Here is a 1130722-nt window from a genome sequence, read left to right on the forward strand (position 1 = left end):
GAGATTTGTAGCTCCCTTACCCCATTTTTTTTTTTCATTTTTCATAATAGGTACTAGACTCTTTACTCTCCAGAATAAAGGTTACATTTTCTAGCTTCCCCTGCAGCCAAATGTGGTTATGTAACTAAATTCTGGTCAGTAGAATGTACACAGAAATGTTGCGTTCTACTTCTGGAAAGTTGATGTTTACGGAGATCAGATAACCAATCCCAGGTCACATAGTTAGTAACTAGATAAGCCACAATTTGAAACTGAATTATTTTCTTTTTTTAAAAGAATTTTTAATTTGTTCTTTTTAGATAAACATGACAGTAGAATGTATTTTGACATACACACATGGAATATAAAGTCCCACTTTTGTGTTGTACATGATATGAAGTTACACTGGTCATGAATTCATATATGAGCATAGGAAATTTATGTCCAATTTATTCTACTGTATTTCCCATTACCATCTCCCCTTCCCTTCCACCCACTCCACCCCGTCCAGTATGGTGAACCCGCCCCCCCCCCACCATTATGAGTCAGCATCTGCATATCAGAGAGAACAACATTTGGCTGTTGTTGTTTTTTTGTTGTTGTTTTTTGGCTCATTTCAGTTAGTATGATAGTCTCCAGTTCCATCCATTTACCAAAAAAACGCCATAATTTCATTCTTTTTTATGGCCGAGTAATATTCCATTGTGTATAGGTACCACATGTTGGAAGCTGAACTTTTTAAACTCTAATATTCATGATATTTGGCAGCCATGCTGCCTGCCCTGAACTGCCTATGATTTTGTGAGACAAATAAACTTCTAAGATTTCATTCAAATAGTGCTTTTTTGGTTCTGTGCTCCTGTATAGATAGTATTGTTTTTTCATACTAATTGTCTCAATCAATCAGTGGATCTAACAGTACAATACTGTCACGGATGCCTGTAAAATATTTTATCCTTAATATGGCCTCTTCATCCCCAAAGCATAGAACTGTTCATTAGATTCAATCATTTGTTTTCCAGAGATATGCTACCTTATATATTATATATTCATACTTATAATCTATAAATTTTGCAGTTTCTTTCTTTTTCAGTTGTCAATGGACTTTATTTTATTTATTTATATGTGGTGCTGAGAATTGAACCCAGTGCCTCATACATGCCCCCACCTTGCATTCTTTATTTACCTTGCTTTCTCTTCTGACAACATCTCTTATTATTTTATTAGTATTGTTTTCTTAGATTCTTTGTTAGGTTGTTGGTCTTTTCAGGTTTCATATCCTCAGTGTGATTATTTGAATATTTATTCAACAGGAATGTTTTAAGCATTACTATCTAAGGGCATTTGGGAGTTTTAAAAATGAGTAAGAAACAGACTTTTTCTTCTGGAAGTTCACAAGTTCCAGTGGGTGAGACATGTACACAGATAATTATAGAATGAAGCGATAAATGATTTTATAGGGAAAACACAGATTACCACTATTCCAGACCTTGTGGAAAGAAAAAAGGTAGGCAGTGAGCAGGGGAGAACAAAACTCTCCAGACAAAATAATCAGAATGTGTCAAAGTACTGAACTATGAAAATTGCTGAGACTGGAGCATGTTAGTATGCGGTAAGTTTGGACAGATGAGCAGGAGCCAGATTGCACTCATCACAAGCCATATGATGAATGGATTATCCAGAAAAGATTGGGACAGTGGGCTCTTTGTATTAAATGAAGTATGTAACCTACGGGAGACTGACCCATAGGTTAGTGTGGTTAAGGAGGGTTAGGAAAGCGCATCTGACTGGTTATGGAGAAGAGGGTGAAACAGAGGTCTCAGGTGTCTATCTTTTGTGGATAGCATCCCAGAGTAGTGGTCCAAAGATGCTCAGATAACCAGGAATTTATTCTAGAGGTAATGACAGTAATTTAGGATGTCATTTAGTACACAGGAAGTTAAGATGGCTGTCCATAAAGTGCAAAGAAATTTGGTTTTGTTTCCTTATATATAACTACCGCCCACAGCATTCTATTATGATAAATTTTTATTAATTTTTAAAATTTACATATGACAGTGGAATGCATTACAATTCATATTACACATATAGAGCACAATTTTTTTTTTATATCTCTGGTTTTATACAAAGTATATTCCCACCAATTCGTGTCTTCATACGTGTACTTTGGATAATGATGTTCATCACATTCCACCATCATTTCTAATCCCCTGCCCCCTCTCTTTCCCTCCCACCCCTCTGCCCAATCCAGAATTCATCTATTCCTCCCAAGCTCCCCCTCCCTACCCCACTATGAATCAACTTTCTTATATCAGAGAAAATATTCAGCATTTGTTTTTTTGGAATTGGCTAACTTCACTTAGCATTATCTTCTTCAATGCCAACCATTTCCTGCAAATGCCATGATTTTGTTCTCTTTTATTGATGAGTAATATTCCATTGTGTATATATGCCACATTTTTTTTATCCATTCATCTACTGAAAGGCATCTAGGTTGGCTCCACAGTTTAGCTATTGTGAATTGTGCTGCTATAAACATTGATGTGGCTGTGTGCCTGTAGTATGCTGTTTTTAAGTCCTTTGGGTATAGACCAGGAAGAGAGGGATAGCTGGGTCAAATGGTATTCTATTCCAAGTTTTCCAAGGAATCTCCATACTGCTTTCCATATTGGTTGCACCAATTTGCAGTCCCACCAGCAGTGCATGAATGTACCTTTTTCCCCACATCCTCGCCAACAATTATTGTTTATATTCTTAATAGCTGCCATTCTGACTGGAGTGAGATGAAATCTTAGAGTAGTTTTGATTTGCATTTCTCCAGTTGCTAGTGATGATGAACATTGTTTTTATATATTTGTTGATTGAGTGTATATCATCTTCTTTGGAACATATAAGAAAAGAATTGTATAGCTGGGCGTGGTGGCGCACATGTAATCCCAGTAGCTCAAGAGGCTGAGGCAGGAGGATCACAAGTTCAAAGCCAGCCTCAGCAATAGTGGGGCACTAAGCAACTAAGTGAGACCCTGTCTTTAAATAAAATACAAAAAATAGAACTGGGGATGTGGCTCAGTGGTCAAGTGCCCTCTAGTTCAATCCTCAGAACCTCCCCTCCCCGCCAAAAAAAGAATTGTGTAATGAACACTGATAGACTTATCAGGATTTCACAATGATTATTTTGCAACATGTGCATTTTCTGTCCTTTTGTCTGCCTGCCAGCAATCCTTCAACCTCACTTATTTTTAAAATAAGTTAGTGATTGGTATGCTTCACCTCCAAACACCTCAGTGTGAATATCACGAACTGTGCTTCAATATTAGTTTGATTTTTTTGTCGATGTAAAATTTATATACTCTGACATGCAAAAATTTTGGATCATTTGATGAATTTTGTCAAATGAATATACCTGTGTAATCCAAACTCCAATCAATATATAGAGCACTACCACAATTCTAGAAAGTTCCTTCAAGCTCCTTCCCAGTTTGATTCTTGCCTCCATTCCCCAGAAAAAACTACCTTAAGTTTTGCTTTCTGGCCTTTCTTCTTTGTTTGTGTAATTTCATTCTGTGCTCTGCATTGCCTCTTATATTTATATTTCTAAATATAGAATTTAGGGCTGGGGATGTGGCTCAAGTGGTAGCGTGCTTGCCTGGCATGCCTGAGGCACTGGGTTCGATTCTCAGCACCACATAAAAATAAAAAATAAAGATATTTTTAAAAAATTCAAAGGCATGCTTTCTTTAAAAAATATAGAATTTAAAGTTATTTAAAGTATATTTCAAATGCCATTTTCTCCACTTGAGTCTCTTCTGATTCTTTCTACTAGATAACATCTTTACCTCTGAGGAAATAGTTCATAAGATCTTTGTATACCTTAAACATCTTTTAGAGTGGTGAAGAAATTGTAATTCATTTGATTTGAGGGTGTAGAAAATAAGCCAAAAATTATAACCTACCATATTTAGCAAGCATGCATAAACTATTTTACCTAGCCAACTTTCAGTAAGAAATTTGAGAAGTTTGGACTAAAAATGGAAAAGTTGACTTCATTTCCACAGACGGCACACCTGGAATACATGAAAAAAAAATAGGTTCCAAGAGTGTATTCAGTTCTGAAGAACTGTTCCTACCTTCCATTGCATCATTCAGCAGAAAATCTGTGTTGCAAATTCAGCAGTCGGGTTCATGGGATGATGTAATGGAGGAATTGATTGTAACGTAGTTTTCTTCTTGATGGTACCTTTAAACATCACCAGTTTAATGTTTATTTGGAAGATATCAAGCCCAAGTAGGAAGAATTAAGAAATGAATTCTTTAAGGAATTCTTAATTAATTCATTAAGAAATGTTTATTAATTCATTAAGAAATGTGGAAAATGTGATGGACATCATTATACAAAGTACATGTATGAAGACTTGAATTGAGTGTCAACATACTTTATATACAAACAGAGATGCAAAAATTGTGGTGTGTATGTGCATAAAGAATTGTAATGCCAAAAAAAAAAAAAAAAAGAATAGTATTACCTTAGATTAGGTAGAGGGAAGTGAAAAGAGGGGAAGGCAGGGGATGTAGGGATAAGAAAGATAGTAGAATGAAACAGACATTATTACTCTATGTAGGTATGTGACTATATGACCAAGGTGATTCTACAATATGTATACTCAGAAAAATGAGAAATTATATACCATTTATATATGTATAAAAATATACAAATGCATTCTACTGTCATGTATAACTAATTAAAACAAATAAAAAATTTTAAAAAATTAGTAACTGGTTCATAGGGAAAAAAAGAAAATAATAGAGAATAACTGAGTTGCTGCTGCTTCAGATCAAGGCTTTCTTTCTTTCTTTGGTAATTAAAGACTTTGGGAGAAGAAGGTTTATCAGCTCTTCATTGGTTTGCAAGACTACCTGCTGATGTGACAGGACATTTGAACACATTTAACTGGTAACTGCAGTGGGAAATGTGCTCATGTATTTAGAGAAGTGCAGGCCTTCCCACTGAAGTGCTGTGGGAGGATCAAGCAGTCTGCGCTGATTTCCCATGGCCGAACTGCCCCATATCAACAGATCTGCCGGTGTTTAGTATCAATAGATGTTAAGTTACAACTTCAGAAAAGAAATATAGATTTTTATGTATTGGAATAACACCTAACATTTCTACGGTTGCCTGTAAGTACAAACTGAAGGTTGTGACTGCCAGGAAATGCTGAATCTCCATGGGGTTAGAGCAGGGCTACTAGTGCCACCTAAGAAGTCTTGGCCATCTGTGGCAAGATGAGCTCAGAAATCACAATTGTTTAGAATCTTGGTGGCATTTGACAAAATATGTTTATAACTATTGAATTTGGCAATAAAAATTGGGATTGCAATGTAAGTGCTTCATTTCATTTCCTAGTAATTTATTTGTACTCTTATTTCATGAAAGTTTTTGTGTCTAAAATACATTAAGGAAAAAAAAAAACAATAACAAAATGGGTACCTCATCATATAGTTCATTGAGTTAGAGTCTTTTAGAAGTGTGAGGCATGTGGAGGTGAATATTGAAGGCCAAGGATTGTCTAGAAATTCTAGCAATGTGGCTAGTCAAAATCCTGGCAATATTAGGTCCCCCAGGCTCTATGAAATATGTATTCTATAGTACAGCTAAAAATTAAAAATAAAGTGCATAACTGAGAAAAACTAACAAGGGAATATACTCCACTACTATTGTTAATTTAAATTACACATCCTTCCATCTCTGGATTTTTGATCATGTGGCCTAGTACTGCAAAATTTGGCTACTCTTTTTCTAACACAACACCATTTACCTTGCAGATACTAAAAACATTTATTGAATTCAGATGTTTTCTCATAAGAGTAAGCAGAAACAAGCTACTTAACTAAATATAGTCCTAGGAAATTAAGGTAACTTTGAAAGGTAAAAGTTATTAGCCTTATAGCTTCCCCCAAAATAATACTTGTCTTGTTCTGCTTTATTAGACCTTTGTCAATCAGAACTTATTTGCATATACTACTAAGGTACCACTTTGAATGTGTTATATTTATTAACTCCTTGGTTTGTTGTTGTTTTAACCAGTTGAAATTTCTAGTAAATTCCCTGATAAGTCCTGTGATTGTTCATAACTCTCTTCTAATACTAGAGTTACTTAAAGAAATTACCATGAACACCTGTTTTCCAAAGTAGTTGTAAATATACCATTGTAATCGTCTGGATCACACTACACTGCAGTAATTTTTTAAAAAAATTGGCCAGCATTATATAAAAGGAAAGTCATTAGTCATCTGAAAATAATAGCATTGTGTTATATTGTCAATTTTCATGTTAGATTTGCAAAATTAAAATATAATTATGGATAACAAAATAAACACATGTACTGTTCAACAGAGTGTGCCATGATGTGCTTTTGACACAAAGGAAACAATGACTTATAAAATAAGGTATTTTATGATTTGGAAGAGAAATTTTGTTCTTGGCGGTGGCATTTCAATTTTGCCAGTTTTAAAAGTGGCTATGTTGGTGGATGATATAGTAATGGAAAAATGTATACAATCCTTATGCTGAGAACATGTGCATTGTCAAAGTTTCCTCATGCAAAAAGGAAGCAGAATATAAAAAATTTTAAAAATTGAAAAAAATGAAGCAGAACCCAAATTACAAAAACCATATCTCTGAGAGGCAGACAGAGAACATTTTCTTCACTTGGTTTAGTGCTTCTACTGGGAAATTTAAGAAATTTCCCTTCTAGATTGGCTTTTAACCCCAAACACTGCTTCGGACTTTATTGACTGCTTTATTTTTATGAAATATATGGATTTTAATAAGTCTGTGGGAAATGTCCTGGGTGGTGGAATTATTTTGTATTTGTCTATTCTTTTAAGCATTGCACTACTTTTTTCATGCATTCTGTTTTGAGCTTAGTACAGCAGCAAAGTCTTGTATGTTCCATTCTGTTTTTGTTATTCCTGCCTTCCAGAGACTGTGTAGCACTGTGTTATGTTTGGGGTGAGGATTCACTGTTGACTGACTAAAAAAGATCTGAAGATATGTATAAAAATAAATTGATAGCAGAATTAGAGAATAATATGGGCATGTTTTAAAACATCTTCACATAATCAGAATATTGTGTTCTTATGTTTTTGAAGGAAGATTTTTTGGCAACAGATGGCTTCCTTGTGGACTACTTTAATGAATTCCTAAGCCTGCCAGTGAGTACATTATTATGTTCTATTGAATATATTATAAAAGGAAAATATTGTAATCACTGAATTATCTTTATAGAGTTAACCATTTGGGTTTGAGTCATATTTAGAAATTATTCTTATTGAAGAAAGCTGGAGTTCTCCTAAGCATCAAAGAGTATTCTGTATAAAATATGACAGTTGTATTTGGCATTATGTTAGGCTTTGAACAGAGATGATAAGGACAGAATATCAAAAACTCAAGAAACTCAAATGTTTTACTCCAGGCAATTATTTTCATCCTTGTGGTCAGATATGAAAGTGGAATTTACGTACAAGACAACAAGTGTTTTCTATCCATAATAAATAAGACTTGGGATACTCTTGGTGTAACATAGGTGGGTGCTGGTTATTAGAGTTTCAGTCTTAGCAGTGACCAATAAAGTTAAGTTAGAAGTGGTTTGGGAAACAAAATGAGGGTTCATAGAAAGTTTAATATTATTGTGTGGAATAGCAGTTAAAAGAAAGTTAGATAAAGAAAGGTTTTCCTTATACATTATAAAAAGCATGAATACTTTTTTCATTTAAACTCTTACCAGGGAAAATTTGGAATATAAAGAAGTTCAAAATAATTTTAAAGGGAGTGGACCATAAAATGTTAAATCTCTTAAATCAAACCACTGAGAGTATCTTTTGAGGAGAATGTACTACTCAGTCCTATCTAGTACTTTATTGCTGAGATTAGTTCTTGTATTTGGGTATGTATCTATTTATATATCCATGGCTGTTTTGTGATTTTTCCCACCCAAATCATCTGTGTTCTCTCCTGCACTTGGTTCAGCTGGATCTCTGGAACCATTATGGAAGAGTTAGAGACACCAAAGTACCTTCTCTCTTTCCAGGAACAGACTTGAGTGACACTTCAGGATTTGATAGTCTACCTTTCATCATCTTGTTACACATTATTTAAAAAAATACAATAGTGTCACAAAATTGCCAGAATTTGGTTCTTTTAGAATTTGTAAATTTTCTTTTGTGCTTTCAATCTCCACTGTTTCTCCAGCCTCTGTAATTATATATTTCTAATGCATATAATTTTGCATATTAGAATACATGTGATCAAGGTCTCTACATATATAACAAATTTTGTATTTTTATAGAATTTTAAATAGAAAAATTTCTGTAAGTCTAACTTTAGTTTCTGAACATTTAAGTTTCAAGATTTGTGATTATCCCAACTTTTTCTTGCTCCAAAAAATAAATTCCCCTGCTTAACTTTCTTTTTTTAAAAAAATCTATTTAAAATTATACAAGTAATATAACAATAATATAGAAATTTTGTCAAAAATATGAGAAAAATTCATCCATAATCCTGCCATTCAGTCAAAATAAACATTACCATTTTTGTATGTTTTCTTCCAGGCTTTGGGTGAAATAATAGAGTGTGATTTCTGTTGAACTCTGTGTAGTCATGTTTTTCATCCCTCCCCAGTAGACATTCATAAATTTGAAACCTTCATGTGTTTCAGGCTGGCCTCTTTTCTATTTCCAAATCCCCTGTTTTTACTGCCCCCTCCCCCTGTACCTTCTTTTGCACTATAGGCAATATCACACGGTCAACCTGTCAATTACCCATTCTTCACATCACAAGACAAGGGAAGGGAAAATGTCACACAGTTGCAAAAAGAATTTGGGGATAGGGAGGAGAAGGAGTGATAGATTCTTAAACCAAGTGCCTGGCAAAATTCTAGACCAGATTAGTGATGTTTAGTTTATGAGCACTTAGCTAAGAATTAGAAGCCAGCATGGGTTTACTGAGAATCAATGTGCCAAACTAATCTCTTTTTTAGGATCATTATGAACTGGTATTTTAAGGAATCATAAATTCAGTGAGTTAGGATTTCAATAAAGTGTTTTAAAAATAATAAATTGAATCATGTTACTTCCTGATCTGCTCAAAACCCTGTTTTAGAGGCTTCTCATTAACTACGAATAAAATCCAGAATCCAGTATGATTTGGTTCTTGCCATCTCTTGAGCTTTATTTCCTATCCTTTTTCCTTGGATAATTCTTTTTGAGCTTAAGTAGCCTTCTCCATGTATCTCAAATATGAATATGCCAAATATTTTCAGGGTCTTTCAGCCTGGAACACTCTTCCCTAAGGTATCTATATCACTTTCTCCCTGACTTAAATCACTTCTGTTCAGAAAGCCTTCCCTACCAATTCTAAAATAATATCCCCAACACACACACCACTTACATTGCTTTATTTGTCCCCAAAGTCCTTATCATTATCTGTGAAATTAGTTTTCAAATATTTGAACTGGTTCACTAACTATAACCAGATTGAACTCGACATTCTTTAGTATGGAATTCAAGACCCATGATAATTTGGCTCAATCTTTCTGGCTCTGCTCTAGTGTATATTATTGATGCCACTCTGCACACTGTTTTCTGCTCCTCTAACCCACCCACCCACCTTGGCCATATATTTTCTTATGCTCCATTCTTACCATGTAATTGTTAGTGATAGGAGTGAGACCAAAGTGTGTTTGAGTGTGGTCTTTCTACTCATTACTGGTGTGATCTTAGAAACATCACTCAATTCCTTTACTTATTTATCTGTAAAAACAATATACTTGCCTTTTATAAGATTATTAAGAAGTGAGGGAATGTGGAGCTGGGGTTATAGCTCAGTGGTAGAGTGGAGGCACTGGGTTCAATCCTCAGCACCACATAAAAATGAATAAAATAAATAAAGATATTGTGTCCATCTTAAAAAATATTTTTTTTTAAAAAAAGAAGTGAGGTAATGTATATTAAGGACTAGTGCTTCTCTTTTCTTTCTTTTCACTAATTAGATCATCTCTTCTTCCATTCCTGAAACCTAACAGGCAACCACTTTGGTTGGATTGGCAGATCATTGCCAATCTGGAGAATAATCTTGTGTGCCACACAAATCTGTCATCAACTTTGCCTTTTTAAAAATTATTTTTATCAGAGACTTGTGTGAAAAGTTGCAAGAGAATCAGTGTTTTTCCAGTTTAAGGTCACTCAGCTGGTAAATGACAAAGGTCCGTCTAGGACCACATGGCTCAAAACCTCTTGATTCTCCTGCTGCATTATGATGTCTACAGAACTGGCATCAGAGAAATAAAATGATCATTTGAATAACAGACTCTGGTCTCATTTTTATTCTGGTACATAGTATGAAATGAACTAAAATAAACAAAACTAATATATTTTTGGAGTACATTAATAGAAGTATAGTCAAGATCAAGAAAAACATTAGTCTGGGAGCATAGAAGGCACTCATAATAGGGTTGAATCGTGAGACCACATTTGGAATATTGTGTTCCATTCTTGGTGCCATATGTTAAGGGCTGCTCTGCCAAACCAGACTCAGGGAGACCCAGCCCATGAACACTCTGGAAACTGTGTCAGATGAGGAAGGGTTGAAAGAAGTGTGCATGTTTAACCTGGCTTAGGACTGGGTGGTTGGGGTGGGATGGAGTAGTCATCAAATATTTGAAGATCTGATTGAGGAAGAGGGATTAACATATTCTGTGACATTAGAGAATATGACCAAGGCCTCATTTATAAGGGAATCTAATTTTCAGGTTTATTTTCAAACAATGAAATAGGGCTGTCTTATGTAGGAGTAAATTCCATGTGATTAGAGGTATTTACATGAAAGTCAGGAAGTCATCTTATAGAATATTGCATAGGGGAGATTATCTATCTGTTTCTATCTATCTATCTATCTATGGTGGAAGACTGGACTTACACAACCAAAGAAATTTTGATCAATTTCTTCTCTGCTCATTTTATCTCAGGAGCTACATTGTAAATTTCTTGGGGACAAAGATATAGGTCTCTTTTTATTGTGTCTCCCAAAACTTCTTGAAGATGATTCTGTTTTTATTTCCTCATCTTCTATATAAGATCCTTGAAATAAACAAGTAAAGGATTACTCCTGCTTCCCTGGTCTCCATCCCCACCTCCCACCCAAAACCACTACAGAAATAAGCCTGAGAGTGTAGATACATATTATAGGGCCGTTCAGTCATCTAGATTTCTAAGAGTTCTTCTACATCTGTACTAACAAGCCCAAAGTCCCATAGCTGGATTTTGGCAAAAATGGACCTAGGAATCAGGCTTTCTGGCTCCTATACTATTTCTTTCCATTACAACATTGCACCCTTGGGACCACATTGTAAGATCCAGAAATCGATGGCTGGTAGCCTGCCTCCATGTTATTTTTTGATGAGGGGAATCCAGGACAGTTGCCGCTGTTATAAATGATTATGGCACTTTCCAAATCCTAGCTTTCATAACTTCATTCTGTTTGTTCTTGTGCCAAGTTCACATTCAGATATTGTTTTCATTTGGTGTCTGGGAGGTTGTTTTTTTTTTTTTTTTTTCCTGCTGTCAACTCTTTATGGACAAGTGTTTGCTTATTAAGTTTTCTTCTGTGCTATAGTGTGAAAACATTTTTTCCTTTTGGTTTTGTTTTGTGTGTTTTATGCTCAGTGACTGTTGTGGGATTGAGTTGACGAGCCCACATAGATTTAGGTTGGTCCTCTGTGGGTGGTTTCAAATGTTTGTGACATTTATGGTTTGCAGAAGCTGAAGGGGTGGCCTGGTCTATACCCTCTTTGCAAGGTATGTCATGTGTTTGCCAGACCATGCTTAGCTATGAGCTTTTGGAATTGTACCATAACTTCTTTTTTTGGACTGATTCTCCACACTTTTTTTAAATCTGTAAACTATTATAATTTCTTGCAGCTTTATGGAGGAGTTATATGCTAGATGGATTGTTAGTTGAAGGGGACTTAGAGAAACAGAAAATATAGATTTGGAGACTGAGTAGTCTGTAAGGGGGTAGAGGGCTTGGTATCCCCTTGCCAAAATTTAAATGCTCAGAGATTATTTTTTCAAGGTGTTGATGGAGCTTTGACAATTGCTTAGTTCAGTGTTTATACCTGTGGGTGTTTTGATAAACCTTGTAGCTCCAACATAAAACACGTTACCTAATGTAAATCACTTTATTAACTAAGGATATTTTCTGTACGTCTTATGTGACACATTATTCCTTTCATCTGATTGGTGAATCTCCAGTAAACAGTTTATAGCTAAACATCTAAAATGACAATAAAATTTAGATTAAAATAAGTTGTGATTGGGAACTGACTTGTTATATTCAAGTAGTCAGATGTTTTTTATTCACTGACTAGGATGCATGTTTAAAATATAGCTTTGGAGCTCAATTAGTAGAGACAGAGTTGGAGCAGAGATGAACATGTATTAAATTAACCTAGTCATTAGTTTTTAATTTAAATACTGTTCAGCTAAATAATTTGGCACCCGGTAAGTTTCAGTGGTGCTGGGCTGGCAGTTTAAGCACATTGCTAATTATTCACAGGTTTTTTTTTCCCCCTCTTCTTTTCAAAGAAATGTGGAACCAGCAATTTATTGTGGTAAAAATATTTTCATGCACTTGCTTTTTCTGTGAAAATATTTTTCGCACATGGATGACTAGTACTACAAAGTTAGCTTTCACCACCTTCAGGTCAATTCATTTTAGAACATTTGGAAAATGATACCCTTGAAATAAGAAATTAAGTAAGGAAAAGGGCAGTCTGTAACAGCTTGTGGAGGATCGAGTTTGAGGTTCAAACTGAAGATTTTTCCTGTCATATGATTAAAAACTGAGTGTTCTTAATCAGCCTAGTCAGTTTTTTGGGAAAATGTTTCCCATATCATTCATTTCTATCCCCCCTAACCTGTGTATCCTTTATGGTCACATACTTAACTAACTTTGGGAGTTTTGTAGACATGCTTGGAAATGGTAAAAACAAAGGACATGATACATGGGAGAGATTCTTTTTAAGCAGAAATAAGAATTTGAGTGATAATGAAGCACAGAGTTCTTTCTCCTGTGTACAGAACATAGACAGCAGGCACCCTCACGTAGGTGAGTACAGGTGACAGCATGAGGGAACAGATAGTTGGCTTTGGAGTTTGTCTTAACCTGAAATCTGCCTCTGTTCAGCTAAAAACTCCTCAGTAGTGCCTTGTCATTCTAAAGCAATGGTTTTTAAGCTTGGGTGTGCATTAGAATTACCCAAGAGCTTCTTAAAGCTAAGAATGCTGGGCCCCATCCCAGTTTCCAATTTTAGGGAGAAGCCCCAGAATTTGCATTTCTTATGTTTCCTAGGTGATGCTGATGCTGCTGGTCAAGGGACCTCTCTCAGAGAACCACAGTGCAGCTCCTCAATGAGCTAGTCCCCTGTCTTCCTCTCCAGGCTTGTCTCCTGGTGTTCTCCCCTCACATACTAAACTTCCACAATGTCACCTGCTTGCGGTTCACAAGAGGTGCCTGTTGTTCTGTGCTCCTGTATTTGGATGCATTGGCTCCACCTTTTGTCAAATTTCCTTCCCTCTCGTCTACTAAGGAATGTCCATTCTTTCTTCAGGACCCAACTCTAGCATCCCACTTTCTCCACACCTCTTTCTTAGTTTCAAAAGATAGCTAAATGAATCCTTATGTGCCACCACACCACTCTGCATTGCTTCAGTTGTGCTTTCTATGTTTTAAAGTGGTATTGCATTATAATGCATTACTGTGCAAATTGAACTGTTCATGCTTAGCAGAGGCAGCATGGATGATTTAAAGATTGAGAATAAGCTTGATTGTTGTGCCAATTTATGAATGTGTGTCCTGGAGAGGATGTGAGATGGAAGAGGAGAATCTGCCATTCCCTCATGGGTATCGTTCTTCCTTCCTCTTGATAGCGTAATCATCTCCTGCCAAGGGCAAGTCTAGTGTTAAACATAACATTTTTGCACAACATGAGTTTTAAACCCAAACATTCCACCTTATCTTGTTCTTAACTGAACAGAGGAAAACTGATCAATTTGAGAACAGTGTTTAAGGTAACATTATATTTTATGGGTGCTTTCAAAGATTTCAGGGGGGTAATTTTGACTAAATATGATTTCACCTTACATGCTGGCTTGGAGAGTGGGTCTTTATCTAGTGCATTTACTCATCTTTCTTCCTCTGTTAGACTGTGTGTGCTCTGAGGTATAAACCATGTCATTTTAGAGTTTTGTGGAGGATGCTCTATATTGGTTTCTTCAATATAGCAATATATCATCCATCATAGTTTATTTAACAAGGATTCAATAAATACTTATTGAATAAATGAATGAATTAAAAGAACGGTGGAGTTGGGTGATACTGCTAGAGAAGAGAAGATACAGAATCTTTTTATCATGGACAGTCATCTTGGACTGACAGAGTATCAGATGTGGAAGGCACCTGGGGATTATCCATTTGAAGTCCCTCCTCCCCTTTTATGATGTTTCAGAAAGGCAAAGTAGTTTGCCCAACATTTCTTCCATTTAATCATTCTGCTTTTTCTTCTCTGGATAGTTTCTGGTTTAGTCAAATCTTTTTTAAAGAAAAATAACTAAACCAGACATAAAATTCTAATATTGTCCTTTTGGACATATTTCCCTTTTGGAATTTGCCAAAAAAAAACAAAAAACAAAAAACACAAAACCACTACATGCTTTAGTTTTTCTCTCTAAGAATGGATATATACCTCTCCTCTTTCACCACTTACCTAGGCTCAGTATTCAGATATTTTTGTGGGCCCATATGTGTTAGTTAGCTTCCCATACTGTGACCCAAGTAAGTTCCCGATGAGAACAACTTAGAGGTGGGAAAGTTTATTTGGAGCTCACTGTTTCAGAGGTTTCAGTTCATAAATGGCTGACTCTTTTCCTCCAGACCCAAGGTGAGGCTCCACATCATGGGAGGAGGCACAGCAGAAAAAGCTGCTCAGCTCAAGGCAGCCAGGTAGCAGAGAGGAGCGGGGAGGGATCACAGAGAAGAAGCACCCTTCCAGGCATGCCACTAGTGATCCACCTCCTCCAGACATGCTCCATCTGCCTACAGTTACCACCCAGCTAGTCCATTCAAACTAGGATGGACTGATTTAGTTACAGCCCTCAATCCAATAATTTCACTTCTAAATATTCCCACATTAACACTGGAGCCTTTGGGGACACCTCATATCCAAACCATAATACTCCACCCCTGGCCCCCAGAAGCTATTGTCTATCTCACATTGCAAAATGCCTTTAGAACAACTCCAAGAGTCTCCATAGGCAATAGTTCCAGCATTACTTAAAAGTCCAAATCCAAAGTCTCATCTGAGACTCAAGGCAAACTCTTGGCTATGAGCCACTATAAAAATAAAAAGCAAGTGACATATATCCAGTATACAATGGCACAGAGTAAACATTACCTTTCCAAAGGAGAGGAATAGGAGCATACAAAAAAGGGATGGGATCAAACCAAGACTGAAACCCAGCTGGGCAAAAAAGTTCAGTAGCTCCACATCTGGTGTCTGGTGCACATGGTAAAGAGATGTGTTCTCCAAAGGGCTTGGGCAGCCCTGCCTCTGAAGCCTTTCTGGCTTCAGCACTCATGGCCTCTCTGTTTAGCTTGGCTTTCTCTGTAGCCACAGTTTTTCTCAGCAGACAGTCTACATTACTGGCACCTCTTAATTCCTGGGGTCTCCATTCTCACTTAAGTTTCACCTTCACAACTTCATGTACTGCCCTCTCAGGGGCAGCCCATAGGGATTTCAACCCTGCTACACTTTGCCTAGACTCCCAGGCCTTCCCTCGAAATCTCAATGGAAGCCTCCATGACCCCTAACTCCAGTATTCTGCATTCCTGAAGAACTAGCACCACATGGACAATGCTAAGGTCTGCTGCCAGCTTGAGTGGTAATTGGGCCCCTGGGATCATAACTGCAGCTGCCTCTGAGTGCCTGAGTGGCTGAGCACAGTGAAACAACTTCCTAGGTCCCCCGTGCAAGCAGGATGCTCCTGTGCGGTCTTATTTTACTTTTATACCCTTGAACCTGTGATGTGTATGGCCAAGGATGCCCTCAAGGCATTTTTTCCATTGTTTCTATGCAAAGTGTTTAGCATCTCTTTAGTGGCTATAATCTCTTTAACAAGCACACCATCCTTGGCCCCACTTTTACGTGCACTTTCTGGCCAAACTGCAAGTTTTAAAAATCCTTCTGTTTTCTGGTCCCAGTAAACCTGGCTAAATGAATCCATCATTATTCATGCCACTGCCTAAATGCTGTGCTGCCTTGAAATTTTCCCAACCATATTAATTGCCCATCACCTTTAGATTAAACCTCACAGAAAGTCTCAGGACATTGGAAAAAATGTAGGTCAACTTCTTTGCCAGAATGTAACACAAACAGCCTTTAGTTCAATTCCCAATATAACCCTTGTTTTCTGAAATGTCATGAACACAATTTTTATTATCTACATTCCTATGTACATTTTGGTCTTCTGAGCTCCACTAGAATCGCCCATCATGCTCCACCATTCCAACATTCTCAGGCTTCTCCAGCCTGCATCTCTGAACTTTTCCAAACTCCTCCCACAAAACATTTCCAAAGACTTCTGAACCACCAATTTAGTCACAGCAACAACGCCCCCCTTCTTAGTACCAATTTATTTTTTAGTTAGCTTTTCATCACTGTGATCAAAACACCAAGAACAACTTAGAACACCTCATATCCAAACCTTAAGAGCATATAAGTAGTAAAATCTGAATCACACATGAATCCATACTTACATAAAGTCCTGAAAATATAGGTTTTAGGTTCCTAGGCCTAGCATTTCAGGAATTTGGAATAGATCCTGAGTGAGCTGGTCTGCAGCACTCACCCTAAGGCCTAATTAAAATTCCCTCGGTTAAAACTGTTTCATAATTATCAATCCAGAGTTCTGTAGAACTTATAGAACTTGCTGATACACCATGAAAGGGTCATTTAACCTTTCTCAGCCATAGTTTTGCTTTGTATTGGACAGTTAATAATTACTACCCTAAACCTAGTTGTTACAACAGTCACTCTGTCATCTGGTGGAAGCAGTCTAGCTTCCTGGCTCATGAGCTGGCAATGAGACAGTACATCCTCCAGATTGCTACCTCAGAAAACTTACTAAAACACAAACCGTTAGTAACTGTGTTACTGCCCTACTTAGGATTTAGTCATGCCTCCTTATTTCCCAGAGGATCAAAAAAAGGGCTTTACTTCTTAAAATAGCATGCAAAGACGTTTATGATCTGGTCCTATCTACCTTATGTGCCTCAGGTCTCTTTCCTTTATTCCTTAAACTTTTCTACCTCTTGCTATTCTAGTTCTTTTCCAACTGTGTTGAACTGCTTCAAGTCACCCACACCCACCATGTTGCTTCATGCTTCTGTGCCTTTACTAGTAATCCCAAAGTAAAGGGAGGCATAGGGTTTAGAATCCAAACACTGGGAATCCTCTTAACTATCTAAGGTTATTACTTAGCACAGTGCCTGGCGTTGAGAAAGTGGTCAGGACGTGTTAGTTTTATTGTCTGTGAAGCAATGCAGTAAAGAAAGGTTCTTTGGAACCAGACAGGCTTATTTCCAAAGCGCTGATCTATCACTTCGTGGGTCTGAATCTATGGGTTATCATATCACTTAGCCATCTTGAGCATTAGTTTTCTGTAAAGACCTATCTCAGGAATGTGGAAGGACTTGGAGTGCTGTTAAGGTGTCCATCACATACCTGCACAGGGTAGATGGCCAGTGAACAGTAGATTTTTATCTCCCCTGTTATTTCTGCCACTGTATTTTAACTATTTAGTACTGCTAAGTAAGATTGGTTACTGAAGGGCTCAGAGTGCCACAGTTCCTCTAATGCTTTTTACTTGAGCATTTTTTTTTACTTGATTAGTAGAATTTTTTTCTTTATCTATTTACCTGACTAGTTGGCATTCTGTACTTTAAACCATCATAGCTTTGTGTTCTGCTACCAGATCTGAGGGTAGAAAGCAGAAAAAAGAAAGGAAAACAACAAAGGTCAAGCTGATTCACTTGTTCTGTGGATATTCGGACCTAGGAAAAAATCTTTTCCAGGTCTTTCACATTTCCTCTTCCATTTCTCTCATCCCGATGATCTGTGATGTCCCTTTACTACTGAGTTTAATTCATTTCCTTCTCAACATTTAATTCTTTTTTTTTTTTCAGTGGTAGATGAACACAGTACCGTTATTTTATTTATTTTTATGTGGTGCTAAGGATCAAACCCAGTCCTCACACATGCCAGGCAAGTGCTCTACCACTGAGCCACAACCCCAGCCCTGTTCATGAACTTTAAATTCCTTAGAAGGGAAGACAGTCAGACTTTAGAAACATGATATTATTTTACATCTCTAGATAAATGTAAACACATACACATATACATATATTTTTCTAGCTCCAATTTTCCAATGACATTTTATCATTTATTAAGGTATAACTAGTGTATCCTGCAATTCCTTAGTAAAACTTGCAAGAATTAATGCTGTACTTAGGACACTTACTGATCCATGGGGAAGAGTTTAATGTTTTCTACTATTTGGCTAACTGCATATTCTGTGGATACTCGGAACTAGAAAAAAAATGAGTAGTCAATTTATTGAAGGTACCTTAAAATAAATGAATATCATGAACAAGGGACCTGTCTCTGGATTTAGACAGCAAAATGGGACAAGACTTGACTAATGCACCAATTCACTTTTTATGGAAATAAAGAACCCAATATGTTTAATGATTTACCCAAAGTCATAGAGCTATTTATTGTCAAGTTGGCTTTCAAAGACTCATGACTATTGTATATTAACTAGCTAACTTTAAATAAAAGCTGTCAGCATTTAGTAGTTATTGAGAAAAGCTCAACAGTGTTATTCTCTTTCACTTTTTTTTTTTTTTTTTTTGGTTACAGCGAGAGGAATGGTGTTGAAATAATTTTAATGAAGAACATATTGTCCTTAATTTTCTCTTTTAGAAATGGAAGATTGTTAGCTTTCATGGCTCCTGGGGATAAAAGAGATAATGGGAGCCTTATTTCTTCTTCCTTTACTCATTCTTCCCTGCGAATCCACCCCCTTCTTAGAGGATGAGATTGCTTCATTTTTCTTTAGTTTCAAAGAATAACAAAAATAAAATGTTTATACAAAGGGAACTTCTACCACATCATACCCTGTCACTTATCTCAAGTCACTGGTAAGGAAGGACTTGGTGGATCCCCTCATCTCTAGCCAAGGGATTTCCAAGCTCCTAATGGGAGAAGGAGATGATTAAGAACACAAAACTAAGTGCACACGCATATGTATAAACACCAAATCTTCTTAAAGACAGTTTCTGGGTTTAAATTTTTAAAAAAATTTCCACACATTTATATTGCAGACATTTTCAGAGGCAATAAGATTTAATGTGGATTTTGGAGTTTTTGAAGTGATTAACGATGCTCCACAACTTCTGGAAAAGCAACTGAAAAAAATTCTACAAAGTCAGCAACCTCGAAATCCCATCTATGATGTAGTAAGGAAAGGAAAGAATGATGTTAAACCCATTCACATGAGTGTCCCCAGTGAAGATGAGACTATTAATGTCAACTACAATATTATGGTAAGAAAGCATATCTGAGTTTATATCTTGAAAGAGAAAGTGTTTGGTGAGAATAAATTATAGTTCTTTAGACCTCCCTTTCTGAAATCTAACTGTATTTATTGTTGTACATACACATAGTATTTGTTATGCACTATATCATCTGTGCATAGCTAGTGGTCAATTTAGCAATTTTGTTGCTGTTTATCAACTAAGAAGGTTAACATAATTTACTTGGAATACTTATTATCAGGTTATTTTGTGGCAATATAAATGTATATTCTTTACTATGTAGATTAGTTGCTTTGTAGGAAATGTGAGTTTATATGGAGAATTTACTTCACTTGGGTTTTAAACCAATACCATTAAGCAATTAGTAGTTAAAACTTTTGATCCTCAAGTTGCTGCAGGTGGCTTTGACCTCCCGGGTCTTAAATTCTATTAACCGCCTCTAGTTTTTGCCTTCTTAGCGTGAGGTCAAAATTCTGGGTTCTGACATGGGTTGTTCATTTACCAGGTCTGTGTCCTTCAACAACTCACTTTGATGAACCTCATTTTCACCATCTGTCATGCTTTCACTACCTAGTGCTTAGGTTTGTTCTGTGGATCAAATGACAATAATAATGAATGTTTAACAATACTATTTTTATCTGACAGAACTAGGCTAAAATAGGTCTAACACTTCAGACATAGCTCTGTTCCAGCCTTAAAGTTTTTTAATTCTTCAGTTACTAAATTGAGATATATATTCTATCTTTCCTGTTAACTTTATCAAATTAAATGCTAATATTAATACCTACATTAAGGCATTGTTTTGAAGCCAAAACGAGGAAATAAAGTCTAAATTTTTAAAAATACATATTTTTTAGTTGTAGGTGAACACAGTACCTTTATTTTATTTTTATGTTGTGCTGAGGATTGAACCCAGTGCCTCATGCGTGCTAGGCAAGTGCTCTACCACTGAGCCACAACCCCTACCCCTAAAGTCTAAATGTTATCAGTTGTTTGTTAAAAAAGATTTTTTTACTTGATGTGCCTATGATACTTATTAGCAACAATAATTACTAGTGAAGAAATAATAAACATCAATAATTACATGAAATTTAAGTGGCCAAAGCACCGCAATTAAAAGTCAGAGTCAGGGGCTGGGCCTGTAGCTCAGTCGTAGAGCACTTGCCTCACACGTGTGAGGCACTGGGTTTGAGCCTGAGCACCATGTAAAAAATAAATTAATAAACAAAGATATTGTGTGTCCATCTTTAAAACAAAAAGTCAGAGTCAAATGGGATAAAAAAGAAAAACAGCTATTTTTTGTCTACAAGAAATCAACCTTAAATATAAGACATAACTAGATTAGAAAAAAAAAGGATAGAAAAGGTATACCATAAAATTACTAATTAAAAGAAAGCGAGTGTGGTTATATTAATACTAGACAAAGTAGATTTCAGAACAAGGAATCTCGCTATGGAAGAAGAGGCGTGTGGGGCTGGTCTGTAGCTCAGTGGTAGAGCACTTGCCTCACACATGTAAGGCACTGGGTTCAATCCTCAGCACCACATGAAAATGTATAAATAAATAAAAATGTATTGTGTCCATCTACATTAAAAAATCAATTATTAAAAAAAAAGAAAAAAAGGAATGTTCCATCATGATAAAGGGGTCAATTCACAAAGAAAGCTTGGCAATCCACAATATGTATCCACCTTACAAGAGGACTTCAGAATATACAGTACAGAAGCTGACAGAACTGAAAGAGGAACCAGACAAGTCCATAGTTACAGTAGGAGATGAAAACTATGCTCTCTCAGTAATCAATAGAAAAGGTAGGAGATCTGTAAGGACATGAAGTTCTGTATGACACTGACAATCAAGACAATGTAGTTAATATTTATGAAAATTTTACCCTATAGTAGCAGGTACACATTTTTTTTAAGTACACTTGTACTATTTACCAAAATGGACCACATTCTGGGCCTCGAAACAAATTTCAACAAACTTAAAAGACTTGAAAGCATGCAAAATATGTTCTCTAACCCAGAATTAAACTATAAATTAATAACAAAAAATATCTGGAAAATCTCCATAAATATTTAAGTAATTAAACAAAACATCTCAAGGGAAATGAGAAACTGTGTTGAATTGAGTGAAAATCAAAATCCAGCATATCACAATTTGGAGGATGCAGCTAAATTAGTCTGTGGAAAGAAATTTATAGCATCAAGTATTTATAATAGAAAATACTAAACTCAAATCATGATCCACCTTCCACTATAGGATACTAGTGAAATAAAATCAAATCCAAAGTAAAGGACAAAATCAATTAAGTTGAACAGAGAAAATCAATTAAATTAAAGAGAGAAAATCAAATGAAAATGAATTCTTCTTCTTTGGGAAACAAATCAATGAAATTGATAATCATTTAGCTAAATGATAAAAAATGAAAAGACAAAAGATAAATGACTACTATCAGAAATGAAAGAAAGGATATCATTACAAACCTTATAGATGTTCAAAGAAAAATAAGAGAATTTTACAAACAACTTTACATAAACTCAATCATTTAAATTAAATGGCTATATTCTTCAAAAGACACAAATTATGAATGCTCACTCAAGGGGATGAAGATAATCTGAATAAAAGAGGGGGAGGGAGCAGGACTGGAAAAGGGAGGAACTGCAGAATGAAATTGGCTAAATTATGCTATGTGAATATACTACAGTGATTTCTGATTTTATATATGTCTATAAAGCACCAATAAAAGAATAACAAATAAATTGAAGGAAGATCAGTAGAGTAAAGGAAGGAGAATAAGGAGAAGGGAGAAGGGGAGGGAAAGAGGAAGTACTAGGACTAAAATGGAGCACATATTCCACACGTGTATGATTAAGTCAAAATGAATCCCAATATTACATATAACTACAATGCACTAATAAAAACATTTTAAAAACATATCATCTGAGTAGCCCTGTGTTAAAGGAATTGGATCTGCAGTTAAAAATCTTCCCCCAAAGAAAATTCCAGTCCTAGCAGCTGCACTGATAAATTCTATCAAACATTTAGTAATGAGTGTTGTAATGAATGAGATAATACCAAATTCATGAAAATTTCCAAAAAAAAGGAGATATCAATTTCCATTTCAATTTTATGAGGCTAACATTATTCTGATGCTATCACTAAAGAAAATTCAAGGAAAAGAAAAAAAAAAACCCCACAAACAACTGGGTATGGTGGTACTAGCCTTTAGTCCTAGTAACTTGGGAGGCCAAGGCAGGAGGATCACAAGATTGAAGCCAGCATCGGCAATTTAGGGAGAAGCTGTCTCAGAATAAAAAGAGCCGGGCATTTAGGTCAGTGGTAGTGCAACTCTGGGTTCAATACCCACTACCACAAAACAAACAAAAAAATGACAGACAAATATCTCTCATGAATGTGGACACAAAAATCCTCAAAAAAAAGGTAGGCAAATTGAATTCAGCAATGCAAGAATAAAAAAAGATAATTTTTATCATGTTTTAGAAGATATCATGGGCATAAATCTTTATTATCTTGGATTAAGCATTGTTTTGTTTTGTTTTTAGATATGATGGGGAAAGTACAAGTGACAAAAGAAAAAAATAAATGAATTGGACTTCATCAAATTTTAAAATTTTTAGCCAGGTGTGGTGGCACACAGCTGTAATCTCAGCTATTCAGGAGACTGACGAAGGAGTATTGCAAGTTTAAGGTTAACCTGGGCAACTTAGTGAAATCCTGTCTCAAAAAAAAAAAAAAAAAAAAATTAAAAGGGCTGGGGATGTAGCTCAGTGGCAGAGCACTTGTGTAGTATGTGCAAGGTCCTGGATTCAATCTCCAGTACCACCCGCTCAAAAACTTTTAAAAAAATTATGCTCTAAAAAAGATTACCAATAAAGACAACCTATACAACTGCAGAAAATATTTACAGATTACATATTTTATGAAAATTTGTATGTAGATTTTATAAAGGACTCTTACAACCTAACAATAAGAAGGGAGATTTAAAAAGACAATTTAAAAATCCGACTAGAATTTGAATGGACATTTCTTCAAAGAAGATATAAATGTCCAATGAGCACATGAAAAGATATTCAACAATCTTTAGTCATACAGAAAATGTAATCCAAACTACCAGATGTCACTTGACATCTACCAGGATGGTTATAAAAATCAATTTTATTTTTTCAAACTTTTCTTTTTGGGTCAAATAGATGCCCATATTTTGTAAAAGGTGGAAATATGCAGGTAAACAATTTTTTAGTTAATTATTAGGCAGTTTGGTTTTGGATGAACTAACTAATCTGACAACCTTATAGAATTCCTAAAGGGTTTATATTGCTCTTTATACACAGTTTGGCATTTTTGAGGGGAATTGAACTCAGGGGCACTCGACCATTGAGCTACATCCCCAGCCCTATTTTGTATTTTTTTAGAGACAGGGTCTCACTGAATTGCTAAGCGCCTTGTGTGCCTGAAGCTGGCTCTGAACTTGCAATCCTCCTGTATCAGCCTCCCAAACCACTGGAATTACAGGCGTGTGCCATAGCCCTGACTTGGCATTTTTTTTAACCCACTGAATGTACTGCTAATGAAGACTTCAGCATCCTGAAGGGTTGTCAGTTTGTAGCATCTTTGGAGTCTTCCTAACTGCAAGATCCAAATTTCTTTTAGATCTCACTGTAAGCCACAAGGCAGGCAGGCAGTAAGGTGCTATACTATTCAGGTGCTGGCTGTTTCCATAGTTTTCTTCTATTCTTTTGTTGCCCAGAAGATAGTGTTTGATGAAACCAAGTGGATGTTTTTGCTGAACAGGAGGAGACCATTGTGTGCCAAGTTTTCCATTCACGAGAGCCTAATGACTTTGTGCCAAATGTCAGCAATGTTGATTGAGCACATGTGCATTCTCATGAACATCGGATGTTCATGATGCCAGTAGCACTACCGTGGTCAATCACTTTCCTCATGGAGTTAGTAATGGTCTGTGTTGACATCTAATGCTACTGTCACAGCAAAACTAGGTTGTAGCAAATGGTCCATGAAAGCCACACAAATGCAGACACGAATATGTCACTGAGATGTGTGTTTTATTGGTGGTTTTACTTTTTGGTGGCATTTGTTGAAGTACTGACATTCTTTAGAATTGTGAAAAAAGTGAATAAAGAAAAATTAAAATCAATAGTGAGTAGGTTTTTCAGGATGAATAGCAGCTTAAAAACTCCTCAGTAATTTTGTATTGCCTTCACAACCTCAAGGTAAAATCTAAACTCTTTAATGTTAATTAAGACTATTCACAGTCAGGCCCCAGCCTGCTCCTCCAGCCTTCCTCCTTTTATCCCTCAGATTGCATCCTGTGGTCTAATATATAAACTTGTCCCCTCTTCCCTTCCACAACCTAGCTAGTCATGCTTTAGGTCAGAGAGTGCAGGACATGCTCTGTGGAAACATCTCCTGAGTTGGGTGTGTATGTGGGCACCCACAGAATCCTGCACTGTGGCACCACAATACAGCCTTGGTATCTCTAGGAAAGTGCCTGGGAGTGTTTAATATTTAACAAAAAAAAATTTTACACTACAGTGGCCTTTATTGTTTCCTTGGTGGTTCTTTTTCTGTTTCTGATAATGATGATAATTGCTGCTACTACTATTATTATTAGCAGTAGTAGTAGTAGTAGTAGTAGTAGTAGTAGTAGTACTGGGGATTGAACCCAGGGGGCACTCTGCCACTGAGCTATATCCCTACCCCTTTTTATATTATTTTGAGATAAGGTCTCGCTAAATTACTGACGCCTTGAACTTGAACTTGAGATTCTCCTGCCTTGGCCAGGTCACTAGGATTACAGATGTATGCCACCAGGCCTGGATTTGTTTATGATTATCGTAACCTATTTTATGATAGTAGAAATATTAAAATTGACTGACTTTTCTTTTTTTCTCTTTCCTCTTCCTCCTCCTCCAATAAGTTACTTAACTTTCCTGGATTCAACTAGTTAATTTATAAAATGGAGATAATAGTTGATACAGGGTTTTTGAGAGAATGAAAGAGGTACTATACACAAGAAGTTGCCTCACATTTGTGGCTCAGGGTCATTGCTCTCTCTTGTACAGAGAGGTAGGAGTGGAGTGCCTAGTGACAGCAGGAGATCAGTATTGCTCTCATGATTAGGCCTCAGTTTTCCTAAAAGGTGACTTTCTTTGACACCGTTTTTTCACTTTCTCCTAATAGTGTCTCAATCGTGAACAAGGTATTAAGTGGATCAAAAAACAAAGACTTCCAGCATTTCTAGAAAGTGATTGCTACTTTGAATACAGGTATTAGAGTTTCATATGTCTATTATTGTTCTATACCTATTTTTAAATGCCTACTTTTTCAACTACAGTCATTTTTTTCTGTGATTTCTTAGTAAAATGGTATGCCTTTGACTCCAATGGAGTTGGATCCACCTGCTATAGAATAAGAGTGAGAGACCACTGACAAAAATTGCTTAACTTTTCCAAAGAGATTTCACAGAAACATCACTTAACCAATGTACTTCAATTATACTTCTTTGATCATTATACTTTTAAAATTATCTATGGTGATAATGGTATTTATGTGTGGGTGCTTACAAATGAATGTTAGTGTGACATTAAAAAGACAGCATGTCATCCAGGCATAGTGGCGCACGCCTATAATCCCAGCAGCTCTGGAGGCTGAGATAGGAGGATCATGAGTTCAAAGCCAGTCTCAGCAAAAAGTGAGGCACTAAGCAAATCAGTGAGGCCCTATCTAAATAAAAATACAAAATTGAACTGGGGATGTGGCTCAGTGGTTGAGTACCCCTGAGTTTAATCCCTGGAACAAAAAAAAAAAAAGAAAAAGAAAAAAGAAATAAATAAAAGATAGCATGTCAATACAGGGCCAAGATTTTCCTTTATGTTCCCTGACTTTTAAACTATAAATACCTAAGCATTCTGAAATTATACTAAAATTTGACTTTTGCTTAGAACAACCATTTTTAAAATAAAATAAATTAGAATAGAAAAATATTAAGTAATGAGTGGTTTGATAAATAAGCCATTGGTTTTAGCAGAGCTTAAGAAAATCATCCTGCAGAGCTACGAGGAGAAGAATACATAAAATGAAATTTTAGGGGTTTCTTTTTCCTGAATTCTACCATATTTGAAACTTATTTCAAAATTCATGATTTCTGCATTTCAGGTTAGCCAAATTAGTCTCACAAGTAAGATGGAGCCAGTCAGGTATGACTTTCACACTTGGTTCAGATACTTCTCCTTGGATCATGAGAAAACTGCCTACTCCACCGCCTCCTCATGATGAAGAAGACAATCTCCTGGTTCTGAAAAAGTTCTACATTTCTCTTGGCGAGGTAAAAGTATTAGTAATTTTTCATGATAGAACTTCAATGAAACTTTTTGTTTCATAGGTATGTATGTCATTTGTATTACTTAAGCAGAGAAGATGATTTCAAAAGCTTTTAAAGCCAGGCTCAGTGGCACATACCTGTAATCCTAGCAATTTAGGAGCCTGAGGATCATAAGTTTGAGGTTAGCCTCAGCAACTTAATGAGACTCTATCTCAAAATGAAAAATAAAAAGACTGGGTTATATCTCAGTGGTAAAGTGCTCCTGGGTTCAATCTCCAGTACCCCTAGCCACCCCTACCCCTCCCACCAAAAAAAAAAAAAAATTAACCCCATTTAAAGCATACTTAACAATAGTTCTTGGGGATTTATGTGTACTCATTTTCTATTTATTCTTTCACTTAAAATACAGTTACATTAAGGTATCCTTTCACATCTGAAGTAACAAAAGCAAGACTAAAGAACATCTCAGTGTCACCCAGGAAGCAAGCATAACATGCATTACCCCTGATTTAATTGTTCATTCCAAAATTGTTATTTGGATTCAGTTAACTTTTGCACAAAAAGATGATGAATTGGATCTTCTCACCCCTGTACTGCTATAATTCCTTAGTAGTAAAATGCATTATTTTTTAACTGCTATGAGATAAAAATTTATCCTCCGTGATTGTAGAAATGTGGAACTGTATGAATGCATTGGAAGAGATAGAACCTAGAATCAAATGTCCTTTTGGATCATTGCAGCATTTAGCCTCTAATTTTAATCAGATCTTATTTCAGGGAATATGCTTCTGATAAACAATTCTATACAAAATCAGGAATGGTAAATATGTGCTCCATGTGCTGTTGCTTTCTTAGTGCTCATTCAGGACAGACATTGCTAATCAATTGTGGCACTTTTTCTGCTGAGCTAGGGCTTGACTCCAAATTCTTTTCAATACAGTTTTTTTTTAGACAGGCACTTCCTATTGATTAAAGATGCCAGATAAAAGGAAACCTCTTTTTTGTCTGTGTTGGAATGGATAGACTTATGGTAGTTGAACTTTTTTTCCCCATGTGTATCTTCTAGTTAATTTTATCATTGGGGCATTTCTATCAGTAATCTTTATCAAGAATGTTTAAAATTATACCAGTCCCATTATTTCTACTCGATAATGTTTAATGATGTACTAAAGGCATATTTTTCTTCTCTCTTATACTTATTTTAAGCATTTTTTTCTTAATTTATATAGTACAGAAATTTCATGAATGTCATAAAATATGGACTGATAGTTGAGGCCAATAAACTTGCAAAGGGAAGATCAATCCAGGAGACTAAGTCCTGACTCCTTTTATGTGAAATTAATCAAATATAGGAAGTAAAAATCCAAGCTAGTTTACTTTTGCTGTTTTCTGAGATTAAAAAAACTCATTTCTGTTCACTTGATTAATATTTTAACTGCATCACATAATTTTTCATAGCCTTTGAACTTTGAGGATTCATAGTTTTTTGACTCTTAAATTATTTAAATGACTATAAATATGAATTAATCTTCATGATAATTGGTAATATTTCTTTGAGCCTTTAGTTACACCATCTAAACACAATTGGCCCCTCTTAAAGGTGTCAAGTAGAATAATTAACTGATGACCAACTGATGATTTTTTTTCTCCCCTGTCCTCTACTCTCTTATCCTTTTTATGCAGTTGAAATAGCAGGGACATTGGTATATTATTCTCCCTCAATGTCTTGAGCCTCAATTTTTAGCCTCCTCTCTGTACTTAAGATACTGCTTAGAAGCATAGTAGCTCTATAAGTAAATATTGAGCAACATATAATTAATATTAAATGACCTGGTTTTAAAGAAAAGAGGGAACAAAGGTGACTTCTTAGTCTTTCAAAGCTTTCATGCACAAGGAGCCTTCCCCCCAAGACGGGCAGTGGCTATGCAGAGAGGCACTTCTCCATTTTCTCTCTTGCTTTAGTCTCATTGTGTGGCCTGACTTGTCCTGCTAATTCTGTATAATAGACAGGGGACACTGTCTTTCATTTGAGCCCTGCCTCTTCTGTGAGTGCTAGGCTAAGTGCCCACCAGCTGACAATTGAGGAAAGGAGAAATGAGAGGAATGCAGGACACTCCCTTCTCTGTTCCTGTTAAACAACTTAGATTATCTAGGAAAAAAATAGGAGATGACATTTCTGAGAGAGAGGCAGCCAGAGGAATTTTCCCAGGAAAGCTGGGATAGGAGTTTCTTACGGGCTGGGGTTCTAGAAGTTACAAATCAGCTTGGGAATTGGGCCAGCTGGCTTGGGATACACAAAGCAAAGGAGGAACTGACCAAGGAGCAATTGGAGTCAGGAATCAATCAGTCTGCAGGAAGCATCCAATCCAAGAAAAGTTGTAAAAATGGAGTTTTAGGCAAAGGGGGCAGCTAAGCTTGGAGAGGTTGCCAGTGGTGCTAAGAGTAGAGGTCTATCCCATTGAGGAGGAGCTGATAAAAACATTGAGCCAGGTCAGGCAGAATTGAGAGCATGAAATAATTGGAAAGGTTGTAAATGAGAAGAGGTAGCAAAAGATACATCAAAGGATGTAGTAAATCCAGAAAGGAGGGTTTCATGTCCAGCTTTAGTCAGCAATAGCCTGAGAGTAAGTGTGGAGGAGAATTTGATGGTATTGTGCTCATTTTTTCCCTTTGATTATGTGATATGAAAAAAAATATATGGATTGAAGTTATCCTCTTGCTTAATGCATTTTAGTACAATTTTTCTTTTTTTCATAGAGTAATTTTCCCATTACATATTGTACTTCACAAATTGAATATTATTTAATGATTTGTCCAGGTTGGCAATTGGAGAATTACTGTTAATCTTATGTTCAATTTTTCCTAGGCTTCCTTCACTCAAACAAAAGATTGGTTTACACTAGCAAAACAAAGTCAGGAAACTGTATGTACCTTTTCATTACCCTGTTGTATAACCCACAGCACAATTGAATCTCCAGCGATTTCACCCATTACTGGTAAGCAGAAAAGGACAAGATTGACTCAGAGCTTCTCTTTGTTGTTTGTTCTGGTCTTATAGGACTTGTGACTGAAGAGAAAACATTATCCACACCGCCCATGCCTCTTCTTCACTTCCTCTTGCTTCTTGAGAAGCAAGTTGGGATGGTGAAAGGGGAGGGTTTAAAAGAACCCAACTCGAATACTTATATGTTGTGTGAATTTTTTATGATTTATTCCACTTCTTGTTTTTCTCATCTATAAGATTAGACAATGATACATGCTAAATGTATAGAAAATGCCTACCCTCGTGCTTGGCACCTAATCTACAGTTGATAAATGTTTATCTTGTCTTTATTTCCTATCACAGTTCACAAGTTCTTATTATTAAGCCTTTGCAATAAAGTGGGTACAATAGTTCTGTCTTCTTAAAAGTGAAGTCATTCATAGAAATTGAGTTTCCCGTCTGTTTTTTAAGTTCAGACGATTTTTTTCCTCAAAAAGCAAATAAATTTCTACTGCTATTATAGGTACTTTTGTGGGTGATACAAACGTTCCACAAAAACAACTATAAAAAAAAGGAAACTTCTAGAAATGGAACTTATTAGCTATAATATTATTAGAGGAAAAAATCTAGATGTGATTCAGGAAAAGTGTTCAGGAATTCACTTAAACAGTTACTAACTGTAAGAGTGTATTAACTCTAAACCTTCTGAAAGGTATGTGCAACTTTAGGAGAAGATAAATCTGGATACTCTAGAATTAAATCTAGGTCTAGGTAAAGAGGAACATAAACTCCTTAATATTGGATTTATGGGTTTCTTGCTATTTCTTCAAAATGCTAAAATATAATATTGGAAAGTATAGAGAGTAAATATGAAAAACAAGGTCCATAGGAGGATGGTGAGCAGAGATGTCTGCATCATATGCTCCCTCCCACTCTATGGGATTGAGCCCAGAAACTCCTGGAAGTTTCACAAAGTCTATGATATTAGGTAGGAAAATGCAGTGTATATAGGTATTTTTTTAAATAAAAATTAAAGTGAAATATTTCTAGTGTATTGCGATTTGAAATCTAGTAACTAAGAAAATATTAATCAAGGGTGGGTACAGATGACAACAGTCACCTGGTCTGTGGCTATACTGACGATGTGAAATATAGTGCTGCCATCTGATATTCACTGATTTCTAAGAGAAAAATGGGAGCTAAATACCATGTCTTTAGAAAGAGTGTAAAAATAATCCATTTGTAAGCCTTCATAAGTGCCTTGTTCTTTTGTAACTTTAATGATAGGTTGTAAGAATGCTAGGATTTGAATCTTTTTTCTAAAATAGTGAATGTTAAAGAATTAATGATTCCAGTTCTTGTCTGATCATCTGTGGTCTCATCATCTATGGCAGCTAATTTTCCTTTGTTACACAACATGCACATATAATTATTTAATATACATCTTTCTACTTTTCTAATAGATTTGGTCTTTATGTTTGTCATTCTATATCAGTCTGAAATATTAAATTTTAAAAGCATACAATGTCTTTTTGAATATTCTCTGTGTTAGGAGTATCAAATATTTAGTCCATCTGCCTCCCTTGCCATGTTCAAGGAAGACAAGGAAGGCAACTGTTGGCAGTTTTTTCCCCTACTGGTTCCAAATGTGGCTTCAGAATCCTTCTGAAAATACTGGTCCATGTGCTCATCCCTGTGATAAAGTCATTTGCCATGCAGGCTCTATAACATCTGTGTAACAATATCAATTTTGTCTCATATCTAACTTAACCACACTTTATCATTTAATACAGAGAGTTTTATCTTTGATGATGGAGTTCACCCCAGGACCAAAAAAAGCCTCTCTAAAATCGCTGAATTTGAAGAAGAGGAGGAAGGGTCTATATCTCTAAAAGATACTCCCTCTCATGCTCTTCTGAGAGTATACCTTGAGAAGCAACGGGATGCGGCTAATGAAAAGTTGACATTGCACTTCTCAACGTGTGAAGAATTTTTAAACTTGTTTATATACTCTGTTTTAAGAGCAGCCATTCAGCAAATTACTGGCCAGCCTCTCACAGAAAGCCCAGACTATATAGATTTCGACAAAGTAGATCAAGTGTCGTTTCCTGATTATTTTTATCCTTTCTTTGGCAAGAATGTTTTAGCTGAACCAGTTCAAACTGAAAAGGAAAAAAAGTCAGAAGAGATATTAGAAAAAACAAGTTCAACGAGTGAGAGCATTGGACCTGAGAGCAGGGCTGACTGGTGTATGTCTCACAGAACTTATGACATTGGCAATAGAAAGGAGTTTGAAAGATTTAAGAAATTTATGAAGGGCACATTAGGGGAAAAGTATTTGTGGCTATGGATGGATATTGAAAGGTTGAAAGTTCTAAAGGACCCTGGAAGACATCAAAGGTACTTCTATTTTTTATTATTCAATAGTTTCAAAAACAAATTCTAGAATATTTGGGTTATTTAAGACAAGTAGAAAGACTGAAATAAATATAAAAATGTAGCTTACGCTTCTAGAGGAATGAATAATGATAAAATTTCTTTTATAATAATACTACATTTTGATTTCACAAATTTTCTGTTTTCATAGCTTTCAGGTACTAATATAAGAATGATTTGGGTTTGCATAATGTTTCATCCCATAAATTCTAGAACTATTCTAAAATTTTCTACTTAAGTTTTTATAACATTCCAATGATGTTAAATGTTTTAGACAAAAACTTATCAGTTGTTTAAGCACACTTGCATAGTAGAGCTATTCATGTCAGTTTGTAAGGGCCTGTTCCTAGCAAAACCTCTTTGGTTAATAGATTGCATGAACTTAGATCTGATTCCAAGTAGCTGGATATCTGAATGAGTCTCTCCACTGGAAAGCCTCCTGGAGATCTAATGGGGTTCAGGTTAGCTCCATATATTGTAGGTTACCAGAAGTCTAAGAATTTTAAGAGGACACTATTTTAGGAAAGTCCTTATTTTGACTGTAGTTTCCTGATCTTCTCTGAAGCAGATTATCTACAGTAGATTGCAATTCCTATTAAGATTAGACGGAGTATATGCTGAATGATAGGATTATTCTAGTTATTTTAATGTTTTAAGAGCTGAGGCACCATGATTGGTTATGGAGTGTGACCTGACTGATTATGGAGTGAAGGTCATTACACTTTTCAAGACATATCACAGAAGTTGCATGCAAGTAACCTACATAGGTTTTTCAGGATTAATACTGTTTCAATTATTGCCACAAAAAAATTACCTAAATTTTGTGGCCTAAAGCAACTAAATTTTACTTATTCTCTTATAGTTCTGGAGGTCCGAAGGCTCTGGGTGGGGGAGGGGAGATCCATTTCTTTGCCTTTTCTAATTTATAAAGGCCACCTCCATTCCTGAGTTTGTGGCCTCTTCCTCCATCTTCAAAACCATCAGCATGGCATCTTGCCCCTGACCTCTCTATTTGTCCTCACATCTTTACGACTGTCTCTCCTTCTTCCCTCTTTTAAAGGACTCTTGTCATTACATTGGGACTACCCTGATAATCCAAAATAATCTCTTTAAAGTCCTCATCTAAATACATCTGTAAAGCCTCTTTTACCATGTAAGGTAACAAATTAACAAATTCTGGGGATCAGGATGTGGACAGCTTTGCAAAACCATTCAGCCTCCCACAGATGCCCTTCTGTTATTCCCATAACTGTGAGAAATATTTGTATCACCACAAAAAATGTGTGGTATTTCTATATTGGTTTTGAGATAGTCCATTATTTGTCTGAAACACATTTGGTTAATAGAATATTGTGTCAATATGTGTGTATATGTAGGTATGTGTTTTATTTCAGACATCTTGAGAAGATGAAAAAATGCTATCTAGTGAGCAGCGGAGATTGCTACCTTTCTGCAGAAATCTTATCAAAATTTAAACTGTTAGATGGATCTCACTGGACTGAAGAACATTTAAAAAATATTCAGTCTGATGTTTTAAAACCTTTACTTCTGTATTGGTAAGAAAAATAATGTGAATTGAAGTTTTTTACTTTCACTTTTCTTAGGCTATTTTATGAGTTATGCCTTTTGTCAGATTGGCCTATAATTCATGGAAATTTAAATAACATTATTAATCTTTAACCCTCTTAAAAATACTTAACTTTTAAGTAATTGGAATATTTGGGTGACTAAATCCATAATGAGATTGGACTTAAGTTTTCTTTTAACTTTGTGAGCACATCCTTCTACACCTTACTCTTTTATGATCAGTATCCCATAAAATTGGTGTATGTGTGTGTATGTGTGTGTGTGTGTATACATAAAACTAATGTTACAGTTTTATCATCTCAGTGAACATTTTTTGAGCATTTCCTTTAGGCCAAGTGCTTGCCATGGATAAAGGATAAAACCTGTTCAACTAGGTAGGGGTCATGGTCCAGTGAGAGCAACGGACAGGTGAAATTAAATAATAGGAAATATGGTGAATGCACACCACGTGGTCCCTGCTTGCACAGAGAAGAGGGCACATTTTACTTGAGACTCAAAGGACTGGTAGCAAGGAAAAGCGAACAGACACGGTATAGATTAAAATGTGTGCTGTTTGAGGATCGGCATGGTGTACATTGTAACTGTTGGATCTGATTGTGTCATTTCTCTGCTTTAAATCTCACTGTTTTTCCCAAAGAAAAATTCAGATATTTTTAAAAATTAGCAAATCAGGAGGGGCGTGGTGGCACAAGCCAGCTGCTCTGGAGGCTAAGACAGGAGAATTGCAAGTTCAAAGCCAGCCTCAGCAATGGTGAGGTGCAGTGAGATCTTGTCTCTAAATAAAATACAAAATAGGGCTAAGGATGTGACTCAGTGATTGAGTGCCCCTGAGTTCAATCCCAGGTACCAAAAAAAAAAAAAAAATAGTAAATCAGGTAATCATGATTTGTTCCTTGTCAACTTCTCTGACATCATCTCCCACCTAAGTATTCTAGATTACGTACATGCTTTGTACTTTTCTATATGTAATGTTCTGTTCTTTTCTCCAGAAAATTTATTCTTTGATATTTTAAGACATACAGAAAGGTATGAATTATACTATAGTGGGTACATATGCACACACGATCCAACTTAATAAAACATTACCAACACGGGGAGATTTTCCTTTATTTAATTACACTTTTTGTTTTGAGATAATCGTAGATTTTTTGTTTTGAGATAATTGTATATTCACATGGAACTTTTATCCAGTTTCTCCCAATGGTAACACCTTGCATAATTATAGTACAATATCACAGTGAAGAGATTAATATTGATAGGATATGTCCATCTTTTCTACATATTACCAGTTCTACATGTACTCATTTGTGTGTGTATTTAGTTCCTTTATCACTTTGTATATCTATGCATGTGCCAGCATAATCAAGATACAGAACAGTTAGGATATCACAAGCTTTCTTTGTAGTGCCCTCTTATAACCACCCTGTACCTTCTGTCTCTCCCCTTATCCCTAACTCCTGGAAACCACTAGTAAATAAAATTATATGTAATCTTTTGCCATTAGCTTTTAAAAACTCATGCAATTGTCTTGAGCTATATCTAAGTTGTATGTATCGAGAGTTTGTTGCTTTGTATTTCTGAGTAGTACTCATACACACATACGTACACTGTAAATAGATTTCTCCCACTCACAAGAACTTGAGAATTAAGGTATGTACAAATGTACACAAGAACTTATACAATAGCAGCATCAAAAATAGTACAGTACTAGTTTCGGACTCACTGCAAAATGGCCCATATTATTGGATGAATTCATATAATGGCTAATCAAAGATTAATGCTATGTGAATGAAATGAGTGTAAAATTATAATGGTAAGGGCAGTAAGGATTTATGGAGTCAAATCAAGATACTTTAATGATACGAATCATAAAATGGAAGCACCTACATTTCCTGGCCATCAGATGTGTGATGTATTTGATAAGGCATTTCTGGATATATGCCCACTTACTGATTGACATGTGAAAGGAAGTAATTTTGGATATCTCCAAGTGTGCTAAATAAAGCTTCTGAAATGTAGGATAGAATGACCATGACCACAGAGATTACATGGGATGCTTCCTGACTCTAAGCTACTTTTGGACTGTGGATTCTCCTCCACTCTTGCTTTGTTCACACTGAGAAGATATATACCTTCTTCCTATCATAAAGGGAAGTAAGTTTCTGCCAGGTTCTGCAATATGGAATAAAAATTAGTCCTTGGGCTGTGGCATCTGAGGGAAAACCTGGTCCAAGAACCAATTAGCCACAGGCCTTGACAGCTGGAGTTAACCTCATGTACAATAGTTAACCCACAGACTGAGTACCAGAATATCCAACCAATTAAGTGTGGCCTTGACATTGTGCCAGACATTCTTCTTCCTAAGTTTCTTGCAGTAGAATTGGTCTTTTAATTATATAAATTGTTGTAAAATTAATTCCTATCTTGAAAATAGATAACTTGAATCATAACCTACTTTAGTAGCATATCTGAGCATTACAAAAAATGTTTATAATGTCTAAAAATGTTAATTCCCCATTCTACCAATTTTTTATTGGTACTATAAATACTGAACTGCTTTAAAATGATCACAGTATGTTTTTTATTTTACTAGAAGATGTTATTTAAATCTTCCTTCATCAATACATGTTTCTTTTTCTTATCAAGCAAATAATAACAGATTATTTTATGATATTTTCTTGCACCATTACCTTTTTATATGAGCAAATAGAATCATAGGCAATTGACATATAGAAAAATATTTTTTAAGGCTAGGGAGCAGAAGAATAGAAGTTATTAGAAAAGGGATATACTAAGATTGATTGTTGATTAAAGATTATTTGTAGGCTTTTGTTTTTGAGGCTTATTGTCTAATTTAATCTTAATATCTCTAATCTTAAATTTGTTTTTCCAATAAACAGGGCACCAAGATTTTGTGTTACTCATTCACCCTCAACAAAACATGCTACAGCTGAACTGAAATTCTGGCACCTCCGTCAAGAGAAACCAAGGAAAGATATTGATCCTTTTCCACAAATGGCAACCCTCTTGCCATTAAGACCTAAATCTTGCATTCCACATATAACTGAGGTCCAGGTAGGGTGTCCAGTCTATTCTTTGGTTTCTGCTGGTTACAGTTAAATATCCATGCTTGAGTGTTGTACACTGATCCTCCTAGTGGTTTTATCACATGCTTTATCAGTGTGGTGGTGAGTCCCAATGAACATGCTGCCACAGTTAGGAAATGGGAAAATCTACAATCTGTAGCCTACAAAGCAGCAAAAGTGATCGTTTTAAAATGTATGATTATGTCACTCATATGCTCAAACTCTCCATTGGCCTCCTCTCCCATTCAGAATAAAATCCAGTCTTGGTATAGCTATATAAGCCCCTGCCTTCCTGATGACCCTGTTTCCTACCCTCTTCTCCAACTTACTCTACCCTAACCACACTGGTCCCTTTTTTTTTTCTCTTTGATACAGCATGTAAAAACCTCGGGCTTTGCACCTACTGTTCTCTTTGCTTGAAGCACTTGTCTTCCAAATGTCCACATGGCCTCTCCCATCTCCTTTAGATGTCTGCTCAAATATCACTTAATCCTTGACTCTTCTGTATGCACACTTATGTAGAATACCATACACATCCATCTATCTGTGTGTGTGTCCTTCATCCTGCTTATTTTGCTTTTTTTGTGCGTATGACCATTTGATCTGTTTGTTTACTGTATTTTACCTCCTATAGAATATAAGGGATTTTTCTTTGTTACCTGTTTGTCCCTAGTGCCGGAAAACAGGGCCTGACATGTAATTACTGGTTAGTAAATATAAATTGAAAGAATGAATTATTCTTTGATATTGCAACAGCAGAATTACAGGCAGTGAGTTTCCATCATCTGAGGAAGAATAAGACAGCATAAAAAGATAAAGGGAGGGCTGGGGCTGTGACTCAGTGGTAGAGCGCTTAGCACATGTGAGGCACTGAGTTCAATCCTCAACATCACATAAAAATAAAAGTATTGGGTCTATCTGCATATATAGAAGATAAGGAGAAAATCTGAAAAGAGAAGAAAAATTAACTGACTTTAAATAGAATAAATAAATAGTCCTTTGTATTTTGGCACAGAGAAGCAATAATTATATCTTCATTTCAATAATAAGCCTAATTAATCTTAGTTGGCTTTAAAGGTATTGCAGAATGTTGACTGCCATTGACTATACACAGCCTCTTCTTTATATTCAGGATATCTTATTTTTAAAGGCAGGAAGATGTATAATGAGGTTTTGAATGTTTTACTTCTACAAATAGTGTTTTAGAGCTAGAGAGACATTACAATTCTTCTGTCCATGGAGAAATCTTAAAACATACCAATGCCTGAATCCTACTTTCAGAAATTCTGATTTAATTGATCTGGAATGCATCAGGGTCACTGAAAAATCAGGGAGTTGCTTTGGAGGGTTCTCAACCCTCCTTGAATACTAGGGCCATGGTTTAGAACCTGCCTTTTTATAAGATTCCCAGGTGATTTGTATGGGAAGCACAGCTACTGGCTGTTGGTTCTCAAGCTTTGGCACACTAAGCATCACCAAAGACCTCTTCAAACAGATTCCTGGTCTCCAACAGAGATCAGGGTTCAGTAGCTCTGGGGTGGGCCCAAGGCTTTCATTTCTAAACAGCTGCCTCTCATGAGGCTGCTCTGGGGGGACCACATTGGGAGTTAGTGTGTCTTTAGTGCACAAGTATTTGCTCATCCATTGTTTTGACTTCTTCCTGGCTTCCCTTGCATATTATGGCTATACTGTATGCCACTCCACTGATTACTCCTGCTGGTTCGCCTGTGTGACTCAGCGACCCAGTCACTAGGTGAGCACACATCTTGGAGGCAGACTTCAGGGAACATATCACTGAGAGCATACAAACATTTGCATAAACAACAACTTCAAACGGAGAGGTACTGGGGAAAGAAAAAATAAGATGTGGTTAAGGAAAGGACCTTGAATAAGTGAACACTGCCAAAGGAAGGGAGAGAGATTAGCTTGTGTGAAAAAGTGGTAGAAGCATGGATTTTCCTCTGTTGCCTTTGGCTTCCAGAGAATTAGCACCATCTGTTGTCCTGGATACTTTGTAGCTGGACAGTGCTTTCTGATCTCAGGCACTCTCCTTGGTAGAAAGCACTCATTGCCGTTTTTTTCCCATTCAAAAATTAAGATATCATTCCTATACAATAAAAGATGCCCTTTTCAGTGTATAGTTCTGTGAACCTTGACAAATGTGTACAATGTATAACCACCATCAGAGTCATGGTACAGTTTCTTCCTCCACCTTCTTCCTCAATTCTACTTGCCCTCTTGTTGATGTTCCCACCCCCGCCCACCCCTATCCCTGTTCTAGCTTCCACCCAAGCCAGCAAGCTCAAAAACTCTTAACTTGGGCTTCTCTCTGTATGATACACTATAATTTGTGTGTGCATTGTGTATGGTAAAAAGCACATGGCATGACATTATCTCTGCTATGTTTAAGTGTACAGTTTGCTGAGTCGTGGCTGTCCACCTTTGTGGAACAGAGTGCCAGGCTTTGCATCTTGCAAGTCTGGCTGTACACCCATTGGAGACAATGCCCCCTACTCTCCCTCCCCTCCTGGAAACCACATTTCTATTTTCTTTTTCTATAAATTCAATTACTTTTCTATGTTTAACTGTAAGTATCACTGAAAGCTTGGTCTTTGTTCCCATTGCTAATCTAGTAACAAAGGCACAGTTTTGGGAAAAAAGAAAAAAGGTTTTTTTGCTTTGCTAGCAAGGGAGAAACACAGGGGACTCCAGTCCCAAAGGCTGTGATTCTGCCCATCAGCAAGAACAGGGGGCTTTAAAGAGATGATTCAAAAGCTACCTTCCATGTGTTCTCTGTTGGAGTGGTAATTTACTTTTAATTGCCCTCCCCAAAGTCTGGATTACTTCCTTCCTGTGGGGATTGTGTACTCAAGGACAGATACATCTGCCTACCTGGAGAAGAAAGGTAGTCCTGTTTCCCCAGAGATTAGGGTAGGGGAGAGATTAGGGAGGAACGGAAAAAGCTACTTGTCCCTTTTAAAAATAAGTTGCAGTGGCAGAGCAGTAAGGGCTATATTTAAAGCATAAAGTGGACCACTCTTACTTAAGCCCAACTTCCTATGGGGCCTTTCTTTTATTGAGTGTTTGTTGATTAATGTCATGCTGTGTTCTGGATTACTAAAGGAGATTAGGAGCCCTGATATCTAGGAATCTATATGTAGAACATACTTAGGCAACTAATTTTGCTTCTAGAATTCTTAAAAATTATTAGTAGTTGTTAGGTATGTAGAGTATATATATATACTTTATATTTCTGGATATAAAATATCACAAATATAATCCTGTTTGGATTATATATAGTAATCTAATAGAAGTTAACACATTAGAAACATTTGTTTGTTTTTCAAATTATAAAAATAATAAAACTACTATAAATTTGGAAATAGGAGACAAATCATTTCTGATATTACCTCCTTCTATGTAATTATTATTTATTTTCTCATAGGCATCTTATGGAATTTTCATTTTAGTGCATTTCTACTTTTATATTGATTATTTCTTTTAACATCATCAATAGTCTTCTGTGTGTGTCGTCATCTTCATAGACAGTTTTTAAGTGGTACATAATGGTATGCCTATGTATACCCTATACTCAGTTGTTTCTTTTTCCTCCATTTGTACATTTAGTTATTTATATTCTAGATTTAAATTGTTAACTTTTACCATAAAGCGTGTGTGTGTGTGTGTATGTGTGTGTGTGTGTGTGTGTGTGTGTGTGTGAGAGAGAGAGAGAGAGAGAGAGAGAAAGTGAGAGAGTGTATGTGTGTGTCACTGGGGATTAAACCCAGGGGTGCTCTACCACTAAGCTACATCCTCATCCTTTTTCATTTTTTGTTTTTTTGAGACAGGGTCTTGCTAAATTGCCCAGGCAGTCCTAGAACTTGTGATCCTTCTGCCTCAGCCTCCCTAGTAACTGGGATTATAGGTGTGCACCATCTGCACCCAGCTACCATAAAGAACTTTAAGAATGGGAACAATAACCATAAAAATAAAATGTCCGAAAATGGAAGTGCTATTAAGATGCATGTTCCTTCTCCAGGGCCAAAGGGTATCTTTGTTTTATTTTCCTGCCATGCAATATCCCCCACCCCAAACATATTCAATATAGAACAAAGAAAAGTTCCTGTCAGTTGCTTCCTTCAGCAGATTCTACTTTCACAGCAGTAGAGTCAGGACATACAATTTTTTGACTATTCTTTTCTTTCCTTAAATCTAACTTGTAATGGCATTTCACTCTGTGGGTTGCATAAAACTGGGAATTGGGGAAGGAGAAAATTTCCATTTTAGTAAGAAACATGGTAGGGTGTACGGTGAAAGAAAAGTCCTCTAGTGATCAAAAGAAATTTGAGGTCTGTGTACAGAATGATGTTTTATTCTCTCCTTTTTTTCCCATTTTGCTCACTTTTGATTTTGTTCATTCTCTTACCACTTTTAGAAAGAGGACTTCAGTTTATTACAACTTCCTAAATCTGCCAAGAAATTACCTAGAGTAAAAACAGCAACTCAGAAGCCTTTGAAGAATGAATCTTTGTATCTAGTTTCTTCAAAGGATGATGGGATTGAGAAAGGGTAGGTGAAATTTTGTGTGTGTCAAGTGCTTTCATACAATGGTAAGATTTTGAAGAATTTAAAAATTAAGTAGAAACTGAAAACCAGTACATTGATTTTATGTGGGTTCTTATATTTCAGTTGATATGTATTAAAGGTTTATACTTCATATATAGACTCTAAATTAATTGTGTAATTCCACATGTTAGTAATTTTAAAGAGATGCTACCTCCAATCTCTGACCTGTCATGAGCTGTACAATAAGGACTTCCCAGAGAAGATTGCCTTCTATCCTATTCAATAATTTATATTTCTCAAATTTAAGAACTCATAAGACTTTCCAATATTGTCATTGTTTAATATAGCATATTATTTTATCAATTTAGGCTTGTTAACATACTTACCTTTTTTATTGTTCTTTATTTCCAATGGGATTATTGGTCTTTTTAAAATTTTTTTTTATTTACAAAACAGTTCCATCACAAGGATCTCTTGAACTACCATTTAATACTTACAATCACTTGCCTTCCTTCCCCTTCCTCCAGCCACTGACAACCACTAAGTTGTTCTCCAACTCTATAATTTTGTCACTTCAAGAATGTTATATAAATGGGATTGTGAAGAATGCAACCTTTGAGATTGATTTTTTTACTCTTAATTTCCTTGAGATCTATCCAAGTTGTTGCCAGTATCTACAGCATGTTTCTTTAATCGCTGTGTAATATTCCATATATTACCCTTTTTAAAAATTTGGATATATCTACACCTAAAAAATAAATATTAAAAAAAAGCAGCTTTAAAAAAATTTGGATATAATGAGTTGAATGAGTCAGAGTAATAGTTAAAGTCACTACATTTAGGAGAGAATATTTCCGTTAAAGCTGTTCCTAAATATTTTTTGGGGGGGTTCTTTTTTTGAGGCTGTTTCAAATGGAAATGTTTTCTTTTTCTTTTTTTAAAATATTTTTTGTAGTTGTAGATGGATAACAGTACCTTTAACCTTTAATTTTATTTACCTATCTTTATGTGGTGCTGAGAATCGAACCCAGGGCCTCACACATGCTAGGCAAACTCTCTACCACTGAGCCACAACCCCAGCCCCTGGAAATGTTTTCTTAATTTCATTTTTGGATTTTTCATTGATAGTCTACAGAATACAGTTTGTTTATTTATATTTTTGTATATTTATCTTGTATCCTGTGACCTTATTGAACTTATTCCAGTAGATTTTTAATGGATTTTGCACATTATCTGAAAATGAATATAGTTTTAATTTTTTTCTTTCAATCAGGATACCTGTTATTTATTTTTATTCTCTAATTGCCTTAGCTAGACCCTCCAGTACAGTGCTCAGTAGAAGAAGAACAACAGACATCCTTGCCTTGTTCCCAATTTTAGGGAAAAGCATTCAACCTTTCACTATTAAGTATGATGTTAGTTATATCTTTTTCACAGATTCTCTATCATTTTGAGGAAGTTCTTTGGTGCCATATATACCAATTGTGCACAAAATTTGTTGATCAATTGGTTCTGATCCCAATAATTTAGGTCAATGCACATATCAGAAAGCAGCAAAGTTATTCGTTTAACATCTTTTACTGACATTTCTGAATGTCTGAAGCCCCAGCTGGATACAAGATTTGCTTATACAGAAGAACCTAAGGTACGTATTTTGAGGACTGGATAATCTTCTTTCTCTCTCATTGGTCAGTATCCCTTGATGTTAGAAAATTTTTTTATTGATTCACCATATTTTTCTCTACTAAGCAACACATTTTATTTTTTCCTTGACAAAGGATTTTCATACAAAAATTCTCCTGTCCTCTATGTTTCCTTTTGTAAGTAAGTTTCATGTTTCACTTATTATAAAAACTATTTGTTCTGGTTTGGGTATGATGACACCTCAGACATAAAATAGCACCCTTTGGTATTTTTAAATTCTTAAGTGTTGATTAAATAATATTTGAAGTTAGGTTTTGGAAATATAAAAAATATTTTTAATATTTATTTTTTAGTTGTAGTTGAACACAATACCTTTATTTTATTTATTTATTTTCTTTATGTGGTGCTGAGGATTGAACCCAGGGCCTTGCGCGTGCTAGGCGAACGCTCTACTGCTGAGCCGCAACCTCAGCCCCATGGAAATATAAAAATTTTAAAAGGCAGAGTATTCCCAGAGTACAGCTACCTTTACGACATGGATTTAATGCACCTGTTCTAGATGAAGATTTCATAAGTATTATGCTTTAAGTAGAAACCTCAGAAGCCCCAATATAGTCTCAACACTTAGCTGTAATTTTGTGTAACTTTATTCTATTTTTAGCAAATAGTTCTCCTTTTTTTTTAATTAGGATTGTTTTTCCTACTAAAGTAATTATTTTTTTTTAGTTTGGAATGCTAATAGTTAAACATCATAAAACATCAAATTCTTATCTTGGAATTTGTTTGGCAGGCAGTTAAAAAGGTAGAGAGACAATACAATAGAGAGCAAGAGCCTTAATTAAACCCTAAATTTTTTCACACTCCACTTAAGATTATAAAGAAATCTGAGTTCCACAGAACAAATAACAGAGTTCATGCAAATAGCATATGCCCTCTCGTATTCTGGAGTCATTCTTGTGTTTGGAGAAATAGCTCTCCATGTTTCAAGGATGGCATTAGTGTTGCTAGCATTGTTGGCAGAGAAGCCATAAACAGCAGAGTTTTATGAGAACTTATATTGCCTTTTACACTCTGTAGGCCATGACCTATGCGGGGTGGCACTGTCCAAAGAGGGACTCCCTAAGGACAGATAATGAGCAGCACTGAGAGGCCTTGAAGATAGTTCTTTTTATATCCTCTTGTAGCTATAATAGCAGCACCTCAAGGCTAAAATAACAGTAAATAAGTAGGAGAGAATAGGCCACCAACAGAGATTTGGAAGACTTCTCAAATGCCATCACTGTGCCTGAAAAATGCGAACAACTGAGGTCGGGAAGTCACTTAAGATATCAAGTTTGAAATCAGATTGGCTTATAAAAGAATGAATTTTGCTGCTATAGTTGGCTCCATAAATGAATCTTATAACAGTCATATGCAAACAGACTGCATTAATGATATGTATAGTACAAAACAAAATAACATAGTACAGTGGGAAAATGACAGGCTGGCAGAACTTAGGAAACCCACTTGTACAATGCTATTAAACATTACAATGCTTTTGGGAGGATGATAGATTTCTGTTTTGTTATCTAGGTTAAAACCATAGCAAATATTGATGCCCTAGGAGGATACGACATGGAAAATTTGTTGCAATCTTTGTATGTAGAAAACAGAGCTGGATTTTTCTTTACTAAATTCTGCGAGGATTCAGGAAACAAGGTAGAAAAGAATTATTTAAAATTTTATAATTTTGCTCCATTTAAAAATAAGTGGAATTAAAACAATTCAGTGCTCAAGTAAATATATTTGATGGTAAAATTCCCATCTCTGGTAAGAAAGTCAATATTTTATATTTAGTAAACATTTAAACATCTCAATTATAATTCTCTTTGGTTTACTACTCTACTAAGATTACAAAGAAAAGTAAAATACAGATAGACCAAGATTGGCTTGCATTACTAACACTGGTTTATTCTCATATAATTTCATCTCAGTGTAATATATTTTAGAGTAGATCTCTATCAATCCTTTAATTTAAAAAATATATATATTTTTTAGTTGTTGATGGACCTTTATTTTATTTATTTTTATGTGGTGCTGAGTATCGAACCAGGGAGTCACACATGCTAGGCAAGCGCTCTACCACTGAGCTAAAGCCCCAGTCCTCAATCCTTTAATTTTTAATAATTCTACAAATTACAATGAGTAAAGGCAAAATTATTTCACTGGCTCAATTATTAGAATAATGTTTGGTTCTGCTATAATATACATTTGCTCCTATCAAAATACCTTCAGATTTTGGTTGCATGCCAGAAACATGTGGTTACTCTTTAACTAGAACACTTACTATTTTAATGACTAATTATGTGAGAGGCATACATGCAAAAAAATATAATGTCCCAATGACAATACCAATAAATATTTTGCATATTGCCAGTTTGTGATAAATGATTAAAACTACCATATATTGAACCTGATTTATGGTAACAGCAAGGAACTAACCAATGATTTATATTTGAAATTAGAGCTTTGTAGAGCTTTAATAATTGGTTGATCCTTGTTTATGTTCTTTTTCCATCTGCAGTTGTGGAAGAACTGTGTGTACTTTTGGTTTGACCTACAAGCTTATCATCAGCTTTTCTACCAAGAAACACTTCAGCCTTTTAAAGTATGCAAGCAAGCACAAGTAAGTAGTAAATAATGCTGGGTCCATGTGAAGCTCTAAGTACACAGAGAAATAAAAATTGTGTCCAGCCTCAAACAAGAGAAATCTGGGATTATAGGCAAAAAGGCAGCAGTTAAATTGTAGCCAGGGCATTACTTTATTTAAATGTCAGCAGAATATTGTCTTGTAATCTGATTTGTGGGTTTTCAGTTTTATCTATTTTATTTGGTTTGTTCTGTTTTCCCTTTGCTGCCAACTACTTGTTCTTCCAATAAAGAACATCTCATCCTTTTTTTCTCCCCTCTAACTTATACCTTTTTGTTTTGACTATGGGAGATTTAAAAGAAAACCCTGAGAGAGGACTTGTAATGAGTCACCAGAGTGACCAGGAGTCGCTGACCAGTGTTCTCTGAGCCTCCTTCATACCTCCACTGCTGGCTGCGCCAGGCCCCTCAGCCTCCTGGGCTTCTGTGCTACACACCCTGTGAGGCACACATTCACAGGGTGGTTTCAAGACCACCCTGAAGTCTCACAGAGAAGGAAGAACAGAAGATTCTGGAAAGGGGGACAGAGAAAATGGCTTCTTTGGCGGGGAGGCAGGAAAGGGAACAGAATTATGACTCAAGCTGACTTATCCTTTTGTTTTTTTTATTCTTGGGCTCTTCTGATCTTTTTATGAAGAGAGGTCTCTAAGCCTGGAAAACTGCTCATCACTTCTATATCTGTTGATTACTTAAGTGATTCTTTTTTTTTTTTTTTTTAGAGAGAGAGAGAATTTTTTTAATATTTATTTTTTAGTTTTCGCCGGACACAACATCTCTGTTTGTATGTGGTGCTGAGGATCGAACCGGGGCCACACGCATGCCAGGCGAGCGTGCTACTGCTTGAGCCACCTCCCCAACCCCCACTTAAGTGATTCTTATAACCCAGAATAGCCCATTCCAGAATACCTCCCCCCAAACACTACTGAGGAAACCAGCTTCATCATTTTATTCATCATTTCATAATCTTATTCAGGACATCAGATAGCACTGCTGGATGTCTGTTGTTTCTTCCGCCACCCTGACTCTGGCATGAATGACTCTGCTTTGTAAATCAGGGACAGAACTTTGTACTTTTTACTGTGAAAATAAGGGCTTCAGCTTCTACATAGCCCAGATGTCTCCTTGAAATCATGAAATTAATCTCTCTTTTACCAGTTCCATTTTCTGAGACCACACAGTTGACTGTTCTACTTGTTAATCCTTTACCTGTAATTCACTGTTTATCCTCCTCCCGCTAACCCATTGCCCCTGTCTGCTGTAGTACCATCAGTTATTTTTATTATGTTTTCACTTCTACAAAGAGTACTCCTCCAAAAATCTTCAACTGCTTAATGAAGCAGGAGGTTTTTTTCCCCCCCAGGGGAGGGGGGCAGTGGGGTGGGATGGTTAATAATAACCAGATTTCCATGCATTTGTAAAGAAGGAAATTCCTTTAAGCTTGGTATACTTATTAATTCTTAGTAGTGGTATTCAATTAGCTATAAATGATTATAAAACAGGACACAGACAGTTTAGATTATTCAGAGATGGATTATTCTGTTTTGAGATTATCAGGGCCTCTGAGGTTTTCCCCCTATGCTCTCTTTTTGGGAATTAAAGCCAAGTTGTGGGGAGAAAGGGAACAAATGAGACGTTTGGTTTTAGCAATAAACAGGGAGAAATAAAAGGAGCAAATTCATGTGAGTTTTTGATGTATTTTCTCCTTGCATCTATAGCTACTTTGTTTTATTTTATTTTTTGAAGGAGAAACAGTTGTCCAAATTGGTGTAGGTTTTAATTATCCAATGTTTCTGTGCCTCCAGATAGAGAAATTGACTGTAATGCCATAATCCTGTAGGTTTGTTTCACAGTTGGAAATATCACCCATTTCTTTATAATGGAAATATTGTATGGTTTCCTTCAAGGATATATTTACAATATGGATCTTTGCACTGATAATGCTACTAGCAGAATATAACTAGATGGCACTATGTTAAAGTTGCTGTGACTTGATTTATATAGTTTTCTTACATCTGCCAAATTGTATGCCAGGAGAGCAAGGGTGGATTCCAAGGGACTTACATGATTTTCTGTATACTATCCTGAAGTTTTATTGTCCCATGAAATATTATAGAAATATCTGTAGACAGACTAGATGGGGAGAGTTAGTAACAGTGATTTAGCATGACTAAAAAGTCCAAATGTTTGAATTACTGTGTTGGGCATACCCTGAAGTTTTCACTGCATGCCTTCAAGAGAACATAGTGCACAACTGTAAACCAATCAATTTGGTCTTAGCAAGGAGAAAGGGAATCACTTCTTTGTTTATAGATAAAATCTCTGACACTGGAAAGGCTTGTCAGGGAACCATCTACAACTTCGAAGATTTGAAAACTAGATACTAGACCTTTTGAATGTATGTGCTTGCTTCAGTGAGAGAGCATGACAATTGGAAAAAAAAAAAAAAAAAAAAACAGACCTGGGTACCACTGCTTTTTCTAACTTCTTACATCTTTATGAGTCTTTCAAACTATCCCAACAAAAATTATGCATTTATTATCTACCATTCTCCATAGCATACACATTGAGGTTTTTTAAAAATGGTAAACATGATACATTCATATTACATGTGTTTGTAAATATGTATACACACTGACACAAAAAATGTAAAAAATAAGAAATGAGAAGGAGGAAGAGAGAAGGAACAGTAAAACTTAGAGTCCAGAAGAAGGATTTTATGAGCCAGGTGCAGTGGCATACGCTTATCCCAGCGGCTCGAGAGGCTAAGACAGGAGGATCACGAGTTCAAAAGCCAGCTTCAGCAATGGGGAGGCGCTAAGCAACTCAGTGAGCCCAGTCTCTAAATAAAATTAGGCTGGGGATGTGGCTGAGTGGTTCCCTGAGTTCAATCCCTGGAACCTCCGCCCACCCACACACACACACACAAAAAAATCAGGAGGCAGTGAGTAAAAAGGCAGGTAAGAGTGTATAAGAGGATTGCTAGATAAATAAATTACACTTTTCCACAAGCTATTTAAATAAAGATATTCTATAGTAGTATGGAATTTTTGCCTTATTAGATTAGATATCAGGGTTATCTAGTGTTATTTTAAAGAATCACCTAGGTCAGAGTTATATGACATAGAAGGAAAAAAAATCACAGAACTTGGAGTTTAAAGACATGAATTTAAGCCACATTCTGCTAGTTGCTGGCTGGGTAAATTCTGTCAAGTTAATTTTAATAAGCCTTGGCTTTGTGTTTTGCAAAATGTGGGCATTAATAATATTTTACATTCTGTTTTCCTTTATTGATTTGGAAATTGCATGTTCCATTTCTGCTTTTACCCTTCCAATTTTAACACAGATTCTGAAATTACAATTTGTCTAATTGTTAGACTTCTAAAAATATCTTAATTATCATTTCAAATTATTTAGGATCTTAGAACTTTTATTCTACCATACCTTGCTCATTTTAAATATAATTTTTGTAATATATATATTATGTTCTATTTTTTTTATTTAAATGCAGTGCTGAGAATTGAACCCAGTGTCTCACACATGCTAGGCAAGCACTCTACTACTGAGCCACAACCACAGCCTATATATATATATATATATATATATATATTTTTTTTTTTTTTTTTGCATTGCTGGGGTTTAGACACAGGTTCTTATCTGTGCTAGGCAAGTGCTCTGCCCCTGACCTATATCCCAGGCCCGTGTACGATGTTTTCTATTAATTTTGTTTTATGCCCTCTAAGCAGTCATCATTTTTTTTTAGTGCTGTTAGTGCTTGTATCCAATTTATTCACAAATGTTGTTTCTTGCGGCCACTCCTTTTCACATCACACTCCTTCCTTTAGGCTTACTTTCTGAAGACTATCCTTGAGTAGTTTTTTCATTAGGGTACGTTAGTAGTAAAAAAAATACCTCAGGTTTCATTTGTCTGAGAATGTGAATTTTATTCTGATTCACGATTTAGCTGGATCTAGAATTGTAGGCTGACAGTTTCCTCTCAGCACCTGGAAGATGTTTTTCTTCTGTCTTCTGCTTCAGTTGCCATTATTGAAGAGTTTACTGTTGCTTCTTTTAAGATGCTTTTCCTCACTGTTTGCTTTCATAACCTTTTCTTTTTCTGGGGGTGGGAGTACTGGGAATTGAGCTCAGAGGCATTCAACCACTGAGCCACATCTCCATCCCTATTTTGTATTTTATTTAAAGACAGGGTCTCACTGAGTTGCTTAGCTCCTTGCTTATGCTGAGGCTGGCTTTGAACTCAAGATCCTCCTGCCTCGGCCTCCTGAGCCTCTGGGATTACAGATGTGTGTGCGCCACTGTGCTTGGCTTCTTTTGTCTTTTCTGCTTCTTTTTAGACAGGTTCTTGCTCTGCTGTCCAGGCTGCCAGACTGGCCTCAAAGTCATGGGCTCAAATAATTTTAAATTTTAAAATTTCCCCTGAGCCTCTGGAGTAGCCAGAACTGCAGGCCTGGGCCACTGCACCTGGCTCTGCTTTTACACGTTTGATTTTGGTGTTCTGTATTCCACTTCCATGTGTGTACTACAGCTATCTTTCTTGGGTTTTATTTGCTTCTAGAATCTGAAGAATCAGTCAAATTTCCAGCAGTTGTGGAAAATCCTCAGCTATTATTTATTTCTGTCTTTCTACTTCTCCATTTTCTGTGTTTTAGTGTTCCCAGTCTGATCAGGTGTTGATGATTAGAATATATCTTATCTTTCTTAACTTCCCTTTCAAGTTTTCCCATATTTTAATATGTGTTTTATATTTTAAATTGAAATAGATTAATTTCCTTTGATCTGTTTTTCAGTTTGTTTATTATTTCTCCAGCAAATTTCATTTGACTATTCAACCTACCTATTGAGTTAAATCATTTTAGGAATTATGGTTTTTTTAAATTAATAAACATTATATTCATGTTTTACAAATCTTTCTGGTGTTTTTATCTTTTGTCTTTTTTCTAATATTCTTTTTTTATTTTTATTTTTATTTTAAAGAGAGAGTGAGAGAGAGGGCGAGAGAGAGAGAGAATTTTTAATATTTATTTTTTAGTTTTCGGTGGACACAACATCTTTGTTTGTATGTGGTGCTGAGGATCGAACCCAGGCAAGCGCACTACCACTTGAGCCACATCCCCAGCCCTCATATTCTTTTTTTTTAATGTCTTCAATTATTTGAATCAGTTTTTAGAGTTGGTAGCTGGGTTTGTTATTTATTCCTCTGTAGCAGTATTATTACAAATTTCATGGCTTAGAACAACACACATTTATTGTCTCACAGTTTATGTAGGTCAGGATGCTGGGATACAGCTTTGCTGGTCCTCTGTAAGACTGTAATCAAAGTTAGACTGCTTTTTTCCACATGGAAAGGGAAAATCTGCCTCCGTGTTCACATGATTGTTAGCAACATCCAGTTCCTGGCAAGCTGCCAGACTGAGGGCCTCTGTTTCTGGCTGGCCATGAGCTAGAGGCCACCCTCAGCCCTGTGCCATGTGGCTTTCCCCATGTAGCAGCACACAACATGGCAGCTCGTTTCTCCAGGACAGCAAGCAGGAGAGTTCCTTAGCAAGACAGGCATTGCCATCTTATGGAATACAATGGTGTACATGTGATCACATATAACACCATCACCTCTGCTGTAATCTGTTGGTTAGAAGCAGGCCACACATGCCCATGCTTGGGGAGAGATCATAAAAGGGTTTGGATACCAGGAGACACTATGTTCATGGGGGCCAACTTGGAGTCTGGCTCCCACAGTATTCAATAATTCTATGATTTGTAGTTTCTTGGAAGAACTAATTCTGCTGTTTATTAGTTCTGCTGACATGGTGGATTCTTTCTTTGCGTGTTTTGTAATTTTGAATTATGAGCTCTTTAGTGGAATTTTTATCTATGGTTCTTCATCTAGGCACATTTTTAATGCTGCTTTCTTACCGTGCATCAGTGTGTAAATGTGAAAGCCAAACTCACATGAGGGGAAATGCACAGTAACACATTCTTGGGAGATTTTTTTTTTTTTAATGTAGAATCCAGGCAAAAACAAGCAAACTTCTTTTTTGCCTCCTAGGTTTGGTAAGGTTTAAAGTCGCTTGCTTTTCTGATTCTTACTATGGATGTTAAGTAAGAAAACATGCAACTGCTTTTCTCAGAGATCTCTTTTTCTAATATTTTGGCAGCCCGGATTACTTGAAAACTCTTCCTCTGTAAAATTTACAGAAATACTCGATAAAATATAACAAATAATTTTCTAAATGTATGGCTGAGATGGTAAGGGAAGCCACCAGGGGCCAGAATTAAGGAATGTATAAGCATGTACAGATAATGGGACTGCCATGGTAAACCAAGAGCCTCAGGATAGGTACCTGAGTCAAGGCCTTGGGCAGACCCTCATGAGGTAAAAATATTACACTGAGACTTCACATATGCCAAGGTCCTTGAAGGGTTATACACAAAGTGAACTGGAAAATACGTATTCCTTGTGTAAATTGAAATGTAATTTATCTTATATTCAATTTCAAAGTATGTATTTTCTACATTTCATTTTTTGTGAAACCCATAGTAAGCATATGAGATATTTTTTATTCTCATTTTGCATAGCTAAAAAGGAAATTAGATTTCTGACATGTTAACATTGCTAAGGACAAAACTTTGCTCAATCTGGAGGTAGAGAGCCCTGTTTCAGGGTGGAACTCCCCTCCTCTATGAATGTTCTTGCGTCCACCTCATAGGACTTCTGTAAGGATTTTATAAGATGGTGTAGGTGAAAGTGTTTTGTGGTATAGACCACTCTATGGGAAAATAAATAAATATTGTTTTTATGATTCTTTCAATTACCTGGATGATAGGGAAGAAAGAAAATTGGAAGTAATTACAGAAAACAGGATGGAAGAACTACAGCTCCCTCCCTAATCAATAGCTGTTCATTCAAACAATACTAGTACTTTGAGTTTCAGAATACAACTTAGATAAAAGTATACTGCATAGAATCACAACCTTTTAAGAATCTCTTTCACAATATTTAGTTGATTACCTATTAACATTCAATGAGAGACTACCAAGTAATGCCTTATGATCAGGACAAAATTCCCCAGTAGGAGAGGAGTTAAACAGTTTAAGAGCTCATTCTGTAAGGAGAGAGAATTCACTAAAATACTCCAATCATGTTTGAAATGACAACAAAAACAGACAACAGCATCTTTAGTGGAAGATGGAATAAGTTCTTCCTCTACTAACAGATAACAGTTGCTATTTTATTTTAAAAGTCATCCACCTGTTTTCAAATACCTATGGAAGTGAGGAAATTTGTTTCCTTTTTTCTCATTTTTTGAACTAAATGCTGCTCTCTCGGTCTTATTTATGCCTTGTGAAGTAACACAAAATAAATCTTTCTTTGGATGACATCTCAAACAACTAAAAAAATTATACTCTCTTATTCATATTAACAACTACAGACTAATTTTGAAATTTTGCCAGTATTTCCAACTATAGCTAGATGAAACTTTGACATTTGGAAGTCACACCCCTGACATCTACCCAGTGATTTGTCAGCTTGAAAATACTCTCTGTCCCAATGGTCTGGTTAGAGACTCTTGTTTCTATTTACACACATTCCTACAAAGAAGTGGTTTGATGGGTTCCCATTAAATAAGTCAGTTCAAGTAACTGCTCCAGGGTTTATATACTGTCAACAGTTGTATGCTTTCAACAGTTCACAAGAGAAAAAGGAAATACAAAAGCTAAGCCAATAAAGGTCAAACCTATATAAGGCAATTGTGTTTTTAGAAAGTCAGAAGATGAAATGGGATAATAATGCAGAATTCTTTCATGTATTCACTCAGCAATTATTTACTGCTGTCCTCATCCTTTCTAACCTCAGATCATCCAGTTTCCTTTTGTGTGATCTCCAACATAGTGTGGATTCAAATGATGTTCCTGTTAGGTTATGCAGTGTGGTCCTGCTTGAGGGTTCTCCAAGTATGTCAACGCATTTGTTCCCTTTGCTCCTGCTCCTGTTTCTATTACTGCAGAAATAGGAAATTAACATAAACCAGATAGCAGCTATACCAGCAATTCCAAGTACTCACTTGCTTAGCCTAAAAATGCATATTGATATTTTTATAAACATTTATCAAATATCTACTTTATGCTAGACTCTGATCTGAGCTGGGAACATGCTGGTGAACAACACACAGTTGTTGTCCCCGGAGTTCTTTCTACCAAGGCTGGAGAATGTGCTTTTTGTTACCCACTTTTCCAGAGAGTTCTAGAAAGATCAAGAAAGACACAGACCATGCAGCCCTTTTCCTATAAAATTTGCATTGTCTTATCAATATTTTCCAGTGACATGTGAGCTAACTATAGGAAACTAAAACCTTGAGTGTTATAAATTCATTTGAAAAAAAAATTGTGGCATAAGAGGGGTGGTGTTGAAGATTTGTATCTGATAATCAGCTTAGTTTCTGCTTTGTTCATTGTTATCTATTGCCTTAATTGTTTAACTCCTCTCCTACCTTAGCTTTTACAGGTCTTAAATACTTCAGGGTGGTCCTGACATTTTCATTAAAGTGCTATGAGCTAAGTGCTCCTTTTCTAGGCACTGGTGTATTTTCAGGTGCACTACAGAGCTCATTATTTCTTCCCTCAGCGACAGCTTTAAGAATCAAGCTGTATTTCCTAAAAGATGAATGGGCATAGGTGAGGGGTGAAGTTGGATGGCGATAGAGTGTGGAAAGTCATGAACTTTTTTATAGCTTCATGGTAAACTTCAGTGTCTTCCTCATTACATTGTTTCTTGAGTGCTGTGCAATTACTATTTAAGCTTTGTTACCTTATTTGTTTTTGTTACCAGAGAGATGGTGTCCCAAGTAGCAGTTAGGCTTGGATTCCTGAGCACTATGAATCACTGAGCACAGAATCAGCAGGGTTCTGCCTCGCAGCCCGTTTTGTTGTGTTTGCTAGTGAAGTGGATTCAGGAAGAACACGCACAGCAGCCAGCTTTCTGGCTTACAGTTACCCATTCATTCCTGTTCCTGTTCCTGATGTTTATAACATACCAGTGACTTGCATCCAGTCAGAAGATTCTGAACACTATAGGACTGTGGACCAGGAAAGGATCTGTAATTATTTCTGTAATTATTATCATACACAACATTTATTTAAGGTTTACTATCTGTTAGGTTCTGTGCTAATAAATTTATGTGGATACTTTTATTTAATTCTTGACAATACTAAGAGGTAGATATTGATATTACCCCCATTCTATAGATGAAGAACTGAGATTCAGAGAATCTGAATGCTTCTTAAGGCCATTCATTTAGTAATTGTTGAATGTGGAATTAGAGTTCCTACTCCAGACCTTCTACTATCAATTTCTAAGTTGTGGCTTTCTTATTATTCACTGTCTCTACAAAAAAAAAAAAAAGAATATTGTTCTCAGTTTATCATCTTGTTTAATCTTTCATCTTAGTACCTTTATGAACATAATATGTCAGATTTCACCCTTAATATTTTTCCTCACTAGACCTATGAGTCCATTAAGACTGTCTGCTTGACTGCCTTGCAGGTAGCTTATGAAAAGTGCTCTATTAATTTTTGAATAAATGAATGAACTCATGGACATGTTTATATTCAGAAACATGTTATAAATCAAATTATAGTTAATCATTATTATTTAGATATGACCACTAGCCAGATGTTTTTATTTTTTTTAAAACATCTTTGTGTAAAAATAGTTTAAGGAACCCTCATAAACCATCACCCAGCTTCATCTATTATCCATCCATATTCCATCCTTACGGAAATACTGTGTTAATAGTCCAAATTTGTTCTTTAAAAAGAGATCTTATTAAACCTCACTGGAGCAACAGTGAAATCTTCCTGTCCCCTCTTACCTCACCAAAGTTGCTTTTTGAAACATATACGATGAAATCGATGTATAACAATTTAGAACAGATAGGAGCAGTCGTTTAGACACAGAATGGCTTCATGGGTCTTTAAGATTTGTAACGAAGACATCAGTACATTTAAAGAAAGAATGTTCCTGTCAAGAAGAGGAGTTGGCTAACCAGCAGCACCCCAGAAAGGAAAGTGTGACAGAGGCCAACCTTAACTGTGCTCTGAAAGCACCAAGCTGAGATGCCTACTCATGTGAGTATCTGGTTACGTTTTAGATCTGGATAGAGAGAACAACCATAGTGATCACACAGTCAACTCCCCCTCTTCTGACTTCAGGTAACCAGCTACATGTAAACCTGTTTGTTCTTCAAGGTATGTGCCAGTTACTGTCAACATCCAGCATGATTGATGGTAGATTTTCTCATTGCAATCACTTGATCCTCTGATTTCTTCCATTGGTCTTGTGTGCTTTGTTAGCATGGATTAGCATCTCAGTGAGATATTTTTTTAAACCAAAAATGTTAATATAATCGTGAATTTCTCATTGAATTATTCCTTGTTCATTGATTTTTTAAGATATCATTTATTATTAGGGATTAAATAATTACATTAGTTTAAATACATGTCGTGCTTTTGATAAAGGATTTTTAAAAACTGAATAAATATTGATAAGATTTAAAAAATTATTTATTCCTTAGGTTGCCTTAGACTGCTTAGTAGAAATTCTTTTGTGTGTGTGCTTGTCTATTTTATTCCATTGTGTACTTAAATCAATTTTGCTTAAAATGTCTTGAGCAATGGCCCAAACCGGCCTTAAAAACCTAGTCTATTGTGTCCCTTGAGTTTATGGTTTGTTTTTGGCTTTACTTAACACGTTCTATTTTCCCCTGCTGATTTTTCATTCTGTCCAAAATGATTCAAGTTCGTTTTATTCTTTTATCCTATTGGCATTTTTTTTAGGGTCTTTTGCTTTGACTTCTTAGTAGGGTCTGAGCAATTGCCAGGAATTCTCAGTTCGATTGTCATCACGTTATCTTTTTGTGTGCAATTCCATCTTGTGTTGATCTCCGCAGTAGTTTGCCTTTCAGTATCAGGATGTTGCAATCCCTATCCCATCTTTAAGCTTCCTAATTGAAAAACTTAAGTTCTTCACATGGAAATCCATTTGTGGAGAGCTCCATCTGTAATTTATTCCCTTTCGGCATCGCTCCTCGGTAATGTTTTTGAGCTCCTAGTGGGATATGAGAAGTCATTAAAAATCATCATTTTTTCCTCCTTTTGCAGAAAAAAAAGTTTGGATTGCTTGAACTTGCTCATTATTTTCTTTTTCTGCCTCATATGAACTCAGATAATGTTCTGTGCCCACTAGAGCTGTGAATGGTTATGAAAACAGACTTTTTTTATTCTTTTTCTTTTTTTTACTGAAGGAAACATTTTGTGATTTCTGCAAGTATCCTGTATCAGGGCATTTATATTCCTTTTATAAACACCTCTAAGGACTATTTTTTGCCTTTAGCATCTTGGAACGCAGTTTCATCTGATTGTTTTATATAAATTCCAAAGATAGAGTTATTGAACTCAGTTGAGATGGTCCCACATTACTCTGCTATTTGCCTTTAAGTACATCTGTCTGCTTTTTGCTTGTTGTTATAGTGGACATCTGCTCTATTGTGCTTAAGATTATCTGTGAAGTGATTCAGGTCTCTTTGGGGTTCAGAGACTGAATCCAGACCCATTAGAACCAACTGTATTTCTCTTACTGCTTTCATGTTTCTTCTTCAAAGCTGCTCCTTGTACTTTCTCAAGAGGACAAGTTAACAAGTTTTTCCCTATTACATTCTTAACCTCTTCTGACTCACTTATCAGACTGAAATTAACTTTTGAAGCTTAGCTTTACCCTTTTCTAAATAAAGACTATTCAGAATATAAGCAGACAGATTTAAAGAAAGCATACTGGCCCTCCTTTTGTGGTTCAGAGCTTGACTCTTAACTATTAAAAGGGGTTTAACTATATCCATATTTTTAAAAATGGATGTCAGTTAAATGGAGTATGGAAGTAAACTGTTATAAATTGGCACATTGTGGTGTGAATTGGTTTATTGTGGGACGTAGCTTTCCTCCAGTAAATATTTGAATTAACTGATGTCATTTGCCTTTTCCCTACTTTACTTCTCTTTAGTGGTCATTATAGGAAAAGAAATATATTTGCCTTTTAATCAGTGGTATGATGGTAAATGTTTAACAACCAACTATCAGGAGCTGTCCTGATTTGTAGTATTTGCTGATCTCTGGGTGTAAATACTTTACAACATGGGTGATTTCAGACCCCAACATGTCACCAGATGCAGGGTTGGGAGAGTTGGAAAGGAGCACACCATTATATAGTCTCTTCACCTTAAGATACAACAGAGTAAATAACTTCAAGAGCATGGATAACAGTAAAACAGAATCATAGGAAGCAGTGAGTTTTGAGTATTCCTTATATTCATTATCTTTGTTTTTAATATAACTTCTTAAGTTGTAACTGTAATTTAACTTTGAAACTGAGTTTAACAACTAACTCACAAAATTCCAGAAAATTTACAAATCATCATAAGATGGAGGGAGAGAGGTAATGACAAGAGAAGTATCACTCTGTTCCTCTCTGTTTTTGAGCTTCTCCATGTTAGGACTGTAGACCCTAACCCTCCACCTTCAGAATTTTCTTCCATCTTTTAGAAACTGCTCATGCCCTTGCTTGTGCCACCAAAGGTGGCACATCATCTTTGTTTTAGAATTATTAGGTCTTATAGTTTGTTCACAATGAACTTGAGGAAGGAGCTGATGAAAAAGCTTTCTGTATTTCTGTAGCCAATGGATTCTTCGTTTTTTGTTTTGTTTTGTTTTGATTTTCCTTTAGAGTATATAAAGTAATGTCATGGGTTTTGTGAGATATCTATTTTTTCTTCCTCGGGGGCTGATGGATCTTCATTGATCCTACCCCATCAGTCTATCAGGCAGATCTCCGGTGCTTTCTACCCACAAGTAGAAGGAATAGCAATGGCACACAGCTTCATATTTCCTATATACTCTTGGTAGTAGGAATCTTTGTAAATTACTAGAAGAATGTGAAAGATGCATATTAAAATGCCTTCTGCTGCTGTTTATCATTATAGTTAAGTAATGAGTCCAAGAAAAAATCAACTTGCTAATGATGCAAAATGCTGAAGCAAAAATGTTTTCTCCTACTCTCTGAACTACTTTAATAAGTTGTTGAAAATCTATTATTTAAGTTATTTTTAAATTAGCATATAATAATTTTACATATGTATGGGTACAATGTGATGATTTGATATATACCTTATACAATGAATTAATCAGGACAATCAGATATCTATCACCTCATACATTTGTAATGTCTTTGTGGTGGCAACATACAAAAGAAAATCTACTTTATCCCCAATTTTAGTTAATCTGGTAATAGGATCTTCTTGATTCCTGTAAGCCAGTATCAAGGTCTCACAACACACAGGATCTGATACATCATATCCTCAGCATACTGAAGAGCTCATTTTAAGTCATAGAGTTCCAAAGTTTTACATTTCTCTTTCTTTCTTTTTTTTTTTTTTTTATTGGTTGTTAAAAACATTATAAAGCTCTTGACATATCATATTTCATACATTAGATTCAAGTTGGTTATGAACTCCCAATTTTACCCCAAATACAGATTGCAGAGTCACATCCGTTACACATCCACATTTTTACATAATGCCATATTAGTAACTGTTGTATTCTGCTACCTTTCCTATCCTCTACTATCCCCCCTCCCCTCCCCTCCCATCTTCTCCCTCTACCCCATCTACTGTAATTCATTTCTCTCCTTGTTTATTTTCCCATTCCCCTCACAACCTCTTATATGTAATTTTGTATAACAATGAGGGTCTCCCTCCATTACCATGCAATTTCCCTTTTCTCTCCCTTTCCATCCCACCTCATCTATCTGTTTAATGTTAATCTTTTCTTCCTGCTCTTCCTCCCTGCTCTATTCTTAGTTGCTCTCATTATATCAAAGAAGACATTTGGTATTTGTTTTTTAGGGATTGGCTAGCTTCACTAAGCATAATCTGCTTACATTTCTCTTTCTTACTTCCAATCCTGGCCTGGTGGTGACAGCAAAACATCATGCAATCAGTGTTACCAGGCAATCATTAGAAAGACACATACACATGATCATTAAAATAAATACATCAAAAGGAAGTATGTGAAACTGTTCCATTAACATAACTAACAGCTGAAATGTAACATAACAAATCAACACATGTGCTACAACATTTGGTATTATTCTTGACTTTGCCTTTTAAGGACACAGAAATTGTTCTTGTTTTCATTGGAACACAGATGAGTGTCAAGCTGCAGCTCATCAAATGGCCCCTACTTATGGAAAAGATGCCTTCCCAAGACTGTGCTCACCTTTGGCACAAGGAGAATACTTTGCTGGGTGCTTCTACAGCATGTGTCTACAGCATGATAATTAGAATCTTAACCCATAGCTGTCATCATTTAGTCTTTGCTACAAAGAGAAATCCAAATAACACAGACAGTAGTGGAAAATTCTTTTTCCCTCCCTCTTTGGCATTGTTAAAAATGAGAATATAGGGCTGTGGTTGTGGCTCAGTGATAGAGCACTCACCTAGCATGCATGAGGCACTGGGTTCAATCCTCAGCACCACATAAAAAACTAAATAAAATAAAGGTAATTTTAAAAAATAAGAATATGTCCAGTAAGTCCATAAATTCCCATTCTGAAGTTTGTTTGTTTAAACTTCATGATGCAATAAGAAAACATTCATTAACATGGTAAAAGTAAGCCTGTGATGCATTTTAATATGTTTGAAAGCTATTGAGATCCACTTCCACCCAAGAAGATGCTCAGTAACATACACTTTCAAAATGATTCTGAAAAGTTAATTGGTAATGCCGCAGTCTTGCATGCAAAATATCATAGGTTTGGAAAAAATAAAAGTTGGCATATGTTATATTTTAATTTGTTTGATCCATCTGTATAGTATAATGAAGTAGTATGAATAGGATATTGTCTCTAATTAATGAAGCATCTGAGATTTCCTTGTGGAGGCAAAATTAGAAACATTTTTCCCTATAATGCCAACAAACTAATATGTATTAAAAATAAATAGTATTCTCCATTCAGTTCCCTTTAGAAAGAAAATATTTATTGGAACAGTGTTGTTTTTCTGTCCCACCCCATTTTTATTATTTTTGGTCTTCATTTCTCATTCTCATTTCTTCCAATTTGTTTCTCCATTCTTTCCCCCCCCCCCTCTCCATTTCAACTCTTCCTGCTGTCATCTTTGTTTTTTGCTATTCTTGTTAGCCATCAGCTAATCTTAAGAGTTTAGCTAAAACCAGAAAATGAACTTCCAGAACTTCAAGACTGTAAAAGATTATTTTTTAGGGAGAAGCCTTGCTTTTCTTTCCCCCTATTTGATGCAGTTGCCAAGAAAGCGAGTCACAGGCACAGGTGTAGAGAGGTGCAGGGCAGGCCGCCCGTTCTGCGTTTCCTGATTACATAACCTTTGAGTGTCTCCAGGAGAGATGGAGTTCAGAGCCGTGTTGTGTGCAGTGCCAGGCAGTCTGATCACAGACAGGCAGTGCTTGTATCCTTCTCAAAAACTTTCCTGCTGGGCTGTTAATGCATCGGAGGTTAATGTTTAAATTGGAATCATGTCCGCCACAGCTGTGTATGAGTGAATCTGCTTTACTGGGAATCAGAGGGGCCAAGTGGAACATGAAGGGAGCATTTTTTTCTTCGTTGTTGTTGTCGTTATTTCTTTTTTGTCTCCGACATGAGCTACATTGTTATTTCTCTGTGGCTAGAGAGGAAGAGCTGGGTGGGCAATAAAGCAACAAATACCCAGGATATTGAAACAATGTTTTTAACCCTTAATTAGACTGTACTATTTGGGTATCATGTGATATAATTTAAATATTTCACCATAAAGTTGGTTTACATAGGCAAAAATGATTTTCATATTTATGAAGATTTTAGCTTTTAAATTTTGTTACATAATAAACACAATATGTTCATCTCTTGCATTTGTTACATGTCAATTATTCACTTACAGGTTTTTCCCTTGGTTGTTAGAAAAATATATTCATATTTTAATGCCATACATAACTGAATGTACTATGAATTTACTGTGTTGCTCTAAAGGCCTGGCAATGGAATTCTGTTTTCTCCTCCTTACCTACTTAACCCCCTTTGTCCCTTCTACCCTGGGGGAGGTAAAGAGGCATGCAGAGAGCCTCAGCACAAGACTGTAAATGTGTGTAATGTAAATTTGGCCTCTCAAGCCCCTTTCTAACACCTCTAGTTCCTGTGATTTTACAACATGGGTTAAGAATTGGGGAAGTTAAGGATGTAAGGATTTTGCTGGTTACCATAGTGGAGATTGACACTTGAAAAGAAATAAATTACTTTATCTTGAACAATGTTCTCATACACTGACTGTGAGGAAGCTACATAAATAAGTAAACAAAGTGGGGGAGCATTTATTTTTAACCAGGGAGTCTGTGAAGCTTCCAACCCAAATTCCTCATATGAGATTCTGGCTTTTGAGAACAGCTATTCAGTTCATATGATTAGAAATTAGACAAATGTAAATGTTTCTTAGCGAGGGGTCCCCTCTGCCTTTCTATCCTATATTGTCAGCTTTCAATGTGAGTCAAGGATTTCTAGGAGCCTTGTTTTAGAGAAACTTCATAATTTTATCTAAATGGTGGCAGTTAAATATAGGCAAACCATAGAATTTATTATCTAAATCCAGATGCTTTTGATAGTGAAAGTGGAACAGTTACTAATATGCCCACACAGTAGGCTTAAACCATATTGGGGACACATGACTATCCTAATTATAGCTCCTTGAATCTATGGATCGTACAGCTAAATGCTATGCACAGCCCCTGTGGCTGAACAGAGCACATTGAGTGGCGGTCAGGAAGGACAGGAGCAGACAGCAGCTTGGGAACAAAACCTGGTTGTGTGGTGTTCTTGATACTGTGCTGCTTATTTCCTTCTCCTAGTTTTATACTTGCTCTTGGTAGTTTCTGTTTGTTTCCTTGTTGAGATTAAATTTATATGCCTCGACTTTGAGGAGAAAGGAAGGAAATGTGAGGAAGAGTCAGATTGTGCTGTGATGGTGTGTTATTTATGAAAACTGGAAACACAGGAGGAAGGCTTGGGAGGTTAGGAAAAGTGATTTGTTAAACTCCTGAGTCATTGAGGGTCTATAGGATGTTGAGGAAGCTATTATAAGAAGGCAGCTAGAAGTAAAGGTTTAGAATTCAGGGGAAAATATCAAGTCCAAAGCTATATATATATTTGGGTTTTTTCCACATACAGTTGACTGTTAAGTCTTTGGGAATGGGTGACATTATTCACTCACTCACTCATTCATTCTACATTTAGGGTTATGATTCTGTCTTTATAAAGTTTCACTTTAAAAGTAGCTCAGTGATAGAGCGCTTGCCTAGCATGTGCAAGGCACTGGGTTCGATTCTCAGCACTGCATATAAATAAATTAAATAAAGGTCCATCAACAACTAAAAAAAAAAAAAAAAAGTACAGGGTCCATGGGAGCACGTAGGAGGGATAGCCAGCTAAACTTAGGAGTTTGAGGAAGCTTGAATCATTTAGGACAGGCCTGGCACAAGAGAATGTAAACTGTATAAACATGAACTGAGAAGAAAGTAGAATGCGGAACTTTAGGGAGTGCCTTCTTTTAAGGGGGATAGAGGAGAAAGGAGTCCGCAAAGGAGCCCAAGAAGAAGTGGAAATAGTAGGGTCAAGAGAAAGTGTCAGAGAACTCAGTCAAAAAGAACAGAGATAATCAGCAATGTCAAAGCAATGTATGGGCTCAAATAGGTTGGAGATTAAGGAGACAGATTATTGAACTGAGATTATGTGATTGTTAGTGATCTTGGAGATCAGTTTTACTGGCATGAAATGCAGATTGCAGTAGATTATGGAAGTATGGACATTTTTAAAGAAGAGAGGTAGTGGTAATAATTTGAGGGCAAAAGCTCAAAAGTAAGGAAATATTTAAGAATGGGAGAGTCATTTCACTCAAACAACTTTGTGGCATAAGGAAGGAAATGGAAGCAGTAGAAAGATTAAGAGAGCAAAGCACTAAGGAAATAATCCCTGCTACCCTGTTGGAAGTTCGGGAGGAATGTGGTCAGAGCATATGTGAATGGTTCAGGCTTGGAAAGGAATCTTCCTTTGAGACACAAGAAAAACACACAGACTTAGAGGAGAGATCTTGTGAGGAAAAGTTAGGGCATTCATAGTAGTGTTTTCTTTTTCCAGCGAAGTGGGAGATAAAGACTATGAATGTGACAAAGCATAAAAGTAAAGTTGAGGGCTTTAAGGAAGATGGCAACATTTAGAAAGTGGAAATGGAATTGGTCCAAAATAAGCAAAAAGCAGCAAGCTTTGCAATCTCAGCTGAGGTTTTTTGTTTTGCTTCTTTAAGTCTCCACAATGGAACCAATTTGTCATAGTTTTTACTGGGACCTTGAGGATAGAGTTGGAAAAATTAATGAATGGTTAGGTGAGCCCCTAATTGAGTCTCTGTCACAGTGGGGAGGAATTAGAGATATTCATGTGAGTGTCATTGAAATAATTGACAGTCTTCAGTTCTGATTGCATGTAAGTAAGAGAAGTTAGGTGATGTATGGTTTATTTAGAGGACAGAAAGAAGCTGTGGATTGCGCTGAAGGCAAAAAAAAAAAAAAAAACTCAGTGGGAGATCAGATAGAAAAGGAAGAAGAGTGTGATCAGAGATAGGAAATTGTGCAACTAATGTGGTAAGTGGTAAAGAGAAACTTGTTCTTAAGAAAATCATAAAGTGTGCTGGGTTGTGGCTCAGGGATAGAGCGCTCGCCTAGGACGTGTAAGGCCTGGGTTCGATCCTTAGCACCATATAAAAATAAATAAAATAAAGGTATTGTGTCCAACTACAACTAAAAAAAATCATAAAGTGGGGGCGGGGGAGGATTAAATGAACTCTAGATAGGGCAAAGGAGAAGAGGGGAGGGAGGGGAAGAGAGGGGAATAGGGATAGGAAAGACAGTGGAATGCAATGGTCATCATTACCCTAAGTACATGTATGAAGACACGAAGGATGTGACTCTACTTTGTGTACAACCAGAGATATGAAAAAATGTGCTCTATATGTGTAATATGAATTATAATGCATTCTGTTGTCATATATAACAAATTAAAATTTTAAAAAATGAATGGATAAAAAATGTGGTATATATATTCAATGAAATATTACTCAGCTTTAAAGAAGAATGAAATTATGCCATATGCTGGTAAATGGATGGAGTTGGAGAATATCTTGCTAAGCAAAATAAGCCAATCCCAAAAAACCAAAGGCCGAATGTTTGATATGTGGATGCTAATTCACAATAAAGGGTGGGGGCACTAGAGAAGAAAAAAATTACTTTAGATTTGGTAGAGGGAAGTGAAGGGAGGGGAGAGGAGGGGATTTGGGGATACAGGAAGGATAGTAGAATGAAGCAGACTTTTTTTTTTACTTTATGTATATATTATGCTTGCATGACCAATATGATTCTATAACATGTACACTCAGAAAAATGTGAAATTATACCCCATCTATGTATGATATATCAAAGTTTATAAATGCATTCTGTAATGTATAACTCATAAAAACAAATAAATAAAAAAGAAAAAGAAAATCATAAAGCAAAATTCCAGAAAGTAAAAAAGCCTAGGCAACTGGACACAACTGTGTATGGCAACTTGGTATGCAGTGTCCACAAAGGTAGGGTCATAACAGGATATGTATATACTGCGCATAGTCTCTCATGGGCCTCACGGTAGCAGTAGGTGGTAGACATAAAACAGGAGTGAAGGCAAGATGGGGAACAAAAGAGAAGGGAATAGATTTGGGTTCTACCAGAAGCTAGCAGTCATCATTTCTGTCACAATTATCCTAGTCACCATTTCCACATCTGCACAATTTTGCTCTCTTCAATGTTCCCAATTTCTTTTAAATCAAATGAGTTATTTTGACTTCAATTAAAGAAATTTATATGCAGCATGTCAAATCTTTTAAAATTATAGCTTTGAATGTAGCTGACCCAAAGACAAAGATGTTTTATTTTGCCATTTAGAGAATATTCCTGTTCAAATTTAACCTGACTTCTGAATTTTAGTTAGTGACCTGGGTTATTGAATTTCCTTTGAGATGACTTTGGAATTAATGGAGCAAATTATATATATATATATTCTAGTGCTGAGGATTGAGCCTGGGGCCTCATACATACTAGCAAACACTTCTAGTACTGAGCTACTCTTGCAGCCCAAGAGACACTTTTAAATGTTGTTAATTTGGTAATTTGAACTTTTAGTTTCCTAATGTACCTAAGTATGACATTAGTTTAATTTATGCACTTTAAAAAACTTAACAACTTAGGACATATTTAAGAATAGATTTTAATCTGTTACAATCCTATCTTGTTAGGTTTATAGTAAAGTAAGGACTAGTCAATTTTGTAAGTCAGTCTCCTAAAACCCTCCCAAAATTAGAAAAAGAAATATTTCTATATGAAGTGTGTATGTGTTGTGTGTGTATGTGAAACAACTTTAACTTTAAATATTATAAAATTGTTCAGTAAGAGTATGGTTCACTTTGGGCTACTATACCCAACTATTTCTAGAAAAGGAGGTTTTTGGTTTTCAAAGTTACAGAAACTGTAGATTATTTAACTAAACAGAACTTCTAGAATGGCTTTTAGCGTCTCTTCCCTGTATTTCACAGCACTCAAGAAGAGCTCTTCTCTGCTACTGTTCAAGCCTCATCTTTTAACCACTTTAAAAATTTTGAAAACTGTCTGTTAATTTTCCCTCTCACAAATCTCATTAATGTTATTTAAAGACCTTAAGTATTCTTTATATTCCTAGAAAATTTCAATAAATGACTGAAATTTCCTTTCTCTTATCATCTTGAAGCTCTTCAACATCTGCACTAATGACCCAGATCCTGCTTACCCATCTCCAATGTCTCTTAACTTTATTTCTCTTCAGTTGACTATAGAGATGGCCATACATTGTCATTTGCAACTACTCACCTCTAAATATTTGAACTCTGAAATTCTCCTTTTGGATCACAGTTTTGCTTTGAGTCATTAAGCTGTCATTCAACCACTTAGCAAAGGTTTGTTGAGTGCTTGTCACATGTTGAACTGTACAGTGCTCCCTTTTAACAGCCTTCCATTCCTCTACCTTATAACTTCTAGCTTCTTGATATTCTGATTTTTACTTTATGTGCTTTGCTAGTTTATTTTTTATTGATTTATCAATTTATTTGACAAAGATTAGAAACACTAAATGAATATAAGGATATATTAATAAAAATTACCAGAATTTAAACATGCACAGAAATAGAAAAAAGGAATTAAAAGTGAAGAACACAAAGAAAAATAAAACACAGGATTTAAAACCTGGAGTACTGCAGCATATTGTATGGCAGTGACATAAATTATTATCAAAGTGATTATCAAAAATCAAAAGATAATAAGTATTGGTGAATGTGGATTAATGATAACACTAAAACACTGTTTCAAATGTAAATGGCACAGTCATTATGGAAAACAGCATAGAAATTCCTGAAAAATTAGAACTAGAGCTACCATTGGATCCAGCAAATCTATGTAAGGTCAGGCAGCAGCGACCAAAAGGAGGCAGATTTTAAAAGGCCACTGAACGAGGCTTTATTGAGATTTCGCTCCCAGGCAGAACTCTTAGACTGACAGAGTGGGTCTAAGTAGAAGCGCTGGGGGATCCACGGGACTGGAATTCTTATTGGGCTTAGAGTCCCTTGGCCTACTGGAGTTGGTGATGGTGGTGGTGGTGGGAGCTGGCTAAGATCCAGGATTGGCCTGGGGACCCCGCTGATTGACAGGCGGTTCTGTCAGTGCTTGATCCGTGTTTCTTTCGCGCTCTTGTGTTGCTTGGTGCTTTGTTCCTCAGCCACCTCCACCTAACCATCTACTTCTGTGTATTTATTTGTTTATTTTAATTAATTTATTTAGTATAATTAGGTATATATGAAGGCAGAATGCATTTTTATTCATTGTACACAATTGCAGCACAACTTTTCATTTCTCTGGTTGTACACCATGTTGCATTGCATCATATGTGCAGTCATACATGTACCTAGAAGAATGATGTTCATCTCATTCCACCATCTTTCCTGCCCCCATGACCCTTTCCCACTCACTCCTCTTTGTCCAATCAAAGTTCCTCCATTTTTTTCCCATGCCCCCCTCGCCCCATGATGGATCAACATCCACTTATCAGAGAGAACATTCGGTCTTTGGTTTTATGGGATTGACTTACTTTTCTTTGCATGATATTCTCCAACTCCATCCATTTACCTGCAAATGCCATAATTTTATTCTCTCTTAATGCTGAGTAATAGTCCATTGTGTATACATACCACAGTTTCTTTATCCATTCATCTATTGAAGGGCATCCAGATTGGTTCCACGGTTTTATTTGCTTTCCTATTTTATTGTAGATCGTTTCAGTTGCTCTTTAACCAGCACCTTTAATCCTTTTTTTTTTTACTTGAACCTCACTTCATTTGACCTCTTCTAGTATTGTGTGTCTTCTCTATGGATTTGGTACAATTCAATAGTGGTTTATGGGATCTATTCTGCCAAGAACAGTTGGAGATTCACAGATGAATAAGTTATAGTCTTTTCCCTCAAGCATCTGAGCCCAGAAGAGAGGACACATAAGTACTTAATTGCAGTATAGGGTGTGGACATAGAACATATGATCTTAGGAGGAAAGCAAAAGCTTCCTAGAGGAGGAGAAATCCATGTTAGTTTTTAATTTTTTTAAAACCGGAATTTATCAAGCAGGCAAAATGTACAATAGGCTCAATATTCAAGATTGATGGAGCAATATGTATAATGATGTGGAATGGTAGACCTGCAAGATTAAAGGAAATTATAGAAAATTTGGTATTTGAGTATAAAGTTTGAAAGGCAATTCATGGAAGATAAGCATAAAAGATTGTATAGGCAGTCACTGGAGATCTCACTTGTAATATGTAGCTCTGTTGTAGCGTTTATCATACTGTATTCCACAGTGATTTTTCATCTTCATGTCACTACCAAGTGGGCTCCTTCAGGGCAGGCATTGGCCCTTATTCATTAATCTTTGCACACATAACACCTAAGCAAGCGTCTAAAACATAGTAGATACTCAGTAAATGCTTGTGTTATTAGTGTGGATTCTTTAAAACTTTTTAAAGATTTTTAAAATTCGGGCTCAGTGGCACACAACTGTAATCCCAGCTACTTGGGAGGTTGACACAAGAGGATTGCAAGCTCAAAGGGAGCCTGTGCAAAATAATATAAAAGGGTTTGGGATGTTGCTTAGAGGCAGAACACTCCTGGGTTCATTCCCTGCTATCACATATATATATTTCTGAGTTGAGTCTAGACATTGTAAGAACCTTTTTAAATATATTTTTTAGTTGTTCATGGACTTTTCTTATTTATTTATTTATTTATATGTGGTGTTGAGAATTGAACCCAGTGCCTTACACATGCTAGGCAAGCACTCTACCACTGAGCCACAACCCCAGCCCCAAATAGACATTCTTAGACACTCTATTTTTAAACCTGATGTTCAGGATACGGCATATCTAGTACATAAAAATTTTACAAATAAAATGTTATCAGATTTCTTCTCAGATATAAATATTATTGATAGACAAGACCAATGGGTAGAACAGAATAGATGTCTATGGCAGGTTGGTTAAAAGTTCTTTGTATATCTTCCCATTTACTCATATCCCCTTCCTGTACCTCCTCCAGAACGTAGGACACCACATGAAGATATTTTATGACAAAAGGGATAATTAGAAGACTCATAAAACTCTGTAGCTCAGTTAGGGAGGGCAAGAGGTCTGCTTGGTATCTAGAGTAGAAGACTAATAATAGTCAAAATTTCAGTTCTCATGTATTCTAGCCTCTTGTTTCCAAACAGGCAATTTGGAGCTGGGGCAGAATGTCTGCCTTGCATACACAAGGCCCTGGTTTGATGTCTAGTTCTACCAGCAAAAGAGCAGAGGGAGGCATTTCAAATAACTGGGGAAAGTAGAAAATGTTGTGAATATAAAGGAAAAAAAGGAGTCTTATAACCTTGACTCAATCATTATAGTACCTAGTACATCTTCAGAATTTTGTCAGCTAAGAGAAATTGGCAAATTGCTAACCACCAATGAAAAAATAGAAAAAGAAAACCCAAATTCTTTTGGGTAACACATTGCTTTGTCTTTAGTAGTCTAAAGCTTGTTTGCCTTCTCTTGCTGCTTTTTAAACGCCTTTGCTGAGGATGCTAACCACTGTGGTTTCTCCCAATGTCCTCTCATTCCTTCCCATCCTCCCTTAGTATATTTTTGCCACATATGTTGCTCCATCGGCCACTCTTGACATTGGACTGCAGCAGGAAAAGAAGAGAGACATTTACAAGAAAATACAACCACCATTTGAAGACCTCTTTGACACAGCAGAAGAGTACATCCTCCTCCTCCTTCTGGAGCCCTGGACCAAGATGATGAGGTCAGACCAAGCTACTTACAGAGAGGTATTGTGGCTCTGATAAAGGTGTGCACCTTTCCACTTTACTACACAACTAATGATAAGCAATACCGCTAACTCACAAGAGAAAAACTGAAAAAAAGAACTCACATGGGCCCCAGATATAGAGTTAAGATTTGTGTGGGTCAAAAGTTTATTTATTTATAAAAATAAAATAAAAATATTTTATGCCATTTCCCTATTGTCTCCTAACAAACATACTAAAATCTCTGTCATTTTTTGTTCCCTGTACAAATACGTCAGTAGAGAGAAATTTGAGTTCTGATTTTCTGTGAAGCAGCAAAAGATCCATGGTAACATACTAGTTAGTATATACTAATGTCCTATCTTGTTATGTCTCAGCAGTGGCCTTAATTCTGATTAAGGGAAAAAGCCTGTTTCATTTAATGCTCGATGAGTTATATGAATATTATACCCATGGAAAGTATAAATGTTTCCTATGTATTGTGAAAAGCAGGTCCTTTGACTTCAGTGCTTCTATTTTAAAGCATCCCCAGATATTTAGGTCAGAGTGTTTTGTTAGATAAAAATTTCAACACACTTGTTTTTCATTCCAAAAAAAAAAAGATTATTTTAATTTTTGGTACTTGAACATTTTCATTTTTCTTATTGGTGAGTGGAGGAATTTTCTTTAAATATTTATTTTGAATCACAAATTAAAACCATGCTTAGATATTCTTATGTTAAGTTAATCATGCATTGTATGCTTGAGGTGATTTAAGGTGGAACTCTGCTTTTTACTGCTATTCTTTATTCATATTCACTCAGCAACTTGTTAGATAGTCATGTCTTCAATCAGGAGGGGTAAGTTAGGTGATGATGGTAAAATTAATACCAAAGCACCTTGAATGGCACTATACTGGACAAGCTTGAGATTTACTAAATTCAACAACGAAAATAGATTTTCACTCCTGATTTCTCTCTTTTTTTCACTCCTGATTTTTCTCTGAAAAATTAGCATAACATCTTTTCTACTACAGAAATATATATACTAACTAGGAAAATCAGAAGATTATAAAATCTAAAAAACTTCTCTCTAATCAATTTTTAAAATCTTTACTCTATTGGGTAGAGGAAGGGTATTGTATAGGATATCCTGCAGTGGTAAAAAAGATTTGGAATATAACTAACTTCCCCAAACCCCAAATCTTCGACATTAGCAATGATACAGGACAAATTACATACTGGTTTTTATTTATATATATATTTGTAGTTGTAGATGGACAGAATACCTTTATTTTATTTGTTTGTTTTTATGTGGTTCTGAGGATCAAACCCAGTGCCTCACATGTGCTAGGCAAGCACTCTGCCACTGAGCTATAGCCCCAGCCCTACATACTATTTTTAATATATGGAAAAAATGAATCTCTTTCTTAGTCCTAGAAACTTTCTTAAATTTAGTCCAGAGAACTTCTCTAAAAGCCCAGATGACTCTTATTATGTAGACTCTTTCCTAAAAAGGATACTCAAGCAGACTACCCAAGCTTTCTATTAAATTCAGAAAGTTCTCTAGCAACTAGTTAGCCAAACCAGGTTTTCCCTGCAATAGAGACACAGTGATCTTGTTCTCCTGACTACATAGAATCGTGCTCTGAATACTGAGACCTGCTATGAAAATTAATTTAATGATTGTCTTATCTTTTGCTACAACAATAAAGCCTTTGCTCCCAGACTAATAACAATATGGAGTCCAGTCATTTCTTGTTCTCTTGTGAATTATTTGGTTCCTAAAGCTAGCAGTGTCTGCCTTCATGACTATTATCCTGTTACATTGAATATAAACTCGAAATGTGACCAACATATTTACATTGTTTGTTAGTCTACATGGGGTGTTCAAAAAGGAGGCATGATCATCAACAGCCTTATATCATTACATAAAAATGTCTGCAGTTTTTATTGCATGCATGTGAAGTGTGATTTTGCTGTAGCTAATATTTTTAACTATGTTAATCTTCCACTTTTGCCTCCAAAATAACTTGCTTTGTTGGCACTCATCCTTGTTTTTTAGCTCACTGTTTTTGGAAATTGAGCATTGTGCTCCACACTCTTTCATAATGTACATTCTGTTGATGTTACAAGCTTTGCAATTATTATTTTTTTAGGTGGAACTGGTGGAAGAAACTCGGCAGCTAGACTCTTCATGCTTCCGAAAGCTACGGGCTTTGCATAAAGAGACCCTTCACAAGAAAGACGAGGTAAGATAACTCTCTACATAGAAAAACTAGCCTTTTATCCTTGAGAGGGTTACTTTATATGTTGGTGGCTAGATCTTACCTTGAGGAGATCATGTACTGATAAAATGAGGACAGGCCACATCATTTTCCTGCTGGTTTTTTTGTTTGTTTGTTTGTTGTTTGTTTGCCTAGCACATTGCATTTTACAGGTATCACATTATATTTAACAAAAGAGCCAGAAAAACAAAGCAGATAAAGTAGAATAGGGAGACAAGCCATTTGTTTGACTTAGCTAAGACTGGAAACTTGAGCTTTTAAGCGACATTACAGTACTTTGAAGTATATTGTTTTTTTTGTTGTTTTTTTTTTTTGTATTTGCTCAACGTAAGAAATGGTAGTGTGACAGCAATAGACAAACAACAAAGAAAAAATATGAAAAGGAATTGGGGAAATTGGTTAAAAATGTCATAGAATTGACTAGGGTATTAAAGTGTTATTTTACCTTATAAATATGCAACTTTTGCATTGGCTAAATAAACCATGATAGATCCACACAATCATAAATTTAAATGTGTGCATCTACATAGAAATGATACTTAATTGACCTAGAAAAGGTCAAGGACATATTATAATATTAAAATGTATGGATCAAAAACAATGGTATGGACTGATCCTATTGATGTAAAATCATATATGCATTTCTACATGTATACATGCATACATGCAAAAAGAGATGTCTGGAAAGATATTCACCAAAATGTTAACAATAGTTTTGAGTGGTGATTTTTCACTTTCTTCTCTGTATCTACCTACAATTTTCATTCTTATACAATAAAGTTTTACAAAAACAAAAAGTTATTTTAAAATGTAAACTTTATAATAGTTGCTTTAGTAAATTAGAAGTTCTCTATTTGAGACATTACTGTTTATTATTTTTCTATGCTGAAAAATTTTATTTCTTGAGTTTAAGCAATGGAAGTCAATAATGAAAATGACAATACTGAAACAATAAAAAATCGAAATTATCTGAAGAATAACTGTACAGTTTATATATATGTGTCAACTGCCTCTGTGTGTTAAATTTCTTTATTGGCTTTCTAATAAAGCATTCCTCTGTGGTTGTTTAAATCCCTCCATCCCAATTCTCAAAGATGAAAAATTGTTTTAACAAATTTTCATCTTTGTTTGTAGGAAGAATCCCAGTTTGGCATCTTTCATGTTCTGAGTATTTTCAAACATTTTTATCTAAACATTTTATCTAAATGTTTTATCAAACATTTTTATTCAGCTCTGCATTCAGTTATGATACTTGATAACTTTTTCCTTAAAGTGCTTCTCTTAGGACAGAAAATACACTCACAAATCCTTTTGGAGACTTGTTTCATATAGGTGATAATTTGCTGTAACCAGTAGAGCCCCAAGTACTTTTTTATGTACTAAGAAAAAAAAAACAAACAAACAAACAACAAAAAACACCCCTCAAACCAAAATAAACACCTGTTGTTCCCAACAGCCAGAGTGGTTTTTGTAAACATTTTCTCATGGTTGCCTCTAGTCCTTTGATTTTTATGAAAGAAATAAAATGTCCCCAGTTCTCTTTAATAAAATTTTACACATATAAACTAAGAACAAAGAACTGTTTTGACATTGTAGAGTTCTAAGAAAGAGAGGCTCAAATTAAACAAATAGTAAGTGCCACTGCATATATGGCCCCCCAAAATTCCACCAGAAAACTTCTAGAACTCATAAATGAATTCAGCAAAGTAGCAGGATATAAAATTAACACACATAAATTAGATTTGTTCCTATATATTAGTGATGAATCTACTGAAAGAGAAATTAGGAAAACTGCCCCATTCACAATAGCCTCAAAAAAAAAAAGAAAAGAAAAAACAACTTAGGAATCAAACCTTAGAAGATGGAAAGATCTCCCATGCTCTTAGATAGGCAGAATTAGTATTGTCAAATTTACCAAAAGCATTATACAGATTTAATGCAATTCCTATTAAAATCCCAATGACATTCTTCATAGAACTAGGAAATGCAATCATGAAATTCAGTTGGAAAAATAAGGGACCTAGAAGACTGATTACTATCTTGTGAAGTATACATAAAAATCCATAAAGTTGTCACATTTTAAAGTTTTATTTTAAACTTCATGAACTAAAAATTGTTAACACTTTCCATAATCCTTCTACAGAAAGAGAGTTAATTCTTTAAATATTAGTAATTTATCTCATGGTCAAACACTTTCAATAGCACATATGAAGATAATTAATTATGTAAGTAATTATATGAAGAAGGAATTTTCGAAGAATAAGGCTGTCTCTTTGCACTTTATAGCTTGTAAACTATCCACAAAACAACAGATGTCTTAAAATTACCTAAAAATGTAACTTTTATAGGAAGGTGATTACATTAGAAGGATGCACTATTAGACAAGTATCTTTTATTGCTTTGTAACTTTTAAAAATTGTGTTATAGAAGAGTGTTTTATGTTCATGATGTATTGTTTAGAAAAAGAACCAAGTTACAACCTTCATTTTTGTTTGTTTGTTTGTTTGTGGTGCTGGGGATTGAGCCCAGGGCCTAGTGCATGCAAGGCAAGCACTGTACCAACTGAGCTGTATCCCCAGCCCACAACCTTCATTTTTAATAAACTACATGTAATATACAAAAAAGACTGGAATGATACAAAAGCATATTAATGGTGGCTATCTCTAATGTTATTACAATTGGTGATTTTTTTTCTTTTTACTCCAAAAGACATTACTTCTATACCAAGAAAGTATAATAAAATTAATATTTTAAAATAAGTGCTTTGTATATAGTGAATGTTTACTAAATATTCATATTAAGAAAAGAATGGAGTAAAAAGGAACAGAATAAGAATCTGAATCACCTAGATACTTTATCTACTTCTACCACTACTAAAAAGCCTCGGCTTAATTGTTGATTTTTCTTTCAATTTCTCCAATGAAAATTGCCAATAGTTTGTTGCATTTAAGAGATTTTTATGCAAAGTATTATGTCACTAGGGCACCACTGGTGAAACTGGAACTAGTGTTTTATCACTCTCTAATGTCTATAAAGAAACAGAATATTGGAATAATGTTCCTGAAGAATACAAGCATTTTCGTTTTAATGATCTGCTGAACAACAAACTGGAGTTTGAACATTTTCGTCAGTTTCTTGAGGCTCATTCTTCAAGGTGAGGAACCAGCACCATTTTTAAATGTATTCCTTACTTAACACATCATTTTTCTTAGCCACTGGTTTTGATTCAACATATTATAATAGTGCTAGATTTTTACCCATGTCACTAAAGACTGTTAAGCATAATTATCTGAAATTTGTATGGATTACTTTTTTGTTGGAATGCATTTTATTGTATCAAACTCCAAAATGTTATTTTAAGTGATTACACAATATTTATACTTTCAGCATTGCTTAACTTAAAACACCACTAGTACCTTCTACTTTTTCTTTTCTGCTGTTTATTTTGCATTTCTCTAGACAAGTACTTCAATTACAATTTCTGGAAAGTATTTCTTTTACATTTTTACATTTCACTAAGTTTCTTGTTTATTTTGATATCAGGGATTGAACCCAGGGGTGCTTAACCACTGAGCCACATGCCAGCCATTTTATTTTTTATTTTGAGACAGGGTTTCACTAAGTTGCTTAATGTCTTACTAAATTGCTGAGGCTAGCTTTGAACTTGTGATCCTCCTGCCTCAGCCTCCCAAACTCCTAGGATTATGGGTGTGTGCCACCATGCCCAGCTAGCTATTTAAATTACTAGACTATTTTACAATTTATTAATGGAAATAATGGGAATGGAAAAAACAAGTCTTTGGGAGTAAAAGAGAAAAGAAATTCTAAAATTAAGCAGCTTTGACAAAACTATCTTGCTGTTAGTTCCCTGAGATACAAATCTGGGACATATTAGCAAGAGTGCTTGGGTATCTCAATAAGTACAACTATATAATATATAAAGGAAACATTGTGGTTTTGAACAGAATCTTGGAAACTTATAACATTTACCTGTAATAAAATGAAGTATTGATCATATTGTTTTCTCTCAAGTTAATAGAAACTGGGTGCCAAATTTCACTCTATAGAGTTGCCCTTCATTGTGCGTGAAGTTTTTAAAATTTGGCCTTCTGTCAAATGGACATGTCGTATACAGACATTTCTCCAAATTTGAAATTGATGATCCTATTCCATCATTCGTGGAAGACCCCATCACTATTGATGAGCGGTTTTTTTTTCTGGTCCCAGTATTCCTTTTCATCACTCATTTGTTTAACCAGGATTAGGATTATAATAGTCAAGATAACTGCATAGGAAGGCAAGAGGTGACAGTGTGCTCATCAGTTCCATGGTCTAGTCCATTGTGCTCATTAGCCAAGACAGCCACTTTCTGAATCTGTCAAAACAGCAACTTGTTTAGTGTTTAGTAGAATTTAGAGAAATAAACAAGAAAGGCTCTATTTTTCTTTGTTTTCATTTTAGCATGGATCTTATGTGCTGGATAGACATTGAGCAGTTCCGAAGAATAACTTACAGTGATCTAAATCAAAGGGAGGCAAAATCTGTATACATTAAAAAGAAATACCTTAATAAAAAGTATTTCTTTGGACCCAACAGCCCAGCTACTCCATATCAGCAAAACCAGGTATCAGCATGTAAATCTGTTTTTTTATTTCAAGTATGAAAAACAGTCATTTATTTCTTTTTGCCAACAACCTGAAAGTCTGTTTTTCCTTTTGTTTTGCTTTTATGGCATATGCTAAACACTTTTGGTATCTTATTTATTTAGGTATTTACAATTCTATACATTAATGCCTTTAAAATTCATTCAAGTACATACTACAAGAATATGTTACTAAAAGTAATTTACAGGTTGAAAAGAACTTGTATTCATGTAGGTCTATATTAAGGACATTGCTCAGAAAATTAGGGATACAATTACAGCTTTATACCTATTGTACTTGAATTTCTCCTTCATTCATTCATTCATCAAATATGAGTGCCTTTGATATGCCAGACTGTGCTGGGTGCTCAGGACAAAAAGGAGAACAAGATGGACAAGTTCCCTGCATCTCTCAACATTCAAGAAGACAGCCATTGTCAACCATTAAACTAATCTCTCTTTCCTCTTAATTGTTATTATTCCAATCATAATTGATCTTTGAAAATTCTGTTTACAGTTGTCCCCAGAAACCATTTTCATTGATTAAGAACATAGGTTTGACCATTTTGTTATACCAGAGTCCTATAGATTTAGTCACAACTCATTAATAACAATAGCGTTATTAGACTTACAGCAAACACACACCTTAGATTGGGATTCAGCAATGGGTATGAATGCTCAGTGATCTAAATCAAAGGGAGGCAAAATCTATATACATTAAAAACAAATACCTTAATAAAAAGTATTTCTTTGGACCCATGTCTCAACTTTTATGCCTTTAAAATATAAAAAGTTAGGTATTATAATTTATTTAGTTTGAAGTTTGTAACTTCTTCATCACTACCTAAAGATCAAATATATACCATATGATTATGTATTTTAGAAGCTTAAAAGGATGTCTGTCCTAATGGTGCACATTTATAAATTCAGATTAATGTTAAATTTATTGAATTAAAGAAAAATGAATAGACACTCATGAATAGAGTAATCCAAACAAAGAAGCTGTAGCTTTGGAGGGGTTGGAAGAAACAAGTCTTTGGGAGTAAAAGAGAGAAGAAATTCTAAAATTAAGCAGTTTTGACAAAACTGTCTTGCTGTTAGTTCCCTGAGATACAAATCTGGGACATATTAGCAAAAGTGCTTGGGTATCTCAATAAGCACAACTATGAAATAAGTACATGGAAAACATTTGTTTTCTATTTGGTTTGTGCTATATCGTGTGAGGGTTCATGTATCTGATGCTACTGTGTGAACCTTCCATAGTACATACGACTGCATGGCTATCATAGCAGAATTTTTCCAGTGACTCTGCTTCATTTTATCATAACATTTTTTTGTTTTGTTTTGTAAGTATTTTTAGTTAAGATTGACACAATATCTTTTTTATTAATTTATTTTTATGTGGTGCTGAGAATCAAACCCAGAGCCTTACTCTTGCTAGGCAAGTGGCTTTACCACTGAGCCACAACCCAACCTCATCCCTACATTTTTAATTACTTATTTTATACTTGAGGCTGTCCAAATGATATTAAGTTTTATAAAGATCATGCCAGTCATAATATCAGTTACTTAGCACTTTGCTCTTTGATTAGCAGGGTAATCTTTTCCTTTTTTTATGTAAAAACAATATTATTATTTGATTGTTTATTATTTGATAATATTATTTATTATTAAAAAAGGACTAAGAAGTATTTCTCTTTATAATACAATATTAGTAATTTATTAGTAATTTATTAACATGACTAATCAAAGGAGAACTAAATAAAGAGGGTGAATGTTCCAGTCAGCAATCCAGAAATTTTGAGCAGTATGTAGACAGAAACAGGTAGAGGACAGATAATTTACAACAGGAAATAGCCATTAGTGGGTTGTTGAGGCCAATAATTATGCTACAGGAAAATTTGGGCCACAGAGAAATTGTTTTTGAACGGTACCACTTATGTAAGACTATTATCTGTCAAAATGGCATTTTTCTACTTCCTGTTGCCTACTTTCTTCTGAGACTTGTTAAAATGCCCTGCATGGGCTGAGGATGTGGCTCAAGTGGTAGTGCGCTTGCCTGGCATGTACAGGGTGCTGGGTTCGATCCTCAGCACCACATAAAAAGAAAATAAAGATGTTGTGTCCACCAAAAACTGAAAAAAAAAATATTAAAAATTCTCTCTCTCTCTTAAAAAAAAAAAAAAAACAACGCCCTATATAACTACCACAATTGTCATCCTGCTGTCTCCATTCAAAGTTTGTAGGAAATGGAGTATTTATTTTTCTTTTTCAAAAAAGAAATGGCTCGATTTGACTAGAATTACAAATTCAGCTTAGAAGAGAACTTAGAAAGCTAACAGATGAATGCTCTCATTTTATAATTGAAGATATTGTGTCCATGGAGGGAAAAATGCCTGTGCTTGTGATAATACAGAATAAAAATCCCACCCCTGGGGCCGGGGATGGGGCTTACTGGTACAGTGCTTGCCTAGTATGTAGAAAACCCGAGGTCCAATCCCTCAGCACTGGGGGGAAAAAAAAAAAAAAACTACCTCTGTGTTCTTCACATTTTATTTTATAGTAAGCCAAATCATACTTCTTGAACAACCACCATACAAACAACCATTCTTGGTTGACATTAAGGGAGTTGTCTGTCATTCCTTTATACATTATAGCCAGAAAACAAAAACTTTGAAAAATTGTGGTACCTGTCAAGTTTACTGCAATAGTTTGGAATGAATGAATGAATCTTAGTGTTATTTGACAAAGCACAAGTTTGTAGTTACTGTTTCATTTTTTTATTTTCTTAGATAATGCATTTAAGTGGTGGCTGGGGGAAGATTCTCCATGAGCAGCTTGATGCATCTATTCTAATTGAAATTCAGAAGCATGTCCTAAACAGGCTAGAAAATGTGTGGTTGCCATTGTTCCTTGCAAGTGAGCAGTTTGCAGCCCGTCAAAAGATTAAGGTAGGAAATTTGTATATTATTTGAATAGCAATTGACAGTACCTGTCAAAACCTCACATGCTAACCTGCTGAGCCAGCCACTGTACTTGTGTGGTTCAAAGCCTGGAGTCAGACTTCTAAGATTTTAATCTCAATACTGCCACATATTAATTGTACCACTTTTAAGTTTCACAAATTTAATTTTCTCATTTGAAAAATGGAACTAACAGGGGCTGGGGCTGTAGTTCAGTGTCAGAGTGCTTGCCTAGCATGCGTGAGGCACTATGTTTGATCCTCAGCACCACATAAAAAAAAAAAAAAAAAGCATTCTGTCCATTTACAACTACCCCCCAAAAATCTTTTTAAATAGAACTAATAATAGTAATTGCTTCATAAGGTATTTGTGAAAATGAAATAAAATTAATATGGTTAGTTTCTTAGCATGGTGCTGAGCATACAACAAACATCAAATGTTGCCTATTAATATAGTTGCTATTTAAAATTTTTTTTTAGTTGTAGATGAATACAATATCTTTATTTTATTTACTTATTTTTATGTGGTGCTAAGGCTCGAACCCAGTGCCTTATATGTGCTAGGCGAGTGCTCTACTGCTGATCCACAACCACAGTCCTATAGTTGCTATTTTTAATATTATTAAGTCCTCACACAAATGGGCAAGGATATATAGACATCACTGTAATACCATAGGGGAAAATAGTTGAGTTACAATAATTTCACACTATGGAAAACTATTCAGATTACCATATAAAATAAGATTATAAAAATGAGATGAAATATAAACTTGAGATTTCTATATGTATTGATATGAAATATGTTATTTATTGACTGAAACAAGCAGAGCAATATATGGCAAATAATTCTATTATATCTATTTCCATCTCTATATCTGTATATATACATATCTGTCTGTCTATATATTTATCTTTCCATTCAACATTCTAGCTACCTATTATGATTTGGATCTGAGGTGTCCCCCAAAAGCTCCTCTGTTAATGCAGGAATGTTGGAGGCAAAATGATTGGATTATTCAGTTACAGTTGGGTGGTAATTGTAGGCCAATGGGGCTGATCTGGAGGAGGTGGGTCACTGGAGGCATGCCCTGGAAGGGTGCATCTTCCCTGCGGCCTCTTCCCCCTCCTCTCTGCTTCTGGCTGCCTTGAGCTGAGCAGCTTCCTTCTGCCATGCCCTCCCCCCACCATGTGGGCCTCACCTTGGGCCCAGAGGAAAGGAGTCAGCCATTTGTGGACTGAAACCTCTGAAAGAGTGAGCTCCAAATAAACTCTCCCACCTCTAAGTCCTTCTCATCAGGCACTTGGTCACAGCAATGCAAAGCTAACACACTGCCTATCTTTTTACTTATACTTCTAAAAGGACCTGCCTCCTGGGAATGGGTTTGAGGAGCAAGCAGGATTTTTACTTTATAAAGTGGAGCTTTTTTTGCTTTGTTTTATTTTTATTTTATATGACCAAGTATTACTTTGATCACTTAAAACGTCATTAGCATTCCTAAAAGCAGGCAAGACTGATCTTTACAAAAATAATAGAAGGGTTGGAAAACATGTAATTTTGGACTAAAAGACATATGGCATTAATACTGATCAGGAAGAACCCGAAAAAGCTTTTCTCTGTATTGTATTCAATTTATTAAACACTTTGAGGTCTACTTATCTGAAAATGTAGACTTTCGAGCAGAGCAACTTAGGGAAAAAGCAGTACATCTGGGAGCACAAAATTTATAGTATGGAGAAAAAGAGCCAATTTGTTTCAGGCAAAAAGTTCCTGGAAATAAACTTTGGGAAAACTCAAATCTCCTTGTTCCCTTTTCTTCGGGGAAACTCCAATTCACTATACAAAGCCAAGAAAAAGGACATTTGGCTTACTAATATTATTTACCACATTTTCTCATTATGTTTACCACAGTAATTTTATCGTAACTTGTAGTCATTTCCTGACTTAGCATTCTTTGGATGGTCAGCAAAATAAACTGATTCTGGCAACCTTAAGCCAAAGACAGAAAGGAGGGGTGAGAATTTATTATCAAATGGTGCTGGTGCATCGCACAACTTAGGGAAAGAGTTAACACCCAACCTTCACAAAAAATGTAGGTGAGGACAGCCCCAGGAACCCTCAAGAGTTCTCAGATCTTTTCTCCAAAGTGTGGCTATTAAAAAGACTTGGGCCTGAGGATGTAACTCAGTGGTAGAGTACTTACTTAGCATGCACAAGGCCTTGGGGTTTAAACAGTTTAGCCCAACTGGTCCTAGTCCTTGTTTCTCTAGATCTACTCTTGGATCTATCTGCTATGGGTAGGGAGGTAGGGAGAAAGAGCACAGATTTGACAGGAGCAATTCCCAGAAAGGGAAAATATTATATAGAGACAATAATCCCAAAAAACACAGTTGTCTCTTAGTATCCATGAAGTACTATTTCCAGGACCCCCTTGGATACCAAAAATCTGCTGATGCTCAAGTCCCTCATATAAAATGATGTAGCATTTGCATATAACCCAATCCTCCAGTAGATTTTAATTCACCACTAATTACTTTTAAAACATTCTAAGGTAATGTAAATACTTTGTAAATAGTTGTCATACTGTATTGTGGGGAATAAAAAGGAAAAAGTCTATGCTTATTCAGTACATATATAATTTTTTTCTGAATATTTTCAATCTGAGGTTGGTTGAATCCATGGATGAATAACCAATGGATAGGGAAGGCTGAAGGGATCTACTGTGTTTTTCTCTGTGTTAGGAGTAACTTTTGGACTCTTCTAAAATTAATTGTTGAAAAGTACATGGTTAGGAAATAGCACAAAAATCTGAGGAGCTAAAATTATCACTCCAAACTCAGTTTTTATGTGAGCCAAAATAAAATAATCATCTGCATTTAGGGGATTGTGGTTGGGTGTAATCTCTATTTTGCAGATAAGGAAACTGTTCTGAGAATGAGTGGCTCACCTAGAAACCTGACTACAGGGCTTTTATTTCTAATTGATCCTCTTCCGCCTGAATGACTCCATCTCTTATCCAACTTGACCTTTGCCTCATTTTTTAAGCTATTAAATTGGTAAATAATCTCAAAGCTGGACATTCTGAATAAGGGGGATAAAATCGTTGGTTTTGTTTTTAGGTACAGATGAAAGACATAGCAGATGAGCTTTTACTACAGAAGCATGAAAGGAAAATCGGGATCTGGAAGGCAAGTGATCATTATATTCCTCCTCTTCTAAGTTCCACTCCGTCTAAAGTATTATTTTTCCTTCCTCTTCATGTTCAAAAACCTTCATCAAAGACACTGCTTTCTGAACCACCAACCGATTGCTGATAACTGTTCTTACTTAGCAGATGGAAGTTTGGCACAAGTGTGACTCTGCCAGAGCTCTCTTCTTAAGAATTCCTTGACCACGACCATAGAAGTGTGTCCTTTAATTATGATGTTTTATTTTGTTTTGTTTTTGCACAAGGCCCTGGGTTTGGTCCCCACACACATACTCTGTGTGTGTGTGTGTGTATTTGTATATGAACATATACATACATATATATGTATATATAAAACACATACATATATACATATATGTACACACATATATATATGTGTACATACACACACACACACATATATATATATATATACATATATTCTGATTGTGATGGATTTATTGAGACAAGCTATTCTTTCCAGCATATGGTAGTTTATTTATTTTTGAGAGTAGATTATACAAAAAGAATACTATGCAACGGGATCAGCAAGTTTAGACATTTTACATTATCCCCTTTATTTAGAATAAGTTTAGCTTTAAAAGAATTAAGATACTATCATTTCAGTGATTATTAAACCCACTCTAATGATACCTTACTAGTAATTGCCCATTTTGCGATTTATAAGCATCATGAACATAGTCGTCATCCCTTTGAGCCTACAAGTTTATGTGTATTTATTCTTCTGCAGGTCATGATAGAAGGCCACACTAGGCCCAGGTGATCTCCTGCAAACCAACAAAGATAAAAATTTAATCAAATGTTAGAGGAATGCATGTGTATGTTAGGATGCTCTTTCCTGGATTTCCTCTTGAACGGAAATAATTTTTTTAAATGTTTGATTTTTTTTTTCTGTGTTTTTAGTTGGAATACTAAATAGAATGAGCTTATATTTTATGTTATTGTGCCTTATATATTATATTATTTTCTATTTAGTTAAATTATGGGTTTTAGTTAAATTACTAAGTTTTAGTATCTTAAGAAGCAGGTCTTAAAACAGTATTTGTTGAGTGGGTTTTAAATAAACATCCCAGTCTAATCCATAGTTGTTTCTATTTATGGGGCTATAATTTTAATATGGACCAGATGGTAAGGGACTTAAGTTTTTGTCCAGAGACCATGGCATGTGCCTCACTAAAGCAGTGATAGACATCTATGCACTTTATCTGGGTTAATGGCACCACCACCCATCCAGACTGCCTGGAAATGTGTTCACCCCTCAGTTCCAACTCAGATGTCATCTTCAAGCCCTGCTCTCTAAAGGCTTCACTTTTCCATGCAGAATTAGTTATTCTTTCCTTTGTATTCCCACGGCACTTTATGTAACTCTGTTAAACATTTGTATTGATGATCATATACGATTTTTTCTCCCAAGGAATTTATTTTGTGCCTTGTCAGTGATAAATATTTTTCTTGTAATTTAATCATTAATATAATCTGTAAGTCCATCTAAAATGGTGCCTTGGGAATGATGCTTTCTTGTATGGTTGTACACGACGATCAACTCTGGGGAACTTCAATAAAATTAAAATCTATTCATCAAATTCAATAAAATCCATTTCTTATGTTTTTAATCTGAGAGGATAAAGGGAATTGAATGTGTGATTTTAAATAATCAAAATAAAAGGAGGAGACATGTTACATTTCAAAATTGTGAAGATATAAAATACATGTAGGTTAAAAATGCCCTTCAGCATTACTGAAGCACCATGGGTGCCTCTGGATTTCATGTTGCATGGTGCAAATCCTCAGCAGAGAAACTTTATTATTTTAAAAAAGTTACTTACTACTTGTTTTTATAATTATTGATTATTAATCATAATGTATTATTAAAATAATACGAAGATGTTCTGCCTAAAACCATGAGCTTTCAGGATACAATTATAGTGAAGTTCAATTAATTGATATCTTTAAAAAATTAGAAACTCTTAAGTGTTACACTGCTTTTACTTTTTAAAAGGCAGGAGAATTATGTAATAGTAAAATAAATAATGGAGTAATATCTAATCATGACATTAAGATTATCATGTTGTGTTTGAGTGCCAAACTCTTACCACCCGCCGACAGGTAGGGTTGCCAAGTTGCAGTGTTTTAACATTCTCTATGTAGCCATGTGTTCTAAGTCAACTAGTCATTTCCTTTTCCCTCTACCTTTAAAAAACATGATGCCATAAAAATATACAGGAGACAAGAGAGCGGGGGAGGGGAGTTGTCCAGTTCTATGGTATACATGACATGAATTTCAACAGCCAAAATTAAAGGAGATAAAAGTCAGTAATTTAGCCTACTTGGTGACTTTTCTACTTTTTAGAGCACAGTTAATTTTCTGTATTCTGTTTTGCACAGCCAGTGGAGAGTAAATGGATTTCTTCATGGAGTGATATTATTGCTTTTCGTAAAGCATTGTTGAATCCAGTTACTGCAAGACAGTTCCAACGTTTTGTGGCTCTAAAAGGAGATTTACTAGAAAACGGGGTGCTCTTTTGGCAAGAAGTACAAAAATATAAGGTATCGTATTGGAAGCTGAGGAAAAGCCACTTCTTTTGTGAGGAGGAAATGCATTAACATATCAAATTCCTAACTATAACTCTCTAGACAAGATTTGTATAAGATCTCAATTTTGCCATCTTCTTCATTCCCAATTTTAAATACTGAGATGCTTATTACTCGTTGTCTAGATACACTTACTATTATATCGTGAAGAGTAAGTCCTAAAATGGTAGTAATAGGTTTTTCTAAGGCATTAACATGTATTATGATCATAGAACAAGTACCTTCCTGGAGAGAGTTTTAACTGAATTTTTCTATCTTACATATGTATATATATAAGCGTGCCATACACATTTTTTCCCTTAAGATATCCATATAGCCAATACCTCTTTATAAGAATTCCTCCCAACTAAATTTATAACAATTGTAATCAGAGATTCCGCTTTATAGATAAACCACAGATGAGAAAGGTTTTTCTATTAGAAAGAAAGGCCAAATTCTTAACAAAATAAATAAGAGAATAAGGGGTTAGACACACAGATAGTTTATTTGCAGATTAAAGTGTTTAATGGAATCATATATTATATTGTCTAGACTTGAACAGAGAAATGTTGTCTAAAAATACTTAAGAGGTATCTAGCCTCTGTTTAAATGCTCCCAGGGGTGTAGGCTTATTTTCTTGTAATCAGCCTATTTTATCTCATTGTAAGAGTGGGGAATAAAAATCGAACTAGAATTCAAGAGTACAGTGTTTTCAGTTGGTCTATAATGTAAGTTTGTATTATGCAACACTAATACAGTTGCATAATATTTGTTCAATAAAATTCATGCTTTCTCCAACATACCATGAAACTTTTTTCTACCTTTTTCTGGTTTTGTACTATTCTCAGTTTAGGTTGTAACAGAAAAAAAAATTTTTTTTGAGAAGTTTTTTCACAATGTTTCCCAACAATCATACCAAAATAAAATTTTTGAGAATTAGAAAGGAGGTAGAGTTTGCTTTCCACAACAGACAATTTTTGAGCAGGGTGGGCAGAATCATCTTAAAGTGAATATGAACATGAATAAGCCCAAGACTGATAGGACAAGAAGAATGAGGTAAACCTTATAAAAAAATATTTAAAAAGAGCATGGACTCATAGAAGCCACTCTTAGTGTTGTGGCTGCCCTTAGTCTCCATTTTAGTATCTTTTCTGCAGTATGGCATGAAGGACTTAAGAGTACTCGGTGGCTATATTTTAAAATACACTATAAAATTAGAAATCACGCTATGGGAATAAATCCATTCCTCTGAGAAACATCTCTTTTGTGTCTGGAAAGGTGAGCACAGTGTGTTGGCAGGGTTTGAGTAGGTATAGGTGTAGCACAGAGGTAATGCTGGGGTGGTGGGGCAGGGAGATCTCAGCAGGAGTGGTGGCCCTTGTACTGGGTCCTGAGGGAACTTGCCGGCTGGAAGGGGCTCCACTGGGCAAAGCCTTCACTGAGCTCATCTTATGGGGCTTACTCTGCTAAACATTTATTGTCTGGCAGATATTGTCTTAATGCTTTTCATGTAATAATGAATTTATTCTTCACAAGTATCCTATGAGTTCAAGGATATTTTCACCATTTTACAGATGAGAAAACTAAAGCACACACACAAAAAGTTAAACTCCCAACATCACCAGCTAGTTAAATTATAGAGCAAGAATTTGAAACAAGTCATTCCAATGGGAAAGCCTAAGTTCTTAACCTCAAAGTAACACTGTCTCCTAGTAATGATTACGGTAATATTTAAAGAGCTGGCTGGAATAAGCTTAATCAGATGTTATTCTGTATTGTGAAAAAATCAGAAAGAACCAGATGTGCAACAAGAGGACACTGGTTACAATTATGAAACATCTCCACAACAGAATACTTTGTGTCAGTAAAAATCATGCTGTGGGAGAATCATCAATGATGGAAAAACATGTTTATATCATTGATTTATTCTAAAGTAGCTACTAGAAAACAGTATGATTTGATCTAAAATGTGTGTGTGTGTGTTTATACAGAAAAGATTAGAAGGACATTTTCATCTAACAAATATTTATTGAACCCCTACCAGGGGCCAGGTTCTATATCCTGAGGGTTCAACCATGATCAAAATAATCTCTCTTCAAACTCATGATATCAAGAGAGGTTCAGACGATGGCAGACAAAGCAATAATAAGTATGTCATTAGGGCAACAGCAGTAGGGGAAGCCCAGGATGCTAGGGAAGTAGGCAGGATGGATGTCTCTCTTGGAGTCTTGGAGAACGTACTAGAAGGAAACATACTTAACAAGACCTCTATAATAGGTGACAGTTAACTAGGCTAGTGGCATGACAGGGTGGGACAATTAGGAAAAAAATCAGGCCCAATCAAAAAATTCTTCTATATGATAAGCCCACTAGTAATGGCAAATAATGCATCCCATAATGTAACAAATGCCATTTAAATATGTTTTTTCTAAGGTGATGCTAAATTAAATAGAAATGCTAACCATTGTTACAATATAATGTTTTATATTAAGCTTTTTCACACATAACTTTTGCCAAACCATACATAAATTTTACATGACTGGTACAAGAATTTTTCTTTCATATTATGTGTAAGACAGCTAATACAATGACTGATAGGTACTGGACACTTAATAAATATTAGGTAATTTCTGACCTAGAATTAGAAGTTTTCAAACTTGTTTGTTTTCAACTGATTAGAAAACAATGTCTGGCTGGACCTAGTGGCGCACACCTGTAATCCCTGCAACTCAGGAGGAGCGCAAGTTCAAGGCCAACCTTGGCAATTTAGTGAGGCCCTAAGCAACTTAGTGAGACCTGTCTCAAAAAAATCACAAGGACTGGGGATGCAGCTCAGTGGTAGAACCCTCACTAAATTCATTCTAGTAGCAGAAAAATAAATTAAAAATAGCTTATTGAGCCCCTACCTGGGGCCAGGTTATATATCCTGAGGATTCAACCATGATCAAAATAATCTTCTCTCTCCAAACTCATGATGTCAATAGAGGTTCAGATGATGGTAGATAAGGCAATAACAAGTGTGTCATTAGCGCAACAGCAAGGGAAGCCCAGGATGTTATGGAAGTAGGTAGGATGGATGTCTTTCTTGGAGTCCTGGAGAACTTACCAGAAGGAAACATTTCAGCTAATGTCTGTGGCTGGAAAATGCTATAATTCAGACTAAGTTATCTCTTTATTAAGAAAAAGAATATCCCTTTATTTGTGACTTAAAAACTGGGTCAGTTTAAGAGATGGTATTACTTTTATGTTTTTTATGAAGAGGATAATATGATGGGGTAATTGGAACAATATACATACTAAACGATATATAATGCCATTCCTTTTCACCACCAGCAGGCCCACTTTCTTCACTAACCTTTTTAAGCCCAAGTCAATTTGGTGAAAAAGCAGCCTGGTGGGGAAAGCTATTGCATCTACCTGTAGCCTGAGTTAGATGCCCATTCTTGATATGCTGCACGGATCTTCTATATACCTCTACCATAACATACCATAACTAGCTATCCTGAATTTAAGTAACATGTTTTCACATTTCTGCAGTAGAGATTGAAACCTCCAAGGGCATGAGCTGTGTCTGGAGTCTCAGCTCTGTGTCTGGTAGGTAGCAGGCTCTCAATATATAGTCATTAAATGAGTCAAAGCAGGCATTAAAGCTGTTTCTTTGCCTGGATAAACAAGTGATCTGTATTAAATGAAATCTGTACCTATATAAGGTGCATGTATTAGTTTTAGGTTCTTCAAATCCAACAGAAAGAAAAGCTATGTTTATTTATTTATTTATTTATTTATTTAAGATAGCCTTGACATGTTCTGGTGCCCTCTTAACCTGAAGTTAAAATGAAATACCTTGCAGACATAGGTCTACGAAAGTGTTTTAGTAATGCATTAATCACATATTATTTTGTCTTTCCTTTCCTCCTCCTTGTTTAGGACTTGTGCCATTCCCATTGTGATGAGTCTGTCATCCAGAAAAAGATCACAACTATCATCAACTGCTTCATTAATTCTTACATTCCACCAGCTTTGCAAATTGACATTCCAGTAGAGCAAGCCCAGAAGATTATTGAACACAGGAAGGAGTTAGGACCATATATATTTAGAGAGGCACAGGTAAGAGATCAGGGCATGTGGCTAAGCATATTTTAAAATACATTAACAGGGCTGGGGTTCTGGCTCAGTGGTAGAGCACTTGCCTAGCATGTGCAAGGCACTGGGTTTGATTCTCAGCACTGCATATAAATAAATAAAATACAGGTCCATTGAAAACTAAAAAAAATATTTAAAATATACATTGACAATCAAGATATTCTTTTAAAGCCTTTACATTATTCATATTTGGCAAGATTTCAATCTTCTGAGTACTGGGATTTTTAAATTTAGTTTAAATTAGTTTGCCGTGCCATTTAAATATAAGAAAATAGTAAGTCACGTGCTATTTTGTTGGTGATAAGATATAGCAAATAAAACTAAATAATACGCTTTGACTTTCCGTAGTTACCATTTTTATTTCTAATTTACTAAAAAAACTCCAGCTAATTCCTCCTTCCTTTCCCACCATTCATATTTCTTTTTAAAATATCTGCTACCTCAAAAATGTGTAAAATATGTGTGTCCCAAGATTTGTATATTTTTAAAGATTGGAATATTCACATAGCTCATAAAATAAGTGAGAGGAGATTTAAGTATTCAACCAACATAAAGTACACAAACTCATGAAAGGAAAATCATGTCTGTTAACCTGCTCAAGTTACTTCTTTTTAAGATAAATAATAGAAAACATTGACTTGGTGAACATAATTTATTTGCATTTTGAAAAGCCTTTTAGTGATGTTGTTCTTAAAAAATGATTAAGAAAAATAAATTATAATAGGGGTAATAGGGAAGGCCATGTCATGAATTAAGTGATATGAAACAGAGATTTAGAGTATGATTGCCCTTGAGCATGGAAAAAGGCCATTATTCCTTAACTTTCATTTGTAAGCCAGCTGTGTTCTAAGTCCTCTAAGGGATTGAAAGTGGACTCACAATCCAAAATATGCATTAAAACAGGCAAAAATATAGAGAGGCATGATTGAGGATGTGCTAGAGAGAAATAGAGAAAACAGGGTGCCAGAATCAGAGCATCTGTTAATGAAGAGGTCTTAGAGAAAGCTTGGCCTCGCCTCGGGGTACTGACAAACCCAGACAGGACTTGCCAGTCTATTTCAAAGACCTTGAGCCTGGTGTTAGAGATCTGGAGCTAGGGACACTGGCTGGTTCTGGCACACTCTTCAGGAATTGCAGCCAGTGAGCTTTATTGGTGACCTCTGGCCTGTGACTTCTGTCTGATGTCCTAAAATGGAGTCCTAGCAATAGCTTAAATATAGAGTTTGAAGCCTCTGAAAATACAGGATCTTTATTTGGGGGCCTCATCCCTTTGAATCTGTTATTCCTTCTGTTGTTCCCAAGGAAGCTCAGAGAATGGCATACCACCTATCCCTCCCCAGGTATACAGCTAGTATCTGGTTGCCATCTTCATGTCTTCCCTCTCCTTCATTTTGTTACTCCCTCAGCTAATCCCTTCCTCAGATGTGTCCATTTGTCTCCTTGTCAGCTGTCACTCTACCTATATTTTCTTAAACTGTACCACACTTCAGATATGTAACAAGTCTCACATCAAATTACCAAAACCCCCTGCCTCTGGGCTCTCTCTAGTCCTTTCAACTCAATCTGCAAACAGAGTTATCTTTCTAAAATATGTCTGATCATGTCACCTCTCTGCTTAAAATGTTTCCGTTGTTCTCTCCACTGCCCTCAGAATGAAGTCCACATCCTCCATACCTGCCTGGCTCCATCTCTTACCGCTTCCTGCCATCTCTCCCGGGGTCTTCCTGAAATGGCTCTTACTGTCTTCTCTCCTGAGCATTGTGCTGTATCCTCTTTTCTTCCTGTATCTGTCCCTGTCAGAGCCCTTATCACACTAAACTACAAGTGACTATCCTCATGTCTGACTTTCCCATTAGGCTGTAAGCCTTTTGAGGACAAGGAATGTTTCTTTCTTACCTTTGTGGCCCAAATGCTTGGCACATTTTTTGACTTTATGAATGAACGATGTGAGACAAGATCTGGCATGACAGTGAAGAATAAGATCATATTGGAAATGACAGCAGAGTTGAGCAAAAGGACTGAGTAGTAAATAAGACTCTGCTGTTTAGCATGGCCATCAGTGTACCTGTGACGACCCCTCCTGCCCATGCCCAGTGGCTGGAAAATTTCATCATCAGCCAAGTTTTCACTGATCCTTTGATTCATACTAAAACCATTGCTCATCTACTAGCATTGAGCAGAGTAGTTCTGTAGTTATTATTTTCTTTACCCCACAATTTGGTTTTCTTTTAACCTTCTGGAGGTACAGATTCCATTTATTAATTATAGGCATTAACCTAAAATCTTAATTGCATCTTTTGGAAATATTGAGCTTTTATGACTTCTAGTAAAACATTATGTCCTAATTGGGTGAACTTACTAGAGAGCCTTCTACATGGAGATACTTTCATTTGAGAGATGGGAATGATTAAGATTTTGGAGAGAGAATGGAGAAGTAGGCACAAAAATTGGTGAACAGAGAAGAAGGAGTAATTAAATTAAAGTTCATATAGCTACTGTGATACCAGTATATTGACAAGGGGATTACCTAATTAAATGAGTGGCAGATAAATATAAATGAAATTTTCTTCAAAGCATGCATTTCATCAAATAAAATATCTCTAGATTTTATGATCACATTCCCAGGAGTCTATGGAATTCAGTCACAAAACTGTCCTTTAAAAAGGGTGAATGATTTTATAATTATGAATCACATTCATGTATGGAAAAGTGGAGCAATGAAATATGCCGATTCAGGACTGTTGACCATGAAGTATTTACTTTGTAAAAAAAATAAAAAAATCTTCTTTTCCCTTAAGAGTTGGCTTGGTGCCTAATGGGATGGTTCATTTTTCTTAGGGCATTAGGTAAAGGCCATTCCTAGCCATACGATGTTGGGCTTGATTTGATGTGGCAAGTCCTACCTTCTTGGAAGTAATGTATGCCTCTGGAACTAATGGAAAAACTTGGCATGGGAATTAGAGCAACTATTCTTATCTCTGTAAATATCACAATTAATCACTTAATGTAAAGTGTCCTTATAGAAAGCATTTGTCTAGGATACCATTCTGCTTTCTAAATGTTACTTTTCTTGCTCTCACATAAAAGAAAGATTATATCATTTAAAAGTTACTCAAGATTTATTCTTAGATCTGCAGCTTTGTTTAAGAGCTTTTCCAGAGGCAAAATGGTATTTCCTTTCTCTAAAAGAAAGAAAAGGGGGTGGGGGAGTTTCCCTTGATGAACTGAATACTTGGAATACTTGTGTAGAACAGCAGTGTGTAGCAGATCAACTAGTATATGTTTTAAAAGAAAACATAAATTTCTTATTTAAAAAGACCTAATGGATTCTTTATTAATACAATCAATTGGTTAGGGAAACATAAGAATAAAGTGACTTTTAAGTGTATTTGGTCTGTGTGTGTGTGTGTGTGTGTGTGTATTTTTTCTAAAGAAAGAATTCTCATTGGTAATAAAAAGAACATTGATGATAAGCATGTGCTGAGCTAAACTGTACTAAGAAGTCTGGAGACAATAAGTTGAAGGAAACATGGTGCATATTAAAGACAGAATAGTTAATCCATTATTATGGTGAATTAGAGTTTAAATTGATGCATTTATATAAAATTGTAATCTGAGACATACTTTGTTTTTTTACACAGATGACAATTTTTGGGGTTCTGTTTAAATTTTGGCCACAATTCTGTGAGTTTAGGAAGAATTTAACTGATGAAAAAATTATGAGTGTGTTAGAGAGAAGACAAGAATATAATAAGAAAATAAAATCCTCAAGCACAGATGACGAAAAATTGGGAAAGGTAAGACAAGACTTCTTTGGGATTGAATCGTACTTTGAAAAGGTATGTGGTATGTGTGAATTTGTAGAAGAATTTTCACTGAGGGAATATAGAGATAAGTTATGGAATACAGATTTTAGTGGCTTTTAAGTCTTTGTTCAGAGGTTTCAGATTTACTTTTGAATTCCCCAAGATTCATTTCAAATATTGCCTCTTCTATGTGAAGTCTTCCTTAACTCTCCTAGCTACGCAAATAGCTTACATCTGCTGCAGTAATGTTCCCCCTTCTCATAAAGCATGCTTTTTATTGTCCTGTAAGTTTCTGCATCTGCCATCTTTGATGGATAGAGATCCTTAAAGATAGAATCACAAGTTCAAGGCCACCCTCAGCAACTTAGCAAGACCCTGTCTCAAAATTTAAAAAAGTAAAGAGGGCTGGGGATGTAGCTTAGTGGTAAAGCAGCTCTGTGTTCAATCCCCAGTATAAAGAGAGAGAGAGAGAGAGAGAGAGAGAGAGAGAGAGAGAGAGAGAGAGAGAGCCCATCTGACTCTTCATCCATGTTTATAAGCACATATCCCTTAGCCAGCATGTTGCTTTATTATTAATAATCATCGTTTATTGAATAAATCAGGAATTCTATGTGGTGTATGTAAAATAAAGAGTGTAATATACTTTACATCACAGAATACCATTGAAAAACATGTAGAACACAGCACGTGTCATAAAGTAAATGTTAGTCACATTGATACTGTGGCAGTGGGTCTGTGCACCTCAGTCCCAGATGCTTTGAAGGATGAGGTGGAAGGATGGCTTGAGGTCAGGAATCCAAGACCAGCCTGAGCAACATAGGGAGACTCTGTTTCAAAAACAAATGTAGCAATAATTTTTCTTCTTTATTATAAAAATAATATCAAACATATCTTTCATTTTTATTCTTATCAAGTAGTTAAATGGAACACGGTAATCTGAAGAAAGTTATGATAAGAGAAAAAGAATCTCATGAAAATAACTTTCATTTAGTTTAATATCAAATACTTAAAACGAACAGTGTCAAATTTATTAACAAAAAGAGCACGTAGCTTCACTAAATAAAAATTTTAAACTTTTAAATGGCAAAAAATAAGATTAGAAGACAAATTGGGAGATAAAAGTTAAGATATAAGTTATAAAAACAAATCAGAAAAAAGGTAAATACTCTTAATAGAAATTTGGGTGAAGAGTGTTAGTATGCAATCCCCCCCCCAAAAAAAAAATTACAAATAAACAAAAGCATTCAAAGGTATTCAGCCTCCCTGTTAACCAAAGACATGAAGACTGGCACAGAAGAAAATATTGGCAATATCCACTGTTTGTTGAGCTTGTGAGAAAGAGGCATACAAACTCATCCATTATTAGAGAAGGTATAAAATGGCACATTTTTCTAAAGGATAGTTTGACAATAAATATTGTTTAAAATGTTCATTTTTTAAAAGTCAGCACATACACTTCTAGAAATTTATTCTAAAGGATATAATCATAAAAATGCATTTATAATAGCACAAAGTTGGAAATCACCTAAATTTCTAATTTATCTAAGTATATCCCTTTAATCACCTTTTGAAAATGACAGTATATGTTTTTCATTTTATCATTCAACAAACATTGAGTGCATAAGACTATTTAGTCATTGAAAATGGTGATCTAATTTATTCATTTTATCATTCAGAAAATATTTGAGGACATCCTATGTGACAGATGCTGTTCTACAAGTAAACATATTAATGGTAAATAATACAAAGGCCCAGCTTACATTCCATTTCTGTGTTTCTTTACATAGAAATGTTTTCATAAAATATTTTGCATGAAAAAGCAGATTTTAAAAGAACACATATACGGGAAAACTGGAAATCCATATGCTATAGAATGAAATTTAACCCTTATTTCTCACCCCGCACAAAACTCAACTCAAAGTGGATCAAAGGCCTAGGAATTAGATGAGAAACCCTGCACTGCTAAAAGAAAATATAGGCCCAACACTCCAACATGTCAGCTCAGGAACTGACTTCCTTAACAAGATTCCTAAAGCACAAGAAGTAAAATAAAAAATCCCTACATAGGGGCTGGGGTTGTGGCTCAGTGGCAGAGTGCTTGCCTCGCAATATGAAGCACTGGGTTCGATCCTCAGTACCACATAAAAATAAATAAAAAAAAATAAAGATATTGTGTCCATGTATAAATAAAAAAAATATTTAAAAAAAAAAAACCCTACATGGGATGACACCTTTCAACAGATGAGTGGATAAAGAAAATGTGGTATTTATACACAATGGAATATTACTCAGCCATAAAAATGAATGAGATTATGGTGTTTGCTAGTAAATGAATGGAACTGGAGACTATCATGCTAAGTGAAATAAATCAATCCCCCCAAACTAAAAGCCAAATATTGTCTCTTATACACAGATGCTAGCATACAATAAGGGAGGGAAGAATAAAAATTTATTGTATTAGACAAAGGGGATGGGAATAGGAAAGACCATACAATGAATCAGACACAACTGATATGAATACACTACTGGTTGTAACTCCACATCATGTATAACCACAAGAATGGGAATGTATGTACGTATAATGTCAAAATACATTCTACTGTCGTATATCACTAAAAAAAAAATGAAATGTAGTAGAACATTGTGTAAAATTTGGAGATACAAATTAATATTTAAGATTAATGCTTTAGTTCTTTTCCGTAATCACCTGCTATATTTGGCAAACTTAGTGTTTAGCAAACATTGTTCTGGATGATGTTTGCATTTAAAAGACATGTTCTGTCTTCTCAAAAAAAATGGGATGGCATCAAATTATAAAGCTTCTTCACCTCAAAGGAAATAATCAAGAGCATGAAGAGAGAGTCTACAGAATGGGAGAAAATCTTTGCAACTTGCTCCTAAGATAGGGCATTAATATCCAGGATATACAAAGAACTCAAAAAACTTAACACCAAAAAAGCAAGTAACCCAATCAATAAATGGGCAAATGAACTAAACAGACAGTTCTCAGATTAAGAAATCCAAACTATCAACAAATGAAAAAATGTCATACATCTCTAAGAATTGGAGAAATACAAATTTAAACTACACTGTGATTTCATCTCACTCCAGTCAGAATGGCAATGATCAAGAATACAGGTAACAACAAATGTTGGCGAGGATGTGGGGGGAAAACGTACACTCATGTATTGCTGGTCAGACTGCAAATTGGTGCAGCCTCTCTGGAAAGCAGTATAGAGAGTACTCAAAAAGCTAGGAATGGAACCCCATTTGACCCAGTTATCCCACTCCTTGAAATATATCTAAAGGAGTTAAAATCAGCATGATATATTGATACAGCCACAAAAATATTTATAGCAGCTCAATTCACAATAGCTAAGGTATGGAACCAATCTCAGTACCCTTCAATAGATGAATGGATAAAGAAAATGTGGTATATATACGCTATGGAATATTACTCAACCATAAAGAAGAATGACTTTATGACATTTGCTAGTAAATGGGTGGCTTGGGAGACTATCACACTGAGTGAAATAAGCCAATCCCCCCAAATAAAAGGTTGAATGTTTTCTCTGATATGTGGAAGCTAATCTACAATAAGCGGGGGGTGGGAGTCGGGGGAAGATATAGAAGTTCAGTAGAGTAGACAAAGGGGAATGAAGGAAAGGGAAGGGATGGGAATATATGTATATAAATATACTAAGTGAATCTCACCATTGTGTACATCTACAAGAAATTAATTAAAAAATAACTATGAGTAAATGACAGAAAGATCCGTAGAAGAGAGGAAAGGGAAGGGGAGGTACTGGGAACTGAATTAGAACAAGATATATTTCATGCTTTTAAAATTATGTCAACATATATTTTTTTTATATATGTATAACATGTATAACTAAAATGAACAAATAAACAAACACTTCTCATTAGTAATAAAATAAAAACATTGATGATCAGCATGTACTGAGCTCAACTATACTAAGAAGTCTGGAGACAGTAAGTTGAAGGAAACATGGTGTATATTAAAGACAGAATAGTTAATCCATTATTAGGGCGCTCTGGCATGACAGTGAAGCATAAGATCAAATTGGAAATGAGAGCAAAGTTGAGCAAAAGAACTCAAAACTCAAAAAAACCCTCAAAACTCAAAACTCAAAAAAAAGCAAAACTCCTTTTGTAAAAGGACTGAGTAGTAAATAAGACTCTGCTGTTTGGCATAGCTATCAGCATACCTGTGACTACCCCTCCTGCCCAGGCCCAGTGGCTGGAATTGCATAAAATTCAATCGACAAAACATAAACATTAAGATTATAGATTATATTTGTATTTCTATGCATTTTCTTTCGTGAGAAGTCTGGATGGATGTTCTTGAAAATGTTACAATGGTTTCTCTTAGATGCTAGAATTTGGGAATAGATTTTACATTCCACTTCATTATCTCATTTGTTTTAAAATATTTTATATTAGTATAAAAGAAAATTAAGATCAAAATGACTTGATGAAAACTCAGTTGTAGCATTCACCATGAAATATTTTTTCACATGATATTACAACTTCTTCACTTCAAATTCGTATTAGTATAGCATTATCCCTTTTCTGGAATAATTTAATTTAATATGATTACAGTTTGGAATCAAACAATATGGAAGTACTACAGGGTCTGCTACCAAAAGCGCCTTAGTCACTGAACCCCTCCAAGGCCTGCAAGCATATGGCCGGCAGGTAAGCAGCAAAAGAGCACAGGTCTCACTTCCTCTCCAGAGGACTGGGTGGTGGCTCCCAAACTCAGTCACTGGACAGTGCTGGGGTGTTTGAAAGTGGGGCTAAAGTTATAACACTAGGAATGATTGGAAGGGAATGTCCTTGAGTTTTTAGAGTTGAACAGTACTTTTAAGCTGATTCTGGACATGTAATCAAGGAAAATAACTTCTTGAAACACATGAAGATTTAAGTTGCAGAAGTTGAAATGACCATTTTACTGGAAAAGAGAATAAGAGAGAAAAAAACTATATGTATATATATGTTGTTATATTCTTGTGTTAAGAGATGACAGAAGAACGTTAATGCTTTGTTTCAGTTTTCTAATTTCTTGAAGCAGTCATTAAATTGGCCATTGACTAATACATTCACAACTTTTTTTGTTTATTTTTATAATTAGCACATTAATATCACTTCTCCCCAAATTTCATGAGATTATGTGCATTTTTTATTATTTTATATTGAAAGTGTTTGCATCTTAGGATAATACTGACTCAAGAAACAATCATTTTAGCACTCAGGAATGTCACATAACTTCAGTTATCTGGTTGAACTAATAGACTGAAAAGCTTTACTGTGAGAACAGAAATATTCAATTTTATGCAACCATGTGCTGAAAGAGAAATATCTAAAAGTGTACAATACCTAGAAATACATTCAGAAATATATTAGTAAATGATTAGTGTTAAACTTCAAAAACAGAGTGTAAAAAGAAAAGGGGTAAATGGCAGGGTTCCGTGGTGCACGCCTATAATCCCAGCAGCTAGGAAGGCTGGGGCAGGAGGATCACAAGTTCATAGCCAGCTTCAGCAATTTAGCGAAGCCCCTAAGCAACTCAGTGAGACCCTGTCTCTAAATAAAATTTAAAAAGGACTGGGGATGTGGTTCAGTGGTTGAGTTCAATCTGATATGGAAGGAAGGAAGGAAGGGAGGGAGGGAGGGAGGAAGGAAGGAAGGAAGGAAGGAAGGAAGGAAGGAAGGAAGGAAGGAAATGCTGATGTAGATGACCAGGTTTATAATTTTTACTCTGCCCTTATAATTCAGCATTACCTCATTGACTGAAACTCAGCACATAATCTCCTTTGAGTCTGCTTTCTTATTTGTAAAAAGAGAGAAATGAGATGATAATGTCCTAACAGATAGCTCAAGATATTTGTAGGAAATGGAAAAGCTTTTGAAACGGAAGTGGTGATATACTCCTGTAATCCCAATGGTTTGGGAGGCTGAAGCAGGAGGATTACAAGTTTAAGGCCAGCCTAAGCAATTTAGTAAAACCCTCTCTCAAAATAAAAAGGGCTAGAGATATAATTCAGAGGTAGAATGCTCATGGGTTTGATTTGTTTTTTCAATTTTTGTTCTTTCAATACTGAAAGAAAGAAAGAAGAAATACCCTTTGGAAACCAAAGTCATTTTATAAATATAAATGTATATCATAGTTATTATAGCTATTTAAAGTATCCATGTTGAATTACTCTAGCAATTTGTAAAATAATAATAACACTGCCATTTTGCAAATGTGGGTGGGTGCCTGGTATATGCATTTTTTCAGCTAGATTTTGCACATTGAAATTGTAATTAATCCAATTGCAAAAATTATCCTCTGATTCTCCCACCCGCAAAATCTTGGATCTTTTATAAGCACCTAGTATGTAAAGATTTAATTGTCAAGATATCTATAAAGCTTTTGTGACACTGATTCACTGAGCAATATTATCATCATCCTCACATCCTCCCCCTCCACACTCATCCAGGAAATTTACAGATTTAGGCGAAAATTTTTAGAATGCCCTTACTGTATCATAAACATTCTAAGAAAAGGAGTAAGATAGATTGATAATAATTTTTGATGCCCAAAATGTTTACTAAGCAAATTCAGCTTGTGAAATTTATACCCCTTAAACTTCTGATATGCATACTTTTCTTCGTATGTGTTATACTTCAATAAAAAGTTTAAATGAAGCGATATAAGTCATTTTACCCTCAATAATAGAAGTCATTTTAACTCCAGTTTACTTCCTCAGGCAAAAATTTCTAGAATTAACTTTGAAAATCATTTTTCCAGCCAACCTGGTGCTACTCAAAGTATATAGAAGCCTTAGAACAGGAAAGAGTTCTTCTTAAAATCCAAGAGGAACTGGAAAGAAAGATGCTTGCAGGTAAGTTTTTCTCTTTATTTACAAGATTATTTTGCTATTTCCTATCACAGATTAATTTTAGAGGATTTCAGCAATTACTTTTTATTTCTTTCATTTTGCACAGGTACATCATCACTAAGTAATTTATTTAGGCTTTCTGGTTCAGTCATGTCTTTGAAGAAGACTTGGTCTACCGTCAGCCTCCTGAGTGAGTTTCCAGGGCTAGTCCATCTTCAGTCCTCCTTTCTGCCTCTCAATTGGCCATTCAGAACATGGAGGCCATTCAGAACCCCCACTTCCCTGAATCCCAAGTTAGGGATGCGAGTGTGTCCTGGTGTGTTCTGTCTCTGTGTTTTCTCTCCTTGCTGAGGAGGAAAGATTAAGATATTTATTCCTACAACTTGACCTCTTTTCCAGAGGGACAGCATTGATGTCAGTGTTTGCATCCTGTTGCTGATAGGTGCAAGGTGAGTCCTAGTCTGAGAGATGGTCATTCCCACCATGTCCCTTTAGCACACACTCATATATATGTGTGCAACTGTGCACACATAAACCACACGCACACACACCACACACATCTACACATCCGTGCTCCACTGACAAATCAAGGGGTCAGAACATCTTGTCCTCCTTTTGAATGGTATTGTCTCTCCTGAGAAGTAATGCCTTTGAGAGTACTTAGTACTTATCCATCCTCTCTTCCACAGAGAACATGGATGGAAGAATGGGATATAGCACAGTTTTCCCAAAATGGGAATATAAGAAGGAACTGAAAGTAAAGACAGGGCCTTTCTCCCATAAAGATATTGCTATACAGATTACCTGTCATTGTTTTGTTTTTGTTTTGCCATGTTTTTGTTTTGAGCCCAGAGGAACTCCACCACTAGGCTATATCCCCAGTCCTTTTGTTATTATTGTTGTTGCTATTTTAAGACAGGATCTCCCTAAGTTGCTCAAGCTGGCCTTGAATTTGCCATTCTCCTGATTAACATCCCAGGTAATTGAGATAACAGTGTCCACTACTGTAACCAGCCTTATATGGTTTTGACTGGGTACTAATGTTGGGGTTTAACAAGTCCTTTACAAAGTAGTCCAATGGCAAAATGTAGTATATGTGTGACCCATAGTCACACATATACATATATGTGTGACCCATAGATAGTTGAAGAAGCCAGTTAAATTAAAGTCCCCTTCTTTTTTACCTTTTGTCCTGCAGATTAACTTTTTGGTTTTTTAAAATTCTTACTTTTTCTGGTTCTTGGGAGGGGTTGATGAGTAGGCCTAATGTTTTTAGCCTGTTCATTTTTTTTCCTATTATTATTTACCCTACCCACTGTTTCCCCCACTCCTTAGGACACCACTTTCTTGATCCTGTGACAATTCTGTATAGTTTTTGTTGTCTCTGTTCTGGATTTATATTTTCCATAATATCATTTTAAATTTATATTTTTTATAAATGCTTATGTTTTCATGAATTTATTTTTGTCTTGCAGGAATTTTTTATGTCAAAGTTAACTGACATGAGAAGCTCAAGTGACTTATTGCCTTGATGGTCTGCCATAGAGCAAGTCTAATATCCACATAAAATTTAGCTTGTTTTGCTTTTATACTTGTAAAATTACAGTTATTCTGTACACATGACATACAAGAATGTAAAATTCTCAGAAACACTACAACAAAATTACTACTATCTAGCTTAAAAGAATCAAAATGTTTTGCTTATCATAATCCTTAAAAGTATGTAATGTTTTTCTCCTCAGTTAATATTTTAACAAATATTCCTTGATTCCTTTACTATATTTAATTAGCAGATACATTCGGCAAGCCATCAGGGAACATGAATATTCCAGCAATAAATTGGCCCAAAATATAAACAAAAGAGTCTTCCCTCTTTCCTTTATAAAGAAGCTATCATTAAAGCAGTGGTTCTCACACTTTAATGTGCCTAAGATTGACATGTGACCCTGACTAGCAATTCAGGTTCCTGGGGCCACTTCCTGAGAATCTGCTTCAGTAGTGCTTGGGCAGGACTCAGAAATCTGTTTTTACCAGACGTCCCAGGTGATTCTGATGCAGTATTCCACAGAGGACTCTTTGAGATAAACTGATAGGGCAGCAAGAAAAGTACTTTAAAGGGTAAAAGCCCTCTTACTAACTGAAGCTGCATTTTTTACTCAGAGGATCCAGACATACCCCTTCCTTTACTTGTTTCTAGAGGGGAAGGGAAAGTGGGTAAAGAAATGACCTGGGAGGGTGGTTTATGGACCTTGTGACTCAGTTGCTCCAAGGACTGCGACTAGATGACCAGATTGTGAACAATGGACTTCCAGTTCTACACAGTCTTGGAAGATATTTTCAAAGTTGTAAGTGCCATTCCAAATTCTCCAAGGAGTTAAATATTTTAAGTGGGGAAAGTATCAGTAGATATACTTTAAAGATCATCTTTCCTCTAAAGCAGGGGGTTTAGGAACTCTGTAGTTTCCTATGCTCCCACAGCACCCCTAAACCCTAGAAAGCCTGTTTTGAAACTATTTTCCATTTGTTAACCTTCTTAATTCGTCTCTTCTTTTCTCAGTTTCTCTCTCTCTACTTCTCCCACCCCTGTTTTTCCTCTCCCACTCTTATCCTACCTTCTCTGTTTTTTTTTGGTTTTGTTTTTGTTTTTTGGTACTGGGAATTGAACCCAGGGGCACCTAACCAGCCACATCCCCAATCCTTTTTTAAAAATATTTTATTTAGAGACACATTATCTCTAAATTGTTGACACTGGCTTTGAAGTTGAGTTCCTCCTGCCTCAGCCTCCTGAGCTGCTGAGATTACAGGTGTGTGCCACCACGCCTGGCTAATAGAGCATTTTATGTGGTCCGTTTTTCTCTCTTAGCATATCAATTAGACTTCTTTTAAAAATTTTCTCACTGGTTGTCCCAAAGTGTGCAATACACATTACAACTAATAATAGTCCTCTTTCAAAGAAGGTTATAAGCACCAGGCATGGTGGTACATGCCTGTAATTCCAGCAACTCAGGAGGCTAAAGCAGAAGGATCCCAAATTCAAGTCCAGCCTGGGCAATTTAGTGATTCCCTGTCCCAAAATAAAACATAGAAAAGGCAAATTTTAAAAAAGAAAAATTTGAAAGAAGCCAGGAAGAAAGGGGTAGGGCAATTTAATCTACAGAGGAACAAAGATAAGAATTACATTTGACTTCTCTTCAGAAACCATGCAAGCAAGAGAGTGTGGAGTAAAATATTTTAAGTATTCAAAGAATGTAGCTTAGTGGTAGAGCACCCCTGGGGTCAGTCTTCAGTATCAACTCTTATCCCTCTGCAAAAAAAAACCAAAACAAACACTATAGTATTTCTAGGTAGTACAAGTACCTATAACAGAGTATTACCAATCCTCCTTTATCACACTTTCCAATAAACTATAATCACTGAATAGTTTATTTTCCAATAAACTATAATCACTGAATACGTTTTTATCATTATTTTGAGCAAATTTTTATCTGTTAGAGCAATTGGAAATAAGAAAAATAAAATTTATTATTTACCTTCATATTCCTTCTCTATTAATCTTCTTTATATAGATCTGAGTTTCTGACATATAGATTTTTCTTTTCTCTGAAGAATGACTTTTCATGTTTTCTTGTAGGATATGTCTACTTGAGACAAATTCCTTCCATTTTTCTTTGCCTTAGAAAGGCTTCCTTTTTAAAGATAACTTCATAGGACAAAGAATTCTGGATCAGTGTTTTTTTTTTTTTTCTTTCAACACTGAAAATATTTCACTCCACTCTCTTATCTGCATGGTTTCTGAAGAAAAGTCAAATGTAATCATGATCTTTTCTGCTGTGTGGGTTGAGCTGTCCCACTCCTTTCCTTCTGGCTTCTATCAAGATTTTCTCTTTGTCTTTGATTTTCTTAAGTTTGAATATTACATAAATAGGTGTAGATTTGGGGGCATTTATCCAGCGTGGTATTCTTCGAACGTCCTGGATCTGTTTTGTTGTCTATCATTAATGTTGGGAAATTTTGCCATTATTCTTCTAATAGTTCTTGTTTGTTTTCTTTTCCTTCTGGTATTTCCATGACAAACATTGACACCTTTTCTTATTGTGCCACAGTTCTTAAATATTCTTTTCTTTTTAATTCATCTTTCTCTTGCATATCAGTTTTGGAAGCTTCTGTTGAGCACCTAAAGCTCATGATTCTTTCCTCAAGTGAATTCGGTCTATTGATGAGTTCATCAAAGGCATTCTTCATTTATGTCATAGTGTGTGTTTTTTTATTTCTAGCATTTCCATGAGTGATTTTTTTTCGTTGGACTTCTCTGTGCTACAGTACTCATCTGTTCTTGCATATTGCCAATTTTTGAAAAAAAATTAGAACTCTTACCATATTAATCATGGTCATTTTAGATTTCCTACTCTGAGAATGTCAATACCTCTGCCATAGCTGAGTCTGGCTCTGGTGCTTGCTCTCTTCAGACTGCATTTTGCCTTTTCACATGCCTTGTCATTTTCTGTTGAAAGTAAGACATGATGTATTAGGTGAAAGGAACTGGGGTGGATTAGCCTTTAGTGTGAGGTTCATGTTCAGCTGGCCAATGATATGAACTTACTGTGTTGTTAGAGCTTGAAATTTCCTCTTTGCCCTTGTGTCTTGTTTCCTTGTTGTGTTTGGGTTTTCCTAAAGACTAAATAGTGCCTCAGCCTTGACATTCTTGAAATTGGTCCCTATTAATGTGGTAGTGAGGGAACATATTGTAGTCCCATGATTAGATCTCAGTGTTTTATGAGCCTGAGTTGGGTATTTCCCCTTCCCAGTTTGTTTGGGCTTTGATAAAACCCTCCTCTGTTGGGGTCTTGTCAGATTGTCTCCCTAGAGGGCAAGCCTTGTAAAGAACAGCACACTCGGGGTATATTTCAAAATGATGACTCTAGTCCTCTCCTACCAGAAGCAAGAGGAGATTTTTCTCTGGTCTTCTCAGGAAAACATGGTAAAACTTCTAGAGATAAAACTCAAGGAAATTTTGGGGCTCCCCTAAGTCTGGACCCTTGAGACTTTTTTTTTTTTTTTTTTTTTTTTTAACTCTCAAGCTAGTCTGCAGTAAGCCTTGAGCAATTCATCAGTTCCAGCCTCACTGTTCCTACTGAGGCTGGTTCTAGCTGCAGGCTTCTGCTCCTGATGAGCTTTCTGTCTCTCTGGTTTTAGGGGCAGCAGATTGCCCTATTACCAAAATTTTTTGATGGATGCAAGGAGAATTGTTGATTTTCAGATTGTTTAGCCCTTTTTCTTGTGAGGATGGTTGTGATGACTGACCTCCTTACATGACAGTCCAAGGCCCTCAAAGTGTCTTCAGAGCATGAGCTTATCCTCGTTTTTATCATTAGAGGGAATTTCCTTATATTAGTGTGCAGGAAGTATCATCAACTGTGGTTCCACAGGCTCTTCTCAATATTTTGTCAATTCTTCTCCTCCTCCCCTCTTTATTATTGGATGGTTACCTATTTCAGATCACCATCACCTTAGAGCTGGGCACTAATTAGTATTTCTTTCTCCTGCCTGGCCACCTTCCCCCTATCCTCAGTGTAATCTTTCTAAGATGCAAACATGATTCCCCTGTCTGAATCCTTCATTGAGATGATTGGTAAAACCTCTGTTATTGGTCAACTAGAAGTCCTTTACTTAGCATGATGCATATATAAGGCCCTTTAGGTTCAGGCTTATCCATCTCAGCACGATTATCATTTTTGCCAGATGATTATTTGTTGTTGAGGGCTGTCCTGTGCATTGTGACAGTGTCCCCGGCCTCTACACACTTTTGCTGATAGCACAGCTCCCCAGTTGTGGTAACTCAAATTTCTTTAGGTATTTTGTCAAATCAGCCTTATTTGAGAAGCACTGATTTAGCCTTCTGAACATTTTATTTTTGTTTTTTGAAATATCTGATTATAATAAAACTTTTAAATTCTAGTTTCAGAGCATATATTTTTTAAAGTGTCATACCTGCTGCCTCCATAACACCTACCAACAACAGTACTTTGTAATCACCAATGACTGATTTGTTTTAGTGAGTGTCTATATTACATCTACTTGAATAATTTCTGCTTTTTAATGTAATCACTGAAAGCATAATGCCTAATAGAGATTCCCAGCCAATGTTTGTTGAATTAATAAAACTTAAATTCCATATTCACGTTTAATGTAGCATATACTGTGTTTTAAGTAATCTTAAAAGCGCCCTTAAATCTGAATTGGGTGTGTACAACTAACTAAATAAATTCTTATTGTGCTCTATTTTTGTATTTGATGCTTCTTAATTTTATGAGTTCTCTTAAAGAAAACACAGCTCATTTTCAGAAGAGTCCTAAATTTTGAAAACACAAATTACTCTGCTGGGGTTGTAGCTCAAAGGTAGAGCACTTGCCAAGCATGTGTGAGGCAGGGGGTTTGATCTCAACACCATAAATAAGTTAATTAATTAAATTAAGGCCCTGGTCTCTTCCTAAATGAGAAATTACTTGTGTATTTTGATTTGACCTTGGATCAAAAGATGAAAAGAAAAATGGAAAAATCTGTGTTCTTTCCCTTTCCAGAGTCAGATACTTAGGGTATGTGACTAAAATTCCTGACCTGAAAATAGTTACTATTTTAGCAACGTCTTCCTTATCATTTTTACTATAAAGCTAATATACGCACCTGGGGAAAATATTCAACAGTACATGATGAAGTGAAGTGGTGATCTCCCCCTTTGCCCCATTATGATACAGGCTGCTATTCCCAACATCCCACTTTGATTCCTCTTAGTACTGTATCAGACCACAGCCCAGTTGTATTAGGGCAAAGGATAGGTGCTCAGAGACTAAAGAAAACATCAGGAGATGGTGTGCAAGAAAAAAGGTTTATTGGAAAATGCTTACAGGGAGGTCCAGTGACAACAGGATGGACAGACAGCACCTCTGTCCCTCTGGTGCTTTGCCAGAAAACAGTGCCTTCATCCCTCCTGGTATCTTTGTCCAGTAGTGACTAACTAGACAAGTAGCACCTATTGTCTCCAGAGTGTCCTCAGTTACCACAGGGAGAAGAACTTTATAAATTAGGCCACAGAAGCAGTGACATCATTAGTTTGCTTTGTTCCTTGTATGACCAGAGTTCCAAGGAACAGCTGTCCTGTCATGCATGCAAGAAAGCGGCTCCTACAAATAACCCCAGTTGCCCTAGTCGTAAAACACATGAGAAAGAAAGAGCTAGTAGTATCTCTAAAGATAGAATTTATCTGGACATTCTAACCAGGCCTGCTCTTATTATTCCCTTAACTAGGCTTAGTTCTTGGGAACAGAAAGGGGTATTTCAGGGACATAGTGTTTTATTGTTTTCCTTTTCTTCAAGATGACACATAATGGGACTGGGGCTGGGGCTCAGTGGTACAGCGCCTGCCTCGCACATGTGAGGCACTGGGTTCAATCCTCAACACCACATTAAAAAATAAACAAAGATATTGTGTCCAACTACAATTTCTAAAATAAAAGATGGCACATAATGGAATCCCACCATTAGCCATACTCATGACCACCTCACTGGAGTAAACTATCCTTTCTCAGGCTACCTCACAGGTAGGTATGGCCACCTGACCATTAAGCCAAGGGGATGTGAACACAGTGTGCAATATCCATTCAAGTCTTAAGAATGAAAATGCTTTCCAACCATTTCTCTTTTCTCTCTTCCTGTGGGAACACAGTTGTGGTGTTGGCTAGCAAGCTCCACCATAAAGATGGAGCATCTGAAGAATTATGGAACCTAAGTCTCTGAATGGCCTCAAGGACAGCTGCCTCACTCTGGACAGAGAAACAAATTTCAATCTTTTCTTTAATATTTACTTTTTAGTTATAGTGGATACAATACCTTTATTTTTATGTGGTGCTGAGGATCAAACCCATGCTAGGCAAGCAATGTATGTCTGAGCCACAACTGCAGCCTCCTAATCTTTGAGTCACTTTATTCTTATGCATTTTACTGTGCTACCATAAGAAAAACCTAAAGAATATGGCATTGATCAAGCAGTCAGTTTGTGGACATAAAGAAAGCATATAATTGCAACAAGAAAGGTGGAAACCTTTGTAATATTATGGCAAAACATTTGGTAAAACTATTACTTCTAGTAACTTAGAAGGCAGACCATGTGCCTACTGTGTCCGTGGCTCTATAAAGGAGGGATTTTAAAAAGGAGAAGGAGGAAGAAGATGAAGAAGGAGAAGGAAGAGGAAGAGGGCAGAAGAAAAAAGGAAGAAGGAAGGTTGATGAACATTGTGGGTGTGTTGCTCCTTGCAGTTTTTAGTAAGGCACCATGAGAAATACATCAGGCAAGAATGAACCAGTTTACAAAAAGAAATGTAAGAAAATACAGCTTAGCTAAGGGAGGCACATTCTCTGACTATCTTGCAGTGCAATTGATGTAAAATCTAATAATTGGGCCCTCAAAGTTGGTAAAGCCAACTGCAGCTACACCCCATAAAGCAGAGCCTTTAGTTATTAAGACTTTTCATCTGGATGGTGGCCACTGTATGAAAAAGATCAAAGTAAAGATAATGCTATTCTGGCCTATTGTCTTTAAAATAGCCACTGTTAAAATTTAACAGTTGTGTTAATCATAGAAATGAATAAATAAAAAAGGAGAGTTAGCAGGATTAAATCTATGACCAGAAGAGATTTTTGACATGGAGCTGACTGGAACTAAACTGAAAGCTTACAAAATTTTTGATGAAATAATATTCTTATCAAAACTACAAATCTGTGCTATGATTTAGATAAGAGGTGTCCCCCACAAAGCTCCTGTGTTAATGCAGGGATATTTGTAGGTGAAATGCTTAGACTGTGAGCTGTAATCTAACCAGTCCATCCTAGTTTGAAACTGAGTGGTAATTGTAGGCAGGTGGGGCATGGCTGGAGGAGGTGTTTATTAGGGTTTTCTAGAGGAACAGAATCAATAAGAAGTATGACTATACAAAGGGAATTTATTAGATTGGCTTACATGACCAGAAGCTAAATATGATCAACTAAATATTTGGCCTTTGGTGACTGAACTCAATCCCCAGCTCCTATCCCCAGAGATCAGGGAGTGGGGCTGAAAGTTTCAGTCCTCTACTCACACAGTTGGTTCCTCTGAGAATTATCATCCATTCTGAAGCTATTTAGCTCTACTGTTGGGAACAACCTTGGGGACTAAAACCAAATATTATTACTAAAGATGTTTTTATGACTTAGTTAAAGGGCTTGGGGAGCTTTGTGTCAAGAATCAGGAACAGAAACCAAATATTATGTTACAGTCCATCCTGTGGTTTCTGTCCATACCCCTTACAGTAAACATCATAAAAGTCAAAAGATATTGGCACCTTACTAGAATCCCATCCACTCATTAATTAGTCCATCATCATAACACTGAAAATTTCTCCCAGAGCAAGGCCACTCAGGTTGGCAGGCTTGCTTTCTCTCATCCAAGTACTAATGAGGCCGGACCCTGCTTAGCTTCCCAGATCAGACAAGATTCGGCACTTTCGGGGTGGTATGGCCATAGACGGCAGGCTTCCTTTCTATGTTGCAAGGTTTTAGAAGCAGGAGTGTTCTTATCAGACTGATAATAGTACCCTCTTAGGTGTCTGGTATAGTTGAGCCATGAAACAATATTTTATCTTGCCTTCAGTCTCTCTTATGGTGTTGATGTAACGTTGGATTTCCCTCATTAAGGAACCCATTCATTCACTCCTTTATTGTCAGCTAGTATTCCTCCTTTCCATTTATGTCCAAACTTTTCTACCTTTGGAAGACACATTAGTGGTATTAATCTAGCAAGTACCTCTGTACTTCAGGCAGTGATATTAATCTAGCAAGTATCTCTCCTCAGTCTCCTCCCATGCAGATAGAGTGAGGTTCCTTAGGTAAAGAAATAGTGGGTTATTTAAAACAGTACAGTTGCCCTCACTGCCAACCCCAATTTTGACAGATGAGGTGAGGTGAAGGCAAAATCTGCTTCATCATGTCCTTAAAAATTCAGACGTGAAAATTTGAAAATAGAGTTAAAATTTCTTGTTTAGGAATCATCCTTGTTTCTGGCACTTAGAGTTGCAGACCTGGTCCTATGATCACCACATCAGGTGGGAAAAAGGCTTGAGGTGATGTAGGGAAGAAAGAAAAGACATGTAATTGTTGCATGAGAAGCCTCCCCACTCAGCAATAGTTGCACAGTTATTCAGGATCCACCACACTCCCTCTTGTCTGGATCTACCTTCCCCCCCATGCCTGCTTTCTGGGGCTACCTGCTATTTTCAATAGCTCGCAGGTATGACATGTTGCACAGTGGAGTCCCCACTGTGGATTCACTCCAACAGCTCCATTCCCATGGCTGCACTTGGCATTGCCCCACTGGGATCTCTGCAGGGACTAATTCTGCAGCAAACTTCTGACTGGTCTCCCAGGATTTCCTTTGAAATTTTGGTGGAAGCCATGACCCTCTAACTCTTGAATTCTGCACTCCTGCAAAATCTTGATGTGGTCACCACAGGCTGATGCCAGCATGAGCTGCAGCTGGCCTGCTTAAACCCCAGCTATAGCCAGGGAGAGTTTTGCAGGCTGGATGCAGGGAAACAAATTCTGAAATGAGGCCAAGAAGAGTGTTTCAGGGTTCTGTGAAACAGTTCTTCCCTAAAAGTCTCTGGACCTATGATGAAAGGATTGACCTCAAAGATTTCTGAGATGCAAAGCAACTTTTTTTTCATGCTAATCTCTTAACCAAGTGATTAATCAATCACATCCTTACATGCATTTTTCTCCCTCCTTCCCCAGCCAGGTTGCAAATTTTCCAGACCTTCTTCACTCTGCTTCTTTTTGCTCCTAAGTCTCATTGTGAATCTGACTAAACATGGTCAATAATACGCATACCTTAACCTGAATGTTTTGTTGTTTTGAAATTATTTCCATAAAATAAGCCAGTCTGTCACTTTAAAAATTGTACCTTCCACAGAGACTTTGGATACGGACTCAATACAGTGAACTTCTTTGCTACCTCATAACAATGTCCTTCCCTCCAATTTCCAATTAAATCCTCCTTTCTACTGGAGATGAATTCTCTAATTTCCTCATCTCATGACTGTTTACCAGAATCACGTGTAACCTTCCACTTGGCAGAATGCTAGGCTTTTCCTGGCCTGCTCCTCCAAACTCTTCCAGCCTCCGCCGATACTTCAACTCCAAAGCCACTTCCACATTTTCAGATACTCATTATTAGCAACAGTTCCACTTCTGGGTACCAATTTTCTGTATTTGTTCATTTTCCGTTGCCAATAACACAATAATATCACAGGCCAGGCAAGTTTTAATGAAACTGGTTCATGGTTCAGAAGGCCCAAGATTGAGGAACCACATCTGATGATGCCCTTCTTGCTGGCAGAATCCTGATGTGGTACAGGGTATCATGTCCAAAAGAAAGGAAACATGTACATATGTTTTCTGGTCTCTTCATCATGAGAGCTCTACCCTGCTGACCATATCTGATCTTAATAACCTCCCAAAGGCTCTAACTCCTGAAGGTTCATACCACCTTTCCATGTTGCTGCACTAGGTATCAAGTTTCTAACACATAAACCTTGAGAGACAAACCACATCCAAACCATAATACCACGTATATCCACATAGACACTCAGGGATCAAAGGTTCCTCATCCCCTACTTTTTATCCTGCTTGTTCCCCAAACACTTGTTTCTGTAAGCCAGAACCATTCTAGCAAGTCCCACTCCTCATACCAAATCTAGGAAAGATCTGTTTCTTCTATTTCAAAATTTTTGACATCAAACATGCAGATTTTCTATAAAAAAAAAAAAATCTCCAATTCTCTGCAAAAACCAAGTGAATTTAATTCAATTTGGACACTAACTACCCAGAATTAGTTCAGACTCCACAGGTTAAGGACTTAGTCCCATAAGACTTTCCCCATTTCAGATGTCAATTGCAAGTGTCAGGTCACTTCTGACCAACTGACTAAATCAGGAGTTCCCACAACTCAATTTTCATGTGTAATTATTTGCTACAACATTTCACCAAAATTAAAGAAACATTTCTTTTAGTTTTATGGTTTTTTATAAAGGAAACAATTTAGGAAGCTAAATGGAAGGGATTCAAAAGGCAAGGAATGTGGGAAAGGGCATGGAGATGAGGTGAACACCTTCATTTGTTCACCAACCCAGAAGCTCCAGCTCCTGGTGCTTAAGTGTAACTTCTGACCAGTCCTCGACGGACTACCACACTGTGATGATCCAGCAGTAACCCCTAGGTGGTAAGGCTTGAACATAAAACAAGATTTAAAAGTGGGCAGAGGGGGGCTGGGGCTGTGGCTCAGTGGTAACGTGCTTGCCTAGCATGCGTGAGGCACTGGGTTCAATTCTCAGCACCACATACAAATAAAATAAAGGTCCATCCACAACTAAAAAACATTTTTAAAAGATGGGCAGAGGGCTGGAGTTGTGGCTCAGCGGTAGAGCACTCACCTAGCACGTGCGAGGCCCTGGGTTTGATCCTCAGCACTACCTAAAAATAAATAAAATAAAGATATTGTGTTCGATTACAACTAAAAAATAAATATTAAAAAAATGAGCAGAGACATAAATAACTACACAGTGTACAGGAGACAGACTGTAGAATTAGTTCAGTCAGGTTGATAAACAACTAAAAACCCCACTGCCACAACCCCCAATATGGAGGAGCAGTGGGGAGTGAATCAGAATCCACATGTACTATGTTACCTGAAATGTTCAATCTTAAAAACTATAATACATTGCAAATAAATAGAAAAGTGTGACTATACACAGAAAGAAAAGCAGTCAATAGAATGTGTCTGAGGAGGGCTTACTTGTTAGAATTTGCAGATAAAGACTTCAAATTTGTTATAATAAGTATATTTAACTAAAGGAAACTATATTTATATAAAGAAAAGTATGATAACAATAATCTCATTAAAGAAGTGTATCAAGGGACTGGGGCTGTAGCTCAGCGGTAGAGCACTTGCCTTGCATGTGTGAGGCACTGAGTTCGATCCTCAGTACCATATAAAAATAAATTAATAAACAAAGATATTAAAAAACAGAAGAGTATCAATAAAAAATTAAATTCTGGAGGTGAAAAGCATAATAACTGAAATGAAAAATTTACTATAGGAATCCAATAGCATATCTGAACTGGCAAAGGAAAAAAAATCAATGAACTTAAAGTTAGATTAATAGATATTAGCCAGTCCAAAGGATAGAAAGAAAAGAATAATGAAAATAACAGAGCCTCAGAGAACCATGGACACCATTAAATATACAATATATGCTTAAAAGGAGTTAGAACAAAAGAAGACGGAGGTGCCATAAAAAATATTTGAAGAAATAATGAACAAAAACATTCCCAGATCAAAGTAAAACTCTAATCAACAACCAAGAAGTTTAGAAGCAAATTGGATGCATATTTAACAACCCAAATCACTTTATGTACTTTATTATATTAATAAATGACTGCAGCCATATGATCATTTCAATGAAGAAGCATTTGAAAAAATCCAGCACCTATTCATAATAAAAATTTTCAGCAAATTAGAAATAGAAGGGAATAATCTAATAAAAGACATCAACCAAAAAAAAAAAAAAAAAGTAAAAATCATAGTCCCAGCAGCTTGGGAGGCTGAAAACAGGAGGATCACGAGTTCAAAGCCAGTCTCAACAATGGCGAGGTGCTAAGAAACCCAGTGAGACCCTGTCTATAAATAAAATACAAAATAGGGTTGGGGATGTGGTTCAGTGGTCGAGTGGCCCTGAATTCAATTCCCAGTACAAAAAATATATAAATAAATAAAAACCTATAACTCACCTTCAATAACTCAAAAGGTTCCTTGCCTTTGTTTTGGGGGGGTTTTTGTTGTTTGTTTTATGAGATCAAAAATTTAATTAAAAATTAAACAAAAATTTAAACATACAATACAGTATTGTTAACTATACACACTATGTTGTACAACAAATCCTTAGAATCTATTCATGACCATAACTGAAACTTTGTACCCATTGAACAACAATTCTATATTTCCCCCTGTTCCTAACCCCTAGCAACCACCATTCTATTTTCTGCTCCTATGAGTTTGACAATTTTGGATACCTTATAGAAGTGAGATCATACAGTCTTTGTCCTTTCTATAATTTGCTTATTTCCCTTAGAATAATAATCCATGTTGTTAAAAATGGCAGAATTTCCTTCTTTTTGAAGGATGAAGAATATTCCTATTTTAATCAGCTTTTCCACTGCTTTGACTAAAAGATATGACAAGAACAATTATTAGATGAGGAAAAGTGTATTTGGGGGGCTCATGGTTTCAGGGGTCTCAGTCTATAGACTGCTAGCTCCATGCCTTGGGGCTTGAGGTGGAATCATGGTGGAAGTTTGTGTTAGACGGAAGTGGCTCACATGATGATCAGGAAGAAGAGCCTTCACTTGCCAAATACAAAATATATACCCCAAAGTCATGCCCTCAATGCCCACCTCCTCCAGCCACACCCTACCCACCTTCAGTTACCACTCAGTTAAACCCTCTCAGGGGATTAATTTTAACAGGTTGCCTTATTAATGCTCTCATAACCCAACCATTTCTCCTCTAAATCTTCTTGCCTTGCCTCACATATGAGCTTTGGGGGGACATCTCACATCCAAACCATAACAATTCTATTGCATAAATCTGTCACATTTCTTTATCCGTTCATCTTTTGGTGGACATTTGGGTTGTTTCCATATCTTGGCTGTTGTAAATAATGCAGCAATGAACATGTAAGTATCTCTTCAAGACCCTGATTTAAATTCTTTTTTAAAAAAATATTTTTTAGTTGCCAATGGATCTTTTATTTTATTTTTATTTATTAATATGTGGTGCTGAGGATTGAACCCAGGGCCTCACACATGCTAGGAGAGTGCTCTACCACTGAGCCACAACTCCAGCCCTAATTTCAATTATTTTGAACATATACCCAGAAGTGGGATTGCTATTTTTAGTGTTTTGGGGATATTCCATATTATTTTGTATAATGACTATACCATTTTACATTCCCACCAACAGTACACAAATTTCTGGTTTCTCCACAACCTTGGCAACATATTTTATCTTTTGAAAAAATCATAATTTTTCTCATTAGGTATAAGCTGATATATAACTGTGGTTTTGATGTGCATCTCTCTGACAATGAGCACATTTTCATATACCTCTTTGTTATTTGTGTGCTTTCTTTAGCGACAGGGCCAATTAAACATTTTGCCCATTTTTAAATCATTTTTCCCCTATTTGGGTTGTAGGAGTTTCATATATATCATGGATATTAGCCTCTCATCAGTGTATGGTTTGCAAATATGTTCTCCCATTACCCTCACTGACACACTCAGAAACTTCTTAATCTTAAGTATCTCTTAATCCAATCAAGTTGGTGATTCAGATTGACCATTGCACCTACTTATCTATTCTGCTTTTCTTGCATGTGCTTTTGGTACTGTATATAGGTTGCCTTTTCATTCTTGTTGAGGTTTGGATCTTAAATGTCTCCCCAAAGGTCAGGTATTAAAAACTTGGTCCTCAGATGATGGTACTATTGGGAGATGGAGGAATCTTTAGGAGTAGGAGACTCCTGGAAGAATGTTAGAGTAACGGGGTCATGCCCTTGAAGAGGATATTGGAAACCTTGCCCCCTTTCTCTCTCTCCTTCTCTGCTTCCCAGCTTCCATGAGGTGAGCAGATTTACTCTACCATATTTTCCCCACCATGATGTTCTACCTTCTTCCAGGCCAAAATGACAAGCTATCTAGCCATGGACTGAAACTTCTGAAACCATAAGCCAAAATAAATCTTTCCTCCTGTTAAGTTCTTTATCTTGGTATTTTGTCACAGAGAAAGCTGACACATTCTTTTTTTTTTTTTTCTTCTGTTACTATACAGAAACTTTTTAGTTTGATGTAGCCCCATTGTATTAGGTTCTTGTTGTAGTTTAGATATGAGGTGTCCTTCAAAAGCTCATGTGTAAGACAATGCAAGAAAGTTCAGCAGTGAAATGATTGGGTTATGAGAACCTAAACTTAATCAGTGCATTAATCTGCTTATAGGGATTCAATGGGCTGTAACTATCCACATTATTTGATTGGATATATATATCAGCAAATCAGATTAATTTACTTCTCTATTTTGCTTTTGTTGCCTGTGCTTTGGGTGTCATACCCAAAAAAATAATTGGCAAAAAACAATGTGAAAAAGATATTCCTGAATGTTTTATCTTGAAATATTACAATTTTAGTTCTTATATTTAAATCTTTAATCTATTTTGAGTAGATTTCTAGGTGTATGACATAAGGTAGGGGTGTAATTTCCTTCTTTTGTTCATGGATATTCAGATTTCCCAACATCCTTTGTTGAAAAAACTATTCTCATTGTTCTAAGCACTCTGGTTGAAGATCAGTTGACTATATATGTGTGGATTTATATCTAGGTTTTCTGTCCTATTTCATTGTTCTGGTTTCTGACGGTATTATACACTCTAATTACTGTAACTTTGTAATATATTTTGAAGTCAAGAAGCATGATGCTTCCAGATTTGTTCTTCCTTCTCAAGATCACTTTGACTATTCTGGATCAACGATGGTTCCATATGAGTTTTAGGAAACATTATAATTGATGCCATAGAAATAAAAAGGATTGTAAGAGACTACTATGAAAAATTATACTGTTAACAAATGGAATAACCTAGAAGAAACTGATAAATTCCTAGAAACATGCAACATCACAAGATGGAATAATGAAGAAATGTAAAACCTGAATATACCAATATCAAGCAAGAAATCAAAAATTAAATTACCACCCCCCCCACACACACATAAAAACAACAAACAAACAAAAAAAACATCAGAACCTGATGGCTTCACTGGTAATTTCTATCAAAGTGTTTAAAAAAGGACTAATTCCATTTCTTCTCTAACTTTTCCCAAAAGCCCAAAGAGTAGAGAACACTTCCAAACTCATTTTCTGAGGCCACCATTACCCTGATACCAAAGATGAAAATACCACACACACAAAAAGAAAATCATACACCAATATCCTGATAAAAATAGATACAAAAATCCTCAACAAACCACTGAAAAACCAAATTAAACAGCACATAAGAAGTATCATACAGTGTATTCAAGTGGGATTTATCCCTATGATGCAAGGATAGTTCAATATTCATTAATCAATAAACATAAGCTGGGTGCAGTGGTGGAAGCCTGTAATCCCAGAGGTTTGGGAGACTGAGTCAGGAGGATTATGAGTTCAGGCCCAGCCTCAGCAAGGCCCTAAGCAACTCAGCGAGACCCTGTCTCTAAATAAAATATTTAAAAGGGCTGGGGATCTGGCTCAGTGGTTAAACACTCCTAAGTTCAATCCTCAGTACCAAAACAAACAAACAAACATGAAATGCCAAAGTAATAAAATATCACATGATAATTTCAGTACATCCAGAAAAACATTGACAAAATTCAACACCCTTTCATGATTAAAAAATAACATAGGTTTGCTCGGTTTGCTAGGTAATCCCAGCGGCTTGGGAGGCTGAGGCAGGATTGTGAGTTCAAAGCCAGCCTCAGCAAAAGCGAGGTGCTTGGCAACTCAGTGATACCCTGTCTCTAAATAAAATACAAAATAAGACAGGGGAGGTGGCTCAGTGGTCAAGTGCCCCTGAGTTCAATACCCAGTACCTGCCCCCCTGCCAAAAAGAACATAGGTTTAGGAAGAATATACTTCAACATAATAAAAATCACCCAACAACCTACAGCTAACATCATATTCAATAATGAAAAATTGAAAGTTTTTCCTTTAAGATCAGGAGTAAAACAAGAATGTTGACTCTTGTCACTTCTATTCAGCATAGTACTAGAAGTTCTAACCAGAGCAATGAGCAAGAAAAAGAAATAAAAAACTTTTAAAGAGGAAAGAAAGAAGTTAAATCATCTCTTTTTGCAGATAACATGATCTTCTATGTAGAAACCCTAACTATTACACACACAAAAATAGAGCTAATAAATGAATTCAACAAAGTTGCAAGATGCATATGAACACATAAAAACCAGTTGTACTTCTCTACAATGACAACAATCTGTCCATAAAAAAAAATCAACACAAAATTCCATTTACAATAGCATTAAAAAGAATAAAATACTTAGAACTAAACTTAGCTAAGGAGGTGAAAAACATACACATGAAAACTACACACATTGATTAAAGAAATTGGAGAAGACACAAATAAATAACAAGATACCCACATTCATGAATAGAAAAAAATTGACATCAGTAAAATGTCTATACTGTCTAAAATGTTCTACACATTCAGTGCTATTTCCTTCAAAATGCCAATGGTGTCTCTCTTTTTGTTCTTCTGTATGCAAATGTGGGACAGTAAGAATACAATCATTTTGACACCATTCCTTGATACATATAAGGGAGCCAGCAGTTTTACACACCATTGCATTAGTTTCATCAGTACAAATGTCACTAGTGAAAAAGTCAAATAATGCCCTAGTGTTATTGTGAAAATAGTTTGGACCTTGAAACCCCTTATGAAAAGGGGTCTACAGAACATTCTTTAAGAACCACTGTTCTCTAACTCACAATGGGCCAGGACAGTTTCATACCTATTCTATCTGCCTGGAAATCCCTTCTCTCTTCATTTTGCGGAGAACTCTTACCGTTTTTCAAAGGCCCAATCCAAACATCATCTTCTTGAAACTGACCCTGACCCTTCCCTCCCCCACCCAAGTTATCATCTTGCCTTTTGTCTTGCCATAGTGTTTTCTTGGCATGTACTGCTGCTACAGTACTTAGTGCTGCACTTTTTGTTTGCATATTTTATTAGATAACTCAATAATTTAATGAGGCTGGAATTTTATCATTACCTACCAGGAAATCATGACAATGGTTGTTTTGTTCTTATTGTTGTGCATGATTTTCAACTGTTTAAACAAAATAGTTCTGTCATTGGCCTACTTTGCATTATACATGGCATATTCAGTTCCTATACAATTGTAGTTCTTAGTCAGATTCTCTTATTTATTTATTATTTTCACATATATTCTACAAAGAAGAAATAATTTACCTATCCAATCCCCATGATAAATATACTGAGAGCATAGTATTTGGGGTGAAACGTTTTGTCTTTTTGTGCCCTTCTTTTTAAGTTCAAATAAAGCTTATTTACTAAAATTTTCCACTTATCATCAAAAGAAGAAAATAACTTCAATATCTTAACAATAAATTCGCTCATATGAAAAAAAAACATTTTATAACAGCGATATACTTATTTCATCTGATGATTTTAAATGGAGTGTTATCGATATAATCAATGCATTTTTCATTTTGTATACTATTCATTTTTAAGGCTTGTTGATAAAAAAGAATACTCTTAACAGATTGTGCTTTTAACTGAAGAATTTTTTTGTCTATTAAGACTATTATGGGCATGGCCCTTTTATGCCATATGTGTTTGAAATTTCCATCCTGCCAGAAATAATTTTTTTTTTCAAATCAAGAGAATTATCTCTTCTCAGAAAAATATTCTTGTACACAGAAAAGCAATCATCTCATTAACTAGAATGTGAAATGAGACAAATGACAGAACAAACAAGGAACAAACACATTGTCATACAGGAAGAATGTGCTTGCGTGCAATGCATTACTGCCGCTAAGACAAATAATTTGATGTATCAACAAAAAGTAATATACTGGGTGAGATATTTTATAGATGTGTGTGGGGGTGTATGTGTTTGAAGGATGGCTATTCTTGTTGGTAAGTGTTCATTATTTTATTTCAACCTAGGGAGAATGACTATTTTAATTCAGATATAATTCAGTAAAGACCACTGTGTAATCATTATAGCCATCAACAAACTGATTCATGTGCAATTGGTCCAAAAGTTGCAAAAGCTGTTTTCTGAGTTCTTGTTTGTACCCACCATCTTAAGATTACATCAGAATTAAAGCATGCAGGACTTGAACTGACTTCAAAGACTAAACTTAGACTTCTAGCTAGTTTAGCTTTTTTCTTTTATTGGTTCATGTTTTCCATTTGGCTCCCATATCCTGTTCTAACTTGATGCCCCTTCTAGAATTTCATTTACAAATCTTACAACTTTGGTTGGTGAAACACACTAATTAATACTGTTGTGGAGGCTGAAGATTTTAGCAATCTCATGACTTCTGCTTGGAAAAATGTCTGCTGTTTTTCCGCTCAAGTTTAGCACCATATTGAACACAGCAAATGTATCCTACATGAAACTCTAAATGCATTTAATCAAAATGCATTTAAGGAGGACTGTTTACACTGTTATCTGTTGACAATACTATTTTTTAAAAAAATATTTATTTTTTAGTTGTAGCTGGACACAATACCTTTATTTTATTTGTTTATTTTTATATGGTGCTGAGGATCGAACCCAGGGCCTTGCACATGCTAGGCAGGAGCTCTACCACTGAGCCACAACGCCAGACCCTGTTGCCAATACTATTAATCATAAAACTCAAAACTTTCAATGCAACAGAAATTTTAAAATCTACTTTCTTTTTTAAAATATGTTTTAGTTGCCAATGGATTTTTAACTTTGTTTATTCATATGTGGTTCTGAGGATCAAACCCAGGGCTTCACACATGCTAGGCAAGCGCTCTACCACTAGCCATAACCCTAGCCCTTAAAATCTACTTTCTTTTAATTAAATTTATTTTCAAGCAAAATGATAAAGTAAAAACAGGCCATTTTATGATTTCTAAAAATTCCAAGTAATGCTTAAGCAACATTCCAGCTTTTAAAAACAGGTGATTCTACAGGCTTTGTAAATTTCTTATGATGATACTAAGCAGTATTAATTTAAGGGACAAACTCCAGTTTCATAGGTTCTTGGCTTGCCTGAGAACCCTATGGAGCCCACTAAGTTCCTATCTGCTTGAGGAAGCTTTATATGTGATGCAATTTTCAATAGATTTTGGTTAGTGCATACATCACATTTTACTTGGAATTGAATAAACCTAAAATTACTTGTGTTCATTTGCCTTCCAAGCTTATAGAGATCTATATGGTACCATCTATTTTGGGTTACTTCTTAGATTAGTTTATCTGTAGGCCATCTTGTGATGCTGTTAGTAAATGTCCATTTAGTATTTCTGAGCAGCATGTCGAGACCATGCTTTTAGCAGGTTTTAAATCTTTGAAAGAATAGTAGGGTGTTCTGTAAGCACTGTACTTTGTAGATCATGAGATTACAGTTCAGTTTTTAGCTCTTAGATTTCTCCAACTCTAGATGAGTGAGAATGAGAAAAAGACAAACTACTTTTGAAACTCCAAATTCACTGAGGTGGGATAGCACTCTTGTTGAGTTGGCTAACTTGGCTACATTCATTGGCTATCTATAAAACAGGGGAAGATGGAAAGGATGTTTTGTGAATATGTGCTGTAGATTTAGCGATTTACACTGCCAATTTAAAAGCTCTATTTTTCCAGGTTCTCATATTGTCCAAATCCTCATGTATTTGAAAGCTTTATGTGTCCCTGGAGACCTCCTGATGAATGTGATTCCATCACACTTCCAAGAACCTGGAGATCCAGGATTAGCTAGTGAAAAGATAATTTATAATACATTTGCCCTGAGTTCTGATTGGCAGCATTTGTTAATATAGCCCCTGTGTTTTCTCTGATGTGTGTGTGTGCGCAAACACAAAGGAATGACAAGTTGGTTCCAAAACAACAATTTTAAAAAATACAAGAAAAAAAACCTGCCTGTGGCTTCCTTAAAACTGTTTCTCCTCAAAATTTAAAAATATATTTTTTGTCATGGCATGCTCCAAATTTTCTAACATTTAAATGAAAGTTTGTTTTGAAAAATAGAGAAATGTAATTCAGAAATGTATTCTCTGGCTTCTACTTCTAAAACACTTGTCACAGTCATCAGGGGCTTAACATTATGCCATTGGTATCCATATTCCTATTTTACTAGAGGGAATACAAAGGAAGGCCTCAAATGATAAAATGTGTTGCTTATGTTTTTTCTCACACTCTTGTGCAAAATGAATGGCAAAGTTATGATCAGAACTAATAACATCTAAATGTCCCTACTGTAGTGATGATGACGATGATGATTGTTGACATTTATTAAGCAATTTTTTCCTGATATCAGGGACTGAATCCAGAAGTGCTCTGTCACAGAGCCAACATCTCCAGCCCTTTTCATTTTTTATTTTGCAACAGCCTCTCACTAAGTTGCTGAGGCTCGCCTGGAACTTGTGATCCTCCTGCCTCAGCTTCCCTAGTCTCAGGGATTACAGGCATGTGCCACCCTGCTCAGGTATTAATACATTTTCATGTTCAAAGCTGCTTCATGTATTCCTCACAGCAACAAATAAAAACATTATTTTGCCTATGATATAACGGTGCACAAAGAGGTTAAGTAATTTGTCCATGGTTATGCTGCTACAGCTTGTATCATTAAAAAATGATGGCTTGCATCATTAATTCCTCTTCAATCCATGAAAGACCTACTCAAATTGGCATCATTTTGGAGGCCAATGGCACCAAAATGTGGTGTGAGGGAAGTTAAAATCTGAGTCTCATATAAAGCAAATTAATCTTCTCATTTTGACATCAATGATAACATTGTGTATTTCCTATAAATTAAATAGTTTACTAAGTACTAAATTCAGATCTCATACCTTTGTGGGAGGTAGGTAGAACAATCTCTTTAGAAGCCTTTGACTTTTCTTAAATGTGATGCTTGGCTTTGGCTTTAGACCTGAGTACTTGGCCTAAAGGCACACTGACTCTGAAAACATTGTTTTTTTCTCTATTAAAATACTATTTGAGCTGCCTGCACCACTACTGTCATTGCTGCCTCTGATTCCACTGCTGTCAGCCTGAGGTTGCTTGGAGGTCTTCTTTCAGAGCTGATGCAGAAGCCACTGCCGTGCCTGGAGGTCTCTTCTCTGGGCACGACCTCAGTTATCTCGGAAAGGAATTCCCACACTACCTCTGTGGTCACTGCTGCTGAACTGGAAGTGTCCTGTCAACCAACTGCCTGCTGTACCTACTGCCTTTGTTGCTGCCTCTGATTCTGCTGCTGCCAGCCTGAGATCACCTGGAGGTCTTCTTACTGCTGCCCCAGAAGAAACCACTGCCCTGGATGTAACTGAAGCCGACACTTCGCTGCTTACCCTGGATTGGCTGCCTGGTGACGCTGCCCCACAGCTGTAGTTACTGTGCTGCTGCAGCCACCACTACTGCTGACCCACTGCCTGCTGCCAGCCACCACCACCACTACTGCGCTACCACAGCCCAGAGGACTGCTTCCAAGGAGACCCCAGGTTGGTTGCACGTGGCTGCATCCATTTTGGGACACCAGCCAGGGCCTGGGGTCTGGGTGCCAGCAGGTTTACCACCACAGGAGCCTCTATCTGGGGACTCTAGCCGGGACCTATACTAAAGACAAAATAAATAATCTTGAAAATAGAATTGAACATATGGAGAAGATGGTAAGAAACCATGAAGAGAACATCCAGGAATTATGGGATAACATGAAAAGACCAAATTTAAGAGTTATTTAACTAGACGAAGGAGAAGATGAAGGTTTCTAAACCAAAGGAATGCATAATCTTTTCAATGATATAATAACAGAAAATTTCCCAGCAAATGAAACAATTAATAATGAGAAGAGAGCCTACAGATTGGGAGAAAATCTTTACCACATGCAGCTACAATTAAGCTACAATCAATCTCTAGGATATATAAAGAACTCAAAAAACTTAACACCAAAAAAACCAAATAACCCAATCAATAAATGGGCTAAAGAACTGAACAGACACTTCACAGAAAAAGAAATACAACTGATCAACAAATATATGAAAAAGTGTTCAACATCTCTAGCAATTAGAGAAATGCAAATCAAAATTACTCTAAGATTTCATCTCACTCCTGTCAGAATGGCAATCATCAAGAATACAGGCAACATTTCAGATAGCTGGGATTACAGGCCTGTACCATTGCCCAGTCCCTTTTGTTCTTAATAGGAGCTAGTGGGAAGATCTAACTAGATGAATTGTATCAGGAATCAAACAGGCATCTAAAATAGAATGTGATAAATACTGTGTGAAGTTGTTGCAGGCACATTAAGAAAGGAGAGTTGATTTATTTCAAGAGAAGGAGAATGGGGCATGTAGAGTTAATAGCATGTTCAAGTCATATGTAGAGAGAGTTAGGCATATTTTGGGAATGTAACAACTTGGTTTAGCTTAACTCAAGTAGAGACAGTTGAGATATAAGGAAGAACTAGAATGATATACTATAATAAAGGGTCTTGTCTATAATGCTAAGGAGTTTAGACTTTATTAATGGCCATAGCACAGGATAGCTAGTTATAGTTTCAAATGATCATTTTGGCCATGGTGTAAAAGATACATTGGAGAGGGAAAACCTGAAATAGGGTGTTAAAACCAAGGACTTGTCAGACAAGTCAGAATTAGGCCAGTTTCAAATGATTTTCAAGAAAAGAGTAATTAGAGATACCAGATAACTGTTACATAACACTTTGTTTTTTAGAAGGTTTTTAGATGATTCTTGCATTGACTCAACCCTTTGATGGTCACAGCATTCTATGAATAAAGAAACTTTACAAAGGATGCTACTCAGAGGCACATTAAGTAAATTGCCCAAAGTCACAAAGCTAAAAATTGATGGAGCCAAGATTTGAACCTAGGCAGCTGGATTTTTAGAATCAGTGCTTTTAAACAAAATATGGAACTACCAAACAGTCAAATCTAAGTACCCCCAAAAAATGTATTTTGAATTTAACAACCAGAAACTTAATCCTGTAGGCTGAAATGATTCCAGAGAGCTGGGGACAAAGTCAGATTGCAGTGAGTTGAGGATTGGCACATTGTACACACATCTGGTTATTTAAATGTCTTTAACAGTGATCATTAAGCTTTGTGAGAAATCTTTGAAAATCTGATGAAATATATGTGCCTTTACCCCAGAAAATATTCTTATGTACATGCATATCAAGTGTCACAAACCATTTCAGGCTATTCAAGGACCCTAAAGCTTTTTCATGACCTAGTGGTCGATGGTCCCTCTCTGTTAAGAACTCCAATATATAGGATGTGGGACTCAAAGGTTAAGAACCCAGAAGCTTTGGACACTATCTAGTTGTGGTGAGTTTGAAAAATTCTACAGTTTGAACAAACTTTTTGGATGAGATGTATTCTTGAAAAACTATGTGTACGAATACGTTTATATCAAATAATATTTCCCCGTACTACAATCAGAAAAAAAAAAAAAAGAATATAGGCAACAATAAACGTTAGTGAGGATATGATCATATCTCATTTGCACTCATATCCTATTGGCCATATGAGGATATGGTACATTGCTGCTGGGACTGCAAATTGGTGCAACCACTATGGAAAGCAGTATGGAGGTTCCTCAGAAAATTGGGAATGGAACCACCATTTGACCCAGCTATTCCACTCCTTAGTTTATATCCAAAGGACTTAAAATCAGCATACTATAGTGATGCAGCCACATCAATGTTTATAGCAGCTCAATTCACAATAGCTAGATTATGAAACCAACCTAGGTGTCCCTCAATAGATGAATGGATAAAGAAAATGTGGTATATATACTCAATGGAATACTACTCAGCTTTAAAGAAGAGTAAAATTGTGGCATTTGCTAGTAAATGGTTGGAATTGGAGAATATCATGCTAAGCGAAATAAGCCAATCCCACTAAACCAAAGGCTGAATGTTTTCTCTGATATGCGGATGCTAATTCACAAAGGTGGGGGGCACTAGAGAAGAATAATGTTAACTTAGATTAGGTAGAGGAAGTGATGGGAGGGTAAAGGAGAGGATGTGGGGATAAGAAAGATAGTGGAATGAAACAGACATTATTACTATATGTATATATATGTGACTACATGACCAATATGATTCTGCAACATGTACACTTAGAAAAATGAGAAATTATATCCCATCTATGTATGATCAAAGTACATAAATGCTTTCTATTGTCAGTATAACTAATTAAAACACTTAAAAAATTAAAAATACTATTTGATAATACAATGTTCATGGATGTATTTTTATATATAAGAATTGATTTAGCCTCTTGAATCCTCAAAGTATGGAGTAAGTAATTCAGTCTTTTAAATCTGAAAATTGTTTTGAATAACCTACAAGATTGACTTTAATAACAGATTTAACGGCTACTTAAATGGGTATGTGGGTACGTGCATGTGTGTGAACTTTGACACCTAATGTTAATGCATATGCTCTGATAGTGTTCACAGTTGATGATGATGTGAATGCTATGTAGCTTCCTCTTTATCTTTAAAAATAGTCTTATCAAGTGCTAAGATCGTCAAGATAGGCCAGGTTATACTATTGTAATAAACCCTGAAATCTAACTGACTTAAAATCACAAAGCTTTTGTTTATTTGCTGGTTTTCTTATTACAGCCTTAGTAAGTCAGTCAGCTTTCCTTTGTGGCTCTCCCTCAAGCAGTTACTCAGGGTTCTAGGCTCCTTACATCTTGGCAGGTGGCCATCTGAACAGCATGACCTCCAGGATCATGTGAAAGGAGGAGAGAGACTGAGTCAAGTGTGCGAGGTGTAAGGGGTAAGGTCGCATTTTATGGAGAGGTCAGAAATCATATATCTCATTTGCACTCACATCCTATTGGCCAGAACTCAGTTACATGGCCCTAACATAATTGCTTGGAAGGTGGGGAAATGTAGAAATGCAGGATAACTAGGATAAGAAAAATGAAATAGAGTTTGGCAAACAGCATTTTCTCTGTCACAGTTGAGGATCAACTTCTTGGAGATCAAAGTGAGGAGGCAGAAACTACAACTGGGTTGCAATTACCTAGCTTCATACAAAATGTAGAGTGTCCCTAATTCAGTACATAAATTCCTTCTTCTACCTTAAGAATGTTTAGGGCTTAGTAGCTGCTAGTTTCACACAGTCTTAGAGCTAGTAATCAAAGGAAAATGGGTTACTAAATTTACCACATATTCCAAAAGCTGAATGGTACTTGGGTACCACTTAGATTCTTGATGTTTTAGCTTTGATGTTACGAATTTACAGATTATTTTTTCTGTATCTTCAGTGCATGATAAGATTGCTAAAATTATAGGAAGCACAAAAATAAGATTTACATGTATTTCCTATCATAGAAAGAACTTGAAGTGGCAATTGTCGGACATAGCTTTGAATACCTTTATTACTCACTATATAAAAAATGAGTGTATAAGAATTTAAGGAATATTTGGGGACTTCTGGTGCTGGACATGAAGGAATAACTAGTAGCAGACCTCCCCTCCTACTGTAAATATTTGTTAAACTGAACAAAATAATCAAAGCAACTTTTTAGGCATTGAATGGTACACAGTGCATGACTACAATCCTGAGAGAAAAGAAGTTTAAAATGGGAACTTTATTTTTTCTTGGTAATAAATTTTATTTTGAATTGACACATAATTATCCATGTTTACTGATTCAATGCCATATTTTGATAAATGTATATATATTTTAGAATGTTCTAATTGGACTAATTAATATATCCATCATATCACATGCTTATCATTCTTTGTGGTGAGAGCATTTAAAGTCTACTCTTTTAGCTCTAAAAATCAGAACTTTACATTCATCTTGGGGACATTTTCCAAATCTCTTGAAGGAAATTGGAGCAGATAAATAGATTGAGGTTTTTAAGTTGCAAAGGTGCCTAGAAATTGTAGGACAGGATATACAGATAGGAAGGAGTGTCAGTAAACTGCATGAAGGTATCTTTTGGCACTTGGCCAAATCCTAGGCTGCATATGTTTTAGAAAAGATTCTGCAAGTCATATCAGAAAACAATAGCTGGAGGAGCTGAAAGCTAACCCAAGATTTTAGAATTTGTACAGCAGCACTGTGAAGACACTGGAGTTCTGATCTGCTCAGAGTGGAGATATCTTATTGAGACTTCGAAATGGTCATGCCCTGGAAGTAAGAATCATTCCATGTGTACAAGGTCTACATTCTAGAATTAAGGCAACCCTTCAATAGATCCATCCTAAGAGCCTAAAATAAGCCTTAGCTAAATAAAATTAATTCAACAGTAATTTAACTTTGTTCCAGGAAAAAAAACAAACAAAAACCCTCAACACTCTTAAGAGGAAGGTAACAAAATACAGAATTTCTCTGACAACTACATTTTTTTTTAAGTTTCTGGACATGTGAAGTAACATGAGATAAATTATATAAAATTAAGAGGAAAAAATGGTCAATTGAAAAGATTCATAGATGACCTATATTTGGGGATTAATAATGAAAATCTTTAAAATTATAAATATGTTTCAAAATTTTAAAAATTTTCCCCTTTAAACCTCCATATGAGACCACAGCCTTAGCTGGAAGACTGACTACAGTCTCATGAGAGAGCTTGACCCAGAATTATCCCGCTAACATAGCTAAGTAACATCAGATTCCTGACCCAAAGATACTGTAAAAAAATAAATATTGTTTTGAGTCACTAAATTATTTAAAAGATTGAACAAATGGCTAAAGAGATAAACAAATCACAACAAAGAAAGGGAAGCTTTAAAAAAAGAGTCAAATGAAAATTCTAAAAACTGGGGCTGGGGATGTGGCTCAAGCGGTAGCGTGCTCGCCTGGCATGCGTGCGGCCCGGGTTCGATCCTCAGCACCACATACAAACAAAGATGTTGTGTCCGCCAAAAACTAAAAAAAAAAAAAATATTTAAAAATTCTCTCTCTCTCTCTCTCTCTCTCTCTCTCTCTCAAAAAAAAAAAAAAAAAAAGAAAATTCTAAAATTTAAAAATATAGTATACAATTAAAAGAGTCCACTGGATGGCTTAACAGCAGATGAAAACACCAGAAGAAAGAGTAGTAAACTCAAAGGCAGGCTAATCAAAATTATCCAAATTAAAGCATGAAAAGAAGGTAAAAGGAGAAAAATTAGGATGGAGTTCTAGAGACCAGTGGGTCAATATAAAATGATCTAATTTGTTGAATGGAGTAGAAGTATTTTTTGGGGGGGAGGGGTAATCAGGGATTGAATCCAGGGTCACTGAACCACTGAACATGTGCACATCTCCAGCCCTATTTTGTATTTTATTTAGAGACAAGATGTCACTGAGGTGCTTAGTGCCTTGCTTTTGCTGAGGCTGGCTTTGAACTCGGAATCCTGCTACCTCAGCTTCCTGAGCTGCTGGTATTACAGGCATGTGCCTCCTCACCTGGCTAGAATAAGTATTTGAAGCTACAATAGCGGGCTTAATTTTTCAAGATTTTATGAAAGATATCCACCTACAATCCAAGAAATTCAGAGAATCCAAACCAATAAATTCTATGAAGACCATATGTAGGTACATCATAGTCCATTGCTAAGAGGCAAAGGAAAAAAAAGAAAGAAAAATCTTAAAAACATCCAGCATCCAGAGAAAAACCACATATTACATTTAAAAGTACAACAATAAGAACAATTGCTTACTTTTTATCAGAAACAATGGAAGCTAGAATGGAGTGACCTTTAAAGTGATGAAAGAAAAAAAAATTTTTCAACCTGGAATTTTATATTCAGTAAAAATATCCATCAAATTAAAGACCTTCACTTCACCTTCATCTTTTATTTTTTTTAGTTGTAGTTTGACACAATACCTTTATCTTATTTGTTTGTTTGTTTATTTATTTATTTATCTATCTATCTATCTATTATGTGGTGCTGAGGATCAAACCCAGCACCCCACACATACCAGGTGAATCTTATCCTTTGTCAGTCTAAAACTCAGGGGCCAGGGTCAGGGATTTGGCTGGTATGGTTTGCAGAGGCAGAGTTCAGGAGCTGCCCTACATAGTTAGGAGACTGATTATATAAAAGAAGACTGACAAAATAGCATAGCAGCCTCACTGTTCTAGAAGTCAGTTACAAATATGGTAAAGAGTCACGTGAGAATAAATTGTGAGGTTGGAATTGGAATTATTGGTGTCAACTTACTGTTTATAGTTTCAAATTATCTCATTACGAGCTACTTACTAATTATTCATAAGTTAAAGACATTAATTTACAATGGAGAAACAAGGCACGTGCCATTTTTTTGTTGTGGTGGTAAATCTACATAATATAAATTTGAAATTTTAATTATTTCAGTGTGTGTGTTCAGGGGCATTAAATACACCCACATAGTGCAATCATCACTACCATCTCTCTCTAAAACTTTTTCTTCTTTCCAAACTGAAACTCTGTACCCATTATAAATATTTCCCCATTCCCCTTTCTTCCAGCTCCTGGAAGCAGCTACCATTCTACTTTTCATCTTTATGAATTTTACTAATTTCAATACCTCATATGGGTAGAATCATACGGTATTTGTCTTTTGTGACTGGCTTATTTCATTTAGCATAATGTCCTCCAGGTTCATTCATATTGTGGCAGGTGGCAGAATGTTCTTTTTTAAGGCTGAAACATTTTATTTATCTATCAATGGACACTTGGATTGCTGTCATCTTTTTTTTTTTACAGAGTCAGAGAGAAGAAAGAGAATTTTTAATATTTATTTTTCAGTTTTCAGTGGACACAACATCTTTATTTTATTTTATGTGGTGCTGAGGATCGAACCCAGCGCCCCGCTCATGCCAGGTGAGCGCGCTACCATTTGAGCCACATCCCCAGCCCCTACTTTCTGCTTTTTTTTTTTTTGTTTTATAGTACCATCCTTTTGGGTGCAAATAAGTATCTCACTGTGGTTTTCATTTGCATTTCCCTAATGGTTTGTAATGTTGAACATCTTTTTGTGAGCTTATCAGTCTTTTATACATCTTCTTGGATAAAAAAATGTCTGTTTGAATTCTTCAGTTGGTTTTAATTGTGTTGTTTTCTGTTATTGTTAAGTTGTAGGAATTCTTTATACATTATTGATATTAACCTCTTCCCAGATATGTGATTTGCAAATATTTTTTCTTTCCATGACTTGCCTTTCATTCTATTGATTATGTCCTTTGATGCATAAAAGTGCTAAGTTTTGGTATAATCTAATTTCTCTATTTTTTCTTTATTTTGCCTGTGCCTTGGTGTCATGTCCAAGAAATCATTGCTGAATCCAACATAAGAAAGATTTTCTTCTAGGAGGTTTATAGTTTTTGATCTTATGCTTAAGTGTTTGATCTGTTTTGAGGGGTCTTTTGTTTGCTTTTGGGGGGGAGAATATGATCCAGCTTCAGTATTTTGTATGTGGACATCCAGTTTTCCAGACATTATTTGTAAATAATATTCATTTTTTCCATATGATGGTCTTGATGCCCTTGTTGAAAATCATTTGAACATATTTGCAGGGATTTATTTCTGGGCTCTATATTCTATTCCATTGCTCTGTATGTTTGTCTTCATTTCAATACCATACTATTTTGATTACTGTAGCTTTGTAGTAAAATTTGCAATCAGGAGGTATGAATCCTTCAACTTTGTCCTTCTTCAAGTTTGTTTTAGTTATCCAGGGACACATACCATGTTAACCAAGTAATGAGAACAATTAACACTGTGTACTTCTTGATATCATGCACCAAGAAGAACATAATTCCTGTCCCCAAACACCCTTCACATACACACACGAACACACACACACACACACACACACCAAAAAAAAAAAAAAAAACTCCACATCTTGATATATGAGATAAATCCAAACTGAAGGATATCTTACAAAGTAATTGACTTATATTATTCATAAATGTCAAGGTCATAAAACACAAAAAGAAGAATTCATCCAGATTGAAAGAAATTAGACATGGTAACTAAATGTGATGTGTGAACCTGGATTAGATCCTAGACTTAAAAGAACATTATGGTAGTATAGTCATTATGGAAAACATTATGGGGGTTCAAAAAAATTAAAAGTAGAACTATCACATGATCTAGCAATTCCACTTCTGAGTCTGTTTATAAAGGAAATTAAATAGTATGACAAAGAGATATCTGCACCACACATTCACTGCTGCATTATGCACAATAGCCAAAATATGGAATCAACTTAAATGTCCATTGAATGAATAGATAAAGAAAATGTGATACACACATGCACACACAATGAAATACTATTCAGCTTTAAAAGGAAGAAAGCCTGTCATTTTCAACAATATGGATGAACTAGAGGATAGTATGCTAAGTGAAATAAGCCAGGCCTGGAAAGACAAATACCACATGATCTCCCACATACACAGTATCTAAAAAAGTAGAAACTCATAGAAGTAGGAGTAGGTTGGTGTTAACAAGGGAGTAGGGGAGGAGAAAAAGCGGATATTTAAGTCCAGTTTCCTCTAGACAGTAGGAATTAGTTCTGGAAACTTTTTTTTTGTATAGCCTGGTGATGAATATTTTTACCACAAAAAATGTGATAAGTATATTAGGTGATGGTTTTGTTAATTAGTTTATTTAATCATTTATCAATGAATAGATATATAAAAATGTCACAAAAACATCACATATTACACCAATAATATATGCAGTTTTATGTTTTTCTGTAATTATAAAAATGAATTAAACTTTTAAAAAATACTTTACAGTTGTATGTAATTTTAATTTGTCAATTAAACCTTAATAAAGCTGGAAGGGAAAAAAAGAACATTGACAGGGGAATCCGTGAAATTTTCATGGAGTCTGTGAATTAGATGATAATATTATGTCAATGTGCATTCCCTGAATCTGGGTTCATTCTATCTACAACTTTCAAATGGTTCAAAAATGTTGGGGGGGGGGGGACGTGTGCTGGGGTTGTGGCTCAGTGGTAGAGCGCTTGCCTCTAATGTGTAAGGCACTGGGTTCAATTCTCAGCACCACATGTAAATAAAAATAAAGGTCCATCAACAACTAAAATGAATAAAATAAATAAAAAATTTTTTTAAATGTGTGTGTGCACACACAAGTATGTCTGTGTCTTCATGTATATACATCCATAAAGAATCAAAATTAAATAAGTGTGGAAAAGTGTTAACAATTGAATGTTACCCATTAAAGTTTTTTTTTTAAGACAACTCTTGAATTTTCCTGTAAACTTAAACTTTAAAAGTAAAAAGTTTCAAAAACTAGAAAAACTGTGGCTAAATATAGACATTTTCAGACAAGCAAAAGCTAAGAGACTTTTTGGCACTAGATCTGCACTGCAGGAAATATTAAGGAAGTTCCTAAGGCTGAAAAGAAATGATCCCAGATGGGAATCTGCATCTGCAGGAAGGAAGAACACTGGAAATTTTAAGATTTCTAAACTATACTTTAAGACTGGTAATTCAATATTGTGGATTAAGCATGTGTGCTTAGCTGCTCTCCCTCCAAACTCCTAAAAATTAGTTTTTAAGGCTAAAGTTATAAACCCAGAAAAATGGAGGGCATCAGTTCATTAGAGATTGCAAAAATTTTCTTGAGAATGAAATTGAGTGATAGAGTAAGCACTGAATGAGGAGCAGAGAGGAGGAAACCTCACTTCGAACAATGTATGGAAAATATTGTAGCTGAGGGAACAATATGGCTGCTCCTCTGAGACGGAAAATCCCAGCATCACCTGGATTCATTAGAAACACAGACCTCAGGCTTCACCCCCAGACTGGGTCAGAATCTTTGTGACATTGAAGTTTAAGAAGCATTCCTCTCCAGCACCTGCTAGAGTTGATCTGAGCCCCCTCTCTGCCACCTCGATGCATCCCTTCAGCCACCTCCTCCTTGATTTTCTCCCCAACTAACTGTATTTCCCTGAGAGTAGGGAACTATAATACTGTTTCCTGGTGGACTTAATTGTTTATTATCTAAATTTTTCTCTTTCCTTAAAAACATAAATCAAAATCTTTGGCTCTTAAGGTCACTCACGTACTGTAAGATTTAATTCACTGGAAATAGCAATAATATAAAAGCCCATGTTAGCATCTCAGAATTTGTGTGTGTGTGTGTGTGTCAGGGATTGAATTCAGGGGCAGTCCACCACTGAGCCACATCCCGAGTCCTATTTTGTATTCTATTTAGAGACAGGGTCTCAATGAGTTGCTTAGTGCCTTGCTTTTTGCTGAGGCTGGCTTTGAACTCGCGATTCTTCTGCCTCAGCCTCTCAAGCCACTAGGATTACAGGCATGTGCCATCTCTCCTGACCTCAAAATTTTGATGGTACCTTTGATATTTTGAAAAGCAGGCCAATTTAAAGAAAAATGTTACATAAATAATAATTAGTGCAGGGGCTGGGGATGTGGCTCAAGCGGTAGCGCGCTCATCTGGCATGTGCAGGGCGCTGGGTTCGATCCTCAGCACCACATAAAAATAAAATAAAGATGTTTTGTCCACAAAAAACTAAAAAATAAATATTGAAAAATTCTCTCTCTCTTTAAATAATAATAATAATAATAATAATAATAATAATAATGATAGCAAACATTCAAAGGTTGGAAGCCTAGTTTAGGCTGTAAGCAGCCTAAAATTCTCTCCTGGGGCTGCACCCATCTTCACTTGTTCTGAGTCAGCCTCTGAAGGCAGAGGGAAAAGCACAAGTAATTGACACCATGAGCCTAATTCTACCAATAAGAACAGTTTGTTATATTTAAGAGATGGGAAGCTTGGAGGAAAGATGAGAAAGAAGGGGTCTGTAGGACTCTGGGAACTTCTCAGGGTTTGAGACCGAACTGTGAGCATCTTTCCTCTCAAACTATCACCAAGTCAGGCTGATAGTAGCCCCAGTAAACATTTGTAGAATGAGCACCTTAGACTGAGAGCAAGTAGAGTTTTTGTATTTAAATTATTTAAAGAAATGCTAGTTGTGAGCTGATTCTTCATAAAAATGGAATGGCTTAAAAGAAATGACAGGTGCTGGGGATGTGGCTCAAGCGGTAACGCGCTCGCCTGGCATGTGCGGGGCGCTGGATTCGATCCTCAGCAGCACATAAAATAAAAATAAAGATGTTGTGTCTACCAAAAACTGAAAAATAAATATTAAAATATTCTCTCTCTCTCTCTCTCTCTCTCTCTCTCTCTCTCTCTCTCTCTCTCTCCTCTCTCTCTCTCTAAAAAAAAAAAAAGAAATGACAGGAGGGGCAAGAGGACAGGTAGGTAATCATATCCTTCAAAAGTGAAAATACAATAAAATAAAGAGAAAAACATCAAAACCGAAATATACTGATAACTCACCTCAACATAACAGCAAACAAACGGGGAAGCCAAAAGAAAATTAATGTGGTGGCTCAGGGATCTCGCTGGGGAGTTTGGCATTTAAAAGCCCCTACCCTGGGCTGGGGGCACAGCTCAGTGGATTTTACCCCAACACTGCAAACACAAAAGAACTACTTATGAAAAAGAATAATGTCAAGAATCATGAGGGGTGGTCTGAAGTTTACAGATAATGCTAAACAATTCAATTGTTTTACATATTTATTATGAAAAACAGGTGTTTCTACACATGTAACAGTAAACAGAATAATGCAGTGAACTCCCCTACACCCAGGATCCAGCTACAATAATGATCATTTTACCAGGGGTAAGCAAATTATAGACCAAAGGCCAAGTCCAGCCCCACCACCTGTTTTTGTAAATACAGTTTTACTAGAACACATCTGACTGGCTGTGGTGCACAAATAATGGAGGTGGGGAGCAGTCCTTGGATCAGCAAGCTCCTCTTTATTCAGTGATGGGGTCAATCGGTCAAACACCCGACACGGCTCATTTTCAGGGGTAAAATGGCTGCTGGCCACCAAGAGGTTCTGGGCTGTACACACAACCTTAGCAGAGCCAGGTCATAGGAGAAATCAGTTACTTTTGGTGGCCAGAGGGCAGGGCCAGGTCATGGGAGTTTGGGTGGAGGGATTATTTGGGAGGGGGCAGGAGGACAGGTAGGTAACCATATCCTTCAACATTCACACTCATTTCTTTATATTTTGCTTGTGAGTGCTTTCAAATTGTAATGGCAGGATTAAATAGTGGCAACAAGAACCTTGGTCCAGTTATTACTGGGTTCTTTATAGAAAAAGTTCATGACACCCAATTTTATTCTCCCATTATCAGTATCCCCTGATTCCTATCCGTCAGCCTACCTGCCAGAGTGGTATTATTTTGAAGCAAATAATCATCATAATGTCATTTGACTTATAAATATTTAAGCCAGTATTTCTAAACCATAATGCCATTATCACTCCTGAAAAGAGATTTAGCAATAATACCTTAATATCATCAAATAGCCAATTGGTGTTCCAATCAGTTTGTATGAGTTTTCTTGTCTTTCCTTTGTACAATGTGTTTGAATCGGAATCCAAAAAGGTACCACCATGTGATTCTTGGCACATGCCTGTAGTCTTTTTTAATCTATAGGTTTTCCCTGCAATTCTCGCTCTCTTTCTTTGTTTCTCGTAATTTATGTATTTATTTATTTCAGGAGTAACAGGTTTCCTGTACAGTATTTCAGAGTCCAGATTCTGCTGACTATACCTCTGTGGTGGTGTTTAACATGTTCCTCTGTCCCTTGTATTTCCTGTGAATTGATAGTTGGATTTCAAGGCTTTCAAGGGATTTTTAAAAGATGCTAGACCCACTGGCATTGCCTTCAGAAAGTGGTGTGAAGACAGGATTTCTCACTCCCCTTTTATCATTACTCAAAGAAGGAGTTTTTAAAGTACAAGGAATTAGGGATTCCGCCTCTTGGGCCCCTTCTTCCTCCAGGGAGAAGTCTTTTCTACTGTCCTTTAATAAAGCTTTTACTTTCCACTCTAAACTTGCCTTGGTGTGCTTCCCTGGTGTTATACTTCAGCATGGGGAAGCAAGGACTCGTCACCAGTTAAACAGTGGTAACAGATTGGAGGTTCCTCACCAAGATCTACACTGAGACCACCCATCACTCAAATGGCCCTCCAGCCTGTTACTTCTCAATCGGACTTCTTTCATGGACCACTCGATAGACCTGATTTTTAAAAAGGGGGACTCCAAAACTGCTTGCTCAACACTGTGCTCTTTCAGCTAGAAGAAGCCAGAACGGTCATCGTCCCCTTTCCTTACAGCAGTAAGGAGTTCCCAAAATTAGAGGGGGGAATGAGGCCAGATTTAAAGATAGGTAGTTAGTGTAGTTAGGTAAATCAGGTCTAATATCGAGTAAAATCCAGAATGAAGGCCATATTGAGAATGGAGTCCAGGAAAAGGGGAATTGAAAATGTCCCCAAGGCTCAGAGCCCATCCCAAGGAAATGTTAATGAAGCAGCTGTCCCTGCCCAAATTACTCCTTCAGCCCACCTGTCCCCCACCCTTTGGACCTTCCCCATGTATATTCCATCACTGCAAGATAACAAAACTAAGGACAGAAATGCAACAGGAATGAAGGAAAGCTGAAAGAAGACCTTAGCTATAAAAAAGGGAAGACCTCCCCCTTCCACGGATTCCACCTCTTGGTTCCCCTTCTTCCTCTGGGGAGAAGTCTTTTCTGCTGTCCTTTAATAAAGCTTCAACTTTCCACTCTAAAAAAAATGAAATAAAATAAAGTACAAGGAATTAAAAATCTGTTATGGTGTAGTTCTGTGTGAAACAATGCAAGAAAGTTAATAGATAAAATCTTGGGGTTATGGGCATTTTAACCTAATTGGTGCATTAATCCTCTGATAGGGATTAACTTAGTCATAGCTATAGGCAGGTAGGATATGGCTGGAGGAAGTGGTCTCTGGGGGCATGACTCTGGGGTATATATTTTGTCCCTGGAGAGCTGGGTGTCTGTCTGTCTGTCTCTCCTTCCTGGTCCAATATCCTGAGTCACTTTCCACTGCCATGATGTTCTGCCTCACCTTGTGGCCCCAAAATATGGAGTCAGCCGTCTATGGACTGATACTTCTAAAAATGTAAGCCCCAAAATAAACTTTTTCTCCTCTAATTGTTCTTTTCATGTCTTTTGGTCACAGCAGAAAAAAAAAACTGACTAAAACAAAACCAAAAATTTCTCTAAAACAGTACAACTTGCTTGTTTTATAGGAGATCTCAAACACAAGCCCTATAGACATAGCCCTATAACTCCAATTTTCTTTCCTTTTCTCTACTTCTCAGCCATCATGCCATAAGGTGATGGAAATTTAACCAATCTGTTGAAATGCACTTCCCATCTATTTAGCTTGAGGAGCCAATTCTATTTTATATCACATCTGAGTGTGTTACCACCTAGGGTTACTGGATTCATTGTCTCCATTCATTAAAGACTTAAAAAACAGGATCACAAGCAAGAAGTGGGTTTATTGCAAAAGCAAAAGAGATAGACTTCTCTGAAGGAAGGGGCCATGAGCTGGGAATCTGGTGGGAATTAGTAATCCTCCTATCAGAGGATATATGCACCAATTAAGTTAAAATGCCCATAACCCAAAGATTTTATCTCTTAACTTTCTCGCATTGTTTCACATAGAGTTACACCATAACAGGTTTTTAATTCCTTGTACTTTATTTTCTTTCTTTCTTTTTTTTTTTTTTTGAGTGGAATCTGGCCCATTCTTTTCATGACCTCTGGAATTTCCTCCTTTCCTTGTCTCCTTCCTTGTCCACTATTATTGATTGGGTGCCCCCTCTGTCCATGTGTCTATTTTAGGTTTTCTATTGGATCCTCCATTTAGGAACGTGAGTATGTAAGTGTTTGTCTGATTGGGTCCCCGCTTGTTTCCACGAGCACTTTTGTCAACCAGGAAATTGACTTCATCAGAAGACCCTCTCCAAGCTCCTTTGTTCTGACCTATCCCCAATCACCTCACTCACCATTTTGCCCTAGCTGCCTAGGCCCTCCTATATCTCTCTCAAGTGAGGTCTTCCAGGCCAGGTCAGATCTCTCCCCCATCCAACATGGATCCAGTATCATTAGTCTTTTTGCTATTTCTGGAAACAAAACAAAACAAACAAACAAAAAATAACCCAGCAATCTCATGCCAGATCTTTACAGTCTCACTTCCTCACATCAGTAGGAACTCTGCTAAGAGAAGTGGAGACCCCCCTCCAAAAGGGCACCTCATCACCACTTTCCTTCATTTCTTCACAGAATTTACCACTGTTGGAAGTTATAGGATGTATTTATTTGTTTACTCTCATGCTGAACAGAGTAAACAATGTAAGATCATAAATTCCACAAAATCAAGAAATTTATCTTTTTCTCATTTATCTCTAGTGTTAGTTATTGGTTGATGATTTAGTCATCTCACACTTATTTACTATTCCAAACCTTCTGCCTAAATTAATTGACTAATTTTAGTCCTGAACTCTAGTCGCTGATATTAAATTTCTTTACTCTGTAGCACAATTTCCAGGTACTAGAGCTAAGGGGCTGGGTTATAAAGTTCCTTACCCTGTCCCATAATGACAGGCACAGATCCAGGAACACAGTAGAGGCTCAGTAAATGTTTTTTGAATTATAGTAAGAGAGTTTAGTTTAATGCCTTGAACGTGAAGTGTAAAACATCACACATAGAATGGTTCATCCTTCATATTCTGTAATTTATAATCCAGAGAAGGCTTAAGATCAATGTGAAGGAAAGTGTATACAATAGGGGTCAAACCTACTCATTTTTCAGGTATTGATGGGCATGGTGATCCTACTCAAAAGGTTTGCTTGGGGCCCCAGATTTTAAATGTGCACTGTCAGGGCAACCTGGGTTCCTCTGATTGTGTCCTGTTTGTGCACAGTGACTGTCTACCCAGCAGAGCATCTGGAAACTAAGGATATCATGTTTATTGGGTCCAATTAGTTCACTGTGTCCATAAATTAAAATAAATGTGAGTTCAAAGTGGGATTTTGAAGTATCTACCAACAGACCCTTTTTCCCAAATCAATTAAAAAGTCATTAAGTGTTCTGTCATACACAATTTATATCTTTTGGCTTTGCTGTGTCCTCTTGGAAGTTAATGCATGGTATTTTCCCCTTCTCTTGATTTTTTTCCCCATACAGTAAACTTTGATTCTTTTGCTCTCTCTGTATTCTTAATGCAACTGTGTTTAACAAGACTCTCATTTAATGGCTTTATTTCATAAAGGCCTCTATCAGTCCAGGACATCTCTGAGTATAGTTTCTGTGATTGATGTCAACTTTATTCTGGGGAAACCGTTTTAATTACTACTGGCTTTGATATGCCCAAGGGAGTACCAGATCTCATCACTATTAGTCTGAATAAATAACCTCTTAGATTTTCTGAGCAGGACGTAGGAGGATATGTCTATCTAACTAAAAGAAACTGAAAGCTATGAAATAATCTACTGATTTGGGGGAGTGTTCTCAGTGGATGCTTGGGTGATCCTCTCAGCTATTAGGGACAACAACAGAGAACACAGTAGGGGCTCAATGAATTATTATAGGTCGATGAGTGTTGTACACTGAGGTAAGTATGTTTTTCTTGAGGTGTTCTTAGCCATAGTGTGGAAGGTCATTACTGGCATCTCACACTCTAGGTTCTAGTTCCAGTTCTGCTTTTTTTTTTTTCCTTTGAACCACTATGACCCTCAGTTCTTTTATCTAAAAAACAGCAATCCCGGCTATCTCATGGAATCATTGGACAAATTGAAAACATATGTGAATATGTTTTGCAAACTACTAGGTGATAAATAGGGCTTATAAATACAATGAAATAGCAACTTAGCTCTTGGAGGTGGCCACACCACAAGCTTCGGGGCAGTCAGGGTTTCTTCAAATACAGTTCTCCACCAGAAGCCTTGGGCTAATGCCTCAGGCGCTCAACTTCCAAAGGAGCCCAAACATCCAGAGTTCCTTGGGCCAGCAGAGGGAGGACTATTAAGCAAAATATTTTCTATTTCAAAATTCAGGGCTTCTTCAGAATTTCTCTGGAGGGTAGGGCTGGGCTTAGGGATGCCACCATCCTGAAAGGCCTTTTATTTTCAACTTGGAAAATATTGTGATGATCAACATAGCTTATTTCCAGTGCCACCTTCCTGTCCTCATGTTCTTTTCTCATTCCTTTTTGTCTCATTATTTACACACTTGCATCGTTTTTTTTTTTTAACTTCCATGCCAGTCAGGATGAGCTAAGTCTGTCTCTAGGACTGCATTAGCCTTCCATTGCTGTGACAAAATACCTGAGAAAACCACCTTAAAAGGAGGAAAGAGTTGGAAAGATTTATTTTTGCCGATGGTTACAGAGGTTTCAGTGCATGGTCACTTGACCTTGTTGCCTGTGGGCCTTGGGTGAGGCAGAACATCATGGCAGAGAACATGAGGCAGAGGGAAATACTCACCTCATGACAGCCAGGAAGCAAAAGACAGAGGGAGGAAAGGGCTGAGGTCACAATATTCCATTCAAAGGCAAATGCTCGCAATGACCTAAGTTCCTTCCCACTAGGTCCCACCTCCTAAAGGCTCCAGCATCTCCCATTAGTGCCACAGGCTGGCCACCAAGTCTTTAATACATGGCCTTCAGGGACATTTAAGATTAAAGTCTGCCGCAGTCTGGCTAGGCACGAGTTGCTGTTTGAATCTACAAGCTGTGTGGTGGCTCGTGATTTTGTGCCCAGGCAGACTGTGGCATTTGGTGGCCCGTACGGGGAGCCCCGGGACACTCGGGGGTAAGTAACGAAAAAAAGCTGCCCGTCCATAGATAGGACGGGGGCAATCTGCTCGTCCCTAGGCAGATAGGGCAAGAGGAAAAATGGCCATTTCGAGAAAATGGAGAAGATTGATACAGTATGTTTGTGTCTTGTTTTGTCTTGAAATGTTGTATTGTCTTTATGATGAAAATATGGAAGGGGTGAGAAGTAAATTACTAAGGGAAGAAGGCACCCCAGTGGAACCAAGAATAGTTAGGGCTATAGTGTTGATAAGAGCCCAGGAACTCTAGTCAGAAAGAAAAAGAAAGTTCAGAAGAAGAAGGATTATCAGAAAAAAAGTTGCAGCAAAAGATTATTACTGAATACTTTTCATTACCGGAGGGTGCGTGAATCGGTGCAGCGGCTGCCACGTGCGCAAGCCAGTCATGGCGCAGCAAGGGCTTTCCAAGCAGCGGCAGTCGGCTCTTCCCCCCCCCCCCCCCCCCCCCCCCCCGCTCAGGGGAGCGGGATGCCATTACAAGAGCCTAAATCTAGACCTGACCTGGAGGCACAGTCTCGCAGGCTCTTGCTCCCTGTGCCCAGTAGCAGTTTGAGTCCGGGACACTCTCTGGGGCCATCTGGGGCTTCCCAGGACACTGCAGGTGGAAGATGGCCCGCGACCCTGAAGTTTAATGTTTCCAAGGCCAATAACTACAATGGTTCTCCCACACCTGGAAGCTGATGAGTAATGAGCACTTATTAAGGCTTATTTCAAATGTAAAAAACCTTGAGATAATGTACTACATTGTTCAGAAGGTTGTTTTCTTAGTAGAATACTACAGGATTTTCTTTAGCCATCCGGAGTTCCTGCCTTCCTCCCAGTGCCGGTAAAGACCAAGGTGGAAGAATTTCCAGTGTTGCTGAAAACCGGAGGAGACTTCGGCTGAGAAACAGACGAGACTTCGGATCAAGCTAGTTGCCTGCAGAACTTATCTGGACTGTGATTTAAGCTAGCTGCCTGCAGAACTTACCTGGACTGTGAGTTAATCTATTGAGACACTGCTTTACCTGGACTGAGACAACAAACTGTAATCTACAACAAATTGTAACTCGGTATCTTTGCAAATGGTGTCATTGCTGATAAAATTTTTCAAAGGGATTCTTGCATGGAGCCATCAAGTGGCTTGGTATTGTGGCATTTTGTATCCTCCCCTTCTGCTTGTAGAAGATTATTTATGGTGTTTCTGTAAAAACCACTATGGTCGTTATTTAAAACAAAAGGGGGAATTGTTAGAGTCTGTAAACAAGTCTGGATGGTGCCTGGCAAAATGCCAGAGGGAGTGGTTTGTGAAGTAACGCCAGCGAGCCATTAAGTGTGGAGATTCCTTATTGGTTGACTGATGTATCGAGTTTATGCTAATTAAGATAAGGTGTGAAAAATGTATAAATACCTCTGTTGTCCTACAATAAACGGCTCCCATTCCTGCTGTATCAACGTTCACAAGTTGTTCATCACCACACCCCCACCCCCGGTTATTTTGCTGCAGCCGGACTGCGGCAAAAGTCATAACAAGAACCAAACAACCCAGGAACTTCATGGAATAACACGTGGGTAGAACCCTCCCAGCCCACGGTCCCTGGCCAGCACAGGTTAGTAGAAGCGCTTTGCTCAGCTTGGTGTCTCACACTCTGTGACATAATGTCACAGTCAATACGTCCATCCTAACAAAGGCAGGGCAAAGTGAACATGGCAAGCCACGGGGTTTGTGAAGCTTCTGCTACTGATCTCAAAGGGAGCAAGGAAACATGAACCTACTGTACTCCTGAAAGGAGAACAGAAATCTTTATCATACGGGCCTAACCATGGCCACACCTCTTATAGTACGCAAAAGGACAACACTCCAAGAACTTCTACTTGGTCTTCCCAGGATAAAGTTATAGTATGTGTCAAAGAGGAATAAGGCTTCATGGAGAAGTAAGGCTGCTCACCAGCTGATGTTCAAATAGGGAGATCATCTTTAATTATCCACTTGGGCCCCAAGAAGAGGAAGGGCAAAAAGGAGAGTCAGAGGGTGGGAAGGGACAGAGCTGGTTTCAAAGGTCAAGGAGTCGGCTATGATTTGGATGTGGTTTCTCCCCCATGGTTCATATGTGAGAAGTTTGGTCCCCAGTGGGGCAATGTTAAGAAGTAATGGATTGGGGCTGGGGTTGTGACTCAGTGGCAGAGCACTTGCCTCGTACATGTGAGGCACTGGGTTCAATCCTCAGCACCACATAAAAATGAATAAACAAAATAAAAATATTGTGTCCATGTATAAGTAAAACATATTTTTTAAAAAAAGAAGTAATGGAACTTTTGAGAGGTAGGTCCTAGCAGAAGGACACTGGAGGCGCCGCCTTCAAAAGGGAATTGATGTAGTTCTCAGAGGACCTTGGATAGTTCTTCTAAGAGCGTTGTTATGAAAGAGTGAGACTTACCCTTGAATCCATCCCTGGCTTGTTCTCTCCTCCTGTGATCTCTCCCCTCTCACTTGTGCTCCTACCATGATATTATCAACCTGTGACTCAGCCAAAGGGACCCTCACCAAGGCTGAGTGAATGCTTGTTTGTGTATTTGGGTTTTGGTACTAGAAATTCAACCCAGAGGCACTTAACCACTGAGTCACATCCCCAACCCTTTTCATTCTCCATTTTGAAACAGGGTCTTGCTAAGTTGCTGAGGTTGGCCTCAAACCTGCAATCTTCCTGCCTCAGCCACCAGAGTTGCTGGGTTACGTGCATGGGCTACCGTGCCTGGCTAAACCCTTTTTCTTCATAAAGGCCAATGCCTCAGGTATTTCACTGTAGTAAGAGAAAGTGACTAAAACAAGGATTATTTTTTTGTTATGAGAAACAATAAAAGGCAAGGAAACAGATTCTCCACTAGAGAGTCCAGAAGGAACACAACAACCCTGATGACACATTGAGCTTAATCCAGTGAGACCTGTGTGAGACATTGGAACTACAGATGTCTGAACTATTTGCATTGTTTGTAGCCAATAAATCTGTGGTAAATTTGTTATGTGACAATAGAAAACTAGCATACCTCACCTTTTTTTTAAAATATTTTTTAGTTTTTTTTTTTTTTTTTATTTACATGTGGTGCTGAGGATCGAACTCAGGGCCGTGCACATGCGAGGCGAACGCTCTACCGCTGAGCCATAACCCCAGCCCCCATACCTCACCTTTTAAAAATCACACATTTATTATTTGTTTTTTTTTCCTGAACGTAAAAGACATGATCAAATTTTGAACAAATAAAAGTATAAAAACAAAATATAAAAATAATCCACAATACAAGTTCTTGGTGTATGTCTTTTTAGTATTGTTTTCTGCATATAAATCCACAGGTACATGAATCCATGTCACAAAACTAGATCCCGCTGCATTGCTCTGCAGCCTGCCTTTTCATTGAGCAATGGCTCATGAACATTTTCCTATGACTAAAATGTTCTGTTTCAGTCACATGTGGCTTTTAGAACTTGAAATGTACTTTGTATAAATTGACACTCACTGTAAGTGAAAAATACACCCCAGATTTCAAAGACTTAGTATGCAAAAAGAAGGTAAAATATCTGGTAATTTTTTATTGGTTACATATTAAAACAACAATATTTTGGCTTGTGGCTGGAGATGTAGCTCAGTAGTAGAGTGCTTGCCTAGCATGAGGAAAGCCCTGGGTCAGAACCCCACCGCAAACAAAAAAAAAAAAAGAAGAGGATGAAGAAAAACCAATAACTATAGCTTTATTGGGTTAAATATATTAATGTTAATTTCACTTGTCTCCTCTCACTTTTTAATGTGGCTGCTAGAGAATTTCACATTACCCATATGGCTAGATTTATGTTTATATTATACAACACTGTTCTAACATGGAAGGATTTTTTTTCTTGGGGTACTGAGGATCAAGCCCAGGAGTGCTTTACCACTGAGCTATATCTTTATCCCCTTTTTATTTATTTATTTTTTAAATTTTGAGACAGGGTCTCAAGAAGTTTTTGAGGCTGGCCTCTAACATTTAATCCTCCTGCCTCAGCCTCGTGAGTTGCTAGAATCACCAGTGTACCACTGTGCCCTGCTAATTTAAGATTTTAAATGCAAAGTTTTGATAGTGAAGAACTTCTTTGGAACTTTCACCATCTCTCTGTCTTACTTAGGATGATAACTACCTTGGAGAAAACAGCTAGATTTCCTCTGCACTGTCCCCAATGTTTGTCTAAAGCTGCAGTGAACTCCATTTATATGTGGGACCATTTGCAGCTGATGATCTTTCAGCACTAGACCAGTTCAGTTCCTTCCTTTAACTGCACTATGACCTTCCTTGCCTTCCCAGGTCCATGCCAGACAGCATCAGCAACAGGTGAAGGATCTCTCTGGCACAATTACATTTCTGGGGGGGCATACAGAGCCAGCATACCTCAAGTTACCTGAAACAATATTGAACCTTTGTCAGTACCCAAAGTAGGAGATCATTTGCAGATGAATACTCACTGCCTTTGCTTTGTCAATAATAGAGTCATTGAGAAGATCCACAGTGTTGTTTTACCTACAAAAAATTTAGTTGTTTACCAACTAAAAATTCTCTTGGATTCTTAACTACATGTTGGATGCAGTCAGATTTTAAAAAGTATCTCAATCCCAAGTTTTGTGACGGTCCATATCCTCAGCTGGGTCCTCAGATCCAGCTCAGGGAAATCTTGAATATGCCTTTCAGGGTGCGGTGGGTTTTCCTGTTGAACCTTGCTGACAATTTCTTATTTATTGATCAGTGGGAAGGCAGCAAAGTTACATTATGTGGCCACATCTCTGAAACCTTAGATTTTCTTGGTGACAGTGAGTGGTAAATAGAAAATTCCTTCCCTCATCTCTTTCACTCCGTGATCTAACTTTCAACTCAGCATCCTTTTATTATTTGTTAAATTCAAAAGTACAAATAAATCATATATAAGAGAGTTAGTAGATCAACCTTGGAGATTTGTTAAATACTATAACTGCTGCCATTTTACTTCACAGAGTTTTGTTGTTGCTGCCACCATATTTTAACTTCTGAGCTCCTCACATTCTCTTAATCCACAAAAGTTTTTATTGCTCCTGCCATTGATATGATATCAGAAATACATAATATGTTGATAGGCTTGAAAGTTTTCCACTCTTTAAGAGTTTCTTACAACTTTGGTCAATTTCCTTTCTTGAGATCCTGGCTTGTAGTCTGTACACACCATACTGTGAGTGGCCGCCGCACAGACGATGCCAGGTCTTCTCAGAGGTACCTCAAGAGTAGGTGGTAATGGAGAATTCAGCACAGAAGTTTCTCTAATACCTAAACTCCCAAAGGGTATCTTTCAAATAACATGCAAGGTAACAGGTTGACCTGGTGATTATCAAGGCCAGGGTGCAAGTGGACAAAGGAAGCAAGATTGTAGCACTGTCTCCTTACCAATTAAGGGAGTCTTATCTTCCCCAACTGGATGCATCTCTGGTCAAGGATCACCTTGAAGGGAACTAATGTCTGCTATTGTGAATATTTAGTGGAAATCTCCCTGTATCTCTCACCTAGCCAACCCAGTTTATTCCCTGGGGCCGTGCAGAACAAGCCCAATCCTTCCACTGAGCCATTTTTTACTATAATGTAGATAGAGCATGGGCTTATCTACAGAGTGCCAAAGTCTTTCTCAACCTTCCTTTGTCCAAAGATATTTCTTTACACACACTATCTTTATCCTTATTTAATTTTTTCCTTTGCTTGTATATCCATCTGATCTATTTTTGTTATTGTCTGTTTTGCCTGTGGGAATGTAAGCTTCATGACTGTGGGCTCCAATGTCATCCCCCCTCCACCTGCAAAAGAGTCCCTGGAACATTATAGGGACAGGATACTCTCTGGCCTCACACTCTCAAGCATGCACAGGACCTCTACTTCATCCCACTACAAACTGCCTTCCCCTCAAAGGAGATCTTTCCCCCCATTCCTTTCAACAGAAGTTTTGTTGGCCTGGCTAAGGTTCTGTGCTCAACGGGATGTGAGACATTGTTTGACCATTCCTGGGTCATCTGCCCAACTGGAATATGATTTGGCCCTTGTAGAATCACATGGTTGGAAGGGTTGATTTCTGGAAAAACAACCAGGCTCTACTACTACTAGAAGAAGGAAAGAAGGAAAGCAGATAGACATTATCTCAATGAATCTGCACCATAAGCAAAAATATGAAGAAAAACAGAAAGGAGAAAGCAGGGGCTGGGGTTGTGGCTCAGCAGAAGAGCGTCTACCTAGCATGTGTGAAGCCCTGGGTTTGATCCCAGCACCATATAAAAATAAATAAAGGGGCTGGGACTGTAGCTCAGCAGTAGAGCACTTGCCTTGCATGTGTGAGGTACTGGGTTTTATCCTCAGCACCACATAAAAACAAATAAATAAATAAAGATATTGTACCAACTGCAATTAAAAACATTTAAAAAATAAAATGAAGGTATTGTGTCCATCTACAACTAAAAAATAAATATTAAAAAAAAGAAGAAAGGAGAAAGCCAACTTTGAAGGGTTAAGACATTTGCTAGTTAGAAGGTGGTGATCTGGGACTTAAACCTAAATCATGAACAGAATTCACAGATACCATCTCCCTCTGCTCACCCCCTCCACCAATCAATTTCTATTTAAGTGTCAACTTTGGTCACTCAGTATGGATTTACTGTGATCAGCCCGGCATTTCCCTACTCAACCACTGCTTCTAACTAACCGCTCTGCTCCATCCAGATCAGTCTCTGTGCCCTGAGTTCTGTCTTGGCCACATTCTTCCAAATAATATTGCCTTTCATTAATTCTCCACTTTTCCAGATCTCTCCATTGGTCTGAGACTCAGTTCTGCTTCCATTCCTTCCATGTCTTCTCTGAAGTTTTCGCTGATGGTTTTCACACACACAGAAATCCCAGTGAGTGCTCAGGTATACTGCTCATTCTCTGGTCAACGGAGATGGAAAGGGAGTGAGAACAAATGAACGCATGGACAAATACCATGTAAACATTTTTACATGGATATGTCACCAGAGATGAGATGTCACAGGAGAAGTTCCAAGGAGTTCCCAGATAGGCAGTTAACTTGATGCAGGACAAGTGGGGTCCTTGGGGTACAGGAAGGAAAGCAATTTCAGCACATGCCAATCAGAGCACAGACAAAAGATTTATTTAGGAAAGCAGATACATATTCAAGGGAGAATGCAGGCTGTCTAAAAAAAGAGAGACACATTTTGGGGTTTCCCAGCTCCTCTTTTTTTTTTTTTAAGAGTGAGAGAGAGAGAATTTTTAATATTTATTTCTTTAGTATTTGGCAGACACAACATCTTTGTCTGTATGTAGTGCTGAGGATCGAACCCGGGCCGCAGGCACGCCAGGCAAGCGCGCTACCGCTTGAGCCATATCCCCAGCCCCTCTCAGCTCCTTTTTTAAAGGAAACAGTGTGGGGATATATGTAGGAATGACACAGTCCTGGTGATCCTTATGATCTTTTGTCTATGCAGTCTCCATTATGTGACAACAGGCAATGCTGGGAAGACTCCTAAATAATAGGTTTGTTCTAATATCATATCTCGATTCGCTTAATCTATTTATTGGTGGGCTAATTAATAGTGTTCAAGGTAATTACCATAAGTGAATGATTTTGTGGTAACTAAGATTTATAGATTTCTCAGAAATTTGGCAGGAATAGGCTGGGGAGAAGAACTTAAGGAGTGATAGAACTGAAAAAGGAAGCAGAACTTTAAATTAAAATTGTATTTTCTTGTCCTTCTTTTTGTTTCCTCCTCCTATTTTTTCTTTCTACCTCCAGTAGACTTTTGATGAGTACACCACCCATAACCAACCCCATGATGTGGGCAAATGGATACTGGGCAAGAGCCTGCCCTAACCTGAAGCCCCCCAGGGATTCCCCTCCCCCCAGGTACAGCCACCCAATTCCCAAGTCCCATTCACTGTGCTGTTGGAATGACAGGGCCTGGGCTCTATTGCCCCTGTCACCTCAGATGGCACGTCCGGGGAGCCCTGGGTCACAGTAATGGTGAATGGCCATGAAGTCTCATTTGTGGTCTATAGTGGGGCAAGCCTTTCACTCTTGAATAAATGGCATGGATATACTTTTAAATCAAATATCCCAATTATGGGAGTCTCAGGGACCCCTAGATACTCACTGCAAATACTCCCCCCCTTTTTTTTGCATATTTGGATACCCTTCATTATCCCATTCCTTTATAGTTGTACCAAGTTGCCCATCTCCCTACTGGGTGGAGATCTCCTTCACAAATTAAAAGCCTCCATTATCATTCCCCCTTTAAAGTCCACCACCATCTTTTTAATACATTCTGGCCTGGACCTGGTCTATGCACCCCATAAGCCTTCTAAATGCCCTTTACTTGCTGGAATTAACCCACAGTCTGGGATACTTTCAACCTAAAATAGTAAGACACCATCCCTCGGTTCATATCCAACTGACAGACCCCAGCTATTATGTAATCCTCCCCCAATATCCTTTAATCCCCTTAACTCTGAAAGGTTTAAAACCCCTTATCTCCCATTTATTACAGGCCAAACACCACATACCAACCCACTCGCCTCATAACTCCCCCATTCTTGGAGTACAAAATCCAATGGTCAATTCTGGCTAGGACTCCAGAAAAATCAATGAGACAATTGTTCCCACATACCCTGTAGTGTCCAATCCCTACAGCCTTTTATCTCATATCCCAGTTTCCACCACACATTTCTCAGTTTTTTGGGGGAGCGGGGGGGAGGGGGAATGAACTCAGGAGTACTTGACCACTGAGCCACATCCCCAGCCCTGTTTTGTATTTTATTTAGAGACAGGGTCTCACTGAATTGCTTAGCACCTTGCCATTGCTGAGGCTAGCTTTGAACTTGTGATCCTCCTGTCTCAGCCTCCACACATTTCTCAGTATTAGACCTGAAAGATGCCACCTTTACCATTTCCTTCCATCCTGCCTCACACCCACTTTTTGCCTTTACCTGGACAGACTCAAACATTAACTACTTTTATCAACTCACCTGGACTGTACTCCCCCAGGGCTTCCAAGATAGCCTCCATTACTTTGGCCAGGCTCTCCAAGGAGACCTGGCCACCTAAGTTTGTCCCCTAGCCACCTAATACAGTATGTAGATGACCTTCTGCTCTGCAGTCCTTCACTAGAATATTCCACATGTCACACTAGCATTCTGCTTAACTCCCTGGCCTTCTGGGGGTACCGGGTTTCTCAATCTAAGGCCTAGCTCTGCTCCCCTGAGATACAATATTTAGGAATCCTATTAACCCCCACCTCCTGCACCATAACCTCAGAGAGACTCCAGGCTTTAAAAAACATCCCCTACTCACCACCAAAAGAGACATGCTGTCCCTCTTAGGCCTTTTTAACTATTTTTGCATCTGGATACCAAAATTCTCCCTTGTAGCCAAATTCCTCTATGAAGCTTCCAAGGGAAACCTGTCAGATCTTCTTCCATATCTCTTCTTCCATATCTTCTAGTCTACAGAATTCTCTTCTCAAATTCTCAACTCTATATTACCAAACCCCAACAAGCCTTTTTTCCTGTCACTACATTCAGAAAATGAATAAGCCTTGGGAGTTCCTTACTAAAAGGCTGAAGATACCCTGCACCCCTTGCATTCTTATCTAAATAAGTAGACTCAGTTTATCAAGGCTGGCCCCAATGCCTTGAAGTTTTAACAACCGCAGTTCTCCCAATCCCTGAGGCAAGAAAATTTGCATTGTTATCAACCCATTATTGTACTTACTATACACTCCCTCCAGGATCTTTTCAGTCATTATTTATTTTTATCTATAATGTCTCACTTCTGTCCTGACATTCTGAACTTTTTGATAAGTCCATTTTCTCAAATAATGGATCAGCATTTACCTGACTCTCCAACTGGTTCATAGATGGAAGCTCCCAGAAACAGTCCCTTTACCTTGCAGGTTATGGTATAATTCAAGGAAAAGCTACAACAGATTTCCCTTTCATTCTCACTCAGATATTAGAGTTATCTCCCTTACCTTCAGGCACCATATCCCAGCAGGCTGAGTTAGTGGCCCTCATCCAAGCTTTATCATTAGCCAGGGATAAATCCAGTCAATGTTTTTACTGATTCCAAATACACATATAATAAATATTATTCATTCTAACATCTTAATCTGGAGGGAGGGGGACTTCCTAACTCAGAAAGAACCCCCAATTCTTTTTTTTTTTTTTGATACTGGGAAGTAAACTCAGGGGCACTCAATCACTGAGCCACATCCCCAGCCCTATTTTGTATTTTATTTAAAGACAGGTTCTGAGTTTCTTAGCGCTTCACCATTGCTGAGCCTAGCTTTGAACTCACAAATCCTCCTGCCTCAGCCTCCTGAGCTGCTGGGATTACAGGCATGCACCACCATGCCCAGCAGAACCCCAATTCTTAATGCTAGCTACATAAAAGATTTGCTTGAAGCTGCACTTTGACCCCATTAGGTAGCAATCTTACACTGCAAAGAGAGTCAGATTGATAAAAATTACATTTCTTTAGAGAACCAGGAAGCAGACAGGCTTACTAAGAAAATTGCTCAGTCTAGTTTTATATTCCATGCCTACAAAACTCCAGCTTCCCCCTGATAAAACAAAGCCCTCTTGTCTTATCTCCATAATTTATTCCATCCAAACACGTGTTCTCTCCAAATATTCCTAAAGAAGTCACTAAACCTGTCTCCTTCAGACTTACAATATCTCCAGCAAATTTCCCAATCATGCACAACCTGTCTCAAGGCTAACCCCAACTGCAATGTGAGACCACCTTCATTTCCCACTCACCAAGATAGAGGAGTTCTTCCAGTCATGGACTGGCAACTTGACTTCACACACATGCCACCCTTAAGAAAGACCAAATATCTCCTGGTTTTGGTAGACATCTTTACTAGATGGGTTGAAGCCTTTCCAACTAGCAACAAGAGGGCTTCCACTGTAGCAACCTTACTTTCCAGGGAAAAAAATTCCATGCTTTGGATCCAGAGTTTACTTCCTCCATTACCCAAGAATTGGCTAAAATTTTAAATATAAAATGGAACTTCCACATTCCCTATCATCCACAGTCCTCAGGAAAAGTTGAAAGGACAAATAGGTTTGCCTGAACGAAACCTAAACCACTTGGATTGGATTAGGCTCCTCCCTTTGGCTTTCCTCCAGATGGGAGAAAAGCCCAAGAAGCCCCTAGGATCAGCCCCTTTGAACTTCTCTTAGGGCGACCCACCCCTCATTCAACCTCAATCACCTAGCAATCCTCCAGAAGCCCTGAAACCCCTGTAGGCTCACCTCAGAGCTACCCTCTGGAAGTATGCCCACACCCATCTTCCCCAGCCCCAATCTTCAGGAGCCCTCCCTCCTATTACTGAAGGAGATTTAGTTTACCTTTCCCCTTCCCAAGAAAAGTGGGCAGGCCCCTTCAAGGTCATTTTAACCACTTGCACTGCAGTAAAATTCGTAGGCCTCCCCTCCTAGATCCACCTAAGCAATATAAAACTCATTCCTGCTAGTGCATCTCATCACTCCATTCCCACAGGTCCCACCTGACTTCACATTACCTACTTTCCTGCCATTCCTGAGGAAGTTGCTGAGAGTCACACCTGAAATTCCTACTGTCCCTTTCTCAGGCCTCCTTTCAACTTTTCTTAATAGCCCTCAGAGACAAATTAAATTTATTATACTCAATCCTCCTTCATCTCTCTCCTTCTCAAGCATTAGACCTATTTAAGATCTTTGGCTTCAAGGGACATTCATTGATGAAACCCACAACTCAAATCTCTTTTCTTTTCTGTGTTTTCTGCATTTTGTCTTTAACTTCATAAACAGCCACACCAGACTGGAAACAGAGGAGACAAAAATGGCTGACTTTTAATAATGAAGAAGTTAGAGGAGTTTAGCTGAAGGAATTTCTTCTCTGAACCCTTTTAAATACTTTTCTACACGTGTAACTGGATTACTAGCTATAACTATACTGTTGATTTTATTTCTGTTCTTATTTTGCATAATTTGTTGAGCAGGATGGAGAAGATTAAACACCAGAAAACTATGATTCCATAGTTATTCATGCTTGCTATGCTCTGAAGAACCTATACTCTTGGAATCATGGAGAGTACACCCTAAATCTGAGTAGGGCACATGGTCCCCACTAAGGTCAATAGAGTCCCAACTGTATTACCTGTTGAAATTATTTTCTTGGTAACAGCAAATCAATTACTCTTCACCTTTCTTATAATCACTTTACTTACAATAATCTTTCCTCTGCCTATTATTACTTTTATATAGGAACGATTTCTTAATAATACATGGGTGGATGCCATTTTCCTGCTCACTTTCTGACTCACTGAGACCACAAAAGGAAACTCCACTTATGATGGCCTCAAGGTCCTCTCCCACTGGGGTCTCCATGCTCTATTCCAGAACACTGAAAGGAGAGATCCCCCAACTTTGCTGCTTCTCAGCTTGAAGCAGCCAGATCCAGATCTGGCGCTCCAATTCCTTTATCCTTTCAGAGTCTGGAATGAAGAATTATGGAAAATAATAATCCTACAAAGCAACTCCCAAGGAAAAGCGGAGAGACTGCTTGGGAGGAAGGAGGGGAAAGTAGCCAAGCATTGACCTTCCAGTAAATCCTTTCCTGGTAACAGTGGGCCCTGAGGGAAGGAGGCAAATACTGAATGTTAGTACTTTGACTTTCCCCCATTGCAAATTAGTCCTAAAAAGACACCCTGTAAATACTGACCAATGGCCCTGAAGGAAGGAGGCAAATATTGAAACTCTGGGAGACAATAAATTCCAGAAAAAGATACCCATCCCTCACAATCTGAACTTCTCTCTCTCCAAGTAACAATGAGTTTCTGCCTTTCATAGCTGCCCTCCTGAGTTACAAGTTTTAACCTACATAACTAGCCCCTGACTATCTGAATGGCACACCCACGAGTTACAATGATGAAACCACCCTAATTGCACCCTATAAAACCAAAATTCCCTCTGTAACAGCCGGCCCTTTTTGCATCCAGAAAATGAGTCCCCAAGGCACCCACGAAGAACAATAAATGGCTTCCCTGAATCTGTTGAGGTCTGAACTTGTCATTTTGAGCTTATACTTATGATCCTTTAGGCTCATGCAGTCTCTGTTATGTGATCAATTGATAATGCTGGGAAGACTCCTACATAATAGGTTTATTAAAACATTATATTTCTCTTTGCTTAATCTATTTATTGGTGGGCTAATAAACAGTGTTCAAGGTAATTATCATAAGTGAATGATTTTGTGGTAACTCTAAAGTTTTACAGATTTCTCAGAAATTTGGTAGGAAGAGGCTGGGGGAAAAGAACTTAAGGAGTGACAGAACTGAAAATAGTAAGCAGTCTACCTGTAGACTCTTGATGAGGTGCCTGAAAAATGTTGCTGAGGCTCAAACCCACTTCTGACTCTTATTAAGCACCTTTCTGTGTGTAGCTGGAAGTTTTCACTCCCTAGAGTGTCTGTTAATAAATTGAGGACAAAGACTCTATAACAATGGGCCACCTTGTACCTGTCCTCCTGTATAACACAGCTGAGCATAATAGGTACATAACCAAAATATGTTGAGTCAGTATCATGTGACTTTTCTGTGCCAGTTTATCTTCCACAGTGCTTGCTCAGTTGACTTAAATCATGCCTTTCAAATACAGGTCATTTCAATAATAACTAAGCCAGCACAAGTACCTGCCTCTTCTACACCACTTTCCAGGAGCTTCTAGTTGCCTGCCTTAGAAAACACTTGTTTTTTACTAACAGTCCAACATAAATGCCCCTCTCATTAAAACTTGCTCAGCTTTGTCAACTCTCCAAATTTGCTTCTGTGGTAGATAGGTGTTCGTTCTCACTGTGGGGAATTGGTATTAATCTGTTTGTGTCTGTCTTATATGTTAGGCTGTGAGTTACTGGAAGTTATCTCTTTCACCCTTTACCCAAACCAAGCGCTCAATCACATAAAGTCATAAAGCTTTGATTTGCACATGCTTAAGCAATCGTTTAGCCCGGCATAATTAGTACTGCATTTATAGGGTACATTAATTTTTTTTCACATATTAAATATCTTTGTATTCCTTCATAAGTCTATAATAACTATATGAATAAGACTGCCATTTTAAGCTTACTAGGGAAACTGTCTCAGGAGGTCAAACCCTTTGCTTCAAGGTCGCATAGTATAGATCCTAAGCGCATGGATTTCCGTAGTAAACGCCAGGAGGCTCACCGAAAGACTTTTGGACTCTTTAGGTTCCCGTCGCTGCGGCCTCTCGGCGCAGTCTCCTTCTGCGCCTGCGCACTGCGAAAAAACCGTCCATTTCTCTGTCTACCGGGAAGGACGCAGGTGTGGAGGTGCGTTCGGGTACTGTTTGAGACCCGCATTGCGGTTCTCAAGACTGCCGCCTTTCGCTCTTTGTCGGCCTGGGAGTTGAGTCGTGACTTTGAGCCTCAGCCGCGGTGAAGCCCCGGACTTTTCTCCCACGTCGCCTCTTGCACGCCCCCGTCGTAGTCTTAGGAGGGCGGCGGACAGCGGGGCTGGAAGCGGGCGGCTCCGTGGGAGCGGCGTTGGCGGGGGGTCCTCAGGAAGCCTGTGGGCTTCGGAGTGGGTAGGCCGGGCCCGGGTGCCGCTGCGTTTTCCTCCCGTCAGCGTGACCTTGTTTAGGTCATTTGACCTATCGGGCCCAGTGTTTCACTCGTTAAAGGGGCTGGGGGTTCTTCCCACCGGTCGTGTGGCTGGGGGGTCGACGTAGGGCCGCTGTTTGCTGTGTAGCCTGGTTTGAGGTTAGAGTTGGGCCGTTGAGGAAGGTCACCGTGCGGCCTTTAAGGACCCCCCTCCCCCCAGGTGTCTGGGCTGCGTGGGGAGCACGGGCCCACGAGGCAGCCTCTGCGATCCCGTCTGCGTTTTAGTGGCTTACGGTGTGATTGCAGAACACCCACCTCACTGTTTCATGGAATTGTCTCGAAAAAAAAATTTTAAATGCTGTTAGGAGTATTTGCACGTGTAATTACCACTAGAGCGCCTGCATGTCTTTGTGGTTGGGAGAGATTTAGTCGTACTTTTTGCTCAGGGTCTCTGGTTGTGCCACAATGACCACGTTTATTTGGGGTATCTGGACTGTTATGCAGGCTGAGCCACCCAACGTCCTATTGGGCTTTGTGGGAGGAGTCAGTCCACCGTTGACCTTTGTCTAAGGACTAAAATGTATCATGCATGAGAGTTCTTTAGATCTTTGTTGTTGTTGATTTTGTTTTCTTATTTTACCTATGAAGGACCCTAACTGCCATGGCTTCCGGCACTTTGGCGAAACCTCAGATGCGGGGTCTTCTGGCCAAGCGTCTGCGGTTTCATATTGTTGGAGCATTCACGGTTGCCCTGGGGGTTGCAGCTCTCTATAAGGTATGTATATTTGTTTTTTGTTTTGTGTAATATTTCAAGAGTCTTTTAAAAATGAACTCCTCTTTACGGTGCTTGCTCTCTTCCCTTCCCTGCATTTACTTCATTATGACAGGTGGTCATAATCTCCAGATGGTTTGTCCTTCATCTTTAGATGCAGCTGTGTTCTTGCCAGTATTGCCATGACAAAGAATCATGGACATAGTGACTTAAACAACAGAAGTTTATTTTTTCATGGTTCTGAAGATCAGAAATCTGTGGGAAAGGTTGATGTGTTCTGAGGCCTTTCTTCTTGCCTTATTAAATGGCTCTGTTCTCTTTCAGTCTTCACATTGTTCTCTGTATGGGCACATGACTGGATAGATTTCCTTTTATGAAGACAACAATCATTGGGTTAGGACTTACCCTAATTTAGACCTTGTTTTTACCACATTAAAGTCCTAATTTCCAAATAGGTTATATTCTGAGGTGTTGCCACTCAGGATTTCAACGCATGAATTTTGGGAGCACACAGTCCCACCCTTAAAGAGGATAAGTGTACAGAGGGGCAGGAAAGGCAGTAATTCTGTTTGACACCTTGAAGAATTGTCACAGTAACATTTTAATGCTGTGCTTGGTGGATTTTAACATTAAACCTTGTGTTTTTATCAAAGGCTGTATGTTATATTTATATAACCATAAATATCCAACTCAGTGCCTCATGCATTCGAGGCAAACGCCCTGCCACTGAGCCACAATCCCAGCCTATAATGCCTTTTTATAAAAATGTTTATGATAATACATATTTATCATTAATTGTCTGTGAGAGAATTCAGAGCTTTTGTAATTCCTCCCACTTATCATTTTTTGTTTAGTGTCTGTAATTTTTTGGCGGGGGGTACTGGGGGTTGAACTCAGGGGCACTTAACCACTGAGCCACTTAACCACTGAGCCACATCCCCAACCCTATTTTGTATTTTATTTAGAGACAGGGTCTCACTGAGTTGCTTAGTACCTCACCATTGCTGAGGCTGGCTTTGAATTTGTGATCCTCCTGTCTCATCCTCCTGAGCCTCTGGGATTACAGGCTTGCACCACCGTGCCTGGCTTAGTGTCTCTAATCGTTACTAGGCTCTGAGCCTTATTGAGGCCAGGTCTGTCATTTATTTACTTTTACTTGGCACCCCAGAGTCAGGAGCCTTACACACAAATAGTTCCTTAAAAGTATCTATTGAATAGGAGCCAGTATCTAAAATTCAGTACAATCGTATGTAACATGGAGTTTCAGGTGCATTGGAGAATCCAAAAAAATAATACAACTAATGCCTCTGTCCTTAAGAACTGAAGAGTTATGGAGAGGTTAAAAACATTTTTTAGAAGCTGTTGCAGGATAGGACATAAGTGAAAGAATGTGGTTTTAGGGCATTCTTTTTTACTTATTTATTTTTTTATGTGGTGCTGAGGATTGAACCTAGTGCCTCGTGTGTTAGGCAAGTGCTCTACAACTGAGCCATAACCCCAGTCCTTATGTGCCATTCTTTATTCAAAGAAGTGGAATTTGAGCCTTGAAAGTTAGGGAAAACTTGGAGAACAAAGAGGAAGGGAAAAACTGAACAAAAACATTAAGTGGATTCTTGCTTTGGCAAGGAGACAAGCCCCAAAAGCAAATCCTTTGCTTGGCCCTTGAGATCCCTGTTGCTTGGCACATAGTGGATACAAAATAAAGTTAGAAATATTAGAAATAAATGTTAGAAAAAGGTATAGATATATATATGAGTAAGAAAGATGGGGGACTTTTTGGCTTTGTCATCATAGTTATGATAAAAGTTCTGATCTTTATTAAAATTCTTTATGTATAGAGTCTTGTTACTTCTAACTGGTAGCCCCTAATGTTTAGTGAATTTTAAAACTTTCAACCTCCAATAGAAATACATGTATTTTTGCATTTTGATTTAGTGAACACATACATACAGGTAGAAAGTTTGTTTGTAGTACATATAACTGGAACAGTTTGCAGCAAAATTGTGTGTGCTGTACTCTTAATATTCACGCTTTCTAAATTGGTTTCAAGTACTATTGATGGGTGGTGGATAACGTGAAATAAACTCATCCAGGGGCTAAAACTAAAACCTACTTTTGATTCTAATACCTTTGCTGTTTTGCCCTTTCTGCCTTTCCATTGTCATTCCCAATCACTTTTAATACATTCCACTTGGAGCCTTTAGACCTATTTGCTGCTTTCTTCCATGGTTATTAACATGCTAGGAATATTTTTTATCTCATTGGCAAATTCCAGTTTGTCTTTCAAGGCCTTCTCAGATGCTTCCTTTTGTGGAGCAATGTGTACCCTTTTCCTTTTGAGGTTGGTTGTACTCTCCTGGGTTCTTACTCATTTCATACCAAACACAGTATTTTATGTTAAATTATATTTTCTACCTTTTCTCTGAAGAGCTGGGCTCTTGCCAGACTCATGGTCTGTCTACTGTGATGAAAAGTCAGAAGTGCTTCATAATGAAGCATTTCATTTGTATATAGTTAACTAGTAGGGTTTGTTTAGAAGGAAGGTCTCCAAAACATTGAGGAACTAAAGAATAAGATAGGATCTTTGGTTGTCTTAGTTGCTGTAATAGCCTTCATTTTCCCCTCCCCATTAGTGCTTAGTGCTTTTGAAGACTTGATGTTTTTCATTTTACAGGTTTTGGAATATGTTCACATTTTCAATCAACTTTTCTGTGTGTTACATGGATTGTTATCCAGCAATTAATTTTTGGATAAGTTAGTTGTGCTCTAAAGCTTAATTTATGGATATGAGTTAGATTTTAAGAGATAAATGAACAGCATTTACATCAAAGTGGTATTTCCCCAAGGTTTACTAATTGCTATCATAAATTAGGCTTGTTCTAAATCTTCTTGTATTGATGTAACATATAAGACCTCAGGTATGTATTATTTTATAACTTTATTAAAGTTACTCATGACCTGGAGGATCTAAATTGATAAATTTCATTTCTTTCTGAAGTCCAGATTTTTCAGAGTTAAAAGAAACTTCCCATTTGAAATATTACAGACAAAAAATTTAGATGAGGTTATAATATTATTTTGTTTAATTTCTTAGGTTTACTAACAGCTTATTATTACTTTCTCTCTGCCTTAGTATTCCAAAAAAAATTTTAATGAAAAATAATTCTCCTCTAACAAATTGTTTGTGGTTGCCTTGTATAGTATGCTAGGACTCTCCAGAGAAACAGAATCAGTAGGGTGTGTGAGTGTGTATGAAGAGATTATTGTGAGAATTGGCTCGAGAGTTAGGCTGAAAGGACCCACGAGCTGCCATCTACAAGTTGGAGATCCAGGAAAGTTGATAATGTAATCCAGTCCAAGTCTAAAGGACTGAGAAGTAGGGGAGCTAATGGTATACCTCCCAGTCCCAAGTACAAATGCCTTTCGGGCAAGCGGCCTAAGTCCCAGAGTCTGAAGGCCAGGAGCTCTGATGTCCAAAGGTAAAAGAAGATGGATGGGTTAGCTAATTTGCTCTTACTTTTGTTCTATTCAGGCCTTCAGTGGATTGGATGATGCCTGCCATGTTGGTGAGGTTGGATCTTTTCTAGTCCAATCTCTTCCCAAGATACCCTTACAGATACATCTAGAACTAAGTTTTTTTCATCTGTATTTCATATCCCTTAGCCCTGTGTCAAGCTTATGCATAAAATTAAATACCATGTAGAGTGATGGGCCCCAGTAGACTTCATTTGTGTTTCTGTAGTATTTCACTTATGTGGAATGATACTTGAATTTTTTCCTGGTTTTTATATGCAGGCTTAGATTTGAATTTGGATTGTAACCCACACATTGAAATAACACTAAGCAGTGTTTTGTGGAGAATAAAATTTTTGCCATAGGTTTGAATCCTGCTCCAGCCCCCTGCCAGTTAGTGCTTCTTCTAGACCTTGATTAGGTCTACATTGCTCTCTTGAATCTTCATTTATTTTTTTCTTTGTTTCTCCCCTTTGTATATAGAAACTACAACATTACAACAACAAAATGAAGACCCCTCCCCCTAATCCTTTTGCTGCAGTTTTAGCAGCATTAAAGCTTTCTTTTTCTCAAAGTGATCAGTGGGCATCATCTTGGGTTCATTCCTTCATTTTAAAATAAGCCAATAAACCAATTCTCACTCTTAAGAGTTTATGTTTTTTTATCAGTACATATTAATTATACAGAATATTATTCCTTGTGGCATATTAGTATAGGTAAAACCCACCTCCCTACTACCTCCCTTATCCTACTTTTTCCCATTTCCCTTCCTCATCTCTAATAGTCTCCTTTCTACTTTCAAAAGCATATGTGTTGAAGTATAAATCATTTAGAAAGTTTCCTGTGCCTTTTAGAGGCTGATGGTTACCAAATCAATTTTAGACTCCTTTGAAATTCATAATGTGGCTTTAACTGAACTAGAAAATTGTGGCACGTCTCAGCATGCAACAAATATTATGGCGATATTTAGGCTTGCTGAAGAGAAGACTGTTTATCTTTTGTCAGACATCTTTTAGCATTTTGGCTGCTATCATCCTCTGGCTCTTACCATTCTGCACTTGTTTCTCACCAAACACACATATAAATCATACATACATAACTTGCCCAGGAAAAGGTACAGTCTAGGAAGGGGGGCCCTTTTTTGCTGTTTAGTTTTCATGAAACTACTTCCTCATTCCTTGCATCTGGGTCACCTCTCCTACTCCTTATCTTATAATTGTAGGGTTCAAATCCCATGAAGTCCCAAATTTTCAATTCTTTGTAGGACATATTGGGTTAAAGAGTGAACACAAATGATATTGTAATTTACTTTAGATATTACTAATAATCCAAATAATACATTAACAGTATGTTAACTTTTTAGTTTGGTGTGGCTGAACCAAGAAAGAAGGCATATGCAGATTTCTACAGAAATTATGATTCCATGAAAGATTTTGAGGAGATGAGGCGGGCTGGAATCTTTCAGAGTGTAAAGTAATTTTGGAATATAAAGGTAATGCCATTTTTTGAAGTCTCTTTTTCAAAAACATTTGAACTGTGGTAAAATGCAAATAAAATTTGCTATCAATCATTTGTAATTGTATAGTTCAGTAATATTTAATTACTGTACATTCACATTATTGTGCAAGCAGTTTCCAGAACTCTATTCTTTTAAAACTGATACTGTCTATCCATTAAACAACTTCCCATCTTTTGCCCTGAGGCCTTGGCAACCACTATTTTACTTTCTAAGAATTTGACCACTTTAGATATTCATATAAGTAGATTCATAGAGTATTTATCTTTTGTGACTGGCTTATTTTATTTAGCATAATATTCTTGGTGTTTATTTGTGTGTAGGATGTATACTTTTTAAGGCTGAAAAATGTTCCATTGTTTGTATATACATTTTGTTTATCCATTTATCAGTAGACACTTGGGTTGCTTTCAACTTTTGGTTGTTGTGAATAACTACTACAAACATAGGTATTAAAAGTATCTCTTCAGGGTCCTCCTTTCAGTTCTTTTGGGTATGTACTCAGTTTTTAAGAAATTGCCATACTATTATCCACATTTTACATTCTCACCAGCAGTGCACAAATGTTCCAATTTCTCCACATCCTTACCAACACTTGTTAATCTTTTATTTATTTATTTAAAAAAAATTTTTTTTTAGTTATACAGGGACACAATGGCTTTGTTTTTAGTTATTTTTATGTGGTGCTGAGGATTGAACCCAGTGCCTCACATGTGCGAGGCAAGCGCTCAACCACTGAGCCACAACCCTAGCCCTACTCTTTTATTTTTTGGTAGTAATCTTCCTAATGTGGGTGAGATCTCAGTGGTTTTGATATACATTTCCTAATGATTTGCAGTGTTGAACATCATTTCATGTGCTTATCGGTCATTTGTTTATCCTTGTTGGGTATATTGGAGGTTGTAAAAATTCCACATTTTTAAATTCATATTTGAATTTGGTTATTGTTTTGGTTGAGTAGTGGGGGCTCATTATATCAGTTATGTCATTCTGGATATAACTCCTTATTAGATATGATTGATTTGTATATATTTTCTCCTATTTCACAAGTTACCTTTTCACTCTGAGGATTGCATCCTTTGCAGAGGTTTTAAATTTTGATGTCCAATTCATCTTTTTTTCTAAGCATTTTATTGTTTTAGTGCTTACATTTTCGGTCTTTGATTTTTTTTTTTTTTTTTTTTTTTTAAGGAATTGAACCCATGACCTTGCTACCTCCCAGCCCTCTTTTATCTATTTTGAGTTAATCTTTGTATATGGTGTAAATATATAACTTGTTTAGCATGTGGATGTCCTGTTAAGATTGTCTTCTCCCAATGAATAGTCTTGGCATACTTGTAGAAAATCAGTTGTCTACATATTCAAGGATTTGTTTCTGGGCTCTCTGTTGTATTCCATTGCTCTATGTGCCTGTCTTCATGTCAGTACTACACTGTTTTCATTACTATAGCTTTGTAGTTCATTTTGAAATGAGGAAATGTGAATTCCTCCCCCCCCTCCCCCCAAGATTGTTTTAGTTATTTAGAGTACTTTGAGAGTCTGACTGAATTTTGGAAGGCTTTTTCTGTTTCTGCCAAAAATGCTGTTGGCATTTTGATTGGGATTGCATTAAATCTGTAGATTGCGTTGGTTAGAACTGTCATCCTTTTTTTTTTTTTTTGGTATGGACATCTTTACAAAGTTTTGCACTCTGTGAGTATGGAATTGTTTTATTTGTATTTTTAGTTTTAAGTCTTTTATGTTTTTGGTAAAGTTTATTCCTGTTTTATTCTTTTTGATGCTATTGTAAATGGGACTATTTTCTTTAAAATGTTCATTGTTAGTGTAGAAAAACAACTGATTATTATATTCAGCAACTTTGCTGATTTTGTTTATTCTAATGAGTTTATTTTTTGTGTGGAATCCTTACTTTTCTATAGACAAGGTCTTGTTACTTTCAGGGATAATTTTCTTCTTTCAATTTTTGGATGTCTTTTCTTTTTGTTGTCTAATTTTTCTGATTAGGATTTCAGTACATATTATATTGAATAGCTTATAAAGGACACATATTTTAGCGTTCATTATTTATGTACCTAGTTTATTGTTTTTATCATTACAAGGTTCTGGATTCTATCAGACTTTTTTCTGCATCTATTAATATACTCATGTAATTTTAAAATCTTTTGTTCTGTTACTATGATGTTTCACATTTATGAATTTGTTTGACCATACCTTGCATTTTGGGAATAAACCTCTTGGCCCTCATGTATAATGCTTTCAATGTGCTATTGAGTGGTTTACTTGTGTTTCATCAGGGGTTTTTGCATCAATATTAGTGCAGTTGGCCTATAATTCTCTTGTTTTTGTCCAGCTTAAGTATTGAAGTATTTTTTTTTCCCTTGGTTTTAGAAGAGGATTGGCATTAAATGTCAAATATTTGATTTTTTTAATTGAGTTACTATATTTTTCAGCTTTTTTGTGATTATTTTTATTTTGTTCATATTGTTTTCCTGATTTTTATTTATCTGTTCTTGTTCTTCAAACTCAATGAACATACTAAGATAATTGTTTTTAAGTTTTTAGTCAGAAGTCAGTGTTTCTTTATGGTTTGTTCTTGGAGATATTGTTTCTTGGGCCATATTTCTCTGTTTCTTTGTGTGCTTTGTAATCTTTTGTGGCAATTTGGGCATTTGAACAAAACAGCTCTCTCTCACTCTGCAGATTTTGACTGCATATGGGAGAAGACTTTCACTAATCATCCCCTGGCATACAGCCTCAGAATCCTTTTCCTGAGAATGTATCTACTCAGGATTCATTTTTTGTTAAGGTTTCTGAATATTCATAATTCTTTTTTTTTTTTAAAGAGAGAGATTTTTAATATTTATTTCTTAGTTTTCGGAGGACACAACATCTTTATTTTATTTTTATGTGGTGCTGAGGATCGAACCCAGCGCCCCATGCATGCCAGGTGAGCGCACTGCCGCTTGAGCCACATCCCCAGCCCAGTTACTCTTAATTTTCCTAAAAAGTTTCAGTCCTGCTTCCTCTTGGAACCCTAGTTATTCTCTGCCTCTTATAATTTCTTGGCTTCAGTCTGTCTGCAGCTCTCATGCCAAGGCATCCACCATTGCTTTCATTTGTTTCCAACCTGATATTCTGACTGTACCACTATTCCCATCAGTGCTCCAAGTCAGGCAAGACAGAAATCCAGATGAGCCAGCATGTTGTAATAAGCAAGTTGTATTCTTTACCTTCAATCCCAGGGAGGAGCCAGGAATTGGGCAGTTTCCTTCATATAACACTGCATTGCCTGAAGAGGGGTTGGGGCAAAGTCAAGCAAAAATGTCACAAAATTTCCTATTTTGAGGGGTTTTCTTCTTGGTTAGGTGTTCATTTGGTTGCTGCAGCTTAACTTGTGTCTAGAGTTATTGCAAACCTACATATGTTTTATGAGGGGTAGGAGGGGTGTGGTCTGGAGTTTTATAGTCCAATATCTTATTATTGACATAGGAAGTTCCTTTTTATGTTCAAAATCATTTCACATATTTTGTTATTAACTGACAGGTTGGCATTAGGAAAATCATTCCTTTAGAAAGAAGTGACTTTTCAAAAAACAATGGTGTTTTTGCCTTTGTTCTTGTTATTTAAGTACTGAGAATTGAACCCAGGGATGTTCTATTCTAGCCAGCATATATTCATACATATACACATATACTTTTTTTTAGTTGTGAATGGACACAGTATCTTCATTTTATTTATTTTTATGTGGTGCTGAGGATCCATCCCACTGCCTGACCCGTGCTGGTAAATTGCAGAAGCCTGGAATCCTTGTAATCCTCCTGCCTTAGCTTCCCAAATTGCTGGGATTACAGACATGTGCCATTGAGCCTGGCTAGATAGATACCTTTTATAGTTTGTTAGAGTGTCTACAGTTGATATGCTAGTTTTTGAGGGGTAGATTCTGATTTGGTCTGTCATATCCATGTGGTCCTTATATCTCTTGTGTGAATTAAGGTTCTACATCTAAAAGTGAATTGATTGGTGTGCTCATGAAAGATCATTTACTAAATTGATCTGAAAGGATGTATTGTTAAATGTAATTTATACTATGAGCGATTTTTGCCTTATATGACTTAATTCTAGAAATGCAGATAAATGTACTAAGATGTGTAGGGATGAGCTATTGCGAGACTTGGGAAAAAGACTGGAGAAAAAAGATCCACAAAAATATTAATAGACTTATAATTCTTAACATTGCTGTTTTAACTTTGAAATTTTCAAATTTTCCACAGTGGGCATGTATCTCATAATTAGATGATATTAGGCTAATTTTTATATTTGTCAGATTATTATTTTTTTTACCCGAAGGTGATTGTTCTAAAAACCAGTAAGAACGATGATGATTTGGAACAAATGAGTTCTTTTATAACAACAGGTGTAGATATGAGAGGGAATGGGGGAGGGGTTGGACTTGAGAGGGAGGGGGAGAAAGCAGAATTTGTTAAATGAAAGCAAGAAGTAAGTGTAAGATATGTTTTGTCCAAAATGGAAAAGAGGCTAGCTAGTTAAGGTGGTCAGGCAGCTTGGTAGGAGAATGAACATAAGAGCTTAGGCAGCCTGAGGTTTCTCCTGGGGTTGAAGGTGAGCAGTGAAAATGTAGGGTCTACTAATAAGGAATAGACCTCAGTTAATCTCAAAAGGTAGTGAGGTAGTGAGTATTAGAGACAATGTTTATTATTAACTATTTTCTTTCTCTCCACAGAATTTCTTTGGATTGAGGTCCTTAGAAGTTTGTACTGACTTGTGCTCCTGAACTATTAAACATGAATATGTGGGCTAAGAAATAGTTTTTCTTGGTAAATAAACAATTAACAAATACTGTATACAATGTTTTGCTCAATTCTTATTGATAATTTGGGGCACAAAAGCATCGTAATTGGTTGGAAACTTTTAGCACTGTTTATGGACCTTATGAAGATATCTTGATTTCGGTATTTCTTGCAATTTTCATTGTTTTATACATTTTTTTAGAGATTTATTTTTTTTAAGGTGGACACAATATTTTTGTGTGGTGCTGCGGATCGAACCCAGTGCCTCACATGTACGAGGCCGAGCTATAACCCCAGCCCCGTTTTTGTACATCTTTAATTGCCCTGATGTTTCTTCTGTTTCACTGAGATACTCCCAGGTGCAGTTACCTGGTCCTGGTCTTGAAAGGGTCTCCAGGAGTCCATAGAAAATTTCTGAATTGTGAACTCTTAAAGGACAGTGATAGTTCTTCCAATAAAATCTGTGTGGGGGCCAAGGTTGTGGCTCAGTGGTAGAGCACTCGCCTAGCATGTCTGAGGCCCTGGGCTTGATCCTCGGCACTACATAAAAATAAAAGATATTTTTTAGTTCTACAACTAAAAAATAAATATTAAAGAATTCTTAGAACTTCCTGTTGTCTTTTGTTGTGATCAAAATGATACTATAGAGCACTTTGATTTATTTATTTTATCCAAAGCTAGTTTAGTGATGAATTATCATTTGAAGATAACAAAAACTGTCTTTTACCCTTTTTAACTCATGCAAAATTGAATCCCAGTGATGTAACCTGTACTAAACTCAGATGGTATTAATGAAAAACTTCATCTTAAAAACTCCTGGTTAAAAATAGATGTTTATATATGGCCTGAAATTCAAGGACACCTTTTATTTTAAACAACTTTACATAACAGTTCTTAGCAGTATGCAAAATTACCATAAAACATACAAGAATTAGTACATATTTACATTCTTAAAAATAGTTACTCTTGGGATTGACAAAACTGTCACTTTCCTAAACAAGTATATATAACAAACTGAGGAGCCATTTTTCATATACAACCTGAATTGTCCATTAACAAACAGTCTTGCTTTCCTTTAACAGTGATGTAGTGGTGACTTGTGCCTACACCTCTGTGAGAGTTCAAAGATCAGTTGGCTTTAAAATTGCATTTTCTTAGAATTTCACAATTGTAGGCAATAAGTTATAGGCCCAAGTTTGAAAGTAATAAGACAAATTTAATTAATTAGACCATGAGAAAGATACTTACTGAACATTTAAGTTATCTGGTAACTCTAGACCCTGAGTCAAACCCAATCTGAGATGCAAAATAATATTTAGCAATATCTTCATGCTTTATCAAATCACTCAGAAAAATAAACTATCTGGACTGATGTCATTGCTAGTATTAATGTTGTGTTCTTGGCTCCCCTTCCAGGACTTCCTAACATGTTATTTGTGGAACTAAAGAAACTCACCTGAGTACTTCAGGTCTGTCATTGGTAAATACAAATGATTTTTAGCTTGTCTATTTAAAACACAAACTGGAAGAACATTTTTCTAAAATGTACCCAGAGTCATAGACTGTTTTGTGAATTTCAGTAAAATGCAGACTTTGGAGGGAATACACGTAGTAGCTTTCACTAAAATAATGTTGCTGTAGTTAAGCAAATTTAACAAGTTAACCAGCAGAGTTCTAAGTTCATTTCACTTAAAGAATCAACCTTTGCAAAAAAGGGGTATTGGGCAGAGGTGGTATCTCAGTCCCCCAAAACAGATGGAATTAGGGATGAAGTTTTAACTCTGGCTCTGCATTCTAAGGCCTAACCATGTATTTTTCTGTAGAGCAGAGCATTAACAGGTCCAAATAATTGTGAAAATTTTAGCAAACGGCATTGTTTTAATCACTGTCTTCAAATGGTAAAGGAACCCCATCCCCATCTTAAAGTATCTAATTTGTTTTTAGGGAGAAAGATGCTAAGATAATTTTAGAAGTTACAATACCTGAACCACCGAAAAGTGTTGGTCTTTTGTCCACAATGAATGTTAGAGCTAATCTCTAGGTTCTTTGTTTTAAAAATAAACTGCACAAGCAAGAATCATCATCTTAGAAGGGATTCAAGGGAACCCTTTCCTTAGGGCTTTATTCTTCACCATGGTAAATTTACTAATGAAGACCTGACCAAAATGTGGGTCCACCAAATAATGGTATGTTTTAACAGTGGAAAGGGGAGGTTCCACAGCCACCACAGGGGATGGTGTTTGCATGGAAGAGCAGCTGGGGGCCAGGTGACAAGACGTCTTTGTGATATAGTCCACAAGTCTGTTGTATTGTTGCTCTGACAGTCTCTCTCGGATTCCGTCTACCTGTGTTCAAGAATAAAGATTCATTAGTTGTCAGATCTTATTATGAGACTTCCACAACAAAATTATTCTTTTTCCTTGATGCCTTTTAGGTCATCTAATAAAGCTATGTTGTCCAAAGCATTGTTTCCTTTTATTTTGCCTATGAGATGTGGCAATAACACTGTTTCAGCAATATAACAAAAGCTCTGTGTGTGAATATTAAGAGAAACTCTTTGAATAAAGCATCTGGTGTTGCATAAAGTTCCCATGTTTGAAGTTGATGATTTGATAACATTTTACCCATTAAGTATTAAAACATCTGTCATTGCTCTTTAACAAGCAGCCCAGGAACAAAGAAGAAAAAATGTCTCTCTCCCCTGTGCTTAAATTTAATCAACATTAAACGCAGCATCCCGAAATAAAAGCTCTGTTAACTTGGCTCCCTGAACCTCTTAAGATAAAACCTCTTCAGTTTGACAGAAAGTGCAGAAGAGCACCTCGTTCAAACCAGTGGCTCTGGGCAGAGCATTAAAAAAACAAATACCTTTTGAACTGTAACATTTTCTGTTTTTATAAATACTACAGTTTAAAGCCAGAGAAAACAGAAAAGCTGGGCAGAGGAAGGGGAAATTTTTATGGAAAAGAGGGAGGATGCAAAGTACATTTATGGTTCATAAAAGTCTGGCTCATCTTCAGTGGAACTGAAGAGGAGAACTGAGAGATGCTGAGTTCCGAGTTCTTATGTGAGCTATTCTGAGAAAGTGCCCATCAAAGGCAGCTGGAGCTGCAACAGCTATCTAGTGTGCTGATCAAGCACAGTGGGAAGTTTGCAGTGCAAGCCACTGATCTGAGAATTAAGTAGCTACTGACCTACTGGTTTCTACCTACTGAATGTTGGCAAGACCACACTGGAAGAATTATAAGCAGTTTAATGAGGGCTTTTTTTGTTCTCAGAGTAGTGGTAAATAATTTTATATTTCTGTATAGGACCCAGAAACAACGCAGCTGAAAGTGTCTTAAAAGCTGCAGAAAGCCAGAGAGATGGCAAAGAGAGTCAAGGGGCCTGCCAGAGGAATAAGGACATCCTAGAGTTCGTCTTATAGTTTCATGCTTGAGAAAAAAGAAAGGCTCCCAAAGATTCACTGACAGATGAAAGCTGTGCACCACCAGGCAAAAGCCAGAGCTCTGATGATATCATTTGATGGGGCCAGAATTCAGCTGGAAAGCTTTGAATACACAAAAAAGTCTTAATTGCTCCTCCTGAACAGCAGCACAGGAAAACCCGTGTTGTGAAAGGAACCTGGCCAAGGAATAAATTGACCTTCTGACTCATTTTGAGCCTCTCATAAGGGATTTCAATAATGTGCCAGGCATATTAAGCAATTATTACCCCTAAAAATGGCTGCATTTAACCAAGAAAAGCAAATGCTGATTTTAAAATATCTGAATCCTGCCATATTTGAATATACTGAATGATGTCATCTACAAATTAATTCCTTCCAAAATTCAAAGGAGCTATGATTCCTAGCCTCCAAGGCAAAAGCAATAAACCAGAAAAGCTGTTTTATATGAACAGCTTGAAATACTGCTCTTGATTTTCACTGCAAGACAGCAGGTAGGCTTCCTAACCACGCTCTATACCTGCATTATGTTGAGGGGCACTGACAGGAGTGGGGCATGTCAAAGCAGCACCCCAAAGCCCCTTTCCTCCCCTGTGGAAAATACCTTGATTTACAGTCCTTTTAATGAAGGACTCAGATTAAAGTACTCTGCAGTTGGGTTTTCTCTGGGTGAGTGGGGGAGGCTAGGGTATGGATACAGGATTAAGGGGGTAGTTACTGTCTCTTAGGAGTTGAGGTGGAGAGGTAAGGTGGAATAGATACGAAGAAAGCAGGATGTGGAGACAGGGCATATTGGATATCCACCCTCTGCCCACTGCCAGGTGCTGCTTTTGAGAGCTCTGCATGTCTAATGGCTGTTGTGCAACACTCCTGGTCTCCTCTTTACCTGTCTTCTCTTAGCCATCCCTGGATCCCAATCCTCTTTTATTCCTGCACTCTGAGGGAAAGCCAGTATTGAGCATGGTCTCCGAGCCCCAGTGCTTCCACCTCTAACTCAGTGATTCCATGGTCTCAGCCTTGGCATTTGCTAAGGGTACTGACTCCTGCTATCATCTCCATAACCCCTGAGGGAACAGGTCTGTTCCTCTCCAGCTACAATGAGTCCTCTCAGTATCCTTCACAAACAGAAATGCAAAGGAGAAGGATCACAACTGAAGACAGTTTAACGGCAAAAGATGAATCTCCAGTCTCAGTCGTTTAAGGTCTTCAGCTTTTCCTAGGCCAGCTAAGGAAAAAAGATGGTCACAGATATTAGGGTCTTGGAGGTTTCTTGTTAAGGACTAAGGACTTGAAGATAATGATACTATCCTCTGCCAAATCCTGTAGCTGGATCACTGCTGCTTTATTGTCAACTGGATCAGAAGATTTTTGGCAAATGTTAATAAAGTCAGCCTGGACATCTGACCTCTGTTTATTCCCAGAAAGTCATCAACTCAAAGCAGCAGTATAGCCCTGGTGCCAAGCCCCAGCGTAAAGCCTGACTGATTATGATCCAAGAAACTAGAGAAATCCTAAGAGTTGTTGTGGTTGGCTGCTTTCCATCTTCTCAGATAATTTTTACCCAAACAGTGGTGTGAGGGAGGCAGGCTCCCATGTCAGGAAGAAAATAATGAAAAAAAGCAATCAGGCAAGGCTTGCTGTCCTTTGCTGAGGCCACTCAGTCCTCAGGACCAGTAAGCTACAGCTTGCCACTGATCACCCCATCTTGCCATATGGGAAAAGATTCATTTCTTGGGTCAACAGTTAGGGCTGTGGATTAGGCCATCTCTGGGAGGCAGAGATGCAGAGCAATTTTCCAGTGGGTGCATCTGCTTGCGCTAAGCTGGACTTCAGGAGGCTGCAGCCACTGGTTGGGGCTCACCTCAGCCCTGACACTCAGGATGCCCCACCTGAGCATCTATTCCATATCACCCTATGTGTTCCAGGAACTGTGGGGCCAGGAAGCTGCACCATCCCCAAACCTGTGTTACTTACAGGACAGGAAATGGTTCTATCTTATTCTTGAGAATTAAAGCAGTGGGTAGGAAAGAGATGTATTTATAAAATAAATCTCTGGGGTTGGATGTTGGGGAGGGAGTTGAGGGAGGAACCTTTGGTTGCATCAGCTTGAATGGGGCCCTGCCCTCATCTTGGTTCCCTCACTTTTGCATCAGTTCTTCCTGTACCCACAGGCCTGCTGGAGCTGCTCGCAGGCTGTGTGTAGACTGGGGCTTCCTTTGTGGGTAGCTGCCAGGAATTGCTGCTGTGTTCCTCACCTTTCCTAGGCCATCCCACTCATTTTGGAGTCCCACCATACTGCACTGTCCTGTCCTGGCATGAGGCACTTGAGCCCTCTGACAATGGAGCAGGAAGGGCCTTGTTCTATTCATTTGGTGCTTCACCCCAGGCTTCCTGGGAAGGCCTCGCATGCATACTGGTGGGGTCTTCCAGTAAACCCCACTCCCCACCTTCACAATCCGTTCTGTCTCACAGCTCTCCAGGTCTCCGGCTGCCCCTCCTGAGACACATAAATGCCTGGGCACCAGTGACTGGCCTGTGTCTCAACCTGCCCAGTAGTGAGCCCATCCCCCATTTTCTGAAGTGTACCTCCACATCGCAGGCCATTCTCGGCTGCTTGAGCTGCACAGTGAGCAGGCTGCTTTGCTTGCTGTCCTGTGTGCAGTCTATCTCTGTGACGGGGAAGGCCTGTTGCTGCGTGTCCTCGCTGACACTCACTACGAAGAGTACTTCTGAGGTCAGCAGCAGGCACCCTTCATGTTCCTGGCCTGAACCTCTCACGAGAACCACATCCAAGGCCATGTGGACTTCTGGTCTGCCCAGAGACTGGAGCATTTTCCTGTTTAAAAGAGAGTGAGTGAGGCCCAGAGATGGCTTGGGAAAGGCAGTCACTTGTCAGTGTTCACTGTTTACCAAAGACTTGGGACAATCCTACACAAATCTCCCCAAGGGCAAAGTGCCCTCACCAATCTGATTATTCATGTTAGCTTGAAATGCTAATTGTCAGGTCCCTCTCCTCAGGGAATCTCGGGCCTTCTCACAGGCCCTGGCTTTTCTGCCAATGTCTGCCTCCTCCCTGAGTGGTCAGGGTGGAACAGAATTTTGCCACCAGCCCCAAACCTGGGAACAGCAGCTTTTCCCCGGTCCTCTAGGATGCTCCGCTACTACTGCCCAAGAGGCCAGTGCCCAGAATGACTGCTCTTCTTGGGCTCCCCTGGAAGCATGGCCCATTAGCTCGGGAGCAAGCCAGGAGTTATTAACATACAATGGGGATGTAAAATTGAGCAAGTGTTTCAATAAGTTACCAGACATATTTGACATGGCTGTTTGGAGCCTGGTCAGCATGTAGATCACTTGGCTGATAGCGCTGTTTGGGAAGCTGAGAAAGTCCAGCTCCGTGTAAAATACCTGTGGGGAGAGAAGCAAGGGAGTGTACTGGCTGATTTCTGGAAAACACTTCCATGCTGCAGTGATGTCATCTGCTTAGAACCATCCATAAAACGTTACAGATCCAAAATGATGTCACGTCTTGAGAAGCAAGTGTATAGGTAACCATTAGACATTACAGTGTCCTTAACCCTGGCAATCTTACATTAGCTACAAACTGAATATGACTGTGCTACAGTCCAAGCAAGGACTAGCACTTAGAGGAAGCATAACACTCCCGAGAGAAGCTCGTCATGAACAACAGCTGACAGACATGTCATTTACAATTTGTGTTAAAAAAAGTCAAGATTTCTACTTGACCTCCTTGCCTATTATAATACTTCTGTATCTGTGCTATGGCTGGTGAAATAAAAACGCAACACACACATAGATGCATATGAAGGCACATGGTTTGCCTAGATACAGCATTTAAATGCTAAGTGACTTAATCCAGCTGTTAAACACGATTCCATATACATTTATGAGCGCTCTTGGGGCCTCTGGTTTATTACATGCTCTCCCTGGTGCCAGCACCAAATGAGGGCACCCAGCAGCAGCCACACAAGCTTCCAAAGAGGCTCTCCAGAACCAAAGATGGTACAGCATGTGTGCTTTCTGAGGGCTTGTAAATATTTATAAACGAGGCATAGTCATTAGACTAAGAGTTAGTGGTTTGTAAAACCTTCAGTGTGGTAATAAAAGTTTTACAAGAGTGATGGAAACCAAGAGGCCATGTGAAGCCTGCTCCGAGATGCTCTTACATAAGGCTGAGCCCTGGGAAACATGGGAAGGGACAACGGCATTTTCAAAACCAAAAGAATTTATGAAGTACGAGTTGACTTTACTTCACAGGAATCTGCAGCAAAAGGAAGACTTAAAAAAAAAAAAAAAACCCTAACATATAAGGCCTAAGCATTTGATAAGGGAGAGTTTGACTTTTTCTACTTTCAAGTTGCAGCAATTCTTATTGTCAGCTTTCCTGTGAGGAGTGAGCGTGTCATTCAAGAGAGAGAGAGAGAGAGAGAGAGAGAGAGGAGAGAAGTGGAGAGGGAGAGGGAGGGCTGGAGCCAAGAGGGCACTGCTCGTGCCTGTGTGGTCTCAGAGGCTCTCCTGGCTGCCTCCCTGGGGCCTCTGTCCCACTCTCTCCCTTTTAGATACTAGTTTTATGCCCTGATGGGGCTGCCCGGCTCAGACCTCCTGAGTGCAGGGTGCCCAAGTACAGTGAGACCCAGGGAGTGAGGGCCAGAGGCAGGCGAGTGCTAGGTGTCTGGCCTTCATGTGGTCTGAGACATTGCTGGATGGCCCTGCTTCGTGACCAGAATGATGACAGCAATCTTAGGTAAAAATGTAATTCCAGTCACATGTTTACTAAAAGTCACTTTCAGGTGCTCTGCTGAGATCGTGGAAAATCAGCACAGAAGGAGAGGCGTGTGTGGAGAGAGGCCCTGGCATGGCCTTTCCAGGTAGAAGTAGTGTCACAGGCTGCAGGGCCCCTGCTGTCAGTTCCACGGGCCAGAGACCGGCTTGTCTGGAAGCAGAGGATGGCGTCTGCAGGTGAGAGAGCCACCCCAACCCAAAGACCGGCCCAGCCCGGCTCTGTGCAGGTTCCCCACGCCCAGCACTGGCTCTTAGATTTTTTCCTGCCTTATATCCTGCCTTTCCTTCCAGATTCCTCACGGGGGAAATAGTGGTCATTCTTTTCTCCGTTGCAGTGTGTTCTCCATATTGCTCTCGACCTCTAACTGGTTATTTTTCATTAAAATCCTTTTTATTAAGTATACTGTAAAAAAAGATTCTGAGACACAGAATCAAAGAATCTCCTCTGAAATTGCTAATGGAAATTACCAATTGGTGTTCTGGTTTATAATTTTCTTTTCTTTTTCAGCAGTGTAATCCTACTTTGTGTTAATAAGCACAGGGAGGCAAGAAAGGCCGCTACTATTTGTCTACTTTACTTTTCTCTCTTTTCCCATATGAAAGGACAGAGGACCCCAGGGAACCTGGGTGCCATGATGCAAACTCATCAGTAAGTCTCTTACCGTAGCCGGTCTGTGACACGAGCTCAGCAGCTCCTCCAATGGGCTTCGTGAACACCCCCATGATTCCTTTCCCCACACCAGAGATAACACCCTTGGCCTTGTGTCCAGCTGAAGCCTGAGCCTCGGATGTTTTCTGGAAGTTCTGCATCGGCTGATCCACTATACCAGCAATTGCACCTGAAATAACAAAAGCCCCCAGTAAGTACAGAGGCTTAAAATCCTCAGAAAATGAAAAGCTCAGTCTGGCATGTAGTTTTATTTGGATTGAAAATGAATCCCCACCCTCAATATAAAGTTCTTTACATTTATTTACCAATTATGTAAGTACACTTTGGGCTGTTTACATTAGACATTTTTTATCCTCATTGAAACACAATGTGCAGACTGGGTTTGGTCCACAGTGTCAGGATCGATTATTTCCAAGTGCTACCTATGTGTGCTCCCCCAAATAAGACAACACACGTTAACAAGAGCCAACATGAACTCTGGGGGCCGAGCCCCCAGCCATCCAGCTTCTTTCCCATGTTTCCCTGGGACCAGGGAGCCTCAGGGCTGGGGCAGGCATAGGACTGGCCCAGGCACTCAGGTCCCGGGACGTCATGGGAGAAGGGCTGGGGCCTTGGGGTTCTTATCCTCCCCAGTTGGCCTACTGTTACACATTAAACCTCTTCACCCAGAAAAAAAAAAAAAAGAAGAAGAAGAGCTAACAATTCCTCAGCAGGACAGAAAGCCTGCACAGCCTAGTAAACTTCCACTCAATCAAGAGTGGGGCAAAGCCGGGTGCGGTGGGGCACATCCCAGCGGCTCTGGAGGCTGAGATAGGAGGATATCACGAGTTCAAAGCCAGCCTCAGCCACAGAAAGACCCTGTCTCTAAATAAAAAATACAAAATAGGGCTGGGGATACGGCTCAGTGGTTGAGTGCCCCTGAGTTCAATGTCTGGTACCCCCCCCCCAAAAAAAAGAGTGGGGCAAGAAAAAAGGGCCAGCCTCATTCTGTGCCTCCACTTTTAATAATGATGATCACTTATCAATAATGCAGTATCATCAATATTATGATTTAATGATTATTTAATAAAAGTAACCATTGGTATGATCATGGTCTCTCCTTATAGCTAACCTGTCTTGAGTGCTTGAGCTTCACCTATATGAGATCATTTAATCCTAAAATCCCTTGAATCAGGCATTGTTTACCTCATTTTCCAGAAGAGGACACTGTGGCACAGAGAGGTTAAGGAGTTTTCCCAAGGTCACACAGCTGTTAAATGGTTAGGCCTGGATTTGAATCCAAGGAGTGTGAGTCACAGTCTCCTCTTAACCACCAAAATTTTCACTTATCCTGTTTATAAAACAGGCTCTTCTCTTCTCCTCTCTGCCAATCTTGGAAAAACTTCCTTCTCTCTTACTTCAACTGAGGTTTGGCTACTTACTTTTCACTTCAGAATAGCTACCAAAACCCTTCTTCACTAATTTGCTCCAACTGCTTCATGACAGGGCCACCATTTCCTTTACTGAGCTTAAAGGTTGTTACAAATGAAAGACATCCACTCGTCTGGATGTGTCTTCTTGCTCCATGGGAACAATGACCAGTCTAGGAAAGGCCTCAGGAGTCCTGACTTTTTTCAGAATGAAGAGGTGGGTTCTCTAACTCAGAAGTAAAAAATTTTTTAGAGTTCTTGATAGAATTTCCTGTTTTCAACTTAAACCTGGTAGGGTTAATGAAAACCCCCACACCCCTGGTAGAAATTTTACATATGTCAAATCCTATCACTCTAAATGTCACCAATTCAGAATCTCTTATAAATAGAGATTTCTAGACTTCAGTTAATGACCTGCTAAGTTCAAGCAATATTTCACTGAACAAAAGGCGGTTTCTCCAGGTCAAAGGTTAAGGATCTGAATGTTCATGGGCTCCAGTCCTTTAGGTCTTGAAAGGGTCATTTAAAATTCTGAATCCACAGACTAAGAATTAACTGAAGTGATAGGTCTGTTTCCCACCCTGAACTAATGCCACCCTAACCCTCTAAAGACATGTCAGGAGGTGACGGGAGCTAGCTGCTACTGGTTGGCCCAGGCCACCCTTGATCTCAGGGCTGAGCGTCCCTCACTTTGTCGGAACTGAGGAATCAGATGCTCCGCTCTCTACCTGTAAGATCCAGGGTCAGTGGCCACACAAGGTCGGGGGTAGAGACCACCAGCCCTGTAATGGAGAGGCAGGGACTTTGGGTCTTCTCCTCAAATCATTCCATGTCAGGTAAAGTGTGCAGCATCAGATTAAAGAATGCAGGTTTCATCATTTCATTATCTGATTTCTCTGAAAGGTTGTGCTTAAGATTACAAAAATGGGCAAATTATTACAAAAACACCAATAGATTAAATTAGTGCCAGATTCCTGGTAGAAATGTCTTTTCTCAAGTGTGGCTTTCATTAGGACTATTAAAATTGGATTGGGGGATACCCAGGCATGTGGTGCACACCTATAATTCCAGTGGCTCAGGAGGCTGGGGCTGAGGCAGGAGGATCGCAGGCTCCAAGTCAGCCTCAGCAACTTAGCAAGGCCCTGTCTCAAAATAAAAAAATAAAAAGGGTTGGGGATGTGGCTTAGTGCTTAAGTATTCTTGGGTTCAATCCCTAGTACCAAAGAATAAATAAATAAACAAATTGGGTTGGGGACAGATGGTTCCCTCATTTACAGTCATTCCCTTTTATGCGCTAGCCCTAACCTATGCAAGGAACCTAGAGCCCTGACCAGCTCTGGTCATCGACACAGGGTGCAAACAGGAGTTGGAGAAGGAGTCATCAGACTGCATGTCCTCAGCTCAGCACCAGAGATGGGAGAAAAGCCACCCATCACACACACTGACACCTCACTGGTCACCAGGTTCTTCTGTCTCTCTATTTAGTCTCTCACTCTGTGCTGATGAGCTGGAGAACAGAGAGACCAAGAGAAGCTAGCAGCCACTCCAGGCCTCTGCAAGCCTGCCTTGAGGGAGGCCACTTCTCTCAGGGCTGAGGCCCTCTTATTAAATCTAATCCAGCTAATTCCTACAACTGGTAAATTATTTACTATCATGTACTTAAACTCTAAGGCTTTAAGTAATGGAAACCGATCTCAAGACTTGTCTGTTGGCAACAGGCCCACGGGCCACATGGAGAGGACTGTGATGTGATGCAGGGGTGAGGAGGGTAGGATGCTCCTAGGTGGGGTGCCGGGGACTCTGAGAGCTGGGCTGGGCTGCAGGGGGAGTGGGGGCTTCTTGGGCACCTTGGCTGTAGGAGGCCCTTCTTTAAGAAGTAAGGAAACTATGAGACTCTCCTTTACTTCCTCTGTGATTGTCCCCAGCATCAGGCAATGATGCTCAGTCACTGATCTATTTTGGTGCCAGCCTTATCACACAGTGTAATCTTATGCTGGGTACTTTTTTGTCACAATAGCAGAAGTACAGGCCTAAACTGGGACACCACTCCATCCACAACTCACCAGACACAGGAGACCCACCATAGCATGGAAAACATCCCAACTCCAGGGCAGTAGTTTTTGATAGAAGAGATATGCAAACTTTGGTCTGTCACCCTGAAATTCCAATCTGTCAACCTGACTGCTGAGGAGAGACTCTGGTGGCTATACATAGCTCCTCCTTGCTCACTGGAGGGAAACTCCAGCTCCACCTGGGAGAGGCCTGTTTTGTTGGGATTCTGAGAGGAGTCCCTGAGAGTGTCTAGGAGATGGAGGGGTGCGGTTGTGGGGGTCCAGCACCATGATGAATCTATCAGGCAGCAGCCTGGCCTGGCCTGGCCTGACCTTTGGTGTTTGTAGAAGGAACAGGTCTGGAAAGGAACACAAAGTGGATGAAGACGTAGAGCTGCCAGCCTTCCACAGTGCAGGCTCCAGGGCAGAGGGTCAAGTGCAGATATTTGGGGAAACGGATTTGTTAAATGTGGGAAAGGCTGATGCCAATCCTACAGGCTACGACAGAGTTCTCTCAAAAGCCGTTGCTTTTGGAAATATTGTCATATTAATAAATTGGGTTGGGGGCAGGTGGTTACTTCATTTACAGTCTTCTCCCATTTCCCTTTCATGGTAGCCCTAACCTGTTCAAGGGACACAGAGCCCTGGCGACCTCTCTCAGACAGCTGGAAGACACTTCTTACTGGGGTTGGGCTACGTGGCTGGTCATGACATCTGGAGATTTCCTTTGATTTCAGGTGACTCACAACCTTCCACAGCATCCCCAGAAAAAACAGAGTCAAGAAATCCCCCAAACCCAGATTCATTAGTGGAAGCCATGTTTCACTTATCCTGGAAATTTTGACTGTTAAGTCTCCCTGTATCCTGGCTGTTTTCAAGCCCAGAGCCCTTCAGGGGAAGGTGGGGTGGCAGAAAAGTCCAGGTTCTTGTCCTTGCTGGAGGGTTTGATCTGGGCGGTCACCTGACTTCATTCATGCCTTGGGCTGTGAAGATCAGTAAGACACTTGAAAAAGTGCTCTGTCAACCATAAAATGTACTTTAAGTACTTTTTTTTTTTTTTTTTTTAAATTGACTGGGTCCTTAAAGTTTCTGTATTACAAAGGAAGGAAATGACCAACTAGAATTTCAATTTCCCTACCAGGAGTTTCATACTACTATATCAGGACAGCTCTAACTTCAATTAGGCATTTAATCCTATCTAGCTATTTTAAACACCATTTCTGGGGATGAATGGAATGGTGACAAATCTATATTTTTCATATATGGAGGCTTGGTTGTTCCTGTTCCTCTCCTCTCCTTCCTCTCACACTAGTAGTTCTAAGACCAGGCATTTGGAGATGAGCCAGAGGTCCTGAGATACACAGACAGAACTCTTGGAGGAGGAAAGAAAGTTGTTTTGGTCAAGCTAGAGACACCCACAATGAACTCTGAGGAGCCCAGAAATGGCAGTAGGGTGTGTGCTGGGCTGGGACCAGAGCTCCCAAGGGCTGGGGCAGGCTAGTATGGGAGTTTATGTCAGCCCCATAACTCACAGGTTTCTGGAAATTACCAGAAATGAGAAAAGACAGCATAAGCTCACGGCCATATCTCCAGCAGCATGGATAAAGACATAGGAGACACAATGACCACAGCAAAGATCAGTATTTTGTGAGCTCTACCCTGTCAGTGAGAGCCAGGTCCAAAGTGACCTTAGTAGGACAAGCTCGGGGGTCCTCAACTAGCTGATCTCTATTTCCAGACATACTTTTAGATAGTGACTGGGGCTTCATTGGGTGCGGAAGAGAGTAGAATCCTTAGGCTAAAGTTGAATCAGGAACACGCTGGAGACGGCCATGCAATGGCCACACCAGACCTCTTCTTCCTGATCATTTGAAAACTCTCGGAAGAGCTTGGATGGGGGAAGGAAGCTCTTGTGTCCAGGGTAGAGAGCACTAAAGCCTAGAATTCTTAGCATAAAAAGGTCCCCAAGTCCCAAAATAGTGACCTTGAAGCCCTAAGAAAACATCATGGTTCATTCCTCTAGTTTTAGCAACTTAATCCATTGGACTAAATGAAAGCAAGAATGCTCTTGCCATTACTCAAAGGCCTCTTTGCTGGGATACTCATTGAAACCATAACACAACACAAACAGGTGCTGTCTGTCTAGCATGGACCCTGTGTCTGTGGTTACTCCCAGCGATAGCATTACCAGCCCTAGTTTATAAAGCAGAAACCCAGGATTAGAGGTTAAGAACTTAGCTGAGGTCAAGAAGAAAGGACTTGGACACTGAAGCCTTGGGCCCAGAGTCCTGAGGGCTGTGGTCCACACTTATCAGACCAACTTCCTTAAGGGAGACCCACATCCTCTGGGTTGCTGAGTCAAGCAAGAAGATTGTCCTTTACCCAGCCTGTCCCTTGTTGTAGGTTACTAGCTTCCCTGTTTTCTTGCATTATCAAGTGACAGTGTCCTATACCATGGACTGTTATTAATTAAACAATTTCTAGTGACTTAGCCTGTACTTGTAACTTTTTACTACTTCCTCCCTCAGCCTGGGCTGGCTGCATGCAGTGGGGGGGTGGGGGGGGCTGCAGAGGGAACTGAAGACCAGGGGGAGGATGGAGCCTTTCAAGCCCCTCTTTCCCACCCTGTGCTCTGCACTGCCTTGGTCACTTTGATCTCTGAGAGCCCGCACTCCCTCAGACACGTGGGTGGCAGGTTGCCAAGCTGTACAGTTTTAAATTCTTTTGTAAGCAAATAAACAAAATATACCCTTGAAAATCCTTCAGTGCAAACTTTCAGCTTTACAGCTTCCTTTTTATAGATTTTCCAAAGCAACTTATTTTCAAACATTTGTAATGTTTTGAAACATCCATCGCAATTTTCACCTCTAACTATACCATCTGACTGCTTGAAAAACAATAATTGCTCTGAGTCAGGCAGATCTCAAAAATAAATAAATGAATAAATAAATAAGAGGAAAAGCAGGCTCCTCGCCAAAGTTCACATGACACGTGTAGACTGTGCAAGCGCTGTTCAAACAACAGCAGGCGCCCATGGTACTTGCTATAGGAGCAGTGAGTGCTTCAGAAGGGCTGTCTGTTACTGTGAAGAGCAAAGGATGATATGTTGCTGTGTTGCGTGGACGCCACTGTGCTCAGGGGGGTCCCACACAATTAACTTTTTGCTTTGGAGCACCACATGGAAGCCCAAGCTACATTTCCTACCAGAAGCAAAGGAAGGCAGAGCACAGGGGTCTGTGTGGGCCAACATCCCTGACAGGCAGGTCCTGGGAAGGCCTGTCATGACCATGTGATGGCTCTGAAAATGGGGTTCTGTTCTACATGAACACAGAGGCACTGTGGGCACCAGGACAAGTGTATTATCCTTTCTGAGCCTCAGCTTTGGCTACAGAAAGGAGGTGAACTTCACAGCCATCCCCAGGGAGGAGGCAAAGCAGCCAATCTTGGAGAACTGCACTGGATGGGAGTGGCCCAGCCCTTACCGAGCAGGCTGATGCCCAGCCGGGACAGGCCCTGTCGCAGCCCCTCGCCCAGGCTCTCAGGCAGTTGCCGCCGCCACTCCTCCTGCCGGTTGTAGTGCTCCTCATCCAGCGAGAGCCGGTCCATGTTCCGGGCCAGGCTGGTGGCCAGGTTGGTGATGGATGTGAGGGTACCTGAGGGCACAAGAGCACAGGGTTGTCCTCTTTGTCACATGCATACTGGATTCCAGAGCGGAGGCCCTGGAGGTCTGCTGTGGGGGAGTGAGAGGGGCAGTGGCAGCATTTGTGTCCTTCCTGGACATGCCCAGTGGGGAATGACACTGCTTCCTTTCTGGGCCATGTGAAGTATAAGTTTTAAGAAAACGAGGTAAGGATTAACATCTGTCCAGGAGGGCAACGGCACTCTTCAAGGGGGTTGAGTATGACAGGCTAGAGTTTGAGATCCATCCTATCACCTGATTGTCAAGACTTGGCAAAGCAGTTCTGAAGTCCCCGATGAAGCTCCGTTTTGAAGGCTAAAATTTGCCTGCTCTGATGTTAAAGGTTAAGGTTATGTTGCTGTATTTTAGATAGATTACAAAGAAATATTTTCATTTAGGAATGCAATTTATCTCCTCCTCATTACTTCAGTCTTAATAAAGGGAAACACTACAGTTTATCATTTGACATTCTGAGTAGTTACTGTGCCACAGAGAACGCAGGCAATTTTAATATCCCAAATATTAACCCAAAACAAGTGAGAGCAGTGAAGGGAGCTTCACTCTGGTTGTCCTAAGAATGGCGACTTCAGCCTCTTGCTCAAACAGTCCTAACCCCTCTAGCAAGTGTGCATATATCTCAACTAACTAACTGTAGGACAGGCTTCTAGTCTGGAGAAGACATGGCAGATGTCATTTTGCAGCCACATTTTTTCTAGTGATCTGAAAAGAAACACACATACACCAACGAACCAAATAGATTCTGCAGGAGAAAAAGAGTAAAAATACATTTAGTGAGTAAGTTTGCCTCAATTATCGCAGAAGGTCAATTTATCTGGTGTTGGTTGTCATATTTTATAATTAGAACAACAGAGATCACAGTGTCAGAAGAACTCCCCCACCCCACCAGGCTCATCTGGTGAGGGCAGCTCTGTTCCCATGCCTCCCAAAGATCCTGGGCCGGGCAGTGGTCCTCTTCACTGTCCAAGGAACTTGTTCTTATTGCTCTTGCTGTTTTCTTACCCACTACCTCGGGCCCCCGCCGCCCTCAATGGATTTGGATTCTCATATTTCAAGTTCAAATCTTCTTTTGAGGCCTTCTAGAGACTTCCGCAACCTGCCCACTCATGACAGGGTTGTGGCACTGTCTACAGTAAAATGTCTTTTATGGGGAAGAAGGCCTTTGCCCTGTTTTCTCTGCCTCCTGCTGAGAAGAAAAGGGGACTCAGATGGCTCTTGTTAGTTCCCGAGCCACTGCCAACCTGACCAAAATATCATCAAGCAAACTCACGGATAATATGAAAACACTCTCCTCTTTATGGTCAGCAGTCTGGCCTGTGTGCCCAGAAACTACTTGGGCCACAAGATGGCACTGTTTACGTATCATGCTAGAGAAAAGTTGGCTGCTTCGCCTCCAAATCGGCTTCCATGTCAAAATGCATCCATAACCTTAAGAAAGTTATGACAACTGTATCTACATTTTAAAAAAACACGATGAGGCAACACAGTGTAGGATTTCTGATGTTTAGCAGAAATCCTGAACACCTTTAATATTTCTGCATTCATCACACGGAATAACAGTTGAGCCAATCCTTGTTTTCCCAAAGGGAGGTTTAAGATTCTGAAGTTTCTGAAACATTTTCACACACTGCAGGCAAGCAGTGATCTGTTTAAAACCTAAGACATTATATATGAACTTTGTTACAAATCCAGCATTTCACTGCAAGCTAACAAACCAAACAAGCTAGAGGCGATGTGAGCACATTTACACCTTCAACGTGGTCTTCACAAAAGTAGGATAAGGAAGGAATGAGATAAAGGCATTATCACAAGGAACTGAGAGCTACCTTTGGAAATGTGCTTCACGAATGATGTTGTCCCTCGGGAAACTCCACTCACGAAAGCTCCTGGGCCTCGGGTCAGTCCCTCATATGGAAGTCTGAAAAAGTCAGCGATCCCATTCCCCACGCTCCTCACCAAGCTTGCTGGGCTGCCAAGGATCTCCAGAGACCCCACCACCCAGCCTGCAACAGACCAAAGGAAGGGGTTACTGAAACCTCGACTACCGCACTTTCAACATTTGTGAAAAAGTGGCCCATTTTCCCAGCAATTCATTTTTCACACTAGAATTGAGAGTGTAATAAGCTTCTTTGGAGCAAAATATGGGAAATAACTCATTCACTGTGAATTCATAAATGGTGAACTTTCATACTTTATAAATCAAAGTGATCCTCTGGCAGCCTCACAAATGGCTTTAATATGACTTAATTGCCTGAGCCTCCTGGACTCCCGTAAAAGGGATCCATGTGCAGGGGGCTCCCTCCAGCCGGCCTGCGCTTTGGGCTGCAGGTGCTCCCAGGCAGGGAAGTTCCTCCTGAACTGCACAGGGCAGGGGGAGAGGCCAGATGCTAAATGGGGTGCTGTAAAGGGGACACAAACTTTTGACAAGGATAGAGGAGTTATTTTTAATTTTTCCCAATCCTACCAAGTTGAGTGCTTCCCTTCAGAGCAGGATTAGAGCCAGACAAACATCTCCCCTTCAACCCCAGCTTTGGTTGTGTAAACATCAGCAACAGGGACATACTGATTAGGTTAGCAAGTGTTCCCAGTTGATGTCCCAGGGGGTAGTTTTGGATCCTGTTACCTACTTAAGCTCAGCCTGGCCATGGCTGCCTCATGGGAATGAGGCTGTGGTGCAGGTCTGGCAGAGACTGACCTTCCCCTTCTGCCTGGGGTGGGGATGCGGGACTCTGAGCCCAGAAAACTACAGGGGCAGGAGTGGGCCAAGGGCCAAGGGGAGGCGGAATCTGAAAGGCAACTTCCTCTAGGAACACATTGCCAGCCCCCCAGGCTGGTGCTGGGCCCCTTTTGTGGGAAGGGTGTGGGATTAAAGAGCCACGTGGGAGCACCCTCCCTCAACAGTAAGCCTTTGGAGGACAGCATTGTGACAGATCCTCAGTTAAGTAACAGGTCTGAGAATATCTGGAAGGTATGAGTGGTGGAAGGCTATTTGTGGACCAGAGGTACATCTCAGTAGTAACTGCTTTGGCCAGAAAAGTGCAGAAAGTACCCAAGGATATTGCTTTTAATTATTTTCATCCAAAAGCAAACATTGTTGTCCCTTGGTATCCATAAAGGGTTGGTTTTAGGTCCCCCAAAGATAACAAGATGCTCAAGTTTCTTATATAAAATGGCATAATATTCACATGTAACCTGTACACATTATCCTATAAACTTTAAATCATCTCTAGATTACTTATTATACCTAATAATAAATGTAAAAGCTATGTCAAAGAGTCATACCATATTTTATAGGAAATACTGATGAGGAAAAAGTATATACATGTTCAGTACAAGTACAATTCTTTTTTCAAATACTTTTGATTGGTAGTTGGTTGAATCTGAAGATGCAGAACGTGCAGATACAGAGGGCCCAGCTTATCTTTTGCATAGTTGTTTGGAAATTTGGTCGACAAAGGGAGTCTGTCTGGCTTCCCATGAAATTGAGACTTGGAGGTAGACAGGGACCTCAGGAAATTCTCAAGCCCACATTCTTTCTTTCGAATAGGGTTACTCATTTCAAATTACCATTTACTTATTTTTAAAAACTCTTCAAATGACTCCACAAACTTCCCTAGAAATGAGGTCAGGGTGTTTTTTACCACTGTGGCCAGGAACCTTCTCCTCCAGTCCAGTGGATGAAAGCTGACCCAAGTGAGATACAATGTGCTCGCTCCCAGGCCAGCCCTCGCCCTGCTGGCCCAATCTCTTCAAGACTTCTCTACCTGGCCAGAGGCTTGGCACCTCTGGCCATCTGTCCATATCCTACTCCTTGGATCACTGCTTGCTTTCAGATAATCCATAGATTTTTAGTGACAGAGTTTCCAACAGGCTCTAAAAACTTGGCTCTCTGTATTAGAATTTCTTGTCTTGGTATACAGTGAGATTGGGACAGCAAAAGGATTTTTAGGTGATTACAGAAACTACAAACAGAATGTTCTTGTGAAACCTCATTAAAAACAAAACGAAGAGATCACTTTTAGCACACAAGCTGCAGGGGCCATGGTTACTTGGGGCCACAGGTGGGGTTTCTCCTCCAGCTCATTAACAGATGGGTGCTTCCCGCACCTTGGCATCACCCAGTGACCACACAGAGTCTTACTCCTCCCCTGGCCTCAGATCAGAGCTCAGTAACCTACATGTCTGCTTCTCATGTTAAAAGAAAAGTTGCCTGAAAGGGTATGTTTCTGGAATGGTTTGTAAATATACCCATCTATTAAATTTGAAATGTTAACTGCTTATTTTTAAATGACTTCTTAGCAAGAGGAAAACATTTTCTTCATTGTTGTGCAAGCTCTCAAAACAACAGGTCTGGCAGGGCCTTCTCCCTGATCTTGTCGTTTTCTTTTATAAAGGAGTCTGGATAGCTCTCTTAACTCTAGGACTTTCATTGCAGGAAAATGTAATCTTACCAACATGGCTGGTTACTGGCATCTCACAGTGATAACATGGGCCTTTTATTGCTACAATCTGATACTTCTATGGGAATGCATTAACCAAGTACATGGTCACAAAGAGGGTAGGAGAGATGTTCTCTCCTTTGTCACTTTCAGAAAGTTAGACTTCTATGTTCTTTCCTGGAGAAGGCTGATGATGCCTACCTGGGATGGTGCTCTGCTTGAATTCCTGGGGCCATGAGGAGACAGACTATCAAATAAACTACTTTAGAGTGAACTTGGCTCAGGAACACAGGCTTTGATGCTGATTACCATAAAGTATTCTGACACCACATGGTTCCCAACACTCAATCTTTGGTGCACAGTACTGCCCATATAAGATTTTTGTACACATATCAAACCACTCCTTGCAGACTTTTCCAGCCAGACTGAAAAGGGAAGCCTTACCTCTCCCACTGAGCCCCTGAGAAACGGCAACCTCTGGCTTACCGGAGGCCACCTGCCTGGCACTAGAGGGTGGTCAGGATGAGCAATGGCCATTCTTCCTTTTTGGAGTTGGGTCTATAGAGGGGCTGAGACACTGACAGCCTTCTCTTTGCAATCCGTCTAGACAGGCAGCATGGCACAGAGCAGGCAGGGGGCTCTTTGTGCATCTTAGCACAGAAATCCTCTGAATTTCTCACCTCCAGGTATTCATGAATAGAAATGAAGAAAACTAATCACCAAGTACTGGATTTCTTTTAGGCCCAGGAGCAGAGGGCCTGGGCTAGTTTTCCTGGCTGCATTAACATGCTAAAAAGGGTTTTGTGACTGCATGTTGCTAAAAAGTTTTTGCTAAATTGAGTTAAATTCTACGTCATATAATAGCAAAAATATTACAGCCATTATTGCTTGAGTGTTCATTAAGTGCCAAGCCAAATGTTGGGTACTTTACATACTTTCATGTGGTCTTCACAAAAATCTTAAAACCCACTACATAGATGAGGACACTGAGACTTGGGGAGGTTCAATAACTTGCCCAAGGCCTTACATCTAAAAGCAGCAGAGTCTAGGTTTGGATGCATATTTAACTGCCCACATGTTCCACCTCTCACTGATTGCTCAACCACTACCCCAGAGCATGTCATTGTCATCACAGACCCTCATCTGCTGTGTCCTTACCTGCTCTAAAGAGGGCACCAGCAGCATAGTGCATTGCCAGGGCATGCACAAGCTGTCTCGCAGTGGTGAAGATGGGTCCTCTTTCAAACACAGAGAAGGAGAGTGGAGTGTGGTCAGAGGCTATGTATAGCTTGAGAGATGCGTGGATGCTGACAAGCAGATTCACTGGCTGGATCACCAGTCTCCGTAACTTCACTGGATTCACCAAAGCCCTGGCGTGTTGTCTCACTTGCAGAGGTAGCACCTGCTTTCCCCCAGAGAGCTGTGGGGGGTGACCAGCCAGCCTGCTGTGAGGAAGGTAAGTATCAAACAAGGTTTTGATGTAGTATACAAATGTGTCTTCCACATATAATCGGGCAGGTTTCAATTCAAAGCTGAACTCGTTGACATCCAGTGGGACACTCTTGCCCTCAGTTAAGGTGACGCGGACCTTGATAAAGCAGTTCTCCTTGTATTCTTCCAGATCTCTGCTGGAGGCAAGGAGACTCTGCCCTTTGGAACACTGAGTAGGTTCTGTTTTTTCTCCCTGGCAGATCAAGACAGCAAAGTGGAAGTTGGACTTGTTATAGAGCTGGTTGTCCAACTGCAGATCCCCACAATACACCTCCACACAGTGAAGCTGAAAGAGAGCGGCAGCAGGCTCCTCCCCCGGAAGAATGCCAGCCACAGGAGCCATGTGCAGAAAAACATTGTCCAGTGTGAGCCTCAGGAGTTCAGATGATGCTCTGTGGTGGGTGAGATCATCCGATACTGCCAGGCTCAACTGGGTGATGAACATTCTAAAGGTAATGGTCTTCTCCAGAGTTCTAGAGGAGAAAGAATAAAGGACATTAGCCCCCTTTTCTTTCTTTCATGTTTCTTTTTAAATGATAGTGTCTTATTAAACAACTCCTGATGGGACATCAGATTCTCATAAGAAACAAACAAGAACTCAACTTTCAGTACATCGTGTCTGGACAGAGCCAGCCACAGTCGAACAGTATTGGGAAATGTTCCCAATGGGATTATTACAAGTTCCTGTCATGTTTCTGTGTGTGTTTCCCTTATCAACACCAGATTTTCCTCCCAAGTCCCTCTAGTTTTTGTGCACTAATTCTCTGTCATGATGATCACAAGGCACAAAGATAAATAACTAAGACCCTTTAAGTTGAAAATGCAAGGCTAGCAGAAGAAAGTTCAACAAGAAGCCTACCTCTAACTGCCCCTGCCAGCACCCTTCCCCTGCTTGCTTTCTGGAAGGGAACCATTTGTTCTTCTGGAGGGCCCTCCAAGTGCAGCATGACCCTCTGCACTCGCCTGTTCAAGGCCATCACTCCAGTGACACAGCCCTGTCCTACAACATCTTTTCCCTAGATAATAGAAGCTTATCAGTGTGTGGTTAGTTCTCTTCTCTTAGAAAACACCTCTACCACTCACTTTTATGACCCCTTTTATACAAAGACTCCAAAGCGTTTCCTATATGCATTCTTTCCTATTCCTCTCCTTGCTTTCTCTCTAAAGCTTCCTACAGGTAGGCTTTTGTCCCCACCAATCGGACAGAACAACTCTTGTCAAGGCTTCCAGTGACCTCCATTTGGCTAAAGCAAATGATAGACTTTCAGTTGTGTGCTTATGCAAGTTGCTAATGGTATGTGACATTGTTGGTAACTCCCTCCTCCTAGACACACTTTCTTTGCATATATTTTCTCAGATCTTCTCCTTCTCTGTTTACTCCTCCTCAGTCAGCTGTGCAAATCTTTTCCCAGTTCTTTTAAAGTGATGGCGCTCAGCTCACAATCCTCTTCTCTTCCCCACCTCCGCTGACCTCCTTGGGGAGTTTATGACTAATCTCATGACTTGAAATACCACTCATATGCTGCTGCCAAGAGCTCCTCCTGAAACTCCAATCCTGTATATTTAATAGCCTATCCATATAGTGGTTTAGATGGCTGAATGATATTCAACTTGCCCTATCTGTAATCAAATTCCTGATCTTATCCCTCAACCTACATACAGTTTTTCCCATCTTAGTCAATGGTAACCACATCCTACCAGCTGTTCAGACCAAAACGTTTCGAGACATCCTGTATATTGTGGCTTGGATCTGGAATCTTGCCCCCAAATTGGTCCCCAGTATGGCAAACACTTTTGGGCAAATAAACATTATAATATTGTTTGAAATACTATAAAATGGAACTTTTAGGCAATGATTGGATCCTTAGGGCTTTGACACCATCAGTGGATTAATCCATTTGGTGGATTAGTAATTTAAATGTACTAACTAGGAGGTAATAAAATACTATAGACAGGTAGGGCCTATAAACCTACAAACAAGTTATATTTATTTTCTGTACCTCCCCATTCTAAACCTATGAGAATATAATCTCAAATGCAGGGGTTTTGGTCTTTTTATTAATTGATGATCCTTAACCCTAGAACAGCAACTGTCATCCAGAAGGCACTTAAAAATATTTGTTGAATAAATGAATCAAGTAAGTGTAAGTAGTTAATTGGACTGTTTTTATTTCTACCACCAAATATATAGGTTGTAGTTATTGTTATTAATATTTATGCTGTAAATAAAATGTCTCTAAAATTGCTGTGTAGGTTTGAAATGTGGGCTATACAATTAAAAATTCTTTTTAAAAACACTTTTGGGCAAATAAACATTCTAATATTGTTTGAAATACTATAAATTCAAATCAGCAGCATCCAAACGAATGAGTTCTTAGCCATCATGAGAAGTGCAGAACTTTTTTTTATAAAAAAGGGCTTTAAATGAAAGTGTGCAAGTTAACGTTATTACTTTACATTCTAATTTAAATTAATCTTATGATGATAAAATAAATAAATGCTATTACAGAAAGTTAAAATACAGAATTTATTAAATAACTTACAACCCCACATACATTAACAATTTTGATTATTTCTTTTTCTTTCAGTCTTATTTCAATTTTTATTTTATATATCTATATACAAATATGAAAATATGTGTATATACATAATATATGTATGTGTCTATATGTACAGATAACACATAACCAGGATATTTATATCTTTAATATTATGTTTAGCCTGCTTCACTTTTGGTTATATTATATATATATTATAATATATATTTTGATTATATTATGTATATATATATTATATATAACCAAAAGTAAAGCATTATCTAGTTCATTAAAATTCTATAACACTTATTTTTTGTGATGTACCATTTGTGGTACATTTATGTATCATCTATTTCCCTACTGATGGACATTTGTACCCTGAATATTTTGCCATTATATTTAGCAATATAATAAACAACTCTCTGTTTATCTTTCCCTACTTCTTTATTTCCTTAACACTTAAAAGTGCAATTTTTAAGACAAAGGCATTTTAAAACTCAATATATATTGCTAAAGTGCTTTCCAGGAAATGGCACCAATTTACATTTCCTCCAGACTTATGGATTATCATTGGATCACCATTGTTAATTTGATAAATAATATCTTATTTAAGCTTCTATTCCTTTGATTACTTATATTTCCTCCTCTCAGATTTAGATTTTCTGTTCATATCTTTGGCCTTTAATTAAGTTTTTGAAAGAAGGGGTTATCTTTGTATTATTCCTCTTGAAGTATATGAGTTCTTTGACTTATTTTTAAAATTTTTGGGATATTATATGGCTTGGAATCAAACCAAGGGGTGCTCAACCAGTAAGCACATTCTCAGGCCTCCCCCACACCCTTTAAAATTTTTTTTTATTTACAGACAGGGTCTTGCTAAGTTACTAAAGACCTTGCTAAGTTGCTGAGGCTAGCTTTAAACTCACGATCCTCCTGCCTCCTGGGATTACAGGCATGTGCCACCATACCTCGATTGAGTTCTTTTAAATTAGGATATCAATCCTTTGCCTATTTCATGTTTTTAAAACCTGATGGCAACACTCAGGTCAAAACTGTGGCTCTAAGAGGTATATTTATTTATTTACTTGTGTGTGTTTTAAATGGATATCCTAAACACATTGAAAGAGAAAAAAGAAACAAACTGAAATAACTCTTGAATATATTATTTTACAAACATACCTTTACTCTAATGGTTAAAAAACTAGAAGAGGGGGCTGGGGTTGTGGCTCAGTGGTAGAGCACTCATCTAGCATGTGCGAGCCCCTGGGTTTGATCCTCAGTACCAATAAAAATAAACAAATGAAATAAAGGTATTGTGTCCAACTAAAAATAAATATTAAAAAAAAAACAACTAGAAGAGGGCAATATTGAACCTTATAACTGTATGGTTGTTCTTACTATTTTTTTTTTAATTTTAATTTGTGGTATATTTACATTTGATGTAGCTCTACTTGCTAAGGCTGATTACTAAGCCGTCATGTGAACATAGAAACGTTAACTTATATTTCACACTAACAATAATGGTATAATTCTGAGACACATGTCTCAGTTTGTAAATTAGTTTGTTATACTTATCACAGAAGAACTGGAAGGAGGACCCAAGAATGATATTGCTACCTATTATAGAGGCTGAGTGGTAATTACTATCTCTAACTTATAGATTACACAAAAATTAATCCAAAGTTTTCAGAGTATATGGGGATGAGAAAGAATGGTTAAATAACAGATTTACAACTTTATAAAGGGAAAGCTTACTGTTCTATTACTAGGAAAATTATGAGGTCTACCTGTTGGTGTTGGTTAAAATAGATCCTGCTTTTCCTTCTGGGGCCACAGTGATGAAGACTGTGCTACACTGATGGAAAACATCCACATACACATAGCCAAAGCCAGTGAGGAACACAACCTGCAAAAAAGAATATTCAGAATCTGATTAAAAAGAAGTAAGAACACTACTGAAATGGCTGACTTCAAATGTCTCAAATTCTGATTCAATACCACAAACACTTCCTGGTTATATTTTTTATATTCATGTGTACAGGCAATTCAGCTGACTTAAAATGAAAACAAAAATCAATTCCAGATTTTTCAATATCCAGCTGTAAGGATCACAGAAAAAAAAAATGACGGATGATGGGGCATGAGTGTCTTCATTCTCTGCTTCTTTGGATTTGGCAAATAACCCTGTATGAGCTGGAGTGCAGCCATGGGGCCAGCTTTGTGAACACATATGAATCTCTTTGGAAAAAACCCTGAGACTCTGGACTTGAAATGCAATGTGCAAAACATTTTCAGGCACGTGAGTGTTCACTTACTACTACAGGAGTGAGTGCCCACCTTCCTTGCTGGGCACAAACAGCATCCCTTAAGACACCAACAAGACAATTCATAACCCTGCCCCCTGAAGTACTCAAATAACTTGTAGAAAGAATTTTAGATAAGTCAATTTGTTTAGAGTCAAAATGAATTTTTCTATCATGAGAAGGTGGACCTAAAAAAAGTTCTATCTCAGAAGCCAGGTACCAGGCCAGCAGAACTGATGTCCTTTCAGCATTAAATACCAATGTTGCCTAAATGGATAAATATTTGAAAACAGAACAGCACTATGTGAAAAACAACTCCAAGGACATCATGTTCACAGCCAGTATTACCTGAGGGTTGGGGCAAGAACTTCTTTGTGCTTGGGAATGTTGGTTCTGATGATTTGCAATACCAATTTAGTTCAAGACTAGGCCATTTATGAATGTTAGGACAGCAAATAAAGGAAGAAAGACTGACAATTCCTGGATGAAGGAACAAAGCTAGTGCTTGCCTGACAAGTAATGAACCTATTCTAATTCTGCACACATGAAGCAATACTGGAGAGAGTATACACAAGACCACAGACTTACACTTGGAAGCAGAAACTTAGTATGCTCTTTACCTATTTGATTCTTGAGAATTCTGTATTCTAGTTACCATATCTCTTGCCCTAAGACATAATTCTTTGCTATCTTGCTTTCTTACTTCTTTATGAATTTAAGAGAGTGTATAAGGAAAAATTATACCCTTAATCTGATTCCATTTGTCAGTTTAACATTAAAATTTTTAACAGTGAGTGTGATGTTTGGAAGCAACTTCAGGGTGACTGGGCTTCTTTCTTGACTCCCTCAGAAATCCTGCCCATATTCAGCATCCAGGGGACCTGGATGTCATGTGGAGAGCCATCCTCACGCGTGACTGGGCGACTCCTGGTTTGGGTCTGAGGCTTCTGGCTGTGTCGGAACTTTCCTGGCCCTCTCCTGATGAAAGAACCCGTCCGTGTGGGGGTGTGACTGACCACTGACCCCGGGGGCCCAATCACTGACCCTGACCTTGGAGTGCGCCCCCCCCCTCAACCTTCATTTGATGGAATTCTCCCCTGAATTTCTTGTTCCCCAATAAAAGGCTACTCCCTGGCGTGCTCACTTTCTCTCTCTCCTGCTAGCCCTGAGTAATCCTTGCTGCCCTACAGATGGTTTGAGGTTGGAGCCAGAGAGGGGAGCCGTCTCGGACCTGGTCATAGAAAAAGGTAACTGAGTCTATGTGTTTTATTTCGATCTCTGCTAGCTAACTTTTATGCCAAGAACCTCATTAATGAAACCAATGCGCAGGCCGCATGGTGGAATTGGCGCCCAACGTGGGGCTGTGAGCAAATATTTTCTATCAGACTCTGTACAAAAGGCGAATTTGGACCATATGTCTCACATTCACTTTTTAGTTCCTTAATGGTTTTAAATGGGATTACAGCATGAACTCTAACTCTCTGATCTTGCTCATTAACTTGCTCAAAAACTGGAAAAAGTTGAAAACCGCTAGTATCCTCCCCATCTTCCTGTGCTTTCTTAATACCTCGCTGGAATGGGGTAAGAAAAGTCATTGTTAATCCAGCGTACCTGTTAAATTTTGTCCTTTTAGCAGGTATTGGCCGAATTCCAATAGCCTGGGCAGGCGGTGTTAAATGCAGCCTGTTAAGATTTCTCTGTAAGTCCTGAATTTCAACGTCTGATTCTTCTCCCTCAGACTGCGATTCATGGTCAGACTCTGCGCTGTCGCCATTTTGAAATTGGGCTTCTAAGCCATGTGGCTGAGAAGAACTCTGTGCCCCTCTAGGAATCTCTTCCGGATTCTCCTCTCCAGGAAGATCCTCTACCTCTTCCGGAGGGCTTTCTAGGATTTTGGAGGTTTCTTCTCTATGATATTCGTCCCTATAATCTCCCTGTGGGCTAGCCTGGTCTTGCAAGTTTAAGGTCACATTCCTAACTTTTGGTTTGGCCCCTAGCGTCTTTGTTTTTAAATGGCTTAAGGGAAAGGGAATTAACTTAGCCTCAGGCGGATTTTCCATTTGAATAGACTTAATCGCCCTCTGCATGCCTTTTAACAGGTCTTCAGGGGGCCACAAACTTTGGCCCATATACTCAAAAAGACAAACTTCTAGAGCTGTCCAAGTTTTCTGAATACTTTCTATGCCTCCAGGTAGTTCATTAGAAAGATAAACCTTTTGTAACTTTCTTCCTAATTTCTCCCAAGTAGATAAATTTGGAGACTCTTGTTCACAAAACCAAGGACAGTATTCACCTACAATCTTTAAGAATTGTAATAACTGAGCTTTCTTTATCTGTTTTCCTTTCTGATTAATTATACTGTCTAAAATAGTCAGATACATTTCCTTATCCGTAGAAGTTGAATTTCCCATTTTAATTAATTTAACGTCTCTTTCCTTCAATAGCTCCAGGTACTTTTGTGACTCTAAATTGTCACCACTTCCTTTATCTTATCTTTATAGCGCGCTCCCACTCAATCTAGCTAATCTAGAATGCCCCCCTTGTGGGCGCCAATTCCACCATGCGGCCTGTGCATTGGTTTCATTAATGAGGTTCTTGGCATAAAAGTTAGCTAGCAGAGATCGAAATAAAACACACAGACTCAGTTACCTTTTTCTATGACCAGGTCCGAGACGGCTCCCCTCTCTGGCTCCAACCTCGAACCACCCGTAGGGCAGCAAGGATTACTCAGGGCTAGCAGGAGAGAGAGAGAGAGCGAGCACGCCAGGAAGTAGCCTTTTATTGGGGAACAAGAAATTCAGGGGAGAATTCCATCCAATGAAGGTTGAGGGGGGGCCGCACTCCAAGGTCAGGGTCAGTGATTGGGCCCCCGGGGTCAGTGGTCAGTCACACCCCCACACGGACGGGTTTTCTCATCAGGAGAGGGCCGGGAAAGTTCTGACACAGCCAGAAGCCTCAGACCCAAACCGGGAGTCGCCCAGTCACGCGTGAGGATGGCTCTCCACAATGTCATTTCTGCCTCTTCCTTTTATTCCTCCCCTACAGCCCAGGTGTTATCAGATCTTCCAGCTCTGCCAGGCTACTGTTCTAACGTAAACCTTGTCTGCCATTCATCATTCCTGGTTCCTAGAATATGCTTTCCCCCATACAAGTCCTGTGTATCTTTCACATGCAGTTTAAAGAATTCCTATTCCATGAAGCACTTCTTTAATCTTTCTATTCCCTTCCTCAGTTTGACACCTGTACCTAAGTCTAAAAGCACTTAAACCATATTTATACTTGATCATGAATTTTATTGTTTGAATATTAGTTACTTGTTTTGTGTACCTGACTCAATCACTACATTATAAACTTCTTACAGCAAAATGAGTCAATTTGTTGTATCTATATTCTCCATAGACACATTTTCCAAATGCATTGTTTTCCAAAAATACCTGTTTTAAAATATTCTGTATCCTGAATTTCCTCTATTTGTTCTAGGTAAGAAATGAACTTGACTATGATAAAACTTGAAATTAAAATGGCTCAGCTCATGAATCTAAAACAAAATGGATACTCTTTGAGAAACATTCCTAATTATATAGTCATCCTTTTTAACATCATCTTCAGGCATTTAGAGTCATCTTCAGGTATTATGAAATGAGAACATGTACTGTTCTAAGATAATAAAGACAAGGCAAGTTGATGAATTCTGTTAACTGCTAGAGAGATTCAAAAGCAAGCAAATTAGCTTAAGCTTTTAAGGTATTTCTTTCTTCTGGCCAAAAACCTGGACTCTGGAGAGAGATTTTGCTGGGTGTTCCTTGTCCCCACAATGAAAATGGATGAAACAAACTTGAATCCATGGCTTCTCTCCTTGTCTCCTTTCCCATGTGGAGCAACAACTCACAACTTGAAGCCTTTGCATAGTGCAGCTGTAGTGATTAGGAAACTAGGTACCTAAGAGAAATTAGGCATATGTACCCTGACTCCGGAAATGTAAAGGAACTCTTTGCTTTGGTTTGATGGTTTGGTTATTCAATCATTTCACTTATTCCCTGACAAACACCTAAACAGTACCTACAAAGAATCAGTTACCAGAAAAGTCATATGCTTAGGTTGCTCAAGCCTAGGTGGCAAAAAAGCCAAGTGCATAGATAAGAAGATGAGAACTGCCAGCTCCAGGGCAGAGGTGCCTGCGGTGCTTCCCCCTCTTAGGCACTGATCATATGTGCTCCACAAAAGCAATAGTTTTATGTCCCTTTTCTTCAGTGCTTATACCAATGCCTGGTCCTTGGATGATTTGACTGGATATCTCTGAAGGTGGTTCCTGAGTTATGACTTCTAGTGGCCACCCATGTCCAGTTCCCTCCTCTTAAAGCCACAAAGCTGAATTGTACTCCCTGCCCTTGCTGTTTGGTTTGGCCATGTGACTAGTTTGGCCATTGTGCTAAAGGTAGCATTGTGCGTAGAAGAACGATCTGTCTCCTGCTGCTGCAAAGACTGAATAAAGATCAGTGAGAGGCCACTACCTATTACTGAAAATAGAGTTTCACTGGACAGAACTATGCTCAATTTGTTTATATACTGCTTCTATTTAATAAAAGAGCCGAGAAGTTGCAGTAGAGACTATATGGCCTGCAAAGCTTAAAGTACTGTCCAGTTGAAAAAAAATGCCTGCAGAATCCTGATCTGATAGTTGTGGTAGACTGTTACATAATCAATGAGTTGTACATCCCAGAATCTATGCCCTTGTGTAGCCCCTTCCTATACTGACATTGAGTTTGGCTCTGACTTTCTTTGGCTAACATGACATCAACAAAAGGGAAGCTTGAAAAAGCTTGTTTACTGGAATCTGCCTTCCTGATGCCATGTAAGGAAACTGGTCTAGTCTCTTCGTGGAGGAAAGACCACGTGGTGAGAAAGCTGCCCAGAGTTTGCAGCTGAGGTTCTCTCCCAAGCCCTGCAACTCCCCTTCTAAATGCAGCTGCACATGTGATCACAGGCTCACCCTGCAGGAAACTCAGTCAACTGCCAGAATCATTGTTTTTTTAAGCCAGTAGGTTTTGGGTTGACTTGTTACAATGTTGCAGATGCAAGATGATGGAATCTTTATCAACCTGGATCCCTGAGTGACCATGTAGAACAGAGCCCCTTTATGACAGATACTGGCATGTAGCATGACAAGAAGTAAACCCAGGATTACAACAGGCAATATGACCTACTTTATATACTAATGTAGATACTTGTAAATAGAAAAATGGTTCTAGTAAAAACCAAAAATATTGTGCCCTGGATTAGTGGTCAGGCATTAAAATTAGACATTTGAAAGCTACAAAAATAGGGATTCATTTTGAAATGTCCAAGCATCTAGGTAAAGCAGTTGCCTGAGGCTACTTGAGAGGTGGATCATAAACCTAATAAATTTGTAGCTCTAGAAGATGAGGTTCAGTAGTATATGTTTGCTGCTGTTGGCTTCCAGCAATGGAATCACAAAGAGATGAGCTCAGGACAGAAATGGCCAGGTTGCAAACAGAAATGAAAGAGAATAGAGAGAGTCTAGAAATTCTAGGCCTTGCAAAGTTAGAAAGGTTTTAAACCTGCTATGGTCTGAATGTGTTCCTTCTATATTAATATATGGAAATCCTAATCTCCCCACAGATGACACTATTAGGCAGGGATCAGTGCCCTTATAAAGGGGACCCATGAAAGCCTCTCCCTTCTACTATTGTGAGGTTACAGTGAGAAGATGGCTATCTATGAACCAGAAGTGAGGCCTCATCAGATACCTCATCAATCTGCATGTACCTTGATCTTGGGCTTCCAGAACATTGAGAAAAAAATTTTGTTGTTTATAAGCTATGCAGTCTATGGTATTTTGTCATACTAGCTCAAACAGATGAAGGGAAAACCCCAAACACAACAAATAAAATCAGAAAGCCCTTGAATGTGAAGGCATTAGGACTCATCACAAACATCACACTCACTGCTAAAAATTTTAATGTTAAACTGACAAATGGAATCAGATTAAGGGTATAATTTTTTTCCATAGAAGCTCTCTTAAATTCATAAAGAGGTAAGGAAGCAAGACAGCAAAGAATCAAGTCTTAGAAAGGACAAGAGATATGGTAACTAGAATACGGAATTCTCAAGAATCAAATAGATGAGGAGTATACTGAGTTTGTGAGAGATTACTATGGTCCAATACACTCATGAACCTAGATTGATAGAGACTGATAATGTGAGGCTGAAGACAAGCTTCACATGGCCCATGAAGATCCCTCCTAGAGAGTGGATCCAGGAACCTGAACAACAGTGGTAACAGTACTCTCAGGAGTAGAAATAAGGGGCTGGGGCTGTAGCTCAGTGGTACAGTGCCTGCCTAGCACGTGTGAGACACTGGGCTCAATCTTCAGCACCGCATAAAAATAAATAAAGGTATTATGTCCATCTACAACTAAAAAAAAATTTTTTTTTAAAAGAGTAGAAATAAGGGCTGTCAAAGAAGGTTTCTTGCTTCCAGGGTATAAACCCTACTCAGAAATGTACCTGGAAAAATTTCAGAATTGCTATTGGCAAGAGGCTTACATATGTCTCATTCTTCCTGGTTTCAAATTGAAGACGTTATTACTGTTTTCCTGTGCTATGAAACAGCAGGGCAAGGTAGATCAGTTCAGATGTCTGTAGATCAAAAAGAATCATATCTAGACTGAACATCTCTCAGAAGTACTGGACTTTAAGTGTGATGTAGTGACTGCCTATAATCTTGGAAGAATAGACATTTATTTGTTCGGTATGTGGGAAAAGAATGAACTAAGTGAATAATGGTCAAGAGGATTTGTTGTTGTTGTTGTTTTTCATTATCATGAAGCAACCTAGCCAGTCCTGAACCATGTTGTCATGTTTACTTTCATCACTTTTCGCTACTAGTATATGGGGCAGGGAAGGCTCTAGGCAATATATACTAACATACTTGCTGCCTTAACCACAAAACAGACCTGGGGAGTCTCTGAGCTTTGCTATTTGAATCTGTGTTAAAGAACTCTGATCAGTAAAGCTCTCTCTTACTTAACGTGGGTATAAGAATATCATTCAAGGCCTAGGTCCTGCCTTCCTCTTAGGACATCATCTTCCAATATAATCACAAAGAAGATACACTTAAATAAAACTTGTGCTTTACTATGTACTCAGTTAAAATTTTAAAAATCATTTTTAAAATGATTTTTAAAAATTTATATCTAAGACAATAAAAAAATTATACCAACTTAATTTTTTACTTAGTAAAATTTAATTTTACTAAGTAAAAATGTTATGCAGAGATAGAAAATAAAGGGAATATGGAATATGGAAAATATTTTTAAAAGTCTATTTTCCACCTTGCTGGCATTTTCCCCCCAATAGGCTATATGTGAAGATATAGGGATAATCAAAAGGGAGTTATAAAACTCTCAGCCAAGTTAAACTTAAACAATAATAAGTTATCCTGGTTATTAAAATCTTCAGTTTTCATGAATTCTCTCTTCAACTGGGCTCCAATTCCTATGATTGGTACATCTCACTGGGCTTCTTTCCTTTGCTTCCACTTGACTCATTCTGCCCCACCTCAAAGTTTTACTTCCTTTCTTAGAAAGTCTGAGAGTTTAGCCATCTCTCTCTCTTACCTCTAGCCTTTTCTAGCTACCTTTCCACAACCAAAATTGTTCATCCACCTGGTTTTGTAAAGATCATTTCCTCCCCACGTGGAATTCTACTTAGTCTTAAAAAGGATAAAAGATGATCATTTCCTCTCCTGCTTTTGCACCTTCAAGCTTTAGTGGCATAATACATGTGCTGTGAATTGATTTGTCTAAAATGATCTGAAGATACATTAACTAGGCATTTTTCTTGTTTAGCTGAGTTTTAGCTAAAACTTTTTTTCATTAAAAACAAACAATAACGACAAAACCCAAACTCTACCTCACAAAATAATTGTGAAGGAGTAAATTAAAACTCTACTACTTACATGTCCATGGAAGTAGTTTGTAAGAGGCAAACCATGTTTGCAACTAGGCAAACCATGATATGCAAGACTGCTTGACTTCTTAGTCTTTGAAGAAAGGGAACTAGAGATTTCCACGTATGCTAAGTAATTGACATGTGGTCTGTTTTAAATGGTCTGGAAGACTGGAGAGCCTTCTCGGAGCTGGACTCCATGTTTTAGGAATCTCTTTGGTAGCAGTTATGAACACAGACTTAAGGGTAGAGACATCCTTTAAGCTGCTATTCCTAAAATCTGAGATGAACCAAAGGCCTGAAAATGAGAGAAGGTACCAATTCCAGAGACATGTCTGAGTGACTGGATGTGTGAAGGAAGGAAGAAAAAGGAAGGCACTGGGATATAGTAGGGAGAAGTCAGGTTTAGAAGCCAGGCCATCCTGGGTTTGAATCCCAGGTTGAGTTACATTGTGCAAAAATCACCTCTAGGAGTTTCAGATAGCATCAAACTTTAAAGGGATGTAACAGGGACTGATGCAAATACTTTTAGAGTTCTTGAGAAAAAACAGCAATTCAGTACTAGTTTATATCAATATTACTTAAGGCTTTTGTACTGGCTTGTGATCTGGGAAATGATCATCTTGGTTTTAGACACATTGGTGTGAGGTGCTTGAAGATCAGTGGGTAGCTGAAACACAGATTTGCAGTTTAGGAGGACACAGATTTGGAGTTTAGGAGGGATATGAGGGAGATTTTATATATATGTAGGTCTGGGAGTGATGGGTGATAGATAGTAGCTAGACCTATGAGATGAATTATATCTTCCAGAAAGGAAAAGAAGGGAGATGAATTTCTAAGATGATTAAAGTAGAAAATGTTAGATAAGGATGAAAAGAAAAAAGTTGATATTCTGGATATAATTTTTTTCTCTGTATATTTTTTGAAAAACATTTTAGAGGAACCCCATTCTGGAGAATCTGTGGAGCAGTTGTGATTCAGCCAGAACAAACTATAAGCACACAAAAGACTCTAGACCCGGGGACTAGGCAGGCTTTCAGAAATGGGTGCCAACTTGCTGCTCTCTGTTCTGGCCTGGATGTGGCGGGTGGTAAAGGGAGGTGAGAGAAGTAAGAAAGAAATCAAAATACCTTCACTACAGATTTTCTAAATCAGAACCTCACTTGGATTGACAACCTTTTATTTTTTCTATATACAAATCCCTGGATGGAGGTAGATGTATCTCTGAAAACTACCACCTGTTACTGTAAGCATCTGTGCCTGGGTTCACCTCTGTGTGATGTTTACTTGATGGCTGATCACACTTTTGAGTACTGGTTCATCAAAGAACTTAGCAAAGTACCTCATGACATTCTTACAGATAAGATACTACACATTATAGTTTAAAAGTACTTTTAGGTGTATTTTCTAAAAACTGTGGGCTAGATGATGTAGTTTGGCGTGTTACTGGCTGACTGGAGGGAAGTCTCCAGTGATCCTCCACAGTATACTGCAGGCTTTGGACTTGTCCTGCTCAACATATTTACTGATGACTTGGATGAACATGGAGAATGCTTGCTCACCACATCTATAGCTGACCTAAAGCTACCATGGATACCTAATATGTTAGATGACAGCATTTCAATTTTTTTTAACGGTAATTTCAACAAGCTGGACTAGGCCAATAGCAACAAGACTTAATTTATTGGGGATAAATGTAAAGTCCTGTCATTGAGTTCAAAAAGTCAACTATATAGCAAGTCATACGATAAAGACTTGGGGGATGTGGTTGACCACAAGTTCAATAATAACAAACAGTCTGAACTTGTTAATAAAAAGTGAACTCAATCTTCTACTTTATTAATGGAAGCACAGGGAGGTAATAGCTGGTTAGACCACATTTGGAATACTGCATGTAATTCCAGCTGCCAGATTTTTAAGAGGGAACATAACACACTGGTGTGTTCAGACAAGGGTAACTGGTGATGGGTCTGGAAATCACATTTCCTAAAGGAGTGACTCAAGGAACCAGAAATGTTTGGCCTGGATAAGGGAACACTTAGAGAAGATGTTGAAGCCTCCCTCAAAAAATTACTGTGTGGCTGTACTGAAACAACCCTAGAGGGCAAAACAAGGATGAATGAGTGGATGCTATTGAGGGAGTTTTCAGTTGGATTAGGAAGAAAGTTTCTTATAGCCAACACTGGACGAAGCCATGACTATGACAATGGGACCTTCTAAAACGTCATGCAGGCACTCTTGCACTAGGTAAAGGGGTAATTAGAAAGTGTTCTTTAACCTGTGCTTTGATGAGCTTTCAGGTAGCAGTATCTTCAGTCAGCAGGACTAGAGAGGACGGCCAGTGGTGACCTCAGTTTGGTGTAGAAAAGAAACAGCTTCGGGAGATCCATGAGCAGAGCCAGGTGCCAGCCTGATCCTGCTCAGCTATGTTACCTTGCTGATTATTCTTTAAACCTCAAACCTCTCATCGGTAAATAAACATAAACATTATTGTCCTTTACAGGATGTATTTAGTTAAGTCCTTAAAGGTAGGGATAATGCCTTATTTAAAGCAAAGGGTTTGGTACTTGATAGACCCTCAATAAAATTTTTTGAACAAATGACAGAATACGGACTGTGTGGGAGAGCACTTGAATGGCAGAGAACCATATAAACACAAACTGTCACTCTCTGACATTTCCCCTCTCAAACATAAACAATTTGAGACTAGCAGTGACCCTGACCCCACTAAATACTTCCCTTAAGAGCTAAAGATCATGAGAATTCACTTGATCCTTTTAGGATCAAGGAAATTCACCTGCAAAGGGATAATTTGGAAGGGAGGTGGTTTTCAGACTGAGCATTCTACTTTGCTCATTCTTCAGTGGCACATAAAATACTTTTCAGAAGTTCATGCCTGCATATCCTTGAAGGCATAGATGAAAAGTCCCTCACCCAGAGACATTCCCTGGCTTCTCAAACTGGCCTGTTGCGCTGTCTTATAGCACACTTATTCCCTTCCTTCATTGCTCCCATCAGAGTTTATGATAATACAACACTCCATGTGATTGGTTGCTTATTATTTACGTTTTCCACACATAAATTCCCTGGGGCAAGAGCTGTGTTTTGTTTTTGTTCAGTGCATTTTGTGTAGTCCCAGTACCAAATTTAATGCCTGGCTAATATTAGAATCTCAGTAACTATTTGTTGATTGAATGAATGAAGCAAGGTTTACAATATTTTTGTTAAGTGGAAACTTCTATTGCTTTCTTTGTACCTTGTTTTGGTTTTTCAAAGTAATGTTTCCTAACTTTTGTCAAAAATAATGTTTCTATTAGAAGTTGAAATTGCATGCACTATGATAGGATTTTAACCTATTTTGCTGATAGGATCTGTACAATTGATCAGTACAAATTTATTTCTTATGCCTTTATTTGTCAAGAACCTAGAGGTTTCTCTTCCTAAGTCAGGCTACCACCTGCTGTCACATGGTAATCAGTTGTTACTTTTGGGCCTCTGGCTGAACATCCACGAGATGTCTTCTAACCAGGTGCGAGATCCAAGGACACAACTCCCGAAAGCCCATACCAACTTTATAATCTAGATTTTGTGGCCTGCCTGTTATGAGATCTTCTTTGATAACTCTTGATACAAAGAATGCTTGTTTGTGAAATTATAAACCTTTTTGTGTATATTCTTTCATATACTGCATTTAAAATTATATGAGATTGTCTTATTTACAAAACTGAGCCCAGGGACCTATGTAGGACTAAAAAAAACCCAATGCAGTTTTTTTCCTTGAGGCATAATGGAGATCTTTTGGTGTTTTAATTGTGCTTGTTTAGGCCAGCTTTGAAACTCATATCCCTTCTCTCAGATCAAGGGCTGAGGGGAGGTTCCTAGAAGACAAACCCACCCGTCCCCAAAACTGCTCTTTCATCAGGGACAGAGTTACCTCTCTCCCTAGTGATTTATATGCCTGGGGGTATTACAGAAAGAATGTTGGTGAGGGTCTGAAACATGTCTTTCTCCAGAGGAGGAAGTGCACCATGGTCTGTAGGACATATGGCATATAGCTCCTAAAAGATTAATGGGAACCTGAGACTTTGCTGGGTCCTCTGACCATGAATGATCAGGGTGTTGGAAGGAGTGCCTCCCCTGAGCTTTGAAGTATCCCTGACTACAAAGGTGTGAGGAACTTTAGAGTGAATAGGAGTCCCCAAAATAGTTTGGCAGACATATGCCTATTGTAAAGAATTCCTGAGACACATATAAGCAAGATTTCAAAACTCTTCAAACCAATGATGGGGAATTTAGGAACCCTTGAGAAGCTTACAGTGTTCATTTTGTAAATTAACAAGACTGGGCACATCTCCAGGGGCTGCAGGGACTCCACAGATTTTCGACGTTTGTCAAATAAGCACGGCTGATGGAAAGCACACCCCTGGCTGCTATAAGTGCAGGTGTCCAGTGTGAGTGCAGTCCTGCCAGCTGCTCATTCATTCTTTTGTCTATCTTTGGCCAGATCCTTCATCTGTTTCCACGGCTACTGCTTTCCCCAGACCCCTTCTTCTTTCCCTCTCTTGGCAGATCATTCACTCCACACTTCACAAATAAACTTGAGGCACTGAGAACCAATTCAACTAATTTCCTGGCCTCATCCCTCCACATGTTTCTATCTACACCTGTGCTCATTCTCACCCCTTTGCCCCATTGGAGAAACAAGTGGTCTTTCTATTCAAGCTCAAATACTTTGCCTGTGCCTTGGACTTATGTCTCTGGGCACATTTTGCTCATATTTTCCAACCTCCTTGCTGGGCTTGTCTCCCACAGTATGTAGCATTTCCTCCCCACTGATCTCATTTTCTTATGGCCACGCTCCTTGAGAGAACAACACTCACCTGCTCTTCTAACTCCCTTGCTTCTACTTACTCCTGAACTTACAATTTCTTATCATTATCTTGATTGGCATCCTTCCGGGATTTTCCATCCTGTCACAGTTCTCCTCTGGACATTTCCTGTCACTCCACCCAGGTTCTCTTCCTGCCACTTGTCTCCTTTCCCTCCTTTCTTTTGCTGCTCTATACTTGCAGTTGGAGTTTTCCCAGGTCATACCTGGGACCCTTTTGGCCTCCTTCACCTAATCTCATTTTCTTATTCAGTTCATTCATTCAGACATTCATTTATTTCATTAATTTTTATTAAGATCTTCCTGTGTTGTCAGATACTCTACTGTGGTCTAGGAAAGAATAAAGTATGCACCTAACTGCCAGGAATCTTGATGCAGTAGGAAATCATTTAAAGAAATAAGTGCAGGGCTGGGGTTGTGGCTCAGTGGTAGAGTGTTTGCCTAGCACATGTGAGGCACTGAGTTTGATCCTCAGCACCACATAAAAATAAAATAAAAGACACTGTGTCCACCTAAAACAAACAAACAAAAAATAAATATTAAAAAAAAGATAGAAGTGCAACTAAATGCTATAGATGTTATAGGAGAATATAGAGGGGTCCAGAGGGTGAGGAAGAAGACTGCACAGAGCCTTTGGGAGAATCTTAAGAGATGAGAAAGAATGTGCCTTCAGGGCTGGGCAAGAGGAATTAAGGAATTCCAAGTAAAGAAGTAGCACATGTGGCACAGTGTTTCAGAGCATGGACTTTGGAGCCAGGAGATCTGGATGAAATCCCAGGTCCTCATCTTGAAGGAATGGGAATTAGAATGTGCTGCTTTTAGAGGTCTTATTTTCTATTTCTGCAACAAGACCTAACATGTATGGCTGCTGTAAAGTTTAGATAACAGCAAAAGTGCTTATTAGCACGATGCTTGTCACAGAGTATGTGATTATTAAATAATAACCACTATTACTATAAATATAATTATAACTTTAATATGTGTTTTATAACCATTACAGGAGGATCTACTTCATAAGACCAAATGAACTAAAATAAATGTGAAAGAACTTTAAAAAAAGTATAATGCAAAATTATTCAGTCATAAAAAGGAATGAAGTTCTTGTACATGCTAAAATATGAATGAGCTTTTAAGAAAACAAGTTAAGGGAAATAAACCACATACAGAAGGACAAATAGTTTATGATTCCCCTTAGTTATGAGGTACTTATAGCAGGCAAATTCATAGAGACAAGAAAGAAGAACAGAGGTTCTAGGAGTTGGGGAAGGAGGCATGAGGAGTTACTATTGAATGGGCACAGAGTTTGATTGAAATGATGAAAAAGTTTTAGAAATAGACAGTGATGATGCTTGTACAACATGGTAAATGTATTTAACGGTACTGAATTGCACACTTAACAAACAGTAGGTTTCAAGTACAGCAGAAAAGGAAGTAACAAATTCATGTGCTATTTTCAACAAAAAAATACCAGTAACATTCAGAGTAAGACAAACAAATCAGGACATCTTACCCACTCAGGTTTTTAAAAACTATACTTATATTTGCAGAGTTTTACTAGTATGAAAAATGTATGTTTTTAAATTGGTAAATTTTCAAAAAAGGGAATTAATTTAGGTTGGTATTTTGATCATCCTAAAATCTGGATAATGAATTTACTTCTAAATAAAGAAGTCTAATAATTGTGCCTCATTTTTGACCTGTGGTAGATTCAAGATGACTTGATTTTTTCTAGGTGCTCCCCCTGGTAAATAGTTGCATAGTAAACTTTACAGATACATATTTGTATTGAAGAATTTAAGTCTGTGGGGATATAAAAATGGATACACAAGTACCCTTACACAGAGACAAGTTTAGCATTTAGAAAGCTGCATTTAAAATAAAGAACCAATAAGGACTCAGAAAGGGAAAGTTTCCCTTGGGCCTGGGCAGGAACACATGGCTCACTGACCTGCGTCCCCTGACTGTTGATGTCAACAGCATCACTCCACTCAGTAGTTATTTCATCTGGCAACTCTACTCTCAAACAAAGGCTAGGAAGTAAGTCTTTGGTCTTGCAGTCTGGATAACTGGAAATCTGATGATAGAGCTCATGATGAACTGAACTCTCAGAAGGAATTTTTCTGCAATAAACCTCAAATTTTGGGATGTCTGAAATAAAAAAAAAAGGCATACGCAGACTTAGATATGAATGATAAAGACTTAGGGATATTAAACATAATGTTGTAAAATAAATTTCTTAAGAAGTTTACAATAATTTTATTTAAACATTCTTTAAAGAATACATGTACTACTAAATAAAAGAAAAATAAACCTCCTGAAAGAAAATTTTATTCTTTAAAGTCTGTTCTATAAAATATACCTTTAATGTTTTCCTTTATAAGCACTGCTACTGGGCATCTGTTGTGGAGAATGACTCGAGGACTAGGGTCTTCTGAGAGGGTTAAATAAGTCACTCCAAAGTGTTCTTGATATGTCAATGCTATAGCCCTAAAACAGAATCAAATCAAATGACAGAGATGGTTTAGAAAAAAGTGCAAGTTTTCTCTCCTGGTCATGTTTACTTGGATTAGCAATATTCCAAACTCTAAAATGCCTTCTCTTTTATACCTTGGGGAGATTTTTCCAGAAAAATGAAGCCATCCCTTCATTTAATAGCTGTCATACATGAACTGTATATTTACTGATTTTTAAAAGGTAACATATTTATTATAAGATATCCAAAAAATAAGAGAAATTATTTAAAAGATTAAAAACCCTAACTCTACCACTCAGCGAGAACTATAGCTAACTCTGTGCTCACCTTGTCCCCGGCTCTTTTGTCCTCTATGCATATGTACCTTAAACTTCTCAGACAAGGTACCGTCTTCTCCAAAAGTGCTCAGTGAATTCTGGTAAAGGAAGAGCTGATCTACTTTAAGGACTACTTCAGAATGTGGATGCCTGTCCATTTCCATTCTAACAGCAAGCAAACAATGTTTGTTGTCAATTTTTACAAGATGGTCAGACTTTACAGGATCTACATTTTGACCACCAGGAGCAAAGGTGTATTGATAGGAGTTAGAAAAACAGCTGCCTGAGCACAGGTTGCCCTCTGTGTTAAAGAGAGAAACTCTCCTATTGTACTACAGCCTACCAAATGATATTTTATATCAAATCAGGAAAAAGATTCTCTCTGAAGTCTGAATTACATACACTGTTAGAATTAATCACAGAAATTAGTTAATTTGCTGAATGTGGTTCTTTGTTTATGCTGATTAAAATGGGTTAAGAGCACATTAAACAATTTCCTGTTTGCCATCTATTCTATTTGCCAATGTGAGTCCTTCCCAAAGATTATATTAGTTTAAGATGCCAAAGTGAACTGTGCATTAGCATTTGGTGAAAGATATACCATCAAATATGTACTACAGAGTGAGGGAGGGAAAGAGATGAGGAGATGGGGAGATGAGCAGAAAGTACATTCCTTTTCAGAGTGAAGTTCTTAGATAAACAGGAAAGATCTTTTCTTAGACTAATTTTGAAAGAACTGGGAAAACCAATCTCAAGACAGTTCTTTTGAAAGCTATGAAAGTTAGGGGCCAGGCTAAAGTATAGTCCTTTTTAACTATTTAGATTTAATATTTATATATAAGATTAATTTATACTATAATTCTTAGAATTTAAGCTTCATTTACAAATGAAGTTTTGCTTTCAAATTTTGTCTTTTACTGTAAAAATAAGATTTGTTTTATAGACAGAAGGTTGCATACCTTTCAAAAATACTTCCTTAAATTCAACATGCTTAATATTATCCATAACCATATATAAATTAGAGTAACCCCTCTTTGCAGGGTTAAGGCTGAAAATATTTATAAACTCAGGTATGTTTGTGAACATTGTGACGGAAAAAAGGATGTGGGTGTGGAATAGGGCCTTACCACTATGGACAACTCCAGTTAAGCTGTTATCTTTTAAAATATTACTATTAAATCTTTGTATATATCAAAAAAGTTAGGATGGCTGAAGTCCAAAACTCTATAAATTCATAATCATGAGCATAAGGTACCTCCCATAAGGTCACAATATGTTTTCTTTTGTAGCTGTTACATATACCATAAATAAGTTATTCCTGACATCTGTAGAAAGGATGGATTGCATGCAAAACAACCACAAAATAGAAGTCTAGTATGAAGAAAGCATTACATGTCTCTGCCTTGATTCTGTCCTGTTATTTGCATAATTGGTAATCAGTAATTGGAGCAACTTGTGTACAGGAACAACCACAGCAGAGAGTCTTCTGTGGCTTGTGTTAATCTAAGTTCTCTCACTAGATCAATTTTTGTGAAAAATTCTATTTTGAAGTAAAATTACAATATTAGAAAAGAAAAAGCTTTCTCAACTTGACTTTCTTATATTTTAGCCTTAATTTCTCACCATTTTACAGAGGCTAAGAACTCCTAAAAGAGGGTAATCTTTTTCATTACAACATATTGCTACTATCCATGGTACAAATAATATCATTTCCTCCAATATAAGATGCATACACCCCTCAAAACATCTCATAAGCATTACACTGGGACAACCCATTATATGATCACAACATTTGAGCAACATATTTGATGTCTAGAAGTCATTAAAGATAAAATTTAGTCTTACATATATGGAGCATTGCACCTATTCTCTTTGCATCTCCAGGAACAGTGACACTGACAGGCAAAGAAGGGCATTCACATATATGTAAAATACCTGGTACAGAATCCATTTTCCCTAGAATTCCCAAGGGGCACTGCCACACTCTGTCGGGGAAACTCTTGTTTAACTAGAGCTGGCAGGCTCCAACACTGTGAGCTGTCGGCACCTGTGGCAGGAGAAAAGCCCAGCAAAATCTTTTTCTGAAGCAAGGATGTGTCCAATACTGATGGCCCAACATCAGGCATTAAATCCCAGCAAGGAAGGGAGCTGGATTTTATAGCCGGCTGCTCTCCACCTGGGCAAATGCTGAAAGTAGCACTGTCCGGAATGTGAAAATACTGGAAAAAGACAATACAGAGAGGGCACACTTACTACAACAATGCAGCCAAGTTAAGTTTTAAAAGCATAGATTCTAAGAAACCATAACCGTGTATTCAAGTTGGCAATGTGGGAATATCAGCACAAGAAAGCCCTAATGAAACAGTGAAAGCAGTGGAAGCAGGGTCTGCTTTGCTGCACATGATAGAGTTGGGGTGATTTAAAAAGATGATGCATAGTTCTTTCTCCCAGGTATTGCAAAAATCCCCATGATACTGGCGTAGAAATGTCATGTGCTGGGGAGGGAGTCCCCTTGGACAGATAGGTATGGCTACACTGAAATGGTGTGGTGTGGTGGCAGATATTAGGAAAACAGATCTGAATAACATTCAGAACAGGAAACTGGGAGTTCAGAAGACAAATTTTATGTAATGCTCATCCTGAGGGAGGAGCAAACTCTGATTGAATTTTACACTGTTTCTGGCATTAGAGTTGCTGAATTTTAGACTTCAAAAGGACCTCAAGGGATAATAATATATTTCAATAATATATAATAAATAATATATTTGAATTTCCTATTTCACAGCTAAGGAAGCTGTTTGTTTTTGTTTTGTTTTGTTTTGGTAATGGGGATTGAATCCAGGGATGCTTAACCAAATCCCCAGCCATTTTATTTTGAGATGGGGTCTTGCTAAGTTGCTTAGGGCCTTGTTAAATTGCTGAGACTGGCTTTGAATTTACAATTCTTCTGCTTGAGCCTCCTCAGCCACTGGGATTACAAGTGTAAGCCACTGCGTCCAGTAGGAAGCTGCTTTTGACTGAGCTGATGACTTATCTGTCCAATAGCACAAAGCCAGGAAGTGACACAGCCCTGCCAGAAGCCAAGTTTCCTGCTTCCAGTCTGGGTTTTCCCACTGTTCCACACTCTCTAAGAGACCAGGGATTACCATGCCTCTTGAAAAATCCTAGACCTGTCTGAAGCAGAGTCATTGTTGGAAAAGGGGACACTTCTCAGCTATAGGGGCAAATTGAGTCTTTCTCTTCTTCCAGGAAGCCAAGGCAAATGGGGAGTCCTGGGTGATGTTGATGCTGCAGATGCTGCTGGCTACAGTCATTTACTGAGCACCTATCCCTTTTATTTACATTAATTTATTTAATCCTCATAAAACCTACAAGGAATACAAAATGATGCCCATTTTAAAGTTGAGGAAATGCAGGCTGGGGCTGTGGTTCAGTGGTAGAGCACTTGTCTAGCATGTGTGAGGCACTGGATTCAATCCTCAGCACCACATAAAAATAAATAAAATAAAAGTATTGTGTCCATCTACAAATAAAAGTATTTAAAAAAAATGAGGAAATGTCATCTGGCCCAAAGTCTTGGGAAGCCCTAGAGTGAGAAGTAGGACAATTACCTAGATGAAGGCTAATTATCTTGTCAAAGCAAATGTTGTTGACCTCTATTCTTTTTTCTTAATATTTATTTTTTTAGTTGTAGTTGGACACAATACCTTTATTTTATTCATTTATTTTTATGTGGTGCTGAGGATCGAACCTAGGGTCCTGCATGTGCCAGGTGAGCGCTCTACCACTGAGCTACAACCCCAGCCCCTTGACCTCTCTTCTTAACTGGACAATAACTGGGTACTTCTGGCCACCTATTTATTTTTATCAATGAACTAGGATGAAATTGTATTGTTCCACTTTTTGTAAATACCACAATACACTGTCAACTAAAAACAAGTGTACTATTTTATCCTAATCGATCCTTCTAATACAATTTTTAGGAACAGAAAGTAAGGGGTAATAATAACTGCAAACAAAGGTAAAGAAAGATAATGCTTTTTTATATGATAGTTTCATTAACATAAAATAGCTGCATACTACTTGGCATACTCTAAGTTTTTTTTTTTTTTTTAATTTCTCCTTACTTTCTTTTTCATTGAACAAAGAGCCAAGTCAAAAACTCCTCTCAACATTCCCAGATGTATTTTCTATGTGTTTTGCCATTGAGATGTTAACATAAACAAGCTGGTACATTTTCACATTCACTCTTTGTGTGAACACAAAGCTCATTGCCCCAGATCTGTGGCTCGGTTCGGTTCTCGCCCTCCGTCCACACCAGCAACTCAAACCAGTTCCTCAGCTGCTGCAGCCTGCGGGACAGATGTGTTGTTTTTTTTTTTTTAATGCAACTCAGAGCTGGTCCTCAGGCCCACTGCTTTACCAGTGGGGGTTCATTGAACCTGTGAGAGGACCATGCTGGAACCTCTGAGCAGATGGAGTGCAGGCAGAACTAATCCAGCAGTGTCAAGATCTGTTGTTTTTTTGGATTTCTGCCCATTAATTACAGAGCAACCATGGCTTTAATTACAGCCAAATAAGTGGATTTCTCTTTACCTATATTCAGTGCTAGCCTTCTTTGCCCTAGGCTATAAAAAGTTGATCCTATTTGTTGTTAATTCATCAAAACATAGACAAAACCATTATGTTATGAATTGCTTACCTCTTTTCCAGAATGGGGTTTGGAGACAGATAACTGTGGTTTATAAAATATCTGATACGGTGTGTTATTGATTACTGTAGTCTTGTCTTCAATCTGAATAATCTGTATACCTTGCTGTACCATAGAAGAAATGCAGAACTGACACAACTGTAAGATAATCGAGGAAAGGGCAATTTTTACAACATTATAAGGCATATGATTATTCTTTTTTTTTTAAATATTTATTTCTTTTAGTTATTGGCGGACACAACATCTTTGTTTGTATGTGGTGCTGAGGATCGAACCCGGGCCGCACGCATGCCAGGCGAGCGCGCTACCGCTTGTGCCACATCCCCAGCCCCAAGTATGATTATTCTTTAAAGGTTATTTATCTATTGCTTTGCCCACGATAGTACTAGTTTACCTTTTTCCAGAGTACTTAATAGCATCCTTTCAGTCTCCAAAATGCCCTGGCCAATACAAGGCAAGAGTTGACAGCAAAGTACTTTAGCAAGCCAGTTACTTGTGCTACTGTTGTACGGTATAGACAAGAGATTTGTTTTCAGATTATTTCACAGATTACTTCATACAATATTTATAAAGCACTTATACATAAACAAATTCCTACTCATCTTACTCAACAGGATTCAATTCAGCAACCCTTCTCCTCACAAGTACCACAGCAGTGACCTCACAGAGTGCCTTTAAAAGTGACAATGAAGTGACTTTAAAAGTGACAATGAAGATGAAGGAAACAATATGACAGACCTTCATGTATTGCTATATCATGCACCCCACCTGTTTTAAGTAATTTATGAATATTAATTCACAAATTCCTACATATAGTAACAATATAGGGTGATTTCTATTATCCCCATTTTACAGAAGATGAAAGTAAGATGCAGAGGTTCAGCATTTGTCAAGGTCTGGCTGGGCTGGAACCTACATGGTCTGGCTCTGCAGTGCTGCTCCTCACCAATATGTGCACTGTTCTCCTTGCACTCCTGCATCCCATGTGGAACTGATGCTTGGAGGGATACCTGCCTAAGGATAGCTGTCCAGTAAGTGGCAATCTCAGAGCAGCAGTCCTCAGAGGGTGGCTAGAGCTTATATGGAGGATCTCCAGAAAGGGGTATTAAGTTCAAAACTAAATTTATAATAATACTGACATTATATTTTTCTTTTCACTTTACTTTCCTCATGAGCATATGGTGGAATTTCCCTGAGGCTATTATGACATACCATGTCACAACTCTGATGGCTAATGGAATATGTTTAAATTCTTGTGTTTAAAAAATTTCTCTTAATTTACAATCTGGTAAAATCTGATAGAACCCATAGAAACAAAAGGTCTTTGCGGGGGTCCCCAACAATTTTTAAGCATATAAAGGAATCCTGAGACTGAAATGTTTGAGAGTTATTACTAAGAATAATTGAACATCACTATATATTCCAATAGTTAGTTCATTCATTCATTCATTTGCAAGTATTTATTTAGCACTTGCTGTGGCTACTTTGTGAGGTGCTAGAGGTATTGGGTGTTTGCCTATATTGTGTAACATTTTTTTCCAGGTTTTGATGGCAGTTCTCAACTTACAACTATTCAACTTTGGGTGATTCATGCTTACAGCTCTTTGCCATTTACACCCATGTTACAGCACTTTGGCAGGCAGGCAGAACATAAACATATGTTGCCCAGACAACCTTGAGGAAATGGATACCAGCCTTGAACACTGAAGAAAGACCAATTTCTTGTTTCAGGGAAATTTGTTTTTTAAAAAATGACCAAAGAACCCTAACTTTTCTTAAAAGACTCTTCAAAGATGCTCAAAACAACTTCTTCCCAAAGAAAGGTCATCCTGAATTCTACTATTCTGATAAAGTACCCCTTCTCCTTCTCATTTGGGATAGCTAAAATAATGAAGATAATTTTAAGTACAGCAAGAGACTTCCACATGTCACACTAGATATTATTCGTTCATACATACAATTTAATGTGATTAGTTGCTATATTATTCATCTAATTAGTTTTCATAGACTTTAGATTTATGCTGAAAAGCACACACCATTTGTATTTATCTAAATAACTACTTAAATATTTTTGTTTGTTTGTGTGTGTGTGTATGTGTACATTCTCTAAAAACATGGGCACTAGTCAACTGTTGAAGAACTGTTGAAGTCCTTCAGTTGAAAACGTCTTATAGGAATTCCCTCTTAAAACATTGGTTCTACGGGGAAAACAGAATTGGTCCACATCATTTTGCTCAGGATGCCCTTTGCAGGAATATGACCTCTGCTCTAGGAGGCTTTGTTCTTTCACTCAATGCTTAGAATGTTAGCAACTTTACTTCCTGGTCTAAAAAAGGAGGCCAAGTACAATTTGTAGATATTTTGGAATAAGTTCATTCCCCTTCACATACTATATATAAATCAAGTGACTGCTGAGTGTTCTGAAAAGAGCAGTTATTGGATAAATTATGTGACACAACTTTTATCATTGGTAAAGGAAAAATATATTGTAAAACAGAAGTCTAAGAAATTAAGAAATAAAGTATTTTACTGCTATGTATTATTTAGAATATGTAATACCAAAAAGGGGTTAAAAAGAAAAGGTGGGTTTATATTAAATAGCTTAAGGGGATGGCACATTTGATTTGAGCCAAATCAACTCTGTCCTTACCTTCTGATGTCCTGGGAAAGCACCAAGTCTTATTTCAGCATCAATAAACCCTTCTTCGTCCAATGTCACGACTTCACCATTACCTCCATCTTTCCACTTTGGAGATGTCAGGTTATGGACTAGTTTAATTGCTACTGACTTGTGCACAGTGTTTGTATTTGCCCAATATATTCCAATCTGAAAAGCTTCCTGGAAAAATAATGCCTTAATTATAAAGTAATTTTTCTTAACTTTGGTATGTTTTTAAATCTCAATCCACAGGATCTTTTCTCATATGATATAATAGGTCCATTAAAGCAACCAAATATCATTCCACTTTTTTTTATAATGGCAACATATATTTTATCTTTGTTCCTAATGTTAATTTTGATTCACAATGAAATTCATATTTATGGACAGGAGAAACAAAACAAACTTGAGATGTGACTACCCTATAAATACCAAGTCTTAAAGACTGAAGGTTTCATCTCACTTGACAAGAGAATAACATGCAATAATAGGTCCATACAGGTCAACATTCCAATTCTATAAGGTAACAGTATTTGATTATTAAAAAAATGAAAAATGCAATTGAATAAAGATGTTTAGGGACTGGAATGCAAAAAAAAAAAAAAAAAAGAAAAAAGAAAAAGGACTCTGAAATTGTTTTCTATTAGGAAAATATTTTATTTAAGAGTTACTTTATTTTCTCAGATTTATGTCTATTTGAAATGATCTATCCTTATAAAGTTAGTTTTATAAATTAGAATACAAAATCTTCTGAAATTTTTATCTTGTGATTAGGTTTTTCTACCTGTGTCACTAATAATTCCATGTTGTTTTAATTAATAACTGGATAATCCTTCATAATTATGGACATACAATTATGGACATATAAAGGAAAAGGAGCCTGACAAAAATGGTGGTTCAGAAATCCTCCATACCTCACAGAATTCACAGAATTTAAGAACTGCAAAGATTATCAAGGGGATGGGTTAGCATATAGTACAACTCTGTATCCTTAACACACTGAGAGATCAATCTTAATACTTGTCAAATATCCCGCACACAATAGAAATGAGTATGTAATTAGTACAGGTTATCCAAATTTAATGATAACTCAACCATGAATACTGCTGATAGGGGGGGAAAAGACATCTGAAAAATCTCTGAATATCAAAGAACATTCCAGACTCCTTATGTATATATCTGTGAGGACAGTTTTCCACAATGGATTCATTCCGTTAAATCATAAATGCAACCTCAGAATAAAATCTAGTTGTTGAGAGAGAAGAATTATGTTAGTTTCAAAAGTTATAGTACCTGAAAATTAGGAGGAATAATAGTTTTGCTAGCAGGAACCTGTAGAACAATCTTCTCTCCTTCAAACAGCCAGAGGTCCCACTTGGACTGATTGATAAGCAGGGCCCAGGGCAGAAGTTCTATCAACAAAGTTCTAACATATGGCTTCCAGATCGACAGCTTCACTCGCATTGGGCTATCCCACTGACTCAGCTGTTCATTCCTGTTCCAAATACCACATCCAAGAGACTCAATGAAATATGATGACTTCAATATTCATGAAATACGTTTAAGGATTCCAGACACACAATGCTCCTGTAGGGTACCTCTTCACATCAGTCATTCAATGCTGAATTTGCAAGCAGGAAAAGCAACTTTTCATGCAATTATGTTGTATATTATGAGTAAATATATATATAAATGTACCTACTAGATGACAAAAGATCAGAATCTCACAAATACATGCAAATACATTTTTTCACACTATTTATGAGATCTTAATATTTTTGTGAACAGTCATTTCTTAATATATAAGTGTGTATAGAAAAAGATAGCTGAAGACTATTACCTGTCAGAATCCTTCTTAATATAGGGCCATGTGGGTTCGAGAGATTTTTCTGGCCCATAGAATTCATCAAGGATCTGATTAACTGTACCTCCAGGGTGTATCTTAGTGGCTATTTGTTTAATTAGGGCTGTTGAGATGGGGACAGCACAATCTGAAGGGTCATATTCTTCTCTAGAAAATGGAAAAAAAAAAGTGTTAGATTTCTAAGTGGTCTACAATTTATTAAAAAAACCCTAAAAATGTACTATGAATCATACTTTTAGGCGAGATTGAGTCCATTTTCAGTGATTTAGGAAAGTATGATAGTTTTTGGATGATTTGGGCCTTGGCCTTTCCTTCTCACTTGACCCTGCTTGGGTGAGATCTCAAGTCATGCCTTCTTCCACTACAGAAATCATGTGTCAGTTAAATTTAAACTAAATTATATTTTCTGATGACCTCTCCTGATTGGCTCTTTCTTTCTCTTGTTTTGAGTAGTAACATTTTTATTATAAGGGAATAATACACACTTGAGAATGGGAGAGTGGGCAATCATATGGAAGGAAGAAAAGAGGGCAGAGAAGAGGGTGAGAAGAGGGAGAGAGAGGAAGAGAGGACGAAAGCGGGAGAAGGGCAGGGGAGACACCCAAAAAACAAAACTCTTATTTCTAATCTTGATGAGAAAGGATGAATTTTATCTAAAACTATAGAGGAGGATAAGAGAATAAGAAAATACTAGGCAGGGTAATTTAAAATAACATTCTCCTAAGATAAAAATTCCATTCATGCTCCTCCAGCCCCCAACAGTACAAGGTTAATTTTCTACTGAATTTCTCTTAGGAATATAAAAAAATGTATTTTGCTAATACCTTGCTTGAAATGTTAGGTGATGTACAAGATCAGGTTCTATGTTTTGCAGTGGTTTTTCCTGCCCTCTTCCTGGAATAATCTGTGTTTCATTCAATCCCAGACTCCTTTTCTCCAAATGTATGATAATGGGGTCTGGAAGATGACTTCTCATGATAAAAAGAGGGCTGAACACAATCTATAAAAATAAAAGGACAGAACAACTTTCATATTTGCTTTGTTGCAGTATTCCAGCTGTTTGATGCTGAAACAAACTTGTAATAAATCTCTTCCCTGGGTCACTGTGACCTTAATTTATTTCAGAACAGGAAAGGTCAGAGTCATATACCATATTTTAGGATTGGGAAAGCACTCACCATTCGTTGTTGCACTTGAGAGTTGGGTTCTAAAGTCAAAACTGTACACCAGACATAAATAATGGAACTGTTTGAAGATGGCACCTGCACATGAGATAGCAGAGGATTCTATTAAATACTGAACTGCTTACTCATTAATCAAAATAAGACACAGATATAATATCAGTTTGGATGATAAAAAATAATTTCAAGTTAGATAAAAAGCCACCAAAAACAAAAACAACTATGCAAAAACAGACTTCATCATGGCATAAAGCAAATGCACAGTGGATCGATGGGGCCAAGTCTTTCCATAAAGAACATTTCAATTTTAAAGCTGCTTTATTTTAGATTCTCATCCCTGGATCTCATATTCTCATTCTCATACCTGGATGACAATGCTATACTCAGAGGCTTTGGATTCTAGGCACACGTCTCTTGACCAGTCTTCATCTCCTTTGGCCTTCACACACAACTCTGTCAGTTCACTGTTTTCTAATATGTACGAAGGTAATTTTTGTTTGGCTGTGAGGCAGTCAAAATGTTCTCGAACTACAGCTTGTCCATCTTGTCCAATATAATGCTGAACGACTTTTAGTTCTATGCTTTGAGACAAATAACTACAGATGATCTGTCTTCCACAGATGATAATCTAAAAAACAATTTAAAAATACAGAAGGCTTCATGAATTCAGATTTCATTACATGTAATCATTTAGATAGATATGTTTATGTTAATGAAAAACAAATGAAGTAATTAGTTTAATATAAGAAAGAAAAGAGACTTAAAGGAAAGAATTTTGTTCTGTCATGTTGAGCTGTCAATACATAAAGGAGAGACTCATAGGCAGGGTCCAGTGCCCACCCAGAAATACTGACCAGGTGTGCTCTAGAGAGAAGATGAAACCAGAGACAAATATTTGTGAAAGAAAAGCTGTGCAAATATGCATTGACAGGGGATAGTTCACTTGAAGGAGAGGGTGCAAGCTCAACTCCAGAAATTGATACTGTAGGGACAGACTCAGGGTGAGAAGTCAGAGAAGGGGCCAGATGAAAAGGGGTGAGGAAGGGTAGAGGTGAATCAGGAGAAAGTAGGTTTGCTGAAGCCATGATATAATATTAGTTTGGATGATAAAAAATAATTTCAAGTTAGATCAGAAGGTGGTGATTAATCTCATCAAATAATGTATAAGATGAAAAAAATGGGAGTTGAAAGTAAGCATTAGCTCTGGTAACTGAATGGAAAATTGTGGTCTATCTATACTTTGAAGCTGATTTCTTATAGTTTATTGTACTCTTATCCAGGAAGAGATATCTGAATACACTACTACAAATGATCTTTGACTGAGATACCCCATTATATTTTACTTTATTCAGTTTTTTTCTACATTGTAGAAGTATTTTAACTTTATAAAACACATAGAATTACCCATTAAATTCTCAGACCTAACTTTGTATCTGGACAAGAGTATAGTTTATAATGGATATTAAGAAATGTTTCTTAAATTGGTTGAAATTGAAAAGATATTGGAAAATTTACTCTTATGTAGTAAATAATTTTAGAAAGCAAATACTTCTGTAATAAGTATTCACCATGGTTATACAAACAGAACTAGTTCACAAACTACATTTCATATTTTTAATATTTTTATAGATTATAAAATAATAACTAATACATATAGTATACTAAAAGGTCTAAACATGTGATGATTAACTTTAATGTGTCAACTGGGCTATATTTTTATTTTTTAAAATATTTTTAAGTTGTAGATGGACACAATACCTTTATTTATTTTTATGTGGTGCTAAGGATGGAACCCAGTGCCTCACACAACTGGGTTATATTTTTAATCAAACATTATTCTCAATGTGTCTGTGGGGATGTTTGTAGATGACATTTACCTTTGAATTGGTAAACTGAATAAAAACAGATTGCCCTCCCAATGTGAGAACATCACCCAGTCAACTGAAGACCTAACAAACAAAAAATGCTTATAGAGAAGGAACTCATTCTGTCTTACTACTTGAGTCGGGACACTGGTCTTTTTTGGTCTTTGACCTTGAACTGTCACATTGGCTTTTCTTGGGTCTTGAAGTTGCTAGCTTTTGGACTAGCACTTTTGCCACTGGCTCTGCTGGTTCTCAGGCCTTCAGACTTAGACTGGAAAATGACCTATCAGCTCTCCAGCATACTGACTGCAGATCTTTTTACTTTTCTGTCTCTGTAATCATGTGGGCCAAGAGATAATTAATCATTCCCCCACACACTGCACATGCTATATTGGTTCTGTTTCTCTGGAGAACCTTATATAGAAAGTATTTCCCAAATTAACCTATTTATTCTATTCTCACAGCAACCTTATAAAGTAGGTGCTATTATCTCTCTCCATCTTAACAAGTAGAAAAACCACAGGCACAGAGATGTTGAATAACTTGCAAGTTGGTACCCAGAAAATCTGGCCTAGAATCTGTGTTGAAGATCACTTTTGATAGTCTGTCACTCATAAAATTAATACCTATTCATAAGAAAATTTAGATTCCCAAGGAAAGAGGGTAAAGGCTGATCACCATAACACAAATGTGGCAGATGTCATTGGGTTCCCTTTCCATAGCTGGTCCTTCTTTACTCCTGCTGTTAAAAACTGATTTGGTCTAGGTATCAAAAGATAGTCAAGCACTCAGGGGAGGTGGATATCTCCCTTGAACTTTGGAGGCTGTACTGAAATGGGTAAAAACTAATCCTGGTAAATCCATTCCCTCTTAACCAATGATTACCTTAGTGGTAAATGTGTTTTGGCTAGTAATATGAAAAGGAAAGATGGCAAAGGCTTGGAGAAGATTTTACTCCTTGAAAGAAGGGAGACAATTTGAGAAGAGAAAGTTCTCTGTTATGGAAGATATTATAAGAGGATGTACATCTTGAGATCAGAAAGGCACATCAGAGGATGGCAGAGAAGCAGATACAGTACTGAGGTGCGGAGGTCACCAATACCAAACCCACCTTCTTCCTTCTTTTGATGTGAAACAAAATGTACAAAATAGGAATAATAATAATAGGATCTACCTCATTAACTTGCTATGAAGATTAAAAAGTATATATTTGTTCAAATTTTATGAGTTTATTACATCTTTTTTAAGATAAAACATTTGGAAAACAACTATATTGCAAATAACTTGTATTCAGAATATACAAAGAACTCTTAAAATTCAATAATAAGTAACCACCTAGCCTTTTTTCTAAGTGGAAAAAAAAATCTGAGCCTTTTCACTAGAAAAGAAAAACAGGTAACAAATAATCATATGAAAATGTTCAATATTATTTGCTATCAGAGAACTGCAACTCAACACAAGATAAAATTTTGTCTCTACATACTTTTAGAATGACTGCAATCCAAAAAGAAAAATACTAACTGCTGCCTAGGATGCAGAGCAACAGAAACTCTTTTTTAAAAATATTTTTAAAAATTATTTCTTTTTAGAAATACATGACAGTAGGGTATATTTTGACATATTATACATACATGGAATACAACTTCCCATTCTTGTGGTTGTAAATGATGTGGAGTTACACAGCTGGTATATTCATAGGAAAGTTATGCCATATTCATTCTACTGTCTTTCCTATTCCTATCTCCCCTCCCTTCCCTGCATTCCTCTTGTCTAGTTCACTGAACTTCTATTCTTCCCCTCCTGCCTTTGTTGTATGTTAGCATCCACATATCAGAGAAAACAGTCAAACTTTGTGTTTGGGGAACTGGCTTATTTCTCTTAGAATAACAGACTATAGAGCCATCCATTTACCAGCAAAGGTAATAAAGTCATTCTTTTCTATGGATGAGTAACACTCCATTGTGTATGTATACATTTTTTTTTTTTTTATCTATTCAACTGTTGAAGGGCACCTAGGCTGGTTCCATAGCTTAGCAACTGTGAATTGAGCTGCTATATACATTGCATTATAAACATTGATATGGCTGCATCACTGTAGTATGCTGATTTAAAGTTCTTTGGGTATATACCAAGGAATGGGATAACTGGGTCAAACAGTGATTCCATTCCAAGTTTTCCGAGGACTCTCCATACTGCTTTCCAGAGTAGTTGCACCAATTTGCAGTCCTATCAGCAATGTATGAGTGTACCTTTTCCCCGGCATACTCATCAGCATTTATTGTTACTTATATTTTTGACAATTGCCATTCTGACTGGAGTGAGATGAAATCTCAGAGTAGTTTAAATTTGCATTTCTCTAATTGCTAGAGATGTTAAATATTTTTTCATATACTTGTTGATTATTCATATTTCTTCTTCTGTAAAGTGTCTATTCAGTTCCTTTGCCCATTTATTGACTGGGTTATTGGAAAAAGCATATTTTATAAACATAATTAGTTGATACTTTTCCCATGTCATCAAGAGTTCTCTGTGACCATCTTTTTAAATGAGCTATTGTTTACACAAATAAATATGATTATTTTTGAAGGAACTATTATTTATCCAAAAGAAACCTACTAGATTGATAGATCAAAAATGAAATGTCATTTTTGTTCTACCTTGTGCCATTTAAATACTGGGATTCAGTATTTTCTTCAATATTTATTTTCTAACTATCCATTCATTTGCATTTTCTTTAGGAGCACATGTTTAAAACCAAGCTACATTTCACTGTTATACTTCCCTTAGACATGAGAGCCATTATATCTTTTAAAACTATGTTTTCAAAATAATAAACTAAAAGTCTATGAGCCCTAAATTAGCAGGCAAGCTTTTCTTTAGCATATGCTAGGGATTACTAGACACTCAAGAAAAAGTCTTGTGATGCCATAACAACACCTAACTTTAAATAAGCATTTGAAAACTTGGAGGCAGTATTTAACTCTGTTTTTATTCTTGATATGCTAAGCCTGGCAACATGTGTGCACCACTCTTGCCTTACAACCTTTGGACCCCAGGAGATTTAGAAGAGAATTTTGCTGTCTCTCACAGAAACCACAGACTATCTGCAAGCATCTGGGTCTCACTTTGTTTAAAGACAAAGATCCTCTTGGTGGGTTTTTATAGTTTCATTTTCAACTAAAAAGCCTGTTAAATAGGCTTTCAGATTTGATAAAAAGAACATCTTTACAAGTGGCCAGGGAGGGAAGACTACTGGGATAAAGGACAATCCAAAATGGCCACTCCTCTGAGTGGTGCTCTTTCATGGTTGTGGGTTCAGGAGAGTTCTGTCTGCTCTTCTTCAAAGTGGCCAACTTATAATGCTTTTATTTTGAAAATTATGGTTAGAATTTCAAGATTAATTTATCAGTTGAAGACAGCTACTTACTTTTTTTTAATGTAGGGTTTCTCTTTAATACATATTTCCAGCTTTCACACTAATTCCCCTGTTTTACCAAAGCCACAAAGATGAGCATTGAAGATTTCCACATATGATTTTACTTAGCAGGTTTCAGAACTCTTATTAGATCAGTGCCAAGAATAGTGATGTTAAAGAATAACTCCAGAGTACCAGATGCACTGGAAAATGATATCTTATCCATGATTAAAAGTATGTGTATAAAGATGCAAATATACATACATTTGGGCTTTTAGAGTGGTGAAGGTTTATTCAATGAAGGCCTGGGAAACACAGAAGCAATGTGTACATGAGTAGTCATATAATGTATAAAGGTCCTGGGAAATTTTATATGTGGTCAATTTTGATTCAGTTGTGGGAAATGAGAGGAATATAGGAAAGGCAGAGTACAGATAACAAAACTTCAATGTTAAAAAGAGCTTTAGCCAACTCTCCATTATCCAGGGGCATATTAATGTGGTTAAGGTACATGCACTCACCTCACTAAATAAGTCTTGGTAATTAGGCAGCTGCAGTTTATTGCAAATTTCCAGGCCCAGGTGGAACAGAAGGAAAGAAGCCAAGATGTGAGGGAGGCAAATATCCATGGAGCTCTTCTGAAGCTTGATTCCTTCCTTCCTCCCTCATCTCTCCATCTGAGGAAATCCTATGTCTCTCATGTACTTTAACTAGACCTAATCTGGATGTTAAACTACCCTGACAATAAAAATTAAATCCAATTGGAAAAGACATTTAAAATTTTTGCTTGTGTGTGTGTGAGTGAGAAGGAAGAAGGAGAAGGAGAGAGGTAAAATTTTGTGAGAAGTTTTTAGAAATGTGTTTTTTAATTGACCAACTACTTTGACATTTGATTTACTGTTGCATTGTGTAATATCTGTGTAGAAACATCATATTAATTTATCCCTGAAACTTAATATAATTCCTTGAAAATACAGATCTATGCAAGAATGAGGTGCTACTGTAGGTTAACACCAAAAAGTCCAACTAGTCCATTCTCATGCCTGAGAATATATTTCATTATAATAATTTTAATTGAAGTTAACTGGACTATGAGTGAGTTGGGCACACTGTAAGTACTCTGTATACACAAACTCATTTAATGTTCACACTAACTTCCTAAGGAAGCCACAATTACTATCCTTATTTTATAGATAAAGAAACTGCTTCAAAAAAGGTGAAATGATTTCCTTAAGATCACACAGTCAGCAAGGGGATACAGATGGGTTACCTAGGATCTTAATTGCTAGGATATAACACTAAAACCATTTCTTGGCACCATTTCACTAATTAGTAAATGTTCTAGCAATCACATGGAGAAGAACTGAAGAAACTGTGGTCCCTGGATCAGCAGAATCTGCCATCACTGGGAACATGTTAGAAATACAGGCCACTCCTAAGATCTACTGGATCTGAAACTCTGGGGGAGGGATCCAGCAATCTGTGTTTTGATAAGCCCTCCAGGGATTCTTATGCGCAGCTGAGAGAGAGAAGCCTGGGCCTAGAGACAAAGAAAACATGCTAGCCCCCTTCACAGTTTGAAAGACCTGAATATAGAGGTGAGTTGTCCTTATTACAAGGTGTTGTGTCTTGGCTGTATACACCTCACAGTTCTGAACAATGCTAAAAGCTTGTGGAATGGTGAAAGGTTTTGGTAAAATTTGGGAAGAACTTTCTAACAGTTGGTAGAAATCAACAACAGAAAGGGCTGTGGATGAGGGGATGGGCTCTCATCTGAATTCTTCAAACAGAGGCTAAGTGATCATTTCTCAGACATGCTAGTGAATGAGAAGGTAGATGAGGCATTTCCAAAAGAGCACGAGTGGAGAATCTGAACCCCAGTTGTATTTGTTGAGCAGGTCTTTACTGAGTGAACACCAAGTAAGAGCACTCTAGGACTGATGGCAGTCAGGGGCACTTCCAGCTCTTTCAACTAGCTCAAAGCTCACACTAGTAGTTTGGTCTCCCATGAATCCTTCAAAAAGATCCATAAGATTCATTTATCCCATCTTTGTGTCATTTTTTTATGATATATCATCTGCTTGGGATGTTCTTTCTTAATCTAAATTCTAATATTTCCCAAGTTCTAGCTTAAGTTATATCTTTTAGTAAAACCTCTGCTTACTCTCAATTGTATACATGGCTGAATTTACATACATTTGCAATTTTAGAGCAAAGATTGTGTCACATACTTGGTGTCTTTCACTTTACTCTGTTTCACATCTTAAGAACTGTAGGTGACCAATACATACTCTGAGAAATGACATCTAATCGAGAAGAGTCTTCACACTTCTTCTCTGGACTCCTCTGCTATAGTTCTCTTTTCATTTTTGCTGGTCATACTAATGGAATATGAAGCCCTCTCTCTGATTAGGTGCAGACCAAGAATGTACATGGTTCGGGGCCTACTATTCCTCTCTCTCCAGTTGCTTCCTGCTTGTTTTTGGCACAGGGCAGCAGAAGAACTCCTGCTGCTTGATAAGAGGAGCTCCCCTTTCCAGGGCCCAGTACTGTTTCTATCATGTCCTAGTTCACATACGCTCTGGCTTGACTGCTAGAATCCAGATGCAGATGTATATGTGAAAACTCTTATGACAAATCCAGTTATTATGTGTGTGGTGAAGCCAGTTTTCAGATTTTAATACTTCCTTTTTTTTTCCTTTCTACTCTTGTCATATGCTCCAAGCTTGAAAAACATCTTTTAGAAACCACATTTTCACATCTTAGTAACACAAAAAAAGTGTCAGATACTTTTTTCCCTTCACAGTCTTAGAACTTCAAAAACAGCCAAAAGGAAGTTTTATAAAATACGTAAAAATATGTGCTGAGAGCTGAGGTTTTATATGCCAAGAGTTAGGCTGCAGTGAATTTTTACTGCAGTTAATATTAACTTCTCGAAGAGAAAAGCTTGCTGGAGACCCAGGCTTACCCTGTCACGGGACAATATCACAACACTTTCACACAGCTTCTTCTCACATGCTGCAGAACCAACTCCTGGTTATCCACTGGTGGATTATCTAGGGTCCCCACCACCCCTTCTTCACTTCCATTTCAGTAAAGGCCTTTGGCTATTTCACAGCTCATTAGCACCTCCACCAGAAGGTAGGTGGTGACAGGGAGAAGAGGTGAAACTAAAATCAGTAAATTTTACTGCTCGTTAGCAGCTCTTGTAAAAGATGTGGGACAAGGGGTTTGATACCATCATCATCATCATCATCATCATGCTCATCAACGAGCATTTATTAGGTGCCCATATGCATGGTTGTAGTAAGCCTAACCACTGTGATATTTTCATTATAAATTATTTACATTTATTTTAAGTTTCATCTCTACTACATCAAATATATGAGATGTCTAGGACATGAATACAAAGAACTTACCTGTTTTTGCACTCCATTGAGTTGTTGAACCTTGATTATGAGTGATGCAGTTCGACCCTTGTACTGAATTGTTCTAATAAACGTCCCAGCGTGGTCCACACTGAAGGGTTCTGACCAACGCCAATTGCCCCAACCTTCAATACAGATGTGCAACAGCTGGAGAGAAAAACAATAATCGTCACAATGCCAAATGTGCCAACAAAAATCTAGTCCTAAAATGAATGTCTCATTGCTGGAAAACCTTTCTATTTCTAATATCTAGCATCTGTTTTCTTTCTAACCTGCATTATTCATCCATTTCTAGCTTATTCCACCAGGCTAAGAATAGAAAATATGCCACATAGAGTCAATGTAGTTTTCCAGATCACATAGTAAAAGGCCTGTTGAATATCTGAGAAAAGACCCATTTCATTCATTTTGGAGGACAATAAGGTTTAAATATGAGATCAAAGAGCCTTGTCTTAGCTGATAGGTTTTTTTTTTTTTTGGTACTGGGCATTGAACCCAGGGACACTTTGCCATAGAGCTACATCCCAAGTCCTTTATATTTATTATTATTTTTTATTTTGAGACAGGGTCTCACTACGTTGTTTGGCTGGCCTTGAACTTGAACTCAGACTCCCATGTCACTAGGATTATAGGTTGGGTATTTACCACCATTGTCCAGCAGTTTATTCCTTCTTATAGTTAGGTAGTAATAAAAGCTAAGTTTGGTTTGTGGCATTTTATTATTATTATTATTTGGGCACTTGAGGGTAAACTTATTTTTTTCCTCTAATCTTACAGAAGAGTATAGGTTTTGTACACAAAGGATATATCAGGATCAGGGTGTTAACAGTGGGTAGAGGCCACAGGGACATTCAAGCCAATAGGAAGTCTTTTCCTCAGCAAGTCTGCCAAGGCCTACCAGATTTTTCTATGCCAAGTTTGGAGGAGATCACAAGCCTTACAAGGCTGTCATTTCTCTGATCAAATAACTTGGACGTCTTGGAATGTCATTTCTTATGGTCCTGCTATCTGTCTTCTGGAAACATCTCCTTTCTGTAGTGACATGGAATATGCTTATAGTAATCTGAGATGTGTATATAACAGGGGGTACCCAAGGAGATAGGATGTTGAAATGGAATGATAAGATGTTTGTGGAGACTCTGGTTGGCCCCAGTTATTCTGCTGTGTCTGCTGCTATTGAAGGGGCACAGAACCAGAGGAGCCAGTCCAGTGGGCCTGTAGCAGGTGCATGGCATTATTTTTTATCCTAAATTACCATTCCTTATTTTTTTATTTTGATAAAGAACAAAATAGCAATTTGAAGATTTTGTTCATTTAATATACTCTCCTTATGAGATCACAATATCAAATTAGAAATACCTTCAGTATTTTGATGTAAGAGAAAATCTTTGTTCTATTTTTTTTGCAGTATTTATTTACTGTAACTTTTACAAACCGACTCTCTTGATTCATATTTTAACTTATTCATATATTTTGCCACTTTTGGTACTATCTGGATTTCTTCTGTAGTTATTTAATTTTCCTATTTTGACCCATTAAATACAGCTAAGGAAATCAGTTTATGTGGGCATTCCAAAGTAATAATAATTATAAGTACTTCTTTAGGACATATTTATATGAAAATAACAATGTTCTATCTGTTTTTAAGTCACCCAGTATCATTGGTCATCCAACATGCGTTTTTATGGATGAGTAAGGTGGGGTCCTACCATGAACAAAGTATTTTAAAAAACATAACTTATTACCCTGTCTTTAATATATGGCCCCACTCTGGTTCTTTCCCCACACAATTGCCAGTGATTCTATGAAATCAAAAGCCTACCAGTGATGACTTCTAAAAAGGAAGGCTAATAGCTAAGAAGAAGAAGAAGGAAAAAACAAACAAACAAACAAACTAAAAACCTAGACAGCAAATACCTTCATGGGGAAATAGGGTCTTACATACTCTTTCCAACATAAAAGTACTAGAATATCTTTGATGTTTAAATATAAGTTACAGGGAAGAAAAAAGAATAGCAGTATTTGGAACCGGGTCAGTTTTTTATAGCAGCAATTGGGAATAAAGCTCAGGGCACATACAAAACTAAAAGAAACAAGAAAGTTGTTTTCTTTGGAGAGACTAGTAGCTGGAAACGACAAAAAAATAATGAGGCAAGGTACTTAAGGTCAAGTTCAGCTATATTTTTCCTGAACATTCCATAGACTCTAGAGATAGCTTTAATATACACTATGTAATTTTAATTGAGAACTGTTCACAATTGTATATGAGCTCAATGTAAGATAGCTGCTTTCTCTGTGTACCCAGCTTTTAATAACTGAATGTCACCAAGAGTATGCTGTCAGGTTTTTGCCTGGCAGCTATTTGTTCTCAGAATGTGGGAATAGATTATTTTTTTTATAGAATTATAAACTTTTGATCCATTTGGATTTAGTTCACAAAGAAAAGTTAAGTGGTAGAAAAACTTTTATAACACTTCTCATATGTATCATTAATTGAATATATGTGAAGTTTGGTCATTTGTTTAAAAAAATACCTAAATATTCAGTAGTAATTTGATGTATATAACTTATTAGGAAAGGAATTAAATTCTTAAGAGAGAAATCTGCACAAAGAATTTGAGGACGCTCAGGAGTACTACATTCCTCCTTCTCAGGGTGTAATTAACCCCATGCTTGGGAGCCTATGGCCCTGGGTTTGGGCACTGGATGGCAGTGCTCAGATACTCCCAGACATCAAGTCAGGGTGGGAGGTGGTATTCTTGCTAGACCCACTGACTCACTTTCACTGCTACAGTACTTAAAAAATCTCCATTTAATAACAAATACTCATGTATCTATTTTCATTTCTATACAGAGGGAAATGTAAAATCAGGTACAAAAATGTGAAATTTGTGTTAGACCATTTGATTTTAATGAGATCCCCCCTCCCCATTCATCCAATATATTTTCACTATGTAGGTACTGAATGGAAGGTTACTATGCTAGGCCCTACAGAGAAAATAAGAAGGAAGAGATGTGTTCTTTGTCTCACAAGGCACTTTTGATCTTACAGGGGAAATAAGACAAGGCAAATAATAAACAGGAAGCAGTGGGAGAGGAGCATAGCCCTAGAGTAGTCCAGAAGAGGGAGGGCCTGCTTCAGGGTTTTGTGACTGAGAAAGCTTCATCATTAGCTGGGTCTCACCTTACGTAGGATTTCAACCCACAAAGATGACAGCGGGCTCCTAGGCCAAAGAGACAATATGAAATATGAAAAGAAGAAACCATGCTTAGGGCAAATTCAATAGCCTTAATTGGCTGGATAAATGGAAATGTGGAAAAAAAGAGTGGGGGATAGGGTCAGATAGGTAGATCTGCCTGGTAATTCAGGAATTTGAGGGCAGTCACCGAAGCCTTCAGTTTAGTGAACAATGTACTACCACTACCAGAAGAGTAACTGCGGTATGTGGAGGAAGAAAAATTATAAAAGGATGATAGCAGTGTGGGGAAGGGGAAGGCAATAGGCTTTTTCCTCTTGCCTGGATACTGAGAAATTTTTATGTTCTCTTATCAACTTGGAAATTTTCTCTCACTTTTTATTTTATTTCATTTGTTTTTAGTTTTCTCACCTCTTTAATTTTCCATAAGGCATCAATATTATACTGTCATATATGCATATGTATGTGTATTATAAATGTATTTGCTTTTTTAAAAAAGTAAAGAGCTCTTCTTAGTCTCTTATGTCCAATATAGGCACCAAAAATGTATTTAGAAATTAAATAAAGGCCACAAGTATTTCCCAAGGAAGATCATTAAAAAAGAAAAATCCCTTCTTTCTCTCATGTCACATAGCTAACTTTCAATGCACGCCAGCTAATGAAAAGGTATCACCCATGATGAAAGGAAGACTGAACTGTTCCCTCTTTGGGTGGTAGCTGAATTTCTATTAGCAGACCTAGTAAAATATTTAACTCCTCATTTGTTCTAAGCAAGTCTTTTCTTCAGCTTTCCTTCAAACAATAACTTTACTCTTAGAATATGAAGACTTGGAGATTCTGAATAGCATGGTTCTGGGTGGGAATCAGTCACTTTAAATCATGTGTTGGCTATGCAGAGAGGGAAAGATATGGGACAATAACAGGGAAGGAGGAGAAAAGAAATGTAAGTTCACTGGGAGCACTAGACGACAGCAAGCCTTTCAAAGGTGTTGCCAGTATCTCACTAAGGCCCAGGCTGCCACCATGGTGACAGAAACACTGGCAGCAGCACCATAGCTATGGGAATACCACTTGGCTCCCCTTCAGCTCCATGTCCTATAGGTCCATTCTGCACCTGTAACCTGTGCTGCACTCTCAATGACACAGCATAGCCTGCGTTACCACACAGGGCTACCACATCCCGGTGCAGCAGGTTCTTTAGGTCTTGACCATGTAGCCAGAGGATCTTATCACCTACCCTCCAGGAGCAGCCCATCCAGGGCCGCAACCCCATTCTCTTTGATGAGGCTGAGGTAGATGCCACTGTCTTTAGAGACATGCTGCTGATCTGTCCCACCCACGATGTTGAAGCCCAGCCCTGAAAGTCCTCCCATGAGATCAATCTCTTCCTTGGTGACCAAATAATCCTCTCTTCCGTTCATGTTCTGCTGCTCGCCTGCTTCCTCCTCGGGTCAGCTGGAGCTGTGCACAGGTGAAGGTGAATCAGTCTCAGCCCGGTGTCCCAAGCACAGTCCTTTCAGTTTCCGAAGCATGCTGACCCGGCCAGGGCACAGGGAATGCAGGGAATCCTGGCTCTCACCTTCTTTTACCTCTTTTATTTCCCTTAAAGATGCACTTCCTCCACCACCTTTCCAAAAAATCTAGTTTTTTCATTCTTTTTGGTCCATTTAGCTAGTATGTAATATTTTCCACTGTGTGTGTGTGTGTGTGTGTGTGTGTGTATGTCAAATAGAACCCACAGGCCACAATTGTTGTGAGGTCCCAATGGGCTATGTTTTCTGTTTTTCAGCAGAACCCCCAGAATTACACTGGCATTTAGACTATATTCATAATTTTACTACTGAAGACCTCAGATAGGAGCATATATAGCTCAGTTCTTCTTTTTTTCCCCCTGTACAAGCTAAAACTTAGAAGTAGTCATCAGGGAGGACCACACACAGTGATGTCCAAAAGAGGAATTCCTGAATCAATATTCAGAAAAAAAATAAAAATAAGATAAAACCTTGGAAAATAGAGTACACCAAGAAAGAGAAAGAGCAAAATTAGGCAAAAGTTTTATATTACACTTTGAAATACAAATGATAAAAGTATCAAATATTTTCCATGAATTTATGTATTTCATTATTCATTTAAAAACTGTTATCGAGACTTTTTGTACCTCAATAACAGCAAATTAAAATTTGTCTTCGGACTTTTTTGTGGTATTCTTTTGCATTTTCTGGTTGTTTACCCCAAGTGATATGTAATGTCCAAAGAGAAACTAAAAATCTAAATAACTTCAAAAAATTTCCTGTTTCATTGTGTTCATCATAGAAATTTTAGGGATTATAAAAATTATCATGAAATCCAAGGGGAAATAAGCTATTGAGTATACATTCATTTATTTATATATTATAATATGCAAATATCTGGAAATGTTGTCTATATTAATACATTAAAACTTAGGTACCAAGCATTTGTTAGACTTTAAAACTCATCACTTTATGAGTCTAATGCACACTGGTCACTCAGTAAAATTAAATAAATAAATGAATAAAGCTTAATTAACATAACCAAAAGTAAGCATCCAAAAATTTTAATGGTGACATTTATATATAAAAATATCATAAAGTGAGCATTAAATTAAAATATTTAGAAAAGTTTATGTGTTCTGCATGGATATTAAATGAAACCACAAGTCAATGTGATCCCTCAGATCCACAACTCAGATATTATAATGTTGATATTAAGATATCAAGTATACCCCAAATAATAAAACAGATGAGCTTCATGAGTGAAAATTAAATTTAAATATATTTTAAAATTTTTATGCAAAATATTATCTGGAAAGCAAATTAAACAGATCAAAGTAAATTGCTTATTTCAAATGAATGAGTCTAAGTGGAACTGATAGTACATTTCACACTGCTAAGTTAGCGTAAAATTGATATATGTTGCTCATTGTGGCTTTTTCAAGGCAGTTGGATTTCAGGACATTAAGGGTATCTGAAATAATGCTAAGAACCGAGTAGAAAAATTTCTAGATGATGGCTCTTGTTTAATGTCATCATGACTCAATACTAAAACTCTTTGGACCCAACATATATCCATTCATATTTATAGAACACAATCTGCCATCTAAAAGAAAGATTAGGTAAAAATAAATAAAACAGAATTGTTTGTGAGTGGATACCTTGGATTCTTTGTTATGGTTTATTTTGGTAGAAGAAAGGAAAAAAGAAAGCAAGTTAAATATGAAAGTCTTTCCAAAGCAAATTTGCAGGAAGTGACAGACACTATCATGATGCAAGTGCTGGGCTGTTTGCTTTCCAAAGAAATATGAATATGTGTAACTTTCTCCTTCAGACTGAATTCACTGAAGGCCACAAATACTATGCAAGCAGCTTGAAGCAATCTCTTTAAAAAGGTTAACATACAAAAGACTGGAATAAAAATTGCAATGGGAGGGTAATACTTACATGAAAAATCTTAGTTTCATAGTTAGACTCATCAATTCTAAGAAAGAGTTTATCCCCAGGTGATAATATAAATATGTGTAAAGATTTATCTAGATGTGTGCTTATTCCAGAATATATTATTTGGTAGCACTAAAAATTGATTAAAAAATACAGTAAAAATAACAACATCTATCATTTATAAAAACTTTCTATGTGCTTGGCTAAGTGCTTTTTATACAATATTTTATTATTCCTTATAACAATTTTGTAGGGTAGGTACTTTTTTCCCACTTTTAAAAAAATATTTATTTTTTTAGTTTTAGGTTGTCACAACATCTTTATTTTATTCTTTTTATGTGGTGCTGAGGATAAAATCCAGTGCCTCACGCATGCCAGGTGAGCGCGCTACCACTTGATCCACATCCCCAGCCCTTTTTTTTTTTTCACTTTTAGAGATAAAAAAAAGCTAAGGTATACAGAGGCTGAGTGACATCTTCAGGGTTGCAGTGCTGGGGAGGGAAAATATGGGATTTGAACATGTACTAACTTACAGCTTCTATTCTTACTCATACTTACACTGTAGTCCTCTCAAACTACTGAAAAAATTCACAGCATGAAAAAAAAATGCTAACACTCTATTAACAGTAGATTAACTGAAAAAACTACAAAAAGATATGTACTGTCATGTATATCCAGAAAGAACAACAACAACAAGTTTGGTATGTGTAGTGTGTGAGTGTGTGTGTGTGTGTGTGTGTGTGTGTGTGTATGGGTTGTGGAGTTATATATTTAAAAAAAATTTTTTTTAGTTGTAGGTGGACACAATCTCTTTATTTCATTTTTATGTGGTGCTTAGGATCTAACCTAGTGCCTCACGTATGCTGGGTGAGCACTCTTACCACTAAGCCACAACCTCAGCCCCTTGAGTTTCCTTTTTTCATGTGTTTTGTATAATTTCCAAATTTTAGACTGAATTTAATTATTGTTTTCAGATAAAATTAATGTTAAAGTGAAAAAATCTAATAGTATATAGAGCTTGCATTTTGAGTAAGAAATTATGCATTTCTATTTTAAAACCCTATATTCAGTCTCTTGAATGAAGTTCTCCATGTGTCCTAGTCAAAGTCACTTGTACTCTTGGCACTTTGCTAAGAGGGTGACTGAATCCTTATTTTATCTCCAGAGCCTCCATAGTTCTTAGCACAGGGTCTGGTTTGCTAAATTACTTTATTATATAATCACAAGATTCTTAGAGTAGTTTAATGTGATGATGTGAGATTCCCCCCACCACCCGCCCAGGATTTTTTTTTTTTTTTTTCAGTTTAGCCAGTATTTTTTTTTTTTAATATTTATTTATTTATTTATTTATTTTTTAGTTTTCGGCAGGCACAACATCTTTGTTTGTATGTGGTGCTGAGGATCGAACCCGGGCCGCACGCATGCCAGGCGAGCACGCTACCGCTTGAGCCACATCCCCAGCCCCTTAGCCAGTATTTTTAAGGATCAAGAGCTACTAAATATTTACCATAAGCCAATTAACTGTGTAATGAATGGTGGATACAGAAAAGAATGAGACATTTTATTTGGGTTAAAAATCCTTTCAATATAGTGGGAGAAACAGATAGTTAACAACAAGAGTAAACTGCAAAATTAGAGAGTTAAAAAAAAAAGTTGTAGGAATCCAGGTTTTCTGGGGAAGTTAAAAGGCTGACCAGAAGACAGATTATACTCCAAACAAGTAACATGAAAAAAGGTTGAAATGGAATGAAAGATGACAGTACTGTTATTTCTGATAAACCAAAGTAGGCAACAACCTAACTTGCCATGTGGCTACGAGGGATAGAATGGTTCTTTCTGTACAAAATTAATGTTTCCAAAGCATATCAACTGTATTACAAACAAAGACAGTTCATAAAAGTGATAAGCTATGGCTTCAAACTAATTGTGAAAACAACTTCTGGTTTTACTTCTTGCCAATATAATTTGGAAAATTAACTTTATATTAAAAATTCATCAGCTTCCTTTCCTCTAATAGTTTTGATCATCACCCAGGTGGAGCCACTGAATATTGATCCTAGAAATGACAAAGTCAAAATAGAACAAAATTCATTGTTCTAGAAGATCAAATCTTACTCATGATCAGTCAAGAGGCCTGTGTGACTAGCTTGTTTCACTTAACATGATATTCTCCAGTTTTATCCATTTACCGGCAAATGCCATAATTTCATTCTTCTTTATGGCTGAGTAATATTCCATTGTGTATATATACCACATTTTCTTTATCAGTTCATCTGTTGTAGGGCACCTTGGTTGGTTCCACAGCTTGCTAAGTGAAATAAGCCAGTCCCCCAAAACCAAAGGCAGACTGTTATCTCTGATATGTGGATGCTAACCCACAACAAGGGAAGGGAAGATTAGTTTACTGGATTAGACAAAGGGGAATGGCGAGAAGGGAGGAGGAATCACAGGAAAGACAGTAGAATTAATTGGACACAACTTTCCTATCCTTATATATGAACACACGACCAATGAAACTCCATATCATGTACAACCACAATAATGGGATCCTAATTGGAACAGGTTATACTTGTTCTATGTATGTATAATATATCGAAAGATACTCTACTGTCATGTATATCTAGAAAGAATAACACAACAAAAAGGCCTGTGTGTAGACTGCTAGGGATACAGAGAAGGGAGGGTTAGGGAAAGGCCCTGCCTGAGGGAGTAGTAAAGAAAGAAATGCGAAGAGGCAGGGAACTCTTAGGTCAGTAACTGCTATTTCCCCTGGAACATCAATCACCAATCAACACCAGGACTGAAGTATGAAAGACAATTAAAGCAATGAAAACAGTATCCTTTGGCTGCTTGAAATAATGTTATTCATATACTGTATCTATATTCTCAAAGCTTTAAAATACTGCATTGTCATTTCATCATCTAGCTTAACTGTCACTGAATTTACATGGGCAAGTGAGGGTGTCAAATGTCACACATTTCTAGCAAACATTAAGGATTAATCTATGTCTCAGTATATCTGTAATCAATCCATTAGAATATTTTAAGCATTATTTTTCATAAATAACCGTAAGCAAAACTCTAAGTTCAAGAATTTGTTTATGGGCTTTTTGTTCGGTCTCTGCCTAAAGTTTACATACTTAGAGAAAATGAGTTAAAAAATAAGAGTAGGGTGAAGAGTAGTGACACTTTTGTTTTATATTTATCTATAAAACAATGGGATGTTTGGTGGGGCATTCTTTCTTAAAAATCATCTAAATTTAAATGATCTCAACTAGCAGGAAGTGATTTGCTTAACAATTTTCTTTTTTTGCAGAAAGATTAAATGAGCAAATGGTCTCATATATTGAGAATACTTTTAATATTTTATCCATGCCATTCTGAACATTTCCATCATAAATTATAAATGTGCACAGCAAAAGTATGAAATGATAGACAGTCTTGTTTTAAAGAAGTCATTTCAATATCATACATATTATTATTTTCACGTTTCTAAGAAGTGTGGGTTTTCCTACAGTTAAATGGTGATTGAAAAAACAACAGCAGTGATATTAATGGCTGCCTCAAGTTCAGATTGTGTGATGGTCTATTTATCCTTGATATTACCACACAGGGTTCAAAAGTGAACTTTCGAAAAACATTGATATGTATGTATACAGAAAAAGATAACTGACATTTTTAAATGAATAAATACTGCAAATAAAAACTTAGTTTTTATACAGTTGTATTAGCAGCCAGGAGATTCTGGTGCTGTGCAGACACATTCTTTTGACAGAATGATAGTCAATTTGGTCATCTTCCACTTCTTTAGTGGAAGAGTTTAGAGTACACTGGATGGAAACAATATAATTAATTTAGGTGAGCTACAAAATGGAAGCCGACAAGATAAGCAACTGCAGAAGCACTTGGACTTGGGAGAAGCATTCTGTGAGTCAAGTGGTCAGATTTTGTTTGTTTGAAACTCAATTTTGACTAAATGTAAGTATAAACAACAGAAAAACTGACCCCAAATTTTCATTAAACTTTCTTTTAAATTGTTCTCAAATGTAACTTTCATTGTTCATCAGATCTTAGTTTAATTTAGAAGACATGCCAACACATATCCTAAGAAAAGATCAAGTGGTTTTATGTGATTTAAATTTATTTTTTAGTCATTAGGGCAAATTTAGACAATTATACTCGTTATCACTAATTTTTAATTAAAGAAAAAAGAAGTCAACAGATGGATATAAAAGAAATCCAAAATTCTTAGTTATTTATTTTCACTTAACTAAACTGCCTTGCCATACTAAGAAAACATTTTTGTAAAGGTTAAGTAAAGTATTTCATGGCAACCGCTGCTTCTTAGTGCCTGTATAACAAGAAACATGAGCCAGCCAAAGTTGTGCAAGTTGGTTTTCTTTCCCAGTGAGGGAATGTGGTATCGAAGACCTTGTCCTAACTCATTTTATCCCCAAGTGTAAGTCAAGCAAGTCAAACATGAACTAATGCCTGAAGGGAAGTCCCTGACTCCAAAAGTATGGATTATTTCACATTTATCTTAAAATCTACTCTCAGAGTTCTTAAAATTCACTAACTTGGCAAGTCAGGAATTATCATGAGAAATGAAATAATTTCATAACTATGAAGTCATCCAACATTCCATGCATCTGACACTCACTGGGCTTGGCCATGTCTTGGGCATTATTCTGACCTTTAAATAATAAGTTCCTCAATATTCTGGAAATAATTAAAAAGCATGGAAATAATTAAAAAGTGCCACTGTGTAATAGTATGCCATTGTCTTTCAGTTAATGCTTTTGCTAAAACACATGGTGGTAAGTATGATTAAAGACAACCACATTAGTTATGCTGAAATCTTTACAATATTCTTAATCAGTATTTCCCATTATTTAAAAATGGCAAAATACCATGTTTTAATGGTGCAGTTGCATTTCCTTTCTCCAAGCACTCCGTATTAAAATTCACATTTAAAATTAGTTCGGTGAAGAATCTTTATGTTTAGACATCAAAAATTCACATTTGCAGAGCACTGGCTTGTGAAAAGGCTTTGAGTGTCTTGTAAAAAGCTTAAGGAATCTCCAGTATGTTTTCTCCAAAGCTATATTTCAATATCTAAAATTTATTGCCATGGGAGGGACATGGAGACCATTAGCAGCACCAGCAGTCATTCCTCTGGGTGCTTCATAACTGAAATAATCCCCAGTCCTCCACTTTCATGCAGGTTTGTAAAAAACTCCAGAAATCAGCCCTTCGACTGGATAAAGCACCCTATCACAATCCCATCTTTGTTATTTCTTGTGAAAGACTTAAAAAGATTTAAAACAGGTCATATTGCAAACAATTTTTATAAAGAAACTTTAAAATCTACAGAAAAAGAAAACTCAACGTCAAACTTCTGCCTCTAATTTAAGTAGAACAAATGTGTCTCCCAATAGAAAATGAAGAAATTACAAATATGCTCTGTGCATTAGACACTTAACGACCTAAACTGTGAGGGCCCCATTTACTTCTACTGATGACTTCAGAAGGCGCTGTGAGCTCCCTTAGAGAAAGTGAATTTCCTGGAATCCCTCATGAAACTAAAAATACTTTGAGAAAAGCAAAGGAACTGAGTCTACAGTCTACTTTTTCTGCTGTTTTGATTACTGCTTAAAACTGAAATAAAAATGCAACTGATGGTGAATGGACGGTAGTTCCGGGTACTCAAATGGAGTCAGTGTTTACAGAATATTTTGGATTAAAATCCTTGCCAGATGGTCCCAAGAAGTGTTTACCTCACTGTTGATTTTAGCTATCTTAATGTCAGCACAAAGAAAAAGAAGCTTGTTACTACCACTGGGGAGCAAAGGCATAAAATCCTTCCTCCCCAAATGGAATTGCTAGTTGCAGACAGCTATACAACAACAAGGGTGATACTGTAGACTTCTGGGAAATGATTTCCATGAGTAGGGAAAAAGACAATATGTGGCAAATTTAGTGTGCAATGACATCTACTTTAAATGCGTAATATTTAGTTATTATATTATATACTGTTCATTTATGATAAAAAATACGAATTCGGATAAAATAAACACAAAAGATTAAACAAAAGTGAGAAGTTGGACATGCATGTGGGGCTGAAAGCTGGTACCATCTGAAGTAAATTGCTAATAGCAATCTGTAGCATTTTCCTATTTTATAAGATTTTGCTAGAGGCCACAGAGAGCACCAGAAGCTGTTCTCAGAAGAGTCCAAGTGCATTGAGAGAATACAGAGGTATCCATGTTGAAGTTAGTGCCTCTTTTTGTGTACGTATATACATACTATATGATGCAAAAAATAGTGTTTGTAATTTTCTTAGTTAAAATAATTAAAATTTTAAGTCTATGTTCTTGAGAAATATTAGAAAAGGTACGAGAAATCACAACATTTATCTATTCAGTGAACATTGAGTGCTTATTGTAAGCAAGATACAGGAATAGATTTTGTAGAAACACTGTTTTATTAAAGCCTACTCCTTTTTTCCCCTTGCATTCTCAGCAAACACCCACTACAACCTCATTTACATTCACACCATCCCCATTTTTTTCCCTCCTGTCTCAGAGTAGGAGGAGTCTCTTGAGGTAAATTGTCAGTGGCCACAGATCTTCTTTGGCATCTCTGAGGATCTAGCTCTATTCTGTGGATCTGGCCTAACCTGTGACTTGCTCTGTCCAACAGAATGTGGCAGAATGTCAACATGTGAGTTCTGAGCCTAGGTGCGAGAGGCTATTTTATTCTTGTTCTCCTGGGATAATTTTACCGAGTGAAGATGCTGGACTAGCTTGCTCAAGAGGTTCTTGGAGAAGAACCAAGGCACCTGGCCAACAGCTTGCCAACTACCAAGTATGACGCCCAGGCCATCTTACACCATGCAGCCCTAACTGACCTACCACCTGACTGTAGCCTCCTGAGTAAGCCCAGGATAGACCAGCAAAAGAACCTCTTTAGTGCACCAGGATTTCTAGCCAACAGTCTTATAAACTGATAAATGGGTTTTAAGCCACTGAGTTTTGGGTGGCTTATTAAGCAGCAATAGATATGTGGCATGAACTGCTTCCTAGCCAAGATTAATCCTTCCTTCTGTGGACTGAACTCTTTCCTCTTCTCCCCTGTACGGCCTTATGCCATTAACCTTTTTTTTTTTTTTTTTTTCTGTTCTGCATCATCAATCTCTATGCTATTTATTTGTTCTCACATGAACATGCCTAAATTTCTTCCATGTAATGCCACCCCCCAACTTTGGCTCTGTAGCATTCTACAACTAATATCCAACAAAAGTTTCCTGTCCACTTTCTCACTTCCCATTCATTTCTCAACCTTAATCTGGTTTCTACCTCACTCTCTCCACTGAAAGAGCTTTCCTTAAGCCATCAATGATGTCCCAATTGTCAAATACAAAAGTCTCCTCTTTTCAGTTTTTACATCACTCAATCTCCTTATGGCATCTGACAACACTGATAATTCTATCCTATTAGCCATTTTCCTTTCTTTACTTTTAAAATACCAGTATGTGCTGGTTTTCTTACTATCTCCATTTTTCTCATACTCTTATTCTCTCTCAACACTCCCCATTCCTCAGCCTAACCTCCAAATTCTACTATTGTTCTTTATGTAGTCTTATCTCCCAAATAGCTCCAATGATCTCTGCCCATGTCTCTTTTAGTGCACTCCATATTGAGGAGGCCTGACCTACATCACTAGGACACTGAAAATGATAGAGAATGACTTCTAAGGCTGAGACATAAGAGACAATGAGGCTTCTGCCTTGTTCATATGAGACCATAGATCACTTGATCTGGAGGAAGCCAGCTGCCACATCACAAGAAAAATCAAGCAACTCTATGTAGAGATCCTTGCAGTGAGGAGCTGAGGCCTCCTACCAAGAGTCATATGAGTGTGCCATTTTGGAAGTGGATCTTCCAGCCCAGTCAAGTCTTCAGATGACTGCAGGTCTAGCTGAAGTCTTTAATGCAACTCTACTAGAGACTCTGGGTTGGAACCACTCAGTGCACAACTCCTAAAATTCCTGACTAACACAACTTTGAGGTATAAATATTTATTGATTTAGCTACTCAAGTTTCGGGGTGATTTGTTACACAATAATAGGTGACTAATACAGACTGTGATATCTGTAAATGGGGTACTATTTTTTAAATATTTTTTTTTATTTGTAGTTGGACACTATCTTTATTTTATTTTTATGTGGTGCTGAGGATCGAACCCAGGGCCTCGCACGTGCTAGGCAAGCACTCTACTGCTGAGCCACAATCCCAGCCCATAAATGGGGTACTATTAAAACAAAGATCTACAATGTAGGAAAGGCTTCAGGGAAGGAAAATGAGAAAAAAACTGAAGAGACTATTTAGTGAATAGGCTTCAAAGAGATTATTATTAGAAAACTGATGGCCTCAAAGGAGGCTGCAGTAAGAAGTAAAGAAAACATTATTGGAAATGGGTGGAAAGGGAGTCCTCCCTCTGTAGTGGCAGAAAGTTTAGCAACATATCACCTGCAGTAAATTGGAAAATAGAAAATGTGCCTAATAAACTATGTGATCTAGCTAAGGAAATTTCTTTGGTGGAGCTGATGTGCCTCGTGGCTTCTTTCTACCCGATGATTATATTAAATTCAGAGAGGGGAGATACAAGCTTAACGAAAGACTTAAATAAAAAGCACAGCTTTATTACATGGCAAAGGATACTAAAATCAAGAAATGGTTTCCAGGCAATTTAGAATGAAATCTAGGATGTGATCAGGATAGTTGGGTCTAGAGATAAGACAAAGGATGTTCTTATAAAATCCTTTGTTATGACCAGAGAGAGATCTAACCTTATGCCTGGGGGTTCTCAGATAGTCAAGGGTAATGTCCCACAGAAGTGTCAGCAGAATCTTACAGTGTAGAGAAAAGCTTATCTTGAAGAGATCTATGCGTATGATTTTGTCTAATATAGTAAACCTAGAGTCATATTGATAAAAATACAAAATGAAGAGGTCTTTGAACCTTCAAAATTCTGCCAGTGAAAAGCAGGTTGAGAAAACTACAAGGTATAAGGAAAGGCTACTTTTCATGGGAAATGAAAAGAGGCTAAACCCTAGAGCCGAAAGCCATAAGCCACAAAGAATTATTCCCTAGCAGGAGTAATATTAAGTACTAAACAAGAAAATTCCAACATTTATCTGCTTGGATTTTAGAATTTCTATAGATCAGCAAATGCTATATGTATACTATCTTCTTTGATGAACAGGAGCCTCTGGAGTGGTTATGCTACATTTGTAGCATAACAATTTGTAGATTGTTCTGAAACACCAGATAACTAACAGGGGCCTCTTCTTTTGGTACAGTCTACCTAATCCTACTGCTGCCTAGGCACTGATGACTGGCTAAGTTTATATCTCCAGGCCAGACTATTTTTTTGAGCTCCAGACTCTTACATTTAATTTATCTATTTTCCACATCTATTTGGATGTCTAGATAGAGAAAAGGGAAAAAAGCAAAGTTGGTTTATATAGAGTGGGGTTCTTTACTGCATACCTCATAAATGGTTTTCATGGAATCTTGACAATAATCTCTTAATTTTGCAGAAGAGAAAACTGAAGCTCCAAGAAATTAAGAACCTGTCCAATCTCACACAACTTGGAATGAGATGCAAGTATTTATGGCTTCAAAAATGGTTTTAAGATTATTCTATTGTGTGCTCATAACATGTATCATTCTCTGTTTTTAAAACACTCCTCAATTCCCTGCCTTGGTAAACAGCAATATTACCAACTTGTCATCTAATATTGAAGCCTCAGAGTCAAACCAGACCCTCTTCTTCCATAACCAATAATCAAAGCCTGGTGATTTTAACCTCCCAAATATCTTCCAAACACACTTCTGCCAATCTAAAACTTTTCTCAGCACCTTAAAGATGTTATTTTATATTCTTTTCATTTCTTATTGAGAGAAGTCCACAGCAATATGATTTGTGGTTTCCTTAGCTAGTGTCATTTCTCTCTGGCTGCTTTCAAAATCTTCTCTTCATCTAGTTTCTAGCAGTTTCATTATGATGGACCTGGATATGAATTTCTTTGAATTGACCCTCTCTGGAGTTTTTCTGATTTATTTTTTATTTTTTTGAGATGAGGTCTTGCTTATATTGCCCAGGCTTGCCTCGAGCTCACCATTCCCCTCCCAAATGGCCAGGATTATAGGTGTGCACCCAGCTTTTCCAGAGCTTCTTTGGTTTACAAGTTTCTACCTTTCATAAAATTTGAGAAGTTTTCTGGGATTATTTAATATTTTGCCTCATTTTTTCCCTTTTTCATTCTGGAATTGCTATTTCTCATATCTTAAACATTTTGACATTTTTCCAGAGATCCGTGGGGTTCTATTTGTTCTGTTTGAATCATTTTTCTCTTTTTTCTTTAGACTGGACAATTTCTATTGAAATTTTCAAGTTCACTGACTTTTTCCTTTCGACATGTTATATTTCTATTACTGAGTGACAAATCATCACAAATTTAGTAGCTTAAAACAACACACATTTAGTTTCTCACAGTGTCTGTGGGTCAGGGGCATAGGCATGGCTTGAGCTGGGTCCTCAGTTCAAAGTCTCATAAGATTGAAAATGCGATGTCATTTGAGCTGCATTCTTATCTTCATGCTGGAACCAGGAAGAATCGACTTATAAGCTTGTTCTAGTTTTTGGCAGAATTCATTCCTTGGAGCTATATGAAGAGAATCTCAACTTCATACTGGCTGGTGCTGGTAGACGCTTTCAGGTTCTGGAGGCTTCCCACAGCTCCCTGCCCCATGTCCCTCTTCAAAGGCCATCAAAACAGGGCATTTTACTTCTTCAGGGTCAGCAGAAGTGTATGTCTCTCTTATCATACATACAGTTCCAATCCCTCTTTTTAAGGCTTTTATCTCAATACCTTAGGTCCATTCAGGATTATCTCCCTTTTGATTAACTAAAAGTCAACTAATGAAGACATTAATTACACCTATAAAATTCCTTCACGTTGATCATTATTATCCAAAGTTCAGGTATGAAGACATGAATTGGTGTGAATATACTTTGTATAAAACCAGAGATATGAAAAATTGTGCTCTATATATGTAATGAGAATTATAATGCATTCTGCTGTCATATATAAATAAAAAAAATTCCTTCACATTTCATAGCTGCTTTAAACGGCGTGTCTGATAATGTCAACACCTGAAACATCTTGGGGTTAGCATCTATTAATTGTCTTTTCTTTGAAATTGAGTAACATTTTTTTCTTCTGACTCTAATCCATTAAGTAATTCAGAGTCATATCATAAACACTATAAATTTTAGGTTGTCGAGATTCTGGATTCTCTTGTGACTGCTTCAAAGAGCGCTAATGTTTTTGATTTACGAGGTAATTAATTTACTTAGATTCAGATGGAAAATTCTCACACCTGGGTGAGTGGCAGCTCAAATGAGTTCAGATCTTTGAGCCCTGAGTGCAAATCACCCTCATCTCATAGCCAAGGAGCTGGGCCACATTTAAACATCATGTTCTCATTTCATGACTTTCTCCTTTCAGGATTTTTTCTTCACTCTCTAGCAGCCTTGGTTGCCTGGACTTTCCCCCTAGCACCATAGGCCATGAAGATGATATGCCACCCTACACTGTCATGACTATACTTGCCAAAAAGGCAAAGGTACAAAAAATGGGGAATACACTCTGCAGGCGACTTGCTCCACATTTGGGCTCTCTTCCACAATCTTACTCCTCTTTTTTTTAGTGCTCAGAGCCCTCAGATAGAATTTATGGCTATTATTCATAAAAAATCTTTTTCTTCGGCATTTACACCAATCTATGCCTCCTTCTTTGTCTTAATTCAGACACTCTCATCTCTCTCCCTCCTAGACTATGCAGCAGTGCTCAATCTACTCTGTGTTCTCAGTGTCCTCTAGACCCTCTTCCTCCTATACCAGAAGCATCTTCCCGAAATGCAATTGTGATCCTGGCATTCCTCTTGCCCATCACATAGAAGGATACCACCTCAAAATGGACTGCCAGACTCTTCAGAACCCAACTCCTCTGAACAGTGGTGTGTTGGATTTGGCTCTTACTTGCTTGAGAAAACCAGTCATTAACTATTCAGGAATTTGTAAGCTGGTTTTAAACAATTGGTAGCTTGAAATAAGCTATGATGGGATTATTTCATCATGAAAAGGCAAAACCTACAAAATCAGGGCTTCCCACCACTACTGCCCTAAGAGCCAGGATAGCAGTATATATTTCTTCAGCATGGCATGACATGTTTTGATGCTTCATTTACACTGAAGAAATCCTGAATTTCTTTAACTATGTGACATACTGTCTGTCTTTGTGTGTGTTTGTGTGTATGTATGTCTATATTGATATATATTCTGGTTCTGCTTGGTGTGCTGGCTCCACTGTTGTCCACTGGGCCAATTTGTACTCATCTTTTAAACCCCACCTCTGTGGAAGGCTAGTTAGATCTCTCTGGGTATACAGACTATCACGGCCTCAAGTTGGCATTAAAACTGCCTAGCGTGGCCCACCTTTGCCTTTTTCCCATCTTGCAGTCCCATGCACATCCTGTACACTGCAGCCAAATTAGTCAGGTTCTCCTACCATACCATGTTGTTCCATGCCTCGGTCACTTTCACACTGTTGGTTCATTTATCTGGAATACCACACCTCTGCTCTCACTTCAGTGGCCTATCTACCTTTTATTTAAACATTAAATTTAACACCAATATCCTTTCTTATAGGAAGCGTTGATGGATTCTCATCCTCTTGTCATATTTAGGAGCATTCTTACATTCCAAGTAAGACTTTGTCTGAGTCCAGATGTAAATGATTTTACTTCCTGATTCTGTTTTTTTCCCTCCTATGGCTAGTGTTTTAATTAACCACCCAGCATTTCTCCCTCTCCTGAACTGCTGCACTGATATCCTAATAGACACTGATCATGTTGATAATGACTTTTCTGGCTCCCTCAATAGGCAGTACATTACTTAGAAGAATACATACTTAATTCACATAATGGATCATAATAAACTAAAATTTACTAATTTAGAAATGAATGGGAGGGAAGTAAGCTTTAAAATGCTGCTAGAGAGAAATCACAGGAAGGCCTGTGAGGAGACTGAGCTAGGCTCTGGACACCAGAGATCAAGATATTACCTAATATTTGTGAGGAAGCCTGTGAAGATTTTCCGACAGGGAAGAATAATAATCAAAGTATTTAGGAAAATTACTTGCAGTAGGCAAAACTGTAATTAAGAAAGAAACTCAGGGGCTAGTGTTGTAGCTCAGTGGTAGAGCACTTGCCTAGCAGTGTGAGGCTCTGGGTTCAATCCTCAGCACCACATAAAAATAAACAAACAAAATAAAGGCAGTATGTCTGTCTTTCAACTACAATTTTTTTTTTTAAAAGAATGTAACTGAGAAAAACTGCTGCAACCGTTCATATAAGAAATAATAAAAATAACCATTATTGATGTATCATTATACTTGCCACTATTTTTTGTTAACATCTCAAATTCTTGTCTTTTAGTTTGTATTTTTTTTTGGGGGGGGTACCAGGGATTGAATCCAGGGGCACTTAACCACTGAGCAACACCCCCAGCCCTTTTTTATATTTTATTTAGAGAAAGGGTCTTGCTGAGTTGCTTAGGGCCTCACTAAGTTGCTGGGGCTGGCTTTATCTTACTGCCTCAGCCTCCTGAACTGCTCGGATTATAAGTGTGTGCCACTGCACCCAACTGTATGTAATTTTTTTAGGGGTTTTAACATTTTTTTGATTTAATAATTTGTGTACACTCATTATTAAAATGTTGAAAATGTTATAAAATAGAAAAATATCACCTTAATCTACCACACAGAGGAAACCATGGATAATATTCTAACATCTCTTTCCAGTATTTTTCTGTGTATTTGCTCTGTTTTTTTTTTTTTTAATTTGTCTTAATTAGTTATACATGACAGTAGAATGCACTTATGTACTTTGATATATCATACATAGATGGGATATAATTTCTCATTTTTCTGAGTGTACATGTTGCAGAATCATATTGGTCATGTAGTCACATATATACATATAGTAACAATGTCTATTTCCTTCTACTATCTTTCCTATTCCCACATCCCCTCCCCTCCTCTCCTATCACTTCCCTCTACCTAATCTAAGGTAATGCTATTCTTCCCAAGTGTTCCCCCCCCCCCAATTGTGAATTAGCATCCGCATATTAAAGAAAACATTGGGCCTTTGGTTTTGTGGGATTGGCTTATTTCGCTTAGCATGATATTCTCCAACTCCAACCATTTACTGTCAAATGCCATAATTTCACTCTTCTTTAAAGCTGAATATTCCATTGAGTATATACACCACATTTTCTTTATCCATTCATCTATTGAGGGACACCTAGGTTGGTTCCATAGTCTAGCTATTGTGAATTTGTGCATTTGCTTTTACGTTGTGAAGATCAAACTGTATATACAGAATTTTATAGTCTGCTTTTTTGATTTATATGATAGGGCATTGTTTCCCCTTTCTAGAAATTGAAAGGTTCCATAACAGATCACTTTATAGACTTATAAGATTTTACTTATTTCCTTAAAAGTGGATATTTTGGTATTTAAAATTTTTCTACTATAAAAAATTGTGATAAACTTTTTTGTAAATAAATGAATTAGATTGAATTTTATCTTTTTATTTCTTATTTATTGCTTTTTTAGTTATACATGACAGCAGAATTCATTTTTATATAATTGTACCAGCATGGAATGTATCTTATTCCAGTTAGGACCCCATTCTTCTGGATGTACATGATGGTGGGATTCAATATGGTGTATTCATATAAGTATATAGAAAATAATTTCAGATTCATTCCATTCTCTTTCCTTTTCCTATCCCCCTACCCTTCCCTTCATTCCCCTTTGTCTAATCTACTGAATATCTATTCTTCCCTTCTACCCCATATTGTGGGTTAGCTTCCACATATCAGCGAAAAGATATATTCTATTGTTTTTTTGAAACTGGTTTATTTCATTTAGCATGATTGTCTGAGGATAGATTACTAGTAGGAGACTGACTGGGTTAAAATTTATAATCATTTTTAAATCTCTGAAACTTCTCACACAATTGCTTTCTAAAAAGGAAGTACCAAGTCCTTTTGCATATTCAGTATGTGTCAACTCATTGGCCCTTTTCAAACAAACTAACAGGTATATAGGCACATGAAAATGCTTGAAAAATGTATCAGTTCTGCTAACACAGACTTTCCTCATCCCTTAGTCTACTTTAAGTTTTTAAATTGTGATGGTGACAACAATTTATCTCTTTCCTTAGATTCATGTGCATACATGTATTACATAAATGGATTTGGAAAGAGTGGTAACTGAACAAAAATTGCAGTCTAGTTAATAAAATTGCCAAGTGACTGGAATCACCATAAGATATGCCTATACTCAAAACCTGTTGCTTTCTTTTTTAGATAGATGTCACTTTAAAATATTTTTACATTCAAAAAAAGAAAGAGAGCTTTCTGTTTATCTGCTGTTTAGACCCGGAACAGATAAAACACAAAAATATTTTACAGTTAATATGAAAAATATTGAAAATATTTTATATTTATATTAACACACACATATACATATATATTAAGAGATTTAAACTATTATCTGTCTCAGTTTCTGAAACTAATTACCAAACTTTCAAGTGAGGAATAGCATTTAGGTCAGAATGAAAAACAACTTTAAATCAAATCTTTCATCTATTGAATTTTATCAACTGAGAGACCTGAAAACAAAGATTGGCATACTTGGGCCAAATTTGGCGGCATGTGTGCCAAGAATGGTTTTTACATTTAAAAAAAATTGGGGGGGGGGGGCTGTAGATGGAAACATACCTCCATCTTATTTATTTATTTTTATATGGTGCTGAGGATCGAATCCAGTGCCTCACACATGCCAGGCTCGTGCTCTACCACTAAGCTATAACCCCAGCCCCGGTTTTTACATTTTTAAGGGCTGAAAAAAAATCAAAAGATTTCATAATGTATGAAAATAATATGAAATTAAAAATTGACTTTGTCCACAACCAACTTCCATTGGAACACAGCCACATTCATTCACTTATGCATCACCCTGTGGGTGCTTGCAGAGTTGAGTAGCTCTGTGATGGAGACTGTAAGACTTTTAAACTTAAAATATTCACTTTCTGGCTGTCTAAAGAAAATGCTTGCCAATCTCTGCTTAAAGCAATGTAGGATTTATATTTCTCTTATTATGTCTGTTTAAAGTGTTTTCCTAAGATGCTCTGCTGCTCATCAAAATTAATTCTTACCTTGTTACATTTGCATTTTTAAATTTGCTGTTTTCATCAACTTATAAAGCTGCTTTTTAATATTAATTTTGGAGAAATATTTTTATTACTTTCTATAGATGTAGCTAGAGCCTATTTCCACCTACTGGATGATTTAATTACTAAAATTAAGTCATTGGTAACTGGAATTCTGCAATTCTGGAAAATATGTGCATAATTCAGAAAGCATGTATATTTGAGGATAAAAAGCATATGTAAATCCTTACACACAAAGCAGAGACATTCCTATCCCCCACAGTTTTGTCAACCAACAGTGTTCTCTATCAGCCAGAAAAGGCTAATTGTAGCAGCCTATACACAAACCCTACTAGTTGGTGAAGGTGCCACTGTATCCAGTTTGGCTAAATTAAGCAAAGCTTCCCTCAACTCTGCTGCATACACTGCTCATATTGTGGGAAGAGATTCCATAAACTCACACTTCAGTGCTTAAGTTCAGCTCTGCACAACGCAAAGCACTTCTTTGAAGACAAACCCTTGCCTGGTTGTTTTCATTCAACCTGATCTGAAGTCTACTGAACTGGGATGTTTAAGGGCCCTTTGTGGTGGCATCTATGATTCTGTGCAGCTGAACATGGTCAATTATTCCCTAGGAAATAGTTTTGTTCTTCCTTTGTTTATTTAGGCAAGAAATTGTTGTGGGATATCCAGCATTTTAAGTGACTCTGCCTCAAAGCATGTGTTAGAAACTATAAGGAGAGTTTATGACTTCTCAATTCTAAAAGGTTTCTCAGCTTCGGGTTTCTGGAATTGGTTGTGTCCATGTTTCTTCCCACCCTTCTGGGACTTAATGTTGTTAGCAACCTCCTGTGTGGTTCTAAGATATCTTGACCTCTTTGAAACCTTTCCAGGTGTCATTGCCACTTTCTTGATCTCTGCAATATAAGCTACATTGTTTAGTGGAGTTAAGTTCTATGAACTTTAGAAATTCTCCCTGAGACTATGAATTGACTAACACCCAAGGCAGCATAAACATTCAGACACAAATGTTCCTAAAACCAAGCTTGCTGGGCAATGCAGGATATGACTAGGAGTCTGGAAAAAGGAACATTTTGCTCACTTGTGCATCTCTGACTAGCTCCAGGTGCAGTTTGAAGCTAAGTGGCTAGTTTTTCTGATCCTCAGATATAACCTCTCATTAGAACAAGCAGAAGTTGCAACTGTGAATGTAAGGAATTCCACGAAGACCCTCTGGGCCTATTAAGACTGCTGGCTTCAGAGGTTCTTAAAATACACTTACTTCAGCACACACAGTTAGTAGTTTTCTGTAAATTTAATTTTAACTGAAAGAGAATTATAGTGACTGAAGCTCATCTCAAAAATTTGAATATGGAGTATGCAGTTACAACTTCAAAAGAAAAACAAAAGTTTAACTGATACCGTCTATGTTTCCTATTTTTCATTAAAAGGTTCTTATTGTTGGGCTGGGGTTGTGGCTCAGCGATAGAGTGCTTGCTTAGCACGTGTGAGGTACTAAGTTCATTTCTCAGCACAACATATAAATAAATGAATAAATAAAGGTCCATCAACATCTAAAAAATGTATTTAAAAAAAGGTTCTTATTGTTTTTGGTAATACAACTAAGACTTTGCAAGTAATGCAGTTTTGGTAATACAGTTAAATATTTACTTGGACTAAGAATCTGGTTTCAGTCTAGCTTTAGACTTGCATAGTCTATTCTATCAGATTGCTCAGCCCTTATCTTAAACCTTAAGATTTGCTAACACATGAATCATGCTGTCCAAACCCAGGGGAATGAGACAATGCTGTGGAAATGACACCAGGTATATGGAGAATCAAGAGATATGTCTTCTTGTCTAAAAATATGTGTAATAAATAATACAAACAACAGGAATATTGTGAAAACCAGCAATAAATACAAAAGTCTTGAAAATGTGGAAAAGGGCATAAATATGAAAGATATAGTGGCTGACAGTGATTGTTCATTTTTTTCGCCCACTGACCTCTCCCCACCCAGAAACTGTATGTCTCCACAATCCCAAGTCAGCTGTTCTTGTGATCATCCTTTCCATCCTGGATCCAGTGTCCAGGGAATCCTGAAGGTCATGGAGGGCAATGCTAGTTATGCATCTTCACATGGCCATGAGCAAGGTTAAGTTTCTTCTGCTTTGGTTTCTGTTGGCTGAGGCCTGCAGTTAGCTGTGTGTACACGGGCAAACTGGCTACAGGTATGGTGTACAGTCACACATTACTGCAGCTCCTCAGAGGCTTCTTTCCTGCTACTAACAATAGTTAATTGCTGGGAATGCAATTATCATGGAAATCTTTATTAGATCTAAAAGGCTATACAAGAAGTGTAATAGGGGATTATAGATGTGTGGATTTTTCCCCCCAACTGTGTTCTTTCACTTTTGCAATCAACAGGAAAAAAATATCAAAAAGAAGCTTAATTTTGAAATAAACATGATGTCCTTTAGCTATGTTCCAAGAGGCAACCAACTTAAAAACTCTCTAACATGGACATTTCTCAAGAAGAAAAATTAGAAAAAAAAGGGCGTGTGACCACCCTGAAAATATGAGTGCACTATCATATTTTGTGACACGTTCTTGCAAGAACTTTTGTTAAAAAAGATTTATATAGTTTTAATGTCCTGTCAGATCAATTTGAATTAAATATATTTAAATAAGAAATATTACCGTATATCTACTTCTCTAAATTTTATAACAGTGTGGCAATCTGATGAATGAAACAAGAAATCAGAATCTAGCTACTGGGGGAAAAATAAAGACGTAGCCTGAGGGTATAACATATTCTGAAGCTGGCCTATAGACCAGATGGGAAACTTGTTCTCTAATCTAATGACTTTCTTTTAATCATAAGCAGACAGTTATTACTCAGAGTTTTAGAAATACATTATTCTTCAGAGTACTTCTTAGGATTTCTTTTACTCATTTAAGACCACAACTTTATATTTAATTCATCCTTGTATTATCCCTGTAGGGCACGTCTCTAATTATTCCCATCTAAAGTGACAGGAAAATGGAATTATACTATTGGAAAACAGGCATCCTTTGATATGTCTCTTCTTGATGCTCCCTTAGGCAGTCTGTCATTGTGCTCACCGAATACAGATTTTGAGCTGTCCTTAGAGAGCACAGACTGTGACTTCCATGTCTTTGTATACCCAGTGCCTAGCATGTGCCTGATACAGAGTAAGCACACAGAAAAAATCTGAATAAATGAATGAATGATAGTGCTCAACATATAATGCTTACTGTATACCAAACACTAGTCTAGTGCTTTACATATTAGCTATTTAGTCCTCACAACCCTCTGGAAGAGGTATTGTTTTTTATTTCCATTCTACGTATAAGTAAATGAAGCAGAGAAAACAGAGCAAGGTTCTGCAGAGCCAGGATGCAGACCCACATGCTTTGGCTCTAGAGTCCCATCTTTTAACCACTACAACCCTGATGCCCCATCAGTACCCTTCTCAACAGGAAAATGCTCCATTCCAGGAGAAGCCTGTACTAGGATATACTAGGCCCTACCTCTAAACATTCTGGGTTTCCATCAGATGTAGATAACCTGTGTGGTTCTTTGGGAGATTTAAACAAGGAAATAGCTGGACACAGGCACACAAATGCAAAATAAATGAATCTTCAGCCTTAACAATCGCTGTGTTTGTAAGGCTGTTTCTCAAATACCTGTGGGGATTTGTGAGAGCGCCAGCTGTACTGGTGACTGTGGAGACTCGCCAGCAGAATATTTTCGTCAGTATCCACCTGGCCAAACCGCAGTGTCTCCTGTGTGTCATTACAGATCACAAAATGGCTGAAGACCAACTCCTCTACCTCAGGGCATTTGTTCTGAAAGAAAAAGAATATGAAAACCAACGTGTATCAGATTAATTGCAAGATGTTTGGCAGCTGTCTGCCCAGTGGCCATTGTTATAACACAGAAACCCTAAGGATCTGTTGTCATTAGCTCTGGTATACAAAATATTCTATACTTCCAGGATAAGCACACAAAAAAAAAATCTTAAAGAGATCATAAATGTTCCAAGAATGTGTTTTGATTTATATTCCTACAAAATAAATCATACACACAGAAGAGTAAAAGAACAATGAGATCCCTTTTAACATTTCTCAAAATGTATTAACATACTACAAAGAGTGCTGGACTGGGTAGTGCACGTTTCTGAGAAGTATACTAGCGGCTAGAATTACCATGTCCCCAGCCCTCTAAACTCAACAATCAAGACCAATTAGCAAAGCCACAGTTTGTACCCTACAGAAAGTAAGGATCATTTAGGTAATACATCCCCAGATCCCTGAAGCGGGAGGGTGGATATGTGTGTAAATCTGTTCAGGGAGAGACATAAATAAAAGCATTACTTTCTCCGTATTGTTAAGAGGCTGAACACACAAAACAGATCAACTCCAGAGTCAGTTTAAGCCAAATTGTAGTTTTCAAGAGAAATAATGTTAGTTGAAAAAACAGTTTCCAGTACCTCAGCTAATATTCATCAGTTAATATTCTTCATTAATCTGCTAAGTTTCAGCAAATTAGTAATAATGTTCCTGTGTTGACACCTCTTTTTTGACTAAATGGGGGCTTCATCAGCTGCTTTTACAGCAATACACTGGCACAGTGATAGAGGACTTCTGTGATTATACTTTCATCATTCTGGTTAGGGTATGGTTTAAAAAACAGGAAATATTTTGGTAAACTAATAGTTTAGTTAAGTAAATTGAGAATATAAGGAAAAAATCATAATTAGCTAATCAATTTGCTGATGATGGGAGATACTATGCAACGGATGCTTCTGCAATTGGCTTCTCTCTATTTCCTGGCTGTGGCTCTAATGAACACCACAATGCCATGCTTTACTCTTCACCACTTTACTGAGGTGAGGAAGAGTCAAATGGATTGGAATTCAGAAGCACAATGATTTAAGCAACAGGGAGGTGTGAAGCCAAGGACGAATGTATCTGGAACCAGCAAGGTTGGAGACCATATCTAGAACTTCCTCAAGGAACAGTCATTTTGGGAAACAGAATTCACTCCTAGTCACGCATATTGTCCCTGCAGTAGGTGGCAGGCACTATTCCTGCAGCTGGAGAAGAGACCCCAATAAGCCTTATTCTTCTGGTGGCCCTTGAGGACTTCTAAGCTCTCTATCATCCATCTATTTTCACCAAACCCTGCTTGAGAGTCACATTAGTGACAAAAAGAATCTGGCTGAGACTAAAGTACTTTTAAGCAACCTGTTTCTACCATAATGTTCTCTGTTGTTGCTCTTGATCATTAGCTATGAGTTCAAAACTTGCCTGCCACCAGGTTTTAGACATCCAGTCTCACTCATGGGCCCTGCCCATGGCTCTCTGTCTGCAACTTGAACTACTTCCCATTTGCTGATGATGCTTGTTCAGGACACCCCAACTCTACCAGTCTTTTTTCCATTTTTCCAAAACTACCCTGGTCTCCTCTCAATTTATCCAACATATCAAACTGCTTTCTGCCTCACTGCCTTCTCTCTGCTGGGACCTCTTTGCCCCTAACTCTTGCCTGACTAACTTGCTTCTAATTTTTAGGTTCATCTTGAAAGGTCACTTCCTCAGAGGAGCCTTTTGAGATCCTCCCCTGACCAGACCAGGTTTCCTTATTTTATACCTACATGACACTCTAATTCACCTTTCAGAGCACTTGTTAATTTGCACCATCCTGGGCTCAATATTGTCTCCATAATTAGACTATGCTATAAAAGAGCTGGAACCCTATGTGTATTATTTACAACTTCAACGCTAGTACCCAGCACAATGTCTAATACATAAGTACTCAATCGACACTTAGGAAATACAAAAAATAAAGTAGATTAAATTTTTTAAGTTATATGTTCAGCATATTAGAAGACAAAAAAGTACGAATTTAAAAAACCCTTTAATTTTGCAATCAGCAATAAGGCTATTAACATTTTGGTGAATTTTCTTCAAGGAATTTTTTTCTCTTCTGAATATTCTGGTTACTATTCTAATCTATCCTATCTGATCTGATCTTATATATTTATCTACAAACCTCTAATCAAACTGGAATCATAGTGTATAATTAGTTTTGATGAGATTTTTCCATTTAGTATTATATAATCAACATAAACTGCTCTCCTTATAAACATTTTTCTCTCCTTTCCATCCAAGAGTACAAACATGAAGGAAGGGATATGATTCCAATCTCTCACTTAGTTACACATCCTGAGATTAGAATTCAGTTTTCATAATGAATTGGGATCAATCTCAACACAGAGGTTAAGTTACCAGATGGAGCTTGAGTAGAAAAAAATTGTATTACTTTCCTCATCTTTAAAAACTGACCTTTAATAAATGATGAGGGTTTTAGGAAAAAATGTAAATTAAAGAACACAAGGGGGTTGTTTACATTTTTCTAAAGAATACTCAAAGTCCTCAGGGAACTATTTCTTTACTGCTCCTTCATCTGTGGAGTTCATTATAACTACAATAAGTTTAAGCATATCTTGGAATGTTTTAAATTCTGTATTATAAAAGAGCTCATTCACATTTGCTGTGACATCATATATGCTGAGCTTGAGAATGTTCACTACGGTTTATAGTTAAAAGTTGACTTATTCATATTTAAGTTTCATGAAATTAAGCAGAGATACTGTTTTGTATAAAGGAAGATATATGAATATAATCTTGATTTTTGAGTAATCCCTTCAAATGCTATTTTGTTCAAATCTAGGAATGTGACAGAAATATAAAGCAAACTCACAATGGCATTTTGAGTCATTTAATTCAGTTTCACTAAACAGTCATCATGTATAAGACAGAGGAAAAAAGAAAGAAAAAAAGGAAGGAAGGAAAGAAGGAAGAAAGGAAGAAAGACCTACAGTCAGAGAAATCAAACTTTAAAGAAGGTTTCTGTTAATCTTGAATTCATGACCTAAAGGTAAAAGGCCAAACTGTTTCATTCTTTAACTCTCTGGTCCATCTATACTGGGTAAAAATGACTAGTCTCTGATATGAATCTGATAAAAAGTATTGTGGAGAACTCATATCACTTTTCCTACTTATTAAATTCATTTTTTCTCTGTGGCAACAATTGCACTATCTGTGAACACTATATACATAATAAAACCCAAATTTTGGAAATTAAACTTCCCTAAAAAGAGGGTAAACCACATTGAGACCATCTTAGAAAAAATGAACTTAATAAACTTCCATCAGCCCATTTCAATGTCAAACATTCTATAATTTCAAAGTAGTGCACTTTCATATTTACTTTAGAATACACAGGGTTAGAAGCATACCACATTAAAACTTGGTGGTAAGTACCCTTGACATGGGAGGAAACAAGAAAATTACAGCAACAATTACAGAAGTATATCCTCTTGTGGCTCATGTTAACATTGCCAAATCCCTGTATAAATCAGAACCAACTATTCATAGAATGTACCTGTCAGCAATATGCTACGTGACATATGGCTCTACTTAATCAAATATACAATTCCTCAAAAAAATTCAGAATATTCCTTCAAGGCACTGTGTTAGCCAGTCAGTCATTCACACTCTGATGTGGTTTAAAACATTTAAATATTTATGCACCATATTTTATTTATATGTATAGCTGTGTCTATGAGAATATTCCCTGGAAGGAAACTGATATTTCTGAAAGCCATTTTGCAGTAGTTGCTACACATGAGTCCTCTTATAATGGCTCTGATACCAAGACAAAAATATCCTGGGTTTAAATGCTGTATCAATGACTCTTTTATATTTTCTAGGTTTGTTTTTTATTAAATACATTGTTCAAAATATGACAAAATAACAGGAATTGGAGCCATGAAGGTTTTTTTCACACTGCTATTTGAACCAGCTGCAAAGATTTAGATCACACTAGCTCTTATTTTACGCATGTCCTTTGCAACAAGAAAACCATGGAATGCCCTTAAAAAAGATTTTTAAAATATAAAACAGATGTGTTATCTTCTTTTCCTTTGCTATTATAGTACCACGTTAGGTAATTAATTCCTTAGTCTTGTATAGGTCTTCATGCATATAAAGAAAAACATTAAATTTTATTTCCAGAAAATTTAATTGTCATAAAAATTCTGAAGTTATAGGACTAAAAATTCTTTTTAAAAATTACTTATTTCATAAAATTTATTTTCATGAAAATTCTTACTGCCCTAAAAATCTCCCCCCCAATTCTTTTTACTTACTCCCATAAAAATTTTTGAGTTAGAGAACTAAAGCCCCTTCCCTCACCCTTTAGTGCCTCTGTTCCTTCAAGAGAGAAGGTAGGAGGAAGGACCATTCCTTCTGGGGAGCCAGCTCCACACAAGTGTTTGTAACATACATAAAATGTGGGAAATGTCTCACTTTACATAGCAACCAAACATGATGGAGATACAATATATCTGTGAAAGCAGAAATGATTTGTTGTTAAATTGCTGAACATATTATCAGCTAAACATTCTGTGAAATTACTTCCATGCTAGTTAGACATGAACAAGTTTCCCATTTTAAATATGTAATTCAGCAAAGACATATACTTTGTCCCTATTTGATATGGATAATTTCTTATTATAGATATAAATAAATTAATGAAGTAACCAAGAGTCTCTGAGGGGTCCCCAAAATCCATTATCCAGTGCTTTATTTAGAGAGTCAATAAGCCAGAAAGATAGTAGAGGAAAAGACTAGAACTGTGCTGTGCTCACAGATGCCATCCTACTTGTCTTTTGTGTAAGAAGCTGGAATACTATGATAAGGAAGGCTCACAAAGGTTCTTCTTTCATTTTTGGTACATGGCTAAGTTGAAGCTTTAGCAAAATAAGGGCACAGAGTACTTGGAGAAAATTTCTGGGAATATGTTAATTTCCACACAGTTGTGGGACATTCGTCATAAAAATGTGGGCACGATCCCTGATGTGTGTGTAAAGAACTCATATTCTTGAAAGTTAAAAAAACAAAACAAAACAACAACAACAACAAATGCATCATTTTGCCCAAACAGAGAAGGCTCCAAATATTATGGTGCACATCAAATTCCTCACTCTCTCACATTTTTGTGTTTATCTTATAATTAGAAGTGATAACATACAGTACCTAATAAAAGATCATATGTAGCCAAACTGTAAACTGTTCTGGAATGTGCATACCTGTTGCCAAGCTTGTACTGCAGTGTTTAGAGAATGAACTACATGCTGTCCAAAGTTTATAAATATGGAGTCCACTGTCAAGGTGCAGTCAAGCAGCTTTCCCACTGCATCACTGGAAACTGCAATTTGTCCAAAGATGCTGAAAGGCTTTACTACACTTTGCATTGTAACATTTCTGCATTCTAGAAGTTTACAGTCTGCTTGAGCTGAGAACCGGATCTCCTGGCAGATAGAACCATTATTCCATTGTCGAAAATACATGTGTGGTTCTCTGAAGGAAACAATCATGTATTCTAGTTCAGATGGTATATTTTTATCAAAAATGAACGGCTGTAGGTATTGTGGTGAAGCTGTTGAGAAAGAAACAAAAAAGCCAGGAATTAAGATGAGTCAATAGTTATACAAATAAAGAAATGATGTAAAAATTACCCACTTTTTGGTTATGAATTTAGTATTTAATAAATTCAAAAATTCTCTTGAAGATATTAAAATCTTTGAATTTTGTTTCATATTTGAAAATAAAATTGTTTTGTTCAATTAGGTCTCTTAATGTATACTGTCTAAAGGTTACTTTCACTAACAGACAAAAAATTTAACTGCAGAGAACAACGAATAAAACAGAGGAGGAAACTATATACATTTTTGTATCTACCAAACAGATCTCAAAAACAAAAATAAAAACAAGACTCACAGAAAAAGCAGAAGCAGGTTCAACTTTAGTTTTGCTGAAAAGGCAAGATGCTTAACAGCAGCTATGTTTGGTTTTAATCTGATTTCCTCCCTCTTTTTCCATTACATGTCAGGAATCAAAATGTTTTAACTGACATGTAAATCAAAATGTATTAACTAAAAAAGATTTGGTACAGAATATAATGCTTTAGAAATGATTATCCAAGTAACATTAGAAAATTTATAAAAGCCACTTTTGGTATGTGGGGAAATCATCTTCCTTCTAAACTTATAGAAATGTGACTCCTTTAGACTAAATTAAGAATGGGTTCACCATTTGTAGAAGGTACTCAGGCAGTATCAAGTGCTGTTGGAATTTATTTGCCACTAATTTGATAGCTCAGGATACAGAACAAAACCAGATGTGTTTCTGTCAAAAAGATCATAATTAAATTAATTATTAATGTTAAATTAATATTAAAACCTGCTGTTTTAAAAAATTTCTTGAAAATTCTCTTAGGAAGCATGCCAAAATGTGTGTCAGCTCAATACCATTGATAACTTACAGGTGTATAAGCTGGTTTAAAAGTAGGGGGTATACTTTTTGTACCAGAGCAACTTCAGAATAACTGCCAGTACTCACTTCATACTTCCTGGAAATAAGTCAGCTGGGTCAAAATTGATGAACTGTATCTTAAGAGCACTTAAGTGAATGTTGTCCTGATGTTAAAGGAAAAAGTACCTGTGCCTAGTTGATCAAGATGATGACAGAGATGGAACTCCAGGTGAGCAAACTGGAAGGACATGCAAAGAGACGGTACAAACCACGGGGTAAAACAGGAGTCAACTCTGGTACAGGCGGCCAGGGCTGTTGGAGTTACAAGCTGATCACAAGTGCTTTGAGAACCAGATTCACTTGCAGAGCTATAGGAAATAAGTAATAGGAAAAGTTTGATAACAGATTTTCTAATATCATATAAATATAATGTTTTTCCTATATGAATTCCTAAAGTGGGCCCAAAAAATTGTAGTCAAGATATTATCATCAAATCTTCTATATATACTCACATAAATTAGTTTAAAAAATAATTAAGTTCATGTTGACTTATCGTATGTGGATTGTTGGGAGAATATTGTCAAAGGATTCCTTCAGGTCATAATGACCTAGCTCCAACCTAATTTTATTCTCCATACATTTATAAAACTTATGGACAATTTGTTCTCATATTAGTTTAAGACCAACACAATTCAAAGCATGATTCTGCTTCTCCAAAATCTATTGGGCTGGGATTGTGGCTCAGTGGTACAGCACTTGCCTAGCATGTGTGAGGCACTGGGTTTGATCCTCAGCACCACATTAAAATAAATAACTAAAATAAAAGCATTGTACCAATCTACAACTAAAAAAATTGTTTAAAAAAAACCCCTCAGTATTATCAGTGCTCTACTTCTTCATATTCCCATGAGTCAGTCAGTACTCTTTATTGAACACCCAGTGAATATTGTACTAGATAACATAAAAGTTATGACCATGTCCAAAGAATGAGGGTCTCATGGACAATATTGCATGGGTCCTCTCTTCACTTGCTCATTCTCTTGACATTATTTCATACAAGTAGGTATGACTACATGAGTATTGAAGGCATCCACAAGAGGATAGCTCCTGGTATGTGCATGGGAAGCATGAACAGACTGCATTAGTGCTAGTGGGAGTATGAGAACTGGGGATTAGAGTAAAGGAGGAGAACAAGATGCATACTGTTAATTGTGGATCAATAAATAGATGCTGCCCCTTTCCTGATCTCCATTCCTGCCTTTTCAATTGAATTTGCTCTATAGTTCTGACTTACAAATCCATGAGGAGCCTAGAGAACATCACTGTGATTTATAGTATATTTGAGAGAACTATGCCAGGAAAAACTAGGGAGATACATTCTTGGTTTTTCAAAGAATTCATAATCTAACTGGTGATACCCAATTCATAGATGTTTGCAAACATTATAAAACATCATCTGGAAATGGGAGAGTCAAAGTGCTGACAGAGTGGATACCTAAGAGGAACTTGAAATGGCATAGGATGAATCACAATGGATTCTCTGAGGTGTGAATCTTCAGATGGGTTTTGAAAATGGTTATGAAAAAGGTTGGTGAAAATGAAAGCTAGAAGCATTCCAATGTGTTTACTGAATTGTTTAACCTCAAAGTGTTTTTAGTTATATGGTGGTATTTATTGCAATGCCAGTAAATCTCCATAGCACACAAAGAAAATACAAACTCTGGGGCAATATGTTACTAACTAAATACTATACACAAAAATGCAGCTAAGATATTCTTAAAACATCTATAAGTGGGCACACTATTTAATTTAAATACATTTCTAGGACTTTATGGAATTTCAAATAAAAGATTTCCTTGGCAAGGTAAAATTAATTTTTATTTATTCAGAAACAGTAAACTGTATTAGTTGTTCACACATTTGAGCTCTTTCCCTTATACTAAAGATGTTGTAAAAAATAGGGTACAAAGTTAGTAAAAATATTATTAAAAATAGAGGCAAGAGTTCTACAGATCAGTTTTAAAACACAATTTGAGGTGTTTATCTGAAGCATTTTTCTTGCCAACTACAATTTTTGGCACCACAACATTTTCCAAGTTTATTTTTTTTATCTGTAGAGATCAGCAGATATTATAACATATTAGAAAAGGTTGTGAAAACATCATGAGTATCTGCCATAATCTTCTTTAAAACAAACTGATTAATTCTTCACTTTTTTTCTAGATTAAACACATAATCAGTATATTAGAAAGAAATTTTTAAAGTATACATAGTAACTCCTAAATAATAAAATCATACTCATGTGATCAGCAATACTCTCTTCAATCTTGAAATTCTGACTAAAATGGTTACTAGGTTAATCTATTTCAGAAATTTAGGCTTAAGACATATCAAAAATAAACATTTCTTAAACATAAAATTAACATGGAATATATAATGTGAATGTTCTTTAACTGTACTTTGAATCAGTTCATTTGTAAGTTTCTGATACTATAAATTTGATTACCACTACATGCTAAAATGTTATCTGCTTACCTTTTACATAAGAATTGAAAAGATCTCAGTGAGAAAGAACTAAATAGTCATAAATATGAGTTATGACCTTCTAGAAACTTATAGTTGCTAAATTTTTATAATTTTTTGCATTAGGTACAGTGGACTTTGACCTGATAGAGAACTCTCACAAGTGTACATTAATGAGATATACAATAGGCAGAATAGAGAAGAAAGTTTTAAAAAGTCAAAAAATTTCAGCCTATGGTATTTATATTCCAACCCTTTCCTTTTTCCAAAAAAGATTTTCAAAACAGGTCAATTTCAGGCCAAAGACTTCTAACATGGTGGGAAATGGCTCCTAGAAGCAAGACCTCTAGTAATAGAGCTCAAGATCCAGGAGTTTGTTCAACCATTGTAAGTTCAGTGCAAAATCAATTTTTTTTTCAGCAATGAAACATTCTGAATGCTGGGAGTTTTATCCACATATAACTTCAGTTTAGCTCAAGGGCACCTTATCAGCTATGCTGGTGGCCTACATTTAGATGTAGATTGAATCTACCTTAATGGCACTGTGAGGACCCAGGCATATCCCCTAAAGATTCACCCCTGTGTGCCATCTGAGATGAACCCCTACAACACAGCAGGGGTGTGACACAACTGATGAAGACCTGAGCTGTTTTCTGGATCCTCCTGTGGCATTAAGTTTTACTATACAGCATAATAGAGCATACAGGCTCAACAAAGAATGACGAGGGTGAGAGAACCTGTGTCAAAACACATGCCCTGCGATCATTTGTACTGCACTTAATGTTGGGTAGGTTATTTCATTGGGCTAAATGTTAGTTTTCCCATTTGTAAAATGAGTACAGTAACTAGACTTACTTTTTGAGATTAAATGAGACACTGCGTACTACTTAGCATAATGGCTAGCATTTAATAATAGGAAAAAAAATCCTGTTCCTTGCTGTCTAAACAAGGTACAATACTGGATAACTGTTGAAAATTATCTCAATGGGCACTGCCTCTCAACAATGGTTCACATAAACATTCTCCTGCTCACTGTATTAACACTGCTCTGTTCATCCTGGGAGAGTCACAAACAGATGACAAGACATGGGAGGAAGTGTGTGCTTGCCATAACACATGCCCTCTGGTCCTTACAGTTGTAGTTTCTCAAATGTCTTAACCCTCCCCAACATAAAAAATACACCTTTATTGAAACACTGTAAACACATGTAAAATGGGAGGGGAGTTTTCCAAAAAGATGACACATACTGATATTTTATATTGTTACTGTATCATAAAATTTATCATTTGAGCCATTTTAAAGTATGTGGTTAGTGGCATTAAACACATTAATTTTTGTGCAACCATCATCATCACCCATCTCTAGAACATTTTATTTTCCCAAACTGAAACTCTATACCCCCTTAAATAATCACTCCCCATTCTCCCTGATCTCCAGCCCTAGCAACCACTATTTTACATTCAGTCTCTATAAAATGGACTACTCAGGACCACATGTAAGTGGAATCATATGTCTTTTTTTTTCTATTTTATCCTATTTTATTAAAAAATTTCATTTGCAATCTGCTAAATTCTCTCATAACCCACTAATGGACTGTATTCTGTAGTTTGAAAATCAACTTCAAATGGGTCCTCAGGTAAAGAGTTCCTTTAAATTTAGCTAGAGAGAAGAAGAGAGAATGCACACACAAGATGTAGAAATATCTCCCAAGATTCTTAGAATAAGCAACGTGATACAGAGACATTCTTAGTATTATCAGCCTAGAACTTTAAATGAGACCTGAGGGATACCAAGTACTTCAGGGAATGTGTATCAAAGACTATGTGGCAAAGAACCAAACCCCTGCAGGATTCCTGTGTAGACTTAGGTCATTAACTAAAAGGAAGTAGTCAAGGGCCTCAAGAGTATACTTGGGGAAAAAACTGCCAAGGAAGAAAGGCAGAAATTCATGTTTAGCCCTAGGAAAGAATAAAACTTTTCTGGATATATCCTGGAGTATATTATTGTATGACTAGAAACACAGGTGTCTAAAGCAATTCCAAATGTCAAGATTTATGTCTAAATGGCTTACAACATTCAAATTTTGATTAAAATAGAAAAGTTGCCCCCCAAATTTTGGTGTATATAAAAGAGGATTTGAGTAGCCGAATAGAGGGGAAGCACCTGGAGGCCACAGTCATTTCCTCATAGAAGGTGGAGAGAGAAACTTAGGTACTTAGCAATCATTGATCTCTCTTCCATTGCCTGTATTTGTGAGGGTCAGTGCTTTTAGAAATGAAACCAGTTCCTCCTCCCATACAAAAGATGTGGGTCACTGTCTCAATGATTATGGGAGATAAGTGGACAGTGACTTCTTTTATGGGATCTTAAGAGGGTAGGAGGGGAAAGAAGAAAGTGTACATGTAAATGTGCTTAATGCTACTGAACTCGTTTCCTGCTTTTTGTCACATCCAAAGATGAAAGCACTTCAAAAAACTTACAAGATGTTCAATTTTCATCACATAAGGGAAGAACCACACACCCTAAGTCATTTCTCTTTCCAAGATGACTCCCATCATCAATCAGCATTTTTGGGGTGGTGATAGAAAGTCCTTATAAGGCATTTGCTCTCACGTTTTAAAGTTGTGGGAAGATAGCCATGCAATACAGGCAATACAGGCAATGAAATGCCAAAGACAGATCAACAGAGTGTAACATTATCATCAAGCAACTTATAATCAAGTATAACTGGATATATACATAAAAATTGTGGTTATTACTGTTATATATGGTGTATATCTATAATCTGTGTGATGTTAAGCAGCCAAAATAAGTACTTCTGAAATTGGTTATTTGGAAGTGAACGTAAAGGGGGAAACAAAGGATGTTCTGATTCATCAGAAGACACCTGATAGGAAACCCAGGGAAGTGGGCAGCATGGCTCAAAGTCTGACAGCAGGACCGTGACTCCTTCTCCCTTCTATTTTTTCTGAGAGTTAGTCACTGGGTAAGAAACTGTAAATTGCAATTAAGTCCATGTGTACTTGCTGGGCATCTTCTGTTTGCTATCTAGATCTACTTTCTACCCTTCTCCACATTCTTCTCTGTCCTTGGGAAGGACCTTTCTGCACTGCATCAACAAGCTATTTTGTCCTCTTGCTTGTCCTTAGGGTTAATCAGTGGAATGTACCCACAGATTAGAAGGCAAGAAGGCAGTGAAGTAAGTGTGTACATTTTCCTGGCTCCTTCTCAGCCAGATCTCTGTACATGGCTGTCTTTCTACCAAAAGTAGCTACAAATACCCACTCTGAGAGTTTTGGGTAAGAGCTCTTTCACTTGGCTCTTTTTAGGCCTAAAGTGAGGTAGTTTCCCAGGGTTCCTAGTCACAAGGTACTGTGCCATCCCCTGACCTCTCCATACTTGTAAAAAGAGTCAGTTTGAGCTGCCATCCTGACAGGGACTGACTGGTAAAGGGGGCTTATTGAGGTTCTACAATAGGCAGTAAGTATGACCAAAGACATCCATGATGGAATTAAAGATAAGTAATTAAAATGGATAGCCTCAGGAGGGTTCCAGAGTTTATGTCTCTTGCCCTAGTCTAGTGCACAGGAAATAGAACGGGTGGGTTCCTAGAGATCTATAGTATTGTGGAAACTAAGACTGAAGCACAACATTGACTATACTGCAAATACTATCTCCAAAGAACCAGAAATCGTTATCAACTCCTTGTTTAGTACAGTTAAGCAAACCATTAGTTAAAGATAGTGGAATGGAATGATTGACTCTTTGTCTTCAGCCTTTTGTACTGAAGGTTCCCTGTCATACTTTGAACTCATTGTAGCACCTATTTATTCTTCAAATTCTCAGCTTAGCAATCTGTTTCTCAAGGTCAAATACCATGTTTGTGATGGAGTCAGAACTTAAGCCCAGGTCTTCTAGTTTGGAATTCTGTTATATTTACCTCTATTTACATACATACAGTGAGGCTAGTACCATTGTGGCTGCAGACCTACACTGTTGGACTGTTGGAATGTCATCTCAATCATAGGCAAGAGGCTCTTTTTTAAAAAAAAAAAAAAAGAAATTCATTTTAACTTATTTTTTATGAGCATTTTCCAGTACATCCAATAGTCTGATGCACATCTTTCTCAAGCCATTGGAAATATTACTTATGAAAAGACAATCTCTGATCATAAAGTGACAAGTTTTGGTATACATTTAGATTTTTCATGTGACAGAACATACTGACAGTAACTGAAAAAGCTTCTGTCTGCATGCAATTTTTGCTTTTATTTTTGATTTTTGGTGATGAGAACTAAACCCAGGATCTTGTGTATTCAAAGCATTTCTTCTACCACTGAGCTACTATAACTTAGTCCCTTGATATTTTCTTTCTAGAAATTGGATGAAATTTTTTATCCCTTTTGAAAAATATCTTCAGAGTATTTTATTATGTTGCTTTTTAAACTAACTCTTCTAATTCAATTTCTCTAATGTCAATTTTTACCTGAGAATAGATTAACCTAAACAATTTAAAGTGAGATCAATTGAAGGGCTGGGGATGTGGTTCAGAGGTGGACCACTTGCCTATTGAGTATAAAGCCCTGGGCTCCATTCCCAGAACTGGAAAAAAAAAAAGTAAGGTAAATTGTGAAATATTAGAAAAAATCTAAAATACTGGGCAAGGACAAAAGATATGTGATCAAAAAGTCAAAATCTTGGTGAAAAGCATCCTGGATGTGGTTGTCTATATAAATTTCTGTCTCCTAAAGGTTCCACATTTCAATAGAGCTAAGCTTACCACAAAACTAATTGTTATGAATGTTTCAGATTCAGAGGAATTAACCTTGTCCAAAATGGTTCTTTCAGTGATGAAAAAAGCATTCTTCCATAATTAAAATCAAGAAATTACTTCTAACTTGATACTATTAATGTAACACAGAGTTTGAAAAATCAATGTAATTATCTATAGCTCTACTTTCTCTGAGATTTCCTCATTTCTGATGAGGTAATTCATATTTAGAAAAAGCAGTCTATCTGTCTGCTAATTCCTCGTAGGATTGGTGTTATTTTTATTGCTGCAATACTTTGGGTAAAAATCAAGATCCTACTTCTCTAATATATTTTCACCAATTGTGTATTACTAGGTAACATACTAGGAAGATAATGACTTTTAAGGAGCTCAGATGACCTTGAAATAGAATATATAGAGTATAAAGCACATCACTATCATAAACATACAAAGTAATAATCAACAAAAAAGACTCAGGTTACAGAGTGAAATGTTAAGAGGTTACTCTGGTGTGGTATGATTATAGGAGGTGTTATTTACTTTCCAAATATTCTTCAATTAACATATAATTAATTAAAATAAACACTTTAAAAAGAAAAAGCATTTTTAATTATTTATAATATAAAATAGGAATTAATACAAAATGATGTGCTATGATTATAACATGTGTATACATATGGGCAAAAGAGAAAATAATTGATTTGCAGAGTATTGGAATGGTGAATATTTTTCTCTACATTAGAGTCAGAATGTTGTGTGGGGGGAAACAAATTGTACAAAAGGAATAAAATAATGTTAAATCCAACCCAACTGCAAAATTGGAAGGTAGGACACTGAAAGCAATGAACAGTCTTGCTGTACACACAATACTATATTATTCAAGAAAACTGTTCCAATATTGTAGTTTACTTTTTTGTCTTTTATGAAAGCATGAGCAGAAAAGTTTGGTAGGGTGTGTAAATTAGAAGAGATGCTGTAGAATAGGTTGCTGAAGCCATTTTCTTTACCTTAAGTCAGTCCGTGTGTTATACAGGCAAAAAAATGGAAATGGGTATAATCCAATCCCTATCTACCACTAACCAGATGTCTATTAGGAATGAGGAAGTTCCAGAGACAATGATACAGAATACTTGAATTCTATAGCTCTTGAGATTCACTTTGGTCAAACTGACTTTATAGCTGGACAAAACTTTAGCTCTCTGAACTTGGTTAGTCAAGCTTTCCTAATGTCTGTAGGTCTGTCTTTTAAATTTCTTAAAACCATTCCAGATGGAAATATTTCCAAAATTTACGTTTTAGAAGGACAGAATCCAATTTACTTAAACCTTCCTTTTAATGCCCAGGGTTATCTCTATACATACTGATTACTATGCCATTAAAAGTCTATTGAGGTATATGTGGCTCTTTTTCTCTGTATTTTTGGCTTCAGGATGACTGGATTTATTTTTTTCAGTTTGCTTTTATGTATTTTTTCCTTATATTTAAGGAATAAATTCTTAGGAAGGGTTCACAGGGCTGTATTATTAGTTAAACAGGATTTTTAGTACAGACTGTGAAACATCAGACTTTATCTTTCTTCCTCCTGGTCCTTATCTGTAGTTCAGGCAGGTGCTAAGCAGCTGAGATACAACCAAGTGTCACTAGATAAGAAAAGATAATTTGGAGACTGTTTCCCAGCCTAATTCCACTAATGCTCTTGTCTTTTGTTGAGTTACCTTTGGTCATCAACTCCGTTTTGGCTGCTATTCAAGACAATTCTCCAAAGATCTGAGGATACCAGTTTCTTCTGGTCATTCACAAGATTGATGTCCGGCAACTGCAGTTCACAAACTTTGCTTTCAGACAGACTAAATTCTCGAAATGCAACAAAAACCTTCTGGAGTTCATCCCAGTATTCCAGACTACAAGGAACCTATGTCAGAGTAAAGAAAATTTTACAAGTTATAAATAGGAACTAAGCTTTTGTATATGTTGAAATGCAAATTAAACATTCATGGAAGTTATGATATTAAGACTTTGAAAGGAGGATAAATTTTTAAAAGACAATGGTGTTTAGAATTTTTTTTCATAGTTATCTCACTCTATTTTTTTTATTTTTAAAAGACCCACAAAAAATAGACAAATTTTTCTGAATAAAAGCAAAATAATGGTGACAAGTCCTACAAGGTGTTAAGTGTACTCTAAAGCCATGAAAATTAAAAGATAAGGCTGGAGTAGCAACATATGAATAAATTAAAAGAATAGAATGAAAAGGTAAGTACAGATGAAATATTAGTATGTAATGAAGATGTTCTTTCAAATAAGCTGGCGACAGATGGAAAATGTGGTTTAGAAACTGTCTCGTCATTTGGTGAAAACAAAATAGTCCCTACATCATTCTTTACACAAAAGTAAATTCCAAAAAGATGACAATGGTAAAAGCTAAAAAAATGAAAGCATAGAGGGAAAAATATCTGTTAGTGTTTTTGTTGTTGTTTTGTTTCTGTGTTTTCTTTTTTTCTTTTGTAATTGGGCAGTATTTCTTTGTATGCAATGAAATGCATGAATGGAGAAAAACTATGATTGATTAAAATAAAATTTAAAAAAGCTTACTGGGATAAGAGGAAATATTTAATGACAGATCAAGGAATATTTGTTCCAATGGCAGAGAGCTCTTATAAATCAATGACAAAGGGATAAGCAAGCATACAGAAGAGAGAAATGCACCTGCTAAGCTCCGTGGTCCTTAACTGTACCAAATATCTATTGTATACATAGCATCCCCCTTGGGCCCTTCTGCATCAACTTGTGGGACTTGGGGAGCAAGAAGGAACCAGTGCAAATATGATGATCATGCTGTGTACTGTGCCAAAAGCAATAAAGATCTTTTTTTCTGACCCAAGAGTCTTCTGTTTTCTGCTAGCATACATGAAATATTAACAAGATAACTTACGAGCTTGCACAAGGTAAAAACCCCAGACCCTAACAGCAATTAGTTCACAGAAGAAATATAACAGCCAGTAGACATGAAAAGGGACTCAATTAATACTCAAAAATATCAATGAAAATAATAGTGTAATATTTTTATTTATTAATTTGGCAGTTTAAGAGGACTAATAGTTTCAATTTTTGTACAGGTGTGGGAAAATTCTCCTACACAGTATTTTTGGAGGGCAATTTAGCAATACCTATTAAATGCTTATATTTTTATCTAGGAAGTATATTTCTAAGAATCTGTTTTATAGATTCCAATGCAAGGGTGTGTGTATGCATATATATGTATAAATACATATATTATGTGATTGTACATATTTACATACACAGGAGTAAATATAATATTGTGTGTATTAGAAAATTGGAAACAACTCAAATATCAATGGGGGTTAGTTTTAGATCTACAAAGTGGACTACTATACAACCATTAAAATGAGTAAGGAATATCTCTATATACAAACACAAAAGATACCCAGTATATATTACTATATTTAAGAATATTAATTTTAAAACAAAAACATGGTGTTTGATCCTATTTATCTTAAAAATAGAGAGAGGGGCTGGGTTTGTAGCTCAGGGGTAGAGTGCTTGCCTAGCATGTGTGTGGCACTGGGTTTGATCCTTAGCACCACATAAAAATAAATAATTAAAACAAAGTACTGTGTCCATCTACAACTAAAAAAATAGAGGGAGAAACAGATAGAAAGACACTTGTCTCATATGTGCTTCCTTTTAGAAGCATTCCCTAATGACTACCCTGAGCTGATCACTGCCTCTTGTGTCATCTCTATTCCTAGTCCACTCTATCACAGAGCTCCTTATACTCTGCAATTCCTGACTTACATGTTTGTCTCTTTTACTAGACTCTGAGACTCTTGAGGGTAAAAAGTCCATATGACTTTAAAATATGTTGTGAGCACTTAACACAGTTTGGAAAACATAATATCTCAAAAAAGTTTCCTGAGTGAACAGATTTCTCCTTAACCTTTTTGTCCTAAATAACCGATCTGCCCCCTCCTACCCTGGTAGTGCCAGGTATCAAACCCAGAACCTCATGCATGCTAGGCAAGTGCTCCAATACAGAGATATATCCTCAGATCCTCTTGATACTTAATCTTTCAGTGGCAATATATTTACTTCCGCTTACAATGAAGTTTCTTTTCTTTAAAAAGTGAGTGAGCATTCATATATGAAGAGATGCTAGATGGAAGAAGGGAGAACAAAACAAATATATGTAAGAGACTAACAGTACAGTAAAATAAATGCACATGTTTTGGATTTTGATAAATAACATACTCATAGTATTCTGTATTTAGCTATCATTTCTTGAAATTCTCCTTCTTGCTATCCATGGCATAATTTTCTCTTTCTCTCTCTGGGTAATTATTCCTATATTCTCTCTCAATCTAAAATCCCTGTACACTCTAGTTTCTCACTGTCTAATGTCTAAATCCTTCCCATTTATCAAGGACTAAATTAGATGCTACCTTTCTCTGGGTGTTTTTACCTCTTCAGATGGAAAAACTCTCCCCTTTCTAAATGCCAAAATTTAAAAATAGGAATCTGTTTCGTAGTTCTTATCACTATATACCTCAAATTACACTTATTTCTATACAAGGTATCTTCCCTGGTAGATATATTCCTTGAGGGAATGATTTCCATTTGGCTAAACTTTGGATTTTTATAGCACATGGGATAGCACATACAACAACTGTTCAAAAAGAGTTGCTGAATGAATAATTCATAAATGAATATATACAAACTCAGCCCATTTTTGGCACATTAAAGAATCTCTACAAAGTACAAAAGTAAAAACATGAACTTTGCAGTCAGACTTACTGGGATTCAAATCCTATCTCCATTTATAAGTTCTTGAGCAAATTAATTTTTCTAACATCAGTTCCTATCTCTCTTTAAAAAAAGGATTTTAATAGACCTACTCTCTATAAATACATATATTATATATCTTGTGTGTTTGTACATATTTACTGTACATAGGAGTTTTTGCAAAATTAAAACTGCCAGGTTAGAAAAATTACTGCACACAGTAATTTTTGCAAAAATTAAAGACCTTAAGAAATATTATCTATTATTTATCTTCCTCATGCTTGAAGAATTCTCCTGAAGGAAGCTTTATGTTATGTTGTAACTAAAATCAGGTGAGTCATAAGAGTCTTGCTTATTGTTTCCTAACAATAGGTTGTCTGAAAAAAAACAAACCTCAAACTCAAATGTTTGGAAATATTATAACCGTAGGTTCCATATGATTTTCTGCTGCATGCCTGTCAAACTAGCCTTCTATGCATACTATAATTATAATGTAAAAAATTTCATTGCTTAACTTTTCTTTAGATTTCTAGTGATCCTGCTCTTTGTTTTAAGAGACTTCTAACCAAGGATGGAAGAGATGTGGGAAGTGAGGTATGAACCTCTAATTGGCAATATAAGAATCTCAGTGGTGGGGCTGTGGCTGTGGCTCAGTGGTAGCGCACTTGCCTGGCATGTGTGAGGCACTGGGTTCAATTCTCAGCACCACATATAAATACTTAAATAAAATAAAGGTCTATCAACAACTAAAAAAATACTTTAAAAAAAGAATCTCAGTAGAAGAAGTAAATGAGTTTAGAAAAAGTAACTAATAACTAATGATTTTTCTGTAATACTGATAATGGAATGGAATGTTCAACATAATCTTTTTGTGGACAGATTACAGAGGAAAAAAGAGTTTGACCCTGGCATTGACTCCAGAAGTTCTATATTAGAATTAATATACAATAGCTAGTGAAAAGTTGCGGTCATACTGTAAAGCAGAGTAGGACCTTAAGGAAAAAGTACTATTAACTTCTGATGGTGTTGGAATTAGTCTATGACATAGGAAAATTCACACTGGAAAGTGTTATGGGAAGCCAATGAACATGGACAGTACCAACACAAATTGGGGGAAGGAGGAACTGTGGGAGCTCAAAAATGTGCAGGAAAGCTAAAGAAAAACTTTATTTAGTTCACAACTTGTATAAGGCTGACCCTATGGTTATACACTACAGTTGGACAACTCTGAAATTTCAGAAAACAATAGAAAACTAGTACAGAAATATATCCCAATACATATTAGTGTTTGTCAGGATTTTCCTTTTTGTACCCTATTTTCATTGGTTAATAAAGGGTATTAATAAATTTGCTCCAAATGAAATCCCTATTAAAAACAAATTTATACCTGAAAGTACATTTACAAGTCACACAGTTACCCTTTTTTATCCTATCATAAGAATATATACTATCTTCGGCATTTAAAAACAAATGCTAAAAACAAGTATAACAAGCATTTTAAAGGTAATTTTATTCAATCATCCATTCAAATATATATATGAGAGAGTGCCATAAATTTATAAAATTAAATAATATAGGTGATAATATTCACATTACCTTATTTTTCCATCTACAATAAAAAAAAAAAACCTCACTGGTATTCTACAAGAGATAACATTCTGGTCTGCCACTTAAATCACTGCTCTATGACTTTGGGCAACCTATTTAACGACCTAAGCCACACTTCTCTTACTTGTAAAATGAGGGTAATAAAACTTACATTTTAAAAAGTATAATTAAGGAGGACTTTAAATCTTTAGGTCTATTGTATGCCTTTAAGGGTTTTAAATAAAGAGGTGATATAGTTAAATTTACATTTTTCAAAGATTCAGAATATTGTAGAGAATGGATTTTAAAAGGTTAAGTATGGATGCAATAAGACCAATTCGGAGCTCTGAGCTAGAAATGGTAATAGCTTAGAGTATGGCTGGTGGCACTGAAGATTCTTGGGATATAAAATTAGTAAGTCTAGTTGATTGATCAGATATGAGAAGTGAGAGGAAATTATCAAGGATGCCTCCCAAATTGCATGCATGAGCAATGATGTGGACACTGATATCATTTCTGAAATGGGTAAAAGTCTGATTTGTTTCTCTAGGGAGTAGGTTTGTGGTATATGTGGGGTAAAGATGAGTTCATCTTTGGACAAGCTGAGTTGGAGGCACCAATCAGCCTTTCTAATGGAAACACTGAGTAAGAAGTTGGCTATTCTGGAGAATAGCCAGAGGGAGTTAACTGTGCTGATACACAGCTAGAGGGTGGGATCATCCAGCCTTTGCCTCTTGTTAGTGGGGCACAATGGAAAGGACAGGCATTGAGTTTAGGGTATTTATTTGCAGGACAATGTTTTATATGATGAGTTAAGAATATAAGCTCATTAAAAGATGATATGAAAACAGCAAGTTAATGGATAGGGAGAAATCAGGGAACGATACATAGGTTTACATATAGTTTAAAGAACAACTATAGTGGAAATTGTTGAGTAAGCAGGCAGTTGGCTATGACAGACTGTTATGGATGATGCAACAAATGATTTAGGAGGCAGAAAAACACTAGATGATGACAAGATCCAGGGTTTGCATGTGGGAGTGAATAGGAATGGAGGAGATCATTGAAAGATGAGAGCAAGGCAGGGTTTGTGCTGGGTCACTAACATGGATGCTGCTGGCAGTGAGATGAAGGATGGAAGCTGTGGGTCAAGGACTTTAAAGAATGAGAACCAGTGTTCTAAAAGTCAGTGGAAGGCAACAATGAAGAAGGGTGAGGATGGTATGGTTAGGCAGGACAAGTCATAAAGAAACAGGGATTTGACAGTAGGGTAGAGAGTCAAGGCAAAGTGGCACCAGTGAGCAGAGAGAACACCTTTATGTGTTAAAGAAAAGGGATGTGAGAAAATAAACAGCTCCCACACTTCATATTGCTGTGAATAGGGTCACGGGAGACACACAATTTTATTTAAGGTACTAAAGCAGAAGAAATGCTTGAAGAAGAGGAGGCTGGGGTTTAGGGAGCTCAATAACCTTAGAGTAGGTGTTCCAGAGGGCTCCATGGAAGGGTATGGAAGGTAGAAGAAGAGGGAGGTTGGTAGGACTGGAAAAGAAAGGCATTCAAATAAGTATCTAAATAAGAAGGGACACATTTTATAGTTTGGGTGCTGACTAGGAAAGTAGGAAGTGTTGGAACTGCATTCTGATTTATGAGGTGGAAGGGCAGTGGTGTGGAGGGGCAGAAGTAGCCTACTGCTACTTCTTTAAGCCTGGCTTCAATGCCATGTATTCTCAGACCAGTATCTTAAAGAACTATTTCTCCAATAAATTCATGGTACAAGGTCTAGTATATAGTATATTTTTAATAAATACCATTTAAATCAATCAATATGAGCCGAGGATGTAGTTTGGGGGTAGAACACTTGCACTGAATGGAGGAGGCCCTGGGTTCACTCCCCAGCAGTGCTCCCACCCCCCCTCCCAAAATAATAATAATGAATGAATTAAGATGGTTGCTGAAAAGATAACAATGTCACCTTATTTTATTCTAAAAAAGGTCTTTTATATATTTACTTGTTCATTCGCCCAAGTTATTTTTGCTGTCACATTCATTGTTAACAAATGTTTAGTGTCCTAATTTTCTTTTGTCTTTCTGTTACAAGTTGACATTGCTCAGATAATCTCTAGGTTAGTAGTGACATAATTAAACTAAAAATCTAATGTGGTCATATTATGCTTACAGCTTCATATGGTAGCAATTAATTTTTCACAAAGAAAATTCTGGGCTCTATTTTGTGTGATCTATTTAAAATAACTTTATTATGTGCTTTTAGGTTTGAAAGAGATGATAGGAATGATCTTTAGTTACATATCTATAACTGAGGATTTATTACTAATGCCTGTACTGAATAACTTGAAGGAAAGATGACTATTCCAAGAAAGTTTGGTTGCCAAAAAATAGTTTAAAAAGCCTGAATATCTAGTACTGAGTCATGGGAAGTGGGAACAAGTAAATTGGTTTCACTGGAAAACATTCCACATGTAACACATGGTACATTTCAAATGACTGTCAAGATTATATATTTTTTTTATTACATTTTGTTTTCCTATCCATTATTTGACAGGGCCTAAAAAATTAGCCAGCCATACATAATAAACTGTACTCTAAGCATATGTGGTCTTTGCATATGAATATATTTTAGGTTGTATATCTGCCAGTTGGTAAGAGCACATCTATTTTTGCATTTAAAATGTTATTCCACAATTTGTTTCCATTTGATGGCTAATTTGGGAGGATTTGCATGTGTGTTGGCCATTTGAAAATATTTTTGGTACAAAGGATATTTTGGCACTTAATTTGTTTTTATTACTTAGTAGTACTGCCAAGGCTATTAGCAGGGTTACAACTGGCCATCTGTCCTCATGGATGAACAGCTCTAATTTCTTTATGCAGGGGCTGCTGAAGTGAGGCGATTATCTCCTTCCCATTCAATCCCACTAAACCACCTAGGAAAATGATACAGAGAAAGTATCTTTCTTGTTGACATGTCCATAATAAAGAGATGATGGATACAGAGGAGAGATCTAACAACTGCTTCATTCTTTCAGTCTGCTTCATTCGCCCTTCCTTGGTCTTATGACCACACAAGTTAGCTGCCCATGTAGAGTTTATGAATATGAAGGCAGGCTTTCCTTTCTGGACTCAAGTTATTGAAGTTTGGCTGCAGGAGAAGTTAGTACCTTCATAATTCCTCCCATATTTCTAGATTTTGCAAAATGCCAAGTCAATAGGTGATTATAACAGAGGAAAGCACAGCTTCCATCACTGTCTGCACTTCTAGGAGTAACAATAGCAATAATCATGGCAGCTGGAAAAGGAGTAGACACTATCTTCTGAACAGCCCTTTACACTTTACAAAGATTTTTCTTATATATTATCTTAGGAAAATATTATTTCCACTTTCAGATAAGTTAACTGTGGCTCAGATAAGTTAGGTAATCTGCTCAGAATTATACATTTAGTAAGTTACACGTCTTTGGTTGTAAATACTGTTCTTCAATTATCTCTAGATTAAAGAAAATAGATGCAGGTGTGTTATTTATAATTTCCAGTTTTGGTTTCTTTAAAGTGGATTCTTAGAAAGCAAATGATATAGACTACATTTTGATTTTTGATATTTATCTCAAGTGATTCATAGTTACTTTAATCTGGAAAGCTTTTTCCTCATTAAAAGTATTTGTCTTTCAGCACTTGTGTCATCTCATTGTCTTCTGGCCTCTATGGTTTTTGAGGAGAAATCAGCTGTAAATTTTATTGCTCTCCCTCATATGTAATGAGTTACTTCTCTATTATTGCTTTCAAGTTTCTTTGTCTAGGTGTGTTTATTCTATTTGGAGGTCACTGGGTTTCTTAGTTTTATGTCTCATTAAATTTAGATGAAAGTGTTCAGTCAATATTTGTTCAAATATTCTTTATTCTCCCATTCTCTCTTCTTTTGGAACTCCAGTTATGCATATATTGGTACACTTAATGGTATACCACAGGTCTCTGATACTCTGTTCATTTCTCTTCATTCTTTTTTCTTTTTGTTCTTCAGAATAATTTCAACTGACTCATTTTCTGATTTTTTTCTTTTATCTGCTCAAATCTCCTGTTTAGTTTCCAAGTGAATTTCTATTTTGGTTATTATGCTTTTCAACTCTGGAATTTCTACTTGTTTTTTAAAATTATTATAGGTTAGGCATACTTAACCTGAAAATCCAAAACGCTCTAAAATATAAAACTTTTCGAGTGCTGACCTACTGTGGAAAATTCCACATGTAACTTCATGATGGGTTGTAGTCAAAACAGAAGCAAACACAGTGCACAAAATTATGAAAGATATTGTACACTTCTCATTACATGTATGTAAATATTTTTTTAAAAAGTCTGACATCCAAAACATTTTGGATAAGGGATATTGAGCTTGTACTTCTCTATACTGATAGTCTCTATTTGGTCAGACCACATTCCAATATCCCCCTACAGACAGCTTTCTTTAGTTCTTTGAACACATTTAACATAGCTGATTTAAAATGTTTGTTTAGCAAGTCAAACATCCGGGCTTCCTCAGGAACAGTTTCTATTGCTTGTTTTATTTCTCTACATGGGCCACATTTCCTTATTTCTTTGTATCACTCATAAGTTGTTTTTGTTGGAAATTTGATATTTTAAATTATGTAAAATTTTATGATATTAACTATGCTTAATATAAACCTTGTTTATAACTTGTTTATAAACAATGAAAATTATAAAAATCAGATTTTGATCCTTCCCCAGGGTTTATCATCATTGCCATTTGGTTTAGTTGTTGTTTGTTGATATTTATGAACTAATTTTGTAAGGTCTGATATTTATTGTTGCTATGATATTGATGTTGTTTGTCCCTGTGAAGGGTCACATAATGGGAGCTTGGTCTCCACTGTGACAACGTAGGAATTGGTAAATCTTTGAGGGGTTAGGCCTAGAGGTAGATCCTTAGGTCACTGGGGCAAGCCCTCAAAAGGGATAAAATTCTCCCTTGTGGTACACTAGTTAGTTTTCTCAAGACAAATTTTATAAATGCCTGAGCCTGGTCTCTCCCATATTGAGATGTGATCTCCTGCTCCCATGCATACTCCTTCCATTGCCATCCACCATGATGTGATGAGACGAGAGGCCCTTAATCTGAACTGAGCCAATGCTAGTGCCATGCCCTTGAAACTACAAAATCATGAACTAAATAAACCTCTTTTCTTCATAAGTGTTCCAACTTAGGTATTTGTTATAGTAATGCAAAACTGACAAATAGGTTGTATAGCCAGTGAAGTCTTCACTTCATGAGCTTAGTGGTCACTTAATGGTTAGACAGAGACCTCCTTAAAGACCTGAAACTAAAAAACCTCCAATTATTTGCTATAGGACCCTTTGAAGATATTTGGGCATATATTCAACTCTGCCTTAGACTTCATTTCCTGCCTGAACAGTCTTAAGGACAGACTAAAGATAGAGTGTAGGCCATTTTCAGGGCTTTCTTGAGCATGCACAGAGTCCTGAATATTTACATAGTCTTGTGAATGAACACATCCATCTAATTTTTCAGAAATGGATTAGAGCTTTTCAAAGCTCTTGTGGACATCTCATTACCCAGCTTTTCCTTTTAAACTTTCTGGTTAGACTATTGTTTACCCCAGCTGTTTTCTACTGCCTCAAGAAATTTTAAAATCAATTAATTTCCTCTAATTGTTTTTGACATATCCCCCAGGGGCTGGGGTATGTGTAATTTTTGTAATGTAAAGCTTCTAGTAGGTAACCTTTTAAAGTAATTGTGAAACACTTATTTTGACCATAAAGTTACATTTTATTTTAGTAGCAAAGTAAAAGTATGTATATTGTACTTTAATAATGTCAAGGTGGTAGTAAGACCAAATATATTCCCTAATGGAGTTCTAACAATGTTAGAGAAGTAGATAGGTGAAAGAGTTTTTAATTGATGATGGAGGAGAGTAAGTGAATAGCTGAAAAACAGAAAGTAAGATCTGAGCATGAATTAGACATTTCTAATGAATGAAAGAGATGGGGCAAATATGTACAAATAGGGATGAGTGAATAGCAATATATAGGCCATAACCTTAAAAAAAACAGTTTATGCAATAATTAGGGTTTTTAGTTACGAATGTATTAAGGTTTAAATGTCCTTTTAAACAAACAAAGCTTTTAAAACTTTCAAATCAGTTATTTACATTTATCAACAGGAGACAGATAGTTTCCATTTATTCTATATAATGAGTATCTGTCTGGAAACTGAGTGAAGATATTTTCTAGTAGTTAATAATCAAAAATAACATTCTGATCATAGAACCTAATTTTTGTTTCTACTTCACTGTAAAAGTCTAACATTTAATAATGAGATCAAATGTTTGAGATCAAATGAGATATAAATGTTTGCAGTCTCCAGTGTTTCTGCTTATATTTCTTTTTGTATGTATCTGCAAATTAGTTGATTTTGAATTAGAAAAACAAAAGCTTCTATACATCTTCAACTAATAGAAGTCACACCAAAAACAAAACAAAACAAAACAAAAAACCTTATAACATTGGAACCAGTTGAGAAACCACAAGTATTCAAATGCAGGAAATCATGATTTTATAACATTTTAATGTGATCTGCTCTTGGGAAACAAAGTTAACCAAACTCTATTTCTGTACAGGAAATATTTCAGTGTACAGTTGTAATACATTGTGGTGAAGGGTACAGCTGCAGATTTTTCACCTGTAATGCCCCACTGGTATTGTGGCTTACTACATTGCATCAAGACTGCCTTCCTGTCCGGAAAACCCTCTAAGTACAAACAAGCCTCTAACTCCAGATTTTATTTTCCCTTGGTATCAGAATATGGTAATTTAAGAGCCCTGAGAAATACTTCTCAGCCTTTAAAAGGAAATGTGTAACATTTTTTTATTAGGATCTATGTTTGGGTTGGTTTTTAAAAAAACTTAACATATGACCCAGTTATCTTATCAATTGATCAAGCTACCAGGTTTCAAGCAAATGCAGGTGTGTCATATGACATCCTTCAAGATTATATTTTTCTTTAAAGATAAATAATAAAAATATATCAAGACTTTCTGACTCAAAACTGCCTCAGAACAGGGCAACTTTACTATGTCAGGGTTTATTTTAACGAGACTGTAAACCCTAAATTCATACTGTGCATTGGTCTCATCCCAACTATTTAGGTATTTTACTCATTTATATCAAACGCAGTTAAATGTGCATGATATACTTTAAAAATCTACAAATAACTTGTTAACTTGTAAATGTGTGAAAGAGACTTTTCAATTATACTTTATTGAATAGATTTGTATGTGTATCACATATCATACACACATACATGTATAAGAATGTGCTTTAAGAGAGGGGGCATAGGGTAATTAATGATAGTGGAATGTGATGATCATTACTATCCAAACACACAAATAGGTGTGAATATACTATGTATACAACCAGAGATATGAAAAATTGTGCTCTATATATGTAATAAGAAGTGTAATGTGTTCTACTGTCATATATAAATAAAAATTTTTTTACGTAAAAAAGAATGTGTTTTAGTCTATTGATCATACTTAATTACTTATAAAATATTTATAAAATATTTCCATGGTAAAGACAAGATAGGAATATAATGGTCAGCAAGACACACACACATAATTCTTGACTTCATAGAACTTATAAAGTAGTAGTAAATAAATAGTCAAGGACCTGGAGTTGCCAGCACTGATTAAGAATACAATTCTTATTACACATATATACCACAACTTTATATCTCTGTTTGTATATTAAGTATGTTGACACCTAATTCGAGTCTTCATACATGTATTTTGGATAATGATGTCCATCACATTCCACTGACCTTGCTAATCCCCTGCCCCCTCCCTTTCCTTCCTACCCCTCTTCCCTATCTAGAATTCATCTATTCCTCCCATGCTCCCCCTCCCTACCCCACTATGAGTCAGCCTCCTTATATAGAGAAAACATTTGGCATTTGTTTTTTTGGGATTGGCTAACTTCATTTAGCATTATCTTCTCCAACGCCATCCATTTACATGCAAATGCCATGATTTTATTCTCTTTTAATGCTAAGTAAAATTCCATTGTGTATATATACCACTTTTTAAAAAAATCTATTCATCCACTGAAGGGCATCTATATTTTTAAAAATATGCTTTTCTCAGAAATGTACTTATTTTATACTTTTCTGATACATATGAATCTGTCTTTTTAGTCTGATAGTCTAAATCAATGTGATTTAACTATTTATCAGGGGCAGAGATCATAATCTCATAAGTCCATATTAATGCTCTTTCCTTTTACTAGATCTTCTACAGAGCTGCTGGTAAGTATGCAAGACAGACTCATGAGATTTTAACTCTGATGGAGGTACTAATGGGAAGAAAAATTATTAGTAGACATATAACAGGAAGAAGGAGAAAGAAAAAGTATGCAAGAAAAAACAGGGGGGACTGTATAATCAACTTCTGAGTAAGGAGCAGAATAGTGTAGTTTTAAAAACAGTAACCTTGTTTGGCCTCTGGTATTCTGGGAAAGTATCATAGGAAAATAAATCTTAGAATGATCAAAGTGGAATTATGTGCAATTTTCTATAGAATTAAGTCCCAAACCTGGCCCTCTTTCCCCAGACGACTCTTCTATTTTAATATTACATATGCCTTTGCCATCATCAGCTTGTTTCCATCAGTGTTCCTTGAAATCTCATATTATCTTTCAAACCTACTCTCTACACTACTTCTCAGAAAAACAAACCACCCAAATAACCCTTTCTTTTTTGGGGGGCAGGGGTACTCAACCACTGAGCTACATCCCCATCCCTATTTTGTTTTTTTTTTAGAGACAGACTCTTATTGATTTGCTTAGTTCCTCGCCATTGCTGAGGCTGGCTTTGAACTCTATCCTCCCCCAAGCTGCTGGGATTATAGGTGTGTGCCATCATGCCCAGCACAACCCTTTCTTATTCATCCAAATTAAAAGTTCTTCTGAATTTCCATAACAGACATACATGGTGCTTACAGTACTTAGTAACACTATCTTATTATCTGGGCATATCTGTACACACGGAGCTTCAGTCTGTGGATCTCCATAATTATCTGCCTCTCATCAACTGTACCCTGTGCAGAATGAGAACAATTCTCAGAGGCTATGTCTTAACTTCTTATCAGAAATATTGCATAGTTTTCTTTGTCATTATTCTACTCATTTAATAGGCTTCAGAGGCACCAAACAACTAATGATAACAGCACATAAAGTCCAGACTATAAAGAAGATACATACAGTAAGGAGGAGAATAGTGTAGTTTTACTTTAACCATGATGTTTTAGGAGACAGTATTAATACATTAAGCTAACCTTATTTTATTTCATCTTAAGCTTCCACTTAGTCATGGTCAACACCTACCAAGTAAATGTCAGGTGCTAGAAATCAAAGATAAATACCATACAAAGTCTGTTTTGAAGAAGCCCAAAGTCAGAATGGCAGCTATTATGAATACTAACAATAAATGTTGGAGAGGATGTGGGGAAAAAGTTACACCCATACACTGCTGGTGGGACTGCAAATTGGTGCAGCCAATATGGAAAGCAGTATGGAGATTTCTCAGAAAATTGGGAATGGAACCACCATTTGACCCAGCTATCCCTCTCCTTAGTCTATACCACCCAAAGGACTTAAAAACAGTATACTATAAGGACACAGCAACATCAATGTTTATAGCAGCACAATTCACAATACTTAAATTGTGGAACCAACCTAGGTGCCCTTCAGTAGATGAATGGATAAAAAAAATGTGGCATATACACACAATAGAATTTTACTCAGCATTCAAAGAGAATGAAATCATGGCATTTGCAGGTTAATGGATGGAGTTAGAGAAGATAATGCTAAGTGAAGTTAGTCAATCCCAAAAAACCAAATGCCAAATGTTTTCTCTGAGGAGGCTGACTCATAGTGGGGTAGGGAGGGGGAGTATGGGAAGAATGGACAGACTCTAGATAGGGCCGAGAGGTGGGAGGATAAAGAAGGGGGCATGGGGTTAGAAATGATGGTGGAATGTGATGGACATTATTATCCAAAGTACATGTATGAAGACACAAATTGGTGTGAATATACTTTATATACAACCAGAGTTTTGAAAAATTGTGCTCTATATGTGTAATAAGAATTATAGTGTATTCTGCTGTCATATATAAATAAAAAATTAATAAAAAAAGAAGCCCAAAGTAAATGTAAATCAGTGATGAGTGTTCAAAGGGAGGGCAATATTCCTAGTCAGATGAGAAATTGAGGATATTATAGAAAACTTTCTGGATGAAAAGTGAAGAAATGAATATGTAAAAATAACAAATTCACACATATATAAGATGCATTTGATCTTTTTAAGGATCAACTTAAGGCCTTTCCTACCTTAGAAATATTTCATCATGAATGAATACAAAATATATTTCATTTAAACTAAATGTGAGTTGTTAATTTAAAACATCCATAAAAATAATTGACAAAAGATGACAATGTGGGCTGGGGATGTAGCTCAACACCAGAGCAGTTGCTTAGTACACACAAAGCCCTGAGTTCAACTTTCAGCACAGCAAAAAATAAAACCATACATAAAAACAAAAAGACCAAAATGATAATGTAATTGGCACAAACCATTATGTACTCTCTTTAAAAATGGATAAGGTGGGGACTGGGGTTGTGGCTCAGTGGTAGAACGCTTGCTTTGCACACGTGAGGCACTGGATTTGATCCTCAGCACCACATAAAAATAAATAAAGGTATGGTGTCCATCTACAACTAAAAAAAAAAAAATGGATACGATGTACTTCAATGTAAACCCCCAAATGAAAAAATATTGGTTTTTTGTTATTATTGTGTATGTTAAATTTTGTTCATAACATATAAAGCCATATGAAATTCTGAAAAATACTTTTTCAAATATGATAAAGTACATATGAGCAAAGTGTACAGTTTTTTGAAAAAAATCATATTTATCAGTGACCACCTTAATACTGCAGCCCCAAAGTGGAATGCCAAAGGAAAAAAAAAGTAGTCAGGCACATATATGATATATTGCATTATAAAGACATGAATGTCTTTGATATTGTCATGATTCTTTTCCTATTGTCTGTCATGTTACATTTGACTGAAATAATGACTTATAGTAGTATAGTGTGAATTACTTTTAACCTTAAACTTCCTTGACCTACCAAAAGAGTAGCCATACAGTGATAGAAAACATATCTGCTTACAAACCAACTGAACATACCAAACCACAGCTTGTCCTCTTAGTTTGTTTTCGGGTTTCAGGTAGCTAAGGGAACAAAGAATGCTCTCATACATATGGATAATTCTCTAAGTCTTGCAAAATCATCTCTTAGAAAAATCTAAGAGGAGGCAAATTTCCTGGACGGGAATGACTAGCTATTTCTTCATGAATTTGCAGATAGAATTTCTGGCTGTACTGACCACCATTATTTGGTGGTGACCTATGTCCTATTAAATGGATCATCATGTAGAAAGAATGTAATGTGGAAAAGATGAGTTTTAGGAATGCGTTTTAGACAATTTAGTTAAATTCATAACATCATATGTTAAAATAAAAGCTACACACACCTAGTTTTCTGTCTAGGGGTATAAAACAGACTTTTGCAAGTAGTTTTCTTGTAAGATTCATGGAAATGAAAACAATAAAAGTGTAAAATAAAAAATTGATAAATAATATGGATAAGGATGACAACAACCCTGTCAACAACCAGAGGATGCACAGATTAATTCTTATATTTCCACAGAATAATCAGGAACTTCCTTGATTGTTACCCTCTTTCATTCCCTTCACCTGGTCCTGCCACCCAAAGGGGGGAAAATACTCTTGGAATAAGTTGCTCTTAAAAAAGTAAAAAGAGCTGGGTGTGGTGGTGCATGCCTGTAACCCCAGCTGTTTGGGAGGCTGAGACAGGAGGATCAAGAGTCCAAAGCAAGCCTCAGCAAAAAGCGAGGCACTAAGTAATTTAGTGAGACCCTGTCTCTAAATAAAGTACAAAATAGGGCTGCGGATGTGGCTCAGTGTCAGAGCGCCACCAAGTTCAATCCCTGGTACCAAAAAAAAAAAAAAAAAAAGGCAAAAAGAACCAAAAGGAAAAAATTCTCCCTAATATAACCAATTCTTAAAAGTTTAGCATGCAATTAAAGATGGCATTAATTTTAGAGACTTTCCCCCTCACTAGAAAAACAAAAATAGTTTACTTTTATTGTTACAAATATAAATATTTTGTCATGTCTTAAATAATTATACAATATTTTAAAGGTTTAAGTTCTATTTATAATTCTTGACATGTGAAAACTAAAGAGCAGCAGAATGATTTTACTCCTGGTAAAAGAATATAGGATTATAGATTCTCTACAAGGTAGAATTGGCACAGGTATGAGGAACTCAGTGCTGGTCTGTATTCACTTGAATGTAACAAACTCCCCCCCCTCCCCCAACTATTTATCCTCAACCACAGGACTAGAACCTCACTTAATAGTTTGAGTATTTAAAAGAAAAAAAATTTTTTTTGGCTAAAAGTCAAATTCAAGACTTTTTTTTTTTTTTGTATAACAACATATCTATTTCTAAATTTTGGCATGCTTTTTTCTTTGGATCCCATCCCTGACAGACATCTGTATTTTGTAACTTTTCCTACATTCTGGCTCTGAAGACACTCTGAGTTCTGGCCCAATAATCCTCTTCTGTTTGAATTCATTAGTGTGAGAACTTCAGGGCTGAAAAGGATTTTGGGAGGTCATATAGACATCAACTTTCTGTTCTGGACAAGATAAACTCCAAACCATGAAAATAAATGATGTCTAAACACTTGAAGAAAATGTTTTATAATGAAGTTTTTCATTTTATAAAAATGATATTTGGTGAACATCATGATTTTCCATAAAAATGAACTATCATGGAACATTGTAAGCCTCATTAAAGGGACATTTAACACTGAAATTGCTTTGGGACAGTAGAAGTACTAAGCTTATATGACATTAGCATCATTTCACTAGAAAAAGTACAAATGCTATTCATGTTGAATTCTCATTCAGTCTGGTTATAGTTTTACTTTATCCATTTCTCAATGAATGTTTTCTAGGTTAACTTTTCACAAAACAACTTCTCAAACCTATATAACTGGGACCACTGAGAAAATTAATTTCTTTATTGTAGTTTCCTTACCTACCAAACTGCAATAATGTATGGAATGTACAAGATTTGGGGGGAGAACAAGGCAAAAAAAAAAAAACTAGGTAAATTGTCAATCATAATTTCTGACATACAGAAATTGCTCAATAAACGCAGGTTACCTCTTTTAATGAAAAATACAATGAAGTTAATTTTGGGGGTTTGGGCAAATTCCTGACAAACCATGGTATACATCACTGGGTACTAAAACCACTGGTTAAAAGGTTGGTGGGGACTCTAAAATGATGGGTCAGACGGAAAACACCTGACCAATTTTAGCATTGTTAAAAGTGACATAAGCAGTCATATGTGTCTTTTGCTGTAATGCAAAACGATCCCTGAGAAGTATCTTTTCAAAAATTCAACTCAAACATAATAACAACTATCATGTTGCAGAAAATATGGTAGAGAGAGGAACATGTTTAAAAATATTATGAAGAGACAATGAACCCAAATTCAAAATAAGGAAAACTTTCCAGACCAAATGTTCCAATTATTTCAGCAAATAAATGGCATGGTGGGGGTAGAGAGGAGACCATTATAGCATAAAAGAGTCTTGATAAACATATCACGTGAACCTCAGTGGGATCCTGACTCAAACAACTACCTCTAATGATACAGTTTTGGGATGAAGGGAGAACTAAATTGCACTAAATTTTATGTGATAATAAAGAATCATTGTTAGGGGCTGGGTTGTGGCTCAGTGGCAGGTGCTTGCCTCACATGTGTGAGGCTCCGGGTTCAATTCTCAGCATCACATATAAATAATTAAATAAAATAAAGGTCCATCAACACTAAAAAATATTTTTTTAAAAAATAAGGAATCGTTGTTAATTTTGTAGGCTCTGACAAAAAAGTGAAATGACATCTGAAGCTTCCTTTACAAAATAATAACATCATTAACAAAAACTGGTGAAGAAGCCAGGTATGAAGTCATCTGCCTATATTCCCAGTTATATGAGAGTTTGATGCAGGAGAATCCCATATTTAAGACCGGCCTGGGCAACTTAGTGAGACCCTGTCTCAAAACAAAAAATAAAAAAGAAAGGACAGTGGGCATAGCTCAGTGGTAGAGCACTTGCCTAGCATGTGTGAGGCCCTGGGTTCAACCCCCAGTAAAACACACACACACGCACACATACATATGCACGCATGCACGCATGCACATATGGGTATTAGATGTAATAAGGTCAACTGGATATTGATAATTTCCAAGATGGGTGAGAGATTATATACAGATTATACTAATCTTTCTACTTTCATTTACTATATATTTGAAATTCTTTATGATAGAAACTTTATGAATCACATTAGAATGATAGAACTCATGTAACAGAAATCATTGTGATGAAGCCATATTTATAAACCTTAGAAAAGGCCCAATTAATATTGGATTTCTTTTCTTCAAAAAGAAAAAAGAGAGTTCATGAGTTAAAACAAACAAACAAAAATGCTATTACTAGTAGATCTGTTAAATGATACATTTTAATACACTCAAAATACATACTGAATAAATGCTTGATAGGTTCTGTAACTTAAAACTACATGATAATACCAACATTAATGTTTTGTTTATTTTATTGGTCTATGTTGATTATGTTAATATGATAGTTTATAAGGGTATTTTTATGTGCAATGGCAAGTACCTAGTGAAGATTTTCAATACAGTATATAAATTTTAGAGAGTTCAAGGAAATGCTTAGAAAGAATGTAGAGCTGTGTGTATAGGAGTTACACCTACAAAAGGATGAATTGTGGTAAAGATTTTTCAAGACCTTTTTTTATTCTGAGTATACTAAAATACACTACAAGAATCACTAAGAGTAGTTTACATCATCATTTATCTCAAAATTTCCTTATGTGCTCGAAAGTTGTAAAAAAGAGAAAAAATTCAGTAATTTGTATCTTTTTAGATACTTTATTAATGAAATACAAAGGAACTTTAAAAGTTTGCTATTTTATTCAGATATACCATGATTTAGATAAAAAGATACTGATATTGATACAGTGTTTGAAATTCAGAGTTGAAACGACTTTTATTCATGAAAGAAAAAAGAGTTGTCACAATAAAGAGTAAAAAAATAAGATTAATGAAATCATTGTTTATATTTAAGGAAAGTTTAAGGTTGACATTGCTGCAATAAAATGAAGTTTGAGCTGTGCTGAGAGTTGTGGTGATAACAAGTCCTCTGAGAATTTTAGTTACACACACACACACACACACACACACATATAGAGAGAAAGAGAGAGAGAGAGACTCAGTAGAACAACCACATCACTCATCTTTCTTCACTTTAAAAATGACCTTTGATGAATATTTTCTTAAATAGTTAAAAGAGGCTATATTGTGTATTGTACATAAGATAAGCAACTATTCCAGTCCAATATATGATAGTGGACTGGAATAGTTTTTCACAAGAAAACACACTTACCAGAATGCCTTTCAATAGTAGTCTAAAATCAAAGTATGATTTAGTTGCTTTGGCAGCATTCCGAGTATCTCAACCCAGTGACTAGCCACCATGTAGCTAATCAAGCAGTGAAAAAAATGGTTGCCATCTACAGTTTTGTATTTATTTATTAAGTCTGCTCTTTCAAAATAGTGTGATACCAAGATACAGAAAACTGTCCAACATATGCTTTTGGTTTAGATCAATTTTAAAAAATGCAAGGATATCACCAATAACTAAGAGTACAGGAAATAAACTAGAAATCAGAATATTATTTTATAATTATAAAAATTAATAAAATACATTGTAGAGTAGAATACAGAATTTGGGTGGGGGAAATGGGGAATTTCAAAAAACTTTTGTGATTGGGGAAGGGGGAAGCTGCTGCTTTGGGACAATACTAAGGACTGGCAAGATTTGAGAACCATTGATCATATGTGAAGGTGTGTTTCAAGAAAGACATCTTCAAAATGATGCCCTGAAGCACCTCAAATTCAATAAGACAGAATTGTTTATCAACCTATCCCTGTAGTTAAAAGGTAGATTCAGTAATCAGAATGCCCAAGATGGAACGCTGGCTTTGCTATTTACCCATGATGATGGTCCTGCTTCACTCTAATTTCATATTCCTGATTTTCAGAATTGTGAGAGAATAAATCTCTTAGGAAAGCTCTTCAACCTGAGTCTTAGCTTCCTTATCTGTCAAACAAGAATAATAACAGTGTGTGTGTAAAGTATACGTTTTTGTATCATGAGAATTAAGTGAGATAATTATGTAAAGCTATTAGCATAATATCTGACAGTAAATGGGGGCAAACAAGTAAAAACAAGAAAAAAACTACCTCTTTCAGTCCTAAAACCTTAGGGTAACAAGTCTGTGTTTTGTACTTATATCACTTGTCAAGCTTTGTTGGCCACTATGCAATACCACATGGATTTAGCCTAAACCCTCATAGAGGCCATGACAACCCAAGATTTTTTTCCCCCTAAACCACATCTTACCTCTCATTTCTTCTATCTCTAAGGAATGAATCTTCTCACTTAACTCTCTACTTACAGGCCCTTCTACCAACCAATCCCTCTATGTCCTAGAATCAAATGTAAACAAAATTTATAACATCTCTTCTAATTCCTAACTTTTTCCCTCCACCCTTCAGCCTGTTTTACAAATACCAAGCAACTCCTGATTTCCAGTGTTCTAGACAACATACAAACATTGATAAATAAAGGATAGAGCCTCTACTCTTGTGGAGCTTAAGAATCTATTGAGAATGTCAAACAACTGCTCAAGACACTGTTCCTGAGCACAGAATACAAGAAGGAGATGGACTCTTATAAGGGAAAGGCTCTATCATGGTGCCTGGTGACTAATACTCTCTAAGTCAACAGTGACCTCAAAGATGTCAAATTCACAGCTTGCTCCCCCCCACCCCCGGTCCACAATATATTACTTCTCAGACATGATGCTCCTGTGCACCCCAAACTTCCTGAACTTTTTACTATGCTTGAAACTTTTCACATCCCTGGCACTGTAGTCGCCTATCCCTTTCTCTCTCACCATTCCTTTGTTGATTCCTATATTAGTTTTCTAGGGCTTCCATAGCAAATTATCACACTAGGTGACTTAAACAACAGAAATTTATTCTCTCACAATTCTGGAAATCAGGAATATGAAATTAGGGTGAAGCAGGGCCATCAACCTTCTGAAGGCTCTTAAAAAAGAATCCTTCTCTGCTTCTTCCTGGTTTCTGGTGTCTCCCAGCAATCCTTAGTGTTCCTTGGATTGCAGGTGCATTCTTCTAATCTTTGCCTTTGTCTGCACATGGTCTCTTTCCCTCTTGTTTGTTTGTGTCTCTGTCTAAATTTCCCTTGTCTTGCAAGGATACTAGTCATTGGATTATAGCCTGCCCTAATCCAGTATGACCTCATCATAACTTAATTATAGCTGCAAAAACTGCATTTCCATTTAAAGTCATACTTGAAGCTTTCAGGTAGAAATGAATTTGGGGAGGACACTCTTCAACCCACCATAATTCCTAATCTACTACTTATTTACTGGATGGATGCAGTAAGCTTTCTCTCTCATCTTTGAACTCTTTACTCCCTGTATGAATTATATTTTATTTGGATGGCTTCACTTTTTACATCTATGAGTCTGTCTCCCAAAACTATTTCTTAAATAACTCTGACTCTTCTCTGCCCATAATTGTCAGCCCAGATTTCCAAACTTCTGATAGACATTTCTACTGTGATTATTCCTCTAAAACCTTAAATTATAAAAGTTCAATGCAGAACTTATTATCTCTTCCACACTCCTGACTGCTCCATTTTTTTTCCCTAACATTTCCAGTCCCCCATTAATGGTGGTGTTTTATCCACTTAGTCACTTAGAATAGACCAAAAGTGTCATTTTTAATTTTCCTCTCTCATTACTGGCTAGGTCCAGGCATTGAAATCTGTTTATTCTGCCTCCAGATGTGTCTCATACATAAATTTCCTCCTTCCTTTTCCAACTGTCATTCTTATTATTTCTGAGTAATTGCAATGTGCTCTGAACAGGTCTCCATGCATCCAATCTATAGTATCCTCTAATTCATCCTTTCCTGTGTAATTGGCCATGATTGTTGCTTAGTTTAATAACCATTTTAATCACTACCCTCACAGAATGAAATTATGAAAAATTCAAATGTCTCAGTTGATCTTACTTTAAAACTTTTTTCCCAAGCTCATATTCTACCATATTAACTTCCTTCTCTGCACTTTGATTATAACACTTGCTATAGTCTGTTGCATAACCATTGATAATGTATTTGTTTCATGAAACTTAAATTTTAAGTTTTTTGAGAAAATGCATGCATGTAAAGACACCTTGTAAACATTATTAATCATCATTATCTTTTGGTCTTCCCCTGAAGTTTGTAGTATAGAATAGAGTCTAAATAAGGAGGACAAGGATTCAAAAAATGAAAATACCCAAATGCCCCTCAATTGATGAGTGGATAGTTATAATTGGTATACCTATACAATGGAATTATTATTTGACAACAAAAATAAATATTGATCCATGACACAACATGGATAAACTGTGAAACATGCTGACAGATGCTAACCACAAAAAGGCCATTTACATGAGAAGTCCAGAATAAAGCAGATACATAGAAACAAAGTAAATTTGTGGTTGCATATGGCTAGAGGATGGGGAGATTGGAGAGTGATAACTAAAGGGTAGTAGGTTTCTTTTTGAAGTGATGAAAATGTTCTAAAATTGATTCTGGTGGTGACTGCACAACTCAATGAAATACTAAAAACTACCAAACCCTTTAAATGGGAAAACTATATGAGTTGTGTCTCAACAAAGCTACTAAAAAGGGAGCTAATAGTATAAGGGAGCCAAGATCCTTAACTTTAATGTTTAAAGATATTGCTATAAAACATTACAAAACATGTAATCAAGTTAGAATCTTTTTTCCAGATCAATGTCTTTATAAAAGAAAACAGGTAAAGATAGAATTTGTAGTTTGTAATCACAGCTCAACTCTATTCTAACATTCAAAATTTAGGGCAGAGTATGAGGCAAACTGGCATCTAGCTATGGCAAGTCCTTAACAGAGAGTAGTAATCACTAACATTTGTAGGGCTTCTACTAAGTGCTAGACACTAAGTGCTCTTTATATCCAGAAGCCATTCCTCCCAACAACTAAATGAAGTATGAGCTATTATTATCCCTAATTTACTGATGAGAAAGATAAAGAATAGAGAAGTTATGTAACTTGCCTGAGGTCACCAGCTAACCTTGAGTCTGGAGCCAGAAACTTTAGCTCCAGAAACTGTGCTCCTAAGAGCTGGGCTAATATTGCCTCTTTGTCCATTCTTCTTCTCTTCTGTTTGTTGTTCTCTTAAACAACGAAAAATCTACACTTAGTGAACAATGATTTTTTTTTTACTGTGAATCTCAGTGGGAAATATTTCTATTTGGCAGAGACTAATTCATAAAAAGATGATCATAGAACATCATTCATATTTATTATTTCATTTTATCTTTTTACATCTCAAACATTTTTAATACTGAGCAATAAACATCAAACACACTCTCATTGCTAAGCATAGTTCTTTGTTTCCAGAAAGAAATACCCTGTCCACTTTTAGATGCAAGAGTATTTAATGGGAAAGGAGAAATAAGCTAATAAAATTTCTACCACCAAATAAAGTGACAGGACAAAAATGACTTCAGTATTCTTCCAGTTTGCAAATGTTTTCCATTTACTTTAAAAGCACATCTTACTGACAGATTCCTTCCCCACCTCTTACTTTTTTGAAGGGTAAGGAATGCGAGCATTTCAAACTATTTATTTTTTTATTTCAAAAATAACATTTGTGTCTTAAGTTTTGACTACAAATTCTGCCTCAGCAGACCTTTCATTAATCTACTACAAAGTTAATTTTCTCACTGCACTGTACACTCACAATCAGGCAGGAGGAGAAGCAGGTTGCAGGGCTGGACAGCACAGCAGAGCCCTCCTCAGGGGTTAAGACTGTGCTGCCAGCAGGGAATACTGCTGTCTCCCAACATCTCTTCTTTCCTTCCTCCTCAGAAAATGAGCCCAATTTCCCTTTCAACTAGGTGATGCCATGTGACACAATTCTGGACTCTGGGATGTTGGCAACACAGAAGTACAGGGTGTGGGTTCCAAGAAATATCTTTAAAAGAGGAGATGTGCTTTTTTTTTTTTTTTTTTTTTTTTTTGGTTCTTTCCTCTTCCTATGGTTGGAGTAGGGACAAGCCAATTGAAGTTTGTGCAGCCATCTTGGACCATGAAGAAAAACCAAATGCTGGAGACAGCAGAGCAGCATGAAGTCAGAGATGACTGCACCCTCAAAGCTTTGTAGAGATCCATCCTGATCTCTACAAAGCAGTCCTGATCCATCCTGAGAGGAAATGGACTTCTATTCTGTTTAACTTACTGGTATTTTGTAATTTTTGCCTTTCATTCTGAACTGAATCCTAATTGATTAGTAGTGTTTCTGGTGTTATTGGGATTCTTCACCAATGAGTCATACTTAGCTGATAAGAATCTACAAACTTCCTGAAATTGGGTGTTAAGCCTCATGCACTTTCATGCTCTTTCCTGGGAGAAGGGTCTAGGGCAACTCATTTAACGTTGCAGATCCTCTCAGCTTCCTTGTCTCTAATAAATGGACAACAATATTCTATTGTAGGACTGGTTTCAGGCTTAGAATTTGTGTAAAGTGCCTCACAAAGTGAACAGAGCTTAGCATATCAGGCGTTCCTTATCTCCAAAATTGTATAAATGTTCTCACCATACTTCTTTTTGAGCTTAAATCTCTTATTCATTTTTTGACTCCTCTTACTCTCTCCTTAAATGATCATATTAGATGTCAAGAGCATCCATTCTTTCTCTACACATGTCCTGAAATCATTTCCTTTTCTCCATCCCAATTACTCCCTTTAGTTTAAAGCCTTTGTCATCTCTGAGACCCCTGCCATTCTCATTTTTGGTCTCTCCTTGTTCCATTCTACCTCTATCAGGTCACTAGATTTAATTTTACCCCAAATCCTGGACTGCCAATGATTTGTCAAGGCTGATCAAATGAAAAATAAACTCCATACTCTAAAGGTAGTTAGTCAAGGCAGCACAACATAGAAGGACTTAAGGATTCATACAAACCCAGGTTTGAGCGGTAGTTTCACCCCACTACAAGCTCTGGTGTGGAAATAACAGTACCTACTCCATAGGGTTACAGTAAAGATACAAGAGACATATATACACTCGGTACTCAATGAACAAGTTACCTTCTCCTTTCTTTTCATAGAAATGACAGATTAATAAACTGTGTCTGGGGCTGGGGTTGTGGCTCAGCAGTAGAGAGCTCGCCTAGCATGGGCGAGGCCCTGGATTCAATCCTCAGCATCACATGAAAATAAATACATTAAAGATACTGTATCCAACTACAACTAAAAAATAAATATCAAATAAATAAATTGTGTCTTATCACTCTCCTACTAATCCCATGCTTGTCTAACCTGGACTAGTCAAATCAGACTATTTGCCAAATCCTAAAAATGTTATATTCTGCCTTCTCTATTCAGTTCTAAAATTTTGTTCATATTGAATTTTTTCCTCTTTTTTCAATTATTTAATTTTTTTAGCTATAGGTGGATAGAATGTCTTTATTTTACTTAATGTGGTGCTGAGGCTCGAACACAGTGCCTCTCGCATGCTGGGCGAGCACTCTACCTCTGAGCCACAATCCCAGCCCCTCATATTGAAATTTTCTCATATCCTTTTCTCTATTTTATTTTTTGGAATCCTACTAATCCTTCAAGGGTCCCCTCCACAGCCATCTCTTCTGTGAAGCCTTGTCCTGATATCTCCAATCAGCTGTAAACTCTTTGTCTAAAGAGGTCCATTCTCTGTGTCTTTTCCATGGCACATCTCAGGCTATGTCTCATCTTATTTTTTGAGGTTGCTGACTACAAGCACCTTGGGACCAGAGCTAGAACCCTCTCTACCTTTATGTCTCTCTCATGGCACCTACCTGAAGGTTTTTCATCTGTATTTACTGAGTTAACCTCAAAATTCTTTAAAATGTATTCCTAGATCCTTTCTTCATATTTTTAACAACACTATGAAGACAGAATGATTAAAAGTGTATTCAGGGAATACTCTATTTTAGATTTCCCTTCTTTGGCTTCTGAATGTAAAACACTTAGTAGTTGATCCAGCACCATTACCCATCATTCAAAAGCATTTATAATTGTATCCACTGAGTACACAGGATCTTTTCCTTTCCTTTATTTCCTAAGAGTCTGGCTTGGCCTCTTATTTTCCCCAATGCCCCCCAGACTTTTTCTTCTTTTCTGCATTTCAACTCATATCTGGCTTTGAGTACCCCTCCTAAAGATGATGGATAGGAGCAAGGCCTTCTGGGACACATTAGTACAGCTGCCAGTGGGCAGGAGGTGCTTATAAAATAAAAAGCTCAGGATTCTGGGAACATATGTGCAGCTATAAGCAAACCAACCAACACAGCTGAAAAGAAACACTCAAGAATATTTCCTTTTATTCTTTTTAAGCTGTGTGTGGAAGAGGCAATTCACATTACATTGCAAATAACTCTCAGAAGGATTCTCTTTCTGTAGTGTCACCATATGCTAACATTGTAACCTTTGCCTATCAGGTCCATGTGCTTTAGAAGTACAGGAAGCTTGTAAAGTTTAAGCAGCAAAAGTCCAGTTTCTAATTTACTGAATAACATCAAGTACAACTGTCTGACCTGGAACATTGTCCACTTAATTCTGAAAATGAAAAAATTCCACACAACAATAAGATTTAATGAAGCTTTAGTTCAGTCTGTGGATAAACAGAAGATTACACGTTATCAGAAACTAAAAACAATGGAATCACCACCACACTACAGACATTAAAACATCTCATTGTAAAATCAAATTTTTAAACAGAAAATTATATGTAAAATTCTCATACCTCATCAGAACTAGGGAGTATATTTATGGAGTCTATGAAGCTGTCCATTAAAAAGGAAACACTGGCAAGAGTAGCATTGATTTTTTTTTTTTAAGTTGTAGTTGGATACAGTGCCCTCATTTTATTTATTTATTTTTATGTGGTGCTGAGGATCGAACCCAGGGCCTCGGACATGCGAGGCAAGCGCTCTACCGCTGAGCCACAATCCTAGCCCCCAAGAGTGGCATTGATTTTAAGCATACTGGGGACAAGAAATCTCATGTGTATCTTATGAACCTTGTGTGACTTAGATTTTGGGAGGACAATGAGAAGATTTAAAACATGGTATATAAAGCTTTTCTCCAGATGCAGACAGCCTTTGATGTACAATCAGAAACAACTTTGCAAATAGAAAAGCTGGAAAAACCATGGCAAAAAGGAGTCCATGTTTTTACTGAAGCAGTCCTTCTAGAAACCCTTTGTCACTGATGATCCTTTTTTAAAAACTATACACCATCCAGGGGATGGCATCCCTCTGAGAATAGAAGCACATATCATTTAGACCTTCAGAATCAGAGTGGAAAGCAATGGCTGGTGGTGTACGGTCAGTAATGACTATGAGTTTGGCCTATCCAGAGCAGTAAGAGATCTGTGCCAGAGAACAGATCCATTGGGGGTGGGTTTCTGTAAAGCTCACAGTGTTGGTAAAATGTCACTGTCTCCTATGACTATGCTTGACTGGGCCAAGAGTACCACTCCCAAAACTGGGTTAATAGGAATGTGCATTTGCCAACAGAGGTTGGACTTATCAATGTGACTTTAGGACTTTGGGAGCTATAGGGAACTTATCAGTTGCCCTAAGAAATGAGGGGGAAAAGCCTGTCTGTTGAAAAGGAAGAATAAAACAAACATGAAAAAAGTGAGAGTGGTTGAATACTCCCCTGGATCCCTGTCTTCCATTTCAGAATCCCAGCTGCACCTTGCCCTTGGCCTCAAGGACTCCCCATTGTATCTTGATAATGAACTCCCTCTTCTTTGCTTACATTAGCTTCATCGAGATTTCTGGTTACTTGCAATCTAGAAGACTACAACTGACATACTACCGCAGAGGCCACAACTGCTGAGGGAAGGTGTCTCTTAGAGCAGTCATTTTCTGTCAAAGTATTCCACTTATTAATCATATACAGAGCCAGCAATCCTCAAAATTATAATGGCACTAATGAACCATAAATATAAAAAAATGTTCCTCTTAGAAATTAGGGATTTCTTGGTCTAACACATCAGGATCCAGATTCTTTGTTCAATTGATAGGATGATGATACTGATGATAATAATCATAACAGCTATTGCTGTCTGTCACAATGATTCACTGAGCCTCTAGGAATATAAGGCAACACACTAGAAGCTTTATAAACATCATCTCTACTCCTCATAACTCTTAAAGGTAGTGAAAGTAGAAGTCTCTATGGAAAGATCTTTGACACACTGAATAACTGAGATGTCATTTGGGAAAGGCTAGCCTGCTAGAAGGCAGGTAGTAACAAGAGGGCATTTAATGTGATAGATTCACCATGATTCAAGATCTAGCTGTTAGTCTTTCAGTCTCAGAAAATTTCAGTGGTGTTCTAGCACTGACTAGACTTAGGGATGCTGACTTCATGCTAATAAAGTTTACTAGAGACTAATGCATGAACCAAATGCCAGGTTATTAATTTACCATGAGATGACTAACTGCCAAGCAGCCTGGATACTGATGCTGGCTCAACCACTGTATGATCCTCTCTCTGTAGATGGACCGTACTAACAGCCAAACTGTTAGAAGGTTGTTTAGGTGGTTACATGATTTGAATGTTAGACACAAAGACTTGACAGCTGCTACATTCATCTCCATAAAGAGGATTTAGCTACCAGGTGAACGGACACTTGGGCACCATTTCTTTGGATGCTGCCAGGAAGGCCTCTGCTAATAAATGTCTATGTGACCACTCCAGGCCTCTAGTAGACCAGTCCTCCTTCTGAAGGAAACATTCTTTCTTTAGATGTCCTAGTTCCCAGCCTGTCTTGCCTCTTTGGTAGTCCTTTTATTGATTTAAAGTAACTTTTCATATGGTGGGGATAATCATTTAATGATTCAATAGTTTATAGTAAAAGATAATTTCATTTTTATTTTTTCCACATTTCCCAATGGGTAGCTCACTCACTGTTACCTTAGTATATCCTCTACAATATTATCATCTCACTCATCTACACAAAGGGGAAAGAATATTGATTTTAGAGTCAGAAACACATATGTTTTAGAGTCAGAAAGGTTAGGGATGAAATTCCTGTTACCACACTTATAATTTTAAGATTCAAGACAGATAATTAACTTCTCTTATCCTGAGTTTCCCCCACTTGTAAAATGGGGATAATGCCCACTTGGAAGAATAAAAATTTTTGGTTCATTGTTCTTCCAATGTGATTTTACTTTGAATTTTACAATCATACTAGTGTTACTTTAAAAACTAATTTTCCTGACTTCTGAGTTAGGGTGAAAAAAAGTGAACTGGGCACAAGTGTGGTGAGTTCTTTGGCTTACTGTTCTCCTTTTCTGCCAGAAATAAACATGGGAAACAGCTTGCGTTTGTCTTTTCTTGTTACCCTTAAGAAGATTTCTTTTAAGGACTCTAGTCAAAATTTTTATATAGAAGAACTCTGCACTAAAGTTTGAATATCTTATATAGAAGTCACTCAGTTTGGGGAATTCTGACATCTTAAGGATAAACTGAATTAATTATGAAAAAGCAAATTTGATACTAAATATATAAAATTTCATAGTACTTTTTCAACTAAAAAAGGAATTCTCAAGTTTCAGAATTTATTCTTGTTTCTTTAATATTGTGTCCTTCTTGTTTCCATTGTTATTTTTATTTATACATTACACTAAGCATTTAGATATCTTCATTTGGTATGTGACAGTGGACCCAAAGGGGAATAAGAACAAGCACATGACAGATTTATATAAGAATTAAAATATCCACTGTCAATTTTCCTACAAAGGATGGATTAAAATTTATAATTGCAACATGGATACTTCCAAATGGAATACTCAACAAACAGAATACACGGCAGGATGGAGAAAGAAAAAAACCTAGTATGTGCCAGACATAGTGCCAGAAACTTCTTACACTTAGGTTCATTTAAACCACGCAATCCTCCTTTTTAGGTAGTGGCATCACTTTATACTTTTATTTTACCTTACAGATTCTAATTTTATTGACATCTAAACATATTGATAAAACATAAAATTACATGGCAAAATTATAAATTTACCACAAAATAAGCTCCTTTTGTTTTCCATGAACATTAATTTCAGGGTTTTTATTTGGAACATGTTTCCCATATTTTTCATTATAATTACCAAATAAATTCCATAATATGGGGGGTTGTTTATAAATACAACCGACAATCATGAATGATAGAATATAAATAGACAAATCTGAGACTTCTGTAGTATAACTGAACTCTTTAAGGTCCATTTTTAAATGAACTAATGGTCCTGAAGGAAAAAGTCATCCAAACTCAATTCTGCTTTTAGGACTGAGGCCAAGGAGATTAATTTATCTTCATATATAAGAACTAGCCTCTGTTTAGGGAACAAGTAGACTTGGCAGAATATTCAATGATCTCACCAACAGCCTGGGTAGCATAATAACATTAGGCTGCATGTTTATGGCAGATGATACCACTGATGAATAGCAAGCACACTGCATCCTGACATAGTTCAGTTTGGAAAATCAAAATGCATTCATTAGTCCCATAAAATAGTGATAAATAATACTTTTAAATAATATGAAATAGGAACACAGAATTCATGTATTCATTTTTCTATTCAATATATTTTATTGAGCGTAACTATACAAGATACCCTAAGGAAAATAATAACAAATCAGATATGATCCCTTCCTTTAGAGACATTAACTCTAGGAGGGATACAAGATATAGGCAAATAAAAGAAAAACTGAGGAATAAACGAGGCACAGTGGTGCACGTCTACTTGATAGGCTGAGGTAGGAGAATTGTAAGTTTAAGGCCAGCCTGGGCAATGTAATAAGACCTTTTCTCAAAATAAAAAGTAACAAGAGTTGGATATGTAGTACAGTGGTAGAGTGTCCCTGGCTTCAATCCCCAGTACCAAAAGAAAAAAAAAAGAGCAAGGAATAGAGTGATAAATAGCATAAAAATCATGACATTAAGTGCTCTAAGGTTTCAGATTTAAGGGCATCAGGTTTAGGCGTTGTCTAGGAAGGTGTTCATGAAACAGACAACTTGTTAGTCATTCTTAAAGTGCAGACAGGATTTCAATTGGCAGAGAAAGAAGGGATTCAAAGGAAGAGGAAGTGAGATGTTACAGGTTGGTTTGGGGAATGCCAAATGGGCCAGCTGAATTTGAGCAGAGATCACATCTAAGAGGCTGCAAAGCAAAGCTAGTGGAGTGGTAATGGAGGCAGTGGCTATGGAGGGCTGTCAAGAGCAGTGTAGCAGGGGGATACACTGATAATTCTTCAGGGAATTATAAAATCCATCTGTTCCTATAAGACCTCAGCAGGATAGATTAGAAGGAAGAGCGATTGAAAGTTGGAATTCCAGTTAGGAATCTCTTTTAGTGGTACAGGCATTTGTGTATAAAAAAAGGAGCAGAGAGAAGAAAATAAACATTTATTAAAGCTCACCATTTATTAAAGCTAAGGCATTTAGTTAAGAACATTAGTTATAATATTCCATTTGATATTATCTCCTCGAATAATTGTGAAAGGTAGATAACATTAACACTAGTGTTCAGTCGAGGAAATGGAGCTCTAATAGAGTTTGCCTTAAGTTACTGAATCAGTAAAAAAAAAAAAAAAAAAAAAAGCTAGGAGATGAAACTTCACATTATTTGCACTACACCCCATTGACAAAGGGCATTCCTTTCATGAGCTCACTGTAATTTCAGATATTATAGCTGTGCCTCCTGTTTAGACTTCAATAATCACATGTAGTAGGAAAATGATTCCAACAATAGACAGATCCACCTTGAAAGCTGCAATAAGGAGACTCTTCTATACCAAACAACTACAGCGACTTTCCTGCTAGACTGAGCTTTTACATGAACAATAATAGTTCATCTGTCTCTTGATTCCCAAGAGTAATTCCAGGGTATGGTACTGTATGTGCCTAAGAAAAAAAGTTGTTGAATTGAATCAAACCTGTGATTTATGCTATATATTCTGTTCTCAACAGAAGCACCAACAAAATAAAATAGTTTGCATGATTCTAAAATTGCACCTCATGGTTGTTTCCATTGATGAGACTCATTCTAAGTCCCGGGACAAACTCTGCTCCTAGTCAGGAGAATATGGGGACTGTACAAGGAGCTCATCAGCATGGTGTCAGGTCAACCTTGCCTGTTCTACTGTATTGCTTCATCCAAATTGTTGATTCTGGATCAGGCTCTTTCAATTTTTAGAAGCTATAACCCTGTCTTGCTCCCTTCCTTGCCTAGTATTCTTGTCTTTGAAATCTGTCCCATCTTGGTTCCTGATTTCTTCAACAAACTATGAAACATGGCAATCTGTTGAGACCTTCCAGGTTTCTTTCATGTAGTGCTTTCTTTTCTTATATGCCAAGTTTGCTACCTGGGCCCTTGGACTACCCCAGGTCTGGACTATTCTAGTTGGTCCACAGATATACTTATATACTTTAGATAGCCAATTTAATAGAACTGACATCATAATACTGTTAATAATTAGTTATTAACTTTTACTAATAAATGCATTAATATTTAGCCGTAAATCTGAACCTAAAAGTCAGCTGAAAAGAAGCTTTTACATGCTGCTGAAACTTTTATATATCAATATTTTCATCTTGATTGAAAATCTATAGGTATTCTGTGTTTAAAAAATCTAGTAAGAGAGGAAAACTCACAGATACTGCTATTTCATTTGGCAAATATAACCATGAACATATGATTTTGATAGGAAAACAACAAATTTGATAAATTAAGAATCAGAGAGGAGACTGTTGTCATCTTAGTCTGGATTGTTTTGCATATTTGAGTTCACTTGACAATATGAGGGCATGCTTCATTGTTATCGATTAAAAAGATGAACATCTGATCTGACTAAACATTATAATTAAGAATTTAAATAAGATTAATTAAGAATGCAAGAATACCTATATTAATTTGTATTTTGGATTTTTCTGATTTGTATCATTACTCTAATTTGTTAAGTACAGAGCAGTCATTTTAAAAAAAAATATTGGTGAGAACTTTTAAGTATTAGAGGTATGTGATTAAGAAACATAAGTGGCTTATTCTGTAATGATAGAAAAAAGATGAATATATAAGCAAATAAACAAATAAATGCATAAGATAATTTTTTTGGAGGGGGTACCAGGAATTGAACTCAGGGGCACTCAACCACTGAGCCACGTCCCCAGTCTTATTTTGTATTTTAATTGTGAGACAGGGTCTCACTGAGCACCTTGCTGTTGCTGAGGCTGGCTTTGAACTTGTGATCCTCCTGCTTCAGTCTCCTGAGCTACTGGGATTACAGAAATGTGCCACCATGCCTGGCTGCATAAGATAATTTTGAACAGCTCCAAAAGCCATGAAGAAAGTAAAGCAAGGTAATAAGATACAGAATTAAGTAGAGCAGGTGGGCTAACCAAGATATGACATTTGAGCTAGTATCTGATTAACAAAGGTTGAGAGTGGTTATATTCAAAGGTGAGGCAATGGCAAGAGAAAGGACTAAGATTATATGCTCAAGGAGAAAAAGAAGACCAGGATGGCTGGTGCACAGTGAGAAAGAGGAGACTGACCTGACTTCCACTCAGAGAGTAAGACTACAATTCTATTCAAATTATTAGAGGAAGCTTCCAGAAGGTCTTAAATTGTGACGTGATATGACCTACATTTATTTATTTATTTATTTATTTATTTATTATTAGTTACACATGACAATACAATGGTCTTGACAATTCATACATTTGAATCAAATGGAGTATAAGTTCTCATTTTTCTGATTGTACAGGTTGTAGAATCACATTGGTCATACAGTCACCTATATACATACAGCAATAATAATGTCTATTTTATTCTGCTGCCCTTCCTTTCTTCCCTTCCCCTCCCCTCCCATCATGACCTACATTTAAAAACATCACTCAAGCTGATATTTGGAAATGCACTACAAATAGTCAAGAATGGAAGTGCACACAGACTAACCAGGAAGTAATTAGGTGGAATAAGGAAAGGTCTTGGAGGTAGAACTGATACGACTTGTTGATGGTTGGATGTGCAGAGTTATGGAAAGAGAGAAATCAAAAATTACTCCCAGAGTTTGAATGGATGGATTTGAGATCCAGTAAAAGATGGAAGACTAAGGGTGAAACATATTTTAGAGAAATTCAGATCAGTAGAATATTAGCAAGTAGAATAATAATATAATATATCCACACTGACATTCACATTAAACTCAGAGAACTAACAAGCAATAAGCATTTCAAAACCATAGGGAATATGATCACTGTTTAGATAATTTTTCTTATTAGGAACAATCAGCCTAACTCAAGTCCCAAGACCATTTTCAGCTCTGGAAATGAAAATTAAAGTTATTGAATTTTGGCCATATGTGGGCATATTTTATTCCAGGGAGAAGTTCTAGAAACTCTAAGGAATCTAAACACAGCAGCTATTAAATGTGTGATGAATTAATGACACCTGCTTGTCCCCTTACAGTAAGACCCTGTAATCTTACACACATCAGAATGAAGAGAAGGATTAGGAACTCTTGAAATTCTCAAGTATTTTGAATCTGAATTACATCATTCCCTTAATTTAAAATTTCTATTGTACATTAGGTGTATGTACACAGTATAAGCATGTGTATTTCTCTATAATATTACTGAACATAAGGAATAAGTATGCTGCAAATCATTCTTAATGAATGATCAACACTTTCCTACACTTTATTTTAAAGTGAATAGTTTCTACATTACCTGTAGCACATCACCCAGGTCTGCTGTGCTAATATCTGGATCCTCTGTGGTGTTGAAAGGTACAGGAGTTATTCGTACAAGGGTGAGTACTCTGGGTTCTGGATACCTCCACAACATCATTCCTGGGCTATCTTCTGTTTCATTATAAAACAAGACTTCATAGACACCAGGGAGTTTCAAAGGTTCTGTCAAATGAAAATATAATACACTGTATGCTTTTAAAAGGGACATGATGGTTTCTTAGAATGAGAAGAAGGTTTTAAGATCAAGAGAAAAGAATAAAAAGAAACCATCTGATCATTTTTATATGGTTTGAGATAGAAAGAAATCAAGACTTCCCTTGAAAGACTGAATGAGAATGCATTATTACTGTAATGTATGTATGAATGTCCTGTACAAGTGATTTATGTGTTGTAATTTAGTAAGTATGCATTTAAACACCCACACATGCACACATACTCTCATACCTACTTACCAGCATCTTGAATGTACTGAAAGTGACCCGTCCGCAGGTCATCTGAACTGTGTTCACTTTTAAAGGCCTGAGTTTTTTCCACAGGAGATGGCATCTGAGGTACTGGTTCAGAAACTAGCACTTCAACATTTCTCTCCTCTTTAAGATATCCATTGAGTAATTCATGAAGGAGGACTAAACAATTCAAATGTTCTTGACCCCAGAAGACCTTTAAAGTGACATGAAAAATTGTGCTGACTTTAAATACAAAGAGTTCTTAAGGGCAATTAGGTACAATCATATTTAAACTAATGCAAGACAGTAATTATTTTCATTTTATAGTTATTAACAATAAACTAATTTCTAAGAAATAGTTAACTTATAGAATGAGATTCTATTAAGTAAACATAACAACAAAATCAATTATATCATCTATTGTGTGAGTAACACATCTTAAATGTTAGATCAATGATGAAATTACATTAATGTGAAGTAATGTTTATAAACTCATTTAGCCATGAGGGCAAAGAAAACTTATTATAGTACAAGAGAAGGTAATGAAGATCCTCTAGGCCAAAGTGCTAATAAAATAGTAATAATAACCTTGTGGAATAGCTTCCTGGATTTTGTCATGAGATTAAATAAACAATTCTGATTATGGGGCTCATTTCTTTGCTCTTTTATACTTCAGAGAAAAAAGAGAGAAGGAACCTGCTTAGTGGTCTTGAACTTGGAAGGCTATCCAACTTCGGTATGTAGTAACAATATGCTAATATATGGGATTCCACAGCTCCTTCCTGAGACTATATGCCAGGAGCTACAGAAGAGTTTCAGAACAAGGGGACAAAGAGAGAGAGTTTCCATGTAATGGAGAAGATGAAATTTTCTTTTTCTGCTTTTGAATAATAATATTCTGTGACAGAATACTAGTCATAGTGATTACATCAGATTTAAGGAAATTTAAAATTTCCTTAATGTTAAAATTTCTCTGAATATACTGGGTAAAATCAATATAACTATTAATTCTAAGAGACCCCTGGTCAACACAGAAAAGACAAAAGAACATACAAAATAGAAAATAATAGCCTTAGAGGATAGGAAAGGCAGCAGAACACAACAGACACGAGTATGGCAATATGTAAATCAATGGATGTGTAACTGATGTGATTCGGCAATCTGTATATGGGGTAAAAATGGGAGCTCACAACCCACTTGAATCAAAGTGTGAAATACAATATATCAAGAACTATGTAATGTTTTGAACAGCCAACAATAAAAAATTAAAAAAAAAAAAAAGAAAATAATAGCCTTATACCTTGTGGGTAAGTTTTAAATACTACACTTAGGTTCTGTTCTTTGGAATTGAGGCATCTCTGAAATGGAAGTAAGAGATACAACACTGTTTACTTTAGTTCTCATCAAAAAGAAATAGAGATGAGTGAAAAGTCAAGGTGGAGAAGAGAACACCATGTCCTGGATTTATGCTGTTAAAAACAGGCACTGACTAGAATGTAGTCATGATATACCTTGATTTTGCTCTTATTTCTGTTTTTAATGTGTAGTTATTTTGCTGCCTTGGAAAAAAGTTAGTAATGTTATTATTCTCTAGAAAGCACTACAAAACTGTATACTTCTCGCTAAATACCTGAAGATTTACAATAGACACTGAAAATCTCCAAAGTAACATAAAGCAATAAGCTACTGGGGTCTCCCAAATCTTACTCTGAGTCAGTAAAACTGGTGAAACTTGAAGCAATACAATTTTCAGATGAAATCAAGAAATTTATGTTTAATATGCCTCCATTACTGACAAATCAGCCATTTCAACCTTCTAGTATTTGAATTTTGTAAGCTTTTTGGATTCAGGCAATTTTAGAGGGCATCGAATCACATAAAGATCAGATTAACATCTATTCAAATATTACCAAGAAATAAGATGGGTACCCATACATTGTGGTATATAAGGCAAATGCATAAGAAGTTGCAATGTGACTTATAGCAAGTGTTAGTAATCAGCAATCATAATATATAAGAAATCTGTCACCAGGAATGGTTCAACTACTTTGTAGTTATAAAAGTATTTATATTTTAAAAAGTTTCACCCCAAAATTCTACTCCTAATTATATACCCAAGATAAATGAAAACACAAGTCTACACAAAATGTTAAATGCAAATGTAATATCAGCATTATTTTTAACAGCCCCAAGTAGAAAGATCCCAAATGTCCCTCTCAACTGAAGAATAAGTGGTAAAAAAAAAAAAGAAGTTCTACAATTGGCCATGGTAATGATCACACAACTCTGAGATGATACTAAGAAACCATTGAATTGCACTCCTTAAATAGGTAAATTATATGGCATGTGGTTATACCTCAATAAAACTGCCAAAAATTTTATAAGATAGCAATCTGATAATACCCTTTTCTCACCCACAAAGGCTTAAAATTTAGTGAAATAGTTAAAAAAAACAAAGGCATCTAAAAATTTATGGGGAAAAAAAGGGTCAATTCCTACTGACCTGTAGCAGACCACCTCTTAAATCGATGGATATTTTTGGTATGGACTGTTCTGGCCCTAGATTGCCACTGTGTTTACACCACTTAGCTTCTAGATTAGTGGTAGCACAAAATGGTCCTGTGAGAATCCGACTTCTTTCTCTGAGACTTGTTTTAAGGAGAAAATCATTTATGCTGAGTAGAAATGACGATCCAAGAATTATGCCTAAAAAAGAAAAAAGAAAAAAAAGAAAATGGAAAGAGGTACATCATTCTTCCTCGAACCCTCAACAAGAGTTCGGGAAAAGACTGCATATTTTTAAAGAGTGTTAATTCACCCACTGTCAGAATCTTCTTTTTCAGTTGGCTTTCCAACCACAGTTTCATGCCATTTAAATAGAATTCTAGTTATGAAGCAGGTATACCTCATTCACATTCTTAACAAAGCAATATTTGCCAAAACATTATGATTTTTTCCACAAGTGAGTATTTTAAGTTTTATGAGTAGAGACATTTTCATTAAACTGTGTAAGTTTTTCAAACAGCTATGCTAAGAATAAGAACAGCTGCTTCATTTGTCTATCATTAAAATGATGGGAAAGGGCAATTTTCTGTGATTTCTTACAGCACCAGAGTACAATATATTATTTTGCTAGGCACTCAAAGTTTTTGACTGTCCTATGCTAAAATTCAAAACAATCAAAATATATAACATGTGTTTTCTAAAAAATTTAGTTTAACCCAAACTTCACACATCATAACCACTTGAAGTTTACAAAGTCTTAAAAACAGATAGTGGCAGGTTAGATTTATGAGAAAAACTAAATGCTGTAGTTCAAAGTAAATACACCCAGAAAAGGAATACACTTCAAAATGTAGGTTTTCTTTTGAACTTAAAGTAGGAGTACGGATCAAAACCTTTTCATAAAACTAAGAGTACACTTTTAAGATATTTAGATGCAAACTTAGAGTGGTGAGTTCACTTTCCTTCCAAGGAGCTTATATTCTAAATTGTCATTGTGAATATTGAATTTCACCAGACCAAGTGTGTAATGCACAGGGCTTATTTTTCTAATGCTATTTGATCCTTAAAAAAAGATGAAAGATTAAAAAAACACCTTATGCCCACAACATACACAGTTCATAGTATTCACACTGACTTTTCAATTCCATGGACATTTGAAAACTTCATGAGTGTTGTATGTTCCTACTGTAGAAATGAGATACACAACTTTTAATTCTGCACAGAAGGCATCATACCCAAAAAAGTGTCAGCTTGAAGACTTCTGTTTAAAAACTACTGTGGAAATCAATCTCTTAAATTTTTAAACAAATCTACTGTGCTACTGACACTTTCATTTCTTCACCCAATTATCTTTATTCAAAGTTACATTTCACTTAGACTAAAGGAAAAAATCAGAAAATAAGAGAAATAGAAATAGGTTAAAAAATACTCAAGAATCAAAACCATCTTTATCGATAGGGTTCATAACTTAAGTCATAACTTCCTGAAAACTGCATTACATTTCCTGACTTCTCAACAGTAAATATCTGCTAAATGAAACACATTAATTCATCATCCAGAAATTGTTGTAACAGGATTATAAAAACAGACTTAAGCATGGTGCTTCACACCAGTCAGTAATCCCAGCTACTCAAAAGGTTGAGGCAGGAGGACTGTGAATTAAAGGTCAGCCTGAGTAACTTTGGGAGGCCCTGTCTCAAAAATAAAATAAAAAGGGCTGATGTTATAGTTTAGTGGAAATGTATACCTAGCATGCTTGAGGCCTTGGATTCACTGGCAATTAACAGTATCATGGGGTCCAGGGAAGTATAAGCTTACTCTTCTGACAGAAGATTAATATCTAGAATATATAAAGAACTCAAAAAAGTTAACACTGAAAAAAAAAATAAATCAAAATGGGCATGAACTAAACAAATATTTCTCAAAAGAATATAAACGGCCAAAAAACATGTAAAAAAGTGTTCCACATCCTTAGCAATCAGGAAAATGCAAATAAAAACTACACTCAGATTTCATCTCATTCCAGTTAGAATGGCAGTCATCAGGAATACAAATAACAATAAAAGCTGGCAAGAATGTGGGGGAAAAGGTACCTCATATATTGTTGTTGGGACTGCAAATTAGTATAATCACTTTGGAAAGCAGTATGGAGAACCCTCAAAATTTTGACCAGGAATGGAGCCACTATATGACCCAGCTATCTTGCTCTTGGTATTTATTTGTTAGAAAGAACTAAAATCAGCATACTACAGCAATACATGCATACCAATGTTCACAGAAGCACAATTCATAATAGCCAAGTTAAGGAACTAGCCCAGGTGCTGGACAACACATGAATGGATAAAGAAAATACACAATAAAGTTTTACTCAGCCCTGAAGAAGATGAAATTATGCCATTTTCAGAAAAATAGATGAAACTAGAGAACATGATGCTAAGTTAAATCAGGCTATCTCAGAAGGTCAAGGGCCAAATGTTTTCTCTTGTATGTGAAAGTGAGAAAGAGCAAGCAAGAGAGCGAGATAAAGAGCAAGAAAGCGAGAGCAACAGTGAGAAGAAATTTTAAACAAAAGGTGATCTCACAAAAATAGAAGGGACACCAACAGAATAGAGGAAGGGGACTGAGAGGGAGGGAGGAGAGGAAGGCACAGGGAAATGAAATATACCAAATTATGCTATGTGATATATGAATATACCACAATTTTTATCCTGTAGATATATATGTGTGTGTGTGTGTGTATGTATATGTGTGTGTGTGTGTGTGTTTATATATATATATATATATATATAATGTACTAATTGAAAAAATATATAGTAGTAGGAGGTATATCAGCAGAATAGAGCAAGTGGATTGGGGGAGGTGAGGGAAAAAAAGGGAGTGGGGAATGAAATTCATCAAATTATGTGCATACGGGCTGGGGATGTGGCTCAAGTGGTAACGCGCTTGCCTGGCATGCGCGGGGCGCTGGGTTCAATCCTCAGCACCACATAAAATAAAGATGTTGTGTCCTCTGAAAACATTTAAAAAATTCTCTCTCTCTCTCTCTAAAAAAAATTATGTGCATACATACACAAATATGGCATAATAAATCTCATTATTATATATAATTGTAATGTACCCATAAAATTTTTTTTAAAAGGGATGGGGATGCAGCTCAGTGGTAGAGTGCTTACTTGATATGCATGAAGCCCTGGGCTCAATCCCCAGTAATGAAGGGCAAGTTTATGGAATAGTAATTATCTATCAAAGAAAAGACAATTAACAGAAAGAGCTGATATTTATCTCTGGAAGTTTCTTTAAGAGTGAGCTCAACATTTTTTTCTGATGCACACAGGTGAGTGAGATTATCTTATCTCGCTCTACAGCAGCTTTCATTTATACAAGAATATTTGTAAGCATATGAAAAAAAATCTTACCTATGCAGACAAACATAATACACACTATATCTTACTACATTTCTACTGTGTGGAGACTACTTCAAAATACTGATATTGTATATCCAGTTTCTTAGGTTTTGTCTAGAGAACTCTAGTACTGGAATGATAAAATTTGTGTCATCATGTCTTTTATACACTCTGAAAGTTATGTATCTTTTCTCAAAAAGGAATTTAAGTAGGGTTGATGAAAGGAGCTCTTCTTAACTCCCTCAAATTATGCAAATATAAGTATTTACTGATGACATTAAGGCAAGAATGAAAAAAATCTTCAGACTTGAATTATTACAAAAACAAATACGAAATGGTGAAAGTTTTTGTGTCACTGTGTGACCTGCTAAACCCATGAACATTTCCCTGTCCTTATATGAATCCTATTTTTATTTACTTTGGGCAGAGAGAATGGGATGGCTGAAATTATCAGGAGGGAAAACATAAAGGTAGCATGTTAGCTTCATATTCCTATGATGAAATATCTGAGATAAGTAACTTATAAAGAGAAAAAGATTATTTTGGATCACAGTTTTGGAGGTTCCAGTCCATGACTGATTAGCCCCATTGTTTCGGGCAGATGGTGAGGTGACACATCATTGTGGGAACACCTCATGATCAAGAAGCAAAGAGAAAAAGCAAGAGACTTGAGTTTCAAAATTTCCTCTGAGGACATGCCCCCAATGACCTCCGATAAGGCCCCGACTCCTAAAGATTCACAGCACCCCCCAACAGTGCCAGGCTGGGGAGCAAGTCTTTAACACATGGACCTTTGGGGGGCACTTAATGTTCGAACTATGCAAGTAGAAACTGAAATCTCAGGAAAATGTGACAGAATTAGGAAGCCAATGGTTGGTCAACACTTTGGAAGTCTGAAACAACAAGAAAGTGAGCCAGACTCATCTGAGTCCTGAGAAGAGCAGGAGGATGCACAGTATGCCTGAGATAGGGACCTTGTAATTGTGTATTGTGTCAGGCATTGACCCAGCTATTGTTATGTTCCAGACTGGGAACTTGTCACATTTTATAGAATTTCATGTTTGATATTCACTGGAGTTTGGTTTGGTTCAGAGATAAGCATGAAATCTTACAATGAGGTATACTGCTACTTTGGGGAAAATGACCTTTCTTGCTTCTTAATCAACGATACTGGAGGTACTAGATGGTACCAATAATTGGAGCTCAAAGCTGAAGCTGGGTAATGTGGAAGGAGGAAACCTAATGATTGCTGTGGTACCTGAGGACAGCACTGAATTGGCACTTTTCTCTTTCATGATACTATTTAACTCACTTTTGGTTGTTTTTCTTCCACTTGCCACCCTAAGCATCCCAACTGATGGACATTTTCTAACCAATGGGGTTTTCTTTTCTTTTTTAAATATATTTTTTAGTTGTTGATGGATCTTTATTTGTTTGTATGTGGTGCTGAGAATCAAACCCAAGCGCAAGTGCCTTGCGCTTGCTATCCCTGAGCCACAACTCCAGCCCCACCAATGGGATTTTCAAGGTAATCCTTAGACTTCTATTCTTCTCTCCCTAATCTATTTCAGTGTACTTCTCTATTCTCATGGCTTTAAAGATAATTTTTTTTTTTTTTGGTGGAGTGTCCACAACCAGACCTATTTTCTTAAACAAGTGCTACTCTATGCTTCTGTGTATAAGACAATTGGACATTCTGCATCACCTTCAGCTTAATATTTATGCATGCATATATTGATTATTGAAACAAAATTCACAGATTATATAATACCTTGGGTATATAAAGAAAAAGTAAATAATTTACAATTTTCTTTTGCATCATATTCTCTCTCAAGTTCTGAGATCTCAGTAAGAACCAGGGGGAAAACAAAGAACATTTACAATACTGACGGTTGGCTGGGTATAGTGACACACACCTATAATTTCAATGACTTGGGAGGCTGAGGCAAGAGTATTGCAAGTTTAAAGCCAGCTTCACCAACTTGGGAAGGCCTTATGTCAAAAAAACAAAATTAAAAGAACTAGGGATATAGTTTAGTGGCAGAGTATCTCTGAGTTCAATACCTAGTGCTCACGTGTGCCGGTGTGCTCACACACACAGAAGATAAAAATACTGATTGCTGAGTACATGAGAACTGTTTCAGAACATGAACATTTCATTGCTTCCATATAAATTCTATTATTTTGAACCTTTTAAAATTTCACTTTATGTGCTATAAATTCTTTTATTCAATATAATTGAGTTGCTGTTCCCTTTTTCTTTCTGATCCCTTTTATTTTTTCCCCCAATAACCACCCTCAAGCTAACATTTTCTAATCATTTAGTCCTGAAGCTCAGGCCTATTTGCACTATCACAGGCTTGTTTAAACACACTGACAGAACTGAGTATTAGTATTTAACAACTAATAATGCCAGGAGGAAACAGAAAATTGGCACTGCCCAAAGACATCAAGATCTATGACCTACCGATATAAACTGCCCTGCCTGGTTCCTTTTGTCCCCTTTCTTTTCCCACGTGCCATATACCTACAAGGAAATAAGGCAGGGTTCAATTTTGAGCCTACTAGATAAATTCAACTCATCCCCATGTGTTGTCCCTGCCTGCTACACTTACTACATACCCACCTACTAGGACTGCTGCTCAAGGAGGGTACCTGAATATCTGTAGCACCACAAACAGGTTCATCTGCAAGGATAAGCTTTTCAGTTTAAAACACTGTCTTACCTCTTTTTTTGAATATTTCCTGCTACACTTCAAAAAGGCTACAGCATAGTAATAGGAAAAGATATTCAAGTGGTTTTAATCTTGGTATAAGTGATCAGTAATAAAGACTGTGGTGATCAATGAATAACAAAGTGGTTATAAATTTCACAAAGGGTCATTTATGGATGGAAGACCAACTTTATACTTTTATCATAAAAATAATCTCTGGGACTCATGACAGGGCTATTAATTCTCCTTTTTCCTTTCTCCCACTCTGAAAGCTGGCCTGTGGGACATCAGCTCTTCCTTTTTGCTTTTTTCATTAGGAAACATAACTAAATATCTTCCTTGGGATAAAATAAACCTTATTTCACTGCACACATAAACTTGGGGCCACAGACAATTCACTGGATACTTGCACATTTAAAATCTGGTATAAATGGCAAGAGAACTTGAGTTAAGGCATGTGTTGTTTTTTCCAGTGGAGTAATGCATTGTTGGACAAAAAAACATCACAAATAAAAGTTACAGAGCTATCTTACCAATGGAACATGGGGAAAGGCTGAATAATTTTGTAAGGTTCTTTCTGATAAAATGTTTATATTTGTTCTGGCTGTAGGTACACAGGCATTTGAAGTGCTATTCTTGACGTTTTCTTTACTTTTAATTGTCCCCTCTAAATTTCCAAAAATTAGAAAGAGGGAGGAAAAATAAAAAAAGAAATGATGCAAAAGTTTAAGATGTAAAATTATCATTTACCCTTTGAAAGCTTTTATACTTACTTGATTATGAATCCAGTCATTTTTTAAAACTTCAAATTTTGAAATAAATTTTAGGTTTTTACCAAGCTTCCCTTAATATCTCACATCAAACTAGAGTGTATTTCTTTCTCAAAAGCCAGTAATTTAACAGTAATACAATACTACTAATTTATGTAAAACTCTGATTTGCATGAATTTCTCCTCTAAAGTCTTTTTTTTTGTTTTTCCCCTGTCCCAGGATCCCATGTTGTATTCAGCAACTGTGTGATCAGGTCATCTTGACCAAGGACATAACCTCTTCTCTCTACCTCCTTTCATTCGGCAGAATGGTTTTCTGCTAGATATTTCCACTGGCCTCTTTCAAAAATCTGTGTTTATATTTTTAATTTCAGTTTTAGAAAACTAATGGCATATATTTAATTAAACTAAATGAGGTGTAGCAACATTGAGAAGTAACTTCAGAAACAACTAGTGTGATAAATAGAATCTTGCTTTGTTTGCATACTGACATATTTTTCATTGAGTATAAAAATCTCAAGGAACAAATAGTTTCATGACCTTTAAAATACTCCTTCAGAAGACTAATAAATGCAAACCATTTGTTTTGGAAAATATTTACAAAACGCTGCCAGCCCCACATCATCAGTACACACTAGACTCTCTAAGTAAGGCTCTTATTTTCTACATGCTGACTGAGCAAAATGCAATCTAAATCAAGCTTCTGTATATCATTAGAAAGAGTATTCAGTGACAACATGTGCTAGCAAAGCCTATCCAGGTATTTTTTTTATCCAGCTGGAAGCAATCTTAGGCTACTAGAAAATCAGCAAGCATGTGTTAGAAACATACAGAAGCTGATTTGCATAGAGATGCCTCAAAGAGGAGAAATTTTTTTTTAACTATGATCCATAAAGATGTGACCAATCCTTAAAAAATAAAATCTTTCAATTTCTAGTTCATTCAAATAAACACTCTGAAGACATAAAAATGACACTTGGGTGTTGTAACCACGAAAAAACCTCCAGCTCCCCAATCAGAATGCTTAAGTTGATCTGATAATATTCAATTCAATTTGTAATAAGCTTATACAAATATATTGTATGTTAATATAGCAAACTAAAATACAGGATATAATTGATATATAGAACAAAACATAACAGAACATGTTTCAATGGATTCTGATGTGAGCTATAAGAGAAGCCAGTGCTCTCCAACAAAGTAACTTAAAAGTCATAAAATGATAGCCAAATTGGGTGGCCCACTTACTAGTGTCTCTTTTTCAAAGTATTTAATGACTTATCCTAGGCAGGACTTCCAGTGTTCTTAGGGACTTTTACCCAGTCCTCACTGTTTAGTAAAAGCTGAGATTCCTAGTCTAATCCAGGCCTCATGTTTTGGATGTAAGAAAATGGAAAAATAACTAGAAGGCAGAAGAGGAATTGATTCATAGGGCTGTTCAGAGTATTAGATGACATAATCTGTGCAGAGAATCCTACATATTGTCAGTTTATCAGAAAAACAGAACTTGATTGGACCATGCAGTTATGTTTTTAAAAAATGCAGTCGCATATCTAACTGCATATTGGAGAGCATATAACAACCTTCTTACAGAGAAAATAACAGTAAATACATATTTGAAAAGCTTTGAGATAAATTCAGTAGCTGGCTAATTTAATTACATGAAAAAACTGCTACTAAATCAAACTTTCTTGGTCAGTGATATGGATAGAATTGGTATAAATCTAATGTTGAAAGCAAAATGACTTGCTAAGTAATTTACTACAATGGCTTAGAAAATGATCTTGATCTACATACCCAGTTTTAAAAACATGGATATAATAGAAATACCAGAAATCAGAAGTTCACTTTATTTTAGAATAACCCTGGACAGCCTGGGCATGATGGTTCACAACTGTAATCCCAGCTACTCAGGAGGTTGAGGCAGGAGGATGGCAAGTTGGAGGCAAGCCAGGGAAACTCAGCAAAACCCTGTCTCAAAATAAAAAATAGAACGGGCTGGGGATATAGCTCAGTGTAGAGCAACCCTGGGTTCAATCCATGATACGCGCCCCCACCCCAATGATCCTTGGACAAATGCTTACTCTCTCTACTTCACTCAACAAGGCAATTAACACTAGCCCAGTGGGCTTTAGCTCCTTAGGTGGCCCATGAGATAATTTTAGTATCTTGAAGAGCATTGAAATCATGAGTCTGACACTGGGCTGTGGAATGAATAAATATTTTTATCTTTAGCTACAATCGTATCAGATTGATACAGTTGGCTATCCTAAATTCAATGCATTTAGGTCTATGGAAGAAAAGGATAGAAAGTGCTCTTGATAAAGTATTGCCTTTAAGATAAGTTTTAGCTAAAAAATTTACTTTTCTATGACTTTAGCATTCAAATGTTGTGACTCTGTTGAGGGAAGAGAAAGAAGATAAAGGCCAGTATTTACTAAACACTTAATTTGTGCCAACCAATATGTAGGATTCTCTGCACAGATTATGTCATCTAATACTCTGAACAGCCCTATGAATCAATCCTGCCTTCATCTGGGAGATGAGTTACACAGTTGTTTCTGCCACAATCTACTAGCCAGTAAGTAGCAGGGCCGGGATGCAGACTGTCAGCCTCCTTCAAGTACTATGTTGCTTTATAAAAACTATGACTCTTAGTTTGCTCTTAGTAGTTTCATTTACCAAGTGGTAACAGGGTTGTAAATAAATGTTTGTTCCTGTCTACAGTTCTCTTGCACAGTCTTGCTGTGCTATGTCAATTTAGCCACAGGTCCAGGGGACCAGCTAGGGTATAAAAGAACATCTCAGATGTTTTTTCAGTCACTCATTACTGCCAGGGTTGCTTTGCCAGCAACTTTCTTAGCAAATAGCCTACTGGCTTCTGTGGATAAGAGGGCAATTTGCTGTGACCACAGGCAAAACTAAATGCTGCCACAAATGCAGGAGAGTGATAGATACAGATTTACTTCTAACCGTCTCTTTTTCCACAGTCCTGGGTTGGGGCTCTAACAATATGTGTTCATTTCACTGAATACTAACTAATAGGTGCTATCATTAGGATGTAAAGATGAGGCTACCAAGATAAAGGTCTCTAGTTCTTAATTATTATGGCTGAAACCTCTCCAAAGACATTGTACACCGTGAGATAGTCTCATGTTAATTGATAACACTTTTGTTTTCTCAAAGGCTTTTTATTCTACTGTCCAAGAACACTGTTTTAATGTCTGTATATAAAATTTATATCACTTGTTTTTTTATACAAATGCATCAAAATCTAGAGAAATGCATTGTTCTTTAAAATTCTTGAGTTAAAAGTTGGAGAAAAAAAATAAAAACACTGATTTTTTTTTCACCCTATCAGATACAGGACACACACGGGTCAATGTTATGGGATGTGATTCTAAAATATACATGACCTGAAGCCAACAGTTTTCTAGCAAAGAATTTGTAATTTGGTAACTGAAACTGATAGCAAGAAATAGGCTAATTTAGGCAGGGGAAAGATTTGAGGGTGGATTTACATGGAACATTATAATAACTGCACTGCATTACTCATTAGAAGGGAGCAGAGTCTTATGAAGATTTCATACTCCCCAAGAGAACCATATTTATACAATTAACAATTCTTTTGTTGAAAAAAAAGCTTTTCATTATTGCATGTGGATACATGTGGGCTGTGTAAAAATACAAGAGATGTGTAACACACGGTAAACAGAAAGTAATGATCTTAAACAGGCCAAATCCTTGAACTCGTCATTAATAAACGTCTCTCTACATTCAGCTACCCGGGCTGCTGGGAGCCTGTTTTCTTCAAGTACTTCAAACACTGAAATCCAGGAACATTTATTATTTTAATCCATTACAGGCAGTGCTTGATTTAACTTTATTGGTTGTGGTGGTACTAGTGGTTATAAGTGGGGGTATAGCAATGTTCTTTTACACATCATTTCAAAAGGGCTTAATTATATTTTATAGTTTGGGCCAGGAATTCTGCTTGTTTTTTGTCTAACAAGGTTCAAATGGAGTTCAGGTCAGCGATGAATCAGAAGAAAAAGTCAGAGATGGTTATCTCTGTGCAGTGAGCTCATCTCCCTGTAGAAAGGCTGGGCAGGTACATCATGTTCCCCACACCACCACAGGAGATAGCTCTGATAGCCCAAGCTTGCTGCTTAATAGAAAGTATTCATTTTCATGAAACCTTGAAATTAAAACATCAGAGATTCAACTCAGGGGTTACCTTCTATAGCTTTGGAGTTACTATCCTGACTATTTAAGAACTTCCTGCAGGAATCCAAAACAGATATAACAGGCACAAGCCCTAAAACAAAAACTGTATCAAAGAACAATAATCACTTAACAGACATTTTAAGAAATGTATAAGCCTGCTACCACAGAAGAAAAAACATGTCATAAAATTGACATAAAAGGCTGCACAAAAATAATTTGCTTAAACAAAAGAATAACTAACTGTATCATTTGCCCAAATAACAAAAATCTACTAGCTTTTTAAAAAGCCAAATACTCATAATTTTTAATCTCTTTTTTGAGGGTATGAAAACAAATCCCCCCCAAGGTAGTAGTATTTTAATATTGCTTATTACTGCCCAAAAGTCTATGTACTCATATATTGTTAACAGTTACAGCAAGAATAAAACTTGTACATTGAGATTCTTCTCCACTATATGTGATGCCTAAGAAGACAGAAGAATTACAGCAGTGCTTACATACATTTGTAGATTTTATTTTACATACTAGAAAAATAATATGGGACATTATTTTGAGAGAAAAAGTTATAATAATTTCACTGTTCTATTTATTTCCTATTCAGTGTCTAGAATCTCCTTCTACTTTTTTTTTTTAAATGTCTCAGTGGTTTATCAGAATGTACAGAAAAATATGACCATTGAAAAAAACTCAGTAAACTCCAGGTAATTTAAGGGTAAAAAAAAAAATAGGTACATGCCAGTTCATCAGTAGCAACTTTGAACCTTGTTATAAAGTAATAGGAGGGAATCTGACCAGGATTAATAGTGGTACTCAGTCCTAGGATGAGGGAGTGTCGTGTTTCACGGACTCTAGGCCATCTGTTGTGCCTGCCTACATTTTACTTCTACAAAACTATAAATGCACCTCTACCTCAGGGACTATAGAAAGGCATTAGAATTCTTCTGCTTTTCATTATCACAAGATTCAGTAACTCATTTTGTTGTCAAGATAATCCCCTTTTACTCTTTCTTTTGCGCTTGCAGGGTATGCCAAAATGACAAATAAAATCCCAGATGTTACAGACCCAATGAGGTCTCCACCTTTCCTTGAGTGTTGGATTTAGGCTACTTGGGACACGGTGTCAAAAATGACAGGACCCTGAAGCACACACCCAATATTCATTAAGGTTCATTAGTGATTTGTATAGCTGTCTACAAGCTGTACTTCCACTTCAATCCTCAGTGGTTGCTTAAAAGTTAAGTTTGTCCTATGGCTTTCACTGTCAAAGAATTCATTTCCTATTGCGTAGGCACTGAAAAGGGATGCTATTTCTTTCTAGAAGTAACAAGGGTCTTTGGGGTGTTATAAATGACTTATTATTGCAATATATTATTTTAGGTAGTCATAATCTAATTTAATGTTTTATTTCCCTTTAGGCTAACCTGAAATACCGCAGTATCCAAAGGCTATGATTATGCCTTAAGGGATTTTTCCTCAGGAGAACCAGTTAACAGAATGAAAAGCTGGAGCTCCGCTTTGTATCAATTAAGGATGGAGTTTCACTTTTCAGTACACGAAAAGAAATTTTAGGTTCTTGAATTTTAGGTTCTTACTGGTCCTGAATTCAGTGAACATGAGAAGAGACATTTTGTATACGTGAAAAATAATGTGGCTATGCTTTCTTTCTCTCCTCCTATTTATACACAAAGATAAGTACATCTGGATGACAGCAGTGGGGGTAGTCAGTTACTTAAACCATAATTCTTTGACTAGAAGGAGTTCAACTCACTGCTTTCTGCCTGGGTGAAAAGTTCTCAGCATTTCTCTGGACACAGAGGTCCCAACCTTTTCCCAATTCTGACTAAAATATCAGTCAAATTGGCCTCATGTAGGCTTTTTCCCCTTTGTGCCATCTAACTTGTTCACCTATTTTCCTCTTCCTTGTCTATGTGGGGATTGCTAATACCAGTGCTCTTAATGGGCAAGAACAAGGTAATCTCAAGTATCACGATTTCACAGTTCTCAATTGTGTACTTTTGTTTGCTGAAATCTAAAGATCATTGCCCTAATAGCACCATAATTTATTTTGACTAGGGGAGCTAAAGTGTGCAGCTCACTCCCCACCCTGCCTATGGCACAGCCAGTTCACAATTTGCAGGAATGTCATAAAATTGGTACACTATGGTTTCTCCAAAATGATATACTTCAATTGGCAAAAAAGATTGTGTTGTTTGTTCATGTGGCAGGAAGGGGTTACTAAAAGAATGAACTATGGAATGGGATGAATATTATCTGCCTTAAAATATTTCAGAATATAAAATATAATTTTTAAAAATATTTATTTTTTAGTTGTACACAATACCTTTATTTTTGTTTATTTATTTTTATGTGGTGCTGAGGATCAAACCCAGGGCCTCGCACGTGCTGGGCGAGTGCTCTACTGCTGAGCCACAACCCCAACCCTATAAAATATAATTTTTAAACGACATTCATTGTTAGTGATAATACAATCAGGATTTTCTGCATTATGCACCAACTTTTAATATAAAAGCATTAACCTACTAAAATCAGAACTTCAGGGACATTTTACCAAAGACAGTTGGGGGAATATGAGTATTCTAGCAGAAATATGAGTTTGGTTATTATAAGTCACTGCTAAATAGCATCTGTGCAGTGGAAAAAAAAGTCCCTTGAAATATCCATAGTTTAGGATTGCAAAACAGTATAAGAGGTTAAGAAGAACTGGTAGATTTTCCTTGTAAAGTGGAAAATATTTAACCCTTTCATTTTGTTTCATACGATGAAAACAGTAATTCCTTTAACCACTTTAGTGAATAACTTTTAAATATTAAGTTTTAAAATTTAGTAAATGAACATGAAAGAATGCATTTCAGCTTATTTAAATGTATTGACAATGTTTCCGGGAAAACATTTAACTTTCTCATTTCATGCTTTTATTATCCCCCTTTCCCATATATTTCTCATAAGCTTATGACAGCTTCAATTATTAAAAAATATATTCATAGGCAAACTCAAATATTTTTTGTACCTCTGACGAGTGAGGGTACATGCCTACAACACATTCCCAGTGGCGTTTCTCTAAATATTACTTAGCACATAAGATTCCTCTAGCATTACAAATCTATTTCAGCTCCTAAATTAAAATTCATCTGGAAAAGACCATTTTTCCTTGTTTATATAACATTGTCACATAAAGAGTGTTAAAAAAATATTTCACTAAAAATAGCTTGCGTAAGTTAGGGATTAGAGTAGTTTCTGCTGCTATAATTGTTCCTTTGTAGTTTTTTCCATGATGTTTTTGCACAGTGTTTTTGACTGTGTTTATTAAAGTCAGCACATCAAAAAGGATCAAAGAGAAAGTGAGTGAGAACCAAAGAAACCCCAAGTGTGTTGTCTCATTGGGGAGCTATGCAGATTTGAATAAACAAGTGCAAATTGTTGAGGTTTTAATGAAAATTTTCTACAATTATTTTATCTTAAGTCATTCTATACAATAACATCTGTACAGCAGATGGCCATACTGTACCAAGGCAATGCTCCTTTTTCTTTCTCTGTTTAATAGCACATCTGAGATGACTACTTTTGTCACTGTGCTCAATTGGGTTCAGCAAATAATTTGAAAAGTGCAGCTGCTGCAGATGGTCACAATAGTTATATAAACTGTAAAATCAAAGACACAGTTAAGTATTTCTGTATTAGATTCAAACTATAAAAATCCAACATTAACCCCACTGAGCTCAAAGATATACTATAAAAAATTTTGGTTGAATACAGAACGATGTCACTTGAAAACTACAAAAAGAAATATGACTACTGGTAGGAGATTTGTGTGTGTGCATGTGTGTGTGTGTTGGATACATTTTACCACTTAGCGATACTATACCTTAAAAATATAAATATGTTTGCTTACATTTCATACAAACTTCAAAGCATGAAATTTGAAGATATTCAACTGCACAATAAAATTGTTGTTCAAATATTAAATTATTTTATTTAAAAATATAAATAAAATTAATTTTAAAAAAATGTGTAGTAATCTCTTAATTATAATTTTCCTAGAAATCAGCCTTAAGCAATAGCTAGAACTCAATACAATCTTATTTCACTAAATTATTTTATTTATTTTGCTAACTATGCTATTTTCTTGTTTGAGCATTCTGTCACATAAGGTTGAAATGGAGAAGAATTAGATTTTGGTGTTATGGTCTCAAATTAAAATTTTTACTATTAAATGGCTAACTTCAATTTTTATTTAATTTGACACAAATAATTATTTTAGAATGTTTGCTGGATACTACTCAATAGGGTTGTATAAAATATGTCCTGGTCAAAGCCATAGTTTCTATTTCTGTGTTTAACTAGATTTAAGAACATAATTGTAAGAGGAGAAGGGCTATGTAGTTATTCTAGTACAAAGGGGAGAAAAACAAGTTACAAAAATAGACTATGGCTCAGTGAGAGAAAGATTTTAATTATATTTTAGAGACTAATGTTTACCAAGGATAGATACCATTAAGAGTGGTTAAAATATGAGTAGCAAACAAACTTAAAAGCCATGAGAATGAAAACCAAAAAGGACCTAGAATGGAATACAGTATGTTTAAATTCTTCTACTCTGTTTGAGTTCTAACCTTTTCCCACTATGATTAAGGTAAGACTGGAAAGGCGTGGGAATGGGTCCAGTGTTGTCTGGGTCACAATTTATTTGTGGATAAATTGGACATTGTAGGGTCCAGTGTTTCATAGTCTTTCATGTCCCATGAACCTAACATTTTTCATTTCTAACTTTAAAGACAATAAAAAAAAATAGGGAGCTTTTAGCTGGCTTGGTCACAAATATTTCTGGTGAGAAAGAAATAAATCATCCCTGTTTTGGACTAAAATTCATACTTCTCAACTGCAAAACATTTTATTTTTCTTTATCTTTTAAACTACTGTGCCCAAACTGGCTTTATGGAACAGACTCTAGCTGCCACTTGATTACTTTTTGTAAGCAACTAAACTGCACATAATTTAAGGATTTATTTTATCCCCTGTACTATCGCATAGCCCCCATTTTTTCATCCCTAAATATTAAAATGGAAAAAAGGATAGTTTCCTCTCACTACTTTTACTTTCAGAACAAAATTTCTGGCACTGGGCCCTGAACTTTTACAGTAGCAGTTTCTGTGATTGAAAACTGTTATTTCCCACCTGTGAGTTGCATTTTCTCTTCCTTTCCTCACATTCCTTCTGCCCACCCTTTCTGATTCAGTGTGAAAAAGCACATAACAACTTAGTCATGATAACAGAAGAGAAAAATGTAGATGTCACTGCCAGTTAACTTCTCACCTCTCCACCCCTCAATGACATTCATTTTTCAGGGTCCAGGCCTCTGTGCTCAGCTGGGCACAGAAACACAGCCTTTCCTTGCCAGGTGTTGCAGTCTGATAAAATGCCTCTGCAGCATTCCTGCAAAGCAGAACCTTGGTTTCGATTACACTTTGTGTAGCATATCTGCCACCACGGCAATTTTTCTTTATTAAATAAATTGTTACCAGTGACTTAATACAGCACATCAGAATCACCTGTAGGATTTATTGAGACAGACTACTAGGCTCCATTCCCAGAGTGGCTGATTTGGTAGGTCGGGGGCAGGGTCTGAGAATATGCATTGCCAAGAAAGTCCTGGGAGATGCTGATGGTTCCGAGATCATGCTTTGAGAACCACTTTTCTAGTGGTTCACAAAACTTGATGCTCTGTTGTCCCACCATAGCTATTTTAGGTGAAAAGAAAATAGGAATTAACAGTTTTAAAACATCTGTAGGAATGTGCCTAAAGAGGTGGATAGAACAGTTTAGTTTAGTTTAGGGCATTAAAATACCTAGGCTCGAAGGATTTGTTATAAAACTATCTCTGCAATAAGGTCACAAACCAGAAATGTTCCCTTCTCTAATGGCCTTTAAAACTTTTAACTTCTACATAATAAAAATCTTCAAAATGATGCATTTTTCAGATGTTAACAAACCATTTTGCTTGCTTTCTCTCTCTCCCTCCCCCGCTCCCATTTTCTGTGACTTACCAGGTACTTTTTGTGCTGCTTTGACACTAAGGCTGCCATTAAGACTTGATAGAGATGCCAACAGGCATGGTTTATTAGGATGGGGGACAGTTTCCATGGAGAACACAATCTGAGTAGTATGGACAGAAATTTTTTGAAAGCAGGAAATGGCTCTCCACATGTTTTCTTGAAATGAAAACTTCTGCACTCCATCACCATGTACTTTAGGTTTAGACAACTTTCCATGGTAACATTTGGAGACTGGAAGCTCATCTTTATTCACTGTAGGGTCTGAAAGAGTAGAGGTCTCTTTGCTATGTGCAAAGCCATGTGCACTTTTTATCTTCTTTAAAAAATGGTTCATCTGATCCAGTTTGGTAAAACTCAGGTTTGCTTTCAAAGGCTTTGATATATCCAAGTTGATGTCTGCTATAGAAGTGAAAAAGACATGAAAATTACTGAATTTCTCTTATTAAATACCCATTATGATGCCAGAATGTTATATTTCTTTTATTCATCACCTATTTTTTTTTCCATGTAGTTAGCTAAATAGGAACATTCGCCTTTGACCACTTATGCCTATATTCCTGATTGTCTATTCCTGCTACAGCCAGGGACGTACACCTATAGCAAGTCCCTCCATTCCATCTTTGCTCTCATACCCCAATGCAAGCTGAAGCAGGCTTTCCCTTTAGTTACTTACCTGAAACTGGCATTCCTTTTCCCAAAGAAAAAGAACTTCCCTTTATTCCCAGAAAAATGTTTGACACAAACACTGATAGTAATCAACACTGATCCAACTGACTGAAGCAGCCTCCCTTACCATTCTCTAATCAAGTTAATGCAGAAAATATTTATTTCTCTTCTGTCACCTGCTGCAAACCACAAAAGTCCCTGCAACTTTTCCTACATTCTACATTGATAAGAGTTGAAATCTCTCACCCAAGTTTATATAGGTAGATTTCTTAAAATCTATAGTGCATTTCACAGGTAACATATACCAGACACTGTCCTTGTCACTTAGTTGTCTGACATTAAAACAAACTGGCCTTATTATTTGTTTTCATTTTCTTATTTCACCTTATACCACTTTTCCTCCTGCTTTTATTATTTTTGTTTATTTGGGGGGGGGGGTTACTGGGGATTGAACTCAGAGGCACTCAACTACTGAGTGACATCCCCAGCCCTATTTTTCATTTTATTTAGAGATGGGGTCTCACTGAGTTGTTTAGTACTTTGCTTTTGCTGAGGCTGGCTTTGAACTCACAATCCTCCTGCCTCAGCCTCCTAAGTTGCTGGGATTACAAATGTGTGCTACCATGCCTGGATTTTCTGTTTTTATTATAAGACACAAGACTTTAAGTATCATGAAGACAGAGCATGTCATACATCTTGCCTTCTATGAAAAACAGAGAACAATGTTAGAAGATGATAGCAACAACAGAAAACCCAAATTAACCTAAAATAGAAAGAAGATTCAGCTGTTATGGAGCTGAAGCTGGGTGCTGTTTCTGAATTCATGACATGAAAACTTAAACCTAGGTGCCAGAAGTGCTCATCATGTAGCCAAAGAAACAAATTAGTGACTTGAAGTTGCCCAAATATCCACCTAAATCATAGTATTTCCCTGACTTCAGACTGGCATAGCATACACAGGACAGTATACAGAGGAGTTGCTAACTATTAGCTCAGCATGGACCCTCAACTCTTGCCCAATTTGTCTTCCTAGACTCAGCCCTTGAGTCACTTCCAGGAAATCTTTCTTGATCCCTGTTGCTGAGTGAGGTGCCTCTCATCACTGCTTTCAGAATATCCTGTGCATTTTTTTCTATCACTGGGCACTTATTTATATTATTGTCATAGTTATCTGCCTAAGTGTCTGTAATCGTTCAGTGAAATGTGAGCTCTTGAACATTAGAGGCTGTGCTACATCTTAGTATTCTGAGTACCTAAAATAGTTTCTTCTATTGTAATTAAATGAATGTTTAATAATGCAATGAAGGAAAAAAACCAAACAAATACAAAGGCCTGTTTTCCCTTTCTACTGAACTCTGAAGGGCTCATCAGATCAATTTATCTATTAACTACCTTTAGACCGCTATTTTCCCTTTGTTTTAGCTAATGGTGCACAATCCACCATATGACCCAAGTCAGAAATTTGACTTTTTGACTCTTCATTTCACTTCCTCGTTCCCTGGTCCCAGTCCAATCAATGAATAAGTTCTGTCAATTTTATTTCCAAAACACTGCTTGAATATAATCTCCTGTCTTTAGCATTCCAGCTACTCTTATTTTCCTCCTCTAGGCCTCTCTTTGTTCAGCTATTATAAAGCCTCCTAAATAGTTTTTCCTGTCTAAACCCATTCCCTTTAGTTCAGTCTCCAGAGTCATTTCCAAATGATTTATTTTCAATGCGATCCTGATTGGTTCACTCCTATTTAAACTCTTTACTGGTTCCTCTTCATCTAGAAAATAAAAGACCAACTTCCTTAGGAAGAGAGAAAAGGTTTTGCCTTTATTGGCAGTTATTACCTGACTTCCCCTTTAAAAGTTCCAGAAGTATTAGAATTTATAAAACCTACTTCCCCCAAACTATGTCACATCACTAGGCCTTTACTCATGTATTTAATGTACTCCCCTGCTCCCCCCACAGATTTTTTTTTTTTGCCTAACTATTAATCTTCAGGATAATCCTCAGCATTTTCTCCAAGAAGTTAATCCACAAAGTTAGGTTAAGTGCCCCTGCCCCCTCAGAGCACTATAGCACCTGCACAAGTATCTTTATAGGAGATGATCTGTCCCATCAGTTAAGAAGAACTTAAATGCAAAGATTTTCCCTCAATTCTTAACCTTAAACTCAGCTCAAATCACATTTGGTCATTTTGTATTGAAGCACTCCAGAACATTCTAATGTGGTTCTAGGTAGGCAGAATTCTAACCAGGCACTTCCTTTACAATATTCCTGCCCCCTGATTATTGAATCAAACACTAATCTATGTACTGCTGTGCAATGAAGGGATGTTATGGTTGTGATTAAAGACCCAGGTCAGATATGGAGATTATCTGGTGGACCTGATCTAATTATGTAAACCTTTAAAAGGTACATGAAGGAGGTGAGGGGGGAAATCAGAGAGAGGTAAAATATGAGAAGGGCTCCATGATATGTAATTGTTGTGAAGATGCTGGGGGTCACATGAGATGAAATGGGTGAGCTGAGGGCAATTTCTGGACAATAGCTAACAAGGAATTGGGAACTTCAGTCCTACAACCATAAGGAACTGGATTATACAATGAATCAGAATGAATTTCAAAACAGATTCTGGCCAGAAGCTTCGAGATTAGTGCCTAGTCCAAATGACATACTGATTTTGGCATTCTGAGAGACCCTGAGTATAGAACCCAGTTGAACCCACTCTGTTTCCAATAAAGATGGAAACCTGTGCCTCTACTGGAGAGAATACAGCCATAAATTCTACATAGAACAACTATTTGAGAAAAAGTAAAGGGTAACAGGTAGACTGGGGAAGAATAGATTTCCAAATACCACCAAAATGGTATTTCTCATTTATCCTCCCCTCATCCCTAGTCTGGATCAATGGTGGCTCAAAATCCTGAGGTGGGCACTATGTGCATATAGAGGAACTATGAAGGGAAAATGTTTACTTTTGACTTCAAAAACTCTCTTAATGCTTAGAGAAACTACAGGAATTTTCCAGCTTTTTTTCTTCTTTCTTTTCTTATTATTTTCAAGCCCCGGAACAGAAGAGAATATTTTTCTATTCATTTTATGAGACCATCATTACTGATAGCAAATGTAAGATAATATAAGAAAACTATACACAAATATCCCTCATGAAGAAAGATATAAAAATCCTTAAAATACCGAGGAAATCAAATACAGAAAGATATAAAACTAATAATATATCAGAGCCAAGCAAGGTTTTTCTTGGGACTACAAGATTGGTTGAACCAGTGTAACGATATTAATAGCTTAAGGGAGAGAGGAGATATCTGTTGATACAGAAAAAGATACTTGTAAAATTCAATATCCACTCATTATAAGAACTCTTGACAAACTATGAATACAGGAGCACTTCCTTAACCTGAAAGAGGTCACATATGACAAAACTACAACTAACATCATGATTATGAAAAATTGAATGCTTCCCCTATGATCTAAAAGAAGGCAAGGAGTTCCATTCCCATTGCTCATATTGAATATAATACTGAAAATCACAGCCAGTGAAATAAGGCAGCAAAAAGAAATAAAAAGCATATATACAGGAAAGGAAGAAATAAAACAATGCTTATTTGCAGATGACATCATTTTACACGTAAAAAAACTCAATAGGAATCTACAGAAATTTGGTAGAAGCTAATGAGGGACTCTGCTAAAGTTTTAACGCCAGCACACAAAACCCAACTGAATTTCTATATACTAACAATGAGCAGATGGAATAAAAAACTTAAAATCTAGCATTTATAATAGCTCTAAATAAAAGGAATATTTAAATGTAAATGTGATAAAATGCAAAGAATCTGTTGGTTAGCCAGGTGCAATGGCATACACCTATAAACCCAGCAACTCCGGAGGCTGGGACATGAAAATATCAAGTTGAAGGCCAGCTTCAGCAACTTAGTGAGACCCTGTCTCAAAATAAAAATACAAAGGGTTGGGTATGTGGCTACCAATTAAGTATCCCTGCATTAAATCCCCAGCACAAAAAGAAAGAAAGGAAGAAAGGAAGGAAGGAAGGAAAGAAGGAAGGAAGGAAGGAAGGAAGGAAGGAAAGAATCTGTATATGAAAAACTACAACATTGACAAAAAAACAATTAGGGGGTGGGGATACCTCAACAATAGAATGAATACTTAGCATAAACAAAGTCCTGCGTCCAACTAAAAACTAATAAATAAATAACAAAATTAACATAATGGACAGATGTACCATACATAAAACATGTTCATGAACTAGAAAATTCAACATAAATAAAGATATCTGTTCTGGGCATGGTGGCATACACCTGTTATCCAAGCAACTCAGGAAAAATGTTTATTAAGCATTTGTTTTGTTTCACAAATTTGAACAGTGAACTGTAATGTTAACCTTCTGTGGTGCTGGTATCTGAATGACCCTTTCTCAGACCAGTGATGTAGTAGAAGGATTACTTACTTCTTCAGGCACTTTAGTGACTTGATTTATCTTTTCTGTGGGGTCATGCCAAACTGTTCTATATGCATCAAACCTTTATTTAATCTTTGAATGATCTTAAATTTGGGATTACAAATAAAATTTCTCAATCATTTGGCAGTAAATGATGAAAGTTTTTAGAAAGTCAAAAATCCAGTATAGCTATATGTGGCCTAAGATGTTAATTTTTAATAAGAAATGAAATTATTACTTAAAACATTTAGATAATTAAACTTTTCACATCTTTTATGTATGCCTGTGTATAGTATAACCTCTGCACAAGGCCCTCCAGTAGGTCAGAGTCCTTCAGGCCTTCTCTACAGTGAGAGTACTGAGCCCGTCAAAAGGACTGGGCACGTTAGACAGGACTCTAGGCCAAGAATGGGAAAAGCAGACTTGAAAAGAGGCTATATTGTACTAGAGGGGCTTCCTTTCTAAAGTCCCCATTGAGAGACAGGAACCACACACAAGAGTGAGAAGCACCACAAATAAAATAGCACCTTTGTTGATTTATAAAATATACAACGTGTATCCTTTAATTGAAATCATGAAGTCAATGTCACACTTGGTAATTCAGCAAATTCATATTGATAATTGTAGTACCCTAGTGTCAACACATTTTCACCTCCTAGAAGTAGTCAGGTACAGAATGAATTAGTGTCTTCATTGTAAATATTTTTCAGCCTCATAATGAAAGGAAGATTACTTTTAGAAATGGGAATATTATGCCACAAAAATCTGGCATTTTTAAACATAAAAATCAAGCAATTTTAAAATTAATGAAGCAAAAGTGAAGGGTCAAATGTTTTCTCTCATATGTGGAAGGTAGAGCAAAATTAGTAACACCAAAGGGGTATGGGGGAATATCATGAAACTAGAAGGGAAATCAGTGGAGTAGGAGAAGGAGATTGAGGAGGGGGAAGCAGGGACAGGAAAAGAGAGGAACTGCAGGATGAAATTGACCATTATACTATGTACATATATGAATATACCACAGTGACTTCTACCTTTATGTATGTCAATAAAGCACCAATTAAAAAAATAAGTAAAAGGAAGACCAGAAGAACAGAGGAAGAGGAAGAGAGGGAAGAAGAAGGAGGGAGAAAGAGGAAGCACTGGGCATGGAATGAACCCCACTATTATGTATAACTATAATGTAGTAATAAAATTTTTTTAAAAAAATTGATGAAATATAGTAACCTAATCATTAAGATAAAAACATTTAAAGAAACAGGCTAACAAGTTTTTTCAACAGACACACAGTTACATAGAATAATGTTTTATAAGGAACCAGGCATAGATTGTTAATGTGAGTTTCATTCCAATTATTATCAGATCCTTGAGTTTAAAAATTTCAATTTTTTTTCATAATCCTCATTGAACTTTAATAAATGGATTTGTTTCAAAGTTTAGATTTTGGGAATATTCAGTAATAGAGAATCTCCCAGCTGAGTCATCTACTTCTCTGCCAGATCTAATTTCTCACCATTTTTGGGACATATTCTATATCTTTAAATTACCAAGTAAACTCATGTCTGTCAATTATTTTCTAATTGCCCTTCAAAACTTTCCAAACCGCTACCAGGAAATAGAATAATGGAATGCTATGGAGTTAAAAGGAGATTAGACAAATACCAATAAATTACAGTTATTTTATGCTCCCATCACCCTAGAAGGTGACTTAATAGTGAGAGGAAAAGAATCATATTGCAATAATGAAATCAGAGAGGGAATTCAAGGCCCAGACGTGATTCCCCTAAGTTTATGTTAATGCACACCTTGTGGGGGACCAAACATCAACTGGAAAAGTTTCCTGAAAACTGTTCCAGCTATTTTCTCATTTAAAATGTTCCAACTTTACTTGACCCATTAGTCATCATATTACTTACATTTATGATGTATTATGAAATCTATTACCAAAAACCTGATGGGTTCAATATGGTTTCTTATACCTAAATCATAACATTTATAAAAGAAAACTCCTTTGTTAAATGTTTCTTTCTTTGGAATTTTATTTGCAAGAGACAATTTATTTATTTTTTTTTTAGAGAAAAGTATGGCTTACTAGGAAAGCATTCGGTGCACATGTCGGTGGCTATGTACAGATACAAGAATGGTGCTGCTCTTATTCCCCACCTTAGAGAGGCAAATATAAAGCATAGAACGAATCTATAATCTAGCTTGACTCGATAGTTTATAATAACTTTAATGAAAAACATTTATATTACTAGGTCATAGTACATTTTTTTTACTCAAATTCATAGTTTTGTTACTGTATCACAATAAAGGTATTCATGATGGAGTCCTAATATTTAACTAGAAAGTTTTCAAGACAATGAGATCAACATGTTTGTGTTGAAGGGGTGATATGTAAAGACCTCAGTGGAAGCAACCTGAGTGTTTTAATTAATGGTGGTATACCAAGTGGAACTGTATATAATGTCCCATGTCCTGTGAGGAGGCTCAGATATCTGATTCAGATGGCAAGTAATTCATGGTGCTTAATACTGGGATCTGGGTATCATTACTATTAGAAGTATTACTTAGGCGCACATTTTCATGATCAAGCACTGACTTTTTTACTTCATTATTCCCCTCAAAAAACTACAATATAAAAGATATGATTATAGAGTAATTGTACTGGTTTTCTAAAATGAATGTATTGAACTGGACTTGGATAAGCTTCTCTCCTTTATCTAATAACCATAAAATGCTAAATACATTCCATGCTCCAGTAATTTGGAAACTTTTTTGGTGTCTATGTCTTTGTTTTGCTATTCTGAATGGTGGCATATACTCATCTTTAAAGACAATAGTTACAACTTTTGGAAAGAGACAAATGGTGTTTTGAGCTAAGTTTAATGAAAATGATATTAACAACCCGCTCAACAAAAAAAAAAAAAAAAAAAATGAGAGATTAAAGAGAGGCTGAAGTGAATGGAAATGAAAGAGAAAAGATTACCGAAGGAAACGCAACTTAGGCTAAACCTAATAGCACAGAATTAGGATAGGCAGAGAAAAAGGGAGCAAAGATTCAGACTAAGGGACCAACAGAATTAAAGACATAGAGATGCCAACTTACAGAGGATCCCCCTGCAAAAGATGAGACAATCTGAGCATCATTAAAAATAATGAGTTTAATACCAAACAATATAAATTAATTAGCCATCATTGGGATATGCTAGAAAATATACTTATTTTTGAAAAATGTAAAAAAGTGTAAGAATTAAGCATTTATCCTGCCTTTTCTTATGAACAATAGTACTAAGTAGCTAAATAGTGAGGAAATATTTTTCCTTAGAAAATATGGCAGCTAATATATAAAAAAGGAATGCAAAAAATAGAATATTACTATTTATAACCTTTAACGAATTCAGGCACTGAGAACCAATGGCTGCTAATATCACAAAAATAGAAATCTTCAGACATTATACAGTTCCTGATGGAATAAAGCAAAATCTCATACAAAACAGTGTTGCTTAAAAAACAAACCTGAGCCAGGTGGATCAGGAGTTCAAAGCCAGTCTCAGCAAAAGTGAGGCGCTAAGCAACTCAGTGAGACCCTGTCTCTAAATAAAATACAAAATAGGGCTGGAGATGTGGCTCAGTGGTAGAGTGCTTGCCTTGCATGTGTAAGGCACTGGGTTTGACCCTCAGCACCACATAAAAATAAGATATTGTGTCCATCTACAACACACACACACACACACACAAATGTGGCTCAGTAGTAGAGTGCCTGAGTTCAATCCCTGGTACCCCAACCCCCACAAAACAAACAAACAAAAACCCCTCAAATTAGATTAAGCCAAATGCCAATTTATATGTAGGAAATACAGAGGAGGAAAGGGGTACTAAGGGAGCGGGTAAGAAGTTTTTTGACTAGATACACTGAAAGAAGTGGGTGGTCAAGATTCATATAAGTTTGATAGGAGATGCTAATCTAGCGAGGATGGAGGAGAAGGAATTATGAAGTAAAAGGAGACTCTGAAGTTGGACTATGGAGTAATCAGGACATGTGCCTACACCTGGGAGGTAGTAAGCATAATAGAAGACCATTTCAAAGGAAAAACCAAAAGGACTTGGGATAAAGAGAAAAATTGTCAGAAGACACAATTGAAATGATGCTGCTGTCAGTTTTAAAGAAGGCTGGACACTAAGGGATGGAGAGAGGAGAGAAAAATTAATTTGATGTGAATTAACACATCATTAACAAAACATACTACTAGGCAGATGGAGAAACAGCCTTGGGGTAGGATGTAAGTCAAAACAAAAGCTAGGCCTTTGGAAGTTGTTAGCATAAAAGGGATAGCTGAGGCTGTTGTACAGTAGATGGGGTAGAGAGAGAAGATGGGAGGGGAGGGGATGGGGGATAGTAGAGGATAGGAAAGGCAGCAGAATACAACAGACACTAGTATAGCAATATGTAAAACAGTGGATGTGTAACCGATGTGATGCTGCAATCTGTATATGGGGTAAAAATGGGAGTTCATAACCCACTTGAATCAAAGTGTGAAATATGATTTGTCAAGAACTATGTAATGTTTTGAACAACTAACAATAAAAATTAAAGAAAAAAAAAAAAAAAAAGAACAGAAGGCTCAGGACTGTGTCCTTGGGAAGGAACAGTGTTAGTGAGTTAGGGAGAAAAGAGCTGAAACAAGCAGAAGTTAGGAGAACTCAGATTATTTTTTTCTTTTTAACCTAAGTTTACTCCATGTTCCTAAAAAGAGATTCCCTAATCACCCTCACTCTCTTCTGTAGAAGAAATAATTCTGACATAATTAGGCTCAACGAAGAAATAAATAAATCTAAAACATTGCTACTCACCTCACTTTACTCTGTGAGACCTGGTGCTGGCCCTTTATCTAACTTTGCCATCCTTATGACCCATGTCTGCAACTTCTAAGGTCCTACCTAAGCCAAGTAGCAGAGAGGTATGGTACCCCAGAGGTACCACAGTCAGCTAGACCTAGAAAGATTTAAGTTTCTCCATTTTATAATGAGGGAAAGTAATTAACATGACTTATTGATTCTATCATAGAAAATTTGATATTAAAATCAGGTTGTTTTCTGAATAAAATAAAAAAGTTTATTTACAAAATCATTTTGTTTAAAAGCATCTATTTTTTGGGCTGGGGATGTGGCTCAAGCGGTAACGTGCTTGCCTGGCATACGCGGGGCGCTGGGTTCAATCCTCAGCACCACATACAAATAAAGAGATGTTGTGTCCGCTGAAAAATAAATATTAAAAAAATTTCTCTCTCTCTTTTTTTTTAAAAAAAAGCATCTATTTTTCTCAGTTCTTCCAAAATACAAGTTATAGTTGAAAAACTAAAGTCAAAATAATGAAAGGATCTTTTGTATTCTAAATTATTGATCCATTCCCTATTTGACATCCTAACATCTAGTTTGCTGTTTTGTCTTGATAAATCATGGGGAAAATGAACTATGATGATATAATGCTCAAAACTGGAACCCATACAATTCAGGAAATACAAGCCAAGGTTCTTATGGCTTTATTAACTACTTTACATTTCTTAAATGTAGAAGATAGCTGGATAGTATGGCTATAAAACTGAACTAACCTAGAGGCAGGACTCCAGTGATTAAAGTATAGGCCTTAGCCCTCATTCTGGAACGAGAAAGAGGCAAAGGATTAAATATTGGGGCAACAGTAAGAGAAATAAGTTAATTAAAGTTAGCTTAAGACCTTTTCTTTCACTTTGAATCTTCCTGCCTTTAAAAAAATCACTTTTGTTCTTCATTTTCTTCCCCAGAAAATGTCAGGAGACTATTTAGCTCACCTTTTTTCAGGTATCTTAATCCCCCTGAATCAGTCACTTTTAAGATACATCCAAGTTAATCCCCATTGAGTAATGAATTTAGTAAGAACAGAACATAAAAGCAGAGTTCACCAAGAAAAGCAAAAGAATTTCAAAAATACACATTTAGGGATAAACAACATAAAACTTCCACTTTATATTCAGATAAAGAATCTATTTGAAAGATGTATTTCTGTATTTAAGAAGGTTTTTAAAATTAAAGAGGTTGGTAGAAATGTAATTGTTTAGGGTGTTCAGGAATTTTTTAAAAGGAAAAATTAAAAACATAACCTACAAAACAATAAATTAACCAATGAAATATAAGTAAAGAATATTCAAAATAGGATTATAACCAATTAAAGACAAACAGATTGTAAAACAAAAACCAAATACAACTAAAGATAAAACAAATCCAAATATAAAATAAAATTAGAAAAAATACACAGGTAATTCAATGAATAAATTAAACAGGATAAGACTAAATAAAAGTAACTGTATTAAGAGAAAAATGCATTTCAACTACAGACACTTTGTATATTAAACTAAAAGAAATGTGAAATTGCATTCATAACTTTGTATTTGATAAACCCATGTAATTAAATTATATGATAAATGGGTCATGAATTTATAATGAAACAGAAATGACTTGGGAATGTTGGTCCCAATTTGGTACTTCTGTTCCATGTTGTCATTTCAATGTCATTTTATGGTTAGAGTGACAGTGGCTCAAAATTTTCTGTGCCAAAGAACTATGAAAAACACCACCACCACCAACAAACCAAGGAGCTGAAATGTTTTTGTAAATGACCCTGAGTTAATTAGAAAAATCTGCACCCTTACCAGTTCTTTTTCTCACGTCAGCTCTCATTAAATAATAATAAAAAAAAATCTCATTTCAAAGTTAAGAAATCCTATGGTTAACAAAAATTTTAAACTGGGATCAAGTGGGCACATTCCTACATTTCTGTATGATGTCATACCAAACACTTCACAGCTGAATTTGAATTTGCAAGAGTATGAATGACTTTTCAATATAAGAAGTATCTGATCTAACACTAATTTTTTCTCTGTAGGCTTACTGTGCTGGGAACAGGTGGCCCTGCTTTCAATTATGGAGGGTTAGCATGCCAGTGTGAGGCCTGGATTAGTTCACCTTCTCACGGGGAATTTTCCTCGGTTGGGAATGGATTTATTATGGCTTCACACATGGAATAGAGCTCATGTCAGCTGAGGGCAGTGACACATCATATGATTCAAATTAACCTGCTGTGGACTGTTCCGCAGGGCTTAGATTGTGTATTAAAATGACGACATTTTAAAAACAGCTTGAAAGAAACCAGGATTTCTGAACTGCAAAGGTTCCAATTTGTTCCAACTAATCTATCACCTGCTGGAGATATTATTCTAGTGGGTTTCTGGTAGCTGCTGTTTTCCAGGTTTCTCCAAGCCACTGACCTTGCTAATGGGTACAATTGTTGCCTCTGAAGGAAAGAAGTGGGGGTTGGGGAGCTTTGAAGGAGTTTTTGATATAGATGTTGGGACCTACCATTTATTTGCCTAAGGTAATATTACATGAACAAAGGAAATAAAGGAATACTCACAAGCTCTGAAATATGTTTCCAAACACAAATGGTAGAGAACAGAATTTGTATCACTTGTTTAGCGAAAATAATCCCTAAAAAATAAAACTGAAAGGCTGATTTCCAGAACTGCTTACACTTTTTTGAAGAAAATGTAGGATGATGCAGTTATAATCAGTATTTCCTCTAACTTTCAGGGTAATCACTTTTATTGCTATTTAGGTTATAGTAAACCTAAATTCAAAAGTAAGAAAGAGTAAATGAAACTATACTGCTTTAGCAGTAAGACATTATCTGGGAATGATACTTAAATAAATATACATACAGATTAAAAATCAAATGGTAGAAAATATTCCTAAGGCTAACACTAAATGACAATTTTACATAAAAATTACATGACATTCCTTTATTATTATATGTGATTTTTACAAAATTTCCAAGGGAAGGGGACAGTATCGGGGAGTATTATAAAGCTGACGTTTGTTCTCCTAGTCTCAGCATAAATCATATTTCTCTTGCTTAAAATCTAGAAAACATAAAAATGATACACTGATATGGCAAAATGTTTTAATGTGTCTTGTTATGCAAATTAACCTTACTATTTGCTATAGATTTTTGATTTCTAAATTAAAACAGAGTAGCATTCTCACTATATAGTGAGAGAGTGCATTCTGTGGAATAACACCTACTTATCTGCTCTGACAAATTATTTACAGTAAGAAAATTTTTGTCTAAGATAGTAAATTTTGGAGCTCAAGGATGTTAGGTTAGTGTTTTAGAAGAGATCCCAAACAGTTGATCTATCTTTCAAACTAATCTTTCCTTAAATACAAAGAAAATAAAAGTACTTTTAGTTAAAATGTTTTAGACTTAGAAGAACTTAAATCACTCATTGTACATTATGTTTGATTTTTGACAATAAAAGTACCATTTTAAAAAACAACTCTTCTTTCTTTGTATCATTCTCCTTTCCTGCATCCCCAAATTTCTGGAGTTTCGTGTTCAGAAACTGTGACTGATGCTCTTGGGAAATTTTTTTTGTGTGTGTGTGTGTGTGTTTGAGATTTTAGAAAATAATTTTAATAAAAGTCACATAAAATCTTGCTACAAAAAGAATAGTCCCCAGACCAATAGCATTCACTTCATCTGGGAGCTTGTTAGAAACAGACTTTCAAGCCCTACCTTCTAGAATCATTAAATCACCATTTCCATTTTAACAAATTCCTCAGAGATGTTTCAAATGCAGATTCAAGTTTGAGATGATTGCTGTAAAATAACTATTTCAATTCAATAACTTAAACATTTGAATCTCCAAATATATTATCATCATTATTAAAAGGACATGAAATAAAATATGGTGTATATATACTTCCCAGCTGTAAAAAGTATCCTGAGAAACAGAAAAGTACAATTACTTTAAAAATCACATTTTGGCTACACAGTCAGATTAAGTGCTAAAATTAAAATGTACATATAGGCATTTTTCTTAAAATTCAATTTATTTGGATACATTTGAAAATATGGTGCTACCTACCACATGGAAACTTGCAGATTCCATTCCTTTTACAAACAAATCAATCAAATGTAAACTACAAGTGAACTTCTTAGCCAAATTGAGTGAAAGACTGCTTAAAAGCAAATGAAAACTGAAAAATAAGAAGTGATCCAAGTTTCCCTGTCTTTCCTCCATGATCTAATGATGTATTGTTCTTACACTAAACCTGTTCAGTCTTTCACACGTGAACATCTCTGAAATCAGAAAATGTCCTCCAACTGACAAAGAAAAACTGAATCAGTTTCAATGGCAGATTTTTTTTTTCTTTCTCCTTGGTGATACATAAAATGTTTTTTCTTAAAATTAATGATGGTTCAGATTCAATGAAATGTGGTACTTCACACTTCATACTTAACTGAGTGCTAGGAACCATTCCTCCAATCCATCTACTACTACGTCAGACCAAAGGCTTCTTCCAAAACTCTGAAGACACCCTTGACTGCCTTAATCAGTTTCTCATTTTCCTTCTATTCTTTAAAACCATGTTTAGATATTTATCATGAAAAAGTTCTTTATATTAGCACTGGAGATATGTGCTTAAGTAGAAGTGGGCCCCCGTGAAAGGATCAGTGCAGGTGATTTCAGGCTCTGCAGTCCAGACATCATGGCTAACTGCCTTCTCCATCTGTGTAGTTAGTACATTGACAGGCCACAAAACAGACACTCAACAAGGTCCACAAGTGGATATTTTTCTTCATCAAAATCCATGCCTTCAAAGCTGTGGCTGGAGTCTTAAGAGAATGTAACATCATTGTTTGAAATTCCTAATGAAAAAACTAATATTCCTTTGATGGCTAACATATTCTGAAGTACTATAAGCACAATGAAAGCAAAATGAAAAAACAGGAATTTATGTTAATAAATAGCTCATGCCACACTGAGAAGAATACTAATAGAAGAGAAGGAGGAACATAAGATGAAGGTATAAGAAAAAGAGGAAGACAAAGAAGGATGAGGAGAAAGAGAAGAAATATCTCTAATTATGTTAAAATTAGTGTAGGACAGATGCTCAGAACTAATGTTTGAAGTCACAAAGACCTAGGCTTCTGAATGGCTCTTCTATCACTGGTATTTTACTTCACTTTCTTAGTTTTATTCAGAAAATAGGAATAATTGCAGTACTCATTCCTGAGTCTTTATGGGAATGTAAAGCACACTTTGATATCTTTAGCTGTCTAGAACTGTTTCAAGTACTCTGTTAAGCATCTAAAGTAAGTGTACACAACTAATTGATCTATATACATGCTATCTTGGTTATGTATATCATATATCCCATCCATTCATCCATTCATTTTATTCTCTTTATATTACAGGTAATAAAACCAAGGCACAAAAGACTATAGCAATAGTCTTGTTTAAGATTACACAATTAATTAATAGCAAAAGTAAAAACAAAATATCAGTCTTTAGCTTCCAGTCAATTATTCCTTAATCAAAAAAACATTTGTCAGACTTTTTGATCTGTAGAATGTACAGCCTCAAAGACATATACTTCTGGAAAATAAATCAACTACTCATTTTTGGCAGGGAATGTCAAAATCACTAACAGATCTATATGCACATTCATATAGACACATGGAAAGAAATGCAGACCCTTTTGAATTATGAGTTTCTTACCTGGTCCATTAAGAAAGTCTTTAATTTGCAGCGTTACAAGGGAAGGTGGAATACCACTTTTGCTGTCTATTTCTCCAGGCACTGTCTGCAGCCACACGGTGTTGTAATCAAGGGCTTCAGGCAGTGTTTTCCCAGGATCTAGAGGGACAATGATAAAATTGAAAACATCAATTATATTACAGACATCTCATTATGGGGTATGAGTTTGAGTTGATAAACAGATGAAAAAATGGTTAAATAGCTACATGTATCTTTCATTGTTTCCTTTATTTATATATTACAGCCTACAAGTACTTGTACTGAACAAGATCAACTATGTCTGTACAAGATGGGATGATGAAATCTCATTTTCCAGGACAAGGCCAAAGAGAAAAACACATTCCAAATCTTATATCATCTTTGAGTGAAGCTAAGTTTCTATACTCTGCTGACTCCTAACAGTTTAATAGTTAGATTTTTAAAAGAACATGATGTTGGAAACAAATTAAAGAAAAAGGGCAACCTTGTCAGCTTAAAAAAAAAGTGCATATACATGTTCAAAGATGCAGTGGATTAGTACTACTTAGGGGTTATTTGATCTGTTTTAGAGTTTTACTGACATTACAATCACTTTTTACTACAAGGCTTTTGAAGTTAACTTCAGTAGCTTTCCCATAACCTTTTCTAATGATAAAAATTGGTCAATCTTTTACTAGTTCCAATTAGACTAAAACTTGGGGTTTTTTTGTTTGTTTTGACTTTGTTTAATGTTATGCATGTTTTTTACTTTTTTTCTGGTTGATATTATGTATTTTTTAAAAGTATATTTTGGCTATTGGTGATAGCAAACTTAATTTGCTTTTTAATGCTTGGAAATCCACAACTTTTATTGAAATAGCTCTTTAAATAAAAACGACTGCTGTATCTTGGCATACAGTATAGTAGGCTTTTAAAAAACTTCTAAATATTCACAGTTTTTCTTTAGTTTCAAGATTGTTTTACTCTCTGTGTTTTAATGGCCTCTGAATGTCAATTTTATAGGGATGTTCTTGCCATAGAGCCCATCTATTCCATTTTCAGTCTATTTGAAATGTGTTACTAAAGTGTTATTTATTTTAGCTTTTATTGGTTGGATTGCTTTCAAGAATAGCATTTACATACAGTGTACTATATTGAACATATGGTTATATAGTATTACTGTCATATGTGAACTGGGCATATAAATTCTGCCTTGGAATTTGTATTTCTTGACCTTATCATGTGATCCTTATGAAATCTGGCACATACAAACCTTTATGTGATTTCAAAGAAAATACTGAAAGCAATTGATTGTGACGTTAGATCTATGTGGTAAAGATCAAACAGTGAGCTAGTGCATTCTTCCCTTTTTATATGATCAGTGAATTTAAAACAATGAGTAGACCCATTACATAGTAAGACTATACTATTCTCTCTTTTAAATACAGTGGTCAGTTCTGGTGAATGGATAATAGAAGTCTGATGCTATAGGATCTACACTCTGTATGAGCTATGTAAACCTACCAGAATCTGAGTATCTATTCTTAAGGTCTCTCCTATCCAGATGTCACCAAAAGTAAGTGGTGTTTGCAAGATCTATATGAGGAGACATAATTTTTCATATTGAAGAGAAAACATTTGAGAAAGAAAAAGTTATCTGATCGAGAAAACATAGATGTGATATAAATAACAATAAATAATGAACAGACACGAATTAAGCTGAGGTAGAAATGTTAATAAGATATATAAAAAACTGGAAAGTAAAACTTAAGTAGAACAAATAATAAGAAATGCATATTCCAAATTATATAGAATTAAAAAAATTGTTAGACTTATTGCATTTAAAAAAAAACAGGGCAGGGGTTGTGGCTCAGTGGTAGAGTGCTCGCCTAGCATGCACGAGGCACTGGGTTCGATCCTCAGAACCACATAAATGTAAAATAAAGATATTATGTCCACCTAAAACTAAAAAATAAATATTAAAAAAATTAAAAATTAAAAAACACAACCCCAGGGCTGGGGCTGTAGCTCAGCGATGGCACATTTGCCTGACATGTGTGAGGCACTGGGTTCAATTCTCAGTACCACATATAAATAAATAAAATAAAGATCTATCAACATCTAAAAAAATTTTTAAAAAACCCCACAACCTGTTTTCTACACTTTTCTAGGGATAAGGATTCCAAGTAGCAGGACAATGTACACTATGGAAATGTAAGTACATTAACTGTTATATCCTACATCATCAACAATAAGATGCCCAAACTAGAAAACAAAAGACTGGTGTACAGTAAGTATATGGCATACAAAACTTTTGTCAAAGGATAACATGAATGAAGTAAAAAGTCAAATAACCAAAAAAAGATAAAATTGCAACATAAGTGACAGTGACAAGGAGATATCACTAATATTTAGAGTTTACATAATCCATATAAACACCAATAGAAAAATCTGTGGAGTAGGGAATAAGTAATTAAAAATGGCATATAAACATTTAGAAATTGAAACATTAAAAGATACTAGTTTTAGCCAGGTGCAGTGGTGCACACCTAGAATCCCAGTGGCTCAGGAGGCTGAGAGGCTCGTCCTCAGTGTGTGTGTGTGTGTGTGTGTGTGTGTGTGGTGTGTGTGGTGTGTGTGTGTATATATGTATATATACACACACATACACATACATATATACGTATATATATATATATATACACACACATATATGTATATATACATACACACATATATATACACACATATATACACACACATATATACACACACATATATATACACATATATATGGATAAATTCATAAATTCAAATATATAAGTAGTTTTTTGAAGCTTTTTAAAAGTTTTCATTTTTTCTTTTACTAATCCTTCTGGAGAGTACTGCTTTGTAAAAAAACAGGAAAAATCTGTTTAGCCTCACTCTTAATGGGACTTACAAATTAAAATGATAAACTCAAGTTTTCATTCATGAGATCTGATAAAAAGATTGATGCTGATATCCTATTGTGTAGAGGGCAAAGGAGGAGAAAAAGATCCTCCATGTAAGGTGGATAAGAATGTACATGCAATATTTCTGTATGATCAGGGGAATTGGTTGAGAATGACTGCTCATCAAAATTCAAAATATTCATGCCCTTGGCATCAGAAAGTTTATCTATAGAAATCTAACTTAAAAAATACTTGAGAATCATAGATTAATGTCCAAAGAAGTTGACTGTAGCATCATTGGAATATTAAAAATCTGGGGAAAATAAAATTAAGTATCCATCTATAGAGAAATGGTAAAAAAAAAATAGGACTAAGCTATGAATACTACACAGAATACTATGCTGCTGATAAAGAGAATAGAATCTCATGTACTGATATAGAAGACCTTCAAAGTACTTTCTCAGTGATTAAAAAAATAAGTAGGACAGTAGGGTTGGTAAATTTGAATATAAAAAATCCTATATGTATATAAATGTATACATAAGTGCTTCTTTTTTAAAGATGTATGGATGATCCTAACCTTATTTTGATATATAGATATATAGATATTTTGATATATAGACCTATAAGTTATTCAGCACTAAAGACAAAATAGGATTCTTTACAATCAATTTATAAAAACTAAAAGAAAGAGAAAAAGAAAATGTACACTATGGAAATGTAAGTACATTACAACTCATCAAAAAAACACTTCTCTCATCAAAGTATAAACTGGGGAATGCCAACTTCGGATTATGTGAGTGAGTTTTCCAGGTCAGTGAGGTACATTGTGTGCAGGTGCCTCTCCAATAGTAGACATTAGAGGGCCAAGCCATGTGGTGTTCCACCTAAAAATCTACCCTGGGGCACTTACAAAGGGAATGAGTTAATAAGAGATAAACCAACTGACACTAGTGGGGAGCAGAATCAGGATTAAGACTATAAAAGTCTATGAAATCTAGCCAAGAAAACCAAAATTTTAATGACTATTTCCTATGAAATATTAGGATAACTGCTTTTTTAAAAAGTATGTCTGAATTTATAAGGTTGGCAGAACAGAATAATTGAAGTTAGAAACATCCAGAAAAATATAGGTAGCATTGCTGATGAATATGATGGAACCGGTATCTCCTCTCCTGGCTTTGGTTCAAATCTCTCATTATATCTGCCTATAGTCTTGGCAATTAGTTAAAGCAGGACTAGCACAAGAGTATGTTAGAATCCTAGAGATTCCAAGTTCCAAGTTCCAAAGTCACCATTTAGTCCCTATGATCAGATGCTAAAGAAGATGACTTCTAGACTTCTTGGACTCTCCTCAATTTAACTTCCCCTTAATTCCATCTTCAGGACAAGAAAAAGAGTCATGTTCACATTTCTTGGGATCCATATACCTGGGAAAGCACCAGATCAACTAAGATTAAATGAGCTTGTAAATATAATATAAGCAAAGTGACAAAGACTAGTGTTTCATACTGGAAGCTCCTTCCAACTTTTTTATACTTCAGAAACAGTTATTTTATTCAAGAGGGAGAAGCTCTCAAAGAAGAATAAACTTTGCCTAATGTTGGATGGGCACATTTACACTGTTGTCCTGAAGCTGAGGAAAAAGATGGTCCTATCTTAGGAGGAAGAATAAGAAGGTAGGGAAATGGGTCAGAATAAATGGCAAATTTGCTCATAGCAAGGCCTTGAGTTCAATCCCCTACCCAAAAATTGATGTAACACTGAATATAAAATGATGTTGAATTACTTTTATACTGGATACTTCTAAGAAATATCCATCATAGATACAATTCTTTTATATACATATATATATATTTTTTTCTTTTTATACTATAAATAACTTTGTTCGAGATAAGTTAGAACTCACTTTTAAAAAACACTATTATGGACCAAGTTGTAACATTTCCTTTAGGTTGACCTCACCCCCCTGCCCCAAGAAAATCATGTCACAAAGAAGATCTAAAGAGAAAATTGAGAGCCTCAGTTCAGTTTCCAGATTAATCAAAGTATTGGATTTCATAGGAACTTGATCAAGATTAGATTCCTTATATTCATAGATGACTTTACTTTTCTTTAGAAAAATCTCATTTCACTGAACTGCATGGGACAAATTCCACTAAATCTGATAAAATTGTCTTTTAAAATGCTGTAAACTAAAAAAAAATTAACAACAACAACAAAATACTGTGAGCTATTATTTTTAACCCTTGGCAGACATTTGTAGAGTTAAGTATATATTTGTTTACCATTGGAACATACTAAATACAACATAATTCAGCTTAGCCAACTCAAAACAAAGCTTTGAAAATGAACTCAATTATGTTCTTTTAATTTTCTACATGTCAAAAAAATTGCTTCCCAAACTCGCATAGAACAGATGAATGGGACCATTTTTAAGCTTTATTATTATGCTGCTTATGTTCCACTATATATCCTGCCATATACATAATTTTTTTCATAAAAAGTTAAGCTTTTACTAAGTTACTAAAAAAAGTTTTTCCCTGCAGATTTCAGTGGTAGTTTCCTCATTATGAGAATGATAAAGGTTTAGCTCAGTGTTAGAGTGTTCACCTAGCTCACACAAGGCCCTGGGTTCAATCCCTAGAATTATTCTTAACCTCCCCCCCAAACTGATATATACAATGATGTTACATTACTTTTATCCTGAATACTTCTAAGAAATACCCATCATAGATATGATTCTTTTTTTTCTTTTTATAAAGAAAAAGAACTTTGAATTTAAAAAGCCAGTGCCATAAAAATCTGTTTATTTCAAAGTACAATACCTTTTATAGAAAGGACTGAAATGGAATTCTAAATGAACATCATTTCCCTCCTTACTCTCCCCTCTCTTCTCTACACGGTGACTTTCATCAATCATAGGCTTACTGTGGAATTGATAGTCTGCGTCTCTTTGTTCTTTCTCCTGACTTAATAGCACCTCTGCAAAGGAATTGGTTGAGAAATGGCAGAAACATTAGTCAGTCCAATAGGTATTTTCTCTGGCAGTTCCAGGCAAACGTTTTTGCATGGGAGATGCAAGTAACTATAGCCACAATAATATTTTGGTTCCCTTGACTCAATTTCCTTATGATACTCCTATTTTTTATATTTCTGTGGAAATGAGTGCTAACCTAAATATGAAGTACTATTGAGGAAATCCTCAAGCTATCCTCCTGCTTCTGCCTCCTGAGTAGCTGGGACTACATGGAGCATGCCACCACAACCAGCTTAACCACGTTTTCTTCAGCAATCAATAGCCTGTCACCCTATTACTGGCATTGGCCTTCCAATGTATGAATCTGATCTTGTTTCTGCTTGTAGGGTCTTGTCTAATATTGTCAACTCATGAAATGATACCATGTTTTACTTCCCAATCTTACTAATGTTGTCAGCATTACTAATGACATATAATTTAAATTGTTTTTCCCAAACTATTATTATTATTATTATTATTATAGATTCAAAATTCAGTAAATTTTGCTTTGATGCCATATTGCTTTGCACTGACTGAATTTTCTGATGGTAGCACATGATAAAAACATCACAAATTCCTCAGATGTGCAATAAAACAAATGCTTGTGTGACACTGCATTGCAAATAACTTCAAGATTTACTTCTGTCTCAATTTTATCACTTCCAGAAAGCCCAGAAGCTCTACTGTAATTTTTCTGAAATAAATAACAGATATATACATTTTTATTCACTTTTGTTGGCGAAGTCTTCAATGAACTGTTATACAGATTATAAGTGTATTTGAGTCCATCATAGCTAATGGGACTAGGCCTGTCCCAGGCTGCCACAGAACCAAGGTGGTGCCTACACCTGCTTGGGGTGACTATTTCTCTTTGGTCTGAGATACACTGCTGTAACATTTGTGACACAGCATTGAGATCTTGAGTAATTACTGGAAGGTGATATGATACTGTCCTATAGAAGAGATTTGAGAAATAATTTGTTAATGACCCAGGACTCACTGAGCACAACTTAACTTTCACAGTGCTTTCCTACATGTGAAAGTTTTAACATGGAAAAAAGTATGGGGTAATGAAAAGAACAGGGACTTGGGAGTAGTCAGATTTGTGTGTAAGACCTGATCCCTTTTACTGGGTAAATTCAGTTTCATGGAGCCCCAGTTTGTTTCCAAAGTGGGGATAATAAACTAAATTGTGAGACTGTTGAGAATTCTACATTATATAATGTATACAAAGTGTATGTATGGGACTTGTCTTGGTAGGAATTCAACAAGAGTCACCATTTTGTTTCTTCTATCCAAACTCTAAACAAAATGAGTGTGTGTGTATGTAAGGTATGTCATTAAAGTGTATAGTCTTCATGGTTTAAAAAGTTCTTTTTTTTCCTTTTATTTCCCATCTAAAATAAGAGAAAAATAATAGAAAAGGTAAAAAATTTTAAAAAAGGTTTGATTATTATAAAGTATGCCATTTTAGTCTTAAAAATTTAAAACTAAGTTTTTATTCTTAAAAATTTTGTATTTAATTAAAAAAATATTAATTACTAAGGTTTTAAATAATAGTCAACATATTTGACCTCCCTGTTAGTACTTCAGACTGAGAAGAAATTTCACTCCACTTTGGTTCTGATGATTACCAAAATTATATCCTTACCTCCTTTCCCCTTAGAAGTATTTGGCCTATATGTAAAATCAAGGAAGTAAATAATCTGCAAGCCAAAATAGTCTGTTTTCTATTTTCTAAACTAGACATGAGAGTAGTATCTGAGTATATCAACCTTTATATAAAGAAGACTCTGGAATTAGACTTGACAGTGATTTTCAAGTGAACATAGTGAGTGTGGAAGGAATTCAGTTTCACAGGCTGTACAGAGTGGAAGAAAATATCTAAAAAGGTATCAGGACAATAGGCCAGCACTTCAAGATTCCTTGCTTTTCTTTCTCTCAATTCTTAAAAAAGATGTTTGGAGATGGTCTTTTAGTTTAATCCTTTTATATCCAGATCAAAACAGACAAAGTTTCTTAAAAGAACTTGCAGAAAATTTAAAGGAAAGCATTTTGTAAGACCTATCATTCTAGACCTGGTTGCCTCTATCTATGAAATTAACGTTGTTAAAGCTTCCAAGTGAATTAGTCAGAAACCGTGACTGGCTTGGTCTTGGCTAGGCTTAGTGGCTGAAAGTACAACCCCCTGCAATAAATGAACCCACTACCAGAATAGTAACTCTCAATCCCTGGACATGTGAAAGGCAAAGCTATAAGCTGTAAGTTTTATTTGTTTTTCTATATTTCTTTTATGCTTCATAGTTTAATGGTTACCTGCTGCAACATGTGACTAAATCAGTCAGGGTCACTCCAGGTGAACTGGGCTGGCACTAAAAATCACACAGACACAGAAAGTACCTTTTTCTTGGGATTCAGTGTCAGCTCCTCTGCCCCAGCTTCCACAAGGGAGGGAAGAGAGGCAGGCATAAGAGAGAGAGAGCATGCTTATTTATTGGGGGGAAGACACTCTAGATCTAGAGTTCCACCCAAATGAAGCAAGGGATTGGGTTTTAGAGGGGTGTAGCTCCATCCCATTGGGTGATGCCCATTCCCAGAACTGTAATTCCTTGTCAAACTAAGGTGAGGTCCACTTGCTTTCGCGCTGCGAGCAGAAGCCAGTTCCACACCTCCACTGCACAAGGCTAAGGATACAGGCTCAGCTCCTGTTCATGGTGGCCCCGACAGTTACCCTTTTTTAAAAAAACAAAAATCAACCAAACAAAGAAAACTAGCCACAGAGGTAAATGTCCATGAGGTCCCTATGATATCTTATATTATTAAGAATCCTAGATCCAAAAAACACCATAACACCTCAATTCATGGAAGCAGAATTGTCTAAGAAAACAATTCTAAACTGTTCTGAATATACCTGAGCATCATCTCTTTCTGGATATCCAGACGTCTGGCTAACTTCATAATATTATTTCCTATGCTCTGCTCTTCTGTACCTTCTCTGCACCTGGTAAGATGTGATGAGGAAGGACAAGAGATTTCCTGGCTTAAAACACCTGGTCTGCAACACACAGGAACAGAGGAGATTATAGTGGCTGCTGGAATGTTTGATCATCAGTGTACATTGGCTCTAAATTGTTTAGAACCAAGGCTTCCCTATCTCATGATATTATAAAGTTGTGGTAAATATAATTTTAATGCCTATATAATACAGAGGATATACCAGGGTGTATTGTTAGGCATTTGATTATATCTTGTTTTTCACTGTCATAAGGAATGCTGGGATTAAGTACTTTTTATGTTAAAGCAATTTAAATTTATCTTCCTATAATTCCTGAAGCAGAATTATACAGTAAAAGATTATAAATATTTAAAGGTTCTTAAAATTTAAATTGTTTTTGGTCAAATTTTCTTCCTTCTTTCCTACTTCCCTCCCTCTCTCTTTCTCCTTCCTTCCTTTTTTGTAAGCATATTCTTTCTTTTTAAAAAATGTTTAGTTGTAGATGGACACAATATCTTTATTTTATTTATTTATTTTTATGTGGTGCTGAGGATCAAACCCAGTGCCTCACACATGCTAGGCAAGCGCTCTACCACTGAGCTACAGCCCCAGCCCTAAGCATATTCTTTCTACTTAATGATGCTAGTGAATACTGTGTGAAATATGAATTCAAGAAATTCCTTTTATTTTGTCCTATTCTGTGATATTCTTGATCACTTTCCTATTTGGTTGTTTTCATGTTAAATTCTAATATGGGTTTCAAATATTTTACAAAATATTAAAATTCAGTTCAATTAAAATAAAGTGTTATCCTGAAAAGACATGTAGTAACATGTTCTTTAGTTTATGTTTAGTTTAATCCTTTTATGTCCTTTTATATGTTTCTTTCTTTCTTTCTTGTTTTTAGTTGTCGATGGACCTTTATTTTATTTATTTATATGGGGTGCTGAGAATTGAATCCAGTGCCTCACACATGCTAGGCAAGTGCTTTACCACTGAGCCACAACCCAAGCCCCCAAAGGTGTTTCTTAAAAGAACTTATAGAAAATTTAAAGGAAAGCACTTTATAAGACCTATCATTCTAGATCTGTTTGGCTCTATCTAAAAAATTATTATTGTCAAAGCTTCCAAGGGAACTTAGTCAGAAGCCATGACTATGCTTAGTCTTGGCTAGGCTCAGTGGCTGAAAGTACTTTATCTATGAAAGGAAGTTGAACTTAATTCTAACCATCAACCTCTTGTCTAGTCTAAGCAAAGTCTGAATTCTGTATGAGTAAAGTCAATTCAGAGCCAGGCATGGTAGTGTACCTCTACAATCCCAGTGACTTGGGAGGGTGAAGCCAGGAGAATCATAAATTTGAGGCCAGCCTCAGCAATTTAGCAAGATCCTGTCTCAAAATAAAAAATAAAAAGGACTAGAGATTTAGTTCAGTGGTAAAGTGTCCTTGGGTTCAGTCCCCATTACCAAAAAAGTAAAAAATAAAAAATATATAAAGCCAAGTCAATGTCTTTAAATGATTCTCCCCATTTTTTTCATTCATTCTAAGCAAATTCTGATGATTAAAATAGGTATCACAAAGGCCAGGATATTAATCATATTAAAAAATGAGAGTCTATTAATTTCTCTCTTCTGCTATTATTAAATATTATATTAATAACATCATACAATAATACATTATATAATATTATATAATATTAAATATTATTATGTTAAATAATATTAAATATTATTAAATAACAGAAGTCTCAACTTACAGCTGAATAATGCTTTACATTTACAAAACATTTTGGAAATATTATCTCATTTGGAACTCAGATTAAACCATTCCAGTACAAAGACCAGATATTATTATACCCATTTGAAAGATAAGGAAACTAAAGCACTAAGAAATACATCTGCATCTGAACCAAAAAGAAAAGTCAGGGTTTCTAATGTCCTTTCCAATATCATTCTCCATATAACATTAATTCCCCCAGATGACAGGGCCATTTCTTATTTAACCTTTTCCCTGAATGAGGTACTAGAGTGCCTCTCATTTAAGAGATCTACTTACTTGCAGATGCCTGTCAAATTGAGAATTTCAATCTCACATTATTTTCTAACAACAAATGTTTCTAGCAGCTAAATTTTCAGATAAATGTCAAGTTGTGATCATTATGACGTTAAAGTCACAGGTTAATTCTAAACCTTTCCAGGGACATTAACAAAACCTTTAATTCTAAAGAGACAGGTAATTTGAGTCATAATAACTAAATGAAATCAAGATATGATTTATGAGGTGTAAAAAGCTAGCTTATGTTTTTTAAACTATTAGTTTACTCAAATGTCTTTGGCACATTTTTTGCAGTCCTATTCATAAAAGCTAAAACCGTCAATTTCTGAAACTGAAAAATTTCACATTACACAATAGTTATAAATATACTGAAATGATGTTAATTTTTCAGTTAAGTACAATTGGTATTTTGAAATAGGCTTAAATATATATAACCAATTAAAACACAACAATAATAATATTAATATTCATTGAGCCCTGTGTAGTACACTTAACCAAGAGCTTCACACACCAATTAATTCTTAAAACAATGCTAGGAGGTTGCTACTACTATTACTCCCACATTACATATAAGGGAACCAAACCAAGGATTAGAAACTAAAATAACTTATCCAAGGTCATACAGTTGTAAATAGCAGAGCTGGGATTAGAACTCAAGACTCATTATCTCCAAATCTAGAGTCTTCTTGGACTCCATTTCATGTCTGCCTCTTAAATAGACATAACATTATATCTGCAACATTTATGAAATTTTAAAATGCAGAAATACTAGAGATATTATATCTTGAATGTTACTCTCCAACAAAGAAATGTTGTCTGCTTTTTCATTATGATACAATCTAATAAACTTTAACTTCTGCATTTTAATCTAGCTGATGTTTTCATAGTTATAATCAGATAAAGAAGTTGCAAGATGAGTTATCATTTTCAACTGGTTTATTTGTTAGGTTTTAGCACACATCAACAAATCATGAGACACTGGACTGACTGTATACCAAGAAGTATGGTGGTAAGTTAAGTTCCTTCAGAAAGGTTGAAACTTTCAACTGATCAAATGGCACAGTCATTTCTTCAAAAACAAACAAAAAAGCCCTACATAAATAAGAAGAAAAATGACATTCTGAGGCTGCCTTGGGCTGCATAGTTAAGTTATGAGGAAATTTCAAATCTGGACTCCATTACCTTAAACAAAACAAATACCAATTTTTAAATATTTATAAACACAACTAATATGATTATGTTAAAAACAACTACATACATCTTTATTTAAATGAGAATTGCTAATAATACAGCTGGTACACATAAAGGTACTGGCAGAAGATCTCATTTCTGCTAGAGGCTGCTCTAGGTGGAAAGGGCATGGAAAAGAGTATTGCCATACTATTTTAATATTTTTAAAGACTTCTTAACTTATAGACATATTATTTTATTTACTTGGACTAGGTATAAAGTCATTTGAAGTAGATCATAATTAATAGTTAAAAAGAAAGACATTTAAGCTGATAATTTAGTGTTTAAATAATCTGCCAGTTTTTAAATTAAGGAAAGAAAATATTGTGCTGTATATACTTAAAGATATAGTTAGCATAACTTAGAATCAGTAAATTATGCAGATTGGGAATTATACTTTACTAATAATACTTCTGAAATAGAAATTTTTATTTTATTTCTCTTCAGCATTATAAAGTAGATGTAGTTATAGATTACATTTATCAGCTATTCTGGATAGAACTCATAGGATTTAGGTTTTATATGTATTATATATAATATACACAAAATTTAATTATACATAAATCATATATATAACAGTCACATGTGCTGGGGAAGATAGGTTAACAAGAAAGGCAATTTCACACCGCATTTCCTCCTATAAATTGATTTTATAATATATGAAAGGAAAACCCTTAGGAATGCATATAGGAAGAATACCATTGCCACCCTTTGAGTATTTGGGTATGTTCTTTGCTTAGTGGTGACAAGAGCAAAATCAAGTTAATGCTGACAACTTCCTAAAAGCAGTAATTATTCATTTATATTTAACTGAACTGTGTTCACAGATGTAAAGATATACATGTATCACTTTTGAAGGAAATCCTGTATTAAGTTTCTTGAAAACCAGGTCCTGGATAATGGATTAGAAAATATTATTTTAAAACTGCAGAATTCTTGGTGTCAGTCATAATGGAATAAATTCACTATTGCTGATCTCCCATGCTGCTTATAAGCAAAAGCCCTACCAAAAAAATATAAAAAAGCCAATAAATATTTGAGAGCTCTGAAAAGTGAGTAAGAATAACACAAATTGGGAAAGAGAGTCTAATTTGTGGATATGATCCATAGAGTAGTGAGTTTCATGTTTGCTTTGTTTTGCTTTTGCTGTTTTCTGTTATAACTCTGACTTAAGAGTAAGGTCTAAGTTGTGGTACATAGTAATGAACAAATCCCAACAGAAATCCTCTCTAGACATTAGATCCCTGTAGTTTCAAAAGGGTGTGAGGAAAACGCTGCTACTTATTCTCCTTGTTTTGCAGAGAATAATTGTGTATGTGTGTGTGTGTGTAGACAGTGATGGCCGTACAATGGTGGCAGTGAAACAGGCAAATAAGACATTAAGCAGCTATTGGAACTATTACTTCACAAGGTAAATGTAAACACACCTAAAATGACTGGAAATCTAGAAGTTTTCAACAGAGAGACAGCGGCTACAATAAATAAATAATTAAATATATATATATATATAAAATGTTAGAGCTGAAAAATCAATAAAAATCATCTAATCTGAAGAATGGGGCAGGGAGAATGAGAAAGAAAGTCTTAGAGATCAGTAAGGACAATATTAAAATTAACATTGGAGTCCCAGAAGTAGAAGAAAAAGAGAGTGATGTAAAAAAAAAAAAAAAAAGGCTTAAAACAATGGCCAAGAAGTCTCCAAATTTAATAAAAACAGAAACACTAATATACAGAGTCAAGAAGCTCAGAGAACCCAGAACACAAAACAAACAAACAAATAACTCAGAAGTCCTGCTGAAAAACAATTGCAAAAGGAAGTTCTTGATGTCAAAGGAAAATGTACCAGAGGAAAACTTGGAATTTTAGGAATGAAGGAAGAGCAATGGACATGGTAAATATCAGGAGACTACATTTTACTCCTTAAAAAAAAAAAAAAAAAAGTAGGATTACTGAGGCAAAGATCAAGCTCTTATTTGGTAGGACTTTCAATGTATGTTGATGTAATACATAGGGTAATTAGAACATAAATGGGAGCCAGGCACCGTGGCACATGCCTGTAACTCCAGCGGCTTGGGAGGCTGAGGCAGGAGGACTGTGAGTTCAAAACCTGACTTAGCAAAAGTGGGGCCCTAAGCAACTCAGTGAGACCCTGTCTCTAAATAAAAAGTACAAAATAGGGCTGGGGATGTGGCTCAATGGTCAAACGCCTTGAGTTCAATCTCTGGTAGCCCCACCCACCAACCTCCTTACCTCCCCGATCCTGGCAAAAAAAAAAAGAGACCATAAAGGGGAGATAATAAAGGAAACTATAAGATTGTCAGGCTTCTACACTTTCCTTGAAGTGATTAAAATATCAACTCTAAGTTGACTATAAAAGATTTTGCATCTATAGTGTAACCCCTGGAGCAACCATTAGACTATATTACAAAGAAATATAGTTGAAAAGTACATAAAACTAAATAGAATATTTAAGAAATCCTGCAATGCACCTAGAGCTGAATCTACTACTAATAAAAAATTCATTAAAGATCAGTCCTCTGTAACTAAGCAGCTTTCCTTAAACCATCCCATACAACTGATAACAGATTTTCTTTTTTTTAAAATAAAATTTAAAAAAAATATTTATTTTTTAGGTGTAGATGGACACAACACAATGCCTTCATTTTTATGTGCTGCTGAGGATCAAACCCAGGTCCCACCGTGTTAGGCGAGCACTCTACCGCTGAGCCACAATCCCAGCCCCGATAGCAACTTTTCTAAATTTCCTTCACAGAATAAGTTACAGTTCTTACTTAATTCATCTAAAGTATTTCACAGCACTCCATTTTATGAAGATCTATATTCTGCTAAACTTCCATCAATTATAATTATTAAATGAAGTGCGGTATCTAAAGGCACAAGGTCTTATTCATTACTGGTTTCTCAGTATCTTGCACGTTTGATAAAAGGCAGGTGTTCTAACTGAATGCATAAAAGATGATTCCCAAAGATTACCTGAATGTAGACCTGAAAGCAAGGGCTAAGAGGTTCATTATAAGGTAATGAGTCAAGTTGATTACATAAGACAGGAGGAAAAAATGTGATTTCAAAAACTAACTTAATTTCTTTGGGTCATCTTGAGATATTATACCATATTCTAACAAAGCTTAAAAGATTTTTAGTATTTGCTTTCAGAGTTTTTATTACTGTCTCCTAAATGTCAAACAAAATTAAGCCTTCATAATTTAATGCCAAAATAATTCCATCTTACTAGAATCACCCAGAGCCATGCTTCAGCAGTAGAGAATGTCAATGATAAAGTAACTCTTATCATTTTTAGGACCTAATGAATTCTAGAATAAAAATCTCTGAGATGATCAGGTCTTCTGTGCATAAATTCCTTTGTAACATTCTTGCAAAAGAACTACAGTTTTCAAGTATATATTTCTGTTCTAATAAAATTTTGAACTTTCAGAAATCAATTTCCAATGGTTTTCATTTTTATTTTCTGTCAGAGAAATCAACAATTACAAGCCACATTTTCTTTTTTTTTCTAAGAGAGAGAGAGAAAGAGAGAAAGAGAGAGAGAGAAATTTTTTAATATTTATTTTTTGGTTTTCGGCAGACACAACATCTTTGTTTGTATGTGGTGCTGAGGATCGAACCCGGGCCGCACGCATGCCAGGCGAGCGCGATACCGCTTGAGCATCACATCCCCAGCCCCAAACAAGCCACATTTTCTAAAATTACTTTGCAATCAAATAGGTTTTTTTATTGTAAAATTTCTCTTTTTTTTATCTTTTATTGGTTTTATTTTTTTTAAATACATGACAGCAGTGGAATGCATTACAATTCTTATTACACATACAAAGCACAATTTTTCATATTTCTGTATATAAAGGATATTCACACCAATTGATGCCTTTATACATGTACTTTGTTGTTGTTGTTTTGCATTAAAATTCTTTTTTTTAAATTTTTGTTGTTGGTTGTTCAAAACATTACAGTTCTTGATATATCATATTTCACACTTTGATTCAAGTGGGTTATGAACTCCCATTTTTACCCTGTATACAGATTGCAGAATCACATCAGTTACACATCCATTGATTTACATATTGCCATACTAGTGTCTGTTGTATTCTGCTGCCTTTCCTATCCTCTACTATCCGCCCCCCTCCCCTCCCCTCCCCTCCCCTCTTCTCACTCTACCCCCTCTAATGTAATTCATTTCTCCCCCTTGTGTTTTTTTTCCCTTTCCCCTCACTTCCTCTTGTATGTAATTTTGTATAACCCTGAGGGTCTCCTTCCATTTCCATGCAATTTCCCTTCTCTCTCCCTTTCCCTCCCACCTCTCATCCCTGTTTAATGTTAATCTTCTTCTCATGCTCTTTGTCCCTACTCTGTTCTTAGTTACTCTCCTTATATCAAAGAAGACATTTGGCATTTGTTTTTTTAGGGATTGGCTAGCTTCACTTAGCATAATCTGCTCTAATGCCATCCATTTCCCTGCAAATTCTATGATTTTGTCATTTTTTAATGCAGAGTAATACTCCATTGTGTATAAATGCCACATTTTTTTTATCCATTCGTCTATTGAAGGGCATCTAGGTTGGTTCCACAGTCTTTCTATTGTGAATTGTGCTGCTATGAACATCGATGTAGCAGTGTCCCTGTAGCATGCTCTTTTTAGGTCTTTAGGGAATAGACCTAGAAGGGGAATAGCTGGGTCAAATGGTGGTTCCATTCCCAGCTTTCCAAGAAATCTCCATACTGCTTTCCAAATTGGCTGCGCCAATTTGCAGTCCCACCAGCAATGTACAAGAGTACCCTTTTCCCCACATCCTCGCCAGCACTTGATGTTGTTTGACTTCATAATGGCTACCAATCTTGCTGGAGTGAGATGGTATCTTAGGGTGGTTTTGATTTGCATTTCTCTGACTGCTAGAGATGGTGAGCATTTTTTCATGTACTTGTTGATTGACTGTATGTCCTCCTCTGATAAGTGTCTGTTCAGGTCCTTGGCCCATTTGTTGATTGGGTTATTTGTTATCTTATTGTCTAATATTTTGAGTTCTTTGTATACTCTGGATATTAGGGCTCTATCTGAAGTGTGAGGAGTAAAGATTTGTTCCCAGGATGTAGGCTCCCTATTTACCTCTCTTATTGTTTCTTTTGCTGAGAAAAAAACTTTTTAGTTTGAGTAAGTCCCATTTGTTGATTCTAGTTATTAACTCTTGTGCTATGGGTGTCCTATTGAGGAATTTGGAGCCCGACCCCACAGTATGTAGATCGTAGCCAACTTTTTCTTCTATCAGACGCAGTGTCTCTGATTTGATATCAAGCTCCTTGATCCATTTTGAGTTAACTTTTGTGCATGGTGAGAGAAAGGGATTCAGTTTCATTTTGTTGCATATGGATTTCCAGTTTTCCCAGCACCATTTGTTGAAGATGCTATCCTTCCTCCATTGCATGCTTTTAGCCCCTTTATCAAATATAAGATAGTTGTAACTTTGTGGATTAGTCTCTGTGTCCTCAATTCTGTACCATTGGTCCACCCGCCTGTTTTGGTACCAGTACCATGCTGTTTTTGTTACTATTGCTCTGTAGTATAGTTTGAAGTCTGGTATCACTATACCGCCTGATTCACACTTCCTGCTTAGCATTGTTTTTGCTATTCTGGGTCTTTTATTTTTCCATATGAATTTCATGATTGCTTTATCTATTTCTACAAGAAATGCCATTGGGATTTTGATTGGCATTGCATTAAACATATAGAGAACTTTTGGTAATATCGCCATTTTGATGATGTTAGTTCTGCCTATCCATGAACAGGGTATATTTTTCCATCTTCTAAGATCTTCTTCTATTTCTCTCTTTAGGGTTCTGTAGTTTTCATTGTATAAGTCTTTCACCTCTTTTGTTAGGTTGATTCCCAAGTATTTTATTTTTTTTTTTGAGGATATTGTGAATGGAGTGGTTGTCCTCATTTCCATTTCAGAGGATTTGTCGCTGATATACAGGAATGCCTTTGATTTATGCGTGTTGATTTTATATCCTGCCACTTTGCTGAATTCATTTATTAGCTCTAATAGTTTCTTTGTAGACCCTTTTGGGTCTGCTAGGTATAGAATCATGTCACCTGCAAATAGTGATAATTTAAGTTCTTCTTTTCCTATTTTTATGCCTTTAATTTCTTTCATCTGTCTAATTGCTCTGGCCAGTGTTTCGAGAACTATGTTGAACAGAAGTGGTGAGAGAGGGCATCCCTGTCTTGTTCCAGATTTTAGAGGGAATGCCTTCAATTTTTCTCCATTCAGAATGATGCTAGCCTGAGGCTTAGCATAGATTGCTTTTACAATATTGAGGTATGTTCCTGTTATCCCTAGTTTTTCTAGAGTTTTGAACATAAAGGGATGCTATACTTTGTCGAATGCTTTTTCTGCATCTATCGAGATGATCATATGGTTCTTATTTTTAAGTCTATTGATGTGGTGAATAACATTTATTGATTTCCGTATATTGAACCAGCCTTGCATCCCAGGGATGAATCCTACTTGATCATGGTGCACAATTTTTTTGATATGTTTTTGTATCCGATTCGCCAGAATTTTATTGAGGATTTTTGCATCTAGGTTCATTAGAGATATTAGTCTGTAGTTTTCTTTCTTTGAAGTGTCTTTGTCTGGTTTAGGTATCAGGGTGATGTTGGCCTCGTAGAATGAATTTGGAAGTTCTCCCTCTGTTTCTATTTCCTGAAGTAGCTTGAAAAGTATTGGTATTAGTTCCTCTTTAAAGGTTTTGTAAAACTCTGCTTTATACCCATCCGGTCCTTGGCTTTTCTTAGTTGGTAGTCTTTTGATGGTTTCTTCTATTTCCTCAATTGATATTGGTCTGTTTAGGTTGTCTATATCCTCCTGACTCAATCTGGGCAGATCATACGACTTAAGAAATTTATCAATGCCTTCACTATCTTCTATTTTATTGGAGTATAAGGATTCAAAATAATTTCTGATTATCTTCTGTATTTCTGAAGTGTCTGTTGTGATATTGCCTTTTTCATCCCGTATGCTAGTAATTTGAGTTCTCTCTCTTCTTCTCTTCGTTAGCATGCTAAGGGTTTGTCGATTTTACTTATTTTTTCAAAGAACCAACTTTTAGTTTTGTCAATTTTTTCAATTGTTTCTTTTGTTTCGATTTCATTAATTTCAGCTCTGATTTTAATTATTTCTTGCCTTCTACTTCTTTGGCTGTTGTTTTGCTCTTCTTTTTCTAGGATTTTGAGATGAAGTATGAGATCATTTATTTGTTGGTTTTTTCTTTTTTTAAGGAATGAACTCCAAGCAATGAATTTTCCTCTTAGAACTGCTTTCAATGTGTCCCATAGATTCCGATATGTTGTGTCTGTGTTTTAATTTATCTCTAAGAATTTTTTAATTTCCTCCTTGATGTCTTCTATAACCAATTGATCATTCAGTAACCTATTGTTCATTCTCCAAGTGATGCATGATTTTTCCTTCCTTCTTTTATCATTGATTTTCAGTTTCAATCCATTATGATCAGATAAGATGCATGGTATTATCTCTACTCCTTTATATTGTCTAAGAGTTGCCCTGTGACATAATATATGATCTATTTTTGAGAAGGATCCATGTGCTGCTGAGAAAAAAGTGTAACTGCTTGATGTTGGGTGGTATATTCTATATATGTCAATTAAGTCTAGGTTATTAATTGTGTTATTGAGTTCTATAGCTTCCTTATTCAACTTTTGTTTGGAAGATATGTCCAGTTGTGAGAGAGGTGTGTTGAAGTCTCCCATGATTATTGTATGGTGGTCTATTAGACTCTTGAACTTGAGAAGAGTCTGTTTGATGAACATAGCTGCACCATTGTTTGGGGCATATATATTTATGATTGTTATGTCTTGTTGGTGTATGGTTCCCTTGAGCAGTATGTAGTGTGCCTCTTTATCCCTTTTGATTAACTTTGGCTTGAAATCTGTTTTATTTGATATGAGTATGGACACTCCTGCTTGTTTCCGAAGTCGATATGAGTGATATGATTTTTCCCAACCTTTCACCTTCAGTCTATGTATGTCTTTTCCTATCAAATGCGTGTCCTGTAGGCAGCATATTGTTGGGTCTTGTTTTGTGATCCTTTCTACTAGCCTGTGTCTCTTAATTGGTGAGTTTAAGCCATTAACATTTAGGGTTATTATTGAGATATGGGTTGTTCTTCCAGCCATATTTGTTAATTTATGTTACTAAACATGGTTTGTTTTCCTCTTTGATTATTTTCCCCCCTTTCCTGTACTACCTCCCACTGTTGGTTTTCATTGTTATTTTCCATTTCCTCTTCCTGTAATGTTTTGCCAAGGATGTTTTGAAGAGATGGTTTTCTAGCTGCAAATTCTTTTAACTTTTGTTTATCGTGGAAGATTTTAATTTCATCTTCCATCCTGAAGCTTAATTTCGCTGGATACACAATTCTTGGTTGGAACCCATTTTCTTTCAGTGTTTGAAATATGTTATTCCAGGATCTTCTAGCTTTCAGAGTCTGTGTTGAAAGATCAGCTGTTATCCTGATTGGTTTACCCCTAAATGTAATCTGCTTCCTTTCTCTTGTAGCTTTTAAAATTCTCTCCTTATTCTGTATGTTGGGCATCTTCATTATATTGTGTCTAGGTGTGGATCTCTTATGATTTTGCACATTCGGCGTCCTGTAGGCTTCTAGGATTTGGGATTCTGTCTCATTCTTCAAGTCTGGGAAGTTTTCTCATATTATTTCATTGAATAGATTGCTCATTCCTTTGGTTTGGACCTCTATACCTTCCTGTACCCCAATGACTCTTAAGTTTGTTCTCTTTATGTTATCCCATATTTCTTGGATGTTCTGCTCATGGTTTCTTAACAGTCTTGCTGAGCTGTCTATGTTCTTTTCAAGTTGAAATACTTTGTCTTCATTGTCTGATGTGCAATCAAATAGTTTTGAGCTCATAAAACAAATTTAAAAAACAGAAACAAAGAACCTAAACAGCATTTCCACAACCACATCATGTGTGTCCAAAATATTGAAAAGAATCAATTATTAGATGCATATGTGTGAGAGAATATACATATATATATATATATATATATATATATATATATATATACACACACACACACACACACACACACATATACATACACATACGCACACACATACATATACAAAATTGCTATTGCCTGGCTGTTTCTCCTTACCTTTTAGAAAAAGATTAATATTCAGAGTGAAAAGTAGAACACTGTAGAATGACATAACATGTTTCTTCTTCCATCTTTAACTTATGGTACCTTAAACAACTTCTTGACTATTCTTAAAAGGTGAGCTTCACAATGGCACTCTTTTGCCCTCCAATTAAAAGGCACTGAGGACTGCTGGACATCAGAATCAGAAACAGAGCTAGGCACTTCTGCCTTACTCTCCCCTCCCCTACCCTCCCCACCATGACCCTTAACATTATAGCCAAACATATTTCTCTCTTTCTTTTTACCAATTTAGTTATCTCAGGACTTCCAAAGACTACTGGATATGGAATGGGGCTTTTGTGGATGAGGAAAAAGTGCCACACAAAGTCCTTTTCTTTTTTGGTACTGGGGATTAAACCTAGGAGTGCTTGACCACTGAGCCACATCCCAGCCCTTTTTTATATATAGAGACAGGGTCTTGCCGAGTTGCTTAGGGCCTCACTGAGATGCTGAGGCTGGCTTTGAACCTGTGATCCTCCTGCCTCAGCCTCCCAAATTGCTGGGATTATAGGTACGTACCACTACATGGAGCGCACAAAGTCTTTTTGGATAATCAAATTGATAATGGGACTTTAATGGGTTCACGCACGTGGACCAATAGATCAGAAATTTCCCAGATTGGTTTTTGAAAAATCATTTCATTGACATTTAATAACATTTATGCATTTATAACTGTGAAGAAACAATCAGTATTCTCCTGAAACTTTCAAAGAAAGATTTCATCTTTAAAACAAGTAAAAAAAAAAAAATAACCAGATATGGTAGTGACTTATTCAACTCCCTGAGGCTAAAGCAGTATAGTTAAAATATTTTTGGAAAGGTAATGGTGGAGAGAGAAATTCCAAATTACAGCATGACAGAACTTTAGAACTTTTATAATCATCACATTTTACAGATAAGTAAACAGAAACCCAAAGAAGTCAACTACCTGGATAAGATCACTGTGCCAATTAAAGGTAGGACTAGTAATAAAATCTTGGTTTTTCTACTTTCTAGTTTAGTAGTAATCTTTATACTACATAATAAGAACAACTAAATCTGAAACAGCAAACATTTGTGAGGGCCTTCTACTCATTACTAAAGTACTCAATTCTAAGTACTTTAGAGTTATTTTAAAAAAATCCTTCATTTTCACAACTGCTTTATGAGATAGGTATACATCTTATGACAGAGTTAGAATTTGAACCCAGTTGTTTGACACTAGTAAGACAGGTGGGACCATGTAGTCACATTATGTATGCATTTAACTTTGTACAAATTTTCCAGTTAAAACTTAGGGAAGCATTTGCATTGTCTGGAGTAGGCCAATGGAGTCTGAGAGATCCGTTGATTCATATCTTGTTCTTCACTTCAGAGATTCTAGAGTTTGAGATTCCAGGCTCAGAAGTTCAACAAATCCTGGGTTTGAATTATATCTCTGTTTATTGCTAGGTCTGTGGCCTTGGGCAATAACTTAATTTCCCTTTTAGTTAGTTTCCTCATCTGCAATATGAAATATAACTTTCCTCAAAGAGTTGTTTTTAGAATGAAACAAAATAATGCATTTAAAGCACTTAGCACAGTGCCTGGCAGAGTCAGTACTAAATAAATGCTAGTCACATCTTTTTATAACCACTGTATTTTTCCTTTTTTGGCTTCCTGATCAATTTTGCCAGATCATTAAGTTCAATTTTAAGAAACATGATTATGTGCATTGATAACTCTTGGTTATGAGTGAGTACAGAATTACTGCATTTAGATCATGTAAGTGTCCAGGTAGATGACTTTTATATAAGGAATGGTATCCACAAGGATATCATGTAGTGGAAGCCCCTTTAAGGCAAGAAAGACTTTTTCCTCCCACACATATATTCCATACTAACCCTAGCTCATGATTTTCATTCTAGCTTCATCTGCTGAAATTGGGTTCTATGTTCACTTACATACAGAATCCTCCACTCCCTAGCAAAATACTTCATTATTTTTAACTTATGAAGATATAATTCAAATGATTATCTTTGGAATGAGACCTCATAAATTTGCTGTATAGAGATTTAGATAGAATATATAAACTTATGATTTAGGAGTATGTTAATAAAATGGATTAAAGCAGACCAACTCCTACAATTCAGGAAAATGGAAACAAATATATCAATGGTAGCTTTCTTCTGTTATAGTGGACCTTTGCTTGCCTCAGCTCAGTGATTATTTTCAAAGGCAGAGGATATACACAGAGTATCCTAAGGTTGGGCTTGAAGTAAACAAAACAAGGCTTCTGGGATCTGTGTATCCCTACAAATACTAGTCTGGAAGAGTCATAGCTGTTCATATCAGTCCTTTCCCCTGTTCTACTTATCTCTTCCAGGACCACAGAAGCCACCTACCTACAGATTGACTGCAGCTAAATGAATTTAATGAAGAGCTAGAAATGAAGATTTATTTTCATAATCCTGGACCCAGTTTTCACCAATGTCAAGCAGACCTTCAAACAGGTACTAGATATGTAGGCATGAGTCCTTGAGCCATATAACATGTTATACCACTCCAGTACCATCCTCATCTCCACTACTTTTTCTTTTTCTTTTTTTTTAAAGAGGGGGGGGGAGAGGGAGGGAGGGAGAATTTTTTAAATATTTATTTTTTAGTATTTGGTGGATACAACATCTCTGTTTGTATGTGGTGCTGAGGATCGAACCCAGGCCGCATGCATGCCAGGCGAGCACACTACCGCTTGAGCCACATCTCCAGCCCTCCACTACTTCTGAAATACCTATTTATTGTATTGTAGGCACCAAGGAAATGACAAGTGTATTTGAAGAAGGGAAGCAGTAATGCTGATAAATGTTTAACAAATGTATTGGCATATGAGAGCTGATTAATTGTTCATATTGATAGTGTAAATACTCCTATCATGGCTGATTTAAGCTACTAATGACTTAACAATTAATTGCCTTGCAAAGTTCCTGAAACTTTTTTTCAACAATTGGGTCTTTTAAGCCAGTATGAGCAGCCAGACCTAGCACATCACTGGAGAGAGGTCTATTAAGCAGCCTAAGGGGTAACCCTGGTCACTCTTTCCGTAGCAACTGGCCAGTTACCCCTTTGGTAAAGCAGGGGACTTGAATTAAGCATTGGCAAGAAACTAGGGTTCTTTCAATCCTACTACCTTGAGCTTTCTTGATCCCTACACTTGCTGTCTACTCTCCAGGGTCCTGCTGTATAAAATGGACATTCTAAATGCCCACAGCAAACCAGCCTGCCTTCAGATCAGACTAATTCTCCAAATGCCTCACTGCTGGTATCCATCTGCTACATGGGACTAAGACCACCTATAGCAACACAATGCCTGAACTACACCTGTGCTTTCTAGGGTTCTCTTCAAATACTAAGTCTTGGGTGACCTAACTACCTTCTAGACTTTGCCTCCAAATTTCCAATTCTACATTAACTCAGGAAAAAGCCCTCTCATTCTGCCTCACTCAAGCTCATTTCCAACAAACCTAGTTACCTCAGAGTTCATATATCTTAAATCTGAATATTTGCGCACCTTCCTAGTTTCAACGAGCTTCAGAAGTTCCATAGTTATGATACAGGATGCCCTCTGGTTATAAAATAAGTATGAATGGGATAACAGGGAACATCATTAACAAATACTTTTGTTGTAAATGTATAAACAAATCATCTTACTTTATTAATAAACTTTCTCCATAATATTTAATTTTGTGCTGGTGCAGTGAGATGATAAGATCAAAAAGAACATCCAAATGATAGACTTCGTGTGTTAAAGTATTTTCCTTCTTCATCTATACAGCTGCATTAACATGGACAGTATACCTTTGGGCCATTAATATATAAAAAAGATAAGCTTCCCCCACACTGGAAAAATTGTTGAGCATCTCTATAGCCAAGAACGACTCTCCTTTTCATTCACCTCCTAAGAAAAAGTGAACATTCATAGGCATAGCAAGAATGTTAAGGCTAAGCCTTGGTAAATTTCAAATTTAAATACGATTCAGCTGTGGGACATGCACTTTATATATTCTGTCGAGAAAAGAAGGGTGTCTGCTCTGCCAGCTGTTTTCTGTTTGATCAGTATTGAAACTACAGGAATAAAATTTATAATACAGTAGTAATTATTTAATCTCTAGTAATTTGAAGGCTCTTACCTGTACATTTGTAATCAGAGGCTACCCCTTTAAGCACAGCATCAAAAATGGATATTTCCACTCGCTGCTTTCTGTGGTGACAACTCAGAAGCAAGGAAGGCTGGGACACAATAAAGTACAAAAACGGTTCTAGTTGTAAGTCACCAGTTCCTCTTCGACCAGGCTGCCGGACAATAGTTATGCCAAGTGCCTGTCTTGCAGATGATCTCATGGATGCATGAAGACTTTCAAGAGAGAGAACCCCTATTTTTTTTCCTGAAGTTAAAGAAGTGCTACTGCTTAAGAGATCTTCTGCTGTCACCATGGAAATACATGCCTGGTTGGGCTTAGCAACATCTGAATCAACTTCTGAAAGATTTAATGAACTCTTGCCTGTTTTTTCATCTTCCTTCTGTTCTTGTGATTTTGATTTGGGCAAGGCTGTACAGGAATAGGTCATTAGTGAGATTCTACTTGCTGTAATAAATATGTCAAAAGGAATAAAATTTAGATTTTTTACAATTGATGACTGGCGTGAGGGACGGGCAATGCGGTGCTGACTAGCACCACTGTGCTGCTCTATTTGCACTATTCTAATTTTAACACTGTCACTGCCAATTCCACTGTCCTGAGCACCACTGTACCGAGATGAGGTTTCAGCCATGCCTCCATCAAATGTATCCATTTTTTTCTGTTCCTGTTTGGAGATCTGTAAGAAAAAAGAATATATTTCAAACCTGTGCATGTCAAGTGTTATTATATAAACAATGTTATACAAACAAGGATTTTAAAAAGGAACTTTTTTCATTAGACTTATTTTAAGTCTAATGAAACAGTAATCATAAAAACAAAGTAGGTAGGTAGGTGCTTTCTCAAAAAGAAATTCACCACAGAATGCTAAGGAAATACTTGAGAAAAAGCATTAAATGTGCATTCCCCTCATTAAAATAAACTTTTAAGTACCAGATTATCTTATTTAGGTTTAATACAATCTAGCAGATATTTTTAAAAACACCTCTTCAAATAATGATTTTAGTATTCTTTATAATGATTTTCCAAGTAATACATTGTTTCCAAATCATATTTAATGTTGGTTGAGATAATATTTTATGTAGACATAGATTATATTATGTTCTTTACCCTTGTTATAAAAGTATTTTATAGGTTTTTGCACAGTGAGGAATGGAGAATAAAATCAGTAATCCTAAATTATGAAAGACAGAGAAAAGTAAATAAAATTAATGCACACTATTTAAAAAGATGTTTATTTTTCTTTGTATAATAAGACTTGGCCCAAGGCTAAATGTAGGTGATCAAATAAAGTCAAAGTCAGAAAATAATTAATTAAAGCCTCTCAGGGTAGATTTTTCCTTTGTGCAATAAAGGTTATTAGTTCCCCAAGTTGTCCACGCATGAATCTGAAGAAGAAAACCAGGAACAACTTGGTGGCAGCAGAGGTTATGATCACATTGGCAGCATGACTTACCTTCCTCTTTTGTATGTCTTCCAACCATCTATTCAGTAACTAGATTTTTCACTTACTTTTTCTTTGAAGTAATATAGAATTATCAATGTAACTATGGAAAATCCAGAAGAATAAGAGAAAAAGCAAAATCCTCTTACTCCTATTTTGTCAGCAAATATAACCAATGATATTATGGAGCAAACTACTTGTAGTCTTTTTTCCTCATTTGCATAGATTCCCTCCATCTACTCTACTCTGTGGTTATGATCATACTGTAGAGACAAATTTTCAGCCTACTTTTTAACATGCTATTGTACTCTGCATAAATAGAGCTTTTAAAAGGCTGCATAATATTTTATTTAGTGTTAGGAATAATTTGTTCAAGCATTTCCATATGATTGATATTCAAGTTTCTAATTTTTGCCAACAAACATCTATGACAAACATGTAGTTGTATTTCTTTACAACAGGCTCCCAGAAATGGAATTACTATGTAAATGGCATGAATAATGTTAAAGTTACTGCTTAGGAGATCTATTAATTATCTTTCCATAAAGGCTGCACTAATTTACATTACTATTAGCAATAGAAAATTATCTCCCAAAGTACTGGATAATTATTTATCAGTTTTTAGACTCTTCCTTAATCTGGTTGGAAAAAAAGAGTATAATCTGCCCATGCTACAAGTTATTGTAAGTTGCTTGTCAAGCGCTGATGGTGGAAATATTCAAGGACTAATAAACAATTAAAGAGAATGATGCCCCTCCCCCTGCGCCGGCATAGTAGAGGGAACTGGGACCAAACACAGAGCAGGCCCAGCGGCCTGCTGAGGGGCAGAGCCGCCCCCCACCCCCCTCGCCTGCCAGGTAGGGGAAGGGTGACCACCGACAGAAAAGGCCCAGTGGCCCGCGGCGGGACAGAGCTTCCAATCACTCCTGCAAGGTAGGCGGGCCTGCGACCCACCTGCAGAAGAGGAGCAGCCGCCTGCTGAGAGGCTGAGCCGCCCCCTCCCCCTGCGCCGGCATAGTAGAGGGAACTGGGACCAAACACAGAGCAGGCCCAGCGGCCTGCTGAGGGGCAGAGCTGCCCCCCACCCCCCTCGCCTGCCAGGTAGGGGAAGGGTGACCACCGACAGAAAAGGCCCAGTGGCCCGCGGCGGGACAGAGCTTCCAATCACTCCTGCAAGGTAGGCGGGCCTGCGACCCACCTGCAGAAGAGGAGCAGCCGCCTGCTGAGAGGCTGAGCCGCCCCCTCCCCCTGCGCCGGCATAGTAGAGGGAACTGGGACCAAACACAGAGCAGGCCCAGCGGCCTGCTGAGGGGCAGAGCCGCCCCCCACCCCACGCGCCTGCCAGGTAGGGGAACTGTGACCACCGACAGAAAAGGCCCAGTGGCCCGCGGCGGGACAGAGCTTCCAATCACTCCTGCAAGGTAGGCGGGCCTGCGAACCACCGGCAGAAGAGGAGCAGCGGCCTGCTGAGAGGCAGAGCCGCCCCCTCCCCCCCGCGCCTGCAAGGTAGTTGGAACTGAGACCACCGTCAGACCTGCAACCGAGAGACAGAACAGGCCCAGTGGCCTGAGGAAGGGTAGAGCCGCCCCCCCCCCCACGCCTGCAAAGTAGGCGGACCTGCGACCCACTGGTAGTACAGCCCCAGAGGCCTGCAGAGGGGCAGTGCCGCTGCCTGCGCCTGCAAAGTAGGCAGAACTGCGACCACCGACAGAACAAGCCTAGCGGCCCGCAGAGGGACAGAGCCGCCGCCCGCGCCTGCAAGGTCGGCGGACCTGCTTCCGACTGGCAGAGCAGGCCCAGCGGCCTGCCGGCGTGGTAGGCACATTGCCCCAATTGGAGGAGGGGCAGAGTCGCCGCCCGCGCCTGCGAGGGAGACTTTGCAACTATACAAGACCAATATAAATATATAGGGGGAAAATTCAATAGCACAACAGTTTCACCAAGAAGAAAGGAAAGCGAACAGTATGAAGAGACAAGGAAAGAAAGGACCACAAGCATTGCAGGTCAACGCAACGTTAGAAGAGGTAATAGCTGCAGCTGATGGAATGTCAGATAAAGAATTCAGGATATACATGCTTCAGATGATCTGGAGTCTCAAGGAAGACATCAGACAGCAAAATCAGACAATGAAAGATCACTTCAACAATGAATTACATAAACAAATCCAAGAAGCAAAAGATCAACTATACAGGGAAATAGAGGTTATAAAAAACAAACAAACAGAAATCCTAGAAATGCAGGAAGCAATAAGCCAACTTAAAAACTCAATTGAGAATACTACCAGCAGAGTAGAACACTTAGAAGACAGAACATCAGACAATGAAGATAAAGTATTTCAACTTGAAAAGAACATAGACAGCTCAGCAAGACTGTTAAGAAACCATGAGCAGAACATCCAAGAAATATGGGATAACATCAAGAGACCAAATTTAAGAGTCACTGGGATACAGGAAGGAACAGAGTTTCAAACCAAAGGAATGAGCAATCTATTCAATGAAATAATTCGAGAAAACTTCCCAGACTTGAAGAATGAGACAGAACCCCAAATCCTAGAAGCCTACAGGACGCCGAATGTGCAAAATCATAAGAGACCCACACCTAGACACATTATAATGAAGATGCCCAACATACAGAATAAGGAGAGAATTTTAAAAGCTACAAGAGAAAGGAAGCAGATCACATTTAGGGGTAAGCCAATCAGGATAACAGCTGATCTTTCAACACAGACTCTGAAAGCTAGAAGATCCTGGAATAACATATTTCAAACACTGAAAGAAAATGGGTTCCAACCAAGAATTGTGTTTCCAGCGAAATTAAGCTTCAGGATGGAAGCTGAAATTAAAACCTTCCACGATAAACAAAAGTTAAAAGAATTTGCAGCTAGAAAACCATCTCTTCAAAACATCCTTGGCAAAACATTACAGGAAGAGGAAATGGAAAATAACAATGAAAACCAACAGTGGGAGGTAGGACACTAAAGGGGGGAAAATAATCAAAGTGGAAAACAAACCATGTTTAGTAACATAAATAAACAAATATGGCTGGAAGAACAACCCATATCTCAATAATAACCCTAAATGTTAATGGCTTAAACTCACCAATCAAGAGACACAGGCTAGTAGAATGGATCACAAAACAAGACCCAACAATATGCTGCCTACAGGACACGCATTTGATAGGAAAAGACATACATAGGCTGAAGGTGAAAGGTTGGGAAAAATCATATCACTCATATGGACTTCGGAAACAAGCAGGAGTATCCATACTCATATCAAATAAAATAGATTTTAAGCCAAAGTTAATCAAAAGGGATAAAGAGGGACACTACATACTGCTCAAGGGAACCATACACCAACAAGACATAACAATCATAAATATATATGCCCCAAACAATGGTGCAGCTATGTTCATCAAACAAACTCTTCTCAAGTTCAAGAGTCTAATAGACCACCATACAATAATCATGGGAGACTTCAACACACCTCTATCAACACTGGACAGATCTTCCAAACAAAAGTTGAATAAGGAAACTATAGAACTCAATAACACAATTAATAACCTAGACTTAATTGACATATATAGAATATACCACCCAACATCAAGCAGTTACACTTTTTTCTCAGCAGCACATGGATCCTTCTCAAAAATAGATCATATATTATGTCACAGGGAAACTCTTAGACAATACAAAGGAGTAGAGATAATACCATGCATCCTATCTGATCATAATGGAATGGAACTGAAAATCAACGATAAAAGAAGGAAGGAAAAAGAATACATCACTTGGAGAATGAACAATAGGTTACTGAATGATCAATGGGTTATAGAAGACATCAAGGAGGAAATTAAAAAATTCTTAGAGATTAATGAAAACACAGACACAACATATCGGAATCTATGGGACACATTGAAAGCAGTTCTAAGAGGAAAATTCATTGCTTGGAGTTCATTCCTTAAAAAAAGAAAAAACCAACAAATAAATGATCTCATACTTCATCTCAAAATCCTAGAAAAAGAAGAGCAAAACAACAGCCAACGAAGTAGAAGGCAAGAAATAATTAAAATCAGAGCTGAAATTAATGAAATCGAAACAAAAGAAACAATTGAAAAAATTGACAAAACTAAAAGTTGGTTCTTTGAAAAAATAAACAAAATCGACAGACCCTTAGCCATGCTAGCGAAGAGAAGAAGAGAGAGAACTCAAATCACTAACATACGGGATGAAAGAGGCAATATCACAACAGACACTTCAGAAATACAGAAGATAATCAAAAATTATTTTGAATCCTTATACTCCAATAAATTAGAAGATAGTGAAGGCATAGATAAATTTCTTAAGTCATATGATCTGCCCAGATTGAGTCAGGAGGATATAGACAACCTAAACAGACCAATATCAATTGAGGAAATAGAAGAAACCATCAAAAGACTACCAACTAAGATAAGCCCAGGACCGGATGGGTATACAGCAGAGTTTTACAAAACCTTTAAAGAGGAACTAATACCAATACTTTTCAAGCTACTTCGGGAAATAGAAAAAGAGGGAGAACTTCCAAATTCATTCTACGAGGCCAACATCACCCTGATACCTAAACCAGACAAAGACACTTCAAAGAAAGAAAACTACAGACCAATATCTCTAATGAACCTAGATGCAAAAATCCTCAATAAAATTCTGCCGAATCGGATACAAAAACATATCAAAAAAATTGTGCACCATGATCAAGTAGGATTCATCCCTGGGATGCAAGGCTGGTTCAATATACGGAAATCAATAAATGTTATTCACCACATCAATAGACTTAAAAATAAGAACCATATGATCATCTCGATAGATGCGGAAAAAGCATTCGACAAAGTACAGCATCCCTTTATGTTCAAAACTCTAGAAAAACTAGGGATAACAGGAACATACCTCAATGTTGTAAAAGCAATCTATGCTAAGCCTCAGGCTAGCATCATTCTGAATGGAGAAAAACTGAAGGCATTCCCTCTAAAATCTGGAACAAGACAGGGATGCCCTCTCTCACCACTTCTGTTCAACATAGTTCTCGAAACACTGGCCAGAGCAATTAGACAGACGAAAGAAATTAAAGGCATCAAAATAGGAAAAGAAGAACTTAAATTATCACTATTTGCAGATGACATGATTCTATACCTAGCAGACCCAAAAGGGTCTACAAAGAAACTATTAGAGCTAATAAATGAATTCAGCAAAGTGGCAGGATATAAAATCAACACGCATAAATCAAAGGCATTCCTGTATATCAGCGACAAATCCTCTGAAATGGAAATGAGGACAACCACTCCATTCACAATATCTTCAAAAAAAATAAAATACTTGGGAATCAACCTAACAAAAGAGGTGAAAGACTTATACAATGAAAACTACAGAACCCTAAAGAGAGAAATAGAAGAAGATCTTAGAAGATGGAAAAATATACCCTGTTCATGGATAGGCAGAACTAACATCATCAAAATGGCGATATTACCAAAAGTTCTCTATAGGTTTAATGCAATGCCAATCAAAATCCCAACGGCATTTCTTGTAGAAATAGAGAAAGCAATCATGTAATTCATATGGAAAAATAAAAGACCCAGAATAGCAAAAACAATGCTAAGCAGGAAATGTGAATCAGGCGGTATAGCGATACCAGACTTCAAACTATATTACAGAGCAATAGTAACAAAAACAGCATGGTACTGGTACCAAAACAGGCGGGTGGACCAATGGTACAGAATAGAGGACACAGAAACCAATCCACAAAACTACAACTATCTTATATTTGATAAAGGGGCTAAAAGCATGCAATGGAGGAAGGATAGCATCTTCAACAAATGGTGCTGGGAAAACTGGAAATCCATATGCAACAAAATGAAACTGAATCCCTTTCTCTCGCCATGCACAAAAGTTAATTCAAAATGGATCAAGGAGCTTGATATCAAATCAGAGACACGCCGTCTGATAGAAGAAAAAGTTGGCTACGATCTACATACTGTGGGGTCGGGCTCCAAATTCCTCAATAGGACACCCATAGCACAAAAGTTAATAACTAGAATCAACAAATGGGACTTACTCAAACTAAAAAGTTTTTTCTCAGCAAAAGATACAATAAGAGAGGTAAATAGAGAGCCTACACCCTGGGAACAAATCTTTACTCCTCACACTTCAGATAGAGCCCTAATATCCAGAGTATACAAAGAACTCAAAAAATTAGACAATAAGAGAACAAACAACCCAATCAACAAATGGGCCAAGGACCTGAACAGACACTTCTCAGAGGAGGACATACAATCAATCAACAAGTACATGAAAAAATGCTCACCATCTCTAGCAGTCAGAGAAATGCAAATCAAAACCACCCTAAGATACCATCTCACTCCAGCAAGATTGGCAGCCATTATGAAGTCAAACAACAACAAGTGCTGGCGAGGATGTGGGGAAAAGGGTACACTTGTACATTGCTGGTGGGACTGCAAATTGGTGCAGCCAATTTGGAAAGCAGTATGGAGATTTCTTGGAAAGCTGGGAATGGAGCCACCATTTGACCCAGCTATTGCCCTTCTCGGTCTATTCCCTAAAGACCTAAAAAGAGCATGCTACAGGGACACTGCTACATCGATGTTCATAGCAGCACAATTCACAATAGCTAGGCTGTGGAACCAACCTAGATGCCCTTCAATGGATGAATGGATAAAAAAAATGTGGCATTTATACACAATGGAGTATTACTCTGCATTAAAAAATGACAAAATCATAGAATTTACAGGGAAATGGATGGCATTAGAGCAGATTATGCTAAGTGAAGCTAGCCAATCCCTAAAAAACAAATGCCAAATGTCTTCTTTGATATAAGGAGAGTAACTAAGAACAGAGTAGGGTCGAAGAGCATGAGAAGAAGATTAACATTAAACAGGGATGAGAGGTGGGAGGGAAAGGGAGAGAGAAGGGAAAATGCATGGAAACGGAAGGAGACCCTCAGAGTTATACAAAAGTACATACAAGAGGAAGTGAGGGGAAGGGGAAAAATAATACAAGGGGGACAAACGAATGTCAGTAGAGGGGGCAGAGAGAGAAGAGGGGAGGGGAGGGGAGGGGAGGGGTGATAGTAGAGGATAGGAAAGGCAGCAGAATACAACAGACACTAGTATGGCAATATGTAAATCAATGGATGTGTAACTGATGTGATTCTGCAATCTGTATATGGGGTAAAAATGGGAGCTCATAACCCACTTGAATCAAATTGTGAAATATGATATATCAAGAACTATGTAATGTTTTGAACAGCCAACAATAAAAAATTAAAAAAAAAAATAAAGAGAATGATGCAATAGTTATTAAAACTTTTCAAATGATATTAATTGATTTCATAGTTGTTAAGGAAGACATATTGTGAAAAAAATATGCTATCTGAAACAAAACAACTTGTCCCTGGGTCTTGGAAGATACCATGTTCTTTTAAATCATTCAACTCTGCTGTACTTCTGCCTGGAGCACCCCTCTGAGTTTGCCATAGCTAGCAAAAATTTGCTTGTCCATCAAAATTAACAAAATTTGTCTGAGAATTATTTCTTTACTCTTTGTTCTCTTGATGAGATTAGTACTTCACTCATACTTCCATTATGAGTGAGGATGGGTATATTCTACTAAAATGTTCTGTGGTGTTAATAGCAGACAGGGTTACATGAATATAGTATAGGACCATATAACATTTTGGTCAATGATGAATGTATATACTATGGTGGTCCCATGAGATCACAATAAAGCTGAAAAATTCCTGTTGCCTGGTTTCTCTGTAATCCTAATGTCATGAGAGCAATGCATTACCCATGTGTTTGTGGTGATGCTGGTGTAAATAAAACTACTGCACTGCCAGTCATAGAAAAATACAGGATATCAGCTATTTGGGCAACTGAGGCAGGAGAATCACGAAACTGAGGCCAGTTGAGCAACTTAGTAAGACCCTGTCTCAAAATAAAAAGTCTGGGTATGAAGTTTAATAATAGAGTGCTGAAATATCATGTGTGAGGCCCTGGGTTCAATCCCCAGTTCCAAAAATAATAATACATATAATTACACACAGAATATAGTTGATAAGAAATTACTGGTTGTATCTTTACTATACTATACTTTTAATCATTATTTTTGCATATATTTTGACTTATAAAAGTTACTATCATATTAAGTGAAATAACTGAAACTCAGAAGGTTAAGAGTACTATGTTTTCTCTCATATGAGGAAGCTAGAGAAGAAAAAGTAAAACAAAGTGGGGGTAGAGCTCTTAAAACTCAAAGAGATATCAATGGAAGAAGGAGACCAAGAGATGGGAGGGAGAGATGGGGAAGGATGGGGGAGTGATATTGGATAAATTATACTGTTATATTATGTGCCTGTACAAATATGTAACAATAAATCCCATCAATATGTACAACTATAATGCACCAATAAAAAAATGTGGAAATAAAAATTTACTATAAACCAGCATGCCATGTTACACCTACAGCAGCCTCCTACATCTCTCTTCTTGATTGCATTGATTTTTCTTGTGCTTGAGTTTTAATCTCATGTTGTTTTGTACATCATGGCCCCCCAACACACACACGCCTAGGTGTGGAGTAGGCTCGCTAGATAGATCATCTAGGTTTGTGTAAGTACACTTTACAATGTTCATATGATTAGGAAATCGCCTAAAAGCATGTTTGTCCCACCAAGTGATGCATGACTATGTATAGGCTTTAGAGTCAGCCTGGAGATCAAGCCCAAGATGACTTTGGGAAACCTACAAACCTTTCTAAAGCTACATACTCATATCTATAAAATGAGAAATAACAATTTCTCATAGTGTTATTATGAGAATTTGACAAGGCAGTGTACGTAAAAAAAAAAAAAGGTCAGCACAGTGCCTGGCACGCAGTAAATACCTAGTACCAGGTAGCTATCATGTTTATGTCTTCTACTAGGTGAAGAACTGCTGAAAGAATGGGCCAAGTCATTCCATGGATCACTAAGGAGCAGGGCAGTACCTGGCACATTGGAAAAGATCTGTAAATATCTGATGCAATGTTTGTTTCTGATATAATATTAAATGAAAAAATACTTGGTGGCACACACTATAATCCCAGAAGTTCAGGAGGCTGAGGCAGGATGATTGCATGTTCAAAACCAGTCTCAGCAACTAAGTGAAGCCCTAAGTAACTTAGCGAGACCCTGTTACTTATAAAAATAAATAAAAAATATAAAAAGAGCTGGGGATGTGGCTTAGTGGCTAAGCTCTGCCTGGGCTCAATCTCCTGCTATCAAAAAGATTTTTAAAAATAAAATAAATTAATAAAAAATACTTCCCATCAAACTAGAGTTGACTGTTAAGATATAAGTATATATGGATGAAGATTTCCCAATACTATACTTTATAAGGTCTGTCCCAGATGTAGGGGTCTTTCCTGCTCTGTACCCTCTACTTTGTGGGCTGAACATACTTCAGACTATCCTCTTAGTCTCTGCTATGTCCTCATTCTCATATTGGGACTTTAACAGGCACCTTCCAGGTGCTACTAGTCTTTCCTACTTCTGCCTAGTAAAACAACTTTTTATAGCACTTTTCACAGTGTATTCTATCTCAGAGATTGTAAGCAACTGAAGATAAAAAAGATGCTACTAAGTATGTTTATAATTTGCCACATGTTGTTAGCAAGATACATACATCTTCTTTACTGTTATAATCCTTTGAGAGAAAGTATTCTTATCCCCATTTTAAAGCTGAGGAAATGAGGCTTGGAGAGATTAATCAACAGGTCCAAGGTGAGGCAGCTAGCAGGCTGTGGTATGTGGAAACACCATGTTAGCATCCTCAGAACACACCACACTTTTTTTTTTCACACAGAAAAGCTTAATAACTACGTGCTGACTTAACATATGAATAAGCAGTTTTAATTATAAAATTCAGTAAAGTAAAAATAAAGTCACTGGTTTTTGAGACAACAGCTCAATTTTAAAGCTTTGTTATCCCTATTATAAAAATTTCAAATATATGTCCAAATCCACTGTCAACTAGAAATTCTCAAATAACATATGAAAAAGTAATAAAATCAAGCACATGAGTCATCTAGGATTTACTGCGCATATTTTGAAGCATTACAAACTAAATATCTGTATATAGTTGAACTAAAAAATATTTTAGGTTCAGTTCAAATCAGGAATTCAAGATTCATAAATTAATTTTATTCTCTCAGGAAAGTCAACCACAATTGACTAGATGTTTTCTGCATAGAGACTTTTCTTCTAACTTATATTTATATTTAAAATTTAGTCTCTCCTGCTTTAAAATGAATTAAGTTTCCAATAGATGTTAGCATGAAAAAACAAACCACCTGTAGGGGAAGTTTTAAAGAAATTTAGTGTCCAGCATTATTATGTGTTGAGATTGCAACATTAGACTCCTGCATGCCAAGTGGTATGATCCTGAAATATAAATAATCAGCAGGGCAGGATGGCAGCTATCAGCTTGGGTCACACAGGTTATTGAACAGAAGTCAGATGGTAACTAATTTTAGTCACTCCCAAGTAGAATGGAATCTGAACCAGTGATACAGAGATGAAAGACCCTCCCATTGGAAGGAAGGGCAAAAAGGTCTAACTTTCCCAGTACCAGAAAACTAAATTCTTATAACTGGGTTAAAAACCCAGGTCCTTCCATTTTCCTAAGCTTCCAAATTATTTGTAGCACTGAAACAAGCTGAGGATTTTGAGACATCGACCAGTGTGTTACCAGTCCACTGTAGACTACTTATCTATAATATTGAGGAGTACCTAGCTCATTATTGAAAAATGTTTTACAATTAGTTATGTGTGCTGGCCCCTAAACTTGAGCATCAAATTTACCATTCCTCTGAGGAAAATGAAAAGTTCACAATGTAATCACTCTGAAAAATACTTTTGCTTTATTATCGCCTAAGGAGACAAATAAGTTGTCAAAAATAGCATTATCTGCTTGCTGTGGGTGAGTGTGGTGTGTATCTCTGGGCAGCACTGTTAAATCAGCTCTCCTGCTCTTTACCTAACTTTTTCAAAATGAACAATAAAAGTTTTCTTTAATTAGCTACTGGTGTGCATTAACATGATCATGATTAAACCATAAAAACCAACTGTACATTACTCTGCTCCCCTGTTCCATATGTTTTGAATTATTCTGTTTGAAAATGTACTTTGCGTCCCTTTTAAAAGTTCGACCTTCTGCTTTCAGAGAATTAAATGCATATTACTGTAGTGAAGAAGATAATGTTTCAGACCTCCAGGCATATATTAAACACACTGGCAGCACTTGAGACAAAATGCTTTACTTATTAGATACTTCCTATTCTAAACAGTGTCATCAAAGGCTAAAAACAAAATCCATATAAAAGCTGCACAATGCTTCCACACAGAACCTGTGCCAAAATCCCTGTACTTTCCAACTAATGAGGAAAGGATGTGTACTCTTAACATATGAATGTAAGATTTTCCAAGCATTCACTTTAGGAAACTAGGCTATTGATTCCATATGGGTTATGTTAAATGAAACTGTATTGGTAAAATAACCTTTAAGATATCTGGCATGATAACAATAATTAAACAATATTCAAAAGATTAAAACAAAAGGGGAATTTGGTTCCACAATGGCTAATTAAAATAAAATGAAAAAACACAGCATGCCATCCATCAAGATAAATTGTTATTGTTTAAGAACTTTTTAAATACTGTTAAAATATACTTTTAGATAAAATCTGAAAGAGCTGGAAAAATATTTGTGGCTTAAAAATGGATAGTTTGGTGAAGAAAAAGTAGAGGACTCTGAAATTTTATGTGGAGATAACAGCTTTAAAGCCTTGAGCACAACCAGATGGTACTTAAATTGGTGGAATTCTACAATTTCACTATCAGTGGCTTTCAATATGAGAGGGTTTTCAATAGGCAGGAAAACATGTCAAGTTGATAGTTTACTTCTTAGATCATTTCAGTGCATTTTCCCATCCTTTCGTAGCTATATATGGTACAGACACAAGCCACCATGGAGAAGGTGCTGAAAGCTGTACTAGTAGCTAGGGAACTGTAACTAATTCCTCTTTTTCATGTACTGAGATAGGTAAGTTTACTAGCTCACCCTGGAGTCTGGTTAAGACCCAGAATGTCTTAGAAGAAGTAAATAAAATCACACTCGAATAATGGGTCAATACCAAAGAATGCAATGATACCATTCCAATTACATTAATTAGATGTTCTTCAGTAGCATTTTGGAGTAGAGAAAGATAAACTTGATTGAAACCTCTTGTTGGGTCAGATCAACATTTTTTATGAGCACAATCAAAATTCAGCTATATTAAAAAAATGCTGAAAATAAATGGATGTTTAAATTTTAGAAGAAAAATGTGTGTAAAACAACCTCTTGAGAATTAACAAGGACCAAAATTGTTCTGTTTTGATGGCCAACAATGGAAGGAGATTCTGCCTCTACTCCAGTATTCTACTTCATACTATTTTTTCAAATTTCTCTCTTTTTTAAAAAAAACTTAGTATACCAAACATATGTATACCCACAGATTTTTCCACCTACTTATCAGAATTATGATTATATAACAGCAATGCTGGAGAAATACTTCCAGTGGGTAAGAATTATACTTTAATCTTGATCAATATCTTTTTCCAATTATAATATGATTTTTTCACATCTTATAAATTGTAAAAAAATTAAGTGTAAAACCACAGAATATAAGTGACAATCACATCTAAAATGAATTAAGTGTCCCATAGATGTTAGCATGAAAAAACAAACCACCTGTGGGGGAAGTTAAAGAAATACCACTGTGACATATCCTAATTTTACTACCCTTGCTGAAATGTAGTAGTGTTTCCAAATAAGTAAACATTGTATCTATCTTACAAAATCTAATACAGTTTAAAGAAAAAAAAATCAGTCACAGTATTTTAATGGCTTCACATACTGGAATTACAAAGAAGTTACACAAACTTGAAAAAATTATGTACTTCGCTGTTTAAGCATTTGCAAACATACTTATTTTTGTATCTCAGAAGTCTGTGTAGGATGGTATGGTGTGGTGGGATCGAGAAAGGTTGTCACATGCCTTTAATGGCATCTACACTGGAAGCTTTATGTAAATAGTGTAATTTAATAAAAAAAAAAGAATACATTTTTAAGTCTCAAATTTTCAATAGCATCAGTATTATAAATCATAAACCTGTATAATTCTATGGATGAATTACCATTTCAAATTAGTGATATGGGAGCTGAAATTTATCTTAATATATTAAATAAAAATGTATTAAAAAAGGGTACGCTGGCTTCATTTTAAACATCTCTTTCAGTGTCACCATTGTCATTTTTTATTTAAAAACCAAATCTGTAAAAGCTTGTATGAACTTTGGTAGTACCAATACTGAGTGCTACAAAACAACAGCTTTTTATGTTTTATTTTCTTAAACCAAATGTTATATAAGATCTCACATAATATAACTGTTCCCAGTTGGATGACCAAAAAAAAAAAGTTTTCACAATACTGCAGTGATTATGGGAAAGAGCAGAACTAATGATACCCATCACTGCTTAACAGATAGAATGCTAAAGAGTATTATAGTTTCAAGTTTTTCCTTTCATGAAGTTACTTTTCCGGCTCTTTGAAGTAAGTCTGAGGCCACTACTGCCTACTAAGTATCAGTTCAAATATTCATATTTCAAGACCAGTGCAAACTGTAATAAAAGAAACATGGCGATACTTCAGTTAACCTTGTGTTTTACTGCAGCCTGTGGCCTACAGTTCTAATTTAACTTGTAAATTTTGAAGAAGGATCAGGACTAACTATAATATTTAGATCATTATCAGTGACTGTTTTAATCATAGACAAAAAGAGAAAAACTATATGCAACAACCTACCCGCACAGGCAAAGGTAAATTCAAATCCCATCTACTGAGATTTCATTTGCAGTATTGATAGTTAGACTTTTGTGTCTGTTTGTCCCTTTATACTTATATGATCTCATAGCATAAGCTTATTTGCAGGGGTTTCTATATTCATGGAAATAAAAAAAAATCCAGGTAAAACATTGTATATAGGGTCATAATTCAGAAATAGTTCTGATTGTCTTTCCTTTTTGTTATATGTCTTCTGCATATATAATAAACAGGAATAAGTTGGTCATTTTGTGTTCAAGGAGCATACATCTAATTTGTTTACTTCTTGTAATAAATTCAGTTTTTTTAAAACAAAACTTGACACATTCTGGGAACCTTAATTAAAACAGATGCCTCTGTATCAGAAACAATAACCTGGCTTAGAAATAGCCACAATGTTAATTCTTAAAAAGTGGCTACTGTGTGTACAAGGTAACTACTCTTCTAACTGATGAAATCTAAGGTCCCGTTCCATTGATGTCAATGTGGAAACCATTTTGTCCCATGGCTGCTTAAAGAGTTTCAATAGGATTAAATCAGCTGCAAGTCCTCATTATATCAGGGTTTACAATTGTGTCTGAGTTGGAGTCTGTTTCTCATAGAATTTTACTCAGAAACTGACTTAGATTGGCTCCTTAAAGCTAGTCCGATTTTACTAGAAACAACTGTATCACATCAGCCACTCTCATAAACTTGCTTTAAGATTGAATCAGCCCTAACCCAGAAGCAGATGAAAGTTTCCTGAGCCTATGCATTCTCTATAAGAGTCATAGAGAAGGTTGCATTTAATTTTCTGCAGCAAGGTAGAAGTAGACTGTGCTTATTAACTCTTCCAGAGGGCTTCTGTCTTGCAACTATGAACTTAATTTTCTGATAAGAAAACTACAGTTTTTGTAGAAATATCTATCCATAAGATAAATTTAAAACCCCTTATTTGATTACTATGTCCCCTATATCCTCTTTTCTTGCTTCAGTTCTTTAGAAAAATTATATAGGGTTTATGGAAATGAAGCAAGAAGAAGATGCTTTTAAAACAAAAGTTTCTCCAATATTAAGTACAAGTTGAAAAATGATGAAAACAATCAAGCCTATCTATAATTAACTTTATCTAGTGGCTGATTTTCATTGCCAAATAGACTATAGTTGTTTAAGAAAATTATTGAGATGATTTTCATTACAAGATATTCTATTTGCTAAATGAACTTGGCTCAGTTAACTCTACATTCTCTTTAAAGTAAGCCCAGATCTCAGGATTCTCTATTGATTTCATTTGAAATCTATTTTACAGAACAAAGGGTCATTTGCAAACTTTACTGGTTACTCTTTAATTTGATAATGGCAGATCAAATCCAAATGGACCTAAAGTCACATCTTAATTCTTTCTGTCATATATTACCAATACCTTAAAAAGTAATGATGCAAAGAATTTGGAATGCAAATTAATCAAAGTGTTAGAAATATCTCTTTATGCCCTTAGACAATTCTTCCTTTTCCTTAGAGAGATTTTTTTTTGTCTGTTACTCCATGAAAATCATCACTATACCAAAATGATCTTCCACATAAGTACTGATCATATCAACCTCTTCCTTCAATCCTTGGAAATTTGAAGTATCATCTAAATCAGTTAAAAATTTCTAACCATAGCTCTGTTCAGTTAGCCCAATATCATCAGTAAATTTTCATATTATGACATGTTCTAGGAACCCTTACTATTCTTAGAAAGCTACCTTCTGTAGACTCAGGAAGGTAACCCACTATATACTTTAAGTTTGGATATTTCTGGTCATGTGGGACTCCTTGAATAAGAGCTTAAAAGTCAGAAAAAATTAGATTTCTTCCTCCCAGATGTCAAATATCATCTCATAAACATTGAAGCAGTAACTAAGTCTAGACATTCCTGAGAAAACTTTCTCAAAAAATGATGAATTAGAAGACACACTTTTAACAATACCTTGTATATCATTACTCATCAGAACATCTCTTGTTGTTAAAGCTAAATTCAGATCACATTCACAATAGTATTTCCAAATCAGTACCATTAAAATGGAGAGCTCTTTGCCTTTAAAAATTACTGGTATTTATTCAAATTAGTTAGAAATATTTTGTTTTTAAAATTACGTCATTTTAAAGTAACATTATTTGGTTGATAGCATTACCAAATAATATTGAGTAGTTGGGTTTCAACTCTAATTTTATTGGAATGGAATATTTCCTGAGCTTCTTGAAGAAGCTTCAAAATTAGTCAAATGTGGAATGAAATTTTATTTCACACTGTTCATTCAACAAATTATTACTGAGCATCTATATTCTAGGGACTGGCTGGGGATTATAGCAGAAACACAGGTCATACCTTCATGGAGTTTATATTGTAGGGAAAAATAACAAAAATTATATAACTCACATACCAAATGTGTTGATGGATTAGATATTGGGTATTATGAACAATAGGAGTAAGAAATGATTTGAGTGTTTTTGTCTGAGTAGCTATAAGAATGGAGAAAGATGACTTCTGAGGTTTTTGCAGGAGATTTCCAATCTATCCATGTCCCATGTCAATGCTTTTACAATTAGTCCGAACTTTGTCTGTTTTGCTGAGAACTCTAAATCTCCACAGTGATCTTTACATAAGGAGAGAACACTTACTATTCTACCCAATTCAATTATGCTGCCTTCCTAGTTTCTCCAACAAATCAAAATACTAATCAGCCAAGAACCATTCAATGAAGGGCTATGATTAGTTTTCTGGAGTTGAACCTATACCTCATTCTAGGCAAATACTTGGAGATCAGAGAAATGGAGCTAAGACTTGCATTCTTGCCAAGATCCCCAAAAATCTCAGTTGAATGAGACATAAACGACATATCTATAACATCAGCAGAACATTATAAAATGTCTTTTCCCTGAAATAACACCTCTCTACTTTAACTTTGTTTTTTTCTTCTCAAAAGATGCAAATATTAAATATACCCCCATGGTATCCATGAGTTACTTATGGTCATTCCTTCATTTCATTAATAATTCTTGGTGTTTCCTTTGTATTCTCACTGGTCCTTTACACTGTACAAAGACTCTCAATAACTAATGAATGAATGAATTAGGAAAGGAAGAAACAAACTAAATCATTTGCAAGATACATATCAGATATACAGTCATAAGTAAATATAAGAATCAGTTAAACCTAGAGCCTGCTTTCCAGGGTAGAGAGACACATTCATTTACTAAAGATGCCTTCTGAACACATCAGAACCGGGACTGAAAGTAGGCAAAATTTGGACTCATTGAAATGGCATTAAGGACTAAGGGAATCACACACACACATCAAAGAGAAGATAAAATCAAAAACATTTTAGAGAATGAGTAAGAATAAGGAAAGGAAAATGTTTCATTTGGCTCAAACAAAGACTATATTAATGGGAATAATGGAAGATGATGTTGGAAAGACAGGACAAAGCCAGACTCTAGCCAGGTCTTCCTCAAAACAAGGCTTCTTGGGCACCTCAGTCAGCATCACAAAGGGCCCTTGTTAAAACTGAGATTCTCCAGCCCCAGGCCAGAAGCATCTTACCTGAGGGTGAGATCAAAGTCTCAGAATTCTTACACACTCTATTGTGTGAAAAACACTGTTAAGGACAATGAAGAACTATAAGAACTTTTTAAAGCAAATCATAAGAAAACATCGTTTGATAAAATAAATGTGATGAAAATGTATAGATAGGAAATTGTAGGTAGTATTACTAGTTAAAAATGACAATCATGGGGACATGGAATTAGGCAATTTATAAAGCAGCAGGTCTCAGGTGAATGAGAGAAAATTTATTTGATTACTCCAGTTCAGAATCTGGTCATGACAGATCACTACCTACTGAATAATCTAACCAGTTTTCTGGGCCTCCTCTTTAATTCATCCCTCACTACTTCTCCAATGAGTTTCTCCTCTTTGGAGCTTCACACTCACCTTCTGGTCTCCACATCCTCCTCCTATTCTTGCAAAGTGGAGGGCCCTTCCTCTGAAAGGTTCACTTCCTCTGTGAAGTACTCCTTTGATCAGCCTATAGCAACTGTTTCTTACACTTATGTAGGGCACTATCTCTGTCATTTAGCATATGCTACTTTCTATTACAGTTTTATTTTAATCCTTATGCTTTGTCTCTTAGTTAGATCATAGAATTCTTAAGTCCAGACACATTCCACATCCATTTTCGCAAACTCTGCACACAAAATATATGATATATGTCTGCAGATGTCGATGATAATGGTGATTAGGTGATTAAAATGGTAATGATGATATCCTAAATCATTGATTCCCTGATCATCTGTTAAGCAGCAAAATCATATTGCATGGATAACACTCATGGGATGCTTAAAATGGGTCAGGCACTGTTTTATATGTATCACACACATCAACTCACTTAATCCTCAGAACAACTCTATATAAAGTAGGTGCATTATTATCCCCATTTTGAGATAAAGAAACTGAGGCCCAGAAATATTAAGTAACTTGCTCAAAGTCACACAGCCAGTAAACAGTAGAGTTGGAATTTGAATATTTGCAATATTACTTCAGAATTCATTTTAAAATCACAACTTACAGAGACTGTCTCCCAAAACCTTATTATTTTTCTCTTCATAGCTCTTCTTAAAACTCAATGAACTTTAAACTCTTTGTTGTTACTAATGTACGACTCTTTATTAAATGGCAAGATAAGTGACTATAGGGACTAAGTAATGTTATTTACTACTACATACCTACTGCTGGGCACTGATGCTTTACAAATGAATGAAGGGGAAAAAAAAAGGAAAAGGGAATAGGAGAGAGTACAGTAGTGAAGCAACAAATACCACTATAATATCTAAGGGAGCCACAGGGGTTTTCATATTGCTGCAGATTTCAGACAGATGGTTTCCAAAGACAGCCTTCACAAATACATGAATACATTTTGAAATGCTGAAAGGAAAAACCCATTTGCAAGGTGCTGGGACCAGGTGTCTTTATTTTAGCAAATCATTGTATTCAAGAACAGGAAGGAGAGCTTGGAGATAAAGCACTGCACTTGGGAGCTAAAGGCTGGCTGAGTTCCACGGTTTCCACTAAGTCACACCTGTCTTTGTTCATGGCTTTCCTTTTGTTGATGGCTTTCCTTTTGTTGATATGGAGTTAAAATGGAGTAATCTAGGCCAAATTCAAATTGTCATTTCAATGCAGTAGAATCATGGTTTATTGGAGTTGGAAGAGGCTCTGGAGATCATTGTTTCCAGAAAATTTCAAACTACTTTTTTGCTACAGTATCCCTTCTTTCAAAGAAAATCTTACAGAGTCGTGGGGTAGTGGTTGAGGGATGGGAGGGAAGGGAAGATGTGTAATATGTAAAACAGAGCAAGGCTGCCATGGATGACACGTCATGCTTGTGTGTGTGTGTGTGGCATTTGAGGACAACAAAGCTCATGCTTCCTTCCAATTAACCACTCATTGATAGAATTTTCAATATTATTTTTGATTAACAAGTCACAATTATATATACATTTATGTGGTATGGTATGATGTTTTGATACATATATACAATGTAGAATGATTAAGCCAAGTTGATTAACATATCCGTTACCTAATTTATCTATAATTTTTTTTAGTGAGACATCTAAAATCTATTCTTGGTTATTTTTTGCAAACATACATTATTATTAAATATAGTTGTGCAATGGATCTTAAAACATACCTTCCTGTCTATCTCCCTATCTATCTAAAACTTGCTATCTTTTAATCAACAACTTCCCATTTCCTCCCTGGCTTCCACCATCTGGTAACTCATTCTACTCCTTCTATGAGTTCAACATATTTAGCTTCTTAATATATGAGAGACTTTGGTATTAGTCTTTTTGTACCTGGCTCATTTCAGTCAGCATAATGTCCTCCAGATTCATCCATGTGTCACAGAAGACAAGACCCTCCACCTTTAAGACTGAGTAATATTCCACTGTCTATATATAACACATTTTCTTTACCCATTCATCTGCTGATGGATACTTACATTGATTTTGTACCTTTGGCTATTGTGAATAATGCCACAAAGAACATGGGCATGAAGATATCTCTTTGATATGAGTAAGATTTCACTTCCTTTGAGTATAGACCCAGAAGAGAGATTACTCAATCAAATAGTAGTTATATTTTTAGTTTTTTGAAGAATCTCCATGCCATTTTCCGTAATGGCTGTCCTAATTTATATTCCCACCAACAATGTACAAGAGTTCCCTTTGCTCTGCATCCTTGTCAACACTTATTACTCTTGATATATTTAAAATAATATTTTATTGAGATAATAATTCACATAATATATAATTCATCTATTTAGTGTATACAGATAATGAAGAAATCCCATACCCATTTGCAGTCACTTCACCTGCTAACTCAGCTCTCCCACTCCTGTGAGACCAGGTAACCATTAATATTTTTGCCTCTATGAATTCTCTTACTCTGGACAGTTCATATAAATGGAAGTATGTAATATTTATTGACTAGCTTCCTTCCTTTTGTACAAGTTTGCAGGGTTCATTCATGTTGTAACATAAACATGAACTTTATTCCTTTCTTTTCTTTTTTGCAATGCTGGGGATTGAACTCAGAGGCACTAGCCATGAGATATATCCCCAGCTCCCCACCCTTTAAAAAAAGCTTTTTATTTTGAGACAGGGCAATTCTAAATTGCCAAGGCAGGCCTCAAACTTGTCATCCTCCTGCTTCAACATTCCAAATAGCTGGGATTACAGGAGTGCACACCACACCTGGCTCACTTTTTTCTTTTTTATGGACAAGTAATACTCTGTCACGTGGATATGTTACATTTTATTTACCTGTTCATTCGGTGCTAGAAAAAGGTTACTTCCTTTTTTTTAACCTGTTACGAATAATGCTAGTATAAATTTTTATATTACAAGTTATTGTGTGGGCATGTGTTTTCCTTTCTCTTGGTTATGTATTTAGGAATCCTGGGTTATATGATACTGTATGCATAATCTTTTGAGGACCTGCCATCCATACTGTTTTCCACAATAGCTGCATTTTTTCACATTCTCATTAAGGATGCAAAGTTTCCAGTGTCTTTACCTTCTCATTGATACTTGTTACCTGTGTTTATGATCAAAGCATACTAGTAGGTATGAGGTGGAATCTCACAGTCTGCTGATTTGCATTTTCCTGATGGCTAATTACATTGAACTTTTTCCAAGTGTTTATCTGCTATTTTTATATCTTCTTTTGAAAAATATCTGCTCAGATCCTTTCCCCAATTTTTAAATTTTGTTAATCTCCAGCTAATAAAAAAGCAAAAGGGTTCATTTGTCTTTCTTTCCCTCTTGTTATGGTTTACACATGAGGTGTTGCCCAAAACCTCAAGTGTGAGACAATGCAAGAAAGTTTAGAGGTAAAACAATGAACCTTAACTTCACTGGTCTACTAATCCACTTGAATGGATTAACTGGGGTTAACTGTAGGCAAGTAGGGTGTGGCTGGAGGAGGTATATCACTGGGGGCATGCCTTTGGGGAATATATTTTGTCCCAAGAGCTGCCTTTGCTTCTTATTTGCCATGTCTAAGCTGCTTTCCTCCCCCACACCTTTTGCCACAAAGTTCTGCTTTACCTCAGCCTACTGCAATCAAGTCAGCCATCCATGGACTGAGACCTCTAAAATGGTGAGCCCCAAATAAAGTTTTCCTCCTCTAAAATTGCTCTTGTCAGGTCTTTTGGTCACAGCAGCAAAAAAGCTGACTTAAATACCTCTGAACTTTAAAAAATTATTTTATAGGGCTGGGGTTGTAGCTCAGGGGTAGAGTGCTTGTCTAGCATGTGTGACGCACTGGGTTTGATTCTCAGCACCACATAAAAATAAATAAAATAAAGGTACACTGACAACTAAAATAATATTTAAAAAATTATTTTTTAGACAAGTTGCAAACTATGGCTAAAGTAGAACTGTTGTGGATAGAGTACCTTGTGCTCATGAGTGACTGAATTTCCATGGAACAAGGAATCTTCTTCTCCAAGTGTGTTTGTACATACAGTCTTCCTCAATTAAAATGGATGTTCCAATACAATGTCTCTATTTGAAGAGGGAGATATCTCCTTCCCCATGAAAGGGTTTAATTCAAGGACTTAAGAAAAGCGGAATACATTTCTTTCTTTTGCCACCTACTTCCCATGCTCCAATCAGTTGCCAATAATTGACTTTCTACTCTGTCCATTTTTCACTCTACCCTAGATCTATATTTTCCCAAGAACTGGAGATGGTTCCGGATTCCATCTACCTTTGGTACTTTCCCTTCTCTAAGCACAGTTGAAGGCATACTGCAAACAAACACATTTTATCACTTATTGGGGCATATTTCATTTACAACAGGAGTCAAGAATTACACATTCAGGGCTGAGGTTGTAGCTCAGTAGTAGAGTGCTTGCCTAGCACAGGTAAGGCCCAGGGTTTGAGCCTTAGCACCACATAAAAACAAATAAATAAAATAAAGGTTAAATTCTTAAAGAGAAAAAAAATAATTATACAGTCAACACTTCTAAATTCTAAATTAAGGAGAATTAAACATATTTTAATGTACTTTCTTTGAATCTCAAATATTTTGCATATGCTATATTGGTTTAGAAATACAATTTATTGTATTGTCCTGATTATTATATTTTACTCAAAAAATTTTTTCTTATTTTTATCAAATGTGCTTTTCTCACGTTATATTGGTCTTTAGATTTTATTTAAAAGAGGTACTTTAGGAACTGAGGTTTTAAAACAGCTTATAAGAACTTGTTTTATAACAGAAATGTGCTTGATATCAAAGTAAAATCACAATGAAAAACCTGTTATGTTCAAGGTTTTCAAAGGGAAAAAAAGGTCACTAAAAGTGGGGAAAATATTACTGATGCTTTTGGCAATAAGACAAAATGATGAAACAGGGCTTCTGTAACAATATAAACACAGTGGGACAGTGACTCAATTAGGAGATATTTTATTTTGATGTTTAATGGAGTTCACAGAATACCAGTTGACTTTATTCTTAGGGGCATATTTCACAAATGGTAATGATGGATTTTTAGGCCTGTTTACACCTACCAGGAAAATATTGCAACCATTATTCATCTCTTCCACCTATGATTTTTACTGGCATCTTCTAGGAGTTACACTTTGGCACTTTTCTAAACATCATCAGGCCACAAACTCATTCTAAATCAAATATTTTTTATTTTTTATTTTTTTACAAACTAAACAATACAGTGCTGAAAACTATCTAACTTACAAAGACCTAAAATTGTTTCCGTTGTAAGGAATGGGCTGTTTTATAGGGGGAAATGTTCTTACCACATTAAGAGAGAAATTGTTCTTTGACCCAATAGAACTGGATTTGCCAGAGCATTAGCCCAAATCATACTGGCCATCAACTACAGATGTGACCCACTGGTGACCTTTTCTAATCCCTATACCCTGTACACCCACATTGTGGATTGTCTAGACAAGTTAAATTTACCAAAGCATACCCTTAGTAATTTCTGGAAGTATCTTCCACTTCTATCACCTGTAAGTATAGTTTTATTACATAATGCTTATATTAATCAGCTGCTGTGAGAAGCAACATAGTATTGCCTTCTCAATGAAATTAAATTCTTTGCTTATTGATATTCATTATATATGTTCATCATTTATTCATTTAGCAAATTGGCATTGAGCTCTTACTCTGCACCCAGTAATTTAAGCACTATGGGTGTAACAGTGAAAAAACAAAATTTAAAAACTGTCTTTGTGAAACCTATATTTGGAGCAGGTGGAGAGAAGCAATAGATAAGTAAATTTTATAGAATGTCATTAGATCATAAGTGGTATGAGCAAGACAAGAGCAGGGTAAAGCAGATGAGGAATTCTGAAGAAGGGTTGTGATTTTTAAACAGGATTGTCATAATAGGCTTCATGAGGAGGAGATTGAGTAAAAACTAGAGGAAAGCATCCTTGCAAAGGATATGGCAGCAATCACACCATGTATGCTCAGTGAACAAGGAGGCCATTGTAGCTGAAGCAGAGTAAGAAGTGGGGACTGTTTGTAGGAGAGGTCAGACAGTGATGGAGACACCCAATCTTAATCCTGAAAGCTGGTTCATGGCTATGACCTAAATACCTACTGAGAATAAGTTGGAGGATGTAAAGTTTATTTGGGGCTCATGGTCTCAGAGGTCTCAGCCCACAGATGGCTGACTCTATTACTCTGGACCCAAAGTGAGGCAGCACAGGGTTTAATTTCATGGAGGAAGGGCCTAGCAGAGGAAAAGTGCCTGGCTCTTGGAGGAGTCAGGAAGCAGTTGGTAGGAGAAGGGGCTACAAGGAAGATGTACCCTCTTTCAGGGCACACTCTCAGTGACCCTCCTCTAGTCATACCTCCCCCTGCCCATAGTTACCAACTAGTGAGTGCATTCAAACTAGGATGGACTGATTAGGTTACAGCTCTCATAATCCAGTAATTTCACTCTGAATATTTCTGCATTAACAGGAACTTTTTGGGGGACACCTTGTTCCAAAACCATAACAAACCGCGTTACTATAAAGACTGGCTTTTCTCTGTTTAGAAGAATGCCAAAGTGTAACTCCTAGAAGATGACAGTAAAAAACATAGTTGGAAGAGGTGAATAATTGTTGCATCCCTTTCCTGGGTAGGTGTAACCACCTTGAAGAAAGCTTTTGAGGGGAAGGTGTCCAGTTTTTGGAGGTGGAGTCTGGGTTTCTTATCAAATTTTAGTGAGGTTAGTATAAAAACAACATGAAAACTAATCTCATGTTTTGCTGAGAAGAAACTTTTTAGTTTGAGTCCATACCATTTATTGATTCTTGGTTTTAATTTTTGCGCAATAGGAGTCTTATTAAGGAACTTGGGGCCTAATCCCACATGATGATGATTAGGGCCTACTTTTTCTTCTATTAGATGCAGATTTTCTGGTTTAATTCCTAGGTCCTTGATCCACTTTGAGTTGAGTTTTGTGCATGGTGAGAGATAGGGGTTTAATTTCATTTTGTTGCATATGGATTTCCAGTTTTCCCAGCACCATTTGTTGAAGAGGCTATCTTTTCTCCAATGCATGTTTTGGAAACTCTTTGATAACTCTACCTAAAAGATGCTTGGAAGATCATGAGAATTATCAAGTGTTTCTCCAATATGCCCTTGGACACATGTACTTCAGTAAAAATTTACTGAAGAGATGGCTTCTGATCTAAGGTTTCAGCACACTTAAGTTTGGAAAGATATTTTATTCATCCTTGTAATCATAGATCCTCTGGCACATGTATAATAGGAATTTAATAAAGGTTGCTCTTCTGATTCCCTCCTCTATGAATAACTTTTCCTCAAATCCTTTATTTTTGAGTGGTACCTCCAGGTATTTTTTAGGAATACCTCACATATGCCTCATTATCCTTTCAAGCTACAGGGTGTTCATAAAAAATAGTCAAACTAATAAGCAATTTTAACGCAGTAAACCCAGAATTGTAGGCAATGCATTTCCCCTAAAGAAATAGTATGCTTGAGAAACAATAAGGCAGTATCATTCTAGAAATTCACCTGAAATGTCTTTTGGGTTAAACTTATTAATGCTTTCAGGAAGAATTTTGGCTTCCAGTTTGTGGGAATCACCTTTGGTGTTTTTACTATAACATTATCATTCTTGTAAATTCATTTTTTGTTAATGTTATAAAGAAAATTTTCAGAAAATTTTTATGAAAAAATTTTATGGTAAACACCTCTATATTTACCACTTAGATTCTCTAATGAACATTTTCTTGTCCACTAGTTTTAATAATAATCTAGGGATGACATAAGCCTCAGAAGGAAAAAAAAGGGCACTTCTATGTCACTGTTTATAATTTTAAAAGCAAAACAAAAAAAGATTATAACAATTACTTTTGAGTACTTCCTATCACTTAAGTCTCATACTTACATTGTTTTTCATTTCTACAAAATTCCTACAAGAAAACTGAGGCTTAAAGCAGGAATTAAGGAACCTGGCCAAGTGCCAGAGCAGGCACTAAATGCTAAAACTTATATATTTTTAATTACTCTCTACTGACCTTAAAAATCACATTAAAAAAAAAAGACAAAACAAATGAAGTAGGCATTACTGACTACTTATTTACCATAATTCTACTTTTCCCCATCCTGAGAGAAATCCAATTTTTCATAACACTCCCTATTTTACCTTAGTGCCTCAGGGAAAGTTATCCCTTAACCCCCAACTCCAGGATCCAGAGGAAAAAATGATCTAAGGGTAATCTTCCTTTCCTGTGACTGAGTGAACAAATCAGTCCTAAACCAGTCAGATATGGCAGGGCTGCAATCATAGGGCTTGGGTCGGAACAGGCATAAGACACAATTTGGACTAATAATTCATGGAAGAAATTTTGGGGAAGAAACTTCCCCATTCCTACAAGATAGCTTTGGAAAACAACTCTGAATACTATGAAGCAATCACAGAGCTAGGAGCTGTTATAGCCACAGAGCAACCATGAAGAAAGCAGTCTAAGGATAAAATCAACAAAGAAAAGAGAACAGAGGAGAAAGTTAAGAGAAAAGAAGTTGTATTTGATTGACACAACTCTGAATTCCCCCTACCTCTGAAATGCAAGTTTCAAGAGTCAACACACTTCCTCACTATACAATTACTCTAGGTTTTCTGATGTTACTATCACATAAGAAATATGCTAACAAAACCACCAAATATATGGAAGAAATAGATCATCCGTCCTTTTATCCTTTCCAGCTAGCTGGAGTGTGGAGCAGACAGAGCAATGTGTAGCTCTCCACTGAGCTGTAATGTTATAGTTAATATTTATCACAATGGAGAACAAAGTGCAACTTACCAAGAAAGGAACATTTTTCAGGAAATAGAATATCAGGAAAACACACACACTCTCTCTCATTCACCAAAAGAGGAGAGATCATGGTAAGCTGCCAGAGTGGGGTATGAAGTTTGTATACAATAAAAGGGAGGGCAGAGAAGAAGGGCCAACACATTTTTCTTCAGTTTAACAATGCTTCCTGAGCTGGGAATTATATTGTTTATACACTTTGCTTCCTTGAAACAATAAAGCCTAGCACAAGTGAGGGTAAAAAAGTTGTTTATACATCTTTCAATGGGATACATGCTGTAGTACAAGCTCATATTGTCCTCTTGTTCCTTATAGGAGTTATACCCAACTATACCCAAAGTAAGTTACGTGTTAAAAAAAAAAATTCTAGGTTTTACTATTTGAAATTAATATTATGTGTGTACATATAATCAACCAAATATTTAGGATTATAATAGAGCCAATGTATGAGGAATTATTTCTTATATAGAACAGATGCAATTATTAACTCCTAAATTTATCCACCTGAATTTGTCAAATCCTAAGCTTTTTCTACTGTTGTTTTTTTTTTTTTTTTTTGGTGTACATATGTGGTATCTGTGCTGAAAAATTTTAAAATTTAACTAATCATATTCCTCCAAGTAACAGTACACCACTATGCATGTGTACTGAACCTTGACAGTACACTTTGGCTTTTGTACTACTACCATACATACACATTTTACCTCCAAAATTGCCAGGTTATAAACTGCCAAATACATTGTTACTATTTTAGCTTCAGACAGCCAAATACCTTTTAAAGTGATTTAAAAACTGCAGGAGAAGGGGAAGTCCTTTTCAGTAACCAACCCCATTGTTCTGCTTTCTTTTGCACAGAGGCCTGCTTGCATCTACTATCATTTCCCTTCTGCCTAAGGGCTTCCCTTCACTTCTTATGGTTCATTTGGCTACATTATAAGGAATTCTTCCAGCTTTTATATATATGAAAAGTGTCTTTTGTTGCTTTAGTTTCATGTGGATGTAAAATTACATTTGTTTTTCTGTACTTTACAGATGATGCTCTATGTATTGTCTCCTGGCTTGCACTTTTAATAAGAAGTCTGTTATCACTCTTTTTTTCCCCTCTCAATTTTTTTAATTTTTTATTTGTTCTTTTTAGTTATCAATGACAGTAGAGTATATTATGACATATTTTTACAAACATGGAGTATATCATCCTAATTAGGATCCAAGTCTTGTGGTTGTACATCGTGTGGAGATTCATTGTGGTGTATTTATATATGTACATAGGAAATTTTGGTTAGATTCACTCTACTGTCTTTCCTATTCCCTTCCTTCCCTTCTTTCTCCTTCATGTAATCCAATGAACTTCCATTCTTCCCCTCCCCACCCTTGTTATATGTTAGCATCCACATATCAAGAGAGAACATTCAGCCTCAGTTTTTGGGGATTGGCTTATTTCACTTAGCATGGTAGTCTCTAGATCCAACCATTTATTGGCAAATGTCATAAACTCATTCTTCTTTATGGCTGTCTATATATATCACACTTTCTTTATCTTTTCATCTGTTGAAAGGCAATTAGAATAGTTCCATAGCGTAGCTACTGTGAATTGTGCTGCTCTAAACATTGATGTGGTTGTGTCATTGTAGTATGCTGTCTTTAATGCTTTAGGATATATATACTGAGGAGTGGGATAACTGGGTCAAATAGTGGTTCCATTTCCATTTTTCTGAGGAACCTCCACAGTGCTTTCCAGAGTGGTTTTGCAGTCCCATCAGCAATGTATGAATGTACCATTTTCCCCACATCCTTGCCAACATTTATTGTTGTTTATTGTTACTGCTTTGGATGTTGATTTGTTCTTCTTTTTCTATGGTTTTGAGATGTCATGTTACATTATTTACTTGTTGGATTTTTATTCTTTTAATGAAAAAGATCAATGTAATAATGAACTTTCCTTTTAGCACTGCCTTCATCATGCCCCAGAGATTTTGATATGTTATATTACTATTCTCATTTACCTCTAAATATTTTTTTTTAATTTCATCTTGATTTCTTCTGCTATTCATTTGTCATTCAATAGTGTATTATTTAGTCTCCAGGTATTATAGTGCTTTTGTTTTGTATTTTATCGATTCTAATTTCATTGCATTATGATCTGATAGGATACAAGATATTATCTCTACATTTTTTTTTGTATTGCTAAGAGTTGTTTTTTGGCCTAAGATATGGTCTATTTTAGAGAAGGATCCATGTGCTGTTAAGAAGAAAGTGTATTCAGTCATGGATGGAGGAAATACTGTATATATGTCTGTTAAGTCTAAATTATTAACTGTATTTTTTAGTTCTATAGCTTTTTTTGGGGGGGTACTGGGAATTTGAATTCAGGGGAACTCAATCACTGAGCAATATCCCCAGCCATATTTTGCATTTTATTTAGAGACAAAGTCTCACTGAGTTCCTGAGCTCCTCACTGTTGCTGAGGCTAGCTTTGAACTATCAATCCATCTGCCTCAGCCTCCCGAGTCATGGGATTAAAGTCATGGGATTTAAAGCCACTGTGACAGGAATATAGCTCATTTATTTAGTTTTTGTTTGGAGGTTCTCAGTGGTGAGAGAGGTGTGTTAAAGTAATCCAGTATTATTGTGTTGTGGTCTATTTGATTCTTGAAATTGAGAAGGATTTTTTTTAATATACATAGATGCTCCATTGTTTGGGGCATAAATATTTACAATTGTTATGTCTTGTTGATGTATAATTCTCTTTAGCAGTATGAAATGTCCTTCTTTGTCCCTTCTGATTAAGTTGGCTCAAAGTCTACTTTATCTGAGGAGAGAAACCTCTGCTTGTTTACAAGATCCATGTGAATGATATATTTTTTTTCCCATTCTTTCACCTTCAGTCTGTGAGTGTCTTTGCCTTTGAGGTGAGTCTCTTGGAGATAGCATATTGTTGAGTCTGGTAATTTTTTTTGGGGGGGGGGTCTTTATATTTAATCCAATCTGTCAGTCCATGTTTTATGATTGATAAGTTTAGGCCATTAATGTTATTATTGATATATGATTTTTATTTCGTCATTTTGACTTATTTCTGGTTTTTGATTTGAATTAGATTCTCCATTGATTCACTGTTCTTTTAGTGTAATTTTTCCCTTCCCTGGTTTTCATTTTTTATTTTTCATTTCTTCTTCATGAAATAACTTATTGAGTGAGTATATATGTAGTGCAGGCTTTGTAATTCCTGTAATATTATGGAAGGTTTTTATTTTATCATTAATTCTGAAGATGGGTATAGTATTCTTGGCTGGCATTTATTTTCTTTCAGTTTGATACATATAGTTCCAAGCCTCCTAGTTTTGAGGGTCTGGATTGAGAGATCAGCTAAGATCTGGACTGGTTTCCCTCTAAATGTTACCAATAGCTTTTCTTTGGCAGTCTTTAAAATTCTATTAAGCCTGGGCATAGTGGTGCACATCTGTAATCCCAGTGGCTCAGAAGGCTAAGGCAGGAGGATCATGAGTTCAAAGCCAGCCTCAACAAAACCAAGGTGCTAAAAAGCAACTCAGTGAGACCCCGTCTCTAAATAAAATACAAAATAGAGCTAGGGATGTGGTTCAGTGATTGAGTGCCTCTGAGTTCAATACATAGTACAAAAAAAAAAAAAAAAACAGGAAAAAAAAATCTATCACTATTCTGTATGTTAGGTATTGTCATAATAATGTGCGTCGGTATTGGTCTGTTATAATTTTGTGTATATGGGGTCCTGTAAGCCTCCCATATTTGATTATCCATTTCATTCTTTAGGTTTGGTAACCTTTCTAATATTATTTCATTGAAAAGATTGTGCATTTCTTTCACTTATGTCTCTGAGCCTTCCTCTATCCCAATAAATCTTAAATTTGGCCTTTTAAGGTTATTCCCATATTTCTTGGAAGTTCTGTTCATGGTCTTTTAACATCTTTTCTCCACTGTCAACTTTGTTTTCAAGATTATATATTTTGTGTTCATTGCCTGAAACTCTGTCTTCCAAGTGGTCTAGTGTGTTGGTGATGCTTTCAACTGAGTTTTTAATTTGGTTTATTGATTATTTCATTTCGAGGATTTGCTCATTTTAACTTTTTAGAATCTCTCTTTATGAAAGTGAACTTTCACTTCCTGTATTTTCTCTGATTTCACTATGTATACCATATACTTCACAGATCACTTTAACTATGTACATTCTAAAATCCTTCTCTAACATTTCTTCCACTACGGCATTGATGGATTCTGTTATTGTAGTATCTTGGTTTGTTTGGGGCAATTTGTTCCCTTGCTCTTTCATGTTGTTTATGTGTCTACCATCTAACAGTATGGATCTGAGGCAGTAGAGTTTCTAGCCTGTGGACTTTTAGTGTCCCTGAAGTTTTCAGTACATTACTGTATAGGGGGAAATAAATAATAACAACAACCAATGTAAACAATATACAGCATTAAACCAAATTTTTCCTACTATGACATCTACAATATTATCACAATAAACATAAGTGATATGATCAGTTATTGCCTACAACAGAAACAGTAACTTTGCAAAAGGATTTACAAATTTCAAATGGTGGACAGGGAGAGACCAGATGTGTCTGGATATGATTATGAAGGGGGAGGAGAGAAGATAGAAGTAAAAAAGGTACGGTGAAACAGAGAACAAAAGAGATTGGTTGTTAGCAGAAGAAATGAGACAGAATCAAGGGAAACAGGTAGAAAGAAAAAATATATATATAAAATGCAAAAAATTTTAAAAATTAAAAATAAAAGAATACAAAACTGAAATACACTAATCGATTATCCTAGTCCTCGAAAAATTGATCCATGAAAAATAACTGGCTTCAAAAGTGCTTGAAGTGAACAAATAAAAAAAAATATGAGGATGTATAAATGTTCATGTACCATTAAGGTCATAATAAATAAAGAAAAGGAAAAAAGAGGGAAAAAAAAAAGCAGTTGGTGGGGTTATCTGGAACATGATGCTCCACCCTCTGGATTATTGCAGTGAGATAGGCACAATTCCTGGAGGCAGGGTTTAGGCTTAAGTGTACTCCAGGCTCTTTGCTGAATACCAATTGGTCTGGAGATTTTTAAATCAGGACACCACCAGGGCTTAGTGATAATAGGTCCATGCTGGAAGACTATATCTCGGTGATCTGTCCTAGCTTCCACTGGTGTGGTGGAGGAGTCAATTCTTTGTTCCCTACATCACCTGCAGATGCCACATTTCTTAGACTATCCCCACCCTTCCAAATTCCTGGCCAAATGCATCTCCCCCCATGGATCCTGAAAGCAGCTGGATTGGAGGGGGAGGGAGATAGCCTAGTGGGATTCCATTATCAGCTATCCTTTGTAAACCTCTGTTTGATTTTTCTCCTGGTCACTTATGCACACTCTATGTCATGTAGTGTGTGTTTACTGGGCCTGCATTTCGGGTTAAACATGAGTTTGCCAGGAATCAGCTCCCTAAGCTGTCAGCCCCTGTGTTGTAGCTGGAAAATGGTTCCTTCCTTTGTCCTCCATGTGCCACCTGGAGAGATGATGTCTTCTGTCCTGCATAAGGATATTGTGCAGTGTGCCTTTCAAATTAGTCAGGCAATATCTTTGATCTTTATAGATGCTTTGTACCCAGGCACACCTCAGGCCTCCTAAAAATAGAGGTTCTTGGGCTGGTGAAGTGGCTCAAGCCTTACTGCGCTTGCCTGGCATGCGCAGGGCGTGGGGTTCGAACCTCAGCACCACATAAAAAAAATAAAATAAAGATGTTTTGTCCACCTAAAACTAAAAAATAAATATTACAAAATTCTCTCTAAAAAAAAAAAAAAATAGAGGTTCTTTTAATTCCTTTATCACTCCATTTTGTTCATTGAGGGACTGCTTTGGCTAGTAGTTCTGTCCATGCCTCAGCAGCAGCTGTACTGCTGAGAATTTCTTCCTTATTTTAGTATATCCAACCTCCTGGGCCTCCAATCTACTTTTGTTTTTTTTTTTTTTTTAAGAGAGTGTTAGAGAGAGAGAGAGAGAGAGAGAGAGAATTTTTTTTAATATTTATTTTCTAGTTTTCGGCGGACACAACTTCTTTGTTTGTATGTGGAGCTGAGGATCGAACCCGGGCCGCACGCTACCGCTTGAGCCACATCCCCAGCCCCATCCAATCTACTTTGAATGTCCAGTTTTAAATTCCAGTAAAGTCCCTCACTTTTTTTTTTTTTTTTTTTTTTTGTTCACCCACCTTGCTGAGAAGCTGCCTATGTGCTTTCTTGGTTTCATGCCACAGAGCAGCCAGAAAAGTGACCTCTTCTATTCAACCATCCCATTTATTGATTCTTGATTTTACTTCTTGAGCTTTAGGAGTCTTGTTGAGGAAGTTGCTTCCTAAGCTGATATGGTGGAGTGTTGGGCCTACATTTTCTTTTAGTAGGTGCAGGGTTTTTGGTCTAATGCCATGGTCTTTGATTCACTTTGAGTTGAGTTTTGTGCAGGGTGAGAGATACGGATTAAATTTTATTCTTTCAACATATAGGCCTTTGGAGGACACCATATTCAAACCATAGCAATACCTACCCCTGATTATCACTGCCAACCATATTTAGAAAAAAAACTGTTAAATCAAATAATAGACAACTGGAAGGAAGGCAAACTTTTAGAATAATCAGTAGACTGATCATAATCTAAAAATAATTACTGCACTTTAAACTGAAATGTGTTCACATATTACAATTCCTCTTCTCCTAATCCATTTCACACAACAGGAAACTAGCCCAGAGTCATAGATATTTGACCAGGAATCCATCATCACTGATAAAGCAAGTTTTGGGGCAGTGTTTCTCATTCTTAGTGTAGATTTATTTCCATAATATCACAATGTTCAAATTCTGATTTAGTTTAGATCACAAAAAATTCAAAGGATATTTTTTAAATGGTTCATTATAAATTGCCCCAACATATTTAAGTATACAGGTTTTCTTAAAGAAACAATTTTTAAAAATGTATAAGTTAGGGGCTGAGGTTATGGCTCAGTGGTATAGAAGTTGCCTAGCATGTGGGAAGTCCAGGATAAGATCCTCAGCGCTGCATAAAATTAAGTAAATAAAATAGAAGTATTATATCCATCTGCAACTAAAACCAATTTTTTAAATGAATAAATTAATCTATGGCAGGGAAATCCCAGCAGTGACACCTAAAAGAATATTTGAGGGGTGTCTATGAAGTTCTAAGCCTAAGTGGTTTGATTTTTTTTTTTTTTTTTTGTACCAGGGATTGAATCCAGGGGTGTTTAACCATTGAGCCCTTTTTTATATTTTATTTAGAGGCAGGGTCTCGATGAGTTGGTCAAGGCCTTGCTAAGATGCTGAGGGTGGCTTTGAACTTGTGATCCTCCAGCCTCAGACTCCCGAGCCACTGGGATTATAGTTGTGTACCACTGCGCCCAGCTAAGTCTTTGATTTTTAATGCACATAATTTTATTTAGGCCTCACAATAAGGTTAAAACATAAAAAATACTGACTAGAAAATAGGCTTGGAGAACTTAGATAGTTTGCCAACTTTTCAAAACCAGTAAATGGTAGTGCCAGAATTTTAGCCCAACTTTTTGCACTATGCTGTATTATTTCAATTAGAAGATGGTTAATAATATTAGTCATAAAAATAAAGTGAGGAATTATCACATTGAAACAAAGGCAAATTTCAACATATATGAAAGCTTCCAGATATCAATTTTAGGTTTTTAAATATGAAACTTAGTAAAGATATCTGCTTTTTTCTTCTAGATTATCACAAAATAAAAGAAATTTTTATTTAATTCCAACAGCTAAAGCATAAAGTTCTATTTTATGTAATCAAATAATACAGAGCTATTTTTAATCATCTAGATCCAGTCTAAATCCCCATATAACACTTGGAATACTGGTAACACTTGAATTTATCATTTAATTTCTTCTTGTTTATTTAATTGAGGACTGAGAATTTAGTACTAAGAGACTCCTATACATAATTATGACAAAGTCAATATTTTCCTGGATCTTTTTTCTCTAGGATTAATAATGGTTTTTTTCAGAGTGTGTTTTTTGACAGCATACCAACAAGTAAAATATATCTACTTGGTTTCACATTTACATAACCTATCATTTGGGTTCTGAGGTACTTTGTTGTCTATGATATTTTACCAGCAAACAATATATTAACATTTCATCTTTTCTTTCTGTTCCAGGTTAATAAAAGTTCATGTAACAAAAACACTAAGGATTTATTATACATAAAAGGGATCATGAGTCACTGCTTGATATATAGAGGTGCTACTCCTACCAGCTCTCCAAGTCTTTATTTATTGGCTTATTTTGTAGTATGGGGGCCAGGTGAATGGATAAGCAAATAAAAGTGTAAACAAATAAACAAACAATAAATCTTGCTTTAATTGCTCTAAATAGCTTTCAGTCTACTAAGAGGAATGATTTAGGAAACATGAATTTATTACTTATTATAGGTCTAGAACTATGCAAGTCACCAGTAATGCTGAGAAAAATGTTGCAGAGTATTTATACCCAAAGAATTTAAAATGGAGACCCTATCCTCGTGAAATACTTATAAGATGTAACACACACAGTGAGATGTATGTGTTGAGACATTTAAACATGAATCAGACATTGAACCTAGATTTTAAAAAGTTGTAGGGTAGTAAATGACCTTCTTAATGAAAAATAATTATAGACAGATATAAAGGATAAAGATATGTAAGAGTTTAAAAAAGAGCACAAGCATGGTTCAGGTATAAACTTGAGGAATCTAGAAATATAAGTGATAATTTAAGTTGACCTTGAAATCTAGATAAGATAAAAACAGCTACAGAATTTAGGAGAGGAAAATTTATTCAAACAAACAGTAGGAATAACATCATAATAGGAAAAGAGGAGGAATATTCCAGAAGCAGAAGACTGAACAAGTTTACTACCCACATTTGTGTGAGACCATTCGTGTGTGAGACCGTCAGAGTCATGAGCAGCTTGAAGCTAGACCCAACTTTGTAACTGTTGGTTGTATATCTTCAGTAATAATGGCAATCGAAAATTTCCAAACAACTCTGCCCCACTCCAAATGAAAACTACACAAACTAGGATAAAAGAAATAGGAAAGATAAACTGAAGTCTTCAGTCTCAGGCTGAGTTCTTATTCTGTTCAGTAGGCAAAGGGAAAACACTGAAAATTTCTGAATGAAGGGGTATTATAATCCTAAATTAACTTCAGGATATTTATTCTGGCTGCTGGGTGCACTAGACTAGCTTAAAAAAAGAAAACAACAACAAAAAAAGCAGAGACTTATTTAGGAGAATATTTAGTACTGCTGCATAGTAGTAAGGGCCACCTGGCTGGAAATGAGGTACTCCATAAGACAGCATTTATGTAATCATCCTTTTTGTCATAGATAATAATATCACAATTTACTGAGGACTTCTGTGTACCAAGGACTGTGCCTAACATTTTACTTTCTTGTTTATCCTCACAACAAGCCTCACAGGGATCTGTGACTCTCAAAAATGTTAAGAAAATATAAAAATTGCTACTCTTATTACCATTTTATAGATGAGGAAATTAAAGTTTAAAAGAGTTTTTAAAAATTATACAGGGACATAAATAGTTAAGTTGAAAAACCAGGATCAGAAATCAGGATTGCTAGTCTAATGAAAAAAATGGCTAGAACTTTATATACAATCTGAGTTAGAATCATGAATACAAACTGAACAAAGATATCACCTTCAGAAAATAACTTATATCTGATTATCCTTACCACTTTTTGAAAAATGGGCATATGAACTTATATTTTAGGGGATTTTAGAGAAAATGGAAAGGATGCTCATATAGTACTTACCATACTTAGCTAATAGCAAGTTTACAACGAATGACTGTCTTCACGATCATCATCTTTATTATTCTGAGTCCTCAAAGCGCTAACATTTTTAGACATTAGGCATTATGTGTTATGCTCCATCTATACTTTTTATGGAAAAATTTAATTAAACCTATTTTATGAGAACATTATTTATGAAAAGAAGAAAATGTTTTAAAGTATATAGAAAGATCATATTAAGGTCCATTTTATTAGTGTCAAAATAAAAGTTTTAGTTAGGTTTGCTAAGAAACTGATATAAAAAGTAAAACCAAAACACCCATCACAAAACAACCCCTGCCATAAAACAGAAGATGACTTTGATAATGGTTTGGCAGGTGAAAAGGTTGTTTTGGGTAGTGAAATGACTAGTATGACAAATAAATATGTCAGTAATTTTATATGAAAAGCTTTTTGTTAAAATTTTTGGTCTATTTGATCTTAGAAAAATCAATTATTTCTAAACTACTATTTGAGAATGAGATAATGCACATAACAATATAGACAGTATTTGGTAATTACCTACTGCTATCTTCTCTTCATAATCACAATTAATAACGTGATCCTTGAGAAAGTAAAGATATATAAATATATACTTCAGAAGTCTTCCTAATAATCTCATTTCTGCTAAAAATGTTACAAATAAAGCACTGACAAAAATCTGCTTTCAATTTGATAATAATCTATACACAACTTATTTTATGTTTATTGTTTTATACAGAAAGTTTATTTGCAGGCTTTTACCTAACTAATTCATTAAACTTAGCTTTTGTACCAATAAAAGGTTTTGCAACAGAAGGCACATCTCATTCTTAAAATTTTCTTTAAACTGCTCAAATAAATTCAGTTCCTGTAGAATATTGCTTAGGGGAATTTAACATGAGAATGTTAGAATGTCACCATAATTCATATCCAATTTCTCAAATCAAAGAATTTTTCTACAACCATTTTTGAAACCTAAGATATTTAGGTTGTGCTAAGAAACTGATATAGAAAGTAAAACCAAAACACTCATCACAAGACAACCACTGCCATAAAACAGAAGATGACTTTAATGATGGTTTAGCAGGTGAAAAGGTGGTTTTGGGGTGGTGAAATAACTTGTATGACAAATAAATATATCAGAATTTGTCTGTCACATTGAAAATTATATATAATCCGAGTTTGAAAATTATTCAACGTGAGAGACAAATTAAGCCTACATTTAGACTTTTTCAAAATATTATTAAGATATTTCAAATATATTTTTTTTTTAGTAAAGTAGCTTCTTAAAAGACTTGGTTTCTGGCTTAAATTATAAGAACATTTCATTTTCAAGATTAGACAATTAAATAAAAATTAATTTCTAATGTTTCTTCATTTTAAAATGATGGTGGAGACAATTTACTTTCTGAATTTCATTAGATTATATAATTAGTGAAGGTAGTCAAATTGGAGAAATCAGTCACAATAATATATGTTTCCAAATAATAAACACAATTTGTTTCCATTCAAAAATGATAAAATCAGTTTTTATCAATCTTAACATTTCTGGAAAATATTTTTTGGAGAAAGAGAAACAGGGACAGAAAGCTTAATGTTTGACAGCAACATTCTCAAAGCATGGTCCATGGACACCTTGAAGTCCCAGAGACCCCATTAAGAATGCCTTAATGTCAAAACTGATTATATAATACTAAGACATCACTTTTTTCTACCATGCTGACAATTCCATTGATGAGTGCAATAGCAATGGGGGTGCTTAGCATGAATACAGGCAGCAGAAACCAATAGGAACTATTTCTTGCTGTATCCTTCCAAACCATACATTGCAGTGTAAGTGTCATTTAAGAATGTTCTTAATAGTAAATATATATATATCAATAATATATATTATTGATTTCTGACACTTGAATAAATATTTTTAATATTCAGTGTGATAAAATGGAAAGTCCACATAAAATATTCTGCAGCATATCAAAGAATGATAGTTTGAGGAAAAGCAGATGTCAACTGAACTGAAAGTTAGACCAATTGATTTCTTTATGAAAAACCATTTTTTATTTGAGTGACTGACAAAATTATGGTTATTCTTAATCAGTATTTCACAAATATTTTCTTTAAAGCAAAGTAAGCTTGGTATTTCAAGGAAAATAATATATAATATTTGTTGCCAGTGATAAAACTCAAAATTTTAAAGCAAAAATTGTAAGATTTGAAAACTTGTATTTGCCATCATGAAGTTGACATAATTGTCCAACTTTGAGACTTTTCTGATGAGATGAGTAGTAATATGGTAGAACAGAATGGAAATTTTACCAGTTTAAAAGCTGACAGGCTGTGGTTTCATACATCGACACACTGCAGCTCTGCTTACTCACATTTAACTATAAAGACCTGCAACAGCTAAAAGGTACCTGTAATAGATAACATCAGCAGCAGAAACAGAAAACAATGTAGTGAGACAGAACAATGCCCCATTTAGGCTTAGTACAGTCAAAGTTCCTAAGTTGTATGAGATGAGTCCCTAGTCTGTTGACAAGCTTGAACCTATATAAGGAATGTAGAATGTACCCTCTAATAGTATCGCACCAACTCCCTTGCCTTGATTTACCCAAAACTTGCCTATGTATAAAAGTAAAAGTCTTGCTATGCTTGGGGCTCACACTTTGGGAATTATCCCTCTGAGGCATGGCACCACTAATAAAGTGTTGTTTCCAGATCCCGGTGCAATAGCAGTGGGGGATGCTTTAGCATGAATCCAGGCATGGCCCTCATTTCCCGCTACAGTAAAGTGTGAGTTTTAATATTATGTAATAAAATTTATCAACTTTTTATGATCTATATAACTAAGTAAGCAAATTATTTTCCAAATGATCTATGCATGATGTTATAAAATTGCATATGGGTAAAAGATCCACTGAAAGTCAGGAAAAACTAATGCATTGCAGCATAAGGGAAAAAGAAAAGTTCATCATTATGGTTTCAGATTCTATACTTTAACTAACCATTAAGAAACTACTATTGTAGTTGCATGCCTGTAACCCCAGTTACTCTGGAGGCTGAGGGTGGAAATCCCAAATTAGAGGCCAGCCTGGGGAACTCAGCAAGACCCTGTTATAAAAATAAGTCTTAAAAATAAAATAAAAAAGACTGGGGATGTACATCAGTGATGAGTTCAATATCTACTACCACAAAAAACTAAACAAAACAAAACAAACTACCATTGTTAAACAGAGTTACCATGTGATTCAGAAAGTCTAAACCTAATATATTCAAAAAAGTAAAGTAAACATGTCCACACAGAAACATGCCAGTGAATATTCTTAGCAGAAATACTCATAATAGTCCCAGGTGAAAAACCGCAAAGGTCCAACAATTAATGAAAGAATAAAAAACTGTGTTAAGTATGTATGAATTAAAGTATTATTCAGCAATAAAAATGGAATACTGATATATAGGCTAAAACAGAGGAAAATTATAAACATTATGCTAAATGGAAGAAACTAGTCAAAAAGGACCACATATTATATGATTCCATTTGCATTAAATCTTCAAAATAAGCAAACAGAGAAAATAGTATACTAGTGGTTTCCTAGGGCTGGAAGGGAAAGGGGAGTGGGGAGGTGACAGCTGAAGGGTAAAAGATTTTTTCATGGGGTGGCAAAAACATTCTAAAGTTGAGTATGGTAATGAAAATGTTCTACAATTGGTGTGGTGATGACCATACAACTGCATACAGTTAAGGGCTACAGAACTGAACACTTTAAATATGAACTTGCATATGGACTATATCTCAATAAAGCTCTTTTAAAAAAATATTCATTGTTAAATTATAGGTGGACAATATGTCTTTGTTTTACTTTATGTGGTGCTGAGGATCAAACCCAGTGCCTCATGCATGCTAGGCGAGCACTCCACCTCTGAGCCACAACCGCAGCCCTCAATAAAGCTCTTAGTATATCAAATTAATAAAGTAAATAAAAAGATACTACCAACTCTTAAGATTTATTGCATTATAAAAGAATACCCATAATTATATTGAAGGTTATTAAAAATTCTTTTCTAACTCCATATCTGTGTAATGTTATATTCTCTTCATATATGTCAATCAAAATAATATATTGTCACAGACTGAATACTGAAGCAAAATGCAGAGAAAATATCTGGCTGTCCTCCATAAAGTCAATACATTAAAGAAATCCATACAAATGTATAACAAAGCCAGTAATTGTTTTTGTTTTGGAAAATATACTTTCGTAAGAATTGTTATTTTTATATAAGAAGGGTTTGTATTGTTATTTTTCAATGAGTTAATAAATATCATGAATGGTCTATGTTTTATTATGATAAATATTGATAGCTCTACCCTACATAAGTTCTATGTGGTTCTGAATTTTTCAGATTATAAAGAAGTCCTTAAAAATTGATGAACTATTCCTTAATTTAAGAGAGATGAAGTGTAAGAAGAATTTGACCCACTATGGTTGTCACTGAAGATAGAGGAAGGGTACCAGGAGCCAAGGAATATAGGAAGCCTCTAGAAATTAGAGAAGGCAAGGAAATGGATTCTTCCCTAAGGCCTCCAGAAACAAAGCCCTCTGTCAACTTGATTTTAGTCCAGTGATACATCTGTATCACATTTCTGACCTAAAGAGATAAAAGATAATAAACTTGTGCTGTTCTAAGCCACTTAGTTTGTGGTAATTAGTCATAGCAGCAAAAGAACACTAATACAGTGCTAATGTCAATTTTCACCCACGACTGACTGAAGAAAATTTACCATAATATTAAAAAAATCAGCTTTAAGGTCTCTTACCATTTTCAAGGTTCTGAACCTAATTTTGTATTTATAATTTGCATTAGTTTTAAAGAGAACCAACTGATAAGCCCAGAAAAATTAGCTCCATTTAGGGAGAAGGCTAAAAACAATATTAGAAGAATTATCCCTGATCAGATATACCCCAATTCCACAGGTTCACAAATATCTCCTGAGATCATTGAGAGAGCAATTTCTTAGTTTTTATGTAAGAACAGCTCTATGACAAGAGAGAGATGCCTGAGAAAAGACCAGGAAGATGAGAAATTAACTTCAAAAATATTTTAGGAGACTAAAATGAATGATGGTCAAAACTCTTCTAAACTATTGTGAAGAGATCATTTAAGTAGAGGAAACATTTATGAAGCGATTACCAATAATTAGAGATAACTATAGATTGAAGAGCATTTAAATTCCTTATTCTTTTTTTTCCCAAATGGCTCAAATTTCAGAAAAGCAGAAGAGAGACATTTTTAGGTTGCTTCTAGAAAGAAACTTCACTAATTATATTGAAGAAAACAGACTTTTTATTAATTATCAACAAACGATGTATAAGAAAATGTCTTCAGTAGTATTACTTTTTCTCATCTATCTGGTTGCTACAACTCATCTCCTCAACCAAGAGGCTTTTATTTTTTGGAGCACAGCATGAATTACCACTGGAGGTCAGTCTTGGGCTTTTCCCCAGGTCATCAAAAAAAAAAAAACAATGAAAGAGGAGCAGAGGGAAGTGCAGGCCAATTAGGAAGGTCCCAATCTCTTCTTTTGCAAATGAAGAGTTTTAGATACGTGTGGCATCCTAGAGATTATGGTTGCAATCCATACTACTAATTGATTTTTAATTGTTTTGAGAGTTAAAGACATTTTAAGAAAATATTTTACTTATATATTCTAACTGAAGGAAAACAGACAAACCTGAAGAATTCTGTATGATTCATGATGACTCATGTAGGTATTCTACTCTCAACATTAGATAAATCCCAATTAAAGAACATGTTTTTACAAAATATCTAACCAGGATCATTCAAAACTGTCAAGATAATACAAAACAAGGCAAGTATGAGGAATTGTCATGATCTAGAGCCTATGGAAACACAACTAAATGTCATATGGTAACCTGGATAGAATCCTGGAACAGAAAAAGAGCAGTAGGAGAATGTCTTGAGTAAAAACTGAGGCAAGCCCAATAAGGTATGGATTTTAGTAATAATAACATATCAATGTTAGTTCATTAGTTGTGACAATGAACCATAATATTGTAAAGATGTTAATAAGAAAGGAAACTGGGTGCAGGGTATAAGGGAACTTTCTATATATTTGTATAACCTTTATGTAAATCCAAACCATTCTAAAAATTAAAACATTATGGAAAATAATAAAATACTAAAACATTTATAAAATTAAAAAAATGTAGGGCTGGGGTCATAGCTCAGTGGTAGAGCATTTGCCTTGCATGTGTGAGGCACTGGGTTCAGCTCTCAGCACTACATATAAATAAATGAAGGTCCATTGACAGCTAAAAAAAATTTTTTAAAAATTGTAAAGCAATCTATATATCAATAAAATAAAACTTTAAAAGATATGTAATAAAATAAGAAAAAAATCTGAGATTCAGGCCCTGAGGTTCAGGCACTGTATTTTTATTCCTCTGGTTTTAGTTATTAGAAATCTTTATATTTCACCATTATTTGTATTCATCTTTGAAGATTCTGATCTATATTTACCAAGCCAAAAGTTAAAAGTTTAATAGAATACACAGGTTCCTGCCCCATCTCAAACCTTCAAACCGTACTTAACATTCCTTTATAGATAGATGATCTTATATTCTATTTCACAGAGATAGAAAAAATATCATCAATGGGCATCCTCTCAACTCTCTCTTAACTAAACTCATGAATCTGTTTATATCTGATCATTTCTCTTCCATTCTGTCATACTGAAAGTATTCTGCATCCCACTGTCAACCCCTCTACCTTTTTTAGGTGAATACTATTCTCTCACTATTTTGATAATATTATATTATCAGTTTGTCCTTCTCATTCCAATAAATCTCAATCTCTCTTTCAATTTAATCCTTCTACTGACATTTCAACATGCTTGGCTTTCCATATTTAGAAATAAAACCAATAAGCAAATAAATAAATGCCTCTTGAAACTTTTAGAAGAAATTAGTCCATTCTAACATTTTTATGTACAGGCATAAAGGAAATGCTGAGACGGTCAAAAGTATAAGAACAGGTGCAACCTGGGCACCATGGCACACATCTGTAGTCTCAGCTACTCAGAAGGTTGAGGCAGAAGGATCACTTGAGCCCAGCCTGGGCAACACAGTGAGACCTCATTCAAAAAAAAAAAAAGGAGAACAAAGTGCAGTAAATACCATTCTGCAGCTTTGTAATTTTTATAACTCATGCTGTAAATTCCCATTTCATAAGCTAAGTCAGTGAACTACGTCTAACAATGCTTCTACTCAATATATTCTCAATGGCGTGTGTGTGTGTGTGTGTGTGTGTGTGTGTGTGTGTTTGAGAGAGAGAAAGAGGCAAGACTGACATGGGGCTGAAGGCAGATAGAGAATGCAACCCTGGCTTTGACAGTTATTAGTATATAACTGAGACAAGTTATAAAACTTTCAGGAAATTTAGTTTCCATATCTATACAATCTGAAAAACAGTCCCCAATTCAGAGGGCGATTATAAAGATTAAAGGAGTTATGCAAAACAGACCACTGTCTTATACACGGTGGGAACTCAATAAGGACTTTTCATTGTTACAGACTTTGAGTAGCTACTCTGACACTGATGGAAATCATAATAGCCAGTGAGCTTTTGCGTCTTCTGAAGCCATGCTACTGAGTAGTTCCTGAAAGCTAGGTTTAATGAAGTACATTTGTAAATAATAAAATTCACCATTTAAAAATGCACAGCTAGATGAGCTTTTACAAATGTACACAGTTGGGCAACCATTACAACCACCAAATATTTCCGCCACCCCTGTGTGCTTATGTATTTTTTCAAAGGTACACTAATAAATGGGTCAATCTTTAGAAAAAAATGTGGGGGGCCACCTATGGCATGTTTTCCTTTTTTGTGGGTAGTTCTCTTTAGTTATACTTAGTTATTTTAGATGACAGCAGATTAATTTTGACATAATTATAAAAGCATGGACTATATCTTGATCCAATAGAGTCTCCAGTAATTCCCCAGACCCTTTCCCTCCCTGATCTCCAGCTCCCTTTCCTCTAGATCTTTCTGCCATTTAACTATAAGTTTTTTTTTAAAGTTAATTTCTTAGAGATGTACATAACAGTGAGATCCACTGTACTACATTCATATATGTATACAGGATTGTTGTGTCAGCTTCATTTCATTCTTTCCTTTTCCCATCCCTCCTCCCTTCATTCTCCATTCTCCACTCAAGTTCTTTTTTTAAACACCGCCCCCACACACTTACTGTGGATTCGCTTCCACATATTGGAAAAAACATTCCTTTAACCAAAGTTTCTTGGGATTGGCTTATTTCACTTAGCATGATAGTCTACAGATATATTCATTTACTAGCAAATGTCATAAACTCGTTCTTTTTTATGGCTACATAATATTGTGTATATAAACCACATTTTCTTTTTCCATTCATCTGTTGAAGGGCACCTAAGTAGGCTCCATAGCTTAATTATTGTGAATTGTGCTGCTATGAACATTGATGTGGCTGTGTAACTGTAGTATGCTGATTTTAAATCCTTTGGAGTGGGTTAGATAAATGGGTAAAATGGTGGTTCCATTGCTAGTTTTTTGAGAAATCTCCATATTGCTTTCCAGAGTGGTTTTACCAATGTGTAGTCCCATCCAAAAGTATGAGTTTCCCCTCATCCTCACCAACACTTCTTGTTATTAGTATTTTTGATAATTGCCACTCTGCTGGAATGAGATGGAATCTCAGTGTAGTTTAATTTGTATTTCTCTAATGGCTAGGGATGTTGAACATTTTTTCATATATTTGTTGCACATTTGTATTTCTTTTAAGAAATGTATGTTTAGTTCCTTTGCTATGGCCTATTTTCTGAAGTCTATGACTCTTAAAAAGTTTAAGAGGAAGATTATTGGACTTAGGTTTGGTGTTTATTTTACATATGTCTATACTCTGGGAGGATTTTTAGTCATGTGCTGTGGAAAATCGTTGAGGATAAGCCAAAATTCTTGAAATAAGAAATCTAAAAAGGTATGAAATATCAGAACAGAATTATATACATTTCCATGGTTCTGATGTTAGTGTTTTAACAAGTCAATTCTTTTACATAATAGTAAGAAAAAACCCAGAAATTGCCTGTTAGAAAAAATACAAATTATCAGAGAGGAAACCAAGCAAATCATGGATCCTTAGTTATTTTGAAGAGCCACTCATGTATCCTATTTTTATTCAGAAAGAATAACAATGAATCAGTTATTAGCTATTTTCCCAGGGCTTTTCTTCTTATAAACAATAATTTTTGTGACACAAGAACATGGCATTAAAAGACAGCATTGGAAATTAGAGAAAAATTGGTGATGAAGAAGCAATTATTACAGATTCAGAATTGATGGTAAGAAAGAAGACTTTGCCCTTAGCATGGACTGGAAGAAAAAGAAACTGAAGAGAAGTAGATGGCATAGGACTGTGGAAGGCCAAGGGGAGAGAGCAGCCTTGAGAGCAAGGCCTAGGGAGCACGAGGAAGTGGCTGGACCAAAGGGACTTTTACCTGCTCTGACAAGCCAGACTGAAATATTTTTAAAATACAACTTTATCATGCTTCATAGGCAGATAAATATGGTGTTCATGTAGTTCTTTATACTTTAGATAAATGTAGAGAAGCCAAGTATAATAAACAGTAGCAGAAAGTCTAGGGACACAAATCTTTACTTTAGATAGAAATATTCATTACTTTAGAAATGTTAAAAGAACATGGCATAAGAATTGTATATTTTGTAAAAGCTAAGTAAAAAGAATTTTTTTGTAAATGAGATTCTTCATAGAAAACAGAATTTTTACCTATCAAAGAGAATATAGTAAGAGGTACCAGACATGCAAGGGACAGGCTATCAAGTGAACTAACAGTGGGGACTGAAGGAAAGAGAGAGCTAAGGAAGTGCCTAAAACCAAGTGGTTAAGTGCAGGAGGAGGAAGAGAGAAGGCAAAGAAAGCAGTGCTCAATTAGCTATGAGTTGTCTACTTTCTTCTCCAGGATATGTAATCAAAGGACTCCCACATCAGATCTTCAATGATGTGGTTCTATTCTTTGCCCATGAAAATATGGTTTATATTTTGCTTCAGTTTTATTTACTCTAAGTCATTGATTTGAAAATGAGCATGTGTTACTCCTTATGCACACCACCTCTGTAAGTAGGCTTAATAAGATGATTACTTGCTATTCAGGAATAACAATAATTACTGCAGTCAAATGAACATAACCCAGGGCAATCTCAACCTTCTCACCCTTTTATTTTGTCCATTTTGAAAGTGTTTAAGAAAATAAGATAGAATAATTGCAGCTTCTGGAAATAATGGGTTATACTACATGATATAATATTTGAATTCTTTACTGAAATAATCAGATAGTAGGTCCTCATTTATATTAAGTGGGGGAAAATATACATATGATTTTATGTTTGAAGATCACAGTCTTACAGAGGAATACTATCATTGTGTGAGTTCAGCCTAAAACGGATCTGAGCTTTAAAGCATAACTAAGTCATTCTCTAGCAAAACAAACATCAAATTCTCTTGATTGCCTCTTGATTTAAATAAAACATTTTTGGTCTACTAATCACAGCCTTCCACAATATGTACCAAACCTGTCCAACAACTATATAGTTAGTCATCAATTTCTTCAAATTCTTTTGGAGTATATGTTGCATAGACCATATCTTTTCTATTTTTAGGAAGACAAATAGGAATTCCCATGAACTAAGCAATCTATTTATTAATTCATACAGCAAGCATTTACTCAGCAGCAATTCCATTGGGTGCTCGGTATTTTCCCAGGGTTTTATCACCTCAGATTTAGAATACTGTAACAATACCTGTATCAGAGAAGATTGTGTTTGGCCTTATATAGAAAGCCAAATATTAGTGGCTTGCTTAATAATTTATGATGATTTTTCTCATATAATCTAAAGTGATGGCTGATGTGATAGTACTATTATGTCCCTTGTACATCAGTATAATTTTTCATTGCTATCTCACTGTAAGGCTTTTGTCCTGTTTGTCAACACATGGTCACAAGTGGCCAGTAATTCCCATCATTGTTATTCCAAGGAGGAGGAGGAAGAAGTAAAAAAGTTTCCCAGAAATTCACAGAATACTTCATTGACCAGAACTGTGTCAAGGGAATCAGATGAGGTCATCAAGATCCTAGGTCAATATCTTCGCCTTGCTTATTAAGTGTATTTGTCTCCTCTTTTCTAGTGTTTTTTTTTTTTTAAATACAGAATAGGTTGTCTTCCCATGACAATGTTAAAGCAGAGGAACAGGACACGGTCAATGACATTTTCAGTACTGCAATATCTAAACATTTATCCATGGGAAAGAGTTTTTTCTTCATAGTGTCTTCGTATGAAACACTGCCCTTGCCTGAGTCCTGTGACCATTTCAATCAATAACCAGGTCTGAAAGTTGAAGTACTATTGGCTAAGTATTTGTCACATGACTACCCTATAAATGGGAAGCCCTGTCAAAATCACATGAAATGGGAGAATGTTGAATACCCAAAGGAGAGTTCTGCCATTTGATGGAGAGAGGGAGAAACAATGGGAAAAGGCAGTGTCCTTACTTAGCAGTAAATAATTTTCAAGCTAACTTTATATCTGTTATAGTAAGTGGTAGAAAACTTTAGGCTGTATTTGGAAATACGGTCAAAGTGTTGTGAAAGATGCAAAGCTGCTTTCTGAGGAATATTATGGCTTTACTTTCCAGGTAACACTGAAATCTGTGAACTACAAACACCAATTATCTCCTTCTTCCACAGTAAAACAATTTCAAGCAGGGCCGGGCACACAGCAGTAAAATAATGGTTAGTAGGGCACATGTAAAAAGACTACATTTCTTGTCTTCATGTGCAGTTGGGGGTGACCACAAGGCAAAGCTTGGTGTGACCATTGGAATATGATATAAAAGATGCAAGCAATTTAAAGGCCTGTCCTTACAGGGAGCAGTGTGCTCACTACTACCCATTTCATTTCACCTTTGCTCTAAATGGCTGATTATAACATACACACAGTAAGTAATCTTGGACTAATGAAGAGACACCTTAGAAATTACTAAGTAACAAGAGGAGAGGATCCTACGTCTTTGGGAGCAGTCACCATCCAGCCTTAGACCACTGATTTAAGACTGATACATAAGAAAGAAATTTCTATCTATTTTTGAGTTTTATGACATGTAGCTAAGATAAAATGGAAAATGAGATGTTATAACCCTTATTTTCACAATAGACCTTCTTCAAACCTCCCCATTACTGATCTGATTTTTCTAAGTGTATGTGCCTGTTCTTAATAAGAAATGATACATATTGTATACTCTAGATTCCAGTTGGATAGCTATGTAGCCCAATTTATAAATTCATGTGTGTGTGTGGCATGTTTTAAGAATATATAGTAAAATTCTTTTCAGAGAATATACTTTGGGTGTAGGAGTTTTTCCAACTCTGATCTACTTAATGTTCAGAATTTTGCAGAGGTACCCCAAGTATCACTGTAACAGTAGGTCACAATCTGGTTTAATGTTAAAGGGTTCTAATTCCTCACATTCTTTCCAAAACTTATTATTTGACTTCTTGATTATAGCATCTTGGTGAGTGTAAAATGGTGTTTCCTTGTGATTTTAATTTGTATCTCCTTAAATGGCTAATAATATTGAAAAAATTTCATGGACTTATTGGTCATTTCTACACTATCTTTGGAGAAATGTTTATTCAGATCCTTTATATCATTTTTAAGTTGGGTTATTTACCTTTTTATTATTGAGTCATTAGACTTCTTTATAAATCATAGGTAGAAATCCCTTATCAGATAAATGATTTGAAAGTATTTCCTCTCATTCTGTGGGCTGTCTTTTCACTTTCCTGGTAATGTCCTTTGAGCCACATAAGTCTAAAATTTTTATGAAGTCCAATTTACCTATTCTTTTAACAGAGGGGGTGCATTCCTTGTGCTTCTAGTTTCGTATCTAAAAAGTCATTGCTTAATCCAAGATCATATTTTATTCTAAGAACTTTATAGTTTTAGCCTTTATATTTAGGTCTTTGATCAGTTTTGAGTTAGATATGGTATGAATTAGGCATCTTCCTTCTTTCTTTTACATGTGAATATCCAGGTGCCCTGGTACCACTTGCTGAAATGACTATTCTGCCATTGAGAGGTGTAGGCTACATGTACCTTGTCAAAAATCAATTAACTGTAGATGTTAGTCAAGTTAGTTCCTGGACTCTGAATTCCAGTCCAATGATCTATATTTCTACACACTATCTTAATTACCATAGCTTTGTCATTAGTTTTAACATCAAGAAGTATGAGACCTTCTTTTTCAAGACTGTTTTGGATCTCTCACGTTTCATTATGAATTTTAGAATCAACTTGTTAATTTCTACAGAGATTAGCTGGGATTCTGAGCAGTATTTTGCTGGGTTGGAGATCAATTTGTGGAGTATTGTCATGTTATTAACTTAAAGTAAGCCTTGTGGTCCACAAATGTCTTTTTATTTATCTAGATCTTTAAAACTTTCTCCTCAGATTGAGAATATAGCTCAGTGGTAGAGTACTTGCCTAGCAGGCATGAGGCCCAGCACCAAACAAACAAACAAAGAACAAACCCAAATCTTTCTCTCAATAATATTTTGCAATTTTCAGATTGTAAATTTTGCATTTCTTTTGTTAAATGTATTTCAAAGTATTTTATTTTTTGATGGTATTATAAATATAATCATTTCATTTTTAATCATGTTTTAAGTGTATAGAAGTATAATTGATTTCTATATACTAATCTTTTTTTCCTATAACCCTGCTGAGCTCACATATTTGTTGTAAATGTTTTTTAGTTATTTCTTAGGGCTTTCTATACACAAGACCATTTCATCTGTAAATACAAATAGTTTTACTCTTTCTTTCCAATTTTTTCCCTTTTATTTGCCCTTGCTAGAACTTATAGTTTAATGCTGAACAGAAGTGATCACAGAAGCATACTTGTTTCTTTCTTGGTTTCAGGGAGAAAGCATCCAGTCTTCTATCATTAAATAGCTTTCTTACAGATACCATTTATCAAGTTGAGGAAGTTCCTTTCTTCTTAGTTAAGTGTTTTTATTAAGAAAGGATACTGGATTTTATCAAATGCTTTTTTACCCTTATTAAAATGACTGTATAATTTTTGCTTTTTATTGTATTGATACTTTTTTTTACATTAATTGAGTTTTAGACGTAAAGCCAACCTTGGGTTACTAGGTAAATTCCATCTAGTCATGGTGTATAATTCTATTTATATATTATATATTGCTAGATTTAGTTTGTTAGTATTTTGTTAATGATTCTGCATCCATATTCTCCAGAGATATTGTTCTATAGTCTTCTTTCCTTATGAACACATACAGTTTCTTGAATGCCGCTTCAATCTCTTGCCAAGAGACTAGCATAACAAATAAATACCACTTCTACTATGTTACCCCATTCATTTAAGTCTTTGAACTTTGGTTCCCAACTGCCCACAATAAAATATTTACTTTGTAGTATATCTCCCATTATTTCCCAACACAGTTCCTTCACCTATGAAAGTGGACTTTTTCAATATCCTATCAAAAATCCTAATGTTTACAATTTCCATGTCTTTTTCCACATTATTTCTCTAAACCTTAACCTCTTTTTATTAACACCAAATGTAATGTCTATTCCTCTACTGCTTCTCTTCCCCAACATTCAATCTTTAATCTCATGAGTTTATTTAAGCTTATAAGAATGATTCAATCAGTTACAGAATTTAAACTAATTTTTGCATAAATGAGTAGTTGTATTTGTGTATATTCTGATCTAATCTCCATTTGTTTACTGTCTATCTTCCCTACCAAATAAATAAGCACTAGAAAATGAGAAAAGACACTTTACTACTTTTAATTGCTATCACCCTAGTGACATACTCTATCTTTCATACATAAGAACTGAATATTTATTGAGTAAATACATCGGCTTCTCTTCTCTACCTAGTCAGTTTCAACTTCTCCATGAAGTTAGGTCACTGATAAACTGGCCTAATGCCTTCTTTTTCTTCCCTGAATTCTTATAATGTTAAGCTTCCAAAGTGGGATATTTAGCACTTTACACAAACTACTCTATATTCCTTGTTATCATTCTAGTAGTCTATGCTTTATTTCCCAAATGATTATAAAATTCTAGAGGGCAGGGACCACAGTGTATTTATCTTTCATATCTCTGTTTGTCTGTAGCCCATAAATGGTAGATATTAAACATTCAATTGACACTATTGAATAAGGATAGGGTAGTCAGTTTAACAGAACCTTAGGAAAACTTACATGCATTTACTGGATTTCTGGAATTGAAGAGTGATAAACATCATTCTAGCTGAAAAAAATTCAAATTTTAATTGTCTTCTTGATATTTTCCATCTACTTTGAGGAAACCAAGATATGTTTTTGCCTGAGCACAGCCTGTTTATTAGGAGAAAATTTTAACAACTTTTAACATTTACAAGGCTTAACTTAACTAAAACTTCAATAGGTGTGAAAGTTGAAATCCTTTCCTTGAAGAGAACAGGGAGTAAATATGTAATCTCTTTCCCAGGTCTAGATTTTAAGAAATTCAAGGCATTACATCATAACCTCTCTTGTCCATTTAAGGCTCTGCTTGAATTCATATTTTATTGGAGTCTGTGTTTATTGCCTGGTTACAAGCAGACTATCCAGGTGCCTTTGAAGGGAAAAAAATACTTAGCATAGCAAAACCACAGAGAGAACACTACATGTATATTATCCAAAATTCCCATCTCCTTTCCTAAATACAGAAACATGTCACTTTTGTTCTGACTTTTCCATTTACATCTACTTCAAGATAGAGAGCACTGAGATAGATTTGAATATCAATAAACTCCTCTAAACCAATCTCCATTTCCAGCTTCTAACCCAACCTCCACCCATATATGCTCTTGGGGTATATACACTGCCTCTATTTCCCTCATCTTACCCAAAATTCTACTTCATAAAACATCTATTAATATACCACCACACATTTAAGAATCCTTTTTCCTCTTCTTCACCCTCAAGTTCCTATCTCTAACTATTTCTAGCAATCCTTAAGTGGGTCAAATGTATCTGCAAGAAGTCTTTGCTTCTAATGAAAAATTTTCCATTTCTAAAATGAAGAACAACTCCAAAGCAAATTACTTTCAGTTATAGTAGTAAGAATACACTAAAAACCTCAACTTCACCACTACTTTCTGGGCATGTTTTTAACCACAGTTCATACAAAAAAAAAAGTCTAATGTGTTTGGCTTATTTGATAACAAACTTTAAAAACATCAAATTAAACCATAGGTATAATAAATAAAATACATATAAATAAATAAATAATATATATATAAATAAATAAAATATAGGTATAATAAATCATATTTCAATAGTTTTATGTTCTGTTTTTATATTTAAGCACTATCTAAGAATGGTGGGGTATGGGCTGGGGTTGTAGCTCAGTGGTAGAGCACTTGCCTCATATGCATGTGGCAGTGAGTTTGAACCTCAGCACCACATATATAAAATAAAGGTATTGTGTCCATCTACAACTAAAAGTTTAAAAAAAAAATTTAAAAAGAATGGTGGAGTAAAAAATTTAGCAAATTTATTAATTTATATTCATTGAACACAATGGTTTCTTGACACCCTAGATTTTCTGCAACCCTTTATGTCAACTTCAAAAATCATAATTTCTGGGCTGAGGAAATAGCTCAGTTGGTAGAGTGCTTGCCTCACATGCACAAGGTCCTGGGTTCAGTCCCCAGTATCACACACACACACACACACACACACACACAAACAAACAAACAAACAAAAAAAACTGTAATTTCCTTTCATTTAGCTATGTTGTGCTAAGGGTACAGCAGGTCAAGAGAAGCAACAGTATAGAATGAAGAATGCAGAACAAAGTCTTTAGGAAAAAGGGGTTAAGGGACAGAGGTAACATTTTTATATAAGGTTCAAAGTGTGAAAATTATTAAACATTTTTTTTTTTTTTAATCCAGGGGCACTTTGCCACAGAGTTACACCCCTAGCTTTTTTTCTATTTTTGAGACAATGTCTTGCTAAATTGCTTAAGGCCTCACTAAGTTGGCGAGGCTAGATTTGAATTTGCAATCCTTCTGCCTCAGCCTCCTGAGCTGCTGGAATTACAGGTGTGTACCACCATGCCTGGTTTCTTTCATTCTTTTTCTTTTTTCCCAGTTGTAGATGGAACTTTAATTAATTTATTTATATGTGGTGCCTCGAAATTGAGCCCAGTGCCTCACAAACACTAGGAGAGTGTTCCACCACTGAGCCACAACCCAGCCTGGTTTCTTTCATTCTTTTTTTTTTTTTTAATATTTGGACACAATATCTTTATTTTGTTTGTTTATTTTTTTATGTGGTGCTGAGGATCAAATCCAGTGCTTCACATGTATGAGGCAAGCACTCTGCCACTGAGCCACAATCCTAGCCCTCTTTCATTCTTAATAAACAGAAATTAGCCTTCTCTGTGACTCATGGTAAGAATAAAAGAAATACCTTTTTTACAGTTTTTTTTCCTGGAATTTTATAGAAGATTTATTCTAAGTACAGATATAACGAAAGAAACACAAAAGAAAAAGCAAAGAAAATACTTCGAGAAGCATCTAACAAGAGTTGTTCTGTTTTATGCTGACATGCTTTGTGGTAATAATAGACTTCCAAAGAAGACCAGATCAAAATTAAAATTCTAGGCAGGCATTCAACTTCTATCATTGTGTCCTTTCTTCACTGAGTATGGGAAATAAATGACTTACCAATTATTTATTGAGGATATTCCCACAGTACTCTTACAAAGTTCACTTCCAAAAGAAGCCCTATCTCTGTAATGTATCTGAGTCAATGAAAGCTACACTAGGTTTCTTACAACACATTTTAGAAAATTCAGCAGGGTAATAAAATCATGTTTTTCTGAGGTCATTCTACAGCAATTTTGTAAAGTTGCATGACAAATAAGAGGAAAAGAGACTAAACAAATTTCAAAACTAAAGAATATCAATCCAGAATATTTTATGATCATATTGTGAATAAAGTTAAATGCAGAATAATTAGCAGAAAGAATCTAGTTTAATTATAGCTGTTCTATCGTAAAGTTGGCACAAATGCAGTAACTCTTAATTAAAATCAGGTAATAGTTACCTCTGTGGCCTTTTTTGATGGTTCCAGACCAGTCATATTTGCGACTATTAACTGATGTAAGAGTTGAACTTGAGCCACACTTAGGAAGAAGTCCAGGTTTGTGGTTATATTCACTTCTAAGGAATGGCCACATACTAAAATCTCCTGAAGGAGAGGGCAGGGAACAAAGGTTGAATACAGATAAAGAAATAAGATAGGCTTCAGATAATAATTCATCATTTTTATGCTTATTTGACTATTACTACTTTCTAAGTCTAATGGGACTTAAGTTCATATGTTAATGAGGAAAGCAAAAATGATGAGTAGTCACTTGCCATAGTTTAATGGATTAATTTTAAAATCATTTATATAGGTTTACTATATGCCAGGCCTGGGTCATTAAAAAGAATTTTTCACCTTTTCATATCCATTTGACTTGTTCATACTTCAAAACTTCTATCATTGTTTTAATATATAAGAAACAATGTAGTTCTAAAGCAGGATCTTGTACATCATTTCAAATCAACAAGTATTTACTGAAATTCTTCTAAGAACAGTCACTATAGTAGAATACTAGGATTATCACAAAAAATAAAGTTGTTCTTAAAGGACAACTTGCTCATGTGGAGGTTATAATCTAAGGGAGCAGACAGATATAAATAGGCAACTCTAGGTAGGCAATTTTAAGCAAACACTATGGTGTAAGTATTCTCCACAAGAGAATTCAAAATGTTTGTAATAGCATATGGTACTGAAGCCAAAGATAGCTAGACTAATTAATTTTACTTCTTAAAACTGTTAAACTCTTAGCAGCATTAGTTACTCATCCACTATTTAATGTTGCTGTTCTGTATAACTTGAACATTTATCGCTGAAAAACCTATTAGGAAAACAACAAAAGAGACATCCAGAAGCTTCAATTAATAGTTAAGCAAAAGTCCTGCCTCCTGTCATGAAGTCCATGTGGACAACGTTAAATGCTTGGGAATGTCCAACATGCCTTCTCCTTGTTAGCATGGATTTGAAAGGACACTATGGCTGTCCAAATACAACTGGAAAGCTTAGAATAGTTTTTAATAAAGCCATAAAGAATAGCATATCTGACATGATTATCCTTTTTTTTTTTTTTGGTTAAACAAACTTTTTCTCCGCAAATTTCCTGTATTCTCTCATTATACTTGGAATTCTTATTTTAGTCATGATGAAAAAAAGTACATTGGCTCAGAGGTTTTCTTTTTATTTTTTAATTGTCATTGTAACATTTCCCAGAAAGATGAAACGTTGTCCTAAAAATATGTTAGTTCTATTAGTAGAATATCATCCTGTGAAAATAAGCATCCTGTAATTGTAGGTTAAATGGTATAAATGCAATGGTAGAATCATTAGCTAACACCATAAAAATAAGTTCTGTTTTTACTTCTTTTATAACTATCATCTTCTGATCAGTTTGATCTTTAAAATAGTTGTACATGAGGAAACTGAGGAACTGGGAATTTAAATGAATAGCTGCAGATGACATCTTTTAACATGAAGCTGAGCTTGGACTAGAACTAGGTTTTCTGCTCTTCAACTTTGTGCCTATTTCACTTGGGAATGAGAAACTTTCTAATAATGCCTTCAAGTTAGAAGATAAGTTAATTAACATGCAATGGTATTTTATTTACAGTTTGACACATATGTAACATGGAATTCTCAGTATATAGATAGTTAGAAAGATGCTATAGAAGTTAACAGTATACAAGTTAGAGCTAGACCAACTGAGTTCATACCTTGTTATGCTTTCTACTTCTTGTGAAATTTTGCAAATTGGACACCCTCTTAAAACCTCAGTTTCCTCATCTATAAAATTCAGGTAGTAGGAGTAGATTATTAGCTACATTATCATGAGGATTAAATGAGTTATTACAAGGATAGCAATAACTGTATAGCATTAGGAAGTGCTTAGTAAATATTAGCTATGATGTTAAATCTTATTATTAATAAGCTAGTTTGATGTCACATGGGATGAAACTCGAAAATTCAAAACATATCAAGAGGATTTGCTCTATTATTTAGACTAAAATGACATCTATATTATGTCCTACCTCTGTATGTAGATTTTCTGGAGAACTTATTTTGGTGAAAATTATGGCAGGTGCTCCAGTTATTCGTACAGAAAAGTCAGTCAAAATGGGGGTCAAAATTGCTCTCCTTTCTTGATGTCGCCTTATGCTAAAAGATAAAGTAAAAAATTATTAGTTCACTTTTTTCAAGGATAATTTTCATTAAGAATTTAAACTATGAAAATAGATGACAAAATTATATTACTATTCTGAGAGTACTGCATATTTTATAGACACAGTTTTTTAATGCAATACCACAAAGACCCGTGAAAGATAGGAAAAATCTTCACTGAAAAAAAATCAGATATAATTAAGGCATTTCACATTAGTATCATCTTAAGACCATTTTTCTTATAAATAGATGCATATCATTGTTATCATCAAATAATTTTACTATTTTTGGAATTTTTTTAAAACCAGGAATTGAACCTAGGGGCACTTAACCACTGAGACACATGCCTAACACTTTTTTTATATTTTATTTAGAGACACAGTTTAAGCTGCTGAGGCTGACTCTGAACTCACAATCCTCCAGTTTCAGCCTCCTGAGCCACTGGAATTAGAGGCATGTGCCACTGCTCCCAGCTGAAATAATTTTTGATTTCCTCCTTTTAATATTTCTGACCTTCCATTTGACAACTGCCATCTTTTCCAATCTCATAGGCTCATGAGCACATCCTCTTAATCTTTGAACTCCTTTTGTTAAGCTCTAAGAACCATCTTACTTAATGAATTACTGCAGCCTTTAAAGTCCATTTAATGGCTTTTGTGTCTAAAACCAAATGTTTTCTCAAAACAACTCTGCATATAAAGTAAAAATCAGTAATAGACCCACATCACCAATGAGAAAATGAAGTTCTATACTAAAGTTATCCAATAGGAACAAAGGCTCCAGAACTGGCTTGGAGGGCAAGCTGATGTCAGACAACACACATTCTTACCTCTGATTAGTTATATAGCACAATATTTCTACTTAGCATTGAAAATTGCTAAGAATTTCAAAGGAAGCACTGATTGCATGGTAGAAGATGAAACTGGAAAACAATGCTGAGAAACCAAATTTCATGCTGTTACCTTCAAGACCATTTTTTATATCCTTAATTTTCATTCTGAAATAATATACTATGTTTATGTTTTATTGAAAGTCATACCTTAAAATTTCCTTTGAACCATATTAATATAATATTCTTTATAAAAGTTTCTTATCATTTCCTTATATTATAAAGTGATAAAGTTGAAATCAAATAATTGACATGTTATCTCATGAAAAAACATAGATAAAATCCAAGTTTATGCATATCTTCCCCCCCACCCCCTGCCAAATCAGAGGAGCCTAGAGAGTACTAACATCTTTTGTTAAATGTGCAACAGGCAGAGCTTTATGTGATGTCTGCCAAAAAAGTAAATTGGATCATCTGGTTCTGTGACACATAAGTATTAGATTTCAAGAAAGTCAATTTTAAAGAATTAAGAGATCTGGTAAGTAGAGAGTAACAGGAAGAAGTATTAAAATATGTGACTACAGAGGAAGGGTTTAGATCCTGAGAGACACTATAATTATAGCCTAATAGCTCAAATTCCATAAAATGACCAATGTGAGAAACATGTAACATCTGATGTGCTCTCATAGGGGAGTGCTAAAATATATGATGGATTAAAAATACCTTAAAATGGAAAAGATGGCAGGGAACCAAATAAAAACAAATGTTAACTAAAGTACTGATGGAAACAAAAAGTACTTGTCCACACCACATATTTTTTTATTGTTGTGTGATGAATTAAATCAGTAAAAAAGCATGAGACATGATTATAGAATAAAATTTAAATCAAGTCATGGGTATTAGAAACAAAAAGTTAAATTCTGAAATATTACAGTTCAAAATTTAAAAGAAAGAACTAAAACCTAAAGTATTAATGAGGTTGTTTGTGGAGGACCTCAGCACTCTCAGTAAACCAAGTAAATACATTTTAATAGCTATTTTGAGACAAGGCAAGAGTTTTGAAATGAACTGGTTACCTAGAACTTGGGTACCTGAAGAGCTAAGAAAATATTAATTAACCTATCTGAAAAAGGAGCAAGGGAATTTGCCTGTTTTGCCAAGACAACTTGTTGAAAACAAAACATAACAAAACAACAAAAAATTATGTATATAAAATACATAAACAAAAATAAAAAAACCATCTATCTTCCTGGAAAATAAAAAATGGGAAATTCCCCATGTGTGTTGAGTAGTTTTAATTTACACTACCTGTATGGTCCTGGAATACTCTTTTGGAGTTATTTACATAAAAGGGGCATCAGATCATTTATAATGCTATAGCATCTGTCCCAAATAGACCAAAATCTCTTTACAAAAACATGTCCTAGGCTGGGATTGTGGCTCAGTGGCATAGCACATGCCTTGCAAGTGTAAGGCACTGGGTTAAATTCTCAGTACCACGTAGAAATAAATAAATAAAATGAAGGTATTGTGTCCATCTAGAACTAAAAATATATTTAAAAAAAATCATATCCTCAATGAAAACAGAATTCTCCAGGACAAAGACCACTGAATATAAGCTTCTAATCACAGATTATTTTATATGCCAAAAAATCTTTATTAGCAAAAGAATTAGATCTCATTTTCAAATGTACTGCCAAGAACTTTTGATAAGAAAATTAGTTTATATGGATAATAAAATATACTTGTTTAAAATTTTAAATAAGGAATGAAGTAAAAAGAAAAAAAGCTACAAAAATAACTAAATATAATTTGCAGAAATGAAAATTGTTGCTATTAAAATTAAAATGCATATTAGTTGAGATAAATGGCATTTTAGATATAGCTTAAGAAAGTGTAAACTAAATAGAACTAGTAATACTTCAGGAATATACTATAAAGAATTCTTTTTGTTTTTTCTTCTTAATTATCACATAATAATTATAATATAATAATTATATTAGTTTTAAATAATTTAATAATTTAAAAAATTAAGAGAGAAGGAGAGAGAAGTATTTCATATTTAATTAGCATTACAAAATGAGAGAACAGAAAGAGAAAAAGGAACAAAGGCTAAAAGCTTTTTTATAAATGATGAAATGTAAGAATCCATAGATTGAGAAAAACACAATTATTCATGGGTTCATGAAACAGTTTATCAACCATGATAACATAAGGTATTTAAACTCACCTATATAGAAAAAAGTTTACCTACAGTATGCTATGGCACATGGTGTTAGGAAAGTTGTGGAAGAAATATTTCTCTGATTCACTCTAATATAACAATGATTTATATTGTCCACAGAAACAACAACAAAAAAGACACATTTATTTGTAGCTATCATCTAATATAGAGGATTGTATCCACAGAAACTAAACTCTTGTTAAAAAATTAACAAAACATTGACTCTCATAGGTTCTAATCAAATAACAGGAAAACGGTCCTGTGTTAACAAAAGCTTTTCAGTTAAGTTTCGGAAGGTGTATTTTGTAAGCAAAGGAAAGTATTGTTTTCCATAACTATTATTAAGCAAGAATGCTACAGGTGTATGCCACATGCGGTGATGAAAACATATTCAGAAAGACTGGCCATTTTTCCTGGGCTCAAGGTACTCTAAAATTCTGCCCAACTACCACACATTTGGTGTGTCTGTGTGCAAAATAACAAAGAAATTTAATGATACTTCAAATATTGCATATTATGAAGTAGGAAAAATGGTATCAAAGTTTTCCAAAGTATTCTACTAAAACAATAGAATGAAAAATGGTGATGACCTACTTGTGCGGCCATGCTAAAACAAAATAATTTCCTGCCATGGTATTAGAGCTGAGCTCCAAAGAGAAGTAGTAAAGCAGAAGATACTTAAGTCTTGTGATGATTACCACTGATAATCAATGAATTACAAAGGATTATTTTTAAATATGAAAAACCGTAATATTCACAAACATTTATTTTAAACCATCAGGTATCTGAAAACCTATTTGTTACATAAACCTTTTCCTAAAGATTCCTCTTATTTTGAGATTAATGAGAGTCACTAGGATAAATAATTTGAATTGTATAGTAACTTTGAACATGAAGTATTTACTTACATGTTTAAGCCTACTTAAGTGTTTTTTCAAGAGGAACACTATCCAAAGACTTCCTAATGCAATTAAAATAAAAGTCAAACTCCCTTTGACCACTCCATTTGTAATTTAGCTCTTCTCTCCCTAAAATGTGACTTCTATTGCTTTTTTCATCCTAGCCAAGCATGATCCATAAATGTACTAAAGTTGTTCCTACTCAAGGATCTTTGCTCTCCTGGAACATCTAAAGTAGAAATACTGCAGGGGAATTTGCATGTACAGCTCTTTCTTTTCATTCAGGTATTAAAAGAGGCCTTCCCTGAGCCCCAATCTAAGGAAATTTCCCAGTCAACTCTTGTCACATTATACCAATATATTATTTTCATAGAATTTATCTTTCTCTGAAATTGAGAAACATGAACTTGAGTATTCACTATGATGCCAGGGTCTTTGCTAGTGCTGGGAGAAATGGCAAAAATAGATACATAGTGCTGAATCTCATGGAGCTCAGTTTAACAGGAAAGATAACTAAGCAAAATAATCATAAAGTATAAAAAATATAATAAGGGTGGTATGGGAAGACTCAGTAAATGACCTAATCTTTTACCTTAAGGTTGTACACATACAAAACATCTTATGAACAATGGTATAATGACTATAGGTTGTAATGAGAATTATTTTAAAATATATTTAAATAAAATGCCAATATAAATTTACTTTGGCAAAATCAAATAAAATTAAAAATGAATATTCCAAAAATATGCCAAAACAAAACAAAAATAACAAACCACCAAAACCATAAAACACCAACTCTAAAAACTCATCCTCAAAAACAGGACAAAACCCAACAAATAATAAATAAAAAACTATGGTTAATGTAACTGTGATGATAACAAGTGCTAGATTTATTACAACCTCTATATGATAGTTTTATGAGTATGCCTGAATTGAAATATTAACATAACTCAATTTTACTGAGATGTCTAATGAATAATACCTCTGGTTATTCCCTCCAGTTGTTTATATTATAGCTAGAAACTCCTGCATCTAATTTTACTTGATAGAACTGATAAAGAAAACCTTCAATATAAACTTCACTGAGGAGGGAGAGACTAGAGGAAGTGCTAAATTTGTTAGGAAGAGAATATTATAGGTTGTACCTTGGAAAAAAGTAGAAATTTGCCAAGAGATGGAGGGTCAAGAGATTTCTTTTATTTCATTATAAGGCTTTTAATAACATATATTGATGTACCAGGGACACTCGTAAAATTACACGTAATAATAGATATTTGTTGTACATATGCTTTTAGGTACACTCTTGATATTATTTTCTTTGGCTACTTCTATTAAAAACAAAATGTTGCAGGAGAGAAATTAGTTATTTGAGGATTTGGTTAATTGAGTTTTAATGACTCAGGCATCTACTTGTCTCTATAACGATTACCATGCTGGAGCTGAAAGATTTCATAATAACTGAAGAATGGGCTGGGGTTGAGGGCACTTGCCTAGTATGTGTGAGGCACTGTGTGAGGCACTGGGTTTGATTCTCAACACTACATATAAATAAATAAAATACAGATCCATTGACAACTAAAAAAAATTAAAACAAATTTTAAAAAGTATTAAAAATAAGTGAAGTGGTTTTAAAAATTTTATGGTTCAGTATATTACTATGATAATTATATTTGATATAAAGATTTTTTTCTTATTTTTTGAGTACCTACAGTCTGTCAGTCACTATGCAAAGATATAAGGAAGAATGAGACCAGACAAGACAGGATCTCTTTCCATTTACTTCTCTGACATTCTTCAGATTGCAACAGAACACCTTCAATCAAGATGGAAGGAAGCAGATACCTGCTGGTTGCTGGAAGTAAAAACTGTTTGCTTCTTTTTGCTGTTATCAGGATTACTTTTTCCTTCACTGTTAGTCCCTAGGTACTTTAAACAGGAAGGGAATCTCATTCTTTCATGGAAAGTCATGGAAAGGTTTAAGCAAAGCATTATAAAATTTTATAATGTTTAGGCCATTCTAAGCATTAGCCTATGAAATATGAGAATTATACTAAGTTCTATAATTTCATTAAGTGTTAGGCTTGATAAACTAGCAAATTAATATAAGAAAAGGGATGGTTTTCAGGTTAAAGATTTAAAACAAAGAAAACTGCTTTCATTGCACATTCCATTTAGGATTTCAGGTGAATTCTGGAAAAATCTCATATTTGTTTAATTACAAATCAAAATATACAAAGGCTTCTGTCAGGTGTGAACACTTTCAAAAACTAAAGAGATCTAAAGTCACACCAAATATTCACAATCTCTCAGAAATAAGGTTAGTAGTAACATGGTTCTGGGATTTTAATGTCAACACTTAGCAACAGTTACCCACATTTAATGTTATGGTGACTATGACATATAGGACTGATTGGGGGAATCTGTCATATTCAAATTCTGCTTGATAAGCAAACATAGAAACAACAATCTTAAAAGAAATCTGTTAGGGGGAACAGCCCACAGAATATCACATGAATTTGAAACATTTGTATCAAAATATTTAAGTGAACATATATTTATCTGGTAATAAAGTTTAAAAGATAAAATTTCTAAGGATATAAACATAATCAGTGATAGGAAGAAATAGAAAAATAGTTGTTAAAAGGAAATTTTTTTTTAGTTTTTATATAACAGCAGAATGCATTACAATTCTTATTACATATATAGAGTTCAGTTTTTCTTATCTCTGGTTGTATACATAGTATACTCACACCAATTCGTGTCCTCATATGTGTACTTTGTATAATAATGATCTTCACATTCAACCATCATTAATTACCCCATGCCCCCTCCTTTTCCTTCCTACTCCTCTGCCCTATGTAGAGTTTGTCTATTCCTCCCATGCTCCCCCCTCCCTATCCCACTATGAATCAGCTTCCTTATTTCAGAGAAAACATTCGGCATTTGGTTTTTTGGGATTGGCTAACTTCACTTAGCATTATCTTCTCTAACTCCATTCATTTTCCTGCAAATGTTATGATTTGGAAAACTTTTTTAAAAAAAGATTAGCTAAGAATGAACTGTAGCATAAACTTATGGGGGCAAAGCCTAAGCAAATAAGGAAACTGAGTAAGGAAACCAGGGTTATAGACTTAGTTCTATAACTGACACCGAACAAGCCAAGGATTATCATTAAACTTAGTATTCTGTAGTGCTTTTGTTGTATAACAACTTGTGAAGGATGGCTCAGAGTTTTAAGTTTGTTAAGAGAAATCTGCACAAGGTGTGGAAGGTGTAAGGAAACAGTAGTAACCAATGTTCTATGAAGATCATCATGGTTTAAATGCAGTGAAAGGTCAATGCAGAGGTGTTGGAAGATACTAGCTTATCCTCACTTTCCTTGGCTCTGTGTGATCATGTCTTCCTCCTGACTTAACTTCAGGCCCAAACCCAGATGCAGAGGCCACTACTTCCCACTAATTTCTCTATCAGTCTCCTCATGGTCCCACTCTAACAGCGAGATGCACCTAGTTTCCCAGGTTCTTTTGAAAGCTGCAATGATTTTATCCAGATCAAGGACTTCGAGAGGCTTTTGTTGTGACTTTTCTCTGATCCTCTAAGTCCCTCTTTTAGATCCTTACTTCCCAGCTTCTTCCCCAATTGGGTAATATTTTATTCCTAAAATAAATTACTTATTATAATCCTCATAGTGCTCTGCTGTCTGGTTGAATCCTTTCAGCTTTGGAAAATTAAGATTTGGGAAGAGGATATCTATAAATTTTAGAATTTAATAATTCTCTATGCTTAATTTTTATTCCCTTGTTCCCAACATAACACACAGAAACCCATCATAATCAAAGAAAAAAATTGCATAACATACTCAGAAGAAGAGAATGAAAATCATTAAAAAAGACTACTATTTGGTACTGGTCAGGCGAGGGAGTAAATTATTCTTTACTTTGTATCTCTGTATCTTTTGAATTTTACCTAAAATACCTATTAAAAACAAATAGAATTATATTAAGGCCCTGTTTATACTTTTGTTGAGATTATGCATCAGAACTGGGCTCTATTAGATCTAAAATTTCCTGTCTTCATCTGAATAAATATCTCTCAGAAACATTTATACTCAGTGACCTGACTTGTCATGTCAGTTAATCATCCAACCATTCAAATTTTCACTGATCCACTCAAATCTTTATTTTCTATTATGTGACCAGTATGATGTTTTGTGCTTCAGTTTCTTTATGTATACTTAGGGAAAAAAATTTTTATAACTTTATTGTAAAAATTAAGTTAAACAAGGTAAAGTGATAAATATTATATAACCCTTTATGAATACCATTATGATGATGATGATGATGACGACGACGATGACGACGACGATGACGACGACATGGAGAAAAATATAGTTTTGGTATTAAAGGAATAGAACTAAAGCAATCATCATTGTAAAAGGAGTATGGTAAAGACTACACAAGATGATTTAAAGAAATCTAATTTTTTTTTAAGTTGTAGATGGATACAATACCTTTATCTTATTTATTTATTTTTATGTGGTACTAAGGATCAAATCCTGTGCCTCCCATGTGCTAGGTAAGTGCTTTACCACCGAGCTACAACCCCAGCCCCAAGAAATCTAATCTTATAAGAGAATTCATGAAAAATTAACTTTATTACAATCATAAATACCTCAGTTTTACAATATAAAGTTAAGTTTTAATGCCTAGTATCTTCTTTCTAGCAAATAATCTTACCTCTCTCTCTGATAAGAACCATGAACAGCTTGGGTAAGATGGCAGTGGCTCTCTACATATCTTAATAGCTTACATTCAGGACTAATTGTTTAAAAAATGTTCTCTGTGAATATAGCTTTTAGTTAAAGACAATGGAAACCCAGAGCTAGGAATTATTGCTGTTCCTTCTTCTCTAACTTGAACATAGCGTTATAAAGCATTTGTTACTGTTTTCCTTTTATTATTTTAAGTAGAAAGAAGAGGCTAAAAAATAAAAGAATTGACCCTAAACCCAAATGGATTTCAAGAAATAATGTGATTGTATCCTTTAGAATAAAGTGAATCTTTTCATCAAATAGCAAGGTTAAACAAACAAACAAACAACTCTAATTTGTAACAATGTAACAGTGGTAAAATTAGCAGGTTTCCCAGCAAAACCATCAGCTAAATTACAAAATTTATTTTGTTTGTAAAGAAAAGCAGAAGCACTACCAAACACTTAGGTTGGGCATGCTAAAGATCACTAACCCTACTGGCAATATCAGTAATATTTCTCAATCATTTCGTACCTGCTGGCCATATTCCACTCAAGGGCTGGATTTTGAGAATTCCTTTCACTCTCTGTAAGCACCCCTCCTGTTCCACTTTCCTTCTCTGGTTTTAGTTGGTCCCACTGTGCAGTACCAATATTGATGGACTGCAGGTCTATTTGGTATTGTCTATCTTCAATTTCAGATCCAGGATCTCGAAGAATTCCTAAGTTCAAGGCTCTTCTGTAAAGTAAGTGGAAAAAAGTAACAGATGTAATAAATATCTACATTTATTTTATTTACTAAATAGTACCATAAAACTTTTTTGTATTACTGATTAATAAACTGTTAACCACATTTATGAGATAGTTAATAGAAAATTAACATATTGTGACATCAAAAATTTATCACTTGCAATCATCTATCCTATAATAATTTCTTATGTTTCCCAGCACAATACCCTTTTGTTATGTGCTTTCATATACATGATTTCAATTACAGAGATGCTTTCACATTTTGTTATATCCACCTTAACAAAGAGTAAACAAAATTCAGAGGTTCAAAGACAGCAGAGTTACAAATTTACTCAAAATACTTTCTGATGATAATCATTTACTATTCTAAGAACTTTGATATCTTGTTAGGAAAGGTGATAGTCAGCACTTGGGGTTGAGTCTGAAATATAGTATGAAAATGATTTTAGTTTGGAGAGGCTTATCTCAAGTAGGTAGTGCTGCCAAACACAAAGGAAAAGGTAAAAGCAAATTTTCTTTGGGCAAATTCAATTTCAACTCAAATAATTTTCCCAGTTTAGGTTTCAAGTAAAATGAGACATTCACATACAAAATTCACAAGTCACACATGATAATAAGGGACCCTGAGTGACACACAGTAGCAAAAGGGTAGAGAAGATATATCCTCAAAAACTTCAAAAGATACTGTAGTGTACTAGCATACATAAAATATGAAACAATTATTTAAAAAGTAAAAAAGCATCCTCAGAATAAGCAAGGAGCTGGCTGTGGTGACTCACAGCTGGTTTCGATGACTCACACCTGTAAATCCCAGAGGCTTGGGACAGGCTGGGGAAGGCTGAGACAGGAGGATCAAGAGTTCAAAGCCAGCTTTCACAACTTAGTGAGGTGCTAAGCAACTCAGTGAGATCCTGTCTCTACATAAAATACAAAATAGGCTTTTTTTTTTTTTAAATATCTTTATTTTATTTGTATGTGGTGCTAAGAATCGAACCCAGTGCCTCACGCATGCCAGGCGAGCGCGCTACGAAATAGGACCAGGGGTGGGTTCAGTGGTTGAGTGCCCCTGAGTTCAATCCCCGTACCAAAAAATAAAAAATAAAAATAAAGAAAATAAGGCAGGAATAAGGCTTTTGTTAGAACTATGTAGATCCACAAAGAACAGAATTACTACAATTTAAAATTCAAAACAGACTGAACCCAAAAGAAGTGATAGCAAGTTGAAACAAAGATCCAAAGACAAGTTACAATACAATTCAAAGAGACAAAGAAATGTTGTAGCTAGGTTCAAAGTATATATAGGAGAGAGCAATAAAGTCTAAAAAGTTCCTGATTGGAGTTTGAGGGAAATAATAGAGAATGGGATAGAGGCATTATTTGAAGAAATACTGTTAGAGAATGCACAATTGTTGAAAAATGCCAAATCTCAGATCTAGATAACTCAATAAATCCCAAGAAGTAATGATAAGGAAGAAACTGGCAAACATATGGATAAATCTAAATAAATATCATCTTTAAATCAATAATATTAATGTGTAAACTCAAAGAAGAAAGGGCAAAAATAAAACACTGAACAATAATAATATACAAATTAGGGGATCATGTTAAGTAGTTTTCTAAGGTTGTTGTATAGTTGTGGAGAAAGGAAAAGATACTGATTTAATTTTAGATTTTTGTTAACTTTGATACATGCTAAAATAGCTATAAAACCTCTAAAATAATAAACATGGATAACTTCCAAATAAAGTAAAAATTAGAATGTAAGAAAAAAATGAAAAGTTTTGTTTGAAAATTTAAAAACACATTTTCAAATTCATCACTTATTGGTCAAAAATAATAATGAAAATTAAGTAATAAATAGCAAAATGTTATGCATTAAACGTGATGAGATACAGTTATAGGGGCACTTTGAAGAAGATTTATCATCTAAAATACTTGTTTAGGTGCTAAGAGCCAAGTATATGATGCATGGAATTTTTGGTCGAAAGGTGACGCCAGCTAGCCATTGAGATGATATGATTATGTTAAGATTTGCATTCATATGGATATTGGACTCCTGCTGTTCGCCTAGGCCGGCTATGGGACTCCTGGAGAGTTCCCATTGGTTGGGGAAGTACAGTAGGAGGGAGTTCCGGGGGAGGGGCTCTCTCTGCGGGTCAGGGAGGAGGCCGCGTGGGTGGATCGAAAATCTTCCTGGGCGCCTACCGGACATTGGCGGCAGTTTCAAAAAATAATAAAGTTTGTTCCTGCTTGAGTGGCTTGTGATTTTGTGCCCAGCCAGACTGCGGCATTTAGGAAAGTAGAAAGACTTAAAATTAGTAAGATAAATATAAAAAAGGCAACATAAGCAAAAAAAGAGGGAAGAAAATAAAAGTAGAAATTAACGAAATAAAAAAGAGATCATGAACAAGACTAAAAATAGACAAATCTCCAGCACTGAGGGGGGAAAAGAGATAAAAAGGCTAAGTAAACTGTATTTACAATAAAAAAGGAAACATAACTATGATGCTACAGAAATTAAACAGATAATAGGATGATACTAAGAAGATTTATAGAGACAAAGATTTTGTAACTTATTGTGGAAAAAAATCTCTCCTGATCATCACTGTCCCTGGAATATATTTCTTCCTTTTTCACTGTGGGATTAATATAAAGGTTATCTACTCATTTCTTCCATCACATTTCTTTGTTTCATACAGTTCTTTTTCTCTATGAAACCACACTATTTTAAAACCCTGACAGAACAAAACTGCTGGTAATATAGTAAGTGGTGGAAAGTAACATAGTACTGTTTGTCCTATTGTTGGTTTAGTGAGGACTATCAAAATTATCTTCCTCAAGGGTTCTTCCTGGAATGAGCTAATTTGCATTTTATCTTTGAATGCAAAGTTACTGAGCACTCTCTTTAAAGTTTTGTGATAGGCCTTAGGGACACTAGGGTCCTTACCCTCACAAAGTTTACAGTCTAGTGGGAAGAAGCAACTATAAAGCAGACAACAGTTTACAAGGTTGAATAGAGAATGCAATTAGAAAACCTGACCCAGACTTGGGAAGGCCAAGAAGGAGAAATGCAATGTTTAAAGGATTTCTGAAAAACTCTATCTTCTCATTTCATAAATAAACTGTATTTGAATAAAGTATCTCAAGTAGGGGAATCAACAAATTCAAAGGCATGAGAGTAGCTCATCCCAAAACCTTGAAAAGACTCTGAATGGGTAGCATGGACAGCTGCAGAGGAAGAAGTAATGAAAGGCAATGGGGACTTCAAGCCAAAGAAAAACCCATCCTTAGAGTTCAAGAAACTCTACAATGTTTAGGAGACCTGTACTAGGCCCAACCTTTGGGAATGAAGAAAGGTGGCCTAAAAGTTGGAGTTGCCTTGCAAATGGGCCATTTCACTCCTACCAAACAAGATACAGAAATTATGTAGTACTGCAGTATAGTAGTTCAGAGCAAACAGAAACTTGGGTTTCCGTCTTAATTATGAAAATTAAGTGAGAAAATATATAAATATATAATATATAAATTTTCACATCATAAAAACTTCAATAAGCATTAGGACACAATCATCCTTCTTGGATTCTCAGTCTCAGAATACAAGGTTAAATAACAGTGAAATGACTAGAAAGTGATAGGAAGAGGAACTCAGCTGAATAAAGTGCATTTTAGTATTTGCCAAAACATAAAAAAGCAGAGCAGAGCAACCAATGACCCTGAATTTAATAGGCCAAACTCAATAAATTTTACCCACATTTTCTAATTGGATTTATTTCATTAGCCTAAAAAGATTGTAATAGCATGCTGGTTAGTACTTTCTAGGCCAAGTAAAAGTTTACTGTGGAAGATTTGGGCCAATTAAAAATATACTTGCATCTTTAAAAAAACATCCTTTCTTCAATAATTTCTTAGCCTCCTGAGATATCAAAATCAGAAAATATCAATACTTCCTCTGCAGCTGCCTATTATGTAAAATTTAAATTTATCTCATAAATTTAAAAACATAAGCCATTTAGCTTGTTAGTTTTTGTTACTATTTAGATTATAAAGAGTTAGCTAACATATACACATTTCATAAGTTTGGTTTGATTTTTCCCTAATAAAAATAAATGTAGAACAGCTTTTTTTCAGAATTAGATAATTAAAATCCAACTTTTCTTTCTTAGTACATGATCCTCATGATTTATTTTCAATTCATTATAGTTTGATATATACTAGCAAGACACTGATTTACTTCATTTTCTGGAAACTAATTAAGGATTTGTTTTCAACTTGAAATAGTCACTAATTTTAAATCTTTTAAAGTATAAGCTATGCCCTTGTTTTGTTTTATGTACAAGTAAAACTGAGACCAGTTATTATTATATAGAATATTCAAAACAGTTTTCTTTTCCAATACTAAATTAAGAAAACATACTCAAAATATTTTCAAATGCTATGCATTAAATTTTATTAAGCACTATTACAACAAGACGTCTTTTTATTTACTTTTAATTCATAGTAATTGTTCAAATTAATGGGTTTCACTGTAATGTTTTCATGTGGGCATACAGCTAGATGTCTTCTGAAAGAAATATTTCATATTTTATGGTACATTAGAATTTTTAAAAGGTATAAGTAAAATTATGTTAACAGAAGATTCAAAAATATTTTTATTTTCTAATGATCAGAAATTGTCTTATAACTTTACAACTTTTAAATGCTTTTTTCCCTAAGTAAAGGAGTGGTGGGAATGAAAAACTATCAGATTGCAAATACCAAAATTGAGGTAAATTTTTTTCAAGAGAGCTTTGATTTAGTGTATTAGATTGTCATAGCACAAAAAAACAATTGCAGAATCATTAAAGAATTCTAATAGACTGACATTTTAGTAGGGAACTAATCAGAGGAAAAGAACTGTGAGGGATGCCTAATGTTAGCAATGTTTGCCTTAAAAAGAAAAACATATCTTAAAATAAAATGCCTTAAATTATTGTTTAATTTCCTAATTAAATTTTTCCTAGAAATATCTGCAGTCAAAACCAGCAATTTTTAAATTTCAAATTTTCATACTTTTAAGCTTTGAACTTTGCTCTCTCTTCTTATTACAGCCTATAAAACCTTTTAGTAATTCAAATCAGGAAAGAGGGTGAATCAAGATGCCCATAACTTCCTTCCTCTTAACACAAAAAGCTGCTTTATTGGCTAAAATGTAGGAGTTATAATTGTAATTACTTTGCCCTTCCGAAACTCTTCTCCCATACCATTTGAACCATTCAGCAGGTGGTGTGGGAGGATAAACTAAGTCTGCAATAGTTGGTCAATAATGTAATCATAGGAACCAAAGAAGACTTTAAGTGTATAACAGGAAACATAGCTTTAATGTTTTCCTTTTTAAATTGATTTAGTCTGGGTTAGGCCTTTTGTATGTTTACATAAGGAACAGCTCATGTTGAACCATTTACTGCTCATTGCTGAATAGGCATATCTCGGGAATTCACTGTAAAGAAGTAAAATTCATTCATTTATAGCTCAATTGAGATCTACAAAATGTTAAACAAGCCAGAAAATGGGAATGTGTCTTGATTAAATTAAATGTGTACATATTTATCATCAAGTCTCCATAATTTATCGTAATCTTGAAAATAAATAGGGTAGGGAATAATATGGTTGACTATCTGACTAAAACCAATGCTGTATTCCTTGAACAGTGACCCAGGGCAGGAACCTAGTCTTCAGATTGCAGAAGAATCACCTGAGGAGCTTGTTAAAAATGTTATGCTCCCAGCTCTAGAGAGTCTGATTTAGCAGGCCCGGACTGCAGCTCAGAAATATACCTTCTTTCCTTTTACTCTTATCTAGCATCCCTATAAATCCTAAAAATCCACATTGATAACATTGATAACCATATCTCTTTGACTTAGAACATTTTCTCTCTGTTATCTGAATAAGCAGGAAAAGAACCAGTAAAATCTAAAGGTATTTCATGTATAAACAGAAATTCATACTTTTCTTCCTCCTTCACTAAACTATTTAAAGGAGCATCCCTTCTGTGATGGATTTAAAGCTGATTAATACCAGAGCCAAACAATATCTATATGAAGTCAGATCTCTAGTAACATGCCAGAGGATATGTATGGCTTAATTAAATGTTTTTATAATTTAATGAATTTCATAAATGGGCAATCAGGTTTTCAGATGACAAAATTGATAAGTACAGCTAAGATGATGAATTAGAGAATTCTAATTCTGATAGTTCAAAAAATGAGCTCATCAAAATAAGATGAAATGACAGCACAAATTGCAAAATTCCATTTATGCCAACCATAGTCAACATACAGGCTATGGAACAGATGGCTAAACTTTACATTAAATCAATAGCAACAACAAAAGCTGCCTGGAAAAGTCAGATTTATGAGAAATAGAATTACCAACAGCTTTGTTAAAACTATAATTCTAGTCTTTTAATTTTTAATTAGCATAATAAACACCAAAGACATATTATGCATTTTCACAAGATTAAGAAATCTCTATTACACTAATAGTGTAATTCTTAAATACTATTCATTAGCATTCAAATATTAAGATTTAGAATGAATATCTTATTTGCATAACTTCGAATGAACTAATAAAATAATTCATTGACAACATGGCATCAGAAGGTTTTTTTGAGAATGTTATAATAATATGTTACAGGTGTATTTACAAGAAATCCTCATATATTACTAAAATGTGCGAGTATTTGCATAAATGTTTACTTCATATATACTAGACTCAGAATGCTCTTAATTAACAGTGAAGTTTTCTGTAATTCCCATGAAAGGTGATTTTGAAAGGCTAACTGTAAATTGATGTTCTTTTTCTTTAGGTTTCCATGGATGGTAATAAAATAAACACATTGAATTTATAATGTGTCCTTATTTGGGACAGTCAGACCTCCTACTTGCTCTAATGTTTCTTATAACATGTCTTCAACACACTCCTGTTTTAAGACTCTTCTATAAAACATGCCATGGCTGCAAATGAACTTTTATTTTATAAACGTGAATCACTAACACTTTATTCCAAATGTGTCAGCATGCTTTCTCATTCATATTTTTTTCATATCTTTTTTAACATTTACTCAAAATAACTGGTTTTGGTCACTCACAGACTCTATTTCCAAATCCAAGACGAGTTACACTATTTGAAAATTTCTGTAAAATTCTCCTAGTGTTTTTAACACTCTTTTACTGCCAACTAATTATTACCCAGCATCTCCCAGTACTAAAATTATGTTTAATAGAGGGCATCTTTTCAGAGATCTTAATTCAAATCAGAATTCAGAATTGGCTCTTTTCTTATTACCTCAGCTAATGATAGCTATCAAGAATAACAGTATTTAAACTCAGTATTTAAAAATGAGGTTTTAAAGGAATATTTAATGACATAAGGACAGAAGTATTCAAAGTGCTTGGAATAGACAGGAAAGGCAGGTTCTTAATTTTCTAAACTTCTAAAAAATATAAAATCTTTATAAAAAGAAAATTACAAGTGAATCAATGGGTTGTATGTAAATTAGTCCTACTTTCAGACTGCTTAGAAAATCCTTAATAGAAATTTTAAAAAGATATCTCCCTTGGGGCTAGGGATGTGGCTCAAGTGGTAACGTGCTCGCCTGGCATGCACGGGGCACTGGGTTCGATCCTCAGCACCACATAAAAAATATAATAAAGATGTTGTGTCCACCAAAAACTGAAAAATAAATATTTAAAAATTCTCTCTCTTCAAAAAAAAGATATCTTCCTTTATGTCTTATAAAATTCATCTTATTAATATGCTTTTATTTATGTCATTTAATTTTTTTTCTATTTAACTACATTCTTTCATTCCATGTAGTTCTGGTTCTACTATAAAACTTTGTAATGCAAAAAACAAATGCATATAAATGATAGCACTACTACCACTACCACTACTACTACTACTACTACTACTACTACTACTACTAAGACTGTACATTGGCTGATAATTTAATGGTTTGCAAAGTGCTCATTCATCAACCACAGGGTGCCAAAGGTACATTCCATTTGCAGATTCTTTATGTAGGAAGATGGAAAATAGCACAGTCAAAACTGGAAGCCAACCTTATGACTACAAATTCTGTCCCCTTTTCTCACCTACTTCTATACATAACAATGAGAACTAGTTTTTAAATTAAATAAATGATGATTCTTTATTAAAATGCATTTGTGTGATATGTAGTTGTTGGAAAAAACATGAGACTTCAAGTTATAGTTAATAAAGACAATACATACAAGAGTACAAGTGAGAATCAATTTAAAACAAGAAAATTGGGTAGGACAAAAAAACCCCTTTAGATTTGGTATATAGCAAAACAATTCCTTTGAAAATAATGTCGCCAGAGTTTATAATCTATAGAATTATTTCAAGCCAACAAATATTGCAAAATTGGTCAAGAGGCATGGGAATCTAAAGTCAAGTTTTTCAAATGCATGTACAATAATCAGTAAGCAATTATATGCTTATTTGTGAAAGAAAGCATTAGTTCTAAAAAAATGCACCGAGCATTCATGAAAATCTCTTTACTTATTATGTTAAAAATATAAATATCATAAAAATTATGAGAATAAAAAGAAAAGGTATCAGACTCTTCTAATTAGCAACAAGTACAGAGTCTAACACTTGATTTGAAAAACGGCATATTTTCCATACAGATAGATATATATCTAAATGTAGATTGAAGGGCATGGCACCCTTATATCAGAGGGCACATATTCATACTCAGGCACCGCAACACTGAAGTATCACTTCCAGTTGTACAGGGAAAGTATTTTTCCTTCAAAATCATTCACTCACATCTAGGTCCAAGAAGATCCTAAGCATGCAGTACCTAAACAACTGTATTAATGCAAAGCATTTGGCAAGGATGTAGAACAACAAACCTCTCATACTCAGCTATTGGGAATGTAAATCTGATACTATCCTTTTTTCAACAATAATGTGGTGATATTTAGCAGACTTGAAGTGATATATAACCTAAAATCTAGCAATTAAAATCTTAGATACATACCCTTAAATGTGTTTTCTCCAATAGAATAGCCACCAGTTGTATGCATTTAAAATTAGGTTAGTTAATATTAAATGAAGTATTAAAACTTTAGCTCTTTAGTTAAATGAATCATAGTTTAACCAAGCGTGGCTAATGGGCAGATATAAAATTTTTTACTACCACAGAAATTCAAATAGAAAGCATGTCCTAGAAAAACTATCATATATGTATACAAAGAATCTGTGAAGTTGATTCATTTTACACTGTATGTGTTACAAAAAAATTAAAAATTTTAAATGTCTATTAACAGAAGGAATGATAACCTGGCATATTTATACAAGGAAATATTAAATGTCAGTAAAAATGTATGGATACTGAATTCATGGGTCTGCATAAGGCAGCTTAAAAGGCAAGTCACAGAAAAGAGGTATGGTAGGTATAGAAAACACATTTCTTTATTCTCTATATTGTTCTAATGTAGTTGTTTCAGTAAAATTAATGGAGTTATGGTACAGTGGGATCCTGGACAATCCTGAACTTGGATGTCTTCACAACAAAAATGTGAAAAATGGTATTAAGTAATGCTGAGGGCTGTGGTGAAAATTAAAAGAGGGAATATATGCTTTGTAAATTTTAGCTATTAATGTGACATGGCCTGCTATTAGGCAGGGCTTGAAACTACAAGTTGAAAATTTTCTGGTAATTTTTAACTGCTCTAAACATCCTGAGAAGGTGGGTAATCCCAATCTCAATATCAATCTCAATCTCTCTGTTTGTGTGTTTTGTATACATCAGAAACTATAATTTCTTGGTTCTTCCAATGATATGTTACTTATTTAATTTTGTTTAAGCAACCATTAAGAGCAGAATTCTTTCACTGATTCAATCAAAATACTATAGTTATATTAACCAACTATTTACAAAACATTCAACAAGTATAACTACAACAGCCAATACAAATAGGTATTCAGTTATATTTCTGAATACTATGTGCCAGAGAAGCTGTCAATGTCCATGCATCAATTTATGTAATTCTCATATCCTATGAGAGCAGGAAATATTAATATACTACCTATGAGGTAGGAAGTATTAACATCTATGCTTGAGGAAATTTAGCTTCTTAAGTGGGCCAGTCTCTTGGCTAGTGAATGAAAACGCTGCAACACAAATCCACACAGCCTAGTACCAGAATCTGTGCTCTTAAAGTAGCTAGCATGTGCTCAGCACTCTATTTAATCCTCTGAAAATAATGCAAACCTGATTAAAAATACTCGGAGCTTCCTTAAAGAATGAAACACAAATTCCATGACAAGAAGTTCAAAGAATCCAGAATTAAATCTCAATCAATTTTCTCCACCTTTTTCTCATTATGCCCCTATTTAAAAAAATTCTCTGATATAAAAATCAAATCTCTCAAAATGTACCAGGCTTGTTTCTGCCTCTAAATGCCTCCTGCATCCTCTCTACCTGGCATATTTGCTAAAATTCATCATACTCTTCAAGGTATTATTTAATTCCAACTCTTTCAATGAGTTTTGCAATTATACCCCCAAAAGACTTCTCTCAAACTTCCCTTATCTACATCTATGATTAAGATGTGATTTATTACATGGATATGAATTAGGACACTGATTGAAAACAGCAATGTGATATCATTAAAGATACTACTGATATTATTCCGAAGATATTAATGGTAAGTGTACTTACTATTTGCGGGTCATACTAGTTACTTTCTAAGTTTTGACAATAGATTTGCTTCTTTTGAAAACCTTTCTCTATAGAATCTTAATCCTACAAGATGATATACTAAAAAAAAAACCTCTGTTAGCTGCACATGGTGTCGTACACCTATAATCACAGCATCTTGGGAGGCTGAGGCAGGCAGATTGCAAGTTCAAAGCCAGCCTCAGCAACAGTGAGGTGCTAAGCAACTCAGTGATTGACTGCCCCGTAGTTCAATCTCGGTATCCTCCCAAAAAAAGCCTCCAATGAATTTGGGATTGAACAGTATTCAGATTTCCAGCAATAATCAAATTTAAAATTGGAAGTTTAACATCATATACTAATATAGATAAGAACTTCAGATAAAATGTCCTATCCATGCATCCAGGAATTAATGAAGGTGAAAATAAATCACCATGTACTCAGGAAGTGAAACATTATTATTCCAATCCTAATATGAAGATATATCTTTTTCTTCAGGGAAAATCAGAATACAATTTCTCCTCACTATTCCCTAAAGAATGAAAACCTTTTTTAATTTACTTTAACCATTATGTCTTAACATGGCAAGAATTATGAAAATATGACAATAATAAATGTAATATCCTTATTGGTAAGAGTATATCCAAAGAACAGATTCAGTACCATACCATAAGCTACATGGTATTGATTTCAGTGATTGAAATATGAACTATTTGAACAAACTAAGTTATACTATCTATTCTGTTAATAAATTTTTACATAAGATTTAATTGATACCTGAGAAAAATATTCTTGTGTAATTTTAAAAATCAAATAAGTAATTCTACTACATAGTTAAATTTATAAATACATTAGCCTTGGAGTTTTTCTAAGGTATAATTAAAACATAAAAGTTGTAAGGATATCTGAAGCAACATGTAAGCCATAAAACAGCATAAACTTGGAAGTTTTTATAAAAAGAATATAATAAATATTTACTCTGTAGTATTTGTGTTTCTATACAATGACCCTACATTTTAGAAAAAACAGCCCTGTAACAGAAAATACTGACCAGCAAAGACAAACAGTTAAAATATTAAAATTCAATTTTTCAAAATAGGGACTCCAAACTACAGTAAAACTCCAGAGAACAATTAGATAGTTTTTAAATTTGCATTACAAAAGAAATAAAAAAATAAAAGCTTTTGTATTTCTCCAAAGGAATATGAAAGAATCTAAGTTATATAACATGGTATGTTATTTTACCTACATATTCTTCCAATTCAAAAACTTAGTTCAGAAAACGACACAAAAGTGGCAAAAAAAAAAAAAGTAGAGATATTTTATCACTAAACTTTGGACATGAAAGTGGTAAAAAAGGATATTGTTCACAATTATTGTGTGTGGGGGCACAAAAACATTCAAAATGAACTAAGGTTAATGAACTGAACTAAGGTTAATTAACTGAAAAACAATAAGATCAAACTGAGTTAAAGAGATGCTACTTTTAAAAAGACTCCCAAATTTAGCAGGTGATGAATTTTAATTCTCATTTCTTTTCACTAGAAGTGTAAAATAATCCTTAAAAAGTAACTGTTTATAGAAATAAAGATGTCCTTTTCTGTTTTAGGGTGCCTCAAAGAAGAAAAATATAGTTCCAAAGAGAGAGTGGATTGCTGTACTTACTGTAGATATATTTTCTATCAGTGATTTCTCTAACAGTATTTATTCATTGTATCATTTTTGTTTGATTATGTATCAATACTTCCTTTGCTAAATACTGAGACTGTTATTCATACTTTGTACTAATAAAATTATTCATATTAAAATATACATAATCTTATTCAATATTACCACATTTTCATTTATACATGTTGTACTTCTATGTTGCAAAATAATCCAGAAGAAATTTCAGAAAATTATTGAATCTAGTTTATTTTTGTAGACATAATTTTTCTTTTATTATTAAGAAACAATAAAACTAAATGAAGTAAAAAAGTAATGGAAATAGAAAAAAAGAAATTAGGTAAACCTAAGGAAGGCAGACATGTCACAAAGGAAAAATGAATGAATTAGAAAAGGCAAAAATCAAGAAGTAAGTGCAAGAGCAACTTTGAAATGAACAGTAAAATCAAGGGGTACCCTTTGCCCCTTCTCACTCTCCCCTTTGCCTTATCCAAAGTTAGTTCACTTATCCCATGCACCTCCCATCCCCATATGGATTAGCATCCACTTATCAGAGAAAACATTCGACTTCTGTTGTTTCAACTTCTGTTTGATATTGGCTTACTTAGCATGATATTCTCCAACTCCATCCATTTACCTACAAATGCCACAATTTTATTCTCTTTTAATACTGAGTAATATTCCATTGTGGATATGTACCACAGTTTCTTTATCCATTCATCTATTGAAGGGCATCTAGGTTGCTTCCACAGTTTAGAAATTATGAATTCTGCTACTACAAACATTGAAGTGGTTGTGTTACTGTAGTATGCTGTTTTTAAGTCTTTAGGGTATAGACCAACGAGTGGGATAGTGGGTCTAATTCTAGGTTTTCTAAGGAATCTCCATACTGCTTTCCAGATTGGTTGCACCAATTTGCAGTCCCACCAGCAATGTATGAGTGTGCCTTTTTCCCCACATCCAAGCTAACATTTATTGTTGCTTGTATTCTTGATAACTGCCATTCTGACTGGAGTGAGATGAAATTTTAGAGTAGTTTTGACTTGCATTTCGCTAATACTAGAGATGTTGAACATTTTTTCATATATTTGTTGATCAATTGTATTTATTCTTCTGAGAAGTGTCGTGATCTATTTTTTTAAAAGGTCAGTTGATGGGCATAAGTGCAGTTCAGAAGTGGAGTATGTGACTGGCATGTGCAAGGCTGTAGGTACAAACCCCAGCACCAAAACCTAAACAAAGAAATAAGGGTCACGAAACTGTTTAAAATTTAATGTGAAAAATCTCAGCTGTTTTTTTTTTCTTTTCTTTTTTGTTGTGCTGGGGATTGAAATAAGGGCCTCACACAAGCAAGGCAAGTGTTCCACCATGAATAACCCCTCACCCTGATTCTGTTTTTAAAATTTTCATTTTGAATATATTAAGCTTAGAATAAAATCATGATCATTTGGATCTTAAATATTAATATCAGGAGCTGGGGTTGTGGCTTAGTGGTAGAGCACTTTTCTAGCATGTGTGAGACACTGGGTTCGATTCTCAGCACCACATAAATAAATGAATAAAATAAAGGTCCATCAATATCTAAAAAAAATTTTTAAAAACTTAAAAAAATACATTAATATCATTAACTATGGTCTGAAAAATTCATAAAACCATGGTGACAATAAATTAACATACAAAACTGGTAAATATCTTCCTTTGAAATAAAATAATGCAGATGCTACATTAGTATACAAAAGTTATTAAAAAATCTAAAGACCTTTGGAGTGGTGTACCATGTAGAATTTTTTTTTGCATTACAATTCTTATTACACATATACAGCACAATTTTTCATATCTCTCATATCAATTTTTCACAATTTGTATATAAAGTTCCAAAATGCAATAAATTATAAATGACGATCATTAAAAAAAAAAAAAACCAGAAAAAAATCTAAAGAATTTGTTTATAATTTAAATATGCCATATATTTCTTTGCCTAGTTAAATTATGTTTAAAAAATCATTCAATGATAAAGATAATTAAGCTATGTTCTATCAAGGTAAAGAGTATTAATATATTTATCCATGTAGCTTTCCATCCAGCAAACACTTTGCAAATAGTGAGCACTTGTAAGTTATTTGAAAGTTATAAATAAATGACATGATAAAGCATGTTCATTATGTATGGAAGAATGACAACTTATTTTCTTGTAGGTAGAAACTTTTGGCAGTTGGTGCATGCCTGCAGTCTTATCCAAATTATTATAGTAATGATATATTCAGCACTGGTACTGAAAGGAAGACAAAATACAAATTCCAAAAACATCTTGACACTCACATGCAAGGAAAAGATAAAACTGGTTCTTCAAATAACAAAAATTAACACACACACACACACACACACACACACACACACACACCACACACACCTACCTACCTCAGGTTAGAGCACATACTCCTTTAGAATTACCAAACTGTAAACAACTAATGGATGAGCTAATGACATCATACAAAAAGTAAAGTTTAAATGTTCCTAAAGCAAATACAGAGGGTTAAGAAAAAATAAGTAGGAAAGAATAAAGGATCTATTTTCACATATTTTAACTGAATAATATTTTAAAAACTTAATAGCTAAAGTCTTAAAGATGCAATAGATATAAAACTATCATTTCTTTTTACTTTTAAAAAAGATTAAAATGAGTCTTTTAAAAATTAGAAAATATCCATAAATGAAAAAGAAAAACAAATGCTCACAGATGTATTATCATAGGAAACTACCTTTGATAATTTGGTGTGAAACCATTAAGTCTATTTTCCATTCTCATAGAAATATGTGAATAGATGAGATCATACTATACACACAGTTTTTAAAACCATTTTATTCACTTACCAAATACCTAAATGTTATTTCATTCCAATAAATCAGCACACATATCATCCTTAAAGACGAATGCTTAGAATTTTTTCACAGATAGTCCATTATTATATTAAACAATCCTTTATAGCTGAGTAGTTAGATTGTAATCAAGTATTTGCTATTATATACAATCAGCCATTGTTGCTCATATGTTTAAAAAAAGTTTAAGTTCATAACAGTTTAGCAATTTACTGCTTCTGAATATGTGATCTGAGAATATAACAGAGCATGTGTAATTATCAAACTGTGTTTCATTGAAGGAATATAATATTGCTACTAGAGATTAGTTGATGCTTATTACATGTAAGATTCACACACCCAGGACAACCACACTGTAAACCTAGTTTCCATCTTGAACATAATATGCTCATAGGAGACTGTGGGGAGAAAAATGCTGATTAAAAAACCAGGTCTGCATGGTAAAGTGAGGAAACCTAAAGAGCATGTGTCTCCAGTAATGTTAGTATTGGCAGTCCCTAACATTGAATCATCTCTTTCATGAGAATCACAGTTACTAGGATGATTACCCAATTTTGAGAAATAAATATTTTAATGAAAATGAGAGGTGGTTATTCAAAAGAAAACAGTAACCTTAATTACAATAATGCTGCTAGGTATAGTTAATAACCTTACACATTAAGGAAGGTTGTACTTTAATAACCTGGACCACACCAGGGTCACAATTGGTAGCAGAACACTGATCATCATATAAAAGCCACCAAACACATGAAAAGAATTACAGTACATCACACATCAAACGCTTGGGCTTGGTGCTTCCTTCCTCTAATCCTACTGGCAGGAAATGTTCTACATATCCTTTGAGGTGACCAGACACATTTAAAAGTAGTCCCTTGTTAAGAAAGCTCTCAGATAATGCAATCTTCTCTAAAAAGGAGAGCAACTTCTGTTCGGCACTACTGTACTACATTTCCATTTGCAGCACTGAAGTGGAGCCCCACTGATGAGGTACTGTAACTGCATAATGTAATTTCTTCTTCAAAGGATCAAAAAAGTATAGAACATGAATCTGGAAAAATAGGTTTTCACATTGTGTATGATAAAATATCAGGTAAATTCACCAATAATGTTATAGATTGAACTATTTTATTATAGATAAATGCAAATGCAGTTAAGCAGTATTGTTAACATATTTTAACCTATGTCACCTTATAAATCAGCTTTTCTCTTGCACAAGCTTATGGCACTAGAATAAATATTTTAAAATCTCTTCCACACATAATCATATTTTAACCTGGATGCGATTCTGGTGCACTGTTCAAAAAAAGGCTGCTAAGTTTTTGAGAACTCATATTCAAATAAAATAAATGAATTAAGTTAGAAAAACAGATTCAGATAAAAGAATAACTTTTCCAGGGGAATACTTGTTATAATATGAGCTATGATAAAAAATTAAGACATTTGATTTTACTGTTTAATTTTACAGCATGCCTAAATTAATAGCATAATTTAACACTATTTACCAGAAAGACACAATATTGCTGTATATTTCATTAATATCTCTTTTGTTACCTAACTGAACAAATGACACTACAGTTTTGTACCCTAATGCATGTCAATTCTTTTGCTAGCTTTTGGAAAATTCTTCAAGTTTAGTGGTACTATACCTCAGTTTTATCAGGTGTTCTTTAAAATCACCTGGAAATACTGAGGTTGTGTTTCACTGAACACAAGCTTCGTGAATGCTATACAGAACTTAAATGAGTAGGAATGAAAAAGACAAGTGGTCCATTGTGTGTTTGATAAGCTGACATGGGACAGAGATTCTTTTCACTGTTGTGTCAGTTTATCAAACCCATACCTGGATGACAGTCAATTCAATGACAGGAAAATAGAATACTAGAGTACAAATCATGGGTTCCTTCAGAGAAGCTATGTATTCTATAATATACCAATACTACATACATATGTAGATAACGTTTCCCCTGAGTAAATGTGGCAATAAATAAAATGAATAGAAACTGGTTTAAAAGTTCATGATATAACCCAATTTATTAAGGTTTACTCTAAAATTTAATGAATGGAGGTTTTTATCCTCCTCATATCACATTCAGAGATTTACATGAAAAAATACCATGAGTAGTGAATAAAAATTGATAGTAATAAGGTATGATCAAGTAAAGTTTAAAGAAAACAAGTTTTCACAACCTAAAAAATTGATATTGACATTTAGTTACATAAAATTTTACCTATCCTTGCAAAAGTCAGAATAGTAGTTATCTTTGGCATACTACTGGCTGGGATAGGTATGAAGGTTTCTGTGTTTCTAGGTTGTGATAATGTGGCTGCATACATATGTATAAATTCATCAAACTATATACAAATGACTAATATATTTTCCTATATATATATAACTAAAAAAAAGGAAACAAAATGAAAAAAGTGCAAGCCAGAAAAAAATTTGCTGACAATACTGAAATATTTTTACAATCAGAGTCCTATTTTTCATCACCTCTGTGAATGTGGGATACTCTTCTGGTATCTGTTTTTGCTTCAAGATCAAAGTGAGAAATTATGGGGTAAGAAAAGTGTTTCAGATTAAGGAACTGCCTGTCTTCAACACAAATGATACAAGGTCTCCAAACAGATTTTTTACAGTGTGTAAAGCAGGTAAGTCTTTACAGAGTGTAAAACAGGTAAATTGTAGTGTTTATTGTAGGATGGTAACCTCTGTGGGCACAGAATAAAATGTGAGATTAAGTTATGTAGGTGTGTTTAGGAGCTACTGTTTAACATAGGGTTTTAGAAAATAATTAACTGCTTCCATGCAAAAACTACAATATTTTTAGTAGCAGCATTTTACTTTACTAGTTGTTAGCAGGTACTTTTATATAATGTATATAGGTAATTTATTATTAATCATATATATTAAATGTATGTATAGATGCTTGCTTTATAAATTTCTTTCTAATTAGTTACTATACTGGTGGTGGGGATAAGAGGTATTTAGATGAAAATGGATACTAGTCAAAAAAGAGTAAATTGGAACTTTCTCAAAATGGAACTACCAAATCTTACCCTGTACCTTACATTTACAAATTCTCTATTTGATCTTTAAGAAATTTAAAATTCAAATAAAACAAATAAATATAAATATCAATTGTTCTATCCACCCACTCATCATCCATGCATACATTCTATTTAATCCTTTTAGGGTGATTAGTAACTTACACTATATGAATAACTATAGGCATAAACATAAAAGGTACTCTTTAGATATAATATTCAATTATTATTATTAGTGGGGCAAATGGATTTCCTCTTTTACATCAGACACTCAGAGAGCAGCACAATGTTTTAGTATTTTTTAAAGAGTTGTTTTATATGTCACCAGTTATAGTAAACAATAACTATACTCCAGATACTCTGAAAAATTTAAAAATTTTTAATTTCTTATCTTTTAAGATGTATTTTAAAGATAAACTATGCCTTCCTCTCACTTGTCTTTATGCCTAAATGTTTTTTAATTAATTTTTACAAATTTATATATGACAGCAGAATGCATTACAATTCTTATTACACATATAGAGCACATTTTTCATATCTCTGGTTGTATATTCACAGCAATTCAAGTCTTCATACATTTACTTTCGATAATAATGTCCATCACATTCCATCATCATTTCTAATCCCATGCACCCTCCCTTCCCCTCCCACCCATCTACCCTATCTAGAGTTTGTCTTTAGATAATAAATTCATATGATAATCAGGAATTGACACATTAAGATATTACATGTCCACTGTACTTTATAGAGCCCAAATGTATTTGTAAAAAGTAAAATATTTTCTATAAAAAACTGATGTGAACCCATTCTATCATTCTCTAGCTTCTTTACAATATGAATGTCTAGAGGAAAGCATTAAAAAATTAATAAAAAGGGTAAAATACATTTTTAAAACATTCCACAATTTATGACAGTAGAACTTATAGTCATTTTCAACACTGTTATTGAGGTAGCTTTTGGCAGCAAACAGAACCATATTCAAGGAAACTTACATCCTGCTACAGGAAGCCACAAAAGACACAGTTAGTTTGGTGACGGCCAAGTGTAAATCCAAAGCCTACAAGTAGATCAGTTGAGGAATATTACAAAGACTAAAACTATGCCAATACCATTTTCAAACAAAGCTTTTAGGCAAACTATGCTAAATACCTACTCCTCCAATCTCTGTGACTTGCTAAAAGGGGGTTATTTAAAACTAGCACTAAGTATTATAGGATTAGGATCACAACATTACTAGATATGAAATATACCTTGCCAAAAGCCAACACAATGGTTATTTTGAGAACATTTTTTACATATAGAGTATCAGGAAGAAATTCAAGGTTGGGAGAAGGGAGTAGAACACAATTTTGTGGGGATTTGTAGAATTTAATCTTAACCTTGTATCTGGAAACTACAGCTCAGTGTTAAAGTAGATGATAAGCCAGATTTTAGGAGAAACCATAAAAACAAAACAAAAAAGAGTCATAACTTGAGCTACATTCATCATGAATAAAGAAAGATTATTATTAACACTTCCAGAAAAAACGCTTTTCTTGTTTCTAAGTAAACATAAATTTGTTGAATTATACATACATTATTGTTAATGGTGTTATATTAATCTATGAAAGAATCCTCTTGACTATGAATTTCTATTGTGATTCAATTCTCAAATACTGAAGTATATGTGCAATAAAATTGACTTAAATCTTTTTTAAATTTTTTTTTAGTTGTAGTTGGACACCATACCTTTATTTTATTTATTTATTTTTATGTGGTGCTGAGGATCGAACCCAGCACCTTGCAACGCCAGGTAAGCACACAACCACTGAGCCACAACCCTAGCCCCTAGACACAATACCTTTTTATTTTTATTTATATGTGGTGCTGAGGATCAAACCTAGTGCCAACGCATGTGATAGGCAAGTGCTATACCACTGAGCCACAACCCCAGCCCAAGTTAATCTTAATCATGAATTTCACTGGTCTTATCAATCTAATGTTACTTAATACTGAGAACATTAAACCTTTGAAGCTTCAGATTGAGCATTATAAAATTTGCTGAGATTATATACAACAGAAGAAATGAAGATGTGAATCAAACAACTCCCACAAATGTATCCTGGATTGCCTCATGGTTCATCAAAATGTATTAATTATATCACCTTGAACAAAATAGTTGATTCCAGATTTTCAGTAAAGCATGTTTTTTAAATTCTCAGTAAATTGAGTATACCCCAAAGTAAATAAAGTCATATTTTACAGTAGTTTATTAAAAAAAAACCTTTGCTAACTTTGATAAAATAGTAAAGCTTCCATTTAGGAAACATGTATTTTTAAAATTTGCTTTAAATATTTATGTTACAGGTCATGAAGTAAATTTTTGCAATGAAAGTTACAAGTTTGTTTCTCAAAAGACCTGTTTTTCCACTCATTCTTTGATTGGTGGTGTCACATGAAGTTCACAGAGAGAAAGAGAGAGGACAACCCCTGTTGCAAAATTGTTCATAAAAAAAGCAATAAGCAGCTGGAAAACAAATTCTGTATGTATTTCTGGAAGAATTCTACCACAGAAAGTCTTCTAAGGGTGAAAAGTGAATTCGTTATTTCACAACCTTTTATAACACTTTAAAAGTGAAATGCAAGGATTAAACTGCCACAGAATAGGGTACACCTTTTGGAAGCCTCACTTATGAAAGATATTTTTAATAAGGTTGCCAAAATCACCAAGGGTTTTTCATATAATGTATGTAGAAATTTTTTAAGAGAATGAAACTGTCTAAGGGAGAAAACTGAAACCCAATACCAGATACAAGTCTATTAAGTACTGAACACAATAAAAAGGATTAGGAAATGTCTGCAAAAAAGAAATGAATGAAAAATCTAATGATTGACAAATTTTTAAAGAGCTATGGAATAAATTAGTCACAGATTAAAATCCCAGAAGGGACATCAGAAGACCCACAAATATTTATGGCATGAACAAAAAACTGCACACAGGAGTTTGCAAATGTCCAATTACAAGAAAGATATAGCTTTCTTAAGTAAAAGATGAAAGTTAAGAAGCTTCTAATTAAAAAATACTACAAAAGGAAAACAGGTTTTAGTATTTACAATTTTTTAATAAATAATTTCATATCATTCCCCATAATATTTTTTATAATCACTAGTTTATTTTTAAAATTTACTAGAGTGTGTATTAAAACCTTTTGTGAACTTCTAAACAACATGAAAGTGCAATGATGTAGGGAGTAAATGTCTAATCTTAAATGTTTTCCACATTTATATAATTCTTTAACAGTTATTTTCAGATATGTAGCTTGAACTTGACAGTTCTTAATTATATAGAGGAGTTATTAGAAACATTCATAATATATTCATTCAACTTTAATATAATTTTGGAATATGAAAAATACATGTGAACAAATAATAAAAATTAAATATTAAAGTTAACATTATCTTCAATATAAATTATAAAGCTAATTTGTGGATATAAATACTCAAGGACTATGAGGAAATAAATTAACAAAATTAATAGTTAATGTATCTCCTTTTGTTATTTTGAGATACAAATAGAATAATAAGCAATCTATGCTAAGGAAAAGAGAAGAGATTCATAAATATTTGTTTTATAATGATTTAAAAATATCTCTAATGAAATAAGAACAAAAAATACACTGACTTTATTAATCAGATAAATCTATGTTAATATTTATATCATGATTCACTGCAAAGCACATAAAAAACATGAGAAAAATCTTGATGACAAAATCATTAGCTAGGGAGCTGTTTTTGTTGTTGATGATGATGATTTAATGCTATATTAAGCATATTCTGATGAAAATCCTTTTAAAATGGTTTATATGTTTAAGTGCTTCCAAGGACTAAGGAATATGAACATTATAGGAACGTGCCACCACACCAGGCTGAAAGGGACACTACTTCTAAGTAAAATGACTATAAAGGATTTTACCAAAGGAAATAAGGTTTAAATAAGGCACTCAAGGACAGATGTGATTCTTAAGAATTTTTTTTTTAAAGTACAAATACTGTTAGTTAGCCATGGTGGTAAGAGTATAGAAAGTTCAAGGCCAACCTTGTCAACTTAGTGAGACCTTATCCCAAAATAAAAAATTAAAAAAGGCTAGGATATAGCTCAGTGGTAAAATACCCCTGGATTCAATCCACAGTGCAACAAAACAAAATAAACAAAATGTCGAACTCTAAAGAAAAAAACATTTTAAGACCTATAACTCCGTCAATGTAAGGTTTGTCAAAACAAAAAGTCCTGAAAAGTTGAACTGGAAGAAAGCTATACTTCAGGAAAGTTGAAAATGTATACATAAACTAGAGTCACAAAAAGGAGTATACCTGAGCTAAACAAAATATTTAACTTATTTAAACAAAATATTTACCACTTTAAGGAAATGGTAAGATTTGAAGTACAGGATGAGGTCAGATCAGGGAGAAAGGTGCCTGTTGAGTTAAAAGACAGGGATTTTCTGTTGTTAAAAATTAAGCACTATGACAGGTGTTGAATATAGAGTTGAAATTATCAAATAATGTTTCAGAAGGGTACTTTAAAGTTCAAACTCCTAAAATATTTGAATTCATACAGTAATGTTGAATTGTGAATCACTTGGGTTTTGCAATTCAACTTGTAACAAAGTATACATTAGCTAGAATAATTTCAACTTCTAGGCAATGAGGTTTTCAGGAAAAAAAAAGACAGGAAGCTGGGAGCAGTGACACATGCCTGTAGTTTTCGTGAATCCGAGAGACTGGGGCAGGAGGATTGCAAATTTAAGGCCAGACTGGCAACTTAAGGAGCCCCTGTTTCAAAATAAAAAAGTTCTGGGGAGGGGCTGGGTTGTAGTTCAGTGGTAGAGCGCTTGCCTTGCATGTGTGAGGCACTGGGTTCGATTGCCAGAACCACATAAACATAAATAAACCAAATAAAGATATTGTGTCCATCTACAACTAAAAAAAAGATCTGGGGATGTGGCTCAGAGGTAGAGCACCCCTGGGTTCAATTCCCAATACTGGGAAAAAAAAGGGCATAGGTAGTATAAATATTATAAATCCAGTGTAATTTTCCTGTAACAGTTACAGCATAAAATGGCTTAAAGCTTCCACTGAAATATGTTTCTACTATTCAACTGAAACAATGATTAATACTAGAGCTAGAGATGATAATATACTGGATACTATATAATGTAAACTGTCTAAAAATTATATGTAAATCATTTAGATGAGATGAACCATAACCAAATTTATTAAATTTTTAATATGCTTAAAGTACCAACATACTTAAGCACTTTAATCTTTCTTGTTCATAATCTCTATTAATTTCCTTAAATTAGCCTAAGAAAGAACACCTTTAGCATAGGTAATTTTGGAAAATCTGCCAGTATAGTCTTTTTCCATCTTTCTATTTTTGCTTGAGGTAAGAAATTGAACAATTTCTCAGGAGAAACAGTTGAATAAAAAATAAAAGGAAAACTATCAGGCCAGACTGTCTAAATAATTATGGTGTAAGTGAAGAAATAAATGAACATATCACAGAATAAGAGAATCTCAGTTTGAATTAAAAGGATACAGATGATCACGTCCAGAAGCTGGCAATTGTAAACTAGGTAGATTAGTAGACTAGGGGAAGAGCCGAAAACAACATACACCTGGACTAAACATTGCATGAAGACTAAATAAATAACATGTCACATATGTCTTGTTGTTTTCTAGTGGATCGATCAGATTTTTTTTAGAGTAATAATGTACACATGAACATAAGGTATTAATAAGCTAATAAAAGTATTTTATTATTTTACATTTCTTCAGTCATGGATTCCAAAGTAAACAACCGCTATCAAATGGAAATGTGTGGAAACTATGACGTTAAAAGGAATTCACTAAAGGGTAAACTTGTTCAGGAGTGAGAAAGCCTAGAATGTAGGAAACTCAATTATTATTATGGAATGTTCCACATTTATTATTAAAAAATTGTTTGGCATTAATTAAAAATGCATTTTTTAAGAAGCACTGATTTTATCCAACAGAAATCATAACCCCCTTTAGGCTTTCTAAGTGATTGATAAGCATCTGGTGCCTCAAAAATAGAGAGCTCACTACTTCCTGATATAGTCATTTTCACAAATAAACTCCTGATTTCCACTTGCCCAATCCCCAAACCAAATCCTCCTACAATTTTCCTTCCCTCAGTTAATTTTGTCATTCCAGTTGTTTAAGTCACACAAGTGAATTACCCTTCTTTGTCTTAAACTCCATGTGTGTTTCATCTACAAATTCTCTTGGCTCTATCACTAAACTATCTCCAGAATCTGACCATTTCTCATCATCTCCACAGTCACCACCCTGGGCCAAGCTGTCATAGTCTTCGGCAAGGATTATTGCACTAGCACAAACCCCTGCCCTTCATTGCCCCAGCCTATTATTCTTCACGTCAGCTTGAGTAATCTGCCTAAATACAAACTGGATCATATTCCTTCTGTGCTCAAACTCTCTGAGGATTTACTATTTGATGAGGAAATCACTTCTCAATAATAAAACGAATTTCATATCACACATTCAGTTAACTCAAGTAGCAAAAATATCCCTAACAAGTCTATTTTAGTGTTGAATGTCATTTATTCTTCTGAACTGCGACTTTTTTAAAAAAATATAACCTCTCTTCAAAAAATGTGTATCTTTAGTACCTGTTGATGACCTCGTCATTTATTTCTGCAAGCAGATATTCAGTAAATAACAAGAAACATTAATTAAAATCTCTTTTGTGTGTGGATGCTTCAGTTTGGATAATTTATATTCATCTATCTCCAAGTTGACTCCTTTTATCTTCTGCCTTGTCCATCTGCAGTTAAGCCTCCCCAGTGAGTCCTTACATTTCAGATACTGAATGTTTTTTTAGTTTTAGGATATTTAGAAGATAGAATTTCTATTTCTAAAATCCTCTATTTTTGACATTTTTTCTTTAAAATAATGCTACCAATTATTTCAAATGCCTGTCTACTAATTCCAATTTCTAAGTCACCAACTGGTCTTTTTCTTTGTTTCCTGATAATGAATCATTTTTCCTGCTTCTTGGATATCTTACAATTTTAAAAAACGTGTATCAAATCCCATTTATTAAAAAAAAAAAAAACATTAAGAGCTGGGTGCAGTGGTGTACACTTGTAATCTCAGCAACCCGGGAGGCTGAGGCAAGAGGATCTCGAGTTCAAAGCAAGCCTCAGCAAAAGCCAGGCGATAAGCAACTCAGAAAGACCCCATCTCTAAATAAAACACAAAATAGAGCCGGGGATGTGGCTTAATGGTTAACTTCCTCTGAGTTCAATCCATGGTACACTCCCCCCTCCAAGAAACATTAAGGACATAAAGTCATCATTATTTGTCCCATTACCACCCACAGAAGGCATACCTTTCCTGCCAAGCAGATTAGATAAAGAGTGGATAGATTTTATCCAATCAGGAACTGAGCTGGATTGTCAACTTTAGGTGTGTTCAATTCAGGTTGATTTCAAATATCTCAAGGACAAGACTTAGCTAGTGTTTATGTAGGCGTCTTCCTATATTGTGGCCCCATTCAATGGAAATATAAAACAAAGTGCAAATGTGAGTAATCTATAAAATCAAAATTTTCAAATGCCAACAGAGAAAAAAATTTAAATGCAAAAAGTTGTTAAAAGAGTATTTCACTCAATATACCTATAATACTATTATTGCAATTAACAGTGAATATATAGAATATTGAGGTATTTTAGTTTTTCTTCATACATTTTCAAATTTTGCTGTATATTTTATGCTTATAAAACACCTTAATTTTGACTAGCCACATTTTAAAGGCAGAATAGCCCCATATGGCTAGTGGATACTGTACTGGACAGTATGTCTTGAGTGTGGCTTTCTCTTTAAGGAATATAAAACTTAGAGAGATTCCATTTCTTTTTGCCAGCACACCCTCCCAGAAAATATACTGTGAAGGACTCACTGTATGTCGGAACCTCTTCATGATACAAATTGTTACTCTTGCCCACATGATTGATAAATGCCCTCTGGTTTCTCCTTCCGCAACAGAATCCCTCTACGTATACACAGAGAGTCAAATACTAGGAGAGTTGAAAAGAACACTCCACCTTCACCTGTCTAGGAAGCGAAATTCCCCTCTGCAATTAATGCCATTGGACCACTTGATATCAATCTATGACATTTTTCTAAAATGAGCTTTATTGAGACATAATTGATATCCCACAAAATTGAACCATTTAAGGTGGATTTCGTATATTCTCACTGTGCTCTTGCTATGCACAGCTCATTATATTACTAATATCTAATTCCAGAACATCTTCCTCACCCCCAAAAGAAATCCGATGCCCATTAGTAGTCACTTTCCTCTCCCTTTCAACTTCTAGAAAGTGCGATCCTACTTTCAGTTTCTATGGATTTATTTACTCTGGACATTTCATCTAAATGGACTCTAAGTGGTTTTTTAAATCATTTTTCACTTTGCACAATGATTCCAAGGTTAAGTCATGTTATGGCATAATTTAACACAATTCTGAAAGTATCTACTTGGCAATAACATCAGATCCCACAGGTTAGCATTAATCACACAAGACTGTTCCTCTTCTTTTTAGATACCAATTGAAAAGCCTCAGGTTGTGATCTGTGCTTCTCATGTACTGCTATATCCTGTTCTCCTCAGGTTTTATTAATTTACTAAAGCTGCTCATAGAACTGAAAGAAATAGCTTCTTAACATTACCTATTTATTATAAGGGATATCACAAAGGATAAGGATAACAGCCAGATGGAAGAGATGCATAGGGCAAAGTATGTTGGAAGGGCTTATATGGGTATATCACCACCCTCCAGGTACCCCTGTACTTAGAAATCCAAAAGCTCACCCAAACTCTTTCTTTTGAGGATTTTACTGAGGCTTCCTTACATAAACATAATTGATTACAACAATGGTCACTGATGAAATCTCAACTTTCAGCCCTTCTCCTTTCCCTGGAGGCAGGGGAGGGAGACTTAAAATCTCAACTCTTTGATTATACCCTGGGTCTTTCTTGTGACCAGTTGTTCCCCAGCCACCAGTCATCTTGCTAATATTCAAAAGGTAGTTTTATCACTCTGGAGATTTCAAGGGTTTTAGGAGTTATGGATCAGGAAATGGGGACAAATACCAAAGACATTTTTCATAATGTCACAGGAACCTGATGCCATAAATGTTGCATTGAAAATGGGCGTGGTGGCATACATCTGTAATCCCAGTGGCTTGGGAGGCTGAGCCAGGAGGATCTCGAGTTCAAAGCCAGCCTCAGAAACGGTGAGGTGCTTAGCAACTCAGTGAGAGTGTGTCTAAATAAAATACAAAATAGAGCTGGGAATGTGGTTCAGTGGTTGAATGCCTCTGAGTTCAATCCCTAGTACAAAAAAAAAAAAAAAAGAGAGAGAGAGAGAAAGAGAGGTTGTATTGGGTATAATCCTGAATGTGTGAAGGTAGAAAAAATACAGTATGGGTTTTTCTTATATCCCCTATAGTTTTAACTTCTCCACATTTGTTGTCTTTTTGATTACAGCCAACCTGATTGTTGTGGTTTTGATTTGGCATTTCTCTAATGACTAGTAGTGTTGAACATCTTAATATGTGCTTATTAGTCATTTTTACATTTTCATCTACATCTATTAAAATCCTTTGCCCATTTTAAAATTGGTTTCTTTTTTATCAGTGAGTTTTAAGAGTTCATTATGACAGGAGCCTCTTAACGGACATATGATTTGTAAATATTTTCACCCATTCTTTACATTTTTACTTTCTTTTTTTTTAACATAAATGTTTTTTTTAAGAGAGAGAGAGAGAGAGAGAGAGAGAGAGAGAGAGAGAGAGAATTTTTAATATTTATTTTTTAGTTTTCGGCGGACACAACATCTTTGTTTGTATGTGGTGCTGAGGATCGAACCTGGGCCGCACGCATGTCAGGCGAGCACATTACCGCTTGAGCCATATCCTCAGCCCACATTTTTACTTTCTTGACAGTGAAAATGGAATAGCCACATAAAAGTTTGGAATTTTGATAAAGTCTTCTTTAGTTTTTCCTTTGTGACTTCTGCTTTGGATGTCATGTTTAAGAAGCCATTCTCTAATCAAGATAACAAACATTTACTCCTAGTTGTTCTATAAGCATTAGGATGATGGCTCTTATATCTAATGCCTAAGCTAATTTCTGGGTATTATCTAAGATCTCTAATGCCTGAATTAATTTCTGGTTATGATGGAGAAGGTGTTTTAATATAAAACACATTTCTTCCATAAAAAGTGATATTCAGTACTACAGGAACAATTAATTGAAATGACTATTGTTCACCAGTGAATTATCTTGGTACCTTTATAAAACACCAAGAAACATTAATGTGATGGTTTATTTCTAATCTCCCAATTCTATTCACTGATCTAAATGTCTATCCTTATGCCAGTATCACGTACCTTGATTACTGTCACTTTGTCATAGTTTAAAGAAGTGTCTAGACCTCCAAATTTATCTACTTTCTATATTCATGGATCTGTCCATTCTGAATACTTCATACAATATACAGACTTTTACATCGGTCTATCGAGATTTCATTGTTAATAAATATCATAAGAGCAGTCCTAGGATGCAGGTCTTTTGGTGTTTGCATACCTGTTTAATCTGAGATACTTCTATTCTGATTACTTCATTCCAATGAGGTTTCTAGTTTTGCTTTTTTTTTTTTTTTGTACTAGGGATTGAACCTAGGAAGACTTTACAACTAAGCTACATCCTCACACCACTTTTTTTTTTTTTTTAATTTTGAGACAGAGTCCTGTTAAGTGGTTGAAACTGTCCTCGACCTTTCGACTCTCCTGTCTTAATCCAAGTCACAAGGATTATAGGTCTGTGGCATCATGCCCTAACCCTCTTTTCATGTTGATACAGTATTTCAATGAGATCTTGAAATGTTTTCATGAACTCCTATGTGAATACTTTCTATAGTTTAGTTATTATTTTTTTTGGGTGGGGGGGGGGGGGTTGGGCACTCAAGCACCCTAGCCCTATTTTGGCTCTTATTTAGAGATAAATAAGTTGCTTAGTGCCTTGACATTGCTGAGGCTGGCTTTGAACTTGAGATCCTCGTGGCTCAACCTCCCAAGACACTGGCATTTTAGGCATGTACCACCACACTGGGCTATAGATTGGTTATTTAGAAAAGACTTTGGAATGTGAACTTTCAAGGGAAAACTATTGAGTATGGCATACAATACCCAGAATTTTATGTTTGATATTCTAACATATATTTCTAACCAGGGGCTACAGCAGCATTTCAGAGTTAGTATACATGTTTAGAATTCAATTTCTTCTCAGCCAGGAGAGCAGAAGGACTCATCCAAGAAGAAATGGGCAAGATGGGATAAAAGGAAGTTATGAGAGACATTAACATTAAAGGGACTGTTTAGGAAGACCAGTAGGAAAATAGAAAAGAAGTGTCAGAGAGACAGAAAGAAAATGTAAAGGGATCATCTCACAAAATACAGACTGAATTCCAAACAAATAAGGATAAAAATTCATGTGAGAGCTTGAAAGTGTTTCACTTTGTTAATAGTAATGGGATTTTTTAATATAAAACACATTTCTTCCATAAAAAGTAAAGCTGGCTGAGTGTGGTGGTACATATCTGTAATTCCAGTGGCTAGGGAGGCTGAAACAGGAGGATCTCAAGTTCAAAGCCAGCATCAGCAACTAGCAAGGCCCTAAGCAACTTAGTGAGACCTTGTCACAAAACATCAAAAAAGGGCTGGAATGTGGATCAGTGGTTAAGCACCCCTGGAACAAAAACAAAACAAAACAACAACAACAACAAAAAAACCCTGAAAAGTAAAGCTGGACTCTGAGCTCAATTTATTCCTGCCTGAAGTGTGAAACAAACAAACAAACAAAAAACACTGGACAGAATTTCTAAACCTTAGACAATTAAAGAATTTGCACCCCAAATTTATGTTCTACTATAATTCTCTCCTTCAACTCTAAAGGAGTTAACAATGGCTCTATCACCAATTGACTAGAGACAAATTTTTTGGATACATAGTTTCCTAATCTGTAAAATACTAATGAAGATGGATCAGATAATTCCTAAGGTTTCCTTCAGTTCTGACATACTTAGATTTTATATAAGCATAACTATATAAAAACTCATTTAAGAGATGAATATTATAAGCTATACAGAAAAAATTAGCATAAGGAAAAGACCTGACATAAAAGTCAAAGGAAATATTCTCAACTCCGATATCAGAGAAACTTTAGAAATACAATTCTTCTATCAATTTAAAGTAAAACTGAATGTTACCATGTAGGTGGTACATGTATTAACAAAATTAGAATCTTTTCCTAGGAACATCTACTGGAGAACAGTAGGAATTTACATTTTTAAAAAGTCAGACCCAACATCTGAAAAACAGACCAGCAGGAAGAATAAGATACTTGTTCATCTGTATTTCTGTGACTTTTCTCACTTGGTATTATGTGTAACTGTTTATGTCTGCAGTAGTGCCAACTTCAGTACGAATCATATATTATTTTTATCATGTTGATTACATATGTTCACCAGTTTAGTTGTCTATATATGCTTGGTGTGGTTTGCAAATTCTCAGTGACAAAGTCCAGGGCATAGCATTTTCACAGAGTTTACTGTGAAATTTCTCCTTAGAAGTTTTCTTTACTGTACAGCTTTGATCCACATGACATACACAGAACTACATTTCAAATAATAGCTTACATTTAAGTTAGGAAAATGTTACACTTTGATACAACTTGACTATAGTAGGGTGCAGTAGTTCTAGAAAGGACGTCGTTTTCTTATGTGAATAGAGATTTGGTCAAATTTGAAGTCTGCTAGAATTTTCCAAGCTATACTTCTTTAGTTTTATGATGACTTGGTACTTACATTCTGTTATTCATCAACACTTCACAGAAATACTTGATTTGTCTGAATGAATTTAAAAACCCACAACTGAAGAAAATCAGAAAAACCTGGTTTTAAATATCAAAAGATCCTGAATGAAAAGTATTTCTACAGGCAGGCTACACTTAGCAAGTTTTATTGATCACTGAACTTTGCAGAAACTGTTGCAGAATAAACTTACTGGTAAATATCTTTCCTGAGGACAGATCGGCCAAGGGGATTGTCAGCCTGGGGAGCCATGGCAACAGAACCAATCTTCAAAACCACTGTGTCTTCCTTTGCTGCTTGATTGACTGCAAGAGATGGACAAATACACTGTGGGTCTGTGCATAACTATACACAAGGAGAAATGTTTGAGGGAATGGAATACAGAAACATGAAGGCAAGATCAATAGACGAAGAAAAGCAAAAGTAAAAAACAATGTTGAATCTAAAAATATTTGATGCTTTTCTTAACTATTTTTGTCAGATCCCACTTTGATTAAAATACATGAAATAACAATGAAAAAAGAAGCAACTCTACCCCAACATTAAATACATAATACATAAGTAATACTGAAGTCATAGGTTTATCTAATATCATAATCTCATAAAACTCCATCTTTCTCCTAAGAGATTTTGAGTCCTAGGTTTTTAACACTCTATTATTGTCTACAGATCTATTAAAAGAAGACCTATTAAAAGATAAAAAGTAACAAATGCTCAAAGACATTTTAATTTACACAATTAGTAATTAAAATTAAATATGAAATGCACTCTCACACACATATAGTATAGCACCTTACACTCTAAAAAGTCAGAAAATCCAAGAGAATTATGATGGCTGTAATATTGAAGATGAAAAAGAGCAACTAGTTATTTAACATGAGACGACATTTCAACTTGTTATGTTAGGCATAAATTATTTTAATTTTAATGATTTCTACTGTGCAAGTGTTTGAGAAATAGTAACATCACACCTGTTTAAAACTTCAACCTCCTAATCTCAGAAATATAAAAAAGTAAATGGATACATGAATTCTAATTCTTTGTACTGAATAAAAAATATCATTTCACCTCATCTCATGAAATTCAACACTTTTCTCACTGGATTCAATGAGTTCTCTAAGGACTATCTGGGATGGATAGGGGTTCTTGATGGACTTAGTCATTAAACTTAACTATTTTCCAACAGACAACTTCACTATAGTAGGTTTAAACATTATTTAAGTTTGTTAATGTTATATAAATTTTAAGTTTTAGAAGCAAAAATTTATTGAAACTTATAATTTCTCTGAAGGAACTATCAACTGCTGCAAACAGAATAAAAAAGGAATGACTGCAAGACTTCAGGAATATTCTGAACAGAACATGCCTTACAAAAGCATACAATCCATATTTCCCAAACTGTGGTGCCCAAGGAATGCAAAAGCAAGGAGATTATTTCCAGCTGCTTCGGCAGTACACTTGGTAAGGTCTGACTTAAATTAGTCCAAAAAAAGAAAGTTGAAATTAAGAAAATCAGAAAAAATAAGAAGAAAGATATTCAGCAAGGAAAAGAAGGAGCCAGAATAAGATGACAATAAAGGAAATGGAAGTAAGTAAAACAGTAGAGAGGTTAGGAGGTGGGAGGATAGCAAAAGGAAGAAAAAGAGATGAAACTATCATCATAAATATTAGCATGTGGATGCTACAGTCACGATAATATTTTTCAATGTCCAATGCAAAGAAAGATCAAACAAAACTACTTCTTATGCAGCTGCAGTATTTTCAAATGTCTCGCGGTCTGTCTTGATTATAGGTCCTCATACAATGAATACTGTTTACATTTCACAGATCTTGCATTTTATGCCAAGCTTATCAAATAGTTCCATGTGGGTAAAAACTTCTGATTAAGCAGCAGGCAACAATTAAATCAATAAATAGTAATCCTGGAGAATAGACCATTCCTCAAAAGTGCAATTAATGTACTTGCTAACTGTTCTTCCAGGCTACAGATACTACTTACCACATGAAGTCTGAATTGTAACAGAAACACTGCAGTAAATGAGGTACATATGGAAGAAAAATGACGTACTTGGTGTTACATACAAAGCCAGATCCAAGAACAAAATTCTGTTTCTGTTAGAGCCAAAAGTGTTCTCAGTAAATTATACTATGAAGTTATTTTATACACACACACATATATACACAAACACACACTTGCATGTACACACACATGGGAACACATCTATGTATGGGTGTACGTGTATAAAGGCATTCAATAGATATTATTCATAAATAAGATTAAAATAGGATTTTATTAAAATATTCAGCTTATCAAAACACTTCATTGATATATAAACAAAAATTAAAAATGTACTTATTCAAGACAATGCCTTGAGTCATTTTTTCAGTTACTTTATAGCTAGAAAATAAGTAAAACAAACAAGCTTCCCTTTTTTGGTTTATTTCACTTGCATTTAATAGTTGGGCCATATGAGGAAATGTTTTCTCTTAAAGCATTTTCAGTGTGAAAATAAACACCTTCTTTCTTTAACTGTATTTAAAAAAACTGAGCCTAATGAGAAACTTATCACCATAGAAGACACACTAGATCTAAAACACAGTCCTCTATTCTAAAATAAAAAGTTTAAGCTGGAAGTGAAACACCTGTAGATCTAGAATCTTGATAATAATTGCACATAATGCAAACAATATTGAGGTTGAAATCAGATTTTCAATATCACTTCTCTAAATTATTATTATGTTAAATATATTTTCATCACTAATTAAATTTCAAACATAATTTAAAAGTTTTATATTAACATACCAATAGTTCTAAATCTAAAAGATTTTATCCTTTTGTGAGACAAGAGTGTATGTACATGTATGTGTATGCATGCCGATGCATAGATGTTTAAAAGTATGTAGCAAATAAATAGAATATAAATAACTATGAAATCCTGAGCTTGCATCAGTAATCAAAAGTTTAGATAAAGGGGATATGGTTGTAGCTCAGTGATAGAGCACATGGCTAGCACATCTGAGGTACTGGGTTCAATCCTCAGTACCACATAAAAGTAAAATAAAGGTATTGTGTTCACCTACAACTGAAAAAAAAAAGTTTAAAAAAAATTTAGTTTCATGCAATTGCAGATAATGTAAGACTATTGTTTACAAGTACTCTTTTTTAAGAAATATTTTTTAGTTGTAAATGGACCTTTATTTTATTTATTTATATGAGTGCTGAGAATTGAACCCAGTGCCTCACATATGCTAGGGAAGTATTCTACCACTGAGCCACAATCCCAGCCCCATGACTACTCTTTTTAAAGTCAAACATGAAATGAAAGTGTCTGGAGATTTTAACTTTTTTTTTAAAGATTCTTAATATAAATATTAAATATAATAAAACATCTAAAGTTTCAAGAGTATTTGAAATTGTCACTGTGTAATGCCATAGCTTTATAAAGCCATAACTATTATGAGAGCTCTACAGAAAGTCATTAACAAAAAGTTTCAATTAGTTAGTGCCATGTTAGCAGTTAAGACAGAAGATTGAATAAATGTGCAATCTAGTGAACATTATGCATATTAAGGGAAAAATTAGTTTATGAATCATCTCTGGCCCAGGCTATTTATCACTATAAGCACAGATTACTCTGTGGTATTGTTGTAATAAAATGTCTGTGGAAAGTATGGTGCAGTAATGTTTAGTTACACTATCACATGTTATGACAATTTATACATACATTCTCAATTTCTTTAATTTGATAAAAATATTATTCAAACTTTCTTTCAAAACATTTCTATAATAAAATGAATAATATTCTCTTGATTCTATTTTATTAATCATTTAACTAATGATATTTATTCTAATGGCACTGCGGCTTCTTTCAAGACTTCTACAGTTACATTATAGTCTAAAGATGTGTTAAATGGAAATATCCAATCCTCCACATAGAGTATATTTAAAAAGAATTTTTTTTTCATTATTAGGAGTTAAACCCAGGATCCTACACATGCCAGGCCAATCCTTTCCATTGAGACACATCTACAGCCCTTTTTAGTTTTTATGTTAAGAGTCTTACTAAATTGCTCAGGCTGACCCCAAACTTGCCATCCTCCTGCCTCAGTCTTCTGAGACGCTGGGATTACAAGCATGAATGACAGCACACAGGGCCTTTTCTAAAAAAAAAAAAATTTCTATAATTTGAAATGGTTAAAAGTAGTGAATAGCCTATCAATTTTACATAAATGAAAAAATTTCCATTTCCATTTTCATGGATGAAATACGTGCATATGAATTAAGAGTAGCAATGGAAAGAGATGAAGTATCAAAAAATGAATAAAATATACAAATCTTTCAATATTTGGCAAGCATTTTTATATTTCTATTTTCAGGACAAGCCCATGACCATTTATAGCATTTCAGCTAAATATGAACATAGGTATAAGTGTAAATACATAAATATGTGTACAGATACACATAGAGATGCACACACAGAGACATAAACCAAAAGGTAAAGATATTTACAATACATATGCTAGAAAAAAGGCTCAATACACATAAAGGTATTATTATTAATAATGGCGAAAAGATGTAATATCTCTTCGCAATTTAAAGGCATGTACCTTTTGATCTATCCTTTTTCTAGAAATTTATTCAATAGGTATGCAAACTATAAAAAGTACCAATACTTAAATGTTGTATATATGACAAAAATATTCATATAGCAAAGGATTTATCTAAAATTACATAGAAAAATGTGAGAGATTACATATTCTAAAGATATCCACATCCCTCATCTCATATGGTCTTATTTAAGGAGACATTAGGAACTACTTAGGCATTGGAACCCTGGAATTATACAATAAAAACCTCACCACAACTGACACCAAAAAGGGGGGGGGGGAGAAAAAAAAGTTTAAAAATAACAAGGCCAAAATCCAGAATTATTTTTGCAGTTACAATTAATTTATAATTTCACTAGTTATACCAGTCCAATGAAAATTTAAAACCAACAAAAATAAAAATTATGTGATATGTAGCATTAGTTAATGATTAGAACATAATAAGTAAAAAACAAAAGACAAAATTAAATAAAACACAAAATACATAGAGGAAATAAAGTTGGTTTCTTTCCTTTACTCAAATATTCCTATTCCTATTCCTTCTGACATGTACACAATTATAACAATGAAGTACATAACCTGTTTCAATAAGCCTTGGGTAAGTATCACAGAAAAATAAAACTGGAACTATGAACTTAAAAATAAAACTATAAACTGGAAAAATAAAACTATAAACTATGAACTTCTAACCTCTGCCTCACCACGAAATGCCCAGCACAGAGGGGCACAACTGCTAGGATTGGGGTTCCATGCTTTTCCTGCTGACACTCACATGTCAGAGAATAGAATGAATTCTGCTGTATTTAAACTGCCACACAGATTGGTGGTGCCTCAAAAATATAGATTTTAAACATAGAATTATCATATGATCCAAAAATTCCTCTCTTGAGTATAAGCCTACAAGAACTGAAAACAAGGATTCCCACAGACACTTGAATCTCAGTGTTCATTAGCAGAATTACTCACATTAGCCAACGAAAAGGTAGGAATGACCCAAGTGTTCAACAGATGGATGGATAAACAAAATGTGATATATATCCATACAAAACAATATGATTTAAGCACAAAATAAATGACATTCTCATATATGCTACAAATTAGGTGAAGCCTAAAAACATTATGATAACAAGGTAGATTTAAAAAAGAAAAATGTATGATTCCATTTCTTTAAATCTCCAGATTTGGCAAAACCACAGAGACAGAAAATAGATTAGAGGTGATCGGGGACTTCGGAAGTTACTGCTTAATGAATACAGACCTTCATCTTGTGGTGGCAAAAACATTTTGGAAATGGATAGTGGTAATGATTGCCCAAAATGTAAATGTAATTCATATGATGAAATTATTCACTCAATAATGGTTAACATACATTTTATCTTATGTATATTTTAACACACACACACACACACACACACACACACCAAAAAAAAAAAAAAAGAAGGGAAAAATGGTTTACAAATCAATGGTCAAGACTTTTTATAGTTATTTACAGGCAAACTCTGCCCTGGAAGGTAACATTAATCATTATAAATAAGTTCCTTCTAAAGATGACCATGTCAGAGTGGTGACAAATACTGACATGGACGGTGCAAACAAGTTGGCCATGTAGGTATCTTGCACACATAAGCTCATTTACATGAGCTCCACAATGAAGATCTAACTGAAGCAAAAGCAGTTTATTGTGAAAATGTCTCCTCCACTGTAAAACACTGAAGATTTTAAAGAATTATTCAGTACATCACATCAACTATATAAAATACCCTAAGAAACTGAGCAAATTTTGGATATGGATGAAATGCCCACATTGAAGAATAGCCATATCTGATTCAGGAAGATTTACCAGTAAAAATACAACTGGAACCATATATTAAAAATCTCAGCCAGGCTGGGTCATGCAGAAAAATCAACTTACTGTTTTGTATTCTTGGCCCAGTTTTAAAATTAAATAAATAGATAATGAAGCATATGCATTTGGTCTATATTTCAACACATATATTTGTGAACAATATTGGTAATTTGTAGTGTGAAAAGAGTTTCTAGAAAGAAATCCTATGGAAGTAGGGGTGTAGAACAGTGGTAGACTATGTGCATAGCATATGTGAGGCCCTTCCTTAAATCCCCAGAACAAAAAAAGAATAAAAAGGAGAGAAAATATAAATTAAAACATTGCAGGACATATTATGGGAAAAAGGATTCAATTTAGAGTCAGTTAGCATGAAATTATTATTCAGAAACCAAACAAATCATAAAATTGAGGATCACTTGTAAATCATGAACATTTATATTTTTATAAAAAGTTAACACAATTAGTATGTTGCCTTACTTCCTTTTCTGTCTCTATGCCTCTCACTATTTTCTGTTTCTTTGATAGTGTTTCCATGTCTTTCTAATAACAAACCCTTACCCCAAAATATTATTTTCTTGTTTGAATAAAATTTTGAGCTTACCAGTTATTTATGTTCACCTGAAATTTATACAACTATGGAATGGAGAACATAAAATATAAACTGATAAATTTTCAGAGATCTAAAAGCTTACTAACATCTGATTGTAAACAAAATGTAAGAACTAACTCAAACTAGGAAAATGAATGCTTTATATCAACCAGAGAGACATTTATAAAAAGTAATAACCTCATCTGGGCATGGTGGCAAATGCCTGTATTCCTAGAGATTTGGGAAGCTTGAGCACAAGGATCATAGGTTCCATGCCAGCCTCAGCAAATTAGCAAGGCCTTAAGCAACTTAGGGAGATCTTGTCTCTAAATAAAAAATAAAAAAGGCTAGGTATGTGGTTCAGTGGCTAAGTACTCCTGGGTTCAATCCCCAGTACTAAATAATAACAATACCCTCAATCATTGCAAATATTATATTTAGGATTTTTATAATATAGATAATTTTTTTCTCTAAATATAAAATTTCTATAATTTTAGTTTAATGAAAAATACCTACACATACTGCAACCTGATGCTCTATTTTTTTTAATTAATGGACAATCCTAGAATCTTTTATCAAAATAATGATAAATTTTCCACTCAAAGTCATATTTACTTCTGTTTCCATGGTTAATTTTGCTCAAATTTTCAGCTACAAAATAAAAAAAATGATTTGATAACCTCAGCAAACTTTTATGTCCATGTCTCTTCTATTGTTACAAGGAAATGTTATTCAAACTTGTAAACTGTGGTCCTGAAAGAATTATCGTGTGTAAAAGAATGTATATTTTTCTTTTTTTAAACCTCTAACTTCAATGTAAACTACATTCTCTAAATATTCATTATATATTCACATAATAAAAGGTAACCACAGGAAAAAGCACAAACATCATCACCTCTGCAATGAACATGCAATATTTACTTTCCTGGCTAGCAGGTTGTCTCTTTCATCAATTGAAACTGCACAATAAAGACTCTTCATTCTTTGCCATTCATATGTTTTTACTAACTATCTGAACATATGAAAGTAACTTTATAATACTTTCACAATATAGCAAATTCAGAGAAGAGTAATTTCACATCTCAAAGTAACCAGTTTTAAGAAAAAATAACCAGTTTAACAAAAAAATAGATATAAAAAGTAGGAACTAGTACGTATTAAGAATTTATACGTGTGATATATTGAATTTTACTTTAGAATTCAGATAATTAAAGACTAAAAAGTTCTGCATATATTTGTAATTGCAAAGAATCATTTTTTAATAAATTTTAATTATTGATAATATTAGTCAGGATACCTTCACTAATTAAGATCATCTGTCCATGGTAGACAGAAAAAGAGACACAATTAGATTCTGAGAAGAAAAAGTATGAAGCCAGGGATTTCTCTTTGTTGTTCATCAAATCACTGGCCATTCACAGTCTTCCTCCTCCACCTAGTAACTACAAGAAAAAAATGAAAATGACTTCTGTTATTTTTATGGGGCATAGACTATTGCCTATTTCTCAAATATCCATTGTCACTTCTCTCTCATATTCACATTAGCTGGGTATATACTATGATTTGAAATGTATGTGTCTCTCCAAAATTCAGATGTTGTAAATTAAAAAATGATGTAAAAGATGAAGGTATTAAGAAACAGGGCCTTATAATTTAACTTATTACATTTTAATTTTTAAATTTTTCTCACAGTTTATGATAACGGCATAAAAATCTGTGGATAAGCCAAGTGTGTATATAAACTATTCTTTGAGTTTAAACACTCTTTGAAATAGGTATATTTCCTTTGATTTTGAGATGTTTGTGTATGTGTGTTTATTCTTATTTTTGTATTTCAGTTACTTTTAATTATTCTTTTTTCTATAAGATCCAATATCATAAACTTATTTTGGAGGAGGAAGAGGAAGAAGGAGGAGGAGGAGGAGGAGAAAGATCAGGAGAGGGGTAGTAGTAGTGAGAACTTTGGAACAAATTAGGTCTTGAGGGCTCCATCCTCATAAAAAAGGGCTTTGGTATATTTATCCCATTTTGCCTTCTAAATTTCTGCCACGTGAGGACCCAGCAATAAGGGACCTTCTCGAGAAATAGAGTAGCCCTCACCAGACACTGAATCAGATGGCGTTTTGATCTGGGACTTCCGGACTTCCAAACTTCCAAGCATCCAGAACTGTGAAAAGTAAATTTCTATTATATATAAATTATGTCTTTTTGTTAAAGCTTCAAGAAAGAACAAAGACAGCATACTGCCACCAAGGTAAAAACAGATTGTTATCTGAACCTTAAGTGTGGCCAATGAGGTAAATGTGGTTGTGAAATTCTTCTACATTTGTATTTTTTAAAAAGGAAGACAACCTTCTGATGAAAACACTCTGATTTATTGAGAACACAGTATGGGATTAGTGCTATAATCACCAGCTCATGTTTTCATCATTTTAAAGTAAGCTTATTAATACAACTTACTATCAAGTTAGGTACTACTGTCACTATTTTACTAATGAGGATAACAGTTTTGCTCAAGACCGTCAAAATCATAACTGGTAAAGTTGAGATTTGAACTCAATTCTGTATAACTTCAATTTTCATACCATTAAGCATTGTGCTAAAATGATTCTCAAAATCCTTCAAGTTCTCCATTTTTTAAACAATAGCATAAAGGAAACTAAATTTTTAAAAATACTCTTGTGGATGGAGACAGTGGGATTATCAATTCATTTTAGTTTAAGGCAGTAATTTCATGACACTGAGAAGCTTCACAAAGCCAGAGGGACCTTACACATTGACTAATATTTTTCCCATTATCAGTAATCAAATAGATATTTAAATAAGAATTTTTATACATTTCATCATTATTAGAAACATTATTTTGTTTTTAAGCAAAATTTTAGTTAACTTAGATGTATAGAACTCAACATTTGAATTTCACATAACAAATGACAGAAAGTATACAGCAGCCCTGGAGGAAAAAAAAATCTCATATTTCTTACTCTAGTTAACTAATGGAGGCAGATACTTAATCAGTATTCTGATATAACTTCAAAAGATACAGCTGTAGAATGACTATAATATATTTACTCTTTCTAAAATACACCAAACTGTAAAGTATAACCAGCTGCCCATGTTGAAACAAAACACAGAAAACTAATGTCTCTAGAATAAAATTATGTAAATTCAAAAAAAAAATCAGAACACAATACCTTCAATAGTTGACTTCATTTCTTCCGTTTTTGGAACAAAAATTCTGATTACACTTGTATTGATATAAATCAAAGGCAAACTGCGTGAAGTCAGCGTATGGGTCCTCATGGGCTGACCAGGAGATTTTCTTTTCTCTTTTTGGGACCTTGGTAGTTTTGCTTGAAATATACTTGTGATGGCATTAAGTAAAGGGAAACAAAGGACAACATCAAAGGCTTGGGCTGAAAGAAGAATTTCATGAAGAAAATGAGGGGAACCATCCATTAAACCTTCAGATAACTTATGAAAACTTCTTCGTTCATTTCTTGATGTTAACTTGTGGCGAACATTTTTTGTTACAGCTTTTGTGTATGTCAGAGAGAGAAATCCATGCTGCTGATGTGAACCATCTAGAAGTTTTGTAGTTGTCTGTTTCAGAAAAAGGAAACCACAATACACATTTCATTAAAAAAAAAAAAAAGGAAAGTGTTTGATAGAAGAAAATGACCTTAGTATTTTGACCTTTTTTGTAAGACCCTACAGCTCTTCATAAACATGTAACTGATCAATTCTACAGATGGGGTAAAAGCTTCTATGACTAACAGAATGACTGGCCTGAAATCAGGAATCCTCTTTTGTTTGTTTCCTGAACCAATGAATCGTTCACAGACTCCTATTTTGCAAATTATGCAACATAAATCTTGAGAATTAGTAAATTTCACAGAACTTCCAAACACCTGAGAAAGTTTTTTTATTTGTTAGAGTCCCAGGAGTGATATTAAGAGAGGAACTAAAATGGGGAGGGGAGAAAGAGAATATGTTCTGAAAAATAGAAAAAAGTGAGAAGCAACAAAGCCAAGATATTTCTGTGTCCATGTCATCCCATCATTACTAAACCTCCCTTTTTTCTACTCTATTCCTCTCATGTCGATACCTATAAACCAAATAATGAGAGGAAAAAAGAATGCAGTTATGTTATTACTCTTAATTTTGCTTTTAATCTAAACTTTACAATTAAGTGAGAAAACATTGATCTTTGTATGTATTCTCTTTTTGTACTCCAGTTAATTATTTGGTCATTAAAACAAACTTGAAAATTAATCCTTCAGGGATTGTGAAATATAATCCTTTTTTTCCCCTGAAATAACCTGTCCCTCAGAACATTTTCCATTGTTTCCAACTTTCTGTTTCTACTCCATGATTTCCCATTCTTTTGTTCTCTACACTCAAAATGAAAAAGGAGCACAGTAAAGTAAGAAAGAATACTAGTAGTTTGATCAGTCACCATGTTGCTGGCCAGCAGCAACAACAGATGATGAGGGCTGTAGTGTAGCCTCAGTGGCCATAGCAACAGCATCTATTCTAGGTGTCTAAACTGCATTTTAGGGAGAAATTACTAATCTAAAAAATTAGCAGTCATTACTAATCTAAATAATTTAACTCACAATAAATCTTTACCCATAGTAATGTTTTAATCTTGAATAAAAAGGTATTTCAATGCATGAATATTTTGATTTGGAAAAATATTTTAAACCTATTGAATATAAGCAGTCTTAATAAGTTTAAGATTGATGCGGAAAAGGTTTTTTGTTTGTTAAAATAATGCATATCTAACTCCTTAATATAATAGAAAAAAATATATAGCTGATATTGGACAAATAGAAGTATTACCTTTCATACAATACTAATATTTAATACTATTTAAGATAAAAAGTTAGAAAACATTGACAATTAAAGAAAGTCTAATAAAGGGGGCTTAATCATTAGAAATTCAGAGAACATGATCAATTTTAAAAGGAATCTTCAATTTTTTTTCTGAATACATTTAAAATTAGTAAAATTCTTTCTCATTGACACTAATGAACATTCAAAGAGAAAAATAAATCTAAACAGAACTTCCACTGACGTGAAAGCCAGATTTCAGAGGCATCTTTTTCTAGTACTATAGGGATTGCTAGAAAATTCAAAATCAATCAGAAAATATGTGCTATTATGGAAATAAACTGTTAAACATTAAGTATATAAATTAAATTATTTATATATTTTTATAATGTTAAAAATATATGACTTAAATCTTAAATAAGCTAGGAAAAAAAGGAAATAAATAGTTCACATGTGCTGAGAAATTACCTAGTAATGTCTGTAGTGATTAAATAAATTCTTAAAAGAATACACTGTTTGAAAATATGCTCCTAATATTTAAAAATTTCATGCATTTTATTCATTTTAAGAATATCACTTAAAAGAATTAGTTTGAGAACATATGCACATGTGTTGTACTGGTAGACAATGAAGGTTTTAAACTTCTAAAGTTACTGGTATGCACTCCATGGTTCATCTTCTACTCAGTCTATGACAACACAAATTTGTCCAGATTCAAGAGGGCATCAAATTAGGTAATTTGAAGTAGCAGTGAGAAGAAAACAATGGCATAAAAAAAAAAAAGTAATCTCAGCAAAGTCACAAAAGGAATGACAAAGCAGTATTGGTCAACTCTTGATCATTCGATAAGTGCACAATTTGAAAGCATTATATTTAACATCTGACTTTGATTTTCTTATGGTTGATAGTAAAAATAGTTTGTCTTCACAAACCCAGAATGACAAAAGCATTTATAATTGATTCAGAAAGATTACAGTGGAAATCCAATCTATAATTTGAAAACACTTTATAGTTCATTTAACAAAGTGAATGATACAGAGAAAAATGAAAATCAAGAGTTGACTTTATGGATAGTTCAATTCCTTCTCTGGGTTCCTGGTTAAGGGCAGTTCTGTATCAAAATTTTAAAATGATTTCTTACAGAAGGAAAGAAGCCAGAGCAATTACTGAAAGGGTCCTGCTTGCTGACGGGTCGAACCAACAAGGTGCGTCTGTTCAGCTTGTCAGTACAGGAAAGGAAGACACCTCCACATTGCCCCAAAGACCAACACTCTTCCCCAAGGCTTGAAGTGATGGACAGGAGCAAAGAAGGTTGAAAGACAAAAAGCAATAAAAGCCATAAGCAAAAAAAATCTGTAAAGATTTTAATTCTGCTCAAGTTTGCATAGGTTTAGGTTTGAGCCACAGTTAGGTAGGGACTCTGTCTGGACCATCTTCTGCAAAAGTATTGTTAATGGAAGTAAACAAAAAATAATTGCTTTTAGTCCACAATTACTTCTTTAAGTTTACGGTAAAAGACAATCCAGTATGAACTCACTTACGAAGGGAAGAGCTTATAAAAGTCAATGTAATAGTTCATTAAAGTTAAATAATAATAGGAATCCTACCTTTGCGTTTTTGATAAATTTACTAAATTGCTATAAAAGATGGTTACAAAACATGAGCAGATTAAAAGAATAAATAGTTTTAAATTTATGAGGTAATTTTGGAGGAACATGTCAAAAAGAATATACTCCGAGCTTTAATTCTTGTAACCATTAGTCCTATTGCATGAAACAAAAATAAACAATTTAAAATGTTTTCAAAAATTATAATTACTAAATGAGTCTCACCACAGATTTTTCTTTGCATTGTAGAAATATTCCTTCAAAATGTCCTGACTGCCAACCTTCCCCTTGCCTGGAAAACATAAGTTCACCTTATCTGTTCTCTTCAATTTTTCTGAGTTAAAAAATTGAGCACATATAACTATTTCAAAACTTCAAAAGTAAACAACACTACACTAAGTTGACTCTATGAATATAACAATGCAATCAATAAAACCCTTTACAAATTAGCATCACATCCTGATAATTCTGTATTTATTCTTTAACAGTAAATTATTCATTTGTTTGGTTGATTATGAATTTGAATCTCATCCACAAGCGTACATATGGTCCACAAGGGAGAAATCTATGTCTATTTTTATCAAATAGTATATCCTCAGTCCTTAGCATAGAGCTTGGCACATAACACACACTCAATAAACATTTGTATTTAAAGAATAAATAAATTACCTAAATATATAAAATTTATATACACTTAACTATAACTATAAATCAAAGATAAACTATAATAATTGTTCATCAAGAAATTATATTGCTCAAAAATTACATTGAAATATAATTTGCAAAGATCATTTTAATATAGATATATATCACTGAAGAGAAAATAATTAAACATCAAAAGCTAATTAATAATTTATTGTTAATATGATAAAAATAATTTTCACATTATTTAATAGGATAATATTATAACAGGTTCTAATATATAACCAGTGAAATATTTTACGATTTTTCAGTTGTGACAGATTTGATAATTACTGACATAAGCAAAATGATATATATAATAACAGGTAAGAATTCAAATGCTTTCAATAAAGAATTAGAAACTTTAAACAAAACAAAAGACTGCTATTAGGATATGCAGTGGATCAATACACATACAGAAAAACATGTTCCTGCAGGCAAACATAAAAAAATTGTTGAATGAATCCATATTCTGAATTCTGAAATAAATGGACTTTAATCCACTTTTCTAAAAGAAAATACTATTAAACAGAAAATACAATGTTATTTAAAATATTTTAGAAAAGCATTTGTGAGTTTTATGTGATATGAGTTCCATTTCAATAAAAAAATAAAAATTTAGAGTTGAGTTGTAAAGCCAAAAATACAAAAAGGATTTGCATTTTTACTTGGGAAAATCTAATGACAAAACTGTTTTACAGCTTTGTGGCAACTAAGTAGAAATTTACTTTTTTGCCATCATTATTTAGTATTCCAAACAAATCATATTTGCATATAATCTAACTTTTCATGAAAATTTATTAGGGAAGGAACAGTATGATTTTAGAAATATCTACCACATGTATATAAATGGTTTGTAATATAAGAAGTCTTCAAAGTGCTAGCAGATATGAGCAATTGCTCCATTCCAGTGCAGATTATATAGAGAATGAATAAAAGAATACAGCAAAAACCAGAGTCATCAAAGTATTCCAGGCATCTCTGCAAATATATAACACACTTAATAAAACTGTGTGAGATTATTAGTATAATCAGGTTATTTCATATAATATGGCTATGAGAATATTTACGAACAGATAGGTTAGCTTACAAAACAAAGTATTATTATAGCACATAAATGAATGAGTACTAAGTAAAATCAGCTTATCTGTTAAGAACCCTCACTGGGAACATGTATAGTAATTTTAAAAAATAACAAGTCAAACTAAGAAAAATTCTTAAAGTGACTTTGTTCAAAGAAAATACAGTTTTCCTATATTAATTATCATTTACCTGCTTCTATAGTGATCAATATTGAAACTCTCTATTTTACATTTCACTTTGGTATATACATCCTGCACGTCTATGGAAGCACTGAGATCTTCTAGTTCACTGACCATACAAACCTCTGTAAAAGAAGCAAACATAAATATCAGTACCTCATGTTCAATATTAACATTTTCTACTTTACATTTCACATTGGTATATGCAAACTGGACAACTTCAGAGACACTGAGACTATCCAAGTTTCAATAATTATATGCAAAATTAATATTAACACAGGCCTTACAATTAAGATAAGGCATCTATCTCAAGACAGGAGAAATTCCAATTAATGTTTGAAGTGCTAAGTCTGAGACCAGTTAATGATATTTATAATATATATTAACAATGATATAATGCATCAATATGACCAATGGTGAAACGGCCTTCTGGCAGTTAGGATAAATTTTAATACTAACAAGCAAAATGTAGGCATTACACAGTCAAAGAGAATATATGCACATAAACCTTAAATATTGACATAACTGTAAAATTAATAATAGAAATCACTTGAATTATACCTAATATTTACTTAATTATAAATGATAATAATAAAATTTAATTCTACTTTTAAAAAAAGTTCTTCATAATTGATGCTTTTAATAGAGAGAAGAAAAACAATCCTATACCTGTGCCTTTGTTTTCAGGATCTGGGGCAAAGAGCTTTATTGTAATTTTGGGGAGTACCCACTGCATCCAGAGACTAACCCGTCCACTCGATCCACCAATGTTACTAGTAGTTTGTTCCAAGGTAACAGAATCTGAGAATGGTGAATCATCACCTGCCTGAATAGAATCTCCCTGGGGTAAAGAAAAACAAACAAACAAAAAAATCTGTAACAAAAATAACTACAAACAAAATTTATAATTTTAAATTATTATTTGTAACTCTTCTACATCATGCTAATGGTAATCATATAAATATTAAGGCTAATAATGTTAAGCATATAGAGTACCTGTTTTTATAGTTACAATATATAGGCATGGTATTCCAGTTTTCTCTAAAGATACATAAGATCCAGAAGTAGTTAGGATCATATCAACAATTATTTTCTTAGAGAGTAAAGGTCTATGGAAGTACTGAGATCTACTAGTTCACTGACCATACAAACCTCTGTAAAAGAAGCAAACATAAATATCAGTACCTCATGTTCAATATTAACATTTTCTACTTTACATTTCACATTGGTATATACAAACTGGACATCTAAAGAGACACTGGCCAAATCCAGCTGTTTTGGAGAATGAAGTTTTATTAGATCACAGATACATCTACTCTTTTATTTACATGGTTGCTTTTCAGCAGAGCTCAGAAGTTGCTACAAAGATAACATGGTCCATAAAGCCTAGAATGCTTACTATTTCACCCTTTACAGTGAAAATCTATTGACCTCTTATGCAGAGTATTTATGAATGAATCTAGAACCATCATAACAAAGTCATTAGCACAGTTTAAGAAACAACAAAACATTCATCATATATTACATATTTTAGTATGAGGAGACACTAAAATTAGTAGATTGGACAACATATTTTTAAAATGTTTTAAATGATTAAACTGTAGAAGAATAAAGCATGAGCTTTTTCAATTCAATACATATATTCTCAATATTGAATATGTATCAGGTTCTAAGTTGGGTACTTACAAACTTGCCACTGAAGGCTTATTGATTTCTTTTTGGTCTTTTCAGCAGCTCTTAGAAGCTCACAAGGTGGGGTGGAAAATCCTTTTTTAATTTAAAGTTAAACTGGAGTTGAATAACTTCAGTTTCAAATGAAGAAAAAGATGGTGCTAGAGGCAGTGATCACTAACTGATATGTTTTGTTCTTTTAGGATTAGCTACACAGTATTTCGAGTTTTGAAATCCCAAACTTTGCTATTCACTTGAAACTTCAAATAAAACTTGGGAGCCCAAACCCATACACTCTGAGAAGTGATCACATATAACCTGCTTATTGCCTGTTTAAAATACATACATGTGCATGTATTTAAATTTTAGTTATATGTACACTTCATTAAATTTAGTTTGGCAGGCAATATAATTTACTAGGTTAAGAACTTCAAAAACAAGCTGTGTAATTTTAGGCCAATAATTTAATTTCTAAGAGTACATCACCTCCTTTGTAAAATGTTTTTTACAATGACACAAAATCTCTTACAGTGGTCCATCCTGCCATGGGCAGACACCCACCAGAGCTCAGGCTCTGGCACCAGACGCCCTCTTCTGACCAGCAGACCACTGCAGGAGCTCAGGAACAGCCCAGCTCTGCCCACTGAGGCATATGTGGGACCCAGGCCCAGGGTAGGTCTGGGTTTTCCACTCCTTGGGACCCAAGCTTAACCCACTTCCATCTTGGGACACTGCAGACATCATCATAACCTTCCTCACGCAGTAGCCCCTACCTTTTGACCACAGACAGGGCCTGGAAGAAGCTGAATCTGAGAGCAGACTTTCAAAAGACAGTGTAAGGCCCACCTTTCAGGCCCATCTGTATAAGACATTCCATCCAGCTTGGGGCACTTCCACTATTATCAAGAGTTACCTCAGTTATTGCCGCCACCAACTTTAAAGTGGCACACATTTGGAGACACCAGCAGCGTCTAGAAGCCCAACATCAAAGTGAGCTACAGAAATAAACAAAAATGGATGGGAATACAAATCATGTCTCAATAATAACCCTGAATGTTATTGGCCTAAACTCACCAATCAAAAGACATATACTAGGGGCTGGGTTTTGGCTCAGCTGCAGAGTGTTTGCCTAGCACATGTGAGGCACTGGGTTTGATCCTCAGCACAACGTTAAAAGAATAAATAAAATAAAGATATTGTGTCCAACTATAAATAATAAAATATTTAAAAAACACAAAAGACATAGATTAGCAGATTGGATTAAAAAAAAAAAAAGACCCAACAATATGCTCCCTCCAAGAGACTCATCTTATAGGAAAAGACATCCCCAGACTGAAGATAAAGCTTGGGAAAAATCATTTCACTCACATGGGCTGCAGAAGCAAGCAGGGGTTTCCATCCGCATATCAAATAAAGTAGACTCAAGCTAAAGTTAATCAAAAGGGATAAAGAAGGACACTACATACTGCTCAAGGGAACCATACAACAACAGACTTAACAATTATAAATATATATTCCCCAAACAATGAAGCACCTACATTCATCAAACAAACTCTTCCAAATTCAAGAGTCAAACGGACCAAAACACAATAATTTTGGGTGACTTTAACACACCTCTTTCACCACTAGATAGATCTTCCAAACAAAAGCTGAACAAAGAAACTGTAGAACTCAATAATACAATCAATAACTTAGACTAAACTGACATAGAGAGAATATTTGATCCTTCAATGAGTGAATACACTTTCTTCTCAGCAGCACATGGATCCATCTCTAAAACAGACCATATATTATGCCACAAAGAAACCCTCGGCAAATATAAAAAAGAGATAATACCCTGCATTCTCTCAGATCATAATGGAATGAAATTAGAAATCAATGATAAAATAAGAAATAAAGTCTACTCCAACAGCTGGAGACAAAATAATATGCTGCTGAATGAACAAGGGGTTACAGAAGACATCAAGGAGGAGATTAAAAAATTTTTAGAGGTGAATGAGAACACAGATACAACATATCAAAATCTCTGGGACGCTATGAAAGCAATTCTAAGAGAAAAGTTCACTGCATGGAGTTCATTCCTTAAAAGAAGAAAAAGTCAACAAATAAATGACTTAACATTACATCTAAAAAAAAAAAGTTGGTTCTTTGAAAAAATAAATAAAATCGACAGACCCTTAGCCATGCTAATAAAGAGGAGAGAGAAAACTCAGATTACTTACATACATGATAAAAAAGGAAATATCACAATAGACATTACAGAAATACAGAAGATAATCAGAAATTATTTTGAAAACTTGTACTCCAATAAAATAGAAAATATCAAAGGCATTGACAAATTTCTAGAGTCATATGATTTGCCCAAATTGAATCAGGATGATATACACAATTTAAACGATCAAGTTCAAGCAACAAAATAGAAGAAGCCATCAGAAGCCTACCAACCAAGAAAAACCCAGGGCTGGATGGATACACAGCTGAGTACTACAAGACCTTTGAAGAATAACTAATACCAATACTTTCCAATTTATTTCAAGAAATAGAAAAAGAGGGAGGACTTCCAAACTCATTCTATGAGGCCAATATCACCTGAATTCCAAAACCAGGCAAAGACACAGCAAAAAAAGAGAAAACTTCAGACCAATATCTTTAATGAATATAGATGCAAAAATTATTAATAAAATTCTGGTAAATCGAATACAAAAACATATCAAAAAGATAGTACACCATGATCAAGAGGTGTTCATTCCAGGAATGTAAGGTTGGCTCAACATATGGAAATCAATAAACGTAATCCATCAGATCAATAGACTGATAAGAACTGGAAACAAGGAAAACTACCCTCATTTTTATTAGCATCATAAATAAATACATTAATTAAATACTTGGGAATCAACAAAAGAGGTGAAAGACCTCTACAATGAAAACTACAGAACACTAGAGAAAAAAACTAAAGACCTTAGAGGATGGAAAGACCTCCCTTGTTCTTGGATAGGCAGAATTAATATTATCAAAATGGCCATATTACCAAAAAGCACTATACAGATTCAATGCAATCCCAATCATAATCCCAATGACATTCTTTATAGAAATAGAAAAAGCAGTCATGAGATTCATCTGGAAAAATAAGAGACCCAGAATAGCTAAAGCAATCCTTAGCAGAAAGAGTGAAGCAGGTGACATTACTATAGCAGACATTAAACTATCTACAGAGCAATAGTAACAAAAACAGCATGGTACTGGCACCAAAATAGACTGGTGGACCAATAGTATAGAATAGAGGACAAAGAGACTAACCCATATAATTACAGTTACCATATATTTGACAAAGGTGCCAAAAACATACTTTGGAGAAAAGATAGCCTCTGCAACAAATGGTGCTGGGAAAATTGGAAATCCATATGCAACAAAATGAAATTAAACTCCTATCTCTCACCATGCACAAAACTCAAAGAGGATCAAGCACCTAGGAATTAAGCTAGTGATACTACATCTATTAGAACAAAAAGTAGGCCCAGATCTCCATCATGTTGGATTAGCCCCAACTTCCATAATAAGAATCCTATAGTGCAAGTTTTAATATCAAGAATCAAAAGAAAGAATCAGTGAGGTGAATAGAGAACCTACTAATTGAAAACAAATTCTTACCACACACAAGTCAGATGGAGCACTAATTTCTAGAATACATAAAGAATTCAAAAATCTTAACACAAAAAATACAAATAACCAATCAATAAATGGGCCAAGGAACTGAACAGACACTTGTCAGAAGATGATATACAATCAATCAACAAATACATGAAAAAATGTTCAACATCTCTAGTAATTAGAGAAATGCAAATCAAAACTACTCTTAAGATTTCATCTCACTCTAGTCAGAATGGCAGCTATCAAGAATACAAACAACAATAAGTGTTGGCAAGGATGAGGGGGAAAACACACATTCATACATTGCTGATGGGACTGCAAATTGGTGCAGCCAATCTGGAAAGCAGTACGGAGAGTTCTTGGAAAACGTGGAATGGAACCACCATTTGACCCAGCTATCCCAGTCCTTGGTCAATGTTTATAGCAGCACAATTCACAATACCTAAATTATGGAACCAACTCTAGATGCCCTTCCATAGATGAATGAATAAAAAAATGTGGTATATATACACAATGGAATATTACTTCGCATTAGAAGAGAATAAAATCATGGCATTTGTAGGTAAATGGATGGAGCTGGAGAATATAATGCAAAGTGTAATTAGCCAATCCCAAAAAACCAAATGCTGAATGATTTCTCTGATTTAAGGATGGTGATTCATAATATGCTGCGGGGGTGGGAGGATGGAAGGATTAAATGAACTCTAGATAGGGCAAAGGGCAAAGGGGGAGGGAGTGGAAGGGAGCCCCCTCAACTCCTATAGGGGGTAGGAAAGATGGTGGAATGGTCATCATCACCTTAAGTACATGTATGAAGACACGAAGAATGTGACAACCAGAGATATGAAAAATTGTGCTCTATATGTGTAATATGAATTGTAATGTATTCTGCTGTCATATATAACAAATTAAAATTTAAAAAAATAAAAGAAGATTAAATGCAAACTTGAATGTGAATGACATATTTACATATAATAAACATTTTATAACTGGCAGCTATAATTATCAGCACCAAGCAGAACCAATTCTAAAGAAAATGGATACTCACATTCTTATGTAACTTGATATGCCTACTTCTCATTTTGTCATCTAACTTCAGATGCAGTTCTGTTTGGTATTTACATTCTTAATCTCTAATAGTTCACTGTTGCTCTGAATGTCTCAAACAAAACATCCATTTCCTATGCTAAGATAGTGTAACAAAAAAAACCCCTAAAATTTTAGAGAAATTGGGGCTGGGGTTGTAGCTCAGAGTTAGAGCGCTCGCCTAACAAGTGCAGGGCCCTGGGTTTGATCCTCAGCACCATAAATAAATTAAAAAAAAGGCATTGTGTCCAACTACAACTAAAAAAATACATTAAAATTTTTTCAGAGAAATCAATATAGTAATTATACTACTTTTATCAATAGTTTTTCAGACCAGAAGTCACTTCTAAAGTAAAATAAAATCCCATACAAAATCAAACAAAACTGTGCTCTTTACCACAAAGACACCATCCAGAAAAGGGTATGTTTTATTCCTGTATCAAGATTTTACTCTGACCTCAGTGCTTTACAACATCTTTCAATCAGAAGAAAATTCAATTTTTCCAAATCCTCAGATGGAGTCAAGACCAAATGGGGAAGACTTTCACAGAATGACATTAAGTGTTTACTGTACAAATCCTTTGGCACCAAGCACAATAAAGCATTAGAGCCTTGGGACTGACTGTGACACAAAATTATGGTTAAACCTGACTTGAAGACAGCTTTGTCACTCCTTGACCCAATTCTACCAAACAAAGAGAACAACCTGCAGTTTGTGAGGGTTTCATATAAACACTTCTTTAAAATTAGTCCTAATTTGCTACAATTGAAATTTCTAGAACTTGAGAAGCTATTAAAAAAAAATCAGATTTTTGGGTGGCTGTGTATGTAGCAACAGCTAATTAAAAGCACAAATTCTGGAAAATAATGCTTTTGTTGTTGTTGTTTAACAAAGTCAAATTAAATAAAAGACAACATAATGTAATCAGTATGCCTTTCTTTATGGATAGGTTCTTAGAGCTGAAGCATGCATAAATTAAATCCTCCCAACATTGAGAAGAACATTCTAAAAACTGTTTTAAGTAGAAGTGCTTATTTATATGATCCCTAGATAATTTATAATTTAAACTGAGTAAAATATTTTCCAGAATAGAAAACTGCAGAGAAAAAAAATCATCTCAAATCAACAAAACCTTAATTTTCAACATTACTGTATACACTTGGTAAGAATGCTAAGAAAACTGTGGCTTCAAATTTAGTAAATACTCTTGAGAAAAATCTTTTCTGTACTTCCTCATTCAGTTTCAATTTCCATTATGGATTTATAATGTTTGGTATGGCGTTGTTAAACATGTTTTTGCATTAATTTTCTGCTCTGTTACCAAATCTATAGTGAAGATGGAGCCAGAAATGGAGATGCTGAACTTTTTTCACACACCTCCTTGGGCCAAGTTCTAAAATAAACAGTTCATTTTTTTTTTAATCATTTTGTTGCAAATTGACCAAAATACTGAATTTGTTTTCCTCGGTGGATTTATCTTGATTTATCTGGAAGAACAAACACTTCAGCCATTCATCCTTGGCCTGCTTCAGAGCTCAGGAATGATCATACATTTTGGCCACATTGCTACTTTCTCTTATCAAAATTACTCCAGCATTCTTGTTCAATCACAAAATCTCCCAAAGGGCTAAACATTTCCACCACTGTTTGTACTTAAGTCAACAGAAACAAGTGGCCTTCTGAGGTCTCCACTACCTTTCTCTCACTATTTCAATGCAAGGGTTGGAAAAAATGATTAACTGCTTTTAAGCTCAGTATGTTAGTCTTTCACTCATATTTCCTACTATACCTCCACCCAAACTAAAATGCAGGATAGTACAGTGCTCATTATCAGCATGTCAGCATGAAAAAAATTACTCAGTTTAAATTATAAATTATCTAGGGATCATGTAAATAAGCACTTCTACTTAAAACAGTTTTTAGAATGTAGTTTTCAAAACTAGAATCATTTTTAGTAAGATCTCCATATTCAGGAGAATTTTAAAATAATAATTCTGACTCAAATAAGAAAAAAATACTTTCAGTAGTAAAATATTTAAAAATTTATGAGTTTTATTTATTTAAAATTTATTTTCTTTATTTCTAAATTTTTGTAGTTCTGGGGATTGAACCCATGGCCTCAAACATTCTAGGCAACTGGTCTGCCACTGAACTACATTCCCACCACCTATGCACTTTTTTGAATGCAAATTTTAATTAGAAACTTTAAAAAATCAAAACTACAATTCTGAAATGCACCCCAAATACATAATTGGCATAAATAAGCAAAATAAATATAGGGTAACATCAGATTACAATGTTATATTTATACAATAAAACTGTCTAAATTTTACAAAAAGCAAGTAGCCAATAGAGATGAAAGATAGACGCATTTTCTGATAGGAATATTTTGAAAGAGAAAAAGTATTATATACAAAACATTTTGCTGAATGGTATGTGAAGGCTACAGAATATCCTTCATTGCTTTGACCAACTTTGATATATCTTTGTTTATTCCACAGTTATGCAAGTGGTAAAGAGAATAATCTAAATGTCATGATTTTCATATTTTAAATGAAATTCCTCCATAAATATTAGAGATAAACCCATTTAAAGAAATATATTTTAAAAAGTCAATATCCAGGAAAATATTTAAAAATAATTATGAGACAGTCTTACAATAATAATTGAGTAAAGAGGTCAAATTAAATATACTATTTAAAGGATTATTTAAATAGTAATTTGAGGTAAAATATTCTGTTGGTTAAATAATTGAAAATCTGAAAACAGTTTTGCTTTAGCAGTTGATGTTAAGCAATCTCTCAGTTTCAGTTTATAATTAACTGCAAGTCAATGTATTTTAAGCAATTACAGATATTTTAAAAAATAACCATCTCATGCTAGATTTTCTTTTTAAACATAGGCTGCTAATAAATTAATTTTAATTCTTTGGTCAATAAACAATGTCAACTGAATTTTGCCAAGAAATTAAGCTTTTAAACAGTGGTAGGTTAATACATATCAATTTCTATTTTAGGTAGAATCAGTATTTTTAGCATTTACTTAGAACTTTAGATTTTTTTAAAGTTTAAAAATTATTTCTTATACCGTTGTTAGAAATAAAGAAGACATCATCACACAGTTTATATAAAGTATAGGTATAAAAGCTAAAATTTTAAAAATGGTTTGACTAAAATCACCACTACATTGGGATTTAATTTCATCAACAGAGTAAAACCATCCATAATTAATGTCCTTTCTAAATTGTCTTCACTAACACTATTGAAAACACAGAGGTTCAAAATACCATTTTATGTAGTAATAACAATTTCAAAAGAACCTATAGATTGTGAGTTTTTGTGTAAGGGAAATACACAAATATGTTGTATTTGTGTGTTTTATTTGTTTAATTGTCATAAAAAAGAATCATGAAAATGTTAGTGTTTTAATGATATTTCTATTGTTGAGCTGTTCTGTCAGTAAAGATGATATACATATAAAAATTTTTAATGAATGTAATCTATATAGTGTTTCACTTTCCCAAATACCTATCTCAACGTAAATTTTTCTTGGGGTACTGGGAACTGAACCCAGGTCCTCATGCTTGATAGGCAATCACTTGACCTCCAAGCTATATATCATCTACCCTCCCCAAACAAACTTTTTGATAACTTCACATAGCTGAGGTACAGTGGCATACTGGTAAAATTTGGTCTTTGGATCCATGACAACTGTTAAAATGGCATAAATACCTATCTGATTAACAAGATTTTTTTTTCTATCACTTTAGAATTCAGAATTGTCTCTAGAAAGCAGCTCAGTTATGGGCTAAATTTCCCAGTTCACCTTTTTTATTATATGTATACACATATTCATACCTCACTAGAAATATTATAAATTCTTCTAAGGATAAAAGATTATGTCTTTTACTTACTTTGTTTTTTAAAAAGGTGTAACATTAATAAGTGTCAAATTTAAGAAATTAAAAAAAAAAAGAAAAACAGAATAAACCCAAGAAAAAGGCAGAATCTATCTTAATATAAGTAGGGAGCAAATGTTACCCCTGAGAATTTTTAAACTCAACTCTGGGGTACATATAGGCTGATGGGCTTGATTTCATACTGCCTGATGTTTCACGAACCTTCTAGCAATGAAATAAACAGTAAAGGGGTGTAAAGCTACTGATAGCACAGAAGTAAATACATTTGACTTTGTTGAGGAACAGGCATTCAACCACTATGTAAGAACCTAATAAAGTTCTGATGAGAATTATGATGAAGAGCACCCAACACAAAATTTTATAAGACATATGGAAAAAATCTTCTATAACCAAGAGTTAAGAAAACAATAAACAGTGAAATTAGACTCTGAGGAAATTAAGATACCAGATCTGATAAAAACTATAATTAGGTTTAAAATGATAAAAAACAAATTAAAAATATAAACTTGTATACAGTTATATTCATATAAAATATTTGTAGTGGCTTACTGAACAAATATTTCTCTATATCATGTGCCATGATAAACTAAATTTATGTTAATCATTATATTAGTTGATATTATAAAATCATTTAACATATATATTCTACAGAACAATATGCTTAGAACCTACCCTGTACAGAGTTTAAAATAATGGAGGTTATCCTTTGACAATAAAGAGAATGGGTGATAAACAGTGGTAGAAAGTTTCTAAACCAAATCTAGTATAGGATTGAGATAATATAATCATGATTTGACACCTTTCTTCTGAGCCAAAGGAAATGTTCCAACCTTAGTAATTTTACTTCAAATCTATAATGTTTACCTTAAAGCTTATTTCAGATGAAAGATAGCATAAAATAAAACTAATGTGAAAATAAAATGGGCTCATTTGTTAATATGTCTTTTGCTATTTGCATAAAATTTGATTAGGCCAAAATAAAGCTGAAGTTTCCCTTCCCAATAATGATAATTATCAAGAGAGAAAATTATGTTCATCTTTACAATTATTGCCTAATAGTTTTAAATGAATTGTAAAATATATCCAACCTACACTAGAAGTTCTTATCAGGACAATTAGGCAACAAAAAGAAGAAAAAGGTATCCAAATTGGAAAGAAAAAGTAAAATTACATCTTGTGAAAGACTACATTATCTTATATGTAGAAAACTTATCTAAGGGCTCAACAAAACTAACAAAATTTTCAGAACTAATAAACTCAGCAAAGTTCCAGGAAACCAAAACAAAACACAATATTCTATTGTTTCCATGCACTATTAGTGAATTTTAAAAAAACAATTCTAGTCATAATCCCATTTGGAAGAATAAAATACTTAGAAATAAATCTAACCAAAAGAGGGAAATGTTTGTACACTGAAAATTACAAAATGTTGATAAAATAAATTAAAGATGATAGAAATAAATGGAAAAACATCTGTTCATGTATCAGAAAATTTGATATTTAGATTTCAACTTGCTGATTAATAGATACAGAGTTTCAGTGGGGAGCAATGAAAATATTATGAAAGTGGATGGATGTACAATAATGTAAAAGTATTTAATGCCACAGAATTTTATTAAAAATGTTGAAATGGTAAATGTTATGTTGTGTATTGTTACAGTTTGGATCTGGAATATCCCCCCCACCCCCCAGCCCCGCCCAAAGCCTATGTGTTAAATAAAGGCTTAGTCCCCAGCTTGGTGCTACTGGGAGGTGAAGTACTGGGAACTTGAAGAGGTGGGCCTCATGGGAGGTCTTCCAGTTATTTGGGGTGACTTAATATTGGGATCCTAGCCTCTTTCTCTTCTGCTTTCTTATTTCTAGCCATGTGGTGAGCAGTTTCACTCTGAACCTACAGCCGAAGAAAAATAGGCCAACCAATCATACACTGAAACCTCCAAAACTGAGCCAAAATAAATCTTTTCTCTTTACAAGTTGGCGGTTTCAGGTATTATTTACAGTAACAGACTAATACATGTTTGTTTTCCCACAATAAAAAAAAATTAAGACAAAAAATGCAAATTGGAAAATAAAAATCATACTTGTAAAAACAATATATTATATATGGTTAGCATCTATAATAAATACGCTCACTAGTTTTATTTGACATAAGGCCCCTGGAATGGAATTCAAATTTTTTCATTGAGCATTATTTTTCAATGAATAATATAAAATTCAGTTTCTAGGAATATAGCCGAATTGGGACTGGGAACAGGATCAAGACACTTTCCTGTGTTCCCTTCATAAAGTGTCCATTGTCCATGTAGTCTGAACTATTTCATTCTCTATGTATTCTCATCATCTTATAAGTTAAAATTTCTAAACAAGACTTAAACTAAGACTCTTTATTTATTATAACACATATGAGTTATGTATTATAATAAACCTCTTCAATCAAAGTAATTTTATTGATTATCATGAGGATATATAGTGATTACGAGAGTTTTTACATGAAAAGTATACTGTTGTAAGAGAGTAAAACAAGAAGGGAAACTTCCCAACTTATTTTTTGAAGACAGTATGATCTTTATACCAATATATGACAAAGCTATTATATGACAGAAAAGTCAAAGGCCAGTGTCATTCATGACTACAGGTACCCAAATCCTAAACAATTAGCAAACATTTCAGCAATATCCCAAAAGGAAAATATATAACAACCAAGATCGTGTTTGTTTCAGATATGCAAGCTCAGTTCATCAAGATAATTACTCACATAAACAAAGGAGACAAATCAAGTATCCATTGAATATAAATATCAAATACTGAAGAATAAATCTAGTACAAAATGAGCTAGCCCATAACAAAGGAAAGCAAAATCCTCATTAAATTAAAAAACAAAAATCAACAAAGAAATATATCTTTTTCACAAGGTACTAGAGAAATATAAACTCAGATAATGGTTGAACTAACATGTTGAAAGAAGTATCAATATTACCCCTATTTTATAGACAATGTAGCTAAGGTTAAATAATGTGATATTGAGTTGCAAAGATAAAATCTCAAGTTGTCAAATTCCACAGTCTCTACCATGGATTCCATAAATTTAGAATTGTGCTAATCTAAATTGGCCCACTCTATACCTTGGGTACCTTCAATTCACTGTTTCCATGTTCTAGTACATAAAGTGAAAATGCTGATCTAAAAGATTTCTCAGACAATCTCTTCTGACAATACAGTTGTAAACTGACAGATTAAGAGAAAGATCTTTGCTCACATGTCAAACTCTGTAAAACTACTATACCAAACTCAGAGAAAGCCAATTCTTAGGGCTAAGATAAGTGAGAGTCTATAACATCAAATAGGAAAGTAGCAGATAGCATTTAGTTCTTGCCAGGAGAAAAGAAATACCCCTTAGAGAAATTAAATTACTAATGTACTATTTTTTTTGTTTGTTTGAAAAGTTACTATGGAAACTAAACACTACTCTAATTTTCCCTTTTGGTATCCACATTTTATGCCAAAATTTTGAAATATGCTTGAACGCATTTGTTGTGTTCAGCACATATAATAAGTGCTACTATAATTTTAGACCATCCATGTTAGTAATAAGCAAATCATATGAAGATGACAGAAAAGTGCCCTTCAAAGTCAGAAAAATTGGTGTAAATAAAGCACCTAAAGACACCTAAAATATACTTTATTCAATACTGATTTTCTGACTTAGAAGAACACTTTTTTTTTCATTTCCCCCCTACTATTTTTTCCACATCTCAATTATCATTAGGTTAAAAAAAACAAACTAAAGAATATTAGTTTTGAAACAGTTTGCTAGACACAAGTCAAATAAAATGTAGAAGTCAAAATGATTTCACTAAAACTAATCAACCCATGTACCATAGTGTTCAAATCCAAATGTGGAAACAACCTACATATTCATCAAGAGACAAAGGGTTAAACTAAACATGCTATATACATATGAGTGTTAATCAGTCATAAAAATGAATGAAATTCTTAGAGTAGTTTTGATTTGCATTTCTTTAAATTGGTAGAGATGTTGAACATTTTTTCATACATTTGTTGATCAACTGTGAAATGTCTATTCAGTTCCTTAGCCCATTTATTGATTAGGTTATTTGTTTTTGAGTTCATTATATATCCTGGAGATTAATGCTCTATGTGAGGCACATATGGTAAAGATTTTTTCCTATTCTGTAGGCTCTCTCTTCATGTCATTGATTATTTCTTTTGTGGAGAAGAAGCCTGTTAGTTTGAATCCATCCCATTTATCGATTCTTGATTTTACTTCTTATGTTTTAGGGGTCTTGTTAAGGAAGTCAGATTCTAAACCAACATGGTGAAGATTTGGGCCTACTTTTCAATTATACAGAATGGCAATTATAAAGAATATAAGCAACAATAAATGCTGGTGAGAATGTGAGGAAAAAGGTATACTCATACATTGCTGGTAGAACTGAAAATTGGTGCAACCATTATAGAAAGTGGTATGGAGATTCCTCAGGAAACTTAAAATGGAACCACCATTTAACCCAGCTATCCCACTCCTCAGTTTATACCTAAATGACATAAAATCAGCAAACTACAGTGACACCATATCAATGTTTATAGCAGCTCAACTCACAAAAGCCAAACTCTGGAACCAGCCTAGATATCCTTCAAGAGATGAATGGATAAAGAAATGTGGTATATATACACAATAGAATATTACAAAGCCTTAAAGAAGAATGAAATGATGGCATTTGCTGGTAAATGGATGAAGCTGGAGAATATCATGCTAAGCGAAATAAGCCAATCCTCACAAACCAAAAGTCAAATGTTTTCTCTGACATGCAGATGCAAATTCATAATAACGGGGGTGGCTAGGGAAGAAGAGAGTTACTTTGGATTAGGCAGAGGGAAGTGAAGGGAGGGGAGGGGGTCTGAAGGTAGGAAGGACAGTAGAATGAATTACCCTACGTGCATATAGGATTACATGACCAATGTGACTGTACATCATGTGCAACCAGAAGAACCATTTATGTATGATATGTCAAAGTGCCTTCTACTGTCATGTGTAACTAATTAGAATATATACAATATATATAATGATATATAACATATATTTATAATGTATATTATAATACATTCCACACTATATTTATATATAATATATATAAAACTAATATATATAATAAATGAAATTATTTTTTTATATTAGTTACACATGACAGTACAATGATCTTGACATATCATACATTTGAATCAAATGGGGTATAATTTCTTAATGGATGAAGTTCTGATACATACTACAACATGGTGAAATCTTAAAAACATTACACTGGATGAAAAGGAACCACTGTATGGTTCCTCTTATATGAAGTAACTCGAAATGGCAAATTTATAGAAACACAAAGCAGAACAGAGGTTACCAGAGATAAGAAAAGAAGGGGCTGAGAAACTGTTCTTTGATGAGTAGAGAGCTTCTGGTAGGAATGATGGAAAAGTTCTGGAGATGCAGAGTGGTTATGGTTATACAACACTGTGAATGTACTTAATGCCACTGAACTGTACATTTAAAAATGATTATAATGGGATATTTTCAGTCATATGTATTTCACAGTTATAAAAAAAAAATCACCAGCCTGACATGGTGGTATACACCCAGCAATTTGGGAAGCTGAAGTAGTAGTATCCCAAGTATAAGGCCAGCCTCAGCAATTTAGCGAGGACCTAGGAAACTTAGCAAGATGATGTATTAAAATTTTTAAAAAATCAAAAAATAAAAAAGGATGTAGCTCAGTGGTACTCCTCCTATGAGTTCAATCTCTAGTACAAAAAAAAAAAAAAAAAAAAAGTCCAGACACAGTGGCACATGCCTATAATTCCAGCAGCTTAGAAGGCAGGAGGCTCACAAATTCAAGGTCAGTTTCAGCAACACAATAAGACCTTGTCTAACAAAAACAACAAAAAGGGCTGGGGCAGGGCTGGGATTGTGGCTCAGCAGTAGAGCGTTCCTCTAGCAAGTGCTAGGCGCTGGGTGGGATCCTCAGCAACACATTAAAAAATTAAAAAAGGGTTGGGATATATTTTAGTGGTAAAGTTCCCTGAGGTTAAAATCTCTAGTCCTACCTGCCCCCCCAAAAAAATCATCAAAAAAATTAATTAATTGTTTTGAGATCTAATATAACTTGGTATAAGGCAAAGCGATTCAAAGACTTGACATTGAATGTCAAAAAAATTTAACATTGAAACTAAGCTGAAATGAACACTTCTTGTTTATACTATAAAAATGTAAACATTCTGAATAAAACACCATGCTATTTTGTTTAAATACATGGAATTGTCATGTATATTTTCTTTGGCCCTCTAAATCTGCTCTGCATGTGCCACCATCCTCTATGATTTAAAAGGCTAATCTATATGAACAATAGAGATGCACTGCCTTTTCCTCTGGTTTTTAACTGGTTCCAGTCAAAAGGGAATATGAAAGGAAATAGGAAGGAGAGAAGAGAATGAAGTAAGGGTATTTATTTCCCGTTCTCATAATTGCTTCCTGTTGCCATTTAAGCCTATCAGTGGCAATAACATTTCAATATTAACTAGTTAGTATTATACCATATTTTGGGGTTTCTCCTCCGAGTTAACACCTTTTATTTAACGATTCAAAATTTCCCAATTTGAGAGTCTCATCCTTTTTCCAATGAATACAATAGCCAAACTTGAAATAAAATTTAGAGATAAATCCTAAGGTGTCAGAAATGTCACTAGGGTGACAAGAGGGAGTTGAGTCTATAGTAGAAAGTAGATGTGGCAAGCTTAGATAAGGTTGAGCCTGGCATTCTGAGGCTCATTCAGGGGCTGCATATATGTCCTAGAACAACAATAGGAAAGTCCTTTACATACAGCCCAGAGCCAAAAGAGCTGTCTTTTTGGCAAAAGAGGTATGAGACAATAGGCTTCATCAGGCTAAAGCAATGTCATGGATGACTTCCATATGCACAGAGCAAGATGAAAGAAGAGGTATGATGCCATTCTTAAATTACTAAAACCATAGAGTGTATTACTTGTAGTGTGGGACATCCTTTATCAATAAGGCAAGGCTTTATTGATAACAGAACCTAAAAACTGGCCTTGGTTTCGTAAATCTGGAGGGCCTTTGCAAAAGCAAAAGTAAAATTGTACTGTAGGGATAATTCCATGGTATAAGGTTCACAGAAGTCCCATAGAAAAATTATACTGTTGGAGATTAGCTCATAATAAAAAAAAATGATAATCCCTATGAGAAAATAAACCATACGGAAGAGTCAGCAGATTTCTAACAAAGGCTCAGACTCTCCAATAGCTGAAATGAAGCAAAAAATCTTAAAGGAATATAAAATAAACATTTTTAAAGGTCATAAAATAAATGCCTATAATCCCAACAGCTCAGGAGGCTGAGGCAGGATGATTGCAAATTCAAAGCCAGCCTCAGCAACTTAGTAAGTTCCTAAGTAACTTGGAGAGAACCTGTCTCAAAATAAAAAAAATAAGGAGAGATGAGGATGTGTTGCTCAGTGGTTAAACACCCTCGGATTCATTCCCTGGTATGTTACCAAAAAAAAAAAAAAAAAAAAAAAAAGTCAAGAAATAAAAGAATGAAGAGATATATCAGGACAATATGAAAATATAAAATACATGTAAGTATATTTATTAAGGACCAAAGAGTTCACAGAATTCAACAGGTATTGGTCATATAAAGAGGGTTTAATAAAGTAACTGCTGACAAATGGATGGACAGGTTAAGGGAGTGATGTTGAAGCATCCAGAAACTAGAAAGAAAAATAGAAACCCAAACCATCTTCAGGCCTAGATAGGAAAGAGGAAGAAAGAGAATTACCTAAGCCCAGTAATAACTGAAGCCACAGAGGAGGATTTCCCTAGTAGAACCTATACTCTTGGAGGACCCAGTTAGTATAAGAGGGAAATAGCACCAATGCACCATCTAATCTCCTAACTGTATCAACCACTGGCTGAAACCATGTGGGTTACTATAAGGATGGCCTTAAGTCCTAGCCTAAGCAATTCCATTTTAAAATAAACCTGCAGTCTCACAAAGCAAGCCACAGAGCCCTCCAATATGTCATCAGGCATAACCTGATAGAACAAGTCACTTTCCACCACCCTGATAAGAGTCATAGAGAAGTCACTTGAAGTCACATGTCATTTATCATAACCCTAATAAGAGCTAGAAGGGTAATATCAGGGCAGAAACCACAGACCACATGTCCTGACTCTTTAAGATGTGAGTTTTCACTAAGAAACCTGATAACAGTTGATAGGGACCAAAAGGGCGAGCAGAAGCCCAAAAATTTGGTATGAATAAGGGAGCAAGTGAACAGACATTCAGCCAGCCAGTACTGATGCACACATGCCTGAGAGCCTGATGAGGACCTGGACCGACATCCCAACTCTTCTCATCATCTGCCTGATCCTCTGCATCATCTCACGACTCTCACACTCTACAGCAGCCTCTTGAGCCTGGTGAAAAGGTGAAATCTCTTCAGCCAGCCATCAATTCTATACCAGGAGAAGTCTCTATCAGTTCCTGACCTGATGGCTGTGGTCTGAGTAAGTGTGCATCTGCTGGACTTAAGCCCTAAGACTTAAAACTTAGGCTTAGTATGCGGAGGGAATGTCTGTCATGAGCCCATCATGATTAAAAGTGTTTGCAGTGCTTAGAGTTAACTTAAAATTGTTTGCTTTGAATTAATGATGTCTATTACAGTGCCCAGCATTAAGGATTGTCAATTTCTTGATTAAGAACCATAGAGTTAAATTGTATTGAGTGATTTGAGTGAATAAAACATTGAAAAGGGCCAAAGCGTGCGGACATTCTTTATCTCTTCCCTCGACTGCATATGTCACACATTTGCCCATTGTGATGATTACAAACACTTGAAGGGAGAATGAGTAAATTCAGAAAAAGAAAAAGATTAAAGGAGATTAAAGCAAACAACTTGAAGAGAAAAACTCAGAGAGATAATGGAACAGCAAAAAGGTAGTGGCTGGTGGGTGTTAAAGACACAGAGAAAGAAAATGAGAAGTTGCAGAAATAGAAGAAGAAAGGTAATAGAGAATGTGGGAGATGTGTTGCCTCAAATGATACTAGCTGAGAATGTTCTAGAATTGATGGAAAACATCCCACAAAACCCCATGTACTAAGCAGGATAAAGAACGCATCTACATTTGGTGAACAACAACTTACTAAAAAAAGGAAGGTTAACCACTGGATCAAGTTGTAAACTTCAAATAATAAAAACACATTTGAGACTTTGGAATCAGAATGTAGAAGTTTTAGTTTCAGTTTTGCCACTTAGTAATTTCATGACTTTGAGCAAATCACTTAACCTCTATAGTCACAAATTCAACACTGGTTTGAGAATTAAAAGAGATAATGCATATAAAGTGCTTGGACTACTAAATGTTCCAAAATAGAAGGCTAATACAAACCTCCTTGACACAATTTTTCCATTTGCCCCTGAGAACAGGTAAATTCTTTTTGTTCCCACATTTTATATTGGTGTATTATAATTACACATATTCATGGGATTTGCTACATATTTGAACAAGCTCAAAACATAACAATATAATTTTGCCAATATCACTCCCCAGCATTTCCCTCCTCCTTTCCCACCTCCCTCCTTTTGATCTCTCTCCTCTACTGATTTCCTTTTGAAAAATCCAGCTTTGTTTTCCTTTTTCCTCTCTAGCTTCTGCATATGAGAGAAAACATATGACCCTTAACCTTCTGAGTTTGACTTATTTCCCTTAAGATGATGTAATCTCAGTTATTAGTAATTATAGTACAGCTACAACTAACCACAAAATACACACTGTATATTTAAATCTGTGCATAGATAATTCCGTTTATATTACAGTGTCAAAAAAAATCCTTATAATCAAAAGAGTACCACAACAATGATGACCAACAAGAGCAAAGGAATGCTAGAATTGTCCACGAATGCTATGTTCAAAGAAGCATAAAGGCTTTTGAAGGGATTCAAACAAAATATGTTTATACACTCTCCCCATAGTCTAGGTCCTATATAGTCTCATATCATTCTATGGCTTCTCCAACGAGAGAGCATTTTATTTCTGCTCAGCAGGTAACATTTAAATATACAGGCAAATTCATCAAAATCATAAAACATCTTTTTTGTAACATGTACATGGTAACAATTTTTCAGATTAGCAATAAGGTAACCTACCATGTCAGAATCCAAAATAAAAGAAATAAAAATTACAAAGATCAATAAAACATAGTTTTTAACAGCACTATAAATTAAGGAAAAAGAAATGAAAGTTTAGGCACAAATTTTGAATTTTGAGAGAATTAAAGAAGCACAGGTGGAGTCATAGATAAAGCACTCATATATCCTGTGGAAACCAATCGTTATATTTTTTGATGTCACCCTTTACTAACTAACTCTCATAGAGGTAAATTTAAACTCAGATGCATATATAGTTAATTTAATCTCCACATAAATATTTTCTTGAGAGGAAGACAAAAAAATTAAAACATTAATTATTCAAAAGACAAACATCTCCTTCTTAGATATAAGGTAAAGTTAAAACAAAGCCTTAGCATTGATTTTTATCATGATCATCTGCATAAAAATCTTCCTTTCTCTTAGGGAAAACGAAACAAGATAAATTATTTAAGATATTTCTTAGGGAACATGCTTCTCCGTGACTCCATGTTTCAAATCTATATTGTAATAGTAGTAATCACCCACGTCTTTTCTTGTCATAAGGAGATAGATACATTTTGAAAATGTTTGCTACTTCTTTATCTATACCTATCCCCATAACTTCCTGTTATCTTCAGTGAGCTATCTCACATGATTTTGTTTGTCTCTGAACTTGCAATCCTCCTGCCTCAGCCTCCCCAGCCAATGAGATTATAGCATGCACCATTTTGTCTAGTTTACATGGTTTTGCTTGAACATTAATTTATAAATGTTTGTATTGTTTCATTTTCAGTTCCTTGTCAAACAAATCAGATTGATTTGATAGCAGGTACAAAATTAACAAATCCACTAAGAACGTTTTCATCATTTATCTTTGTGACCCAATGAGAAAAAAATTTCAACATTCTAATTTCAAGTGAATTACAGTCATGCAATGCCTTTATTAAAATCAGAATTAATTTGTTTTTTGTTTGTTTTGTAGTACTGGGAAATGAATCCAGGAACTTACACATGTTAGGCAAGTGTTCTGCTACTGAGCTACTTCCCCATCCTAGAATTAATTTAAATATTGAGGAAATCCCCAACTTTTCCCCCTTTTTTTTTAATTACCTCACATTGGCAAATGAAGATACTATTCTTCTAGTCTGTTGTATTGTAAACCTACTAAAATAAAACTTATTACCAATGCCCCATCCATTTTTAAAAAAATCCATTTCAAATGTTATCTCCTGTATAAAATATCCATAAATCTCATAAAAACAATTTGACAATCATTCCTCTATAAATCTAGAATATTTATTTGTACTATATCTCACATTTTGGCCCCCATATCTTCTGCATAAGTTGTCCAACTATGTAATGCTAGAGTATACCATTCACACTACCCTGAATGAACAGCAGTCCCTATGTGTATGTATGATCAATAGCTGTAACAATTCCTGTCTCCCCTGTACCTACAATTTTTTTGAAAAATCTTTTTTATTAACTAATTTATTTTAATTAGGTATATATGACAGCAGACAGAATTTTTATTCACTATATACAATTGCAGCATTACTTTTCATTTCTCTGGTTGTACATGATGTAGCATCACATCATATGTGCAGGCATACATATACCTAGGGTAATGATGTCCATCTCATTTCACCATCTTTCCTGCCCTCATGACCTTTCCCCACCCCTCTCTCCCCTTTGCCCAATCAAAGTTCCTCTATTTTTCCCATGCTCCCCCCCCCCCTCCATTAAGGAACAGCATCCAGTTATCACAGAGAACATTAGACCTTTGGTGTTTTGGGATTGGCTTACTTTGCTTAGCATGATATTCTCCAAATCCATCGTTTACCTGCAACTGTCATAATTTTATTCTCTTTTAATGCTGAGTAATATTCCATTGTGTACATATACTACCGCTTCTCTATCCATTCATCTATTGAAGGGCATATAGGTTGCTTCCACAGTTTAACTATTGTGAGTTGAGATGCTGGAAACATTGATGTGGCTGCTTTACTACAGTATGCTGATTTGGGTATGGACTGAATAGTGAGATAGCTGGGACAAATGGTGGTTGCATTCCAATCCTCTGAAAGAGAAAGTAGGAAAACTACCCCATTCACAATAGCCTCAAAAAATAAAATGAAATAAAAAACTTGGGAATCAACTTAACAAAAGAGTTGAAAGACCTCTACAATGAAAACTACAGAACACTAAAGATAGAAATTGAAGAAGACCTTAGAAGATAGAAAAAAATCTTCCATGCTCTAGGCAAAATTAATATCGCCAAAATGGCCATACTTCCCAAAGCGTTATACAGATTCAATGAGATTCCAATTAAAATCCCACTGTCATTCCTTATAGAAATAGAAAAGGCAATCATGAAATTCATTTGGAAAAATAAGAGACTCAGAATAGCCAAAGCATTCCTTAGCAAGAAGAGTGAAGCAGGAGGCATCACTATACCAGACCTTAAACTATACTACAAAGCTATGGTAACAAAAACGGCATGGTATTGACACCAAAATAGACTTGTAGACCCATGGTACAGAACAGATGAAACAGAGACAAACCCACATAAATACACTTATCTCATATTAGACCAAAAATATACATTGAAGAAAAGATAGACTCTTCAACAAACGGTGCTGGTAAAACCATATGCAGCAAAATGAAACTAAACCCCTATCTCTCACTATGCACAAAACTCAACTCAAAGTGGATCAAGGACATAGGAATTAGTGCAGAGACCCTGTGCCTAATAGAGGAAAACATAGGCCCAAATATTCATCTCATTGGATTAGGCCCTGACTTCCTTAACAAGAATCCTAAAGCACAAGAAATAAAATCTAGAATTAATAAATTAGATGGACCTCAAACTAAAAAGCTTCTTCTCAGAAAACAAACACACAAAACAAAACAATCAAATGAGGTGAAGAGAGAGAGCCTACATTTTGGGAGCAAATTTTTGCCACATGCACATCAGATAGAACACTAATCTTTAGGATATATAAAGAACTCAAAAAATGTTAACACCAAAAACAAACAAACAAACAACCTAATCAATAAATGGGTCAGGGAACTGAACAGACACTTCTCAGAAGAAGATATACAACTGATCAACAAATATATGAAAAAATGTTCAACATCTCTAGTAATTAGAGAAAAGCAAATTAAAACTACTCTAAAATTTCATCTCACTCCAGTCAGAATGGTAGTTTTCAAGAATACAGATGACAATAAATGTTGGCAAGGATGGGGGGGAAAGGCACATTGGTACATTGCTGGTGGGACTGCAAATTGGTACAACCAATCTGGAAAGCAGCATGAAGATTCCTTAAAAATACCTCTTAAACGAGTACTTCCCAAATAGAAAGTTCCATTCATCTCTATGAACACAGTCCTTAGCAAAAGAAAAAAAAAAAACAAAAACTTGTTTAATGGAAAACTTTCCATTCTACTATTGAAATGTCTCTAAGATTCTACCAATTTCAGCTGTAACTATAGTTTATAAAAAAAAAAACAAAAAACTATACATCTTTCTTTACTTGTTACAAAGAAGTAACAATAAATTGTAACTAGCACTTTATTACTTCTTTGAATACTCTTCCAAAGAATTTTATTAAATGTATTTTGTATAGTGTTAATAGGTAGAGTATGAAAAGAGTCTAAATACATTTTGAAATTGCTGGATTCAATTAAGTTACACTCAATGCAGTACTGGGGATTGATTCCAGGGCCCTGAGTATACTAGACAAGCACACTGCCCCTGAGCTATATCCTATCCCTTTTCTTTTTTTGGTGGCGGTGGGTGGGTGGGAGTACCAGGGATTAAACTCAGGGACACTCAATCACTGAGCCACATCCCCAGCCCTATTTCTTATTTTATTTAGAGACATGGTTTCACTGAGTTGCTAAGCAACTCGCTTTTGCTGAGGCTGACTCTGAACTCATGATCCTCCTGTCTCAGCCACTGGAGCAGCTAGGATTACAGGCCCTAACCTTTTTCAAATTTTATTTTGAGACAGAATATTGTTAAGTTGATGATTTGTGCCAGGATGCCTGGCACCAGTTTTCTTTACAGCATAACTTCTCCAATGTTTTGTGTATTAATAAATAACATTAAGAATCTCCAAGAATGAATTCACTGCTTTTACTCTAGAACAGATAAACTCCATTACCTTCATAGGGACTCATGATATCTAGACTTTCTAGGAATACCTCATTTGGAAGAGGGAGGGAGAGAGGGAGGGAGGGAGAGAGGAAGGAAGGAAGGAAGGAAGGAAGGAAGGAAGTTAGTTTTCACTTGGTCAATGATTTTTACAATTCTCAATGAGCAGGAGGGAGAAATTGCTTGTGTAAGGGGTTTCCTGTATCTACTAAAAGCTTCATAGCAGGTAAAATTTGCCCTTTTGATTTTGTTTGCTATCACTGATTTGTAAGAGAAAAAAACTTTAACACTCCATTTACTTCACTGTTCATCTACTCTATATTTAGATTTGTTTCCAGAGGAATCGATGTCTTCATGCATCTAACTTCTACCTCCATCTACTATAAGACAGTATTTTCTCAGTGGGGAAGTTCAGCAGTGTAGGAGGTGTTCTGGAAGTGAATGAGGATGTTTTTGGGTCATTGCTGGCATTTCAGGGATAGGAGTTATAGAGATATAAGAGGTTCTGTTGTGCATAAAACAGTTAATCTTGCAAAATGAAGCCAGTCTCACACATAAATCACATAGGTAAAATCTGATTCATGAATATTTGTGCATAAAATCTGTTTTCAATCTGAACACAATATGTTTTCTACTTTTATATGACTTTAATATTAATAGTTGCAGAAATGCAAATACTGATATAAAAGACTGAACTACGCTTTGTTCAGAACTTTGTCAAGTTTGTCACTACTTCAGAAAATACACCACCAACAGCAATACTAGTTATGGTATTTAATATAGACTTGCAAAAGTCTATTTGTAACCATCCCATCCACAGTCATTATATGTATCTGACTATTCCATTAGGTATTCTAATATGTCACACCAACGCATTTGTATACTGAAATACACATTATTTTCCTTTATTTATATATTGTACATTTTAAACTATGTGTATATATATTTTATCACTTTTAATTTTCATTTCATGTTATGACACTTTTATTTTCAATTCAGGATAATGAAGTTCCATTATAAAATATTTGTCATATAAAAGGGGTATCAGCATGTTTGGTAAGGTTAGGGTGTTAAAAATAAAAAGAAAGGATTTTATGATTGAAGGGAAGAAGGTGAGAACACTGCACATGATAGGGTTAAAAACCATGAAACTAAAGAAAACAGTAACACCTTAGTCAAAGAAAGGTCTGGAGGCGCACAAATGGGGAAAGTGAGAGTATGACCCTCTTTTCCACTCAACTTCTAAGTTTCCATAGTCTTAAGGAAACATGCTTTCATTGTCTCAGCTTCTGCCAATTTTAGAGTTACATAGTCCTGAACTAGCCCACAGCCTACTGAAAGTGATAAAAATACTTGGACCAAAACGGAACATAACACACAGTTACTGTTACAATAGTTCCTCATGAGCCTTCTGAATCTGTCAGCTTCCACAGTGATGAGGTCACCCTCACTCCCAACTATGATATGGAACTCTATGTTATATATTACCCTTCATTTGGTAACAGAATTTTTCAAAAACACTTACCTCAGTAGTAGTTCCAATATCAGCAGATGGGCTGCATGTGCTAGCATCTGGAGGAGCTGTGCCTACACTGCTTCGAACTGGAGAACTAGGGACAGGCCCTACCACAGTATCTGAGTAGGCTGAAAATGAACTAAGATTGCCTCTCCTCTGAATCTTATTCCAAACCTTCTTCATGGTATCAATTAACTCACAGAAGAGCTGGACCTGAGCAAAAAATTAAAATTAAAAATTAAAAAAGCAAAGAAAACAAGTTCTTCAATTCCTAGTTATAAAGTCACAATCCACTAAAACGCTAACTATGAGAAAATTAACTAGTCCAAGGAAACAATCTACAAAACAAATATTTACCATTATTTACCTCTTGCTTTTTGCCTCATACTCATATTGTGATGTCTTATAATCAACTCAGCATTTCTGTGGATTAAAACCTTAATAACTTGTTAGGAAAAGTAGATTTAACATATAAAAAGTAGAACAAATTCAGGTGTCTCTTAAACAGAGAAAAGAATCAAAATAAAATAATTACTAGAAAATAACTAACATCCTTATTTCTAAAGAATTTGTCTAAATTTTCTCTTTTTTTTAAAGAGAGAGAGAGAGAGAGAATTTTTTAATATTTATTTTTCAGTTTTCGGTGGACAAAACATCTTTATTTTATTTTTTATGTGGTGCTGAGGATTGAACCCAGTGCCCAGCGCATGCCAGGCGAGCATGTTACTGCTTGAGCCACATCCCCAGCCCATAAATATTCTCTTTTTCTGAGATGTGACACTGAAACTAGGATTTCTGCTTGGCAAAATTAATTATAAAAGAATGATATAAAATTTTAAAAAAACAACATAAAATGTTACATATGGAGTTTTCTATAGATGAAGAGCCAACCCACTACTCCAGCGGTATATGTCATTACAATATTCAGAGAAAACAACTGTTTAACTTGCACATTGTTTGGCTACACTCTAAGATATATGCACAAGATTTCATAAATAAGCATTAATCATGGAATTTATATAACAACATATTGCCATATACTGTATAAAACAAGCTCAGGGAAAAAATGCAAACACAATATATAAGCAAATCCACAGCTGGATACCATATTCTGCTTGCCATCTTAAAAAAAAATGTGAACTTCTTATATTCATAAGAAGTTTCAGCCTTAGGACACATCCAGATAATGAAGCTGTCTTCTTATGTGGGCAGAACAGATGCATAAAAACACTGTTGTCAATCCTTATTTGACATAAAACAGTACTTGGGGATACAGTTTTCTCTTGCTTTTTGTGTAATGAAGTCTCCAATCTCAGGTTATAACTGTTTTTGTTTTAAAATAATGTAAATGGCTAAAGATCCTATAAAACACTTCTCAGAGAAAACTTTTAGTTCAAATTTTTTTCTTCCTTGGAATGATGAATAAGTTTCTTTGTACAATGAAACAATTTTGTTGCAAACCACATTTTTCAAAAAGGTTATTTTGATTTTTTTTAAATAAGAGAAGTGACTAATAAGGAGAATATAAAGCAAAGGAAACAAGTTATACATACTTTAAAGAACAGAGGTTTATTTACTTAAGAGAAATGATTCTTTTATTGTCACAATTTCTAATTTCTTTGACTGTGATTATTAAAAAATTGAGTATGAAAATGTTGTTTAAAGTGCCAAGCAAACAATGACATAAACCTTAAACATATTTCTACTTTCAAAGAAGAAAGTTACTAACTCAGACTTTCTTCAAAAAGTAAATGTTTAACAAAATAAATGTTCAACTCTCATTTTTCAAATTGTCCTGAAAAACTATACCAATGAAATCCACAATGAATTACCACTTTCCACCTATAGAATTAAATTAAATTCTAAAATTAAAAAGCCTAACCATTCCACATATTGATGAGGATTAAGAGCATCTGAAACTTTCCTTCTTAACTGGGGAGAGTGTAAAAACACCACAATTTGATAGTTTTGAAAAACTATTTATAAGAGTCAGCAATTCCAATTCTGAGTATTTCCACTCATAAGTGAAAGCCTACATCCACAGAAAGACATATGTACACAAATGTTCACAGCAGCATTATCTGTAATAGCCCCAAATTAGTAAGATTCTACAGTGGTAATCTGTCTACAGACAGGGCCTATGAAACAGTCATGTTGTCACCAGAGACATGCAGCCCCAGTCTATTGGTCTTCTATTCTAGTCAGCATTATCTAACCTAATTGCAGTGCTCTTGGGCCATGAGCAATCTCAGAAGCAGACAACCCATAACAATGCAGGCCTTGGTTATACCTAGTGCTACACTGGACTCCATGAGATGTGGGCTCAAGGTATGACAAGGGATTGAAGCATTAGTGTCCCAGGAATGGCATAGGAACCTCAGGTGGGTCCAGTGTGAATCTGCTAAGAGCCAAGCAGAATTCCGTGGTACCTGATTATAGGCCAGTAACTATGGATGAGATGAATGGGCCTTTCCAGTGGCCCCTGCCAGAGGCTTGTAGGATGGACTACTCTTTTTAGGTAAATCCTCAGTTTATGGTGAAAAACACACCAATGACAAATTTGGGAAAAATTGGGTTTCGACATAGTCTAGAGCTAAAATAGCACAAGTCATCAAAAGGAGACTCAGAAAACTGAACTTAAAGCACCATTTAGTGACAAAATAGTAGTAGTGACTACAGCCTCTGAGAAAAACAAGCAGTCTGCTTAGAATTTCTGGAAACACATGTAAAAAGTCAAATTATAAAGATTACAGTAAGTATGTAATCCGTCAATGCTGAGATGTTTTCACACATGCATCAAGAACTTTGTTTTGCCAATAAAACTAAGGTACAAAAAATTGACCAAATAGTAATGTTTAACAAAAAAAAAAAAAAAAAAGTTCAACTCTCATTGAAATCTCAGAGAATTTAAAACAAGAAATAATTAAAATCAGAGCTGAAATCAATGAAATAGAGACAAAAGAAACAATTTTAAAAAGTGACAACACAAAAAGTTGATTCTTTGAAAAAATAAATAAAATCAATAAACCTTAGCCATGCTAAAAAGAGAAGGAGAGAGAAAACATAAATTATTCAATCTGTGATGAAAAACGAAATATCATGATGGACACTATGAAATACAGAAGATAATTAGAAATTATTTTGAAAATTTGTTCTCCAATAAATAGAAAATATTGAAGGCATTGACAAATTTCTACAGTCATATGATTTGCCCAAACTGAATCAGGACGATATACAAAATTTAAACAGATAAATTTCAAGCAATAAAATAGAAGACACCATCAGAAACCAGCCAACCAAGAAAAGCCCAGGACTGGATAGATACACAGGTGAATTCTACAAGACCTTTAAAGAAGAAACTAATACCAATACTCCACAAATTATTTTGTGAAATAGAAAAAGAAGGAACACTTCTAAACTAATTCTATGAGGCCAATATCACCCTGATTCCAAAACCAGACAAAGACACATTAGAGAAAGAAAACTTCAGACCAATATCTCTCAATGAATATAGATGCAAAAATTCTCAATAAAATTCTGGCAAATCAAATACAAAAACAAATCAAAAAGATACTGCACCATGATCAAGTGGGGTTCATCCCAGGGATGCAAGGTTGGTTCAAAATATGGAAATCAACAAATGTAATTCATCACATCAATAGACTGATAAAAATCATATATGATCATCTCAATAGATGTACAATACATCACACATTCATGTTCAAAACATGAGAAAAACTATGGGTAACACATAAAACATTGTAAAAGCTATCTGTGCTAAGCCCCAGTCCAACATCATTCTAAAAGAAGAGAAATTGAAAGCATTCCCTCTAAAACCTGGAATAAGACAGGGATGCCCTCTTTCAACACTTCTATTTAACTTAGTTCTTGAAACACTAGCCTGAACAATTAGATAGATGAAATAGATTAAAGGGATACAGATTGAAAAAGAAGAACTCAAATTAGCACTATTTGCGGATGATATGATTCTATGGAATTTTTAGATCCAAAAAATTCCACCAGAAAACTTCTAGAACTAATAAATGAATCCAGGAAAGTAGCAGGATATAAAATCAACACCCATAAATCAAAGGCATTTCTGTATATCAGTGACAAATACTCTAAAAGAGCAAGTAGGAAAACTACTCCATTTACTATAAACTAAAAAAAAAAAAAAAAAGACTGGGAATCAACTTAATGAAACAGATGAAAGACCTCTACAATGAACATTATAGCACATGAAAGAAATAAATTAAAGAGGACCTTAGAAGATGGAAAGATCTCCCTTTTTCTTGGATAGGCAAAATTAATATTGTTAAAAAGACCATACTGGGGCTGGGGACGTGGCTCAAGCGGTAACGCGCTCGCCTGGCACGTGCGGGGCGCTGGGTTCGATCCTCAGCACCACATAAAAATAAAATAAAGATGTTGTAACCACCGAAAACTAAAAACATAAAGATTAAAAAAAAAAAATTGAAAAAAAGACCATACTACCCAAAGCACTATACAGATTTAATGCAATTCCAATCAAAATCCCAATGACATTTCTCATAGAAATAGAAAAAATAGTCATGAAATTCATCTGGAAAAATAAGAGACCCAGAATAGTCAAAGCAATCCTTAGTAAGAAGAGTGAAGCAGGTGGTATCACTATTCCAGACCTTAAACTATACTATAGAGCAATAGTAACAAAAAAGGCATGGTATTAGCAGCAAAATAGACTTCAAGAATAGAAGACACAGAGACAAACCCACATAAATACAGATATCTCATATAAGACAAAGATGCTGAAAAATTATATTGGAGAAAAGATAGCCTCTTCAACAAATGGTGCTGGAAGAACTAGAAATCCATCTGCAGCAAAATGAAATTAAGCCCCTATCTCTCACCATGCACAAAACTCAACTCAAAGTGGATCAAGGACCTAGGAATAAAACCAGAGGCCCTGTGCCTATTAGAAGAAAAGGGTTCAGTCTTTGGGGCTGGAGATGTGGCTCAAGCGGCAGTGTGCTTGCCTGGCATGCGTGCGGCCTGGGTTCGATCCTCAGCACCACATACAAACAAAGATGTTGTGTCCGCCAATAACTAAAAAATAAATATTAAAAAAAATTCTCTCTCTCTCTCTCCCTCTCTCTCTCTTTCTCTTTAAAAAAAAAAAAAAAAGAAGAAAAGGTAGGCCAAAATCTTCATCATGTTGGATTAGGCCCCGACTTCCTTAACAAAACTCTTATAGAACAAGAAATAAAATCAAGAATCAATAAATGGGATGGATCAAATTCAATAGTTTCTTCTCAGCAAAAGAAACAATCAGTGAGGTGAACAGAGAGCCTACATTTTGGGAGCAATTATTTACCACCTGCACATCAGATAGAGCACTAATCTCTAGGCTATATAAAGAATTCAAAAATCTTAACACCAAAACCACAAATAACCCAATCAATAAATGGGTCATGGAACTCAACAAACACTTCTCAGATGATGAAATACAATAAATCAACACATATATGCAAAATGTTCAACATCTCTAGCAATTAGAGAAACACAAATCAAAACTACTCTAAGATTTCATCTCACTCCAGTCAGAATGGCAGCTATCAAGAATACAAACAACAATAAGTGTTATCAAGAATGTGCGGGAAAAGGCATGTTCATACATTGCTGGTAGGACTGCAAATTGGTGCAGCCAATCTGGAAAGCAGTATGGAGAATCCTTGGAAAACTGGGAATGGAACCACCATTTGACCCAGCTATCCCACTCCTTGGCTTACACCCAAAGGACTTAAAAACAGCATACTATAGGGACACAGCCACATCAATGTTTATAGCAGCACAATTCACAATAGCTAAATTGTGGAACCAACCCAGATGTCCTTCAGTTGATGAATGGATAGGGAAACTTTGGTATATATAAACAATGGAAGATTACTCAGCATTAAAAGACAATAAATTCATGGCATTTGCAGGTAAATGGATGGTGTTAGAGAATATAATGCTAAGTGAAGAAAGCCAATCCCACAAAACCAAAGACCAAATGTTTTCTTTGATATGAGGATGCTGACTCATACTGGCAATGGAGGGGCATGGGAGGAATGGAAGAACTTTAGATAGGACAAAGGGAAGGGAGGGGAAGAGAGGGAGAATGGGGATAGGAAAGAGGGTGGAATGAGTTAGACATCAATACCCTAAGTACATTTATGAAGAAGGAATGGTAGGAAAATCCTTTGTATACAACCAGTAACTTGAAAAATTGTGCTCTATATGTGTAATATGAAATGAATTGCATTCTGCTGTCATATATAACACATTAGAATAAAGAAATAATTTAATTAAAAACAGAATACAAACAACATAAGTGGTGGCAAGAAGGTGGGGAAAAAAGGCATGCTCATACATTGTTGATGGGACCGCAAATTGGTGTAGCCAATCTGGAAAGCAGTATGGAGAATCCTTGGAATACTTAGAATGGAACCACCATTTGACCCAGCTATCCCACTCGTGGGTTTATACCCAATGGACTTAAAAAACAGCATACTATAGTGACGCTGCCACATCAATGTTTTTAGCAGCACAATTCACAATAGCTAAATTGTGGAACCAACCTAGATGCCCTTCAGTAGATGAATGGATAAAGAAACTGTTATATATATACACAATGTGATATTACTCAGCATTAAAAGAGAATAAAATTATGGCAGTAATATGGATGGAGTTGGAGAATATTATGCTAAGTGAAGTAAGCCAATCCCCCAAACTAAATGCTGAATGTTTTTTCTGATATGAGGATGCCGATTCATAATGGGGATGGGGTTCTGTGGATCATGAGAGAAAACTTTAGACAGGGCAAAGTGGAAGCAGGGGGAGAGAGGGAGCAGGGGGGTAGGATCCACAGTGGAATGAGATGGACATCATTACCCTAAGTACATGTATGTACTTCGTGTATAACCAGACATGAAAAATTGTGCTCTATATGTGTACTATGAATTTAAATGCATTCTGCTGTCCTATATGTCAAATTAGAATAAATAAATAAACAAAAATAAAGTGTACAATTTCCAAAAACAAAAAAAAGAATACTTAACAAACTTCAGAAGACTGAAAATTGATTCAGTAGTGCAACAGAAAGATGGATGCTATTTTAAAAAATTAAACTGAAATTTAAAAGTACAGTAAGTGTAACTAAAAACATGATAGAAGGCATAAGTATAAGAATACATTAAACAACAAGTGATTAGGGAATTCAAAGACACAATATTTAAAAATATATCACTGGAAGGGAGAAAATAAATAATGATGAGCAGAATCAAGAAAATGGAACTTGAAGACAGCACTGAAAGAGTAAATATTTGGGTAAAAGGGCTCAAGAGGAAATTTAAACTGTAAAAGAGGTAAAAAGCTTATTCAGAGAAAATAGAAAAATTCTGAAACCTATGGGAAGGAACAGTAACATCAAAGTCCACTGGTCAGATTTAACTCAACCAAGACTACCCTAAAGATATAGTATAGTCAAGCTCTCAGACTTGAACAATAAAGAGAAAATCCTGAAGGCATCAAGAGAATAGACACTCTTGTGTCCCAATTCACCTGACAACAGACTTCTCAGCAGAAATATTAAAGACAAGGTGAGTATGGGCTGAGATTTTTTTGTAGCACTGAAAGAAAAAATCCTACCCACCAAGAATACTGTATATCAAGCGAAGGTATCTTTAGAAATTAATAGGAGTTAAACATTTCCAGACCAAACAACCACCAAAACCAAACGAAACAAAACAAACTTGAGGGAATATATCTCCAACCAGACTGGTCCTACAAAAAATGCTAAAGGGAGTTAGTTCTTCAAACTTAGAGGAGACATTAATGTGCAAGAACAAAACATCAAAACGTATAAAACCACTGGTAAAAGTAACTATACAAAGTCAGAATGCTCTAATGTTATAAACATAGTATATAAATCATTCGTTTCTTTAATATAAAAATGAAAATGCAAAGCAATTAATATACTATGTTAAGAGAAAGGTAATACAGAAAATGTAAAGTGGGACATCAAAAATCCAAAATGTACCAAAGAACAGAGTGCAAGTTTTGTGTTATTATTAGTATATTTTCCTTTTATAGTTTTTCTTCATGATAGATATGATGTTGCAATAATTGTGAAATAGCTTATTATAATCAATGTATTTTTTTTTTTGTAAACCTCAGGGGCAAAAATGTACCATAGGCAAACCAAAAATAATGAGAAAGAATCAAAACTCATTATCAGATAAGTCATTTAACCACAAGGTAAATTGTAAGAGAAAAAAAGAAAAAAAAACTACATAAACTAAAATGCAAGGTACAAAATGGGTTGTCATAGGGACTTATAATCAATAATTTTCTCAATTGTAATTGAATTAAATTCTCCAGTGAAAATACATACAGTGATTGAATGAAAAACAACACAAAACAAAACAAAAACAAGACCCAACTATACACTGCTTATAAGAAATTCACTTCCCACCTAAGGAAATGCATAGATCAAAGGAAAAAATGGAATAAGTTATTTCACGCAAAAGATGGAATCTAAAAGAAAGCAGGAATAGTTGTATCAGATATGGAAGATATAAAATCAAAATCTGTAAAAAAAAAAAAAAAAAGAAAAGAAGGGCATAAAAAAACAAAAAACATAAAAACATGAAAAAAGACATTTAAAAATGGCATAAAAAAGGGGAACTTCAACATCCCACTTGCAGTAATGAACTACCCAGACTAAAAAACCAATAGCAGACTTAAACTGTACCCAAGACAAATGGAACTACAGATATCTACAGAAGATTCAATATTACAAAATACACATTCTTAGCTACATATAGAACCTTCACCAGGACAGATCACAAGATAAGTTTTTACAAATTAAAAAAAAAACACATTGTATATATTTCTGACGGTAATAAAACTAGAAATCAATAACAAAAACTTTGGCAACTAAAAACAAATGGAAATTAGATAACTTACTCTTCAAAAAAAAAACAATGAGGAAATCAAAATATTCCTTTAAACAAATGAAAATGAAAACAGAACAAACTAAATCCTATGGGAAACAGGAAATGCAGTGACAAAAGGGGAAAAAACTCATAGCAATCAATGCTTATATCAAAAAAGCATGAAGAGCTCAAACAAACTAAATCTGATCTTAAAGAAATAAAAAAATAAACATTAAAGAATAAATATTAAATAATAATAAATTAAGGAATAAATATTAAAGATCTGAGCAGAAACAAGTGAAATAGACTTAAAAACAATACAAAGGATCAACAAAACAGTTATTTCTTCAAACTTAACAGTACCTTTCTTACCCAGAAGTATTAAGAGAGGATTCAAATAAAGAATAACAGAGACAAAAGGGAGACATTATAACTAACACCACAGAAATACAAAGGATCATCAGAGATTATTATAAACAATCATGTGCTAACAAACTTGATAACCTAAAAGTGATGAACAAATTCCTGGACACATAAACCTTATCAAAAGTTAATCATGAAGAAATAGAAAATCTCAACAGACTAAGAAAAGAAATTGATTCAGTAATGTCTTCCACCAAAGAAAAGCACAGGATCAGATGGCTTCTTCTAAACATTCAAGGAAGAACACAAATTCTTCTCAAATTGTCCCAAAATATTATAAGAGATTCTTCCAAACTCTTTCTATGAAGTCAGCCCAACTATTATATCAAAATCAGGCAAAGACTTAAAAAAAAAAAGCTACAAGTCAATATATTTGATGAACACAAATGCTGTTGTAGTTTACATATGAGGTATCCCCCCAAAACTCATGTGTGACACAATGCAAGAAAGCTCAGAGATGAAATGAATGGATTATGAGAGATGTAACCTAATCAGTGGAGGAATGCACTAATAGATTAACTGGGTGGTAACTATAGGCATGCAGGGTGGGGCTGTAGGAAGTAGCTGATTGAAAGCATGCCTGTGGGGCATATTTTATCCCTGGCGAGCAGAGCAAAGTTCTCTCCCTCAGAGTAGCTGACATGTCCTGAGCTGATTCTCTCTACCATGCCATTATGCCATGATGTTTTCTTTCACCTCATGCCCACAATTGTGGACTCCACTGACCAGGAGTCAAAATAAACTTTTCCTCCTCTAAATTGTTGTCACTTCATTAGGGCACACCAACACAAAAGATGATGAAAACAGAAACTGGTACCCACAAGTGGGGTCATGGATGGGACTAACCCAACCACATGGTTCAGAAAACTTTGGAGCTGGTTTGTGGGAAGAATTTTGAAAAGTTGAGAGATGCAAGTTGGAAAAGTTTTAGGACATTGTTAAGTACAGATTAATGGGCAATTCTGGTGAGAGCTCAGTAAACCAGGATGACAACAGGACTATGGGTAGTGAAGATTGTTCTCATATTTCAGAGAAGAAGGAAGACTCTAGACTAGGGGCCATACATGGAACATTACTGCAAAAAAGTCATCTTCATTTTGCTCATGCCCTGAAACTGTGAGGCTGAATTTATAGGTGAAGGACTAAATCTAGCAAGCGAAATTTCACAGCAACACAGAATTCAGAGGGTAGCATGGATATTGCTGGCAGCTTTTAGCCAAGTTTTCTGCAATAATCCAGAGCAGAAAGCAAAGCAGAAATATTTGAATAACTTGGATTTGGGCCAGAAAAGTGCAAGTAAAACCAAGGCTAAGGAAGGAGATTGTAGTCACTAAAGAGATGCTGTGCACTTTACCCAGAAACAATAGGAAAGGTGGCCTGACAGGACGACACTCATCTCAGACTCAATATTGAAAAAGCAAAAATTACATGGGAAAGGAATTTTATAGGTGAAGGACTAAATGACAATGGGAATAGGATAGAGCTCTGGGGAATCCTGCTTGCACAGGGGGGCCTAGGAAGTTGTTTCACTCTGCTCAGCTGCACAGGCACTTAGAAATTGCTGCAGTCATGATTCCAAGAGACTTGGGAAACAGGGTATCACTGAGTTGCTTGGCACCTTGCTAAGCTGCTGAGGCTGGCTTTGAACTTGCAATATCCTGCTTCAGCCTCCTGAGCTGCTGGGGGAATGGGGGGCAAATTTGGTAGGTGGCACAAAGATATAGTTAGGGAGTAAAAAGTTCTGATATGCTAACATATGGCAGGGTGACCATATAGAATGATAATGTAGTTTGTATTTCAAAAAAGTAGAGGAAAGTATTTTGAATATTTTCATAATAAATAAATAACAAACATGTAAAGAGTTAGATGTATTTAATCTGATTTAAACATTACACAATATATACATGTATCAACAATCACAAGGTACACAAATGTTTAGAATTTCAAGTTTTCATGTGTTCATTTAAAAAAAAACACCTTACTTTAAATCTAAAAAAAAAAAAAAATATTGACATACATTTTTTTCCTCTAATCTATATTCACTGAGGAAAAAGATGTCATTAGACAGGAACCTAAGAAAAAGTTACAGAAATATATTCTTAAGGGAGAGAGAAGATTTAAGAGGGAGGAAAAAGCTGTAAGCATCACAATATCTGACTGTGAAGCCATAGTAACTAAGAAAACATGGTATTGGCATAAAAACTGAGATAGTCAAATGGAACAGAAAAGAATATCCAGAATTTAATTTACATGTTTACAACCAAGCTACTTTCAACAAAAGTGCTAAGAAAAATATTGGAGAAAGAACAAGTTCTTCAACAAATGGTGCTAGTAAAACTGTGTGTGTGTGTGTGTGTGTGTGCGCGCACACACGCGTGCCTGCACATGCAGAAGACTAAATCTAGTATACTACCTTGCCCATATTTATTTTGCTTGGTTTACTGGAAAGGCTGCTAGTGTTATATAATATATAATGTTGAAAGTAGAAATGCTCAGCTTTTCCAACCTCAGAGGGAAACAATCTGGTATGTTATGTGTGTATGACAAAAACTTGCTATATCACCCAGGCTAGGCTTGACTTCACCATTCTCCTGCTTCAGCCTCCTGAGTAGCTGGGACTACAGATACACATCATAATATCTAACATTAATATTCTGATTTCTGGTCTTGCACATATGTCCTTTGTAAGTTTGGGAAACTTATCTGTTGTGTGTAATATGCTGATAGTTTTTTTAAATCACAAATGGATATTAAGTTTCACAGGTTATTTCACCGCCATCTATTGAGATAATCACATGACTTTCTTCATTTTGTTAACATGGAAAAAATTATACTGAATAATTTTTAATGTTAAACCAGACTTGCATTCTTTTCTTTCCTTTTTTTTTTTTTTTTAGTTGTAGTTGGACACAACATCTTTATTTTATTTTTATGTGGTGCTGAGGATCAAACCCAGGGCCTAGTATGTACTGGGCGAGAGTTCTACGCTGAGCCACAATCTCAGCCCCCAGTCTTGCATTCTTAACATTAAATCATACTTGATTGTTATGTTCCTCTTTATACAATTATATTTTATTTAGCAATATTCATTTAGAATTTAAGAAGGATACTGATATCATATTTTCTTCTTTTTTAAAGTCCTTTCTTTTCAATATATATACCTTTATTTTATTTATTTATTTTTATGTGGTGCTGAGGATCGAACCCAGGGCCTTGCACGTGGTCTAGGCGAGCACTCTACTGCTGAATCACAACCCCAGACCCCTGACTTTTCTTAATGCAAAACGTTTTGGCATTACATTTAATTTCTTGAAAAGATACAGGCTATTCAATTTCACTGTTTCATCTTACAACAATTTTGGTATAGTTCTTTCTCAGGGAAAACTTCACAGAAACTAAGTGGTTTTATTTTTTGATATATAGTTATTTATTTTTCTTATGATAATTTTAATATCTGTAACATCTATGGGGTTAACTCCCTTTCATTACAAATATTGGTGATTTGTAATCTCTCAGTCTCTTTCAGTCTATGTAGGGAATTGTCAATTTTGTTATCTTTTTAAAAGTAACAGTTTACAGATTTAATTTTCTCTCCCTGTTTTTTTTTTTTTTTTTTAGTGGCTCTATTCAACTCTGTTAATTTCTTCATTATCTTCTTTCATTTACTTGCTATGAGTTTATCTCATTCTTGTTTTGAACCTTCTGAAGTTGAATTTTAAGTAGCTGAGGAAAGATCATTCTTCCTAATAATTGTTTAAAGTTATGTTTCTTTCTAAACAATGTTTGAACAGCATTTCCTGTTTAACTATCATTTAATCCAAACATTTTCTAATTTCCAAGTGATTTTATCTTAGCCCCTTGAATTATTTGGAAGTATATTGTTCAATATCCTGATATTTAAAGTTTTTCTAACTGGTTTATGACTGTAGTAAGAAAACACACTTCTATATGATTGTGATTCTTTTAAATATAAGATCATTCAGACCTAAAAAAATGTGTCTTCCACTATTGTTGGATACACTCTTCTATGAATGCCAATTAGATGAAGCCTGCTCACTGTATTTTCAAAATTTTTGTACTCTCAGTTATCTATTTATTTAGTTATTTTAAAAATTTTCTTTCTTGGTGTTTTATCCATTGCTGAGAGAGGTATTAATACATTTCTTACTGTGACTATAGAATTATCTATTTTTTCCTTTGATTCTGTAGATTTTTTTGTTCTATATCACTTTTTATATCTGGTAATACACTTTTTTGTTATTTTTATCTTTATTAAAAAAGTAATTTTAATAAATAAATACTTTAAAAATAAGTAAATCTAGCCTTCTTAGGTTATTTGTATAGTGTATCTTTTCATATGCACATATGTGTATTTTTACTTGTTATTTATATTTCAAAGATTCCACTTTTTGGCAGTATATATTACCATCTTTCCTTCCTCCCTTACCCATTATAAATTTGGATCAGGAACTTTCTCTATTAAGGGCCACATAGGAAACATTTCAGGATTTGTGAGCCTGAATGGTTTTAGTTTATTTTGGGTCTGCCCTTGAAGGAAACTGTGGACCCACGTCTCCTCCTCTTTTTCTTTTCAATCTTGTCCATGGGGTGAGCAGACCATCAAACCAGTAGGCAATTAGAAACCTTTTCTCTGTATAAGTTGATGAAGGGAAATTGGCTAACAGAATCTAAAGAAGTTGAATCTGTTCTTTTACATTCAACTTAGCGTTTGTAAAAAGAAAAAGAAAGAAAAACACACACACAAAGGTATATATCATATCTATATCTCATAAACCAGGTGAATTAAATCAACAGAAAATTAATGTCTCATAGTGTTGGAGAATAGAACACTAAGTCAAGATATCAGCAGGTTCATGTACCCTCTGAGACTGTGAGTAGTATCGTTCATGCAGTTGTTAGCTTCTAGTGTGTGGCAATCTTTCTTGTTCCTTAGTACACAGCTACATCATCAATTTCTGCTTCCATGTCCACATGGCACTCACTCTATGCATTTCCATATCATCTTCAGTCTATATGTTTCAGTATTTAAATTTCCCATTTTTATCAGATTAGGAATCACACTAATTATCTCATTTTAATTTCCTCTGAAACAATTGTTATCTAAATAGACCACATTCCAAAATACAAAGATCTAAGATTTCAGTGTATCTTTTTGCAGGGACACAATTCAACTCAGAAGTTTCCTTTTCTCTTAGAAAAGTTGTAAGACAACCATTAGCAGTAACATTCAAATAGTATTCTAAGAGACAGAACATTTAATAATTATTTTCTTCTATATCACTGTGAGTTATAGTAGAATGGTTAGTGGGCATTACACTGTATTATTTGTTATTCAAAAATATTAGCCAGGTGTGGAGGCACACTCTTATAGTCCCAATGACTCAGGAGGCCAGGGCAGGAGGATTTAAATTTGAGGCCAATCACGGCAATTTAGTGAGTCCCTGTCTCAAAGCAGATAAAAAGGTGGTTCAGGATGTAACTTAGTGGTAGAAGTCTCCTGGGTTCAATCTCTAATCTTGGAGAAAGTATTTACAATTGATTGTAAAAGAAATGAGTTATAATGGAGGATGAACTCTTACTTTTTATGATAGTGTTCTTTTAACATAGCTGCTTTGTCAAAAGTCTAATTACACACATTTTACAGTAAGATCTTCACCAACATAATAGCTTGTCAAATTTTTTTCCGAAGGCACACATAAACCAAACTGTATAATAAAAAGAATGAAGCAGTAAGAATTTTTAAAAAAGGAGGAGGATGGCATTAGTAAGAGAACTCTATAAAATATGGACTGACGTTAGAATTTCCTTTTTAAAAACATACTTTAAAATGGCATATAAGGCTGACAAAAACAGATTCATGAATATTAGTTTATCAGATCCAATAATGTTCTAAAAAGTGTTTTGAAAATATGAATTTAAATAGTATTTGACATCGACAGTCTGTGGAAAATATAACAGCTTATTTGAGGTTAGAAGTAAATATTAAATATATGTAACTAATCATTTGTACAAACATTGGCAGTATGAATTCATATAAAGATGTAAAACTGCATAATAAAACATGATTGTCCTGTGACAACTGAAATTTTATGGGATTAGGAATGTCTTTAAAAAGAGTAAACAGTGCTATTCTTTTCTTTTTAATAAATACTGCAAGATGAGTAGAGGTTTTGAATGAGAATGTGATTGAAATTTACATTTTATCACTTAATCACTTCAAGTCTAATAGTAAAATAGTTCTTCTATGTTTACAAATATAATGTCTGCTGGAAATGGAGAAAAAAATGCTAAGTGAAGTAAGCCAGACTCATAAAATCAAAAGTCTAATGACTTCTCTCATATATGGAAGCTAGACCAAAATAAGGGAAGGAAGGTGGTAGAGGAGGGGATATCATAAAGATATAGAATAGATCAGTGGAGTAGAAGAAGAAAAGAGTGAGGGAAGAAAGAAGGGAAAGGGGAGAAATATGGAATGAATTTAACAAAATCACGGTATATACATATTTAAATGTACCCAAAAGAATTTCACCTTTATATATGTGTAGAAAATACCAATCAAAAAATAAACAAACGAGTGAAAGGAAGATCAACAAAAAGAAGGGAAAATAGAGGGCAGGAGGAAGGGAGAGAAAGCAGGAGGTATGGGGATTGAAATCAAATTCCTTGCATGTATTATTTTGTCAAAATGAACCCAAATACTAAGTATAATTATACTGCTCTAATAAAAAAACTGAAAAGGAACAACTAAGAATGCTGGCAACATTAAAATAATTAAAATTGGTTATTGTATCAAAACAATTACATCTGGAATTGATTTCATTTGAACAGCTAAAAGGTGCATTTATGCTGCCATTATTACATTTTCAGAAGAGTTTAAATTACAAAATTTGAGAGAGCTTCAAAGCAATTTCTTAATCTAACCATGGTGATCTTGATGGACCAATTTTAAAAAAAGGGGGGTATAAGTAAAGAAAAACCCTTCAAAAAAAAATAGGTGACAATTGTTTTTAAAACATTACTTTAACACTCTTTTTATAATTGAAAAATACCAACCTGAGGATTAGAGCATTTTATCTCCAGGGACTCCAGGTCAACATGAAGACAGACAACAAATGAATGTCTGGCATCAGGTCCTGTAGCAAGTAGTTTTTGAGATGTGACAGCTAGAGTAGAGGTACAACCCATAGGTTCCACTAAGCTAAGTGTCACTTGTTTTCCAATAAGGGTATATATGCTGAAATGATGCAAGTTGATGGTCCATGGAAAAGCATCACCTGTTAAAGGAAATAGGAAGGCACACACATACAAAAATACAGTTAACTGTCACTTGATAATAAAAGTTCTACTATCTATATTTGAAATATAAAAAATTTAACACTGTATCATAAAAAGCAAATAGATCCAGATCAAAAGTGCTAAATAAGTTAAAAGCTTTAAGTTATCTTTTAAAAAATGTTTAGGAATATACTTCTATAGCAACAATTATGTATATCATTTACAATAAATGAACAGTGGAGAGTGTATTGTGTAACAGTTGGAGATGTATGCATCTGTCCTGTGCTCTAGTAGGCTGTTCTGTGTAACAGAGGTGTATGCACCACACTTTTAAAAAAATCATAGAAAATGGCATAAATTATGTGAATACAGTAATTTTTGGAATGACTAAAAATGACCATAGACTTTTCTAGGGAATGAAAGAAGAAACGATAAACAATCTACTATAGTCTTTTGGACAACCAGTATCAGAATTGTGTGGGATATTTACTTAAAACAGAGGTGTCTGGGTTCTATAATAGACCTACTTAATTATCTCTCCTACTAATACTCAGTAAACATTTCATTATTCCCTGGATGATTCAAAAGTATTAAAAGTTCCTTTTAAATAAAATGCTCTTAATAATAAAACTAACACTCAAATGTCAGTATTAAAAGCAAAATTCCTTTCCTTCTTTTATATTCTTTTACTAATTTATATAAAATTATTTCATTAATATAAATTATTCATATAAAACATCTTAGTTTTTATTATATCTACAATAAGTTACTCTGTAAAATAATTTTTAAAAGTCCAGTATAAGAAATATTTATAAACATTTATTTTTGTGATGTCAGATATTCCTGTCACTTGTATTTTGGACTACAATTCTGACAGCACTTAACATTATATAGGGTAATAGCATTTTTTAAGTAATTCAATTATTTAACTAATTTAATTATTTGAAAATAAATTGAAAACATTTATATCTAATTACAGAGGTACTCAGTAACTCACTATAATTTAGAATATATGTTATTTTAAAGAGTAATATATTTTATCCTGCCATTCCAAAAAGTATTATTAATATTTTGTCACAGTTCTTTCACATATTTCCCTCCTATGGTTGATAGTTGTGCTAACACAGAATAAGATCAGGGAATCACACTGTTCTTATAATTTTACATTCTTTATTCATTGAAGAAAAAATACCAAGTGAATTACTACAAGGATCATACTATAAATATATACTCAAGCAATCTAAATGTTCATTAGATACACTGGGATAACAGGTTCCACAGGTAGATTCTCAACAGGATGAACATTCAATATGTCCTGCTCAAATGTACTTAATAAAAGTGTAAAATAAGAATCTTTGAAATTGAAACTTTGATAACAAGAATAAATCTAGCTAAATAGTAGTTCATAATAAATTAACTAAAAACAATGTTAACTGAATAATTATATGCAGTCAACATGGTGATACTTTGCCTGTCTTAAAGATTTAAAATATTTTTCTTTGAAGAAAGAATGACAAACTTTAAATCATCTGTAATCTAAAATAGTTTTTAGACTTACATTAAATTCCATGCTATTCACAAAATAAAATCTCTGCCAAATTGGTGTCACGTTGAGAGCCACAGCCGAAGGGGCCCCAGCAAACTTTCAGACTGCCAGCTGATGATTGGCTCACAGGGGCCCCAGCAACTTCTAGCTGATTGGCTCCTCTGCGGTGATGCTCATTGAGCTGTTTCCCTGCCCTTTCAGACCAGAAGCTGCTCATTGGGGGACTTTTTTGGATCCGCCCACACGACCCAGCCAATCGGCCTCAAGAGCAGGAGGAGTGGGGGAGGTTGAGAGGCTTGTGGGAAGCCGGTGGTGGCAGTTGGGCTCTGAAGGTTTTTCCTGAGGAGCTGTTTTGTTTAGCGTGTGTGGTTCTAAAAATAAAGTTCGTTTCTTTTGACAAGTGGCTCCTGAATTGTGCCCAGCCAGACAGCGGCAGTGTCATATATTTGGAATGATTTTAGATACATGATTTTAAAACTGAGAGTGAGAAAAATACATATTTTTTTTCAAACCCTACTTTATCCAAGAAATTAAGTAGTGATTATGTTGTATGCAAGAACACTACATTTAAACTTGTTAAATTAAAAAAAAAATCCCAAATGACATGACGGTACACTATTCTCAGATATATGTTCCTGTTTCTTCTTCAGAAACAGACCAATAAATTAAAATTGGCTTTATCATACTCTCTTAAAATGAAATTTAAAAAGTATTATTTCATGTTCATTTACTTAGCATACACATTATTTTAAAAAGCACAGTATGCCAAAAATTTGTCAATTAATTGCTATGTTAAAAATTTTCAAATCAGCCAGGAGCAGAGGCACATATCTGTTATCCCAGTGGCTCAAGAGGCTGATAACCAGGAGGACTCTGATTCAAAGCCAGCCTCAGCAATTTCTTGAGGCCCTATCTCTAAATAAGATACAAAAAAAGGTCTGGGAATGTGGTTCAGTGGTTAAGTGACCCTGTGTGGAATCTTTGGTACCAAAAAAAAAAATTACAAATCACATTAAGTGCACAAGTACTACTTACACACACAAAAACAGAAACATCTAAACTTTCTATAATATAACATTGGCAGAATAACATTCTACATATTTCCTCAAATACATCCACACAACCATGACAGGCCAAAAGTATATACTATTTTGACAGTCCCATGTAGATTTTTATGACCTTCACAATGAGAATTTTTTTAAATTTGTTATATGACAGCAGAATACATTATAATTCATATTACACATACACAGCACGATTTTTCTATCTCTGGTTGTACATAAAGTAGAGTCACAACATTCATGTCTTCATACATGTACTTAGGGTAGTGATATCCATCTCATTCCACTGTATTTCCTACCCCCATTACCCCTTCCCTTGCCCACCCTCCCCTTTCTCCTATCTAGGGTTCATCTAATCCTCCCATGCCCCCACCCCAACCATATTATGAATCAGCATCCTTAAATCAGAGAAATCACTCAGCATTTGGTTTTAGGGGATTGGCTAATTTCACTTAGAATTATATTCTCCAGCTCCATCCATTTACCTACAAATGCCGTGATTTTATTTTCTTTTAATGCTGAATAATATTCCATTGTGTATATATACTACATTTTATTTATCCACTCATCTACTAAAGGGCATCTGGGTTGGTTCCACAATTTAGCTTTTGTGAATTGTGCTGCTATAAATATTGATGTGGCTTATCCTTGTAGTATGCTGTTTTTAAGTCCTTTGGGTATAGACCAAGGAGTGGGTAGCTGGCTCAAATGGTGGTGGTTCCATTCCCAGTTTTCCAAGGATTCTCCATACTGCTTTCCAGATTGGCTGTACCACTTTGCAGACCCAACAGCAATGTATGAGTGTGCCTTTTCCCCTACATCCTTGCCAACGTTTACTTTTGTTTGTATTCCTGATAGCTGCCATTCTGACTGGTGCGAGTAGTTTTGATTTGCATTTCTCTAATTGCTAGAGATGTTGGACATTTTATTTCATATATTTGTTGACCAACTGTAATTCTCCTGAGAAGTGTCTGTTCAACTCCTTAGCCCATTTATTGACTGGGTTGTTTTTTTGTTTTTGTTTTTTTGTTTGTTTGTTTGTTTTTGTTTTTTTGGTGTTACATTTTTTTGATTTTTTGAGTTCTTTAAATATCCTATATTTATAATATAGGATATATTATACAGTAAATTTAAAATTTCATAATAGCTCTATTTGATGTGCATGAGGCAAAAATTTGCTCTCAAAATGTAGGCTCTCTCTTCAAAAGAAACTCATTGTTCCTTTTGCTAAGAAGAAGCTTTTTAGTTTGAATCCATTCCACTTATTGATTCTTGATTTTATTTCTTGTACATTAGGAGTCTTGTTAAGGTAGTCAGGGCCTAAATCAATGTGATAAAGATTTGAGCCTATTTTTTCCTCCATTAGGAATGGGGTCTCTACACTAATTCCTAGGTCCTTGATCCACTATGAGTTGAGTTTTCTGCATGGTTAGACATAGGGGTTTAGTTTCAATTTGCTGCATATGGCTTTCCAATTTTCCCAGCACCATTTGTTGCAGAGTGCCGCAGTCTGGCTGGGCACAATTCAGGAGCTACTTGTCAAAAGAAACAAACTTTATTTTTAGAACACACAGCCAAACCACACAGCTCTTCAGGAAAACCTTCAGAGCCCAACTGCCACCACCAGCTTCCCACAAGCCTCTCAACCTCCCCCACTCCTCCTGCTCTTGAGGTTGATTGGCTGGGTCGCGTGGGCAGAGCCAAAAAAAAGTCCTCCAATGAGCAGCTCTGTGGTCTGAAAGGGCGGGGAAACAACCCAATGAGCATCACCGCAGAGGAGCCAATCAGTTAGCAGCTAGAAGTTTGCTGGGGCCGCTGTGAGCCAATCATCAGCTGGCAGCTGGAAGTTTGCTGGGGCCCCTTCGGTTGTGGCTCTCAACATCTCCCCCTCTCTGTTTAAACAACAAGCATGTGGCTTAGGGACCGTGCCTGCCTTAGGATACCTAGTAAGAATAGTATTAGGAGAATAAGATAAATGTATCCATAATAATGGACCTTCTTGCCAAAATACTCCTGTAGGAATATTTTTTGTTGGTAGTACAATAAATAATAAAGGCAAACTTATATCAATTCTATCCAAATGCATATTTTCCATATATGTTTCAATGAATTTTAATGCCTTTCTTGCTTCAGGCGTTAACATTCAGGGTGAATTTGGATCTGATGGACCTTTTAGGATATCAAAATAAAGGTCCCAACTCTCCTGTTGGTATGCCTAGATAAGGCCTTATCCAATTTATGTCTCCTAATAACTTTTGAAAGTCGTTAAGTGATTTGAGTTGATCTATTCGTATTTGAATTTTTGGTGGACGGACCATGGTTGAGGATAACAGAACTCCTAAATAATTAATTGGAAAATTTAATTGTACTTTATCTATTGCTATCTCTAGATTATAATTTTTTAATAAGTTTGTAAGTGTGGCATAACATTCTAGCAATGTGTTTTTATCTTTGTGTGCTAATAATACATCATCCATATAGTGAAATATTTGTACTTCAGGGTTTTGATTTCTAAGTGGCTGGATTACTTTGTTAACATAAATTTGACACATAGTTGGGCTGTTAGCCATCCCTTGAGGGAGTACTTTCCATTCATATCTCTGATCAGGACCTTCATGATTCAGTGCAGGGATAGTAAATGCAAAACGTGGACTATCCTCAGGATGAATTGGAATTAAAAAAAAAACAATCTTTAATATCTATACCTAAAACATACCAGGTTTTTGGCAAAGCAGACAATTGAGGAATCCCCAATTGAGCAGGTCCCATAATAACCATCTCATTATTAATGGCTCTTAAATCTTGCAATAATCTCCAGTTACCATATTTCTTTTTGATGGGAGTATTATGGGGAGATACAGAAGGTTGTATATGTCCTTCCGCTAATTGTTGTTTGACCAGGTCATGGGCTGCTTGTATCTTTTCTTTAGTCAGGGGCCACTGAGGAACCCATACTGGTCTTTCTGATTTCCAAGTAATTTTTATTGTCTCAGTGGCCCCTTCTGAAAATCCAACCCATGTCTGTCCGTTCCTTGATCTATTTGTATTGGTGCTGCTATACCTAGTTCTTGTTTTTCTAATCTTTTTCCTTTCCTAAAGCCTTGTCTAGCCATAATAGTGGGTGCATTTTGATTGATGTTATTTGTTAATGTCAAACCTAATTGATCTAGGACATCTCGTCCCCATAAATTTACGGGAAGATGATCCAATACATATGGCTGTATAGTTCCTTCACATCCTTCAGGATCCTTCCAATCTAATACCATTGCACTTCTATGGGGATTAGTCGCCACTCCTAGGCCTCGAAGTGTTTGAGTGGCTTGTTGTAATGGCCAATGTTTTGGCCATTCTTGACGAGAGATGATGCTAAAGTCTGCACCTGTAATCCAGTAGCCCATTAAATTCATGCTTTCTTTTCTCCAGTGTATGTTTTTGGCTCCTTTGTCTAGTATGAGATAACTGTATTTAGGTGGGTTAGTCTCTGTGTCTTCTCTTCTGTACCATTGATCTACATGTCTATTTAGGTGCCAATACCATGCCATTTTTGTTATTATAGCTCTGTACTATAGATTAAGGTCTGGTATTTTGATGCCTCTTGCTTCACTCTTCTTTTTAATAATTACTTTGGCTATGCTGGGTCTCTTATTTTTCCAAATGAATTTCAAAATTGCCTTTTCTATTTCTATAAGGAATGATATTAGAATTTTAATTGGAATCACATTGAATCTGTATAGTGCTTTGGGTAGTATGACCATTTTGACAATATTAATTTTGCCTATCCTAGAGCATATGAGATCTTTACATCTTCTAAGGTCTTCTTCAATTTCTTTCTTGAGTGTTCTGTAGGTTTCATTGTAGAGGGCTTTCACCTCTTTTGTTAATAAATCCCAAGGTATTTTACTTTTTTGAGGCTATTGTGAGTGATGTAGTTTTCCTAATTTCTCATTCAGAGGACTCATCAATGATGTACAGAAATGCATTTGATTTATGGGTGTTGATTTTCTATCCTGTTACTTTGCTGAATTCATTTATTAATTCTAGAAATTTTCTGGAGGAGGTTTTTGGATCCTCTAAGTATAGAATCACGTCATCAGCAAATAATAATAGTTTGAGTTCTTCTTTTCCTATTCATATCCCTTTACGTTCTTTAGTCTATTTGATTGGTCTGACTAGAGTTTCAAAGGGCTAAGTTGAATAGCAGTGGTGAAACAGGGCATCCCTGTCTTGTTCCAGTATTTAGAAGGAATGCATCCAATTTTTCTCGATTTAGAATGATGTTGGCCTGGGGTATAGTATAGATAGCTTTTACAATGTTGAGGTATGTTCCTACTATCCCTATTTTTTCTAGGGTTTTGAATATGAAAGAAAGGGTGCTGTATTTTGTCAAATGCTTTCTCACATCAATTGATATAATCATATGATTCTTATCTTTATGTCTATTGATGCAATGAATTATATTAATTGATTTCTGTTTGTTGAATCAATCTTGCCTCCCTAGAAGGAACTCCACTTGATCATGATACACTATTTTTTAAAATATGTTTTTGTATGCAATGAATTTTTGCATCAATGTTCATCAGGGATATTGGTCTACAGTTTTCCTTCCTTGATGCATCTCTGCCTGATTTTGGTATCAGGATGATACTAGCACCATAAAATGAGTTTGGTAGGGTTCCCTCCTTTTCTATTTCATGGAATAATTTGAGGAGTATTGGTATTAATTCTTCTTATTAGATCTTGTAAAATTCAGCTGTGAATCTGTGTGGTTTGGACTTTTTTTGGTTGAAAGGCTTTTGATGGTGTCTTTTATTTCCTTGATTGAAATTGATCTGTTTAAATTGTATATGTCCTCTTGACTCAATTAGATTTGATCATATGCTTCTAGAAATTTGTCAGTGTCTTCGAGGTTTTCTATTTTACTGGAGTATAAATTTTCTCAGTAGTTTCTAATTGTCTTCTGTATTTCAATAGTGTCTGTCATGATATTTCCCTTTTCACCATGGTTTTTAGTAATTTGAGTTTTTTTCTCTCCTTCTTTTTGTTAGGATGACTAAGGGTTTGTCAATTTTATTTATTTTTTCAAAGAACCAGCTTTTTGTTTTGTCACTTATTTGAATTCTTTTGTTTCAATTTCCTGTTTTCTGATACTTTGGGTTTCTTCCTCTTTTCCCAGGTCGTTTATTTGTTGACTTTTTCTTCTTTTAATGAATGAACTCCATGCAATGAACTTACTTCTTAGCTTTGTGTTCATAGTGTCCCATAGATTTTGATAAGTTGTATTGGAGTTCTCATTTTCCTCTAAGAATTTCTTTTTTATCTTCATCCTGATGTCTTCTGTTATCCATGTATCATTCAATAGCATATTATTTAATATCCAGGTGTTTGAGTAGCTTCTATTTTTTACTTTATCATTCATTCTAATTTCGTTCCATTATGGTCAGAGAGAATGCAGGATAGTATCTCTATTTTTTGGTATTTGCTAAGACTTGCTTTGTGGCATAACATATGGTTTATCATGGAGAAGAATCCATGTGCTAATGAGAAGGAAGTGTATTCACTCATTGATGGATGGAATATTCTATATATGTCTGTTAAGTGTAACGTACTAATTGTATTATTGAGTTCTATAGTTTGTTTAGTTTTCATTTGGAAGATGTACCCAGTGGTGACAGAGGTGTATTAAAGTCACCCAACATTATTATGTTGTGGTCTATTTGGTTCTTTTAGTTGGGAAGGGTTTCTTTGATATACATAGATGTCATATTGTTTGGGGCATATTTATTATTGTTGTCTTGTTGTCTGAATCCCTTAAGCAGTATGAAATATCCTTCTTTATCCCTTTTCACTAGCTTTGGTTTGGAGTCTACTTTATCGGATATGAGGGTGAAAACCCCTGCCTATTTATGTGGTCCACATGAGTGGTACATTTTTTCCCACCCTTTCACCTTCGGTGTCTGGGTGTCTTTTCCTATGAGATGAGTCTCTTGAAGGCAGCATAGTGTTAGGTCTTTTTGTTTTGTTTTGTTTTTTTAATCCAAGCTGTCAGTCTATGCCTCTTAATTGATGAGTTAAGGCCATTCACATTCAGGGTTATTATTGAGACATGATTTATATTCTCAAACATTTTGGTTTATTTTTGGTTTTTAACTTGACTTGGTTTCTCCTTTGATTGGCCTTTCCTTTAGTGTAATTCCTTCCTTCTCTTGGAATACTTCCTTCTCCTGGAAAATTTTGCTGACAATGCTCTGTAGCACAGGCTTTCTCACTGTAAATTCTTTCAACTTTCATTTATCATGAAAGGTTTTTATTTCTTCATCAAATCTGAAGGTTAGTTTTGCTGGATATAAGATATTGGGTTAGCAGCCATTTTCTTTCAGAGTTTGGTATATGTTGTTCCAGGATCTCTTAGCTTTGAGGGTCTGGGTTGAAAAATCTGCTGAGACACGAATTGATCTTCCCTTATGTGTAATCTGATTCCTCTCTCTTGTGGCCTTTAAGATCTATCCTCATTCTATAGGCTAGGCATTTTCATTATGATGTGCCTTGGTGTAGATCTGTTGTAATTTTGTACATTTGGTGTCCTATAAGCAATCTGTATTTTAATTTTTAATTCATTCTTCATATTTGGGAAATTTTCTGATATTATTTCATTGAAGAGATTATGCATAACTTTGGTTTGAATCTCTGTGTCTTCCTCTAATCCCAGTAAATCTTAGATTTGGTCTTTTGATACTATCCCATAATTCTTGGATGTTCTATGGAAAAATATACCCTGTTCATGGATAGGCAGAACTAACACCATCAAAATGGCGATATTACCAAAAGTTCTCTATAGGTTTAATGCAATGCCAATCAAAATCCCAACGGCATTTCTTGTAGAAATAGAGAAAGCAATCATGAAATTCATATGGAAAAATAAAAGACCCAGAATAGCAAAAGGAATTCTAAGCAGGAAGTGTGAATCAGGCGGTATAGCGATACCAGATTTCAAACTATATTACAGAGCAATAGTAACAAAAACAGCATGGTACTGGTACCAAAACAGGCAGGTGGACCAATGGTACAGAATAGAGGACACAGACACTAATCCACAAAGCTACAACTATCTTATATTTGATAAAGGAGCTAAAAGCATGCAATGGAGGAAGGATAGCATCTTCAACAAATGGTGTTGGGAAAACTGGAAATCCATATGCAACAAAATGAAACTGAATCCCCTCCTCTCGCCATGCACAAAAGTTAACTCAAAGTGGATCAAGGAGCTAGATATCAAATCAGAGACTCTGCGTCTGATAGAAGAAAAAGTTGGCTCCGATCTATATATTGTGGGGTCAGACTCCAAATTCCTTAATAGGATACCCATAGCACAAGAGTTAATAACAAGAATCAACAAATGGGACTTACTTAAACTGAAAAGTTTTTTCTCAGCAAGAGAAACAATAAGAGAGGTAAATAGGGAGCCTACATCCTGGGAACAAATATTTACTCCTCACACTTCAGATAGAGCCCTAATATCTAGAGTATACAAAGAACTCAAAAAATTAGACAATAAGATAACAAATAACCCAATCAACAAATGGGCCAAGGACCTGAACAGACACTTCTCAGAGGGGGACATACAATCAATCAATAAGTACATGAAAAAATGCTCACCATCTCTAGCAGTCAGAGAAATGCAAATCAAAACCACCCTAAGATACCATCTCACTCCAGTAAGATTGGCAGCCATTATGAAGTCAAACAACAACAAGTGCTGGTGAGGATGTGGGGAAAAGGGTACTCTTGTACATTGCTGGTGGGACTGCAAACTGGTGAGGCCAATTTGGAAAGCAGTATGGAGATTCCTGGGAAAGCTGGGAATGGAACCACCATTTGACCCAGCTATTGCCCTTCTCAGACTATTCCCTGAAGACCTTAAAAGAGCGTACTACAGGGATACTGCCACATCGATGTTCATAGCAGCACAATTCACAATTGCTAGACTGTGGAACCAACCCAGATGCCCTTCAATAGATGAATGGATAAAAAAAATGTGGCATTTATACACAATGGAGTATTACTCTGCATTAAAAAATGACAAAATCATGGAATTTGCAGGGAAATGGATGGCACTAGAGCAGATTATGCTTAGTGAAGCTAGCCAATCCCTAAAAAACAAATACCAAATGTCTTCTTTGATATAATGAGAGCAACTAAGAACAGAGCAGGGAGGAAGAGCAGGAAGAAAAGATTAACATTAAACAGAGACATGAGGTGGGAGGGAAAGGGAGAGAAAAGGGAAATTGCATGGTAATGGAGGGAGACCCTCATTGTTATACAAAATTACACATAAGAGGTTGTGAGGGGAATGGGAAAATAAACAAGGAGAGAAATGAATTACAGTAGATGGGGTAGAGAGAGAAGATGGGAGGGGAGGGGAGGGGGGATAGTAGAGGATAGGAAAGGTAGCAGAATACAACAGTTACTAATAGGGCATTATGTAAAAATGTGGATGTGTAACCGATGTGATTCTGCAATCTGTATTTGGGGTAAAAATGGGAGTTCAAACCCACTTGAATCTAATGTATGAAATATGATATGTCAAGAGCTTTGTAATGTTTTGAACAACCAATAAAAAAAAGAACTTAAAACTAATAAAAAAAAATCTTGGAAGTTCTATTCATTGATTCTTACTATATTCACTGTGTGGTCAACTTTATTTTCAATATTGTATATTTTGTCTACATTATCTGACATTCTGTCTTCCAAGTGATCTAGTCTATTGGTGATGCTTTCTATTGAGTTTTTATTTTTTTATTGTTTCATTCATTTCAAGGATTTCTGATTGTTTCTTCTTCTTCTTTTCTTTCAGAATCTCTTTCTTGAAGTAATCTTTTGCTACCTGTATTTGCTCCTTTATCTCTTTGTTGGTGTGATTGATGGTTGACTGTATTTGCTCTCTTAACTCCTTGTTGGAGTGATCAATTTTTGCCTGTATTTGCTCAGTTAGGTCCTTCTTTAATTCGTAGATCATATTAATTATGTACGTTCTGAATTCCTTCTCTGACGTTTCATCTACTGCACTGTCCATGCATTCTATTATTGTAGTATCTTGGTTTGTTTGGGACACTTTCCTCCCTTGTTTTTTATGTTTTCTATGTGTCTCCCTTTCTTGCAGTGTGGATCTGAGGTATTACAGTTTTTACCCTATAATCTCCTGCATATTACCTGTACCTCACTTTGGTGTTGGAGTTCTAGTCCCCAGTATCCAAGGATAAATGCTACTGCAACTAAAGATGGTGGTAGTATTAGCAGAGGTAACTCAAGACAGCAATGAGGGTGTCCAAAGATGGCTGCAAACACTTTGAGAGATGGGGTTGAAAGAGTGGGTTACCTATTTGGAGACACAGCTGCTTCCAGGCCCTATCTGTTGTCCCAAGGTCATGGCTACTGTGTTGGGAGGGCTAAGACAATGGCTACAAGTGTCCCAAGATGGAGGTGGGCTGGGCTTGGCTTTGGCATGGATCTGCTGGTCAGCAGGGCCATCCTGGGCCTAACCTTGACCTAGTCTCCTGTGCAGTTTCAGAGGGACAGTCCTAGGTTGGGGCCTTAGCCATGGGTCTGTAGGTCAGTGGGGCAGTCCTGGGTTCTGGCCGGGGCCTGGGCCTGGGCTTTGTCGTGGGTCTGCCTGTCAGTGGGATGGTCCTGGCCCCAATCTTAGCCCAGGCTCCTATGTGGGTTGGCGGGGAGGTTATATGCTTAAGCCTGGGCTCCAGCTGGGTCTGCTGGTTGGTGGGGTGGTCCCTACGACTAGGATTTTAATTTTATTATTATTATTATTTTTTTATTAATTTTTTTTTGAGACAGGGCCATTCTAACTGTAGTGAATTGAAATCTCAATGTAGTTTTGCTTTGTATTTCCCTGCTTGCTAGGAATGTTGAACATTTCTCATATATTTGTTGCCCATTTGTATTCTGTTCAGAAGTTTCTTTTTAGTTCTTTTGCCCATTTATTAATTGAGTTATTTAGTTTTTTGGTGTTAAGTTTTTCTGAGTTCTTTTTATATTCCACATATTAAAACCATTATCGAGGAGCAGGTGACAAAGACCTTCTCAAATTCTTTAGGCTTTCTCTTCAAGCCTTTAATTATTTCCTTTGCTGTGCAGTAGCTGTTTACCTTGATGCTATCCCACTTACTGATTCTTGATTTTATTTCTGGTGCTTTAGGGATCTTTTTAAGAAAGTTGATACCTGGGCCAATGTGCTAGAGTATTGAGCCTATGTTTTCTTCTAGCATTTGCAGAGTTACAGGTCTAATATCTAGGTCTTTGATCCACTTTGAATTGACTTTTGTATAGGGTGAAAGACAGAGGTATAGTTTCATTCTTCTACACATGGACATCCAGTTTACCCACCATCATTGGTTAAAATGGTTATCTTTTTTCCAATGTATGTTTCTGGCACCTTTGTCAAGTGTCAGATGAATATATCTCTGTGGATTTGCCTCACTCTGACTTGACTTTTAACATGGCCAATCAAAGGAGATAATGAAATGCAACCACTTTCAAGCTAAATATGAAAATCACTAGGTAACTATAAAGTACCTTTACGTGTTTATTCTGATAAGAACATTATTGCAAGTGAGGTTTTAAAAAAATCTTATTTCCCAAAAATAAACTGTAAAGGTGGATGTAATTGACAAAATTTAAAAAACACAAATCTGGGAAGTACTTATGATTTAAAAATTGATGAATTTAGGGTGTTAAGAATGAGTCTCTGCCAACACTAATTATTGTTTGTATTCATAATAGCTGCCATTCTGACTGGAGTAAGATAAAATCTTAGAAGTGGTTTTGATTTGCATTTCTCTAATTGCTAGCTATGATGAACATTTGTTGATTGAATGTATATAATTTTCTGAGAATTATCTGTTCAGATGCTTGGCTCATTTATTGACTGGGTTATAGGTACACTCATACACTGCTGGTGGGACCGCTAATTGGTGAAGTCAATATAGAAAGCAGTATGGAGATTTCTTGGAAAATTGGGAATGGAAGCACTATTTGACCCAGCTATCCCTGTCCTTGGTATCTACCCAAAGGACTTAAAAACAGCATACTATAGGGATACAGCCACATCAATGTTTATAGGAGCACAAATCCCAATAACTAAACTGTAGAACCAACCTAGATGCCCTTCAATAGATGTATGGATAAAAAAAATGTGTCATATACACACAATAGAATATTATTCAGCAATAAAGAGAATAAAATCATGGTAATTGCAGGTAAATGGATGGAGTTAGAGAAGATAATGCTAAATGAAGTTAGTCAATCCCAAAAAACCAAATGCTTTCTCTGATATAAGGAGGCTGATACATAGTGGGGTAGGGAGAGGAAGTATGGGAGGAATAGATGAACTCTAGATAGGGCAGAGGGGTTGGAGGGGAAGGCGGGGCATGGGGTTAGAAATGATGGTAGAATGTGATGGTCATTATTATCCAAAGTATGTGTATAAAGACACGAATTGGTATGAATATACTTTGTATACAACCAGAGATATGAAAAATTGTCTCTATATGTGTAATAAGAATCGTAATGCATTCTGCTGTCATATATAAATAAAAAAAAATAAAAAATAAAAAAGCAGGCACATCTGAATATTGCCAGAATACCAAATGCACAAAATAAATATATACATATCCATCAAGTACAAGACAAAAGTCTGACTACTTGTAATCTGGGAGCAAACTCTGTTAAGTTTTGGCTAACCACTAAGATAAGAAGCCACAAGGTAACACCAAAAAAGCCAGCATTTAAAATAAAGCTGAGAATAAACACAAAACTCACAGAAGCATCATTGGTCACACAAACAGAAAGAAATATATGTCAGATTTAGCAAATGGAAGTTCCTAAGTGAAGAAACAAACAAATAAACAAAACCACAATATATTTAGAGAAGAAAACCAGAATGTAGAGTTTATGTATATGCCTACACATATGAATTAAAAAATACTGAAGGGGTATAAAGAAAAGGGAATATGAGATATATGGCAGAAAAAAATCTGCAGGCAATAAAAATCATCTTTGAGTATCTACAGGTAATTGATATAGCACACACACACAAAAAAACAACAACAGTGACAACAAAAAACAAACAAAAAGCAGCTCATATAAATGTTCCATGAGACTATGGAAAAATAATTTAGAAATTAACTCATACTTTGAGGCTAGTATTACCTTGATTTAAAATCAGACAAGACTATATAAGAAAATTATAATCCTTCTATCAACAGAGATACAAAACTGCCTGGGGGAAAAATGGGCAAATATTCAGCAGCATATAAAGAGGATTACACACTATTACCAAATAGAATATATCCCACAAATACAAAATTACATTAATTAACAATTTAATAAATTATATAAAATTGGTTAATGTAATGTTCAATATTAAAAGCATAAGTACAAGAACTATTTAATTACCAATAGATTCATTAAACCATCTGGCAAAACCCAGAAAAAAGTAAAACCCAGTAAAAAGTCTCAACAAACTATGAATAGAATGAACCATTCTCAACCTGATGAAGGACATTTGTAAAAAATCCATAGTAGTATAGGTTGGAGGTTTTTTAAAAAATTTATTCTTCTTCTTATTTTTAATCAAAAGAGACAGGGTCTTGCTAAGTTGCCCAGGCTGGTCCGAGTAAGTGTTTGTACCATAACATGGAGCCTTACCATAGGCTCAGACAAATAGGGCCACTTATTCTTGGATTGTAACCTCCAAAATTGTAAAACAAAAATAAATCTTTACTCTTTGTAAAATCTGTACTCTTTGTAAGTTTATTATCTCAGGTATTTGTAATAATGAAAAACTAACACTCAAAGCTAACAGCATACTTAATGCTGAAAGACTGAATGCCTTCCCTCTAGAAGTGGAAACAAGAAAAGCTTATCTATTCTCACTGGGTTTATGTAGTGCTACACAAGAGATTCTAACAAATGTATTAAGGTAAAATCAAAACAAATTTCATACCATTCAGATGGCAAAGAAAGAAATAAGACTGTCTTTAATTACCTGTGGCATGATACAGAATATAGAAAATCCCAAAGAATTCATAATAAAAATAATTACTACTAATAAATAAGTTTATCATGATTCAAGATACAAAAAATATACGTATATCAACTCAGTATTTGTATGTATTAGGAATGAAGAATAAAAAGAAAATAATTTCATCAGACTAGCATCAAATAAATAAAATATATGGGGAAAAAACTAAACTATAAAATATCGGTGAAGACATAGTAAACAGAAACATTCTATTCTTCTAAATTCAAAATCCAAAGATTAAATAATGTTGAGAAAACAAGGTTTTCCATAATGAACTACAAAATAAATGAAATTGCTACAAATGCCTAACAAAATTTTTCTTTGAAAATTGGTAAGTGGATAGTAAAATTTTATAAAACTACAGAGGATAAAGAATAAGCAAAATAGGAGGCATGGGTCAGGAAAGATGGTGGAATTAGATGGACATCACTACCCTAGGAATATGATTGATTGCATGTATGGTGTGACATTATGTTATCTACACAATCAGAGAAATGAAAAGTTGTGCTATAATTGTGTACAATGCATCAAAATGCATTCTGCTGTCATATATACCTAGTTTAAATAAATTAACTAAAAATATGCAAAATAATTTCAAAAAAGAAGAAAATTTGATGATATTTATGATCTAATTTAAAAATTTACAGCATGATCTTGACACTAGGATAGGCATATAGATCAACGTAAAAGTAACAATATGAGAAAAAGTTGTTATTTATGGTGAACTGATTTTGAAAAAAGGTGCCAAGATAATTCAATGTGGAAAAGTATAGTTGTTAGAAAAAATAATAATGTGATAACTGAATATACAAATGCAATAAAATTAACTTAGGCCCTTACCTCAAACCATACAAAAAATTACCTCAAAGTGGATCCTAAATAGATTTAATGTAGAGCTAAAACTCTGAAAACAAAAATAATTCATAAAAGAAAATTTATAAACTAGATATTATCACATTTAAAATTTTTATGTTTCAAAAGTAACCATTAAGAAAATGAGAAGATAAGCTGCAGCCTTGAAAGTAAATCATAAATCTGAAAAGATTTGTATCAAGAATCTAAAGAATTCTTAGAACTTGAAAATAAAACAACTCAAAAATAGACAAATGATTTGCATAGACGTTTTTCTAAACATACATTAATAGTAAGTAAGTAAAAAAATAAATATTACTCATTACAAATACACAAGTTGAATCCATAATGAGATACCACTATACACCTACTAGATGGGCTAGGATACCAAGTGTTGACAAGGAAACATGGAATGACCCTAACACATTGATGATGCATAAAACCATCTGGAAAGCAGTTTGGCAGTTTCCTGAAATACTCAATGTAAATTTACCATACTGCCTAGTTATTTTCCTTCAAAGACTATTAGTGATCAATTATAACATTCACCCACACAAATACATGCACAAGTATATATATATATAACAGTATTATTCACAATAGACAAAAACTGGCAACAATGAAAGTGTGTATCGAATTTTAAACTAAGGAACAAAATATGATATAAGTATACAGTGGAATGTTCCTCAACAATAAAAAGGAATACACTACCAACACATGACACTTTGTGGGAAAGCTTCAAAAATATTACATTAGGCGAACAAAGCCAGATTGAAAAGACTATATGTTGTTTGGAATTTTCCTAGTATATTAAAATGTCCAGAAAAGGCAACTTTATGTGGACATAAATTAGATCAGTGGTTGCCTAGGTTTGGAGATAGAACCAGAGAATAAATACAAATGAGAAGAAAAGAACTTTTAGGGTGATAGAAATAGGCTGAATTTATATAGTGATTGTGGCTGCATGTCTTAATTAAAATCACCTAGCTGTACACTTATAATGTATCGATATTATATGTAAATTATTCTTCAATAAATGTAAAATTTAATTAACAAAGTATTCATTTTTTCAAAGCATTTATTTATTTTTAAAAGGGTAATAGAGAAGGAAACAGCCAAGGCCAGATTCTGAGTTTTAGCACAACTTCCGTAAAGTTACCAGAGCTGCCACCATGTCCTTCTAATCCCATCCTTTCTCTGGCACACTCCACCCATTTCATACTACTTCCAATGTTCTTCTTTGGCCTTCAGAGGTCATTGAACCCCTACTTTAGGGTAACTTAACAATATTCCTCCCATGTAACCTGGGAAAATACGATTTATAAAATGGTGAAATGGCCAGGGTTGTGGCTCAGTGGTACAGTGCTTGCCTAGCATGTGTGAGGCACTGGGTTTGATTCCTGGCACCACATAAAAACAAACAAATAAAATAAAATGGTGAAAGTCCACATTCACTAAAAAAAAAAAAAAATGAAAGAATTATTAACAGTTTTTTAACAATCCTTTTACTTTAAGATGAAAATGATTTTTTTAAATGCTAACTCTATATAAAATACTGAAAAAAGACAAGGCTAGATTTTTTTTTCAATCAGTACTTGAAAATTGTACATAATACATATTACTTTACATAATGAGTATTATGTATGTATGTGGGACTATGAATTAATTATAAAGTATTGAAAAAAAAACACTGGGAAGAAATAAAAGTAAAAGAATAGTGATCACCACAAGAGTTTTTTTTCTTCTGTATGTTTCTCATTGCCCAAATATCCTTTAATAAAAACATATTGACTTTACATTCATTAAAATAAAAAAAAAAAAACATGGAAAAAAAGGCCCAGTAGCCCGCAGAGGGGCAGAGCTGCCAACCACGCCTGCAAGGTAGGCGGGCCTGCGACCCACCGGCAGAACAGGCGCAGCGGCCTGCTGAGGGGCAGAGCCACCCCCTCCCCCTGCGCCTGCAAGGTAGACGGAACTGTGACCACCCACAGAACAGGCCCAGTGGCCTGCTGAGGGGCAGAGCTGCCAACCACGCCTGCAAGGTAGGCGGAACTGTGACCACCCACAGAACAGGCCCTGTGGCCTGCTGAGGGGCAGAGCCGCCCCCTCCCTTGCCTGCAAGGTAGGCGGACCTGCGACCACCAACAGAACAGGCCAGACCTGCAACCGAAAGACAAAACAGGACCAGCGGCCTGCGGAAGGGTAGAGCCGCCCCCTCCCCCCCGCGCCTGCAACCTAGGCGAACCTGCGACCCACCAACAGAACAGCCCCAGCGGCCTGCAGAGGGGCAGTGCCACGGCCCGCGCCTGCAAAGTAGGCAGAATTGCGACCACCGACAAAACAAGCCTAGCGGCCCGCAGAGGGGCAGAGCCCCCGCCCGCGCCTGCAAGGTAGGCAGACCTGCTATCAACCGGCAGAACAGGCCCAGTGGCCTGCCGGCGCGGTAGGCACATTGCCCCAATTGGAGGAGGGGTAGAGCCGCCGCCCGCGCCTGCGAGGCAGACTTTGCAATTATACAAGAGCAATATGAATATATAGGGGGAAAATTCAATAGCACAACAGTTTCACCAAGCAGAAAGAAACGCGAACAGTATGAAGAGACAAGGAAAGAAAGGACCACAAGCAATGCAGGTCAACTCAACTTTAGAAGAGGTAATATCTGCAGCAGATGGAATGTCAGATAAAGAATTCAGGATATACATGCTTCAGATGATCTGGAGTCTCAGGAAGACATCAGACAGCTAAATCAGACAATGAAAGATCACTTCAACAATGAATTACATAAACAAATCCAAGAAGCAAAAGATCAACTATACAGGAAGATAGAGATTATAAAAAAACAAACAGAAATCCTAGAAATGCAGGAAGCAATAAACCAACTTAAAAACTCAATTGAGAATACTACCAGCAGAGTAGAACACTTAGAAGATAGAACATCAGACAATGAAGACAAAGTATTTCAACTTGAAAAGAACATAGACAGCTCAGCAAGACTGTTAAGAAACCATGAGCAGAACATCCAAGAAATATGGGATAACATAAAGAGACCAAATTTAAGAGTCATTGGGATACAGGAAGGGATAGAGTTTCAAACCAAAGGAATGAGCAATCTATTCAATGAAATAATACAAGAAAACTTCCCAGACATGAAGAATGAGACAGAATCCAAATCCTAGAAGCCTACAGGACTCCGAATGTGCAAAATCATAAGAGATCCACACCTAGACACATTATAATGAAGATGCCCAACATACAGAATAAGGAGAGAATTTTTAAAAGCTACAAGAGAAAGGAAGCAGATTACATTTAGGGGTAAGCCAATCAGGATAACAGCTGATCTTTCAACACAGACTCTGAAAGCTATAAGATCCTGGAATAACATATTTCAAACACTGAAAGAAAATGGGTTCCAACCAAGAATTGTGTATCCAGCGAAATTAAGCTTCAAGATGGAAGATGAAATTAAAACCTTCCATGATAAACAAAAGTTAAAAGAATTTGCAGCTAGAAAACCATCTCTTCAAAACATCCTCGGCAAAACATTACAGGAAGAGGAAATGGAAAATAACAATGAAAACCAACAGTGGGAGGTAGTACAGGAAAGGGGGGGAAATAATCAAAGAGGAAAACAAACCATGTTTAGTAACATAAATAAACAAATATGGCTGGAAGAACAACCCATATCTCAATAATAACCCTAAATGTTAATGGCTTAAACTCACCAATTAAGAGACACAGGCTAGTAAAATGGATCACAAAACAAGACCCAACAATATGCTGCCTACAGGAGACACATTTGATAGGAAAAGACATACATAGGCTGAAGGTGAAAGGTTGGGAAAAATCATATCACTCATATGGACTTCGGAAACAAGCAGGAGTGTCCATACTCATATCAAATAAAAGAGATTTCAAGCCCAAGTTAATCAAAAGGGATAAAGAGGGACACTACATACTGCTCAAGGGAACCATACACCAACAAGACATAACAATCATAAATATATATGCCCCAAACAATGGTGCAGCTATGTTCATCAAACAAACTCTTCTCAAGTTCAAGAGTCTAATAGACCACCATACAATAATCATGGGAGACTTCAACACACCTCTCTCACCACTGGACAGATCTTCCAAACAAAAGTTGAATAAGGAAACTATAGAACTCAATAACACAATTAATAACCTAGACTTAATTGACATATATAGAATATACTACCCAACATCAAGCAGTTACACTTTTTACTCAGCAGCACATGGATCCTTCTCAAAAATAGATCATATATTATGTCACAGGGAAACTCTTAGACAATATAAAGGAGTAGAGATAATACCATGCATCTTATCTGATCATAATGGAATGAAACTGAATATCAACGATAAAAGAAGGAAGGAAAAATCATGCATCACTTGGAGAATGAACAATAGGTTACTGAATGATCAATGGTTTATAGAAGACATCAAGGAGGAAATTAAAAAATTCTTAGAGATAAATGAAAACAAAGACACAACATATCGGAATTTACGGGAAACATTGAAAGCAGTTCTAAGAGGAAAATTCATTGCTTGGATTTCATTCCTTAAAAAAAGAAAAAACCAACAAATAAATGATCTCATACTTCATCTCAAAATCCTAGAAAAAGAAGAGCAAAACAACAGCCAAAGAAGTAGAAGGCAAGAAATAATTAAAATCAGAGCTGAAATTAATGAAATCAAAACAAAAGAAACAATTGAAAACATTGACAAAACTAAAAGTTGGTTCTTTGAAAAAATAAATGAAATTGACAGACCCTTAGCCATGCTAACGAAGACAAGAAGAGAGAGAACTCAAATTACTAGCATACGGGATGAAAAAGGCAATATCACAACAGACACTTCAGAAATACAGAAGATAATTAGAAATTATTTTGAATCCTTATACTCCAATAAATTAGAAGATAGTGAAGGCATCGATAAATTTCTTAAGTCATATGATCTGCCCAGATTGAGTCAGGAGGATATACACAACCTAAACAGACCAATATCAATTGAGGAAATAGAAGAAACCATCAAAAGACTACCAACTAAGAAAAGCCCAGGACCGGATGGGTATACAGCAGAGTTTTCAAAACCTTTAAAGAGGAACTAATACCAATACTTTTCAAGCTACTTCAGGAAATAGAAAAAGAGGGAGAACTTCCCAAATTCATTCTATGAGGCCAACATCACCCTGATTCCTAATCCAGACAAAGACACTTCAAAGAAAGAAAACTACAGACCAATATCTCTAATGACCCTAGATGCAAAAATCCTCAATAAAATTCTGGCGAATCGGATACAAAAACATATCAAAAAAATTGTGCACCATGATCAAGTAGGATTCATCCCTGGGATGCAAGGCTGGTTCAATATACGGAAATCAATAAATGTTATTCACCACATCAATAGACTTAAAAATAAGAACCATATGATCATCTCGATAGATGCGGAAAAAGCATTCGACAAAGTACAGCATCCCTTTATGTTCAAAACAGTAGAAAAACTAGGGATAACAGGAACATACCTCAATATTGTAAAAGCAATCTATGCTAAGCCTCAGGCTAGCATCATTCTGAATGGAGAAAAACTGAAGGCATTCCCTCTAAAATCTGGAACAAGACAGGGATGCCCTCTCTCACCACTTCTGTTCAACATAGTTCTCGAAACACTGGCCAGAGCAATTAGACAGACGAAAGAAATTAAAGGTATAAAAATAGGAAAAGAAGAACTTAAATTATCACTATTTTCAGGTGACATGATTCTATACCTAGCAGACCCAAAAGGGTCTACAAAGAAACTATTAGAGCTAATAAATGAATTCAGCAAAGTGGCAGGATATAAAATCAACACGCATAAATCAAAGGCATTCCTGTATATCAGCGACAAATCCTCTGAAATGGAAATGAGGACAACCACTCCATTCACAATATCCTCAAAAAAAAAATAAAATACTTGGGAATCAACCTAACAAAAGAGGTGAAAGACTTATACAATGAAAACTACAGAACCCTAAAGAGAGAAATAGAAGAAGATCTTAGAAGATGGAAAAATATACCCTGTTCATGGATAGGCAGAACTAACATCATCAAAATGGCGATATTACCAAAAGTTCTCTATAGGTTTAATGCAATGCCAATCAAAATCCCAGCGGCATTTCTTGTAGAAATAGAGAAAGCAATCATGAAATTCATATGGAAAAATAAAAGACCCAGAATAGCAAAAACAATGTTAAGCAGGAAGTGTGAATCAGGCGGTGTAGCGATACCAGACTTCAAACTATACTACAGAGCAATAGTAACAAAAACAGCATGGTACTGGTACCAAAACAGGCGGGTGGACCAATGGTACAGAATAGAGGACACAGAAACCAATCCACAAAACTACAACTATCTTATATTTGATAAAGGGGCTAAAAGCATGCAATGGAGGAAGGATAGCATCTTCAACAAATGGTGCTGGGAAAACTGGAAATCCATATGCAACAAAATGAAACTGAATCCTTTCTCTCGCTATGCACAAAAGTTAATTCAAAATGGATCAAGGAGCTTGATATCAAATCAGAGACACGCCGTCTGATAGAAGAAAAAGTTGGCTACGATCTACATACTGTGGGGTCGGGCTCCAAATTCCTCAATAGGACACCCATAGCACAAAAGTTAATAACTAGAATCAACAAATGGGACTTACTCAAACTAAAAAGTTTTTTCTCAGCAAAAGATACAATAAGAGAGGTAAATAGAGAGCCTACATCCTGGGAACAAATCTTTACTCCTCACACTTCAGATAGAGCCCTAATATCCAGAGTATACAAAGAACTCAAAAAATTAGACAATAAGAGAACAAACAACCCAATCAACAAATGGGCCAAGGACCTGAACAGACACTTCTCAGAGGAGGACATACAATCAATCAACAAGTACATGAAAAAATGCTCACCATCTCTAGCAGTCAGAGAAATGCAAATCAAAACCACCCTAAGATAACATCTCACTCCAGTTAGATTGGCAGCCATTATGAAGTCAAACAACAACAAGTGCTGGCGAGGATGTGGGGAAAAGGGTACACTTGTACATTGCTGGTGGGACTGCAAATTGGTGCAGCCAATTTGGAAAGCAGTATGGAGATTTCTTGGAAAGCTGGCAATGGAGCCACCATTTGACCCAGCTATTCCCCTTCTCGGTCTATTCCCTAAAGACCTAAAAAGAGCATGCTACAGGGACACTGCTACATCGATGTTCATAGCAGCACAATTCACAATAGCAAGACTGTGGAACCAACCTAGATGCCCTTCAATAGACAAATGGATAAAAAAAATGTAGCATTTATACACAATGGAGTATTACTCTGCATTAAAAAATGACAAAATCATAGAATTTGCAGGGAAATGGATGGCATTAGAGCAGATTATGCTAAGTGAAGCTAGCCAATCCCTAAAAAACAAATGCCAAATGTCTTCTTTGATATAAGGAGAGTAACTAAGTACAGAGTAGGGACGAAGAGCATGAGAAGAAGATTAACATTAAACTGGGATGAGAGGTGGGAGGGAAAGGGAGAGAGAAGGGAGATTGCATGGAAATGGAAGGAGACCCTCAGGGTTATAAAAAATTTCATACAAGAGGAAGTGAACGGAAAGGGGAAAATAATACAAGGGGGAGAAATGAATGACAGTAGAGGGGGTAGAGAGAGAAGAGGGGAGGGGAGGGGAGATAGTAGAGGATAGGAAAGGCAGCAGAATACAACAGACACTAGTATGGCAATATGTAAATCAATGGATGTGTAACTGATGTGATTCTGCAATTTGTATACGGGGTAAAAATGGGAGTTCATAACCCACTTGAATCAAAGTATGAAATATGATATACCAAGAACTATGTAATGTTTTGAACAACCAACAATAAAAAATTAAAAAAAAAAAACACATTTTGCTGGGCATGGTGGCTCACTCCTGTAATATAAGCGGCTAGTGAGGCTGAGGCTGGACGAGTTCAGTTTCAAAGCCAGTCTCAGAAACTTAGCAAAACTGTAAGCAACCTAGTAAGATTCTGCCTCAGAATAAAAAATAAAAAGGGGCTGGAGATTTAGCTTAGCGGTAGAGCACCTGCCTTGCACATGTGAGGCCCTGGGTTTGATACTGAACACTACATAAAATTAAATAAATAAAGATATTGTGTCCATCTATAACTTAAAAAAAAAAAGAAATTAAATAAAATGGTTGGGAATGTGGCTCAGTGTTTAAGAACCCTTGAGTTCAATCCCTGGCACCAAACACACACACACACACACACACACACACACACACACTTTGAAGATCTTAAGGTCATGTAAACCAAATAATTGATTAGAAAAAAAAAAAAACTATCCACTTACCCTCTTTACAAAAATTACTCAACATGGATCACAGTCAAATGTAAAATAAAATGTAAAACTATATAACCTTGAAGATAATAGGAAAGTTCAGATAATACTGGGTGTGACAAAATGACACCAAAGGCATAGGACCAAAGAACTAATAAGTTGGATTTGACAAAACTTAAAAATGTCTGCTATGCAAAAGACATGTCAAAAGAGTAAAAAGACAAGTCACTAACTACGAGAAACTATTTGCAAAAGACCTCTGATAAAAGACTATTACATAAAATATACCAACATAGAACTCAAAAGGAAAACAAACAACCCTATTAAAAATGGGCCAAAGACCTTAACAGACACTTCACCAAAGAAGGTTTACAGATGGCAAATAAGCATGTCAAAAGATGCTTATTTGAGTAATTTCACATCATATGTCATTAGGGAAACACAAATTAAAACAATGACACACTATTACACACCTATTAGAAAGGCCAAAACACTGACAATACCAAATGCTGCAGATGATGTGGAACAACAGGAACTCTCATTGATCAGCACTGAGAATGTAAAATTGTACAACTACATTTTTTTTTTTTTTGAGCTCTGTAGCTTGGTTCATCTCAACAAACTCATACATGCATGAAAATCTGTTCATTTCATATACAGGTACTCTAAAGACAGTTTGATGATTTCTTACAAAACTGAACACACTCTTGGCATATGATACAGCAATTGCACTCTTGTTCAGCATAGGTGGAAACTTACTTCACACAAAAAAACTACATATAAATGTTTACCAACGTTTTATTTAGAATTGCTGTAACTTAGAACCAACCAAGAAGTCTCTCAGTAGGTGAACAGATATATAACCTTATGTACATCTAGACACTAAATGGATTATAAATCATTAAAAGAGCTTAACACTAAAAAAGCTGTTGAGCCACATAAAACACAAATTCTTAAGTATACAACACTAATTCAAAGAAGTCCATGGGAAAAGGGTATATCCTACATGATTCCAACCATATGACATATAGAAAAGGTCAACCTTTGGAGTCAAATAAAAGAAATAAAATAATTATGTACAAGGGGCTGGGATGGAAAAAGAGGCAGAGGGATGAATAAATGGAGCACAGCGGATTTTTAAGGTCATGAAAATACTATGTATAATACCACAATCGTGAAAATATGCTATTATACATTTCTTTAAATTCACAAAATGTATACCGCCTAGAATGAGACCTAAAGTGAACTATAAGTTTGGGATGACAAGGAAGTGGTAATACAGGTTCATCAGTTGTAATCAATATAATACTCTGATGGGAATATTAATAATGGAGAGGTTTTGCACCTATAGAGACAGGACATACATGGAATATCTCTATCTTCCTCTTAATTTTGCTGTGAACTTATGGCAGCATATTAAATTTGCCATGTTGACTTTTGTTTTTAAAATAAGTGTATATGGTGGATTAGTAGCTGAGGAATTGATATAGCAGCAGGAACTGATATAGTAGCGGGAATGAATATACAGTGCAAGTTTCCATTTTCAGCCTTTACCAGTTACAGGACCTATAGATAAATAAATTGTGGAGCTAGCAAATGTGTGCTACCAAGAATACTGTATGTGGCAATTCTCTCAACTATACTTAGGTAGTTTAAAAGCTTAATTTCATTTGTAATATACACATGATGGTTTCCAAGGCATTTGTATGAAAATATCCTCATTATAACAATACAATTGGAGTTCATTTCTAAGCTTTGTCCTCTGCCCAAGGAATTCTATTTACATACACAGTTTAAGAATTAAAGTCAAACAAACTGAAACTGGAAAAAAAATTGTGAAAGTATATCACCAGCTTTCAAAACAAGTGAAACTTGAGATTATGACACTATAATTGAAAGAAACAACCTAAAATGGAACTACACACACACACACACACACTCCAAATATATATATTTCAATTATATATTATATATTTCGATTATAGATGTACATATATTTCACTCCTGTGAACAAGAATTACATAAAAATAGCCTTATTTTTTTTAATACATGCTGAAACACTTTCACACCAGTTTCTATTGAAACTTACTAAATCCCAAAACGGCAAAGTTTAATTTATAAATGATCTTAATATTCTATTTCTGTCAAAATATTTTATTAAAGTCACAGGTAACTCTTTCAAAGAAGAAAAAACAAACCTCTTCTAGGCACAGTATAGAAACCCATCTGCTTAGAGGTGTTGGTTGGATATGGCAAATTACATCTGCAAGGCTAGCTGCAAGTGCTCCCTAATGAAACTCAGTATGTTGATTTTGACCCAAACACTCTAACAGATTGGATCTGGCTATAGTAGAGATCTTCTCTCTTTCCATGCAATTTAAATCAGATGACACATTTCAACAAACAGTCCCTTATTTTAACTTTAGAAGTCCATGTGAAATATATAAAAAGCATTAAATCTATAATGATTACTCTTCTGGTTCATCTTATTAATCATTTCTGTTATGCTTTTCTTTCATTTTCTAAAAGTTCTTAATTATCAGGAATTCTTTTTCAAATATTTATTGATCTTAAAACTAACACTAACTAAGTTTAATTTTTTTTTTTTTTTTTTACTCTTCCATTCTCCATTCAGACACCCAAACGTATTTACTATGGACAGCTTTAAAACTTGATGCGGACTACAAGTATACAGTGAGCTGTTCTGTGCCAGGTGCTATGCTAGATGATGGGAACAGAGCAATGAACAAGATAGATAAAGTTTTCTGTCTCTTCACCATAGTAATATAATTAGATGCTGAACAAAAACAATTTTAACGTAGGATAAGGGATGCACAGTGATAAGTAGGGTGCAATGAGAATACAGAATTGTGGAACCTGATAAATGAGAGACACTTCGCAGCCTGAAGTATGAGAAGGAAGCTTAGAGAAGAAATTAGAAAGGAGGTAGCCATGTTTGTAGTGCCCTGTGATACAACAGTTCTATGTTAGTCCAAAGAACACAGAAAAGTGTACTAGAGCTGGAGTTGGGCAATAACATGCAACAGGAGAGTGTCAGGAAGTACTGCTCAGGGGCTGGGCAGGGCCAACTCTTGCTGGTCTTGTTAAAATACATTTACCCCAAGACTGATAGTAAGCCATGAAAGGGATATCATTTTCAGACATCAAAAGTAAATTACTCTGTATGGAAAAGAGAAAAGAATATTGAAATTTCTTTGATCAGGAGATTAAAAAGGAAAAGAAAAGAGAAAGAGATCTCTTATAGCACAGTTGCTAAGTAAGGGTTCAAAAGAACAAAAATATCTAGGAGACTAATTCCCATTTTAAAATTCATTTCATACAAAGTACACCAGTACCACAGCTTACCTATAGGAGAACATCTTCAGCAAACCTACTCTACATTATGCTTTTATGTGACTCTTTTTTTTTGGTACAGGGGATTGAACTCAGGAGTACTTGAACATTGATCCCCATCCCCCCCCAGCCCAAATTTGTATTTTATTTAGAGTCAGGGTCTCACTGAGTTGCAGTGAGCTATTGAAATAAAATTCATGTCTGTTTAACTTGTCTCAAAATATTGATAAAGCTTTAAGGCAGCAATAAAAAGGTTCCATTTAATAATTTTTTTCTGGGTACATTCACAATGATAATCTTGATTAATTTTTTAAATAATTAAATTTTGTGATCCATTTTCTACTTATGTCAAACAAATAAACATCATATACCAAAATATTTCCACCCAAATAAAAGATTAGAAATACACAACCGCCGTTACGTAGAAAATTATTCTTTGTGGTCCATTTCATCATGTTTCTAAAATACTGATTTCAAAGAATTACAATTTTAATAGCATTTAGAACTCCAGAATGAGAATGATTATCCAGAAAGCCAAAAATAAAGACCAAAATAATTTCTCAGGAGGTATGAAGCAAATAAAAAAAAAAAAAAAGGAAGGAGTAAAAGTTTAACCATATGATATTCAAAAATATCAGAGTCAAGAGGGGATTGATACCGAAATTTTTAATGAACAAAGTTGTTTTCTATAGTTGAACACAAAAGAGTCATTTTCAAGTCCATTTTTGCTTAAGTACTATAAACTTCGTTTCTATTGCTTACAACTACAGAATATTAAGACTTATGTGTACCTAAGTTCCTTCCTTGCTCCCCTGGCTGTCTTATATAATCAACTTTATTTCCTGTATCAGTTCTTAATTTTCTATTCAGTCCTCAAGCCACCATCATATGACTTGTATTAATATCAGCATTCTAAAAGTATTGCAATAAGAAAAATTAGTGACCTAAAATTGTCAAGTTCTCTTGATACTTTTTAGTCCTCATCTTACTGAGCATCACTGCCACATTTACAAATGATCCAATCCTTTGTCTTCCTTAAGACTATTGCTTTGTGGGTCTTCCCCTACTTGACCTTTTATTTGTTGTCTCCAACACATATTTCTTTCCTTTTCATCCCATAAATGTTAGTGCTTTTCCTTGTTATGGTGTGGTTATGAGGTGTCCCTCAAAAGTTCCTATTAACACAAGAATATTCAGAGATAAAATGATTAGATTATGAGAGTTGTTACCTTTGATATCAGTCCCTCTCCCTCCAACCCTCCCTCTCCAACCCCATCCCTCTCTCCAGCTAACCCTGTCCTGCCATGAGCTGAGTAGCTTTCCTTTGATGGGTCCTTTCACCATGATTTGCTGCCTCATCTTGGGCCCAGAGCAATGAAATCGACCATCTATGAACTGAGACCACTGAAACCATTAGCCCCAAATAAACTTTTTCTTCTTCAAGTTGTTCTTGTCAGGTACTTTTGGTTGCAGCAATGAAAAGGCTGACTAACATACCCTTGTTATAAGTGGATCATATTTAATTTGTCACCATATAAGTGATGTTGCTCTCATCTTTTTTTCATATTTTCCTTGCTATCATTCTGTATTTGTAACAAGACCCTCTTTTGAGCTCTGGATCTGCATATGTAGCAACTCATCAGATCTATTTACCTAAATGTCCCTCAAGTATTACATAATGTGCACCATTCCACCTTATACACCAAAACTGACACTCTTCTTTTATTACTAATCATAATATTAACTAAATAACACAGTTATTCAAGCTAAGAAGCCCTGAGATGCTCCTCATATTTTCTTCTCCTTCACTACTTATAACTACTCCAGTCACCAAGTTTGGACACTAATCTGCAAACCTCTTAAATATTTCTTTGTTCTATCCAAATTTATTTCCCAGTTACCACTATACTGGATCTGACACCCATATTTTATTCTAGATAATTTTAATAGCTAGCTGCAATATCTAATTAATTTCCATAACTGCAGTTTTTCTATCTTATCCCACCCTTCCACCTGTCCCTTGTACTTATTATAAAACATTTGCTGAATAACAACAACAAAAAGATGGAGATAAAATAATAGCATCAAAGTAGCAGACTAGAAAAGGGTGGGGGATTGAGACATTTCACATCTGGTCATACATGGATTACTGAAAATATTTACCTATATTCTGAAACCAGGAAAATTACAATGAGGTGGGGGGAAGCATTAAAAGACAAAAGAAACATGTGAATAAGAAACAATATACCAGCAGATAAGACATCACAAATTTTTGTAATGTGGAAAAAGCACATATAAAGAGCAAGTAACCGAGAACATAACATGCAGGCTATAAAGGAACAATGTGCTACATGCCATTAGTCCCTTGACAGGTTCCAATATTCAAAGTACATTTGAAAGAGAATGCAAGAGATATATTGAAAGCAGGACCGCTTGAAAACTAGTAAAAAGGGAATATATACATCCTTTTCCCATCTATGCACAGATATAACAATAAAGAATAAATAAATTTATATATATATATATATATATATATATATATATATATATATGGATTATATGCTCAAATTTTTATAAACATCCTTGAAAATGAGGAAAAATAAATTTATGGCCATTCATAACAAGTTAGTATTTATAATTTTTAAGTCCTAAAGAGGATTTGAATATCTTGAAATAATCTCTTTTCCTCAGGGTAGGTTTGGCCAATGAAAATAACCATATAGCTAAAAAGTTGTTTTACTTTATGTTTCATTTTTGCTTATACACTCATCCTATATTCTCCTAAGGAGCATGAAAAATAGACTCTCTAAGTGTCTACTTGATTCTAGTCCTATCCATCTGGTATGTGATTTTTTTTTTAAGTTCAAAAAAAAACTAAGTTGTTGGTTCTAGAAGAAAAAGAGAATATAATATTTTAAGCTCTAAAGGTACAAACTTCTCTAGTTCTTAAGCCATTCATAATGTATTTGAAGAACAAGATGAAAATAAAGTAATTTATCACATGAAAAGGTCAAGGTATAGCCCTTCACACAAAGGAATAATGAGGATTTTAAATGACTGGTGAAAAGATAAACAATGGTGGGTAGTTCATATCAATCCTTTATAAAATTCATTAGACAAAAGGAGGCAAAATATTCTCATAACATCATTTAAAAGTAATCACTAAGGGTTTCTATTTATAGCAACATAGTAGACACAGTGCCCTAGATGATCTTTTCAGTAAAACACAAAAGTGATGAGTATATAATTTTATTTATATATTGCATACTATGGTTGAAATTCATATAGTTTATTTTACACACTATGTCTCTTGGAAGTTCATTAATGAATCTCCCTAAAAAGGATTTTTAAGGTCAGAGACTGAGGTAAACAAAGTAAATGACTGAGCCACTTAAAGGGTGTTAAATTGAGCATCCGTATTCACAACTAACTCCGATTTAAGATAGTCCATTTGTAGTTCTGAAACTAATGGAACATAAAGCTAGTGTACAAATAGTTATAATGTTAATGATATCATAAATGAAAAAGATTGTCCTATTTTTCTGCTTTCTATATGACTACAAGAAATCTTAACTTTGAATAAAGGAAAAATTATAATCACAACCACAACTCAGCCATAATTTATAAAAGGCTGTAGCTTGAATTTTTATTATGTAGGTGTACAGAAATCTCTAACCAAGAATTTAGTTTCAAGTGATTCTGACCTTGTAATGGTTTAACATAGCAAAAGTAAATTCACACATCCACAAAAGGAATCTATCAGGCTTTTCTTCAAAAAGATCCTATAGCAAAATTTCCAGTGAAAATAACCAAGAAAATAAAAAAAAAAACTATAAGGAAAACATAGGTAATACTAGGCACAGCAGGCAAGAGTCAGTAGATCATAACAACTTTTGCTCATGTACATATGAATAAAATAAAGTTGAAAATAGTCATAAGGAGGTTTTTCTTAAAGAATCAAAATGAAAACCCTATTTATCATAGAAAAAATTTAAATTCAATAAATAACATACTATAAAGTTCAAAGTAGAAAAACTAATTCATGGTTTTATACTTCAAAACATTATTTATGTCTGAGGAGAAAAACTGACTGGAAAAGGGCTAGAGATTACCTCAGAGCTCGGGCTATTCTTGATCTTGATTCAGGTGCTGGTACCATGTATGGGTTTACGTTATGAAAATTATTGAAAGTATACACTAAGTGCTACACATTTTTCTTTCTTAAATATTAGACTTCTATAAAAGTTTATACAAAACCCATGTACAACTTTAAGAGTAGATAAAATGAGTACAAAGAAAATTAATGAACTTGAGAAAAAGATTAATGAAACTAACCAGTCAGAATGCATCCCAGCAAGTAATGGATGTGTGTGTGTGTGTGTGTGTAATTGTAGAACTCATAAAAAGACACCAATAGTAAAAATTTAAAACACAAACACAAATTCTTAACATGGCCAGAAGGAAGGGACAAACTGGCTTCAAGGAAATGCAAAATGACAGTGGTCACTCAAGAGGCTAATGAAAAGCAGGAGTCAGAACAATAGCATCCATGAGGATGAAAACAACTATGAACAAGAAATACATGAAGAAAAATATCTTTCAAAAAGGAAATCGAAATAAAGAGTCTCAAACAAATAAATTTAAAACTATGCTCACATCAGACCTTATATAAATGGATTCTAAAGGAAGTACCTGTAGCAAAAATTAAAATATCTGAACTAGAAAGAGGAAATGGCTGTGAAAAGAAATGAATACTATGTACCTGGCATAGGGGTCATCAAGTAATAGCCTAAGATGAAATACAATCAACCATCAGATTTTGTCAAAAAAGTTTTACTGGAACACCATCATGCTGATTCATTGAGGTATTGTTTATAGCTGCTTCTGTACCACAAATTTTGAACAGTTGCAAAAGAAACTAAAAAATGAAAAATTTATTTACCTTATGATTCTTTACTGAAAAAGTTTTCTAACCCCTGAACTAGTTTTATCTGTGTGTGTGTGTGTATATGTGTGAAACTAAACAACGATATTATAATATAATACTGATAACTTAATTTAACAAATTAAAAATGTATACTAGGGGGCTGGGGTTATGTCTCAGTGGTAGAGCACTCACCTAGCACATGCGAGGCCCTGGGTTCAATCCTCAGCACCACATACAAACAAATAAATAAAGATATTGTTTCCGACTAAAACATAAATATTAAAGAAAAAAATTTTAAAAAAAGAAAAGAAAATCAGGGCTGGGACTGTGGCTCAGTAGAAGAGCATTTCCCTAGTGCAGCTGAAGGTACCACATAAAAATAAAGGCATTGTGTCCACCTAACTAAAAAAAACACTTAAAAAGAAAGAAAGAAAGAAAGAAAGAAAATCAGTGAGAAACTAAAAAAACTAAAAAACAAAAACAGTTAAAAAAATCAGTGAGAAACTAAAATGACAACCCACAGAAAGGGAGAAAATAACTGCAAATTATATACCTCAAAGTGGTCTAGTATCCAGACATTAAAAAAAAAAAAAAACTATTATAGCTTTAAAAAGCCAAATAACACAACTTGAAAATGGACAAAACTTGAACAGAAAAAAATACTTCAATAAAACGATATACAAATGACCAATCAGAACATAAAAAGATGATCAAAATCACTAGTCACTAGGAAGATACAAATCAAAACCATATGATACTACTTCACAGCACTTAGGATGGCTAGAACTAAAGCAACAAAACAGATAATTACAAATGGTGACAAAGATGTGGACAAATTAGAACCCTAATGTATAATCATAGTGATTGTAAAATGGTGCAGACAAGTTGGTCAACACTGGCAATTTCTCAAAAGCTTAATCATAAGAGTCACCATATTACCCAGCAATCCCCCAACTAGAAATATACCTAATTTCTGTAATAAGAATAATTCTATGACATCTGCATTATATTTTAAAAATCTGTTCCATGTCTAATGTTGTATTTTAATAAAAATCCAGGGACAGTTATTTTAATCTTACAAAAGTTGCAGAGTTTGAAAAAAATTAGGGAGCATTCCACAACTCACTTCGAAAGATAAATATAACCTTGATACTCTATACAACAGCTGTTGTAATATAGAATTCCTAAAATCCAAAAGAAAATAGAAAAGAATGAAGTATATCAAAGATATTAGAGAAAGGATCCTTCTATCAAGCCAAGGACTACACACAAAGAACTTAAAAAAAAAGTTGTCTTTAACTATTAGAATTCTATGATTTTTTTACGATAATGATATTCACATTGTAAAGGACCAACACTAATATGTAGCAGTAAATCCTTTTTATTTCTTATGAGAAAAATGGATTTTAATGAAAATTTCAGAAAGGAAAGAGAAATTAACAACAAAGTTGGAGTCAATAATTGCACAACCTGTCTACTCTTCAGTGAGATAGTACCTACAATAATTTGAATGACATCAGGATTCATATATTTACACCCTAATAATATGAACAAGGTGTTGACCCATTTAGCACTGTCAAAAATTTGAGCCTTGTTATTAAAATATAGAGTCACATTATTTACTTTGTGACTCAAAACTTTCTAAGGTTCACATTTTGTTTGAAATGAATATGTCAAAGTTCAAAAGGGTATATATTTTCAACATAAAACACTACAATGTAAAAAAAATCAAGAATGTACTGAGAAAAGAACCATGGTTCCAATCACTGCACAATCATCTACTTTGTAAATAAATGATTAAAGTTATATTATGCTTGATATAAATATTAATTTCACTACTCATGTATAATATATTCATTCATAACTCAAGAGGCTTTGATTAAGATCAACTCTTATAATTCTTAGTTCAGCAAACACACAAAAAAACCAACTTTCTTCAAGTTAAATTTAACAATTATATTATATTGCACAGGTACTTTAATAGACAATTAAATTTTATATATAAATATCTGACTATGACTAAAAGGTATTAATGTCAATAAATGACATCAGTCAAGAAAATCTTTCAACAAGAAGCCTGACTTACATATATACTGATGAAGTAAAAGAAACCTAAAAATATCAGTAAAAAAATATTAATCCTGGGAAGATTTTTTTTTTTTAAACATACCTTCTTCCAGAATAGGTCGTGGGATAACAAATGGAATTTCCTCAAGAGGTTCCATATATTTGTGACCAGCACTGATAATCTTAATTTGAGGCAAACAGAGGACAAGTGTTCCTGGCATGCTGGTTTGTCCATGGTACCAACTTCTTACAGTTCCAGGAATATCACCAGATACAATTGTACTTGGAGAAGGCAGGCTATCATTTGGAATGAAGACACAACAAGACTGAACTTCAAGCTAGAAAAGCAAAGCAGAATTAAAATTTTGTATCAGACCAAACATTCCTTGAAAACCTGATATCGCTATCAGAATAAATAGGCAAAGCAAAAATTAAAATGCGTCCTACATGTCTCTATTGAGTTATATTTTACTCAACAAACACTTGAAAGGCTATTATTTTCATGCTACAAACTTGATCAAAAGCACCCAGTAAATGACATGAAAATAAAACTGCCCTTCTACAATTCTTTCCAAGAAACATGATTCAGTTACATAAATGTTCTGGCAAAAAAGGTGAGAAAATTCTCTTTCTCTTGCAGTTCATTATATTCTGTTAACACCAAACAGAGAGGCAAAATTAAAACGATTTCTATATGAATTGGGCCCTAATATTTTTACTTTTCTTATAGTTTATTAACTATAAGAAAAAATGTTTAAAACATTCAACTAATAGCTCTAGACAATCATTAAAGAACACAGTTATAGGGGCTGGGACTGTGGCTCAGTGGTAGAGTGCTCACCTGGCACGTGCAAGGCACTGGGTTCAATCCTCAGCACCACGTAAAATAAATAAATAAATAGATTTTTTTTTAAAAGAATACAATTATACCACGTATTTTCTATTTTCATATACACAGATTCAAGTATATATATGTATATACAGTATATCATATTTACCATATAAAGTGGATATATAAGTCTAAAGAAGACGATTTGAAAATCACTTTCTTGATTAGTTCATTCTTAAATTATTACTTCAATTGTGATTTTATATGAAATTTTTATGCTCCCTTTCCAACCCTCACAAGGCCCTTAAGACTATGCAAGCACAAATCAAAAAATGAGTTTGAGTTCCTAATTCAGAAGCAACAGATTAAAATCTATTAGTCTTAGCTCTTACAAAGCAATAGTTGCTCAAATTTTATTAAATTGCCTCACTAGCCTAGCATATTTTCATTATTTGTTAAGCAAATACAAACTATAACACTGACTTTCTAGAAACTGTTTGGCATTCAAATGTGATACTTAAATTATGATAAGAAATACTTTTGCTTGATAAATTCTTGGATACTCTAGGAAGTCTCAAAGACACTATTTTATAAACTATAACTAAAGATAGAGTAATATTTCCCTTTCTAAGGGTTAACACACTCCTTAGTGAGAATATAATTACATGTAACAGGTTTAGAATTCGTTGATATGATAAACAATTTTGCAGCCCATAAATAAGCAAACCTATTTGTGCTTACTTCACATATATGGCCAAAGATAAACTAATGAATTCAGTGAAGAAAAAGACACTTAAAATTTTTAAATGCTTTAACATACTTCATTAATGTTAAATTGTGTGGTTTAAAATGGCATACAAATTGCATATTTTCTATTAATTCTATTAATTTCTATTAAGAAGTCAAAATATTAAGTATAAAATATTCAACAATTCATATAGATACTGATGCTATGTTGAAAATGCTCTGAACAACTTGAGGTCATTGGTTTAATTTGCTATAATTTACAAACATACACATCTGTGTCTGTAGAAACAAATTTTAATTAGCCAAATTTTTCAAAACCATAAAACATTACAAATTCCACTAAATCAAAATTCAATTTTTTTTCCATCAAATTTAAACAATCTGAACTATATAAATAAAATCAAAAGCATGCTGGCATGAGCTAAGCAAAGACTCTAAATGATAAACATTCTAAATACAATATATGTTGTCAGGATTCCCTTTATGATAACAATCAAAACATAGATATAATCCAAATTGTTCAAAATTATTATAAAGTTACATCTATGATATATACTGAAGTTATCATATAAATCTTTTTACACTTTTAAAATAACTGTTAAACTGTATGTCTAAATAGTAGTTTTAATGTAAAATCTTGAGTGATTTATAGTACTGAATATAAATCTGCAGCAGTAAATTTTACATTAATGTAAGGATCTGACAATCCAAGGGAAAGAAAATGAAGTAATCTGCCAGTAAGAAGTCCTCAAGCCGGGGGTCAGATCATGTTCATGGAAACCATCTGGTTGGGACCCTCTGAGCCACACCACACACAAATGATCTTTTAAAAAAATATCCTATTCATTAATGCATCACAGCTGCACTGAGTGTTACTTCATTTTTCCATGGCAACATCCTTTCTGTTTCAAGGATCTTGTTTCAGTTTTGGTAGCAACGTGCTCTTTTGCCAATATTGAACACATTCATGTGTTAAAGTGAAGGGATTATTACAAATTTTTGAAGTAGAATCACCTCTATTTTGATTCCTATTAGGTCAAGGGCTACATATCTGAAGTATCACATACTGAGGATAAAGTAATAAAGTAAAAACTATTTGGTATTTTTACTTTACTAAAAGAACTTGACTTAAAGTTTAAAGTTTATGTACCAGTTGAAAAGACCTATGTCATTGTGTTTCTCCTCCACCCTATATGTGAAGTTTGGAAACCAGCTTTTTCTTTTTTTCCCCCCTGATTTATGTGCTCTATAATTGGGTTGCAAACCAGTTTTTAAAAGCAGAGGATAAGTTTCAATTACAAACTTGTAATTTCAAATTACAAAAAGTTTTCTTTTTCTTACTTTTCTTTTTTCTTTCTTTCTTTTTTTTTTTTTTTCTGGTACTTTGAATTGAACCTAGGGTCTCATGAATATTGAGCACTCTACCACTGAGAAACATTGTGAACCAGTAATCAGAAAATCTTAATTAGTCACTGGCCATCATGAAAAAATACTTCATTTGTAAATGTTGCTTATGCTGTATCATATTTCCACCCTTGTAAATAACATTACTGTTTTCTATTCCCAAATAAGATATTGTTTTTTACCTAAAATCTGAAATTTTAGTGGCAATTATATTTTGCAAAATTTTTAGAAAATAAGATATTGTCTATATAAATGTATTTCACTTCAAGGAATAATTTCAAATGAGAAAAATAAACATCAGAGTTTGTAGTTCATTCATATTTTTCTTTTATTCAAAGATTTTTTTAATATCTACCATGAACTAGGGTGAAAGTCATGTATACAGAAACAAAAGACACATTGCAATTCTCAAAGAGATTAAAATAAGAGTTTTCAGTATTAATTTCCTTACAAAATTTCTCATTAGAAAGTAAGCTCTAGGTAGTCAAATTACTAGGCTATTTTGTTCTCTCTATAGTATTAGTAATTGTTCAGGTACCTAGCCTGTACTAAATATTCAAAAAATAATTGTTAAATAAGTGAACATGATTATTACAATCATCAGATATTAAAATAATTGCTTCATGCATGTTGTTCATAATTTCATTCTATAGAAGCAAGGTCTAATAAGGTAGTTAATAACACTGACTTGTCAGTCAGATGTGTTCAAAAACTCCAGATGCAGAACCTTTCACAAATCTCTATGACTTCCATTTCCTCATCTATAATTTCAGGATATCATGGCATTGCTATAAATATTTAATGTGATACATATCACCTAAACATTTTTAAAGTAAATATAGTCAATAAACAAACACTAAGCACCTATTATTTGTCATATCCAATATCCTGGCCTTCATGGATTTACAAAAGATGTTCGCAGTGCATTTAAAAATGCTGTTGATGGGCTGGGGTTATGGTTCAGTGGCAAAGCACTTGACTAGCACATGTGAGGCACTGGGTTCAATCCTCAGCATCACATAAAAATAAATAAACAAACAAATAAATAAAGGTATTGTGTCCATCTACTGCTAAACATACTTTTTAAAAAATGCTGTTGATCATCAATGTTTGTGGAGGCTTCCAAAATTACATTTATACTACAACAAGTGTATAAAACTAACCCAAATCATGTATCCTAGTTGAAAATATTTCAATGTATTATGAAAATATTTTGGGTAAGAAATCTAAGTATAGTCATCTTGAGGTCTACATTTTAAAATCCTCAAAATGAACCTTTGTTATCTTACTTTTCAGAGTGATTATTATAAATCAGTTTATGATAAAAAAAATTTTTCCCATAAAAATCTGTCAAAGGAAGACACGAAAAATTTCCTACATTTCAATTCCAGACTTCCTCCTTCTAAAAATTACCACACAATGGCTGTTACTTGTTCAATGATTATAAATAAGAATGTAAGTCTCTACAAAACTGCCAGCATTAAATGTTTAAAAAACTTGCTTTTATAATTAATATGACTAATAGTTCATCTGTCTGGCCTGAAATATCTACTCCTATTTGATGCTGAAAATAATTCAGGCAAGCAACATGATTACTTCATTACTGGTCAGGCTCCAGAAGAAATTTCCTAGGAGACAGAATTCAATTGGCCAAGCTTAACTGGTTATGGTGCTTTGCTTGAGTCACTCTGACACACGAATCAGAATAACACAAAATATGGGAAGTAGTCCCCTAAAAGAATAACAGAATTACTAGGAAGAGATCAAGGTAGATTGGAGACTACTAAACATCCAAAACAAATGAACAAATAAATACTAAAAACCCAGAAACTGCTACAGAATAGTAAGGCAATGACATGAACTTCAATGTATACGACCAAAAAATGAAACAAACGTTTAAAAAAAGAAAAACTGAGCCTGGCAAGAAGAAATAAAATATTCTTCTTTCTTTAGAATTCAAGGCCAGAACATTTTAATTTTATCAACTTCATGGCACTGCTTATTATAGGTCTGTAGAATAACTATGTAGCCTTTTGAGTTTAACAGATAGGATTTTTGCTGATGAGTAGATAGAGAATAATTGCAAAGAATGAATTAATGACAATCTATTGTTAAAAGCCATCCAAACAAAATTCACATAAAAAAGACTATCTTAAGACCACATGTATTATTATAAAATAATCCATTATAATTAAGTATGAAAGTTCCATCTTCTCTCTTAAAAACAGTTTATAGCAAATATTGCTAATATCTTTATACAAGTTTTTCGATCTTTAGTGGAAGAGAATATTCTTAGTAATTACCAACTTTGGCCCCCAAATGAACTCTGATCCCAAACACGTTCACTTGTTCAAACTTCCAACTGAAAGAATAATCCTTTGATGACTTTAAGTTATGATATTGTTTTATCTGATGACACCTTCATGTTTTTCTGTTTTACATTTTGTTTCACGAAACATCTTGGAAAATGGTCAGTATTTTTCCAAAAACTCAAGAATGTTTGAGTCTAGATTTTAATTATTTAATCAGAATCTACTTTATATCTCTTTTTTCCCCAAGAAAACAGTATATTGTGAATAAATTTAACAAAAGATGTGAAAGACCTCTACAATGAAAACTACAACACGCTACAGAAAGAAATTAAAGAAGACCTTACAAAATGGAAAGATCTACCTTGTTCTTGGATATGCAGAATTAATATTATCAAAATGACCATACCACCAAAAGCACTATACAGATTCAATGCGATCCCAATCAAAATTCCAATGACATTCCTTATAGAAATAGAAAAAGCAATCAGGAAATTCAAGTGGAAAAATAGGGGACCAAGAATAGCCAAAGCAATCCTTAGCAAGAAGAGTAAAGCTAGTGGCATCACTATTCCAGATCTCAAAACTGTTGGTATTGGCACCAAAATAGAACTGTAGACAAATGGTACAGAATAGAGGACACAGAATTTAGCCCACATAACTATAGTTATCATCTTATAGTAGACAAAGGCGCCAAAAATGATACTGGAGAAAAGATAGCCTCTTCAACAAATGGTGCTGGGAAAACTGGACATCCACAAGTAACAAAATGAAATTAAACCTCTCTCTCTCACCATGCACAAAACTCAACTCAAAGTGGATCAAGGACCTAGGAATTAAACCAGAGACCTTGCTCCTAATGGAAGAAAAAGTACGCAAAATCTCTATCATGTCGGATTAGGTCCAAAAATTATTAATAAGACTCCTATAACGCAAAACTTAAAACCAAAAATCAATAAATGGGATGAATTCAAACTAAAAAGCTTCTTTTCAGCCAAAGAAACAATCAGTGAGGTGAATAGAGAGCCTACTGAATGGGAGCAAACCTTTACCACAAGCACATCACATAGAGCACTAATCTCTAGGATTTATAAAGCACTCAAAAATCTTAACACCAAAAAAACAAACAAACAAACAAACAAACCACCGAATAACCCAATCAATAAATGGGCCAAGGAACTTAACAGACACTTCTCAGAAAAGGATATACAATCAACCAATAAACATATGAAAAAAATGTTCAACATTTCTAGTAATTAGAGAAATGCAAATTAAAACTTCTCTAAGATTTCATCTCATTCCAATCAGAATGGCAGCTAACAAGAATACAAACAAAAATAAATGTTGGCAAGGATGTAGGGGAAAAGACAAACTCATACATTGCTCGTGGGACTGCAAATTGGTGCAGCCAATCTAGAAAGCAGTATGGGGATTCCTTGGAAACTTGGAATGGAACCTCCATTTGACCCAGATATACCACTCCTTGGTCTATACCCAAAGACTTAAAAACAGCATACTACAGGGACACAGCCACATCAATGTTTACAGCACCACAATTCTCAAAAGTTTAAGTGGAACCAACCTAGATGCCCTTCAGTAGATGAATGGATAGGGAAATTTTGGTATATATACATAATGGAACATTACTCAGCATTAAAAGAGAATAAATTCATGGCATTTGCAGCTAAATGGATGAAGTTGGAGAATATAATGCTAAGTGAAGAAAGCCAATCCCCCAAAACCAAAGGCCAAATGTTTCCTTTGATATGAGGATGCTGACTCATAATGGCTATAGTTGTGTGCATGGGAGGAATGGAGGAATTTTAGATAGGGCAAAAAGGGAGGGAGGGGAGGGAGGGGAAGGGAGGAGGCAAGGGGGTAAGAATGATGGTGGAATGACTTAGACATCATTACCCTAAGTACATGTATGAAGACACGAATGGTGTGAAAGTACTTTGTGTACAGTCAGTAACTTGAAAAATTGTGCTCTTTATGTGTAATATGAAATGAATTGCATTCTGCCATTATGTATAACAAATTAGGATAAATAAATAATTTAATTAAAAAAGAGGTGTTCCACCCATGATATTTCATATCTGGGCACATGGGTTTTTTCCTGCTAGACCACAAGAACTAATGTTTATTTTGTCTCCTGAACATATAATAAGACACATAACAGAAAGCAGGAGCTGAATATACAAATTAATGAAAGGAATAATAAATGGAGAGAAAGATTACATACTGTGATGTATTATTAATCAAATTGCTTTTTTAAATAATAAGTTTATACTAGAGTGTTAAAAGATTAACATGTTCTTTATTCTTGGGTACTTCTATTTCAACAGGAATATTTTATAACTCTAATAATTATCACAAAGGACATACAGAACTTCAGAAAGCCAAGATTATATTTAGCAGCATACTACTTTCTAGAAATTTCTCATATTACATTCTACCTCCTCAGGGCTACCACTGAGAAGTGTACAAGTAATTAATTTGAAAGACACATAAGATCCAAAAGATCTGTATAGTCCCATCATAGTAAAACTTCACATATGTAAGTATCAAATATATAAATACATTGTGTATGTGTGGGTATACAAATGAATGTAGGCTAAATTTGTTTTCCAATATTTTTCTATCAAAACACTTCTACTAGAACAGAGCAGGAAAACTGTACAGAAGAAAAAAAGAAGATATGCAACTTAGAAAAGCTACATACTAAAATCAAAAGAAAGCAATTTATATATGTTTAAAAACCAAAATTAAAGAGAAAAGTTTTCTATGAAAGTGTATTAATCATCAAAAAAGTCTCTGGAAAGAGGCAAAGTATGTTTTTCCTAGTAGAATTTGTAAGTCCCAATTTAGCAAAAAATACTACTAATCTTACACACATCAAGCTTAGTGTGCTAGAAAACGCCTGAGTTATAAGGAAAAGCACCAGGGAGTGATCCAATAATATTTGAATTATTCCTTTCTGTCATGAAATATTATTTGTGTCAAGCCATAACTTACAATTTCAAATTGTACTATGATCAGATAAGCTCCCTGTTACATCATTACAGTAGAAAGATGTCCTCTTAATTTACTCATGTTTAGAACTACTAACTCATTAATTCAATATTTAAATTGTCTTGAATACTAAATACATCACAGATTACTTTTAGTAGAGAATTACTAAAATAATATATAACAAGATTTGTGAAATATGGATCAGAAATAAAAATTACTTATTTTATTGGCAATTTAACACATACAAAATATCCAAAGCACCTATAGGAGCACATAAGATTCTGGGAGGCATTGTGGAGAAACAAATAGGCAAGGTTTACTTTCTTATAAGTACAGACTGGAGCAAGCTAAGAATACAGATTGAGTTTGATCAAATTGAGAAAGAATATGTGACTGGTAGAACTGCCATGAAGTATTCTCATTTTCATCAGTAATGGGTTTCCACTGACAATAAAGATGTTAGCAAAAGAAAAACTATATGTTATTAAGCTACATGAAGCATAGGAGATCTACCTTGAAGGGATAATTATGGGTATGGGAGTGGAAGTTGAGTGATTTACAATGAAAGAGATGGTAAGGAGACAGTGTTTTATAGAAAGACTAACATTGACTATATGTGTTCAGCACCACCTTAGAGTAATATGTATTTCCGGCTTCTATAATCACAATGTAAATGAAACTGATGTTTTCACATTTATGTAGATCTTTCCTATATGTTGTCATCACTGCACTAATGGATGTTGCTGGGGAGAAGGAGATTTGAATCAACACAAGGAGTTATTAAGATATAATTAACAATAAAAGACTGCATGTGGTGTGAGACTGGTGAGACTTAGCTGATACTTGTGAAGGCATATTCCTACAAACCAAAGAGTCAGAACAACGCTACTGTGAAGAAATGACAAGGCACCTTTACTCAGACAGAGTACTCTTCTTTCAATTTTCTCATGAGCAGTCTGTTCAGAAAAAGAGAGGCTGTAAAGAACTAACCCAGGTTACTAGCTCTTGTATCAATATTATTTAAAATACACACTCTCACTGTCATTTTACAAATGGAGACATATAAAAAGCATTAGTTACAGGTGAATTTAAATGTAGCAATTAATCTGACTATATTACTGTTATGCTATAAAATGTGTCCGTATCTGTGTGCATTAGCTTTCTGTGCTGTATAACAAATCACCAAAAATATGGCAGATAAAAACAATATGCATTTATTATTCTGCAGTCTCTGTAGGTCAACAATCTGAGTATGGCTTAGATGGGGACTCAGACAGACTTTCAAAAAATTACTATTAAGTTTGCCATCCGTATTTTCTCCTAGAAGCTAACCTAGGGAAGAATACACTACAAAGCTTACCGTGTGTTGGCAGAGATAATTTCACCACATGTTTAGGATTAGTGTGAGTATAACACAGACAAAGTACTCTTAGAAAATGACTGAAATTCCATTTAAGCAATGAAGTTTTTTGTTAAAGCTCTTTTATTTTGATTAAGAGTCACATGTTGTTTGAATGCTGTATTTAATTGGAAGTAAAGGGAAAAGAAACTGAGAGCCAAGTGTATATTTTTCCTCAATAGTTACTGTCCAACATGTTTACTCTTTCTGGAATACTTCATTGCTTCCTGTAAAACCAAGATTTTTATCTGTTATTACTTCTCTCCAGCTAAAAGAACACCCTTTTCTGTAGAAATAAAGTTCTCTTTTCATGTATTTATTGCGATATGTGTGTGTTTTCTGAGATTCTTAAATTAGGGCTTGCTTGTCAAATGTAAATTTGAAATGTCAGCTTTGAGGGCTGAAAATTACTGTAACTTTTTAGGTCTTATAGTTTGCTCTCATTGCTAAGGTGGGAAAAATTTTCTTCTTTAACTTTTTGCATCTTAGGCAGAACGAAAAAACCCTAATAGTTAGTATATTATTGTTTGTTTCACATAAAATTTCATAAAGATGTCCCTAGCATTGGTCTTCCATATTGTATACAGAGGAAAGATTCTATATAAAACCTGTAATTTGCAACTGTTCAATTACTTTTATCTAATTCCTATGAGATCAGACTATCATATAATTAAATATATTTTCACCAGTTTAAGTATCATCTGGAAGGAGGATAATTTAAAAAAGATGATACACATTTCAAAGTGAAAATCAATAAGAAAATTTAGTAACAATAAAATAAAGAAATAACTAATAATTTTCATATTTAAATTTATAATTAGGTAAGAAAGCAATTAGATAACACTTTTAGGTTAATTTAATTCCAATTAATAATCTATATCAGTTATACTAAGTGTGATTTTGCACTGAGTTTTAAAATCTTTAATAATATTTAAAAAAAACAAAAACTAGAAAGAACAAAAAATTTTAAAGAAGAATCTCAAAATGTGTAAATTTTTATACGGCATATGTTTCATATAATTTTGTTGATACTAAGTAAAGTACCAACAGTTTTCAACTAAACTGTGGAAATGAGATAGTTTACATGAGTGTTACTTGTGTGACAATTTTTACCAATGTTAATAATGTAAAAAATTAAAAATACTATTACAGAAACTAGAGTCATATCATAAATTTTATTTTACCTGTAGTGTGAGACTCTTCACTGCATTCCATACTATTCCAATAAATTCTTTCATTCTTTCTTCAGGACTTCTACAGCCCTCAGATATATTAAACATGGCTTTCACAGGAACTGATAAGGGTCGGGATTCTAAGGATAAAAATGATTAATTATTTGACAGATGTATAACTTTTAATTTCACAAAACTATAAAGAAAGTATTTCAAGACTATTTCCTTGCTTAAAATATCACCTCTATATGAGATTATAAAAGTCTTGTTTGATCATTTTATCTTATAGAATTACAGTTTTTCACAATATTCAAGGTATTCGTAACTGGAAGGTGGACTTGAGTATGATGTTCTATTTATTGACTACATAGAGAATGCATTTGTGAAATTCATTAAGTTGTAACTAAATTTATTCATTTCTCAGTACGAAAATAATACTTCAATAAAAGAAAACGGACCTTCCCACATGTGAAATTTTCAGATAACAAAACCTTATCTATAGAACCAATATGATAAAGAGATTTTTAAATTAATTAATTTATTTTACAGTAGAATTAAATAATTTATTTTGACATCTTGTACACCAATGGAGCACAACTTCTCATTCCTCTGGCTATACATGGTGCAAAGTCATTCTAGTAACGTAATCATACATGTATATACGGTAATAATGTCTGTATCAAAGTAATTTTCATGTTAACAAAAAGATGAACATAGAAAGCAGATTTTGTAGTAAAATCAAATGTTATATTTTACTCTTACTAAAAATCTGCTCGGGCGGATCCAACATGGCGGCGGGCACGGAGGTATCAAGTCTATGACCTCTCCAGCTGCGCGGGCATAGGGAGTATTATATCGTCTAAATGCTGTTGGCTCAAGATCACTAGGCATTGCTGAGTTAATGTGGATCTGGGGCGAACAGTCTGGGCCTCTCAGAACACACACTGAGCCCGTAGGGGCCGAATTCAGGCTCCCATTCACCCGCATCTCGCAGACAAACTGCTCTGGCTCAGTGCTAAAGAACCCGTGGAAGTCCTGACCCGCCAGCCGCTGCCCGCGAGACTCGCCCGTCGGCCGCCCGCCAGCAGCCCCCACGACTGGGCAGCTAGCCTCTGAGGCGCAGCTCAGCAGGACCAGCGCAGGGACTCTAGGAACAGGTCGGCCGACGGAATTCCTTCCCAGCGGAATCCACTTTAGCAGGTGTGTGACTCCCACCCCCTCCAGATACAAGCAGCCAGGAAACCTCGGGAATCTCGCCGGGGGCGTGTCTGTAGGGAAGCAGAGGGGATTCCCGATCCCCAACTCCCCTTACCACAGCAGCCACACCCAAGGTCTTAGCCGCCAGTTTCCGGGGTCATGTCCACCAAAGGGGTCCGGAAAAATTAAACTGTTGGTCCCCAGATCACTGCACCACAGCACTGGGGCTTAGATGAATGACAGAGAGAGTGCTCAGTCGTTAGGGAAATAGGACACGCGGTGGGGCTGCAAGTGTTACCAGATCTTTGGGGAACTGCCTCCGGTGAACAGGACCTGGCTGGCTGGCTGGCAGGAGGAAGCGGGGGAGGGGCCAGAGAAGTGAAATGGCTCTGGACTAACAGGATTGAGAGACTCCCAGGAGCCGCCTTACAGGGATTGCTATCGGCACATAGAGGGCAGAAGCTCGGCTCGGAGGGCACAGCTCCGCCTACTGGAAGAGAAGAAAATGGATCTCTAAGACTTCAATTTTTTTTTCTTTTCTCTCTTTGTTCTTTTCTCCCCTTTTCCTTCTTTCTTTCTTTCCTGTTTCAAGTTTTTTGTTCTTTCCATTCTCCTCTAATCTATCTATCTCTCTCCTTCTTCGTTTTTAAGAGCACCTACCTTCCCCTACCCCCCAACTTTCATCCCAAGCATTACGTCTTCCATTACGTGTAACTGTCTAAATGCAAATAGGTGAATGTTTTGAGGCTGTCTATATGGCTCCTAGATACCTAGCTACTACCAACACCCTGATCCAATCACCTGTTGGTATCCCCCTTCAGGAGAGCAACCTTCTAAAGTAGCCAAGACATAGGAACCCTCATACCATCATAGCACCTAACCTACACATAAAGTTCTAAGAACAGACAACAAATCACTATATGCATACAGAATCCAGAAGCCTTTTATGAATTGAATGAACCAGCTTTAAAGTACAATAAAGCCCAACATTTCTAGGCATAGACTCTCACCACAAAGGAGAGACAACAGAGATGTACAAAACCAAAACAAATTTATAGGAGAAAGCAGAAACACAGCAGTCAAACAGAGCTGGAAAATAACGTGAACAACATGAAAAAACAAGGGAAAAAAGGATTACAAACAATGCAGGACAACTTAAATCTACAGGAGGACCTAGAGGCATCAGAAAAATGGACAGAGAAAGAACTCAAGGCATACCTAACTCAGATGGAACGGAATATTAGAGAAGAAATGAGACAGCAAGTCCAAGCAATGAAAGTATATTTTGAAAACGAATTAAACAAACAAATTCAAATGGTAAAAAATGAGCTCTACCAGGAGATAGACATTTTTAAAAAAAATCAAACAGTAATCCTAGAAATGCAGGAAACCATAAACCAAATTAAAAACTCAAACGAGAATATTACAAATAGACTAGTACAAGTAGAAGTCAGAACATAAGATAATGAAGACAAAGTTTATCAACTTGAAAAGAATATAGTCAACACAGAAAGGATGCTTAAAACTCACAAGCAATCTATCCAAGAGATATGGGATGTCATAAAAAAACCAAACTTGAGAGTCATTGGAATAGAAGAAGGTATAGAAGTTCAAACCAAAGGAATGGACAACCTATTAAATGAAATAATCCTAGAAAACTTCCCAGATATGAAAGATGGAATGGATTGCCAAATCCTGGAAGCCTACAGGACCCCAAACATTCAAAACCGTAACAGACCAACTCCAAGAGACATAATTATGAAGATATCCAACATACAGAACAAGGAGAGAAAATTAAAAGCTACGAGAGAAAGGAGGCAGATTACATTCAGGGGTAAACCAATTAGGTTAACGGCTGATTTTTCATCACAGATGTTGAAAGCGAGAAGATCCTGGAACAACGTATTTCAAACGCTGAAAAATAATGGATTCCAATCAAAAATACTGTATCCAGCAAAATTAAGCTTCAGATTTGACAATGAAATTAAAATATTTCACGATAAACAAAAGTTAAAAGAATTCACAGCCAGAAAACCAGCACTGCAAGGCATTTTGAGCAAAATACAACAAGAAGAGGAATTGAAAAATAGCACCCAAAACTAACAGTGGGAGGTATCTCAGTAAAGGGGGAGAAACATAACCGAAGAGGAAAAACTAGCCAAACTAAAATAAATAAATAAGTAAACATGACTGGAAGTACAAACCATATTTCAATAGTAACCTTAAATGTTAATGGCTTAAATTCACCAATCAAGAGACATAGGCTACTAACCTGGATTAAAAAAACAGATCCAACAATATGCTGCCTTCAGGAGACTCATATGATAGGAAAAGACATACACAGGCTGAAGGTGAATGGATGGGAAAAATCATACCACTCACATGGCCCTCGGAAGCAAGCAAGAGTAGCCATACTCATATCGAATAAAATCAACTTCAAACCTAAGTTAATCAAAAGGGATAAAGAAGGACACTATATACTGTTAAAAGGAACCATCCACCAACAAGACATAACAATTATCAATATGTATGCACCAAATAATGGTGCTGCAACGTACATAAAACAAATTCTCCTCAAGTTCAAGAGTCAAATAGACTACAACACAATAATTATGGGTGACTTCAACACAACGCTCTCTCCATTAGACAGATCCTCCAGACAAAAGCTGAATAAAGAAACTATAGAACTCAATAACACAATCAATAACCTAGACTTAACCGACATATATAGAATATATCAACCATCATCAAGTGGATACACGTTCTTCTCAGCAGCACATGGATCTTACTCAAAGACAGACCATATACTATGCCATAGGGCAACTCTTAGTAAATATAAAGGTGTGGAGATAATACCATGCACTTTATCTGATAATAATGGAATGAAACTGGAAATCAATGATAAAGAAAGGAAGGAAAAATCCTGCATCACCTGGAAAATGAACAATATGTTACTGAATGATCAATGGGTTACAGAGGACATAAAGGAGGAAATCAAAAAATTCTTAGAGATAAACGACAATACAGACACAACATACCGGAATCTATGGGGCACAATGAAAGCAGTTTTAAGAGGGAAATTCATTTCCTGGAGTTCACTCCTCAAAAAAAGAAAAAACCAACAAATAAATGAACTCACACTTCATCTCAAAACCCTAGAAAAGGAAGATCAAAACAACAGCAAATGTAGTAGAAGACAAGAAATAATTAAAATCAGAGCGGACATCAACAAAATTTAAACGAAAAAAAAACCATTGAAAAAATTGATAAAACTAAAAGTTGGTTCTTTGAAAAAATAAATAACATCGACAGACCCTTAGCCACGCTAACAAAGAGAAGAAGAGAGAGAATTCAAATCACTAACATACGGGATGAAAAAGGCAATATCACAACAGACACCACAGAAATACAGAAGATAATTAGAAAGTATTTTGAAACCCTATATTCCAATAAAATAGAAGATAGTGAAGATATCGATAAATTTCTTAAGTCATATGATCTGCCCAGATTGAGTCAGGAAGACACACACAATTTAAACAGACCAATAACAAAGGAAGAAATAGAAGAAGCCATCAAAAGACTACCAACCAAGAAAAGCCCTGGACTGAATGGGTATACAGCGGAGTTTTACAAAACCTTCAAAGAAGAATTAATACCAATACTTTTCAAGCTATTTCAAGAAATAGAAAAAGAAGGAGCTCTTCCAAATTCATTCTATGAGGCCAACATCACCCTGATCCCGAAACCAGACAAAGACACTTCAAAGAAAGAAAACTACAGACCAATATCTCTAATGAACTTAGATGCAAAAATTCTCAATAAAATCCTGGCGAATCGAATGCAAAAGCATATAAAAAAAATTGTGCACCATGATCAAGTAGGATTCATCCCTGGCATGCAAGGCTGGTTCAATATACGGAAATCAATAAATGTTATTCACCACATCAATAGACTTAAAGATAAGAACCATATGATCATCTCGATAGATGCAGAAAAAGCATTTGACAAAGTACAGCATCCCTTTATGTTCAGAACACTAGAAAAACTAGGGATAACAGGAACTTACCTCAACATTGTAAAAGCTATATATGCTAAGCCTCAGGCTAGCATCATTCTAAATGGAGAAAAACTGAAGGCATTCCCTCTAAAATCTGGAACAAGACAGGGATGCCCTCTCTCACCACTTCTGTTCAACATAGTTCTCGAAACACCGGCCAGAGCAATTAGACAGACGAAAGAAATTAAAGGCATAAAAATAGGAAAAGAAGAACTTAAATTATCACTATTTGCGGGCGATATGATTCTATACCTAGAAGATCCAAAAGGGTCTACAAAGAAACTACTAGAACTAATAAATGAATTCAGCAAAGTGGCAGGATATAAAATCAACACGCATAAATCAAAGGAATTCCTGTATATCAGCGACAAATCCTCTGAAATGGAAATGAGGACAACCACTCCATTCACAATATCCTCAAAAAAAATAAAATACTTGGGAATCAACCTAACAAAAGAGGTGAAAGATTTATACAATGAAAACTACAGAACCCTTAAGAGAGAGATAGAAGAAGATCTTAGAAGATGGAAAAATATACCCTGTTCATGGATAGGCAGAACTAACATCATCAAAATGGCGATATTACCTAAAGTTCTCTACAGGTGTAATGCAATGCCAATCAAAATCCCAACAGCATTTCTTGTAGAAATAGATAAAGCAATCATGAAATTCATATGGAAAAACAAAAGACCCAGAAGAGCAAAAGCAATTCTAAGCAGGAAGTGTGAATCTGGAGGTATAGCGATACCAGATTTCAAATTGTACTATAGAGCAATAGTAACAAAAACAGCATGGTACTGGTACCAAAACAGGCAGGTGGACCAATGGTACAGAATAGAGGACACAGAAACCAATCCACAAAATTAGAACTTTCTTATATTTGATAAAGGGGCTAAAAGCATGCAATGGAGGAAAGATAGCAGCTTCAACAAATGGTGCTGGGAAAACTGGAAATCCATATGCAACAAAATGAAACTGAATCCCTTTCTCTCGCCATGCACAAAAGTTAACTCAAAATGGATCAAAGAGCTTGATATCAAATCAGAGACTCTGCACCTGATAGAAGAAAAACTTGGCTCCGATCTACATATTGTGGGGTCGGGCTCCAAATTCCTTAATAGGATGCCCATAGCATAAGAGTTAATAACAAGAATAAACAAATGGGACCCACTTAAACTAAAAAGTTTTTTCTCAGCAAGAGAAACAATAAGAGAGGTAAATAGGGACCCTACATCATGGGAACAAATTTTTACCCCTCACACTTCAGATAGAGCCCAATATCTAAAATATAAAAAGAACTCAAAAAATTAAACAATAAGATAACAAATAACCCAATCAACAAATGGGCCAAGGACCTGAACAGACACTTCTCAGAGGGGGACATACAATCAATCAACAAGTACATGAAAAAATGCTCACCATCTCTAGCAGTCAGAGAAATGCAAATCAAAACCACCCTCAGATACCATCTCACTCCAGTAAGATTGGCAGCCAGTATGAAGTCAAACAACAACAAGTGCTGGCGAGGATGTGGGGAAAAGGGTACTCTTGTACATTGCAGGTGGGACTGCAAACTGGTGAGGCCAATTTGGAAAGCAGTATGGAGATTCCTGGGAAAGCTGGGAATGGAACCACCATTTGACCCAGCTATTGTCCTTCTCGGACTATTCCCTGAAGACCTTAAAAGAGCGTACTACAGGGATACTGCCACATCGATGTTCATAGCAGCACAATTCACAATAGCTAGACTGTGGAACCAACCTAGATGCCCTTCAATAGACGAATGGATAAAAAAAAATGTGGAAAGATGCAAAGGTTACACAATCTGAAACTCAATTGTACACCGTTTTTAATAAATAAAAGGTTTTTATTTTTATTAAAAATCAAACTACTACTTCCACCTTAAATGTCCTTTCCTCTTAGAAATGTTAACTGATTTTGCAAAATTAGATTTGGTCCTTTCTCTATTATCTGATAAAATTCAAAGAATTATGTATAACATATAATTCTTAGTGGTATAATATTAAAGAAAAATAGCAGCTAAGCAGAGTGATAATGTATAGCAATAAGTGATATTAGTTAGTGGCTGGATTTTTACAATACACTCTCATTTATGCCCAACTATTCTTATTCTTACAGTGAAAAATAATATTTTTGTACATATTTATTAATATGCCACTAGTTGAATTAGACTAAAAAAACAAACACACAAAGTCAAGAACACAGAATTAAGTAACAATATTTTTGCCTCTAAATTTCAATGAATGACTAATACAAAAATATTCCTTTATCTCTTTAGGTAGCACTCAAATCTGGTAACAATTTTTCAAAATCATCATGTCAAAAATTTCTGTTCTCATTTTGAAGGCTTGAGTAATGATGTTAGTGATTAAATGGTTAACTTTAATATTATATTAATATGAATATACTAATGGAACCAAATACTAATATTCAATACCAAACAGTTGTGTTCTTAAAATTCAAGATTTTCAAAATAATCTGTTGCAAATACAATTAAGGAAAAATGCTGGCAAGGATGTGTGTGTGTGTGTGGGGGGGTACACTCATGAATTGCTGGTGGGACTTCAAATTAATATAACCACTCTGAAGAGCTATGACCCAGCTATCCTACTCCGTGGTATTTATCCAACAGAACTAAAATCAGCATACAGTTATATAGCACATCAATATTTATATCACCACAGTTCATTAAAGCCAAGTTATGGAACCAGGCTAGGTGTTCCTCATTCTGTTTAGCTGCTATTTTTGTTTAATATTATACCATGAAGAATTATATGTTATACATAATTCTTTGAATTTTGTCAGATTATAGAGAAAGGACCAAACCTAATTTTGCAATATCAGTTAACATTTCTAAAAGGAAAGGACATTTAAGGTGTAAGTAATAGATTGATTTTGATAAAAATCAAAACTATTGTTTGATTTAAAAAAAGGTGTGCAATTGAGTTTCAAATGGAAAAAGAAAATAGATTAATAGACTAATTGATACAGAAAATATAGTGTATGTACATAATGAAGTTTTACTCCGCCATAAATTAGAATAAAGTTATACATCATTTGCTACTAAATAGATGGAAATGGAGAATATCATGCTAAGTGAAATAAGCCAGGCTCATAAAGCTGAGGATCAAAAGTCTTCTCTTTTATGCTAGAGAGAAATAAGAAATTTTAAAACAGAATCTCATTAAAATAGAATGGAGAACAGTGGAATACAGGAAAGAGATTGAGGAGTGGGAGGAAGAATGGGAAAGGTAAAAAAATTTGGTCATTTTCATTCGGTACTTGCTCTCCTTTCCCATTCCTTAAGGTTGCACCTACACAATGAAAACTTTTTCAGTTCCTAAGGTCTGTAGTAAAGGTTTCTTTCCTTAAAATTTCCTCAGTTCCAAAAACACACATTTCAGGGCACATTTCTCTTTCCATTTATAACTGAAATTTCATCACAAAGAAGTTATATCATGTGTTACTTGCAATTTTCCAAAGCACATAGCAGAGAAATGAGAATTCTTCAAAAACTGAAGATTATATTTGACTGCCTGACTACAGAAAAAATTTACCTCAATATCTTGAGCTAAACTGGAACTATTCTTATCATAATTCAGCATTTTAAACTATATTTAAATTTCTAAATTACTAGGAATATATACCAATAAAAACATACAAAAAGCTGCTAACTTCTTCTGAAAGTTCAATAAGTATCCATGGAAAATCTGAGAGAAAGATTAAAAGTGATAGGAAATCAATTAAAATCAATAAAAGGACAGGGAGTGAAGGTGATTAAACAATGTGATTTGTCTGGCCTTAAATAAAAATATCAAGAGAGAAAAAATTTTGCTCATTCCTATAATAACTACTTATGACATACTTGCTCAATGCCAGGAATCAGTTGTTAGAGTCTACAAACAAAAAAGAGAGCAAGTTACATAAGGCCTGTGACAAACATTCTAGAGGACATGGAAAAAAACCCCAAATAAACAGAAAAGATGTTAAGATTTATGAGGACAAGGAAAGAGGTAATAAGCCTGGGAATCTGGGGGAGAGAAATAGACCTATTTTAGAAAAAATGAGTATTGAAGTTTTCTTTACTGAAAAGGTAACACTTAAACTGAGACCTGGAATATGAAAAGTCCATAGCTATGAGAAGAGCAGAAACAACATAGGCAAAAAGTCCCAGGCAAGAAAAAGCATGATGAGGTCCACAAGGAGAGAGAATCTGTGTAAGCAAAAATGATAAAAGATGGAACAGAATAACGGGATAGAGGTTGTATCAGGGCTAACTCTTCAAGAGATGGTATGCAGTTTGGATTTTATATTAAGAACAATAAGAAGCAACTAACATGTTTTAAGCATTAGTGACATGATCTAATTTGAATCTGGAATAAGATGTCTCTTGCCACCATCTAAACAATGAAGTGGTAACTGAGAAAAGAGGATTAAAGAACATGGTATTACATCAGTAAGGCACCTTAGTACTATTCTCTACAAGAAATAATGTGGTTCTGACTAGGATTGCAGCATACAGACAAATAAAGAGATTCAACATATAATTTTGAAAGACAATGCACAGGAACAGAGATGCTAGGAAGGGGAATCCTGGAGTTATGCCTTGAAGCAACATGGTGACTGGTGGTGAAAGAGAGGTGTAGTTACAGATATATAAAAAGGCAGAGGTAACAAGACCTGTTAGGCTTCAGCAACATATAAGATATTAAGCAGAGATCTGTCAGAAAATAGATAGGAGACACTTTCATTTTTTTGTGTAACTCACCTGGTTTGTTATACTAGTTGCTTATTTCTATTCTCTTTTTTAAATTAAAGAGAAGGAAGAACATCAATGTGAAATAAATGTCATTTTGTATGAATGCATTGATACACTGGATTTTAAGCCAACTTGCAGAAGATCCAAAAGAGAAAAGAAAGAATAAAATCACTCCTCAAGGGCTATTAGATAAAATGTTTCACTATGCTTGAAGTTTACAGATTTCCTTTTAAAATTCAAACACTAAAAATGTGATCTTGATGTTATGAGTTGTGTTTTATAATGAACTTCCACATATATTGATACTATCACTCTAGAAAGCCCCCGGGAAATAATGGCTTTTGGATGCTGCAAGTCGGCGTGACATGGCATGTGAAATTGCATCTCATGCTGAGCCAACCAGGAAAATATATGTCATCACTATGTGACATTCAAAATTTCATCTGGAAGCTATAATCTTGTTCTGACTACTAAAACAGAGTGAAAAGACTGCACACAAAACAACTTGGTTGAATTTTTTTCTGAATTCTTGCCAGATCATATAAAACTAAAAGAGCATACTTATATCCCAAAAAATCCATATCTGAAAATCTTATAATGTACTTATTAACATCACAATGTATCTCAAGGAACTGTACAATTAATTAACATAATGATTCAAATCACATGTTATAACTCAAATTAATGAATTTCTGGGAAAATTTCTTTATAATGAAACCAATAACAGTGAAAATTAATAAATTGTGCAAATCAGAACTGAACTGTTCAAACTGCATACAACAAAAACACATCCTAATGAATTCTAGATAGGGAGAGGGGTGGGAGGGAAAAGGAGGGGGCAGGGGATTAGCATGGATGATGGAATGTGATAGACATCATCATCCAAAGTCATGTATAAAGACACTAATTGGTGTCAACATACTTTATATACAACCAGAGATATGAAAAATTGGGCTGTATACATGTAGCAAGAATTGTAATGCATTCTGCTGTCATTTTTTTTTAAATAAATTGGAGGAAATAAAAATCCTAATTCCTTTCCCCCAAATGAATAAACTGTAGGTTAAAACAAAACAAAAGTTCTTGGAGTGTAGCTCAGCGGTAAAGAGCTTGATTAACATGAATAAGGCCGTATGTTCCATCCCTAGCACAATTTGTCTTAAAGATCTCATATCTTATCTAGATTCTTTCCACCTTCCGTAGTTCATGTGTATAATATCTTCATAATTCATTTATCATCTTCCCATCAAAAATATGTGAATGTTACTGAGTCCAAATGTATCATACTTATGTTTTAAATATGCTGTGACTAATTGGAAAAGGAAAATTTAGTATATAGAAACTAAAATATTTAATTTCTGCTATCCTCTTATTTTCTGGTATTATATCTCATGCCCCTGTACTAAAGGATATATGACCCAGCCTGGGATGACACTGGGTCAATCACAGTACCTCATCTTTTTGGCCTTATTCACTGTTCAACAAAGGCACATGATCCAAGACAGCAAAATTTTCCTTGGGTACATTTTCAATAGGCAATGAACAAAATCTATTTCTCTTTTATCACAAATGATTAAGCTTGGGAGTTCAGAGGTACTACAGTCAACATACACTGTTATGCCAAGAAACGTATGTACAGTAAGAGAAAGTTTAGCCAACATGAAAAGACAAAGACCTGATAGTACAGAGTCTCTGGTAACAAGTCATCCTCCCCACCCCCCCAAAAAAATCCATCTTTGCCTTTTTGATCATTTTGCTTATGGGAATCAGTAAATAAATTCTCATCATCCACTTCCAAATACTGTTTATGTCTCTAATAATCAGAAAGTCTTTTCTAATTTAGGAATGTTTATTCCTGAGTGAAGAAATCACCTATCAATCAGAGGTCAAACCAGGCAATATGTCAGTAGTTGTACATGCCCTGCTTTAGCAACATCATTTTCTACCCTGCACAAATCCTCAAAAAGGTTTAAGCATATCACGGGGCTTATATTCCAACCTTATTTACTCAAGAACTATTCAACCTCTTTCCCCCCCCCCCCCTTTTTTTTTTAATTTGTTCTTTTTAGATACACATGGCAGTAGAGTGTATTACACATACATGGAGTACAGTTATTCTCATTAGGATCCCATGCCTGTGGTTGTACATGATGTGGAATTTTACTAGTGGTCTATACATATATGAACATAGGAAAGTCAACCTCATTCCCTTCTTAGCATCTGTTACATGGGTCTCAGTCCTCTCATTACCACATTCACTGGTCATTATTCCACTGACTCTCAGCCTAAGCCTGCAGACTTGAAGATAGTAGTACTGATCTTTTATTCTTCTGATCTTTTCTTCATTCAAGATTTCCTCAACTACCTCAGCCAATACTCTTTTAATTTTAACTTGAATTCTTGTGACCTGCAAAATGGTTCTATGAATGGTCTTGGAACAACCCAGTTCTCTTCTCTACTTGCTTGCAATTTTCAAGAGTAGTTATAGAATGTATAGGGAATACAACAGCCTGATAGGGAAGAACTGACCAGAACAAAAACTGCACACTTAAATGCTTTAGCCAGTGAGTCCCAAGAACTCAGAGTATAAAATACAGGGCAGTTACTTTCTAGGGTTTCTCAGTTGCAGTTCAGGTGGGGCATAAACCTCTGATGAGAAATGGCTTTCCTGGATAGTTTTTGGGTGCACTAAGAGTTGGGATCACAAAGAGTCCTAGGATTCTAGTGCCCCTTGCTTATCACGTGTAAGTAATTAATATAATTCATGTAACACATTTCACATGATTGTGTTCTGTCTCTTCGACAAGTTCATTGGTAACGAGTGAAGTGTAAGCCTGTTCTGAGGATGCTCCTAGAATCTGACTCCACATGTGAGGTTTTCTGTAGGTAAAATTAAACCTCCAAGTAAAACACTATAAAACAGCAGTGTCCTGCAAAAATGTGGTACACAAAACTAGATTATATATAGGACTGCTGGGCAAAATATGAGAACAGTTATTCACATTTTCTTTAAATATGAAAATCACAGTTTGGTAATATTTAATTAAGTTAACTTCTATATGTTAGAAGGCCACAGCCACACTGTTAAGTATAAATGAAGGAAGAGCAGACATTCAACAACAGGAAGGGATTAGAACAATCCTGCATTTGTTTTGTTACCAGTGGCATAATTCACATATAATCAGCATGATTAAGGAACATTCTAAATTTCATTAGGTTTTCTAAAGAAACTGTCACAATGTAGATACACAGACTGAATACAAAAGACATATAACAAATATAACAGTGATAAAAAATTATTTAAAAGAAAAGGCAATCATTTCCATTAAACTGGAATAAATAATTACCTTATATTTGGGAAGATGGAAATTTACTAGCCAGATATCAGCAAACCTTTGCAAAATGCACTGGAATGAAAATAAGGATGCTGAGTGCAGCTACTGATGACCTTTTCCCTTCTTAGATCTATGGATCTCAGTGAGGTGGCTTTTCACTAAAAAGCAATTGGTCTTGTTTGTTTTACTTTTGTTTCTTTCTTTTTTTATTGGTTTTAATTTTTAAATACATGACAGCAAAATGCATCACAATTCTTATTACACATATAGAACAATTTTTCATACCTCTGTCTGCATATAAACTGTTTGTACCAATTCATGTCTTCCATACACATACTTTGGATAATGATGTCTATCACATTCCACTATCCTTGCTAATCCCCTGCCCCCTCCCTTTCCCTCCCACCCCTCTTCCCTATCTAGAATTCATCTATTCCTCCCACATATATAAATATATAAATGATTATATATTTCTGTTTTCTTTAGATCCAGACTGGCTTGGGCCAAAATGTTTTGAAGGAGGAGGAGGAGGAGTGAAGCAGTGCCAATAGTAATCAAAGTACTTCAATAGAATAATTACTTTAAAGGGAAGTAATTTCCCAGCATTAAAATAATTTACCTTCTAAAGTTTTCTCTCTGACTACATTTAGAGGAACCTATATCCTACCTTCAAAATAAAAATGAAAATCAAAAAACTTGGACATACTAAAAAGAATCATACACAAACATATCTTCTGCTTTAGTCTTAGAGAAATGATAATGAAAAAATGGACCGAAAAGATAAGGGGAACAAGAGTTTGAAAAAAAAAAGTAAGTATCAGTCTTCATCTCAAAAACAAAGGTTCCAAGAAAAAATATCCATGCTAAAAAAAGGAGTAGTATGTTTAAGAATAAAAAACAATAAACCTAGTTTGCTTAACAAACTACTTTATTGGAATCAATCAAAAAATACTAACTACAATATACTACCTAAGACACATTAAAAAGTGTAATTATATCTATATCTCTCTATAAGCTGCTGATTTACTTAAAGAGTCCTCATAAGAACACTAGGAAAACAATGTGGTAAATACAAGTAAGCAATTGGTAGATAAAGCTATAAAGAGTTTTTTATCACCAAATAATCAAGGAAAAACTCAAAGCATTAAAGATTTCAAGTCTATGGCTACAAACACCCACACTATGTCAGTCTATGGCTGACAAATCAAAAGATTATCTGGGATCTTTAAAATTCTTAGGAAATTAACTTTTGAAAAGTGAACTACTTACAAACTTAAGCTGATTGTCCAGAATTCATGCAGAAACAACTTAAAAGGGAATTTTAAGTATCTTTTTTAAGCTCTGAAGATTGCTAATATTTTTCCCACATGAATTTTTGGTTTAGAAACAAAAATGATTTTTTTAAAAAATGGGAAATTTTCTTTTCTTATAAATGAGAAAATTTTTTTTAGATCTTCATTAAGTTCTCTGATGACATTCTGAATATTTCCAAACTGTTTTATTTTCTATGTGCATTATCAAACATACTTCATTTTATTTTGAACTTCTTTCTATTCTAAAAGGGGAAAACATTTCTAACCCTTATTTTGTCCCTGTGAGAATAAAATTAACTGCACATTTTATAAATGTCTGCTCTCATAGTTTAATATTTTCCAATGAAATTGTCTAATTAATAATAAAGGAATGGAATTTTAAGCTAAACTGTATGATTAAAGCAACTTCTAATATACATAAAACCACAAAAATGTATTTCTTCTATATTAATAATAATTCTTCATTGTAATTAGGAACATGTTTAACATTCAAAATCAAATTAAGATGGCTTGAGTATTTTTAGATGGCTTGAGTATTTTTAGATGATTAACTACTGGTGTGACTCATTTTGTTTATAATTCACAGTTCTTAAAAATTAGAAATTCAAGATATATCTCAGTGCCTCTGGAGCAACTACTACTATAGTAGCACAAATTGGTAGTCTCTCTATTTAAAATAATCCTAAAACAAAAACAAATAAACAACAAAAAAGAGATAATTCCCTTAAATGTTAAAAAAATTACACTGCCCATAACTACAATAATTTTTTTTAAATAGATTTTTAAACTTAGGCTGGGCACTCGGGTGCATGCCTATAATTCCAACAGCTTGGAAGACTGAGGCAAGAGGTTTGCAAGTCCAAAGCTAACCTCAGCAATTGAGCAGGACTCCTGTTTCAAACTAAAAATTAAAAAGGGCTGGGGATGTGGTTCAGGGATTAGATATCCCTGGGTGTAATCCCTGGTACTAATTAATTAATTAAAACTTGGAATAATATATACCATGATGAAAAATAGCAGTATAATATGTTTTGCTTTAATATACTGAATATACTCCATAAAATATATATATATATATAAAATAAAGGGCTACTTGAGAGTTTAGTTACCTAAACAATAACAAAACTGGTTAGTGATTGTATAGGCATAAACCAGTATTTAAAAAAATGTAATATGACCACTCCTACAATCTTAACCTAGTAGTGTTACCTTCTTAACCCTGTCTCAAAAGAAGTCATTCTCTCAAACATTAAACTCTGTATCTTTGCATCAGATTTTATTATCCTATTTATTTGTGACCTCACAGTATAAACTATCACATAATCATGACTTGACTTTATCTTTAATTTGCCTTTTCTCCTCTTCTTCTTCTCTATACCTACAGACATACCCAACTGTCCAAATAGTAACCTTTCATGAAAGAGCATTATATACAAACCATCCCCCTCCTCAATTCCCTAGCATCTAAAGTTCCTCTGGTCAACTGACCTCATAGTAAGAACCTATTTTTAAAAATTCATTGTTTAGTTGTCAGTGGATCTTTATTTTACTTGTGTATTTATACACAGAGCTGAGGATTGAACCCAGTATCTCACTTGTTTGAGGCAAGCACTCTACCACTGAGCCACAAGCCCGGCCCCTAAGAGCCTATTTTTATGGCCTCACTGTTTCTGAAGATTGTGTAGTGCATCACAGTTACTCACATTCTTTAAAAAGTCTTTTTAACTGTCTAATATAAATTTGTTGCTATGTTACCTACTTCTTATAATGATGCTTCTAAGTCTCCTCCATCATGAATTCCAATATGTCCACATAAGATGACTCTCAAACATTTATTTATTTGTTTGTTTATTTTTTATATTTATTTTTTAGGTAAAGATGGACACAACATAATGCCTTTATTTTTTTGTGGTGCTGAGGATCGAACCCAGGTCCCGCCCGTGCTAGGCGAGCACTCTACCGCTGAGCCACAATCCCAGCTCTCAAACATATATTTCATATTGCAAAAAATCTAAGCAACACTTCAAGCATGAAAGCATTTTTACCAGATTTGTCTTCTGATAGCCTCTTTAAAAGGAAGATTTTTTTCTCCTAATTTTATTCCAAAATTTAGTTTATTATGGTCCATTTTAAGTTACTGTGGCAAAGACTAATAAAAGACCTCTAACACATACTTTCCCCTTCTTTCTCAGAACAAATATTAGCCAGACACCTAACCTTAAAGAATACAGATTACATTCCTAGGGGATCCTTAGGTAGGTAAATATAATCATGTGACAAGCTTCTGGTCAAAAGTATGTAAACAAAAATGGGGCACAGGGAGTTTTTAAAGAAATAAGAAGTAGGCATCTTTTCTTGTTTCTGCTCACTGAAATTCACTTTATTAATAAATAAAAAAGTCATCATAGATCATAAGGCAAGCCTGACAATGGAGGCCACCCACAGTGAAATAAAAGACTACCTGGAGTCATGATTTTAGAGTACCATAATAGATTTGAGGTGTCTATTCAAACTTTCATGTGAGAGAAATAAAATTCAGTCTTGTTTAAACCACTGATATTTAGAGTTTTCAGAATTATTCAGACAAATTTAAATCAATCCTAAATTATACAGCCATATTATGAAACTATTCCTTAGACTTAAAACACTATATTTTAAAATAAGGTTAAAAAATACAGTCAAAAGATTCTACCAAATAATCAAAGCTCACTCCCAAAAGATTTTGTAAGAGGAGAAAGAAGAGTAAGAAATGCTTCACTATCCATAATGTAAACAAATTACCTGTTAACAGATTTTTCATTATCTTCCAAAACTAGATAATCTTAAGAGAGATTTTTCTATGAGCCTGAAAAAACTTTGAAACATATATTTGTTTTACTTTGATAGAAGTATCAATGACTCTGGAATATATTTAAGGACATATCAAGGGAAAAAATATCAGCTGTAAGTGTTTCATTTTTGAGGATCATCTAGGAACTTAACTGTGCACCATTAATATGATACCAATGCTCGTGATACTGGTAAGGTGTTTCTCAGGAGTATCCATCTTGTGAACTCTGATGAAAATTCTTCACTATCCTAATGCTATGGGAATGGAATGCAAATTTAGAATATACCCTTGATTTAAAAAAAAAAAAGGCACTGTGAAGGTATTACAGAGGAAACAGTAGACAAGTAAACTGGCATAGATCTGATTCTCAGGGCTGACTATGTCATTAATAAAGAATAACCATAGAAAGCCTACTACATTATGGCACTATTATTTTTTTAAAAATTCTCATTAAACAACTTTTTAACCATGAATAAATGAATTGACCTATCTCAAAGATCACTATGGCTCTGTACATTTTCCCCCCATTATTATTCTGATGCTTTATTTTGGCATGTTTCTATCACTTTGTTTTCAGGTTTGCTGATTTCTACTTCCGCGATGTCTAAAGTACTTCTAGCTTTACTGCATTATTTTTTAAATTGTGGATATTGTCTCTCTCATATCTAGAGTTGGGTCTGGGTCCTTTTGATGCCTTCCATTTCTTCCTCAATATGTCCATGTTGAATCCTTCAACATGGTTATCATACCTGTTTTACATATAAGTATTTAATGAACCTGCTAATTCTACTATGTATGTCATTTCTCTATTTCTATTGGCTAGTTTCTCTTGGCGGGAGGAGTAGTTTTCCACTTCTTTACAACTGAGATACAATTTTTTTTTAATTTTTAAATTGTCACTTAAGGAGTATCCTGCTTTTTAATATTTTCATCTCTATTACAGACATTGTTTATGCTTTCATAGAGAGAAAGTAATGATTAACAATAGGGAATTAGATTTTTTGCTTTTATTCTTTTCCTCACTGAAAAAAATCACTATTAAATTCTTATAAAAACATGAAGACATATAGTAAAGAAAGTAATTCTTAGACAACTGATACCATTTGTTAATTAATATGACTGATATGAATTTAAATATAAAATTTTTCCATGCATATGCAGGTGCATCTCAAAATTTATGAGTTTTATATAATTCTATATTTTGTATTTTCATTTACAAACATTTTCTATAATCATTAATCATCCTTAGCAATTATTTTAAGTCAATTATCAAATGTGATTTAAAGAACAGGACTAAATGGTAAGACAAGATAAAAATAAATGGTTGATATGTATACATAAAGTTATTTTCTTTAATTGTGTACATTTTTAAGTGAATAAATTATATTAGAGCAAAGATAATACATCAAAACTAACTACTTTCTAATTATTTTTTATCATCTGTACTCTTTCTTTTTTTAATTAGGTATATATGACAGCAGAATGCATTTTGACTCATTGTACATAATTGCAGCACAACTTTACATTTCTATGGTTGTACATGATGTAGTGTCCCTCCATATATGCAGTCATACTTGTATCTAGGGTAATAATGTCTATCTCATTCCACCATCTATCCCATCCCCACACCCCCTCCCCAACTCTCCCTCCCCTCCCCTTTGCCCCAAAGTTCCTCCATTTTTCCCATGTCCTCACATTATGGATCAGCATCCACTTACTAGAGAGAACATTCCGCTTTTCTTTCAATGATTCAATACTGAGTATACACATTTTAATCAATTGTAAATAAAATATCAACACAATAAAGAGATGATGGATATTGACAGGTAGAAGTCTAACTCCTCCTCTTAAACATTATGTTGGCGAGACTTTCCTCATGTACACAATCAATTTAAGGTCCTTAAGAAAGGGATCATATCTTGTTTATGCACTCAATCTCACTTAACACAGAGCCTTGCCCATCACAAACACTCAACGACTGGTACTGATTTTTTGCAATTTAAATCTTTATCAATGTGGTTGGGAATATCTGAATAATATAAAAAAAAGCTAAACATTTAAAGAAAAATATAAAATTAACTGAAGAAAGGTGGCCCATCATCATAAAAACCAGAAATTAAAGAGAAAGAACACTGACAATGCAATCATAAAGTATATTCCTTATTATACAAACGTCAATGAACCATTTTATGGAAAAATACTTGTACTTTACATTTGCATAAATGATCTATCTATTAATTTGAGATAAAAAAATAGAAAAGAATATTGTGTACACTGTATAGTGGCTTTCAAGAATTCACTTAGTCTGGCACGGTGGTGCTTGCCTGTAATCCCAGTGGTTCGGGAGGCTGAGAAAAAGAGGATCATGAGTTCAAACCCAGTCTCAGCAATATCTAGGCACTAAGCAACTCAATGAGAGCTGTCTCTAAATAAAATATGAAATACGGCTGGGGATGTGGCTCAGTGCCTAAGTGCCCTGAGTTCAATCCCTGGTACTCTCCCCACAAAAATCACTTAAATATAGAACAATACTCTTAAGAGACAATGCTCTGTGGGTGGCTTGTGTTTCTGCTTATTTTGTAAAAACAGACACTGGCTTTTCTTCCCAACTGTGTTTTCAGGATATCTGAATAGTGAACAGTCTCAGCAAACAGAGATGCCATCTGCCTTTCTGAAAAAAAGGGCAATTGTGCTTAGAGTCTTGAAAAGTAGACATAAAACCTCCCATCAGAGGAAAGGGCATGCATGCTTTCTATCATTATAAAATGTTCAGCTCCTTAAATTTAAGATTCCTCTCCAGTAACATAAACCACCATATATAGGTATAACCTGGCCCTTATTCACGTCACCCTGTAGGAACTGGGTTTAGAACACTAAGAGAAAAAAATGCTACTATTCGGATTTTTGCTAATGTACATAACAAAGTCCATTCTCTTCATCCCTAGAGTGTCATTACTTCAGCCAGCATCCATAAAATCCAGGTGGGCTAACTTGTTAAGTTTAGAAGCACAGTAAAACCAAAGACCCTTTAAAGTTCTTGACACATACCTGTTATTGTTTTTGTTTTTATAGGGCTGCTGGCATATTCAGAGGCCTGATATGACTGCTGTTTTGCCATGGGTGCACTTCCAACAGACAGTTCATCCTCCTTCCTTCTGCTAATTGGCATAACAAGAGGAACAGCTACCACAGGTTGCTGAAAGAGCCAAAAAGGGGATGGGGGTATTATTGCCTTTCTTAAGAAGGGAAGGCTAAACACTGCATCCTTGAGGACAATCCTTCACAATATGGGGTTGACAACTTAATAAAATATTTTAAATCATTTTCCCCTTGTTTCCTTCATCTCTTTCTTTGTTTCTTATATAGCAGGCGCCCCCATCCTCAGGGAATATGTTCCAAGATTCCCAGTGAATGTATGACACAGACCATAGTCCCAAACCTTGGCTCTCCATATCCATGGGTTCTACGTATATATGGTCAACCAAACATGGGTCAAAAATATTTACAGAAAAAAACTATCTCTACTGATCATGTAACACACCTTTTTTAAAATATCATATTCCTAAACAAAACATATTTACAATCATTTACATTTTTTAGGTACTATAAATAATACAGCGATGATATAAAGTATACAAAAGAATGTATGAAGGTTATATGCAAATATTACGTCATTTTATATAAGGGAAGATTTTGGTATGGGGGGTAATCCTGAAGTCAATCCCTCATGTATATTTGAGGAACAACTGTATATTTTTTTCCTATACATAAACTTATAATAAAGTTTAATTTTAAACTATGAATAATAGATACTAATAAAAATAAAATAATTACAACACATAAGATATTTAAACTTAAGCATTTTTATTTCTAGAATTTTTCATTTAATATTTTCAAATCATGGTTATTAATTCTATGTGAAAACCATAAGAGATTGCAAGTACTCAGTTAAAATAAGCAGTAATAAGAAATATGACGCTAATATGGAATGGTAAAATCAAAATCAAAAAATGGTAAAATCAAATTTCCTTGGGAAATTACAACTCCAAACAAATGGAATGTTATTGTAAAATTTATAAAATAATTATTTATGTTAATATGAACAGTCCTATTTTTAAGACACACTAAGAAATATATCTATATATATGTATACATATATATTATCTGACAATATATCTATGTGTGTGTGTGTGTGTGTATATATATATATATATATATATATATATATATATATATATATATATAAATAATCTGACAAAGGATAACCATAGCATATTTAGAAAGCAAAGAAAAATACCTACAGTTGCACAAAGCTGGAAAACATTATGATTTTATGTTGAATGCATGAGTGCTGAGCTGGACAATAAAGCAGCTGTTTCATCTTTGGTTATTGAAATAAAGTCTGATGTTATTGCTGATGACTCCCCAAATAATTTTGTCAGATTTTTGGCAAAAAGCGGGGGCATTTTTCAGTATTCTGTAGGATCAAAGATCAGTGTGGAACTGGGTGGAAAATAATCATCAAATGTTAGGTTTTAGCCATAACAGAAAAAAAATTGCAACTTGGGAAACAACAGATGATAACTGTAGGATGGCTATATCAGAGCTTGAAATACAGCTGCATCTGACAGGCATGGTCATGATGCAGTGAGTCTAGTGTTATTCTCAACATCACAAAGAATAAAGTTTACAGGTACATAAATAGAGAAATGAGGGGGAATGGCAAATTATCTTATAAGTTGCTAAATGGACTGGCAAAATGATAAGAAATTTGAAAACAGGAAAATGAAATGATTATTTATATATTTAAATATAATAACATATTCAATATTGTGTTTTATTTAATAATATACTTAATGTTTTAAATTGCAGCTGAGACTTTAGTCAAACAATACTTAAAACAAATATAAATAGGAAACAGCTTTTTAAGACCTACGTGAGGTATATTCGGCACATCACAAATTTCAATCATTTACAAGTCCTCATCTATAAAATAGGGGGGCGGGCATGTTTACTAGAAAATTACTTTATGTTCAAATAGTGACTTCATAATCCCTTAAATTCTGTCCATCATTTACATTCCTAGAGTATAACCAAGCACTATAGGAAATTATAATCAAGTTCAGGATTAAATCAGAAAATTTATGTATTATGTAGTGTGACATGGAACTCAAGCACTGCAGCTGAAAGATTAATGAAAGCCATGGTATACCCAACAACAATACCAAAATGTCTTTGGGTGACTGAAATTTTGAGTGTTTTTTTACTTACATGAAAATCAAAAACTCTTGAGAGTACTGCTCTTGTAGGTCTTGTAAATGGCTATATATAAAATACCTATAATGGTACCCAACAAAGCCTCAATAATATCCACTGAATGACTGCTAATATAGGAACTATGTATTATTCACAACATGATACAGGAAAAGAAGTTAGACAAGTGTTTCCTTCTACTGTTCAGGAAATATGGTTACACCAGTCAAAAATATCAAAAGAAGCAATATTTATATTTAGTTACTTTCTATTGCTTCACTTGGAATGATACAGCAGATTCCTCAAAATTTCTGTTGCATACTGGCCCCAGATCTGTCCTATCCTTTCTCCATCAATGTACTACCTAAAGCTTTTCAGACTTCCCTTTTTTGTAATTTATTTTTTAAAAAAATATTTATTTTTTGGTTATGGCTGGACATAATACCTTTATTTTATTTATTTATTTTTATGTGGTGCTGAGGATTGAACCCAGGGCCCTGCATGTGCTGGACAAACACTCTACTGCTAAGCCACAACCGCAGCCCCCTATAATTTATTATTATCAAAAGAGGCTTATAAAGAATCAGATAATATCCACATTCCTATTTTACTGCATTAACAATGACTATTAACATTTTATCATATTACCCCTTCCTCCAATATTCAATCATTATCATGTTATTTGTACAAGTCCTTCAAATTAGTTTTTAACATTTATTTTTAACTATACACTCACACACATATTTATTAAGGCTCATTTGGAAAATATATACAAGTGCTCTCAAACAGCATATATCCTTGAGAAATTCCTTTTGCATTAAGCATAATTTTGAGACATTATACCAAGAAATATTAGATGTTAGTAAATAAGTCATATGAACAGGACATGCTTTATCCCTACTTCTTCACAGGCATTTAGGTTATTTCCAGCTTTACACTATGAGTATGCAATGATGTCTTGTAGATGGTTCCTAAAGCTTTACCTGAATGTCTAAGAGCATACCTACATAAAGAGGTAGAATTTGAAGGTTATACGGTATGCCCATTTTCATTGGTATTAGATATTGCCCAAATGTATTTATTTTCACTGACAACTGAACTAATCATTCTGTACATTTCTACCAATATTGCATATTGGCAATCTTTTTACCCAAGAGAATTTAAAAGTAAAGAAGAATGGTCAACAGCTGAAAAATTAGAGAGATGGGTGAAGGGAACTTATTTAATACACTATTGTCCCAACTGTACATGATAAAAAATTAAAATTATAATAGTATTTTTAGAAATAACTTTTTGGTTATTGCTGAACTATGCTAAAAGAGTAATGTTGAAAGCAATCTGGCACTATAACCAACTTAAAGTAAGCTTTAAAATGCCAAATTATGTGCATACAACTACTAATTACACTTCTAAAAATATACTTAAAAAATATTTTTAGATGTAGATAGACACAATACCTTTATTGTTTATTTTTTATGTGGTGCTGAGGATCGAACCTGGTGCCTCACACATGTTAGGCAAGCACTTTACCACTGAGCCACAACCCCAGTACCTAAAAATATACTTTTTTTTAACTTTATTTCATTTATTTATATGTGGTGCTGAGGATCGAACCCAGGGCATTGCACATGTGAGGCGAGCACTCTACCAATGAGCCATAACCCCAAAATATACTTTTTAATAAAGAAGAATGCAAAGTTTTAGATATGAAGATCTTTATTCCAATATTATTTGCAACCCTGAGTGAGAAGGATAATGGATATGTACTAGCTTTCTTTAAACAAAGATATTATTTTGAACACAGAATTTAAATTTAAATTTTAAAAGTAAAAAAAATAATAAAAAGAAAAACAAAAGCCCTTGAATATGCTTAATTGTCAATTAAATGAATGTCTAATTTACTTAAATAAGCTGCCAGAACATTCAAATACATTTTAGAGGATATCTATGTTATGCTAGAAATAACTGTATCACTTAAAAAACAATCACCACCAACAACAACTACCAAAAAAAGAACAGAAAAAAAAATTACCAAGGATTTACAATGAAAACTATTCTCCAATGGTTCCTGCCACTTGTCTCACTACTCTAGTATCCACTGTCTATATTCTGTAAGAGTAAACTTTCTAAAATCAAAATGTTTATATCAGCTTTCAATATATCTTTTTATATTTTAGGATAAAGTCTCAATAAAATAGCATTATAAATAAAATTCTGAGACCGGTGGATCAGGCCCAGCGGCGTGGTACACACGTCACCCCAATTGGAATAGGGGCAGAGCAGAGCCGCCACCCGCGCCCGAAAGGTAGGCAGACCTGCGACCGACCAGCAGAACAGGCCCAGTGGCCTGCTGGCGCGACAGACACGTCACCCCATTTGGAGTAGGGGCAGAGCAGAGCCGCTGCCCGTGCCCGCAAGGTAGGCAGACCTGCGACCGACCCGTGAAACAGGCCCAGCGGCCAGCAGAAGTGTTAGGCACGTCACCCCAATTGGAGTAGGAGCAGAGCAGAGCCTTCGCCCGCGCCCGAAACAGGCCCAGCGGTCCGCAGGTGTGGTAGACAAGTCACACCAATTGGAGGAGGGGCAGACCAGAGCCGCTGCCTGCGCCTGCAAGGTAGGCAGACCTGCGACAGACCGGCGGATCAGGCCCAGCGGCCTACCGGCATGGTACACACGTCACCCCAATTGGAGTAGGGGCAGAGCAGAGCCGCCGCCCGTGCCCGCAAGGTAGGCAGACCTGCGACCGACCGGTGGAACAGGCCCAGCGGCCGGCCGGGGTGGAAGGCACGTCACCCCAATTGGAGTAGGAGCAAAGCAGAGCCTTCGCTCGCGCCCGGAACATACCCAGCGGACCGTGGGTGTGGTAGACAAGTCACACCAATTGGAGGAGGGGCAGAGCAGTGCTGCCGCCTGAACCTGCAAGGTAGGCAGACCTGCAACCGACGAGCGGATCAGGCCCGGTGGTCTGCCGGCGTGGTACACAAGTCACCCCAATTGAAGTAGGGGCAGAGCAGAGCTTTCGCCCGCGCCTGGGACAGGCCAAGCGGCCCGCCGGCACGGTAGCCACGTCACCCCAATTGGAGTAGGGGCAGAGCAGAGCTGCCTCCCGCGCCCGGAATAAGCCCAGCGACTCGCGGGCGTGGTAGACACATCACCCCAAGTGGAGTAAGGGCAGAGCAGTGCCGCCGCATGCGCCTGCAAGGTAGGCAGACCAGCGACCGACCGGCAGAACAGGCCCAGGGGTCCGCGGGCGTGGTAGACACGTCACACCAATTGGAGGAGGGGCAGAGCAGAGCCGCCGTCCGCGCCTGCAATGTAGGCAGACCGCCGCCCGACCCTGCAAGAGAGACTTTTCAACTATACAAGAGCAATATAAATATATAGGGGGGAAAATTTTTCAAAAACACAACAGTTTCACCAAGCAGAAAGAAACGCAAGCAGTATGAAAAGACAAGGAAAGAAAGGACCACAAGCAATGCAGGTCAACTCAACTTTAGAAGAGGTAACAGCTGCAGCAGATGGAATGTCAGATAAAGAATTCAGGATATACATGCTTCAGATGATCTGGAGTCTCAAGGAAGACATTAGACAGCAAAATCAGACAATGAAAGATCACTTCGACAATGAATTACACAAACAAATCCAGGAAGCAAAGATCAACTATACAGGGAGATAGAGGTTATTAAAAACAAAAAAACAGAAATCCTAGAAATGCAGGAAGCAATAAACCAAATTAAAAACTCAATTGAGAATACTACCAGCAGAGTAGATCACTTAGAAGATAGAACATCAGACAATGAAGACAAAGTATTTCAACTTGAAAAGAACATAGACAGCTCAGCAAGACTGTTAAGAAACCATAAGCAGAACATCCAAGAAATATGGGATAACATAAAGAGACCAAACTTAAGAGCCATTGGGATACAGGAAGGAATAGAGGTCCAAACCAAAGGAATGAGCAATCTATTCAATGAAATAATACGAGAAAACTTCCCAGACTTGAAGAATGAGACAGAATCCCAAATCCTAGAAGCCTACAGGACGCCGAATGTGCAAAATCATAAGAGATCCACACCTAGACACATTATAATGAAGATGCCCAACATACAGAATAAGGAGAGAATTTTAAAAGCTACAAGAGAAAGGAAGCAGATTACATTTAGGGGTAAGCCAATCAGGATAACAGCTGATCTTTCAACACAGACTCTGAAAGCTAGAAGATCCTGGAATAACATATTTCAAACACTGAAAGAAAATGGGTTCCAAACAAGAATTGTGTATCCAGCGAAATTAAGCTTCAGGATGGAAGATGAAATTAAAACCTTCCACGATAAACAAAAGTTAAAAGAATTTGCAGCTAGAAAACCATCTCTTCAAAACATCCTTAGCAAAACATTACAGGAAGAGGAAATGGAAAATAACAATGAAAACCAACAGTGGGAGGTAGTACAGGAAAGGGGGGGAAATAATCAAAGAGGAAAACAAACCATGTTTAGTTACATAAATAAACAAATATGGCTGGAAGAACAACCCATATCTCAATAATAACCCTAAATGTTAATGGCTTAAACTCACCAATTAAGAGACACAGGCTAGTAGAATGGATCACAAAACAAGACCCAACAATATGCTGCCTACAGGAGACGCATTTGATAGGAAAAGACATACATAGGCTGAAGGTGAAAGGTTGGGAAAAATCATATCACTCATATGGGCTTCGGAAACAAGCAGGAGTGTCCATACTCATATCAAATAAAATAGATTTCAAGCCCAAGTTAATCAAGAGGGATAAAGAGGGACACTACATACTGCTCAAGGGAACCATACACCAACAAGACATAACAATCATAAATAAATATGCCCCCCAAAATGGTGCAGCTATGTTCATCAAACAAACTCTTCTCAAGTTCAAGAGTCTAATAGACCACCATACAATAATCATGGGAGACTTCAACACACCTCTCTCACCACTGGACAGATCTTCCAAACAAAAGTTGAATAAGGAAACTATAGAACTCAATAACACAATTAATAACCTAGACTTAATTGACATATATAGAATATACCACCCAACATCAAGCAGTTACACTTTTTTCTCAGCAGCACATGGATCCTTCTCAAAAATAGATCATATATTATGTCACAGGGAAACTCTTAGACAATATAAAGGAGTAGAGATAATACCAAGCATCTTATCTGATCATAAGGGAATGAAACTGAAAATCAACGATAAAAGAAGGAAGGAAAAATCATGCATCACTTGGAGAATGAACAATAGGTTACTGAATGATCAATTGGTTATAGAAGACATCAAGGAGGAAATTAAAAAATTCTTAGAGATAAATGAAAACACAGACACAACATATCGGAATCTAAGGGACACATTGAAAGCAGTTCTAAGAGGAAAATTCATTGCTTGGAGTTCATTCCTTAAAAAAAGAAAAAACCAACAAATAAATGATCTCATACTTCATCTCAAAATCCTAGAAAAAGAAGAGCAAAACAACAGCCAAAGAAGTAGAAGGCAAGAAATAATTAAAATCAGAGCTGAAATTAATGAAATCGAAACAAAAGAAACAATTGAAAAAACTGACAAAACTAAAAGTTGGTTCTTTGAAAAAATAAATGAAATCGACACACCCTTAGCCATGCTAATGAAGAGAAGAAGAGAGAGAACTCAAATTACTAGCATACGGGATGAAAAAGGCAATATCACAACAGACACTTCAGAAATACAGAAGATAATCAGAAATTATTTTGAAACCTTATACTCCAATAAATTAGAAGATAGTGAAGGCATCGATAAATTTCTTAAGTCATTTGATCTGCCCAGATTGAGTCAGGAGGATATAGACAACCTAAACAGACCAATATCAATTGAGGAAATAGAAGAAACTATCAAAAGATTACCAACTAAGAAAAGCCCAGGACCGGATGGGTATACAGCAGAGTTTTCAAAACCTTTAAAGAGGAACTAATACCAATACTTTTCAAGCTACTTCAGGAAATAGAAACAGAGTGAGAACTTCCAAATTCATTCTACGAGGCCAACATCACCCTGATTCCTAAACCAGAAAAAGACACTTCAAAGAAAGAAAACTACAGACCAATATCTCTAATGAACCTAGATGCAAAAATCCTCAATAAAATTCTGGCGAATCAGATACAAAAACATATCAAAAAAATTGTGCACCATGATCAAGTAGGATTCATCCCTGGGATGCAAGGCTGGTTCAATATACGGAAATCAATAAATGTTATTCACCACATCAATAGACTTAAAAATAAGAACCATATGATCATCTCGATAGATGCGGAAAAAGCATTCGACAAAGTACAGCATCCCTTTATGTTCAAAACTCTAGAAAAACTAGGGATAACAGGAACATACCTCAATGTTGTAAAAGCAATCTATGCTAAGCCTCAGGCTAGCATCATTCTGAATGGAGAAAAAGTGAAGGCATTCCCTCTAATATCTGGAACAAGACAGGGATGCCCTCTCTCACCACTTCTGTTCAACATAGTTCTCGAAACACTGGCCAGAGCAATTAGACAGACGAAAGAAATTAAAGGCATAAAAATAGGAAAAGAAGAACTTAAATTATCACTATTTTCAGGAGACATGATTCTATACCTAGCAGACCCAAAAGGGTCTACAAAGAAATTATGAGAGCTAATAAATGAATTCAGCAAAGTGGCAGGATATAAAATCAACACGCATAAATCAAAGGCATTCCTGTATATCAGCGACAAATCCTCTGAAATGGAAATGAGGACAACCACTCCATTCACAATATCTTCAAAAAAAATAAAATACTTGGGAATCAACCTAACAAAAGAGGTGAAAGACTTATACAATGAAAACTACAGAACCCTAAAGAGAGAAATAGAAGAAGGTCTTAGAAGATGGCAAAATATACCCTGTTCATGGATAGGCAGAACTAACATCATCAAAATGGCGATATTACCAAAAGTTCTCTATAGGTTTAATGCAATGCCAATCAAAATCCCAACGGCATTTCTTGTAGAAATAGAGAAAGCAATCATGAAATTCATATGGAAAAATAAAAGACCCAGAATAGCAAAAACAATGCTAAGCAGGAAGTGTGAATCAGGCGGTATAGCAATACCAGACTTCAAACTATACTACAGAGCAATAGTAACAAAAACAGCATGGTACTGGTACCAAAACAGGCGGGTGGACCAATGGTACAGAATAGAGGACACAGAAACCAATCCACAAAACTACAACTATCTTATATTTGATAAAGGGGCTAAAAGCATGCAATGGAGGAAGGATAGCATCTTCAACAAATGGTGCTGGGAAAACTGGAAATCCATATGCAACAAAATGAAACTGAATCCCTTTCTCTCGCCATGCACAAAAGTTAACTCAAAATGGATCAAGGAACTTGATATCAAATCAGAGACTCTGCACCTGATAGAAGAAAAAGTTGGCTACGATCTACATACTGTGGGGTCGGGCTCCAAATTCCTCAATAGGACACCCATAGCACAAGAGGTAATAACTAGAATCAACAAATGGGACTTACTCAAACTAAAAAGTTTTTTCTCAGCAAAAGAAACAATAAGAGAGGTAAATAGGGAGCCTACATCCTGGGAACAAATATTTACTCCTCACACTTCAGATAGAGCCCTAATATCCAGAGTATACAAAGAACTCCAAAAATTAGACAATAAGATAACAAATAACCCAATCAACAAACGGGCCAAGGACCTGAACAGACACTTCTCAGAGGAGGACATACAATCAATCAACAAGTACATGAAAAAATGCTCATAATCTCTAGCAGTCAGAGAAATGCAAATCAAAACCACCCTAAGATACCATCTCACTCCAGTAAGATTGGCAGCCATTATGAAGTCAAACAACAACAAGTACTGGCGAGGATGTGGGGAAAACGGTACACTTGTACATTGCTGGTGGGACTGCAAATTGGTGCAGCCAATTTGGAAAGCAGTATGGAGATTTCTTGGAAAGCTGAGAATGGATTTCACCATTTGACCAAGCTATTCCCCTTCTCGGTCTATTCCCTAAAGACCTAAAAAGAGCATGCTACAGGGACACTGCTACATCGATGTTCATAGCAGCACAATTCACAATAGCATGACTGTGGAACCAACCTAGATGCCCTTCAATAGACGAAGGGATAAAAAAAATGTGGCATTTATACACAATGGAGTATTACTCTGCATTAAAAAATGACAAAATCATAGAATTTGCAGGGAAATGGATGGCATTAGAGCAGATTATGCTAAGTGAAGCTAGCCAATCCCTAAAAAACAAATGCCAAATGTCTTCTTTGATATAAGGAGAGTAACTAAGAACAGAGTAGGGACGAAGAGCATGAGAAGAAGATTAACATTAAACTGGGATGAGAGGTGGGAGGGAAAGGGAGAGAGAAGGGAAATTGCATGGAAATGGAAGGAGACCCTCAGGGTTATACAAAATTACATACAAGAGGAAGTGAGGGGAAAGGGGAAAATAATACAAGGGGGAGAAATGAATGACAGTAGAGGGGGTAGAGAGAGAAGAGGGGAGGGGAGGGCAGGGGAGGGGAGGGGGGATAGTAGAGGATAGGAAAGGTAGCAGAATACAACAGACACTAGTATGGCAATATGTAAATCAATGGATGTGTAACTGATGTGATTCTGCAATTTGTATACGGGGTAAAAATGGGAGTTCATAACCCACTTGAATCAAAGTGTGAAATATGATATATCAGGAACTATGTAATGTTTTGAACAACCAACAATAAAAAAATTAAAAAATAAATAAATAAATAAAATTCTTTAGGAATTGGCTCTCCTTTCTATCAGTCTCCACAAGAACAGTTTATTTCAATTCAGAAATAAAACTAACTCCTCCATGCCGTGATTTGCAGTTTCTTTGTCCTTGCTCTAATACTTCAGTCTGAAATAACCTTCTCTCTATGGTTTACCCCTATGATGCTAACCTTATTTTTTAATTCCTCCTATTCACATATTCTCAGTTTGTGGAAAATCATTTCTCCTTTTTTTATAATCTTGGACATGTATCTACATGGCAAATAGTAAATATGATTTTTCTATATTCCTTAATATTCTCAAATGCCATAAATACTCCTGGAGAAGAAATACTCTCAACAATAACTTCTATTTCTGTAGACTCAGTGCCTACTACAAAGTCTAGTATTCTGTAAATACTTTAAGAAAGAATGATACATGAAAAAGGATGGCAGAAATTTCAAATGAATTGGGATATTGTGAAGAAAAAATACTCTTAAAAGATGCTCCTTGAGGACCAGTGATGTAGGTCAGCAAGATAGCATGTAATTAGATTGAGCAAGGGCCTGAGTTTAATTCCTAGCAGAAAGAAAGGGAAGGAGGGAAGGAGGGAAGGAAGGAAAAGAGAGATACTCCTTGGATTGTATGTTTCAGTAAATGTTTTAATTATTACATAATTATGAAATCATGTATTTTTCTTCTACCAATGAGTACTAATTATCACAGGGAGGGTAGGTGAGGGGGGATACAAAACTACTTCAAACACAATGATAAAAATTAAAACAATGTCAATATAAAGTGCAGTACAGTATAAATATGGCCTCAAAAATTGTCAGTTCTGTCATTTAATGACCAAGTGACTGTAGGTAAATAAAGCTCAATAAAACATCAGTGTCTTCAACTTTAAAACAAGAATAATAAAATCAATTACCAGAATTACATTTAAGTATCCTGATACAAAAATTTTAAGTATTCTTGAAATTAAAATTACCTATTTCTTGCTGTGTAATTTGTATCCTTTTAAACAAAAGTATATCTGAAATATTTTGTACAAACAATCCTATTTCCAATATTAAGCATTCAATGAATATTTGTTAAAAAAAATCTAAAGAGGAAGAGGAAATGGTAACACGTTAAAAGAACCTAATATTTACTGAGCAATGTTCTGTATGAACAAACAGCTAGATACTATAAGGGAAATCTGGGCCATGAAACAGGTTGTCTAAATTTTTCTTATTAATCTGTCTGTTTAAGCAATTGTACAGAAAGCTACTTCAATATTCAAAGAAATTCTTTGTAGAGCTGAAATTGTTATGAATAAAATTAAGAAACAGAATTGTTTGAAAGAAGTAGAGCAAGGCAAAAAAAAAAAAATCCTGGCACATCCATAAAAGGAGAACTAATGAAAAGACATATATAACTATATAACTATACTAAATAATTGCAGAAACAATTTGCTCATTAAGGGATAAAGATAAAGAGATCACTCACCTGTGGCATATGTCTACTTGTTCGCTTCTGAGGTTGATAGATGAGCCATGTATATAAGATTGGGTCAATATTCACAGCAATTCCTTGTATACTACAAAGAAGTACAGCACCTAAACAAACAATATTTTAAAATTCTCATAATTCCTCATGAAAAGAAATAAGCTTGAATCAATTTAGAAGTCAGATGGCTGCAAGAAAATGATACTAAATTAGTGTTGGTAAGGACACAGTAATTCAAACCCTTACACAGCACTGTTAGTAAAGTAAAACTGAGCAATCACTTTGGAAAAATAGTATGGCATTCCCTCAAAATTAAAAAAAAAAAAAAAAAAAAAAACTTACAATATGACCCAGTAAATGCTTTCTTAGGTACAAACCAAAGAGAATGGAAAGCAAATGTGTACCAAAAACATTGTACTTAAATTTTCATAAACATAATTTATAATAGCAAAAACAATACAGATATTCATAAATTGAAGACTGCAAAAATATGGCAGATCCATAAACTGGAATATTACACATTCCAAAAAAAAATGAACTACTGACAGCCCCATGCTATAAAATGGATGAACCCTGCAAACTTTATGCTAAATAAAATAAACCAGTCACCAAACAATACGTAATGTATTATTGTACCTACATAAAATGGCAGAACAGGTTAAAGCACAGAGACAAAAAGAGACTTAGTGGTCACAAGGCCTGGCAAGTGGGAAAAGTGGAAATAATTGCTAATAGATATGTAGGCTATTTACATTTTAATTATAAGTGCTTATTAATTGTGCAAATTAATGGTTCTTTTTATGGCATTTCCATAATGCACATAATATGCTTTGATCAAATCCACATCTTTCTACTGATCTCTCTGACCCTCACTGCTTCTTCAATAGGCCTTTTTCTACTTTCATTCCATCTCTCTTCCCCCCCCTCTCCCGATTTTATAAGGGGAAACATGTGATACTTGTCTGAAAGTAGCTTATTTTGGTTAACATAATCATCTTCATTTGCATCCATTTTCCTCCAAATGATATAATTTAGTCCTTCTCTATGACTAAGTGCTATTCCATTGTGTATATATACCACATTCTATGAGTTTATGGGCATTTAGGCTGACTCCCCAACTCAGCTATTATAAATAGTTCCATGATAAACATGATGGGTATCTCTTTTGAGATGCCATTTAAGAGTAAATTGGGGACATGGTATCCACTTCTAATTATGTCACTGTACATTCATTAAAAACAAGAACATGCTCTTATGTAAATTATTCCTTTCTGAACATTTATTGTTGTTAAGATTCCTTCATGAAGGGTTTTTAAATCTTTCCTAATCAAAAGCACATTAATTTTTTTCTAAAAAAATGTCTCTCACAAAGTCTTCTAACATTCCTAGAAAGAACAAATATTTCTATTGCAAATAAGAGGAAATGCAGCACACTAAAATAAAGTATTACTCAGTCCATTTCCTTTGAAATGTATGATTTTCTTTGTTGAAATGTTTTTAGTTTTTGACACTAGTCATAGTATAGATTCAACTTTCTTTAGAAAGTCTCTGCTCCCAAATGAATAATAATCAATGTCCACAACTCCTCACAAAGAAAACCAACTGATTATCTCCTATACTCACCTACCCAGACTCTGTCTACTTCAAGCCAATAGAGTGTCAAAGCATAAAAGTATAAGCTCTAAGGTGGTAATGGTACATGAAAAGATAAAATGATTCACCAGAATCTCAACAGGGTTATCTGAATTTGGCACACTCTGGGCCTTAATTTTCTCCATTTTAAAGATAAAAGGGTCTGTAGCAGGTCAAGATAGAATAACAGGACCATATTAACTCTCCCAGATCAAACAACCAAAATATTGGGAAATAATGTTTTATATCACATAAGTTATGATAAATTCTGAAAATGGGGCCCAAAAAGACTGTGAGACCATAATATATGAAAAACAAAATAAGTGAGCCCCAAAACTGTCACATCTTACTGTAATTTTGGGAGAATTTCTAGGACATGGTACAAGAGAAGAACCTATCCAAAGTCTAGAGATATCTCCATGCTGAGAAGACAGTTGAGTTTTAGGAAACCAGGGTAGTTCAAGTTCTCATGAAAGAGAACCAAGATGTTCAGAGAACTGAAGAAATTTTCAAAGGATCTCCCTCAAGTATTTAACAAAGGGAGGAAAGAGCAACAGAAAAACAAATGGACAAGAGCCATATAAAAATTACTCATTATTATTAATCCTTACAGAAATGCAAATCAAAACCATGAGTTAGAATTTCATACCCATTAAGATAGCTTAAAAAAAAAAAAAAACAACCACAAAGAATGTAAGAAGTTAAGTGTTGGTGAGGATGTGGAAAAACAGGAATCCACACACTCTGCTGATGGGAATAGAAATGGTTCAGCTACTGTGAAAAACACTTTGGTGATGCCTCGAAAAGTTAAATATTGAAAAAACAAACAGCCCAGAAATTCCACTCCTAGATATATATCAAAAAGAACTGAAACCAGTACTCAAATATATTCATACACATGTTCATATTCACTAGTACTGTTTGTTAAAGACAAAAGGTGGGAACATTTTGAATAACCCATGGATAACAAGAAAATGACATGTATAACAACAAAACAACTACCTATATAAGACACATAAATGTTTGTTGTTAGTTATAACAGCCAAGTTCTGGAAACTAACTAGTCATCAACAGATGAGTAGATAATCAATTTGTGCTATATATAAAAAAAGGTATGGGGCTTGGGTTGTGGTTCAGTGGTAGAACACTTGCCTAGCATGTGTGAGGCACTGGATTCAATTCTCAGCACTGCATATAAATAAGTCAATAAAATAAACAACTAAAGACATAAATAAAAAAGTAATATATGTCAATAAAAAGCAATAAACAATGTACACATTTCAAAATAACATGTTGCATACAATAAATATATAAAATTACTTTTTAACAAGTACACATGGGGTTGCATCACATTTCTATTTCATATTGCAGCTATAGATTTCTAAACTAGCACTTAGCAATAATTGTATCTTCATTCAAAAAAAGAAAGGATCATGTAATATAAATTTTCAAGTGACTTGTAGAATTCAAAATAATCTTAGTCATAAAGGAAATTAGGAGGAATTACAAAAATGAAAACAATAGGCTGATGTCTTCTATCTTGACTTGTGCAGTTGCTTCCACAGATATATGCAATGTTACAGTTTGCGTATATCCTCTCCAAAGCTCTTAATCCCTACTGTAGTGGTATTTCGAAGTAGAGACTTCTGAAAAGGAGTAACTCCATCCATACAATGCAATAGCTCCATCCATACAAATGCAATAGCTCCTTATAAAAGAGCTGAAGGTTGAAGGAAGCATTCTCTTCTGGCATGTGAGGATTCACCATTTTTTCCTCTACAGAAGATGCACCAACAAGATGCCAACTTGGAAGCAGACAGCAGTCCTCAATAGACACCAATGCTTCCATCAGCTTGATTTTGGGGCTTTCAGGTTTCTAGGATATTCCAGACAAGCATTTGGGGAAGTAGAAGGAAATTCAAGAGAAGCAGCATGTGGAAGCAATTGTTTCAAAGAAGACAGTGATCAACTTTGTCAAAATGGCTGCCAGTTGGATAAAATAAGGATTGAGAACTGCCAACTGAATTATTTAGTACCTGATAACTTGGACAAAGGAGTTTCAGTGGGATAGGGGGAGCAAAAACTGGTATAGACGAGTTTAGAAACAGAAGAAGAAATGGAGACAGAGAGTATAGATAATATTTTGAGAAGGCAATATGCAAAGAGGGTAAAGAAATGTGGTAGCTGGTGAGAAGAAAGTGAGTTCCAAGGAAAGTTTTTGTTTCTTTTTTGAGATAAGAGAGAAAATACAGAATATTTACATGATCCAGCAAAGAAGGAAGTTTGGATGCCCTAAAAGTATAAGTATTGATGACTGGGGTAATATCCTGGAAGAGATGGAATAGAGTAAACAAGCTTTAGAGAGAAACATGGTTAGTTCTTCTATAGTAACAGGAAGGCAAAGTATAGCAACAGATACTGAAAAGGAAGTAACTGGTTGTGTGAAGGTGTCTTTCTAAGTCTTTTCAGAGTTACAGGAAACAAAGTCATCATCCATGAAGTGGGTTTAAAGTAGGTAGGGAAGGTAAGAATAGTGGATGATCTAAAGAGAAAATAAAATCAGAAATGGTAGTTTAGGATGGTACTTTTCAAACTTAAACGTACACAAGGACTCACCTGGGGGATCTTACTAAAATACATATTATAAATCTATAGCTCTGGTGCATATCCTTATGTATGCTTTGCCACTCCCCCAGCCACCCCCACAGATTTGCTATTTTTGAGACAGAATACCATTATGTTGAACAAGCTGGCCTGGAACCTGAAATCCTAGCAAGTAGCTATTATCTCAGGTATGTGCCACAACACCAGCCACCTTTTCTCTCAATTTTTACTGGAAGCCATTTTATAGCTCTCATGTCTTCTTTTAGTTTTATCTCTATTAACATTATCTTCCTACTTTAATGCTACACAGCAAGTATTAGATGTTTGCTATAATGAATATTTTTTTTCAAAAAAACTGATATTTTTTCTAGTTTAATGTATAATTCAATATCTACTTATTTTAAGCTCAAAGCCTAAATTTAAACACTCTGCTATACTGTAATTTGTATTTTTTTCACAGGGCTGGAGGTAACTAAGAATTGAATGAAGGAGAGCTTTAACCAATGAGCTACACCACTAGTCCTTTTTAAAACAGGGCCTCACTAAATTGCCCAGTCTGGCTTCAAAATTACTATCACACTACCTCAGTCTCAAGTTGCTGAGATTACCAGTGTGTACCACTACACCCAACTATTATTCATATTGCTTTAAAGCAACTTTGCTTGATTGTGATGGGTATATAGAGCAATGAGATCAGTCTATCACCCAAAGGTCCTGTTGTGTTGAATCAGACACAGTTTTTCTCAGCTCATATTGAAGTTATCAGCTTTCTCACAATTAAAGAGAAATCTTTTGCAATACGTGATGATTTTAAGGAAAAGACTGAATGAAAATCTCACAGAAGTGCATTATTTTTGCACAAGAAAGACATTTTACTCTGTTTTTAAAAAGGTGGGGTGGAGAATGATGAAAAAGGTTACACACTGGTTAATATTTTTAATTTTGATGAAACTGATCACATTTATTGTCCTCCAATGATGTATATTTTAAACAAATTATAAACCCCAGCACTAAAGTTTACACTGATAATGATGTTGTTTATAATGTTAGCGGAGATCTAATTGTACTAATATTTTTACTATATTATTATTGTTTTGTGACTACTCTGGTTATAAAGTTTCACGTAATACATATTGAGGGATAACTGCTTCTAAATCTACTTCCCTGAAATATTTGTTAATGTGATGAAATTATATGAAGACCCAAGAATAAACTTCTGGCTTGACCTTTCCTATAACTAAAGGGGTCATGTAACAGCATCAAAATTTGCTGAATTATTTATCTAAAGTAATCAATCTTATGAAACAATCTTCCTTCTAAGAGAAAGACATAAAAAGACGCAGTGGTAGGGAAGGGAGGCAATGTTCCACTAAGCACATTCAGGAAATGAAGACTGAGTAGTATTAAAATGAGAGGTAATAGGAAGGAATCTACCATGTGACGCAGTTATCCCACTCCTCAGTATGTATCCAAAGGAGTTAAAATAAGCATACTACAGTGACATAGCCACATCAATGTTTATACCAGCATAATTCACAACAGCTAAACTATGGGGCCAAACTAGGTACCCTTCAACAGATGAATGGATAAAGAAAATGTCACACTCACACATACTAGAGTGTTACACAGGCACAAAGAAGAATGATTTTATGACATCTGCCAGTAAATGGATGGATCTGGAGGCTATCATGCTGACTGAAAATAAGCCAATACCCCAAAACCAAAAGTCAAATGTTTTCTCTGATATGTGGAAGCTAACTTACACAAAGTGGGTATTTTAGAAGTTCAGTGGAGTAGACAAAGGAAAATGAAGGGAAGAAGGGGAAATGGGAAAAGGAAAGAGTGAATGAATGAATCTGACATTAATTTTCCTATGTACACATATAAATATACCACAGTGAATCTTATCATAGTGATATCCATAAGAAATTAATTTTTAAAAAAATAAGTAACTATGGGTAAATGGCAGAAAGATCAGTAAAGGGAAGGGAGCAAGAAATGGGAAGAGGAAAAGGGAAGGAAAGGTACTGGGGTCTAAATAAGAAAAAGAGGTGACCACGCACAGAGCAGGCCCAGCGGCCTGCTGAGGGGCAGAGCCGCCCCACACCCCCCGCGCCTGCCAGGTAGGGGAACTGTGACCACCGACAGAAAAGGCCCAGTGGCCTGCGGCGGGACAGAGCTTCCAATCACTCCTGCAAGGTAGGCGGGCCTGCGACCCACCGGCAGAAGAGGAGCAGCAGCCTGCTGAGAGGCTGAGCCGCCCCCTCCCCCTGCACCGGCAAAGTAGAGGGAACTGTGACCACGCACAGAGCAGGCCCAGCGGCCTGCTGAGGGGCAGAGCCGCCCCCACGCCCCGCGCCTGCCAGGCAGGGGAACTGTGACCACCGACAGAAAAGGCCCAGTGGCCCGCGGCGGGACAGAGCTTCCAATCACTCCTGCAAGGTAGGCGGGCCTGCGACCCACCGGCAGAAGAGGAGCAGCGGCCTGCTGAGAGGCAGAGCCGCCCCCTCCCCCTGCGCCGGCAAGTAGAAGGAACTGTGACCACGCACAGAGGGGCAGAGCTGAGGGGCAGAGCCGCCCCCCACCCCCAGCGCCTGCCAGGTAGGTGGAACGGTGACCACCGACAGAAAAGGCTCAGTGGCCCGCGGCGGGACAGAGCTTCCAATCACTCCTGCAAGGTAGGCGGGCCTGCGACCCACCGGCAGAAGAGGAGCAGCGGCCTGCTGAGAGGCTGAGCCGCCCCCTCCCCCTGCGCCGGCATAGTACAGGGAACTGTGACCAAACACAGAGCAGGCCCAGTGGCCTGCTGAGGGGCAGACCCGCTCCCCACCCCCCGCGCCTGCTAGGTAGGGGAACTGTGACCACCGACAGAAAAGGCCCAGTGGCCCGCGGCAGGACACAGCTTCCAATCACTCCTGCAAGGTAGGCGGGCCTGTGACCCACCAGCAGAAGAGGAGCAGCGGCCTGCTGAGAGGCAGAGCCGCCCCCTCCCCCTGCGCCAGCAAGGTAGAGGGAACTGTGACCAAACACAGAGCAGGCCCAGCGGCCTGCTGAGGGGCAGAGCCGCCCCACACCCCCCGCGCCTGCCAGGTAGGGGAACTGTGACCACCGACAGAAAAGGCCCAGTGGCCCGCGGCGGGACAGAGCTTCCAATCACTCCTGCAAGGTAGGCGGGCCTGCGACCCACCGGCAGAAGAGGAGCAGCGGCCTGCTGAGAGGCTGAGCCGCCCCCTCCCCCTGCGCCGGCAAGGTAGAGGGAACTGTGACCACACACAGAGCAGGCCCAGCGGCCTGCTGAGGGGCAGAGCCGCCCCCCACCCCCCGCGCCTGCCAGGTAGGGGAACTGTGAACACCGACAGAAAAGGCCCAGTGGCCCGCGGAGGGGCAGAGCTTCCAATCACTCCTGCAAGGTAGGCGGGCCTGCGACCCACCGGCAGAAGAGGAGCAGCGGCCTGCTGAGAGGCAGAGCCGCCCCCTCCCCCCCGCGCCGGCAAGGTAGACTGAACTGTGACCACCATCAGAACAGGTCAGACCTGCAACCGAGAGACAGAACAGGCCCAGTGGCCTGAGGAAGGGTAGAGCCGCCCCCCCCCCACCCGCGCCTGCAAGGTAGGCGGACCTGCGACCCACTGGCAGTACAGCCCCAGAGGCCTGCAGAGGGGCAGTGCCGCTGCCTGCGCCTGCAAAGTAGGCAGAACTGCGACCACCGACAGAACAAGCCTAGCGGCCCGCAGAGGGACAGAGCCGCCGCCCGCGCCTGCAAGGTCAGCGGACCTGCTACCGACCGGCAGAGCAGGCCCAGCGGCCTGCCGGCGTGGTAGGCACATTGCCCCAATTGGAGGAGGGGCAGAGCCGCGGCCCACGCCTCCGAGGTAGACTTTGCAACTATACAAGACCAATATAAATATATAGGGGGAAAATTCAATAGCACAACAGTTTCACCAAGTAGAAAGGAACGCGAACAGTATGAAGAGACAAGGAAAGAAAGGACCACAAGCATTGCAGGTCAACTCAACGTTAGAAGAGGTAATAGCTGCAGCAGATGGAATGTCAGATAAAGAATTCAGGATATACATGCTTCAGATGATCTGGAGTCTCAAGGAAGACATCAGACAGCAAAATCAGACAATGAAAGATCACTTCAACAATGAATTACATAAAAAAATCCAAGAAGCAAAAGATCAACTATACAGGGAAATAGAGGTTATAAAAAACAAAGAAACAGAAATCCTAGAAATGCAGGTAGCAATAAGCCAACTTAAAAACTCAATTGAGAATACTACCAGCAGAGTAGAACACTTAGAAGACAGAACATCAGACAATGAAGATAAAGTATTTCAACTTGAAAAGAACATAGACAGCTCAGCAAGACTGTTAAGAAACCATGAGCAGAACATCCAAGAAATATGGGATAATATCAAGAGACCAAATTTAAGAGTCACTGGGATACAGTAAGGGACAGAGTTTCAAACCAAAGGAATGAGCAATCTATTCAATGAAATAATACGAGAAAACTTCCCAGACTTGAAGAATGAGACAGAACCCCAAATCCTAGAAGCCTACAGGACGCTGAATGTGCAAAATCATAAGAGACCCACACCTAGACACATTATAATGAAGATGCCCAACATACAGAATAAGGAGAGAATTTTAAAAGCTACAAGAGAAAGGGAGCAGATCACATTTAGGGGTAAGCCAATCAGGATAACAGCTGATCTTTCAACACAGACTCTGAAAGCTAGAAGATCCTGGAATAACATATTTCAAACACTGAAAGAAAATGGGTTCCAACCAAGAATTGTGTTTCCAGCGAAATTAAGCTTCAGGATGGAAGATGAAATTAAAACCTTCCACGATAAACAAAAGTTAAAAGAATTTGCAGCTAGAAAACCATCTCTTCAAAACATCCTTGGCAAAACATTACAGGAAGAGGAAATGGAAAATAACAATGAAAACCAACAGTGGGAGGTAGTACAGGAAAGGGGGGGAAATAATCAAAGAGGAAAACAAACCATGTTTAGTTACATAAATAAACAAATATGGCTGGAAGAACAACCCATATCTCAATAATAACCCTAAATGTTAATGGCTTAAACTCACCAATTAAGAGACACAGGCTAGTAGAATGGATCACAAAACAAGACCCAACAATATGCTGCCTACAGGAGACGCATTTGATAGGAAAAGACATACATAGGCTGAAGGTGAAAGGTTGGGAAAAATCATATCACTCATATGGGCTTCGGAAACAAGCAGGAGTATCCATACTCATATCAAATAAAATAGATTTCAAGCCAAAGTTAATCAAAAGGGATAAAGAGGGACACTACATACTGCTCAAGGGAACCATACACCAACAAGACATAACAATCATAAATATATATGCCCCAAACAATGGTGCAGCTATGTTCATCAAACAAACTCTTCTCAAGTTCAAGAGTCTAATAGACCACCATACAATAATCATGGGAGACTTCAACACACCTCTATCACCACTGGACAGATCTTCCAAACAAAAGTTGAATAAGGAAACTATAGAACTCAATAACACAATTAATAACCTAGACTTAATTGACATATATAGAATATACCACCCAACATCAAGCAGTTACACTTTTTTCTCAGCAGCACATGGATCCTTCTCAAAAATAGATCATATATTATGTCACAGGGAAACTCTTAGACAATATAAAGGAGTAGAGATAATACCATGCATCCTATCTGATCATAATGGAATGGAACTGAAAATCAACGATAAAAGAAGGAAGGAAAAAGAATACATCACTTGGAGAATGAACAATAGGTTACTGAATGATCAATGGGTTATAGAAGACATCAAGGAGGAAATTAAAAAATTCTTAGAGATTAATGAAAACACAGACACAACATATCGGAATCTATGGGACACATTGAAAGCAGTTCTAAGAGGAAAATTCATTGCTTGGAGTTCATTCCTTAAAAAAAGAACAAAACCAACAAATAAATGATCTCATACTTCATCTCAAAATCCTAGAAAAAGAAGAGCAAAACAACAGCAAAAGAAGTAGAAGGCAAGAAATAATTAAAATCAGAGCTGAAATTAATGAAATCGAAACAAAAGAAACAATTGAAAAAATTGACAAAACTAAAAGTTGGTTCTTTGAAAAAATAAACAAAATCGACAGACCCTTAGCCATGCTAGCGAAGAGAAGAAGAGAGAGAACTCAAATCACTAACATACGGGATGAAAGAGGCAATATCACAACAGACACCTCAGAAATACAGAAGATAATCAAAAATTATTTTGAATCCTTATACTCCAATAAATTAGAAGATAGTGAAGGCATAGATAAATTTCTTAAGTCATATGATCTGCCCAGATTGAGTCAGGAGGATATAGACAACCTAAACAGACCAATATCAATTGAGGAAATAGAAGAAACCATCAAAAGACTACCAACTAAGAAAAGCCCAGGACCGGATGGGTATACAGCAGAGTTTTACAAAACCTTTAAAGAGGAACTAATACCAATACTTTTCAAGCTACTTCGGGAAATAGAAAAAGAGGGAGAACTTCCAAATTCATTCTACGAGGCCAACATCACCCTGATACCTAAACCAGACAAAGACACTTCAAAGAAAGAAAACTACAGACCAATATCTCTAATGAACCTAGATGCAAAAATCCTCAATAAAACTCTGGCCACTCGGATACAAAAACATATCAAAAAAATTGTGCACCATGATCAAGTAGGATTCATCCCTGGGATGCAAGGCTGGTTCAATATACGGAAATCAATAAATGTTATTCACCACATCAATAGACTTAAAAATAAGAACCATATGATCATCTCGATAGATGCGGAAAAAGCATTCGACAAAGTACAGCATCCCTTTATGTTCAAAACTCTAGAAAAACTAGGGATAACAGGAACATACCTCAATATTGTAAAAGCAATCTATGCTAAGCCTCAGGCTAGCATCATTCTGAATGGAGAAAAATTGAAGGCATTCCCTCTAATATCTGGAACAAGACAGGGATGCCCTCTCTCACCACTTTTGTTCAACATAGTTCTCGAAACACTGGCCAGAGCAATTAGACAGACGAAAGAAATTAAAGGCATCAAAATAGGAAAAGAAGAACTTAAATTATCACTATTTGCAGATGACATGATTCTATACCTAGCAGACCCAAAAGGGTCTACAAAGAAACTATTAGAGCTAATAAATGAATTCAGCAAAGTGGCAGGATATAAAATCAACACGCATAAATCAAAGGCATTCCTGTATATCAGCGACAAATCCTCTGAAATGGAAATGAGGACAACCACTCCATTCACAATATCTTCAAAAAAAATAAAATACTTGGGAATCAACCTAACAAAAGAGGTGAAAGACTTATACAATGAAAACTACAGAACCCTAAAGAGAGAAATAGAAGAAGATCTTAGAAGATGGAAAAATATACCCTGTTCATGGATAGGCAGAACTAACATCATCAAAATGGCGATATTACCAAAAGTTCTCTATAGGTTTAATGCAATGCCAATCAAAATCCCAGCGGCATTTCTTGTAGAAATAGAGAAAGCAATCATGAAATTCATATGGAAAAATAAAAGACCCAGAATAGCAAAAACAATGTTAAGCAGGAAGTGTGAATCAGGCGGTATAGCGATACCAGACTTCAAACTATACTACAGAGCAATAGTAACAAAAACAGCATGGTACTGGTACCAAAACAGGCGGGTGGACCAATGGTACAGAATAGAGGACACAGAAACCAATCCACAAAACTACAACTATCTTATATTTGATAAAGGGGCTAAAAGCATGCAATGGAGGAAGGATAGCATCTTCAACAAATGGTGCTGGGAAAACTGGAAATCCATATGCAACAAAATGAAACTGAATCCTTTCTCTCGCTATGCACAAAAGTTAATTCAAAATGGATCAAGGAGCTTGATATCAAATCAGAGACACGCCGTCTGATAGAAGAAAAAGTTGGCTACGATCTACATACTGTGGGGTCGGGCTCCAAATTCCTCAATAGGACACCCATAGCACAAAAGTTAATAACTAGAATCAACAAATGGGACTTACTCAAACTAAAAAGTTTTTTCTCAGCAAAAGATACAATAAGAGAGGTAAATAGAGAGCCTACATCCTGGGAACAAATCTTTACTCCTCACACTTCAGATAGAGCCCTAATATCCAGAGTATACAAAGAACTCAAAAAATTAGACAATAAGAGAACAAACAACCCAATCAACAAATGGGCCAAGGACCTGAACAGACACTTCTCAGAGGAGGACATACAATCAATCAACAAGTACATGAAAAAATGCTCACCATCTCTAGCAGTCAGAGAAATGCAAATCAAAACCACCCTAAGATAACATCTCACTCCAGTTAGATTGGCAGCCATTATGAAGTCAAACAACAACAAGTGCTGGCGAGGATGTGGGGAAAAGGGTACACTTGTACATTGCTGGTGGGACTGCAAATTGGTGCAGCCAATTTGGAAAGCAGTATGGAGATTTCTTGGAAAGCTGGCAATGGAGCCACCATTTGACCCAGCTATTCCCCTTCTCGGTCTATTCCCTAAAGACCTAAAAAGAGCATGCTACAGGGACACTGCTACATCGATGTTCATAGCAGCACAATTCACAATAGCTAGACTGTGGAACCAACCTAGATGCCCTTCAATGGATGAATGGATAAAAAAAAATGTGGCATTTATACACAATGGAGTATTACTCTGCATTAAAAAATGACAAAATCATAGAATTTACAGGGAAATGGATGGCATTAGAGCAGATTATGCTAAGTGAAGCTAGCCAATCCCTAAAAAACAAATGCCAAATGTCTTCTTTGATATAAGGAGAGTAACTAAGAACAGAGTAGGGTCGAAGAGCATGAGAAGAAGATTAACATTAAACAGGGATGAGAGGTGGGAGGGAAAGGGAGAGAGAAGGGAAAATGCATGGAAATGGAAGGAGACCCTCAGGGTTATACAAAATTTCATACAAGAGGTAGTGAGGGCAAGGGGAAAAATAATACAAGGGGGACAAACGAATGTCAGTAGAGGGGTCAGAGAGAGAAGAGGGGAGGGGAGGGGAGGGGAGGGGGGATAGTAGAGGATAGGAAAGGCAGCAGAATACAACAGACACTAGTATGGCCATATGTAAATCAATGGATGTGTAGCTGATGTGATTCTGCAATCTGTATATGGGGTAAAAATGGGAGCTCATAACCCACTTGAATCAAATTGTGAAATATGATATATCAAGAACTATGTAATGTTTTGGAACAGCCAACAATAAAAAATTAAAAAAAAATAAATAAATAAATAAGAAAAAGACATATTCCATGTTTGTTGAATTATGTTAAAATGGATTCTACTGTCACATATAACTAAAAAGAAGCAAAAAAAAAAACCAGAATATTTTCCAGGAAAACATGGTAGGTGGGTATGATCACATGAAAAGCAAAGGGAGATTAGGAGAATAGACAAAAGAGGTGGTAAGGGAGTGGAAGAACTGGGGAAGGATACTGGCCAAACTGTATTGTTCTATTGTTGAATGTACAAATATATAATGCCATATCCCACCAATACATACAACTATAATGCAGCACCATAAAAGAAAAAAAAAGAAAGAGAGGAAATATAGAAGGGTATACTTTAATCAAGAAGGACTTAATGTAGGAGGTCCTTGAGGATACTGACTTCTATATTTATCCAATATACATACTAATTTCTGTGACTTAATGTCAGGGAAGGAAGGCAATGCTCTGCTAAGCATATCGAGGAAATGAAAACTATCCATCAATCCATCCATTCATCCAAAGGGAACCATATCAAATAGCGTACCTCTCTACATACATTTATTTATGTCTCTATGAGTTGACAGAAGGAGAAGTACTAGTCTCCCCCAAGATATATATGAATAATTTTATACATCAGTCACCCATTGGTGAGAAGGACTAATCTAATAACCTGTGGAGCCAAGATGACAATTATGGATGATATTTTTCTCTAAAAGTTTTCTTAATCAAAATCAGAGTGTTTATAGTGGAATCAGAAGTACAATTCTACTATAACTCATATATGTGAGATGACGCCCCTGATGTTCTGATACCTTGTTTGCTATCTTGCTTCCACATCTTTTACTTTAAGAAAGGAATCAACAGACTGTACTGTGCATAATCGGTATGCCATCTGATTGCAAATGAAGAATGACTTTTATATTTTAAATAGAAACAAAGCAAAAGAATAACTGTAAGACTAGTTAAAATCACATGAAATTCAAGTGAACGTCTATAAATAAAGTTTTATTGGAATGTAGCAACATTCATTTATTTACTTCTTGTTTATGGCTGCTGTCCAGCTGTAACAGCTGAGTAGTTGCAACAAAGAACACAAAAGCATAAAATATTTATAATGAATATTTAATATTCATTAAAAATAAATTGTCAAATCCTACAAAAAGAAATATACACATTTTTATTGGAGGTACTATGAGAAACTAAATGCCTACCAATTCCTCAATAACATAGCTAACTGTCTACTGGACCTTCTAATAAGACTCTCGAAAGATAATTCTGAAATTCTTTTCTGGTGATACCATGTAATAGCCATGATTATTATAAGGTAGGTATTAACAATTTCATTTTATAAACGTGAAAACTGAGAATTAGTGAGAGATGGTAACTTGTTCAAGTTTCCTGTACCTAGCAATTCAACCCAACATTGTCTCCACAAAGCCTGTAAGCATAAGAATTACTGCCTTGATATAGCAGAACAGAGAATAAAAGAATTGAGAGTACTGATTTTCCTCAAAAGACAATAATTTCCCATTGTGATACAGACAATGATACAGTAATAAACACCTTCCAGAAATCAAGACCAATATCCTTCAGAGTAAGGTATACATAACCTGTCCAATAAAACCTTTTGAAAGGGGATAAAAACTAAACTTGCTTATCAAAACTGGATCTCACTGTAATCCCCTTCCTTCTGTCAGTGATGCAACTATTCTTAATTTTCCAAATTATGTAACAAATTATCTACATAACCTTTTATACTTTCCAGGAGATCATATGCAAGATAGCAAAAGTCCATGAAAAATGTATAATTAGAAATAAGCCATGTGTGGTGATGCATGCCTGTAATCCCAAGAGCTCAAGAGGCTAAGGCAGGAGGATGACAAGTTCAAAAAGCCAGCCTCAGCAACTTAGCAAGACCCTAAGCAATATGGTCAGAACTTGTCTCTAAATAAAAATAAATAAATATATAAAAAGGGTTGGGGTGTGACTCAGTGGTTAAGCACCCCTGGATTCAATCCCTGGTACCTAAATAATAATAATAATAATAATAATAATTATTATTATTATTATTATTAATGGATATGGAATAGCAACTCCAGGGAGAAAGAAGTCAAACATTGGGCTCTGGACTTTTATCCTTTCCCAGCAACATGAGTCTTGGGTGGAGAAGACAAAGAATGGGTTCTGCATTCTGGACTTTCATCTCAGTAACAATGGGTTTCAAACTTGTACAACTATTTTACTGATTTAGACTTTGAACCTGCACAACTAGTTTCCTGACTACCCAAGTCTCTAATGAGAGTAACACTAAACATTCTGCTATGAATAATTCTCATTAAAACCTGTAAACAATAGACCCCTGTTTTAACTAGTTGCCATTTTCTCCCCTGAAAATGTGCCGTTCCACCACTGTCTAATAAAGATAGCTTACTGATCCGCTGAGGTCTGCTTCCATTTCAGTTGTTTTTGCTTACAATAATAAATAATTACAGAAATTAGAAAGTCCATAAATTCTTAGTTATTAATATCTTCACATCTACAATACCGTGTTTTTGAAAGAAAAAAAATGTGGCTCCCATTTGTAGTTTAGTAAATCAAGGTTTTGGTAATGTACTGATTCCTAATATACTGGCCATACTTTTCAATTAAAACGGGCACAGTTTTTATTGCATAACTTCTATGTTAAACTGAGCATGTACTGATTTAGACTACCTCTATAGTTTAAGTTTACATTTAAATTGTTCTTTAATTTTATTACAAATACCAAGACTGACTGATATAATAAACTGTAGAAGTTTAAATTTCTTTTAAAAAGATAATTCATGCATTTTTTAAATTACATGGAGGACTCTATCTAGTATTATTGTTTACTGTTGAAAATATAAAATGTCTTCCATTACAATACCTACAGCATTTGTTCTTCCTATCCTTTATATTCATCCACATTTATTAATGTGATTTTTTTTAGAAATCATACATATCATATATTTTTCTTTAAGACAAATTAGAAAATTATACATGTTTTGTAAAGGAGAATAATATCGAGGAAAAACCTGTCAAAATATAGAAGTATAACCCAGAACCCTGGAAGAAAATTAATATTCTAACATTAATGAAAATGTTGCTTTTAAAATCAATATTATTTTATGACTTTTTGTCCAAAAAGTGTATTTAATCTTATTGGCAAAGAATTATGTTTTTAAAAATCAACTTACATGTTATGTTACAAAAGCAATTCATAAGAATTCAGTAACTACACAATTAATATTTATCAATATTAATGTCCAAAATAAATTTAAAATGAAATACTCATCTTTTAATAATATACATAATTTAAAGAAAAACAAGATAATATCTACAAGAGTGGTATGAAATATTATTCCTACACTTTAAAAGCTATCATGGTATATATGCCCAAGAATCTGAAACATTTAAATAAATTATTATCATAAGAGTCAATAACTTAAAATATCACAGAAATTTTACAAATTCAACACTAAAAAGTGTCCAAAGATCAAAATTTGCATATACTTTCTAATGACAATTGTAGATTTAGGTCCTCCTACTTTTCCCATCTTCCTTACCAGCACCTCTGTAATAATGGCAAGGTTTAGGAAGCACCACAAGGTGGTGCTAATATCATCTCATAACTAGTTGGGTAGACCAGAGTTGCTAATCAGATGTGGCCTAAAATGAGATTCTCCAACCCTCAGGGTGGATACCAACTCTAACATTCTCTAGTTCAAGAGAAAAAATAAAAAATATTCAGTTTTCAAAGATGTAATACTGGCTATAGAAAATAATTTATAATCCTCTAATATTTGGTTTACATCAACATTCTTGTCATATGGTCAGAGTACTTATAACTCTATAAATAACTGCCTTTATACTACTGTCAAATGAAATCACAAATTTACAGTCAATGAATGAACTTTCATCAAGCACAAATCAAGACTTCTTTATCAAATTCTTATGTGGGACAAGTGATAATAAAAGTCTAGTACTGTGAAAACCATACTAACACTACCAAATTCTGTTTCCATATTAACACTTTTATCAATTCTGCATACTTACTCATCTTTTGAATAGACATTTAGAAAAACTTTTAGTAATTTCCCAAAATTTGGGTTCTGAAGGGAATAAACAACCTACTTTCAAGCTGCTTTCAGTCCCTGTCATATAGACAAATGAAGAAATGAAAAGGAGGGAGGGAGAAAGGCAGGAATACGTCTGGCTCCAGAAAAACAGCAATTCATAGGAAAATATAGAGTAACAACTGGAATAAATAATCCTCATTCTACCAGTGTAGAAGATGAGTTTTACAAAAGTTCATAATGAAGTTGTACAAGGTCACACAAGCACCAACACCTCTTTTTATTGTGCATTAAAATAATGCTGTTGAGCTTGATGAGGATCACCAGTACTTACTACCTGGTAACTGTGTCAAAAAATGTGGTATAAAGCATTTTATACCAATTTGTCACCTAATCAGCACACCTACCCTAAAAGGTATTATCATATTCTCCATTACAGATAAGGAAACTGAGGAACAGAAATACTGAATGAATTTCCTAATATAACTATTAAATGATAAAGCTGGGATTCAAATTTAAGTAATATGGCTACACCTCACAGCAAATGGTGTCACTCATAAAATATTTCTTTGGGGAGTCAAATTAATGGTTGTTTATAATAGGCATTAAAAGCAAAAGGCAAAAACTTTAATTCTAACAAAAAAAATGAATAAAAATGCTAACACAGACCATGGAAACATACCTCAAGGACCTTGGAATCAAGACTGAAACAACAGTTTATTAGCCTAAAAAAGGTTTAAGTATTAAAACCATAAAACAGTAAAAAAAGCAAAAATTATCAATTACTGTTAGTTAAAGGAAACAAAATAAATATTAGAAATGGTAAAATATGAATAGTTACAAACAATAGCTAGTGTAAGATAAATATATAAACACATTGGTTAACAATAGGTTGGAAAAGTCATGAGGGAAAGGCACATTTTAAATGAATATTTTTTAATACATAGGTTTGCATAAGTGAGAAGGCAGAAAGGAAATTCTGAGCAGTTTAATAAAATGTGTAAAAATATAGATGCAAAAAACTGCAAAATTGTATTCAAAAGTTGATCCATATGACTGAATATAGTGTTTACACAGAAAAAATTAAAATAGAAAAAATTTTTAAGCTTTATTCTTTCACAGTAACCCAAAGCCTAGAGATGAATATATGTGTATGTGTGTCTATGTGTGCATGTGTGTGTTTCTTTTATAGTAATTACATTTTCTTAAAATTTTCAAAAAGCAAGAGAGAAACTAGATTTCAAATTGCATAAAGAATGAATCACAAGGAATCTAGATGAATGTGATGTATGATAGGAAATGAAGTCACACAGAAATGGAAGAACAAATGGAATAAAAAAGTTAAACAAATTACTAAGTCTACCAGCCTGCAATTCAAAAAACAATTAAAACCAATACTAGAGATTCCTAAATATTTTCATTAGTATACCTACTAAAATTATAACTTTACACTAAAATTCATTTTAAATTATTTCTTCCTTAAAATGATAAGGATATTTGTTCAGTATTTTTATTTTTTCTTCAAGAGGATAAGGAAGAACTTAATTCACAATGTTTCATGAAAAACTCCTAAGCATATAATATTTAAGTCTCAGGAAAGTGCTATTAGAAGTTACTTTACAGAAAAAGAACCATGAACCATAATCACAGAGGTATAATGACCAAATCCAAATTATACCTGGAAGTTAAGATTTCAACACAGTTTTCCAAACTTAAAAACTTCTTTTTCATGGTTAATAATTTTCATAACATTAAAAATTACTGTGTAAAACAAAATTTCTGAAAATTATCAACAGTATTACCCAAACCAGATACACTAGATATATCCCTAACCTAGACCAGTTGTTAATTCCTTTAAGCACCAAAAACTATTCTAAGCCTCAATGACATAGCAGACAAAAGAAGAGGCGGGCACACAAGAGAACAAAGTAGTAACAGGAAAAAGATGACTGGGTACCTCTAACTATTGGGTCATCATAAAGACCTGTCTATAAAACAAACATGTAAGTTGATATGTAGTTAACCAAATACAAAGCATTAAAATACCATTGAAAACAGAAGGCACATTTAGAACAGCAGACCTGTCAGGAACATATTTGTTATAATATATCCAGAACATGGTAAGTCAGGGTCAGTCATAGACAAGTTCAGAGAGTTAAGAAATTTTTAAGTTAAGAAAAGAAATTGGAAATTTTATATGCAATATGAAAAGACTTTAATATGAGAATAATTTGATTTATATTAAAAGGGAAGAAATTACTCTGGTATGTAAAGAATATAACACAGCAAATTTGGAAACAGAGACATCAATTAGACTTCAAATAATCTGGTAGGGTTCTTAGCATTTTCCCCTAACATGCGGAAAATAACAGACTCCAAAATGCAACAGTCATGGAAGTTCATCGCCTCCTTCAGGAAGCTATGCTCTATAAGAATAGGAGATAATACTCTTCCACTGATTACTTTCCAATTTCCTTTCATCCATAGGTAAACATTTCTCCTTTACTTCTATTTTTTCCTATTCTCTGCCTAGCTTAAAAATCCACTATGAGCATTACTCAAATCAGAGTTGAATTTCTTCCTAAAAAGATAAATCCTCTTGCCTGAATTAAACATTCTTAATACCTTAAAATGCTTAATTCTGGAGAGAGACAACCAAAAAGACATTTCCACAAATAAGCGTACAATTTTCTAAATAAGATTTAACCCTCCTGAGAAAAGTCAAAAGATAACCTAAACTCGAATAGGGAATTCCCACTTAAAAATCCAATTTCAATATGCTTTCTGAGTATAGACAAATTTTTATGCAGCTGAGGATAAAAAAAAAATAGATATTCCAGTTCCTACAAACGTCTGTGAGACACTAAAACTACTCACAGGAATCTGATGCAATAGAGAACTTCAATTCTCATTTATTTGTATCCTGAAACAACTGTTCTCTATTGTTTAGAAACCAAAGAATTTGAAGGTAAAAAGAGTCTGAAGTAGCAAGCTAATAATAATGATTCTCCACAGAAGCTATACATTATTAACTTTTTTTAATATATACCAGGGATTGAACCCAGAGGCACTTAACCACTGAGCCACATCCCCACCCCTTTTTATTTTTCTTTTGAGACAAGGTCTCACTAAGTGACCTAGGGCCTTGCTAAGTTGCTGAGGCTGGCTTTGAATTTGCAATTCTCTTGCCTCAGTACCCCTCACTACTTACCCAGCCACTGGGATTATAAGCATTTGCCACCATGCCCAACCATTTTCAACTATTAAAAGTGAAAACTCAGTTCTCAACTAAATGTTTCTCCAAACTATCCAAGTCTCAGAATGCAAACTGTGTTGATATTTTTATTCCCCCAAATATATACTGTGTGTAGTTACTACATATTGTAAAAATCAGTAAACAAAAATAATGAGTTGAAGTGATTTAAACCTATTTCCTCACAGAAATAAGGGTGATACAGCAGATTATATTTTTAGTCATGGATCTGCTCTTTTTAGACATCAATCATATTTAATTGTGAAAACACATTTATATAATATTACAAAAATGAAGTACTTTATAATGGAAAAATAGTGACAAAACTCACAGATAATTTTACACAATAATAGTATACTCTTAAAACTAAGGACTTTATCTTAGTTTTCTTAACTGTTTTTGCTGCTACAGATCAGTAAAAAGCCATCATGAAGGAAATGTAATACAGGTTTTATTTAAAATACATTCAGTCACTGAAAAAATAAGGTGGGGGGAAGAGAGACATAAGTCAAATAAATGAAATGTTGAGAAACAGATTCAAAAATGGCTAAGTGCTATCTTTGCTTAACACTCAATAAATGACCAAATACTGGGCATTCAGTATTGTGTTTTTTTCTTCTGTGTGTGTATGTGTGTGTTGAAAAGTCTGTCTTTAATATTACAAATATATCTCCTTCAAATGAGCACTTCACTCTATAGCTAAAGTATGCCTGCTTTTAAAATTGATAAATCAAACTCACTTAGCCTGATATTAATAATCCCTTAGTCCCTCATTATACACTGCTTCAAAATGTCAAAAGATTACAATATTGAAGTTGTTTCACTAACTTCACATATTAAATGTTTTACTACATAAGCTTCTGTCATGGAGTTCTCCTAAAATATAGTCAGTACAACTGCTTTTTAACTTTTATCAGTTACCTCTCAGGACTGATGTACATATAACCATCAAAAACAGAGTTTGTTGTTGTATTGTTTTTTGGCTTTTAAGTAAATTCATTAGAACTTAAAATCAAGAAGAAAATTGCTGAAATTATACTATTATATAATGTCCACAATTTTTAGAATTTGGCCTTTGGAATTTCTTTTTAAAAAATCTATTTATATTTCAACCACATAAGAAGTCATTTTTTTCTTTTGGGAGGTACTGGGGATTGAACTCAGGGACACTCAACCACTGAGCCACATCCCCAGCCCTATTTTGTATCTTATTTAGAGACAGAGTCTCACAGAATTGCTTAGCACCTTAATTTTGCTTAAGTTGGCTTTGAACTTTCAATTCTCCTGCATCAGCCTTCCAAGCAGCTGGGATTACAGGAAAGTGTCACCACACTTGGCTAGAAGTCATTCTTTTTTACCTGTTAAACAAAGTTCAAGTTTTTTTGGTCACAGGCATTTTTTTCTTTCAACTTTTAAAATCTGCGTCATTCTTATTAATTCTCATTTCTTAAAATAAACTCTGTGAAGCTATTTACTAACTAAGAAATCCTTGTATTACATAAGAAGGTGGCTGAGAAAAAAATAATGGAGCTCTTCAAAAAATAAACTTGTGTGTGTGTCTGTGTATGTGTGTGTTGAAAAAAGTCTATCTTCTATACTAGTTTAAGGTCTGGTGTAGTGATGCCACCTGCTTCACTGTTCCTGCTAAGAATTGCTTTAGCTATTCTTGGTCTCTTATTTTTCCAGATGAATTTCATGAAGGCCTTTTCTATTTCTATGAGGAATGTCATTGGGAATTTGATTGGAATTGCGTTAAATCTGTATAATGCTTTTGGTAGTATGATCATTTTGATAATAATAATTCTGCCTATCCAAGAGCAAGGTAGATTTTTCCATATTCTAAAGTCGTCTTTGACTTCTTTCTTTAGGGTTCTGTAATTTTCATTATAGATATCTATAACATTTCATCCAACAATAGGAAAACACATTTTTTTCTAACATGCTCATGGAACTTTCACTAAAATAGAACATAATTTTGGATACACAGCAAGTGTTAGCAAATACAAAAACGTTAATAGAATTCCTTGCATTTCATCTGATCATAATGAAATGAAATTAGAAATCAATAGCAAGAAAATATATAAATATGGAGATTGAATACACTTTTAAATACGGAGTAGGGGTAAATTTTTTAAATTCTCAGAATCAAATGAGAACAGACATACAATGAATGAAAATATCTGGGACAAAGGAAGTTATAAAAGGAAAGTTTCTATGAGTGCCTACATTAAAAAAAAAAAAATCAAAATATCCCAAATCGCCTGATGATGCATCTTAATATCTTCCAGAAGCAACAACAATCAAACTCAAAACCAGTAGAAGGAAGGATAATATTAAGATCAGAGCCAAAATTGATAAAATAGAGAATAAAAAGTACAAAGGATCAATGAAACAAATAGTTTCTTTGAAAGGGTAAAGACGATTGTGAGAACTAACTTAAAAAAAAAAAAAAAAAAAAAAGTCCAAAGTGAACTTAGAGGTAAAAAAGGAGATATCACAATAAACATCACTAAAATTGAGAGTGTCATATGGACTATTGTGAAAACTTACATTCCAATGTTACAAAATGGACATAAGGTGCCCCCCAAAAGGTGGCAAAACAAACCAGGAATATTTAGAAGTAAAATGATTAGATTATGAGAGCTGTAGCCAAATCGGTAGACTAATCCTTTTAGAAAATTTGGAAGATAATTTGAAAGAACTACTACTGGGTGGAATCTGTGGGCAGGTAGTCAGTGAGGAAATGAAATAGTTCACTGGAAGTATGTCTTTGCAGTTTGTATTTTGTCTCTGGAGTCAAGTCAGTCAGTTCCCCCTCCCCAGACTGTGCTTCCCAGCTTGCATGAGGTGAGCAGTTTTTCCTCTATCATATCCCCAACCATTATGTTCTTCCTTAACATGGGCCCAAAACAATTAGGTCAAGTGACCATGGCTGAAACTCTAAAACCAGGAGTCCAAAATGTACTTTTCTTCCTCTAAGTTTTTCTTTTCAATAAATTATAAAGTGTATGAGAAATGGATAATTTTGAAGAAACAAACTACCCAAATTAAACCAAGAAAATATAGAAAACCTAAACAGACCAATAATAATCAATGGGATTAAAGGAATAACACAAAGCCTTCCACGAAAAAAAGCCTAGGACCAGATGATTCACCACTTAATTCTACCATACCTTTAAAGAAAAATTAATGCCAACACTCCTCAAATTATTAAATTAAATGGAAAAGAGGGAACATTTCCAAACTCATTCTACAAAGCCATTTATCACCATGAAATTGGTCTATAGACACCTGATAATGACAGCTGCAAAAATTGTTAATAAAATATTAGCAAATCAAATTTAAAAACAAGTTACAAAGATTAGACCATGGTTAAAATGGTTTACATTCAGGAATGCAGGGATGGTTCAACATATGCCAATCAATAAACCTAATACACCATACAAAGTAAAACAAGAACAAAATCACACAACCATTTCAATACATAATGAGAAACCCTTTTACAAATTCCAGCACTAGGGCTGGGTCTTGGGCTCCGTGGCAGTGCACTTGCCCAGCAAGCTTGTGGTGGCTTGCGTTCAATCCTTAGCATCACACACACACACACACACACACACACACACACACACACAAAAAGCAAGCAAATATGTTAAAGGCATGCTCTCCATCTACAACTACAAAAAAATTTTTTAAAAAAATTTCAGCACCCATTCATGATAAAAACCCTGAAGAAACCTTTTACGTCAACATCATAAATGTTATAAATGACAAACCTCAAACCAATTTTATTTAATGGGTAAAACATAAAAAGCATTTCCTCTAAAATCAGGAACAAGATGAGTATTTCTCAGAACTCTTGTTCAACATAATACTAGAAATTTAAACCAGAGCAATTATGCAAAAAGAGAAAAGTGATTCCTTTGCTATCTATAAATGATATGATCCTATACTTGGAAGAACCTGAAAGTTCCACTAGAAAACTCCCGGATCTGATTAACAAATTCAGAGACACAGCAAGATACAAAATTAACATACAAAAATCATTAGCTTTTCTGTCATTAATAATCAATCTAATGAAAAGGAATGCAAAAAAAAGAAGTCTCAAACAATAATGAAAATATTTTGGAATAAACCTAACCAAAGAGGTGAAAGACCTCTACAATGAAAATTACAGAACATTGAAAAAAGAAACATAGGAAGTTCTTCAGAAATGGAAAGACCTCCCATGTTCATACATAGACAGAACTAATACTGTTAAAATGGCCATAATACCAAAAGCAATCTATAGATTCAATTCAAACTCCATGAAGATACCAATGACATTCGTCACAGAACTAGAGAAGAAAAAAGTCTTAAAATTCATAAAGGATCCAGAAAAATCAAGGCAATTCTGAGAAGAAAAAAGAAAAGAGCAATACTAGAGGCATCGGAACACCCAATTATAAATTATACTACAGAGGTATAGAAATAGCTAGGAACTGTCAAAAATATCAGGCATGAAGACACAAAGGCAAACCCACACAGATACAATCATCTGAAGCTTGACAAAGGCTCCCAAAACATATTAGATATAACATAAAACTTTTTACCAAATGGTTCTGTGAAAAATGGTTATTCATATGTAGAATAATAAAACTAGATCCTTGACTCTAACAGTACACAGGTCAGCTCAATGGATCAAAGACCTAGGAATTAAACAAGAAACATTCCAAGGGTTAGAAGAAAACATAGGGGCAAAACTCCAACACTACAAAGGCAATGACTTCGTCAACAGAACTCCTAAATCTCAGAAAATAATTCAAGAATAAGAGAAATGTTCTCAAATTTAAAAGCTTCTTTATAGCAAAGGAAATAATAGTATAAAGAGAAAGTCTACTAAACAGGAGAAAATCTTTGCTGGCTACTATTCCTCCAGAGTATTATATTTTTATATTTGGAATACATGAAGAATTCAAAAAACTTAACACCAGACATTTCCCAAAAGAAATAGTATAAATGGTCAATAAATATATTAAAAAAATGTTCAACATCTTTAGCAGTCAGGGAAATGAAACTCAAGACAAAACTGAAATTTTATTAGACCCCAGTTATAATGGCAATCATCAGGAATGTGGTTAAGGATGATGACTAGGATTCAGGGGAAAAGGAACTCTATGCACTGGTTGTGGCAATGTAAATTAGTACAACCACTAAGGAAATCAGTATGGTGGTTCCTAGAAAGACTAGGAATGAAACTACCATATGATGCAACTAAATCACTCCTTGGTATTTACACAGAAGTCTCAGTTAACATACTATAGAGATAGCATGCATTCCCACCTTTATGAGAGCACAACTCCTAAGAGCCAAGTTAGAGAACAAGCATCTACATGCCCATCAAGAGATTAATGTACTCAAAAGATATAGTGTATATACACAATGGAGTTTTATTCAGCCATGAAGTACAAAATTAAGTCAGTTGCAGAAAAATGAATGGAACTGAAGAAACACACTTTAAGTGAAATATGCAAGACTCACAAGTCAAAGGGCATGTTTTCACTCATATGTAAAAGCTAGAAAGAAAAGGGGGGTAGGAATCTCATTAAGATAGAAGGGAAACCAGCAGGGTAAAGGGAATCCATTAGGAAGATGGAGAAGGGGAATTATAAGGGGAGAAACTGGAAAGTGAAATTTTATTGTTATATGTATGTCTGAATATATGACAATGAATCCCACTATTATGTATAATTATTTTGCATCAATAATAATTTTAAAGTTGTCTTTAAAATTAACTCTTGCAGATAATGATGTTTAATGGAAGGTTTTGAAGAAAGGAATTACCTCATCAGAATTTGTGTGGGAAAAGATGAATAACTTGAAGTGGTTGATTAACTGAAAGAAAAACTAGGAAAAATCTATAGAGTTTTATTCTAAAAACTCTGTACACTGCACAATGGAATAAATAAAAATATGGATATGTTTAGATATTGATTAAATGGCAGGTCCTTATTTTATAACAGTTTCAAAACAAGAATCTATTATTCTCAGTAAATTATTAAAGGTAGGTAAAGTCTCCTTTGGAAAAGTTGAGAAGAGAATGTCACTTTTTTATATGTACCATTATCATAGTTCTTTTTCACCCTAAGAGTACTAAAATTGTTTATGATATAAAAACTTATTAAATTCCAAATTTATTAATATGAACAGAAGTGCTAAATAAAAAAAAATAATTTCAAGCTAATTTAAGATAAAGAGTTTCATATTATAATCTCCTGATTAGCTCAGTATAAGCACTTTAAGAAACTTTTCAAATGATTTAATTTTAATTGCTAATTTGTCTTTGTATATAAATTCTTAAGGTTTTTCATTAGTTTATTTTTCTTTAATTATATCTACAAACATATCAGAAATGCAGATTTTATATATTGTACTTTTGTTGCCTACCATTTATCAACATTATCAGTAACTTCTGAGAATGTTTGCCTCATAAATAATTGTAAAGTTTGTCTCCTCCTCGCCATTCCCAACTTCTCTAAGATCATACTCCAAGTTTTCTCTCAACTACAATCATATTCTCTCTCCTTGTCTGTCAAATTTTACTTTAAAAAACCTTCCCATAACACCAGTTCTCCATATTGCAGCCAAAATGATATTTTCAAAACATAGTCTGATTCTATTAACATCTTCAGAATCACTTTGTTTGGCTCGATGGATGCATCTGACTCCTCCTCGTAGTTTAAGTTTCTGCAGGGTGCTGCTCTTAACCATTCTCTCCAGCTCTCCCTGGTATTCTTGCTTCTCCTTCTAATCATCATCCTCAACATATTACTCCTCACCCTTCATTCTTTCTGAAAAGCCACCTTTATCACCTGTTAACACAACACTAAATCACTCACATCTAAACTCAAACTTCACTTCTTAAAGAACTCTTTCTATGGGCCAGGAGATGGAGCTTAATGGCTGGCATACACAAGGCCCTGGCATTGCAATAAATAAAAATAAATAAATTCAAATTATATAATCTGATAACATCTAAGAATCTTTCTACTGTGATATTTTTTACTCATGTAATTATATGACCATACCACTCATAAACTCTGAGTTATCAAATATTCAGATAACTTTTGCAATCTACTAGATCTTTACCACTGCAACAAAAACGTTAAATTAATGGCTTAAGCATTTTTGAACCATTCATATATTTTTTTAAAAACTTTTTTTTAGTTGTAGTTGGACACAACACCTTTGTTTTATTTACTTATTTTTTTAATGTGGTGCTGAGGATCAAATCCAGGGCCTCGCATGTGCTAGGAGAGCGCTCTAGTGCTGAGCCACAATCGCATTCCCTCTAAAGCATTTTTAAAAGTGTATGTTTTTAGGGGCAGGGATTGTGGCTCAGTGATAGAGCTCTCCCCTAACATGGGCAGGACCCGGGTTCAATCCTCAGCACCACATAAAAATAAATGCATTGTGTTGTGTCCATCTACACCTAAAAAATAAATATGTTTTTTAAAAGAGTATGTTTTAATAAATTAATTCCATATAAAACATAAAGCATTCAAAATACTCCCTTTTCCCCATGAAATCACAGAAAATAACAATCATTAAAATTCTGTTTCATTTTAATGGAGACAGAAAACTATGTATCCCAAATTATGGTTTTTAAAAAATTGAATTATATTTGGGTTGCTAGATAGCAAATAAAAATACAAGATACTCAGCAAAACCCAATGTAAGGTAAATATCAACTATTTTAAAATATAAACATGCCTGAAATATTGTTTGTAGCTCATCTGAAACTCATATTTACCCAGCCAGTACTTTATCTGGTACTTCTAGTAATCTAATACATATTGTTCTGCAATTTAGTTTTCTCCATTGTAGGTTCTACATTTTGTGTTAGGTATATTTACAGGAGAAACTGAATTGTACTTACAAGGAACTATTAGTCTGAATGGTAAGGTAAAGGGGGAAAAGTCTTGATATTTTCAAATATAAAAGAGTATTGAATCCCCAAAATAAACTTCTATTCTCCTTTTCTGCAGGCAAAGAGTAATGTATTTCAAGTATGAAAAATTGGTATCCATTGGTGTTTCAAGGTTTCTCAAGATAACATTCAAAGATGGACATGTGGCGGAATATTTTTCAAGATAACATTCAAATATAGACATGTGGCAGAATATTTTCATGCCAAAAGAAAGCCCCTTTAATTCAACTTCATGTGCACTTAAAAATATTTATATTAATATTTTTATATAATATTTATTAAACTTTTATCTTTAGAATTATGGAAGGAAGCATAGATAGTGAATGTTCATGAAAAAACATCTATAAATATCTAAAAATAAAGGCATTTGTTACAAGGTTCCTTAATATAAGTAATGGATAAGTAATATAATCATATATTATTTATGATTATATTACTTTTTTCATGAATATAAAATGATATGGACTAAAATGTTAATGACAAGCCAAATTCTCTCATCAAAATCACCTTATTTGACTTGTAGAATACAGAGTTGTTTTAATGGTTCCATAGGGGAAAGAGCATCATTTAATTTATGCCCATAGTGTTTAGCACTGTAAGAAAAAAACTTACTTTTGCAAGTCATCTTAAAAGTTAATTTTCATGATTGTCTTATTTAGCAATTTTGATTTCATCTACAATCAGAAATGTGATACAAAACATGGTTTAGAAATAAGAGTTCATTTTGTTAGCAACTTAAAAAAAATAAGACCATAAAGTTGATCTTTGCAGCAATTAAAGAAATCTCATGGCAGGAACCTAAGAAATGTTGTGGTTCAAGTTCCACCACTATCAAACCAACAGATTACAACAATAAAATGGCAATTGTGTAGTGTAGGTAAAAACACTCATCCAGTGAATCTAAATTTGCTGAAATGAACAGTACCAAATTATATCATATTCTATAAAATATTTGGGGGTTTGAAGATGCAGGACTGAAAGCAAAAGCAGACAGCTGACACAGATATAAGACAGTTGTTGCAGATAAGATTATGAAAGAGTAGAAGTACTTCTTCAGGATGAAGTGCTTGGGTTGGGGTTACAGACAGTTCTGAAAGTGGGCCATATAACGCAGGGAGACTAACCTGAGCTGAGCTGCCGCCCCAGGGAGAGAGTCAGGCTCTTCATAATACATTCACTGAATGGTCTGATAAGATTATGGATCAGTTATATGCTGTCATATCACCATATAAGGTGCTTTGCTTTTGAGGTGAGGTGATGTATAATTTGATGATCTGATGTGTTTGATAAGCTCAATGGTCCAATTTTCCTAACAGGAGTTTGATAAACTCATGCTTCCATATTCTTATCATTTAATTTGATAAGTTCACAGGGGATCAATTTTGTTAGCATGATTTATTTATTTACTTCTTTATACCTTATAATTGTGATATAAAGCTTAGGGTTATTCTTTTCATTAAATTCTGTATATCTAACATCTAGGAGTTATGTATTTACCTAGAAAAGTTACCAGGTCATTCTGTGACACTTGAACTCAAAATGGAGTAGCTTATAGTAAATTGCTGTTCTATAAAATGGAGTAACTCAGGGTGAGGCTCAGCCTAAAAACTGCTCTTTTATATCACATAGAATATCTCTGAGCAGGGCACAGCTTGCTCTCCAAAGAAACTCACTAGTAATCTTTAAAAAAAAAAAAAAAGCAAACCAGCAATAATTTAAATTTTAAATTAGCAGAAATTAATGTCTAATACTACCAAGTATGGACGAGGAGTCTACTGATCTGCAAAAGGAAATGTGATAGAATATTGATATTTGAGAGGAATTTGGCAACATCTAATGAGGTGAAAGATACACTTACCCTATCACTTGGCAGTTTCAATTCTAATATATAGTAAGAAAAATTCTAAAACACACAAATTACAAAAAAGGATATACTTTGTCTAGACTAATGCATAGAGACCTTTTTCATTGTTTCTTCCCTCCCTTAGTAATTTTACAATTTTGAGTTGACTTTTTTAATACAGTATTAAATAAGATGCAATTTCATTCTTCTGCACATGAATAACCAGTCTTCCCAACATAATATATGGAAGGGACTGTCCTTTTCCCAGTGTACTCTCTTGGCACATTTGGTCAAATCATGTATGGTCAAATCAATTGGCCATAAATGTAAAGATTTCTTCTGATGTTTCCATCTTATTCTACTGGTCATTGTGCCTGTTTTTGTGCCCATACCATGACCTTTCAATTACAATTGCTTTATAATCTTTGAAATCACAAAAGGATAAAACTGCCAACTTTGTTCTTTCTGATTAAGAGCATTTGTCTTTTAAGGTCTTACATTTAAGGTCTGATTATATTTGGTCTTAAGGTTTTCTGTGGTTCCATGGAAACATAACGATTTTTTTTAGTTTCTATTAAAAATTACAGGAATTTTCATAGGGATAGCTTACTTTCAGTAGTATTTAAATTTTTACATTATTAATTCTTCTATTAAAGAAAAACCACAGGATCTTGTTTTAGGCTGAGCTAATGCTTGCAGGCCCAACTATCCAGGCTAAAAATCAAAATGGGTCATTTGTGCTAAAGTTTCAAACTACCAAAATGAAACTAATCTGCTAATCTGATTTTCCCAGAAATCGGGATTACAGATACACCAGTCAAAATTCCAAAATGAGCAAGTTTCAATTTCATTGACAATCAGGATATTGCTGCCTTAATTGTGAAATTTAAAAAATGGTATCTTGACCAAAGAAGGTGCCCATCAACAGATAGATAAAGAAAATATGGCATTCATAATAGAGTTCTACTCAGACATAAAGAAGGAATGAAATTAAAGCATTTGTTGGTAAATGGATGGAGAACATCATACAAAGTAAAATCAGCCAGATTCAAATAGTCAAGGGTCACATGTTTTCTCTCATATGCTAGAGCAAAATAGCAGGGGGTGGGGGAGAGTGGGACAAATCCCATGAAAATGGAAGAGAGATCAGTGGAGTAGAGGAAGGTGATTGAGAGGGAAATCTGGAGGGACAGATAAAAATGCTGGAATGAGGGCTGGGGATGTGGCTCAAGCGGTAGCGCGCTCGCCTGGCATGCGTGCGGCCCAGGTTAGATCCTCAGCACCACATACAAACAAAGATGTTGTGTACGCCAAAAACTAAAAAATAAATATTAAAAAAAAAGTTCTCTCTCTGTCTCTCTTTTTAAAAAAAAATGCTGGAATGAATCTGACCAAACTTTATTAATTTTTTTTTAATGTAAAAAAACTGATATCCTGAAGTAATCCGACATTAAGTCATCAAGTTGTTTTTCTATTATTGCACCTCTCTGTTCACACCTTACAAGAAAATTAATGACTAATTTGTTCTCCTAAAGTTCATTGAACACTCATTCTACTTTATGGAATAAAATGTCCCTCAATTCTATAATAAAAAATAAGGCCAATTAAGATGTTTAAATTATTATAATTTTTTTTAAAAAATTTGATCCATGAACAAATTTATTTTCATTTATTTTTTTAATCTCTTTTAGAAGTATTTTTTAGTTTTCAGTATATAGGCCTCCTTCCAACTCCTAGGTTAAATTTATATTTATTATTTTTTTGCTGTTCTTACTACTATAAATGGCACTTTTTCTTAATCTCCTTTTCAGATAGTTCATTATTTGTATACAGAAATGCAGCTGGTTTTTAATATGTTGATTTTTATCCTACAACCTAAAGCACTAGCAACAAAAGCCAAAAATAGACAAATGGGATGTCATGGAATCAAAAAGCTTGTGAACAGCAATAGAAATAAGCAACAAAGTTAAGAAGCAATTCATGAAATGGGAGAAAATCTTTGCAAACCATACATCTGAAACAGCACCCCATACACAACACTCCAATAACACCAACACCACAACTTCCACAGACTAAAAACTTCCACATCTAACAATGCTGGGGATGTAGTTCAGTGTACAGCCTTTGCCTTGCATACAGGAGGCACTAGGTTTAATCCCCAGCACCACAAAAAAAAAAAAAAAATCAAACAGATAAAATAACATACAACTGAGTATAGTGAAAACTTTATAGGTAGAAGGAATAAAATGTGTTAACCATAAATGGTAAGTTATCTGCAAGTGGCAGTGAGAAGAAAAAAAAGACCAAAATATATCAACTCTTGATGCCACAGGATTCAGGTATTTCGGTCTTTCCAACTGGCTTATAGAGTATCCTAAATGTATTGATTGCCCTATCTCTATCCTCTTGCTTCTGTCTTATATTTTAATTAATCTTGAGTGTACTATGAAGCAAATTTTTGTATTTATTTGGCTACCTGCTTTATAGGGTTAATGAATCTTTTTCTACTACCTTGAAGTCCTAGACAAGAATTTTTATCTTATTTTATGGTGTCACTGATGCATAAGAATTTTGTTTACCAATTATTTTATGGAAATAATACAATATAAGATTCTATATAAAACTGTCTAGCTCCTAATCTAAAATTCCCAATATGATTCTATTATATTAACTGGAGGAAATTTGAAATAAACGAAATTTTGAACTTTCCCTGCCACCATATTTATCACTATTAGAAAATACATAAAAGTTATCAATATTTAAGAAACACATTATATCAACTCCTTCTTAATTCATGGTTTGTGAAGCTCAACATGTATTCAGACCAACAAAACCAAAATAGAAAGATTCACTACTGATATTACACCATATTATAAAACAATTAAAATATCCAGACCAAATAAGAACATTTAATAAAGCCTGGAGAATGGTCATTTGTTAAGGTATGGAGGCAGGCTGAACAGATTTACATAAGTATTAAATCCTGTAGAAGATCCCATTTCTCTCCAGCAACCACTCCCTTCTCCTCTGTGAACAGAATCTCATTTTTTTTTTCCCCCAGGAATACTCTCACATAGGGTCGTAGCTATTCATGGAAATTCTATTCCTCTGAATAGTTGTAAAAAAAACAAAATGAAAGCTAATCAATGTATGCCATTTCATTGCAATATATTACTGGGTTAAGGGGAGGCACATGGCCTAATTTGATCTAATAACAATGAATCAAAGAAAAATGTTATTATCTTAGATAGGAGTTACATACTATTCTAGTTCAAATTCCAGGATTCTAGTCAGAAATAAAATCACTATTCTTTAATAATACACTTTCAGTAATGATGAACTTTAGAATTCAAACCAAATTGGGCTGACTCATTTAATACAAATGCCATTTTACCCATTTATGTTGACTGCAATGTTTTATTACTTCTATTCTAAGATATACCAATTATGACACACTTTTTTTAAAAAAACCTCTACAAAGAAATAAGAATGGGTAAAACAAGGAAGGGGGCAGGCCTTGAACTTAATAGAAGTAAGAAAACTCAACAATTAACCTTTACACTATGAAGGGCAGTGGAATAAATTTCTTCACAGAAATTAACCACAACCCAGTACTCAATTATGGCAGTCTAAATTCACACTACCACAAATGTTTAAAAGTCATCTAACAAATAACATAATTCAAAGTGGTCTCAGTTTGGTAGTGTCTGAGATGACTGGCAGAAGCAAACACAAATTTCCTCTAAAAAATGCTAAACACCATCTAAGGCCAATAAAAACAACAAAAATAAAGTCATTTATTTTAAGATGCAATCTAATTTCAGAAATGTTATATGATAAAAAATTAGGTGTGATAAAAGATATACTTGTAAGAGAGAGATAAATATATGAAATTTAATAATTAGTATGGGAGAAGGCCTTGAAAATACTTTCCAGGTACTGCAGTATTTCATTTTAAATCTGGCTGCTGATGAAATCAGTCTCCCCATATATTTTTCAAAAATTAACCAATATGAAATAGATGGGTTTTCTCAGTTTGTTTGGTTTGTTTTTGTCAATGTTGGGATTGAGTTCAGAGCCTCACACATGCTGGGCAAATGACTGAGCTACATCCCCATCCCTGATGAATTTGTACTGTCTATTCATTCAGTCTTCTTTCTATAAATCTTAAGGATTGAATATATTGCTATGAACTTAGTTTTATTCTATTTTTTCTTCTCTTTGTGACCACAGAATTCTGACCATTGGAAAAAGTAAAGACATAGGTATTTATTTACAGAAAAGTTCAATTGTATCATATTATCTAAATGTGATTAATCAGAATTTATTCCATGAGAAAATTTTTAATTTTACAAACTCCTTTTCAACTCTTATAAGTATTATCTTCATTTGCCTCAAACTGTCATTTTCCAATTTTGAGAGAAATTACTTTTATAATCCAACCTGCTTTAAATAAAATGTAAAAAGAAATTTGGCCTTTCTCTAAATTATTTAAGTTTTTCAAATATGTATTTACTCAGTAATTAGAAAAACACATATAAAAAAAATTTTTTAACCTCTCCCAAAGCTACTTGGGAAACAAAATGTATAGTCACACATAAGATATAATTGCAGTAATCGACACCCCTATTTATCTACAGGGGTATATTCCAAGATCCCCAGTGGATATGTGAAACCTCTTGTAGTACCAAACCCTATATATTTTTACACAAACACAACTATGATAAGGTTTAATCCAAAAATCAGGCATAGTAGGGATTAATAACGATTAACAATGAAATAAACAACTAAAACAATATACTGCAATAAAAGTTATGTGAATGTGGTATTTATGGCTCTTTTGCAAAATATCTTATGGTACTATACTCACCCTTCTTGTTTGATATGATACAATGCCTACATGATAAGATAAAGTGAGATAAATGACAAAGCATTTATCATGTTTTGCAGCCATTTTGCAATTCCAGACACAAAAGCAAAATAAGAAGAATTGCTTTTTCCTTCTAACCAATTTCATAGATGTAAGATTCAGTTTAGTAACCTCAACATTTTTTTTCTTTACATGAGAGTTCAGAACGTTCACTTTCTCACTTAAATGAAATCCTTTCTGAAAGATATAAATTGTCAGCGTCACTGGTCTCACACATTAGGGCCATCATTGCTTCATGTAGGAAAGGGGGAAGGGAGGGAGGGGTTACTGGAAAAAAACAGTGCAATATCTTGACAGTCCATATGGTAACCAAGATGGATTCTAAAGGAATAATGTGTGGGCATTATAAAGAACATGGATACACTGGACAAAGGGATGATTCATGTTCAGAGTGGGATGTCACAATTCATCTTGCTACTCAAAACAGTATGCAATTTAAAGCTTATGAATCGTTTATTTCTGGAATTTTCCATTTAATATTTTTGGACTGCAGTTGACCACAGGTAACTGAAAACACAGAAAGTGAAACCATGGAAAAGTGGGGACTAGTATAATACAAACTTATTCATTCGATATACACTGCGTAACTGCTCTATATGCTAGAGATTGTGCAGTCTTTTCAAGTATAGTTATCAAAACCATAAAACAAAGAAAATTATTTACATGAATATTTTCTCAATTCTACTAAATATGGTATATAATTATTATTCTTGAGTATAAAAAGGAACCCAGTATATAGCAGCTGAGAAGAAAAAGTGATAAATAAGATATATTTATGTTTTGTTTCAATAAAGTAGTTGCAAAGATATAAATAAGCAAATCAATTATTAAGATACAATTATGGGAGCACAGAAGAATGACCTCCAAAACATATCCTAGGGAAACAAATAGATAATTTAATAAGGGAAAAAAACTGAAGAAAGAAAAAGATTATTTTTTTCAAGATTCTAAGGACCCTGCCAGGTACAGTAGTATACACCTATAATCCCAGTGGGGTTGGGAAGCCTGAGGCAGGAGGATTGAAAGTTCAAGGCCAGCCTCAGCAATGAAATGAGGCCCTAGGCAACTTAGTGAGACCCTGTCTTAAAATTAAAAAAACAAAAACAAAAACAAAAAAACCTAAAAAAGGGCTGGGAATGTAGCTTGGTGATAAAGTGTCTATGGGTTCAATCCCCAGTAGCCACCCCCCACCCTCGCCAAAAAAAAAGAAAAAATTCTATGGACACTGAAAGGAAAACATCATTTTAGTATTTGGAATGTACATATAGATATATTAAAAGTATTAGAAGAGTTCCTAGGCATTTGTATAAAGATACAACTAGGAAACTGGTTGACAATGGAAAATTGATATGCCTGTTTCCTATCAAAAGTGATCAATTTTTTCTAAGAGGAACTAATAAAAATATCTTCACTACGTGTGGGTCAATCATAGAAAACATTGTGAAGACATCTAAATGATAACTGCTCTTGAGATGCCAGATATATGTTGAATGAGAAAATTTTTAGAATGATCCATTTACATATAGATAGAATTACTCTATTAAGGTTGCTTTTAGTGATAAGTTTTATAAAACTCCATTTGAGAAACAGACTGAAGTGTCAATATATTTTAGTTTAGATGTTAACACTATGAAAAACAAAATGAAATTGGTTTGTTTTACTAAGATAATATATGAACAGCTGCAAAGGGTGAAACATTTGGACTTTATCTGCTAGACAATAGGAGTTATTAAATGGCTTCAAGTAATCAAAATCAACAGGCCAATTTACACAAATGACCAAAAGAAGGCAAAATTAGCAAGAGAATATTACAGTTATCCTAAGAAGTCTACAATAAAAGTTGAGAATCTAAAGTAGGGTAAGTGGGAATAAAAAGCAAGGGGTATTTTTAAGAGTATCTCAAAGATAGCTATTTTACCACCTGCTAACTAAGTGGACTAGTAGTAAAGGAAAGTGTATATTCAAAAACATTATTAGAGGACTGGGGATGTGGCTCAAGCGGTAGCGCACTCGCCTGGCATGCGTGCGGCCCGGGTTCGATCTTCAGAACCACATACAAACAAATATGTTGTGCCCACCGAAAACTAAAAAATAAATATTTAAAAAAAATTCTCTCTCTCTCTTTAAAAAAATGTTATTAGACATTTGATAGTAACAACACATTCTAGCTTGCATGTTTAGGACAATGAGGATGATTATTAAAAGTGTTTCAGATTTTATCTAAAAGATACATTAAATAGTTTATTCAGTGGAGGGAAAACAAGTCTAATTAAAGGCAAAATATGAAAATATAATAATTGTTTTGGAAATTATAATCTCTACAACTAGAGGTGATCCTACAAAAATGCTTACATTTTAGTAAGAAGTCTTAAAATTCCCCTCAGTCTATAAATAATCAGTTTTCTTCTTGAAAATATAAACTTCATAGAAATTCTCTGTTATTATATTTTGAAATACATGATCACAAACTCTTAGGAAATAAATTTTAAAATTAAAACCAAATAGTAGCTGAATTTGTGGCATTCAAAATTTCTTAGAAGTAGAATCCTTTTTCTTTTTTCAAACAAAATCGTACAGTGTATTTCATCAAATATATCAGAGAGAAAAAAAGCAGAGCTGCTTTGAGGGAATCTTGATGGAAACATTAGACTCTGCAAAGTTTTAAAGCAAAAGGAAAAGGAAAGAAATTTCATAGATTGCTTTGCTCCAGTGGAATAAAATCTGCACAACTAACACCAAAATTAAACTATTTATCTGTTTGACAGATTGATATAAACAACTGGACAAAATTAAGCTTATTTAAAATGCTAACATTTGATTACAGAAAATATGTAGTTGATAATAATTCAACAGTTTGAAAAAATGAAAATTATCATGAGACATTGCACAACTTTGAGTACTTTCCCATGTGCATACCACTGCTTCACTTCTAAAACTAAATTTCAAACAAAGAGTCTGATCAACTCCTAAGTTAAAAAGGATTCCTACTGCTTTTATCTTTTAGTAAAGCTACTGTCTACAAAGACCTCCCCCAGAATCACAGAGTATGAACTATAGGATTTCTCATGTCTGGTTGCTTATATCCCAGCCTGCATTCATTACTTCACCCCATTAACATTCCACACTGGGAGTCCTTTGCCAGTTTTATGAGGCGAAACCACAAAATGTCAGGTTAACAAAATCCTCACACAGCAATTTTACCTTAAAATATTGCCTGTCAAGGACTTGCTTCCAAGATATTCAATAAATCACTAGCTCTATAAAGCAGGTTGCAAGTCAAATAAATGCAAAACTTTGCATCAGAGCACAATCAAGGTTAATCAAACACAAGCTGATTATTTAGAGCTTCAAAGATGACTACCTTTTCAGGTCTAAATTATTCCGACCAAAAAAATGATGCAGGGAAGTAAGTGCAGCAGTCAGATACCTGGTAGCCTACTTAACTAAACTATTACTCCCATTTCCAATCATTTAGATACTTGAATTGAGACAGCATGATATAATTCAAAGCTTTGGGGACATGTACTTAAGTATTTCAATTCCTGGTTCTGCCACTTATTAACTATGGATCTTTGAAATGGTTAATAAATCATTTTGCAATATCTGAATCTAAGCCTGTCAAAATGAAGAAAGAATTTTTCTAGGTTAAAAAGATGTAAGAAAAAAGTACCATGTATGGTGTCTGATAATAGTAAATGTTTAATTGCTGTTAGTTTCTTCTCTTCTATCCCTTGCTCTCTAAAGAGATTATTAAGTCAAAAATTTCATCTCTCCTTCTTTAGTCATGAATTAAGCAAGTCAGGGTGAATATGAATGGGGAAAAAAGCAAAGCAAAAAGGCTACTTTGTTGTGTACACACGAGTAAATATGTGCCTGTTAAATACAGCAACCTATATAATATGAACTATCCAAACCTGTGAATCCTACCCTCTGCGTTGATCACAGTCAATGAAAGTATTTGGCTCCCTTGTGACAAGTATTAAGCCAAGCTGGATAACTGTCTTCTAAGTTAGTAACTTTAAAGTAAAATGGTAAGTGCTTAGATATGTTTATACTCTCTGGTTAACCATGCTACAGATTGTCTAAGGAAGATTTACAGAGAATTTAAACTATTTCCAGACTGTCAAAATTGACAAAAATCACAGTGAAATAATCACAGTGAATCCTTAAAACTCTATTGTACTCTGGGATGTGGAGTTAGTTGCCTGAAATCTCCCTCATTAAATAATTCATTAACTATTTATTGGGTAACATGAACCAGACAATTGGCTTCCAAGGAACTGTTATCAAGACATAGAAAGATGACTACCTTTTCAGGTCTAAATTATTCCCACCAAAAAAATATAGTGTATAGGGGGAAAGGGTGGGAAGGGTAAAGGGTAGGAAAGGCAAGGGTGCCAAACTAAATAATTGTCCAGGAAACTGATATGAGAACAGATCAGACTCACACTATTCGGAAATAGTTTCCAAAAGGAAAGCAATTCATACTCTGATTCTGTCCTATACTTTTCTGATAAAAATTATTTGTATAGGTCATTATCATAACCTTTGTGAATTAGCATTTGGTGAAGGAGATAATATATATTGAAGAGAACTATGAAGAAATTAAGACAAATATGTTCAAAAGCCATTACTGTTAGTTTTCCTTGTTCCCTCCTCTACACTAATGAGAATTATTTTACTGTGCTATGAAGCTGTTCTAATTTTTCCAAATTCCTATGTAAATGTTGACAATAAAACCAAATAGAATAAGGTACCAAAATACTGATCTAGCAATATCGAAACCTTTGCATGTTTATGCTTCCCACTTCCAGTAAAAACCACAAATATTTGACAAAGACAGTAGATTGCATTCATATTAAGTTCCCAATTGAACATTTAAATAAGTATTTATACTTTGAAGCTCATTAAAAAGAGTCGAAAAGAAGAATTATGATATTAAAATTAAACTGAAAAGCTATAACCATTTTAAAAAAATTTTTTAGCTGTAGATGAACACACAGTATCTTTATTTATTTTTATGTGTTGCTAAGGATTGAACCCAGTGCCTCACACATGCAAAGCATGTGCTCTACCACTGAGCTACAGTCCCAGCTCTATAATCATTTTTTCACATTAGACTAATATGAAAAGTGATCATGAATAATCCTCAAATTTAAAATGTACTTTTATTTTCTTGCTGTGCTCCATTCATAAATACACATATGAAATTATTACCACCTTTAGCCACAAACACAAACACAAATGATCCTACAAAGGCCATTCTCTGCCATCTAAGAAGTAACCCCAAGGTTATGTACCATTTCCTATACTCCAGCCATTCCTTGTTAGTTATATCATTGCTGCTGTATCTTTTTAAATCTAAAATTTTATTAATTATAAAACTTGGTATAATCATTAAAAGAAAAGAAATACGTCTTAAAAGGCAGTCTCATTTGAAAATTCCTGTGTTAGCTTTCTGTCACTATTACAAAAGACCTGAGAAAATTAAGTTGTAAGAAGGAAGGGTTTATTTTGGCTCATGGTTTCAGAGGTTTCAGTCCATGGATGCTTGACCATGTTGCAATGGACCTATGGCCACAAAGAATATCATGGTATGGTGTGTGTGGGAGGAGGTTACTCACCTCATGGCAGCCAAGAAGCAAAGGTGTGGGGTGTGGGGGATGTTAAGGTCCTAAAATCCTCTTCAAGGTCATGCACCCAGTGACCTAATTTCCTTCCAGTAGAAACCACCTCCTTAAATGTTCCACACCTCCCAATAGTGCCAGTGTGGCAACCAAGCACTTAAAGCACAGGCCTTTGGGGAATAAGCCAGATTCAAACTATAGCAGTCCTGCATAAAGATGACACATTAAAGTTGCCATTACATAGGAAATAAGAAATAAAACCACCAAATCAAAAGTTAATTTATATGACTTAAGCTTTACAACAGCTAGGAAAAAACATGGGAATTAAAACCATAAGTATTAAAACCTAAAGTTATTTTTCACACAGATTTGGAGTCTGAATCCATACTACTAATGGACTGCAAAAAATTTACAAGAAGACAATTTAAATTAAGGTAGTCTGAAGTTATAGTGCCACTAGATGACCAACAGAAGCTAACACATACCAGCTAAGGTAAAACTACCTCAACTTATCAGCAATAGTAAGATATCATTAATTGTACAACAATTCCTAACTTCAAATATTCTTAAATATGGAATGCTGTAAAAGTAATAATGAAATAGCAAAATTAATACTGAAATAGCTTATAGTAATTTTCAAAATTAACAAGAATAATAAAATGAAAGTATACATAGAAACAGACCAAAAGAGACTCCGAATCTCAACACATTAAGGGCTTACAAAGGAAAAATTAAAAATTCCAGCTATGGAATTTTGCTTTATTATTCATAATAAACTAAAAACACACCTTTCTTAAGGAACACTTAAAGTTAAGATGCAAAGTTTGAAAGTCCTTCTTTGCTTTTATTTATGTCAGTAAAATTATATAACTTTACAGGCTATAAAGTCTGAGGATGACAATTTCTAACACTGTTTAAAGAGATGAAACTAACTGAAAAGTTGAAGATTTTAACTGCAATTAAAAAGGAAATTTAAAACATAATGCCATTTTCTCTGAAGTCAAACATATAGAAATGTGTACACTGAATAAATACACAAATTACTGCTGCATTTTACCAAAAGATTAAAAATAACAGGTGAATTTTTGGGTGCCCTTCAACATTTTCCAGGCCCAAAGTCAAATTGCTACATCTTTGATAGATTCAAAAGAGAGTGTACTTTTACTCATGTACTAATACTTGAGTTAATTAATTACAATCTAACTAAAAAGCTCCAACAGACCTCACACAGCATTCAAAGCATAGCTTGAAATCTAACCCTTCCTGCCTTTTCTTTAAACTCGCTCTGAAGATGAAATCAATAAATTGTCAATTAATAACATACTTGCTTTGCTTTAATGACTTTTCAGTAATTTACTATTACCCATTTTTTTTTTTTTACTAATGAATAATTTTTTTTTTTACTAATGTTCTGGGATTTCAAAGAAGATACCTCTTCCATGGGAAAACTCAGCTGCAGAGTTTTCTACTGCCAATAAGAGAAACTGGCTGATGATCCTCCCACACTAAACTCTGTAGGTGTAAGCAATCAACCAGTGAAAGTTTAATTTGTTCCACTAATGGCACAGAAAACTACCTCAATTTGTTCACTAAATAAATCTGAACATTAGTATCTTGCATATGGTTAGGGCTCTGGTTGAACTAGGTTATTTATAAGCAAAAACAACAACAAAAAAAACATAGTAAGTAGTATCATTAAAATGAACATAACTAAGATCCCACTACTAGAGATGTGATGTTCCTGCCCACTCGTGCTCCAGCGCGCGCGCTCTCTCTCTCTCTCTCTCTCTCTCTCTCTCTCTCTCTCTGTCTCTATAGAGACTATACAATATTCAAATAGGAATATATTTGTGATCTGCTTACTCAGATTCTTGGCATCTTACTCTCAGGGAAAAATACCATAACTGATAAATGAATCCTATCCTCATAATTCCAAGGTCTCTCATGCTATAAAAGACAGATCCCTGTTTTCAAACACATAATTGACTTCAAGGACTGGTTCAAATGAGATATTCTTAAATTACCTCAATGAAGCCATTTCATATTTAAAAAAACAAATGTGCCAAATATGGGGAATATGATAAGTTTCACATTTCTAGTCATCTGATAAAGCAAAATGTAAATATCATTCACAGAATAAACAATTAAGAATTAAAAAGTGATGCTATAACTATATACATAGGCAATGTACATGTATACATAAATGTTCATTTGCAAATGAAAATATATGAATTCTTTTATGTGTAGGAGTGATGAGAAGAAGGTATTTTTTTCACAAAATCACTAGTGCTAATAAAATAGACAAGACCAAACAGGAACACCAATGTGGTAAACAACTAAAAGAAAGACATCTGACAAATGTCAAATGGATAAAAGCTTAGATATTAGTCCATTTTCTTATTTTTGACTCGAGTTAATTCTTATTATCTTTAATTATAGACATGTTTACCATGTATCTATTATCAAAGATATTGTTTTTAAGTCATTTATTAACTCAACAAATTTCTAACAGAACATCCATATACCTAAGAGTGAATATCAGATTTTCAGAGATAAATAAGAAATAGTCCCTGAACTTGAGCTGCTCATAATTTAATGGGAGACAATGAAAAAAATTAATTATCTTGGTTGATAAATACTTTAATAAATATATTCAATAATAGTTACAGAATGCAGAGAAGCAAATGTGAGGGACACTTATCCTGTTTTGGTAAGCGAATTCAATGAGTTAATTTTCAATGGATGTAGGCTTGACGTGAATAGAATGGAAAGAAAAAAATAAGAAAACATGGAGCTTTCTACAGTGTAAAAATCATATGTATTAATGAAAGTGGTAAGGGAGAATGGTATGACCATGAAATTTAAAATAGTCCACGTAGTGGGGGGATGGTACACCCAGGAAAATGCTACACTATATAAGGATAGAGTTGTCCTGCTAAGAAGTCTGAGCTTTTTCCAAAAATCAACAAGGGAGACATTAAAGAATATTTTTAAAAGATTGGCAAGACCATATATGTCTCACACAAAAGTTTTATAGAAAAGACTAAGAATTTGTTGCCTAGCTACTCAGGAAAATTGGAAAAGGAGGAAAAGAAAAATGTAAAACATTCCCTAAGTTAATGACTGGATTGACTGGGTTAATAATACTACCTTTCATTGTATAAAGAAAATAGGTAAATAAATTTCTTTCCAAGCCAAGCCATAATCAGTGCTATAGAGTAACGAGAAACACACTCTAAAGCTTCTCTTTATGTGGGGCGGTGCACAAGGATTATGAAGCTGCTTCAAAATCTTTTTACTCCTGGAATTTAACTTTGTGATTCACTGAGCATAGGATACAACTGCCTTTAAATATTCAAAGCATTATTCATTCTAAAGGCCACTGAATTTTTTTAATGGTGGTATCACAAGAGAGAAAGTTAAAGCACTACGCACTATTATATATCATTTTAATGTTCCAATAAAAAATACAAGGAAAAATAAAGTTAAAGCACTATGAATCAGAGGATCTGTACACCTTAGAAGTGTTCTTGGTTTCCAGCATCACTTTTACAAAAATGATGTCTTATCACTTCTCCTTCACTGCTTTTAAACAACCAAGACAAACGGTTTCATCATGTTACTCAGATATTCGGAATCAAAAAACTAATGTGCTAATCTGAAAAAAAAAAAAAAAGTAATCAGACTGGGGAGTCTGGAGCCATAGGCAAAGAAGTCAAGAAATAAGCAGAAAATTCAGTATTTTCTATAGCTGGAATGACAATCTATAGCAGGCTTGGTGCAGAGGAATATTTGGATAATCCTGCTTTCTGAAACTGAGGTCCCCTGGAAACAGCTGAAGTACATAGTTACAAAGAGACACAATCACAGTAGAAACCATTTTATTTGACACTATGAGTACTGGTACACTTTATGGAGGAGGGGGTGTCAGTTAATGTGATGCAATCACAAGAAAGAATACATATGTACTCTAAACATTTTATTTAAACATAAAACACAAATTTATATTTATTTACTAATCTTTGATAAAAGCAAAACACTTTAAATTCAAATTCTATCATACATGAACACCTATAATGAAACATCAACAATTTCTACATTCAACTTCTTTTAAAAAGGGAGGGTAATTTTCTGTTTCATAGGACTGTTGTGAGGATAAAAGAGTACCTAAAAATGCTGCCTGACACTAGGAAGCACTCAGTGAAAGCTAAAATTTTTGTTATGTGCATAGGCTTGGTTTACAAAAAGAAAAACATCTATATATTAAATTATGTGACCCTTTCTGTAAGTCCATGAGGGGCAAGTTATTATGTACCAATATTCTAATCTCCCAGGTAAGACTATTTGAGGTACAGAGAAGATAGGAAACACACACAATAAGTCATAGAGCTGAGGCTTGAACCGATTTCCATAAGAGTTATATAGTCAGTCTGTCTTTAATATGTAAGTGAAGAAAACAGAAAACTGATAAAGAGGACACAGAAAAATGTATCATATCTACCAAAAGACATTCTGAACAAAAACACCTAGGCTGAAAAGGACAAAGCAGTAAAGATCTGAAAACCTGAAAATATAACAAGGGCACATATTAAGCTGGTCAAAAACTCATTTGAGGGCTGGGGTTGTGGCTCAGAGGTACAGTGATCGACTTGCAAGTGTGAGACCCTGGGTTCGATCTTTAGCACCACATAAAAATAAATAAGTGAAATAAAGGTACTGTGTCCAACTACAACTAAAAAATATACATATTTAAAAAAATAAACCTCGTTTGAGATACAGCAAAAACTTGAAGCTACTACACATTGAGTTAAGAAATGTCTTAAGCAGATTCAGAGAATCATTTGTTGAGTATATAAAAGAAAGCAAAACCAATATACCAGAAAACATTACAATATTACAGTTGCATATTGTTTATTTACAATCAAAGTTTTCTGACAAATATATTTTTAAACATACAAAAATATCTTTTAAAAGTCGTCATAAAATTATTTAGAATAAGTGACTTTCCAGTCATCAAAGAGAAAATTCATGCTTAATGTGTGCTATTCAAAAGAAATACAAGAAACAGAGCAGTCTAGGTACTGTTTGCGAACTAGAGATAAGAGTCCTACACCACGGATAATAACCAATATGGTGGAGAGAGCCTCCTAAGATATTCATTCTCATTCTCTCAACAATTGGATAGTAGCAAGGAAAATTACTTAAATTTTGTTAATTACAAATTTGTTTTTAAAAAGAAAAAACTATAAATTTACGACAGTAGAACAATGAACAACTAAAATATAAATTAACATTAAATGTAGAATCATTCTTCTGGTGAAGAAAATAAAACTTGTGGGAACAAGAAATATTTGCTCAAAAACTGTTCCAACTACTTTATACATACAATTTTACTTAAGCCCCACAAAACCTTAAGTGATCTTTTTTTTTTCTTTTTCTTTTTTTAATGAAGAAAGTAAAAACACTGACAGAATAATTTCCTTTGGACTGAGCAGCATAGGGATTCAAACCCACATCTGGCTAACTCCAAATGCTGTATTCTTTACCATTACAAATGTTTTTTGAAAAGCAGAGATGCTAATTTTTTATTGGTTCTTTTTAGTTGTACATGATAGTAGAATCCATTTTGACATAATTATACAAGCATGGAATATATTCTTATTCTAATTCAGTTCTCCAAACTTCTTCTTCCCCTCCCCTCCTACATCCCCTATACCTTTCTCTCTACTGATCTAACATTTACCCAGTTTTCTTTCTTTTTAATTAATTTCTTGTGGATGTACATGATGGTGAGGTTCACTATGGTATATTCATATATGTACATAGGAAAGTTATGTCAAATTCAATCCACTGTCTTCCCTTTTCCCATCACTTCTCCCTTTCCTTCATTCCCCTTTGTCCAATCCACTGAATTTCTAATCCAACACTCTGTTATTGTGAGGTAGCTTACACATATCAGGGAAATATCTGATCTTTGATTTGGGGAGATAGATCATTTCATTTAACATGATAGTCTCCAGATACATCCATTCACTAGCAAATGTCATAAACTCATTCTTCTTTATGGCTAAGTAATCCTCTAGAGTATGTGTGTGTGTGAGTGAGTGATATAAACCACATTTTCTTTATCCATTCCTCTGTTGAAGGGCACCTAGGTTGGCTCCATAGCTTAGCTATTGTGAATTGAGCTGCTATAAACATTGATGTGGCTGTGTTACTATATTATACTGTTTTTAAGTCCTTTGGGTATAAATTGAGGAGTGGGGTAGCTGGGTCAAATTGGTTCCATTCCAAGTTTTCTGAGGAATCTCCATACTGCTTTCCATAGTGGCTGCAACAATTTGCAGCACCACCAAAAATGTATGAGTGTACACATTTTCCCCACATCCACACCAATATTTATTGTTGCTTATATTCTTGATAATTGTCATTTATTCTGTGAAGAAGAAATATACTGGGTTTAGTTTCTTTGCCCATTTAATGATTGAGTTATTTGGGTTTTGGTGTTAAGGTTTTTTTGAGTTGTTTGTATATCCTGGAGATTAATGCCCCAAGGAGCAGGTGTCAAGCATTTTCTCCCATTTTGTAGGCTCTCTCTTCATGTTCTTATTTCCTTAGCTGTGAAGAAGCTTTATAATTTGATACTATCCAATTTATTGATTTTTAAATTTTACTTCTTGCACTTTAGGAGTCTTGTTAACAAAGTCAGTTCCTGAGCTGATATGTTGGAGTGTTGGGCCCACATTTTCTAATAGCAGGTGCAGGTTCTCTGGTGTAATTACGACGTCTTTGATCTACCTAGAGTTTTGTACAGAGTGAGAGATAGGGGATAAATCTCATTCTAATATTTATGGATTCCCAGTTTTCAAAGTAGAGGTGAAATTTTGTGAGCAGTTCCTTAGCTCTGTGTTGAATCTTTACATTCATTATCTTGAAAATGAAAAACAAATCTTATAAAGGAGTACCATTGTTTTATAAATTTTGTATATATGAAAATGAACCTTGGGGAGGTTGCAGGAAGTCACACAGACAGTTAAAGCAGATTGGCATTTGAAAACAAATTTGCGTGATTCCAAAATCCAAACTCTCTCCCAAATCATTCTAGATCAATGAAACTGAAGAAATGATAACTTTGAGTGTAAAGCTGATGCATTAAGACCTACCTGAATTTATAAAAATAGAAAAATTTAAAAGTATTTTTAACAAAATTTTAATGGCAAGGATTTTACTATCCAAATAAGAACATATCTATACAACACCTTAGAACTTTCCTAAGAGACAAAAGTATGTTAATAAGGACATAAAAAAGACACTCACTTTAATTCTATGAAAAGCTAGCCACTTGTTGCTTATAAAGCTAGCATTATAAATTTTTAATTAATTGTTTACTGCTAAGCATCTGAAAATACTGGAAATGATTATCAAGAACAAAATAATGCACCAAATTATGCCTTTAATAATTTATTACATTAGGAATGTTCACAGGATGAATTCAACAAAATTGTTCACAATAGCACTTTTTAAATATTAGTGAGAAATGAGACAATTTCTAATATCCACCAGTAATGTATTTACCCAGCAATATTAATTATATTAATTTTAATGAAAACATACAAGAATGCTAAAATGGCATTGTATTTAAGATTGAAAAACCTATTTTGGGGATGGAAAAAACAGTTTTTAAAACACTGCTGAATGACAAAGCAGGTATAGAAAAGAATGTATGGTATGAAAGCACTTGTGTACAATTTTATATTTATCTTTAAATATAGGCATGTACGTGGCATTCTGACCCTTTTATCTAAACATTACATATGGCCACTTGATCTTGAACATTCTTTCAAATTTAGAACAGCTCCTTCTGATAAAAAAAAAAATCCACTACCTGCCACTTTATTAACACATTTCAAAATATACTTCTTTCACTACCTTTCTACCATGAAGACTATTTCTAGCATAGTATTAATGTACACATAAAGCTATTATATAAAATAAAAATTATATTTGTGATGTTAACTTTTGATAAATCTCCATAACTGTTTTCCAAGGTTCCGTTATTATATATATCTATAAAATCTTAGCTTAACTCATCTAAATATATAATCAACCTAAGCTACATCAATAGAAGAGCAGATAGAGACAGAATGAAATACTCTTCAGCCATAAAAAATAAAATCCTCTCATTTGTGACATCATGGATGAATGTGCAGGATGTTAAGTGAAATGAGCCAAGTAAAACAAAACAAAAGCAAATACCCCTTGATCTCACTCACTTGTGGAATCTAAAAAAATAAAAAATAAATGATCTACTAGAAATAAGAAAACAGAAAAGTGATTACCACATTTGGGGGAGGGCAAACAGGCAGGGGGCATGCAGGGAGGTTAGTCAACACATACAAAGTTATAATAAGATAGAAAAAATACATTGTACTGTTCTATTCTAGGTTGACTATGGCAAATAATAATGTGTTAAATATTTCACAATATCTAGAAGAGAGGATTATAAACATTATCACTGCTAACAAATGATAAATGTTTGAAGTAACATGCTAATTACTCTAACTTGATAGTTATTAAATGTATAAATATATGAAAATAACACAATGCACCCCATAAACGAGTACAATTATGTATGAATCAAAAATAAAAATAAATGTGATTGTCAATCTCATTTTAAATAAAACACTTTAAACACATAAATTTAAGAGGGAAAAAAAAAAAAAAACACTGACCAAACACTATCAATGTTGCCACCTCCAGCCACATACCTTCCTTCATTCTGATCAATATTGTCATAAACCAATTTTTGTGAGAATAGCAACTTTACTTCCATCTTTCAGAAAGTCATTCCAAAAAATAGCAATAACAATAAACAAATTCATTTGGTTTATTTCATAGAAGATTAGCTGTATGCAGTAGACAATCTACCCAACAATATTCAGTGTTTGGTATTGCAACAATTTAATAGACTAAGAAATGATAAAAGTGAGATCAAGGAATTTAAACAAAGACTCAATTCCAGAATAGCAATTCAAGAGTAACAACCTTAAAACATAAGATGCATTTCTTCCTTCCTATAACATAAACTTTTCTTAGCTATGCTGTATCACTTCATATTTCTAAAAATTCTCTTTGAATCTCCTATCAAAAAGATAATAAAATGAAAATAAACAAAAAGCACAAATAGTTGTTTTGTGCATTTGTAAGTAGCTGGGATTCAATAAGTCTTTTCTAAAGCCTGTGCTTTAGAAAAATTGCCAAAGTTTGCACACACAAAGGGCTATAAGAGACAAATATTCCACAGAACTGCAGTCTATGGAAGATATTATTTGACCCACAGAGACAAACACATTTCAGATTTCATTTAAAATTAACAAGTTGATTCTATGATTATATCTAAATAATTTTATATTTTTAGTGATGTGAGTGTAATAAACAAGTGAAACATCTAGGTCTGTGTGTTTAATCTCATACATCTTAAGTGTCTAATATCTAAACATGATCTTTTAAGCTACAAACTTCAGAGACTTACTTCAGAGGCTATAATCATTAAAAGTAATGGACAAAGCTGGTCAGCAATTAAATTGATCATGTTTCCCTGAAGGCCAAAAATCTAGTAGATGACAAGAGAGCTCAACATTTCCCACATGTAAGGAGTGAAGGCTTTCAACATTTGGATGCATGCAGGCATCTTATTTCCCAGGATTTCAAAATCCACATGTAGGCTGCTGTTCAGCTATTTTGAATGAGTAATTCAAGCAGGGCATGACTGCTTCTTGTATTAACTTGATAAAGATGTTTCACTCCAAATGCATCAACAGTTGTGTTAAGTCATCCCTTTCACAAGCTCACTGAGATTTACTTAGGCAATGCTTTAACAATCAGTACAGTTAAAAAAAAAAAAAAAAAGCTCTAATCACTCATACATTTATTTTTCTAAGACTAAAAATCAAGCTCTATTTAATAATTAACTTCAAGCCAAACCACAAAAATTAAATATAATCTAATAATCCCAATATTATTTTTTAATTTAAACATTTGTCTTAGAAAACAAAAGCAGTAATAAGTATTTCAAATATTTTATATTTTCAATCATTTTAACTTTGAAAAACTTCAGAAAAGATATTCTAACTACACTTATGTGAAAATACGAAAATATTTTAAGAGTTAAATATGTTTTGATTTTTCCCTTTAACACTATCTTACCATAAATATGTACCAAGCACTTTTCAGCAGCAATTATACAGTTTATAATTTTATAAAAATACGATCTTAACTAATAATAATTACCATTTAAAACAAAATAAGAAAACTAAAAGTATTTTAACACCAAAATAAGAATTTCTAGCTCATGTGCAACTTTTTGATTATGTAAGATTTAAATATCAATTCATCTTTGACAGACCTTTCCGAAGATCATTGATCTTCCTTTCCTCCATTCAAATTAATCTCTTCCGTTTTCATAATATATTATAAGTCGAGTTTGATCAGGGCCCTGTATTAAATACCTTTTTGTACCAACCTCTAGCAGTGTCTTCCATGCAGCTGGCAACCAATAAATAAAACTAAATCAAGTTCAATAAGACTGAAATAATGTATTACTTAAGTATGAATTTCTATACAACCTGTGCTCCTTGGGGCAATGCAAAAGAATATAAGTTCTGGAGTCAGGCTCTTGGGTTCTATTATAATAGCACAATATCTGGCACAAAGAAAGAACTAGAAAAATACTAATGTTGTTATTACTAAGGATTGAATGTCCCCTTGAAAACTTTATGTTGAAATTTAATTGCCACTTGCGTGGTAGCACAAAACTGCAATCCCAGTGACTCAGAAGTCTGAGGCAGGGGAATGTTGAAGACCAGCCTCAGCAAATTAGTGAGACTCTGGCTCAAAAGCAAAAAAATCAAAAGGGGGCTGGGGCTGTAGCTCAGTGGCAGAGTGCTTGCCTAGCACGTGTAAGGCACTGGATTTGATCCTCACACCACACAAAAATTAACAAATGAAATAATAGTCTAAAAATAAAATAAAATAGTTATCCATACACAACTCAAAAAAATAAAAATAAAAAGGAAGGAAGGAAGAAGGAACAAACCTTAATTGCCACAGTAATAATATTGAGAAATAGGACCTATAAGAGGGCTCTGCCCTCATGAATAGATTAATGCCTGATAAACAAAATGAGTTCACTACAGTTTTCTCTCAAGTATACCTGTTTTCTCCCACCCTGTGATGCCTTCCACCATGTTATGAAGTAGCAAGAAGGCCCTTCCCAGATGCACCCCCTTGTTTTAAGACTTGCCAGCCTCTTAAATAATGAGCCAAGTAAACCCCCATTGTTTATAATTTACCCAGGCTATGGTATTCTATTATAATAGAAAAAAAAACTAAAAAAGTTAAACTAGCTGTTTCTACTATTCTAAATAAATCCTGGTTCTCATTCTTTTATTTATTGTCTTACTGAAAGATACTCTTCTGTCTACCTAGCTTCCCTAAACCAGTCAGTAGGTGCTTGCTTTCCCTATTATGCCATTTCCCTTGGTCACCATTTAGTTATTTCCACCACATTTCTATTCAAAACATGTATAATTCTTTCCATTAGCATTACCATTTTTTTTTCATTGCAACATTCACCTTTTTACTCTAACTCTCTCCTCTATATTTGCTGCCTAAGTTTGTTTCAAAAGTGTAAATATGATAAAGTCTTTTGATTTTTCCCTTTAGCACTCAGTCCAAACCCTTTAAAATCACTTTCAGAGCCTCTTATAACCAAAGGGGGCTTATTTATCTCAACAGGCTGAACTCTTACCATTGTTTCTACTTACTCTAAGCTCTGCTTACACAGGAGCTGTTTAGTTTCCCCAGGTCTGACCAAGTGTTTCTCATCCAGTTCATAATGGAAGGCTCATCTTGGCCATGACATATTCCAGGAATCCTTTTCTAAGTCACAAAGACTTCAATGTAAACACATGTTATTAACTACCTTTTAAGTATCTGCTTACCTGTATGTCTCACTCAATGAATTATAACTTTATTTAAGAAGAGGTAAAAGGACTATGCTCATCCTTTTATTATAAGTAAATATGTATTAAAGACAACTATCTGATCACCTGCAAATGATCTTTTAATATACATAGTGAAAAAGAACACCAGACTAGAAGAGTTATAGTCTTACCTCAACTGCTTAACTCTGATAGCAACAGCTGACCATCTGTAAAATGTGTCCTTTATTCTTTTCTTTTGGACTAGAAATGATCTTGACAGTCTCTCCCCCTTAATATTCTTCTACACAGAATTAGCAATAATAACAAAACCTTATTTCAAGGATAACTAGCAATTAATAAGACAAACTGATTTTTAAAATGCTTTTACCCAATTATTGATAGTTTTATTTATTTCTCCTTTCCTCTTTATTTAGTGGTTGTTTATCACCCTGTCAGAGGGTTTGGGACGTGTCACACTTATCTTGTCTCAAAGATTATTCTCTAAGCTTTATTTGCCTTTTATTAACTTGTTGTTTCAGATGGTCTCACACTCATCTACAGAAATGAGTCCTCTTAAAATTTTTGACTTTCTTCTTACTGTACCTCTGTCAACTCTCATCCAGTTAGCTCAAATAAATGTTTTCTTTCTCAACCTGAATCCAAAACTAATCCTAATCCAAGCTAATAATCATGAATTATATGTCAAGCAAAAAGGAAGGAAATGGCTGGAAATAAAGATAAAAATTTAAAAAAAGATAAGCACTGTCAGTATCTGATGTGCTAGAAATGTTGACGAATACCATTGAGTGTCTCCATAAAACATCTTCATATTAACACAGTCTCCTAAAACTATTTTTAATTGAAGTAGAACAAATTTAGAAATTATTCAAGTTTACAGGTTTTTAAGTCTTCTTTTAAGGTTATTATTTCTAGAGTATTAATTCCTATCATTTTCCATTACAAGTTTACAGATGCTCTTCAACTTATGATGAAGTGATACCCCACTAACTCATCACAAGTTGAACATTACAGCTTAGCAACAAAGTACAACTAGAGAGAATCTGTGGTTTACCCTAGTGATCAATCACATTTCTTACTGAGAGCTGCAGCTGACCGTTGCTGCCCATCATCACAAGACAGCATTCTAAGAAAGAGAACCATATCCTCTGAATCATTATTGCAAGCAAAGACCAAAGTTCAAAATAAAAGTATGGTTTCTAATAAATGCATATCACTTTGTACCACCATAAAGTGTTGAACCATCACAAATCATGGGTCATAGGTAATTCAAATTCATCATGGGTTTAACAAAAAAAAGAAAAAAGAAAGAACTTTTTGAATTAGTCTTGGATTTTAATTCTAAAAATATATTTGCTTCTATATAAAAATGCATTCAAATTGTAAGAGCTATTTTTCAAGGGAACACTAGATCACAATACATGGAAGGTTTTCTCTTTTTGTATTATATCCAATGGTTGACCAATACAGTAAAATCTCAACTGTATCTCAAAAGGAAAACATTTAATTGCAACTAGAATACAAATTATAGTGGAAAATAAAGGCACATTAAACATTTCAGTCACCAGTTAGACTGAAACTGTTAAAAATTAAAGAGAAATGCAAATTATGCTATCTTAAAAATCTTATATTTTATTAAGGTACATATAATAAGACCCATAAAGAATTTTTAAACTGATAGACTGTGGCTTTCAGAGCATATATTCTTTAAGCACGAAACTATTTTTGAACATGAAACTACTTAAGTAATAGGTTATGTAAGAATCATTGTGCAAGCATGCCTTGCACCATTGTGACCTATAAATAACTTAGCTGAAAGTCAGTACTTTGTAGAAGAAATAGTTATAAACATTTATTTATGTTACCAGAAAATATCAAATACCACAGAAAAATATAACCATGAATGGGAGCTGATTCATAATTTTATTAAATGTTGGTAAATACTGCTAGAAAATAACTTTCAATGAATAAAATACATGAATATAATACATGAATATAAATATATGCACACATATATTCATATGCCCCTAATGAGAAAATTTTACAAAACTATAATTTTATTCAATATAGCTTTACTTTTGTTGTTGTTTTACAGTGCTAAAGATGGAACACAAGCATTTGCACAAGTAAGGGAAGCACTCCACCAATGAGCTATATACCCCTAGTCCTTAATGTATGTTTTTATTTCTATTTTTTCATACAAGTTGTTAATATGAACACTTCCTTATGTAATATCAAATATTTTATTGGCTAATTTCAAAGAGGGACTTCTAGGGATATATTCTGATCTATTTCATAATTTTATACAATTCGACAACAAAGATGACTTGTGATTTTCACAAATAACTGAGATAAATTTCCTTATGTTTTAAATATAAGTCTTTAAATACATCTTACATTATCCCCTTAGAATTGAGTCTTAGAACTGGGATTATAAAGAATCACAAATTTTGCTAAATTGATTTCTGGAGACTATATCAATTCATAATCCTATCACAGTTTTATAAAATTGTTTATCATACAGATTTCACAATCTTCGATTTTATCATTTATTAAATATCTGTCAATTTCATTCCTTATTATTGTCCATTTCATTGACTTCTAACAGTTTGAAATTTTTTCACTGTTCTGGTTATTTTCCCACAGTGTATTTGTATTTTTGTTATTTTATTGTTTGTCTATAACTGAGTTTCCCACAACTTTGTCTACTGTATCCTTGCAGAGATTTCCACAACATTTCAGATTTCCATATTTTATGTGAAATGAAAGCAGAAATTTAATCTAAGGAGAAACTAGAAATTCCACCTTTTTACATTCAAGGAAAGGCTTCAGATAATTTAGATAATACTTCACTTTTAATTATCACAAGAAAAATACAAGATAATATTAACTACTATATTTTAAATGTCATAACAGAATGTTAGCTCTAGGAAGTTTGGGAACCCCTCTCTCTCATGGGTATTAGAGGGGGAGAGAGAAATCCTTAATGCTTAAGCGGTGCCAAACATACAATAGGTATTCAAATATTTGCTGTATGAATTCCTTTCTCAAAGCACTCTAATAATTTAAACACAATATTTACTTAACAAAAAATAGGCTTGAACATTTTTTTATTTACTTAACAAAAAGCAAAAACAAAACCAAAAAAACCTTATTCTGCCAAGTTAAAATACTGACAAAAGGACTGGCTGAAGGGAACTTAGTATGACAAGATTTCAAAAGCCCAACTCAAATTAAGATCTATACCAGAATTATTCTACAATTAATTGTTCCTTTGAAAATGAGGAAACTCTTACTTCATCACTGCCCTCTGCCGGTGGTATTATTTCCCTTTATTTTTCCCTGCATGCCCTGAAATGTGGCTTCACAACATTACCTCAGACCTGCCTGTAACTAACCACCTGGAATTTAGAGTGGTTGTAGGAAATAAGTTCTGCTCCAGTTTAAAGCTCTGCATTGTTTACAGCATACCCTTTTGGGTTGTCTGAGTTGGATGCTTTAGGATTCTACACTTTTCAATAGCCTTTGAGCTATTTTATACAACAGTAGGTTGCAGGTTATGGACAGCAATACAAATTTTTTATTTTTTCATAATTATCTTAAATTTTTAATGTTTTCATTAATACAGTCTACTATATATAATCACTGTGACATAATCATAAATGCATAGAATAATTTGCTCCATTCACTCCTCAGTATTCCCCTACCACTGTCCTCATGATCCCTTTCTTCCACTCTACTGTATGTCCTTTTATTTTTTTAATTGGTGCATTATAATTATACATAAAAGTGAGATTCATTGTGATATATTTATACAACCACATAGAATAATTTGGTCAATTTCATTCCATAGTTCCTCCCCTTTCCTTCCTCCCTCCCCTTTAATCCCTTCCCCCACTCTACTTTTCTCCCATTTTTATGAGGTCTCCTTTTTAAAGAAAATTTGTATATCTCTCTAGATTCCACATATGAGAGAAAACATTCAACCCCTGACTGTGTCTGGCTTATTTCACTTAGCATGATCTTCTCTAGTTTCAGCCATTCACCAACAAATGAGAGTTGGCTGAGTGTAACTTCATTGTGTTTATACCACATTTTCTTTATTGATTCATCTGATGAGAGACACCTACTCTGGTTCCATAATTTGGCTACTTAAACTACACTGCTATAATCATTGGAAAGCAAGTATCACTACAGAATGCTGATTCATCTTCTTCTTTTTTTTTTTTCCCAAGAATGCTGATTCTTGACCCAAATAAATTCTGTCAGGTAGAAGTGCAGTTGACCTCCCTTCTTTACTCTTGGAAGAAACCAGTTTTCCCATTTCCAAATTTATTTTAGTATGATTTATAAATGCCTGTTTTTCCTCCCTGTGATCTGCCTATCATGTCTACCTGGTTCACTCATTAACAATGAGTTAAATAAAGCTTTTAACAATTTTCCATTTTATAGCTTTACAAGTATCATGAGTTTACCTTTAAAAAAATTGTTCCTTTTTTTTAATTTTGTAATATTTATTTATTTTTTTAGTTTTCGGTGGACACAATGTCTTTATTTTATTTTTTTTAATGTGGTGCTGAGGATCGAACCCAGCGCGCCGCACATGCCAGGCGAGCACGCTACAGTTTGAGCCACATCCCCAGCCCCAAAAATTGTTCCTTAACACACTAAAGCCACACTAATTTTTCCCCCAATTTAGAAATAAAATGATAAAAACTAAAGACCTGTAGACAACAGGCTATGCTCAAATGGCAATAAAATAAAATACATTCTTTGGACCACTCTATATTTGCTGAAAACTTATCATGTTCTAGTCATGGCTTTTGTCCTCAGAAACTCCCAGTCTCAAGGGGAAGGAATCCCATAAACAGTTACAACTGTCTGCAGTGTGATATCATCAAAGTGTCATGGCAAAATTTAGAAGGAAAGGAGGAAAGGGGAGATGGGGAGGAGGGGGAGGAGGAAGGATGAGGAGAAAGAAGGCCAAATGTCAGAAGGAAGAGAAAGTAAAACAAACAAAACACCCCCCCCCCAACATTCCCTTATATGAACAACTGACTCCTGTTACTTATTTTTAAATTACAACAATGGTGTAAGGAATGGTTCCAGTGTGTATTGTTTCAACTAAAAGGGGTACAAAAGTTGCCTGTGGAATAGAGCTTCCTCAATAGGGGACAGAACACTAGGAGAAGGGGCAGAGAGCAAAGACAATTTCATCCCCAGATTTTGTATGAAAGCCACAACAGAGCCAACTATAAAATTAGGACAGGATCACAAAGTTAGTTTTACTGAACCTTAAACACATAAGCTAGGACTTACAAAACTAAACAGTTACCTAATAGATTTATATCAGTTTCTAAAATATAAAGTGAGGTAATAATAACTTTTTGATCCATATAAAATATACTTTAGATAAAATATAAAATATAACACATTTATAGTTAAATTTACTTATAGCCCATTTTCAACCTAAATATTTCTTCTATACAATTTACTACTTACTAATGAAGCTACTACTTATTTATTTTTAATACCATTTTACTTTTACTATGCAAACAGTTTCTAAAAAAAAACCTGCCAAAATTTTGACTTTGTTCTGTAAATGAAGGAAACAACTGGTCACCCACAAGACTCAAAGGGTTTCTTTCTCTGGCTTCCTTCCAGAATCCAGGATCATTCAAAGGAACAAGTAAAGTAATTTCCTGTTTGCTATTGAAACTGTTGCTAACTCCTGGAATCATGGCTTCCAGGAGACATTTCAGTGTGGAAGAAGGATTCTGAAAGTAGTTGAAGCAATTTCTACTTATATTCAGAAATACATACCCACTGATTTATCAAACTAACTTTAAGAAAATGTAAACTGGATCAGGATATGTTGGAATATAGAGAACAAGGAAGGAAGACACTCAGATAAAAACATTAAGTGATTAGGGTACTATTTCAGACAGAATAATACTGAAATTTTGCACTATGTTTTACTGTACTTAAGAATACAGTATTTAGGGCCTGGGTTGTGGCTCAGTGGGCAGAACGCTTGCCTAGCGTGCATAAGGTACTGAGTTCGATCCCCGGAACCACATAAAAATATACAAATAAAATATTGTGTCCATGTCCAACTAAAAAATAAATAAATAAATAAAATTTTTTGAAATACAGTATTTAACTCAATCTTCACAACAATCCTAGCTTCTAGGATAAGAATATCCATTTTCCACAGATGGAAAAAAAAATCAAAAAGTCAAAAAGGTTGACTTGCTCAAAGTAAAATAGTTTACAATGAATGAAGGCAAACCCAGAATACAAACCATTCATTCACTCATTCTGCCATGGTTATTTATTTCTATGTCTTCAATATATTCACAATTACTTTACAGTAGAGACTCTAAGGTATCATTATATTTCTACAGATGAAAAACTTGAAATAAAGTATTTGCTGGATCAATGAGTGAAAAAATAATGAATAATTATACTAAATATGCACAATAAAGTATGAGAATAGCAAAGAAATGCTGAAAAAGTAGTCTTTAAACAAAGAATTTGACAATCAACTAAAACACAAAGTAGCTCCATGACTGCCAAAAGAAAAAAAAAAATATTTTTAACATACATTGGCTTTAATATATACATTTAAATACATATCTGTTTTAAATACAAAGTCCCTTAATTAATATTATAGATAGAAACTTTCATTTCTTATATTTGAAAATATTGTGCTGCTTTCATAATCATTTGTTATTTAAACTTTCTACCAAAAAAGTTATAATCAAAATGCTTGACAGATATTTCACCAAACCATTCATGATGTGTGTATATATGTGCAAACATGTACATGTATGTCTCTAAATGAAAAAACATAACAGATTTTTAATAAGTAATTAGTACAATAATAGTCCTGTGCTATCAATGCAGCAATCTCAAATGCTATATCCTGGTAACCATTATAATCCTTTAGAAATTGTTTATATTATGCCTAGAAATCACTTTGTGCATATATTCCCACAACTAGTTCATATGGTAAAGAGATCAGTAAACTTACTTTTATGCGTAACATCTTTAACATTTGCTCCCCTTTCCGTGCTTGTGATTAAATGTAACATTTTGAAATCCCAAAGTTCTGAGAAAAACATAAATCCTTGTCTCACAGCTGCTGTTTGACTCTAGAAACACATGCATTTTCTTTTCAAGCATCCACCATCAAAACTCCCAAAGGGCTTGGACTGGAGAACACCTGCATCTCTTCATTTAGTTCCAATAACAGAGTCCAAACTCCAAAATTACAAAAATAGACCCTCTGTTCAGCTGTAGTTACATTTTGCCCCTAATTCCCGTGAACAAAAATGCTAGGAGCATGAAATCATTCAGGCAAGCTCTGTCATCAAGAGGATAAGATTTTTTGCACCAGAAGCCCAATGGGAACATGATAGAAAACTGGCAACAATTACAGATAAAGTACATAGTAAAATCCTCAGGGAAGGGAGAGGAAATGTAGTAAGATAGATGGGTATAATTTTTACACATTTATGCCCAAACCACAAATGTGAATTGTCTTTAATTGCTACAAGATATAAGCATTCTTACTCATAGGTTCTGTCAAAACTACTAAAAACAAAACTTCCAAGGCAATCCATTTAATTCTACATCATGAGAATTTTTTGAAACAAAGAGGCATTTCCTATAAAGTGAAATTTGCAATGCAAAATGCTGTTTGCATTTTAAAATCTCTGTAGCAATTCATATTCTAACCAACCAACATTGAATGGTATGTGTTTGATCATAGTTTTAAAAAATATTTTTTAGTTATATATGAACACAATATCTTTATTTTGTTTATTTATTTTTATGTGGTGCTGAGGATCGAACCTAGTGCCTCTCATGTTCAAGGCAAGCGCTCTGCCACTGAGCCACCATCCCAGCCCTTTGATAGTAGTTTTAATCAAGAAAGAGAACTACTAACCAATTTAACTGAATTTCTTGAGACTAGATTATAACTTTCCCTTTCACTAAATGACTAAAAGTTCCCTATATTTGGTGACTAACATCAAATTATTTTTTATTTAGAACAACACAATAAAGTTGAAAAGAGTATACTTTAAGAATTGATGGCACTTTAAAATATATATATATATATATATTTTTTTAGTTGTCAATGGATCCTTTTTATTTATTTATATACGGTGATGAGGATCAAACCCAGGGCCTCACACATGCTAGGCAAGCGCTCTACTATTAAGCCACGACTCTAGCCCTTACCTAATGAGCACTTTTGAGGAATAAGAAGATTGGCTTAAGTTGTCATTCATTTTCAATAATATTTTAAGAAAAGCATTTGTTTTACATTATTTTAAAATAGCATCATAATCACCTAGTTCTGTTTTTTCTAATCTTATTAAGAAAATGATACTTTTGAGTTCTACGGATTAAAAGAAAAAAATAACATGTCACTTTTACAAATAACTAGTCAACCAAATATTTTTAAGTATGTCTTTGTTTTTAATGGGTAAACAAAATAAATTAGGTAAAATTTCATAGAAATAAGTATAAAAATCTTTATATACGTTCATAAGCGAATGTAGACATATAAAATATAAAAACATGCACTAAAGTAGTTCACGTGAAAAAGACCTTATGCTTTCTAGTAATGCATGAGTTCAAAACAAAACAAAAAACACTTTATGCTTTCTAGTAACACATGAGTTCAAAACAAACAGCAACTAATCTGAAGTCTTCTATACAAATCTAAGAGGTTACACTATGTGCTACATAGAAGACTGTGTTAAATTTTGGAGTATTATTTTAAGAGAGACATTTTCAAACACATAGTGGAAATAATCAGAATGGTGATCAATATATCTATGGGAAATGATTGAAGTCAATTTATGATATTTAGCCTAGACTATTTAAAGTTGCAAAGCAAAAAACAAACAAAAGAAAAACTCCAGTGGAACATCAATTGTATTGAAGACAGAAAGAAGGAAGAATTGAGCTAGGGCTAAACTGACCGCATTAAAAGGTAAACAGTGCGGTTATAATTTAAATGGTGAATAATGGAGTAGGAAATAGGGAAGAAAAATTATACTGAGTTTATTTTGAAATGAGTCACCATTCAAATATCTTTATGAAAACAGCTAAGAAGTGGCTGAAATTTGGGAGTTTGGATCTCAAAACAAAATAAATGGAAAGAGATAAATTTATAGTTGGTTGCTAAAAGCAGAAGTGCTGATTAGACCATCCTGAAAAAAAGAAGAGGATCAATACATAATCTTAGGGAAACAAGATGTCCTATATTTAAGGAACAAAAAAGAAACCCTTTGGGGGGAAATAATGAAAGAAGAACCAAAAGCAACACTGTTTTGGTGTTTAGAATTGTAAGGGGCTTAAAATTTTACCCAACCACAATTTCATGAATGCTGTAGAAGACATGACTCCTCAGTCAAAGACTGAGGACTTTATTTATATTATCACAGGAAGCAACACCAGGATCAACATATTTCTATCAACATCTTTGCCCCCAAGTTCTACATACATGACAGCATAAAGATGTGTCCAAATCGATGTGGTGAATTACAGAATATATGAACCCTGTGTTGAGGAGCCAAATGTTTTATGATGGGCAGTTAAGCATGCCTTCCTTGGCTACAGAGGTAAACAAGGACTTATCTTCCAACTGAAGAACTGTTTCCTAACACATGGAGGCCAAGATAGACTAAGGTTTGGGTATAGGAGTAAATGCTAGTGACTGAAGAGAATGAAACAAGGAGGGGAAAAAGAACTAAGAAAGATGAGATTTGTCAACTATATATAAGGTGATATATTATTTCATATCATCAGTAAAAATAAAAGAAGACCAAGAAATGGAAATTATAGTCCAGTGAACAAATAACCTAATAGTAATTAGAATTATTAACAGAGAAAGATACTAGTGGATAATTTCTCCAATGGTGGTTACATGCAGAAGGATAAGGAGGAAGACCTATGGAGGGGGGGAAGCTAACATGTATTAAGAATTTATACAGGGAACAGTGGTGCATGCCTGTAATCTCAGTAGCTGGGGAAGATGAGACAGAAGAATCATGAGTTCAAACCCAACTTCAGCAAAGCCCTAAGCAACGCTGCCTGCCTCTAAATAAAATATTAAAAAGGGCTGGGTATGTGACTCAGTGTTTAAGCACCCCTGGGTTCAGTCCTTGGTATCAAAAAAAAAAAAAAAAAGAATTTATTATTTATCTATCTAATAATTTATCCCTTGATCCTCTGTCATAAATGTTCATTCAGTTATTCATTCATTCTGCAAATGATCTCTCAAGCATTTCTTATATGTCAGGCAATGTTAAGAGGCCCTGCAGATAAAATGATAAGCAACCAGAACTCACTCTGGAACTCACTATCAAATGGTACAGACTGCATAATATTATCCTGTCATAAGAGCTATGAAAGGAAAAGTACAGTGAACTATGAAAGAACGTTAGCAGAGATACTTAATCAAATTGGACAGGAGGGGAAAAGGTAAAAGGATTTTGAGGGAACTCTTCCTTGAAGAGGTATATGTTAAGATTGAGCTGGCATTAAACAGATATAAAAAGGGAAAGGATAGTTGTAAGAATCAAAGGCAGAAAAAAAAACAGGATATATAAAAGCAGAATCACCGCCAAGAGATTAAAAAATGTGATTTGGAGCAAAGAAAGATAGGGAGTCTCTAACACTGCCTAAGCAACAAAAATAATTGCTTCTAAGTTCTTTTGATTCTAAGATGATAGTGTTTCCTAATAATTTTATATTCCTAAACAGTAGACACTCTAAATTTTATTTATACATTAATGCCATAATTAACAAAGACTTTTTGGCAATAGAACATGGTATAAATCATAAAATACAGCACATGAAGAACCAAAAGACTGTACGTAAAAGGGAAGAAAAATGTTCAGAACTTATTTAAAATATTTTATATAAATCAATTATAGTCAACAAGTGTTCCACCTATGAAGGAGAAAGGCATTTACTTCACTATTTGACTTCTAATATCTATACAAAAGTAAGCAATGTTAGTATCATTAAATGAACCTCCAGAAGAATAAACATGAATTGAGTTGGCACAGTCCCACTGGAGCCCACTGCTCCTTCACTGTAACCAGTCAGTCAAGTGCAGAAGGCAATCAAGGGGGAAAGAGGGACAAGTACAAAGGGAGTTGCTAATACTTCAAGGACAAAGCAATGTTGTGATATCATTAGATTGTGGCTATTCTGACAGTGCTTATTGTAAAGTTAGAAAGAAACTCCTCAAAGGTAAAAACTTTTTAAGACTAGGGGGTTCAATGTTTAGTAATGTGGATCCTAAGATTAATAGACAAAATGTTAAATAGCCTAAGAAGTGAGAAAATGTTATAATCTGAAGCTTCAAGTTCTATTCTCACTGGCTAGGCACATGGATAAGTCATTTAACTTCTACACCTCTATTTCTTCCTCAATAAAACTCAAATATTTGATAGGCTTTACACAATCTTGTTTTGTAAATAAATAATTTACACAAAAGTTATTTTTAAATTATAAAAGTATTTTATATTAAATTCAACTAATACCATGAATATTCTATCATATTATTCCCAAATTCCCATCAATAATGCTGTCCATTCCCACACAATCTGAAATCCCCAAAGTCTGCCTGACAGCTCCCCTGAAAATTCACTTCTATATAACATCACAACATTTACTGGTCCCCAGTTATAATCTCCTCCCCTTCTGTGTGGGAACATGCATGCACAAATTGCCTGCTGTCTTCCACTGTCATGCCAGTATCCTTGATCCTCAGAAGATAACCCTTATGATCATTAAATTCAACAAACCCCTGGGGAAAAGTTCATTAACATGTCACCTTGACATCTATCTGCTTCTGAAAAGCCAGCAAGGGTAACCTATGCTTCCCATAATTCTTGATCTAGAAGGGTTTAACTATTCAGCCCTTTAGTGGCAGAGGCGCGGGCGGGGCTGTGCACCACTGGTGGCAGAAGGCAGCAGTACTAGGAATTGAACCCAAGGGTGCTATATCCTCAGTCCTTTTTGAGACCTGGTATAACTAAGATGCTAAGGCTGGCCTGAAACTTGTGATCCTCCCTTCAGCGTCAGCAGTAGCTAGGATTACAGACCTGCACTATGGTGCCCATCTCCTTTAAAATTAAAAATCAAGAAAGACTCCCTTTTTGTCTCATTCCATAAGATGTTGCAGTCACAAAAATGAAAGAAAAGCAAATATAATCCTTGCTTACTTGCTCATTTATTCACTCTGAGCCTACTCTCTGCTGAATAATATTCTAGGCATCAGAAATACAGCAGAGATTAAAAAGAAGAAGATGGAAATTCCAGCACCAAAATAAAATTCTGACTGCACAGGAAAAAGGCAACAAGGCGAACTGTATAGTAATGTATATTACAGTAGACTATGATAACAAATAAAAAAAACTAAAGAAGAGGGGAAATAAATATCAATGTATATGTGTACTTTTGTAAGCACAGGCAAAAGACGGGGAAAAAATTAGACACTGCAGCCATGAAAGTGCTTGCTAAGAGACTAATATTTCATAGAATCTTGACAGACTATTAATAAATTATTTGAGACTTATTTATGATTTGCCTATAACATCAGTCATACACACAAAGATACACAAAAGTGTGCACACACATTCATTCTCCCTCCCTCCCCCCACACCCCACTCCTCTATAATTTATATCTTGTTGCATGGCATAAGATTAATCAAGTTCATATTAAAACTGGCTTTAAGAAAATACTATGAGCTCTCTAAACCATATCATAAATACCTAAGCTACAAATGTGTGTGGTAGTTCCAAGGTGGATGGAAAATTTAAATTTAAAACTGCCCTAAATAATATATTTTAATGTAGCTTAAGTATAAGCACTTTATAGTTTAGGATTAAAACATACTCCAAGTAATATTTTCTAAGCACCATATAATTACATTAAAATTTTACACAATATCACCAAACCAACACTAATGTTGAAGACTAGGTGAATTTTCTTACCAGCAAGAAAAATTATGTCACTTTACCCTCAATATAACAGATACTTTTCTTATACCAGTGTACTTTTAGAACCACATAAAAAGTAAAAAAATGAAAATACAACTTTATGAACCTAGGAATGCACTGAAATTGCAAATAATAATATGAATATTGTAAGGAGAAACACATTATTATTTAAATATGCTGAACTCATTATTTATTCTGTTTATACAGCAAAAAAAAAAAAAAATACAAACCCTAGCCCAACTCAAGAGTATGGCAAATTCAAATAAGATTTGTACATTCTCAGATATAAAACTTACAAATTTATGGTCTGGTCATTTTGATGCATATCTTAATAATTGGGTAACCTAAACGCAAAACCTACTAAAAACTACTATGTGGATAATTAAATAAAGAAATTTAGTAAACTGCATATTTAAGAAACATGATTAAATACACATTATCAAAAGCAGAATATTTAAGCACCAATCTCTTCTCCCCAGAATGAGGGGAGGCAAGCCACATAGCCAAATGCAATTCATTTTCTGTTTTTTGTAAATAGCATTACCTTGGAACATAATCATATCCATTCATTTCTGTCAATAGTTATTTTTGTGCCACTACAGCAGAACTTAACAGTTGAGATAAGAGACTATAAAGTACAAAAAAGCCCAAATATTAGCTATATGGCCTTTTCATAAAATATTTACCAATCTATGTCATGAAGATAGGTAAAATCTTCTATCCATAGCACAGTAGTGGTATGTGTTTTGGCCTCATCCTAACAACATTGTTTCCTTAAAATTCCATACCATTCTCAATAGGACATTCTCAGGCTGGCTTTCCAAATACTGCTTTCCACTTTCTAATGTGGATGCCATTCAGCTACAAGTGATACTGCAACAAAACTTATCTTCTCAATATTTTTTGTATTCCTGAATATGTGCATTCTTGCAATGCTTCAGTATTTGCCTTCAAGAATCATTGTCTACTTAGTTACAAATCGTTTTATACTTTCTACTTTGAACTTAGTAATGTTTAACATACTCTGTATAAGCAGCAGTACTTGTTGAATATGTTAATGGAATTATACTCTTAAGCAACTATTTGAAACCATTCACTGGCCAACTAATTCTAAAGAAAAATTCACACCCTTTACCCTAATAAGAAACCTCTATAGCAATATTTCCTATTTATAGCATCAATGACTGACTACCTTTGCTTTACTAACCACATACTGGCGAACTGAGCTCAAGGTTGATGTAGGTCTCTACCTATCATACCTTCTTTCTTTCCTAGTCTTTATTGATCTTTCTGATATCACTTATCAACACAAGAGGTATGGCTATACTAATAAGAGTTGAATAAAATGAAATTAATTCTAGATAAAGTACCAGTAGGAAAAAATGTAACTCTAAGAAGTGATATCATAACATCTGATAGACTTTGTTTTTCTATAAATATGAACCTGAGGTTAAGAGATATATATAAAGCTAAATTTTCTCATATAAAAAAATCTTTATTGTTATAAACACATTTCAATTACAAAAAATAATACAAAAATGAACTGGGGATGTGGCTCAAGCGGTAACGTGCTCACCTGGCATGCACGGGGCGCTGGGTTCAATCCTCAGCACCACATAAAAATAAAATAAAGATGTTGTGTCCACCGAAAACTGAAAAATAAATATTAAAAAATTCTCTCTCTCTTTCCCCTCCCCCCCTCTCTAAAGAAAAATAATAATACAAAAATACTTCATTTAAATTTTGGAAAAGTACAATCGCAGAGACCATCCCAATGAACACAAATTAATTCTTTTAAAAAGCACATTTTTTAAAAGCCTTTCTGGAAAAGTAAATGCAAAATGAGGGAGTAATGACAGATTTGTACTTACCAGAATTATGGCAGTAGTCCATATATTGTGGAACTTGGACTGTGAAGGCTATCAAATCTGGAGCTAAGAGAGATTCTGGCTTTCTACTCTCATTGAGCCACTTGGTGCTATGAAGGTCTTTAGTGTCAGAAGGACCCTGAAGTAAGGGAATCAACTTCTCTTTTCCACTGTCACCTGAATAGAAATATTTATTGAAAAATATTTATACAAATATTTATTGAAAGAACAAGAGCCAACAACAAATCTTATTGAGTAAAATATAGCAGTAACTTGATGATGTTTATACCAAAATATCAATTATATTTGGTAACTTTAGCTATAATTAGTTACAAGGAATTGGTCTGATAAAAGCATTTTTAACTCTTTGTAATGAATACAGAATAAGTTCAGAAAATTTTGTGAAAGAAAACAACATGAACGCATCATCTTTTAAAAAATTCAATAAATCTTTACCATAACAAACTTATCTTGAAATTTAGTTTGTGCTAAAATAATTATGCATAATTTAAAAAATAAATTATGAAATGAAACATTGGGTGAAAGCCAAAGTCAATTATTAGTCGAAATTTAAAGACAACTAGTTTTGTGTTTAATCCTACCAGAGCAACATTTTAATTTAATGTTTGTCACATTAAGTCCAAATTCCCAAAGTTTAAGCAAATATTCCTTCAAGTTTTCTCCCTCATAAACATTCTTAAACTACACAAGTATTTTCTCCTTAAATAAAAATTAATTTGGTAAAAGTCAAGAAGTATCATCCTGGCACTATTAAAATTTTTCAGTAAAGATTATTTAAAAAAATTAAAACCTCTGATTCATAGGAACAATGAGTAAATTCTTGTTTCAATAACGCTCCTTGTAAAATGCAAGGCCAATTCTCCTATACAGGCAATAAAGTTTTACACGGTCCAGCTGCACATACCTGGGGCTTTGGCACAAATTTTTATTGATCCCATGGTCCCAGAGGCACATTTGACCAATGATGTGCTGCAGTACTTCAATTCAACATTCTGGATTGAGCCCTCAAGAGTTGGCAGGGGATTCTTAGATTTCACACCTAATAAAAGAAAACTGCAAATGTACTAGCCGATTGAATTTAAATAATTTTTATACTCCTTCACCAAGGCATTTAAACTTAATTATACTTTAATTATCTACCTCAGATGTTCTTACAGTATTTGTGTTAGGTTTCAGAGTTCAATGTTTAAAAGGTGAAAGGATGCAGTTTTAAATAAAGGGGCTGAACTCTCATAACTCTACTTATGCAGTCAGCTCTTGATAAGTTGAGGATGAGAAAAAGTAAATGTACAAATATTTACTTAAAAAACAAGAAACATTTAAAAAATAATATTTGGCTTTAAAATATGCAATATGATTTTTCTTTTTAAAACAAATTTAACTTATAAATTGAGTTTCATTTTGGCAGGAGCACCGACACAGGAAACTACTGCGGTAAATAAAATGTCTTGGGCAGATGCAGTGTGAGACAGAAACAAAACAGGTCAGAAAAGTTCTTAGGTTAAAATGCAACAACTTTATAAGCAGAATGGAAGCAAAGATATTTTTACCAAGTAACCAAAAAGGTAGATATTAACATCTTTATTGAGTGCTGTTCAAGTGAAGCTAATAATTACCATTATTTAAAAAAAAAAAAAAAACAATAGTGAGAAAACTTTTGAAAGAAAGAACCTCATTTTGGTCATAAAAGATAGGTGACAATTATACAGGCAGACAAACATATAGAACATTATCCTGACCATACTAACAAACACTAAAATGATGAGAATGATGATGACCTCTAAACAATTAACATTCCCTCAAGTCTTACTATGTGTTACACATACAAACTCATTCAATTCTCAGAAAAAGAATATAATAAAATGATAATACGCATATTATCATCCTCATTTTACAGAAAAGGATACAGTGGATTAGAGGAGTTTTCTAATTTTTGCCTAAAGTACTATAGTTAGTAAGAGAAACGGCAAAGCTGTTTAACAAGGTCTAATTTATCACAGAAGACTTTTGCCTATTTTCACAAACACCCAAGAACATAATTGTCTTTTCTTCCCCATTCTACATTTTGACTTAATATACAATACTAACCATCATATTTGAGGATTCTTTGACTATACAGGAACAATTAAAAACATAAACTTTCTCTGATATATTAAAATTATTCTAAAAAAACTTTGATTTCAAACTTAAATGTACTCAGAAAGACCCATAAACTCTCCAAGAGATTATGACAGCGTATTCCTGAGAAGTAGCCCTGGAATATATGATTTAACGCACATACTAAATGATTTGCAAATGGTTATCAGCTAGTCTTGAAAAAACAGCTTCTCACATACTAACTCTAATTCTAATTAATTGACTAATTTTCATTTGTAATAATATATTTGTGCATCAACTGGTAGCTAGTTTCCAGTAGTCTAGGCCAGTGTTCTATGTAAAGTAGTACCTATCATCAAAGAAGGAATACTGAATGGAGATCTATGACAGAATTCAATGATTCTATGAAAGATATAAAATGGTATCTAAAATGCTAAGTATTTATGCATTTTTCTTAAGCATTTTTACCAGTCTTGAAATCATGACTTGAAAAACGTAATAACTCAAAAAATTAAATAATGCAATAATACTCATAGTAGTACTAGTTATCAGGACATCTAGCCTTGAGTGCCATGCAGTATGCTTAGTTCTATCTCTCTCCCTCTCTCTCTCTCTCTCTCTCTCTCTCACACACACACACACACACACACACACCCATAGGTAGCTGTTATATATATATATATATATATAATATATATATATATATATATGAATGGAGGCTTAGAGAAATATAGATTGTGCGATTTTGCCAAAGACTTGAGTCATAAAGTGTCAAGGCATAGTTCACATTTGCTCTTGTAACAAAGGATGCTGAGCTACCCTACATATTTAACATCTACTGTGAATGCAGGGAGTTATAATCAGAGGATGCTCTAATCACTATGCTAAGGATTAAAGGATACAGAGCTGAATAATATCTTCACCTCATTCAAGCCTCACAGACTCTCAATTTACAGATTTTTTTTCAAAAATATAGGAAATCTATGAGACAATCAGGAAGCTACTAAAAGATTCTCTAGAGTTACTAACAATGTTCACAACCAAAGAATTCATCAGTGTGTGCAAAAGAATATGGATATAACAAATCTTTTTTAGTGATTTTATGATACTAGTGCTTTCACAGTTTACAAACCTTAGGATTCTACTTTAAATCATGAATGAGAGGTCTTTGTTAACATCTCATGAAGACTATGTGCGTACTATTAAAAGAAGTAGCCTGATAGCTCCTCTGATGAGAATCTTGTATACCTGTATGCAAGGCATGTTGGTTTAGACTAACACTGTCAAGATTCTGAACCACTTGCAAACCATTTAGTATGTGCAAATCATCAAGTATGGATGCAAAAATTCTTAACAGAATTCTGGAAAATCACATACAAAAACATAAAAAAAGATAGTGCACCACAATCAAGTGGGATTCATCTCAGGAATGCAAGGTTAGTTCTACATATGGAAATAAATAAATATAATTCATCAAATCAATAGACTTAAAGAAAAGAATCATATGATCATCTCAACAGATGCAGAGAAAGAATTTGAGAAAATCCAGCTCTACTTCATGTTCAAATCACTAGAAAAACTAGGGATAGTAAGAATATACCTCAACATTGTAAAAGCTATCTATGTTAAACTCAAGACCAACATCATTCTAAATAAAGACAAATTGAAAGAATTTCTTCTAAAAACTAGAATAAGATAAGGATGACTTCTTTCACCACTTTTTTTAAGATGGACACAATATCTTTACTTTAATTATTTTATTTATTTTTATGTGGTGCTGAGGATCAAACCCAGTGCCTCACACATGCCAGGCAAGCAACGTATCACTGAACCACAAGCCAAGCCCCTCTTTCACCACTTTTACGCAACATCATCCTTGAAAATCTAGCGAGAGCAATTAGACAGAAGAAAGTAATTAAAGGGATACAAATAGGAAAAGAAGAACTCAAAGTATCACTATTTGTGATGACATGATTCTATATTTAGAAGACAAAAAATTTCACCAGAAATTTTCAAGAAATAATAAATGAATTCAGCAAAAGTAGTAGGATACAAAATCAACACCCATAAATCAAATGTGTTTCTATACAACAGTGATGAATCCCCTGAAAGAAAAAATATTTTAAAAACTACTCCATTCACAAGAGCCTCAAAAAAAAAAAAAAAAAAAACCCAAAATATTTGGGAATCAATATAACAAAGAGGTGAAAGATCTGTACAATGAAAACTATAGGACACTAAAGAAAAAAACTGAAGAAGACCTTATAAGATGGAAAGATGTCCCATATTCTTGGATAGGCAGAATTAACATTATCAAAATGGCCATTCTACCAAAAGTGTTATACAGATTTGATGCAATTCCTATTAAAAACCCAATGACATTCTTCATAGAATGAGAAAAAGCAATCATGAAATTCATTTGGAAAAAGAAGAGACCCAAAATAGCCAAAGCAATCCTTCACAAGAAAAGTGAAGCAGGAGGAAATCACAAGACCAGACCGTAAATTATACTACATAGCCATAGTAACAAAAAATGGCATGGTATTGGCACCAAAACAGATACTAAGACCAATGGTACAGAATAGAAGACAGAGACAAACCTAAAATGAAAACAGTTATCTCATTCCAGACAAAGGCATCAAAAACATAAATTTGAGAAAATAGCCTCTTCAACAAATGATGCTGGGAAAACTGGAAATCCATATGTAGCAAAATGAAAATAAACCCCTATCTCTCACCCTGAAAAAAAATCAACTCAAAGTAGATCAAAGATGTAGGCATTAGAACAGAGACCTGAGCCTACAAGAAGAAAAACTACACCCAAATCTCCACCAAGTCAGCTTAGAAAGTGACTTCCATAACAAGACTCCTATAGCACAGAAGTAAAATCAAGAATCAATAAATGTGATAGAATCAAACTAAACAGCTTCTTCACAGCAAAGGAAATAATCAATAACATGAAGAGAGAGCCTACAGAATGGGAGATCTTTGACACCTGCTCCCCAGGTAGAGCATTAATGTCCAGGATACACAAAGAACTAAAAAAAAAAAACTTAACACCAAAAAAACAAATAACATAATCAATAAATGGGCAAAGGAACTGAATAGACACTTCACAGAAGAAGAAATACAATTTATTGACAGATATATGAAAAAATGTTCAACATCTTTAGCAATTATAGAAAGGCAAATCAAAATAGCACTGAGATTCCATCTCACTCCAAAATGGCAATTATTAAGAATACAAGCAACAAGAAATGTTGGCAAGGATATAGGGAAAAAGGTATATTCATACATTGCTGATAGAACTGCAAGTTGGTGCAATCACTATGGAAACCAGTATGAAGATTCCTAAGAAAACTTGGAATGGAACAAATATTTGACCCAGTCATTGCACTACAAGGTTTATAACAAAGGACTTAAAATCAGCATACTACAGTGACTCAGGCACATCAATGTTTATAGCAGCTTAATTCACAATAATGGAACCAACCTAGGTGCTCTTTATCAGATGAATGGATAAAGAAACTATGGTATATATACCCAATGGAATATTATTCCGCCTTAAAGAAGAATGAAATTATGGCATATGCTGGTAAATGGATAGAACTGGAGACTATTATGTTAAACAAAATAAGCCAATCTCAAAGAATTGAACACTGAATGTTATCTCTGGTAGGTGGATGCCAATTCATAATAACTGGGGGAAGAACAAAAGTAATGTGGACTAGATAGAGGGGAGTGAAGGGAGGGGAGAAGGTATGGGGGTGGGAATGATAGTAGAATGAATCTGACATTATTACCCTATGTGCATACATGATTACATGACCTGTGTACATCATACACAACCATACAATGGGGAAGTTACACTCCATTTATGTATGATGTCTCAAAATACATTGAACTGTCATGTCTAATAATAAAAAAAATTTAAAAGAAGTCAGCTCTACATTGTTATGATCATTACATTTCTCAGATATTTTTAAAGTTGTGTTTATAATAAAACACATTATTGCATCATTTCTCTTTAAGAAAGTCTTTGTTTCTAAAGAAATTTGCTTTCAGTGCCATAGGCCCATTTTTAAAAAAAGAATAAAAATTTTAATTCCCTTCAAGTAGTTTTACATATTGAATAAGTAGTCTAGAAAAAATAATCTTGCTTTCCTTCTACTTCATTATCAAAGTGAAACTGAAAAATGCCCTAAATATAAGCATGAGAAAGGTAAGAGTGGGCCGAGTCTTACCTCTGTCCAACAATTCTGTTCAACAAGAATAATGCTCTAGGAAATTTGTGAAGGATAGCCTTCTAATAAGGAAGCAACATGGTAAAACAAAAAGAGCCAAATTTCTGAAGATAAATAAATGTGGCTTGAGATAGGAACAGGATTACTCTCCTACTTTGTAATTGGATAGCTTAAAGCAAGTCACTGTTTATCATTGTTACTTGCCAAGGCCAAAATAACTGTAGCTACTGTTTGATGCATTTAACTGAGAACTCAGTTGAATGTTATATAAAACTTAGTTCAGAAAATGGATAAAATATTTGGTAGAATCTACAGATAGCTGTGCATATATATAGCCTACAAACATCTCTAGGCTACATATGAGCCTAGATAACAATAATAATTGAAAAAAGCCTTACAAAGGGGGATGGGAAGGGCCTTAGAAACTACCCTATATATTTACACTAAGGCTGTTGTCAAAGTCCACTAGAGAAAGAGAGAATCCCAAAAGTACTACAACTGAAATGCAATTTTACAATATACTATAAATAAATTAAGTTTAAAATAATTACAAAGATTTATAATACTAAAAAATGCAAACTGCAAACTTAAATACAATACAATCCTTAACACAAAATAATGCATTGCTGTTTTTTCTCCTTCCAGTACTTTTCTGAAAAAGTACAATTCTTAACACATTCTTAGGCCTGCAGTGCTCCATTAACCCTAATTCTCTTCAAACCAACTGTCTGGCCTACCATATCTTCTAGCCTCACAGAAACCTTTCCCACTCAGTGTAAAGCCTCCATTGTTAAGTAATTAAGTTACAATTATTCCTGCAAATTAAAACTAAGAGATGAACTAATGAAAATGATCTATCTATATCACTGTAAAAATCAAAAATTAAGGAGCCAAACCTCTGTTCACTCCTTAAATTCCACCAAAAGATCATTAAGAAATTTTTTAGAGCCCTAAACCACCAAATGAAAATACAAACACAAAAGTAGAATGAGCAGCTCTTGATAAGGCAAGACCTGTCACCAAAATTTTGATAGACATTTTATGAACTAGTAACAAGTAATCTTAGCAAAACAAATAAAAGTGTCTATGAGTAATTGAACTAAGAATTAAGTAGATCTGTAATAAGACCTGGATAAATAAGAATTAAAGAAAAAAAGGCAGTTAGAACGCAAGCATGCAGATGAGGTTATAAAGATAAGGAGTGAATGAAAGCCCATCTAATGACCACAGGTCCCTTCCATGCAATATGCTTTCCCTTTATCCATGTAGTCAAACAACTACATCATATTCTTCTTGGCAAAAGACTAAAAGGCTCACTCTGGAGTGGTTGAACAAGGGACTCAAGGAATATGAGATAAAACCAAAGAAAGTGATGCTTGCTAAAATTGGGGGAAGAGCAACAAATCTATATAGAATATACTAACTAAATAATGAGATCTCTTCTTTTACTCTGCTAGAACTCAAAGTGACAACCTTATAACCTACAGGAGGGAGATTTAAAAAATTCTGGTCAGTAGTTGAAGAAAGAGGAACCAAAGACATTGATAACTGATTCACACCCCCTAAATAAGGTGCATCCAATTCTCCTTGTTGAATGACACCAGCCATTCAACAAGCTCTAAGCTCACACAGAGGATCTAATTAATTATTTAGTACACCTTTCTACAATATGAAGGACCATAAAATATTATATGCAAATTACTAATGTAACAGGAAGAGATATTCTTTAAAAACACACATAGAGAAATTGAAATAAGTAAAAAGTTCAAATAATAATAATAAAAATATCTATCCCTTGAGAATAAAGAAGATAGTGCAAAAAGAATTAGATGTTTCAAAGAATAAAAAGAAACTCTTAAAATTAAAAACATGATTTTAATTCCCCTAAAATTAAGAAAAGACTGGGAAATAAAATTGAGAAAATTTCCCATAAATAAAAAAAAATCCAAAAAGACTGAAAATGAGAATAACAATATGTGTAATCAGCATAAGCAATTTAATATCTGAAAAACAAAGGTTCTAGAAAATAAATGGAGAATACAATCAAAGAAATAGTTCAAGAATATTTCCCAAAATCAAGGAATTCAAAATTAAAAGAGCCTACTATATATCCAAAACAAATTTTAAACATACATACATAAATTCTTAATACATTTACATCAGTATTAAAAAGCTCCTTAAAGTTTCTGAAATAACAACTAAAAAACAACCAAATTCTAGACACAAAAACATACAAAAGCTAAACAATTAAAATGGCATCAAACTCAATAGTAATGTTAAAAGCAAGAAGAAAACACTGCTTTTTAAATTCTACAGGAAAGTAACTCGCAACCTAAAAATCTATACACAACCTTCAATCAATCATATATAATGCTAAACTAAAGATTTATTCAGACAGCAATAAGAACTTTCATTCACCACTGATGGGAATACAAAATGGTACAGCCATTGTGGAAGAGATTTGGTAGTTTTTTACAAAATTAAATATACTCTCACCATATGATCCAGAAACTGTGCTCTTTAGTATGTACCCAAAGAATCCAGCAATTATGCTCTTTAGTATGTACCCAAAGGAATTGAAACTTATGTCCACATAAAAACCTGCACACAGATAATTTATGGCAGCTTTATTCATAACTGACAAACATGCAAGGAACAAAGGTATTCCTCAGCAATGTGAATGGGCAAACTGTATTGGATCCAGATAATGAACTATTAGGAATAAAAAGAAATGAACTATCAATACATGAAAAGGCATAAAGGAAACCTGAATAAATATTGCCAATTTTTAAAAAAAGCCAACCTGAAAGGATGTATATAGTCTATGATTCTAAATATATGACATTCTAAAAAAGGCAAACTATGGAGATGGTAAAAGGATCAGTGACTGCCAAGGTTGGGGAGTGGGAGGAGGTTAAATATGCAGAGCACACTAAATGTTTAGGGTTATGAAAATACTCTATATACTCTAATGATGGATATAAATCATTATTAATCTGTCCAAACTCACAGAATGTACAACACTAAGAATGAATCCCAATATACACTAAAAACTTGGGTAATTATAATGTGTCAACGTAGGTTGATCAATGAAATAAATGTACTACTCTCATGGGGATGTTGAAATGGAGAAGCTATGCATGAGTTGAAAAAGGAGTATAAGGAAAATCTACATACCTTGCTCTAAATTGTACAATGAACCTACATGGTCATTTTAAAAATTAAGAAAAACAATTAACCTACTTTTGTTCCATACCACATTATGATTCCATGAATGGGAATGTGAACATTTCTGGGTATAAGAAACCAGAAAATAGGGGCTGGGATTGTGGCTCAGAAGTAGAGCGCTCGCCAGCACACGTGGGACCCGGGTTCGATCCTCGGAACCACATAAAAATAAAGGCATTGTGTTGTGTCCATCTATACCTAAAAAATAAATATTTTTTAAAAAAAAGAAAGAAAAGAAACCAGAAAACAAATGTCTTTATTTGAAAAGTGGCAAAGCCTGGTCAAAACACTGAGAAATTACACTTTCTAGATACAGTCTGACAAGAAGATTCAAGAACATGCTTTGGCTGAAAAGGAAAGAATCATTATACTGCATGTATCTTAAAGAAGAGGATTTCTGATAGTCTACCACAATGCCTCAAATATATATTCAAGTACAAATAATACCCTGATTCTTGACATTTTCATTACCAAATGCAGAAAATGGGAAAAATAAAAGTTAGCAAATCATGTCATTAATTTCTTTTCCCTCTAGCTGTCTGTAGAGCACCCTAGGGTTTCATCAAAACAAGTCTCCTTAGGGGTTTAGGTTTATTTTTCCTCCTTAAAATTGGCAATTCTTAAATTTGAAGATTTGCATTGTGTGTGAAGTTTCATTAGAAAAAAGGGTCTCTAAATATTGCTTCTTTTCTCTTTTCTCCTTCTGAGAGTTTAGAATACAGAATATCCCTCACTCTAATATCCAAATTTTTTACCTATAATTGCTATTTTACAGCACTGCATTTTGGGTAATTTCCTTCAAGTTCACTAATAGCGTCGTCATATGTATTTAACTTGCTGTTTAATCCAATTCAATAAATTCTGATCTTCCAGAGACATTAATTCTCTAGTCTTTTTTGTTATCTTGTACCTCTCATATTTTCCAACTCTATCTTTCACTTCTCTCATCATTCTAAACATAGTCATTTCATATGCTAATTCCAACGATTACATTTTCTGACATTCTAGGAGTCTAATTCCGCCATCAGGGGTTTCTGCTCACTCTAACTTTACTATTAGTAGATTATTTCCTCAAGTACTTTGTAATTTTGAATTTTGAGTTTATATTTCACAAGGCTTTATTTTTCAAGCACATTGCCAGAGTTGAGGGTATACATACCACAGCAAATATTTTTATTTACTACTGGGTACCTAGAGATGTAACCAGGCCACCCAGGATCATATTTTAACTTCTTGGCTTGATGGTCCCTGGATCATGCAGGAAATTAAAACCTGAGTGTAGACAGGAATGTGGTTACAAATTCTCCAGGAAAGTACCCTCCCCCTTCCCAATCAAGGCCAAGACAAAGAACATTCTTTATTAATTTAGGAGTGGAAAAGATTTTTAAAACAGTCTGCCTTTGAAATCATAAGCTTACAGAAATAGATCACTTTCAATTCCTCCTTTCTTGAGCCTACCTCCTTGTGTTGATTAAACCCAAGTCCATTCATTGGTTATTAAGATAGTCATAGCACATAAGGATAGCCAAAGCATCACTGTCTGATTTTTTATGGTTTTTCATTTCTTTTTTAAATTTACTATTTCTTGCTTTTTTTTTTCTTTCTAAAAGTCATGCTATGTGCTTCCCATAGTTTATAAGTGAATTTTATAGTCCCCCAATATATGATCCATAACAGATACAGAAGCAGTAAGGTTTTTTCTTTCTTTCTTTCTTTCTTTCTTATTTTAATGTAAAACACTGAAGGCTATGCACAGACAATGAATAAATTCCCCCAAATTTACTTATTCTGTTTCAGTTTTTCTTGTCTATAAAACTGCTGTGAATCACTAGCTGCCTTAAAAGTCATCATGAGCATTAACTAAAACGAACAATGCATCTGCATGTTAAGTGCTCAACAACTGTCAGTTACTATATTCATCATTGCTGTTACTATTACAACAAACAATATAATCTTTGAAGGTCAATTCACTAATATTAAGAAGTAATAATGTGCGGTTGGGAATGTGCCTTAGGGGTACAGGATAAGTTTAGCATGGACACTCTGAGTTTGAAACCCAGTGATGAGACGTGAAAAAGAAAAGCAGTGTTTCAGATAGAAATATTATCATATACTTCAGCATACCAAAGAAAACTTATACTAGTTAAATTAATAAATCATTATGTTTTTGAACACATAGTATAAAAAATAGGAAATAGGTAAAGTCAGTGATGAAAGACATTAAATTATAAAGGAATCACTATAAATCTGTTTATAAACTGATATGGCAAGGAAAACATTCCAATTATTTCATATCATTCCCCAGCCTCAAGAATTATATGCCAGGTGAAGAATGCTAATAATTGCTTATAATATATATAATATATTATAATATGCTAATATAATATGCTAATAATATGCTAATAATTGCTTATAATAACAATCACAAAATGATATAATATTAAAATATTTTTATTATGTATGAAAGTTCTTGCTGTTATAATAAATACCTCAGGCTAATTATGATCATTTAGCATTATCCCCATATATAGCAATATGGCATGAGATGCAACAATGAAGACCTCAGAAAAAACAAAGTGCCTAGTTCCTTAGTTAGGTAATTTTATAACACATAGGGAAGTGAAATACATGCAACTAGGTTCTCAGTAATAACCACTGGTAGAAACAGCTAAAGAAGGATTATTATGAAAAAGGAATATTACATTAAACTACATATTCTGACAGTAAAAAGGAAGAGGGAATGAGGAAACCATCACTCTTACACACTAAATTTTCAAAAATTAAAAATAAATGTAGATATTGAGGCAAAAATAAAAAGAGATCCTTTAAATTATTATTCATGAAGCCTAGAATCTGGTTTATATCTGATTACTAGAAACATAATGGGGGAAAATAAGATACAAACATTTTTAAAAATTATTTTTACATAGATAAGGATGCTAAATGACTTTTAAAAAGGATAATATAAAGCAAAATGAGAGACAAAACTATCTTGAAAATTAAGGAAATCTTGTACACATGTGTGCCATCACCCATGTGTGTATATGTGTTTAGAAAGTGTTGGTAAAGGGCACACCAGAATAAAAACAAATACATGTATTCATTCAACACAGGACAATACCATTCTTCTTTCCTTAATTTGATTCACATTTGCCACAAGGCACTCTCAATTATGCCACTAGGTAAAATTGCCATCCTACAATGCTAATTTCCCACCCCATGAATACTGAATTCCAACAAACTATTCTTTTACTGTAAGAACTCTGATTACTTACAGCTAAGATTCAATGTTGTCACTACCACCACTGCCCTCCAATTCCCAACAAAATCAAAGGCCTACTCCATACAACTCTGGACTATTTCTTACTAAATAGGGTAATAATGAACCTTGACTCACTCAACTTCGGAGAGATACAAGTTTTATCTAAACCTAACCATTACCAGGTATGAATAATTCATCTGTATAGAACTAACTTTGACTCAGATGTCTTTCACTACTAACTCGTTCATTGAATATTTACTATTAACTCACTATATAACAAACTCAACCAGGAGGTTTGGGGAAAACAAAAACAATTCAGGCTCTTCTCACATAAAATTCACAATTCCAGAAAAAGAGGTCATCATTAAAACAATAATTACACTGTTGGAGCTACAGCTCACTGGTAGGGCACTTGCCTAATGTGAACAAGGCCCTGGGTTTAATCCCTAGTACCAAATAATAATTTTTATTATTATTCATAAATATACCTACTTGATGTTAAGAAAAATGCCCAAAAGAGGATGTTAAGAATACTGGGAAAATACATGGAAGAAAAGTGAGAGAGAAGATTCAAATCATTTATCCACTAAGAGACCAGAATCCAGACTGCATACAAATTCCTAATGTGCAACAACAAACAACCCACTTCAAAACGTGGTAAAGGAGTTCAAAAAATACATTTTGAAGGAAAACATACATATGGTCAATAAGTGCATAAAAATATATTAGGCATCACTAATCACTAGGAAGATGCCAATCAAAACTAAAATTGGATACCACCTGAAATCCACAAGGAAGCCTACTATTTTTAAAACACAAGGATAACAAATGCTGTTCTCAAAGATATGAAGTAACTATGGAACCCTTGGCATATTTGAGAGAAATGTAAAATAGCAGTCTCTGAGAAAAAAAAATCAATTAAGAATAAAACTACCAAAAGACAGAACTCAAAACAATTAATAATCAGACTCCCATTGATCGAGCAATTACACTAGTGCATAGATACCAAAACAACTGAAAGCAGGACCTCAAAGAGACATTTATATACTCATATTCATAGCAGAATTATTCACAATAGCAAAGAAGAAAAGAAAACAAACCAAGTATCCATGAAGAGATGAGAAAAATATGACAAATGCATACAATTCTTATTCAGCCTTAAACAGGAAGGAAAATGTGACATTTACTAAAATATGAGTGAACCCTAAGGAGATTATGCTAAATGAAAGAAGGCCGTCACAAAAAGACAAATATTGTATTATTACAATTATCTGAGATATTTGGAGTAGTCAAAATTATACAGACAAAAAATAGAATACTGACTCCCAGGGACTGGAAGAGGAAGCAATGAGTAGTTACTGTTTAACAGGCATACAATTTCACATTTGCAAGGTAAAAAAGAGTTCTAGAGATAAATGGTGGTATTGGTTGCACATCCTTATAAGTACATTTAAAATTAATGAACTGTACACTTAAAATGATAAAAATTGTAAGTTTTTATGTACATTTTATAATAAAAGGGAGGGAGAATTAAAAATTTAAATAAAATTCTTTTTTTTTTTTTAAAGACAAAATATTAGCAGGTGAGGAATTAAACTAAGTTGGGAAGTTTTAAGAAAAACACCACTTAACATGTGATAACGTTTAATAACCATAAAACACTAACTGGGACCATATACACAGTTGGAACCAGCATGACAAACAGATAACCTATATGGACATATTCACTCAAAGGACCATATATTTGATAAGTCTCATTATTATGCCTTTCAAAAAGGCAATAATATTAAGTAATAATAAGTAAGTCCTGAGCATACAACACCTAGAAGGAAAAGATAGTACAGTTTGAAGTTAAATACAGCCTTCTTTAAGAGTTTCTATTTTAGATAGTAAACATAATTATTTTAAACATATGGAGAACTCAAAGACTTTAACTTACGGGAATATTTAAAGCTTCTTTGACAAATACATAAAAGCCTAAATAAAACAATTAATAGTTATTTTTTTAAATGACTGAATTCATGAACCCATAAATAAGTAAATAACAAAGAAAACGATGGGGCTGAACCTGTAACTCAGTGGAAGAGCTCTTACCTAATGTGCTGGCTGCTCAGCACTGTGGGGCTGAGGGTAAGGATTTACAAAAACAAATTCACATAAAAGGAAATCAAACAGTAAAAGGACACGATAAAAGATTAACGATAAATAAAGAAAACTAAAAATTAATGATTTGTATTCATTTGTTTATACAATCTACAATATTTTGTAGAGGCTTTTTAAAAACATGTATTAAATATTCATGAAATAATTCTGAAGAACAATACTAACTATGTGTTATTTTTAAACTTCAAATTCTTTTTTTTTTAATAATACCTTTATTTTATTTATTTTTATGTGGTGCTGAGGATCGAACTAAGTGACTTGCACGCGCTAAGCAAGCTACCTCTGAGCCACAACCCCAGCCCCTGGAGTTCAAATTCTTTACAAATTTATTTCAGTTTTGGGAATTGCTCCCAAATAAATAACTGAAAAGACGAAAACAGAAAATGCTTATGATAACATCAGCAAAAATCATGAAATATTTTAAATCTCACACAGGAGTATTATGAAACATCAATATTCCATTTTATTGAAAACCTGTTACTTGATGCTTACGTATATATACATACAAAATACACTTAGTAGGTTGGGCATGATGGTGCCTACCAATAATCCCAGCAGCTTAGGAGGCTGAAGCAGGAGGATCTTTCAAAATCAGTCTTAGCAACTTAGCAAGGCCCTAAGCAACTTAGGGATATTCTGTCCCAAATAGAAAATTACAAGGGATAGGGATGTGGCTCAGTGGCTAAGCACTTCTGGGTTCAATCCCTGGTACAAAAAGTAAAATAAAATTTAAAAAATAAAAAAAAGTATGTGTGTGTATATATGTTAGGAAATGATAAATCAAACAATGGAATATCAAATGGAATTATGATTGAAGTTGTATTAAAATAACACATGGAAAGCATTTGAAATGATATAGAAGTTGCCTGTATTGTAAAACTATATACAAAAAATAGACGATATTTGGGAAACTTGAATAAAATCATGTGACAAGTTTCATAGTATACACTAAAGATAAATAATGTCCTATAATCATCATAGGTAGAATCAGAAGGCAATAATAAATTTTACATATATAAATATGTATATATTTAGGGAATATATATATATACACACAAAAATATACATATATACATATATATATACACACACACACATACACACAAATATATATATATAAACCCCAAAAAAGTAAGCTTTTCCAATAAATAACCCAATTATAAACATAAAATGGAGAAAGATCTTAGGAATCCAACAAAATAAACTTAGAAGATATATGTAAGGGTAGGAAGACCAGGAATGAAAATCTAATCTATAAATAAAGTGAGCTCAAAATCATTAAAAAATCACTGCAGGTCATAACCCTAAAGAACAAAGGATGTTACCACTACCAAATTCAGATTAGAATATCATGTCAGGTAGGTTAGGTATGGATAAGCTAAGAAGTAATAGCATCAATACATGGCAGAATCCTTAATGATACAGACAGCTTTATTGTAATCAAAAAGACATAATTTTTTTAATGAAAGCTTTCTGAGGTAGTAATAAAATAAATAAACTAGTTCCATGTCCAGGAAGAGAAATTTGATGTACTTTTTCATATTTCTCATGTACGTAACACCAAAAAACAGACATCATAAATAACAAGAAATATAAAACTCTAAAACGTTAAGAGAAGAAATAATAAAGTTAGGGACTTCTGAACCAAAGGAATAACATTATAAGTCATGGTTTTGTTTCTGCTTCATATATCCCAGACTTGAAGTTGAAAAAAAACAGCAACTCAGAAAAGCAATGAAAGCTTGCTCTCCCTAGCCAAAGAACCAAAAGAGAAAATACTAACAATACAGAAAAGTTTTAGACAATAACTGTACTAGTCCAGCCAAATAACCACAGCAAAAACTATGGCTTCACCCCACTCCCTAAACAACAGCACAGGTCTGGTTGGGAACCTAGACTTCTACCTCCTGCATTCTCTAACAAGGACCCCAAATACCCTACTGGGTAGAATAAGAGAAGGCTAAATAGGAAGTCTAGACTAAACAAACCCAGTACTAAGGAGGTGCCCTTCCCCCTTCCAGCTTTAGAGAAAAAAAAAAAAAAGATGAGACAGAAAACATATTTCAAAAAAATAAAGGCTGAGAAGGAAGATGGCAGGCCAGCTGTGTCGCTCCTTGATACAGGTCTCACCTAGTCAGAATACTGCACCTTTGAGAGTTAGAGGACCCCTATACAGCTGCTCTCTGCAGAAATCACCAGCTCGGTGACCTTGTGCAGGGCTCCTGCTCAGCATTGGAGCAAGACACCTGGCTCCCGACAATCAAAGCCAACCAAAAATCTCGTATCCAGCAAAATTAAGCTTTAGATTTCATGATGAAATAAAAAACTTTCAGGATAAACAAAAGTTAAAAGAATTTATAGCTAAAAACTAGCACTACAAAACATCCTTGGAAAACTATTCCATGAAGAGCAAACAAAAGACAACAATGAAAATCAACAGGGGGAGATAGTACCCTAAAGGAAAAACTAATCAAATTAGAAAATAAAGTCAAGTTAAATAACAAAAATAAACAAATATGGTTGGGAATACAAACCATGTCTCAATAAAAACCGTGAATATCAAAAGACATAGGCTAGCAGATTGGATTTAAAAAAAAAAAAAAAAAGACCCAACAATATGCTGCCTCCAGGAGACGCATCTGATAGGAAAAGACATACATGGACTGGAAGTGAAAGGTTGGGGAAAATCATAAAACTTCCATGGACTGCGGAAGCAAGCAGGGGTTTCCATCCTCATATCAAATAAAGTAGACCTCAAGCCAAAGTTAATTGAAAGGAATGAAGATAGACTTTACACACTGCTCAAGGGAATCATACATCAACAAGACATAACATTCATAAATATATATGCCCCAAACAATGGAGCTGCTATGTTCATCAAATAAATTCTTCTCAAGCTCAAGAGTCAAACTGACCACAAAACAATAATCTTGGGTGACTTCAACACACCGCTATTACCACTGGATAGATATTACAAACAAAAGTTGAATAAAGAAACTACAGATATCAATAATACAAGTAATAATGTTAACTGACATATATAGAATATTTCATCCTTCAACAAGAGAATACACTTTCCTCTCAGCAGCACAAGGATCCTTCCCTAAAACAGACCATATATTATGCCACAAAGCAACTCTGAGCAAATACAAAAAAGTAGAGATACTACCCTGCATTTTACCAGATCATAATGGAATGAAAATAAAAATCAATGACAAAATAAAAAATAAAAATTACTCCAACACACAGACACTAAACAATATACTACTGAATGAACAATGGGTTGCAGAACACATCAAGGAGAAGATTTTAAAATTCTTAAAGGGAAATGAGAACACAAACACAACATATCAAAATCTCTGGGACAATATGAAAGTAGTACTTAGAAGAAAGTTCATTGCAAGGAGTTCATTCCTTAAAAGATGAAAAAGTCAACAAATAAATGACCTAACATTGCATCTTAAAGCCCGAAAAAAAGAAGAACAAATCAACACCAAAAGCAGCAGAAGGTAGGAAATAATGAAAATTAGAACTGAAATCAATGAAATTGTAATAAAGGAAACAATTGAAAAAATTTATGAAACAAAAAGTTGGTTCTTTGAAAAAATAAATCAAACTGATAAATCCTTGACCATGCTAACATGGTCATTGACCATTTCATAACATGCATGATGAAAAAGGAAATATCACAACAGAAATTATAGAAATAATTAGAAATTATTTTGAAAACTTGTACACCAATAAAATAAAAAATATCAAAGGCATCAACAAATTTCTAGAGTCACATGATTTGTCCAAATTGAATCAGGATTATATACACAATTTAAACAGATCAATTTCAAGCAACAAAATAGAAAATGCCATCAAAAGCCTACCAACAAAGCCTACCAACAAAGCCCAGGATCAGATGGATACACAGCCGAGTTCCACAAGACCTTTAAAGAAGAACCAATTCCAAACTCTTCAATTTACTTCAGGAAATGAGGCCAATATCACGCTGATTCCAAAACTAGGCACAGACATATCAAAAAAAAGAAAACTTCAGACCAATATCTCTAATGAAAAAAATGATGTAAAAATTCTCAATCAAATTCTGGCAAATTGAATACGAAAACAAATCAAAAAGATATTGCACCATGATCAAGTGGGATTCGTCCCAGGGATGCAAGGCTGGTTCAACATACAGAGATCAAATATGTAATTCATCACATCAATAGACTTAAAGATAAGAATCATATGATCATCTCAATAGATGCAGAAAAAGCATTTGACAAAATACAGCACACCTTTATGTTCAAAATACTAGAAAAATTAGGGATAACAGCAACGTCTCAATATCATAAAGGCTATCTATGCTAAACCCCAGACCAAAATCATTCTAAATCAAGAAAAATTGAAAGCATTCCCTCTAAACACTGGAAGAAGACAGGGATGCCCTCTTTCACCACTTCTGAATAATACAGTTCTTAAAATACTCGCCAGAGCAATTGGACAGATGAAAGAAATTAAAGGGATACACTAGGAAAAGAATTCAAATTGGCACTATTTTCTAATGACATGATTCTATGCCTAGAAGACCACCAGAAAAAAGCTCCACCAGAAAACTTCTAGAACTAGTAAATGAATTCAGCAAAATAGCAGGATATAAAATCAACACCCATAAATCAAAGACATTTCTGTGTATCAGTGACAAATACTCCAAAAGGGAAACGAGTAAAAGTACCCCATTTATAATAGCCTAAAAGAAACAACAACAAAAAAAAAAAATACATGAGAATAAACGTAAAAGGTAAAAGACCTCTAAAATGAAAACTACAGCACGCTAAAGAAAGAAATTTAAAAAGACCTTAGAAGATAGAAATATCTCCCTTGTTCTTGGATAGACAGAATTAATATTGTCAAAATGACCATACTACCAAAAGCACTATCAAAACTTAATGCAATTCCAATCAAAATGCCAATGACATTCCACATAGAAATAGAAAAAGCAGTCATGAAATTCATCTGGAAAAATAAGACATCCAGAATAGCTAAAGCAATCCTTAGCAAGAAGAGTGAAGCAGGTGGCATCACTATACCAGACCTTAAACTATAATACAAAGTAATAGTGACAAAAACAGCATGGTAATGGCACCAAAACAGACTGGTAGACCAATGGAACAGAATAGAGACTACCCACAAATTACAATTACAAATTATAATTATCTTATATTAAACAAAGGTGCCAAAAACATGCATTGGGACAAAAGGTAGCCTCTTTCAACAAATAGTGCTGGAAAAACTGGAAATCCATATGCAACAAAATGAAATTAAACCCCTATCTTTCACCATGCACTAAACTTAACTCAAAATGGATCAAACACCTAGGAATAAAACCAGAGACACTGCATCTAATAGAAGAAAAAGTATGCCCTAATCTCCATCATGTGGGATTAGGCCCCAACTTCCTCAATAAGACTCCTTTTGCAAAGGAATTAAAATCAAGAATCAATAAACGGGATGAATTCAAACTAAAAAGTTTCTTCTCAGCAAAAGAAACAATCTGTGAGGTGAATAGAGAGCCTACATCTTGGGATCAAATCTTTACCCCTCACATATCAGATAGAGCACTCTATCTCTAGGATATATAAAGAACTCAAAATGCTAAGCAACAATAAAACAAATAACCCAACCAATAAAATGGCCAAGGAACTGAACAGACACTTGTCAGAAGAGGATATACAATCAATCAACAAATATATGAAAAAATGTTCATCATCACTAGCAATTAGAGAAATGCAAATCAAACCACTCTAAGAAATCATGTCATCACCCTAGTCAGAATGGCAGCTATTATGAAGACCAACAACAATAAGTGTTGGTGATGTTGTGGGGGAAAAGGCACACTCATACACTGCTGGTGGGACTGCAAATTGGTGCAGCCAATGTGGAAAGCTGTATGAAGATTCCTTAGAAAACTGGGAATGAAACCACCATTTGACCCAGCTATCCTTCTCCTCAGTCTATATATACAAAGGACTTAAAAACAGCATACTACAGGGACACAACCACATCAATGTTTATTGCAGCACAATTCACAATAGTTAAACTGTGGAATCAGTCTAGATGCCCTTCAATACATGAATGGATTCAAAAAAGTGACATATGTACACAAGTGAATATTATTAGCAATAAAAGAGAAGAAAATCAGGCATTTTCAGGTAAATGGATGGAGTTAGAGAATATAATGCTAAATGAAGTTAGTCAATCCCAAAAAACCAAATGCTGAATGCTGTCTCTGATATAAGGAGGCTGATTCATAGTGGGGTAGGGAGGGAGAACGTGAGAGGAATAGAGGATTGCTAGATAAGGTACAGGGATGAGAGGGGAAGGGGCTCAGTGGTAGAGCACTTGCCTGGCATATGTGAGACACTGGTTTCAATCCTTGGCACTACATAAAAATAAAATAAAAGTATTGTGTCTGCCTGCAAATAAAAAATTACCTTAAAAAATAAATAAATGAAGGCTAAAACTCTTCCACATTTGGAAAAAAATCTAAATCCTAAGGATTAAGAATCAGAGCTGAACTGAAAAAGAATAAATGAAGAAATTCAAAGACATCATAAACTTAAAATTTAAAGGAAAAAAAATATTAAAAAGAGCAAAAGAAAAATAACAAGTTAAGAAAAAGAAACAATTTAAATGACAGCAGATATTTTATTAGAAACCATGGAGCTTAGGAAAAAGTGGCATGATAGTTTTTCAACTGCTAAAAAAAAAGGGTACCCCCCAAAATAGAAAATACCCTGCAAGTTCAAAGGAGAAAAGTAACAATTCTCAAATGAAGAAAAATTAAAGAAGTTTGTCACCAGTAAACCTACCCTAAGAGCTAAAATTAGTTCTACAAAAAAAAGATAAGGATTAAGTAATTAATGTTCTAAAATTAGGAAAGAAAAAAGGATATGATGATCAAAACTAAGGTAACTATAATAAACTATCCTTCTTTCGAGTTCTCTAAAATTGTTTCACACCAAAGTAACACACACACACACACACACACACACACACACACACAGATTTATTTCTCAATTTGCATATTGACAACTATGTAATGTTTTGAACAACCAACAATAAAAAATTTAAAAAAAAAAGAAATATTTAAAACAATTTTATTCAAAGGAGGTTAGAGGCACATAAAGGGAAGTAGGATTTCTAGACTTTACCTGAACTGGAATAATAATAATAATATTAAATATGTGAAATGTAATACCTAAAAACAATCTCTAAAAAAGCTTGAGGAAATACACTCAAAATCACTACAAGAAAACCAAAATGATATTTATCAAACAACCCACAGCAAGTCAAGAAAAACCAAAACACCCAAACAAACAAAAAAACAAAAAAACCTAGACCAAACAGTAAACAAGTACAATGGAAGACTTGAGGCCTACCATATTAATACTTTAATTAACTAAAATTGGCTTAAACAAACCAGCTAAAAATCAAGATGTGATGACTGAATAAAACTATTTTCAAACATAGTAATATAGGTGAGATGAAAGAAAAAGGATGGGAAAAAAGCATATTATACAAGTATTAATCAACAAAAAGGGGACCACAGTAACATACCACTTAATACTATCTAGGGTAGCAATAATATAAAAGATAAAGAGAAACTAACTGTTGGTAAAGACATGGAGAAATTGGAATATTCATACATTAGGACTGGGAATGAAATTTAGCAGAGTTGCTACGGAAAACAATTTGACAATTAATCAAAAAGCTAAAAACATATGCTATAGGACCATACAATTGCATGTATTCAACTTTAACACCCAAGAAACCTGAAAATGTATGTCTACACAAAGGGTTGTACAAATGTTCACAAAAACATTATTGTTAATAGCTAATAATTAGAAACAACTCAAACGTTCACTAATTTGAACTTATTTCTCATTTCTAACTAATCAATGAATTAAAAAAGTCATATAATCATACTATGGTATCTCATTAAAATATAAAGAAAAAAATGAACTACTGAAGCATACCACAACAAGGATGAAACTTAAAAAATTAGATTAAGTGAAAGAAGTCAGATAGAAGTCAGATAGTCACATATTGCAGAATTCCATTTAGAAGAAACTATATTCAGGGCTAGGGCTGTAGCACAGCAGCTAAGCAATTGCCTAGTATTCATGAGACACTGAGTTCGATCCTCAGCAGCACAAAAAACAAATAAACAAAATAAAGGCACTCTGTCTATCTACAACTACAGAAATTAAGGAAAAAAGAAATAATATTCAGAATAGGTATGTAAATCCAAGGACACACTGAAGAGACTAGTTACTGGGGGGGGGGGGGGGGTACTTTTTAAATGGGCATGGAACTTCTTTTGAGGATAACAAAAATGTTTTGAAATTAGATAATGATGACTGTGGCACAACATTATGAATGTACTAAAGGCCTCTAATTTGCATAACTCAAAATGGCTTCATGGTAAATTTTCTGTTATATAAATTTTATCTAAAAGAATACTTTTACTGCTTTAAATATTTTAAATGTATTTTACTGAAGAGAATTACACGTTTATCATACATGTGTGTGTTGCTTCTAAATATATTTATCTTGTGTAATGACTAAATTGAATTAATTATCATTAATTATTTCATATACCTATTTTTTTGTATTGAGAACACATAAAATCTACTCTGCTCAATTTTCAAAAATATGTTTTAACATATTAATCATAGTCACCACATTGTACAATTCATCTCCTAATTTATTTCTCCTATCGAACTGAAACTTTGTATACTCTGACCAACAAAGGTCTAGTCCCAGGACAACAATCCCAGCCTTTAGGAATCATCTCTTTATTCTACTTCTGCTGGGTTCAATTTTTGTTGATTCCACGTGCAAATGAGATCATATAGTATCTGTCTTTCTGTGACTGGCTTATTTCACTTACTATTATTCTCCAGGTTCATTCATGTTGTCATAAATAAGATAACTTTCTTCTATTCTGACATTAAATAGTTTCCATTGTGTGTGTGTGTGTGTGCACACATCACACATATCACATTTTCTTTATCCATTGATGGACATTTTAATACAATTTCATAATCTGGAAAATATAATGTGTCAAAATGTGTGGGACACAACTAAAGTTGTGTGGAAAAAGAAACTTATACATTAAAATGTACACATTAAAAAAAAGGTCTCAAATTAAAACCTCTACACTCTCACCTCAAAAACCTAGGAAAAGAAGAGAAAAATGAACCCAAAGCAAGCACTGAATGGGAATAGTAAAAAAGACAGCAGAAGTCAATGAAATTCACATATAAAACTTTTTCTTTTAAAAATAATTGATTAAATTGATAAACAAAAAGAAAAAGAAGCCATAAGTTAAAAATATAAGGAATGAAATATCATAAAGACCCTGCAGAATCAAAAGAGTGGTATAGGAAAAATACATTATAAACACAAATGGAAAATATGACTGCTATATACACCAAGAAGAAAAACAAAACCAAAAAGTAAATCTCCAGTTCTACATGGGAAAAAAATCTACCAAATCTTAAAAGAATTAATATTCCTTCTATGTGATATCTTTCAGGATACAGAAAAGGAGGAAATGTTTCCCATATGATTTTATAAAGCTAGAATCACTTTAATACTAAAACCAGACAATGACACTGAAAATAATAACAAATTATATACAAATATTCCTCATAAAAATATACATAAAAACAAAGTATTAGAAAGTGTAATTGAACAATAATATTAGTGTGTGTTCATCTCAAGAAGGGACAGCTGTTTCAATACTGGAAAAAAGAAATCAAAACAATCCACTATAGTAACAGGCTAAAGAAATGGAAAAACACATTGTGATAAACTGGTGCAGAACAAGCATTTTAAAAAATTCAATGTCCATTAGTGATTTAAGAAAAAAAAAAATAGGGAAACAGGAATAAACTAGAATTTCCTCAGCATGTGAAAAACCATCAACAAAACCAGGTAAAGCTTCTTTAATAGGCTGAAAGCGTTCATGTAATGTCTGGGACAAGGTCAAGGATTTCAACTCTCACTACCATTATTCACAATAATGTCAGATGTTCTAGACAATGTAGTAAGAGAAAAATGCACAGATGAAATGGGGTGTGTTGGACTGTCCCTCTCTACATTTGACAAAACTCTGTATAAATTCCAAGGAATCTAAAAATGACAAAAACAAAAACCTCCTTGATGGAATGGATATGTTTCATAAGAGCATATGAAATAAAAATAGACAAATCACTGTATGATAGCAATAGTATATGTATATAGATACTAAAATTAAAAATCCAGTATCACTTACAATCACTGAAAAGAAGCAAATACTTAAAAAATACTTAGGAAAAAAAATGCCAAAAATTATACACTATTTATATGCTGAAAAAAATAAAAACCTTAAGAAATGAAGATGAAAGAAATCAAAGATGATCTACATAAATGGAGAGACATATATTATGCATGGTTGGAAGACTCAAATAGTGAACTTTTATTTATAGACAATATTATTCAAAAATATTTAAAGTCAAGGGAACTAGAAGAGCTAAAGATAATTCCAAAAGAGAAGGCAGTCAAATCAATCAGTCCACCCAATTTCAAAACATACTATATACTCACAGTAATCAAGATGGTGTAGTATTAGTCAGGAAAACTACATAGATCAAAAGAATATACAAAAACCTGGACACACCTAGGTCTGCCAAATAATTTTTGACACATGTGGAAAAATGAAATTCAATGAGAAAGAAAACCTGTTCAAGAAATAGTGGTGGGGGCTGGGGTTATGGCTCACCGGTAGAGCGCTCGCCTCGCACATGCAAGGCTGTGGGTTAAATCCTCAGCACCACACAAAAATAAATAGATAGAAGAGAGAGAGAGAGAGAGAGAGAGAGAGAGAGAGAGAGAGAGAGAGAGAGAGAGATGAATGAATGAAAATAAAGTTAAAAATAAAGAAATAGTAATGGAACATGTGGGCATCCACACACAAAAAACGACCACCAATCTAGCTAAGAAAAAGGACAGAGAATCTTTGAGATCTAGAGCTAAGCAGATCTAGAGCTAAGCAGAGATCTTAACTACTAATAAACTATTAAAGAAGAATTCATCAAAGGAAAATATTTGGCTTCAAAAAATTATAAAACTATTCCTTTCTAAAAATACCTTGTAAAATTGTGTTAAGACAATGAGAAAGAAAGCTACTAACATAAAAAAAAAAAAATTGGAATCCATATGTTCAACAAAGGACTAGTATCTACAATGTATAAAGAGCCCTCAGAGGAATCCAAGATGGTGGGATAGAGGGAAGCTGAATTCTGTGTCATTCTGTGACCTGGGATTCAAGTAGTGGTTATACTGTTTCTCTGAGAGTTATTATAGAACCTCTGACAGCTGCTTCCCTCAGGAATCACTGCCACTGTACCCATGCAGGTCTTGAAGCCTCAACATCAGCCCAGGAAGACTGGCCACTCACCCACACAGGACCTCTGGGCGCCTGAGCAGGACCATCTGCATTAGCACTCACACAGAACTCTGGCCACCCACCTGCCCGGGAATTCCGGCTGCTGCTCTCACTCAGGACACACAGCCACTGCCCACACACCAGACCTCCAGCCACTGCTTCCATGTGGACTCCTATCTACCAATGTGGGGCTCTCCGGGTCACCTCAATCTTGGGACACCGCAACCACTGACATAGTCCCCTACATGCAATAGCCTGCAATTTGGTACACATGACAGGTTCTGGAGATAGCCATTAGCCAACACACTGCATGTTGCAGAGCAGCATCTCTGAACATGCTGCCAAATGCCACCCGACCCTATACCTCATCAGTGAAAACAGCTGCTTCCATCTTGCAACACCTTTGTCACCAACTTTAGTTGGGGCAACTCCCAGCTTGGGACACAGGCTGAAACTTAGAAGTAATGTCAAGATACCGAAATTCCCCAAATGCCCCTTCTCCCTGGCAGCCACTAACCCAGCACTGCGCTTCTGGCTCTGTGGCCAGTGGATAGCTGGCAAAACCTGATCCTGAACTGCCCAATACAAAACAGTTCTCCGCAACAAGTATGCAGCCCCCAGAGCTTAGCCCACAAGACGACCACAGAGAAAGGTTCCTCAATGGGAAGTAGAAAGAGAGGGAGGGAGTAAGATAAAGTTTAGAGACTGAATTAGAAACCAGAAATCATAAGGTCTACAGGCAATATAAGGAGATAAAACCAGACACTCATATCAAACGATTCTCTCTTCTCTCTCTCTTCTCCAAAACTCACATCCCCAAGATTTGTGAAACCAAGCACTTTTCATGAATTAGGCTACTGAGGACTGGGATGTCTTAATAGTATATTACAGTGGTACTGTGTATTCTTTTATCTCCTCCTTTTATATTTTTAATTTTTCTTAATATTTGTGTTTGTTTTCTACACTCTCTCTATTGTCTTCCCACTTGTCTCCCCAAAATTACATTCTCTCTCTTTTCCTGCTATGAACCAACTTCCTTAGATTCCATTTTCATGGCCCTGAGACCTAATAACTTTATATACTCAATTTAGACCCCCTTAAAATCTCATCCTACACCTCACCCCCAGTTCTTTGTCCACCATCAGAAACTGTACACACTTATGTAAACCTACGGCTTATATTATACATAATAATTGAACTCACCAATTCTGTATATTTAAAAAAAAAAGCGTGAATGTCTTCATAGCAGTTATCTGTATATTGTTTGTATTGGGATCTGTTAATATTGTTCTCCCGCTTAAAGGAGAAGAATATTAACAGAGACACTGAAAGCCTATAGGATAAACACTGTAATGCCTTGGATCAACAGTGCTAGAAGGTAAGACACATGAACAACACAAAAAAACAAGGGAAGACAGTTCCTCAAAAATACAAAGATACAACATTATTAGAACCCATGCCCAAAGAAGGAGTTCAGGATGTATATAATTAAAATGTTCTGCAAATTAAGGGATGATATTAGAGAGCAAATACAGGTAGCAAAAGATCATTTCAATAAAGAGCTACATAAGCAAATATAAGAAGCAAATGATTAATTCAATAAAGAGAGGATTGAAACAAAAAAACAGGAATCCTTGAAATAAAAGAAACAATAAACCAAATTAAAAACTCAATAGAAAGCACCATTAACAGATTAGATCACATGGAAGATAGGACCTAAAACAAAAAAGACAAAATGTATAATCTTGAAAAGAATGTTGAACACAGTGAAGGTGGTAAGAAACCATTAGCAGAACATTCAAGAATTATCAAATTAACATAAAAAGATCAAATTTAAGAATTATTGGGATATAGGAAGGCACAAAGTTACAAACCAAAGGAATGCACAATCTCTTCAATGAAATAATATCAGAAAATTTTTCAAAAATGAAGAATGAATTGGAAATTCAAATACAAGAGGATTGCAGGACATCAAATGTACAAAATCACAACAGATCTGCTCCAAGGCACATAATAAGGAGATAATTTTAAAACCAACAAGAGAAAGGAAGCATATTACATATATGGAGAAATCAGTTAGGATATCTGCAGATTTTTCAACTCACACCCTGACAGCTAGATGATCTTAGAACAACATATATCAAGCTATGAAAGAAAATGGTTGGCAAACAAGAATCTTACATCCAGCAAAATTAGGCTTTAGATTTGATGATGAAATAAAAACCTTCCATGATAAACAAAAGTTAAAAGAATTTACAAGAAAGCCTGTACTACAGAACATCCTTGGCAAAATATTCCATGAGGAGGAAGTAAACAAGAATGAAAATCAGCAAAGGGAGGTAGTACACTAAAGGAAAAACCAATCAAAGGAAAAACAAAGTCAAGTTAAATACCAAAACTAAACAAAAGGACCGGGAATACAAATCATGACTCAATTATAATTGTAAATGTTAAGGGCCTAAATTTACCAAACAAAAGACATAGACTGACAGATTGGACTTAAAAAAAAAAAAAAAAGACCCAACAATATGCTGCCTTCAAGAGACTCATCTCTTAGGAAAAGATGTCCACAGACTGAAGGTTAAAGGTTGGGAAAATATATACCACTCACATTGACTGCGAAAACTAGCAGGGATTTCTGTCTTCATATCAAATAAAGTAGACTTCAAGCTAAAGTTAATAAAAAGGGATAAAGCAGGACACTACATACTGCTCAAGAGAACCACTTACATCAACAAGAAATAACAATTATAAATATATATGCCCCAAACAATGAAGCACCTACATTCATCAAACTCTTTTCAAGTTTCAGAGTCAAATAGACCACAACACAATAATTCTGGGTAACTTTTAACACATCTCTTTCTCCAATGGATAGATCTTCCAAAAGCTAAACAAAGAAACTAAAGAACTCAATAATAGAATCAATAACTTAGACTTAAAAGATGTATATAGAATATTTCATCCTTCAACGAGAGAATACACTTTCTTCACAGCAGCACATGGATCTTTCTCAAAAATAGACCATATATTATGCCACAAAGCAACTCTTAGCAAATACAAAAAAGTACAGACTCTATTCTGAATTCCATCAAGTCATAATGGAATAAAATTAGAAATCAATAATAAAATAAAAAACACAGCTACTCCAACACCTGGATACTAAATGATATGCTATTAAATGAACACAATGTGTAGCAAAAAACATCAAAGAGGAGATTTTAAAATTTTTATAGGTAAAAGAGAACACTGATACAACATATCAAAATCTTTGGGACACTATGAAGGCAATACTAACAGGAAAATTCACTGCATGATGTTTATTCCTTAAAGTAAAGTCAACAAATAAATAATCTAATATTACATCTCAAAGCCCTAGAAAAAAAACAACAAATCAACACAAAAAGTAGAATACTGGAAATAAATGAGAGCTGAAATCAGTGACATACAAACAAAAGAAACAACTGCAAAAATGACAACACAAACAGTTGGATCTTTGAAAAAATAAATAAAATTGATAAACCCTTTGCCATGCTAACAATGAAAAGGAGAGAGAAAACTTAAATTAGATCTGTAATGAAAAAGGAAATATGACGATGGACACTACAGTAATACAGAAGAAAATTAGAAATAATTTTTGAAAAATTTTTAACTCCAATAAAATAGAAAATATGAAAGGCATTGACAAACTTCTAGAGTCATAAGATTTGCGCAAACCAAATCAGGGTGATGTACACAAATTAAACAGATGGATTTCAAACAATGAAATAGAAGAGTCCATCAAAAGCCTACCAACAGAGAAAAGCCCAGGACCAGATGGATACATAGCTCAGTTCTACAACACCTAAAAAGAACAACTAATCTAATATTCCTAAAATTATTTCATGAAATAGAAAGAGGGAACACTTCAAAACTCATTTTATGAGGCCAATATCACCCTAACTGCAAAAAACATACAGAGACACATCAAAGAAAGAAAACTTCAGACCAATATCTCTAATAAAACATAGATGCAAAAATTCTGAATATAATTCTGGCAAATTGAATACAAAAACATATCAAAGATAGTGCACCATGATCAACTGGGATTCATCCCAGGAATGCAAGGTTGGTTGAACATATGGAAATCAATAAATGCAATTCATCACATCAACAGACTTAAAGATAAGAATCCTATGATCAACTCAATAGATACAGAAAAAGCATTCAAAAAATATAGCACCCCTTCATGTTCAAAACACTAGAAAAACTAGGGATAACAGGAACATTTCTCTACATAGTAAAAGCGATCTATGCTAAGCCCAAGGCCAACATCATTCTAAATGGAGAAAAATTGACAGTGGAACAAGACAGGGATGGACTGTTTCACCACTTCTGTTTAACACAGTTCTTCAAACTTTAGCCAGAGCAATTATACAGACAAAAGAAATTAAAGAGTTGAGGATAGGAAAAGAAGAACTCATACTATCAGTATTTGCAATGACATAATTTTATATAGAGAGGATCCAAAAAATTCCACCATAAAACTTCTAGAACTAATAAATGAATTCAGCAAAGTAGCAAGATACAAAATCAACACCCATAAATCAAAGGCTTCTCTGAACATTAATGACAAATCCTCTGAAAGAGAAACTATGAAAATCACCCCATTTACAAGAGCCTCAAAAAAAAAAAATTAAATACAATACTTGGGAATCAACTTAACAAAAAAGGTTAAAAGACCTGTACGGTGAAAACTACAGAATGTTAAAGAAAGAAACTAAAGAAGACCTTAGAAGATGGAAAGATCTACCTCGTTCTTGGATAGGCAGAATTAATATTGTCAAAATGACTATACTACCAAAAGCACTGTACAGATTCAATGCAATTCCAATCAAACTCCCAATGACATTCCTCATAGAAATAGAAAAGACAGTCATGAAATTCATCTGAAAAAAAATAAGAGACCCAGAATAGCCAAAGCAATCCTTAGTAAGAACAATGAAGCAGTTGGCATCACTATACCACGACCTTAAACTATACTGCAGAGCAATAGTGACAAAAACAGCATGGTATTAGCACCAAAACAGACTTGTAGACCAATGGTACAGAATAGAGGACACAGAGACTAACCCACATAAATACAGTTATCTCATATTAGACAAAGTAACTAAAAACATATATTGGAGAAAAGATAGTCTCTTCAACAAATGGGGCTGGGAAAACTGGAAATCCATACGAAGCAACATGAAATTAGGCCCCTATATCTCCCCATGCACAAAACTCAACTCAAAGTGGATCAAGCACTTAGGAATTAAACCAGGGACCTTGCGTCTAATGGAAGTAAAAATAGGCCCAAATCTCCATCATGTCAGATTTAGTGCCTGACTTCCTTAATAAGACTCCTATAGCACAAGAAATAAAATGAAGAATCAATAAATGGATAGATTCAAACTCGAAATCTTCTTCTCAGCAAAAGAAAGAATCAGTGAAGTGAATAGAGGGCCTACAGCTTGGGAGCAGATATTTACCATATGCACATCAGATAAAGCACTAATCTCTAAGATATATATAGAACTCAAAGATCTTGACACCAGAAAAAGAAATAACCCAATCAATAAGTTGGCCAAGGAAATGAACAGACACTTGTCAGAAGAAGATATACAATCAATCAAAAAATATATGAAAAAATGTTCAACATCTCTAACAATTAGAGAAATGCAAATCAAAAGTACTCTAAGATTTCATCTCACTCCAGTCAGAATGGCAACTATTAAGAATACAAACAACAATCAGTGTTGGCAAGGATGTGGGGAGAAAGGCACACTCATACATTGCTGGTGGGACTACACATTGGTGCAACCACTATGGAAAGCAGTATAGAGATTCCTTGGAAAACTGGGAATGGAATCACCATTTGACCCAGCTATCCCACTCCTGGGTTTATACCCAAAACAGCATACTACAGGGACGCAGCCACATCAATGTTTATAGCAGCAAAACTTACAATAGCTAAATTGTGGAACCAATCTAGATACCCTTCAGTAGATGAATGGATAAAGAAAACATGGTATTTATACATACACAATGGAATATTACTCAGCAATAAAAGAGAATAAAATCATGGCATTTGCAGGTAAATGAATGTAGCTGCAGAGTATTATGCTAAGTGATGTAAATGAATCCCCAAAACACAAACACAAATGCTGAATGTTTTCTCTGATATGTGGATACTTATCCATAATGGGGATGGTAGGTGGTACACAGGAGGAATGGAGGAACTTTAGATAGGGCAAAGGGAGGGGAAGGGAGGAGGCATGAGGGTAAGAAAGATGGTGGAATGAGATGGACATCATTACCCCAAGTACATGTATGAAGACACGAATGGTGTGTCTCTACTTTGTATACAACCAGAGACATGAAAAATTGTGCTCTATATGTGTACTATGAATTGAAAAGCATTCTGTCATGTATAACAAATTAGAATAAATAAATATTTTTTAAAAAGATCCCTCTAAACCTTACAGTAAAAACACAGTATCATATTAAAATGGACACCCTATATGAATAATATTTCACTGAGGAAATATTCAGATAGCAAGTAACACATAAAAAATTAAATATACCATTTGTACTGCCATCGGGGAAATTCAGATGACTACAACAAGGAGATGATCGCTACAAATGCATCACAATGTTTAAAATAAACAGTAGTAATGACAATAGCAAATTATACTTTATGCTTTTAAAACTATGTCAAAATGACTCCTAATGTTATATATAACTAAGACGAACTAAAAATAAAAATAAACAAAAAGGCAATAACAAAATCAAGTGCTAGTGCATATATGAATAAATTGTAAAGTCACACACTGTTGGTTGTAATACAAAATGGTGGGGCCACTCAGAAAAACAGTTTGACAGTTTCTCTAAAAAGTAATATGTAACTACCATACAGCTCAGCAACTGCTCTCATGGGCATTAATCCCGGAGAAATGAAACACTGCGCTTACATAAAATCTTGTAAAGAAATGTTTAAAGCAGTTTTATTAATAGCAGCCCCAAACTAGGACACACACAACCTTCAACAGATAAATGATTTAAAAATAGCTGTGCTATAGCCACACCATGGAGTACTATACAACAATAAAATGAACTACTAATAAATGCAACTTGTCAAGATTTACAGAAAATTACACTGAGAGAAAAAGTCATATAGTATAAAATCCCTTCAATATGGTATATTCAGAATAGGGAAATCCACAGAGACATACAGTAGTTTAGAGGATACCAAATAATGAAAGAAAACAGGGATTCAATTACTTAAAATGTATGGATATTTTTATGTAATGGTAAAAGGTTTCAAAATTAAGAGATTTGCACACCACTATGAATACATGAAATACCAAAACACAGTAGACTTTTTTTTTTTTTTGGTCTTGTCCCTGAAACACAGGGACACTATACCACTGAGCCACATCCCAGCCCTTTGTCTTTTTGAGAAAAAGCCTCACTAAATTTCCAAGACAGACCTCGAACTTACATCCCCCTGCCTTGGCCTCCCAAGTTGCAAGGATTCCAGGCATGCACAATTGCACACTTGAATTTTACACTTTAAAATGGTTGACTATATGTTGTATGGATTTAAACCTTATACGCACACAAGAGACAGAGACAGAGAGATGCAGGGGGGTAGGGGAGAGGGACTAACTTAAGAGAGGGAGGGAGGAAAAATCAATCACAGGTTTAAAAACAAAACCTACTGGTTCAAGTATTTAAAGCCTAAAACAAAATGTAAAATATACCCATTTATTATCATTTCAATTTCCCTTTTCATTCATTTTTTGAGAGAGAGAGAGTTTTTTAATATTTATTTTTTAGTTTTCAGTGGACACAACATCTTTATTTTATTTTTATGTGGTGCTGAGGATCGAACCCAGCGCCCCACGCATGCCAGGCGAGCCCTTTTCATTCATTTGTGAAAGAATGTTGTATGTTTAAACAATAAGGAGGTGCTTCTTCTTTCCACAGGTTGTACCAGAGAAAAATAAAGGATGGACTTGTATATGTAGGTGGAACCACTGCAAATCTTTATAGCCTAATACATTTTTTAATGCTTCATGGTGTTCCTTAACCAACAACAGAGCTATCCAAAAGAGGGTTAGCACACATTCCAAACTATTTCTAAGCATATAGATATAAACTATAATTTTAGAAAACAAAAGTTTAAAACTACAAAGAAATATTACTGAGGAAGTCCTTCAAAAATATTTCCAAATCTTGAAAAGAGATTTTGGAAACTGGCATTTCCTTATCATTAACAAAGAAAAATTATAATAATTTCCCTGTGTCAACAAAAATAATTTTTCATAATCAAGTCAAAAATTTCATGGGCTACACATTACAGCGACAGTTATTACAATAATAGTCTATTAATCACCAAGACAAAAATCATTACTAAAATGTTTACAAGAATATGTTTTTCACTTCTTTATCTGGTCAAACCACTGGAAGCTAAGTCGTGTCTGTACAAAGCAATCATTTCACCTGCAGTTTTATATTTCTTTAAAGCCTCATATAAAAAGCACCTGCCTAAAGTGAGTAATGGAGTTTTATATTCATTGCACTTAGGAACAGTGTATGTAACCTATTCCGTTTTCCTCCCTTGTGGAATATATTTCAGCTTATATTGCACAACACATTACCGATGCATATAAAGACTCTCTGATCAGTCATTTGGACTGCCTTCAGCAACCTGCCTGACTTTCTTTTTCCCCTGTCCTAAATAACTTATTCAATTTAAAAAGTCAAATGAAAAAAAAAATGTTTTAATGATGGTGATCTTACTTTCTTAATAAATATATACACATTTATATGTATCGAGTTTATTTGGAATATAAATGCTGCTATATAACCCTTAAAATTTGTGCCGCTATAGTAGAAAACTAGCTGAAAATTTCATTTAGAGAAATAAAAAAGATAAGTTCATGTGATATATTTTGTGTCTGTTTTCTCTCGTGAGCAACTATAACTTAAATATTAGTGTGACCACACCAGCAACAAAGGCTAAGCTCATGTTGACCCATGAAAGGGCCTGGACATAAGGGAAACTATTATTAAAACTAGATTAATCTCACATCTGCCACAACCCCAATATATTTTTAACACACTGATAACCCAGCCATTGCCAAAACTCCCTCAAACAGAAACAAAGGCAAAATTTTAAAAGATGGTAAAATGTTGCATGCTGTTTTGTATGTCAGATAGATCTAAAAAATAAGTTAGGCCAATGAAGATTAAAGGGAATTACAGAAATAGGGAAACCATTAGGAGATTTCTTATAATTATAAATGACAACTTGGCAATTACTCTAAAATGTTATAACATCTATTCTAATGTATTAAAAAGGAATGAGATTATTTAAAACGTGTGTGTGTGTGTGTGTGTGTGTGTGTACATGCAAGACAAAAGCTCCACACTTGCAAAGTCCCTTGTAGGTACCCTCATAAGATAACCTAAGGCCAGTAGCTAGTATCAAATAACAAACAATAACTTATATCTAACCAGGCAAAGTTAACTATAGTAGGTATTGAAGAATTCAAAGAAGTATAAAATACAATATCTGCCTTCAATAGCTCAAAATTCATTAAGCAAGTAGTGAAACAACAAGCAAAAATCTAGCTAATTGACCAATGGATTACATCAAGAACACAAAATCTAGACACGTGCAAAGTCATGATCATCCAAAATCATAATCTAAAAGTAGGGGCCAACAAACATGTTTTTCTTTCTTTCTTTTTTTTTTTTTTGTAAAGGTGTGTATAGAAATTTTTGGTTTAAGAGATATAAACTCTGTTATACATTTTCAACTCTACGGCTGTAATGAGACCCTGCAAAACAGTCAAGTCTTGTGCTCTTGAACCCACTGACTGTGGGTGTAAAAATAAAGAGAAATCATGACAGGACAGTCTGGAGACCAAGAGGAATGTATCTATAAAATAATCTGACATTAAAAGTCAATTGGAGGGGATGGAGATGTGGATCAATAGTTAAAACTTTTGCATGAGCACTGGAAAAAAATGTGTGTGGGGGGAGGGTATTTGCAGTCATTTGTGGTGACACACAGTGATTCAGGAGGCTAAGGCAGGAGGATCACAAGTTCAAAGACGGCCTCAGCAATGTAGTGAGGCCCTAAGCAACACAGTGAGACTCTGTCTCAAAATAGAAAAATTAAAAGAGCTGGGGATGTGGCTCAGTGGTTAAACACCCATGGGTTCAATCATCGGTACAAAAAAAAAAAAAAGTCACGTGTATCTGAAATATAATTTCTTATTATTAGGTAAGCTGAAATAAGAGAAATTAAAATACATACATAATTTTGTCTATGCTTGCAAAAAAATCACATTTGTTCTCATTTCCAAAGTCAAGATATTTATCAAGGAATAATTGCTTATTATGAAACAAACTCCACAAAGTGGACTATAAAATTTACAGAACCAATAATAAGTTCATTCTGCTTAGTTACTGAGTTCTTACGGTGCTTAAATCACAGTAACAAATGCTTAGAAAGAAAGAAGGAACACCACAAAAATATTCAAATTCAAGCAGAAAATGGCTAAACTTTATTGAATCTTGTTAAGTAAGTACACCAGGAAAAATACTTTATATGATATGATCTTTTCAAAATAAAATACAACGACATGACATAATAGCTCTATCAGTACTGAAAAACTGAGGATTTGAGAGGTTAGGCAAATTATCCCAAGTCACACAATATAATTGAACTGGACTTGAATAAGATTTCACACTGAAGACTACATTTTTAAACACTATGTCATAAAGATTAAAAATAATTACAATATGAAATTGGGAAACAAGAAAGAAAAGCATTAAGAGAATGAGACAATAGTCATGTTCACTTAATAGCTGTTTGTATCACAAACATGAGCTCTGGTAGATAATAACAGGGCTATTATGTACTTCTTATACACCACATACATATACATGAACATGCATGAGTACATATATTATAAATATTGAAATATATGTACACATGTGCATGTACCTCTTGAGTACTCTATTATGATATACTCATAAAGCTAATGTAATATGGTCCTTTATCATGTTAGGTTTAGTGAATAAGCACATATTTGGCCTAATAGTGAAAAGTAACACTCAGCTGATTCAGGCTCTCATAGCATTGTTTATCAATTTTGAGATTTACTGACAAATGAATATTCTTACTGCTATTATGGAACAATCTTCTAAAATATAAATGTTTTACAGAAAGATTCAGTTATCTTTCAATGTCATCTTCCAACAACTCCATGAAAAAAAAAATGGGAGGGTAAGTTTTTTTAAATACAAAGACTCTGGAAATTTCTTATAAGATTTTTCATTGTGAAACCATAGTAGATTCTCATGTGCTACAAATTATGATATATCTGAAATGAAATATGCTACTTTTAAAATCTACATTAATAAAGTTTCAAGAGAAACACTAAATAATATTTGACAAAAGCAAACTCCAACATCTACAAATTAATAATTAACTCTTACAGTCAAAACATTTGCCATAAAAACTGTGCAGACTATTCAAATTTGTTTTTAATAACAGTAATTCTTAATGCAACTTGAAACATTTATAATCTCATAACTTTCAAAGAATTGTTTTATAAACTGGCTTAATTTGTGAGAAAATAGCTTATATGAATGCCAGTTGTACTTCTTTGGAAAGACAAATGTAAACCTATTTAGTGATCTGATTTTCTCTTTCATCTTGTCTCCAGTTTCTGTGTAGATTTATAATGTTCATTGTTTCCAATTTTAACAAATCACCTAATGGCAGAAAGGAAAATATGTTAACCTTGGAATTATTTGCAGTTGGTGAAATCCCTTTTGTCTGGCCCATACAGGGCCTGCAATCTGTTTTAAACACAGATTGTCTGTCTTTCGTCTGACAGCCACCAAGCTGCACAAATTACTTTCTGCCTGTTCACCTGTTTGCAGCTGCGTCTGTAAGCTAAAGATTCTGCAGTTTGACTTGAGCAACCACTTCAGGATTGATGACATGTGCTGCTGATAAAGTGAGCAATTTGAAGAAATTACTGGCTATAGTTATTGAAAGACATCTGGGCATGAGCTGAGAACTAGAAGCCTTCAATCATGTGCTTGCAACCTGCAGTGGCGGCAGTAGTGTTTGAAGTGATACCCTACTAAAGGCAGTTGGCCTTGGCACTAAATAACCAAGCAATATATGGAACGTAATCTCTCAAATGAGTAATAAAAGGTTCTTTTAGCTGTAAAAATTTAAAGTTTGGTCCTTTCATTAAAATAATCTTTAGGAAATAACATAAGGCAAAAATTAAGCTTCCCTGTTTCCATCTTTTTCTGAGTTAACTTATATATATACATATATATATATATATATATCTTATTTCCTATGTAATGAACTATGGAACACTGTTAAATCTACTGATGTAAAGAAACAGTCAACCTTCACTGAATATATACTGCATGCTCCAAACTCTGACCCTAGAAGAACTTTTTGTCCATTACCTTAGTACTCACACCAATATTAAATTGGAATTAATATTCCCTTTATCTGGTAGAAAAATTTAACTAAATCTCCAAGAAACTAATGTCACACACCACAAGGAACAAGACTTAGGTTTGGTGTATCCTGAGTGAATTCATTTAACTACACTCCCTTTCTGTCCTGTTTTGCAATTTTCTGGTTACTTGATGTGCCTTTGTTGTATGACAAACTATACATTTTGTCAGAAACATTCTATCCCTCAAGTCAGCCATTAAGAGATGTGGTTTCTAGTCCATTTTTCTGTCTCATTATACAAACCTATTCAAAATCAAACTGTCAACACGAATTGAGAAGCCTGAGTCAGTCAAAATTCACACTTCTAAGGCTACAGAAAATGCTAAAAGCTCAGACTCTTACCACATTTGCTGAAATCCAAAGATAGTAAGAGTTCAAGTAAAAATTATGTCTAAAATATTGGCAAATATACATCTCTTTTATGATAAAAAATACACTACTAATGAAGAAAAAGGAATCATGCCTACTAAAATGCTATTCAAATAAAGTCTTTTAAAAATATTTACAAGTTTGATGTTATCAATAAAAATAATAATTACAAAACTGTATAAAACATTACTGAAATATAACATAAGGAAGCATAATAAAAGAGTTCTGTAAGTATGAAGTCAAAACAAAATTATAATTTACATCAATATGAGAAAAAGAGGCAATTGTTATATATTTAGGTCTAAGTATGTGAAACACAAATTAAATGTGTTTCAAATGCAAAACTGGATATAACATTATAGGACAACATATTTTATGCTATCATTTAATTTTTCTAATATAAAAATGAATATGATCTTGGATAAGTACTGGAATTCCTTCTCTCTACTTGTAAATACTGATAAATCAGTATGGATAAAATACAAGGTAAATACCACAAAAAACTATAAGTACATCAAAAACAACTAACTACTCAGAGCACTAATTTTCATTATGCAATACCTAAAAATTCTTAATTTGTATACATATTTCAAATATATTTAAAGGTAACGCTTTTTTAAATGACTCAATTGAAATATACCTGTTAATATTAGAAACCAACTTGGTACTGAAAAAATTAAAATTAGCTGGTAGGTTAATGTAGTTCTTAGGGAAACTGACTACCAAACACAAATCAAAAAGATTTTCAAATTTAAATCTCCTATCAAGTAGCAGACATGAAGTATCTAATTTGCAAATATTAATTAGAGGATCAATTTTCCTACTGTCATAATTTTTTGTTTAGGGTGGATATGCTAAATAGATTTGTTCAATTAGTTAGAGAGGATATGTTAAAAGGAAAAAAATTGCTTTTTCAAAAGTTATTTTGACTATATGGATTTTCCATGATTTTTATGTTGGTCTTAAATATTCCATAGACTTAAAAAATATTATTCCTGGTATTTATAAATACTAGAATCTCTTTTAGAAAAATGTAAATACATTGATGAGACTACCAAAAATGCACCATCATTTCAATTTTCTAAAAATAAGAATACTTTAAAAAATAGAAAAGCCGAAGCCTTCAAGCTAAGTAGCTATATAAACTTGACTTTCACATTTCAGTATTCATAAATTGTATTCAACACAGAACGAACTCTAGTCACAAAAGAGGATATATATCATTTGTGATGATAAAGAAAACTATTTATGTAATAATATAGCAAAATATTTGTACACACAATAAAAATAGGTAAGAAATAACATCTATGTCACTATCCTCTTCCCTAATCATGAGTTCATATTTTTAATAGCAGCTTTTATTTTAAAAGACCTTGGTCATGAGAACATTCATACCACTTCATAACTTTGACAGAAAGTACGTATAAAAAGATTAGACTTTATTTGGTATAAAATCATTTGGCAGTTTTACATCTGTGCATGCAACATAAATACACCAGCTGGCATCTCAAGCACACACACATATGGACTTCAAAACAGAAACTTCCTTATTTGCAGCACTGCCAGGGTAATTTTGTATCCTCTGCATACTACAGCTATTTGTCAGGCCCCTGCAGGTGTGCACTGCACATAAACACACAGCTGTAGTCCAGCAAGCCAAGTGTTCCATCAAACACATAAAGGGAAACCTCAGCATTTGGATTAGTCATCCCCACAACAGGTCCAGGGAGAACAATATGGGTTAGTATTTTTGGAAGAAGCATGGATGGGAAATTTATGATTATACTAGTATTACCAAATAACTAGAGGATTGTGTCATTTTTAAAGTAACGCCTACTTATATTAACTTTTTGTTAGAATAGCTGGAGAAAATTAAAGTTTGTTTTCAAGTTTTAAATACACAATATGTTTTATATATAAACTAACTGCAAAACATGAAAAGGCTTTCGAATTTGTGTTTAGCTTTTGGATGCTGTCACAATCACATGTCTTGGCTGTAATATTTACAAATCAAAATTAGTATATCTTGAAACTCTTAACCAGTTCTATATTATCCTGTATGATATTTATAATTCAATGTGATATTTATATGCACTTAATGTGAACATCTAAATGCAAGCTAGTTTAGCCAAAAATTATATACTAGATAACAATTAACTATGTAGAATCACAGACTATATTGAATTATAAAAACTATAAAAATTTTTGGCTCTAAAATATGATATAATGGTACATTAGCCTAAAAACAGCTAGGGAAATACATGAAAATATAAGCACATGGTCATTTTATAATCATGTGAAAGCCTCCAATCCAATTTAATGTGATCTTATTAATATTCCTTAAAATACCTGGTAAGCACTTCAGGGAGTTGATAATTAGGACTACTTTAATTACATTTCCCCAAAAAATACTGAATCCACCTGGAAGTTGACAAAACATGAAAGATAACTTAGAAAATGAGCTTCAATGTATTATGCCTAATGTACTAAACTTCAGTGAACTTCAGGTCAAAGAGTTGGTAATCAAGAAACAGCAGTCTCTGACATCAGGGAATTCATGTTTTCTCATATCTGGAATATACAAAGGTACTTAAAAATTATGTTAGTCTAATACAAATCTCACCTTTCTACATGAAACCTAACTTTATTAAGTACTACTTTAACTGGGTCAGAAAATATCATGTAAAGGAGAAAAAGAGAAAGTAAATAAGGAGAAAAGACTGAAAGGTTTATAATTATTGAATTAAATTTCTTTAAAGTAACTATCTCAGATCTTTTTTATGGTTTTGTCTAACTCATAAATAGGAAATACTTAAATTCAACCTAAATTCTACATTACAAATATGTCCCTCAGATGTGATTCAAAGATCTTTAAGCTTCCTGATAGCTTTAAATATTTCAGGTTAGATCTGACCAGATTCTTAACCTCAGAACTTCAAGTGACACTGCCTCAAACATTTACATCATTGTTCTTTGGCTAAAAATACTGTCATCTAGAAAAATGTCAAATGATAAAGATCAAGAGAATATCTTGTTCCTTAATTTCTACAATAAAATACATTTAGAACAAATTTTAATGTTCCAGTTATTTATCACTGTGGAATTTGGTGACTTATAACAACCTATTTTTATCTCTCTTAACAGTTCATGGATTTTCTGTACTTATCCAGATGGTTCTTCTTTGGGTCTCCCTCATGAAGCTGCCATCAGATGTAGGTTGTGCCTAGAATCATCTGAAGTATAAACTGAGTTAGATACCAAAGATGATTATGTAACTCACATGTGGAATGACTGGAACAGCTGAGGGCAGGGTAGGCATCTATCTCTCCTTCCCAATGTTAGCCTTTCTATATGGTGAGTTCTGGCTTCCTCACACCAATGTGGTAGCAGAGACAAGGACTTCATACATGGTTGCTGGATCTTCCCAGAGCACATCATCAAAGTGATCCCAGCAAAACTTGCAAGGTGTCTTAAACTCTAGCTTTAGAAGTCAAAAACTAGCAATTTTACTGGCAATCTACTGATCAAAAGCCATCCCAGACAGCAGAAGGGTCTGCAGAAAGGAATAGATACTGGGAAGCCTGATGGCTATTTTTGAGGCTAGCTAACTCTCTATAACAATAAAACCATTTAAAAAAATTCTATTTTGTGGGGGCTGGGGTTGTGGCTCAGTGGTAGAGCACTCGCCTAGCACGTGTGAGGCCCTGAGTTCGATTCTCAGCACCACATAAAAATCAATCAATAAAATGAAGGTATTGTGTCCAACTACAACTAAAAAATAAATTTTAAAAAATCTATTTTTGGCTAACAATTAACCTGTTAATGATTCATTATTTTAATTCTGCAATTCTGTTACTTATTGATAATATTTATTTACACAGGTTTGACTGTAATTACAATGATACATTAACATTGTACTTTCTAGACTGTATTATAAATTTTACCAAGGTTTCAGTTGCTCTAAGCAAACAAAATAGGAAAAACAAATCTACATTTAAAACTTTAGAGACTTAAAGAAAGAATGCCTATAAATTATGAATTTGAAATCACAAAGTCTTGTGAAGTAAAAATAAATTTTAGCAGCTTATAACAAATCGATGTAATAAAATCCAAAAGGAACACATAAACAAATAGAAAAAGAAGCTTCACTTTATCACATTATTGTGTTTTAGTGACAGATTTAGGAATTATTTTTATTTCATTCTACACATTTTCTAATAATTACCATATCACACAACCCACATTTATTATAAAGTTATATGAAATGTTATAATTTTTGATAAAGGAAATATGACTAGTAACAAAAAGTGGAAACACACTAAATGTTTATCAAGAGAATAGCTAAATAAATAATGGTACTGTATACTATGGAACTGTATGCTGCTTTTTTTAATATTTATTTTTTAGTTATAGTTGGACACAATACCTTTATTTTATTTATTTATTTTTATGTGGTGCTGAGGATCGAACCCAGGACCTCACACGTGCTAGGTGAGCACTCTCCCACATAGCCACAATCCCAGCCCCTGTATGCCGCTTTTAAGAAAAGGTAATTATATTTGTAATAATATGCTAGACTAATAACCATAAATGGTATTAAGTGAAAAAAGCAAGTTCTAGAATATGCATACAATCTCACCAAAAAACTTAAAAGATAAAAAGCAAAGTCAATGCTTAAGCTCTGTATCTTTTATAAGTAAAATATAATCAAAAAATAAACAAAATTAAAAAGGTCATTCTCTTACAAAGTCAGTTAGGGAAATATATTACCATTTTACAAAATCTTTTAACTAATCTTAAAAAACAAAACAGTTTGCTAAAATTGTTAGCTCTGGTGTATTATCATATCAAATATCAAAGTGTGTAAAAATAAATGCCAATTATTAAGGATAATTATTATTAACACTGCTGATCATTTCTGACATTTATACTAATATTGTTGATAATTATTCTCCCATCAACTATAAACAAAAATGTTTATTACATAGCATATCTGCAAAGGTTGGTAACAAAGAGGGTAAGTATAAAGTAATTTGACTGATTTTATCAATTAATATGTAAAACCGTATGTTCAAATAAATAAATTAAGCATACTCAAAATGCATGATGGAATGTATATAATCGTTCAGAAGAACTTCAGGTTTATATAAAACATCAGTTCTACCCCTGAATTGCTAGGAGAGCAAGAGTCAATCATTAGTAGAAAAATCACCTAGGATGGATCTCATCTATAAAACAAGACTGTGAGAGCCTATTTTAGCATATATTCCCAAGTAATTCTTACACAGATCAAAGTTGGAAATGGTTTCTCATGTTATTTAGCTAAACCAAAAAAATGCCTTCCTTCCTCAGAAGAATTCTTTGGAGCAGAAAGAGGTGTAATTGAATGATCCTTACCAGAGAACACAGAATATGTAAAATATACTCTCATCATTGAATAGAATAAATTATTCTAGAGCAAAAACTACCAAAATAGTATATTATGTGTTTTATATATAATGCTATTCATTTTCAAAATACCCAGTTAATGTCTTAAAATGTTTTCACTATGAAATGAAAAAAAGATAAACTGGCTAATAACTATCAGCATTAATATGAAGCATCAGAAAATTTTAGACTATTCATATGAAATTAATTTCTTATGAAATTTTTATTTTACCAACATAAATTTTATTATATTCTAACATCCTTCAACCTTTTTATTCAACTAAAAACAGTGCCAAAATACAGGAGAAAAAGCTCTTGCCAAAATGGAGCCTATTTTTACCAGCCACTAGATATAGATTAACTCATCCTTCAAAACCAAGTTTAAATATCATCTTTCACCTACCTAACCTTGCTTCATGGCAACTTGTTCTCCCCTGTCCCCACTAGGCTGAACTGAGAAGTAATATAATACCAAAACTTAGAACCAGAATCTATTACTTCAAAACATATTTTATTTTGTACTTACTGACCAGAAATTATCTTTTCCTACAAAACCTACCTTACACTAACTTAGAGAAATTGATAATTAAATAAAACAACATAATAACATGACAAATTCTATAAGGGAGGTACAAGGTGTTTTAAAATTATATAAAAAGGGCACCCTAGCCTCATCTAGAAATCTAATGCCCAAGCACTAAAATAAAGTAAACCAGAGAATGGGATGATAATAGAATTACTCAGAGTACTCCAGGCAATAAGAAAGCATGACTCCCTAATCTGAGGAACAAGGTAGGACTGTCTACAGAAACTGTTACAGAAGTTTAGCAGGAGAAAAGCCTATGGGGATGAGGGGTGAGAGAGATAAAAAATGAAACAGAAGAACTAGCGGCCATATTTATTTTGTACTTACTGACCAGACATCATGTAAGGAGTTTGACATTGCTAACTAAAAATATGATCACCCAAAACTGAACACTGTAGTCAGTTGGGAAAAGAAATGCTTCCCCTAATAATTCCATATCCCTATGGGATGGCTTATTGTCCAAAAAACTTGTGTGACTTTTTTCTGTTTGACTCATGACTTTTTTGTTGTTGTTTTTCTTTGCTTGTGGTTCCAGGGAACACACTCAGGACCTCACACATCCTTGATGAGCCCTCTACCATTAAGCTAAATTTCCCATCTCAGGTCAGGATTGTTTTTTTTTTTTAATATTTATGTAGTTGTAGATGAACACACAGTATTTTTATTTATTTTTATGTGGTGCTGAGGATTGAACCCAGTGCCTCACACATGTGAGGCAAGCATTTTACCACTGAGCTAGTTCCTCAGCCCCAGGTCAGGATTTTTTATTAAATATTTCCCTATTCACATCTCATTCCTCACTGACAATGTGTTTTCATGGACTATTTTCATTTTTACGGAAATATTTTCTTTTCCTCTACCATATTCTCTTGGTCACTCGCTCTTCCATTGTAATCACAAAAAGCTTCAATTGTTACCCTTGCATTGACAAAATATTGAAATATTGACAGAATTTTAAAATTATATACTCTTATATTTTCATAGTGGTTTTTGAAGTTTTTAATCAATATTTTAGTGAGTTTTTTCACTGCTGTGACCAAAAGATTTGACAATAACAATTAGTGGAGGAAGTTTATTTAGGAACTCACTGTCTCAGTTCACAGATGGCCAACTCTCTTCCTTGGAACCCAAGGTAAGGCAGAACATTATGGTGAAAGACCATGATGGAAGAAAGCAGTTAAGGACATAGAACCAAAAGTCATGAAAGCTAGAACTTCCATCAACATGGACAAAATATAAACCCCAAAGGCACGTACCCAATGATCCACCTCCTTCAGCCACACTCTACCTGCCTAAAGAAACAACACAGTTAGTCCCTATCAAGGGATTAATGCACTGGTTAGGTTAATATTCTCAAAACCCAATCATTTCATATCTAAACTTTCTTGCATTGTCTCACACATGAGCTTTTAGGGTTTACCTCATATGTAAAACATATAAATGCAAACACTGAACATCAAGTATCTCATTTACTCCACAAGCTAAAATGTGGTTATAATAGAATTATAATAGAATAGAATGGGATGATAATAGAATTACTCAGAGTACTCCAGGCAATAAGAAAGCATGACTCCCAAATGGAATTTTTTAGGCTACCCTATATCTATCTAAGACAGTCCTATGAAATCGTAAGAGATTCAGAATATTGAACACATTACATAAGCAGAGCCTCTTTCCTTTCCATTTTGCACTGTCTTCTTTTAAAAATTCAGGCTATTTTATAGGATGAACATGAAAAGATATGATGTTTATTGCTGAGTATAGCTAGAAACATATCTTTCTAATTCATCTGTCCTATACTTCAGCAAATACCATTAAAAAGCTATGAAGTAATACCAATTCAGTTTCATATTTATGTCAGTAAGATTTCAGAAGTTCCACTGAACTGATAGTAACAAATGAATTATATGATAAAACTATCATTAAAGAAAAATCCACAAGAACTATTTTTAGACCTTACATAACACCAACATGAGATTCAGCCAATGAAAGTGGGTAGAAACAGTAGTGTTTTGAAGCATTTGCCAGTAAATGCAACAGTGATTTGCCACGAGAGGGATACACAACATATAAGACCATAGTTAATAAAATAAATCAGTTCTTGCATTATTAAAATGTGTTCAATGTGACTTACTTGGATACTACACAATCTCTGTCCCCACCTGTAGTAAATACTACTTTTTCACCTATTTTTGATGAAATCAGTAAGTGCTTATCATTGTCTTCTATTATTGAAAAAAAATAGAAGTTTATTTCCATATCACCCTCTGTTTCACAGTATATGGTTGTTGACATTTTGGTTTTGGTGCTAAGGATTGAACATAGGGCCTTGTACATGCTAGTACATACTCAATCACTGAGTTATACCCCAGCTTCACAGTATGTGATTCTAATTGTTCTATCTTATGAAAGAATTTATACCAAATATTGCATGCACTTATTTAAAGGAAAAACAAAATAACACAAAGAAAATATTTCACATGGCAATATTTCTCTGTATATAAATTATATTGAAAGGTATTTCAGTTTCATTTGTTTAATGTGGATTTGATATAATGCATTACTCAGTTAAAAGGAAAAATATTTTGCAGTAGTTCAGACTGTACATGTTGAAACTTATAAGAAATCCTTCCAATTTTATATTTAATATGTATGTAGTCTTTTGAATTATTGATTAAAATAGAAACTGGCCTCCAAAATATGTTAGGATGAAAATTCAGGATTTTGCATTTCTCTCTTCCAAACTTACCCAACATTCTGAAAAATTTGGATAAATTAATAAATACGGCAGACACATAGAATAAAAAAGATTTTTACTACTTTCTACCATATTAAAAATATTGCATATTACTCAAGCTGTGACAAAAGCAAAATATCATCATGGAATAAATTTCTGGAATATAAGAGTATAAATACAGAAGCTCACTGAAAAGTAGCCTTTACTAAATATTTGAAGAATTGATTTTATATGACAGTATAGTTCACAAAGAAGTTCTCACCTCCTAAAAGCCGGTATCTTATTTCTAGGTTACATTACTTCTTCCATAAAGTATTACTTCTTGAGTCTCCAAACCTACAATACTAAAATAGATGCTCAATTCCAACTGAAGATGATGGGGGAATAAGATGCTTTTTGTCTAGCATTGTTGATACTGATGTTTCTAGCAAATTATTACATTTTCCACCTACAATAATTGACTAATTAAAAATATGTACAAAGTGGTTGTAAGGCATTCTTGTAAGCCTGTAATTGTAAGAAATAAGAATTATAGGATGGCGCTGGGGTTGTGGCTCAGTGGTAGAGCACTTGCCTTACATGTGTGAGGCTCTGGGTTCGATTCTCAGCACCACATACAAATAAATGAATAAAGACCCATCAACAACTAAAAAAAAAAATAGGATGTGCTCAAAACACCTCATTTTTCTCTAGCACTTTCTTCCTTTCATATTCTCCATATTTTTGTCATAGGTGATTCATATATTAATTTCTTAGATATTATTACTCACAAAAATTCTGTTATTTGCATTTAATTCAGTCTCACAAGTTGGGAAAAATTCCTGAATGAGGGCTGGGGTTGTGACTCAGTTGTGGAGCACTTGCCTAGCATGCATGAGGCACTAAAGTTCAATCATTGGCACTGCCTATAAATAAATAAAACATCCATCAGCAACTTAAAAAAAATGTTTTAATTCCTAAATGACCTTATATTGAGAGACTTGTGGCAAAATTAAATAACTAGAAAATAAATACAGCCTTTTAAAGATTTATTAATGCTAGTAAATTAAACAATTCTATTAATTATATGAAGAATAAAGATTTAACCTAATCTCTAAAATGTCTTATTGTTATTTATATGTTTAAGAACATTGTCTGTTTATATGTGTGTACCAGGTATTGAACCCTGGGTACTTAACCACTGAGCCACATTCCTAACCCATTTTTTATATTTTATTTTGAGACAGGGTCTGACTGAGTTGCTAAGTGTCTAGCTAAGTTGCTAAGGCTAGCTTTGAACTCACAATCTTCCTGCCTCAGTCTCCTGAGTTGCTGGGATTATAGGTGTGCTCCACAAATTACAAAGACCTTCATAAGGTTACCTAAGTACTTGGTTAATATTTTTGTTAACTATTTTTATCTAATCTTTAAACTTTTGAAATAATAATTAGTTTTGTACATGAAATGAACAGTGTGTACAACCAATAATAATTGTATTGTTTTATTCTTGTAACAATAAATATTGGACAGAATTTCACCACACACAGTCCATGAGGAAATATTCATTTTTTGTTAGATTTCGAATGCTTATCTTGGCTGGGCATGGTGCCTATAATCTCAGGCTTGGGAGACCAAGAGTCAATTCCCAGTTTAAAAAAAAAAGAGGGCTAGGGCTGTAATTCAGTGGCAGAGCACTTGCCTTGTATGTGGGAGGCACTGAGTTTGATCCTTAGCACCACATAAAAATAAACAAATAAAATAAAGGCATGCTGTGCATCTACAACTACAAAAAAAAATTAAATAAAAAAAGAATGGTTACCTGTAAGTAGTTAAAGGTAAATATGAAGACACAAACAATAAATCTAATTGGCATGTCTCTATTAGAAAAGTGATGCTAAGCCCTTAGATATGATGAAAAGCATTTTCACAAACAAATTCAAGAATGCCAGAAATGAAACTAAAGTGACTATTCTGCTAAAAAATAAAAACAATATTAAAAGTAGCCAGCAAAACTAGGTACAGTGGTACACGCCTATAGTCCCTGCTACTCGGAAAACTGAAGTAGGAGAACCACTTGAGCACAGGAGTTAAAAACTACATTAAGCTGAACTAAGTAAGACCCTGTCTCAAAACACAAAAATAAAAAAATAATAAAAACACCAACAATTGCCATTTATAGAAAAGTCACAATACACCAGGCATTCTATATTATTTCACATTACTTCCCACTATGGGCCTATGTACTAAGTAACTACTGGTGTTCCAATTTTATAGAGGAGAAAACCAAATGCTAAAGCAGTAGAGAGATCTGACTAAATCACATGGTTGATAAATGATGAGGCTGAGGTTCATACGTGGGCACTAAGAAGACACTTCTTAAAGCTGGAACCTAATTTCCAAGAAACAATACACGTTTAAATAAGTCAAGATAACTAAAATTATTCTCAATTAGATAAGTCAATATTACGGTGGGATAGAATTCAAAAATTTTCTATGGGAAAGGAAAAATTCCTGACCCCAGGTAGTGGAAGCAGGGGAAGAACTCCACCCCACTCATTGTAGGACATCTGGGGTCTTAAAATTTCATGGTGAACTACACCAGAGAGCTGCATGGATCTGCTGCGGAACTAATTAAACCTTAAATGTTCTCAACACATTCACATGAAGAGTTTCAAATGCCTAAATAAAATTCCTACACAAATGTTTACTTCCTTTTTTTCAGACCTAAGAATGGGGCAAAAAAAATATAAAGTACTATAAGATAAAAATTAATATGGCTCTTCTAATTGGGTAAAGAACAATTACTAAAAATTAATAGAACTGATAAATTTTGAGTTACTATAGAAATAAAGTAAATCGGTCAAATAAAGTCTGACAATGGAATTGACATACATGTTGTGTTAGTCAGTTCTTTGTCTCTGTGACCAAAATCCCTAACAAGAACAACTTTGAGAAGAACAACTTTATTTTGAGCTCATCATTGCAGGGTTTCAGTCCAGGGTGGGCCAACTCCATAGCTCTGGGCCAAAGGTGAAGCAGAACATTTTGACAGAAGAAAGGGACTCACCTCATGGCAACCAAGAAGCAGAGAGAAAAGGGAAGGGGCAAAGAGAAGATGAACCCTTCTAGCACACACTTTCAGTGAAACCATCCCCTCCGGCTATGCCCCATCTTCTACAATTATTACCCAGTTCATTCAAAGTAGGAAGGACTGATTAGATTATAGCTCTCATGATCTGATCATTTTGCTCTTGAACATTCCTGCATTAACATAGGAGCTTTTTTTTGGGGGGGGGCTGCAGGGGTGCAGGAAGGGGGACTTCATACCCAACCCATACCACATGGTTTCTGTGGATATCATATTGTTTTCAATGACATAAATGAATTCTCCAAGTGAACGTAGACTATATCCAAGACAAACTAGCATTATGACAATTAAATATGAAAACTGGTAAGGAGGACTCAACTTTCTAGACCATTAGGTAAAATTATATTATCACTTTGGTTAAAACCTTCCAATGACCCATTCCCAACCCCCAATAAGAATGAAACCTAAAGTTCTAAATATGGCTTCCAGTGCTCCAGAATATGGCTCCTGCCAAACTCTCTTTTTCTCCCCACAACTCTCCATCCAAAGTGTCCTTCTTTTGTCGCTCTTTTATGCTGAGCTCTTTTCCATAAAAGGTCCTTTATAACTCTTTTGCTTGGAACACTCTTCCTCCATACCTTTGCTCTATATGAGCACAGAGACATAACTCTTTTATTCACATCAGCCATCTCCAGTACCATCCCTAGCACATAGTAAGTGTCCAAAAGTATTTACTAACCGAGTGAATGAATGCATAGAAGATGCATTTCATGCCAAAGTCCACTCTCAACTCTCATTTCTGTAGCAGCAACGTGAATGGGATCCCTTCAACAAAGAACACATTGACTGCTACTAGGAGTATGACTGGCTGACAGCTTCTTGCTCTTAGGTTCTATAGAGTTTGCCTCTCCAAGAGGAGAAGCCAACAGGCAGTATCAAAGTAATGTAGTACAAGGGTCTCTACATTCTACCAATGCAGAACTCCCCCAACAACTTTTCTCACTGTTGGATTGACAGAGACTTTAGCAAATAGGCTTCTCAATATGACCACTCTTCTGAATAATCCTGCTTCTATGAATTTTTTTTTCTTTTTTCCACTGTTGTAACTTCCTAATAAATACTTTACAATTCAACTCCATCTCCGAGTCTGCTTCCTAGGGAACCTATTCTGTACAGTTTCCCTTTCAAAAAAATACTCCTTATATCTACAAAGGGCCATTTTTAACATTACCAAGAGTATTTACTTTATATCAATCATCTTATGAGAGACAGTCACTGTCTGTCTCACACATATGTACAACCACAAAATATTAACTCTTCAATGAAACCTCTGAATACAATCATAGGCTCTTTTCTTGTGGCTTCCTTCTGAACCTCCAGCAGTACTAGTATAATTATGTGTTTATATGTCAATTTCCTATTAAAAATGCAGCTCGGTTCAATCTATACCAGCTTTACACTAATAACCCCGCTTTATAATATACCTGGCAAAAATAAGTTATTCTATAAATTTGTTGATGAAGAAATTAAAATGACAGTTTAAAACCATATCATTTTCACAAAATTTATATATATTTTATCTGTGAGGTTGAATAACTATGACCAACATGTTTAAACATTCACATGCTTTAAAAAAAAAAAAAAAACTTCATTCTTCTTAGTGATAAAATTCAATTTGTTTTGAAGAGGTGGTTATTAGTGTTAATATTGAAAGCCACTAGGCAATTTTAAGGCTTATTCATTTTGAACTTTGTAATACACTTCCTCAAAAATAACATATCAGTTATCAAGGAAAAATGAAGCACTAGTTTTTACAACTCATTAAATTTCTTTTCAACTTCATATAATCTGTCAGTTCTCAATTACAACCTCCTGGGACTAAAATAAGGCCAGGCATTCCTAATATATAAGCATAAAATAAAACTAATCCATGAAAAACATACACACGAAAAGAATAAAGTGTCTACCACAAAAGCACTTTTAAAATTATAAAATTTTAATTATGAGAATTGTTTACACCAACGGTTAAGAAATGCCACTTTTTTTTTTAATTCATCAACTTAAAATGGAGTAAGCAACATTACTCCTCTACCCACTAATCACAGAATAGGTGAACAATTTTAAAATCCAAGTATTTTAAAGGAAGGCTAAGCCTCCCATAGGAAATAAAAGTGGAAATGAGTCCAAGGAGAAAATGGCTTAGTTCCACACCCTTAAAATTGCCTACAGCAACGCATCAAAAAAATAAAATAAAATAAGCCCCCTGAGTCTACGTCAGCGGCATAGTGTTACAACTTCAGCATTGGGTCATCAGTGGCAATGGTAGGCTGATTAAGGATTGAGGTAATATATTTACTTACTGTAGTAAGGAACTATGTAATGGTACCACCAATAGTACAAAGAGTTCTTATGTGGATATAAGAAATACATCCATCTAGTTATATTTTAATATTGAAATATAAACATACAGAACAAGAGTTAAGTAAAAAAATAAAACCAAGTAAATAATATTGTAAATACTAATAGTTCAACTTACTCCAAAAAGAAAACTTTATTCAGCAATCTACTAATTATATTTTCTAACAAAAAAAAACAACACATTTTTATTGCTTCAAATACTAATAGTTCAACTTACTCCAAAGAGAAAACTTTATTCAAACAAAAAAATGCATTTTTATTGCTTCTTATTAAAATCTGATTCTAATCAAAATAGCATTCCTCTATTCTAAAAGACAAAAGCAAAACTAAAATGTTGATATGGAAAATGTTCAAGTAAATATGCCACTCTATCAATAACAAAACATTTTAAACTTGTGACATTAACAGGATAAAGATAACATTGATTTGTCTTTGGGGCTGGGGTTGTAGCTCAGGGGTAGAGTGTTTGCCTAGGTAAGGCACTGCGTTCAATCCTAAGCATCATGTAAAAATAAGTGAATAAAAATAAAGACATTGTGTCCACCTACAAGTCAAAGAAAAAATTTTTAAAAAGATAACATTGATTTGTCTTTGGATCTAAAAGGCAGCTCCATTAGTACAATAACCATATATGAATTATATTATGGATATTATTATTCAGAGCTCCCAGAACAGAATCAGGGAGAGAATAATATTACTGTATGTGTTGCCAGTGCTTTCCAGAGAGACTAGTATGCCATACTGTCCATAAATATTCACTCAATACAAAAAATAATAAATATTAGTATCAAGATCAGATTTTTTATAAGAAAAATTTATTTAAACAGAAAATAATATCAGTACCAACAGTGTTGGTTTGTAAAAATCACTTAACATATGTTTTGATAAACATTAATATTAACAATGCCCAAGAATCATAAAGTGTCCCTATCTTTGAGCCAACATTACTACTGTTAAATTTTAGCAGAAAAATAACTTTAAAAATATTAACATGCATGAAGCAAAATATTTTGTGTAATAAATATAAACTACCTAAATTCCAAGTGTCAATGAATTCCACCACACCCAAGAAAAACACTCCGTAGAATAGTAATAATTTGAAATATTTTAATGGCATATACTATATACTTGGCATATCATGTTAGATAGCATTCTCTGGGAGTATAAATGGATATCTAAATCAGACTGAAGGATTTGAAACTTCAGCTAGATCTTAAAAGAAAAGAAGCAGAAAATGGGTATGAGGGTAGGAAAAGTGTTCCCAGCAGATGCAATGACATGTGCATCACCAAGGAGGTAATAGAGACTAGGTATTTGGGCTATTACAGGTAATTTTGTAGTTCAGAACTGCTAAATAAAGGGGCTAGAGGAAGAGTTTCCAGCAACAAGTCTGAGAAAAGGGCATGTACTGACATGGAACAAGTTTCAATTTTATAATGAAGAAAAATGGGAAAACCACTGAAGGACATAATCAGAATTCCAATTTAGAAAGACCACTGAGGTTGCAGTGGAGATAATGAATTACAAAAGAACAAGAGAGGATTGAGAGATGATGGGGGAAAATACTACAACTGTTCCAGTTAGAAATAAAGGCATGGTAGCACAAAGTACAGTCCCAAAGCCAGGAAGATTTAGGAAGAAGAAACACCAGAATATGATGACCTACAAGATATTGACAAGAGAAGGTAAGTTAAAGATAATTCCAGGTTTTTTGCATAAGATAATGGGTGAATAGTGATTAGAGAATGAGTTTAGTTTCATTTTAATATAGTGTGTTTTAAATACCCTGGAACATTTGAATGAATTTTATCAGTTTCAAGGGAAAGTTCTAAGCTAGAAAGATCAATAAAGCAGTTATCCATCAATGGGGAGAGTAGCTCAAACCACATAGATTACTCCCTCTCAAGGTCAAAAATAAAAGACCAGGTAGAAGGGGCCACAAAGCAAAAAAAAGAGTTCTACATGTGTGAGTTTTATAGATTTAAACTACCAAATATGGAGCACTAAAGCTGAGTGAGGAGGCAATATGTATAGCATTATATATCATTTCTCTGTGTCAGAAAAGAGGAAGCTACAGTAAGAAAAGACAGTGGAATGAGTTACACATCATTACCCTAAGTACAAGAATGAAGCCACGAATGCTGTGAAAATACTTTGTATACAACCAGTGACTTAAAAAATTGTGCTCTATCCGTGTAATATAAAATGAATTGCCTTCTGCCGTCATATATAACAAATTAGAATAAATAAATAATTTAATTTTAAAAAAGAAGCAGGCACATAATTTAATATGAAAAGAGCCTACTTACTTGTATGTTGCTTTGGGGTTACTTCGGGGAGCACTTCTTTGAAATTCTATCCCTATAGATTTAAAAAAATCTAGTAATAATATTCAAAGACTATATGAATTTTGCTTTATAACTTAAAAAAGGAAACAAAAAAAGAACTTGAGAGAGATTTAAAATCTGAAAATTTTTTCTTCATATGCTTTTTACAAAGGGAAGGACTATAAGAGTGTTATATGGCTGCTAAAAAGAGAAATTTTAAAACAATGTTATGAAAGGAAAACATAACATAAAATGGCATATACACAAGAAGTAAAGAAACATGTAAAATTTATATATAAGGACATGGGTTAGAAGAGAACAGGAAAATTAAAAACAGTCATGTTATATTTGTGTTTTTTCTTTTATGATTTCCTTTAATATTGTCCTATGTTTTCATAATTTAAAAATGAGTGAAGGAAATAACCACTCCATACATGTCCCCATCAAATCCCACCATAATGTTTAAGTATGGATACCATAATGATTGGTTAACAATAAAATATATTCCTAATCCTAATTGTTAATGTTTATCTAGTTTTAAAATGTGCATTCCTAAAACTGATCAAGTTGTTTCCAAATATCTCAGTACTATAAGCCTTCCCACATCTCACTAAACGTGGAAAATATGAAGTAAATGACACATTTACTTGAACAATCATAAAAATGTTTAGAAAGTAAATCACTCATTTAATGAAAAAAAATTTAGAAATGTTTCCACATGTTTCTATGAAGTATTCTTTTCCCAATAAATGAACACATTCAAGATTTTATTTCTGGCTTTGTTTCAGAAAAAAAAAAAAAACCCATCTGCATAGTAGAGCACTTACAAGCACATCTCAGTCATGTAATAGTTATGTCACAGCTCATATATCAAATAAAAATCACATTCAAGGCTACACAACCTCACAGACCCAAAGTCTTCCTTTCTATTAAGCATATTCCTGAGAGAGCTCTCACTGCAACTAACCGCTAATGTCACATGACTTTTGTTAGAAAGTTAAATCCTAAAACTAAAATATCAGTTTGTAACACAGTTGTGAATGACCTAAAACCTAACTTTCCCAAGTTATAAACTATGAATACTTCCTTTTCATAGAAGCAGGTGGAGAAGTAGTTAAAAAAAAAAAATTCACTCTACCTCACCACACTGAATTTTTTTAAAAAAGTATTCTTTCATATGTCAAAGATGTAATAAAAAGCTACTTCATTTAATATTTAAAATAAACTTGCTACATTTTGTAATGCATCTCTTTTCAATTTCACATTTGTATACGTGAAAATATATTTCTCAAAGATTTAAAGTATTTTATAATGTAGCATTTTTAAAAATATATATATTTTTGGACTTTGATGGACCTTTATTTTGTTCATTTATTTACATACAGTGCTGAGAACTGAACCCAGTGCCTCACACATGCTAGGCAAGCGCTCTACCACTGAGCCACAATCCCAGCTCCTATAATCTAGCATTTTTACAAACTTCACATATTTCTATACCAACTTTATTATTACTACCTTATCAATGTTCCATTTACAATATTACTTACTCAATAAAGTAAAGAAGCAGCAGTACTGCATAGTAGGTAAGTGGTTAGCCACTGTCCAAGCATGTGGACTACTCCAGCTCTGGCACTTACTAGATCCATTACCAAGGAGAAGACTGTTAATAACTTTGTGTTCCAGTATCTCATACATACATAATGTACATAGAGGAATACAGTGATTTTTTCTCAAAACTTCTGAGAACTAAATGACTCAATAAATATCAAGCACTTAGAAAAGTGCCAGCAGATAGTAGGTATTCAATAATTAATACCATTATTAATATTTCTCTTTAAAAATATTTAAAGAAAGAATTTTAAGATATTTAAGAATATTTAAAGATCAAACTTTTATTCCACTATTATCTTATACAATAATACCTAAAATAATGTGCAAAATATATATTTTTCCTAATACACAGTAAAATAAACAAATTTAATTTTAAAAAAGTGTCCTACATACTACTGAAAATCATTTCCAATACCATCAGTGATTTATACAACAATAAAAAATATTTAATAATTACATAAAGGTCATCCTCAACGCTAAAAATTGATTAAAAAAATAAAAAACAAGGATATGGCCAGGCACAGTGGCACATGCCTGTAATCCAAGTGGCTCTGGATGCTAAGGCAGGAGGATTACAAGTTCAAAGCCAGCCTCAGCAAAAGTGAGGTGCTAAGCAACTCAATTGAGACCCTTTCTCTAAATAAAATACAAAATAGGGCTGGGGATGTGGCTCTTTGGTTGAGTGCCCCTGAACACCCACATTGTTCATTCAAAGAAAATTAGAGACATTTAAATAACCAGATGACAGCCCATGATAAATATATTACTAGGTATTACAAAAAATACACAATGCTTTCTGTAGGTAATAGGGTATTGGGAGGGCTGGGGATGTGGCTCAAGCGGTAGCGCGCTCGCCTAACATGTGTGTGGCCCGGGTTCGATCCTCAGCACCACATACAAACAAGGATGTTGTGTCCGCCGAAAATTAAAAAAAAAAAAAGGGTATTGGGAAACAAACAATGCAACACCATTCAATAATAACTGTCATCATGTTCCGCTTTAGTTTTTAAAATATTAGTTTTCTTCATTATATCAACCAAATTCCTTCTAGTTTTCATTCATTTCTCTTTTTTATAGGGTTAGACAACTATTACCTTTCATAAAATCATGAAATAATCCAGGAGGGATTTGATTATGGCTATTAAACCATCAAATACCAAGTCAGGCACTGCTGACGAATGTAATGTATCACAATCAAACCATGAAAATTTTATTATACCCATATTTTCCCATGAATAAACTAAATTTTAAGAATCTAAGCAACAAGCCTAAGGTACCACAAAAAGCAAAAGGCAAAAGTGGGGTTGAAGTGGAAAAGTCGTTATATGGAGCTAGAATTTAAACCATAGGGTCCTGATTTATGCTATAAAAAATCTGCAAACAGACAAAGGATGGTGTCCTTTTTGGTACTTCTCACCTACAACTACAGTAATGGTCTACATTTTCATTCTTCTATATTGTCCCAGCAATAACAAATCTTGATCATTTGAAAGTGTCCTGATATTTGAAAGACATAAAAGTACCATTCATAATGAAGAGCAGTAGAGAGACAGACAATGGAGTTGAACAAATCTTCATGTTTTAGCAAAACATATGCCTCCAGAACCATGAACCAGTAAGTGTCTCTTCATTATAAATTACACAGTCAGTGGTATTCTATTATAGCTGCACAAAATGCACTAAGACACACCCCTTGTAGAAAAGCTTTAACTTTTGCTCCACTACTTGAAGTAAAGCATATGGGACCTGTAATATACAGGGAGTTTTCCCAAACTGCCAGGGTCTGATTCACTGATGTTCTGACTAAACTGAAACCTAATAGTGTCTCTACTACTGTAGCATCTCAACGTCAGGTCCAGACATTCAGTGGGGACAATGCAGTATACAGAATTTTAGGCCATTGTCAAGTCCTGATGAATCATATGATGAATGACTGACCCTTGGGTTGTTGCCAAAGGCCAAGCTGTTTGTATTGCCACTTGGAAAACTAAAAAGTAGCAGATTAAAAACCAAAGATTAGGAGCCACAAACTACAGAAAAAAAAAAAAAAACATAGCTGATCAAATATCCATATTACCCATGCTGATGCTACAGCAAGGGTTCATTTTTTGATGAGACCAACTAGAACCAAGCTGCTAACTAAACCTGCACTGCTGCATCACCTAGACTGATAACACTGATGCCTGGATCCATCACTGTATCAGTCATTGCAACATGCACACCATCACAGATGGGGCAAAAAGTAAAGAAAGATGTTCTGATGCAGAGGTTGCCACTGTATGGCAGGTAAGTGACCAATAATATAAACCAGTTTATATTGTGGTAAAGAAGGCTATATTGCATAGGCCATTGCCATCCACCCCAGCCCTGTCAACTCTTATCAAACTGAAGACAAAACTTTAATCACTAGACCCCACCCCCTCTCCATTCATTATCAACTACTTCTGGCCACATCATTGTGGTTGTCAAAATTAAGCTGTTACATATTTTACCTCTTACCAGATGTCAATGGTACACCTTTTATCACGAAGAACACACAATAGCATTTGTTGAAAACTCCATTCTCCCTATCTAATCCACCATCTAATATTGTCAAGCACAGAAATTGCTTCCTGTAAATCACTTCAAAAAGAATTCTTTCTCATTTTCCTTTGGTCCACGTTACTCAATAAGGAAGTATGATCACTAAAAACAGCTCTCATGGTAACAACAGGGCCATTTTAAAATTGAATGTTAATAGATACAAGGTACTTAGAACAGTATCAGGTACACAGTAATCATGTGTTAGCAATTATAATTACTATTATTATAAATGTTTTGGTGGGATAAACATGAATTACTAGAATATAATAAACTTCCCAATTATATCTTATAATGGTTTTTATCATTTAATTAAATTAAAGGAGTAAATGGCAAACTTTGTGTCAGTTTTACCCCCAAATTAGTTTCTGTACAATGTGAAAGAAAAGGTAATATATCATTTTCAGTTACATTTTTCATAGTAACAGGCAAAATTTAAACTCTTAATGCCACACAATAAGGTAAAACATCATTGCTTCACTTTCTGAGCAAATGCTATGTAGCTAAACTATAAAATAGTCACATATATAATTAAAATTGTGCAGTAACCACACAATGTAGTAAAATAGTCAAAATTATTAACATTTTTACACACTCAAATATTACTAAAATGTCATCATTTAATTGTAAAATGTAAAAATGAACTAAACTAGTTCATATTCTTTTGTTTTTTAAAAAAGCATCTGAACCCAGTAAGTATTTTATATTTATTTCTCAATTGATTTCTTACCATATTTAGGTAGAAAAAAAAAGTCAAATGTGACCAGTGGTTAAAACACTGGACAGCAAAATTCTGATGTTAAGTATATAATTCTAAAAAATACCAAACAAATTTTCGTATCTTTCTCTCCTTTTCCTCTGGCACTCCCCTTTCCTCCTTAACCCAAATTACTCATTCATTCATTCATTCACATTAGTTACAAGCATGAGAATACATTCCTTCAAATAAGAAAAAACAATCCAAATACAACTGAAAAGTGATCCTAGGTATAGCTAACCTAAGAGTTAAGAGGAATAAGAAAGGGAGGTAAAACAGAAGATATCTACATTGCAACATAAAAGCTAGGTAGGGATAAGGTTTAAAAAAAAAAAAAAAAAAAGAAAGAACTGACAGGCAAAGAGAACAACAGAAAAAAAGCCCTAAAACAATGTGACGTTAGTGTATTTGAAGAACAGAAAACAGATTGATATAGCCTATATCTAGGAAACAAGAGTAAATATGGCACATGATATGGTTCGCCAGGGATTCACAATTTTGCTAAGGAGGTTGAAAACACAAATTAGGATTTGCCTACCTAATACTTATACAAAAACAATTTTAAGGGCTGGGGACATAGCTCAGTTGGTAGAGTACTTGCCTTGCCTTCACATGGCCCTGAGTTCAATCCCCAGCACCACAAAAAAATAAAAATAAATAAAAAATAAAAATACAGTTTATACTGAATATCTGCTTTCCTTCTGGAGTCTGGAATTTGGGTACTTGCTAGGCAAAAGTTGCTTATATGACCATCCCCCAATAAAAACTTTAGGCATCAAGTGAACTTCCCTGGGCAGAAACACTGCACAGACACCTGTATTTTTGTTGTTGAAAAAAGGAACAAACTCAAATACAACTACACAGGAGACAGTTAACATAAGGAACCACATGCACCAATTTCTCCAGACTCTTCAGCATTTTTTCTCCTTGTGACCACAACTAGAAATCCTTGCTAAATTGGTACAATAAATCTGAACCTTAAGTATTATATTAACTCGTATGAGTCCTTCTTGAGAATCCCCAAATATAAGGGCCCAAACACAAGAATATATATAGCGATTCTACTTTAACAATTTATCACATGTGACTTAAATTGCAGTATTTTCTTACCAATAAGTATTTCTCATAATTGTTAAGTGTTGACTTTGTTCACTCACTAACAGAGACAGATCTCCTAGTTCCCATTTCCTATGCCATATATGGTTGTTAAGAGGTGCAAAAAAAGAGGTGTTCATTGTTACTAGAATCTGTAAACCATTTATATTCTAAAAGTCCACCATAAGAGCAGACAAACATCTTCCAAAGTAAATACTAGTTGCTGAAGATAAAGCAGAAGAATAAATGAGATATGGCACCTGCCCTTATAGAATGTATTCTTTAAAGAAAGCTCCTCTAAGGAAATGGCATTTGAATTGGGCTCTGAAGAATAAGTAGATAAAAATTGATGAAACTGAGTGACAAAAGCACTGAGGGAAAACCCATGACAAAAAGAACCATAGTACTTTTGAGAAGTTGAAAAGCTAATAGCCATATTTTATCCTACAATTAACAGGAAGTCAGTGATGGGTAATAGTATGATCATTAACTGTATTTTTCAAAGCTCATTCTGGTCAACAGACTTGAGGGCAAAAACAAATAATAGTGTTGTTCTAGTGTGGTGTAGAAGTAAAACTGGAGGTAAAATGGATATGTAGTAAAAGTAGATGGAACATAAATTTAGCAATATTTGGTGATCGATTTACCACAGGTAATACAACTTAAAGGGAAAAAAACTGGTTATCATAATCACTTAACTCTATGTATTTTGGATAAGATACCTTAACAAAATGTTGGTAAAAATAAAAACAAGTTAACAGTGAAGATTCGAGTATAAGACCTCTTATAGCTAATATTTGATTGAATAAATTGAAAAATTACACAGAAATCACAGGAATAAATACACTAGTTTTTCATAAAATCACTACAAATGAAATATTTAAAATAGGTACCAGCACAAGGCTATATAAATGATATATAGTGAACAACATTTTTCTGGTAAATGGCCATAATGAATGCTTCCTATTTTGGGGTCATATAGACTCTGTCAAAACTACTTACCTATACCAACAAAGGACAAGGGTAGCCACAGACAATTTTTAAAGGAATAAGCATGATTGTGTTCCAATATAATTTTACTTAAAATTGCAAGTACTTAAAAGAGCAAGTACTAAGCCAGATTTGCCATCCCTTGATCTTGAGAATGATATTACAAGAAAAAGATGACACAAATGTAATAAAATCAATAATAACCTTTAAAAAGGTAAAATGGGTAATCAGTAAATACATGACTTCAAATACGTCTGGTAATATTTAGTGGGAACTACAACATTCAGAGGGCTGTAATTAAGGAAAAACCTAAAGAATCTATGAGAGTATAGAAAGGAAATTTGTGACATTAGTGTTTAATGACCTAAGATGCAAAACACAGGATGTGGACTAGTAGAAAAAAATAGGTATGCAGCAACTGAAATGTCAGTAAAGGATGGAAGCCTGGTCAACTCAAGCAGAAGTATAATCTATTAGGCTAAGCACAGAGTCACAGAAGGATTAACTGCAAAGTTAAGTAGATGCTCCTGAGTCACCTGAATATTGAATATACATTCCTTAAATTATCCCCAGGTTTATGATAGGATTGGTCCCAGAGCCTCAAGCATGGCTGAAAAAAACAGGCAGAGATCAAATGGTTCCAGCTGTAGAGTTGAATGAGGTGGGTGTGGAGTATCAAGTAAATTTTCAGAGAAAAGAAGAATTACTAAAAAGTGATTATTTCTGAAAAAAAAAGATCTAAAATGCTGGCCAAGTTAGGGAAGAGATTGTTAGCCACTTTACTCATTAGTTTTGTTTTCTAATGTACAAATATTAATCTAATGTCACATGAATTTTTAATATGTTCTCTTGATAGTCAATTAAAGTACAATAAAACATAATGAAGCGTTTTATTTTTATTTATTTATTTATGGGGGGGAGGAGAAGGAGGGAGGGAGGGAAGGAGTAGGTCTCCAACTCACAATTCTTTTGCCTCAGCATTCCCCATAACTACACATCATGCAGGCCAGTGCCTTACAGCCACTTAATTTTGTCAGAAAACCACAGAATGAAAGTTACTATAATAAAGAGAAAGAATATGTATAATCAAAAGATACACATTATATTTCCCAACCAGACTGAAAAGACCTTTGAAAACAAAGTCCAAACCTGTCACTTAGTAGATACTAAATGTCTGCTGGACTGAGTTGTCACATCATTCACAATAATAACACAAAGGAGCAAATAAGCTGTCCTTGAATAAGAAAATGATTTCTAGAGTATACCTATTAAGACTACTTCTAAAGAAAGAATAAGATAGAAAATACATGAAAACAGACTTATGAAGGCATTATTTAGCCTACAAACTTTATGGTGTGGTCAAGACATAAAGACAGAATATGTAGGAGAAGAGAGATATAGGGGTGGTCCTGAAAATGGAGCTATAGACATTGGTTAGAGAAGATTCATTGAGGTGCTTTTAGTTTTATGCTAAGAGGTTTTATCTTGAAGCCTATGACAAGCTGTATCACTTAAGATTCTCTATGATGTAAAAAAAAGAAATAGTAGCAGTAGTCAGAAGGAAAAGAGAAAGAAAAGTACTACCTTAAATCAGCTTTAAAACACATGACAACATAAAGGTAGAGGTAACTTCAAGACTAGGTGCATTCTGAGATTCACAATGTCATCAGCTTTGTAACTCCATTTCTCTCAGACTCTTCAGCTCTGTTTTACTCTATATGTGTCTTTTCCCTCAGATTTCCCACCATCCTGGTTATAAGACAATCATAACAAAATGACTGTAACAGTTGCAGACTTCTTAGGTTCACAATATATTTGCCAGGAAAAACAGCCTATTTCTCTAGAGTTCTAGAAAGGTTATTCTGATTTGCCTATGCAATATAGTTTCACACTTCATTGGTCTCAATTAGGTCTCTCAAGCAATCAAAAAAGAGGGAAAGAAAAGGGGGGAAAGTTTTAAATTACTAAAATCAATCAAGTACCATGGCTGAAATAGAGTCAGAAGTAAATTCCACCAAAATTGGATGACTGTTTCACAGAGCAAAGAAAGAAATTTTCTAAAAGCAAACCAGGGTCTATTGACAGAAGGAAATAAGAATGGATTTGCTGGGAGGCTAACCAATAATATGTTAACAACAGGCATAAAGATTAGGGATTTGGTCAAGTGGGTGTGCCCCTGAGTTGAATCCCTAGTACCCCACTTCAAAAAAAAAAGAATTTTTAGCAAGAAAGTGATTTCATTTTATTTGTGTCTGGGTCATTGATATCAGTGTGAGTAAAGAACCACAAGGAAGTATGTGTAGAGTCAAGGAAGTCAGTTGAAAATGTACAACACAACAAATTAGTAATAGAAGGGCAATTCCTCAACCTGAAAAAAGACAAGTACAAAAAAATCCTCCAGGGGTTAGGGTTGTGGATCAGTGGTAGAACACATGCCTAGCATGTGTGAGGCACTGGGTTCAATCCTCAGCACCACATAAAAATTAATAAAGATCCATCAAAAACTAAAAAAAAAAAAAAATTTAATTCCTGCAATAAACAACACACCAACCAGGCACAGTGGCACATGTCTGTAATCCAAGTGGCTCCAGAGGCTAAGGCAGAAGGATCACAAGTCACCAAGTCAGCCTCGGCAATGGTGAGGCGCTAAGCAACTTAGCGAGACCCTGTCTCTAAATAAAATACAAAATTGGGCTGGAGATGTGGCTCTGTGGTTAAGTGCCCCTGAGTTCAATCCCCATCACGCCCCCCAAAAAAAACACACCTAATGGAGAAAGGACATGTGAATTTCCTCTAAGATCAGGAACAAAACAAAGATATCCACTCCCACCATTTCCATGCAAAATTGTCCTGAAGATTCTAACCAGAGCACCTAGGCTAAAACAGAAAGAAAGAAATGGTACCCAAATAAATTATTAGTCTCTTCTACCTGACCCTACCAACATGGTTACCAAGACAATTAAAGCTCTCTAAAGGAAATAAGAAAATGCAAACACTTGAGTATTTTACAAAATGACAATTGTGGCTATATAATTTTAATAAGTTAAACAAGGGAAAAGCAGTAATAAGTAACTGGAGAGACACGTTTTTTAAAACTTTATGAAAATTGGACCACTGAAGTTTGTTTTTCAGCATTCTGTTTCTCCAGATAATGAGGTCTCTACTGAGAATTAATAGACAGCATTGAATGAATAATCACATAATATTGTATATTGACAGGGAAAGCTCAGTTTTCATGTATACATTTTCTAAACATATAATATAAGGATATCTCTAAAGTTACAGTTTAAGTGACAAGGCTAGTCCTTTTTGCATCTGCTGACTAATGGTGGATATCTAATTCCCTTAGTAACAGTGGTAGCCAGCTTCTGCTCCCAAGAAAAGGAGTCACAGGACTACACGGTGGATGATGTACACAGGTTCTATAACATGTTCTATACAGAGTAAAAGTTTTTCCAATTTTGCTGCCAGACAAGCCATAGCTATAGCTAACTCTCCCTTCTTTTATCTCACTTATCTAAAGCTAACAAGAAAGACTGCTGGAAACATTTCAGGACAAGGGCTTCAAGTTTGCCAACACTGAAAGGGACTTCTGTTCTTGGCAAAGTACGCCCTCTCCCTGTCCTCTCTCTCTCTACTGCTGTGATAGCTCTGAACATGTGGAAGATTAGAAGATATGCAAGCAGTGGGCAAGAATCCAGCCAGTTGTGTGTTTCTGTCTGTCTGTCCAAGTCAAAACAAACAAAAAATAAACACCTTCAAGACTGTATTCAGATGTCAGTAGATTTGACTGCCAAAAGCCCCTCTTATCTAGTTTTCTGATGGCAAACAAAAAGAAAAGGACCTATGCTCACCTTTCTCAGATTTTCTTCCATTCAGGAAGAAAACATTTAGAAACTCTAATCAAATATATCTCCTATTCTTATAAAAAGAACAGATAAACACACAAGGGATAATGTCATATGCTGACAGAAGCAGACACTCATGATGCACCTGCAAGTTAAGGAAAGCCAAGGATCCAGAGCTACCAAAAGGTAAGAAAAGATAAGAAAAGGTTCTCCTCCACAGGATGGACGGCTACTAACATGTCTCCAGCATCTAACCTCCGAAACTGTGAGACGATAAATTGTTACACCTGGACTGTTGTAGCTTGTTAGCAGTTCTACAAAACTAAGTCTCTTTCTTTATTGGATATAATTACCCCTGTCCATTTTGTAAAGTCATATTTGCTCTTGTAATAGCTTACACCAAAGATTCTACATCCCTGACTATAACCATGTCTATTTCTTGTTAGCTGTGTGCTCCAAGGACTGAACATGGTACATATTTTTAAAGTATAAGTAAATACAAATAAAAAAGTAAATTTTAAGTTATGAATCAATACAATAAAGTCTGCTTCAAAAGAAAAAGCAATAAAAGTTGTATTTTTGACATAAATGTAAAACATTTCTCCATTAATATCACATAATTATCAAAATTAACTTGTTAAAATACATTTTCATTATGCTGTTTATAAAATATTTTAAGACTGACAAGTCATACTAAAGGTAGCATACTGAAGATATATTCTGCTTACTTGTTCAAAGTCCAGTGAAATATTTGTACTCATAATTTATGGCAGTTTATCTCAAATCTATTTGGTACACTCAGATTGTATACGGCGTTTTCTACTATTTAAAAGTATTTTTCAATTATATCATTGATGCACTCTTATGTGAAGTAATACCAAAATACTCATTCTTGTCCCAAAGTTATCATTAGAAAAATAAATTTACAAACATTACCCAATGTTTAAGACAGAATGCAGGAGAAAATTAAGCCTTATAAACATTGTCAATGAGTAGTTAAGACTTACATAAATTTTTCATTTCTTAGTAATGATCACCTATTCTACAAATGAGCTCTCAATAATAAATATTCACATTGTGAAATATTTCACATAAGCAAACTTAAAAATTCACAAGATTTGCAAAAAGTAGTCTTTTAACCTAAATTTCAATATATAAAAAAAAAAAAGCATTACTGGTAGTTCTTCATGTAAGTCTAACTCAATTCACTGTTATTTTTAAAACAAAGATAAATTCAGAACCAATGCGTCTATCAGGCAAGAAAATTTCGTTACAGATGAAAAATATATATCTTACAACATATTAGAGGTATGTTCAGATGTTAGGGGGAAAAGTAGTTTTAAAACAGAGGAAGAGAAAAAACATATCACTATACCTCAGTCTTTTTTGTAAGTGGTTAAAGAACTATTCAACAACTCCAAAATCCCTTTTATATGCACACCTGGGAAGAATACCAAATCTGTAACTTTGCTTGGAGTTACACTGATGTGGTTTTAGACCAGATGTTTAAATGTTACAGTATGTACATTTTCTTCCTGTCTTCTAAGGCACAAGTAAAGTAAGGGGAATATTTGACTTCACTCCACAAGAGACCTATTTAATAGTTTGGCAGTTATGTAAGTTAAGGTAGCTTGGCTAAGTTAATGTTGACGACATACAGAACGACATGATCCTAATGAGTTGGAAAATATTGGCTCTCATGAGAATAGACCAGATGCTACTGAGCTGAGAAGGCTACTGTATTATTGAATTTCATTTTTATGAGGTAAAATTTATTATTCAACCATTAAGGTATCCCAAATGAAATCCTGCATAAAATAGTTTTACAGTTACTTTCAGGAAAGTGCATTTTTATTTTAACATTAAGATATCATTTAAGTAAGGATTCAAATGTCCATTTTATCACTTTTATACACCTTCTTAAATCCGTAAGTTATTTCCCTACAAGTATCAGATTAATGGAACGAGATTGTCAAAAAAATAATGAACTGACTATGGAAAAAGTGGTAGCAAGCCCTTTTTTATAGAACAAATCACATGCGACTTTGTATTTTATCTGCTGGAAAAATGACGAAAAGAATTTTCATGATTTGAATACTATCAGAAATGTAAAAGACAAAATTGCATAGTTCCATAGTCCAATATTAAAAATTTAGTTCAAACTTTAAATCTCTCCTTCATCCTTTATAATTTCTCTATTATTTTAATTAAATTTCCAATATTTGCTAAATTTTCATTAAATAAATTCTAATGGAGAACCAAATAGTAACTATTTTACACTTTTTCTGGCCTCATGTACCTAGGGAGGTTGTTTCAAACAGCAGAAATAACAAAGGCCTGTCTTCAAAAACCACTTAGTCAGTGAATAGCAGTGGAATGATATTTAAGAAAAACACTAAATTGTTCTGAGCATAAATTTCCCCATCTGTAAAACAGGATAAAATAACCTGCCAACAACAATATTACTGGTAAAAAGCCAATGAAATTTTTGCATAAGAAACATCAACCTTAAATAGGTGAGCCAACTCAGACAGTCAAGTAAGTTTTATTATATCCAGTCCCTGTGCAACTCACTACAGGAAAATGATTAGCAAACACTGTAAAGTATGTGAAAAGTAGAAGAAAGGACAAGGTTTCATATTATTGTTATCCCATCCTTTTAAGGTCTACTGATTCATTCCCCACTTTGGAATCCCTATGGAGAACTTAGAATATATACTTCATCATAGGTTTCTGTGAACCTGGTGTAAACATGTATGTTAAAGAGGCACCAATGTAGACTTTCTTTGCTAAATGCAAACAACTGGATAAAAACTTTAGCTTAATTTTTAACAAGCATTCATCAACATCACTACTTACTATCCTAATTACTTTCTTACCTTACCCTTTGAAATTACTTTGTCCTCTCATTCTCTCAGCTAAAACTCTGAACCACCTAGACACCAAGTCTGACAGGAATCATCTCAGTCTCTTAAGAAAATCAGATCCTAGAACCACTTGTATATATAAATATCCTCACATGGATGATTCCTGCCAAGTTTTTACATCTTACATAACAACAAATCAGCTCACCCAATAACACTGTATTTGGCACTCATAACAACTCTCAGCAACTATAAAGATATTACCATTTTACAGATGAGAAAATTAACTGAAACTTAAAAAACAAATTGATCTGCCTGTATTCATGTAATGTTTTGAACAACTAATAATAATAAAATAAATAAATAAATTTTTAAAAAAAGTAAATAGTTACTAAGCAAATCTTCATACTCTAGTTCATAGATCTATACTTGAAAGTGAAAATATATGTACAACCTGACAAAGAAAGACATTTACTATATTATGTATATGAAAGATACAAATCAAATTAATAAAACCAAATCTCTAACAAGAAGCAACATTAAATTTTTGTTTGTAAATTTAATATACATTTAATTTTAACTTTTGCAAGAGCTGAAAAATATCATGACTATACATTTACAGAGCATATAACTAAACATTCATACAAATGTTCTCTCCAAGTCTCTTAGATTAATTCACGCATAAAATAGAAGAAACTCATAACTGATTCTGATATTTAAGAAAAACACTAAATTGTTCTGAGCATAAATTTCCCCATCTGTAAAAGAGGATAAAATAACCTGCCAACAACAATATTACTTATTTTATGACATATTTAATAAAGTTTATCAAAGAAAACACTCCTACCTGGAGGCATTTTGTACTTTTGATGCTTGAAATTAAAACTGGTATTACATTTCTGTAACAACATTTTTAGTACAATATTTAGAAAGAGAAGACCCTGAGATACAAAGTTGTTGCACGTGCAAAGACCCAAGGAAATCAAACAAAGTATGAGTTTGATGTATAGACAAAGATCTGTTCAACACCTTCTGTTATTAAAAAGAAAAATTAGGCAAAATAGCTATTTTGTAAACATGGCAACTAATCAAGAAAATAGTGAAATGATTTTGTACCTATAAAACAAAGAAGGAAAAATTATGTTTCTGTGCTCAATATTCTCTGTATAAAATTGTAAATAGAAGACATGGGAAAAAAAACTATCAAGCTGATTTATTTCCTTTGAGTAAGAAATTTGTATTACTGCACAATTTCACACTGGTCATTCTTCACTGTATTATGTGTTAATGATCAACAAATCAACAACTATATTTTCATGGATACCAAGATTGGAGGATGAATAGTATTCATATTCATGCTGTAAAGGTACATGTATTTTACAATAACCCTGTGCCTTCCCACTGCCATATCATCTAAACAGGCATAGATAGCAATACTGCAACTTCTAGCTTGAAAGAAGGTAAAATTTGAACATCATATCCTTAATTATTTAAACAAATTCTTTTGGACTAGTAAAAATGTTATTCTTTTTGTTTCTCAGATAATTTTCATGACCTCTTAGTTTCCAAAACTCAAATACTTTAAAAAAAGTACAGAATTATATTTTTTTCTTAGTGCATTATACTTATACATAACATTTCAGCATAAACATGTAAACATAGAATATCACTTGGTCCAATTAGTTCCCTAGTACTTCCCTTTTCCCTCCCCTCCACCCTTCTGGCTTTCCTTCTATTTATGCATGGCTTTCTTTTTATTCAGTGCTTTACAGACATACATAAAGGTAAAATTCACTGTGATATGTTCATACATGTACACAGGATAATTTGGTCATTTTCATTTCACCATTGCTTCTTTGTTCCATCACTCCTCCCTCCCCATCACCTTTCCTCTATTACACTGACCTCTCTTCTGTTTTCATGGGATTCCTACGCCCCTTTTTCCGTATTTTGCTCTAGCTTCTGCATATGAGAGAAAACATTTAACCCTTAATTTTATGAGTCTGGCTTATTTCACTTAGTATAATGTTCTCTACTTCCTTGCATTTACTGGCAAATTCCATTATTTCATTCTTCTTTATGGCTGAGTAATACTTTACAGTGTCCATATATATACCACATTTTTTTTTAAAGAGAGAGAGAGAGAGAGAACGAGAGAATTCTTTAATATTTATTTTTCAGTTTTTGGTGGACACAACATCTTTATTTTATTTTTATGTGGTGCTGAGGATCGAACCCAGCAACCCGCACATGCCAGGCGAGTGTGTTACCGCTTGAGCCACATCCCCAGCCCAATATATACCACATTTTCATTATCCATTTATCTGTTGACAGGCATCAGGGCTGGTTCTATAGCTTGGTTATTGTGAACTGTACTGCTATAAACATTGATGCAGCTGTATTACTACAGTCTACTGATTTTAGTTTTTCTGGATAAATATCATGGATATAATACCTAGGTCATATGGTGGCTCCATTCCTAGACTCTTGAAAAAGTTCCATACTGCCTTCCAGTGTAGTGGTACTAATTTGCAGTACCACCCTTAATATATGAGTGATCCTTTTCCCCATATCCTCACCAACATTTATTATTATTTGTATTCATGAAAATTACCATTCTGACAGGGCATAAAATCTCAGGATAGTTTTGATTTGCATTTCCCTGATTGCCATAGATGTTGAACATTTTTTCATATAGTTGTTCTATGTTTATATTTCTTTTGAGAGAAGTCTCTTCAATTCTTTCATTTATAAATTGGGTCATTTGGTTTTGTTTGCTTGTTTTGGGTATTAAGTTTTTTGAGCTATGTATTCTGGATATTAATCCCTTGTCTGAGGAGCAAAAGACAAAGACCTTCTCCCATTCTCTAAGGCACTCTCTTCATGCTATTAAATGTTCCCTTTGCCTTGCAGAGCCTTTTAGTGTGATGCTGTCCCACTTACTAGTCCTTGGTTTCATTCTATGCTTTAGAAATCTCATTAAGGAAATTGATGCCCATGTCAATATACTGCTGTGCTGAGACTGTGTTTTCTTCTAGCAATTACAAAGTTTCTAGTTTACTTCCTTGATCTTTGATCCACTCTGAATTGACTTTTGTACAGGGTGCAAGATTCAGATCTAGGTTCATTTCTCCATATACAGACATTCAGTTTTCCCAGCACCATTTGTTACAAAGGCTATCTTTTCTCCAATGTATATTTTTGGCACTTCTGTCAAGTATCAGATGACTATTATCAATGTGGATCTGTCTCTGTGTCTATTAGTCCATTGGTCTTTAGATCTGTTTTGATGCCAGTACCATGCTGTCTTTGTAACTATATAGCTCTGTAGTAAAATCTCAGAACAGATACTATGATGTTTCCAGCATTGCTCTTCTTAATTTGGAATGCTTTGGCTACTCTGGGTCTTATTCTTCCAAATAAAATTTAGGACTGTTTTACTAGTTCTGTGAAAAATATCAATGAAATGTTGATGAAAATTGCTATTTTGATAATATTAATTATGCCTATCCAAGAGCATAGATGGGTAGAGTTCCAGCATCTGAGGTCTTGTTTAATTTCTTTCTTCAGTGTTCTATAGTTTTTATAGTAGAGATGTTTCACACCTCCTTGATTAGATTTAGTTCCACGTTTTGGGGTTTTTTGTTTTGTTTTGGTTTTTGGTTTTTTTGTTTTTGTTTTGTTTTTGTTTTTTGTTTTGTATTGTTTTGTTTTTTTGAGGATATTGTGAATGGGATAGAGTTCCCTGATTTCATTATCCAAAGATCCATTATGAGAATATAAGAAAACAATTAATTTAATATATACAGATGTTAACTCTAAAAGTCTCCTGATGAAGCTTTTTGAGGGGATCTTCTAAATACATGATCATGTCATCAGTAAACAAGAATAATTTGCGGGCTGGGGATGTGGCTCAAGCAGTAGCACGCTCACAGGGCATGCATGGGGTGCTGGATTCGATCCTCAACACCACATAAAAATAAAATAAACATATTGTGTCCACCTTAAAAAAAAACTACAAAATAAATATTCTTTAAAAAATAATAATTTGACTGATTTTCTTATTTTTTTGTATCCCTTTAGTTTCTCTTGCCTGTAGACTCCACTAGAGTTTCAAGGAATAAGTCAAATAGGACTAGTTAGAGTGAACATCCTTTTCTTATTCCTGTTTTTTGAGGAAATGCTTTTAATTTTTCTCCATTCAGTAAGAAGTTCACCTGGGGTTTGTCATATATAGCCTTAACAATGTTGGAGTAAGTGCCTACTATCCCTAGCTTGTCCAGTATTTTAAACATGAATGGGTACTAGAATTTGTCAAACACTCTTTTTTGCACCTAGTGACATAATCATGTGATTCACAGCCTTAATTCTATGTAAGTGGTGAAGTACGTTGATTTGTATATGTTGAAGCAATCTTGCATCCCTGGGATGAAACCCACTTGGTCATGGGACACTATCTTCATAATGGGTTTCCAATAATTTCATAAGAATTTCTGAATCTGTGTTCAACAGGGCTGTTGGTCTGCAGTGTTCTTGATCTGTCTCTGTCTGGTTTGGGTAGCAGGGTGATATAATGGCTTTACAGGATGAAATTTGGTAGTGTTCCATCCTTTCCTATTTCGTGGAATAATCCTAGAGGAATGGCAATGATTTTTCAACTTTATAGGTCTGGCATATAACTCTGCTGGGAATCCTTCTGTTTCTGGGCTTTTCTCTATTGGAAACTTTTTAATTGTTACTTCAATTTCATTGCTTGATATTGGTCTGTATATGTTTTCGAGATACCCATGTTTCTATTTAGGTAGGTCATATGTGTCTAGAAATTTGTAAATCTCTTCTAAGATTTCTAATTTATTGAAGTATGAATTGTTCAAAATTAGTTTCTAATGATCCTCTGAACTTCAGAGTATCCGTGGTGATTTCTTTTTTTCATGTCTAATTTTGATAATTTGATTATTATCTTTCTTTTGGTTAGAATGCCTGGGAGAGGGCTGGGATTGTGGCTCAGTGGTAGAGCGGTTGACTCACATGTGTGAGGCACTGGGTTCAATTCTTAACACCACATATAAAAAAATAAACCAAAAACTAAAATAAATACTGAAAAAAAAAGAATAATGCCTTGGAGATTAGCAATCTTGTTTATCTTTTCAAAGAAACGACTCTTTTCATTGATCCGTTGTATTATTTTATTATTTATTTAATTAGTTTCTCCTCTAATCATAAGTTTCCTATCTTCTGCTAATTTTGGAATTAGTTTGCTGTTTTTCTGGGGCACTGAAGTGTAATGTGACATTATTTGGGATCCCTCTTTGTGTTTTTAAGGAGGAATGCCCTGCTATAAAATTTCCTCTTAGAATTGCTTTCATGCTGTCTCAGAGATTTTGATACATTTTCTCTGTTCTCAGTTGTTTCTAAAAATTCTATTTTACTTTTTCCCTGATATTCTCTGTGATCCATTCCTCATTCAAAAGTGTATTCTTTATACTGAGGATATAAATAATGGTTTGTTGTACATAAATAGTTTGTTTTTAATGTTGTTTTTGATTTATTATTTTTTATAGATGTACACAACACCTTTGTTTTATTTTTATTTGCTTTCATGTGGTGCTGAGGATCGAACCCAGTAGCTTACATGTGCCAGGCAAGCACTCTACCACTGAACTATAATCCCAGCCCATGATTTCAAATTTTATTCCATTATGATTGATTGGATGTTAGGAGTTATCTCTGTTTTTAAGTATTTGCTAAAATATGTTTTATGCTCAAAAATATGGTCTCTTTCAAAAAACATCCATGCGCTGTTGAGAAGAAAGTAAATTCAGTCATGGGTGACTGAAATATTTAGTAGATGTCTATTAGGTCCGTTTGATTAATAGTACCTTTTAGTTCTAAAGAGGCTTTACTTATCTAATAACCTATCTAATGGTGAGGGCCTAGCTGAAATCATCAAGTACTATCCCATTGTAGTCTATTTGATTCTTTATATTGAAAATGGGTTGTTATATATGAACCACTGCTTAGGGTATAAATACTTATAATCATTATATCTTGTTATTGGATGATTCCTTACACAAGTATAAAGTAACCTTGTCTCCTATGATTAATTTAGGCTTTAAGTCTACTTTGTCTGATATGAGAGTAGTTACCCCACTTACTTTTGGTTTCCATTTCCATGGTATATCTGTTTTCCATTCATTAACCTTCAGTCTGTGGATTTCTTTGCCTATGACTGTCTTGTAAACATAGGTAGAATCTTGATTTTGAATCCAATCTATAGATTGTCTTTTGATTAGACATTTAATGATATTTATATTCAATGCTATTACAGAGAGATGATTTTTATTTTCTGCCATTTTGATTTATTCCTAATACTTCATTTAGATTTGACTCTCCTTTAACTAGCTTTTCTTTTAGTGAGATCCATCCCTATGCTGGTTTTCATTTTTATTTTTCATTTCTTTTGGATGAAATATTTATTTCATTGAGATGTTTTATAGTTCAGGCTTAGTATTTACAGACACTTTTAGTTTCTGCTTACCATATTTAATTCTGTTCTATGGGGTTTTTTTGTTTTTTGGGTTTTTTTAACTGTTAGTAGTAACCAATAAAAGTTGACTTCAAGCCTGGTGCAGTGTGACATGCTTATACGCAGCAACTTGGGAGGTTGAGGTAGGAATTCAAAGGCAGCCTGAGAATATTAGCAAGGCACTTAGCAACTCAGCAACACCCAGTCTCTAAATAAAATATAAAAAATATTTAAAAAAAAAAACAAAAGCTGGATATGTGGTTCAGTGGTTAAGCACCCCTGGGTTCAATCCTCGGTATTAAAAAAAAAAATAGTTGACTTCAAAATCCACTAATTAAGTGACACCTTATCATTAATAAAATGGTAAAATACCAACTCAATTATAAATGACTTTTTCTGGAAATAATGAATGTCATTAACAGCTTTGTTCTGACAGGATACTGTTATTTTGTTGGCAGTACAAATAATACATACACACGTTTCTGACAGAAAAACTCTAAAACAAATAGAAAAGAAAGAAATTAGTCTAGAAGGCTAGTATAACTGACACTGTTGGCCCTGATAATCAAGCTGAATAAGAGGATATTTGAGAGAGAGAGAGAGAGAGAGAGAGAGAGAGAGAGAATATTAAATGGCTAAAATTCATGATGATACCAAGTAACAAATAAATCAATTCTTTAGATGGATCAATATAAAATGAACCTTTATGGATCAATATAAAAATATACTTGAGATGGGGAAAATTTTAAAAAATACAAAAAGATGACCATCAAAAAAAAAATGAAAAGATGTCAGCCACAGTGATGCAAACCTTTAATCCCTGCAATTCAAAGGGCTGAGGCAGGAGGATGGCAAGTTCAGGCTCAGCCCTAAGCAATTTAGTGAGACCCTGCCCCAAAACAGGGATGGGGATGTGGCTCAGAAGTTAAGTGTTACTTGATTCAATACCTGGTACCAACAACAACAAAATAATAAAAGAAAAAACAAAAAGAAAACTGAAAGATAACCCATATAATTGCAGAAAATGCTTATAAAACATTCTGGTAAAGCACTTTTATCTAAAATAAAGAAATCTTAAAATTCAAAACAAAAGAAATGAAGAAGCCAATAAAATTAAAAAACAAATTTCTGGGGTTCTGTGAAGGCCCCTCTGACCCAACTTCCACAAAGGAGGCAGGGCAGCCAAGAAAGAGAGGGAGCACACCTGGAACCCAGGTTTTATTAGTGGGGGGAGCTAATCCATGGAACATTCTATCCAAAAAAAGGGCAAATGGGTAGGATTACCCTTTCTGTATGGATAAGATATAAATAGCCAATAAATACATGAAACAAAACACAATATCATTACCCATGAGGAAAATGACCAAAATGATACCACTTCACAGCAACAATAGCCAATACCAAAAAAAATAACAATATGGCCACAGACCTGGAGAAATTAGAACTAACATACACTGTAATGAGGAATGCACAACAGTGAAGATGCCTTAGAAAGTATAATAATTCCTCAAAAGGATAAACAGAGATCTACTTCATCACCCAGTAATTCAACTCCTAGGTAGATACCCAAGAGAAATTATATGTTCACACAAAGTCTTGTATTTAAATGTATATAGTAATTATAATCATACAGTCAAAAGTAGAAACAATCCAAACATATATCAAATGATGAAAAAAATGTAGAAATACATATATAATGGAACACTATCCAGCAATACAAAGGAAGGTTAAGTACTGAGAAGTTATAGTTTGGATGTGGTTTGACCATGGTCCTTCCTATTTCACATGCCTGAGTATTGGTCCCCAGTGCAGTGGTGTTGAGGTGGTAGACCCTTTTAGAGGCTGAATTTAATGGAATGTAACTATGTTATGGAGGCACTGTTCTTACAAAGGATTAATGCCACTCTCAACATGGAGTAAGTACTCAATTAAAGCTTAACTGGTCCATAAGGTCTCTGTACACATTCCCTTTCATTTTCACTTCTCTATCATCTTGTAAAATCTTGAAAAGGCCTCAAAAAAGCCATGCTGTTTGCATGCACCAACAAACAGAAATGTGAACCAAATAAACCTCTTCACATTATAATTTACCCAAAATTACTCATGCATAGCAATACAAAACGGATTCAGATATGGTACGTTGTCAGGAACTGCCCTGAACAGGAGCTATGCACACACCTTTAAGTCCTAAGTAAAGAGGTACTGGACTGGTATTGCACCCTGCAATGCAAGTGGACTTTACCTCCACTGGATAAGAAAGGTGCAGCTCTAGGAGTGGGCATCACCTGATGGGGTTGAATTACACCCACCTGTTTGTTGTAATTCTACCCTTTTGCCCCCTTTTTTTTTTTTTTTTTTAACTGTTCAACATAGTCCTTGAAACCTAAGGCAGAGCAATTAGGCAGAAAGAAATTATAGGGATATGAATAGGATAAAAAGAACTCAAACTATTCCTGTTTTCTGTCACATAATTCTTTAATTAGAAGACCCCAAGAAAATCCACCAGAAAACTTCTAGAACTCATAAATTAATTCAGCAAAGTAGTAGGATATAAAATTAATACCCATAAATCAGTTATGTTTATATTTACCAATGATGAATCAGCTAAACTAATCCATTCACAATAGCCTCAAAAATATATAAAATATTTGTGAATCAATCTAAAACAAGAGTTGAAATACATTTACGATGAAAATTAAAGAACACTAAAGAAAACTGAAGAAGACCTCAGAAGATGGAAAGATCACATGTGTTCTTGGATAGGCAGGATTAATATTCTAATAATGGCCATACTACAGAAAGCATTATACAGATTTCATGAAATTCCTATTAAATAGCCAATGATGTTCTTCAAAGAAAAACAAAGAGCAGTCACAAAATTCAGTATTAAAAACAAGAGGCCCAGAATAGTCAAAGCAATACTTAGCAAGAAAAGTGAAGCAGGATTCATCACAATACTAGAACATAAATAATACTACAGGACTATAGTAATAAAAACAGCATGGTATTGGCACAAACAAAAACCCAAACCTTGATTCATTACCAAGGCATGAAGACCAATAGAACAGAATTGAAGGCATAGGGACAACTCACATAAATACAGTTATCTCATTCTAGACAAAGGTGCCATGAACCTACATTGGAGAAAAGATAGCCTCTTCAACAAGTGGTACTTTGAAAACTAGAAATCCACATGTAGTATATGAAATTGGCCCCTATCTCTCAACCTGCACAAAACACAAATCAAAGTGGATCAAAGACCTAGGCATCAGAAGAGAGACCAGAGACCTAGTGCCTACTAAAGGAAAATGCAGAAACAATTCTCCTTCATGTCATCTTAGGAACAAATTTCCTCAATAAAACTAAACCACAAGAAGCAAAATCAAGAACCAATAAATAAGATAGTATCAAACTAAAAAGCTTCTTCAAAGCAAAGGACACAATCAATTATGGTATTTTTCCGGTAAATGGATGGAACTGAAGACTATCATGCTAAGTGAAATAAACTAATTCCAAAAAAAACAAAAGCCGAATGTCCTCTCTGATTTGTATGTCAGAATCCACATATCAGAGAGGACAATGGGAGTGAGGAAAGTTCATTGTATTACACAAAGGTAAATGAAGGGAATAGAAGGGGGAAGGGAATAGGTAAGACAGTAGAATGAATCGGACATAACTTTCCTATGTCCATATATGAATACATAACCAGTAAAACTCTATTATCATGTACAACTGCAAGAATAGGATCCGAATTAGAATAAGTTAAACTCCATGTATGTAAGTACAGTATGTCAAAAAATACTATACTGTCATGTATATGTAAAAAGAATAAAATAAATGAAGATATACATCGGAATTAGGAACCAAAACCAGAAAGTAAGGTACAAACATATGTGTATCAATATAGAGACCACTGAAATTCAGATTATGTGTATTTATTAATGGATAAACAAGTTCAAATTGCTGGTCCAACTAGACTTAAATACTGGAACCCATTGTGTACACACAACAATGTCTAAGGCAGAATAGGCTCTTGGAATGCCAGTATCTGGCACCGAGATTGCATTAGTTTCTGATTGCTAATAATAAATTTCAAAGCATTACCACTTGAAAAGAAAAAAGAGGTTTTTTTTAAGAGAATGGAAACTTAATCCAACTGTGTTATGCAGAGGTGAGGTCTTTAGGAAATAACTGGGATTTGATAATGTCATTGGGGTGGAGCCCCATGATTGAATACCAGAGGCCATAGAAGAAGAGAGAGACTACAGAATAAACAAGTATGCTCTAATCTCTTGCCATATGATACCCTACAGTCCTCCTCATAGAAATCCAAATAGAAATCATCAATAGACAGATATAATTTTTTAAAATATTTTTTAGTTGTAGAAGGACACAATATCTTTCTTTCTTTCTTTCTTTTTATGTGATGCTAAGGATCAATCCTAGGGCCTGACACACCTAAGAGGCAAATGCTCTACTACTGACTACAGCCCCAGCCCAAGACAGATATACTTCTATGATTATTCCAGAAATAGTGAGTGAGGCTGAGACACCCACATAGACCAGAGAACTGAGAAATATCATGATATTAAGGTAATTGGAATGATTTCACTTTGTATTGCCCCCTACCTGAAGCTGACACAGTACCACAGAGGGGATTCCCTCAGGCTCATAGTTTCTGCAGTAAGAGAGTAAGCTAAAATGGACATATTCACAGGCCTACTTCTTTCTTCCATAGGAAACACTGGAGGTACTGATACAGTTAGACCAACAAGGATCAGCTAAAAATAGTTTGAAAAGGGATGAGGTTCACAGAACCAGTGCAGAGATCTTGGTGGTAGCTCCCCATTCCAGCCAGCAGAGATGCCTGACCAGCAGCAAACAATAGCCTTGTCCTCTAGGAGGAATGGTAAACAGGTCTTCCATACTTAATTCCTAGCTAGCTTGCGATGAAAGCCCAAGGGTTCAGTATAGGCCTTCTCAGAGTGGAGGCAAGTCCACATATCAATAGAGAAGTGATACCACTCAACTTGTTAGTCAGCCAGTGACCCCACCCAGAATCAAAGGCCACCCTATAGAACTGCCCAACTACACATTCTCAACAGTAGAACTGCCATGACAGGAGATACAGCCTACATCCTTACCCAAACAGAAAGAATCTAATCGCAGCACTGCTTCATCAGGGAGCCCTGCCAGTGACCTCACTGAATTAACAAGCATAGCTAGCAGTCCCTTCTGACCTCAAAGAATAGACAAAAACCCAGTTCAACTAGAGAACTTTACAGCAAAATCTGTTGGCCTCTTATCATTACCAACTGGCCCATCCAGAATACCAGGCTAAATGAACCCTGAAGGTTTATCCACCTCCACCAAAGAAACGCTGCAAAGGCTGCAAAGGCCATATGTTCAAACACAATGTATATATACACAAATATTACAAATTTAAGGAAATATGAAACCACTAAAAGAAACTAATAGAATGAAAGCATAGTTAGGAGGCAGAACAGGTGCCTAGCATATACAAGGTCCTGAGATCAAACACAAAGACAGAAAAAAAAAAAAGAGTAAAGGAAGAAATAAACTAATAAAGCTCCAATAATGAGCCCTACAGAAATAGAGATCTGATAAATGACTGAAAAATAATTCAGAATAATCATTATAAAGATGTTCAAAGAACCATAAGAAAGTATAAACAGAAAATTTAAAAAAATTTGGAGGAAAAAGACATGATAACTCAGGAAGTCTAAGAAAGAAACAAATAGCTTTTAAAAATCTCATTCATACAGAAAAAAAAATACTATAAACTGCCAGGCATGGTAGTGCACACCTGTAGCCCCAGTATCTCAGGAGGCTGAGGCAGGAGGATCGCAAGTTGGAGGCCAACTTCAGCAACTTAACAAGGCCCTAAGCAACTTAGTGAGACCATGTCTCAAAACAAAATATAAAAGAATACTATAAGTGAACTTAAAATTCCATAGAACACTTTAAGAGCAGAGTCCATCAGCAGAAAATAGAATCACTGAGTTCAGAGACATGACATTTGAAATTATAACAAAAGGAAAACAATAATGAAAAAGAACAAAGAAAACTCATTATGGATCACTATTAAGAGAATTGGCATGTGCATAATAGAAATGTATAGAAGGAGAAAAGAATGAAAATGAGCTAAAATGCATATTTATTATTGAAAAATTCAAAAATTCAGTGAAAGATGCCAACATTCAGTCACATGAATTTCAGATATTTTCAACAAAATTCAACCTAAAATTAATTTACCAACACATATCATACTCTAATTATCAAAAAAAAAAGAAAGGGAAATTATTCTGAAAAATAGCAAGTGATAAGAAACAAATTACATACAAGTGATTTCCAAGGTATTTATCAGTACATCTCTCACCAGAAATCTTGAAGATCAGGATAAAGTAGGATGACATATACAAAGTCTTGAAGAAAAAGCCTGCCAAATGAGAACACTTTATTTGGCAAACGTGCTCTCAGAAGTGAGAGGACAATACCACTTTATCAGATAAACAAAAGCTGAGGGGTTTTTATCACCAACAGAACTGTCTTAAAGGAATTAGTAAAGGGAGTTCTTTAAGAAATGACATGAAAGGTGCTACATAATAACTTCAAACATATGAAAGTACAAAACTCAATTGTATAAATATTATGATTTGGAATTGAGGTATCCCCAAAAAGCTCAAGTTAGACAATAAAAGAATTTTTCAGAGGTAAAATAAGTAGATTACAAAAGTCATAGCCTAATCAGTAGATTAATCCATTCTATGAATAATTTGAATGGATTACTTGATGGTTAATGCAGGCAGGTGGGCCATGACTAGAGGAGGTGGGTCCCTAGAGAAATGCTCTTATAGACTATATGTTGTCCTTGGCTTCTTCCCTCTCCCTTTTTCCCTCTGCTTCCCAGATGCCAGGAACTAAGAAGCTTTCTTCCACCATGAAGTTCGGCGTCACTCCAAGCTCAGAGCAATGGAGTCAGCCAACCACGCACTGAACCTATGAAACAATAAGGGAAATATAAAATTTCCTCCTCTAAGTTGTTCTTTTCATATATTTTGGACACAGTGATAAAAAGCTGACTAACACAATAAGAAATGGATAAACATAGCCCATACTAATAGAAAAAGGTAGCTATATTCATATCAAACAAAACAGACTAAGAGAAAACCTATAAAAGTAGACAAAACAGGTCATTATATAATGATAAAGGGCTTAATTAATTAAGAAGATGTAAAAATTGTAAGTATATACATGTACCAAAAATCAGAGATTTTAATTACACAGAACAAATGTCAGAGAAGTGAAACTGGAAATACAACATATTAAATCTATGGAATGCAGAAAAAACAGTTCCTTGAGGAAAATAAATGTCTATCCTAAAAAAAGGAAAGAAAGATAGATTTCAAATAATAATTTAATGTTACACTTCAAGAAACGAGAAAAAGAAGAACAAATTGAACCCAAAATTATAAACAGAAAAAAAAAAAAAAAGATCAAAGCAGAAATAAATGAAATAGAGACTAGGAAAAAAAAATTTAATAAAAAAAACTAAGCATTGGTGTACTGAACAGATAAACAGAATACTCCAACTTTTTACTAGACTCAGAAAAAAAGAGACCATACGCAAATAAATAAGAAATGAATGAGGAGATAGTTATTATAACTGATACCACAAAAACATAGAATCAGAAAACACCATCAGCAAGAACTAAAAGCAATATTTCTCAAACTATTCCAAAAATTGAAGAGTGTTTTCTTTCAAACTCATTTATGAGACCAGCATTACCCTAATATCAAAGACGGACAAGTATAACATAGATGCAAAAATCCTTCGAAATGCGATGCAAAAATTCAATCAAATTCAATAACATTAAAAAATTATTAAACATAATTAAATGGGATCCATTTATCCCTGGTATTCCACTGTTGATAGCTCAAAGTAGGTCAATAAATATAAACGCAGTATAGGAATCCAGCTTGACCTGACTACAGCCATCTTGAATTGTCACCACTATGACTGCCTCTGAGTAACCATAGTTTCCCAGCCAACTATAAATAAATCAAACACAGTGATATGTGGAGCTTTACAAATAGAAACTAGTCAAGTCACTGTCAGCAATGTACCTGATAACTTCAAAGTTACTTGAGATAAACCAGATACACACTCTGGTTTGAATGAAAGACATTCTTACCTCACCTTATCTAAGTCTTATCCCTCTTACCCAGGTTGTAGGGAACTAGCACTCTTTCTGCTGCCCTTGACCATATTCAGTAAGTCACTCAAAACTGCACTCTGACACTGGATCTGCCTTACTCTTTCTTCAGTATCACAGGACCTTCTGCCTAAGGTCACTAGTTCAATTACATTAGATTTTCCCAAAATACCTATTAATAAAATGAACAAAAACTACATGGTCATCTCAACAGATATAGAAAAAGCATCTGACAAACTTCAACACCCTGTCATGATTATAACTATCAAAATATTATAGAAACATATAATACAATAAAAGCCATATATGATAAGCCCACAGGTAACAACTCAATAGCAATAAATAAACCAATGAAAAAACAGAGAAAGAGCCTGAACAGACACTTCTAAAAAGACTAAAATGCTGCACAAGTACATAAAAAAGTGCTGAAATTCATTAAACACTAGAAAAATACACAGTGAATCCATAATAAGATTTTACCACAGAACTGATAAAATTGTTATAATTAAAAAGATGAAAGATTATGCATTGACAAGGAAATGAAGAAAAGAGAACACATGGTACATACACACTTTGTAGGAATAAAAATAAATAAACTCATTTTGGAAAAAGATATGGAGGTTCCTCAAAAATCTAATAATTGAAATATGATATGATCCAATAATCTTACTTCTGGTTATATCCAAAGGAAATAAAATCAAAGAAAGATCTGCATGTTCCTGCTCACTGAAGCAATTATATACAATTACCAAGATATGCAATGAACCAAAGTATCCATCAATGGATAAATAAAACTGTGTTTGTGTGTTTGTGTGTGTATGTGTAAAAGAATATTATTCTATCTCAAAAACAAAGGAAAATGCTATTATTTGCAACAAGATGAATGAATCTAGAAGACATTATGCTAAGTTAAATAAGCCTGACACAGAAAGACAAGTATCATATGATTTTACTTATAAGTGGAATCTTAAAAAGTCAGACTTATAGACAGTATGATTGTGATTGCACAAATCTGGGTAGTAAGGTGAAAGAAGAAAGGGAATTGTGGAGATGTTGTCAAAGGGTAAAAAATTTTAATTACAAGAAATAATTGTTTGAGACCTATTGACTGGCATAATGACTACAGCTAATAATAACATTTAGAATGCGTTGCAAGAGTACATTAAAATGTCTCACCACAGATAGTGAGATATATAAGCCTACAGCATTTATCAACATGTTAAAGACTAGATTTAATCATTACATATTACAAACATATATCAAAACTTTTAGGGGCCAGGGCTGTGGCACAGTAGTAGTGCACTTGCCTGGCATGTGGGAGACACTGGGTTTGATTCTCAGTACCACATATAAATAAAATATAGGTCTATCAACAACTTAAAAAAAAGTTTTAAAAATATACTTTTCATTGTATCCTGTAAGGATATACATTCATGATGTCCCAATTTAAAAAAATTAAAACTTGCAGGGCAGAGTAGCACAAGCCTGTAATCCCAGCAGCTCAGGAGGATTTCAGACTTAGAGGATTCCAAGTTTGAGGCCAGCCAAAGCAACTAACAAGGCCTTAAACAAGACCCTGTCGCAAAATAAAAAGAGTGGAGAAAGGGCTCAGTGGTAAGCAACCCTGGGTTCAATACCTGTATCAATTTAAAAACATAAATTAATGGATTAAAATAAATTTTAAAATTGTATATTAGTAGAAAAATATTATCTTAAAAGTATAAAGCATATCCAAAAATTTGTATCAGAGAACAAAATTGAATGGCTTATGGTATAAGTTAGATTATTAAACATAAGCTATAAATACACAATTTCAACAGAAATATGACTGAAGTTAAACATGCTAACATATGAATTTAAATGACAAATTATTACTCACCTCTGCTACAAATTTCCCATTTATTTTTCAAGAAAACTATCTTCTTACCTATATTTTGAAAGACTTCATTCATCAAAATTTCATTCACTGTTGAAGAGCTAACATTTCCAATATGAGACCAACTTTGATATATTGCTTGCAGCAGAAGTGTCTGTGCTCTTGTAGCTTGAATTGTGAGATTTGGAAGTTCAAATATACCTTCAGTTATAACAATTTGAGATCTTTTGGTCCTGCAAAAGAAAACAGAAAAATAACAATAGATAGCATTAATAAACAACATGTTAAATTAATTAAATTGCAAGGGAAAAGAGGTACACATTCAGAATGTTTTTAAATGGAATTAAATCAATTAGATATGCAATTCTGATAATAATTTAAATTAGTTTATTCCAGAAATTCTCAGAATAATGAATGAAAATATAAACTAGAATAATATCCATAAACACAAAAGTTTTGCTGAAGAAACTGTAGTTCTTAGATCAAGTTAATCATCAAAAAATGAAATAATACAAGTTAACACATACAAATTACTAGCAAATCTACATTTTAAAAAAGTCTTATATCTATTAACCATAGAATTCTGTCATAATAACCGTATGAGCACCTATCATATCATTTTTCAGATGCAAAAACTACCAGGATAAATTAAACTATCATAATGCTTTTTTATTGATTTTTTAAAATAAATGACAGTGGAATGCATTACAATTCTTATATATACATGTTTACATGTATACAGCACAATTTTTCATATCTCTGGTTGTATATAAAGTACGTTGACACCAATTTGTGTCTTCTCCATACATATACTTTGGATGATGATGTCTATCACATTCTTTAAATTTAGATTCTCGCCCAATGCTAAAACTAAATATTCAAGGTCATGAGTTTAATGGGCTACTGGACACAGGAGCTGACCTTAGCATCATATCTCGTCAAGAATGGCCAAAACATTGGCCATTACAACAAGCCACTCAAACGCTTCGAGGCCTAGGAGTGGCGACTAATCCCCATAGAGGTTCTATGATATTAGATTGGAAGGATCCTGAAGGATGTGAAGGAACTATACAGCCATATGTATTGGATCATCTTCCTATAAATTTATGGGGACGAGATGTCCTAGATCAATTAGGTTTGACATTAACAAATAACATCAATCCTAATGCGCCCACTACTAGGGCTAGACAAGGCTTTAGGAAAGAAAAAAGATTAGGAAAACAAGGGCAAGGTATAGCAGCACCAGTACAAATAGATCAAGGAACAGACAGACATGGGTTGGATTTTCAGAAAGGGCCACTGAGACAATCAAAATTACTTGGAAATCAGAAAGACCAGTGTGGGTTCCTCAGTGGCCCCTGACTAAAGAAAAGACACAAGTAGCCCATGATCTGGTCAAACAACAATTAGCGGAAGGACATATACAACCTTCCATATCTCCCCATAATACTCCCATTTTTGTCATCAAAAAGAAGTCTGGTAAATGGAGATTATTGCAAGATTTAAGAGCCATTAATAATGAGATGGTTATTATGGGACCTGCTCAATCGGGGATTCCTCAATTGTCTGCTTTGCCAAAACATGGCATGTTTTAGCTATAGATATTAAAGATTGTTTTTTTTTCAATTCCAATTCATCCCAAGGATAGTCCACGTTTTGCATTTACTATCCCTGCATTAAATCATGAAGGTCCTGATCAGAGATATGAATGGAAAGTACTCCCTCAAGGGATGGCTAACAGTCCAACTATGTGTCAAATATATGTTAACAAAGCAATCCAGCCACTTAGAAATCAAAATCCTGAACTACAAATATTTCACTATATGGATGATGTATTATTGGCACATAAAGATAAAAACATATTGCTGGAATGTTATGCCACACTTACAAACTTATAAAAAAATTATAATCTAGAGATAGCAATAGATAAAGTACAATTAAATTTTCCAATTAATTATTTAGGAGTTCTATTATCCTCAACCATGGTCCGTCCACCAAAAATTCAAATACGAGTAGATCAACTCAAATCACTTAACGACTTTCAAAAGTTATTGGGAGACATAAATTGGATAAGGCCTTATCTAGGTATACCAACAGGAGAGTTGGGACCTTTATTTGATATTCTAAAAGGTCCATCAGATCCAAATTCACCCCGCATGTTAACTCCTAAAGCAAGAAAGGCATTAAAAATTATTGAAACATATATGGAAAATATGCATTTGGATAGAATTGATATAAGTTTGCCTTTATTATTTATTGTACTACCAACAAAAAATATTCCTACAGGAGTATTTTGGCAAGAAGGTCCATTATTGTGGATACATTTATCTTATTCTCCTAACACTATTCTTACTAGGTATCCTGAGGCTGTAGGACAATTAATACTCAAAGGAATAAAAGCAGCGAAGGGAGTGTTTGGAATTTCTCCCAATAAAATTATTACTCCATATACCATGGATCAAATTGATGAGTTAGCTAATGAGTTAAATACTTGGGCAATAATCATGTGTAAATCTAATGTTTCATTTGATAATCATTTACCATCTAATCCTTTGTTGTCTTTTTGGTCTAAGCATCCTGTAGTTTTTCCTAAAATGACAAGAAAAACACCTATCATGAATGCTCCAAATATATTCACTGATGGGTCTAATAATGGTACAGCAGCAGTAGTTACCCCTGATCAAACTTTTACATTTTTAGTACCCAAACAATCAGCTCAAAAGGTAGAGCTTAATGCAGTTTTACAAGCTTTTTTCATGTTTAAAGATTCTGTATTTAATTTATTTTCTGATAGTCAGTATGTAGTTAATGCTATAGTATCTCTTGAAGATGCTGGTAGGATTTCCCCTTCTTCTACTGTTTTCTCTTTGTTTTCCACTATACAAAGTCTAATCTGGGACAGAAAAGATCCATTCTTTATAGGACATATTAGGGCACATACAGGATTGCCTGGAGCCCTTAGTTTAGGCAATGATTTAGCAGATAAAACTACACATGACATACATATTTTCTCTACATTTGAAGAAGCTACAAATTTTCATAAAAGGTTTCATGTTAATGCTAATACTTTACAAAAGCGTTTTAAAATAACTAAGGAACAAGCCAGACATATAATAAAACAATGTCAACATTGTGTGACATTTTTACCACAAGTTAATCTTGGAGTCAATCCTAGAGGACTGATACCTAACCATATTTGGCAGATGGACGTCACACACTTGCCAGAATTTGGAAAATTAAAATATTTACACGTTACAGTTGATACTTCTTCTGGATTTTTGATGGGCTCCCTTCATGCCGGAGAAAAAACTAAAGATGTTATAGCTCATTGCTTACAAAATTTTGCCACTGTGGGCGTTCCTAAACAGTTAAAAACCGATAATGGTCCTGGCTATACCTCTACCTCTTTTAAACAATTTTGCTCATCATTTGGTATTACTCATATAACAGGAATCCCATACAATCCACAGGGACAAGGCATAGTTGAAAGAGCTCATCAAACTATTAAAACATACTTATTAAAGCAAAAAGAGGGAATTGGAAAGGGGTATATATCCCCCAAAGATAAACTTAAAATAACGCTTTTTACTCTAAACTTTTTAAATTTGGATTCATCAGGACTTAGTGCTGCGGAAAGGCATATGTATCCAAAAAATGTACATAAGCCTAAAGTACTTTGGAAAGATATTCTAACAGGACAATGGAAAGGTCCTGACCCAGTGATTGTCTGGAGTCGGGGGTCTGTTTGTGTTTTTCCACAGGGAGAACAGCAGCCGATTTGGATTCCAGAGAGATTAACTAAAACAATTTCTACAGATCGAAAAGAAGATGATTTGACTCAAATCCATAACAGCTGATATCCAGAACTCCAGCTTGGCCATTCTTACATCTGCGACAGTGATTAACCAGGATGCTTTTTTCAATAGCTATTTTATTATTGCATTTTTCCACATCATAAGGTTCTATTTTTATTTTTTGAGCTCATACAAACCTAGGTTAATGTTTTTCTGATCAGTTTTATTTTTTGACTGTGGAGTTTTTAAACATTGCAATGGAGATTTCACCCAGGTAAAGCTACAAGGCCTTTACTATTTTCTTATGTGTTGTACGTTTGTGTACACTCTTGTGTTTTGTGTTGTATGTCTGTGTGTGCATATGTCCATATTTCTTATATGAGGAGCGCTCATGAAAAAATGGATCCGAATTATTATTATTTTTTTTATTCACGTGATTTAAATGGTTTAATTTAAATTAGGTAAACAGCTGTTAAGGATTGTTTTTAAAGGTGGTTAACAGATCTGTTTGTTTACTAGTTTAAATTAGGTAAAAGGCTGTTAAGGATTGTTTTTAAAGTAGGTTAACAGATCTGTTTGTTTACTTTCACCTTTCCTTTTCATTATATTTAATAATTCTTTTCAGGATAATGTCTCTTTAGCATCATTGCCAGAATTCTTATCTCCATCCCAGTGCCGGTGAAGAACTCAACAAGTAATGCTCAATCAAAGAGTCAACTTACTTTGGGAGGAAACGGATTTTGGGAGGAAATGGACATATTGATAGATTCCTCTGCTTTGAACTGCTTGCAGAACTTGCCTGGACTATGTAACTATCGTTTGGTGCAGCGAATTGTGGTAATGCTGGCATATCTTTGCTGATGGTGTCACTAGTGATGCAATTTTTATTTCCTTGCCAGCACACCCCATGTTAATTGTGGTAGTGCTGACATATCTTTGCTGATGGTGTCACCAGTGATGCAATTTTTCCCAAGGAGCCATCAACTGGCTTGGTGTCGTGGCATTTCTGTATCCTCCTCCCTTCTGCTAGTGATGGTCTAAAATTTGGGGGCCAATGGCTGTATGCTGGACCGGTAGTCAGTGACGGGTATGATCCAATTGCAGTGGTATCAACCTAAGACAGGAGGCTGACGCCTAAAGGTCAGTTTTCCGATGACGGGTAAGAACCATATGTTGAATTGGACAACCTACCAGGCACGGTCCATAAGCCACATTAACCTCACTCCCCCACTGGCACCAAATTTGGGGGCCAACAGAGATGAGGCAAAGAACCTCACCCCCCTACTGGTGCATAGACCTATCCACAAGTATGGCTGTATGCTGGACCGGTAGTCAGTGACGGGTATGATTCAATTGCAGTGGTATCAACCTAAGACAGGAGGCTGACGCCTAAAGGTCAGTTTTCCGATGACGGGTAAGAACCATATGTTGAATTGGACAACCTACCAGGCACGGTCCTTAAGCCACATTGCTTGTTGTTTAATTAATCAGAAGGGGGGAGATGCTGGGAGCCATTAGCCAAGTAGGTATGACAATTTCCTTGCCAGCGTACCCCATGTTGCAGTGACATTGAATGTAGGTGACCTTGCTCAAGGACCAAGGCAGATTAGGGTGTTCCAGGTTTTAAGATAATCCTGTTTAGGGCGTTCCCAGTTTAGGTTCCAGGTTTAAGGTTTAAGATTCTTCCTGCTGGGAATAGGGCGTATCCTGCTGCCTGAGTTCCCCTTGAGTTCTCACAGGATTCAGACAGTATATTTTGGAGATAGAAGCCCAGTGGAGGTGGATTTGGGCAGAGAACGTGGATTTGGGCAGAGAACGTGGATTTCCCCAGAACGTGATTGTAGACGGCTGGTGTGAGTTCGGGAATAAAGAGTTGCTGTTTGAATCTACAAGCTGTGTGGTGGCTCGTGATTTTGTGCCCAGCCAGACTGCGGCATTTGTGCCCAGCCAGACTGCGGCACCTTGCTAATCCCCTGGCCCTCCTTTTCCCTCCCACCCCTCTGCCCTATCTAGAATTCATCTATTCCTCCCATGCTCCCCCCTCTTTACCCCACTAAATTAAAAAATGTTATTTTTCCATAATACTGGCAAATAGTGGGCTTGGTATAAAGTAAATACTTCATAAATATTTGTGATATGAAGCATAGGATATAGGGCTCTTGATCAGATCACATGGAATTAAATTCCAATTTTTCCACTTAGTATTATGATAAACTATCATATTTTCACATTTATTTATGATAGTTTAGGCTGACTCATAAACTATATACTAAGATGATATTACAGTAGACTTAGGCACCTCACTCTCTCCCCTACCTCACAAACCTGTGTTTATCATTTTCCAAATCCATAGTATTTAACATCTCTCATATATCACTTTAAAAGCCTCACTCCCCAACTCTTATTCTAACCACTATGGACAACAATTCAGTGCAGACTCTGGCTGATGTTGCCTAAGATGATACATTTTGAGACAAGGTTAGAAACTACTTTGGATTCACGTTAACAGAACCTGGAATATGTAGGGATAAATGCTCTCCCTCCTCCTTCACCCCAAGCAAACAATTCTGAGGTACATTTTATAAGTTTCCTAGGAAGTTTCCAGAAAATAAGGACCAGAGAAGAAAAAAGAATAAAATAATTTTTAAAAGCCTTAATGAACTGTGAAACATTAAGCAATTAGTAATTCAGTTAGTAACTGAACACCTAGAAAAAGTGGAAGAGGAGGAACAGAAAATTTATTTAAGGAAACAATGTCAAAAAAAATTTTTTTTAATCTAGAAAACTATAAACTCAAAGATGGAAGAAGTTCAACAATTCCCAAATAGATGTAAAAACATACCAAAGCACATTATAATCTAACTGCTTTAAACACGTTAAAGACAAAAACCCTAAAAACAGCGGGTAGAAAAACATATTACACACAAAGAAAGAGATAGGGATGTAGCTCAGTATAAAGCACATGATTTATTTATGTGGAAGAAACAAAGGAAAGGAGAGTGGGAAGGAGGAAGGGGAAAAAAAGAAAAGCAGACTTCGCAGAAATTATGTACAAGAGAAGACAATGGAGTAAAATTACTGAATTGATGAAAGGAAAAAGAAAAGCTTTCAACCTAAAATTCAAAATTCAGAGGAAAGAGCTTTCAAAAAATGTAGGCAACATAAAGTCTTGTTATTATCAAAAACTGAGAACAAGTCCTCATCAGCATACCTGTGCTGCAAAAAAAAAAAAAATTAAAGTAAATTCTTCAGGCTAAACAAGTGTGATACCAGAAGGAAATCTCTGTGAAGTTACACAAAGAAATGTGATGAATGATAAGTATGATAAATAAGTATGGGGACAAGTGCATGGAGTACTGCATACATGGCATACCTTAAGGGCATCTGAGTGGCAGGCCACTCCCCTAGTGCTAGACAAGTGAGCAGCAGGCTGGTTACTCCCATAGGCACAGCCCTGAGCATGAGGCCATGTGTTGCAGTCCCTATGCTTGCTCCATGGCCCACTCCTGGATTGGTTGCTTCAAGGACAGTAGCAGAAACTGCATTGGTGGCGGCCTGTAATCTGCTTAGCTACTGCCTGTGAGTGAGTGTGTGTGTGTGTGTGTGTGTAGTAACTGCACAATAAAATCAGACCTGCTTCCTGCTTAGTCTCTGGAGTTTTTGAATAGCGACTGTGCAGCCACATTCTCCTCTACCCTATTCCGTGGACCTCCTCACTAGACTATAGACAGCCCATGCAGAAATGCAAATGAAGTTTTTAAAATATTTTTTTAGTTGTAGATGGACACAATACCTCTACTTTAGACATCTACTTTTATGTGGTACTAAGGATCAAATCTAGTGCCTTATACGTGCGAGACAAGCTCTCTGCCACTGAGCCACAACCCCAGCCTGCAAATTAATATTTTAAAGAAAATAATCTTTCTCAGTATCTTCTGAAGAAATGAAAGAACTCATTGTTAAAAGCAAAAAAAAAAAAAAAAGAGTAACATGTTAAGTTTATACCTTCTTTAAAAGCAGAACTATAGCACGAATAGATCAAAGAACAAGAGAAAGGAAATTAAGTACACTGCAATGAGGTTCTTATATGATGTTTGATGTGGTATAATATTATTGGAAGAAGACTTTGATAAGATATAAATTCTAAACCCTAAAACAATTAAGCCATAAAACAAAAGGCAAATGAATAAAGGCAATAGTAGAGATAAATGGAATCATAAGAATGGAATAGTAGAAATGAAATGGAATCAATCAAAATAAATTAAAAAATAAGAAACAAAAGATGGGACCATCAGAAAACAAACAGCAAGATAGACATAAATCCAAAAATATACATTATATTAAATGTCAAAGAAGACATTTAAAAGAAGAGATTATCAGAATGCATTAAAAAAAAAAAGCAAAGTCCCAACTCTATCCCACCAATAAGAAACCTACTTTAAATATAAGAAAGTAGAATCTAAAAAAAGGGTACAATGATGGAAAGGGGAATAGAGGGGTAGAGGAAAAACTATACCATGTACATCAAATTAAAAATATTTACATAGTAAATATCAGACAAAGCACATAAAAGAGCATTACTAGGGATAAATAGGGATTGTTTGTAATAATAAAAGGGTCAATTAGTTTTACAGGATTAAAGACCTACCAAATATATCAATTTTTAATATAACTGGGAAGAGGAAGAAATTTAAAAATTGAAGATTTCAACCTATACTCACAGTAACAGATACAATAGAAAGTCAGTAAAGACTTTTTAAAAAACAAAAACACCATCAATAAATTTGACCTAATTGAGGTTTATAGAACTCCCCCTCCCAATAACTGCAGTATTAACCAATATATATTATATTCTAGGCCAAAAAAACAAGTCTCAATAAAATTAGAAGGCTTAAAATCATACAGAGTGGATTTAAACTAAAAACATTAAAGTACCTATAAAAATTCCCCAATATTTTGGAATTAAACAAAGAAAACATAACTCAGAATAGAATCACGAACATGGTAGATAAAATTCAGAAATTTACAAAAAATGAAATTTTTGAAAAATTATAAGACGATTTCAGAAAAGGATATTGAAGTATGTGGCAGAAGAGGACAATCTAAAATACACATAATCTGTGTTGCTGGAGTAAAGTGCAAAAAAATAGAATAGAAATAATATACAGAAATGTCTAACAAACAATATTTTGACTAAAATACAGACTTAAATCAAAGTGTACAATATGTCATAAAAATGTGAATTTCAGATAATCACTATTCTAGTAAACTTACTGAATGAACTACAAAAAAGATAAAGAAAAATTCAATGAACGTTCAAATAAAGTATGCAGAGAAATCAGGAGGACATCTCTACAATTTCCCTTACTCATCCACTATGGTATACTACAGACAGTCAATTTATGTGCATAATTTACCTATATTAGAACATAAGGGGATTTCAAGCAGTATCTTATAGAGTTGGGATACTAGGAGAAGAGGGCCAGGTCGGTTAGTTACCTTTGTCACTATTAGGCATGCTTTAATTTCAGTTATTTTTTTAAGTCAATAGACTCCTTATTTATCCACTTCTACAGTAGCCATTGTGCAATATCCTTCAAAGTCAAACTTAGTTTTTACTTCACACTTTCTAGGTCCATAAATAAATGACATGTAATGTTCTCAATGTTATTTTAACTATTAGTCTTAGATTAAGCCTAGCTGTTGTATACCATAATGTTGAACTGATTCTATAGAAAATGTATGAAACCAGCAAATATTTATTAATATTCTAGTTACTTAGAAAATATTTTAGTCATTTTAAAATACGAAAGAAATAAAAATCAAAACAGCTGTCCTCTGGGAGCACACATTCCAGTAGAGAGGGAAGACAAAAATCAATACACAATCATTAAATAAAGGTATGAAAAGGTTATAAGAAAAAATACTAACAAAAATGAAAAGTAGAGCACAACTAATGGAATGAGACTGCTACAGAGTGAGCAATTTCACATGCAGTAGGTAGACATTATTATAAGGATGGACCTTCAACTGAAACTAAAGCAGTCATGAAGGAGGTAAGCTAAATGATTATCTATGCTTCAAGCAGAAAGAGATTGTGCAAAGGCCATGAGGTACAAGTGAACTTGGCAAGTTTGCAGGACACTAGCATGGCTACAAAAGTTCAATAATTAACTAATTAATTTGGCTGCTTTCCTATGGCCTCTATCCAAAGAAGCACATAAATAGGCCTTACATAGCCATTAAACTGAGAGTCCATCTAAGCCTCAATACATAGGATTCAAATTCCCAAATTTATATTTTGAAGTCTCTTATCTCCAAATCTACTCAAATATTTTCATTTAAGGTAATAGAATATAATATGAAATTTTTAAAAGTCCAACTTCTATTTCTGGCTTACCTTTTTAATGTTTTTATTAAAAACAGTAATATAACTTTTCTAAACTTCACTTGTCAATTTGAAACATAAACATAGAAACACTTACTCAAGCTATTACAGATAACTGAGCAAAAAAAATCCAACGTAGTTAACATGTAAAACTGAATTGATACAAACAGACTTTGCTAAGATCTGAGGAGACAGACACCATCTTTACACTAAAAAAATACAGTTACTGTTAGACAAGTAAACCAAGAATTACAATTCAACATAATTAATGCTAAAACAAAGTTACATAGAGATCTTTGTGAACTATGTGGAAAGATAAACTATTTGAAATAAAGAAGGATTGTGCGGACGGAACTGCAAGTTTTACACTTCAGCTGAATCCTGAAGAATGAATATTCATCATTTCAGCAAAAACTCGTAATAAATTTTTTATATATAGAGCTATCTATCTATTTATTTATTTTTAATTTATGTGGTGCTGAGGATCGAGCCCAGGGCCTCCCACATGCTAGGTAAGTGTTCCACAGCTAAGCCACAACCCCAGTCCCCGCCCCCGTGAAAAATTCTTTACAAAAAAATAAAAGACAATGGCCAAAGGACTTAAACAGGAAACTTAGTAGAGATGAAAACGAAGTGACAGATAAAATATTAAACATGTATGTCTCTTTAACATCTCAGACTTTAACCTATCTTCTGGAGATCTATGAGATTAAAAAAAAATCTTCAAGTGAAACTCCACATTATGGATGACCACAAGAATGGAATTCTAATTAGAATAACTTATATTGCACGTATGTATAATATGTCAAAATACACTCTACTGTTATGTATATCTAAAAACAACAACAAAAAAAATATTGCTACTATACCTGGCACAGTTGCTCATGCCTATAATCCCATCTACTCCGGAAATTTGTAAGTTTGAGGACAGTATGGGCAATTTAATGAAACCCAATCTTAAAATGAAAAAAATAAATTGGGGAGGATGGGGACAAGGGAACGGGGGATGTAGCTTAGTGGTAGAGTACTTGGCTAGCATGCACAAGGCCCTGGGGTTTAATTCCCAGCACTTAAAAACAATACTGCTATTCACATTTATAGTTTTTTTTAATGTATTTTAGTTCTCTTGGGTATATACCTATCAATATAATTGCTAGATCATATGGTAACACAGTGTTTAATTATTTATTTCTTTTTAGTACTGGAGATTAAACCTAATGGTGCTCAAATATTGAGTGACATCTCCAGTTTATTTTTTATATTTTGAAACCTCTGGATCAAGTTGCTTATGGCCTGGTTAAGTTGATGAGGCTGGGTTTGAACTCTCAATTGCCCTGTCCCAGCCTCCCAAGCTCCTGGAATTACAGGTGTGTACCACTATGCTTGGCAACATTTAATTTTTTGATAAAATGCCATATTGTTTTACACCATAATGGCACAGTTGTTTATAACCTTCTTATTTTTATTCATCCTTGCCAACACTTGTTATTTTCTGTGTTTTGATAATGGCCATTCTTCTGGGTGGGAAATGGTATTTTGTGCTTTTAAGTTTCATTACACTAATAACTAATGATGCTAAATTGCTTTTTGTTTGTTCTGTTGGCTATCTGTCTATCCTTTTTTGGAAAAATGTCTATTCAAGTCCTATGTTCATTTTTTTAAATTGAGCTTTTTATGTGTATTTTTATTGTTGAGTTATAAAAATTATTTACATATCCTGAAAGCCAGAATTTTTTCAGTTGTGATTTGCAAATATATTTTCACATTACATATGTTGCCTTTTTAGTTTCTTGATAATGTCCCATGATAAGAAACATTTTAAATTCTGATGAAAACTAATTTTATGATTTTTCTTTTGTTGCTTTTGTTGTGGGTGTCATATTTAAGAAATATTCTATTCTAAAATAATGAGAATTTATACCTTTTTTAATTTCTACAAACTACATATTTTTAACTCTTTGATCCATTTTTAGAATTTATTTTTTATTTGTTGTTTTTATATATACATGACAGTAGAGTGTTTTTGACACATGACACATGGAATATAACTTATTCTAATTAGGATCCCATTGTTTTGGTTGTCTTTGATCTGTTGTTAATTTTCATATATGATTTGAGGTCTTAGTCCAATTTTATTCTTTTGTATATGTAGTTTTTATAAAACAATTTGTTGAAAAGACTATTTTTTCCTCATAGACTGGTCTTGACACACTTACAAAATGTCATTTGACCAACCCTATTATATGCTGGCATCCATATATCATAGAGAATATTTGGCCTTTGATTTTGGGGGACTGGCTGGTTTCACACAGCATGATAATCTCCAGGTCCATGTATTTACCAGCAACAGTCATAACATCATTCTTTTTTATGGCTGAGTAATATTTCATTGTGTTTACATATCACATTTTCTTTATCTATTCGTCTGTTGAAGGGTACCTAGATTGGTTCCATAGCTTAGCTACTGTGAATTGAGCTTACAGCAATATTCTTAATGGCCAAAAACTGAAAACAAACCAAGCAAATACCAACTGATGAAGAGATAAACAAAACATTGTGTGTCCACACAATGGAATATTACTGGGACACAAACAGGAATTGAATACTTATTGATACATGCTACAACATGAAGAAAATTTTCAAGGTTCATTCATATTATAGCATATATGCTAAAAGAAGCCAAAGAGAAAATGCCATACAGTCTATTTTAGAGAAGGACCCATGTGCTGCTGAGAAGAAAACATTCTCTCATTGAAGGATGACATATTCTATATATATAAGTTAAGTCTAAGTTATTGATTGTATTATTGAGTTCTACAGTTTCTTTGTTCAGCTTTTGTTTGGAAGGTCTATCTAGTGATGAAAGAGGTGTGTTAAAGTCACCCAAAATTATTGTGTTGTGGTCTATTTGACTCTTGAACTTGAGAAGAGTTTGTTTGATGAATGTAGATGGTCCATTGTTTGGGACACATAATTATATAGTCTTGTTGGTGTACTATTCCCTTGAGCAGTATGTAGTGTCCTTCTTTATCCCCTTTGATTAACTTTGGCTTGACGTCTACTTTATTTGGTATGAGAATGGAAATAATGATGATCATTATTATCAAAGTACATGTATAAAGACATGAGTTGGTGTGAATATACTTTGTATACAACCAGAGATATGAAAAATTGTGCTCTATATGTGTAATTAGAATTGTAATGCATTCTGCTGTCATTTATAAATAAAAAAAACGAAAAAAGAAAATGTCATATATTATATGACTCTACTGTATAAAATGTCCAGAAACACAGACACAGGGTTTCTTTTTTAGAAGTTTTGAAATTATTTCAGAATTAGAAAGGGGGAATAACTGAGCAACACCATGAATACACTAAAAAAACAATGAAATGTACCCTTTAAAATGGTCAAAATGATGACTATTACCTAACGTAAATGTTTACTCAATTAAAACCAAAAGGCTCCATGAAGTATTCAGAGCTCTCTGTGCCTATGAACATTAGTACAAGATACTACTGCCTTCTCTCACTTAAAACAGCAACAACAATTAAAAAAAAAATAAAATGAAAATGCCTGTGTCTTTTAATTGGCATGTCAGATAACTTAAATATTCATTTGCAAATTGAGGCAGCCACCACCTTGTCCATACAACTTTCAAATATTTAATTACAACATATGACTCCAAGTAAACATAGCCTTCAGAACTCAGATCACATTTCACCATAAAACCCAAATCATAAAAATGAGAGGACCAGAGAAAAATATGCACTACATAAAAGATTCTTCACACCAAAAAGAGTAGAGATCACAAAGAGATAGCAACAACTTGGACCTAATTCACATATTTGAATTTAATTATCATTATTGTGTTCTTTTGTTTTTCTGACATTTGGGATATTTTCTAAATCTTGTTTTTAACTTTCTTATTATCCTTTTTCTAAGACTTAAAAAATGGACATTGATTCTATTACATTCTCAAATTTATATTCAAAATACCTGACCAAAAATGTAAACAAACACACACTGTATTGTTATTGATACTATTTAAAAACAACAAACATTTGGAACACCTGTTAAGATATGAAATGTATGACTAACCTAAGAACTCTATTTCCAGATACTCAGTCATTTAGGAGGTTCCATGGTATACCAAGAGCCATTCTTTTAACTATAGCAATAATTAAGACAAAATTATAGATGGGATTATTTTTACAAGTAGGTCTTTACTTTTTCATAATAAATTTGGCTACTGTATATGGAATCATAACCTTTTCAAGCCATCATATGTCACATAAAATGATTCCCAAGTGAATAACATAGGTCTGAATAAAAACTTAACCATATGCACATTCAAAAGGATTATTTTAAATTTTAATAATGCCTAAGGGTAACATAGAATTCTCTCATTCAGAATTAACATAAAAGAAAATAACAGTTTATACATAAGTATAAATCTCATAATAAACAAGGTAATTATGTCATACATGCATGAAATGTTTTCATCGTTCCATTTTTCAACTATAACTAACCACAAATAAAAGCATATTTTACTATACTTCTGTTAAATACCCTGGTAAGACTTAAAATAAATGAATTTTAAGTGATTTGGCAATAAATGGTAACTTGCACAATGTATCTGTTTGTATAACAATATCAATTAAAAGTACTTTTTGTCTTTTAGTTTTGAAAGTTTGAAAATATATCCAGTTGATTAACAAGTATGGAAAATAACAAACACCCATATATCTATTACCCAAATCATTGCACAACATCATTTTGGCTCCAGAAATTTATAAAAAGATGAATAACTTCTATAACTTTGTTAATTTATTTGGGGTAATCCTTAAAATGTCAATGAAAACTCAATAAATTGTGTGATTTTCTTTATAATTTATGCCACTATACATTTATTAAACTTCATTTAAAATAAAACCTCACAATAAAAATTCATATTAAAACTAAGAAATTCTGGACTCAATTGTTTTGATATTACTAAAGCTCCATTTTAACAGTTAATTTATTCAACAAATACCAATTTCTCATACCCAGAAGTCTTATTCTGAACATATGTTCACTTAACAGAATAGGTTTTAAAGCTAGCTATCAATTGAGATATTACTCTCTAAGGGAAAATAAATATTAGTGTAACTAGAGAGATAAACAACTCATTAAAACTGGACTTGGACAAACTCCAGGATAAATTGAAGGAAATAGAAACAAGTAGGTCTTGATTGTATAGTAGCAAACACTGAAAATGAATATGCCCTAAGTAAGAAATACTTTAATAGATTCTTACTATACCACTTGCTGACAAACTGTAATACAGAACTGATGAAATTTCTAGACCAATCTGTCATTCCTATAAAGAAAATTCTTCCTTCCAGACTTTAAATAGAAAAAAATGTAAGTGTGGTTCTTACTACTGGATGCAATCCATTCAGGTTCACAGGAACACCATAAAATTTTAGCCATATGTACACTTGAGGAACAGACATCCATTCTCTTAAAATCAAAACACCACATAGCAATTGAAAGAATACTCTCAGCAACAGCTAGATCTGAAGATTTATGTAGAATCCCCAAATGCAAAGTTTGAACATACAGATTGGTCCCCCCCAAAAAATGTATTTTTATTATTACTCATATCCTGAATGGTAAAATAATATTAGTTCACTGTTTCCAAAATAAAATGCACATAAAACATATGAATACATTTCAAAATCCAAAGACTTGTATATTTCTTTGCATCATGACTACTCATATTACATATCATAGTCAATGGAAAAAGTTTTAAAAGTGTAAAAAAATTAACTGGCAAGTAAAATGAAAACTTAAAGATATTCTTTATTCCCACTTCACTCCCCACAGATAACCACTTTTTATGAATTAAGTGTAAACACAGAGACCTTAATTTCATGCATTTGAATGTAACACTTATAAATTTAATGGGAATATGTATATGTACACAATCTGCTTTTATGACTAAGCTACATATTTCAGAAATCACCAAGATCTTTCCACATGAATACAAACAGCTCTGCTGTGGTTTTATTTTAAATGCATATGTGATGTTTCTACTGTTCGGCAGTATAATCACATTAGCTTGATATTAGCTATTATATTTTTATTACAATGATTTTAGCACTTCAAATTACTGTTTTATACAAATTTTTATACAAATCACATCATGTTGAGAATATAAAAATATTTCACTGTTTTTCAAATTTCTGAAATAAATATATGAATTCAAATGTTAGATACCAGATGAGAAGAGAAAATTGGAAGTAAAGATTACCCACTACTAAAGGAAAAATATAAAAAAGTCTTGTTATTCTAATACATAAAATACACAGTCTTATTATGTACTAAGCAAACAAAAATGAATTCTTACAAAACCATTATGAGATACTATTTCACATCCACTGAATTAGATAATAAAAAGAGAATAACAAGAGTTGACAAGACTGGAAAAACAGGAACCCTTATCCATTGTTGGAAAGAATATAAAATTGAGACATTAGCCAAAACTTATTCAAAGTTTCTTAAAACATAAAACACTTAAAAATGTGAATTTACTATATTACTCAATATTCCACAGTTGGTGTCCACCAAAGAAAATCAAAATGGAAGTCAACACAAAACCACCAGTTTTATTATTTTATATCTTATAACGTTATCTTAACAATTATTTATGGTAATAGTTATAAAGCTAAAAACAACCTAAATATCCATTATCTGGTGAATGGGGAAAAAAATGTGCTCTATCCATACAACAAAATCCTATTTAACAATAAAAAGGAATAAAGTATAATATACATTACAACATGGAGGAACCCTGAACCAAAAGACCACATATCATATATTCCAGTTATAAAAAATACCTAGGAGAAGTGTATAAACATAGCATGTAAGTCTGGAGTTTCCTGAAGCTTGAATGGGAACAAACACTAAAAGTGTAAAAAAAAAAAAAAAAAAAAAAGAATCTAACTGGGTGATGGGATGTTGGGTGATGAATCCCATTTTGGTAAATTAACTAAAATTCATTCAACTGTATTCTTAAAGCAGGTCAATATGGCCTCAAGAAGTTGTTTTTTGAAAAATGAAATAATTATAAATGTACTAGGACTATGTATTAGTTTCTAAGATTTTTAACACTCTCAAAACACAATGATTCCACAGGAAGAATACTCAATTTAAATCCACATTTATTAAGCAAGTACTTAGCATTAGACTCTCCCACACAGTAATACTACTGAACAGCAAATCTATACTCATGGAGAACTTAACATGTACTATGTAACAAAAGATATCATTGTTCATTAAAATATGTGCTGTGCCAAAAACAAATGCAAGATACTGAGCTGCATATCTCCCCAACTCTACCTGACCACTGTCACCACGAACTTTTTACTAAATAAGTTTCAGGGTAAATTTCATTTAAAGAGGGGCTGGGGGTATAGTTCAGTGGTATAGTACTTGCCAAGCACATGTGAGGCACTGGGTTCGATCCTGAGAACTACATAAAAAAATAAATAAAGTGTACATTTACTGTTGGGGATGCAAATCAAGTCAAGATGGTGCCTGGCAGTTTGCCAGGAGGAGTGGTTTGTGAAGCAATGCCAGCGAGCCATTAAGATGATGAGGATTCTTTATTGGCTGACTGCTGTACCTAGATGATGTTAACTGAGTCAAGCTGTGTGTAATTAGTTAGGTATATATACCTCTGCTGTCAGGCAGAGAAGCGGCTCCTGCTACCTTGGGTGCCCGCTACTTTGAGTTTTCGCTCAGTTCCCGCTGAGTTCACTCACAATAAAGTAGTTCCCGCTTCAACCTTCAAGTTGCTTGTCACCTCCCGGTTATTTGCCCAGCCGGACTGCAGCAATTTACAACTAAAAATATATATTTTTAATTTTTTCATTTAAAGAAAGGATCCTTGTGCAGGACATGGTGGCACATGCCTGCAATCCCAGCCACTTGGGCAGCGAGTCAGGAGGATCACAAGTTCAAAACCAATCTAAGCAAAAGTAATGTGCTAAGCAACTTAGTGAGACCCTGTCTCTAAATAAAATATAATGGGGCTGGGATGTGACTAAGTGGTTTAGTGCCTCTGAGTTCAATCCCCCATTATGGAAAAAAAATTAAAAAGACAGAAAGACAGCAAGAAAGAAAAGATCCTTAAAAAAAGAAACAAAAATTCCACTACATAAAGTTCATTATACCCCCAACAATCAAAGTTTCCTATTAGAAATTCTATGTCTTAGGAGCAACAGTGGGATACAACAGTTTGCTAGAAGGTCTAAACTCAACAAAGTACTAATGCTAAATAAAAACAAAATGGCTACATTGTTTACATTGTTTACAAAGGTATACATGTAACATGTACCTGTATATTAGAAACTCATGAGTTCCTTCTAAAATCTCCAATTTCTAATACTGTGCAACATATCTGTAATCCTTCTTAAACATATTTGTATTCCTTCTCCATGGATGAGACACAAGGTTCAATTATCCTAAACAAATCTACTTATTTAGTCAAGCCAAGAAAAACAGAACATGCTTTAAGAATTGGAAATTCATATTACCAGTTGCCAATTCATACCATTGAAGAAAGCAAACAAGACTGAAAGTTTGAAGTCCATTTTTTGTTAGGTAAAATTTATAAACAGTACAATATAAAAATCTATATTATATAAATGGTTGCATTTTGACAAATACTCAGACCTACATTATAAATCACACACCACTGAGATACAGAAATTGTCATCTATTCAGGAAGTTCCCTTGTATACTTACCAAATAATCCTCCTTCCTCCATCTTCTCAGAAGAAAACGTATCACATTTTTTCACCGTAGATTAATTTTGACTCTTGTAGAAATTCACACAAATAGAATCATAAACTACTGTTTATGTTTCTTTTGTGTCCAGTGTTTTTCACTCAAGATACACAATTGGTGAATGCCAGCAGTTCTTTTTTTTTTTTTAATCAATGAGTTGTATTTCATTATATAAACATACTATGATTTCTTTTATCTCAAAGGTTACTTCCACTTTGGGATTATTGGGACTATTCCAAGTAAAGTTGTTATGATCATTTTCACTGTGATTTTAACTTGCACTTCCCTTATGACTCAGGTACTTTTTCACGAGTTTAGTGTATCTTCCTTTTATTAAATGTTGGTTGAGATCTTTAGTTCTTTTATAATTGGAGTTTTTTTTCTAATTAAGCTATTAGAGTTCTTCACATAATATACATACAAAAATTCTGTCAGATACATTCACATAAATAGAATCATAGACCAATGTTTATATTTCTTTTGTGTCAAGTGTTTTTCACTTTCACTCAAGGTACACAATTGTTGTATGACAGCAGTTCATTTTTTTATCGATGAGTTGTATTTCATTGCACAAACATACTATGATTTATTTCATAGTATGTGAATATTTTCAGAGTCTGTTGCTAATTTTCTTCACATGTCTCCCAGAAGTTTCAAAAGGTATGCATTGGTTATATCTACTATATTAATACATATGACTAAAAACATTCTTCCTTTTTTGACATTTGGTCAAATAAAATTGTTCACAATCTATTAATTTCATAAATATTGCAATGTATGTTTACTTTCAAAAGTTGGGGGGAAATGTGAATATCAGTTAGCATGCAGAAAATGGCTAGTTTTTCTGACTAGGTCACAAATGCATAAAAATCAGTAACACACACTGCTCAAAGCAGCTAATATTTATTGACTTATTTGATCCTCAAAATAATGCTAAAACAGGAAATAGAAACTCTGCCCTTTTACAAATGAGAAAACTAAGGCACAGAGAGATACCTTCCTTAGTTTGCAAGGCTAGTAAATGGAGGGGATATGATTTTAATCTAGTTTTGAGGTCCATGATCTCAAACCACTATACTACATAAATCAGATACTACCCACCATTCACATAAAACCATCCACAAAAAAAAAAAAAAATTAGTAAACTTCGGGACCTTACATCTATGCATATATATTTTTTGTTAACATAAGTAGTAAAATTTTACATAATATATTCTGTAACCTTTTTTCTTCTCACTATACATCATGAAATATTTTTCCATAAATATATTTCTATAACAATATAGGCTTTGGAAAGCCAATATGATTAAGACAATGGTATGTGCATTTTCTTCCTTGCTCCTCCAAAAATGTATACGTAAGTTCTCCATAAGCAGTGGTTAATTCATACACCAGCAGCCAGGCTTGTTTGACTTGGTTTTGGAAAACTCTAATTATGTCCTTCCCTTACTAAAATATTTTGCTTCTCACTGTTTTATCCACATAGATTAAAATCTTTAAAATATTCTGTGATACTCTCCATAGTATATACCTGCTTAAATGTCTAGATTCACCAAAAACTCCTACCTACCTCATCGTCTTTCAGTTTCTCACCTTTTAGCCAATCTTTCACTATATTTTTCCACTTGTCAATAGCCTAAACAATTATTACACATACCTTGGTTATTCACCCATCGGATATGTCTGACTAGGTCATATTCCCTTAATATATATGTATGTGTATATATACATATATACACACACATATAAATATATACCTTCATAGACAATGTTTTTGTTTATTGCTGTATTTTTCATAGAAGGAATTATACACTGCTTTCTGATTATTTAATAGCCTTTACCACTTCCAAAATATTAGTTTTGACATTTCTGGCACCAAAAACAAACCAACCAAACATATTTTATACAATAAAACACTCATTAGTCAGTTGAAACTTAAAAAATATTAAGTATTAACAGATTCTTATACAAAAGTAGCAATATATTTTAAGTCATAAATAATAACAAAGAACAGAGTCAGAATTATTATCAAGACTCTGCTATTTAATTCACAATTGCATCAAAAAAAATAAAATAAAATGCCTAGGAATACACCTAACTAAAGTGAAAGACCACTACAATAAAAATTACAGAACACTAAAGAACAAAATTTAAGAAGACACTATGGAAAGCCTTCCCATATTCATGATTAGCAGAACTAATATTGATAAAATAATCATACTACCAAAAGCATACACAGATCCAATGCAGTCACCATCAAAATACCACTGACATTCTTCAAAGAACTAGAAAAAAAAAGGCATATAATACACTATGGAAGCATAGATTTAAAAAAGCCAAACAATACTGAGCAAAGAGCAATGAAACAGGTTTCACTCTACCCAATTTCAAAGTATGTTGAAGAGCCATAATAACAAAAACAACATATCACTAGCATAAATACTGACACATAGACTGATGAAATAGAAGGCAGAGAAGTAAAACCATGCAGCTGCAGCCATCTAATTCTTGAAAAAGTTACAGAAAACAAACAATGGAAAAAAGACAGTCTTTATAACAAGTGGTGGTGGAAGAACTGGATATCCATATGTATAAGACACTTATAGTTATATTCCTATCTCTTCCCTGTATAATATCAACTCAAAATTCATCAAAGATATAAAAGTAAGACCTGAAACTTTCAAGCTGAAAAAAAAAACCCACTGGGGAAACACTTCAAGATACAAGATACAAGCAACAGTTTCCTGAATGTGACTCCAATAACTCTGAGAAATAACAGCAATAATCAACAAATGAGATTGCACATCAAAGGAAACAATTAACAGAGTTCAGAAACAGTCAACAGAATGGGAGAAAATCTGTGCTAGCTACTCATTTAACTGTGGATTAATATCAGAATATAAAAAAAAATAAAATTTAACACAAAACAACCCAATAAATAAATGGGAAAACAAACTGAATACACACTTCTCAAAGGAGAACTGCAAAAGGCCAATAATTATCCGAAAAGATATTCAACATCTTTAGCCATCTGGGAACACAATGAGATTCCATCTTACTCCAGTCAAAATGTCTATCATCAAGAATACGAAAAGATGCCAATAAGATATGGGGGGAAAGGAATACGGACACATTGTTGGTAAGAATGTAAATTAGAATAGTCACTATGGAAATCAGTATAAAGGTACCACAAATGACTAAAAGTTGAACTAACACATGATCTAACTATACGACTCCTCAGTTTATACCCAAAAGAATACAACAGAGATAATTGCATCTCCATGGTTATCATGGCACAATTCACGACAACCAAGACACAGGATCAGAGTAGGTGAACACCAATGGATGAATAGAAGAAAATGTGGTATGCACACACAAAAAAATATTAACAGACATACAATGGCGTATTATCCAATCACAAAGAAGAAGGAAATCCTATCATCGGCAATAAAACACATGGAACTGTATATCATCATTTTAAACAAAAGAAGCCAAATGCAGAAAAGTATCTCGTGAGTTTTCTCTCATTTTTGGAATCTAGAAAAATAAAATTAAAAAGACAACATGAAAGTAGAAGGGAGACTAATAGAGAGAAAGAATCAAGGAAAGGGTATAGAACGGGATTAAGGGAGAGTTATGAGGGGTGCATATGACCAAAGTGTGTTGTATGCATATATAAATATACCAGAATGAAACCTATTATTCTTCATAATTAATATGCACTAAAAAATAAATTAAATTTTTAAGTAAGTTGGTAATAGTTACCAACTTACTACTAATGGCTCTATCACTAATTAAAAGCTAAATGGGAGCTGGGGTTGTAGCTCACTGGTAAACTGGCTTGCTTAGCATGTACAAAGCACTGCATTCAATTATCAGCACCACATGAAAACAAATAAAACAAAAGTGCATGATAACTAAAAAAATATTTTTAAAAAACCTATCTGGAACAAGTGACTTTCTCTAGGTTAATCATATCAATTTTTCTAATCACCCAATTATACATCCAAAAAACAAAAATAATATCTATATATTACAAAAGTTGATTGTAACATTCAAATAATTCCCTATATGCAATGAAAACTCAGTTAACTACAAATTCTATACAAGAATATTAGGAAGCTACCCTTAGGAATTTCTTCCATAACTATACATTGTACGATCTTGTGAATATGGGAAACTCCTATGATTATGTGTTCCTAAATTTCAAGTCAATATTTTAAAGGAGATTAAATCACCAATAAAGTTTAAAGGCAGTGATTTTTCTAAAAAAAAAAAAAAAAAAGCTAAATTTAAGCCATTAATAACCACTTTTCCTTTAATAAATAATACTGAGATTTTTTAATATACCGTTAAATTTTTGTTCCCTAAAACTAATGAAACAGACTTTAAAAGACACTGTCACTAGAATAGAATGTTGACACAGGATAACATAATACCACTGCTGCACACAGACAAAACCGAACCCTTATAAATAGCAAATAACAGTCTCATAGAAAGAGATACAAGTATTCAAAAATCAAACTTTTAGGGAATAACCTAAACATTCTTGGGTTCTAAATTCTCATTGAGGTTCCACTGAACTAAAAATTTTACAAAGTTTGAAACTTTAAACAAAGGAACTAAAAATGGATACTAACTTCCTATTCAATTTCACACAAAACTTAGAAAATTACATGCAGAAAACATCAAATTTGCTAAAAATAAAAATCAAAGGAGACTCTGAATTCTCAATGCATGAACACCCCCTTGTTTCTTTATATATCAAGTATTCTTTGAACCCTCACTAGAAAAAATTAAAGGGAAAAATCTGCCTGATAAAGATAGGTGCTAATTATCTATATTTATGCTTTTAATATCCTTTTAATTCTATATACATAAATTTTCTTTTTAAAATTACATAAGTATATACTTTTTAATTAGTCATTTCTTTAAATATATTATCAAATGAGACACAATGTGAAAAAATTGGTAGGACCATTAACATATATTAAGGATTTGTCAGAGTTTCTAGGGGAGATTTTTCCACTAATGGTACACATCAGTATTCTAAATAATTAAAAAACATTACTAATACAAAAGATTATAATATTTACAGCTACAATGTGGCAAAGTATTGAAAATAACTAACATAAGCCTCAAACCAGTATAACCATTGACTTTAAAATTTGGTATTAAGAAAAACACAAATAGAATACCTGAAAAAAACACATTTGAGTTCTTCTTTTCCTATCTGTATCCCCATAATTTCTTTTGTCTGTCTGATTGCTCTGGCTCGAGTTTCAAGAACTATGCTAAACAGAAGTGGTAAATGAGGGCATCCCTGTCTTGTTCCAGTCTTACTAGAAGAGCCAAAACATTCCACCAGAAATCTCCTAGAAGTAATATATAAATTCAGCAAAGTAGCTCCATATAAAATCAACACCCATAAATCAAAGGCAATTCTGTACATGAGTAACAAATCCTCAAAGAGAAAAACTAGGAAAACCACCCCATTTACAATAGCCTCAAAAAAATTAAATACTGGGAAATAAACTTAAGAGGTAAAAGACCTCTAAAATGAAAACTACAACATGCTAAAGAAAGAAATTAAAGAAGACATTAGAAGATAGAAATATCTCCACTGTTCTTGTATATGCAGAATTAATATTGTCAAAATGACTGTACTACCAAAAGGACTACACAGATTCAATACAATTCCAATCAAACTCCCAATAACATTCCTCATAGAAATAGAAAAAGCAATCAGGAAATTCATCTTGAATAGCAAGAAGAGTGAAGCTGGTGGCATTACTATTCCAGACCTTAAACTATACTACAGAGCAAGAGTAACAAAAACAGCATGGTACTGGCATCAAAATACACCTGTAGACCAATGGAGGACACAGAGATTAACCCACATAAATACAGTCATCTCATATTAGACAAAGTAATCAAAAATATATATTGGAGAAAAGATAGCCTCTTCAACAAACAGTACTGGGAAAACTTGCAATCCACATGTAACAAAATGAAATTAAAACTCTCTCTCTCAATATGCACAAAACTCAACTCAGAGTGGATCAAGGACCTAGGAATTAAATGGAGACCTTGCGCCTAATAGAAGTAAAAGTAGGCCCAAATCTCCATCATGTCAGATTAGGCCCCAACTTCCTTAATAAGACTCCTATAGTACAAGAATTAAAACCAAGAATCAATAAATGGGATGGATTCAAATTAAAAAGCTTCTTCTCATCAAAAGAAACAATCAGTGAGGTGCATAGAGAGCCTACAGAATGGGAGCAAATCTTTACCACAAAAGCACATTAGATAGAGCACTAATCTCTAGGATATATAAAGCACTCAAAAACTTTAACACCTCCCCCCCCCAAAAAAAAAACACCCAATTAATAAATGGGCCAAGGAAAACTGAAATGACACTTCTCAGAAAAGGATATACATCAATCAACAAACATACAAAAAATGATCAACAATTCCAGCTATTAGAGAAATGCCAGAATGGCAACTATCAAGAACACAAACAACAATAAGCGTTAACAAGGATGTGGGGGAAAAGGAACATTCATACATTGCTGCTAGGACTGCACATTGGTGCAGCAATCTGGAAAGCAATATGAAGATTCCTTGGAAAATCTGGAATGAAACCACCATTTGACCCATGTATCCCACTCCTGGGCTTATATCCAAAGGACTTAAAAACAACATACTACAGGGACACAGTCATATCAATGTTTATAACAGCACAATTCACAATAGCTAAATTGTGGAACCAACCTAGATGCCCTTCAGTAGATGAATGGATAGGGAAATTTTGGTATATATACACAATGGAACATTATACAGCATTAAAAGAGAATAAAATGATGGCATTTGCAGGTAAATGGATGGAGTTGGAGAATATTATGCTAAGTGAAGTAAGCCAATCCCCAAAAACCAAAGGTCAAATGTTTTATTTGATATATGAGGATGCTGACTCATAATGGTGATGGGGGGGGGGGAGCATGGGAGGAATGGTAGAACTTTAGATAGGGCAAAGAGGAGGCAGGGGATGGGAGGGGGCAGTGAGGTAAGAATGATGATAGAATGAATTAGACATCATTACCCTAAGTACATGAATAAGACATGAATGGTGTGAAAATACTTTGTGTACATCAGTGACTTGAAAAATTGTGCTCTATGTGTGTAAAATGAAATAAATTACATTCTGCCATCCTGTATAACAAATTAGACTAAACAAATAATTCAATAAAAAAAGAAAAAATCATATTTGAAACCAAATGTTAAATTTAGTTCTGGAATACTTTTTATAAAAGATGACTTAGAAGGCATTATTTCTATAAAATTTTAACACATAAAGTATAATTAATAAGGATCACTCAGTCAAGACAAATTCACAGAAAATTGAATGACATAATTTTTAGGAAGAATATTCTAAACCAAAATAAAGCCTACAACCATTTCTTTTGGAACCCTTGAAGGGAAAAACCACATATATACATAAATACACACACACACACACACACACACACAGAGATTCTTGTAATAAAATCATTATTTCCGCTACGAACAAAAAAGATACTTGAGACCACAGTTGTAATTTAGGTAAAACTTGTCACCTTGATACAAATCCAGGGTAAGAATAAATTCATCAAATAAAATAGAACGGTAGTAAAATAAGTTTTCAAAAAATTTTAAGTTAATCTTGTTCAAGAATTACAGTCATATGTTTCTTGTCACAAAATATATTACCACCCCATACCTCACATATAAAATTTGTTTCTATTTTCCTATTTTTATCTCTTTCTAAAGTATTAATACCTTTCTAAAGTATTACCTAAGCAAAAGATGCTTATGAAATGAAAGCATGTGAGCGTGTGTGTGTACGTGTGTGTGTGTGTGTGTGTGTAAACTTATAGTCAGGCATAGGGGTGCACGTGTGTAATCCCAGCAGCTTGGGAGGTTGAGGCAGGAGGATCGCAAGTTCAAAGCCTGCCTCAGCAACTAAGCCAGGCCCAAAGCAACTCAGCAAGACCTGTCTCAAAATAAAAAGGCTAGAGCGAGGTGTGGTGTTGCATGTCTGTAATCTCAGCAGCTCAGGAGGCTGAGGCAGGAGAATGATAAGTTCAAAGCCAGCCTCAGAAACTTAACGAAGCCCTAAGTAACTCAGTGAGACCCTGTCTCTAAAAGAAATACAAAAAAGGGCTGGAGATGTGGCTCTGTGGTTAAGTGCCCCTGGATTCACTCCCCAGTACCAATAAAAGTGGGGGACTCCCCGGCTGGAAATGTGGCTCAGTGGTTAGATGCCCTAGGTTCAATCCCTGGTGGTCCCCCTTCCAAAAAAAAAAAACACTCAGAATCTTTTTTTATGCAACTGAAAATGCTTGTGCCTCAGTCTTTGACACCAATGGGCTACAGAAATCCCAGAAGCCCTAGTAAAGGGAATTCATCGCCTCCTTGAGTTTTGGAGAAAAATAAATATTAAAGCAAGGGACAGTGAATCGCTACCTATCCAACAGCCAATCACACTCATAGATCATAGTATTGGATTGAGATGAAATACTCGAACAAGCAGAGGAAGGACTGGATGAAATGGGATAGAACAGAATTTTGGAAATTACAAAAATGTTCTCTATCTTGATTTGGGTGGCAGTTACAAAACTGTGAAATTGTAAAACTCACTGAAATGCACACTTAAAATTGTAGACCTTCACCATATTCAAATTATACCCTAAATATTTTAATGCTGATAAGCACTTTACTACTGTGCTACACCTCTAGTTGAACTCTAATTTTAAAATGAAAACTATGTTACTGCAAAAACTGGCATAACCACGCAATAAACTATTATAGATTACTTTATAAACCACATTCTACACAACTCTGGAGCACTTTGAAAATCTTTCTAAAGTTACATATATTCCCAGGTGTAAGTAATTCCTCTGGTACTTCTAGAAATTTAAAATTCCTCCAGGGATTTTATAAAAATATGAAGGCTTCAAGAAAGAAGCAGATGGTAGAATAGAGCAAAGAAACACTTCCCAGTAGGTCTTCAGTTTGAGATTAAAAAGCAGGAAAATGGTTCCTTAAGTGAAATGGGTGACAGAGAATTTACCAAAACTCAACAATGAAGAGCAAAATAATCATATAGACACAGAAAGTCAGAAACTTTGAACACAATGTAAGAAATAATAATTAGAGAAGTACCACTCCACTGCAGAGGAGCAGAGAAGCAGAGCCAGAGAGAAGAAAACACAGCTAATAAAATTGGCTTGGGGAAACCTGAAGAATAGAGAGGGTGGCTGATTTTAACTAACCCAGATACAATGCAGAAAGCTCTTGAAGAAAAAGCAACTAAAATTAAGTAAGTCAAGGAGCTGAGAGCTCAACCCAAAGTAGGAACAATTAGAGGGGAGTTCAGGTTCCTCTTGCAGACGTCAAAAGACCCTAAAACCAAAAAGATAACTATATACCAAAGGATACATGTATAAAAATATACAACATAATAAGAAAGCCCAAGACCTCTGAAAACATGAAGAAACAGACAAACATACTTCCAACCAAAATTCAAAATTCCCCAACAAAGAAACCCACAAATGTGAAAGTAGATGAAATTTCAAAAAAAAGGTATAAAAAAAAACTCATTATTAAAATATTCAATGAATGTAGCTTACTGATAGAGTGCATGCCTAGTGTCTGTGAGGTACTGGGTTCAATCCTCAGGACCACAAATAAATAAATTATTTTTAAAAATCAACATAAAAAATATTCAATGAACTAAAAGAAGATTAAAGGAATGAATTTTAAAAGCTCATACAGGAAATGAAATACTGTTAAGGGAATAAATATACTGATGAAAAAAAAATCAAAACTCCTGGAAATGAAATACTCAATATATCAAATTTAAAACACACTTGAAAATACCACCAAGATAACAGACCACATGGAAAATAGAATTTCAAGAGCTGAGCACAGTGGTGTACACCTGTCATCCCAGTGGCTTAGGAAGCTGAGACAGGAGGATCGAAGGTTCAAAGCCAGCCTCAGCAATTTAACAAGACCCCAAGCAACTCAGTAAGACCCTCTCTAAATAAAACATAAAAATAGGCTGGGGATGTGGCTCAGTGGTTAAGCACCCCTGTGTTCAATCTCTGGTAAAAGAAAGGAAAGAAAGGAAAAGGAAATAAGAGGGGTGGGGAGAGGGAAGGAGGGAGGGGAAGGAAGGAAGGAAGGAAGGAAGGAAGGAAACAGAACTTCAAACCTTGAAGACAGAACTTCAAAACTTGAAGACAGAACTTCAGGCCTTTAACACAAGATATAAACTGAAATAGTCAGAATGCAATAAAGGGAAAAAATAAAGAAAAAACACGATCAGAATATATGAGAACTCTGGGATTCATCAAGAGACAAATCCTAAGAGTCATTGGGATAGAAGAAAACATGGAGATAGAGGCTAAAGGCCGTAAAAACCTCATGTGTGAGATAGTAGCAAAAAATTTTCACCACCTTAGAAATGAGATAGACATCTACATATAGGATGCACATAGGACCATAAACAGATAATATCAAAAAAAGAATGTCCCCAAGACACACATAATCAAATTGTCTAACATAAAAAAAAGGAAATTTTATTAAAAGCTGCAAGAGAAATTTGTCAGGACACATATGGAAACGAACCAATAAGGCTCATTTCTGACTTCTTAATTCAGACCCTAAGATCAAGGAGGAACTAGAAAGATAGAAGACACTCTAAAAGGAAAAAATTGGCATTCAATAGTGCCGTATCCAGCAAAGCTATCTTCTAGAATTAAAAGTTCCATAATAAGGATAAACTTAGAGAAATCATGACCACTAACCCAGCACTACAAAGAATACTTTAAGATAAACTGCACACAGAAAAACCCAAAATCAAACCCCAAATCTCCGAAATAGATGAAGCTCGTTAGAAGAGGAACTGTATTAAAAGAAAAACAAGATAGAAATACATATGGGAAACTGACCAAAATGACAGCAAATAATCATCATCTATCCATAATACCACTGAATGCAAAGGGTTTCAAACTGCTCAATTAAAAGACAGATTGGCAAATGTATAGAATATAAGACTCAACTACATGCTGTTTGTAAGAGACTCATGTCTTAGGCAGACATTCATAAGATAAAAGTTCAATGATGGAAAAAAATATTACATGCAAACAGTGTGAAAATAAGCAGTCTCCTAAAATAAATAGTCTCCTATTTGACAAAACAAATTTCAAGTGAAAATTAATCAGAAGAGACAAAGAAGGTCACTACATATTGATAAAGGGAACATTCTAACAAGAATACATAAGAATGGTAAATATTTATTCCCCAAATGTCAGTGCTTGATTACAGGAACACTGGCTGATTTCAACACAACAATATCACTAACAGACAGATCATCCAAACATAAAAATAAATATATTTCTGACCTAAATAATATTATAAATCAAATAGACCTAACAGATACCTACAGAATATTTCACCCCAAAGCAGATGAATTCATTTTATTCTCAGCAGTTCATGGAGCCTTTTCAAAAATAAACCATATTTTACATCACAATTCAAGTCTTAGCAAATACCAAAAAAGTGATATAATCCGTGTATTCTATCAGGTCATAATGAAATAAAACTAGAAAGAAAGAGCAAAAAAATTTATAAAAACTACATAAACATGGTGATTGAACAATACTCTAATGAAGAAAAAAGGATGAGAGAAGAAATTCACAGAAAGATGTGAGAACAGAGACACAACGTATCAAAATCCCTGGGACAGCATGAAGGCAATTATAAAAGGAAGTTTACAGCATTAAGTGCCTTCATTTAAGAAATAGAAAGATTCCAAATAAATAATCTAATGCTATATCTCAAGGCCTCAGAAAAGGAAGAACAACTTAATGCCAAGACAAATAGTAGTCAGGACATAATTACAATAAGAACCAAAATTAATAAAATTGAGAATTAAAAAAAATACAGTGAATCAGTGCAATAAAGAGTCGGTTCTTTGAAAAGATAAATAAGATTGGTAAAGTATTAACCAAACTAACTAAAAAAAAGATCAGGCCAAAATTAACAAAATTAGAGATTTAAAAAAAAAGGAAAATTCAAGAAGACACTTCTGAAATCCAGATGATCATTAGTAATTATTTCAGAAATGTACTCTCCAAAGGTAGAAAACCCAGAAGACACTGATAAATTTCTAGACATATCTGACTTGTCAAAAGTGAACCAGAAAGATATAGAAAATCTAAACAGACCAATATCAAAAAAATTGAAACAGCAATTAAAAGTCTTCCAAAGAACTTCAAAACCAAAGGAATTCTTAGCCACAATCAATCCATCAGACCTTTAAACAAGAACTAAGGCCCATCCTCCTCAAATTATTTCATTAAATAGAAAAAGAGGGAACACTACCAAATTCATTCTATCATTGATACCAAAACCAGACAAAGACACAGCAAAGAAAAGTACAAACCAATATCCCTGATGAACACAGATGCAAAAATCCTTAATAAAATATTAGCAAACCACATTCAAAAAAGTGTTCAAAAAGATAGTACACTATGATCGAGTGGATTACATCCCAGGGATGCAAGGCTAATTCAACATGTTCAAATCAATATATATAATTCACCAAATAGAATTACAGACAAAAATCATATGATTATGTCAACAGATGCAGAAAAAGTATTTAATAAAATCCAGTACCCATTCATGTTCAAAATACTGGAGAAACTAAGGATAGAAGGAACTTACCTCAACATTACAAAGCCTAAATATAACAAACCTAATATATCAAACTGAATGGAGAAAAACAGAAAACAATTCGTCTAAAATCTGGAACAGACATGAATGTCCACTCAATATTTCTATTTATTATAGTCTTTAAACTCTACCCCCAAGCAATCAGGCAAAAGAAGGAAGTAAAGTAATACAAATTTTTAAAAAGTTAAATTATCTGTTTGCTGATAATATAATACTATATATAAAAGACAAAAAAAAAAAACTCCACCAGCTGACTTCTAGAGCTGATAAATTCAACAAAGTAGCGCGATACATGATCAATATTCACAAACCAATAGCTTTCCTATACTTCAATAACAATTCTACTGAGAAAGAAATCAGGAAAACTATCCCATTTACAATAACATCAAAAAATAAAATGCATGGAAATTAATCTAACAAAGGAGGAGAAAGATCTCTACAATGAAAACAATAGAACACCAAAGAATAAAATTCAAAACCTATGAAGATGGAAAGACATCCCATGCTATTGGATGAGGAAGAGTTAAAATTATCAAAGTAGCAATACTACAAAAATCATTATCCATATTCAATGCAATGCCCAACCAAATACCAATGACATTCTTCACAAAACTAGGAAAAGCAGTCCTAAAATTCATTAGTAAAACAAAAAGACCCAGAATAGCAAAAGTCATTTTTTTTTTTTTTGATAGAGAAGACAAAGAGAGAGAATTATCAGTGGACACAACATCTTTATTTCATTTTTATGTGGTGCTAAGGATCGAACCCAGCACCCCGCGTATGCCAGGTGAGTGCGTTACCGCTTAAGCCACATCCCCAGCACTAGCCAAAGTAATCTTAAGAGGAGTGATACTGGAGGTATCACAACACCAAATCTCAAGTTACACTACAGAAGTATAATAACACAAACAGCATAGTATTAGCATCAAAAGAGACATGAAGAACAATAGAACATAATAGAAGACAGACAAACCCACATAAATTATGATCATCTGATAGTTGACAAAGATGCCAAGTATCAAAAAGGCAAAAAGATAGCCTTTTAACATACAGTACTAGAAAAACTGGATAACCATGTGGAAAAAAAAAAGAAACTAGATTAGTATCTTTCGCCCCTCACAAAAGTCAAATCAAAATGGATCAAAGACAAGAATTAGACCAAAAATTTTGCAACTGCTAGAAGAAAACACAGGGTCAAAGCTCCAATATACTGGCATAGTACAAAGTTAAAAGAACCCAAAAGCACAAGAAATGAAACCAAGAATCAGTAAGTGAGACAAATTGAAAAGCTTGGGATGATGTTTTCTAAGCAGATTCATGGCATGAGACCAGGAAGACGGATAAACATTCTCAGTGAGGTGGGTAAAAAAAAAAAAAAAAAAAAAAACTTTATGGGGACTTAATACTGAACTTTCAAAACAGTTTAGGGACTCAGAGGCTTGGATAATAAAATTTCAAAAGAAAAAAATAACACCACCAGTGCTGGCAACCACCAGGGCCAATTCAATGCAGGCAAACCACTGAGGGGAACTATGAAAGCCCAGATTTCAAGCAGCACTGTGGCATGTGTTGATGCAGAGAAATCAGACATCAAGGACATCCCTGGACTAACTCAGTGGATGAGCTACATTATGTTCTTGTGTAGAAAAGAAGCTGCACATCTCTGAGCTGTTCAAGGACAGTCAAGACAGACGCCATACCCCCTCCAACGCTATGGCAGCTGGTGGCTGTGGGACCAAACACTGATCCCTAGACCTTTGTAATACAAGCTAGGCCCCAAAAAACAGAAGAGAGAGAGGCCCGCCATATGACGCAGAGTGTGCCTTGAAAACCAGAAGAAATTCAAATACAGTTTTACCCAGAGGAATACCAAACACTCAGATCCAAGAGATACTGGATTCCCCTCACCTTTTGAGTCTGGCAGTTCTCAAGACCAGTGTGTGGGGTTGAGTGTGCACTTTGGACAGAGCCCAGGAAGCCAAGAAAAACTGGATTTACATGTGGCAGAAGGGGATGAAGGAATGAGTTCTCTGCTGTGCAAGCGAAACTGAGAATACATCATGGCAGTTCAGACTTTAGTCGTGGATAAGCAGCTGCCTGGCTCTGGATCTGTGCTGATTGAAAATCTTCAGACCACTTTGTTGAGAGCCACAACCAAGTCAAGATGGCGCCTGGCGTTTTGCCAGAAGGAGTGGTTGAGAAGCAACGCCAGCAAGCCATTAAGATGATGATAATTAAGTTAAGCTGTGTATTAAGATAATGACTGATTGCTGTAATTGGATGATGCTAAATTGAAACAAGCTGTGTATTCAGTTGTGTATATAAACCTCTGCTGTCTGGCAATAAGGCGGCTCCTGCTACCTCGGGTGCCCGCTACTTTTGAGTTCCCTTTGAGTTCCCGTTGGTTCTCGAGGAGTTCCCGTTGGTTCTCGCGGAGTTTCCGTGGAGTTCTGGAAAGTTCCCGTGGGGTTCGGGCAGTAAAGTAGTTCCTGTTTGAACCTACAAGTGGCTCGTGACCTCCCGGTTATTTTGTGCCCAGCCAGACTGAGGCACCACTTGCCATTGAAAGAAGCGCTAGGGGACTAACTGAACCTAAACACTGCCTCCAGGAGCTCCCATCTAGGAAATATTCTCAAAGAATTCTACAGTGACCCCATCCTGAGAGTGGAGCAGGATGGGGTCACTGTAGACTCTCTAAGCTGCCCCACATCGTAAGAAACCACAATTTTTGAACTCCAACCACCAACCTGAAGAGCAACACAAAACGAAGAAGGTCTAGACAGGCTGCAGGTACTACTCTCATGTACCTCAAGAAAAAACAGAAAGAAAGAAACTTGGGAACAGACAACCAATATATATTATCACTGACAATTTTTGACCATGGCATTTGAAACAACTCCTTAATTTTTCATCAAAAACCTTTTCATTTTTATTTATTTTGAGTACTAGGGATTGACCTCAGGGACACTTTGAAAACTGAGACATATCCCCTACCCTATTATTTGTATTTTATTTAGAAACAGGGTCTCACTGAGATGGTCAGTGCCTGACTTTTGCTAAAGCTGGCTTTGAAATCTCAATCTTCCTGTCTCAGCCTCTTGAACTGCAAGGATTACAGGCGTGAGCCACAGTGCCTGGCTAATTTTTGTTTTTGAATTATTTATATTATTTTATTTTTTTAATCATGTGCTTAATGGTTCGTGGATATTTGTACATATACATACTTGTCTAACTTTTCTCATTTCTAGCATTTATTGAAGGAAGTTATTTTTCATGACTCTGACCTGTAAGGGCTAGGGATTTTGATTAGAATATATTTTGTTGCTTTTTGTTGTTGTTTTTGACTTGTCTATTTCTCGATTCTCTTTCTCTCTTTTCTTTTTCTAAGACCTCTCTCTTTAACTCTTCTTTTATTTTTTTTTACTTCTACTTTCTCTCCTCCTACCTCACAATCATGAGAGCCTACATTTCTTTGACATTTTCCCATTTCAACTTTTGAAATAGCAAACCTTTTGCAATCTTCCTGTTTTTACTGTTCCAATTGCTTATCATACCATTTCTTTCTACACAGAAATTAATATCCATATATGTGATAATAAGAACAAAGTCTTTCATTTACTGCCATATACTGGTTGCATTGGTTGTTGTCATTATTTGTCTACCCCGAAAACATGACGTAGTAGAAACATTCAGGATATTATAAGTTCACAGAGTAGAAGCTCAGCTGGCTAAAACTCATACTGAATAAATGGGGTAGAAACACAAACAATATGAAAAACGGAATGAACCATTCCAAACAAATCAAAATACATCAATAACAGAATCCACTAATACCCAGTGGACTAAATGTCAGAGAAGGATTTTTGAAGGTTTATATTTACACTGATCTTCAAAACAAAAGAAGACATTAGGAGTGAAATCAGACAGAAAAAAGAGTAAGTGAAAGATAAGTTGAATAAAGAGATAGAGATTCTGAAAGAAAACAAGCAAAAATCTTCAAAATGAAGAAATCAATGACCAAATTAAAAATTCAAAGGAGCTGGGTGCAGTGATGTACTCCTATAATCCCAACGGCTCAGGAAGCAAAGCAGGAGGATTACCAACCTCAGCAACAGCAAGGCACAAAGCAATTCACTGAAACGCTGTATCCAAATAAAATACGAATAATAAGGCTGGGGGTATGGCTCAATGGTTGAGTGCCCCTGAGTTTAATCACCGGTATACAAAAAAAAAAAAGGAAAACATCATTAGCAGATGAGACCACTTGGAAGGCAGATTTCAGACAATGAAGACAAAATATATAATCTTGAACATAAAGTCCATAAACTACAGAGAAAAATGTTAAGGAACCATGAAGAGAATTTTCAAGAAATATGGGAAAACATGAAAAGATCAAATTTAAGATTTACTGGGATACATGAAGGCTCAGAAACACAAACTAAAGGAATGCACATTTTTGTCGATGAAATAATATCTGAAACTTCCCAAATCTTAAAAAATGAAATGCAAGATAAAATACGGGAGGTATAAAGGATTCAAAACATACAAAAATACAACAGACCCACATCAAGGCACGTTATTATGAAAATGCCTAACATACAGAAAAAGGATATTTAAAGGTGCCTAGAGACAAATGACAGGTCACATTTAGAGAGAAAACAATTGATTTCAGATGATTTGTCACCCAGATGCTAATTAAAACTAGGACGTCTTGGAATAATATATACCAAGCTCTGAAAGAAAATGGATGTCAACCAAGAACAGTATACCCAGCAAAATTAACCTTCGTATTTGAAGAAGAAATAAAAACCTCCCATCATAAAAAAAAAGTTAACAGAATTCACAACTAAAAAGCCTGCACTACAAACATTACTCAATAAAATATTTCATAAAGAAGAAATTAAAATTAAATAAAAACTAACAGAAGGAGGAACTACACTACAATAATCAATCTAAGTAGAAATTAATACAAATTAAAAACTAGAAATGAAAAAAAAACGGGGTAGAACAAAGGTCATCACTCAATAACAGCAATGACTATAAATGGCCTAAACTCATCAATCAAGACATAGACTAGCAGATTAGATAATAAAATAAGACCTCAAAATGTGCTGTCTCCAAGAGACTCACCTCATAGGCAAAGATATCCACAGAATAAAGAACATGAAAAAAATGTCATTCACATATATCTTGTTAAAAACAGGGGTTTCTATCCTATCAGATGAAGTGAGCTTAAAGCCCACATTAAAAAGAAGGGACAAATGTTGAGAGCCACAGCCAGATCAAGATGGTGCCTGCCATTTTGGCAGAAGGAGTGGTTCCTGCTGCCTTCGGTGCCCGCTATCTTTGAGCTCTTGCAAGTTCCTAGAGAATTCGCATGGGTTGGTTGAGTTCTGGTTGGGCTCTAGAGGAGTTCCTAGAGAGTTCACGTGGGTGGAGTTCACGGTTGAGTTCCAGTTGAGTGCTCTCAAAGTTCCCCAAGTTCTGGTGGAGTTTGCGTGGGCAGCGTGCCCGTGAGTTCTAAAAATAAAGTTCGTCCTGCTTGAATCTTCAAGTGGCTCGTGATTTGTGCCTGCCAGGCACCATCTTAACCTTACGGTTGCTCTCAACAGACAAAGAAGAATTGCCAAAGCAATCTTAGTGAGAAAAGGGAAACAGGAAGCATCACAATATCAGACCTTACATTATACTACAAATCTCAGCTAACAGAACAGCATAGTATTGGCACTAAAACAGACATGTAGTCCAATGGGATAGAATAGAAAACAGAGACAAACTCACATAAATACACTTATCTCATCTTAGACAAAGTGACCAAAACCCTACACTGGAGAAAAGATAGCCTCTTCAACAACTAGTGCTGGGAAAACTGGAAATGCATATGTACTACAAGGAAATTTAGCCCCCATCACTCAAGGTGGATCAAGGTCATAGGCATCTGAACAGAGCTCCCACACCTATTAGAAGAAAATGCAGTCCCAATTCTACATCATGTCACCTTAGGAACCAACTATCTCAACAAGATTCCGAAAGCACAAGAAATAAAATCAAGAATCAATAAAAGGGATGACAACAAACTGAAAAGCTTCTTCAACAGTAAAGGAAACATTCAAGAATGTAAACAGAAATCCTAGCGAATGGGAGAAAATCTTTGCCACTTACACTTCAGATAGAGCACGAATCTCCGGGATATATAGAGAACTCGAAAAACTCAAAAACAAAAAACCAATAACTCAATTGATAAATGGATAAAGAACTAAACACGGACTTCACAGAAGAAATATGAATGGTCAACAAATATTTTAAAAATTCAATATTTCTAGAACTTACAGAAATGCAAAATAAAACTATACTTAGATTCCATCTCACTCTAGTCATAATGGCAATTATCAAGAATTCACATAACAAAAAATGTTGGCGAGGATGTGGGGAGAAAGGTACTGTCATACATTACTGGTGGGGTTGCAAATTGGTGCAACCACTATGGAAATATAGAGATTATGGAGATTCCTTAGAAAACTGGTAATGAAATCACCATTTGACCCAGTTATCCCACTCCTTGGTGTATACCCAAAAGACTTAAAATCAACATAGTTCAGCAACACAACTACATCAATATTTACAAGAGCTCTATTCACAATAACTAACCTATGGAACCAATCTAGATGCCTTTCAACAGATGAATGGATAAAGAAAATGTGCTGTATATACACAATGGAATATTACTCGGGCATAAAGAAGAATGGAAAAAAATCACAAAATTTTCTAAACCTTATACATACCCATATTTTTTTCTCATTTCTATGATTTTTGAAGCCACTTATTTTTCGAAGATCAGTTTTTTGAAGTCTAGGGTGTTAGATTAGTAATATTCTAGTTTTCTTTTGCATTCTTTTACTTTTACATTTATTTTTAACTTAAAAAAATTTTTCTTCACATATAGTTTTCTTTATCCCTTGATTTTTTTCTCTCTTACTCCGAAAACAGCCAATTTCTATTGTTCTCTCTTTCACTCTTCCTTTTTACTCCTATATTCACTCCTCCTCCCTCATTATCATCACATCCAATATCACTGTTTTTTTCCCTGCCTACCATTTGAAATTGTAATTCCTTTTGCAAACTTGCTGTTTTTAATGTAGAAAAAAGCTAATCATATCCTTTCTGTTTACTGTGATAATTAAAATTATAGACATCATAGTAAGAAACATTCAGAGACACTATAAGTCCAACAGGTAGAAATTCTACTGCCTCTATTTATAATATTACATGGAAGGACACACAAAACAATAAAAAAGCAGAACAGATTGCCTCACACAATCCATGTTACTCTGGTAATAGAATCCACCAACACCACAGAGGAAGAAATGCCAGAAAAATAATTTAAAATATACATAAAGTAATCTGCAAAATAAAAGACAGTAAAAGGAGAGAAAACAGAGAGACAAGTAAGAAGTGAAAGAACACTACTAGCAAAGCTAGGGATAGTAGGAATGTACCTCAACACTGTAAAAACTACCTATGCTAAAACCAAGGCCACATTATTCTAATTGGAGAAAGATTGAAAGCATTCCCACCAAGAACTGGAACATGACTCTTTCACCACTTTCATTCAAACCCATCCTTGAAACTCTAGTCAGAGCAATTTTTTAGACAAAAGTAAGAAATTAAAGGGATATAAATAGGAAAAGAAAAACTCAAACTATCCCTACTTCCCATTATTCTATATGTAGAAGACACAAAAATCTCCACCAGGAAACTTCTAGAACTAATAAATGAATTCAGTAAAGTATCATTAACACACGTAAATCAACTGCATTCCCATGCATCAGTGATGAATAAACTGAAATCAGGAAAACTATCCCATTCACAGTAGCATAAAAAAAAAAATAAAATAAAACGTTCTGGAATCAATCTAACAAAAGAAGGGAAAGACCTGAACAATGAAAACTACAGAATACTAAAGAAGGAAACTGACAAAGACCTTAGAAGATGGAAAGATCTCCCATGCTCTTGGATAGGCAGAATTAATACTGTCAAAATGGCCATACAACCAAAAGCACTACATAGATTTGATGAAATTCCTATCAAGATTCTGATGATGTTCTTCACAGAAATAGAAAAAGCAGTCATGAAATACATTTGAAAAAATAAGAGACCCAGAATAGCCAAAGCAATTGTGAGCAAGAACAGTGAAACAGAAGACTTTACAATATCAGATCTTAAATTACAAAAATGGCAAGGTATTGGCACCAAAATAAATAAATAAACAAGCATGAAGACCAACAGTACAGAATAGAAGACACTGCACTGGGACAAACCGACATAAATCATGTTCTCTCACAGTAGACACAGGCACCATGAACCTATACTGGAGAAAAGATAGCCTCTTCAATAAATGGTGCTGGGAAAACTAGAAATCCATATGAACAAAATGAAATTAGACTATGTCTCTCACCCCACACAAAACTCAGTTCAATGTGAATCAAGGACCTAGGCACTAAAATGAAGACCCTGCACCTACTAGAAGAAAATGTAGGCCCAAATCTCCATCGTGTCATCTTAGGAACTACCTTCCTAAACAAGACTCCCAAAGCACAAGAAATAAAATAAAGAATCAATAAATGGGATGGCAACAAACTAAAACCAAGCAAAGGAAACAATCAAGAATGTAAACAGAGATCCTAGACAATGGGACAAAATCTTTGACACCTGCACCTCAGACAAAGCATTAATCTCCAGGATATATAGAGAATTCAAAAAACTTAAAAACAATAAACTAAATAACCTAATCTATAAGTGGGCAAAGGAACTAAACAGGGACTTCACAGAAAAAATACGAATGGTCAACAAATATGAAAAAGTGTTCAACTAAAACTACACTGAGATTCTCTCTCACGCTAGTCTGAATGGCAATTATCAAGAATTCAAGTAACAATAAATGCTGGTAAGGATGTGGAGAAAAAGGTACACTCATACACTGCTGGTGGGACTACAAATTGGTGCAACCACTCTGGAAAGCAGTTTGGAGATTCCTTAGAAAACTTGGAATGGAACCACCATTTGATGGAGTTATCCAACTCCTCGGCATATACCCAAAGGACTTAAAATCAGCATATTATAGTGATACAGCCACATCAATGTTCATAGCAGCTCAATTCACAATTATGGAACCAATCTAGGTGCCATTCAATAGATGAATAGATAAAGAAAATGTGGTACATATACACAAATGAATGCTACTCAGCCGTAAAGAAGAATGAAATTATGGCATTTGCCAGTAAATGGATGGAACTGGAGGATATCATGCTAAGTGAAATAAGCCAATCCCCAAAACCCAAATACCAAACAGTTTCTCTGATAGGCAGATGCTGACTCACAATAGGTGGAGAGAGTGGAGGGAGGCATGAAAGTTCATTTAATTGGGACAGGGGTAAGGCGGGGGGGCAAAGGAGGGGAGAAGGGAATGGGAAAGACAGTAGAATGAATGAGACATAACTTTCCTCTGTTTATATATGAAGACACAACAGTGTAACTCCACATAGTATACAATCAAAACAATGGGAAGTTATACTCTATATATGTATGATATGTCAAAATACATTCATTCTATATGGCAAAATACATTCTATTAGTCATGTATAACTAAAAAGAAAAATTTAAAAATATGAAATAAATAAATTGCTCTTAGTAAGCAGCATCTCAATTGATTGAATTTTGTATGTATTACTTTCAATTTACACTTGCTAAAGTTATGTTGAAGATAATTTTTCTATTTAAGAAAACTAATTTCAACAAACTATTTAATAGCAACATACTTCTGTAAAATAAGGCAAAAGAAAACTCACTGAAATAACATAGAAGGGGTCATGTCTAGAAAAACAACAGAACACACCCAAATAAAACTTAACATTCTGTGATCTATGTCTTCAGTATTTACTGGAATATTTTTAGATAGGCACAGACATTTTAAGTCACAGCAAATTTTTTTTTAATTTATAGTTAGTTATACATGACATAAGAATAGAATGCATTTTGACACACTGTGCACAAATGGAGCACAACTTCTCACTCGTTCAGCTATACATGGTGCAGAATCACACAGGTACTGTAGTCATACATGTATACATGGTAACACCCATCGCATTCCAATGTTCTTCCCACACCCATACCCTCTCCACTCCCCTCACTCCTCTCTGCCCAATCCAAAGTTCCTTCATTCTTGTCTATCCCCCTACATTAAGGACTGGCATCCACTTCAGAGAAAACATTCAGCCTCTGGCTTTGCAAGGTATCGGCTTATTTCACTTATCATGATATTCTCCAGCCCCATCCATTTACTTGCAAATGCCATAATTTCATTCGTCTTTAAGGATGAGTAACATTCCATTGTGTACCTATACCACATTTTCTTTAACATTTGACTTTATATAAACCTTAGATATCCTTAAAATGAACATATTTAAATACTCAATTCTTTTCATGTAAAGGTTACAATTCATTTTGGAAACTAGGGTGTAATAAACAGCACTGTACACAAAAAAATTATTTTGGTCCTGTAATTGATAAATATATTAGCACATAATTGAGATATCCATTTTCAGAAATGATTATTAAAACTGGTACTCACACATCAACTGTGACAAATCTGTACTCTTTCTTAATACATTAGAATATAAAATGTGGCTGAAATACAACATGTTATATACATAGAAATAAATATACTATCTATCACTATAAAACGTAATAAAGGATATATGAGGACTATGGATAAATAAAGGCAAAATGAACTTTACCAAGAATAAGAATAATAACATTAAAGTGGAACAATTTTATAAAGGAATTCATACCAAGACTATAGAACAACTTCTTTTTTTAATTACCTGGATCAATAGGCAACTTTCATTAAAATGTGAGCATTTACCTTACTAATTTAAAAGTTAAATACTATTAAAGAATTTAAAGCATTTTGGATTTTTAAAAATACCTATTTTTTTCTTTTAATAATAATAAAAAAAAATCAACAAAATACTCTGTAAAAATAAGATTACTGGGGCTTAGGGCTCAGCAGTAGCACACTTGCCTGCCATGAATGAGGCACTGGGTTCAATTCTCAGTACAGCATGTAAATAAATAAAATAAAGGTCTATCAACAACTAAAAAAAACTCTTTAAAAGATAATAAGATTGCTAATTAGAATGAGAAAGCAAAAAAATACTTTACAAACAATTGAAATATTTCACATTTTCAAGTGCAAAAATACTTTAATTTCTTTAATATATTAAAAGCATTATTTTTAACTAAAGTGATATGACTAGACAATATTACTAGAAAATATGACTTTTCTATAAATCTCTTTGAATTTAAGTAAAAATGACCTCCAACTAAAGCAACCCACACTGAATAAAAATAAGAACTAAAAAATAAGTTTCTTCCAAAATGTAGCTATGATGACAAACATTATAACTTTATATGTAATGCATATGCTTTGCTCAGTGGCTGTGAATACATTTGAAATTATTTAATACATGAATACTCAGGCCTTCATATTAAAAGCACCTCTTTTCTAAAACTTTTAAAAGGGGGGGTACACTTGCTCTTGCAGTATCTATTACAATCTGAAGCTACAACACCTTCTTAAACTTCAATGATATATCAACAATTACTATTTACAAAAAAAGACACGATAAACAAACACATTTAGACATTTACACTATAATATAGTTGATAGTACTAACATATGGACGTAAGACAGAAATATTTTCTTTTTCCTCCCTAAAATTATAAAATGAAAATTAACGTAAAACACATTTTAACATAAATGCTTACCAGCAAGTGGGGAATTTCAGAAATTTACCATAAAGAGCAGTGCTGAAGGAGGGAATAATTGGTACAGGTAAGCAGTAAGATCCACTAACATCCAAAGATGTCAGTCCTGCCTGAAAACCAAATATCTGGAAAAAAGAAAAGATCCAAATGTTCACCAAGTTTTAATACGCACAGGATAAAATGTCAGTTTCAATTTCCTGTAAAATAGATATATAATATGCTTCAATCTCTTTCTCTATTTCCAAAATTATCAACATTTTCTTTCGTTGATAAAAGAAAACTGAAAACTACAAGATATATTTCATTGATATCCCTAAAAGATCACCATCTTTTGGACTAATTTTTTAGGCTTCATATTTTATTTCTATATGTATTCTTTCTGTGTTGTTCTGTGATCTACTGAAATATACATCTTTTTCTATAAAAGGCTGACTGCATGTTCCACATTATAAATTATAAATTAGTATTATCTGACAAAAAGAGTATTAACTACAAGAACAATGTTTAAAGTGTCTTTTGCCTTCAAATTGGATTATGCACACACAACAAGTATATCCAAAAATATCCTAAAATATTAATTCTTTCTCCTTTATTCTATGAAAATGATAGTAAATTTGAGGTTCATACTCCAGGAAATTTGGTTCATGACATAAATTAATCTTTATATTAGGTATACACTTAAAAGGAGCAGATCACAATTTTTAAAAATCTCAAGAGCAATGCCTGAAATTCCTGGACACTGAATTTCTCATAATAGAAACATGTCAAACTGGAAAGGCCAACTGACAGCACTGCAAAATAAAGGGTTATTGTTTATGAATAAAATACAAAAGCAACTTAACCTCAATATTTATCTTCAGTCATTATATTTATTCTTGGATTTATAATGACTTCATGGATATTAAGCCACTTTAACATTTATACCAAATACATTAAAACATATTTAGAATTTCCTCATAACCAATTTTCAAAAACAAATTTATCCCGTTAGCATACAACAATGATCAATTTCTTAAAAAGAGGGCAGGAGGTATAGCTCAGTGGTAGAGAGCACTTCCCTACCATAAGGGAAGCCCTTGGATTTGCTCTCCAGCATCATAATAATAAAAATTTTTTTTAAAATTTACCTATTTTCAAATGGTTTCAAAAACCTATTATGCCCCTAACATTTATCAAATTCACAGTGTCAAAATTCATTCTTCTGAAATTAGTTTTCAATAACCAAAAAACAGAGTTTAGAGAATAAGACATCAGAAAGAATTACATTATCAGAGAAAACTGCTTTTTAATGGACGTACCCATCTAAATACTATCAAGAAAAATTCATAATGGTATATATTAATTCCTACAGTTCCTACTCTTAACAACTGGCAAGAATTATTTAAAAAACATGTTTCTAATACTAAATGACTGCTTTACATTTTAACTTAAAAATTAAACTATTTCATATTCATTCATTTTGAAAACCTTTTCAGGGCAACAAAGTGCAAACTACTATGCTGGGAACTGTATAATTTCGGCATTTCCTCCAAAAGGCCCAATATTTAAAAGGTTCTGAAATTTACACGTATATGACAACACAAAGCAAAATTATTAAAACAATGTCTATTCAGGAGGCTGAGGAGAAGGATTCCAAGTTTGAGGCCAGCCTTAGCAACTTAGCAAGACACTGTCTCAAAATAAAAAATAAAAACTGGAGGATGTAGCTTAGTGATAAAGCACCCATGGGTTTAATCCACAGTTACAAAAAATAAAAAAGTCTAACCTCTAACCTCCAAATATTTCTAGAGTTATGAATAAAGCTGAACAAAGGTAATACTGTATCACATAACAACTATGCTAAACTAGTAACTCTCTCAAAGTCACCAATTTATCTTTAAGCCCCCGCAGTATAATTATAGACACTATCATTAATAGTATTCAGAGGAAATTGGATGTAGAGGAGATCCCCTGCTGGTTATTTGCAGAATTACAAGGGACTCTGGGGAAACTAAATTATTCTATTAATTTAAAAAAATGTATATTATGCTTATGTGTTGTTCTGAGATGCTCCTAAGAAAATATTCAAGCAGATAAAAATTATAATGAAGAGAGGACTGCTGGACAAGGAAATTACCTTCTATATAGTCTCAAATGATTATATTTACAATAGTGATATTGTGCTTCCTATAATTCACTTTGGCAAAATATTATAAAATAAATCGTCAACTCTCTCTTTCAAAGTACAGCATTTAGATACATTGGAAGGACTTACATAATCTAATAATTTGTCGATAACCTTTGACTAAAGTTATAAATAGCTCATAGGGAAAAGGAAAACAAGCCCACTGTGAACTAAAGTTGCTGTCACAAACAATAGTTCACAGATTCAGAAAGCAACTAAAGTGCAGAATTCTAAAAACTAATTATTTGAAGTAGTAAAAATGCTATCAAGCAAAGAAAGTTAACAACCAATATAAGTTTTACCTAAAGACAAAATTGAATGAGTTAAAAAAAATTAAATTTAAAAAAAAACTGAATGAGTTAAACATTGTATTAAATTAAAAGATAAATAGAATGCCACATAACAACAACAACAAAAAAAAACCTCATTTGGCAAACTATAAAAATATATCATTGATATTTTAACATTTTATAACAATTGTTCTTAAAATAACACATCAAATACAAGAAACTAAAATAAACTTAGAAATACCAATAAAATAACTTCAAGAAGAAAAATTAAACATATAACATTGTAATATTAAAAAGAAAAAATATTGGAAAGCAGTATGGAGATTTCTTGGAAAGCTGGGAATGGAGCCACCATTTGACCCAGCTATTCCCCTTCTTGGTCTATTCCCTAAAGACCTAAAAAGAGCATGCTACAGGGACACTGCTACATCGATGTTCATAGCAGCTCAATTCACAATAGCAAGACTGTGGAACCAACCCAGATGCCCTTCAATAGACGAATGGATTAAAAAAATGTGGCATTTATACACAATGGAGTATTACGCTGCATTAAAAAATGACAAAATCATAGAATTTGCAGGGAAATGGATGGCATTAGAGCAGATTATGCTAAGTGAAGCTAGCCAATCCCTAAAAAACAAATGCCAAATGTCTTCTTTGATATAAGGAGAGTAACTAAGAACAGAGTAGGGACGAAGAGCATGAGAAGAAGATTAACATTAAACAGAGATGAGAGGTGGGAGGGAAAGGGAGAGAAAAGGGAAATTGCATGGAAATGGAAGGAGACCCTCAGGGTTATACAAAAGAACATACAAGAGGAAATGAGGGGAAAGGGAAAAATAATACAAGGGGGAGAAATGAAGGACAGTAGAGGGGGTAGAGAGAGAAGAGGGGAGGGGAGGGGAGGGGAGGGGAGGGGAGGGGGGATAGTAGAGGATAGGAAAGGTAGCAGAACACAACAGACACTAGTATGGCAATATGTAAATCAATGGATGTGTAATTGATGTGATTCTGCAATCTGTATATGGGCTAAAAATGGGAGTTCATAACCCACTTGAAGCAAAGTGTGAAATATGATATATCAAGAACTATGTAATGTTTTGAACAACCAACAATAAAAAAAATAAAATAAAAAGAAAAAATAATTAAAAGTATGAGATAACTATATTTATGTGGGTTTGTCTCAGTGTCTTCTGTTAAGTTCCACTGGTGTCCATGTCTGTTTTAGTACTAATACCATGCCATTTTTGTTACTATAGTTCTGTAGTATAACTTGAAGTCTGGTATTGTGATGTCTACCGCTTCATTTCTCTAAGAATTACTTTGGCTATTCTGGGCCTCTCATTTATCCAAATGAATTTCATGAGTGTTTCTTCTATTTCTATGAAGAGTGTCACTGGATTTTAATAGAAATGGCCTTAAATCTGTATAACAGTTTTGATAGTATGGCCATTTTGACAATATTAATTCTGCCTATCCAAGAGCATAGGAGATGTTTCCTTCCTCTAAGGCCTTCTTCAATTTCTTTCTTTAGTGTTCTATACTTTTCATTATAGAGGTCTAGCACCTCTTTTATTAGACTGATCACTAATATTTTATATTTTTAAGGCTATTGTGAATGGGATAGTTCTTCTAATTCTGTTTCAGTTTATTCATCACAGATGTATAGGAATGCAGTTAACTTACATGTGTTAATTTTATAACCTGCTATTTTGCTGAATTAGTTTATGAGTTGTAGAAGCTTTTTGGTAGAGATTTTTGCATGTTCTAAATAAGGAATCATGTCATATGGCAAATATGGATAGTTTGAGCTCTTCTTTTCTATTCATAAGCCTTTAATTTCTTTCTTTTGTCTAATTGCTCTGGGTAAGGTTTCAAAACTATGTTTGAAAAAAAAAGGGGTGAAAGGGCAGCCCTTTCTTGTTCCTGTTTTGAGAGGGAATGCTTTGATTTTTCTCAATTTAAAATGATGTTGGCCTTGGGTTACCATATATTGCTTTCACAATGTTGAGGTATGTTCCTACAAATACTAGTTTGTCTAGTGTTTTGAGCATGAATGGATGCTGAATTTTGTCAAGTGGTTTTTCTGAATATATTGAGAATATCATGTGATTCTTCTCTCAAAGTTTATTGATGTGATGAATTACATTCATTTATCTCCATATACTAAAACCAACCTTTCATCCTTAGGATGAACTGTACATAATCATGGTGCACTATCTTTTTAATATGTTTTTGTACAGGATTTGCCAGTATTTGATTAATAATTTTTCTTCTATGAGAATCAGGGATGTTGGTCTGAACTTTTCTTTCCTTGATGTGTCTTTGGTTACAGTTATCTCATATTAGACAAAGGCACCATAAACATATTGGAGAAAAATAGCCTCTTCAACAAATAGTGCTGGGAAAACTAGAAATCCATATGTAGTAGAATGAAATTGAACACTTCTACCCCTGCACAAAACTCAACTCAACGTGGATCAAGGACTTCAGCATTAGAACACAGACCCCGTGCCTATGAGAAAAAAATACAGGCCCAATTCTGCATAATATCAGTTTAGGAATCGACTTCCTCAAAAAGACTCCTGAAGCACAAGAAATAAAATCAAGAATCAATAAAATGAATGACAACACATGCGAGACCCTGGGTTTGATCCTTTACTCTTCACAGTAAAGGAAACAATCAAGTATGTAAACAGAGATCCTAGAGAATAGGAGAATATCTTTGCTATCCGTACCTCAAAACATTAATCTCCAGGATATATTTTTTAAAAACTTTAAAAAAAATTAACACCAAAAAATAATAATAACTCATTTAATAAATGGGCAAAGGAACTGAACAGACACTTCACAGAGGAAGAAATAAAATCAATCAATAAACATGAAAAAATGTTCATCATCTCTAGCAATTATAGAAATACAAATTAAAACTATACTAAGATTTCATCTCACTCCAGTCAGAATGACAATTATCAAGAATTCAAGTAACAATAAATGTTGATGAGGATGTCGGGGACAAGGTTAACTCATGCAGTGCTGGTGGTACTGCAAATTGCTGCAACTACTCTGGAAGCATTAAGGAGATTCCTTAGAAAACTTGGAATTGTAATAGTCCATTGTATGGATGTACTACATTTTATTTGTCCATTTGAACTGTTTGTATTATTTAGGTATGTGCATTCATATCTAGGTTTTTATTTCTCTTTGGCATACAATATCTAGGAATGGAATTGTTTGGTAACATGACAACTATATATTTTAAATTTTTTATTTGTTCTTTTTAGATATACATGACAATAGAGTAAATTTTTATAAATGAATTCAGCAAAGTAGCAATATATAAAATCAATACCCATAAACGAGGGGCTGGGGTTGTGGCTCAGCGGTAGAGCACTCGCCTCACACTTGTGAGACCCTGGGTTCGATCCTCACCACCACTTACAAAAATAAATAAGTAAATAATCAGGTGGGAAAAAATAATTTTAAAAATACCCATAAATTAAATGCATTTCTGTATATAAGTGATGGATCCACTGTTAGAGAAATTAGAAAAACCACCTATTCATAGAAGCCCTCCAAAATAAAATACTTGAGAATCAATCTTACAAAAGAGGTAAAAGACCTGTACAATGAAAACTACAGAACACTAAAGAAAGAAATTGAAGAAAACCTTAGAAGATAGAAAGATCTCCCATGCTCTTGAATAGGCAGAATTAATATTGTCAAAATGGCCATACTACCAAAACTGTTATACAGATTTAATGCAAATTCATATTAAAATCCCAATGACATTCTTCATAGAACTAAAAAAAAAAAAAAAAAAATCAGTTACAAAATTGATTTTGAAAAATAAGAGACCCAAAATAGCCAAAGCAATTCTTAGCAAGAGAAGTGAAACAGGATATATCATAATAGCAGATCTCAAACGATACTACAGAGCAATAATAACAAAAATGGCAAGGTATTGGTACCAAAAAAAACATGCAGACCAATGGTACAAAATACAAGACACAGAAACAAACGCACATAAATATGGTTATCTCAGGGTAGACAAAGACGCCAAAAACATATTGGAGGAAAAATAGCCTATTCAACAAATGGTGCCGGGAAATTGGAAATCCATATTTAGCAAAATGAAATTAAAACTCTCTCATCCTGCACAAAAATCAACTCAAAGTGGATCAAAGACTTAGACACTCAGACCCTGAGCCTAATACAAGAAAACATAGGCCCAAATTTTTATCATGCTGGCTTAGGACCTGACTTCCTTAACAAGACTCCTAAAGCACAAGAAGTAAAATCAAGAATAAATAAATGGGATGGATTCAAACTAAAAAGCTTCTTCTCAGCAAAAAAAAAAAAAATCAATAACATTATGAGAAACCCTACAGAATGGAAAAAAAAAATATATCTTTACCACACGCATATCAGATAGAGCAATAATCTCCAGGATATATAAAGAACTCAAAAAACTTAAAAATTTAAAAAAAAAAAAAAAAAAAAACCTTATCAATAAATGGGCAATGGAACCGAAAAGTTCACAGAAGAAGAAATATAACCTTTCAAGAAGCATGAAAAAAGTGTTCATCATCTCCAGCAATTAAAGAAATGCAAATCAAAACTACTCTAAGATTTCATCTCACTCCAATCAGAATGGCAATTATCAAGAATACAAGCAATAGTTAATGAGGATGTGGAGAAAAACGTACACTCTCATATTTGCTGGTGGGCATGCAAATTGGTACAACCACTCTGGAAAGCAGTATGGAGATGTCTCAGAATTCATGCCAACTCTCCCAATTAATAAATTCATTAAATGAATGGAAGTTAAAAAAAAATTCATCATATAGCTAGTACAATAAAAACAAAGTATAGAAAACTTGGAATGGAACCACCATTTGACCCAGTTATCCCACTTATCAGCATATAACCAAAGGACTTAAAATCAGTATACTACATTGATGCAACCACATCAATGTTTATAAGGAGCTCAGTTCACACAACAGCTAAACTATGGAACCAAATAGATTCACCCTTCAACAGATGAATGGATAAAGAAAATGTGATACATATACATGTAATGGAATATTGCTCAGCCATAAGGAAGAATGAAATTATGGCATTTGCAGATAAATGGATGGAGCTGGAGAATATCATGCTAAGTGAAATAAGCCAATTCCCAAAAAACAAAGGCTGAATGTTTTCTCTAATAAATAGATGCTGATCCATAAAGGGCGGGGGAGAGAGGGGGACAAATTAACTTTGAATTGTGCAGAGGGGAGTGAAGAGAGGGATACGGCAGTGGGTATGGGAAGAATGACAGAACCAGACAGACATTATCACCCTATATACATGTATGATTATACTACTGGTGTGACTCAGAACCATGTACAGCCAAAGGAATGAGAAGTTATGCTTCATCTGTGTACAATGTGTCAAAATTCATTCTACTGTTATGTATAACTAATTAGAATTTTAAAAAATTTTTAAACCTGTATTACAAAAAAAAATTCAATTACTACATTTCAAATTATGTCAACTTGAAACTTTGGAAACGTTTTTCTTCTTGTTCTTTTAAGTACCTACCATAATCCTTAATTTTGCCTACTAGCCTACAAAGCTAATAATATTTACTCTCTGACCCTTTAAACAAAAGCTTGCTTCACTCTTGCTATGGAGTATACATTGAAAATTGAAACAAATGAGTATTAGCATAGAACTACTTTCAAATTCATTAGATCCTACTAAAGTAATTTGCAAAATTACTTGCCTATCAATCAGTTGTATATGAAAGCACCATTTCCTCCCAAATCCCTAGGTGTTCTGATTCTATCTTAACAAACCTACTTGATCTCTCTTAAAGCATCTGTTTTACTTGATCCTTATGCATAACAAAGCCTTAAACTTATATATTATTTAACAGCTTAAGGTAAATTCACATAATTTTGTACATTTCAAATATGAGATGCCTTGAAAGGTCTTAGCTACTCAATGCCATACATAAAGCATGGATTTACAAGATAAATAAAATGAACTTATAAGGTACAGGCAAGTTTTATTTCTGATAAGAAGGGTTTGGGAAGATGTTGGTAAAAGGATATGAAACTTCAGTTAAATGAGAGGAAAGTTCATGAGCTCTGTTGTATAATATAATGATGATAGGTAGGTTATAAATTCTGAACTTTGAAAATTAATGAGAGATTGTGTTTTTACCACAAAAAAGGTATTGCATGTGTTAGCCAGATTAAGCCTTTCCACAATGTGTACATTTTTCAAAGTATGTAGCATGTAGTATGTGATGAACCCATTCACTGTCAATGAAAATAAGAGTTTTATCTTCTTATTTTCTACAAATTCATGCCAACTCTCCCAATTAATAAATTCATTAAAAGAATGGAAGTTAAAAGAATTCATCATATAGCTAGTACAATAAAAACAAAGTATAGAAAATTAAAACTCAAGCATTTGTCTGTTTTTAATGGAAAATTACAAAATAGGCCAAACATAGAACACACACAAATCCTCTATTATTATAACAATAAAACACTAAATATAAAATTTTGAAAACTTCCTCAAAGGTCACTGAAATCACAAGAAATATACACTGCTTTATACTTATTAACAAAATTGCATTTTGAGTCAATTTGAAATAGTCAAATAAACAACAGCTCTCTAGCAAATTCTGAAAGTATTAAAATGTACTAGGTCACATAAGTATAAAAAAATGAAACAAAAAAATTTGGGGAGGGACCAAGGATTGAACTCCGGGGTACTCGACCACTGAGCCACATTCCTAGCCCTACTTTGTATTTTATTTAGAGAGGGGATATCTCACTGAGTTGCTTAGTGCCTCACAGTTGCTGAGGCTGGCTTTGAACCTAGGATTCTCCTGTCTCAGCCTCCCAAGCCACTCGGATTACAGCTGAGCGGCACCACACCAGGCTAAAAAATGAAACAAAATATTTAAGACAAGCAGGACTTGAGGTTTTATTTCATAAAGTATTTAATACTCCAAATATCAATAAATGGTTTTCTTGCCTATGTTATACCAATTCCTATTCTGCTCAATAACTTACTTCTCCTAAAACATTAAACTTATCCATTATAGCTGTATTTAAACTAACCACAATAGAAAAGACAACTGGAAGGTATATGTAGCAAAAGTCCCTTTCTTGAAACATAATTGCTCACAGACTAGACTATAACTTTTACATTACACTGGAAATTCAAGTGAGCTTTAACACATTAACAAATAGAAATGATGAACAACTATTCCATTAACTTTCATGTCAGTATGGATGGTAACCATATTGGTGATCAAAAATTTGGTGACCATTTTCCTAGAGGATGACGAAATACTTTGTTTATTAATGCAGAATGTCTGCAATATGGAAAGAAAATATTCAAAAAATGAACATAAGCAGAATATGTTAGAAAATATAGGGAAATGCCAAAAACTAAACCGGCTTAAAGAAAAAAGACATGTACTCTCAACATTATTCTAATATTCAGATTATATCAACATGGGAATGAATTAAAGAGCTCAAGGATAATATGCTCAAGATATCCAGATTCAAAACTATCTTCTGCTACTTTTTGTATGACATGAGACACTATGATAGATCATCATAATAACAGCCCCCAATGAATCACACATCCCTATGTTCAAATCCCTTTGCAATGTTATATGATGATCCTCCATCAAAGGAGACCCGCCTCTTGAAAATGGATTTTTTCCAAGGTCATCTAAAACACTTGTCCGTCTGCTCTATGTGATTAGAAAATAGTTGTATTTTAACATCTTATTTAATCTACAGGTGATGTAAAACTATCATTTTTAAATTGATTCCTTTTTATTTGACTAATATAAAATATATAAGAATTTTAAAACACTATAAACCATTGGCCAGAGATTTTTTCATGAAGTCCTTTAATCTTTTGGTATTTTTCATGGAATTTAGTGTTTTTATAATACTTATTCTTGAATTGGACATTGTAGGGTTTCCTTTTATTGATAAAAGAAAATTTGATTAGGCAGATGATAAGTCTACTTAGGAATATATATCTGTATTTACTTCTAAAAATATTTATAATTCAACATTTGAATTTATTATTTTTCTGTGTACATATTTGTACTGGAATACATTACTTATTTAAAAAAAAAAAAAACAGAGCTGGGCTGGTCACAGCTTCCAAAAATCACTTTACTTAACTATATTTGTAATGATAAAAAAGATTTGTCTCTTTGCATCAAGAATTAACATCATTTCAACTAAAAAAAAGTGGCCAAAAACCTAGCATGTGAAACTATTTTTATGAAACCTTATGCTGAACATAAATAAATGTTCCCTTCAAAGAAATCATAAGTCTTTTAAAGCACCCATATTAAACTGCATATAAAAATAATTATCAATATATAAAATCTTCAAAAATTATATTAAGCAAGCATCAGACAACTAATTCCAAATAGCTTAAAAAATTCTTTTTATTTTACTGAATTACTTTGTAACAATGAATAAATCTATCTTAGATCTTATTTTCATTTTACTTTATGCACTACTAGTTCTATGAAATTATAACTCCAGGAAAAAAGAAACTTATTTGACATTCCCAAAGTGAAACACATAATAATAAACAAGAAAATTCATTTTTCATACCTTAAGATAGCAGTGAACATAGCAATAATGAAGCAGATTATCAGAAGGCTGAGTAAGGCTGCTGACCACATGCACCAAATGCTCAGCATACATTGGGACAGAATGTTCCAGATTGATTTTATCCACCAGTATCTGAATGGATGGCAAAGGACGAAGAGACTGGAAGTTTGCAGTATTCATGAAATTACTTGAGTTCTAGAAAATAAGAGTATTCACTTTATATTTTAGGAGTACAGCAGTCAACTAATATACAATTCCTTCTATACAAGCTTCAGACTTGCACATTTTGCAGTTATAGTAGGTCAATCTAGAAATGATGCCTTTATATAGAATTCTCTTGCTATAACTAAATATGAATATCTACTTTAAGTATGCCCCATATTTTAAAGAATGCATATTTTTTCTAAAGGTTCATAACATTTTAGCTAAAGCTTTTTTATTTTTTCAATCAACTTCACAGTATGTACTACATGCTTCAGAATGATGAAAACACTTTCTTAAATTAAGCTTAATCATTCTAAAAATTTGTCTAAATATTCAAGAACTAGCAATCTTTTGTTTTCTTTCCCTTTACTCACATTTAGATGACTACAGAAAATAAAGGACTATATCATACAGTGTAAAAGACATTCACAATAAGAAAGTATGCAGAAAGGAAAAAATAACTGATCCCAATCATACTAACAATATTTATATTAACAGCACATAAAGTCATAGGAATCTTGAGGAAGGCTTGGTGGTCTCAGTGTTACAGAACCATCTAGAGCATCTAAATAAATATGTGTAAGTTTCAAGATATACAGAGAATGTGCCCTAATTAGTAAGTAATCTCTTCCTATAGGTAAAACTAACTCCCTTAAAATATCTTCCACATGGTGCTCAATGAGGAATGCCATGACCTTCTACCCAAGAGAATCTGAAAATATATGACAATAATATTTTCCTTTTTTGTTTTGTCTGGCTTTCACTGTCATAGTAACATTTCCATTCAACAGGCTGCGGCTGAAGATGCTAAGCGCTACATGACAATACATGACACCAATCCAAAAACAAATAAGTCATTACTGAGAATATGCCTAAAATTGAATAAACTGAACATACAATCCAGATTGTTTATTAATTATTGATAATTTTAAAACCAACACTTATTTAGTAATTGTTTACTTTATTTAAGTATTTTTGATTACTGAAAAAAAAGAGTAAAGCATATAAATCTGGACCATGGAACTCAATAAATTCTTACACTTATAATTACCACCCATTTGAAGCACCTTGAAACGTTTCCAATGTCTGTTTCGTAGCAATACTGAATACACTCCTGAGGAAGCCAATATTCTCACTTTAAACACCACATTTAGTTCCTTCTTGAACTTAAGAAAATTGGAATCACAGTGTACATCTTTCACTCAACATAACATCTGTGGGAATTAACTATGCTACTCGTTCTTTGAACTGACACTTTAATCAACACGAAGTGACTATTTCGGATAATATTTCTTACTTCAAAAATTACCTTTATGGTATTAAAATAGGCTATTTTCTTTTGATTAGTACTGAAAAGGTACATATTTCTACCCCTTTTCTTCTTACCTATGCCCCCTTATACATTCCAATTCCAGATTTTTAATTTCATTTGTTTCATGGATTGTCTTATGAAAACTTTTACATTTTTCTCTTTTTCCTTCAAGTTACTGAAGTTACTTAAAAATCAATGTGTAATAACCTCCATTGTTTTTCTATATGTACTATTGGGGATTGAACCCAGATTAAGACAAGTACTCTACCACTGAGCTAATCCCCAGTCCTCCGATATCCTAAACACTTCTAACACTATTTCTGTAATTATTTATTTTGACACTCAATTCATTTTGTTCGATTCTTTTAGTATGCTTATTTTTTTAAAGGCAATTCATGTCATGGAATAAATTACAGAGGCTCTTTATAGTGTTATCTTCCTTCAAAATGAGGCAACTATTCTTTAGCAAACATGTAGAATAAAAGCAGATCAACATGGTCCTGTTCATGAATGGAATTAGGCTTTTTTAAGGCTAATCTGCTTCAATTAGTACTTACTAATAGACTCTTGTAAGGTATGAGAGAAGAGCAAGAGGCTCTCACTTAAATTCTACCCATTCATGCCCAGCACCAAGCAGATAGTGAAATTTCTCTTTTGTGCTTTCCACTTTATTTTCCTCTACATTTTCTAAAGTTTCTCTAAAGTTTTGCATTGCACTGAGAAGCTTAGAGTTAGCCAAAAATCTGAAGGGCGTTTTGTGCAGATTTGAGGTTGACACCTCAGTGAGGCCTCCTTATTAGCATTTTTCCCTTTGAAGATCAGACATGGCTGAGGAAAGAATCTATGAGCTTTATGTTAAGTGAAATAAGCAAAGCTTAAAAAGTAAAGGGTCCATGCTTTCTCTCTGACATGAAAGCTAGAGAGGAAAAAGGAAAAGAAAGGTGGTGGTGTGAAGCTAATGAAAATGAAAGGGAAACAAGAAGAGTAGAGGAAAGAGACCATGGGAAGAGAGGAGGAGAGGGAAAGGAAAAATAATGGAAAACAAAATTGATCAAGTTATTGGAAGATGACTTGGAATCCATAGTTGGCCATGGGTTTCTGAGAGCCACTTGCTTGGCAGGTGCAACCACTGTGAGCATGAGGCTGAGCACCCAGTGCCTGTGCCTATGCTCTGAGAAGCCCCTCACTCCTATGTCCACTGCCCTCAGAAGACCCTTCCACAGGTGCACAAGTCACACTAGCACCACTGGGGGTGCCTTCAAAGGTTTGCTCCACCCTCTTGCCTCCTGCTTCCACTCTGAAAAATGGGTATAGGCCACTAGCTCAGAACCCCTTGACATAGGGTCCCTACTCTGACATTGCAACAAGACTCCAGCAGGAGAGGCAGCTTTCCAGTGCAGAGTACTCTGTAAATGCAGGTCATAATTTTCAGCTCTCCTATCACTCTTCAACTTGATCACAGAATTCCAAGCTTCCATATGCTTAACCTCATTCAAATCAAAGATTCGTTTCTAATTGACAAAGTTTTTCCAAAATGAAACTTACCTATGCACATTTAAAATGATTCCACATTTTAAAATTAAGATAAATTATTGTGTGAAGAATTGTACTGCTTTCCAATACCCATCTTTTCTTTGTCCTTAATTTTTTCACCTACCTTTAAGTATAATTCATGTTTATCTATAAAATATATATAGATAGCAAATTATAGTGTTATATCACGTGCATGTAAGAATATGTAACAACAAACCCCATTATTATGTATGAGTATGATGCAACAATTTTAAAAATGTGGAAAAAAGTAAAGGAGAAAAAGACTTTCTCAGACAAACAAAAATTGAGAGAATTTATTGCCTGTACACCTGTCTTTTAAGAAGTATTAAAGGAAATATGTGGGAGAAGAAAAATGATACAGGTTAGAAACTCACTTTTCAGAATTCATATCTACTTTAAAAGCATCAGAGAAAAAAATAAATGAAGTTTACATTAAAAGCTTTTATTTGTCTTATTTTATTTATTTATTTATTTATTTGATTGTTTATTTATTTTTAGTATCAAGGATTGAACTCAGGGGCACTCAACCACTGAGTCATATTCCCAGCCCTATTTTGTATTTTATTTAGAGACAGGGTCTCACTAAGTTGCTGAGGCTGGCTTTCAACTCGCGATTATCATGCCTCAGCCTCCTGAGCTGCTGGGATTGCAGGCGTGCACCACCATACCCGGCTTATTTGTCTTATTCTTAATTCATTTAATAAATCATAAAGTTGTTCAAAATAATAGAAATGATGAATTCAGTTGTGTGTGTGTATAAATGTGTTTGTAGGCTTAAGTTTGCTTATCTATAAGTAAAATTAATGACGCAGTAATACAAGAGCCAGGACAGTGAAAACAGGGTTACTTGTTATTATGAGAAACCAGTGAGGTGGCATAGTGTTATATGGAAATAACAAAACAAAACAAAAAAAGTTTGGGATATACTTTGTGCTAGGTAAGTGCTCTACAGCTCAGCTAAAATTTCAGGCACTTAACAAATTTAAAAGAAGAGATAAAAATATCTGCTTTCAAAATTCAATATAATTAAACAATAACAAAAACATAACTGGAAAATCTCAAAATTCTTGGAGATTAAGTAACACATGGGTCAAAAAAAATCACAAGAAAAATTTTTGAAAAAAAACACCTTGAATTAAATGAAAATGAAAACAATTTATCAATATTTGTGGGATATAGTAAAAGCATTCCTTAGAAGGAAATCTGTAGCACTGAATGCATATATTAGAAAAGAAGAAAATATAAAATCAGTCACCTACATTTCCATTTTAGGAAACTAGAACCAAAAGAAGAAATTAAATCCAAAGCAAGCATAAAAAATAAAAGAACGAACAGAAACCAATGAAATTGAAAAGAGAAAATTAATGAAATCAAAAGCTGGTTGCTTTTTTTAAAAGATCAATGAAAATTGACAAGCTTTTAGCCAGACTAAGAAAAAAACAAAGAGGACATAATTTATTAATATCAGAGCCTTGTGCCTGTAATTCCAGCAACTCGAGAAGCAAAAACAGGACAATCACAGTTTGAGGAAGCCTCAGCAACTTAGCGAGACCCTGTCTCAAAATGAAAAAAGGATTGGGGATATAGCTGAGTAGTAAAGCACCACAGGTTCAAACCTTGTACCAAAATAAACAAATGAGTTCTTAATGCCAGAATTGAAAGCGATACATCATTAAAAAACCATGAACATTTAAAAGGTTAACAAAGGAATACTATACACATACTCTATGCCTACCAATTTAATATCTACATAAAATGTGCCAATTCCTTAAAAGACACAAACTGATTACCTTGGGTATAGTGATAACTTCTAGATATGACATTAAAAACATATTCTATAAAATGGAAAATTAGTAAACTGAACCTAACTAAAATTAAAATTTTCTGACCTGTGAAGATATTCAGGAGAATAAGATAAGCCACAGACTTGGGGTAAATATTTGCAAATGACATGTTTGTAAAGGACTCTTACCAAAATATACAAGAAACTCTTACATGTTAATATTAAGAAAACACACCCTATTAAATATGCAACAGATTTAAAGAGACACCTCACCAAAGAAGATAAACAAAAAAAAAAATATGAAAAAAATGCTCCATATCATATGTCATCAGGGAAATGCAAATTATAACAACATTATAATTCTACACCTATTACAATGACAAAATACCAGGAAATTTACAACACCAAATGTTGACAGGGATATAGAGAAATGGGAATGCTCATTCACTGCTAATGAAAATGCAAAATCATACCATCACATCAAGAGACAGTTCAGCAGTTTCTCTAAAAACTGAACATACTCCTACTATACAATCCAGAAACTGCCACTTTGAGTTAAAATTTTTTGAGTACACAAAAATTTGCCCAGACATGTTTAATAACAGCTGTATTAATAACTATCAAAACTTGGAAGCAATCAGGATATCTTTCAGTAAATAAATGGACAAATAAACTATGATAAATCTGAACAATGGAATATTACTTCCACCAAAAAGAAATGAGCTTTTAACACTTGCCTAGCATGTGTGAGGTACTGGATTTGATTCTCAGCACCACATATAAATAAATAAATAAAATAAAGATTCATTAAAAACTAAAAAAGGTTTTTAAAAATAGAAATGAGCTTTAAAATCATGAAAAGACATGGAAGATATCTAATTGCGCAGAGTGAAAGAAGAGAATCTGAAAGGCCACATATTTTAAGACTCTACTATAAGGCATTCTAACTATTTGGTATTCTAACTATACAGCATTCTGGAAAAAAAAAAAAAAAAAAACAAGGAAAAAGATCAGTGATTATCAGTGATGAGGGAGAGCAAAGGATGAACAGGAGTACAGATTTTTAGGTTAGTGAAACTACTCAATGTGATACCATTAGGGGAGACAAATGCATTATGTAGTTATCAAAACCCATAGAACATAAACAACAAAAGTAAACCCTAATGTCAACTTGGGACTTTGGGTGATAATGATGTTCCGAGAGAGGTTCAACAATTATAATAAATTTACCACTCCTGTGGAGAACTTTGATCATGAGGGAGGCCATCCAAATATATGGGCAGAAAGTATATGGAAAATGTCTGTACCTTCCACTAAATTTTGATGTGATCCTAAACTACTCTAAAAAATGAAGTCTAGGGCTGGGGATGTGGCTCAAATGGTAACGCGCTAGCCTGGCATGCGCAGGGCGCTGGGTTCAATCCTCAGCAACACATAAAATAGAAGATGTTGTGTCCACCAAAAACTGACAAATAAATATTTTTTTAAAAAATTCTCTCTCTCTCTCTCTCTCTCTCTCTCTCTCTCTCTCTTTAAAAAAAAAAAAAAAAACTGAAGTCTGCAGCTGGAGCTGGAGCTCAGTGGTGGCAGAACGCTTGCCTAGCATGAGTGAGGCACTGGGTTCGATCCTCAGCACCACATGAAAATAAAACAAATAAAGGCATTCTGTCCATCTACAACTACAAAAAAAATTTTTTTAAATAAAGTCTATTTTTCAAAAGTTGGAAGATAATAAAAATTGAAATAACAGGAAATAGTGACATTTTAATTTTCTCCATTGAAATTCTCTTCAAATGCAATACTCATTTAGCAGAATATATAGAGCAAATATACGAAATGAAACTACTGCCTCATAGTCACTTCTGCCATAAGTTACTCTTTCCTTTTTTTAACCAGGGATTAAACCAAGGGATGCTTAACCACAGAATCACATCCTCAGCCCCCCCACACACACCCTTTATTTGAGACATGATCTCACTAAGTTGCTTAGGGCCTTGCTAAGTTGCTAAGTTTCACTGGAATTTGCTATCCTCCTGCCTCAGCCTCCTGAGTCACTGGGATCACTGAAGTGCCTGCCCCATTGCAGCCAGGTATAAAATCACTTTCTGAGAATTATCAATCACAGTTACATTGCTTTTATTCCATCATAGATAAAGATATAAGCAGATATTATTTTATTTAATAATCACACATATACATACACAAGGGGAAAAAAGTAAACTCCTATTATACCTTTCCTCCTATAATGACAGGAAGCAAACAATCCAGCAAGTTGAACTCAGCCATGAAAATTGTACAGGTACATTTGAGAAGAGTTACACTTGTATGTCGAGTAGGAATATACTCCTCCAAAGAAGCCACTTCTTCAGGATTCAATATTGTTTCATTTTCATCCTTAATTTCTAAAATGAAAAATGGAACTTTAATGAAGAATATTTTTAAATAACTAATTTTCTTAAACAACTGAAAATTTGCACGTGTGAGGAACTGGGTTCGATCCTCAGCACCACATAAAAATAAATAAAGATATTGTGTCCAGCTACAATTAAAAAAAATTTTTAAAAAGAAAGAAAGAATTCATAGATAAAAGGGCAAAACAAGGCTTGATAAGCAAAAAGTCATATATAAAAATAGATAAAGTTTACATCAAAAGCTAGAGAACATCATTTGGCATCAGAGGACTGCAAATAAAGTCACAATGTGATAGAACTACACATCCATCCAGAGAGGCTAAAATGAAAAAGAGAGAATACTACGTGTTGCCAAGCCTGTAAAGCAAAAGTCAGCAAACTTTTTTTGTGAGGAGTCATACAGAACGTATTTTAGTTCTGAGCCATACGTTTGTCACATTTACTCAAATCTGTCATTACAGCACAAAAGCAGCTGTGGACAATACAAGAACCAGAGGAACATGGCTATGCTCCAATAAAATTTTATTTAAGGATACCCAAAATTCAGTTTAATATAATTTTCAAATAAATCAGAATTAAATTTATTTTTAACCATTTAAAGTATAAAAAAAAATTCTGCTCATACCTATATGAAAACTGGCAACAAGTCATAATTTGACAAGTGAAAGTGAAAGTCCCACATTGAGCTGGTAAGAGTGTAAAGTGGTTCAACCACTTAAGAACACAGTTTGGAAATCTCTACTAAAGGTGATATATGCAATCATTTGACCTAGTGATTTCACTTTTAGTAGCTCAACAGCAATGTATACATATATTTACCAAATAACATGCACTACAATGATTGTAGCTTCACTATAAAAATAGCCAGAACTAAAAACTAACCAAATACTCATCAACATTAATGTGAATAAATACGTTATAATACCCAATAGAAACTTACACAACAAATCTCATAAACATAATATGGGTTAGCCCAGAGACAAAAGAGCACATATTGTGTAATTCCATTTATGAATTCAAAATAAACATAACTAAATCTATGATGTAAGTAAATAAGAATAGTGGTTATTCTTTAAGACAGAATATTTAGTAACAAGAAGATTTTTTAACTGATGCTAAGCTTTTATTTCCTGACCAATTTTCTGACCAATTACTTAAATAGATGTGATTAGTATAAAAATTTCATAGTGCTCTATCCTTAAATTATATACACTTTCCAATAAGTATATATACTTCAGTAAAAAGCTAAGAAAAAAAAGGAATAAGCAGAAGTGCTAATAACTTAAATTTTAATATGTATGCACTCAAAAACATATGTATACAAATGTACAGGAAGCTCTCACTTTGCTTAGTTGCTGTGAAAGAATCTGTTATATTTGATTCTGTGAAAGAATCTATGATGACATATCACACTTATGGTTCAAATATCAATTGCCAATTTATATTAACTGAACAATTACATAAATTATGAACTTTTAGTTCTTCACAAATCATAGGTAAATAATAGATGAGCATCATGATCAAAAAACAATCACATCATTTCTCTCAATTGTGTCAGGCTTAGACAGTGGTTACAGTACATCTGCTACTGAACTCAGGCTAAGATAGCAAAGCAAGTAGTTGGTTGCCTCATGTGCCACTGATAAACCTACATGACATTTTACAAAAATGAATAATCCAAACAGAGAAAGATAAAAGTGCGGAGAAGGAAACAAAAATTGGTAACACTGGAAGTAAAATTCTAATTAAACATAAATGGAGAAATGGAAGAAAGAGATAACTTTGATGTATCAACACTGCACCTTTTCTAAAGACTCAAGAGAACTTAGTGAAAACAAACTTATGACAACAAGGTGATAAAAAGACTGAGGATGTCCCCAGAAAAAGTGACACAAGGAATATCACTCGTTCTCATTAAAGGAAGACATAAACTCTCACAGGTTTTAAAGAAACTAGAAGTATATAGGACAAAATGACAGAATCTTATCCAAACTTAGAAAGGAGTTATGACAATTTATCAAGGCTTATGAAATATATTTCATATTGTAAGTTATACCAGAAGACAAACACTAGTCACACAACTCATTAAATTTTTCCCACAAACTTTAAAGTTTATTTTTATAATTCTTTACTATTCCTTTTAGATTTTTCACTTTTCTGTACATTTATAACCAAAAATAAGAGTTTTAAATGTTCTGACAACAAGTTTTGATTAAAATTAATACTGTAATGGTGAGCCAACACTGATCACTACTCTATATCACTAGTTCTAAGATAAAAATAAAAGAGTTATTAGTAGACGCTGGGAAGTGTGGAGGAGAGGGTGGATAAAACAAAGTTAGACAGCAGGTACAAAAACACAGTTAGATACAAGGAATAAGTTCCGATGTTCCACACACAGAGCGATGGCTATAGTTCACAATAACCTATTATGTATTTAATGATGATCTAGAAGAAATGAGTTTGAAGTCTTTACACATAAAGAAATGATAAGGAGAGGGAAATACTAAAATAACCCTAATTATATAAGTGCATGCTGTATACATGTGTTAAAATATCATAAGCCAGGGGCTAGGGCTGTAGCTCAATGGTAAAGCCCTTGCCTAGCATGTGTAAGGCACTGGGTTCAATCCTCAGCACCACATAAAATAAATAAAATTAAGTTATTATGTCTATCTACAACTAAAAAAGATTTGGGGGAAATATATATACATACATACATGTATGTGTATATATATATATATATATATATATATATATATATATATATACATATACACACACATATATATATCATAAGCCAGATACAGAAAGACAAATACTGCCTGTTCTGATTTTTCACTTTGGTGCATAACCAATCGAATAGAAGAAAGACCACCATAAGAACAAATGGTGTTTGCTGGAGCAACTGGAAATTCAAGAGCAAATAAATAAATTATCTACCTAAAATATACTCCTTATGAAAAAAAAAAGAATTCAAAATAGATCAAATTTACATATAAAATGAAAAATGATCAATGTTTTCAAACTAATAATCCAATTAAAAATGGACAAAAGACATGAACAGATATTTTAGTAAGTAAAAAAGAAAAATTGTAATGGCAAATAAGCACATGAGGAGGTGTTCAACATCAATCAATGAAGAAATGCTACTTAAAACTACAATGAGATTGCAGACTGTTAATTAAAACTACATATCTATCAGAATGGCTAAAATAAAAAGAGTGACAATACCAAATAGTGAAAACATGTAAAGAAACTGAATCATTCATTCTTTATGGATGGAAAAGTAAAATGGTACAGCTGCTCCTAAAAAGAATGTGGTAATTTATTTCAAAAAATTAAATATACAACTACCATATGACCTATAAATTACATAGGTAGGCATTTATCCCAAAGAAATGAAATCTGATGTTCTCACAAAAACAAGTGCATAATTACTCGAGCAGCTGTATTTATAATAGCCCAAGAACAGACTCATTCCAAATATCCTTCAATGATTTTACAAACTTTAGTAAATACATACAATGTAACACTACTCAGGAATACAAAGAAACCACTACTGATACATGCAACAGTTTAGATAAATCTCCAGAGAATTTTGCTTAGCAAAATAAATCAATCCCAGAGATTTATATACTAACTGATTCCACTTATATAATACTTATGAAACAATAAAATTTCAGAAATTGAACACATTAATAGTTTTAGGGGTTAGGGATAACAGAATAGAGAGGGCCAAGATAGAGATATGAGACCTTTATAGTGTTGGAATTGTTCTTTCTGAATGTGGTCAGGGACAAACCTACATGGCTGATAATATTGTACACAATACACACACACTCTTTCACATACATACACACACACACACACACACACACACACACACGAGTACAAGTAAAACTAGGAAGATCTTTTTTTTTTTAATTAATGATTGGTGGTGCACTTGCCTAGCATATGTGAGGCCCTGGGTTCAATCCTCAGCACCACATAAAAATAAATAAAATAAAGGTATTGTGTCTACTTTTATTTTAGCCATTTAGCCACTCTTTTTATTTTACCCATTCTGATAGATATAATAAAGTTTTTATTAACAACCTGCAATCTCATTGTAGTTTTAAGTAGCATTTCTTCATTGATTGATGATGCTGAACACCTCCTCATGTCCTTATTTGCCATTACAATTTTTTCTTCACTCACTAAAATATTTTTTCATGTCTTTTCCAATTTTAATTGGATTATTTCTTCTAATAGATTAACTTTGGTAATTACTATTAAAGTAATAAGTTAATATCTTCCTTACTCAAGACCTTCCAATGATTTTCATCACATTTAGAATAAAATTCAAGGGCACCTTTTAATACTCAGCTGGTAGACTGAACAGACATTTGTAGAATAAAATCCAAATTCCTTTGACCCCAAGACCTAACAGAGTGATGTCTACCTCTCTGACTTACCAGTATTTATTATGCTCCATCTATGCAGTCTGCTTTTCTCCTTTTATAAGAAGCTAAGATGTCCCTATCTTAAAGTTTACTTAAACTCTCTTTTCTCAGGAAACTGCAAGACTAACTCCCTTACACAGTCATGGGTCAGCTCATATATAAACACTTCAGAAATGACTTTCTTGTTTTAGATAAACAGCTTTCCTCTCCTCCTATCTTTAGCTCTCTTTCCTACTTCTTTTATTTTATTCTCAAAACTCTTACCAATGTCCAAAAAATAATAGGTTTACTTGTCTACTCTGTCCAATCCATAAGGATATAAGGGCAGAAATTTCATATATCTTATCTGCCTCACTACCCTAGTACACAGAATAAAGTCTGGCATAATATAGGTATTCAGGTAAGGTACAATCCACAAAGCATGAACATGTCAAACACCCTGCACTAGGCACTATGCTAAGTGCTTTTACACGCACTATCACATTTAGTGCTCACAAAAATATTTGGACCTACATCCAATTATTTTTCATTATTTAGTATAACAGTAAGGTGGCTGTGTAAAAACTAAAATAGAAGTTTCAACAACAACAACAACAAAAAACACAAGCTTATTTCTTTTTACTCAACAACTAGAGTCTAAAGGACATGGTGATACCACAGTACTGAGGACCTAGGTTCTTTTTATCTTGCTGCTCTGTCATCCTTAGCCCTGCAGCTTTCAGCTCAGAGTGTAGGATGGCAGCTCCAATTCCTGCCATTATATTTATTTTCCAAAAGAAAGAAAGGGAGAAGGAAAAAGGGTATGCTCTTTCCCATTTAAAGTCAGGACCCAAAAATCCAAACATATGAAGTTCATTTCCAGTTGTAGTAGCCAGAACGTGGTCATATGAGTATACCTAGAATGTAAAATCTTTATTTCCATTACAGAAATTTCTATTATAAAAATAAGAGAAAAATAGATATTGGGAAGACAATTAGTCTCCTCTATCATAGTAACTGAACGCAGTACAGAGATAAAGAAATGGAAGACCAGAAACATTAATTAAATTTTCTAAGGTCAATAAGAAGTAGGGTTCAGATTTCAAGTCAGTCTAACTCCATAGGCAAAATTCTTAACTACTATTCTAGATTCCTTCATTATGATGTTCTGTTCTACTCTACTCAAGACCTTTATTCCATTAACAAAGAATTCGTCTTTTTATGAAACTGATAACTATACATTTATACCATGTACAAAAAAAATTAGTAATACAAAAAAATTTCTTTCTACTAGTAGTACCAACACTTTCTTAAATGTTAAATATGTATTTTTAGAGGACATCTTCATATCTGGCTCTTAGAATGCATTAGTGTGGGAAAAAATGGTCATAATTAACAAGTACACACTCAAAAGAAAATGACAATACTGGAAAATTAAGTACTAATGCAAATGAATTCCAATTTTTTACCTCTCCTAGAACTTGCACACATAAGTTCATTCTCTAAACTGACAGAATACATAAAAGTCCTTGCTGACAGACAAAATGTAGTAAAGATGGAAAGTTAGCAAATAGGACAAAATGGAGTATATAATCATTCAAATCAACTAAAATAGATTCAGAATTAAGCCAAAAACAAACCTGGTTTTAGCCTGCTATATGGTTCATATTCATGTTCCAAGGCACAAACAATCATTTTCAAAATCCTATGTACTGCACTGCTATCCAAGCGAAAATCAAGGGGACCTACAACAAGGGTTTTAGTAGACTTCTCTTGAACTGTTCCCAAATCTTCATTTTTCCCTGTAGAAAAGTCTTGTTGATTTGCAGAACCTATAAGAAGTTTAATTTTACATTAGTATTTTAAGCATCAATTAGATATACCAAGTATATATTTTAATATTTCACTTTTATCTTTTTAGCTTCTAATAACTAAATGCCTACAAAGCAATTCTCATCAGCTAGATACAGAGAGCCCACATTATTTATCTTTATGTCCATACAGATTCCCATTATCTAATGCTACAAGCACTACAAAATCAAAATGGTCATTCTTAGAAAATGTTCTGTAAAACCTAAAGATCTTAGATTCATTGTTTTTTATCTAGAGAAACTTTGAAGGAAATTTCACTTTACTACAATTTATCTTCAAGTTTCATAGAAAATTAGTTTAAAAATATATGTGCACAAGGACTTTGAGGGTTATCTAAAGACCATCAAAATGAACATTGTTACCTGCTTTGAAATATGCCAGAATAAAACTATTATGACTTTGTTCTATGATACAGTCCTTCTATCCCTAGATCCTTCATCGCCCATATACTGAAGAGGAACAAAAGCTTTTCTAAAGAAATCTTGGTTCTAGCAACAGAAATTTCTTATTAACTAATACAAATTCTTATTAGAATATACAAATTCTAATATATATTAGAAATAATATATAAAAAATATATAGGAATATATAGGGGCCGGGATTGTGGCTCAGCGGTAGAACACTCACCTAGCACATGGAAGGCACTGGGTTCAATCCTCAGCACCACAAAAAATATATAAATAAATAAGGTATAAAAAATAATATACAAACCCATTATTACATGTGACAATATAAAATATTTTTTAAATCTTAAGCCGTTTTGTTTATTCAAACGAAGAGGAAAATAAGACTTTCCAGCATTAATAAAATTTTAGAATTTAATAAAATACAAAAAGTCTGTATCTGTACCTTCTAATAACTTTACAAAAATATACAAGGGAGTACAGTTAATATTTAGCGTCAGTAGCATGAACAAAATTAAATTTATTATTTATATACTTACTAAGATGACTCAGTAGGCATAAATTTTTTAAGGTGACTATGTAATACAAATACAAAATCCATACACAGACTTACATGTCAATTAAAACATACAAAGTTCATCTGACACATATTTCTGACATGCAATAATTAACATTGACTCACAGAAGATATGCATAATTAATATTGATGCATAGAAGTTAGGTATAAATAACACTATTCAGATCTCCCATAAATGGTTATGGGAATTAAATAAACTAACACATGTAAGACACTTAGAACTCTGCATTTAAATCCAATAAATATTAATTATTATAAGCATCATCATCCACACATAAGTGAATACAGGTTCACAATAAGAAATATGAACATTTAAACATAGCTACATAAAAGCAAGGAAATAAAAAGATTACTGAGTAAAGAAATATGAACACATATTTAAAGTACGTTGATAATCACAAGTGAACAGTGGAATTTTGTTATTTTCTTTAAAAAAAAAAAAAAGTTCAGCTGCAAAATAAAGAGATGTTGCCAGGCACAGTGGTGCACACCTATAATCTCAGCGAGTTCAAAGCTAAACTCAGCAAAAGCAAGGCACTAAGCAATTCAGTGAGACCCTGTCTCTAAATAAAATGGGAATGTGGCTCAGTGGTCAAGTGCTTCTGAGCACAATCCTCGGTACACCCCACACACACACACACAAAAAGGATGATTCAAGACAGATTTCAGAGATGAAATTTGACACTCCACCCCCTCCCCTCCCAAAAAAAGGCAATGGCTCTAATGCTGAAAAAGAAATCATGATTATAACCAGAGTTCTGGTTTGAGCAACTAAAAAATAATGGTAAAATTTTCCAAGAAAAGGTGACTGAAAATAAAGAAGGGATACAGGTAGTAGGTGGTCATGGGGATGTCAACAATTCAATTTTTTACATACTCAGTTTTGAGATATTTGTGAGACACAAAAGTGAAAATATCAAGGATACATTGGATATTTAATTCTGAATCTTTAAGAATTCTATACTAGAAATTCAGATATGTGCATCAACAACATAAAGCACTTCAATGCAAGAAAAGAATGAGATTATTTCAACAGACAGTTCAGGGGTAAAAAAACGAATCCAGGGACTGACTGATGAAAACAACATTCAGAAAACATTACAAAAAGGAGAGGCAGAAAATTACTACTCTATCGTCTCTCCTCATTAGATAAAATTTTCATCAAGATCAACTCTGTGGTGAGGTCTTCAATCCCTCAAACAAAAGCTGTCAATTTCTTACTTGGACCTCTCTTTCCTATTTATATGACTATTCTTAACAAATAATATAATGACCATTAATTTAAATGCCTAACTCTGCACTACTTGTTGGCTTCTTAAAAAACATTTTGATCTTCTATTTATCCACAGTACCTATTACCTAACATATATTATGCTGGATCTTAGTTAAAAGGCTAAGATACAATAATACAAACAGATAATTTTTAATACAATAATGTGAAAAAATAAAAAGAGACCCTATTTTTCAATATAAAAAAGACCAAAATCATAATAAGCACATCATATGAGCACATAAAATATCAAATGGTGAAATATTTTAAAACATCATTTACTTCCTATAGCAAAATAATAATTACATAATAAAATGATAAACACGGGTTTTTCAACTCTGGAATAATTTGTTTCTACTTTTTTGCTTTGAAACAAACCCTCTTTTTAATAAAAAGACCTATATAATCTTCTAAATGAATTCAGTTCAGAAAATAAACTGTTTCTTTTAGACAAGTTAATGCAATATAAAATCTAATGCTTAAATTTTTAATATTTAGTACATATATGAGAACCATCGGTAATACAAAATGTCTTTTCAATCAGCTATACAAAAAAAAAATGGACAAAATGACAAGATTCCAAGAAATTTCTAGCATAACATTAAAATTAAACCATTCCCCAAAGTATCAGAATGTAAATATAACATAACAGAATACAACCAGTTAAATGCCAATTGACTCTAAAGATGCCTTTGTTTCTATTGCCCAAAGAAAAGCAAACATAAAGAAAAGAAGCCAATACCTTTGCCACTGGTGCTCTCCATTGTGTACAGGTAATCCATGTAAAAAGCCCCAAACCTTTGCATTCCAGCTATCTCAGTATATGTCTCCTGCAAACAAAGCAATGCAAACATACATTGTATAAAAGAAAGTTGAGTTTAAAACTTGATAGTCAGATATATATCCTTACATAGATTATATCAACTCAAATGATTATCTAAACAAAAGAACAGATTGGTACCCAAAGAATTCACTTCTGAGAAAGATAATGTTTCCTCTACTGCAGACCACACAAAAGGACTTTCATAATTCTACAGATATTTTGGCCACTTTATCAACAATTTCTAGTTAATGAGTACCTATAATGGAATAGATATTATATTTTTGACCTTTTTCACTATCACAAAACTGCCTAATAATGTATACTCTCAAATGGGTCTTAAAACATTTTAAAGACTAAAGATATACTAAAATATTCTAAATGAATCTTAATTGTGCATGTCAACATTAAATTCTTTACTATTAACAATGAAAATAAATCTTTTTTAAAATTTTTTTTAGTTGTAGATAAACAAAACACCTTTATTTATTTATTTATTTTATGTGGTGCTGAGGCTCAAACTCAGTGCTTCACACATGCTAGGCAAGCGCTCTACCACTGAGCCATAACCCCAGCAAAAAATAAATCTTAATGAAAAAGTTAAAATATAAATTATTTATTATGTTAATCTTCAGATAATTTTTTTGAACTTTAAAATTTATTTTATAAATTAATATTCCACAAACATATTCACATACTCTTACATAGTACTAAAAAGTATATATTCATGTCTTCTCATCAACCTCACATGCTAGAGGTAACAAAAATTAATAAAGAAAATTCTATACATTTCCTCCAGGACTATTTCAGCAGTACATGGACAAATAAACTATGGTTATTATTACATAAAACTAAACATCTCTGTGCATTCCTTAAGCCTATCTAGATGTAGAAGCTGGGCAAAAACATTCTAAATGTTTCAGTAAATGAATTTGCATTCAGAAGATATTATCTGAGAAGAAATATGGCAAACACAAGTATTCACACAGAGTGTCCACCCAAACAACAGCACAGAATTTGGCTCAAATATACTGTCTGACCTTATGATGAGCTGCATCCAAGATAAATTCTGCACGAGTACCATTATTTTCTGGGCTTCGATAATCAAACAATGAATTTGTAAGGTATGTCAAACCTTTTGTGCTTAAATTTTCACCACAAATGAAGAAACTGGCTTCCTGAAAACAAATGTAAAATTTCTAAACAGGAGGTAAAATCTGTTAAAGAAAATAAAACCTTAACTTTATAACATCCATTCAGTATTATTAATATTTGAGGAACTGTAAAAAGATAAGGAATGCTGTCTCCACTTTCAACGCGTATTTTTGGCAAAGAACATTTTTACAAACCAAATAGGAACTCTTAAGTAGATGCCACAAAAAGAAAGAAGAAATATTTATGAATTGGAAATATTTAGAACTCATATCTAGGTGTTAAGTGCTACCAACTTTTTAAATTCCCCTGTGTTCTATAATTTCTTGCAGGGGAAATGTACAGGAAAACAGTAAAGCTTCTCTCTCAAGCCAATGATATATGCAGTCTAGCAGATTTTATAAGGTTAAGAACTTCACTGTCCCTGCATCAAATTCAAAAAAAGGATGGAGAAAAGGAAATTTTAACTTACAGTTTCACTTCTATTCATATTTTCTTCAAAATCTTTAACACCCATAATTCCTTTAAGACACATGGCTCTGCAGCCTACAAACCCAATCTGGCAGTCAAAGAAAGGATCTCCCATCATAAGGGCCTATAAGAGGAAGGGAAACATTAGAATTAAAAACACATTCAATGAAAATATTACATGCTTTCTTCATAAAATTTCTAAATTAGCTAGACATCTTTAGACACCCAAATGTATTCTCCTTAGATCATAAACTGTATGAAAGTAAGAAACATTTATGTTATGTTTTTTCTGTACTCTCAATCCTCTGTATCATCAATGATTTATACTTCATGACCGCTAATATGCACATACACATCCACACATACATATAAGATAAACAAAGAAATAAACTAAATGAAGGAATAAATTCATGTTGCATATTAAAGTATTTGTTAAAGAAATAATTATTCTGGGCTGGGGCTGTATCTCAGTAACAGAACGCTTGCCTAGCATGCATGAGGCACTGGGTTCGATCCTCAGCACCACATAAAAACACACAAATAAAATAAAGGCATTCTGTCCATCTACAACTACAAAAAAGAAATCTAGAAAAGAAAAGAAATAATTATTCCAACCAATACTAATGAATACTAAAAAAGAAATATACAACTAAGTATAATATTTTAAATATACTACTATTATTAACTATCATTAACTTGTTAACTGTAAATATTAACTTTAAAAACATTCAAAGATTTTTTTTAAATATATTCAATATTGAGAGATTACCTCAATGGTAGTTCCTTCTTGTTCCCAACACAATACTTCCTTAGATTTTACTTTCTGTGGGCTATAGTAACTACTCTCAGCTTGCATTTCAGTGAGCTAAAAAATAAGAATATTAAGTAAATCAAAACAAGTATTTAATGGTAATATGCTGTCATTATTATGATGACCTGATGAAAACATGGTCAATTTTAGATTCAGGAAACTTAATTATTAAGCAGGAAAACAGGTGCTGCAAAAACAGCTGTAACACATTACTCATGGAATTAAAATTGAGCATACTAGTCTAAACTTATTTACCATTTTTTTAAAACTCTTTCTTAATACTGCTTTAAAAAGTTAAAGCTATGAGAAATAACAGTCTCACTTATAAAACAATTCATATATTCTGCCAAAATTTACATATTATAAACTTAATTCATTTATTTTCACTAATATATTCAGCCATGTTTAATTTCAACCAATTTTAAGTTTTCTCACTATTTGTAATTTTTTAAAAAAGAAGAAAGAAAGCTATGAAGAAACAAATAGGTCAACAAAACTTTCTGGTTCCCATGAGGAAGGTAGGATCCTCGGTACTCTCTATCAGTCTCATACTATATCTCATAGACTCATTCAGTTATGTGACAAATACTTTTTGAGTGGCCTCGTAGATAACAAGGACTAAATAAAATGCTGACAAAAGCAAAAAATTGGTTTACAAAAGTAGGACCTATATTATCAAAATTAGATCATTTAAGTCATTTTTAAAATTTTTCTCTAAATAGAATGTGGTATCCCAGTATGATCATGGTATGGAAAAAAGAACATTATAAAACTCAGTTAAAGTCTGCAATTTAATAGTCATGCAACAATTTTGGTGTCTTAGTTTTGACAAATACACTGTGATAGCCTAAAATGGCACAAAAATAGGAGAAACTGGGTAAGCAATGTAAGTGAACTCTGTCCCATTTTTGCAACTTTTCCATATCTAAAACTACAAAATAAAAAATCAATTTTTAAAAAATTAAGATACTGCCTGGATTTGATGAAGATTTTTAGTTACCATTATTCCCATTAAAAGGATTACATAGTATTCTTCAAATATAAACACAAAGTCAAAGATCATATTTTAAAAAACTATTTAAGTAAATAAAACTTATTTAATTAAAAGATTACAATTTTAGTCTAACTACTTTTTATTGAAAACCAACTAATTATTCTCATTTTTATAAGAAAGTTTTTATGTACTATATTTTTCAAGTAAGTCCTTAATTCCTGGATATTCCTACTACTGGTATATTCATTGCTATTTTAAAGTACAATTCTGTAAGCTAAAACGCTTAAATAAAATTGAATTTTTAAACTTGATCACCCTTCAGCTGTCTACAATTACTGCAGAGAAAAAAGCAATTAATTGATTAAAAGGACTCAAACATTACAAGAACAATTTTAAACATTATTAGAAAAATGCTACATTTAATTTGGCATGATTTTTGTTGGACTGATATCAACTGTTCAAAATGCTAATGCAGAAACATGACCTTATTTTCTGACCAAAATATGAACCACAAATTAATTCCATACATTCTTCAAATCCAAGCTGATCCATGAATTCTAATGTTTTCCTTCAAAATATCTATATATTTTCCTTAAAGAAATCCTTGAGAAACAAATATTTTAAAATTTTAAAAAAGATATATTTAATAACAAATACTGCCCAAAAAAATCCATAAAAGTTTTGTATATAAATGCTGATTCTGACTCAGCTGAAAAAAAATTCTTTTCAATAATAGAAATGTACCAGAATAATTTCAAATTTAACAGTAAACAGGCAAAACTCTCCAGAAAAGATTGCACTTAAAGATCTGGACTTCCCTAGCAAACTCATTTTAAAAATAAACCATGCTGGACTCCTAAAACCAAAAAGTTTTAAAACTTCAGGTCTACAAGTAGCATTAAAGTTTATCAGAAATGGATGTAATCTAGAAATACAGATGGCAGAATATGCTGATGAACTGGATGTGATAGAAGAAAAAAAGATATTTATAATTGCTGAAGTCTAAGCAAGTGAGTGAATAATGTTGCAATTCAATGAAATGTAAAACAGTAAGGGGAAATCAGGAGTAAAGGAAAAATATCAAGTGTTCTGTTTTTGACTGGAATTAATGACTATTAGATATGCAAGTAATGACAAAATAGTTCAAAAATAGTACAAAATAGGGAACTAAATTCTAAAGCTCAAAGTAAAGACTGGAGGCAAAAATCTGGCACTCTGTCATCATCTACATATGATCAAATTATACCACCTTAAGAACCAAATACAATAAGGCTAAAGACCAAATCCCATATGCCAACATTTTAAAGTCAGACCAAAGAGAAGCAGCAAGAAAGAAGATTTTAAAAGTACATGGTAAACAAAGAAAGCCCCAGGGAAAAAAAAAAAATTAAAGAGGAGCCAGACAAAGCAATATAGGCCTATAATCCCAGGAACTCAAGAGGCTAAGGCAGGAGGATCACAAATTCAACGCCAGCCTTGGCAACTTAGTGAGGCCCTAAGCAATGCAGTGAGACCCTGTCCCCCAAAATAAAATAAAAAGGTAGGAGGATGTGGCTCAGTGGTTTAAGTGCCCCTGGATTCAATTGGAAGGAAGGAAGTTAGTAAGTAGGCTTGTTGGAAAGAAGGAAGACTGGTTCATTCAAACAGAAAGACCCTACCTGGAGAAATTCTTTATATATATATATATACACACACACACACACACACACACACACGTGCTAAAACATATGTAACACAGTGTTATTAACAGCAGCATCTTAAAACATACAGCAAAAATATTAAACAAGTGGTATGACTCTCCACCCTTCCTTGTTGCAGTCAAAGCAATTTCCAAGTCATTCTGTTCATTCTATGAAGATTTTGGTTTGGATTCTCTCTCACATTACATTATCATTGTCATGATTCCTGGTGATTTCAATATTCATGGAGATGGTCATCTTAAAGTCTGATCTCTCAGTTTCTTTACCTCCACTCCTACAAAGATCTTGTCCTCTACCTTACCTTCATCATTCATTCACCTTTACTCAAGTAGTGGAATATGACCAGAGTAAAGCACAACCACAATGCCTGGTGCCTCTACAAATTCATGATCATCACAAATCCTTGCTTCAATATCCCTTTCACAATAAAAACCTTTCCTGATCATTCAATTTTAAGTTACATAATCCTCTTTCTTTTAGTCAAACACTCTATTCTTCTTCCCTGGTTTTTCTTTGTAACTCTTACCATCAATAGACAAACTATGTATTTCATTTACCAATTTATAACAATAACAAGTTTTAAGAGGCAGAGGTTTACATCTATTCACTACTTATCCCTACAGACAAAACAGTGCCTGACACAAAGCTGGCAGTAATAAATATCTACTGCATGAATTAATATATTGTTCAGGGATAATACATGTATGGTAACTGTATTATAAAAAGTAAGAAACAAATAATCTGAAACTCAGGTTAGGTTATATTTGGTAGATATTTTAGCATATATATATGTGTTAGTTTCTCCAGGTAGGGCTTTCTATTTGAATGAACCAATCTTCCTTCTTTCCAACAAGTCTTCCTTCCTTCAAATTAAACCCAGGGGCACAAAAGAAGGCAAAATATGACCAAAGAACAATAAAAGATAGCAAAAGTATAAGAACTTTATATTTTATAAATGAACGGGTATTCATTTTACTGTTCTTTATGAACTTCATCATTATATACTATTATGAATATATAGTTTTACTCACATTTTTAATGGAAGAAATGGTCAAGGTATGTTAAATGTTGCTAGAAATTGAGTTAGAAGATAAATTTAAGAAATTGAGACTGTCTTAAAAAGTGAAAAGTAAAAAGAGAAACTGTATATAAATAGCCCTGCAAAGAAATTTTGTAATAAAATGCCAGCAAGAGGGCTGGCTCAGAGGTAGAGAGCTTGCCTACCATGTGTGAGGCACTGGGTTCAATCCTCAGCACCACATAAAATAAAAAATATATTAAAAAAAAAAAAAAAAACTATCGGCAAGAATGTAGAGAAAGCTGGCACAGTGGCACACACCTGTAATCTCAGTGGCTCAGGAAGCTGAGGCAGGAAGGATCTTATATTCAAAGCCAGCCTCAGCAACACATGAGGTCCTGCCTCAAAATAAAAAATAAAAACATGCTGAGGATGTGGCTCAGTGGTTAAGTGCCCATGGGTTCAATCCCCAGTACCAAAAAATAAATAAACAAACAGGACAGGAACAACAAAGATAGTGAAGGAGACTGCACAATTCAGCTCAAACTGCTGGTAGAAAGCTATGCCAGGCAGGGCAGGCATTTTGTAGAGACCACACATAGCTACTCATCCTAGAAGAAATAAACTCTATACAGTTTTCTCTCCATATCTGTAGATAAAAACACATAAAACCATAAGGAACACCTCTGAAACTGGTTGTCCCAGTAATTGGTGTAGAAGGATCTTGCAGACAGCTGCTAGCAAAAGATTACAGAAACACCCTCCCCCCTCAGTAGACAAGGGGAGTCGGGTGAAGCTGATCTGAGAGCCAGTCACTCTCAGTGGTTGCTACACTAGAAATGTACCCAATAGTGCTAGCTGCCATAACACAGGCAAAGATAGGCCAACTGACACCCTTCTCCAATGGCAGGTAAAATTCCTATGCTATGCAATAGGGCAGAGAATTCCATGATAGAGCAGAGCTCAAACACCCCAAAGAGGACCTGTCCGTACAGGTCTCATGGTCACAGACAGCTACCAAGCATTTAGACAAGAGCCACTACCCACAATCACCAACACAGCAAAACAGGTACTTTCAATCCACAGCAGCCAGCAATAGCCCTGATCCTTGCACCCCTGCACCCAACAGAAACAACCAGTAGATGTCACGGCCATTAAGAATGCATATTTGGGCATTTGAGCTAACAAACAGAGCAGCTGACTCCAGAACCACACCCATCAGAGCAGAAGATCCTGTGTCCCAGAAAGGTATTGTACCACTCAGAGGGTACATAACCAGGAATCCGAGAGCTACCAGGAGACACCAAGCTCATTCAGTCTTGGGGGCTCATGCTAGGCATTTCCTGGAGGCAACTACTCATACATATGCAACACAGTACTGTCCCACAGACACAAGCCACTTCCGAATGTGTCCAGATACAAGCCCACTGACCTGCACATACACCAGAGAGGTACAGCAGCACTACACCTCCCATGGGCCACCCAGCACCACATCAGCTAGCACCTGTCTTTTACTGCTTTGAAAAATACACAGGCACCAGATTTTATAGCTCTGGGTTCGTATAACTTCTCTTCAGGAAGGTACAAAAACCTGTACCCCTAACAGGGAGAAACCTGGCTGCTAAGTAACAAAAAAATTAGGGACTATCTCCTCTGAACCACCAGGAAGCTAGTAGGTGCCTGAACACAACAAAGAATGGAGGGGGATTTCTACACTTGATCTTAGCCAAAAGGCCGAGAAGCGATGGAGGGGGATTTCTAAAACTTAGATCACTATCTTTAGATCACTATCTCCACACCCAAAGAAACTCAGAGGCAAAGTCAAAAGCCCTAGGCATCCACTGAAAGTTCCAATCCTGATAAAATCAAATCAGGAAGACCTAATAAGAAATCTCATCACCTCAAAAAAGCTCAACATGGAATATCATAAATATTTCAAATGTCAGTTTTGGTCAGGCAGAAATTATTTTTCATATTGAATCTACAGGGGTTCCCTAATTATTCAATATTATAGTCCTAAATCCAATTAAGTATATTTCTTCAAATGTTTTAAAGCTTTAAATGGAATCATTTTATCTTTCTTCTGCTAGCTCAGTTTTAAAAGTGCTCTGTTATGGTTTGGATATGAGATCTCCTCCAAAAGCACCCATGCTAATGCAGGATTATTCAGAAGTCAAATGATTGTGAAAGGTGTAACCCAATCAGTCCAACCAGTATGAAAGGATTGACTGGGTGATCATTGTAGACAGGTAAGGCATAGACACAGGAAGTGGGACACTGTGCATTGTGCCCTAAAATAATTATTCTTCCCTGCACCCTTGCCCTTGCCCTCGCCCTCGTGGGTACCATGAAAGGTGCAGCATTCCTCCACACCCTTCTGTAATGGCTTACAACCTCACCTTGGGCCCAGAGCAATGGATTCAACCAACCATGGACTAAACCTCTGGAACTGTAAGCCAAAATAAAATTTCCCTCTTCTAAGTTGTTCTTTTCAGGAATTCCAGTCAGTCACAGCAACACAAGAGCTGACTAAAATACTCCTCTCTAGTCTTTCTTGTGCCTGTTGCATTTACCTGCTCCTGTCTCAAACTCCCTCTCATATTTCCTACTTTTAATCTTTGTTTTTTTCTTTTTTCTTTTCTCTTTTTTTGGTCTGTTCATTTCCTTCCTTTTCCCTTTATAATAGTACATTTACTGTATTTAGTATCTAATTTCCCAAACTACTCAAAAACATCTCTCTCATTTTATACTTGGATTAAAAGAAATTATGGAGAACATTTTCAAAACTTCTTTTTAGGGGCTGGGAATGTGGCTCAAGCGGTAGCGTGCTCGCCTAGCATGCGAGCGGCCTGGGTTCGATCCTCAGCACCACGTACAAATAAAGATGTTGTGTCCGCCAAAAAATAAAAAAATAAATATTAAAAATAATTTTCTCTCTCTCTCTATCTCTCTCTCTCTCTCAAAAAAAAAAAAAAAACTTCTTTTTAAAGCCAATTAGTATAAGGCTTCATTCTGAAGTAATTGCAGATAATAGAGATTACTAACTGTCTCTCAAAGTGGAGCTTGATACTAAACTCAGCAGCAGGTACACACTGAGTAGGAATACTGACACTTGGATTCACTCAGACTAGGATACTTAGTAAAGAGAAACCACTGACCAAAAAGTTTCTTCTATAAAAGTAAAATAATCATCCCAGCAGATGGGTAGAAATACTAATTATATCAAAGTGCAAAGAAATAAATCACCCCAAGTAGCTCACAAGAATTCAACAACTGACCCCACTGACACTATGATGGAGGAAATTTCAAATAAGGAGTTTAGAAAGTTGATACTTAAAATGATCAATAAACTAAAAGAATATCTAAAAAAACAAACTATGAGAAAATTCAGGAAATGAAAGAACATTTCAATAAAGAGAGAGACTCTGAAAAAAAACCAAACATAAATCCTAGAAATGAAAGACTCAATCAGTCAAACTAAAACTTCAATTAAAAGCATCATCCACAGATTAGACCACACAGAAGACCCATTTTCAGGCCTCAAAGACAAGGCATATAATCTTGAAAACAGAGTCATCAATAAAGAAAATATGTAAACAGACCATGATCAGAATACTGAAAACAACTGAGATAATCTACAATCATTGGCTTAGAAAAAGGCAGCAAGATATAAAGTAAAGAAATACAGAAACTTTTCAGTGACATACTATCAGAAAATTTTCTAAACCTTGTGGATGATATGAAAATCCAAATAAAAGAGGTATTTAGAACTCCAAATAGACAAGATCAAAAAATACCCTAAGACAAAATGTAATTAAAATGTCTAATATACAGATACAGAAGGATAGAATTCTAAAAGCCACAGGAGAAACAACATGGGTAATACTCAGAGATGATTCAATTAGACTTTCTGCTAACCTCTCAGTTCAGACTCTAAAATCCAGGAGGCCCTAGAAAATATATACCAATGATTGACTGATAATGGTTGCCACCAAGGTTGCTGTATTCAGTAAAATTATCCTTCAGAATTAAAGATGAAATATAAACCTCCCTAGATAAGCAGAAACTAAACAAATTCATAACTTCTAAGCCAGCTCAACAGAAAATACTTAGTGAAATATTACATGCAGAAGAAATTAAATAAAAACCATCTCTCTATAACACTGAATGTAAATGGTCTCAACTCTCCAAGTAAAAGAAGTGAACTGGCACAGTAGATTTAAAAACATGACCCAAACATATGTTGTTTATAAGAGACTTATCTACAGGCAAAGACATTCACAGGCTAAAGGTAAAAAATTAGAAAAAGATATTTCATGCAAACGAGACTGAAAGCAAGCAGGAGTACCTACTCTCATACCTGACAACATAGACTTCAAGCCAAAATTCATCAAAAGAGACAAAGACGATCAGTTTATACTGGTTAAGGGAACTATCCAACAAGATATAAAGATTTTAAATATTTATGTCCCAAATATCAATGCTAGTAATTACATAAAATAAGCTCCACTTGACAAAAGGCTCACAGAGACCCCCAATACAAAAATAGTGTGTAATTTCAATTGACCACTCTCACCAAAAGATAGATCATCCAGACAAACTAAGTAAAGATTCTTCAAAAATTTAAAAAAAAAAAAATACTATTAATCAAATGGACCAAACAGATATCTATAGCAACAACTGAAATCACTTCTCAGTTGAACATGAAACATTCTCAAAAACAGACCATATTTTAGGACACACAAAAACTCTTATGAAATACACATACACATAAAATAACAAGTTAATTTCTTGCATCTTATTAGACTATAATAGAATGAAATGAAAAATTAATAACAAAAAAAATCAATTTAACGTGGAGATTGCATAATATGCTTTTAATCAAGGAATGGGTCACAAAAAAAATAGAGGGAGAAAATGTTCTTAAACAAGTGAGAAAAGAGAAACAATATATTAAAATCTCTAGGATTATATAAAAGCAGTTCTAAGAAGAAAGTTTATAGTATTGAGTGTCTACATAAAAAATAAAGATAGCAAATAAATATTCTAATGTTAAATCTCAACATGCTAGAAAAGCAAGAACTAATTCCTAAAACAGTAGAAGACAGAACAATTCTCAAAGTCAAAATTGATAATAAAAAAGATACAAATGATCAACACAACAGAGTTGCTTCTGTGAAAAGATAAACAAGATTGTTAATTCCCTTAGCCAAACCAATCAAAAGAAAAAAAAAAAGTTAACATTAGAGGTGCAAAATAAGACATCACCACAAATATTTCTGAAATCCAGGGTCATTAGCAACTATTTTTCAAAACTTATAATAAAATGGAAAATCTAGATAATGTTGACAAAATTTCGAGACACATATGACCTACCAAAACTGAACTAAGATGTTATGGAAATCTAAACAAACAAATATCAAGCAACAAGACTAATTTTAAGTCTTCCAACAAAGAAAATTCACTACATAGAGAGTTAAGGATAAACAACACATGATCATTTCAAAACAGGCAGAAAAACCTTCCAACAAAATAATGCACTCATTCATATTAAAAACACTGAAGACAGTAAGGATAGAATGAACTTATCTAATATCATAAAGGATATATATGATAAACATAAAGATGACATCATATACAATGGAGGAAAAAGTCAAAGTGTTTCCTCTAAAATCAAGAACAAGGTAAGGATGTCCACCCTCATCACTCCTATTCAACATAGTTCATAAAAACTCTCACCAAAGCAATCAGGCAAGAAAAAAAATTAAAGGGATACAAATAGAAAACTAAATCAGCAAAGTACCTCTACTTGCTGATAACATGAATCCTATACTTAGAAAACCCCCAAAAAATCAAAGACTTTTAGAGCTGAAAAACAAATTCATCAAAGTAGCAGGATACAATAGCAACATACAGAAATGAATAGCTTTCTTATACTCCACTAATGAGCTGAGAAAAAATAAAGAAAATAATTCCATTTATGAAGCCTCAAACAGAATAAAATACTTGGTAATTAATCTAATCAATGAAGTGAAAGATCATGATAATAAAAATTATAGAATAAGAAATTTAAAGATTAAAGATCTCAGAAGATGGAAAGATCTACCACATTTTTTGATAGACAGAATTAATACTGTAAAAATGGCCAAATAACCAAAAGCATTCTACAGAATTAATGCAATCCTCATTAAAATACCAATGACATTCTTCACAGGACTAGAAAAAAAATAGTCCTAAATTTCATTTGGAAGAATAGAAACCCAAGGGCTGGGGTTGTGGCTCAGTGGTAGAGCGCTTACTTAGCATGTGTGAGGCACTGGGTTCAATGCTCAGCACCACATATAAATAAATTATAAAAGAAAAGTCCATCTACCACCAAAAAATTTAAAAAATTAAAAAAAAAAAAAAAACAATTGAGACCCAGAATAGCCAAAGCAATCCTAAGCAAGAAGAGCAATGCTGCAGGCATCACACTACTATTGGACCTCAAATTATACTACTACAGGGCTGTATTAACAAAAACTGCATGGTCTTGGCTTTAAAACAGACACAAAGACAAATGGAATACAAGACACAGACAAATCCACATACATACAATCATCCGACCCTTGACAAGGTACCAAAAACATATTCTAGAAAAACATATGCTCTCACCCTGCAAAAAAAGTCAACTTAGAAAGGATCAGAGAACTAGGAATTAATTTGGGAACAGCATAACTACTAGAAGAAAACATAGGGTCAACACTCCAACATATCCACACAGGTATGCTGCAAACTACACTGAGATTTCATCTCACTCCAGTTAGAATGACAATCATCAAGAATACAAATAATAATACATGCTGATGAGGATGTGGGGCGAAAAGGTACCCTCACACATTGTTGGTGGAACTGCAAATTGGCACAACCACTCTGGAAAGCAATATGGAGATTTCTCAAAAGACCAAGAATGGAACAACCATATCTCTCACTCTCCCACCCTGGGTATCTGTTTAAAAGAAATAAAGTCAGTTCACTATAGCGACACATACAAATCAATGTTTATACAGCATAATTCACAATACTAAAGTTAAGGAACCAGGCTTGTTGCCTATTAACAGAAAAATGGATAAGAAAATTTGGTGTATATACATAATGGAGTTTTACTCCATAAAGAAGAATGAAATTATGACATTTGCTAGTCAATGACAGAAATAGAGAACAACATGCTAAGTGAAATAAGCAGATGCAGAAACCTTCATGCAGAAGGTTTCTGCATCTGCTTATTTCACTTAGCATGTCAAATATTTTCTCAGATATGTGGAAACTGGAGAGAAATGAGAAATTATTAAAAGGAGTATCCCATGAAAATAGAAGGGACCACAATGAGATAGAGGAAGGGGATCAAGGTAGATGCTAGAGGGATGGGAAAGGGGAGGGAGGCACTGTGGATTATAATTGGCCAAATTATGCTACATGCATATATATCAAAATGAATTCTACTTTTACGTGTTACTATAATACCCCAATTGAAAAACAGTAAAAAACATTTTTTTATTATGTCTACTGAGCACAAAAAAAACATTTTGTTAATCAAGAATCTTACTAGCAATAAAAATTTAAACATTAAAGTTGAAAGAGATATTAGCAGCAAAAGAAAATACACCTACTTTGAAAGTCACAGTTGCCTTTGTGCAGTAAAATCCTACAGAAACAATAGGATCCTTCAAAGTCTGTACTTTCTGCTGATGTATGGTTAATGTAGAATCATTCCCAGTATAGTCTTCCTCACCATCATCATAACTCACAATTGCAGGCACAAATGACCAAGCCCAGGATACCCATCCCTGTGGCTGCTCTTCATCTTGTTGTGAATACAACTCTTGGCCTTTGTACTGAGCAGGATACTGCATATCTATTCTTGTTTCATCTTCAGCACCTAGGAATCAAAATAAAGCTGATTTAAATAAATTAAGAAAACAATTTTAAAAAAGAAATCTAAATCTCATTTAAAAATCATGCATTAATATTATCATTTGAAAACAATGTCACTCTCAAGGTTTTATGTTGTACTGTGTCAGTCTTTATAAGTTAGGGTTAATGTAATATGGATAACACTTTATCAACTACACATAATTTTAAGTGTTTTTAATAAATAAAAGAATAAGATAACTTAAAGTCCCATCCACAAACACTTGCTTCTCAAAAATAAGAATAATGTGTTGAAAGACTGAAACCTAATAGCAGAATGATCCAAGTTACTCATTTCCTAATGCATCCAACTGAGAAAATGACAAGTACTTCTAGACAAAACATATCCACCAAAACAAAAATTATCCAAAAGAATAAAACTAAATGTTACAAAGAAGTAACTTTTATAGGCAGTTAAGAAAAATAATGATGTTGGTGACTCTTATTAGTGGATAAGATATATTCATACTTTTCCTATTCTAAAGATAAAAAAATTTCAGAAAAGAAATTCTATCAGTCATGAATTGGCAGACTAAAGATATAGATTCCAACCACTCATTAGTTTATTCCTAGTAAAATGTCAAATTGGAAATCATCAATTTTAAACTGATTATCAGTTATAAAACAAGAAATCAGGTCACTTCAACTCGGGAAAACAATGACCAGCTTGGGTATATAGAACTAGTCTCTAGACCCCTCTTGTCTAACCCATTAAAACTGAAGTGGTAATCACTGATTCAGGTTTGTTTGTTGAATGTTTTTTTAATTGTTGATGGACCTTTCTTTAAAATTTATTTATATGCAGTGCTGAGAATTTCAGTGCCTCACACATGCTAGGCAAGCGCTCTTAATTCATGAAGTAGAAGAGTTACTATCTTAGTAATGAGAATAAAATGGGCCTAAGCAGGGGGCTGGGGTTATGGATCAGCGGTGGAGTGCTCGCCTCACATGTGAGAGGCTCTGGGTTTGATCCTCAGCATCACATAAAAATAAATAAATAAAATAAAGATATTGTGTCCATCACAACTAAAACAAACGAACAAAAAATGGGTCTAAGCAAATGGCTATTCTGCTCCCATCTAACAAACCTACAAACAAGCCTTAAAGACTTTAACTGTTTCCAGGGAACTGAAATAATTGTTGGAACAAAAAAAAATCCAGCACCCAACAAGGCAAAATTTATAATGTCTGACATCCAATTAAAAATTATTGGGGAGTTAGATACAGACTAGTAAGTACCCACAGTCCCAGCTATTCAGGAAAATGAGGCAGGAGGATCACTTCAGCCCAAGAGTTTAAAATGAACCTGGACAACTAGCAAGACCCTGACTCACCCAAAAAAAAAAAAAAAAAAAAAAAAAAAAAAGCCAGGCATGGTGGCTCATGCCTGTAATACAAGATACTCAGGAGGTTGAAGCAGAAGGAGAATCAGAAGTTCTAGCCAAGCCTAGGAAACTTAGTAAACCCTGTCTCAAAAAAAAAAAAAATTCAAATTCTAAAGGGCTTGGGATACACCCAAAGCACTCAGAAGTAGAGAGCTCCTGAATGCAATCTCTAGTACCACAAAGAAGGAAAAATACTAGACAAGCGAAAAAGAAGGAAAATATATTCCATACTGAGGGGAAATGTCAATCAACAGAAATGTATCCAGAATTCACAAAGATCATAGCATAAGCAAACAGAAACATTAAAACAACTATACAAATAAATGCATATGTTCAAGAAAGTGTAAACATGTTAAGGAGAGACATGAAGTATAAAATGAAACCCAAATTGAACTTCTAAAGATAAAAATAAAATATATGTATGTTTATACATTTATAAAAATTTCATATATATAAAATATATACTAGATGTGACCAACAGACACAACAAAGATTAGTAAATTTTAATTGAAATAGAAACTATCCAAAATGAAACAGAAAAATAAAATGGAAAAAAGAACATAAATAGCAACTCTCAAACATTAAGCAGAATAACATACATAGAAATGGAGTCCCTAAAAAAATAGACCAGGAAATAAAAAATTTTTGAAGACATAATGGCCAAAATTTTTACACATATAGATACATATAAACTGTAAACCCGCAGATATAAAACCTGCAACCACAAGTAACATAAAGATATAATCCTAAGGAACATCATAATGAAGATGCTTAAAACTTTCTGAGAAAAAGTTCACAGGTTTTACCAAAATGTCAAAGGAATCCCTGGCACACAACCCGAAAAAAGGTTAAGAGTCCATGCTTTAAATAATACAAGAAAACTAAGTCAAATGTCCCTGAAATCAAACAGTGGAGTTGCTTTCTTTCTCTCTTAATAAACAAGAAAAACCTAGTCATTTTCTTAGGTCACAAAAAGCAAGTTATAAAAGAAATTTGAAAATTACATTTTATCAAAATTTAAAACTTCTATTCAAGAGACACCTACTAATAAATGAAGAGGCAATGAGCTGGGGACATGTCTCAGCAATGAAGTACTTGTCTAGTGTGTGAAAGGCCTTGGGTTTGATCCCCAGTATGAGGAAAAAAAAATATTATTCCGCAAATCACAAATTGGCAAAGAAAATAATTTGAATTCAGAATAAACAAAGAACTCTTACAAACCACTAAAGAAGCCCAAAAATAGTTTTTAAAAGTTCTTAAATTTATTTAACATACATTTCACAAAGGTAGATTTATTAAAGGTCAACACGAACATGAAAAAATTCAAAATATTTACTTATGAAAGATATAGCAATTAAAACCATGAGATATCACAACACACAGATCAGAATGGCAAGAAGGAAAAATATGCTGACCCCACCATATGTTATAAAGATAGAAAGCAACTAGAAACACTCATTGTTGACAAGAATGTAAAATGGTACAACTACTTTGGAAAAAAGGTGAGGTAGTGCTATGGTTTAGGTAAGTGTCCCCCAGAGATCCACATGTTGTTAAAGGATAGCTATCCTGAGAGGCTCTATTGGGAGGTGGAGGAATCTTTAGGTAGGGTCTGGTAGAAAGATTCTGGGTAACTGAATGCATGCCTTGCAAGGGGATAGTGGGGCCTCATCCCTTCCTTTCTCTTTTGCTTCTTGTCCACCAAGTGAGCCATTTTGCTTCAACACTTGCTCCCATCAGGAAGTGCTGCTTTATGACAAGCCCAAAGCAAATGGGGTCAGTCCATCAAGGAATAAAAGCTTCAAAAGTATGAGCCAAAATATACCTTATCTAGGTATTATTAGTAGTGATGGAAACGTGTCTAATCCAGGTAGTTTTTTAAAAACCTAAAACATATAATTCTAACTCTTAGGTATTTACCAAAAAGAAAGAACAACACAACTCTACATGAAACTTTTGCAAGAAAGTTCCTGGAAACCTAATTTACAGTAGCCAAAACCTAGAAATAATTCAAAACTATAAAACCTCTGTTAATCAACAGGGAAATGGGGTGGGGGAAAGAAACGGTGGTATAGTTAGATGGTTTATTCAGACAATGTTTCTTGTAATAAGAAGGGGTAAATGACCGATACATGCAACACCCAGAAAAATTCCAAAAACATTATGCTTACTAAAAAAAAAAAAAGCTGTATCATCCCTAAATAAAAAGGAGAACAAGAAAATAACAACTCCCTAAATGCCCCTGACTGCCCCCTCTGTGTTTAAAAAAAAAAAAAAAAAAAAAAAAAAAGCCAAATAAAGGGAACAGTGAGAACAAGCCTGAAAAGGAAAATCCAGCTTTCTCTTGTGCACCCTAGGAATTAGGGCAAGTTATTGTTAACTAAAGAAAGCTATTTTGTTGCATATAAGAATAATTCCTTCTTATGATGTTGGTTATGCAAGCACACTAACCCTGATGATGTCACTGCCTCTGCAGCCCTATGAATCCCCTCTCTGAGACAAAATGAGTGAATAACTCAGGGCACTGAGGAAAGGAAACTCGTTACTCATACAACCAGCCACCAGGGAACAAAGGTACTGCTTGGTGAAGCATCTTGAGAGGTGGAGGTGCTATCTGTTCAGCCTACCACCCCTGAACTCTTCTTGAAGCAGTCACTAATCTCTTGCAAGCTTTCCCCAATAAATCATATGTTTCACACATTGTCTTGAGGAACTTCCTTTGGTCTTTCTGCAACCTACCATTAATAGTGACTGGCTATTTTCACTTAAGCTTTCAGAGTATGTTCATATTGAAGCATGTATAATTTAATTCCAGCCATACAAAGCCCTGGTGCAAATGGGCTAAGAATATAACAAAAGTCTTTCACAAAAAAGTACATACTGTATGATTCCATTTATATTAAACCCTAGAATCAATCAACTAATTTATAATGTTAAAAAAAGTTAGAACAGTAGTTTCCTGAGTAGAGGCAGTCAGGTATAGGGGCGATGACTGAAAAGGAACATAAGGATCTCTTTGAAATGTTAAGAATCTATATCTTAGTGAGTGTTTTGCAAAACACAGATATATGTATTTCTCAAAACTCAATGAATAGGACTGGGGCTGTAGCTCAGTGGCAGAGTGCTTGCCTTGCACGTGGGAGGCACGTGGTTCGATCCTCAGCACCTCGTAAAAATATACACAAATAAAATAAAGGCATGCTGTCCATCTACAACTATAAATTTTTTTTTAATTAGTGAATAGTATACTTAAGATTTACACATTCACTTTATAAGTTTAACCTTCCAAATAATACAAAGACCCATTAATAAACAAACTCTGGTCGACAATAGTCAATAAAGTCTTGGGGTTAAGTGCACTAGCTGTAACTTACTTTGAAAGGCAGTAAAACTATTGGTTGTATTAAAAAAGAGGGATATTAAGACCTCTGTGGTAGCAAATGTAATAAAAATAAATGGTGGAAGCTAGATAGTGAGTACATAAGTGTCCACTGTACAATAACTCAGTTTTTCTGTACATTTGAAATTTGTCATGCTAGGAAAAAAAAAATATGAATAAAGCACCTTCTATATGCTGGGTTTTGTTCCAGGTGTTAGACAATGTTCCAGTCTCAGGGGTTCATTGTCTAACAGAAACTTCACTAACAGGAATTCACTGTGAAATAAAGGGGTATTTATTTAAAGTAACTTAGTAGTTATTGTTCTTTTACTTCTTTCCAGGTAAAAATTTTTAATGACTTAATATTCAAATACTGTAAAATTTACCCTTTAAAAGTATATAATTTGGGGCTGGGGTTGGGGCTCAGTAGAATAGCACTTGCCTAGCATATGTGAAGCCCTGGGTTCAATTTTCAGCACCGCATATATATAAATAAAATAAAGGTCCATCAACAACTAAAAAATATATTTTTTTAAAAAGTACATAATTCAGTAATTTTTAGAATGGTAACAAAATTATATACCATCACTATTAATTTCAAAATATTTTCATCACCCCCAAAAGAAACCCACCTACTTGGAATTATTCTCTCCTCCTCTCAGCCCCTAGTTACTAAAGCTATTTTGTATAGAACTGCCTCTATAGAACTGCCTGTTGTACGCATTTCATATAAATGGAATCATACAATCTATGTTCCTTTTTGACTGGCTAATTTCACTTAAAGTTTTCAGGGTTCATTCATATTGAAGTACAAATCAGTATTAAATTCCTTTGTATGGCTGTAGTGTAGGTATATACCATAATTTGTTTATCCATTCATCAAGTGATACATATTTGAGTTGTTTCCAGGTTGTAGTTGTTATGAATAATGCTGCCATGAATATTCACATACAAGTTTATAGCTGTGCATATATGAAATCTCTTGGTAATACCTAGGAGTGGTTATGATAACTATGTTCAACTTTTGAAAGAATTACCAGATTGTTTACTGAAACACATATCTTATTTTACATTCCCACAAACAACATATATAGGTTTCAGTTTCTCTACATCTTCAACAACACTTGTTGTTATGTCTTTTTTATTATATTCACCCTAGTAGCTGTAAAGTGGCATCTCAATGTGGTTTTAATTAACACTCCTCTCATGGGCAATGATGTTTAGTATTTTTTTTTAGTATGTGTCTGTTGGCCATCTGTCGTCCTTGGAAAAATATTTATTTGTCTACTTTAAAATTGGATTATTTGTCCTAAGTTTTAAATGCTCTTAAGGTTCTATTTCCTTTAATTATTGATTTAAATTATTCCTCACAGATCCAAAGCAAGTTAAAATTAATCATTCCTTTCATCATCCTTCTACTACAGATCATTCACATCTGTTTATCATTCTGCCACTATACCTCATCAAACTTAACTATTCATTTGGCATTAAGATTTTAAGGGAAGAGAACACATCTTATTTATCTCACATTGCTCATATATTTTCCTACACTACAAACCACACTGCCTTCCATATAGAATTTCATAAAATTGGAATGAACTGACTTGACTTGATACACTTAATATCCTTCAATGAAGTATACATGTCACTAACTATATTACAAAACTCCACTAAGTAAATGAGTAAGTTAGCCTTTGCAGAAAAATACCAATATTTTTTTACTAGGAAATTTTAAGTTGTATCACTTTAAATATAACTATAAGTAAACATTCTCAACACTATTTTTTTACTATGCAGAAATACACACACACACACTCACACACAATGGAATATATAACTCAAACTATTGTGCTTTTTAAAGTTTTACCAGTGAAGAAAACATTTTCTAAGAATGACAATTCTATATTCAATTTTGCTGTATTTACCTGTAATGTTTCCTAACATATCTTTATTGTGACAAGCAGAATCCTCTGTTTCAACATCTTTAAAATTGCCTATTTCTCCATAGTAAAGAGCAATCCCAAGCTGCATTATACGAATAAACATAGGCAACTGCTGATCTGTGATAGAAAGTTTCAGACTTTCTACTAAGGTATGAATCTGTATTTTGAAAAACAAAAGACAACAAAAGCATGTTTAATGGGAATACCTTTTAAAATAAGAGAATAAATTTCAAAGGTATTAAAATGCAAGATCATTTGAGAAACACTGATGTACCAAATTTCTAAAAATTAAGCCAAAATAATATTTACTCTAAAGCTTACAGATTAAGTAAATTTTTGCTATAATGATTAGCAAACTTCAGATAAAAAAATGGATTAACAATGCAAACACAAATAGAATAATCAGAATATATATTTTCATTAGATTTACACATAACTATTTCATAAAAAAAAGTAACCAAATACCTACAGTATAATACTTACTCTCCCCCATGGGGGTAAGTGGGAGATCTCTGTCAAAACCAACAATGAAAATTTCATGATGTCATTTTAGTAAAACTGTAATCACTTATCCCAATTTTATTAACCAAAAAGAACACATATGCATTCTCAAACCATATGTTTGAGAATATGTAATATGTTTGAGAATAAGTAATAAAAGAATAATAACTATTTATGTATGGAAACAATAAAATTTTATTGTCAAATATAGAAAATCAAGTGAAATATGTTATAGAGTTCTTCAAATTTTAAATATATTTAAACATGACATAAAATTTGTAACATAAATCAATTATAAGAAATTGAATTAATTACTAAGAAAAAGGATATATAACATTCGAAATTCTTAAAGAAACATAATGGAATATAAACACTGCTTCAGTGTAATGGTTTCCTGCAGTTATATAAACATGAAAGAAAATCAATTAAGCCATGAAGTCAAGTCTCTTAGGCTTATTTTGACTAACTAGTATTTGAGTGTCTATGAAAAACAGGTAATGGTAATCATATTTTTATAGCTCAAGGCCCAGAATAATTATATTAGTAAGAATGAGAGAATGATATATATGGGAGAAGGGGTATAAAATACTACATTTCATATAAAGGAACAGGTCTCTTCAAACTGACCTAAAACCAATATGCTGAATAAACCATGAAGAGATCTAAAAAAAAAAAAAAAAAATTGTGGGGAAAAGAAGTAGTAAAAGGAGTTATGTAAGCTTGCTAAGCTTTTCTTAGTTGAGATTTCTGTAACATCCTTTTATAAATAATGTGTTCTACCAACAGAACCAGCGATGAGCAATTTTAGCAAAATCAATGAACAAAGAATTTATCCTTCACATATACATTAAAAGTTCTTTAGAAATCATCAAGATGAATCCTCATTAGAAAAATGAACAAAGAACAACCTTCAAAATTCCAACTCACTAAAAAACATCAATATACTTGTGTTATTTTTTGCTCAATAGGTTAGCAATTTTTTTAAAAATATGATCACAAATAAGGCTAACAAGAGTGTCATACAAGCACTCCCCTTAATGTTCATCAAAGCATAACCTGATTAAACCTCTCTAGAAATAATTCTACAATCCCGATTACAGGTCTTAAATTTGGGGGGGGGGGTGGTTCAGGGATTGAACTCAGGGGCATTCAACCACGGAGCCAAATCCCCAGCCCTATTTTGTATTTTATTTAGATTCAGGGTCTCACTGACTTGCTGACACTGGCTTTGAACTCACCACCTTCCTACCTCAGCCTCCTAAGCCACTGTGATTACAGGCGTGCACCACCGTGCCCAGCTAAAATTTTTCTAAATATATTTACAAATATAGGAATTTATCCTAAGAAATTAATCAGAGATGTAGCCAACTATTTATCTGCAGACTTTCTATGCCTCTGAAAAGTTACAAAGTAAATTTTAGAAAGTAGAGAAAATGATAAATTATGTACCCATATGATCTGTTTCTCATAAATATAGGTCTCTATGTCATGTTTCACACAAAATATGGAAAATTATAAACACCTACCCAAAAATATAAACCAATATAATCAAAAGCTACTTAAGCACATGTGAAAGGTTTAAAAAAATTAAGATATCTGCAAATATTTGGAAATTACCCTGTCTTTGAGGTGATTAATGCATTAACTACATCTCTTTTTAACACATATTTCCTACAACTAGAATTGAAAGAATCATAGGTCTAATCAAAAATTGCAAATATTATACTAAAGTATTAATAAAAAATTTTTAAATGTATTTCACTTGCACATAATACAGTGATACCCTATATGTGGTGATTACCAGAATCAAAAACCACATTACAGAAAGCTTATTTATACTAATGTACATTTCATAGTGAAATGTTATGCAAATCAACTTTGAGAACACACAATGAGATATATCTACAGTAAGTTCTTCCTCAAGTTCACAATTTTTACTTTGCACCAATTTATCTACATCCTAGAATATAAAATTAAATTTGTACTAATGATCAATAAGATTATTTCATATAGGAAAATTTCCAGACATCCATTACCTGCTTTTTTTCAATAACACAAAAATTTATTTATTTAAAAATAAAAGTAAACTAGAAGAAAATATCTGTAACTAATACAATTATGTTGGAACAAAAAAATCTTTAGAAACATGAAAGGCATAATCTGTAAGAAAAAAATATCAGATTAAATTACAAATTTAATGATCACATTTTTACAGCTCAAGGCCCATGGTTTCTAACTATCTTCACTGTATGATCCACTTTATTTTCCAGGTTGTTAGGCCATTAACATTCAGGGTTATTATTGAGACATGATTTGTATTCCCAGACATTTTTGCTTATTTTTGGTATTTAACATGACTTGGTTTCTCCTCCATCCATTTACCTGCAAATGCCATGATATTATTCTCTTTTATGACTAAGTAATATTCCACTGTGTATATATGCCACATTTTTTTAATCCATTCTTCTACTGAAGAGCATCTAGGTTGCTTCTACAGTTTAGTTATTATGAATTGTGCTGCTATAAATATTGATGTGGCTGTGTGTTAGAGTCTGTAAACAAGTCAAAAATAACACCTGGCATTTTGCCAGGGGAATGTTGGAGTTCCTAAACAAGTCTGGATGGTGCCTGGCAAAATGCCAGAGGGAGTGGTTTGAAAAGTAACAAAAGAGAGCCATTAAGTGTAGAGATTCCTTATTGGTTGACTGATGTATCTAGTTTATGCTAATTAGATAAGCTGTGTGGAATGTATAAATACTGCTCCTGTCCTGCAATAAACGGCTCCCACTCCTGCTGTATCAATCTACACAAGTTGTTCGTTACCCCCCGGTTATTTTGCTGCAGCTGGACTGCGGCAGCTGTGTCCCTGTAGTATGCTGTTTTTAAGTCCTTTGGGTATAGACCGAGGAGACAGATAGCTGGGTCAAATGGTGATTCCATTCGGTTTTCCAAGAAACCTTCATACTGCTTTCCATTAGGCTGCATCAATTTGCAGTCCTACCAGCAGAGTATAAGCATACCTTTTTCCCCATATCCTCCTCTACACTTATTGTTGTTTGTCTTCATAATAGCTGTCATTCTGACTGGAGTGAGATGAAATCTTAGAATGCTTTTGATTTGCATTTCTCTAATTGCTAGAGATGACGAACATTTTTTCGTATTTTTGTTGATTGACTGTATATCATCTTCTGAGAAGTGCATCTTCAGGTCCTTGGCCCACTTATTGATTGGGTTATTTGTTTTTTTGGTGTTTAGCTTTTTGAACTCACCACGTCATATACCCTAGTGATTAGTGCTCTATCTGATGTGTGAGGGGTAAAGATTTGATCCCAAGATGAAGGCTTTCTATTCACCTCACACATTGCTTCTTTTGCTGGGAAACTTTTGAGTTTGAGTGCATCCCATTTATTGATTCTTGATTTTACTTCTTTTGCCACAGGAGTCTTATTAAGGAAGTTGGGGCCTAATCCCACATAATAGAGATTAGTACCTACTTTTTCTTCTATTAGACACAGGGTCTCTAGTTTTATTCCTAAATTCTTAATCCATTTCGAGTTGAGTTTCATGCATGGTGAGAGATGGGGGTTTAAATTCGTTTTGTTGCATACGGATTTCCAGTTTTCCCAGAACCATTTTTTTAAAGAGGCTATCTTTTCTCCAATGCATGTTCTTGGCACCTTTGTCTAATAAAAGAAAATTGTAATTTTGTGGGTTAGGTTCTGTGTCCTCTAATCTGTATCACTAGTCTACCACCAGTCTGTTTTGGTAAAAATACCATGTTGTTTTTGTTACTATTGCTCTGTATTATAGTTTAAGGTCTGATATACTGATGCCACCTGTTTCACTCTTCCTGCTAAGGACTGCTTTCGCTTTTCTGGGTCTCTTATTTTTCCAGATGATTTTCATGATTGCTTTTTCTATTTCTATGAGGAATGTCATTGGAATTTTGATCAGAATTACACTAAATCCGTATAGTGCTTTTGCTAGTATGGTCATTTTGGTAATATTAATTCTGCCTATCCAAGAACAAAGTAGATCTTTCCATCTTCTAAGGTCTTCTTTGATTTCTTTCTTTAGGGTTCTGTAGTTTTCATTGTATATATGTCAGTTAAGTCTAAGTTATTGATTGTATTATTGAGTTCTACAGTTTCTTTGTTCAGCTTTTGTTTGGAAGATGTATCTAGTGATGAAAGAGGTGTGTTAAAGTCACCCAAAATTATTGTGTTGTGATCTATTTGACTCTTGAACTTGAGAAGAGATTGTTTGATGAACGTAGATGTTCCATTGTTTGGGGAATATATATTTACAATTGTTAATTTTTGTTGGTGTATGGTTCCATTGAGCAGTATGTAGTGTCCTCCTTCTTTATCCTTTTTTTTTTAAAAATATTTTTTTTTTAGTTCTCGGCGGACACAACATCTTTGTTTGTATGTGGTGCTGAGGATCGAACCCGGGCCGCACGCATGTCAGGCGAGCGCGCTACCGCTTGAGCCACATCCCCAGCCCCTCTTTATCCTTTTTGATTGACTTTAGTTTGAAGTCTACTTTATTTGATATGAGGATGGAAACCCTTGCTTGCTTCCACAGTCCATGTGAGTGGTATGATTTTTCCCAACCCTTCATGACCTTCAGTCTGTGGATTTCTTTTTCTATGAGATGAGTTTCTTGGAAGCAGCATATTTTTGGGTATTTTTTTTTTTTTTTTAAATCCAATCTGCTGTACAATGTCTTTTGATTGGTGAGTTTAGGCCATTAACATTCAGGGTTATTATTGAGACATGATTTGTATTCCCAGACATTTTTGTTTATTTTTGGTATTTAAAGTGACTTGGTTTCTCCTCTTAGGTTTTCCTTTAGTGTAATCCCTCCCTCTGCTGATTTTCATCATTGTGTTTCATTTCCGCTTCTTGAAATATTTTGCTGAAGATGTTCTGTAGTGCAGGCTTTCTAGTTATAAATTCTTTTAACTTTTGTTTATCATAGAAGGTTTTTATTTCATCATCAAAAGCTTAGTTTTGCTAGATATAAGATTCTTGCTTGCTATCCATTTTATTTGAGAGCATGGTATATGTTGTTCCATGATCTCCTGGCTTTCAGGGTCTGGGTTGAGAAATCTGCTGAGATATGAATTGGTAGCCCCCGTATGTGATCCAATTCCTCTCTCTTGCGGCTTTTAAGATTCTATCCTTATTCAGTATGCTAGGCGTTTTTATTATAATGTGACTTGGTGTAGACCTGTTGTAATTTTGTACATTTGGTGTTCTGTAAGCCTCTTGTATTTGGTTTTCCAATTTGTTCCTCATGCTTGGGAAATTTTCTGATATTATCTCATTGAATAGAATGTGCATTCCTTTGGTTTGAAACTCTGAACCTTCCTCTATCCTGATAAATCTTAGATTTGGTCTTTTGATGCTGTCCCATAACTGTCCCATAATTCTTGGATGTTCTGTTCATGGTTTCTAACTATCTTCACTGTGTGATCCACTTTATTTTCCAGGTTGTATAATTTGTCTTCATTACCTAACATTCTTTCTTCCAAGTTATCTAGTCTATTGGTTATGCTTTCTATTGAGTTTTTTATTTAATTTATTGTATCCTTCATTTCAAGGATTTCTGACTGGTTGTTTGTTTTTGTTGTTGTTGTTGTGGTTGTTTTTTCAGAGTCTCTATCTCTCTCTTGAAGTAATCTTTTGCTACCTGTATTTACTCTCTTTTCTCATTGTTGGAGTGATCAATTTTTGCCTGTATTTGCTCATTTAGGTAATTCTTTAATTCAGAGACCATTTTAATTATGAACCTTCTGAACTCCTTCTCTGACATTTCATCAACTTCAGTGCCCATGGGTTCTGTTATTATAGTGTTTGGGGTACTTTCCTCCCTTGTTTTTTCACGTTGTCTATGTGTCTTCCTTTCTTGCAATGTGGATCTGAGATATTATAGTTTGTTCCCTATATTCTTACAGTACCCGTACAAATTGTCTGTATCTCACCTTGATGTTGGGCTTCTGGACCCTGCTGGTGTTCCTCAATGGATGCTACTGCATCCTGGATCTGGTTCCTATACAAGCTGGTGTGGGTGGATCTGGGACAACAGGCTTAATCTCCAGTGGTAGTCTGCTGGTTGGAAAAGACAGTCCTGCACCAGAGGCTAGGCTCTGGCGGGTGACTGACCCGCCAGTGGAGGGGTGAACCAGGCCTTCTGAGAGCCTGGGTCCCAGGTGGGCTGGTGTGGGCATTCTGGGCTGGATTTCAACCATTACCTGCTTTCAAAATGTATTTTAAATGTACCTTCTCATTCCTTCTCATTCTCCAGATTAGTAAAACATTCAAGGCTAAAAAAAGTAAGCTTAGTTAACATTTTTTCATACCTATATTTGCCAAAGAAACAAATTCAAAAATAGAAGGAAAAAATAATAGTTTTGAAAAAAACATGGTAGAAGATAAAAGTAACATAAAGATGGCTGAAAAACAAATAGATTTTATTTAGAGATAAAATGTATGGTAAAGCTACATAATGAAAATATGTTTTAATAAATTATGTAAAAATCAATATTTATATAGGCACACAAAAGCAGGAAATACTATTATTGTTCAGAGTTAGGGCCAGTCCTCCTATCACAGAACTATGGTAATCAGAGGCAAGTAATTCAATAATAAAAATGTATCCCACATTGAAACTTAGTTAATAAGCTCAAAGTTATTGTGTGAATTCGTCCAAGAAAAATAGGCAGCAGGACAATATTCATAAAACAATTAAGTAACAAAATATGACGGAATTTATACTTATATACCACACTGAAAATATATACCGCTACCTTAAAGACCAACAAATTTTCATGTTAATCAAAAGACATGTCCTGAAAAACTCCCACACTGTAAAATTTTAATTATATATTGAAATCATGGATCAAAACATAAAACTTCTGAAACCAACAAACTATAAAGTTAGCAATATAAAGCCTTATAAGATTATCTAAGAAAAAGAGAAAATAACTATTGTTAACTAATCATGCTGAAGAAATTATAAGAATTAAAATATAGATTCCTGATATTCAGACCACTATGAGTATACATTTCTCTGTGTGGTATTGAAAACTGAACCCACAGTCTCATGTTTTGTTTTGTTATTTTAATTTTTCTTAGTTATATACAACACCAGGACAAACCCTGATATTATCACAAAAACATGGAACACATCACTAGAATTCAGTCCCTAGTAATTCCCCCTCATCCCTTCACTCCCCCCTCCCCACTGATACCTCTTCAATCCATTTACAGTTTCCTATTTTTTTTTTAATTAGTGTCCTATGGATACACCTAATGCCCAGACCCACCATGCTATATCCAAATCATGCTATTTTTTCTTAAGATCTCTTCTATCAACTTGAAGAGAAACATTAATAAATAGCTAAACTTAAAAATGGAAATTATAACTATACAAAACAAAAAGATTGTCCCCAAATATCTCTAATATAACACATAGAAAAAATTATAAATATAAAAATTATGAATACACAAAAACTTTATAAAAATGAATGCCATATATATTCATGAGATTAATTTTTTCTTGTCTTTTCTTTGTGCATGTAAGCATGTACAAGATCCAATAAATAAAAGAGACTTGTTTATTTAATTACAGAAAAAGAGACACTTACTTTAATAACAGATGGCATCTTGGAATTTAGGTTATCATATGTAAAATGTAGACGAGTTCTGAAGGAACATTTGTACAGTAAAGGATCCTGGTAAAATTCTATTTTACCACTGGCATTTCGTTTATCAAGACAAACTGTACAGTCAGAAAAATTGATAACCTTTCTTAGCACCAGATCAGTTGCTACAAAGAAAAGAAAAACACTTTAATTATAAATGAAAATTAGAAGAAAAGGGCAACTATTAATCATTAGTACAAGTAGCAATTAAAATAATAAATACAGCAAAATAATATTCATGAAACATTTAATGCATGTCATATACTATGAAAAGAATTTGTCATGTTTTATATCATTTTAATATTCCAACAATTGCATTAAATAGGAAAAAATATGTGTATAAAGAATCTGAGGCCTAAGTAGACTGCCCCCTAAGTAGACTGCATGACAAGTATCCAAAACTGAAGACAAAAAGTAGAAAAATATTCACCATAGTTCTTTCCTACAATAATATAATAACATCCTTGAGAACCCAAATCTGAAATAAACTTCTGAACAATAGCCACTCATTTAGTATTTGTATAGCCACTAAAAAGCCACTGCTACTTTAAACCCACATTGTTCAATGATAGCCAACAGCTGTGGCTATTTAAACTTACGTTTAAATTATTGTAAAAGACAATTGTAAATAGGGCTAGCATTTAACAAGCACTCATTAATGAAAGACATTTTTTATTTATTCTAATTTGTTATATGTAACAGCAGAATGCAATTCAATTCATATTATACATACAGGGCATAATTTTTCATGTTTCTGGTTGTTCACAAAGTACAGTCACACTGTTTGTGACTTCATTCGTGTACTTAGAGTAATGATGTCTAACTCATTCCACCATTTTTCCTACCCCCATAATTCCTCCCATTCCCTCCCTCCCCTTTGCCCTATCTAAAGTTCATCTATTCCTCCCTTGGTCCACCCCCATCCCCATTATTTATCAGCATTTTTATATCAGAGAACACATTTGGCATTTGGTTTTTTCGTACTGGCTTACTTCACTTAGCATGATATTCTCCAACTCCAACCATTTACCTGCAAATGTCATGATTTTATTCTCTTTTAATGCTGAGTAATGTTCCATTGTATATATACACAAAAGTTTCTGCATCCATTCATTACTGACAGGCTTCTAGGTTGGTTCCACAGTTTAGCTATTGTGAATTGTGCTGCTATAAACATTAATGTGGCTGTGTCCCTGTAGTATGCTATTTTTAAGTCATCTGGGTATAAACCAAGGAGTGAGATAGCTGGGTCCATTCCATGTTTTCCAAGGAATCTCCATACTGCTTTCCAGATTGGCTGCACCAATCTGCAGTCCCACCAGCAATGTATGAGTGTGCCTTTTCCCTCACATGCTCACCAACACTTAATGTTTGTTTACTTAACAACTACCATTTTGACTGGAGTGACATGAAATCTTTTTTTTTTTTTATTGTTGGTTGTTCAAAACATTACATAGTTCTTGATATATCATATTTCACACTTTGCTTCAAGTGGGTTATGAACTCCCATTTTTAGCCCATATACAGGTTGCAGAATCACATCAATTACACATCCATTGATTTACATATTGCCATACTAGTGTCTGTTGTGTTCTGCTACCTTTCCTATCCTCTACTATCCCCCCTCACCTCCCCTCCCCTCCCCTCTTCTCTCTCTACCCCCTCTACTGTCCTTCATTTCTCCCGCTTGTATTATTTTTCCCTTTCCCTTCATTACCTCTTGTATGTTCTTTTGTATAACCCTGAGGGTCTCCTTCCATTTCCATGCAGTTTCCCTTTTCTCTCCCTTTCCCTCCCACCTCTCATCTCTGTTTAATGTTAATCTTCTTCTCATGCTCTTCGTCCCTACTCTGTTCTTAGTTACTCTCCTTATATCAAAGAAGACATTTGGCATTTGTTTTTAGGGATTGGCTAGCTTCACTTAGCATAATCTGCTCTAATGCCATCCATTTCCCTGCAAATTCTATGATTTTGTCATTTTTTAATGCAGCGTAATACTCCATTGTGTATAAATGCCACATTTTTTTAATCCATTCGTCTATTGAAGGGCATCTGGGTTGGTTCCACAGTCTTGCTATTGTGAATTGAGCTGCTAAGAACATCGATGTAGCAGTGTCCCTGTAGCATGCTCTTTTTAGGTCTTTAGGGAATAGACCAAGAAGGGGAATAGCTGGGTCAAATGGTGGCTGCATTCCCAGCTTTCCAAGAAATCTCCATACTGCTTTCCAAATTGGCTGCATCATTTTGCAGTCCCACCAGCAATGTACAAGTGTACCCTTTTCCCCACATCCTCGCCAGCACTTGTTGTTGTTTGACTTCATAATGGCTGCCAATCTTACTGGAGTGAGATGGTATCTTAGGGTGGTTTTGATTTGCATTTCTCTGACTGCTAGAGATGGTGAGCATTTTTTCATGTACTTGTTGATTGACTGTATGTCCTCCTCTGAGAAGTGTCTGTTCAGGTCCTTGGCCCATTTGTTGATTGGGTTGTTTGTTATCTTATTCTCTAATTTTTGGAGTTCTTTGTCTACTCTAGATATTAGGGCTCTATCTGAAGTGTGAGGAGTAAAGATTTGTTCCCAGGATGTAGGCTCCCTATTTACCTCTCTTATTGTTTCTTTAGCTGAGAAAAAACTTTTTAGTTTGAGTAAGTCCCATTTGTTGATTCTAGTTATTAACTTTTGTGCTATGGGTGTCCTATTGAGGAATTTGGAGCCCTACCCCACCGTATGTAGATCGGAGCCAACTTTTTCTTCTATCAGACGGCGTGTCTCGGATTTGATATCAACCTCCTTGATCCATTTTGAATTCACTTTTGTGCATGGCGAGAGAAAGGGATTCAGTTTCATTTTGTTGCATATGGATTTCCAGTTTTCCCAGCACCATTTGTTGAAGATGCTATCCTTCCTCCATTGCATGCTTTTAGCCCCTTTATCAAATATAAGATAGTTGTAGTTTTGTGGATTGGTTTCTGTGTCCTCTATTCTGTACCATTTGTCCACCTGCCTGTTTTGGTACCAGTACCGTGCTGTTTTTGTTACTATTGCTCTGTAGTATAGTTTGAAGTCTGGTATCGCTATACCACCTGATTCACAATTCCTGCTTAGTGTTGTTTTTGCTATTCTGGGTCTTTTTTTTCCATATGAATTTCATGATTGCTTTCTCTATTTCTACAAGAAATGCCGTTGGGATTTTGATTGGCATTGCATTAAACCTATAGAGAACTTTTGGTAATATCGCCATTTTGATGATGTTAGTTCTGCCTATCCATGAACAGGGTATATTTTTCCATCTTCTAAGATCTTCTTCTATTTCTCTATTTAGGGTTCTGTAGTTTTCATTGTATAAGTCTTTCACCTCTTTTGTTAGGTTGATTCCCAAGTATTTTATTTTTTTTGAAGATATTGTGAATGGAGTGGGTGTCCTCATTTCCATTTCAGAGGATTTGTCGCTGATATACAGGAATGCCTTTGATTTATGCGTGTTGATTTTATATCCTGCCACTTTGCTGAATTCATTTATTAGCTCTAATAGTTTCTTTGTAGACCCTTTTGGGTATGCTAGGTATAGAATCATGTCATCTGCAAATAGTGATAATTTAAGTTTTTCTTTTCCTATTTTTATGCCTTTAATTTCTTTCGTCTGTCTAATTGCTCTGGCCAGCGTTTCGAGAACTATGTTGAACAGAAGTGGTGAGAGAGGGCATCCCTGTCTTGTTCCAGATTTTAGAGGGAATGCCTTCAATTTTTCTCCATTCAGAATGATGCTAGCCTGAGGCTTAGCATAGATTGCTTTTACAATATTGAAGTATGTTCCTGTTATCCCTAGTTTTTCTAGAGTTTTGAACATAAAGGGATGCTGTACTTTGTCGAATGCTTTTTCCGCATCTATCGAGATGATCATATGGTTCTTATTTTTAAGTCTATTGATGTGGTGAATAACATTTATTGATTTCCGTATATTGAACCAGCCTTGCATCCCAGGGATGAATCCTACTTGATCATGGTGCACAATTTTTTTGATATGTTTTTGTATCCGATTCGCCAGAATTTTATTGAGGATTTTTGCATCTAGGTTCATTAGAGATATTGGTCTGTAGTTTTCTTTCTTTGAAGTGTCTTTGTCTGGTTTAGGTATCAGAGTGATGTTGGCCTCGTAGAATGAATTTGGAAGTTCTCCCTCTTTTTCTATTTCCTGAAGTAGCTTGAAAAGTATTGGTATTAGTTCCTCTTTAAAGGTTTTGTAAAACTCTGCTGTATACCCATCCGGTCCTGGGCTTTTCTTAGTTGGTAGTCTTTTGATGGTTTCTTCTATTTCCTCAATTGATATTGGTCTGTTTAGGTTGTCTATATCCTCCTGACTCAATCTGGGCAGATCATATGACTTAAGAAATTTATCGATGCCTTCACTATCTTCTAATTTATTGGAGTATAAGGATTCAAAATAGTTTTTGATTATCTTCTGTATTTCTGAAGTGTCTGTTGTGATATTGCCTTTTTCATCCCGTATGCTAGTAATTTGAGTTCTCTCTCTTCTTCTCTTTGCTAGCATGGCTAAGGGTCTGTCGATTTTGTTTATTTTTTCAAAGAACCAACTTTTAGTTTTGTCAATTTTTTCAATTGTTTCTTTTGTTTCGATTTCATTAATTTCAGCTCTGATTTTAATTATTTCTTGCCTTCTACTTCTTTGGCTGTTGTTTTGCTCTTCTTTTTCTAGGATTTTGAGATGAAGTATGAGATCATTTATTTGTTGTTTTTTTTCTTTTTTTAAGGAATGAACTCCAAGCAATGAATTTTCCTCTTAGAACTGCTTTCAATGTGTCCCATAGATTCCGATATGTTGTGTCTGTGTTTTCATTAATCTCTAAGAATTTTTTAATTTCCTCCTTGATGTCTTCTATAACCAATTGATCATTCAGTAACCTATTGTTCATTCTCCAAGTGATGTATGCTTTTTCCTTCCTTCTTTTATCGTTGATTTTCAGTTTCAGTCCATTATGATCAGATAGGATGCATGGTATTATCTCTACTCCTTTATATTGTCTAAGAGTTGCCCTGTGACATAATATATGATCTATTTTTGAGAAGGATCCATGTGCTGCTGAGAAAAAAGTGTAACTGCTTGATGTTGGGTGATATATTCTACATATGTCAATTAAGTCTAGGTTATTAATTGTGTTATTGAGTTCTATAGTTTCCTTATTCAACTTTTGTTTGGAAGATCTGTCCAGTGGCGAGAGAGGTGTGTTGAAGTCTCCCATGATTATTGTATGGTGGTCTATTAGACTCTTGAACTTGAGAAGAGTTTGTTTGATGAACATAGCTGCACAATTGTTTGGAGTATATATATTTATGATTGTTATGTCTTGTTGGTGTATGGTTCCCTTAAGCAGTATGTAGTGTCCCTCTTTATCCCTTTTGATTAACTTTGGCTTGAAATCTATTTTATTTGATATGAGTATGGACACTCCTGCTTGTTTCCGAAGTCCATATGAGTGATATGATTTTTCCCAACCTTTCACCTTCAGTCTATGTATGTCTTTTCCTATCAAATGTGTCTCCTGTAGGCAGCATATTGTTGGGTCTTGTTTTGTGATCCATTCTACTAGCCTGTGTCTCTTAATTGGTGAGTTTAAGCCATTAACATTTAGGGATATTATTGAGATATGGGTTGTTGTTCCAGCCATATTTGTTTATTTATGTTACTAAACATGGTTTGTTTTCCTCTTTGATTATTTCCCCCCCCCCTTTACTGTCCTACCTCCCACTGTTGGTTTTCATTGTTATTTTCCATTTCCTCTTCCTGTGATGTTTTGCCGAGGATGTTTTGAAGAGATGGTTTTCTAGCTGCAAATTCTTTTAACTTTTGTTTGTCGTGGAAGGTTTTAATTTCATCTTCCATCCTGAAGCTTAATTTCGCTGGATACACAATTCTTGGTTGGAACCCATTTTCTTTCAGTGTTTGAAATATGTTATTCCAGGATCTTCTAGCTTTCAGAGTCTGTGTTGAAAGATCAACTGTTATCCTGATTGGCTTACCCCTAAATGTAATCTGCTTCCTTTCTCTTGTAGCTTTTAAAATTCTCTCCTTATTCTATATGTTGGGCATCTTCATTATAATGTGTCTAGGTGTGGATCTCTTATAATTTTGCACATTCGGCGTCCTGTAGGCTTCTAGGATTTGAGATTCTGTCTCATTCTTCAAGTCTGGGAAGTTTTCTCGTATTATTTCATTGAATAAATTGCTCATTCCTTTGGTATGGAGTTCTATACCTTCCTGTATCCCAATGACTCTTAAGTTTGGTCTCTTAATGTTATCCCATATTTCTTGGATGTTCTGCTCATGGTTTCTTAACAGTCTTGCTGAGCTGTCTATGTTCTTTTCAAGTTGAAATACTTTGTCTTCATTGTCTGATGTTCTATCTTCTAAGTGTTCTACTCTGCTGGTACTATTCTCCATTGAGTTTTTAAGTTGGTTTATTGCTTCCTGCATTTCTAGGATTTCTGTTTGTTTGTTTTTTATAACCTCTATCTCCCTGTATAGTTGATGCTTTGCTTCCTGGATTTGTTTGTGTAATTCATTGTCGAAGCGATCTTTCATTGTCTGATTTTGCTGTCTAATGTCTTCCTTGATACTCCAGATCATCTGAAGCATGTATATCCTGAATTCTTTATCTGACATTCCATCTGCTGCAGCTGTTACCTCTTCTAAAGTTGAGTTGACCTGCATTGCTTGTGGTCCTTTCTTTCCTTTTCTTTTCATACTGCTTGCGTTTCTTTCTGCTTGGTGAAACTGTTGTGTTTTTGAAATTTTTCCCCCCCTATATATTTATATTGCTCTTGTATAGTTGAAAAGTCTCCCTTGCAGGCGCGGGCGGGGGCTCTGCTCTGCCCCTCCTCCAATTGGTGTGAGGTGTCTACCACGCCCGCGGACCCCTGGGCCTGATCTGCCATTCTGTCGCAGGTCTGCCTACCTTGCAGGCGCGGGCAAAGGCTCTGCCCTGCCCCTCCTACCACGCCCGCGGACCGCTGGGCCTGATCTGCAGGTTGGTCGCCGGTCTGCCCACCCTGCGGGCACGGGTGGCAGTTCCGCTCCGCCCCCACTCCAATTGGGGTCACGTGACCACCACACAGGCGGGCCGCTGGGCCTGATCTGGGCGCGGACGAAGACTCTGCTCTGCCCCTACTCCAGTTGGGGTGAAGTGTGTACCACGCTGGCAGGCCGCTGGGCCTGATCCGCCGGTCTGTCGCAGGTCTGCTTACCTTGCAAGCGCGGGCGGCGGCTCTGCCCTGCTCCTCCTACCACGCCCGCAGACCGCTGGGCCTGATCTGCAGGTTGGTCGCAGGTCTGCCTACCTTGCGGGCGTGGGCGGCGGCCCCGCTCCTCCCCTCTGGCTCGACGACAAAGCGAGAGAGACTCGGGTATCTGTGACTCACCCTCGCTACCAGGAGACCAACTGTTTCCGTCGCCGCTGAAATTCTCTCCTTGGCCGCTCTCCGATGACATCAGATCTCTGCCATGCTGGCATCCCCTGCGAACAGCGGCATCTCGTTCCCTCCGCTGGGCAACCAAAGCAACGGGTGAGTCCCGACCGGCCCCCACAGGCCCCATCTCAGTCCTGCTGCCACTGCCCACGAAGGCTCGGTTGGCATCCACCTCCACAGTACTCAGCAGGACCCGGACCGAGAAGCAGTCTCCGCGGGCTCCTCAGCCCTGGGCCAGCGCAGTTCCAGGAGCCGGAGCTCGGCCTCTCCATGCTCGGTGTATGCTCTGATAAGAGCAGGCTCCAAGAAGCAGTTTCCACGGGTTATTTAGCAATGAGCCTGAGTAATTTGTCTGCTAGCCGCGGGCGAATAGCAGCCTGAAATTACCTGTTCTATGGCTGAATCCCATTTTCTTCTCTTCCAGTAGGCGGAGCTGTGCCCTCCGAGCCGAGCTTTTGCCCTCTATGTGCTGACAGAAATCCCTGTATGGCGGCTCCTGGGAGTCTCTCAATCCTGTTAGTCCAGAGCCCTTTCACTTATCCGGCCCCTCCCCCTGTTCCTCCTCCCAGCCAGCCAGCCAGGTCCTGTTCACCGGAGGCGGTTCCCCAAGGATCTGATTACACTTGCAGCCCCACTGCGTGTCCTATATCCCGAACGATGAACACCCTCTCTGTCATTCATCTAAGCCCCAGTGCTGTGGTGGGGTGATCTGGGAACCAACAGTTTAATTTTTCCAGACCCCTTTGGTGGGCACGCCCCCAGAAACTGGCGGCTAAGATCCTGGGTGTCGTCGCTGGTGTTAAGGGGAGGTGGGGATCGGGAATCCCCTCTGCTTCCCTACAGACACGCCCCCGGAGAGATTCCCGAGGTTTCCTGGCTGCTTGTATCTGGAGGGGGTGGGAGTCACACACCTGCTAACGTGGATTCCGCTGGGAAGGAATTCCATCGGCGGAACTCCGGTGATGTCACCTCTCTGCTATGGCGGGCCCCAGGCTCCTTGCCGGAGTGTCCGAAGGGAGGGGTGGGACTGGTCTGTCTCTGGTTGGTTTCAGCTCCCGGTTCGCTATTTCATGAAGGCTTGGCAAGAGACCTCTTTCTAGAGTCCCTGCACCGCTCCTGCTGCGCTGCGCCTCGGAGGCTATCCGCCCAGACGCGGGGGCCGCGTGCAGGCAGCTGACAGTCGCCGAGTCGCGCGGGCAGCGGCTGGCGGGTCTGGACCTCTGCGCTGCATGGCGGAGATTCACTCGTCTGGGGCAAACTGTCACCTCCAAAAATCCTACCAATTCCCGGCCGGTCTCTCTTTAGTGGAATTTTGCTAGGAGTTTCTCAGCAGGTCGAATCTAAGCGTATCAATGCGTCTCTCTGACCCTGTTATTGAGGAGGTACTGAAAGCGCTACCTCCCCACTCGCCGCAATGTTGGATCCCCCCGACATGAAATCTTAAGAGTAGTTTTGATTTGTATTTCTCCAATGGTTAGAGATGTTGAACATTTTTTTCATATATTTGTTGATTGAGTCTTTATCATCTTCTGAAAAGTGTCTGTTCAGTTCCTTGGCCCATTTATTGATTGGGTTATTTGTTTTTTTGGTGTTTAGCTTTTTGAGTTCTTTATATACCCTAGATACTAGTGCTCTATCTGATGTCCAAGTGGGAAAAATTTTCTCCCAAGCTGTAGGCTCTCTATTCACCTGATTGTTTCTTTTGCTGAGAAGAAGCTTTTTAGTTTGAATCCATCCTATATAAATCTATTAGGAAAGTTCTATTGGGTTCCTATATAAAAATGAGAAAACTCAGAGAACAGTTCACCCAAGGTCATACAGAAACTTACCCAGGGTCATATACAAACTCAGTTAGTGCTAGCAATTGAAAAAAAAAAAACACCATCTCAAGTAACATTTTAAAAAAGTGCTTACAATAGATTTGATACTCAAAAATCCAATTCCATAAAGCAAATATTATAACTAATAATACCTATCCCAACAAACCTAAACATCGTATATTTTCTTCACAGCTACATTTTCGATACTTAGTACAGTGCCTACCAACCCTGTAGAACAGAAGTAAACAGTACTAAATAAATGTTTTTTTAAAATTGTATTGGTGCTGGGGATGTGGCTCAAGCAGTAGCGCGCTCGCCTGGCATGCGTGCGGCGCAGGTTCGCTCCTCAACACCACATACAAACAAAGATGTTGTGTCCGCTGAAAACTAAGAAATAAATATTTAAAAAATAATAATAATAATAAAAAAATAAAATTAAATTGTATCGTTACATCATTACCCTAAGATATATGTATGAAGACACAAATGGTGTAACTCTACTTTGTGTACAATCAGAGATATGAAAAATTGTGCTCTATTTGTGTACTATGCATTGTAATGCATTCTGCTGTCATATATAACAAATTAGAGTCAATTTTTAAAAAGTAAAAACCAGCAAAAAAAAAGTATCATTATTTAATATCTCTTTTAAGATAAGCAGAAAAATGCAGCAACTAATAGTTAAAATGAGGCTTTAAGATAATCAAAATTTTCCAAATGTGCTGTAGATTATACATAAGCCTAAAACAGATCAATCAGATATATTAGTTTGTCATTACCAGGCTTTGAAAAAGCAACGTGCTGCCTTTTCCTCTTCAAAAACATTAAAAATTCAAAGCAAATACTTAATTTTTATCACTTCAACCCATGACCTACAAAATATTATGCATCACATTTGAAATAAGCATTATGAAGTAAGAAGAAATAAAAATTAAGAACCTTCAAAATCAAGTCTACGTGTTCTTAATCTCAGATTTTATTAATCTCCTATAATTATACGCTACATTTGTATATGCACATTCCCCACACACACACACTGGAGGCAAAAAGCTTTTAATAGATTCACCCAAAAGCCAACTTGTGCAATAAAAGGTTTTAAAAAATGAAGGCAACTGCTTTATTTATGGAAAAAATATACTGTGTTCTTGACATTTACTCACCAGAAATATCCATAAATGCACGATCCCATAATTCACCCACTGTATAGCATTCTGCAGAAGTGATATTGACTGAAAGAACAATATCATCTTCAACATATTTTAGTATGAGATTATTTATAACAATGTTTACATTATTTACAACTCGTCTAATCAGACTTTGCACATACCCTATAAAGTAGAAAAAAAAGGGTCCAATTAGCCACAAATCTACCAATGAATAATTAATTCTTAAACTGCTTTTAGACTTAACAGATGTGAAAAGTGGGTATTATCTAAGAAAGAAGAATCAAAAGTTCACATAGGTTAAAAACTTGCTCAAGTGAACAGTTAATAAGGAGCATATTCAACTCAACAAAAACTTATACCAAGAAGTTCTATAATGAAGCACGCATGCACTAAGAGAAACCACAGACACCTAATCTTTGTTAAAATATAATGCTAAACCCCATATAATGATTATACTATACAAGTACTTTATCTGGTTTCTGCCCATTTTATAAACATTTATACATATTTAAAATGCAGCAATGTTATTATAAGCTGCTATATTGTGTGTATGAAAACAGTGTCTATCTTCTTTACAGCTGTATTTTCAATACCTACTACATGCTTACTTATAGAACATAAGTAAATAGTACTAAATAAATGACAGTTATTAAAAATTATATCATTATTTAATAGCTCTTTTAAGATAAGCAGAAGAATGCAGCAAGTAATGTTAAAAAGAAGCTTCAGGGCTGGGGTTATAACTCAGTGGTAAAGCGCTTGCCTAGCCTGTACAACACACTGGGTTCAAACCTCAGCACTACATAAAAATAAAATATTGTGTCCATCTACAATGAAATAAATATTTTTTAAAAGGCTTCAAGATAATCAAATATTTCCAAAAGTGCTCTAGAATATACTTAAGCCTAAACATATATTGATCAGATAGATATATTTGTATACACACACACACACACACACACACAATAAATTAAAAGATGAGCTTCTTTTTGAATGAACAACAATAATCCTCTTGCCTCTTTAGCCATAAAAATATCCAAAAGTTATGCCTAAGGGAAAAAAAGTGAAACATGACCATCCTGATGAATTTAACTATATTCACTTAATAACATGCAATAATGAAACAGAGTAGAGGAGTGAAGAAATGAAGAAGAAAACATAAAAAAAAAGTTAAAGGGGCCGGGGTTCTGACTCAGTGGTAGAGCACTTGCCTAGCATGCGTGAGGCACTGGGTTCGATCCCCAGCACCACATACAAATAAAATAAAGGCATTGTGTCCATCTACAACTATAAAGATATTTAAAAAAAAAAAAAAAAAGTTAAAGAATACAGTGAAGATAAAAGAAAATGTAATGTATGGAAAGAAAGAGACTGAACCAAAACAATGAGAATATGAAAATACAGAAATAGATATAATAATTTTTAAAAACTAACTCAAAACAATGAAAGTAATTAATGAACACTCTTTTTCTCCACAGGCTACTTAGAATTTTCAAAAGTTTTCTTTTAATTTCATGCTATTGTGGAATAATCCATAATTCTCATATTTCCCATATAAGAAGTACATAAACAGACATATTATTGAGGAACTTAACTGAAAATATAAATAAAACTAATTGAATATAAACAGTATTAAAAGACAGGGACGAAAAACAAAAACTCTTCATTTTACTAAAGTGCACATTACACTATAAAAAATATTTAAAAGATAACTAAAATTTTATCTTTTTCAAGAAAAAAATACACCTTTGCATTCTTTAAAACAGAACTTTATTGGACAAAACTGAATGAACTTCTTCTGTCAGCAGATGATATTAACAATATCTACACTAAAGCCTCCTAGGAAAAAGCTTATTATCTAATTATAACATGTTTGCAAGTAATATTCAATTATAACATGTTTGCAAAAAACACCTCCTTCACATTTATTTCCACTGGATGCAAACAGCAAAGAAATGTAATACAAGTTAGACCCAAGGTTTTTCCTATATGAAAACTATTAAGAGTTATTAACACACCAGTTATCATATGCTATAAAATTAACACAATAAATAGTAATAGGTTTAAAGCAAAAATGTGTATATTTATAGCAGCTCAATTCACAATAGCATTAGCTATGGAACCAACCTATGTGCCCTTCAACAGATGAATGGATAAAGAAAATTGGGTATATACACAGAAAGGAGTATTACTCAATCAAAAAGTAGAATGACTATATGACATCTGCCAGCAAATGGCTGGATTTAGAGACTATCATGCTAAGTGAAGGAAGTCAGTCCCAAAAAACCAAAGGTCCAACGTTTTCTCAGCTATATGAAAGCTAACGCACAATAAGGTAGGGCAGAGGGAGGTTGAGGAGAACAGAAGTACAGTAAATTAGAGAATAGGGAATGGTGGAAGGGGGCGGGATAAGCAAAGGAATGACAGTGAAATTAATCTGACATAATTTTCCATGTACCTATACGAAAACAACACAGTTTGTTGAATTCCAACATCATGTTCAACCATAATCGCACTCTAAACTAGAATAAGATATATTCCATGCTTGTATATTTATATCAAAATGGATTCTGCTGTCATGTGTAACTAGGAAAGAAAAAAAAAAAGATCCAACTTTGGGATTTCTTTTCCAGCTTAATAAACCACATTTCAAGTCTACATTGTTATGTGCATAGAATCACTCTAAAATTTTTGAAGAACTATATCTCTTGTTATTATTTTATCTCTATTACTTATCTCAATGGTTTTTTCTTTCACTTTTATTTTCCTTCATTTTCACCCTAAAACTGCAAGTTTATTTTGGGTATTGTTTGTCTGTTATGTCATTTCTCATCCTTTCATTTTCAATTTTTTATGCCTCTTTCTTTTATGTTGTTTTGGATACCACACAAACCTGGACATAACTACTGTTTCCATTTAGTGTCCAAGATAAAATATTACTTGTGCTTCATTAGAACTCTTTTTCCTTTGGGCTTACATAGTGACTGGTAGCTTTCAAGGTCTCCTACACTAAACAGTTAATTCTTTCAGAGAAAAGGTTGCCTTGAGTGAGCTGCTCTACCGTATTCTTATTGCCCAAACAATTCATTTTAGGAAACTGAACCACCTGCCCTCAACAAATATTTTTAAATTCATAATTAGAATGAAATAAAGACTCTCCATACCATCTTTGCTATTACGAATAAAATATAAACATCAGATAGCTTTATAGTTATTAACGGGAAAATAGTTTGAAGCAGATTTTAAAATGGATGATACGTTAATGAGAAAGTACATCTATAGACCTATACAGGGATATCATTCAGTTTTAGCGCTCTTGCCTAAAACACCAAAGATGCCTGGCTATCCATAATTTGTGCCTCTCATTTCAGAATGTGGATTTGTTACTAAGATATAACTCCTAAGATGCACATAATATCCATGTAAATAATTTGCCTCAATAAAATATGAGAAGATTATGTATCATTTCCAACCTGGAAATATTAAGAAATAGTTAGGTCTTCTCCAGACTCTCCTCTTGAAAACATGCTGAAAAAAAATAGTCTGAATTTCTGGTAGGACACTATCTTTGTATTTGTATGTTTTTTAAAAATATGTTTGTTGTGTTAAGTCACTGAAATTCAAAAACTAACTTGTCCACCAGTTAATATTTCCCTAACTTACACAATCTGTGTCATTTTTAAATATAAAAAATGAGTCTGACCAGAACACTTTAATGCACAATGTTAAACAGTGAAAGCACTGAAATGTTAAAGCATTAAAAAAAAGAAAATATGAAATAAGTTCTGCTTTTTTTTTTAATCATTTGCATGAGGCCCTAAGTTCAAACCCCGGCACTACATTTTCAAAGGGAAGGAATGGAGGGAGGGTGGGAGGAAGGGAGGAAGAAAACCAAGCCCAATATGTTAAGGACTTAAGCACATTTACTCACACACACTTTTCTCTATTTCATATTTAATATTTTCTGCAATATGTGACTTCTAATTAAATGATGTCTCTTCATGGATATCAAAATATCAGTTTCTATTTGCTCTTTTGCAAAATGCAAAGACATTTAAACTTATGGATTGGCTTCGGCAGGTATATGAATGAAAGAACGATCAAGGCTTGCTGTCGGAGAAAAATGCCTGTTTATTGAGGCAGCTCTGCATATTTATGGGGGGGGGGGGGTTGACAGTTGAAACAGTTTAACAATTTAACGGTTTTTTGGCAGCTGGCTTGGGGTGCGTTCTAATTGGTGGGTAAGGATCATGTGAGCCAGCAGGGCTCACCATTGGACGGCAGGATCATGTGAGCCAGCAGGGCTCACCATTGGACGGCTCTTCTTGGGGGATGGGGAAGTTAGTCTTTGGAGCTGGGGCAACTCCCAACAATGAATACCCTAAAGTTATGTCAATTTTGAATGTGTGTATGTGAATGTGCACAATTTTTTCAAAAGATTTTCAAAGATCCATGACCTAAAAAGGACTGATTGCTCTAGACCAGAAAATCTGATCTTCTTATTCCAATTTCAGTGACTCTATGAATCAAATTATCTAAGCCTAAGAAAAGTACTATGTGATTTTATACAATTCAAAAACATGTAAATGCTTATTATAAATCAGATGTTATATTTCTTTAGTCAGGGGCCAACAAAACAAGATCTGTGACATCAAGTTTTAAAAAGAAAGTTTTATTGGAAAACAGCCAGAGTCATAAATTTATTAATCATCCATGGCTGGTTCCACAGTATATCATTAGTGTGGAATAGCTGTTGTGATAGAAAACAGACAGCCTGCAAGTGGCCCTTTATCAAATAAATGTGTTTGCAAACCCCTCTGTTATATGACATATATCAAAAATGACTAAATTTTAATTTCTGACCAAATAGGCACATGGTTTTCAGTTTAATTATATTTTAAACATTTCCAACTAAATGAGTTATAACATATCTACATTTATACACATACATACATCTTTTTGTTAAATTTTTTTTTGTTGTAGTTAGACACAATACCTTTATTTATTTATTTTTATGTGGTACTGAAGATACAACCCAGCACCTCCCACATGCTAGGCGAGCGAGTTACCATTGAGCCACAACCCCAGCCCATATATATACATCTTCTGACCAAAAGAGTAAAGAAAAGGAAAGAAAATTAGATGACAAAAAAAGAAAAAGAAGCTACGCAAGAGAACACAAATTCATTTCTGAGTATCCTAGCAGGAAAAGAAAAGGAAGTAACTGTTTAATAATTTTTAAAAAAATACTAGTTAGACTCTGAAAAATTAAAGGACAATACCCTTTAAAGCCATTTTAAGAAAATGAAGAAGCAATCCACAAATTTCTGCTTCTTACAATGTCCTTCAATAAAAGCCAACAACTATATAACTCAACACATAGAAAAATGAACAATCCATCTCTCTATTTTAGACTTGGTTACTTTATACTGAGATAAAGTACACAGAACTGGGGCAGGGATATCATTCAGTTTTAGTGCTCTTGCCTAGCATGCATGCACAAGGCCCTGACTTCAATCTCCAACACTACAAAAAATAAAAATAAAGTGCAGAGAATACAAAGAAAAGCATGAATAAATAACTAAATGAAACATCATCATTAAACTCTCTAAATGAAAATTGTCAGCATATCTTACAGAATATTCTAAGCACATGATTCAAGACCGTTATTAGCAGTAATTGAAGATCTCAACCTAAATGCATCATTAACTTAAATAAAATATGTATGCTTCAAATCAGATTCAAATTCTTTTGATTTTCTCCCAGTAAAAAATATTACACATAATATCTCAGCACAAGTACGTGCACACACACAAGTTTTTTGAAATATTACTATTACCACATGCCAATATGCTATGGTGTTTTCTATTCTACACCATATTTTTTTTTAAATGACTAACATGATCCATTAAACTGTTTTAACAATTCACTAACGGGTCAAGATTCGTAGTCTGAAAAAGACAGCTCTAGATAACAAAGCTAGAGTTTGCATGGATATGTTATATACTTCTTTTTCTATTGGAAAGCCACCTACCCAGCAAAGTAGTAAAACAAGTGCCTATCTACTGACAATACCAAAATTTCTCTCAAAAATCATCTCTGGCTGAATAAAAATGCTCAAATTCCAAAACTGTAACCACAGGTCCCAGAAGAAATAATCTTGACCCAGACATTTATCTCTACCATGAAAAAAAATATGATTCTCGAGCAGGATAAGGTTGCAAGAAATGAATCTTCAAATAACCATTTGAGTTTAACCTTTAAATAAAATGATTTACCATTTATCCAACTAGACTCTTAATACAGCCCTTGGCAGTATTGAGTTTAGCTGCTCTGACTCCCAGTAATTGGCCAATAGATTCAGTTACTTCTTAAAGCAACTTCCTGTGATTTATGTCAGTATAAAAAGACTGTGTGTCTTCCTATTCAGTAAAGTAGAAAAGCACATGCTGCCAGGTATAGTGATGCACACCTATAACCCCAGCAGCTGGGGAGGCTGAGGCAGAAGGACAGAGAATTCAAAGCCAGCTTCAACAATGGCAAGGCACTAAGCAACCCGGTGAGACCCTGTCTCTAAATAAAATACAAAACAGGGCTGAGGATGTAGCTCAGTGGTTGAGTGCCTCCAAGTTAATCCCCAGAATCAAAAAAAAAAAGACATGCTAACCCAAAACTACCTGAGGTAATTCAGGCAGAACAAAATTCTGTCTTATGTCACTAAAAATAGGATGTTTTATATTATGTTTTATGCAAGTAAAAATAGGCCAACGGAGGCTGCAGTTCTAGCTCAGTGATAGAGTGCTCACCTAGCATACATGAGGCACTGGGTTCAATACTCAGCACTATATAAAAAATAAGTAAATAAAATAAAGGTAGAAAAAATAGGCCAACAGTCACAATTATATCAGTCTGAATTCTAATATGGTTCTAAAGAGCTATTACATACATAAATTAAAATATCAGAAAATAAAAGTGATAATATACAAGCTCTTTCCAGTTATAAAATTCTGTTATTAGTAAATTTTAGAGTTTCCAGAAATTCAGAATAATCCAGTCTTTTTTGTTACCAACGCACAAGGGGGAAAAAAAGACCATGAATCTTCATTGCTAGAGGCTGTAAGAAAGAAATTCAAATAACAACTTGCTGAAAAAACAAACCAAAATCTGAATGAAACCCACTTGTAGAATTCTGGCTCCAAAATGTTCTAAAAGTAGTTACCTGGTGGTAAATCAGGATCTGTAGGAGCAGCCTGCTGAATTCTTCGGGGTTTTACTGATGATTTTGTGTTTTCAGTAGCACTACGATTGGTAGAATTAGAACCACAGCTTTCATGGTCATCCTATTTTTATTTTAAAGAAAGGAAAAAGAAACACATCAACTGCATTCAAGTCTAAGGAAAAATTATGTTCGATATATAAAGTACATGGATACTATACATTAGATATATTATTCTTATTTTTAAGCTCTAAAACCTGTATAATCAGCTGGGCATGGTGACGCACACATATAAAGACCAGCAGCTCGGGTGGCTGAGGCAGGAGGATTGTGAGTTCAAAGCAGCCTCAGCAATTTGGTGAGGCCCTAAGCAACTCAGCAAGACCCTGTCTCTTAATAAAATACAAAAAGGACTAGCGAGGGGCTGGAGCTGTGACTCAGTAGTAGAGCACTTAGTTGTAGATGGACACAGTATCTTTAAATTACTTACTTATTTGTATGTGGTACTGAGGATCGAACCCAGCGCCTCATGCATGCGAGGCAAGCGCTGTACCACTGAGCTACAGCCCCAGCCCGCAATAGTAGAGCACTTGCCTCAAAAGTGTGAGGCACTGGGCTGGGGATGTGGCTCAAGCGGTAGCGCACTCGCCTGGCATGCGTGCGGCCTGGGTTTGATCCTCAGCACCACATACAAACAAAGATGTTGTGTCCGCCGAAAACTAAAAAGTAAATATTAAAAATTCTCTCTCTAAAAAAAAAAAAAAAAGTGTGAGGCACTGGGTCTATCTTGGCACCACATAAAGTCAAATAAAGTGCATATACAACTAAAAGAAAAATTTAAAGGGTGGGGGTGCTGGGGATATGGCTCAGTGGTTAAGCACCCGTGGGTTCAATGCCCAATACCAGAAAAACAAGCAAACAAATATCAAAAACAAAAATATATATATATAATTAAATCCTTTCTTTCTTTAGCTACTATCAAAACAAACTACTTGCCAGGTGTGATGGCATACACCTGTAATCCCAGCTACCGGAAAAGCTAAGGCAGGAGTATCTCAAGTTCCAACCCAGCTTCAGCAATATTTCAAGACTCTGTCTCAAAAAAATAAAAATAAAAAAGGGCTGGGGATGTAAAACCCCCTGGGTTCAATTCCCAGTACAAAAAAAAAACCCTACCTGAAAATGTCAGAGAATTCTCATTTATATTTCTAGCAAAAGAAGAGTCCATTTAACAAACATTTTTAAATAATTTTCATGTCTATCTACAAGCAGAAATAAGTGAAAAGGGTCTTATTCCCCATTTATTTGTTCTTTATATATTAAGTTCCTCACCATTTGGAAACTAAGCTATCTTCTTAGCTAGCTTTTAATGATTAATCTAAACCATTCTTACAATCCTGAGCAACCTATTTTAACAATGTTTACTGAATTGTTATTCATGTTTTAGATGCAAGATCTAAATAACTAAACAGAAACTCTTCAAAAGAAGAAACACAGATGGCCAACAAATGAAGAAATGTTCCAGAATGCCAGAGTACCACAGTGTCTGGCCCCCCATTAACTCTACCCCACCTCATAGCTCCTCAGTGGAAGGAGACCTGCTGCACCTCAGAGCAGGTCTGGATAGGCTTTCTGATCAGCCCTCCCTTACCTTAGAGATCTTCAGGGGAAAGGGATCTCAGCCAGAGGCTGTAAGAAAGAAATTCAAATAACAACTTGCAGTGTACCACTGCACTCCCTGAGGGAAAAGCAGCTGCTGCGCAGGGCCTGAGGAAACTGCCAGCAGAGACTAGATGAAAGAACAGGTTCCCTTAAAGCCGGGTTGTTTTTTTTTTTTTTTTTTTTTTTTTTTTAAAAAAAAAAAAAGAATTAAAAACAATCCCCAGAAAGCCCGTGAACCAAAGAAACTGAAATTGGCATAAATTTTTATTATTTTTTTAACCTAGATCATTCAGCATCATGACCCCAAGGGAGAAAACCCACATTCCTACAGGCACTACAAGTGTCATGCAGGTACATCTGCACTCCGAGGCAAACACCTATTACTTCATATTCATATCAGTGAAGCCGAAACTGGTGACAATTTTATCAGTATACCCAAAAAGCAGATTTTACTTGAGATCTAGACAAGGCAGAGACTGGATTCTCACCAATGCAATAAGGGGAGAGGATTAATCCTCAAATACCCACCCACAGAGTTCTAAAGCTAGGTCAAATCTAAACTGTAATTACTTAAATCTTCAACTCAGAACTCAGCACCACCCTCCCCACAACAGAAAAATACAATTTATCATCACCAAAACAGTGCTAAATCACCATATACTGGGCAACTGGAAAAAGATCTATTACAATTAGCTGTGACACCTAGCCACAAAGGCAGGCAGCCAAGGTGAGGAACACAAAGTTGTTGGCTATACAATCTCCAACTGTCAAGTCAAGGGCTGAAAAGTCAAAAGAAAATGCAAAGAATGAGCATCCATTCCAGCAGTTTTGAACAACCAGCAGAAAGAAGCTTTTTATTTGCAGCAAGATTTCTTCTCCTTTTTTTCTTCTCTTTTCTTCTTTTATTCTACCAAACCCCCACTTTAATTTTTTTAATTCATCTTTCAAATTTCAACTCCTTAAATTTTTTTCCAATCATCACTCCATCACATAGTATATTTTTCACTTTTTTCCATTATGTATGATTTGAAGTGCATGAATATGGTTGTTTGTGTGTAGGTGTGTGGGTACTCATTGCACAGATAGATTCTAAGAAAATATAGGTGAATATTAGGCTATAGGTTTTAAAGGAGACACCAGACAATCATCTTAAAATTCACATTTCTGTCATTATCATTAGAACTATTACTGACTCCACTCCCACTAAGAAGCACTGGAAGTCATTGGCATTTTTAAAGTTTCCAGAGTAGAATCCCTGCTTTCAATAAAGAATCACAACTCAGCCAAGCAACAGGGAACTCACCTCACAGTTGATCCAACCCTGAGTGTAAACATTACTTCAACTCAAAGAATTAGAAGACAAAAACCCTAATCCAAAAACCAGGGCCAATAGAAGAACAATCAGATGGGAACTTCAGGTTTCCCAGCTAGAGGTCTACTCATATATCCAAAACAAAAATTCTATAATAAAAAAGAAATATATACATAAAGGCACATACATAGAAAGGAAGAAAAACCCACCTCAATTGATGCACAAGAAAAGGATCTTGGAAAACCGGAGGAAACAGGCAAACAATTCCCCCACAAAATTCAAAATACTCCAACAAAAGATAACACAACGGCTGGGATTGTGGCTCAGCGGTAGAACACTCACCTAGCACGGGTGGGACCCAGGTTCGATCCTCAGCACCACATAAAAATAAAATAAAAATATTGTGTCCACCTAAAGCTAAAAAATAAAAATTAAAAAAAGGTAACACAAAAATGGAAGTGGAGGAAATTCCTAAGAAAGATTATAAAAAACTGATTATCAAAATGTTCAATGAACTAAAAGAAGAACTAATGAAATAAGAGAGCAAATGTAGCAGATGAAAGACCATTTCAATAAAGAATCAGAAATACTAAAAATAAACTGATCATAACATCTGGAAATGACAGAAACAATGAATCAAATTAAAAATTCACTTAAGGGGTTGGAGTTGTGGCTAAGCAGTAGAGCACTGGCCTAGCACGTGCAAGGCGCTGGGTTCAATCCTCAGCATCACATAACAATAAATAAAGGCATTGTGTCAAATTACAACTAAAAAAAATTTTTTAAAAATTCACTTGAGCCACGCACAGTGGTGCACACCTGTAATCCCAGCAGCTCAGGAGGCTGAGGCAGGAGGATCACGAGTTCAAAAGCCAGCTTCAGCAACAGTGTAGCTCTAAGCAACTCAGTGAGACCCTACAAAAGAGGGCTGGGGATATGGCCCAGTGGTTGAGTGCCCATGAGTTCAATCCCCAGTGCCAAAAAAAATTTCACTTGAAAGCATTACTAACAGATCGAATTGCACAGAAAATAGAACTTCAACGCTTGAAGATATAACCTTGGGACTTGAAGACAGGATACACGAATTTGAATATACAGAATGCAACAATGGAAAAAAATAATAAAATATGATAAAAATATACAATAACTCAGACAACTTTGAAAGACCAAACAGGAGAATCAGTCAGATAGAAGAGAAAATGGCGACACAACCTGAAGTCATCAAGTACATTTTCAATGAAATAGTTACAGAAAACTTTCCCTGTATTATAAAAGAGAGAGACATGTCCATACAGAAGACATACAGGACTCCATATAGACCTAACCAGGAGAGAAGTTCTCCAAGACACATCATAATCAAAATGTCCAACATAGAAAATAAGAATATTAAAAGCTGCAAGAGAGAAAAACCAGGTCCCATTTAGAGGCAAACCAATTGGCTCATTTCAGACTTCCCTACTCAAACATTAATATTAAAGAGGGCATGGAACAAGATTTTTTCAAGATCTAAAAAACAAACAATTGCTAACAGAGATTACTGTTCCCAGCAAAGCTCTCCCTCATATTTGATAGGGCAGTAAAAAGCTTCTATGACAAGGATAAACTAAATGAATACAGGACAAACCAGCACTACAAAGAATACTCAAAGATAAACTACACATAGAGGATCACAAAATTAAAACTCCCAAATAAATGAAAATCAATAGAAGACAAATCATCTAAATGAAAACCACAGCAGAATTGAATAAAAAATGACAATGAACCCAATAACATAACCATAATAATACTGAATATAAAGGTTTCCAACTGCCCAATTAAAAGACACAGATTAGCAGGAAAAAAATTTTTAAATCCAACCACATGATAATTGTAAGAGACTCATCTCATAACTAAGGACACTCACAGGCTAAAGGTAAAAGGATGAAAAACAATAGTCCATGCTAACAAACTCTGAAAGCAGGCCAGAGTGACCATTCTCATATCTGTCAAAGTTGATTTCAAGCAAAAATTAGAAGAGCCAAAGAGGGTCATTACATTCAGGCAAAGGGAACAATCCAACAATAAGAATTAATAGTAGCTAATATACACATCCCAAAAGTCAAGTGTACCCAACTACATTTTAAAAATACCCTGACAATAAACCCAAGACAGACCCCAACATGATAATACTGGGAGATTTCAACACACTCTTATGATCAATAGACAGGTCATCAAAGCACAAAATCAATAAAGATATATCCAACCTAAATAATGCTATGAATCGAATGAACCTAACAGACATCTACAGAGTATTTCACCCCAAAACACCTGAACTCTTCTCATAAGCTCCTGGAAAATTCTAAAAAACATACCTCATTCAGTGTCACATATAACACTAAGCAAATACAAAAAAATGATAAAAGCCCATGTATCATGTCAGAAAAGGGAATGAAACTAGAAATCAATAGCAAGAAACACACAAATACATGGAGATTAAATATCCTTTTATATATATATTTAGTTGTAGATGGACACAATACCTTTATTTATTTATCTTTATGTGGTGCTGAGGATTGAACCCAGTGCTCCACACGTGCTAGGTAAATGCTCCACTACTGAGTCATAACCACAGCCTTAAATACCCTTTTAAATGAAGAATGGATCAAAGTAAAAATAAGAGAAGAAATCAAAAGATTCTTAGAAACAAAACAAAAGTATATCAAAATTTCTGGGACAGTATGAAAGCAGTACAAAGAGGAAAGTTTATAGCACTAACTGCCTACATTAAAAATATGTAGCTGGGCAGGGGCTATGGCTCAGTAGTAGTGCACTTGCCTGGCATGTGTGAGGCACTGGGTTCTATTCTCAGCACCACGTAAAATAAATAAAGGACTATCAACAACAAAAAATTTTTTTTTTAATTTTTTATTGTTGGTTGTTCAAAACATTACAAATTTCTTGATATATCATATTTCACACTTTGATTCAAGTGGGTTATGAACTCCCATTTTTACCCCATATACAGATTGCAGAATTACATCAGTTACACATCCATTGATTTACATATTGCCATACTAGTGTCTGTTGTGTTCTGCTGCCTTTCCTATCCTCTACTATCCCCCCTCCACTCCCCTCCCCTCCCCTCTTCTCTCTCTACCCCCTCTACTGTCATTCATTTCTCCCCCTTGTATTATTTTTCCCTTTCCCCTCACTTCCTCTTGTATGTACTTTTGTATAACCCTGAGGGTCTCCTTCCATTTCCATGCAATTTCCCCTTCTCACTCCCTTTCCCTCCCACCTCTCATCCCTGTTTGATGTTAATCTTCTTCTCCTGCTCTTTGTCCCTACTCTGTTCTTACTCTCCTTATATGAAAGAAGACATTTGGCATTTGTTTTTTAGGGATTGGCTAGCTTCACTTAGCATAATCTGCTCTAATGCCATCCATTTCCCTGCAAATTCTATGATTTTGTCATTTTTTAATGCAGAGTAAATACTCCATTGTGTATAAATGCCACATTTTTTTTATCCATTCGTCTATTGAAGGGCATCTAGGTTGGTTCCACAGTCTAGCTATTGTGAATTGTGCTGATATGAACATCGATGTAGCAGTGTCCCTGTAGCATGCTCTTTTTAGGTCTTTAGGGAATAGTCCAAGAAGGGGAATAGCTGGGTCAAATGGTGGCTCCATTCCCAGCTTTCCAAGAAATCTCCATACTGCTTTCCAAATTGGCCGCACCAATTTGCAGTCCCACCAGCAATGTACAAGTGTACCCTTTTCCCCACATCCTCGCCAGCACTTGTTGTTGTTTGACTTCATAATGGCTGCCAATCTTACTGGAGTGAGATGGTATCTTAGGGTGGTTTTGATTTGCATTTCTCTGACTGCTAGAGATGGTGAGCATTTTTTCATGTACTTGTTGATTGATTGTATGTCCTCCTCTGAGAAGTGTCTGTTCAGGTCCTTGGCCCATTTGTTGATTGGGTTGTTTGTTTTCTTATTGTCTAATTTTTTGAGTTCTTTGTATATTCTGGATATTAGGGCTCTATCTGAAGTGTGAGGAGTAAAGATCTGTTCCCAGGGTGTAGGCTCCCTATTTACCTCTCTTATTGTTTCTTTTGCTGAGAAAAAACTTTTTAGTTTGAGTAAGTCCCATTTGTTGATTCTAGTTATTAACTTTTGTGCTATGGGTGTCCTATTGAGGAATTTGGAGCCCGACCCCACAGTATGTAGATCGGAGCCAACTTTTTCTTCTATCAGACGGCGTGTCTCTGATTTGATATCAAGCTCCTTGATCCATTTTGAATTCACTTTTGTGCATGGTGAGAGAAAGGGATTCAGTTTCATTTTGTTGCATATGGATTTCCAGTTTTCCCAGCACCATTTGTTGAAGATGCTATCCTTCCTCCATTGCATGCTTTTAGACCCTTTATCAAATATAAGATAGTTGTAGTTTTGTGGATTGGTTTCTGTGTCCTCTATTCTGTACCATTGGTCCACCCGCCTGTTTTGGTACCAGTACCATGCTGTTTTTGTTACTACTGCTCTGTAGTATAGTTTGAAGTCTGGTATCGCTATACCGCCTGATTCACACTTCCTGCTTAGCATTGTTTTTGCTATTCTGGGTCTTTTATTTTTCCATATGAATTTCATGATTGCTTTCTCTATTTCTACAAGAAATGCCGTTGGGATTTTGATTGGCATTGCATTAAACCTATAGAGAACTTTTGGTAATATCGCCATTTTGATGATGTTAGTTCTGCCTATCCATGAAAAAAATTTTTTTAATTAAAAAAAAAAATATGGAATTGGGCACAGTGGCACATGCCTGTAATCCCAGCAGCTTGGGAGGGTGAGGAAAAAGGATCACAAGTTTAAAGCAAGCCTCAGCAATTTAGCAAGACCCTAAACAACTTAGCGAGACTATGTCTCAAAATAAAAAATAAAAGGGCTGGGGATGTGATTCAGTGGTTAAGAGCCCTTGGGCTCAATCCCTGGTACCAAAAACATAAAATAAGAAGAGATCTCAAAAAAGTAAAATAAATCTATGCTCCACCTCAAGGCCTTAGACAGCAGAAGACAGGAAATAATAAAGATCAGAAATTTAATTAATGAAATTGAGAATTAAAAAAAGACAATACACTGGACCAACACTAAAAAGAGTTAGTTCTTCAAAAAGATAAATAAAATTAATAAATCCATACCATTCTAACCAAAAGAAAGGGAAAGAATACCTAAATCAATAAAATTAGAGATGAAAAAGGACATATCATCACAGACTCTTCTGAAATGCATGGGATCATTATAAACTATTTTGAAAATTTATACTCTAATGAATAGCAAAAATCTAGAAGCACTGAGAAAATTCTAGACACAAATGATCTGACCAAACTGAATCAAGATACAGAAAACCTAAACAGACCAATATCAAGTAATTCAAACAGCAATCCCTGATGAGCACACATGCAAAAATCGTCAATAAAATACTAGCAAAGTGCATTCAAAAAGATATTCAGAAGATAATACAACACAATCAAATGGGTTTTATTCTAGGGATATGACTAAGCTATTACACTATACACTCTTTGGTATTTATCCAAAAGAACTAAAATTAGCATAATATACTGACATTGCCACTTCAATGTTTATAGAAGTAAAATTCACAATAGCCAAATTACAAAATCAACCCAGATGCCCATCAACAGAAGAATGTATCAATAATCATGGTATATATACACATTTAAGTTTTACTCAACCATAAATAAGAATGAAATAATGGTATTTGTTAGTAAATAGATGAAAATATAGAAAATCATGGTAAGTAAAATAAGCCAGATTCAGAAACTCCAAAGCAAAATGTTTTCTTTCATATGTGGAAGTTAGAGCAAAATAAGTGAAAGAAGGTGGCAAGAAAGGGGACTAAGTATCATAAAGATATAAAATCAATAGAGTAATAGAAGGAGAACAAGAAGGAAAGAGGAAACAAGGTAAAGGAGAAGATATATAGAATAATAGCTTGTTACATACATATAAAAATGTACCGAAAAGAGTTTCACCTGTGTGTGTGTGTGTAGAAAATACCAATCAAAAATAAATAAATAAAGAAGTGAAAGGAAGATTAATAAAAGAAAGGAGAGAACACAGTGGGGAATAGGGAGGGGGAAATGAGGATCGAAACTCAATTTTTTTGCATGTATTAATTTGTCCAAATGAATGCAAATACTATGTATAATTATAATGCTCTAAAAAATAAAAAAATTTTAAAGTACATATGTGTGTGTGTTAACAAAACGAAATTATGGTATATACAGTAGAGTTCTAGTTAGACATAAAGAAGGATGAAATTACAGCATTTGCTGGTAAATGGATGGAAATGGAGAACATCATGCTAAGTGAAAGATGGCAGACTCAAAAGTTGAATATTTTCTCTCATATGTGGAAGCTAGAAAAAGGAGAAGGGAAGGATATCATAAAGATATAGGGAAATGAGGCTGGGGTTGTGGCTCAGCGGTAGAGCACTTGCCTAGCATGTGCAAGGCACTGGGTATGATCCTTAGCACCACATAAAAATGAAACAAATAAAGGTATTTTTTTAAAAAAGATATGGGGAAGGCCAATAGTGGATAAGGATATTGGGAGGCAGAGTGGAAGGACAGGAAAAGGGAGGCAATGAAGAATGAAATATTTAAAAATCATGTTATGTGCATATATAATTTATGCAAGGGAAATTATACTGGTTCTAAATTATATTGGTTCTTTATAATTATAAAGAACCAATCAAAAATAAGGAGATAAGGGCTGGGGTTGTGGCTCAGTGGTAGAGCACTTGCCTAGCATGTGTGAGGCACTGGGTTTGATTCTCTGCACCCCTTAAAATAATAAATAAAGACATCATGTCCATCTATAACTAAAAATATTTTTTTTTAAATAAAGAAGGGGCTAGGGTTGTGGCTCAGGGGTAGAGTGATCGCCCAGCATGTGCAAGACCCTGGTTCAATCCTCAGCACCATATAAAAATAAATAAATAAAATAAAGGTATTGTGTCCAACTACAGCTAACAAAATATTTTTTTAAAAAATTAAATAAACAAACAGATAAGCAAAAGGAAGTCTAGTAGAGTTGAGGAAGAAGAATGGGGTGAGAGGATAGGGCAGGGAGGAAAGGAGAGATCATGAACTAAATCAAATTCCATGCATGCATGACTTTCTCAAGATGAACACAACTAGTATGCATAACTATAATGCTCCAATTTAAAAAAAAAAAACCTCAACTGAAAGCTTCACTAATAGATTACATTAAGTGCAAGAAGGACTAGCAGGTCTTAACAAGACTGATAATTTATCAATTCAGACAGCAGTAAAGAAAAAAAAAGAAGAAAATATGTAAGAATTCTGAGATACCATCAAGAGACCAAACATACAAATAATTGGAATACACAAAGGAGCTACTGCAGAATGAAAGCACAGAAAGGGTATTCATGAAATACCAGGAAAATTCTCACAGCTTGGGAAAGACCTGGACATATAGCATAGGACACATTTAGAACACCAAATAAATAAGACCAGGAAAGAACCTCTCCGTGACACATTAGATAGAGTTAAATTGCCAAAATTACACAACAAAAAAAAAAAAATAAAAACATTAAAAACTGCAAGATACACCAAGTCACATTAAAAGCAAATCCACTGGCACAGCAAATATCTTGACACAAATTCTAAAGGCCAAAAGGGCAGTGAATGATAGATATATTTCAAGTCCTAAAAACAAACAAAAAAAAAAAAACAACTTAAATTATTATTCCAGCAAAGTTATCCTTCAAAACCAAATGAAAATAAAGACCTTCTAAGACAAGTATAAAACTAAGGGGATGCATGACCACTAAATCAGCATTACTGAAGATACCTAAGGGAAACCCACACCCAGAAGAGGAAAAGACATCAACACAAACATGAGAACGTGGGGGAAAAAAAATCGCACTAGAAGAGTAGATAAGCAAATTAGAGTTAGGAAAGAAAAAAAAAAAAAAAAGGAAGTAAAACATCAACCTCTAAAATGAAAAAGTGCCATGCGTAGTGGCCAACGCCTGTAACCCCAGCAACTCAGAAGGCTGAGGTAGGAGGATCGCAAGTTCAAAGCCAGACTCAGCAACTACAAGGTACTAAGCAACTCAAACTCTGTCTCTAAATAAAATACAAAATAGGGCTGGGGCTCAGTGGGCAAGTATCCCTGACTTCAATCCCTGGTACCCAAAAAACAAACATAAAAAAGATAAGACCCAACAATAGGCTGCCTGTAAGAAACTCAATATTTATGCACCAAATAATGGTGCTGCAACGTTCATAAAACAAACTCTCCTCAAGTTCAAGAATCAAATAGACCACAACACAATAATTATGGGTGACTTCAATACTCCTCTCTCACCTTTGTTTGGAGGACAGATCCTCCAAACAAAAGTTGAATAAAGAAACTATAGAACTCAATATCACAATCAATAACCTAGACTTAACTGACATATATAGAATATATCAACCATCATCAAGTGGATATACTTTTTTCTCAGTAGCACATGGATCCTTCTCAAAAATAGACCATATATTATGCCATAGGGCAACCCTCAGTAAATATAAAGGGGTGGATATAATACCATGCATTTTATCTGATCATAATGGAATAAAACTGGAAATCAATGATAAAAGAAGGAAGGAAAAATCATACATCTCATGGAAAATGAACAATATGTTACTGAATGATCAATGGGTTACAGAAGACATAAAGGAGGCAATCAAAAAATTCTCAGAGACAAATGAAAATACAGACACAACATATCGGAATCTATGGGACACAATGAAAGCAGTTTTAAGAGGGAAATTCATTGTCTGGAGGTCATTCCTCAAAAAAAGAAAAAACCAACAAATAAATGAGCTCACACTTCATCTCAAAGCCCTAGAAAAGGAAGAACAAAACAACAGCAAATATAGCAGAAGGCAAGAAATAATTAAAATCAGAGCGGAAATCAACGAAATTGAAACAAAAGAAACTATTGAAAAAATTGACAAAATTAAAAGATGGTTCTTTGAAAAAATAAATAAGATCGACAGACCCTTAGCCATGCTAACGAAGAGAAGAAGAGAGAGAACTCAAATTATTAACATACGGGATGAAAAAGGAAATATCACAACAGATGCTACAGAAATACAGAAGACAATTGGAAATTATTTTGAAACCCTATATTCCAATGAAATAGAAGATAGTGAACACATCGATAAATTTCTTAAGTCATGTGATTTGCCCAGACTGAATCAGGAGGATACACACAATTTGAACAGACCAATATCAATGGATGAAATAGAAGAAGCAATCAAAGGACTACCAACCAAGAAAAGCCCAGGACAGGACGGGTATACAGTGGAGTTTTACAAAACCTTTAAAGAAGAATTAAAACCAACACTTTTCAAGTTATTTCAGGAAATAGAAAAAGAGGGAGCCCTTCCAAATTCATTCTATGAGGCCAAAATCACCCTGATTCCAAAACCAGACAAAGACACCTCAAAGAAAGAAAACTACAGACCAATATCTCTAATGAACCTAGATGCAAAAATCCTCAATAAAATTCTGGCGAATCGGATACAAAAACACATCAAACAAATTGTGCACCATGATCAAGTAGGATTCATCCCTGGGATGCAAGGATGGTTCAATATACAGAAATCAATAAATGTTATTCACCACATCAATAGACTTAAAGATAAGAACCATATGATCATCTCGATAGATGCAGAAAAAGCATTTGACAAAGTACAGCATCCCTTTATGTTCAAAACACTAGAAAAACTAGGGATAACAGGAACTTACCTCAACATTGTAAAAGCTATCTATGCTAAGCCTCAGGCTAGCATCATTCTGAATGGAGAAAAATTGAAGGCATTCCCTCTAAAATCTGAAACAAGACAGGGATGCCCTCTGTCACCACTTCTATTCAATATAGTCCTCGAAACACTGGCCAGAGCAATTAGACAGACAAAAGAAATTAAAGGCATAAAAATAGGAAAAGAAGAACTTAAATTATCACTATTTGCGGACAACATGATTCTATACCTAGAAGACCCAAAAGGGTCTACAAAGAAACTACTAGAACTAATAAATGAATTCAGCAAAGTGGCAGGATATAAAATCAACACGGATAAATCAAAGGCATTCCTGTATATCAGCGACAAAACTTCTGAAATGGAAATGAGGAAAAACACCCCATTCACAATATCCTCAAAAAAAAAAATAAAATACTTGGGAATCAACCTAACAAAAGAGGTGAAAGATTTCTACAATGAAAACTACAGAACCCAAAAGAGAGAAATAGAAGAAGATCTTAGAAGATGGAAAAATATACCCTGTTCATGGATAGGCAGAACTAACATCATCAAAATGGCGATATTACCAAAAGTTCTCTATAGGTTCAATGCAATGCCAATCAAAATCCCAATGACATTTCTTGTAGAAATAGATAAAGCAATTATGAAATTCATATGGAAAAATAAAAGACCCAGAATAGCAAAAGCAACTCTAAGCAGGAAGTGTGAATCAGGCGGTATAGCGATACCAGATTTCAAACTATACTACAGAGCAATAGTAACAAAAACAGCATAGTACTGGTACCAAAACAGGCAGGTAGACCAATGGTACAGAACAGAGGACACAGAGACTAATCCACAAAGTTACAACTATCTTATATTTGATAAAGGGGCTAAAAGCATGCAATGGAGGAAGGATAGCATCTTCAACAAATGGTGCTGGGAAAACTGGAAATCCATATGCAACAAAATGAAACTCAATCCCCTTCTCTCACCATGCACAAAAGTTAACTCAAAATGGATCAAGGAGCTTGATATCAAATCAGAGACTCTGCATCTGATAGAAGAAAAAGTTGGCTCCGATCTACATATTGTGGGGTCGGGCTCCAAATTTCTTAATAGGACACCCATTGCACAAGAGTTAATAACAAGAATCAACAAATGGGACTTACTTAAACTAAAAAGTTTTTTCTCAGCAAGAGAAACAATAAGAGAGGTAAATAGGGAGCCTACATCCTGGGAACAAATTTTTACTCCTCACACTTCAGATAGAGCCCTAATATCCAGAGTATACAAAGAACTCAAAAAATTAAACAATAAGATAACAAATAACCCAATCAACAAATGGGCCAAAGACCTGAACAGACACTTCTCAGAGGAGGACATACAATCAATCAACAAGTACATGAAAAAATGCTCACCATCTCTAGCAGTCAGAGAAATGCAAATCAAAACCACCCTAAGATACCATCTCACTCCAGTAAGATTGGCAGCCATTATGAAGTCAAACAGCAACAAGTGCTGGCGAGGATGTGGGGAAAAGGGTACACCTGTACATTGCTGGTGGGACTGCAAATTGGTGCGGCCAATTTGGAAAGCAGTATGGAGATTCCTGGGAAAGCTGGGAATGGAGCCACCATTTGACCCAGCTATTCCCCTTCTTGGACTATTCCCTAAAGACCTTAAAAGAGCGTACTATAGGGACACTGCTACAACAATGTTCATAGCAGCACAATTCACAATAGCTAGACTGTGGAACCAACCTAGATGCCCTTCAATAGATGAATGGATAAAAAAAAAATGTGGCATTTATATACAATGGAGTATTACTCTGCACTAAAAAATGACAAAATCATGGAATTTGCAGGGAAATGGATGGCACTAGAGCAGATTATGCTAAGTGAAGCTAGTCAATCCCTAAAAAACAAATGCCAAATATCATCTTTGATATAAGGAGAGCAACTAAGAACAGAATAGAGAGGAAGCATGAGAAGAAGATCACCACTAAACAGGGACGAGAGGGGGGAGGGAAAGAGAGAGAGAAGGGAAATTGCATGGTAAAGGAAGGAGACCCTCATTGTTATACAAAATTACATATAAGAGGAAGTGAGGGGAAAGGGGGAAAAATAACAAGAGAGAGAAATGAATTACAGTAGATGGGGTAGGGAGAGAAGATGGGAGGGGAGGGAAAGGGAGGGGAGGGGAGGGGAGGGAAGGAGAGGGGATGGGGGATAGTAGAGGATAGGAAAGGCAGCAGAATACAACATACACTAGTATGGCAGTAGGTAAAAAAGTGGATGTGTAACTGATGTGAATCTGCAATATGTATATAGTTTAAAAATGGGAGTTCATAATACACTTGAATCAAATGTATGAAATATGATATGTCAAGAACTTTGTAATGTTTTGAACAACTAAAAAAAAAAGAAACTCATCTCAGTGAAAAGGTATACACTATATACACAGGCTAAAAATTAAAGGATGAAAAACAATACTCCAAGCAAGCAGAATCCCAAAACAAGCAGGAATCGCTATACTTATATCCAACAAAACAGACTGTAAGCCAAAATCAATCAGTAAAAACAAAAAGGATCACTACCTATATTGATAAAAGAAACAATCCAGCAAGAAGATAGTAAATACATGTGGGCCAATTATTGGAGTGCTTAATTGTATGAAACAAACACTGCTGGACATAAAAGGAAAGTTAGCGCCCAATACAATATGAGTAGGTGACTTCAATACCTCCCTTTCATCAGCAGATAGACCATTCGGACCAAAAATCCAACAAAGAAACATCAGAATGAAATTATACTACAGATCAAACAGATTTAACAGAAATCTACAGACTATTTCATGCAACACTGCAGAATACACAGATTTTTTTCATCAGCACCTGGAACTTTTTCCACGACAGATCTTCTACATCTTCCTCATGGTTCTCAAACTATACAGCCTCATCTTGACTCTGGTAAGAGCCACAACTTCTCCCTACAACCCGCTCCTCAGCCAGCCAACAGCTCCACTCCAGGAGAAGCCTGCCTTGGTTCCTGATCTGATCACTGCGGTCTAAGTGAGTGTGCATCTGCCAGACATAAAGCCTAAGGCTTTAGACTTTTGATCTGAAACTTGAACTTAGCATACAGAGGGAATGTCTGTCATTAGCCTGTCATGATTAAGTGTGTTTGCAGTGCTTAGAATTAATTAATCTACAATTATTTGCTGTGAATTCATTAATCTAGAAGTGTTTGCTGTGAGTTAATTAATCTAGAATTGTTTCCTGAAAATTGATTGTGTCTATTGCAGTGCCTAGCATATTAAGGATTGTCATTTTTCTTGATTAAAAACCTATAGAGTGAAATTGTATTGAGTGATTTGAGTAAATAAAACATTGAAAAGGGCAGAAGCGTGTGGACATTCTTTATTTCTCCCCCTCGACAAAAGTCACTCCTTTTGTCCATTGCCACACACACACACACACACACACACACACATACATACACACATTCTATAATCCAATATCCTTGATAAATAAAGGTACATAAATTTTCACTCTTCTAGTCTCAACTGCTCCAGAAGCAGCAGCTTACAGTGCAGACATGGCCAAGTCCAAGAACCATACCATGTACAACTAGTCCTAAAAATGACGCAAAAATAGCATCAAGAAACCCTGAGCACAAAAATATGAATTTCTTAAGGGGACAGACCCCAAGTTACTGAGAAATATGCATTTTGCCAAGAAGCACAAGAAGGAGCTGAAAAAGCACAAACAATGCCAAGACCATGAGTGCACATGCCAAGGCATCAAGGCCCTGGTAAAGCCCAAGGACGTTAAGCCCAAGATGCCAAGCCACAAGCTTGATCACCTTGCCTTCCTTGCCCACCTCAAGCTCAGAAAGGCTGCTCATGCCCACGTGGCCAGAGGTCATAGGCTCTGCCTGCCAAAGACCAAAGCCCAAGCCCAAGCCAAGACACAGAGTGCAACTCCAGCTCCAGTATCAGCTCCAGCTCCAGCTCCAGCTTCCAAGGGTACCCAGGTCCCTGCAAAGGATCCCTAATAAGAGTCTGTCTATGAATGTGAGGACGGAAAGACTGGTGTGACCCTTGGGCCCCTGTCTACAGGGGACTGGTATTCTCCTGTGCTGTTTGTACAAATAAATCCAGAGGCAGAGGTAAAATAAATAAATAAAGTATCTGAAACTCAAATTCAAGAGCACATTAAAGAGGGGTTGTGGCTCAGTGGCAGAGCACTTGGCTAGCATGCATGAGATACTGGGTTCAATCCTGGGAACCACATAAAAATAAACAAATAAAACAAAGGTATTGTGTCCATTTGCAACTACAAAAATATATTTTTATAAAAAGAGCACATTAAGAGATTATACAACATGATCATGTCAGTTTCATCCTGGGAATGCAGGGAATTAGTGAATGAGCAGCTCAAAGAGTAAATGAGAAGTTAAACTAGAACTAACAAGCATAGATTGCTCTTTCAAGAACTCAGCATTAGAAAGAAAATAGGGTGGTAATATGAAGAAAAAGCACCTGGCAACTTCTTATTCACTTTTTAAGGATAAAAGAGCATATTGTATCATTGGAGTAGAGGAAAGGGATTCAAGGGAAGGAGAAGGAAATAGAGGGTAAGAAGGAGGAAGTAGGGAAGAACAGGAAAAGGGAGGAAATATGGAATGAAACAGAAAATTATGTACACATATGAATATACCACAGTGAACTCCCCCTTTTTGTATATCCACAAAACACCAATTCAATATATAGCCAGGCACAGTGGCACTACTGGATTGTAGAATCCAGCAACTTGGGAGACTGAGGCAAAAGGATCACAAGTTCAAAGCCAGCCTCAGAAACTCAGCAAGGCCCTGAGCAACTTAGTGAAACTCTGTCTCAAAATAAAAAACAAAAAGGGCTGGGGATATAGCTCAGTGGTAAAGTACTCCTGGCTTTAATCTGGTACCAAAAAAAATAAATAAAAGAACAATAAATAAATAGAAGAAAGACCAATAGTGTCAAAGAAGGTAAGCAGCAGAATGAAAGAAGGGAGGGAAAAAAGTACTGGAGATTATAATGGAACAAACATTATTCCATGAATATGAGTGTGTATATGTATAACTATAATGTACAAATTAAAAAATTTTTAAAAGAGTACATTTTAACTTGAAGGAAGGATGTAGAGATGGAGAGCAAAAATACCAGCAAAAGGGTAAATGATGGTGCACTATACATCACCAACTCATTAATAACAACGTATTATTTTGCTATGTTCGTATATGAATACACAACCAGTGTAGCTTCACATCATGTACAACCACAAAAAAGAAAAGATATATTCCATGTATGTATAATATGTCAAAATACATTCTACTGTCATGTATAACTGAAAAGAACAAATAAAATTTTTTAAAAAGATAATATATTTTAAATATTTACAATAATGGCAATGAGGTTTTCTATTTTATATGTTTAAAGAAAAATTATAAGCGCAAATAAAAAGAAATCATTAAATTTACCAATATAATAGGGTACTAGAGGCAAATGAGAACCATGAGAGAAAATATCCTTTAGAAAATAAAATTATTATTCAATACCACACTAGGAGAAATATACAATAATAAATGATGACTCTTTTACAAAAAAACATAGCTTCGTGCTAGGAATACATTCAGGAAAATTTTTGTTTGAAGCTTCATACAAACAAAAGTAAAACAGTTGATATCAAGGGCTGGGATTGTGGCTCAGCCGTATAGCGCTCACCTAGCACATGCAAGGCCCTGGGTTGGATCCTTAGCACCGCATTAAAATAAATAAATAAAATAAAGGTATTGTGTCCAACTACAACTAAAAAGATAAATATTTTTTTAAGATAGTTGTTATCAAAAAACAAAGAAAATTTTCTAATAAAGTCATGTTCTTTTTAAGTTAATGTAAAACTAATATCACAGTTTTGCATTCCACAAAACAGCTTCACAATTCAATCCTCAAAATGACATCTTCTGTTATTTAAGGAGATGTTGTAGTCTTTAAACATTAAAAGACTACTACCATGAATAAAACCTTACTGTAATTACTTTCACTTCAAATCGGTAAAAATGTCCATAGTCATACATTTCTGCACAATGTTAACATTAAAAGCACACCATTAATTTTTGAAACATGTGGTCACCTCAAAAGCCCAAAAGTAAAACATGTTCATTAAAGAGATGCGAAAAAGTTCCAAGTGAACTGCCAAAACTAGCATAATTATGAAAATATTTAACACTGAAATCACATACTACATATAGATTACAGTGATGTCATAATAAACATTCCAGCCAAATGCACTAAAACTACTGCAGTCCAATAAATCTGGTATACATGGGATGACAAACATGTTAAAGCAAAAGAAAGAACAAGATTTTTTTATTTTAAAAAGTTATGAGCAGCAAAAAGGGGTAGATTAACCCTGTTTCCAAAGAGTTAAAATACACACACATAAACAGTTAATAAAGTTTCCCTACAAACTACACTGTTAGTATTCAAAAGAACTATTTGGGGCTGGGGCTCAGCAATATAGAGCTCGCCTAGCATGTGCAAGGGCCTAAGTTCGATCCTCAGCACCACAAACGAATAAATAAAGGTATTTTTTAAAAAAGAACTATTTGCTTAAATAAAATTAATAAACCTGAAATTGTAGTATGCTCAAAAATGAACATTAGGGCTGTGATTGTGGCTCAGCGGTAGAGTGCTCACCTAGCATGCATGAGGTACTGGGTTCGATCCTCAGCACCACATAAATATAAAATAAAGATATTGTGTCCACCTAAAACTAAAAAAATAAATATTTTTTAAATGAACATTAATTGTACTCAAAGGAATATACACTATGAAACAAACATTACCAAATGTGCTAACACATCTTTTTTAATTGGGATTAGGAAACTGTAATTACATACATATTATAATTTTAAAAATAATCCTTTTGATAATCTGAACTTGTTTTCATTTCAATTATATTTTAAATTTTATCAATTTTAAGTAGGTTTCCACTCAAATCCTTCCCTAGCCAAATTAAATAAAATAAAAGCAAAACAAGAAAAACTAAGAACACAGAATAAATCTAATATTTACTACTAAAACTGGAATTGCTTCCATAATTAGTTTTGAGTTCATGATGTCCTTTTAACTAATAGGCATCATTTTGGACCATTACACATTTATATTTCATTGAAAGCACCAGAGTATTAATAAAAGACATTCTGTTCTCAAAAATACTAACTAAACTATCTTAAGATAATTTTTAACCCCAAATACATTATAGTTTCTTTCTTACAACCTAAGTACAAATATGTCTGCTAAGTACATTTCATGGCAAAAGAATGTTTTTTCATGAGAATCACTTAGTTGATTTCTGAAAATACTGTCCCTTGCTCCTCATGACAACCAAGAATGTCATTTCCTTACAAAATTTCCTAGTTTAGGTAAAATGTGGCCAGCCAGCAGTGTATGCAAATAGATCTACTGCTTTTGTACTGACAGATCATGGGCATACTGAATACTCATTCTCTTAGCCTTTATAGGTCTACTCAATTAAAACTTGAAATCATCAAGTACCAGATTTTCAGTGTTGTAAATAAGACTGAAAATAAAACTTAAATTAGATGACTGAATTATTCCAATTCTGTCTAAAGACAGAACAATAAGTTCAGATACAAGAAAGAGCTGAAGAAGAAACACAATGGAGGAACTAAGAAGTGATGTGCTTTATGCTTTTCAGCCTTGTTACAACAAACTTGGCCACTAGAAAACGACTAAGGCTCATTTAGAAGCTGTGATCACCAAAAGGTTCCTAAACCGTTAAATAATTGCTACAAGACTCTTAGAGACACTCACCTTTGTCCTGTGCAGTAACAAGTACTATGGCTGCTGTCACAAGCCATAAAGAATCCCTTTGAATAAAACCACATTTCAGAGAGTCAAAAAGCCAATGAAGTAGCCAGCTCAGAGGCATACTTGAAGAACACAAGACAAGGCTAAGAAAAACACATTTACTAGATCTCATGACAAAAGTGAAATCTCTGATTTACCTGTATACCCTTAGAACTATCTATCAAGTTAATTCAGGTCACTGAGATAGCCTGAGTATATTCCCCAAAATTTCATGTGTTGGAAACTTAATCCCCAAATTCATATTTTGATGGCATTTGAAGATAGGGCCTTTGGAAGGTAGTTAGAATTAGATGAGGTCATGAGGACAAGGTGAGGCCCCCATGATGGCATGAGTGGCTTTAAAAGAAAAGGAAGAGAGACTTGAGCTGACTGCTTGCTCTGCCCTACCATGTGATGCACTGACCACATGTTGAGCAGATGTCAGTGCTCTGCTCTTGGACCTCCCAGCCTTCAATTGAGTAAGCTAAGTAAATCCTGGGTTTTTTGTTTGGTTGTTTTTTGCAATGCTGGGGATCAAACCCAGGCCTTAAACATGCTAGGCAAGCACTCCACTGAACTTACACTCCTGGCCCCTATACAATTCTATTCTTTATAAATTATCAGTCACAGGTATTCTGTTATAGCAACGGAAAATGACTAAAACAGCCATTTGGGGGAGGGGGTTGGGATTGAACTCAGGGACACTCACCCACCGAACCATATCCCCAACCCTATTTTGTATTTTATTTAGAGACAGGGTCTCACTGAGTTGCTTAGCTCCTCACTTTTGCTGAGGCTGGCTTTGAGCTTGCAATCCTCCTGTATCAGCCTCCTGAGTAATGAAAGAATTAGTAATTTATTTATGTCATAAAGCAATAGCAGTTGCCTTTATTGAGTACTTGTATATGCTAGGCAGTAAGTATTCAACAGTAAGAACAACAATAAGGAAACACTGGAGGAATGGGACAAGAAATGCTATTAAAAATAAGAAAACTTTAAGATCTAGGCAGTGAGTCAGACTTAAGATGACATACAGCTCTGCTGCAGTTGGCCCTTTCTCTTAGAGACCTAGTAGAGTTAAATGGTTATGACTGAATGGTTTAATAGCAGTAAGATTTTGAGCCATTATTTACTCTGTTATGGTTTGGATGTGAGATGTTCCCCACAAGCTCATATGTGAAGCAATGCAAGAAGGTTTGGAGGAGAAATGACTGGATTATAAAAAGCCTTAATCCAGTCATTGAATTAATCCCTGTGAGGATTAACTGAGTGGAAAATGAAGGTGTGGCTGGAGGATGTGGGTCCCTGGGGGTGTGGTCTTGAGGCATATATTTTGTGTCTAGCCTGTGGAGTCTCTCTCTGCTTCCTGATCCTTGTGTGAGCCAGTTCCCTCTACCACACTCTTCTGCCATAAGTTCAGCCTCACCTTAAACCCTCAGGAATGTAGCCTGCTGTCTGTGAATTGAGACCTCTGAAACCATGAGAGCCCAAGTAAACTTTTCCTCCTAAAATTGTTCTGGTCAGATCTTTTAGTTACAGCAGCAAAAAAAAAAAAAAAAAAAAAGTGTACTAAAACACTCTCTTGATGCTTTACTTTCCACCCATAAAGTGGGAATATTCTTGCATTCATAGGGCTTATCAGGGGAATTAAGAGAGATTCAGGTATATCTTTAGCAGTATTAACCTGTTGGAAGTATCATAAATTTGTTGTTTTTGTTTTTGTTTTTGGTACCAGGTATAGAACTCAAGGGCACTTGACAACTGAGTCACATCCCCAGCCCTATTTTATACTTTATTTAGAGACAGGGTCTCACTGAATTACTCAGTGCCTCGCAGTTGCTGAGACTGGCTTTGAACTTGAAATTCTCCAGTCTCAACCCTGAGCTGCTAGGATTACAGGCCTGCACCACCACACCTGACAAATACAAATATTTTTGTCTCTTTTTTCTTCTTTCCTTCCTTTTCTACTTTTCTGAAGAGAAATCTAAATGTAGCACATTACTAAATATCTATATTACAAGAAAGGAGAAATCACAATTAAACTTGAGTTGTCAGGAAATATCACAAAGAACATGATGTCTGACTGACCTGCAGGAAGAAAGGGATAAAAAGGAAGAAGCAAATGTCTTATTGAAATGAGAGTGGGTAGCTCAATTTAGGTAAAATGGAGAGCAGTAAAATATAAAGCTGTAAAAGAAGCTGGGGCCAAAGATAGCCTTGAATATCAGAGTCCAAGAAATTTAAGCTTTATTATTCAAGAACCCAATGAAACTCAAGACAGAGAATAACAATATGAAATACTTGATTCAGGAAAAACCTTCAAAAGCAGAAATACCAACAATTAATAGATTGTCTAAAAAGTTTAAAAATTGAATGAAGAAAGAAGCAATGAGAATTCTTTTTATAATGATAGCACCACAAATTCCACATGTCTAAAACAAAACATATAAACTCTGCAATTGATTCAACTTATTAACCCACTACTCACATTTTTCCTACAAATCCTCTTGGTCCTTTATGCCCTGATTCAATGACACTATCATCTTACTCTCCTAAGAAAGTTGAACATGATCTTTCATATCTGCTCTAACTTTGCAAAATGATGCTAATGAGTCTTACAAATTTCATGGCAGAAAAGCAGATGCTCCATATTAACCAGGAAATGACAAATCAAACTTTTGAAAGATGCCGTGTTTTTTAAATATGGTTTTAGTTTTGATAGACGTTTATTTTATTTCTTTATATGTGGTGCTAAGAATCGAACCCAGTGCCTCATACATGCCAGGCAAGTGCACTATCACTGAGCTATAGCCTCAGCCCTGAAAGATGCAATTTTTAAACTGAAATGGTAGATGCAATTTTAGAGGGAGGTGTTTCCAGTAAAGGCATATCATAGCTGAATGTATTCTAACAGAGATCAAAACAGATCAAATAAACAAAGAGTTAGGGGCTGGGGATGTGGCTCAAGCGGTAGCGCGCTCGCCTGGCATGCGTGCGGCCCGGGTTCGATCCTCAGCACCACATACAAACAAAGATGTTGTGTCTGCCAAAAACTAAAAAATAAATATTAAAATATTCTTTCTCTCTCTCTCTCTCTCTCTCTCTCTCTCTCTCTCTATCTATCTCTCTTACAAAAAAAAAGAGTTAGGACCCATCTAAATAGAAGTGATGTTTGGAACTTTTAGGTTTCCAATTTTAAAAAATTATGCTTCTAATAGTAGTATACTAGATAAAGGGAAACATGTTAACAATAAAATAAAAAGAAAATTTTAGCTAAGTCAAGGCAGTGAATCAGAATGAAGATGACACATAGCTCTGCTCAAGATGGCAGAGGCACAACAGGAATACAGAGGATTCAAAGTGGTCATGCAAGATTAGAGATAGTTACTAGGCTCAATATTTAAAATCAGTAATGGAGTGAAGCTTCAGTTCTTGAAAGGAGGTCAAAAAGAGATACTGACAACTGCTGCGTAGAAGCTGCACAGAAAGAAAGTCAGAAGGAAACAAACTTCAAAATAAAAAACAGAGAAAAACTCTATGATATCACCCAATATCAATATTGCAGGAGCTCTGATTTGACAAGACCTGACTCTGACAAGACAAGACTGCAGAACAAAAACAACTATAAAACTACAAGGCAAGAAGAAATGTGCAAAAGGAGAGCTTAAAAGTGAAAATGTGACATAGATAATGACCCTTTTAGTCAAAATAACCTTACAAACCACTATTCTAAAGCACTCGAAGAAAACTAATGCTAAAGAAATCAACAAATGGGACTGGGGTTACAGCTCAATGGTAGAGCACTTGCCTCCCATATATGAGGCACTGCGTTTGATCCTCAGCACCACATAAAAATAAAGATATTGTGTCCATCTACAACTAAAAAAAAAATTTAAAGAAATCAACAAAATTTCTTCAATAAAATTAATGTTCCAGAATAGCCTTAAAAGATTTTACAATAAATGAATTAATATCCTTACAAAGTGGGCTGGGGCTATAGCTCAGTGGTAGAACACTTGCCTAGCATGTATGAGGCACTGGTTCAATCCTCAGCACCATATAAAAATAAACAAATAAACGGAGGCATTCTGTCCATCTACAACTACAAAAAAAAAAAAAAATTAAATCCTCACAAAGAGATCTAAATGAATACTCCTATACACACACAAATTATCCCCTGTCCACATTAGGATTTATTTTAAAACCATAAAAATGTAAACAAGCCAATGAAACAGAGGAGAGCCCAGAAACAGAGCCATATATATGTATGTATATATGTATGTAAATACGTATACTTGGAATAGAACAAAGGTAGTATTATAAATCAGTGGGGAAGAGAACATTCAAATGATACAGGGAGAACCAGTTACCATCTCTGCCTTATACTATACATGAAAATAAATTCCATGATTAAAGGTAAATGAGAAGTTACACTTGAATCTATTAGAAAAAGCCATAGGAAAATATCATTATGATCACAGGTCAACTGGAAATTTTCCATGAGACAAAAACACCAAACAAATAAAAATGAAAACTAAAAAATCCAGTTATATGAAAAGTAAAATAAACAATTCTACAAAATAGGAGGTATTAAAGAAAACTTAAGACAAACCAAAGATTGAGAGAAGATATCTGCAACACACCTAATAAGCAACAAAACAGGGTATCCTGAATAAAGAAAGAATCCCTGCAATAGAAAGACAAAATATAAGAAATGCTAATGCATATTACATATTATATAATGTATTTTACATTACGTAATATAACTATAGTTTTAATTATATAGTATATATGACATTAACAAGAATAGTAAACATTCTCTCTTTTTTTCTTTTAAAGTACTAGGGATTTAACCCAGAGACACTTAACCACTGAGCTACATCCCCAGTCTTTTTATTTATTTATTTATTTATTTATTTTTAGAGAGAGAATTTTTTTAATATTTATTTTTTAGTTTTCAGTGGACACAACATCTTTATTTTTTATTTTATGTGGTGCTGAGGATCGAACCCAGCGCCCCACACATGCCAGGCAAGCACGCTACCGCTTGAGCCACATCCCCAGGCCCAGTCTTTTTATTTTTTTGAGACAGAATCTCACCAAGTTGCTTATAGCCTCTCTAAAATGACAAGGCTAGTCTAGAACTTGTGATCTTCCTGTCTTAGCCTCACAAGTCACTGGGATCACAGGCATGTGCCACCACACCCAGCTAACAAAGGCTCTTACACAAAAAGCAATTACACAAAAGGAGAGCCACTTGTTCTTACAAAAATGTAGATATAGATAATGTTGATGCCTAAAGTAGAACATCAAAAATAACAAAGAATTAACTTTTACTACTTATTTCCACACTATCTGAATTATTTTTCAACAAGCATTACTCCCATGACAAAAAAAAAATCGTAAACATTCAAGTATTTAGTCTCATGTGGTTAAAATTTCACTGAATATAAAACTGGAGCTGTCTTAGAAAACCCAATGTATGTATTACCAAACTATGTATTAAAATACAAGAAAGAATGTTTTCATAGAAATGACTGATATAATCATTCAAAAAGACTTCAGCATGAGGCTGGGATTGTGGCTCAGAGGTAGAGAGCTAGCCTAGCATGCATGAGGCACTGGGTTTGATCTTCAGCACCACATAAATATAAAGACATTGTGTCCACCTTTAAAAAATAAATAAATAAATAATTTGGCAATAAATAAAGGCGCTTATTTAAAAAAAAAAAAAAGACTTCAGCATATTTAATTGACTGGAGAGAAGACACCTTGGTATTTTAGAGCATTAATAATTTACTACAGGATATGATATACCATATATTTTAAGATAATCCAAAATTGTTTTAAAAATAGATTTGTGAAAAAAGAATGATGAGATTTTTAATACATTTTTCCACTATATTAATAATTCTTTTTTTTTTCTTTTTATGGGGCTGGGGCTTGAACCCAGAGCCTCCTCATATTAATTATCTCCCTAAAAGTACATGTGCTCTAAAGTTTTCAAAGATATTTCTTATTTTATCCCCTAAGTTCTAATAAGAATGACGATATACTAAAAGAAAGGAAGTGTCTGTTTAAAAATAAAATAGGCCAAATGACAATTTGAGAGGTATAAGGAAAAGAAAAGATAAACATTTATGGAAAGAAAGAATATATGCAACTGCTGCATAATATGAAACTGCATATTCTAAACCTATGCAAAAGTAAAGGTCAAAATCAGGCCAATATGATGATGATCTAAAAGCAACATGGGAGTGCTCAATTCAGCAGCACATATACTATACTTGGAACAATACAGAGAAGATTAGCATGGCCCCTGAGCAAGGATGACATGCAAATAAATGAAGCATTCCATGTTTTTAATTATATTCCATGTTTTTATGTCAAAACTAAACTAAAAAGAACCAATTTTTTAAAAAGAAAAAAAAAAGTAACATGGGAAAAAGATAGGATTGGGGCGGGGGGGAGGGGTGGAAACGCAAACATCTTCTAATGATGTCTAATTTCAAAAAAAGAGAAACCAAGGAGCTGGGGACATACCTCAGTAATAGAGCACCTGCCCAGCATGGACCAGGCCCTGGGTTCCATTCCCAGCAGCAGAAAAAGGAAAAAGAGAGAAAGAGAAACTCAAGGAATAAATAGTGTTTAAGTAAAAAATAATGCATTTCAGATAAATTTTCAGTAAGGCACAGAATTTTCTCAATAGTACTATTGAAGACAACTGAGACTTTAAAGTTTTAAACTGAAGTTAGAAATGTTAAATTATATATTATAATACTATCAGTAAGAATAACATTTATAGATTCCTTAAGCATTCAGATCTTTCTCATTCCAATCCTTGCTATTTTCTTGAATACAAAGTAAAAAAAGCTGCTATTAGAAAAGCCCTTGCACATGAGCAGAAAAACAGAGACCTACCCCAAAAGTTAAATTCTGAAATCAGAATCTTTGAGCAAAGTAAGTAGCAAATTCTTTAAGCATTTACAAATTCTTTTAGCTAAAAGATTTTGAAGCAAGATCAAAAAATATTAAAGGAAGGTCAAGCTGAAGTAAAATGCTGATGGATCAAAGTTTTTGAAGTACATAAAGGAAGAGCACAAAAAATAACTATGTAGGTAAATAAAATATCTTTTATTATTTCAATTTCTTAAAAATCAATGGACTTCAAAGCAATACTAAAATATTGTACCAGGGCTGGGGATGTGGCTCAAGCGGTAACGCGCTCGCCTGGCATGCGCGGGGCGCTGGGTTCGATCCTCAGCACCACATAAAAATAAAATAAAGATGTTGTATCCACCAAAAACTGAAAAATAAATATTAAAAAGTTCTCTCTTCTCTCTTTTTCTCTTTAAAAAAATAAAAATAAAATATTGTACCACATAAAATGACAATGTTATCACAAATTATGGTAGAGGATAAAGAGAAGCATACTCTTATAAAACATACTAAGGTATAATGTTTTATATGAAGTGACATAATATTGAAAGTAGATGGTGATAATTACACTTGCATGTTGTCAGCCCTAGAGCAATCAGCAAAAATAAAAAGGTATGACAGTTTAAAAACTAATAATAAGGGCAAAATGGAATACTAAAATACAGCAGTTACCCCTAACATATGGAGGATACATTATAAAATGTTCAATGTAAGACTGAAACTGATAATAGAATTAAACTCTATGTGTTTTCCTTTAAATACATATTTATGATAGTTCAATTTATAAATTAAGGCATAGAAAGATGAACCAAAATTAATAAAAACAATTATATACCAAAACTACATACCAAAAAAATTGCCTGTATCACTACTCCTGCACTTTAGGTCATTATTAAGTAAAATAACATTTATTTGAACACAAGCACTATGATACTGCAAAATTCTATCTTACAACCAAAACTGCTACAAAATGACCAAGGGGCAGATAGGGTATATAGTGTGAATATTCTATACAAAGAAATTATTCACACTTCAGATTTCATCACACTATCTAAAACAGCATGCAATTTAGAATTTGTGAACTGTTTACTTCTGGAACTTTCCATTTAATATATTCAGACCATGCCAGGCTTCAGATGACTGAAACAACAAAAAGCTAAATCACAACAGAAGGAGGATGACTACATGCTCAATCCAAGAACAGACAGGAAAAGAAAAATTTAAAAAAAAGAATCTGATAGAACAAAGATATAACAAATAAAAAGCATTGGGCGTTAATGTATCCATAATAAAAATTATATGAAATAATGCCAGGTGCAGTGGCACACACTTGCAATCCCAGTGACTCGGGAGGCTGAGGCAGGAGGATTGAAATTTCTAGATCAACCTCAGCAATTTAGCGAGGCCCTAAGGACTTAGCAAGACCCTGTCTCAAAACAAAACAAAATAAAAGGTTTGGGGTTGTAGCTCAGTGGCTAAGCGACCCTGGGTTCAATCCCTGGTACCAAATAAATAAATAAATATGAATATATATGTATATGTGTGTATGTGTATGTATGTGTGTGTGTGTATATGTGTGTGTATATATATATATATATATATATATATATGAAATGAAATCTAAATACTTCAATTAACAGGCAGAAATTTTCAGACTAGTAAAATCCAACAATAATCTGTCCATAGAAAACTCAGTTCAGATATGCTCAGTATAGTTTCTAAATACTAAATATCTTGAGTTTCAAAAAGGCGGCCATGGCAAAATGAACTAGTTCAAGGAAAATCAACAACTCCCAATCATCAAAACTAAAATCAGAGAACTGTTGCATGTGTGTTTGTGAATCAAACACAAAAAAATCAAAGGTGTGGGCTAAGGATGTAGCTCAGTGTTAGAACACTTGCCTAGTATTCACAAAGCCATGGGTTCAATCCCCAGCACCACCAAAACTAAAAGGAAAACAAAACCTGTAATCTCAGTTCCTTATTATCTGTAATGCCAGGTAACGATTTGGACAGTAACCAGCAAGGAAGGGAAAACTTGGTGGTTACAAGCAAACTGTAAAGTTTCAAAATAGAATATTTTTCTGTATGCAGACTTGAGACATATAAATTCTGGAGACCAAGTACTAAACACTATAATTAAGGTTGCACTGTCATTTCTTCTACAACCCATATTTTCAATCATTCTTACAAAGTCCCTCATGAAACTAAAGCTCCCCTTGTATCAATCCAAATGTTTCTTCCTCCTCAGAAGAACTATAAGTGAATAAAAATATACCTTTCAGCCCAAAAAAGGGGGGAGAATTATCCCCCAAAAAATAAAATATAATAAAATTCCACATACTTCCAACAGATATTCCTCAATAAGTTAAAAAAAATTATTGAACCACTTTATACCAGGTTTGGTGTTCATATGCCATAAACTTCATAAAAGACACTAGAAAATATTTATATATATTTATATATACAAAATATTTATATATATTTATATATTAAAAAATTTATATTTTTTAATATTTATTTTTTAGTTGTAGTTGGACACAACCCTGTTATTTCACTTATTTATTTTTATGTGGTACTCAGGATCAAACCCAGGGTCTCGCACATACGAGGCGAGTGCTCTACCGCTGAGCCACAACCCCATCCCCTCAATATGTATATTTTTTAAAGAACTATATTTTTATGTTATCTTCCCAATAGCTAACTAAATACATTTTTTCCTCCTACCATTTCTAGGCTCTAGACACAGGTAAAAGTTCAGGAAACCATGATTTTCCTCTGTTCCTTAACTCTAAAGGCATTCAACACAGTCTGAAATACATTTACTTATGTTTTCATCCATCTATAGGTTAGCTGTTTGTGACTTTTGGCTTTTTATGTCCATTTCAGTAATATTGTTTAACAACCCCAATTATTTCACCTCAAAAAGAAGTTAAACCTAAAACAAAACAATTTAGCTTCCAATTATTTTGAGACTACCAACAATATTTCATGCTAAAATTAATTCAAAAACCACATGTAATATGTGAATTTTTCCTTAAAAACTTCAAGGAAAGAAAAGTGCTTTTCTGTCTCATTAACTACTATATCCACAGCATTTAGTACAGAGCTGTCAACTCAACATATATGTACTGAATGGATTTAACTTTCCAATTTTTCCTTCAAAAACAGGAAAATAGTATTAGAGTGATAATTTTGTATGTAAGTTTTTCACAATGTATAATGCCTACGTTATTATACTACTTCAGTTAGATACTAATTACTATGTGAGCATATGGGCTTGACAAGTTTTTAAACTCTTCAAAATCTAAATTAGGGCTGGTGGTTTGGCTCAATGGTAAAGCATTTGAACAGCATGCATGAGGCACTGGGTCCCATCCACAGCACCTCGAAAAAGAAAAAAAAAAAAATCTAAATTAAGAGTACCATAATCCAGTAAACCACACCAATAGTCCTAAACCAAAATTCCGAAAGTCATCCTAGAACTTCTATACTCTTACTCTAGAATCTATCCACAGCCCTCTATGGATACAGGGAATGACAGATCTATCTAGTTCCTATCCTAGAATGTGGGAACCTAGGACATTCTCTTAGAATGTGACAAAATGAATTTAATTAATTCTCTGAATTCTCCTCCTCCAATCCTTTCCTCCATGGTGAAAAACCAGTTAACTTCCTAAATTACAAATGCAACAAGTTGCTTACCTGTTTAAAATACTTCAGTGACTCCCTAACAAGTAGGCCAGTGGTCCTCAAATATTTTTATCTCTTTTAAAAATTACTGAGAATCCCAAAGATGATTTACATGTATGACTTTTACTATTAGAGATAAAGAGAAAACATGTTTGAAGTATATTTAAATTTGTATACATATTTAGATCCTTTTTTTTTTTCATGCTGGTGAACCTAAGTCCTCTTGCATGCTAGACAAGTGCTCTGCCACTGAGCTACATTCACAGCTTGTATACATATTTTATTATTTATTTTAAAATAAAAATATCATATATTATGAAAATTTCAAAATAAACTATAAATTTTTAAATTTGCATGTTATGAAAAATAGCTGTACTTTCCAAAACAAAATTAGTAAAAAGAATGGCATTATTTTACATTGTTTTTTAGCTCTGGATTAGTAGAGGACAGCTAGATTCTCATATCTCCTTCTGCTTTCATTCTGTTCCAATGATATATATCAAGTAGTCTCTGGAAAAGTCCATAGTACATACATGAGAGAATGAGAATTTTTAAAAAGTAAATCATGTTTAGTATTATGAAAATAGTTTTAACCCAGCATAAAAAATGGAAAACATGAGGAAGACCCAGAAGGACTTCAGAGAACACTGGAATACAATAAATATTAAAGTCTCTTATGAGTTGCACAAAAGTTCACTATAAGAGAGAAGAAAATCATTGGATGAGAAAGAAAACAGACTTGAGGAAATAATTCACATTTAGGAATATTCCTGGAGGCAGTTTGAAAACTTGTATGAAGGCTGAAACAGATACTTTCAAAGATAAGATAGCAGTAGAAACCAGAGTTTGATGAATAATTGGATATGAGGCACATTAAGTTAAGGATGACTTCTGGGTTTCTGATTTGGATTGAATGCTCATAGTAGAACTGTTCAATGAAAAAGGAAATATATAAAGGACCAAAAAGGATTTAACTTTAATATGAATTCCATTTGGGACATTTTATAAGACATACAGGTGAAGTTCATTTAGCTATTAGTGCTGGGGGGGAAAAAAAGACTGAACCCTAACATAGCATTTTATGAATAAAGAACATAGAAAACAGAATAATAACTAAGACTACTGGAAATAATAGCCAAGGAGAGTAAAATATGACTAAAATAATGAAACCCAAAAAATTTCAATTTAAATTTGGGATAGATAATAGAAAATGATTAAGAGAAGCTGAGAGAAAAGGAGCCAAACAGGTAGAGGAAGTGATTAAGAGCAACCAAGAAAGTGAAATTTTGAGAAAGAGATCAGAGCACTAAATATTGAAGGGAAATGAGAATTTAAAAATAAATGAACAGTGTACACTGGATTGTGCAAACGTGATGTTACTAATGACCAGTACTGAAGTGCTTACTTATAATGGCTTCTGTAAAAACACTCATCAATTCAACAAGGGTAGGATCACACCTGTAAAACCAGAGGTTCAGGAGGCAGAGGCAGGAGAATCACAAGTTCAGTTCAGCAATTTAGTGAGGCCCTAGGCAACTTAGGAAGACTCCATCTCAAAATGTAAATTTAAAAGGGCTGGGATCTAGCTCCGTGATTAAGCGCCCAAGTTCAAGCCCCAGGACCAAAAAAAAACAAAAAGTGGGATGGGAGGGCATATGAATTGAAAACAAACTAAACTGTCTCTACTTGTAGATAATGTTATTGCCCATGTAGGAAATCCCAAAGAAATCAACCAAAACACTACTGGAATTAATAATGTAAGCAACATCACAGGATATAAGATCAATGCACAAAAATTATACATATAAAACTGCAACTTTATTTATATATAAATGCTGAATTTATATATGAAAATGAACAGAAAATAAAATTAAATTCACGATATTCATAAATGCTCCAAAGAAAAAAGATATAAATCTAATAAAACATTTAAAAGAATTGTAGGCTGAAAACACAAATTCCTAATTAAAGAAATCAAGAACAATCTAACTAATTGGAGAGGCACACTGTGTTCACAGAATGGAAAACTCAACTTAGTAAAGATGTCAGTTCCCCTCAAAATTATCTATACATTTAAGGCAATTCCTCTGAATCCCAATAAAGGATTTCCACAGCACCTAAAGACATAAGGATAGGTAAAATTTGCCCTCTTGTTTCAAATACTAACCAAGATTAGAACATTAACAGAAAGCTCAGTTTTTTAACTCAGTACTTTAAAGTTTTGGTTTAGGTTAAAAACATTTTTAAAGTTTATTCGTAAGTATTACTTATATAAACAACTTAATGAGTGGTTGCATTCATTAGGTTAAAAGTTTTTCAAAATTTACTTTCCAGATGTTATAAAAACCAGAATAAATAAGTACTTTAAAAACAAATTCACCACTCTCTTTAGATTGCAGAAGTATTTTTTCCAAGACTTAATACACTAAGCAAAGAATGCACGCTCATCACAAAATTGAAAAAACTGTGTAGAAAGTCTTGTGCTATTTTGCAGATGAGGTTCACCAAGGATGAACAAGCAAGAATACAAATAAGGAGAGGAAAACATAATTAAATGTAAGTTCTTGGTAATGTTTTAGCTCAAGTTATGATAGATTCGCAAGTATTTGATTATATAAGGATGGATATGTAATGATACAGTTTGTCATGAATCAAACTGTATCTGAAATCCAAAATAGAAAAAAAAACAGATCACAAGTTACAAATCCACAGGACCTAAAGGTAGGGACAATGACATAGAAGGACTCTCTCAAAGTAAACATCAAATCTTTAACAAGTATTTTATTTAGTTTAAAATTATTAAAAATCATTCTAAGTGAACATCAAAGTGGCCTTTATTTTACCCAAAAGAATTTGGGTCACTCTCTTTCAAAAATCTCTGTAATTAAAATGGATTTCAAAGAAATGTTGAGTACATTATAACCATGACCACTACAGTCACACTGAAACATTATAAATCTCTTTGTCTAAGTGTCCTTTGCTGAGATTCTACAAATATCTTAGCCATGCTTTGCAATTCACTGCAGGTTAGGCAATCAACAAATGTTGGCAGAATCAGATTGAACATAAAAAATTGTTATGTCCTTTTATCAAAGCATTTAATGATGGGCTGGGGAGGTAGCTCAGTGGAAGAGTACTTGCACATGTGAGTCACTGGGTTTGATCCTTAGCACCACATAAATAAATTTACAAAAAGGTATTGTATCAGTCTACAACTAAAAATATATGTATATTATTTTTTAAAGCATTTAATGATGCTGTATTCTTTTAAAATCTGAATTAAACCTCATATTCCCATCTTTTAATCATTTTAATACATTCCCATACATTAAAGTTAACATTTTTCCATATTCAGATATTTGAATACCTGTGATTTTAAAAGCCCCCTTCTTTTAACCTACCATCTCACCCCACTTTTATTTGGGAAATAAAGACTTTTCTTTAATTCTTTTTTTTTTTTTTAGTTGTTTATAAACCTTTTTTTTTTTAATTTATTCATATATGGTGCTGACAATTGAATCCATTGCCTCACACATGCCAGGCAAGTGCGCTACCGCTGAGCCCCAGCCCCTAGTCTTTTCTTTGGTATGATGGTACAACATAATTAAACTTCAAATAATTTAAATATGGAGCCATTCCATTCTACTAGTACATGCATAATTTTAACTTAATTACATACTATACCTATCAAAGCTTAAAACCTAAAATTAAAATACTTTAAGTTTTATAATGTTTCTACTCAAAATTTAATTCCAATTACTAGGATAAACCCAAGTATTACTCTCCAGGGGTATACACTTTTAAATAATTTGTCCAAATGTCAAATGCAATTTTCAAAAATCCTTTCTACAGCAAAATTTTAAACATCTGTAAAAAAACACTTTTTTTGAAAGTGGTTTACATTCATGACATTTGACCTTTTATTCCACACACCACAAAATTCAAGTTTCAAATACCATGCAAACAGGAAATCTGATCATTCCTTCAGTAGCCATCTGCATGGTCCAATATCAAATATTAGTTCTAAGTTGCACTAAGTCATGTGTTACAAATCTTTTTATGTAGCCTCTATAATTAGTTGTAATTTGTCTATTTTAAATGTGTTTCTTATGGGACATCTGGTCTTGAAACTTCCACCTTTCCATTGAAAAAAATACTTAGTGACTGGGTTTTTTCCTTTCCACCTTTTAATACAGAGCACAACATGGGTGGTATAACCAAGTCCAGACTTAAAAAAAAAAATCTAATAACAGATGATTAAGAACTATTGCAGTATTACCAAACATAAATGTAAAATAAAACTTACTACAATATAACAATCTACAGGTTTCTCAAATCAATCTCTCAAATACTTAAAGTTCACAAAGAAAGTTTTCATGAGAATATAACATTCGTCTATTTATTCTCAAGAACCACCTTATTTAAGTTAAATTGGATAATGTAGGTTTAAAATCAAATATTTCATTAATGGAAAAAAAGATCTGTGCCTAATGAATTGATATAACAATTACTTTAAAGAATCTACTTAAGGGGCTGGGGTTGTGGCTCGGTCATAGAGCACCTGCCTAGCACAAGTGAGGCACTGGGTTCAATCCTCAGCACCACAAAAAGATGAATAAATAAAGGTATTGTGTCCATCTACAACTAAAAAAATGTTTAAAAAAAAAGAATCTTCTTAAAATAAGAAATAATTTTAATAACTCATAAATAAGTCAAATTTCACAGAAATTAAAGTTATACTTAGGATTTGCTAAAACTACCTTACGGTTCTCATGAAAAACAGTCATTTTAATAATATTTATAGGGACTGGGAATATACCTTAGTGGCAAAGTGCTTGCCTAGCCCTCACAAGACCCTGAATTTGATTCCCAGCACCAAAATAAATAAATAAACAACTTATCAATTCACTTAAAACTAAAAAGTAAATGTTAAATATGCAAGAAAAAAGTAAAATAATAATAATAATAATAATAATAACAACAACAGACACACTACTACAAGATGAAAGTGAAACATACTTCACAGAATGCTGCTGTCCTGACCTGCTGGGCTTCCTGAATAGGAAAAATTTTGGCAGATACTCCTCTCATACATTGCTGGTGGAACTGCAAATTGGTACAACCAATATGGAGAGCAGTATTAAGATTCCTTGGAAAACTGGGAATGGAACCACCATTTGACCAGCCATCCTACTCCTTGGTTTATACCCAAAGGACTTAAAAACACCATACTACAAGGACACAGCCACATCAATGCTTATTGCAGCACAATTCACAATAGCTAAATTATGGAACCAACCTAAATACCCTTCAGCAGATGAGTGGATAAAGAAAATGTAGTATATATACACAATTGAATATTACTCAGCATTAAAAGCAAATAAAATCATGGCATTTGCAGGTAAATGGATGGAGTTAGAGAATATTATGCTAAGTGAAGTAAGCCAATCCCAAAAAACCAAATGCGGAATGTTTTCTCTGACATAAGGATGCTGATTCATAATGGGGATTGGGGGGAGGGGGATTGGGGAGGTCAGCATGGGAGGAATAAACAAACTTCCCTAAAAGAGGAGGAAGTAGAAGAGAGGGGTTACTGGGGTAGGAAAGATGATGGAATGAGATAGACGGACATCATTACCCTAAGTACATAAAACTGGTGTGACAATAGTGTGTACAACCAAAGACATGAAAAATTGTGCTCTATTTGTGTAATATGAATTGAACTGCATCCTGCTGTCAGATATAACAAATCAGAATTTAAAAATTTTTTTTTAAATAGCAGACAGCAACAACAACAACAAAAAAAAACCCAATTATACCTTTGCAAAAACCATCAATAAGAAATGATGAGGGCTAGGATTGTAGCTCTATTGGTAGAGTGCTTGCCTAGCATGGGTGAGGCTCTGGGTTCAATCCTCAGCACCACATAAAAATAAAATAAAGATATTGTGTCCACCTAAAAAACTAAAAAATAAATATTTTTTTTAAAAATTAGCCTGAGAAATAGATTTAGAAGATTTGTAAATAAAGATTCACACTGGTCCTTCGCAAAAACTCAAAAATCTTAATCTAAAAATTAGACTGATTTAATCAGGCCTTGCTTCCATTGTAAATATAGGTAATAAGCAATATATATTGACTCCTATTAAGGTTATGATCAATAAAGCAAAATTTGTATGAAAATATCCTTTTAATGTTTTGTCCAAATTTCAGAACACCCTTATTTAAATAAGGCATGTAAACAAAGTGTATACAGTTATATTTATTCATGTGACAGTGAGTTCTAAAAGTTATAGAAATGTCAGATATAATAAGTATTAAAATTAGTTCACATTCAACAACTAGGTTTGATAATTTCTTACCTGTATTCCATCTTTAAGTTTCAATATGCATTCCATTGTATTGATGGTAATTACCACTGGTTCTGAACCCAATTTTGTCCATGGTACATGAATTCTCAATTCATGAATATGTCCGCTTAAAAAAGTGAAGGGTAATTTCAGTTCCTTAAAACACAAAACATTAAAGTTAGTAAGCACTTAATATTTTTTATCCTTGTATCCAAATTCCTTTCTTAAAAGAAAAATAAAATTTCCAGTTCAAAATATTTCATTCATCACTGTTTATCACAAAGCAGAATTAAATAACTTATTAAACTATACTTTATGATAAACCACAAAAATTTATTATGCAACTTACATTTAATAAGTTACTTAAACTCTCTAGGCTTCAGTTTGCTACTCTGATGAGTGAAAATGACATACAATATCTGGTCTATGATAAAGGTTCACATGTGGTAGTGGTAGCAGTCATAAAAATGGATCAAAGCCCTAGACAGCAGCAGTACTTGAGAAAACTGCAGTTGTCTTAAATTTCTAAAATATGTCCTCAAAAGATATCTGCGGGGCAAGTTGAAAGGGGGACTGAAGTGGAGAAAGGAGAATGACCTGACTAAATAAAAACTGACCAACTACAAAAACAACCTATGTACTTTGTCTAATTGAAGAGTTTACCTCAGTACTATTTGGTCATAAATTTCACATTTTTCTGATTGCTTTCTATTATTACTTGACAAAACTCAGATATGATAGCATAAATCTTCATCATAATCACTTTATACTACTTTGTTCCACTCTGGACAAAACTTTTGTTACAAGTCAACAAAGGAAAAAAGACTATATTTCTATCACATTTTTATAGCTATTGCAGCTACGTGCAACAGTTAATAAAAATTATTAATCTTATCCCCTCTGCATCTACTTGGTTTAGCAAAATACCAAATAGAGCTAAATACAGGCAGAATGGTAAAGTGCTTACAACCAATAACTCTACAGCCAGCAGACATGGACTTAAATCCAATCTCTGCCACTTAGTACCCAATTACACTAAGTAAATTGTTTCATGTATCTGTGGCTCCTTTTATTATCTGTAAAATTTGAATAATTATAATCTTTTGAGGATTGAATCAATTCATTTTATAAAGTGCTTAGAACACTGGTCTTCCTCATACAGAAATCATTATAAAGATGCTAAATATCATTATTATTATTATTACTACTAATATTATTATAAAAGTGTGGGTCTAATTTATGTCTTAAAACTAGAGACTCTAAGGCCACATTACTAAAAATTTATTGTCACTACTATTTCTAATGAAATGTTGTCACTGTTCTTTCTGATGGAATGTCACAACTTTTAACTACTTCTCATTATTATATTAAGTTTAAACATGCAGTAATTATTTCAAGCATTATTCAGCTAGCACAAATTATATACTAATCAGTGTCTGCAACAAAGAAAGTATTTACTAAGCACTTACGATGGAAGAGGCACCATTCTAAGCACCTTACCTGCATATAACCATATAACCATATAACATAAGAACAAAACGTAAATACTATCAGCCTATTTTATGAAGAAGAATCTGAGGCATGAAGGGTCCAGTAACTTCCCAAAATGAAACAACAAGAAAAGCCAGAACTGAAAACTGAGACATATGACGCTAAAATTCTTTCTCTTAACCACTAATAATATTGCCTTTATATTACCATTATGATTACTGATTACATTTACACTGGCAATGTGTTTCACTGAAAATGAGTGGATTTTATTTCCATCTCCACCACCCTTTGACTTATGCAACTCTGATACATTTGCAAAATGGCTACTAGAATTGCAGTCTATAGGCACAAATTCGATTTTCTCAGGGGGAAGATAAAAGATACCCAAATTAAACTCAAGAACTTAGTGCCATAATAATGTTACTCATCAGTTTAGCTACTAACAAATATTAATACACATATTAGACATGGAATTTTAAACCATATGGTCCATGGTAGAGATCTAACTAAAATTCAACACTTATTATCCCTGGTACCAAAAAAAAAAAAGGAAAGGAAGAAGTCAAATTATCACTGTTTGCAGATAACATGATCCTATACTCAGAAGATACAAAAAGCTCCACCAGAAGACTGCTAGAATAAAAATAATTCAATAAAGTAGCAGGTTACAAAAACAACAAACAATAATCAATACCTTTCCTATACATTAATAACGAATCTACTGAAAAAGAAATCAGAAAAACAATCCCATTCACAATATCATCTAAAAAATATTCTCTAGGAATAAATCTAACCAAAGAAATGAAACATCTCTACAATGAAAATTATAAGGCACTGAAAAAAGAAATCAAAGAAGACACAGGAAAATGGAAAAACCTCCTATGATCATGGTAGGCAGAACTGTTATTGTTAAAATGGTCATATTGCCAAAAGAAATATACAAATTCAATTTTGATGGGGATCAAAACACCAATGACATTCTTCATCATAGACTGTGCTGATCACAGGTGAATTAAATTAGAAATCAATGACAGAAAGTTGATTAGCAAATTTCCAAATGTTTGGAAATTAAGCAATATATTTCTGAATAACCCACTGATCAAAGAAATCAACATAAAAATCATAAAAATGTATAGTTGTTAACTGGAAAGATACAAATTTCTGTGTGACAGAGATAAATATTTGGTTAAAGAGAAATTCATAACATTAGATGTATATATTTGAGTAAAAAAAGGTTTAAAAAAACAATGACGTTAAGTTTTCTTAGATTCTCAAGAAGCTAGAAAATAGTAAATCACAAAGTGGAAAGAAATGAGAAAAAAATGACAAAACAAAAAGTTAATCAAAACCAAAATTTAATCCTTTGAAAATATTAATATTTTGATAATTAATAATTTTAAAATTAATAATATTTACTGATGAGTTCCTAGCAATATTGATGAAGAAAATACAAATTATCAAATGAGGAATATAAAAAGACATCATTATGAATTCCACAGTATGTTGTTTTTAAACAATTTTAAAATAAATAACAAAAAAACTTTATATATTTAAATAGGATGATTTAGGGCAGGAGTAAGCAAATTTTTTCTGTAAAGAGAGAGCAATATTTGGGCTGGGGCTGGGGCTTAGCGGTAAAGCGCTCGCACAGCATGTGCAAAGCACTGGGTTCGAGCCTCAGCACCACATAAAAAATAAATAAATAAGGAAATGGAGAAATTCTCTGAAAAACAGTCCTATATCTGATTAAATTAAATCAATAATTTACAACTTCCCAACATGACACAGATAATTTTTCCTACACTTAAAAAACTAAGAAGCAGGGGCTGGGGATGTGGCTCAGTGATACAGTGCTTGCCTAGCATGTGTGAAGCACTGGGTTCAATTCCCAGCACCACAAATAAATAAATTAAATAAAGGTCCACAAACAACTAAAAAAAAATTTTTTTAATTACCTCACATGCACAAGGCCCTGGGTTCAATTCCCAATACCACCAAAAAAAAAAAAAAAAAAAAAGAGGGAAAAAAAAACAACTTTATGAGTAATTTGGCAAATGATTTCTTAGGTATGACATTGAAAAACCCAGACAACAATAGAAAAAAAAAAAAAAAACCTAAGTGGACAACATCAAAAATTAAAACTTTTATGCATCAAAGGATACTATCAACAGTAAAAGGCAACCCAAAGAATAGGCAAAAGTGGGCTGGGTTATACTCAGTTGGTAGAGGGCTTGCCTAGCACATATAAGGCACTGGGTTCTGTCCTCAGCACCACATAAAAATAAAATAAAGGTATTGTGTTCACCTACTATTAAAAAAAAATAGGAAAAAGTCTTTGCAAATCATGTATTTAATAAGAGATTGACAGCCACAATAAATAAAGAACTCCTGCATCCCAACAAAAATAACAATTTTTTTAAAAACTGACTCAAAACTGGGCAAGGAACTTAAACAGACATTTCTCCAAAGGTGACACAAAAATAGCCAATAAGAGCCAGGCACGGTGGCACATGCCTGTGATCCTAGTAGTTCACTAGGCTAAGGCAGGAGAATCTAAGTCTGAGGCTAGCCTCAGCAACTTAGTGAGACCCTGTCTCAAAATAAAAAAATTAGAGGACTGGGGATATAGTGCCCATAGGTTCAATCCTCAGTACAAAAAAAAAGACGAAGAAGAAGAAATAAATACTAAGTATATGAGCAGGTGCTCTCAGCAACACTGTTCATAAAGGAAATACAAATTAAAACTATATACCATTTTGCACCCATTAGAATAGCTATAATCAAAAAAAAAAAAAAAAAGGAAAAAAGTGTTGACAAGGATATGGAGCAACTGGAATCCTATACATTCCTCAGAGGGATTTATAATGGTGCAATCACTGTGTCACTGTGGAAAACAATATTGCAGTTCCTCAAAAAAATTAAATGTAGAATAACTATAGGCAGAGGGGTTGGAGGGGAAGGGAGTGGGCATGGGGTTATTAATGATGGTGGAATGTGATGATCATTATTATCCAAAGTACAGATAAGAAGACACGAATTGATGTGAATATACTATGTATACAACCAGAGATATGAAAAATTGTACTGTATATACGTAATAAGTATCGTAATGCATTCCGCTGTCGTATATAAATAAAAAATTAAAATTAAAAAAAAAGAATTACTATACAATCTAGTAATTCCACTTCTTAGTACATACCCAAATGACTTGAAAGTAGGATCTGAACGAGGTATTTTTACACTTATGTTTAAAAGGTATTTTCACAAGGTGTTTTTACACTTACAGCAGCATTATCATAATAGCCAAAAAGTAGAAACAATCCAAGTATTCATGGATGGATAAATAGATGAACAAAATGTGTTATATGCATACATACATAAATACATACACACAAAAATATTATCTAGCCTTAACAATGAAGGAAATGCTGACATATTTCTATAGTACAGATGAGTTTTGAAGACAATGTGAGTAAAATAAACCATTCACAAAAGGACAAATATTGAACAATTCCACTAATATAAAGTATCCAGAGTAGTCACATTCATAGAGACAAATGGAATGGTGGTTCCAACAGGCTGGGAAGATATGAAGACAGAAGTTAATTGCTTAATGGGTACAGAATTTCAAGTTTAAGAAAATGAGAGAGTGCTAGATTTGGATGGCAGTTATGGTTTCACAAAATCTGAATGTAATTAATGACACAGAACTGTACACTTAAAATGGTTAAGATGGTAAGTTTTGTTATATATAATGTAAAAATAAATAAAGGGAAAAAACTAACGATATCAATCTTATTTTCTAGAGATTATGAGCATAAGAAATACTTCATAAATAATCTAATGAAGCCAAACTATCTGATAATCAAAATGTGGTAACCACATCACAAAAAAGAAAAATGTTAAGCCATTATCACAAACACAGATGCAATGAAACTAAACAAAATCCAACAATATGGAAAAAGGGGACCATAACAACTAAGGTTTATTCTAGGAATGCAAGATTAGTTTAATTAAAAACTCAATGTAATTTATAACATTAACAAAATAAAAATCAAATATGAAATCATTAAATATAATATTTTACATAATTCAACATTCATTAAACATTCTAAAAATTCATTGGAAAGTAAAAACAGAAGAGAATTTCTTTATCCCAATAAAGGGTGTTCACAACTAATACAATGACATAATATTTAGTTCCCATCAAAGTTGGGAACAAAAAAAAAAAAAAATCTATTCTCACTATGTCTACATTGTAAGAGGCCCTAGCCAATTCAATAATGAAAAAAAAAAAAAAGAAAGAAAAGGTACAAGGTAAATAAATAAAATGTTATTTTATTTTATAATGAAATAAAACTGTCATTATTTTCAGATAACATGATTGTCATTCCCAAAGAATCTAACAAAAAGCAGGACACATTGGAGTATTACCCAGCCATAAAAAAGAATGACTTTATAACTTCTTCCGGTAAATGGATGGATCTGGAGACTATCATGCTAAGTGAAATAAGCCAATCCCCAAAAAAAAAACAAAGACTAAATGTTCTCTCTGATATGCAGACGCTAACACACACTAAGTTGGGGGACAAAGGGGAATGAAGGAAAGGAAGGGAGGATGGGAATAGGAAAGACAGTAAAATGAATTAGACATAACTCTTCTATGTTTATATATGAATACACTACCAGTGAAACACCACATTATGTACAACCACAAGAATGGGATCCTAATTATAATGTTATACTCTATGAACATATATCAAAATACAAATATATCTAAGAAGAACAAATTTAAAAAGTGTTAGACAAATTAGAAAGAGAAAAATTTCATAAGACATGAAAGATCCTAGCTATATAGAAAAAGATAGTAGATCTCAATAAAATTATGAACTTCTATTCATCAAGATAACTTTAAGAGAGTAAAATGATAAGCCACAAACCAAGAGAAGATACTGAAAAGCATGAAAATACGTATCTGGCAAAGAACTCATCTTCCAAATATTAGAAAAATTCCTAGGGATTTGGGTATAGCTCCATGGTTAAGGCCATGGTTTCATCCCCTACCCCTACCATTCACCCACCCCACAAAAGTAACTCCTGGAGAGATGCAAAGACAGAAAACCCATTTTAAAAAAAAAAGGCAAAAATCTTGCTAAGCACAGTAGCACACACCCATAATCCCATCTACCCAGGAGGCTGAGGCAGGAGGTCTACAAGTTCCAGGCCATCCTCAGCAACTTAGCAAGACCCTGTCTCAAAAAAAAAGCTACAGATATAGCTCAGTGGCAGAGCAACCCTAGATTCAATCCCCAGTACTGCAAAAAACTTAAAGAGAATTTACAAAAGAGGATATCCAAATGGCCAGTAAGTATGTGAAAAGAAACCATTCTCATCATTAGTCATTAGGGAAATACAAATAAAAATTACATGAGATATCACTACATACCCATCAGGAAGGCTAAAATTAAAATAACAAATGTAAAATAACTGGAATTTTCATACACTGTGAGACTGTAAATTGATAAAAACCACTTTGCAAAATTATTTGGCAGTATATATTAAACACATGCTTACTTCTTAAGTATACATCTACAGGAAATTAATACTTGCATCCATCAAAATACATGTACAAGGATGTTCTCTGAATAGGAAAGTAAACCATGGACTCTTTATGCAACAGAATACTATAGGTCAGAACTGGGGCTGTAGCTCGGTGGTAGAGTGCTTGCCTAGCACATGTGAGGCACTAGGTTCAATCCTCAGCACCACATAAAAATAAATAAATAAAATAAAGGTATTTTGTCCATCTACAATTTAAAAATATATAGAAAAAAAAGAGTACAGGGTTGAGCTATAGCTCAGTGGCAGAGTGCATACCTAGGTTGTGTAAGGCACTGGGTTTTGATCCTCAGCACCACACAAAAATAAACAAATAAAATAAAGGCATTCTGTCCATTTACAACTACAAAAAAAAATTTTTTTAAAAAGGAATACAATAGGGCAATATGAAGAATACTGTTCATCCAACAATATAAATTAATCTCACCTATAATGTTCAATGAAAAAAATAAAAGCCAGACACAAATGATTCCAATATATTTGACACTTAATAATGAACAAGGGCTGGGATTGTAGCTCCATGGTAGAGTGCTTGCCTGGCACATGGTGAAGCACTGGGTTCGATCCTCAGCACCACATAAAAACAAATAAAACGAAAGGTATTGTGTCCATCTACAACTAAAAAATACATATATATCTGTATATATACATATACACACATATACATAAAGAATGAATGAAACATCTATTTTTTGACAGATATCAGATTATCAGTCATCTCTTTTAGGAGTATGAATACTGAATACAAAGGAACACAAAAAAGCTTTTGCAATACTGTTAAGAGTGCTGGTAGTCACACAGGTGTATACATTAAAAACTGAGATTTGTGCTTATTAAGAAAAATAAAACAAAAAAAAATTAAGACACCCAATTAATCTGAGGGAAAAAAGAAGCCAAGAGTTTCTTAGTATTAATTCTAGATTATTCAATAATGGAGCAGGTGGAGGAAGAGAAAAACTGATAATCACCACCATCAGATTAAGTATTCCCTCATCACCTAAAAGGCAGCAGGTCTCTGACCCTTTAGCTTCCACGGATACTTTGTATCCTCAAATGTAACAACTGCTTGGAATATGTTACTATTAAGTGTACTAAATGAACTAATAAATGTGAACTATGAAGTTATGGTTTACTTCAGATCATTCTCACATTAAAAGAAACTAAAAAGAAATGGCTTAGTAAAGAGACTTTCAATTTTACTGCCATTCTCAATCTGTGTCTACTGAGTTCTGTGAGGATACCATGGGTAATGTCATATTTCCTACTGAAAGAACCTTTCTCAAGATCTAATCTTACTGTCTTTCACACTCTTCCACTGTCCAAAAAGGAAAACAAGAAAGTAACATTTTGCAGCTTCAGACATAATTTTGAAATGTACATTATCCCCTCCCCATCGAGGAGAATTAACAGTTTCAACAATTCTGACAAGAACAACGAAAACATTTTCCTATCAATTGAAACAACTTTGGGGAATACTATTGTTATAAACCCTTACTAAAAGAAACCATTAAAATATATATGTAAAATAAAGTCTCTAGTTTCAGGGAAGCCCAAAATACGTTAGCAGGAAAAGTACATTTTTTTTACAGCATAAAGGCAAAGCACAGAAAACAGATTATGTCCAAAAAAAAAAAAAAAAAAGTTGAAAATGTTTCTAGTCAATGTCAGCTACACAGCTTACCTGTTCCAGCACATCTAACTTTAACTCGAGCTTGCTGAGAACCACGTCTCCACCCCATAGTGAAAGCTGTAAATCCGAAGGTTTTAAATTCTTGATATAGCGATTCACATAGCTCATTAAAATTGGAGTTACATATGACTCCAACATCTTTTAAGGTTAGGGTCAAAGTCAGACTCTGAAAAGGGTTAACACAGAAACGTTAGAACTGAGTCAGCGGTGCAGCGAGGTTTCTCCAGAAGCATTTCTCAGGAAGGATTGGAAAGGCCGAAATGCAGCAGCTCGCCAACTACCACAGCAGAGAATATTCAAGCGGACTCCCAGCTACTACAATTCGCCTCACTTGGCCCGGCGAGGAGTGGGAGAGAAAACAGCGGGTCCCCTGGAGTGAGAGGAGGAGAAGCAAGTTCCCTTAGGCTGCTGCAGCCCTTCACCAGCCCCGCCACCCGCAAGGCCCTCGCCTCCCGGAACCCAGCCGGATCTTCCAACATTGAACCAGAAGGAGAGCCAGGTCCGCTCCCACTCCCACCACCGCGGCCACCGCACCCCACCCTCTGGAGACACACGCCAGATTGCTGTGGCGTCTCCTCCACCTCGCGGTACCTGGCATGCGCCCCCGGCGGCGTCGCCGCTCCAGTACAGCGCCACTTCCGGGTGTGCCTCACTCCGTGCTCAAAACAGTACGTCTCTGCCGCCTCTTCTCTCACTCAGCAGCCCCTCTAGATTTCTCAGGTCTTTGAAGCTAATGGGTCTTCTTGGAGAACTCTTAAAAACGGCTAGCTTGCACCTCGGCACCAACCCTAATAGTTGTCAGGACAAAGCTCTAGGAAGTGCCCAAGGCAGGGGGCGGACCGGTAAAGTGGAGACACCCGAGATCCGGAAGTGGCGCTCCCTAGAGATGGTGGTTGAGGGTGTGAGATCGCTGCACCCAGGGCTGTTCCCGAAGTGGAGGTCAATCTTAGGTGGGCCAACGCTAGGGTCCATAGGTCCGTGACTGCGTGGGAGATGGTCCTAGTACTTCAGACCCGGAAAATATATATATAATTGTTTCTCTGGGGAAACCGACGCACCAGGCAGAGAACTTGGGTTGAATGAAAGAGCAGGGGTAACAGGCCGCAGGTAGGAGGAGCGAGGTAGCGGGAAAAATTTAAATTTAGGCCCAAAGTTTAGTTGACGGAAAGAGGATGGATGTAGAAAAAAAAATGAAAGGATTAGGATGTACACTTTTGGAAGATGCATTAGGATTAAACAGGCTCGCGTGTTTTTTTGTTTGTTTGTTTGTTGTTGTTGTTGTTGTTTTACTTTCACGAAGCATTGGTAGAGTATACCCTACTTTGCTGAGGCAGGTGCAAGATTTGGGGGAACCGTAAGATTACAATCTGATATGAAATTTCAAAAAAGCCGCCGGAATATCAAAATGAAGGAAGGCAGAATGCTAGAGACAACGTGAAAGTACTTGTTGGGAATGAATTCTGAAATTTGAAGATCAGTATTGGTTTTTGCTAGGCTATTATGAATGTATGAAATACACCGTTCTTTGTAGCAGCTTGCAAGCTATCAAAGTCAAGGAACTCAGAGTGTACACTGACCTTATAGGAATAATAGGACATGCTACCTAATTTTTTTTTAAATCAGCTTATTTTTAGCAACCTCTGAAGTAAACACCTACCACTGAACTTTGAAAATAAACATTTCTTGTAAAGTTATTTAATACCTACCCTTGCCTAAAGCACTTTACTGAAATTCAAAAATTGGTTTCTTGAAAGAATTTTAGTGACTACAGGGGCAAAGAGGCATAAATAAGAATGCCAAGGTGTTTCGACTTTTATTAAGGAAAATGTTTCATGCAAAAAGAAAAGGAATAGCAGCCAATTGCTAATTCAGAGCAGCTGCTTCCTCATAAAAACCTCAATGAATAACTCCAACAATTTGAGTATTATACAAACTTGGTAAATTAGGCAAATAAAGTAATTTCTTAGTTATCTCCTTCACTTGAAAAGCAAACAGGTTGAAGCCATGACTAAGAGGTTTTAATATAAAGAAAATGACTCCTCCCTCTAATTGTGGAGCTCTCAGTAGTCTACACTACGTGATCCGCGTCTTGTCATTTTTCTAGAGAAACAGAAAAGGACCTACTTTTATTTTGCCGTAGTCTAATAAATAAAAACACTGTATTAGGATAAATTAACCAGATAATTAAGATACATAGCAGGAGATACAAGTCTTGACATTTTTAAACTAAATAATAGAATGTTAAATATTTTTTGTTTTAGTATGCCATTTTTTTCTTGGAGCTAACAAAATATTGCCAAATTGCTGACTTAGGAAAATCATCTGGGTGCTGTTTGTTTGCTCTTAAGTATCAAAATTTAGTAATTTCAGGGTTCAAGCCCCAGCACCACAAAAAAAAAAAAAAAAAGTAGTTTTCAGCCTGTATCTTTTTCTATGAACAGTCAAGATAAATATAATTCCTTTTTACTAGTATGTTTCACTGCTCGTTATTTTTTTTAATAGTCAAGTGGGCAATGTTTTCCAAGTCTCCCACAGTTGTAAGTCTTTTTATTATACAACTTTTGTCCCCACAAATATTTTTAAGTCTCCTCTAGAAGACTTTGAGGGAAGTTGATTAACTAAAGTTTCTACAGAGGCAGGCTTTGATCTTAGGAGAAAACTGTGAAGTTTCTCACCATTAAATACATTATCAGTTGTAGGATTTTTAGACATAACTTTAGCAAATCTAGGACGTTCCAAACTATTGCTAGCTTACTAAGACCTTTTCATGAATGTCATTTTGATTTTGTAACATGCTTTTTCCGCATCTATCAATATGATCTGTAATTTTTCTTCTCTATCATGTTGATGTGATGGAATACATTAGTTGATTTTTGTACATTGAACTAGATTTGCATACCTGGGTTAAATCTCAGTCCTATCTTAGTTGTCACTGACAAGATACCTAAGATAATCAAAAGGAGGAAAGACTTATTTTGGCTAATCGTTTCAGTCCATGGTCACTTGGATCTGTTGTTCTGGGTTGGGGCAAGGTAGAACATCATGTCTGGGAGCATGTGGTCAATCAAAGCTGTTTATCTATTAGGAACTGGGAAGCAAAAAAAAAAAAAAGAGAAAAAGGAAGGGACTAATATCCCCATCAAAGGTACATCTCCAGTGACCTAACTTCTTTTCACTAGGCTCCACCTTTTAAAGATTCCACCACCTCCTACAGACTAGTGACCAAACCTTCAACACATGGCCTTCAGGGGACATGTACAACCCAGAGCATAACAGGCCTTAGTGTATAATTTTTTTTTACATTACTTAATTTAATTTGTTAATATTTTGTTGAGGACTCTTGAATCTATTCTCCTGAGAGATACTGGTTTGTAGTTTTCTTATACTGTCTTTATCTGGTTTTGGTATTAACAGTTATGCTGGCTTCATAGGATGAGTTAGGAAGTTCAGTAAGAGATTGATTCAGTAAGATCTTCTAACTTCTGTAAGAGATTGTAGAGAATCAGTATAATTTATTCGTTAAATGTTTGGTATTATTATCCACTGATCCCTTCTGGACCTAATGTTTTCTGTTTTGGAGAATTATTATTTACTCAATTTCTTCATTTCTGCTATAGTGTTTTCGCATTTCTTTTTTCTTCTTTCATACAATGTCCATTTCTCTGCTTATATTATCCAGCTGATTTTACATGTTGTTCATCTTTCCATTAAAGCCTTTAGCATATTAATAGGTTTTCTTAAATTCCTGGTCTGATAATTCCAACATTCCTGCCATCTCTTACATTAGGATGAAGAGACAATTTCTAAACTCCTTATATGCCAGACGAGAAACTGGAAATCTTTAGGTGAAGTTTTTAAATACTTAAATGGTGAGTGGAACAGGTAGAGAAAGACTCCTTCAGTTTTCTTCTATGAGTAGTATATGTATGGGATACGGGCACCTTGCATATTATGTGGTAATTAAAAGATCATGGCCATGATTGACTTTAACAATTATTCATAAATCTGTTTCCATTTCCTCCTATGTAGATGGCTAGATTATTCTTCAGCCTTTCTTATGGGTGTTATTAAGTAACTGCATCCTGAGCATCTGAATGTGGACAGACCTGGCTCATAAAAAGCCTTCCATATGATAGCCTCTTTCCTTTATCACCAAGCTGAATTAATAGGATGCAGAGAACTCCAGGACTGAGGAAATACCAATGACAAAAACAAGGAGTTAGTCTATGAATCATTTTCTAGTGGAATACAAACTGATAATTGGTAGTATCTGGAGGATTTTACATAATTGAGAAATCAGCTACTGTTTAAGTTATTGACACATTTCATAGCAGGAGGAATTATTTTAAATAATAGAGATGAACTGAACTTAATTCAACTTTGTTATTTCAGGAACACTAAAATTATAACTTGATTTACTCATGAAATGATTGAAGTTTGATTAAACTTTAAAATATACTTACCTGGACAGTTATTGAATTACTTATTTAATACTTTTTACATGTTATTCTTTGTTACATTTATAACAAAACATGAGAACATGAAACTCAGATGCAAAATGATAATTTTGCATTACCAGTGGCCACAGCCAATCAACCCAAGTTTTCTGATTTCAAGTAACATTTCCCCCACTTCCCACCCCTCCCCACCCCACCCTTTTTTTTTAATTTGGAGACAGGATCTCACTAAGTTACTTAGGGCCTAAGTTGCCAAGACTGGCTTTGAACTTGAAATTCTCCTGCCTTAGCCTCCCAAGCCCCTGAGATTACAGCATTTCTCTCCTTTGAGATGGAAAAATGAAATTAATTACTAGAATCAATAGCACAACAAGGTTGTCTAGATTTGGTCATATACATTAAGTAGCCACAAAACACTTAATAATTAGCTTCCTAAACAGTTAAAGCATATAAACATTCTTAGGGTACAAGTATCTAGTCATCTTATATAGGCGTTTTTCACTATGATAATTGGGTACAGTGAAGTACATTTGGTAGGAAATTAATAATCATCATAATTGGTTGAAGTTATTTAAGTGTTAGTTTGATGTTATGAATTTACTCATTAACTCAAAGCCTTTTTGTGTGTGTGTGTGTGTGTGTGTGTGTGATGGTGGTGGTAGTGGTACTAGGGATTGAACCCAGAGCTTTACACATGCTGGGGAAGTATTTTACCATCTTGGTACAGCCCCAACCTCACAGACATTCTTTGAATGCCAACCATGTGGCATATACCATGCTAGGCACTTAGGCATGCCTACATAGAAGGAGTTCAACTTAATTGAAATCACAGATATAAATAACTAATTAAAATATTATGATTAAGTGAAAATGTACAAAGTGCTGTGAGACATTGAAAAAATCATGTAGAACTGTAAGAGAAGTAGTCAGGACGTAAGAGAGGAATTGTTAGCTACAGATAATATTTTACTATTTCCTTCTATTAAAGAAGTAGTTTGATTCTCCAGGAACAGAGACTGGAAAAGGTAGGTAGAGTCCAACTTCTGCCCAACAAAAAATCAAGGTATTTTTCCCACTGACTTAAGCTTTTCAAGAAAAAGTAGTTAACTTCCTGTTTGTAAGTCTCATTATAATAGAGTAGATGATATCACCAGTGGAATGGTCTAATTTAAGACTCTATCAGAGGACAAAAACAGTCCTACAAACTTCCATTAGACCAAAATTAATTGGAGGATAGATAAATACACCAAAGGGACTGAGTAAAGAGCTAAGGCTAACACAGGAGGATCAAGAGTTCAAAGTCAGCCTCAGCAACTTAGCAAAGCCCTAAGCAACTTAGCAAGACCCTGTATCAAAATTTAAAAATACAAAATAGGAATGTGGCTCAATTGTTGAGTACCCCTGAGTTCAATCCCCTCAAAAAAAGAATAAAAAAAAAAGAAGTAAACCTCATTTATGACTTTTTTTTTTTAAATACCAGGGATTAAACCCAGGGATGCTCAACCATTAAGCCATATCCCTAGCCCTTCTTTATTTTTTATTTGCAGCAGGGCCTCCCTAAGTTGTTGAGGTAGCTTAGATCCTCCTGCTTCACCACCTCCCCAGCCTTGTGCCACAAGGACAGAAATAGCCTTACAAATCAGTGGGAGAGGGTTTGCATAATTGAATAACTCTATTGAACCAATTACTGTCTATTTAGGAAAATACTAAAATTAGATTCCTACTTCAGATATAGGAGTGAAGTCCAAGTTTTGGGGGGCCTGAAACTTATAATCTGTGAATCCCCATTTAAGAAAAATAATACTAGAATATTTTACTTTTGCAAATTATATAAAAATATATAACTGATATGAACATATCGCTTGGACTTTCCAGGTAAACCCTAAATCCAATGACAGGTGTCCTTATAAGATGAGGTAAAGGCAGGTAACAAGGACAAAGGAGGTAACACTGGAACCATGGAGGTAGAGACTGTAGTGATACAGTTTAAAAAGTCAGGGAATGCTAAGAGCCATCAGAAGCTGGAATAGGCAAAAATAAATTCTCTTCTAGAGCCTAGAGGGATTACAACACTGCTGACACCTTAACTTTGAACATCTGACCTACAGAATTGTACAAGAATAAACTTATTTTTTTTAACCTGTCTAGTTAGTAGTAATTTGTTACAGCAGCCATAGGAAACTAATACACTAAGTCAGATTGGCAGGAGAGATAGTCTGCATATAGCATGAATATTAAGCCTAAACATAAGAAGATGTGTCAAGATGCTATCTTGATTGACCAAAAGACTTATGACGGAAACCCAATGAAAACTCTTTTACAGAGAAATTCAACATACATCTCTATGAGGTCAGGATTTGAAAATTAGTTGAAATATTTTTCTTTTTTGTTGTTTTGTTTTCTGTAAGACCAGAGCTTCACACATGCTAGTCAAGTGCTCAAACACTGAACTACATTCCTAGCCCTTGAACCTTTTTTTTTTTAACTTTTAGTTGTAGATGGACACAATACCTTTATTTTTGTTTATTTAGTTTTTTTTATGTGGTGCTGGAGATCAAACCCAGTGACTCACACGTGCTAGGCAAGCGCTCTACCACTGAGCCACAACCCCAGCCCCAAAACATTTCTTTACCTAGGATGGACCCAGTATATTAGGAAGGAAATGGAGAAAATAGATTTACTGTGATAAAATATGGGAAATCTGGGCCAGGTGTTGTGGTGCACGCCTGTAATCCCAGCGGCTTGAACTTGAGGCAGTAGTTCAAAGTCAGCCCCAGCAACTGCGAGGCACCAAGCAACTCAGTGAGACAATGTTTCTAATATACAAAATAGGACTAGGGATGTGGCTCAGTGGTTGAATGCCCCTAAATTCAATCCCTGGTACCCACCCCCAAATATATATATATATATTATGGGAAATCTGGATCCAACCACCTGCTCAAGGAGACAAGGGCTGAATAATTTTCTTTCCTAAGGCAGCAACAATAGAAACATCTGGGGGGTTTGTTTGTTTTGGTAAGGGATTGAATTTAGGGGCACTCAGTCCCTGAACCACATCCCCATCCCTATTTTGTATTTTATTTAGAGGCAGGTTCTCACTGAGTTGCTTAGCACCTTGCTTTTGCTGAGGCTGGCTTTCGAATTCTCATCCTCCTGCCTCAGCCTCCCGAGCCGCTGGGATAACACGTATGCATCACCATGCCCAGCAGAAACATCTTCATAACTTTTTTCTGCATGAATTGCCTTGTTGGTTATAATGGTTTTAAAATGTGTCCACAAATTCATTAATAGTACCCCCTTCAGAAGGTGGAGCTAAATTCTTCCTCCCTTTGATGGTGGGTTGTATTTACTTCTAAAAAGTACAATGTGGAAGAAATGATAAAATGTGACTTCTGAAATTAGAACATAAAAGGTATTGTGGCTTCCATTTTGTTTTTTCACTTGGATTATTCACTCTTGGTGAAGCTAAATGCCATGGAAAAGTCCCCATCATGACAAAACTGAGGCTTCCTGCCAATAGTAAGGAATGAACTTGGGCTTTCTGTCCACAGTCAACCTTAAGATGGCTACATCTCTTGCTGACATCTGGACCACAACCTCATGAAAGACTCTGAGCCAGAACCTCCTTTCCCACCCCCAGGAACAATGCCCCTAAATTCCTAAATCTCAGCAGAAACTATAAGATACTAAATATTGTCTTAACCTAGTAGAATTTGGGTTGATTTCTTACGTGAGTAGGTAACTAATATACTGATGCACCTCCCAGATACAGCATCATGTTCAGAAAGCTTTACCATAACAAATGTTCTAGGCATCCTATGAATCACTAAACATTGTCAGTCATAAATAATCTTGATACCACTATTGTCTCCTAACAAGTTTTAATAATACCATTCATTTAGTACGTAATATGTACTGTGAATTTTATCAATGAAAGAACTTTGCCTTTGAGTACCAAGCCTCATATTATATTACGAGTAGAAGCTAGGTTGTAGGATTGCATAGAATTACAAAGGTGCAGAAGGAAACTTGAGGATTATGGAAAAAGCATCTTAACAGTGATATCAAATTATAAACTTTAACAATAGCTAGAATGTGGAACCAACCTAGATGCCCTTCAATAGATGAATGGATTAAAAAAATGTGGCATTTATACACAATGGAATATTACTCAGCACTAAAAAATAACAAAATCATGGCATTTGCAGGGAAATGGATAGCATTAGAGCAGATTATGCTAAGTGAAGTTAGCCAATCCCTAAAAAACAAATGCTGAATGTCTTCTCTGATATAAGGGGGGTGACTCAAAATGGGATAGGGAGGAAGAGCATGAGAAGAAGATTACCACTAAATAAGGAAGAGAGGTGGGAGGGAAAAAGAGGGAGAAGGGGAGTTGCACGGAAGATGGAAGGAGAACCTCATCGTTATACAGAATACATGTATGATGTTGTGATGAGAAAAAGAAAAAAAAGTATGTCACATTAGATTGGATAGAGAGAAATGATGGGAGGGGAGGGGAGGAATAGGGGGGATAGGAAGGGCAGCAGAAGAGAATAGACATTATGATTACTGTATGTATATAGGTGACTCTATGACCAGTGTGATTCTGCAATCTGTACAATTAGAAAAATGAGAAATTATACCCCAATGATTCAAATGTATGAATTGCCAAGATCATTGTAATGTCATGTGTAGCTAATAAAAAAATTAAATTAAATTTTTAAAAAATTATAAACTTTAAATATGTACAATTTATTGTACATCAGCTATATTTCCATAAACCTGTTTATATAATGGGATTGAAATACATACAGCATTAGATGTATATATAAATACATATAATATGCACACTAGCCTAGAAAGAGTTCACAATATCATAGCAGCATAATTCATAAGAACCAAAACGTAGAAACAGTTCAAGTGTCCATCAATTCATGAATGGATAAATAAAATTTGGTATATCTAATGGAATATTATTTAGCAATAAAAGATAGTTACTGATACATAAAACACATATGTCCAAGATCTTTGCATGCTCAGAAAAGGACCCTAAGCTTACATCTCTGAATGATCTTTAGTGTTAGTACAAACAGGAGATATAGTATAAACAGAACTGTAGGTGGCCAGTCTAAGCATTTCTTTAAAAAAAATGCCTCAGTTCAGAGCCAATCTGAAAAAAACAAGGAGAATTGTTTGGTGGGCTCTCCCCCCACCCTTTTGGCTACAAGCATTTAAGGAGATCTCTGTCAGGTCACTGGCTGATCACTGAGATAATACAACAGAGCCTTATATAACCATGTGCACAAAGAATATAATCCTTGAGAAAACAATTTGAGAACATTGCTAGAAAGATAAGAGTAACCCTCAGCAATAGTAGTAAATCCTGTATGGAAGGGGTGATTCCAATTTCCAGCACTGATTTATAATATTCAAAATATCCCAGTTTTGACAAAAAGAAAAAAATCACAAGGCACACAAAGTATGGCCCATTTTCAGGGAGGAAAAAAAGTGACGGAAACCATGGCCATGTAAGCCCAGACTTAAGTCAACTATCTTAAATATACTCAGCAAAAGAAAACCTAGGCAACTAAACTAAAGAAAAGCAGAACAATGTATGATCAAATAGAGGATATCAATAAAGACAAAAATTCTTTTAAAAATATTCTGGAGCTGAAGTGTACAATAGCTGAAATTAAATTTTCACTATAGGGAACAGATTTTAGTAAGCAGAAGAAAGATCAGCACTTGAAGATAAGACAATTGAAATTGTCCAGTCTGGGATCAGAAAGAAGATAGAATGGAAAAATAACAGCCAAAGGGATCTGTGGGACACCATTAAGTCTACCATAATTATGGAAGAACAGATAAAGAGAGGAAGAGGCAGAAAGAATATTTGAAGAAATCGATGGTTGACAAGTCCCCAAATATAATGAAAGACATGAATCTATATGTTAAAAAAAGCTCAACAAACTATAAGTAGAATATACCCATAAGAGATACACATCAGAACACATTATAATAAAACTATTGAAAAGCAAAGAGATTCTGGAAAGCAGCAAGAGGGAAGTGATCAATACATGATCCTTCAATAAGATTAACAGTATATTTCTCATCAGAAAACCTAGAAGCCAGAAAGATGATATAAATGTTTTCCAAAAGAAAAAAAAAAGTCAATTTAAAAAAAAGGGAAGGGATCAACTAACATTTTTAGCAAAACTATCCTTCAAAAATGAAGGAGACATTAAAACATTCCCAGATATATGAAAGCTGAGGGAGTTCAATGCTAGAAGACCAACCCTATAAGAAAAGCCAAAGAGGACCCCTTCAACCTGCAGTGAAAGAACACCAGAAAATAACTCAAAGCCATATGAAGAAATAAAGAATGTCAGCAGAAGTAAAGGTAGAAGCCAGTATCATGTTGTTGTTGTGTGTGTATTTGTGTGTTTTAAGTTTGGAAACTTTTGGTTTTGTATGTTTTAAAAGACAAATTCATATGACAGTAATTATAATTCTGTTAAGGGACAATAATATATAAAGATATAATTTGCAACAACATGAATTGGGGAAACAACTGTATGAAAGTAGTTTTGTGCTATTGAAGCTAAGATGGTATCAATTCAAATTAGAATGTTATAAATATGAGATGTTAATTGTAATTCCCCAGAGTAAACACTAAGACAATAAAATTAAAAGTATACACAAAAGAAATGAAAAGGTATCAAAGGTATAATAAATAACACAAATAACACAGTATTAAAATAATTAAGGAATGAAAAAATCTAAAACATAGTAATCAAACAGCAAGTTGGTTAAGTAAGTTCATATTTATCAGTAACCACCTTAAATGTAAGTGGATGAAATTCACAAAAGACAGAAATGGTCAGAATGAATTCTTAAAATATATATATACAAGAAACTCACTTTAAAGTTCCATAGGCACAAATAGGTTGAGAGTGAAAAGATGGAAAAAGACATTTATGCAAATTGTAACCATAGGAAAGCTGGTTGCCTGCACTAAGACAAAATAGATCTTAAGTCAACAACAGTTTCGAGAGTCAAAAAAAAAAGGATATTATATAGTGATATAAAGACCAACTTACCAAGAAAATACAACAACTGCATCTCTGTAAGATGTTAAGATGACAATACAACCCAAAACTATACACAGATTAAATATAATATTTATCAAAATCCAAAAGGTAATTTTTGGAGAAATGGAAAAACACATCCTAAAATTCCTGTGAAGTCTCAAGATATCCCATATGACCAAAACAATTTTGAAAAAGAAAGAGGTTAGAAGTTTCTCACTTCATGTTTTCAAAACTTATATAGAGCTGTTGTAATAAAAATAATGTGATATTGGCATAAGGATAGACATGTAGTCCAATGGAATAAAATTGAGAGAGCCCATAAATAAAACCTCACATCTGTAGTCAATTGACTTTTTTTATTGGTGCATTACAGTTGTTCATAATGATGAGATTTGTTGTTATATATTTATATATGCACAAAAGAAAAATAGTTTGGGAGGTATTATTCCCCAGCACTTACCTACCCTACCCTCCCCCATCCCTTTCCTCTATTCTACTAATCTCCCTTTGATTTTCATGACATGACCCATCCATCCCCCCCCATTCTTTTCCTTTTTCTTCCCTAGTTTCCACATATGAGAAAAAACACAACCCTATGGTCAACTGATTTTTATTTATTTATTCATTTGTATGTGGTGCTGAGGATTGAACCCAGTGCCTCACACGTGCTTAGGCAAGTGCTGTACCACTGAACTACAACCCCAGCCTCCAGCTGATTTTTGACAAGCATGTCAAGACCACTAAATGGGAAAAGAACAATCTCTTCAATAAATATTACTGAAGAAATTGGATATCCATATGCAAAAAAAATTGAACCCTATCTCACACCATATACAAAAATTAGTTAAAAAATGGATTGAAGCTGGGGTTGTGGCTCAGCGGTAGAGCGCTTGCCTAGCACATGTGAGGTCCTGGGTTCAATCCTCAGCACCACATAAAATAAATAAATAAAATACAGGTATAAAAAATGGATTGAATATATAAATTTAAAAGCTGCCTATATGCTAGGGAATAATTTATGCATATAAAAATATGTAACAACAAATCCCATCAGTATATATAACTATAGTGCACCAATTTTTTAAAATGTGAAAAGAAAAAAATTTCAAAGAAAATGTGGTATAAAAAAGGAAGCTGCCAGGCAGGGTGGTACATGCCTGTAGTTCCAGCAGTCCAGTAGGCTGAGGCAGAAGGATGGCAAGTTCAAAAGCCAGCCTCAGCAAAAGCGAGGTATAAGCAACTCGGTGAAACCCTGTCTCTAAATGAAATACAAAATAGGACGGGGATGTGGCTCAGTGGTCAATTGCCCCTGAGTTTAACCCCCAGAAACTACACACAACTCCAAATAATTTATGTACATATTCCACCCTCAAAGAGTTGAAGCACAACTCCTCCCTCCTTACTTTTTCCAAAGAGTATGAAAAAGTAAAAAGGGGAGGGAGTGACTTTACAGTGGCAAAACCTGACATTCTCAGGAATGAAGGGCAACATTAACAGTGGTAAGTCACTTTGATAGTATGTATTTTTTATATGATGTAATATTATAAAAATGGCAATTTACATTCGTGGTCTTCCTCCAGAAACCTCCTCATAACCAATCTAAATCATGAGAAAAACATCAGACAACCCCCAGTGATATACATTCTACAGAACATCTGAACAGGTCAGTAAAAATAAAAACTGAGAAAGGAGCCAAGAGACTGGGCGTCATGGCACACACCTGTAATCCCAGTGGCTCTAGAGGCCAAGGCAGGATAACAAGTTCAAAGCCAGCCTCAGCAACAGTGAGGCACTAAGCAACTCAGTGAGACCCTGACTCTAAACAGAATACAAAACAGGTCTGGGGATGTGGCTCAGTGTTGAGTACCCCTGAGTTCAATCCCTGACACTGCCCGCACCCCTACAAAGCCAACAGAAGCATAAGGTGACAGGAAAACTAGATGTAATATACTCTATTGGATGGGATCCTGGAACAGAAAAAGGAAAATAAGCACAAAGCAAGAGAATCAACAAAACACAAACTTCATGATAACTCAATATTGATTCATTGATCGCTATAAATATACCATATTCATGTATGATGTTAATAATAGGGGAGAAGGGCACAATGATACATGCCTCCAATCCCAACAACTCAGGAGGTAGAAGCAGGAGGATTGCAAGTTCAAGACCCATCTCAGCAATTTAGCAAACCCTGTCTCAAAATAGAAAGAGCCAAGGAAGTAGCTCAGTGGTAGCATGCTCCTGGGTCAATCCCTATTACTGCAATAATAATAATAATATAATACAGGAGACTGGGAATGAGTATGTGAGAACCCTCTTCACGATTTTCCTATAGTCTTAAAAAATAAAATGTAGTTTTAAAAAATAAAGTGTATATACAATACAATGCAATTTTTCACATGTTACCATATTAAGATGAAGAGTGTTATAATTGTTTAACATTATGTAATGCAGATCAGAATCTCACTGGACATACAAATCTGGATCCCAAGCTTGACTTTAACCTTGATTTGTTTCATGATCTCAGAAAGTCATTTACAATCTCTAGACTTTTTGTTTACTCACCTTGAATTTCACAGACTTGGAGATGTTAACTCTCTTTAAGGTCCAAAGTTCTATAAATCCATGATTTTATTTCTGCATTAATCCAATTATATCTGACAAAAACGCATATGGGAAAATGAAGCAGCATTCAAATCATTAATGCTTACTAAAATAAGATCACTATAAGAATTTTTTAAAACACATCATTTCATTAATGATAACTCAAATATTACTACATTACAGAATTTTTGAGCCTGTGCAAAGTGAAGGCAGAACAATAGTTATAAAAGCTTCTTATGAAATACTTTTTTTATGGCCAGGCACAGTGGTACAATCCTATAATTCCAGCAACTCAGGAGACTGAAGCAGGGGGATCTCAAATTTTAAGTCCAGCCTCAGCCTTGTCTCAAAATATCTCAGTGGTAAGGTAAAGTGCCCCTGGGTTCAATTCCCACTACCATTAAAAAAAATTATTATGGGGCTGGGATTGTGGCTCAGCGGTAGAGTGCTCGCCTAGCATGGGTGGAACCTGGGTTCCATCCTCAACACCACATAAAAAAATAAAAAGGCATTGTGTTGTGTCCACCTACCCCTAAAAAAAAGAAATTAAAAAAAAACTTATTATGCCATAGAATTCATTTTATTTAAACTTGTATCAACTTACATTAATGTAAGTTGTCCAGGGAAGGTATGTGGAAGGTGCACAGTTTCCATATATTTTGAAAACATAATGCAATGTCATTTTAATTTCCTAATGTTGGAATTAGGATGAAAGATTGAGGACCCACTCATTAATATTAGTGTTCATTAAATGGTAATGATTTTTCTTTTTTTTTTTTTAATTTTTTTTATTGGTTGTTCAAAACATTATAAAGCTCTTGACATATCATATTTCATACATTAGATTCAAGTTGGTTATGAACTCCCAATTTTACCCCAAATACAGATTGTTTCTAAAACAAAATAAAAGAAAATATTTTTAAGCTTAGCATTTTACCAAAAGTATCTAACTCATTACTCTTATAAAGTTTATGTGACAGCAGTAATCAAATTTAGGATAATTTCATTTTAAGAGTATCTTTCATAGTCATTACATTCTTATAAGCAAATTATAAACATCAGAAAATTTTAAGGGAAACCTAATAATGTCAAATTAAATTAAAAATATTTTACCATCACAATGTTACAGAAGTTCACCCTCATGCAGCTTTCTGTGATAAGTCTGACCTTATGAGATACTCATAAGGTGTACATCAGATTAAAGTGTTTGTTTTATTCTTCTCTCTGACAGTAATATAATCTTAAACAACCCCGGGGCTTACTTTGGTCTGAAAGGTCAACACTACAACGTGCAGAGTACAATAATATTTACCAGGGTTTTTTTCTCTTTTTGTTGTATATGTGAAAAGTAGGCACTAAATGTCTTAGTCTTATGTGAAATTGTCATAGGAAAATAATAAAATAATCAGGGCTAACTGTAAGCTTTGTATACAATATTTACTTATTACTAAAAATGTTTAGCATAGAAAATGCATTGTAAATAATAATATATCAGATACCTTGAGATATTAGAAGACATTATTTTCTATCACTTAGCCTGTGACCAAAAAATTACCTTTTTTCATCTTTCAACAAAATGAAGTCCAGACCTCAAAGTGCCTCTCACATATTTGAGTAAAAGATTTTTTAAATAAGTCATCTTTTCTCCACATTTTTATTGGTACAGTATAGTTGTACATAATGGTGGGATTTGTTGAAACACATTCACACATGCATACAATATAACAATATAATGTGGCCAATATCCCTCCACAGCACTTTCTGCCCTTCTCCCACCCACTGGTTAATTTTCTCTATTCTACTGATATCCTTTTGCTTTTCATGTAATCACACCCCACCTTTCTTTTCCTTTTTCCTCTATAGCTTCCATATCTGAGGAAAAACAACTCCTCAACTCTTGAATTTGGCTTATTTCGCTTAACATAATTAATGGTCCATTTTCCTGCAAATGACATAATTTTATTTTTCTTTATGACTGAATAAAACACCATGATATATATATGCCACATTTTCTTTATCCATTCATCTGTTGATAGATACATGAGCTGGTACCATGGTTTGGCTATGGTGAATTGTGCTGCTATAAACATGCATATGCATAAATCACTATATAGTATTGACTTCAGTTCTTTAGGATAAATACCAAGGAGTGATATAGTTGAGTCATATGGTAGTTCCATATTTAGTCTTTTGAGAAACCTCCATATTAATTTCCATAGTGGTTTACACTCCCACCAATAGTATAAAAGTGTTCTTTTTTCTTCACATCCTTTCCAAAATGTATTATTGTTTGTATAGTTTTGAATAAATATTATATTTGAATCAAAATTTAAGGAAATTTTATAACATCAAAAATGGAGCTCTTAGGAAGAGTGAAGCAGGTGGCATCACTATACCAGATCTTAAACTGTGCTACAGAGCAATAGTAACAAAAACAGTATGTACTGGCACCAAAACAGACTGGTAGACCAATGGTACAGAATAGAGGACACAGAGACTAACCCACAAAACTACAATTATCTTATATTAGACAAAGGTGCCAAGAACATGCATTGGAGAAAAGATAGCCTCTTCAGCAAATGGTGCTTGGAAAACTGGAAATCCATATGCAACAAAATGAGATTAAACCCCCATCTCTCACCATGCACAAAACTCAACTCAAAATGGATCAAGGACTTGGGAATACAACCAGAGACTCTGTGTCTAATAGAAGAAAAAGTAGGCCCTAATCTCCATCATGCAGGATTAGGCCCCAACTTCCTTAATAAGACTCCTTTGGCAAAGGAATTAAAATCAAGAATCAATAAATGGGATGGACTCAAACTCAAAAGTTTCTTCTCAGCAAAAGAAACAATCTGTGAGGTGAATAGAGATCCTACATCTTGGGATCAAATTTTTACCCCTCACTCATCACTAGGATATATAGAGAACTCAAAAAGCTAAACACCAAAAAAAAAAAAAAAACCAAATAACCCAATCAATAAATGGGCCAAGGACCTGAATAGACACTTCTCAGAAGATGATGTACAATCAACAAATACATTAAAAAAAACTCATCATCACTAGCAATTAGAGAAATGCAAATTAAAACCACTCGAAGGGCTGGGGATGTGGCTCAAGCGGTAGCGCACTCGCCTGGCTTGCATGTGGTCCGGGGTTCGATCCTCAGTACCACATACAGACAAAGATGTTGTGTCTGCCGAAAACTAAAAAATAAATATTAAAAATTCTCTCTCTCTCTCTCTCTCTCTCTCCTCTCTCTCTCCAAAAAAAAAAAAAAAAAAAAAAAACACTCTAAGATTTCATCTCACTCCAGTCAGAATGGCAGCTATATTGCATACAAACAACAATAAGTGTTGGCAAGGATGTGGGGGAAAAGGTACACTCATACACTGCTGGTGGGACTGCAAATTGGTGCAGCCAATATGGAAAGCAGTATGGAGATTTCTTGGAAAATTGGAAATGGAACCACCATTTGACCCAACTGTCCCTCTTCTCAGTCTATACCCAAAGGACTTAAAAACAGCATACTACAGGGACACAGCCACATCAATGTTTATAGCAGCACAATTTACAATAGCTAAACTGTGGAACCAACCTAGATGCCCTTCAATAGATGAATGAATAAAAAAAATGTGGCATATATACACAAATGAATATTACTCAGCAATAAAAGAGAATAAAATCATGGCATTTGCAGGTAAATGGATTGAGTTAGAAAAGATAATGCTAAGTGAAGTTAGCCAATCCCCAAAAACCAAATGTTGAATGTTTTCTTTGATATAAGGAGGCTAATTCATAGTGGGATAGGGAGTGGGAGCATGGGAGGAATAGACAAATACTAGATAGGGCAGAGGGGTTGGAGGGGAGGGGAAGGGGCATGGGATAATTAATGATGGTGGAATGTGATGATCATTACTATCCAAAATACATATATGAAGACACAAATTGGTGTGACTATACTATGTATACAACCAGAGATATGAAAAATTGTGCTCTATATGTGTAATAAGAATTGTAATGCATTCTGCTGTCATATATAAATTTAAAAATTTACATTAAAAAAGAAGAAAAAAGGAGCTCTTATGCTGCTAACATGATTTCTTTTTGTTTTAGAGTATTTAAATTTTTTCAAAGCAATAGACTAAAAGAAATGTATTCACACATTATATTATCTAAATACCCATTTTCTTAATCAACTAAAGTAAACATTTATCAAGGTATTTTATATGACTAGAATACTACATACAAAAAAAAAATAGTAAAACAATGTCTGACACCCTTCAAATGGTACTTTGACTTTGTTGATTTAGTGTCAGTTACTGATTGCTTGCATTGAAGAACTCCCTGCATGTATTACTAAAAACCTGTCAAAATTACATAGTACCTTTAACATCAAAAAAACATCACAGCACTTGCTGTCCTCAGTTTTGGATAGAATAAGAAGATTGCACAGTGAGATGATGTCTTCAGTAGGAGTTTGTGTTTGGTTAAAAATAAAAATTTTAAAATTAAGTCAATAATAAATCTAAAATCATTCCTTTCAAGAGCTGTTTAAAACCATGTTTCTTACTTTCAGAATCCTTTCATCATTATGAGTTATTTTTTTTTCTGGGTCAAAAATTTTGCTTCCCTCTTTTTTAAAGTTATTCTTTAAATCATTGAACTAGATGAGCTAATTTCAGATGGCTTATTTACCTGCTCATGGATTTATATGCCACCTGCTTTTGCTTTTTCTACAGATGCAAAATCAACCTCTGGGGCAAAATTCCACCTTTCTCCTTCTGCCACACAAGTGGTAAATAACATTACCCAATAAATTTTAGCATTTCCCCAAATGTGTAGGATACAAAAAATGTATTCATTCGTGTGAGATATAAAAATGTACACTCACACTTCTGAAATCAACAGCCAGCCATTTCACACTTGGGCCAAAGGCAAACAAACATAATTCTCACTGGCAGCTGGACAACATTCCAAGCTGCCACCACATTAATTAACTCACCTCAATCAGATTCCACTTCAGCTTGCACAGCTTGCTGCCAAGACGCCTAGCAATAAATTGTTAGGTTAAATACTGAACAAGGTAGGGAAATACCATATGGTATGTTGTTGTAGAGGGTGGGGTATTCTTGTTTAACACTAGTAGCGGGGTTTTCAATTTGCTTTTTATTATTGTCTCTTGTGATTTGAGAAAAAATGAGTATATGTTCTTATTAAATGACCTTGCATGTCTTATTGTGTAGAGGAGTGATATGGTAACGAGATAACAAAATACCTTTGTCCAAAAACTCCTATAGTTAATAGTCCCTAAATTTGAAAACCATTGCTCACTTAGCAAAGTACTGGGAACCAATTAATGATAAATTATTAGTATTAAATTTTTAGGGAATGTCAAGGAACAAAGGACACAAATAAATTCCCTTTCATTGAGGACTATTGGGAATTTACACATAAAATAAACTACTTGTAGTTGAAAAACTTTGCCTGGTGGTCAACATTTGCATCTGAGTCCAGTTTCTAACAAGTTATGCCACTTTGATCAAACCACTAGACTTCTCTCATATTATTTCCTCACCTGTCATATTAAAGAATTTGACTAGATGAATGGTTTCCAAAACTTAATGCACATATCGATTTAAGGAGCTTGCTAAAAATGCAGATTTTTTAATTTCACCGTTAGAGTTTGAAGTTGACTGGTTTTGATATAGATCCCAATAGTACACATTTATAATGAGCAAATTATTATTTCACAGATTTGGGATCACATTTTGAGGAATAATGGACTACCTGATATCTAAGATTCCTTTACCTCTGATAGTGCTTTATTTTACTTACCAGGCTTTATCATTGCTTTTAGTTATAACTTGTGTGATTTGGGAAAGCAGCATAATTGGGAGTGTTGATTCATGGTATAATCTGCAATAGGCAGTCTAAATGTCTAGTGAAAAAGATTGAGAACAGCAAAATTTGACCATCCAAATTCATGTGAGTATTTTTCTAGGATTATGAGAAGGATGATAGGGGTGATAGCTGACTGGGCTTCTCCCCCTCAAAATCCTGCCAATATATGTAGCAAGACTCCAAATTTAGATAAAGAAAAACACTGAAATCCATCCAGCAGATCAACTTTATTCATGTTCTTGATCACTCACCCAGCAGGTGTCTTTCTTCGCTCTGAGGGTATTGTAATAAATGCTCATTTCCTTTGTCTTGCTTCTTGTACATCTGATTCATGCTGCTTTACTTTTAAATTCTAGAAATCAATGGAATATTTCGTACTTGTTTGCAAAACTGTAAAAGAGTAGGAACTAAGGGAAATCTCATTCTTCCTGTTTTTTGGATCATGATTTAATAAGGAAAGGAAAAAAGATCTTACTAGTATATCCTTTATTTCAAATAAGAGCTTTGGACTTATAATAATCCATGTGTCTTCCTTCATCTGATCCCTCTTATGACCAGCAGAATGCCAATTCATAAGGCAGTCGTCTTTATAAGCCTTAAGTTAGGAAAGAATATCCCTAAGCGGTCCAGGTAAAACAGCATTCAACACAGGCTTTTCTCATGAGTTACAAACTTAACAGACTTGAAGCCTCAGAAACAGACATCATTATTTCTTACTTAAAACTGTGATAGCCCTTTGCCCTTAGCTTCTGTCTGTGGAGGGTATAAAGAGGCAACACAGTGGTGGTTTTGAACAGAAGCAGCCAGATTCTCTTAAATTGAAGTAGTTCCCTCCAAGCTATTTTAATCATCACAAATGTCTCCAAGTTCTAATACTGTCCTTAAACCATGGGTAATTAGTCTCTTGTTGATCTTTGTTTTCTCCTCAGCTGCTAAAATAAGCTCTTTGCTTAGTAGATGCTCAATAAAAGAATGTTAAAGCTATTCTGACAGAGGTGTTGAATCCTGTTGCAGACTTCCTCCTCCCCTGCAGGTGGTGCTGGCAGACAGGTTCTCTTTTTACTTACTTAATCATAAATATTTGGGCCAGTAAAGATGTTCTCAGTACTTAATTTAGAACTCTTGTAATTATCTAAATTACCTCCTCTCCTTCACTTTAGTTACTGAGTACCTAGAGGAATACAAAGACTGAAAAAAAGTGATTCAAGTAATGAAAATAGATCCAATTAACATAACTGATGCTAACTCCAGGCCCAGCAGTGGAAAGATGTTATACAACTTTGAGGGAAAGAAACTATATTTTTAGTTTCAAATAGAACATTTACTCAAGAAACTATTCCATGGTACTAGCTGGCCATCTCCTCAGATCTACCATATTAACTCTAGTACCATATCTGTCCTTTTACATATAGGATTTCTCACCAGGGTCAGTTGTCACTGATTGCTGGCTTTGGGGGCTTCATTTAAAGATTCTTTGTCCAAACCACAAATGGTCCAACACACCCACAGTCATAATCAATAACCCTATCCTCTGTGTTCTTCCAGATTAAGGAACATATTATGTTTTAAATATCCAAATCTCCCACTTACTTGAAGTTTCCTGTAAGGTAGAGATTATATCTTTATCATCTTTGTATCACGAGTTCATACCCTTGGAATGTACTAAATACTAATAAATTGAGTTAATAAAATAATCAACAAATTAATAAGAATACTTACAGCTACTGATCAAACCTGGGACAAAGTAGGAGTTTCTCTTCTATCTTTCCTGCCCTGAAGCTTTCTGAAGCCCCAAGCAGAGATCAGAGAAGATAGTCATAAATAAGAATATAGTATTGCTTTAAATGGCATAATATGATTCCCTCACCTACATTTCTATCATCTCTCTTCCACCTCCCTACACAAAAATCATTCACACCTACCAGCCTATTCTCACTCTGATCCTTATGCTCTCCCACTTCTGAGATTATGCCAAGCTCCTATTTTTGCCCTCAGACTGTTGTTACTCAGTGGTTCTCAAAATGGTTCTCAAGGGGCCCACAATATCAACACTATGTTCATGGTACTACAACCATCCTGTTTTTACTCTCATTCTCTTACAAGTGTGTGTGGTGTTTTCTAAAGGCCATGTGACTTATGATACAACAGATGCAGATATAGGAATCTAGCTGACTTCATTTAAACCACATATTAACCCATTTTGTCCTGTGGCCCCAGAAGTGGAACACCTACAAAAATGTAAATGTGGGGCTGTGGTTGTGGCTCAGTGGTTGTGCGCTTGCCCTGTGAGGCACTGGGTTCGATTCTCAGCACCACATACAAATAAATGAAACAAAGATCCATCAACAACTAAAAATATATATATATATATATTTTAAAAATGTAAAAACATATACATTATATGTTTATTTATACAACTTATATATAATAATAATAAATATAAACTATAAAATAACATTGATTACTTAACATATTTATTTCCTTTTCCTTTTAAATGATCAAATCCAGGGCCTTGCACATTCTGAGTAAGCATTCTACCACTGAGATATACTCCCTACCCCATATTAACATGCGATTTATTTTAAGTAAACTAAATATTTAAAATTTTTCTCAGCTTTAATTTCTAATAGGTAAATACAGGTGGATACAACCCATATAAGCAAAAGCTCTTTGGTGACCTCAATAATTGAAGAGTGTTATAAAAGGTTTTAAGACCAACGAGTTTGACAATGCTGATTTAAATCATCCATATCTTTTGAAGTCCAAATGAAAGCCTTCCTCCTTGGTAAGTTCTTTGGCTAGTGCAACTAGAAAGGATCTCCTCTTTGGAGATGCATTGGTTGTTTTATTCATTCAATTTGTTTAATGTTTTCTACATTCTCCTGTGTACTCTAAATGCCAGGGCATTTACACATTTGTGATTCTTTTATACCATTCACCTAGGACCAAGATCATGCCAAAAAAATAATTAATATGGTTATACTGATTAAGAATCATAATTAATGTCTGGTACTGAATAATAAATAATCCCTATACTTTCCAGTCTCTGATTATAATCTTTCCAGATTAAAGGGGAAAAAAATTTTTTTCTTGACTTTTTGATTGATCCTTTTTCCTAGAAAATTATAATAAAGTTTAATAAAATATACAAAATATTTGTTTGGGGTTTTTATTTTAAACCTGATAAATGTTTATCGAGAAAGGATGAAACAAAAAGTTAGAAATCAAAAAGTTAAATTCACCCATTGTCCTAAGGTAACAACTACTAATATTTTAGTATATGTATTTCCAGTCTTTGCCTAAATATGTATTTTTAATAAACTTAAGTTATATTGAACATACTATTAAATTATTTATATACTATTTTGTTAAGATGCTTTTTTGTTTATTTCACTTACTGTCATATGGTGTCCAGAGGGATTTGAAGAAATTGGTGATTTTATTTATTTGTTTATCTATTTATTTATACTGGGGATTTAATGCAGAAGTGCTTAACCACTGAGCAGCCCCTATCCCATTTTTATATTTTATTTAGAGACAGGGTCTCACTAAGTTGCTTAGGGCCTTGCTAGGTTGCTAAAGCTGGCTTTGAACTCGAGATCCTCTTGCCTCAGCTTCCCGAGCTTCTGGGATTACAGGCGTGGGCCACTGTACCCGGCAGCGATGTTCTTTTAAGTAAGTGAACATGAGTGTTCATTTCATTTATTTTTCTTTCAATTAACTATTTCCACTTTAATTTTTTATATGAATAATTTTATAATAAATACGTTTTTAAATTAATTAATAAAAAAATTTTCTATATCATTAAGTGTTCATTATCTTAACTTTGTAATATCTATTTAGGATTATTTAATCTATGTTTTAACCATACTGTTTTGGAATTTAAATTTGTCTAATTTTTTAATACTACTAATCATACTTGGATTTTATTCCTCATGTATACATTTTGCATACATTTCTGATGATTTCTTTAGATTAAATTCTTAAAGGGGGATTATACACAAGTAAACACTTTAATCTAAAAGTACAATCATCTTTTGATGGCACTTACAGTTTTTAGATAGAAGAAAAACAAAACTGTGATTTAATAGAAAAAAAATATTTCAAGAGGTAGTAAAGAAAAGTGGTAAGGACATGGAAGAATTAAAACTAAGGGAAAACCAGAGCTGGGGCTGTAGCTCTGTAGCAGAGTGCTGCTTGCCTAGCCCATGAGAGGAACTGGGTTCCATCCCTAGCACCACATAAAAATAAACAAATAAAATAAAGACATACTGTACGTCTATGACTACAAAAAGGGGGGGCTGCTACCAAAGGAAAGAAGATAAGAAGAATAGAAAGGATTAGTAGAGCTGAAGAATAGAAAGGGGGATCACAAAAACCAAAGAGAGGTTTTAGAATCAGGCAGGTGTGGATTTAAAATACAACTCATCCATGAATTACCTGTGTGACTTAAGCAAGTTACAGAACTTGTCTTTTCATTAAACTTTTTAAAAATTGGTAGGAGATTAGATTAACATTAAACTGGGATGAGAGGTGGGAGGGAAAGGGAGAGAGAAGGGAAATTGCATGGAAATGGAAGGAGACCCTCAGGGTTATACAAAATTTTATACAAGAGGAAGTGAGGGGAAAGGGGAAAATAATACAAGGGGGGAGAAATGAAGGACAGTAGAGCGGGTAGAGAGAGAAGAGGGGAGGGGAGGGGAGGGGAGGGGGGATAGTAGAGGATAGGAAAGGCAGCAGAATACAACAGACACTAGTATGGCAATATGTAAATCAATGGATGTGTAACTGATGTGATTCTGCAATTTGTATATGGGGTAAAAATGGGAGTTCATAACCCACTTGAATCAAAGTGTGAAATATGATATATCAAGAACTATGTAATGTTTTGAACAACCAACAATAAAAGAATTTTAAAAAAATTGGTAGGAGAACAAATCAGCCTTCAGAACTTATTTCTTTAACTGACCCGAACTCAGAGGCTCACAGGGTACACCTGAGTGCGTGCATGCGCGCACTCAAGCACTCACTTTATCTTTCTCTTCTATCAAACAAAGAAAAACAGGTAGCAATTCCCCGTTTACCCCTCTGCTTTCTGTTACCTAACCTCTGGTCTTTGTTTCTCTTCTATGAACTAAGAATAATATTCAAAGTTAAGAATCTCCTTTCTTGAATTTCCCCAGCTGGACTAGAAACCCTGAGAAAACAGATTGTCTTTTTCTCATGAAATTTTTTGGCATTTCATGCTTCTAGCTATGCCAAGAATGTCTTTGTACATTTTATTTGACTATTCCTCTTGAAAATCTAAATCAGACCTGTCTGTCCACCACCACAATTTTAATATGATTAAAAGAGAGAACTCATCAAATCTTAAAGGGTTTTATTTAAATTAATAAAACCCAAATCAATTTTTATTTACCCCCAAAACTAAGTTAGCTGTTTTTTAATAGCTAACTTAGTTTCAGACTGATGGAACCATCCCTATGGGTGGTGAAAAATTCTCTTTAATTATGCTCTTTATTAACTACTGTTAATTCTTTTGGAGGATTCTACAAATAAGGATGATAGTGGTTTTTCACACAAAAAATTTCTTTTTAGGCACAACAAGAAACACAGTAAACATATAATATACTTAGTTGGAAACAAAATAGGACGATGAAGAACCAGGTGAAATAAAGAATGGATGATGAAGGCAATTTTAAATCCATTTTAACAGTAGCAGTAAGTGCGGTTAGACCAGACCACACTTCCAATTTATTTTGGACTCCTTGAGTTACCCATTAATTTCATCTCCCCCACTTCAGATAGCATTATCTTCCAAATTTTATTTCTCTTCTCCTCACTTTATTAATATCTATCTTCCCAGAAATCTGAATAATAAGACTCTAGTTAAAAACATGTGCACATGTTCTAGAGGCGTGATTCAGTAGTAGAGTGCTTGCCTGGTATGTGCAAGGAATCAAATTAGTTAAGTGTACTTCATTCTTTCATATACCTTTGTGTTTTAACTTCTTTTTAGTAATTCCCCCCATTCTTAACCCTAGTACACAGACTTTGATTTAATAAAAATTGTTTGATTACTTCCTTATAATGTCAAATAATATGTAAAATTTCTGGTTCTCAGTTTTCCAGAAACATTAAGTCTTAGAGTTCTCAGCAAAGATAAAATAAAAGCATCCTACAAAAGGTTTCAGTTAATTTATATTAAAATTATTAACACAGGATTAGCACCATGCATCGTCTTTTCTGTACCTAAATTATAGATTCCTGAGAACAATTTTTTTTTTTTTTTTACAGTACTAAGAGTTGAATCTAAGGACTTGCACATGCTAGGCAAGCACTGTGCCCCAACCCCTGTGGCATCTTTTTTAAAAGGCCCAGTTCTCTTAAAAATATCAAAGATATTGAACTTTTCAGACCATAAAGATGTTTTTCAGGGCTGGGGATGTGGCTCAAGAGGTAGCGCGCTCACCTGGCATGCGTGCGGCCCGGGTTCGATCCTCAGCACCATATACAAACAAAGATGTAATGTCCGCCGATAACTAAAAAATAAATATTAAAACTCTTTCTTTAAAAAAAAAGATGTTTTTCATACAAAAATTTGCATCTCCCTAACAGCAAGACATATAAACATCATTATGGATTATGGGTCAGATGATTATGGATAATACTTACATATACTCCAGTGCTTTACATAACAGATTTTTAAAATTTAATGATGAAATTGGATAGGCTAGATCTACACTGCCCAACACAGTCATCAATAGCCACATATGGCTATTTAGATTTTTATTTTAACTAATTAAAAAGAAATAAAATTACTATTTTGGTTCCTCAGGCACACTAATTACATGTAGCTATTAGCCGACAGCCACATGTAACAATTAGCTACCCTACTGGATAAAACAGACATAGAACATTAACATCATCACAAAGTTGTATTGGATAGCATTAGTTTAGATTAGTTAAATATGGCATTAGATAATAACCAATGTAATCATTAGCCAGTCATAAATAAATTATAACCATATATTAAAAGGTTATTATTTCTCCATCTATTATGATAAATTGATGAGATAGATATATTAAAAGGTTATTATTTCTCCATCTATTATGATAAATTGATAAGATAGATGACTTTAATATGTTCCTATGAGCTGAAAAAAGAGCATTAAGTGAACAATTAAGCAGAAGTTAGCAATGCAGAAATGTTTTAACTCACATAAGCTATATAATATTGCCTTTTTTTGTAAATAAATTGCCAAGTGCATGTGTACCCTTCAAAATGTGTGTGAACTCGTGACTATTTTAAAATGCTTACTTCCCATAAATTCTAGGGAAATTCTTCCCCCTGAAATAAATCAAAACTGAGTCAAGTTCTATGAGGATGGATGAAAGTAGATATTAGCATTAATATGCTTCCTTAAGTGTGTCTGAAATTCTGTTGTGTTTTAGCTGGGCACTGTGGTGCATCCCTGTAACCCCAGCTACTGGGGAGGCTAATGCAGGAGGATAGCAAGTTCAAGTGCAGCTCAGCAATTTAGCAAGATCCTGTCCCAAAATTTAAAAAAATTAAATGGGCTAGGAGTGTAGCTCAGTGAAAGAGTGCCCCTGGGTTAAATCTCCAGTGCTGAAAAAAAAAAAAAAAAATCTGTTGTCTTTTAAAAATTTTCTTAGACATTAAACATCATGGACTGTAGAAATGTAATAAATGGCTGGATGCCAACAACTTTTTCTATTTCTATCTTTCCAAGAACAGGGACCATCAGAGCATTCCAACATATCTCCTGACAAAGGCTTTTGGGAAATGTCTACACACTGAGATTGTTCTGGAGCTGGAATCAGTTAGCTGTATTTTTTTTTCTGTTGTCAGCATACACAGGAAAATACAACTGCTTCATAGAGCTTATCATTTCTAAAATGATCTGAGAATTTATAAGTAATGTCAAAAACTGTCCAAGTCAGACAATTACACAAAGTAAAAAATATTCCCTTGATCCAGACTTCTCAGGATGTAATGCTATGGCTCATTCCCTCATCATGAAGGGATTCAGGATAAGAAAAAAGTTAAAATTTCAAATTATTGGATCAGTTGACTTCTATTAATAAAGCTATCAGAAACCTATAATGTAGCAGGGTACGGTAGTACATGCTTATAATCCCAGCAGCTCAGGAGACTGAGGCAAGAGGGTCACAAGTTCTAGCCAGCCTCAGCAATTTAGCAAGGCCCTAAGCAACTTAGTCTCAAAATAATAATAAAAAGGGCTGGGGAGGGGGGGTGCTGGGGTTGTGGCTCAGTGGTAGAGCACTTGCCTAGCACGTGCAAAGCGCTGGGTAAAATCCCCAGCACCACATAAAAATAAACAAATAAAATACAGGTATTGTGTCCAACTATAAGAAAATTAAAAATTAAAAAAGGGCTTGGGATGTGGCTCAGTGCCCCTGGGTTCAATCCTTGGTTCAAAAAAGAAAAGAAAAGGAAGAAACCCATAATGTGCTTTTGTATTTGGTATAGTTTTCCCTTTTGTCACATTCTTCATAGCACAAAGGACTTTTTTTTTTAATACAAAGCTGAGAAAAGTTCAGTTCAACAGATATTTTTACAATACTTTTTGTCACAAAGCCAAATACAATTTGGCTCCTGCCCTCAAAGAGCTTTTTTTCTACTGAACACTTGCCATAGATAACAAAGAAGTACTATGATAGTTACGCAAAGCCTGCAATGGAAAATCAAAGGAGACAAAATCACAGAAAGATTCCCTAGAAGTAAGGTTATCCATGTAGAGTCTTGAAAGATGAACAGTAGTTAGCCAAGCAAGAAAGAGGCAGTAAAAGAATAAATTGTAGGCAAGGAAGAACATGAGTGAAGGCACATAAGTGAGAAAACAGCACAGTAAATTCTGGGAATTACAAGTAGCCCATATTGCTAAAATTATTGGTTCAGAAAAATAAGTGTCGGAAAGGTAGTCAGGGACTAGATCATGGATTCTTCTAGTTTTTATCCTATAGATGATGAGGGAATTACTAAATCTTTTTAAATTGGGCGTGATCTGTTCATGTTGTCATTTGTTCATGTTCCTGTTTGTGTTTTAGATGGATTACTTTGTTGAACTCTGGAAACCATACTTCTATTGATGTGGAAGGGGCAGGTTTGAGAAATGTTAGGAAAAATTGCTGAGAGCCACCGCGGAGTCTGTATGGCCCCTGGCATTTTGCCAACAGTATTGATTGACAGGCGAGGCATTACTATCCACCTCTGCCACTACTTTTGAGTTCTCACACTATTTTAGAGTTCTCGTGGGGATTTCCCGAGAGTTCCCATTGGTTGGGGAAGTGCAGGAGGAGGGATTTCCGGGAGAGATATTTCTGGCTGGGGGTTCCTGGACGAGCCACGTGGCGTTTGGGAGGATTCCCTGGGAGCTGTGTGAAGTGTTTTCCTGCAATTCAAAAATAAAGTTTGTTCCTGCTTCAGTGGCTCCTGATTTGTGCCCAGCCAGACTGCGGCAATTGGCAGCCCGTGCGGGGAATGTTTGAAACTTCGGGGTAAGTGAAATTGCTTGCCCCTAAGGGAAGGCGAGAGAATGGGTGACCATTTAAAAAAAATGTGTTCTTGTTTTGATTTGTTTTGTGTTTGTTTCAAGCTGCCTATCCCTAGAATTTTCTCAGGCAGATTGGGAAAAATGGTTGGCTCAAGGTTTGAAGTTGTTCACTCCTGAGGAAGAGATATAAATAGACCACAAATGCACATATCAAGAAAATAGGAAAATTGATACAACGATTTTTTGTTCCGTTTTTGTTTCATTCTGTTTCGGTTTTGTTTTGTGTTATCTTATTGGGTTGCGTTATCTTTATAACAGATTAGAAATTCGTAAAAAACAAACTGAAAGAGTGTTAAGTAAATTGTTAGAGGTTCAGACCATGGAGAAAGACATTTTAGATCAAGCAAAAGAGAAGGTCTCTCAAGCTAGTCAGACAGAGGAAGAAAATTTAAAGGAAGAAAGCTTAGAGGAGAAACAGCTATTAGGGAAAAAGCTACAACAGGAGGCTGCTACTAACACCGTTCTATCACCAGAGGGTGTAATTCAACCAACAGCTCCCCCTATGGAGATAGCTGAGTGGCCCTCAAACCCCATAGTTGATAGATGGGATCCTGAGACAGGACCTCAAAGATTAGCATGCCCTGTACTTGAGCAGGCAGGAGGGCAGCGAATTCACCGTGCTTTAGATTTCAAAACAGTGAAGCAGTTAAAGGAGGCTGTAACAACCTATGGTCCTCAAGCACCATTCACTGTAAGCATGGTCGAATCCATTACCAACTTGGACATGACGCAAGCAGATTGGGCTAGTATGTGTAAATCTACTAAATGGAGGACAATATTTGTTATGGAAGGTTGCCAATGAGGAATTTTGCAGGGAGACAGCTAGGCGAAATGCAGCAGCCAGTTACCCTCAAAGAAATCTAGATATGTTGTTAGGAAAAGGACCTTATAAGGGTCAACGGCAACAAATTGAATATGATCCTGGCATATACGCACAAATTGCTGTAGATGCGGTTAGGGCATAGAAAACTTTACAGGGGCATGGAGATTTACAAGGTCAATTATCTAAGGTAATACAAGGAACTAATGAACCTTATGCTGAATTTGTAGATAGGCTTATTCAAGCAGCTTCCAGAATTTTTGGGGATACAGAACAGGCAATGCCATTTATAAAACAACTGGCTTATGACCAAGCAAATCATTGCTGCAGAGAGGTCATTAGACCATGGAGACATGAAGATTTAAACACATATATTAAATTATGTAGAGACATTAATGAACAAGGGCAAGTCTTAGCAGCAGTACAATAGGCTTTAGATGCCAGGCCAAAAACATGCTATAATTGTGATCAAACAGGACATTTTAAAAGGAGTTGCCCCATAAGAGGAGGGTTTAACAAAGCTAGGTATCAAAGGAATAGAATACCGGGTATTTGCCCACGATGCCGTAGAGGGAAACATTGGGCTAATGAATGCCGTTCTCAAACCACCAGAGAGGGTATTCCGTTATCAAAAAACAGACAAGGACCAAGTGTTTACCCACGATATCATGGAGAAAGGCATCGGGCTCCATTGCCAAAAAACGGACAGGGGGGCCCAATGCTCCAGGGCCCACGACCACAAATGTACGGGGCACTGGAGGAACCCAGAAACACCATGGAGGAACCCAGCAACACCATCAGGGTAGTGCCCAGGACACATTATCCATCAGATCTCTCATCAAACGAACCAGAGGGAGCGCAGGGTTGGACATCTGCGCCTCCGCCAGAGCAGTACTAACTCCAGAGATGGGAGTTCAAATCATTCCCACAGGAGTAAAAGGACCTCTTCCCCAAGGAACAGTAGGCTTATTGTTAGGACGCAGTTCTTCTACGCTAAAAGGACTTATGATAAGTCCCGGGGTAATTGATCCCGATTATGAAGGTGAAATAAAAATTATAGCTAGTTCTCCAAAGGGTATATCAGTAATTTCACCAGGAGATAGAATAGCACAGTTATTAATAATACCCAGCCTACATGATAAATTTTCCAGTAGTAGTATAGAAAGAGGTTCCAGGGGATTAGGCTCCACAGGTGTAGATTGGGCTATGCTGTCTTTAAATTTAGATTCTCGCCCCATGCTAAAACTAAATATTCAAGGACATGAATTTAATGGCCTACTGGATACAGGTGCAGACCTTAGCATCATATCTCGTCAAGAATGGCCAAAACATTGGACGTTACAACAAGCCACTCAAACGCTTCGAGGCCTAGGAGTGGCAACTAATCCCCATAGAAGTGCAATGGTATTAGATTGGAAGGATCCTGAAGGATGTGAAGGAACTATACAGCCATATGTATTGGATCATCTTCCTATAAATTTATGGGGACGAGATGTCCTAGATCAATTAGGTTTGTCATTAACAAATAACATCAATCCAAATGCACCCACTATTAGGGCTAGACAAGGTTTCAGGAAAGAAAAAAGATTAGGAGAACAAGGTATAGCAGCACCAATTCAAATAGATCAAGGAATAAATAGACATGGGCTGGGTTTTCAGAAGGGGTCAATGAGGCAATAAAAATTACTTGGAAATCAGATAGACCAGTATGGGTTCCTCAGTGGCCCCTGACTAAAGAAAAGATACAAGCAGACCATGACCTGGTCAAACAACAATTAGCGGAGGGACATATACAACCTTCCGTATCTCCTTACAATACTCCCATTTTTGTCATTAAAAAGAAATCTGGTAAATGGAGATTATTGCAAGATTTAAGAGCCATTAATAATGAGATGGTTATTATGGGACCTGCTCAATCGGGGATTCCTCAATTGTCTGCTTTGCCAAAAACCTGGTACGTTTTAGCTATAGATATTAAAGATTGTTTTTTTTTCAATTCCAATTCATCCTGAGGATAGTCCACATTTTGCATTTACTATCCCTGCACTGAATCATGAAGGTCCTGATCAGAGATATGAATGGAAAGTACTCCCTCAAGGGATGGCTAACAGCCCAACTATGTGTCAAATTTATGTTAACAAAGCAATCCAGCCACTTAGAAATCAAAATCCTAAACTACAAATATTTCACTATATGGATGATGTATTGTTAGCACACAAAGATAAAAACACATTGCTAGAATGTTATGCCACACTTATAAATTTATTAAAAAATTATAATCTAGAGATAGCAATAGATAAAGTACAATTAAATTTTCCAATTAATTATTTAGGAGTTCTATTATCCTCAACCATGGTCCGTCCACCAAAAATTCAAATACGAGTAGATCAACTCCAATCACTTAACGACTTTCAAAAGTTATTAGGAGACATAAATTGGATAAGGCCTTATCTAGGCATACCAACAGGAGAGTTGGGACCTTTATTTGATATCCTAAAAGGTCCATCAGATCCAAATTCACCCCGCATGTTAACGCCTGAAGCAAGAAAGGCATTAAAAATTATTGAAACATATATGGAAAATATGCATTTGGATAGAATTGATATAACTTTACCTTTATTATTTATTGTAATACCAACAAAAAATATTCCTACAGGAGTATTTTGGCAAGAAGGTCAATTATTGTGGATACATTTATCTTATTCTCCTAACACTATTCTTACTAGGTATCCTGAGGCTGTAGGACAATTAATACTCAAAGGAATAAAAGCAGCAAAGGGAGTGTTTGGAATTTCTCCCAATAAAATTATTACTCCATATACTATGGATCAAATTGATGAGTTAGCTAATGAGTTAAATACTTGGGCAATAATCATGTGTAAATCTAATGTTTCATTTGATAATCACTTACCATCTAATCCTTTGTTGTCTTTTTGGTCTTCGCATCCTGTAGTTTTTCCAAAAATGACAAGAAAAACCCCTATCATGAATGCTCCAAATGTATTCACTGATGGGTCAAATAATGGTTCAGCAGCAGTAGTTACCCCTGATCAAACTTTTACATTTTTAGTACCCAAACAATCAGCTCAAAAGGTAGAGCTTAATGCAGTTTTACAAACTTTTGTGATGTTTAAAGATTCTGTATTTAATTTATTTTCTGATAGTCAGTATATAGTTAATGCTATAGTATCCCTTGAAGATGCTGGCAGGATTTCCCCTTCCTCTACTGTTTTCTCTTTGTTTTCTGCTATACAAAGTCTAATCTGGGACAGAAAAGATCCATTCTTTATAGGACATATCAGAGCACATACAGGATTGCCTGGAGCCCTTAGTTTGGGCAACGATTTAGCAGATAAAACTACACATGACATACATATTTTCTCTACACTAGAAGAAGCTACACATTTTCATAAAAGGTTCCATGTCAATGCTAATACTTTACAAAAGTGTTTTAAAATAACTAAGGAACAAGCTAGACAAATAATAAAACAATGTCAAAATTGTGTGACCTTTTTACCACAAGTTAATCTTGGAGTCAATCCTAGAGGACTGATACCTAACCATATTTGGCAGATGGACGTCACATACTTGCCAGAATTTGGAAAATTAAAATATTTGCATGTTACAGTTGATACTTCTTCTGGATTTTTGATGGGCTCCCTTCATTCCGGAGAAAAAACTAAAGATGTTATAGCTCATTGCTTACAAAATTTTGCCACTGTGGGCGTTCCAAAACAGTTAAAAACAGATAATGGTCCTGGTTATACTTCTACCTCTTTTAAACAATTTTGCTCATCATTTGGCATTACTCATATAACAGGAATCCCATACAATCCTCAGGGACAAGGCATAGTTGAAAGAGCTCATCAAACTATTAAAATGTACTTATTAAAGCAAAAAGAGGGAATTGGAAAGGGGTATATATCACCCAAAGATAAACTTAAAATAACCCTTTTTACTCTAAACTTTTTAAATTTGGATTCATCAGGGCTTAGTGCTGCGGAAAGGCATATGTGTTCAAAAAATGTACATAAGCCTAAGGTACTTTGGAAGGATATTCTAACAGGACAATGGAAAGGTCCTGACCCAGTGATTGTCTGGAGTCGGGGTTCTGTTTGTGTTTTTCCATAGGGAGAACAGCAGCCGATTTGGATTCCAGAGAGATTAACTAAAACAATTTCTACAGACCAAAAGGAAGATGATTTGACTCAAATCCATAACAGCTGATATCCAGAACTCCAGTTTGGCTATTCTTACATCTGCGACAGTGATTAACCACGATGCTTTTTTCAATATTTATTTTATTATTTGCCTCTTCCCACATCATAAAGTTCTATTTTATTTTTGAGCTCATACAGACCTAGGTTAATGTTTTTCTGATCAGTTTTATTTTTTGACTGTGGAGTTTTTAAGCATTGCAATGGAGATTTCACCTAGGTAAAGCTACAAGGCCTTTACTATTGTCTTATGTGTTGTATGTTATGTGTGCACACTTCTGTTTTGTGTTGTATGTCTGTATGTGCGTATGTCCATATATCATATATGAGGAGCGCTCATGAATAAATGGATCCGAATTTTTTTATTCACATGATTTTAATGGTTTAATTTAGATTGGGTAAACAGCTGTTGAAAATTGTTTTAATATGTGAACAAATAAGGAGGTTATCAGATCTGTTTGTTTACTTTCACCTTTCCTTCTCATTATATTTAATAATTCTGTTCAGGATAATGTAAATTGTTCAAAAAATTGTTTTCTTAGTGCCTGTTGGAATGTTACATAATTTTTTTCTTAGCATCATTGCCAGAATTCCTATCTTCATCCCAGTGCCGGTGAAGACAAAGATAAAACCAAACTACAGCTTCTTCGATAGTTATCACAACAAACTGTATAAACTGATGCATCAATGAATAATAACTCAACAAGTAATGCTCAATCAAGGAGTCGATTTACTTTGGGAGGAAATGGACATATTGACAGATTCCTCTGCTTTGAACTGCTTGGAGAACTTGCCTGGACTATGTATCACTTGTATGCATTGTGAACTATCTGTTGGTGCAGCGAATTGTGGTAGTGCTGGAGTATTTTTGCTGATGGTGTCATTGGTGGTACAGTTTTTCAAAGGAGCCCTCAATTGGCTTAGTGTCATGGCATTTTGCATCCTCCTCCCTTCTACTAATGATGGTCTAAAATTTGGGGGCCAACAGAGGTGAGGCAAAGAACCTCACCCCCCCACTGGCACCAAGGCCAAATTTGGGGGCCAACAGAGGTGAGGCAAAGAACCTCACCCCCCCACTGGTGCAAAGGCCTATCCACAAGTATGGCTGTATGCTGGACCAGTAGTCAGTGACGGGTATGATCCAATTGAAGTGGTACCAACCTAAGACAGGAGGCTGACGCCTAGAAGTCAGTTCATCCGATGACGGGTAAGGACCATATGTTGAATTGGACTGCCTAACAGGCATGGTCCCTAAGCCACATTGCTTGTTGTTTGATTAAACAAAAAGGGGGAGATGCTGAGAGCCACGGCGGAGTCTATATGGCCCCTGGCATTTTGCCAACAGTATTGATTGACAGGCAAGGCATTACTATCTGCCTCTGCCGCTACTTTTGAGTTCTCACACTATTTTAGAGTTCTCGTGGGGATTTCCCGAGAGTTCCCATTGGTTGGGGAAGTGCAGGAGGAGGGATTTCCGGGAGAGATATTTCCGGCTGGGGGTTCCTGGACGAGCCACGTGGCGTTCGGGAGGATTCCCCGGGAGCTGTGTGAAGTGTTTTCCTGCAGTTCAAAAATAAAGTTTGTTCCTGCTTCAGTGGCTCCTGATTTGTGCCCAGCCAGACTGCGGCAAAAAAGCATGACCTTTTTCCATTTTTGGATTCCACCATGACCTAGTGGAATCCAAAAAGAAGAACTGAGGTGATTCCAACATTTCCAGCTTGTTAACTAAGTGCCACATATTGAGATGAGGAATATAGGAGGAAATATAGGTTTGGGAGGAAGTTGGTTTAGGTTTAGTATTGATACAAATTATGTGGTGCTGCTGGATACCTCCAATGGCAACTTGATATATACCCTTGATTTACAGCAAAGGTTGGGCCCAGATATACCTCAAGGTGATGTTTAAAGACATGAAAATAGGAAAGATCTACACAGCAAGAATGGAAATGACAATGGGAAATTGAGAGAATGCAGGGTAATAAGAGAATGAAGGGTAAAAACCTGAGAATGCCAATCTCAAAGGAAAATTATAGCAGAAATGGATCCAGTGAAAAAAAATAATGGAGAGAAAGGAGATCCAGAATAAAATGGAATAAAGTCCATTGGTCTTAGAAAAATAAGCTTTTTGAAGGAATTCAAAGAACAAATAAGTATAACAACAAACTATAACCCATCATTCTTCTTGTAGCCCTATGCCCTTCCTGGATGCTTCACCTAGCCAGTCCAAGCCTCTTCAACAATGGACTTGGAATTCCTTTCTTCCACATTCAAGAGGCCAAAATTAATTTATGCTGTAAGGGAGAATCAGATTCAATTATTCATATACATGGTAACATATGGTATGTGACTTCTTTTTACAGGAGAAACAAAACTTTGTAGAGAAAAGCAGGGTTAAATTAGGTTAACATATAATCAAAAAAATGGAAGAAGATTTCTTGGTAGTCAATCTAAGAGAATGCCAAAGAAATTACTGTTGTCTCAAAGTGAATTTTATTTTTTAACCTATTGCTTGACTGCCAAAACAGTTTTGATTCATTGGATATTTCAAGTTTTCATTTCCTTTTGGAACTTTACCTCTCTATACCAAAGGTTTTTTGAAGACAGGAATTGATAGGCAAAAATTTCAAGTAATTTTTGAATATAGTAATAGTGGAGGAATGAAATAAAAGGGAAACTAAATGTGAAGAGTCAAGATTTTCAGGAACCAAGGGCTAGAGTTGTGGCTCAGTGGTAGAGCATTTGCTTAGCACATGTAGGGCACTGGGTTCAATCCTCAGCATCACACACATACAAAAAAAAATAATAATAAAATAGATGAAATAAAGTCATGGGAAAAAAACAGATTCTCAGGAACCAGGAAGAGGTTGGTTTGGTTTGGTGGGTCTTATAGTTTTTATCAGTACCTAGATGAATGGGAACTTTTAGGACATTGTCACACAAAAAATAAAGGACTAATGTAGTACAGTCAGTAAAATTCTGATAATGAATCAGAGCAAACCAAAAACCAAGTGCTGACCTGTATCAAGGAAACCAACACACTCAGTAAAGATCTTCATTAGTGATAGATTTCAGGAGCAAACAGGAATTCTCCTAGCTAAAAATATGATGTAATTATACCAAAGGAAATTTAAAAAGCAGATGAAAAATTAGCATATTTTAAAGAAGTCAGCAAATATGTAGGTGAAAACACAAGTTAACTCCAAATTAAGCCCCAGATTTCTAGGCCTCCAGGAACTGTAGCCTGCAAGCTTCAATCTACCAGAAAACTTTTTTTTTTTTTCGTTCTATAAATGGATGCCATAAAAATCTCCTACGAGTCAGGTACTTTAAAGAATAAGGAATTTTATTTGACTTAAAAATCAATAGAATGTCTTAAAATAGGATTGTATATTTTCTGACACCATCTGCATCTGGAGGGTTTGGACAAGCATTTTTATGGCCTTTGTGGATGTTCCAACAAAGTATCTCCCCTGCCCCCACTTTTCCTCTCTCACACACACACCTTTCCAAAACTCTCTTTAATTACTTAAGCCCTCCCAAAGAACAGATTAATGACCAAAAAGAATTAAACTAAAGTGGTGCTGACTAGGAAATCCAACAACCAATAAAAAAAATAATGTGCAAGAACTGGAAGCAAAATTTCTTGCTCATATGAAAACACAGCCAAAAAAGCTGAGCTGACGTTGGATTATTGTGGACAAACAGTTCCTGACTCATTCACTAAGTGAAATAAAAACTGCAAATATTTTTCTATTCCTCTGCTAACATTTTGATAAAAAGTGCCTGAAAAGGGGAAAAAAGAATGTTAGTTAAATCACATACACATAGGAACACAATTTCTCCTCTTTTTTTTTAGTATTTTTTTAGTTGTCAATGGAGCTTTATGTTATTTATTTATATGCAGTGCTAAGAATTGAACCCAGTGCCTCACCCACTTGCTAGGCAAGTGCTCTTTACCACTGCACTACAACCCCAGCCCACAATTTCTCCTCTTGAGGAATTATTAAACTATTTGAATAATAACTTCCATTTATATAATTCTGAATTACAAAACTATGCATTATTGTTAATGTTTAAAGTAAGAAGACTCCAATCACTATAATGGTGATTTGGTGGGAAAAACCACAAAACAAATAATAGTTTGAGGAAAAAAATTGAAGGAAACCCTAGGAATATTATAAATAAGCAAAAATATAATTTCTTTTATGGGTTACAAACTTTTACATTATTATTTTTTTTTTTTTGTCTTCAACAGGGAAAAATTTCCCCTGTGTATGCAGTATTTGTTACTTATAAAAAAGGCAATGTAAATTTTATTTATCTGATATAGGAGAATTTAGTCAAAATTGTACGATTCAAAGCAACTGATAGTATTCAAAACACTAAATATCCTTTTGTTACATGATTAAATGCTGAATGACCAAATGTCATAACTAAAAATATGGAATTCAAAATATTCAATAACATAATAATAACTGTTAAATTATATTACTCTGAAATTTTTATATATTTTCAACTTTTCAGTTATAAATCTTAACAATTTTATATGCAAAAACTTATAAAATAGAAAATAGGTATAAGAAATAAAATAGTAGACCAGATTTTGGGAGAAGACATTTCTATTTAAAAGAACCACAGTGAAAAACCCTGGGTTTAATCCACAGCACTGTAAAAAAAAAAAAAAAAGAAGAGAGAACCACAGAAACTAAGAAGTATGAAAAATAGATTTACAAAATAATTATTAAACTATATTAAACTTTAAAATGTGAAATATAAAATGAATGAAATTTATAAACATATGCAAATTAAATAATACTAGTCACCATTGCTACATACTCAATCTGTCAAGTACTACACTGGGCATTTTGTACATATATATATCATCTCATTTAATCATCACAACCATACATGAAGAGCCTCACTAGACATTTGGATATGTAGAGTTCTTTTAAATTTTCAGAAAATATAATTCTCCCAATTATATTTTCACATTATGCCATAAACTAGACAAAAACAAAAGAAAATGTTAGCCCAATGTAAATTAGAGATTAAAAATGGAAGGAGAAATTAAAATCACTGACAGTAAAAAAAAAAAAAAGGGGGACAGTTATAGACTTAGTTTTATATCTTCCAACTCCAATTCCTTATCTACTAGATGACAGTGATCCTAGGAAATAGCTTAAAATTTAATCAGCAAGGATTCAATGAGTTTCTATATTTTATGAAGTGTAAGAATCATGTGTGTGGGGGCTGTGGCTCAGTTGCAGAGCACTTGCCTAGCATGTGTGAGGCAATGGGTTCAATTCTCAGCACTGCATATAAATAAATAAATAATATAAAAGTCCATTGAAAACTTTAAAAACATTTTTTTTAAAAAATGTGTGTTATAGAAAAATAGAAAAAAAGCAAAAATAAGAAAGGAAACATTGGAAATGTAAAGGAAGAAAAGATTCCATTGAAGAACTTAGTATATGAGAAGAAAACAAATATTAGAAATGTAAAATAGTATATGTCATTGAGTGCAAAGTAATAGCTGTGAGAATTATCTTAAATATTTAACTCTGCTCAACTCTCATGATAATAAATTATGCATTTTTATTTGAATGAATCAAATCCCCACAAATTTTATTGAATTAACCTCATTTTTCTGGCTAAAGAGAAATAACTGTTATCAAAATAAATAAATAAATAAGGTTAACAGCTAAATAACTAGAGAAGAATGCCTGACAATCTTTCCAGAAATTCCTATTCTAATAGATTTTATTTGAGTTGAATTTATAAGATGTCAAAATATTCATCAATATCTCCACAAAAAGCTATTAAGAGGTATGAATGGAAAAGTTTAAATTATTAATTACCATACTTAAGCTATAAATGAAGCAAACAATATGAGAAAAAACATGTTATTTGAAAACAAAAAAAGAAAATATAACTTATACACAGATAGTATTTGGCTCAGAATATTGTTTAAAGAATAAATCAAAGTATACAAGATGCAGATACTATTTTTTAGAAAATATAATGCCTAATCAAAGGAAAGATTCATACACTTTGGACATTTAAAAGCAGTTAGGCAAAAGTCACTATATAGTTGTGTTGTGAGGGTTGCAAGATAAAAATATTAAAAGAATAAATTCATTCTGTAAAGTCAGTATATTCCTTCTGACTTTAAGACAGTAGCCTCTGGGGCTGGAGATGTGGCTCAAGTGGTAGCACGCTTGCCTGGCATGCGTGGGACACTGGTTTGATCCTTAGCACCACATAAAAATAAAATAAAGATATTGTGTCCACCTAAAAATAAAAAATAAAAAAAAAACCCAACTAAAAAAAAAAAGACAGTAGCCTCCAAGAAAAGATATGTCAGCATTCAATTCTGTAACTTATGGGGAAACACATTGTTACTATGTTTTAGTGTGTGGTGACTTTTATTTCTCATATGTTTCACCTTCACCTTCTAATTACTACTAATTTTCTTCCAGTCTCTTTCAATAGTTTCATGCAGCCTTTATAGATAAACCTCACTTATAAAACAACATTTCTGAAGCTAGCTTAAGGACACTTAAAACATTCAACAAACATTTGAATACCATATGGGAGCCGAGCACAGATCTAGGAACTGGGGAATAGAAGGTAAATAACACATTAGCAATGCCCTCAAAACAGAGTTTAGCTCAAGCTTTTCAAACTTCAGGTTATGACCCTTTTGAGAGTTAGGAATCAGTTTAGTGGTTTCTGACCAATGATCTTAAAAGACTAAAATAAATTAAAACAGAATTTTAAAACCCATGTGCATCACACATAGTAAGGTCAATATTATTTCATGAAAGTTTTGTCTCAGTTACCTGTATATGTGTATTGGGTCATAATGTAAAATTTATTTCAGATTATGGGTTACAGTCAAAAGTCTGAAAAAGTCTCCTTGTTTAGGAAAGTACCTACAAGAAATTTTCACAAAACATTTTCTTTAACCAAACATTTTACGAAACTGTCACAGACTGGCAACTTCAAACATTCTGATTTAAGTTAACTGACAAGACTAAATAAATATCTTACAGAACAAGTAGTCAAGCACCAGCAATGTCTTTCTTTCCAAAAATGTTATCTTCATTTAGATCTCCTATATTAAAATGTTTAGCAGTCAATCAAAAGGCTATGCAGTTGCAACCAAATATTTTTAGCATTAGTTAAGACAACATAAAGTAAGATTAATATGATTTTGTTCTGACATGGTTGGGACTCAGAAGATGGGGATTAGGGTATAGTTATATTATCCCTAGTGGGTGTTAATCAGAAACATTATATTCTGAATCAATTTTAAGGTTAAAAATTTTCTTCAATAATGGTAAGCTATCAGGGCTAGGGTTGTGGCTCAGTGGTAGAGTGCTTGCCTAGCACATGTGAAGCACTGGGTTTGATCCTCAGCATCACATAAAATAAAGAAAGCAAAGGTATTGTGTCCATCTACAACTAAAAATAAAAAATAAAAAAATAATGGTAAGCTACTTACATATGAATCAAGGAATGCATGGTATCAAAATATTTAGATTATGAGAAGCTGAGGTTGGTTTTAGCTCAGGAGTACAGTACTTTCCTCGCACACGTGATGTTCTGGGTTTGATCCTCAGCACAACATTAAATGAATAAATAAATAGATAGATAGATAAATAAATAAATAAAGATATTGTGTCCATCTAAAAAGAATCTTACAAAAATTTAGATCATGAAATACTAAGTAATTTAAACAATCCCGACAAAAGGCTGAAAATCCATCCAGGCATACACATTTTAGAAGCTGATACAATCCAGCTAAACATATCTGAGCTCCACAGGTTATTGTGTTTACTTACTTTTTTTTAACTATTTAAACTTGTACTAACTCCTAAACAACCTAAAGGCAGAGGATACATTCAATGTTTTGCATTCAAACAGTAAGTGTTAAATTATTAATGTTGAGTGTACTGTTGCTATTAATTTATGTTGTATTTTCATCTTATGAAAATATATGTATCTATATTTGATATAGAGTCATATATCTCTACTGAAAGAGATACATTCTATGGAAAATTTAAATTCATATGACCTCATACTTTTCTAATAGTTAAATAATTAAAACCAGTGAGTGTTCATGACAATTATTTTGTCCTGGAAAATAGAGAAATGAATCTAACCCACAGAATAATAAAGTTTAAAGGTCACCTGACCCCACCCTCTTTAAAAACAGAAATCAGATCTGAGAGAGATTTAGTAATTTGTACAGTCAGACTATGTGCAAAATACTGCCTGGGTGATCTGGGGAGTATAATAAGACTGTCCTTGGCATCAAGCTACTAAAAATGAGGAAATATACAGAAAAAATGTATTCAAACATTGATGGGGCACTACGTTTTTGCAAATTACTACAGTCATTCAATTCAAATCTCATATTCTCTGAAAATTCATTCCTGACCATGGCAAGCTAAAATATTATTTCCCTGCAGTAGTAGAAAGAACAACAGATAGGCAACAGAGAGGCAACATGAAACCTTAATTTTTGATGTTTCTATCACTAATTAGAGGTTGGAAAAATGATTATTGAATTTCAAGTTACTCATTTGTAAAACAGGGAGGGGGGATAAGGGGTAAGTGATCTTTTAAAGGTCCCTTCCAGATCTAAGGTTCTAGTACCAACTGTCCATACCAGTCCATTCCAACTTTAGACTTTAAATCAGAGCCATTGACTGTACCCACCACGGGTTGCAGATTCATCAAGTTTGTTTGGGGCAACCACCCAGGACCTTACCATTAATTCCTTTTTCTTATTCAGTTTCTCTCTGGTTCCTTTTTGAGTCATCACTAACCTCTTGATGTCTCAACTTGGTTTCCCTGATTTTGACACCTACTGCTCTCTAAAGGACTTGTTTTGTACTGACACTCTGGCTCTTCTTGTGCCTGTTCATGTCAGGAAAATACTCCCACCTCATCTACCTCTGGTCTTAGGATCTAAGACTGGGTACATTCAGGGACACCCAACAGAGATATCATGACCCCAAATTTGGCAGTTTTCAAAGTACATATTTTAGATATTTCTACTATTGCTATATTGGTTGCTAGTTAAATTGTTATCGTTTAACTTCTGATATGTTATGCTAATCCTTGATATCAGATGTATTTTGGAATTCAGATTTTTTGGCTTTTATAGGGGGCTGAGATTGTGGCTCAGTGGTAGAGCCCTCTCTTGGCATGCTTGAGGCATAGGATTCAATCCTTAGTACCACATAAAAAATGAAATAAAGGTATTGTGTCTACCTACAACTAAAAATAAATGTTTTTTTAAAAAGATAATATAACACATATACTATGTAAAACAGAAAAACATAATCAAAAGAAACATTTTTTCAGTGAAACATATGAACATTCTTTTTTAAGTGGAATAATAAAAAAATATAAATAGCTTCATACCAGCTCAAGTCAAGTTTTCTGCCATACTAGTTAATCTTGGGTTAGATTTTACTGCCAAATACACTACCTAAAATAATAATAATGATGATGATCATGTTTTCAGGCAATTATTGGATATCAGAATTACACTAAGGGATTATGTATCTAGTAAATGATGTGGACTTTGGTATAATTGTCTTCTGACTAGACTGCATGTATCACAGGGGGCAGAAACCATGTATTTCAATTCTTCAAATTTCTAGAAAAGTGACTCGCTAAACACTTGACAAAAATATGTGATGTTTATTTGAAGAATCCTTCACTAAGTGTATAGCATGTGCCAAAACTATACTTAGGAGTTATAAGGCAATAAAAAAATGATACATAGAACCTGACCTCAAGAGCATTACAGTCTCAATAGGAACAAAGTATAAAACAAATGTTAAAAATGCATGTCTGTGGTTAAGTGCTAAAATTCGTAATTTAGGCAATAAGGGTGTCCAAAGTAGAAGTTGTAAGTTGAAATGTGAAAACTGTAATTTAGTTTAACCTTCAGGAGCTGTCAATATCTCACAGCTATCAAAGTTGGCATAATGAGTTGTAGTCTGGACAGGAGGTGGTGTGTAATTTGGTAAGAGAATGCTATTAGTCATAAGAAGTTATACTGAAAACTCCTTTAACCTTTGCACTGGATATATGGTTTTTCAGGCAATGTTTCATTCACACTGTTTCCGGAAGTGGACACTAACTGAAAATGACTCTTCAGACACAAAAATGTCAGAACATAAGACCATAGGGCTATGCCACTGGGTAAAACAGCCCTAGATGAAACAATCTCATTTTGTGCAAAGAGGAAATTGTTTTTGATGGACTTTTTTTCTTGTTGTCAATTGGACCTACATTGAAAGGAGTAATGAATTCTGGTAAAATTTAGCACTTCTTGAGCCACAAACAAATCAGAGAGAAATGAGATCCATTCAGATCACATATTTGTAAATCACTAAGTAACTTTAAAGATATAAGTGATCTAATAATATATACAGTTGTAATACATTTAAGTTTTTATAATAGAATTTATCTGTTGTCTCTTAAAATTTTAAATATTCCTCAAAGGTGCTAAATAGGTTTATGCTTGTTTTACAGATGAAAACCTTGATCCTGTTTTGATACTGAATGGTTGAAAGGCAATTAGAGCATTAGTACATTCTAATTAGTTTTCAATGCAAAAATGCTAACTCCAACTTCACTAATTAACCACTACCTACCAGTAACCAAGTCTAGACAAAGCAATTTGAAAACTTACTGACAATGCTTTTCCCCAGTAAGTATATTCAAGTACCTTCAGGAATCAAGAAGTCAAAAATAACATGTTGCTTTGTCCATAAAATCATTTTCTAAGCCTTGTCAATCCCTTAAATTTCTGAAACAGAAAACCAGTAATAAGCAAGTTATCACAAGAGAGGTAAAGTCCATTCTGTTCTTTCTTATGTTTTTGTGGTGTTGTTTTTTGGCTTGGTTTGGTTTGGGTTTTGCTTGTATTTATTTATTTTATAATTGATGCATTATAGTTATATATAAAAGTGGAATTCATTGTGATATGTTCATACATGCCCTGGATGTAATTTGGTTAATTTAACTCTACTAATCTTCCCCTTTTTCATTCCTCATCATTCCCATCATCCCCCTTCTTCTACTCCACTGTTTTCTATTTTCATGAGATTCTTCCCTGCTTTTTAAATACCTCATTTCTCTCTAGTTTCTACATGTAAGAGAAAGATTCAGCTCCTAACTTCCCAAGTCTTGACTTATTTTACTCAGCATGATGTTCTCTAGTTCCATCTATTTACCAACAAATGGCATAACCAGAATAGCCAAGCAATTCTGTGCAATAAGACTGATGCTGCAGTCATCACAATACCTTATGTCAGATTATACTTCAAAGCTCCAGTTACAAAACTGCTTGGTATTGGAATCCAAACAGACATTAAGACACAGAAGACACAGAGACAAAGCCACATAAATACAACTATGTATATGGTCCTTGCCAAAGGTACCAAAAACATTCACTGGAGAAAAAATACCCTTTTCAACAAATGGTGCTGGGAAAATTGGATATCCATATGTAGAGAAACGAAACTAGATTCCTATCCCTCACTGTGTACAAAAATCAACTTAAGGTGAATCAAAGACCTAAAAATTAGAAGAAACACTACAACTTCTAAAAGAAACATAGGGTCAACACTCCAATATATTGGTGCAGGTACTGACTTCTTTCATAAGTGCCACAGTCCGGCTGCAGCAAAATAACCGGGGGGTGACGAACAACTTGTGTACATTGATACAGCAGGAGGGGGAGCCGTTTATTGTAGGACAGGAGGGGTATATATACATTCCACACAGCTTATCTTAATTAACATAAACTAGATACAGCAGTCAACCAATAAGGAATCTCCACACTTAATGGCTCACTGGCGTTACTTCACAAACCACTCCCTCTGGCAAAATGCCAGGCGCCATCTTGACTTGTTTACAGACCCTAACACATAAGCTTCCTAAAGTCCAAAAAATAAAACCAAGAATCAGTAAGTGGGATGGCTTCAAATGAACAATCCTCTGCACAGCAAAGAAAATAGTTACGAGCATTAAGAGAGAGCCTACAGAATAGGAGAAAATCTTCTGCCTGAAACTCTTCCTATAGGAAATTAATGTCCAGAATGTATAAAGAACTCAAAAACTAAAAATAAGGGCTGGGGATTAGCTTAGTTGGTAGAGTGCCTGACTTGCATGCACAAGGCCATGGGTTCAATCCCCACCACCACACACACACACACACACACACACACACACACCACACACACACACAAAAACAATCAATAAATAGGCAAATGAACTGAACAGACATTTCTCAAAAGAAGAAATGCAAATGGTCATCAAATATCTGAAAAAAAAATGTTGAACATCCTTAACAATTAAGGAAATGCATTCCAGTTAGAACAAGGATGTGGGAGAAAAAGTAGACTTAACATGTTGTGATGGGACTGAAAATTTCCCTTCCTTGGTATATATCAAAAGAAGTAAAATCAGCATAGTATGGCAATACATGCATACCAATATTTATAGAAGCACAATTTACAAAAGGCAAGTTATGGAACCAGCCTAGGTGTCCCTGAATAGATTATTGGATACATCTGCCTCAGCCTCCCAAGTAGCTGGGATGGTAGGTGTGTAAGCCATGTACCAACATCGTGATATTTTCTACCTAGTCTTAGAGCATAACATTCCCATATGAATTTATGAACCATATTAATGATAATTTGTTTTAGATCAGATCATTTATTATCAGAAAGAAAAATTCTTTACATTTTTATTCTCTTCAGGAAGCTAAATTCTTGGTCTGATATCAAGTAAATTGTGAAGTATTTTTAGAAGAAACTTTTTTCTATGAATTAAAGAAAGGAAACATCCTAGCTATTTAAACTGGAAAAACAACTTGGCAAAGACCATTACTGGTAAAAATGAAAGGAAGCCCATAAATGATATCAGATGACATTTTCTACAGGGTTATTTTGGTGGTGATATCATCTGACATCTTCTATAGGGTTATTTGGGGTGAGTGTGACATTTTCTTAATGAGAAGATTAGGAAAATGCCCTAAAAGAGCTTATATAATGTATAAGGCCAAGGAACATATGGATAAAGTGTTGCTGGAGAAGTGTAAATATGACTCTTGAAGCAGTAAATGAAGGTTAAAGATAAGCAGCTGGTCCAGGCGAAATGAACAGGGTAAAAAAAGGAAGCTGTCTGTTTTTGACTGGTATTTCAGTACCCAGTAAGTCACCTTTGCATAGTATTTACTTCAAGTCACCTGGCCAAAATATATTGCATTTTAGAGTTTAAGTAAAACTTGTAAATTTGCTTTCATTTAGTTAAATTAACCAAAAAAGACATTCTAGGATTGCCTTTTAAATATACTTTAAATTTTGAGCTGTGCAGATTTATTTCCCTTTTAAAGAAAACAGAACTTTTTTGGGGGGGTGGGGAGGCAGTAATGGTGATTGACGCTAGGGGTGCTTAACCAATGAGCAACATCTCCAGCCCTTTTTATTTTTTATTTTGAGACAGGGTCTTGCTAAATTGCTGAGGCTGAACTTCAACTGGCAATCCTCTTGCCTCAGACTCCCAATTCATTAGAATTACTGGCAAGCATTATCATGCCCAGCCTTCTGTACAATTTGAAAATAAAGACATTACTAGTTGGTGCTTACTCAAATTGCATAGCAGAATTAAGTGAATTAAATGTAAGAATTAAACATCCCCAAACATATTATTAAATATTATAGGAGCCCATGTGTAGTGATCATTCCACAGGAATGTGGAATTTATTTCAGCCAATAAAATCTATCTATCACTGGTATACTTCTGGTAGTAGATAAAAATGATGGTATGAAAAGTAAGAATATTCCACTGAGACCAAATCATTACCAAAGTTGGTAAACTTTGGAAGTAGAATAAATGAGGCTAAGTTTTTCATTTTGCTTCAAATTGTTTTCTGGGGTGAAAAGAAGTTGCTTCTGACTTGAATTTTTAAAATCCTGCCATTAAATGCTAATTTTTCTAGACATCAAGAAAAAATTTATGTATTAACACCAACTATTAATCAATTCTTGATCTCCAAAAATATATATTAATGGTCTTGTTATAGCATACATTTTTGCTTTTATAGTCTAAAGAAGTAGTGTGTAATTTGGTAAATGTTGTCTATTAGTCATGATGGGTTATATTGAAAAGCCCTGTAACTTTTGCTCTAGATAAATGATTCATGTTAAAAATTGCAGTAAATATAATACTAAATTTGATTTTATATCTTGGAGCAAAAAAATTTTAATCTAAACCAAAATAAAAATTATTCTGACCAGTATTGAGTGCATATTTTAATGGGGTAAAATTATATCTGCTTATAAACTTTCATATAAGCTTTATCTTATATGAATTCATATTGGACAGGACATGTTTTAATTTTATCCAGTTTGAGTTTTATTCATTTAGTTAACATTAAAGGAATATACAATGCAAGGCATTGCATTAGATAAGGTGCCTCTGCCCACAAAGAAGCTTACAGTCTGGAAGGCAACATAAAATATGTGCACAAACAACTGTTACATGATTGGAATATAGTAAGTGCTCTAAACGAGAAATACAAAATGTATCATGAAAATGTAGTGGTGGAAGAGATTAGAAAAGAACCTCACAGAGGATGTGGCTTTTGAATCAGGTTTTGAGGAACGAGTAGAATTTCCAAAGAGAGGAGTGATAAATAAACATGATAATTAAGCATAATTTATTATCACATAATTATTATATCCAGTAAGTAAGCACATGTAAGGTATTGATGCTATATCTATTAATGAGATCTATAAACATTTTCTGTAATCATGGAATTGGCAGTGCATTGAGATATGTATTCAAATACTAAACAAAAAATGGTACTCTTAATTTAAAAAAAAAAATGGGGCTAAGGATTGAATCCAGTACCTCACAGGCGCTAGGCAAGAATTCTGCCACTGAGCCCCAGCCCCAAGTACTCTAATTTTTATAAAGCCAACAAAACATAAAAATAGAAAGAGGGGTATTGCAAAATTATGCCTACTTAATGTAGAGGGAATTTAAATGTTGATTAACTCAATTATTTTAATCCAAATTTTTGCTACATTTTACTCATACCTTCATTTTGTCTTTACTAAAGTAAAATCGACATCTAATAACCTACATTGAGTAATATTAAAAAAATGTTGAGTAGGAAGTTTAAAAACACACGTTTAAAGTGTGCCACTTAAAAGGTAAAAACATATGAAAGAAATGTCCACCCCTATTTGGAGTTTGAGTCCTCACTCTGTCACAAACTGGCTATATTAACTTGAGGCCACTACTTTAAGCCTCAGTTTCCCTGCCTATAACACAAACCTAAAAGTACACATTTCAGAAGGTTTCCTGTGAGAAATCCATAAAATACATGGATACTGCCACACAAATGTAATGTGATTGGTATCTTTAGCTTCCTGTTGAATTTTACTCAATAAAACAGGCAATCTAAATTACCTACCTAACAATCCTTACCAAATAAAAAGAACTGTTTAACCAGGTTTTACTTTATACTTTTTGGGATTAACCAGTTCAAAGAGGTAGAAGTCCACTATCAGAAACTTGCAAATCTGGTTAAAGCACTGTATTTTAGCAAAACTGGGAAGGTCTGCCTAGCCAAGTAAGTATTAATATGCATACAAAACATATAAACTATTCATTTCCCAAAAACTTTATGCAGATTTTATGTTTAATGTCCTAAGATCCTAAAATAATTGTTCATAAAACAAAAGAAAATCTTCTTTGAAATAGAAGCTTTGTTGGGAAATTAGTTTTTTAATATATATACATATACACATACAGCTACATATATACACACATATATGTATATGTAGAGACATATATACACAATCTATTATATATTTAACTAAATATTAACTGAGAATAAAAGATCTTTATATTCCATAAATTTGAGTCATTTATAATCATTGCTAAATAATTTTTCAATATGTCATAAGTCACTTTCCAAAACCAAAGTCCAGGAGTGCCAACTTCTACCAGTAGGCCCATCTTTCTCAGGCTGAAACCACATAAGACTGAAGCTGCTCCATTTATTCCCCTCATAGCCACACCATTTATACAGTTTTCAAGAGTTTAAATTAGCAATATGAACAATGGTTTCAGGGATTTCCTGCGATTTTTCAATATGCTACATTTAAGTAGTAACAATATATTAATATTTTATTTTTGCATGATTGCTCTAATGATGGTGGATTCGTTAATGACATATACGACTCTGGATCTATAAACCATAATTTTGGTAGTATGATATGATGAAGGTCATCATAAACACAGTATTATAATAAATATATTGGAATTTCTGTGTGTGTTTGGGTGGGAGGAGGTACTGGGGATTGAACCCTGGGCCCTTGGCATAAACAAGTGCTCTACCACTGAGCCACGTTCCCAGATTTAAAAAAAAATAAAAATAAATTGAGATAGTTCTTGCTAAATTGCCCAGGTTGGCCTCTAACTTGTCATCCACTTGCCTTGGCCTCCCAAGTGACTGGGATTACAGACACATACCACCTCACTTGGCTTGGAATTTTAATTAACATTTGGATTACTTGCCTCCTTCCTATTACTGATACGTGATCCTCTTTCAGGCACCAATAAGCAGACACAGTCTTGTATAAACCTTTATTTCAATAAAATAATTAGAACCAATTCTTACGAATGAGTCTCTTATAAAACAGTATTGATGAATAGCCTTAGGTTCCTTAACAAATGACATTAATAGGAGAGTCCTACACAGACTCGGTCAAGAATTAAAATTTCTGCCTTACAACTTCCTTTTTAAATGCTAGGCCAGCAAGTCTGAACTTTTCAGAGTTTCTACTTTTCAATCTTTTGCTAATATTTCATTCCAACTCACTCCCCTGTTTTTAAGAGGAGAAAGTGGGTAGCGAAGACACCAATGGCCTTAAGGTCTGAATCCGGTCACTGGGGCTAGGAGTAGTAAATGTCTTATTACAGGATACGAAACCACCTCCCCTAAACGAGTTAATTAATTAATTTCAGAACTGGGAATTCAACCCAGAGTCCCATGCATTTAAAGCAAGTGCTCTCCCACTGAGCTCCGTGCCTACCCCAGCCTTTTTCTTCTTTCTTAATTCGTCCACGCAGCGCCTCCTGCCGGTTCGATGGCGCCATTCCTGGCTGGGCCCAGACTGCGCCAGTCCCGGGGGCTCCCGGAAGAGCACTTGCCCAGGGCTCCAATGCCAGCGGCGACGCTGCCCTCCTGGCCTCCCAGAAACCTGGTGGGCGAGCTCGGGCCCCAGGGCTGCGCGAACGCGAGCAGCCACGGCACTGTCCCTTCAGGGCAGCAAGCAAGCGCCCAACGACGCGCCCAGCGGCCCGACTTCACCTGGAGGTCGTTCAGGGGCCCTAAACTCACGCCGGCGCCCCAATTATCCCATCACTCCTCCCGGCGTCGCGGCCCTGGATTCAGGATGAAGTGGCCTCGGAATGGCCTCAATTGTTCCACCAGTGTCAAGCCCGTCGCCAGGGTCGCTTCTGCCTTCTCCATGCCTCACGCCTCACCGAGGTGGCTCCGCGGTGTATCCGCTGGTGCTGGCCATCGGGCTGGCCCCAGTTCAGTGACCCTGTCCTGGGCTACACGCGTCCACTGCCCCGAGGCTGCCGCTAGGGCCGAGCTGGGCGCACGGCTCCCGCCCCGCCGCGGGCTTCCCGTAGACTGCACGAGCAGCCCATAGTATTGACTTCGTCTTATCTCTACTCTCCGCGGTCTCCCCGGGGTCACTGCGAGGGCACTGAATCCCACAGTGTGCTTACAATGAGTAAAACAGAAGGAGCTCAAATAAATGTTAACCAACTGTGAAGAAAACCTGTTCCTGGGTCCTCTCTCCCGTCTGGCAAGTCCTCAGGCTTGCAGCGTCTCTCCAAGATCTGGGGCCTGCCCACTGTCGTCGCAGTGCCTCGTTTCCTCCACGGAGTCTGGGGCAGGACACACGCGTGGCGGACGCCAGATAACCCGCGTGGGCGTTCGGAGGGACGCTCCTGCTTTGCTTGAAGGAAGCAAGCCAAGCACCTGTGAAGCTTTGAAGGAAGGCCGACTGCGTCAGGCTCTGGCGCTAAGTCCGTGGGGTCTCGGGACTGGGCAAGGGCTGGGGAGCGGGAAGTGCGCGCGCCGACGGGTCTCTGGGGCTGTGGAGACAGGGGTGGTCATGCGGCTGGCCTACACAAGACGAGACTGAGGGGCTTTCCTGGAGTGTCTGGGGGCTTGTGAAACTTTCAGTGGACACTGGCAGATGAGGAAAAGCCTCATGAGCACAAAAGAGGCCTCTTTCGATATCCCTGCCCACCGCCCCACACCCGGATCTCTTCCATCTCTCTTTGTCCCTCTTCCACTCCATCTTCGTTACCGCCTTGGATCTCTCTTCTTCTCTCCCCATTGCCACTAGGTCTTCTTCCTATCCCTTTATTTTCTCCAACCCCTTCCCTCTCTTTTCTGCCTCTTCCTTCTCCAATCCTCTCCCTCTTAACCGGCTTGTTTTCCCTTTGATCTATTTATTTCTAATTATTTCTTCTTCGTTCATATAGAAATAAGTTCTCCCCGGAAACAAAGGCTAATTTCACTTACTTTTTTTTTTTTAATTAAACCAAAACACACTTTCTGGTGTACAAGGGAGGCTGAATAAATGTAAAATACGTTTTCCAAAGGATTCTCATAAGAAGTTTCCCAGCGTTGGTCAAGTCGAAGGACCTCTGTTACACTGTTGTAAGACAAGACCTTCCATTGGCCTGCAAGTTCAAAGACAGAGCGAGGCTGCCTCTTAAAAGTCGTGCTAGGCGCTGTGAGCACTGAGGACAGGGGTCGGAGCTGGGGAAAATCTCCTCCTGAAACTGTGCTTCAGGCTGTGGGTTCAGTCGGTCTGTCCTGCCCCCGCGAAGGTTGCTGGACGGCAAAAACCCAGGCCTTCAGCTCTCTCTAGGCATCAATCTGTTCCCTGTAGAAAAGCCTAAAGGTACGGTAGCGCTGTCCAGTCAGGGAATTGTGGTGTCCAGGAACCTAGAATCCTTGGGCAACCATTGATACTCTCCCAGGATCAAAATATAACGAGCCAAGTCCGAGCTCAAGAGTGTCGACCATGTGGCCTCTTTCTGCTCTGGATAGTTTGTTAACATTTGTGTTTTTTAAATAAGTTGTATATAATATACTTTAGATACAATAATGAAACTTTTACTGATTACTAGAGCTTGCAAGGACCATGAGTAGAGAGTGTCTCCAAAGAAAAAGAGATTGCAAGGACTGTAACTTGGGGAAATTAGGACCAAAATACAACTCTTACTCTCAATTTATTTAAGTGGTTTTAGGCAAGTCACAAACCTTTTCTTTCCCTTTATTTCATCATCTACTATAAAATTGTTGAATAATCTTTATGATTCTTAAGGTCTTTTCCAGCTAATATCTCCCCCTAACAAAGAGGTTTTCTTAAAAATTTCAATTCACTTTTGAATCATTGTTTTTGCTTTTCTTCCTTTTAACCTTTGTTACTTCTCTTCGGAGAAAAGAGGGGAAATACCTTAAATGGGAGAAAACATTCAGAGAAGTCTGCAAAAATGAGTAATGAGAACTAAAGTGAAGAGATCCATTAATGTAATAGAATTATTACATTGGTAAAAATTAATAATAAAAAAGGAGCCCTTTAGACTCAGCCTCTGGTTCAGTTTATGAAGGAACACTGAAGCTCAAGTCTGTAGAGGACAGGATATATATTCACTTGGTAGGCCCCAATACACTTATATCTCCAGCTGCCAAATGGAGTACTCCAAACCTTAGTTGTTATTTCCATGAAGAGTGTCTAAAGTGGTTGTGCTAATGCTCCAAGGTTAAATGGTGGCACTTGGCCCTAAGTTAAGTGGAGGAGAAATGGTCTGAGGAGCCTCCAGCAATGAATGGTGCCACCTTAACTCAAAGCCTGTCTTTCCCTTTAGCCTCTTAGGTTGACACATGACATAGCTAAGAGGGTAGAGTAACACTATTCCTGAATCCACTTCTTGATTGAACCAGCAGTCAGCATCTATTATGAGCTAGGCATGGTACTGGGGACACTCTATAGAATAAATTTTGGTGTCCATTTCACAAAGTAGTGAGAGAAATGAATAGTATGAAAAGTTACACAGCAATATGTGGGTATCATGGGAACATTAAGGAGAAACACTAGAGTCAGGATCAGGGAGAATCTGTCCAGAAGAATGGCCCTTGAACTGAGCTTTAAGAGCTAAAAGGGGCATTTGGGCAATGTGTGTGGGCACCCAAGGACATGCAGAAAGGTCCAAGGCTAGAAATAGCTTCCTCAGGAGAAGTTCAAGTAATCCTTTAAAGCAAAGACATGAAAAAGTTAAGTAGTGGTAAATACAGCTTAAAAAAGAAGGGACTAAGTCTTGAAGGGTTTGGGATTCTGAATTTGAAAGTTTTCCTAAAAGCTATGGAAAATTCATAAAAGATTTTAAGTGGGAAATGCATGATATGATTTGCTTTTTTTAATGTTTATTTTTTAGTTGTACACAATACCTTTGTTTATTTATTTATCTTTATGTGGTTCTGAGGATCGAACCCAGGGTCTCGCACGTGCTAGGCAAGCACGCTGTACTGTTGAGCCACAACCCCAGCCTGATATGATTTGCTTTTTACCAATATCATTTTGACAGTAATATTGAGAACAGGTGAGAGGGTTAAGTAGATTGTAGGAAAACCAGTTAGGAGACTATTGCTGAAATGCCTGAGAGAAGTGATGAGAATTTGAATTTGGGCAGATATAGTGGCTGTAGAAATGAAATTGAGAGAGGACAGGGAGAGAGGGAGGAACTGATACAAGAGATAATAAAAGGGAAGACTTAGAGAACTTGATGACTAATTGAGTGTGGGGGATGAATGAGAGAGTAGAGATTCCCAGGCTTCTGGCTTAGGTCTCTGGGGATTCAATGAACTACTTACTGAGAGAGAAGCTAGAGTTGGAACATTATTCATTTTGAACATATTGAGTTTGGTGTGTTGAGGGTGGTGTGTGAGATATCCAAGTGGACATACAGATGAATAGAGAGCTAGCTCTGGAGTTCAGCAGTGATCTGGACTGAAGGTTGAGATTTTAAAGTCACAAATGTAAAACTGCTGTCAAAATCCTGGGTTTAGATGAAGTCAAGGTGAGTTAAAGAACAAATTTAGGAAATACCAATTTAACAAATCATCACAGAAAGCAGAACCTTTGAATAGCATTAAGGAGGAAGGGCCATAAAGGCAGAAGGAAAACTTAAATACCAGCACCATTTGGGGGATACCTATTATCTTCTAGTCAATGGCCCAGGGTTCTGCTTCTCCTCATGCTGGAGATTGAACCCAGAACCCCAAGCATGTTAAGCACACCTCTACCACTAAGTTACACCTTTAGCATCCCAGGGACTTTATATACATTATTTCCTTGTATCTTCCTATCCCTAGAATCCAGTAACTTCAGGAGATAGATGTTTTCAAATAGAAAAACTTAAGTTCTGAAAAGTAAAATAACTTGACTATAGTATGTTCAGCCTCTGGAGTCAGAGAAAACCTAGGTTAAAATTCCATCTCCCAATAGCTATGGAAAATATGCAGATATTTGATTTCTCTGAGTCTCAGTTTCCTCATCTGCAAAACAAAATTAATTGAACCTAACTCTGAAAATTAGATGAGATAACATAATGTAAAATTCCTTTCATAACTACATAATTGGTTATTATCCTTAACTCCATATGACTATTTTAAAAATAGGTTTTTGTGTATATTTAACAATATACAACATGTTGTCAGATATATACACTTGGTTACTATAGTAACCATTAACATACTCATCATCTCAGTTAACTATTTTTCCCTATGTTGCATGAGTAGCTATAGTTTATTCATTTAGCAAAAATCCTGAATGTAAAACACTATTATTAACTATATTTCCCATGTTATAAATTAGATCTTTCAACTTGTTTACTCTATACCTGTTACTTTCTTTCCTTTGAACTAAATTTTCTCATTTCGTTTCTCCCCAAATTTGGTAACCCCAATGTTGTTCTCTACCTCTATATATTTGACCTTCTGGTTTTTGGGGTTTTTTTAGATTCATGCGATATTTGCAATATTTTATTTTTGTGTCTGGCTTATTTTAAGTCTATCAATATTGTGGCAAATGGCAGAATCTCCTTCCTTTTTGAAGTTTTATATATATTTACACACATACACACACATAATGTGATAGCAATGGAATACATTTCCATATTATATCCATTGGCCCATTGATGGAAATCTAGATTGTTTCCATATCTTAGCCATTGTGAATAATGCTATAATGAACATGGGCATGCAGATATCTTTATCAGGAAGTGCTTTCTCTTCCTTTGGGTATATAACCTAAAGACAGATTGCTAGCTTCACATATTACTATCAACTTGAGTGTCACTATCTCTTCTTTGACCCAAACATGGACCCCAAATTATCACCTGAAGTTTGTAGCACACAACTGAAACCAAAGTCAAGGTAAAGTATAATGATAATCCATAATTGAAGGTTTGGACATAGGCAAATAAGAATGAACACATAGAGCAACATAAAGACAGATAACTTGAAAGCTCGTCATTTTAGTTTGGGACCTCCTATAGGGGTAGCGTCTTCCTACCTATCACTGGGAGAAGCCATCTTTCCCATACCACATGGGAGCACCCTCAAAGAATCTACCTACCTGAAAGTCTAATCAAAGTGCATCCCAGAGGAAGTCAGGATTGCTTCTCAGGTCCAAGACCTACCTTCCAAGATTCTATTACCTGAGAACTTGTCCCTTCCTGCCCTTCTCTCTATACTTTCTTCAGAGAGAGTCATTCTATGGCCTCAACAGGAGAGACTTATTAAAACCCAGAATGAGCCCAACATTCATATATGAGTTATACACTTCAGTATTCCTAGAAAAGATAATATACTTTATATGACCTCTTACTCTTTCATGACCCTTAGGTCTTCTATGCAAAAGTCACTGTAAAAACTGGGGGTTTGGAAAAGCCAAAAACTGACAACAGTCTAAGTACAACAAGACATTATAGCAAAAGGAATCTACCAAACTGAAGGTAAAAGAAAGACTTTGTTAGTATAATCAAGAAAAAAGCCCATGATATTTGTTAGGAAAATCAAAAGCTGTAAGTACATATAGAAATGAATAAATTATTGGTTGTGTTCACTCATGTGTTTTTAATCCTCTAATGTGATTAGGTATTTCAAAGTATAGAGACTTTTGATCATGGCTTTAGTACAATTTATAATGGCAGTTCTTTAATTTTTTTTCTTCACATTTGTTTCAAGGAATGCAGAGACATATTCTGCCCTGGGGCTTCAATCCTTTCACCTCTAAGGTGAGGATCCTATGCAGGTTTTTTGAAAACTAGGTACAGAAATTTATTAAGCAACAGACTTCAAGTCTGACCTATTTTGCCCATTCAAAAAGGCTGCATGTGGGGCTGGGGTTGTGGCTTAGTGATAGAGCGCTTGCCTAGCATGTACGAGGCCCTGGGTTCCATCCTCAGCACTATATAAAAATAAATAAATAAAATAAAGGTATTGTGTCCAACTACAACTAAAAAATAAGTATTAAAAAAAAAGGCTGCATGTGTGACTCAGTGATAGGTGCTTGCCTACGGCATGCACAAGGCTTTGGATTTGATACCTAGAACCGTAAATAAATTAATTAAATAAAAGCCATCCCCATTAGCCTTTTTAGTGGTGATCACTACCTGTGAAACATGGAAAATCTGAAATATATTAGAATTTATGTAAAATTTATTTCATTAGCTCCAGCATCTGTTTTTTTTTTTTTTAATGGGGAATTACCCTCTTTAGGTTAAGGATTTTAATATCACCTGTCAGTATGGCAGTGGGTCGCCTCTCAATAATAGATATGAGTTGTAATCAAAGAAATATGAGAAATTCTGGGCTATTCTTTGTTAATTAGGTTTCTTTACTACCAGACTTCTCAGAGATGTTAGTCATTAATTAATGTACATTGTGAAGTTTCAGATGTATTCAATGACAAAATCTTTTTTTTCCTCAAAGTATCTAAGAAGACTTATTAATTATTTTTTTAAAAACCTGCTATTTGCCATTACTATCTGCTCATTATAAGGATATAATGCTCCCACTGGAGAAAGTCATTTGAATGCTCTCTTACTACTGATATAACATTCACCTCCTCCAGCAAAGTCTCCTTAGTCCTTCCCTTTCTCCCTCACTGACAGGAGAACCTTCTATATATTTCCTTGGAAACCTACACATACCTGGATCATGACATATTTATTTTTTTATTCCTGTTTTCATGTTTTCTTTTTCCTCATTTGTCTCTCAGGTTCATATGGTATCTAACACATGGTAATATGCAATATTAATTGAATGACAAGTATTGGAAAATTGCTATTCAATCAGAAGAATTTCTTGGTTGAAGATATGCCCTGGGTTCCTCATAGGACCCCAGTGTGTAGGAAGATAAAAAGTATACCTCCCCGCTGTTGACACACGCACTGGACAAACACCTATTCCTTATTCTTTTGTCCAGGCATCCTTAATCATTACCAAGAGCTCCTGTGAGTGGAACCATAGCTGTGTAATTCCATTGGATTGTTTCCATAAGGTTTAGCTCAAGAGAGAAAACATGACTAGGGAAAAGGAATCCTTAATTACATCTTAAAAATATGATCAAAAGCAACATTTAAGAAAAGTGTTTCCAGGGAAGAGCTGAGGATGACACTCAGTTTATAATAATTCATTTTCCCAACCTCAAAACATGTGATCAAAGCTGATATACATTATCTCAGGCTTGGTACCAGGGTGACTCATTTTTTTTTCTTACTTTTTTTGAAGTTATTATTTGGATGAATAAATAGATGAGAATGTGCCAAACCAGGGCCGGCCAGCCAGGTGTAGATGCTAAGAGTCCTGCTGCATAATCTGTACTCATTTTTTTTTTTTTTAACAGAGAAGCTGTGGCCTTTGAGATACTATCAGGTAATTTAGGCCCTTTTGTGTCAAGATGGGAACATAGCATGTTAGAACTTGCAAGAGGAGGACAATGGAACCTCCTCATTAGAGGTGGAGGAGATTGCAATCAGATTAGTTATTAGGTAAATCAGTGTGATACAAGTCCTGTTGACAACCTGTGTGCTCAACACTAGGATCATTCAGTTAATCTAGGCCAGGGATTTAAGAGATTGATACACAGTAAGCCTTCAGCTCAAACCAGTTAATCCTCCTTCCTAACACACCACCAAAGGAGGAAATAAAATTATAAGCTTCTAATTCCTTCCCTCTCCTCCCATAAGGTGTGCTTATGTTGATGTGTTGGTAATTTCTGGCAGATCTCCCAGGAAGACTGAAAATTTGATAAATTCAGTGGAAGATGAAAGCTTCCTAGTTTAGAATCTAAATAAAGACAGAAGGAGCAGGGTTTTTTTCCCCCCTGAGGACCTGATGGTATGGAGACACCATTCCCTAACAATTCTAAACATTTTACAAAGTTCAATGCAAATACATCATCTGTTTATAGGAAAGGAATTCTCCTTCCCTTACTCTAAATTTATGGCCTAAAAAAAGCAGAAAGCAGACTTGGGACCGATAATTGGAAGGTGCAATGAGATGCGTTTTTGAGTCCTGCAAGACTTTTCTAACATAGAGTTATCTAACAGTGGTACCTTGAACTCCTCAAAATAGTTAAATGCCTTCCTTGCTGATAATGCTGTGTGAAGGATGGACAAAGACATTTCTGAAGTTCCTTCCAATCAAGAGACATTGCTATTCTTGAAGCATAATTAAGATCACAACTTTAAAAATATGCCAGCTGTCATGACTAGCAAGCTAATGACCCATTAGCTCTGTACCTCACCTTCTTTGGTAAGTAATGTTTCCTTAATCATTGGTTGCAACTGAGAGGGAGGTGGGATGGAAATGGAGAAAAAAAAAAAAAAAAAAACACCTCCTGAGCAATGAAACACAACATATTCACTATTGCATATTTTTAGTAGAAAATTTAAGAGTTTCTATTTCCAAAAGGAAGAATCATGTGGTTAAAAGCTCCTTGGTGGGCTGGGAATATCGGTCAGTTGGTAGAATGCTTGACCTAAATGCACAGGCCCTGGGTTGAATCCCCAGCACCACCAAAAAATTAAAAAAAATTTAAAAATAAAAAGCTTCTTGGTCACCTGAATTGTGAGATCCCCATTAAAAGAAGAAAGATGATCAGGAATCATCATATTACTCCATAAAACCAATTTATTCCCCTGAAAAGAACTAAAAAGAACTAAATTGAATTTTAATCTGACGTTTTCCAAGCTTTTTATTTGTGTAACATCATATATTATTTCTAACATCAAAGAATAAGACATTTTAAGAACTTCATATTAGCTCGTATTTTAGGCAAAGTCTGAATTATTTATGTTTTTAAGCCATATATATCACTTGATTCCATCAATCTACTTTATTCTTGTTTTTTTAAATATTTTATTATTTTTTAGTAGTAGTTGAACACAAAACCTTTATTTTATTTTTATGTGGTGCTGAGGATCGCACCCAGGGCCTCGGATGTGCTAGGTGAGTGCTCTACCGCTAAGCCACAACCCCAGTCCCTTTATTTTTGTTTTTTAACGTTGATTGCACAGCTATTATATGCCAGCCATTGTGCTAAACGCTTTCACATCATTTTATTTGGATAAATAATTCTAGAATCATGAGCAACAGAGTCTAAATTACTAGTTTATAGGAAGGCTTCAGAGAATTTGTAAAGCTGAATGATGCATGTAAGAGCAATTATAATAATGATAAGTAAATAGGGACAAATTCTTTCATGTAAATTCCTTTACTATGTTATATTTTTTTCTGTTTCACTGTTTTCTTTCCTGTTTTTTAATAGTAGCTTCATTGAGATATAATTTATATACCAAGACTTTTACTGACTCTTAACACCTTATGTAAGTAGTCAGAGGAACTCGATGCCAAAGAACAGAAAAAGCCTTAATTGTAAAACAAATTAGCAACTCTTCAAGAGTCCATGTTTCACTAATGTTTAAATTTAAATATGATTTTTAGAAATATTGGAAAGAAAAAAAAATTTAAAGAAAAAAAGGCAGTTTCAGAGATAATAAAGGCACATGAAAAAGAACATAAAAGAATAAAAGTTAGTAACATAGAGTATGTATGTGTATGTGGGGGTAGTGTGAAGTCTGGAAACTGAGTTTGGTGAATATCAACAGGATGGATCAGGGCTTTTGAGAGAGGATGGGAAAGATTAAGAGACCAGCCAAGTTAATTTGGAAACAAGCCAGGTTCACATATAATAAGCTAAAGAACTCTCTGAGAGGATAGGTAATTCAAGAAGGTGGCCAAGGAAGGCTTGCTGCACATGGAGTAAAGATAAAACAAGTAGACTGATGTCTGAAGTTTAGCTCAAGGGGAAAAATAACCTGTATGTAAGACTGGGCCACAAAACAAAGACAAGCAGCCCATAGCCTATTAATCAAAGATTCATGTTGTGCTTCGGCATTGTTTTGATTCCAGTCTAAACTGAATGAATCACCAGGAAAACCACACTAGAAAAAAATGTTACATCATTAGTTCAATGTATAGTAAATAATCTATTTTTAGAAAGAAATGTAATTATAGGATCCAGTAAAAAACACTTTCTAAAAACTCACACAGAGGGGCTGGGGTTGTGGCTCACTGATAGAGCACTTGCCTAGCATGTGCGAAGCCCTGGGTTCAATCCTCAGCACCACAAATAAATAAATAAATAAAAGTCTTGTGTCCAACTACAACTAAAAAATAATTTTAAAAAAATCACAAATAGAGGGACTAGGGTTGTGGCTCAGTGGTAGAGTGCTTGCCTAGCACGGATGAGGCCCTGGGTTCGATCCTCAGCACATAAAAATACATAAAAAAACAAAGGTACAATACCTTGTGTCCAACTACAACTACAAAATAAATTTTTTAAAAAATCACACAGAGAAGAAATTTTGGATTTGAATTTAAAATATGACTTCCTAAATTTTACCAAATGTCCCAAGTATAAATGCAACTAGAATTAGTGTAATGATGATCAGATTATTTGGTATTCATTTTGAATGTTGCAAACTTAAAAATATCCAATGACTTTTTCACATCAAAATTTGTTTCACTTATTGTTCTTTCCCAAATGAAACTACTGTTTTTACTCAGTGGATTATAGTCACAGTTTAAATTAATTCATGCCACTGCTAATTAGAGTATAATTCATTAACCAAACAAATAGAAAACTTATTATTATTACTAAATGTAATGGAAAATTTTTAAGCTGCTTTGTTTTTTACCACTTTGTACCACCAAAACAGCATATTTTCACTTTTCAACCAAATTAATCTTTTTATGTTATTTATTACCAATAAGCAGCTAGGCTTTTTGTTAACCCTTGTTAGATTAGATTAGAGTGTTTGTATGTAAATTTAGCCATAATTGAGATTACACAAATTACCAAAATTGTGATCACTTGTTAATGTTTAAAAATAAGTATATCTTACTGGCATTTAACATTTTATATATATTTGTGTATATTGTGTACTCTCAATAAAAAGAGAGATTTAAAACTCTGCTTATTCAGATATTTGAAAACTTTTAAATATATAATAATATAAATAATTAAATAAAACAACACATCTTAAATCTTTTTTTGATCAAGATGTCTCTGAAAAATCTGACAAAAACTACAGCTTCCTCTCCCCAACAGGAAAAAATCCACATGTATATATGCATGTGACATTTTGCTTACAGTTTTACAGAGTTTATGGACTCTCTAAAGTCAGCCTATGGACCCACGAAGGTCCATGAACTCTGGGTTAAGAACCTCTGCAATAAACCCATCCTTTGTTTCAGCAAGAAGGAAAACTATTAGAAACTATGACTAAGCTTTCATTCTTTAGGAGCATATATCAGAAAGGAATAATTTTTTAAATCTATTCTCTAAAAATCTTTGGCTCAGTTACGCCTCCTGCTTAGCCTTAAAATGAGGACCAATTTCCTTTGGGTCAAACCTCGAACTCTTAGAGTCTTGACTTTCTAAATGCTTGACAACTATAGACACTTTAATGAAATCCAAATGGGTGAAATTCAACACTTCATTCTGATGCTCTTTACAGATGTTCTTAATAAGGACACTGAAGAAGTCCTTAGAAGGCTAGCTTCACACATCAGCCAAGGAAAGAAGGAATTCATTGGAAAATGAAGATAATAAGCAATTCTAGAGTGTTCTTGTACCAGTCAATGCTGAGTCCTTACAACATAAACCTATAATTAGCTTTGTAGGGAAGTCTGTGGGTACATAAGGATAAACCCTGCTGATGGATTCCTAGGTAGAGATAGTGTTAGACCACACTACCTTCTGATGTTGGATATATTCTGCCAAGAGTAAGTTTTCCCCATAAGGACTTCATTTCTATAAGTGACCAATTCTTTTTTAATGAACTCAGAAAGAAGAAGCTGTAACAATCACCATCAGTTATAATATTATTAAAACAAAAACAATTACTTTAATAGAGATGAAGATAATTACTTTGATAGAAACTTTATGAATCCTAGAATTTTTTTAAAAAATATTTTATTTTTTATTTGTAGTTGGACACAATACCTTTATTTTATTTATTTTATTTTTATGTGGTGCTGAGGATAGAACCCAGGGCTTCACACATGCTAGGTGAGTATTCTCCCACTTAGCCACAACCCCAGTCCCTGTATGTTGCTTTTTTTTTTTTTTTTAAGGAGAATGGATGTCATAACACCATCTAAGTTGACTAGGCCACCATAATAATTTTGTTCTTCTACTCCCTTTATTTTCCAACTGTGGGTAAAAGCTCACCTGAAATCTGTCTTCAAAGCTCTGAATAGAACAGTTACAGTCCAGGAAATGATTTCCCAGAACATACCCTGAGATCATCTGGACAGAAGAGTTTGCACATTTAAATATAAGTTTAGATTAAATATTTTTACCAGGGAATTTACAACCTTGGAAGTGAAAAAATACTCAGTTTATTTGACAAGACATTAGTGTTAAGGGCCATTATAATTTTCAAAAGAATGGCGTTGGCTTTACAGGATTGTGTGGAAGTGAGACATGTTAACCCAAAAGGGAAGATCAAAAAGAAAGATACTTAAGATTTTGCATTAGATTAATCAGAGTTCTGAATTCTGATCCAGAACCTGTCATTCTTCTTACCTACAAAGCATTAGGCAATTTACTCCACCCTACTGCTACTCCCCCATTCACCTCTTTCTTCACTCATGAAATGACAATAATGCTGACCTACCTAATAAAAAGGTTGTGTAAATGTAATGTCATGTTCACAATATTCCAATAATTTTTAGACTATTTGGATATGTTTTTGGCATTTGCTAAATGTGTACCTTGTGCCTATAATGTAAATAGAGGTGGCAACAAAATAAGTGTGACATTATCAATGCTTTTGCCTAATACTTCAGTAATTAGAATAACATTAAGTTAGAGAATGACCAAGGGAAAATATGGAAAGGCAGAGAGGAAAGGGAACGTTCTAGAACTAGCTTGCATCTCAGAAAAATCACTTAACTTTTTTGCTCCTCAGTTTTCTCAAACTCAAGTGAAATGAAATCCTCTGTATAGCTCTTAGTGTTACTCTTTTACTTGTATTTGGTCTCTTTCTGTAGAACAGTAGAATGTAAGTTCCAAAGATATAGAGATCTTTTGTCTGATGCAACAGTGCATCCCGAGCACAATACTCAGTAAGCTGCTCCCTTAATGTCCAATTCTAAACATTTCCGAAAGTCCCTTTCAGTTCTAATGTGATATTTTGGGATAAAAAATGTTTATGGGCTGGGGATATATAGCTTAGTGGTAGAGCACTTGCCTAGCATGTGTGAGGCTCTGGGCTCAATCCCCAGCACTGGGGGAAAATGTTTATTATGAAAAATTTCAAGCACATAGTAAAGTACAGAGATTAATATAATAAGCCCCCATACATTCACATTCTGTTTCATCATCTTAATTTCTGTATTTGTTTCAAATATCTTTTTAAGAAATAAAACATCATAAATACAATTGTAAACCCTTCACTGCTAGTTGCTAATACCTTCCCTTTTTCTCCACAAAGATAACTACCATCCAGACTTTGGTGTTTATTATTTCCAAGAATATTTTATATGTTCACTGTATTTACATAAACTACACATTTCAAAGTACATGAATGATAAAGACTTGTTGTTCCACAACTTGCTTTTTTCCCCCACACAACATTATATGCTTAATACATGTAGTATTCATCTGATCATTTAACTACTATAGGATATTCCACTATGTGAATATTCATGATTTATTTATCCACTGCCCTGTTAGTGGTACTCTATATTCCTTTGAGTTTTGCTCCATTAATAATAATAAGAGAGTTCATGTAAAAAGAAAGAAAGAAAGAATTATAATGAAAAAAACAGTATTTCAAAAAACATTCTTATCTGTGTCTCTTTCTTCAGATGTATTTGAGTTTTTCTAGTGGACTCAATGAGTTGGAAGGATATGTGTCTTCAACTTCACAATGTCTAATTCACTTGCCTATATTCTTATTGAGATAGGTCAAATTAATTCTTTTTTTCTTTTGATAGGGTTAGGAAATGAAGTGTTAATCTAACTAACAAGAGTGTCAATTTTTCTATTTCTCACTTTTTCTCTCTATATACAGAAATGAAGCAAAATCTTTTTGGAAGTCAAGAAGATTAACAAAAATAAGGATATTTCAGATGGACCTAAATCAGAACCATATAAAAGCATGACAATGTCTTGTCATCACATTATAATATTTACAACATAGCACTGTCAATATGTGGTGTTGCAAAAACATAATGCCACGTGGTAAATATTGCAGAGACCTTTTAATAAATCCCTTTGAGAGCCCTTGCTCTTTATGACCCAGTTCCCAAATGAAATAGTTTTTAGAACTTAGAAGCACTGACTTTTTAACTTAAGATAATGGGAAATGTTAAGTTCTGATCATAATACCAATTAAACTACTGCTTTAGTTCTGTCCTTAAGTAGGCAATATGTGTATTAGTTTTACATTATGATCCAAATGCTAGATCTTGTGCAATCTGTTTAGCCCTGTATTTTAGATGATCTGTTTGGAAGGTAGGTTATGGGAAACTTTCTTAGTCTCTGCAATTACTACTGGTTCCTTATTCAATAAAAATTAAAATACAATTTTAAAAATTAAAATACAATAAAGTATATGAGTATTTGCCTTATCTATTTAAAGTAGTTTCTTTTTTCTAGATTAATTTTCTTATTTGGATAAAAGATGCAGGGCATGATCAGTCCAGTTTCACTGTGAAGTTTATCTTGGTAAAAAGACAGGAGCTATTACATTCTATCTTGTCAATGATCCATGGATAATGGGTCACCAGAGGATTTAAGAACTGTATCTTTCAGTACTTGCCAGGGAGGTATATCAATGTGCACTGATGTGAACCATAATATGACACACCTTGAAGAATGCTCAAAACCCCTCAGGCACTTTCTCAGCTGCCTTCTTGAAGATAAGGACTAAAAGTTGTCAGTTAAGGATGGCGTTTTGTAAATAATTTTAATAACAGAATGATTTTACTATTTCTCCACATTAAATTCTAATTAATCCTTAGGTTTGTTATTTTCCTCCCATTACACTAGAGGCAGTTCTGTTTATACTGATAGGAAGAGAGAGAAGGAAGTTGCAAAACAGTATGATCCGGGGAGTGTGTGTGTGTGTGTGTGTGTGTAAGTACATACACTTGCATATACACAGCAAAACATCTGGGAAGATACACCAAAATGTTCAGAGTGGCTACTTCTGGGGAATGAAAAATTGGGAGGATTAATGGAAAGGGAAGATAAGAGGCTTATTTTATACACTTCTGTGCCATTTAACTTTTTTTTTTTTTTACAATAAACATGATTGTTTCCATAACTGGAAAAATATGTACATTTATTTTTCAGTGTAAAAATATTACTTTCAATCAACAGTCTTCTGTAGAGTCTCTAAAAACTCAAAGGTTTTAAGAAAACAAATGATATGACAGTTTCAATTAGAGATCATATTTGCTTTTATTGAACTAAACACTTTTATAGGACAGAAGTTATATGATTTCTGGTTATTTTCTAGATTTTTGTGAAGTCAATAGTAATTTTCTAAAAATATCTTTATGTAGGTTGGGGATATAGCTCTGTGGGAGAGTACTTGCCTAGCATGCAAAGGGCCCTGGGTTCAATCCCCAGCACTGAAAACAACAATAGCAACAACAGAATGTACTTAGTGTTCCTTAATGATAACCATAAGTCTTCCAAGTCAGAGAGGGCATTATAAACTGTGTAGTATAAATTCTTATTTTATAGATGAGAAACTGAGTCTTAGAGAGGTTAAATGTCTTGTCCATAAACAGTTCCAGAGCTTAAAACAAATTAAATCCATCTTCTGACTTCATGTCCCTGGCTGTATCATAAAATGTCCTCCTGCTCCGAAATTTTAGAGTGATATTAATATTTTAAAAATCTAAAAAGCACTTCAGATTAACTCTGATCTTATACCCAACATATCTCACACCTCAATAGATAAAGCATTATCACAGCAAATGAATGTTTTTATATGGAAGCTGATTAAGAAACAATTTGGTAATTATATTTTTTATTTTTATTTTTTTTAGTTGTAGATAGACACAATATCTTTATTTTTATTTATAAAAATAAATAAATATTTTTATAAACCCAGAGCCTCACGTGTGTGAGGCAAGTGCTCAACATGGAGCTACAACCCCAGCCCCAACAATAGTTCAATTAACTAATTGAAAATTATATTTACCCTTTGATTTTTCTCATTTTAACCAACTATTACATTGTGTTTTCTCTTCTGCCTCTAAGTTAGTGAAGGAACTAAGAGAATGAAGAAGTACTAAAAATTAAAATATCAAAGCCAAAATGTCTATGAAGAAAAATTGAAATTTGGACAGCAACAATAGACATGTAGATAGATGGGAGAGACTCTGGAAAAGCTGTAAGAATCAAAGCAGAGGAAAAGTTGACAACTTCAAGGACAGTGAGTAAATAAGTAAAGTAGGTTGAGATTTGCTTTATTTTTATTAGGGTAAGCAGGTCATAAATGGCTGATGGATAAGATAAAGGGAAGGATGGTGTCAAAGGCTAACTCAGAAGTTCTCCCCTAATATAAATAAGAACTACCTGAAGTGTTTGTTTAAAATAGAGTCTTTAGTCTTTATCACAAGAAATTCCAATTCACCCACTGGATTAGGTAGGGAGGCCCAGAAATGAGAACTTGGGTAATTCTAATGCTGACACCTTGAGCACCAAGAGGCCAGAATTACTGAAGCTCTTAAGGGAAAGAAAACAAGGAACCAGGGTAAAGAAATCTAGAGAAAAGGAGAGATGGGAACCAGAGTTCTCAATGTAAATCCAGGAAGAAAGAAAGGGAAACGAGAAAGTAAAGTTGTAACTGGATTAAGGAATGGTTCAGAAGCCTGGTTAGGATTTATGTAGGTCTATGAAAAAAGACTAGCAAAAGACTGCTGGAGATAATAAATCAAGATGAAAAAGTAGATATATTGATCAAATTAAGGCTTCATTTTGGATTTTTAAAATAATAAGTATTGCATTTTTCCTTTAAAAAAGAGCATAAGTGCTAGTTGTGGAAAGTTAAAAAATAAGAAAAGGAAAAGGGAAGTGTATCCTTAGTTTGTCAAATACGGAATGGCTTCTGTTAACACTTTGGCATATTTTCTGTTAGCCTTTGTTTCTGCTTAGTGTTTGGAAGGTTCTGTTTGTTTTATATAGTTGAAATAATTCTGTATATGTCATCAAATATCCCAATCTAACATTAGCATCTCCTAACATAACGTTATTAACAGAAACAATTTTTTAACGTCTGCCTAGTATTAACAATAATCAAGCTGTAATCCCAACAGATGGGGAGGCTGAGGCAGGAGACTCACAAGTTCAATGCCAGCCTCAGCAGGAGCAAGGTGCTACAAAACTCAGTGAGACCCTGTCTCTAATAAAATCCAAAATAGGGCTGGGGATGTGGTTCAGGAGTTAAGTGCTCCCGAGTTCAGTCCCTGGTGCTACCCCCGGCCCACCCCCATCACATCCCCAAAAAACAAAAACAAAAAAACACCATAGTTAATTGTCCTATCTTTCCTATTAGTACAACTCAGGCTTTTTCAGGTAGTCATGGGCCTCAGGGAAGGCTGACTCCATTTCTGCACTTGGAAGGTGATGTTTATTTAGTCTTAGCCAATAGTGGTATAATTCATTCCCCTCATCGTTGATTGGCCAAAGAAAGGCAAATGGCTTACTTCTGGCCAATAAGATAAAAGGACGAGTGTACAGGTTGGATTTGTGGAAGAGATTCTTCGTTCTTGAAATCATCCACCCCACCACCCATGGAATGTGAGTGAGGAGGAAACAGTGGAGCTGGTGCAGCCATCTTGTGGCCATGAAGGGAGGCTGGCCTGTGCACTGAAAATGGAAAAACAGGGAAGTGGAAAGAACAGGGCCCCAGATGATCTTGTTACTCCATTAAATTTCCAGTCCCTAGACCCTACCTTGGGGCTTCTTGTTATATGAGAAGATAACCCCCTGATTGTTTAAGTCTATTGTAGGTGAGTTTTCTGTTTCTTACAGTAGGAAGCATCCTAACAAATATATCATTACAATTTATTGAACAATTTTCCTCTTGTGTACTACATAGATTATTTACAATATTTCACCATCAGTTTTTGTCTGGTTCCCATCTCTCCTCTTCTTCAAGAAAAGAAGTTACATGGCTTAGTAATAAAGTAATTTGTGTAGGGGGAGAAACAATAAGCTAAAAAAGAAAGAAGGAAACAGGAATGAACTTGAAATATCTTGGGTCATCAAAGTTAAGTTACTCTGAATCTCCACTCCTTCTTTTTGCTCATTGCTGTCAGCAGAGGTGATTATCAGTGGCAAGTTACATTTTAGGAGGAAAAATCGGGGAAATACAGTCTTAATATAACACATTGATAAGGGTGAACCCAGATAATCCACCAAAATACAAAAGCCATTCCTGTTTTTGCAGAGACCTGTTAGGTCTCATCAATATTTTCTCATTCCTTATAGTAATAACATTAAAGTTATTTTGGTAAAAAGAAAGCCAGTCCATTATGCCAATGCTTTTCTCATACTAAAATTTGCTACACATTCTACACAGTGTTTAATCTAAATTATCTAGTTTTTCAAATCAACAATCTTTAATAAATAATGTTTCCCAATGGCTCCCCCTCCAAAATCAAAGTTGGGGAATGGGTATCCAATTGAACATAGTAAGTGAAGAGGTCCAAATGTCTATGCTAACATCTGAAAAGCGAACAGAAGAAATTCTCAGTAACTCTCTCTGGATTTCATCACTAGTTCTAGTTGGGCCTCTTTATAATTTTAGCTTTCTTTATTTTTAAAAAATATTTAGTTACTCTAGAGTCAAATTTTAGAAAGCTCTCCTCCTGTAAGAGGGTGTTACCTGCGCAAAATAGCAATTTTAATTACTACAATTATAAAGCACTAGTACTACAATGACCTACATTTCAAGATCAGCAGCAAAGCATTCAAGAGCATCTCCCACATCCATAATTTTGTATTAACAATTTATTATAATGTAATTAATTTTAGAAATCAGTTTCAAAGGCTCACACACAGATGATGAGATTACAGTTGCAGCTTAAGGACAATTCTTTTTGTTTTTTTAGTTGTAGATAGGACACAAATACCTTTATTTTGTTTGTTGATTTTTATGTGATGCTAAGGATCAAATCCAGTGCCTCACACATGCTAGGCAAGCACTTGACCCCTGGGCTACAACCCCAGCCCCTAAAGAGCAATTCTTAACTATTGTTCATGAAGTTTTTTAGCACTGTGGTTATGACTTGTGATACTTCCTGCTTCTGGTTTCTTGCTAGGAGTATTGATTCTTAAGTTGATTTTGGTAGAGGGTGTAAGGAAAGCACAGGCTAATCTAAAACTTAAATAAGGACTCCTCTGAACCAAAAAGCTCTAGCAGATCACTTTTCCCTATTAGTCTCATGAGTTTGTCTCACACAAGATTAATTTCCCATATATTTTGACATCCTAAAGAATAAAATAAAACTTAGAATTCTGAGAGGAATCCATAAAGAATGTGTGGAGTCTACTCAGACAGACGCTAGATCCTTTCTAAACCTAGATGGATGCTGGATTTAAGTGTCAAGGTTGAAAAGTGATGTTAAATTAAGCCCTATAGTAATTTTTAAATTGTCCAAGAAGTCAAGATCCTGAAAATGTATCACTAGATGTGGCAAGCCAGAAACTGATAATGAGAATCAGTGGAATCTGGCACATGAAAAATCCATAAAAATCATGTATGAAATTAATAAAGGACTAATTCTAAGTAAATTAACTATAACTTTTGAAACAGTATGTGTGTGGGAAGAGGAACTACTTTTTTCACTTTCTCCTCTGCCCATCCTCTTTCAATTCTGCATTTTTTCAAGTAAAACAAATGGAGAGGGACAGTATTCTGGTCATCCTCTCATGTATCCCAATGGCTGGGACCTCAAGATTGTGCTTGAGACTTGATAGTGAGCAAGGGTCATTCTGTGGTAATTCGACTGAACCCAGTGCAATGGAACCATGACTCTTGTAGTCAGTAGGGGTGAGTGGGGCTGCAAGACTACATAGAAAAAGCCTGTAGGATTAGGGGGACTCTAGGGACAGTCAATGTGTAACCCTTCCCTGAAGTATTCAAATCTTCTGTGCCAAGACATGCAGGATCTTGAGAGAGTAGGGATAGGGAGGTCACTGAGTTAATTCTATACAAACAAAAGAAAACAAATGACACATGCCCTCCATGTTCCATCCCTGCCCTTTCTCCTTAGTAAAGGCTTTGGCCTCGTCTTATGGTGGGGAATGCATTTGTGTGTGAATTAGACAGATAAGTAGACATTTTGCTGGAAAGAATTGCTCTTTGGCAAGGTGGAGAAGTGACTTCTATCTAGCTCCCCTGAGAACAGGGTAAATAGTCAGACTGAAATATTTTTTGAAACCTGCTAGCAAGTTGTATTGAACAAGGCACTGGTGAGAAATTTTGAATCTACTCCTCAAAAAAAAAAAAAAAAAAAAAAAAAAAACCCTACCTACCTTTCCGGAGGATTCTAAGATACAAACACAGGAAATGTTGCCTGGTATTACCCTAAGGTGAAACATGCCATCTCCATACAAATATATAAAATTTTTTAAAAATCTGAGAATTCCTAATTCACCCCATTGTTCAGGATTAACAACATTTCATGAGAATCTACTGGGCCACAGGTTCTTCTGATGTACCCTATTTGAATTCAGTCATTTTCCTTCTTCCATTTTTTGCACACTAGTATTTATCTCCTCTTCAAGCCTTCCACCCAAATCCTACACTATACTTAAAAGTTGTCATTATACTAATGTCATTTTCTCTAGGAAACATTCTGGAAAGGTTGAGATGCCTCAGAAAGTGATAACATATTCATCACAAGCTCTCTACATGGTTTGACCTGCACTTCTGAGGTTTTCCCAGGGACAGAAAGCCAACCAGTGATGGAAACCTCATTAATGACCTAACTCACTTTGCTTTGTGAAGAAATCCTAACCTCCTACCAGAAATGATCTCCACCCTTGGACAGAAATATTATGTGCAAACACAGCTCAGTAGTTTCTCCTTCCTCCTGCTCTTCCCTGTCCTCTTGAGGCTGTTTCTTCCTGCAGACTTCTACCCTGATGGCAGGATAAAGTCTCTGTTTAGAGTGATAAATCATAGCGTTCAAAGTCTAATGGTAAGAGAAGTTGCCCATCATAAACTTTGACAACAGGTCAAGGACTTCCAGAAAATAAAGTGGTAAGAAGCTCCCTCTTCTCTTGCTTTATGCTTCTCCCCAATCTGGGCTTTCAAGTAGGACAGCTACTGAAGGTCATGTTATTAGTAAGGTTGATATATTGCTCAAATCTGAAAGGGTAGTAAATAAGGAATTGGAATAAACAAAAGGGAGTGAAACCTCAGAGATATCCATTTTAATATTTTTGAAAACCAAAGAGAGCACAATTGTCCAATTTTAAAATGTCACTGTACAAAAAAGGGAAGGGCTGAAGTTTCCGTAAGAAAATTGTGAGAAGCCCTAGTTTTAAAACCTGGGAATAAAGAATGCCTTTCCATATTACAATTTTTATAAGAGACTCTCCTCTTCCAGAATCTAGAGAAAAAACAAGTTGAATACCAGGACACTTTCGCAGGAGTGTTGAAACAAACAAGAAAATTTTTTATTTTGAAAATACAAAGTCTTTAAAGATAATTTTGGCCTCCATTTTCCATATCTAGGTTCATCCAACAAGATACAAAAACAAACAAAACAACAAAACAAAGACCCACGACATTATGTACAGAGCTCTAAAATGAGCTGTGAATATCTACAAGAAACTAGCGTATGCTCTTTGTGAAAGGGTGTAGTGTGTGGCTTTCTATAGTTCTCAGTCCTCCCGAAGCACAGTTAACTCCCTGGAGCTGCAGGTGCGGCTGCGGCAAGGGAAGAGCTGGGGTCAGTGAAGGGTTGGGGGTGGGACCCTCGGGTGGGAGGCGTGGAGAGGTGTCTGGGGAGGGGAGCAGCGGCGGCGGCACGGGACAGATCCTGGGCTTCTCTAGAAGTCCTGCCGCGGGGTGTGAGTCAGGCTGTGCCGCCGCAGATCACAGTTTCGCCTGAACACTTTGCCGCACTGCTCGCAGCTGTAGGGCTTGATGTCTGTATGGGTGAGAAGGTGAGTTTTCAGATTACTTCTCTGATTAAAGGTTCTTCCACATGTGGGACATTTGTGTGGAGATTCCTGTTCAGATGTGAAGCAAGCAAAGGATTAATCCTTCACACCACCACTGCACCCTTCTCAATAGTTTCTGTCTTATCGGTATCACAAGCCTTAACATAACAAGCGCACAACAACAAAAGAAGGGACTTGCAGGAACAAATCTGCTCTCCTAATCCTCCAATCACGAAAACACACGTGCAGGCACACACGGAGGCAGATTACACTGATAACTGCGGAGGCAGACCCCGAGCCACAGCCACTGCGGTGGGCTTTGCGATTTCCAGCTCTTCACATTTCACCACCATGTCACAGGCAGGAAAAAGGGGAAGGAAAAACCCTAATCCTCTCTTAAGGAACGACATTCTCCCGGGTAATAAGGCTCCTCTTTGCTGGAAAATTAAACTATTCCTCGATGTTCTGAAAGCTACAAATTATGAGGCCCCTGGGAAAGAGAGCGTATGGGATTTCACCATGCCTCCATTATCAAAATTACCTTTATTTCCTCCCAAACACGAAAGCTTTAAACACAGGGCATATCGGATGAAAAAAATAATTCTAAAATTAGGATTTACTATAAACAGAGCGGCCTGTTCATTAAGGCAAACAGGAAAAAAATGCTTTATGTTAAGTAAGATTAATTTATGCATTTAAAAATAAAAAGTGCTGGGGCTGAGGTTGTGGCTCAGTGCACGAGCACTTGCCTTGCACATGTGAGGCACTGGGTTCGATCCTCAGCACCACATAAAAATAAACCAACAAAATAAAGATATTGTGCCCATCTATAACTAAAATAAATAAATAAATAAATAAAAGTGCTGCTTTCCTCACCTAGAGAACTAATCTAAAGAGGGTTCTTTAAGAGACAGAACCTGACATTGAACATGTTTTGTAAAGCAATAATGGTAAAACAAACCAGTCACTATTTTTAAGCAAGAAAACAAACTTACCTGCATATGTAAGGTTTTGTGAACTGCTAGAGTTCTAGACTGACAAAATCCTTTCCCACACTCCTGACATTTGAAGGGCTTTTCTTTGGAATGGATATACCTGAAAATCAATATAAGGTTTCATTGAAATGGATTACCCCCATGAGGAGGAAGTTTCTTTTGAAAATTAGTCAAAGGAAGTTGTGGAAGGACCAAAGAAACAGAATTTTTGTTATTTATGTTTTTAGATTTTTTTTTCCTGTGTAATTCTTTTTATGGTTAACCTCAACTAACAGACTCTTCAAAACATTCACCGGGCCTTCTGGCTTTATCTACATTTGATCGCCCTCTCTGGCATATTCTGGAGCTTAAAATGCGAGGAACCAACCCTTCTTGGCCTTCACGGTTTTCTGAGGGATTTAAATTGGCCAAATCAGGATTTTAAGGCAAGGCCGAATTGTGGAGAACTGATCTCAGCAAATCCCTTAACAGTTTCAGAGGATGGGTACAGAAGTCCCACCTCTGCAAATAGCAGGTAGATTCCGAAGAAGATACTTCCACCCATACCACCAGGGAATGTTTTTAACCAGTGAAAACACTGTTACAGGTTACAGGTATTTCTTCAATTGTTATTTGTTAATGCTGAGTTTAAGGCGGGGATTGGGAGCTGTTTCTAAGTTCTAAGGTCCATGACCTCATGACCCTGGTAAATGCAACTTAGAAGGGTCCTCATTGCAGGTTCTGGGGAGGAGAGAGAAAAAGGGAGGAAGGGGACCCGGTAGAGATGGCCAGAACACATTTCTAGTAACCGCACCAGCACCATCGTGGGAAGACTCTGAGGCCCCCTCCTCCCCAGGGGGACTGACTGAGATGGAAATAAGATTCTAAGACCAACCCACCAGATTTTTCCTGACCAAGGATGGGGACAGGTCATTATCCCAAACTAGAATGCAGCAGGGGAAAAACAGTAACCCTTGGGGGGGGGGGGATCGGCTGAAGCCAATTAGGGAGGGTCTTTAAGAGTATAATCTAGATCAGAGGGTACTTTAGTGACACTTGGAATGTCTATTAGGACTCTATATCCTGGACAATTTCACCTTCCCTCTCCCAGCCAACCTCCTTCTCCACCTCACCTATGATCCCGCAGGTGATCTTGCCTCCGGAAGGCCTTGTGGCAGATGTCACACGTGTATGGCCTCTCATCCGTGTGGGTCCTCTCGTGGATGAGCAAATTGTAGGATTTGGTAAAGTGTCTGCCACAAAACTTGCAGATAAACTCTTTTTTCGTTTTGGAGGGCAACCTCCCTCGAGAGGGCTTTCTGTCCGGAGTCAATTTACTGAGGCCCGAGATAGGGCTACCCAGCCCCGGGCTCAGCTTGGTTAGATCTCCCATTTTAGGGGGATCCTCTTGTGTGGCGGCCACAGCCAAGTTGGCAAAGTCAAAACGCGGCCGGTCCTTGTGCAGGGCTGGGAGGACGTGGGCAATGGCCCCCTGCTTGGGGTGGAATAGGTGAGTGGTAAAGGGCAGAGCCGGGAAGGGGAAGCGAGCATCCACCAGACCCTGCGCCGCCGCCATCTCGGTGATGGTTGAGCGGGTGATCTCATGCACGTTGGGGTACCCCAGGGTCCAGTGGTTCATGTGCATAGTCTGCACAGCGCTGAGACCATACAGGCCCTGCAGGTGGTCCACCGCGGCAGGGAAGGTGTTCACGGCCTGCAGGAAGGAGTAATTGGTGAGCTGCAGCGATGGGTGGAGCGGGATGGGCGCCGGAAGGGCCTTGCTCCCCATTTTCCTGGATGCTGGGGGGCGGAGGGAGCCGCCCCTTTCTTCCAGAACTCAGAGATGGGTGGGCGTGGGGCTCCGGGGAAAACGCAGGGAAACCAGAGCTCGTGGAGAAAGCCCTAAAAATGGCAAGGGGAGAGAGGAAGAGATCGTGACTATCATCCAAGCCAGTTCCCTGGACCCTTTGGTTCCCGAGCGGGTTACCACATTTTCCAAGTTCCTTTCCTGCTGAGAGCCATTGCCGGCACTTTCCCACTTCTAAGACCCCCAAAAGGAGCCGTGAAGGGACAGCATAACGCCTTGCCAGCGAGTGCACAGAGTCCTGGACTCCGGGATAGTAAGTGTTCCTCGGGTCAGCGGGGCGCCCGCAGGAAGAACGAATTCCTGGCACGCACTGAGCAGAAGACTCAGTCCGTGGAGAAAGAAAGGTAGGTCCCCAGGCTAGCCCACCCACCCTCACCCTGTCAGGAGAAGCTCAGTCAACCGCGACCGCTGAGACGCCGACGTCTGCGGCCGGGACAGAGCCGTTGTCGCTGAGGCGCCTCCAAGCTCCCTGGGGAACGACGGGTTGTAGGTCCGATCCCGGGCTCGAGGGCCTGGTTCAGCCCCGGTGAAAACTACTCCTTTTGCGGCGCCCGGCGCCCGCCGCCTTTCCCGCTTCCCCGGACCACGCCTGGCGTGTGAGAGGGCAGAGGGGGCGCGCTCAGTCCTCCTGAACCAGAGGGCCCTCGAAGGGCTCGGCTTCGCCCTGCGCTGACCTCGGAGGTTTTCTTTTTCCTTCTCTGCCTCAGTCCCATTTATCAGTAGTGACGGGCAGCAGGAAAGAAAAGTGACACCTCAGGGGCTGGTTCGGCCTGGAATCACCCCCTCCTCCTTCCCAGGGGTTGCTTCCCCTCCCACCCCCCACCAAGATCCCTTCCAGATGGTGCAGACTCCGGGGGGTAGGGTGGGGCGGAGGACGTCCCCGAGGCCGGAACCCCTTTTCCCAGACTGAGCGCCAAGCTCTCAGGAGGCCCGAGCGGCTTCCTGGTCTGGCACGAGGAGCAGCCCCTACACCCGGGAGGCCTCCAGAGAGCGGAGGAAAGGAGAGGGCTCCCTAGGGAGGCAAAGGGAAGGAGCTGCAGGGGAACCGCAGCAGGCTGAGTACAGAGCGGCCCTTCGGGCCTGGAGGTGTGTGCGGCGGCGCTCCTGACACCAGGAAGGCCAGATCCGGGTCTGCGCCTGGGCCTAAGCAAGGAGGTCCCAGCTCTGTGTCCGGTTCTGATTTCAGACTCAGGCATCCTGGAACACCTCACCGCTTTCGCGGCGGGCCCACCGTCTCCCAGCGCCAGCCCCCTTTAAAAAGTCGGTTCTCCCAGTCCCGTGGATCTGGGCCTTCCTTGGGAGGGCGGCCTCCCAGATGCGGGACTTAGGGCTAAGGGCTTCCCGGGGAGGGCTAGGCTGACCGGTCTACCAACAACTGCCGCTCCAGGAGTTTGAACCCAGCAGGAAGGTGGGAGAGCCTGTCCTGCACTCCCTGCCTCTCCACTCCTTTCTGCGCCTGAATTTTTTTTCTGCAATGTGTGGTAAAGTGGTGCCTGTGACTCCATCTGAGGGCAGACTTTGGGAGCTATGCTAAAGACACAGCGCTCTGGCAAAAGCTGAATCTGGCTGCCCTCGTGGGGCCCACACCTTCCTCCTCTGTTTGGAACAGCTCAGAGACAGAGATTTATTAATGAATGGCTTCTGCCTGGTGGTATGTGGTCTGGGAGTTCAGGCTAAAAGTTAATGAGAGGTGTATAACAGTCAGAGGGTCTCAGTCAAACCATTCAACCGAAACTGTAAACCCCCATTAGTAATAAACTTTCCCACCACAAATCACTATTCACTTTTGATCAGGAGCAAACCTCAAGTCTTCTCCCAGGGAATTAGGAAAAAGGGATTCTACTAGCATCTCTGGTAATCTATCTGATAATTTTCCTTTCCATTAAAAATAAATTTCACCTTTATTTCCTTCTCCTTGGGTAATGAGGATTTTCCAGAGATTCAAAATACTTTCCCCCTAGTGTTGAATAGCAGTCTCTCCCCTATGGAGAGGAAACCAAAATTATTATTTGGGTGTATTCCCAGACTAGATTTCTTAGAAATAAATACAGGAGGCAAAGCACAACTCCTACTACTGTGATATGGGGGTAGAAGGGGGATGTTGTTAACTGAAGGACTATTAGGATCTGTGATTTTTTTTTAAATTCCAAGTACACAAAGTAAACTTTGGCATAAAGGTTACACTGTTAATTCTGCTGTCAGAAAAAAAGGAGTGCCATCTTCCTTTCCTTTTCTCAACAGTTTGTAATACAGAAATCAATGACATTATTAAAATTCAGCTTTGTGTTGGCACAAAAGTGCTACTTCACAGTGTACCTTGGTTTTAGTTTGTAGGGCAGATAGTTTCTTCACAAAGGAAGAGCAAACCATTGGTGCCTTCTATGAAATCGTTTTACAAACAACAACCCTAAGTATCCACTAAACACTGTTACCATAAATAATCAGGGAGTTTAGATTTGCACACTCCTGTTGAGTTGCTAGAAATGTATGTCAAATGATATTTTAAGCCAATGCAGAGGTCTAATGTACTTTCGTTTTGTCTAGAGCTCAGCCATGTAGATCCCACATTCAGTTTCAGGGAACAACCGTGATCATCCTTCTTTGCTGTCATTTTTCCACCATCCCTTTTTGGACTATTGATTACTTTTCATTTTGCAAGGAGAGAAAGTTAAACCATGAAAAGGCATACATAGACCACTGGAGCAGAGGCCACTTTTCTTTCACATCTTCTTCATAGGAATTTCTAGGCATGTATAGGAGTTTTATAAAATATAGTTTACTACCTGTCAACAAGGGAGATGTATACATACTAATTTCAGTTCAGCGAAACTTTCAAAATATTGCAGAAAAAAATGACATTGGTAATTTGATAAGGAGTCTCATTCTTTGGTAATGGTTTTACTACATGAGTTATCTAAAAATAATATCAAGAATCATCTGCTAAAACTTGTATGTTGTTATCTGAGAGAAAAGACTGAGGATGGATAGTTTCACTGAATTTCAGTCCAAACCACAATAGAATTATATATAAATCAGAGATCTGTAGTGTAAAGCAATCTAAGATCGTTAAAAAAAAAAAGAAAAAGAAAGAAAGAAAGAAAAGAAAAGCCAGACTGGATCAGGTGAATAAAAGAGAGGGGGAAAAAAACGGCTGCGAAGTTCCTGCCCCTTCACAGCGCCTCTGCCTTCCAGAGGAGTTAATTAAATTAAGATGCCTTCCGCATAATCTGGGTTCTGTTTCTCTCTGCTCCCTCGCTCCCCCTGCGTAATTTTCTTGTTCTGCTCAGGACTGCAGTTTGTTTAGTAGAGAAAGTAGCTGTCTGCGCCGTCGTTTCATTTCGGAAAACGCCAGCCTTCTTTTGTTCTCTGCTAACAGGTAGGGATACAGATCCTTCGCTCGCTCCACAAACACTTTTTTCTCCCTCCTTCTTCCTACAAACCCCAACTCCTTTTTCAGTTACTTCTAGCAAATCCAAGCACTTAAAGCCCTAGGGAGTTTGCTCTCTGCCCTCTCGGCCACGACAGGAGGGTGTGTGTTGGGGCGGCGGGGGGTGGGGTGGGGTGGACCCAGAAGGCCAATACAAGGGTGGAGAATTTCCTAGGGCTGAACTATTCCCCTGTTGAAACGCGCCTTCAGTGTCACTAGCTGGGCTGGCACCGTGTGTTCCGGCCCTTCCGCGCTGAGTTGCTGAAGCCGCCCTACGACAGGTCGTCCCGGGCTTTCTAGGACAGGGGCACAAGCATCATGGTGTTGTGGGCTTGATCTCAATCTACGTCTATCAACTTTTATAAAAAATCTTGCTGAATTATTGGGTTAAATCCCCCCCCCCAAAAAAAAAGAAAACTTAAAAATAGTACAATGTGTGTGCGGTTGGATGTTAGCTGGGCTGCTCGTGCTGGGAATCCAAGGAAGTGAGAAACACAATGCCCTGTGATCGCATTCTTACCAGTTCCTTTCACATATCTGAATTTATAGCTCGCCAGACCAAGAATGTGAGCGCCCCCTCTCCCCTAAAATTTTCTTTCCTTAGGGAGGCTACAGCCCGTTCCCAGAGTGGACACTCACCTCTGGCAGAAAGGTCTGCCTGGGCAGCGCTGCTCAGACCACGTCCAGGCAACAAGGCGCACAGCTTGGAAAGGTCATTGGGTCCACGCCGGGCAAACTTCTTCCGTGCAGAGTCCCCGAGGCAGCGGACATGATCTGGAGCTCCGCGAGGAGCGAAAGCGAGAGCGGATCCTTGTTTTCGTCAGTGTGTGGACGCGGAACGTGTAAAGACTGGGAGTGCTTGGGCAGGCGCTCAGCGCTCACCCAGAGCCACGCGCCTCCTTGAGCCTCTCGCCGCCGACTCCGGGTGAAGTCGGAGCCCGCAGCCTCGCAGGGCCATCACCGTCCAGCAGCGAGCGCGCGGAGCTCCGTCCCCGCCCGCGTCCCTCCCCAGGCTGCCTGGGGCCGCGAGTCGTGGGCTTTAGTAGCGGCCCCGCCTCCCCTTCGGGCGGGCGTCCCGCCGCCGCCGCCGCCGCTGCCGAGCCGGGCCCACTGCACCCTGGCTCCGCCTCCGCGCCCGGCGCCCGCTAATGGTCCACTCTGTTTACTTGTGTTTGGATAGCAACTGAGTCTTAAAGGCACAGGTTTGCTTGAGGTTTCACTGTTATAGAGACAGCCCAAGGTGACTCAATTCAAAACTCACACGCAAAGACAACGCCCACCCCCTTCCTTCTTGCTGCCACTTTTCCTCATAGTGTTAGAAACTGAACAACTGGTTCTCTGCTTTTCAAAGATTGTGCGCAGAAGACTTTTGTAGTTTTACTTGGTACACTCGTTGGCTAATTTTCACTTCTTAACACATTTAACACAGCCATCCTCTTCAAAGGATAAAGTCAGTTCTAGATTATACTCTCCAGTACATATCACTCTTCTCCCAATTTAAAATGGTTTCGTACATACTTTTGGTTGATTATGACTATACGTGTAGTATACTTTCGCCTGCTCTTTTCAAAACGAAGTTTGTTTATAGAGGTGACAATTGACTTATTTCGTAATTACTGCAAAGACATGTGGAACGTTCCAGGAGAAATTTCCAATATCTAAGCTTTAATCAACTAATGTACATTTTATAAGTAGTTCACCTACTTAGTTAAAGGGTTGGGCATCTGCAACCCACTGGCAAACAATAAAAGAATTCATCTGAAATGGGTGAAGAACCCTCACTTTTTTTAAATTAAGGAAATAATGTTCTAGCGTCTCAAAACATATACTAGCTTCATCCTCAGCAAAAAATTTAGTTCATTGTTCAGTCACCAGGAAAATTAATCGAATTTGAAGTGCTGTGATACATTTTTCAAGTTCTTCTAAAAGTTCAGTTTTGCGTTGAGTGTAAATGTAGAACACACTTCAGCCACAATGGATTAGGGTGACCGAGTGACAGAAGGGAAATGACACACACCCATTTTAAGCAGCTTCTTTTCAGATGAGATATGCCTGAGCAACACTAAATGAATCGTCCTTCGTCCCAGACGAGTCGCCAGAGGGGATTTGCGTTAGCCCAGGCAAGCCTGCGCTTTAAGGAGCGTAGATCTTCTAAGAGGATGTATAATTCAAGTGTTCCGCCAAAAGACAGTTTTAGAGGAGTTTCCCCAAACCTCATTTAAAATAATCTCAAACGCAAGGGGGAAGTGGACAAATATAAACATAGGGCTAAAAAAGTCAAAAGGTTTAAACAGTGACCGGGAAGCCAGGCAGAAGCTACATTATTTTATTAAGATAAAACTCTATTTCATTTATGCCAAGGTAGATTGAATTTTTCGTTCCTTTGGTAAAACATAATTTAGGAATAACAGATCTTTCCCCCGTTTCTTCCCAGTTTTAGATTCCCAAAGATTAAAAAGTGAGCCTGGAATGAAGACCCGAGTGCTTAATATCCTTAAATGCTTCAAAGTAAATTTGAGGAATAACATGGAAATAGCCGGATGACTGAGAGTTCAGGGGGTTTAAAAAAATGTTTTCCCTAGAGTTCCATAGAGGTGCTTTCATTTCAGTGCTAGTCCTGAGCCTCAGCTGCGGGGAAGCCTGCGGTCCCCTTTCTCCAACCGCCTCATTCCTTCCGCAGCTTTTCTCAATTTGGGATATTTGGAAGGAACTTTCTCTACTTTCAGACCCCCCCAGGACATACACTCATGGGGTGGTGACCTGAAGAGCGTTACTACGCTTCGTATTTCCTTTTCACCAAAGTGGAGGCAAATCCCCAGCGGCGGGCTTCACACCTTTCCTGCCCTGTGTGTGTGTACGTTGGGCGCGGAACCGCGAGGTAGACAGAATTTCCCACCACCCACGAGCTGCGACCACTTTCCACAAACCTCCTGAGCATGTTTTTCTGTCCCCCCCTCCCCCATAAATGTGTTTACCTCGCCCACCCGAGCCTCCAAAGTTCCAAAATGGAATCTGGGCCAAGTTGGCCCGCGCGCTGTAGATCTCTGGAAAAGTAGAGAAGAATTGGCGAGATCCGACTTTTGGGGGGCAAGCCGCGTGGCCCGGGCAGCGTCTCAGCAGCCTCCAGGCTTCGTTGCCGCGATGGGCAGGTGCGCACCGGGAGCGGGGAGAGACCCGGAGGCCGACTGCCGCTCGAGGCTGTACTCTGGTTTCCCCAGGCCATCTCCACGCGCACCTGGGACTGGCCCTTAAGTTTCTCCGTGTTCTCACCCTGCAAACCCCTTGGCCAGGCCGGCGTTTACGGTGCACGCACTGCGGGGGGCCCAACTACATGCAGCTCACCCACCAGGTTCCCCTGGCAACAGCGCCTGGCGCGGAAAATAGGCCACCCGGCCCACGAGCGAGTTATGGGGTCTGAGTGTGCAGAGAGGAAAATTCCGGTGTCTGCAGCGGCCCAGCTGCGCCCTCAGGTCTGAGCCTCTCCGGAGCTGTCCTACTCTCCCTGAGCCCTCCGGAGCTGAGCTGCCGGTTCACTCTGAAATTTCCGCCGACTTGGTCCTCTGCTGTCCTCTCGGCTCTGGGCTTTCGACACCAAGGACGCATCCAGAGAAATGGCCAACAAACTCACAAGGGGCGCTCGAGCAATTGCGCCCGAGCCCCCAAAGCAGCAAGTTTACGTCCCCGGAGGCAGCGACGAAGATCTGGGAGAGGAAACGCGGAGGAGGAGATGGTGGAGGAGGAGGCGGCGGCAAGCTGCTCAGGCCCCTTCCCCCTCGGCCCACCCAGGAGGCTCTACCAGTTGTGCGGCGAGCAGGTGTCAGACAAACTTCCCCGGAGTTGACTCGGAGCCTTCTCCTTGACGCGCGCTGCGGACATCCTAAAACTTTTACACTCAAGAAAAAAACAAATGATGAAACATTTACCTTTTTTCCCCCTGGGATCCTAGTTTCCACTACCTCGGAGGACTGCTTCCTTTTCCCCCAGCCTCCCTCAGTCTCTACGAGGCGGGGGACCTTTTGCATTTGAACTTCCCGCACTGCTTACATTTTTTGGCGGGGATGGGGACTGGAGGAGTTGGGAACCCAAGCCTTGCTGCGAGGAGGTGCATTTCAGTCCCGGAGTAGTGAGAGGCTCGGGGGTGTTCAGAAGAGGATTGTTTGCATTCGATTCAGAATTGAAGGTGAGGAGGTGGGGACGAAAAGACTAGTAATTTCATCCTAAGCTTGTCGAAGTCCGCGCTCTAGAGAGAAATGAGAAAGCGCAGCTCCTGGCTGCTCCAGCAGCTAGCGGGAAGGGCCGCAGCGCCCCCTGGAGGCGCAGGCCGAGCACTTCGCGGCGTGGACTACTGGATGTAAGTGCGTGGAGGCCAGCTACCGGGCCCTATTTGGTTCTCATCACCTGACCTGAGCCCCTTTGCTGCAGAGGAGCAGTGTGAAGTAGCAGACGTTTTGGGAAGAGGGCCTGGATCTGTCGTCAGAGCCAATAAACCATTCTACCCCCACCTCTGGACCCTTTGTAGGACCCTACTCAGTGTCCCTCCTCCCCCAACGACATTTCTTCTAGAGGGTTTCTAGGATGGGTTTTAGGACCAATGACCCTGAATTCCCCAGGGCAGAGAAAAAACACTCGTTCTGATCCCAACACCAAGATTTCTCAAGATGGTGGGATGCTCCTCAGCTCAAATGCCGAGATCACGGACTTTGTAACCAGCAGGAGATGCAAATGGGGTTTTCAGGGTCCTCATTGAGAAAGGCTGTCTCACTCACTGTGACCTACCCCTCAAAACTTACCCAAGCATTTGAAACTTGGTGGGGCCTGGATTCCTGGGTATCTGTTCTGAAGACTGAGAACTGGAAGAGGTGTGTCTGGAGGTATAGGAGAGTGTGCGCTGTGCGGTGCGTCTTATGGCTGGGGGACCCGAGTACAGCACCTCACTCCAGTCCAGTCCCCCGGCCCAGCCACTCCCAGAATCTGATCCAGCTGGCCAGCCCCCGGCGCCCAAGGTTGGGCCTTATCCAAAGATTCTTGGCACTAGGGAGAGTGGAAGAGAGCGCGTTGGGCCCAGGGGCGCTCTCCAGGTGCCTCGCTCAGCCTCACTCCACTGGAGACCACAGCGGGTGCCCTTCTGGCTGCCAGCTTGCGGAACACCAAGTGACCGGGGAATGGGAACCTTCCGTGGGGAGGGCGAACACAGGTTTGCAAAGTTACGTGGCCAAGCCTGGGGTCCTGCCTGGAACCGGTATCCAGTCCAGGTTTGGGTTTTCTAAGTGGGGCCTTTGACTAGGGCAGCAGCAAAGCCCAGAGCAGACTCAAGACCATTTGGTGACCTGCCAGTTCCTCGCTAGAATTGAGGTGCTGCCGCGGTCCTAGAGGGTGAGAGCGGGTCAGCGCCTCCCAGCCGCCAGAGTCCAGACAGGCCTCTGGGGCAGGAGATTGCGGAATAGCAGACTGGCTCTTGCACGTGCTAGGGTGGGTCCGCTTCACTTTCAAGGCCCGCGCCACACAGAGGCTGCAGGCGCTCGATCTAAGGGTAAATGGCAGCGTGGTGCACTTTTCGCCTTCCATTGCCCACATGGAGACAGATCTGCTGTTTTCCTCGCCAAAGAACAAAGTCAACTCCTATGCCCTGGCGTCAAAGGACAGCTGCTTGAGTTCATGGTACTTTTCTAACCAAACTGGTCAGAGTCCACGGGGAAGAACATCAGGCAGCGAAAGGCAAAATTCAGGTCCATCCCAAGAAGAGACTACCGAGAGAGTTCCTCTGGGGCTTCCCCACCTGCTCATGAGGGATTGGCTGGGTTTTCATGTTCTGAAAAGGTCATCCTCAGAAAAAACTAGAATCTGTAAACTTGAGGTTTTTTAAAATCAAGTTTTCGTGCGTACGTGTGTGTAAAAACGTGCTTGCTAACGCTTTAACGATGGGAAAATTAGAACGGAAATCTTGATTTCCAATAAGCTGCAATTCCTATGCGGCAGTGAGCTGGCTCGAATATGCCACTTTGCTCTTGTCTCAGAGTTGTTTTAAGAATGCGAAGCTGAAGAATCGTCGTGAAGTTTCCAATTCTCGCTACAAAATTCCTTTTCTCTGGGATATGAGAATCCCTTGAGAGTTACCCTCTAGAACTGCGGTTCTCAAAGTGTGGTCCAGCAGCACCGGCTGGAACTTGTTAGAAATGCAAATCATCTGGCCACACCTACTGAGTCAGAAACTGGGAGTGGCCCCAGCAAGCTGTTTGAACAAGCCTTCCAGGTGATTCTGATGCACCACAAAGTTTGAGAATATTGACCTAGATTAAATTGACATTGGGAATAATCAAGGTCACCTCATTTATCTTTCAGGTTCTCCCTGTCCTGCTTCTGCCTCTGCCTCTTCTGCCTCTGCCTCTGCTTCTCTTTTTCCTTTCCTGAGGAGAATGAAAGCTAAAACTTTTCGCCTAGGGCAGGTCATTCATTCATTCATTCATTCACCTATACACTCATTCGTTCAATTTTTATTTTTTTAAATTAAAATTTTTATACTTGTAGATGAACAGAATGCCTTTGTTTATTTTTATGTGGTGCTAAGGATGGAACCCAATGCTTCACACAGGCTAGGCAAGTGCTCTGCCACTGAGCTACAGCCTCAGCCCCACTCATTCACCCTTTCATCTGAGGTTCCAGAGGCACCCTCCTAGTCCTGGGAAACCTACTGAGGATACCCAGGGGAACTGGGCAACCCTTCCCACAAAAAGTCTGGATTGATAGTGTAGGGCAAAAGAACACCAGAGACAAAGCAGTGTGTCTTCCTTTTCACAGCCAGTTTTTGTTTTAAATTATTATTATAATCTAATACCAGATTTGGTCTGATTTCATGAAATATCCCTGTCACAGACCGAACAAACAGGAGCATCCATTTCATTTTACAGTATCTAAGCTTTAGGAATATTCACTTCCCCTCCTTCTCCAAGTTGATTTTATTCTCTCATTTTCATCACATTCTAGGGATTCTCTGTGTTGGCTGCATTCACTTCCATACACACCTTGACTCACACTGCCCACAGCCTGCCTACTCTTCCAGCATTGGGTCAGAGTGTGTAGCACTGTGGAGGGAGTGAAGGACTGTCATCACCCTCAGCATGGTGTATTCACCAGGACTGGGAGCCTCTATGCCCTGAGTTGCCCTAAGGCTGGGCATGGGACTTCTGAAAATGATACAAACACTGCACTCTCCTACTCTGCACACACTGGCTTCCACCAGCTTCATCCTGCATCTTGCTGCCTCAAACTGCCTAGCTCCCAGCAGTCAGGTGATCCTCCATCTGCCAATTTCTCACCTTAAGATTGAATCAACCTAGATGCCCTTCAGTAGATGAATGTATAAAGAAAATGTGACACACACACACACACACACAAATGGAATATTACGCAGCAACAAAAAGATAGTAAAATCATGGCATTTGCAGGTAAATGGATGGAGTTGGAGAATATAATACTAAGTGAAGTTAGCCAATCCCCCAAAACCAAATGCCAATGTTTTCTCTGATATAAGGAGTTTGATTCATAGTAGAGTTTGGGATGGGGGGTCATGGGAGGATTAGATGACCTCTAGGTAGGGCAAAGGGGTGGAAAGGGAAAGGAGGGGGAATGGGGGTAGAAAAGATGGTGGAATGAGATGGACATCATTAAGTACATCTATGAAGACACGAATGGTATGAATAACTTTGCATACAACCAGAGATAGGAAAAATTGTGCCTCTATAGGTGTAATATGAATTGTAATGCATTCTCCTGTCATATATAACAAATTAGAATAAAGAAAAAGGTTGAATCAAGTCCTTTACCTTTCTCTAGGCAGTACAAAACAGTATTACTGCCCCCCTCCAACTACAAATACCACCAAATCAACTTCCCTTAAGATTTCACTTTGCACTTTCTCTCTAGAACCTTGACTTAAACTTCTGTTGGCACCAGTCAAAGAACCACTTCCACTAGACTATTTAATTCCTCAGAGATTTTTTTTGGTTGTGAGCAGCAAGAGTAGTAGAAAGCACTTGACTTCACAGACTATCCAGTCCCTCAAAAATGAGTTTAACTAGAAGTTTTTTATAATCAGTCTATTTTCAGATTTTAAAATGTTTTATTTTAGTGAGTCAGTGCAGGGAAGCCATTGAAAATGCACACAAAAATGAATATTCATACTGACCACAGTCATAAATTGTACACAAGTAGTCATCTCCACTTTGACAAAGACTTGCTATTTTAAAATGACTTTTTCTTAGGGGATTTTCAAAATATAAAACGTATAATGGTCAGGAACATGATAATCTCTTTACAACTAGTGCTCGTATTTCTCAAGTCTTTTGCTTCCCAGTGCAGATGGTTTGACATAGTAACATTCAAAGCAGCCAGCACTTAGGAAATGCCAAGGCCAATATTTGAATTCAGATACAAGTTTTAACAAAGGGAAATGTATATCCTTGTAGCTATTTGCCTGTGAATATTCCCCCAGAGGATTATACGCTATTCTTGAATTCAATCCAAGTCAGCAAACTCTTAAAAGGTCTGTGAGGTGCCAACTCGTAAGGTACATGTAATTCCTTTTTAACAAATATTTTTGAGTGTCTACTATGTACCATGTACTGGGCAATTGTATTATTATTTGAAACCCTGAACTTAAATCTTGAAATTGGGATGGGGGTGAGAGCAAGGAAGATGGGATTTTAAGGTTGGTATCCCCTTGGTTTTGTTAAACTGTTAAAGTATTTGTACTTAACATTAAAACATTTATTGAACTCTTTCTTACATTTTTAGGTCATTTTTACAAGTCAAGGAGAGAAAGTCAGTGTTTAAGCCAGCTCATTTATTGGAAAGGGAATGCCAGCACAGGCTTAACTTTTGGCTTTCCAATTGGAAGGCAGCGTGTTATAATAATGTTATTTCACATTATGCCAGGTGATAATTTAGCTTAGATTCCTTCTGATTGGTGGCCATAGTTCAATCAAGCCTGTTCTCACCTCCTGACTAAGTAAGGAGCAATAGGGAGAAAACAAACACTTCTCCCTCTGGCACCCTGCTGGAGAGAGGAGTCAAGGAAGTGGGGATGGCTAGATTGGCTCCATTCTTGTAGTTCCTTGGTAGAATGTGGAACAGGACCAGCTTAATTCAAGGTTCAGAGAATCCAGATCTTATAAGAAGGGATGAGCTCTGTTATCTGAGCCCCAGACACAGATAATTTCCGTGGATCTGGGGACATGGAGGTTGAGAGGCTCACTCCTCTCTTACCCCATGCACTGTATCATAATGCCTGCTCACATTGTGCCTGTTAGCCAGGTACCCCTCTTTATAGTCACCTAACTCCTCTGTCCACATCCTTTCTCCTTATAACCTTCCTAGTCCAGGCTTGGCAAACAGGCTCAACTCCAGGAATCAGACTGGGCGGATGCTATGATGTCAGAATATGGGCCTGCAGTGTTTCTAACATGTGTTAGGCTATGGTTGCCTTTTCCTTTCCTTGGAAAAGTACACAAAGTGCAAGTTGTTTCCCAGGCCATGAGGCACACATCCAAATGCCCTATGTGGTGGGCCCACCCAGGCCCAGGAGAGCACAGAGGAGTACAGGACTGTGTCATATGGGTGTGTTCACTAGTCCCCTCTGTCTCATCCTTGACCACATTATCTTGACAGGCCCATATGGCCTGGGAGTGACCTGGAATATATTAGGAGCATTTGCAGAGTAAGGAAGCAATGGCAGAGTGGAATTTTAGTCTTGTTAGTTCATTTGACATATATTTACTGAGAATTTGGTATGGTAAGCCCTGTGGTAAGTGCTAGGAATACAACAGTGAATAAGGAGTTACTGTTTAGTAGGGAGATGTACAAGTAAGTAGGTAATTATAATACAGTATAAATCAGAAAACCAGCTGGGTGCAGTTGGCACACACCTCTAATCCCAGTGACTCAGGAGGCTGAGGCAATAGGATCATAAGTTCAAAGCCAGCCTCAGAACTTAGCAAGGTCCCAAGTAACCTAGTGCCGCAGTCGGGCTGCAGCAAACTAACGGGGTGGGGGGGGTGGGGGGGGTGGGGGGGGTGGGGGGGGTGGGGGGGTGTCACGAACAACTTGTGTAGATTGATACAGCAGGAGTGGAAGCCATTTATTGCAGGACAGGAGCAGTATTTATACATTTCACACAGCTTATCTAATTAGCATAAACTAGATACAGCAGTCAACCAATCAGGAATCTCCACACTTAATGGCTCGCTTTTGTTACTTCTCAAACCACTCCCTCTGGCATTTTGCCAGGCACCATCCAGACTTGTTTACGAACTCTAACATTCCCCTGGCAAAATGCCAGGTGTTATTTTGACTTGTTTACAGACTCTAACAACCTAGTGAGATCCTGTCTCAAAAAACAAAAAGGGATGGGATGTGATTAAGTACTCCTGGGTTCAATCCCTGGTACCAAAAAAAAAAAAAAAATCAGAAAATCTGGGTCCAAGGTCCTTTGTTAATAGCTTAATTTAGGCAAGTCATGCCATTTGTTGAAGTCTCAGTTTCTGAATCTGAAAATTGCAAATTATGGATATTCTAAGTATTAATGACATGGATAGATACCTATGCTCTTAGTAGTTATGATTCTTTCTTACCCATTAACATGAACTGACCTTGTCAGCACAAAACTATTTCTTCCACCCTGGCAAGGACTTGAAGAGAAGAAAGGGGACAAAATTTGACCTAGCACTTAGTATCTAGTTATCAAGAGTATACAAATTAAGTGACTGCAAAAAATATTAAAGAAAAAGTCATCTGCTTTGATGATGACTTTTGTCAAGGGAAAATGTCTATATGTGCATTGTTTACTGGAAAGTAGGAGTACTCTATTGTGCATTGTTTTATTGTACTTTTTATTGCAATTAGAGAATACACAGAGAAAATCTAGATGGAATAGATTTTTTTAAGGCTTCACAGCCATTATTTTGTAGCTGTTAACTCTCTAATGAAAGAATAATGCAATGAATTTTGAGATGTCATTGACATATGAGACCTTAAGGAAGAAAGTATATCAGAAAACAATTGAGCTGTATTATAAAAATCTAAAACAAATCATGATTTTAAACCACAGAGAAGTTGATTTCTCTCTCATATAAATTTAGACCACATGGTGGATAACTTCTTTATTACCAGGTCCTTGGGCTTCTTCTATCATGTCATTTTACCAAGCTCAAGACATGGCTTCTACCTTATGGTCCAATGTGGCTGCACCCTGGTCAGCACCAATGTGAAAGGGCAAACCTCCACTCTTTCCAAAGACTTTCCAGAAACCAGACAGAACCTAGTCACTAAGCATATCCAGCTGCAAGGGAGAATGGGAAATGTAGTCTTTTGCAGGCATGTGCCCAATTAAAATTCATTCTTCTGGCCAGGTGGGGTGGCTCACACCTGTAATCCGAGCGGCTCAGGAGGCTGAGACAGGAGGATTGTGAGTTCAAGGTTAGTCTCAGCAATGGTGAGGTGCAAAGAACTTATTGAGACCCTAAAATAAAATATGAAATAGGGCTGAGGATATGGCTCAGTGGTCAAGTGCTCCTAAATTCAATCTCTGGTACCCAACCCTCCCCCCACCCCACAATCACATTTCTATTACTAAAGAAGAGGAGAATGAATACTGGGGGACAACCAATAGTCTTGGCTGTAGGTTGTCTAGGCCTGGGGCTCAGGTTTGTTTTGTTTTGTTTTGTTTTACTGGGGATTGAGTCCTGTGACACTTTACCATCGAGCTACATCCCCAGTCCTCTTTATTTTTTATTTTGAGATGGCTCTTGCTAAGTTGCTGAGTCTGGCTTCAAAGTGTGACTCTCCTGCTTCAGCCTCTAAGTTGCTAGGATTATAAGTGTGCACCTCTGTGCCTGTGGGTGCTTGGTTCTTCATATATGTGTTGGCATTATAATCACTGCCATTGGTTCTAGATAGTTTTGACTGCACTATTTGCTGCTTTTATGAGCTTCAAGCATTTATATGCATCAGTGGATTCTATTTTGGAAAAACTGAGCAGTTGCTTCTTTCTGGTTTACTCTTAGCTGTACTTATGCAACCTCTGGTTAGAGTGGGGAGGCGTGAACAAAGAAGATAGGTCAGCTTTGTAGAGAAGAGGTATTAAGAGCCTGGGCTGGAAAGATGTTGCTGTGGATTGTTGGGAAAGGCCACATGTACCACAAAGCAGCATTCTTTTTGTGGGATGTGTCCTGGGTGTCAGGTGGATTGAGTGATTGGGTCTTTTGCAGGAGCACTTCATTTTTTCCTTAGAAGATGGGGTAAGAAAAGAAATAGTACATCACTAGTGGAAAAGCTCCTATAATAAAGCTCTGGATTCTTCTTGGCACTGTAGCCATGTGAAGGAGACTTTACATGGGGGCAACTGCAAAAGCCAAGAATAGCTTTTTTACAGGCTCTGTAGCCAAAAACTGTAGAAAAAAAAAATTGTGCAGCTCAGGTTCCCTGGAGCAGCAGAGTTAAAACTGCAAGTAGACCTCACACACAGAGGGGAAGGCCCTGCTCAGCCAGAGCCCAAGGACAATCTCCAAAGATAAGTGTGGAGAGACTTAATTACCATTTAAAGTTATTCTGGCCTGACCTCTCTGCTTGTTGGGTTAACTTTGCTTTTGAGCCTTATCCTGTGTTAATACTTGCAGGCTCTGTTCTCCCCTCCAAGCTTAGGAGGATACTTAGTAACATGATCTTCCAGGTGTAGACAGAGCTGGTGGGAAGGGCCTGTTGCTCCCCAGTCTCACCTGGAATCACCTTCAGGATGCTGTTGGCTTGGGGGCAAATCTTAATACAGAGGTTCCATACAGGGTGTTGATGCCAGTGTGTGGAGAAAAGGATTCTTTCTCTGCAAAAACATCTGGAGCGACACTGAGGACATACTTGTACACATTTACATGAACCTCAGGGGATTCTCATGCCTGAGAGAACTGGCTAGATAGTTCTTATTACACATTTATTTCCTTAAAGGAGGTATTTTATATTCTACCCTGTAATTCAATTCTTTTGGCTCCCCACCCCACTAAAAAGGAAAAGAACATACCGTCCAAACAATTTTTAAAACCCAGTTTTTTTCCTCTCCAAATAGTAAATGTGCAGTTTGTGCAATATACACACATCTGTAAGCTATGACTTGTTTATACCAGCGCTTACAATATTTTAAAAATAAAGTATAATGTTTTTCAGTCTGTATACAATAGCATTTTCTTTTATCAACCTCTCACATACAAATGTATTTCCCCCTTTTAGGGTGTAATTACATGTCTAAATAATAATGTATACAATTGAAATATAGGAAGGACATGTATGTTTTATGGCAAACATACCAAAGGATGTAAAATGCACATGCTGATTCTTTACAGTACAGTGCCTAGTAACCTTCAGAGTTAGAAAAGGCCTCCTAAGTTAGTCCAACTTTATTCAATGTGCTGGGGTTAGAGGATTTAGGATCATGGAATGTGAAAGTATTTTAGAAATACATCCAGTTCTCTCATTTTATTTGGCCACAGATGCTCAGGAGGAAAGTAGTTTAAAAAAAAATTTTTTTTAAGTTGTCAATGGACCCTTAATTTATTTATTTATATGCAGTGCCTCACACATGCTAGGCAAGTGCTCTGCCACTGAGCCACAAACCCAGCTCTAGGAGGAAAGTAATTTTATCAAGCTGGCTGATTGTTCCACAGCAAAAACCTGGTACTCCTAATTTCAGGTGAGGGTTTTCTGTTATGACTCACAATCTCATCTAGATTGAAGGTGACATTTGGCTCCAGGAAAAGATGTTGACTTGATCTGCAAAGTATTGTTCTATATCAAGAACCTCTGAGTACTGGAACTCCAGTTGTCCTCCAGGGCTTACCCTTTCAGACTAGCACATAGCAGCTGGTTAGAAGTGCACTCAGTTCTACTGAATGAGAATCTGTACTTTAATAAGATAGGTCCCTTAGAGATTTGCTTATAGATTAAATTTGGGGAGAACCACTGCAGGCCAAGTGCCTTTACTGCCAGATTATTTTCTTAAACACCTTTTAAACCATCTTCCTCTGATATATTTAAAAAACCCATTGTTTATCTGTTTCTATCCAACTGTTTTAAAAGTTCTGTATCAATCCCTCCTAACCTGAGGAGTACTGGTTTCTTGGCCTTACACAACATTTCTGTAGAGCTCAGTCTGGGAATCCAGCTATTGTAAAAGAACTTCCTGGATAATTAGTCTTCGTGGATCCTTCAATTGGCTGTTTAAGGACTACTAACTCAAAATATTGCTCAGGAAAAATTAATAGGTCAATCTTGGGAAACAGCAAGCACTACCCCCTGCTTTGTTCTTTTTCTCACATGCCAAAACACAAAAGCTGTTTTCCTACTGATTATATTTTCTCTCTGACTTTTCCCTTCATTGGCTTTCACTTGTTCCCAATTTGAGAGGATAAACTCCACATAATTTCCAAAATAACTCTTCTACTACCCCTGTTAATTGTTATCACTAACACGAGTGAACTACCCCAGAGGCCTGTTTAGATCAAATCAAGAATCCTTCATTGGTTTGATTTGGTTTTAATACCTGACAGTCCATCTGCTCTCCAGGATTGACTTAAATAAACTGCTTTCCTAAGTGCAAGTCTCCACCTCCCTCATCTTTCCATTAAAGTCCCTTCAGAAATTGTGTTTTGATCAAAAAGAACAACATTCCCAGAGCAAGAGGGATCATTGGTTAGTCAAGACCAAATCAATTAATGACCTCCATTTTTTAGAGCAGAAAGAAAGAATACTTAAGGTTCCTAGCTCTTAACTTGCACAAACAGATCCAGGAAAACATTGTTGTGCATACAAGAGAGCAATCTAGTTCAGCTTGATTGTTTTTATTCTGACAGGGCTCCTCTCCTACAAGGCAATGATTTAGGGCGGGGCCAGTCAGCAAAGTTTTTGTCCTTATAATAGGCTGTTATGAAAAGCCAGAGCTTTCCAGTGGCTGTTCAGTTACCTCATTACAACAGTGATGTTATCTCTTGAGTGTCTGGGTTTACCACTGACCACAGCAGAGGCCTGGACGTTATTTGCTCAAATGACTTTTTCTTCTTCCTCCTCCTCTTCCTCCTCCTTTTTAAAAGTTAAATACATGCAAAATGAATTGAGTTGGGGCAGGCAGGGTGGGGATAGGGGTAGTTGTTCCATGGAGTACAATGTGTACTTTTTCAGCATTGTACTACTTCCATAAAGTAGACTTTATGAGCTGTATGCTTGCATTTTTGTTTCCTGACTTATTGTTCTCTATCCTACAATTGTTCTATTAATTTGATAGTATATGGTTTCAGCCAAACATTTGTTCCAAATTCTGCCAGATTAAGGAGAAGTTTTCAGACAAAACCCTGCCTAGTGGCCTTCCTAAACAAGCAGAACTTCTTCAATCCATCTCCCAGCCACTCATATATTCTCAGAGGCCTTTGAGAGCTGAATGGGGTCAATAGTTGGAACCCAGCTCAGCTTATTTCAAGGACACCTTGTCTCCAGACACATCAGTAGGCAAATCTGGGACCAACTCAGGGGTAGAAACAAGGGTCAGACAGAAGCAGTGGGTTAAGAACTTGATCTGAGTGTTGAGAAATGAAGTACAGAAGCTTGTAGGGTCAGCTGCATCCTTCTTGGGCCAAACGTTTTCCTTCGGGCTCTGTGCAGGCCTGTTCACCCCAGGATGACATTCACATTCCACTCAAGTAGTCTGCTATTCTAATTCCCTGGGGATTTTCATGAGTATAGAGGTCACTGTCCCTGACAATTAAGCTTTAAAGTTAATTCCCAAGATAAATAGAGCAAATTGACACCACTTTGGTTGTAATTTTTCTGCTTCAAATTCTAGAAGACAACAGTGAATACCAGCTGCCAGGCTCAGTTCCTGGAAATTTAAGAAACATAGGCATTTTATTTTCTACCTTTCTAAATGAGGCAATTTAGGGCCGTCAGAAACAGCAAAATCCATGTAAACGTCTTAATTCTACAATTTTGCTTGCATTTCTGAGAGGACAGAGAATCATTGTTTCCATTTTTTTTTAAAGCTACATAAGTGGTGGTTTCTGTTTAAACTGGAATGATAGAGGGTTGTAATCTTTTTAATTCAGACCTTGCAGCAGAAAATCTGGGTTTACTTGTGAACTGCATTATTCAGTAACACACTGCATGGAACAGGGAAAGTAAATAGCTGAACACATACTTTATAGTTACACATGGGGCGGTTGGGGGAGAGATTCAAATCGGCAGTGCAGGGAATGGAGATTGGGAGCCTGGGGTGGCAGCTACAGCTTCTGATTTCTCCCTCACAGTCTGAGGGTACAGGAACCTGGAGGTTCCAGCAGCAGGACCCTGGGCGTTGAGAGAGTTGGGTGAAGGATTGTCACTCTAGGTCTCAGCTAGCAGGAATATTATTAGAATTTACAGAATAAAATGTGAGCCTTGGCAGGGATGCTAGGGATCTACGACACTATTTCCTAGATAGTGTTGAGAACATGTCAAGATTTTAATAACTTTTCAGGGGGGAAAATATTTCATTGTCAAAGAAGTTTGAGAAAGGTTGTGTAATAGGTCCTTTTTGGAGAACCAAAGTGTACCTTAATCATCCCAGGCTTTGAGAAGTCCTATAGTTGGGATATCCATTTATTCCAGTCTTCCTGGCCCCTATTAGATTTCTCACTTTCCCTTTGGCTACAAATCGCTAAAGGATCTCCCTGACCAAGCACTTGTTGCTCTTTGAGCTATTTCAATCAATTAGGAAGAAAATGGTGATAAGTAATTCAAATTGGTTTATAACACACTCGAAGAGGCTGGCACAATTTCATTGTACCAACTTGATCTTTTAATTACACCACTATTATTTATCAGCAGTATTGACACTGAGTATCCATCCATTTGCTTCAGTTTCTCAACTTTTGATTTTTGATTTTTTTTTTTTTTTTTTTGAGACAGGTGTCTCACTCTGTTTCCCAGGCTGGTGAAGTTGTGGGCTCAAGTGATCCTCCTGCCTCACCACACCCAGTTCCAACTTTTGACCTTTGAATTAATACGGCATTATGTAAAAATGTGGATGTGTAACCGATGTGATTCTGCAATCTGTATTTGGGGTAAAAATGGGAGTTCATAACCCACTTGAATCTAATGTATGAAATATGATATGTCAAGAGCTTTGTAATGTTTTGAACAACCAATAAAAAAAAATCTTTTCCGGCTATAGCACTTGTCTATGTGTGACAATATTGACTAGATTTTCTTTTTCCAGGAGTTTCTCTCAGTGTTCCTCACTTCCTCATTCACTTCACCGCAGAATCTATCACTCAGTTTAGAAACTGCCTCATTAATCTCATACTTCCTCATTCATTTCACCACAGAATCTATCACTGAGTTTAGAAACTGCCTTCTGGTCCATAAAGTAGTGTTGTAGGGGTCTATTTACAAGTCAAGAGTTTGTGCTTCCTCTTGGGAAGGTCATGAATATAATTTTTTTTTAAATTAGGAAAGTAATACCAGTATTGCAGAATCTTTGGAAAACCAAAAAAAATAACTGCAGAATGGTATTTAGTTAATGAGCATTTACTAAGTGCCAGAGATTGTCCTAAAATCTTTGCTAATATTAATCCCAAGGCCAGCCCACACCAAAGCCCTCTACTCTTCATCCCAGGAACCTAAAAAGGACACTTTAAGTTTGTTAAAGATAGAACAAGTGTTAACTCTATCCAGCTATTCTTGAGGTCAAGCTAACTAACCAATCCTTTAAGAGGAGGCATGAGGGGTATTTCAAAGTGTGAGTATTGTAGTTATCTTGATTTTCACAGGTGTGGCCTTCTGCTGTTCAACCAGTATTCTGTGGGTTATTTGCAGTGTGCTATAAACCTGGGCATTGATAAGGCAGATCAAATATTTTCTCCCGGTGAAATGATAGCCCTGTATTGCTTTAACTTTAGGCTTCCCTCCAAGTGCCCGTGGAGTGTATCTGTGGAGAGACAGTATGTTTACAGACCCCCACTGATGCAAGGCACAATGGCAACATAAGGACAACTGGAGCCAGGGAATGCCACAGCAATCACATGGATGTCATCGGATGCCAACCTGTACTTACCAGACTCTGAGCAATTTCTTTTGCTCTCATCTTCCCCAGTTACCCCAGTGCATACTGAAGTATCTTACAGACAAGCCTGTATGAGTCAGGATTTTTTTTTTTTCAGGTGAGAAAACCCAACTCTAACTAATTTAAGCAATAAAGGGAGATAATGGTCCATGCAAATTAAAGTCCATGGTCAAATAGCTTCAGGCACACTTAGATTCAGGATCTCAAACCATACCGGGAGGTCTCTTTCTCTCTTTTCATAACTCCTAACCTCATTCTCTTTTACTGCAGACAACTCCCACCCCATGGCCTGGGGCGATGGCCACTTGTATTTTCAGTTGATGTTTTCTTTATAGCCTTATAATCCCAGAGCAGGCTAGTGTGTCTTTCCTTGCAGGCAAGTCGCACGGGCCATGGGACCAGACTAGTTATACAGTCTGTTTCTACCACTTAGTCTTGTGATTGTGGACGAGTTACTGTGTCTTTGTTTCAGTTCCATTATCTATAAAGGGAAGATGATAATAGGATTACATTATCAAATTACATAAGGATTAAATGAATAATGTATCTTAGGTGTGTAGAGAAGTTGTTTTAGTCAACTTTTTCGCTGCTGTGACCAAAAGACCTGACAAGAACCCCATAAAGGAGGAAATTTGGGGACCCATGGTTTCAGAGGTCTCAGTCTATAGATGGCCAGCTCCATTCGTCTGGGTGTGAGAACATCATGGCAGAAGGGTGTATTGGAGGAAAGCAGCTCAGGATATTATCAGGAAGCAGAGACAGAACTCTGCTCAACAAAGACAAAACATAAACTCCAAAGGCACACCTCCAAGAACTCACCTCCTCCAGCCACACCCTAGCTGCCTACAGTTACCACTCAGTTAATCCCTATCAGTGGATTTATTCACTGATTGGGTTAAGGCTCTCATAACCCCATCATTTCATTTCTAAGCCTTCTTGCATTGTCTCATGCATGAGCTTTTGGGGATATCTAAACCATAACGGAAGTTAGTTGAAAACACTAAATAAATTCCAGTAGTAGAAGAAGACCTTCCATAGAAGCATTAGTTCAGCTTGAACAATATGCTGTCTGTGGTTAAATCACTGTGACAATGGGGAACAAAGTAATCTGCTTGACAGACTGTCACATTTTAACCCTTGTGCTCTGGTTGGGCTATACCCAAACCACAGTGAATCACAGAGAAGTTATTCCCAGAGGAAGAGCTGTTGCATAGAGAAATAACATGTCCACTAAATGACACACACCTGATCCAATCTCAACTATGACAGGAAAGAGACAGGTGACCTCTGCCCTGGCCTTCAGTGTAATTTGGAATGAAGCTACATTGCCAGTATGGTAGTATATTCACAGTTTGAGCATGAGCCTAATGTAGCCCTAAATGGAAGCATCCTCACTCTTGTTCTCTCAGATTTGGGCCAATCTACATTCTTAATTCCAGCTCAATATCCTCTTAGTTACTCAGTCTAGAGTCCTGGCTCTGGATATGGTGGGACACACCATGAACTTCATTGTTTGCCTGTGGCCCGTACATATCCTGGTCTAGATTCTAGTTCCCTGACTTCTCTGGGAGTCACACACATACCACTCACCACTGCTGCCTGAACCTCTGGGCACCTTGCCTTGCCTGCTGGTTTAGACCAGTGGTACTGAACTATACCTAGGTTTGCTGTGTCCTAAGACACCTCCCTTGAGTATTCTGGAGTTAGTTTCCTCATGGATTCACCTCTGCCTTGCCCTAACTTCCTCCTTTGTTGCCCCAAATTTCAGAATGTTTGCCCCACCTTAATAAGATGGGGCTATGCTTTATTTCTCTACAGTCTTATTCTTACAACTCTATTTGTATATTGTTTTTTTTTCTCCTCCTCCCCCTCCTCCTCCTTGTGGCTCCAGGGATTGAACCCAGGGTTCTTAAACACTGAGCCACATCCCTAGTCCTTTCTATTTTTTTTATTTTGAGACAGTCTCACTAAATTGCTGAGGCTGGCTTTGAACTTGCAATCCTCCTGCCTCAGCCTCAAGAGTTGCTGGGATTATAGGCATATGCCACTGTGTCTGCTCTGCTGGTCATTCTTTCAGAGTTTTGGTTCTTATTGAAAAAATTTTCCCATCTATATTACTGGGATGTATACACACACACACACACACACAATTTGCTTTCTCTTGAAGACAGCATAATTTTCAACGTCTTAGCTCAGGGCAACATGGGATGTGATAAACTTGAGTCTCTCTAAATGGCATCTTGGGTAGAGTGAAAAGTTCCAGATTCCATATGTATGCCTTAATAGACAACCAGTTCTCTAGCTGGCTAATAAATTACATTTCCATGTCAGCAAGTGGGTTTTTATATTACAATAAATGATTCCTCAAATACAAGAACTTCTAAAGAGCAGATAAAAGCAGCTGCAAATGTGATCTAGGAATAAATATCAAGAAAGGAAACACAAGCAGCCTGCAAAGCTCCAGCTGCTCTCCCTCCACTTATCAACATGGTCAGGCACATTTTGAAGTTGGACGGCACTTTTCCAACAGCTCTCGCCCTTATACATGGTTCTTGGAATATTGCAGACATTCTGGTTCCTATCAAAATAGTAGTCACTGTCACCAAAAGTATTCACTTCCTCCTCATCCTCTGTTCTTCTTCTGGCCTTTCTTTGGCATCTGTGTCTTCCATCCTGATGCTTGAGATGACAAATGCTGATTAGGGGAGGCTATGACACTACATGCTTTAATACAAGCTGAGCAGAGCCAGGGTTAGCCAGTGATTTATGTGATCATTCTACTCACTGGGACAGGCAAGGCTCTTTTAATACCATACCTTTAATCCTTGCCTCCTCTAAACCAGTCACATTTCCATCTTATTGTTGCAGCTGCAGCAAGTTCCTTGAAACTAAACTGCAGTTTTCCAGCGATGGTAATTCCATTTTACTGAGCTGATTCAAAGATTAAACAGAGTGCTTCAGTGACTGCGTTCTCAGCAAGCTGCAAGGGCAATCAAAAAGTAGTATTTGGGCCAACAACAATACAAATTTCAGATGGAAAGAGGGGCTGAAAAACATCTTTAAAATTAGAGGCATTTGGATGAGTTTATATTTTTGACATTGGAGCCTATGGGGCTGCCCTTCTATATCATAAAGTGCAAAGGATTTTGTATCATTAGTTCCTCAAACTTGAGTCCCTCAGTAAAATTAGTAAGCAAGGCATACAGTACATAAAACAGTTTCACCACAGTTCTGCAACCAATCTGCACCATAATCTAATGAAATTTTTTTTTTTGCATAAAATCCATGTAATTCTCATTAGATTTTCAGTAACTGCCTTTTCCTGCCTTGTGATGCTCTCAAGTCTGGATGCCTTATTTTATAGTTTTAATTGAAAGAAAAAATGTCTATTATCACTAAGCCTGGCAGAAAAATTAGGATTATCGATCACAAAGAAAAATAAAAACTTGTCTTAGGGATTGATTGTCAGGAGAGCTATGACCATCCACTGCATAGAGACAGCACAGTCACCTAGAGACTAATGGGTGGCTTTAGAGAATAGGTGGGCACTGTATCTGCTCTGTCCAGTCAACTGAACCTTGTTGTGGGTAACCTGGAGAAGGTCTGGACTTCAGGCACACCATTTGTATGGCAGGACATCTTCCCAGGGGGAATCTAGCTTTGAATTATTGGTGTGAGTAGTTTCTCTCCTACTTTCCTCCTTTGTCCTCCATCATGTTAAAATCAGAGGATTTTGTCCTTTTCCTTCTGATTGTTGCCAAACTGCGTCACAAACCAGCAACAATCATGAGGCATCTCATGGGCACAATGCCCAGACTTCACTCTCGGGTGGGAAAAGAAAGCTGGGTTTATCCATGTTCCTTTGAACTTCCCAACTTCTCCTTGCATCTACTGCTCTCTGTAGACTTAACTTCTAATCCTGACATTCTCCCTTTTAGTTTTATCTGTCCTTGAGTCAAGAAATTCAACTATTTGTTTCTCAGTTCTGGCTTTTTACAAAGTTTGTTGCCTGCGTGGTATGACTTAGCATTGTCATTCCCAGGTGTAAACCTTACCTCCATGCCCAAACGTGGGTCTACAGTGATTCATTCCTTGGTTTGTGCCCCTTATCATCTCTCTCTCTCAATCTCTCTCTCTTTCTCTATTTAAAGGATACTGTAAAGAAATCTGTTGGTCCTTTAATAGATTGCAAGATGAAAGTAATAGCTTAACAAGGCATCTGGGTCTCTTAATGAGGGAGAAGTTTGCATAAAGAAGAAGAAAAGATCTTCTAGAAAGAAACTGTTCTGACTTCACCACTCTACCCAGGGCGGCCTGCTTACACAATCTTGTCATTTCTTTTTCCTGTGTATATAAAGCCTTTATATAACAGTTGGGGTAAGCAGAAACTCAATTTAGCAGAGAAACAGAAGCAGATAATGTTTGTTTATTTACAAGGGAAGCAATCAGCCTTTGTTCACAAACTTATTAAACAGACAAGGGTTCTCTCTGCTGCCCAAACTGCAATCTGAAGAATTAAGAGCAGGGAGGCCTGTTGGGGGAAAGGATACTTTCCACAAAGTTTTCAGAAGCAAAATGGGATCCTTGTCCTCAGGCTTCTCTGCAATTTTTTTTTTTTTTAGTACTGGGGATTAAACCCAGGGGGCACTTTACCACTAAGCCTTATCCATGGTCCTTTTTATTATATTTTATTTTGAGACAGTGTCTTGCTAAGTTATTTAGGGCCTTGCTGAATTGCTGAGGCTATCCTCGAACTTGAGATCCTCCTGCCTCAGCCTTCCGAGTCACTGGGATTACAGGAGTGTGCCACCATGCCTGACTCCTTCCCTACTTTTAAATTTTAATACTTTTTTTTTTTTTTAGTTGTACCGGACACAATACCTTTATTTATTTTATGTGGTGCTGAGGATGGAACCCAGAGCCCACATGTGTGAGGTAAGTGCTCCACCACTGAGACACAACCCCAGCCCTTCCTTGCTTTTTTGATATGGACTCTCTGGGCCTTCAGACCTTTATGAGTCTCCTTAAGAAGATCTGACACCTATTTCAGAGTACCAGGGATGGTTCTGGTGCTAACGTGTTTCTTTTTTCTTATATCATGATGTAAACAACTTCCACAAGGGGAAAAAAAAAAAAAACTGCCTGGCTCAACATAAAACAATTGACATGCTTCTAAATCTCTCCCATCACTGTCAACATATAAACACATACATACACAAACACACACGCACACTCACATGTTTTTGCAAAGCTATAATCTGTGTGTACACACAGTTTTATGTTTGCTTTTTTAACTTTATTCCATGTACACATTTCCATGACTGGGCTGGTATCCCAGGCTTCAAAACTTTTAATAGCTATAGAATATTCTACCTTGGGCACAGACCTCAGGCTGTAGAACCATGCATGTTCCTCTGTGAGCGTCTGCTTGTTCTAGCCTAGGCAGAACCATTTATTTGTGCTTAAGGACATGCCCAGGGACTTCTCAGGCCATTTTTACAAGTACTGCTAGGTTTTAGGTCTGTTTGGTTGTTTGTTTTTATGATCTCTCTGTCATAGTTCTCTTTTACGTTTGTATGAGAACGTTATTTCTAGATCTGGTTTCTTTAAAAATATATCATATTCATCTTTGCCAGCTATCAGTGCATTTGTTCTGAAATGCAATCAAGGTTCATTCTCAAAAAAAAAAAAAAAAAAAAAAAAACAATACAAGTGTTGCCACCTGTTGATGGAAAAATTTATTACTCTTGTTTCACTTGGGCCTTGATGAAGAACAGCATGAAAGGAAAAAAGAAATTTTATTATAATTCCCACAAACTTGATCCCTAGACTTATTAACATAATATTTGCATTATTGCTGTTCTTTTTGTTATTTCAGACCTTCTTTTAACATGGGTCATTGACTGTAAGCTAGTATAAATTTTGCTTCATTACAATTTGCATTAGATATATTTAAAACTTTTCCATTTGATCAAGGCTCCACATTTTTTTCTAATTTAAAAGTTCCAAACATCAAACATTTTGAAAACCCATGGATGGTATATATCCTAGTACTCCAAATGAAATGATGTCAGCAAGCAGCCAGAGTTTGACAATCCTCAGTGGAACCAATTTTAGCTAATTTCAAAGAAGAAAAATAGTTTCCATATTTCATAGAAAGGGTTCCACTAATAAACATAATAAAGGAACATAGAACAGTTATTTTTCTTCAATCTTCAAGAATGAATATGTGTATATTAAGAAAATAAGCAAACAGCATTCACTTTGATAAACCATAATTTATATAAATCAAAGAGCAAGAACCAAGAATTATAATAGTTTGTAACCAATGCCTTATATATACAATAGTTCTAAAATATTCAACTAAATAATAAACTCTAACAACAGCCCTCCCTCAGCAATAAGCAGTGCCTTGCATATAATAAAAGCTTAATAAATGACCTTCTGAATCCCTTTTTATTCATTTGCTGATTCGTTTGATCATTCATTCAACAATGATTGAGTTCTTACTATGTACCCAGGTTCTGAGTTAGGTGCTTGGGAATAACAAGTTGAATAAACACAGTCTCTGTACTATCTAATGTGGATGTAAGAAAAGAACCAGTTATGAAGTATTTGAATGCAGGTAATAGAAGACAGAACAAGACACTGATTGTGACTCAAAGATTGCAGATATTTATATTATCCTACTTAAGAAGAAGGCTAGAGGTAATTGGCTCCAGGAGAAATTCAGTGACTCAAAGAAGCAGGAATCAGGCTATTTTTGTGTTTCTGATCTACAAGTCTTAGGCATTACATTTTCCTCCTTCTACTTGTCAGCATTGGGTGCAAGAGGACATTACAGTCTACATTTAGAAAGGAGAAAGGGTAACAACCAGAGTTATTTTGCTTGAAAATAACTTTAAAAAAAATCAAGAAACAAAAATCAAACAAACAAAAAAATATTTTCTGAAGTACCCCAGGAAAATCCCTCTTATACCTTATTGACCAGAATAATGTCATCTGTACACCTAGCTGCAAGGGAGCTTTCTTGCCTCCCTAGTGAGAAGGAGAAAGGGAAGGGAAGGGCAGTTGGGAACAGGCTGTGGATACCCAGCTGGCAGTGTTCAGGACAGTATGAAAAGCTTCCAGCCCCTCATAGGCTGTAGCAACTTGAAGATTAATCCCAATGGCTTGGAATGCTGAGGCAGGAGGATCGCGAGTTCAAAGCTAGCCTCAGCAATGGTGAGGTGTCTCTGTATTTTATTTAAATACAAAATAGGACTGGGTATGTGGCTCAGTGGTTGAGTGCCCGGTAGTTCAATCCTCGGTACCAAAAAAAAAAAAAAAAAAAGTTTCAATGTATTCATTCATTCAGTAAAAAATTTATTTGAGGGCTTTTTTGGGGGGGCCAGATCCTTAAGACAATCAGTGAACAAGCCCTTAAAGAACTTAAAGTCCAAAAGGGAAAATAGAGGGCAACCAAATAACTACAGTAAACTATGATGTTTTCATGAGATTCTAATGACCGCAGTAGGATTTAATCCCAAATCCAACTACAGCTTGGGAACTCAGAAAGGACCTTATCAAATAGATATAGGGAGTTATAAAACTTGATACACCCTCCCATTCACTTGCTTGACTAACCAACCAATCAACCAAAGAACCCACCAAACTATTTCCAGTGTGTATTTCAAACGCAGCTGTTACAATTAGGCTTTTTTTTTTTTTTTTGCAGTTTCACAAGTTGACCTAAATGGGCAATTTTCATGTTCAACTGGCGCCTCCCAGCTAGTCTATTATGTTGGGCAGCCAGGCACTGACGAGGCAGATCACTGATTCCCAGGGTGAGGTTGTAACCCTCTGCTGTTCTAACTTCAGCCTCTTGCCCTGCCTCTCTGGGGACTAGAGGATGTGGCCAGGCAGTGAGCATGGCTGTAGGCCAGCACAGGAGCCTGGGGGGCTTTCTTAGTGAACATGGGTAACATTTGGACAAACTGAAGCTTCTGGAAAAATCAGAGAGCAAAGCCCCAGGCCTGAGAAAAAAACCATCAATGGACTCCACCAGGCCCAAACAACGGCTGGGCCACTTGTGGCAACATAAAAGGCCAACATCCCGGCCATGAGTAATGTGCTCTTGGCAGCTGTTAAAAGGGGCCTAAAACCCCACTGGCTCCCAGACTCAGCCGGACGGGCCAGGTGCAGGCTGACAGGAGAGCTGTGTTGATTCTAAAGGCCAGAGATGTTATTTTGAGGTTTGACTGTTTATGTCTCATTACTGCTAATTTCCATGAGTTTGCAGGCCTTGTTCTGACAACCCCAGCCCCTGGTGGAGAAATCTATCTACATATGAAGGCTATTCACTAACCTACCCCCACCCCCAATTTTTTGTTTGATGAGAATCATTTCTGGGAATACAACAATCTTCATGTGGAAGTTTCTTAAGCAATTTTAGTTTGGGTTTGTGGGTCTCTCTCCTCTGAAGTCTCTCACTGGGTATGGGTAGGACTGGCCTGGGATACATTTAAACAAAGTTTTTACCTTCTAATTCTCCTACTCTTAGAATGCTTGTAAGTATTAAGATAGTGGTCTGTGTAAATACACAAAAGCATTAGCTTGCTTTTATAGTTAGAAAATTCAGTGGGAAAAGATTCAATATAGAAGAAAAAAAAAGTAACACACAGCATTAAATTGGACAAGAAATGTGCAGGAGACTCAGGCCTTCCCTCCCTTAGGCATTTTAGTCTGTTCCCCACTCTGCCCTTGACTGTGTGGGACTCATTCCACAAGGCATCTTCCTGGTGCCTCATCCTACCTGAGAAAGAAATAGCAGAGAATGTTCCTAACAAAGATTTTCACAGCTTTTTATTACTGAAAACTCTAAACATATACAAAGTAACTGCCATTTCTTTATTATTGCCACCTTTATTCTCCCCCCCCCAATTCCATTATTTATCTTACAGTTTTTTTAAACCTTATTTTATTAGTTTACTTTCTTTATGTGGTGCTGAGGATTGAACTGAGTGTCTCACAAGCACTCTACCACTGAGCCACAACCCCAGTCCTTCTTACAGTTTTTAAAGGTAAAATTTACATACACTGGCATACACGGCTCTCAGCCGTACAAGTTTCATAAATGGATATGTCACCCATGTAACTTTCACCCATTACAATAATACATTTCTACCACTGGGGGAATTTCCTCATGTGCCTTCCCAGTCAATACCCACAGGCAACCATTGTTCTAATTTTATATTTTTTTATCCCTCAGATTTTTGGTGGTGGGTGGGGGACTGTATAAGAAGTGACAAAGATTTTTCTGTGTCCTATCTCTGAACTCTACTCTCAGTTTCCTAAGGGAAGAGCTGGCTTATCTGCTGAGGCAATGCACCCTCATCTATTAGTAGGTGCTAATGGATGGATGTGTTACCCCTCTAAAGTCAAATCTTGGCATTATTTCACAGAGGTCTTTAGAGGTATAGCTATTAAACTCAAAAGAGTCCTCTTCCAAGGGGACCAGTGATAGTAGGGGAGATGTTTGAGATTCTTCAACTCTGCCCTCTGGGCCTGTTGTATATTGTACCTGTCAAGGGACAATATAGGGTTCTTACACAGATACAATGGCAGATCTTGCTTGAGAAATCTTGGCTTAGGAACACTCTCTGTTTCCTTCTTCCCTCATTACTATAGCTTATTGTCATGTTATGGGCTCATCTGTTTGAGCCAGCTCCCCTGACCCTTTCTTCTGCTTGGCTGGGACCTTGCTACTGCCTCCTACTCTGCAGCTGATCTAGACATGGCTGATAGAGGGGCCGTGTCACTTCTCCTCACATTGTGATTGTCAGCATCCCTGCTGAGCCACAGATTTGAACACTAGAGAATGCCACCTAAAGCAAGGATTTAGATTTTTTTCTTCTATTGTTAGTCTTAAGTATTAAGTTAGTATTTTTCTTCTGTTAGTATAAGTATTATGAATATTAAGCTGTCCTGAGGTAGAATAGCTACCTTTTAATGTAGCTCTGGGTCTCTCTCAGCCGACAGGAAATATGTGCATTCTTATTATACAAATTATATGCCAGATTCTTAATCAGCTTCTAGGGTGTTAGCAGCATAATGTACCCCAACTACTTGGCTTTGGTATCACAAGTAAGTTTTTACCCTTCAGATACACTAGGGCTTGGCTTCCCTGGGGGAAACTTCCTAACATCGTTATCATTATAGCTTTAATATGTTGGTCACCCACTATTGACTAAGCAACTTTATATATTTGATCTATTGTAGTACTTTTGAAGGCAGGTATTTTAGTCTTCAGAGAAAAAGGGGGAGGAAACAAACATTTTTTGTGTATTGGTTTATATCTGCTCTTCAGGTTATGAAGTAGGCACTATTCATATCACCTCTGGAAGAGTAAAGGAGTTAATATATCTGAGTTCTTGAGAACACTACATAAATCTTTACTTTAGTTATTAGTAGGTAATTCACTTGCTTGAGGTTGCTTAGCTAGAAAGAAGCGGGCATGAGCTTTGAGTTGCTATTCTTCCCTCACCACATTCCCCAGGGACACTTTCTGAATCCTTAAACCCAGAAAAAAGGGCACTACCTGGTGCTTGGCAGGGGTTTGGTGGGGTCTGTAATCTACAACAGGATATGAGAAGTTTCTGAGAGAATACCATAGACTAGATAGCATATAAACAATAGAAAATTATTTTCTCACAGTTATGGGAGCCTGGAAGCAAGATTAAGGGACTGGCCTCTTCAGTGTCTCGAGGGAACTTACTTCCTGATATGTCCTCACATGATAAAAGGGGCAAAGGAGTGCTCTTGGATCCCTCATAAAAGGGCACTAATCCCATTCATAAGGGCCCTACACTCAGGACCTAATCACCTCTCAAGGACTCTACCTCCTACTACCATCACTTTGAGGGTAAAGATTTCAAGATATAAATTTTGAGAGGATACAAAAATTCAGTCCATAACAGATGAGATGCCTGCCTGTGGATTCTGTTGTCTGGAATGCAATCTGTACTCTTGTCCTTTTAAAAAGACTATGCTGAATCAGCATTGTCAAAATGGCCATACCACAGAAAGCACTACACAGATTTAATGCAGTTCCTACTAAAGTCCCAATGACATTCCTCATAGAAATAGAAAGAGCAGTCATGAAATTCATTTGGAAAAATAAGAGAGCCAGAATAGCCAAAGCAATCCTTAGCAAGAAAAGTGAATCAGGAGGCATCACAATACCAGACCTTAAATTATACTACAGAGCTATAGTAACAAAAATGGCATGGTATTGGCACCAAAACACAGACACATAGACCATAGTACACATAGACCAATAGTACAGATTAGAAGACACAGAGACAAACCCACATAAATACAGTTATCTTATAACAGACAAAGGCGCAAAAGCATACATTGGAGAAAAGATAGCCTCTTCAACAAATCGTGCTGGGAAAACTGGAAATCCATATGCAGCAAAATGAAATTAAACCGCTATCTCTCATCCTATCAACTCAGCTCAAAGTGGATCAAGGACTTAGGCATTATACCAAAGTCTCTGTGCCTAGTAGAAGAAAATGTTAGGCCCCAATCTCCACCATGTCAGCTTAGGAACTTCCTTATTAAGATTCCTAAAGCACAAGAAGTAAAATCAGTAATAAATAAATGGGATGGATTCAAACTGAAAAGCTTCTTTACTGAAAGGGAAACAAACAGGAACGTGAAGAGAGAGCCTACAGAATAGGAGAAAATATTTATCACTTGCATCTCAGATAGAGCATTAATCCCCAGGATTTATAAAGAACTCAAAAAACTTAACACCCAAAAAACAAATAACCCAATCAATAAATAGGCTAAGGAACTGAACGGATACTTCACAGAGGAAGAAATATGATTGGTCAACAAGTACAGGAAAAAATGTTCAACATCTCTAGCAATTAGAGAATGCAAGCTAAAATTACACTGAGATTTCATCTCACTCCAGTCAGAATGACAATCATCAAGAATATAAGCAACAAAAAATGTTGGAGAGGATGTGGGGAAAAAGTTACACTCCTACATTGCTGGTGGGACTGCAAATTGGTGCAACCACTCTGGAAAGCAGTATGGAGATTTCTCGGAAAACTTGGAATGGAACCACCATTTGACCTAGTTATCCCACTCCTTGTTTTATTCCCAAAGGACTTAAAATCAGCATACTATTATGATGTAGCCATATCAATTTTTATACCAGCTCAATTCACAATAGCTAAACTACGGAACCAACCTAGGTGCCCTTCACCAGATGAATGGATAAAGAAACTGTGGTCTAAATAAATCAGACATTATTACACTGTGTGCATATATGATTACATGACCAAGATAATTCTATATCATGTACAACCAGAAGAATGAGAAGTTAAACTCCATTTATGTATGATGTGTCAAAGTGCACTCTACCATCATGTATAACTAATTAGAACAACAGGAACAACCAAAGACTATGCTGGTCCATCTGCCAGTGGCTCAGAGCCCTGGTCAAATAGATGACTGTTAAATAGATTTATCTAAGGTGTTATGTCTGTAGGAAATTAATAGACTAATTTATTAAATGCCTATTGTATGTTGAGGAAATTAAACAGGAATGTGTGCATTTCAGAATGTCTTTGGAATAATCCTTACTATGGCTTTGGTGCTCTGGCTTCCATCAGTTTTCTGTTTTCATCTTCTCTTTCTCTTCCATTTGCTTACTATGTTCCAGCTGCAATGGACATCCTGCTAGTCCACTGTTGCATCGAGCTCATGCCCATCTCAGGGCCTGCACTGTGGGTCCCTTTCTCAGCCCCAAACACTCCTCTCCCAGGTCTGCTTATGGCTGGCTCTTTCCAATTGCTGAGGAAATCCCTATCCTCAGAGAGGCCCAGCTAACCTAGAATTACTCCTCTCTCCATCTGTTGTGTATTAAAGTTATAGTGCCCTGTTTATTTCCCACCTATTACTAATTCTAAATTGAATTTATTATTACAATTACCTAGGAGGCTGCACAAAGGGCAGAGATCTTAGTCTGATGGTTTTATGTTATGTCCCCAGAGCCTAGAACAGTAATCTCAATATTTGCTAAATGCACAATAGTTAAAAATAATATTTGGATCATGCTTCATTGTCACTCATAGTCAGGTGGTCCTCCTAATAACCAGGGGAGACAGAGGGAACAATTATACTTAAGTTACAGAAAGGGAAACCGAGTCTCTGTCGTGGAGACTGACTCTGGACGTGGTGCTTGCTTCCCATTTTCCTTTTTATATTTTTGCATCCTGCACTGCATGTCCAGCTTGAAGACAGCAGCTGGGGGTTTGAGCACTGCCTTCATCTGGAGGAAGCTGCCTTCTCGAGCTTTGGCAGGCTGCTGCCACAGCAAGAGTGCAGCTGAGACAGCCAGGCAAGGCTTCTTCCGCGTCCGCAGCATAAGAACGTGAGGACTCTGCTGGTGGAGGTCTTCAAAACGGGAATAGTTTTTTTCTACTTTTCATGGTTTCTGGAAAAGTTGCCCAAAAGTAGGAGTGTATGGAAAATGACCCTTCGATCCCTGATTTCTGTCACTAGAAAAGGAATTATTAGATAACCATATCTAGGGAGGGGCAGAGGAGAACCACTTGGAGAGACAACTGGATGTGTCCTTGGTCCGTGGGGAATGGAGATGTTCTTGCAGGTTTGCCTTGAAACAAACAGGAACGTGAAGAGAGAGCCTACCTAAGGACAACTTACAAAGGCTCGGATTTTTTAAAACACACACAGTGTTATTTGCATTTTGAAGAGATGGCTCAAATGATAAAATAATACTGCAGTAACATCGAGTGTACTTGGTAGTAGGCAGTCACTTCTGCAGTCTCTCAGTTGGTTCTCACAACCACACTTCCCTTTGAGGAGGGTGGTTTTTTTCCTCCAGTTTTCAGAGGGGAAACTAAAGCTCAGAGAGAAGGTTTAAAGACTTTGTCCAAAGTTACACAGTAAGCGGCAAAAATAAATTTGGACTTAAATCCAGTGTTCTTTAAAAAATGTAGTCCTAAATAAGGGATTGTCCTATAACACACAAAATGTGATTCTACTTAATGAAAGATGTATTTGTCTCCAATTTTTCAGGAATGTTTCCTTCAATCAACCACTATCTATTGTCCTTGTGTCACATCCATCTTTCAGGCACATTTTCATCAAATCAGCTCATTCAGCTCCTAAATGCCCCCAAGCAGATGGTGCTGGCTCCACCATCCTATTTGGAGGACCCATGTTTAGAAATCCATTCTGCTTAAAGAGAAATGAGGACAGTTTGAAAGGACAAAACATAACCTGGTACAATTAACATGTCAATAGCAGCAACGTGAAACCCAAAGTTGAGCAATTTGGGCTTGTAGGAACAACTGAAATAATTCCAAGCCCCTTTGTGAATGGTGTATGTGAGTGTGTGTGTGTGTGTGTATGTGTGTTGCACACCAGCCTAACTTACAGGTTTTTTTTTTTTTTTCAAAAAATTGTCTTTAACTGAGTAATCCTCACAGAAGTATTTTTCACCTTAATTACCATAAGAATGTTTGGATAGAAAGAAACTGAAGAAACAGAATTTCAAAGTAGTTCCAGTCTGATACATCCAGTCTCTTTATTTCTGAGATAATAATTTGGAGGCTCAAGGACTGAGAGTAAAGAGAGACCCAGGTCCCTCAGCCGCGGGCTGTTGGCACTCATTGCCTTGAAGACTGTGTTCTCAACCCTGGATTTCTGTTTGCTCCTGAGCAGAGATATTCATTTATGTGTGATGTGGAAGATTCCTTCCCTCAGGTTCAGTCACATGCGGTGTGGAAAGGCATTTAGTTTAATGCCTGAGTAGGCAAATGCGGTGCAAGAGGCTTGAACCCTAAAGTACCTATGTGAAAAATCTCTGTACCTGGCATCTCCTTGGCGGCACTCAGGCGCATGTGGATACTTTGTCCCAAGGAGTCTGGAAGAAGGCCAAGAACCTTGCACAGCAAGTGTGGGTGTTGGATCAACATTTCTGGTTATGGCTCTCCAGGGACTCTTCTTTGAAGATTACACAACTCCAGCTAAGGGGATGGGCTTTCTTTACCAGCTTTACACACTGGATTAACTTTAAAAAACAAACAACAGCTTCCCTACTCTCTTTGAGAGAGATTTTTATTTTTCTGTTTCTAGCTAAGTTGTGTTTAGGGAAAGGATAGAGAATGCTATGGGGCATGACATTGTTTTTCTGATTTTTAAATTTGATTTACAAGGCATTTTTAATATATGTTGAATATGAAAGAAGCACACATCAAGTGAATATATTATTGTGCATTTTAAAAAGAGAGCTTTCTCTTGTTTGTTTTTTCAAAATGTAAGAGATGCCTCTGTTTCATGATCATTTTGGCAAAGCTATTTGACACCAAAAATTTTAAGTCAATTTTGTTTAAAAAAATAGTTGAAACTAATTTTTTTAGGATTGCATAGTCCTGCCTATCTGACTGGAGTTTTTAACCATTTATTATTGTTACAAGTGGGTTAGGATTCTCCTTTTCACCTGGTCTAATTGATCTGAAAAGACTTTCCTTAAGGGAACATTCCTGATCTCTCTGTTTCTGATTTGTGTTTGGGAATAAGGACTGGGCATGCTTGGCTCAGCTCTTTGAGACTTCACTTCCCTTTAGGCTCTACCTTCAGAGAGCACATTTTCTGATCTGTTCTCCAAATCGTATTTCTAGTGGGACACATTCCTTTTTGTGAGGAAAGACTTTGGTTTTTCACCATTTTCTGTGACTAGGCAAGTAAGTTTAGGGACAAAGTGTAAGTCCACCATGGTGCCAGATCTAAAGCCACATTCTCCAATCTAGCCCTTCTTGTAATCAAATTAAAGTTTTGAGTGCTTCCTCTGAAACACTGCTGGCTGGCCTTGCCTTGATGCATGCAGGCCTTACCATTGATTTCCATTTGTCTGACCCTTAATGTCTATCTTTCAGTTTCTTTGTAACTCAGGAGGGGCAAAAAAAAGGGCTCAACTTTCTAAAACCTCAACAAATATAAAGTTGGGCAAATTCTTTGTTAATGTTTTCCTCTAAGCCATCTTTTTAGTCTGGGAACAATTTTTAAATCAATCTTTCTTTTTTTTAATTTTTATTATTGGTTGTTCAAAACATTACATAGTTCTTGACATATCATATTTCATTAAATCAATCTTTCAAGAACAAAAAACATTACTATAAGCTGTAATAAATATGAATCATTTAGGATCAAGCTTTGTTATTTATTTTTTGCTTATTAGTTTTCAGTTAAAAATATATGCTCATTAAATAAAGTTTGGAAATAGGAAAAAGTAGGATAAAACTCTTATAAGGATCCGAGGGCCTAAACATGGATGCCTGAGAAACTTACCGCCCCGGGGGCTTAAACATGTAAGTGCACCTGACGAACTTCGGGATCCTGGGGCTTAAACATGGGCGTGTACCTGAGGAACTTCCGAATCCGGGGCCCTAAACATGAATGTCTGAAGAACTTCCGGATCCTAGAGTCTCAACATGGACGTGCACCTTAGGAACTTCTAGATGCTGCGGTCTAAACATGGAGGACTGAGGAACTTCTGGATCCAAGGGCCCAAAGATGGACGAGCACCTGAGGAACTTCCAGATCTGGGGGCCTAAATATGAATGTGCACCTGAGGAACTTCTGGATCCTGGGGCCTAAACATGGACGCCTGAGGAACTTCCAGACCCGGGGGCTTAAACATGGACGTGCACCCGAGGAACTTCTGGATCCTAGAGCCTAAACATGGACTTGCACCTGAGGCACTTCCGGATGCTACGGCCTAAACATGGATGTGCGCCCGAGGAACTTCCAGTTCTGGGCACCTAAACATGGATGTGCACCTTTAGAACTTCCAGTTCCGGATCCGTGGGCCTAAACTTGGATGTCTGAGGAATTTCCAGATCTGGGGGCCTAAACATGGACGTTTAGGCACTTCCGGATCTGATGGCCTAAACATGGACGTGTCCCTGGAACTTCTGGGTCCTTGTGCCTATAAAGGGCAGGGTGTGACTCTCAGAGGGACATGGCCCATGAAGGGGAGCTGAGTATGGGGGCTGTTGGGGGGCAGACTGAGCTGTCGCACCCTGAACTTGAATGTGACGGTGCCCTCACTTCCCGGCCTTCCCCTGGGTGTCACTTTCTCCCCTTCCAGTCGGTGCTGGGGAGGAAGTGAGACCAGATGCAGGGGCCAGGCCCTGAGAAGGGACACCGTCTTTCTCCTCCATTAGCCAGGCACCCGGCCTGGCTGGGGACTGGGACATCTTGTGACACTGGCTGCCTCCTGCATCCCTGCCCCAGGACCTCAGGGACCACAGGCGGGACAGTGGTTGATTCTCCCCTGGCCGCTAACCCTCAGACCCAGGGTCTGCCCAGGAGAGCTCTGTCTCCCAGAGGGTCAGGGGGCCCCTGTGACCTGCTGCTCCTTACCCACCGTTATCCTGGGCGAGCACAGGTCAGGACACCAGGCACTACTAAGAGTGACATCTCCTGGATGAGCAGCTGGGGACTTTGCCTCTGTCCCCAGGCCTCAGACACCGGATGATCCCTCCCAGAGATAGAAAATAAGCCCAGGCCCAAGACTTATTTTTAAGCTTTGGATTCTGAAATTTTCCTGCATGCCACCTTCTTTGTGAAGCCAGTTTTTCAACAGAGACAATATTCCAGGGGAAAAACAACAACAACAACATGGAGTCAATCAAACCAAGCTGACACATTTGGTCCTCTAAGAGAAATCTGGATTGGAGGGAGAATAGCCATTCTCAACTGGTGAAATAGTGAAGTTTCCTTGTCCTTATTTTGTGTAAGCAAAATAAATACTCTGATGTTAACTCATCAAATTATTTTTGATGAGTGCTTGGCTCATAGGAAAACTGATTCTGTTTTATGGAATGAAGTGTTACCTGATTTTAAAATTAAAAATGAAGCCAATAAAAAAATAATCTTTTCCTTCAAAAAAAAAAAAAAAGAAAAACACTTATAAGACCATTACTCCAAATATGCTGCAATTACTGTTTTGGTATATTTCATTTAAGAATATTTTCTAGCCAGGCATGGTGGTGCATGCCTGTAATCCCAGCAGCTTGGGAGGCTGAGTCAGGAGGATCGTGAGTTCAAAGCCAGCCTCGGCAATGGTGGGGCACTTAGCAACTCAATGAGACCCTGTCTCTAAATAAAAATACAAAAATAGAGCTGGGGATGTGGCTCAGTGGTTGAGTGCCCCTGAGTTCAACCCCTAGTACCCTCCCCACCCCCAATTTTTTTTTCTATGAATAACACACCCCTGTAGCTGCCTTAGGAATTCTGTAAGGGAGGTTACTGATGTTTTATTGATCATTCCAAGAGCAGAATCTTGACTTAACAATTAGTTGTGATTTACCTATATCTAAAAAGCTGTTTAAACTTTGAACTTCAGGAAGACAAAAAGATAACGATGACCAAACCCACTCTTTGTAAAGAGGGCTAGGTTACAAGATTATAGGCAACCAACCAACTAATCAATCAGTAAATAAATTGACATCTGACTGCAGTCACTAGTTCTTCCTCAAAAAAGACCAGTGACAATCTTTTCCAGTGAGTGCTTCCTCCGAAACACTGCTGGCTGGCCTATCTTGATGCATGCGGGCCTTACCAGGAGCTCTGTGAAATTCCAGCACTTTCTTCTTGCTGAGTATAAAGGCTGACCATTGTGTCCCTTCCAGTGGACTATATACACATGCTGTCCTGGAGTTGCAATCTCTCTGCCCAGGCAGTTTTCTCTTGGGACCTGGAACATGGGAGAGACATCTGAAATGGCTTTTGGTAGAAAGACTCATTTCTGGAGTCGACATTGAAGGATACTCTCACAGATAGTGCTAAACACTTCTAGTGTGGTATCATTTAATACTGCAATTTCACACCACCTGGAAGGAACTCAGAGGGACTAACAATCAGCCCATGATGTGGGCTACATGAGTAAGTATAGAGCTTTCTTTTAAATCATAGGAGTCAATTATGAACTACACATATTCAATAAAAAATAGGGTTTTCCTAAAGTGTTTCTCAGAAAAGTCAGAGTCACTATAATTTCAAGTCCTTACAAAGTCTACCGTGTTTATACATACTATAGAAGGCTCTTTCTCATTACTTTCTTTTGAATAACAATATATTGCTTGGGAAAGACATGTTAGCTTGGCAAAAACTTCAGTCAATGTTAGTTTTCCATGTTTATTAAGATCATCTGCTAGAATCTTCAAAAGTTAGTGAAAAACTTAATATGGAGTCAATAATTCTTTCCTGACCCTATGACTACACAATTGTAAGTGCTGTTTATATTTATGTTTATAAAAGATAACTTATAAAAGCATAAATGGCTATATTAATGAATATTCCAAATACAATGGCAATGGTTAAAAGTCAAGTATCCTATAAGTCAATAACAGAAAGACAAATAACTAAAAATGGGCAAAGGAAATATACAAATTACCAATAAGTACATAAAATGTGCTTAGAATCATTAGTCAGGATAGTACTAATAAATCAAAACTACAGTGAGATACCACTTTCCACCCACTAGAATGGCTAGAATCAAAAAGTCAGAAAACAAGTGTTGGTGAAAATGTGAAACCTCATATACTGCTAATGGGAAAATTAAATGGTGTACCTGCTTTGGAAAACAGTCTGAGAGTTCCTCAAGTTGTTAAATATAGGATTACCATATGACCCAACAATTCTACTTCAGGTATATACCCAAGCAGAATATAAGCATATATCCACATAGAAACTTGCACATGAAAATTTATAGTTGCTTTATTCATAGTAGCCCCAAAGCAGAAACAACCCAAATGCCCATCCAACTAGTGAATGAATGAACAACATGCTGTATATTCCATACAGTGGGATATTATTTGGCCATAGAAAGGAAAGAAGTACTTATACATACTATAGCATGGATGAACCTTGAAAATATACTAAGAGGCACATGCCTGTAATCCCAGTGGCTTGGGAGGCTGAGGCAGGAGGATCGCAAGTTCAAATCCAGTCCCAGCAACTCAGTGAGACCCTGTCTCTAAATAAAATATAAAAAGGGCTGGGGATGTGGCTCAGTGGTTAAGTGCCCCTGCGTTCAATCTCTGGTACCAAAAAAAAAAAAAAAAAAAAAGAAAAAGAAACCAGCCAATCACAAGGATCACTAATAATGATTACATTTGTATAACAGTTTAGTGCAGGAAAAGCAGATTAGTTTGTTGTTTAGGGCTGAGGGAGGGAATACAAAGACAGAGAGGTGATAGTTGAAAGATACAGGGATTTCTTTATGAAATGATAAAAAAAAGTTCTAAAGTGGACTGGTAATGTTGCACACGTCTGTGAATATACTGAAAACATTGAATTGTAAGCTTCAAATTGGCAAATTGTATGGTATGTGAATTCTATCTAAAAAATTCAACATTTATCAATAAATATAGTTATCTATTGACAAGAAAGGTTAGCTGTCCTAGTAGTTTACTATTTATTGTTTGTAGTTTACAATAAAATTTCAGGGACAGGAGCCCATATAAAATAAGAAAGTACCATGTCACAAATAAAATAAAACAAAAACAGGGCTGGGGATGTGGCTCAAGCGGTAGCGCGCTCACCTAGCATGCGTGCGGCCCAGGTTCGATCCTCAGCACCACGTACAAACAAAGATGTTGTGTCCGCCGAAAACTAAACAATAAATATTTAAAAAATAAAAAATAAAACAAAAACAAAACTAAGTTTCTCTCTCTCTCTCTCTCTCTCACACACACACACACACACGGTCACTGTTGGTAGATATTAGGGAACAAACTATTCTGAAAACTATTAAATAGAGATAAAGTATCAAACGTTTATCCTGTCTTTCCAGAAGATTGTACCTTTGGGGTAAATCAAAAGTGGCCGACAGCTAGGCATTGTGGTGCACTCCTATAATACCAGAGGCTCAGGCAGTTGAGGCAGGAGATTTGCAAGTTCAAGACCAGCCTTGGCAACTTAGTGAGGCCCTGTCTCAAAATAAAAAAATACTGGAATGTATCTCAGTGGCAAAGTACCCCCTTGGTTCAGACCCCAATAAAAAATAATGACTTAAAGTTTCTCCAAGTATTCCAGGTAATAAATGGGGCTGTAGGTGGTGCTCAGTGATAGAGCATGTACTTAGCATGTACAAGGTCCTGGCTTCAATCCCCAGCAGAAAGAAAGAAAGAAAGAAAGAAAGAAAGAAAGAAAGAAAGAAAGAAAGAAAGAAAGAAAGAAAGAAAGAATCACAATTTTGCACTTCTCTTGAAATAATGACTCTAGGTAATGATGACTGATAGCCATAATGTCACAAGAAGGAAAACAACCAAACATTGCCTGCCCCTTGAGGAAAGTCCTCAAATTACCTATGAAATATTCTTGCTGTCCAACAAATAGAATGTGAATGAGATTAACGCCTCTAGAACTATTAGTTCCCAGGAGATGAAGGGAACCTGAGAAACCTGTTATGTGACATGACACTAATGAATGCAATCAACAAAATTCCAGATGTGGGAAACCCAAAGGGTCACTCAACACATGAATTGCATGGATGAGAAAAAAAAAAGAGAGCCAGAGAAAGGGGTACAAATATTAAAATAGAATTTAAAAAAATTATCAACCAAAAGCAAAATATGAACCTTGTCTAGATCCTAACTTAAGCACCTTTATGAAATAATTGGGAAAATTTGAACACTTTGAACATTTGATAATGTGAAGGAATTGTTCGTTTTGGGGATGCTATAATGATATGATAGTTAAAAAGGACCTTTGTTTTAGGGACATACTGAAATAATTTTGGACAAAATAATATGATGTCTGGGATTTGCTAAAGAGGAGAATGAATAATTGATAATAATTGAGACTTACATGTACTTCTACTTATGTTTGAAATATTCTGTATCAAAAACTATTTTAAGAAAAAGGTACTATACCTCAGCTACTTTAAACTGAAATGAAGATGAGGTAGCTTACAAAATTAGTAGATTACATATCCTTAAAGATGAGGGAAGACACTGATATCAAAATGTGCAATTTTCATGAAATGTGAGAGTAGAAAAAAGCAATTAAAAAAACACCTTTTCTCTACGTGAGATTTTTGTCTAGTATTTAAAACTAAATGAATAGATTAAGTGTTACAAGAAGGTAGTTAAACATTTCCTTTTAGTTGCTAAAAGATTATATATTCTAGTTTTCTGTCACCTGCCTCTAAAAATCCAATTGATTTAAAATTTTCACTAAAGCTGGACACAAAGGCACAACATGCCTGTAATCCTAGCTACTCAGGAGGATGAGACAGGAGGATGAAAAGTTGAAGGCCAACTTCTGCAGCTTAGTGAGACCCTATCTCAAAACAAAATTAAGAAAAAGGGCTGGAGATATATAGCTCAATAGTAAAGTGCTTGCCTGGCATGCAAGAGGCCCTAGATGCAATCCCCAGTACCACCAAAATAAATAGATAGATAGATAGATAGATAATTAAATAAAAAGGGCCAGGTATGTGGCTCGGTGGTAGGGCACTTGCCTAGCATGTGCAAAACTCTGGGTTCAATCACCAGCACTGCAAACTTAAAAAAAAAATTATTAGGATTATTTGGGATTGCATAATAGTTAAAATTGCTTTATATTCAGGCATATATAATTAAAGCAATTATGCATCTAATGTCATAGCCTAGTCATTCCAGGTTAATATAAAGTTGTAGTAAACAGAATTTTAATAGCTATGGAAAACAGTGGGTATACCAGAGTGTGTTATTAGATATTTGATTTACCTTGTTTTTCTCTGTTATACTTATTTATTTAGCTAGTGGATTTGCTTGTTGGTTTGGACTTTGGTGCTGGCAGGGATTAAATATGCTAACCAGACACCTTACTACCATTTAGCTATTATTAATTAAGCATCTACTACTATGCTAAGCTCAGAGGTATAGTAATAAATAAAGTAGTCATGGTCTCTACTCTCATGGACCTTATATTTATGGGAGAGGGAAACATTAAATAACTATATATGTATAATTAATTTTGGTAAGTGCTAGAAAGTAAAGTACAGGATGAATTGAGAAAGCATAATATCATTAAAAAATTTAGATAAGGATTTATAAAAAATTTTCTTGGTGACAAATTGACATTTAAGCTGAGTCCTAAGGGAGGACTTGGGCCACACACTTAGGAAAAGTGTTAGAGGGAAACTTATATGCAAAGGCTCTGGAGCAGGAAGGAGTATTGGAGTCACAGAAAGAAGATCAGCATGTCTGGGACACAATGAACAACAGAGATGACAAAGGAGATGGTGAGGTGGAGGCCAGGTCACGTGGAGTCTTGAAGGCTGCTTGGATTTCATCTTACGGGAAAAGGCAGGATAGGAGAGATTGAAGAGCTTTGGGTTTTAGGGTAAGAATGAGTTCAAATTGTAACTTTACCTATTCTGGTTCTGTCAATTTGGGCAAATTGTTTAATCTCTCCAAGCCTTAGTTTCCTTATCGATAAAATAGGTTGGTAATTGCAGAGTTTTAAGGATATATTTGAGACAATACCTGGGGTTCTTTGCAGAGTTTAACATTAGCTGTTATTAAATGCAATGGGGAGCCATTCAAGTGTTTTTGTGTAGGATAATGACATGATCCCATTTACTGTGTTTTAAAATATCTCTGATATTTTCCATGAGGAGAGCTCAGGGAAATCAGCTCACTAACCATCCAAAGGGGGCTTAGATGCACCAGGCTGGTGACAGTGGGAAGATGCAAGCAATATTACTGGGGATGTAACATTTAGAGGGGAGGTGTGGTCAGTTGGGTGGGGATGGAGGAGAAGGAATCAAAGATGACTCCTGGCCTCAGATATGCACAAATCCCTGGGCAGATGGGAGTCACTGTGATTCACTGATAGGAATGATTTGGGGGACTATGTATTGGGGTGTAAAAATCTAGAGGGTTTTTATGTTTTGTTTGGTACTGAGGATTGAACTCAGGGACACTTAACCCCTGAGCTACATCCTCACCCCTTTTTTATATTTTATCTAGAGACAGGGTCTTGCTGAGTTGCTTAGGGCCTCACTAAATTGATTACTTTGAACTTTCTTTCTTTCTTTTTTTTAAGAGAGAGAGAGAGAATTTTTAATATTTATTTATTTTTTTAGTTTTCAGCGGACACAACATCTTTGTTTGTATGTGGTGCTAAGGATCGAACCCTGGCCGCACGCATGCCAGGCGAGCCACATCCCCAGCCCCATCTTTGAACTTTCGATCCTCCTGCCTCAGCCTCCCAAGTCAATGGGATTACAGGTATATACCACTATGCCCAGCAAGATCTAGAATTTTGGCATGTTAAATTACAAAAGATTTCCGAGACAACTAAGCAGAGATTTCAAATCCATGATATTCTGGTGTTCAGAAGAAAAGTCTTGAGTTGGAGATAAAAAATGTAGGAGTAGATGATATTTCAACTCATGGAAATGGATGAGGTTGCCTAGGGAGAAGGAGAGTTCAAAGAGAGGGCAAGACTTAAAGCTGGTCCCTAAGGAACTCTGATGTTTAGAGGTCAAGTCGAGGAGAAATGGCAGGCCTATGAGAGTGAGATGGAATATCCAGTAGGAAAAGGCCCAGGAGATGATGGTGTCATGGAAGCAGAGAATAGTGTATCCAGAACCCGGGAGCACTCAACTGTGCGGAATGCTACTGAGCCTTCCTGGGACAACAAAAGGCACCTCGGGAGTTGCTGGGTGAATGCAGAAAGGCAACAGAGAGCACATGTGAAGTCAATGCTTTTGAGAAGGGCTGGGGTTGACCCTTTGTCCTCTCTACTGCCCATTCTTTCCCAGCTTGCCTATTAATGATTTATTTGACTCACAGCAGTTTCACATTTCTGTAGGGATCAGCCCTCTTTGAAAGGCGGAGGATTTCAGACAACTGAGAATCTCTCCCAGGACACAGAAAGCTGCCCTGCCCTCCCAGCTGCAGCCGGCCGTAGTGGCTTCTCTCATCCCAAGGGAGCCAGCCTTGGAATGAGGCTGCCCCAGGAAGCAGGTGGGCACGGCCCACACATCCCAGCAGTGAGCAGATCTGCCCTGTGAGCTACCTGGGAATGGAATTTCAGCCTGGGAAGCCCTGCTGGTCCTGCATTTGCCAGAGCAGGGCTGAGACAGGCATGCCGTGCAGCCAGAGAGCCTGGCAGGGCCTCCTGCTCCCGAGCTGTTTCTCTTCATCTCTCCCCTTTCTCCTCTCACTCTCTTAAACCAATGTAATCCCTGAGCACATTTCTGTGAAGCCATTGATTAACTGAAAATGTGAAGTAATGCTATTTGGATGGGAGGGAGAAGTTTGTAGTTGAGAACAGCTATTAATAAAAGCTTATAGCAAATAAGAAAAACATAAGGGCTTTATATGTATTATCTCACTTAATCCTGACAATAATCCCATGATGTAGGAATCATTATCCCCATTTAAAGAAATAAATAAACAAAGGCTTACAGAGTCAAGAAACTTTCCTAAAGTCACCTGGTACTAAAACAGTGGAGCTGAAGATTCTATTTTCGTTCTCTCACATGGGGCCCAAACTTTTCATCACTGTGGTCAAGAGAAAAATATTCCAGAATGGCTCATCTATTTGTAATAAAAGATGACAGTCCTGGATAGTATGTAAGATAGCATTCTTATTATTCATGCCATTCAAAATATGTACAATAATGTTAAGTTAGAAAAACAGAATAGGGGCTGGAGTTGTAGCTCAGTGGTACAGTACTTGTCTAGGACATGTGAGGCAGTGGTTTTGATCCTCAACACCACAATAAAAAAATAAAAACAAATAAACAAAGGTATTTTATCTATCTACAACTAAAGAAAAGAAAGAAAAACAGAATATAAAACAAAAACAATGTAAAAAACACACGGGAAAACAGCATAAGAAAATATACCAAAAACATGTGCAATGCATACATATATCAAAACAATGTGCTGTATACTTTAAACATAGTTCTTGTGGATGTGGTGTTGGGGATTGAACCCAAGGCCTTATGCATGCAAGGCAAATGTTGTACCATTGAGTATTCCCTACCCCATTACATGATTTTTATTTGTTGATTATAACAAAATATAGTTGAAGTGGGGGGTGGGAATGTGTGTGTGTGTGTGTGTGTGTGTGTGTGTGTGTAGAGAGAGAGAGAGAGAGAGAGAGAGAGAGATGGGATTTGGGTAATTTTGTATTTTCCATCTATATTTTTCACTTTTGGTAATTTTAAATTTTACATTTAAAAAAATACAAAAAAAAAGGGACTGGGGCTGTAGCTCAGTGGCGGAGCACTTGCCTAGCATGTGTGAGACACTGGGTTTGATCTTTAGCACCACATAAAAATAAACAAATATAGTAAAGCATAATGTGCATCTATGACTAATATATATATGTATATCTATGACTAATATATATATGTATATCTATGACTAATATATGTATATCTATGACTAATATATATGTATATCTATGACATATATATATAAAAGAAAGAACACACCTGATTAGAAAATCAGCTTTTGTCCAACAGGTCCCCTTTTGACCTAGCTCTGTGGACTTTAGTTTTCCATGTGTAAACTTAATTACTATCTAACATTTATTGAGCAATTGCTATGTTCTAGGCAAGTTTACAAACAGAAAAATTTAAATTTCCCTACCATACTCTAAGGAAGATATTTTGGCCATTGTACTAAGGAGGACACAAAGACTCAGAGAGGTTGAATAGGAAAGGCAGTAGAGAGCCTCAGCCCTGGTTTTGCACTTCGGTTTCCCTCTTACAAGTTAACTGGCTACGGAGAAGTTACTGTCTTAGAATCTCAGTAACTTCTACCTTCCAGGGTTCTTGTGAAGAGTAAATGTGATTATGCATATCATGCCCTTGGCACAGAATAAAGTAGTCGATGGACAGTAACTATTATTAATTTTAAGCACCTTGCAAAAAAGTTTTGTGAACTGGGACAAGGCAAATTAGGAATTCAGTCTTAGGGTTGCATGAGAGCAGAGCCTTGGCACTTTGACCTATGAGGTGCTCCTGAACGACCCCACAGCATTTTCCATCCTGTCTTCCAGGTCTAACAGTTTATAATTCTAACATCGTCAGCTTTGCTCAAAGGAGAGTTGTAAAACAAAGCAAGGGCTTTTTTTTCTTTTTCCATTTTTATAAAAGTGTCCACAGTCAAAGGCCTTGGACTCAAGGGCTAGCACCTTATCTTTCTTTCCTTCTGGAAAGCACATGTGTGAGTGTATGTGTGTGTGTGTGTGTGTGTGTGTGTGTGTGTGTAGATGCCAGCAAGGATCAATCCACACATTGGAGATTTTGTCATCCTGACTCAGCACACACCAGGCAGGCTCAATTTAAATTAGCTACCGTCATAAGGTTACAAAACACGTTTACTCTGGGTGTCTTTAAAAATTACTTTTAATACTGAAGAAATATCATGTCATGTTTAAGGTCCTTGGAGCCCAGAAAGTCTTTGAGAACAGTGATTTTATGCATTTGTATAGTTGGCTGCTTCTCTAGGTCTACTTCCTATATATTCTTCTCCTGTGCAGAAAAATGAAGTTACTGCTAGTTGAATGATGTAATCTTTCACTTATAATGCATATTTCTTTGTGATTATTGGAAGTATTTTGTTAAGTCATATAAAAAATTTTTAGAAAGAGAGAGAAGAGTTTAGGGAGTACTTGGATCATGCTATACCTGGGGCCCCTTTTCTCAGAATAGGAGCCTAAACCATTCTTTTCTGAAACATCAAGTCACTTAGGTATTCCTTGAGTGAAATGGACGCTGATGCCTTGGTAACAGCTGATTTACCAAGGTTTGATGTCCAAGCCAACGACGATAACATGAAGCTGGATATGCAGGAGGTTAATGACCTCTGACAGAGTTTGCCATGAAACACTGCCCCATGGACAGAGTCTGTTGAATAGGGGTAAAGTGACATGAGTTCACACAGACAGTCTCGCTCCATGTCAGGAGATGCTCTTCCAGTTCTCCACGGGACGGGCATGTGGCCATAGCTTGGAAGCTCAGGCACCTGGAGTACAGCCAAGAACATGGAAGAATTATTCCACTCCCATAGGCAACCTGGTAATCTGAATGCTTCTTCCTCCAACAATCTCAAAGAATAACCCTAAAACTGACCCTTAGGAATAATATGATCAAGTTCCTTCTTACAAATGAGGACAACTGAAGCCCAGAGGAGAAAATGGCCTTATGGTTAATTAGCAGTGATCCTGAGAAGAGGAGTCCAGGTTTCTTGTAGTTCTTTAGACTACAATGCTGCCTCATGTTTTGATATGCTGCCTTGACTCATAATAAGCATGCTTTAGAAGAAACAAATTAATATTTATCTTAACATTCATTCATGTTGTAAGTACTTATTTAGAACCTGCTAAATATCTAGAACTGGGCTAGGAAGTGAGGGGGAAAGAAAGAGAAAATATAGACCTTACCCTTATTTATGCTCTGAGTATACAGACATCAATCCGTTTTATAATTAAGTAATAATGTGAGTTGTTAGAATGCTGGGATGTGGGCTGTACTTAATACAGGGGATCAGAAGACATTTCTTTTTGAGCACCACTGGAATGGCAGTAGCTGATGTGATGCATGGATAGGGAGTATGGAGCTACCAGTCACAGGAGAAAAGCACCATGGACTGGGAGCCATTGATAATTTCTGATCTGTGGGTGCTGGGAACATGCGGCTTGCATTGTCGGATTTCTGGGAAAGGTGGGTCAGTTTTGCAGGTTTACACACAACATACCTGATGCAACAAAGAGAGTAAAGCCTTGAGGGTGAATGTGTATGTTTGGACACAGTTGGGAGACTGATCAAGAATGGGAGCAGGGCTGGGCACAGTGGCGCATGCCTGTAATCCCAGCGGCTCGGGAGGCTGAGGCAAGAGGATCACAGGTTCAAAGCCAGCCTCAGCAACAGCGAGGCACTAAGCAACTCAGTGAGACCCTGTCTCTAAATAAAATACAAAATAGGGCTAGGGATGTAGCTCAGTGGTCAAGTGGTCCTGAGTTCAATCTCTGGTACCAAAAAAAAGAAGGCAGATAATTAAATAGGTAATAGATGACAAGAGGAAGGATTTGATTGTATTCTCTGACAAAGCCAGTGATGTGCAACTGTGTGAAATAAAGATACCAATTGACTCCGTGACTCACTAGGGATGGTGTGATTCGGAGGAGTGAAGTGGAGGTGGGACAGGGCAGGCAGGGAAGATGCTAACTGACTCCTCCTACTCTGTGGCACACTACTTTATCTATTTTATACATCATAATGTAAAAAATCATTGTTTAGCCTTGGAAGTAATGGTTTTGTGTTTTAATAAGACAAGTTTGAAAACCACTGCGATATGCAATGGAGATGTCTGGAGATTTTTGTCTCTTGAATTCAATGCTTTAGAAAGCTTGATAGGGTACTAGTATGTCGACAGTAGACTGGGTTCAAGAAAGTACTGTTGAGTCCCGCTGCACTTTTCAAGTGTGAGGAGACAAAGCTCTGACTTAGGATGAAGGTGGTTATACCAGAGCAGAGAGGATTCATAAGAACCATTTCAGGGCAAACCCAGAAAGGGGGAAGTAGCCCCATCACAGGAAATAAATAATAAAAAAATAAAGTTTTGTTCATTTCCAAAATTTGGACTCTGTCCAATTAATTTATCTTCTAGGCTATAAATTTTGTGAGGTTAGGGAATTAGGTCTCTCTTGTTTACTTAGATTAGTGCATGGAACATGGAAGATATTCAATAAATATTTGTTCCAGAGCCAAATGTCACATTAGGACGATTTCTGCTGCAAATAAGAGAAGTCTTGATCTCAAATCTGCTTTAACAGGAAAGATGTTTATTATTTCACCTCCCTAAGAGACCAGGGTAGAGTAGTTTCCAGATTCAGCACAATCAGCGGCTGAGTGCTGTCATCAAGCCGCATTCTCTCCTTGCCACTCGACGCCCTTGGCATTGGTTTCCTCCTGAGATTGATGCTCCTCATGTTCTAGAATGGTTGCCTGTAGTGGTCAAGCCACATGCTTCTTTGTTCAAGGACACCAGAAAGGAAAAAGAAAACTTGCCTTGAAACATAGACACAGTCTGTAGTTCCTATTCCCGTTTTGCATCAGCCAGAAGAACAGCTTGTACTGATTGGCTTTGGAGCTGGGGATGGGATTACTTTTCTCTGAGTACTCAAGGAGGGAGGGTCAGATACATGGAAAAGACTGGAGTCTAGTAAAAAGAACTAAGAAAGAATGGGTGCTGGGGGCTGGGGCTGGGGCTCAGTGGTAGAGAACTTACCTCACATGTGTGAGGCCCTGAGTTTGATCCTCAGCACCATGTAAATAAAATAAAAAGGTATTGTGTCCACCTACAACTAAAAAAATTTTAAAAAATTAGTAAAAAGAATGGGTGCTGAACTGAGTGACATTATTTGATGTATGGTTTGAGGATTAGCAGGCTCAGTGTCAACTGGGACCTTGTTAGAAATGTAAAATATTAGGGCTCACCTCAAGCCCAGCAAATCACAATCTAATTTAGCAAGATTCTTTGGGGGGATCATATGCAAGTAATTTTTGAGAAACATTGCCCTTATCCCTTTGGGACCCTTTGCCATCCATATAGGGCAAATGAGTATTCACTTTGTCTTCAAGACCCAGGTGTGAAAGATTGACTGTAGTACATACCACCCTGGGTTACTATGGCATTCCTACCTGTATATGTATTTCATCCCATTGCATTATATCTAGATATTTAAATTATCCTAGACTCCTTAAGCACCTACCTTAGAACTTGGTACTAAAAGATACTCACATTTGGGCTGGGGTTGTAGCTCAGTGGTATAGCGCTTGCCTAGTACATGTGAGGCCCTAGGTTCGAACCTCAGCACCACATAAAAATAAATCAATAAAATAAAGATATTGTGTCCATCTACAATGAAAAAAAAATATAGTCACATTTTGATCCATTCATTCATTTATTCAACAGACTTTTGCAGAACATCTATGATACCTGATACCATTCTAGATTCTGGGGATACATCAGTGAACAGAGCAGACCAAGCTGACCACTTCAGGGAGCTTAAGTTCTAGTTAGAGCAGTGAGGTATTTGAAATTATATCATGTATTATATATACTTGTGGAGTGAATGAATTCATTCAACAGATATTTATTGAGTGCCTACTATGTATGTCAGGCACTATTCTGGGCACCAGGATAACACCAGTGGATCAGAACAGACACAAATTCCTGTTTTCCACGGTGCTTACTTTCTAATAGGAGTTGAGGAGAGTCTGATAAATAATAAATAGATAAATAAAGTATGTACCATGTTAGAAAGCAGGGCAGTTGAAGGGGGGAAATCAAGAATGCTGAAGCCATTGCAGTTTTCGTTGTTTTGGAGACAGAGTCTCACTATGTTGTCCAGGCTGGCCTTGAACTTCTGACTTTCCTGCCTCAGCCTCTTGGCCTCCAAAGTAGTTAGGGATATCGGCACATATCCACAGTGCTTGTCAAAAATTCTTATTTATTTATTTTTGGTGCTAGGTGTTGGACCCAGGGCCTTGCACATGCTAGCTAAGCACTGTACCACTGAGCTCCAGCACCAGATGGAGTTGCAATTTTGAATTGAATAGTCCTAGTGGGCCATATTGAGGAGGTGACAGTATATGTCCTAGTATATCACCAGGAGGAATATAGTTTTGCAGCTGGCAAAAGTAAGGATGTGATAGATGTGATTCAGTTTTGTTTTTTTTAATGGAGGCAAGATTAAAAGTCAATTTGGATTTGTTGAGTTGGAGCTCTTGGTGAGATATTCAAAGGAAAATATACTATAGATTGAAAAATGTGGGCCTGGAGTTTGTTTATAAGGTCAGAGCAGTTATATTGATTTAGTATTGATTTGCATGCTGCTTGAACCTAAAAGTAAGGGCCATGATATAGAACTGGTTCACCAAAGAAAGAATCCTGAGGACAAACATCAAGAGTTCATGGCAGAGCCTTGCAGATTGCCTCTGATTGTGGAGTTGAAAGAAGATGATTTTTTTTGCCTTGCCCAGAAACATCACTGAGTGTTTGAGTGGGGGCAATAGTTAAACAAGCTAATTTTACTTATTATCCTTTCTTTGTACTGATTATATACAAAAAGGGAAATATATGTTCTTCTTGGAGAGGAATACATAGGAAAGTCAGTGATAAGTAAGAAATAGGTCATAGATATGTGTGTCTAGATAAGTTCTGTCAGATTGGCCAGGGGGAAAAGTCTGTCCAACACCCCTTGCCTTGACCTTGCAGCTTCTTCATGGTACAGGCCTGGGGACAGAGCACCACCATTGGGCCAGCCCTGGGTAAAGCCACTGAGCCAAGTGTTGGTACCTCATGGTGCTATCCATGCAATGGAACAAACCTTTCATTGTGCTAGCCTCAGGGATGAAACTAAGTTTTGGTAGCTATTTTCTTTTTATCCATGAAAGGCTCTTTCAACCTCTCCTGGTGATTTCTGTTTTTCCCTCTTTCCCTTTCCTTTCTCTCTTGGTTAACCATTGGACAGTCTTTATCCTGTCTCCCAGTTCTCCAAAGCCAATTCTGCCTTTTGTTCTTGAATTGTCTCAAACATATTCTCAGACTGCTTTAGTGAGAAAAATCACACTTAAGTGTGAATTACCAACACTGGTATGGTAATAGAAGATACGACATTTCCTGGAAATTATTTGCTCATTTAGTCAAGAGATATTTATTGAGTGACTGTTATGTGATAGGCATTGTACTAGGTCTTAGAAATATAGTAGAGAACAAGTGAATAGTTCTGGCAGTCATGAAATATATAGTATAATATTCAAATGAATAAAATTTACATAGTAAGAAAGTGCTAAAATAAAAATAAATTAGCCAGGTACGGTGGTATATACCTATAATCCCAGTGGCTCAGGAGACTGAGGAAGGAAGATCACAAATTCGAGGCCAGCCTTAGCAACTTAGTGAGACCCTGTCTCAAAAAAAAAAAGGCTGTGTCTCAGTGGTAAATGCCCCTGGGTTCGATTCTTGGTACCCGGGGGAGAAAAGGGTTTTTTTTTCAGTCTTTAAGGAAAAGAAGAGGGAGTGTTCTAAGCAGAAGAAATAATGGGTACAAAGGTCTGGAAGCAAGGATGAGGGACAGGGGATGGGGTTGTGGCTCAGTAGTAGAGCTCTTGCCTAGCATGTCCAAGGCCCTGGGTTCCATCCTCAGCACCACATAAAAATAAATAAATAAAATAAAGGGATTGTGTCCAACTACGACTAAAAAATAAATTTAAAAAATTATTTAAAAAAGAATGAGGGACAGCTATAGTTTGGATCTGTAATATCCCCCAGATATTAAAGCCATGTGTTGAAGCCTTGGTCCTCAACTTGATACTACTTACTGGGAGGTGGTGAAAGTCTTCTGGTCATATGGGGACATAACGTTAAGGGGATATGGAGATCCTAGTTCCTTCTCTTTCTCTCTCTTTTGCTTCCCAGCTGCCCTGAGGTGAGCAGCTTGTTCTTCCTCATGTTCCCTGCCATGATGTGTTGCCTCACCCACAGTCCCGAAACAACAGGATCAACCAACCATTGAATAAAACCTTTAAATCTATGATTCCAAATAAACCTTTCCTCTTTTTAAGTTGATTTATTGCAGGAATTTGTTACAGTAGTGCAAAACTGTCTAACACAGAAAAGATATGTGCCCATGGGGAAACAGAGCAAGAGAGGGACCTGGAGTTGTGAGAAATGACCAGATCATGAGGGCCTTGTCAACCCATTAAGGAATCTCAGCCTCATCCTGAGACCATGAAGAGTTGGCTGATGGTTTTATTTATATACATATTTTTTGAGGCAGGATTTTGGGCTATGTTGCCCAGGCTGGTCTCTAACTCCTGGGCTCAAGAGATGCTCCCATCTCGGCCTAGCCAGTGCTGGGACTACTATGGGTGCCCATCACCATGCCCATCTTCAGCTAATTGTTTTAAACTAAGATTGCCATAATCAGACTTACATCTAAGAAAGATCAAGTTTGTCAAAGTTGCACTGTGACAAACAGACTGGAAACCCAGAAATAAATCAGGGGGCCACTGCAGTCATCCTGGCAGGAATCCATGGTGATCTGAACTATTGTCCTGTCAGAGGGAATGAAGATAAAATGAGCTCTGTAGGAGGAATGTGTGATTGGTAGAATGGGGGTCAGAGAAGGCAAGAGGAGTCAAGGATTATGCTCAAATTTCTGACTGGGGTGGAAATATTTCCTAATTATTGAATTGCTGACATCTGGGTCCCAGTTCTGTAGCACAGCCATTTTGAGGGGATGGAGTGGGCGTTTGTCACACTTTAAAATCCCATTATGCAAACAGCTGCCTGACCCAAATATTTACCTTTCAGGATGTGCTGGCCCACACTAATTTTTACTAGTATAGGCAGGTCCTTTGTTATGCTAGGACAAGGAGTGTTTGGGGCCTGAGTACTTTCAAACTCTTGTGGAAGCCCACAGAGTATTTTCAACAATTCTTTAGGCTGTTGGCTATTTTCACGTAAATGATAACTTGAGTCCAATCCCCAGTCTTTCACATTGTGAAGTTTCACCTTTATGTAGTCTCTTTTTCCTCTGGATCCCATTCTTCCCACCTCCTGTTTATTTATAATAGAAGGAGTTGACGGCTGAGAGCCTTTTTATTTTTTTTAGTTGTAGATGAACACAACTCTATTTATTTTTATGTGGTGCTCGGGATCGAACCTAGTGTCTCACACATGCAAGGCAAGCGCTTTACCACTGAGTTACAGCCCCAGTCCACAGTTGAGAGTCTTTGAATAGCATGTCAGACTGAATCAAATAGACCTTCTTTTACTACTGTTTGTATCTCAGCACTGTGTATCTCTCTCTCTCTCTCTCTCTCTCTCTCTCTCTCACACACACACACACACACACACACACACAGAAGGCTTTATTTTTTTTAAATGTTAAGTTGGACAGAGTAGTGCATAACTGTCATCCCAGCTACTAGGCAGGCTGAAGCAGAAGGTGAGAGTCCAGAAATTCAAGGCCAGCTTGGACAACATACTGAGGTCCTGTCTCACACACACAAAAAAAAGTCTGCATAACTTACAAAACTTTTAACAAAATTCCAAGCAACCTGCATCTCAAACCTTGCTCTGTATATGTTGAGAGTGCTATAGTATAGATATTTGGATGCTATCCATCTAAAGGAATCTACCCTATCAATTAATTATGTTTTATAGTTCTCATTATAATTTATAGGGCAACAAAGGATGGTTAATGTTGCACATAAAGAACATAAGAGTCATAAATGGGAATATTTGACAAAGCAATAAGAGTTAAAAAGAAAATAAGTGCACCTGGTCTGCCTTAAACGCTTTTTAAAAGACTCTTTCAGGAAAGTTCCTGTAAGTGAATTAAGTCTCTGTTTCTCTCAGGGCTGCCAGCACTTTCTTTGGCCAACAGCTGCACTATGTGATGGTGCCCAGCTGTAAAAGGCTCCTCTTGTGGCTGTGGTTGCTGCCCCAACCCTGGCAGACTGACCTGCAGGAGTTCTTAACTGGCACTTTTTTTTCCCCTTTGGTGCTGGGGATCAAATCCAGACATATATGTTCATGGTGGCCTCTCCCATGGAGTTACATCCCCAGTGCCCTAGTTGGCACATTTAAGAACTGTTAGGAAGTCAGATTTTTTTTTCACTTGTGCAACAGTGTACAAACCTGTGTGCTTTCAACAGACTCTTTAAACTGAATCAAAGGCATTTGTGAGTCAGACAGCATGGCTATCTTTCAAATTAGGTATCTCAGTTGCTGGCATTGATAACCCTGCTCAAGGCTGAGACAATAAAATGGAATCATTCTTCAATTCAAGGGCAAACACAATGCCAAGCTTAGTGGTGTTCAGAAGATGTATCTTTACCAAAATAATGTTTTATCTGTATATCTATGCTTTCAGCTAATGAATGGTTGTGAACCCTGGCCTAACCTCCTAAAGGGGTTTTCTTCTCTGAAATTACAAAAAGACTAGTTTTATAGGTGTTTTCTTTTCTTCTTTGAGGACTCTAGTTGTTGATTTATGTGTTGTACCAAGGCCTGTGGTAGAAGAGGGTAGGTTTGTGAATTAGAAAATTCCATTGGAAACTCGTATTTATGTGACCCCTGGTGGCTGGTGGGAGTGACTGGTATGCCTAAACAATTTTTCTTAAGTCCAGTGTCCTTATAATAACAGAGAAGCAGATTGACACGTAGGGTCTGGTTGGTATTCCTAAGTTTCTATTGTTACTTGATGTCACAGAGACAAGGTAGATAGAAGAGTAAATAAATGGTACTACATTCATTATTTTATCCCTAAAAATCGTAACTAAAGTCTGGTGTGGCTATTAGGCTGCCCGATTTTGACTCCCTTTCTTAGGCTATGAAGATGCTTAAAAGGAGAGAGGAGAAATTCCTGGACTGGGGATTTGGGAAGAAGAATTAAACCCAAACAATGCAGTGAAAACAAAAAGGTAGCAGCCAGTGGAGACATATGAATGAATTAGTATCATGGGAGCTTCCTCCTGCCTTGCCAAACCCAAGTCTCATTTTACTCCAATTGTGGCAAGAGCACTGGTGTGGCAGTTGTGACATCTGAGTACTTTGTCCCTGAAAAGTCATGGACTCACTGAAAGCTTTGCACAAATTGATTCTCTCTAAGCCTTAAATTGTCTCACTAGAAAAATGAAAGTGTTGGACCAGACAATGCCAGTTTCTAGGTTGTCCTGAACTCATTGCTTTTCTTTTTACCCTTCCTAACACTAGAAAAGCTAGGTTCTTTATTTCCCCACTTACTGTTAGTACAAAGCTTATAGAAATCACACCACGCCCCAGGTTTGGAATAGGCCATACATATCATCTCCTGCAGTAATTTTTGGTTGGTTGGTTTTTTTGGTTTTTTTTTCAGTGTTTATAATTTTTTTTTATTGGTTGTTCAAAACATTACAAAGCTCTTGACATATTATTTTTCATGCATTAGATTCAAGTTGGTTATGAACTCCCGGTTGGTTGGTTGATTGGTGTGGGGATTGAACCCAGGGCCTCATGAATACTAAGCATCTGCTTGACCACTGAGCTGTACCCTTACTCCCTGGGTGGCTCTTCAAGTGTGATCCAGGGACCAGCAGCATGGACATCGCGGAACCTATTAAACACACATTCTTGGGACTTCCTCAACACCTGCTGAATCAGAGAATGTGGAGGTGGAACCCTGTAGTCTGTGTTCTAACATGCTTTTCAGATGATTCTGACACATGCTAAGGTTTAAGGACTACTGATCTAAATGAAGTATGAAACATAACAGTTAAGTGTAAAAAGCATTACACTCTTGTTCTATTATGCTTTGCTGATCCTAACAGTTTGGTATTTTTATCTTTAAGAACATGCCCAATGGCATTGGTGATAAGAGGAGATTTGAAATAAGCTGAGTCAACTCTGTATGTCAAAAGTTGTCACATGTAAACATTTCTACATTTTTTTTTTTTACAATTATAGAGTAGTTTAAAATATATCCTAAGGCCCAAGTAAAGAGGATTCTGGGAAACGTAGTTTATTTATTTATTATAGGAGAACTTTGTAAAGGAGAGGAGGAGAAGGTGTTCTGGGAACTGTCTCCCCAGAGAGGTATGAAGTTTTCCAGGGCACCCCAGAGTTGGCTGAAAGAGAGCCATGTCTGCTGTCGCTGGCAGCAACTGTCGGGCAAAAGTCCGCTGCATTTTATCTTTGCATGTTTGTTTGTTCTGCTTTTGAACACTGGCTTTCATACCATCTTGTTCTGTAATTCAAAACTGACTTTATAATTAGGTCTGAAAAGGAGTGGTTCCCAGGCAATTCCTTTATGAAACTGGTAAAGACAGTTGCATTCGCTTTGGCTTGTTTTGATGTAATTTGTCAGAGAGGGCTGCAGGGTCGCTCTGTTTTAAGTTATACTGAGCTGGCCTTGTCTCTGTGTTTGTAAGCAGGAGGGGATGAGGGCTGAATTCTGCTCTTGGGAACTTTGGATGAGCAGAAGATGCTGGTGTACTCTTTCATCTTGGACAGTAAACTTAAAATTAGTTCATATGGTTAAGCCCACCTGGCTCAAGTTTGACTGTTTGGCCTGAGGAAAAGGTTTAACTAGCTCAATTACAGGGGCCGTGGGGGACTGCCTAGGAAGCAGAAGGAAAACTATTACTGGTGTACTAATTCAAAGTTTCCTTTTTCAGATTCCATCTAGTGGATACTTGAGACATTCCAGTTAATTTGCGTACTTAAAAACTGGGGTCCAGAGTTGGGATTGAGACTCAGTGGTAGAGCAATTGCCTAGCATGTGTGAGGCACTGGGTTTGATTCTCAGCACCGCATATAGGTAAATAAAATAAAGGTTGATTGACAACTAAAAAAAAAAAAGTATATAAAAAAGTATATATATACACACACACACACACACACACACACACACATATATGCTCTTAAAAAATTGGGGCTCAAACCTAACTTCTCAAAATTAGAGAAAATTGTCACTGTATTTGTGAATTCCTTTTTTGCTTCTTTTGCTTTTATAGGTTTGGGGCCCTAAGGAGGCCTAGCAGCATTGTGACCCAGCTTGGGTCTTAAATACCCACCTCTTGCTTCTTCTACCAGAGCAACTTCGCTTTGTTTTGGTTGTTTACATTTTCACTTAAGACCTCCTTTGGAGAAAATATTCCACTGCTTCAAAAAATGTGGAAACCATTGTGTTAGATTAGGGTTGGGTAGCCTAATCTTTACCCTATAAATCAGGGAACTTTACCTGCTGGTTCACAGAGTAAGCCTCAAACACTGAAGATTCTGGGGACCTCGCTTCATCCGCTCCTGTGCTGTCTGCTTGCTTTTTCCCAACAGCTCAGACTTCAACTCCTCCTCTGGACCCACATTCAGCCTTCACTCTGGTTCTCCCCAAGCACTCAATTCTCTTGCCCTATTAAAGGCTGCATCTGCCTCATCTCCAGCTGTCAGGGAGGCAGCAGAAGCCTCTTGAGCCATGATCCTCCCTAGCAGCTTGTCTTTTCATTCAGGCTTCCATACTATGGTGTTCTTCTTAGTGTCCTTATCCAGAACAAGACTCTTCCTTCTGACTGCTCCTTGCCCTGAAGTCATCTCTACTGTAGTTCAGAGAAACCAGTTATAAATAATTCTCTTTTGTCCATCTGGTTTGCAGATTCTAAATTTTTATAGTTGTCTCTTGATTTCTATGGCCTCTTGTACAGGTGTGAGTGTTCTTCTAGGTTCATAATGCTTTTATTTCTCTACTCCTTTTATTGAAATTTCAAAAGAAAGGAGGTTACCATGTACATTGAATCTATCATTTTACTAGAAATCCATTGTATTGCTTTTTAAAAAAACTTTATATTGAAGTAATTGTAGATTCACAGAAAATTGCAAAAGTAGCAGAGAGTTTTCATGTATACTTCACTCAGTTTCCCTTAATGGTAAAATCTTACTTAACTATAGACCAATGTGAAAATTAGGAAATTGACACTGGTAAAATCCACAGACCTTATTCAGATTTTGCCAGGTTTACATCTAGTTGTGTGTGTGTGTGTGTGTGTGTGTGTATGTGTGTACAGTTCCATACAGTTTTATCACATATGGATTCACATGACAGCCACAAGTAAGATATAGAACGATTCTACCACAAAGAACCCTTACACTACCTCTTCAGGGTCAGGCCTTCCAGCCCCTCCCTCTCCTCACTATCAACCTCTGGAAATTGCTAATCTGTTCTCCATCTTCATAATCTTGTCGAAAGTTATATAAATAGAATCATACAAAATGTAACCTTTTGATATTGTCTTTTTTTTTTTTTTTTTTTGTACCAGGGATTGAACTCAGGGGCACTTGGCCACTGAGCCACATCCCTAGCCCTATTTTGTATTTTATTTAGACATAGGGTCTCACTGAGTTGCTTAGCTCCTCGCTTTTGCTGAGGCCGGCTTTGAACTCTTGATCCTCCTGCCTCAGTCTTTGTCTTCACTCAGTATATTTACCTTGAAATCCATCTGAGTTGTATGTTTCTTTTTTTTTTTAATATTTATTTTTTAGTTCTCGGCGGACACAACATCTTTGTTTGTATGTGGTGCTGAGGGATCGAACCCGGGACGCACGCACGCCAGGTGACCGCGCTATCGCTTGAGCCACATCCCCAGCCCCTGAGTTGTATGTTTCAATAGTTTGTTTCATTTGATTGCTGAGTAATATTTTATGATGTAGATGCATAATAGTTTGTTGAACCATTTTCCCAAAGGAAGAAAATTTGAATTTTTCTTCCATTTTTTGATTGTCACAAATAAATTCATTACATTTCTAATAAATAAAAGTATAAAACATAAAATCCAAAGAAGCACTGCAAATGTTGAAGATGACACCTTCTCCCTTGGGGAAGTGGTGGTGTTGGGTATCACATCCAGAACTTCATGCATACTAAGCATGTGCTCCACAAGAGCATGCCATCTTCACTCTTTTGAAAGAGGGAAAAAACTTGGCTTCAGCATTACTGGCTACTGGTAAGTTCTTGCTCTAAAGCCTCTTTTACTCACCTTTTAACATGAACTGTGCCCTCTTGAAATCAGTGCACATCTGTGGGGGAGCAGGGGGGCAGGCCTCATCATGGTTCAGTTAATTACCCAATGAGTTTTATAACCTTAGTAAGGCCACGCTCTGGTATATTAAGAGAAGTTTGTTAAAGTCCCTAAGGCCATTCTTCATAATAATGTGACTAGTTCCAACTGAGTTATAGGTGATTTGTCATGGCTAATTGTTAATAGGGTACTTCAACTGAGATTTATTTAATGTTTTTTTACAAAGACATACCCAACCACACAGATTGTATTGTAGTATTCTTCACACTTTTTTAAAATACTTTTTATTATTTATTTTTTTATGTGGTGCTGAGGATCGAACCCAGGGCCTCACATGTGCTAGGCGAGCACTCTACCATTGAGCCACAACCCCAGCCCCCTTCTTCACACTTTTAAAAGTAATTCTTTTAACAATGGTTCCAAGCATCACAAATTTTTTGAAAGAATTAATTTATTTGTTTAATCAATAAATGTTCATTGAACACATAATATGTGACAGGCATCACTTTTTTTAATATATGTATTTTTAGTTGTAGACAGACACAATACCTTTTATTTATTCATTTATTTTTATGTGGTGCTGAGGATTGAACCCAGTGCCTCATGAGTGCTAGGTAAGCACTCTACCACTGAGCCACAACCTCAGCCCAGGCATCATCATTTTTAAAGTGAGGTGACCAAACTGAAGTGGTTATTGCTCTGGTGAAGCTGATGTTCTAATGGGGTAGACAAATTAACCAAATAACCACACAGATAGATGGGAAGGTACAACTGGGATAAGTTTAGTGTAGGAGAGACATGGAGCTGTGGAATCGTACGGTGATTTGATCACCTCCCAAAGGCCCATGGCCTCAGGGATTAGTATTTCAACATATGAATTTTGTGAGGGACATGAGCATTTAGTCCATTGCAATTTGGACCAGAAAAGAGAAATGGTGGGACAGTTGGCAAACTTTGAATAAGGTCTGTAATGATAATGTGATTATATTAATATTATTTCCCTAATTTCAATAAATAAAGCTGTGATTATGTAACACACTAACACTTGGGGATCTGGGAATTCTTTATATTTGCAATTTCTTAAAAAGTCTGAAATTGTCTCCTCAGCAGAACTCCTGCTCTGTTCAGAAAGACCCCCTTAAACTGCTTCCTTGACTCCCTCCCCATCCACCTCCCTATATGCAGAAGTTGTCCTTGGCTACCTTATTTATTTGTGACTCTTCCCTTGTGACTTCAGTTGATGAAACTAGGGCATGAGTTTTAACTCCAAATGGGCCATTCAGTGTTCCTTCTTTAGGAATTTGAGTAAAGGACTAGGACATATCTCTGAGGACTACACCACAGTGACTCTCAATATCATGCACATCCTCAAGACTGGGATCCTAGTTAGAATAAGATATACTCCATGTTTGTATAAATCTCTAAAAAATAGATTCTACTGTCATGTATAACTAAAAAGAACAAATCAAAATTTAAAAAAAAGGAAGTGACTTTTTTTTTTTTGTACTGGGGACTGAACCCAGAGGTGCTTAATCACTGAGCCATATCTCCAGTCTTCTTTATTTTCTATTTTGAGACAGAGTCTTGCTGAATTGCTTAGGGCCTCACTAAGTTGCTGAGGCTGGTTTCTAACTTGAGATCCTTCTACCTCTGCCTCCCGAGTTGCTGGGATTACAGGCCTGGGCCACCATGCCCAGCACTGAGCTAGACTCTCAAGTGGAAGAAATGTTACCACTCATGGTCAGCTTTTTTTGTTGCTGTGACCAAAAGACCTGACAAGAGCAATTAGAGGAAAAGTTTATTTGGGGACTCACAGTTTTAGAGGTCTCACTCCATATATGGCTGGCTTCATTCCTTGGGGTTTGAAGTAAGGCAGAACATTGTGGCAGAAGAGGCAGAGGAAAGCAGCTGAGGATGTGGAACTAGGAAGCAGAGAGAGCTCTCTTCACCATAATAAAATATAAACTCCGACCTCCTCTAGTCAACCTGCTTTTAGTTACCACTCACTTAGTTCCCAGCAGGGGATTAATTCACTGATTCAGTTAAGGTTCTCATAACTCAATCATTTCACCTCTAAACCCTCTTGCAGTGTCGCATACGTGAGCCTTTGGGGGATATCTCATATTTAGATCACAACACTGTACCACTAAGCTATATCCAAAGCCCTTTTAATTTTTTAAAACATTTTAAAATTTTGAGACACGATCTTGCTATGTTGTTGAGGCTGGGGTAAAACTTGCTATTCTCCTGCCTCAGTCTTTCAAATTGCTAGGATTACAGATATGATTCACCACACTCAGCTCAAATTCATCTTTATTTATCAAATGTGACATATTTTCTTTTCCCAATTAATAAGAAATAACATGCAGCCCAGTGTGGTGATGTTTGCCTGCAATCCCAGATACCTGAGAGGCTGAGACAGGAGGATCACAAGTTCAAGGCTAGCCTTAGCAACCACGGTAAGACTCTGTCTCAAAATAAAATTGAAAAAGGGGTGAGAATAGAGCTGTGGCTATGGCTCAGTGGTAGAGTGCTTGCCTAGCATGTGCGTGTGAGGCACTGGGTTTGATCCTCAGAACCGCATAAAAATAAATATATAAAATTAAGGTATTGTGTGCATCTGCAACTAAAAATATTTTTAAAAAGGGGGTGGGGATATAGCTCAGTGGCAGAGCACTTTCTAGAATATACCAAGGCCTGGGATCAATCCCCAGTACTAAAAAAGAAAAAGAAAAAGGAAATAGTAATAACACGCTAGTCTCTGGATTCATGAATTTTTAGTAATTCATATATTTTTCTTTCATTAATTTACAGGAAATTTTAGATCATGTGTTTAAACAAAATTAGTGGAGTTTGACATTTATAAATTAATAGACTTTTTAAAAAATAATAAAAATCCTTCTTTATTATCAAATTCTTGTGGAGAAATTTAAATGCAAGGGGTAAATCCTCTTGTAAATTAAAGTCCAAAGAAAATAGATTTAATTTATTAAATATTTTTTATTTGTTCTTACTAGTTATACATGATAGCAAAATGTATTTTTTAAATGTTCTTTTAAATAACTTTTTTAGTTGTAGTTGGACACAATACCTTTATTTTATTTATTTATTTTTATGTGGTGCTGAGGATTGAACCCAGTACCTCACATGTGTGAGGTGAGCGCTCTACTGCTGAGCTACAACCCCAGCCCCAGTAAAATGTATTTAACAATAATACATATATGGAGTATAACTTCTCATTCTTCTGGTTTTACATGATATACAATTACATTGGTTGTGTAATCATATATCCATATAGAATAATAATATCAGATTCATTCCACTATATTTTCTATTCCCATTTGCCCTCCCTTCCCTTCATTCCCTTTGTCTAATCTTAATTCCTCCATTCTTTCCCCTACCCCCACCCCACCCCTGCATTATGGATCAGCATCCACATATCAGAGAAAATATTTGACCTTTGGTTTCTGGGGATTGGCTTATTTCTCTTAGCATAGTATTCTCCAACTCCATCCAGTTACCTGCAAATGCCATAATTTCATTCTTCTTTAAGACTGAGTAATAATCCATTTGAGTATATATACCACATTTTCTTTATCCATTCATCTGTTGAAGGTCATCTAGGTTGGTTCCAAAGTTTAGCTATTGTGAATTGAACTGCTATAAACATTGATGTGACTGCATCACTGTAGCATCCTTATTTGTCTAATTTTTCTTGCTAGGGATTGCTTTGGCCATTCTGGGTCTCTTATTTTTCCAAATGAATGCTGCTGAATCCCAAGATGGAGGCCCATGTTGGTAGAAAGGGTCCACACGGGAGTGGTGGCCGGAATTCCTGCGTCTGGGAAGCTGCTGGGTATCCTGTGTGGGAGTGGCATCAGTGATTTCTGCTCCGGTGGCTGGTCGAAAGTTCTGTGCAGGGGTTGATGGTCCCACTCAGGTACCCAGTAGTCCTGCGTGGGTGAGCAGTTGGGAGACCTACTCTGATGCTGAGCCCTGGAGCCCTGGATGGGCATGGTGCTTCCTGTGTGGGAGCAGGAATATCGCTTGCAGAAAAGTAGTATTCTCACTACTTGAATCCCAGGTCACTTAGCAACACAGAATGCGGCCTCCCTCTGCCCCCCGCCCCCCATTTTTTTGAGGCTATTATGAATGAGGTAGTTTTTCTAATTTCTTTTTCAGTAGATTCATCACTGATGTATAGGAATGGATTTGATTTGTGGGTGTTCATTTTATATCCTACTACTTTGCTGAGTTCATTTATGAGTTCTAGAAGTTTTTTGGTAGAATTTTTTGGGTCTTCTAAATATAGAATCATGTCATTGGTAAACAGGGACAGTTTGAATTCTTCTTTTCCTATTCATATCCCTTTAATTTCTTTCTTTTGTCTAATTGCTGTGGCTAGAGTTCCAAGGAGAATGTTGAATAAAAGTGGTGATTAAGAATTAAGAATGCAAAAAAAAAAAAAAAAAGTGGTGAAAGAAGACATTCTTGTCTGTTTCAGTTTTTAGAGTCAATGCTTTAATTTAGAATGATGTTGGCCTTGGGTTTAGAATATATAGCTTTTACAATGTTGAGAAATATTCCTATTATCCCTAGTTTTTCTAGTGTTTTGGACATGAAGGGGTGCTGTATTTTTTCAAATGCTTTTTCTGCATCTATTGAGATAATTATATTATTCTTGTTTTTTGAGTCTATTGATGTGATGAATTATGTTTATTGGTTTCCGTATATTGAACCATCCTTGCATCCCTAGGATGAACCCCACTTGATTGTGGTGCACTGTATTTTTACTATGTTTTTGTATGCTACTGCCAGAATTTTATTGAGAGTTTTTGCATCTGTGTTCATCAAGGATATTGATCTAAAGTTTTTTTCCTTGATGTGTCTTTGTCTGGTTTTGGTATCAGGGTGATACTAGCTTCACAGAATGAGTTTGGAAGGGGTCCCTCCTTTTTTATTTTATGGAATAATTTGAGGAGTATTGGTGTTAATTCTTCTTTGAAGGTCTTGTAGAACTCAGCAGAGAATCTGTCTGGTCCTGGGCTTTTCTTGATTGGTAGACTTGATGGCATTTTCTATTTCATTGCTTGAAATTGCTATGTCTAAATTGTGTATGTCCTTCTGATTCAGTTTGGGTAGGTCATATGTCTCTAGAAATTTATTGATGTTGTTGAAGATTTTCCATTTTATTGGAGTATAAACTTTCCACATAGTTTCTGATTATCATCTGTATTTCAGTAGTGTCAATTTTGATATTTCCTTTTCTTTTTTTCTTTCTTTTTTTGGTACTGGGGATTGAACTCTGATGTGCTTAATCACTGAGCCACATTGCTAGCTTTTTAAAAAATTTTTTTTTAGATATAGTGTCTCACCAAGTTGCTTAGGACCTCAATAAGTTGCTGAGGCTGGCTTTGAACTTGTGATCCTTGTGCCTTAGGCTCCAGAACCACTGGGATTACAAACATGCATCACCATGCCCAGTGATATTTCTTTTTTCATCATGAATTTTACTAATATGAATTTTCTTTCTTTTTTTTCATTAGCCTGGCTAAGAGTTTATCAATTTTATTTATTTTTTTCAAAGAACTAACTTTTTGTCAAATTAAAAAAATTTACTTTTTTGGTTGTACACAATACCTTTATTTTAATATTTATTTTTATGTGTTGCTGAGGATCAAACCCAGGGCCTCACAGTGCTCTGTGAGTGCTCTACCACTGAACCACAACCCCAGTCCGTGTTTTGTCAATTTTTGAAGTGTTACTTTTATTTCAATTTCACTGATTTCAGCTCTGATTTTAATTATTTCCTGTCTTCTACTGCTTTTGGTGTTGATTTATTCTTCTTTTTCTAGGATTTTGAGATGCAAAGTAAAGATATTTGGTGATTTTCTATCCTTTTAATGAATGAGCTCAATGCAATGAACTTTCCTCTTAAACTCTCTTCTTAGTATCCCAGAGATTTTGATATGCTGTGTCACTATGCTTATTTACTTCTACATATTTTTTATTTCATCCCTGATTTCTTCTGTTATCCATTTGTCATTTTACAGCACATTATTTAGTCTCTAGGTGTTAGTGTACCTTCTGATCTTTTATTGTTGATTTCTAATTTCATTCCGTTATGATCTGATAGAATGCAAGGTATTATCTCTTTTTTTTTTCATTTGCTAAGATTGCTTTGGGACATAACATATGGTCTATTTTAGAGAAGGATCCATGTTCTGCTAAGAAGAAAGTGTATTCATCATTGATGGATGAAATACTCCATATATATCTGTTAAGTCTAAATTATTGATTGTATTATTTAGTTCTATAGTTTTTTTGAACATGTTGCCATTCAATTTTTTTAATATTTATTTTTTAGTTCTAGGTAGACACAATATTTTATTTTTATGTGGTGCTTCGGATCAAACCCAGTGCCTCACTCATGCTAGGCAAGCGCTCTACACTGAGCCACAACCCCATCCCCTAGTTTTTTTTTTTAGTTTTTGTTTGTAGTATCTGTCCATTGGTGAAAGAGGTGTGTTAAACTCACCCAGTATTATTGTATTGTGGTCTACTTGATTCTTGAAGTTGGGAAGAATTTGATGATCCCATTGTTTGAGGCATAAATATTTATGATTATTATGTCTTGTTATTGTATAGTTTCCATAAGTATTATGAAATATCTTTCTTTGTCTCTTCTGATTAACTTGGGCTTAAAGTCCATTTTGTCAGATATGAAAATAGAAACCCCTGCTTGTTTACAAGATTCATGTGAGTGATATGTATTTTCCCATCCTTACACCTTCAGTCTGTGGATATCTTTGCCTATGAGATGAGTCTCTTGGAAACAGCATATTGTTGGGTCTTGTTTTTTAAACCAATCTGCCTTGATGAGTTTAGGCCATTTACATTCAAAGTTATTATTGAGGTATGATTTGTATTGCCAATCTTTTTGGTTTATTTCTGGTTTTTAACTTGAATTAGTGTCAGAGCCATCTGTGGACTATATGTGGAAATCAGAATGGAAGCCCATTGAATAGGGAAATCTGGCATTTGGGAATTTTCAGTGGCAATCCCACTGGTAAGATCACCCAGATCCACGTGAGTTCTATTCATCTCTAACAGGTCCCACAGAGCACCAGAGATGGGTGACCTACTGTAGCCACATAGCCTCTCAGAGAAGGGCACAGCCTACCAAGATGCCACTCAACCTGTTGACTGCAAGATTTCATGAAGCAAGACTTCAACCCTGAAACCTTATCCCTGCCTTTGATGTACTTCCTTAAATAAAACCACCAGAGCCATTTTCTAGTTGTTCAACTTCAATTTCTGTGTGGACTGGACCTATGAGGTGCTCTGTATTTAAAACTATTTTTCTGACTTTGTCTTTTATTTCTTCACCAATTATTTCAGACTTTATTTTCTCAGTGGCTTATCTCCTCCTGAACAGGAAAAATTACCCTGGTGAGGTACTGGCTGCCTTGTGATCAATTAGATAAATTAGTTTCTCCTTTGATAGACTATTCCTTTAGTGTAGTTTTCCCTTTGTTGGTTTTCACTGTTAGTTTTCATTTAATCTATCTATCTATCTATCTATCTATATACCTTTAGTTTATTTTTATGTAGTGCTGAGGATCAAACCCAGTGCTTCACACGTGCTAGGTGAGTGCTCTACCACTGAGCCACAACCCCAGCCCCTTCATTTAATCTAAATGGAATATTTTGCAGAGACTGTTCTGTAGTGCAGGCTTTCTAGATATGAATCTTTTAACTTTTGTTTATCATTGAAGGTTTTTATTTCATCTTCAAATCTGAAGCTTAATTTTGCTGGGTATAATATTCTTGGTTGGCATCCATTTTCTTTCAGAGCTTGGTATATATTATTCCAAGACCTCCTAGCTTTGAGGGTCTGGGTTGAGAAATCAGCTGAGATCTGAGTTGGTTTCCCTCTAAATGTAATCTAACATTTTTCTCTGGCAGCCTTTGAAAATTTATCCTTATTTTGTATGCTAGACATTTTCATAATAATGTGCATTGGTGTGGGTCTGTTGTAATTTTGTAAATTTGGGGTCCTATACGCCTCCTGTGTTTGATTTTCCATTTCATTCTTTAGGTTTGGGAACTTTTCTGATATTATTTCATTGAAAAGATTCTGCACTCCTTTGGTTTGTATCTCTGTGCCTTCATCTATCCTGATAAATCTTAAATTTGGTCTTTACATGTTATCCCATATTTCATGGAAGTTCTATTCATGGTCTCCTAACATATTTTCTCCACCGTCAATTTTATTTTCAAGATTATGTATTTTGTCTTCGTTGCCTGAAACTCTGTCTTCCAAGTGATCTAGTCTGTTGGTGATTCTTTCTATTGCATTTTTAATTTGGTTTATAAATTACTTCATTTTGAGGATTTCTGTTCATAATCTCTCTCTCTCTTTTTGAAGTGATCTTTCGTCTCCTGCATTTTCTCTCAGATTTCACTCCTTATATCATCCTTTACCTTGCAGATCAGTTTAACTAGGTACATTCTAAACGCCTTCTCTGACAGTTTTTCCACTGTGATGTCAATGGATTCTATTATTGGAGCATCTTGGTTTGTTTGAGGCAATTTGTTCCCTTGTTTTTGCATGTTGTTATTGTGTCTACCCATCTAGCAGGTAGATATCAGGCAGTACAGTTTTAACCCTGTAGACCTGAAGGTTTCCAGTACCTCACTGTTAGGGGGGAGACAAATAATAACAGCAACCTGGATTATCAGCACCCTGAGAGCTAATTCCTGCTTGAAGGTGTGAACTGGCCGGGAAAATAAAAGGTCTGAAAATAATCAATAAAGAACAAAAGACAATAGGCTGAAAATAGTTTTACAAACAGGGGCCTAATGGGTCTTCCAACCCCAATGGGAATTGGAACTGAACAAGGAAAAAGGCCCAAATTCTGTATTTGAAGGGAAATAACATCAAAAGTTTTCATTGTGGCAGGCTTCTTGAGGAAAACAGAATAAAGATGGGAAAAACAAGTTGTTTGTGGCTAGGGAGGTTATGCCCACCTCCAGGGACTGTGTTTGAACCTAGGGCTGTGATCTAAGGTAGTGTGTAATCTTTCAACTGAGCAATCTGCTACTGGTGGATTCACATACCAAGAGTTCTCAGAAAAGCAACCCCCCTGCATTCAAACAAGCCCATAATTCATAAAGAGCCTCCAACAGCAACCAATGCAAACAATATACAGCTTTAACCAAATAGTTCCTACTAAGACATATATAGTTTTGTAATAGACTATTTTAGAGCAATTTTGTGTTCATAGAAAATTTGAGTAAAAACTGGATCCCAAGGTTGGGGATGTGGCTCAGTGGTAGAATGCTTGCTGAGCATGCATGAGGACCTGGGTTCAACCCCCAGTAAGACCAAAAAAAAAAAAGTTTCCATACACACTCCCCCTCAGTTTTTTTCATTCATTTATATTGTACATTTGTTAAAACTGACAAGCCAATATTGATATGTTATTATTAACTGAAACCCACAGTTTACATTGGAATTTGCTTCTTTCATTGTACATTTTTTAGGTTTTGACAAATGTATGATGATGTGTATCCACCATAACAGTGGATGTATATCATCACATAAAATTTAATAATTAATGATAATTTCACTGCCTTAAAAATTCTTTCACTCCATCTATTCATCCTTCACTTTTCCCAGATAAGGCTGCAACAATTTATCTTTTTACTGTCTCCATAGTTGCCTTTACCAAAATGTCATATAGTTGGAATCATAGGTTGAAGCCTTTTGCAATACACTTCTTTCATTTAGCAGTATGCATTTAAGGTTTTTGTCTCTTTTGTTGTTCTTTTTAGCATTAATCAAGATCCCCTGGTCTGGGTGTGCCATAATTTATTTATCCACTCACCTATTGAATGACATCTTCATCATATCCAAGTTTTAGTAATTATGAATGAAGCTGCTATGAATATTCATACGTAGTACATAAGTTTTCAAGCCATTACTGTAAATACCAAGGAACAAATCTGCTCAATTGTATGCTTAAGAGTATGTTTGCTTTTGTAAGAAACTGCCAAATTGACTTCTAGACTAGTGGTACCATTTTGCATTCCTTCCAGCAATGAGCTTCAATTCCTCAAGAGCCACATCCTCACAGCACCTGTACCACGGTTTTTGGTGTCTTGCATTTTAGCCATTCAAATAAGGGTGTATTGGTTTCCCACTGTTGTTTTAAATTGCAGTTCCCTAATGACACATGATGTTGAGTATATTTTCATTTATTTCTTTGGTGAAGTGAGATCTTTTCAAATCTAGTCCACTTTTAAATAGGATTGTTTGTTTTCTTATTATTGAGTTTTAGAGTTCTTTGTATATTTTGGATGCAAGTCCTTTTTCAGATACAATTTTCTCTCTGTTTTTTTATTCTCTTAATGGAGTTTGACTTTTATTTTTGATGCATATTTTTTCCCAAAAAATGAATACCAGAGTTTAAACAAATTTACCAAAGTAATACTATGCCTTTTATGGAATTACACACTTCACAAATAATCTAAAAATATAGTAACACATCATGTTACATTTTTACAAGTAATAAAAGACAGCAAGTTGATTTATTGTCTTGATTATCATGTTTGAATAACATGCTATAATTAATTAAATGCTATATTAATTAAATCATATCAATTTGATCTTTAGGAGGAAATCACATGTGGTACTTTCCTGAAGACATTTTACAGAGGTTTTTCATAATGTTTTTTTTTTCCTTTTTTTTTTCATAATGTTTTTGAAACATGAATTAATTTGTTAATTTAAATTGGAAAACAGAATCAGGCTTTTTGTGAAAGTAAAAATGGCTGATTGGATTGACAAAGAGGATTAGCTCCTTAATTTATTTGGCAGATATTTGACATAACTTGATATGCAGTATATTTAACACCACGTTTGACAGAAGTATATTTAGATCATATGTTGATTAAGACTATTTTACTGAAAAAAAATGAGTTGTCTGAAGTGTAATGAAGTTAATATTGACAGAGTTTTCCTAATCTTGTCTAAATCCAAAGGACAAAATACGATGCCTGTAAGTGAAAGGGTAACAAGTATAACAAATGGTAATTTAATGAGCCTTGGTAAAGTCTTTTTGGTAGATAATTCAGAAATGGAGAAATTGATTCTTGTGACTAACAAACTATTTTGTAAAGTAGGAAATTTCCAATTCTACACTTTCACACATCTGAGGAAGGTCTAATCCAGTTAGGATCTGCTGTATCATTAAACATCATTTTTGATGACATATGATTTTTCAAATTTAGAAGGAATTGTAGACCTGATTAACATTGCAATAACAAAATTACTTCTGTCCCTATCTGATTTATAATGTGATTTTTTCAATGTTTACATTTATTAAACAAGCAAGAAAGAGAGGTAATATAAAATGCTGTCTTACTCTAACTATAAATCATATTAATTCATGGATACATGAACTAATTGAAGAAAAATGTTACTAATTTCATTGAGACACTTTTAAAATTCTCTATATATTTATATATGACAGTGGAATGTATTACAATTCTTATTACACATATAGAGCACAATTTTTCATATCTCTGGTTGTATATATAGTATATTCATACCAATTCATGTCTTCATACCTGTACTTTGGATAATAATGATCATCATATTTCACCATCATTAATAACTCCATGCCCCCTCCCTTCTCCTCCAATGCCTCTGCCCTATCTAGAGTTCATCTATTCCTCCCATGCTCCTACTCCCTATCCCACTATGAATTAGCCTCCATATATCAAAGAAAATATTTAGCGTTTTTTTTTTGGGGGGGGGGATTGGCTAACTTCACTTAACATTATAGCATTATCTTCTCTAACTCCATCCATTTACCTGCAAGTGCCATGATTTTATTCTTTTATTGCTGTGTAATATTCCATTGTGTATATATGCCACATTTTTTTAATCCATTCATCTATTGAAGGGCTTCTAGGTTGGTTCCAAAGTTTATCTATTGTGAATTGTGCTGCTATAAACAATGATGTGGCTGTGTCCCTATAGTATGATGTTTGTAAGTCCTTTGAGTATAGACCAAGGAGAGGGATAGCTGGGTCAAATGGTGATTCCACTCCCAATTTTCCAAGAAATCTTCATACTGCTTTCCATATTGACTGCACCAACTTGCAGTCACACCAGCAGTGTATGAGTGTACCTTTTCCCCCCACATCCTCGATAACACTTATTGTTGTTTGTATGCATAATAGCTGCCATTCTGATTGGAGTGAGATGAAATCTTAGAATGGTTTTGATTTGCATTTCTCTAATTGCTAGTGATGATGAACATTTTTTCATGTATTTGTTGATTGATTGTACATTATCTTCTGAGAAGTGTCTGTTCAGGTCCTTGGCCCATTTATTGATTGGGTTATTTGGTTTTTTTGGTGTTTAGCTTTTTGAGTTATTTATATACCCTAGAGATTAATGCTCTATCTGATGTTTGAGGGGTAAAGATTTGCTCCCAAGATGTAGGCTCTCTATTCACCTCACAGATTGTTTCTTTTGCTGAGAAGAAACTTTTTAGTTTGAGTGAATCCCATTTATTGATTCTTGATTTTACTTCTTGCACCACACAAGTCTTTATTAAAGAAGTTGGGGCCTAATCCCACATGATGGAGATTAAGGCCTACTTTTTCTTCTATTAGACGCAGGCTCTCTAGTTTGATTCCTAGGTACTTGATCCATTTTGAGTTGATTTTTGTTCATGGTGAGAGATAGGGGTTTAATTTCATTTTGTTTCCTATGGATTTCTAGTTTTCCCAGAACCATTTGTTGAAGAGGCTATCTTTTCTCCAGTGCATGTTCTTGGCACCTTTATCTAATATAAGATGATTGTTGTTTTGTGGGTTGGTCTCTGTGTCCTCTATTCTGTGCCATTGGTCTACCAGTCTGTTCTGGTGCCAATACCATACTGCTTTTGTTACTATTACTCTATAGTATAGTTTAAGGTCTGGTATAGTGATACTGCCTGCTTCACTCTTTCTGCTAAGGATTGCTTTAGCTATTCTGGGTCTCTTATTTTTCCAGATGGATTTCATGATTGCTTTTTCTATTTCTATAAGGAATGTCATTAAAATTTTGATCAGAATTGCATTAAATCTGTATAGTGCTCTTGGAAGTATGGTCATTTTGATAATATTAATTCTGCCTATCCAAGAGAAAGTAAATCTTTCTATCTTCTAGGGTTTTCTTTGATTTATTTCTTTAGGGTTCTGTAATTTTCATTATATAGATCTTTCATCTCTTTCATTGAGTTGATTCCCAAATATTTTATTCTTTTGGAGGCTATTGTAAATGGGGTAGTTTTCCTTGTTTCCCTTTCAGAGGCTTTGTCACTGATATACAGAAATGCCTTTGATTTATGGATGTTGATTTTATATCCTGCTATGTTACTGAATTCATTTACTAGTTCTAGAATTTTTCTGGTGGAACTTTTAGGTCTTCCAGGTATAGAATCATATCATCAGCAAATAGTGCCAATTTAAGTTATTCTTTTCCTATCCGCATCCCTTTAATTTCTTACATCTGTCTAATTGCTCTGGCCAGTGTTTCAAGAACTACGTTAAATAGAAGTGATGAAAGTGGACTTCCTTGTCTTGTACCAATTTTTAGAGGGAATGATCGATTTTTCTCCATTTAGAATGATGTTGGCCTGGGGCTTAGCATAGATAGTGTTTATGATGTTGAGCTATTTTCCTGTTATCCCTAGTTTTTTAGTGTTTTGAACACAAAGGGGTGCTGTATTTTGTCAAATGCTTTATCTGCACCTATTGAGATGATCATATAGTTCTTAACTTTAAGCTTATTGATGTGATGAATTATGTTTTTTGAGTTCTGTATGTTGACCTAACCTTGCATCGCTGGGTGAATCCCACTTGATCATGGTGCACAATCTTTTTTGATATATTTTTGTATTTGATTTGCCAGGATTTTATTGAGAATTTCTGCATCTATGTTCATTAGAGATATTGGTCTGAAGTTGGTTTTGTTGTTGTTGTTTTTCTTTTTTCTTTTTTCTTTTTTAATGTGTCTTTGCCTGATTTTGGAATCTGGGTGATATTGGCCTCATAGAATGAGTTTGGAAGTGCTGCCTCTTTTTCTATTTTCTGAAATAAATTGGAGAGTATTGGTATTAGTTCTTCTTTAAAGGTTTTGTAGAACTGGGCTGTGTATCCATCTGGTCCTGGGTTTTTCTTGGTTGGTAGACTTTTGATGGCATCTGCTATTTTTTCTTTTGAAATTGATCTGTTTAAATTGTGTATATCACCCTGATTTAATTTGGGCAAATCATATGACTCTAGAAATTTGTTGAAGCCTTCAATATTTTCTATTTAATTGGAGTACAAGTTTTAAAAATAATTTCTAATTATCTTCTTTATTTCTGTATATTGTGATATCTCCTTTTTCATCATGTATGTTAGTGATTTGAGTTTTTTCTCTACTTCTGTTCACTAGCATGGCTAAGAGTTTGTCAATTTTAATTATTTTTTTCAAAGAACCAACTTTTTGTTCTGTCAGTTTTTTAAATTGTTTCTTTTGTTGCAGTTTCATTGATTTCGGCTTTAATTATTTCTTGTCTTCTGCTGCTTCGGGTGTTGGTTTGTTCTTCTTTTTCTAGGGCTTTGAGATGTAGTGTTAAGTCATTTATTTGTTGACTTTTTCTTCTTTTAAGGAATGAACTCCATGCAATGAACTTTCCTCTTAAAACTGCTTTCATAGTGTCTGAGAGATTTCGATATGTTATATCTGTGTTCTCATTCACCTCGAAACATTTTTTAAATCTCCCCCTTGATGTCTTCTGTAAACCATTGTTCATTCAGTAGCATGGTATTTAGTCTCCAGGTGTTGGAGTCGATTTTATTTTATCATTGATTTCTAATTTCATTCCAATATGGTCTGATAGAATGCAGGGTAGTATCTCTATCTCTACTTTTTTACATTTGCTAAGAGTTGGTTTGTGGCATAGTATATGGTCTGTTTTAGAGAAGGATCCATGTGCTGCTGAGAAGAAAGTATATTCTCTCAATGAAGGATAAAATATTCTATATATGTCAGTTAAGTCTAAGTTATTGATTGTGTTATTGAGTTCTATAGTTTCTTTGTTCAGCTTTTATTTGGAAGATCTATCTAGTGATGAAAGAGGTGTCTTAAAGTCACCCAGAATTATTGTGCTGTGGTCTATTTGACTCTTGAACTTGAGAAGATGAACATAGCTGCTCCATTGTTTGGGGCTTATATATGTATAATTGTTAAGTTTTGTTGGTGTATGGTTCCCTTGCACATTATGTAGTGTAGTGTCTGTCTTTATCCTTTTTGATTGACTTTAGTTTGAAGTCTACTTTATTTGATATGAGGATGGAAACCCCTGCTTGCTTCCGCAGTCCATGTGAGTGGTATGATTTTTCCCAACCCTTCACGTTCAGTCTGTGAATGTCTTTTTCTATGAGATGAGTCTCTTGGAGGCAGGATATTGTTGGGTCTTTTTTTTTTTAATCCAATCTGCTAGTCTATGTCTTTTGATTGATGAGTTTCAGCCATTAACATTCAGGTTATTATTGAAACATGATTTGTATTCCCAGCAATTTTTGTTTATTTTATTTTATTTTTTTGGTATTTTGCTTATTTTTGGTGTTTAACGTGACTTGGTTTCCTCTCTGATTAAATTTTTCTTTAGTGTATTCCCTCTCTCTGCTGATTTTCATCATTGTTTTTCATTTCCTCTTCTTGGGATATTTTGCTGAGGATGTTCTGTAGTGCAGGTTTTCTAGCTGTAAATTCTTTTAAATTTTGTTTATCATGGAAGGTTTTTATTTCATCATCAAATCTAAAGCTTTGTTTTGCTGGGTATAAGATTCTTGGTTGGCATCCATTTTCTTTCAGAGCTTGGTGTATGTTGTCCCACGCTTTGAGGGTCTGGGTTGAAAAATCTGCTGAGATACGAATTGTTCTCCCCCCATATGTGACTGGATTCCTCTCTCTTGCAGCTTTTAAGATTCTATCCTTATTCTGTATGCTAGGCATTTTCAGTATAATGTGCCTTGGTGGAGATCTGTTGTAATTTTGTACATTTGGTGTCCTCTTGTTTTGGTTTTCCAATTAGTTCTTCATGCTTGTGAAATTTTCTTGATATTATCTCATTGAAGAGATTCTGCATTCCTTTGGTTTGAATCTCTGTGCCCTCCTCTATCCCAATGACTCTTAGATTTGGTCTTTTGATGCTGTCCCATAATTCTTGGATGTTCTGTTCATGATTTTTAACTTTCTTCACTGTGTGATCAACTTTATTTTCCAGATTGTATACGTTGTCTTCATTATCTGACCTTCTTTCTTCCAAGTGATCTAGACTGTTGGTTTTGCTTTCTATTGAGTTTTTTTATTTGATTTATTGTATCCTTCATTTCAAGGATTTCTGACTGTTTGTTTTTTTCAGAATCTCTATCTCTCTCTTGAATTAATCTTTTGCTTCTGTCTTTGCTCTCTTAGAGCAAAGGTGAGTAGATAAATAAGTTATGGCACATCCAGACCAGGGGATCTTGATTAGTGCTAAAAAGAACAACAAAAAAGACAAAAACTTTAAATGCATACTGCTAAGTGAAAGAAGTCCATTGAAAAAGGCTTCAATCTATGATTCCAACCATATGACATCATTGTTGGAGTGATCAATTTTTGCTTGTATTTGCTCATTTTGGTCATTCTTTAATTCACAGATCATTTTAATTATGAACCTTCTGAACTCCTTCTCTGACATTTCATCAACTTCGCGCTGTCCATGGGTTCTGTTATTATAGTGTCCTGGTTTGTTTGGGGTACTTTCCTCCCTTGTATTTTCATGTTGTCTATATGTCTTCCTTTCTTGCAGTGTGGATCTGACATATTACACTTTCCACCCTATATTCTTGTAGTACCTGTGCAGATTGTCTGTACCTCACCTTGATGTTGGGCTTCCAGACCCTGCTGGTGTCCCTCAGTGAATGCTACTGCTTCCTGGATCTGGGGTCTGCATAAATTGGAGTGGGTGGATCTGGGCTGCTGGGCTTGACTTCTCCTGTGGTAGTCTGCTGGTAGGAAGGGGCCAAAGGCTAGGCTCTGGTGGTGTCTGCCGGGCCTCCTGAGACCTGGATCCAGAGTGGGCTGGTATGGGTGGCCTGCAGTAGTCCATTGTTCAGAAGGGGCAGTCCTGCACCAGAGGCTAGGCTCTGGTGAGTGTCATTGAGGCACATTTCTATCAAAAGTAACTTTTTATGTTTAGTGATCTTTAATCAAATATTGCAATTATTATTATGTGCTAATAATAATTATAATGATAAGTCAAATCAGAATGATTTTAATACCAAGAGAATTGTAGTCACAGAAAATAAGACAAAATTTATCAATTCAATTTATGTCAATATTTCTGTTGTAGAGAAGTATGACAGAGTGATTAATAAATGATTTTAAATAAGAAATGAAAGACCATAATAGTACAAAATTCTGTGAAAATATATGAATAAAAAGAAAAAAGTAAAATTTCAAATAACAAAAAAGATTGTTCAGGTTTGGGTTTTTGTTCTTAGTGCATAATATATAATGACAACCAAATTGTGAGGTTTTTTTTGGGGGGTGCCAGGGATTGAATCCAGGGGTGCTTACCCACTGAGCCACATCCACAGCCTTTTTTTTATATTTTATTTTGAGGCAGGGTCTCACTGAGTTGCTTGGGATCTCACTAAGTTGCTGAGGCTGGCTTTGAACTTATGATCTTCCTGCTTCAGCCTCCCCAGTTGCTGGGATTACAGGTGGGTGACATCGTGCCTAGCTCATTGTGACACTGATGTTATTTTAGATACATTTAAATTTGATGCAACCATTTTATTTTAGAGTGTTTATATTTATGGTATGACCCAAATTGCATCCATTTAACTACATGAATATGTGATGAAAAATTTTAGGTTTTGTTACATAAAAACCTTTTGTAAACATTGGATGACTGAGTTCATTATCAGAATAGTATAATTTTAAAAGATGAGCTGAAGAATGAAAATCTAAACCATCAGTTGAAGGCAATGTTCTAATATCTTAAGCTCTAGAATTTGAAAGTAGACAAATTGTTCTACCTAGTCTCCTGAGGTAGAACAAAGACAATAGGGAGAAAGTCAACCTGCCTGTTACTTTACATTCCAGACTCATGGTTGATAAAATTATAATTGCCTTAAGTGCTGACCTAATACTGTTATTAAAATGCCCTGTTGTGTTTAATTATGAACAGCATGGGCAGTACATAGCCTATATAAACCCGCCCCCCTTTTTTTTTTCAGTGCTAGGGATCAAACTTCCTGCATGACAGGCAAATGCTCTGCCACTGAGCTACATCCCTGCAATATAAACCTTAAAAGATCTGTTGACTTTGAACTTCTACTTGTAATACATTGTAGTACATGTTGTTTTAAAAACATTTTGAAATAAATGTCAAAATTTCAAATCATAGTTATCTGTCTAGTCAGAGTCATTCTATCTAACAAAGTTTATGAAATGTGTAACAAATTCTTAGATAACAGTACAAGGCTACGTTAGTTTTAACAGAATATCCAGGATCTTTGTGTTCCAGGCAGAGTAAAAATTCCCTTATCTATTCTGTGAGGAGTTTATTCAAGGGCATTTATATCTTTCCAAAATGCAAATTTACAAGCATATTGCCCACATTTAAAAATACAGATCGTTCTCTTTTGATCTGCAGAATGCCCTGCAACAGACAGGGGTGCCCTTGGTCACGTTTTGAAGCAGCTGAACTGGAAAGACTGAGGCTTAAGATTAAGTGACAAACTTTACTGACCCCTAGTAGGAGAAGTCATTGTCCCTGACCAAAGCCATATACATCCTGGCCTAAAATCCAGGAGGCTGAGGCTTTTTGGAGCCCCAGTGTCCTGAGAGGGTTGTGTTGTTATTCTCAATAGGAAGCCTCTTTGTCTGTCCCTGAGGCTGTGGTCTACTATTGGCAGTCCTGGGCGTGACCTGGCTTGCTAGCTTTGTTAATGGCAGCTAGAGACCACTGATTCAGATTCATGCAGACTCCAAAGTCTGAATCTAAAGGCATTTCTCCTGAGAAGGATACTGTTATAGCTAGAAGCATTGAGAAATTAATTTTTATTTCTCAAAGTAAGAAAACATGAAAACAATGAGAGAAATATCTAGAATAATCTTGGTCTTTGACCCACTTCTCCAAGTAGCCAGATGAGCTTGGGTAATGGTCCTGCTTTCATACCCAGGAAGAATTAAAAGACTTTTCCTCACCTAACCCTCCAAAGCTTGGGCTCCTTGAGGTCCAAATGGTGGGGGAGGCTGAATGGACTACCAATTGCTCCCCTAATGTGTACCAGAATGGACTGGACATTTGACGGGGATGGGAGCCGCAATGCTGGGAAGGGGGACCGCAAACTCAACACTAAGAACTATTACCTCTGGTACCACGGTAGAAGTCCCCTATGACTGTGCTTGGCTCTGAGGGTAATGGAGAGAATAGGGCTCTTCACCTTTAAGCAGGCCCTGAAGGCTTGGTCAATGAGCAACTGCTACTGTGCTGACCTAAGGAATGAAGGCTTTCCTTGTTTCTGGGTACCATATTATCTGACCCCCACTCCTACTGTTAGATTATCCAAAAGAGGAGGAGGAAATCCATACCCATCATAACTATGATGACAGCTGCCATTCATTGAGCATTTACTTTATGCTTGCAACAGTGCTTGCTTAGCAGGACAGTTTATTTTACAGACTTCATGTGGCAGAATAACTTGATTACAAAAGTAGCTGTATCTTGTGTTCAAGGCTGTAGGCTCATCAGCAAAGAATGAGAGGAATTTTTCCATATCTCTTTCAACTGAAGAGCCCAAGTATTATGTTCTGAAGCCTAGATGTATTTTAACCTTTGAAAAGAATGAAAAGCCTCTATTTATTAAGGTCTAATTCACACATGGAAATCTTCTGTCTTTTATTTGACCTGAAAACTTGAATTAGATGTTTGCATTGAAGAAAAAAAAACCAGGTGATTTCATATAAAACTCTAAATTTCCAGTTTCTTGAAAAATCAGGAGATTTGGTATCATTCAGCCTGAATCCTCTGTGACAAGCAGTTGGAGCAGAGTTGGAGCTCCAACTCGAGACAAGGATACTCCTCCTGGCTTGCCACAGAACCCAACACATCTGAATATCTTCAATGATAGAAGAATATTTCTGCTTGGCTTCATTTCAGTTTTTGATCTCTGTTCAGGGTCTATTGATGAGAAAAGAATTGAATATTTCTACGTCATTGAGGGAGATGGCCCAATTCCAGATGTGGCCAATTCATGTCTACGTAAGAGGATAGCCTCCAGGGCCTATCTATTGGTACATGTTTGGCTATAAAGACTTTATAAAGACTTCTAATTTTTTTATTCAGAAAAATATGTCAAGCACATGCTATTGAACAGTGAATGTCGTATATTATTCTAAAACAAAAGTTTTATTATTGCCAAGTGCAGTGGCATGAGATTGTTATCCCAGCAGCTCAGGAGGCTGAGACAGGAGGATCACAAGTTCAAAGCCAACCTCAGCAGAAGCAACTCAGTGAGATCCTGTCTCTAAATAAAATACAAAATAGGGCTGGGGATATGGCTCAGTGGTCAAGTGCCCCTGAGTTTAATCCCTGGTACTCACTACCCACCAAAACTGTATCACATTATTTACAACTTGCATTTTTAATTTACTGGATATATTAAAAAAATAAAACATTAAAAAATGTTTTAGTTGTAGATGGACACAATACCTCTATTTTAATGTGGTGCTGAGAATTGAACCCAATGCCTCCCACACACTAGGCAAGCACTCTACCACTGACCCACAACCACAGCCCAAAACATCTTGATGGACAGTATAAATATACTTGTGGCTAACAGAGGAAACAGTAAATAGGATGATACATTTGAGTTGGACAATGATTATGTTTCTTGGGGCTATTATAACAAATATGTAGCAAAGGTGATAGATTAAAACAAGAGAATTTTATTCTTTTATAGTTCTGGAGCCAGAAGTCTGAAATAAATGTATCAGCTGAGCCACACTAATTTTGAATCCCCTAAGAGAGAATCCTCCCTTGGAACTTCCAGCTTCTGAAGGCTCCAGGCATTTCTTAGTTGTGGCTACACGACTCCAATCTCTCCCTCTGTTTTCACAAGGCCTTCTTCTCAGCGTGTCTCAATTCTTCCTCTGCCTTTCTCTTACAAGGATACCTGTCATTGGATTTAAGGCCCACACTGATTGTTCAGGATGATCTCCTCTTGAGATCCCTAATGTAATTACATCTACATTCCACATAAGGTCACATTACAGGTGATCATATCTTTGGAGAGGGTGCTTTTTAACCCACTACCCTTGGTTAAATAATTTTCTTCTTAAAAATTATTTTTTAAAAGGCTGGTTGATTTAAATTCCTGGGTCCTACTCTCATTTGGCTACATGTGGGCAGAACTGTGCTGAAGACAAAATTTACTTTGAATCACTTAGCAGCTCCAGGGGCAGTATGTGATAATGTAACACAGGCCACATACCTAAGAAATATGCTGAGGGCTTAGCTCCCTGAGCTTACTATCTGGAGGAAGTAGTGGTGAAATGGCAGCAATAAAGTTAATGATCCCTCTCCCCAGGGTGTGGGATTTGGATCACAAAACTGGACTGAAGCTTTGAGACTTCGCCTCCATCCTTGCACTATTCAAAACTTTCTCAAAAGCAGACTTTGATAAAAGGCATTTTGTTTGGCAAACAATAAGCTGTTCTAACAGTTCTATTTATTGTGCCTCTGGGATTATGCATTGAAGGCTTAGTTGTAGTTGGCACTCGGTAGATTTCTGGAGTTACCATGACCATCTAAAAGCTGAATTCTTGAAACATCCAGGTCCATAGAGTCACCTCTGGTGATGAGATTGTGTATGGTCCCCAGAGAGAGGCACTGTTCTATGAAAATAGTAGGCAAGGCTCAGCAGAACTTTGGAGATAGTATTTCCTGCACTGCACTGTCAAAAGAGTTACTACGAGTGGGCATATAACAATCATAGGTAACATCTACCATGTCCTTATTACAGGCTTGGCATAGCACTGGGCCCTAGCAGGAGCACACTCTGTGTTTATCCTTCCCTTCTTCCTTTCCTTGTTTTCTTCCTGGGGCTGAGCATCGAACCCAGGACCCTGCATGTGATATGGAAGCACGTTACCACAGTTACATTTTCAGCTCTGTTCTTTCATTTAAACTTTATAATAACCCTAAGGGGCACATACAACTATTATCTTCATTTTACAAATGAGGAAATTGAGGTACAGAGAAGTTTAATATTTGCTTGGGGTTGGTAAGCAGCAAAGCTGAGAGTTGATGCCAGTCAGGGTGACTCCAGAGACTGTCTCACCAGTTTGTTATGTGCATCTGCTAATCCATTTCTGACAAAATTGTGAAGGAGGTGAGGCTTTGTCTAGTATTTCTCCATCCCTTTCCTGCTTCTCCTTTAGCTTCCTTTATGAGGCAGTGTGGTATAGTAGTAAGTGTATGGATTTTTTAGTCAGTCTGACCTGAGTTCAAATACTGGATAGGTGAACGTAGACAGGTTAGACAACCTCTTTGAATCTCAGGTTCCTCATTTTAAAGTGGTGATTATGGCGATTGTAGTGATTACTTCATAGGCTCTTCATGTGGATTAAATAACAATATAGTCGATGCTGTGGTGGGCTGCCCAGATCACCCTTTCAGGAACAATCCCCTCTTCTTCTCCCTCCCTGACTACCAGGAACATTGCTACTGAGAATGTGAACATTGACAGTTCACAGCTCAGCATCTTCCAGAAATCGCCTTCAGTTGAAGGAAGTCAGTCACCCAAAATGATGCCCCTTTCCCAGTGGCAGCTAGACTCCAACTGTGTGGGCAGGGCAAAAAGGCCACCCCTTGCTTCTAATTAGGACAACTCTGGAGGACCTTCCCACCTATGTACAAGGATTGGTCAAGGCCTCGATTGAACTTCATTCTCACACCACTGCTTCCTCGGCCCAATTCTGCTTCCTTCATTCCTCTCAGGTGTTGGCTGAGATCACTTCCCAATAAACCTCCTACATTCAGTCTGTTTCCTGGGGAACCTGACCTGCCACAGTTAATGTGTGTACAAAGTCTGACACATAGTACACACTCTATAATTTTTTTCCAGTGTTCCTGGCCCCCTCATAGTCTTCCTACTGTAACTTCACCATCCTGAGAATTCCTTGTGCCTCCAGCTACCTCTCTCTCTGCAAAATTTGGCAATCACCCCCCACCCTGAATTTGGCAATCCCATGTTTCACTACCATGAGGGGAAGCACCTTGTCAAAAGCTGGTTAGATGGTGTGTGCGGGCACACACCTGTTATCTCAGCAACTCAGGAGGTTGAGGTAGGAGGATCACAAGTTGGAGACCAGTCTGGGCAACTTAACAAGACCTTGTCTCTGAAAATAACAATAAAACAGCTAGAGATGTCGTTCAGTAGAAAAGTGCTCCTGGGTTCAGTCCCCAGTACTGGGGGAAAAAATGGGTCAATTTTTATTGACTCTTTTTCACCTGGATGGGTGGGCACATAACCGTTTAGAATGCATTAAACAGTCACAGGGTGAGACAAAATTCTAGAGAAGACCCAATTATACCATGTAGGTAGCTGCCCACAGCTCTAGACATAACAGGCTCACAGTGAGTGTTTGTTGTTGATGATGTAAGGCTGCTTCTGACCCCAAATAATGAATGCTTAGTTTTCAGATTCCAAGTAGATGGAATTCAGAAACTACACATAGACACTCTTTCAACAGTAGGCGCTTTGAGAACTTCACAAATTTTGGAATTTCTGCACCATTAGCAACATGCCTGAGAAATCTGAGCACCATGGTCTAAAATCTTTAGGATATAGATAGAGCAGGGAGCAGCAGCCACGGAGGGCAGGCAGCGACACAGCCCGTAGGCACAGGGACCTGCACATAGTTTGCAGAGGCTCTGGGCATTCCAGGCTAGAGGACTGTGTGGCTAGGAGGGAGAAACTGTCTGAGGCAGCGCTATGTGTTGTCCTGTGGGAGGCTCCAGACCTTGTAGAAAAGCTAGCTGGCTAATCCAAGTGATGGTCACTGCAGGGCAGTAACAGAGTTACAGTGGGCTCTGATACTCTACTGTCATCTAAAGTAACATGAAGATGGACTTTGATGCCAATGGCACTGGCCTGTTAAAAATTTAAAGCCACTGTGGTATACTTTTATTGAGAAGTACCTCTGAGCAATGGCTAGTGATTAAAAATTAACAAAACTAATATGGCATAGAAAGACTTCTTTGGGTTGCTTATGTTGGGAAACTGAGCAGTATGGGAGAAAGAAAACAAGCTCTGATGCAAGATCAACCAGCTTCAAAATAGTCCACTTGCTAGCTATGGCACCCTGAGCAAGTTATTCACCTCATAGGTCTGATTACCAATCTATGAAAAGAATTTTTTTTCATATTTTTTGTTGTAAGGATCAAATAAGGACATTCATTTCAAAACTCTTTGATGTGAAATACTACCCAAATGAAAAATATAAGTATATGGCATGGCAGTTGTGATATTTAAATAATCACTGTCCAAAAATGTTTGGATTCTCAAGAAATGTTCCTTATATGTTATAGAGGACCTCTCTAGTTTCTACCTGCTCTTTGGATACTAGAGCCCTCTTACCTGTGGCAAGTTCATTTCATGTGACTTGTGTGGCAATGCGCTCATCTCCTCTAGCCTCAAGGAGTGAGAACATAATTGTCCTCCCTGGCTGCATCAGTTGGTTAAAGGATGAAACTAACTTTGATGCAACCTGGGTCAACCAGAGTCTTTTCCAGACTTTTCTATCACAACTATTGGAAAAGACTATCTCTCTCTCTTTTTTTTTTTTTTTTGCTAGATTTCTGTCTTAGTAGGATGTAAAGCTAGGGATGCTGGGGAACTTGTTTTCCACATGGGGCAGGCCTATCCAAGACATGGGGAGTCAGAAACTTTAGAGACCCTGTATAGATAGGCATGGCGGAGAATGCCTGTAATCCCAGTGTGATTCCATTTTGCTATTTACTTATCTACTCTTTTGGCATTTTTCCTCCCCAGAAGTATTTTTTAAAATATTTTTTAAGTTGTCAATGGACTTTATTTTGTTTATTTATATGTGGTGCTGAGAATCTAACCCAGTGCCTCACACATACTAGACAAGCACTCTACCACTGAGCCACAACCCCAGCCCTCCCCAGTAGTCTTTTGTGTTTCAGATACTCCCATGTGGATGTTCCATTGCCTACTTCCAGGCCAGTTCTATGTGGCATCTACACATGCCACTCTACTGTTAATGGGCATTTAGGCATTTTCATTTTGACACTGCTCTGAATAGTTTTGCTATGAACTTAACTTTGAATGGGACATATTTATGCCTGTCTGTTGCATAAGAGAGGGATTTTTGTGTCATAAAGTATACATTTATTCAGCCTTAACAGGTACAACTTAAAAATTTCCAAAATGTTCCACATCTTTTTTTTTAATGGTGAAAAAAATGTATATTTAGAGTTAACCAGCTAGATTCAGTTTAGATGATCACAATTTTGTAGGCCACATCCAAAGCATCATAACTAGTAGCCAGTGGAACATGTGTCTTTTTCTATCTATGAGACCTGACTCAGGGTGTTGACGTTGGCCACACCAGTGTCATAAAGCTTTTTCTGAACCTGTTTGATCTGGTGCTTGTTGGCCTTGACATCCACAATGAACACACGTGTGTTGTTGTCTCTGTCTTCTTCGTAGCAATGCAATGGTCAGGGGAAACTTATTGATGGAAGAATGGTCAAGCTTGTTTCTCCTGAGGGTGCTCTTATAAGGCTATCTGGACTATCTCAAGAGCAACACAGTATCTTGGGCCACCTGAAGATGAGTGACATACAGATCTTATCTTTACGGCTGTGGACACTGCCTTCTTGGCCTTCAAAGCCTGGGGCTTTGACTTCAACTTTGGGAGTGTTAGGAGCTTCCTTCTTTACTTTGATACCATCTTGGTGAAAAAGCCACATTTTTAAATATAAGACCTTCTTGTTTGAAGTTATGAAGGGAATCGGGATGGCACTACAAAGCAGACACCGGTGGAACAATGCTTTCAAATTCAGAGGGGAAATTATATTCAACCTAGATATTAAAGCCAGAAACGTCACCATTCAAATAAGAATGTAGATGTAGACTATGTTTCTCTTTATTCTTTGAAGCCTGGTGTGCCCTCCTAATTAGGTTTTGACAAATGACACAAAAGCCAAAGTGATATAAGCAACCTTTGGGACATGCCCCAAAGACAGGGACTTGCTCCTCTTTCCTTCCTTCTGACTGAAATATAGGTGTCATAGAAGGAATCAAAGCAGCCAACGTGGACCACAAAAAGCTACTTATTGAGGATGGAAGTAGTAATAAGAGAACAAGACGAAGTTCACCATATTAGCCTTGAGTGCTTATGCTGAGTGTTACATGACAGATATAAATTTCTGTCTTATTTAAATCTCTATTAATTTGATGTAGTAGCTAACCAATATTTTACCTAAAATCACAAATCTCCAAAAGTTTGCCTGTTATGTACTTCTCTTATGAAGTTACTTATGACATACTCTATCAAGAGAATCCACCAAGGAAGAGGAAACCATGAGTTTCAAGAAACAGAAGATTTAATACAAGTCAGAGACTATGGAAGCACTCAGGGATTTAGCTATATGAAATAGAAGTTCTAAATAGCTAGTGGCTTTAACTAGGAGGATTTTTCTCACACTAAATGAGAGGTCTAGAAGATAGCAGTTCATAGCTAGTATGCATGCTCCATAATGTCTTCAAGCACCCAGTCTCTTTCTAGTTTCTTTTCCACCATCCTCATGGTATTCCTGTTATCCTCAGTTTTACAAGATGGTCACTGGAACTTCAGACATCACTTCCATGTTTTAGATAACAGGAAAAAGGAATGGCTGGTGATGAAATGGTATAAAATTAAGTTAACTTGGTCTTCTTTTTAAGAAGCTCTCCTAAAAGCTCCACCCAAAACTTGCATTTTCATCTTATTGCCATAAATTAGTCACAGGACCCTTCTTACTTGAAAAAGGAGGCTGGGAAACAGCCTTCTTTTGTCACCCACAACAAAATCAGCATGTGGTTAATAAGGAAGAAAGAAAGACTAAATGTTACATAAGAAAATGCTTATTTCTATCACTACCATCTTGTACTTCCTCTCACAATGTTTCTATTGCCTTAGGTAGTGGGATTCTGCATGGTGATGGATTGATTTTACTTTAAAAATGTTTGAGCCATCCCAGCAGCTTACGAGGCTAAGGCAGGAGGATTGCAAGTTCAAAGCCAGCTTCAGCAATTTAGTGAGACCCTGACTCAAAATAAAATATTTTTTTAAAAGGCTGAAGGTGTGGCCCAGTGGTTAAGCACCCCTGGATCAATACCTGGTACAAAAAAAAAAGTTTGAGCCAGGTGTGGTGGAGCACACCTATAATCTCAGTGGCTCAGGAGGCTGAGGCAAGAGGATTGGAAGCTCAAGGCCAACTTCAGCAACTTAACGAGGCTCTGTCTCCAATAAAATATAACTAAAAATAAGGCCTTGAGATGTGGCTCAGTGGTTAAGTACTTAAGTACCATTAAGTACCCCTGGGTTCCTTCCCAAATACAAAAAAAAAAAAAGTTTGTATGCTAATTGTTTTATAGCAAATATGTATTCTTGCTCTAATTATCCATAAATAAATATAATAGCTAACTTTTTTATTACTTACTGCATACAAATCTGGCTCTAAACCATATATATATATGTATATATATATGAATTTCTCATAGTAAATATTTGAGGTAGGTGCTTCTGTTTATATATATGTATGTATTCATATGTGTGTGTATACACATAAAAACCCATTCATATATATATATATATATATATATATATATATATATATATATATATATATATTTAAATGTTGGCAAGTGGACTTGATAGCCCTTGTGTTTGGATTTTGTTAACAAATTCCTGGCAATAATGATTCATATATATATAGTTTTAGATAACAGGGTGGTGAGTGCCTGCATATATATATATGAATGTGCACACACATGTGCACACACACACAGGCACGGGGAGTTTAAGCAACTTGCTCATCGTCATCCATGTGGCAAGTGGGAGAGCCAGTCTTCAGACCCAGGGAATCTAGCTGTGAGTCTGCCTTCATTTCAAGGTTGTACTCCCCGCCCCCCGCAAAAAAAAAATTAAACAAGAAAATAAAGAAAAGAAGCCAAATGTTGCTAACTTTAGTAACAACCCCATTCTCACTATTTTCATGAAGAAAGAACTGCAATTCCAGCATCTTTATTATCTGGATGTCCTCTGTGTCAGGTGAAATCTTCAACTGGGGACCTCCTGAACACACTATGAAAAAAGAATCCTATCTTGAAATCAACTGCGTTCCCACCCAGAAGGTGGTGGGATTGGGTTCTGCTCACTTTAAATACATCTGACATCCCTGGCAGTGCTGGCCATCATCAATACCACTTAACATACTTCCAAGGAGTCTGGTATGTTTGGGAGTGTCTCCTTGCTCTGACTAAATTGGCCAATCCATAGGATGGTGAGTGCCTGCATCTCTCCTAGGCTGGTCTGAACCTGTTTTGTGTACATAAGAATAAAAAATGTTAGACATCTGTCACTTCATCCAATTACATCCCACTTTAGTTTATTAATAGAGCCAAGAGTCTTAACATAGGTCACCTGACTCCTTCTTCAGTAGATGACATTTCAATGGATTTTGCAGCCCCTCTGAGACCAGCATTCTCATTTCTGCTTTCATTTCTTTAAATGATTGCATTAACTAAAATCGCATAAGCTGAAATTGCATTGGCTGTGGCTGGTGACATCTGAGAGTTCCAATGCCTCTAAAAAGCCCTATTCAGTCTGGCATTGAGCCATCTTCAAATGAAAAACCCATTTTTTTTCCTGGCAAGAAACAATTGATGCAAACCTAGACTACAATGGTATTAAAGAGGCCTATGAATTTACATAGCAGAAGATTGTTTGCTAGAATCCAGGTCAGGCAGTGTAAAAATGTTTTCCCTCATTGGCTGAACCATGGATGGATTTGAATCTAACTTGGTTTAAATGTTGGCAAGTGGACTTGGTAGTCCTTGTGTTTGGATTTTGTTATTAAAATCCTGGCAATAAGTGATTTAGCCCTGTAATACCTAAACACCCTTGAAACCAGTGTTTGTTTGTTTCCTTTATTAAGAAAGGAAAAAAAAAATACAGCACCCCAGAGTTCCACAGTTTTCCTTTTTGGCAGTAAACTAAATTTTATTTTTCATACATCTTCCCTCTGTTTGTTCCCTAGCAAGCTGTACTTGCTTCTCCTAATGACCTTCCTTTGTCTTCAGGGTCTATGGATTGCCCATTCCCCAGTCAGACTAGGACTAATGGAACACCCAGCCATGGCGCTGAGTATGACCACAGGGTTGAGTGGAAAGAAAGACCAGTGAATCTTATTGAGACAGGCAGGAACTTTCATTTAAACTATCCAGTTCAATCTCTGCAACAAATCTCTTGGGCTGACATTCTTTCAGATGATGAAACCAGGATTTAAAATAATTAGTTAAGTCACACAGTGAAGTAAGTCCATGGACTTTGAACCTGGTTCACAAAATCCTCTCTGTTACCTCCTTAAAAATCATCTCTTTAATTCTGCCCTGTTCAAAAGTTTCAGGTTCATCATTACTATTTCTTTATTTATAAAGCAGAAAGAGCTATAATGATATATACAAACTTATATCAAGGTGTTGCCATTCTCTCTGTGTCTGTCTGTCTGTCTGGCCCCCCTCCAGGTTTTAAAACATTATTTGCATATAAATAATTGGATATTCCTATAATTGGAATCATTTGAATAACAACAACAAAATGGCACTCTGATTAAACTGCATTTTACATCCCATTTTACAGCCTGCAGGACACCTTGGACCAGCCTGGATTTTACTCTGATTTCACCGTCCTTCAATCAGCTTCCTCAACACACAAATTCTTTTCTTTTCCTGCTGCCAGACAGGCAAATGGGAGAGGTAGGTGCGACCTTCATTATTGGCGGTTCTTGAGTCTTTGATGTGAAAGGGACCGCGCAGTCATTAAACTTGGTCCAAACTCTTCGCATCTTAAAAGTTAAACAACTAAAAGAAACACAGTAAGAAGGCCATGTTTGTGGGGTGCACAGTCCGTGATGCGTGCCTCGGTATGATTACCTGTTGCTTCTCCTGTTTGGCCGCTGCTTTTGAAAGCAGTGGACTTTTCCCTTGCGTTTCTGACTTCTTCAGTTTGGTCCTTTTGAATTTCTCTATCTCAGCCAACCAATTTGTCAGATATGATTGGCAGGAAACTGAGCAAGGTGTGTGGGTGAGTGGAGTCTGGTTTGCAAGGTGACCCACAGAAGTGCTTTTCTCTCTTGAAGGAGACCTCTGGAAGATTAAATATCCCAAGAAATGTAAGTCATTGTGAGATAATTAAACATAGTGTTCCTCCTCCCTGGGTGATTTGTGTTTCAATTGGACCAAAACTTAAGTGAAAAGAATGAAACTCAGACCTCAGTGAGTCCTGCTTCCTGGTTCCTCTGGAAAAGAAAGTGGCTTGGTGGATCTTCAGGGTCCTTCAATTTCTGCATTGTCAGGAGCCCAGACTCCCATTCCCATATTCTCTGCCCTTTCTTGCTGCTGTTTCTGCTTCCACCAGAGAGCTTGTTCTTAGCCTGGTGTCCAGATTTCTGTGTTTGTAGTTTCCTTGTCCTTAGTTCCTCTTTCTCAGCTTCATGAGCATACTTCTTTCTGAAAATAATTTGTAACCTACCATCTCTCACTCCTATTTAATATTTAAAATAAAATTAATGTTATATATACATACATATGCATATGAATGAATGATAGAGTCAGTGTCCCTTTCCTCTGAACACACACGGTCATACCTTTCATGTAGTATGTCTTCTCCCACATACCACAATTGTCTTATTTCTCTGTGTAGACTTATAGTGCCTGTAGGCAGGGACCCTGCCCTACTTATCTGTGTATCCCCCTGGCATCCTTTAGAGTGCCTTTCACAGTGTAGCTTCTCAGGAAATCTCTGAGTCAGAAATTCCATTTTATTTGGTGCCTAGCAGAGCCCAACAATTATCATTTGTGTTCTTAACAATGATACAGTCAACCCACATTCTGTCTGTATGATGCAGTTAACCCACGTTTTGCCTATATGGATAAGCATGTTCATTTTGCATGATACTGATGCATAAGGTAGACAAGCATGCCCTGAATGGCCAGCTCCTTCTAGTTATGCTCTGGGTCTCAGAACCAAATGTTCTGAGAGTAGTCATGGCAGCAGTGTTGCTGATGGATAGAATAACCAACAATGTCAATGGTTTTATCTCTAATGACCTTGTTCTGACCTTTTGAACTTTGACATCATACCAGAATATTTTTTTCTTTTTTGAGAACAGCCTCAATGACGCCTAGATTTCTATGCTCCACTGTGACTTAGCAATCAGATCCATTTAAAACTAGAACTTGGATAGCCTTCCCACTAATGTGTTTGTTAACTTAGGCCAAAATTCTTCTGCCATTTTTGCTTTGCATAGTTTATCCCTGTCATTTTGGCATAGCACTTCTTGTAAAAATTTAGTATTGTTTTCAAATTTAGAGATTTTACTGTGCTCTCTCTTTTCCAAAACACAATAAACCATTAAATTAGATTGACCTAGGATTGATTGGTTGAGAAATAACACAATTTACACTTCTACATTTAATAATATGCCTGCCCTACTACTTGGACATTAATTCTTTATCCATAATAAAACCCTCTGCCTGATTTGTAGGGTAACTTAATTAAGAAATAGTTATTGGTGTGAAAAATTGTCAAAGACTTTTTCAAGAATAAAATGCATTCATGATTTCCTCTTTCTCCAGAAATTTATTTTCCTTCTGAAAGAACTTTTATAGATTAGTCAAGCTTTATTTCTTCTTCCAGAGACCAAGTTGGCTTTCCTCTAATTGAGAAGATCCAGTAATCCTGTTTTTTATTTGTGTTTCCATAAATGTGTAGAGAGCTCCCTGTTAGATACTCTACCCCCTCCACTATTTCTTCAGATTAAGCAAATCATGGTTGAGTCTAGGATCCCAATTTTCAATCTTTGTTTGCTAAACATAGAAAATAGATACAAGAAAACATTTTTAAAAACCATCAGACCTTCTTTATTACTTTAAATTATTATTTAAAGTTGTTATAGTTATTTTTCTCATTACATGATGAAAAAATGTGTTGTTCATGTACACACTCAGTCATTGATAAATATGTAGGAAAATTAATTTTAAAAAAGACTTCATAAAAATTGTTGTATTTTCCAGCACCCAGTTAAACATTTCAGACACACTTTTCCTCTCCTTCCCTTTCCTCTAGTTTTGCCTTTTAATTGATTCTGTCATCATCCTCCTATCCAGGTATTGTTACAGCTCCATCCTCAGGATTTATATTTGTCTTTTCCTTTTATCCCTAACTCAATAACTCTGTATATATTTTCATTGCTTACAGCCAGTAGTTGGCCTCATAATTAATTTTAACTTGATATACTCTTTTGGCTTCTACTTGAGGTCATTAATGTCACTCTTAGAATTTTTAAATAGACTTTAATGCATCATTCTTTTTTTTAAGAACTTCAAAAGCTACTTACTCTTCAAGAAGTTTAAACCTATCTATTATTCACTAGCATACTTCTTTAAACAATGAGCAAATAAAACGTTAAATCTTTTTTCTTTATTCTGCTTTCCTTGATAGAAACTTAGTACTCTTGATTTGTTAATAAGGCAAATAAATCTTCCTTTGAAAGACGTGACAGGTGCTGTACTTGTGTTTAGAGTCATAATTAGAAATTCTGAGCTCCCAGGTAACAATTTTTGAGAATGTTCCTTTAACTTTCATTAATTGCAAAATAAACAGATCCATGAAGCTCAACCTTCAGAAATCAGTACTAGACGTTCAAAGCTTTTTAATGTTTTGAGAAGTTGTCAAATACAGTCCTTGGGTGGATTTGATTATTGCTTGTTTCTAACAGCTTTATTGAAATATAATTCATATGACATACAATTCACCTTTTAAAGTATATAATTGAGTGGTTTTCAGTACATTTACAAGTATATGTAATCATTTCCACCATCATCATTAAAACATTTTCTTTTTTTAAAAATATATTTTTAGTTGTTGATAGACCTTTATTTTATTTATTTATATGTAGTGCTGAGAATCAAACCCAGTGCTTCACACATGCCAGGCAAGTGTGCTACCGCTGAGCCACAACTCTGCCCCTCATTAAACATTTTCATCACCCCAAGAAGTTCCCTATTCTTTAGCTATTCTCTCCCTTACCTTAGATACTCCTTCTACCTTGCCCTAAACAATGACTAATCTACTTTTAAATATGTATATATATATTAAATATTTATACATATATACACATGCACAAAGAGATTCTCTCTTCTGAACATTCATATAAATAGAATAACATAGTATGTGGTCTTTTGTGACTGGTTTCTTTCACTTAGCATAATGTTTTCAAATTTTATCTATGTTGTAACAATTTTATCAGTATTTGTTCCTTTTTATGGTCCAATAATATTCTATTTCATGGATATACTGCATTGTGTTGATCCATTCATTAGTTGATAGACATTTCGGTTGTTTCCGTCTTTTGGCTTTTATGAGTAATGCTGCTATAAACACTTGAGTATAGTGTTTATGTCTTCATTTCTTTTGAGTATATACCTAGGAGAGGAATTTCTGGGTCATATGGTAATTTTAAGTTTCATAATTTGGGGCACTCCAAGACAGTTTTCCAAAGTGGTGACACCATTTCACATTCCCACTAATAGTGTTCAGAGTTATAATTTTTTTATACCCTGAACACTTACTGTTATCTGACTTTTTGATTCTAACTATCCTTGTAAGTATGAAGTGGATCTCATTGTGGCTTTGATTTTCTTCTCTCTTATGATCAGTGATGTTGAGCATCTTTCCATGTGTTTACTGACCTTTTTGTTAAAATCTCTTTTTTGAATCAGTGTTTATTCAGTCATGTGCTTATTTTAAAATTGAGCTGTCTTTATTTTGTAAAAGTTCTTTATATAGGACTTTATTGATTGATTGTGCTGAGGATCAAACCCAGGGCCTCACACATGCCCAGCAAGTACTCCACCACTGAGCCACAACTCCAGCCCTCATTTTAAACTTTAAGGATATCTAAATATCCTTATCGTATCTATATCAAATCTATATCATATATAAGAGACCATGGCTGAATCTAAAGCAATGAAGAGTAGCTGGGGTGCAGTTCAGGGGTAGAGCACTTGCCTAGTACATGCAAGGCCCTGGGTTTGATCCCTATCACCTCAAAAACAATTTTAAAATAAAATCAAGTAATGAAGATATAGCTCTGTTTTTTCTAAGATTTTATAGTTTTTGTTCTTATTTTTTATGTCTTTGGCCAATTTTGATTTAATTTTTATCTGATATAAGGTGAGGGTTATTTTTTTGCATTTGGCTATCCAGTTATCCCAGCACCATTTGTTGAAAAATTGACTCTTTCCCCATTTAATGGTCTTCACACCTTGTTGAAAATCAGTTGACTATAGATATGTGTGTTTATTTCTAGGTTCTCAATTTTATTCAACTGAATTGTATGCCTATCTCTGTGCCAGTACCACATTGTCTTGATTACTGTTGCTTTGTAGTGTTTGAAATTTTTCTCCTTTTTAAAAATTATTTTGTCTATTCTGGGTCCCTTACAATTCCATATGAATTTTAGAATCAGCTTGTCAACTTTTACAACGAGGTACCTGAGATGGACATTGAAATCACATTGAGGACCACGCACAGAGCAGGCCCAGCGGCCTGCTGAGGGGCAGAGCTGCCCCACACCCCCCGCGCCTGCCAGGTAGGTGGAAAGGTGACCACCGACAGAAAAGGCCCAGTGGCCCGCGGCGGGACAGAGCTTCCAATCACTCCTGCAAGGTAGGCGGGCCTGCGACCCACCGGCAGAAGAGGAGCAGCGGCCTGCTGAGAGGCAGAGCCGCCCCCTCCCCCTGCACCGGCAAGGTAGAGGGAACTGTGGCCACGCATAGAGCAGGCCCAGCGGCCTGCTGAGGGGCAGAGCTGCCCCCCACCCCCCGCGCCTGCCAGGTAGGTGGAACGGTGACCACCGACAGAAAAGGCCCAGTGGCCCGCGGCGGGACAGAACTTCCAATCACTCCTGCAAGGTAGGCAGGCCTGTGACCCACCGGCAGAAGAGGAGCAGTGGCCTGCTGAGAGGCAGAGCCGCCCCCTCCCCCCCGCACCTGCAAGGTAGACGGAACTGTGACCACCATCAGAACAGGCCAGACCTGCAACCGAGAGACAGAACAGGCCCAGTGGCCTGAGGAAGGGTAGAGCCGCCCCCCCCCGCGCCTGCAAGGTAGGCAGACCTGCGACCCACTGGCAGTACAGCCCCAGAGGCCGGCAGAGGGGCAGTGCTGCTGCCTGCGCCTGCAAAGTAGGCAGAACTGCGACCACCGACAGAACAAGCCTAGCGGCCCGCAGAGGGACAGAGCCGCCGCCTGCGCCTGCAAGGTCGGCGGACCTGCTACCGACCGGCAGAGCAGGCCCAGCGGCCTCCGGCGTGGTAGGCACATTGCCCCAATTGGAGGAGGGGCAGAGCCGCCGCCCGCGCCAGCGAGGGAGACTTTGCAACTATACAAGACCAATATAAATATATAGGGGGAAAATTCAATAGCACAACAGTTTCACCAAGTAGAAAGGAACGCGAACAGTATGAAGAGACAAGGAAAGAAAGGACCACAAGCAATGCAGGTCAACTCAACGTTAGAAGAGGTAATAGCTGCAGCAGATGGAATGTCAGATAAAGAATTCAGGATATACATGCTTCAGATGATCTGGAGTCTCAAGGAAGACATCAGACAGCAAAATCAGACAATGAAAGATCACTTCAACAATGAATTACATAAACAAATCCAAGAAGCAAAAGCTCAACTATACAGGGAAATAGAGGTTATAAAAAACAAACAAACAGAAATCCTAGAAATGCAGGAAGCAATAAGGCAACTTAAAAACTCAATTGAGAATACTACCAGCAGAGTAGAACACTTAGAAGACAGAACATCAGACAATGAAGATAAAGTATTTCAACTTGAAAACAACATAGACAGCTCAGCAAGACTGTTAAGAAACCATGAGCAGAACATCCAAGAAATATGGGATAACATCAAGAGACCAAATTTAAGAGTCATTGGGATACAGGAAGGGACAGAGTTTCAAACCAAAGGAATGAGCAATCTATTCAATGAAATAATACGAGAAAACTTCCCAGACTTGAAGAATGAGACAGAACCCCAAATCCTAGAAGCCTACAGGACGCCGAATGTGCAAAATCATAAGAGACCCACACCTAGACACATTATAATGAAGATGCCCAACATACAGAATAAGGAGAGAATTTTAAAAGCTACAAGAGAAAGGAAGCAGATCACATTTAGGGGTAAGCCAATCAGGATAACAGCTGATCTTTCAACACAGACTCTGAAAGCTAGAAGATCCTGGAATAACATATTTCAAACACTGAAAGAAAATGGGTTCCAACCAAGAATTGTGTTTCCAGCGAAATTAAGCTTCAGGATGGAAGATGAAATTAAAACCTTCCACGATAAACAAAAGTTAAAAGAATTTGCAGCTAGAAAACCATCTCTTCAAAACATCCTTGGCAAAATATTACAGGAAGAGGAAATGGAAAATAACAATGAAAACCAACAGTGGGAGGTAGGACACTAAAGGGGGGAAAATAATCAAAGAGGAAAACAAACCATGTTTAGTAACATAAATAAAAAAATATGGCTGGAACAACAACCCATATCTCAATAATAACCCTAAATGTTAATGGCTTAAACTCACCAATCAAGAGACACAGGCTAGTAGAATGGATCACAAAACAAGACCCAACAATATGCTGCCTACAGGAGACGCATTTGATAGGAAAAGACATACATAGGCTGAAGGTGAAAAGTTGGGAAAAATCATATCACTCATATGGACTTCGGAAACAAGCAGGAGTATCCATACTCATATCAAATAAAATAGATTTCAAGCCAAAGTTAATCAAAAGGGATAAAGAGGGACACTACATACTGCTCAAGGAAACCGTACACCAACAAGACATAACAATCATAAATATATATGCCCCAAACAATGGTGCAGCTATGTTCATCAAACAAACTCTTCTCAAGTTCAAGAGTCTAATAGACCACCATACAATAATCATGGGAGACTTCAACACACCTCTATCACCACTGGACAGAACTTCCAAACAAAAGTTGAATAAGGAAACTATAGAACTCAATAACACAATTAATAACCTAGACTTAATTGACATATATAGAATATACCACCCAACATCAAGCAGTTACACTTTTTTCTCAGCAGCACATGGATCCTTCTCAAAAATAGATCATATATTATGTCACAGGGAAACTCTTAGACAATATAAAGGAGTAGAGATAATACCATGCATCCTATCTGATCATAATGGAATGGAACTGAAAATCAACGATAAAAGAAGGAAGGAAAAAGAATACATCACTTGGAGAATGAACAATAGGTTACTGAATGATCAATGGGTTATAGAAGACATCAAGGAGGAAATTAAAAAATTCTTAGAGATTAATGAAAACACAGACACAACATATCGGAATCTATGGGACACATTGAAAGCAGTTCTAAGAGGAAAATTCATTGCTTGGAGTTCATTCCTTAAAAAAAGAAAAAAACAACAAATAAATGATCTCACACTTCATCTCAAAATCCTAGAAAAAGAAGAGCAAAACAACAGCAAAAGAAGTAGAAGGCAAGAAATAATTAAAATCAGAGCTGAAATTAATGAAATCGAAACAAAAGAAACAATTGAAAAAATTGACAAAACTAAAAGTTGGTTCTTTGAAAAAATAAACAAAATCGACAGACCCTTAGCCATGCTAGCGAAGAGAAGAAGAGAGAGAACTCAAATTACTAACATACGGGATGAAAGAGGCAATATCAAAACAGACACTTCAGAAATACAGAAGATAATCAAAAAATATTTTGAATCCTTATACTCCAATAAATTAGAAGATAGTGAAGGCATAGATAAATTTCTTAAGTCATATGATCTGCCCAGATTGAGTCAGGAGGATATAGACAACCTAAACAGACCAATATCAATTGAGGAAATAGAAGAAACCATCAAAAGACTACCAACTAAGAAAAGCCCAGGACCGGATGGGTATACAGCAGAGTTTTACAAAACCTTTAAAGAGGAACTAATACCAATACTTTTCAAGCTACTTCGGGAAATAGAAAAAGAGGGAGAACTTCCAAATTCATTCTACGAGGCCAACATTACCCTGATACCTAAACCAGACAAAGACACTTCAAAGAAAGAAAACTACAGACCAATATCTCTAATGAACCTAGATGCAAAAATCCTCAATAAAATTCTGGCCAATCGGATACAAAAACATATCAAAAAAATTGTGCACCATGATCAAGTAGGATTCATCCCTGGGATGCAAGGCTGGTTCAATATACGGAAATCAATAAATGTTATTCACCACATCAATAGACTTAAAAATAAGAACCATATGATCATCTCAATAGATGCGGAAAAAGCATTCGACAAAGTACAGCATCCCTTTATGTTCAAAACTCTAGAAAAACTAGGGATAACAGGAACATACCTCAATATTGTAAAAGCAATCTATGCTAAGCCTCAGGCTAGCATCATTCTGAATGGAGAAAAATTGAAGGCATTCCCTCTAAAATCTGGAACAAGACAGGGATGCCCTCTCTCACCACTTCTGTTCAACATAGTTCTCGAAACACTGGCCAGAGCAATTAGACAGATGAAAGAAATTAAAGGCATAAAAATAGGAAAAGAAGAACTTAAATTATCACTATTTGCAGATGACATGATTCTATACCTGGCAGACCCAAAAGGGTCTACAAAGAAACTATTAGAGCTAATAAATGAATTCAGCAAAGTGGCAGGATATAAAATCAACACGCATAAATCAAAGGCATTCCTGTATATAAGCGACAAATCCTCTGAAATGGAAATGAGGACAACCACTCCATTCACAATATCTTCAAAAAAAATAAAATACTTGGGAATCAACCTAACAAAAGAGGTGAAAGACTTATACAATGAAAACTACAGAACCCTAAAGAGAGAAATAGAAGAAGATCTTAGAAGATGGAAAAATATACCCTGTTCATGGATAGGCAGAACTAACATCATCAAAATGGCGATATTACCAAAAGTTCTCTATAGGTTTAATGCAATGCCAATCAAAATCCCAGCGGCATTTCTTGTAGAAATAGAGAAAGCAATCATGAAATTCATATGGAAAAATAAAAGACCCAGAATAGCAAAAACAATGTTAAGCAGGAAGTGTGAATCAGGCGGTATAGCGATACCAGACTTCAAACTATACTACAGAGCAATAGTAACAAAAACAGCATGGTACTGGTACCAAAACAGGCAGGTGGACCAATGGTACAGAATAGAGGACACAGAAACCAATCCACAAAACTACAACTACCTTATATTTGATAAAGGGGCTAAAAGCATGCAATGGAGGAAGGATAGCATCTTCAACAAATGGTGCTGGGAAAACTGGAAATCCATATGCAACAAAATGAAACTGAATCCCTTTCTCTCGCCATGCACAAAAGTGAATTCAAAATGGATCAAGGAGCTTGATATCAAATCAGAGACACGCCGTCTGATAGAAGAAAAAGTTGGCTACGATCTACATACTGTGGGGTCGGGCTCCAAATTCCTCAATTGGACACCCATAGCACAAAAGTTAATAACTAGAATCAACAAATGGGACTTACTCAAACTAAAAAGTTTTTTCTCAGCAAAAGATACAATAAGAGAGGTAAATAGAGAGCCTACATCCTGGGAACAAATCTTTACTCCTCACACTTCAGATAGAGCCCTAATATCCAGAGTATACAAAGAACTCCAAAAATTAGACAATAAGATAACAAACAACCCAATCAACAAATGGGCCAAGGACCTGAACAGACACTTCTCAGAGGAGGACATACAATCAATCAACAAGTACATGAAAAAATGCTCACCATCTCTAGCAGTCAGAGAAATGCAAATCAAAACCACCCTAAGATACCATCTCACTCCAGTTAGATTGGCAGCCATTAGGAAGTCAAACAACAACAAGTGCTGGCGAGGATGTGGGGAAAAGCGTACACTTGTACATTGCTGGTGGGACTGCAAATTGGTGCAGCCAATTTGGAAAGCAGTATGGAGATTTCTTGGAAAGCTGGGAATGGAGCCACCATTTGACCCAGCTATTCCCCTTCTCGGTCTATTCCCTAAAGACCTAAAAAGAGCATGCTACAGGGACACTGCTACATCGATGTTCATAGCAGCACAATTCACAATAGCTAGACTGTGGAACCAACCTAGATGCCCTTCAATGGATGAATGGATAAAAAAAATGTGGCATTTATACACAATGGAGTATTACTCTGCATTAAAAAATGACAAAATCATAGAATTTACAGGGAAATGGATGGCATTAGAGCAGATTATGCTAAGTGAAGCTAGCCAATCCCTAAAAAACAAATGCCAAATGTCTTCTTTGATATAAGGAGAGTAACTAAGAACAGAGTAGGGTCGAAGAGCATGAGAAGAAGATTAACATTAAACAGGGAGGAGAGGTGGGAGGGAAAGGGAGAGAGAAGGGAAAATGCATGGAAATGGAAGGAGACCCTCAGAGTTATACAAAAGTACATACAAGAGGAAGTGAGGGGAAGGGGAAAAATAATACAAGGGGGACAAACGAATGTCAGTAGAGGGGGCAGAGAGAGAAGAGGGGAGGGGAGGGGAGGGGAGGGGGGATAGTAGAGGATAGGAAAGTCAGCAGAACACAACAGACACTAGTATGGCAATATGTAAATCAATGGATGTGCAACTGATGTGATTCTGCAATCTGTATATGGGGTAAAAATGGGAGCTCATAACCCACTTGAATCAAATTGTGAAATATGATATATCAAGAACTATGTATTGTTTTGAACAGCCAACAATAAAAAATAAAAAAAAAAAAGAAATCACATTGAATTCACAGATCATTTTGGAGAGTATTAACATATTAATAGTGTTAAATCATCTGATTCATGAACATGAAATATATTTTATTTTGCAAATATATTTTTATTTTTGTATTTTTTGTATATTAATCTGTTAACCTGCAGCCTTGCTGAATTCATTCCCTGGTTATAGTAGTTTTTAAATGAATTCCTAAGGATTTTTCTATATGCAAGATCATGTCATCTTCAAATTAATTTTGCTTCTTCCTTTTCAATATGGGTGCCTTTATTTCCTTTTTCTTGTCCATTTACAACCATATTCATAAGAGGTATTGTTTAGGGCTGGGGATATAGCTCAGCTGGTAGAGTGTTTGCCTTGCATGCACAAGGCCCTGGGTTCAATCCTCAGCACCACACACACGCAAAAAGGTATTGTTTATATTTTTGTTTCATTGGGATGTATTTTTCTGGTCTTGCTATCAAGGTAAATCAGACCTCATAGAATGCATTGGGAAGTATTCCATCCTCTTATTTTGTGGGGGAGATTTTTGTGAAGAATTGACATTAATTCTTCATTGAATATTTGGTAGAATTCGATGGTGAAGACATCTGGGCCTACATTTCTCTTTGTGGATGTTTTAAAAAATCATTAATTCAATCTCTTCACCTGTCATACTTCTGTTCAGATTTTCTTTTCTTCTTGAAGTGGTTTTGGTAGTTTGTGTCTCACTCTTGGTTTCTGATTCTCTAAGCTTTCCCACTTGACTATCTCTAAGAAGATTTGATGAATCAGCACAAAACTGTGAAAATGGCTGGATGCAAGACTCAGAAGGAATTTAAAAACAAGTCAGGGATCTGTGAAATAATAAGCCAGAATGTGCATTAGCAAGGAAGTTAGGACTAGGTATGAAATAGAGACAGTTGGAGACCGGACCCCAGAGAGAGGGTAAGAACCAGAAGGTGTGCAAACCTGGGAAGGGAAATGAGCAATAGAAGAAAAAGCAAACCAAGTTTTAGCCAGAGACCAGCAGGAAGAGCTTAATGCCTGGTTCTTGTGAACTAGTGTCTGCTTCTCAGAGTTTGTGGTGAAGGCAGGAACCACTCCCCTAGCTTGATGCCATGGGGATTCAAAGACGTAGACACCACATTGGAGAATGAGAAAAAAGAATTGAAATCATGTAAGAATCCTGAAATGATCTATATAACTTGCTCAAGATGAACCCTAAACTGAACCCCTTAACTGTGACAGAGACAACCCAAGAACAATTAATTTAATTTAATATTCATGTGTGTAATTTAAAATCTATTCTTGAACAATTTAGAATCTCTTCTTGAGCTATACATGATTACACCAAACAATGCACAGACGAGCATTTTATATGTCCCAGAAACAAGAAATTATTTTCTCATATTTTGGAATATAAAAGCTGAATCTTTATCCCAAACTAATTCTCTGCTAAAAAGAATGGGTAACATGAATCCACTAAACAAATAAAAGAAGTAAAATGGAAAATATTTTTGATCACATAGTTGATTAAAATATTTAGTGTGATGTGTATCTGGAAAAAGACAGTCCCATGAGGAATACAAATTCCAAGTAAGATGGGGTTTATTTTAAAGGGAGAAAGCCACAGCTATGCTAATAATCCCTTTTAAGATGCTGTGGATAACATGAGACCCACAGTAGTATCTAACATAAACATGCAAAGAGATTGGAGAGAAACACAACAAAAATAAACTGTGAGAATTACCCCTGCAGAGTTTTTTCCACCCTCTGGCTCTTATAAAATCTCAAGGAAAGGATGAGAACTTCTAAAAAAGAGGATAAAAAAATTAGAAAAGTGAATTTGTGAACTGTGTCCCTAAAGAACATATTATTAGGTAGGTGTAGAGATGGAATGATCAGTAGATATGTCATTAACTGTTTCAGGACACTTCCAGTTAAAAGTCCAGAAAAAACAACATAAATTAGCTTAGCTTCAAAGGCAACTCCTTGGTTCACATGGTCGCAAAGTCTAAGACTTGAGCTGGATGCTACCCATGATTCTTTTGTCTTTCCATCTCGTGGCTCTGCCTTCTTCCTGCTTATCCTCCTCCTGTTCCTCCTGCTCCTCCTCCCCTTGTCCTTCTTGGTCTCTTCTCATCTTCCTCCTCCCTTCCCTTTCCCCTTCCTCATCTTTTATCCCATGTTGCTTTATTCTGCTGATGGCTTCTTCCATGGGACTTGAGAAGATAGCCTCTGACAAAAAATCGAATTTCATACTCCCCAGAGTTAATTGCCAATTTAATTAAAGAACTAATGAACACACTTCAGACCAATAGAGTCATAGTAACACAGAAGACCAGGGGCCCAGATAAAGGCCATGTCTGAAGAGCCCTCTGACTCTGTGTCTTCAGTCCCTTCAACTATGACCTCATCAAAAGAGCCTTTCTCCCCAGCTGCCTGGACCTGGTGGGCTTATGCACAGTACTTGAAGATGAGAATGTTTGGGGGTTTTTTGGTATTTATTTATTTTTAATATATCTTTTTTTTAGTTGTAGTTGGACACAATACCTTTATTATATTTATTTATTTATTTTAAAATATTTTTAGTTATACTTGGACATAATATCTTTATTTTGTTTATTTATTTTTATGTGGTGTTGAGGATCGAACCCAGTGCCTCACATGCATGAGGCAAGCGCTCTGTCACTGAGCCACAACCCCAGCCCCTTATTTATTTATTTTTATGTGGTGCTGAGGATCAAACCCAGCGCCTCACACATGCTAGGCGAGTGCTCTACAGCTGATCACCACCCCAGCCCCTTATTTTAATTTATTTTTTAGTTGTCAATGGACCTTTATTTTACTTATTTATATGCAGTGCTGAGAATCAAACCCAGTGACTCATACATGCTAGGCAAGGGATCTACCACTGAGCTACAACCCCAGCCCAAGAATGGTTTTAATGCAACAGTTATCCACTAAACTGTTAGGAGTTGTTAATCTCCGGTGTGTGATGTCTGCAATATGGAGATCAACAAGATAGATGAAGTCCTTGCTTTCATGGGAATTACATTAGAGGTGGAGGGGAAAGAGAGGTATGTGAGTGTGTGTGTGTGTGTGTGTGTGTGTGTGTGTTGTTTGCTAATCATTTGTTTGTTTTTGCAATTCTGGGGATTGAACTCAGGCTTCTTATATGCTAGGTAAGTGCTCTACCACTGAGCTATATCCTCAGCCCTGGGGTGTTGCTTCCTTGGATAAAGTCCAAGGAAAGACTCTTTGACAATGTGACATCTAAACCACTATGTTAGGGATAAGGCATCCTTAGCCACATGGACATCACTTTCTAGGCAGCGAAAAATCTCCAAGAAGTTCCCGCTGAACTTCTACCTCAATCACAAGAAGAAGTTAGGCATGTAAAGGTCACACACCCTGCCACACTTGCATAATTGAGTTCCTCTCCATCTGTACCACTGTGGCTATAGTAACCTCTAGAACAATCCGGAAGTCTCCTTTAGGAAAACTCTGAATCCTCCACTCCTGGGTTGGATGCCTGTGATGTGTACTTCAAGCACCTGAGTTGACTTTAATCACATCAATTGATAGTCATTTTCTGTTTGCTTCCACTTCTACTAGACAATGATATCTCTGAAGTCAGGATCCTTATCCTAGCATAATGTAAGGCAAAATAGACTTATGAGAAACATTTTAAATACATAAGTCATTTTGTAAAAACTACATAGAACCCAAAAGTAGAGGCAGATTATATTCTCAATCTTTCAGAAAACTGAATAAATGATGTATAAGGCAAACTCAAGAAACATTTTAAAAGACATAGAAAATTGATAAAGAGATAGATGAATATTTTGAGATTGAATATAATGCTGTATTGGACAGTTGTTTCTTTTTCATTTAATAGATGTATATTTTTTCCTTTCAGTAACTTCTTGTGTCATGCCTAGTATTGGTGTCGATCATTTGACACATTGTATGAAGCCTGACCTTTGGTTCACTTGCTACTAATATCTTTAGATAAATATTAGTAACTTGAAATGGAATGTAGTAAATGTCAGGCCTTGACAGGAAGGATTGGCTGAGTTGAGGTATGGTATGTGGTAATGAGGATTCCTCTGTTCCCACCTGAGAATTGAACATTAAAGGTTATGGGGTAAATCATAAAATTTAACCACAAATTAAATTTAAAAATTAAAGTTGCTTGTATTTTGGAAATCTGATCATATGCCTCCTATGACCAAGTGCTTTAGTGGCTTGAAGAATATGTCAGGATATTGGAGTAAGTTAATGACTTTTTGGTATTTTTAATAATGTCAAGAAAAATACAGCCATCATTAAACAGTTAAACATAGTTAGCATATATTTCAGCAATTTCACTCCTAAGTACTCCTAAAGAAGTGAAAACATATGTCCACATAAATAATTGTGCATGAATGTTTATAGCAACATTACTCATAGAAAACAACCAAATGTCTGTCCATTAACTGATAAATGGATAAAGAAATTATAGTATAGCCTAAAATGGCATATTATTTAGCAATAAAATGTGATGAAATTCTGATACGTCCTACAACATAGATGAACCTTGAAAACACTAAGCTAAGTGCAATAAATCAATCTCAAAGGTCCCCACACTATATAATTTTATTTGTATTAAATGTCCAGAATAAACAATCTATTGAGATAGAAAATAGATGAGGAGTTGCCAGGGTCTGGGAGGGATAAGAAGAAAGATGAGTACTGATGGGAACAGGTTTTTTTGAAGTAATGAAAGTATTTTAAAATTGATTATGGTGATGGACACACAGCTATATGTATATACTCAAAAGTCAGTGAACTGTATCCACTAAGTGAATGAATTTGTATGTTATAAAAAGCTTTTTTTTAAAGTGAAGGCTTTATTTTTCTTAAATAGTAAGCAGAAAGGGAATGGCATATAACTGCTGGGAAGCTCTGTCTGCCTCTAATCACCAATCTAAAATGCCTGAGAGTCAGCTAATCGTGCGCATTTGGAGAAGTCTAAGAACAGTGTTCTCTACTTGAACCTGAAACTAAAGTTAATGAGAGTAAAGTTTGGGAGGAGCAATAAGATGTCAGGAGGGTAAAAGCTTGGCCCCTGGGCTTCACCCACCTATCTCCAGCTGTCACTTTTCTGAAATACATAGTTAAGAGTGATTCCACTGTTAAAGGCAAACTAGAGAAAGATTATTGGTGCTTGGGTGTTGGGTCACATCAGAGTCAGAAGCTGAGAGAAGGACAGTTAAAACAAGGGCTGGGGGATTGACAGAGCATCAAAGACTATGGCAAAGAGAAAAAATCCACTGAGATGGGGATTTAGGCTAAAAAATTAGGGCTGGCCAGATCTCCCTTTGGCTACTAGCATAGAGCTGACAGTACAAAAGAACTCTGCTGTGAGGACAGGGTCCTTGATCTTCCTTTTGTCAACATACATACATAATGTGCTACAGAGTGGTGGCCACTAGCAGTTGGTTTCTCATTTTTAAGCATGGGTTTTTGCTGTAGTTTTCTGTTTTATTTCATATATTGAAATACATAACACGTTTGACATAGTTATGTTTCTTATTTCTCTATTAGTTGTTAGCTGATAAGAAGTAATATCTGGACCTAATATTCTGGATTTTAGAGCATACAATGGTGGCTGGTTTGGAGCTTTTTTCTTTTTTAAAAATATTTTTTAGTTTTAGGTGGATACAATATCTTTATTTTATTTTTATGTGGTGCTGAGAATTGAACCCAGTGCCTCATGCATGCTAGGCAAGTGCGCTACCACTTGAGCCACATCCCCAGCCCCTGGACTTTATTCTTGTGGGGAGGAAGAGATGGTGTTTTTGTTTGTGAAAGAGAAGTTTGTATTGTAATAGGAACAAACACTTTTAAAAAATGAATGTATGACAATATGGATGAGTGGGGTGTGTGTGTGTGTAGTTTGGAACAGAATGGAATGTAATAGACATCAACTCTGTCTTTGTGATTTCAGCACCTCTTCTTCTGTTTGAGAGCCGTCTCTTCAACATCTGGTGGGCATATGGCATATGCACTTCAATACTGATTGGTCTTGGGTGCATCTCATAATAAAACCAATTAGAATCTTTTTATTGTGTGGAATTTGTATGGATTCTGGGGGAGGAAAGTTAGTTCGCCTTATGATAACTCAAGCAATAAATAGCCTATAAGCCTGCAGCTCCTGGGAGCTATTTTTGCTACCATTTTCAGAGAATCTATCAGAGAACAAAGCTAATGCAGAGGAAAGTAAGCACCAAGGGGGCAAAGATTTATGTATGTTTTGTTCATGGTAGAATCCTGGCATTTAAAACAGTGTCCGGCACACAGCACATGCTCAATAAATGTTAGTTGAATAAATAAAATCAGAACTGAGAAATAAGAAGAAAGAAAGAATGCTGGTGATGGGGTCTAAACTTCTGGTTTCACTTATATCTAGAGCCAGTTTTATTCCTTGGACTTCCCAGGTACTGGAGTCAGTAAATTCCTTTTACTCTCTTAATTAGAATGGCAGATATTGCAAGTTGGCTTATTCAGTATCACTCCAATTCCTCTTAACATGACTTCCTTTACACCTTTTCAGTGAGGATTTCTGCGTGTGAGGTAGCATCCACCAAATAGATGCATCTGAATAAGATTTGGAAGGGATTTATGGGCTGTATAGGGTGGCTACCTGGCAGCAGAGTCTCAAAGGCATTTTGGTACTTTTGCAGCAGCTAAGTCAGAAGCTCTGATGAACTAACTAGTCAGTCCCTAGCTCTGTGCAAACCTCAATGACAGCAGCCATTTCTCATTGAGCAGCTTTCTTGCCGATAGCAGAGGAACCATGGTCTCTAAGTTAGTACAGTACTGGTGGCAGTAAGCATCTTTGTTAGGGCAGATTTAGATGTGGCTCCAGGAGTTATTCCTCAAAGTCCAGCCACACGGTAGTGTCATGACTCGTGACTTGGTCTTTTCCGCTCCAACACATCTTCCAATCATCTGTTAACAAATTAATACTCTTCAGTAAGTATTTGTAGGATTAAACAGGCTTGAGTAAATTCTTTTGACTACAATTGTACTTTGACCACTATTATGAATTTAAGTTGATTTTCTCTCAATTCCAAGTATATGAACACTGAAAAACGTCTGTTTTCCGTGGAAATATCAGACTGGCCTCAGGCTTCTGTACAATACCAATATCCACAGAAACTTGAAGGTGAGAATGCTGCACTTATGTGTGATGTCAAAGACTGACATCATCAGATATAAAAAAAATCTCAGAATCAGATCATCTTTCTGTCCTTTCGGAAAAATATCTTGAAGATGGGCTCTATGACTCTAAGAGATTGGGAAGTTGTGGTAGAAAAGAGTATTGACATGTAGCAACATGAAATAAGCACATAAAAATCAAATTCATAAATATATTACAAATCTGGAGGCAAAACAAAACCCCTGTGAAAGAAAAACTCTTTTTTTATAGGAAAGAATACCTATTAGGGTTCTTAAAAGTAATGGAAATGAACTCTAAGTAGCTTACACAAAAAAGGAAACTAACCAGGGGTCTTAGTCACACAATTAAAACAGAAACTAAAGAATCAGGTCTCATAAAGAATAGGAACAATGCCAATACCATGCTGTTTTTGTTACTATTGCTCTGTAGTATAGTTTAAGGTCTGGTATAGCGATGCCACCTGCTTCACTCCTCTTGCTAAGCATTGCTTTAGCTATTCTGGGTCTTTTATTTTTTCCAGATAAATTTCATGACTGATTTTTCTATTTTTATGTGGAATGCCATTGGGATTTTGATTGGAATTGCATTAAATTTGTATAGTGCTTTTGGTAGTATGGTCATTTTGATAATACTAATTCTGCCTATCTAAGAGCAAGGTAAATCTCTCCATCTTTTAAGGTCTTCTTTGATTTTTTTCCCTTAGGGTTCTGTAGTTTTCATTGTATAGGTCTTTCACCTCTTTTGTTAAGTTGATTCCAAGTATTTCTCTTTTTTAGAGGCTTTTGTAAATGGCGTAGTTTTCTGTGGGGGGCCACATTGAGTTACCACGCCTTCCAGCCCTGATACGCCACAGGGATCTGAAGGATCCACTGACTGTAGTCTGACACGGTAGTGCCATGACTTGTGACTTGGTTTTTTCCACTCCGATAGCAAGGCCAGTCTTCTGAGTAGTCATACCCCTGAGGTTGAGGTACACTCACCTATTCTTTTGTAATCCTACCCCTTTGCCCTGTTTGGGATAGAATGTTCCACACAAATTCCCTTTGTGTGTCCCCTTCTCTTGCTCTGCCTTTGGGTGTGGCCTTCCTAGCTGTCAGTCAACCTGCTGATAGCAGACATCAGAAAGCTAGATTCAATCCCCTGAAAACTGACCCTTGCCTCATTTGAATGGCTTCTCCTCAGTAAAAGGGTTCAGCATGTGCAGACCCCTAAGTTCAGAGGACCCAAAGAAAAAGGTATCTCTGTCTCTTGTGTGATTATTTTGTGCAGCCCAGTTCACCTGGAGTGACCCTGAGTGTTTTAGTTGTGAAACGCAACAGTTTTCCTCGTTTCCCTTTCAGAGGAATTGTCACTGATATACAGAAATGCCTTTGATTTATGGGTGTTGATTTTATATCCTGATACTTAGTTGAATTCATTTGCTAGTTCTAGAAGTTTTCTGGTGGAACTCTTTGGGTCTTCTAGGTATAGAATTATAATGTCAGCAAATAATGCTAATTTGAGTTCTTCTTTTCCTATCCATATCCTTTTAATTTCTTTCATCTGTCTAATTACTCTGGCCAGTGTTTCAAGAACTAAGTTAAACAGAAGTGGTGAAAGAGGGCATCCCTGTTTTGTTCCAGTTTTCAGAGGGAATGCCTTCAATTTTTCTCCATTTAGAAAGATATTGGCCTGGGGTTTAGCATAGACAGTATTTATGATTTGAGATATGTTCCTGTTATCCCTAATTTTTTTAGTGTTTTGGAGACTAACCCACAAAATTACAATTATCTTATATTAGACAAAGGTGACAAAAACATACATTGAAAAAAAGATAGCCTCTTCAACAAATGGTGCTGGAAAACTGGAAATCCATATGCAACAAAATAAAATTAAGCCCCTATCTCTCACCATGCACAAAACTCAACTCAAAATGGATCAAGGACCTAGGAATTAAACCAGAAACCCTGCATCCAATAGAGGAAAAAGTAGGCCCTAATCTCCATCTGGTCAGATTAGGCCCCAAGTTCCTTAATAAGACTTCTATATTGTAAGAATTAAAATCAAGAATAAATAAATGGGATGGATTCAAACTAAAAAGTTTTTCTCAGCAAAAGAAACAATCAGTGAGATGAATAGAGAGCCTACATCTTGGGAGAAAATTTATACCCCTCACACATCAGATAGAGCATTAATCTCTAGGGTATGTAAAGAACCCAAAATGCTAAATATATATAAAAAAAACCAAAACAAATAACCTAATAAATAAATGGGCCAAGGACCTGAACAGACACTTCTCAGAAGATGATATACAATCAATCAACAAATACATGAAAAAAATGTTCTTTACCTCTAGCAATTAGAGAAATACAAATCAAAACCACTCTAAGATTTCATCTCACTCCTGTCAGAATGGCAGCTATTATGCATACAAACAACAATTAAGTGTTGGCGAGAATGTGGGGGAAAAGGCACACTCATACATTGCTGGTGGGACTGCAAAATGGTGTGGCCAATATGGTAAGCAATATGGTGATTCCTTGGAAAACTGAGAATGAACCCATCATTTGACCCAGCTATCCTTCTCCTCGGTCTATACCCAAAAGACTTAAAAAACAGCATACTACAGGGCACAGCCACATCAATGTCTATTGTAGCACAATTCACAATAGTTAAATTGTGGAACCAAACTAAATGCCTTTCATTAGATGAATGGATAAAGAAAATGTGGTAAATATATACAATGGAATATGACTCAGCAATGAAAGGGAATAAAATCATGGCATTTGTAGGTAAATGTATGGCATTGGAGAAGATAATGCTAAGTGAAGTTAGCCAATCCCCAAAACCAAATGCTGAATGTTTTCTTTGATATAAGGAGGCTGATTCATAGTGAGATAGGGAGAGAGAACATGGGAGGAATAGATGAACTCTAGATAAGGTAAAGGGGTAGAAGGAGAAGGGAGGGGGTATGGGGTTGGAAATGATGGTGGAATGAGATGGACATCATTATCCAAAGTACATGTATAAAGACATGAATGGTGTGAGTATACTTTGTATACAACCAGAGATATGAAAAATTGTGCTCTATGTGTGTAATATGAATTGTGATGCATTCTGCTGTCAAATATAACAAATTAGAATTTTAAAAAAAGAATAGGAACTGAGAAAGTCCAGGAATGCAGAAGGAACAAACTGACATCTCCAGCCACTGGGATGCTTGGCTCCAACCGTTGTCTGTTTTTGTCCTGTGAAAGCAAAGTGCTTCTAGTGTACTCTGCTTATTCCAAAGTAGAAAGGGGGCCTGGTAGTGTCGCTCAGTTGTAGAACAGTCCCCAGCACTGTGAACAAAACAACAAAAGGCAGAAGGATCACTTGAACCCAGTCATTTGAGGCCACTAGTGAGACCCTATGTTAAAGAAAACAACTACCAAAGAGTACAAAAGACCATATCCTAACTCCATAGCTGTAAATAACAATTAAGGCTGCTGTATTTTGTCCCAATACCGTAGACTCCCCTCATCCATGGGGAATATGTTTCAAGACCCCTTCAGTGGATGCCTAAAATTGTGGGCAGTAGTGTTTGCCGTAAATAGTAAACTCATTTTTTTTTCCTATGATAAATTTTGGTTTATAAATTAGGTACAGTAAGAGTTAACAACAATAATAAAATATAGAATAACTGTAACAATATACTGTAAGTCATGTGAATGTGGTCTTTCTCTCAAAATATGTTATCGTATTGTTGACTATGGGTCACCAAAACTGCAAATAGAGGGGGACTACTGTGCAGCTGCAATTAGAATCCCCATCTGATCACAAAAGCAATAGTCCTCTGTCATTCCTTCAGTACTGTCAGGATATTTCCTGCTCCTTAACGGGCCATCTTCTCATCTCATTGGCTAGAATGGCCTCATACCTCCATTCCTAACCAATGAGTGCAAGGAGATGGACTTACTTATTTAAATTTGGATTTAGTCTAATATTCACTTGCATGTACTAGGGAAGAGTTCAGTCTTCTTGAAGCCCATAGAAGCCCATGGTTGCTTTATAACTTTAAAATTGAAAAAGGTGTTTTATTTAGCAAGTAAAAACATCTGTTTGGTAGGTCATTAATAGTGGCATCAGAATCAGGGACACAGCTTTGCCTTTGATTTACTCTTTTACTGGGGAGAAGGATGTTTTCCCTAGCACAATAGTCCTTACTTAAATTTGGGGACTTTTCTCAGTTGTTAAGAACATTTTATTCAACACAAAACTTGAAAAAAAATCCAAGAATGAATGGATTTAAAATTCAAATGGGTAAAACTATTTATTTTACCTGACTCATGTAAATCCTTACTCTGATAGATGGATCTTGGTGGATTTATGTGTGCCAGGAATTACTATTAGCTCAGAGCCAGTATCTAAAATTTCCAAAAAGCCTTAATTATTTATCTCATCCTAGGACACAGTTTTCCTATTAAGTTGCCTTTAGAAATATTGAAGAATAATAGAGAGTGAACTTTTGCTGTTATAACATGGTACCTATTCTCCTGTTCAGACAAGATACTCTATATTTGTGAATACAGCTCTAAAAAATTGGATGAATAAACAATAGTTTGGCCTTAAGTCAGAACTTTATTCAAACTACCTAGGATATTTTGGTACCACAAATCAAGTAAGGCTTTAGAGGAAAGTCTTTGTTCAAATAGCACAGCCAGAGATCTCTGAGAGTAAGATTACCCTGATTATCTGTTCTACCAGCCTTTTATTGTACACTTGCCTCTGATTGATGAGAGAGGTTATCTATCTTTGAGAACTCCAAGATTTCCCTATACAAATTGAAACTAGGAAGCATTTGAAGATCCGTCTATCAGCAATTTCCAAAATTCAGAAAATAGTGAAGTTTGCAGTAAAGGGATTGAACTCAGGGCCTTGCTAAGCAAGTGTTAGACCAATGAGCTATATCCTGCGTCTGGCCAACCTTTCTCTCTCTTTCCTTCCTCCCCCCACCCCCGCACTGGAATTTCCCTTAGCATAGCAGATCTCCAAGCCTTGGAGAAGGAAGAATCATTCCAATCCTTCTTGGGGCAACAGTTACGGGTGTGTAAGCAGGACACTTGCTATGGATTTATTCCAGCATTCTTATCTCAGGGAGTCTTTAATTTCCTTCTTGTATGCACGCCAAGGGATTTTTGGCATTTCCACTTCCCTAATGAGGCCCTGTATTGGATTCTGATTTGCCTTATCCAACCCAGTTAGACACCCAACTGCTTGAGCCAACACTTTCAATGCAGAACTTGAGTGCATCTATATTGAGTGCTTTAAAAATATATTCCCAGAAAAATTCCACCAACAATTTGTTTACTTAAAGTAGCAAATCTCTGCAACCTTTGCAGTATGAAAAAACCCATTCCATTTGTAAATAGACAGTCCTGACCAAATATCTGAGATGTTATTGCCTATCATTGTCCTTTATGTGCCTGTAACAGCCTGATGAATTGAAGTACTAGTTGTGTTTAAAGTGCCAGGAATGGTGTGGGCAAAATCTAATAAGAGCACCCCTCCAAAAATCATTATCCAGGGGGTTCTCAAAGGATTAAGAGTGGGTCATATCAAAATCGCTTGATGGGGGTGCTGTGGCTGTGAATCTTGATAGTGCACTTGCTTAGCATGTGTGAGGCACTGGGTTTGATTCTCAGCACCACATACAAATAAATAAATAAAAATAAAAAATTTCATCAACAACTAATAAAAAATATTTTTAAAAAGTCACTTGATGATCCTTTGCAAAATGTATAGACCTGTCCTACCCCTCAGGGATATATCAGAATGGTGGAGGTTAGGGTAGGGAGGTCATGCATATTGGAGAATTTCTCTATAGAGCTAGAATTCTCTATAGATAGGCACCCTCCCACACTCAAACTCATTACCCCCCAAACCCCTACTATGCACCCTTCTTAATCATGAACCTAGTAAAAGGGAGGCAGTAGAGTTGCTGTTTACAATTAATTATAAGGAGGGGAACTCTTATTATGTCAAAACAAATTGTGTCTAAGTTTCCAGTTCTTCCCTTCTCTATAAAAGAACTGATGGGTTCCCCTAGTTAGTCCAGAACAAGGCCCTGGTTTGATACCTTACAGCACGCCTTAAAAAGAGTAGATGAAGTATTTACTCCTGCCTCATTTGGATCAAGGGAAGATGAGAGAAAGTGACAATGTGTCAGTTCTGCACAGAGGTTTTAAGAAGCAGTTTGTGTTACTGCCCACTCCTTTGCTATTCCTTCTGCAACCAGAATGGCATGTTCTTTCAGCCTGGTTCCCAGAAAGAAACATATGACAGAGATGCAGCACTGACAAGCACTGTGAGAAACGAACACTTGTTTATAGATGCTGTAGAGATGTAGAGTTGTTTGCTACTGCAGCAAATCTGACCAACACACATCAAAAGTTTTTGTTTTGTTTTTTTTTCTGAGCACCTTGATGCTAGGTATTTAAATACCAAAGCCTGAGTTTAGGGTATGAACTAGAGAGAACTAAATTACTTTGCATAAGAAAGTAGGAAATTTTTGTTCTATCTGGTTGAGGAAGAATTGACCAGGGAAATAAAAGAAATACAAGGTCTAAGCAATGAGACAGGAGATGAATGATCCAAAAATTGTTCAAGAACTTTTAGGACAGATAAATCTAATTTGGAATTTTATATTATTTCCATTTTAGTTAATTTCTACTACATACACATGCCATATATGAATGCATTTTTGTGGAAATCTAAGAAAAGCTTTGAGTTCTGCTCTTGGGTTAACTGTCTTGAAAAGAAGGAGCAAGAAACAGCATATTGGTTTCATTCATCAGTTGCTATACACAAGCATGAACTTGATGTTTGAAGAGACCTTGGGAATGTAAATCTCCCTGGGAATTTGTAAAAATTATAAGGAGGATTTTATTTTCACAAGCCGTGTAGTCAGCATTCAAAACAATCTTTTCTATATGTTAAAGCTTTGGAATATACCAACTGATATCTAGGAATACAGATTTGAAAATCTTAAATAAATGTTAGATCAATTCTAACTACAACTAAAACAATAATCTAAACTAAGTATATATGTCCCAGTATTATAAGAGTGTTTCAATATTAGGAAAGTTATGAGGATAGATTAAGGATAATAAGAAGAAAAAAATCCCTTAATGACTACCTAATGATGGTTGATTGACATCTGGTAAATTCAATACTAATTTACCTATGGAAAAAAACTCATTAAAAAGTGTAATCTGAGTGTAGTAATGCATGCTTGTAATCCTAGTGACACAGGAGGCTGAGGCAGGAGGATCACAAGTTCAAGGCCAGCAAACTTACTGAGACCCTGTCTCACAATAAAAATAAAAAGGGTTGTGGAGAGGGGCTGGGGATGTAACTTAGTGGTGGAGCACTTGCCTGGCATGGGTAAAGTCCTGGCCCTGCATTCAATCCCAGCACAGCTGAAAAAAGAAAAAGAAAACTGATTGTAAAAATCTCTGGAGGTACAGCTCAGTAGTAAAGCACCCTGGGTTCAATAAAAGAAGGGAGTTAGGTGTGTACACTCTTAATGATAAAATGATTGCCTAGCATGCAGGTGGCCCTGGGTTCAATTCCAAACACCACCCAAAAAAAGTTTAAAAGTATGAAAGAAGGACAAAATCTTTTTTTACCTGTTCTTTATTTAAGATGGATGGTGGTGGTCTCACTATATTGTCTAGAGTGGTCTTGAACTTGAAATCCCCTTGCCTCCGGTTCCCCCAGGTGGCTGGGATTACAGACATTCACTAGCACACCTAGCTTAAAAAACTCTTTTAAACTGTCATCTCAAAATCTTTTGGCAAGAAAACCTTCAATAACTTTCTTCTGGAAATTTAGTCTGACATAAAAAGGCAGAAAACAGAAATAAGAATTATAAATGTTGAAAGTGACATTATTAATTTTTATAGAAAAAAATGATTCAGTACTGAGAAGGTTAAAAAAGATGGTGAATAATTTTAGCAGGATAGGCTTACACAGATCAAATTGATAGTGATAGACACATCATATTCCTTTTAGGGAAAAGTAGCCATTATAAAGATGTCAGCACTTCCCAGATTAACTTGTTTTATTTCAGTTTGTTTTCATATTTTTTGTATAAGTTCGTTTTCTTACACGATTTATTTTGAGGAATTTGACAAAAATGATCCTAAAGTTCATTGCAATAATAGACATACCATAATACCAAAGAAAGAAATGAAAATGTTCAATAATGATGAATAATTTATCCTACTGTGCCAGAAATTAAAATAGAATAAAATACAAAAATATATAGCAGTAAGAATAAAACAACATGGGCCTTGGAGCCAATAGATTTGGTTTTGAATTTCAGGATCTTGGACAGTTAATATCTTTAGATAAAGTGTGTATTATAGACCCAAATTGTTCTACTCCCCGTCCACACCCCCAAGTTCACATCCTGGCCATGGTCTGGTGAACAGAATATACTTCCCTGTCTTTGGCCCTTGGGTTTGGTGGTGTGACTTGGTTTGGTCAGCAGCTGCAGGCAGAAGTAACAGTGTTTCAGTTCCAACAGTGTTTCAGTGCTCTGGTTTCAGAAAGTTGGCCTTCAGAAACTTCCACAGTTCTGTTTGTCCTCCTGGCCCTCTGCTGTCACCATTAAAGATTCCCAGAGAGCAGCAGCTGTCCGGTCAGCCTAGGCTTCAGGGTGAACACACAGAACACAGCTGCCCCAGCTGCCCCACAGATCCATGAAATAAACAATTGCTGTTTTAAACTACTGAGAACCAGCCAACAAAACGTACCAGCTGTTTCTTACAGAAGATTCCCAGGAATTGCCCCCAACACTTTGGCTTGTACTTTATTGGCCAAAATTCAGTCACATGGCCAATTCTAACTGAAAGGGAGGCTGGGAAATGTGGCTAGCTAAAACTTAGAAGAAAAGGGATTTTGTGGGGCATCTAGCAGTCCCAGCTGCAAGTGTATAATGCCTATTGATTTTTAAATGCATCTTCAGACATTTATTTACTTTTACCTAGGGTGTCGCTCACACTAAGGATCTACATCCCCAGCCCCACTTTTTATAAATGAAATCATTCTGATTGTTCATCTATGATCTTTTTTTTCCTTCAATTACCTCTTTAAAAGACTTTCCATGTCAATAAAAAGCCATTTCATTCTTAACAGCTTTATATTTTCTATAACTTTACATAGCAATAACAATTTATTTGACCATTTTCCTTGAAATTATTTCCAGTTTTTTCCCAGTTCCAACAGGGCTAAAACAAAACCTTTGCACATCCATACTCATGTCTATGTGTAATTATTTTTGTTGGAAAGATTCCTAGAAGGAAAAAACAAAGATTCTTAGGAATGGGATTGCTAGTTCAAAGCCTATATGCATTGTTTCAAAAGATTCTATAAAATTACTCACCAAAAAGACTTTAATAGTTTATATTTCTAAATGAGTATATAAAAACATCTCTTGGAAATCAATTCTTGATGGTAATATATCAAAAGCTTTAAACTACCATGCTGTTTGTCCCAGTAATTTTGTTTATGGGCATTTATCCCAGAAAATAATATGAAAAACAAAATGAATTCTGAACATATTGCACATTATAACTTTATATACAACAGTGAAAAATTAGATACAAAATAAATTTTAAAAACAGAGCAGATGCATTATTACAAAGCACTGCACAACAATTAAAATGATGATTACAAAGACTTTAGTAACAAAAAATTGCATATAACATTTTAAAATGCCAAGATTTAATTAAAAGTTCAAAGTTCAATCAAGTGTTTAAAACAATTGTGTTTTGAATGTGTACTTGTTAATGCTATCTTCTTTTTTTTAGTTGTTGAAGGAACTTTATTTTATTTTTTATTTATTCATAAGTGGTGCTGAGAATTGAACCCAGTGCCTCACACATGTTAAGCAAGCACTCTGCTACTGGACCACAACCCCAGTCCCTAATGCTATCTTCTTTTATCTTTTATCTTTATCTTAATTTATATATGACAGCAGAATGCATTACAATTCATATTACACATATAGAGCACATATCTCTGGTTGTATACAAAGTATATTCACACCAATTTGTGTCTTCATACGTGTACTTTGGATAAGGATGTCCATCATATTCCACCATCATTTCTAACCCCCTGCCCCCTCCCTTCCCCTCCACCCCTCTTCCCTATCTAGTGTTTGTCTAAGATTTCAACTTTTGAATTTTGAGTGGACATAAATATTCAGACCACAACAGAAGACCATACTTTTCTAATAAAAAACAAGTAGACATTTTATGATAGCTCTTAGAAAATTGTGTTAGTCAGCTCTTCATCACCATAACAAATTCTTGAGATAATCAACTTATAAAGAGAAAAAGTTTATTTTGGTTCACAGTTTTAAGGTTAGTCCATGATTGATTGACCCCTTTTGCTTTTTGGCCAGAGTATGCCTGGAATTTCCTTCTTAAGGGAAAAAACCTCCCAATGTATACATAATTTGTAATAATACTAGAGATAATTATAGTAAAAATACTCAATTTAAAAAAAAAACATTTTTTTTAGTTGTAGTTGGACACAATATTTTATTTATTTATTTATTTATTTTTGTGGTGCCCAGAATCTCGCATGTGCTAGGTGAACACTCTACCGCTGAGCTACAACCCCAGCCCCCGCAAAATACTCAAATTTTTAAAAATTATGTCTAGTTTCAAGGAATATGATTTCATGCATTAGTGAATTCCTATTATAAACATCAGAACTTTCTTTTTAATCTAATTATCTGTGCTAAAGATTTTGAACATTTTTAAATATATTTATTGGCTATTTGTATTTCTTTTGAAAAGTGTCTGTGTCTGTTCAACTCTTTTGCCCGATTGTTAATTGGATTACTTATATTTTTGTTGTTTTTTAATTTTATTCCATGACTTCATTTATTTGAAATTCTCAAACAGGAATAACTAATCTGTGGTGACAAAAAGCAGATCAAGGTTTGAATGAGGCCAGAAATAGAGATGGGTTGCTTGACTGCAAAGCAGACAACAAAACTTTTGGATCACATTATATAACATGCTTGTGGTGATGGTTGTGTAACTGCATACATTTTCAAAATTATATAGGAAAATTAAGGTAAACTTTATTATTATGTATAAATTGTGTCTCAACACAAATCATTTAAAAAATACTGTAGGTTATTCTGTATAATACCTACTTTTTTTTTTTTTAACTGGGGATTGAACCCAGGGGTTCTTAACCACGGAGCCATACCCCCATGCCTTTTTCTGTATTTTATTTAGACACAGGGTCTCATTGAGTTGCTTAGGGCCTCACTAAGTTGCTGAGGGTGGCTTTGAACTCACCATCCTCCTGCCTTAGCCTCCTAAGCCACTGGAATTACAAGCGTGCTACAATACCTACTTTAATCACAATTAATTCTTTTTTCTTTCTTTTGGTACTTTGGATTCTCTACCACTAAACTTTACCCCAGCCCTTTGTTTTATTTTTTAAATTTTGAGATAGGGTTTTGCTGAGTTGCCCGGGGATCAATCTTGACTTTATAATCCTCCTGCCTCAGCCTTCTGAGCAGTTGGGACGAGAGGTGTGCTCCACTGCACCTTGCTTGGGTTCTTTAAATGTTCGGAGGATGTTAATCCTCTGTAAGATGAATAGATGGCAAAGATTATCTCCCATTCTGTAGGCTGTCTCTTCACTCTGTTAATGATTTCCTTTGCTATATGAAAGGTTTTAAATTCAATATGATCCTAGTTGTCAATTCTTGCTATTATTTCCTGCGCTACTGGAGTCCTGTTCAGAAAATCATTGCCTATACCTATGCCTTGAAGTGATTTCCCTACAAGTATTTTATTTTAGTAATGTTTATATTGCCTCAATGAAGCTTGAAGGAATATTCTTTTCTGCTAATATTCTTATATTTGTGGGATGAGTTTAAATTAACCCTATCCTTATTTGATGCTCACCATGGCTTTATAAGCTGAAACATATGAGGCTATTTATTTCCTCCCAGGCACAGTGCCTAGAATTTGGTGCCCCCAGGTAAATGGCTGAGCTTGGATATGGCTGTATGCCAAAAGAAAGGCTTTTTCCAACTAAGGCTTATAGCCTATACCTTCCTGGAATACTGTTTTTATTTTCCTGTAAAAATAACCACTTTCCAAACTTAGAATAAATACAAACTAGCTCTTGATTATCAGCACTTACTTTTTAAGAAAAGATAAAATATAACACAAGTCTAAAAATATGTTTAGCCATAAGGTCATTTAGTGTCTCCTTGAATACATTTCAATAGGATGGCAGTTAATTCTACTGTTTCTATTTTAGTGCTTTATTAAATCTCTTCCTAGGGTCTAAAGACATTTGGAACTTATATATAGTACAGCTGACTCCAGCTCTCTTTGTCTGTTCACATATGACCTCACTATAGAGCAAACCTCTAGGTGCCACCTTCTCAATCAAAGAAGCTTGTTCAAGGGGCTGGGGATTGTGGCTTAGCAGTGAAGCACTTGCCTAGCACGTCTGAGGCACTGGGTTCGATCCTCAGCACCACATAAATCTAAATAAATAAAATTAAGGTATTGTGTCCGACTACAACTAAAAAATATATTTTTTTTTTTAAAAAAGAAGCTTGTTTAAGGTATTTTCTTAGATAAAGGTAACAATAGTTTTTATTCTACTTCACTAAATTCTGTATTAAGATTTGCAGCATATTTTACAACTGGTCTTTCATGGGCTTTCTAAAGTCTTGCAGCAGTTATACATTTTTTAGTCTTAATTTTTCAAATAAATAAACTGAAGTCAATCCCATTTTCAATGATATACTCCCTCTACTTCTCTTCTTCTCCCCGCTACTTCCTCCCCATGATGATTATGGTGATTTGAAAACACTGTTGTATCCTTCATTTGTATTTTCCTGACTATTGGTGACGCTGAGCATCTTTTCATGTTTAGTGTTCATTTGTATTTCTTATGTGCATTTGTTAATTTAGATTAGTGCCCATTTGTCTGTTGAGACTTTTTTTCTAGTTTATGTCTTTATGTATTCTAGATATAATCCTTCATTTATTATATATGTTTAAAATACTTTTACTTCATTCTGTTGATATCTATTAACTTAGGTTATTATCTTTTCTCCTACAGAAATTTTCAATTCTTATGTAATTTTTTTCCTTTCCTTTTTTCCTGTTTTCTTTTCCTTTCTACTTTCTGAGTTTTACTTTTTGCTTACCAGGTGTTCTGTCTCATGATTATAAGGATATTCTGCTATCCTTTCTAATAAAACTTTTTTCCAATAAAACTTTTATATATGAGATCTTCTTAACTTGCTAAAATATTTTTTAAATAAACTCAATTTTAGAACAGTTTTGGATCAAAAAAAGTTGCAAAAATAATAAAGTTACAAAATACTCCAAACCTAATCTCATTATTAACATTTTACACTAACACTATACATTTGTCAAAATTAATGAACCAATATTGACATTGTTATTAGCTGAACACCTACTTTACCCTAGTTACCTTAGTTCTTACATAATATCCTGTTCCTGGACTCCTGATATATTTGGGACATCCCACTGCATTTAGTCCTCATGTTACCTTACCCTCTCTGGTCTCTTTTATCTTACCTTTCTCAAGGTTTTCTTATTTTTTAATAATTATCTTGACAGCTTTGAGGAGTATTGGTCTGATGTTTTGTAGCATATCCCTAATTATGAGTTTTCTCATAATGAATTGGAGTTTTGAGTCTGTGGGAGGAAGACCACAGAGGTGAAGTATCCTCTCTTCTCATTGTATTACAGCACATAATATCAATATGACTTCTCTCAGTTCCTGTTAACCTTGATTACCTGACTGAGGTAGGTGAGTTTGTTGTAGTCACTCTCCTCTTACTTCCTTTAATACCACACTCTTTAGAAGGAAGTTATTATGTGCAGCCCACACTTAAGGTGTTAGTGATTACGAAGGTGGAGACCTTTGCCTGTTACTAATCGTTCAAATCTGTAATGCATCTGGAATTTATTCTTATGCATGATACACGATATAGGGTACATCAGGACTGTTTCTTCTTTCTTTTGTGTAACTGGCATTTCTCTCTTTTTGGGTATCATAATGGAAATTGACAATAACCATACATCTAAGGGAGGGTTCTGCTGTTCTAGATCAAACGGGGCTTCCCATCTCTCTTTTCACATTGATTTATTCAGATATGCCAATCGTTGGTTCAGATCTAAAACAAATCATTGCACTGTTTAGCCAATGACAAAGAGGGAGGTTGTTTGTCTTGCATATACGAAGCCCTGTGTTGATCCCTAGTTCCAAAAAAAAAAAAAGGGGGGAATTTTTAGGGGCTGAGGAAGAGGAGGTTCCTCATTTTTTTCTGGGAACTATTGAAAGATAGAGCTTTCACTATTAGGACAGTGTGATGTACAGATTTGAAGCTTGGAACTTCAGCAGCCATTTAGGTTGAGTAAGTTGAATTAGGATGATGTTGATTCTGAAGGTCAGAACAGAGACAGGAAAAAAGAAAAAAAAAAGTGCTGAGCTTGTTCTGGGTCTGTCGGGTCTTCTAGTTAAATGTGTCCTTCACTGAGAAAGACCATGTGGGCTAGGTCTGCAACTGCTTGCAAGACAAAGAAAGTAACCAATGCAGAAACATAGAAATAGAGATCTAGCTTTATTTTATTTTTTTTCCAAATAGATGGTCAATTGTCTCATCACAATTTATTGAGCAATCTATTATTTCCTCTGTGATGTAAAATGTTATTTTATCATAAACAACATTTTCATATAAAAATAGTTCTGGTTCTGGCTCATGATTATGAGATATATATATATCTATATATATATATATATAGATATATATATAGATATATATATATATATATATATACACACACACACACACACATACAGGATTACACACACATATACATATAATTGTATCTATTTTTAAATTAATACTCTATTATTTTAATTTGCATAGTTTTATATTTTGTTATCTTCCCAGACAAGTCTCTCCTCATTATTCTTTTTTTCAAAAACGTATTGGCTCTTTTAATGTATATTCTCTTTATTGAACTTGAGAATTAATATGTTAATTCCCTATAAAGTCCTTTTGAGATTTTAAAAAAATTGTTTTACACTAAATTTGTAGATTAAATTAAAGATAATTTGAAACATTAAAAAATTGAATCTTCTCACTTAAGAACATGATATCTCTTTAATTTATTATTTTTTTCTTCCTTCTGCCCTAGGTCTCATTGCCCTGTTTCCCAGCAACACTAACGGCTGCCACCATTACCTATATATCAAGAATATTCTTATTTCCCTGGCTTTCTTTTTCTTTTCTTTCTTTTTTTCTTTGCTTAGTTCAGAGAAGACAAATTAGAAATTATTCATAGAGGATAAAGACAGGAATAAAACAAAACTGGAAAAGCAAAAATATAAAAAGAAATTATGAAAGCACAGAGTAGTTTGTAAAGTTCCTTCTATTAATGTAACTAAAGCTTGTTGATGAAAGGGCTTTAACTGATGGAATTTACCAGATTTTTAGTATTTATTCTTTTTGATTTCTCTGTCCTCACAGTCAGTATTTTAACCAGTCATTGCTGTTTTGAGACCTCTTCAGCTTGTTCTGGAACTTTGTATATAACAGAAACTTTTTTCCTTCTTAAAACTGATGTATAAGAGGGTAGATTTTATAAAATGGAAGGCATTTTTGTTTTGTTGCACTCTTATAGAAATTTTCTGAAGATAGAACTAGTTGCTCATTTATTATATACAGATTGAATCATTTTTTTTACTTATTTTTTTCTTTATTTTCAAATAAGCAAAATTCTTAGAGGGCAAGGGCCATGTTTTCATCCATGGATCTTAGTTATGATATTTATATAAAGTTAGTATACACCAGTGATTCTCTCTCTCTCTTTCTGTCTTTTCTTTTCAGTGCTGGGAATTGAACCCAGGGCTTTCTACCACTGAGCTATATCCCCAGCCTTTATTATTATTATTATTAATTTATTTATTTTGAGACAGAGTCTTGTTGAGTGACCCAGGCTGGCCTCAAACTTGCCATATTCCTGCCTCAGCACCCTGAGCCACTGGATTACAGGCATGCACCACCATGCCTGGCAGATGAGTGGTTCTTAGAGTGTGATTTTGGAACCTATAGGGGTACCTGGAAACTTTTCAAGGCGTCCACAAGGTCAAAATCATTTTAAAACAATGTTAAGGTATTATTTGCCTTTCTCACTCTCATTCTGATTATATGATAGAAATTTCCAGATGCTATATGGTGTGTGATGATATCATTGCTCTGATGTCTACTGAATTGTGTACTTTTGTACTATCATGTTTAAAAATTTCTCAATTTTAATTTTTTAATATTGACAGAAGCAAAAACTCTCTTTGGTTCTCCACAATTTTAGAGTGTAAAGTTATCCCGAGATCAAAAGTTTTAAGACCTGATCACATAGATTATTATGTAGTAAACTGAAAGTGAAATCATATGGATTTAATCAATCCTTTTTTTGAGTTTGAAGTGGAATCTGTGATTCTTTGCTGTATCAGTATCTGTATTCTTTGCTCTGTATCAGTCAAGGTTCAATATGATACAGAAATCACTAGCGACAGAAACCACACAGTTAAATATAAAGGAAAACTTAATATAAAGAATTATTAACTCTAACAGAGAATTGGAATAGCAAGGGCATGAAGCAAAGAGAACTCTAAAGAATATTAGTGCTATGCTCTGAATGTTTATGTCTCCCCCAAATTCATACGTTGAAATCCTAGCCCCTAAAGTGGTGGTGTTTGGAGGCAGGGCTTTTGGAAAGTTATTAGGTCATGAAAGCTATGACCTTATTAATGGGATTAGTACCCTTATAAAAGAGTCCTAAGGACATAGGCAAAAATGGCCATGTATGAACCAGAGGGCTATCACCAGACATTCAATCTACAAGTGATTTGATCTTGAATTTTCCAGTCTCTAGAACTTTGAGAAATAAATTTCTGTTGTTTATAAAGCACCAGTTCACCATATTTTGTTATGGAAACCTGACTAAGACAATACAAACAGCAGATATTAGGAGCAGTACACCTGA

General features: G+C 35.4%; 4 protein-coding genes, 2 non-coding genes and 1 pseudogene across 16 annotated transcripts; 4 read left to right on the forward strand and 3 right to left on the reverse strand.

Moving 5' to 3' along the window:
• The first annotated feature begins 1586 nt into the window (after positions 1-1586).
• On the forward strand, positions 1587-124395 carry Rgs22 (regulator of G protein signaling 22). The gene is given in 25 exon segments (XM_027946900.2): positions 1587-1591; positions 19423-19696; positions 25913-25998; positions 26888-27056; positions 29920-30049; positions 31830-32436; positions 33867-34028; positions 36960-37134; positions 41581-41714; positions 43242-43356; positions 44928-45053; positions 45919-46020; positions 70429-70623; positions 72740-72832; positions 75850-76022; positions 77330-77492; positions 80303-80461; positions 83590-83658; positions 86064-86225; positions 90177-90356; positions 94034-94189; positions 98822-98917; positions 101016-101109; positions 101213-101296; positions 124157-124395. Coding segments are annotated over 25 exon segments (3948 nt in total).
• A 32681-nt stretch (positions 124396-157076) lies between these two features.
• On the forward strand, positions 157077-168096 carry Cox6c (cytochrome c oxidase subunit 6C). The gene is made up of 4 exons (XM_027948676.2): positions 157077-157158; positions 158077-158203; positions 163077-163205; positions 167971-168096. The coding sequence occupies exons 2-3, from the start codon at positions 158090-158092 to the stop codon at positions 163188-163190; spliced, it is 228 nt and encodes a 75-aa protein (XP_027804477.1). The 5' UTR covers positions 157077-157158; positions 158077-158089; the 3' UTR covers positions 163191-163205; positions 167971-168096.
• A 787-nt stretch (positions 168097-168883) lies between these two features.
• On the reverse strand, positions 168884-926244 carry Vps13b (vacuolar protein sorting 13 homolog B). Of its 10 annotated transcripts, none has more exons than XM_071602212.1 (62): positions 926023-926244; positions 925423-925597; positions 916644-916787; positions 878936-879056; positions 871711-871878; positions 861190-861371; positions 853017-853191; positions 846027-846295; positions 834624-834719; positions 833856-833978; positions 833272-833409; positions 832154-832241; positions 828929-829120; positions 822686-822855; positions 815601-815795; positions 804490-804614; positions 760914-761095; positions 675381-675515; positions 674459-674632; positions 606296-606405; positions 593813-593960; positions 573265-573392; positions 562484-562718; positions 526889-527109; positions 510444-510647; positions 484893-485064; positions 484234-484348; positions 481815-481956; positions 479032-479440; positions 468988-469099; positions 437302-437505; positions 427936-428062; positions 425873-426016; positions 369483-370170; positions 343841-343978; positions 328099-328506; positions 310920-311122; positions 308423-308630; positions 307948-308132; positions 272076-272272; positions 263252-263433; positions 261841-262190; positions 256367-256528; positions 229643-229798; positions 221308-221571; positions 220941-221024; positions 220587-220762; positions 219739-219909; positions 219192-219393; positions 217890-218078; positions 215231-215377; positions 212464-212747; positions 210098-210225; positions 209687-209886; positions 194364-194482; positions 189707-190512; positions 185936-186112; positions 183895-184065; positions 176945-177121; positions 174785-174887; positions 174069-174318; positions 168884-170382 (listed from the first exon to the last, which is right to left on the reverse strand). In XM_071602212.1, the coding sequence occupies exons 2-62, from the start codon at positions 925567-925569 to the stop codon at positions 170134-170136; spliced, it is 12069 nt and encodes a 4022-aa protein (XP_071458313.1). In that variant the 5' UTR covers positions 925570-925597; positions 926023-926244; the 3' UTR covers positions 168884-170133. The 10 variants fall into 10 exon arrangements, with proteins under 10 accessions (XP_071458313.1, XP_071458314.1, XP_071458315.1 ...); XM_071602213.1 differs by having other exon boundaries at positions 437302-437502; positions 925986-926064; XM_071602214.1 differs by having other exon boundaries at positions 328099-328503; positions 925986-926064.
• Positions 233829-234269, reverse strand: LOC114103064 (synaptojanin-2-binding protein pseudogene; annotated as a pseudogene).
• Trnaa-agc (transfer RNA alanine (anticodon AGC)) lies at positions 717573-717645 on the forward strand. Its single transcript has one exon. It is a non-coding gene; the product is annotated as a tRNA-Ala (tRNA).
• Positions 905907-906013, forward strand: LOC114106501 (U6 spliceosomal RNA). The gene has a single exon (XR_003585202.1). It is a non-coding gene; the product is annotated as a U6 spliceosomal RNA (small nuclear RNA).
• Positions 926245-999541: 73297 nt separating the features above from the next.
• Positions 999542-1007397, reverse strand: Osr2 (odd-skipped related transciption factor 2). Of its 2 annotated transcripts, none has more exons than XM_027949773.3 (4): positions 1006960-1007397; positions 1002160-1002928; positions 1001048-1001147; positions 999542-1000121 (listed from the first exon to the last, which is right to left on the reverse strand). In XM_027949773.3, the coding sequence occupies exons 2-4, from the start codon at positions 1002813-1002815 to the stop codon at positions 999939-999941; spliced, it is 939 nt and encodes a 312-aa protein (XP_027805574.1). In that variant the 5' UTR covers positions 1002816-1002928; positions 1006960-1007397; the 3' UTR covers positions 999542-999938. The 2 variants fall into 2 exon arrangements, with proteins under 2 accessions (XP_027805574.1, XP_027805582.1); XM_027949781.2 differs by having other exon boundaries at positions 999542-1000039; positions 1006960-1007395.
• Between the last annotated feature and the right edge of the window lie 123325 nt (positions 1007398-1130722).

The sequence above is a fragment of the Marmota flaviventris genome, chromosome 15 (genome assembly GCF_047511675.1).
Source record: "Marmota flaviventris isolate mMarFla1 chromosome 15, mMarFla1.hap1, whole genome shotgun sequence".
In the NCBI taxonomy this organism is placed as follows: Eukaryota; Metazoa; Chordata; class Mammalia; order Rodentia; family Sciuridae; genus Marmota; species Marmota flaviventris.

What these genes read in the sequence shown, in the direction of transcription:
- Cox6c (XM_027948676.2), top strand. Translation starts at nt 158,090, where the DNA reads ATGGCTTCCGGCACTTTGGCGAAACCTCAGATGCGGGGTCTTCTGGCC. An exon ending in GGGTTGCAGCTCTCTATAAG is followed by an intron (nt 158,204 to 163,076) that starts GTATGTATATTT and finishes TTAACTTTTTAG; the next exon opens with TTTGGTGTGGCTGAACCAAG.
- Vps13b (XM_071602212.1), bottom strand. Translation starts at nt 925,569, where the DNA reads ATGTTGGAGTCATATGTAACTCCAATTTTAATGAGCTATGTGAATCGC. An exon ending in TAAAATGCTCTAATCCTCAG is followed by an intron (nt 510,648 to 526,888) that starts GTTGGTATTTTT and finishes TTTTTTGCTCAG; the next exon opens with GTCCAGCTCTTCTGTGAGTT. An exon ending in AACGGAGTTGATGACCAAAG is followed by an intron (nt 263,434 to 272,075) that starts GTAACTCAACAA and finishes TATTTCCTATAG; the next exon opens with CTCTGCAAGTGAATCTGGTT.
- Osr2 (XM_027949773.3), bottom strand. Translation starts at nt 1,002,815, where the DNA reads ATGGGGAGCAAGGCCCTTCCGGCGCCCATCCCGCTCCACCCATCGCTG. An exon ending in GATCACCTGCGGGATCATAG is followed by an intron (nt 1,001,148 to 1,002,159) that starts GTGAGGTGGAGA and finishes ATTGATTTTCAG; the next exon opens with GTATATCCATTCCAAAGAAA. An exon ending in ACAAAACCTTACATATGCAG is followed by an intron (nt 1,000,122 to 1,001,047) that starts GTAAGTTTGTTT and finishes ACATCTGAACAG; the next exon opens with GAATCTCCACACAAATGTCC.